We start from the raw sequence: 816,050 nt of genomic DNA, 5'->3' as shown, positions 1-816,050 counted from the left end.
ATAAAAGAAATTAAAGTGGACATCCCTGCCTTGCTCTTGATCTTAAGGGAAGACTTGTAGTTTTTGCCTGTTGAGTATGATGCTGGCAGTGTGTTTGTCACACATGGCCTTTATTATGTTTACACATGCTCCCTCTGTTCCCACTTTGCTGAGAGTTTTGGTCACAAATGAGTGCGGGATTTTATCAAAAGCTTTTTCTGCATCTATTGATATTACCAAGTGGCTTTTATCCTTTATTTTATTTATGTGGTGAATCCCATTTATTTACTTATGAATGTTGTACCAACCTTGCATTCCCAGAATAAATCCCACTTAATCATGATATGTGATCTTTTAGATGCATCACTGAATTCGGTTTGCTAATATTTTGTTGAGGATTTTTGCACCTGCGTTCCTCAGGGATATTGGCCTGTAATTTTCTTTCTTTGCAGTGACTTCACCTGGTTTGGGAATTAAAATAATGCTGGGAGCTTTCTATTCTCTTAAAATTTAAGAGGCTCCCAGCATTCCATTCTCTTAAATTTTATACAATAGTTTTAGAAAAAGAGGTTTTAGTTCTTCTCAAAATGTTTGGTAAAATTCACCTGTGAAGCCATCTGGTCCATAACTTTTATTGGTTGGGAGTTTTTTTATTACTGCTTCATTTTCATTAGGTATAATCTGTCTATTCAGATTCTCTGGTTCTCCCTGGTTTTGTTTGGAAGATTGTATGTTTCTAGGAATTTATTTATTTCATCCAGGTTGTCCAATTTGTTGGCATACAACTATTAATAATATTTTCTCACAATCCTTTGTATTTCTTTGGTGTCAGTTTTATTTCTCCCCATCCATTTCTGATTTTATTTATTTGGGTCCTTTCCCTTTTTCCTTGATCAGTGTGGTTAAAGCTTTGTCAATCTTGTTTATCTTTTCAAAGAACAAGTTCTTGGATTCATTTATCTTTTGTATAATTTTTTGAAGTCTATCTTGTTTATTTCAGCTCTGGCCTTTATTATTTCTTTCCTTCTAAGTAGTTTGGGCTTTGTTTGTTGTTTTGTTTCAAGTTCATTTAACTGTTGAAGTTAGATCACTTATTAGAGCTTTTTCTTGTTTTTTTGAGATAGGCCTGCAATGCTATGAATTTCCCTTAATATTGCTTTTCCAGTGTCCCACACATTTGGGATTGTGGCCTCACTTTTGTTTCTTTCAAGGTATCTTTTGATGTCTTCCTGGACCTCATTGGTAACCCATTTATTGTTTAATAACATGCTATTTAGCTTCCATGTCTTTATGTGGTTTTCAGTGGTCTTCTTGTGATTGATTTCTAGTTTCATAGCACTGTGGTCAGAGAGAATGCTTGATATGATTTTAATCTTCCTAAATTTATTGAGACTTGTTTTGTGTCCTAACATGTGGTCTATCCTAGAAAATGCTTCATGTGCACTTGAAAAGTATGTATATTCTGCTGCTTTGGAGTGAAATGCCCTGAAGATATTGATTAAATCATTTGATCTAGTGTTTCATTTAAGGCTTCTGTGTCCTTGTTGATTTTCTGCCCAAAAGATCTATCCATTGAAGTCAATGAGGTGTTAAAATCCCCACCTATGACTGTATTGCTGTCAACTTCTCCCTTCATATAGATCAAGATTTGGTTTACATATTTAGGTGCTCCTGTGTTGGGTGCATAAATGTTTACTAGGGTTATATCCTCTTGTTGTATTGTTCCCTTTATCATTATGTAGTGTCCTTCTTTGTCTCTTACTATAGCCTTGGTTTTAGAGTCTATTTTGTTGGGTATAAGTACTACTATTCCAGCTTTTCTTTTCCATTTGTATGAAATATCTTTTTTCAACCCTTTACTTTTAGTCTGTGTGTATCTTTTCATCTGAGGTACATCTCTTGGAGGCAGCATATGTATAGGTCTTATTTTCTTATCCATTAAACTACCCTCTGGTTTTTGTTGGAGCATTTAAGCCATTTACATTTAAGGCGATTATTGATAGATACCTGAGTAGTGCCATTCCTTTCTCTTCCTCCTCCTCCTTCTTCTCCTTCTTCAAGCCAGTCATTTAATATTTGTTGCGGCACTGTTTCGGTGTTAACAAACACCTTTAGCTTTTTTTTTGTCTGGGAAACTTCTTATTTCTCCTTCAATTTTAAATGATAGCCTTGCTGGGTAAAGTAGTTTGGGTTGTAGGTTCTTGCTTTTCATCACCTTGAATATTTCACATCACTGCCTTCTGATCTGAAATGTTTCTGTTGAGTAATCAGATGCCAGTCTAATTATTGCTCCCTTGTGGCTTGTAGGATTCTCTCCTTGTCTTTAGGCATCGTTATTCTAATAATGATGTGTGTCAGTGTAGACCTTTTTGGGTCCAACTTGTTTGTTACTCTCTGAGCTTCCTGGACTCGTGTGACTTTTTCTTTCACCAAATTAGGGAACTTTTTGGTCATTGCTTCTTCAAACAGTTTCACAATTCCTTGCTCGATCCCTTCTCTGTGTGGTAATCCCATGATGCACATGTTGCTATACTTCTTGTTGTCTGAAATGTTCCTAAAGCTCCCTCATTGTTTAAAACATTTTTTCATTTTTCTGCTCCACCTGGATGCTTTATTTCTACCTCATCTTCCAAAACACTGATTGTATATACAGCTTCATCTGAGCTACTCTTTATTCCTTCCAGTGTATTACTTAATTCAAGTATTGCATTCTTTATTTCTGACTGGCCTTTTTTTATGGTTTCTATGTCTTTTTTCATGCTGTTGATTATCCTTATAATCATTACTTTAAACTCTCTATCAGATAAATTCCTTGCCTCCATTTCATCTGTTCTTTAAAAAAATTCACTTGTTCTTTCACTTGGGGTGTGTTTCTTTGTTTTCCCATCTTGTCTGCTTGGTATTTTCTGCCTTAGTTGTTAAAGTAATCAGATGTTAAGCTGATCAGTTGTTATTCTAATCAATCTGTGATCAGCAGCCTGGCTTAAGTCCAAAGGGTAAGACAGAGTAATTCTTGCAGGTGTGGGGCATTGCTTCCCCTCAGGCTGATGCCATTCAGAGAAGAGCGCTCTGCCTGAGGGTAACAGTTCCTGCAATATGGGGAATGCCTCAGCATAGGGAACCTGGTGGCTCTTCCTGCAGTTTTCTCCCAAAAGCCACCAGCCCCTCACTTTCCTCAAGCATCCCTAGTGCACTCTTCCCTCCCTTTGCCAGCACCCAGGGTAAGTGGCTGCAAACAAAATTTTGTGCTTTGGCCCTTTAAGAGTCTCTCTGCATCTCCAGCTGTCTCTCCCCTGCAGACAGAAACTCTGCTGCTTTTCACAGCTGGATATAATCTGGGTTCCTTTCCAGCTCTGGAGCTGTAGGGGAAAGCCCAGTTTGGGTTTTAGACCCCACACTTTTCAGGGGAAACCCCAAGGCCACTGAAATATCCCTTTGGCACATCAGCTGCCACCCATGGGAGCCCAGCCAGCCCTCTCATGTCTCCTCTGTACTCCACACCAGTCATGTTGTGGTGAAGTGGTTTCTTCTGTTCATCCACGGTTATAAGGCTTATCTCCAGCCAGTGTTCAGTTAGTTATTCAGGATGATTCCTCTACAATTTAGTTGTAACTTCAGATTGGTCCTTGGAGAATGTTAGTGTAACATACACTTACTCCGCTACCATCTTGGATTCCTCCCTGCTATTCATTTTAAGAGATAACCAACCCATGCTTTAATAAAATTCTATCATTCATTTAAAAACTGGAAAATGGCTTCAGTTCCAGATGGACACAGGAAAACACACATTATTACTTTAATGCTATCTTTGCAGAACAACTTCTCAGCACACAAAGTTACCATTCAGTATCCCAGGGTTAGATTCTGGCAGTAACCAGATAGGAATATTTAATTGTGCTTTAAGTTCACATATGAGAATTTCATGGGGAAGAGAACAATCTGATAGATACTTCTGTTCTCAAACTGATTCTGTGCTATCTCGCTATGTTGAACATATATGCTCAATAAATATTCAGTGAATGGTAACTATTTTCATTTACCTGAATGCCTCCAATGATGGCCCTCTTGGAAAAAGAGTAGGATATCCAATGTTGGGTTGTAGTTATGATTGGAGAACTGGGGAAGTGGAGAGATTAATCAGAAAACAGTTTTTTAAGAAAAAGCATGAAATGTATGAAAAAGAATACCTTTAAAAGGTGTCTGATATCATGAGTCAGATATCTCAGAGTATGTATCAAGTTGAAAGAGGAGAATGTTGGTTCTGGGTAAAGGTGGTGACAGTATCTTCAACCAATCCTTAAAATAATTCATATGAACGGAAGCCTGACTTGTTAAATTCTTGGGGTTCATGAAATTCTAGCATGGGGCCCCTTTGAAAAGAGCAAAACACAAAAGAGAAGATCTGCTTTCCAATAGCCAAAGAAAGATGGGCTCTGTTGGTTCAGAAGGCAGAGCTTCACGCTGAAGAGTGGAGATGAGTGGCAGCAGTAAGGAAGGTCCCTGTCAGGGCTGCAGGTTGAACAGAAGCCTGAAAACAGGAACAGATTGAGTGACAAGAGACTCAGGTGTGACCTAAAGACAGGTGCTCAGCTCAAGCAGTGGAATGTGAAGCAGCCTTCTGGGCCTGGGGTGTGATGCTGTGGAGGCAGCTGCCTCAAAGGGCACCAACAAATTGCCAAGGGGCATGTGAGGTGCTTCCTGAGGATTCCCAGAAACTAGAGGTGAGTGTGAACCTCAGAAGGGGTCTCATGGTCTTCCAGGTACCATGGTAAGAAATATAGATGACAAAATACAGGTCTGAATTTTTTAGATTTATTTATACCCACTGGGTATTGACACTTAGAAAGGTTTGGGACTCAAAGGATAAATGTTTGATATGGATATAGACAAAGTAAAAACAATTTAAAGCAACATTTTCTAAATTAACCTTTGTGGCTCTGTAGAGGTCATTGCTCACTTCTAAGAATAATTTCACAAAAATATATCTAACTCAGTCATTTTCCTAGCTAGTCCTCCCAGAGGGACAGCCCACAAAACAAATCACAGGCTTTTCTGAGAAATAGAGAGGGTAGTAGGGAAATTGAGGACAAGAAGTGGAGGAATAATGTAGGTCATGAGGACCTAGAGGCAAAATTAAGGTTACTGATGGAAATATCAAGACCACAGTTATTTATGACAAATACCAAACACAAGTGACAGATTTCAGATATTATTTTTATAAGAAACTTGAGCTAACAAGTTTAAACCAATTCAGATTTGTGGTTAGCCTTTCTAGGAAAGAATTACTGTGAGTAACAAACAGAAATTTGCCTGAATAAAAAGTGCAAGTCAAAACAGAAAGATCTACTAAAGAGATGCACAGATTCTCCCTAGTTCACATGAGTGAGTTATACAACCCCCTCAGGGAATGCAATGGAAGGCTAAGGACTGAGAGAAATCCAGAAGACAGAGCATCTCACATACTGGAGGGAGTGGAATGGTACAGAAAGTACCTCCATCCTACCTGCCTGAGTTGGTTTAAGCACAGCCCACAGAGGGGGAGTGTGCCATCCACATGACCAGGAAATTAAATTACTCTAGAAATGAAACTAGTAAAAATCAGCACAACTGGAGATGACTAACCCCTTGTAGAAGTACACTTCCCAACCAAGAGACTGTCTTGGAATAATGGTTCAGGAAGATTTGGATATCCAAGAATAGAAGTAATGCACCTAGAATGGGACAGGAATGTGACTTCTGTAAGAAAACCACAAGACAAGATGACAGCATAGGTAAACACAGCTCACCTCCTCACACAACCACATCAAAACTACAACTAAAATATAGAACAACTACCACTCAGAACCATCAGAAATTGAGTTGAATGGATGTTTGATAACTATAGAATTAAAGGAACCACATCCATCTAGACTGGTAGGAGGGGCAGAGATGCAGAACAGCCTAGTCCCACATCCACATGTGATGGGAAAAAATTCCAGAGTGATATCTCAGGAGCAAGGAGTCCCAGCCCCATACGAGGCCCCCAAGCCCAGGGTTCCAGTGCCAGGAAGAAAAGCTTCCATAACTTCTGTTTGCAAAAAACAGCAGGGATTTGGTTGGTAGAAGAAACTTCTGGAGTCCCAATCAGTTCATTTTAGAGAACCCACACACAGACTTAATCAGACTCACTTCCTCTGAGCTCCAGCACTAGGGTAGCAGCTTGAAAAGCACCAGTGGCCTACAGGGAGAAACTGAAATGTCTGGCATCAAGGTGAGAGCCAGCTGAGAGCTTTCTCCCAGACAGAAAGGTGGGCAGAAGCCATTGTCCATTGTCTGAACTCTTCCCACATAAAGCCACAGAGTCGGCAGGTTTCTGCCACATCCGAAAGTGCATCAACCTGGCTAACACCGTTGGCCCTGCTATGGAAATCCTCAGAGACTCCATTCCACCCAAATTATGGGACCACTCGAGTTGCTTTTCCATGTGAATGGTGGTGTTGGCTTATGGTTTATAACTTCCTACACCCTCTCAAACAAGCTAGAGCTAGCCTCAGTGAGCCTTCAGCCCCTCATAACTCTTGCTAAGGGGCCCCAGGCCCAGTACTAGCAGCAACTATCCTAGAATCACAGCTTGGCCTCACCTGGAACTCTCCATGCCCAGCATAAGTAGCAGCTATCTCAGATTTCTTTATAGCTCAGGCGAGTAGCCCCGGGAGAAACATAGGCGGGGGCTAACATTGGCCTGAAAAACCTAGGGAACCCCAGAGCCTGTGTATTGGGGACCACTTTGTGTGGTTTCAGAGATTGTAGCCCCAAGAGAGCAAGCTCTGAAAGGGGCTAGTAAGTCTCCCTGGAGAACCAGGTCATAATGCAGGTGGCAGGCATGACTCAATTCTAACACGGAAGGTCCGGTGAGAATCAAGCCTGGAATGTACGTTTTTATCCTCTGAAGCCAGCTCTGCTCAGTGATAAACCCTGTTTGTATAACCCAGATGTCTGAGTTCAAGGCATAAGAAGTGAAACTCCCTACTTCATGATATATGCCTTTATAGCCATCTGGCACCTGCATGTCTCGCAGACCCCAACTAGAAAATATTTCTCTGTTTCTTTAATTGTTATCTGTAGATAGTGTTAGTTTTTTATGACTATAGCCTGTTGGACATTGATTGACAAGCTATGCACATGTGCTATATACCCCTGCACTTCCCAACCCTAATTAAAGCCATGTCAGACAAGAGCTGGGGCATTCTCCACTAGAGGGAGTTGCCACCCCTTTTCCCTCAAGAGCAACAAGATTGCATCTGGGGTGACTTCACATCCATCTGCGACAGCCCTGGGGGACCTTACTGACTGAAGTTCCCCTCACCTGCATATCCAGTGGACAGCTTCAGACCATACTGGAGCACCACTATGCTGCCCCTGCACAACTCATGCTCCATGGAAGGCGGAGGTTGGTGGTCAGTGGTCAGAGCCAGTTGTTGCAGCTGACTGGCCTAGGTAAATCCCTCCTATTGACCTGCCAACAGCAACCAAATTTCAACTGTAACAAGAAGGTATACTCAACACAAAGGGCACACTTCAAGTACCACAGCTTGGATGATAGGGGAGGCTATGCCACTAGACCCTGTAGGACACCTACTACATTAGGACACACTATCAAGACATGGAGGCATAGCAGCTCTACCCAATACATAGAAACAAACACAGGGAGGCTGCCAAAATGAGGAGACAAAGAAACGTGGACCAAATGAAAGAATGGATCAAAATTCCAGAACAAGAACTAACAAAATTGGGATAAGCAATCTACCAGATGCAGAGCTCAAAACACTGGTTATAAGGATGCTCAAGGAACTTAGTGATCACCTCAGCAGCATAAAAAATGTCTAGTCAGAAATGAAGGATACACTAATTGAAATTAAGGAAAGTTTACAGGGAAATAATAGTAGAGTGAATAGTAGAATGAAGGTGAGAATCAAATTAATGATTTGGAACATAAGGAAGCAAAAAACAACCAATCAGAACAATAAGAAGAAAAAAGAATACAAAAAAATGAGGATAGTATAAGCAGCTTCTGGGATAAATTCAAGCGATTCACCATTCACTTCATAGGGGTGCCAGAAGGAGAAGAGAAAGAAAAAAGAACTGGAAATCTACTTGAAAAAATAATGAAAGAAACATTCCCTAATTTGATGAAATAAATACACATACAAGTTCAGGAAGCACAAAGAGTCCCCAAGCAACATGGATGCAAAGAGGCCCATTCTAACACACATCATAATTAAAATGCTAAAGGTATCATAATTAAATGATAAAGAGAGACTCTTGAAAACAGCAAAAGAAAATCAGTTACCTACAGGAAAGCTCCCATAAGACTGCCAACTGATTTCTTTAAAAAACTTTGCAGGCTAGAAGGGGCTGGCAAAAAGTATTCAAAGTCATGAAGAACAGGACCTACAACCAAGACTGCTCTACCCAGCAAAGGTATCATTTAGAACTGAAGGGCAGATTAAGAGCTTCCCAGACAAGAATAAACTAAAGGAGTTTATCATCACCAGATCATTATTATATGAAATGTTAAAGGGACTTATTTAATAATAAGAAGATCAAAACTATGAATAATAAAATTGTAATAAATACATATCTATCAGCAATTAAATCTAAAAAGCAGACTAACCCAACAAGAAGACTAGAGCCAGAACACTGGTTATGGAAAACTTCTTCTGGTTGTCAGATGGGAGGAGGGTGGGGGAATGGGTGAAGAGGTGAGGGAATTAAGAAGTACAAATTGGTAGTTACTAGCATAGCCAATGGGTTCTAAAATACAGTATAGGGAATAGAGTAGCCAAAAAACGTATACACACGACCCACGAACAAGAAAAATGGTGGGGGGATTGCCTGAGGAAGTGGGGGGCAGTGGATGAAGGGGGGCAAAGAGTGATAAAATGGGACAACTGCAATAGCATAATCAATAAAATATAATTTAAAAAGAAGAAAATCCACAAGATGATTGTACTGTATTTTTGTACTATATGGCCTGAGGAAAGGCAGTGCTAATGGAAGGCAGTGGTTTTCATGGAGCCTAGAAAAAGAAAGGGAAAGGGAAGGGAAGACCTGGTCTGTTTTTCCCACACTGTCAGTCTTTTGCCTCCACTGCCTAAGGTGCCAGGAAGCTTAGGACACCGGCCTGGCCTGGCCCGGAAAGGGGTAGCTGCTGGAGTACAGGGACCATTCAGCGGTCTTCTCAGTGTGAACACCTAGAGCAGCTCCTTGTCCTTCAGATATCATTGTGGTGACATTGGATAAATCCTGATATTTCATTTTTTGAATCATTCATAATACAAGTGTTACAAGAGGGTCTATACAAGAGGGTCTAAAGTATTTTCCTTAATAAATCAGAGACATTTTAGTCCAGAGATTTCAGTAACATGATTCTAAGATTTTTTATGTAGTTTAGCTGCTCAGATTTTGTTTGTTTTTTAAAATTTACTTACTGGTTCTAAAATATGTTACAGATGAGTGTGAAATGTATTCAGATATTAACACCACACACACATACACCCTACTCCTTGGAAAAAACCAAAAAGTCATGAGGCATTTTTTAAAAATGTACAGATAGAGTTCCTTATGCTAGTCTTAATTTTATGCCTCCTGCTCTTCTTTATCTAAAACCAGTTTGCAGGTCAAATGCATATAGATAGATAGATAGATAGATAGATAGATAGATAGATAGATAGATAGATAGATAGATAGATATATCTTAAAAAAGAATGAGATTTCTGCTTCCAAAAAAATGGAGTATCAAGGACCAGATTTACCTTCCCACTTGTAACACCAACAGAAGCAAACAAACAAAATACATGAAACAGTGGTTGTCAAGGCACCGAGCATCACGCAGCAAAGCCCAGTGATCCCTGAGCGACAGGAAAAAATGTGAGTCCTACAGTAGTCCCCGCTTACCTAACTGACATTTTTAGAACACTACCCACCAACAGCAGAAGACATGCTCTTTTTAAGTACACATGAAATGTTTAGCAAAATAGAAAATACTCTAAGCCACACCAACAAAGAAAAGCTCAATAAATTTAAAATTACTCAAATCATACGAGTTATGTTCTTTGACCACAATGGAATTTTATTAGAAATCAGTAGAATGTGTAAAGGTGGGAGTTGGGGTGGGGGGGTGGAGGAGAGTGGTGGTGGGAAAATGGAGACAAGTGTATTTGAACAACAATAAAAAATGATTTAAAAAATAGAATTTATAAAGACCTCTCAAAACTCAGTAAATAAGAAAATAATCAAAATTTTAGAAATGGACAAAAGATTTAAACAGATATTCCATCAAAAACAGATATGTAGATATCAAACAAGCACATGAAAGGATTTTCAACATCATTAATCATTACAGAAATGCAAGTTGTTTTTCTTCATTTAAGTGAAATTGATGAATGAAATTGTATCTATTTAAGATGTAAAACATGATGGTTTATACACATGCACATCGTAAAGTGATTACCACAATAAAGTTAGTTAACATATCACCTCACACGGTTACTTTCTTTGTTTGGTGAGAACATTTAAGATCTACTCTCTTAGAAAATTTCAAGTGTACAATATGTACTTATTAACTATAGTCACCATGCTATATGAGAAGTGCAAATTTAAAACACAATGAAATACTACCGTGATCTATTAGAACAGCTAAAATTTAAAAACCTGATCATACCAAGTATTGGCAGGTATATTAGCTTCCTATGTTTCCCACAACAAAGTACTGCAAATTAGGTGATTTAAACAACAACATAGATTTATTGGTTCACAGTTTTGGAGGTTAGATGTGTCAAAATCAGTGTCATAGGGTTGGTTCCTTCTAAGGGCTACGAGAGAAAGCACTGTTCTGTGCCTCTCCCTTAGCCTTTGGGCGTTTGCTGGGCATCTCTGGCACTCCTTGGCTTGCAGATACCTCTCCCCCAATTGCTGCCTTCATCTTCACGTGGTGTTCTCTCCTGTGTGCAAGTCTGACCCTGTGTCCAAGTGTCCACTTTTCATAAAGACACCAGTCACGACGACCTTATCTTAATTTGTCGTTTGGAAAAATCTCATTTTCCAAGATCACACTCACAAGTACTGGGGGTAAAGACTTCAAGAACTTAACAGGATATGGTGGAACTAGAACTTTCACTTGCTACCAGTGGGAATGTAAAATGGTACAGACACTTTGGAAAACACTTTGGTAGTTTCTTAAAAAGTTAAACACAGAACTATAATATCACCCAGTTACTCACTCATAGGTGTTTACCCAAGAAAAATGAAAAGATACAGTCACACAAGGATTGGTACATAAATATTCACAGCAACTTTATTGGTAATAGCATAAAACTGGTAACAACTCAAATATCCCTCAACAGGTAAATACGTAAACAGATTATGATATAGCCTTACAATGAGATATTACCCAGCAACAGAAAAAAGTGAACTATTAATACATGCAACAGCATGGCTGTACTTCAAAGTAATTATTCTGAGTGAACAAAGCCAGATGAAAAAAAAGAGCATATACTTTATGGTTTCATTTATACAAAATTCTGGGAATTGCAAACTAATCTATAGTGACAGAAAGCAGATCAATAGTCGACTGGAGTCTGGACTGGGAGGGATAGGAGAGAGGGCTACTAAGGAGCACTGTGAAATTTGTAGCAATGATAGATATGTTCACTATCTTGATTATAATAATGGTTCTGTGGACATATAGATATGTCAAAATTTATCAAATTGTTCATTTTAAAATTGTACAATTGCTTGTTTGTCATTTTATCTCAATAAAGCTACAACAGAGGCCTCTTATAATTTTATGATTTACTGTATTCACTAAGAATATATTAAATATGTTATTTAACCAATTGATCTAGTTTTAAAAGGCTGAGGTTTCTGGCCTTATGTTAATAAACTGCTTTTTTTAGTAACAAAATATAAATAAAGCCATTACCAAGGAATAAAACTATATAACGATTTATAAACATAATGCAGAAAAAATTAAGTTATACTCATGGACTCCTGGTCATCTAGCCATCCATAGCCTCTCCTTTTACTAATTCTAGACATCTGATAACACCATGATTTCTGATTTAATCTAGGAAAAAAGGCAAGCTATGGAAAAACTCACAGCGTGCCTCGGATGATTACTAGAAGAACTAACAATATAAAACAGGTTTGCCAGTGTTTTTAGTGCTCTACTCAGTGAGCTTTGCAGACCTCAGAAAACTACAATGAACTCTAATATTTAACCATTTTAACCTAAAAAGTGTAGGTGAAAACCTTTATCTATAAGTTTCTTTTTACAGCCACGTGACTATCTCTTGCCTAATCCCTATTATTACCTCTTCTACTTTAGAATTTTGAATTGGCTTAAAAATAAAACACCCGGGATAAGACAAGTATGAACACACCAGAGGCTCATCGTGCTTGATCCTTAGGATCACTTCCCTCCCTGAGAGTTGCTGTGGCTTTACTTCTGGAGTCCAGCCTGTGGCCGGCATGTGACTCGCATTATTTTTCATCTTACAGTGAGACTGCAGGTAGGTTTTTATTGTCTCACATGGGGAGAGAAAACAAGACTGTGTAATGTGACCAAAGTAACACAGCTAAGAAACAATGGAAGAAAGATTTTTAACCCATCAGCTCTACCCTACCCTCTCTCTTCCTCCCCTTCTCCACGTCATGGGCATCCACTCCTTTGAGAGGGGAGCACACCTCCAGACTCTGCCTTGATTTATGTCTTTGATGAAAATCAGAAAGTGTAGCCACCCCTCAGTTTGTTTTGTTTTCTATTTAAAAGGAGCGTTGGTGACTACAAAAACTATCTTGTATACTTTGCTGAATATTAAATGGAATAAAATATTTAAATTGCTAGAAAATGGCTAATAGGTGTTAAATAAATACTGATCACTCTTCAGTCTTTCCAAGTAAGTTTCCAGAGAATCAAGGCTTGAGGAGGCAATTTGCTGCTCCCAGTGGTGGCTCCTAGAGGGTCAGGCAGTAACTATCCTCCACGACAGCCACCCCATGTCCGTTATGACTTCTCACCGCTTGCTTCTCCTTCCTTTTGTAATTTTACGAACAGCCAATTGGAGCTTTTACTCTTAAAATTGGCCTCCTCTCTCCCAACTTGGAGATTTATTGTAGATTTCACTTTCTTTTTGTATCCCAAACATCATGTCCTACCCTCAACTCTACAGAAGATCCAGAACTTCTGTACCTTAACTGCACATTACAATAAACCTGGGAACTTTAAAAAGAAAATAGTGATGGTGGAGTCCCACCCCAGACCACCTGAATCAGAAACTCTGGGGATGGGAGCCCAGGTATTGCTTTTTGAAGAGTTCTCAGGGGGACTCTGACCACAGTGAGGCTTAAGCATTACTGGGCCAGCTACATTTCAAAATAAAACATGTGCTGCTGGTAGACATTCTCTGCAGAGGGTTCTCCTCTTTCTTTGGTGGATGCACAACCCTTCGCCTGCCTCCTCTGCACAGCCTCAGCAAGGTTACCCACGGTAAGCAACTGGAGAGCACGAGCGTGCTGAGATCAGGCTATGCACTGACAGGCAGGCAGGCCCAATCAAGACAGACTCAATGGAAACTTCCAAGGGAGTGGAACTTGCTTTCTGGCTAAACACCACACTTGGAAAGCCATTAATTAAATTAAATTTATATAAATTGCTGCCTGGACTAAGGTGAAAAACTAGTTCATTAACTCACTACTGAAATTGGCCCTTGACCCAATGAGTTTTCACCCCTTAGTACTCCAGTTACTGTGGGTTTTATTACTGAAAATACCATTGTAAATCATGACATAAAGCACTATTTTGAACACAACCAGAACTGTTTAATTAATGGCTAGGGAAAACTGCTAAAAATACATATTAAATAGGTTCGAAAACTCATGTCTTATACAAACCTATATTCTCCTTTATCAGTGGTGCAGTTTCCTCTTAATGAGACAGCCTGTTACAAGAAGTTCATTCGTAGTCTGGGTAGGGCTTTAACAATAAATCATTAAAACTCAGTGTCCTCATTGGAATATAATGACTGTAAATTCCTACCTCACAGAATAACTGTTGTGAATATTGTCTAATATAATCATAGTTATACTTCATGAGCATTCGTTACTTGCCTGATTATGGGTGCTCTCCAAGTGTAATGTGAACAGTCTTTTTTTATTTTATTTTTTCAATTACTGTTTATATTTAATATTATTTTGTATTAGTTTTAGATATGCAACAGTATCACTAGATAGCCATATACTTTACAAAATTTTTGCCCCAATATTTCCAGTACCCACCGGGCACCACACGAAGTTATTACAATATTATTGACAGTATTCCTTATACTGTACTTTATGTCCCCATGATCATTTTTTATCAGTTTGTACTTCTTAATCCCTTCACCTTTTGAACCCAGTCCCCCAATCTTCCTCATCCTAGCAACCATCGGTCTGTTCTCTGTCTATGAGTCTGTTTCAATTATGTTTATTTGTTTATTTTGTTCTTTAGATTCTGCATATAAGAGAAATCATATGGTATTTTGTCTTTCTCTGACTAACTTATTTCACTTAGCTTAATACCCTCTAGGTCCATCCATGTTGCCCCAAATGGTAAGATTTTATTCTTTTTTTAAAGATTTTATTTATTTATTTTTAGAGAGAGAGAACAGGAGGGAAAAAGAGAAGGAGAGAAACATCAATATGTGGTTGCCTCTTGAGCACCCCCACACTGAGGGCCTGGCCAACAACCCAGGCATGTGCTCTGACTAGGTATTGACCTGGCAACCCTTTCGTTTGCAGGCCCTCACTCAATCCACTGAGCTACACCAGCTAGGGCATATTTCATTCTTTTTAACAGCCAAGTAATATTCCATTGTGTAAATGTACTACAACTTTTTTATCCACTCATCTATTGATGGGCACTTGGGTTGCTTCCATATCTTAGCTATCATTAATAAAATGCTGCAGGGTGAGGTGGACACTCATCACTCCATTTTACAGAAAGAAGACTAAGGCCGGGTGAGGTGCAGGGCATAGTCCAGAGCAGATTCCCACTCAGGCAGTCTAGCCCCCGTAATGTGAAAATATCTTTATTTGTTTTAATCAGTAACAATTAATAATAAAAACTACCTTTGCTGAGTATTTACTGTGTCAGTCACTATTCTAAATACTTTTCAGCTGTTAACTCATTTTATCTCCATAATGACCAATGAAATTTCACTGTTAGCATAACATTTATGCAGATGAGGCACTTAAGGTACATGGAGGTCATACAGCTCACCCAAGTCACACCACCGGTGAGTGACAAAGCCAGGATCTGAAACTGCCAACCTGGCCCTGGATTCCTCTCTGTACACCTACCCCTACTTGTCCACTTAATTCTTTTCAGAGCTCTTCACTCCTCTCTCAACCACAACAATCACATCTATTCCCATGGCTTTAATTACCAACCACACGTAAACTCCAAATCTGTACTGCCATCCTGTTCCTACCGCTCATAGCATAGGTGCAACAGCCCCTTGGACATTCCCGCCCGATGCCCTATAGGCTTCTACACATATGGCAAACTGAAATCCTACTCCTCCCCCAAACTCCTTCCTCGTCAGATGGAGCCCATGGATTGGCTGTGTCAGAAATGGAACATCATTCTTCACAACTCCTCTCTTCTCCCCAACGCACTCAGTCAAACACTATGTCCTGATGATCCTTTCTTTTAATGTGTATTCATGTCTCCCAGTCTCCCACCGTGTAGTTTCTAGTCTAGTTAAGGTCCATTCCTTTATCAAGACACCGGCAGCTGCCTCCTAACCCTTATGCGTTGTCCCCCTCCAATCCGTTCTCCATCCTATAGCAGGAATATTCTATCGAAAATGTAACCTGTAAATCTGGCCGCAATGACAGCCCTTACTGGCTCCCTGTTGGCTTCAGCACAAAGGTTTTTAACATGATTCGGGACTTACCCCCAGGTTTCCATTTACCTTCAGAATTTCCTACCTCAATATACAATATCTCTGCTTCAAGAGTCTCTCAAGTACCTATGTTCGATCTTGCCTTGTTTCCTGTATCTAAAACCTATGTCCATTACCTCTTAGCTAAGGCACACCTCCCTCCTCCTACTATCTCCATCTTCATTCTTGTTAAAGGCAAGCACTAATCTTCTTTTTGTCACCACAGATTAGTTTATGTTTTCCCAAATTTTATAGAAGTTAATCATAAAATATATACTCTTTTTGTATGACTTCTTTCACTCATCATTATTTCAAGATGCAACCCTGTTGTTGCAAGCATGCAAATGATGGGATGGTGCACTACTTTTTCCTACTGAGTGGTACTCCATTGTATGGATATACCTAAATCTAGTCGTTCATCTCTTGGCAGGTATCTGAGTTGTTTTCAGTTTGGGCTATTACAAATAAAGCTGGTATGAATATTCATGTACAAATCTTACATAGACTATGCTTGCATTTTTCTTGAGTAAATACCTACAAGTGGAATGCTAGATCATGTGGTCATTGTCCTGGATTGAATGGTGTCCCTACAAATTCATATTTACCCAGAACCGCAGAATGTAATTTATTTGGAAATAAGGTCTTTTCAGATGTAATTGGTTACAAGAGGTCATACTGGGTCGGGGGAGGCCCTGAATCCAATGACTGATGTCCTTATAACAAGGCCATGCGGAAACACAGAGAGATATACAGGGAAGAAGGCCATATTGTAAGAAGGTGCAGCCAGGGGGCCCTCAAAGGAAGGATTTTTAATGAGGTCCAGAACTCAGGGTGTCCAGGAAATATTAAAAATATGGGATTCCTGCCCTGGCTGTTGTAGCTCAGTGGATTGAGTGCAGGCCTGAGAACCAAAAGATCACTGTTCGATTCCCCGTCAGGGCACATGCCTGGGTTGCCGGCCAGTTTCCGGCAGGGGATGCACAAAAGGCAACCATGCATTGATATTTCTCTCCCTCTCTCCTTCCCTTCCCCACTAAAGATAAATAAAGAAAATCTTTTTCAAAAAGAAAATAGAGTTTTAAAAAATATATGGGATTCCTCACCCCCAGAAGTCTGAGCTGGGGGATGGGACACATGGAGCAGGGCCATTGAGAGCTGTTTTGCACAGCAGGTTTTGCAGATAACTCTAGAACAGTCATTTAACAGATCTATAACCTTAACTGGTTTCATAGATATGTTAAATAGCTGTGGCCATGCATTGAACCAGAGAGATGGGAGTGACTTCCATGCAGGATGTAACTGGGAGGCAACTCCCCCTAGTTGCAGAGTCTGCTTGGAGATGAGTGGCTCCACACCTGCCACGCCTGCCTGGACTTATTATGGCAGCCCAGAAAAGCTGGAAAAATGTGGGAATGCTGGCAAGTATTGTGGGAGGAGTCAGAAATGGGGCTTCAGAGGAAGACTGGTGTTGGGATTTAAACCCAGGCGTGGCGGCCATGACTGGAGGAACCACACCGCTTTAGCAGAGGAGAACCATGAGGCTTTGGGTCTCCCTTTGCCATGCAGCTTAGGAAGCCAGAAAGCAAGAGGTAGCAGTGATACAGAGCTCTTTCTTAGCAGTTTGGAAAACTGCAAGAGAGATGCTGCAGGAAGGAAAGGGGTGAAAGGATTCTTGCTGGTGGGCCATGAGAAGGCGCATGAAGTTTTGGAATAAGAACTGGAGATCGAGGTGGCTACACAGCTGATGGTGCTGGGAATCAAGGGAAGCCTGCCAGCCCAGCATGGATTACTGAGAAGAACTGGGGGCTACCTGAGCCACAGACTTCTATTTCTTTTCCTGAGATATGGTACCATGGACTGGGCAAAGGGGGGGGGGGGAAGGAAGGACTGTGTGTGTTTGTGGGTGTTTTAAGGGAGTTTAGGATTTTAATGAAGACATTAAGTCATTACTCTTAAGTCTGTATAACTTGAATAAATCCTTTCCTTTTCACCAACCTCTAACATGGACAGCTATAATTCCCTGGTGGTGGGCAAGGCAAACCTAGTACGGGGAACCCCAGGAGAAGGGGCTTTCCATTTGGTAACATTATGTGACCCTTTCTCCAGTGGCCAATCCAGGAAAACCATGGGAGACCACATGTGCAGTAGCTTTAAAGTAATACAACTACTTATACATGCACAGTAAAAGCCCACCAAAACTAGCCAGGAAGGATCCGCCCTATAAAAATAGAGTCCTTCCAGCCCATGAGGTCAATCTCTGCTTGGAGTTGGCCTGCTCCCATGTTCTCTCCTGTAAACTCTGGGTGTTTGGTTCAATTCTTTCTCCCAATCACCAAGAACCTGGTTATCTGTGGCCACCTGTGACAATATGACAATGGGGACAGAGATTGCAGTGATGTAACTGTGAGATGAGTCATGATAAGGATTGCCAGCAACCACCATAAACTAGGAAAGAGGCATGGAACAGACTCTCCTTCAGAGCCTCAAGAAGGAACCAATCCTGCTGACCCCTTGATTTTGGACTTCTAGCCTACAGAATCGTGAGAGTATAAATTTCTGTTATTTTAAGCTACACAGTTGCGGTGATTTGTTATGGTAGCTGTAGGAAATGAAGTAGTTATATTTGTTTTTTTAACCTTTCAAAGACTGCCAAACTGTTTTCCAAAGTATGGCTCCATTTCATATTCCTATCACCAGTATTCCAGCTCCTCATCCTTCATCCTTGCTGACATTTAGTATGCCTTTTTCATTTCAACCACTATAATAGGTGCATAGTACTATATCATTGTGGTTTAAACCTACATTTCCCTAATACCTAGTGGTCTTCAAATCATTCCATGTGTTTAATTGCCATATGTATATCTCTTTAAATAAAGTGTCTATTCAAATCTTTCTCCCATATGTTATTTGGGTTGTTGGTTTTATTATTGAGTCTGAGAGATCTTTGTATGTTCTAGATACAACTTCTTTATCAGATATATGATATGAAAATATTTTGTTGCAATGGGTAGTTTTTATTTTCATTCTCTTAACCATGTCTTTTGAAGTCAGCTAAGTGTTCAAGATGTCAGTTAGGATGCCACTTTTTCTTGGTAACCTTCTTGGAGTCTCAGGCCTTGATAAGTTGCCCTTCCAAGTACTTGTCTTGTTTCAGATGCAACCTCATCTCATGACATGCATTGTAGTCTAGTACAATTATCTGATTTCCTTTTCATTTCTTCCCCTAGACTAGGGGTATCCAACCTTTGGACATCTCTCAGCCACACTGGAAGAAGAGCTGTCTTGCACCACACATTAAATACATTGCACCACATTGTCACACACACACACACAAATCTAATAATGTTTCAGGTAAATTTACAATTTTGTGTTGGGCCTCATTCACAGCCATCCTGAGCTGCATGTGGCCCACAGGCCTCAGGATGGACACCCCTGCCCAGACTCTAGATTCTGTGTCCATGAGCAAGGACTCATTGTGTCCAGTTCTTTGTTGTATCCTCCACACAAGTATGAAGACTGACAGAAGGCTGGATATGCTCTGCTTGTCTCTCCAGACTCACGTTCTGTACTTCTCTCCCTGCTCTGTGCTCTGGGAGCTGACTTCTCCAGATTCCTTGCCCACTGACCGCTGGCTGGGGTCAGCTATGGGAAGAGATGAGAGGACAGGAGAAGTCAGGGCATATTTATTTGCTTAGTTTCTTCCCTGACAGGCTTCAGTTTGGTAGGAGTTACTGTTCTCTTGTCCTGGTCAATAGATGTCCCCTGTGCCATAGGCATGGCTGTCATGAGGCTGCTCTGACTGTCCCTGCCCTTGCTCCCCCAGACCCACATGTAGTAATGACAGTTTCCTGAACTTGCTAGAAACTGGATCTTCACGTTCCTGACCTGGTTCTCTTCACTTTGCCCGTACCTTTGTAAACAGTTTTTTTTTTATTGAACCTTCACAATAAATCAGGGTTTCACCCTTGGTTGCTGAGACCCCAATTCCTACATGCACACACAAAAAATACAGTGGTACCCCAGTACTCATCATTAATTCATTGCAGAACTGCTGACAAATGCTGAAACCAATGAGTCCCAAGCAAGTGCTGAGTGCTGAAACATTTTTTTTCTTATTAAAATGTGACCAGTACAGGATTTGATGAGTCCTGAAGCTGACAAGTACCGAGGTATTGTTACAGAAAACAACTCAGCCGCTTTCAGGTGTACGGAGTGGAAGTTTATTTTACACACGGGCCCAGAGGAGTCAGTTTCCAAATTCTGGGCCTTGAACAAAGGGAAAGCAGTTATTTTATGGAGTAGGGGCGGGATAGAGCAGGGGGGAGAGGCCTGTCCTTCAGACCAAAGCAGGAGACAATTTACAGAGGCAGAAAGCAGAGCGTTCACTATCTCTGGTATGTAGGCAATAAGCTAGAAGAAACAAGGCAAATCACTGGGCTGTTAAACATCCGGGCTGTAAAAAAACAGTCCCCTAATTGCTGTGCTATATTTTAAAATAGCTATCAATTTCCCCTAACAGTAAGACTGTATTTGTCTATTTGACACTCACCATAACCCATATGTTAAGTGAGTTTTAAATCCCTGAAATTTCTTCAACATTTTCACTCAACATAATTCAGGTTTCTAATATTTTTCATGAGTTTCAAATGATTACAAATACTGTGTTCCTTTCAACCTCATTCTCTCCTTTCTTCATTCATGTATTTATTCAGCAGGGACATTTTAAGAACTTACTAAGTGCCAGGAACTGTGCTTCCCTGAGGATTCAAAGAGAAGGAAAATATATTTGGTTTCTCCAGATACTCGCATTCACGTGAGAGGTGTAGTTAAATAACATTCCAGTTCAAAATGACACACCGAGTGATAGAAAGGTGCACCAAGGCGTGCAGGCGCAGAACTCTAGCATCCCGTTGCTGGCTGGGGTCAGGACACTTTACAACAAGACAGCTCTCTGTAGCACGTGATTCTGGGCTCTCTTTTGCTCTTCTCTTTGCTGCCCCACTCTCTCCCACACTCGCAGCTCCCGCGGATGAACACTAATGATATGCCGGACTCCATGCCAAACACTGCACATACTTATCTCATTTAATAGAGCAACAGTATGAAGCAAAGACCACCATCTGCATTTTTTTAAGAAGGAAGCCAAGGCTAAGGGAGGCTAAGCCTCCTTCTGGGAGGCTGGAGCCTCTTTTAACCATGATGTTCTCCTGCTTCAGAACTCAGAAACATGCACAAGGCTGGGTTATGAGGAAGGATCACTTTCCTGGAGGCTGAAAGGCTCTTTCCCACAACTTCCCCCTCAGAGCTGCAATACTTCAGGAAGACAGGGAGATTAGCTCTTTCCTGAGTCTTCTCATCCTTGAACAGGAAATGTAATAGCAGTAGGCCAGGAAGCCATCATCACTTTTGTTCATTACACTAATTGGTCAGGAGATAAAATATGGCTTTGTTTCCCTTTTTATCTTGTTCATATTCTTAGCACTGCTATTTTGGAATATTATCTTCTGTGGATCAAAGAAGGCTTTTTCTTTTTTTCATTGCTTAGAGGGTAAAACTGAAGCCCGTAACAGGTGACTCTCTCAGCAGAATCCCACAGCCAGTGGGAGGTAGCCCAGGGCCCCATGGCTGCCGTCATTCATCAGGGTGCTCCAATAGCTTCCCTTCACTCCAGCCAGGCCCGCCTACTCCCTGTCTCCCGTGCAAGCATTTCTCACCCCAACCTTTGTATTTTTTCCTGCAACTTTTTCCTGTACCCTCCTCCACCCTATCTGAGCACAACTAACCCCTGAGCTCCTCTTGACTCTTTCCTTTTGAGTCTCACTGCACTGAACCTCAGCAAAGATGAACATCTGTCTTGTGCTTTATTACCTGAATATGCTGCGTGGATTGCACCTGGGTGCTGCAGTCGATGCCAGCCCACTCAGACAGAGCTAAATTGTGTACTTTGGGGATAGTCCCACAGCACACAATGTGGATCTGAAGCTGTAGGAGAGATCGATAAGTGTTTCCCGATTGAAGTACCTATGGTCTTGTACACCGAATGCATCACTTTTCTACATGTTTTCTGACAGGGATGCTGACTTCAACATATGATGAAATGCTGTTGGCTATGGACATGCACCGGAATCTTACACATCCTCTCAGCCCACCTCCCTGCACCCACCTTAGTGCAGCCACCTCTGTGGCAGCCAGCCCTGCACAGGCTTCCCCCAGGTTCCCTCTGGAGCAACCCAACAGCTTCACCTCTGGCCATCCCATGCACCTGTCACTGCCCCTGGGCTCCTTAAATGCCAAGGCATGGGACCATGCTTGAAGCTTTTCATTGCCGTGGAAATGTGCAGAGCAATTAATAAACCTAGGATTCCCTTAACCAGCAGGGACGATGAGCCTACAGATGACTGTTTTTCATCTCCAGGGCAGATAGTGTTGAGGCCTTCTGAGGTTATTGCCGGTCTGCACACAAGCTGCTATTGTAGTGGCAACAGCAGAGACTTTCCCATCTTCTCTATTTCACACTGACCTTCAGTCCCACACCTTCCTAGGGAATCTCACCCCAGACTCTGCTTTCCCGGGAACCAGGCTAAGGCAGTTTATTAGTCTGCTAGGGCTGCCATAACAAAATATCATAGAGTGGGTGGTTTAAACAACAGATATTTATTTCTCACAGTTCTGGAGGCTGGGAAGTTCAAGATCAAGGTTTTTGACAAGGGTCCTCTTTCTGGCTTGCAGATGCCCACCTTCTCTCTATGTCCTCATATGGCTTTTTCTTGGTGCCTGCAGATGGGAACTTTGCTCTTGCTCTTCTTATAAGGCCACCCGTCCTATGTAGGATCTCACACTTGCAAACTTATTTAACTTTAATTAAGTCCTAAAAGCCTGATCTGCAAATACAATCACACTGCAGGGTTAGAGTTTCAACATATGAACCAGGGGAAAGGTGCATAATTCAGTCCATAGCAGATGGTGTTACTCAGAAATATTGGTTTGGTCTTGGCCGATAGGCAGCTGATAAAGGCAAGGTTCTCCAAGATCCCGCCATCTTCCCTTATATTTTAAAGCTTGCTTTTGCTTTCTTTCTTCTTCTTATGTTTTAATCACTAATGTCAAGGTCCTGTTAGGAAAGGTCTCGTGAATAACAAATGTTTTTTTGTGTTCTGGTTATTTGAAAGACTACAATTAGAAGGACTGCATTCTAGTCAGGGTCTTCCTATTGACTAGTTTAAGGAGCAACTTTTGCTAGATTAAGGAATAACATAGAGCAAATCACTTTGCCTTTCTGGATGAGTTTTCTCAGCTACAAGATGGAATAATATGATAACGGCTATAAAGTAGGATAACCCGGCTATTTTGCTAGGTTGAGGGAGCCAAGGAGATGGAAGGGGGAGTTTATTTTTAAAACGCAAAGGAACTCAAGAATGGAAGAACCTTGGGGTACTCCGAGGTGAGAGGGACGGAGACCAGGGTGCACTGCTCCCCAGGGATCTCCATTTGTCCACATTCCAGAGGATGGCATGTTAAAAAGGGGCAGGTCCATAGAGCAGCTTGGTTTACTCCAAGCTGGCTGCTGCCAAACTCACCGTTTGCCAGAATCCGGTGGTTTGCAAACCCAGATGTCAGACTTCCTGTCCCAGAGATTCTCAACTCTTTCACCTCCCCAGAACGGTAGCAGGAGGAGCGTACACACGGCAGTCTCACCCCTCCCCTCTCTCCACCCCAGAGGCAGGAATTTCTGGGATGGGCAGATGGTGCACTCCCGCCTCCTCCTTTTCCAAGCCTGAGGGGGTAGGGCGGTGAAAACCTCTGTGGCTTTCCAGTCTCCCAGCAGGGAGCCTAGAGTGTATCCAACAGTGACGACTGGGGTGACGGATTGAGCCTTTGGTTTGCAAGGGTAGTTAGACCCTCAGGAGGGGTGGAGCGCTGAGGGCGCTGAGTTTCCGCGGCGCGTGCTGGGCACCGGTGAGCCCAATGGTTAGCAATGCTGCTGCTGTCGTCGCTGCTGCTGTTGCTGGGGGCGCCGCAGGGCTGTGCGGAGGGCGAGGCGGCGGTTCTTCCTTCTGAGCCGGTCACCGAGTGGCAGGGTGAGTGTCCCCCGACCGGAGGGACCAGGTCCGCACATCGGGGCTGGGGTGGTCAAGGGAATGGAGAAAGGGCCAGCCTGGAGGACGAACGATAGCAGCTAGAGACGCCGAATTTGGATGGTGGCCCCATCTCTGCCGTCCTGTGAAAACCCTGCATCGCGTCCCTCGGCCCTGCATCCTCCAGGCTTCTTCGGAGATGAGCGAGGAGGGGAGGGGCCTGGGTCTGCGACTCCACTCAACTCCGGCTGCGCACAAACCAGGCTTAGGAGGTTAGGAGACCTTTCGAAACGTCAGCTCCCCAAAATTGCTTATTTGGGGGCAGCCTTTCTTGGCTAAATGGTGGCAAAAAGGATGTCCTATTTCGTCCTCTTTCAAAGCAGGTGCTCTGGGTGTGCGACGCCACTTGTGGAGTGTCCCCAAGCGGGCCTCTGCTCTCCGCCCCTTTCGGGAAAGAAAACTTAATCTTCTGTATTAACGCTGCAGAGGCGAAGGGGAGAGGCACTGCTGCGGCCCCGCTGAGCTGTGTGAACTGGAACAAGTTACCCTGTTTGCTTCTCAGTTTCTCTTAGTTAGATAAATGGAGTCCGTGATACCCATCGGACCACTGAGGATGAAGCGAGGCCCTTTGTAAGGTTTGTGGCACCCCAGTGAGAGAGAGATTTTTCAAAGTGATCCCCTGCTCTTGCAGCGTGTATGTGCACACACGGGCAACACATTCAGACATTTGTTGAACACCTACTACAGGTAGATTTGTAAAGAGACGTAAGAGGTTGTCCTGCAGGGGCCAGAGTAATGAATAACTGTGCGCTGCTTCTGAAGCAGAGAAGACAAGAGGCCAAAGTGGAAGCTCACGTGTGAAGGGAGGCGGGGTGGGGGGGGGGGAGTTCGACCGAAGGGGAGGAGCCTCCTGCGGCCTCCGTCCTCTCTGCCTTCGGGGATAAGTTTGGAGAGGGGGTGAAACAAGGCGTCATCAATGCCTATGTTAATTTTCCCCCTCTCAGCGTCTTACGTACACGATTTTGAGGTATTTTTCTAGACTGTGTTCCCTAGCACTCCCTAGGCACTCCTAGCATTCAGGGACAGATTGAGCAATTCTAATAAGTGGCCAAAGATCAGGGCCTCTTCCCTCCTTGGTTGGTTCAGTCAAAAATGTTCCTGTGAATGCACATCTGACCCTGTGGCGTGATCCGTCTCCACTAAGAGTTTACTGTGCAGTGCTGACTCCTCCCCATTTTACAACACAGTCTTTGCTTGAGTGCTACCTGTGTACGTATCTAGAACTGGACAGCAGCCGCCCGTGGAACAGGAGCTGGGACCGAGCCACGCAAGGAGGATGTGCCGGTGATCCTCTGAGCAGGGTCAACTCTGACGGGCTAATCCCTTCTATAAGTAGCAGACCCAAATCCTGACCTGAAGTAGTTCTAATCAGTGTTTTGTCTTTGCTACTCAAGGGCACTCCAAATCCAGAACATCTGCTACCTCCTGTTTGCTCCAGGTGACAGTTTGCATATTTGAAACGTTTGACATAGTTGGCACAGAGATTGTTCAGGTGTGAAAATGCTGCTGCTGAGGCTCCAAAGAGCACAGAGATTAGGGGGCATTGAATGTACCAGCCCTCAGAAAGTCTCCCCTCCTTGACTCCAATCACCCACATCAGTGAATTTCAAGTGTAATCTAGACAGGATTGAAATCAAGTTTTTTCTGTCTACATAAAGGTGGAAAAACAAAATCTTAGCAGCTGAAGGGACCTGACACATGCCTACTCTAGCCACCCATACTTCAGATGTGGAAGCTGAGGTCTAGCTGTGTTTGGGGTGCCTCAGTTTATCACTGTGTTCAGTGAACCACACTGACTTGCTTTTAGCCGTGACTGGCAACCACAGAGTAACCAAGAAAAACTATGCACCTATTTTAGTTTTGCATCTACTAGTTCGTGATATGTAACAATGCAAGGCTGATTGTATGCATAGTATTTTTATCTGAATTGTTTGATAGGTACTATTGATTGCTATAGGTACTATTGATGTATTGTAAACATCCCAGCCTTGGGAGACAGATAACTGATGGTGTTGCACTGACTTTTCAATCATTTATCAATTCTTTTGTATTCAAAAATCAGTAGAGGCGCTGTCATGTAGTAGTAAACTTCATGGGCTCTGGGAGCCAGACTGCCTGGATTCAAATCCTGGCTCTACTGTCTACCAGCTGTGTGACCTCGGGCAAGTTACTTCACCTCTCAGTTTCCTCATATATATTAATGAACCTGGTAATAATACTTACGTGTTGCTCTTTTGTTGCAGAATCAACCTAGTGCCCTTTTTCTCTGGCCAGTCCAGACCGTTTCGACAGGTTGACAGCCCGTCACAATTATTTGCCACCCTGAGCACAGCAGCAGACACAGGCCTGCTGTCGACCTTCCCATCTCTGATTGGCCAAACAAAGGATCCTCACTGTGGTTCTGGGGCCAGGTCCTTTCTTCTAACCAGTCTAAAACTGCATAACTTCACTTACTCAAGTGCCCCAGATCCTGGGAGGGCAGTGAGAAAATGAAGAAGGAAGTGGCGCATCCTGGGGAAAGGAGGGCATCGTCTCCGGGGGGTTGTAAAGGAAATGAATTGGGGGTGGGGGCAAGGATTTTGATGCTGTATGGAGGGCTGAAGATTATATATGTGAACCAGCCCCATCCTACAGAGGAGAGTTTCCTCTGTAGCAGTCAGCTTCCTGGAGGCGAGAGTGGAGGGACCGCACGGCTGTATCCGTTGTTGGGGATGGTCAGGGTGGGCTCTTCTGGATGACCAGTGACCAAGGGAAGTGAAGGGCTGATGAGCATGAGGTCCAAGTGTTTGACCTTGGGGTCCTATCTGGAGAGAAGAGAGTGACCTGGGTGGAGAGGGTAGGGGTGTCTCTTGATATTCTGCGCCCCTGGGAAGAGCGACAAGGAGCTGGAGGCCTTAGCTGTTCATTCACTGTCTGCCTGGCTTTATGTGCTTCTTAACCATCTTGGTTTGAGGTTCACCCAAAAGCAGTTTCTGAGATGTGTATTTTTGGGGATACAAGTAATTTATTTGGGAGGTGATTCTAGAAGGCATTATAAAGGAACAAGGAAAAGAGACAGGGAAGGGCTAGAAGAAGGCCATTACGGGCAATTGGGGTTCTGTTTCACAGAGGTCCTTCTGAGGGACCCGCCGAGGGGCAGGAAGCACAGACATCCATCTCCCCCATTCGCCCCCCCATCCCCGTCATTGATGAAGGGCCCCTCCTGGGGCGCTAATCTCCTGGCGCTCTAGACTGCACCGAGCTCTGTCAGGCCAGGAGACACAGAAAGTCAGCGGGAGTAAACGAGAACTGTACCAGGTGAGGACCTCCAGGGTTGGCAGTGAGGGTAGGGAACCAGAAGAATCATCTACTCGCCTGCAGACTGGGAAGACAAACATATGGGCAGAATGGGGTACTGTTCCCAAGAAGACGAGCATCTAGACACAGATTCTGAAACACAAGCAATTTCAAAACAATACAGTAGGTGTTATAATAAGGGATGAAGAGACACAGAGGAGAAACTGGCCTGAGGGGCTGGGGAAAGGGATGCGGAGGAGGGACAGGCCCGAGAAGCTGAGGACTCACACTAGGGCATTTGTTTTTCCTGAGGGATAAGTAGGTAGTTGCCACATGGGAAAAAGGAGCTGGAACTTTCCCAAGAAAGCAGAGGGTATGTGCAAAGGTAAGGAATCACATGTTAGGCAACAGTAGCTCAATGGGCTGAAAGCTCTAGTGTCTGGACTGTTTTGGATGGAGGAAAGTAGGCCCTGAAGGTCACTCAGGCAACTGTGGGGCTAGATGTAAGGGTACCAGGATCTCAAGGGGACCCAAGGACAGATTCTCCTGTGCAATGAGGCCTTCCAGGAAGCAAGAACATGCCCCTGGAATGAAGCAATTACTTTCTCTCTCTCAGGGGCTGCTTGGTGGTCCCTGTTTGGTTGTCTTTTTGTGGACTGGTTTCTTTTGCTTAATTTTCTAGGAGAATCTAGGAGAAATTTCTAGGAGAAACTGCTTAATTTTTCAAGAGTTGTTTAATTTACTAGGAGAAGAATTTGGCCACGCAAGTCACAGCAGTCTGGCGAGTCCCCGTTCTCTGCCCTTGAATCAGGGACTGTAGTGGTGTAAGAGGCACACAGAGATGCTGCCCCATCAGGTCCTGTGGATGAACAGACCCCCAGAATAGGGTCATGGCAGGACAAGAAGCTGTGACATGTCTGTATTTGGAAGCATGTGGAAGATGAGGAATGAAGAGTTTGGTTAGAGGCACTATAGTTAAAGGAAACAAAATCTGTTTGGGTGGATTGGGTACTATTGAGAAGAGTCTTGTGAGTTTGGATAAAAGAGAACCAGATCACACTTATACTTACGTTTAAGAATGCCATGGTCAGTTTGGGACTTGGAAAGGGTAATTCTGAAAGGCAGCAAAGAGACCATCTGAAAGGTTAAAATACTTGTGCGTGAAGAAAGACGCTGATGGCAAAAAGTCAGTCCTGGTAGGAATACTGAGGAGCAGAAACTTTGGGTTCAGAGATAAGAGGTAAAGAAGAAGAAAATAAAAATAATAGATTTAGTTAAAGGAGATGGGAGGAGTGTCCAAATTGGAGGGGTAGATTACATTGAATGCAATAGAAATGAGCTTTGGGGGGATCCGTGCTCAGCAGCGACCAGGGCCGAGGTGTGGCTGTCGGAGTGGGAGAACAGGTGAAGGAGGGTCCTTGGAGCAGGGCACTGCAGACATGCATGTCCAACAAAGCTCCACCAAAAAATATCCTCACTTAAATACGATGTACTGCTACTTTTCTATTCTGTTCCATTCTATTTTGTTTTGTAAAGCTCGTCATTAAATTGACCTCATGACCCATTAAATGGGCCACAACCCACAGAGGAGAAAACACCGGGGTAGAGTGTTGGGTCATCTGTGTTGCAAGTTAAAGGCTTTGTTTGGAATGGGGAGGACAAGGAGAATCTGCTGGTGTTACACAGTGAATGTGAGGAAGAGGTTCAGGGGTGGATTCCGGTGTCGAGGAAGGAAACACAAGGTGCCACCTGAGCGAGGTTTCTGAAGGAGGGTGATAAGAGCCACCACCGGGAGCAGCGGGGAGAAGCTGTGACCCTGACATTTTCCTCATAGCTTCTATTCCTAATACAAAAGTAAAAAGCTACAGTTGAGAGGGGTCTGGACATCCCAGTAGTATCTTAATGTTTGGGGAGTGGTTACTCTGTGTCTCTTTACACACATTAACCCACTGAGTCCTCCCTCACCAAATCAGGTAGGTACTATATTAATACCTAAATCAAGGAGGGTTAAGTAACTTGAGCTTACAGGAACTTGACAGTGGGGATTTGAATCCCTGAATAGCCTTGTGACTCCATTCAATAGTTCATTCTGTATTCTGCTGTTTGATGGGGGCCGGTAATTTGATTTTGTGGCAAGAGGAACAGGAGGCAAGCGTCTTACGTTCTGCATCTCCTCCTTTTCCAAACCAGTACTTCCCACATGCAGGAGTGAATAGTTAACAAACAGGAGTGTACAGAGCTATTAGTGGCTTTTAGATTTTTTCTATGTAATTACTAAACTCTGGAGATTTGGGATTTAAGTAAAAGCATATCAGATATTCGTTTAACTGCTCTTCTTGGCTGTAAATCACTCCAACCATCTGACGCTATTTCTCCCATCTCTGCTGGTCATCTCTCAGAATCTCTTCCACTTCATACGGTTCTCATCTCAGCTTCTTTGACTAGCTCCTTTCCTCTGAGCTTCTGAGAGTCAGGACGGACTTCCAGTTTTTCTCGTTCCTTTCACTCTTTCTCGTTAAGCTCATAACCTCTTTTCCTATTGTTGGTCGTTGCAGTAACTGATACCACACAATGGGGATTGCAGGCCAGTGACCAGAGGGTTGTTCCACACAGAGAGCTCAGTGATCCCCTCAGCTCCCCTTCCCTGAGCTCACAATTTGCTTATTTAGATCAGGTTTTCTGAAAAAATGATGCCTTTGTTTTGCTTCTTTTGAACTCATTCCTACGTGATGAATCCTAATATGAGCTATCAAAATAATATAGTTGACATATCTGTAGACTTTGCTGCTGTTTTGTTTTAGAAATTATCCTTAAAGGGCTCTGAGATTTTCCTATAGAAACCTAGGAACATTAATCACATTTTTCATTGATCAAAGTGAAAAAGATTACATTTCATAAGACAAACAAACAAAACAACACCTTATGAACATTGTATTAAGTCACTTGGAGAAGAATATTTTATAAAGCCACTCAAAAAAAGGAATAGCAATAGAATTTCGGTAAATTGGGTTCTAATGAAACAGAGCTAAACAAAACAGCAAGAGGTTTCTGCGTTCATGTGCGTCCATATGACTTTTCAAATTATGATACTTTCCAGACTACCACATTCCAAAGAAATAGGTCGATAAAATGTTTTACTGTTTCAGGTTTTTGGCGTTCTGCTTTTGAGAACTTCCTTTGCTTTTTTAAATTGTATTTTGTATTAGTTTCGGGCGTGTGGCATAGTGGTTAGACGAGCATACACTTTACAAAGTGTCCTCCCCATATTTCGAGTGCCCACTTAGCACTATACGTAGTTATTACAATATTACTGATTATATTCTCTTTGCTGTACTTTACATCCCCATGACTACTCGGTAACTACCGATTTGTACTTCTTAATCCCTTCACCATTTTCACTTATCCCTCATGTCCCTGCCTTTTTGGCAACAACCATCAGTTCTGTCTTTGTAACTATGAGTCCTGAGAACTTTCCTTTTCAATTATGAAAGTATAGACAGGAAATTCTAAGTGATTATCTTACTACAACCATTGTCTTATTTTGTGGCTATTTTGCAGCTATCCACGTTCAAAGTTACTATTTGTTTTTCTCTTATTAACATTTAAAAGTGGTCCTATGGACTGAGGTAATCATTATCAGGATCTGATAATTTTAAACCAATTGTGAAGATGAGGAAACCAAGGCACTTACTCTTTACCTTCAAGCAGCTCTACCCTAAAAGCAATTTTCTACAGTCCTTTTCCTACTGTGTTAACCTTGTACAAATAAAGACAGGGCAGGCTTTATAGGCAGGTGACTCTGGCAGTCCCATAAGGACCCATGCTAAATAGGGTCTTGAACTTGGGGTCTAATGCTCTGTTGTTTTGGGCCTTGGAATTCTTAAATGTTTTTATCTTTGAATTTGTGCACCGGGCATGAAGTCTCATGGGATAATGGAGTAAGAGCCAGGGGCTTAAAGCCACACCTCAAGCTCCGTCCCACCTCTTACCACCTACCCAGTTCTCCGTGGTTGCATTTTCAGCCTCCCTCTTCATACTCTTATCCTCCACCCACATGGCAGCCTGGTTGCATTGGGGTTGGGGACTGGAGGCCCAGGGTCTGGGAGTAGATGACCAGTGGCATCTCGTTGGGGGGCTCCGCCCACAGCCCCCCACCCCACCCCCAGACGCCATGAATGAGAATAAGTCTACCAAGACGTGATTTGCTTGGGGATGAAAGGTGGCTGATCTCTCAAAGGAGAAGGGCCAAGAGCCTTTTCTTCGATGGGCTTTTATTGGGTTCGTTTTGCACTGGAATACACGTAAAGCTTATTAATCATTATCAGGAAGTAAGGATCAAACAATAGATAATATACAAAGAACTCTGAGGGCCTATTTTAAGCCAGGGTAAGATAGCCAAAGGGCCATAAAACTTTAAGGAACAAACTCACTTCTTGCCTGTACCCTTGTTTAATTGAGAATATTCTAAACAAAGCAGGTTTCACAAGACTTTACGTATTTTTTTTTAGGCCTGATTGCTCTAGAGAACCTGGCCTTTCCAGCACGGGTGGTACCTACCACCAGCATTGTTTTAGGCTCAACACATTGTCTCAAGCTTAAGACAGGCAGGGGAAGTAAGGCAGCCAAAAGATTAGGAGACTTCTTGCAGACAGAATGAGAACTCAGGCTATGTCAAAGTTGAGGGACAAGGGTCCGTCACCCCCTTTTGCTGTAGCCCCCAGGTTCTTCCTTGGGGCCTCCATGTGATTGGTCTGTCTTAGGTGATTCCCGTCTCGAGGAATCTTACCCGTCATTGGCTAACGGATCAAGCACTGGGGGCCAGGCAGGGTGAAAAAAAAAAGAGCAGAAGCAGTGCTCCTGCCAAGGAGATAAGCTTTGTCTCCTTAGTAGTTTATGGTCCGAAGGTCACTCACTCAGCCTTAGCCATAGCAGGGTTACAGCTTCTGAAACCAGGCAGGGTGGTTCCCAACAGCAGCTAAGGGAAGAGCAAGGCAGTGACTGTCTCTGCTGGGCTGGCAGCACCTCTGTAGGTGCAGTGAGGACTGAGTGGGAACCTATCACCTACCCCCAACCCAGGTACTGAATGTGTTCCCAGCTCCTTCTGGCATGGGAGTTACGATCACTAGTGGGCCAATGGGAAATGGAGACTGACTCAACTTCCCTGCCCCAGCTAGAGCCCCAAAGTTTCATTTTACTCTGGGCCCTGCAAATTAGGTAGCCAGCCTGAATAAAAGGCACGGGAAGAGTTATGGGTCTAATTGTGTCTCCCTCAAAAATTATATGTTGAAATCCTTACTCCTCAATACCTTTTAATGAGGCCTTATTTGGAGATAAGGTCTTTACAGAGGCAATCAAGTTACAATAAGGTGATTAGGGCAGCCCCAAATTTAATAAGACTGATGTTCTCATAAGAAGGGGATATTTGGATACAGAAATATGCAGAGAGAGTAGATAATATAAGGAAATATGGGGCGAAGACAGCCATCTATGAGCCAGGGAGGGAGGTCTGGAACAACAGACTCTTTCCTCATGGGCCGTGGAAGGAGCCAGCTCCACCAGCACCTTGGGTCTTGACTTGTAACCTCCAGAGCCATGAGCCAATCATTCCTGTTGTTTAAGCCACTCGGTTTGTGGAACTTTGTTATGGCAGTCCAGCAAATGAATACAGGCACTAACGATGTATTTACCGTTAAAAAAAGATGGTTTTATCTATCTCCCATTTAAGTAAAGGTTTTTCTTTGTTTAAAATGGGTATATTCTCAAAGCAGTGAAAATGGAGAGCTCCTGTAAACACTTTGCTTTCAATAATGTCACATCTTTCCCAGCTTGGTTTTGTTGGTGGCAGAGTGCTTTTCTGAGTTTGTTTTGATGACCGAGTCCTTGACTTGGGGCTTCATACCCTCTGGGGGCTTCCACACGCAGGCATTTGTGAGGGAGGTGTATCAGTGTTCTATCTGACCACGTCTTGCCATAACTTGCTCTTTGAAATGGGGCTCCCTGGCGACGGAAATGGTATATTTTCAACACAGTCTATGAGATGATCATAGAGCCGCTGTCAATAATGATTTTTACACTGGCAATGTTTGTTAGATACTTTAGAGTTAAAGACCAAAATGATGGAGAAGTAAATTAAAAGCTAAAAGGAAAAAATGAGTTTTCAACTCTGCTTTAAAATTCATTGGTAAGACACAGAGACACAACAGAGAACTTGTAAAGAGATAATAAGATTTTTCTGCCAGGGTCACTGCTGCTATTGAGATGGGTGGAGGGACAGGGGAGGGAGGGAGAAAGGCAGAGAGTGGTGAGGAAAGTTTGCAAGGGTTAAATGCACTTCACACAGGGGCTGGTGATGGGCAATTTGAAGCCTCACAAAACCAAGCCTGATGGTGCAGATTAAGTTGGGTTTCATTTTTCCCCCACCTGTGAGCCAGAATACCATAGGCTTCATGGAACTGGAAGCAACAATTTGGGGGGATTAGAGAGCAAGGAGAAAAGAACACATAAAAAGATTTAGCCAGAGGGGTCCACCGGCCTGTGGAGGTGGTGATTATCCAGGTTTGGAAGCTACAGGAGAATAAAGAAGGCTCAAAGTTGAAGGACGATGGTAGGGCAGGGGGAGAGATGGACGTTCTGAGGCAGGTCAAAATGTTTTAAAATGTACTGAACTTTTTAGTTGATTAATTGAAGGCAATTGATAGAAACCCACAGGCTTTGTTAGGAGCTGTCAGCTTGTTAAAAGACAATCACCAAATCTCAGAGGATCTGGGATAAATGCAAATCTCCAGAGAGGACCAGAAAGGGTCCTCTTTTCACTTTGGTCTTTCAAGTACAATGTGCATGCTGCAAGCACTAGAAATGCCTTGCTTATTGGTCTCGAAAGTCATGTTAAGAATCCAGATTTTCTGCATCATTCGGCCATGAGCAGGAATTGATTCAGCCAATTACAACATCCCTTCCTGCTTAGAGTAATCTAAGGAACACGATCAGATCTGAAGCCTTTGTTTTCTGGAGGGCACAAACCCAAATTTGTGTGGCTGAGAAAGGTCAGTACATCTCAAAAGAGAAGCTGCTCACCTTTAGAATGGTTACAGATTGGACCCCTTCTGTTCCGAAACTGAAATACTGTCAGAACAACAAGGAACTGGGCAGATTCCAGACATGATACAGGGCAGGAAGTGCATGAGCCCAGCACCAGCTGTGTGAGTGGATGGAGTGGAAGAGGTTTAAACCCAGGGGAATGGGCTAGGAGATTGAAATTGGATTGCAGTCGGCAAGCTGTGGCTTCCTAATAGCTTGTCTTAAACGTTGTGCTTGATGTGAACCGTGCATTTGAACTTTTCCTTTCAGTCCCCTCAATATGGAGCAGCACAGATTCTGACTGTGTATTAGGTTACAAGGCCACTGTCATAGTGTAATTTATTGAACACTAGAAAGCCCTTTGCTTACCTAAAACCCACCATAAAAAAAAGAGTACTTCTTTAGGAATTATTGTTTTGTTTGTTTCAAGTGTTTTTTTTGTTAAACGTTACAGAAACCTAAGACGTCATACTTCAAACCATAGCTTATTTACTTAACACTTGAAATGTTCAGGCAGTGCTAAGGGAAAAACTATTTAAAGGAGAAGAAGACTCCATGAGGCGGGTGCAGATGTCAGAGAGATGGTGAAAGTGAAGTGGCAGCGTCTTAAGAGAAACCACCCCTGAGTCCCCATGGGCACTGTTCAAACAGATGGATCAAGCTGCAATAGAAGCCCCAGGCTTTAGACTCCAACCTCAGGGTATCCTAGGGACTGGGAGCCATCTGGCAGCCAATCAAATACCTGAAGCCTGAAAACAAGTCATTGTAGCTACTTTTTCCAGAGTCTCCACATTCCATCCTTTACCAAATCCTGTCATTTCTGCCCCCTTTGAATTCTCTCTCTGGTGGCCGGAGTCCAATCACTCCCTCTCTTCCCTTCACCACGGGTTGAGTCGGTACCCTCCATCTTTTATGCTGGGTCCTAACAATAGTCCCCAGGCTGCTCTCCATTTCCTCTCATGGGCTATCCCTTCTCTCCTAAATGAGAACTCCCCTGGGGCAAGAACTTGGACATTTGCCCTTATGTCTGTATTCTCAGCTCTCTCAAACCATGTCAGGAACACAGTAGGTGCTCAATAAATGTTTTGTTGAATGATTCACAACCTCGATTGTGGGGTGAATTTCACACCACAGCCCCAGTCATGTCTCTTCATTTTCCAAAAGCTCCCTTTCACATGAAGAGTAACATACAAATTTCTGCATAAAATTCAACTTCTTTATAAAATTACCTCTTTCTGATTTCGTAGTCTATGGCCACCAAAGTCTTATATGTAGCTAGGCTCTCAACCCCTGCAGCTGATTATTCTTATCCCCTCTGAGCTGTGGTGGCATTTGCTCTGTCCACAATGCCCCCTTGCCTGACTCATCACCTCTCCACCCACAGACCTCTTCCACTCGTCTGGACTCTGTAATGAGGACAAGTATCCATGTAGCCTAGTTCACCAATGTACTTCCATGTGTGACAAATATTAGCTCCCTAATAAATACTGTCTGTTGAATGAGAATGTGTATGTGTGTGTGTGAGAGAGAGAGAAAGATTTCTTTGACTTCTGAGTCAAACTGACCCCTTCTATTCATGACTTCTACCTCATTGTGCTTCTACCTGTTGTGTCAGAATATACTTTGGCTTTAAGTTACAGCTATTTCTGTACATTTCATGAAATACTCCCAGGGAGAAGATAAGTTCTTCGAGGGCAAACACTATGACATATATACCCTTTTATCTGCAGGGTTCCTAACACCTGCCAGATAGGCACTCAGTAAATATTTGCCTGAAATTTCAAATATCTTACTTTACATTGCAACGAGCTTTAGCTGTTCATTGTCTTCTTCTGAGTTATTCATGAATGGATGTAATTAAAACTAGGCCTGGGCCTATATGATTCTCACTGAGTATGTTAAACTTCTAAGACAAAATGGATTTGGGAAAAAATATAAAAGAATGATTCAATTAAATGAGCTTTACAGACTCATGTACGTCTGAAGTTCACGGTTCTGCATTTATGGGTAAAGTGAGTCTTCTCTCCACACTCCTTCCAGCATTGTTCTGCCCTGTCTTCCCTGGAGAAGTATGTGCGCAAACACACCCTCCACTCAGATGTGCCTGATGACACTGGGGGGGGTCACGTCTACCTCACATGTGACAGCTCCTAAAAACCCAGTCAGGTGTCTTAAGTTTTCATCTATTTTCTTTTCCTTTTGTTAAGTCACTTGTTTCAAAGAGTTTTTTTAACGCAATTATAATTTTTTTTAAAAAGATGGAGCCCTCTATTTCATTAACTAGGAGCATCCCCGTGATTCCAGAACAAATAGATACAGTGTCTTTGTTTATTTGTTGTCTGTTTTCACTTTTTGTAGTATTTTACTTTTGGAGAGAGGGGAGGAAGGAGAACAGGGAGAGGAACATCAATATGTGTGAGAGACATAGTGAGCCCCGGACCAAGAATCAAACCAGTGACCGTTCTGTTCTCAGGATCATGCTCAGTCAACTGAGCCACACCAGCCAGGACTGTTCTCATTTATTTTAAGAGCATTTGCCTGGGCCGTAGTCAATGTTTGGTGAAAGGAGAAGAGATTGGACTTTTGAGGCCTTATTTATTTTTATTTTTCAATTACAATTTACTTTCAATACAGTGGTTAGACAGTCATACAAATAGATACAGTTTTAAGGGACGTATATTATGGCAAATAATTTCTCTCTATATCTCTAGCACTCTACACAATGCCTACCACACATCCAGCACCCAATAAATGCTTGTTGAAAGAATGAATGAATGAACAAAGTAATGGTCTACATGTGGTCATGAATGGACTACCCTAAACTTAAGTTCTACACTTGATCAAGGAAGCATTCTCTTGCCAGTCCTTAAAAAAGCACACCTTATCCTGTGGCGCCAAAAGGTGAGTCCAAAATGATGTCTTCCTACAAAGATCTCAGAAGTGGAAAGCAGAACCACTGTCTTCCATGGGTTTTATTTTGTTTTTTAAAAAGATGAAATTTAGTTTATAAGTCACTTCCAGTAAGTTCATCCTTTTTCTTCCCCTAAACTTATGATCGTGAAGGGAAGTATAATAACATTTTACTGAGAAGAGATTTAGTAATTCAGACAGGACTTCATTAATCACTTAATCACTGTTCAAGCAGAACTGATGTCTTTGACATATGTAATCAATCTTGATTCCTCCCATATTTGATTTTCATCCTTTTTGAAGTCTGGCTACAGACACTAAGGATGGCGGTTTATTTTCACATTATCTCTTGTTACAGACAACCCATACATGCATATAATAATAGAGTATTGATACCTATATTGGTCTCTTCATAGTCCATTTGAAAACTGTTGTTTTCTCTTCAGTGAATTTATGTAGAGTAATGCTGCTAGGACTAGATTCTATTATAGCTTAATGGAAAGTGGGCTTGGGTCATTTTTAGCTTGGCATGACATAGTATTCTTTTGAAAATGACAGGTTTATTGTTATTGTTAAGCCAGAGTTACGTGTTTTGACACACTCTGAAGAACTTTTCCAAAGTTACATTCTAAAGGCCGCTGGGCATGGAAAGGTAAGAGCAGCCCAGAACTGCGCAGCATGGGATTAAGTTTGTCTAATATCTTCAGCTTTGGAAAGATAGTTTTCCAATCACTGGAGTGATGATGGAAGTTCCCTCCTTTTCTCTTAACACTTCATAAGTTGGACTTTTAAAAACATGATTCGCTCTCAGTTTTAGTGCTATTTAATTTCCGTGGCTAATTACTTATAGACTACACCTTTCCATACACTACTTGTTGACATCATGTTCTCTCTTTCCTACAGAAAGGCAGCAATATAGAATTTATAAACAGGTAGTATAAAAGATGAACAAAGAAAGAATCTTAATTCAGAGTTGCACATATATTTGAACAGACGAGGCAAGAATTTTGTTACCTGGTTGTTTGAAGAGTATTGTCTTCTCCCTGAAAGGTGATGTTATGGTATTTGATGACTGCTTAACACTAGTTAGTCTGCATGCACTGTATGCAGCAGAAGCTAAAGTAAAAATGAGCTTTCGTTGTAATGATGGGAAAGAATGTTCTTTGTGGGATGCTCAGATTAGCACTCTACAGTGATCAACCAAATCCGTGGCTGGATCTACAGACCAGGAATCAGGAACCCAGAGGGATAATAATAACAACTGCCATTTACTGAGGTCTTCCCTTGCCGAGGTAGTGTGTGGTGTGTGTTGCATGGATTATTTAATGGAATATTCTTTTTCTTTTCTTTAAATAAAACATACTGAGTATGACATTGTTAATAAAATTTTATGCAGGTTTCAAGTGCAGGGCTCTATGATACGTTACCTGTATATTGCATTGTGTGCCCACCATCCAAAGTCAAATCTCCTTCCATCACCATGTATTTGACACATTTTCCCTTTATTATCTCTCAACCCCCTTCCCTCTGGTGACCACTATGCTGTTGTCTGTGTCTATGAGTTTTTGTTCATTTTCCTTGTTTGCTCACTTGTTGCTTTCAGTTTCATATCCCACACATGAGTGATATCATATGGTTCTTGACATTTCACATCTGACTTATTTCGCTTAGCATAATATTCTCAAGATTCATCCAATGTTGCAAGTGGCAGTATTTCATCTTTTTATGGTTGAGTAGTATGCCATTGTATATATGTACCACATCTTCTTTATCCAATCATCTATCAGAAGACACATTGGTACTTCCATGGCTCAGGTTCCACGAGTTATACTACAATAAACATAGTGGTGCATATATCTTTGTGAATAAATGTTTTCAAATTTTTTGGATAGATGCCCAGAAGAGGGACTTCTGGGTCATACAGTAGATTTATTCTTTTTCTCTTTTTTTTTTTGAGAAAACTTCATAATGTTTTTCATGGTGGCTGTAGCAGTTTACATTTCAACCAGCAGGGAATGAGGCGTCCTTTTTCTCTACAACCTGTCCTGCACTTGTTATTACCCATCTTGTTGATAATATCCTGTAACAGGTATGAGGTGGTATCCCACTGTAGTTTTGATTTGCATTTCCTTAATAGTAGTGAAGTTGAGCATCTTTTCATAAATCTGTTGGCCATTTGTATGTCTTCTTGGGGAAAGTGTCTGTTTAGGCCCTCTTTCCATTTTTTTTTTTAATCAGATTGTTTGTTTGGTGTTGAGTTGTATGATGAGTTCTTTATACATTTTGGATATTAACTCCTTGTCAGAGCTGTTGTTTGCAAATATCTTCTTGCATTTGGTTGATTGCTTTTTTGCTTTATTGGCAGTTTCCTTTGCTGTGCACAAGCTTTTCATTTTGGTATAGTCCCATTCATTTATTTTTGCCTTTACTTCCCCTGCCTTTGGAGTTAAATTCATAAAATCCACTCAAAGACCAAGGTCCATAAGTTTAGCACTTATGTTTTCTTTGATGTAATTTATTGTTTCAGGTCTTATATTTAGGTCTTTGATCTAGTGTGAGTTAATTTTTTGTATGAGGACAAATAGTAGTCTATTTTTATTCTTTTGCATGTAGTTTTTAATGAAATACTCTCAACACCTTATGAGACCAATATCACACATATTTCCAGTTCACAGAGGAAAGGTGAGGCTTACAGAGATCAAGAAATTTGCCCAGCTGGTATAGTGCAGTGGATTGAGTGCAGGCTGCAGACCAAAGCGTTGCCAGTTCGATTTCCAGTTGGGGAACATGCCTGGGTTGCGGGCCTGGTCCCCAGTGGGGGCCATGTGAGAGGCAACCACACATTGATGTTTCTCTCCCTGTATTTCTCCCTCCTGTCCCCTCTCTCTAAATATAAGTAAATAAATAATCTTTTAAAAAAAGAAAAGAAAAGGATATTTGCTCAAAGTCACAAGAGTAGTTTGTAGCAGGTCTGCCTGTTTCCAGAGTAGGCAGTTGCATGGGAAAAAACGCATTATCACCATGCACTGATCTGTAAGGAGGCGCATTCCACACTGTTTCAAATCTCTAGCTGGCCTTTGCCTGTCCCTGCCATCCCCATGCTATATGACACAACTTTTCCTAAACTGCAGCTATTTCAAGGGAACCTGATAATGTTCCTTCAGAGATTTGAACATTGGACAGGAAGTAAAATATAGGAGGAGAACCTAGCTAACAGGAGAACAAATGAGCTCTTGGACCTGACCAGACGTTCTGGGCTGAGTACCAGGGCCTAGGCAGCAGCTGCCAGCGTATTTAATCAATGAGCTCAGGATAGCCCATGCTTCGAGAGAACACATTCAGGATTGTTGTGTAATAGGTGTCTTCCAAGCCCGTGACTTGAGGTGGAATCGTGTAGCAGGCGCGTAATTAACACATATTCCCTGGCTGTGCTTTACCAGCTTTTCCAGAGGAAATTCACCCAAATCTCTTTTTCTGCTCCAGGAAGTTGGAAGCTCAAGGCTATATCATAAAACGCTTGCTTTTTCCACTTATCTGCGTGACCTATGTGCTTATGCTGCCATCTCGGCCCTCTTACTCCTCTCATGTATCTAAGCGTGGGGCCTCAGCTAGTGTCCTGGGCGTCTCTCCGCTCCTGCTGGTCCACACAACAAGGCTGCTCCTGCAAAGAGGGCACTCCCATATCAAAGGTGCCCACTTTTCAACTCCCCATGGGTCTAACACAAAAGTAAATGTGAGCTAGTATTTTTTTCCTCATCTGTATGACATCTTGTATCAAGACGCAAAGGGTACTTTATGTCTATCTTTTGGATTTTCTATAGGAACTAAATGGTAGAAACTTCTGTTTTGGTGGCTTTTGATCCAGCTGCCATGTTCCTAATATTCAGGCACTTACCTGGAAAAAACCAAATGTCACCATGCCTCTGGGTACCCAGTGTCTTTCTTCTCTAGCCCCGAGTATTATTCCCAATGCCTGCTTCCCATCCAGTTGTGGAGACCTCCTTCTCCACCAGTAAAATTTCTGAGTGGATTGACAGGTAGCCTTCATTACTGTAGGGCCATGGAAGTCTTAAATCAGAGGTTTCCCATTAGCTTCAATGAGCCCATTTTTGCTTCCAAAGATACTTCTCTGTTTTGAGCAAACAAATGTTCCTGGTGGACCCTGCCCATCAACTCCAGATCTGTTCAAAATGGCTGCCAACTGTGACATATCACAACTTAACACGTGCACACTGGGATGCTCATGACACTGGATAATCTACATATGAAAATCCCATACCATATCTTTTATTTTGCTGTTTCAGATAAAGGAATATTCGTGATCCAAAGTGAGAGCGTCAAGAAATGCATTCAAGCAGGCAAATCTGTACTGACTCTGGAGAACTGCAAACTACCCAACAAGTACATGATGTGGAAATGGGTTTCAAACCATCGCCTCTTTAACACTGGAGGCAGCGGTTGCCTGGGTCTGAATTTATCTGATCCAGAGCAGCCGCTAAGCATATATGAGTGCGATTCCACCCACGTTTCCTTGAGGTGGCGCTGCAACAGGAAGATGATCGCCGGCCCACTGCAGTACCTGGTGCAGGCGAAGAGCAACGTGCTGGTGGCCTCCCGGAAGTATCTCCATAAGTGGGTTTCCTACCTGTCAGGAGGTGGAGGCATTTGTGAATATTTGCACAAAGGTAAAAAGAAAATTAACCAAGTACTAATGAAATGATATGTTTAGAAAGTTTACGTAATATGTAAACTTACGTAATATGTTTAAATATGTTTACGTAATAAAGATTTGTAAAATATATCATATAAAAGGTATACACAGCACCCAGACCCTCAAGGGACTTCCACTAAATATATTTTAGATGCTTAATCACTTATTGCAAAAGAATGACTAGAGTCTTGGACTTGACTTGCCGAATTCTCTTAAAAAAGTACAAGCTCTCAGGTACCAGAGGAGAAAACACAACTTTGGGAATCAATGAAAAGAGGAGAAAGTATAGGAGGAGGAGAGGAAAGGAGAAAATGGTGGTGGAAGGAAAAGATCTTGGAAGTAACGACTTGGCAAGACGAATTTGAGGATCCCTCCAGCCACCGTTTCTCTGGTTGCAGACACTCCATCCCGGGAGGGAGTGTGTCTACAGGCACCTCAGTGCCTGCAAAGCCCTGCCAGTGTCCACCCGATGGTCACGTTACAAGTTAGACTATTGTCAGGGGTTATTTGGTGTGTGCCAAGGAATAGAAAAGCATGTTTGGTTTTTTGTTTGTTTGTTTTGGTAGGAGGAAGCTTTAATTTTCACAGTTCTGTAATATTTGGCATTTATAAACAGTAAAAAAGAAAAGAAAAGAAGAGAGCAGCACAGTTAAATTATGATCCCCCAGACCTGTTTCTCAGGTTTTGTTTGGTGGTGCTCTTCATTCTTTCATCCATCTCTTCATGATCTAGTACACAGTTATTGAGCACTGATTGCTCCTCAGGCAGAGAGCCAGGCATTTGCTTTACAAAGGCCAGCAAGACAGATGTGGTCCCTGCCTCCATGGGGCTCGGTAGCGTTAGAGCATATCTTTCTAAGAACTCTATACCAGTCCTAGGAAGCAAAGCAAGGAACTCCTCAGAGCCAAGGCAAGACTTTATCCTGTACCTACAAGAAATGAATAAAGAGACAGAGCTAAAGCAGGCTATTTTTAGCACTCACTAAAATGAAGCACGTGCTGCAAACCAGCTCTCCAAATAATCTACGGTTCCAAGGAGAACATGACAGTTTGCTTTATATTAACATTTTAGCTACGTACTCACACTCGTAATGCATGCAGGGAAAGGGTGAGTTGAAGGCAGGGACCGAAACGAGAGGATGAGTCCTGAAATACCAATGGTTCTTAAACAGCCTTAACCTCTAGGGCTGGTGATGCCAGTGAGTTCAGTCCAGCCCCTGCTGATTGGGTGGAAGGGGTGGGTATCTCCACAGCCAGCCCTTTCCCTCTAAGACTTATTGATTGACAGTGGCCCTGATCAATCAATTGAGGGTAGCCCTGATTGAGGGTGGCCCTGATCTCTGTCACCACAGAAAGCCCCAGTTGAGTAATGAAAAGTTGCTTCCTGCTTAAGGCCAATGATAATGGAGAAAACAGCCAGCAAGCCCCCTGGGCACTGACTGTCATGTCTCTCTAAAACTGCAGAGGCCTCCCAGCTCATCTTCCCTCTTTACCCCCTTCATGGGTGGGTTCTGTTTGCCACACTGCACCCCCGTGAGGCTTTAAAAATGGAAATCTGATCATGTGAATTTCTCATCCAAAACCCACTCATGACTTCTCACAATGACTTTTCTTCTTCAGAAGAAGAAAAACCAAAGTCCATAATGTGGCCAGCAGGCCTCTGTGCGCTGACGCTGAACCTCCCTGACTCCGCTTCCCTTTGCTCCCCCCATGCTCTTCCCTCTTCCAGACAACCCTTTTCCAAATACTTGCTCTCCCACTTCATTCACCTCATTCTTATTCAGAACGGCCTTCTTTAACCACCTGATCCAAAATAGTACCCCTTCATACACACACACACACACACAGTCATTCTGTCTTCCTACTGTTTTGTTTTTCATCATGGTACTCATCATTCCCTGAAATTATATTTACTAGTGCATTTGTTTTATTTTTGTCTCTCCTCACTAGAAGAGAAGCTCCTTTTTGAAGGGGAACTTTTGATTTATCCATTGTTATATCCTCGGTGCTGTGCACATTAAATGCTCAATAAGTATTTACGGGATGAATAAGTTAATAAAGGCCTATGAAGCTCTTGATGTTCAGATGCTGATCACTGGTACAAGTGACATTTTAAAGTAAAACCTCCATTCAATTTTTCTTCTCATCCTTTCACATCTGTGTATGCTACTGTACCAATGCACCGTAGTTAATAAACAAACAGATAAATATATAAACACGCCATCTGTGAGCACACCCCTGAACCCAGCACACAGTTTTGCATACTAACATTCTCTAGACAGTGAGGTCCTGAGGGTTCTCTGTGGTACAGCAAGAGCTTTGCCCATTATAGGTTTTCAGTCATTAAAATCAAGCTGGCATAATATTTATTTGACTTTGTCCTTTTCTTCTCCTAGATCTGTATACTCTGAAAGGGAACAGCCACGGGACACCATGCATGTTCCCCTTCCAGTATAACCACGAGTGGCATCATGAATGTACCCGGGAAGGGCGGGAAGACAACTTACTGTGGTGCGCCACAACAAGCCGATATGAAAGGGACGAGAAGTGGGGATTTTGCCCTGATCCCAGTAAGAGTGAAATCTTCTCTTCCTCTGTGTCACGAATGAATCAAGGATGATTGGAAGGTTATCTGTATCTAAAGAAGAGCACTGGGATTGGTATAGTGAAGTCTGAATAAGCACTCTGATTCCATTTATCCAAACTTGATTTTGCATTTGTTTTTGCCTTGAAAGGACAATCCTGATGTATATTCCATTTTTCCTTCTATTCAAAAGATGTTAATTAGACATTCTTCATTAAGCTTAGTATATAAGGATGCTTTGCCCAGAATCAAATTTTAATACTCTGTGATCTCATTAACCCCAGCTTCCAACAAAATACTTAAAAACAAAAATGCATGCAGATGAAGCTCAGTTATCTTTTCAATCCACTTGCTTTTATGAGCTGCCTTAATTTCTTTAAGTCCAGAAGGCTTCTCCTGCCACTGTCAAGTCCTGGCATCAGCCGGCTGCTTGGCGATTTTTCTAAAATGGCAGTTGCCCTCATTATTCCTTAACGAGTTCTCATCTCAATTCCCTTTTCTTATGACTCAATTTCTAGGTATAACCTCAAAATCTTTTCTTCTTTCTAACTTGACTTTCAAGTTAATGACAGCTGCATATTCTAACTTTTTTCTTTTTCTTCTTTAAGTATATTTTATTGATTATGCTATTACAATTGTCCCAATGTTTTCTCCCCTTTGTCCCCTTCCACCCTGTACCCTCTCACCCTCCAGTATCCTCCCCACTTTTATTTCATGTCTATGGGTTGTACATATATGTTCTTTAGCTTCTTCTCCATTCCCTATATTATTCTTAACCTCCCCTATTTTCTACCTACCTTTTATGCTTCTTATTCCCTGTATCTTTTTTCCCCATTCTCCCCCTCCCCACTGCTAACCCTCCATGTGATTCCATTTCTGTGATTCTGTTCCTGTTCTACTGTTTGCTTAGTTTTTGTTTTGCTTTTTTGTAGGTTCAGTTGTTAATAGTTGTGAGTTTGTTATCATTTTACTGTTCAAAGTTTTTTACCTTCTTTTTCTTAGATAAGTCCCTTTAACATTTCATATAATAAGGGCTTGATAATAATGAACTCCTTTAACTTGACCTTATCTGAGAAGCACTTCATCTGCCCTTCCATTTAAATTATACCTTAGCTGAAGAAAGTAATCTTGGGTGTAGGGCATTGCCTTTCATGACTTCAAATTTGTCTTTCTTGCCCCTTCTTGCCTGTAAGGTTTCTTTTAAGAAATCAGCTGGTAGTTTTATGGGAACTCCTTTGTAGGTAAGTCTATCCTTTCCTTTTGCTACTTTTAAGATTCTCTTCTTATCTTTAACCTTGGATAACTTAATTATGATATATTTTGGTGTGTTTCTTCTTGGATCTAACATTTTTTGGACTCTTGAAACATTCTGAACTTGTATATCTAATTCTTTACCAGATTGGGGAAGTTTTCCTTCATTATTTGCTCAAATAAATTTTCAATCTCTTGCTCTTTCTCTTCTCTTTCTGGCACTCCTATGATTAGGATGTTGAAGCATTTGAAGTTGTCCTGGAGGTTCCTCAGATTCTCCTCATTTTTATGAATCCTTGCTCATTCCGTTCTGGTTGGATATATATTTCTTCCTTTTGTTCCGTATCATTGATTTGAGTTCTGGTTTCTATCCCTTCACTCTTGGTTTCCTGTATATTTTTCTTTATTTTACTTTGTATAGCCTTCATTTCTTTCTTCATTTTGTGACTGAACTCAGTCATTTCTGTGAGCATCCTGATTACCAGTGTTTTGAACTCTGCATCCTATAGGTTGTCTATCTCCTCGTCACTTAGTTCTTTTTCTGCAGCTTTGATCTGTTCTTTCACTTGAGCCATATTCCTTTGTCTCAGTGCACCTGTTACATTGTAAGGGGCAGAGCCTTAGCTCCTCGTCAGAGTGTAGTAACCCACTTTGCTGTGTTGTGTCTCTGTATGTGAGGAAGGGGTCCGAGAGGGAACAATGCTGCTTGCTTGCTTGCCTGGCTCTTGCCCCACTTTCTGTCACCTTCCTGATTTCCTACAAGCAGATTGTGCTCTTTTGGGTGCTGATTCCCAGGTGGGTAGGTTTGTATATGTTTTAGGATCCCCTGGGCCTCTCCAATGGACTTTCCTGTGAGACTGGGAGTTTCTCCCGCTGTCACAACCCCCACAGGTTTCTACAACCAGAGTTTTTAAGGCTTTATTTCCTTAAAGTGTGCTGGACCCCTGGGTTGCACACTTTGTCTCGCTCCCACAGTTGTTTCTCCCAGCTTATCTGCTCACGAATGTGAGAAAGCCTGTCTGCCAGCTACCGCCTTGCAGAGAATCCTCTTTGCCCTGGCTTCCAGTCTCCGTCCCTCCTACCAGTCAGGACGAAGGCTTCTTCTTTAACTCTTTGGTTGTCAGACTTCCATGCAGTTTGACTTTCTGACAGTTCTGTTGGGTTTTTGTTTTCAAATCAGTTATCCTTCTTTTGGTTGTGCGAGGAAGGAAAGTGTTTCTACCTATGTCTCCATCTTGGTCAGACAATTCTAACTTTTTTTCAGTTGGTACTTTACTACTTTATTTTATTTATACAAAATGTTTATAGTGGTTTCTAGGTATTGGGGCATATTTATATATACTTTTATTGTCTATATTCAATTTTCTTTACCTTGGTTCCTGCAAGTCAGAGAATATAGCTTTTACAATCTCCTCATCTTCTATTCCTACCTTCCCTTGTGTATATAATAAAATACACAAATAAATATGAAACAAAAGCAAATTGAAGATATTAACTCCAAAGAGCTTGACTGATAAATTATCTGTAGAGTTGTTTTCTAATCTAAGAGCCCAAGAAAGGGTATAAGCTTTGAAGTCAGAGAGACTAATATTGGAGTTCTCCCTTCCAATGAAGAGATCTTTAGTCTCGGTTTCCTGCCGTAAAATGGAGATTATAACAGTGCAATTAGTGTTATTGAGAGGAATCAATTAGATGATGCCTCTAAGATACTTATCATAATACCTGACAAATGATAACCATACATCATCATCATCATCTTCAAACCTAACTTATTTTTTTCATCATACACTTCTAAGTCAATGATCCTTCCTCTTTATTGTCTGTTAATGGCACCAAGCTAGGTAGGCGTAGTGGTGAATATCAAGAATGTTAGGACTTAAGACCCTTCCTTCAAAGAACTTGGCATCTAGTTGGAATACAGGGCAGACAGATTTGCTCTGTGCCAAAAAATGCAGAGTGTATTTGATAGGATGCTCTAGAATCACCTGTTCCCCGCCCCTACCACAGGATGCAGTGGGTCCAGTGTGTGGGACCCATATATCTGCATTTTTAACATTTGCCCAAGGTAATCCTGCTGCAGATAATTCTTCATTGGATAACTCATAATATAGAAGTAATTCTATGCAAAATATGTCAATATACAGGGGTGGTATTAAGACATTAAACAACAATATGGCATGGGCTATTGACCAGTCCAAGTGGAGATCTTAATCACAGTTAGGTATCTAAGACTTCTACTACTGCTGTTTAACTCTTAGCACCTGGAATGGGAAGAGGTATAGGGGAAAGAGAGAAAAGAGCCTAAGGCAGCAAAGGGCACTCAAGGAGCTCAGGACAGCAGCTCACCAACCAGCATGAAGTATTTCTTTATTGACAATACTATCAGATCATCAGCCTCCTCTGTCTAAATCTGAATGCATGCATGTTCATATATGTGCGTGTAATCCCTACACTCCTTGGATTCCTGAATTAGATGTCATATTATTTGCATCATCTTCTCTTTCCATTTCTCTCTAATAAATGTCCTTATTAAAAATAAATAAATAAATACCAAAAATATTAGCATGTATTTCACATGATCCTAATACTAGGGACATTTTTTTTAAACTACGATATTCTCCTCGAGGTTTTGCCAAGAGCACTGTCAGCATCTATTGTCACTTTTAGCCAGTTGTGGTCTCCCAGGTGGAAGCCTGGGTTCAGTGGTGCTCTGGCCTCTCACTCTCAAGAATATCTATTTGTTCAGCTTCCTACAGCTCAAAGGCTTCCTCTGCTTCACAACCTGCCAGACTCCAGCTCTCCTGACCTTTGCCACCCCAGCAGAGAGCATGTTGATTTGTACAGTGCTAAATTATAGTACCAGTTTCCTCCCTTTCTTGTTTTTCTTTTCTTTTTTTGGCTCCGGTGTAGAGTTCGGTTTTTTACATAGTATTTCTGGCCAATGTAACTCAAAATGATGTGCCAGAGACTGAAATTTGAATGAGCTGAAAGCTCTTTCCATCGAGTCAATAGTAGATAAGACAGACAGGAGTGAGTGGAATCAAATAAAGGTTTCTATTTCTGTATCTCATCTTACACAGGTTTTTTTTTTTTAGTATCTTGATGTAACATGATGCTGCCCTTTTTAAAAAGTTGATTGTAAGTGAATGAAATTTAAATCTAGCATTAACAAACACGTACACAAACACACTAGCAGTGAAGGATGAGATAAAACATATGTCACTATAGATCCTCAGGAACAAGGATGGTTTCTGAGGATCTCTCTGAGTTTTTTTCAAGGCAATTCTGGGCCATGCTAGGTCCCTCCTGGCCCATGTCATACACAGCTAGAGAGTCATGTGTATTTAGTATGAGATATTTTTAGGATATCAACCTGGGTAAGTATTTGATTGATGTTCATACACTTCACTCTGTACTGAGGAGTCAGGTGTAGCAAGGGCAGCTTTCCACCTGAGGCCAGCAAGGTAAAGCCTTTGTAATTGCTTATGGTCAGGCTTAAAAAATTACATAGAAGTTTTTAACCAGGAGTTGAACTCCCCACTGGTAAAGACAGACTTGGAGGACAAGGGAGAAAGTGAGGTGTTACGTAGGACCCCAGCTTTCCAATATGCATAACTGTTAATTACAGGTACAGATTTGGAAGAGAAAACCAAGAATTCAGGTTGAGACATGCTATCTGTGTAAATCAAGCATGTGAAAATGTGGTCTAAGCAGTTAGATATAAAGGTCTCTGTATATTTGAAGGTGATATGGAAGGCATTTATGGGAATGGGTTAAATAGTGTAGAGCATGTAACAAATAAAAAGGAAGGGGACTCAGGGCCGAATCTTAAGACCTCAACATTTAGCTTGAGTAGAACCAGCAAAGGAGGCTGAGAAGGGGTGGCTGTAGAGGTAGGTGGGTGGCCAGGCATGTGAAGTCAAGAAAATTAGAATCTATGGTAAGGAGAGGGAGGGTGCTCAAGGGCCCGATTTGACAAGGTCTGAAAGTGCTGGACGCAATTGGCAATATGGAAGTCACTGACGGCCTTGACGAGATGTCCTCTAGTTGCTGACTGAGTGGCTTAAAAAGTAAATGGAAAAGGAGGGGACACTTCCCAAATCAATCTGTGAAGCCACTGCTTCCCCGATACCAAAACCAGACAAAGACATCACAAGAAAACAAAGTACAGATCAATATTTTCATGACTACAGATGCAAAAATCTTCAACAAAATTCTAGCAAACACAGCCCAGCAACTATAATATAAAAAGAATTGCACACTATGACCAAGTGGAATTTATCCACAGAATGCAAGATTGGTTTCAAATCTGAAATCGATTAATGTAATACCCATATCGATAGGATAAAGGACAAAAACCACATGATCATCTAACCAATACAGAAAACTTTGACAAAATTTCACATTCCTTCCTTCAAAAACCCAAAACATGACGTCCTCAACTGGTAAAGAGCCTGTCTAAAAAAAAACCCCACAACCAACATACTTGAATGATAAAAGACTGAATGCTTTCCTCCTAAGATCAGGAATAGGGCAATACACCTGGGCCAATGGCAAAGCTGTACCCTTAGGGAAGAAAAATAAGACAATATGACTCGCTGGGAGGGAGGTTAGGGTTAATAAGAAGGGGGAGGAGCTCTCTTATATATAGAGAAGGAGGAGTGGCTGCATCTCAGCCATAGTCCATGATAAAATCGGTGCTGACCAAAATATACTTCAGTTCACTTAAAAAGTGGTGTAATTTGAGAGGGGGAAAATTATGTATTTATAACATCATATGAAAGATTTGGGCAATTTTTCTCTGAGTAATAGAAGATTCAAAGATATATACAACACACTTGCTTCCCTCAAGGAGTTCACAATTTAGCAACAGAAGGGATCATACAAAGACAATGAAAGCTGCAAAGAAATGTAACAATGTAATTCTAGCCCTTACATTTAAAGTTTTTAATTCAAATATACATGAGACACAAGCCTTCAATCTTGCATTTTCAGTGGCTTGGAAAGAGAGATTATATATGAAGAAGCAAAAGACCTAAGAGTAAATGCATGCAAAGTCCCCAGGCCAAGACGGAAGCCTGCACCAAGGGGACTCCTAGGGAACAATCTCTGAGGCAGAGAATGACGAACTGCAGGGGGTTTCTTGGGGTTCAATCCCTGTGGAAGGAAGGGTAGAAGTCCCGGGCAGGGTTGGAATGCAGGCCTGACTGACCCTCTGAGGTGTTCTCAAGCTGGATTTGCCCCGTGTTTGGAAGAGAGGGGCCTTATAGTCCTGCCCTGATCACTCAGGGCTTGTTGCCTGCCTTTGAGAAGGGAGACTGACGTCGGGCAGAGAGAATTCAGCCAAGGTGGTGCTCGAAGACGGTTTAACGTTGAGAGGTATCTCCTGGCATCTGGGGAAGTGAGGTCTTCAGTCTTGAAGGGAGATCGGTATAGCACATCACCGCACCCTGGTCCAGGGTGGCATTTCTACTCCTGTTACCATACAACCGGCCAGTAAGATCCATGGAGCGACTGATACACGGCCCACCTAGACAAGCAGAGAGAGGATTTGTGTTGGCCTGCGCAGAAGTACAAATTCTTATATTTTAGTTAAAACCAAATTTCAATGACAAAATGAAGTTAGAAGAATATGGGCACCTGTTGAAAACATTTGATTAGAAGTTTTCTTTCTTTTTTTTAATAATTTTTTTAGATTTTATTTATTTATCTTTAGAGGGGAAGGAGAGAGGGAGAGAAATGAAGAGGGGGAATTAACCTGAAGAATCAGCACAGATAATCCAAAACCAAGGGAAACTGAAGAAAACTGAGCTATGTAAATAATTTGCAGTACAGATAGAATCACCAGCAAGTCTCTCGCTTCACTGTTTAAGATATAGAATTGAACCAACCTACTGCGAAACCTTGTGTCCACATAGCTCCATCCATGTCCTCTGAAAGGATAGGCCCAACTCTTGGCAAAAATGGGAACAAGATCGTTCGCAGTGACTTTCAGCCACACCTTTCTTATTTACAAGGCTGTGTCCTAGAGGCTTGTAATTAGGACTCATGGTCAAATCCCTCCTCAGGGCAGGAGGTGACAGGCGGGTATTCCTGCCTCATTCCTCATCTCAGATCACCCCTTCTGACGTCCTCCCCCTAAACTCTGCTTCTCACACCTTACTGGCCTTCTAAAGGCTACTCAGACCTCCCCTTCTAGGAAGGGCTTTGTCGTTGTTGTTTTTAAGCTCGTGTTTCCCAGGGTTCGTTTCATGGACCATTGCCCGAAAATCAGGAGTGTGTTTAATGCAGGTTCCTGAATCCCACCCCAGTCTTCCTGAGTCAGAATCTCTGAGACTGAAAATATGGAATCTGCAATTTCTTTTTACTGGCCAGCTAACTGATTCTTATGCACACTTTAATTGTAAACATCCCCCACTCCTCCTTCATGACCTCAGCAGTCACACGTGATGAACTCATGTCTGATAACACTGAGTGTGTTGTCCATCTTCAGCAGGGCCTAGCATTTTAATTGAAGATAGTCTCTAAGGATTCAAGCTCAGTCAGGAAGTTTCAGCCACCAGGGCAAAGTACGAAATGTGGGTTGATGTATAAAATGATGTATGAAAATTTCCTCCTTTGCTCTTCCTTTTCATCAGTTTTACTTGGTGAGAGCCTTGTTTTCTAATCTTTTACTATTTTATATTCTTCTATAAATACACGTATCAGTCAGGAAACTCCACAGACAACCTTAGATTTATATGTGGCTTAATACTGTCTGGTTAACTAACTCAGTTTATATGCTGCAAACAGACATGAAAACATTCTACCTTCTCAAGGCCATCGAACTATTATGGGAAAAGAAAACAAAGAATTTATCGTCAAATAAGTTTGAAGTACGCTAAACTAAAATTAAGCTGTTCTTTACTACAGAACTTCTCAGAGCTTTTAAGATGCTAATGTATGTTATGAATTTCTCAGAGGAGGCTACACAGCCATTGTATCCTGTATTTTCCTGGGGAAAATCAGGGGTTTTCCAGAAGTTATTATTCTGTGGATCACTGGGGAAAGGCTGTTCTAGATTTTAACAGATGACTGTCCATCACTTACATTCATGCTGTAGCGTGGGTCACAGTGAAATTCCCTGACTAAGTTTGATTTCAGGTAATTATTGTAACTGCTTAATTCACCTTGGGTTTTGGTTTAAACTTTTAGCAAAAGCATTTAAATTAGGTCTTCATTTTTAATGAACTTCAGATTTTGGATCCATATTTCATTCTTTATTAAATTTACTTTTAAATATATTATGCAATCATTGGTCCATGTTTTACAATAGCTTTTGCTTCTCTTCCTTTTGACTGAGAAACAACTTTTTAAAACTGTCAGTTTTCCTGTTCTCAATTTTTATTGAAAACTGTGTTTACCATAGACTCATATTTTAACTCTCTTTTATTTCCCCCTAACATTTTGGTGTTTTGGTGGGGGGCCTTTGAAGCAACCATTGCATCTACCTCAGGTAAACCTTTAAATTCATGCAGCTTTTGGTGTAAAGTTCTAATGACTGCTTTCGAAAGAACACAGATGTTATTTTCATAAATACTTCACTGCTATTCCCTTCTCTTAAAAATGGTTTCTACTATTTTCCCAGAAAGGAGCTGGGCTCCTTTATCAATAATTTCTAGACTTTCCTTTAAATCTTGAAGGCGTTTACCAATGAGATAACAAGGCAGATTTCACCACAGAGACCTAGTCAAGAATCAGTAAGGCACTGAAGTTTTAGAGGTTCCAATTTGAAATCATTCCATTCAAATTTCTCCTAGAAGTATATTGCTGTTCGATAAAATAAGCTTATAGTCAATGTTTTGATGGATTTTGTTTCCAGCATCTGCAGAGGTGGGCTGTGATGCTGTCTGGGAGAAGGACCTCAATTCACACATTTGCTACCAGTTCAACCTGCTTTCTTCTCTCTCCTGGAGCGAGGCCCATTCATCGTGCCAGATGCAAGGAGGTGCTTTACTGAGTATTGCAGACGAGACTGAAGAAAACTTCATAAGGAGTAAGTAGGGGGACATTGATATTGATATAATTAAAATGGTTTAACCATTACACCCATGCATGCAAAGGTATGTTCTGAAAAAAAAGTTCCTTGGAAAATATTTTTCTTTTATTAGTACCATCCAAACTTACACCCAGAATTTTGACTTGAACTCCAGGCCGTTCGGTTTGGCACCCAACGTTCCTTATCTCCTCCTCCTTGGAGCAGAGCATCTGAGGCCCCAGCAAGGGAGCCAGAGTTTGCAGCTCGAGCAAGTGCCTGGAACACACAACCACCTAAGTTTCAAAGTCTGCTAGAGATCTTAGCCATTCAGTCCCCATTAAGAAATAATAAAGTCATTTATCAAGTAAGGTCTTTCCTATTACTCACTGTGTACAGGTACATATAGGCCTTCTGGTGGATTCCAAAGAATTAAAAATTTAGCTAGAAAAGCAAAAGCAGACACATGGTAACTAACGCTATAAGAGAATAATATAAGATGTCAGAAGAACTGTGATAATGAGCTGGGTCTTGTGACTCAACTATCACCTAACCTCTCCTCTTACTTCTCCTTTAAAGAGTAAATGTGTTTGTATATGTATATATATAGCTTTTTAAAACTTTTGGAAACATTTAGAAGTGTCACAAAATTTGTCACTTTCATTGAAAGTTTCTGACACTTTTTTCAAATTGTATTGCATACGTAGTACATGTTTATTCTAGAATAATTTAAAATTTTCATGTATACAAGAAGAAAAATAAGCATCTCATAATTCCACAATCTGGAGAGAAACATGTTTTTTAACTAAAACCCAGGTGCATGCAGGTATGCATAGTATCTCTGACAAATGGTACTGAATAAAATTAGGAGGCAGCTATTTCACAGTGGTTAGGAGTGGGGACCCGAGAGTCACCTGCCTGGGTTTGAATCCCATCTCTACCACTTACTAGCAAGGCTATGCAAGCAAGAGATTTAACCACTCTGCTTCCCAACTACCTTCCTCTATCAAATGGAAATAAAAATAATGCCTACAGCTTGGCAGTGTGGATTACATGTTCTGACGCATGTGAAGTCTTAGAAAAATGCCTGGTACACACAACAAACATTCAATATGTGTTATCTATTTAACAACCACACACACAGTTTGGTAACACACTTATTTATCTTTATATAATGAATATCTGTCCATGTCTACAATATAAATAGATAGATATAATTATTTATGTTTTTATTTGTTGCCATCACAAGCCATCCCTGCACACAACTTTGTGCATAGATTCCAATTACTTTTCTGTAAGTTTGTAGAAGTAGATTCACTGGGTAAAAGCAGAAGCACACCTAACACTTCTGAAAATCATTAATGTCTGCAAGAAAGATTTAACAAATACATAAACAGTGCATTTCTGCTCCTTCCCCCACAGACATGCAAAAGTGGAAAATTATCATTGAAACTGATTTGAATCATATTTCAGAAAAACGCTCATTTCCAAAGTCATTGTTAGCCAGTAATAGTTTTCATAGAAAATTCTGCACACCACATATGAATGACAATTGGATCTGTCTTGACCCCAGGATTTCTAATAAGAGCGTTTGGACTTACTCATAAAACTTAAATAACAGTTAAAAAATACCAAAGTTTTTAATCTAAATACCACAATTCTATAATTAGACTTTGGGGATTGTTTAAGAAAACAGAAATCTGTTCATAATAGGGAAGCCCATTCTGATCAAGGTATTTTTCGATGACAATAGGCTACTGTTTCTTGCTCATCACTGATGAACACTAATTATGGTATAAGGAATTACCAAAGCTCTCACAGATGCCAAGAAATATCCCAAAGAATTTAGGTTTGAGTTTGTTATTATAGAATTACGAGCCAATTTAATTTTAAAAGTAAAATAGACTGTTTAGGTACCTTTAAACACTGATTATAAATTGCTCAATGATTTTAATGTATATTGTTAAAACAATTACACAGAGGGTATTCAAAATAATTCTAAGTTAAGAATAACAAATATTTAAATATTTTAAGTAGATTATTTGAAAATATCACTTCATACCTATGTCCGTATGAAATGTGAAAATGTCTTCCTCTTGTGAGTCCATCTTCCAGCCCACCTCCTCTTATTAGGATGTCATCTAATCAAAGCCATTGAAAGGACTAACCTAATCGACATTAGGAAGAGACTCTATCTTAATGCCTCCAGAATTTGGAAGGGCAGGGCCCATGAATTTATGCTGTTTCTGTTCAGTTTCCCGGGCTCTTGGAATTATAAAGCACCTTTTTCTCTGTCCTTATTTAGATTCTTCTGCTTGGTCACTATTGTATTGAAATATGCAATTACAGAGAAAGCGGCAACCTTGTTGGTGAATACGTTGACCTCTACAACCTGGGTGACCATACAGTGGACATCCAAACTGAGACTCTTGAGCGTAAAAACAGTTGTGGTTCATGATTACTCTGGAACTACCAACATAAACCATGAGTTTTCCAGGCAAACTGGGATATACAGTCACCCTATTTATAACTCTTATCTGTCTGGGTCTCCATGTCAGGCAGGGCCCCTTCAGCTGGTGCAAAATAAATCGGGTTCCAAAGCAGAGGAACCAGGAGAGAACAAGGCTCTCCTCTTTTTTCCTGTACTTTTTTTAAATTGTACTTTTTGAAAACTGCTCTCCTTTATAGATAAAAAGTTTAAATGGGTAAAGAAGGTCAAATAGATGATGATGAATGGAAACTTAACTAATTGCAATAACATAGGGAGATATCAAATTTTTAGGTTGTACACCTAAAATGTATATACTGTATTAACCAATGTTATCTAAATAAACAAACAAACAAATAAGATTAAGTGGCAATATTTGAAAGTGTTACAAAATTAGTCAATTTCACTAAAAGTTTCTGACAGTCTTTTTCCCCCAAAATTTTATCGTAACTGTAGTACGTTTATTCTAGGACAATTTCTTAAATTCAGGTGCACAGAAAGTAAAAAACCACGAAAGATTTTTCTTCATTTTGTAGTTTTAATAACCATATTTTTCTGCACAAGCGTGTCAGCGCACATGTTTATACACAGCATTTATAACCCAAATGGCATTGAATGAAACCAGGAGGAGCTGTGGCGCAGGGCTTAGGTGTAGGAGCCACAGAGCCAGCCTGACAGAAAACAGTTGAAGACTCATTTGCATTGTGAATCCCTCTGGGTCCTCTGGTCACTTGGACCCAGACTCCTCAGCTGGAGTCCTGAGTCTCCAAGCTGAAGTCACCAGTCACGTGCAGCGAGAAAAGAAAGACTTCCCAGAGCGGCCCTGGACACTTCCTCCTCACCTTCTAGAACCCTAAGGGCACACAAACTAGGTGGTCTCAGAATTGTAGCCGTGCATCCTTGGATGGATTGACAACCATTGAGAGGCCACATTTATAGATGCTTAGATAACACTTCCGAGCTGCCATCAGTGAGCCTGCGGGAGGCTGTTGTGCTTCTCAAGACCAGGGGAGGCTGGCTTTTTACCCTGAAGCACCAGGGTGGGGTTAGTAGCACTTAAACCCTTTTCTGTCTTTGACGGGAGTTAATTTATGACTCTGTGCTCCAGAAATAGAAAAACAAGGAGGAAATATAACACTGATTTTTTTGAAACCCCATATTTCTGCTCATTTCAGAGCATTTAAGCAGGGGAGCAGTCGAAGTGTGGATGGGTCTGAATCAGCTGGACGAGCATGCCGGCTGGCAGTGGTCTGACAGAGCTCCGCTCAACTATCTGAACTGGAACCCAGGTACCCGCAGGGTTTGATTTATCTTCAACAGGCAGCATCTTCCCTCAGCTGGAACAGCAGCTTTGCCCACACACTTACAAAGCATGTTATTTTGAAAGTGGCTTACAAAAATTTTTAATCCTGACTTAATTCCTGTAATGCTTTTCCAGACAAGAAAATGGAGGCCAAGAAGGTAAGCTGTGCATTTAACCAAGGTTTCAGGAGGATGTGGCTCAGAGCCTAGATTCTAGTCAGCTGTTTTAAAAATAGCCACAAAGAGCAAAATATTTCTATACTTTCAAACAATAAAATCAGCTGCCGTCTATTCTGGGAAGTCATTTTCTTGTCATACCTGGGCTCAACTGCAAAACCTTAAGTATAACAAAACATCGTAAAGGATTCACAGTATATGCCAAAGAGAAGGTTGTTTCCTTGATGCTAAAACGACATTTCAATATTAAACTAACCGATTTTGCTTCTAACATCAAACCCTCCCACTGTATTTCAGAAATAAATTTTGACCCATTTGTTGAATATCACTGTGGAACATTTAATTCATTTATGCCAAATGCCTGGAGAAGTCGGGACTGTGAGGCCACCCTACCTTACGTGTGTAAAAAATACCTGAACCACACTGATCATGAAGCAGTCGGTAAGTGTTTTCATTTTAAGTCCTTCTTATGAGTTGCTTACTTGTCCTTTCAATATATTCAAAGTCCTCCATTTTGCTAATAACTCATAATTTACATTTAGCTAAGGCTAGCTTTATAATTATAGGAGTAAAAATGTGTAACAAGATAATACCTTATATCTAAAAGTCGCCATGAATTTAACAAATGCATTTAGGTTTTTACTAAAAACTAAGTCAAAGTAACATAAGCATATGAAAATATTTTTGTCCTCTCTTTATAAAAAATTTGCATTTGTGGTCACTCTGCACTGGAAAAACAAATATGCTTCCTTTTCTATTTTAGTTTTGAGTTTTATTGATAGTTGCCCTAGAAATTAAATGGAAAAAGGACTCATGGACAACAGTGTGGTGATTGCAGGAGGTAAGGGGAGTCTAAGGAGACTGAATGGTAATGGAAAAAGAATACAAAAAAAAGTAAATTAGAAAACAGTTGTATAAAATTCTTTACTTCATTGATTTCCTATCACATGCCATATCTCCTAATAGTAACACATCTTCATCCTGAAATAACTACAAAACTTTTAGGGGTAAGTTAAATACTAACTAATTACAATCTAGCACCTGGAAGCCCGATTACTTCTGTTCTTAAGATCTATCACTTTTTTTTAGTTTCCGTGAGAATTAATGTCTTAACAATAAGAGATAAAACATAACGTTAAAAGAATCATTATCAGCATAATCAGAAATAACTTCAGACTTAAAATAATAAAGCTGAATTATTATTTAAAAATATTATTCCTTATAACTAAGCTTTAACTTTTTATAACTAAGCTTTAACTTCAAAAAGCTTTAACTTTTTGAAGTAGCTAAAGGGTACTGTATTGCAGAATATGGGAACAGGGTTACTGGAAGCATCTTGCTATTTTTCTATAGAGAGATTTTTTCATTATTTCAATAACATCCTGAAATTGCTGCTGCTGTACTTGCTCTTACTCTCCCTCTCTTCCTGTCTTTTTCCTTTCTCCCTTTCTTCCTTCTTCATTTTTTCATATAAATGTTCGAATATAGTTGTCTTCATTTTCCCACCACCACTTTTTCCTGCCCTACCTACCCACCCCCACCTCCTATCCACAATCCTACCCCCCTTTGGCTTTGTCCATGGGTCCTTTATACATGTTTGTTTATGACCCTTTCTCTTTTTTCCCACATTATTTCCCTCCCCCCTCCCCTCTGGTTACTGTCAGTTTGTTCTTTATTTCAATATCTTTGGTTATATTTTGCTTACATGTTTGTTTTGTTAATTAGGTTCTACTTATAGGTGAGATTATATGGTATTTGTCTTTCACTGCCTGGCTTACTTCACTTAGCATAATGTTCTCCAGTTCCATCCATGATGTCATGAAGGGTAGGAGCTCCTCCTTTCTTCCTGTGGTATAGTATTCCATTGTGTAAATGTACCACAGTTTATTGATCCACTCATTTACTGATGGGCAGTAAGGCTACTTCCTGCACTTGGCTATTATAAATTGTGCTGCTGTGAACATTGGGGTGCATAGGTTCTTTTGAACTGGTGTTTCAGGATTCTTAGGGTATATTCCCAGCAGTGGACTTGCTGGGTCAAAAGGCAGTTCCACTTTTAGTTTTCTGAGGATATTCCATACTGTTTTCCACAGTGGCTGCACCAGTCTGCATTCCCACCAACAGTGCACTAGGGTTCCCTTTTCTCCACACATCTCCAACACTTGTTTGTTGCTTTGTTTATGATGGCCATTCTGACCAGTGTGAAGTGGTATCTCATGGTGGTTTTAATTTGCATCTCTCTGATGGCTAGTGATGCTGAGCATCCTTTCATATGTCTCTCGGCCCTCTGTATGTCCTCCTTGGAGAAGTGGCTGTTTTTTATCTTATACCCTTCTTGCATTCCCTCTTTCCGCACTTCTTTTCTTCTGTTTTATTTACTTCCCGGACCCACTAACTGAAATCAGAGTCCAGAAATGAGGGTAGTTAAGCTAAATTTGTTTCGATCAATTATGTTGCTTCAAGTTCAACAAAATTTTTAGATGACCCAGTCCAGCATTTTCAAACTGTGTTTCCAGGATCTTCAGGTTCTTTGCTCTACTCCGCCTCTGCTTCAGTCACAGAGGCTCCTGCTTTGTCTCTTCATCTTTCCTTTAGTGAAGTTGAAGGTTGTATTTTTAAAAGGGTTCTGTGACTCATTTTTTAAGATTGAAAACCACTTGGGTGAATGATATCTAAATGTCCTACATTCTTCAGCTGTGATGCTAATTGCTGTCAGAGTTCAGAGAAGCAATTTTAAAAGAAATGTCTTATTTCCCAAATAGCAGTGGAATTATAACTAAATTAGTCCTTAAGGGAGGCACTCAGTTGTGGTTCATCAAATAAAGTAAAAACGCTCTTACAAGGTTGGGAGAAGGTCCTGGAAGAAGAAAGCCAAAAGTGTATGAATACCATTGCCTTCCCTCCAATGACAAAGCATCATGATACTATTATCCTTTAAATCTCACCCAGAGTTCACATGAATCCAGAGAGACATGACAGGCACTCTGCCCGACCCTCAAGATGACAGCTTTGTCATCTCTAGAGGGACTGGCCAGAGTGTCAGACTCTTTTCACATGAGGATAAATATCTACCCCCATGTACCGTACATAAAATACCATTTAATTTGTGGTCATAATACTCCTTTTTTGTGTGAAAAGATTTTAAAAATGGAGAACTCTAATTTGTAAATTTTATAACTACCAAGTCTTCTTACCTCTTTGTGCTTTAGATGTTTCATTTGGGAAATGAAGCACTGAGATCTATCATGTCTTAGACCTAGATCTGGGTCATAGATTGCATCCACTCTGAAGAGCTAAAATCCTATAATTTATAAGTTACTCTTTCATATGTTTTCTATTTTTCAAAAATTCAAAGTAGTCATATTCTGTGATTATATTTATTTTTATATTAAGAGTAATGAGGCCCAGGCGAGTGTAGCTCAATGGATTGAGCGCAGGCCTACGAACCAAACAACTGCGGTTTGATTCCCAGTCAGGGCACATGCCTGGGTTGCAGGCCAGTTCCCAGCAGGGGACGCACAAGAGGCAAGAACACATTGATATTTCTCTCCCTCTCTTCCCTTCCCCTCTAAAGATAAATAAATAAAATCTTTTAAAAAAACAACTTAAAAAAAAGAGTAATGAGTAATGAGCCTGACCAGTGTGACTCAGTGGGTTGGGTGTCATCCCACAAAGCAAAAGCTTGCCGGTTCAATTCCCAGTCAGGACACATGCCTGGGTTGCAGGTTCAGTCCCCAGTCAGGGCACGTACATGAGGCAACTGATTAGTGTTTCTGTCTCACATCGATGTTTCTCTGCCTTTCCTTCTTCCTCCCTTCACCTTTCTCTAAAGATAAGTAAATAAAATCTTTTTTTAAATAGTAATGTGTTATGTTTGTTAAATGTGGGAAGTGATATTTTTTTTGTTATTGTTATTATTTTTTGGTTTAAAAAGAAAAAGATGCTTGGAAATATTATGCCACCCACTGTGAGCCTGGCTGGAATCCCCACAGTCATAATTGCTATAAACTTCAGAAAGAAGGAAAGACCTGGAACGAGGCTCTGCATTCTTGCCAGTCCGATAACAGTGCCCTGGTAGACATAGCTTCACTAGCAGACGTGGAGTTCCTTGTGACCCTCCTTGGAGACAGTGAGTGCCAAATGTCTTTGATTTAAGAGACGTGAAATATAATGTAGGAACTGTCTTTGTTAGTGGATTAAAAAATAAATCAAGCTATTACAAGTGATTATTTGTGGCATATGTATCTGAAGCTTCTAAATAAGACTCAGGACTGCAGATTCATTGGGTTTTTACAAGATACACACACAGAAGCTTTGTAAAAGCTCACATATGCCAAATATATGACATGTTTTTACATATTTTCAAAGGGGAATATATCATTTTCTGAAACTTCTAATTTAAAGGGAAAAAAATTTAAAAACCTAAACCTGTAATTTAGTTATATGGCCAGTAGATAGCAATGGTGCACTGTGGTCATGTAATCTGAGCAATAAAGGGAATTGGTGAGACAAATAATTGGATTCAAATAGCTTTAACCAGCGAAAATAGGTCATTTATCTGGTGCGATGGTTTCCAAGCTTTGCAACATGTCTGGGAGTCCAGGTTCCTAGGCCTCCACGCAGCTTCTGTTCATCAGAGCAGGTGTGTCTCTGCCTGTGTCACGTATTTAACACAGAACTGTGCCAGAGAATATTGAAATCACTGACTTAGAGTAAATTTTAAAAAAAAAACCTCTCTAGACTCTATTCTGATGACCTTCTCAAGTTAAGTTTTAGTTTAGGATGAAATCAAAACCTGCCTCTGTCATTTCTCCTCACCCTTCCCATTCAGGCTTCAAAGAACCCCGTGGCTGCCTCCATTGCAACAGGGCACTGGGACATCTGTCTCGGCTGTGCAGGGTCTTTTCACCCTGCCTGGGCAGTCTAACTTCATCTATGTTTCAGGCAAGCCCATTGTTCCCATTTGCACGCTTTTAACAGTTTCTGCTCCTTTTTCCCAAGGGGAAGAAAGAAAAAGAAGAAGAAATGTATCATAAAGCTAGACTACCATTAAAAGTTATTTTGTATGTGTGCCCTTTTCTAACCCAATAGACCTTCCTATTTTTCTCTCTCTAGGCAGAAATAAAAATAGACCTTTCAGATCTACTTTCTCTCTAGTAGCAGGAACTGGAGTCCCAGCAACCTGACTTGCTTTTAAGCATTGTCCTGGCATGGTCAGGGCTTTTGGTCCCACTCCATCTCACTTAACAAGGCCTGTATCAAGCAGATCGGATAGTACTGTATAGGGGGAAAGGTATAAGCAGGTATTTTTACCAAGACTTAAACAGGTTTCATTACATGAAGAAATCACTTGCAAAGTGATTTGCAAGTATATTTTGGTATATAAACAGGTACATTTTAGTAATAGCCCCAGTGTAATATCTCCTTTGCATATAATAGAATTCCTGTAAGTAATTTATATTTATCTCTTACAGAAAATGCATCAGAAACATGGATTGGTTTGAGCAGCAATAAAATTCCAGTTTCCTTTGAATGGTCTAATGGCTCCTCCGTCACCTTTACTAATTGGCACACACTTGAACCACAAATTTTTCCAAATAGAAGCCAGTTATGTGTCTCAGCAGAGCAGTCTGTAAGTTTATTTGTTTGTTCAGTGTTCACTTTGCTGGACTTGTACAGAGGGCCGCCGACACCAGGACTTGGGCCGTGGCAGAGACCAAGCCAGGCACAGGCCCTGCTCCTCACCTAACTTCCATGCTAGACAGTAAACATGTGGCCATAGAAAAATCAGGGTAGTTGAGAAGACTGAAAAATCAGTTGTCATGAGAGTTCTGAGCAAATGGTTGACATGAGGGTGAGAAGCTTGGGTTGGGGCAGCTGCCTCAGATAAGACAGTCAAGGAAGGCTCTCTGAAGAGGTAACATTTAAGCTGGGACTTAAGGAACAACAGCTAAAAAAAAACTCTTGAAGAGTAAGAAGAACATTCCACACAGAGGCAGCTAGTGCAAAAGCTTAAAGGCAGTCCAAGGCTCACCATGTGTAATGACAAAAAGAGGACGAGTGTGTTGAGAAGGGGTGCATGGTGAGGGGGTGGCAGGAGGTGGGGCAGGAGGAATGCGAAATGTGAGGCTTGTGGGCCCCATACAGGAATCACTATGGAGCTTCAAGGAAATGAAGTCACTGTGGCTGCTACATAGAGAACAGATTGGAGAGGGATAAAATGGCAGCAGAGAAACCAATTTGGAGGGTACTCCAGTGGTTGAATTGGTGTAGTGAATGTGGAGACAAGCAGACAGATTCCAGGACCCTCTGGAAGACAGGAATTGTTGCTAAATGAGAAGTGGGGGTGAGAGAGGTAGGTTTTCAGCTCGAGCAACCACCATTTTGGAGGACAGTGGTGCCGTTATCTACAATGGTGAAGATGAGGGGAGGAACTGCAGTGTTGAGAGATTACTCTGGGGAGTGATGGTTTGTAAGTCCATTATTTTCTTAACATAAAAGACTTTCAACAGTGTGTGCAACCTCTGAAAACTGTGAATCAGTGGAAAATCTTGCTCTTTTCCTGACATGAGTGTAATGGTCCCAGTGGCCTTAATATCACACTTAGCCCTATTCTTTAGCTACTCAATCATCTAAAACATCTGATTATGCAGAATTAGTTTAATCCCAAGCCATTCGAAGGGTTTATTATATGTTAAGAATAGACTTACTCTTTTCGATCAGATATCTGTGGAATTTACTGGGATATGGAGGGCATCCTCAGTCTTTCAAACCACCAGAATACCATATCAAATTCCTCCAAAAAGCAGTTTATCCATGTTCCTTAAACAGCTTGACAAAGTAATTGTGCCAGCCAAACACAGAACATTTCTAATCACTTACTTTTATGATGTCTTTTATTGTTCTGTCATTTCAGGCTGTCACAGACATGTGTAGTTACAATTACACTGGTAAAGCAGTGTCTCAGAGTCACACTTGAGGAAAAACAAATAATGACCTCTCTAAATGTTTGTCCTGGGTCTAACTCTGCTGAAAGATACCACGATTTGTTCTACAATATTTGATGCTTTGTTGGTTCATTAGTTTTGATATAACAGAGATGACCTTCACTCCCTACTGACGTTCTCACATTTTATTTGACAAACATGGACATTTCACTTCACATGCTCACAGAGAAGGAGCCAACATTTGGACAGAGAAATTACCTTTAAGAGAGTAAGGATAGGTATTAACATCACCAGGTGTGTGGGGACAACGTTGCTGTAAGTGTGATACGTGGTGGCCCCTTATTGTTGGACCAGTAGCTCCTTAAACAGTTGATCTATGAAAAGTAACATTTATTCCCTTGAAGTAGAATGTAATGTGAATATAATTATTATAATTAAAAAGTTACCTAAGCATGGTTGAAGCCTAAATTTAAAGACGAGAACCTGGGAAGTTATCTATCCAGTCATCCTTCCACCCAATAGTTATTAAGGAACGACAGTGAGCCTTATACTCTCCTGTAACTGAGGACCCCATTGGGAAGGTCTGCAGGGCTTCTCTTTATTACTTAATGCAAAGTACCGAACCTAGTCCTTGGAGTAGGAGTAATAATGCGTGCCTCAGAGGAACGATGAGGTAATAATATATGAGAGTCACTCATGGTTAAGCCTGGCACACACCAGAAAACTGGTTGCTCCTCCCCGGGTGCCTACCAGTCCAGAATGGCACGTCCCACAATTGTTTATGTGCTAGAGAGAAAGCAGGACCTCCCACTCACAAGTAGAGAGAGCAGCAACACTTTCCAACGACAACACAAGGTCCTAATACATTACTCCATCCTGTAACACTTATTATTAGTCATGTTTTGACACAAAATAATTGGTGTTGCCTATCAGCATCCGTAATGGGATGTATTCATTCAGCTTGTAATACTTTTCCCTTCAGGAAGGACACTGGAAAGTTAAGAATTGTGAAGAAACACTTTCTTACATTTGTAAGAGAGCAGGACATGTCCTTTCTGATGCTGGATCAGGCTGCCAAGAAGTAAGTACCATTAACTTTGTGATTTAGGTGCAGGGACTTCATAACAATAATTTATTTATCATCAACTTAAAGAGAACCTCTCTCTCCTGCCCTTGCTCCCCTTCCCGCTATTCCTTTCTTCCTTCCCTCCTCCATTTTTTTTCTGAATGTGGGCTACATTTAACAAAACAATGATCGCATAATTGGATTTACAGCTAGAGTCACATGAAGGATTTACAGCTCTGTGAAGATTTTCTTGCCATCCTCTTCAACTGTTTCTTTTGATTAAAAAGAATGCGAATGATTCTATCATGCCATCTGTACATCGATGAGTGTCATGTAGTGCCCTCCCTTACTGGGGTTCTCATGGTCATCCAGTGGGATGTCAGGGTATGGCCAATGCATTCCTTTGAGTCAGAAAGTGAACTTCTGTATCCAAACTCTCGCTCCCCTGTTCACTTTCCTTAAACTTAAATATTTGACTAGATACAATAAGGGAAAGAAGTGTGTGCTCAAAAAATATGAGGGGGGATCCCAAAATATCGGAATTTATTTGTAAACAATTGTGTATTTATTTTAACATGTTTAAACTCCAGTCGCCTTCAAAGTACTCTCCATTTGATGCAATGGAGACATTGGAGACATGTCTCCAAAAAATGAAGACATTTTTTCCACTGCTCAGAATAGTTTTTGAACTTGTTAGTTTTAGTGCCTTTAGTGCTTCTGCCAGTTTTTGTTTCACCTCTTCCACATGGACAAAATGTTTCCCTTTGAGGACTTTTTCCCTGAGGGAAACAAAAAACAGTTGCTCAGAATGCGATCAGATGAATAGGGGCCTGGGGGTCATGCCCTTTTTGGTCAAAAAATGCCCAACACTCAGTGCAGTGTGGGCAGGTGCGCTCGTAAATCACCCATCATGAAATGGACAAACACACTGAAAGAGTCTTCAAAAAAGGCTCTTTAGTCTTCAGAAAAATTCACTAAAGCTAAACACAGCTTCTTCCAACAGTGCCAGCTAGTACGCTGATACAGATGGGTCTCTAGACCACTCACCTAGGAAGGGAAGCCTGTACTATGTGGGGCCAATCCTCTAGAAGTTAATTCCATTTCTGTTTTGGGGTTTTTTTGGATTTATTATTTGGGAAAGGGCTAATAAAAATAGCATTTTAAATAATAAAGAGTTTTCAGTACTTTAAATAATAAAAAATACTTTAGGTTTAAACTTACAAGGTAGAAAATTATGTTTTAAATTTCTTAAAATACATTTAATATTCTGCAGTAAAGTTACCAAAAAATACCTATCAGAGTCTTCAATACATGCCTTCTCTCTCTCTCTCTCTCTCTCTCTCTCACACACACACACACACACACACACGAATTTGGATTTTAAATATTGGAGATTTTTAGCTTGTATGAGTATCAACATTTTCCCAAACTGGGTTTCTATGCAGGCCTGCTTGAATTCTTATCTTTTCTAATCCTATTATTTATGTTCTGATTAAACAAACTCCGTCTCTCCAAAAACTGTATTTTATTTATTAATCAATATTTAAACAAACAAATCTTCATACTCTCACTGAACAGTACACATGCTGTAGCTCACATCTTACTCGACATCTTACCTAATAATTATAATTCCTGAATTAGTTATAACTGATCAGTAATATAATCTCTATCTAACCAGAAATACTGAAAAAATTATCTCAATATGTCTTTCAAGGCAATTGAAAGGACAATTAACTTTTTACGCAGCAGAAGCAGAACTGATGTTCTGCTCAGACCTTGTCCAGTTTCCCTTTTCTGGCCAGCAGTACCAGCATGTACAGATTCTGGGTTCAGACCCAGTTCTCTAACTTTATTGCAAAATTCCCATCTCTTTTTGCATCATTAGTCTGTGAGTATGGTTTCAAAAGATTCCTTTCTTTTAACCAATTGCTTCAACGTAAATCAGTAAACAGTCTGCACATACAGACTGTTTATAAATTAATTTATAAAATAAGTCTTGATCATTTCAAAGCAAAGAAAAAGATTTATTTTTCCATCTGAGTCGCTTCTGGGGGGATTACACAATATGAGCAATTATCTCAGTATTGTCATCCTCACTTCATGTAAAATGAAATGGTACTTCATGTACAAAGGATACATGGATACAATCAATTATTCTTTCCACTTTCATTATATGTACAAAGGCTTATAGTAAAGAGTCTTTGTGTTTCTGGTTATTACTATGCCACAATTTTTTGAGCTGGTTCAGTTCTTAGATTTTTTTTTTTTTTTTTTTTTTTGCTAAGAAGCCTGTGATCTAAAAATTACTCCTGAAGAAAGAATACTTTGTCAGAAAGGTCAAATCATCAGGCTCCTCCACCTGTTCTTCCAAACACAAAAGCAGTCCCTCCTCTGGCCGACCGTGTCTGGAGAGATCCCTGGAGGGGCTCTGGCTGGAGCTCTCAGCTACCCACGCAGACCTGGCTGGGGTCAGTGTTAATGGTCAGTGACTTCAGAGCACAGCCTGGCTGGCTGGCTGGGGGCTCCTATAATCCACACCTTGTTCAACAATATGTTTTGAACTAAAATAGCTGATTTCTAAAATAAGGTTTTATTTAATTTATGGCAAGACCAAGATTATAGCAGAAATCATTTTATAGATGATCAAATTCCAGCAAGCATTGGCATGACCCGAAATAAAGTGTATTTTTAAATTGGTGACTATGCAAAAGCAGGTATAACTGGTGTGATTTTATTATGTTGAAAGGAAAAGAAAGAAAATAACTCAGTCAAAACATAGAAAACATAGAATGTATGTCTCCTATACTACATAATTTTTAAGAACAGCACCCTCCATTGCTGCCAGGGAGGAGCCACAGACCACACATTTGTCATTTTTGTCTGAGTACCACAGCTTGCTTTCTTCCTTTCTAAAAGGCTAGCCAATCGATTTAGGAAAAAAATTTGCCAGAAATATATATTCTGCCCAGTCTCTATTCGGATGCATTATGATCCAGCCGAGACTACCCTAGGTTGCCACAGAATTGGGTTCCAGGTCCCCTCATCTATGAGTCTGTGACTATCCAAGTCCTGAACCTCAGCACATCTCAGGGGGATAACAAGAAGTAACCAGAATGGAAGAAAGTTGGGGGAAATATACATTGCGATCTAGGTGCATGTGTCCTCTTTGCTCAGACTGAGACCCTGTTTCTGTTCGGTGGTCTCTGCCTGCACTGTCTCCTTTGAGTCTCAGGGAGGCCCCATGGACACTGTCACTACCTGGTTTACAGAGACATGGAGAGAGTAAATAAAGTCACATAAGGGCAGAGCCAGGGTGCAAACCCATGGAGTCTGTCTTCAGAGGAAACACTCTTAATTTCTACCAGCCCGTAGGAACCATTGGTATGAAATTCTGTAGGTTTGACCTCCCTCCCTCCCTCTGTGTGTGTGTCTGTGTAGGAGACCGAGCAAGATCTTGAGAAAGTGCCCCTTCCTTTTCATTTGCTTTTAGGGTTTTAGGTTTTAAGAATTAAATAAATCTAGAAGTGGCTATAGCTAATAGCATTACCAGTTAGAGTCAATACAAAGATATCAAGACAAAATTAAGTTTTGCATGGGTCGGAGAAGAAAGATAAGTAAGTGATAAGTGAGAATATACAAGAAAATCTTACTAAATTAGATTATGTCTTTAACTTTCTTCTTTTTAAGGGATGGGAGAGACACGGTGGGTTCTGTTACAAAATGGACATGGTCCTTCGGAACTTTGACCATGCGTCCAGTGGCTATTACTGCCCTCCTGCACTCGTAACCATTACGAACAGGTAAAGTAGAAGTTTCCTCTCAGAAACATGACTGTGCTTTGACATGTGGGTTCTTGGAATAATAAAAATCTAACCATAGTCAGTAACTCATCAAAATGTAAGTGTGCTACACACTGGAGTATTAGATTATGTCGATTACACATTGAGGTGAATTTAAATTACACACTGTGATTCCTAAATTGATTTTTGAGTAACAAATAGTAAAATTTAAGGTGACTTTTACTTCCCATAAACATTTATTATCTGCCTTCACTAATATATTGTTATATTTAGATTTTATCTTCTTTGTATAATAGAAAAATGTTATTTAATATTACATTTTTAAAATTTAATATGTGTGAGTCACGTTGTGTTTTTTAGTTCTATTCCCCCTTCAACAAAAGTAAGTATAACCGAACTGGAGGTTTCCAATGGTCGGTCAGGTGCTTCCCCACTGCTTCTTAGGTCTATGAGTAGAGCTAGTCCTCTCAGTGCACAGGCGTCTTCTTGATGCAATGCTGACGGAGGAGCTGGTTGACACTCCATGCAAGTCACAGCAGGCTGCCGATGTGCAACAGAGGGTAAATGCACCAACAGCCAAAGTGACCTCAGCATCACTGTCATATCAGGAGGACAGTGAGGGCTGTGCAATTGACTCCTCCCTGCTGAAGACAAAAGCAAGATAGAACTCTTCAGCAGTTCCACAGGAAAACTATATCTGCAAGGCAAATCACTTACTTTTTTACTGGCCATTGCCTTTAAAAATATATACAGATACCAGGAAATGGGACAATAGTGCTATGGTTTCATCTAGAGACCCTTTAACATAGGTCTAACCTGCAGGAGGGACTCCTGTGTGCTTTCTCTGCTCGCCCCACGTAGGGAGTCAATATTCAAAGCCACCAGTATTTCCTTCCCCCTTACCTTCTTGATTTCTCACTCTCTTTCCCAGTTGTCCTCAGAACAATGCACAGAAAGTCATATGTGTAAGTGAGCACACACACATCCAGGAATAAATGGACAGTATTTGGCAAAATAAATTGCCTGGTGAACATTTTATGCTTAGGAGACCCTTGCTTGGGAGTATAGCTCTACCTTTGATGTAGCTAGTACTGTCTTTAGTTCTGTCATTGTCTTCCCAGAATAGCTACCAGGTGGGGAAAAAACCTTTATCCTCAATTTGTTAATCCACCCAAAAGGTTTCAAGAACCTTAGGTTGGAAGTCTTCAGTCAGTGAGTCAACATAGGACTTTATTTAGGAGCCGGAACAATGAAACTATGATCTTTTGTTAATTATTTTTTAATTAATTATGTTTTCCCTGGTGAAAATAAGCCTGTTTTGTGTTTTTTTAAATGTTGATTTGCTTTCCTTTCTTTTTTGTTTGTGTATATATGCATGTTTATGTTAATTGAGTGCCTGTCACATACCTGTTACTGTGTTAATGACTTTTCATATGTTATCTGACTTTGTAAAAGTTCAATAGTCAAGAGTTTATTAGAAAATTTTTTACTGAACATCTATTTTGTGAAAGGCACCATATTGGCATGTTGTACAAAAGAAATAAAAGGCGTGGTGTAATTGTCCAGATGCTACTTGCAGGTCAGCAGCTAAGATAGATATATCTCATATTAATAGATATATAAAACAAGTAAAGAAAGTAGAATAACACAGTAAGTGGATAAACTCAAGGTGACATCACAGATAACCCACAGTGCCAAGATGACTCCAGGTAAGGCAGAAATTTGTTAGAGCTCAAACACTTCATTTTCTAAACACCTCTGGGGACTTTGTGCAAAGGATAGAAAGTGTTTAGAAAAATAAAATACTGTTTCATTTCCCCCCAATACTGGATACAAAAGTATGCTATGAATATTTAAAACTTTTCTTTGAATAATTGTATTCAGTAGTCAGTACTCATGTCTGGTCCAACTCTATAGCAGAATTATGGCAGAGGTAAGTTTGTTTTTGTCCCAGCCTCAACCTCCAAGGCCCACCCAGGTGACCTTGTGCTGTCATGCTGTCAGTCACCAGCCAAGCCCCCAAGTTACCCCCAGGGATGCATCTGTCCCAGGCAGGTAACATGCATGTGCACTGTGCTGCAAACATTCCTACATCCAAAGCAGTGACTCCAACATGGGACATGCAAGTTGAGGGAAGGAAGGGCCCCATACTCCTGATTTTATTCATTCGGACCCCAACAGCTAAGAAATAAAGACTTACACTGTACTGCTCTTGGGTGACAAAACATGTTCAAATATTTTCCAACAGCATCTTTTGTCTGGGAAAGTTAGGCAGTAGGTGGAAATTCTCCTCAGATCTAGCAGTGTCCACTAGCAGCCTTGGTAATCATTTTCTTCCATTACTGATTTCCCTTTGAGTTAAGACACTCCTGTCACTCACCAGCACCCAACCTTGTAGTTGCTAATTGATTTTCCACTCTTCTGCACAATTGAGCGACAGGTTTGATGGGCACAATTAGAACCACCTGCTACAAATTACTTGTTTCTTTTGTTATCCTGTAACTGCTCCTGGTCTAGAACTTTTAACGCTTTGTGGAATAGAAAGGAAAGAAACACAAACCCTTACTGCTGAATAACAGAATTTTATTTGCTTACATACTGTTACCAAGTTTTTTAATGCCTGGCCACTTTGCTTCCAGACAGAGGATGAATGCCAAGCTTGAGTTCCAAAGTTACCATGGATAATTGCCTAACCACATGTATGTCTAAATCTTGAATCAATCAGTCATGGAATAGGGGGTACAAAATAATCCAAATGCCATTCAATTTTGTGAATTTTGCCAAAAGTGAGAAATACTGCCATGTCGCACTTTCTCCTAGGTTTAAATATGCATTATTTTCCAATGTATTACAGTTCTGCTATTTTCCTGCAACCACCAAATCTCCCAAACATATTTGCACTTAACTTCCTTATTGTGGTAGAATATACATAACATAAAATTTATAATTTTAACAGTTTTTAAGTGTTCAGTTCTGTGACATCAGTACTCACTGTATAGTGCAACCATGACCACTGCCCAACTCCAGAACTGTTTTTATTTTCCCACACTGAAATTCTGTATCCATTAAACATGAACTCTCCGTTTCCACTTGCCCTCAGGCTCTTGGCTACAATTTTAATTTTTGTTTCTCTCTATGAGGTTGACTACTCAAGTTCCCTCACAAGTGGAATCACACAATAGTGGTCCTTTTGTCCCTGGCTTATTACACTTAGCCTAATATTCTACAGGTTACTCCATCTTGTAATGTGTCAGAATTTCCTTCCCTTTTAAGGCTGAGTAATAGTCTTTCGTACGTATGCACCACATTCTGTTTATCCATTCATCCATCGATAGACATAAGATGCTTGCACCTTTTGGCTATTGTGAATAATGCTTCTCTGAATATGAATGTACGAATACCTACTGAATCCCCATTTTGCACACGTTTGGGTAATATACACAGACATTGAATTTTGGATCCTTTGAGGTATCTATTTTTACACACCTCTTACAATGGCTACACCATTTCACATTCCGACCAGCTGTGCCCAAGGCCCCTGTTCCTTCACATCCTGGCTCGCACTTGTTCTTTTGTGCGTTTTAATAACAGACATCTTAATGGGAGTGAAGTGGTATCACACTGTGATTTCAATTTACATTTTTGTAGTAATTAGTAATATTGAGCATCTTTCACGTGGTTATTGGCATCTGTATACCTTCTTTAGAGAAATGTCTATTTAAATCCTTGGCCCATTTTTTTAATCCTCACCTGGGGACATCTTTTTCATTGCTTTTAAAGAGAAAAGAAAGAGAGAGAAGCATCCTTGTGAGAAAGAAACATCGATTGGTTGCATCCCATACATCCCTACCAGGGACTGAACCTGTAATCCATGTATATGCCCTGACCAGGAATCAAACCCTCAACCTTTCAGTTGTGGGATAACACATCAACCAACTGAACTACACCAGCCAGGGCATCAAGGCCTTGGCCCATTTTTTAATTAGATTGTTTGTTCTCTGCTACTGAGATGTAGGATGTCCTTAAATAGTCTGGATAGTAATTCCTCACCAGATACATAATTTTCAAATATTTTTTCCTATTCCATATTCCATGAGTTGTCTTTTCACTGTGTTGATAAGCAAAGTTTTTAATTTTGATTAAGTCCAATTTATCCATTTCCTATTTGCTGCCTCTGCATTTGGTGTCATATTCAAAAAGTCATTGCCAAATGCATTGTCATGAAATTTTTTTCTATATTTTCTTCTAAGTCTTTTATATTTTTAATTCTTACATTTAGGTCTTTGATCCAAGTTGAATTAATTTTTGTAAATGGTGTAAATTAAGAACCCAACTTCATTCTTCTGCAGGTAGAAATCCAGTTTCCCCAGCATCCTCCCTGAAAATATTGTCCTTTCCCCCACTGTCTTGGCGCCCTTGTCAAAAATCACTTGACCATATACGTGAGGGTTTGTCTCTGGGTTCTGTACTCTGTTTCACTGATCTATACATCTTCTCTATGCCAATACCACCCTACTTTGATTACCAGACTTTTTATTAAGTTTTGCAGTCAGGAAGTGTGAGACATCTACTTTGTTTTGATTTTTAAAAATTTTTTGGTCTTTTTTAATTTAATCCTTATTGTATTTTTCTATTACCATTTAGTCCCCTCATACTTTGTTTCCCCAAGGAATCAACACACTGTTGTCCATGTCCATGAGTCCTTTTTCCTTTTTGCTCCCTCTACCACCTGATGTCTTCCCCAAACTAGTTGTCTTCCTGCTCTCCACCTGAGTCTGCCTCTGTTTTGCTTGTTAGTTCAGTTTGTTCATTAGGTTCCACATATGAGTGAAATCACATGGTATTTGTCTTTCTCTGACTGGCTTATTTCACATAACATAATGTTCTCCAGAACCATCCATCCTGTCACAAGGGGTAAAATTTTCTTTTTTTTTTTTACAGCCAAGTAGTATTCCATTGTGTAAATGTCCCATCATTGTTTTATCCACTCATCTACTGATGAACGGCATTTGGGCTTCTTCCATATCTTGGTTATTGTAAATAACACTGCAATGAACACAAGGGTGCTTAAGTTCTTTTGAATTAGTGTTTTGCGTTCCTTAGAATATATTCCCAGAAGTGGGATCGCTGGATCAAAAGGCAGATCCATTTTTAATTTTTTGAGCTATCTCCAGACTGCTTTCCAGAGTGGGGGCACCAGTCTGCATTCCCACCAACAGAGCAAAAGGGTTCCCCTTTCTTCACATCCCTGCCAGCACTTGTTCTTTGTTGATTTATTGATGATGGCCATTCTGACAGGTGTGAGATGACATCTCATTGTGGTTTTAATTTTCATTTCTTGCATGATTAGTGATGTTGAGCATCTTTCCATATGTCTCTTGGCCATCTGTATGTCCTCTTTGGAGAAATGTCTATTCAGGTGGTTTCTACATTTGGTGTTGAGTTTTGTAAGTTCTTTATAAATTTTGGATGTTAATCCCTTATCAGATATATCAGCAATTATGTTCTCCCATTCTGTGGGATGTCTTTTTATTTTGTTGATGATTTCCTTTGCTATGCAAAACCTTTTTAGTTTGATGTAGTTAGTAATAAACCTAGTCAAGGATGTAAAAAACCTGTACTCAGAAAATTATAAGACACCGAACAAAGAAATTGAAGAAGATACAAATAAGTGGAAGTACATACCATGTTCATGGGTAGGAAGAATTAACATCATTAATATGCCCATACTACCCAAAGCAACCTATAGATTCAATGCAATTCCTATCAAAATTCCAATGACATATTTTACAGAACCAGAACAAATATTTCAAAAATTTATATGTAACTATAGAAGGCCCCACATAGCAACATCAATCCTGAGAAAGAACACAGTTGGAGGAATCATGCTACCTAACATGAAACTATACTATAAAGCCATAGTAATCAAAACGGCATAGTACTGGCATAAAAACAGACACATAGGTCAATGGAACCAAATAGAGAGCCCAGAAATAAACCCACACATTTATAGTCAATTATTATTTGACAGAGGAAACAAGCACATATAATCAGCTGAAGATAGTTAATTCTATAAAATGGTATTGGGAAAATTGGACAGATACTTGCAAAAAAATGAAACCAGGCCACCTTCTTACATCACACACAAGAATAAATTCAAAATGGATCCAAAACTTAAATGTTGGACCCAAAACCATAAAAACTGTAGAAGAATACATAGGCAGCAAAATCACAGACATTGCTCATAGCAATATTTTATCAGATATTATCTCCCCAGGCAAGGGAAACAAAACAAAAGTAAACACATGTGAGGACCATTTTGTTCTTGTTTTTCATGTTCGTTTTGCTAGTCAGGGTCCCTTAAAATTCCATATGAAGTTTAAAATGAATTTTTCTATTTCTGCAAAAAAAAAATGTTGGGATCTTGATAGAGATTACATTCAATCTATAGATTGCTTTGGGTGATATGGACATTTTAAGAACAAGTCTTCCAATAAATCAACCGGATTGATTTTCTATTTATCTATGTCTTCTTTAATTTCCTTCAGCGATATTTTGTAGTTTTCAATATGCGAGTCTTCTACCTCCTTGGGTAAGTGTATTCCCAAGTGTTTTATTCTTTTTGATGCTATTACAAATGGAATTGTTTTTGTAGTTTTCTTTTTATTGTTCATTGTTACCATACAGAAATGCAACTGATTTCTCTGTGTTGACTTTTTATCCTTCAACTTTAGAGAATTTGTTTATTAGTTCTAACAGTTTTTATGTACAATGCAGTTAACTTTCTTTTCTAAAAACACATTTTAATTATACCCCCTTTTAAATTATACAATAAAAACATTCTTACTGATACAGATTCATGCAAGCTAGAGAATGTGGACTAAAAAGTGAAAGTGTACCCTCACCTCCACTATCCCTCTTCCCAAACAACCCCACTTCACTTCTGAAAGGTAACTTCCATTAATAGTTTGGTATTTACTCTTACATGTTTAGTCCTTATGTGTATTTTCTAGTTCTACATTTCTCTTCCAGAATTTTGCAAGAAGCAATGCTCAAAAAGCTCAACATTTCTAGTTCTTGAGGAGTGCCACCAAAAACTTCTTGCAATAATGATCATGATGTGTGTCTCCCATTTAAAAACTACTGATATCCAATTTTTATTCTTTATTTTAAGAAAAAAGAAAGAAATTTATCATCTTATATTAGTTCAGCAATAGAGTAATTTATTTGAAACCGGCATTAAAAATACTAAGTTGTGTTATTGGGAGAAACCCAATCACAATGACTCAATTCCAAACTGAGCCAGGTCATTATATATAAGGACTACCACTGGGGTTTTTTAATTGAAATAGCTCTCTAGCAAAGCTACTTCCAAATGTATTACTTTTTCAATCTCTTTTTTCAGGTAATACAAACACAATCACTGTAGTTTTGCTGCTGCTAAGTACTGTGTTTTTTTCACAGACAAGAAACATCTTTTTTTCAGCTACATATGATGCCAGCTAAACTGATGAAAAAAATATATAGTGTTCAATTAGAGATTTAAGTATAAAATAGCTTTTTGAAGTATACATTTTTAAAATGCAAAATGTTCATTCTAATATAAAAATGTTTGTCTATGTATGCCAAAAATACACATTGTGATCCTCAGACTGCATTTTTAAATTAAAAATTAATGTTTAGTGCCATGAGCAACAATTTCCTGTCAAGCCGATAGAAGTTCAAGATATATTTTTCTTGCTTACACTAAAAATGCACATTTGATGTTTTAACTTGTTAAAGAAGCAGATTGGCAAAATTAATTTCTGATTCTAAGAATTTTCCCCTACAAAATTTGAGTTCATAAGTAGGTATACACAATTGAAATATTTTACCATTTTTTAAGAAAAAACAAAAAAATGCTCACTGAATTTTTTAGAGATAACATTTTATCCTGATTCAAATAATAATAATAATATAAAGCCATGTACATATGGTTTTCGTTGTTCCTTAAATCATGACATTTGAATTAAATAACCTCAGATAAAACAAACAAAAAAGCCAGATATTATAAAACTCCAGAATATTCTCAAATGAAGAATTTTAAAACACAAACCCAGAAAAGACTTTGAAAGGTCATCTGCTCCATCAACACTTCTAGTGTTTGAAACCAAATAAAATATTAAAGAATATGAACTGTTCTCCTGTTTCTTTATCAGTTGAAAATAGGCACTGGAGAGATTGCATGCTTTTATCCAGAGTCAATTTCCTAGAATATATGGTTTAGAAGAAAGATATATTTGCTGAATTTCTTTATTAACAATGCCATCTTCTTGGCCTGACTGGTGTGGTTCACTGGGTTGAGTGTTGTTCTGTAAAGCTAAAGATCGCCAGTTCAATTCCTGGTCAGAGCACATGCTTGGGTGGCAGGTTTGGTCCGTGGTTGGAGCATGTACGGGAGACAACCAATTGATGTTTCTCTCTCACATCAATGTTCCTCTCCCTCTCTTTCTCCCTTTCTTACCCTCTCTAGAAATAAATATTGGGTCGGCCAGAAAGTTCGTTTGCTTTTTTCCTCATAAGATGGCTCTAGTAGTGCTTAGTTCTCATTCGCTTCATTTGACACAATTTTGTTAGAATATATTGTGACAGCTGTCATATCAGAGTGCATTAAAAAAACTTACCAACATTGGTAAATTTTTGTATAGCCATTTTAATATTGAAAATAGAAGAAAATATGCAACATTTTCGGGATATTGTGCTTTCTTATTTCAAGAAAGGTGAAAACACAACTAAAATGCAGTGACGTATTTATGCAGTGTGTAGAGAAGGTGATGTGACTGACTGAACATGGCGAAGGTGGTTTGCGAAGTTTCTCGTTGGATATTCTCGCTGGACAATGCTCCATGGTGGGGTAGACCAGTTGAAGTTGATAGCGATCAAATTGAGACATTAATTAAGAATATTCAACATTATAACGTGGGAGACAGCCAACATGCTCAAAATACCCAAATCAGTAAAGTTTTTGGTGAAAATGAAAATGGCCAACCCAGTAAATAAAATCTCTAAGAAACAAAACAAAACAAAACAAAAGCCATCTTCTAAAATGGACCGAGGAAACTAGAGTCCTGTTTTGATTTAACAATTTTAGGATTTAATATATGAGTGTTATATGCAACTACTTAAAAGATAGACTTGCCAATTAAAAAGCAGAAAGCATCTATCATTTTAAGCAATGATAAATGGAGATAAGATAGTAAATCAGAGTGGACTAAATAAATCTAAAACCAACAAGGGACAGAAGCAAAATATTTCATGAATAATGCTACTAGAGTCCAAGTCCACGGACGATATTATTCCTCTTCATTTTCTGATAAATGTTTTAGTACATGTAAAGCTAAAGAACCAGCAATACCCCTTGAGTTTTTAGAACCAGCACAGTGAATGGTGGTCCTACCCATAGCCTTCATCGTGCAGTGCCTTGCTGATTTCCTAGCACAGCAATTTCAGGCACTGGGCATGTTAATGATGCAACTAGGCCTCAGAGGGGAGAATGTCATGAGAATGTGAACCAATGGAAGTATGAGGAAAATTACAATAGTATCTAGACAATATGTAGCTTTATCTACCTTCCTTTTGAGGTACATTTACAGAAGTCTCTGCCACTGCGATCTGGTTAAATAAAGAACTTTTTTAATTTCACATATGTGCTAGTCATACTATTAATTAATAGAGATACCTACAGAAGATATTTACTAAAGCATGATGAAAATGCATGTGCTCTGCCGAGATGAGTATCACAGACACCTAAGGCCATTGCCTGTTGCTAGTGATGTTCGTAAGGCTATTTAAAACTTTACTCCTTTGTGTTTCTCTTTCCCTCCCCTAGTTCCATTGAGACTTCTCTATTCTTGAATGACCCCATTGCTTTTTGCTTCCCTTTGCATGTTAGGGATGCGTGACAATGAAAAAATCCAAAATTGGTTGAGAAAGTCTAATTTGCTTTCTTGTTAGGTTTCTTGGGCAAGTTCAGCAGGCCTTTCCTTTCCCACTGACTCTGCAAGGTCTGGCCCAAATCACCACTGTTTGAAGTGTTTTCTTCCAAACTTTATATGTGCTGAAAATAAATTTTTCAAGATAGTTTACAATTTAGCTTAAAATTTCAGTGTTAGTTACATTTTAATAAAATTTTTTTTTGCTTAGGTGGCCATCTGAAAGCACATATATACATTTTCTAGATTTTGCTTCTGATGCATTTGTGTTGGGAAGGGAGCATTTCCACCAATCAATGAACAGTAGTAACTCATTCAGTTGTTTGGAGAAAATATTACTGGATATGCTTTCTTGGGCTTATTCTTGGGGTTTTAAATTTATCTTCAGTGAATTTGCACATCTGAATATGTTTGAATAAGTCAACAACTCCATGTTAAGTCAATGGCTGTGTGTGCCTGTGAACAAACTCCTTTGGGAGACATAAAAGTGCTATTTCAACCTCTGTTTCATTCTCACCAGGCAAGTGTGGAGGGTGGGTGCCTTGTGAACTCTCCTGGCAGATGCTCATTCAGAAAAGCATGACATCCTTTCTTCTCCCCTCTATCTAAGCCCCATCTCATGCACATTACGGGACGGTGTGTGTTTGTGGCCTGATTGCAAAATAGGCAATCAGGTGCGTGTTGTGCCCAAAATGTATAATTGCTGGCTTTGTGGATTCTACCACCTACACTTCAAAATGAGAGTGGAACTCTATTCTTTGAAAGAATTAAGTCTGTCTATAAGAGTCAAACTCAACCTCACTCATGCATTTCTGGGAATCACACTGACATTTCACTTTTATTAGTGATGTCCAAAGTCGGTGGGTATTTTTCTGCTCTGTGTTCTAAAGAACGCATGAGAAAATGTTTATTCTGGTACCATTCTGTGCACCTTATTATGTTTTAATGACATTTTTATTGCCCAGAGGTTTACTATAATAAACATTTCCTTTTTCCCCTTTTAAGGTTTGAACAGGCTTTTATTACCAGTTTGATCAGTAGTGTGGCAAAAACAAAGGACAGTTATTTTTGGATAGCTCTCCAAGACCAAAATGACACAGGAGAATACACTTGGAAGACAACAGGGCAGAACTCAGAGCCCGTGCGCTACACACACTGGAATGCACATCAGCCCCGTGAGTAGAGGGGACTGGGACATCACCATTCTCTTCCGCTTTCTTTGCTCCAAGTTCCTTCTACCTCTTAGTCCAACTCCTTTGATTGTTCCTGAATATTTTCTTAATGTGTATATTAACTAAATGATTACCACAGGTTCTCAAGGGGTAACATATATGGCTGGTCATTTTATAACCCATGTGAGTCATTTGACATGTTGACAAGGTATATATACATTTGACAAAGGTATTTATACATTTGACAAGGTATAAATTTATCGCTAAAGACCACACATGCCTTTATATAAGCAGAAGTACAATTTCTCCCCCTGAAATTCTTTCCCAGAATTCCAGGGGTTTACTGATTCAAGAATAGTTCCTGATACTTCACAGTGCATGGGCACAGTAAGTGGGCACATGTGGGCACCTTGAATCAGTTTGTGGTCACCGCTATGTGACTTTCTGAGGAATGGTGACCCATCACTTAGGTAACATTCTTATTAGTCCATGTGCTCCGTGGACTCCTGTGGTATCTTAGCAGGATTCCAGAGTTACAGCTCTATTAACTCACTCTTGTGTGCTCAGCTCTGGATCCCAAAGCATGAAATTGTGCCAGTTTAAGCAGTTTTGGAGAAGCTAGGGGCTTTACCCACAGCCTACACTAGGCCCTGTGGAACCAACCTTAAGCCCTTGTATTAAGCTTAAATTACCAGCCTAGACTCAACACCCTGTTACTTCAGCATGAATTCCTGTTTGAGTGACTTAGTCACTTTCTTTCCTATGGCTCTCAGTTAGTGCTATTCCAACAGATGATAGGCAGTGGGTTCCCTGTAAATTTGTAACTAGAGGAAATGGGTTAGGGGCCCCATCATGCTCTTCCCTGAGAAAGATAAATATCATGATAACAATAACAACTATTTATATCAAATACTAGTCAAAGGGCTAAATATACTAATGAAAAGATGGATACTTTAGACTGAGTCAAAAAACAAGACCCAATTATATGTTGTCTAGAAGAAACCCACTTTAAATATAAAGACATGTATAGATTGAAAGTAAAGGGATGAAGAAATACTAATATTAATCAGAAGAAAGCAAGAATTGCTGTATTGATTTCAGACAGAACAGACTTCAAAACAAGGAAAGTTTTCAGCAATAAAAAAGAATATTACATAGTGATAAAAGAGTCAGTATTCTAAGACAGAACAATCCTTAATGTATATGCATCTCACAACAGAGTGATAAAATACATGAGGGAAAACTGTTAGAACTGCAAAAAGAAATAGATACATCTACTATTATAGTTGAATACTTTAACCCTCCTTTACCAGAAATGGACAGATCCAGCAGCTAAGGAAATCAGTAAGGACAAAACTGAACTCAACAGCACCATCAGTCAACTAAATATTATTGACATCTGGAGATTATTTCATCCAGCGACAGCAGACTACACCTTCCTCTCAAGCTCACATGGAACACTCAGCATGGTAGACCACATTCTGGGGCATAAAACACACCTTACCAAACTGAAAAGAGTAGAAATCGTATACTTTCTTCTCTCAGACCATATTGGAATTAAACTAGAAAGCAAGAGCAGAAAGACAGCTGGAAATTCCCCAAATACTTGGAGATTAAACAATAGACTTCTAAATAACATGTGGGTCAAAAATAAAATCTCAAGAGAAATCTTAAATATATTAAACTAAATGAAAATAAAAAATAACAATTTATCAAAAATTTTGTGAGATGTGTAGAAAGCAGTGTTTAAAGGGAAATTTTTAGCATTGAATGCATATATTAGAAAAGAAATATCTAAAAGCAATAATCTAAACTTTCACCTTAGGAAACCAGAAGAAGCAGAGCAAATCAGCCCTGATTTCATGGCTCAGTTGGAGCATCCTGCCATGTTCCAAGGGGTTGCAGGCCTGATCCCCAGTCAGGGCACATACTGAGGTTGTGACTTTGATGCCCAGTCAGGAGGCAGTCTCTCTCTCTCTCTCTCTTTTTCTCTCTCTCTCTCTCCCTCCCCCTCCATCCCCTCTCCTCTCTTTTCCTCTTTCTGAAAATCAATAAAACCACATCCTTTGAGTGAGGATTTTAAAAACAGCAAAATTAAATGTAAAGTAAGCAGAAAAAAGAAATAATAAGAGTCCAAGCTTAAAAATCAATGAAATTGAAACCAGAAAATTATTAAAACCAAATGCTGATTCTTTGAAAATATTGGCCCTGGCTGGTGTAGCTCAGTGGATTGAGCGTGGGCCTGTGAACCAGAGTATCACAGTTCAATTCCCAGTCAGGGCACATGCCTGGGTTGCAGGCCAGTTCCCAGCAAGGGACACACGAGAGGCAACCATACATTGACATTTCTCTCTCTATCTTCTTCCCATTCCCCTCTAAGGATAACTAAATAAAATCTTAAAAAAGAAAATATTAATGATATTGATAAGCCTCTAGTCAGATTCACTAAGTAAAAAGAAAGAAGATACAAATCCTGTGGACATTAAAAAGATAAAGGAATATTACATACAGTCAGACCTTATACCCCTTACAAAAATTAACTCAAGCTGGACCATAGACCTAAATATAAAATGCAGAGCCATAACAGTTCCAGAGGAAAACACAATAAAAAACGCAGATGACCTTGGGTATGGCAAGGACTTTTTAGACACAACACTAAAGTCACAATCCATGAAATAAATGATGAGCATTAAAACTAAAAATTTTCACTCTGAGAAAAACAGTATCAAGAGAATGAGAAAACAACTAGACTGGGAGAAAATATTTGCTAAAACCACATCTGATAAGAGGCTGTTATCCAAAATATACAAAGAACTCTTAAAACTCAGCAAGAATATTAAGAACCCACTTTAAAAATGGACGAAAGACCTGAAACAAAAAAGATATGTAGATAGCAAGTAAGCATATGAAAATATGTTTAACATCGCACGTCTTTAGGAACTTGCAAATCCGAACAATGAGCCATCGGTTCACACCTATGAGGATGACCAAATCCCAAACACTGACAACGCCAAGTGCGGATGTGGAGCAGCTGGAGCACCTCATAAATTGCTGGTAGGAGGGCAAAATGGTGCAGCCACTTTGTCAGCTTCTTACAGAATAAACAGGCACATTCCTTGTTGTTTATCCAATGCATTGGAAACACATTCACACGAAAACCCATAAATGGACTTTTATGAAAGTTTTACTCATAATTGCCCAAACTGGTAAGCAATCAAGATCTCCTTTAATAGGTGAGTGGATAAATAAGCTGTAGTATATCCAGACAATGGAATATAATTCAGTGCTGAAAACCAAATGAGCTATCAAGCCATGAAAGGACATGAAGGAAACTCAATGCATATTACTAAGTGAAAAAGCTAATCTGAAAAGGCTACATACTGTTATGATTTCAATCAGATGACATTCTGCAAAAAAAGCACAACTATGGGGACAGTAAAAAGATGAGTGGTTGACAGAGGTTAGTGGGCAAAGCCAGATGAAAAGACAGAACACAGGGTTTTTCTGGCAGTGAAATTATTCTATCAATATATGATACTATAGTGGTAGATAAATGTCTTTATACATTTATCTAAACCTGTACAACGTTCAACACCAAGACTGAATTCTAATTTAAACCATGGACTTTGGGTGATGTCTATGTATCAGTACAGGTTCATGGATTTTAACAAATTCTCCAAGACGGTGTGGGATGTCACTAGTGGGAGAGGTTTTGTGTAAGTGGGGGTAGGGGACATAAATCTGTATGGGGATTAGGGAAATATCTGTGTTTTCCCCTCAATTTTCCTGTGAACCCAAAATTCTCTAAAATATGTAGTTTATTAGCGTTTTTTTTAACTGTACATTTTGCCCTGGCTGGTGTGTCTGAATTGGTTGGAGCATTTTCTCATAACAGAAAGGTTGCGAGTCTGATTCCTGTCAGGGCACATACCTAGGTTGCCGGTTCCATCTCCGCTCCTGGCCCATAAGATCCTGGGTCTGGCTGTATATGGAGGCAGCTGATCAATGCTTCTCTTTTACACTGATGTTTCTTTCTCTCCCTTCCTCTCTCCTTTCCTCTCTCTCTTAAAGCAATGAAAAAAAAGTCCTCAGGTGAGGATTTGTTTCAACTGTACTTTTAAAAAGATGTATGCCAGATGAAGTTAAGACAAGTTTTTTTGTGTGTATAAGCATCAGCTTAGAAAACTTGTACAGTAACTGGTGACTTTCCATAGCTCTAACCAAGAAACATTCCAGTTCACTCAATAAAGATCCATGAATATTAGATCTAGGAATATTGCTGAAATGCAGAGAGAAGTAAAGTTCCATGTCACCCTCTTACTGAAAAAATTAAAAAGCTCAGGTATCATTTCTAATATACTTTGGAATTTAGCTAAGATTGTCTATACCTGTCAAAATAAATTAATACATTTTGAGTAGACAAAATTCTTGGTTTTTAATGCTACCTTCCTTGGGGCATATTTGGATGTCTAAAATCCAGAGTTGAAGCAGAGCTCCCTGTCATTCATAAGTTTCTGCTGTAATTTGAGTGACATTACTCTTTTTCTTTTTTCCCTGAAGCAAAAATAATCCCGTGATGCTCAGTTTGGCTGCTCATGCTGATTGACATTGAGTAAATTGTCTCTGAATAAGACGAAAATGTAAATCTTTGGGGGAAGAAAAGAGCAATATAAAAGCCCCTGTGTTTCCTTTTTTCTTTTAAATTGCAGCTTGCAGATACACCATTCAAAATCACCTTTTCTCCTGCTTGTCACACCTACACAAAAAGTATCCATTAGCTTAGTCCCCATGTCAGAACCTTAATCCAGCCCAGACTAACCATGTAAATTGACCCCTGAACAGGAAACCTGCAGGGTTTTTTTTTTATCTAAACTCAGCCAAGACTCTCTCCTATGTCAGATTATCAGAATAGTCAATCTGTAGTGGAATCATGGTTCTGCCATTTTTTCAACTTTATATTATATTCTCCAAGGGTACAATGAACCACCACATACCCATCACCTGGTATTATCAATTATCAGCTTATGGTTCATTTTGTTTCGTCTATACCCCCAACCCCCCCCACTTCCCATATTTTTTCATAGCAAATCCCAGACATTATATTGTTTCATCCATATATTTTAATACTATCTCTAAAAGAGAAAGACTCCTCTTTTAAAAACATAAATATATGCAATGATCATACCTAAAAATAAGTAACTATAATTCAAATCAAATCTTGTTAGTGCTCAAATTTCTAAATGACTCATAAATATATAATGTATTTTATAGTTTGTTTTATTAGGATTCCGAAAAGGTTCACGCATTGCAATAAGTTGATAAGTCTCTTAAAATCTGTTTTAATCTCTATGTTTCTCTGTTGCTTGGCCCTGCCTCTCTTTTTTTTTTTTATTTGTTGATGCAAAAGGGTTGTTTGTCCTCTGGAGTTTCCTGCTGCCATCTGGACTTTTTGATTGTATTTCCATATGTTGTTTAGTGTGTTACTCTACCTCTTTATTTTCCATAAAATTGGCATTTTTAGGTATGCCTTTTTTATAAAAAGTTAAAATGAGAGGCCCAATTCAATTCAGATTTTCTTATCTTTTTTGGCAAGACCATTTAATAGGTGGCTGTGTGTTCTATGTTGGAGCTCATGATGTCCAGTCGTCTCACTTTTTGCAATGCTGGCAGCCACTAATGATCAATGCCTAGATCTATTGATCCATGAAGGATTTTTTTAGGTGGGGAAGGGTATATATTTTTAAGGGTGTTACTTTGTGATACAGTTTTCATTGGAAAGACAGAATAAATACTCAGTTCTTTCCGTTTACTAGTTTTTAAAATGATTATTTGTTTGTAAATATCTTGCAACAGTGAACAGGTTTTTTTAGCACTATTATAAAGATTTAAAACATATTTGTATGTTTTAATCCACTGCAATTATCATCTTTTTAATGAAAATGAAAATCTCAAGCACTACCTCCTGAGTCCTTTTACTATAACACTAGTAGCCTTTGGTAGCTTCTCTGCTATTTGGTATGATTAAGATGTACATTTCTGCTCTGAACTGAGAAACATCCAATTCACCAAGGAACCCTGATTCATCTTAATGGGAAATGGCATTACTTCAGTACCACAATCCATGCACAGGAGTGTTCATTGCTTGTTGGTTTCTATTACTTCTCAGCCAGTTTGGTGAACAGAGCTAGAAAATGTGTGTGCATGTGTGCGTGTGTAAGATGAAATACTTCCGGGGTTCAAACTGATCATTTCAATTTGAATTCAGGACTATAAGGTTTTTGCTTAACCTGTTTTATGTCTGTATTTCTTTTCTTTCATGACCAAATTTCCTGTTCTCAAAACACTAGGAAATTCTGGTTTTTATTAAAACAAATAACAACAATGAAGGACTCTATGGTACTTGGTATCGGGAGAGAATTAACTAGTTAGGTAACACAGGAAAAACAGTTTTTGTCCTTACTAACAAGTGTCACTGATTAAAGGGAAACTGAGAAACAGGGCCTTTCTCATTTGGGGGGAAGCTAATGCCTAGAAACTAAAACACACTTTGTACTTAGTTCAAAGATTTAATAAAAATGGAGGCTGCTTAGTTGTGAAAGAAAACAGGTGAGTCCATACTAGTTAGGACATTTGAAAAAGATTTTTCAAGTTATATTAGAGTTTCGTAGATGTCTGTACAGTGAAAAAGAAACACTTTGACATCGCTGGTTTGCATCCATCCATAGCTCGGGCTTTGTGACAAAAGTTTTGTGTTTCTAGACCTAGATAACACTGCAGAAAAGGCATATTTCATTCCTATGAAATAAATCCAGTGCACATTTACCCCAGTTGCCCCAAGTCAGGGGAAATCTGCCAGTGACGAGGAAAATGGGATCCAGTAAAGCAAGTCAGGTCTGTTTTCTTGAAAGTGCCCTGCTCTAAGCGAGGAGTATTAAGAAGCCAGTCCAGCCAGGGGATAGACAGGTGAATCCACTGTCGGGCTCATCAGAGCTCTGACGTGACCACTATGTAAATGAGGGCAAACTCAATCAGAGCATCCTTTGGTGCTTTATATAATCATATGGGTAGTTATCATACAAGGTAAGGATGTGATTATAGATCTTCAAGGAAATGCTATAGCCACACAAAGGAGAGAACATGACCAGAGACATGAGAGGAAGCTCCGTGGAAATGGATGAAAATCATCTGAGGGGAAGATTCAGTCATTCATTCAACAACTATTGATTGAATGCCTGCCTACTCTGTATCTTAACATTGTCTCGTAGGACAGTCAAATAAATCTGCTTCCAAATTCTAGATCAAATCCTCACTATGTGGACTTAGGCAAGTTATAGAGCCTCTATGACTCTGTTTTGCCATTTGCAAACTGTAAATGCTAATATCTGCCTCAAGTTGTTTTTGAAGTTCAACAGGGAATAGACCATATTAAATGCCTAGCTCAGAACCTGGCAGATAGAACTCCAGGAAAGCTTACCTTCCCTACCCTGACAGCTTCACTTTTCTCCATGGAGAAGGCCCAGCTACAGTTCCCTGCTAGCCCTGAGGCCACAAGTAGGTCTTGCTTGTTTTCAGGTACTTGTGCAGAGAGGTGGAAGGTGGAGGCTTTCCCAGCTCAGTTCATCTTGTTTGGTTAGATAGCTTTGCCAAATGGAAGAGACTAGAAGACTGAATTGGAATTTCTTAATTGACTGAAAGTTTTCTGATTCATATTTGACAGAGAGAGATGGCAAGGGTGGGGGACAGTAGAAGAGGGTACGACAGATCAGGAGAGTTGGTAGAGATGTGAGAGTCATCACCGTGGAGCAGGATGATCGTTTTTCTTCTCCAGTGGGAAATGTGTTATTGAATTTGAGAACAGTTTCTCTGGGAGAAAAACCACCTCTGCTCTTTCCCACACCCTACCTGTATTATTTGGCTTTGCAAGTATCCCCATAATATATTATTATAAATTTTGTTTATATCTCCCTTAGCCCAATCTCCCTTTATTATACCACTTTACTGCTTCTTTGGGGCTGAGCTTCTAAAATTTGGGTCAAATGTTCCATTAAGTTAACCAATTTAGAATAGCAGTAACACTCCTACATCACCTCTCATCCTCATAGCAGTTCACAAACATCTCCTTCTGCACTAATGAAGATGAGTTGAATGTCTGTAGCATCCAAAACCAAAGCTATTTAATCATTGTCTGATGTGGGAATGTAAGACAAAATGCAAGACCAACAAAAAAGTATATTACATTTTAAACTTGCTGATTCAAGCTGTATAAAAATTCTTTGAACCTGCAGGCAGAATTTGTGCCACAAACCCCCAGCTTTTATCATGAAAACAGGCAAAATATGAATTGAAGCAACATTTTAAGGGTGGTTATAGCCCTTTATATCTTTCAGGGTGCCTTTTAATACATTATTTTATTTTATTTTCATTGAAATCCATGAGAAGAGATTGTTATCTTCATATTTTAGATAACTTTTTTGTGATTAATCTAACCTGTTCAGGTTTCCAGTTACTAAGTATTTGTGCTGGAACTAGAACCCCAGACTTCCAGCTCTAAGCCAAATGCTGCTGGGGAAAAAAAGGACGGAGAAATCAGGTGGGAGTGCATGGTTTCCTATAGCCCACAAGAGCAACCCTATTAATATGTTACTTTGGGCTTCCATGTGGATTTCTACAGTTCATTGCATTAGCATTTCATCACACAGAGCATGCAGCACCTCCTCTACTGGTCGAGATCCTACCAGATTGTGAGCTACATTTCAAAATTACATTCAACGGGACTACAAAACTCCATTCTTGGGAGGCTGTGCTTGCATGCTATAATCTCTCTCCTTTGGCTGTCCCCTATCCTCCATTTTTAACACTAACTAGCTGTTCTGTTCAGTGGAACTGACTTTGTATGGAGCAACTCTCTCTTGACTTGCTTTTCTTCAATGAGAGTCATACTAAGTATGTTTCCTTGTTCATGATGAGTCATTTTCACCTTTGTGGGTCTCTTTGCATATGTAAACAGGACTGGGAGCTTCTTGAAGATGGGGACTGTCTTGGCGCTGTGATACCCACAGTGTGGACCCAGGATTGTTGAAAGCGCAGATCCCTTATTCTTTCTCTATTTTACACTCTTCCTTTCCTTTAGGAGAGGTTCTTTGTACATCTTTTTTTTTAAAGATTTTTTTAAAGATTTTTATTTATTTATCTTTAGAGGGGAAGGGAAGGAGAGAGGGAGAGAAACATCAATGTATGGTTGCCTTTCGTGCGTCCCCTGCTGGGAACTGGCCTGCAGGGAACCTGCCTGCAACCCTGGCATGTGCCCTGACTGGGAATCGAACCACGATTGTCTGGTTCGCAGGCCCGCGCTCAATCCACTGAGCTACACCAGCCAGGGCGTGTACATCTTATCTGTCTTTTTTTCATATCTCACTCTTCATTTTCCCTCTCTTTAGTCTTTCTGTCAGCATAAGACAAACCAAACCACAGCTGACAAGGATGATGCCAGTTGCTCTGTATCTAAAAAATTGAAACCATAACTTCTAAAGGGAAATTGAGCAAGACAACTATCTAGTACAAAGTGACTACATTTTTAAAAGTGACTTTAGGTCCAAAATCATCACAAGTCTTCAGATGCTTCATCTATAATCACCTGTTGTTGTTTTTATTAAACATCCCTTGAAAACTTCTCTCTTTCTCGTTCTTCAAAGCTCAGCTTAGACATTACTTCCTGCAGATCCTTTACTGACATCCTAAGGCAGACTTCAGGGTCCTTCTGAAGTCTCCTGCAAAAATCAGAACATACACGGTTCCTATAGCACTACACACATTATGCTGACTGCAATTAAGCATCTATGTGTCTGTGCCTCACACTAAATTGAGAGTTGGGTTTTGTTTGTTTGGTTTGCTTTGGCCTTGTCCTCTGCGTCTGGCAGCTACCATACAGCCTGGCCTGGTAAGTAGATATTGTTGTTATTTTTGTTGTTGTTATTGTTAATGTTTTAATTAATTAGATGATCATTCTAGATTCAAGAAAAAAGTTCATTCTTTCTCAGTTTTTATTCTATTTCTGGAATGGGATTATTTTCTACTATGCACTGAAATTTAAAGTCTATTTATAGCTGTCTTGTAAGTTGTGTCAATTTGATGACAAACTCAAGGATCTTAACTTAGAAATTATTTCCAGGGGAAGAGAATGTTTCATGTGTTCAAACATACAGAAAATAATAAAATGGCATTTTGTCCATAACTAGAAGGTCTTCCCCTTTTCCCTGGAGTCTGTCCCTACTCTTGCCCCAGACTTTGACCCCGTTTTAAAATTCATCTCATTCTCTCCACTCTGCCATGGTTTACAGTCTAGTTTTCTGTTGTATACCTTGCAAATAATTTAAATCCATCACTTACATATTTTTCCTGCTGAATCTACTTCCCAGAGGATATGCAGTATGCATTTTTCATTGTTGATTTTTCATACCAGAGTCTCAAAACACAGTATACATTCATACACAAGAAATGGTGAGTTAAGCTTTTTTCTGCCCAGTTAAAAAACTCAGTAATTCAAAGTAGAGGGATGTTGGTGTTTGATGAGATATGGGACAAATTCAGTTTCAAGTTGCAACAGCTCCTTGTTTTCCATTATTTGCCATCCGAGCTCAAAAATGCCCAAATTTCAAGCTTCACAGTCTCTCTTCTCTCAGTTTTCCATCTTCTAGTCTTTTCTCTAGAGAGGATGAGAAATGAAATAATCATGCCAGTAAAAGCATCCCTTTTCACCTTCAGTGTTCTTGCTGGCTTCATTGTGAGATGTCAATTATTCAACACTCTAAAGAAGTCTTCTGAGCACAAAATGTTCTAGTCGACTGGTATTGAAAGTGTTGTTTTCTGCTTTTAGGCTACAGTGGTGGCTGCGTTGTCATGCGAGGAAGGAGTCCAGCTGGCCGCTGGGAAGTGAAAGACTGTACACACTTTAAAGCAATGTCCCTGTGCAAGCAACCAGTGGAAAATAGGGAGAGAACTGGGCATGAAGAGAGATGGCCCTTTCAGCCCTGCTATTTGGACTGGGAGTCAGAGCCAGGCCTCACCAATTGCTTCAAGGTGATGTTAAAGTTATATGGGCATTCTCAGTTAGACCAACATTATTTCAATTTTGTTCATGTATCCCAAATGTTTTATTACTGAACGGTGCCTGACACACAGAGTTGCTTGATGAACATCTGTTAATTGTCTTTATCATTTCAGTTGTACTCCAAAATATTTTTCAAGTCCAAAGAATGATATCCCCAGGGACATAGAAGTCCTCCTCACGAGGATTAATATCAGGGTCCCAGTCAGTATTGTTCTGGGGATGAAAACGGTGCAGTATCATGTGTAAGCAAATGAATACAGTCCTCATTGTGGAATACTACACTGTACTATGGTTCTGCTGCTAAGGATAGTATTTGCAGCTTGCCAGACACCTAAAGATCAAACACATAAATACATACGACTGATATGTGCGTATGTGTAAATAAATGTGCAAAGAATTGTTTTTGCAAAACATCTTTAGATCTTAGATTTAAATCAGTACCTATAATGTTCTTGTCGGAAATAGAAGGTATTCCTGTGTATAATGTGCATCCATGTTTTACCACTACCCATGTATAATGCACATCCTTAGTTTTCCCTCAAAAATTTGGGCAAAAAACTATGCATTATACACAGAAAATTACAGTTATACTTTTGAAATATGATGTTTTTGTTGGATGATTTTTTTCCTTTGGTTCATTTTATAAATAGAGATTTCCAAAATCATGGGAGCAAGGTCTCCTCTGGTATATGAGCCCACTCACAGCAGTGTGTTTGTGAATACGCTGAGTTTAAATGTACATGTGTATAATCTTACATTCAATTCGTAGAATAATAGGCTCAGAGCGACCTCACAGAACAATAACCCTTAGAAATGAGTACGCTGAGGCTATCGAGATGAAGTGATTTACCTAAGATCACAACTCTTTATTGACAGAGTTGGAATAAATCCCTGATCTTGGAACTCCTATTCCAGAGCTTTTTCTATTATATGTCATCCTAATATGTCAACAAACATACGGTGTGTTTGATGGGCATGGCAGTAGGATTTCTTAATTTAAAGTGATGTGAGGAAAGGTGCCCAAAGGAGGCAAGTTTTGACATATAATTTAAAAGATGGAGAGGCTATGCTGTTGTCCACAGGACTGGGAAACCTATTCATTCTGGTCGCAGCAAATCGGAGCGTGGTGAAGGCTGGCACCAGAGGCCTTGGCTTAGTGCTGGAAAGTAACAAATGAGGAGGTTGCAGAGGCACAGGAGCTGGAGCTCTGGGTCTTCAGTTCCTCATCCTTGATCTTGAAGAAAACCAAAAGCAGACCCTCCATTTTTCTGACTCCTTCCTGTTACTGTGAGGACAGCTGAGAAACAGCAAAGAATTTAGACACAGCTAAGACCCAAAGACCCTAGCAATAGACCTCCCACAGGTGTCGGATCTCATCTTTCATTTCTTGGCAGGGACCAGGCAGACTTATGATTATTTGGCCAGTTTTAATTTGTTGGAAGGCAGTCTGGTGGGATGGACTCTGAAAGCAAGGCGTATTGGGTCTATTTCTAGCTTTGCCCATTTGTCGCTGTGTGGCCTAGAGTCTGTAACTTGTCTTAGTCTAACTCTCCTCATCTCTTGAAAATGATTTCTTATGGGACGAGTCATAGGAAATTTAGGAGAAAAAAAAGAATCCTTCAGGAGCTCATTGATAAAACAGTTTATCCTATCCTCAAAGTTGTTGTGAGGATAAAATGAGATAATAGTTTTATGAGAGACATATCCCAGTTCAGTAAGTGTTCTTTTTCCCTAATGGATCCAGCTTAACAAAGAAAAATGATAACAATTACTTACTATTATTTTCTTGTCTCAAATCAAATAGCCTCACCTTATCTGTGACAGTGTCAACTTTGTTTTCTTTTACTGTACAGGTATTTCATAGTGAAAAAGTGTTGATGAAAAGAACATGGAGAGAAGCTGAAGCATTTTGTGAAGAATTTGGAGCTCATCTGGCAAGCTTTGCCCATATCGAGGAAGAAAATTTTGTGAATAAGCTTTTACATTCAAAATTTAATTGGTAAATACTTGTTAACTTTGAAAAATTACAATCAAATATTCTGTCTCCCAGTAATGCCTACTTAGGAATGAGTATCCCTAATATTTGTTTACAATCTCAATTATTGTTTTAAGCCTAAAGCCCACTAGCCACTAGCTGTGAAAGAAAAAAATATATAGAAGTTTACATTTATATTTGCACCAAGTTCTCATTCCATAAAACGAAGAACAAAGTGGCATTTTTTATGTTTGAAGTCTTTGTTTCCATGTTTGAAATCTTTTCTGTGTGCCTAAAATCAAAATTTTAGAGCTTTTCTGCCAAACACAGAAATTATGGAGCCCAGCAGCTTGCAAAGTGCTGACTGAGGACCCGGGGGCCCGGGAACCCCAAGAGCAGATAGGGCCCCGTCCACAGAGCTCCCTGTTCCTTGCTCACTGAGCAGCTCCAACCAGCTGCACTTCTAGTATTTTGTGTATAATCAAAGTCCATGTAAGATTTCCTCTGAAAAAATGAAAGCCCCACTAATTTAAAAAATCCAACCCAACCCCCTTACTTTACATTTGAGGAAACATGTTCACTTACCTGCGTCCATCTTGCAAATTTACAGAATCTTGAATTCCATAAAGTTAGAAAATCAATTAAATTTAAATTGAAAAAAAAAACACAAATGACCTTGAGCTACCCTCCACCCACATTCAGAGAGTTCCTTCCACTACATTCCTGTGGCCACCCACTGTCTGCACGATTCCTTTCAGGTTCAAAGCGCTCCCTACTTGGGAGAAAGTCCATTCCATTGTTAAATGCTGGTTTCAAAGATCAATTTCTAGTAAGCCAGAGTAATACAGATAAAGTCTAATTTATTCTCTAATATTTGAAGACAGCCACCATGTCCTCTTATAGTAAGTCTCCCGGTCCTTGGCCCCTTTCCCTAGAATAGTCTTGTCAGGCAGGATACATTTTGGGCATATCTTCTATAAGAGAGGCACTGTTATATGTGCAGCAGACTAGAGAATTCAGCAGGTATGACAGACAAAAATAGCGCCCCTTAAGATGTTCTGGTCCAAGGGAAGTCATACCTCCAGGGCTCCATACATGTATTTAACAAAAACAAATATAACGCCAGCTACTTTCCCCCGAGGTCTGGAAATCTGGAGTTTCAATGAAACACATCCTTGAATCTCAGAGAAAATCCAGAACTATTTTTGGAGGAAAATCCTAACCTTCCCATAAGAAGGTTAATATGTAGCATGTATCAAATTACTCATCTCAAAAACCTACAAAAATGACCTTAAAGGTGGCAGTCTGACACCGTCTCCCAATGGGTGCCTTATGTCATACTCTGTGAGGGAAAAAGGTGGGTCTCATGGTCAAATATGTTTGCAAAGCAATGTGTCCCAATACAATCTTGGAGATTTGCCACATATATTACTGTTATAAGGGCTTTTTAGACAGAAGCATTTTCTCTGACCGCAAAACTCTTTTTTAGGAACACTTAGCAACGTTTCATATAATTTTAGTTTCTGCAGGAAGTGCTGGCCAGAGACCAGGATTCCCAAACCTGCTGATTATCACACTCTTTTGGGACACCTTTTAACACAGAACCCTCTGGTCTCACCCAACAGCTGCTGAATCAGATTCTCTGAGGCTGAAGAAAAGTTGAGAAGCTTCCTGGTTAATTAAATTGTTAACCAGGGGTGGAGCTGCAGATGCAAGGGGTATCTGATAGTCTCTGTAGTCCTGAGTTGTAACTTCTCTTCAGGACTTTAGCCACTTGCAAAATATGCTTGCATACATGTATATAATGAGCTTTGCTGTATGAAATGACCACATGCAAACCACTTCCACGTTTGCTGTAAGATCAAATATCATTTCTACTTACAGAAGTTCTCACACTTAGAATTTCTAGTTGAATTTATTGCCGAGCATCTATCAAGTTATTGATTTTCAGTACCTAATCGCAAGGCTATATAATGCATGTTTTACCTTTGCCCTGACTGCCAGAGAGTTCAGCCAAACCCGATGCTTAATTATAGCAAATAAACCCGTTCTCATAGTTAGCATATAAACTTCTCTTTCCGAGGGCACTGCTTTTGTATTTTATTAGTTATAGAATTAACTGCATTCTTAGAAATTATACAATTTTAGGGAATTGATGGAGGCAAAATAAATACCAGTTCTTCTATGAGCCAGTACACAGCAGGAAAACTGTAGAAGTGAATTCAGTGAGGAAAGGAATAAAAGGCTCTCAATGTAGGGCGAGTAGTGTGGATTTCCAGGCTAGGACATTGAGATTAGTAGGATCGGCCTCACTGAGAGGCCGCAGTCCCACCTTTCCACAGCCTTGAAGGTAAGGTGTAATCACGGCAGTGGCCCTTCGAGCCCCAGGGATCTCTCGGATTTTCTAAGCCACATTTTACTCTCATTTGTATCTCAGGCAGAGAAGCTCAGGTATCTGCCTAAGAATAGGCTTGCTTCTCTGCATAAGGTGATTAAAGCATCTGCCATGACTCCTGAATCTTATAGATCTTTAAAAAAAATTTTATTGATTGATTTTAGAGAGAGCGAGAGGAAGGGAGAGAGAGACAGGGAGAGAAACATCAGTTTCATTGTTGCACTTACTTATGCATTCATTGGTTGATTCTTGTATGTGCCCTGGCTAGGGATTGAACCCATAACTGTGGCGTACTGGGGACCATGCTCTAACCAACAGAGCTACCCGACCAGGGCTTATAAATATTTAATTCTTCAAAATTACTCTAAAAATGATCTTAATAAGGGGCAAAGGATGAAAACTTGGGACTACTGTAATAGCATAAAAATATTTTTTATAAAACTTTTTAAAAGAACAGCAACAGATTCAGTAGATGGTCTTAGTGAGATGGCTCTGTACAATGAGGCTTTACTGCTTGATTTATTGAACAGTCTGTGGTGTGACATATTAGTCCTCTCTCTTGTAATGGGGAAGATGCTTCTCTGGGGCTTCTTGCCAAGTCTGACCCAGTGGTGACTGCTGAAGTTAACCGACTCTGCCTCAGACTGACTTGCTGTGGAAACATTCATGTTGGGATCTGACAAAAAAAACCCTGCCATGTACCTCTTATTAAAACAGGGGTAGTGGTGATTAACCTTCAGAGAATACATGCACATGTGACCAAAAAATCAAAGCTTTTTACAGTAGTATAAATAGTAAAGTAGTAAAAGTCCTCTAGGGAAGAGAAGTCCCAAATCTCTTACCAACTTGCCTTCACTTGTCCTTGTCCTGACTGAAAAGTGTTACCATTCCTGAAGAACAGGAGAAAGCCACGTTGTCAACAGGGACAATGATTTGTATGGTTTGGACACCATACAAACCTAGAGAAAGAGGAAGCGAGGCTAATCTCCTTTCAGTTCATTTCAGACCTCAGGCTTTGCACAAACGAACGTTCAGTATGTGTTTGCTGGACTTGACCAGTCCTGCCAGGAGCATCAGCTGCTTCCTGCACACACAAATATTTATTTGAACCTTTTTCATAATGTTGTGAAGTCCATGGGAAAGGCCAAGTTTTTGTTTCTTCTCTTCACAGGACAGAAGAAAGGCAGTTCTGGATTGGATTTAATAAGAGAAGCCCACTGGCCGCCGGCTCTTGGGAGTGGTCTGATGGAACTCCTGTAAGTCTTTCCACACCAGAGAAAAGGAAATGAATTTAAAACAGGTGGCCCTGGACTATTTGGTAAACCAGGCAAATGAACCTGGAAGTAATGACCCTATTTCCCATGACTCAGATCCAAGTCAGAGACAATGCCAGACCCTGGTACCAGAGAGTTATTTCAGCAACATCCTAGGAAATCTTTGCTAGCCAGATAGTTCAGATAGTTCTATAGGCTCTTATCCTGAAAAGGCATCAAAATCTCCAGAAAGGTCCGCAAGCCACTTAACTGTCTAAGGAGTCTCCATGAAAGAAGCCGCTGTTCCTTAAAATTATACTAGGCTTCCTCTAATCCACCCTCCCTGTCAGTCTAGCACCTTATTAGGTGATTGTAGAACCCTCATCCTTTGTGACAGAACAAAAAGAACTATTTTCTAGTTATCTCACTCTAAAAGGACAGAAATCCCAGTCTTAAAAATATCTCCTCCTCCTCAGCCAAAGCAAGTTGTTTGGAAGGGAAAAAAGAAAGACTTGCGCTTTCATTAAGCCTCATACTTGTAAAAAACCTCTGTGAAGGAAAGAGGGAATTCTCGACCACTTATTTTTTCAGCTGCATTCTCACATTTTCCTAACGAGGATGGGGGAAAAATAACAGAAGCGGTATCCCAGGTTGAAATGGGGTCCATCTGAGGGCACAGGCAGAATCGAGTTACTCAGCTACACCTGTGAACAAGGCCGCCGGAAACAGTCTACAGTGAGCATTTAATGCAGCCCGTTCACAGGGCTCCCATGCTGCCCTCAGTTCTCAGCTGAGGGCCCTTCTGCATCATCTCTTTCCTTCTTACCATAATTCAGTGCAGTGAGGATTAAAGTGATTCGTTAATTTGCCTAGAATAATATCTAGGGGAGCCATGATTTGGTATACAGGTGGTCTGCCACCAAAGCCGCAGCATTATAATGTCTCCTAGTTGTCAGATATCAGTAGCTAGACTGATATTTGTGGCGTAGTAACGATCAACAGAGAAATGGGATCTCAAGGCCTGCAACATAGCGTTCAGATCTGTGTCAAGGGAGAGATTTGTGGAAAAGCTACATGCTTACAGTGAGAAAAAACAAGGACATGCTATTTTTTAAAAAGCCAGAGTCTTCCACCCATGTACTGCTTCTTTGAAAAGGGTATCAGAACCAGAGAGTGGGAAGAGATCTTAAAGATCAGCCGGCCCCACCCGTCTATTTTGCTGATGAAGAAACAGAGGCCCAGAAAGCAGAAGGGGTATGACAGGGTCGACCCCCGCACATGGCGTAGTTGGGTGGTCAAAATCAATATGGCACTTAAAAGTGGCATGTGGACACAGAGGTGGAGGACGCTCTATTTCATTTTAGTAAAGCAAACTTCGTAGTAATAGGAGAGGAATAGGCATTTTGGTTCACAATAAAGGAGATAAACCCGTGAAGCATCGTGCTGAGTTCCTTACCCACTGGATAAATGGAATATTCAAACCCATGCTGTTCTCTGAGCCCTAGTTTACATTTATTTAAGTTAGAGGGATTGTTGCATGACAGTGTACATGTCTGAAGAAAAGTGGAGATGATTTTAAAACATCCTCTTTTTTCCAAATTCTTAACCTAATTTCTCCTGTGGTCCATCTACACTTCTATCAGGTCATCAACAAATCATTGAAAAAGTTGAATCTTTTTTAATACCCCTGTTGTGTGATAATTCTTGGAAAATGTTGGATAGTTTCCTGATTAAAGCTAGTGGTGTGTTAGAATTTAGCAATTAGAATCTAAAAGCTTAATGTCTGTACAAAAGAACCTACTGCACTTTGTCATGTAAATTGCTCACCCTTGTTTTTGGCCGAAACGTTCAGGAAAAAAAATCTTTCATTTTACTTATTTAATTCAATTTGTATTTATTTTTATTTAGGAACAAAACTGATTATTGTACTCCAGGGTATTATTTTGCATATGAATATCGTTATTACTTTCTCAAGTTACATTTTTAACACAAAAGCATAAATAAAAGTATTAAAAACATTTACATAGACATGAAATAAGTACTACCCATGTGTAGTGTGTATCCTTATTTTCCCTCAAAAATTTGAGCAAAAAAGTACACATTATACATGGAAAAAAACGATACCTCAAATATGAGACCCAAGTCTGACAGGCCCATGAGCCTCTAAGAAGTTTTCCCAGGACCCCCGGACCAGCCCACCCACCAGTGACGAAACAGTGCAAGTTCAGAAGGAAGCATGCATCTGCTTTGTTTTTCTGGAGAAAGGAGTAGCATGCTTCTTTTTAAGGAAAAAAGCATTTTTCAGAAAAATGATAAAATCTGATAAGCTTGTTCTTCACAAATGGGGAACAACCTTTAACTGGAATCATACCCAGACATTTCTGAAGCTTCCTCCGAAGTCAGTCATGGTTTATTTACAAGAATGCCTTTTTTTGATCTTTTGATTTTTTTGTGAGGGAATCATCATTAAGGAATAATGAACTTCATCTGCTGCAGGTTGTCTCTTCATTTTTAGACAATACATATTTTGGAGATGATACAAGAAATTGTGCCATTTATAAAGCAAATAAAACATTGCTGCCCTTGCACTGTGGTGCCGAACGTGAATGGATATGCAAAATTCCAAGAGGTAAAACTATTAAGAAGAACTTTACTATATATTTGCCTTTTACTAATTTATACAGCATTTTCCCGAGTGAAGAGGTGGGGATCTAAAATGCAAGCACCTTGGATGACAGTACCAGCAACCTTCATGATGAACCAACTGCACCATTTTAGCAAGGAATGTATATCGTGGGAGGGTGAACTAAGGGGACATGAGTACAGTATGCTAAGTTAGTTACAGGAAATGAGGGTAACTGACTATGTTGTGTTGTACTTCATTCAGCGAGTCCAGTCTGGAAGAGATGTCATGGTGACCTCACAAGAAAACAAAATCACTTGTCAAATGAGTCTGTGAAAGCACCTCACAGAGTGTGTGACAAATAGCAGGACCCCAACAAGCAGGGCCTCACATCCTTCCTTCTTTAGTCAGAGTCCTCTCTTAAGCCTCCTCCTCACGTATGAGAACTAACCATATTCCAAATCTCACACACAACCTGGTTTTTAAATGGGGAAGTACAAAGTATTGTGTTTAGATCTGAAGCAATTCAGAGACAGTGAATCTTTGAAGAAAGGTTACTCAGGATGGTTTGTTCTCACTTTGCAGATGTGAAACCCAAGATTCCACCCTGGTACCAGTATGGTAAGAACTGTCCTTCCAGTTCTTGAATTTCTAATTAGGTGCTATTATATACCATTACTCTATTATTACAGCCCTCCAATCAAGTCTCTTTTCTTATGTTAATCTAGAACCAATTTGTTCAAGTTAATGTATTAATAATTAATCATTTAATAATTTTCATTAAATGTGATTAAAGACCAATGTCATAGCTTAACTCTGTTTTCACAACACATAATTTTAAAATATGCATCTATCCCAGAACTTTGAATACAAATGAAGTTTTCTTTTTAAAAAAAATATTTTTAAATTTATTTTCCAAGAGAGGGGAAGGGAAGGGGAAGAGAGGGAGAGAAATATCAATGTGTGGTTCCCTCTCACACACACACCCCTACTGGGGACCTGGCCCACAACCCAGGCAGGTGCCTTGCCTGGGAATTGAACCAGCGATCCTTTAGTTTGCAGGCCTGCACTCAGTCCACTGAGCTCCACCAACCGGGGCACAAATGAAGGTTTCTTACATGAGACAGACTAAGGAAAATAAGCAAGTGTTTAAATATACTTATTTACATTAATGCTGAGTGACCAAATTACAAATTTGGGGTGCATCATAGCATATCCTATGTAAGTCTGCATTGTATTTGTCAATAGTTTTTATATCACTTGCGTTGTTTATTTTTCTTTCAGATGCACCCTGGCTCTTTTATCAGGATGCAGAGTACCTTTTTCATATACATGCCTCGGAATGGTCCGCCTTTGAGTTTGTCTGTGGCTGGCTGCACAGTGATCTTCTCACAATCCATTCTGCCCATGAGCAAGAATTCATCCAAAGCAAAATAAGAACGGTACTTCAGTACAAGTAACCATGAGTAATGTAGAGCTTAGCTCCTCCTGCTGTCCTTGGGGGATTTGTTTTTATTTGACTTCAGACATTTATTTAAGTTTCATTAAAAGCCACACATATTTAATAACCGTTTCTTCTTCTGATATAGAGTTTAAGAGAAAATAATGGAAAGGTTTACTCCATTGGTCAGTCATTTCACTTTCACGCTTTACTAGTGACCGTGGTGAGCAGGAAGAGTTTTACTGCTTTCACGAGGTCCATTTGAACAGCCCACATATTTATTCAGAGTCTATCCTTGTAGAATCTGGGGCTCCATCAGTGAGACATTACAGAGACCAAAACTCCTGCCCTCTTGGAAATTATAGTCTAGTGTGGGAAGAAATACCATAATGAAGACAACTAAACAGAATCTCACAATGTTTTCAAAAAAGGCGAGAAGATGAAGGGCCCGGTGGAAAGGAGAGCGCACGTGAGGGACAAGGAGTATCTGGGGGCGCGCAGCTGTTTTAAAGTTTTCATTTTTACTTACGAGAGCACAAATTTTTGTTTATAAAGACCCCATACACAGAAGATGGTAAGGAGATTTTCCATTTCAACTTAAGGTAGAAAAAGACTAGGCTTACTCTTTTGAGGAGCTACGGTAATTAGAAATAAGCAGGTGGAACCTGTTAAATAATGAAAGACCTCCAGGGATTAGAGTACATTTTCAGTTTACTTCTTTATGAAGTATTTACTGAGCATTAGGTATGTGTCACGCACTGGGGTATTTGCCAAGGATATAAAAATGTCGACGACACAAAAATGAGATATAATCTCTTTTTTAAAAAGCTAGAAATAATGTGATGTACTAAGGGGAAAGGGAGCAGTACAAATTACCGGGGGCACTCAGGGTGGAAAGCCTCACTTTCAATTTCCCCTACAAATTCCTTGAAAGTAAGCCAAAGCCTTCTTTTTCTTTTTCTATAATTCAACATTATTTCTTGATCTCCAGGAATCTTTTCTCATTCTATCATCTTTTCATGTTTGTACATTAATGTGAAATGAAGCTCGATATTAACGCATTCTTCACTTGTAAGAGAAATGCTTTCTTCACAGCTCCTGGGGCTTTCCCACTTCTGTAATTCTGCCTGATGCCCACTTAGCCCATGAGATACAGGCAGGTCAGGTCTGCCGCTGAGTGTTGAGGGGAAAGCCAAGGAACAGGGCTAGATGTCAGCCCCGCAGTGCCACAGGGACACAGAGGCAAACAGCCACAAAGCCAGGTGCCCCCCACTCTTGGTTGGTTCGTGTGCCGCTTTACCACCTTCTGCTCCTGCAGACGTAACACTTAGGGCAAACTGTAATGTTAAGTATCAACAAATTACATATAATGATGTCAGAAAATATGTGTATTTCTTTAGCTAGACAGTGGACTCCTCATCCAGGTGGCAATAACAAGGCTCAAAACTACCCCATCAACTTGCATATCCCATAGAAGGAGCTGATATTTGGCCAATACTTATCATTATGATGTCGAGTGCTGTGCTAAGTGCTAACGTTTCATGGCATTTAATCCTTCCAGGAACTCTCTGTAGGGACTGTTATTGATACATTTTACAGATGAGGAAGCTAAGACTTCAAAGAGGTGAAGCAACTGGGTTGATTACATAGCTGCCAAGTGGTGGAATTTGGAGGTGAACCCAGGCCATCTGACTTAAGTCATCATTTAAAAAACAATAGCAACAACAACAAAATCGCCGCTAGCAGCAAAACAGCAGCACAGGGAGTATATGAGAGCACGATGTCTCCATTACACTAAAATGCTAGTACTAAACCCTCTCTAACTCTGAGGCTCAGTTGGTTGGGCATCGGCCTGCAAAGCAAAAGGTCAACAGTTCAATTACTCCCCGCCCCCAGCACATGCCTGAGTTTCGGGTTTCATCCCCAGTGCAGGTGCACACAAAAGGCAAGATGGATGTTTCTCTCCATCTCTTTCTCCTTCCCTTCCCCTCTAACAAATAGATAAATAAAACTTTTTAAAAAACCCTCCCCGGAAGATGGCACAAGCTGCGTCTCAGACATGAACAATAAAGGGCTTCTCTGATCATTCCAACAGAGTTTAGGTCTCCTGCGAACATCTGCAGGTGTTCTCTCTCCAGCTTTCCCTCATGGCACGCTTCCAGCATTTGGTGGATGGGAAGCCAGCAGGGATGGCAAAGTTACTGCCTCCCATACATGGAATAGTAAGACTCAGGGGTTTGGCAGTTTGAGAAGTCAGAGTCAGTGCCATGATCTAGCTGAAGACTAGATATAGTTGTGATCTCAAACCAGACAAACCTTGTGAGAGGCCACAGGTCGTGCCAGTATCTTTACATGTGACAGAATGCCCTGTCAGCATTGCCGGCGAGCAGCTGACTGATCTACATGGCGCTGTGCTACAGAATAAAATTAGTGTGATGGTATGGGATGTGGAGACTTAGAAAGGGGCAACGGGAAAAGGTAGCAATTCAAAAGAAAAGAAAGCTGTAGATTCTAAAGTAATTTCTGTATAATTTGTGGCTGCGTTAGGCAGTTTTGTTGGTGGTGACGGTGATATGTGTGGTGACCATTTACATTTCATAAGTAAGAAATTCCACATGTAAAGATGTACTACTGGAATGAATCAGTCCGGACGTTATTTTACTCCAGAACGAGGAGCTAAACATGTAGAGGTCATACGACTCACTTTGTCACAAGCCCATCCTACAAGTATAGGAAGAATCAGAATAGAGAATTAAATGTTTTTTAATTACATCTGTGTTCTATAGCTCCTCTATGAAGAGTAGTAACTTAGAAATACAAGAAACAAAAATAACACTTAGTTGGAAAAATGATGAGTCAATATTTTCTCTTCAAATAACAAAAAATGACAAGGCGGGAAGAGAGTGAACTTTTGAGTGCCTGCTTTTTGAGACATCTTATTCCTCAGATCAATGCCTAAAAAAGTAAAAAGACATGAGCTCTAGGAGTTGTTTGACATGAAATACTAGCCGATTTGTCTAACATTTTTATGCTGCGCTATGTAATATTTGCATTATGAAATTTCAATTTACTCTTCTAAAATTTAATTTTTAATATTTCCGACAAAAATATATCAAAGTTATTAGTCATTTTCTAAAAGCTGGTATTCTAAACCCTTAAATGATTCGGTTTTGCTATTTTGATGGAAAAAATTTAAGAGACGATAGGTTATTGTTCCTTATATCATCTAGAGATTTAATACATTGTCCATTGCCGTGTTTTATTTCTTTTTGGTCATTGTTCTCCCCATATCATGCTATCTAGAGTGGCTATTTGAAAAAGCATAATTGATATTATGAAATCCATGTCCATATCACATTTTTAATATTCTTTTATACAAAGAATATTAATGTCTTCTATTGTTGTGGTTTTATGCCTGTGCTAAAATTTAAAACACCCACTTTTTGCATTGGATTTTCACTCTGGGTATCTTTTAGCTTGCCCCATGAAATTCTGTCCCATGTCACTCCAGGTTATGATGTGCCTTGTGGGCGATCACCATGCTGTAATGCGGTGGTTATAAATATGCCACTTAAGATGCAGTAGTTATAATTTCTCTTTAAAGGCCCTTAATTGGGGCAGTGAACAATCAGGCCATGATTTCCACTGTTGTTGCACATGAGACCTCTTCAGATTGAATGAGACTGTTGTGGTTCTCCCACCGAGTTTACAACCAGTCTCAGTGGACCCATTCTGAAGCCTGACAGCGGGAATCAAAACTCAGCACGTAAAAACACGTCCGTGAAACAACACCTCTGGGATATAAAATTATAGTTGCTCCATCTTGCATTGTTCTCAAACTGCTGATATGGCAGACAGCCATACTGTTTAAGGAGCGAAAATACCTGTTTATAAATTAGAATGTTAGAGAGCTATGAGGTTTTATTTTATAATGGCCTGAAAAATCATATGTAAAAAATTGTATCTCTATATCTTAAAATGCATTCTCAAGTCTTTACAGAAGAAATGGAAGTGCCAATTTAAATATATAATGCCTTGAGAATGTTTTAGCATAAAAAATATTGAGTTACATTTTATACGCACAGCACACAAACAACAAAGTATATTAATTTGAAGGTCTTAGGGAATCCTTACTGCCTCTTCCTCTTTTATAGGTGAAGAAGGAATTTCAATTTCCAGGGTCCTAAGTCCACTATTACTCATGTTCTAGTGTGTTTGTGTGCACATACGCACATGCATGCACATGCTTGGGTTTTATACTTCATTACACTGAGATCGGTGTGATAAATAACAGTGTAAAAGTAATAAAAATACAAAGGATGATTTTTAGTTGTCGAACACTGGAAGGTGTGGCATGTTCTTTGGTCCTGTTTTGCGTTTCATTGTTTGATTAGAGTGGGTCGGGTGCTAACACCCTCACACGCAGTTTAAAAGCTTACCAGACTAATCTGTAAAATTCAAAAGCTTTCTACTATCGATGACTTTGTGCCTTGAATTGTTTTCCAAATAGAGTGACATACACAATGAGCTTCTATAAATCACCGAGAAGATAAGTCACTAAGTTCTCAGTCCAAAAAAATTCCACACCGTATTTTATTTTACAATGCTCCTTTTTAAATTTCTGTTATAAGAGAAATGTACTTTTAAATACATAGGAAAAATTGTAAGGAAGATATTTCATGTTGTATGAAATTAAAATTATTTTCAGTATTTGATTCTAATTTTCCTTCATAATGAGGAGGGAATATTTTAGAATAATGAAGTTTCTAGTTTTCTCAAGATGCTAGGCCTTAGTGTACTCTTCTTTAGATAATTGGGTAAAATACTGAAGAATAGAAAGCTATTAACAGTAAGCCCATTAATCTTAATAATGAAAACGGAAAACAGGTAGAATAAACGCTGACACTTTTCTTTCTTTTTAAATAGCTATCAAAGTACGGTGTCAATTGGTGGATGGGACTTCAAGAAGAAAAAGCCAATGGTGAATTTCGGTATGAACCTAGATTAATTAGCATTTAATTTTGTTTGACAGGTTTTATTTGCAGAATGATTGTACTAGATCTTAGCAATCAATTTGTTGAGTAGCCTTCAAACATTATCTTTAGCTTATAAATTTTCATTTTCCTAACCCAAGGCATGAATATTATTTTATTTAATAAAATATTATGCCTTCAATCCATACCGCAGTATTCCAAGAACAGTGTTGAAGATCATGCAGAATGAGAGGAGACCTTATAATTTTTTATTTTCTTATAGTTGGAGAGATGGAGCTCCGGTAATATACCAGAACTGGGACAAAGGAAAAGAAGGATCTATGAAAAATCAGAGCCACAAATGTGGCTTCATTTCATCCATAACAGGTGATTTTATTCTTCCATTTTGGGGTTTATAGTACAAATTAATAACACTCAGGAGCCTTGAAATCTCCTTTTCATTGTATTGACAAGTGAGAAAGTTTTGTTTGGTTATTTTCCTTTTGAAATGAATGTGTTCGACCTCATCCATCTTAAGGCTTATGAACTGTCATTTGTACAGTATATTCCATGAATTCATGTTTTTGAAATTAATTTACATTCAGATAAGTGCCCCCTCATAAACTAAAACAACATCAAAAATGGGTCCATTGAAACTGGTGAGAAATATGTCTGCCAAATATTATTCTCTATGAAATTTATAAGCCCATTTTTGTCTCTTCCTAGTATCCAGTTTATAATCTGCCAGATCTTTAACCTCTGAGAAATTTACTTCCAATTTCCCATTTAAGAAAAAATTACATTGAATTCAGTAATCTTTTTTTAAAAAATACCTGTCATTAATTGCTGCTTACCTTAGAACACCAACTGTTTGCAGGGGGATTGAGAGGTACATGTACATTGAAGACTGTTTTTTAAAATCCTACTCATCTGTACATTGTTATTTGGGTTGATTGCCTACTCATATCCACCCCAGTCTTTCTAACCAATAAAAGGTAATGATATTCTCCACTCTAACAGATTCATGACAAACCTGTGTCCTAAATTGGGAACAGAATAAACATGGAAAGCAATCCTTGATGCACATGTTTCTTACAAAGTCAAGAAAAGAAAGACCATGTAGTTACTCAGCTCACTTTTGCCAGCAGGTGTCACAACAGCCTACAAAAAACCGTGTTCCGATTCTGGAAAAAGAACAGCTAATCTGCATTAAGAATAGCCGTCCAGCCCCTCCTTCAAATGCCAACCAACATCCTTTTGGTGCATATCTCTCACACTAGAAAACCGAATCTGCCCTTGTAATCCACGTGCATCCAGGCCCTGTTCTGGCATTATAACTTGAATGCTAATGAAATAGTCTATCATCTCTGAAAATATAGTTTCTCTAAATTCGGAGACATTTTCCAGGATACTGAGGGCTTTGGGATATATTTTCCTGAGGGCATGTCTATATGTACCTGTTTTGTTTAACAATCAGTGTTAAGAAAAGCTCCTTTCTTAAAAGTTCATGGGTTTATTTTTCTAAATTATTATATTTTTAGGGAATTATAAAATATAAATAATCATCTTGGTTTAGAATCTTTTCTCTCTTTAAGAGAGGAAGATAGATTTAAGTAATCTATTTATTTATTTTTTATTAAATACTTTTGATGTTTATTGTTGTTCAAGCACAATTTTCTGCCTTTCCCCCTCCCTTCCCAACCCCCCAGCCCTCCCCACCTCCCTCCCCTGTTTCCACCCCCCCCCCCGCCCTTGTTTTTGTCCATGTGTCCTTTATAGTTGTTCCTGTAAACCCTTCATCCTTTCCCCCTATTACACCCTCCCTCTCCCTTCTGGTAACTGTCAGCTTGTTCCCAATTTCCATGTCTCTGGTTATATTTTGCTTGCTTGTTTGTTTTGTTGATTAGGTCCCAGTTAAAGGTGAGATCATATGGTATTTGTCTTCCACCGCCTGGCTTAAGAAATCTCTCTTTAAGAAAGAAAGATTCTCTCTCTTTTCTCTCCCTCAATTAAAGTTGAATACTTTAAAACAATTACTCTACAAAATATTCTTTTCTTAACCAAGTTAAATACTCTTAGAACTTTAATCACTTCTATGATTTCAACTGCAGTGATTGTTTAGATTTTTTCCCGTTTACATTATTGAATTAGAATAACTGACTTGGCACCTTGCCCAGTTAGCTTTTGTCACTGGAGAACTCTATGATTCATAGTTAAGTTTAGTTCAATTCCTATATGTAACAAACAAGTTATGACAAACCATGGAGTCATAAAAATAGTGATCAATAGACAATGTCTACAAAGAATCACCATTGTTTCTATTCATTTCTAACCCATTTCCCACCCCCTCCCACCCCCCCCAGGACTCTGGTCTAGTGAAGAGTGTTCGGTTACTATGCCTGGCATCTGTAAGCGAAAAAAGTTTTGGGTCATAGAGAAAGAGAAAGATACACCAAAACATCATGGAGCATGTCCTAAAGGATGGCTATATTTTAAGTATAAGGTAAACTTCTCCACAAAAACATTGCCTTTGTTTCTCCTTTGTAGATGTTAATTAGAAAGTAATCAAAAAGTAGGTGTGGCCTTGAAAAACCGTGATTTGTCCTTTTGACCTGGAACTTTTTTGTCACAACTTTCAACAGATTTGAGAAGTTTTTGATTTAGGGCCAACTGTCTTGAAATAAGAAGTGTTTCTGAGAAACAGCCATGACACCACCTTTCATCTGTGTATTCAATTTGTGTATATTCAGCTACTCATTGTGCTGCGTGATGCCTCCGCGTGTGCACATGTGTGCAGATGTGCCCACATTATCTCAGCCCTGCTCCCAAATGAGTTGTCCACTCCAGAGCCCCCAGACTCCATCAGGTCCTTCTTGTGTCTTCTCTGCCTGGACACTTCCCTGCATAGAGTTCTGCCTGCCTTGTGAATTGACCAACTAGTAACGTAGCTCAATGTCATTTTAAGCCTCATAAAATGGGTGCTTCTGTGCAGAACTGATTTTTTTTAATTGATAGTGTGGATATTGTAAACCAGATTTATTATTTCTGGCACGGCCTCCAATTAAGGCTGAGCCTTCCCCTCCACTCCTTATGTTGTATAATAAAATAAGGCCTTAAGGGAAAGTAATTAAAATGCATCCCAAATTATAAATATTTGCTGTTTGGTCGTCAAGAGCCAATTTTTAATTTGTATGTTCAGTTGTATTGGCAGGGGATTCTGTCCTTTGTGATCTGCCTCTCATTGTTAATTTGTAAAATGGAACCATTTGGACATTTGATATATTTATTGAGCACCACAACATATTTGGCACTGAGTTTTTTAATTGGGGTAAAATTTAAGTGCATAGTACAGTTGGGTAAAGTATATTCACAATGTTGTGCAATGAATCTGCCATTTTCATCTTATAAAACCAAAACCCTAAGCACATTAAACATCAGCCCTTTGTTTGCCCACCCCCAAGTGCCTGGCAACTACCATTCTACTTTCTGTGTCTACTAGTTTGACTACTTCAGATTCTGCACATAAGTGGGATCAACACAGTGTTTTTCCTTTGTTGACCAGCACATTTCACTCAGCACTATTTCCTCCAGATTCCTCATGTTGCAGCATGAGTTGAGTTTCCTTTCTTTTGAAGACAGAACATGTATATAGATGGCTAAAATCCTACCATAAGAGTCTTGCTCATTGACCTTAACACTTCCCTTTATGTTGTTTAAGAGAAATATTTCTGAGATTGACTCATCTGTCACCTATAAGTGAGTTTATCAGATTATTAGAAAAGTTGACTGATGGCTGAGTGGAGTGGAGAACCCATTGGGGGTGGTTCCCCTGTTTAATATTAATTTTTTAAAGCTACCAAAGGAAAATTGGGAGATAGCAATGACAGACATTACTCACTTCACAGTTCTCAATGAGTTCCAGTATTATGTCTTATTAAACTTTGTCTCTTGTTTGTCAGCTTCCTAGTACTAATTTTATTGTTATTTCTAAGAAAAAAGATTCAGACCCTGGCTGGTGTAGCTCAGTGGATTGAGTACAGGCCTGTGAAGCAAAGGGTCACTGGTTCAATTCCCAGTCAGGGCACATGCCTGGATTACAGGCCAGGTCCACAGTAGGGGACACATGAAAGGCAACCACACATTGATGTTTCTCTCCCACTCTTTCTCCTTCCCTTCCCCTCTCTAAAAATAAATAAAATATTTTTAAAAAAAGAAAAAAGATTCAGGTGATAACTGATTGTCAACCTTGTAGAGTTTTAAAATGGAGATACCAGAAGTTAAGCATCTTTTCTAACATTTATAGACCATTTCCTCCATGTTTGAAGGTGTAAAGGAGGCTTCACTAGGGATTACCCTGGGTACATACTTGTCACAGCAGGGCTGTGGGGGAAGAAATTCTAAGTGTGTGTGTGTGTGTGTGTGTGTGTGTGTGTATGTATTAGATGAACTTTTGTGCTTCTACTTACACACTTTTATACAAGGACCTGACTTAAGTGCTAATGGCTGTTTTGCACTAGCTAGTTTAGCATTAGCAAGTATCTTTTTTCACACACACATCTTAAAAAACACTCTTTTTTTTTAAAAAAAAGTATTCAGATTAGCAGCATTTTATTCATTCATTCAGCTATGTTGGATATTGGTAAGTCAATGGTGAGGAAAAATATACACAATCCCTTCTCTTTTGCAGCTTACAAATTCGAGGGGGAACAAACATTAGTGAATCAATCAGGAAAATATTGTATGATTTAAAATTGTGACCCAAATGATGAAGAAGCGTTACAAAGTTCTATAAAACGTATAACAGGAGGGCCTGACTGAGGTGGTGTGAGGGACAAGGAGCAGTTAAAGCAGGGGAACAGCATGTGCAATGGTGAGAGGGAATAGAACACAGTTAAGAAACTAAAGGAAGCATACAGACCTAGAGTATGAGGGTTGAGATGAAAGTAGGAGGCAGGGGTTAAAGCATCTTAGATTTTCTGGCTTTCATGCCCAGGGCCATAAGAAACCCTTGAAGGGTTTAAACTAAAGAGGGGCATGATCAGGACTGACTTTCGAGAAGAATCACTCAAGCTGCAGTGCCAATAAAAAGTGGAAGAGGGCAAGGTGAGAAAGGGAAGAGCAGTTAGGAAGCTACTGTGGTAGTCCAGGCAAGAAATTATTACTAGCTTGAGCTAAGATGATGGTGGCAGAGAATGGGGGCAGTAGGAATAGTGGGGGGCCCTGAGAAATGGGATTTCCAAACGGCAGGACCGCAGGGGTGACGGAGTGGGAGAGTGAGGATGACGCCCGGGAGTCAGGCCTGTGTGATTGCCGTGTGGACTGTGCCACTCTGTGTGGGTAAGAACCCCCGGGAAGGACCAAGTCTGGGGGTAGATCACAAATTCTAATTTCATATTTTAAGCTGGAAATGACTTTGAAAAGAAAGAAAAGAATTTTATATTCCAAACTTGTTTGGAATCCAGGAGAATATCCTCAATTCACAATCGTAATCAGAGATGCATTAAACTTGATCACATTTTGCAAATTAGTAAGTAAATAAACAGTTTAAAATTAAGGATGTTGTGCTTCATTTTGCTGCTTACTTTAATTATTAATGACACCATTTTGAACTGTGTTAGTAAATATGTTATATTTTTAGAAACAGTGAAGTCCTGTAACAGGAGGTTTCACTGTCACAGTCAAGCTGGTAAATTTTGGCCGAGGCAAATGTTGGGGACAGGGTTGGAAGAAGAGGGGAACCGTGTGTGTGTGTGTGTGTATTTTCTGGAGAGATTTATTGAGCTAACTGAACCAGTGAGGTTCATTGCTATTTATGAATGGTTCATTAGTGTGACTATCTGAACACGAGGTGAATTCACATTAAATGATAAGACTTCCTAATAATTAGTATGTGCCACTCTTTGGAATTTGTAATGAGAATGAAGAGGAAAAATAAAAGAAATAGATAAAAGAACAGTTGTTGTAAAATTGAAATCTTTCACAGCCAATTCTGTGTCTCTGTGAAGCAAACAAGGTAAAGGGAACCAGAATTGAAAATGTGCTTCCTCTCTCAGTTGGTAACTCAACTAGATCAGTGTTTCTGGCTTTTGTACTAAGAACAGTGGAAAATCACTGAAGGGTTTAAACTAAAGAGTGACATCATCAGAGCTGAGTTCTGAAAATGATTATCTATGCACTATTGACATTTGGGGATGGAAAATTCTTTGTTCTGGGGGACTGACCTGGGCATTACAGAATGTTTAGCAGCCTTCCTGGTCTCTACTCACTAGATGCCAATAGCAATCCCCCCACCACAAGATAATGATACCAATAATGTCTCTAGATATTATCAAAGTATCCCCTGAGGGGCAAAATAACCCCATTTGAGAACCACTGGACTACATCTAGAATATCTGATGTTATTTGACAGCCATTACAGAGTTTGTTGGGTTTATTTCATTCTATAAATATTTACTGGTGACCTTCTTTGCTGTGGTCAAAGAAGAACACTTAGTCTCTATGCTTTTTAAGGAAATTATGAAGGGGGGAAGAGACAGGGTACGAATTTCAAAATTAAGGAAGGATGTCATTTTAGAGGAGGATGGGCATGATCTCGAGATCTGACCTATTAATGACCAGCGTTACTTATGCTTATTGACGGGAGCATATTCTTACAAAGTATCCCTTCCATTAAGTCCCTCCTAACATCTCTGGAACTTTGCCTGAGCTGCTATAGCCTCCCCCTCTCCTCTCTTCCACTGACTCCATCTGGCCTTAGTAACATGTTTAAATCTAACTGGTAAATTTTGGGCTTTGGGTGCCTGTCCTGCCTAGTAGTTACTGTTCCATTTCTTTGTTCATAATGAGTAACTCCTGCTGTGCCACAGACAGGACTGTCTGATGAGTAACAATCGCTCTCACTGCCAAATCCCACAGCCATTTTTTGTGTTCCATTTGGCAATGCTGGCCACCCTCCCTTTGTGTCTTCTTCCTAGGTCTCCTTGATTCTGCCCTAGCTTCTCTTCCCGCTGGGCTCATGTTTTCTTTTCTGGCTCCTCCTCATGGGTTTGCTGACCACAAGGCTGATTCCAAGTTCTTAGAGAATTTAAACACCTGGTTTTGAGTTCCTAGTATTTCTCTCTCACGGCAACTGAAGAAGTGTATTTGCAATTGAAACTGAACTCAGCTGGTAGTAGCCCAATTTAGACTGAATCTGCCACTATAAACTGCAATCAGGCTGCCTCCTTTTTAGAAGGAATATTATTTTTCTTTGAACAGAAGACCTTGTTCTGACACCTCTCGTGACAAAGTGCATCTGTCCCTGCCTTGGTTCTTCTGTTCCTGCCTGACGCAGTGCAGGCTAGACACGTACTCACCCTGAAAGCTGTTCACTTCATTTTACTTTCCCCTTTGTAGCAGCTCAGAGAAAACCATGAGTCATTTCTGAGCAAGAGAAGTACAGAGTTTTCAAGGCTTATCCTCGGTGCTTTGGGAAATTTTTACTTCACTATAAAAATATGGAAGTAAACTTTTTTACTTGTTTATAGTGCTTTTTGGTGAAAATCCACAAAGACCCAAGTGGCTGGAAGAACTGGACGTCTGCTCGAGATTTTTGTGTTGAAGAAGGGGGAACACTGGCCTCCATTGAAAATGAGGTGGAACAAGGTATTCCATGTTCAGTCAGGCAAAATAACCATTTTTATTCAAGTATTAAGTATCCTTCCCAGAGTCTAACATTTCCAAATCAATATTCTCCTGAGTTTTCCGTAAGGCTCATATCATGACATCCATAAAAGTTAGTGCGCTGCGTTGCTTATAAACTGTTGACTTCTGGGGACTTTTGTCTGTTTCACCAGTAGTGGTGGAAAGAATAAGAACCTATTTGTGATCTATATTTCAAAATGGCTAAAATAATCTGAGGCAAAGTCTACTATAACTGCATGGCATATTTGTTTAGACCCTTTAGATTCACCTACACACTTTTATTAGGTATTTAGGCAATTATATACTTTAGTTTAAACATAGCAAATAAATCCTCTTTTGTTAGGAAAGGCATCGAATGAACACTGGAAATTGCTTTGTTAATGACATGATGAAATCCCAGGCTTAGTCAGCCAATTTCTGTCAATTCAAACTGAAACAAAAGTGAGAGAGACCGCATTACCTTAATAAGAGCAAAGTAATTCCGACAATTGATTTATAATTAAGTCTTGCTGTCATTTAAATAAAATAGTAGCTGTAAACAGAATTGGCTGATTAACCAAATGGTTTATGTAGTATTGGATTTTATGATGTGTTCTTATTTTTCAGCTTTCATTACAATGAATCTTTTTGGCCAGACCACTAATGTGTGGATAGGGTTACAAAATGATGATTATGAAAGATGGCTAAATGGAAAGCCTGTGGTTTATTCCAACTGGTCTCCATTTGAAACAATAAATGTAAGTTTGAAGATTTATTTTTTTTTAGAAATTGGCAAGAGATTCTATTCAAGATTTGTTTACTAATGTTTTTTATACCTTTTACACTTTATAGGCATACATTTTATTAGTTGGTTATTAATATTAATTTTAATAATACAGTTTTATATAATTTTCATGTGTTCCATAAATGTAATTACTTTATTCACAAGAATTATTTATGTTTTAGGTTATGAAGTGATTTGTGAACAGGTTTATTAAATGAAAACAGAAGAATAATAGTGTTTGGAGTTTAAAAAATTATGTCCATAATAAAAATATCAATGTTATAATAATATTATATGTAATATACTTTTTAAAAATGTATTCTTTTAAAGATCCGCAGTCATAACACCGCCAAAGTTCAAAAACACATTCCTCTCTGTGCTTTGCTGTCAAATAATCCTAATTTTCATTTTACTGGAAAATGGTATTTTGAAGACTGTGGAAAAGAAGGTTATGGATATGTTTGTGAGAAAATACAAGGTAAGAAATACTTTCGTTTCTTATTCCTTCCATTTCCGTGTCCCGCCCTTCTCTTTATGTTTGTTTTACATGCTGCGTAACTGGCAGTCCCATTGCTGACCGTGCCAGGCACCGATTCTTTGAGCTTTATACATGTAGTTGTTTAATTTCCACTGCCCCAGGGTTATGCTCTGTCATAATTGCTCTGGAATTATGTGTCTGTTCAGGCAATAAAAAGGCATTGCGAAATGCTGGAAAAGTTCTAAGGAAATAAACCAAGTCAATACTTATTCCTTTCTTGGAACCTTAAAAATCATCTCTGAGGCTAAATATGGCATGCAGCGTGTTTTCAGATCTGATGATGAGAACCCCTGATGACTTCTGGTGTGAAGTCCCAAAGCCATACTATTACAAGTAGCCAATGGGGTCGAGGAAGAGTGCGAATGCACCATAAGTGATCTTGAGTAATAAAACAACAATCACTCCTATCTCATGCTTTTACTGAGTGCTAGGCTTCCTTGTACCATGCCACCCTAGAAGGCTATAGTTTGTGTCTGGAGCTATGTAGAACTCTGGGCAACCTAGTGTATGTGCTTACTTGTAATATGAGTTATAGCTCTTCCTCTTGCATGCTGTGATACCTTTAATGATACTAGGTATCAACCTACCTTCAGAAAAACAGTTCAGAGGAGCCCTGTTTTTTAGTTCACAGGTATCACTTAATCACAATAGTGGTTGGGAACTGAAAGAAAATACCAGGTCAGTTACATCAGGAGTATTATGAGAAAAGCAGAGTTTTGTAGGGAAAGAAATATATCAATATACTATGTCCTTGCAAACGTATGTACCTGGCGCTGTGCCTTGGATTTATAAGCATTATGCCATAAAATCCTCATGACAAATCTAAACAGAAGGTAAAAGTCTTTCCATTGTATAAATGAGGAACTTGAAGATTAGAAAAAATAAGTAACACACTCATGGTCTCTCAGTTCAAGGTCTATCCCACAACTTTGATGTTGATCTCTTCTTGGAATGTACTCCCGACCACTTTCTTTCTTTGATGTTTTTGGGACTAACGAAGTATATGTTGTTTTGGAAGCAGCACAGAATAGTGGGCACTGGAATTGATACCACTCCTGGCTTCCTACCGCACCTCTGTACATAAACTGTCAGTCGGTTTCTCCTCTGAACATTGATTTCTGCATCTATAAAATGAAATATCTCATAGGCTTTCTGTATGTACAGCGCTTAGCAAGTTTCCAGTGCATGTTTAACAAAGGATAATTCTTTTTATTGTTAGTTTCAAGCCATATTATTTAACTATGCAAATTCCTATAGTAAGCTACAATGATTACACAAATTTTGCTCCTCCTCTTTATGTGCCATATAAACTCATTTATATTTGACTTATAGCCTAAAGTCTCTAATCTGTGTTAGAAAATAAAATGTCTGAACAAAAAGAGACAAGGGTGAAATCGATACCCCCAATTTGGAACTTGGTTTCCAGTGGATCTTTCTTTTTCACAGAAATAAGTGACAAAATCATGTTGCTCAAAGTCTCTTATTTTTTGAAAGTTAATTAGATCAACTACATAAGGAGAAATCCAGAAATGTGAAAATACAGATATATAATTTAATGGGGAAAACCAGTTAAATTGGTATTTGGGTCACATATACAAAGAATTTTAGTTACTTTAATTTTACTAATTGTTAACACTTTTAAATAGCTACTTGGTATTATATCAGCTTTATGTAAATAACCTAACACTTTTTAGGTAGGTTGGCAAAAGTGATCAAAGTGTGGTCCATCACAATTTACTTGGTAAATGAAGAATTTCACTTTGGTTTTGCAATATGTGCAACATGTATTGAGGTAACATTTTCAGATAAAAGTCAAATTCCCAGCTTATCATTATTTGGGAGAGTGTGACAAAAAGAAAAAGATGGGAGCAAGAAGCAACATTTATTGAGGACCTACTATATCCCAGGTACTATAGTAAGTGCCCTCTGTAAATATCTCATTGAATTCTACCTACATCCCTATATGGAAAGCTTTACTAATCTTTCTTTTTTAATTTTATATACTTATTTGTTTGAGTGAGAGAGAAATATCATTTTGTTGTTTCACTTATCTGTGCCATCATTGGTTGATTCTTATACATGCCCTGACCCAGAAGGGAACCGCAACCTTGGTATCAAGACAACACTCCAACCGACTGAGCGATGTGGCCAGGGCAGGCCTTACTAATCTTAGAGACCATAAATGTGAGGTTTGGAAGGATTAACTAATTCCCAAGGTTTCTTAGCCATTCAACATCAGGACTAGAATTGAGCCACAGGTCTTCTGAGTATCCACATTTCACTGTGCTCCTTTTCAAGCCGAAGTGTAATAAACTAAGTATATAGAAATAAATCCCAGCCACTTTGATCAAACACTTAAGAAACACTTACTTTATGATCTCACCTTTAACAGGAACCTAATCAACAAAACAAATAAGCAAAATATAACCAAAGATACTGAAATTGGGAACAGGCTGACAGTGACCAGAAGGGAGAAGGGAGGGAATTTCAGGGGGAAAGGAGAAGGGTTTGCAGGAACTAGTGTAAAGGACACGTGGACAATAACAAGGGGGTTGTGTGGAAATGGGAAGGAGGCGGGAAGGGCTGGGGCGGGGCTGGGATGGGGGTAAAAGGCAGAAAACTGTACTTGAACAAAAATTAAAATAAAAATAAATACACACACAAAAAAGAAACACCTTGTTTTCGTATTTTAAGTTTTCAAAATCTAGCCTATCCAAGTACATAATATAATACAGAACAAACAGACAAGGGCACATGTTAGAGAGGAAACATCTGTATGTAAAATACAGATTTGCTTTTTATATGATCACAACTGCTCGGGAATAAGAAAGTACCAATGATCACATGTGGGAAAACTTTGTGTTTTAATTTATAAATCTCAGTTCTGACCTATGACTTTAACAGTAACTATTTTTAAGAACAGTGTATTTCTATTCATTACTTTTTAGGCTTTTTTATAGAATGTATATATGTAAATATTAAATATGATAGTAACTATCATACAGTCTCAAAAGTTTAATGAAGTGTTACATTTGGGAATACACAGTTGTAAATTATGTTCTCAGTGCAGTAAGTGTGTGACATGTGTCGACATGCTCTCAGTGAGTGCTGAGTTCTGCCGGAGCCGCATGCGTTGGGCAGAGTGGAGGCAGCAGGAGAAACCCACCTAAGGAGACCCCATGAATTCCACCAAAGAGGCGTGGTTTGACAAAGGATGGCCAAAATGGAAAACCTTGTAGAAATGGTTAATATACACTTATGTTTGTACTTTAAAAAGAAACTCATTCACAAAATTTCCTACATGTTTTTATTCTTTAGCATCACCTATGCTTTCAGGAAGTGTCATCATTTCGAAGTAGTCAATTGTGGGAAGAAAAACGCTAATGTTAGCGACAGCATGGATCACTGTGACCGGTTTCCATGCTAAGCTTTGTCTCACCCTCTCACATCCAGATGGTATAAATGATTTTTGTTGTGTTCTTGTTCTAGATACTTCTGGACGTGGTGTAAATACATCTGACATGTATGCAATCGCCAATACCCTACAGTATGGAAACAGAACTTACAAAATAATTAGTGCAAACATGACTTGGTATACAGCACTGAAAACCTGTCTGATGCACGGAGCAGAACTGGTCAGCATTGCAGATCTGTATCACCAGTCCTTCCTCACCGTCATCCTCAACCAGCTGGGACGTGCCCACTGGATCGGACTGTTCACTGCAGATGTAGGTGCCCTAAAATCCCTTGGACAATCCTTGCCTGCTTGAGTTTCATTTACTTCCTCAGTAATATAGCCACTGAAATTACCACAGAAAAAATCTCCTAGTAAATGTAGCATTAAGTCATTGGTTTATACAATAGATACTGACCAACTTTATGAGAAGCCTATGACCACAAAATAAAGGTGTATACCTTTTAAGAGCAAATATCCACTTCTTTAATTTCTGGAAAATAATGCCCTTCAAAGGTTCTATGAAAATTTCTGAGAAATTTTGGAATACTTCCTCATACACTGGAACACATGCTAAACCCCAGCACCTGCATGTGGGCAATTTGTTGCATTGAAGAAATCCCCCCAAAAGGGAAGCCAATTCTTCTTGCCTAGAAATTTGGTCATTAACTCCATCTCCCCTGATATTTAACAGATAGGTTATTTTTCTCCTCCAAGGATATGGTTTGGAGAGCCAGATATTTTGATTTAGTTTTCTTTTCTCTTTAATAAACATATTACACACTCAAAGTGGTGAGAGCTAGCTATTCTATCCTGACCTCTGGTGCTGGTCCCCAGTGTCAGCCACTGTAAACATCTCCAGTGTGTCATGTAGAAATTCTCTCTATGGACATGTATGTAGATGGAATGGATAAGTATTGTTTTCTAAATACAGATGAGAACTTAGTATATATGTTCTCTTTAAACTTGCTTTTTAAAAATTTAATGTACTTTGTACAGCTTTCAATGTCAGCACCTAAAAATTGAACACATAAGGATACACCACAATTTATTGAACAATTCTAGGAATAGTCATTTGGGTCCTTCCCAATTTTCACAATTACAAACAATGCACAACAAATATCCTTGTGCAAATAGGATGAGTTCCCCTTAAATTTTCATAAGGAGTGCCATTGCCCTCAAAAAGTTAGCACTGATTTACACGCCAGCAATAGTATTTGATAACACCTGGTTTTTTCACATCCTTGCCAACAATGAGTAAGTCAAAATTTTAATCCTTGCCAGTGGGAACGGTGAAAAGATGGTATTTCATGGTGATTTATTGTGTTTTGGTATTATGGAACATTTTAACTTACATAGTCTATTTTTGTTGTATAGCCACTGGATTTTCTATCAGACTTGGAAAGATTTTCCCCATGCTAAGAGTATAAAAATTTTAGCAGAGTTTTCTTTAGCACTTTTCTACATTCAATTTTATGTTTGAATCTTTGATCTAAAAGTATTTTGGTATAAAGAACAAGGTATTGATCCAACTTCACTCTGATTGCTTGCTGGCAAATTATGGTGGCAGGGAGCCGAGGATTCCCCAAAACTAAAAAAGATATCTCTTGCGGCAGATACTCCTTTTTGTCAGGCTGTGTTCACAAGCTGTCCCAGACCCCCTGAAACAGGAGTCTAAGGAGTGGAAATACAAATCTATGTGTAAGTGAGAGATGCTCAGATAGCATTGAGTGATGCCACCAGTGGTCTTGGCAAGGAAGTGATGGCTCAATTTCCCTCCACAGAATGGTCTCAATTTCGACTGGTCAGATGGCACCAAATCTTCCTTCACCTTTTGGAAAGATGATGAGTCATCCGTGCAGGGTGACTGTGTTTTTGCTGACACCAATGGGCGCTGGAGTAGCACAGCCTGTGAGTCATTTCTGCAAGGAGCCATTTGTCATGTACCTACTGGTAGGTTCAATCATATTCAACTCCAAAATATGCACCATGGGCCTGCCGTATGTGAGGCACTGTGCTAAGCAGGAGCAATGAGGAAGACTAGTAAGAAGTATCTGCCCTCAAGAAGCATCTGGTCTGGTAGGCAATATACAGACAAATAACTATTACACTAGGCAGGGCTACCAAACAATATGAGAGGTAGCAAGTGTTGTGGGGGTCAGTGAGAAAAAAAAACACATCATATCAACTTGAAGCAATATGTAGAAAGACTTCTTGAAGGACTTGACTGTGGAGATTGTTCTTGAAATATATAAATAGGGTAATAAAGGGACATGGAGAAGCATTCTGAGCAGAAAAGGTTGGGCAAAGACATGAAAGGAAGGAAGGACAGGACATGGGTAGGCAAAGTTGGTGTTGAGATTTTCCTGCATCCCATGTTATTGTTAAAACAGAGGTAGAAAATCAGGCTAGAAACGTGGGTGTATGGACGACCTTGAATGCTAGACTGGGGCCTATGTTTAAGTCAAGGATGAATAGGATTCTAGAATCATCATAATAATAATGGTAATAATACTTATATCTATATCACATATGTATTTAAATGTTAAAATGATAGTAACATCTCATTACACTTAAAGTTCACCTGTTAGGCCAGGTAAACTTTATTTTAAAGATGAGATAAATTCAGAGCATTAAATAGCTCCTTGAAGATCTCACAGTTGTCCATCAACAGCCCCAGGAGTAGAAGCCTGTTTTCCTCACTCTCTGATGTGGCAGTTATTCTGCCCCACCAGGTCCTGTTCCCATGATGCTGTGGGGTACGTAGAGCTTCTTCACACTGGTTGGTTCCTTTTTGCATCTCTCATTTAGTAAAAGCTCATTTATTTCTTACATTCTGGATATTCCAAGTCAAATGCCATGCACATTAGGTAACTTCAGATCAAAATGATTCAGGATGAAAATGTAAATGATGGCTATATATATTAGAAAAGCCAATTCTCCTTCTAAAACACAATAAAAGTTAGCCTTCCCTTTCAACAACACTGCATATATGTTGCATGCTTAAAAAGCATGAGGCATTAGCTTATTTAAACTTCTCAAGTTGTAAGAAAAATGTCGTTAGCTCTCTTTTGTAAATAAAGCACCAAACTGTGGGGAGAGAGGTATCACGCCCACAGCCACACACCCCGGACCTCAGTGTGGATGTGTCTGACTCTCACGCATGCCCCCTGAAGCAAAGTCCACCCCAGGTCCCCTGTGTTGTGTTATGTGATGCTATGTTTGTTATGTTACATTATCCTATGCTATGCTATGTTATGGGATGTGTTATTGAAGGCATTATTTTCTCTAATAGGTTGATTTGAAGGTAAGAGTTTGCTAAAACTGTAATGTTCAGCACTGCATGTAACACGTTTTGTACATTTGTAACTGCCTTTGGCCAGCTTCATTCAGCTGCCAGTATTTGTATGAATCACATACCTCAATATGATACTAAATGTAAACATGAAAGTCAGCCACCGTCACCAGGGCAGCACCCAAACTGAGCCTATGAAGATATGCATTAGTATGCCCTGTTATGTGGGCATAAAGATTATTTCTTCCAGAAACGCTATAAACCAGTCCTAGTTTTATAATCATTTATATCCAATGTAATACCCATTGTTCAAAGTATTATCATGAAAAATCTCATTACATATGTTTGTCTTGGTCTTTCATATAATGTAATGCAATATTTATCTCACATGAGATAAACACCACATGAAACCATAACCGATTTTTGTTTGTAGAAACAAGACCATTTGGACACCCGGAGTTGTGCTCAGAAACATCTATTCCCTGGATAAAATTCAAAAGTAATTGTTACAGTTTTTCTACAGTCCTAGACAGTATGAGTTTTGAAGCTGCTCATGAATTTTGCAAAAAGGAAGGTAATTCTATTGTGAAGATAAAATGCTTTCAGTGTGCTCCTTGATAATTTAGTAAACAATGTAATTTTTGTCTGATTATGTAGTGATTTTAGCAGCAACAAAAATTTGAAAAAAAATACAATTGAATTTGCTTATTTGTGGGATGGCTAACATATGAAACTCAGTGTCCAGTATAAAACTTTAAAATCTAAAGGGATGTCTCAGAATTCTGCACTTCCCCCCACAAAATGTTCCTTTTGAATGCATATGAATTATAAATTTTTAATGTTTCCTAAAATTAATATTCTATGCTTTCCCTTCTGAAGTACTTATATCTCTTCTATCTCTTCATTATATCAATAAATGTGGTTTTGCTTTAACACTTTTAACCAAAAATTACTTATATACAATGGAAATTTTCATTTTTCAAAGCCTGAGCTTTATACATTATGGATGGTATGAGACATCTTTAAAGTTTTATTGACATGTGAACACAAATACTTCTTCATTTTCTGTTTGTCTCTTTTATAGGATCTAATCTTTTAACAATCAAGGACGAGGCTGAGAATTCATTTCTCCTAGAAGAGCTTGTCGTGTTTGCTTCTTCTGCGCAGACGGTTTGGTTGAATGCTCGGTTTGACGGTGACGGTAAGTGCTCTGCGTGGAGAAGCGGAGAAGGCAGAAATAAGCACACAGTGGTCAAGGCTGATGGAAGCAGCCTCTACAAACCAGAAAACTCTCAGCTGCTGTGAACAAATGGCATGAGTCTTAAAGCCATTTCTTCCAAACACAACATTGCTAATCCTCTATGCCCACTTTTCCTGTGAATAATCCCAGAATACCCCAAATAAAAACAAACAAGTTTATCTACATTAAGATGCCGGACTGGAACTTCATGTTCACAGACTGGGTCATAGACACCAAAACCATAGTCACTCAAAAATACCCCAGGTTCCTGAATGTTTAAAAAGTACAATGGTGTTAAGGAAACGGCTCAGTGAGAAATTATGCAATTAGAGTTATTTGTTTCTCATAAAAACCAGAGATAGTATTCAAATGAGAACACGGTATTCTTTCTTTATTTAAATGATGGTTATTGAAAGTACTGATAAGGAAAAATATTTGAACTGGTATGGACAGCTCGTTACAGTGTGGTGCCAAAGCAGAGGGTGTGTCTGCCCTGCCAAGGAGGCTATTTTAATCACTGACGCTGTTTAGAATTTCTAGCACATGGTGATAACAAAAAGCTGACTGAATTTTAGTTGGTGTTAGTGTTGGTTTTAAATCCTTTTCAGACACTAGACCTCGATATGGCCTACACGTGGATGGACTCTCCCGTGGCCCCACCCATTGGTACACCCCTGGCTTGCTGTTTACAGAAACTCACTGAAATTCTTTCAGAAAGTGAGCCATCTTGTAATGAAATGAATGTTAGGACTTCAAAGGTTTCTTCTCTATGTTGATTAGTTTAGTTCATTAAATAATTTCTTTACATTACTTATACTGATAAGAACTACTGCAAAATCCAAAGCTACATTAGGAAACAGTAGGATGTTTCCTAAGAACTAAATTTAGAAGTAAATTAGAACTAAATGAAAATAGAGAGTTCCTCACAAGGCAGCGTCACTCATACCTACCTTTGGGTGTTCAGTTCATAACCGCAGTTACTGAGTTAAAAGCATCAGATAAGGAGTGAGTCTCATTAAATGTAGGGGCTGCTTTTTATGGTGTATTCCAGTCTTAGTAGGTTTGACAATCATGCACGTAATTTATAAGTTGGCCATCTCCCCACAGATAAAACCACGAAGTGGTTTGATGGGACGCCCACAGACCAATCAAACTGGGGCATTCGGAAGCCTGAGATGGACCCCACCAAATCCCATCTGTGCGTTGCCCTGAGGACCCCCACAGGAGTGTGGCAGTTATCTCCATGTCAAGAAAAAAAAGGATTTATATGCAAAATGGAGGCAGGTGGGTGAAGTCTGAGGGTGATTCTTCATTTCGATTCCGCCCTGACTAATGCTGACCCACCTCTTTAGTACTTAAAGCATTTAAAATCCAAGAATTCAGGCAGTGTTCAGATAGATTCTAATATTATCCTCTTGTTCTATATCAGTTAAGTCATAGAACATTTCAAGTCAAAGGCTATGACTTTCTTGTGCCACCCCAGCTATTAATCTCAGAAGCAGAAAAGCAGTTTCCTTCAAGTGAGTAGAGCTAGAAATCTAAACCAACAGCCCTCATTCTGACCACTGCTACTCAGAACTGTAAGGCTTGTCTTAAAGAAATACAACCTGGGCTTTAGTTGTCCTTGTGGAAACACACATGTGACCCTCTGCTGCAAGCTCTAATATATTGTAAAAGACATATTTTAAATTTATCTTAAGCATACTTAGTTTTTGGTGGTAAAAGAATAATTTTAGAAATCTAGTCAGATTTCTAGTCAGAAAATTCTAGTCTGCTGCAAACAATAGCAGGGACTTCTTAGCTAGGGCATTAATAAGGAACATCAACAGTGGGAAAGTAGTTATAATAATCACAACAGTTTCTAGGTGCCGGTGTTATACAGATGGCTGGAGAAGACTTCACAGATTTGAGGCCCAGGAATCCTGAAAGAAAAGAAGAGAGGGAGGGAGGCATATTGGACAAATGATTGAAGGTAGAGATTGAGAATGAGCTGAGATTGGAGGGAAGACTCATGTTAGGTGGTGATGGGAATTATATTGAACAGTAATGTAGGATCCAGGAAGAGCTGGACTTTGTGTGAAGGAGACAGGGACCCACTAGTTGCTCTGTGGACACCTGCAGGGGCGTCACATTCACCCAAATGTAAAGAGAGGCACTTATAATTTGAGCAGTGGAACTGGGAACAAAAAGGGAGAGCAGAAAGGGGAAAAGAGAACCACCAGGCTTTGGAGACGATTGCAGAAGACTGGTAATGAAGAAGAAAAAAACTGGTAGGTGTGGGCACTAATGTTTGAAAACCAAACAGTGACATTATCAACTCTGTGTGATAAATAACACATCCAAGTGACCCGCAGCATTTAAGTACTAAGAACAAATCAGAAACACCTCATGTTTGTACAGGAATTCGAAGCTTCCTGGGATACACAGCATATCTCTTTCATCCTTCACAACAACTTAAGGGGCAGAGGAGCAGACAGAATATTTGCATTTTACAGATGAGAAAAGTGCTGTCCAAACTGAGGCTGCATCGGGGATTACAGTCCCGGTTTTCTGACTCACGGGATCCTTCTATATCTTGTCACTGCCTCCATTCTGAAATACTGTTTCTTCTAACACTTTCCTGAAGTATCTTCACACTCACACACATACACACACAAAACGTTTCCATTGTATTATGCAAAATTATACAATATTATTTTTAAATTGCACAGACAAGGCCTTTTTAAGCACAGCATTTTGCTGTTGGTAACGATGATGTTTCCTGCAAGTCTGTAAGCATGAACGGGCATCAGCTGTGCACCAAGGCACTTCCTCCACTCACAAATCCTTCACTAGTCTTTTTCTGGGTCACTCTCTACATCTTTATCTAGATCTCCAAAATAGCAGAGTTCGAATTTTGAGAGTCTACTCGCAATACATTTTTACAGTAGAAAATCCTTTAACTTTTTGGACGGAGGAGCTATTGTTCATTTCTCAAGGTTCTTGAAAGCCCAAGTATGACAAGATGTTGATGTTTAAGTCCCTGCACGAAGGCGGGAAGTGTATCACTGCCAGATAAACCCCATGGTAGATCCCACCAAAACTGAGTTTCCTGCAGGTGGGGTGTATGCTTTATTCACATTGCTACTGCAGCATAGTGCTTAGACTAGATGGGAATTCTTTGGCTTAAAAAAAGAAAAAAGGCAATGTGTGTGTTTGTAAGCAGTAGTAATGATTACAGTAAACCAGGGGTCAGTGAACTTTTGCTGCAAGGGGCCAGATATAAATATCTGAGACTCTGGGGCCCTGTGGTCTCTGCCATGCGGCCATTGTAGCATGAAGGCGGCTGTACACAAGGCATAAATGGAAGAATGTGGCCGAGTTCCAGTAAAACATTATTTATAAAGACAGAAGCACACATTTAACCCATGGGCCATGGTTTGCCAAGCCTTGCTATAAGTAATGACATAATTTTGCTGAATGAAAAGAAAAACTTCATCTCACTTTTTTTTTGTACTTGATTTTAGGTATTCACATAGTAAAGGAACATCTAGAAAAAGGTATGTTTGGAACAGTAGAGAACATTTTGATTTTTCTTAGAAATAATAAAATAGAAAGTAACTACGTGATAGTGTCTGTAGTGCTTCGTTGTCATTGAAGTTTTCCTTTTTTCATCTTCTGCTAGGACCAAGCCACAGCATGGTCCCACTGGCAGGGACACTGACGCTGGTGGCAATTCTGGCCGTGGCCGCGCTTTCCTTCTGCATGTACAGGCGCCGCACTGGTGTCTTCAGGAGGCTCGCAGAGTTTCGGAGCCCTTACTACCCGACGGCCAACTTCAGTGCCGTGCATTTGGAAGAAAACATTCTCATTTCTGATCTTGAGAAGAACGAGCAATAGTAACGGAGGCGGAGGATGCCGGAGCCACGGGGACGAGGAAGGACTTCAAGGGAAGCCACCTGTGGCTGTTCCCTTACAGATGAGGTGCCACTTTAGCGTAAATCGTGTCGTTATTTGAATTATTCTTACAATGACCACTGGTTTTGAATTGTAACCAAATCAGATGTGTGTTGATTTATTCATCTCCCCACCTGTGATCTATTCTTAAAAAGGGGAAATTATACAATTTAATCAGAAAACAAGAACTGTTAAGAGAAATTCCCTATTGAAAACTCTCAAACCAATGTGAATAATAGTTTTTGCAAAATGTTTTGGGAATTTTAAAACTATTTAGACATTTACTCACACTCATTCCATCAAAAGAGAGGAAGGAAAACAAAATTTAAAACCCTACGCTTATACAAGATAGGAAAAGGAAGAAGCTTCTGGGAGACTTATTGTTTTTAAAGCAATCTTTCTTAATTCAATCCGTTTTTGAAAAGTTCTGATTTGTTCGGTTAAAAGTCACAGGTTCTGGTCTCTAAACTAATATTCAGGGTGACATTCATTTTTATTAGTTCTGACTTCTCAAACTGAAGGCAAAGAAAATTTACTTTTCTTCAAATAGTAAATTTTTGGTTAGCAGCATGCTTTTATAAGCAACCACATAAGGTGGCCCAAAACCTTCAATTACTAATTAACGACTAAGTTTGACAGTTAAAAATATCTTATAGATATACTTAAAAATTAATTGAGATCTTTTACTAAAACTCATAGGTTTTATTAAAAACTAAAGATATAAAGTAATATATAACACTCCTAATAACCAAAAATCATGAAATGTAATTTGAATTTAAAGGGGAAAAATTGAAGATCTGAATTACAGCCCCATTAGAAACAGACTCAAAAACATGTTGAAAATACTCAGTAAATTACTCTCCAGTAGTAATCTAGATATTTTGGCAATCTGAGTTTATTTGGAGAGTTCTAGTTAGTAAACCATGGTTCTGGGGAACCATCTCCATTTGTATTGGACTAATAAGTGCAGTCAGTAAACCATGAGTAAAAGCATGATACTGTCCATAAATTTAAAATCACAGATTTTATCTTCCTTCATTAATTTCTTATAAAGAAAAATGACTTCATCATCAATATTTAAAGGCAAGATGTGTTTCCTCATTACATAAATGTTTTTTGAGTTCCTGTTAGAAGCCACGTGCCATGCTAGAGACTGGAGGTTCGGGGTTAAGCAAGTCCGTGAGCCCCCTGTTTTCATGGCACTTCTTTTCTAGTGAAGCAAAGCTGACAGCAAACTAGTAAAGAAATGCATGAGTAGAAAACATCAGGTGGCTGTGAAAACTGAGCAAGTTTCTTTGATGGAGGAAAACCCAGAGGAATGCCAGGGCCTCCCCAGAGTGTGCATTTTAATTACCATTTAACCAGCTGCCTCAAAACGGTGGCCAATAGTCACAAGGTGGAGCTCCGAGAGAAGGTATGAATGAATTTCCAGGTGGAAAAGCATCATCACTGGAAATACCATTTGAAGGCACCCACTCAGAATGAAGTACCCATGGCCTGAAACAGTTAATACAGCTTCCGAAAGCAGCTCTTTGCTACCCCTGTGTGTGTGGTTTACACACTGGAATGATCAACTTCCACCATTTTTGTTGAGTTTTGGGACTTAATTTTTTAAAAGATATTATATCATGTGACAACTGTATATTTATGACTCAAACAAATGATTAGCTTGAACTAACCAGATGGTATAAAAGCCCAACTTAATAATCTGTCATGTGAAATTGAAATTAAAGTTTTGTTCTTTTCAGTGGACTTGGTAAAAAAAAAAATACTGCTAATCAGTTAGCCTTCCAGTCAAAGTATATTGAAGTGGAATCGTCACACATAGCAGTTTGACAAAGCATGTCCTGTGCGAAGTGGTTTTGCAGGAAGAAACCGTGCCCCTTGTCAGTGCTCCATCCTTGGCTGTCACGTGCTGAGCGGCGTCTTCAGAGGCTCTGTCCCCAGGGACAGAACGTGCAGTGCTTCACATTGCCGGGATTTCAGAAATAGAGTACTGAGCCAGTCTCTTGTATTCATACATGTACACTTTTAAAAACTTTTTTTCATATCTATTTTTAAGCTGAACTTCACTTCACAGCTACAGCATGAAAAGAAAAAAGCAACAGGGTCACAAACTCATTCACACATAATTAATGTGCCCCCCTCCGAAACAATCAACTAGTTTCTATGACTCTGGGTAATGGAAAGTCTTGGATTTTCTCATCAAATCCAATGGCTCTTCCAATTCCAACAGTCTTGCAGTTTAAATGTTTCTTCTATTGAAGGTCCACTCCCTATCAAGCATGGATTAGATGGTCTCTTTAGATAAACATTCAGTCTTTTGGAGTTTTCTTTCCTTTCTAAAAGGGATGGTTGGGTATGCGAGAGTTCTCTGTACCTTCTGTCCTGGTGGCACTGGGAAAAGGTGATGACTGACTGGGTGTGTATTACCTGGTGTCCACTAAAGGTAGTTGTCTGGCCCCACTCCTGAGAATTCTGCTGGCACCTGCTACGAAGCCTGTAATTGGTACAACCTGTAGTCTGTTCTTTTTGATCTGGCCCCATCCCTACTTTCCTTGGCACCACCTGCTCCCCAGAGAATTGGCGGTGACTCCCATTCCATTCCCTACATGGACACTGCAGTGCTTGGCCACAAGCCCCTTCACCCCTGCAGTAATCAGACCCTTCCAGCACTATCCCCTACTCTGTTAGTCAGGGGAGGCTAAATGCTGTAGCAAACAATCCCCAAATCTTGATGATTTAACACAGCAAAGGTTTGTTTCTCATCCACACTGACATGGGCTTGCAGGAGGACTTGGCTCGACTCAGTCATTCATAGGTCCAAGTTTTCCCCTATAGTCAGGCCTCCACTAGGTCTCCTACTTCTGCCTACAGAAGAAGTTAACTTGACATCCATGTTTGACTAATTATGTAGCTTCCGTGGGCTATTGAAATGCATTCTCCAAGTAAAGTCTTCAAACTGAGGACACGTACCCTGAAGGTGCATAAAGATTTCCAAGGGACACTGGGGCATGAGTATATTTAAGGAGCTCAGTTTCTAGAATCTCTAACCTTCATAGTTTTAAGTTTTAATTTGCATGAGCATACCCCTGAGGTCATGGTGTCATATTGGTTCTCATTTCCTATCTCTTTTTATACAAATGCTTGTCTCTACCTTAAAAAAAAAAAAGACATGGCTTTCACTCCAAATCTTACTGTGACCTCGTACTGTGGGAAAAGCCTCCATGGCACCAAACAAAGAAAAAAAATCAAAGTAATGATGTCAGTGAAGCTTTTTAATAAAGGAATTATCAGCCCGATTTACAGCTTCATGTCTTCTCCTGTGTTCAAAATGCGCTCCTACCTTTTTCTGCTCAGGGTGAAGTGATGAGTTAGAAATTCCATTCGGGATATTCTAAGTTAATGTGCATTGTGTAGTGGAACAGCAGGGGTGAGAGCCACTTTAAGACTCTGTTTCATCCAGCCCCTGGAGGGAAAATCTGGTGAAAGCGAGGACAATATAGACATTGACAAGAACCTGATGTCTTAACTGTATCCTGGTAAAAAGCTCATGGCAAAGCTCTCAGATTTCTCTCTCTTAGATTTCTTTTTTTTTTTAAATTTTTAAAATTGATTATGCTGTTACAGTTGTTCTATTCCCCCTTTATTCCCCTCCACCCTACCCCCCATCCCCACCATTACCCCCCCTTTAGTTTATGACCATGTGTCTCAAGTCCTTTAGATTCTATATTTCCCATGCTATTCTTGCCCCCCCATCTATTTTCTATCTACTGTCTATGCTACTTATTTTCTGTACCTTCTCCCCTCTTCTCCTAGATTTCTAAGTGAGGCTGAGTATTAGCATACTTATTGAATTGAAAAATAAAATCAGACTTTTTCTGAACACTGTCTTATTTGGCTCCTGGGTTTGACAATGAGGATTGGCCTTACCAATTAAGTTCTATAAGGAATATTTTTCATTAATTGAATAAAGTAAATTTGCAACTCTAGTGTTCTGATTAAAGTGCTTATTAAGATAAAAACATTTTAATAGAAAAATAGTATTGACATAACTAATGAAATTAACAATATTGCATTTTTCCCAACCTTGTATATCATGTCCATAAGTGAAAAGCCATAGTTAATGGTCATTTGAAATATCTTAGTGCCCTGGCTGGGTAGCTCAGTCAGTTGGAGCATTGTCCCATACACCAAAATGTTGCAGGTTCAATTCCTGGTCAGGGCACACACACACCTAGGTTGTGGGTTCGATCCCTGGTCAGGGCATGTGAGGGAGGAAACCAATCGATGTTTCTCCCTCTCACATCAGTGTTTTTCTCTCCCTGTCTTCCTTTCTCTCTAAAAATATTGGTAAATATGTCATCAGGTAAGGATTTTTTAAAAACCTTTTAGTAAAGCCTCCTAATTTTACTTCTGGGCAATTGACAATTCTTTTAGTGACGGGGTAGCAGATTCTTTGGCAAGTTGAGTGTTTCCAGTTTTTTAAGCAAAATTCAAGGAGGACATAGTCAAATTGGGAGTTGATAGATGATGAAAATAATGTATGATCGTGGTGATTTTTGGCACATATGAGAAAATTCAAATAAGGGAGTTATCTTGCTATAACAAACCTCCTTTTATTCCCACCTCCTTATTTATATGAACAAAGCTCTCTATCAGGATAGACTAGGGTATGTTGTAGAAGTGTACAGATACTCTAATGTTGACGGTTCAAAACAAAATGCAGAAATTAATTTCTTGGCTGTACAAAGCCTGCTATGGCTTCACTGGCTCTCCGGGCACAACTGACTTACAAACAGTAACTCATAGATCTAGGCTGTACGTTCCTCCCCCTGGAACGTGGGGTATCCAGTGATGCTAGTGCTAGCACAGAACTCTAAAGTCCCTGGGTCCTGAAGCAATACATGGATGGCACTTCCGCTCACATACCATTGGCCGGAACTAGTCACGTGGTCCAACCTCACTAAGGAAGTCTGAAGGGTCTCCCGTTGTACTCAGGAAGGAGAAGAGAACTGACGTACAGTGAGCACCAGCAATTCTACCCTGAGTTTGTCAGCACACATGACGACCAAAAGGGGTTGGGAAGGGGAGGAATAGGGTCCACACTGAATGCTGACTCATTCGAACAATTTTAAATTAATGTGAATTTACCTATGATACATTGTTTCATTAAGACATGCATTACCTACAACATTTCAGTTTGCTATATACTATTTAACTGTTATAGTATATTTATGTTGTTCTGATCAATAGTATACTAATAATAATTGAAACAATAATAATTTATATGACAACTCAATATAAAAAATGAATAACAGCTTATGTTCACAGGAAATCTTTTAAAATCATTTTAACTTACATACATTTTTTACTGTAGAAAAATATGACAAGAGGATGAATAAAATAGTTTCAAGAGAAAAAACATTAAATTAGGATAAAATCCTGTGGGGAGATTGGAATAGAAATAAAAGACTAGGGAGAAAAGAAATAAAATATCTGAATGTTAAAGAGTTTGTGTGTTTTTCTCTTTTTAAATAAATTAAGATGAGATTCAAATCGTTTTTGGCGTCTTCAGTAAAAGGAACTGGAGCTCCTTGGAGCAGTGGCCGATTGCAGGTCTGGAGCAGGAAAACCACGTGATGAAAATGGACTACCTGTGGTGCCAGGAAAGGAGGGCGTGCCCCGGGGGAGGAGGCCTGTCCAAAAGACACAGGAACAAGCGGAGGGAGCTCCCAGCGGCCAGCACCGGAGCAATCTGAGCAAACAAAATAATGATCGTATTGGATTATAACCCATAGAATAAGCTTCTACTAAATCCATATTGATAAACATAAATAAAAAATGGGGAAAAAGCAAGTTTTTCTTCGCAGATGAATTTCAAGTAATAAATGTAGAAGACACGAGAAAAACAAAAACCATTAGGTGAACACAATAGTAATAACTACTGTAGGCAAGATCCACCAGTAGCTGCTAAAATTAGTATGTGAATGTTTGAGGAGAAACAGGACATTTGAGTAGGCTTAAAGTGTCCCCCTCAAGATGGTCACTAATTACAATGGGAAAGTACAACCTTTACAGTTGAAAAGCTTCTTGAATCAAGTGATCAAGGGTAACGTATGCAGTGCTCAGTCATATCCGTATCGTGTACCCCGGTAGGATGCCCTAAGATGAGCACAACTTCTTTAGTATCTTCCCCAACAACATAAATCTCATTTTAAAATGCCAGACAAATCCAACCTGGGACATATTCTACAAAATAATCGACAATTTCAATTAGGGCATGAAAGACTGAGGAAATGTCACAGATTGGAGGAGAATAAGCAGATACAACAACTAAATGCAAGGTGGACTCCTGGGTTGAATGCCAAGACAGAAAAGGGAAGTATGGGAAATTTGGGATTAAAATAAAGTGTATAGTTCAGTTAGTAGTATTATACCAGTATTAATGTCTTAGTTTTGATGATTGTTCTTTGGTTATGTGAAGTGTACCATTAGAGGAAGCTGGGTGAATGGTGTGTAAGAATTCTCTGCATCATATTGGTAACTTTTCTGTGAACCTAAAATCATTTCAAAGTAGTAAAGTTTAAAATCGACTATATGAATTTAGATTCTATTGGATATATTAAAAGAGAGATATAACACTTTTATTTTCCAAAGTCATTATTTCCTCACTCCTGCCAGAATGGCTACCATCAATAAATCAACAAACAATAAGGGCTGGCGAAGATGTGGAGGAAAGAGAACCCCAGTGCACTGCTGGCGGGAAGGCAGACTGGTGCAGCCACTGTGGAAAACAGTATGCAATTTCCTCAGAAAACTAAAAATAGAACTGCCATTTGACTCAGCAATCCCACTTCTGGGAATACATCCTAAGAATCCCAAAACACCAGTCAGAAAGAACATGAGCACCCCTATGCTCATAGCAGCATTATTTACAATAGCCAAGGTCTGGAAACAGCCCAAGTGCCCATAATAGATGAGAAAATTAAAAAGATGTGGTACATTTCCCCAGTAGAATTCTACATGGCTATAGAAAAGAAGAACTCTAACTCTTTGTGACAGCATGAATGGGCCTGGAGAACATCATGATAAGTGCAATAAGCTAGTCCAAGAAAGACAAATACCATGTGATTTCATTTTCATGTGGGATCTAATGAACAAAATAAACTGATGAACAAAATAAACTGATGAACAAAACAGAACCAGCGGCATGGATACGTAGAGCAGACTGACAGGTCAGAGGAGCAGGGGTGGGGGGATGAAAAGAGACTATCCAAAGAACATGTGCACATATATGCATGGCCCATGGACACAGGGGCAGGGGCAGGGTAGAGGAGGGCAAAGGGAAGGCGGGGAGCAGGAAGTGTGGACATCTAGAATAGTGTCAACATTAGAAATAAAAATGAAAAGTCATTATTCACAATATGAAAATTGCATCTTAGTTATAACAAATTTCAGATGTCAATTTAGAAATGTGTGGAGCCATATATATCTTTTCAAAATTCTTTTAGGAAGTATGCAAGCACACGTGTGAGGGCCACTGCTCTATGATGTTCTTTCTCTCTTATCCTGAACGAGCAATAAGAACAATCCTGCTTTTCTTCAGTCTGCCTGACGGCGCAACCACTGAAGGAGTTGGCAAACACATTTATGTCTTGCTGTCGGCCACATTTACTCCTCTCCACTCTCCTTCCTCCGCACTGTTTCACTTCACCCCTCTGTCGAGTCAGCATTTCTAATCCTTTTACTCCTGCTTTGCCACTGTAGTCCTCTGGCTTAGTCTTCATGGTAAGCAGGATAGAAAGAAGGGGAAAAAAACCTCACTTTCTTCTTTGTTTTTAGGGAAGAAAAGTTGGGGGATATCTCAAAAATGTTGCAGCCACCACAATTCCCATTCTCAGTATTTGTAAGGAACTTTGTAGTGATTATTATGACTCGTGGCTGGAATTTCTATCCTCTCCTCCTCTGCACCTCGAAACAATGATTTGGGCAGGAATTGGTCAAATCCAGCCTGCTGCTTGTTTTTTGTACATGAAGTTACTGGAGCACAGCCACCTGCATTCCTCTCCTCTCCTTGATGGCGGAACTGAGTGGCAGGGACACACACTGAAGGGCCCATAAAGCCTCTGATGTCTCCATCTGGCCCTTTATAGGAGACATTTGCAAAGCCCTGGTTTTGAGAATAAAGACCTGAATGGGAAGTCTAACAAACTTTAGCATGTCATAATAAGCACTATTTATATTATATGGGCAGTACTTACAGTGCTACCCATATAATATTACATATAATAAGCAATTCTGATCAGACAACATTTATTGAGAGCCTACTATGGCCCCAAGAGGGACAGAAAATATAAAGAAACCCCATCTTTATATGTGCTGTCTGGGTCTTGGTGGGGCAGAAATACATAAATAATAATAATAATAGAAATACGTAAATAATAAGTGCAATACAGTGTGGTGCAAATAATAACAGAAGAAACAGAATCAGAAAAAAAGGGTACTGATTAATTCTGTCAGGAAGAAAAAGAGGCTTAATAGGGAAAGTGATGACTATTAAATAGTAGGAAATTTTAGATAAACAGCTTTCGTTGATTTTTTTTGAGTTAGAAAGAAAGTTTTTAGTTTGGGGACAACAATAAAGAAGAATGGAACAAACTTAGGTAGAGCTAAGTTCTGTGTCCTCAGAAAAAAAGATGATCACAAGAATAGCATACATTATTACATTAATACTGTGGCTAAATCCACTGAAAGTCAGCTTGTTTACAGTGATTCCTAGTTATGACTGTGAGTGGATTGGAAGATGTGAGGAAATATGTATTGCTGATCATACCATGGCATTTGAGTGTTAACTTCTATAAACTATTTCAGTTTAAAATCTGCATTATAGCATATGTTATATGAGCAAAATAATTAACATATACTTTGGCTCTCTTATAATTCTTAGACTTATCCTCAAAGAAACTAAAGATTTTATAACTGAACATTAGAAATAAAAACTTTTAAGTTATATTCATTTTAGAAATATTGACTTAGCTGTGTATGTTTCTCTAGAGCCTAATAAAACTTTTGGTATCTTGAACTATTTACAAGAATTTATAGCATTTAGAATTTTACCTCTGATGTTTACAATTTGATATAAAATGATTGAAAACTTAGATTTGTTAATTCTTTATAAAACTGAAGTACAAGTCTTTTTTCCCTTTTTTTAGATTAATTTAATTATTGTTCAAGTGCAGTTTTCTGTCTTATACACTCAACCCTGCCCACCACCCCCAGTGCTCCCCACCTCCCTCCCATTTCCCTCCCCCCACGCCTTAGTTTTTGTCCATGTGTCCTTTATACTTGTTCCTGTGAATCCTTCCCCTTTTCCCCTGTGATTCTCTCCCCCTATTGAAGTACAATAGTTTATGCAAAAAGGAAAGAAGACTCACAGACATGGAGTGCAGTGTGGTGATTTTTGTCAGGGAGGAGGTAGAAGGGGGATAAATGGTAATGAAAAAATACAATAAAAATAAACTTAAAAAAGAAAAATATTCAGCTATAATATTCAGGCTGAGATAAAAGTTCAATATTTTTTAAAGATTTTACTTATTTATTTTTAGAGAGAGGGGAAGGGAAGGAGAAAGAGAGGGAGAGAAACATCATTTGGTGGTTGCCTCTCACATGGCCCCACCGGAGACCTGGCCTACAACCCAGACATGTGCCCTGACTGGGAATCGAACCAGCAACCTTTTGATTCACAGGCTCAATACATTGAGTCACACCAGCCAGGACAAAAAAAATCAATATTTTAAGTATACTTATAAAATTTGAAACATATGTTTCATTTCTTAAATTAATTCTATTATTATTGTTACATTTTAAATGTTTTAGAGGAAAAATTAACACATGTACCTAAATCTGCAATGCTGGATAAAGAAGTGAAAATCTGCATGCACTTATAATGCCTAAAAAAGAACTCTAATTGAAGGGAAAAAATCTATAACTAAAATCACAAAATGAGTCTTATGTATACCAGTGACCTTCTTTACTCAGAGTTAATTAACACAAGCACTTGTTTCTTGCAGAGCACTTTGCTGTAATTTAGAACAAATTAAAGGCAAAATCATTCAAGTGCTGTTTTCTTCACACCATGAAGTAAGCATGATGGGCCAAAGTTAACTCATTTAAAATATTGTCATCCATTTCTTGTAATTATGAGTAGCAATACCATTTTTTTGCAATAAAAAAGACAGCCTAATCTATGCAGGCTATTTTCAATTTGTTTCCTGTGCTTCTATTTAATAATGGAAATTGATTTTTAAAACTAATATAAAATGCCCTTTTTCATTTCTCCCATTAAGTCCCTCATTTATATTAAATTCAACACATTAAATTATATGTTCCTGGATATTTTTCAAATAAATGTATTTTGACATTAATATGGCAAATCATTAAAGGACTATATTAATATTTCCTCTTGGTTCTCCGTCAACTCTGAAATTGTGACTTTATTATTGTTTCTACATGGTGTTTTGTGAATTAACTTGAGCTTCTTCACCTTCGACTTAGAAGGTCCTGTCCCCACGAGGTTTTTAAAACTTTTTACCTTCTTAGACAGAACTTGGTAGCAGCTGGAACCCTGACTCAAAGATGTAGGAATCAGCAGGTTTCTTTTTCCTACAGACTTTGGGGAGAAGGGGGACCCCAAGTCACAAGGCAGAACCAGGGAAAATACCGAAAGGAAAAAAAAGAGGTGGGCACTTAACAGGAAGTGTTTACCCCAGTGGATCACCAACGGCTCTGGAGTTGCTGATTCAAAATGCGTTTGCATGAAGAATAACGAGAAACTTGTTCAAGACTGACCATGCCTGAATAAATACCGAGTTCGCCCAGGCCATCGGCACGTATAGCCTTCAAGCAAGGGCTCCTCAGCTCAGACAAGAAACTGTTTTACTCCCATTTACTCCAGATGGCACCTACAGGTGCAAAGGAAAACCAGTCTCGGCTCTCTGCACTCTGCCCAGCAGGGGGCGCATCCGAAAGAAGCAGCGTCTCCTGGTGACAAGGAAGGATCAGAGAGCTTGGTGATGGTGATACTCACTATAGAAACTGCCTGTGGTTAACACTGCAACCTACACATCCCAAGGGCAGTTTAGTGAGGAAAGAGATAGTAGGCACGAAGGCTTCCTTGTTTGTGTATTCCATTCATCCAGTACCATGTTCCCTGGTTCTGGGAGGGGTTTCTGGTTTCAGGTGTAAAACCTGAAGTGTATCTGGAGTCAGTCTGTTCCATATTCGCTTTGACAGTAATAGTTAGATTAAACCAATCCACACCTGAAAGAATGTAGTTCCACGGATGGTAGCCATTGTCGTGATCACATTGTATATCCGTATTATCCGTACTCAGACCACATTTAAAGCACACTTATCCTACTTACTCCATTGAAACCTCTAGTCAGGGAATCAAAATTACCTGTTAAAGTGAGGAATCATAAAAATCGATGGATGCATACTTAGCTTAACTATTTTATTTTCTATTAGACCACATAAATATACACATACCCATAAATTTCTTGTGTGAGAACACTGTCATTCATTTAACATTAATTTCTGGTGCCCTCATGCATAAAGCATAACCATAAGACTTTGTTCACAATTTCCAGTTTCAGTGTCTTTGGGGGGCTGTGAAAACATAAAGGTAGCTGTGGATGGATCTGACTGCAAAGTCCTGAATTTTTATAATTTCCTCCAATACTTATAATTGTCTTTGTTCGACAATAGAATTTTTAGCTATTCGCCTTTATCAATTCTTTGCAAAGCTTTTAGCTTAGTTTTCATGCAGAATTTTCTTTTCATACTCATATTTTTAATATAACAATAAAATCACAATACCTAGTGCAGATAATGTAAACGGATTTGGGTACCAACACAATCAACTTGCACTAAGCGTGCAAGGGAGGCGTGGGAGCAGCAGCCTTGCCCTCCTCTAGCAGCGTATTTCACAGAGGGCACGACAGCGGATCTGAAGCTTCTTCAGCTGTTGCTGTTTCAAGCTCGCTCCAAATTTAAAGTGAGCATCTCCTTCAGAACTTAACCCTAAAATCCACACAGGTCAGATCTGAACATAAAGAAACAAGTCATCTACAAGAGAGAAAGTAGCTCCCCAGGAGATTGTAAGTTGAGTAAATATGTCTGAGAAGAGAAAGCCAGAGGCGCTGAGGAAGGGGGTGGGGAGGGGAATCCGTCCCCAGCAGAAGCATCCTCAGCAATTCTCAGGAACAAGGGGATTTTCGTATTGGGCAAATGATATTCTCACTTCCTTTAGGCAAAGTTTCTAGAAGTATAACTAAAGGACTTTAGGGTTCCAAGGACACCCCTGGGAGAGACGGATGCATTATTAGACCATCTTTCTTTATGCTCTCAAGCAGAACTTCCTTTGTTCCATTTCTACGCTCACCAAAATCTCTAGTTAGGATCTGGGTCCTCAGTGTAGGGCTGCCTACTGTGGAGGGAATGTCCGATCTCCCAGCCTTTGAGTACATTAAGGCCCCCAGGAGATGGATGGCATGATAAAGGAAATGGCTTGTGTTTGTGGTTAAATTTCCCATGCAGCTTGCAAGAAGGTGCTGATTGTGTAAGTGCTCTTAAATTTCTAATTGCAAATTAATACATCGGCTTTGTGACTGCCACCTCGGTCTCCTGTGTGACTTCAGCGGGACAGCAGGATGCACCCAGGTGTGGGTAATCTCATTGGAAAGGGAGTCTAGACCCAGGGAACCTGTCCGCATGCAGTGACAAGTGCCCGGTGCTTACTTAGATAGCCAAACAGCCACAAACTGGTGATACGGTGTCCACCTCAGCCTGTGCGGGTGTTTAATTAAGGTGAGTCAAGGGATGACACCCCCTGGTTCCAAATGAGTGAGTTTCTGTAGCTTAAAACCAAGAACCAGGTCCTGGAACAGAATTGTGATCTTCAAGATCCAACCCATACCCACTTAGCCTCCATTTATATGGAGACAGGTGGACTCCTGCTGCTGCTCTCATTCTACTTATTTCTTGGCAGTATCTGAGGAACCTCAGATTGATTTCAGGCACCCTGTTTTCCAGATGAAAAAAGCTAGTCTAGTTGATAGTTTTTGATTTAACCAATGGTACATGGCTGCTCTGTGGCAAAGTTGGAATCGGAGTCTAATTTTGTGATGCCCAGGTCCGAGATCTTGTCAGTAGTCTATGCTTCCTGGGGTACAACTGCCCCCGAAAAGTGCAGTAAAGGTGGAGGCTCAGAGGAGTGAGGGCAAGATGGACCAAGGACAATAAAAGAGGCCATCAAATCAGAGAAGAGCAAGTAGGTTTCTCAGCTAACTCAGAAACCTGGGAAGGTGAGATACAGTTGCACTTCTGTTTTGGAGTCCAAGTCAGTCTGCAGTGCAGGGAAGTAACCCCAAGAAGGGAGCTCTGAAAGTGGGGAGCCTGGAACCCCATGCAAGCTATACAGAACATTTGACAAACAAAAGCAAAGTAACCAGTCTGCTTTGTGTGATGGAGCCTGTGAATGGCAAGATTTCTGCCTGCAGTCCTGGGCGGTAGCAGGAGCTGCTGGGTCGTTTCTGTTTTGTCTGTGCTCCTAGAGACCAATGCATTCTTGTTAAAAACTAGTGAGTTGCATTCTAATCTGATGGAATATATAAAACAGCTCTGAAAAATCACATAATCCTAGGGAGGGAGGGGAGGAGGGAGAGAGAGAGAAACCTTACAAGAGTTTTTTTTATTAGTAATGCCTGGAGAGCTGAAAAATGGGAACTAGAAAATTTAGATTCTAATTGGTCACATTACATGTCAGGAATAAGTGCAAACTTTTTTAATCTATTTTGTTTATTCTTCCTCACTTCCAGTCCCGTACGTGTGCTGGATACTCCTCCGACATGCTCCCCCGTCTCCACCCTGTTCCGTGCCTCAGACTGCATCGCCTGGACCTCCTTGCTCTCCAGCCCAGTGGGATACCACCCCAAAAAAAGATTCAATGGTGAGAAGAAAAGAAAAAGAAGTACTGGGGATTTAATCTTCCTGGCTCCCTCCTTGCCCTGTTGCAAGGTAGCAAGCAGTGGGCCACCTTCTTCCACGGAGGCCGCGGCACCTGTCACCTGCCCCACTCCCACAGCTGCAGCGTTGCAGAGCCAGGAATGTCGGCGAGACTGCTGGGCTCCTCGGGCCTGAGGTGGCGGAGGCTGCCCGCTGCTTGATCCTGGTGCTTCACTGTTCCTTGCTGCTCCCCTTAAATCCCCACGTCTCTACAAATAGTTTCTCCGTTTAACTCTCTTCAATTACCACTTCTCATGAGTGACCCATTTCCTGGAGGCCCCCAAGGACACAGCAGGCTCGCAAACACAGGCCCTGCTTTTTAGATGGAACAGCTCATTCTTTAGCAGTCTTTACTCTCCAGCTTTCAATTTCACTTTCGTGTGAAGCTTTTCCAAAACAACAGCATGAAATTCCCATTAAACACATGTTCAACCCTGCTACACTCTAAAAGCAAGCATAGTAAACCATTCCCCAGTAAGCTCTTCTCGGGCTAAAGTAAAAGTGGACACTGTCAAGGGAAAAAGGCTACTATAAGCCCAAACTGTTAAATTATATTTTCACGACTGAACACAACCATAATCCATATTATTTTTTTAATTACACTATAAAACGTAGGCATTTATTGCTGTTCCAAAACATAGTGATAATATATTACCAAATTATCGAGGCTCATTTATTAAAGCTCTTCAATTTGATTTATAATGTATGATGTGGCTTATCCTTGAGAAAGATCTACTAAAAGGTGTACTTAGTCTTAAAGCCAGTGAAATAAAATCTCCCTCTAATCAGCTGCCAGAAAGCTTCCGCTTCAATGCCTTGTTGATACTGGTGTCAGCAGGACATTAAAGCTTGAAGCTTTTTATGTTTGATCAAACACCAACATTATGCTGAAGCAGAAGTATTAATTCATAGAGTGAAGCTTCCAAAAACCTCTCTAATTCTCCTTCACCCTTCCTCCTCCCCCAGAAAGGTCACGTCAAGTCCGGGGGAACAGAGATCAACAGAGAGATGGACATGCCATGAACATTTGACATACATGAAACTACTCTGTAACCAAGGGACAGGCAAGCACTCACATATGCTTTTCCTAAAATGCCAGTCGTATCTAAGAAGGAAGACAGTAACTGGGGCTGGGAAGTAACAAGGTGACAGGGTTATTATTCTCGTAGTATACTGGGAATCGGAGTGTCAGGGAAAGTTCAGGAATTTTCCCCAAAGTTTTCAGCAGTGTATGGGGACGCTGCAATCAATGCCAATGAGATCATAATACTATGGTCTCTCCCTGAAAAAAAAATCTTTCAATGGAGAAAGAGGAAATTTCCAAGGTTAAAGAGAAAATATTTTTTACCTACAACTGTATTTTTTTATCACTTTGATTCTGGGCCTTCTAAAAGAAAAGTTTCATCATGATGCCAGACTCTTATGCACACAAAAAAACCACTCAAGAGAGAAAACTGAATTTTAAGTGTGCCTTATAAACTTGCTGCAACGTGTCAACAATAAAAACAATGTTCTCAGAAGATTGTTTACACAAAAGAGCCCAAGATGTATTTACACTGGCATCTACGTAGTTGCTGTAAATGCTAGTCTCAATAACTTTGCACGGTTCTCCCTAAAATGTAGAATTATTGTTCCTGCCACAGCAGTTTGGGCACTGTGCACCTGTAAGATTGTAACCGAATGCAGGTCCTGGCTGCCTGCCGCTTTGAAAGCCAATACATGGGAGACAGGTGCTGATATAAAGGAAAGCGGTTTGTTTTCAGGTGCCAGCAACCTGGAAGATGGGGGACTCGTGTCTCAAAGCCCATCTCCACATTTCAGGAAGCAGAGGTGTTTATAAGGAGAGGGGAACAGAACAGAGATTAAGGGAGGAGATAGAAAAGTTCTCTACGTGCAGACGAGCACAGTCCATTCTGATAAGGACAGTGATGGTCTCTCGTGTATCATCCTGGTTTAATCTTCCTGGCCTCACATCATGCTGGCTCCATGGTGGAAGGTCAGCAAATTTCCTGGAGCTGGGAGGCCTGGAGGTGGAGTCTGCATCTTTTGAAGTTAGTTCCTAGGATTCTTATATCCAACATGCTGTTCATCTACAAGCTACATATTAGTTAGAGTCAGCACTTACAGAAACACTGCCAAAAGAATAGTGCGATGGGTTACAATTCCCCCACTATTACAATTCGCTACAGGATGCCTGCAATCACTATAGTGCTCTTAAGATGTGTCAGATCCCAACAGATAATTTGATTTTTTTTTTTACAAACTAGGAAAATAAGAGTTGGTGCCATTATTTCTAGCAGGCATTACACATGGGGGAAACTGGAAAAATTAACTACCAACATGGAGACACCCATATGCATTGAGGAGAAGAGGGGAGGTACGAGGAGGACTTTTGGTTCATTTGAAAATCACCTATCAGGGAGCTGAAAAAAGAGAAGCTGTCCATGTCTTATTGCCCAAGTCCTATTGCCATTAATGTATTGCATAATGCTAGCCTCCACAGGAGTGCTACATATCAGACCAGATAGTAAATGGAACTTACCATGATCTTATAACCAAAAGTCATTTCAAAGGAAATACAGGACCTAATTAAATTTTCCACATTTCGGTCTGCAGTAAACTTTTTCTGTGATAAAAAGAGGGACAGCCCCAAAGCCATGCCTAATGTTTTCGTTTTGTTTTGTTTTGCCACTCAACCCCAATTCCCACAAGTTAAAAAAAAACAACAGTTTTCTAGATTGATGGTTTTCCTTGTTATAGTTGCATGGTTTGAAATTTGGTTTCCAGAACATTCAGTCTTAAGTAGCTTCTCTCAGTTTAAAGATTCCAGCACTAAGTTGATTTTTACAAAGCCATTTTAGTTGATACTTGACATGTATTCTGGCCACTTTTCACCTTTCCTGACAAGTTCACTTCCCAACTTCCTTTGCAGCACAGGAGAAGGCATGTGACCTAGGCTCTACCAATAAGAAGGACAGAAGTGAGACTTTAATTCTGAAGCAAACACCATTGTAGTAGACTATATAATGGCTCCCCAAAGATATGAGGCCCTAATACCTGCAACTTCTGATTATTGCCTTACATGATAAAGATTTTGCAGGTGTGAGTAAATTAATGATATTGGGCCAGGGAGATTAATCTGCATATGCAGGTGGGCCCTATGGGAAATCACATCTGTCCTTATAACAGGTGGACAGAGAGAGATTTGAATCACACAAACAGAAGAAGACACTGTGGTTATAGGGCAAAGAGGGATTTGAAGATGCTGGCTTTAATGATTGGAGTTCTGTAGCCACAAGCCAAGTAATGCCAGAGTCATAGGAAGCTATAAGAAGCAAAGAACAGATTCTCCTCTAGAGCCTTCATAAGGAACATAGCAATGCTAATGCTTCTTGAATACCACCCAACAATACTGATTTTGAACTTCTGGCCTCCAGAATTGTGAGAGAATAAATTTATTTTAACTGATTTGGTTTGCAGTAATTTGTTACATCTAGAAACTAATACAAACATGAAAAATGAGGGCCTTCTGGTCAAGATCGTGGCATAGGCAGACATGGATCATCACTTCTTCACACAACCACATAAAATTACAACTTAAATGTAGAACAACCATCACTCAGAACTGTCAGAAATCAAGTTGAATGGAAGTCTGACAACAATGGAATGGGCTGGAATGACTATTTCCAAGCTGAATGGTCATGGCTCGTGCTGCACCACTTCCTAAATCTTCTCAAACTACAAACAATGGGCCTCAGTGAGCTCCAGGCCCAGCCTTGATTCAAAACTTGGCTTCACCTGGGAATCTCCAAGCCCAACACAACTAACTAGCAGCCATCTCAGATTGCTTTATAGCTCAGGCAGAGTAGCCCCGGGCAAAACATAGGTGGGGGCTGACCTTGGCCTGTACCACCTGGGAAACCTCAAGGCCAGCACACCCAGTGGACAGCTACAGACCAGGTCAGAGCAACACCGCCCTGCCCCTGCATAGCTGATTCACCACTAAGAGTGGAGGTTGTTCTTCAGTGATCACAGCCAATCCCTGCAGCTTACTGGCCTAAGTAAATCCTTCATATTGATCTGCCAACAGCAACTAAGGCTCAACTGCAAGAGAAGGGTATATTAGCCCACATGAAAGGTGCACCTCAAGTCCCCAGCTTGGGTGATAGGGGAGGCTGTGCCACTGGACCTTATAGGATACCTACTACATTAGGCCACACTACCAAGACATGATGTGAAATCAGCTCTATCTAATACATAGAAACCAACACAGGGAGGCTGCCAAAACAAGGAGACAAAGAAACGTGGCCTAAATGAAAGAACAGATCAAAACTCCAGAAAAAGAGCTAAATGAAATGGAGATAAGTGATTTATCATATGCAGAGTTTAAAACACAGGTAATAAGGATGCTCAAGGAACTTAGTAAGGACCTCAACATCCTAAAACAGATCCACTCAGAAACAAAGAATACACTAATTGAAATAAAGAATAATTTACAGGGAAAGAACAGTAGAGTGGATGAAGCTGAGAATCAATGATATGGAACATAAGGAAGCAAAAACAACCAATCAGAACAAAAAGAAGAAAAAAAATTTTAAAAAGAGGATTGTATAAACAGCCTCTGGGGCAACTTCAAGTGTTCCAACATTCGCATCATAGGAGTGTCAGAAGAAGAACAGAAAGAACAAGAAACTAGAAATCTACTTGAAAAAATAATGAAAGAAAACTTTCATAATTTGGTGATGAAAATAGACATGCAAGTCGAGGAAGCACAGAGAGTCCCAAAAAACATGAATGCAAAGAGGCCCACCCCAAAACACATCATAATTAAAATGCCAAAGGTGAAAGATAGAGAGAGAATCTTAAAAGTAGCAAGAGAAAAGAAGGTAGTTACCTACAGGGGAGTTCTCCCAAGACAATCAGCTGATTTCTCAAAAGAAACTTTGCAGTCTAGAAGAAATTGGCTAGAAATATTCAAAACCTTGAAAAACAAGGACCTACAGCCAAGGCTACTGTACCCAGCAAACCTATCATTTAGAATTGAAGGGCAGATAAAGAGCTTCTCAGACAAGAAAAAACTAAAGGAGTTCATCATCACCAAAACATTGTTATATGAGTTGTTAAAGGAACTTATTTAAGAAAAAGGAGAAAAGCAAAACTATGAACAATAAAATGGCAAAAAATACAAATCTATCAACAATTGGAATTTAAAAAACAAACTAAGCAAACAAGAAGAACAGAGACATAATCATGGATATAGAGATTGTTTTGATGGTTGCCAAGTGGGAGGGGGATTGAGGGGAGTAAGTGAAGAGGTAAGGAGTTTAAGAAGTATAAATAGGTAGTTACAGAACAGCCATAGAGATATAAAGTACAGTATAGGAAATGGAGTAGCCAAAGAACTTATACACATGACCCATAGACATGAACAGTGGTGGGGGGATTGCATGAGGGAGTGGGATATGCTGGGTGGAGGTTGGGCAAAGGGGGAAAATAAGGACAACTGTCATGGCATAATCAATAAAGTATAATTTTTTTAAAAGGAAAATGAAGCCAGAATTCACATGGGACATGTGGTGGCTGACACATATAGCTTTCAGAAGCAGTGTGGCCACAGTTCCAGGACTTGAAGTACATGGTGAGCTGCAGAGCCAGTGCCCAAAAGGGGGTGGCTGTGGAACCCTCTGGTATAATACATGCATTGCTTTCGCTGGGTAGTCTCGGACCCACTTAACAATTCTGTGTGCTGCTGCCTAACACACTTAATGATTACACTTCAAAATCATCACAAATTATTTTTCTTTTTTGAAGTTAATCTTTATTGTATTTTTTCTATTACCATTTAGTCCCCTAATAATCCCCTCCCCTAGCAGTCACCAGTAAGTGACTTTTCTGCTTGAGGTAGAGTGGGTTCTGTTTTTTTACATTTAAAAACCCTAGGTATAACAATAATAGCCATTATCTTAACAAAATTAGCATTATCTTTTTTAGAGATTATTTATTTATTTTTCTTTTTAGAGAAGGGGAAGGGAGGGAGAAAGATATGAAGAGAAACACAATGTGTGGTTGCTTTTTGCACGTCCCCTACTGGGGACCTGGACTGAAACCAAGGCATGTGCCCTGACTGGGAATTGAACCTGCAAACCTTTGATTCACAGGCCAGTGCTCAGTCCACTGAGCAACACCAGCCAGGGCAAAATTAGCATTATCTTAAACATGTTGGGCCAACCTAACATACAGCAAATCCCTTCCTTCTCACATATTTATCCACATGAATTCCAATTACCCTGGCCAGTGTGGTACAGTTGGTTGGAGCATTGTCCCATAACCCAAAAAGTTGTGGATTCCATCCCCAGTCAGGGCACATCTCTGGATTGCAGGTTTGATCCCCAGTCAGGGCACATGTGAGTGGAAACCAATCGATGTTTTCCCCCTCGCATCAATGTTTCTCTCCCTCTCTCTTCCTCTTAAGCATATCCTCAAGTGAGAAGTAAAAAAGAATATTTTATATATGAGGGGGGCCCCCAAAATGGAATTATTTTCTGAAGGGTGGGTCCCTTGTAGTATAGGCTTCGCTATTCCGCAAGTGTTCTAAGATCCCACCTGTATCAGTGTACCAGCTGGCACTGTTGCGAGAGGCTGCTGTCAGGGTCAGTGATTTTTTTTCTTGAAGACCCTTTCATAGTGTTTCCGTATTTGATGATGGGTGATTTACGAGTGCACTTTCCCACACTGTGCTGAGTGCTTAGCAGTTTTTGACCAAAAACTGCTAGACTTCTGTGCCCCACCCTCCCTATTCACTCAATCTCACCCCAAGTGACTTTTTTTTTATTTCCCCAGATGAAAAAAAAACCCTCAAAGGGAAACATTTTGCCGATACAGAAGAGATAAAATAAAAAACAGCAGAAGCACTGAAAGACATCAAGCAACAAGTTCAAAAACTGTTTTGAGCAGTGGAAAAAACATCTTGATACATGTATTCCATCAAATGTGGAGTACTTTGAAGGTGACTGGTTTAAACATGTAAGAATAAATATACAATTTTTTTATAATTAAATTCCACTTTGTGTGGGGATATATACAAGGTCTGCTCAGAAGGTATCCAGCCATGTGATATGAAAAATAGAGATATTTACTGTACAAGATACAAGGTACAAGAAACATTGTACATAGGGCAATGAGGCCTCAGTTCCCTTCAAAGTAGGCACCTTGGGACCTCACGCAGTTCTACCAATCGCCATCAGCTGCCCCATTGTATTTTTCTGAATCTCATAGACGATCTGAAATCTCTCAAAGGCAACTCAAGTTTTGGGAAAAGTCAGAAGTCCCAAGGCTCCAAGTCTGGGCTGTAGTGGGGCTGAGTTACCTGGGTGACTGGTCGTTTCACCAAAATAACTATCTGAGACGTGATACATGAGCGGGCATGTTGCTGTGATGAAGCTGCCAGTCACCAGTTGCCAATAGCTGCAGCCTTCTGAATCACCTTGATAGTTTCCACAGAGGAATGTTCAAGCCTCATGCAAAATCTGATGTGAATTCTTTGCTCTACTCACTCAGTCATTTTGAATGGGATGGCCACCCAATATACATGCTCAATCAATGGTGTCTGCCACCCCCACTGACTAGTACAGTGAAGTCCTCATTATTCATGCATGCACATTCTAGTCCACTCTCCTTGGCTGCCAGGTTACATTGATGTCACACAAACCATTCTCATTATATTAACAGCAGCTTGACTTTTCCAGCACAGACTTCATCTATATATGCATATATACACACATATACTTGTGTATATCTATATATAATATCCAATTAAAAGAAAAGAGAGGGTAACCAGGGTGTAGAAAAGAAGGTAATTCCAGAAGCATATTCAATTCATTTAAAATAAATTAAGAATAAATTGATCAAGTAATTGTATTTAACCAAATTAGCAATAAGACAAATTCAATCCTATTTATGAGTGGACAGAATGGGTACTTTAAAGACCATAGAACATTGTAAATGAATAATAAACAGTTCCTGCTCTGGAATCTTGCCCTGTGGTTTAGTGGGAAAAAAAAAACACATGCTTCTCTCTAGGACCTTGCTACTCCAAGTATGGCCCAGGGACCTTCAACATCAACAAAAAACTTGTTAGAAGTGTAGAATCCCAGACCTTAACTAAGACCTACTGATCCTGGATTTTCATTCTACCAAGATGCCCAGGGGATTCATAAGCACATTAAAAGTTGAGAAGCTCTTTTAGAGGGGAGCAGGAGGAGGACCCACGGAGGAAATGGCACTTGATCTGGCACTGAAGGAGGCTCACCGCTGGGCTTCAGAGAAAGACGCACCATGAAAACACCCTAAGCAAAAGCATGAGGGTGGGACAGTATGGAATATGATCATGTTATAAAGTGTTAAAGAAAAAAGATATCCCATATATAGAATAACTAGGGGAAAATGGGTTAGGATCACATTGTGGATGGCTTGAGAGTCAGGCTCTAGAGTGTTCACTGTAGCCTGGAAGCACTGAAGGTGGTTAAAGGCGCAGGGGAGAGGGTGATATGACCAGAGCTGTGTTTTAGGAAATTTAATCTGACCGTGTATGCCGAGTTGATTCAGGGGGACAACCAGAGGTAACAGCTCAGTAGGGAGCATACGACAATTGTTCAGGTAACAACAAGGTGATGACAGTATGACTGAAAGGAAGGACATGAGAAGTAGTAGTCTGGAAAAAATACAACGATCCTACTACGGTTTAAGTGGGTAACAGACATCACAGACAGAAAAATCCAAAGCCTGGCTGTTCAGCAAGGAAGAGGAAAATTTGAAGAAGTGGTTATTACCAAGATGAAATTTACTGCGTTTGAGGTTTAGTCGTGTTGATTCTGCTGCATCAGAAGGATGTGCAGGAGGTGTCCATTTGGAAATGTGAGATTAAATTAGAGCCCAAGTGAGAGGTGAAACCTGGCAAAAGCAGTGGGAAGGTGAGGAAAGAGCCGGGAATAATGACTGCATTTTGGGAATGGAAGGAGGAAGAAAATGTATTAGCCAGGAATCTTGGGAGCAAACCACAGAACCCAGCTCTGGCTCATCTAAGCAGAAAAGGAATTTACTGATGGGATATCAGCCCATAGGATATGGGCTCCCTCACAGTGAGTGAGAAGGGGAAAACCAGGCTCAGAAAACAAGAAGCAACCAAATGAGGCTGGTAGCTGTGAGCCAGGACAAGCTCACACCGGCCAGGGAAGTCTGGTGAGACCACTTCCACCACCACTTCCACCGCAGTGCTATCTGCAAGGCAGGCCGGTGCAGCACTGCTGCCCAGGATGTGAGACTTTCAGAGCAACTTCCTCCTGCAGAGATCATTCCTGACAGTCCTGGACAGGAGGACCCTGATTGGCAGGGCACGGGCCACATGTTAGTAGGCTGGCATCCTGAGGGGAGGAATGGGGGCAGGAGGGGAGGCCCAGCCTTCACCTCACTGGTGGGTTCTGCTTGCCTCTCCACCCCTGCCCCCACAATTCCCTCTAACAGACAGGGATCCGGATGTGAAGTAGCCAAAAACTGACAAACATTCACTAAAGCAACAAGGAAGGAAAAATAGTGTCATCAGAGAGGAGTGGGGGAGGGGAAGGGGACCAGTAGAAAGTGGGGGTGTAGGGGGCGGGGGAGAGGGATCTTTGGTCACACAGCCACCTGTGGCAAACGGCGACAGGGAGGCCAAAGAGGATGCGGGCAAACAGTTTCCGGGCCAGGCCATTGCAGTCACGGGTACCTTCAAGAGGAAATAAAACAGACAAGAAAAAGAGAGAACGACAGACTGAGGTAACAACGTGGAGGCTGCAAACTATTCTTTGTGAAAAGTGTGGAGACAGAGTATAGCCCAAAAAAGGGTGTTTTAGAACAAGTGGCACTTGAACATATTTCAGGCCACTGGGCAGAAATATGGAAGGAAGATGGTTGAAAATTCAGAAAAAGGAAAGGAGTGAAATAAGATCCTAGAGGGTGGGGGGCGCTGGGATCAAAGACAAGTGGGTGGTGGCAGAGGCTGGTGGCTGAGAGAGAGAATGGAAATGGGGACAAGCAAAGCTTGTTGGGGTGCTTTAATTCAATAGAACTGATATTCGAGACGTCTACCATAAGCAAGTCGTCTGCTGGGAACTGTGGGCTTATGCAAGTACCTGTAAGGCGAGCCATGTCCTCCAGGAAGTGCTGACCTGGCCACATTGAGAGACCTCGAATGTTCCTTCAGCCTTAAATAAGCTATGACTTTAATATTTTTAACCACAAATATCCATACAAACAAGTTAAAATAAGGTGAAACAAGACAAATTGCTATGGGAGTTCAGGACAGGAAACAGACACTTCTGAGCTGGGAAGGTTTCAAGGACAAAGCTGGATCTTAAAGGATAGGTATACATAGTGGGGACAATGAGCATCTGGAGGGTTTGCCAGAAAAAACAAAAAGTATAAACCGTAGTACACACACACAAATAGTGTTAGAGCAGACATTTATCAACTGAGGCTTCCCAACACCTGAATTTCTTGTTTAGAATTTCAGTCTAAAAGCTGAAGGGTCAGGCCCTCATCTTCCCTGCCACCTTCCCATCTGGGGCAGAGGGGCGTGGCTTATCTCATCGGGTGGGCGTGCCTGCCGCTCTGAGGTCAGCAGTGGCTGTCCCTGCCACATGATTTTATCTGTGTCCCATCTACTGTCTCGGATTCATTTTCAGAGCTTGAGTTGCCAGCCCTCCCAGCAACTCCATAAGCTATCTAAAATCCTTTCAATAAATTTCTTTTTAACTTTGCTATATTTTCTTTATGCTGCTTGCAACTAAAAATCCTGATAAACAGATATGATGATCCTGACCAATACTGATGCAATCGTGGAAAAGCTCATAATCCAGCATGAAGGAATAACTGGGTTGGGGCAGGGAGTGTATTTGCCAAGGTTATGCCAGAAAAACAGAAAGCTCTCTAAGCAAGTCAAGTAAATGGATTTAACACAGAAAATTAGAGGGTTACACAGTCTCTCAAAGTCCTGGGTAACAAAGGTCAGAGAAGCCACAGTTGGAATTCACTAAATGGTACAAACCACTTCTGAGGATGGCAGCCCTCTGCAGCTGCATAGCAAGCGATTCTCAGGACCTACGGTAAGTCACTTAGATTCCGAGAGTCTCTGATGATCTTAAACCAGGGGTAATGCTAACTTCGTCTCAGGGCTGTATAAAAAGTGCTTCATTAGCAGTGTCTGGCGTGTAGTGAGTGTGCATGGAAGGTGACCCATTACCACTCAGGCTGTGAACCTCCACAACCTGGCTGCCCCCCTTCCACTGTTGGTACTGCCCCCATCCAGCCCTCCAATGACTGAGTAGTTAAAGGTAATTAATGTTTTTCCATTTTTAAAGATGATACTTTATTTAATCTCTTCAAAGTGTTCCACGCTGCTCACCCCTCCCTCTTGATTTAAGCCCAGTCTCCAAAGTGGGCCGTACAAGATGATTCACTTGGGTGGGAAAAGAACACATTGCAACCTCTAAGGACTGTAAACTGCACCGTTATTGTGTGTGTCACTGAGAGGGGAAAACACTGCCAATTCAGTGTGGCACAGCTTTCTTGTCATTTACCTAATATTTATTACAAGAGCTGTTTTAGACTTAAACTTGTAAGTCTAATAATGACAGTCATACTGTCATTACAAATAATGACAGTATGACTTGTTGTGGCTAAGTTAGTGTATGTGTAGATATTGATATTATTTCAACTCCCTGATGTAAAAAACATTAAAGTGGGGAAATATGCATTTTACGCTAAGTAAAATAATTACATTGTATCTAAAACTTACTGATAGTTACTATATATATTAAAATATTATATGTAAATAGTTCACAAGTAAGTATACATATATGGAGAGTGTTCAAAAAGTGACTGCTTGGATACACTAGTAAACAGGCTTGGAGTCCCCTGATTTTAAACCACTTCCCTATAAAGTAATAGTCTCTCATGGTTTTCCTCCTCCACCTTTTCTTCTTGACTTTATGTTTCCTCATTTTTCTTCCTCTCTCCTTCCCGCCCTCCCCCATGTTAGTATGCCCTAGAATTTTTCATTGCTTAGATACTCCCCTAACTTTCTGTTGTGCACTGACAACTCACACATCTCTGTCTCCAACATAGATCCCTCCCAAGTTCCTGACTTAACGGGTTGTGAATTTCTGCACACTCACACCACAGGTACCTCAAATTCATCAAATCAGTAACAGACTTTCTCTCCTCCTCCTGTCTCCCTGTCATAACAAATGGTCCCATCATTTGTCTGTTGTCCACATCAGAAGCCTGGAATTTATTCTTTCAACTCCCACTTGTTACTTCCGGTTATCATACCTTCCAAATAGTCCTAGATTATGTCACCTGCTCTCCTTCTCCACTGTCACTGTTCTGATTTAGGCCCTGGCTACAACAAATAATATGTTACATTAAAGCCCGAGAGCTCTATCTACAATGTGAAATTAAAATGAAAAAAAAATCATTTGCATCATTAGTTTATCACACTAGAGTTACTGAGAACATCAGAGTGGTCTAAGACAAAGACCTCTGCTGTTGGAGGGAACTGCCAGGATGAAACACAATATTGTTTTAAGCTGATAATTACCTGGGATGCTGAATTAATTTTTTTAGCCCATAATTTGGTGTCTAGTGACTTAAGTATCTGGCTGTTAGAGAAAATCCCATTACTCTTTGGCAAACAATTTCAGACTGGATTGATTAGCCATGAAATGAATGCATGTGATTTGCCCCACTTAAATATGCACTTAATGGCTTAAATATGAGGTGACGTTGACAGCTTTCTGAATAGCACTGATACTCTAAACCGAGAAACTCACTGACATCTAGCATTACGATCCTTATATAGTACCATTAGAACTTCATTTTCTCTTTATACCTCCAGAATTTCCTATTTCTAACATGACTGTATTTCTAAACTCTTCATCCTGCCACCTTTCAGGGATGAAGGGCTGTGGCAAATACAAGTTAATGACCATTGCAGCTTTATCGCTGACTTTATTCTCTTCTAATACTTACAATTTAAATGGAGACAATGAGTTTGATTGAAAAGTACAAAACCCAAGACCCAAGACCGTATAGAATTTGAAGAGAAATGCAAAGATTCTCGATTATACATGGACTGAGAGTGACTAAAATGAAAAGTTGTGAAAGTGAAAAGATTGAGAGTTATTGGCGGAGGCTATTTATACTAAAATAGTAATTATACCTCTAACCTTTTCAATTGTAGCTTCTTATAGTCTATATCCCTTTATAATCTCCCTTATCTCTTAGCTCCTCTCTATTCCCATTGTTACTCTCCTGGTTAACAGTCTCTTATCTCTTCTATGGACTCTCCTAACCGCTATTCCAGTGTCAAAACTTCCGATTTATCCATAGCTGCCAGAGTCACCTTGTCACCTTCTCAAAATGAACATCTGATTATCTCCTTTTGTCATTGCTGTTGTCTCTGGTCAGACCCCTTCAATGGTCTGCAGTGCACGGAGGATAAAGCCCACGTTCCTCACTGTTGCACACCTGTGTGCACCTTTTTGGTCATCCCTCCATCTTACCATCCAACACCACCTTTGGTCGCTTCTGCACAGACAGACCTTGCTCCACTCCTGGCATCCACCCAAGCTCCCAAATGCCCTGCACTTATGCCGTGTCTTCATGACACTGCTTACCCAAGTCCTACTACTGAAGGCCCTTCACCCTGTTCCCACATAGCAACCTCCTCAGGCCCCAGAGTCAAAAATTACCAGTGGCCTCCTACTCTGGAAAATCTGTTTCCTACCTGAGTGATATGAGCCACTCCCTCTTTTAAGCCAAGACCCTGGAGTGAACATACCTCTGTTGTTGCCCTGAATCCTACCAAAACATAAATGCTTCTTCACATGTGTCACTTGCCATTATACTTAGAGCTGCTAGACGAGAAGGGCCATATCTTGTCCACTCTTTTTTACCGCCAATTCTGATTTCAGTACCTAATGACAATAATAATAAATACCAGTTATTATACACCAGGACTCATCTAAATGCTTTTAGGTGCTAATCCAACTGCTTTCCTCATTTAATTCCCACAATGCCTTTATGAAGTGGATAATATTCTTAGCCCCATTAAGAAAAATGAGGCACAGAGTAGGAGCTCAATACATGTTAATTAATGGACACTGATGCTTTTTGAAAAATTTAACATAGTCAGATCTTCATGACTCCCGAGGGCTCCCAGATACCACGTTAACTGGAAGGTGAGGTGCATGCGGAGGCACCAGCACAGCTGCAGTGCGTTTGGTCTGGGGAGACCTGGGTTACCTGCCATTCTGAATTCATCTTCACTTACACTGGATTTCAAGATTAATTGCTTTATTTCCTACTTATGTTTGTTATTACATGTGATACTGGCTTTGTAAATCATTTCCTCCTTTCCTGATCTCTTTTATATCTAAGCATTAAGTACTAGTATTACTTGTAGGTTTCCTTAAAACATCAGATACAGAGATAAGGTTGCCAGGCGTGAGAAGAAAAAAATGTCCCGTGGGCAGTTCTTATGCTAATTTAATGTTTATCTGGTTTATTTCCTGTTTCCAGCAAGTCTCAGTACTAAGAGAGATTCCAGAGGCATCCTAAATTTGTAAGACACAGTTGTTCCCTGGAACTATAGTTTTGCAATTCTTTAGCTACGTCACCGTTCACGAGCACATAAACTTAGATTGTTAAGCGATATGAGTTACCTCCAGAAAAGGTGTTCATTTTAACAACTCCAGTATGCTGAGCTCAAATGGGGGTTTTGGGGCTGGATGGATGATGGCAGGCTGAGATATGTGTGGTCCAAGGATTGGTGTCAAATCACACAGTCTGGAGCAAGTATCTACTGCCCACAGTGAGGTCGGCCCTGCCAGTGAGGTAGAGGAGTGTTACAAACAACACCTTCACTTTCTAGACTCATTCATCAGAGACACACACAACTCATTGAAAATCACAGCCTCCCAGGCAAAATCCACACCTCACCTGACACAGATGAATGAAGAGAAAAGAAAACAGAAAGAAGCACAATAATAAAGTAGTGGGACCCAAGGGTTTGGGGGGCGGAGGGTCATGCTTATTATCCTTCCTTAATATGTAAAGAATTCTGTCATTACAAAAGCAGTAATGAAAAAATGAAAGACCACTTTCCCAGGAGAATGAAAGACTACAGCTGAGTGAAACCAGGGCACATGTTCACATACAGAGAATATGAATTCTGTATACCTTTGTTTCCATTCTTTTCAGTTCTCTGTGTCTCCTGGTCCTGGATCCTGCTGCCTCGCCAATTGTTCCTGACTCCCTGTGTATGTCAGACCAAGATCCCTGACAGAGAAGGTCCATGAATCACCGTAGTCCCTGTAGAACCCAACGACAGTGCCGATCCCCTCCCATGGCTGTGCTCTGTTAGTGCACTTCAGCCCTGTGGTGCTTGCACTCCCAACAGCCAGCACCTGCATCTCTTTGTCAGAGGGCTGCCCTCAGGTTGCATAAGGCAGCTTTTCCTGCACGTATGGAGAGCAGACATTGCCTTAGAATTTATCCCCTCAAGTCAGCCCCCAGCCACTGATGGACAAATATGGGAGTATAAATACCCCAGCTCCCTTGACCCTGGTGGGATTGTCGTGATGTGACCTGCTTGTCTCCAAAACCTCTCTACGGAATTGTGACAAGTTACCTCTGTAGGGCTTTGTTTGATATGCCAAACTTGTTTGTCTTACTTTCCTTCCCTGTCCCATATCCCCACTACTCTAGTTTTTTCCTGGGAATCTTTCTATCTCAAAAGTCCCGTGACAGCAAGACAAACTCTAGATTTTATATGCACATTGTTTCCATTGGGGAACTTTCACACAAATCATCTAAGTTCTGATTCTGAGGAGCCTATGTCAGAAGAGGCCATTTCATATTCTGCTAAGCCACAGGGAGACTGGCAATCTTTCAAACAGGAGTCCATCCTTAGTCTAATCAGATGTGAGCTGGATTACAGGGCCATGTGGCACAGAGCATCACAGTCTGTGTGTGCCCTTTGTCAGGGGCTTTGAGCCTGAGCCATGGTACCCTTTCCTGGCTGTGAGGAGTATGAGGAACGGAAGTCCAGAGCCAGAGATCTCTCCGGGTCTATAGTCATATTATTTCAGTAATACCTGGTGGGCATAGATATGAAAAGATGATAACAAATGAAGGCAACCATTGCTAAATGTGTGTGTTATATTGCAGGAACTAAAGTGCTCTTCATACTCTGTGTGAAAATTATGTCATTTGTAATCATTAAGTCAGTACCTTAAAATATGAAAGACAAAGACATAAGAAAAAAATGGGAGAGTATAGTATCAATAGGGCAATATAGCTACAGATATGCATGTCTACACACAAATACTCCAGAAATCAACCTTTCCCACTAAGAGAAGGTAAGGTTGAACCACATTTAAGAATCTTAACAGTAACTCCTTAGGATTCCATTAACTCAATCATAGGGAGAGCCTGACCACCCATGGGGCAGAAAGATTACAGTTATTTACAAGGTATCAAGGGTACATTTTTATTTATGGCTGCATTCTGTTTTTAATTTTTGAATTGGTAGGCATCTATCTTTGACCCTGTAAATTGCATACAGTGACCTGGTAGGTGAGTATAGATTAAATTATTTTACTGTATAAATAATAAGACACTAAAAAAATCCTTTAGACTCCTTAACTACTTACATTAACTTACACCTAGATGTCACAATATAATAGTAAAACTATATATAAAAAGCCATACAATGAATAAAATCACAAAACATACAAGGCACCTTTGAAGGGATTGAAAAGAGAGAGCACTATAAATACACTACCCAGATTTGGTTTACTTCACAAAGTGCAGTGGCTCAAATTCTACCAACAAAATAAGGGGGAAAAACAGTGTCCTTCATGTGTCAAGTGCAGGCTTACATTCTTATTATTGAATTATCATACGCTTATTTTCTTTCAGTAAAAGGAATTGTACTAGAGTATAGTTAGATATTAGGCAGCATGATTCCTCCGACTTTGCTCTTCTTTCTCAGAATTGTTGCTGCTATGCAGAGCCTTTTGTGGTTCCATACAAATTTTTGAAATATTTGTTCTAACTCTGTGAAATATATCACTGGAATCTTGATAGGAATCACACTGAATCTATGGGTTGCTTGGGGAGCACAGACATTTTAATGTTAATTCTCCCTATCCATGTATGTGTTTTCACTTATTTTTATCTTCAGTTTCTGTCTTCAGTATCTTATAATTTGCCAAGTATGGGATTTTTACATTTTGATTAAATTTATTCCTAGCTATTTTATTCTTTTTGAAGCAATTGTGGATGGAATTGTTTTCTTAATTTTTCTTTTTGATAGTTTATTATCAGTCTATAAAAATGCAACTGATTTCTAGATATTAATTTTATATCTTGCTACTTTACTGAAACAGTTCATTTATCCATTCTAGTAGTTTCTTGGTGAAATATTTAGGGTTCTCTGAGTATAGTATCATGTCTTCTGCAAATATGACAGTTTTACTTCTTCCTTTCCAGTTTGGATGCCTTCTCCATCTTTTTGTGTGACAGCTATGGCTAGGATTTCTTATACTGTGTTGAATAAAAGAGGTGAAAGCAGACATCCCTGTCTTGTTCCTGATTTTAAGGGGAACACTTATAGACTTTGCCCATTGAGTATGATGTTGGTAGTGGGTTTACTTTTATTACGTTTAGGTGTGTTCCCTCTATTCCTACTTTGTTGAGAGTTTGTATCATAAGTGGATGGTGGATTTTATCAAATGCTTTTTCTGCATCTATTGATAAAAAGAATAGAGAGCCCAGAAATAAACCCACACCTTTATAGTCAATTAATATTTGACAGAGGAAGCAAATGCATACAATGGACTGAAGATAGTTTATTCAACAAATGGTATTAGGAAAATTGGACAGATACATGCAGAAAAATGAAATAAGACCCCCTTCTTACACTACACACAAGAATAAATTCAAAATGGATTAAAAACTTAAATATTAGAACCCACATCATAAGAATTATAAAAGAAAACATAGACAGTAAAATCTTAGACATTTCTTGTAGCAATATATTTTGGATATAACCCCCCAGGCAAGGGAAACAAAAAAAATTAACTAATGGTACTACAGTAAACTAAAAAAAATTTTGCACAGGAAAGGAAATCATCAACAAAATAAAAATACAACCCACTGAAAGGGAAAACATTCACCAATATATCTAATAAGAGATTAACACCCAAAATTTATAAAGAACTTATAAAACGCAACTCCCCAAAACCCAAAGAATTGAATTAAAAATGGGCAAAGGATCTGAACAGACACTTCTCCAAAGAGGACACACAGATGGCCAATAGACATATGAAATATGCTTAATGTCACTAATCATCAGAGAAGTGAAAATTAAAACCACAGTGAGGTAGCACCTCACACCTGTCATAATGGCTATCATCAATAAAGCAACAAACAGCAAGTGCTGGTAAGTACTGGTGGGAATCAGATTGGTGCAGCCACTGTGGAAAGCAATATGGAGTTACTTCAAAAAATTTAAAAATGGAACTACCTTTTGACTTAGCAATTCCACTTCTGGGACTATAATCGAGGAAACCTGAAAAACTAACTCAAAAAAATATATAAGTACCCCTATGTTCACTTCAGCATTATTTACAATAGCCAAGATTTGAAAGTAGCCCAAGTGTCCTTCAGTAGATGAGTGGATAAAGCAACTTTCATAGATAGAAAGTAGGTTGATAGCTGAGTGAGGGTCAGTTTAGGGGGGTGGAAGAATGGAGCAAAAGAGAAAAAAGACTCATGGACATAGACAACATTGTGGTGATTGTGGGGGGTGAGGGGTGGGTGGAGGTGGAAGTTGGTATAAGAGGGATTAATAGTAATGAAAAATAAATAAATAAATAAGGAGTTGTACTACAAAGTAGGAAATAAAGACCCTTAAGACTTAGTGCCTGCTTCTGAGGGAACGTTGAACATGCACATAATTATAATGTAAAGATAAACCTGACAACCATTCTCATTGTAGCTTATGGAATCAGGGTTGGCTCCAAGGAACATGTCTACTTGAACTAGACTTCAGAAAACAATACAATTTTCTAAACAAGAGGCAGAGAACAGGAAGCTGCAAGGACTTATTTCTGTGATTAGTTTTTCACTACCACAAGTTAAAGCTGTTAGGTTTAGCTGCTTTCTTTTTCAGAGCTTCTCATTCATCTGTCTTTAAGAAAAAAAAAAAAAAACAGGAAGCCCAAATGGGCTTTGTCTTACAGAAGGGAATAATCACTTGTCTGAGAAGTCTCACATTTACCTTATCTCCACTGTCACTTCCACCACTAAATTCAGACCTCCATTATTGTTCCTGACCTTTGCAAGAGTCCTGGTCCACTTCTCTGTCAGTTTCTCTGGTCTCCAATCAAATTGCGACAAGTTTCTCTGGTCTCCAATCAAATTGCGACAAGTTTCAAACCAATATCATCGAAACAAGGCTCTGATCATGTCAGCGTTGCCATTAAAAAACTTTCAGGGAAACCTAAATAACTGCCAAATCAGGTACATATTTCTTGATTTGGCATTCAGATGACACAACTGAAAATCTAACTAACAAAAAAGCAATACCATGTTCATAAAGTAGAAAGTTCAGCATCATAAGGACATTATCACTCTCCAAATTAGTCCTTAAGTTAAATGCAGTTTAACAAAAAGCCAAACATAGTTTTTCATGAAACTTGACAAGCTAATTCTAAGTTCATATTGAAGAGCATATGGACAAGAATAGCCAAGATAATTTTAAGGAGGAAAAACAAGTGTAATGTCTCCCCTGCCAGAAAATGAGACTTATTTAAGAGTATAACATAAAGCTGAAAAAAATGTGCTACTATTGGTGCAGGGTGGAAAAGTGTTTCTGCATCTATATTCAGAGCCCAGATATTATCCTATGAATTTAGAGAAGTGTGTATGTATACAGAGGTGGCACTATGGATCAATGAGAAAATGATAATATCGGGATAGCTAAATACAGAAAAAAGTGATTCCTATTTCTCATCATATACTCAAATTCACCCAAAGTAAATTAAAGATCTAAATGTAACAATGAAAAATATTTATGTATACAAAAAATGTACACATTAAACAAGAGTGAAACATATTCATCAAGAAAAAAAGATTTATACATTTGTCTAAATACAATTGTATAAGATACCTTAAAAAAAAGATGTACCTTGTCCTGACCAATGTGGCTTAGTTGGTTTGATGTCGTTCTGCAAAGCAAAGGATCACCAGTTCAATTCCCAGCCAGGGCACATGCCTGGGTTGTGTGTGGGTTCAGTTCTCTGTTAAGGTGTATATAAGAGACAACCAATTGATGTTTGTCTCTCACATACATACTTCTCTCTCTCTTTCTCTCTTCTTCCCTTCTCTCACTCTCTAGAAAAAAAATTTTAATTAAAAAAAAGAAAAAATACATCTCAAATTTGGAAAAGGTATTCATAATACACGTAACTGAAAAAAGGTTTTGTTGTCCAGAATACATGAACAACTCAAAAGAAACAGTAAGAAAAAGGCAAACACATCAGTAGAAAGATGGGAATGTTTACACACATACACACACACATACACACATACACATATAGTGATACAACACATATAAATTGTTTAATTTTTAAAGCTTAAAATGTATAAGCCACACAATGGCAGGTAGTTTCAATATTTATAATTGATAAAGGATTCATTTCCAAATACAAAGAGCTTGTACAAATTGATAAGAAAAAGATAGAGAACTAATTCTTTAAGAGGTAAAATATTTAAATAGATACTTAACAAAAGTAGATATTCAATCAGCCAATAAACATATGGAGGAGTGCACAGTCTAGTTAGTCATCACAGAAAAGCACATTAAAATCACAATAAGATACCACCAAACATACATCAAATTGGAAAAAACTTAAAAAGTCAGAAAATGTAAGTGTTGGTGAGAATGCAGAGCTACTAAACTCTTCTACACTGCTGGTGGGAAAGAAAGCTAACAAAACAACTTTGGAAAATAGCATGGCATTATCTGCTAAATATGATATATGCATAACCTGTAACCAACCAGTCCCACTTCTTGTAACGTACTAAAAAAATAAATGCACTTGTACATCACAATATTTTCACAATAAAAATTTAAGGTATTTCTAAAAATACCTTATTCGTATTTGTCAAAAACTAGGAGCATCATCAAAGGATAAACAAATTGTGGTATATTCATACAATGGAATATATACAGCAAAGAAAATGGAAAAAAAAGCAAAGCTATACACAATGTAAATAAATCTTACAAATATAATGTTGAACAAAATAAATCACACACTAAAGAATATGTATGTCATGAATCCATGCATATATAGTTCAAAAACAGGCAACACTAAGAGGTCTATTTGTAAGACATCTAACAATAAAGAAAAGCAAGAACATTATTATCATAAAAATCCAAATAGTGGCTACCTCTACAAAGGAGGGAGGGTTGCGTAATATTTTAAAAAAGGGTTTCTGGAGTACTGATGATGCTATATATATTTTTTTTACCTAGGTGGTGGTTACATGGATATTCACCTTGTATTTTAATCACGCTATATCTTTATGTTTTACAGGCTTTTAAAATATATGTTATACTTCAAAATAAAAACCAACAAAACATCTCTGCTATCAGGATTTGACAGCATTCCTGGGGAGAAAACATACATATGTGGAAATTATTAAAACAATATAAAATTTAATGAAATACCAAAGATTAAAGGAACTGTTATAGAAGTTACAGGAGAGTTCTTTCCAAGGTGGAGGCAAAGGCAGAAATGCTTTGCTTCCTTGCACATCCAAGAGAAGGAAAACAACAAATTTAAAAACAAGAACAACCAGAACTGCCAGAAAATTATTTGCATGGAAATCCAACAACCAAGAAGTTAAGAAATATTCATCCATACTGGTAGGAGGGACAGAGACAGGCAGTCAGAGTGGAAAGGATGCAAGGCAAGGCAAGGCAGTGGACCATGCTGGTAATCCCACATTCAAGCACAGATGAGCTGGAAGGTACAACAAGGGAGCAAGACAGACCACAAAACCCAGGGATTCAGTGCCAGGAAATAAAGACTCAAAACCCCTGGCTGTAAAAACTCTGTGGTAGTTTGCAGCAGTGGATGAAATTCCAGTCTCACACAAGAGTCTGTTGGAGAGACCCACCAGGTCCTAAAAGGTACACAAATCCACTCACCTGTTAATCAGCACCTGCAAGGTCACAATCTACTTGTGGGAAGTGAGGGAAGTGATGGAAAGTGGGACAAGAGCCAAGCAAGCGACACTGTTCCCTCTATGACCCCTTCCCCACAGATAGCACTCCAAGGCAGCAAAGTGGGTTGGCTAGCCCTGGTGAAAACCTAAGGCTGTGTAAACAGGTGCTCTGAGCCAAAGAAATATGGCCCAAATGAAGGAACAAATCAAAGCTCCAGAAAAAAATACAACTAAGTAATGAAGAGATAGACAACCTATCTGATGCAGAGTTCAAAACAATGTTAATCAGGATGCTCACAGAATCGGTTGAGCATGGTCAAAAAATGAAGGAAGAAACGAAGGCTACACAAGATGAAATAAAGCAAAATACACAAGGAACCAACAGTGAAGGGAAGGAAACCAGGACTCAAATGAATAGTTTGGAGCAGAAGGAAGAAAAACATCCAACCAAACAGAATGTAGAAACAAGAATTTTCAAATAATGAGTAGAGTCTTAGGAACCTCTTGGATAACTTTAAGTGTTCTAACACCCAAATCATAGAGGTGCCAGAAGAAGAAGAGGAACAGTAAGATATTGAAAACTTGTTTGAACAAATAATGAAGGAGAACTTCCCCAATCTGGTAAAGGAAATAGATATTTGGGAAGTCCAAGGAGCCCACGGAGTCCCAAAGAAATTGGCCCCAAGGAGGAACACACCAAGGTACATCATAATTAAGTTACCCAAGATTAAAGATAAAGAGAGAATCTTAAAAGCAGCAAGAAGAAAGGAGACAGTTACCTACAAAGGAGTGCCCATAAGACTGTCAGCTGATTTCTCAAAAGAAACCTTACGGGCAAGAATGGGCTGGAAAGAGATATTCAAAGTCATGAAAAGCAATGACCTATATTCAAGATTACTCTATCCAGCAAAGCTATCATTTAGAATGAAAGAACAGATAACGTGCTTCCCAGATAAGGTAAAGTTAAAGGGATTCATCATACAAAACCTGTATTATATGAAATGTTAAAGGGACTTATCTAAGAAATGGAAGATCAGAAACTATGAACAGTAAAATGACAATAAACTCAACAACTATCAAAAACTGAACCTAAAAAGCAAAAAAAAACTAAGCAAACAACTAGAATAGGAACAGAACCACAGAAATGGAGATCACATGGAGGATTATCAGCAAGGAGGTGGATGGGAGAGAATGGGGGGAAATGTACAGGGAATAGAAGCAAAAATGGTAAGTACAAAATAGACAAGGGGAGCTTAAGAATAGTATGAGAAATGAAAAAGCCAAAGTACTTGTATGTACAACCCATGGACATGAACTAGACAGGGAATGCTGGAGGGTGGGTGGTGGAAGCAGAGAGGAGGAGGATACAGTGAAGAAAAAATGGGACAACTATAATAGTATAATCAATAATATATATGTGTATATATATATATATATATATATATATATATATATATGAAGTTAAAAGAGGATAGGCTTTGAAAAGATAAAATTTGTACAAAAGAGAAAGGACAGTCCAGTTTGGAGGAATATTGTGAACAAAATTTGCATATTCAAGTTTCCAGGTTCAGTATGAAAAAGTAATGAACGATAAGGTTGAATAGCTAACGAACATTGAATCAGATTGAGACCACTCTACTTGATAACATGTACACCAACGTTAATGAAAGGCATTAAGTATTAATAGCTATTTTTATTGGTTGCTTATTCTGTCCTAGGTAACTTAAGGCTTACAAAAGTCTTATGACTAAGTGTTGTTATCTGTTTTTTTTCCAAATGAGGAAACTGAGGACCAAATTGTGTCTTTCCTAATAAGACAGCTAGCAAGTTATGAAGATTAAAACTCACATGACCAATTTCAAAATCCATGATGGAAATAAAGATCAATCTATCAGAAATAAGTCCTCCTGGTACCCAACTGCGGTCTCTAAATACCATTTCCTACTAAAAGGAAGCAAAGATCTTTAGAGTAATGGCTGACTCCAGGTCTGGGACAGGAAATATACAGGTTGAAACTAAAACATCTTGTCATTCCAGATCACAAGGAAACAGTGGAAGATTCCTATGGCCACGGCTCCCTGGTGAAAGTGGAACAGGAATATACAAAAACTGTAAGGGACTGAAACACATCAAATATGTCTAAATAATAATAAAAAACAAAAATCTCATTGGTCATCTTTAGAATATGCTAAGGAACCACCTCCTTATTTTCAAAACTGATAAAAAAAAGAATCAAGTTTTTTTTTCAGTCTTTTCTGTATGATCTGTAGCTGTGGGTAACTGAATAGTCAATAAGAGAAAAATTTCTCTCTATGGAAGCGTCCAGCTAGTAAATGAAGGGAAAAAATGATACAATTAGGGTATTTTTATTTTCTAATCTTAAGGAACTAAAGGATCCACATGATGATCATCAATGGCTGATAATATAACCAAACAATAAGAAAAAAATGACATATGTACCTCCTGATGGAAAAATATAACATATATGAATTAGTACTATCAAAAACAAACTGAATCTGAATCTCATAAAGCCTCTACTAATTTATAGGAAATATAAGGGATAATGGAACTTTTACATAGCTGTGATACAAAATCCAGAATGTGAGAAATTATACAGATGAGCTGATGTTTTCCCAAACAATCACAAGGAAAAAAGGTGAAAAAGACAAGCTTCCTAGAGATGAAAAAAGATTTAAGGGAAACGTCAACTGGTGTCAATGTAAAAACCTATCTGCATTCTGATTTAAACATACTGTAAAAGCAAAACAAAAACATTTATAAGATAATTGGGCAATGTGCTTACTGATTAGATGTTTAACAGTATTAAGAAATTACTCTAGAGAACTTCTGGCCAAGATGGAGGCATAGGCAGACACACTGTGCCTCCTCACAAACCAAAATTAAGGACAACAAAAATTTAGAAACAAAAACACAACCAGAACTGTCAGAAAATTGATCTATACAGAAGTTCAACAACCATTTATCCAGACTGGTAAGAGGGGCAGAGTCAGCAGCCAGTGGAGAGGGGTTGCAGCAGAAAAAAGTGGTGGTGTACCCATGCATGCAGGCAGCGGTTGGCAGACCCTGGGCACAAGGTGGCAATGAGCAGACCCACTGAGGTGCGCAAGGTGGCTGGCTGACTGCAGTCACACATTTGCACACAGGGCCCCAGTGCCAGGAAATAAAGCCTAAAAGCACCAATTGAAAACACCTTTGGAGGTTGAGGTGTGGGGAGAAACTCCCAGCCTCACAGGAGAGTTTGTTGGAGAGACCCACAGGGTCCTAGAATGTACACAAGACCACCCACCTGGGAACCAGCACCAGAAGAGCCCAGTTTCCTTTGGGAAAGTGGTGGAAGAGACTGAAATCCAAGAGACAGCAGAGCAAGCACCATTGTTCCCTCTCGGACCCCGCCCTCACATACAGTATCACAACCCAGAGACTGGGTTGCCCTGACCTGGGGAACACCTAAGGCTCCGCCCCTCATATGTAACAGGCACAACCAGACCCACTCCCCAAAAATGGCCAAAATAGGAGAACAGATCAAAGCCCCAGAGCCAATACGTCTAAGCAACCAAGAGATAGCTAACTCGTCAGATGCACAGTTCAAAGCACTGGGATCAGGATGCTCACAGAACTGGTTGATTTTGGTCTCAAATTAGATGAAAAAATAAAGGCTACGCTAAGTTAAATGAAAGAAAATGCACAGGGAACCAATAGTGATGGGAAGAAAACTGGGACTCAAATCAATGGAGTGGACCAGAAGGAAGAAACATTCAATCACAAAAGAATGAAGAAATAAGAATTCAAAAAAATGAGGAGAGGCTTTGGAACTTCCAGGACATCTTTAAATGTTCCAAGATCTGAATTATAGGGGTACCAGAAGGAGAAGAGAAAGAGCAACAAGTAGAAAACTTATTTGAACAAATGATGAAGAACTTCCCCAATCTGGCAAAGGCAATAGACTTCCAGGAAATCCAGGAAGCTCAGAGAGTCCCAAAGAAGTTGGACCCAAGGAAGAATACATCAAGACACATCATAATTACATTACCCAAGATTAAAATGAAGGAGAGAATCCTAGAAGCAGCAAGAGATTTATAGGGGACAGTCACCTACAAAGGAGTTCCCATCAGACTGTCAGCTGATTTCTTAAAAGAGACCATACAGACAAGAAGGAGCAGGAAAGAAGTATTCCAAGTCATGAAAGGCAAGGACCTGCATTCAAAATTGCCCTATCCAGCAAAGCTCTCATTTAGAATGGAAGGGCAGATAAAGAGCTTCTCAAATAAGGTCAAATTCAAGGAGTTCATCATCACCACGCCCTTATTATATGAAATGTTAAAGGAATTTATCTAAGAAAAGGAAGATAAAAAATATGAACAGTAAAAAGACAGCAAACTCACAGTTATTAACAACCATACTGAAAACAAAAGCACTAAGCAAAAACGAGAACAGGAACAGAACCATAGAAATGGAGATCACATGGAGGGTTAGCAACAGGGAGTGGGAGGAAGAGAGAGGGGGGGAGAAGGTACAGAGAATAAGTAGCATAGATGGTAGGTAGAAAATAAACAGGAGGGGGCAAGAATAGTATGGGAAATGTAGAATCTAAAGAACTTATGACACATGAACATGAACTAAAGGGGGAGAATGTGGATGGGAAGGGGTGTGCAGGATGGAGGGGAATGAAGGGGGGAAATGGTACAACTGTAATAGCATAATCAATAAAATATATATTTAAAAAAGAAATTACTCTAAATATTTTTAGGTGATATAATATACAGGGGTGGGCAAAAGTGGGTTTACAGTTAGTTGTTAATATGGAATATAATACAATAATTATTAATTAATACTGATGGTGGGGGCTCCAAAGTTGGACAATTTTAGTTTAAGTAATAGTTAATAAGCTTAGTAATCAATGCATATAAAAGCTATTGTTCCAGGAACTGAAGGTATGACCCACCTTGACTCCATGAGACAATAAGCAGTTCCACCCTTGTGTCTCAGGAGGACTGCAAGCAATGAAGATGATGTCTGAGCCACTGTACTCCAGGGTGAGATGACCACTACCCAGGACACAGTTAAAGACCACTGCCCAGGGTGAGGATGCTGCAGGTTTTTTAATCCAATTAACTTTTCCCTGAATTCCAAACCCCTTTCCTACACTTTGTTTTATTTATAAAAAGGGTCATTTTAAAATACAATTTAAGACAGTCTATTAGGGTACAAACCTACTGTCTTCTCAGATCACTGACCATCTCAATAAGGTGCCCATAAAGATTCAATCCCTGTCTCTGCTTATGGGGTCTGGTAGGTGACAAGCAGCAGGAACACCATCTTTTTCGGTTACAATCCTATAAGAATAAACTTTCACGTACAACTTAAACCTATTTTTGCCCACCCATGTACTGTGGTTAATCTTTCAAGTGATCTTATCTTTTAACGATGCACAGTGACATACTTACAGGCGAAATACTTGATGTCTGAGGTCTGCATTAAAATAATCTGTGAGGACTAAAGTGTGGACTAGAGCAAAAGTGAAACAAAACTGATCATGTATTGATACCTGTTGAAAGAGAATGATGGGAACAGCAAGTTCATTACACTATTGGCTCTGCTTTGGGTGTAGTTTTTATATTCAATGGTAAAGTTAAAAATAAAAACAAAATGTTTAAAACATGCTCGGAATCTCTCTTCCTGTGATTCATGGACAGAGAGAGATAAAAAAAAACTACTAGAGAGGAAGTAACATAAATGACAGCAGCTATGTTAACAAAAGGGGGCCTGTTTTTCCCTCCAATGCTGAGAAAAAGATAACTGTACAGCTAGAAAAATGGAGACATGGTTGATTTATATCGAGTGGCCTCCAGCCTATCAGCAAAGTGAAAGGCACATTCGCCTCCCTGCAGGAAGCCCCAGGGGAGACGGAACTGGGACTAGAAGAGGAAAAGGTCTGAATCTTGGAGATATTACTAGGGAGTTAACAAAAGGCAAATAAATAGTGAAATTGGTAAATACAGTAGTGCCATAGTATTCTCACTATTACATTTTATAAATGTTTCTAAAAGTCAGTAAGCCAGAATTCTTAATTGTACCCTTAACTAACAGGTTAGGTGGTCCAGAATTTTGTCGCTGGACTATAAGTCAGCTTTGATGTGGGGTCACATCTAATTTCCAAAGTGGAAAAATCTTCTCTATCTTCTGGTAAGGTCAGGAAAATAATTGTTCTAAAAGTATAAACCTGATCAGTTTCCCTGAGGAGCAAAGACTCCTGGCCTTTGGTTACTTATCATTCAAACTGTCGATTCCTTGGAATAGATTTTGGCAATGGTTTAATTAATCTGAAAAAAGAGCCTCCAACTACATGAGGCAAAAGCAAACACATCAACCCAGTTCTTGCCTGTTTGCTAAAACATGGTGACATGTGTCTCTGCCCAAGTCAAAACTTATCCCTTTATCACATTCACACACCCAGAAAATCATCTGTATCACTAATATTATTTCCTTATTCTCCAAATATGCACCTTTGACAAAAATGTTTCCTAAAGAATTCCCACTATGCTTGAGAAATTGCAGTCCTACCAAAAATACATTACTGACCTTTGCAACACATTCCTACCAACTGCACAACTCTTCCCAGCACCAGCATCCTCTTGCCCTGTGATCCACTCTTACATCATCATCTCACACTCAAATCTCACCTCTGCCCTCTCTCAGGAGCAGGTAACTAACCCTAAGGTGCTCTCATTGATGTTTTTGGATTCTTCCTATGAATCTCAAGGGCCTACATCTAACCTTTCTAATGCTTCTCATATCTGTAATGGTCACTGAACCCTCTGAGCCTCAGTTTCTCTGTTTATAAAGTGAGAAAAGCAGATAATGGACTCCAGTTACAGAGTCCATTTCTCTGAGCTCAGTAATCCCACAGCTCCTTGGCATCTGGACCTGAGATTAAGCTAAGTAAGTGAATAACTCCATCATACTGGCTTCTTGTCCAGTCTCTTGTGTCAATGTTCCATAGACATCCTAGCAAAGCATTTCCTCATCTGAGAATTCTACAGTTTCAAGTCTGTGGAAGAAGTTCAGTTTAACAACATGAGCTGTTTCATTTTGTTTGTTTGTTGTTGTTGTTACTTAAGTGGATGAATTGCAACTTTATATTTGCCTTTCAGGGTCTTTGTCCATGACTATAGTCTTAATGAGTTTAGTTATAACCAGGAATAAATGCAGATGTTTGTCATCACAGTGTTGTGGAAACTGTTTAGAAAGAAAAATAGAGAAATTATTCAAGAGATGCAAACAAGGCAAAAGGGCGGCTGGATGTCCTTTCGGTGCCGTGTTGCCGTACGGCCCAACGGTCGGCCCGGGGATCACTTCATTCTCTGCACTATGCAACTTTGTTGAGCGTACTACTCTCTATTGATTGGGTTCATACTCTGTAAATTTACATGTTGACTTGGAGATTTTTGTTAACAGAGATGCCTAATAGAAACAATAACTCCAAGGGTTATGGTTTTATTGGCCTGTAGGATAGTAAGAGCTTCATTGCTAAATTAACAAACTACTATCAGCATGTTTTTTCCCGTTTGAATAGATATGTTTTCTTCATTATAAACTAGGTAAAATTTCTACACACATTCATTCTATATTGCAAATGGGAAGGGTTAGGATGCAGATCTGGGGTCTAGCTGTACCTCTGAAAGAACCTTCGCCCATCCTGCTCTGGGCTCCACCCTGCATCCTACCTTCAGAGACCCTTCTCCCTTAGTTCCTCAGCTTTTCTGGGGGTCCTGTGACATGGATGGTCTTACTTTTCCTCGGATGTCCATCTCACAGGCACTTGCTGTTTCTGCTTCATTATATAATATACCATTTGGCTATCCACCTTCCAGCTTTCAAAATGTTGTTGTTATGTCTTATCTGTTGTCATCTTCTCTACGGCCTTCTGTTTCCTTGCAAGGATGTGCCTTTAAAATTGTCCTTTCCCTCTTGTCAATGTTGTTTAAAAAGGGACTATACATGTATGAGGTCAATCTGCTTTGTTTAAGTAAAATCCCATGTGATTCTGAAATGAAAAAACAAGTCTATTCATAGACCAAGCCCTCGCCTGGCCTCCTGGGTACTTGTGACTATACCTGGGGCCATCTGTGGGCATCACCACCGAAACTGCAGTTTAAAAATGCCTCCCACACTGGCTCCTCTTCTACCACAACTCCCCATGCAGTTGAATATAACTGCATTCATAATTTTTCTTGTTCAATTCTTACTCAATTGTTGATGCTGTCTCAGGTACAGTTTTTTTCATAGGTTCAATCAATATCACCAAGATCCAAAAAAGAGAACAAAACCTATGCTAGCTAGTTCAAATTTAATATAGGAAAATAGTCAGTTACATGAGTGGTATAAGTGCTAAAAACAAGTGCTAATGAGGCTACCCAGAATGTAACAACTATACTGCCCATGGGGCTTGAGGAACAGAAAAAAAGGTGATATTATCTGAATAGCAGCCAGGGATACCCTGTGGGAGCTAGAATGTTGGAAAGGGAACCAATCAAAAGGATCCGGAAACATGGCAGCAGGTGCCTGGTGAAATCTGAACCACTAAGGTCGAAGCATCCATGCAGGAGCTGGAACCACCGAAGAGACACAGCCACTGTCTGACCTACTCCCACAGCAGAGATAAGAGAAACACCTTGGGCTCTCCCCTTCCCAAATTTCCACCTCCTGCCAGGAATTTCCATTGGTTGAACCTAACCAGAAGGCAGTAGGTGAGGGAACCTGAGAAACGCAGAGTAGTCCCTTGGGATTCAAAGCAAAGAAGGGCAGGGAATGGGTGTAAGAGAAACTAGGAAAATAACCTGTACAATTATTGGAAAAAATAAATAAATATTTAAAAGTATGTTCAACCTCAGTGGTGATCAAGGAAGTGCAATTTTAAACCAAAATGAGTTATTATTTCACCCCATACCAAAACTTTAAAGTGTTGAATGTTGATGAAAATGTTCAGCAGTACAAACACTTGTCTATATCACTGGGAGTGCAAATTGCAGTGCATGATGGTGTTGTCTGATAATGTTAATGCTCACATACCTTATGCTCCAAGAATTCCACTTATAAGAACATACCCTCAGGAACATCAAGCAATGTGCACTAGGAGACATGAACAAAAATGGTCACAGAGGCACTGTGGATGACAGCAAATGACCCAGCTGGAGCCTACCTAAATGTCCACAAACGAGAGAATGGATAAAGTATGCATTATTCTCATACTGGAATATCACACAAAATATGAATGAACTATAGCTACACACACCAACACAAATGAATGCCATAGGCATAATTTGGAGCAAAAATGGTGAGTGGCAAAAAAACAACAACTTGAAATGATTCTATTTTCATAAAATTCAAAAATATACAGTTACATATACTGTTTAAGGAATGAAACATATATGGGAAAACTGTAAAGAAAAGAATAATAGCCCTGGCTGGTGTAGCTCAGTGGATTGAGCATGGGCCTGTGAAGCAAAGGGTCATCAGTTCAATTCCCAGGCAGGGCACATGCCTGGGTTGCAGGCCAGGTCCCCAGTAGGGGACACATGAGAGGCAACCACACATTGATGTTTCTCTCCTACTCATTCTCCTTCCCATCCCCTCTCTCTAAAAATAAGTAAATAAAATATTAAAAAATAATAATAATTCAGAGGAGTAGTTCCTTCTGTGTGGGACTAAGATACATATGATGAGGAGGAGGCTTACAAGCATAGCTACTCTGTTTTGGCTGTATTTTATAACTAAAAACATGACTTTAATTAAGAAAGTTACATGACTTGTAACTAAGAAAAAATAGTAGTAATACTTCCACACATTCAGGTAATTTCCATAAGTTAGATTTCCATCTTGATATCTTCAATTATGGCTATTGACCTTGGCCAAGCTATCTTTCCTGTCCGCCCTGTACGTGTTTGTAAAATGAGGATAACAGGATGAGTGTCAGACAGGAGAGCACATAGGAAATGCTGAGCACAAAGGCCTGGCACCCGGGGGCATAGATGTCTGTTATTTGCTCACATCATTTGCCTCAGTTTGGAGTGTCCCCCCATCACCTCTATCTACTGAGTGTTACACATCCAAGGATAGTCAGCCCAGGTCCTAATGACCCTCCCTCCCACCTGAGCTGATTTTTCCTTCTTTTAAATGCCTAGACTTCCTGTTCCCTATACAATTCATGAAGCCTTTACCATGTAATTATTTATTCATTCATCCAGCAAATCACGGGCCTGATACTTGGAACACAGAAATTACTGAAACAGACAGAGTCACCACATTCATAGGTCCTGCAACCCAGGGAGGGAGGTAGACATTCAACAAATGAGCACGCACATCCTTATCTAATTCAGCTCTGCTAAATGCCTTCAACACAAATTAGGGGATGCATTGGAAACCTTCACAGAGGAAGCTCACCTAGACTGCCGAGTCAAAAAGATTTCTCTGAGGAAGTGACACTCAAGGCGAAACTTATAGGATACATTGCTTTTGATTGTCATCATAGATAATCAATATTTACTGAGGGTCTATCATCTAGATGGAATAATCTAGATATACATATACCTACAGAAAAAATAGCAGCAGGAAGAGACACATGTTAAATACCAAGTGAATACAATATATATTATACAGCTGTTTGGAATCCCCAAGTATCATTTTGGAAATATTTTATATAAAATGTGAAACCTGAGCAAAGCCTTGCCTGGAAAGGTGGAACTGAGACAACAGAGGGGAGACAGCCATTCTGGGGGCGGCACAGGGAAAATACAAATAATTGGGCAGAAATAAGAAAAAGCCAGACAGATTTAGACAGTTTACTTGAATCAAGGCATGACATAGGAAGGTAACTAAAGGTAAAAGATCAAATTATAAGAGAGTTTGATTTCACTTAGATGGGGTTTCTTTTTATAACATGTGCATCTTCTCATTGAAGAAGAAAAAAGTGCAAACTTCTGGTCAACATGCTGGCATAGGTAAATGTGGTATTTACGTTGTCTCATAACCACATAAAAAAATGCAGCTAAACTACAGAACAATTGTCATTCAGAATCACCTAAATCTTGCTGAACAGAAGTCCTGCAACTAAGAATGTAAAGAAGAAGCCACAAGGAGACTGGTAGGAGGGATGAAGACATTGAATGGGCTGGTTCGACACTCACCTGTGGTGGTTTAAAATCAGAAGGGATATTTCATCTGTGAAGGTATCCTGAGAAGTGAGGGACCAGCCCCACACCAACCCTGCCCCCCGCCAGTCCTGGGTTCCAGTGCCAGGAAGAGAAGCCCCATAGATTCTAGCTGTAGAAACCACCAAGGATTGTGGCTGAGTGAGATGGAGGCCTTTCAGAGTCCCAGGCACTTCCTCTTAAAGGGCCTGTGCATGGACTTACTTGCACTCACCCACTATGAGCTCCAGCACTGGGGCAGCAGTTCAAAAGGCTCCAAGGACATGCAGGGAAGAACTGAAGTGTCTGGCTTCAGGCCAAGAGTTGGTGTGGCAGCTTTAGCCCATATGAAGTGTTAACAGAGGCTATTGTTCCTTTTCTGAGCCCTTTCAACACAAACCTGGAAGGCAGATGACATATCTAAATCTCAATCAACCTGGCTCACACTGTTTGCCTCACCCTGGTGATTCCTTGGGATCCTACCCCACCAACTTGCAGGTCCACTCAAGCTGTCCCAGTGTCTTTTCTATACCAATGGCTTGTTTTGGCTAATGCTTCAGACTTTCCTAAAATCTCTCAGACAAGCTGCATCTGGCCTCAGCACGCCCTGTACCTCTCACTAAGTGGCCCCAGGCCTGGCACTAGCAGCAGCCATCCTTGTTTTGCAGCTTGGCTTCTCCTGGGCACCTCCAATCCCAGTACAAGTAGCAGCCATCTGTAAATTACTTTGTAGTTCATGCTATTTAGCCCTTGGTGGAACACAGGTGGCAGCTGACCTGACCTTGGTGTGCACATCCTAGAAGGCCCCAGGACCAGTGCATCCAGTGGACAGCTTCAGACCATGTCCACAAACACCCAACCACCTCCATAATGAACCCATTCAAGGGGGAGACTCAGAAGGCACCAGAGACCCGCTGAAGTAAGACCTGCACTATGGGGTGGGCTCCTGCACAGCTGATCCTCCATGGTGGTCAGTGGTCACAGCTAGTCCTTGTACCCAATCAGCCTGGGGGTAGATCCCTCTCATTTACATGCAAACAACAATCAAGGCTCAACTGCAACAGGATGTAGAGAGGGGGGTGCGCCTGGAGTACCCTGCTTGGTTGAACCAGTAGGTTGTGCCACTAGACCCTACAGGACACCTACTACATTAGGCCACTCTACCAAGCCAAGAAGATGTAGCAACTCTACTGAAAACAAACACGGGGAGGCTGCCAAAATGAGGAGACAAAGAAACATGCCCCAAATGAAAGAAAAGAACAAAACTCTAGGAAATTAACAAAGTGGAGACAAGCAATCTACTAGATGCAAAGTTCAAAACATTGTTTACAAGGATGCTCAATGAACATAAGGGAAGAGTTAGATGAATGTAGAGAGAACTTCAACAACATAAAAAAGAACATGAAAACCATAAAAAAGAACTAGTCAGAAATGAAATGAAGGATATACCAGCTGAAATGAAGAATAATATACAGGGAATCAACAGTAGAGTAGATGAAGCCAATAATCAAAACAACAAGTTGGAATATAGGAAAGCAAAAAAAAAATACCCAATTAGAACAGCAAAAAGACAAAAAATTGAAAAATGAAGATAGTGTAAGGAGCCTCTGGGACAACTTCAAGTGCACCAACATTCACATCACAGCTGAGAGAGTGCAAGGAATTGAAAACCTATTTGAAAAAATAGTGACAGAAAACTTCCCTAAATTGATAAAGGAAACAGACATACAAGTCCAGAAAGTGCACAGTCCCAGAGATGAACCCAAAGAGGCCCACACCAAAACACATCATAATTAAAATGCAAAAGGTTAAAGATAAAGAGAGAATCTTAAAAGCAGCAAGAGAAGAGAAGTTAGTTTCCTACAAGGGAGCTTCCATACAACTGGCAGCTGATTTCTCAACAGAAACTTTGCTAGAAGGGAGAGGCAAGAAATATTCAAAGCAATGAAAACAGTGACCTACAGGATTACTCTATGCAGCAAAGCTAGCATTTAGAATCGAAGGACATATAAAGAGCTTCCCAGACAAGAAAAAGCTAAAGAAGTTCGTCATCACCAAACCAGTATTACATGAATTGTTCAAGGACCTCCTTAAAGAAGCAGAACCAGAAGGAGAAGAAGGAGAAATAATATAAAATATGAAAAATAGAATGGCAATAAATACATACCTATCAACAACTGAATCTAAAAACAAATAACTAAACAAGCAGACTCATAGATACAGAGAAGAACATTTTGACAGTTGCCAGATGTGAGGGGTGTTCAAGGGTTGGTAAGAGAAGGTGAACGGGTTAAGAAGAACAAATTGGCAGTTAGAGAAGTCATGGGGATGTAAAGCACAGCAAGGGGAATACAGTCAATCGCGTTCTAATGACTATATGTGTTGCCAGATGGGTGTGAGATTTATCAGGATGATCACTTAGTAAGTTTAATCACTGGAATGTACACCTGAAACTAATATAATATTGTATGTCAACCGTAATCAAAAAATTAAAAAATTATTTATAATTAAAAAAAAAAGAATAAGAAGTCAAGGCACACCTAGGCTCCTCTGCTGAGACCCAAGCACGTGGGGCCAGCAGTGGGAAGCTGCAGGTTCCTCTGACCTCAGAGAGTGGGGGGAGTTCCTAAGTTCCCGGTGTGCTGGGTCAGTGGCCTACCACATGCAGGACCCTGTGCACAGATGGTCCCCATAGGCCAATGCCCCACACGCTGTCCTAACACCAGGATACTAAGGATCAACTCAGTCCTACCCGATTCCAGTCTCTAAACATCAGAAATGTCTGGTAGCCCAATTGTTCCTGGACTACCCTCCTGCCCTGCTACACCCACGATCATGGGCAAGCTACATGGCCTGGTACTGAAGCAGAGCCAAAGCCACACTACCGACACTATGTCCCTCCACAGGATGTGCTAGTCCCACAGCCCAGGCCCGCCCACTGCCAGCAGGGGAGGGAACAGTGCTCCGCCTCCTATGCCCACCTGAAGTGCTGGGTCCAGACCCAGCCCATGCCCACCACACCATCTGGCTGGGACCATGCCAGACTCTGAAAGGCAATGGTGCCTGAAGTTTGGAGATACTTTCCCAGACAACCACCCTGTGAGACCCTCATGGGGCTGGATTTATCCAGCAATCAGAAGATTATTGTGAAGCAGTGGCTTTGGAATGCCCGCCACCTCAATGCCTCTGGAGCCCGGTGACCATGAAAATTGCTCCTCCTGACCACAGAGGGAGCTTTTATAGGTGTCCACCAACCCGAGAGTACCCTGACCCCTGCACCTAGGACTCACAGCCAATGAAAGAAAGGAAAAAGGAAGTTTGATGGACCCCTCTGGTTTGAGACCCTGGACACCAAGCAAAGGAGGCAGAGCCCAGAGCACAACTATCTACCTTAAAGCCCTCAGGAAGAAACACAGTGGTCCTTTCCTTTGTGCCCAGGCCTGGGCCTCTGCTCTTGGTGCAACAGTGTCCACGAGAGGACACTGACCCAGAGCCTGACCACCACCCTCACTGAGTCTTCCCTGTTTGCTGCCCACTCTGATGCAAGGACACCACTGGCCCAGGCCACACAGTCACAGCCCCAGCTGGAGAATTGAGAGGCTGGTGTCCCCATGGCCTTAGGTTCCCTTTAGAGATACGGACATGCCACCGTCACCTCCTGAGACTCTAATCCACAGCTCTTTTCCCCTGGTGAGCCCTGCTCTACTCCTGCATGAGTCAAGAATTCCACCAAGTCACCTCCCACCGCCCCACCTGGCAGGTCTGCCGAGCTCCAGACTCCCCACCCTAGCTTGCAGCACCACGGGCAGAATTACTGCTGTGATCAGTCATTCGCCTTCCCCCAACTCACCCACTCCTCCTGTCTTTTCCCAGGAACGCACTTATAAGAAAGATGTCTTTCTCCCCGCTTTGCCTAGTTTGTGTAGTTAAAAGTTTGTTCTTATTTTAAATAATAATTATAGGCAGCATTATTATTCTTTTAAAAGTGCATTCACAAAGCTGCCTACAATTTCAGGGGTGCAGATTCACCTGAACTCTTAATTATGAGTCCCTTCTCTAAGTGAGTAGCATTGAAAGGATTTGAGTAAAATAAAAGTGCCATGTTCCAAACATTGTTTAAAAGGGCTCATCTGCCTGAGAGAATAACAGCTATGGGCAGTGAGGTCAGGTGAGAAATTATTGCAATATAATGCAAGCAGGAGCTCATATGCCCCTCCACTAAGGCAGGAGCTCTAAGAATTCATTAGTTATGTAATATTTACTGAGAGTTCACTCTGGGGCAGGCCTGGTGCTCAGTGTTCAGGTATGACAATAAAGAAGATGAGACAGCTGCCCTCAAGGAGCTCCAGGCTTGGCAGGGTCAGAAAGGCAAGCAGCCATGGCTGCAGAGAAATCAGAGCAGTAGCAAGGTTTCATACTCAGAACTTTCCACTGTCCATTTCCTAGAGAATCATATCAAAGTCTTTACATTATATTCAAGGCACTTCAAAAAACAGCTACAACTCACCTTTCTGCTGTCATTTCTGCTTAGAGCCCCCGCCATGACTACTGTCAACCCACATACACCCACACACGTATCCCCTGCAGAGCAGCCTCAATGGACTTTACTCTCTTCTGACACTGCATTACAGTTTCCCACCAGCTGTGCCTGGTCAAACTCCTACCAATTACCCATTCTTCAAGTCCTAGCTGAGACACTGCCTTCCTTAAAGCTTCCTCAAATCTTCAAGGAGGGCAGCTTTGTCCAGTCTCCCCATTCAGTCTGCCCTGAGTTAATGTGGGTGCCTCTCAGTCTTCCGTAGTACTCAGTAAGGTTGAGAGGGCAGGGATGTTGTCTTTTCATCTCTATCACCTGCGAGGGGCCCAGTTCCTGTGATGGCAAATGCTCAAAGTATCTACCCAACTGAAAGGCAGGAACCTGAAGGAAGGACAGGGCCTTGGTAAGTTTGGAGCTATCAGCAAAGCCTCGGCATTTGGAATCAGGAAAGACAATGTAGCTGTTCACCTTTGTGAAACAATTCACTCTTGCCAGGCAGGGATGGAGGTCATCCTCAGTCCACACCAGATGGTCAGTAGGCATGGGGTTTGAAAATAATAGGCCTTTCATATCCAGGCAGCTTAGGTCGCCCCATTTGTAATGATGGCAGTTTCCACAGGGAGAGAATAAATCCTGCTCTCACAATTGCTCGTTTTGGGTGCAGAGTACCACATTTCTAATGGATTATTATTATTATTATTATTATTATTTATTAAGTTAGTTTTTAAAAGAGCTCACTTGCAATTATCCAATGGTTATAAAGCCTAAGTCATCGTTGTAAGCATTGAAGGGTCGCTCGAATAGCTCTTGCTTTTAACTCTTCCTTTTAATTTATTTTATTTTTATATTTTAGAGAGAATGGAAAAGAGGGAGAAAGAGGAAGAGAAATATCTATGCGAGAGTTACATCTCCTGGTTGCCTTTCACATGTGCCCCCATGGGGACCAAGCCCTCAAGCCTGGCACGTGCCTCTATCCAGAATCCAACCAGAGACCTTTTGGTTTGCGAGACCATGCCCAATCAACTGAGCTCAACGGCTGGGGATCTTGCTTTCTTTCAATGCTGTAATAACTGCGGGTCACCTGCAGTGTGCATTACCTCACCTTTCTTTGTTTTATCAAAATATGCAAGACGTTGCCAAGCTCGAATGAATTATTTGGCTTGTCAACATTTGCACCAGGAAGGATACACATTTCCCCCTTGGCGGTAGGAGAGGATGTGGGTGCTTTTCCAACCCAGCGGTGCAATGAAAAAGCCATCCCTGACAGAGGTGCGTTGGGCAGAGAACAAGGCCCTAAACTGACGGAACCTACCCACACGGGCCGTACCAAGCCCCACAAGTGTTGCGTCTCCTGGGCTTGTCTGATGAAGAGGCGGGACCCAGGACCCCCAAGCCCGGTTGTCTGCGCCGGGCTCAGCTCTCTGGCTGTGCGATAACTTCCCGCCTCCTCAAGGGTCTTGCTAGTGGCAGGTGCTCAGAGCTCCAGGTGCGTCATCTTCCCGCTTCTAACCCCGCTCCGCCCGGCCCTGCCTCGGACCCCAGACGCGGTGATCTAATTGGTCGAGGGCGTTGGGGGAGGAGCTGGAGCGCCCTCGGAGCCTAAAAGCCGAGGCGCCGGTGGGGCAGATTGGGCGCACCCAGAGGGCTGCGTTCCGCCTGCGCCCGAGAAGCAAGTTGCACCGCTGGGACTGGCTCAGAATGGGGACCCGCTGGGCGACCCCTCGCCGCGTGGCGGTGCTCCTCGTGCTGCTCCTTCAGTCCTTGGAGCTGGCGGAGTCCAGTGGCCGCACAGGTAACTGCGGTGCGTCCGCCCACCAGTCGGCTGGGGGCCCCCCGAAGCTGCTAGATCTGCTGACTTCCCTCGGTTCGGATTAGTGCTGAGCTCCAGGGTCAGAACACGTCTGCTTTCCTAAGGAGTGAGCCGAAGGAGTGGTCTAGGGAGAAGGTGTTCGGTTGCCCTCGCCATACGGAGAGGCGTAGGGAGCTCCATTGCCCTCAGTGTGGGGGGAGGAAAGGGGTTGGGAAGAGGGGGGATGGGGTGGGGAAGGCAAAGCCGGTTGGGGCGTGGGAATGTGGGGACTTTCTGGGGCTGAGAACTAGGAGCCCAGGAGAGGGGAGCCGAGGTGCACCGAGTCTTGTCTGCGCCCCTTCTCCCCCGTCCTTTCCTCATCCTTTCCCCTCTAACTTGCTTCCCTGGAGAATAGGGCTTTCCAGTACCCCTTTCTCGTCTCATCCCGCCTGTCTCGCTCCTCCTTTGCCCCTTGGTCACCACTGCCACTCAGTGTCCAGAGGCGCTTTTCACTCGCTGTGCCAACAATGATGATAATAATCCCCCGACTTAATTGTGCCCACGAATGCACGTGAAAAAGGAAGTCAGGTTAAGCCATGTCTCCTAAAGTAATCATGACCATTACTCTGTTATATCATCTCCTAATGCCTGAAGCAGCGACCTTTTCTTCTAATCGGCTTATCATCTCCAAAGGACCACCACTTTGGAAGGCAGGTGGAGTGCCCGGGAGTTTCCAGCCCCTCCCTGCGGAAGCAGGGCCAGGAACGAAGCCCTTAGTGGATGCTCTAGCTAGTGCCAGCCTCACCCGCACCCTTTGGCAGCGACCTGAGTTTACTTTTACTTTCTCTTTTTGCCTTGTCTGAAAATCAATGTGCAATGAGTGAGCAGTCCTCACCCACCACTTTTGTTATCTCTTATGTATGAGTAAGTAAAAGATGACCAAGGAAGCTTTTGAAAACTTCACATTGCTTGTGGCTCTTGTTTTATTGGCAGCTAAAATAAGCTACTGTCTGAGTTCGGCTTTTTTTCAGAGGGTGCTTGGAAGAGGTTTCTCTGAGTGTCAGTGTCATCGCCCCATTACAGCAAGGACCCTGCTCTGCCTTTGACCCTCCATGTTGGAAGCTACCAAAAGTCATTTATTGCCCTAAGAATTCTATTCTGCCTGCCCCACAATCCATGGGGAAAATTTTTACCGCAGCAAGTAACCTACAGTCAAACACACTAACCTTTCAGTCACTAATGTCCTGGTTTCCATCTACATCTGTTGAAGCCTTATCTGTATTTTGTCTCCCCCACAAAATTCAAGATTTCCTTAACTTTTGCAATCTGCAATCCTTGGCTTCTCTCGTCAACCCAAAACAAAGAGCAAGGGATTAACTCCATTCTTCCTACTCCAGGTCCTCATATTTGTCTTCCTGCATCCTCCCTCCCTCTCAGCAGCTGCTCTGGTTGGCTTTCTCATACCCTAAGAACAGACTTGTGGCCTTATCACAGAAAGCACTGGAATTTTGAAACCCCAGCCATTTAGGTAGCTTGTTTGGCAGTCTGTCAGCTTCATGATGCTGGTAATGGCGTGTTTCTCATCGCATGTACGCGGCTAGGCTTGTGCAGGTGGTCTTGGTTGCTCAGATGTTTGAGGAGTACCTGTAGCATCTGAGGTACTCCTCGTTGTTCTTGGAGAAATGCCAGTTGTTTCGTTTACTTATTTGCCTCCTCGGAGATCTAACACCTTGAAGTAATCCAATCTCTCAGGAAGGACTGAGACTCTCGCCAGCCCACACTAGTCAGTCTGCACTCCATGACTTTCTGACTCCTAGTGGACTGCCATGGACCCAGCCGTCACTTCAGGGCCTGGTTTTGAACTGGTAAACCCAGACTTCCAATTGTCGCTGGCTGCACCTTCACACTCTGCACACCTGGTAGTGACTCCACAAAATGCTCCACGATGTGGGCTGTGGAAGTTCCCCTGACATTAAAAATGCCACAGTCTTTTCTTCTGGCCTTCCGGAGAATCTTCCTCTCCGTTTGCCTGTGGTTATAAAATGTTGATGTCCAACTTCTCTTTGGAATGTGCAAAACTCTTTGGGTTAGGTCTCCTAAGATAGGAATTACTTAATGATGAGACAATAGGAGCTAGTTTTCCTTGGATGGATGTGGAGATACTAAAAATTCATTTTCATTTATGATAACACTGACTTAGCCATTTCCTCTCAAGCACCACTAGAATATTTACACAAAATTATGCATATAAAAAGTGCTACTGGGGGAGTGAGGCTTGTTTTTATCAACCTTGCCTTTTAGACTTGTCCCAATATTATATTTGGAGGTAAACATTAAACTTCCATTTAGGCCCTGGCTGGTGTGGCTCAGTGGATTGAGTGATGGCCTGTGAACCAAAAGGTCACTGGTTTGATTCCCAGTCAGGGCACATGCCTGGGTAGCAGGCCAGGTCCCCAGTAGGAGCGTGTGAGAAACAATCACACATTGATGTTTCTCTCCATCTTTCTCCCTCCCCCTCTCTAAAAATAAATAAATAAATAAATAAAATCTTTAAAAATAAATAAAATTCCAGTTAGTACCATTATAAAGTTGTCTAGTGAACAAGATACTATATAAACCTATTAATAAAGAATCTGTTTTACAAATTGCTCTATAATTACATTTTTAAAGTATAATGCATTTGTGAAATATTTTGTATACCCTTATTTAACAAATTTTCTAAATAAGAAATTATTTTTACACTTTCTCAGTTTGTCTCCCCGTGCTACAACCTACCATCCCAGCAGGGTCACAGGACAAGGCAGACTGAATAGCTGTTGCTAAGGGGAGGGAAAGATAATAAGTCATCACAAGAGGACAAGATTCTCCCCAGCTTAGATGTTATGTACGAACGCTTACACATGCATTGTGTGTGAAGGCTAACAACCTTTCCTTAAATTATATCAATAATTAATGCCTATGCTAAGTGACCAGTGTAGGTGTCAAACAGTGATGTTCATACTAAGGTAAAAGACAGGTTTAGAATGAGGCAAGTAGCTGGAAACATAGGTGTTGCAATTAGGTAAGAAGCTGGCAACTCCTCTTTAACGTGACTACTCCATGTGACTGCACCGTTCCCGTATGAGGTTGCAGCCACAGAACTGAGAGCCCAGGAAAGGGAGAAATAAGACTACATGAGAGGGGAAGTTTTCAGCAAGGGTTCAGCAAGAGTTCCTACAGCTTGTCAAGTCTTCAGGGGTCTCAGAATAAAGCAGAATAAATAGAAAAGGGTACATATTTTTTTTCTCTTCCAAGGAATGTTTATAAAGCAGCATTGTTACCTGAGTGAGTATGCTCAATACAGATGGGATCAGAATGACCCAAAATGGTGCTGGCATTAGAGTGATGCAATCTGCAGTGTGCACTTCCACGTCCGCTGCAGTGTGATTTACAAGAGCCAAGATTTGGAAGCAGCCCAAGGGCCCATCAGTAGACAAGTGGATAAAAAAAGCTGTGGTACATTTACACAATGGAATACTACTTGGCTTTAGAAAAAGAAGGAAATCTTACCTTTTGCAACACCATGGATAGATCTGGAAAGTATTATGCTAAGTGAAGTAAGGCAGCCAGAGGAAGACAATACCACATGATCTCACTTATATGTGGAATCTAATGAACAAAATTAACAAACAAAATAGAAACAGATTCATAGATACAGAAAACAGGCTGAGAGCTGTCAGAGGGGAGGGGATTTGGGGGCTGTGTGGTAAAGGTGAAGAGGTTAAGAAAAACATGCTCTCAGAGACAGACAACAGTATGGTGTTTGCACAGGAGAAAGCAGGTGGAGGAGGCGGAAGAGGGGAAAAGGACACACGGCGATGGAAGGAGACCTGACTTGGGGTGGTGAGCACACAGCACAATATACAGATGATGTATCGCAGAATTGTGCAATTGAAATTTATATAACTCCATTAACCCATGCTGCCCCAATAATTTAAATAAAGAAGTTCTTAAAGAACAAATGCAGTGAACTTAACAGAGACCAATTAAAACCTGCAAGACTAAGATAACTAGTATCTTGTGGAATCGTAGGATATTAGAATTGGAAGTGGCTTGGATATCTTACACTTCACTGCTTTCATTTTACATTCGGAAATACAAAGACCCAGAGAAAGGTCTTTAATCTAGGACCCCTAACTCATTGCACTGCCACTGTAGTAAGAGCCATAGCTAATCCTTTGGATTTTGCAAAGGCAACTTGAAAAATACAGAATTCCAAACTGCAAAGGTAGGCAAAGCTGCTGCTAGCCCAGTTCACCTGTTTGAGGTTACAGCCACAGAACTGAGAGCCCAGGAAAGAGAAAAAAGATTACATAAGAGGGGAAGTTTTCAGCAAGGGTGGCAGCCACCCAGTTTTCTGTAGGAGCAGACTTTTGTTTTTCTTCAGCCATTCCTGATACCTGGGAATGCAAGGTTTATTTTGGTGATACGAGAGAGAATAGTTTGGGAAAGAGACACATCCTGGGACTGAGCGGCTACTTGATGTGTGGGAGAAGGACATTGGAGAAAGCGCGAGTGATAATCGTCTAAGATAGAACTGTTTCTTTTTTTGTTTACTGTCTTCCCAAACTGTGTCCACAAAGCAGAGAATGGCAGGGTGATGTCAAGGAAGAAAGAGTGAGGGGCGGAAGCTGCTATGGCGGACTTCCTTGGCTGCAACCCTGTGCAATATTTTAAAATACAGAAATAACTTAACGTTTTAAAGGAATTTGTTGTTTCTATTGTTTTCTCTTGTCACAGCTGCTGCTGCTGCTGCTATTTAAAACATGAAGTTCTGTCCAAAGTTCAAACTGGAATTGGCCTTAATTTTACAGTTATTATTTATATAGTTCAACTTTCCCTCAAGTCTTTGGTATGAAAATGTTTTAACTCTGAAAGCCATGAATTATTATTAGAAAAGGTGTTTAGTGTAAGTAAAACCAGTGATTGTGAAACTAGTATCAGAATGAAAGTGCCTTTTGGGAACTAAAATTTCATGGGTCCTCTGCTGAACACTTTAGTTCACTGATAACAGTTATTTAAGTTTGTCTGAAATATGTCAGCTTTACTCTCATCAATGTGAAGTTCTGTGCTCTAACTTCAGAAATTTTTTCTTTGTAAAAGCACTGATCAAATTGTTCGGTGGTTGTTTGTTGTAGCAGATGTGACTCTTACTCCACAAACTTAGGTGTGCAAGAAACAATTTATTTTCATAACGTCAAATTAAAACTTATTCAGAGGTCCCACTTTACCAGGCCACCAGAACTTCAGTGTCTGTCATTACTGAAGTCTCCCAGCTCGTTCAAGGGGAGGTTCAGGAAGGTTCCTCTCTTTAGCCTTTAACTCACACTGATTACTTCGGAGTTTTCCATTGTCCACACCTACTGGGTCTTGAATTCTGTGGCTCAGGTGGTTGCTGGAGTTCAGGTTTGGGTCCCCAGGTGACCCACACAGTAAGCCTCCGACCCCCAGCCCCTCCCCAGGGGTTTCCTGTCACCTTCTTGGAGATGCCATGATGGAGTCTGCCACAGATTCCCCCCCCTACCTTCAGAACCCAGACCTCTGTTTCCTCTCAACCCTCAGGAGTCTCCCCCTGTCCTCTGAGACACGTTAATGTCATGCAACAATTTATCCTGTCATGGTAAAGTGTAAGCAAGACAGAATTGTGGTCCTGGATAGACTGAGGACAGTTCTCATTGACTGTAGACCACCTATCTAAAGGAGATGAAAACTAAGGAGTTTCTTTATCTCGTTAAATAAAGGGGGAAACCTTTCATGGAATAACAATAACACATATACCTACCATTCTATGTGTCGTGCATGTATGAGCTCATTTTATCCTCACATCTACTGTATGAAGTGCTATTTTTACAAAGGAAGAAACTGAGGCACAGCAGCTATGTAACTTGCCCTGACCACGTGGCTAACGGGTAGCAGAGGCAGACTGTGAACCCAGGCAGATGGGCACCAGAGCCCAGGCTCTTCCTTCCCCCACACCGTACTGCCTCTCTGGCCACTGCTGCCCTCTGACCCTGTGCAGTACACCTCAGCTTATAGAGCTTGGAGGGTAGGGACTGTTCCACGGTGCTCAGACTCTCCTCAGCGAGCAGGGTCCAAGGCACATCAGCCACACCATCCAGAATCCTGAAATGTCTTCTTTGTCTGTCTCGACTCAGGTAATGATCCATTCACCATCGTCAATGAAAACACGGGCAAGTGCATCAAGCCACTGAATGACTGGATAGTAGCAATGGATTGTGACACAACCCAGGGCATGTTGTGGAAGTGGGTGTCCCAGCATCGGCTCTTCCACTTGCAATCCCAGAAGTGTCTAGGCCTGGATATTACCAAACCCACGGATTCCTTGAGAATGTTCAGCTGTGACTCCAGTGCCATGCTGTGGTGGAAATGTGAGCGCCACTCTCTGTATGGAGCTGCCCAGTCCAGGCTGGCTCTGAAGGATGGACATGCCATAGCAAGTACAAATTCATCTGATGCCTGGAAGAAAGGAGGCTCCGAGGAAAGCCTCTGTGACCAGCCTTACCATGGTGAGTGTTGGAGAAGGACTTTGGTGCATTTGCTGCTGTATTTGGTAAATGTGACATTAAACATGCACAACTGACCAGGAAGTTGTATACTGGTAAGGGCAGTGAGCCAAGCTTCAGTTACAGGCACAGGGCAATAACCCGGAACTGTCCCTGTGAGGTTCGTGCTATTTGTCCCCTGTTGCAGGCAAGGCCGGGAGAGGGTACATGCCTATCACAGGTCACACAGCCATTCTGCGGCACCCTGGGATTGAAAGTCTCCCTATGCCTGGGTATATGTTTACATACTTGCTTTGATTACATGCTGAACTCCAGGGAAAATTAGAGTGGTAGGAAAGCCTCGATACAGTATAAAAGTCCAACGATACAGTAAAATCAAACCTATTGTAAGTTACAAAAGAAGGGGAAAAAAGAAAAAAAGCACATACACTTTTTCTTATCTGCAGATTTTGATGTAATGAAAAAGTTTTAGAGCCTTCTGTGGTTTTACATACTTATCATTATTTTTGGTGTAGTTATTACAGTTTGGTGCTTGTATTGATTCTGCATTTTAAAACTGGACCTTGTCTCAGTTGCTTCCAAAAATGAGTACATGATTATTACCTTTTCGTGAGTTGATTGTGAACTTTGTTCTGAATCTAGAAACTGGATCATCAGGAATTTCCAAGATTAAAAAGAATGAGTAGATTTATTTTTTAAACCTCTAAATGTCAACAGCTCTTACACAAGCAAATTTTTTATTATGTTGTTCTAAATTATGTCAGATATTGAGATATAAATATTTTTTGTTGTTTTTGAGATATATATCTTTAATTATCTTATGAGTCTTAACTGTTATTTCACCTTTGCTCTTCTTTGTGAATTTACATAGCTTTACAGAGACTTTCCCCTCTTCTCTTAAAGCTCATTTAAGCACAACCTGGCCTCCCATCCCTCCCCTCCTCCGCACAGGTTTTTGTCTGGGTTAACCTCTTTCCACTTCCTAGTGAAGATGCAGCTGCCTCTGAGAAGTCAGGTTCTACTGTTACAGGGAAATACTAGCGAATTTGGGGTAGTTGCACAGGCCTGTTTCTGCTAGTCAGCTTCCTCCTAACCTTAAAAAGCTTTCCTGATACCACTCAGTGGCAGGTTTGAATTTTGTGCTGGAGAGCCTTTCTCCAACTTGGCAACTAAGAGAAAATGTGGAACCAAACAAAATACCTTTTGAACTGGACTTGACTTGTTTCATTGTATTTGTTCAAGGATCAGAAAGGATCATTTTCTTGGCAGGGCTCTTTCTGTCTCTTACCACTAATTCTTTTGAGGGGTATAGTCCCCTCAAAATCATAATCATAAGTCCGTTCAGTCCCCCAAATGTCTCCATTTCAATATAACTGGTTTTCTTCGTAATCCAGTGTGTTTCATTTTGTGCATTTATAATATTCTTCTGAGAAGGGGGCCTGAGCACTTCTCACAGCTGCCAAAGTAATCAGTGGCCCCCCAAAGGTTAAGAACCCACCTAGAGCACCACCCCCCGAGAGGGTCAAACAGGCATAAAGTTTTCTTGACCTTACCAAATACAATATTTGGAACACTATATTTCAAAATAAGAGACTTAGAGATTTCTTAGAGAAGGCACGTGTAGTTCTGACTTGTCAATACATTCCTCGGGACTTAACTTGCACAGAGGTCAGGGCCAAACCTGCCCTTCCTTTCCATTCCTCTCTGGGTGACTGGCACCATCCAAGTCACACGTGTCAGAAATGTATAAGTCACCCTAGAGTTGTCCTGATTCCCTCTCCCACCATTCAAGTTCAGTCAAATGTTAAGTCCTGGAAACTGTACTCTTTTAAATGTATGTAGTCCCTGCCTGTCGTTAGGTTAGGGACTTTCTTGGGAACTGCTCTCGCAGACTTCCCACACCGGACTCTGCCCCCTCTTCATCTCTAACTACATAGAGACAAGAAAGATAAGATACCCGAGTCAAAGCAAAGTGAAGTCCAAGGTTACTAAGCTTGTTACCACAAAGCAAAGCCACAGCTCAAAACCAGAATTGTGTTCCCCAAGTATAGCTACTTTATTTCTGACATGGCTTTTGCTATATAATTTCATTTTACTTCTAATATAAGAACATTTATTTGCCATTGTGTTCTGGGTTGCTCTTCTCCCCAAACCCCATCCCGTGTGAGTTATGTTCATCAGAGAAAAGTTTAGCTGTAGACATTTTAAGCATAAACTGCTTTGACTAGCATCCAGACATGCATTATTTCATTAAGGTATCTTGGCCTTGCTAGCCCTCTTCACATTTTGAACATTTGGTGAATTATGCAGAGGAAATGGACTTTTAGTGGAGTCACGGCTAGAGAGCTCTCTGGATTTCAAACAGTTCAGAAGCCTGCCATTTTTTTTAAGCACTGAATATATTTTGTCTAATACTACCTAAAAATGTTATATTAGTTTTCCATGTCAGTGTCTCATCTTTTTTAAAGGCGGTATCCTCATAAGTCCACACACTCAGAGAAGATTCTTCTCGGAAAAGCCTGAGAAGGCAGCCATCGAGTTCACAAGAATCTTAAATATGTTAAGGACTCTAATCAAAGAGCCCGTTCCTGTCACTGTCAGCTGAGTGACTGGAAGATCCACTTAACTCCTGGTAAACTGGGGATTTCACAAACCAGTGCAGCAGAGGCTGAACTCAGAGGCTTACAGTATAGAGCAAGTGCAAGAGATGTATGTGGAAGCACTTTGTATGAGAAACACAAGAATTTGGGGTGGGGGAGGAAACCCTGATGTTTCTCAAAGTAATAGTCCCAATGCTCAGAGACTCTCTTCTATTAAGTGTTGTGATATAAGAAGAGAAATTGGTCATGAACTTTTGGGAATCTGGGTATGGCTGAAAACGAAAATTAGGTAATAAGCAGGATCCTTATAAAAATATAAGGACAATTTACTCTTTAACAGAAATACCATATTCAGAACCATTAATATGCTAAGGGAAAACAATACCAATGTTCCTTAAAAATTTTTTTTGCAAATAAAAACATCTAAATTATTTTTACTTTTGGGTACATTGCTGCTTAATACATTCTAAACTGTTAAGTCTTATGCTTCAGATAAACATTTGAGAATAATAAAGGATGTTGAATCGAATACTATCTAAGTACACTTTTATGCAAATATATGAGACATTCTGAGGGACCCTAATAGCCTGGTAAAGGGTTATTAGATCTAAATAGTCATTATTTAATCTCGTAATGACCATAGTTTTAAACAATAGTTTAATAGATGTGGGTAAAAAGTGGCCCAATTAGTTATAGAGTTAGCTGTTCTATAAAAACACCTATCCAAGAGATTTGTTATCAGCATAAATATTGAGCACTTCCTCTAGTATTTCCAGGAATATTTGGAGTAATTTTTAAAATAATTTTTGAATAGGTTAGAATAATTTTTCAGTTCCTCTCTGTGCGTGTTCCAGGGGAAATTATTAAAATGAAAAAGAAAAGCCAGTTCCACGGTCTTGCAGGTCACCAGCTGGTCCTGTGACTGCCCAGTCAGAGCTGGTTCTTCTTTCATAATCTGAACTGTCGTGTCCTTCCACTCTCCAAAAACCCACCCTGAGATCCAGCAGCTCTTCCTCCCACTCCCTCAGCCTTGCTTCGACCACCAGTCTGTGAAGAACGGGAACCGGCTCAGCAGTTAGTTCCAAAGTCCACAGCCACCTTCAGTGATTCCAAGGAATTTTTCTGACCCCACTCTTACTAATGAAAAGAAGTTAGAGTGTACATTTAAGCTCAGACAGGGCACCCCTTTGGTTGGCAGAGTACTTCCCCAACAGTAGTTAACTGATCCTTATTTGATCAAGCCATGGTTTTTCGCTGTTCATCATATCACAATAAGTGACATCTTACGTGTGTTATCTCATTGAGTGCTCATGTCCACAGCCACACAGTTGGTCCGTGAGGGAGCCAGCATTCAAGCACAGACCTGAGCAGTCAGCATTTGTGCTCTGAATTTCCGCACCATGGAGCGTATCCAAATACCGTATTCTCATAAGTGAAAACAGCTATCTCTCTTTCAAAGAAGGTTTTAGAAATTAGTTAACTGAAATTAGAAGCTGATCACTCAGTTGTTAACTCTCCTTTCCTCTATTTCCACCCAACCCACAGAGATATATACCAGAGATGGGAACTCGTATGGGAGACCTTGTGAATTTCCATTCTTAGTCGCTGGGACCTGGCACCATGAGTGTATCACAGACAAAGATCACCATGAGCCATGGTGTGCAACCACCTTAAATTATGAATATGACCTCAAGTGGGGCATCTGCTTAAACCCAGGTACGTATGGGCGAGTAAACTGTATGTATGGAAAGAAGAGGATATTGTTTCCAAGAGGCAAGAGGGAAAAGGAAGAGTCCAAAATGATTCAAAAATGGCCGCAACAAGTATTATCCTAGACAGGATAGGAGTATATATTTGAGGAAAGAGGGAGAACTAATGTGTGGCCATGAACCTGCTTTCAGAAGTAGCCTGGGAAGAGAACAAAGATGGGATGGTGTCCTAGAAGACAAATGATGAGTGAGAGACTGTTCTTTAGCACAGATACCTCAGGGAGCAGAAGTGGAAAAGGCCTGGGCACTTAGGAAATTGCTGCTGACCTTTAATGGAGCAGTTTCAAAAGACTAGTGGTCATAGAAGCTGAGTTATAATGGGCTGAAATGTGAACAGAAGGTGAGTAAGCCTCTTAAGTTTTATGGGAAAAAAAGAGAAGGAAGAAGGTAGTCTCTGAGGGGGAGGTAGGCTGAGGAAACACTTTTAGGATGGCAGACACAAGAATGGGGCTAAAAGAGACATATCCCTGACTCTGTTAATATTTGTGAATTGTTCCCTTTGTTATTCCTATATACTGATCAAAGCATTTTTTCTAATCGCTTCTTGATGCAAATGATTCAGGATGTGCGAAAAAATGGACTTCCTACAGGAGGGAGGTGGGGTGGGCAGGGTGGGGGAGACACCAAAGTAGCAGTTTGCATCATTATCTGGTATATAGCAGACAGATTTTCTTTCCAATCAGGTGAGGGTTACAGGGGCTCACAGTAACTGACGTGTGGTAGGTACTTAAGAATTATTTTTAAAGAGCAGTAGGTTGGAAGAATATGTAGTAAAGAAAAAGAGAACAGCTCCAGACCTAAGTAATAATACTTAATACTTACAGGGCCCTTTCAAGTGTTAGGTACTACTCTAAGCACTCAGTGTATTCATGCCTGTAGGCCTCACACATCCCCATTTTGCAGATGAGCAAAGTGAGGCACAGAGGAGTTAAGTTATTTGCCCAAGGTCACACAGCTAATAAATTTCAGCGCTAAGATTTAAAGCCAGGAAATCTGGCCCTGAGGTCCTATCCTAAACAAATATACTGTTCCACCTTATTCAGCAGTCAACCTGGTGTTCTAGTAATGCTGATCCCTCTTTGAGGGAAGCTGAGCTTCAAAATGCAGAGTTCTGAACACCTTGAGTTTATATTGAGCCAGTGGTCCTCAAACTTCAGGATGCAACATAATCTCTTGGAGAGTTTGTTAGAACACAGATTTCTGTGGCTCACCTCCAGAACTGTGAACTGTAATTCTATAGATTTAGAGCGAGGCCCAAGAATTTGCAGTTTAATGAGTTCACAGATTATGCTAATGATGCTGGTTTAGGACCACATTTTGAAAATCACTTTTCTAGGCAGAGGCACAGGCTTTTAAACCCCTGGAATACCTGAAAGATAAAAAACCAATACTGTATATTCTTTCACTGTCATTGATAAGCAGAGTTTGGTCAATCGGGCAACAGTTTCGTTTAAATACTCCAATAGTCTGGATCAGAAAGCTTAGATGTGAAGGGGAGTGTAGAGGTTATCCAGCGCAAGCCCTAACTGCTCAGGTGAGGGGCAGCAAACCCAGTCAGCGTCGGACCCCATTTGTATAGAGTCTGCTGGAGATCCCAGGATTCCTGGCTCTTATTCCCCAACACCTTTATTCCACTCTGCCTTGCTGCCTTGACTGGCACATGTCTTGATGCCTGCAGCCTTTTTTGGGTCACAATGGGTAGATTTATAATGCATTCCTATTCCTTGCAGAGTTATTTTTAAGGAAGAAGCAAGGCTGTGAGTTTTTAAAATCTAAGCACTGCTAAACCACTGAGATTTTCTTTTATGTAAACACACTGCTATTCTACTGGAAGCTTCTGGATTTATAAGCATAGGGCCTCAGTGGTAATAAGGAACCCTTAGGCAGTATACTTATAAATCCACCTATTTTGTTTTCACCACATGTCATAGCAATCTTCGTTGCTATTTAGATCGTTCAAAAGTGGCCAAAGGAGCAGTGTCAGCCATTAAGAAGATCAATGGGCCAGATTTGGAGACTGGAGCTCTCAGTATAGCTCTGCCACAGACACCTCTACACATTAGCCAAGATGGTATCTAAGGACCCTTCCAGCTTGAAAGGCCATGTGATATGTGTGACTGGTTACGGAAAGGCCCCTCGGAAAGCCCCAGGGTGAAGTCTGGGACACACTCAATGGCGTCTGCATTGGTTTTTTTTCCTCTTGTAAAGAGCACGTGGGAATCTCTGAGTATACTTTTGAGCCAATTGCATCCAAATAACTTGAAAGTTTTCCCCTGAAATAATATATATTTTTAAATATTTGTTACAGAAAATAATATATACATTATATAATGAACATATATGTTTGTATACACATGCACACATATATGTACATATGCACATATAAATGTGGCAATTATATAATATTAATATGTCACATATTGAATTATCACATATTGAATTATCTATCACATATTGAATTATCTATTAAAATATTGAGGAGAAACTTGGACTGAGTTTCCCAAATAATGTAGTCACTTGGACTCTAAATCTCGAGCATTTAAGCAGCATGTGTGCATTGCAGACGTCCACACACAGTGGTTTCACTGCTGGCCATAGGCGCACCCCTCTGCAGTCGGCCACCATCTTCAAGTGAGGTTGTTTTCCATGAACTCGGGGGGTTAAGAAGGTGAGCACAGTTGAAGTCTCCTAGTTTTAGGCAAGGGCAGGTGTGGGATAAGATACGACCTTGTAATTGATAGAGGATAAAGGAAGGGTGGACAAGGAGAGAGTAGAAACTTTAATCCACCCAAGTTATTTGGTGTCCTGTGATTTCAATTTCTTTTTGTAACCAAAGAACAAAATGTGGTCTAGTCAAGCAACAAGCCCTGATTTAAGCATATCCTGAGTCTGTGAATTGAACTGCAGTATTTATAAGCATTCTAAGTAATAGAAAACATCATGCCCTTACTTTATGATCACTAGCATATCTTTTTATCAACAGAAAATGGCTGTGAAAATAACTGGGAAAAGAATGAGCAGACTGGAATTTGCTACCAATTTAATACTCAAGCAGCTCTATCTTGGAAAGAAGCTTATGTTTCATGTCAGAATCAAGGAGCTGACTTATTGAGCCTCGGCAGTGCTGCTGAATTAACATATCTTACAGGTAGGTTTAACTTGCATGTGCTACAGCAAATTGCCAAAATTATAAAGATGCTGTATGCCTTCCTCTATTTTCACATCCACGCATGTTATTTTGTGAATACATTTTTCTCTCTTCTCTTGAAATTTAAACTTCAGCACTGAAACCCACAAGCAAAAATGTACTGAAATAATCCTATTCCATCCATTGGAAAATGCATCTTGTGATGGAGACTAAAAGAGGTTAATGTTCAGCAAGTGGGGTGAGGTTGCAAGATTAAGCTGCTACCCTCAGCCAAAGTGACAGGATTTTTAGAAAGGTGAACATTAACCTGTTCCAACCCTGAAAAGTGAAGAATGTGAGGAAGGTAAAGAAGGCGGCTGAGGCACAGTAGATGGCCTCGGTGAAAGGCCCTGCATTGGGTAAACGAGTGCAGTCTTCAGGGGCAAGGAGAGTTTTAAGAAACCTTAAAGTGGTTTAATGGCATGGACACCTGGAGTGGATAGGATTTTGTTTTGTTTTGTTTGTAGGGTGGCGATGATAATTTTTAAGTTTTAAATTAGGAAAAAATAATTTAAAAACATCTCATAGACAAAAATAGAAAATAACTTAATGGAGACCTGTGCAACCACCACCCTGCCTAAATATACCCTCGTATACTACTGTTTTGTCATATTGCTTTGTGTGGGTTGATTCCCTTTCTTTCTCTCTTTACCCCTTTCTCCTTCCCTGGTTCCCTCCCTTTAAAGAATAAAATGTTAGCAGAATTCAAGCCCCAGGCCCATCTTTCAACATAACCATCCCTTGAGTGCTTATAACATGTATAAGCACTCAATATGTATAAATTCTATATATGTTTTTATTATACTACTGTTCTGGTTTAAAATAATGCCCATATGTAAGTTTAGTCATTGGAAACTGCTGCTGTATAGTAAGTACTACATTGTGTGAATAAACCACAATTTATCTATTCCCCTACTTGGAAACAGGTTTTCAGCTTTTGCTGTTACAAACACCTCTGCAAGGAACATCCTTGTATGAGCCCCACTGAGCGAACATGTATGAGTTTCTTTAGAGTGGAAATTGATGACACATGGGGTGCACATTTTTCCACCTCTAGTCAAATTTCCAAACTGCTTTCTGAAGTGTTTGTATCAGTTTATATCTCCACTGGCACTTGGTGTTAGCAGATATTCATTGGCCAATATGATGAATGTGTAATGGTATTTAATTTCTGATTTATATTTCCCTGATAGTTTATATGATTTTGCACCTGCATGTACTAAGTGTTCAGGTTTTTCCCTTATAATTTGCCATTTTACGTCCTTTGCTTATTTTCTATTGAATTGTTGGCCTTTCTTTTATTGATTTGCTATAGCTCTTTATGTATTCCAGATACTAATCTTTTGTTGTAAGATCACAAATGTCTTTTATTTTATTTTATTTTATTGTTTATGCTATTACAGTTGTCCCAAATTTCCCCCTTTTCCCCCCTCCACCTAGCCCCCCACCCCCTCAGGCCATCCACATACCACTGACCATGTCCATGGGTCCTATGTGTATGTTCTCTGACTACTCTATTCCCTATGCTGTGCTTTACATCCCCATGACTTTTCTGTGACTACCAATTTATACTTCTTAATCCCTTCACCTTTTTCACCCATCCCCCTGACCCCCCTCTCAAATGGCAATCATCACAATGTTCTCTGTATCTGAGAGTCTAGTTCTGTTTTATTTATTTTGTTTTTTTAGATTTTATTATTGATATATATATATTTATTGCCATTTTATTGTTCATGTTTTTGATATTCTTCTTCTTAAAGTAGACCCTGTCACATTTCATCCAAATATCTTCTTTTACTCTTTGCTCTTCTCACTTCATTTTTGTTGTGTCATCATAAAAATGTATGTTAGTTTTAATTTGTTTGAACTTACCAATCTTTTCCTTAATGTTTTATGCTTATTTATATTATTTAGCAAATCCTTCCTTGGCCCTAAAATGATAACAATGTCCTCTCATGTTTTCTTCTAAAAGTTTGTAATTTTGCTTTTCACATCTATATCCCTAATTCATCTGTAATACAGGTTTCAGAACTGAGAGTCTAATTAGTCTTTCTCCATGTGGATAGTCAAGTTTACCAAACACTATTTATTTCACATTATCCCCTCTGATTTGTGAAGCCACTTCTAATAAATACAAAACCTTTTATGTGAGGTTTGTTCAGAAGTTCTCCATTGCATTCCTTTGTTCAATTTACCTGTATCTATTCTAAACTAATTTTTCCAATTTATTTCTACTTTTAATTTTTTATTATATTTCCCCCTTACCCTTTTTAAAAATGTTATTGCTTATGCCATTACAGTTGTTTTGTTCCCCCCCTTCATTCGCCTCCACCCTGCACCTCCCCACCCCCACCATTCTCCCCTTTAGTTTATGACCATGTGTCTCAAGTTCTTTTTTTTTTAATATTAAATTTTATTTAGTTACTTTTCAAGTACATTTTTTATCTTTCTCCTTCTTTCCTCAAAATCAAGTTCTTTAGATTCTATATTTCCCGTACTATTCTTGCCCCCCTATCTATTTTCTACCTACCGCTTATGCTATTTATTTTCTGTACCTTCTCCCCCCTTCTCCTTCTCCCACTCCCCTGTTGCTAACCCTCCATGAGATCTTCATTTCTATGTTTCTGCTCCTGATCTAGTTGTCCTTTTAGTTTGCTTTCGTTTTAGGTGTGGTTGTTAATAACTGTGAGTTTGCTGTCCTTTCACTGTTCATGTTTCTTTAACTTCTTTTTCTTAGATAAGTCCCTTTAGCATTTCCTATAATAAGGGCTTGGTGATGATGAACTCCTTGAATTTGATCTTATCTGAGAAGCACTTTATCTTCCCTTCCATTCTAAATGAAAGCTTTGCTGGATAGATCAATCTTGGATGTAGGTCTTTAGATTTCATGACTTGAAATACTTCTTTCCAGCCCCTTGTTGCCTGTAAGGTCTCTTTTGAGAAATCAGCTGACGGTCTGATGGGAACTCCTTTGTAGGTGACTGTCCCCTTATCTCTTGCTGCTTCCAGGATTCTCTCTTTCATTTTAATCTTGGCTAATGTAATGATGATGTGCCTTGGTGTGTTCCTTCTTCGGTCCAACTTCTTTGGGACTCTCTGAGCTTCCTGGATTTTCTGGAAGTCTATTGCCTTTGCCAGATTGGGGAAATTCTCCTTTATTATTTGTTCAAATAAGTTTTCCACTGTTGGCTGTTCCTTTCCCCCTTCTGGTACCCCTATAATTCGGATGTTGGAGCATTTAAAGATGTCCTGGAGGTTCCTAAGCCTCTCCTCATTTTTCTGAATTCTTGCTTCTTCATTCTTTTCTGTTTGGTCATTTTTTCTTCCTTCTGGTCCACTCCCTTGATTTGAGTCCCAGTTTCCTTTTCATCACTATTGGTTTCCTGTGCAATTCCTTTCATTTTAATTAGTTTAGCTTTCATATGTTCCTTTAATTTGTGACTAAAATCAACGAGTTCTGTGAGCATCCTGATCACCAGTGTTTTGAACTGTGCATCTGATAGGTTGGCTATTTCTTCGTCACTTAGAGTTATGGGCTCTGGGGCTTTGAGATCTTCTTGAGCCATTTTTGGTCTGTTTGCGCCTGTTAAGTATGAGGAGCAGAGCCTTAGGTGTTCACCAGGGTGGGGCGGCCCAGGTCTCTGGGTTGTGATGCTCTTTGTGGGGGCAGGGTCAGAGCGGGGAAATAGCGGCCCCTCTGCTGTCTCTCGCCGCTGGGGCCTGCTCGGTCCCACCGCCCACTCCCTCGCTGGTCTATCTGCACATGAATGAATGACCACAGTCAACCCCCGGCCCTGCGTCCTCACTGGGTCCCCCGGTAGCTCACTGGGTCGCTCACTGGGTCCGCCCATTGCAACCCCATGCCTGGGATCTGCACACCTGGGTCCGTCTGACTGAGTTTTTTTGTGCAACCCCGCTCTGCCAGCTGCTGGCTTTGCCCCTCTTACTGGTCAGGCTGAAGAATTCGTTGTTATCAGATTTCCGAAAAGTTTGATTTTCTGTGTTCTGGCTGTGTTTTCTGTTGCTAATATTTTGTTGTCTCTAAACTTGGTTGTGTGAGAAAGCACGGCTGTCCACCTATGCCTCCATCTTGGTGGAAGTCCCTCCCTCTTACCCTTTAGTACCCCTACAGTACTCCCCCACACACAATTGCCACACTGTTGTCCATGTCCATGAATTCTTTTTCCTCCCTGCTCAGTCCCTCCACCCTGCTAATTTAATCTCAGCCTTAGCTATCATACAGCTCTCTATCTATGAGCTTATCTCTATTTTCTTGTTAGTTTAATTCTTTAGATTCCACATATGAGTACAATCGTGTGGTATGTGTCTTTCTTTGACTGGCTTATTTCACTTAGTGTCATGTTCTCCAGGTCCATCCGTACTGTCACAAAGAGTAAAATTTTCTTCTTTTTCATAGCTGAGTAGTATTCCATTGTGTAAATGTCCCATAGCTGTTTTATCCATTCATCTATTGATGGATCTTTGGGTTGCTTTCGTATCTTGGCGATTGTAAATAATGCTTCCATGTACATAGGGGTGCTTATGTTCTTTTGAATTTGTGTCTTGGGCTCTTATGGATATATTCCCAGAAGTGAGATGGATCACTGGGTCAAAAGACAAATTCATTTTTTTAATTTCTGAGTAATCTGCATACTGCTTTCCACAGTGGCTGCATCAGTCTGCATTCCCACAAACAATTCTAAAGGGTTCCCCTTTCTCCACATCCTCACCAATGAAGGTTGGTGTTTGTTGATTTATTAATGATAGCCATTCTGACAGTTGTGAGGTGATATCTCATAATGGTTTAAATTTGTATTTCTCTGGTGATTAGTGACACTGAGCATCTTTTCATATGTCTACTGGCCATCTGTATGTCCTCTTTGGAGGAGAAATATCTATTCAGGTCCTTTTCTTATTGTTTAATTGGAATGTTTGTGGGGTTTTTGGTGTTGAGCTTACAAAGTTCTTTATAAATTTTGGCTATTAACCCTTTATCAGATGTAAAATTGGCAAATGTGTTCTCCCACTCAATGTGTTGTCTTTTTATTTTGTTGATGGTTTCACTTGCTGTGCAAAAACTTTTTAGTTTGATGCAGTTCCATTATATTAGTTTATTTTTCCTTAGTTCTATTAGTTTATTTCCCTTGCCTGGGGAGATATATCCAATAAAATGTTGCTGCAAGCAATGTCTGATATTTTGCCAAGTTTTCTTCTATGATTTTTATGGTTTCTTATCTAATATTTAAGTCTTTAATCCATTTTGAATTTATTCTTGTGTGTGGTGTAAGAACGTGGTTTAGTTTCATTTTTTCTGTACATTTGTCCAATTTTCCCAACACCATTTATTGAATATCTCTAGCCCATTGTTTGTACTCACTTTCTCTGTCAACTATTAATTTACTACAAAGGTATGGGTTTATTTCTGGGCTCACTACTCTGTTTCATTGATGTATGTGTCTGTTTTTATGCCCGTGCCATGCTGTTTTGATTACTACAACCTTATAGTATAATATTAGGTAGTGTGAGAGTCCTTCAACTTTGTTTTTCTTTCTCAGGTTCACTGTTGCTATGTGGGCCTTTTGTGGTTCCATATACGTTTGTGAAATATTGGTTCTAGTTCTGTGAACTATGTCATTGAAATCTTTGTAGGAATGGCTTTGAATCTATAGGTTGCTCTGGGTAGCATAGACATTTTAATGATGTTATTCTTTCTATCCATGAACACAGTATGTGCCTCCACTTATTTGTATCTTCTTCAGTTTCTTCCTTCAGTATCTTAAAATTCTCCAAGTATAGCTCTTTCACATGCTTAGTTAGGTTTATTCCTAGGTATTTTATTCTTTTTGAAGCAATTGTGAATGATATGTTAAAAAATCCCTTTCTGTTAGTTCATTATTGGAATATTAAAAATGAAACTGATTTTTGGATATTAATTTTGTATCCTGCTACTTTACTGAATTCATTTATTAGTTCTAGTAGTTTCTTGGTGGAATCTTTAGGGTTCTTTATGTACATTATCATGTCATCTGCAGATAAAGACTGTTTGACTTCTTCTTTCCCAGTTTGGATGACTTTTATTTCTTCTTGTTTGATTGCTATGACTAGGAATTCCTATACTGAGTTGAATAAGACAGGTGAAAGCAGACATCCCTGTCTTTTTCCCCAATATTAAAGGCAATGCTTGTAGGTTTTGCCCAATGATTATGATACTGGCAGTGAGTCTGTCATATATGGCCTGTATTATATTTAGGTATGCTCCCTGTATTCCCACTTTCCTGAGAATTTTTATACCAAATGGGTGCCGAATTTTATCAATTTTTTCTGCATCTATTGATATAATCATGTGGTTTTTATACTTCATTCTGTTTATCTGATAAAGCACATTTGTTGATTTTTGAGTGTTGTACCAACCTTGCACTCCCAGAATAAATCCCACTTGACCATGTTGCATGATCCTTTTGATGCATTGCTGTCTTCGGTTTGCTGATACTTTAAGATTTTATGTCTTATGTTCATCAGGGATATTGGCCTATACTTTTCTTTTTTGTGTGTTGTTTTATCTGGTTCTGTAATTAGGATAATGCTGGCCTCATAAAATGAGCTTGGGAGCCTTTCTTCCTGTTGAATTTTTTGAAATAGTTTGATGAGGGATATTTGTCCTTCTTGGAATGTTTGGTAAAAATCACCTGTGAAGCCATCTGATCCAGGGCTTTTGTTTGTAGGGAATTCTTTGATTACTGCTTTAATTTTACCACCTGTGGTCTGTCTATTCAGATTTGCTGATTCTTCCTGATTTAGTTTTAGAAGATTGTGCATTTCTGGGAATGTATCCATTTCACCCAGGTTGTCCAATTTGTTGGCATATAGTTCATAATATTTTCTTACAACTCTTTGTAATTCTTTAGTGTCAGTTATTTCTCCTCTTCCATATCTGATTTTATTTGGTGGAGTCCTTTCTTTTTTTTCTTGATGAGTTTGGTTAAAGGTTTGTCAATCTTGTTTATCCTTCCAAGGAATGACCTGTTGGATTCATTGATCCTTTGTATCCTTTTTTTAGACTCTTGTTTTTTTTCCACTCTGATCATTTTTATTTCCTTCCTTCTACTCATTTTGGGCTTTGTTTTGCTGTACTTTTTCAAGTTCCTTTAAGTGTGAAGTTAAATTTTTCTTGTTCTATTGAGTTAGGCCTGTAATGCTATGAATTTCCTTCTTTGAATTGCTTCTCTGTGTCCCACAGATTTTGAATTATTGTGCTCTTATTTTCATTCATTTCAAAGTATTTTTTTATTTCTTCCTTGATCTCATTGTTGACTCATTCATTGCTTAATAACATGTTATTTTCCTTCTATGTTTTTCATGGTTCTTCTTGTGATTGATTTGTAGTTTTACAGCATTGTGGTCAGAGAAGATACTTGATATGACTTAAATCTTCATAAATTTATTGAGACATGTTTTGTATTCTAACACATGGCCTATCCTGGACAGTGGTCCTTGTACACTTGAACAGTATGTATATGCTGCTGCTTTGGGGTAAAATGTTCTGAAGGTTTCAATTAAATCAATTTGATCTAGTGTGTTGTTTAAGGCTGCTACATCCTTGTTGCTTTTTCTGGAATATCTATTTGTTAAAGTCAGTGGGGTGTTAAAATCCCCAATTATGACTGCACTTCTGTCAGTCTCTCCCTTCATGCCCATCAAGATTTGCTTTACACATTTAGTTGTTCCTGTGTTGGGTGTGTAAAAATTTACTGGAGTTATAGCCTCTTGATGGGTTGTTCCTTTTCTCATTACGTAGTGTCCTTCTTTGTCTCTCACTATAGCCTTGGTTTTAAAGTCTATTTTTTTAGATATAAGTACTCCTACCCCAGCTTTTATTTTTCCTTTCCATTTGCATGAAATATCTTTTTCCATCCCTTTACTTTCAGTCTGTATGTATTTTTCAATCCAAAGTGGGCCATTTGGAGGCAACATATATAAAGGGTGTTTTTCTTATCCATTCATCTACCCAATGTCTTTTGGTTGGAGCATTTAAGCCATTTACATTTAAGGTGATTATTGATAGGTATGTATTTGGTGCTATATTATTGTTAGAGTATTTTCCTCTGTGTTTTTTTTTCCTTTCTCTTTTTCTTCTTCTTAAGCAAGGCCTTTACCGTTTGTTGCAGTACTGGTTTGGTTTTAATAAACTCCTTTAGCTTTTTTCTTGGGAAGCTCCTTATCTTTCTCTCTATTTTAAATGATAGCCTCACTTCATTGTAGTCTTGCTTTGAGTAAAGTAGTCTTGAGTATAGGTCCTTGCATTTCATCACCTTGAATATTTCACACCACTCCCTTCTGGCCTGAAATGTTTCTGCTGAGAATCAGATGTCTAATTGGTGCTCCCTTCTATGTAACTGACTGCTTTTCTCTTGCAGCTTTAAGGAATCTTTCCTTGTCTTTAAGCCTTGCTATTTTAATTATGATGTGTCCTGGCATAGGCCTCTTTGGGTCCAACTTGTATGGGACTCTCTGAGCTTCCTAGATTGTGTGTCTTTTTCCTTCACCAGATTGGAGAAGTTTTGTGGTCATTTCGTCAAATGGGTTCTCTATTCCTTGCTCACTCTCTTCTCCTTCTGGCATTTTCATTATGTGGATGTTGTTGTGCTTCATGTTTTCCAGAATGTTCCAAAGGACTACACCAGAGTCTTTGCAGATCTACCTGACTCTGGTGTAGTCCTTTGTCAGATACTGCTTGTCACTGGCCTTGGTCAACCTATTTGGATTTATCAGTGATCCACAGTGTGTGGCTCCCTCTGCTGGGCCTGTTTGTGTGCAGAAAGAACAAGGCTGTGCACCAAGGCTGGGGTTTACCAGCTCCAGGCCTGGGAGGTGGTTAGCTAAAGTCTCAGAGCTCCCAGACACCCACCTTCATTGTTAAATTTAATCAATGATATAGCCTCGAGCTGTACTCAGCAGCCCAGCTTAAGCTTCACAGGATGTTACAGAGTAATTCCTGTGGGCGGTGCTAATGCTTCTCCTCAGGCTGATGCCATTTGGAGGAGTTGTGATCTGCCTGAGAAAGATGGCCTCTTTGAAGTACGAGAAATGACTCAGCACAGGGATCACAGCAGCCGTGTGTTCAGATCTCTCCCCAGAGCCACAGGCCCCAGAGTCTCCTCAAGCATCTCTAGTCTACTCTTTCCTCCCTGTGCCAGAGCTCATGGTAAGTGGCTGCAAATGAAATTTTGTGCATTGGCTTTCTGCATCTTCAGCCATCTCTTCCTGGTCACAGAAACCTCCACTGCTTTTTACAGCTGGATGTTATCTGGGTTCCTTTCCCAGCTCTGGTGCTCTAAGCCAGGGAGCCCAGCTTGGGGTTTAGACCCCACACACCTCAGGGGGAAACCCCTCAGCTGCAGTACCCCTCTGGAATTTCAGCTGCCATGTGTGGGAGCCCAACCAGCCCTCTTGTGCCCCCATACTTCCTACCAGTCATTTTGTGGTGAAGTGGTTTCTTTGTTTGTCCATGGTTCTAAGGCTTCTCTCCAGCTAGTGTTCAATTGTTTATTCAGGATGATTTCTCTTCAATTTAGTTGTAATTCCAGATTGGTCCTGAGAAGAGGTCAGTAAGTAGCTTCCACTTACTCCTCCTCCATCTTGGGTCTCTACACTGTTCTAATTAGTCCTGTCTCACATAATAAATCTTGTTTTCTGGGTATGCAGATTTTCCCTTATTCCTTTTTTCTCCCTCGAATTGCCTTGGCTCCTTTTTGACCATTTATTCTTTCATACGACTTTAAGGATCACCTTGTTAATCTCAGTGAAATACCCTTTTGGGACTTTGAAATTGCATTGAATTATAAATTAATTAGGAAGTGATTGTTGTTACTACATTATTAAGTCTTCTCATCCAGGAAAATGGTATGCCTTCCTACTTAATTAGGACCTCTTTCCTAAACTCAGCAAAATTCTACAAGAGTGTTGCCCACCTTTTACTAGACAGTTTATAAATGGAAAGTTTTTATATTATTCTTAAAAATCAAGAAACCCAACTTACTGAGTCCCTGATGATTTCTTCAATGAATTAAAAAATCATAATATGTGATGATGGTGTTCTACACAGAGTTATAAATGCTTTTCATACATTACCTTCTTTAATCTCCTGAAACATCCATGTGAAGTAGTTGTTATTTTTATTTATTATTTTAAAAACTTAAAAAAATTTTAATTATTGTTCAACTACAGTTTTGTCTTTTACTCCCATTCCAGCTCACCTCCCCCAGTGCTCCCCACCTCCCTCCCATTTCCACCCCCCTTAGTTGTTGTCCATGTATCCTTTATACTAGTTCCTGTAAATCCTTCCTTTTTTCCCCCCTGAAATTCCCTCCCTTCTCCCCTCTGGTCGCTGTCCCCCTGTTCTCTATTTCAGTGTCTTTGGTTATATTTTGCTTGCTTGTTTGTTTTGTTGTTTAGCTTCCTGTTAAAGGTGAGATCATATGGTATTTGTCTTTCAACACCTGGCTTATTTCACTCAGCATAATGCTTTCAAGTTCCACCCATGCTATTGCAAAGGGTAGGAGCTCCTTCTTTCTTTCTGCTGCATAGAATTCCATTGTGTATATGTACCATAATTATTTGATCCATTCATTTACTGACAGGCACCTAAGTTGCTTCCAGCTCTTAGCTATTGTAAACTGTGCTGCTATGAACATTGGGGTGCATAGGTTCTTTTGGATTGGTATTTTAGAGTTCTTAGGATATAATCTCAGCCATGGAATTGCTGGGTCAAAAGGCAAGTCCATTTTTAGTTTTCTGAGAAAATTCCATACTGTTTTCCACAGTGGTTGTACCAGCCTGCAATCCAACCAACAATGCATTAGGGTCCCCTCTTCTCCACAACCTCTCCAACACTTGTTGTTTGTTGCTTTGTTTATGATGGCATTCTGACCGGTGTAAAGTGGTATCTCATTGTGGTTTTAATTTGCATCTTTCTGATAGCTAGTGATATTGAACATTTTTTCATGTTTCTATGGATCCTCTGTATGTCCTCCTTGGAGAAGTGTCTGTTCAAGTCCTTTGCCCACTTTTTAATTGGGTTGATTGTCTTCTTGGAGTGCATTCGTGTAAGTTCTTTGTATATTTTGGAGATTAAACCTTTGTCTGAGGTATCATTGGCAAATATGTTTTCCCATACAGTTGCTTCTCTTTTTATTTTAATACTGTTTTCTTTAGCTTTGCAGAAGCTTTTTATTTTTATGAGGTCCCATTTGTTTATTCTTTCCTTTATGTCCCTTGCTCTAGGGGACATACCGGTAAAAAAGTTGCTGTGTAAAATATCTGAGATTTTCTTCCCAATGTTCTCCTCTAGACTTTAATAATAATGTCACGGCTTATATTTAAGTCTTTTATCCACCTTGAGTTTATTTTGGTGTGTGGTGTAAGTTGGTGCTCGAGTTTCATTTTCTTGTGCGTAGCTGTCCAGTTCTCCCAACACCATTTGTTGAAGAGGCTATTATTAGTCCATTTTATGTTGCTGCCCCCTTTGTCGAATATTAATTGACTGTAGAGATTTGGGTTTATTTCTGGGCTCTCTGTTCTGTTCCATTGGTCTGTGTGCCTGTTTTTTTGCCAGTACCAGGTTGTTTTGATTACAGTGGCCTTGTAATACAGTTTGGTATCAGGTATTCTGATCCCTCCGACTTTGTTCTTCTTTCTCAACATTGCAGTTGCTATTCAGGGTCATTTATGGTTCCATATAAATTTTTGAAGTGTTTGTTCTATGTCTGTGAAGTATATCATTGGTACTTTAATAGGTATTGCATTGAATCTGTAAATTGCTTTGGGTAGTATGGAAATTTTGATGATGTTAATTCTTCCAATCCATGAACATGGTATATGTTTCCATTTGTTTGTGTCTTCCTTGATTTCTTTCTTCAGTGTTGTGTAGTTTTCTGCATACAGGTCTTTTACGTCCTTGGTTAGGTTTATTCCTAGGTATTTTATTTTTCTTTTTGCTATATCAAATGGGATTTTTTTCTTGATTTCTGCTTCTGTTGTTTCATTGTTGGTATACAAAAATGCCTTTGATTTCTGGATATTGACTTTGTATCCTGCTGTTTTGCCAAATTTATTTTATTAGTTTGAGCAGTTTTTTTGTAGAGTCTATAGGATTTTCCATGTGCACTATCATGTCATCTGCAAACAGTGACAGTTTTGTTTCCTCCTTTCCTATTTGGATGCCTTTTATTTCCTTTTCTTGTCTGATCGCTGTGTCTAACACTTCCAATACTATATTGAATAGAAGTGGTGAAAGTGGGAAACCTTGTCTTGTTCCTGATCTTAGTGGAAAAGATTTTAGTTTTTGCCCATTGAGTAAAATGTTGGCTCTAGGTCTCTCATATATAGCCTTTATTACATTGAGGAATGCTCCCTCTATTCCCATTTTACTGAGTGTTTTTATCATGAATGGGTGTTGTACCTTATCAAAAGCTTTTCCCGCATCTATTGATGTGACCATGTGATTTTTGTCTTTCCTTTTGTTTATATGATGTATTATATTTACTGCTTTGTGAATATTGAACCATCCTTGCATCCCTGGGATGAATCCCACTTGGTCGTGGTGAATGATCTTTTTAGTGTATTGTTGGATGCGGTTTGCCAATATTTTGTTGAGGATTTTAGTATCTATGTTCATCAGTGATATTGGCCTAAAGTTTTCTTTCTTTGTTGTATCTTTATCTGGTTTGGGGATCAGGATGATGCTGGCTTCATAAAAAGAGTTTGGGATTCTTCCATCATTTTGAATTTTTTGGGATAGCCTGTGAAAAATAGGAGTTAGCTCTTCCTTAAATGCTTTGTAGAATTTTCCTGTGAAACCATGTAGTCCAGGGCTTTTGTGCTTCGGGATATTTTTTATTACTGCTTCAATTTCATTTGCTGTTATTGGTCTATTCAGGTTTTCTGTTTCTTCTTCATTGAGTTTTGGAAGATTATATTTTTCTAGAAATGTGTCCATTACACCTAAGTTTTCAAATTTCTTGGCATACAGTTCTTCATAGTAATTTCTTACAATCCTTTGTATTTCTGTGGGGTCAGTTGTAATCTCTCCTCTTTCATTTCTGATTGTGTTTATTTGGGTCTTCTCTTTTTTCTTCATGAGCCTACTTGAAGGCTTGTCTATTTTGTTTATCTTTTCAAAAAACCAGCTTCTGGATTCACTGATTTTTAGAATTGTGCTTTTAGTCTCTATGTCATTTAATTGTGCTCAGATCTTGGTTATTTCCTTCCTTCTACTTGCTCTGGGCTGTCTTTGTTGTTGTTCCTTGAGTTCTTGTGGGTGTAGGGATAGGTTGTTTGTGTGAAATGTTTCTTTTTCTTTTTTTAGGTAGGCCTGTATTGCTATGAACTTCCCTTTTAGGACTGCCTTTGCTGTGTCCCATAAGTTTTGGGTTGTCGTGAGTTCATTTTCATTTGTTTCCCGAAACTTTTTGATTTCTTCCCTAATTTCATTCTTGACCCATTCATTGTTTAGTAGCATGCTATTCAGTCTCCATGATTTTTATTGTTTTGGGTTTTTCCCTTTGGGGTTGGTTTCCAGTTTTGGTCCCTTGTGATCGGAGAAAATGCTCGGGATGATCTCAATTTTCTTAAATTTGTTGAGGCTTGTTTTGTGACCTATCATGTGGTCTGTCTTTGAAAATGTTCCATGCACATTTGAAAAGAATGTGTATTTAGCTTCTTTGGGATGAAGGGTTCTATATATATCAGTTAAGTCCATTTCATCTAGGATGTTGTTCAATTCCACAGTATCTTTGTTGATATTTTGTTTGGAAGATCTGTCCATTTTTTTACAGTGGGGTGTTAAAATCCCCAACTATAATTGTGTTGCTGTCAATATCTTTCTTGAAGTCCTCTAAGATTTTCTTTATATATTTGGGTGCTCCTATGTTGGGTGCATATATATTTACAATGTTTATGTCTTCTTGGTGGATTGTTCCCTTGAATATTATGAAGTGACCTTCTGGGTCTCTTTTTATGGCCCTTTTTCTGAAGACTATTTTGGCTGATATGAGTATTGCTACCCCCCGCTTTTTTTTTCCTGGCCATTTACTTGGAAAATTTGTTTCCAGCCCCTGACTTTTAGTCTGTGTAGGTCTTTTGTCCTGAAGTGGGTCTCTTGTAGGCAGCATATGTGTGGGTCATGCTTTCTTATCCATTAAGCTATTCTATGTCTTTTGATTGGAGCATTTAATCCATTTATGTTTAAGGTTATTATTGATAGGTACTTATTCATTGTCATTTTTGTACCTGTGCTTCTCATTGTCTCTCTCTTTTCCTTCCTTTCCTTAAAGCAGACCTTTTAGTATTTCTCGCAGAGCTGGTTTGATGGAGGTGTATTCTTTTAGACTTCTTTTGTTTTGGAAGCTCTTTATTTGGCCTTCTATCTTGATTGAGAGCCTTGCTGGATAAAGTAACCTTGGTTGAAGACCTCTGGTTCTCATTACTTGGAATATTTCTTGCCATTCTCTTCTTGCTTGGAGGGTTTCCATTGAGAAGTCAGCAGCTAACCTTACTGGGGCTTCCTTGTATGTTACTTCCTTTTTCTCCCTTGCTGCCTTTAAGATTCTCTCTTTGTCTTGAAATTTTACCATTTTAATGATGATGTGTCTTGAAGTGGGCCTCTTTGGGTTCCTCTTGATTGGGACTCTCTGTGATTCCTGGATTTGTGTGACTTTTTCTCTCATCAATTAGGGAAGTTCTCCATCATTACTTTTTCTAATAGATTTTCTACCCCTTGCTCTTCTTCTTCTCCTTCTGGTATCCCTATTATTCGGATATGATTACGTTTCATATTATCTTACATTTCTCTTAATCCCTCTTCATTCTTTCTGAGCTTCTTTTCTTTTTCTTGCTCTTTCTGGGAGTTTTTTCCTACTTTGCCCTCTAACTCACTGATCCGATCTTCTGCTTCATCAATCCTGCTTTTGATTCCTCCCACTGTGTTCTTTAGCTCCGAAATTGTATTCTTCATTTCCTCTTGGCCCTTGCTGAGAGTTTCTATTTCCTTTTTCATGTTGATATAGTTTGCAGTGAGTTCATTGGAGCTCCCCTGTAGTTTCTGGTAGCTCATTGTGAGCTCTTTGAACTTCCTGATAAACCAGTGCTTTGAATTCAATATCGGATAGCTGACTTGCCTTTATTTCATCTAGCATTCTTTCCGAGGCTTCCTCCTTTCCTTTCATTGGGGGGTTGTTTTGTTTTTTTTTGTCTTCCCATTGTTTGTGAGACTCTTCTTGTTAGGTTCGGCTTCTTAAATTGATTTGTTCTGGCTCCCTGGGTTTATGGTGTGCACTTCTGTGGTAGAATACCTGTGAGATTCAGTGGTGTAGTCTCCTTGATCTCCCCAGATCACTGGTCTTGGGCTGTCCTTTGAGTTGGCTCTTAGTTTGTCTTTGGGTTTTTGTTGTTTCTTGGTCTTTTTTTTGTGGGTCCTTCCCACCAGCTGGTGAACTGATGGTCCCTCTATCCACTACCCATTTTAATTTGCTGTGCTGGTGAGGGCGGGTTACATTGAAGCTAGTTTTTCTGCATGTACAGGGTTTTGAGGATTTTTTTTTTTTTTTTTTGCTTTTGTTCAGTTGTTTGCCCTGGATAGTTTCTCCACTATTTAGTTGTATTTCCAGATAGGTCTTGGATTGAGGTTCGTGTGGTTTCTACTTCCTCCTTCACCTTCCTCTGTTGTTCTCAGTTGGTGGTTTCTTCGTTGTTGGGTTTCTTCTTCCTTTGGGTATCCTGGTATTCACCACTTCCACCCACTCTTTTGCGTGTGTGTGTGATCAGTTGGAGGGGAAGGCAAACTGGTTTATGACAGCAGGAGAGTATTCTATGATATTTACAGTAGCAGCCAGTAGAGAAGAGATAGGTGATCCCCTGACTATGTACAGCTATAACCGTAATCTTCAACCCAACTAGCCACTTTTTAGAAAGGATGGAAAGAAGATAAGGCTCTTGTTGGGGAGGGAAGGTTTGTGGTTTGGATCTAGAAAGCAGTGAGGTTGAGGGAGGTCAGATTCTGAGGTAAGATGAGAATAACGGATGGTAAATAAGTGTAGTGTGAGAGAGAATAGAGTTAACCAAAGTGGGATAAGATCCGAGGGAAGGGGGTGTTGTGTAGTATTTACAATAGTATGTAACAGCTATTATTTACAGTAATATTAGAGCAACAGTCATATGACAGAATCTATGATACACCAAGATTAGGGAGTATTGGACCTTCAATAGTGTGTTAACTGGGCAAGGGGAAGTAAAGGACAGTAAATTAGCAATACACTATAATTGAGGGGACAAGGGAAACCTGTCAAGTGATACAGTATATCCAGCCAAGGTAAAGAAGATTATACAGAAAGAGGAGGAATACAGAGATGCTATTAAAATAAAAGATGTAAGAATAATGACAAAATAATGGAAAAAATACAAATATGCAGTAACTTGACGTTTTTCTGTTATAGCAAAGCGAATTTTGTCTCTCTGTCTCTACTGTTGGGGTGCCCCCTCTTTGAGTCCAACTGTGGCCTTTTCGCCGTTCCAAGTCTTTTATCTCACTTGGGGGGAAGGGAGGTGAAAAGAAAGGAAAAAAAAGGCAGCAGAAGGGTGGGAAAAGCAGCAGGTTTGGAAAGAAAGGAAAAAGGAATAAAACAAGAAAGAAGAAGAGGGAGTGTAAAAGTACTGAAAGATTAAACAATTATGAAGTTTAAAAAATAAATGAGTATTTTTTTAAAAAGCAAAGAAGAACAAAATACCTCTTGTTGGTTTCCAGGTGGTCAAACCTTTTTTTCTGGTCACACTAGCTGCAGCAGTCTGAGGGGCGACTGGTGCTGCCTTTCTCCCTTCCTGGTGAACTCAGCTGGTCTCAACAGTGGTCTCCCAAGATCCAGGCCGGAGCCTCTCCCCAGCGTCCCAGTGAGAGTAGATTTTCCCCAGGATTCACAGTCCCGGTCTAGGGTGTGGGCGCACGCTCCTGGCCAGGCTTCCCTGGTCCTGCAGGCTTGGACGAGAACCTTTCCCAGGGCTATGGGGGAACGCATGGGCGACTCTCAGTTCTCCCAAGTCGGCGACCATAGACTGACTCCATGGGTGATCAGAGCTCTCTGGTTTGCTTCCTAATGCCCACTCCTCTCTCTGACACTCCAAGCATACAGATCTCTCCTGGCGTTTTTCAAACCGCGCCTGGCTGGGTAGGGAGGGAGCTGATGACTGGCTCTCTCCTGAGGAAGGTCCTTGCTGCCAGTCCTCAGCTCCCAGAGATCGTGGCGGACCTGCCCAGACCATGGCGCAGCCTGGCAGAGGGCCTGTAGCCTCTGCGCTATTTCCTGGGACCTTGTTGACCTGCAGTCGTCTCCTCTCCTCACCGTCTGGTCATTCAGAGTCCGCTCCAGTTTCTGGAGTCCTACCTTCCTATATGCTGGGTCCCTGTTGGCTATCTGCTGCGCTCCCCTGCAGATCATCCCGGTTTTCTCATGGGGGGAAGCAAAATCCTTTGTCCTACTCCGCTGCCATCTTCCAAAACACCCTGGCTTTTATTGTTGTTATTTCTATTATACTCATTTTGCAGATGAGAAATGTGAGACTCAAAGAGGAAATGTAAGTTGTTCAAGGTTACCCAAAATAATTAGCAGAGCCAAAATTCGAATACAGTCAGACTTGAAAACAAGTGTATCAGGCACGTACCTGCATTCCCCTTATATGACTATTAAGTTCTTTACAGGCAGAGGTGGGCCTCATGCATTGTTTTTTCCTTTTGCACAAAACTCTGAGCATTATCGCTTTGTATTAAATACACATTGATTAATTCAGATAAGTCCTGTCACACTGTTTTATAATAATTGTCAATGTTTGATAGGTGCTAACTATGAGCAAAGCCCTAATATTTCCAGATATATTAAATTATTTAATATCATTACAACATCATAGACAAGTATTTTATCTCCACTTACAGATAAGGAAATTGATGCCTAGAATTAATATGCGCAGGCAGCCAAGAAGTACCAGGACTGGGATTTGAGCATCAACGTATATGACTCTGGAGCCCATATTTTTGTCATACTCCTGTCCCCTCTTACACATCCTTATTTCTTTTTATCATTAAAGGCTCGCCTTTGTCATGCTTTTTGCCTAAAGCTTTATGCCTACCTGTTTTCTTACTTACAGCTTTAATCTTTTCCTGTGTTGTTTGATACTTGAATAATCAGACCTCTAGAATGGAATTCTATCAAATAAGCCCAGTGGGCCAGTGTGTGGCTATGGGATTCTACTGCAGACCTCACCGGAACCTTACAAAAAATAGTGTTGAGAGTGAAAATGCGGATAAATTTAAGTTCCCTGCAGTATTATTTGGAAAGTGATGATTATAATGAAGAAGAAGTGTCAGAGTGTGACTACCAACACCCTAAAAATCTAATGATGTATTTGGAAGAATGAATGTTGCAGGATTTTGTTTCTTTAATAACTCATAAAAGTGAGATAATATGTTAAAGGGCCTAGTTGCCCCTACCCCTGGTCAGTAACACCCTACATTTTATGTATAGCATTAGTTCTAGAAGTACATCCCTTTTTTGATGTTTCAAACACCTCTTTTACTATGAAATGTTGTTTAGGCGTATCAGTATGGCTAATTATAATATCTGGTTTCCCAAGACTCAAAAAAGCTATCCTTTAACATCTGAAATTCGGAGTATCCGAATCTTGAAAATTTCTTAAAGTTTCTATTAAGTGACCCTTCACTGAAATCCACCATGTGTAAACATTGGGCTAGGAGCCGTGAAGCCAAAAAAGTGAATCACACAGATTTACAATCAAAGTGCTTAATATAGTTGGGGAAATAAGAGTCATACATATGCAGACCATATTGTAGACGGTTATTCCCCAAATAACCTCTTGTTAGCTAGTGAGTGGGTGGGACCAGGAAATCTGCTGCCAGAAAAAAAAATCAGAAGCAGACCCTTGAAGCTAAGTCTGATACAGTATGAAAGAGCTTTCTTTTTCCATTCTGCCTGCCCTGCAGTTTTGTTTCGATTTTGTTTTACAGACAGGGGTGTGGGAGAGGAGGACTTGGTTTCCTTACATTCACTAGGTTTTGATTGAGAAACAGATTTTCTGTGACTCTGGGCTTCCCAGGGGACCTCTGAGCACAGACTCACCCCAGAGTGACAAAAGAGGGCCCGACAGTCCCCAGAACAGGGACAGCACATTTTCATTTTTCCTAATTTGCCTCCACTCTGAGGCAGCTTTTGACCCTGAGCCATCTTGTCGGGTGCCTCAGGGCTAGGACACTTCTCAGGACCCCTGCTGACTGTGGCCTTTCTGATACATTAAAGAGGCTCTCATCTGGCTGGTCCCAGATGCATGACCATTATCAGGCCCTGTAGTCTTTCATTGCAGGGAGAAGAATAGAAATACAGGTGAGCTCTGAAAGGGGTCTCAGGGACAATCAAGAAATATCTACCTCAGTTGTTCTTGCTTATTTGATTAGACTTCTGCTGATAATGATCTATTTCTCGGTGGCAAAGTAGACTCAAATTGGTCAACTTCCTGCTTGGACTGTATGTAGAAAAAAGCCTAGCTTCACGTTGTCCGGGCTATAAAGAAAATTCCTGCCCTTTAGAATTTCTTCACTTCCCATTCACATCCAGCTAACATAAGATAAATAAACAGTATTCCTGTTGGCCAACCCAGTCACAATTTTAAATTCCTATGATTCTACTGAAGAATAAGTAATTGATGCAAATCACAAATAGGACAGTGTAATAAAGCAAAGTAGGAGCCTGACAAATTCCAAAGGTCATTTTGTTCTATAATAAATGTGTACTTGTCACGTGCAGATAAACAATAGGATAATTTAGAAGAAGCAGTAGGATTATTTAGACTTCCTGCTGGGGGATATCTGAAAAGACTTCATGGAAGGCAGGGCATTGAACTTGAGGTAGATGGGAAGGATTGACCCTCCATAGTATACGCAGTTAAAAATGAACAAAAGGAATTCTGAATGTTGGGGTGTGGTTGAGTCTGGAGTACCATAAATATGTTGTAGTTTCCAGGACTTCTTTAGGAAAGATGGAAAATTAATTGCTTTTACTAATAGGGAGAACTTTACATTAGGTTTACATTAGATTTAGATTAGAAATTTACATTACATTAGATTAGTATACAAGGTCTTTGTGTACTAGTGTTGGCAGCCTGTGAAAGGAAAGGATGAATCCAAAATTCCCTCAGATACCTACCTTCTCTTCCTTAGCAGGTTGTCCTTACTGTCTGTTTCTTTGAGAACAGTGAGGCAAACCCTTAGTTTCTCACCCTAGTACTTACAAATTTACCTGTATCTGCAGTCAACGCTCCAGCTTGTTCAAAGTTAACTCCTTCCCCAAAGCTCTTCGTATACTCACTAGCAGTTTCTTCTATTTCACATTTTTATCAACTTTCTCTGATTCTTCCCCCAAAGGCTAAAACTTGTTTAAGTTTTTTACCATTAATATAGACACATATATATATTTCCTAGTTCCTGAAGCCCTGTCTCTTTCTTTCACAGCCAGGCTCCTGGAAAGCACAGTGTGTCTTTGCACTTCACTCTGAACCTCACATTTGCTCCTTGGTGAAGCAGTACTTGGGCCTTGGTTTTACCACCCTCCTTTCAGGCTCCTGTCCATCCCTTGCACATTGGTGTTTGTGACCGCCCTTGGCCCCTTTTGCCTTTGCTGTTGCTATTTCTGCTCCACCCAGGGGTACGCTTCCATTCCCTCATGTCAGTTCCAGTGGACTCACCTGTTTTAGGCATTGAATTCTAAAGTCTGCAGTAAGGCAAAAATTGTACATAGTCAAAACTACCCTTTATAAAAAAGACCTTAAAGTATGGATGTGGTTTGATATATGCAAATAACACAGATGTATATGTAATAAATATGTGCATATATAGAGCTAGGTATAGATAGATATAAATGTGTGTGTATGTATATATATAATGTGGGTATAGTTTTCTCTGTACAAATCACAGATATATGTCTATATAAAAAGTAAAGTTTGCATACAGTTTTCTGTAAATTACACAGATTTATCTGATACATGTAATGGAACAAAATGATATATGTATCAGCTATGTCCCTGTGATTTTCATGTAGAAATATATTTAAACTTTAAGAACCACTTATCTATATATAATATACATGTAAATGATATAAAATTTAACTATTTTTATGTACATATACAGATATACAGATCACATATAATATAATAATATACCATATATCCTGGGCAGAATTAAGAAATTGTTATTTAGTGTTTTACTGCTGAGAATATTTCAGCAAACTTACAGTGATTCCGACCTGTGAGGTCTTCCCGCTTGTCAGCACCATCCTTGTCTTCTGTGGACCACTTCAGCAGCTGTTCCGTCTCCTCTGCCTGGCCCCAAGTACCTCCAGATTATTCCTTCGTGGTGTTGATGAAGTCTCACCAGGTTCTTGAATAATTCTGTTGACTTACTTGACAGTGGCATGAAAATCTTTACAATAATTCACAATTCTTCACGTTTTTCTCATACACGCGGACCCATACAAGCATAATTAGATCCATTGCGTGTGGGCATGTGCATATTGTGTGGCTTTTCTGCAGTTAGCCTCACTATTTATTTTTATGTTCTTTAAAAAGATCTTATTTATTTTTAGAGGGAGAGGAAGGGAGGGAGAAAGAGAGGAAGAGAGGCATCGTTCGGTTGCCTCTCCTACATGCCCTGACCAGGGACCAAGCCCACAACCCAGGCCTGTGCCCCGATTGGGAATCCAACCTGTGACCTTTCGCTTTGCGGGCTGATGCCTAACCAACTGAGCCACACACCAACTGAGCCACACGTGTCAGGGCTAGTCTCACAATTTAAATTATGTCTGCCTCTCTGTCTTTCTGTCTTTTTTGCTGATGGCATCTGATTGTTGAATAAGAAATAAGAATGCTACCCCTCTGCAGTGGCATGTGTGTTTGTGTGCAACTCCCATCCTGCATCTCCAGTGTAAATGTCTCCTTCGGACTCTAGAGATGTGTATTCTATTGCCTCCCAAATAGCTCCTGTACTTATTTCTGAAACAGTCCTCGTAACGCCTCACCATTTAGGGGATCCACATCTGTCTCTACTAGGCTCAAATCCTCATGAAGGCAGGACAGTCATTTTGGTTTGTGTATCTTCAGTGCCTGGCAAATAATATGTGCTTAATGAATTTAGTCTGTCAGTCTGGAATACAATCAGATCTTCAAAATCTAGGTCTGCGATGGAAACTATTTTTTATATATAACTTTTCTTTTTCAATTACAGTTGACGTACAATATTATGTTAGTTTCAGGTATACAACACAGAGACTAGACATCTATATACCTTACAAAGTGATCACCCTGATGAGTCTAGTAGCCAACTGACACCATACACGGTTGTTACAAATGATTGACTGTGTTTTCTATGCTGTACTTTACATTTCCTGGTATATAACTGCTTTCTGACGAGAGGGTTTGAAGTAGTGAAATGGCTATTCCTAGAAGAGTCTGAGCTTAACTTAGAAGGAAGGGAATCTCACATGGTAATGGGAAAGCAGAACTGAATTAACTGACCAGCCTTTGGGTTTCCTAGTCGCCCGAAGTTCTGTTGTCTCTCAGCATCACTTGCCTTTATGGGATAAGTAGCCTCCAACAGGGATTCTTGCCTTATGATCAGGCCTTTAGATGTATTTGTTGTTAGCAAAACAAATATATCTAGATATATTTGTCCGAGATATATTTGTTCTTTGACCTAGATAATGCCTTAGGTAAATTTTTTCACCTGTTAAAATTATGTCATTGTTACAGAAAAAGAAGGCATTGCAAGAATTTTCTGGATTGGCTTAAATCAGTTGTACTCTTCTAAAGGCTGGGAATGGTCAGACCACGCGCCATTAAACTTTCTCAACTGGAGTCCAGGTAACTGTTCTCTCTTCTGTCTACTATGCAGAGAGCAAAATCCTCAAAAAATGTATAGAAAGAACTTCCCACTCACTGAGAGCTTATAAAACTTTCAAATCTTGACAATTCTCCTAATGGTTAGCTCTCAGAAGAATTTTTTTCTAAGCCCTTCTTAGGCTTAGTCATTTTGGCCCTTATGCCATTGTAGTCAAGCTGAGACTATTCTAGCAAAGCTGAACCACACCATGAGCAGCTGAGCATTTGTCTCTAACCTTCAGAGCAACCCTATATTTTTAAGAGCAGAATGAGCCCCATCACGTGGCCCCAGGAGCCATTCTGTGTCCCTTAGGGGACTCAACATGCCTATGATGGACCCATGTTGTGCTTCAACTGCAGCCGAACTCTAACACAGAAATATCCCCTCATTTGCAAACCCTTGGGGTCTTTTTCTGTAGCACTCGATTACTGACAACATAATAGTTATATTTTATTACACAAATAATTACACTAAAGAAGAATTTATAGTGAATAACACAAATACAACTCTAGTTAGCCAAAAGACCCCCCTCCCCCCAAAAATGAAGGTTTAGGTACCTATTTAAGAAATAAAATCTTAGGCTTCTGACGTGTAAAACCTAGAAGATAACATTTAACTTCAGTATGAAAGTATTCTGCACACATATGAGAAAAAATAAGTACAATAAACACCAATACGTCATGTTACTTTAATGAAGTTTAATTATTAGTAACTTAAGGCCTCAAAGCCATTACAGAATCCTAAATTGGAATATTTATTGTATAGAGTAGCAGATGAAGAGCTACTGACCACAGGATTATGACATGGAAGTTGATTGGGGGCAGAGGTTTGGTTCTTGGTTTGGTTTTTAAATTAGCTACAGTATATCCAAGTATTTCCCCCATATTCTCTATTTTAGAATAAAGACATATTTAAGCACATGATTGTCCATTGAGGCTTATCCATTTCCACTTAGTAGAAGGTTTTAAATATTTTATGAGTTCCCATAAAAGCAGAAAATTAGAAATTACAAAATATTATTTTCTAACCGTCACTCTGGCTCTAATCTTCTCCTTTAAACGGTGTGACAATTTGGTCATTGAAGATATGCCCAGTGCACCTGTGATAGGTGGGTCCAGCTGTGCAGTCATGGACGCCACATCCGGTCTGTGGCAGAGGTTTTCCTGCGAAGCTCAGCTGCCCTACGTCTGCAAGAAGTCATTAAATAACACAGTGGAGTTTACAGGTATCTTTCTCATTTACTTGTGCAAATAGGTCTTGAAATTACAGTTTGGTGAAGTTAAGTAAATCTATTTCACATAGCTATTTCTACTGTTCTTTGATCTGGTGCTGCCTGTGCTGAAAAGTATTGACTTTGACCCTGTGGTTAGATATTATCAACTGAACATGAATAAAGCTTTGGTTTGGTATTTCCCCATAAGGAAACAGAGATAGTCTAGATAAATATATTTCTGTTAACAGGTGGCTTTCCTTCCTCTGGAGCAAGGGTTCTCATAGAGCGGTTCCCAGACCAAGAGCATCAGTAGCACCTGTGCTTGTTAGAAATGCAGATTCTCAGGACCCAGCTCTGATTTCCTGACTATATCAGATATTATATATCTTAGGGTGGGACCTAACATTCTTTGTCTTATGAAGCTTCCCAGTGGTGCTGGTACACACTCAGGTCTTACATACTGTCACCTGCCTTTGTGAGAAGCCAAAAGCCACAGACACAAGAACACTCCCAGGCTTTCCCCCCTCCCTCCCCCACAGCGCCCAACCCTCCTCATCCTTTGCCAGGCCGTGTTCATAAGTTGGGTAGAAAAGGAGAGATACAGAAGGACAATATGTGTACAAGGACGGGTTTTTTTTTTAGGGAATGGGGGGGCAAGAGGGATACAGGGCAGCTGATCTTTTTGAGGAGCAGAGAAGTTTGCAGAGTCTTGGACAGCATGGGGAAGAGCAGTGCCCTTACTGTCTTACAGAATGCCCACCGGATCCCTAGTATTTAAATCCTGAATAAGAAAAACTAACACTCAAACATGGGAGGAAAAAAGATTTTAAATACGCTTTAAGGGTTGTTGGGGGAAGGGAATAAAGTGCAAATTTTCTTATCCACGTAGGTGCATAAAGCTGACTTTCTATTTATTTATTTTTAAATTTTATGCATTTATTTTTAGAGAGAGGAAAAGGGAAGGCAAAAGGGAGGGAGAGAAACATCAATGTGTGGTTGCCTCTCACACATCCAGGCATGTACTCTGACTGGGAATTGAGCCGGTGACCCTTTGGTTTTCAGGCCTGCATTTAATACACTGAGCCACAACAGCCAGAACAAAAGCTGTCTTTTTAAAATTAAAAAATAAGTGTATAGAATCAAGAATATAGGGGGATGATTTAAAAGATTAGGGGAAAATGAACGTTTATCTTCCAAGTTGATTCATACCAAATTTAGCTTATATGACAAAGGGCATAATGGAAAAGAGCACAAATGAACCTACACCAGAGGGGCCAAGGAAAGATCCCACGAGTAGCCTGTAGTAGCAGTCATTAGCTGTATCACGATGTTTCCACATGATCGAGTGATGTGCATTTATTAAAATGACTCTGCCAGCAGGAAAATTAAAAAAGCAGAACAAAATGATATGCCTGCTTATCATTTTAATCTTGAAAAAATATGAATTTAAAGAGGCAAAGACTAACAGAGGAAAATGATTATTTTAACTTCAATTCTGGGTGACTTTTTTCCTGTTTCTTTATCATAATTGTAAAATATGATAATAAGAGCAGTTTCAGAACTTCACAGTTAATTGAGTTATCTTGCAAGTATGAGGAGCCAGCTGAACCTGAATTTTATTCTTTAGTAAAATCAAACTATCCGTATTTCAAACAGCTCTGAATCCAGGAAGTCAGAGTAAGCAAACTACTTCCTAGTTCTGTTGAGACGGGGAGATGTATTGTATTTTGTATGGTTTCGCGCCTCCCTTTTTTTCTCAAATCTTTTTAACCATCATCTGGGTAAGTTTTGTCATGGTCCAAACAAAGAATCAGTAGTTCCATTAGGACCAGAGGTCTAGCAGAGGGGTGGAAAGAGGAGGTCTGGAGATACCCTCTGCTCTTTCCCTCCACTGCTGCCCCTTCATGGTGTGGAGTGTTTCAATTTCTGCCCAACCTTTTGAACAAAAGGAGCATAAATTTGAACAGTGAGCATAATGCACGTCTCCTGCTAAACTGACTGTACATAAAAAGGAGGCTCAACCTGATAATCTCTCTGAGGCCTGGACTGAAGGGAAAATCTAACAAATCCCATGCCAAGGAAGAGATCTGTGAGCAACTGGCTTACCCGACACCTTTCTTCTGCTACGTAGCACATTCACATCACATTCAAGTCACATCATCATCTGAACCTCTGCGGTCCCTCTTATGATGCTCTGTTTACATCAGGTGCCCTTTACATTCATGTCACTGTCCTATCTGACAGCACATTCCCCAGTTTTCCAGAAACCTTATGATTCAAGAAAGAAGAATTTGTAATGTTATTGATTCAAAATAGATGTATCTTTACTGGAATATAAATAGCTGCTTTGCTTCTAGATATTTGGACATATTCAGATACCCGCTGTGATGCAGACTGGCTGCCAAGTAATGGGTTTTGCTATTTGCTGGTAAATGAAAGTGATTCCTGGGATATAGCACACATAACATGTAAAGCCCTCAGCAGCGACCTCATCAGCATCCATTCTTTAGCAGATGTGGAAGTGGTTGTGACAAAATTCCATAACGGGGGTAAGTTTTTAAAATACCTTCTTTGAGAGGTTTAAAATATTTTAAAGTATTCTTATTTTCATACTCTGGGTGGGGATGAAAAGCTCACGACTGATCTTTGTGTCCAGCACATCCAATAGAATTTCCTCTGACGGTGGAACTGTCCTATAGCCCCTGCAGTCCAGCATGGTGGCCACCAGCCACCTGTGGCTTTGGAGACTTGAAATGCAGCTAGGGCAACTGAGGAACTGAAGTTTTACTTTTATTTAATTTCAATTAATGTACAAATTTAAATAGCCATATTGGTAGCTAGTTGATGAGATAATTTTTCTCTTTTTATAAGCCAAATTCTATTTACGTTCTCCAAACAAGTGATGATTATTTCACTTTTGTAATTATTTGAAAGGTAGAGACTGAGGAGCAAAAATCCAATACACTGCCAATATTATAACCTCCTCCCAGGATTCCCTAACAATAGTGTCTTTAATAAGCGGGTACCTATTCTGTGGTCAGTGTAGTGTCCATTGTTTTACCTAGGAAAGTAGCTTGCTTTTGTATTCATTCCAGGGTAGCAATGGACAATATTCTTATTCTAATTGGCACATCTGTGAGTGTTTCTGTATGTTTTATGATTCCCCTTAAAGCAAGAATTACCTAACCCAGACATCAGGAACACGCAGCTGTCTTAGCTGTGTGTTCTACCTGCATGAGTGATATGAAAACCCCTCATTCCTTGGACTGCCTAGCTCATCAGCATTTTAACAGGTTAATTAAGAATTCCATGTGTCCTTTATAGTTGTTCCTGAAAACTCTTCCCCATTTACCCCCATTATCCCTTCCCCTCTCCCCTCTGGTTACTGTCAGAGAAGTCCTATGAGTTCTTTATATATTTTGGAGATCAAACCTTTGTCTGGGGTATCATTGGCAAATATGTTTTCCCATGTGGTTGGTTCTCTTTTCATTTAAATGCTGTTTTCTTTAGCCATGCAGAAGCTTTTTAATTTGATGAGGTCCCATTTGTTTATTCTTTCCTTTATGTCCCTTGCTTTAGGGGACATATCAGTGAAAATATTGCTGCATGGAATATCTGAGATATTCCTGCCTATGTTCTCCTCTAGGACTTTTTTTTATTATTACTTTATTATTGTTCAATTACAGTTGTCTATATTTCCTCCCCACCACTCCCCCCACCCCAGTCAAACCCACCTCCCTCCCTTGCTTCCACCCTCCTCCTTGGTTTTGTCCATGTGTCCTTTATAGTAGTTCCTGAAAACCCTTCTCCCCACTGTCCCTTCCCCCTCCCCTTTGGCTATTGTTAGGTTGTTCTTAATTTCAATGTCTGGTTATGTTTTGTTTGCTTTTTTGTTTTGTTTACTAGGTTCCAGTTAAAGATGAGATCATGTGGTATTTGTCTCTCACCGCCTGGCTTATTTCACTTAGCATAATGCTCTCCAACTCATCCTTGCTTTTGCAAAGGGTAGGAGCTCCTTCTTTCTCTCTGCTGCATAGTATTCCACTGTGTAAATGTACCATAATTTTTTGATCCATTCATTTACTAATGGACATTTAGCTTGCTTCCAGCTCTTGGCTATTGTCAGTTGTGCTGCTGTGAATATTGGGGTGCATAGGTTCTTTTGGATTGGTGTTTCAGGGCCCTTAAGGTATAATCCTAGCAATGGAATTGCCAGGTCAGAAGGCAGTTCCATTTTTAGGTTTCTGAGGCATATCCATACTTTTTTCCACAGTGGCTGCACCAGTCTGAATTCCTACGAACAGTGCACTAGGGTTCCCTTTTCTCCACAGCCTCTCCAACACTTGTTTGTTGCTTTGTTTATGTTGGCCATTCTCAAGGGTGTGAAGTGGTATCTCATTGTGGTTTTAGTTTGTATCTCTCTGATGGCTAGTGATGCTGACCATCTTTTCATATGTCTCTGGGCTCTCTGTATGTCCTCCTTGGAGAAGTGTCTGTTCAAGTCCTTTGCCCAGTTTTTAATTGGAGTGGGGTTATGTGAGTTCTTTATATATTTTGGAGATCAAACCCTTGTCTGAGGTATCATTGGCAAATATATTTTCCCGTATGGTTGGTTCTCTTTTCATTTTCATGCTGTTTTCTTTAGCCATGCAGAAGCTTTTTAATTTGATGAGGTCCCATTTGTTTATTCTTTCCTTTATGTCCCTTGGTTTACAAGGCATATCAGTGGAGATGTTGCTGTGTGGAATGACTGAGATTTTCCTAGTGTTGTTTTCCTCTAGGATTTTTATGGTGTCACGAATTATACTTAAGTCTTTTATCCACCTTGAATTTATTTTTGTGTATGGTGTAAGTTGGTGATCAAGTTTCATTTTTTAGCATGTAGCTGTCCAGTTCTCCTACACTGTTTGTTGAAGAGGATATTTTTGCTCCATTTTATGCTGCTGCCTGCTTTGTCAAATATTAATTGACCATAGAGACTTGGATTTATTTCTGGGCTCTCTATTCTGTTCCATTGGTCCGTGTGTCTGTTCTTATGCCAGTACCAGGCTGTTTTGATTACAGTGGCCTTATAGTACAGTTTGATATCAGGTATTGTGATCCCTCCTACTTTGTTCTTCTTCCTCAAAATTACTGTAGGTATTTGGTGTCATTTATGGTTCCATATAAATTTTTAAAATGCTTGTTCTATGTCTGTGAAATATGCCATTGGTACTTTAATAGGTATTGCATTGAGTCTGTAGATTGCTTTGGGTAGTATGGACATCATTGTTTTGATGATGTTAATTCTTCTGCTCCATGAACACTATATATGCTTCCATTTGTTTGTGTCTTCCTTAATTTCTTTCTTCAGTGTTGTGTAGTTTTCTGAGTACAGGTCTTTTAGCTCCTTGGTTAGGTTTATTCCTAGGTACTTTATTTTTCTTGTTGCTATATCAAATGGGATTTTTTCCTGATTTCTGTTTCTGCTATCTTATTGTTGGTGTACAAAAATGCTTTTGATTTCTGAATATTGACTTTGTATCCCACTGGTTTGCCAAATTCACTTATTAGGTTGAGTAGTTTTTTGGTGGAATCTATAGGATTTTCTATATACACTATCATGTCATCTGCAAACAGTGACAGTTTTGCTTCCTCCTTTTCAATTTGGATGCAATATAAGGTTATATATCAACTATACTTAAATAAAAAATAAATAAATAAAAAAGAATAGCATGTTCTGAATTAAAACTTAAAAAAAAAAGAATACCATCAAGGTTTTTAAAACCTCAAATCAGAATGTAAAAATGAGTAACAATTTGAAGTATGTATTGTATTAATTGAATAAAACCAAACAAGTAAACCATTTTTCTTCCAGATGCCAAAGAAGAAACATGGACAGGTCTTAAGAACATAAATACACCAGCTCTCTTTCAGTGGTCAGATGGTACTGAAGTTACTCTGACATACTGGGATGAGAATGAGCCAAATGTTCCCTACAATGAGACTCCCAACTGTGTTTCCTATGCGGGACAGGTAAGAAACCTCCGGGGGCTTATTTGTATTCTAATATTAATGCAATATTTGGTGGGAATGTTTGTGTTTAAACTGACAAGAAAATCAAAGTTAAAAGCCTTATAGATTGGCTTTCTGGTAGCTACTGAAGAAAGGTAAATAAAACAATGACTAAATAAGCAATTCACTTCCTGTCTGAGAGTATCTGATCTGATCTGATCTGAAACAGATCAGGAGGTCCCCTTGGAACTCAGATTCTTTTGCCAGATTTGAGCTAATAAGATGCTTTCTCTCCTCAATGTATGTTTAACATGTAGCCAATATGAAATATCTCATCTTCTGAATTCATGTTCAGATTAAATTTCATATTAATCCTCCTTTAAGAAGTAAAAAAATATATCTTTATTAAAATTTAGGTCTAACTTGTTCAGAGATCATCTTACTCCTATAAAGTGCTCAAACACATTTTAACATGCTTTAGTGAAGAGTTCAAAATGTGCTGAATCTTGAGCAGAAAGGACATATGTACCTCTATGTTTTGTATGTATCACTTTCCTGTGGGCTCCTAATTATTTAGGGTGTTGACTATGTCACCCAAACTTCTGGAGAGTTAAGTGGAAGTAATCAGTGATATGTTATTTAGAAGTGTTTCAAGGGTAAAGATGTATTTAGAAGGTTGTCAGAGATTAATTTAGAAGATTGTCACGTTTGGTGTTCTGTTTAAAAGGATATCTAAGATGTGTTTAGCAGAGTGTCAAAAGTAGAAATGGCTTCCGATGGGCTAGAGTGAACTAATGGCACCCCAGTATTCCGGTGTCCAGCTAGAAAACTCAGTTCTCAGAAACCTAATCACGATTGATTTACTAAAATTCAACTTGAAGAAAGCAGGATGTATTATTTAGTTAAGCAAAATAAATGTTAAGTAGTATGTTTGAAAGGGAGAACTTTGAAATCAAAGCTGAAGTACAGTTGGAAGAAATTTTTAATTCTAGAATTCTTGGAGAGTAGCTATTCTAACCATCATCATTTTACATATGAGGAGACAGACAGGGAGGTTAGTTGACATGCCCAAAAGTTTTTAACCTATGGGACCAACTTTGGCCATGGCATGTGGGAGAAGACAAGTAGCTGTTCGTGGGCTGAGTTCTCTCTCCAACTTTTATGCTTTGATGGTTTTATTTTTGCTCTTATAAAAAAAATGAAATTCATCCCCCTTGTGACCTTGAGATGATTCAGAAATGACGCAGCCTGGTTGGGCAGCATTTTCTAGGAGCGTGTTCTCAGATTTCATCATTTATTTATACTCATCCTCTCCTATCTCTCTTTCTACTCCTCTGCCCCTGCGCCCTATAGTTCTGTGAGAAGAAACTATCCTGATTTAAGATAAGTTAGAGTTCAATTCTAAATATATGGTAAATAATATCTCTTGTGGAAATTTTTTTCTATTTTTTAAAAGCTAGGTCAGTGGAAAGTCCAATCATGTGAAGAGAAACTTAAATATGTATGTAAGAAAAAGGGAGAAAACATAAGTGATGAAGGACCTGATAAGATGTGCCCTCCAGATGAGGTATGTGAATTGCTGCATATATGTTTCTGAGCAGTATGACACCTTCTTGGTCAAGGATGGCAATTGAGACTTCAACCGTTCAGACCTGGAAAATAGGAGATTATTAGCTTCTGTTCATTTACATTAGAGCAAACCAGAGTACAGTGAATCATAGCATATCAATGTTCTTACAGAAGAAAAAAGAGTTATAGGAAAAAGAACGACCTAGTCATGAATTTCTATAAAAATGTATGTTTACTATCCTCAATGCTGATATCTTCACTTCTCTTACTTATGTTATTTCTGTTCAAAGATAATTGAACCAAGAACATTATATTGTTATGGTGAGCTAGGCACTGAAGCTTAAGAGAACTAAGACACCTTCTGTCTGACACAGGCTGTCAGTCCTTTAGAGGTTATCTAAGAAATTGTACCTCTCCCTTATCATGTGCATGAATTTGCTGGTCACATCCTTAATTTCTATAATTGTGGGGTGTCAGCAGAACCTCGTTCATCAGAATGGGGCATCAGCATCAGATCCGGAAGACAGTGTGACGGTATTTCTCCTCTGATTTAGGGCTGGCAGAGACACGGAGAGACCTGTTACAAGATTTACAAGGATGAGGTCCCTTTTGGAACCAACTGCAATCTGACTATAACTAGCAGGTGCGACTATCAGGAAACATGTACTAGTGAACTTTTAACTCTGGGTTCCCTTGCTAAATAATCTTCCTAAGGAAAAGGTGGATCTTCCATGTACATAGTAATTCAATCATTATAAAAAACACCTATTAATTTGACCCTTGTTTTGTAGATTTGAGCAAGAATTTCTGAATGATATGATTAGAAAGTATACTAAATCTCCAGGAAAATACTTCTGGACTGGCCTGAGAGATGTAGATTCACAAGGAGAATATAGTTGGGCAAGTGTCGGTGGAGTAAAGCGGTCTGTAACCTTTTCCAACTGGAATTTTCTTGAGCCAGGTGAGTGTCTTAGGCTTTAAAGTAATAGAATTCAGTGACTTATGAATATAGCATCCCCTCCAAATCTGTTCTTTACTTACCTTTGAAATGTAAGAGAAATTAGTCTTTAAGACTAGAATCTTGGGGCTGTAGATAGAAACAGTGACTATGTCTTACCTATTAAAACTTTAGGAATAAGAACCCAATATAAGAAGCTAGAAAACTCTGTTCTCAGAAACCACCTTTTAATGGCATAGAGCCAGAATGCTCAGTGTGAGGTTTTTTTCTTTTCCCTGTAACTCTCCAGCAGAATCTAGAAGCTTCATTGTGAAGCACATTATATTTTCATCTCTTTGCTTCTTAACTTCTTTCTGCAAAATTAGATGTGTTTACTTCTATTATCCACAATGGACAAGAATTAAGGAGGCAATATATTGTAGGTGTTATTTATTCTGAAAGTTAGTTCATCCTCCTTTAACTAGCCTAAAGCAATGACTGTAATTAGCCTTAGAAGCAGAACATTTAATTCATAGGACCTCAGAAGTCCCCTTTGTTTTCAGATTTGAGAAGATGAGGTTTAGAAAGGCCATTTACTTGACAGAAGTTACCTGATTGTTGAATGGCTCTCATCCAGATCTCCTGATTACTAATTCAGTGCTTTTCAGAGGATTTTGGCCTTGCGTAAGGCAGCCATTATAAAGAATACCACTTTTTTCCCTTTGAATTATTTCTATTTTTTATATTTGGACAATGTGATTATGAAGACCAATTTTCATAATACAGAAATTAAACCACGTGAGTGTATAATTAAACACAATATTTGAAATAGAGAATGCCCATGAAATTCACAACACACAGTCATCATCATAAATGTGAGTGGTATCGGTAACAAAGTCATCTTTTTAGTTGTACCAAATGGAGGGTACAGATGTTAATCCTGGTTAAATCTGGTCTTAAATTAAAATTCTCTAATATCTAAAACATATGTGATTTCTTTTATAGACAGACCTGTCACAACTGATGCCACGTTCTTTATAGATAAGCCTCAGTGGTTGGAGAGGTGCCCAGGACATAACCACAGTGTCTGTTCTGTCATTCCTGTAGCCAGAAAGCCTGACTCGAAGCTCCTTTTACCATTATTACTCCCAGCTTCAGTCAGTTTCGTCTGTTATGGGCGAGCCACGAACAGCAGGTAGAACCAGAGAAAAGTAGCACTTGCATCCAGGATAACACAGCATTGCTTTCCCCAGGTCCTGGTTCCTCTTGCTGTTCAGGTATAAGTACAAGGCATGGAACCATGTATCTCCTCTGTTTGGTGGAATTGAAAGTGTCCTCGTTGCTTCCAGTGTGTGTTCTTATCTTCTGCCCACTTCAGGCAGTGTGGCGGAATGGGAAAGGGGCCATGGCGCCGCGTCAGACAAATCTGGGTGGCAGTCCTGACTCCTCCACTCACTAACTCTGACTGCGGGCAGGTCACTTATTCCTACCTGATGTGTCTGATAATACAAACTACCTTTTAATGTTTTCGTAAATAAAGAAAATTCTGGCTGTCATAAAATTAACAGTAGACACATATACGTCTTCTACCTTTGTTGTATCAGCCCTTCCTTTGGCTCTGAATCTGTATGAGTTTTATTTTGAGGTGTACCAAGTTGTTTAAAAACCGTTCAGAGGGCCCTGGCCAATGTGGCTCAGCTGATGGGAGCATCATCCCATTAAACTGAAAGGGTTCTGTTCCCAGTCAGGACACACGCCTAAATTATGGATTTGGTCCCTGGTTGGGAGACTTATGAGTGGCAAGCCATCAATGCTTCTGTCTCATATCGAAGTTTCTCTCCCTCTCGCTCTCCCTTCCGTCCCCTCCCTCTAAAATCAATAAGCATGTCCTCAGTGAGGATTAAAAAAAAACTGTTGAAAAGGGTTCAGAGTTACTACAAACCACTCAGGCTTTCCTGAGCAGCACAGCGCTTTAGGGCACAGCTCTGCACACAGACCATCTGGATTTCTGTCCTGGAGTGACCACTTACCAACATGTGACCTTGGACAAGTCACTGATCCTCACTGTACCTCAGCATGACAACAAAATCCACTCTAGCTTTTTCTGTGTGAGGATTCAATCCATTGACTCCTCTTAGAATAGTACCTGGCAAGCAGCAAATATGCCCCTGTACTCTTGTTGTCACCACCACGTCGTCATTCTTATGAGTAACACATTTCTTTCCTATTCTCTCCTCTTGCCTTGGCTCGAAGAAAGGGGTAAGGGCACTGAAAAATGTGTGTACTTTAAATTTTAAAATGTAATGTTTAATTAAACTTTCCCATTTAATCCCAGCTTCTCGAGGTGGGTGCGTAGCTATGACTACTGAAAAGTCTCTTGGGAAATGGGAAGTAAAAGACTGCAAAAGCTTCAGAGCACTTTCAATATGCAAGAAAATCACTGAGCCTGCTGAGCCTGAAGAAGCTGCCCCCAAGCCTGAAGACCCCTGTCCTGAAGGCTGGTATAATCTCCCCTTGGGTCTTTCGTGCTATAAGGTAATGAAACATTCTCACTCGATCCTTCAAGAATTTATCTATCTGTAATCCAAGTCCATGTCCTTGTACAAATTATACTTCTCCTGAGACAGATACCAAAGTGGCTGGGAGCAGAGTCCTTGTCAGGGAGGGCATCACTGAACCTGTGGCAGCAGACAGCTCTTCCCATATCAACTCACATCTCACCCAAAAGAGCATGGCCAGGGTCAGAACTGGCTCTTTCCTATTTGGGTCAGCTTCATGCCATGCTGAAACTTAGCTTATGATTCTTATATCCCTCTAATTCTTGTTATCACATGAAGAGTTCTGTAACTTCTTACAATGTAAAAAACATTATTTTAGTGTTTGTATCAGTTAATTGTTTCCACAAAGAAATCATTATATACCATCCTAAAATTCAGTGGCTACGACAAAAATATTTCATCTCATGTTCACAGATCTCCAGATCAGATATGGTTTGATTGATTTTGGTCTTGAATGGTTAGCTCTGCTTTCAACTGTGGGTTCACTCTGCTGGGCTCCAGGCTGTCCTTCAGTTTGGGTCTCAGGCTGAGTGGGCAGCAGCTGTCAGGGGGTTCTTCTTTTCACAGTCAACCACCGGAGCTTAAGAGGCAAGCCCAGCTGTCCAAGAACGTTTCAGGCATCCACTCACTTTACCTCCATTAATATCCCATTGATCACAGCAAGTCACATGGCAGAGCCCCAAGTGAACGTATTATACAGAAAAGTGTACTTTACCCACTGGAAAGGCCATGGCAAGAATATATATCACAGGGAACTGAAAAATCAGGACCAGTAATTCAATCCACCAGTGTGTCACCTGCTCCTCCTCTTCTTTTGCAATGACTGTCATTCTTTTGGCGTAAAATTAGTCATCACAAACCAAAGAAACAGTCCTAAGTGGTGAATTTTGTTTTGCTATCTTCTCTCAATATTTGCACATTAGTGTATTCTGCCCTTTGATTCTCATACTTCAGAAAAGAGCTCTGTACTTGTGCAGATCTCAGTGTATTATGTTCGGAATTATATTGTTCGCACATTTCTTTGCAGAAGTCCCCTCCAAAACCATTCATAAGTATGTGTAGCCTCATCTGCTGATTCAATTGATCTCTCCAGGTCCTAGGAATGCAGGAGAGTGTCACATCTTATTGGAGCAGTTCTCTAGCCTGAGGAGGGTCATCCCTTTACAGCAGCGGCTGGCAGCTGTGCTGGCCTTCAGTGACACTTTCAGTCTGTGACAGTGAATGTGCATTTACCCACATATTCATTATGCCTATAAGAAGTCATTTCAGGGGCTCATTATATTTGAATGTAATTGATTTTAAAATTATGAACATTTTATGATTATACCAGAAAACAAATTAACATTATGTTTTCTTAAGCTATTTCATATAGAAAGAATTGTAAGGAAGAGGAACTGGGAAGAAGCCGAGAGATTCTGCCAAGCACTTGGAGGACACCTTCCTAGCTTCCATCATGTGAATGAAATAAAAGAATTTCTTCACTTTTTAATGGACCGATTCAGGTAATATTTTTAGAACGAGATTTTCTATGCTAAATTGGATATCTGCTATACATTCAGAATTAACATGTTTTATTATCTAACATGGTGTCATGCGGTACTTAGCATCATTGAACATCAAGTATTTCTGTGTGTAAGACACTATGAGGGATTCAAAGATTAGGAAGACAGAGGCCCCACCCTTTGCACAGCACAGTGAAGTCCAACCGCGGAGATAAGGGAATTATAGTGCATCATCTAGTACACAGGAAGGAGTGACGATGGAATTCAGAGGAGGGAGAAAGTGTTTCTGGGAGGATCTCTTAATTGGGAAACATGTTATGAAGACGGATGTTCTTGGAAGGGAAGGTAATATTTTGGAAGGTAAGGTAGGAAAAGGAGCCCAGGAAAACAGGCTCCTTTCATAAGCAAAGGTATTGAGACCAGAATGTACAGGGAAAAAAATCTACTGATGATTAAACATGAAAATAAAAAAACAGGTAAAATGAATCCTGAGTGGGGGATTATAAAACCCATTTCATGAAGAAAATTTTTCATTGATGAGCATGCTATGCATAATCCTATTCTATTTTACATGCAATTATGAAATGAACACAATCTAGGGAGATATAAATTCTTTTTTCGAGTATTTTTTAAAAATTTGAAATTCTTTTTAGATTTTTTAATTGATATTCTCTTACAGTTATCCCAATTTTTCCCCTTTGCCCTCCTCTGCCCATCCTACCTCCACAAACTCCCACAGTCACTTCCCATGATTTGATAAGTAAAGACCCAATAATCTAGTAGCCATGGAAGGAATTGAAAAAGTTCACCAAGAATATCTTCCAGGGAACCAATGGGAACTATATAGTTGTTTACATCAATTCCTTCACATTTTACAAAAGAGATCACTACCATGTACAATATTTCAATAGTATAAGCAAGAGCTTGTACTCCATCACATAGAAACTAATGCAAGCATTCAGGTTTTTCACAAACTAGTCTAATTCTGATATCAAAGTCTGTTAACAATAGCGCAAAGAATTACAGACCAGTCTCATGACTACACTTAAAAAAGTAAATGCTAACTCCTTGTATAATGCTCATTATTTGCCAGATAATGAATGTCCTAAGTGTTTTCTGCTAGCTCTTTTAATCCTTAGAACAACCGATGAAGCAGGTACTGTTACTATGCCGACTACATCTAAATGAGAAGACAGAAACACAGGGAAGTAAAACCTATTCAGGGTTATATAGCTATAAGGAAAGGATCTAATAGTTGAACCCATATAGCCCACATTTTTAACCCACTACATTATAATATCTTAGAATAAAACACCTTGACAATTTAGGATTTCTTTCAAGAATACAAGATCAGGTCTACTTATTAAGACAAATATATGATCATCTTAATAAGTTCTAAAAATCCATCTGTAAAATTCATCATTGATTCCTGGCTTAATATGTCAGAACATCATATACTTAACATATTTAATTGATATAACTATTATATAAATTATTATTAAATTAATAGAAGAATAGTTAAACCAATAACCATATTATACTTAATGATTAAACATTAAATGCATTTCCATGAAAGCGAGAAAAAGGTAAAGATCTCTATTATCATCACTATTATTGATCTTCTTTTGGAATTATCCCCTGTGCACTAAGATTTAAAAAAAAAATACTATAACATGTAAATATATTTAGTGGTGGAAAAAGAAAATTATGAAAGTGTGAAACATATATTATTTATATTCAGAGTAGACCACAAAATGCATCAGTAAAGATCCTTGTTGCCTTTAGGAGATAAGATTTTGAGGGATTTTTCTGAATGTTTAAACATTTTCCACATTTTCTAGATATGTATTAATATATCCACTATTGCGTTTTCCTCATGAAAGAAAGTTTCACTACAGTGTGCTGGAAACCTGATGTAAAATAAAATACCTTTTCATTCATTTATTAAATATCTATTATAGAATTTCAGGTATTCTAGAGTATATTTTCTAGCATTGGAAATTAATATACAAAAGTTCATTGCAGACCAACTTAAGCCTATTTGGATACACTAACTTTTGGGTTCTTTTTCTTTTTTAAAAAAGATTTTATTTACGTTTAGACAGAGGGGAAGGAAGGGAAGAAGAGAGGGAGAGAAACACCAATATGGTGGTTGCTTCTCATGCACCCCCTACTAAGAACCTGGCCTGCAACCCAGGCATGTGTCCTGACTGGGAACTGAACCAACGACCCTTTGGTTCACAGGCTGGCACTCATCCACTGAGTCACACATCCAGGGCAGGTTTTTGTTTTTTTTTTGAGATGAGTATTTCTTAGCTACTCCCCACAACCTTTGTAGTATGTTATAATGAATGCAAAAACTTAGACCAAATCTTTCCACACATAACAGATGTTTATTAAACAAACATTCATGGAAACAGGCACAAAATGTCTCATAAAACCTGTTTGGTAAACTTGACAGCATCCCAGCAGTCTGTCCTTTTAGATGTTCCTACTACCATGTTGAGTGGAAGGTTTATTTGAGGACAATGTGACAATATTCCAGAGGTAGGATTCTGTTCCCATTATTGTCAGAATCATGCAGTCCCCGTCACCTGACCCAATGACCGGACGTGGGACTATTTGGAGCTTCAGCACTAGGTCCGTTTCTAACAGCATAGACTACTGGCCTCACCAGATTCTGATACCGTTCATGAAGAGTGAGAGTCTCTAAATATTTTAGCCATTCCTCATGTCTTGAATAACTTCAGTTTCATCAGTGAGAGTCCATTTCTGATTATGCTGATTAACAAGCTTCTAATTTCACTGATATAAACCCATTTCTGACATTCACTCTGCTGGTCACCAAAGCTTTGAATGACCAATGTCCTTGTGGTGGCTGCTTCTAACATGTCATTCCTCATACCCTGCTGATCCTCCCTGAAGTAAGAATTTCAGGCAGGGTAACTTACAGGCCCCCAGTTCTTTGACACACACAATATCATGCTGTCTAGGCTAAAGTATTTTTTTTAAGTAAAATGCTGACATAAATTGGATTTTGAATAACACCAAGCAAAAAGTTAAGATTCTTTAACTGGAAAAGAGAGCCATGGATACATACTAAGCAATGAGGTTGTAGATATTTGTGGGAATCAATTAATGGAAAATAGAACATCATATGTGATATAATTGGTCCATAAGAGCTTCTATACACAACATAGATTACATTAGAAAAGAAACCTAAAGTCTGAGAGGTAATTAGGGAATCTTTCTTGATTCGTTTCTTAGTTTCCGATCACACTTGCTAAGGTCCCACCCACCCCAATTAAAAAAGTAATGCAAGTTCTTTACCTAAAATTTGTGAAATACAAAAAAATGATAATGAATAAAAATCACTTCAAGTCCTAGCTCCCATTTATACAGAGTTAACATTTAGTGTAACACAGAATGTACAGTGTTTCATTTTTTCTGATCACAAAAAGTAATGCATATTGAATTTAGGAAGCAGAAAAGCACAAGAAAAAAATCACCATAATCCTTTCACTCATAGGGACTATAATTTATGATACCTTTATCCCAGTGGCTAACACAGTGCCATATTAAGCAGACTGTGCTGTCTGCTTGTGCACTTCGTTAACAAGGAGATTGTTTGCCTATGCTATACTTACAAAGACAGCACATTCTAAAAGCAATAATGTGACCATGGCTTGAAGGGAGGGAAGGAAGCAAACCTATTTATATCAGAAAAATGATTCTAAAGTATACTCCCTGAACACTGTAGCTTTTCATTGCAGGAATTGACCTTTCTCAGCAAGATGTCCATTGCCCAAATTGCATATTGCATGCCAAGGAGTTAAGTCAGATTACTGCTATATGTCTCACAATCTACATTCCACATCTCTATTTGTATTTCAGTGAAAAGGATTCATGGTATACCAAGTCATTAAGGCTCTAACATCTTTGCAACTCTTAATAGCAACCCACCAGGGAAAGCCATTGAGCAAAAACAGTCATAGGATTAGAGAAGAAAGCCTTGTTTGCAATGCCATTGCTGCTGGTGCACCACCCCCTGTGATGTGGCATGAGTGGATTCAGATATAAATCTAGGGCTTTGCAAACTAAACACCCTCATCAAATAGTATTTATTAGAGGTTATGGCTGAGGTACTGTTTTTCTTAGAAACCAGATGCAGATGCAGCAGGAAATTTGATTGAGAATGAGAATGTTAACAGAAATACTCATAGTAACCTTTTATGCAATGCCTTCCTAACCTAACAGCCTTAAACCATGCACTTAGTGCTCAGAGTAGAAGAAATTTATAAAGAGAGATCAAATTTCAATTGATTTGATTCCCTAGTTGTGATCAATTTTTTTCTCAAATTTTCTAAAATCCGCATTAGAGATGTGCAATGATCAATGTGATTTCCAATTTCTTTTTTTGTCTGCCTACAGATAAATCAGGTCAAACCAGAAATAAGCTATAATTGAGGAAATGTTTTCCACCCCTTATCACAGGGGTGGCATCTCCTGAAATGGAAGCTGAAAGCTAATAAATGTCTGGGTTGAAATGAAGTCCGATCTCAGAAAGTAGTGAAAATTAGAAATTTTGGACAATAGGACGAACTCAGGTCCCTAAACAACTGTTCTCGAGATGCTGCAGCAGAGGCAGGCAGATGCAGGCCTGACAGCACAGGTTCCTGAGTGGGAAAAGGTGGAGCCAAGAGAAAAATGGGGTGGACAGGTTGGGGACAGATCTCTAGCATCTTTGACAAATGATCTTTGATCATCTTTCTGTTTGTACTGTTGATTGTGTAAAGGCGATAACTACCTAGTGATTACTTTAGGGCAACATAAAATTCTGCACAAAGTCTCCAAAACGGAACCTTCTTGTACTTCAGCTATCTAGTTCTAATTACACTGTATATGGCAATTATCTCGACCCTGTGGTTTAGATATCTAACAGCCAGAAAACATGATAAATTTGGAAGGCTCTAAGAAAGTTCTGATTAGTTGTAGGCACAACCTGCAGCTCTTACAGCTACTAAATTCATACTGGGCTTAATTGTGTCCACTGGGATTTTCTTAAGTCTAAAAATTGGTGCTCTTTCTCTGTGGAACGTACAACATAACAATAACAACTAGAACGGGGCAGTCACAGAGGCAGTTACCTACAAAGGAATGCCCATAAGACTACCAGCTGATTTCTCAAACATACCTTACAGGCAAGAAGGGGCTGGAGAGAAGTATTCCAAGTCATGAAAGGCAATGAGCTACATCCAAGACTACTCTACCCAGCAAAGCTATCATTTAGAATGGAAGGGCAGATCAAGTGCTTCCCAGATAAGATCAAATTAAAGGAGTTCATCATCACCATGTCCTTATTATATGAAATGTTAAAGGGACTTACTTAAGAAGAGGAAGATCAAAAATATAAACAGTAAAATGAAAACAAACTCACAACTATCAACAACTGAACCTAAAAAAATAAACACAAACTAAGCAAACAACTGGAACAGGAACAGAATCACAGAAATGGAGATCACATGGAGGGTTATCAGGGGAGAGGGGGAGAGGAGACAATGGGGGAAAATGTACAGGGAGTAAGAAGCATAAATGGTAGGTACAAAATAGATGGGGTGGTTAAGAATAGTATGGGGAATGGAGAAGTCAAAGAACTTGTATGTAAGACCCATAGACATAAACTGAGTGGGGGAATGCTAATGGGAAGGAGGGTGCAAGGTGGAACAGAATAAAGGGGAGAAAAAAATGGGACAATTATAATAGCATAATAGAATATACTTAAAAATTTACATGGAAATGGGATACTTATTAAGACCTACAAAGTGTAGTACATTTTACAGAATTTTTCACGTTAGGTTGGAGGTAGAGAAAATGTTCTTACAGTCATATGTCTTCTTTTTACATGGGCAATATCTCCCTGACTAGAGCATAACTTTCATTGAGGAGAAGGGATCATTTACAATGTATGTCCCTGACTCTATATATTGCTGTAAATATTTTCCTTGAAATGCTTATCCTTTCTCTTCTCTGCCAGTCTGAGCACCAGGCATGTGGTAAACATTCAGATTATGGCTCAAAAGCAACGTTAGCCATCGTTTGAGGACTGTCCTTTTCCCCACCAACCTCACAAATCGTTTTCTGACTTCCTGCAGTTGAACTTCTGTAGCACCTAAAATGTGCGAAAATTTTACATCATTGGTGTCTTTCAAAAATGGTCTTATGTTTTCTTTGTTCATATATATTTTGTCTTCTTGACTGGTTTATATCCCTTTTAAGAAGAGATAGTCGGTCTTGTACTTTTTTGTAACACTATTGCTCCTTTTATATACCTTGTACATAAAAGTATAATAGTTATGAATGTTAAATATAATCACGTGATTGTTTAATTATATTGCTCTGCTATAGCCCATGGATTTTGGCATTTAGAAAATACTTAATTTACTTTGAATTTAATGGGCAATAGGAATTAAATAGTTTTTTAAAATCTTGTTTAATAAAAGTGTAGCCAAGTGGTCTGTTCTGCATTTTGAGAAGAAGATATTTTGACAGTATTACAGACAGACACTCTGAAGAAATGCCATTGGCATCTTTAACTGTATCTGGCAACATTGTCTAATATTGAAGCTCTACAGTAAAACTGTTAGAATAATCGTATACATTTTTTCTATTAAGTTCAAAGCAGAATAGTTTTTGCCTTTCATGTGACAGAAATGACTTAAAATTTAGTTTTAAAACTATGGTACTTTTCCATAGCTACACTATCTGTAGGGTTTGGTTTCATTTCAGAAGACTTTATATAGCTTGAAATGGTGCTTTTCAGCTAGTAACAGGTCTTCTGAATAAACTTATTTGTCCTAAGTATTTTTGCTAAAGGCTATGCTCATTTTTTAACCCTTCTTTTACACGCAGTAGCGAACGCTGGCTGTGGATAGGTTTGAATAAAAGGAGCCCTGATTTACAAGGATCCTGGCAATGGAGTGATTATACACCAGTGAGTTTGAACTTTCTTGTTTGGGGTAATATTGAAAGAGTGTTTCAATAACGAGTAAGTTGATTATTAAATAATACATCCACATACCATACAACTATTAAATTAATTTTGTAGAAGTATCTTTATTGAAATGGAAATAGATTCAGAAATATGAAGTATAGGTAAAACAAGTTACTAACTGGAATCTTATTTATAAAAATAAATATACGTTTAGGCTTTCTCCGTATAATCCAATTGACACAGATGTAGATGTAATACAGATAAATAGACATACATAGATATACATAGGTATATGGAGATATATTGCATATAGGTGTAGTGGTCATCTTTGGGTAGTACAACTGACTTTTTCTTTTTCTCTCATTTTTTTTTCATAATGGGAAGTTTTTACTTTTGTTATTTAACAATATGAGTTATATTAAAAAAAGCACCTTTATTAGAGGAAATAATTTGTGGGAACCCTAAAAAGTCCTTCAATATTGTATCAAATGTTTATATTATCCTAAAGAGAGGTTTTAGGTAATGCCTATAAGAGCAGATTATTCTCAAATGTTAAAAATGCACTCCACATTACCAATTGTGTCAATTCATTGCGTATTCTTTCTAAATGTAAAATTCTTTGACTTTCATTTTCAAATTGGAGTGTACCTGAGAATAGTTCATCAAATAACTAGCATTTCAACACATGCAAAAAAAAAAAAAGTATTTTGCAAGCTCCTGATTCTGTGACTCCAACTGTGAATTTAATACACCACTCACCTCCACTTCCAAAACTATCTTCCTTTGTTTGGAAACTGATGACACTTTCTAAGTCCTCTCATGATTTAGCATCCTCATATAAAAAAGAAGACAACAGAGTTTTCCTCCCATGGCATAGGAACATACTTGAGTTATTAAAGCTGCCTAAATTGCATCTACATTGCAGGTGTTTATATATCAGTCTTAAATTCTCAAGCCTCTCTTGTCTTTTCAGGTGTCTACTATTATCATGGAAAATGAGTTTCTGCAGGATTATGATATCAGAGACTGTGCTGCCATCAAGGTCAGTACAATGCTGGAAAATCTTCATATTTTAAAAACAAATCTGGTATCGTGCACAGTTAGGCAACAGATCCTTGGAGTGCCTTTTGTGTGTGAAGCATATTAGGTGTGATGGGAAGTAAAAAGTATACCTGTGACCCACCCCTCAAGAAACCAAATTATACTTCGTTTGAGAAGATAAAGTTCATATCCAAGAAAGCTCTTATTGCTATGCAGTAATGACCTCCAAATGAGTGGGCTAAAGAGGGCCAATGAAACTCTGAGGAAGAAATGATTCTGGTGGTCTATTTCCAGAAACAGGTGGGACTTGAATTGGGCCGATAGGATTTGGGCTGGCAGGGTAAGTTAAAGCTTTTTAATTGGGACATGGTATGAGGAAGGGGACTAAAATAAAGTAGGAGTGGAAGGGAGAGGCTGAGGTGTGAGGAGAACAGAGTTCAGATCAGGAAGTTTTCATTGGTGGTGTTTGTTGAAAATAAAGCTGGGAAACAGGATTGTTGCCTGGTTAAGGAGTTTGTACATTTTTGGGTAGGCAACACAGTATTCTCCAAAGTTTTTACATGAACTAAAGAGGGTATGGGAAGATTCATCTTACGACAGATTCCAAGATGCAACAGATAGGGCCAAAAGACATTTAAAAAATAGGCATCTTCCTTTGCAGAATTGATTCATTTATTCATTCCATTAAGTACTATATCCAACCAGCCTGTGATGCTCTGGAAGTACAGTTATGACAAGATATAAAGCAGTCATTGTCTTCACCGAACTTATAGTCTATTTAGAGATAAACACAAGTAAACAAGGAATGACAAGGGTTATAGCAGGCAAAGTGTGTTTTATACAAGAGCAGAGTATAAGTTTTATGGGAGAATAAAGATGGTGAAGGTGCTGGCGATGTCGCTGTTAACGCTTGCTGACTCCAGAGCTAAACTGAGCGTTAGGCATGTCACCTGGACAGAGTCCTTCACTGAATGCTTAAGCAAGCTTGGCAGTAGGTACTCTTAATGTATTCATCTTACATGGAAGAAATTTGAACTCAGTAACTTATGTGGTCCCTGAACTAAGATTTAAACCCACGTGCCTTGGTTCACCGAGCTGTATGACTAGACATTTATGGAAACAGTCAGAAGGGGTACTGGTTTATGGAGGAAATAGTGCATTTTGGTTCAGATATTTTGAATCCAAGCTAGCAGTAAGAAATATCCTGTGGTAAGTAGAAATCAAGAGACTGAAATTGGAGGGAAAATGTATGATAGATGAAAGATCAAAGAACCAAGGAATAGATTTGGGGGAATTACCAATACATCAGTGTACGAAGATGAGGAAAAAAAGATTCAAGAAGGCAACTGACCAGAAATGTTACAGGAAGTTTGAAACAAAGAACTGAGAAGGCCACGGGAAAGCACTATTTTCAAGGTAACTGTTCTAGTAATAAACTGTTTAGCATCATGTCATCTTTATAGAATTCCCAGTTTAGCACATGAGAAGGTGAAAACTTCAGAGAAGCCTGTGAAGTTTCCACAACACTGATGCAATAGACTATGTTCTGTGTAAGTAGAGGCCCCGTGGGTTAAAAGATTGAAAAATCTACCAAAACAACTAAATAAAAGAGACACTGATGCCTCCTGCAACAGGAGTAAGGCCAGCCAGAGCGGTGTTGTAGGAGAAAATCTTACCGCACCTGCCTCTGTACCCATGAGAATCTTGGCCTTAAGAAAAAAACAGTCCAAAGAGTGATGGATGCCCCTCCCAGGTCGTGCCTCCCCTCTGCTTTGCCTTGCGTGCTGGCTGGAATTTGCAGGACACCATCTTGGACCAGGTGGAGAAGGGCAATGTGCTAGGAATGCAGAGCAATGCTGAAGAAGGAGCCTGGGCCGGTGATGCCAAACTTTTATGTCACTGTTCACAGATCTGCTTTAGCACAGCCTGGTGTTTGGAAACCACTGACCCAAATATTCTTTTCTAGCTTTCTGTACCCCAAATTTAAAGGTACAAGATTCTACAACTTCATATCAACAAAACAGAAAAATACAATAATTTGCATTTTGAACATCAACATGATCTTATATGTTCCTGTATCAGCCTATTGCTTAGACTGCTACTGTTTAAGTACTGTATTCACTCATGTGTCCCATTCATTAAATAGGTATCTTAGGTGGTAGAGCTATAGTAGAGTTTCAAAAACCCATTTAGTGTTTTAGAAGGGTTTCATCAACCTCAAAATAATGTGCAATCCTCTTCCCTCTTCAGGTTACACAGACGCTATGGCGAAGAAGCTGGTATTTCTATAATGACAGAGAAATTATTTATTTAAGACCTTTTGCTTGTGATACAAAACTTGAATGGGTGTGTCAGATTCCAAAAGGTAAGTGGTAGTCATTCCTTTTCATAGTCCTTTCATGTGAACATTGTGAATACCAAACCAACCACAAGTATCTAAGAGAGCATTTTAGTCTATAATTATAACTTTAAAAAGCCTTTGAAGTTGCCATTAATATATTAAGCTCCATCCAGCCTGAGTACTACCCCTCAGAATGCTGGATTATTGAAATTCAATGGTATCTTCCACTTTCATTATGAAAGATTTAGTATAGAAGATACAATTGAAGGCTAAGTGAGGATAATTAGATCCGGAATGAGAGATTATTTTAAGTAAAAGAAGCAACATGGCAGAGTGAATCATTTTTATTTTGATGCAAAATGAAGGAAAAAATGAAATAAGAATCAGGAAATAAAATGTAAGCATTTTCCTGAACACTTTAGAAAAAATTTTCAGTGAACTCAAAAGCTGGTAATAGTTTATGTATTTCAAATTTAGGGAATAGCTTAATTATGTAGAGTGGTGACAAACCGGAGAGAAAAAGAGAGTAAGTAGATGTCTTTTACTTAGCTTTCTACTAGGAAAATGTCAAGGACAGTTAAGGAAACTCTTAAGAAGATTTTTAACTCCCAAACTATTTTAAGCAGATACTGCATATATGACAGTGTTAGTGGTAAGTGTACAGAAAATTTCAAAATGAATTTCTGAATTCAATGTAAACAGATTTACTGAAACCAAAGGTATTCAAAGAACCCAAAGACTTCATCGTGGAACTGCCTGTAAAAAAGTTGTTCTTTTTCCTTAACAAAAGGCTACCCTATTATCTCTAAAAGAGCTTTAGGTGTGACTTTTGGTACAGTAACTGTCAAATCTCTTTCACAGTGACAAACGGGCAGTCCATTAATAGAAGGGGAAGTGTGTGTGTGTGTGTGTGTGTGTGTGTTGATGGGGTCTTTCCAGAGAAGACATTATACCTGAGTTATGCCTGATTATTGATTCAACCTGAAGGAAGCACAAAGGAAAACCCTTTGTTCTTAAGCAAGTGGAAAAGTAAATAATATAGATCATTAATGTGGACAGTGTCTCCTGTTTGAAGCATTGGTGGTGAGGCTCCCATTACTCTGGCAGCTCACTAGCGTGCCACCAAGTGTCCTTGCTGCTTCCAAAGTGTGTCCTCACTGGTAGCTGCCACCCTGCCTACTCTTTGAGTGATGGCACAAACACAAGAGTTCACACCATGGCAACCTTAGGAATGACAAACCAGTAGCCACAGGATGTATTTGTATTACAAAGAGCATTTGGGTATTTTTTCTTTATTATATATATTTTCATTTTAAACAAAAGAGAAGGGAATTAACTAATGTAACAAACATAAATCAACCAAATAAATCTTCTAAATGATTGCACCCCTCCTCTCCCCATACAGAAGCAAAATTAAAAGTTGAAGTACTTCCTATCTCAGCTCATTCCCAATCATTTGAAGCAATTACTGATTGCATGATCCAGGGTTTAAATGTTAACTCTCTTTTGACAGTTTTTAAATTTAAATTTCTAAGGTACAGTGTGTCACATTCACCTGGTTAGAGATATATATATTTAGAATAACCAAAGTTTGCTCAACTAATCTGTATCCACCTGTATTTTCTATATTAATCTATATTTTCCGGTTTTCTTAAAGCAGCTCACCTCTTAAGTAACCTAAGTCATTGTACCTTTTCTCTATCTCTCATCTGTTTATTACCTGTTCAGCCAGTTCTAATTAGTCCTCTTTCTCTAAAAGAAATATTTTGGCAATCCTAAAAAATTGTTATTGAATTTATCAGGGTGACATTGGTTCATAAAAGTACATGGGTTTCAGGTATGCAATTCTATAACACGTCATCTGTATCATACTGTGTGTTCACCACCCCAAGTCAAGTCTCCTTCCATCACCGTTTATTCCCCCTTTACCCTTCTATCTCCCCCACCCTCCTTTTCCTCTGGCAATCACCATACCGTTGTCTGTGGACAGCCTAAAATTTTTAAATAACCATAACCAGTGTGGAGACATACTCTTTTTTTAAATTGAGAAAACAATATCAAAAGAATCATAGAAATGTTTTTAGGAAAATTACCTATAATGCCACAACCCAAACATAATATTTTATATTTTTGATACCTTGTACACACATACATATTTGTAATCTTGTATAAAAAATACTTTGCTGCCCTGGCTGGTGTAGCTCAGTGGACTGAGCGAGGGCCTGGGAACCACACAATCTCGGTTTGATTCCCAGCCAGGGCACGTGCCTGGGTTGGAGGCCAGTTCTCAGCAGGGGATGCACAAGAGGCAACCATACTTTGATATTTCTCTCCTTCTCTCCTTCCCTTCCTCTCTAAAGATAAATAAAATATTTAAAAAAATACTTTGCTGTCTGCTTTTCTCACTAACTCAAATTTATAGGTTAGACATAGCACCCCCAACACATGATTACAAACAAAAAACTATGTGTATTTTAAACTAGTAGGCAGCGTTATTGGTAAAAATTACCCAAGGCACAGAGAACTGGCTCCAAGAGAAAAACCAGAGACACTGGGGATATAGGCCATGTTTCGTATTAGGATACAACCACAAAACTAGGAATAGCTGTTTTACCCTGTAATTTCTAAGATTCATAGAATTGTGTCTTTGACTTGAAACCAATGTGACCTATGAGCAGAAGGAAAAGAGAAGAGAGCAGCCTGGCATGCTGGGAGGGCTGCCCTGTGCCAGGAACCATGGTGGGCGCCTCCAGAGGGCTGACTGGACCGATCTGCACACCGTCTTTGTGCATTAGAGTCTCACTTTCCATAGAGTAGAAAGTTGAGGGTCAGGGAGTTAAAACAACCAACTCAAGTACCACTTTGCCAAAGGGCCCAAGGGCATTTGGGCGTTACTGGCCCAACCAACTTCAAAACCCGTAATTCTTTATAACATACAAATTCCTCTGTTTCCATCCAGGAAGTCTGGGTGATTTTTATTATTTTTCTCCCCATTTTGTCTTTCACCTTCTCAAAGTTTCTGGATCATTGTACATTGTTTCCCAGGGTTTCCTGGGAGACAGTAAACTCTACCCACCCAGGTTTACAAAACAATGACTCAAATTGCATCTAATGGAGAAGTAGTTCCTGTATAACCTCCCCGTACAATGATGAGGATTTTGGATCATACGCCTTAGTGCTTCTGTGTAATGTGTACACTGTATTCATTTACTTATTTGTGCTTTCTTTTTTTTTCCCTTGTTTTCTGGAGTTTTTTTAAATATATTTTATTGATTATGCCATTACACTTCTATTTTCCCCCTTCATTCCTCTCCACCCTGCACACCCCCCCACCATTCCCCCCTTTAGTTTATGACCATGTGTCTCAAGTTCTTTAGATTCTATATTTCCCATACTCTTCTTGCCCTCCCCCCTATCCATTTTCTACATACTGTCTATGCTACTTATTTTCTGTACCTTCTCCCCCCTTCTCCTCCTCCCAGTCCCCTGTTGCTAACCCTCCATGTGATCTTCATTTCTATGGTTCTGCTCCTGATCTAGCTGTCCTCTTAGTTTGCTTTTGGTTTAGGTGTGGCTGTTAATAACTGTGAGTTTGCTGTCCTTTCACTGTTCATCTTTTTTATCTTCTTTTTCTTAGGTAAGTCCCTTTAACATTTCATATAATAAGGGCTTGGTGATGATGAACTCTTTGAATTTGATCTTATCTGAGAAGCACTTTATCTTCCCTTCCATTCTAAATGAAAGCTTTGCTGTATAGATCAGTCTTGGATGTAGGTCTTTGGATTTCATGACTTGGAATACTTCTTTCCAGCCCCTTCTTGCCTATAAGGTCTCTTTTGAGAAATCAGCTGACAGTCTGATGGGAGCTCCTTTGTAGGTGCCTGTCCCCTTATCTCTTGCTGCTTCTAGGATTCTCTCTTTCATTTTAATCTTGGCTAATGTAGTGATGATGTGCCTTGGTGTGTTCCTTCTTGGGTCCAACTTCTTTGGGTCTCTCTGAGCTTCCTGGATTTCCTGGAAGTCTATTTCCTTTGCCAGATTGGGGAAATTCTCCTTTATTATTTGTTCAAATAAGTTTTCCACTCATGGCTGTTCCTCTTCCCCTTCTGGTACCACTATAATTTGGATGTTGGAGCATTTAAAGATGTCCCGGAGGTTCCTAAGCCTCTCCTCATTTTTTTTGAATTCTTGTTTCTTCATTGTTTTCTGTTTGGTCATTTTTTTTCCTCTTTCTGGACCACTTTTTTTATTTGAGTCCCAGTTTCCTTTCCATTACTATTGGTTTCCTGTGCAATTCCCTTCATTTCAATTAGTTTACCCTTCATATGTTCCTCTAATTTATGACTATAATCAATAAGTTCTGCGAGCATCCTGATTACCAGTGTTTTGAACTGTGCGTCTTAAAGTTTGGCTATTTCTTCATCACTTAGATTTATCGGCTCTGGGACTCTGAGTTGTTCTTGAGCCATGTTTTGATCTGTTTGTGCCCACGTTACATACGAGGAGATGTTCACCAGGGCGGGGCCACCCAGCTCGCTGGTTTGTGACGCTGTATGTGGGGGCGGGATCAGAGAGGGACAATGGCGGTCCCCTCTGCCACTTTCCGCCACTGGGGCCTGCACAGTCTGTCTCACTGCTTCGCTCCTTCACCGGTTTATCTGCACCTGACTGTGTGACTTTGGTCAGCCCTCAGTGAGTCTACCGCCTTGCACCCTCAGTGGGTCCACCCTGGGATCTGCCTACGGCTGCCAGCGTGCCTGGGTTGTGTGCCTGGGTTGCACACCTGGGTAGGTCCAGTGGATCTTTCCTGCCCGACCCCACTCTGCTGCTGGCTCTGCCCCTCTTACCGGTTTGGCTGAAGGGTTGGTTGTTGTCAGACTTCCATGTAGTTCAATTTTCTGTGGTTTGGCTGTGTTTTTGTTGCTAAAACTTTGTTGTTTTTAGACTTGGTCGTGTGGGAAGGTACAGTGCTTCCACCTATGCCTCCATCTTGGCAGAAGTCTCCTGTGCTTTCTAATTATTAGCTATACTTATCCATTTGGTCTTCCTTTGTGACTTCCATGACATAAGATAGAGAAGTGCTAGCAATACTGTATTAATTAATATTTAACAGAGCTGCTTTTTTCTTGCTGCTAAGACAGCTTTAGGACAGACCCCACAAACTTCACATCGCAATGATCATAACATGAAAAGAAATGGTCTGGCCAGAAATGGGCAGACCTCAGCAATACTGCAAGTCCTCCTGAATTAGATTAAAGGCCCTTCCTTTAGTACATGGTGATCTGTAATTGGACACTAATCTTAAGCCACTTATTTTCTTCCTTATACAGGTCGCACTCCCAAAATACCGGACTGGTACAATCCAGGTGAGTTAAGAAATCAGAAATTTAGCCAAAGCTGCCTTTACTTTTTCAATAATATGTTTAGTGTAGTAAAACCCAAGCCTAAGTGCCAGTTTCTGCTTGGTCACATCTTCAACTGAGATGAAGTATCACCAGACAGGGAAGGTGATTGGCTGGGGTGGAATGAGGTCATGAGGGTGGGTTTGTCTTTTCTCTGTGACTCTGGGTAGCAGGGCCACTTTCTGGCTCAGGAGTCCTTGGCTCCTTTCGGGCAGCGTTTTTCTGGCCTGAGAGAACCAGTAATCTAAATGGATTATAATTTTTTTAAAGTTTTGAAGATTAATCCAGGCTTTGAGGGTTAATTTTGGTTTACACAGTCATAATTCTGATATTCTTCTTCTTCAGAGCGTGCTGGAATCCACGGACCTTCAGTCATAATTGAAGGGAGCGAATATTGGTTTGTTGCCGACCCTCACTTAAACTATGAAGAAGCTGTCCTGTATTGTGCCAGCAATCACAGCTCCCTGGCTACGTTAACGTCTTTTGCAGGGCTAAAAGCCATCAAAAACAAAATAGCAAATGTAATTCAAAAGAGTGTCTTTTTAAATATTTTTCTTATATTTATTTCATTAAAAATATTTCAAAAATCTTGCCAAAAATCCACAAAAGTTAAATGTCCCTCTCAAGTGAAATTTCCCCAACAACATTCAGATTCATCATTTCTCATTAGAAATGTTAAGTGTAACTGCTGAATGTTTTAAAATATTCAAGGTTAATTATAACTCTCAATTTATAAAATGAGCATCAATAAGTAGTATGAATTATTCTAATACCTTATCATTTTTTACTAAAAGTTAACTTTATAGTTAACCTGTGTATCTATTTCTACTAATAACTAATTTTGCAAAATAGATTTTTAGAGGAAAAATAATTTGTCCATCTTTAAATTTATAATCAGTTGCAATAGGACACTGTATGTCCAATTAATGTACGCCCATAGTTATAGTAACCATATTTCTGTATGCAGAATAGGGCCTGCAAATATCTAAAGAGTTTTCAAACCGCTTTTTTGGTCAAAGGACCTGGTTTGTGTACTTTAGATACCAAAGTAATGAAATGTCCGGAAATGTTAGTGGTTTGTGGTTGTGGTGGCATGGGTTGTGGTGGAATGGGTTGTGGTTCTATCAAAACTCTTCTAGAAAACTCAGCACATGTCAGGACGGGTGTTTGGTTTGTTTTACAGATATCTGGTGAGGAACAGAAGTGGTGGCTGAAAACTACTGAGCAGCCAATGATAGATCGTCGCTCTATATTGTACGTGTAATCATTTATAAAATTATTTAAAAGAAACAGTCCCAAATTCCCCTTTACTAAATGGATTACTACTTATAATTACTTTTGAACATTAATCCATAAACTGCCTAGCTGCCTAGACTTGAGAAACCAAGTCCTTTTGCAGATTCACAGAATGAAGTGGTATAAAGCAATGTCATAACGTTAATTATAGAATTAATATCACTCACAGTAAACACCAGAATGGACTGTGTAACTGCATTCTGAGTTCTCAGATCTCTCATTTTCTCTAGCTCACGACGTCCGTGGCACCATCACTTCCCTGTAATGTTTGGAGAAGAATGTTTATATCTGTCTGCCAAGACCTGGCTTAACGGTAACAGTGATTCCAAATCCTTTCATGTTGATTATGTCATATGTGAAATTCAGGTTCAATTACTAGTTTAATCTTGTTTTCCCTTTGAGTATGTGTCTGGTAGCTTCATCTTATTCTGATTTATTGCTAATGACTATAGCTCAAATTCCAAATACAAATAAAGATGCTTTTCACTGTGACTATTCTGACTTCCTTTATCCTAAAGTAATTACTTAGAAATAAACTTGGCACTTTCATAACTAGTAAGCATATAGACAAATTTGCAGAGATAAACAGGCAGCAGTTCTAGAATATAGTTTAGGTTCCTTTACCCCTCATTAGCCTTCTTCAATTCCATTTTCTGCCATTAGGAATTGTGGTAACTGGTTGTTACATCATATGTGTGAATTTAATAGGCAGCATTGGTGTGCTATAACCTACTGATGTGAATAATACTAGAAAATATAAATGGCTAGAGAAGTAAAGGAATGTATTGTAACCTTTTGGGAAAGATTGATTTAAAGAGACTTCATTACTGGATCATTTTTAAAGTGTACTGAATGGAAATTCTCACCAGAGCAATCCTTCTTTTCATTTCTCAGACTTAAATAAACCAATAGACTGTAATACCAAGTTGCCCTTCATCTGTGAGAAATATAATGTATCTTCATTGGAGAAATATAGTCCAGATTCTGCAGCTAAAACACAGTGCTCTGGGGATTGGCGTACTTTTCAGAATAAGGTAAAAAGAGAATTGCTGCCTTATGCAAATGATGATTGCTTTCATGGTGGTGGTATGGCTTGTGATAGAATGGTAGCCCATCCAGTAACTTCACTAAGACAGACTCTGCATCTTTCAGTATCTCACCTGGTCCTCTACATTGTCAGAAACCAAGTTAACTCTCCAGTTGGTCATGCCCACAGGTCTTTCCAAATACTGTGCTCCTATTCCATTGCTACTAAACACTTAAACTGCTGAAGTTGATGTGTCAATGGATAGTGATACATGGAGGTCAAGACTATCTCTATGGCATATTAAGAAATTGACTTAATTTCTGACTCATAAATTTTCCCCCTTAAGGAAAACATACAACCTCCATCTACCAGTCAAATGAGACCAGCATTTCCAAAACTACTTTTTGGGGAACTATACATAGGCAAACCAAATGTTAGTGACTGATCCTGCCTCCAAAGTGGAACTTATGTTTAAATAGGTTTGGGAAATGCTGCATTCTACAGGGTCCAAGAGCAGTAAGGCCTGCTTGAGTGTGGTTGGTAGGGCAATAATATGGGTGTAATAATTTATAGTTTAAATTTCACCAAAATGTCATATGTTGTGCTTGAGTGTGATATTGTCATGTTATAGAATTACATGCTTATGATTTTGTAATAAGATATTTCATAATAAAAAAGCAGTGTTATTTGTGCTAGACCCTCCATATCTGCTTCTCTGAGATGTATAATCCGTATTGGTATGTGTACCTCTTATGGAATGTATTTGGAAATAGAGAGATTCTCTATTTCTCGCTGAAAAGAAAGATTTCTACAGTATGTTAAAACATTCTAGTGCGTAAAAAAATCTGAAGGTAAGCAGGTTGGGATTGGTATGTAAAGTCTGTGAATTCTTCAAAACCAGTCTCCTTTTGTCTTTCTGCTCTGCCATCCTTAACACAAGGCTTCGAAGCTCAAATTCAGGGTGTTTTCTTTAGAGTGTTCTAGAAGCCACTGAATGACATGTCTCATTGGCCACTTCATTCTGTATGGAAGCTGAAATAAAAACATTTTGTAGGCTGTTTCAAGGATCACAATTTGGAAACATACTACTCCACACTAACATGATCATAATATCATAAAGGAAAAGAGAGAGATTTATCTGACAGCTGAAAGCATCTGTAGTAAAGTTAAAATGTTAGGGGTACATTTTAATTTTTTTGAATTAGGAAGATCTTTTATCCCCCTAGGTACTGGGACTGAATTTCCACAGTTAATGTAAACTGGGTTATGATATTCTGCCAAGGGACAGGGAGATGCTTTTTTTTTAATGTAGGTTTTTTTAAAATATAAGAAGGTGGTGATTAAGAGTACAGACTTTGAAATCAGGTGTAACAGAGTTTAAAGGCTGACCATACTATTCTATGACTATTTCATTTATGGATAAAGTTGCTTAACTTACCTGTACCTTAGTTTTCCAAGTTGTGAAAATTAAGTGAGATAATACTAAGCAAACTGTTTAGCACAGAGAAAGCACTCACTAAATGGAATATATTTTTAAAAATAGTTCAGAGATCACTCTTCAGTTGCTAGAGAGTGTTAATTGGCATTTTTATGGCACTACTTTATAAATTTTCATATCTCACAGGCCAAAAATTAGCAACCCTCTAAAAGGTGAGATATTTATTTCCTATGTGAGATTTTCTGTGTCTGGAATCTTATGCTTCATGTATGTTCTTTGTTTGCAGTGTTTTCTAATGATCAAACCCAAGTCTCTCACATTTCTTGAAGCAAGTGATACTTGTCACACCTACGGTGGCACCCTTCCTACAGTGTTGAGCCAGAGAGAACAAGGTAGGAGAATTGTTTTGGAGACATGTTTTCTTCTGATCTGGGGGCCCAAGTTAGTTTTGGGATGCTGAGGGGAATTAACATGTTTTTAAATCTTAGGAAACTATTTTTTTACACAGTAGATGAAAGACTATTTTGGTAGTGAGATAAGCAAGAGGTATTCATTGACATATTTAGTATATCTTTAATTTGAATAAGTCAAATGTTTTTTTAAATCTCTTCCTGACAGATTTTATTATATCCTTGCTTCCGGACATGGAAGATGATTTGTGGATTGGTTTGCGCTGGACAGCCTTTGAAAGGATAAATAAGTGGATAGATAACAACGAGCTGACATACAGTAACTTTCACCCATTATTGGTTGGTCGGATAGTGAGAATACAAAAAAATGTAAGTTTTTTTTAATCAATAATCTATGTAGCTCTATGAAATCCTTGAGTCTTCCATAAATTATTGGATTAAGAACAAGGACCTATTATATGAGTCCATTTATATAAAATGCCCAGAAGAGGCAGATCTATCTATAAAAACAGAACATAGATTAGTGGTTACCAGAGGCTGAAGAAGATAGAAGGACTGGGTGTGATTGTGAAAGGGTGTTGGGTTTCTTTTGGGGCTGGTAGAAGTGTTCTAAAATTGATTGGGCGGGGTAATGGTCACGCAAGTCTGTGAGTATACCGAAACTTATGGAATGTATGCTTGAAGTGGGTGAGTTATATGGCATATGAATTGTGGCTCAATAAAGCTGTCACAAGAAGAAGAACAATAACAATATGTGTGCGCCCTGGTTTTCCACTAGAGCATTAGAGCCACAGCCCTCACTTCACAACTACGTAAAACCTTCAAGTAGTGAGTTGCAAACAGAAGCAATTATAAATGCTTTATTTAACATTTTGGGATATGAACCCGTTAGCCTCAGTCTCTTGAGGCAAAAAGTACCAAATTGGTGACTAGCAATCATTCTTCCATAAGGGATAAATATAAAGGAGCTTTAGAAGGAAATGAGGCATTATGTTAACAAGTGTTACTCTGAACCATGAAGACTGCTGCCCATTGTTCTGTTTGCTGGGTACAAACCCCCTTTTGCACAAAAAGCAAAGACGAAGAAATTAACTTTAAAATCAAATTCCAAAAGTACATCCTAGAAAATAATCACCTGATGTTCCTGATGCAATGCAACTTTGTTCGAAATTGATGTTAGCAAAGAGAACTCTGAATCATATGTAATTATGTACAAAGTAAATATCAAATAATCCTTAGTTATTATAGAAAATTATGCAGTTATAGAAAAGTAGACACAATAAAGAAGAACATAAATCTTTATCCCACTTATACTTAGTCCAGTAGCTTTTAAACTTTTAACCATGACCCATAGTAAGAAATCACTTAAATCACCATCCAGCACATAGATACAAATATAATACTGAGTTGACACAATAGTTTTGTCAGGTAGGGCAGATAGGAAACCAAGGCAGGGAGGAGGAGGAGATATGTCTCACCCACTAGCTCAGCAGTCCTGAGCCTGGTTCGATAATCTTGCCAGGTGTTACAACATCACAAAAAACACCATGCTAGTACAGGAGAACAGCAGTCCTTGAAATTCTATGCATCGTCTCCACTCTCTGGGAAAGAAAGCCTTTGAAACCGTGCCTTCATCCTAAGGCCTGAAAGGCAGAAAAGGGCCCACGGTGGCCAAAGGAAGAAGCCCATAAACACCTTTGGGTATTCATGTCCCCCCACTGCCCCAGGAAAGTTGGCAGCACCTTTACCTGTCAATCAATATATAACCTCTTCACTCCCATCCCACCAACTATATCAGTCCTCAGAACAAAGAACTCTCACTCTTGTCCTCTGGCCAGCCAGGTTTCTTTGTTCAACAGATTTTCTTATGTTTCTGAATGAGACAGTTATAATTTGCAAATAGCAATTCATATTTGGCTGCATATGGTAGAAATGCCAAAAGCATGGCAAATACCAGGAGTAATAAACTCCATCCTAAACTTGGTCTACAGTTCAGTGGGCCTGTCTGCAGGCTTTCATTGTTTGAGTATTACATATGCTGTTGCCTCATTGTTTAAGGTATATCATTGTACAACTACTCATTTAGAATTTTTATTTAGAAATAAGTACTGGATTTTTCTAAAACTTGTTTCCAGGATCTATTGAAATTGTCATAAAGCTTTTCCCATTCGGCCTGTTTTCATGTGGTATAATACATTAATAAATGTTATATTAAACCGTCCTTATATTCTCACAAAGTCTAGTTGCTCATTGTGGATTGTTATTTTACTATTCAACTGAATTTGATTTGTTAGAAATTTATTTGGAATGTTTTTATCTCTGTTCATACAATTCATTTTTTATGCTGTATTATCAGATTTCTTTTTTTTATCATGTGGACTTTATAAAGTGAACTCAGTAGCTTTCTGCCTTTGTGTTTTGAAATTAGGTCTCAGTAGGACTCAGTCTGGGGAATTATCTTTCCCAGAAGGTTTGAAGAAACTATCAACGAAACCATGTGATGTTGGAAACCTTTTCAGAGACTGTTCTTTAATAATAAAGGGATTTGGTGCAGTAGTTGATGGCCTAAACTCTAGAGGCACACTGTCTGGGTTTGAATTCCATTCAGCTATTTATATGTCTTTTGAAGTTCACTTAACTTCTCTTAAGCATTTAGTGTGCTTTGGGGAGTTCACCTAACATTTTTTATCTGTAATGTTTCATCTGATACTGTTGAACTTGCCATACAGTGTGAGGATTACATAAGGCAACTCATTAAAAGCCTTTAGTATGATATGATATCTGGCACAGGATTTTTAAAATCAGCTACTTATGGTTAATTTTTTATTTTCTCTAAAGTTATTGGTACATTTTGGTGTTTCTACATCTTATAACAATGATGCTAATTTTTATTTTTCAGGAAAGTTGTCTGTTTCATTTATATTTTCAAATATATAGATAAAGTTGTATATGTACTATCTTTTTAAATCTCCATGTCTCATTTCGATTGTTTATCCTATTTAAATTTTTATAAACACTGATGTATGTTATTGGTGTTCAACTCCTTTTTTATCCTTTACTCCTATTGCTTGAGGTATATTTATTAATACTACTATATTTTTCTATTCTGTTTTTTTTGTAGTTATATTTTTGCTGATTTTCTAATCTTAGTCCATCTTTTAAAAAAGAATACATTTATAATCACATTTGCCTCGACATAAACTTTGACTCATATCCCTGGTAATATTGCTCATATTATTTTTTCCTATATTTTTAATTTTTTGTTTAATGTTTATTGTTTAGCATATTTGTTGTTGTTTTTTAATCTGCATATCCTGGTTTAAGTCTTTCTTGTTTTTGTAATTGTGTTATGTTTCAAACATACAAAAAAGTATAGAGACAATACACTTTGAATAAACTTTTGTGTGTACTATCACTGATTTGTGGCCAGAGAATGAAATCTGGGTAGGCATTTTTATTTATGTTGACTATTATAGGATTAATAGTGACTATTATAGGATTAAATTTTTAAGGTGAGTTTTCCACGTGTAGTAAAAAAATTGTCAAAAGTTTATAAACATCTAATAAGTTCAGTTAATAACCATTACTTTTTTTTTACTAACTTGAAACAGCAAGAATGGTAGGGCTTCAAGAGCAGAGCCCTGACTGGTGTGGCTCAGTTGGTTGGTGCCAGCCCGTAAAGTGAAAGGTGACCAGTGTGATTCCCAGTCAGGGCACCTGCCTGGGTTGCAGGGTTCGGTCCCCAGTCGGGGCGCATATATTTCTCTCTCACATTGATATACCTCTCCCTCTCTTTCTCCCTCCCTTTCCCTCTCTCTGAAAAAAAAAAGTGAATAAAAAATTTTAATATTAGTATAATTGTATTTTTGTCTCATCTCTAACAGTTTATCTTTTTAAAGATATATTTATTAATGTTGCCATTATTTTATTTTATACTCTCTAAAGTTTCTTGCCCTTGTGCTTTGGAAGTTCATCAGGGTTTTCCTAGTGACTTCATGGTCAGCTCCTTAGTGGAATTTTTTATAGGAGGAGAAGTCCAGTTTGGAACGTAAAGTTCTCTTGCTCAGGTCTTCAGACTGGGTTTCATGATTGCGTGTATCTGTTTGCCTTTTGTTTAGTTGTTTGACGAAGAGTCCCACTACCACTGCGCGCTGATGCTCAACCACCGCAAGTCGCCTTTTGCTGGGACATGGAATTTCACTTCCTGCGGTGAACGCCACACTCTGTCTCTCTGTCAGAAATACTCAGGTATAGATATTACCTAGGTAACTGTGGTACTTCATGATGTTAGATATGTACAGTATTTTTAATAAAAATATTATAAGTGAATTAATATTAATTTTTAATTGTATAGCTTTCTCAAAATTTTGACATGACTAAATTCATATTGGCTCAGTGATCAGATTATCTCAAGTGGAATGTGATTTTTTTCAAGTATCATTGGCATACTTAATTAAAAATCAAAATTAGGTATCAAATGGAATTTCTTAATTGGAGATATCTAATGATAATAAATTATAGTTGAATTTTACTCTCTTTCCTACTCTGGCACTTTTTACATTTTACCTTCTATCATGGGAAAAGGAGGAGGAAAACTTAATGTTTTCAATTTAGTTCAGTATAAACATGCACAGTTAAATTTAGCACTAAAAAAGGATGTGAAACATTTATAAATGGATCACTGTGACTTTCTATAAGCCAAATGAAACTAAAAGGTTTGCTTAAAAGTAGGAATCATTCATATTTTCAAAAATATATTTTACAAAGGTATTGAATTGTTTTCACTGATCACAATAAATTTTTAACGAATAAGTTTTTTAAAGATTATTTATTTATTCATTCCTAGTGAGAGGGAAAAGGAGGGAGAAAGAGAGGGAAGGAAACATCAGTGTGGTTGCCCCTCATTTGTCCCCCTACTGGGGACCTGACCCACAATGCAGACATGTACCCTGACTGGGAATCGAACTAGCAACCCTTTGGTTCACAGGTTGGCACTCAATTCACTGAGCCACACCAGCCAGGGCCAAATAAATTTTTTTTTTTAATTTTGTATGTAGTAAGAATCTCAGGTAGATAATCTGTGTACTTCTGAAGAGCTTTTTGCTAAATTAATCTTTGCTCATTTGTTTCATACTTTTTAGTAACTGCTCTACTTAGAAAAGAACTATAAAGCAATAATATATATATATATATATATATATACACATACCACTCTTGTGGGTGGTTTTGTACTTTTGTCATGGGAACTCCCTCAGATGAAAACTTTGTAATGGAACACCTCTTATTGAAGCAGTTCAGACAAAGGAGGTGTTTACCACCAACCTGAAATGGTGATTTTCTCTTAGCCTACTTTTAGTTACCGCTTTTCTCCTTCCTAAATCACATCAACTAAAACAGAATTATTTTCTGATTTTAGAAAACACACGTTGGGGCTCATATATTTTACATAAGTTATACAGGAAGACATAGCTTCTTCTCCCACCCAAAATCTAACATAAATGAGTAGATAAAGTATATAATATCTAAACTATATCATACTGGGGAAAAATTCTTAAATATCATATGACTTGTGTGGTTTGTGGGGTTTTTTTTTCTTTTACACACAGAAATTGAAAGCAGCCAGACCTTACACAATACTTCAGAAACTGTAAAGTATCTAAATAATCTGTACAAAATAATTCTGAAGACTCTGTCTTGGCCTGATGCTCTGAGGGAATGTCAGAAAGATCACATGTACCTGGTGAGCATCACAGACCCCTACCAGCAGGCCTTCCTGACTGTGCAGGCGGTCCTTCGGAACTCTTCCTTGTGGATCGGACTCTCCAGTCAAGACGTAAGTTTTCAGTCCCCACTGCCAGGGCTGGGCAGCGGGATGTGACAAGTTTTTATTGTGCACAGCGTCTCTCATATCAGACGAAAAGAAATCAGAGGTCATAAAACCTTACTCCCATGAAGGGATTTCATGAAGTATGTAACTTTTAGTGACAGTTGTCTTTCCGCTGTTGAAAGATCTGGTGCTTTATTGTTTAGATTAAGAAAAAGTTCTTGTGGACATGTAGAGCCGATCACTTCTTCTTCTGTATCCAATCAAGGACTGGGCTGGAGTCGGGAGCTGCCCTGTCTCCTCAGCCAACCAGGAGAAGAGAGGAAGGGAAGAATTAAAAAATCAGATGGGGCCCGGTGTGTAGAAGCACCGTGGGTGGTGTTGAAGAGTCCTCTGTATCACTTGTAGAATCAGCAGAGTGAAATTAAGCCACTCTAAGAAGAGATTAGAATAGTGTTTCTCTACATCTCAAGCCTTATCCTGGACAGATGTCTTGGGTACTTCCATTCATTTCATAGCCCAGCAAGGAATGCTAGTCTCCTATAACTACATACAGGTAGTACGAATGGGAATGTTTATGCTGCTAAAGCTTTTGGTTATAATTAACAGGGCCTTTTTAAAAATAAAGCAGTAATATTCTTCTCAGTGTTACAAGCCACTTTGCCTCTTTTCTAGGCCTTCTGTATAATACTTTGATACTCTACCCACTGAGATGTATTACAGAGTAAGATATGGGGTGGAGTTTAAGGCCGCATTTGTTATGCAGTGCACAGAGGGTGCTCTTTACCAAGACTGCAGCTTGAAGTTTGCTTCCTGCGTCTATACCATGCATGACTGGAGAAGCCCTAGTTAAATAAACATCACCTAGAACAGTATTTCTGATTCACTCTGAGAAAGAGAATGATTGGCGATGTGGGAAACAGGAGTGAGCCCATTGCCTTGTGAAGCAATCCAGAGTCACGCAGGCCTTGGTTAAGAAAACTGTCGGTACACCGAGATGGTTTGGGGCTGCGTGGAAAAGGTGTGATCCGAAGACAGTTTAGTCCTGGCGCAAACCCAGAGCCAAACCGGAAAACAAACTTGCAAGTAACCATTATCTTAGACGAACTTCGGATTTTCTACCACCAGCACTTACCAGAACCTCAGTTAAAAGGAGTATTTAGAAATTGCTGGCAAATAGTTTCTCTAAGATTCAGGATATTTTAAAATGTACCCCAAGTCAAGCCAGATCATAAGCTTGACCTGCTTCCCCAGACTTCACAGTATCAGTTTCTTCACAATGGTTTTACTTATTTTCTCTTTGGTTTTTGTTATCATGTGAGACCCATCATTCTCTCTCTTATGAGGGTAGTAATGTTATTATATTTCCTAGTTTCAATGACATTAAATCTCCTGAAACGAAAGCAATATTGCACATGTAGAAAATTTGTAAAGTTTTAGTAAATGAAGATAAAATACTTAAATTAGCTATAGTCCCACTACCTAGTGATAAATATAGTTGGGTGTGTATCTTTCAAGTTATTTTTTTCTTTGTACACATATTTATTTTTAAGATATTCGAGATCATACTGTTTTGTAGGTTTTTTTCCCCCATTTAATGATTTGGGTCTTGTTTCTTATCCTATTTTTCAGTCTTTACCTATGTTTCTCTTTTTTCCTGTTACTTTTTATTTTAAAAAATTCTATGAATCTTCATAGGCTGCCTTAAATCTTTAGAACATGACATTGTATAAATAAATAAAACTTTACATTGAAAGGTGTTTCAGTGAAAGATATTTCCTTTCATGATACATTAAAGGAAAAACTCTAAACATGGTAACAGCAAGATCAGTTTTTTGGTTAAGAAAAATTATACTGGGCAGCAGGTTGGGGAGGAAGTGAGTGATCTAGAGACAGACTAGTTAGAATCCTGCAGGAACTGCTGCAGGAAATGTCCCGCAGTGTGCCGTTCTGGGACACATGAAATCCAGACTGTGACTGTGCACTAGGTCACTCAAGTATATAGAAGCAGGGGAAGTCAAGAAAGCTTGGAAACTGGGTGAATCATCCATGCGACACTGACATCCCTAAATCTGCAGTAGGACCAGGGGCAGAGCAAGACATGGAGATTCTCCGTAGTGAATGTCGGGAGGATCAAGTGGGCCAGATCCTCAGTGACCGTCAGAGAGGCCAGGAATCTGGAGTTTTCAGTGATGAAAAGGGCATAGTCCTCACGAGAAATGACTGAAGGAGATAAAAATACCCCATTCTCATAGTCCTACGATATTTGACGGTGGAAAAATAAAGAGGCTTCCCTGTGGGTGCTGAATGGAAATTATTTTCTTAGAAAAAGACAGGTTTTAATTAAGGTCAAGAATTTAGTTAAGAGGTATGTATAGTCTTAATAAAGAGACTTAGTATTCAGTAAAGAGATGGCAGGTGTGGGATGATTTATCTACGAGGAATACAAGTTGCAGAGGCCCAGGGACCTGGGTTGGCTGGGAGTGCAGCAGAGGGGGCGGAATCCAGGGTGATCCGGAGAACAGGCAACATCACGTGGCCAAAGGGCCACATTGGAAGCCACATGGCCTGGACGCTCACCAGGCACAAGTTACAAGTGGAATTCTGGTGGAGAACAGCTCGGAATGAAATATTGGTGGTGTCAAGGCCTGACTATGTTTGCTATTTATGGTTCACTGAGGGGGCAGTGTGGCCTTTGCCCAATATTCCAAATAAATCAGTGATACAAAATGACTGTGGCCCTCAGGAAAGCTTAGCTTCGTGAGTCAATGTGTGAGGCCTGGGGCTCTGGCAGCACCATGGAGAAGCTTGACAGGACTGGACCCCACAGTCCACCTTCTAGACTTCTGCACCTACTCTGCCAAGCCTCCTCCAGACAGGTGGGAGGTCAGGCCCTTGTCTGGATGTAACGACAGACTCTGAGTGCACAATAGAACATAGCCATAAGGAAGCATGTCCCCACAGTCAAGTGCAAAAGCAGTGCTGTGATATCCACATGGTCTGAGGATTAGGAGAAGGGAGCTAGCATATGCAGCTCTCTGTGTGTACCAGCTAGCCACTGAGTTGTGTGTTTTACACGTGTTATGCTATTAGTTCCAGCCATAAGGTTAGGTGTCACATCCATTTAATGGCTTAGGGGTTGGAAAACTGGTGAGGTAAACTCACAATCAAGAACTAGTAAGTGACCAAACTAGAATTCAAAACTAGGTGTACTTAGCTCCGAAGCCCATGTTCTGCCCATGACTACATGCTGTCTCTAACTTTATCAAGATTTCCAGTGGTCCTCATTCCATTTTAGCTTTCTGATTTCTAACAACCAACAATGCTGATAATGTGTGAAGCATCATAGTATATGTAGTAATTCAGACCATGGATGCTAGGGTGTGACAGCCTTAGAATTCCTGCACCACACTTTATATTCTATGTGACTTCCTGCACACTACCTGCCTTCATTCTCCTCATCTGTAAAATGTATATAATAGTACCTCTCTCATTTGATTGTTATGTAGGCTAAATAACTAAATAAGTTAATATTTCTAATTATTATTTAGAACAGACCCTGGCATGTAGTAAGTGCTATATAAGGGTATGTTAAATATAAAATTAAAAGTCCGATTAGCCACGAGGTTGACTGCTAGGGCCAAAGCAATACAAAAGGGATAACATAAAGTATTGCCATTTGAAGTGTATTTTTGCTCCTTGCAGGATGAACTCAACTTTGGTTGGTCAGATGGAAAACATCTTAAGTTTAGTCGCTGGGCTGAAAATAATGAGCAACTTGAGAACTGTGTGTTTTTAGACACTGATGGATTCTGGAAAACATCTGATTGTGATGCTAATCGGCCAGGTGCAATTTGCTACTATCCAGGAAGTATGTTAAATTCAAATATGTTATTTCCTAAATTACTATCAAGTCTCATGAGTAGTGGAATTTGAGGGAAGTAGTTCTGTAAAATCCATAAAGGTCCTTTTAACAACAAAACTTGTGAAAATGTATATCCAACTAGAATTATTATATATTAAGTATTTTGTCATTAATTTGTTATTCTACACATGTTTTATCTTTGTCAGATGACAATGGTATTGACCTTTTAGTTTTAAGCTTCCATTACCCTCATTTTGCATATATTTTCTGTTTATATGCTTATAGAATATCTTATATTTGTGGAAATTCTTTTATAATTCTTACCAGCAACTAAAGTTTCTTCTGTGAGTCGCTGTTAAGATTCATTTGATTGTAAGAAACAGCATCCAGCTGAAGCTAGCCTAAACTAAAACAGTATTTTAGATTCTCAAAAATGGGGGTAGAGCTAAGCCTCTTAAGGACTAAGAACCAGAACCTGGTACCTGTCCTTTCTGTGATCTGCGCCCCTCCCTTTATCCACATCCTGCTTCTCTCTGCGCGGTGACACATGGTGGCTCTGAATCTTCCACTTGCAACTGTCACTGGAGGTGAACTGACTGTCTCTGAATTCCACTTTTCAGTTTCTTAGAGAGAATCTGAAGGACTCAGCCTGAGTCAGGTATGCAATTTCTAGCTCAGTCAGAGGAAAGTGGTTTCACAACAGCCAGAGGTCCACATTTGTGGGTCTGGGGTGAGAAGAAGACATGACTTCACAAAGGAGCTAGTCGTGAGTGGAGAGTGAGCAACATGAAATGGTCTCTCCTGTGTACTAAAGCTGTTTGAATGGAGTGTGTCTGTACTTGATCTTGAATGCATGGCCTTTTCACAAAATGGAAAAAAAAAGATCAGGTTTTCTGGAGGTCAGATTTTAAATTCTTTCTGTTTGCTTTGGGGAAAGCAGTAACTTATTCAGCCCATCAAATATTTTGTCAAAATGTTCCCTTAAAACTGGAGAAGATATCAGTAACCAGACACTTGAAGATGAATTCTGTAAGTTCTAGTTAGGTGCCTGTTACTGTGTTTGGATAGTTCCTCTGAGGTGGCCTCTTGTACTCGAAGTTTGGAGATGCAGGAAGACGAAAACTACAATTAACTGAATAGCACCTCATCTTTTACATTCTTCCACTCACTCCACAGCAGGGGAAAGAAAACTACTGTGTTAAGTAATTTCTTTCTTCCCTGACTGGTGTGGCTTAGTGGCTTAGTGGTTTGGGCGTCATCCTGCAGATCCAAGGTCCTGGGTCGCAGGCAGCATTTCCCAGTTGGGGGCATGTGAGAGGCAGCCTATCGCTATTTCTCTGTCACATCCGTGTTTCTCTTAACTCTTTTTCCTTCTCTTCCCCTCCTCTAAAAATAAATAAATAAAATCTTTAAAAAAATGTTTTAAAATAATTTCTTTCCTACAGAAAGCCAGTGAAGAGATCACATTATATTGAGTATAAGCAGAACAAGCATCACCAGGCTATTATTTCTTGGTGTCCTGAATAAATATTTTCTACTAATCAAGTCTAATTACTATAAACAGAATTGAGCATTTATATCTAAAATTAGTATTTATACCATTAATTCTTTTTTCTAGATGAGACTGAAAGAGAGGTGAAACCAGTTAACAGTGTTCACTGTCCATCTCCTGTGTTAAATACCCCGTGGATACCATTCCAGAACTATTGCTACAACTTCATGATAGCAAAGAACAGATTTATGCCAGTAACACAAGATGATGTTCATTCTAGATGCCAAAAACTGAGTGAGTAAATTATATGGCCATTCTATATTGCATTGTGCTCATTTTAAAATATCTTGCTGAGTATGTTATAAATATTTCTAATTAGCACTAGTAACAAGATCTCAAAAATATTCACCTCTTAATTTACACATTATCAACTACAAAGTATTAAAATTTGTGTTTAGTTAAAATAGAAGGTACAAGAGTTGCCTCTTTCTTTACCCATACACCAGAGAACTAGGCTGTCTTTACATGTGTAAATAAAATGGGTTCTATAGTACTTAAAGAAAATAAATGACACTAGGTAGCAGAGAACTGGATGTTAAATCAAGCTGGGCTATTGGAAAAAATGAAAATAAGTTAATTTGGCCCTGGCCGGGTACCTCAGTTGGTTAGAGTGTCATCCTCATATGCCAAAGTTGCAGGTTCGATCCCCAGTTAGGGCCCCTTCTGAGAACATGTTTTGAAGAAATGGGTTTACCCTCCTCCTTCATTTACAGGACTGTCTTGGTGGCTTTGTTTGCTGGGACAAGGCCCACAACCTGTGCCTCTCCAATTGATCCTTACTTTTTAATTTAAATAATTCATTTTAAAATGAAATATGTGAGGCTTTCTTTAATTCCTCCTCAGTTCTCAATTTTACAAAGGAAGAGATATACCATTCAAATAAAGTAGGTGAACAGGGACTCAAAAAAAGTTCATTTGAATAATCAAAAGCTTAGATAAGCCACAAAGAAGCAGTCTGCTTTTTAAAAATACATATATATATTTTACACTTTGAAGACTCTTTGGATATTTCCTGTGAGGCCCACTGAGGATTTGCAGTTTCTGAACTGTGGGCCTATGAAATTTGTGGAAAGTTCCTGTGGAAAATATCAAGCCATTATCCCCCAAACTGTGCTCCACAGAACACATCTTAAGTGATGCTCTACAAAAAAAAAGGATCCTCTGAAAAAGAACACTATTAAGCAACTCTACACATGATCACTTCCTGTTAGAGATGATCAATGTGTATTTGCATATTTTTTGAGGAATATACTGGCAGAACTGAATTGAACGAACTCGATTTGTTTATCCAGTGTATGCAACGCTTTTATCTATGTAGCTCTTTTCTGGATAACCCTACTAATTCCCGAAGGAGCACACTGTGGGAAATACCAAACTACTTTAACCCTAATTTAAGAGTGATTACTAAGAAAAAGGAAGATCTGTCTTATAGCCCATTCAAGCAGTTTTATTTATAATAGTCTCTGATAATGCATCATTAATGCAGGTGGATTTGTACCAATTCAAAATAAGCTTTAAATAGAGCAAAATGAAGTGAATCAGTTTTAAATTCACTAGTCAACTACTGGCTTGTCACTATTCTATAAGACCTGATTTAAGGTTTCCGGCAAAGATGGAGGCGTAGATAGACATATTGTGCCTCCTCGCACAACCAAAAGAAGGACAACAACAATTTAAAAACAAAAATGACTAGAACTGACAGAAAACTGAACTGTATCAAAGTCTGACAACCAAGGAGTTAAAGACGACACATTCATCCAGACCAGTAGAAGGGGCGGAGACAGGCAGCTGGGAGGAGAGGACTTGTAGCAAGGCAGTGGATTGCAGACTGGGTGGTCCCACATTCATGTACAGATAAACCAGGCAAAACTGGGGAGCGAGACAGACCGCATAACCCTGGGTCCCAACACAAAAAAATAAAGCCTCAAAACACCAATTAAAAACACCTGTGGGGGTTGAGGTGCAGGGAAAGACTCCCAGTCTCACACGAGAGTTTATTGGAGAGACCCACAGGGTCCTAGAATGGACACAAACCCACCCACACAGGAATCAGCACCAGAAAAGCCAAGTTTGCTTGGGGGAAGTGGGGGAAGTGACCGAGATCCAGCAGAAAGAGGAGCAAGCACCATTGTTCCCTCTCAGACCCCTGCCCACATGCAGTGTCACAACCCAGGGAGATGGGCTACTCCGCCCAGGTGTATACCTAAGGCTCCTCCCCTCACTTAACAAGCACATCAAAAAAAATGGCCCAAACAAAAGAACATATCAAAGCTCCATAAAAAAATACAACTAAGTGATGAAGAGATAGCCAACCTATCAGATGCACAGTTGAAAACACTGGTGATCAGGATGCTCACAAAATTGGTTGAGTATGGTCACAAAATAGAGGAAAAAGTGAAGGCTATGAAAAGTGAAATAAAGGAAAGTGTACAGGGAATAAATAGTGATGGGAAGGAAACTGGGACTCAAATCAGCGATGTGGAGCAGAAGGAAGAAAGAAATATCCAATCAGAAAAGAATGAAGAAACAAGAATTCAAAAAAATGAGGAAAAGCTTAGGAGCCTCCAGGACATCTTTGAACATTCCAACATCCGAATTATAGGGGTACTAGAAGGAGAAGAGGAACAGCCAGGAGTGGAAAACTTATTTGAACAAATACTAAAGAATTTCCTCAATCCATCAAAGGAAATAAACTTCCAGAAAGTCCAGGAAGCTCAGAGAGTCCTAAAGAAGTGGGACCCCAGGAGGAACACACCAAGGCACATCATCATTACATTAGCCAAGATTAAAATGAGGGAGAGAATCCTAGAAACAGCAAGAGATAAGGAGGCAGTTACCTACAAAGGAGTTCCCATCAGACTGTCAGCTGATTTCTGATAAGAGACCGTACAGGCAAGACAGGGCTGGAAAGAAGTATTCCAAGTCATGAAAGGCAAGGATCTACATCCAAGATTACTCTGTCCAGCAAAGCTTTCATTTAGAATGGAAGGGCAGATAAAGTGCTTCTCAGATAAGGTTAAGTTCAAGAAGTTCATCATCACCAAGCCCTTATTATATGAAATGTTAAAGGGACTTATCTAAGAAAAAGAAGATGAAAAATATGAACAGTAAAATGACAGCAAATTCACAATTATTAACAACCACACCTAAAAGAAAAACAAAAACTAAGCAAACAACCAGAACAGGAACAGAACCACAGAAATGGAGATCACATGAAGGGTTATCAACAGGGGAGTGGGAAGAGGAGAAGGGGGAAAAGGTACAGAGAATAAGTAGCATAAATGGTAGGTAGGAGATAGACGGGGGGAGGGTAAGAATAGTATGGGAAATGTAGAAACCCAAGAACTTAAGTGTATGATACATGGACATGAACTAAAGGGGAGGGAGTATGGGTGTGAGAGGGTGTGCAGGGTGGAGAGGAGTGAAGGGGGAAAAGTGGGACAACTGTGATGGCATAATCAATAAAAGATGTATTTTTTAAAAAGACCCGATTTGATATCAAAATGTTTAAAGACCTCTTAACCTATTCATTTTATACAATGAAACAGTTTTAACTGACATGTCTTTCTTCCTTTCTGCTAGTATTTCAGTTTGGGAGTATACTAAACTGGGAAACTAACTTTATAAATAAAAAAAAATAAAGTGCTCTAGATAAATAAATAATTGTTAAAATTATTGACTATTTTTTATTTAACAGATCCCAAATCACATATTCTGAGTATTCGAAATGAAAAAGAGAATAACTTCGTTCTTGAGCAACTTCTGCACCTTAACTATATGGCATCATGGGTAATGTTAGGTGTAATTTACGAAAGTAAGTTGTAAATATGATAATTTTCTCTACATTTATACTTCACTGTAAACTACTTATCAAGCTATAAAAGTGTAGTTCTTCAAAGTATGTGTTTGTTAATATGCAAAATTATAACTAACACTTAGCATAGCATATAAATACCAAGATAGTTTTTGTGTCTCTTTTCTGCCATTAAAATGTCTTTACCACCAAGCTTAGAGTTAAATGGTAGAAAATAATTTTCTTTCTCTGCTCTCCCTCCTAGCAGTTCAAGACTAACCTAAAATGATCACACTCCCATATAAATCTCCAATACTTAATTTGTGTCTGTACTAGGTATGTGGGATGAGTGAGAACAGAATTATACTTCTACTAATGTTACACCTGTGGATTTATAGCCCACAGGTATATACATTATATATATTAGCAAAATGGGGCACCCAGTCTGACAATGGAGTAGAATATTTAAAATTGGGACTAAATACCACAAATCCAATATATAGTCACTATAAAATATTTTAAAACACAGACTCTAATAATAGGGTAAATAAGACCAACTCAGATACTGAATTAGAGATGTCCTGACCATCATAAAATTTTGGAATTAGAAAAAAGTCACTCTATGGTGACTTTTTATGAAAAGTCATAAATCATCGAAAGTATGCATTTACCCAAAAATGTTAATGTTAATATAGTATAATTTGTAACACTTAGTTGATAGTATAGTTGGTACAACAAAATTTTAAATTCTAATGAAGTCCAATGTATCAGTTTTTTTCTTTTATCACTTGTGCGTATCTTAGAAGGCTTTGCCTACCCCATCATGAAGATGTACTCCTCTGTTTCCTTCTGTTTTATAGTTTCAGCTCTACATTTAGATCTATTCACTATTTTGAGTTAATTTTGTATATGGTGAAAGGAAAGGATCCAGCTTCATTTTTTTTCTGTAGAGATTCCTGTTCTCCCAGAAACTGTTTTTTCACCATTGAATTGTCTTGGCATCCTTGTCAAAAAGTCAGTTGACATAAATGTGCATGACTGCGTAGGGTTCAGGTCCAGAGAAGAGACTTCTGTCACTAGTTTGATAATACATTATTTTTTATAAAATAGTCACATTCATTTTCATTGCAATTAAACATATACATAGCAGAAATGACTGATGGAAGATAACAAAATATAAAGTTATTGCAGAATGGTGGAATTCTATAATTCTGCAATAAGTTTGACTTTTGTGTTTATAATTTGTACTTTCCAAATTAAAAATAAGCATGAAAAAAGAATTGTTTTAGATGGATATACATAATCATATAATCTTTTAGAAAATGGAGAAAGAAGAAAGAAAAGTTGAGACTGAAATATTAACCTCATAACTGTCATTCAAGTATTGATTTAATCTCTAAGCATAGACTAACTGTTTCTTCATTAGATAATTCTCTCATGTGGTCTGACAAGACCACGCTGTCATATACGCACTGGAGAGCAGGAAGACCAGCTGTAAAAAATGGCCAATTTTTTGCTGGCTTGAGTACTGATGGCTTCTGGGATATTCAAGCCTTTAACACTGTTGACGAAATACTTTACTTTCATCAGCACAGCATTCTTGCTTGTAAAATTGAAATGGGTAAGTATGCTAATATAGAGCATGCCCTCCAGGGAAGGAGAATGTAAAGCCATTACCTCCACTAGTAGTGGAAATCTTACAGCTATATTTTCTGAGTGCCTCCCTGGGATTCAGCCCTATGGGGGGTGCCGCAGAGGTTACAGAGCAGCGAAGAGACACCATCCCTGGTGTATAGTCTTGATCTCAATGAGTAAAATGTAGCCAGGGAGACAGCACTAAATCCTTTATCATTGTTTTATGTAGATTACTCTTAGTTTACTCAGAAAGTCAAAATAGACCAATGAAGACAAGGAATTCATGGAGCAAATAAAACTTGCCAGCGACCTGAAGGATGGATACAATTTATATAAATAAGAAAGTGGCCCTGGTTTGTGTGGCTCAGTGGATTGAGCACCAGCCTGCAAACGGGTCACTGGTTCAATTTCCAGTCAAGGCACATGCCTGGGTTGCAGGCCAGGTCCCCAGTGCAGGGCACTCAAGAGGCAATCACACACTGTTATTGCTCTCCTTCTCTTTCTTCCTCCCTTTCCCTCTCTCTAAAAATAAATAAATAAAATCTTTTTAAAAAGAAGGAAAAAAAGTATTTAGGTAGAGTTTTGACATTGCGGGCTAAAAATGAGTATCTCTCAACCTTGCCTAATTCCTTTAAAAATCTATTTTTAAATGCATGTCGGGTTTGAGTTCTTCACAGCTTAAAACTGTTAAATAGTACGGCCACCCTGCTGTAAGCCTTCTGGGAACATGGAGCCTCTCACAGTCGTATCCGGGCTGATCTTCCCCCTTCAGGCGCTGCAGATAACTTCCCAGAGCATCGTTTCCATCGACAGCCTCCAGAGATTTTCTATTATCAATTACTTTGAGTGCATGTAAGCTTTTGAGGCTCTTTAGAAACCACTTTCTATTCTAAAATTCTAGGCTTTCTCCCAGCCCCATTTTTCTTCCTTTCTTGGCTCAGTGAAGACATTTGCTGCCATGCTGATCTCTTAATTGTCCCACAGGCAGTGCATGCCCATCCTCCTCTGTACCTTTATTTATGGTTATTTCCTGCCAAGAAGTCTCAACTTCTTTCTGTTTTTTTTATAACTTTAGTAAACTTCTCATTTTTAAATGGTTTTAGATTTTCAAAAAAGTTGCAAAGATGGTACATAGACTTCCCATATATTACTGTAACCAGTTTTTCCTATTGTTGACTTCTTACGTTAGTATAGTACATTTGTCGCAATTAATAAACCAATATGGATATGTTATTATCGACCAAGTTCATACGTTATTCCAATTTTCTTAGTTTTAACTGAGTGTCATTTTTCTGTGTGGGGTTCCATTCAAGATACCATGTTACATTAGTCTCTACGTCTCCTTAGGTTCCTTTTGGTTATGACAGTTTCTCAGATGTTTCTACTTTCAGTGACCTTGATAGTTTTGAGGAGCCCCGGTCATGTATTTTGTAGAATGTCCCTCAGTTTGGGACATTCGGTAATGCTTGTCAGGGTTTTGCACTGCAGGGTTACTCTTTTTTTCCCCTTTCCATGCTTTGTGAGGAAGTCACTGTACTCAGTGACCGTGGAGAGTTATCGCCCACCTTCCTGAAGGGGGAAGTACCTATGTAAATCATTTGGAATTCTACCGCACCGAAGGTTTATCTACTTCCCCCCATTTAAAAATGCATAGTCATTTAATGAATTAGTCAGAAGGAAAAATACCCTATGTCTTCATTTATACACAGAATCAAAAGAACAATATAAACAAACAAACAAAAGAGAAACTGACTCATAGATACAGAGAACAGACTGATGGTTGCCAGAGGGGAGAGGATTGGGGACCTGGGTGAAAAAAAGTGAAGGATGAGAAGTACGGATTGGTAGTTACAAAACAGGCATGGGGAATAGAGTCAGTAATATTGTAATTACTATGTTTGGTGCCAGGTGGGTACTGGAAATGTCTGAAGGAACACTGTAAAGTATATGATTGTCTAACCACTGTGCTATACACCTAACACTACTTGAAAAATAATACTGAGTGTAAACTGTAATTTAAAAAAACCTTTTCAGTCATTTATTTAGATCAGTATGGGCTCATGGTTATTTCATACTTGGAATATAATTGGGTGTACTACATTGTTTATATTTTGCTCAAATTGGGAGCTCTTTCACTTGGCTTCTGTGTCCTTTTGAAATATTCTATTGCGGTTTTGTTATAGTTGTTATTTGTTTGTTTTTAACTCACTTTCTAGTTACTGTATTTCTTTTTAGTCCTAATTTTACCTAACCCTACCTCTGGATACCTAATTGTTCAAGCAGGCTCTCTGACTCCCCTAAGTCGGAGGAATCTCTCCTCCTCTAGTCAGGTACGTGTATTCTGCTAGGTAATTATTTTGCCCACATTTCAGGTGGTGGTGTTTTCTGTCCACAAGTAATATGTGAGCTCCTTAAATAAAAGACACTATGTATGCCTCTTTTTTAATTAACCAGACCACTGTAATATTTAAGAGCCTATTAAACGTGCCATGGCAGTAAAAGAAATAAAGTATGCAGTGGACCTCACTTCTTAATCAGAAACCCAGTTTTATGTAACTTTTGAAGTGATTGTACAACCAGTCTTACCCAAAGTATGTATTTTAAATAATTTAAATTTAATCACTGACACTTTTCCTTTAAATGTTGTAGTTGACTACCAGGAGGAATATAATACTACTCTGCCACAGTTTATTCCATATGAAGATGGTATTTACAGTGTTATTCCAAAAACAGTAACATGGTATGAAGCGATAAACCTGTGTTCTCAAAGCGGAGGATACTTGGCGAGTGTCCATGACCAAAATGGTCAGCTCTTCCTGGAAGATATCGCAAAACGGGATGGATTTCCGCTATGGGTTGGGCTCTCAAGTCATGATGTGAGTATTGTTCCGTTTTCCAGAAATTTTCCAAATGTGTTAGAGGTTTAGAAATTTGAGCCAAAAATGTTAATTTGAAATATAACATCAGATTGAGTCCTAGGGCTCAATTTGCATGGCATGGTGCTTTCTTATCTTTTCACAAATAGGACAAATAGAAAATTATATTTGTAGAGTGCACTATAGCAAATGCCCAGGACCACAGCCCCCCTAAACACTGCCAGGACCCTGTAGATTACCAACTCAGCCACACTCTGTAATCTGCTTGGGGGACCAATCAAAGCATTGGTGAAGAAAGAATGGTAGCACCGAATCAGAACAGCCCTGAGTTCCAGAACTAGTGCTGGAGCTTCCATTTACCTGCCAGGTGACTGTGGGCAAGTTATTTGACATTCACAAGCTGATTTCCTCATTGATAAAATTTTGGAGTGATAATATTTTCCTTAATCTAGGATTATAGTGAAAATTAACATAAAAATTGATATAAGGTGCCACATAAAATTCTTAGCATTAGGACTAGTAAATGTATATTTTCTTTTAACTTTCCCCCTAGAAATTAGCACTATTTGAGAATAATCTTCTGCTGATAAACACATCTTTTTTGCCACTAAGTCCTATTAATTAATAGTTTTGTGTACCTATAAAAATTTTAGAATACAAAAATTAGACTCTATTGAGATTAGAATTGAAATAATCTTTAGAACAAAGTGGGGAAAGTAAAATAAAGGATGGCAAAATAGGATTATAGAATCAAGGAAAAATCAGAAGTATAATCTTCATGTGTGAGGTTCTTAGGAAGTAGTTTCCCCTTCCATCCCTCTGCTGGTTGCTGGGTTCTGTAATTAGAAAAAAAAAATGTAGCCAGAGACACAAACCACAAAACTCTAAAATATAAAAAATAATACTTACAATAATATCTGTTGGAATTGCAAATCTGTAATTGTGACAAGTGGAAGCCATTTGCACGTTGGTTAATTTCAAGTGTTACATTAACTCACCCTTAAATAAGAATAAATTTGGAGACAGAGTGAAGTAACTGTCTCTAGATTTAAATTCCTACTTCAGTTGTGTCAGAGCAAATGTTTCAAATCAATGCATTGAAAGTGAATCCCTGATTTTACAAATAGGTCCTGAACTACATTTGTGAGCAAATAATTAACGCTCCATTCCACTAGTTCTTAAAGCATATATGTTCTTGTTTGTGGGTTTTTTTTTAAGTCATACGTCTAGATTCAAGTTCTCTCCATTATTCTTAACACAGGGAACAGAATCAGATTTTGAGTGGTCCGATGGCAGTGCATTTGACTACATCCCGTGGAAGGATGAGCAGTCTGCTGGAAATTGTGTTCTCCTGGATCCGAAAGGAATTTGGAAACATGAAAAATGCAACTCTTTTAAGGACGGCGCTATTTGTTACAAACCTACAAAAGGTAAGACTTGATTTCAAATAACTGTATATTTACTAAAATATGATGTTTGTTTTATGCATTGGATTAAGTGCTCAAAGAAATTTTTATAGATTTTACATAAGGTATATTCACAAATCCTATAAATACAACTGATACTTTGTAAAGAGAAATAAATGCAATATACTCATTCAGGGAATTTATTCTCAAAGACATTCAGTTCTATCACTAGGTAAGTTTTATCTCTAGAATTTGTGAATTTTAATTTCACTTAGCAGTATTTTCAAAAGCTAAGATGCTTCTTTTTTTTTTTTTATTGTCGACACTATTTTAGATGCCACCATTCCCCACCTTCTGTCCACCTCCACCCAGTCTTCATACTCCCCACTTCCTTCTGGCCATCACCACACTGTTTTTTTTTTAGAGAGAGAGGGAAATATAGGGAGAAAGAGAGGGGGAGAAACACTGATGTGTGAGAGATACATCAACGGTTGGCTCTTGCACATACCCCAACCAGGGACCAGCCTGCAACCCAGACATGTGCCCTGACCAGGAAATTGAACCTGAGACCTTGTGCTTTGCTGGATGACACTCAACCAAGTGAGCCACAGCAGTCTGGGCACCGCACTTCTTTTTAGAAAGTGTTGCACAGCATGGAATTTGGGAAATGCCTCAGGTACTCTACCCTATTGGTAGCTGTGAGAGTTTCTATAGTAAAGGAATCTGCTGCACTTTGTGTAACCAAGCATTTTCCAAACCTACCATATTTTAGCACATATAATGTGCTCCTGTGCATAATGCGCACCCATGTTTTTGGCCCAAACTTTCAGAAAAAATTTTTATAAATTCATTTTCATTTTTTAATTCAATTTTTATTTATTTGTACTTAGAAACAAAACTGATTACATGTTATAGGGTATTATTTTGCACACAGATATTGTTACTGCTTTTTAGAGTTATACTTTTAACACGCATGCATAAATAAGTTAATTACAAACATTTATATAGATACAGAATTAGTACTATACTGTATGAAGTGCATCTGTATTTTTCCTTCCAAAATTTGGGTAAAAAGAATGTGCATTATACATATTAAAATACGATATAAGATCCTTAAAATCTAAGGAAAGGCCCCGTTCCATCAGGGGCTGGAGTTGGGCGCATTTCTGGTGGGTAGAGCGTGAATTTGAGGAAGAGCAGAAGAACCTAGACCATGTGGGAGCTGCGGAGGCATGCTGGGCCGGCCCAGGCATGGTGGGGGCGATGGTCTTTGAAGCTTCTGGTTCTCAGTGTCTGCCATGTTTTCTGCTCCAGAGAATCTTCAAGAGACTGTATAACATTCAGAACTGAACAGATTCAGGCAGAGGGAAATATGAAAACCTTATCTAGAGAAACAAATGAACTCAAGAAAGGGAGAATGATGTAAAGCTTGAGTGATAAAGGCACAATCAAGAGCTGACATCTCAGTTGTGAGGTACAGAAAATAAATACAGTCTTTAAAAACAATAACAACAACAACTAGAGCCCTGGCTGGTGTAGTTCTGTCAGTTGGAGCATCATCCCATCAACTGAAAAGTCACGGTTTGATTCCCAGTCAGGACACATGCCCGGGCTGTGGGTTCTCTCCCCAGTCAGGGTGCATGAGAGGCCACTGATCAGTGTTTCTCTCTTCCATCAATATTTCTCTCCCTCTCTCTCTCCCTTCCCCTCTCTCTAAAAGCAATAAGCATACCCTGGGGGGAGGGTTTTAAAAAATTAGAATACATGAGAAATAGGATAATGCATGCAGAAATGGAGAGTACATCTGTGTGAGAGAAACAGACTTTACAGGTTGAAGAGGAATGCCAACATAGTCAAACAAAAATTCAGTATTGTACTGGGTTGAATAGTGTCCCTTCAAAATTTATGTCCACTCAGAGCATGACCTTACTTAGAAACAGTCCTTGCAGATGCAGTTAATTAGGATAAGGCCATACTCAACTAGGATGGGCCCTACATCCAATGGCACTGTCCTTGTAAGAGGAGAGAAGGCACACAGGGGAGAAGGCCCTGACGGCGGAGGCAGAAGTTCCAACAATGCAGCTACAAGCCAAGGATCGACAGCAGCCACCAGAAACAGAACATGCACAGAACGGATTCTCCCTCAGACCCTCCAGAAGCAAACACCCTATTTGCAATCTTCTAGCTTCTAAAACTGTAAGAAAATAAATGTTTGTTATTTTAAGCCATCAAGTATATGGCCATTTATTATGGCAGCCCTGGGAAACTGATACAAGAGAGACAACTTATAAAACTGGGTCTTCAAAACAGAGAGAGAGAGAGAGAAAAAAAAAGAAAAGAAATGGAAGGGGAAGGAAGGAAGGAAAAAACAAGTGTCTGTGAAATTGTGGAGAAACTGCAACTACTGGGCATTTTTTGTGAGAATATAAAATGGTGTGTAGCCACTGTGGAAAATGGCATGGTATTTTCTCAAAAAACGTAACATAAAATTACCATATGACCCTACAATTCCACTTCTGCATGCAAATCCAAAAGAAATGAAAGCAGCGATTTGAACAGAATTTGTGCAGCCATGTTTAAAGAAGCATCATCGCAATAGTGAAAAAGGTAGGAGCAAGCCACGTGTCCACTGATGAAGGAATAGATAAGCAAAATGTGGTATATACATATTATAGAATATTCTTCAGCCTCAAAAAGGAAAAAATCTGACACATAATACAACATGAATGAACCTTGAAGAACCATAACTCACTCACAAAAGGACAAATATTATATGATTCCACTCATATGAGGCACCTATAACTTTCAAATTCCTAAAAACAGAAAGTAGATTGGTGTTTACAAGAGGAGTGGAAGGAATAGTTATTATTTAATAAGTACGGAGTTTCAGTTTTGCAAGATGAAGAGGTTCTGTAATGCAGATGTACTTAATGCCACTGAACTGCGCACTTAAAATAGTTACAATGGTAAATTTTAAGTTATGTGTATTTTACCACAATAAAAAAAAATTAAATGTTCTTAAAAAGGAATATTACCTCAATGCTGACCCTTGCAGGAAAAAATGCACAAGTTGAAAATAAAACTCCATGAGTAGCAGTAAAGAAAGAAAACGTATGCAGCCTAATTGAGCTCAGATGCAGAGGGGACTGGAAACAAATAGACTTTGAATATGTGCCTCCCTGTGTTCCCAGTATAAGAAGAAACTTTATTAAAAGCGAAGCCATTCAGAAAGGTCCACCAGCCTTAACCATGCATTGGTAGCTGATGCTTAATGTGTTTTACATCTAATGAAGGGACACACATCATTGCCTTGTGCAACGAAGGAGTCATCAGCAGTATATTTTCACAAGAAACATCTCCCTCCATCAGCAGTGTTAATGAAGAGCCATCGCAAGTCTTACAGACTTTACAGATGAATTTGTCAATGAGCTTTGATCATCACTCACTAGGAAACTTACTCAGGAGTTATCAACTGTCAGACTGAATGAAGACTTAGAGCTCATGCCTTGGCTGGTGTGGCTCAGTGGATTGACAGCCGGCCTGTGAACCAGAAGGTTGCTGGTTCAATGCCCAGTCAGGGCACACGCCTGGGTCTTGGGCAAGGTGCCCAGTAGGAGGTGCATGAGAGGCAACCACACATTGGTCTTTCTCTCCCTCTTGTTCTCCCTTCCCCTCTGTCTAAAAATAAATAAATAAATGAAATCTTTTTAATAAAAAGACTCAGGGCTCAAACCAAGGGCATTAATGGGAAGAATGGCGGCAAAAGCCAATCGAATAACTAAAGCTCGAAGAAGACCAAGCCCAGCTGGAGAAACAGAAGGTAGAGAAGCAGAAGAAGGAATTAAGAGCAGTCAGAAAGTCTGTCTCTAAAAAACATTTTTTTAGCATCACCCGAGAATATGTTTTTTCATTGCCTTTAGAGAGAGAGGAAGGGAGATAGAGGAGCATCGACTGGTTGCCTCCCATAAGCATCTGGTCCTAGGATTGTACGTGCCGGGACAGGGGCCGACCTGATGGGGAATCTCACTCGCAACCCTACGGTCATGGGATGAGGCTCCAACCAGCGGAGCCACACCAGCCAGGGCAGAAAGCCTCTTGATAAGGAAGAAAACGGTAGCAGCCATTCTTCTGGAATCACAGGGACCAAAAATAAGAGCTCTAGGTAACTGGGATTGGAGGAAAAAAGCAGGAAAAGGCTTCAGTAACTGAAAGACATGTAGAGCATAAGTAATGCGTACACGGGAATAGGCTGGGTTGGGATCACTGACCTTCCCAGGTCCCATCTCGACTCCGGTAGCCTGTACCTCACAGGAGGATGCTGACAATGTACTTTCTAGTTCTCATACTCTTTTCTGTGTAGGTTAGAATCCTGATATGAGGCACAGGCTTTGTTACACAGGCTTCTTGTCTTTTTAAAAATATTTTATTTATTTATTTTTAGAGAGAGGAGAAGGGAAAGATAAAGAGAGGAAGAGAAACATCAATGTGTGGTTGCCTCTGGTGTGCCCCCTACTGAGGACCTGGCCTGCAACCCAGGCATGTGCCCTGACTGGGAATCGAACCAGCAATGCTTTGGTTGGCAGGCCCATGCTCAATCCACTGAGCTACACCAGCCAGGGCACAGGCTTCTTGTCTTATGTAGCACAATTAAAATTGAACATTTTAAATAAAAACCAGGGAAGTTTTTAAAAGCTGAGAAGCTACACCTAACTCTCTTTGTGCTTGAGACAGATTTTCTTTGATGACGGATTGCATTTTGTAAACACATTACCAAATTTTCACTTGTGGCTGTGATTTTTTAAAGTAGTTCTGATTATGACAAGGTAAAATGAGTTTATATTATCAAAATAAAAAGGAATCCAAAGAAAGAAAGAATTTTAATTATTATTTCAAAGTAGTTCTAGGCCTGCCTAGCCTGTCTGTACTTCTTTTCCTGTTGTCATTCCATTTGTTTATTTAGTCTAAATCCACCTTAGATGGGCAAGTACTTTCATATATCCTCCAAGTTTTAAAAATGGTATTCCAGCCCTACTGCTGTGGCTCAATGGATTGGGTGTCACCCTGCAAATGGAGGGGTCACCAGTTCTATTCCCAGTCAGGGCACATGACTGGGTCGCAGGCCAGGCGCCCAGCTGGGGGTGCGCAAAGGGTGAATGATCGATGTTTCTCTTCCTCTCTTTCTGCCTCCCTTCCCCTCTCTCTAAATATATATAAACAAAGTCTTTTTTAAAAATGATATTCCAAAAAAGCTAATCAAAATATATACTGCCAGAGTATGGGCTATAGCTTTCTCTGGTGCGTGTATTGAGTTGAATACTTCTTAACCCCAGGAGCCAGTTTCAAATGGGAACATTAAATGAGGTTTTTAAAGTCGGTCATTTTATTCTGTGCATTTTTACACTTTTCTCACATTGTATAGCTAAAGAGGCATCCTCTCACACATACTCCTCAAGATGCCCAGCGGCCAATGGGTCACAGTGGGTCCAGTACAGGGACCACTGCTACGCGTCTGACCAAGCGTTGCACAGTTTCTCAGAAGCCAAGCAGTTTTGTTCAGCACTCGGTGAGTTCAAGTTCATTGATTTTATTTGACTCAATGTTTTAATCATTGGAGTTTTTGTAAGAAATAATTCAAAATGATGATTATGTATATTTATATATTTTAGAGTATTATGGATTTAATAGCAGTTGATGGAAATATATAAATTAGGGTTAGAATGTTCCCGTTTGGTAAAGTTACTACATTCTTATGCTGATACTCCTCTGCTTACAATGGGATTATGTTCCAGTAAACCAATCATAAATGAAAATATTGCACCTTATGTCAAAAATGTTTTTGATACTACATTGCAGAGAGAGTATCAGTCATTTACCCTGGAGATACCATGGCTGACCTAGCACTCACTGTTTATAATAGCTCTGCAACCTAATTACCGAGTGGTGGCAAAGTGGTTCCATCTTTTATGATATATGACCTCAGTGGAATATTGGAATAGCCATTAAAAATAATGAATCTAAGAATAAGTACAAGGAAAATAAAAGTCGGTGGGTGGAAGTAGAATGAAAATCGCTAAGTGAATTGTTATGTTAAAATACTAGCAAAATGAAAACAGTTTTAAATACACCTAGGTATGCTGAGATAAAGGGATCAAGAAGTAAATTTTTTGTAAACTTGGTTAAGTAGTAAACACAAAATTGTTGGTTTTTCCATTACTTAGTTGCTAATAAATAAGCTTAGTCTGCTTAGGGTCACAAATCAAAGCAACGTGGGCTGTTAACTATTCTGCAATAGCAATGGCTCACATCATCTGAACAGGATAAGGAGCAGGACTGTTCTCTTCAGATATAACTGAATATATTAGAGAGAGCAGCAATGATGGACTCTCTCCCATGATAAAGGAGACCTGTACCCAAAAGTAGGTAGCAATTTAGCTGGGCAGATGGGATTTATCTCATTTATTTTGCTGTTGTAGAGACATTTGGTCGATTTTAAAATCTTGTTACTGCCTAACTACATGATAGGAACTTTTCTGTGGAAACTGTTCTGTGTTATACATGTATAACACAGATATATCAGGTCTGTCCAGAAAAAGTCCAACCATTGTTAACATAACGAGAACAGTTTGTGCAACATCAGTGTAGCCTGGTAGCCGAGGAGAGTGGAATAGAAAGCACATGCATGACCAATGACAGCACCACTGTACTATCAGTGTGGGCAGTAGATGCTGTTGTGTGAGTGAGTGTGTGTATTGTGCGGCCGTCACATTCAAAATGACTGAGCAAGTAGAGCAATGAATCTGCACCAGATTTTGTGTGAAGCTTGAACATTCCTCTGAGGAAACTATTCAGATGATTCAGAAGGCCACAGCCATGGGCCACTGGTGATTGGCAGCGTCATAACGACTCCGCACCCACACATGCATCACGTCTAGTGCAAAGTTTTTAGTGTAACAGCAAATCACCCAGGTGACTCAGCCCCCTACAGCCCAGAGTTGGCACTTCTGGCTTTTCCCAAAACTAAAATCATTTTTAAAAGGCAAGAGATTTCTGACCATTGATGAGATTCAGGAAAATACAGTGGGGCAGCTGATGGCAATTGGGAGAACTGTGTGATGTCCCAAGGTGCCTACTTTGAAGGGGACTGAGAAATCATTGTCCTTTGTGCAGTGTTTCTTGTATCTTATATCTTCTTCAATAAATGTTACTGTTTTTCATATTACATGGCTGTGTACCTTCTGGACAGACCTTGTATATAAACACATGCATATACATGTATAATAGATAGATAGATAGATAGATAGATAGATAGATAGATAGATAGATAGATAGATACACACACATATGATGGGAACTACTGTGAGCTATATATGGGTTCTGAAAGTTAGAAGCCTCTTGCTCCTAAAGGAGAAAAATAGAAAGGTTTACTGTCATTGTACTGTGGGTATTAAACACTAAAAGTTTAGAGTCAGACAGGTCTTGGTTCAGATCCAGCTACCACACATACTAGCTGAGTGATATTATAGAAGTTACTATATATAATTGTTTCTCTTTTCTCACCTGAAAATGGTCAGAATGAAAATACAGATGACCCTTAAACAATGAGTGGGTTAAGGGCACTGGGCTCCATGCAGTGGAAAATCCGTGTGTAACTTTTGACTCCCCCCAAATTTACATTCGTTCCTTAGTATCTGTGGAGATTAGTTTCAGGACCACTCCCACCCACCACTCAGCCAGCCCCGCCCCCCCAGCAGATTCAAAATCTGCAGATGCTCAAGTTCCTTATATAAAATGACATAGCTCGGTGAACACAACTGGCCCTCCACATCAGAAGATTCTCGATGCCAGGTAGAAAATACTGGTTTTTATCCAAGGTTGGTTGAATCTGAGGATGCGAAACACAGAGTTACAGAGTTCTGACTATATTTATTGAAAAAATAAATCCGTGAATAGATGGACCCTCACAGTTCAAAGCCATTTTTGAACAGTGATCCATAGTTCTTAGTTCAGAGTTTGGGTGAAGATTGGGTTGTTGTCATGATAAATGAGTTCACATTTGCAAATGTAGAACAGTGCCCTGTAAATAGTGAGCATTTTAACCTATTCTTACTATTAGAAACATCAGATTGGCCTTCTAGTTCTGTAATTGGCTTGCTGTGTAAACCTAACCAATTTACAGACTCTCCTTGAGCCTCAGTTTTGTCATCTGTAAAATAATGATAATATCTTCTCTATAGCATTATGTAATGTTAAACAAGGCAACAACAGATAAAGTACCGGCACACCTTGGTGATCTCTACTGGAGTAAAGGCTTCCCTTCACTCTCCTTGATACGCCCTTCCACAAAAGTTCAAGTATGGATAGGCTTGTTGCTTCTGAAGACTGATTCCATTTAGGATTGATGTCCAAGTCTAGTTATTATTTTATTTCCCTCCCTTGCCTGATGCTAGTGACAGCACAATGTTTTCTGTAGGTTAAGGGCAACCTATCCAACTTCAAGAATATTCACTCTCTCAATTCCATACTACATTTAGGAACTTACAATGGGCATGACCAAATGCACATATGTATAAAATAATATACATATTTTAGGCTAATGAAAGAAAGGCTAATGGTCCCCAATATTCCATACCTATTTGACTTAATTTTTAACAGAAATAAATTTATGCAAAAATTATTGTTGAAGAGAGAGTGCTAAAAATCTATAGAGAAATACATGTTTCTACCATCACATACCCCACTTCTTATGATGAGCTGTTCATACATGAAAGTCTCATTGGTTAGACAGCTCTGAGATTTTTTTAAAGACAAAAATTTCTTTATACAAACTTTCAATCTAGAAATATGTCTAAACTTTAAAGATCTGAAAATATCAGATTTTATATATATATTTTATTGATTATGCCATTACAGTTGTTCTATTTCCCCCCTTCATTCCCCTCCACTCTGCATACCCCGCCCCCACCATTCCCCCCCTTTAGTTTATGACTATGTGTCTCAAGTTCTTTAGATTCTATATTTCCCCTACTATTCTTGCCTTCCCTCTATCTATTTTCTGCCTACCCTCTATGCTACTTATTTTCTGTACCTTCTCCCCCCTTCTCCTCCTCCCACTCCCCTGATGCTAACCCTCCATGGGATCTTCATTTCTATGGTTCTGCTCCTGATCTAGCTGTCCTCTTAGTTTGCTTTTGGTTTAGGTGTGGTTGTTAATAACTGTGAGTTTGCTGTCCTTTCACTGTTCATCTTTTTTATCTTCTTTTTCTTAGATAAGTCCCTTCAACATTTCATATAATAAGGGCTTGGCGATGATGAACTCCTTGAATTTGATTTTATCTGAGAAGCACTTTATCTGCCCTTCCATTCTAAAAGAAAGCTTTGCTAGGCAGAGCAATCTTGGTTGTAGGTATTTAGATTTCATGACTTGGAATACTTCTTTCCAGCCCCTTCTTGCCTGTAAGGTCTCTTTTGAGAAACCTGCTGACAGTCTGATGGGAACTCCTTTCTAGGAGGGGACAGTCTAGGATTCTCTCCTTCATGTTAATCTTGGCTAATGTAATGATGATGTGCCTTGGTGTGTTCCTCCTTGGGTCCAACTTCTTTGGGACTCTCTGTGCTTCCTGAATTTCCTGGAAGTCTATTGCTTTTGCCAGATTGGGGAAGTTCTCTTTTATTATTTGTTCAAATAAGATTTCCACTCGCACTTTCTCTTCCCCTTCTGGTACCCCTATAATTCGGATGTTGGAGCATTTAAAGATGTCCTGGAGGTTCCTAAGCCTCTCCCCATTTTTTTGAATTCTTGTTTCTTCATATTTTTCTGTTTAGTCATTTTATTCTTCCTTCTGGTCCACTCCCTTGATTTGAGTTCCAATTTCCTTCCCATCACTATTTATTCCCTGTACACTTTACTTTATTTCAATTTTCATGGCCCTCACTTTTTCCTCTATTTTGTGACCATACTCAACCAATTTTGTGAGCATCCTGATCACCAGTGTTTTCAACTGTGCATTTTATAGGTTGGCAATTTCTTGTTCGCTTAGATTTATCGGCTCTGGTGCTCTGAGTTCTTCTTGAGCCATGTTTTGGTCTGTTCGCACCTGTTACTTATGAGGAGAGGCACCTCAGGTGTTCACCAGGGCAGGGTGACCCAGGTCTCTGGGTTGTGATGCTGTATGTGGGGGCAGGGTCAGAGAGGGAGCAATGGCAGTCCCCTCTGCTGCTTCCCACCACTGGGACCTGCTCGATCTGTCTCACTGCTTGCTCCTTCGCTGGTTTATCTGCATGCAAATGTGTGACCAAGATCAGCCAGCTGCCTTGCACCCTCAGTGGGTCTACCCGTTGCTACTCCACACCTGGGATTCGTCCTCGGCTGCCTGCGTGTCTGGGTCAGGGACCTGGGTCACGCACCTGTGTGGGTCTGGTGGCTCTTTCCTGCCCGGCCCCGCTCCCCTGCTGGCTGTGCCCCTCTTACCAGTCTGGCTGAGTGGTTCATTGTTGCCAGACTTCCATATAGTTCAATTTTCTGTGGTTTGACTACATTTTTGTTGTTCAAACTTTGTTGTTTTTAAACTTGGTTGTACGAGAAGGTACAGTGTTTCCACCTACGCCTCCATCTTGGCAGAAGTCCCAAAATATCAGATTTTTAACATATTCTCTGTGTAAATGTTGAATTTTCAGTGATCTTGATTATGAAAAAAATTTAAATGTCTAATTAAGAATAAACCACTAACTTAGATTGTATGAAGTTAATTCGTTTAGGACTGTTTTCCTTCAACAGATCATTCTGCAGCTGTTGTTACCATAAAGGATGAAGATGAGAATAAGTTTGTGAGCAGACTGATGAGGGAAAATAATAATATTACCATGAGAGTTTGGCTTGGATTATCTCAGCATTCCTCCGGTAAGTGACATCTCTGTGTAGGCAGTGCACAAGGGGAGTTCTGACTTGTCCTAAACACCAAAGCAGCCTTGCTAAGAATGGCAAATGGGTTCTAATCCAAATGCTTCTGATGGATGAATAAGCTGGGTCTGCTGGCTGCTTTGCAGGCTTATAAATTCCTAATGAATAAGTAAGAGCATAGCTTATTAATAATGGTGGAAAACACCAATGAAACAGAAAATCAGTTGAAGCCAACTGAATTTGTTAGAGATTTAAGATCATTGGATCAACAGGATTTTTTTCCTTTTCCAGCAATGTCTATGTCCTCCATTCTGCTTCAAAGGTTCTGTTACTTACTTCCCTTAGAATTCTCATGGCTGTCTCTCCAAGTGTTTCTGGCTTATAACTCTGTGATTCAGAAAGTTCTCTTCTTCTTGTTTCCTTCCTTGTTGGAACATTTTACCATAAAGCAAAATTAAATCTTCATAGTAAATTTTTTTCAAACTAGCTTAGTAAGATGGCAAAGAATTGGTTCAACAAGATCTGTGGAAGAATTTTTCTATAAAAAACAACAGGTACAGGGTTTGAGTGAACTTGAAGTTGATAAAGCATGAATTCAGGTTACACATGCAATAGAATACTAGGAAGTGTGTCTCACATTTTATGTAAAGTTTAATTCTGAATATTTGAAATAAATGTAAATTTTGAAATGTTAAGTACTTGTCAAAAAGAGAATGGATTCCACGTTGCCCAGCTATGAATTGTAAATTATGTTTACACTACCACCACAAGGTGGTGCAACCTTGGCTGGAAAATAAAGATGGAGTCATGGTAGAGAGACCCTCCTGGACCCTTCCCCACCAGCATATACCTTTAATGATAGGAGCTTTTTCATTGCTGGAGGGAAGGGGAGGGAGATCCAGGTCTTTTAGAAATCTGTCTCTCACATAATGTATGTGTGAGAATTCTGCACTGTAATGAAAACACTGCATTCCGTATCAGTGTTGTCTAATAGAATTTTCTGCAAAGGTGAAATTGTTCTGTATCTGTCCAATACAGCAGTCACTAGCCACAGTGACTCAAAATGTGACAAGTACAACTGATGGACTGATTTTAAATTTTTTCACTTTTAATGAATTTTGTTTTAAATAGTGGCACAACATTGTATGAGCCATAGTCTTTTTACCTTAGTACTTTAGTGGCAAGAAACATAATTGCATTTATTTCTTTAGGTCAATCTTGGAATTGGTTAGATGGATCAAAAGTGACATTTGCTAAATGGGCAAATAAGCATAAGAGCAATGGTGGAAAATGTAGCATTTTGTTGGCTTCAAATGAAACTTGGATACAAGTCGAATGTTCACGTGGCTATGGAAGAGTTGTCTGCAAAGTTCCTCTGCGTAAGTGTGCAACTTGTCCTTCAGAAACATTTTTGCAGAACAAGTTAGGAAATAAATGTACAATTTAATAATATGCAGTTTTTTACTTGTTCCTAAAGTATTTAGTACTTAAAATGTCCCCTAAAAATCTGAAGTCATAGAGAGTCATTCCCTAAGAAATATAGATCACAAGTGCCTAGGGCTTCTGGAAGAAAAGACTAAAAGTCTAAATTTTGTTCCAGTCCTTCTTAAGAAAAGCAGAAGCTGCCACCGTATTAGAGGGGTCGTTTCTTTAAAATGTTCTTAAGATGTATTTTTCTCCTCATTTCCTTAAAACTCATGATTGAGTTAAAAATATTATAAAACTTGATTTAATTAATTTAAACGACCTGGGGTTTGATAGGAAATCATAATTTGAGCTTATGTTTCATCATGAGTTGATATGTAAAATAATCATAAAAATCTTAATAACTTCATTTCTAGCAAAAAGGCTCTACATTTTTTCACGGCAACATTTTTAAAGGTCTGGCCTTAAAGTGTCCATTTTGGTGTACAAATATTAAAGATAAGGCCCAGTTCTAGGTCATCAGTATTTCTGTAATTATTTAATGATTCAGCAGATATTTCGGCTCTCTGCATCATGCCCTTTTATAGGTGCTGGGTGCCCCTGTGAACAAGACAATGCAGTAACCTTTTCTTCCTCTGCGGTCTAATGGGGGAAGATGGATAGTAATCAAGTAGGTCCAAATTAAAAGAGAGGGAAATATCAAAGAGCTGTCCACTCTGTGTGATCGAGACCTGGTGGATGGCCACGCTAGACTGGGTTATTAGGGAAGATGCCTAAGAGCAGGAGACACCGAAGCTGAGATCTGCCCAAGGAAATATCAGTGGGAGAGGCTCACCGGGCAGAAGTACCAGTTGTAGCACTCAGGGAAGAGCTGGAAGGTAGGCCAGGGCCAGGGACTTGGGGCTCTGGAAACAAGTGTCAGGAGTTCGAGTCTGTCCTGAGTAGAATGGAAAACAACTGGGAGCAGGGTTAGGGTGATGTAAACCTGGAGTTCTGTTTTGGCCATTTTGAACTATCCATTTGGAGAAGAGATATCCATATGGGTGCATAGTATGTTGTTGGACATCCGCGAGAGAAGGGAGGTCAGCACAGAGGTGACGGTGAAGCCATAGGACGGAGTGTGTCTGTGTTGGCAGCATGCAGACAGGGGCTAGGGACAGCATTCAAAGGGCTGGGAACTGAGGTCATTCCAAAGGTTTAAATCATTTTAAGGCAAATGGTATTTTTATTTGGCTCTAGGTAAGTCAAACACACAAATTTACAGCTTTTAGCAATTTGCCATCAAAGTAGGGAAATATACTGGGAGTGATATTCTCAACAGAGTGATGAGAAGCAAAGTGAGAAAAACGATAGTGCTTTGGCTTCTTTGGAAGAAAATTGCTATACCAATGAAGAGGGTTTGAGTGAAAAGGAACAGAGTTAAATTTGTGGGGGGAAGGAGGCACTTAAGTGTTTGACAGTGATTTCTAGTTCTGTGTTCATGCTGCGAAGCAGTCAGGTACTCATTGCATTCGATTTGCACAGGCTTCACTTATGTGACACACGGCCACACGTACAGAACCAGTAATGGTCCTCCAGCGTCAAACCCTTCTCTCTTCTAGGCCCTGATTACAGAGGAGTGGCTGTCGCGTTTGCTGTGCTGGTCCTTTTGGCTCTCGTTGGAGGGCTGATTTGGTTCCTCTCCAAAAGGAACTCTTTGCCCTGGGCAAGCTTCTCTTCAGTTCGATATGAAAAAGGAATGAATGAAGATGAGATTATGCTTCCTTCTTTCCGTGACTAATTTCTTCTAAAAGTTTGCTAATTTGCACTAACATTTTAGGAAAAATGAGCCATTTAAAACTTTCCCAGTGTCAGTATTTACTCTGTTCCAAAGTACAAGTCTTAAGTACTTTTTCAATTGTCTAGTTGTTATTCCAGTATCCACATTTAATTATTCAAAAATGCCATGTTTATAACTCTACTTAACAGAATGGAAAGGAACCAAAGCTGAAACTGAAGTCCAAATTGTGTTCATAGGCTGGTAATTTCAATGTGCATTTCTCTGTAAGAGTGTGGTTGGTAACTAGAATATGTATGTTTTTTGGGTTTTTTTAAATATTTTTTATTTATCTTTGGAGGGGGAAGAAAGGAGAGAGGGAGAGAAATATCAATGTATGGTTGCCTCCCGTGTGGGGAACTAGCCTGCAACCCAGACATGTGCCCTGACTGGGAATTGAACCGTGGTTGCTTGATTCCCAGGCCTACACTCAATCCACTGAGCTACACCAGCCAGGGCTTAGAATATGTATGTTTTAATGACACTTTAACACAATTCCTCAGAAAGTTTTAAATTGGCATATTACTAGGTCACACATCTCCCTTTTAGTTTTTATGAACTTCTGGCCAAATGCAAAATTACTACCTCAAGGTAAAAACAGAACTGGAAGTAGTATCAACATCATTTCAAAATGTCATTTGTAGCCCTGACTGGTGTGGCGCAGTGGGTTGGGTGTCTTCCCACAAACCGAAAAGCAGTTCGACACCTGGGTTGCGACCCAGGTTCCCAGTTAGGGGTGCGTGAGAGGCAACCAGTTGATGTTTTTCTCCCTTGCTTACCCTCTCTCTCCAAAAATAGATAAATAAAATCTTTTAAAATGACATATGTAGCATTTGGGGAAAATTATTAAATGAGAGGCATGCTTATTTTTTACACAGCAGAATGATACCTTTTGGCAAGATGCTTCTTCTAGCACTTCATATATATATTATACCAAAATTATTTAAATGTGAAACCTTTATTCTGCCCATAATTATTCACAAAAATGTGACTTTTAAAAAGGATTTAGTACTTAGTATTTTTTTAAAGTATGAGAATATTATTAGATTCATTAGATACCATGTAGCAGTGTGGTTTTTATACTTTCTTATGTACAATGTATACCTGTTTTTTTAAAAGAGAATAGGCTAAAAGGTTTTTTTTTTAATTTTATGATTTATATAACTTACATGGCATGTCAACTTTTTGACTAAGAAATTTTTATTACTTTATTGACTTTTTACATGAGCTAAAGAGAAGTGGTCTGTAAAAGAAATTATATATCTTATATTTATAAACATGAAAATTATACAATGAAACTCTAAACTTTGTGATTACTACCAAAATATTTAAAATCATGAATGATTAAGGAAACACTGTTTTGTGGTTATCGCTTTAAATTTTACCAACTAGAATATATTCTTAATAATAGCTTCCACTGGACCTGGTGAATGTTTTATTCAGTTTTTAACTTATATTTGTACTTTAGAATATTTTTGTATAAAATCCATAGATTTGTTTTAAAGTTTAGAGTGTTTATACTATGATGAAGTTGTAAATAATTATCTAAGACGGTTCCAGTATAGTCAAACTATAGTATAATTGTTCTAAAATATTTTTTACTGAACTTGTTACACTAGTACTCTAGCCAAGTTTAGGCATTAAGACTTTCTTCAGGATGGCTGTTGAGGGGGGAGTCCTAGGGGGGTGGGAGACTTTCTTCAAAGAACTAAACCAACTTGATGGGAAAAATACAGCTATATGCAGTAATTATGCTGCAATAAATTTGCCTTTTTAAGTAAAAGTGTTGTGGATCCGCCCCAGACAGTGTGGCTCAGTTGGTTGGGAGTCATCCTGCAAAGCAAAAGGTCACCGGCTCGATTCTTGGCCAGGGCACATGCCCCGGTTGCAAGTTCCGTCTCTGGTCAGGGAACATATGGAAAGCAGCCAATCAATGTTTCTCTCTCACACTGATGATTGTCCCCCTCTGTTTTTTTCTCCCTTCCTCTATCTCTAAAAAATCAAAAATCAAAAATAAATGTAAAAAAAGCATTGTTGATTCTTGTTTAAAAATTTTTTTCAAGATTGGGCTTTATCATGTTAGGTATATAGTATAATAAAGTGACCAGCTATTGTAAAGCAAGGCATCCTTTAGATTCTGTGTACTTTTTAAAGAATAAATATAATCCGCCCTGGGTGGTGTGGCTCAGTGTTTGAGTGCTGGCCTGGGAACCAAAGGGTCACCAGTTTGATTCCTAGTCAGGGCACATGCCTGGGTTGCAGGCCAGGTCCACAGTAGGGGGTGTGTGAGAAGCAACCACACATGATGTTTCTCTCCCTTTCTTTCTCTCTCCCTTCCTCTCCACAAAAATAAAATTAAAAATATATATAATCCTACATTTCTGAATGTTTGACTTTAGTCTCTTTTTCAGATTCCTCTGAATCAGCACGTGTTTTAACTATCGGATCAGTAGAAATTCCATTTATGATCTACTTCTCATTCTTTGTCCTCCCCTCAGGAGATCTTGTCCACTACCTCTCACCCCAAGGAATTCATCAACCTCTTCTCCATCAATAGCTCAGATATCTAGTTCCACATTCATATTTCCAACTCCCCATGGACAGTCTACATGAACGTCCTTCTCAACGTGGCTTATAGGGTGTTCCCTTCCCATTTCCTCCTATTCAGATGTGTCAGGAGAACTGAACACAGCCTTTTAGTCTTCTATAACTAACCCAACTCCCACGTGTGGTCTGACAAAATCAATCTCTCAAAACCAAGCAGTTGAAAATATAAGCAAATAGACCTCATGACCAAGGTGTAGCAGACAAATTCAGAAGTGCTAACAGTGGTCACCCTCTTCTTTCCCCCCCACACACATGTTCCCTTCCCTGATCCTGGAGCAAGATCTTTTCCCTGCCTGAGAATCTCTGCAGATGACTGACTACTGCAGTGTTGGTGACCCCTAGTCCTGACCCCACTGCTGAGTGTATGCTAGGGAAAATGAGAGGTTCAGATTCCTTTATCTTAGGGTTGTTTAATCCTAAAACCTCCTTAAAGAAACGAAGGTCTAATTGTTATTAATAACTTTTATTTTGCCAAAGAAGACAAATTTTAACCATATCTTAAAGACATTTTTTCTATGAAACCTTATGATCTGTACGAAGTCATCTCTAACTCCCTGTATATTCTAAATTAAAACATTCTCTCAGTGTCTACAGCTCAACAAATTTGCTTTACATGTCTTTCTTTTTTTCCAAGCTCAATTAATCACAAGCAGAATTTTAGAAACTTTTTTTCTATTCCCCCAATCAGTTTTTCTTCTATTCTCTATTTTGTGAAGACACCATCCCCTTTGTCTCCCAAACTAGAAACTCAAATGTCATCTATAAATCTTCTTATCTTCCTAATCCAACAATGCTATCAATTTCAACTCAGACTTCTCACAGAGTGGCTCTCTCCGTTATTAACTGTCTTAGTTCAGGCCTTTATCTGCCCTCAACCCCCTGGATAATTTGCAGCAGCCTTGTTACTCGTCTTCCTCTTAGCCTTTCCTCTTCATCCCCTTTTCCCCACCTGAGTTCTAGGGGAGCTAAAATACATAGAAGAGGACTCACCCTTTGTTTTTGCTCTAAAGGTACCTAGGCCTGACTATATCAGGCCAAAAGGAAGCTCAGCCATGCCCAGCCCAGCCGTCTTCCCCAGCCACCTTATATGGGCTGCTGATTCATCCTGAGAAGTCCTAGGGTTTTGGTTCCTTAGCCAAATGCCCTTTTAATACAATGTATAATCAAGTCAATATTGTTCCAATTGCTAAACAATAGAGAGGAAAAGTCAGATAAAACTAAGAATTAGGAAAACTCTCAGGCCACAGAGTAAGGCCTGCATTGAGGAGAAGGGGAGAACAGATAAGTATTTGAAAATGTTTGTCTACACCCGATAAGAAAGATGAGCAGCAAATGGGGTCTCAACCTGAAGAGAGTAATAAAAAATCGAAATACCTCCTGCTAAGGGGAATGGAAGAGAATAATGACCAAGACAAAATAGAAAAACTGTAGAAGAGGCATCCAAGGCCCAGATGAAATTAAAAGGCATATATTTGTACTGACAACTACCAGAACTAATAAGATTCCCTCTGCCTATCCTGTTACTTCAGTCAAGTTGAGGAAAAGAAGATAGACGTGAGGAAGAAGGAAGAGACCTTGCCCTGGCTGGTGTAGCTCAGTGGATTGAGTGCCAGCCTGCAAACCAAAGGGTTGCTGGTTCAATCCCTAGTTAGGGCACATACCTGGGTTGTGGGCCAGGTCCCCGGTGGGAGGGGTGGGGCACATGGGAAGCAACCACGAATTGATGTTTCTCTCCCTCTCTCCCTCCCTTCCCTTCTCTAAAGCTAAATAAATAAAGTCTTTTTTAAAAAAGAGAAAAAAGAGACCTCATCCTCGAAAAATTGAAAATAGAACACCCATATGATCCAGCAATCCCACTTCTGGGTATATGGCTAAAGGAAAGGAAAACAGGATCTTGAAGAAATACCTTCACCCCTAAATTCATTGCAGTATTATTTACAATAGCCAAGATAGGGAAACAACTTAAGTGTCCCTCAGTGAATGAATAAAGAAGATGTGGCACATACATACAATTGAATATTATTCAGCCATGAGAAAGAAGGAAACTGCCATTTGCAGCAACATAGATGAAGCTCGAGGGCATTGTGCTAAGTGAAGTAACTCAGAGAGAGACAAATACTGTATGACCTCAGTTATATGTGGAATCTGAGAGAGACGAACTCAGGAAGAGAGAGTAGGGTTGTGGTTGCCAGTCACTGGGGCTTGGGGAAAATGGGGAGGTGTTGGACGAAGGATACAAATTTCCAGTTTTAAGATGAATACATTCTGGGGATTCAATATTCAGCCTGGTGACTATAGTTGAAAAACTGTATTGTGTACTTGAAAGTTGCTAAGAGAGTTCATCTTAAAATATTCTCAGCACACACACACAAAGAAATGGTCATTATGGGACGGGATAAAAGTGGTAATCATTTATGCTACTTACGTGTCTCAAGTCAACATGTACACCTTGAACTTACAATGGTATGTCAATTATATCTCAATAAAGCTGGAAAAACAACTTTATTTTTAAAAAGAGAAAGAAAGCAAGAGGCTGCAGGTTCAGAGTTAGCCAGGTCAGTATAACAGCAATAAGAGAGGGCATGGTATCCAGGCTGGATGAAGAAGGAAGAATAAAAGCCCTGGAAAAAGGAAGTTAAGGAAAGGAGTCTGGAATGAGGTCCAAGAGGAGGTAAACTGGAGTGAAAGAGAGACAGAAAGTAAGAGTTATGCAGTGTGAATGGGAAGTAGGACATCATCGTGAGAGATTTTAATAAAATACCACGTTATTCCACACAGCGGCAGTAAGTAATCTATTTTGTCGTATTAGCATAAAAAATGAGGAAGTGCCCACGAGAGTCAACAGTGGGGGGGGGGGGGTAAATACCTTCCTTGGTTCAAGTGACTTAGAAACAAAACACTGCTGAAATGGGTCATTTGCTTAAAGTAAACTGAGCCATTAGGATGCCAGTTCTTTGTGAACCTAACCATCATTTGAATATTATTTTAATGCAAAGTAACGCACATGGATAAAAAGATGTTGTTGGTGCCTGAGGTGGAGGTGGGGGTGAAGAGAAGTTTTCCAGTTGCACAGTCTCATAGAATTGTTCATTTCCCTTGTGTAGTTGGCAAGACGGCTGAATCCAGAATTAGGACGTTTGAATATATAAACATGGTGTACCTTTGGAAGGATTCACTTTGGATACGGGTTTAGCATACAACCTGTTGTTGATAGCCTGAGAAGAAGAATGGAAATAAATACATTGAGACAGATCTTAATCCTGTGGCAAAGGGGTTGAACCTGGAATGGATGGGACAGCCCGGCAGAAGACTGTACATTTTTAGCTTTTACTGGGTACCCATGGGTCAGTCATGTCCCTTCTTCAGGCCTCGTTTTCCTTATCAGTAAGTGAAAATGGCTTCTACCACTTCTAACACTCTATGATTCTCCTTATAGACCCCCATTGGTCAGATTGCTTTGGTGTAATCACTCCATTTCTGACTGGACTATCACGGCATAGAAAGGGCTAGAAAGGATAGGAAAGAGTTAGGCTTGATTTTCTTCTAAAACACTTACACTTTTGTTATTTTAGAAATTTCAGGTTTATTAAAATTTGAGCAGAAAGTACAGAATTCCTATATACTTCCTTACCTCTCCCCCCTTCCCCTATTATTAGCATCTTGCATTAATGTACTACCTTTTGTTAAAATTGATGATGCAATACTGATACAATATTAACTAAAGTCTATCATTAACATTACGGCTCATCTTTGTGTTGCCCATTCTATGGGCTTTTACAATGTATAATGATATGTATCTACCATTACAGTATCATACAGAATAGTTTCACTGCTCTAAAAATCCTGTGCTCCACCCATTCATGTCTCCTTTCATCTCCTCTTCCTCTGCCCCCCACTGACTCTTGTAAGCTGATCTTTTCATCGTTGCCATAATTTTGCCTTTTTCCAAAGCATCATATAGTTGGAATCATATAGTATGCAGCCCTTTAGGATTGGCTTCTTTCACTTGGCAACACATACATAAGGTTCTTCCATGTCTTTCATGGCTGAATAGCTCATTTATTTTAAGCACTGAATTTTAAAAAAAACAAACATTGTATGGATGTTCCACCATTTGTTTATTTATTCACTTATTGAAAGGTATCTTGGTTGCTTCCTGGTTTGGGCAATTATCAGTAAAGCTGCTATAAACATCCACGTGTAGTTTTTTGTGTGTATGTAAGTTTTCAACTTGTTTGTGGAAATATTAAGGAGCACAATTGCTGAATCCGTGGTAAGAGTATATTTAGTTTTTCTAAGAATCTGCAAAACTGTCTCCCAAAGCGGCTGTACCATTTTGCATTCCCACCAGCAGTGAATGAGAGTCCCTCTTGCTTCACATCTTCACTACCATTTTGTGTTGTCAGTGTTCCCGATTTTGGTCATTCTAATAGGTGTACAGTGGTATCTCATTTTTCCATTAATTTGCAGGTCTCTGATGATATATGATGTTGAGTGTCTTTTCAGATGCTTATTTGCACCTGTTCATATCATTTGTACATTTTTAACTGAGCAATTTGTGTTTTTATTTTGAGTTTAGACTGGATTTTAGATCCAGTCATCTTGCTAATGACATGAGGCTCCGTCAGAGCTTAAACAAGCAGCCCGTCCTAGCCCAGGAGTGTGCCCTGTGTTGTCCAGGCTCAGGGCCCTCGCCATTCTAGTTACAGGTGCATAGTTTATAAATATATCAGAGCCTAGTTTTGTGGTTTATTTTGGCTTAAACAGCAGAAATTTATTGTCTCAACGTTCTGGAAGCTAGAAGTACAGGATCAAAGTATCCACAGGGTTGGTTACTTCCAAGAGCTGTGCAAACATAGTTTAAAGAACTCTAATCCAAACTCTGGTGACAGAGAAAGTTATCTGAGGGACATAGTCCACTGGGAGCAGCCTCTGAAAAGGTTTCTGGCTGTTACATCCAAAAGAGAAACCTGGCAGACACCACCTTAAGCAAGTGATCAGAGTTAATATCACCATCTATGTGACACATTGACACCGCGTCCCTCCTGGACAGGGCACATCACTTCTGTGGTATTCTTGCAGAAAAGAAAACACCCTGAATCTTGTTCTTCCCATCTCCCTCAAACATCAGACAAACCGACCTGAAAGACATTCCACAAAACAAGTGGCCAGTGCTCTTCAAACTTGTCGACATCAGGAAAGACAAAGAATAACAGAGAAAGTGTTCCACATTAAGGGAGACCCAAGGGGACATGACATTTCAACGCAGTGTATGATTCTGGATTAGATTTGAGAACAGAAAAGGAACATTAGAGGGACAATTGGCGAAATGTCACATGTGATGAAGATTAGTACTCTACCAGGGATCGTTTCCTGGCTTTGATTATGTTTCTGGAATTATATACGATGTTTATAATTAGAGAAGCTGGCTGAATGGGTGATGGGAATTCTTTGTGCGATTTTTGCAACATTTTTGAAATTATTTCGGTTCAAATGAAAAGTTTTAAAAATTACTGAGCAGACGCAGAGCCGTTCCAGCGGACAGCAGGCCAAAGGGATCCCGCAGAGGGTGGGGCGACCTAGGCCCCCGCCCCTCCCGCCGGCCGCTCGGTGGGAGGGGTCTGGCCGGCCCGCACTTCGGAGCCGGGGGCTGGGCGCCCGCACCCGCACCCGCAGTCATGCCGGGGGCCGCGCCGTCTGCTCTGCTGCTGCCGCTGCTGTGCCTGGCCGCCGTGGTCGCGGGTAAGCCGACCCTTGCGCGACCCCTGCTGGGCCCGGGAGTCCACTTTCGGCCCCTGCCCAGCGGAGACCCTCCACCCTCTGTACCCCCTACACACCGGAGGGCGACCCCGGGGGTACTGCATCCCGACCGGGTCTCTCGCCCTCACCTGCTCACCCGCCCCGTGCTCCCCCGTGGGCCCGGCGTGGGGTCATCCCCCACTCCCCTCCCGGTTCAGTGGGTTCCAGCACAGCGTCCAGAGGAAGGGGGTCGCCGAGCACCCGGAGTACCCTCTCCGTTCCACGGTGTCCAAGCTCCAGCGCAGGACACCGAAGGGGGCTCACGGACTAGACGAGCAGAGGAAGTGAGAGTCGGGAAGCTGGCGGCGGGGATTGCCCCAGCTGTGCGCAGCAGGGATGGCGGGCTGGGGTGGGAGCACGCAGGCCCTCCTCTGCTCACCGCGCTGTTAGTCCAGTTGGTTGGTGTTCAAGTTGCTGAAACAGGAAGCCAGTTCAGCCAAATAACCCCTGGATCGAAGTGGGACGTGACCTGGCTAAGCTTGGATTTCACTTAAGTCGTCTGATTTAAAAAGCTTTAAAAGTCTAGTATGCTGTTGTGCAAGTGACATCTGAAAAATTACATAATTAGTCATTTTCCAATTAGTAACAGGTTTTCTGTCAAGCATGTCAAAAATGTTGATGTGGTAAACTCTGGGGAAAGCCTTCCATCCCAAAACACTATCGAATGAACAATTCCAGAGATTAAAGAGCAAAATAAACTAGAACAAAGTGAATACTTGTGTGCGTTTGAATAAAATGATTATGCAAGAGTTTGGTGTCTTCTTTCCCTGAATTTCATTACCATTTTTAAGTTCTTGCTGGAAGCTTGCTGACAGGCAGGCTTGTTTTAAAGGCTCTCAGTGATGGAGGAAGCAGCTCATAACTTGCTTACAAACCCAAGCTCCTTTCCTGAAACTTTCTGCCCACCAATATTTACAGCACGGTCATCTGGTGCCTGCGGAGGAGCGGAAACAGATGTGCCGATTTTCACATTGTTCAGTCTGAGCACATTAGTTTTGTCCAAGTCAAAGGTGGACAAGAGATTCTGTGAAGACTGGACTGTTTGAATGCCCTGGTCACGTTCACCAGTAAATCTAACTGCCCAGTTAATCCACCCTCCGGGTGGCCATGACTTCATACTTCAGGCTAGTCAAAAAATACTTATCAGACTTTTTTTTTAAAGTCAATTTCTAGATTTGGATATCTCCCTTCAGAGAAGCTGTTTTGATCAGCAATAGAGGACAAGCTATTATGGGAAAGTTTTGTTTTCTTTCCTCTTATAATTCCAATATGGCTAAATAGGCTTTTCTTTAAAAAAATTATTGAACTTATTGGGGTGACATTGCTAAATAAAATTATATAGATTTCAAGTATACAGTTCTATAACACATCACCTGTATATTGTATTGTACGTTCACCATCCAAAGCCAATTAACAGGCTTTTCAAGCGCTTAAGGAAATATGTGTGTTGAATGAATTAATGCTATTAATTAGTCAGCTCCTCTCAGTAAGGAGTCTTTAAGGATGGATTTAGAAAGATTATTGGAGTTGGGTACAGTCTGTGTGGCCTTGATCAAGTTACCCAACACTTTTCACTTCGGTAAAATGGTGATAACACCCCACAGGGTAGCTGCGAGCATTAAGTGAAAACTCTATGCCTGGTAGCTGTTCAGGCGTGGAAAATGGGGCTTTCCTTCCCTTTGTTGTCTCATACAAAATGAAGGGTATTTGTTGCAACTAGAAAATATCATGAGTGCCACTTTATGTGGGTGTATGTTGGATATTTATGGTTACCGAACACATTCACATACATGTGGATGATACAGGGCTAAAAACCTATGTAAATGGTTTTCATCAAAATACTTCACAAATCTCCAATCCAGACAAGATCAGGAATTGTATTCAGCATAAACTAAGTCAACAAAGAGCTTTTCAAGGTTTTCACAGACTTGGCTGAATGGTAAGATCTTAATAGAAAAGCTTCTAAGGTATTGCTGCATAAAGTATAAATTTAATGTTGAAATGGAAACCATTGTTATTGTTGTGGTATTTGGGAGTTTATTATGTAAGTGGTCTTATGTTGTTTTTAGTTATTATCTTGAAAATCACAATAAACAAATCTTTCTTTAAATTCCTCAGTAAGGTTCCATGGCATCCCTTTGAAACCCTTCTGTAATGCTGTTTTTGCACATCGTAGGTGATCAGTGTTTGTTTACTGGGTCAGTGATTTCCCAAGGGTGGCATAAGATAATTGACTATAAGCATGTTCAGAGTAAACCCTCATTCTTTAGTTATCATGTGAATCAGAGTCTAGGTTACTTAATTTTTTTCTAGTTACTTGTGAAAGCAGTCCTCTCTGTATTTACTTTACATTTTTAAAAATTAAATTTATTGAGGTAACATTGGTTAATAATGGTATATAAATTTCAGGTGTACAATGTTATAATTTGACATCTGTGTACTCTATTGCACGCTAACCACCCTAAGTCTAGTTTCCTTCCATTACCATATATGGTATTTCCCCCCATTTAGCCCACTCGCCTTTCCCCATGCCCTGCTGCTCTGGTAGCCACCATTCCGTCATCTGTGTCTGTGAGGTTTGTTTGTTTATTTTTTGTTTTTATTTTGTTGTTACTTTTTTGTTTTGTATCCCACATATAAGTGAAGTCATATGATTTTTGTCCTTTTCCGTCATATTTCACTTTAGCATAATATCCTAAAGATTCATTCATGTTGTCACAAATGGCAATATTTCATCTGTTTTTGTGGCTGAGTAGTACTCCATTGTACATATGGTACATACCATACCTTCTTTTGTCATTCTCCCATCAGTGGACACTTAGGCTGTTTCCATGTCTTGGTTATCGTAATAATGTTACAAAGAACTCGTATGGCTCAATGATGACAAAAACAATTAGATTAAAAATGGGTAGAAGATCTGAATAGACATTTTTACAGATGTATAGATAGCTAATAGGCCTAGAAAAGATGTTCAACATCACTAGTTATTAGGGAGATGCAAATCAAAGCTACAAATCAAAAACTATGCTCACCTTTTTGAATGCCTATTATCAAAAAAACAAAACAAACAAACAAACAAAAAACAAGTGTTGGCATGGATGTGGAGAAAAGGGAATCCTTACTCACTATTGGTGGGATTGTAAACTGGTGCAGCCACTGTGGAAAAAACAGTGTGGAAGTTCCTTTAAAAATTAAGACTAAAACTACCACATGGTCCAGCAGCTCCTCTTCTGGGTATTTACCTGAAAAATATGAAAATACTAATTTGTAAAGGTATAGGCTACTAATTTTGAACTGCCATAACCTGCAGGCCCTAGGTGAGGTGCCCTTGTCGTCTCTTACCACGCTTCCTGACATCCTGTTTATCCACCCTGACCTCCGGGGACTCACCCGCCTGCTGGTTCTTCCACCCTGGCCACCCCCCCCTTCCCCAGTGCTTGTCAGGGCAGCCCTAACTCCCATCCCTCGGATCTTTGTTCATATGTCACCTCCCCAGGTTTTCCCTGAACATCTCCCATTTTCTGTCACAGCCCCATGTTTCTTCTCCTTCAGAACACTTAATTCTGTCTGAACACATCTTGTTTGCTCGCTGTTTTCCTGCTTGTCATTCCCCCTGACAAGAGGAAACTCCATAGTAGCAGAGACTTTACTAGCTTGTGGTTTTTTGTTTTGTTTTGATTTGTGTCTCTGTACTTTATTCTAATTTATAGTAAAAGAACAAAAACATTTAGATAAATAATTTAAAAAGCAGAGGAGATAATGGGATTGTAATTTCTTTCAAATTATTTTACTTCTGCTATAAACTCAACTCACAACTGAATTCAAAGCATTGAATCATCTTAATCTGTTGATAAGACTTTTTCTGACCCTTGTGGATGGCACGGTTATGTTTCAGGGGAAATTTCCTCACAGACAGTTTTTGTAAATTTCAAATGTTAATAAATGCTGACTTTTCTTCCAATGAAAAAGTAAAATTGTAGTTAGGTCTTATTTCAAGACCGCTTTCATTGTTGAGAAGCTTGTAAAAATGTGCTCATGTGTTAAAAACTAGTTTTACAGCAGTGTCATTGACAATTTTATAATACACAGTGAGTATTTCATTCCTTTTGTGGGTCATTTTATGTTTTGAGGGTAAATCTTGAGACTGATTCTCTAAGAAAATGGACCAGGGCTGCCCAGTGAAGAGGTGCAGAGTGACACTGACTGGTATCCCTATTCTATGAATAAATGTCATGAGAGCTCTTCTGAGGAGTGTGAGGGGACAAGGACAAGGGGGACGCCGTGGAAGCTGGGTGGGAAGGACGAGGTGGAGAGGAGATGGGGTGGCAAGTGGCGGGTGGCTGGATTTCCTTGAGATTCAGGGAGATCTCGAAGCAGGGGACTCCAGACTCTGGATTAGTCAGGGACTCGGAACAGCCCCTGCCTCCTCCTACACGCCTGATAAATGTGATAAACAGCTCCTCCTCTTGCTTTGTCTCTGCCACCATTACCCGGTGGAAGGTAAGTGACTGAAGCTCAGACCTTAATGAAAGAAGGGGCAAAGGTCTTATTATTGATGAAGAAAAAATATATAGTTTTTTGCCTTCCCTTTGTTAGCATTCAGAACAAGTATGTCCCAAGGATCACTTCCTCTTATGCTGTGCCTGGTTGTTTAAAAAAAGAAATTACAAGGGCACAGAGAGTTCTCTGAGAACTGACCAGTAATACAAAGTATTCCTGTAGATACGCCATTTTATTTTAGTACAAGGTAACTTTAGGTAAAGCAACTATATGGAAACTTTTGGAGTTAAGTACAAACTTTAAAATTTTCATCAAGCTCCAAAATTTCTGTACTAATTAAATCAATAGAATTATAAAACTATAAAATCCATAAGGAGTCATATAGGTATATTATTAATAACAATCTATCCTTTAGGAATGCTGCAAAGAAGTAACAGTAATAGAAAAGCACTTTGAGGAGAGCTTTGTGGGCAGGGTTTTTTTCTTTTAGAAGAGTATATTTATTGAAAAATATTTTATAGAAATATTACAGAACCTGTAGTTGAAAACTTACGGCAATATTTTGGGGAGGCAGGATTATAGCAACGGTAGTTAGCATTGAAGGAGGCTTAGTTCAGCATTCCACTCATGAAGTACATGAACTTCAACAGTTTTACTCACAGAAAGTACTCAACCTCTACTTCAGGGGTGTCAAAATCATTTCCACCAGGGGCCGCATCAGCCTCACAGTTGCTTTCTAAGGGCCGAATGTAATTTTAGGACTGTATAAATGTAACCACTCCTTAACAGTTGAGAGCTCGGCACTGCCACCAGGTAGAAACAAGGTGCTTTGCCGGATCAAACAAGGTGGAGGACCCGTGGGCTTTGTGTTGGCCACCTGTGCTACTTGAACATTGTTCTCAAAATAAAACTATATCTCTTAATGCTTAAAGCTTGTTCCTGGGGCAGGCACTCTGACCTGTAGCATGAGAAGAAGGGTTCAGTGCTGAATAAACTAACTGGAATTACTGCTAATGCTGACATGAGCCTCAGGAGAAGGCAATTGAAAGGTTTGAGGAAGTGAGTCACCAGTTTTTATATTTTTCTGCCTATAACTTTTCCTCTTTCTTTAAAATTGATTTAGAGAGAGAGAGACATTGATTTGTTGTTGCACTTACTTATGTAGTCATTGGTTGCCTGTTTTATGTGCCCTGACCAGGAATCAAACTGGTGACCCTCTGCTTCACAGTCCGGCACTCAGTCCACTGAGTCACACCAACCAGGGCTGTATGTCTTCTTTAGAACGATACCTTCCTTAGACACCTTTCTAAAATTGCAACTCTAATACCTACTGCACACCAAGGATCTTACTTCTCTGCTTTAACTTTTCTACTTAATACTTGTGACTGTCTGATTGCTAGCCTCCAGGGTGGGCCAAATGATTCTCTCCTCCTGGCATTCATGCTTTGAGTGGCTCACCCACACACTGACTAGGGCTGACATACATAATCAACAGGATATTGGGGAAATAACAGCAGGTGAGTCCCAAAGCTGGATTATAGAAGACATTGTACTTTTGCCTGGTTCCCATTTGCGTCACTTGACCCTTGAGCCACCCAGTGGAGAAGTCACACGGTGAGGAACCGAGGCTTCCTCCCCACAGACAGCACCAACCCACCGTCAGCCTGAGCCTCCAGCCCCAGTTCGGTTTTTGAGTGGGTGTGGCCCTGGCCAACATCTTGACTGCCGCTCTGTGAGACACCCCCAGCCAGAATCACCCAGTTAAGTGGCTGCTTCCAAATCCCTGACCCAGACAAACTGTGTGAAATACTATGTTTTCTTTTTTGTTTTGTTTTGTTAATTTAAGCTGCTAATTTGCTACCTAGCAATAGATTGCTATTATACCATCTAAATATAAAACATCGTCTAACATACTATTTCACTTACTTGTCTTTGTGTGTCTGCCTCAACGAGTGTAAGCTCTAAGACAGCAGGAAGTTTTTTCCTTTTTGTCCACTGTGGATTCTGTAGCCCCTGAGCAATTTTCTCACAACAGCTCCCTGAGATTAGGTACTGTTACCATCCCCATTTCACGAATGAGGAACTTCGGGCATAGTAAGGTTAAGTTACCGAGCCAAGATCCTGTAGTCAGAGCTGGACTTCGTCTCCAGAGCCGAATGTGCCTGATCAGAGCCCTGCACTGTCCCGCTTCTCTGCTTGCTCTCGTGTTATGGACCAGATGTTGTGGTGGTTATTACCAGGGGCGGGAGCTACATTTAAGACACGGTCTCTGTTTCCATGCAGTTAACTGTCCAGTTGGGAAAGCAGGATAAGCATCAGAGAGGGGGCCTGCGGGGCAGGATTTGGTGAGTGCCATGTGAGTGTGTGGAAGTCATCAAAGGCAGCATAACCCCATTTTCAAGAGGAATGGCTGCATAGATCCTCACGAATAGATCTCATGCATAGATCCTCACAGTTTGTGTCATATTAAGCTCACTACCATAACCACGCTAATCAAAATAGGGAGGATTTCCAAAATCAAAGGCTGACTACTCCAGGCTGGATGGCGGCCTGAGGTAGGCACCTGGTGTAAGACCCTAAGAGGCCCATGTGACTGCTGAGATAGGAGCTTTAGCTGGCTTACTACCCCATGTATCTTCACGATAGATCTCTGTCATTGGGGTAATTGAGCGAGTCTGTAATCCCTGGCTGGTGTGGCTCAGTGGATTGAGTACCAGCCCACGAACCAAAGGATCACTGGTTCGATCCCCAGTCAGGGCACATGCCTTGGTTGCAGGCCAGGTCCCCAGTAGAGGGTGCTCAACAGACAACCACACACTGATGTTTCTCTCCCTTTCTTTCTCCCTCCCTTTCCCTTTCTCTAAAAATGAATTTAAAAATCTTTAAAAACAAAAAGAAAATACTCTGTGTAGCTTTGACTAGAAATCATAGAAGAGAACATTTCTAAATCTGTGGTTCAAGACCCTCCAATGATTTATAAAGGTGTCTCAAGTGTCATTAAATGTAATGGAGTCTGTTTTCTTTTCAGTCTTTTTTTTTTTTTTTAACCATAAGGCTAAAAGAAAATACAACAAATGGAACCAGGAAAAATAGAAGAAAAAAGTCAAATTTTACAGTTCAGAATATTTGCCCTGTGACAATTCGAGTTTCATTCTGGAAATGACTGTTTGGTCTATTATGTCTAATACAGAAAACATTATCTGGTGGGAGAAGGAAGAGAGAGGAGGGAGAGACCTGTGTAGTTTACTCACTCAACAAATACTTGATTCCTTACTAAGTGCCTCTTATTGTGCTAGATATTTTTTGCCTTTTTTCCCCTTTTTGCAGGGCAAACTCATTTATCCTTTGAGTTGGAGCTCAAATATTACCTCCTTTTTGAGTTGTCCCTTACTCTGTAGGTTATTTGTTCTTTCTTCAATGATTTTATAGCATTTTGCCTATGAGACATTTGTTATATGTGTCATGTTTATATGTCTTAACTCTCCCATCAGACTGAACACTTTCAGGTGGGACTCATTCCTCTTTATATCCTTTTCTCCTTCCTCCATAGCACTACCCATTCTACCGGACACACAGGAGCTACTCAGCAAATGTTTGTTGAATGGATGATGGCTAGATGTTGACAACTTGTCCAAAAGTGTGAAAGTGGGAATTCTGCTCCTGACTGTAATAGAGTGGGAGACTAATGCTGCCACTAAGAACAACTAGAAAACCCAGATCAAATCCCACAAGACTTGTATTTCCAGCTCAGATTGCTGCTGCGGCTATTTGTTGACGTGAGCCTAATACTGTGTTACTTTCCCCCTTAGGAGAATTACCAACATTTAAAGCAGCTCTAAAGTAGAGCAGAGTTTTTGGCAGTCTCATGGTATTTAAGGAGACAAAACTTCGAGTTTTACCTTGCCAAAGAGGAGGGGCTCTTGTTAAGACCCAGGTTTTCAAATGAGATCATGGATACCGGGCCTCACAAAGTCCATAGCCTTCCTTGGGTCAGCTCGGTCCCCACCACGTGAAGGTGATCCTCCATACCCTACCTTAGCTGCCCACCAGATTCCTTTCTAGAGGAGAATACCATCATCAGGAGTCTCTTAAGATTTTTTGTTTTCTTTTTACACAATTTCTGGTATTCGATAAAAAATGAAATAAAATAAAACAAATTACCAAGACATTGGCCAAAAGGGGAAAAACAAAAAGAGACTATAAAGGGACTCAGAACTTAGAGTTATCAGGAATGTACTTTAAAATAAGTACAGTAAGTCCAAGGATGTAGATAATAAGATGGAGAATTTCATCAGAGACCCAGAATCTATAAAAATATAAATAATGAAATTCTGTATCTGAAATGTCACTGATATTATGCACTTAGTAGATGGGTTTCACAACATTTTTGTTAAAACTAGAGAGTAGATTAATATACCAGAAAAAATAAGATTATAGCATGGAGAGTCGAAAGTATTGAAAATATACAAAAGAGCAAAAAGAACATATGGAACATGGCAAAAAGTCTCACACACACATATGTAAAGTGAGTCTCAGAAAGGGAGGAGGGAGAAAATGGAGTTGTTATTGGAAGTGATCATAGCCTAGAACTTTCCAAAAGTGACCAATGAAAATAAGTTACAGAATCCAGTAGTACACTGGTAATGAAGATTAAAAAACAAAACAAAACAAGGCGTATCACTGTCGAACTGCTAAAAACCAAAGACAAAAAATTTTGAAAGCAGCCTGAAAGAGCCACAATTAAACTGATGAGATTTCTCTGTAGGAATGATCAAAGCCAAAACAATAAAATTGCATCTTAAATGACAGATAAGCTGCCATTCTAGAATTCTGTACTTGCAAAAATATCCTTCAAACATGAAAGGAAGTATAAAGACATTTACAAAAAAATCGAGAAGTGAGAGAGTTTGTAGTAAACCTACACTTAAAAAACACTGCAGGAATTTCTTCAAATGGAAAATGATCCCAGTTAGTAACAGAGAAATGTAAGAGGGAATGAAGAACAACAGATTAGGTAAATATGTATTTAAATATAAAGGAATATCGACCATGTGAAATAGTAATAAAACAATAATGCCAAAGAGGGGAGGTCCATGAAACTAAGTGTTATAAGACGCTAGCATTGTCTAGGAAACGGTAAAAGCACAAATTTATTTTAAGTGCTAATAAATTCTTTTTTTTAATTTTTTTTATTTATTTTTTTAAATTGATTATGCTGTTACAGTTGTTCTATTTCCCCCCTTCATTCCCCTCCACCCTGCCCCCCCATCCCCACCATTACCCCCCTTTAGTTTATGTCCATGTGTCTCAAGTCCTTTAGGTTCTATATTTCCCATGCTATTCTTGCCCCCCCCATCTATTTTCTATCTACTGTCTATACTACTTATTTTCTGTACCTTCTCCCCCCATCTCCTCCTCCCACTCCCCTGTTGCTAACCCTCCTTGAGATCTTCATTTCTATGTTTCCACTCCTGATCTAGCTGTTCTTTTAGTTTGCTTTCGTTTTAGGTGTGGTTGTTAATAACTGTGAGCTTGTTGTTCTTTCACTGTTCATGTTTCTTTAACTTCTTTTTCTTAGATAAGTCCCTTTAACATTTCATATAATAAGGGCTTGGTGATGATGAACTCCTTGAATTTGATCTTATCTGAGAAGCACCTTATCTGTCCTTCCATTCTAAATGAAAGTTTTGCTGGATAGAGCAATCTTGGTTGTAGGTCTTTAGATTTCATGACTTGGACTATTTCTTTCCAGCCCCTTCTTGCCTGTAAGGTCTCTTTTGAGAAATCTGCTGACAGTCTGATGGGGACTCCTTTGTAGGTGATTGTCCCCTTAGCTCTTGCTGCTTCTAGGATTCTCTCCTTCATTTTAATTTTGGCTAATGTAATTATGATATGCCTTGGTGTGTTTCTTCTTGAGTCCAACTTTTTTGGTACTCTCTGAGCTTCTTGGATTTCTTGAAGTCTATTTCCTTTGCCAGATTGGGGAAATTTTCTTTTATTATTTGTTCAAATAAGTTTTCCACTGGTGGCTGTGTCTTTCCCCCTTCTGGTACCCCTATAATTCGGATATTGGAGCATTTAAAGATGTCCTGGAGGTTCCTAAGACTCTCGTCATTTCTTTGAATTCTTGCTCCTTGACTCTTTTCTGTTTGGCCATTATTTGCTTTCTTCTGGTCCACTCCATTGATTTGAGTCCCAGTTTCCTTTTCATCGCTATGGGTTTCCTGTGGAATTCCATTCATTTCAATTAGTTTCGCCTTCATATATTTGTCTAATTTGTCAGTATAATCAACCAGTTCTGTGAGGATCCTGATGACCAGTGTTTTAAACTGTGCGTCTGAGAGTTTTGCTATTTCTTCATCACTTAGATCTATGGGCTCTGGGGCTTTGAGATCTTGCGACATTTTTGGTCTGTTCTGGCCCTTTAAGTGTGAGAAGCGGTGCCTTGGACTCCCAGGTCCCTGGGTTGTGACGCTGTATGTGGGGGCGTGGTCAGAGCGGGGAAATGGCGGCGCCCTCTACCCGCCCCGGCTGGTCCAACAGCCCACTCCCTCGCCTGTCCGCTTGCCCGCAAATAGGCGACCGCAGTCAACACGCAGCACCGCCTCCCCACTGTCTCCTCTGCAGTCGCTCACCCGGTGGGTTGCTCGGTCGCTCACTAGGTCCAATCCTGCGTTTGGAACCCGTGCGTCTGGATTCGCGGGTCTGGATTCCGCGCCCGGGTCCGACCCAGTCCTCCTGTGCAACCCCTCACGAGACGCCGGTTTCGCCCCTTACCGGTCGGGCTGAAGAATTTGTTGTTAACGGACTTCCGAAAAGTTCAATTTTCCGTGTTCTGGTTGTGTTTTCTGATGCTAATATTTAGTTGTCCCTAAACTTGGTTGTGTGAGAAGGCATGGCACATCCACCTATACCTCCATCTTGGCGGAAGTCCTAAGTGCTAATAAATTCTAGTCAGGTGGCATGTTGTAGTTGTCAGGGTACTCACTCCAGAAATAAAATTAAAGAATGTATAATTAATAAGATAAAAGAAAAATGTAATTTAAAAATGTTTAGTAATCCAAAAAGAAAACCAGAGGGGGAAAAGGAACATAAAACAAGTAGGACAAATAGAAAACAAATCATCAGATGGTCAATATAAACTCAAATACATCAGTAACTATATTAAATATTAATTATATTATTGTAATTAAAGGCAAAGATTATCAAACAATTTTTAAAAACTTACAGGAATTATAACTACTTTGGAAAAGTGTTTGGTCTTATCTGCCAAACCTAGACACACATATACACTCTACAAACCAGCAATTCACTTTTAGAAATATACTCACAGGAAAGTATTCATATCTGCACCAAAAGAAGTGCACAGGACATTTACAGCAGGGTTACGGGTAATGGCCACCAGCCAGAACCTACCCAGAGGTATCAACGGAAGAATGAACAAATTCATACAACACAATATAGCAATGAGAAAAAACACTCCATGACTACACACTACAACATGAATGAATCTCATAAAAGTACTGTTTTTCCAAAGAAACTAGACACAAAAGAGTACATATGGCCTGATTTCATTATTATAATGTTAGAAATGTAATGTTAGAAATTAGGATAGTGATTACCTTTGGAGGGGAGTGGTGACCAAAAGGGGTCCATGTTCTGTTTCTTTATCTTGGTAAGTATATAGATATCTCCATTTTACAAACATTCACCAAGCTGTGTCTTTATGACTTACACATAGTATGGTATATTTCAATTAAAAGTTTACTTTGTAAAAATCATATCATTAAAAGTATTAGAATTGGCAGCAAGTTCCGTCCAGTTATAAGAGATAAGACAATTTATTGTACTTCTAGAAGGAAAAGATGAATGAATACTCTGGAAAGGGCATTTGAAGATGCCAAAGAGATAATAAATTAAGCTATTTAAGGATGAAGAGACAGAATTCATTCATTCAGCAAAATATTTTAAATTCTTACAGTCCAAGAGCTTTTTGAGGTATTGGAGATCCAAAGATTAATTAAGTCCTCTTGTCAGAAAGGTGACTGCGTAGTGGGAAAGGGGCCATTCTTGGACATAACAATGAAAACTGTGTTTTGAGCACCTTCCTTGAATTAGGCACCATGCTCCGCAGTTTTGTCGCTTCTTACCTAAAGCTGACAACAATCCATTGAGGACTTTTTCTTCCCTTTGAGGAAACAGGAAATAAGTTGTCCTTAGTCTGTTTGACCTCAAAGCCGTGTTCCTTCTGGTACTTTACTCAGCCATTGGATGGCATTTCAGAAGAGAAAGAACTATGTGATTAGATTTCAAGTGGGAGTCACCATAAATTCCAGTGATGATGTCTTGGAGAAGGCGTATACATGGGAGGCCTAGACCCTGAAAAATGAGCACACGGGGAATAGCATTTGATGATCTGGAAATGGATTTAGAGAAACAAAAGTCTTTGGTTCTGAGTACGGGCCAGACTTTCGAAGAAGGCAGCAGAGATGTGTGTGAGACTGAGATGGGGAAGTGCTGTTTCTTTGGAAGGGGGTCGAAGGGTCTAGGTGCTTTTTATAGACTTTCCACCCAGTGCCTTGTTTTCAAGCTGCCCCTGAACCCTCCTGCTATAAAGGTGTCTGGTCTCTCCAATTCCTGAACCTTTCTGGAGTTTGTTGGTTTTTAAATGTTGAGATCATAGTGTATGCACAATTTTATAGCCAGCATTATTTTTATTTAATATTTTATCAAGGGCATTTTCCCAAAGGAAAGTGCTTGTTATTAAAAACATCCCTATTCGAATACCTTTCAGCCACCATAATAGAAAAGATCTGGATTCCCAGGATTTCAAGCCAAGGTAGTCACATGTGTAATGCATGTTTAAAAAACAGCAGGAAAGAAAAAACCTGAACACAGAATAAAGTGTAAGTTGGAACACTTACCCTCATACTAATGCATCTTGTATGGTTTAACTACTACAAGAAGCAAGCAGTATGAGGCCAGGGAAAAACTGAGGTCTCATACATTGGATCATTTTAAGTAGCCCATTGTATTAATTAGGTTATTGATCCAGCTGCTAAAACAGCGACCTGAATTAATGATGGCTTTTGCTAGGTACAAGTTTACTTTCGTTCTTGTTACAATCTGAGTATGATATGATGGCTCCACCTAGGATCCTTCCATCTCGTCATCCTGATAGTCCTAGGCTGTTTCCACCGTTTCCAGGATGAAAGTTGGCTTAACTACATTCCAGGATGCAAACTTCTTCCTCTTAAAGGCATGTTTTACACATTTTACTTCTCCACACGTCATTATCCAGAAGTTACTAGAAGCTTGGAAAATATTCTAGCTTGCTAACAATGTACTCTGGGCTGTATAAGAATCAGGTCTAGTATGGGGGACAGCTCATGGTCCCCATCATATTCTGAGCTTAACAAAATCAAGGTTGCTGAATTTAGACTAACATAGTGCATTGTTAAATTCTGATCTTTGTAGTGCAGCATTTTTCTACTTGTTTGTGTTAAAGTGATGATACCTACAGAACTTAAAACTAGGTAAAAGCTATATAGATCTGAGAGAATATGAAAAATTAATGCCTTGTACTCCTTTACTTACTGAAATTCAGTGAATTCATCACATCCTTTGTCCATTCTGGACAGTGAAACCAAGCTCTTACAGGCCTACTTTTGCTTCTAATGCTAATAATGAATTTTCAGAACTAAGGCTCAAAAAGGCATACCTTTATAATGACCAACAGCAATAGAAAAGACCAAGATACAAAAAAGGAGATGCACCTCTAGCACAGCAGTAGAGGAAGAGATATGGTTCTGTTTCATAGAACCAATTCAAAGAGTCTGCTTTGATGAGGTGCTAAATTAAGAACATTCATAAGAATATCAGTCTTGCTTTCCTGTGCAATATGAAAACTTCTCTGAATAGTCATAACCCAGAAATGTATTTTCTTCTCCGTTGTTGGAAGTATAATTTTAACAAAAGATATTGTAAAATTAAGACTTTTGGAACTGTTACTGCACAGTGCAAAGATAACCTTGAAGAGGGCTTGTAATTCTGATTGTCTTAATAGTTTGTTGCCTTGGCAATAATGCTGTAGTTTACATCTGAATTCCTAAGCAACCCAAAGACTTTGAACTTTGCTCTATAAAATCAGAAGAGGATCATTTGGTCAGTTCTCTTTTCCCACAATACAGTGGAGAAAAATAAATTCCTATTATACGCTCGTCAACTTCTTATTTTAACAAAGACTGAAAGCCCTTGTTCCTTCTGATTCTTTACCCAGCCACTGGATGGTATTCAGGAGGGGCTAGATTAACAAGGGCAATTGCCTTTCTTTTTTTCTATGAAAAGCTAATATCTAATATCCTTATCTTTGGGAATTTATGCGATTCTTGTTTTCAAGTTATCTAACAGCGTTGCTTTCTTTTTTTTCCCATATAGACTGTCCTTCATCCTCCTGGGTTCAGTTCCAAGACAGTTGTTACACTTTTCTTCAAGGAAACATCAAAGTAGAAAGCCTGGAGGATGTCAGAAATCAGTGCACTGGCCATGGTAAGGAGCTTATTCTTTTTTGTTTCTCTCAGGAATCAGCAAATAGTTTTCACTAATTTCTTTTAAAACAATGGCTTTGTTGTAGCTCTCTTTGACCTGGATCCTTACAATAATTTTATTCTACAATATGCAAGCCACAGGCAGTGGAATTGGGTGTACACTTAACTCTTGGGGTGGAAGACAGTCATGAGACAATAGAGTCCTAGCAGAGTAACAGAACTTTAGCAACAGCAGTGTCTCTTTAGTGTGCCTGCTTGGTGCCAGGCACTGCGCTTAATATATTTTAAATGACTTCAGTTACTACGACAAACCTGCTAAGTGGTTTATGATTAAGCTCCTTCTGTCAAGAGAATAAAATTAGTTCCATTACTTGTTTTGTTGCATCCGCCGTCACGAGAAACAGAGGTTCGGAGACTTTCAGAATTTTCAAGATGTTACTTTATTGGCCAAGTTTTACCTGCTCAGGGGTGAGCTCTCTGAGTGTCCAAGGACACTATGCTCAGAAGAGCTGCAGATGAGAGCCGCGCCCCGGCGCTTACAGCTATGTCCTTATATAGGGGTATGCAAGCAAGCTTTGAACAGAAGCAGATGTGGCTGTTAGCTATTGGCTAGCTCTAAACAGCTGATTGCTATTGGCTTTATTAGGGAAATTGGCGGTTAGCCCTTTTAGGAAGTAAAAATTTCCCTGCTCCTGGTCAGCCTAACTTTAGTTCCTGGTCAGCCTAACTTTATCTGGGACTCGTTTGGGATTGTCCCTTTTCAACATCTGTTTTGGACCTCAACAGTTTAAGGTCACACAGGTAGGAATTGGCAGAGCCAGGATTCAAACAAGGGTCTCTGACTACAGGACAAGAGTTTTTAATGACTGTTATTCAGCCCTGAAAGTGCTGTTTCAGGCATGTATGTGGACAGAAGTCAGGTTTCATAGGACCATGGTGGTAAAGACTGTGGTAAAGAAGTATATATTAAAGAAAAATGAGAAAAGTCTATTTGCTGGAGGATATGCTCAGTGTTCTCTGGGAAATATAGTTGTAACTTCAGATTGTGAAATATTATAAATAAAAATGCTATTTTAAAAAAAGATGTGCTTGGGTGCTCTTTATATATTTGATTTAGCCCAAAGTGCATCCTGTTGTTAAGCTTCTAATTGTTGTGATCATCATCGGCTCAAAATTAAAGTATGTGGACATCTGGTCAAGATGGCAATATAGGTAAATGTACTTGCCTCCTTGCACAACCACATCAAGATTTAGATAACTACACCAAAGAACAATTATCATGCAGAACTGCCTGAAATCTAGCTGAACGGAAGTCCTAAAACTAGGGATTTAAGGAAGAAGCCACATGGTAGGAGAGGCAGAGATATGGAAGGGTCCCACACACAAGTGGGGCAGATAAAAATCTTGGCTAATGAGGTTCCCTGGAGGAGCAAGGTGTCCCAACCCCATACCAGGCCCCCAGCCCAAGTTCTAGTGCCAGGAAGAGAAGTCCCTGTAACTTCTGGCTGTAAAAACTGGCTTGGATTGAGGCTAAGGGAGACAGAGGCTTCTAGAGTCCCAGGCAGATCCTCCTAAAGGGTCCACACGTGTACTTACTTGAATTTACTCCCTTTACCTAGTGCCTCCCTCAGGCACTAGGGTAGCAACTTGAAAGGAACCAGGAACATATAGGGAGGAAATAAGTTGTCTGGCATCAGGACAAGAGCTGTGGGGGCAACTTTCTCTCAGACAACAGTGCTGGCAGAGGTCATTATTTCTTTTCTGAGATGCCACCACCTCTAGCACAGAGCCAGTGGGCAGATGCCATATCTGAGTCTCCATCAACCTCGCTTGCACTGTTCTCCCGGCCCTGATGATTCCCTGAGACCCTACCCCAAGCAACTTACTGGCCCACCCAAGCTGTTTCCAGTGGCTTTTCCATACTAATAAGCATGTCTTGACTCATGATTTGACATTCCTAAAATCTCTCGAAGAAGTAGCACCTGGCCTTGACATGTGGCATACCTCTCACTAAGTGACCCCAGACCCATAACTAGCAGCGGCCAGCCTTGGTTCACAGCTTGGCCTCACTTGGGCACCTCCAAGCCCAGGCCAAGTAACACCATCTGCAGATTGCTTTGTTGCTCATGCTGGGTGGTCCTGGGCAGAATATAGGCAGCAGCTGACCTTGGCCTGCCCCTCCCAGGAGGCCCCAGAGCCAGCACATCCAGTGGACAGCTTTAGAGCACCTTGAAGCACCACCCAGCAAGTTCCACAAGCAACATGCTTAAGGTGAGGACCCAGCAGGCACTAGAGCCCCACTGAAGTGTATTCTGCTCTGTAGGGTGGCCCCTGCACAACTGATTTTCCACGGTGGTTGGTGGTTGCAACCAGTCCTTGCAGCTGTTTGGCCTGGGGGTAAATCCCTCTCATTGACAAGCCAACAGTAATCAAGGTTCATCAACTACAACAAACACATGAGGTGGTTCCAGCCAAGATGGAGGTATAGGTAGAAACACTTTGCTTCCTCACACGACCAAAAGAAGGATAACAACCAATTTAACAACAATAAACAACCAGAACTGCCAGAAAATCAAAATGCATGGAACTGTGACAACCAAGGAGTTAAAGAAACTTTCATCTAGACTAGTAGGAGGGGCAAAAACAGACAGCCAGGCAGGGAGGGCCCGTGGCAAAGCTGTGGACCGTATGGGCCACATGTAGGCAGCACTGCCTGACCGGGAAACTAGACTCAAAACCTCTGGTTGTAAAACACTGTGGGGATTGCGAAGGTGGGTGAACTCCCAGTTTCACAGGAGAGTTCATTGAAAAGTGGGGCTAGAGCAAGCTGTATCATTCCTTCTCAGACCCCTCCCCACAGACAGCACCACGATGCAGCAAAGAGGTTGCCCTACCCTGTCCAATACCTAAGGCTCCATTCCTTTTCAACATAACAGGTGTGCTGGGACAAAGCTATATGGCCCAAATGAAAGAACAGATCAAAATTCCAGAAAGAGAGCTAAATGAAGAGGAGATAGACAATCTGTCTGATGCAGAGCTGAAAACACTAGTAATTAGGATGTGCACAGAAATTCCTGAGCTTGGTTGCAAAATGAAAAAAGAAGTGAATGCTACACAAAGGGAAATAAAGCAAAATATACAGGGAACCAACAGTGATGGGAAGGAAACGAGGACTCAAATTAAGTATTTGGAACAAAAGGAGAAAATAAATATCCAACCAGAACAGAATGAATAAACCAGAATTCAAAAAATGAAGAGAGGCTTAGGAATCTCCAGGATATATTTAAATGTTCCAACATCCAAATCATAGGGATGCCAGAAAGAGAAGATAAAGGACTTCTTTATCCCAGTGGTGGCTCAGTTGGCTGAGCTACTTGTTCTAGCTACTCAATTGGGTGGCTACTTGTTCGAACATTGTCCCATAGACCAAAAGGTTGCAAGTTCAATTCCAGGTCAGGGAACATACCTAGGTTGTGTGTTTCATTCCTGGTCAGGGCACATACAGAAGGCAACCCAGTGATGTTTCTCTCTCACATTGATGTTGCACTTTCTCTCCTTCTCTCTCTCCCTTTCTTCCTCCCTCCCTTCCTCTCTCTCTAAAAAGCAATGAAAAAATGTCCTTGGTTAAGGATAAAAAATCATATTTATTAGAGAAGAAATAAAGGAAGCTTAGAAGGTTTTAGTCCTAGTAAGTGCCACATAGTACGTAATACATAATTATTGTTTCCTTTTGAAAAACTCTTACCTGCTAAGTGGTGTTGAACATTGGCTCTTTGAAAACAAGATAAAATTTCCCATATGTCAATTTGGTTTCATTTAAAGGGAATTCAATAATAGGAATTTTGCTGGTCTTAAAAGTTTCAGAAAATGAGTTTTCTCCCACAACTATTTTATGTCTTTTTTAAAAACCCTTTATATTAGGTATACTTAGACATAAACACAGATTTCAATTACAGACATTATAATGGAGGCTGACAGGCAGGGGAAGACAGGTCACTATACTCTTAATGGCTTCTATAAACCACAGGAAGTTCATTGTGCAGCTCAACTCATCTCACACAGTTAAGCAACTGCTTACTGTACAGAGGCACAGTTCGCACTTGGGACTGACTTCCTCTAGAACTCAGTTGTAGTTCCCTGTATTAACTGTTTTTCTTTAGCAAAGCAAAACAAAACTGAAAACACCCAGCAATGTCGTGGCCTGATTTTTGATTGCTTGTTTCAATGTCCATTAACTCTACTTGTTCAAGCAGGGTAACCATTTAGGAATTTTAAATTATTGTGTGTAAATTTGCTTATATAATTTGTCTTGTGTCTAAAGAAAAATAGGTTCCCCCCCGTAGCTCGTACATTTTATACAAGCTAAAATGTATAAATATAGCTTGTTGAACTGATTTTTTAAAATTTCTCATACATTTCTGATAATCTTACCTTTTTTTTTTTTTTTTTTGATAATCCTCTTCACTTGCTTACACTCTGGACATACCATTGCATTGATAAGTAAGAAAATCAGCTAAAATTAGTTTATAATACTGTTGTTACTTATTAGTGGGTAGGAGAGTGTTTTGTTTTAGAACAGTGGTGACCATTAATTCACTATTTGCTATGTATATAGAAGGAAAGCACAAGAAATACCAGAATATTTACATTCGCATTTATTAAAGCATCACAGCTATACAAAATTATATATATATGTATTTTTTAAGTATTTATTTATTTATTTCTAGAGAGAGAGAAAGGGAGAGAGAGAGGAAGGGAGAAATACATCAGTGTGCAGTTGCCTCTCACATGCCCCCCACTGGAGACCTGGTCCAAAACCTAGGCATGTGCCCCGACTGGGACTTGAACCTGTGACTCTTTGTTTCACAGGCTGGTACTCAATCCACTGAGCCACACCAGCCAGATCCACAAAATCATATCTTAAACCTATTGTTAAAGTACGAGGGCCCCCAAGACCCCAAAATTTATTTATAAAAAATTGTGTATTTATTCTTACATGTTTAAAGTTCTGTCACCTTCAAAGTACTCCACATTTGATGCAATAGACTTATCAAGACATTTTTTCCACTGCTCAAAAACCGTTTTTGAACTCATTCATTTTGATGTCTTTTAGTGTTCTGCTGTTTTTCCACCCGCCTCCCCCCCACCCCCGCCCCGCCACCTCTTCCACATCAGTAAATTATGTCACGTGGAGGGCTTCTTTTATCTGGGGAAACAAGAAAAAGTTGCTTAGGGGTAGGATCAGGTGAACAGGAAGGGTGAGGAATGGGGATTGTGCTGTTTTAGTAAAAAACTGCTAAACACTCAGCATGATTTGTAAATCACCCATCATGAAATAGGCAAAAGCGTTGAGTCTTCAAAAAATGCAGTTGAATTTTTCTTGAAGTTGAATGCAACCTCTCATAATTCTGGCTGGTACAGTGGTACAGATGGGTTCCTAGGAACTCACCTAGCAGGGGAAGCCTGTACTACAAGGGGACCACCCTCCAGAGTTAATAGTCAATTCAGGTTTTTCTCTCCACCACCATATATATATATATATATATATATATATATATATACACACACACACATATACATATATATAACCATATATATATACACACACATATATATACACACACACATATATATGTATGTATATATATGAAATAAGTGACCTGTTACTTTTTGAGCTACAGAGAGCTATATTTAGAAATATTGTCTGTGCTTTGTGCTAATTTACTTGATGTCACCTCTGTTTATTCTTGATAATATTATTCATTTAGGAAAATATTTGTGAGAGGCTGAAGTTTTTCTTAGTTTGCAACATTTACCCTTAGTTTATATATTATCATTATAAGAGAAAAAATATTTTCAATCTTTCTTTTGTGTGATCTATGAGTTATGTCACTAGCCATAAAAAGAATTAAATGCCCAAATTACATCTAAGCAGGGAGTGTCACTGGTAACACATTGCTAAAAAGAATTGCTTGTGTGTGTGTGTGTGTATTCTTCAGGGTCTTAAACTTTCATTTGTTAAAGAAAATGAAAATGTGTCTTACTTGCCTGACAGTAATATAAGTTAATACAGTATTTAATTAGATTACAATGTTCAAAATCATTGAAGTTTCACTGGCTGCTACAGGGTCAGAGAAAAGGATGAAAAATTCATCTCTGAACACTTAAGCCTAAAGTATAATGTAATAAAATATTTCCCTTGAGGATTTTTGTAGTGTGGCATTTTGGTCACATGTCACAGGCATAAGTAAGTATTGGGGTAAAACACACTCAGAATCTAAATGACATTTAACAGAGAGGATGGCATCTGGAACTGGTAGGAAAACCATCAGAGATTTTAGAAATGGAGATGTGACTCAAAGAAAGAATCTTGATGAACCTTGACTTTGGATTAATTAAAATATTATTAATATTTTAAAGTCTAGTCTTATTTTTCTTTTCTTTTCAAAGTTCTTTCTTAGTTACACAATTAATGCACAATCGCTGTAGAAAACTCAGAAAAACACATATGCAAATATTTTAAATATAAAACAAAATCACTTAAAATCAGAACACTCTGAAGAAATGTGATGACTGTCAGTGTTTTATATCCTTCTAGACAACCCCCTGGCCCAGCAAATATATTTTAATAAATATTTGCCTTTTACATAAATGTATATGGATACTAGGCAAACTGTTCTGTAATCTTCATTTTCCCTTAGCAATGTCTTTTCATGGCAGTAAATATAAACTATATATTTCCTAATAACTGTACATTTTTCTTCTCTATATGACATAATTGATTTAATCACTCTCCTTCTATCAATTATTTAATTATTATTAAATTATAGTATCTATTACTAATTATTAATAACATTGCTTATTTAAATATTAATCACTCATTATTATTAGTTGTTATTAATAATGATTATTATTAAATGGAAATAATATTATTACTCAAGCCTTTCAGTGTCGTGAGCCACCTGTGATGAGCAGCAGTGATTGTGTCCATTTGATTTGAGCACAGAGCCAATGATTGCCTTATCGTGATTGTTAAGGATTGCTAGGTCACAGAATACTGTGTGTACTTTTTAATTTAATTTAATTTTTTGAGGTGTAACTTTTTTCATTTAATTTTTTTCATGATCATTTATTCCCCTTATGCCCACTCCCACCTCCACCACCCACCTTTCCCTCTACACTCACTACACTGTCGTCCCTGTCTGTGAGCCCTTTTTCTTTTTCCCTCCAGTCCTTCACCACCCAAACCCCCACCTTGAGCTGTCCCCCTGCTCTCCATCTATGAGTCTGTCTCTGTTTCTCTTGTTAGTTCATCTTGCTCATTAGATTCCACATATCAGTGAAAGCATGTGGTATTTGTCTTTCTCTGACTGGCTGATTTCACTTAGCATCATGTTCTCCAGGTTCATTCATGTTATCGCAAAGGGTAAAATTTTCTTCTTTTTTACAGCTGAGTAGTATTACGTTGTGTAATATGTACTGTAATTGTTTTCCTTTGTATACATTACAAGAAGGGGGATAACTGGATAAAAAGGCAGGTCCATTTTTAATTTTTTGAGCTATCTCCATACTGTTTTCCACAGTGGCTACAACAATCTGCATTCCCACCAACAGTGCAAAAGGGTTCTCCTTTCTCTGCATCGTCACCAGCACTTCTTCTTTGTTGACTTATTGAAGCTAGCCATTCTGACAGGCGTGAGGTGATATCTTACTGTGGTTTTAATTTGAATCTAATGATTCCTGATGTTGAGTATCTTTTCATATATCTACTATCCATTTGTATTTCCTCTTTGGAGAAGTGTCTATTAAGTTCCTTGGCCCATTTTTAAATTGGATTGTTTGATTTGTTTTTGGTGTTGAATTTATAAGTGATATGTAAGTTCTGGATATTAACCCCTTCTCAGAGGTACCGGTGAATATGTTCTCCTGTTCAGTGATTTTTTTAAATGTATTTTTTATTTTATTGATTATGCCATTACGTTTGTTCTATTTCCCCCTTTCATTCCCCTCCACCCTGCACACCCCCTCCCCTACCATTCCCCCCTTTAGTTCATGAACACGTATCTCAAGTTCTTTAGATTCTATATTTCCCCTACTATTCTTACCCTCCGCCCTATCTATTTTCTATCTACTGTCTATGCTACTTATTTTCTGTACCTTCTCCCCCCTTCTCCTCCTCCCACTCCCCTGTTGCTAACCCTCCTTGAGATCTTCATTTCTATGGTTCCACTCCTGATCTAGCTGTCCTTTTAGTTTGCTTTTGTTTTAGGTGTGGTTGTTAATAACTGTGAGTTTGCTGTCCTTTCACTGTTCATGTTTCTTTAACTTCTTTTTCTTAGATAAGTCCCTTTAACATTTCCTATAATAAGGGCTTGGTGATGATGAACTCCTTGAATTTGATCTTATCTGAGAAGCACCTTATCTGTCCTTCCATTCTAAATGAAAGTTTTGCTGGATAGAGCAATCTTGGTTGTAGGTCTTTGGATTTCATGACTTGGAATACCTCTTTCCAGCCCCTTCTTGCCTGTAAGGTCTCTTTTGAGAAATCCGCTGACAGTCTGATGGGGACTCCTTTGTAGGTGACTGTCCCCTTAGCTCTTGCTGCTTCTAGGATTCTCTCCTTCATTTTAATTTTGGCTAATGTAATGATGATGTGCCTTGGTGTGTTCCTTCTTGGGTCCAACTTCTTTGGGACTCTCTGAGCTTCCTGGATTTCTTGGAAGTCTATTTTCTTTGCCAGATTGGGGAAATTCTCCTTTATTATTTGTTCAAATAAGTTTTCCACTGGTGGCTGTACCTTTCCCCCTTCTGGTACCCCTGTAATTCGGATGTTGGAGCGTTTAAAGATGTCCTGGAGGTTCCTAAGACTCTCCTCATTTCTTTGAATTCTTGCTTCTTGACTCTTTTCTGTTTGGCCATTATTTGCTTTATTCTGGTCCACTCCATTGATTTGAGTCCCAGTTTCCTTTTCATTGCTATTGGTGTCCTGTGCAATTCCATTCATTTCAATTAGTTTCGCCTTCATATATTTGTCTAATTTGTCAGTATAATCAACCAGTTCTGTGAGGATCCTGATGACCAGTGTTTTAAACTGTGCGTCTGAGAGTTTTGCTATTTCTTCATCACTTAGATCTATGGGCTCTGGGGCTTTGAGATCTTGCGACATTTTTGGTCTGTTCTGGCCCTCTAAGTGTGAGAAGCGGTGCCTTGGACTCCCAGGTCCCTGGGTTGTGACGCTGTATGTGGGGGCGTGGTCAGAGCGGGGAAATGGCGGCGCCCTCTGCTGTTTCTCACAGCTGGGTGAGGATTAGCGTCTTAGGTGGTTCACCTGGGCCAGGCCACTCAGAGTCGCTGGGTTATGATGCTCTATGTGGAGGTAGGGTCAGAGCGGGAAATGGCGGCGCCCTCCACTGCTGCTTGCTGCGGGGACCCGCCAGGCCCCGGTCCAACTGCCCACTCCCTCGCCTGTCCACACGCGCACAAATGCGCGACCACAGTCAACACGCAGCACGCTCCCCTGCTGTCTCCCCCGCGGTCGCTCGCCTGGTCATTCGCTCGGTCACTCACTAGGTCCAACCCTGCGCCTGGATTCTGCGCGTCTGGATTCCGCGCCTGAGTCCGGCTGACTGAGACCTCCTGTGCAACCCCGCTTCACCAGCCACTGGTTTCGCCCCTTACCGGTCAGGCTGAAGAATTTGTTGTTAACGGACTTCCGAAAAGTTCAATTTTCCGTGTTCTGGCTGAGTTTTCTGTTGCTAATATTTAGTTGTCTCTAAACTTGGTTGTGTGAGAAGGCACGGCACATCCACCTGTGCCTCCATCTTGGCGGAAGTCTATGCTCTCTCACTTTTTTTTGAAGTCTTGTTTCTTCATATTTTCCCGTTTGGCCATTTTTTTTCTTCCTTCTGGTTCACTCCCTTGATTTGAGTCCCAGTTTCCTTTTCATCACTATTGGTTTCCTGTGCATTTCCATTCATTTCAATTAGTTTAGCCTTCATATGTTCCTCTAACTTATGACTAAAATCAATCAGTTCTGTGAGCATCCTGATCACCAGTGTTTTGAACTGTGCATCTGAAAGTTTGGCTATTTCTTCATTGCTTAGATTTATTGGCTCTGGGGCTCTGAGTTTTTCTTGAGCCATGTTTTGATCTGTTTGTGTCTGTTACATATGAGGAGAGGCGCCTTAGATGTTCACCAGGGCGGGGCCACCCAGGTCGCTGGTTTGTGACACTGTATGTGGGGGCGGGGTCAGAGAGGGAGCAATGGCAGTCCTCTCCACTCACCCATGCCGCCTCACTGCCTGCCCCCACCTGTTTATCTGAGCGCAAATGTGCGAGCCCGCTGCCCTGTGCCGGGGCCTGCCCAGTCCGTCTCAATGCATGTCTCTTCACTGGTTTATCTGCTCGCAAATACGTGACCGCAGACAGCCAGCCACGCCAAGCCTTCCCTGGGTCTGCCCGTAGCTACCCTGCACCTGGGATCCGCGCCCTCGACTGCCTGTGTGCTGCCCTGGTCGGGGGATCTTTTTTGCCCGACCCACTCTGCTGCTGGCTTCACCCCTCTCACTGGTTTAGCTGAGTGGTTCGTTGTTTTCGGACTCCATATCGTTCCATTTTCTGTGGTTTGGTTGCGTTTATTATTGTTAAAACTTTATTGTTTTTAGATTTGGTTGTGCGAGGAAGCAAAGTGTTTCCACCTATGCCTCCATCTTAGCGGAAGTCCGAGTTGTTGATTTTTATTTTCTTGATGTTTTCCTTTGCTGTGCAAAAACTTTTTAGTTTGATATAGCCCCACTTGTTTATTTTTTCTTTTGTTTCTCTTGCCTGAGGAGATATATCAGACACAATATTGCTACAAGCAATGTCTGAGATTTTGCTGCCTATGTTTTCCTCTAGGATTTTTATGGTTTTGGGTCTAACATTTAAATCTTTGATCCACTTTGAGTTTATTTCTGCGTTTGGCGTAAGAAGGTGGTCTAGTTTCATTTTTCTGCGTGTATCTGTCCAATTTTCCCAATATCGTTTATTGAATAAACTATCTTTAGCTCATTCTATGTGCTTGCTTCCTCTGTCATATATGAATTGGATACAAAGGTATGGGTTTATTTCTGGGCTCTTTATTCTGTTCCATTGATCTACATGTCTGTTTTATGCTAGTACCATAGTGTTTTGATTACTATGGACTTATAGTGTAGTTTGATAGATGTAGAGTGATTCCTCTGATTTTGTTCTTCTTTTTCAAGATTGCTGTTGCTATTTGGGGTCTTCTGTGGTGCCATATAAATTTTTGAAATGTTTGTTCTAGTTCTGTGAAATATATCATTGGTATCTTGATTGGAATTATGTTGTATCTGTAATCTGTAGATTGCCTTGGGTAATGTGGACATTTTAATGATCATGGGGTATGATCATATCCATGAACATGGGGTATGTACTTCCACTAATTTGTCTTCTTCATTTTCTTTCGTGTGTCTTATAGTTTTCTGAGTACAGCTTTTTTTTACATCCTTGGTTAAATTTACTCCTAGCTATTTTATTCTTTTGAAAGCAATTTTGAAAGGGATTGTTTTCTTAATTTCCCTTTCTTATAGTTCATTATCAACACATATAAATAAAACTATTTTCTGGATATTTATTTTATATACTGCTACTTATATGAATTCATTTATCAGTTCTGAGAGTTTCTTGGTGGAATATGTAGGGTTCTCTATGTACGGTATCATGTAATCTGCATAATGACAGTTTGCTTCTTCCTTACCAATATGGATGACTTTTATTTCTTCTTCTTGTCTGATTTCTGCAATAGGACTTTCCATACTATTAGGTGGGCCAAAAAGGTTTTTTGGGTTTTTTTCCATAAGATGGCTCTAGTAGTATTTAGTGGTCTTCAACTTCATTTGAAACAGTTTTGTTAGATTGCATTGTGACAGCTATCATATCAATGTGCATTTTTAAAAAAACTTATCAAATTGGTGATTTCTTTGTATAGTCATTTTAATATTGAAGATAAAAGAAAATATGCACTATTTTCAGCATATAATGCTTTCTTATTTCAAGAAAGGTAAAAATGCAACTAAAATGGCAAAAAAGGATTTTTGCAGTGTATAGAAAAGGTGATATGACTGGTCAACGTGTCAAAAGTGGTTTGTGAAGTTACATGCTGGGGATTTCTCATTGGATGATGATGCTCCATGGTTGCATAGACCAGCTGAAGTTGATCGCAAGCAAATCAACACATTAATTGAGAACAATCAATGTTATACTGTGCAGGAGATACCCGTCATACTCAAAATATCCAAATCAAAGTAGTTATTGATGAAAATATAAACTATGCCTTTTACTTTATGGTAACTAGTAAACTAACTTTTTGGCCAACCCAATATGGTGAATATGAGAGATGAAAACAGACATCCCTGTCTTGTTCCAATCTTAAGGGGATGCCTGGAGTTTTTGCTTATTGAGTATGATGCTGGCAGTGGGTTTGTCATATATGGTCTTTATTATGTTAGGTATAACCTTCTATTCCCACTTTGCTGAGAGTTTTTATCATAAATGGGTGCTGGGTTTTATGAAATACTTTTTCTGCATCTGTTATATAATCATGAGATTTTAATTTTGTTTATATGGTGTATGACATTTATTGATATTTGAATGTTGTACTAAGCTTTCATCCCTGGAATAAATTCCACTTTATAATGTTACATGACTTTTCAATGCATTGCTCTACTCGGTTTGCTAATATTTTGCTGAGGATTTTTGCATCTATGTGCATTAGGGATATTGGCTTATATGTCCTCTTTTTTTGTAGTGTCTTTATCTGACTTTGGAATTAGGGTAATGATGGTTTCATAAAATACGCTTGGGAGTCTTCCCTCCTCTTGAATTTTTTGGAATAGTTTGAGGAGAGGTGTTAGTTCTTTTCAGAATCTTTGGTGAAATTCACCTGTGAGCCATCTGGTCCCGGACTTTTGCTTGTTGGGAGTTTTTTGATAACTGATCCAATTTCACTAGGTGTAATCTGTCTATTCAGATTCTCTGATTCTTCCTGCTTTAGTATATTATATATTTCCAGAAATTTATCCATTTCATCTAGGTTGTCCAGTTTGGTGACATAAAGTTGTATGTAATATTTTCTTACAGTCTTTTGCATTTCTTTGATTTTGTTTTTTATTTCTCTTTTATTTCTGATATTTATTTGGGTCCTCTCTTTTTTTTTTTCTTGATGAGTCAGGTTAAAGGTTTGTCAATCTTGTTTATCTTTTCAAAGAACCAGCTCACGGATTCATTTAAATTTTATATATTTTTAAGACTATTTTGTTTATTTCTGCTCTGATCTTCATTGTTTACTTCCTTCTACTTACTGCGGACTTTGTTGTTCTTTTTCATGTTCCTGTAGGTGTAGAATTAGATTATTTTTTCCTGCTTTTTCTTGTTTCTTAAGATGGGCCTGTAATGCTATGAATTTCCCTCTTAAGACTGCTCTTCCAATGTCCCGCAGATTTTAGGTTGTGTCCTCATTTTTATTTTTTAAGGTATCTTTTGATTACTTTCTTGATTTTGTTGTCGACCCTTTCATTGTTTAATAACATGTTATTAGCCTCCATGTCTTTGTGTATTTTTCAGTTTTCTTCTTGTGATTCATTTCTAGTTTCATAATCAGAGAAGATGCTTGATGTGATTTTAGTCTTTTTAAATTTATCAAGACTTATTTTGTGTCCGAACATGTGGTCTATCCTAGTAAACATTCCATGTACACTTGAAAAGTATGTATACTCTGCTACTGTGGGGTGAAATGCTTTCTGGATATCAGTTAGATCTACTTGGTCTAGTGTGTCATTTAAGGCCACTATTTTCTTGTTGATTTTCTGTCTGGAAGACCTATCCTTTCAAGTGGGTGTCTTGTTAAAATTCCCTCCTATGACCACATTTCTTTCAGTCTCTCCCTTTATGTCCTTCAGGATTTGCTTTACATATTTAAGTGATCCTACATTGGGTGCATAAAGATTTACTAGGGTTATATCTCCTTGTTGGATTTTTCCCTTTATCATTATGTATTGTCCTTCTTTGTCTCTTACTTTAGCTTTGGTTTAAGGTCTATTTTGTTGGATATAAGTACTGCTACCCCAGCTTTCTTTCCCTTTCTATTTGCCTGAAATATTTTTTTCCATACCTCTACTGTTAGTCTCTGTGTATCTTTTGTTCTGAGGTGGGTCTTTTGGAGGCAACATGTGTATGTTTTTTTTTCTTATTCATTCAGCTGCTCTATGTCTTTTGATTGGAGCATTTAAGCCATTTGCATTTAAAGTGCTTATTGATATATATGTATGTATTGCCATTTTCTTCTGGGTTATTTTTTCTTCTTAAACAAGCCCTTTAACATTTATTGCAGTACTGCTTTGGTGGTAACAAACACCTTTAGCTTTTTCCTATCTGGGAAGCTTTTCTTTTTCCTTCAATTTTGAATGATAGCCTTGCTGAATAAAATAGCCTTGGTTGTAGGTCCTTGCTTTTGTCACCATGAATATTTCATGACAATCCCTTCTGGCCCAAAATGTTTCTGTTGAGAAATCAACTGACAGTTTATGTGAGATTGCTTGCAAGTAACTGCTTTTCTTGTGTACCATTTCAGATTTTCTTCTTGACTTTAAGCTTTGGCATTTTAATTATGATGTGTCTTGTGTGCTTCTTTGAATCCATCTTGTTTGGAACTCTTCTGGCTTCCTGTGCTTATGTGTCTTTTTCCTGTACCTGGTTAGGGAAGCTTTGAGTCATTATTTCTTCCATTGGGTTCTTAATCCCTTGCTCACTCTCTTCTCCTAGTATCCCCATGAGGTTGATGTTGTTACAATTTATGTTGTCCCAAAGGTCCTTCAAACTCTACTTATTTTTTAATTCCTTTTTTTTTTTTTTTTGCTGCTCTGCTTGGCTGTTTTATTCTACTTGTCTTCCAAATCACTTATTTGATACTCTGCTTCATGCAACCTATTGTTTATTCTTTCCAGTGTATTAATTATTTCAAATATTGCATTCTTTATTTCTGCTTTTTAATTTTTTATGTCATTTTTATGCTTTGAGCATCCTTATAATCATTACTCTAAACTTTATATCTGATAAATTGCTTGCCTCCATTTCATGTACCCCTTCTTCAGGAGAATTCTCTTGTTCCTTTATTTGGAGCCTGTTTCTTTGTCTTCCCATTTTGGCCGCCTCTTTGCATTTGTTTCTGTGTATTAGGCAGATCTGCAAAGACACTGGTGCAGACTTGTGTCAGATGTCATCTGTGACTGGCCCTGGGAAACCAGTTTGGATTTATCAGTGATCCACAGATTGTGGCTCCCTTTGCAGGGTCTGTTTGTGTGCAGAAAGAACAAGGCTGTGCAGCAAGGCTAGCTTTTACCAGCACTGGGCCATGGGTAAGAGTCAGCCTAGGTCTCAAAGCTCCCAGTGATCTGCATCTGCCTGCCTGCTTCCCATTTGCCTTTATCTCTAAAAGGCCCTCTAGCTGTTTGCCTCAGCAGCCAGGTTTAAGCTCCGCAGGGAGGGGGGAGAGGGATTTCTGTGGGTGGTGCTATTGCTTTCTCCCAGACTGATGCCCTGAGACAGATGGCTTCTGCAGTGTGGGGAATGATGGAGTACAGGGACCCTGGCAGCTGACCCTTCTTTACCTCTCTGAGTCACCAATCCATGACTCCTAACATGGCTCTAGTCTGCTCTGCCTTCCCTCTGCTGGAGCCCAGATTAACTGGTTGCAAAGAAAAATTTGTTCACTGGCCTCTTGAGCAGTTATTTGTGTCTATTGCCTTGTCTCCGTGGTAGAAAAAAACCCTGCTGCTTTTCATAGTTGGATGTTATTTGGGTTCCTCTTCCAGTTCTAATGCTCTAGGCTGGGGAGCCCAGCTTGGGGTTTAGACCTCACAGTTCTCAGGGTAACCTCCCACCCGGCTGCTGAAATACCCCTCTGGAACTTGCACTGCTGCCTCTGGGAGCCCAGCCAGTCTTCTCATGCTTCCACACTTCCTACCAGTCTCACGGTGATGTGGCTCCTTCTGTAGGTCTTCGGTTAGAAGGCTTCTCTCCAGGGAGTCTTCGGTTGGTTATTCAGGATGATTTACCTACACTTTAGTTGTAACGTTCTGGTAGGTGGTTAGTGAAACTTCCACCAAAATTGTATTTATTTACCTTTAGAGAGAGGTAGTGGGAGGGAGCAAGAGATGTAAAGAAACAATTGATGTTTCTAGAGAAAAACATCAGTTGGTTGCATCTTGCATGCACTGCATTTGGGGACCAAATCAACCACCCAGGCATGTGTCCTGACCGGGAACCGAAATGGCAACCTTTTGTTTTGTGGTGTGATAACCAACCGAGCCACACTGGTCAGGGCTGTATATTCTTTTTAAAGGGCTTTTGATATATCTTTCCATATTGTCTCTGAAAAGGTTCTACTATGTACTAATTTCTACTCTACCCATTTATGAGTTCCTAAATATTTTTTCTACACCCAAGGTGGACGCTGTTTAATCTGAACATGTGCTTATTTTTTTAATTTTCATTTCTTTACCAATAAGATTGAATTTTTCACATATTTTTGTTATATTTTCTTTTGTGAATTACCTTTTTCAGTTTGAGAACAATTTTTTAAGATGTTTGCCTTTTTGTTTTTAATAGAGCTTCTGTGAGGTGTTTTTTTTTTTTAACAATATGGTATGCTTTGGGGGGGCATTTTTGGCTCTATAGTGGTTTTTTTTCTCTAATTAAATTTCTTCGTTGAGCCTCTTTTGAAAGATGTGAAAGCAATAACCTAATACAGATTTTCTTACCACATTAGAACATAACAGGAACCCTTTCTCTTCTTCAGTTAACTGTTAGCTTATTACAAAAATTATTATTGATCTTAGAGTGATGTCATAAGTATACTAGCCTACTGTTTAAGCCTCCTTTAACTCTCAGTGTGGTCTTTTGTATCAGCAGTATTAGCATCATCTGGGAACTTGTTAGGAATGTAAATTCTCAGGCCCCATCTTACTCCCACAGAATCAGGAACTCTGGTGTGAGGCCCAGCACTCTGTATTAACACGCTCTCCAGGTGATTCTGATGCAGACTACAGTTCAGAGAACCTCCTTGGTATAACTGTACCGAGGTTTTCAGGAACCCTTGTTGTCAGGATGATTTTGGAATAATGTAATTCAATAGTAGAGAAGGCTTTTTCCTCATTCCTTTATGTACTTGAATTCATTGTAGTACACAGAGCCTCCAAACTAACTTTGAAATATGTGTAAGATAAACAACTTATCCTTGGAAAATAGGAAAGTTGTTACTTCTGTAATTACTGAGGCTGGAGAATCATTTTCTTAGGAACATTGTTATATTCTTCATGTAGCCACATACAGCTGAAAGGATGTTATTTCTATCCTCACCAAGGGTTAGATGTATTCTCCCAACCAGATTTCTGGTTTCTACAAGCTTCGATGTCATTCATTGTTTTAGTTTGCAAAAACATACACAGCACTAGAGAAACTAACTCCACTAGTGTTTTCTCATATGTATTAACTAATGAAGACAGTGGACTTATTTTTTAATTTGCAAGAGAACCTTTGGGTTAAGGGACAAGGTTAAATATCTCTTGGAAAAGTGGAGTTACTGTTGCTATTTATAGGGTGCTATGTAACTTATAGATTGTAAGGATAAAAAAAGTTAATATATCCGAGACAAGAATATACATGGCTGCTGCTCTTTACCCTTGAACCCAGTGAGAGTCCCAGGAAAATCCAATTAATTACCCAGTAAGAATGGGGACCTCCTTTGTCATTAACCAGGACTTAAGTTCTGGTTAACCAGAGGAGAATACGGGACTAGGCTTTGGGCAGCAGGGATATGAATGCCAGTTAAGTGAGGTAGGTCAGAGACACTGCTTGTTACTTGAACTTGACTAGGTCTTGGGACTGTTCTAGCAAGTTGCCCTAATACTTTCTAGCTCTCTTGGGTGTGGGTTGGTAAGAGCTACTCCTCTCTATCCTTGTGAAATGGGGCCATGATTGCTAGGAAAAGTGAGTAGTGGAAAAAAGCAGAGATGCATAAAGTGTGTTTTACTGCTTAGCATCTCCTCAAGATGTTTTCCTGAAAATAAGATTATGAACTCTAGGTGAATGAAACAATATAAAATGATTCTGTTCAATTTATATCACATTACTTTTCTCACAATTACATTCTTTTCAGATGTGCATATTTTCAAGCTACATTTAAAAATGTAATAGTGTAACATTATGTATTTTAATAATATATACTTTTATATACTTCATGTGATTTTTATTGGCTCTGGGGAGACTTTTCTTCCTAAAATAATTTCAGGAGCAGATATGATCAGCATACACAATGAAGAAGAAAATGCTTTCATACTGGATACTTTGAAAAAGCAATGGAAAGGCCCGGATGATATCCTACTAGGCATGTTTTATGATACAGATGGTAAGTGATATTTATCTTGAGATACCACTCTTCTTTCCTTAGCATTAGTAAAACTGATTACTTTCTTTTAGATTCTTGGATTCTCTAGCTCAAGGTGGGCTTCCTCTGGTCTCCAGATACTGCAGTGTCAGTATGCACCCCTGTCTTGTACCACAACTTTTCCCTGAGCAGCTCAATGTGTTTCACTTGTGACAGTTGAAGTTGATTCTTTCATCTGGATAAAAATATGGTTCTGGGTTCAGTATTGTTATAATATGGCAGGGTTATAAAAATCAGTGTTAGTGTCAATGATTAATAGGACACAGATGGACAACTATAAAGGTTATATATATCATGTAAATGTACTTATTGTTACTATAGAAAATATGTAATTGCTTTCAAAATGAAGTGAAGGTTATTGTTAATAATTTAACTATTTTCTTGGCTATTTCCATAAAATGGTATTTTTTTCCTTACAAACATGAGATCTCCAGAACCTTCTTGAACCAATACCTTTAATTTACCTGTACACAGGATATAGTCCTCTTCTAATTTAAATCCTACAACCAAATGCTTGAACCAGACATACCTTAGTCACTTCCCACCTTTAATCCTAGACCCTTTGGCTTTTATACTGATAAGGATATTCTTAACTGACAGATTCAAGTTTCAAGTGGTTTGATAATTCAAATATGACGTTTCATAAGTGGGCAGACCAAGATGATGAGGAGGATCTAGTTGACACCTGTGCCTTTTTGCACACCATGACTGGTGAATGGAAAAAAGGAAATTGTGAAGTTACTTCTGTGCAAGGAACCCTTTGCAAAGCAGCCAGTAAGTATAATTAAAGGCATTTTTCCAATCTAAGAGCAGGGGGAAAGTAGGGCTGGTTTTGAAATAATTTTAAGTATGCCTCAGGAGAGGGAGTAAGACCAGAATATATATTGGATTGGCCACAAAGTCCTTATTTTTTTCTATAAAATAAAAGACACACTCTTCATTTTCACCAAAAACTTTATTGATTTGGATATTTTGAGTATGTTGGCTATCTTCAGCATGGTATAAGGCTTGATTAGTCTCGATTAGGTCACTATCAAGTTCAACTGGTCTACCTGACCGTGGACCATCATCCAGAGAGAAAAGTCCAACATAAAACTTCGCAAAACCCACTTTTGACACATTTGGTCAGTCACATCACCTTCTGCATACACTGCAAAATTTTTTTTTTTGCGTTTCAGTTGTTTTTACCTTTCTTGAAGCAGTAAAGTGCGCTGAAAATTGCATATTTTCTTCCATCTTCAATATTAAAATGGCTGCACAAAAATTCACAAATTTTGATGTTTTTAAGAAACTCACACTGACATGACAGCTGTCACAATACAATCTAAAAACATTGTTTCAAATGGAATTAAAGACTACTAAACACTATTAGAGCCATCTTACCAAAAAAAAGAAATGAACTTTTTGACCAACGCAGTATTAGGAGGGTTCATTATCACATCTCTTAGAATTCAAATATTAATTCTCTTACATTTAAAAGGTATGGCCAGATTAGGTGAACCCCACATATTTTATTGTATCCACTTATTCTTAGAGCTTTCAAGGCCAAATTTTTTTTTTGGTTGTTCAAAGAAAAGTATTCAGTATCAGAGCCTCTTTACGTGTGATTTGATTGAATAGTAGAAGTGGTGAATAATCATGTCTGATTCCAGAATTCTAATGATTCCGGGATTCTAATGTTAGTTTACAAATAATTTGATTCTGTACAAGGACTGATTTCTTTTGGCAAAGAAAAATTGCTTTGTAGTTTTATAATTTATTCCTGATTAAAATTTTTTCTTTTGACCCATCATAATACTTCCTAGTGTACAACAACTTTGAACCACAGCATTTTGATGTTATTACTAAAACATTACATGAAGTCTGTTGTAAATTCTAGAAATTGTTCTCTCATTTAAGGCATTTAAATTTCAAAATACAATTTTGGAGTGCCTGAAACATAACGTAGCCATTTCCTCAGTCTGCTTTTAATATTCCCTTCCACTTTAACTGCAAAACAAAAACTATACACCTTCTCTGGTTTATTTTCTCTCTTTAAACCTGAAAGTACTGTATTTTGCCATGTATAATGCACATCTTTAGCCCAAATTTTTGAGGGGAAAATAAGGATGTGCATCATACATGGGTATAATAATTACATCCCATGGGTGTAATACTCCTGTGTATCACGCACACCAAAACATGGGTGTGCATTATACACAGGAGCACATTACACAAAGCAAAATATGGTAGATATTTTTTACTTGCTTCAGGGGAGTTTTTGACTACAGTTTTATAATGATTATATAAAATGTCGTAGTTTTATGATAGTAGCCTTTAACTTCCATTATTTATTGGACTTTTAAAATATAGGGTCCTTTACTGTGCCTCAGAGCACCATTACATAAACCAAATTTTTAATTAAACTTTGAAACATCAGAAACCATGAGTAAATGCGCACTAATACAGTAAGGTCACAGTTGTGATACTAATGAGGCGCACAAATGTGTGCTTTAATTTTACTGTGTTTTCTACAGACTCTCCAGCCACAATCCTCTTATTTCCCTCACTGATTGTCTGAGTTTCCTTATTCCTTTTTTCACCAACCAAGCTAATGCATCTTATCAGACCTCTACATCTTTTTTTAATAAATTAAGTTTGAAACAGGTAACACATGCAATACTAAGCAGAAGAAATATGGATCCTAGTGAGCTATTAAAGGGTTCATTTTTAGCTGCTTTGAAAGTGTTTAAAAGCAAACTTAGAATAAAGCATACTTAAATTTTAATTTTGGTTTTCTTTTGTATTTTAGTTCCATATGAAAAGAAATATTTATCAGGTAAGTATTACTCTTCTGTTAAAATTTTTCCATAAGTACAAATGTACTAACAATCTAGCATGTTAAAATACTACTAATTTAAAAATTGTTTGACATAATGTAAAGTAAAACAACTTTTATACAAATGTATGGAGGTCTTTTAGCTTAGTAATAAGACTTGACATTTTAAATGTAACTCCAAGTTAGGTATGAAATGAACCTTTTTTGAAAACACCAAATTTTATTTTCTCATTTAACTCCATTATTTGTTTTCGTGGGAAATAACTACATCTTTTGTTCAAAAGTTTTTCAACTCAGTTATAATTACAACTCTTAGAGCATTTGTCTTAAGGGCTTACTAAATACATTTTTTTGAAAGCTACAAGTAATATTGGGTTGGCCACACAGTTCGTTTAGTTTTTTTTTGTAAAATAAAGGACACAGTTTTCATTTTCACCAATAACTTTATTGATTTGGATATTTTGAGTATGTCGGCTATCTTCTGCTATTGGCTTCTAGTGGGTAGAGGCCAGAAGTGCTGCTAAACATCTTCCAGTGCATAAGACAGCCACACAGCAAAGAATTCTTTGTTCAATATGTAAATATACCAAGAAACTTTGCAAACCACTTATGACATGTCCGATCAATCACAGCACCTCTCCATATACTGCACAAATCTTTTTTTTTTTTTTTTGCATTTTAGTTGTGTTTCTACCTTTCTTGAAATAAAGCATTACAGGCCGGGAATGTTGCATATTTCCTTCTATCTTCAATGTTAACATGGCTGCACTAAAGTTCAATGTTGGTAAGGTTTTTAAAAAACGCATTGATATGACAGTTGTGACAGTACAATCTAAAAAACTTGTTTCAAATGAAGTTAAAGACAACTAAGCACTACTAGAGCCATTGTATGGAACAAACTATTTTGCCAACCAAATGTATGTATTTGCATAGTTCAAAAGAAAAACTATACGAGGCAAACACTGAAAAAATTATCTCTCATTTTGTCCCCATATTTACTAGGCACCATTTCCATTTCTTCTTTAACTGCCTAGTGCTTCTTTTGCCAGTAAGCAAATTGATCTGAGACTTATTTTGTACCTTTTATTCACTAATATATTTTAGATTTCTCTCCATACCATTACCTATATACTGGTCTCTTTTCTTCTTCCTTTTTATAACTACACACTCTTCCATTGTATGGATATACAGTTATTTAACCAGCTTGACTACTGAGTTGTTTCTAAACTTCTGTTATTATAAAGGACTTGAATCCAAGTCCTTGTTTATAATAGCAATGGGTCAGTCACCTTGCATAAATGCGTATTTTCTGAATTACCTGAAATATTATTGCTAAATTGAAAGTGAGAGCCAGCCAAGATGGAGGCACAGTTGGAAACACTGTACCTCCTCCCACAACCAAATTTAAGGACAACAAAGATTCAGAAACAAAAACACAACCAGAATAGACAGGAAACTGAACTATATGGAAGCCTGACAATGAAACATTCATCCAGAGTTGGCGACCAGCAAAGAGGCATTGCAGCAGGAAAAAGTACTGGTTGGCAGACCTGGGTGTGAGGAGGAAACAGGCAGACCAAATGAGGTGCGCAAGGATGCTGGCTGACCACAGTCACACATTCGCATGCAGATAAACCAGGCAAAAAACGGGCAGTGAGACAGACTGTGCAACCCAGGGCCCCAGTGATGGGAAATAAAACTTAAAAGCGCCAATTGAAAACACTTGTGGGGTTTGAGGTGCCGGGAGGCTCCCAGCCTCACAAGAGAGTTTGTTGGGGAGACCCACAGGGTCCTAGAACATACACAAGCCCACCCACCCAGGAACCAACACCAGAAGAGCCCAGTTTGCTTTGGAGAAGTGGTGGAAGGGATTAAAATCCAAGAGAGAGCAGAGCAAGTGCCATTGTTCCCTCTAGGACCCCACCCTCACATACAGCATCACAACCCAGAGACTGGGTTTCCCCGCCCTGGGGAACACCTAAGGCTCCACCCCTCATATGTAACAGGTGTGAACAGACCAAAAAATTATGCCTCAAGCAGATGAACAGCTCAAACCTCCAGAGCCTATATTTCTAAGCAACAAAGAGATAGCCAACCTATTGGATACATAGCTCAAAACACTGGTGATCAGGATACTCACAGAACTGGTTGATTTTGGTGACAAATTAGATGAAAAAAATGAAGGCACTAAGTGAAATGAAGAAAAATACACAGGGAACCAATAGGGAAGAAAACCTGGATTCAAGTCAATGGAGTGCACCAGAAGAAAGACAGAAACAACCAAACAGAAAAGAATGAAGAAACAAGAATTCAAAAAAGTGAGGAGAGGCTTAGGAACCTCCAGGACATCTTTAAACGTTCCAATATTTGAATTATAGGGGTACCAGAAAGGGAAGAGGAACAGCAACAAGTGGAAAACTTATTTGAACAAGTAATTACCCAATCTGGCAAAGGAAATAGACTTCCAGGAAATCCAGGAAGCTCAGAGAGTCCCAGAGAAGTAGGACCCAAGAAGGAATACACCAAGGCACATCATAATTATATTAGCCAAGATTAAAATGAAGGAGAGAATCCTAGAAACAGCAAGAGATAAGGGGACAGTCACTTACAAAGGACTTCCCATCAGACTGTCAGCTGATTTCTCAAAAGAGACCTTACAGGCAAGAAGGGGCTGGAAAGAAGTATTCCAAGTCATGAAATCCAAGGACCTATATCCAAGATTGCTCTATTCAGCAAAGCTTTCATTTAGAATGGAAGGACAGATAAAGTGCTTCTCAGATAAGGTCAAGTTCAAGTTCATCATCACCAAGCCCTTATTATATGAAATGTTAAAGGGACTTATCTAAGAAAAAGATAGAAAACATGTATAGTAGAATGACAGCAAACTCACAGTTATTAACAACCACACCTAAAACAAAAACAGAAACAAAGTAAGCAAACTACTAGAATAAAAACAGAACCACAGAAATGGAGATCACATGGAGGGTTAGCAACAGGGGAGTGGGAAGAGGAAAAAGGGGGAAAAGGTACAGAGAATAAGTAGCATAGATGTTAAGTAGAAAATAGACAGCGGGGAGGACAAGAATAGTGTGGGAAATGTAGAAGCTAAAGAGCTTATGACACGTGGACATGAACTAAAGGGGGGAATGTGGGGGGAGGGGGTGTGCACAGTGGAGGGGAATGAATATGGAAATGGGACAACTGTAATGGCATAATCAATAAAATATATTTAAAATTTTTTTAAAAGTGAGGTGTAACTTCTATCAATATAGCATTTTGCATTTCTAGAAGCAATATATGAATTTCTTATGAAATTGGGTGATGTTTTTTAATCTCTGTATTTTGATGTATAAACAGGGTATAATACAAACCTGAAATGTACAGCCTGATGACTGCTTGTGTGTACACCTAACTGCTACTCACATGAAGACACAATCCCCATCACACAATTTTCCAATTCCCTTTCCTATAAATGCCCACCCTACCCCCATCCACCCCACAGGTAACCAGCACACTATCGCTGTATATTAATTGCTTTTCTTGAATTTTACATAAACATAATTCTAGTGGTTTCTTTCAGTCAGGAATTTTTATTCATCTATGTTATGCATATCTATTGTACTTTTGCTATTATTGTGTAATATCTAAGTATGCAAGATTTTACCCACTTTTTTAAAGATCTTATTATTAGATAGAGGGAAAGTGAGAGAGGGAGATATCAATGTGTGAGAGACACATCCATCAGTAGCCTCTCACAAACCCCTAGCTGGGGACCTGGCCCATAACCCAGGCATGTATGTACCCTGACTAGGAACTGAACCAGTAACCTTTTGGTTCGCAGGCTGGCAGTTAGTCCACTGAGCTACACCAGCCAGGGCCATTCTAGTACATGAAGGTTATCTGGGTCATTTGTAGTTTAGCACTAATATGACAGACCTGTGTATGAAATTTGTCATGCTTCTTTAGACCTATATTCTCATTTTCCTTGAGTGGGAGAAACAAGATGGGAGATAGACTTCAGTATTTGTCTTGTATAGCTTTACTTTTGAAGCACGTAAGTACATTACCTGTAGCTTTCAAAAAAAATGCATTTAGTAAGTGCTTAAGACAGATGCTTCGTGAATTGTAACTGTAACAGGATAAATTTTTTAGAGAAAAGATTTCTGTCCACAAAAACAAATAATGGAGTTCAGTGAGAAAATACAATTTGGTGTTTAAAAAAGTTCCAGAGTGGAGCTGCAGAGTCATAGCGTAGAAATCATTGAATAATTTTTCAAAGTAGTTGAATCACGTTACATTTCTACTGCTAGAAATGTATTTAAATGTACTCAAATTCCATTTGCTCATCCAACCGTGAATAGTACTGTCAACTGACCTATTTAATTTTTGCCATTTAGAAGGGTAATTATTGTAATATTTTTCCTATCCCTGATTAATAATGATGTTGAGCACCTTTACAGCCATGTTGAGCATGTTTATCAGCCATTTGGATATCTTTTTGTGAAATGCCTGTTCAAGTCTTTTGCCCTTACTTTTTGTTAGGTTTGCTTCCTTTTTTTTTAAATTTAAATATTTATTTTTTTAGAGAGGGAGGGAAGGAGAAATAAAGGGAGAGAAACATCAGTGTGAGAAACACCTATCAACTGCCTCTCATATGTGTCCTACTGGGGAGCAAATCTGCAACCCAGGCATGTGCTCTAACCAGGAATGAAACAGGTGACCTTTTGCTTTGCAAAAGAATGATAGCCAACTGAGCCACACTGGTGCACACCAGGCTGGTTCGATTTATTAATTGGTAGTTTATCCTTAAAAGTTTAGATACAAGTCTTTTTTCAGGTATATGTATCTTGACTATTTTCTGTTTATAGCTTGCCCTGATATAACAACTATGATGAAAGAGTTTTTAAAAGTTCATTTGTATTTAACTCCCTCTTCTGTAGGAGCAATATATAACATCTAAAAATATCAGGCAGAGCACAACCACACACCCATTAGGTTGGCTATCTAAAAAACAGAAAATAACAAGTTCTGACAATATGAAGAAAGTAGGGGGGGTGGGCTGGGATAGGAGTAAAAGGCAAAAAACTGTACTTGAACAATAATTAAAATAAAATAATAATAAAAAGCTTTAAAAAAAGTAAGTAGAAACCTTGTGTACTATTGGTAGAAATGTAAAATGGTACAGCCACTGTGGAAAACATGGTAGCTCCTCAAAAAATTAAAAATAGATGACCATATGATCCAGCAATTCCACTTCTAGGTATATGCCCAAAGTGACAGGAGGGATCCAAGAGATATTTGTACACCCATGTTTATAGCAGCATTATTTACAATAGCCAAAAGGTGGAACCAACCCAAGTGTTCATCAACAGACAAATAGGAAAATGAGGTATATATTACCACTACGGAACATTATTTAGCCTTAAAAAGGCAAATCTGACATGTTATACAGGCATAAACATGGAGGACACTAAGCTAAATAAGCCAGTCACAAAAGAATACTGTATGATTCCAAGTATACGGTACCTGAACTTGTCCACCTCATAGAAGGTAGAATGGTGGTCATTCGGGCCAGGGCCTTGAGGGAGAGGGAAATGGGGAGATACTGTTTAATACAAGTTTCAGGTTTGCGAGAGTTCTATGGATGAATGGTGGTAACATAGCACAACCATGTGAATGTACTTAGTGCTACTGAATTGTACACTTAACTGGTTATTTAAGACAGTAAAGTGTTGTTACCATAATTAAAAAATTAAAATCAACAAAGGCAGTATAAGCATGTCATTTCAAAGCTCAGAAGCAAGCATTGTAACACCAGTGACAGAAGTTATTACCTTTGAGGAACAGAAACTAAAGGTGAGGAACAGTGGGGCAGGAGCAGTTTTCATTGCATGTTATAGAACCATGAATTTTAAGCTATGTAAATGTATACTTAAGGGAAAAAAGTATATGAAAATTGAAATGAACAGAAAATTATCAGGTAGGTCTGTGATGGGCCCCCAAACCACCTCAGGAATAAAACATCCCGCAACATTTGGTCTTCAGGCTCGTGAGCTTTGAATTAAAAAACATATCCCCCAAATAGATGTTAAGTACTATGTGTGAGGCTTTCTTCTATTAGACATTGAAGACAGAGCAGTGAACAGAAACAGCCTCTGTTCTCAATCTTATATCTTAGAGGGAAGATTAAATACATGTAAATATATATGGTATGTCAAATAGTGGTATGTACTGTAGAGAAAAAAGACTAGTGAAGAAAGAAAGGGAGGTGTCTTTTTTGTTTTTAAAATAGGGTTGCCAGGGAAGGCCATATTTGAGCAGAATGTTTGAAAGCCTGTCATAAAGGGATTATGTTTATGACTTTGTGAAGAAAGTATGGTATCACTGAGCTGAAGCAACTAGAATAGTTAAGTGGAGTAATGCTCCAGGCAAACAGGAAGTTCCCTTTCACTCAAGTGTAAGACCTTGGAAAGAATGCTGTCATTGTGAAAGTGGCTGCACTTGGTGTAGTAAGCATGCAGAAAAGGGGAAGTTAGCCTAAGCTGGATTCAGCAATGACCTACAGGAGATGGTGCATGAGTCAGATTCCCAGTCAGGGCACATGCCTGGGTTGCAGGCCAGTTCCCAGCAGGGGACGCATGAGAGGTAACCATACATTGGTATTTCTCTCCCTCTCTTTCCCCTTTAAAGATAAAAATCTTTTAAAAAAAGGGGGGGGCAGTTGTACATACATAGTAGGCACTCAAATCAGACTATAATTATCAAATCAGACTATAATCATCATAGTCCAACACTATTTTAAAAGATTTTACTTTGAAGAAAGGAAGGAGAGAGGGAGGGAAACAGTGTGACTGCCTCTCTTTTGTCCCCCTATTGGGGGACCTGGCCAACAATGCAGGCATGTGCCCTGTCTAGGAACTGAACCATGACCCTTTGGTTTACCGGTTGGCACTCAATCCACTGACCCACACCAGCCAGGCCGACAACACTGTATTTTTGTAAAGTGGATTATGTACCTTTGGGCCTCAATCAATGTTACAACTAGTGTATGATGACAAGAGAAACGGTCAAACTAGAAAGAAGACATAACGTGTAGTCTTGATTATTAGTAAACGTGCAATCTAGAGTAATTCCTATATTGGATGAGTTAACAGTGGTTATTGGTATCATTTAAGAGAATTTGTGGTAAAATGGATTTGGGAGTAAGTGGGGAGCAGCACCAACTATACACATACTTATTAAGTAGTTATGTAAAAGACACAAGTGACTTAGATCAACCAAGCAGAATTCTGATTCCACAAAGATGATTAGAAAGGAACAGTTTTAAAAATAAAAGGGAAAGGAGATAGCATGTCAAAGCTGAGTGGCTAATAGTTCAGCTGCAGTAGACACAGGAATCAATGTACATGTGTTTCTGCATTTACTAATGCAAAGATTAGTGACCTTTGGTTGAATAGAGTTTGTGTTTGAGTGGATTGTAAGCCTGTTTTAATACAAGCATGTTTGTTACAGGTTTCCTAAACTTCCTTTTATTAGGCTCAGCAAGACTTACCTTACTAGCTAAAAGCTGTTTTTAATTAGTATTAAGTAACAGCAATTATTCAGTCAGTAAAATAAGCAATGAATTTTCCCTGTAATTAGGTTTTCTAATGTAGAACTATCCTTTACTCCTAGTAGTTGCTCCTTATGTAGTTTTCACACACTACTCGTTAGTTGCCTTAAGATTGGCATTCCTGCACATTTCAGTATGAAGCTACCCAACCAAAGATCCTGGAGGCAGCCTGGCCAAGGGTCACTTGCTGAACGTTAAAAAACAAAAGAGCATTTGTACTGATTGTGCCCCACCAATGCATCAGGAAGCTGTTCAGTTCTTAGGATAGTAGGTATTTTAATTTACTACTTAAGGTGCGTAATTATGTCTGTTATGCCATTGTCTCAATTGCCATGCTCAGACTAAAATGTATTTTTTCTTTAATGAGCTACTGCCATGTAATAATCACTATTTAAAGTAGATAGTACTGATTATGAGTATATTATAGATTAATAGACCAAAATAAAATATGTTCACACTGGTAAAGTCAAAGTGCTATAAATGGGCTGTGTTAAGTTTAATAAAAACTAAGGAAAAATCCCATTTGAAGTTTATAGAATTCTTAACGTTTTTTCCCTTAAGTGTCTCTAATAATAACACATCCACACACCTTAAAAATTGTGATCACTACAAAACAATCTATTTTAGGACTGAAAAGAAGAGAATTCAGCTATGGCCATTTCCTCACTTCTCCCAACTTTTTAAAAGCCTGTCAGTATTTAAAAAATAATGTATTGACAGCTTTTCCTCACCTTAACAGATAACTTTTGGCCATATTTTTCTTGCTAAGCTGTACATTTTTCCAAGTCTCACTTTAACAAGCACCGACTGAAAGGAGCATTGTAATATTCAAGTAATCTCAATGCAAAAATACAACTGTAAACACATTTCTGAGTTTTCCCGTAACACTTCTACTACTAAATTCAAATATCTTCCTCAAACCACTGTCCTCCTCTGAATGCCTTAACAAGAGTAATTTTGCTTGTTATTAAACTAAATTCTTACAGGAAGATTGCAAGGGTTTTGAATAGCCCAAAACTGAAAGGTTGTACATCATTACTTCAGGAATACAAAAATAAAATTACCAAAATTCAAATGACAAAAAGACTTCTAGGAACTAAGAATGGCGAATTGCAAAATGTACTTAAAATTTTTTATGGCAATTGTTCAAGCTAAATCTTGATAGTAGTAAGTGTGTAACTGTCTTCACATCAATGTGGGAAATTCCAAAATAGGCAAATATTTACTTGAGGAAACTATCAGTGTCTCCTACTAGTGATTTAAGTAACCTGATTCCCGTATTTTGTCTTTCCCTTTTCAGATAACCACATTTTAATATCAGCATTGGTGATTGCTGGCACAGTAATTCTGACGGTTTTAGGAGCAATCGTTTGGTTCCTGTACAAAAGAAACTTGCATTCTGGTTTCACCACAGTTTTTTCAACTGCACCCCAATCACCTTATGATGACGACTGTGTTTTGGTAGTGGCAGAAGAAAATGAGTGTGTTTAATTTGAATGAAATTTTGGAAATCCCAGATGAAGACATCAAATACACTGACAGTGATTCATGTTGAAGATTTTAATATAAAACTTGACAATGAGTTTTATTGTAGATATCCTTATTTCAGTAACATTCTTCATCTCATTTGGAAATGATCTCAGATGTTAATGGTTTTAACCACCTTCCCAAATGTTACTTTTCACTTGATGAAAGCTTAAGGCCCACGCAGGGGAAAAACAAAAACCAAAAAACCCCAAACCCCGCTCTATTTGTCTTACTTGCTCTATCTTCCCTACCCTCCCATTTAGTTGAACCTTACAGTTGGGGGGAAATAAATTCTACCTAGCATTACAGTTTTACTAATCACTAGGCTTGCCCTTTTATTGATAAATACAATATGGGGAATAAACCTTTTAAGTAAGTACTATGTATTTAGATATATGAGTGCAAGCCTGTTACTCTGGCATGTAATTCCTCTAATGTTTTTCATCCTTATGATTTAGGTTTAGAAAGTTTTAGAAATTTCTAACACCCTAAATTCCACAAAAATCACATTTTACAATTTTGTTACTTTTAGAACACCATTTTGGACAATAGTATTTAGCAATGATCACAAATGATTAGAATTTTAATAAAATTTTATGCACTTTGAAAGAAAAACAATTACAGCCACACCAGGAAGATGGTGGGAGGCTGGTAGTAAAAGTAACACTTGTATCCTAAAACCTTTATAAAGATTTTTCTATCACCACACCTGTTCCTCTATAAAGCTGTCTTATATTCCCCCAGCACTGATGAACCATATCAATAAAAACTAAGCAAAAAAATGCACAAAAACAATATGTACCACTAGAGTGACCAGGTTTCAGCACACTTAATGTACAATTTAAGAGAAAGCGGAAAATAATCTTTTGGGGGTAAAAAATAAAAATGGTGAAAAGCTGAAACAAAAGTTACTTTTTTAAGTGTTCTTTAAAGCTAAAAACACTACTGTAAATTATTCACTATTTAGGAACTCGAAACTCAAGTATTCGGTCCCCCTAATCAAGAGTAACTATGGAGAATACTTTTCTTGCATATGTTATCTGTTTGACCAAAGGCAACAAAGTCACAATTTGTGCCATCTGTTTCCATTGGCCTCACCATGAATCAAAACACCACTAATCACAGTAACACTAGTGTTAATGAGACATGAGTAACTATAGTGATGACAGAGGGACTATAAAAGTGTACCTTTATGGTATTAAAAAATGTTATAGAAGCTCCATTATACAACAATTATGCTCTACAAGACCTTTAAATCTCTTAAGATATTTCATAGTGATTTAAAAGTCTACTTTATTAGTAAGCTACTAAGTGGTACTAATAGTAGTGAACATTAGAATTTTTCTTAGTCTCCTTTTCAAATTCTTACCTTTCTTAAAATTTCATTACTGTCACAAATCTCTAACATGGTAGCCAGTAGCCATATGTGGCTATTAAAAGTTCACTTCCTCAACTGTGCTAGCCAAATTTCAAGTGCTCAAATCACATGCAGTTAATAGCTACCATATTGAGCAATGCCAATGATGTATTTCCATTTCTGCTGGCCAGTGTTGCTCTAGACTCCCCCTTCTACTTCACTGCCATATATCTAATTTTCTTCTGTTTGATAACTTCTAATGGCAGCTCTTGCAAAATGGCTGTCTTAAAGAGATTTATCCCCATGTTCATTTTTTAACTGAGTTTTCAGAGGACCCTCATAATGAAATGCTAAATCTTAATTTTCTTAGTATGTAGGGTTGGTCAAAACGTTTGTCTTTTTCCTGTAAGATGGCTTTACTAGTGCAAGTTGCCTTTAACTTCATTTTTAACAATTTTGTTAGACTGTATTGTGACAACTGTCATATCAGCATTAAAAAACACAACAAAGAATTTTTGTACAGCCATTTTAACACTGAAGATGGAAGAAAAGAGGCAACATTCTCCACATATTATGCTTTATTTCAAGAAAGGTAAAAACACAAGTGAATTGCAAAAAAAAAAAAAGGCAGTGTATGGTGAAGGTGCTCTGACTGAACATATCAAAAGTGGTTTGCAAAGTTTGTGCTGGAGATTTCTCGCTGAACAATGCTCCACCATCAGGTAGACCAGCTGAAGTTGATAAGAGATCAAATTGACACATTCAGAATATTTAACATACCACGCAGGAGGATAGCTGACATACTCAGAATATCCAAATCAACAGTTACCGGTGAAATTGAAAAATGTGTCTTTATTTTACAGAAAAAACTAAACAGACTTTTTGGCCAACCCAGTATCAGGATACTTGTAAACAGAGCCTTGCATGTACGTGGTGGTCAACAGGTAACAAATTACGCATGCTTGCTTGCTTATATTCAGAATGTGTAAATTGCTCTCTTCAACATTGTGCTTCTAGCTAATAATGACAGTATAAATTATGTTTGGCATATATCTAAAAAAATATTACTTTTCCTAGGATTCTGCCATCTTCATAGTGAGTAATGTATGGTTCTTTATTTTTGTTCAGTTTAAAAGTGATAACCAAAGGAAAGATTTTTCTTATTCCAATTCCTTTAATTCACATTCACAGGATTCAGAAGCTAATACATTATTAAATATGTAGTACTAAGAAACTACAAGAATACTACTATTAAGCTCAAGTCACTGTCTCTGTCACTTAACATTAATATTAAAAAATATGAACATTTTATGTGGACCAATGGAATGATTTTTACCATTAATTTAAAAAAAGATTTTATTCATTTATTTTTAGAGGGGGGAAAGGAAGGAGAAATAGAGAGAGAGAAACATCATTGTGTGGTTGCTTCACATGTGCCTCGTACTGGGGACTTGGCCAGCAACCCAGCTATAAGCCCTGACTGGGAATCGAACCAGTGACCCTTTGGTTCATAGGCTGGCACACAATCCACTGAGCCACACCAGTTAGGGCTAATTGATTCTTTTAAATAGAAGATTTTGTTGGTTAAATCAGTAGACACTTAATTTTCATACTGAGTTCTATTAAAAGTATGTTTCAAATTCAAAGCATCCCCAAGGACCCACAGAATAAATACTGAAACTGACATCCTTAAATTCTGCATTTTTGCTTTAAATAAGGCAATGAATGCAAAGCTAACAAGTTGACCAAATGTTTTAGAAATATTTATATTTTTATATGAATATATATGAAGTGAAATTTGAAATTTTAGTAAAATTCTTGCATGTTAAGGTCTGAAGTCTACTTTGAGCACTAGTTTAAAAGGAAACATCTCAAACTATAAAGTAAATCAATCAGTATGCACTTTATTTCAAGCCAAGATTTTACATTAAGACCAACAAACTAATTGTAGGCAAACTGTTGATTTACATTTGAGAAATAACATGGTTTCTATTTAGGTTCTGGAAAAGAAGTTTGTTGCCATGACATAAGACTTTACTTAACCTAAAATCACCTGAAGGTGTTTTTAAGTATATCCTAAGGGTGTTGTTGACAAAGAAAATATACTGTTCTGGAACTATACACAACTCATGACCACAGTATAGATCTACTGATGTTGAGTGGGTAAGTTCATCTGTTCTCCAAAGGTAGTGAAAAATAGTAATTCACCAAATAAATGCTCAGATTAGCAAGGAACAGTTAAAAATGACCAGGATTCAAACAGGTTATTTATATCGTATTTATCTACAAAAAGGTGACAACACTAAAAAACACATTGAAAACCAGTGTTTTATACTCTGTATGCGGGATTTAAAAATATTCCAATAACTTGAGACTGCAATATTGTTTTCCTTTTTTTAAATTTACCAAATAGCATCTGACTGGCAATTCTGGTGTAATTTATAGCTGTAATATTCCGAAAAGAAATGTCCACATACTATGGCCTATCAAATATAATCTGCCCTTTCCAAATCATTGTAAAACTTTATCCATAATTTATACATTTTATATTTGTATACTTTAAAAAAATTAAATTTTATTTTATAGCTAAGTGAATTTAGAATGTAAATTAAATTTGGACACCTAATATAACGGTCTTCACAACTTACTCCCCATTCTTTATTTTTTTTAAACACTGGAAGCAAATGATTATGAAAATGATGCTGCAACTTAAGGCATTTTAAAAGGAAAAATAATTAGGTGCCATCTGGCATTTTATTTTGAAAGTATATTTCTGTCTTACTTTTTTCACTAGCAAAAGACTAAAACACGAACCATTTTTATAAATATGACTATAATAATCAGAACACAAAAAAACTGTAGGCATTGCTAAGATATTTAAAATAATGTAATACTTTCCTACTCACCTAAAAGAAAAATACTTTTGATTACCAGTTTATAAACATCAGAGTCACTGGCCACGTGAAAAGGTCCAGCAAATAGAATTTTAATTCAGCAACACTTGAGAATGAATATATATACACATACATGATTACATGTGTATATATATTCATTTTATATATGTATTCAATAGGCATTCCCCCACAAAATTGATTCATCCTTAATTGCCAGTTTTAATAAACACTTGTTAACAGATCATCCATTTGTCTTATATGAAGTTAGGCAATATCAAATGTTCTGTTATGGTCTCCATCTTCTTCAGAATCATCCTCTGAAGCTGTTGAAAGAAAACGGGATGATCAAGAATGATTTTAAGGGGGATGAGAGTGGAAGTATAAATATGAAGCCAGAATACCAATGACTTGTAAAATAAAATCCCAATTTAGTATGGTCCCAAACAAAATCCCAATTTTGTTTGGTCAAAATGGCAAATTATGACAGGGTTAGGGTGGTTTGACTGTGGTTAATGCCCATCCACAATACGTCCACCCCCAAACCTTTTTATGTTAGTTTTTATAAAAATGAAAATGTTTACAAATGTGATTCAAGAACATTTTCTAAAAAGTTCCTGAGATCAGTTTTTGTTTACAGTAGCCAATTATGCTACAGAAAAAGTGAACTTAAGGCAAGTACTCTCACACACCTGAGTAGAATCTGGCTTATTACCACTGCATGTTTTGATACATCCAGTGAGAATGAAAGAATATGTATACAAATAATATGTTATGGGCATTCTTGCAAATTACATCAAAGCTATGTCTGTATAATGCCAAGAAAAAGCTCTATTTAGTCCAAATAGCTTTATATAGAACACAGCCTAAGTTAAAATAACTGGATTCAGTAAAAATCTTGTTGAAATGATTCCTATGACATTATATTGTCAGAAACCTCACTTTTGCAACATTTCTGATCTCTATTTTAGAGTCATTAGTGGCTCAAGAGTTTAATATGAAACATCTTGAAGCGTCTTCTGAAATAACATTAAGAATTCTGTAAACTGCTCTGCATGCTGGAGAAAATAGAAGTTGACTAAAATAAACATTCAACTAGCATATTTCCCCCTATTATCAAGGGCAGAAAGGTTAAATGTATACTTGTCTTGTGTTAATACTGGAAAATTTAAGAGTACTCAGCAAGTGGAATCAACAAGAAAATTACAACAAGAAAGTGAAGTACAGATGAAACTTCACTTTCCATATTTCAGTCTATTTATCTTGTAAAAAACTTAAATTCATTTTTAATAAATGATATCAAGCATATACTTAACTCATGAATGAGTAAATCCTAGGGTTAAGTTTTATGCTTTATCATGGAGCAGTATCAAACTAAAAAATACTCTGGTACTTCGGAGTTAACTTGTAGCACCCACAATACCTTTCATTCTCAGCTGAGCTGGAGTATATTTCACCTCCATTCTTTTCCTTCTCATGTGAATGACTTCCTATCTTATATACCATATGCCTTTACATACTTTTACACATACTAATTAAAATCCTAAACATGCATTATCTGGTTATACTTCTACTGCTTTCAAAACTTAAAAATACAGAATGACAAAATCCATGTCTTAGAGTAATCAAGGAATGAAAGGTTCTTATGATGACTAAGTTCTTCTCACACCTTACTTCAAAAAATGCTGAACATTCTCTAAACATGAAAATGTTAGGCACACTACAGCCATTTTCAACTACTTTGAAGATGATATAGAAGGTAATTAATTGGAGAATATATTATTTTAAAGCACTTCAAAGAGTACATTGGAATTTAATCATGGGGAGCCACTTGCTTTGGGTGAAAAAGTACTACCAAACAGGGTAATCTTGGAGTGTTGGAACTGTTCCAGAGCCACCAATATTCCTGGTATGAAGCACCATGGAAGTTGTAGGACTCTGAAAAGAGGTATGTTGTACAGATACCTGTAAAGACTTGAACATTAAATGCTTTCATATAGGAGCCCAGGCAGAAATCCTAATGCTGGAATGTGATCTTAAAAGACTGGAGCTGCTTGCTGGTGGAGCTGGCTACCTATTAAAGGTCCATGAGAACCAAAACAAGGAGCAAACAAAAACAATCCCAACAACCACCAGCCTATCACTATGGCTTCTGTTATGGGCTCAAAATTGGGGCTCTTTTACCCTTATTTTCCTAGAACTATATATAAGCCCAGGAAAACCTTATACGAACTAACAAAACTGAGTAACTAATAAAAAATTCTCTGTGTGCACACAAATCTAACAGATTAGTAAGTGTTGTTTGCTTACTTCTCAAATATGTCTTAAGTGTGAAAATTAAGGTGATCAAAAGTTTACTCAAAATAGAATATACCAATGATTAAAGTTAGATTATTCCGTACCTTAAAATTAATACTACTTAAAAATGTTTTGTAATAAACGAACGTCAGTTGCCCAGCTGATCTTTCTCAAGTCAATTTCTATTACTAAGCTTATAAATAAAGCTCTAATTTGAGAGAGTATATACTTAGGTTTTCCTCTGTGGGTTTAATTTGCAAAAGTATATTCAACAAGTCTGGAGAGGGGAAATTCCACCTACTTTCGAGATCTTCCATATGTGCCTGAAGAGTTCTTGCAAGGTTAATAAACTAGAAACAATGCAGAAAAAAATACAGTAGTTGAAATGTTGCAAATGGATCTAAAGAGAGAATTAGTATAGGAGTTTCATTTCTATTAAAATGTCAAACACCATTTTAAGCCTTTAAATAGGGGTCTTTCTCCTCCCGACCCACATCAAAAATTACAATGCTTAAGTATATTGTTTTTAATTTTTAATAAATCATTAGCCATGTAGAAATCATGTATTAATGATGTAGAAATTGGGTGCAAATGAATTATTTTTATCAAAAAACATTCCTCTTGCATAAATATAATGCATAACAATTATAAAGAAAAATAATTAAGAGCTTTACAATTTGGACTCAAATTCTATTTTAGTGGTTAATTTTAAAAAACTGAAATAAGAATCAATCTTTTTCTGTCTAAGCTGATAGCTTGAGAAGTATTATTACATTTAATTCTATGTTTTTTAAAAGACTTTATTTAATTCTGTATGTAATTCTGTTTTTAAATCATAAAAATGACTTGTACTTTAACTTGACTACAGCTTTTACAAAGGCATGAATTCAACAGAGCTGACATGCTTCATGGCTTATTCATTCTTAAGACAGAAGTCAGTTTATGGCATTAACTAAATTTAAATAAGTACTATGATTTCTAAAGTACTCAGGAGACAAGAGATCTCTGCTCAAATTCTGAAGTCTTATGACAATTCATTCTCTTATCCCTCAATGACAATAATTTGTTAACTGGCTCACAGGTATAATAATGTCCACATGATGGTTTCAGAAAAATGTTTTTACCAATTTTTAAGTATAGTATGTACTGAATATGTTAATTTTAAAATACCATAAACTGCTAAATTTTTATCACTAAAACGAACATTTATATAAAAAGTTTAAATGATATGTTTATGACCACATTTAAAAACATGAAGTGTTCAGACTATTGTAGTCAAGGTGCAGGTGGCCCTAGCCCCGCTACACAAACTGGGTAAGGCAGCAGCACACAACTTCCCTCTGGTTCACTGAGGCAACCCATGTTACTTACTAATACCTCACCAAAAACATGTGGCTTAAGTGGTAAGGTAACAGTGCACAGATTAAATAGCAAATAGTCCGTATCTTAAATCTATATTATGGACACACTTAAAATCAGTACACTGATAAGCTTTTACATGACAATAACAAATAAACTGAAGTGTACTTCCCATATTATCTTGGTTTTTGGAGTTCGATTTCAGGTTAAAATACTGACTTGTCACTTGCTGCCTCCCACCCAATTAAAAAAAGGGTTTTTCCCTTTGTGTTTCCAATTCTCTGATTCTCACCAATATATATTACCAATATATTCTCACCAATATATTCTCACCAATATAAAATAACCTTTAAGAGCTAAAAAATTACTTCTCTAAAATAGTTTTATGAGAAAATTAGGCTGTTTGGTATAAAAAACAGCAATTTCTATTATATCTATAATATCTTCAAGATACGTTTTAATATTAAGAGCTTCCCAAAGTAACTAGAATGTCAACATACAAAACAAACTGTTTTCTAAAGCAAATACTTGGTATATCATATCCTCCCTTCTCCCCCACTCCCAAGTTACTTACTCGGACTCGTGTGCTTGGTTCATTTGTATTTCCCATCATATCTGAAAAGCTTTGTTCCCAAAAGTGCAGTAACACAACAAGGTAGAGACCGGAGCTGATAAACTCGTACTCAGCCTTCAATTGGGAAGCAGACAAGAAAAAAAAGAATATGGAGAATGAAAAATTAGTATACTTGAGATTGACAGCACACTGATAAACTAGAGGAAATGTATTCATGTCTAGATCCTGGTTAAGAAATATGGTGCCACCTGTTAAAACAAGAAATGAAGGGCCACCCTTCATAATTTCAAAAATCGTTACTAATGCCAATGACAAGTCAAAATAGGTGTGTGACTATCCTCTTTATTCTCTTATAGTCTTCCTTTATGTCATGATTTATGTAAAACCATTGGTGGTAGAATGAATGCCCTGCTTCTATATAAAGCTCATAAAAAATTTCATTGCACAAATGGCTACAAATGTTTACTTAAAAATGACCATTTCACCTACAGCTAAATCAATATACTGTATAATGAAAAGCTATTCCAACAGACCAAGTGTTTCTTATGTAATACAGTTAATTTAAAAGCAACACTAATTACAAAAATAAACTAAAAAAAGAAACACAGTAACGATTCCTCAGTTCTTTGATTCCAAACTGCTCTATTGTTTTGAAGCTAAGACTATAAATCATATAGTGTTTTTAAAATCTAAACTGTCCTGGAGGTTTTATATAGCAAACTACCATTAAGTTGTACCATTTTTTGGTAATTAACTTATCTGACGTTAAAAACTGTACATTCTTAGTACCAACTTCAGCAAGTTATCAGCTAGAATATTTCAAAAATTTTAAGCTGATGTATTATGTTTCTTTAAGCCCTGGCTGGTGTAGCTCAGTGGATTGAGTGCGGACCTGGGAACCAAAAGATTGCGGCTCAATTCCCAGTCAGGGCACATGCCTGGGTTTGCAGGCCAGTTCCCAGCAGGGGATGCTCGAGAAGCAACCACACATTGGTATTTCTCTCTCTCTCTCCTTCCCTTCCCCTCTACAGATAGGTAAATAAAATCTTTTTAAAAAAGGAGGAACAAATTGCTAAAACAAAGTTTCTTCGAATGCATCACTCACTTTGTTTATTATTAACTTATAAAAAATTATACATTGAAAAGATTTTTAAAAGGTAATGGTTATCATCTTGACAAAGATGAAGTTACTGGATAATGAAATACTAAGCTATATTAAACTAATCACTTAGAATGGAGGTAGTTGTCTGGCCACTAGAATCTGTGACACACACATGCGCGCGCGGGAAGTCAAAGTCAGGAACCTTAAACTGTCAATAACATCATTCTTGTTGGATTGAAAAATGCCCAGAGAAGGAAAAATGGCAGGAGAAAATTTGAGACCTACTCTCATTTTGAGAAAAACAAAAACAAAAAAAACTTCTTTGCATTATTTTATCTTCCATATTCTTTGTCCCATTCCTTAAAGTACTAAAAAAAAAATGCTCAGTTGTTGAGATACTCCTTGGGGATTAAAAAAAAAGTCCTTGCTTAACATGGCTTCCTTTTTGGACAACTGACTCATTAGAGAATAACACAATAATTAGTATTAGAGTCGCATCTGTAGTACATCAACTGCCTAGATCAGAGATTTTTAACCTAGATCTTAGCAACTAGCTTTAAGAGATCTGGGAATCCCTCAAATCATTTACAGATTTTGTGTCTATGTATATTTTCTAAAAAGTGTTCATGGTTTTAATCAGATTTTCAAGGGGTATTCATTTATTCCCATATTTGAAAGTAAAAAGTGTCCACAAAAGACCATATATATTGCATTATTCAATTTGTATGAAATATTTGTAACAGATAAACCCACAGAAACAGAAGGCAGACTGGTGGTTTCCAGAGGATATGGAAAGGGGTGTAATGGGAAGAAACTGTCTAATGGGTATGGGTTTTTCTTTCAGACAGATGAAGATGTTGGAACTAGACAGAGGTGTCTGATGCATAACATCACAAATGTACTGATACCACTGAATTTCACTTTAAATCATTTTTATGTTATGTGAACTTCATGTGAATAAAAAGGGGGTCCATTACCCCTTCATTTAAAAAGTGTTTTTAAAGAATTTATGCATTCCCTCACCATTACATATTTCTTTTTGTAACAAATATGCTAAGCTCACTTGGATAGTATGGTTCTAAGATCATCCTAGTAACCTCCTTCAACATCTTTTCTTCACCCCTCCTCCAATCTTCCTTTAAGGTTTTGAAAAAGATTGAGCTCTTCATTCTAACTACATAATTTAAGCATTTCAAAAATTAAAAAAAGAATTTAAAGCTCTCCTGGAAACAAAATTTAGTGATCAAAATTACTGAGGGGCGGGAATTAAACATACCAACCCCTCCTGAGAAATAAGAAAATATCTGAAAATCTTATTATGATCAGAGAAACTCTGCCATTATTCATTACATAATTAACAGCTAGATTTTAATGGCATAGATACTAAACGAAAGAACAATATGAAGTTGGAGTAGAAGATCTAATAAAATAATGTGTTCAACACAGCTGAGAAGCAGATATGGGGAGGGTAGAGGGAAAAAGGATAGTAAGAACATGTGGTCAACATGTACATAAAAAATTATTCCTAAAATAAAATACACAGATACAGGAGGCAAATCCAGGGCTTGGTGTTTTAATCATGTCCCAGAGCTCAGAGGCATTTGTAACTGACACATCTCTGGGGAGATATGGTCAGCATGCCTACTTCAGGACCACTTTCCTAAGCTTTTATTATTTTCAGGTTTATTTAGGAAGCATATGATGTCTTTTATCTTAATAAATGTAAAACCAGTGAGTTGGTTATTTGACTTTCAGTTACAAAAAGTGATGAGAAAAATAAAGAAAAACTATAAAATTGTAATATCTAATGCAGTAACAGAACATTATGTTAAGAATATTATTATTTTAATGCCAGTTTTCTGACCATGTTTTAATCTTTTCTTCAACAGTTGTCCTTTAGGCATAGAACAGACACTTACCCAATTAAGCAAAATATACTAACTTGTTCATTTGCATGAGCTCTGTGTAGTTCATGAATATCAAAATCCTCCAGGTTAAGCTGCAACTTCTCTTTACAGAGTTCACAGGTGGTTACAGCCTCTAATGAAGAACCTGGTAAAAATTAAATTACAAGTAAAACTTAGTTTTTTTTTATGTCTCCACAAAACATTTTTCTTTGTAAGATTTAAGCGTAGAATATAGAAAATTAAAAGAAAGGGAGGAAAGGAGGTAGACTGGACTACTCCCATAAACCAGTAATGTTGCTTAAAATAGCAATCAGCAACAACTAATGTGTCAGCTCCTACTCTATGGTATTTAAGCCTCCGCCCATTATTTAGATACCTGTTTTTTCCCCCTCCCATTTACTCATACATTACAGTCCTGGGGAGCTAACATTGGAATGGCATCTGTACTTCCTACTTCCTCCTTAAGTGCCTTGGCAAGATAGCATTAAAGCAATGTTTAATGACACAGTGTCTCAAACAACTAATTACATATACCCAGGCCAGTATCTTTGATGTGAAAATATACACCTAAGACCTTTTGTGGTTTAAGGAATGTGCCATCCTAGGCTAGGAGGGGAGGAAAAAAAAAAAGAAAGAAAGAAAGAAAGAAAGACAGAAATCTACCGTTGTCTTGGATCAAAATAGCTCCTTTCTGCCACGAAAGTAATGAAGTCTTGATATATGACACAACACAGATGAATCCTGAAAACATTATGCTGGGCAAAATAAGGTAGATAGAAAAAAGGATAAATATGTCCTTTCTATTTATGAAATATGTGGAACAGACAAATTACGAAAGAAAGGAAACCACAAATTAACAGGGATTGAGAGGAGAAAGAAGGCATTATTGCTTGATGGACAGAGTTTCTGTCCTGTGTGATAAAAATTTTAGAAACAGGTAATGGTGATGGTTGGACAATATTCTGGATGTATACACGTCACTGAACTATATACTTAATAATGGTTAAAAGGGCAAATTTTACATTATATATATTTTAACCACAATTTTTACTTTTTTTAAAAAAGCTCCTTCTGTCCCACACACATTCAATATTTGGTTACTCCTAAGCTTCTGGTTCCAGTTACGTGGGTGGTAGTGTTGTCTAATTAAACATAAAGCCATTTTTCTTCACTGTATTTTCTTTTGGATACGACTTTAAATGGAAAAAGTATTCTAAAAATTCAAGGAAGTGAGTAATAGGATAAAGGTTTAGATTTGATTCAACATCTGCTGAGTGCTTACTATGTGGCAAGCAATACTACAAGTTTTGGAGATTCAGGAAGAAAAGAGTAAGTAGTAACCCCCCGTCTTCAAAGAGCTCATAACAGTCTTAGAATTTAATAATAACAATTCTTCAAATAATAATACAATTTTGCATAAAGTGCAAAACAGCAGTAGTAACTTACATGCAATCTCTGAAAAATATCTAAAAGGAAAGTAAATGCTATACTGAGGTAATACATTATCTATATTGTCTCAAATGTGTATTAGTCAAATTACTTAAGACACTCATTATAATTGTACCACTGAACTAAAAGTCATGTTAAGTCCATAAGGTCACCTGATGGAGAAAGAATATGGAAGACATTTAGAAGGTTTTCTCTTATCACACATTTCTTAAAACTATTCTCTGATTCAGCAGCAGAAAAACTTTGATGATCACCAAATATGGACCTTGGATACAAATTACTCTACATCTCAGGGCTTCGTTTTTCTCTTCTATGGAATGAGTAATTTACAGAAGTTGTTCCAAAGGCCACGCCCAGCTAGGAGGAACCCATTTATCCCTACATTCTTTAATCATTTCTTTTAGTATTATACCCCACCTCATTCCAGTAGGCCCTGACTACATTTGCCTCAACTTGCACTAGACTTCCTTTATTCATCTTTGTATATCCTGTAGAGTAACAGTCTATATATGGCAACTGCTTCATACATGTTTTATGTATGAGAATGAATTTTCTACCAGATGAAGTCTTTATGGTAAGTATGAGAAAGGCTTGTGAAAATTTATTAGAATGGTTCAGTCCTTGAGGTCATTACAGTTATTTGATGATTTCTTAAAAGTACTTATCTCAAAAAAGTACATACTGTACTTTTTAATAAAAGTACAGGTTTCTATAAAACTCGTATGAGTACTTACCATGTACCCAGTACTGACTGTGAGGAGCCATTTATAAACATCATCTCATCTGAACCTTCACAATAACTCTATGAAGTAAGTATTACCCAATTTCAGTCACCATCGAACTGGAGTCCCACCTCAGACCTACTCACAAATATTCAGGAGTGGATTTGAGGCATCCATATTTTAAAAAACTTCAATGGGTAATTCTGATCAGGAGCCATGGTTGAGAATCAGTATTAAGAAAATTACTCAAGATCCTATAGTTAAGTGTTGGAGTCATTACTACAATCTAGGCTTGTCTAACTATAAAAAGTCAATGTTCTTAAACAATACACTGTATTTATTATGTTTTCTTATATATACAACACTAACAATCCAGTCGAAAATGTATTAGAATGTAAGTCAAGTTGTTTACATTTTGGTAATAGCTAACATATCTGGGCCCTTACTAAATGTCAAGAATCATTATCAGACCTTCAATCTCACAGTTATGTACGTTTATTAATCTGATCTAATTTTCCACCTTTCTCACCCTAGAAGTCACTTCACTATGTCCTCTGGTACTCGCTGTCTAATATAAATAAATTCCTCTTGTTACCCATCTCTTTTTTGAATAATCTATTCAATTCCATGCCTGAACCACAGTGCCCCTCACAGATTGATAATATACTCTTCTGCAGCCCTTGTTCCCCCTCAGAACACCTTGTACCTCAGGACCTATTGCTGTTCTGAAGCTTCAAGTCCCTCCTCATTCACTATGGACTTAAATACCTGGCTCTCTGACTTCTTCGCCAACTTATTCCTGGCTACTTCAGCATCCAGAGATCATTCACTTTTGGTTCTGACTTTCTGGACATCCTTGCTTCCAATATTACCCTTCCTCACCAGTGCCACCTCTTATATCATCATACCCTTGACCCTCTCTTCACAGTTTACCGTACTATCCATAATTTTTAGGTATCTATATTTTAGGTATCTTCTCCGCTTGTGTACATTCTCTTCCTAAAACTTCTCGCTCACCTATTCTGGAAATTTTCTTCAATGTCACTCATATTCAAAGATTCTGACTCTACCTACAACTTTCTCACTATCAGCTTCCTGTTGTACTTATTCCCTCCTGGTTTTAATTACCATGAACACGATTATGTCCTTACAACTACCCTTAATTCCCTTTATCCTGTTTGTCTGGTTAAGATCCCAACCCCATTTGAACTCAAATCTGTGGGTGCATCCAAGGATCTAAAAACTGCCTCTAAAAAAAGGTACAGGTATCTCACTTGTGAATCATATTCATGGTCACTGCATTTTATTAAACTGGTAATTCCTGAAAATATTTTAGAATGTTTTCTAAACATCAAATCCTCTTAACACATTTGATGTGTTACCCAAACATCAAATCCTCTTAAACTGTCTCCTAATCAGATAAAGATCTTACCTCCCTATTAACTGAGAACAGAAGCAATTACATAGGAATTCAACATCTCACCAAAGCATCTGTCCATATTTACACACATCTTCTTACAGTTAAGTATCTTTTTTCCAAATTAAAGGCTAACTACTTGAGTTGTGCTCTGCATCTCATCTTTCTCTTTATCTCTCTTCAGTCCAACCTAATGTTTATCACGCCACCACTCTAGAGACAAGCTTCAAGACATTCATGCTACCAAATCCAACTATCATTTCTTTGTTATCTTTTTGTAGTGTATTTGATAGGGTTGATTACACACTCCTTAAAACATTTTATTTTTCTGGCTCCCACAATACACCATCCTAATTTTCCTCTTGAGGTTGCTCCTCAAATCTTCTCTGCTCCCACTTAATGTTTGAGTGTCCCGGGGCTCTGTCTTGTGCTCATGTTTGGTATCTGCTCTTGTTCTAAGTGACCTTATTTAGTCCCAACACTTAAAAATATTATATATGTGTTTATAATTCTCAAAACTGTACTTTCCAATGCTAATACCCTGAGACATCAGGCTTGTTCAACTGCCCAGTTGACATTTCCAGAGAGTTTTAATAAGCAGTTCATATATATTTTCAAAACAGAACTCTAGATTTCCTGCACTCAATTTATTCCAATCCCAGTCTCCTTTATTTCTATAAAGGACCTTACCATTTACTTAGTTTCTTGTGGCAAAAAATACAGGCTTCCCTGACGACTTCCAGCCAAGACGGAGGCATAGGTAGACACACTGTGCCTGCCTCCTTGCACAACCAAAAGGAGGACAGCAAATTTAAAAACGAAAAACAACCAGAACTGACAGAAAACTGAACTGTATGGAAGTCTGACAACCAAGGAGTTGAAGAAGGAACATTCATCCAGACTGGTAGGAGGGGTGGAGATGGGCAGCCGGGAGGAGAAAACTGGTGGCAAGGCAGTGCCTGGAGGACTAGGTAGGTGGGAGCTTGCAAACCAGGTGGTCCCATATGTGCATACAGATAAACTGGGAGGAATAACTACAGAGCAAGACAGACCTCGCAACCCAGGGCTCCAGCACAGGGAAATAAAACATCCAAGCTTCTGATTAAAAACACCTGTGGGGGTTGCAGTGGCAACCAGAGAAACTCCCAGCCTTACAGGAGAGTTAGATGGGAGACCCACAGGGTCCTAGAATGTACATAAACCACCCACCTAGGAATCAGCACCAGAAGGGCACGACTGGATTGTGGACAGCAGGGTAAGTGACTGCAAACTGGCAAAGGGCAGAGCAAGCGCCACTGTTCCCTCTCAGACCCCTTCCTCACATACAGCATCAAAATGCAGCAACCTGGGGTGCCCCGCCCTGGCAAACACCTAAGGCTTCACCCCTCACTATGTAACAGGTGCACCATAACAAAAAAAGTGTCCGAAATGAAAGAACAGATCAAAGCTCCAGAAAAAAAATACAATTAAGCAACAAAGACATAGCCAAACTATCAGAGGCACAGTTTAAAACACTGGTTATCAGGATGCTCCAGGAACTCACTGGGTTCTTCAACAGCATAAAAAAGACCCAAGCAGTAATGAAGGTTGCATTATGTGGAATAAAGAAAAATCTACAGGGAAACAACAGCGATGGGAAGGAAACCAGGGCTCAAATCAATGCTTTTGGAAAAGAAGGAAGAAAGAAACATTGAACCAGAACAGAATGAAGAAACAAGAATTCCAAAAAATGAGGAGCGGCTTAGGAACCTCCAGGACTTCTTTAAACGTTCCAAAATCCAAATCATAGGGGTACCAGAGGAGAAGAGGAAGAAATAAAAAACTTATTTGAACAAATAATGAATGAGAACATCCCCAATCTGGCCAAGATAATAAGACTTCAAGGAAGTCTAGGAAACTCACAGAGAGTCCCAAAGAGGTTGGACCCAAGGAGGAACACACCAAGGCACATCATAATTACATTACCCAAGATGAAAGGAGAAAATCTTAAAACCAGCAAGAGAAAAGAAGAGTTACCTACAAAGGAGTTCCCATAAGACTATGGGCTGATTTCTCAAAAGAAACCATGCAGGTAAGAGGGGCTGTAAAGTATTCTAGATCATGAAAGGCAAGGGCCTACATCCAAGATTACTCTATACAGCGAGGCTTTCATTTACAATGGAAGGACAGATAAAGTGCTTCTCAGATAAGGTCAAGTTAAAGGAGTTCATCATCACCAAGCCCTTATTATATGAAATGTTAAAGGGACTTTTCTAAGAAAATTAAGAAAATATGAACAGTGAAATTATAACAAACTCACACCTATTAACACTGAACCTAAAAAACAAAACAACAACAAAAAATAAGCAAACAACTAGAACAGGAACAAAATCAGAAATGGAGATCACATGGAGGGTTATCAGTGGGGGTGTGTGAGGGGGAGAGAGGGGAAAAGGTGCAGAGAATAAATAGCATAAATGGTAGGTAGAAAATTGACAGGGGTAGGTTAAGAATAGTATAAGAAATATAAAATCCAAAGAACTTACATGAATGACCCATGGACATGAACTAAAGGGGGTAAATGGGGGTGGGAGGGGTGTGCAGGGCAGAAGGGAATAAAGGAAGGAAATGGGACAACTGTAATAGCATAATCAATAAAATATATTAAAGCAAAACAAAAAACTTATATGCTTCCCTAATTGTTCTTTCTCCTTCACTCTACCACACTAACCTACCGTCAAGTCTTATAGACTCTATTTCTAAAACATACCAGAATCTATCAATGTCTCCACCACAATCACCACCTTTTACAAGACAGATTACTGATTGGCTTCCCTACTTCTAGTCCATCCCCCCTAAAATCTACTCTCCACAAAATGGCCAAAACAGAAACTTCATTTCACTCCCCTGCTCTTCAGTGGCTTCCCTTCATACTTAGATAAAAATCTAACTTCACATCAGCTTTAAAAGTCTTGAATGAGCTAGCCTCTGCTAATCTCTCTTATTTCAACTATATCATCCCTTTCTTCGTCCACTACTTATAATCCAAACACATCAAGCTTCATTCAGTTCTAAGTCATGGCCACCTTAAAGTCTGTGCACTAGTTTTTTCCTCTGCTAGAATGGTCTTGCCCTTTTCTGGATTAGCTAGCTCTTCTTTGTTCAGTTTCAATGTCCCCATCTCAATAAAGCATTCTTTTAACACTCAATATTACCACAAGAACAAATACCTACTGTCTGTATCACTGTGTACTCACACCTAGAACTGTGCCTGGTTCCATAAGAGGAACTCAATGAACAAATGAATCTCTACAGTAACCTTCCTATTACTGTGTAACTTTTTAGACAACAGCATTAGAAACAATAAACCTTTTTCAAGAACACATAGCTGGTAAATAGTATTTCTTTAATCCAAAGATACATTACAAGGGTTACCCAACAATAACAAATTATAGTTACATTATACCTATGAAGTAAATGGTCTATTGGGTAAATGAAATATAAGTACTACTATCAATTAAATTTATGATGCAAGACACTTCTGTAATAAATTCTATTGACTTGTTAATTAAAATGCACACATACATGCCTCTCTTAGAAAAAAATGAAAACAAAATACACAAAAGGGTACATCTTACCAGAGTTAATTTTCGCCTGCAACCACTTTTTCATACATTCTTGATGGACATACTGCAGACTTCCTGTGCACTTGCATGGCTCTATTAGCAAGTTAGATGACGACGCAGCTGCCATCTGACAAATTCTACATAAGTCACCCTCTTCTTCTTCAGAGTCCTCTAAAAGAAGGCTGAAAAAGAAAGCACACTTCCTAAAGCAGAGGTAACTGATTGATCATTTCCAGTCATACATAATCCCAAACAATACCTTTTTTTGTTATTTCTCCTCCCACTCTCTCTATTTAGGAAAAAACAACAATAAAGAGAAAAAACTATTACAACAAAAATTAAAAATTATAGTAAACATTTTAAAGGTAAATGAAATAAGCTATCCTACTGCTTTCTTTAAATCATTTAAATAATTTTGTCTTTGGTACTACAGTTTAAGTTCCGTATTTTTCACAATCACTTTACATGTATCCCTAAGATATTTTAATTTCAGCAGCACTATAATCTACTTCAATACCCCTCACCCCTCCAAAAAACTTTTAGAACAACTGGAGTGACTTAAACAAATACAGACTAGTAACTTCTCATTTACATGTTGTCAGAACAACATATGTTCAAACTGGTAAGCTTTCTGTATTAAATCACAGTAAAAAACCAAAATAATAGATTTAAAAATTCTCCATTTTCCTCAACCCAGCAATGTTATTAAATCATCCTGATTCAAACAGAGGTAAGACTTTTAAGTGTGGAACAGTTTCCATTAACTTATGTACTCTACTTAATAGGCCAACATGAAAAATAATTTAAATGTACAAGTTATATAGAAAGAAATAATTTTTTTCTTAAAATCTCTATTAGGTTAACCCACTGCTAACATAAAAAAGAGATACTATGTAAATTGATGATACCAAATACTAAACTGTTACTGAAATAAAATCTGAATTGTGTGGGTTACTAAGAAATTTAGCACCAGATACGTGGAATGAGGAGTAGGTAATACAGCTCTTGGATAACTTTCGTGCCCTGGCAGAACCAGAGGTATGACCTCAAGTATAAATCTTCATATTTTATCTTTAGATTGAACTTTCCACAGTTTAGAGTTTCAATTATTTTTTTACTTGGGAGATTCCATTTTCTTTTATACTCATTACAGTAGCCACCCCCCTTCTGCAGAGGGTGCATTCAAATACCCCCAATGGATGCCTGAAACCACAAACAGTATTGAGCCCTATATACTATGTTTTTCTTGTATATGCCTAGCTATGATAAAAGTTTAATTTAAAAATTATTTACTGATTTTTAGAGAGAGAGAGAAAGGTAAAAAAGGGAGAAAGGGGTAGAGGGAAGGATGAAAGACAAGAGGGTGGGGGGGGGAGAGACACAGGGAAAGAAACATCAATTTGTTATTCCACTTACTAGTTAGTTGATTCTTTTATGTGCCCTGACAGGAGATTGAACATGCAACCCTGGTGTATCAGTATCAATGCCCTAAGCAACTGAGCTACCTGGCAAGGCTGATAAAAGTTTCATTTATGAATTAGGCATAGTAAGAGAGGAACATCAACTAATAAAATAGAACTTTAGCAATATATTGTAATAAAAGTAATATAAATCTGGTCTCTCTTTCAAAATATCTTATTGTACTGTTTGTACAGGGTAGACACGTTGGAAAAAATAAATGAGTCACATTGTGAGCAGAATATAGCCAGGTGGGGTGAGATTTCATCATGATACTCAGAACAGCACATAATATAAAATTTATGAGTTAGTTACTTCTGGAATTTTCCACTTATAATAACTAAAACCATGAGAAATGAAATCACAGATAAGGGGGAACTACTAAATGTAGAAAGCCTTAAAATCCTCATGAGCTAAAAATATAATGAATATACACACAAACTCAATGGCAAAAAAACCCAACAACAAATGCTTCTTTTAAATTATCTAACCAGATATAATGGATGGTGCTGGCTTAATTTGTTTCTCTCTGGAAATCACTAAATATAATGCTTTGCCTGATGCTTACACCAATGCACTCAAATTAACCTAACTTGAAGGCAAGAAATAATTATAACTATTATAGTTACGACAGTTAGTTACAACTGCTATAATAGTTGTAAGTACATCCCTCAGCAGATACCTTGCAATCAGAGGGAGTTGCTATAATAATGTTAAAGCTACTACTACCAGGGCAGAGTGTATCTTTACAAAAAACAAACAAACAAACCCAAGAATTATAAAAGCAGGAACAAAACAGTCACATGGTAAACTGTCCCATATAAAGAAATATGGGAATATAGTAGTCCAAAATGGGAATATGAAGTTCCCTTTATCCCCCAAATTAAATTTGAATGTATTTTTTCTTAAAAGTACAAAAAACTCTGAAATGACAGCAATAGCTATAATGTTCCCACCAAATTCCATTACATCACCTTTATGAACGAGAAAAAATATACTGCAACCTTAGCTTCACAGTCTTTTTTCCCTGTATTTTACATGTATTACTCTATCCCATTTTACCATTAAAATTAATTTACTAGATAGAAAAACCAAATAACTATACTAAGAAAAAAATTAGTAATTAAGTTGGGAATAAAATCTCAGATCCTTCATCTTTTTACTTTTACCATTCTTCCAGAGATTTTTAAGCAAACTTCAATTGTACAAGATATTTTATTTATATAAAGATTCTTTTTTAAAAAATCCTCACCAGAGAATCAATAGATTTGGGGGTAGGGGGGAGACAGAGAGACAGAGACACACAAAGAGAGAGAAACACTGATCAGTTACCTTTCTTCAGCTTTCCAATGGGGGCTCAAACACACAACCTAGGTATATGCCCCGACCAGGGATTAAACCTGCAGTAACCTTTTGGTGTTTGGGATGACGTGCCAACCAATTGAGCCACCCAGCCAAGGTTGTATAAAGATTCTTTAAATCTGAAATTTAAACTGGTCTTTCTAGCAAATAGTCACAATATATATATAAATTATTCAGTATATATTTGGGACTTCAGAAACACAATAAAAAATATGTACAAATTATTTTACTTCCAGAAAGTTTTAGGTGAGAATTACAAATAAATAATGTTAATAACCATCTTAATAAAATCCACAACCATTTGGATCTCCTTATAAATCCAATTAAGCACTTGTCTACCAAAAAAACAGGGTAAGAGACTAACATTTTTATCTTGTGTGCTGTTTAAAAATAATCTTTAGATTATTTCGATTCATTCTTAATTCATTCTTAATTCTCACCCATTTTACCTCTGACTTAAGAGGTAATATCTTACTGTAAATTTCAAGGGAAAAAGTTCTAGACATTAAGAAGCCATTTTAGATAGTTTTTTCTCTAATTTGCTCTTCCTTTATGGGTTTAAGACAGGTATTCAAATTTACCTCTCTTTTATTTTCTGCAGTCTTTCTGGGTCTCTTGAAGGTGCACTTTTAGTTTTATCACTTTTTCCATCAGATGAACTCCAACCTGAAGGAATAATATCTACAGTGATCATAACATTGTCAGTCAAATTATTTCCAAGTGCTGGGGGGACTGCAAATCGAAATAAGGAACCGGGAAGGATTCCTGTTATTCCTGGGGTTCTTCCACTGGGAGCCGAATCTGATGTAGAGCCACCTGTAGCAGCACTGCCTGATGCTGCAGGTGCTTGTGATCTGTTGGCAGCAGCCCCAAGGGGATCGCTCTGTGCTTCAAGGTGAACCACTTCATTTGGTTCTCTTCTAAATAAGTGATGAGATCTAGATGGTATATCAGAGGTAGGTATCCTTGAAGATTCATCTCGTCCTTCTCTTCTCCTTCTAGAGAACAAAGGTGTGCATCTATTTCTAAGTGAGGAGGATAACCATGGTCCTGTATTTCTACCTTCAGATTCTTGGTTAAAATTTTCTGAATCGGGCTCAGAGCTATGATTTTGGCTAAGAGATGACAAACCCCATCTTCGCCTAAGAAATCGAAATCCCTGAGAAGCTTCAGATGCCCTATTATCAGGAACGTCAGAAGTTGATGCTGCATTGCTACGAGACTGTGAAGCTGTAGAGATTCTTGGAGAAATGTAAGAATTTTCAGAACTCAATGATCTTGTATTTAAGGATTCCTGACTAGACCTTCGTGAAAAAAAAGTAGACGACATACTAGAAGCTATGCGTGACAGCAATCTCCTGGTCGTACGTCTCCCTTCATTGTCAGAAGATTCTTGAAATGATCTTTGAGATGAACCAACCCTACCTGCATTGCTTATAGTTGAGGTTTCATCTCTATTTGAAATATAAGAAAATCCAGGCTGTGTATTGCTTTGGGGAGATTCCAATTCTCTTGGTGAAAAATTTGATCTTAAAGAATTTCTACTAGAACATGGTATGGTCTGATGTTGAGAAGACATATGGTGGTTTGTGGATGATGTATTCAATTGTAAAGTGCTCACTGAGTTCTCTTTTGGTCTTGCTCCCTGTGAATATGAAGAAGGAACTCTGTCTTGAACATCTATTTTTGAAAGAAAGGAAAAGTAACCAATTATATGAAATAATTTGACTAGTATCAAAATTTACATGGATTAATAACTAATTACTGCCAAAAAGAAACACTGGTTTCAAACTGAATACTGCTACATTATAACTACAAAGCTGAACTATTACTTCAGAAAAAAACATAAATGTACTTCTCTTTCTATAACCTTGGTAAAATCTCCCACTTCCATATAAAGTCAACATTACAAAATGAAATGAGACCTTATGAGAAGCAAAAATCAATCTATCAACTCAATAAATATAAAACTGTTGAATTTGTTGATCAGCAACATTGATATGGTAAAATATCTAATAACTAAATGAATAAGGAATTTTAAAGAGGCCAAATAATTCAATGTAAATGGCTCTTACAATAAATAAAAGCAAAATAATCCTAGAGAGACACTGTTTGAGAGATTTTTCTTACTTTGCAATAGTATAAAAGTTACTTAATATATATTACCGTATTTGTAATATGTGGCAAACCTTGCTAAGAGCTAAAAAATTTCTCTATTTTTCCCTTCAAGGAAATGGCAGTGATTCTTATCCCTGGTTACTCATCAAACATACCTTTGCTTTTTTAATACTGGAAGCACTATTTTCTACTCTGACTGGAAGCACTGCATCAGAATAGAGTCCTGACATCTAGTAGGAGTCCTGAAACCTAAGTACACCACTGGTGGTTCTAAACTTCAACAGGAATGAGAAAAACTACATGATTCCTTTGTGAAGAATATGGTACTTCTCCATACACCTAGTTTAAGAGCTAGGTTACTATTGTGCTAATACATGGAGCCTCATGAAATAAACTGCTAGGGGCTAAATCTATTTTATTCTGTACTTTATATTCCCAAACCTAGAAGCTCTTGATACTGTCTGCTAAAAGTCATCCACTCAAAGCCAAGCAAATAAAAAGATGTTTTCATTTGTGTTAAATAAAGCAAAAGCTTGCCCTGGCTGGGTGGCTCAGTTGGTCGGAGCGTGATCCTGCACACCAAAAGGTTGCCAGTTTGATTCCCAGTCAGGGCACATACCTAGGTTGTGGTTTCCAACCCCAGGGGCGGTGCAGCGGGGGCACGGTTTGGACATGTAAAGGAGGCAACTGATGTTTCTCTCTCTCTTTCTCAATAAAGACATATCCTTGGGTGAGGTTTAAAAAAGAACAACAACAAAAAACATTAGAGCAAAGGTCTGCCCCAATATGATTTTTTTTTTTTTTAAACTAATGCTTTAAGCAGCCTTGACCAGTGTGGCTCAGTTGGTTGGGTGTCTTCCCACAAATCAAAAGGTTGCCAGCTGGCCCCATAGTTGACAAATAATAGATGTTTCTCTCCTCTTTTTCCCTTTCTCTAAAAATAAACTTCTAAGCCCTGGCTGGTGTAGCTCAGTGGATTGAGCGCAAGCTTGTGAACCAGACAATCACGGTTCGATTCCCAGTCAGGGCACATTCCTGGGTTGCAGGCCGGTTCCCTGCAGGCCAGTTCCCTGCGGGGGACGCACAAAAGGCAACCATACACTGATGTTTCTCTCCCTCTCTCCTTCCTTTCCCCTCTAAAGATAAATAAATAAAATCTTTATTAAAAAAAATAAATAAAAATAAACTTCTAAAAAACAAATGTATGCTCTATGTAAATCAAACTCTACTTTTGTCTGCTATTATTTCAATTAGCACCTTTTGTCCTCAGTTACTTACTGTTTCATGTACTTATGTTTGAAAAGCTTACAGGGTATTTCAACTAAATGAAAACCAGAGCATTCATGTTAAATGAAGGTAATTCTAAAATTGTCTTAAAATGGTGATGTCAAACTTTATAATTTGTAGTTACTTATTACACTATGTAAAGCAAATTATACTGGAATATAGATATGCAAGATTTAGTATATTTTATGACATACATTTTCAAGAGAGCAAGTAAAAAATTTATCAGCAGAAAATATGGACATTTAAATTGTTTATGTTTTTAAAAGCAAAACAACAAGGTACTGGGAAACATGAAGCTATTTGAAATATTCATAAGATGTACTTCATTTATTTTTCTGCACTGTAATTTTAGTGATATAAATAGGAGAAAATATGACACTACTAGGTAAGTTTATACATACATGATGAAGTTGTGAAATCACCACTTCGGTGACTATAATCCATAAGATTACTAACGGAGGAATCTGTTCTCCTCTCTAAATCTCTCCTCTCTCTCATTAAGTCACTTCCAAACGATCCAAGTACCACTGATGAAGATCTGGGAACTTGACTATGCCTCCAAGAAGAATCTTAAAATAATCAAAGAAATTTTAATTCAGAGAAAGCTTTCAAAGTTTCTGATGACAACAAATCTTCAGTACTACACAGGGAGATGGTGATTTATTATAGAAACTTTCATAGTTACAAAGTTGTAATCAGAAGCAAAATTTGGCAACACATAAAATTATTCACTAAATGAACTCATCACTTATAAAATTATTTCCTACTAAAACACATTCTTCTCTAACACCAAACTCTATCTCCATACATGATTGTCAATGTTGTCTCAGCTGTTCTCTGACTATATATACAATGTAAACATGATACACTGGGTTGGCCAAAAAGTCCGTATGTTTTTCCCTGTAAAATAAGACACAGTTTTAATTTTTGCCAATAACTTTACTGATTTGGACATTTCGAATACATTGGTATCTCCCACTTTGGGCTTCTAGTAGGAAGATGCCAGGGTTGCTGCTAAAAAACATCTTTCAATGCTTAAGAGCCCCACAGCAAAGAATTATTTGGCCAAAATGTCAACAGTACCAAGAAACTTGGCAAACCACTTTTGAAGCATTCGATCAGTCATAGCACCTTCTCAATACATTGCACAAATCATCTCTTGTATTTCAGTTGCATTACCCTTCTTGAAATAATAAAGCATAATATACCGAAAATATTGTGTATTTTCTTTCATCTTCAATATTAAAATGGCTGCACAAAAATTCCCCGAGTGTGATTTTTTAAAATGAACACTGTATGATAACTGTGACAATACAATCTAACAAAATTGTTTTGAGTGAAGTTAAAGACAACTAAGCACTACTACAGCCATCATACAGAAAAAATTAAATGAACTTTTTAGCCAACCCTATAAAATGAGTACACAACAAAAACTGCAAAACCTGCCAAAGATACAGATACTTTCACTAAAAGTCAATTCAAGTTATATTGGAAAACAGCCAAAATCAAAATAAAAAAACCAAAGCCATCTTGTAATAGAAGCTCTTGTAGGTTATTTAATACTATTACTCAGAAATAGCATTGCCACCAAAACTGGTTCATTCCTATTCTAAGAATTAATGCATCATTCCAATTGTAATTGAAATGTTGTTAGATATAATTTCATTAAAAATAAATAAAAAATTAAGTCTCAAAACTTTCATCCCCTTCCTATTCACCTTGAAATTTTGGTTTTTCCTCTCAAGTCCCAAGAGCCTTAATAATGTCTGCTCATTAATGAAAATGACCTAGGGTTTTTAATGGTATACCTTCACAGAGCAGGGTAGAACAAAACTCTGCACAGTGGTGTTTGTTTGACACTCAATTCAACTGATAGCACATATGCATTTCAAGAATTTTATTTCCAATAGTGTCATCTGAAGTTCTGTCTCACTTTAAAACTAAACTATTTTAAGCCCTGGCTGGTGTAGCTCAGTAGATTGAGCGTGGTCTGCGAACTAAGGGGTCACCAATTCGATTCCCAATCAGGGCACATGCCTGGGTTGCGGGGCCAGGTCCCCAGTGGGGCCACGTGAGAGGCAACCACACAGTGATGTTTCTCTCCCTCTCTTTCTCTCTCCATTCCTTCTCTCTAAAAATAAATAAATAAAATCTTTTAAAAAACAAAAACAAAACTATTTTAAGCATTGGTTTGTTTCATTTGAAGAGGATTATAAGGAGGGAGCCTCCTGCCTTCTCAACAACAACAAAAAATCTGTTCAATTTGTGCAACAAATGTGTCTGTGAGTACAAAATACCAATCATAAAGCTTTATGAATAAGCCATCTAAATCCCAGAATGGTTAAGTGATTTATTCATCTGATAAGAGGGCTAGAATCATGGCTTTCTAATTTCTAGTAGAGAACTCCTAGCAGAATACCAACAACTATTTTTAAATAAAGAATTTGTGATTTTCTCAAAATAAATATATACTACAGTGTTTCTCATTTATAAAAGATATGCTATGAAAATGCTTTACTGCCTACTTCAGAAAAATTGGCTTTCCTAGTAACAATTAAAAAAAAATTTACCTCCTATAACAACTAGCAGATACGTGTCACTTTTACCAATTTGATCACCACATATTTGTAGCTATTCTAATTAAAGCTGTTAATATCTATTCATGTAAAACATTTCTACCAAATTTAGAAAATTTCAAGAGTTGATTTCAGTTCTAGCACTAACTTTTGGTAAGATGTTGGAAGCCACCACATTTCTGACCCTTCTGTCTTATGTTTGCTCTGTTTAATATACCTTGTCTTGGGAAAAGGGCTTTTGTCCAAAACCCATGTGAAGTAACTCTTACATAAATTTAATTCTCACCTGATACTGCATTTAAACCATGTCCACCATTCCTCCCAGCTGAGGTAGATACACAGTTTGTACATGAAAGTTTAGGCCTTTTTGAATCATGATCCCGTTGCTGGTTTTGTGATCTTGAGCGTGCTCCCTGAGTTATCTCAGATTCACTATACCACGTGGATTGAAATGGAGATGCAGATGATGATGCAGATGTAGACTGTAAGTTTAAAAAAAAATTTAAAGGAACAATGAAATGCTTGCATTCATTATCAAATTTAATTTACAATATTCAAATACATTCCCAGGGACCAAATTTTTCTACCATGCACATTTTTCATAATCTTCATTCCCTTGTGCTCACGTGTTCCCTTATTTTATAGTATAATTGTACTGTTGCATAATAAATCTGATTTAGATTAATTATTCTATAGAACTGTATATAATCATCTGGTTAGAAAATACTTAAGAGCAAAAATTTAATTCATCCCCTGACCCCTGGTTTAATATTTCAGCCTTCTGAGTAACTTGTTTCCTGTTGAGAGATGGACAGAATGCCAAGAAAGGCACTAATATATAAACTGTGAACCCTCTTGTCAGGTAAGAAAAAAAATTATCCTGGTTCTAATGCTCATTCTTAAGACTATGGTCATACAATACTATAAACATTATGTTTTTCAAAAACATTTTAATATCTGGAATTCCTTCATTAGTGAAACAAAAAACAGCTAAAATAAGTACAGACTTTAAAACACTTAGCTCATTCTCTATTAACATATAAACATAGATACACAAAATAAAACCCAAAATACAAAAGTCACTCACAATATATAAACTATTTTACTTTTTAATTTTTTAATTGAGTAGGCAATATTCCCAATATAATGTGTAAAAGGGAGATTAGTTTGTCTCTTTAAAAATATAGGTTTAAGTAAGAACATAATATTTCAACCACAATGACAGAAACTGTCCTTTTATTTTACAAAAAATTTTTCTTCATTAAACATTTTATAATAATTTTAACATGCATGGGCAAGCAGTTCATTTTATTAAAGAACATTAAAGGAAAAACCATGTTCTTTTCTTTTTTCAATGTTCTTTCAAGTGTTGTATTTCTTGAAAACAGAAAGTTAAAAATGGAATATAACATGAGTTGTAAATTCAATCTATGTTACTCTATTATTCACATGATAAACAATAAATTATTATAATATAAGTAAGGCTACCATAGGAGGTACTGTGACAGAAAAACAAGGTCTAACTATGCCTGAAGAAAGCAGGAGAGAATTCACAAAATGTGAACATTCACCCTCAAGCAATTGAGGAAAGAGACTGTAGACAACACAAAAAGATGTATAAATCCCTCTATCCTGTGAATTTTCTACAGCATTCCAGCTTACCTGATCTTCTATTATACTTCAATTATTAGAAGCACACTGTATATATTCAGGGAATTCTACAGTATAAACTGCACATATATGGAAAACAGAAGATAAAAAGCTGAAAAAGCAGGAACAGGCTAGATCAGAATTTTATCTATCTGTTGCTGAAAGACTATTTTGCTAACTGAATGTGGCATTCTTAGCTTAGCACACGCATGGTCTCACAGCCCTCTGCACCGAGTACTCCAGAGTCCCCAGTCAATAAACTGAGTTAGCATAAGAAATTCATTAGATATTTTAAAATAGAAACACCTTACACACCATTATTAAGGTATTCGTAAAATTATCCTGCATGCCAGTGACTTAACCCCTTTAGATATCGAGAACAAAATAAAAAGTGTTTTAAAATTTAAAAAGTGACCATTTTTGACAAGAAAATCTAAAATAGCAAATACCATCTAAATCTTATCCCCAATTTTTTTAAAAGGGCATTTTATATACCTCCCAAACATGAAGGATGTAACAGAATACAACAGACTTTTAATGTATGTTTTATTTGTACAAAATCTGTAACTTGTCTTTATTCTCTCACTTTACATGGACTAAACAAACTTACTGACTAGCTCTTTGCAAAGGTGATTTTGGAAACCACTCAAGGGGGAAATACCATCATATCAACTTCTTAGAAAGACCCTTAGAACATTGTGGGAGATAAAAAAGATAGAATGGACAGAAAGTAGAAAAATCAACTAATGAAGTCATTGAAAGAAATAAGTTCTTATCACAAAAGTAATGGGAATAGAGAACAATTATAAAAGATAAAAATTCAAATTTAGAGACAATGTGAGAAATTTACAAAAAGTCTAAAATCATGCCAGTTTCCAACCTTAGCTACTGGTGAGATATAGGCACACTCACTACTCAAGAAACAATTTTCATGACTCACAGCTCTAAAAGGTAGCCGATGGAGCCTACACATGTTGTTACAACAGAGACAAAAATCCATATTAATGTCAGTACATGGAAAGGTAAAATAACTTTTTCTGCTGGCTTAAATTCAAAATCAAACCTTTCCTAAGTTCCTACCAATCAAATTTATCTGTTGTGCAAATATCCTCAGTCTGAAGCAAACCAATGAATTTTTCTCACTTCTGAATTCTTTTATCAATTAAACTATAGGATTCATTTAACAATATGCTATCTATTCACATTGTCTAGAACTACTGGTGGCCAAATAAAATCAGGGTGTGAGTCTGTCTCCAAAATATATGTTGCAGACAATGAATGCTTAGTTTTTAAATGGACAAAGGGCATAAAGAGACATTTCTCCAAAGAATAGGAACAGACAGCTAAAGACATGAAAAAAATGCTCAAGATCACTAATCACCAGGGAAATCCAAGTGAAAACCACAATGACATACCACCTTATACCTATCAGAATGGCTATTACTAAAAATGTCAACAAATAACCAGTGTTGGTGAGGATGAGAAAAGGAAACTCCTGTGTACAATTATTGGTGGGGTTGTAAATCAATACAGCCACTATGGAAAACAGTATGGAAATCCCCCCCCCCCAATTAAAAATAGAACTACCATACAATCCAGCAATTCCACTTCTAAATATTTATCCTAAGAAAACAACACAAATTCAAAAAGATACATGCACCCTTATGTTCACTGCAGCATTACTTATAATAGCCAAGATATAGAAGCAACCTAGGTGTCCACTGATAGATGAATGGAAAAAAAAAGTAGTATACCTTGGAGTATTACTCAGCCATAAAAAAGAATGAAATTTGTCATTTGTGACAACGTGGATGCACCTACAGGGTATCACGCTAAGTGTAGTAAGTCAAAGACAAATAGCAAATGACTGGTGTGTGGAATCTAAAACAAAGCAAATGAAACACATGTACAAACCAGACTCATAGAAACAGATCAAACTGATGGTTGCTAGAGGTAAGGTGGTATAGCAGTGGGTGGAAAAGGTGAAGTAGAATACAGTCAACACTGTAATTTACATGGTGACAGGTGATTACTAGATTTACTGTCTTGATCACATCAACAGGTATATAAAGGTCAAATCACTACACTGTATTATATACCTGAAGCTAATGCTGTGTACCAGCTCTACTTGACTGAAAGAAATTTAAGTAGTTTTTGGATTGTTTTTGTCTTATCATAAATAACATTGCTAAACACATTCATATTCAAGATTTGTGCAGATACATGTTTCTAATTTTCTTGGGTCTATCTGATAGGCCATATAGTAACTCAGAGTGTAATTTCTGAAAGAGTTACTAAACTCTTTCTAAAGTGGCTGTACCAGTTTATAGTCCCATGAGCAATGTAGAGGAGTTCCAATTTCTTCACAACCTGGCCAACTCATTTTCTTGTTTTCCTTTTCATCTTTTCTTCACATAAGACAGTAGAAGAGATGGTTTATTGTGCATGTTACATTTAGCCACAGCTGAGAACAGAACTAGTCTAGAAAGTCACATGTCCAGAACAAAGGGCCAAAAGGGACTGTTTTTGGTGCAAGGTGGGTCTCTCAGAAGGTGGTCGCTTCAATCAGATAGCAATCTATATTCTAGATCCCTTGAGAAGTTCTAGAGAGCAGGCATGCAGTCCAATGATTGGTACCAATGTCACTGGCCTCTGGTTTCCCTATTCTGCTCCTGTGCCTTCCACAGGTACACAAGCTAGTAATTTATTTGGACCTCTGCCTCATGTTCTTTTGCACTTCGGCCTGCACACTTGGTTCTTCCTCCATTTGGTTCTCACGGCACACGGGTTTCAAGGTGGTGCTTAGGCCAAGGTTACTGTCTTTTCTATTTACCATTCCAGTGGGTATAACATGGTACTATTGTACATCTGCATTTCCCTAATGGAAAGATGTTAAATATCTTTCCACGTGGTTCTTGACCATGTATAGCTCTTTGGACAAAGGTCTATTCAGGTCCTCTGCCACTTTAAAAGTAGGCTGTCTTATTATTATGATGTAAGAATTTACTGTCACTCTTTATGGTGTCCCCTAACACAAAAAGTACTTACTTTCAGTAAGTCCAATAAACCTTTTTTTTGGTCACCTTTAGTTATGAATATTTAGAATAAACTAAGAAGCTGGTAATTATTAAATTTCCATTCATGTTTCATGAAGTTCTTTCTTATTTTCATTAAATTCCAGTTTCACCCTGGCTGATGTAGCTCAGTGGATTGAGTGCAGGCCTGTAAACCAAAGAGTGGCTGGTTCGATTCCCAGTCAGGGCACATGCCTAGGTTGTTGGCCAGATCCCTCATAGGGGTTGCATAAGAGGCAATCACACATTGATGTTTCTCTTCCTCTTTCTTCCCCCCTTCTCCTCTCTCTAAAAATAAATAAATAAAATCTTTAAAAAAATAAATAAGCTCCAGGCTTTACACAGAATAGGTACAGACCTAAGCTCCCAGGATAAACCTTTTTCATAAGTTACTTCAATTTACAAGGCTGTCTAGGATAAGAAATGTAAATTGTATGTTATGTACATTATAACTCAATGAGAGGAGGCCTATCTAGCACAAAATAGCTGAACTACTACACTCTGTATCTGAGAAATCCTGTATGAAAAGTCTGAAAACTTAATTACTATAAATGTATGCACAATGGATGGAAGGGAATTTTCCAAACTTTCTACAACTAGCAGGCATCCACTTCTCATTTCCTTTATTTATTTGTATCTTCACAGTACTTCCTTAAGTTACCCTTACAACAAGAGGTTTCCTGGAAGGATAGTCAATTATATTATTAATCATTTACTGTTAGGATTATATAAATAAATATTTGCATTCAGAAAACTATTTCTAAATTGACTTTAAAAAATATTCCCAAGACAAATGCTCTTCAAACAGTTCAGTGAAAAAGACCCTTGCCCTGGTCAGGTAGCTCAGTTGGTTAGACCATCATCCTGATATGCCAAGGTTGCAGGTTTGATCCCTGCTCAGAGCACATATATGAATCAACCAACGAATGTGTAAATAAGTTGTACAACAAACTGATGTTTCTTTCTCTCTCTCTCTCTGGGCTCAATAAAATTTTTTTAAAAAGATACTTAATGAGAAAATAATTGACCTTATAAAGATCCTCTATTTGGAATACATAAAATGAAAAAACTCTTACAATTCATAAACTGAATCAATAATTAGTAAGCTTCCACAACAGAAAACACCAGGTCCACCTGGGTTCACTGGTGAATTCTACAAAACATTTTTCTTTTTTAATCCTCACCTGAGGATATGTTCAGTGATTTGATAGAGAAAGAGGGAGAGAGAAAGAGAACGAGGAACATCGATTAGTTGCCTCTCATACATGCCCCAACCAGGGATCAAACCCTCCACCTAGGTATGTGCCCTGACCAGGAATTGCATCTGCAACCTTTTGGTGTATGGGATGACGCTCCAACCATTTGAGCCACCCAGCGTGGGCACTACCCAACATTTAAGGAAGAAATTATATCGATTAACTACAAACTCTTTCAGAAGATAGAAGCAGGGGAAGTATTTCCTTACTCATTCTATGAGGCCAGCATTACCCTAATAACAAAACCAGAAAAATATATAAGAAAAAACAAACTATAAGCCAGTACCTCTCATGAACATACATGCAAAAAACCTCAACAAAGTATTTGCAAATGAGATCCTAAAAAGTATAAAAAGAATACTATACCATGACCAAGTTGAATTTAACCAAGTTAAGTAACTCTGGTTCCACATTCAAAAATCAGTTTAATATTATCACATTAGTAAACTAAAGAAATAAAACCTGGCCCTGGTTGGTGTGGCTCAGTGGATAGAGTGATGCAAACCAAAGGATCATAGTCAGGGCACAAACCTGGGTTGTGGGACACATGAGAGGCAACCACACATTGATGTTTCTCCCCCTTTCTTTCTCCCTCCCTTCCCCCCCAAATAAATAAAACCTAAAAAAAGAAAGGTAGAAAGAGAAACAAAGAAAACCTCATGATTATATCATATCATTAGTTGGAGCAAAGGCATGTGATAAAAGTCAACACCCCCTTTATGATAAAAATTCCCAGAAAACTAGAAAAAAGATAACTTCATTAACTTGAAAATACCTACAAACAACATACACCATTCTTAACAGTTAGAAACTGGAAACTTTCCTGCTAAGATCAGATACAAGGCAAGGATACCCCCTCTCACCACTTTTTCAGGTAAACAACGATTTGATGTATATGTACATATTATAAAATGATCACTGAAATAAATCTAGTTAATATCCACAACCACATAGCTATAAATTTTTTTCATGTGTAGAAAACTTTTGAGACCTACTCTATTAAAAACCTTCAAATATACAATACAGTATCATCTATAGTCTCCATGTCATACACTGCATCCCCAAAACTTATTAACTGAATGTTTAACTTTTGACCTCTTCTTTTACCCATTTTGCCCTGCTTATACTCCCACTCCCTAACCCCCACGTCTGGCAACCATCAATCTGTTCTCTATATCTTCAAAACTGAGTTTCTTTTTAAAATTTCCACATATAAGTAAGATTGTATACTACAATATAGTACCATACGGTATAATGGTATTTATACCATTTTGCTGTATATAATGTGTACTTTTTTGGCCCAAATTTCTGGGAAAAAAAATAAGGATGCACATTATACATGGGCAGTACTAATTCCATATCTATGTTTATATACATAAGGGTTTATTTCTGAGTTCTATTTGATTCCAGTGAGCTATGTGTCTGCTTTTCTGCCACTACCACAGTTTAAATTACTATAGCTTTGTAATATAACTTGAAATCAGGGAGCATGATGTCTCCAGCTTTGTTTTTCTTTCTCAAGATAGGTTTGGCTATGGAGGACGTCTTTTGTGGTTCTACACAAATTTTATGATTGTTTCTTCTATTTATATAAAAAAAGTCATTGGTGCTTTCATAAGGACTACATTAAATATATGAATTACTTTGGATAGTATGGCCACTATAACAAAATTAATTCTTCCAGTCCGCAAGCATCAAATAGCTTTGCATTATTTATGTCTTCAATTTTTTTCATCAATACTTCATAGTATTCAACTCCTTGGTTAAATTAATTTCTAAGTCTTTTATTCTTTTTCATGCAGTTGTAAATAGACTTTTCTTTCTGAGAGTGATTCATTAGCATATAGAAATGCAACTAATTTTTGTATATTAAGTTTGTATTCTGCAACATTTATTAGTTTTAATGGCTTTTGGTGGAGTCTATATTATATCATGTGGCAGGCACTATTCTCATTCAGCTTATTAATTCATTTAATTCTAACAATCCAATAAAGTAACTTGCCTAGGTTTACACAGCTATTAGTGGAACAATATTCCAATCCAGGATCTATAGACTGGTGTTAAGAGTATTGTGTTCCTCAAAATAAGCTACACAAAAAATTTATAGAATTAAAAATTCTATACATATAGGTAAACAACAATCCCATGCTCTTAAAAGGTCACATCATTTAACCTACATTTCTACAGAACACAAAAGATAGGATTCTGTACTCCTGGCAAGCATACTCTTATCTGGCAAAAGAAAAAAAAAAGAAAAGCACAATACCAATTAACATGAAAATGAGAACAAGCAAACAATTCATATACAGCATGTGAGTACATAAGTAGATACTGACTTTTTTTAAATAAAGGGAAAAGGATAGTGTTAGAGGATGCTATTTTTTTAAAAAGATTTTATTTATTTATTTTTAGAGAGGAGGGAGAGAAATATCAATGTATGGTTGCCTCTCGTGTGTCCTCCGCTGGGAACTGGCCTACAACCCAGGCATGTGCCCTGAGTGGGAATTGAACCGCAATCGTCTGGTTTGCAGGCCCGCACTCAATCCACTGTGCTACACCAGCCAGAATCAGATACTGACATTTCTGAGAAATAATTTTTAGTTCAGTCTTCCTCTGAATATTTTATAAAATGCCTCATGTGCAGAAATGTTTTTAAATGACTGTCATATACTATGTTACATGACATATAGATATATATAGATACAGGTATGTTACATGATCTATAGATATATATGAATATATTTCTTTTTTTTTAAAGATTTTATTTATTTATCTTTAGAGGGGAAGGGAAGGAGAGAGGGAGAGAAACATCAATGTATGGTTGCCTTTTGTGCGTCCCCTGCTGGGAACTGGCCTGCTGGGAACTGGCCTGCAGGGAACCGGCCTGCAACGCAGGAATGTGCCCTGACTGGGAATTGATGAATACATTTCTTAAGACAGGAATTTTCACTGAAGGATTTTTTGTTGTTTCATAAGATTTTTATATTGATGAGAGAGGGAGACAGACAGACAGACAGACAGACACAGACATCAATTTGTTGTTCCACTTATTTATGCATTCATTGGTTGATTCTTCTATGTGCCCTGAACAGGGATCAAACCTGCAACCTTAGCATATCAGGACAATGGTCTATCTAAACTGAGTTACCAGGCCAGGGCCAGAATGATTCTCTTAAGAGTCAGTTACCTAAACTTCGAGCTTTAGTAAGCTACATGTGATTTAATTCTCTGTTCAGCCAATAAGGCAATGAATTTAAACTTGAGAGACAATAAATTGCACTAAACCTATGAATTATGCCTTCTCAGATTTACAGTTTTATGTTACAACTATTGTGTTAAACACTAATAAACCTTTTCAAAAATCAAAGTACTGTCAGTCTTAAGGAAAATTAGCTAGGTAAGAGTAGCCTGTGTAACATTATGTAGATCATCAATCAGTGCAGTCATTATTAACCATTAAAAAAATCTCCAAATTCACACTTAAAAGCAAAATATTTAGCTATCATACTGTCAAAACAAAACACACAAACCACTTAACAATCATTATTCCACCATTGCTTTGTATACTCAAAGAAAAAAATCAGATACACGTAATGTTACAGAAAAAGGATAAAATTTTTTGTCCTTTGACAAAGTCATTCACATTGATTAATCTAGTTTAAACCTGATACTTAAATTGACACTTATGTTTTTAAGAAAAAAGCTTTCTAAATCTTTAAAAGTACTGGGTTAGCCAAAAAGTCTGTATGGTCTTTTCTGTAAAACACAAGACATATTTTTCATTTTCACCAATAACTTTACTGATTTGGATATTCTGAGTGTGTCAGCCATCTCCCGCTATTGGCTTCAAGTGGATACAAGCCAGGATGTTATTAATTCTTCCAATGCATAAGACAGCCAAAGAATTATTTCGCCAAAACACCAAAAGTATCAAGAAACTTTGCAAACCACTTTTGACACGTTTAATCAGTCACAGCACCTTCTCCATATATATACCGCACAAATCTTGAATTTCAGTTGCATTTTTACCTTTATTGAAACAATAAAGCATAACAGACTGAAAATGTGTATTTTATTTCCTCTTGAATATTAAAATAACTGTACAAAAATTCATCAATTTTCATAAGTTTTATGTTTTTTAAGTGCATGCTGATTGACAGCTGTGATAATATAATCTAATGATATTGTTTTGAAGACAACTAAGCACTACTAGTGCCATCATACAGGAAAAATTAAGCAAAGTTTTTGGCCAGCCCAGTATGATTATTTTCTGTAATTCCTCATTCATAATTCTGAAGTCCAAGAAGTTTGAAAACATTAAGTTTTTGCTACTTGGCATGAACAATAATTCATTTTGCCGCAGACATGTTTTGATGCCTCAAATTCTGCTGAACATATAAGCATACTATATTACTTACCTAAAATCCAAAAGACACACGTGGCCCCAACAATTCTGAGAAAGAGACTATCTGTATATTCCAAATTAAAGTGTTACCTGATATTCAGGATCCAGTCTAAATGAAGAGTCTCTTGAAGAATAGGTATCATTTAAACTACTTTCTCTGCTTCCAGACATCATCCTAGCACTTAAAGAGCTGGGAGGCTGAACAGAAATTCTTCTTGGAATCCTTGAAGGTTTAGACTCCATTCTTAAGATTTCCTGTGAAACCAAATTTTGATTAATGGCCTTTGGGAAAGCATTTAAACTTTTTGTTCTTTATCCTCCTTAATCATCAGCTTAATCAAGAATCACAGACGCAAATTAGCTGTATCTGGCATAGTGAATTATAAGACTATCATCACCCCTCTTCTACAAGGCAGAGATATAAACTCTATCAAAGGTTCCCTACTGTCCATAAAATGAAGCACAACCTAATAAAAGTGAGATGAGGAACTGAGGTTTGTTATTTCCAAAGCCTGGGCTCTTTTCCTTGACCAATTTTATCTCCATATAAAATCCTATATGAATTTGCCCTTAATTATCTATTATCTTGTTATTCTTATTTATTTTTGGTGTTCAACACTCATTCCATAAACATTAGTTATACTGTACTATTTGCACACCCCTTAACACAAAATGCTCTCACAGCCCTTTCACATTCCCCATTCAATTCTTGGTTATGGTCTTAAAACAGAGCTTTTCTTTGTGTGCCTTGACTTTATATATACTTTCATTAAGACAACATACTACCTTATGCTATCACTCATTTTCCTCTCTGTCCTTCTCAAAGTGAAAATAACTTCTAAGTTTTCTTCATTAAAATATTCCTCTAAATCTATTCCAAAAGATACCATAGCTATACCTAATTTTTAACTATATATACATAAAATCATACAGTATGTACTCTTTTTTGTCTGATTTCATTTGCTCAACACTGTATTTGTGCGATTTATTCATGTTGTTTCACCCAGTTTAAGTTCACTTGGTTTCTATAGTATTCCATTGTATCAATACATACAATGTATTTGCCCATTCTACTAGGGATGGACACTAGAGTGTCTCCAGTTTTAGGCTATTACAACAGTACTGCTATCAATATCACTTTTATAAATTAAAAGAATAATAGTTATTTTAATAGTTCTTAAACAGAACAATAGTTCTGTTTAAGTATCCTGGCAAAAGGATTTACAAAGAGGCCTCAATAACTGAGACAGGAAATGACAAAAGCAAGTATCAAATGAAAAAAAAATCACAATCATCTCTTCAACTTTTCCCAGTTATCAACTTTCAAGGTCAAGAATTATTCCTTTATTGTTCTGGAAGTAAGGGGAGCATCAGTGCACTTCACTTACCTACTTTATTAAAACATTTGAACACGGTATCAGGAAAACAGGAAAGAGGATGAAGAGGGCAAAAAATTAACAAAACATACGGTATATAGTGCAGGAGACATTCAACAAACACTAAAGATACAACACAAACTGAATATCATTAAAATAACTCAGCTAAGACCATGTAGCTAATGAGAAACCAGCTAATGAGTAACTTTTATACTATAGGATATAATTAAATTTAAAAAAGACTCAAAAAAGGTCAGTTTTGCATTTCTAGTTACACATGATGAGTTATCCTTATGCATCTATTTTGGTCCCCTTTCCCAAAATCTGTATAAAAGGACAGTAAATTAATCTAAAGCTTTAACCATGAAAAAAACAGGAAGGGGACCACAGAAGGCATAAGATTTGAATGTACATTTGAAAAACCCAAAGTAGAAGAATTCAGCAGAAAAAATTAAACTATACCCTAGACATTTAGAAAAAGGTAGAGTGAAAGAGTCAAGACCTGGAAGCATAAAGTACCATAAAAATGGCTGAAAATCTAGTTGCTGACTTTAAATCTGTAGCTGGAATAGTAAAACACCAGATATTTCCCAAAGTTCCATTATTCCAAAATTAGGGTATTTATTCTCTGGAAATAAGGATTTCACAAGCAATAATTTTCCTTAAATATGTGGAAATTAAGTATAAGGAATAAAAGAAAAAATATATATACTGTATTCAATGTTGAGACCCAAAGCTGCTTTCCTGGTTTTGTTTCTACAATACCGTTCAAACACTAAGGGCTTTTCCCTCTTGGATCACCAAACAGAACATCAGAGAAGATTTCTGGATATCAACATTTGGAATGTTCCTAATTACAAATCTAGGTTGCCACTAGATCATCCTACCCCACAACCAAGTCCACTAGTAACCAAGAGTTTCTTCTAATCAGCTCTTTTAGGGCTTCCTTCTAGTAGGCAAATGTCAAGGATCATTAAACATCCAAGGAAGGCCTCCAATATGAAAGACACCAAGGTAATCAACAACAAAAAAAGGTTGGAGAAAATGTGAGGAAAGGAGCTAATTACTATCCTCAAATGATTAAGACATTCATTCACATAACAGGAAGCTTGAGAAAACAATCGAGTATGACAAGCTTGTGGATATTCAAAATGTAACACACTTCTTAAAAAATGTGATACATTATAATAATCAACATAAGGCTTAGAAGCAAATTAAGTAAACCTCCCCGAAATGAAAAAGGTACCTTAAAAATAGAACTATTAGACTTCCGCCAAGATAGAGGCATAGATGGAAACACTGTGCCTTCTTGCACAACCAAGTTTAAAGACAACAAAGTTTTAGTAATAAAAAATGCAGCCAAAACACAGAAAATCGAACTATACGGAAGTCCAACAACAACAGCAGCAGCAAACCTTTCAGCCAGACCGGTGAGAGGGGTGGAGCCAGCAGTGGAGCGCGGTCAGGGCAGGAAAGATCCCCCAACCCAGGCGCAGAGGCAGCTGTGGGCGGATCCTAGGTGTGGGGTAGCAACGAGTGGACCCACTGAGGGCACAAGGCAGCAGGCTGACCGAGGTCACACAGTTGTGTGCAGATAAACCAGCGAAGGAGCAAGCAGTGAGACAGAGTGAGCAGTGAGAAAGAGCGAGCAGTGAGAAAGACCGCGCAGGCCCCAGCAGCAGGAAGCAGCAGAGGGGACCCCCATTGCCCTTCTTTGACCCCGCCCCTACATACAGTGTCACAACCCAGAGACCTAGGTGGCCCCACCCTGGTGAACACTTAAAACTCTGCTCCTCATACATAACAGGTGCAAACAGACCAAAACATGGCTCAAGAACTCAAAGCCCCAGAGCCAGTACTTCTAAGCGACCAAGAGCCAAACTTTCAGATGCACAGTTTAAAACACTGGTGATCAGGATGCTCACAGAACTGGTTGATTTTAGTTACAAATTAGAGGAACAAATGAAGGCTTCACTAAGTGAAATGAAGGGATTGCACAGGAAACCAATAGTGATGGAAAGGAAACTGGGACTCAAATCAAGGGAGTGGAGCATAAGGAAGAAAAAAATGACCAAACAGAAAAGGATGAAGAAATAAGAATTTGAAAAAATGAGGAGAGGCTTAGGAACCTCCAGGACACCTTTAAACTCTCCAACATCCAAATTACAAGGGTACCAGAAGAAGAAGAGGAACAGCTGCAAGTGGAAAACTTATTTGAACAAATAATAAAGGAGAATTTCCCCAATCTGGCAAAGGCAATAGACTTCCAGGAAAGCCAGGAAGCTCAGAGAGTCCCAAAGAAGTTGGACCGAAGGAGGAACACACCAAGGCACATCATAATTACATTAGCCAAAATTAAAATGAAGGAGAGAATCCTAGAAGCAGCAAGAGACAAGGGGACAGTCACCTACAAAGGGCTTCCCATCAGACTGTCAGCTGATTTCTCAAGAGACCTTACAGGCAAAAAGGGGCTGGAAAGAAGTATTCCAAGTCATGAAATCCAAAGACCTACATCCAAGATTGCTCTATCCAGCAAAGCTTTCATTTAGAATGGAAGGGCAGATAAAGTGCTTCTCAGATAAGATCAAATTCAAGGAGTTCATCATCACCAAGCCCTTATTATAGGAAATGTCAAAGGGACTTACCTAAGAAAAAGAAGATAAAAAAGATGAACAGTGAAAGGACAGCAAACTCACAGTTATTAAGAACCACACCTAAAACAAAAGCAAACTAAAAGGACAGCTAGATCAGGAGCAGAACCACAGAAATGAAGATCCCATGGAGGGTTAGCATCAGGGGAGTGGGAGGAGGAGAAAGAGGGAGAAGGTACAGAAAATGAGTAGCATAAACGGTAGGTAGAAAACAGATAGGGGGAGGGCAAGAAATAGTATGGGAAATATAGAATCTACAGAACTTGAGACATGTGATCATAAACTAAAGGGGGGAGAATGGTGGGGGAGGGGGTGTGCAGGGTGAAGGGGAACGAAGGGGGAATAGAACTATAATGGCATAATCAATAAAATATACTTTAAAAAATCATGCTTCACAATATAAAATGTATTGGCACAGTAAAAGCATAATCCACAATAAAAAAATAGAACTGTTAATGGGAGTTATCAATTGGACTATAATATGGTTACAGAAGGAGCAAATAAAGAAAAATATTACAAAATAAATAAAATAACCTTTCTATGATGAAAGGATACAAATCTTCACATTAAAAGGATTCAAAGGTACTCAGCAGATCAATGAAACGAGTTCAACACCAAGCACAGGTTATCATCTTGAAATTTAAGAACACCAGAAATAAAAGCGAAAAAGGTCACATATAAAAGTAATCAGAATGGCATCTTAATTACACCTCTAAAAACTTTTAAGACAATGACACAATAACTAATGCTGAGAAAAATGTTTAGCCTTGTGTTTCAATCTGAGAACTAAATGTAAGATAGATAATAGGACACATTTTCAGGCATGTAAGATTTTTTTTAAAAATCACAAAACAAAACAAAAACTACAAGAAGCTGAATGAAGAGCATGTACTAGGAAAATGGGAGTGTAAGGAACTAAAGAACCAGTCACAATATCTAGGCAACTATTACAAAGGTATACAGGAAAGCATAGGGAGCAACTTATTGAAATTGGAGTAGGACCACAGATAAAGGAAGCAAAGTTCTAAGGAAAAAGATAGTATCAAAAACTATTTTTGGAATGTGGCAAAGATGACACAATTGGATACAAGTGGAAAAATTAATTTAATAAATTAATTTTCTAACTTGGGAAAAGAGTTATTGTTCAAGAAAGGAGGTATTATATATGGGTGAACTCAAGATATTTAGTTTTATTAATATAAACTGTCTGATTCTGCTACACACATGCTGTGGGATGGAGGTGGGTAGGGGAAATAAAAACAATGGTGAATAAGGAAAACATACAATACTGAAAAATCAGCAGTATAAAATACATCATTTATAAATATAAAGATAAATCCCAGAACAGCTAAAAGTTGGGGGCTGCTACCTTTGAAAAGTGGGACTGGGAATAGGGAATAAGGTAAAGGGTGGGGCAAAGAGCTGCTGTTTTCCTTTTAAGTAGGATAACCGTATTTCCTGGTATGCCTGGAAGTCCCAGTTTATGGCCAGAAAAGTCCTAATTTGTGCTCATTATTTCAGGACGATTATTAATAGTGCTTGAGTTTTTCTTAAAAGTGGCCTACTTTGGATGATACAACATATATATGGTCACTTCAGCTTTTTATAAGCTATATACATATGTCCACACATTTTTTTTTTTTTTTTTTTTTTTTTTTTTTACTAAAAAGAGGTGTATCATGAGGTGGACTTTTTAAAAGAAAGCATACACGAATAAAAAGATGATTAATGGTTAAACACTGGCATGCAAAAGCTCATAAAAAAACAAAAGACTTAAGTAGCATTTTGTTATTTTACAAAGAAGGCTATGAAAATACTAAACAAGGGACTGTATTTATGACATGAGGATTTTAACAGGGAGACAAAATCCTTTTTAAGATACAGGCCTATAGATAGTTCTTCAATAACAATAATGCTTCTTAATCATATTTCTCATAGTTTACTTTGACTACATTTACATCCAATTCTTACTTGCGTACTTGCAGAATTTAACTAACCTAGTAGGAAATCTGCTCAAAACAAACCTCTTGAGAGAAGACAAAGAGGCAGAGTCCTTTGAGAGATATAATTTATCCTGTATTAAACTATTTTTGGGAACTCCTCTACATAAACTGATTGAATTTTGACAATGTAGGTGTTACCAGAGAACTTATATAATATGGTTGCATAAGTTGTAGGTCAAAAGCACAAAAAATAGTAAAAAAAATTTTAATTGCAGCCCTTAAAAAATTTCTACCAGACCACTTGTAAGAGGCATAATTTTAAGTTCATTTATTTAAAAGATAGAACAAACAAGCCACACAAATAACCACGCAACTTAGTTATATGTGCTATAATGAAAAAGGTATAAACAAATATAACACACCAGCAGGAAAAAAAGTATTTGAAGCTTAATGCTTTTAACTAAGACACAAAAAGTTCGTATTACAACATTTCCTCAATGGTCAACACAATGCAATCTTAGTTTCCTTCTGTTGCTTTATATAATTTGTTTTCTAAATAAATTTAGATTTGATTCCGAAGTTGGACAGTCAAGCTCTCTGGTGGTAAGATAAAAACTTACCACACCAGGACTGTGACCCATGTAGACTTTACAAGTATGTGCCTGTCTGCCATGCCTTGCCACTCAATTTACATACAGCACTCGTCATTGCTATGAAAAGTTCCGTAACACAATTTGCACTCTTTTGAGTCTCTGAGATTCCCTGAAGTCCTGAGCATCATGAGTCCAACTGGAATTTGGCTCAAGTTCCTTATCAGTAAATCTATGACTAAGCTGAGGCACTGACAGCAGCAAGAGATCTCATTTTCCATTTGCCAGAACTTGCTTCAAATGTAGAAAGACCAGCTAAAAAGCCACAAAAATCTTATGGTCAATATTGGAGATTGTTACTTTACTGAACTTTCCAACTTTGGAAATAAAGTCTTTTGGATAAAGCTGATATTTAACTACTAGTTTACCTAATTCATCAAAGTTTTATTTAAATATGTGCCCTCAACACTGAGGAATTTTAGCAGAGACTGCCATAAGCAACAGCAGTGGAAAACAGGTATTTATACCAATTCCTTATTTTTTTAAAAAGAAATCCTCACCATAGGGTATGTTTACTGATTGATTGAGAGAGAGAGAAAAACACTGCTCTCTTACCTTCATTATGCACCCCACCCAGGGATCCAAACTGCAACCTTTTTGGTGCACAGGACAACATTCCAACCAACTGAGCAATCTGGCCAGGGCCCAACTCCACAATCTGTGCTTTCTGTCCATCTCATAAATGTATGACATATGAGCTACTAAAAAATTTGACTACTTGTTTCATAAATAATTTTATTTTGCTGGGCTTCCCAAGGAAACTCTTTGAAGAGCTTTTTTAAGCAACTTCATGTTTTTGGTGGCCTGCTGAACACTATAGAGGATCTTTATACCAAAAAAGAAGTTTCCCCTTCCTATAAACAGCACAATTCAAATATATTCTGTGGAAATAATTTTTCCTTAAATTTTCTCTTAATCAACATAAAAAGCCTTAAGGAATTCTATATCATTGCCTGACACACAAGATTTTCTAAGTGATTCTCTATCTGATATTATCTGCAAGGTATCAAGATCTCATACTCACATGCTAAATGCAACTGAAAAACTATCTCACCACCTACACTAGAATACAGACAATATTAAATTTATTTTTACAGTGTTTTTCAACAAGGCTTTACTTGGCTATCAGGCCTACGCTGGGTAAACCAACAAAGTTTGTCTATAATAGAACCATGTTAGGCTTTGTCCAAAGGGAAGTCATCATTAATCTACACATTTTCTTCTTTCATATTTTACTCTACCAGTAATGGCACCATTTCCCAATCAAACTTTCAACTGTTTTCTACTACCTTAGAAATCTCAATCTCTGGCCCAACATCCAGAATTCTCACCTACCTTCCCCATCTAATTTCCAACTACCACCTGAAAAAAACCCTAGACTTAGCTCAATTTTTAAGAGTCAAGTTACCAAGTACCTTGAGTACACCACACGGGATGGTAAACTCTAGGAATGCAGTAAGTAGTAAAGCCTATTTTCCAAACTCATATTTCAGGGATAACAGGAGTGAATGGAATTAAATAAATAACTACAACAGCATATAATAGTAAATATATATAAACAAAATGCTATGGAAAAGAATCTTCAGTTCTTAATAATGGCAGATTACTCAAATCAAGCCTTCCCCCAAAATAATAAAAAATGTTAGATTAAATATAAAGAACATTCTTTTAAAAGCAATGAAGGGTTGACAAGATAATAAGGAATTACTGGGTCGATATGAAAGGGAAAATGGGAATCCAAAAGTTCATGAAAGTACAAAAGCCTCTTATGTCCTGAGGGTATTTGTAAATTCCAAAAAATTTAAATTTTTTGCCAATTTCATGAAATCAAAGCTCAGGACATACGGGCCTAAAATGAGGTGGCCCATTAGAAATCTAAGGGCCACCTCATCTTAGCTGAATTCCAAAAAGTCCCCCAAAACAGGTTAAAAGTTAAATCAGATGCAAACTGGTTCTTGTGCAGATTTGAAACTAACATTGTTATTTCCTGAATAGTAAACAGAAGTTCAAACCTTGTATTGGGTTTAAGGTGGTATCATCCTAGTAAGCTACCAAGAACCAGAGAAGCAAACACAAATCTTTGTGGAGGAATGTGACTTCATGCTAGTCTTCAGGTTATTTCTATAATCTTTCAAGTATACTGAGCATGGGGCACCAAAACAAAGTCCTTGAGATGCAATATACAAGACAAAAAAAGTCAAATCAAGTATTTCAAGTAGATTATATAAAACAATTATATATTTACAATGTTTAAATAAAGAGAAAGCTTAAAAATATGTGTAAGGAAGAGAACAATGCAAAAAGCTCATGTGAAAAACGGACTTAATTTTTAGAACTGAAACATACACTAACATAAACAAACGTAAATGATACCACAATGAAGGCATGCAAAACAGAATATTCTGTAGGATAACTGGTCTGGACTTACCAAAAAGTAAATGTCACAAAGGAAAAACTGGAAGTACCATACTATTCCAGTTTGAGACTAAAGAAACAAACTCCAATGCAATGTATAAACCTCGGCTGGATCCTGATTCATACAACACGAAGTATGAATGTAGACTGAATTTTAGTAAACTGTCATGATGCCTGCAACTTAGTATTAAATAACTTAATATATTTTAGAAAGTACAATATGTAAGAGTATATATATATATAGAGTATATATATAGCCTATATAAAGCAAGTAAGGCAAATGATTACACTGAATGTAGGTGAAGTTATACAGATATTAATTTTACTATTCTCCCAACTTTTCTCTGCTTGAGTATTTTCAAGCAAAACAAAAATCAAATTTGGGAGTGTTTCATCTCTGCTTGGTATATAGACAGCCACAAGAGAACATCAGTCCTACTCTAACATAACAAGAGTAAATCAGACAATCTATTAAATCACTTTTCTTGAGTACACTAGAACTGAGGCTGCAAGGCAACCGGGTGAAATGAACTACAAAGAATGGCAAGCCCCTCCAACGAGGAGAGATAGGACAAAGGTGGCCACCAAAACAGATAAGAAATAGCCAAATTTTCTTGAACTCTTAAATCCCTAAAGGCCAAATGTTTGCTAGTGTGACAGTTTAGAAACTCTGGGAGCCCTAATGTAAGACATCTTTTCCACAGGTCTCCAATGGGTGCTCATTAGAAGAATGAGGACAAACAGCAGATCTGAAGTCTCACTTTCTATAGTATGACCACATGGGTCCCTGCCTATGTTTGAGAGGAGAACCTGAAGACACTCATACACACTCCAAACCTTGAATGAGTACAAGGTAGTATCAGCTGTTACTAGGAAAGGAGTAGGAAAGCCACTTTCTGCAAGGACTCTGCACTAATACAAGGCAGTTGTCTTTAGGCCCTTAAAGGGCTATGAAACCTGCCTACCCAAGATTTTCCACCAATACAAGGCAGAGATCAGTTAGAAGGGACATGGGCAGTGGCATGTGCCTGCACTCTAGACTCTAAGAAGCAGGGAGAAGGTCAAAAATCTTAGGACAACCCCATCTTTGAGAATAAGGCACAGAACCTGCTGAAGAATGGAAGAGGATGCATAGAACTAAGAACACCATGAGCTGTGCTCCAAATAAGCAGCAACAGGTCTACTGCTCAGGAACTTAAAACAGCCTGACTCCTCTGTGGTACAGATGTGCAGGGACTACAGGAAGTTGAGGTTAGTGAAAGAATACTGGAAAAAAAATACTCTAGCATTCTGGGCCTCACATTAAGCACCACACGGTTTGGCAGTCCATTAATAGAGCACTATGAAGGTTTAAATTTAAAAAAGGGAATAAAAAAGCAATTAATAAAGCTCAAATCCAGCTCAAGGACAGACAAAACCAATTCAACCCACCACACTAACAGTCTGACAGAAGTAGAGTGTATCCATACTCAGGCAAAACTAATAAACAGCCTCTACTGTTTTTTTAATTTACACAGTCTCTACTGGTGTTATTGATAATGTCTGGTATTCAACAAAAAATTACAACACACACAAGAATGTCAAGAGAGAAGAATCAATGAAACCAGAAGAAGAGATAACCCCAATGTTAGCAAAGTGGGAAACTGATGACTTTAACAGGAAACAAGGCAAAGTTAGAAAAACTAGGGAACTGGGAAATAAGCTAGAAACCAACTATCTAGAATGAAGCATGGAAAAACACATGATAGTAAATACAGGACAGGATTTAAGACACAATGAGGAAGAGTCATGAAGTCTTTTGTACATTTAATTGGAGTTATAGAAGGAAAGAACTAGAGCAGAGAAAAAATTAAGATATTGGCTAAAAATTTCCAAAAATGATGAAGGATCAGTGTCAAAAGCCCAATAAACACCAACTAGAATAATTAGCAATTATACTAATCATTAGATTAGATACTCACACCTGACTACTGAAAATCATACTTAAGAAAAATCTGAAAATGTTATAGGAGTACTGAATGAGCAACCAAAAGTCCCAGATGAAAAAGACTTCAGAGGAGGTAACATATGAGTTGATCTCTGAAGAATGAAAACAGAAAAAAGAAGAAGGCATAAAAATACTAAAGCATGTTGAAGAATGTTAAGTATGAGGAGTGAAATTGAAGACATTAAAGAGGGAAGAGGAACAGAAAGGGCTCTGAGAGAATAAATAAAAGTAGATTATATCCAGACTGTACAGGCAATCCTATATTCCTTGCTCAGGAGTTTGTGCTTTAATAAGGCAATGGTTTTGAAGCTTTTCACTATTGTACTTTGCAGGTTGTTTTTCTCCTTAAGTATCCCAGAAATTATGTTCCTGATGATTATTTTGCAAAAATGAAACTACCAGTAGTCTTAGCAAACCTTTACCTAGTTTTGCCAACCCTCAATAGTATAGATTCATATACAGCTTCCTGCATTTGTTGCAACACTGAAATTCAGTAATTAATTACACTGTCCTTATAGAACCACGGGGAAAAACTACCAATTTACCTATAGGCTTAGGAGCTACTAAAGATTTTGAAACAACATCAGTTAAAATTAATCAAATAAACAAACTCAAAGTAAATCAGTATTAAGGACAAGTTATTAGGAACAGAGACAGTGGATCCAAGACAAATTAGTAAGGGCCCAAAACAAATGGATAGAAGGCAGATTCAATACAGCTCAAGTAGAAAAGAATGGTGAGGAGGGAGGAATTATTCAGAGCACTGACGAACAAATATATATATGTCTATGTAGTGGAGGCCAAAGAAACACACCAAGATGACTTGGTTTTTAAAGAATGAGGAGTCTGAAGGGCTCGAATAAGGTCTAGAAATATGTTGGAAATAGTTTTGAAAACATAGAACAGTCTGGGATGACAATATATTTTCAATCATCTACACTGATCTATTTACTTTTTCACATACACATACACCTTAGTGCCTTCTGCTTGTACTGTACCTTCTAGTCAGTCTTAGTGCCACTCCCCTCCACTGATTACATAATTAGTAGAATTTGGGGCATTATGAAAAAGTAAACTGAAAAACTTCAGGCAATATATAGGAGCAAAAGAGGTCTACTACCCCATTTAAGAGTAAAGCTTTCTGCCCTGGTTGGTATGGCTCAGTGGATTGAGTGCTAGCCTGTGAACCAAAGAGTAAAGTTTTGAGCACCACAAGCTGTCTATCAAGTAGGGTTTGGACTTTAAGTTTACTAAATTTGAAAAGCTATTAATTCTGAAGATCTGAAGATCAGTGAGCACAATGTTCAAATGCTTTTTGTTTACTCTGCTTTAAAAGGCACCACCCCTGGATGGTGGTGTTCAGTAGATTGAGTACTGGCCTGCGAACCACGGGGTCACCAGTTCTATTCCCAATCTGGGCACATACCTGGGTTGCAGGCCAGGTCCCCAGTAGGCTGCACACACACACAAAAAAACCCACACAATGACGTTTCTCTCTCTTTCTTATTCCCTCTCTTCCTCTCTCTAAAAAAATAAATGAAATCTTAATAAAAATAAAAATCCATCTTTAAAAAAAAGGTACCTCTCAAATAGTATGTATCCTCTCCCATCACTCTAGATTGCTGTGTTCTGTTACTATAGTAACAGTCTTGTTCAGGATCTGTCAAGAGTCACACAGTAGTCATAAATAAAATAACCAGACTATCAAAAGAACCCTGGCCCCATATATATATATATGGGCCCCATATATATATATATATATATATATATATATATATATGGATATATATCTATCCATAATTTCCAAATATTACAGCCCACACCTAACACTTTTCCTTTATTGAAAATATATCCATTAATAAAGGTAGTTTTTCCAAAACAGGAAACTGAGGCTAGGCAAGACAAATTAAACACTGCTCAATTTTTAGCACATAAGCTAACTTCTAACTATTTGCAGAAATATGATAGTTATAAGTGCAAGCTTTGATGTCTGTCCTTTACTTGCTATGACTCTATAGTGCCTAATTTCTTTACCCATAAAAGGGGCATAATAATAGTACCAACTTCACGGGTAATATGAACTTTGCTGGCACACAGTATGTATTTAGCAAACACTAGTTGTTATTGAGCAATACCACCAGCGTTAAAAGATTTCCATGTAAACAGCTTAGCAGACATTCTAATGGCTCTTTCATTATTTAATTTTTACTTTAACATATAGTTTAAAAAAAGACTTTATAAAGTCATTCAGATTCTGTATAGGAAGAGTCACTACATGGTAAAGAAACTTATAGACCTTACTTATATAAGTACATGCATAGAAATTTGAAAATAGCCATTATTAACATGTTAATGTGTCTCTGAATGGGTTTGGTTTCTTCTTTAATATACTTAGTTTTCCCAAATTTCTTTAATGCACTTCATCTTTGATAAATAAGAGAAATGGTTATTTGCAAATGAGACTTTTTTACAACTTACATTACAATAAAACCTATAAAGAACTAAGAATAATTCCCTCTCTGAATTTCTGTACTGCTTGTTTACATGCCTTACTATTTACATTCCACAAAGAAAATAATAAATACTAAACAATAAAGTACTGTTCTAGTAAATACTAAGTGGAAGATAAAAATTTCAAACATACAGAAAAGTAGAGATAATAATGAACCCCCATGTACCAATCTACAATTCACCCATCTTGTTTATTTTACCATTCTCTCTTTTAAAGCAAATCCCAATCACAACATTGTTAAGGATACCTCTTCTTAAAATGTTGTAAGTACACCCCCTTTATATTGTGATGTTCCTGGTCTTCCCAGAAGAGATAAAATCGTAATTCCTCACCCCTTCAGTGGAGGATCCTTTTTCAAGACTTACTCTGACTGAAAGAATGTGTAGCACTGCCCTGGCCAGGTGGCTCAATTGTTTGGAGCATTATCTCAAACATCAAAAGGTTGTTGGGTTTGATTCCAGGTAAGGGCACATAGGAGTACCTAGGTTCAACCCCCTGGTTGGGACGCCTGTGGGAGGCAGCCAATCAATGTTTCTCTCTCTCCCCACCCCGCCTTCCTCCTCTCCCTCCAAAAATCAATAAAAACATATCCCTGAAATGAGCATTAAGGGTAAAAAAACACAAAACAACAACAAAAAAGTGCAGTGTTAAGTGACATTATATTATTTTCCAAGCTGTATGAAGTCTGATAGCTTCTACTTTGCCCTCTTGGTGGCTGTCTACAGACAGCCAAATCATAAAAGACCACATGGTGCAAAATCTAAATATTAAGCAACACCAACTGCCAGTCATGTCAGTGATGCCATCTTGAACCTTCCAGCCTTCGAAATCCTCCAGCTGAATGATGGTACATGAGTGAACCCAGGCAAAACCAGTATAATCGCCCAACAGGCACACAAAACTGTAAAATAAAAAAAAAAAAAGTGAACAGCAGTTTTAATCCACCAGATTTTGAGGTTTGCTATGAAGTGATAAAGCTTCAAAACTTATCCTAACTTTTCACTTTCCTTTTATGACATCAGTTTCTAAGAAAAATCTGATTCTATTTCAGGGTGTACTTTAGAATGTCTTAAGTATCAGATGAGTTGCAGTTGCTGAATTACCTGAAGTACAACATTACTATACAATAAATTCATGTCATGAATGCCAGAGCTATTGCAAAAATACTACTGTATCGTGCTTGCCAATCACCTTCCAGAAGAACAAAGATAGCTACAATTCCATTATTTACTTCTACTTGGTACATTCTTTTATTAAAAAAAATCTGCTTCTGGGGGGGATATTTTTCTCAATAAGAAATCCTAGTTATTTTATTGATCCTAGTGAACATGGAGATATGGAAGCTATGGGTGGTCACATGAAGAAAGCAGTCTTTTGGGTTTTTAAAAGGTTTTTTTTTTAAGCTGACGAATACTTAAGACACAAAGATATACCCATCTTAAAAAAACAGATAAAAGTTTAATATCTCCATGAGAAAATATGAATATGATGTTAAGTCTATTCTCCAGTACTTTATGATATAATCTGTTCTCCTTTTTTAAGTGTATTTAAAAACCCTAAGTCTCAAGGTTCAATCTTCATTCTGTAAGTAGAAACAATTTTAGGGATTTTTCTGGAAAAGTGAGAAATATATTACATTCAAGTATAATAATCATAATGGAAAGATTAGAATTAGCTTTTAAGGTTAAAAATTTGCCCTCTTTTAAACCTGATGACAATAGTGGGTATATGTAATGTAGGCCAGTAGTGATTTTAAAATCAGGTGTTCAACTTACCTAGTCTAACCGGTAGAGCCACAGAGAAAGAGGGCAAGAAAAACCAGCTTTGACCATGAGTTCAGACTACGGAAGTTAAAAATTAAGGTCAATGAAAATTAAACCCAAGCCAACTCTCAAATTATAATTTTATCCTCCCACTTTGGGGTTTATCTTATGATTAGCAACTGTATTAAACATAGATTTTTGGGGATAAAACAATGACTTGTGAGAAGATAAACTATTTCATTGTAATACAATCCTGCTGTAGTAAATTGCATTCAAGTAGATCTTGAGTAGATCAAGTAGATCTAGAGGAAACTCAAAATGATAAAGTGATAAACCCAAAATCTTACTCACTTTAAATTGTAATCATGTTAATGTGATCAGTTCTTGATTCTGTTACTTAGATTCCTTAGTTCTTAAGTTTAACTTGTTGGTAAAAAAATGAGGTTTGGCCCTGGCCTGGTGGCTCAGTTGGTAGGAGAGTCCTCCCCTCCACCAGAAGATTGTGGGTTCAATTCCTGCTTGGGCAGGTGCCTAGGTTGCGGGTTTGGTCCTTGGTCGGGGTGCATTCAGGAGTTGGCCAAACAATGATGTTTTGATGTGTCAATGTTTCTCTCTCTTTCTCCCTCTCAGAAATTGGTAGACAAATCCTCTGGTGAGAATTAAAATTAAAAACTTTTAAAAATAAAAATGAGGTTTGATGGAGGCCTGTGCACTTCCCACTGTTTATTATTAGCACTGGCAATTATCCATAGTAACAGAAGTATGTATCAGCCAAGATAATCTGAAAACCATTTTTATTTGGTTTAGAGATGCTATAGCTCTCCATGTCCTCTATGTTAGCTATAGCTAACTTTTACAAAGTTAGCACAGAGCACTAACTTTGTAAAACACTAAAGAAGGTCTTTCATGTCCTGCTCTAACTTTGCAATTTGTTTCAGCTATTGGGAACAAACTGTCCACTACTAAAACAAATCAAGATACTATGACTTTATAATTTCCTTATCAACCTCTTAAGTCATCCTTGTCATCTTAGTTAAAGCAATAACTGTTAAATTTTCCCCAAGGTTAAACACACCTCCTCTGTGCTCCCAAGGTACTACTGTGTCCTTATACTAAGACAGTAGCATTTGTTTATACCTTAGTCTGATGACTAATCTGTGAGTTGCGTAAGGCATGTGGTGTGTCAAGCTCATTTTTGAAATGTGAAGCCTTAATCTAGAAGCCAGGATACAACAAATAACAAATTATAAAATAATGTAAAACATTATTTGCACTATTACAACTATTTCCCCTAAAATATAACAGTAAAATGTGAGTAACTCTTGAACATATACCAGTTGAAGAACTTTTGTGAAGTGGATACAGGATTAATTAAAAATCAGCTTCATGAGTGCCATGGATGACTTTTTACATTCAATTTGATTACATGATGACTTCAAGTAAAACATACATGCACTCTATATGGAGGCGTTTTTGTGCTTTATCTTGAAAAATAAGCTCTTTTGCTAATGTGGAAAGAAATCACTTGTACTTAAGTACGAATTTCACACATTTGTAGTAGAGAATTTACATAAATATATATTGTGTGAAGCTGTCAGCAATCTGTGGGGGACATTACAGGCAGAATACAATTTCAAGGTTGTTCAGACAAGAATTCATGAATATAATCAATTGGACTTTAGATACCAATTCAAATTGTTTGTATTCATTTAAAATTGATTCTACATGTATTATGTTGACTGTTATACACTGCCCCATCTAACTTAATCCTTACCTCTGGTCTAGGACTTAACTGCTGTATTTCTAAGGAAAATAAAGAAATTAAATAATTTATGGCAAAATTCAAGACTCGAATCCAGTTCTTCTGACTCTAAAGCTTCATACACCATGCTGTTTCACAAAATGCTGTAGAGCTGTAAATAAAATACTGACTCCAGGTCATAAAAAAACCTCCACTATATGTCTGCCTTAACAGTATACTGTTTTTGACTTTTAAGTCAGTAATTCATCTTTAACAATACCTTTTAGTTCTGTACAGAAATGGATGGATGAAAATAGGAGATGGGAGATTTAAAATAATAAACAAAGGAAAGTCAGTAAAAAGTCCTACAAAAGTCAAAATTTTTTTTTACCAAATTTAATATCACTTGGCACATTTACTTTTAATAGTGCCAAAGGACTCTAGTGATGGATTTATTGCCAAAACAGAGATTTTCCATATATATTACCTACTTCAGTATACAGAAAAAAAGTTATCAATTATAGTATTTTGTGTATGTGTGTGTACACGTTCTCAAGTCTTCACTACGCAGTTTCATCAAAATGAGGGAGTGTTCCACTACTGGTGGCTTCCGTATTTTTTACTTCTTACATCAACAGGTCCATTTTTATGCATATTATCACCTATTTCAATTTGAAACACACATAATTTACCACAAAACAAAAAATACTCCCCAAGAATCACGATATTCAAGAATAGGATCGATCATTGAGGAACCTAAAGACTCACCGCACCTGGGGGCTGAGAAAGCCCCTTCAATACGAGGCTGGGTGGGCAGAGCCCCAAGCCTCCCCGCCTTCAACTCCGCGTAAATGTAGTACCACCCTCGTGACCGGTCCGCCGCGCTTGGCGGGACCCTGCGTCCTGCGTACCCCAAATCGAAAGGCCGCTGCCTATGGCGAAAGCCCCTAGCCCTCACCCACAAGGCGTCTAAAGACTACAAATCTGCTTCCCTCAACTCGGCATAACCTCCCAACAGAAGGCCACCGGTGGAGGGGGCCTGCGACCAGAACCCCTCCATACCCGCGGTCACGAATCAAGCTCCTCCACCCCATCGTGCTTAGCAGGAAGCGACCTCCAGATCCCCAGGCCTGCACTTCGTTCTCTCCCCTCCCCCACCCGCGGCCTCAGCTAGAACCACCTCCCCTAGAAGAAGCCCGAGCTCCGCAGCTTATTACCTCTGCTCCGGAGCTGGCACTGAATAAGGTGTGTTTCGCTAATGACCACACCACCGCCTTCCTCCTTAGAACTCTCGGACTTGGAGAGAGAGGAGTCAGCTGCGAAGGACAATGGCGCCCGCCCCTCTCCCTGATCCGGCACTGAACTAGCTGCCACCGTTAAATGCCCCTCCCTTCTCCTCCTCCTCCGAGGTCCCGGACTTCGCCGGCATCTCGCGAGAGTGGCGGCGCTGTGGGGATCTGAGAGCTACCGGCAGACTCGACTACCCCACCGCGGGGTGGTGCTCTGACTGCGGCAACCGTTGACGGGTTGGCCCGGAGGAGGCAGCGAGAGACGCCACTGGTAAGCGGCTGCGTCTGGTTATCTGAAGGGCTGGCGCGGCTGGGCCAGCAAATGTGGGGGCGTCTGGAGCCACGCACTGTAGGCCCGGCCCTAGCTGGCACCCCCTTGCCTAGGCGGCCAGGGGCTCTGATCCAGCCCTGCGGCTCTCCGGTACCCAAGTCTTGGCTATAGGCTTTTACCGCCTTCTGTAAACCTGGAGGGCCCTACTTGAAATACCGTCAAGCCTTTCTTTCTTGCTCTCGGATAGTGGCGCAGGGAATGTTTAGCAAGGACTTGAGTCAAGCACAACCTTCTCCAACCTCCCAGTCTCCCACTCCCTGCCCTCCCTTTTTAATGTCTGTGACCCCTCCCCTTTTTGGGGTGGGAGCAGATCTGGACTATATGGGTTTTTCGTTAATTCAGTTTTGGTGATGGTGTACTTTTTCAGTCCATGTTTCTCTACATAGTGATACTAATATTTGATAGTGTAGTGACAGACTTTGCAGTAAAAATTTCATCCATTTAGAAAGAGGAAGGAAAATTGTCAGGCGAATGGTCTCATGAGTTTTTTTTAATCGTAGGATGAGATTAGACGAAACTTTAAAAAAACTAAGTAGTAAACTAAGATGTAAATGAATAGTAATACAAAGGAAGTAAGTTAAAGGAAAAGCCACAATTTATGTGGACTTGATAATATTGTGGATTTACGTGATACATGGGTTTTGAATAATTTTTAAAAATATTTATTTATTTTTAGAGAGATGGAAAGGGAGGGAGAGAAACATGGATGTGTATGAGAAATACATGGGCTTCTTGCCTCTCACACATCCCCACGTCCCTATCCAGGGACCTGGCCTGCAACCCAGGCATGTGCCATGACTGGAAATGGAACCAGCGACCCTTTGGTTCAGAAACAGGCGCTCAATCCACTGAGCCACACCAGCTGGCCAGGGCAGGTTTTGAGTAATTTATCAAACAAAAGTTCTTTGCCAGTAAACATATTGAAACTTAAAGATATGCTGACAACACTTGATTTTTAAAGTGACCAATGTCATTAGGTTGTTTTAAGTAAGTCATTGAATTCAAATAATTCTGATAAATGAAGTGTGAGGTTTATATGTATTTCTTTGTCCTTTCATTGGAAGAGAATGCACTATTACTGTCATCCCCATTTTTCTCTGCCTTGGAGGCTAAGAGACTATCCATGCTTCACTATTGTATATTGTAAAATATTACAAAGGTTAAAAATTTAAAGTTGAATTATTATTATTTAAAGTTGGCACATAAATGGCAGTCTAACTTTTTAGGATGTGAGTTGAAGATTAAGCATGTGGTATAGGATAAAGGAAACACAGTTTACTTTTGAGGAAATCATTTTGCCCTTTTTAGAAAATTGATTTTTTCCCCAAACTGAGTATACCTGTAGTTATGTGGTTATGGATATACACACCCAGAAACACTGGACTACGTGAGTTCACATCCAAGCCTTGCCTCTTACTACCTTTGTTATCTTAAATAAGTTCATAACCTTGCTAAGCCTGGGTTTCCTGTAAAATTAGGTCTAATAACAATACCGATACCCCATAAGGTTCTCAAAGAGATTAGAGATAATACATCAGTTCCTGAAATAGTAAGCATTTGATGATTGTTAGCTCTTACATTCAATATCAAAACCACGGCAAATACTGCCTTTCTGGGATTAGATATTACATAGTTTTTTTCAACTTCTCAGGTATATTATATGCTAAGAGGAATGACTGCACCATTTTCCTGAGCTATGGCAGTCAAATCTGGTATCAGTCACTTCTCTGAAGAACCCCAAAACCTGGCAAGGATGATTCAGATTTTGGCAGATTATGGCTTTATCCCCATCCAACATTGAAGTTACCGTCAGAGGTGAGTGTGGCACCAATTTTCTAAGCTAAACACCCTTTTCAGACTCATTTCTTATTGATACTAGTAAATAGATAAAGACCACTGATAAGCAGGTTTTATTCTTTAAGAATGGTTGTTATTTTTTTATGTACTTTCTCTGATTTGAATTTCCAGGAAATTATCATTATCAATAAATAACTGAGGTTTTCCTATGTTAAACACAATTTTATGGGAATTCTGTGTATAAATAGGTATGCTAGAGACTATATTTTCTGAACTAAAAATCAGAACAAAATGATTTGACAGGCAAAATATTTGAAATTAGAACTGTTCTGACCAACTCAGATTCCATGGTTGCCTTTTTTTATGTAGCATTTCCTTACCGGGCCTTCCTTTGCTGACTTTCTCTTTAAGACACCTTTTGGTAAGTAAATGTTTGTTTACCATTTGCCCACATGATCACATTAATTTACCTTTTAACTTGGCTTCTTCTCTGAATTAGGGCCTTACTACTATTTATTTATTCCATTTCTACTTTATAAATTTACCATTTGTTCATGGTCATTACAGCCCTTTACTTTTTTATAAAACTATTTATTTCTTCAGCTATCTGTTAAAGTTCTCTTTTTTATATTAAATTTCAAATTTCCTGTTTTCCCCACTTTTTATCATACCTCATCCTAACCTAAGAATCCTCTCTATAGCAAGGGCAGTCTTATAGACATCCTTTACTTTGTATAATGGTGTGATCTTGAAAAGGTGTGGTTATATTTGCTTTTTGTAAATCAAATCTTTTTTTAATGTAGACTATTAAACATTTGAGGAACAGGAGGTAATACTAGGGATATGAGAGTGCTTACAGGCAGTCCTTCAGTTGAAAACAAAGGATGCCAATTTCTTCTCAAATGGGAATCTCATTCATACCTGGAGAAAGGAAACTTTATGGCATCATCCAACTTAAGGATCAATATTTAGTTATAGGTAACTTTAAATGTGTAGTATTTATTATTACTTAATAATAGTCTATAGAGGACTCTTTCTTCTAAGAAATATTATTAAAGGTCCTTTGCTTTAAATCTTCGTTGTAAAGAATCCCTTTGATGTAAACAATCACTAAACCCCTGATTTAGTGAATTTAAATTTCCCATTATCAAATTTAATTGAAAGGTACCACATTCAATAGGTGAATATTTAAGGCATTCTGTTGCTTGACTTCTGCTTAATTAGCAGCAAAACGTTCAATTCCCAAAGCCAACAGATAAAATAATACAAGTAAAGAGCATACCACCATGAAATCCTCTCTGAGAAGCTCCTTACACTTAAGCTTATGGTCTGTATATCACTGATTCTAGGAAGGTCATTCCTGCTTACATAAGTGCTCCAGAATATCTGCCCCCATCAGGAATAATTCCCAATTAATGGATCAGCCTGAATCCATATGTACGTGAAGCATCTTTCACACTGCCTGAAACACAGAGAGTGTTTCATAAAAGCAACTTTATTTTGTTATTGTTGATACTAAGGGTTTGAAAATTATGGCACATAGGCCAAATCTGACCCACCGCCTGTTATTGTAAATAGCTTTATTAGAATGTAGCTAGTCACATTAGTTTATGTATCACCTATGCACAGATTCTACAGAGAAACTAAGCCAATAGTATACAATATCTCTCCATCTATCTATCTATCTATCTATCTATCTATCTACCTACCTACCTACCTACCAACCTAACTATCTAATCTAGTGTCTCTAGTTGGCTCACAGGGTTGTGGGGACTGTCATGTTTGAAATAATGTAGGTCAGAACTGAAGGTGGGAAACTCAAGAGTTGATGTTGCAGTCATGAGGGAGAATTTCTTAACTAGGAAAGGTGTTTTTGTTATTTTCAAGGCTGATTGGATGAGATTCATCATATTTTCAAGTCAACACATTATAAATATGAACCACATTTACAAACTATCTTCATTGCAGTGCCTAAATCAGTGTTTGATTAAATAACTTGATACTCTAGACTCACCATGTTAACACAAAATAAACCATCAAAGTCTGTGAGTGGTTTCACCTTATAACTGCAGAGTTGAGTAGTCATGATATCACACAATATGGGCCCAAAAAGCCTAACATATTTATGATTTGGTTCATTACAGAAAGTTTACTGGCCACCAGAGTAACCTGTAAAACCAGATTGAACTGACCTCTGTTCCTTTAATATAGTCATGCAAATTCACACACAACTTTAGAGTGATAATGATCGAGGACTATGTTTGGCCTCCAGTCACTTCAGACTACATTTTATGTGAGTGGAAGCAGAAGAGCATCCAAATACTGATAAATTTTTTGGTTATTTCTTTTGGCAAGTTTGATTGCATCCCCATTTTTATCTTAAATATTTTTCATGTTCATTCCTGACTGGGAGGCTTAGAGGATTGGGCATCACCCTGCAAACTGAAAGGTCACCAGTTTGATTCTTGTCAGGGCACACGCTTGGGTTGCAAGACGGTCCCCATCTGGGGGTGTACAATGGGCAGCCCATTGATGTTTCTCTCATACACAGATGTTTCTCTCCCTTTCTTTCTCCTTCCCTTCCTCCCTCTCTAAAAATAAATAAAAATAAAATCTTTAAAAAAAGTTTATGTCCACATGTGCACAATTTTATAAGAATGTATATCCATTATACCCTATAATGGATTATAGGGTATAACCCTATATAACCCTCCATAGGGTATAACCCCTATTATAACCCTCCATTATATCCTACATAGTAGCTACTTTAGTATATAGTCCTATCACTTTTTTTGGCTTTATCCCCTCCTATTTTTTTCTTCATTAATTTGGCTCTCCCATCTTTATTTACTACTCTACAACATTCTTGCAAAGTTAGTGAGCATCCTGCTGCTTTCTTTTCTTCATGGTCATACATTCTTTTAATTTTTTTAAATATGTTTTATTGATTATGCCATTACAGTTGTCCCATTTCCCCCCTTCATTCCCCTCCACCCTGCACACCCACTGTCCCCATTCCCCCTTGTCGATGTGTCACAGATTCTTTAGATTCTATATTTCCCGTACTATTCTTGCCCTCCCTCCTGTCTATTTTCTATCTATTGTCTATGCTACTTATTCTCTTTACCTTCTCCCCCCTTTTCCTCCTCCAAATCCCCTGTTGCTAACCCTCCATGTGGTCTCCATTTCTATGGTTCTGCTCCTGATCTAGCTGTCCTCGTACTTTGCTTTTGTTTTAGGTGTGGTTGTTAATAACTGTAAGTTTGCTGTCCTTTCACTGTTCATCTTTTTAATCTTCTTTTTCTTAGATAAGTCCTTTTAACATTTCAAATAATAAGGGCTTGGTGATGATGAACTTGAACTTGACATTATATGAGAAGCGCTGTATCTCCCTTTCCAGTCTAAATGAAAGCTTTGCTGGATGTAGGTCTTTGGATTTCATGACTTGGAATACTTCTTTCCAGCCCCTTCTTGCCTGTAAGGCCTCTTTTGAGAAATCAGCTAACAGTCTGATGGGAATTCCTTTGTAGGTGACTGTCCCCTTGTCTCTTGCTGCTTCTAGGATTCTCTCCTTCATTTTAATCTTGGCTAATGTAATGATGATGTGCCTTGGTGTGTTCCTTCTTGGGTCCAACTTCTTTGGGACTCTCTGAGCTTTCTGGATTTCCTGGAAATCTATTGCCTTTGCCAGATTGGGGAAGTTCTCCTTTATTATTTGTTCAAATAAGTTTTCCACTTGTTGCTATTCCTCTTCTTCTTCTGGTACCCCTATAAGTCGGATGTTGGAACGTTTAAAGATGTCTAGGAGGTTCCTAAGCCTTTCCTCATGTTTTTGAATTCTTGTTTCTTCATTCTTTGCTGTTTGGTCATTTTTTTCTTCCTTCTGGTCCACTTCCTTGATATGAGTCCCAGTTCCCTTCCCATCACTATTGTGTGTTTTGCTTCATTTCATTTAGTGAAGCCTTCATTTTTCATCTAATTTGTAACTAAAATCAACCAGTTCTGTGAACATCCTGATCACCAGTTTTTGAAATGTTCATCAGATAGGTTGGCTATCTCTTGGTTGCTTAGAAGTACTGGCTCTGGAGCTTTGAGCTGTTCTTCTTGAGCCATAATGTTTTGGTCTGTTTGCGCTTATTACATATGAGATGCTGAGCCTTAGGTGTTCACCAGGGCAGGGCAACCCAGGTTGCTGGGCTGTGACACTATATGTGGGAGCGGGGTCAGAGAGGGGCGATGGGTTTTTTTCTGCTCGCTGTTGGATTTTGGTCCCCTCTGCTGCTTCCCACAAGCAAATTGGGCCCTTCTGGTGCTGGTTCCCAGATGTGTGGGCTTGTGCACCCTCCATAACCCTGTGGGTGTCTCCAACAAATGCTCTGTGAGTTTGGGAGTGAGTTTGGGAGCCTCTCCTGGCACCTTGACCCCCGAAAGTTTTTCCAATTGGTGCTTTTTGGCTTTATTTCCCCTTGCTGGAGTCCTGGGTTGTATGGTCTGTCTCACTGCTTGTTTTTTTGCCTGGTTTATCTGCACATGAATGTGTGACTGTGGTCAGCCACCCGCCTTGCACTCTCACTGGGTCTGCCTGTTGCCACCCCATGCCTGGGATCTGCCAACCACCGCCTGTGCACCTGAGTCAGTTTGTCCACTTTTTCCTGGGCAACCCCCTTCCGCCAGCTGCTGACTCTGCCCCTCTTACTGGTCTGGATAAATGGTTTGTTGTTGTTGGACTTTGGTGCAGTTTAATTTTCTCTCTGTTTTGGTTGTGTTCTGGTTTTTAAATATTTGTTGTTTATAAACATTGTTTCCACCTATGCCTCCATCTTGGCTGGAACTCACATTCTTAAAAGAATAGTTATATCACATACGCACATATAGAAATTCTTATATATGTAGGGTTTTTTTTTACCATTTAATAAAACAGCATCAAATTTCAATGTGAATGTTCATATTTTTTCAATTGAAAGTACCTCTTTAAAGGCCTGTTTACCCATATATTGGTTGATTATCCTTTCCTTTTTCTTTTTTAAAATTGATTTTAGAGAGAGAGAGGAAGTGGGGTGGGGAAAGGTATAGGGAACCAGTCTGCGTGGCAGTGGCAATTACAGCCTAGCTCCTAACTTGGAAAACTGGCGGGAGTGAGGTGGCACACAGGAACCTGGCCCACAGATCAGTTTTTCCTGTGGGGAATCAGGCCTGCATTGTACCTAGGCTGCTTTGAGGTTTGCCTTTTGCTAAAACTCCCATACCCTGAATTGAGGTAGCAAATGTTTACTGCATATTTTTAAAGTAACTACCTTAAATCTATGCTAAACCTCCCAAGTATAAGTGTAACCAGTTCAACCATTTTTCCCCTTACATTTGTAAACATCCTTTTCTTTATAGTGATTAGCAACATCCTCTCCTTTGTTATTTGTAAAAGGTAATCACTAAAGTGAACCTGTGCATAGTAAATGAGGACCATCCTCGATGTAATGTACCCAGAAAAGCAATAAAAGCCTGTCCAGGCAGGGGTGGGAGTGCCCTCTCTCTCACTTAGAGAGCAGCTGTGCTATTCTGTTTCTCTACAGGACTTCTGTAGTCCGTGTGACTTTGTTCATCACAGCCATAACACACTGACCCCGCTGGCCAAAGCCTGCATCAGGGAGACACTGATTTGTTCTACTTACTTATGCATTCACTGGTTGCTTCTTGTATGTGCTCTGACTGGAGACTGAACCCACAACCTTGGTGTATCCAGGCGATGCTCTAACCAACTGAGCTACCTGGCCAGGACCAAGTACCCTTTCTTTTCAATTTGTAATAGATATTACTATTCCTGTCTTCACAGTTTTTCAACTCTATCATCTTTCTGCTGACTTGCCATTTAATATCGCTTGATATAAATACATTCATATAGTAAAATGTGTCTATGATTTCTTTTATAAGTTTTGGGTTTCTTGCTTAGCTCAAAAAGTCTTACCTATCCATTGACTGTATCATGTAGTGGCCTAGATATTTTAGATTACTTTTAATTCAACTCAAATTAATTCTTTTATTTGGAATGTAATAGGATCCAATTTGTTTTCTTCTTAATCCATACTCAGTTGTGACAGTAAAATTTCTTAAATAATTTGCTATTTGTGATTAGAAAAGCTACCTTTGTCATGTATTGCACTTTCACATTTATACTGGATTTATTTATGGATTTTTTATCTTGAAAACTAAACTATTCAAAACTATAAACTATGCAGAAAACTGAATATTATTTAGCTGTCTTTTGAATCTTATTCATGTACTATTAACACTATTTTGCATTTCTGTCACCTACTTATTCAATTATAGTAATGGTAATTATCCTCCAGGATCAACAAAACACTTTACTGGCTTTGCATTATACACTGCATGTTACACTATCAGCCTGCTAAGACAGAGCTTAATTTCCTTTTTCTATTATCGTTGTTTTCTTTTCTCAGAAGTTTGCTACAGCTATTGAATATACTTCAGTTATTTAAAAACACAGCATCAAAACTTTGTATAATAATTAAACAAAATTATACACATACACATACTACTTAGTTTCTTAAATAACCCTGTTCATTATTGGAAGGTCCAGTGTAAGTTTTTTTACCATGGAAACTTAGTCACTCTTGATAGCAAGTTGGCCATTTCTACAATGGACAATACAGAAGGAATCCTCCATTTTCCCAATTATGTCATCATATATGGTGTGAGAATGGTGATATACTTTAAATATTTCACTTATGTTTAATGTTTGTAAATATTAGCACTAGCTAATAGTTGATTTTGATGGGGTTTGAATATTGGTCCCTGCCAAGCTAAGAACTTTGCACTTCAAAATTTCTTGTTTTAATTTAGATGTAGTGGGTATTAATTCAATACATTTTTTTGTTGTTATTTGTATACAGTTAATTGTGCTTCAATTTGTGGAAGGTTTTTCTCAGAAAGTTGATTACTTCATTGTTTTCAAGTCCATTTATAAAGGTATTTTTTAATCTTATGAACTTTACCTCAAATAATAACTTGAATTGATAGTTTTTAACATAGTTAGATATTAGGGTCCTAAGATATGAGTGAAAATACAATATATAGTTTTAATGAATATTTGTTTTTCTCTTATGCCTTTTAACAGTTTTATGAGTATATATTTTTAAATTCTTTTTTTTTCATTTATAGATTTTATTTATTTACTTTTAGAGAGGGGGTAAGGGAGGAAGAAAGAGAGGGAGAGAAACATCAATGAATTGCCTGTGATATGCTCCCCATCCTGGGTCTGAACTCGTAACTTGGGCATGTGCCTCGACCGAGAATCAAACTGGAGACCCTTGGCTTTTCAGGAAGGTGCCCAACTAGTTGAGCTACACCAATCAGGACAGTTTTATAAACATAGTGATATGACTGTTTTGTGTTAGACTTTACTTCCTTGGGCTGATAAACAAATGTTTTCCTAGTACTTCAGTTGTCTACTAGTCATAGTAATACACATTGCTAGAATACTTCTAAAATAGAATTATTTTTGTAAAATTGTGTATCAGGATTGTAATAAGCCTTATACTATTTTTAAAACTGAATAAATACAACATTAATCAAATTACAGCAATAAAAAGTTAATTGCAGCATTGGCCAGGTAGCTATGTTGGTTAGACCATTGTCCTGATATGTCAGGGTTCCAGGTTTGATCTCCAGTCACTGCACGTACATGAAGCAAGCAATGGATGCATAAATATATGGAACAACAAATCAGTGTTTCTCTTTCTTTATCTCTCATTCCCTTCTTTCTCTCACAAAAAAAAATTAAGGAAGTAAGTTGGGTAGATGAAAGCTGTGTACCACAACACTTTGCTTCTGAGTCAGCCAAAATGAGAGAAAAGCAACTCTTAGATGTTGAATAGACATTTTTATTCACGCTATTTAGAAGCCTTTTGTTTTCTTGCTGGCAAAACCACATGTGAAATTTTATTTTTGTTTTATTCACAGCAAACTTGTTCACAGCCTAACTTTGCACTATTCCTCATTTATTTTATTCAGTAAAATAATGTATAGTGGAAAAGAAATGAACAAAATTAATATAAGGTAGATGAAAAAGAAAAATACATTTGAGAAGAATAGAATGTAAAGTGCATTTTTAAAATATAGACCCAAGTAGTAGTAAAAGAACCTTTTCCTTTTTCCATCGTTTAAAAACATATTTTGAATGTAGCTTCTCATCACTTCAAACAAATGAATTAGTAAATTACCTTTATTTTTGAAAAAACAAAATGATACAGATCCTCAGTTCTTAAGAATGGGACCATAAATTTTTGTTAAAAATCCAGTTTCTAGTTCTACATGTAAGGAGCTCAGAAGTCCCCACTCCATCCTAACAATAAGTAAAAAGCTGAACAGACTGAAAAATCAACAACTCTTCTTGGAGCTATAAGAGAGGGGAGGGTACAGGCAAATCAATAACCCTAAGATTGGCAACAGGCAGATTCATGGATTTTCTGCTTATAGGAGCAGACTCAGGAACTGAAACAACCACAGGAAATGGTGCCTGGGTATAAGAAAACCTGAACTGTAATTGATGAATTGCTGGAGACTCAGTGTAGAAAACTCAGAGTTTCAAATTTCAGGGAGACCCAGTCATGCAGGACCACACATTATTGTGAGATTCACCTTTAGGAGCTCCACCATTTTCCTACAGTAAATATCACAGAAAAATCTTATTGGGGACTTCTGGCCAAGATGGGGTTATAGATAGACACACTGTGCCTCCCTGCACAACCAAAAGAAGGACGACAACAACAAATTTAAAAACAAAAGACAACCAGAACTGACAGAAAATCAAGCTGTATGGAAGTCCGACAACCAAGGAGTTAAAGAAGAAACATTCATACAGACCAGTCAGAGGGACAGAGATGGGCAGCTGGGTGGAGAGGACTTGTGGCAGAGGCAGAGGCTGTAGGACCGGGGTGGGCAAAGTGGTGACTTCAGGACTGGGCGGTCCCACATTCACATGCAGATAAACTGGGAGGAACAACTGGGGAGCGAGACAGATCACACAACCCAGGGTTTCAGCATGGGGAAATAAAGCTTCAAAGCCTCTGACTGGAAACACCTGTGGCGGGTGTGGCGGCAGTGGGAGGATCTCCCAGCCTCATAGGAGATTTTGATGTAGAAACCCACAGGGTCCTAGAATGTACACAAGCCCACGCACATGGGAATCAGAATCAGAAGGGCCCAGTTTCCTTGTGGTTAGTAGGGGAAGTGACTTAAAGCCTACTGATAGCAACAGACAGTAGGCTGTTCCCTCTCAACCTGTCTTTCACAGATAGCATCGCAAGGAAGTGATGTGTTGCCCAACCCTGGTGAACACCTAAGGCTCCACCCCTTAGTATGTAACAGGGGCACCAGAACAACAACAAAAAAAGAAAGGAAGGAAGGAAGGAAGGAAGGAAGGAAGGAAGGAAGGAAGGAAGGAAGGAAGAGAAAAAGGCTGAAATGAAAGAAAAGATCAGAGCCCCAGAAAAAATACAACTAAGCAATGAAGAGTTAGCCAGTCTATCAGATGTACAGTTCAAAACACTGGTATCCAGGATACTTATAGAATTGGTTGAATATGGTTGCAAATTAGAGGAAAAAATGAAGGCTATGAAAAGTGGAATAAAGGAAAATGCACAGGGAACCAACAGTGACGGAAAGGAAATCAGGACTCAGATCAACAGTATGGAGCAGAAGGAAGAAAGAAACATTCAACCAGAACAGAATGAAGAAACAAGAATTTGAAAAAGTGAGGAGAGACTTAGGAACCTCCAGGACATCTTTAAATGTTCCAACATCCAAATTATAGGGGTGCCAGAAAGAGAATAGAAAGAGCTAGATATTGAAAACTTATTTGAACAAATAATGAAGGAGAACTTCCTCAGTCTGGTAAAGGAATTAGACTTTCAGGAAGCCCAGAGAGTCCCAAAGAAGTTGGACCTGAGGAGAAACTCACCAAGACACATCATCATTAAGTTATCCAAAATTAAAAATAAAGAGAAATCTTAAAAGCAGCAAGGGAAAAGGAGATAGTTACCTACAAAGGAGTTTCCACAAGACTGTCAGCTGATTTGTCAAAAGAAATCTTACAGGCAAAAAGGGGCTGGAAAAAAAGTATTCCAAGTCATGAAAGTCAAGGACCTCCATCCAGCAAAGCTATCATTTAGAATGGAAAGGCAGATAAAGTGCTTCCCAGATAAGGTCAAGTTAAAGGAGTTCATCATCACCTAGCCCTTATTATATGAAATGTTAAAGGGATTTATCTAAGAAAAAGAAGATAAAAAATATCAACAGTAAAATGACAACAAAAACTCATACCTATTAACAACTGAATCAAACAAAAACAAAAAACAAAGCAAACAACTACAACAGGAACAGAATCACAGAAATGGAGATCACATGGAGGGTTATCAGGAGAGGAATGGGACGGGAAGAGAGGGGGAAAAGGTACAGAGAGTAAGTAGCACAAAGGGTAGGTACAAAATAGACAGGGGGAGGTTAAGAATAGTATAGGAAATGGAGAAGTCAGAGAACTTATATGTATGACCCATAGACATGAACTGAAGGGGGGAAATGGGGATGGGAGGGGGGCATGCAGGGCAGAGGGGAATAAAGGGGGGAAATGAGACAACTGTAATAGCATAATCAATAAAATATATTTTTAAAAATCCCGTTTGATTTCTGGCAGGTGGAGATGGAATGGAACAATTCTGAGTTATATCAGACTGTTCTGTTCTTAACAAATCTTGCCTTCAGGTAAAACTAATTAACCAGAGCCTAACCTGCTGAGGTTTTATCAGAGACTGGGAAGAAGAAATACCCAACTCTAGCCAGCTCTAGCCTTCCATGTAGAAGAAGGGAAATACCCAACTCCAGCCAACTCTAGCCATTTTGTTCCACCTAAGCTGGTAGAAAAAAACCCTGAGAAACTCTTGTGAAGATCATAGTCCAGAGGCATTGACTCACTGAATGACTGAGGCCTGATCATAGGACTGGAACCACAACCCCACCCACCCTCACCTCACCGTATTACTAAAGGCCTATTTATAGCAGTTCGTTTACCTCAGTATATTGTGTCCACATTTTGGGATGTAGACACACCTTAACAAATTTAAAGGAACAAAAATCATACAATGTCTGCTCTCAGACCATAATAGAATTAAAATTGGGTTCCAAATACATCTCCAAATACATGGAGATTAAACAACACACTTCTGAATAACTTAAGGCTTGAAGTGGAAATCTCAGAAGAAATTTAGAAATTTTTTAAACTTAAAATAACACAATTTATCAAAATTTGTGGGGTATATAGCAAAAGCAGTGCTTAGAGAAAAATTTATAGTGTTGCGTACATATGTTAAAGGATAAGAGTTATAAAATCAATGTTTCCAACTTAGGAAACTAGAAAAATGAGAAAAAATCAGACCCCAAGTAAGTAGAAGAAAAGAAACCATACAAATTAAGACAAATCAATGAAATTTGAAACAGAAAAATCATTAAGAGAATATCAATAAAACTAAAAGCTGGCTCTTTGAAAAAATCAATAAAATTGTTAAGTTTCTAGCCAAGGTTAAATAAGAAAAAATAGGACACAATATCAGAAGTGAGAGGATATTACTACAGATTTCATGGAAATTGAAAGGATAATAAAGGAATAACATGGACAACCCTATGCCCACAAAACTTTTTTAAAGAATTTTACAAATAATTTTTTCTCTCTTTTTGAAGATTTTATTTAGAGAGAGGAGAAGGGAGGGCAAAAAAGAGGAAGAAAAACATCAATGTGTGGTTGCCTCTTGCACACTCCCAACTGGGGACCTGGCCCACAACCCAGGCATGTGCCCTGACTAGGAATTGAACCACTGTCGCTTGGGTTCGCAGGCGACTCAATGAGTGCTTGGTTTGAGGCCAGCACTCAATCCACTGAACAACACCATCCAGGCCCTATGCCAACAAATTTGATAACCTAGTTGAAAGGGACCAGTTCTTTTATAAACCCAATATGTCAAAACTCACACACAAAGAAATAGGTTATGTTTATGGGCCTGTGTCTGTGAGAGAGATTGAGTCAATGATTTATAAAGTTCCAAAACAGATAACATGAGGCCCACATGGATTCACTGGTGAATTCTACCAAACATTTAAGGAATAAATTACACCAACTCTTTATAATTTCTTTCATAGGATAGAAGCAGAGGGGGTATTAACTCATTTTGTGAGGCAAACATTACTCTAATACCAAAACCAGATGAAGGCATTACAAGGAAATAAAACTAGGGACCAATATCTTTTATGAACATAGTTGCAAAAATTCTTAACAAAATATTAGCAAGTCAAATACACAGAGATACACAACTCATTATTATGTATGGTGATCAAGTGGGATTTACCTTGAACAATAAAGCTGATGCAATCCATTAAATCAACATGGTAAAAAAGAAAAATCACATCCTATCCATAGATGTAGAAAAAACACTTGACAAAATCCAACACACATTCATGAAAACTCAGCAGACTAAGAATATTCTTAATTTGATAAAGACTGCAAAAAACCTACAGTTAATATCACACTTAGTGATGAGAAACTTGAAGATTTGAAATCAGGTACAAGACAAGGATGTCTTCTCTCACCAGTCTTTTTCAGTGTGGCCGTGAAACTTCTTGGTAATGCTATAAGGCAATGGACACACAGCGTCATTCACAATGTATATGTAAATCAAATCACCATGGTGTACACTTTAAATATCTTATAATTTTGTATTTCAATTGTACATAAGTAAAGCTAAAATTTGAAACAAATGATTTGTAGATTGATGAAGGAGAGTTAAAATGGTATTTATATGCAGATGATATGATTGTGTAGAAAATTTAAAGAAGCAACAATGAAAAAAATCTCCTGGAACTAATAAGTAATCATAGTACGGTTGTAGGATTAATATACAAAAGTCATTATACAAAGGTCAGTTGCTTTTCTATACACCAAAAATGAACAAGTGGAGTATGAAATTAAAAACTCAATATGATTTACATTAGCACTCTTTAAAGTGAAATAATTGAGTATAACTTTAACAAAATATGTACAAGATCTACATGAGTGAAACTGCAAAACTAATCAAATCAATCTAAGAAGAACTAAATAATGGAGAGAGCCCATTGTCATGATAGGAATAATCAATATTGCCAAGATGTCAGTTCTTCCCAACTTGATCTATATATCCAATGCTCTGCCAGTCAAAATCTCAGAAGTTTATTTCGTGAATATCAACAAACTGACTCTAAAGTTTATGTAGAGAGGTAAAGTACTCAGAATGGCCAACCCAATATTGAAGGAGAACAAAGTTGGAGGACTGATGCTGCCCAACTTCAGGATTTACTACAAAGCTACAGTAATCAGGACTGCGGTACTGGCCAAATAATAGACAAATGGTTGAATGGAACAGAATAGAGAGCCCAGAAATATGCCCCATAAATAAAGTTAACTGTTTCTGACAAAGGAGCAAAGACAGTACAATGGAGTAAAAATAGTCCCTTCAGTATATGATGCTACACCAACTGGATATCAACAAGCAGAAAAATGAATATAGGCAAAGACCTTACACAATCAAAATTAACTGAAAATGGATTATAGAATTAAATGTGAAATGAAGACTGTAAAATGATAGAAGATGGCACATCTCATCTGAGAAAACCCAGATGACTTTGGGTATGATAGTGCCTTTTTAGATAAAATACCAAAAATGACATGATCGATGAAAGAAATAGTTGATAAACTGTCCATTAGAATTTAAAATTTCTGCTATGGGAAAGACAATGTAGAGAATGAGAAGTCAAGCTGTAGTCTGGGATTAAATGTTTGCAAAAGACACATCTAATAAAGAACTGTTATCTAAGATATACAAAGAACACTTAAACCTAACAATAACAAAATAACCTAATTTTAAAATGGACCAAAGACCTTAAGAGACACTTCACCAAAACAGATACACAGGCAGCAAATAAGCATATGAAAAGAGGTTTCACATCAAATATCATAAGGGAAATATAAATTACAGCAACAATGAGATGCCACTCTACTCCTATGAGAATGACCAAAATTTGGAATACTGACATCAAATGTTGGTGTGGATAAAAAGCCACAGGTGCGGTGGGAATTCCAAATGGTACAGCCACACTAAGACAGTTTCTTTAAAAAGGGAAATAGTTTCTTACACAGTGAACCTACTCTTACCATATGATCCAACAACTGTACTACTTGGTATTTATCCAGAGAAGCTGAAAACTTACAGAAAAAACAGCACATGATTGTTTATAGCAGCTTTATTTATAATTTCCAAATCTTGGAAGCAACTAGGATGTCCTTTTGTAGGTGAATGGTTAAATAAATTTTGGTATATTCAGCCAATGGAATGTTATGTAAAACGAAAAAGAAATGAGCTCTCAAGCCATGAAATGACATGGATGAAACTGAAATGCATATTGTTAAGTCAAAGAAGCCAATCTGAAGAGGCTACATACTCTATGATCCTAAATATGTGACATTCTGGGAACAGCAACACCATGAAAACGAAAGATTAGTAATTGCTAAGGAGTATGAGGGATGAATGGGCATACCAGTGAGGATATTTAGGACAGGGAAATACTCTGTATAGTATTCCAATGACGAATTTATGTCAATATTTTTGTCCAAACCAATAGAATATACAATATCCAGAGCACACCCTAAATTAAACACTGGACTTCAGGTGTCAGTGTAGGCTCATCCTCGGTTTAAAAACAAAGTGTCATTCTGGTGAGTCATGTTAACAGTAGGGAAGGCAATGGCTGGATGGTGCTGGGGTATGGACAGTGTTTGAACCTTTCTCTCAATTTCAATCCTAAAATTGCTCTTTTTTTTAAAATAATTTTTTTAATTTTATTGATTGTGCCATTACAGTTGTTCTATTCTCCCCTTCATTCCCCTCCACCCTGCATCCCCCTGCCCCCACCATTCCCCCCCTTTAGTTTATGACCATGTGTCTCAAGTTCTTTAGATTCTATATTTCCCATACTATTCTTGTCCTCCCCCCGTCTATTTTCTACCTACCATCTATGCTACTTATTTTCTGTACCTTCTCCCCCCATCTCCTCCTCCCACTCCCCTGTTGCTAACCCTCCATGTGATCTTCATTTCTATGTTTCTGCTCCTGTCCTTTTAGTTTGCTTTTGTTTTAGGCGTGGTTCTTAATAACTGTGAGTTTGCTGTCCTTTCACTGTTCATCTTATTAATCTTCTTTTTCTTAGATAAGTCCCTCTAACATTTCATATAATAAGGGCTTGGTGATGATGAATTCCTTGAATTTGATCTTATCTGAGAAGCACTTTATCTGTCCTTCCATTCTAAATGAAAGCTTTGCTGGATAGAGCAATCTTGGATGTAGGTCTTTGGATTTCATGACTTGGAATACTTCTTTCCAGCCCCTTCTTGCCTGTAAGGCCTCTTTTGAGAAATCAGCTGACAGTCTGATGGGAACTCCTTTGTAGGTGACTGTCCTCTTATCTCTTGCTGCTTCTAGGATTCCCTCCTTCATTTTAATCTTAGCTGATATAATTATGATGTGCCTTGGTGTGTTCCTCCTTGGTTCCAACTTCTTTGGACTCTCTGAGCTTCCTGGCTTTCCTGGAAGTCTATTGCCTTTGCCAGATTGGGGAAATTCTCCTTTATTATTTGTTCCAATAAGTTTTCCACTGTTGGCTGTTCCTTTCCCCCTTCTGGTACCCCTGTAATTTGGATGTTGGAATGTTTAAAGATGTCCTGGAGGTTCCTAAGCCTCTCCTCATTTTTTTGAATTCTTATTTCTTCATATTTTCCTGTTTGGCCATTTTTTTCTTCCTGCTGGTTCACTCTCTTGATTTGAGTCCCAGTTTCCTTTCCATTACTATTGGTTTCCTATGCAATTTTCTTCATTTCAATTAGTTTAGTCTTCATATATTCCTCTAATTTGTGACTAAAATCAAGCAGTTCTGTGAGCATCCTGATCACCAGTGTTTTGAAATGTGCATCTGAAAGTTTTGCTATTTCTTCGTCGCTTAGATTTATGGGCTCTGGGGCTTTGAGATCTTCTTGAGCCATTTTTGGTCTGTTTGCGCCCATTAAGTATGAAGAGTGGAGCCTTAAGAGTTCACCAGGGTGGGGCCACCCAGGGCACTGGTTTTTGATGCTGTATGTGGGGGCGGGTTCAAAGTGGGGAAATGGCAGCCCCCTCTGCTGTTTCCCACCACTGGGGCCTGCCTGGTCCCGTCTCACCGCCTACTCCCTTGCTGGTCTATCTGTGCACGAATGCGCACCACAGTCAACCCACTGCCCTGCACCCTGGCTGGGTCAGCTGGTCACTCACTGGGTCGCTCACTGGGTCCGCCCGTTGCAACCCCACGCCTGGGATCCGCGCACCTGAGTCCGTCTGACCGAGTTTTCCTGTGCAACCCTGCTCCGCCAGCTGCTGGCTTTGCCCCTCTTACCGGTCAGGCTGAAGAATTTGTTGTTGATTTCCGAAAAGTTCGATTTTCTGTGTTCTGGCTGTGTTTTCTGTTGCTAATATTTTGTTGTCTCTAAACTTGGTTGTGTGAGAAAGCATAGCATCTCCTTCTATGTCTCCATCTTGGCGGAAGTCAAAATTGCTCTTAAATATATAGTCTTATTTAAAAACCAAGGAAAATATTAGAATACCCATCATTAGTTATGAAAGAAATTATTACTTAGAGAAAAAAAAAGTACCAGGTTCTGTGTATCTATAACTGAATGCTCTCTATTCTATTTATTTATTAGTTATCCTTACCCAAGGATGTATTTATTGATTTTAGAGAGAAAGGAAAGGTGAGCAAGAGGGAGAGAAATATCATTGTGAGAGAGAAGCATCGATTGATTGCCTCCTGTATGCACTCTGACCTGGGATTGAACCCACAACCTAGATATGTGCCATAACTGGGAATGGAACCTACAACATTTTGGTGTACAATGCTCCAATAAACCGAGCCAGCTGGCCAGGGCACATGCTCTCTACTTTAATATTGTACTGTAAAATATATATTAAATTTTGTTTTATGATATATCTTTTTCTGGGTGGCTGGTGACTGACATTACTAATTTTTTAAAAGTTTTATTTATTTTTAGAGGGGAAGGATGGGAGAAAGTGAGGCAGAGAAACAGCAATGTGTGGTTGCCTCTGGCATGCCCCCTACTGGGGACCTGGCCCACAACCCAAGCATGCGCCCTGACTGGGAATTGAAGTATAATATTTATGTTATAAATATGTGGATAGCAAATTATTGAGTTATGATTCAAGGGTTGAATCATATGTCTTCCTATAATTTAAAAGGAAGAAAATAGCATTTAAAATTTTTATAGACAGCTGTTTTGAAAAAGCCTTTTAAATGTTTATACTGAAGATACAGTTTATGTCCTATATATCTTAAAAATAGATATAGATTAATTCTAAGATACACTATTGCTTTTTCTTAAGAGAGCTGTGCAGCATTTTTATATTTTATATTCAAATGTAAAAGACAGACTTTTCACAATATATGCATAAACTCTCTGTACTTCATTCACATTTTCATAGATGTTAAAGATATGAGATAGAAATGTAGTATTAATGCCAAATTCTGGAAGCTTTTTAAAAGAATATTTATCCAAAAGGTGAACAGCTGGCTGTCTAGGATTACTTATGTTTTTGATTTATTTAAAATAAATTTACAAATAAGTATACATTTAAAATACTTTTATTATTTCAAGGCAGTTGGAAAGGAACTGAATTTGAAAACTTATGCTCATATTTTTTCCTGTTATGGAATTTCATAATTTTACACACATTCAGTATGCTTTTTATTGATATTTTATAGGTATCTTACAATAGTGGTTCCTGCCCTGGCCTGCATGGCTCAGTTGGTTAGGCATCATATTGCAAAGCGAAAGGTCACTGGTTCAATTTCAGGTCAGGTCACATGCTTAGATTGCAGGCCTGGTCCCTGGTTGGGGGTGTGCTGGGGTTGTGCGAAAAGCAACTTACTGATGTTTCTCTCTCTCTCTCTCTCTCTCTCTCCCTTTCCCTCTCTCTAAACGAATAAGTAAAATCTTTTATTTTTAGATTTTATTTATTTATCTTTAGAGGGGAAGGGAAGGAGAGAGGGAGAGAAATATCAATGTATGGTTGGCTGTCATGCATCCCCTGCTGGGAACTGGCCTGCAACCCAGGCATGTGCCCTGACTGGGAATCAAACCGAGGTTGTTTGGTTCGCAGGCCCGTGCTCAATCCACTGAGCTACACCAGCCAGGGCACAAATAAATAAAATCTTTAAAAAAAAGATTCATGTGGTTCATGTTTTAAACACTTTGAAATTTTTTTCAGTTTTTTTTTAAGTTTGTCAGGGTGACATTGGTCAATAAAATTACGTTTTAACTGTGTGTTCAATTCTCTAATACATCATCTATATATTGCATTATGTGTTCACCACCCAAGTCGAATCTTCTTCTATCAGCATATATTTAACCCCATTTACCTTTTACTAATTCCCTCCTACCCCATTTCCTCCTGTTAGTCACCGGTGATACTGTTGTGGTGGCTATGATTTTTTGTTTGTCTTATTGGTTCATTTGTTTTCAGTTTTATATCACATATGAATGAAATCATATGGTTCTTGAATTTTTTGATCTGACTTATTTCACTTGGCATGGTATTCTTAAGATCCATCCATATTATTGTATTTCATCTTTTCTATAGCTGAGTAGTATTCTATTGTGTACACACACCTCATCTTTTTAATCCAATTATCTATTGAAGGACACTTTGGTTTCCATGTCTCCACTACCATGTAGAATGCTGAAATGAACATAGGAGTACATGTATCTTTATGAATAAATGTTTTCAAATTTTTCTAGCAGATACTCACAAGGGACATTGCTGGATCATATGGTAACTCTGTTCATAATGTTTTTGAGGAACTCCTGTACTCTTTTTCATAGTGGCTGTACCAGTTTACATTCCCGCCAGGTGTGAATGAGGGTTCCTTTTTTTCTACAGCCTCTCCAACACTTGTTATTACTTACTTGTTGATAATAGCCATTCTAACAGGTGTGAGGTGGTATCTCATTGAAATTTTGATTTGTATTTTCCTAATAGGTAGTGAAGTTAAACATCTTTTCATACATCTGTTGGCCACTTGTATGTCTTCTGAGAGACGTGTCTGTTCAAGTCCTCTACTAATTTTTTAATTGGGTTGTTTGTTTTTTTGTTGTTGAGTTGTGTGAGTTCTTTATGTATTTTGAATATCAACCCCTTATTGTAAGTGTTCTTTGCAAATAGTTTCTCCCATTCGATTGGTTACTGCACTTTGAAAATTTTATTAGCGTAACTTGATTAAGTAATTTATATTAGTAATGAGAAATAGTATTGACAGACCATATATTTCAGTGAGGGAAAATTTGAAGGTAGTCACATTTTCATTAATTGACACCTTTAATTTTTGAATAGTTTTAAGGATTCTTACATGTTTAACTTGAATTTTTACTAGTAAGAAGTTTGCATTGTAATACCATATGAGTAAAGATCACATGGTGAGTTGACTCTGTAGCTGAGATGAATAGCTAAGATCAGTACATAAGGTTCCAGGAATTCTCAGTGGATAGAATACATTATAATACAGGATGTGTAAAATACATTGTAAGCTTTGTGGATGTGGTATTACAACTGGGCCCAGAAGTAAGTATAGGATCAAATAGAAAGTAGTCAGAAGCACCATTCATGTGATTAATTAATCAAAGTACAGAGGCAGAATAATAAAGGACATGTATCCTCTGAAATTTATGGCAAACTTCATGAGGAATAGAACTTGAAAATTCAGGGTTGTTTTTAACCATAGCTTTGAAATAATAGTGTTGATGTGTTTGGGCCTATTTAAATATTGATTTAGTCTATATAATTAAAAAATCTCCAATGAAAGGACATATACAGTTTCATGAGGGATACCTGACACTGTTCCTCAGTTGTATGCCATCATCTGTGAGGATACTGGGAGTGTCTAAATCCATTCTTTATTCCTGTTCTGTCACCACATATTCTCTCTAGTGTCTAGGGTAACCAGAGGACAGTCCGTGCAAGTTGTAGGCAAGCAGTAAATGTTAAAAAAGTGAACATGGTGGAGTTTTTTTGCTGCGGATCTAAAACATGAAATAAGACACTGTAGGATCAAACTTGTTAGTGCTATGGAAAGTTTAAAAAATTCGGATGTGGGGGCTTTTGCAATCATCACTGGAATGCCAGTGAATCCAGACCTGCCAAAGGGTTTTGTTTTTATAAGTTGCTTTAGTAGTTAAGTTGTAATTATCCACAGATAGAGTAGAATTGTCTTGTTGCTGAGAAATCTTTACTTTTATATACTGTTTAATTATGTAAGAAATGTTTTTAGCCATTAGAAATTGGAAAATTATTAGTGCTTTTACATATAATTGTAAAATGAATAGACAGATTGTAACTCCCAGGAAATATTAAAAAAGGAAGCAGTGATTCAGGATAATATTAAAAGTCAATTCATCATTATATAGAAATGTGATAGGACTAAACATTTTTATCACATGAAGTAGCAGTAGCTCATACTAAAATATTTTTATTTTAAGAAAAAAGTAGACTGCAGTATAATACAAAGTATTTGATAGAAAGGGCTGAACATTCTCATATTATGTGATACAGCAGTACCTTTTGGTAAAGTATTTTGTATTGAGGATAACAGTAGATTGTTGTAGATATGCTTAGCTTCATAAGATACCACAATGAGTGCTCTGGCATTCATTGGTTGTTAGCGTAGTAATATGTAGTGGGCAAAATTATAATCAGTGATTATTTGCATTGAGGCTTTTCATTCTTAATTTCAAAGTATTTAAGGCCCTAGCTAGGTAGCTCAGTTAGTTAGAGCATTGTCCCAATATGCCAAAGTTGTGGGTTTGAGCTTTGACTGGGGCACATATAAGAATAAACCCATAATGCAAAAATAAATGGATCAACAAGTTGATATTTATCTCTCTCCCTTCCTCTCTCTCTCTCTCTCTCTTTAAAAGTCAATCAGTAAAAAAATTTTTTCAAAGTAGTTTACAAACTAATTAAACTAATTAGCCCAACCCTAATTAAACTAATTAAACCTTTCAACACCTTTCACAATACGTATTACTGAATTAATTTATTTAAGATCACATATTTAACTGATGGAAACTGAATAGTTCCAAATTTCCACTAATCAACTCACACTCCAATTCGAAATAAAATTGGTGCAGTAATACCTAAGGAATGCTAATGGAGCTCTAAGAATAAAAATATTAGGTCACAAACAGACATATATACACAAAAAACAAACGGATATTTGCTACAGGGGAGGGGATTGAGGGACTGGGTGAAAAAGGTGAAGGAATTAATAAGTACAAATTGGTAGGTTCAAAATAGTCACAGTTATATAAAGTACAGCCTAGGGAGTATAGTCAATAATAATGTAACAACTGTGTATGGTGTCAGGTGGGTACTGGTAACGTCAAGGGGAATACTTTGTGAAGTGTTATGATTGTCTGACCTATGTGCTATACAACTGAAAGTAATGCAAAAATAATACTGAATGTAAAATGCAATTAAAATAAATTAAAAAATATTAACTCACAGCAATGTAAAGAATTATCTTTACTAAAACAAGTATTCCATCCAAGTCAATTTCTGTTAAGTATAGAAAAACATATTTTTAAATATATTTGTATTTAAAGGGGTAGTAATTTAATTTGAATTTTATTTTTAATATCATGGTCATTAAGTTTTTCACATGAGCTCTGTTCTGGTAAGCAAAGCTCAAGAAAAGACAAAAGTAGTGTAGACTGTGAATCAAATACTCTCTCATATAGGCAGTATGATAAACTACTAGTTTATTAAACTTGATGGTTTAAAGAAAAATAATTTTCTTAGTGGAGAGAGAACCTTAAACAAAATAAGTAGCTACTTTTGCATATAAGACTTTTCCATTATTTTGTATTTTAATTAACATTTTTTTCTTCCAGTATTATCATCACTGATTAGATACCACATGATTTATAAATTGTTTGAATGTCAGGGTGGAAGTACCTTAATAAGAATTCACCTTACATTGTAGTGGCCATTGAGTCAGTTACGATTGGCCAATTGCAATATTATCATCAAGCAGTATTCATCATTCCACTACTAGAGTAGACATACCCCAGACCATTAAGTCTGACAGAACTTCATGGGGGGGGGGGGGACAAAATGTTTACAAAAGGATTAAAAGATTGGATAATGGAAGTAATGGCAAATGCATGATTCTGAATCTCTCCACACATCCTCCAAAAAATAAAGAACAACAGATAAAATTACATAACCCATGTCTTAACACACTCATATTTGTATGTACTTATTGTATATTTGTTTTATTCTTTGGTTTATAATCTGACAAATTTTTTATTTTGTCACTCAAATAATTCCAGTTTATTTGAGATCTGGGAGATCTGCTAGACTTCTATGGGCTTTTTAAAAAAAAGATTTTATTCATTTATTTTTAGAGAGGGGGAAGTGAAGGAGAGACACATCAATGTGTGAGAGAAACATCGATTGGCTGCTTCTCACACGCCCCCAACCTAGGACCTGGCCTTCAACTCAGACATGTGTCCTGACCCAGAACTGAACTAGCGATTCTTCGGTTTGCTAGTTCAGACAATGCCCAATCCACCAAGCCACATCAGTCAGGACTCCTGTGGCCTTTTGAACATGTTGCCGTCTTTTTGGTTTCTGAGCACTTTTTTGCTTTTTGCTCTGTCATATTTTCCCTGCCATACCCCTACAATTAATTATTTTTACTTTTACTGGAGAATGGTATTTAGAAACCAGGATCTTGACACTGGGACTGAGTGGTTTGTACCATTTTGTAGCTTTTCTGTAAGCCTGAAATCGTTTCAAAATAAAAAGTTTTTTAAAATGAGTTAAAAGTTGTAAGCTACATATTCTATTTAAGTGTCCTACCTTAGTTAAACTATTGTTAGTTACCAAGTGTTACATTTTAAAATTCTTAGATGTTTATTTTTAATAAAATTATATTTATATTTTACTTAGAATCTGGAAATTATTATAAAATTATACCATAACCTCAGTAGAACTTTTTTGTATGTTTTATTTGCATGTTTTAAAGAATGGAAACACTTTGTCATATTTTCCTCTTACGAAAAACAGGGAGGTCTGTGATTAAATTCATAAAACTTCACATAACAAAACTAATAAGTGAACAGTCTAGTTCGACAAGCATACATAAAAGTGCATAGCCTGGGCATGAAGGAAGGAGGTCTTGACATTACTCGTAACTCAAGCAATGACACCTCCACCTTCAAATTCCACTTTAGTGATTTAGTATGATGTGGACAGCTTGGCCTGTTTGACAGGAAGTTCTATATATGAAATTGTAGCATTTCTTAGGGAAGGTTTTAAAAATACCTCATTGGTCTGCAACATACAAGAATGCTACTACCTACATCAGATGATTCCATTCTGTAGCATAGAAGACCATTTTAGAGAATAAGTTATTTTTTCTAAAATAGACTAATTAGCCCTGGCTGGTGTGGCTCAGTGGACTGAGTGCTGGCCTTCGAACAGAAGGGTCACTGGTTTGATTCCCAGTCAGGGCATATGCCTGGGTTGCGGGCCAGGTCCCCAGTAGTGGGCACTGGAGAGGGAACCACATATTGATGTTTCTCTCCCTCCCTTTCCCTCTCTAAAAAATAAATAAATAAAATCTTTAAAATAGACTAATCAATTAGGAAAGTATACAAATGAGAATATAGCTAGCTATGTTTTAACTCTTAGTGACACTAAGGATATTAACAACTAATGTAAAAACTAATATAAATAAAGACAGTTAATGTAACATATATAATTTGTGTGGCCTAATTTCATTTTTATATAAGAGATTGATATACATGTTTGTACACACATAGAAAATTTCTGAATCATTGTCAGTCTGCAGGTTGATACCATTTGGTGTGTTAAGAAAGCAGTTGACTAAGTTGTAATGAGCAGAAAAATGTAGTGTTTGCATGTAATAATGTAATTATTATTGAAACATTGATTTCAGATGTTTATGTGCCTGAGCAAGTGATTTCTGGGTTGTAAAATATATTTCTTATTTTGAATGTGGGTCAAATTTGAAAAATGTAATTCTACAGTTGCAGACCAAAAACACTTAAGAGTGGACTTCAGGGAGTAAGAGAGAGGTTTTGGGAGAAAAGTTCTGGAAAATAATTTCTTTAACTAGAAACCAACTTCTTTATACATGTTTATAACCAGTATAGACTGACAAGCAAAAATCATGTAAAGTGATGATCTAATTTACAGCTTCCAAAGTACAGTGCTGTTGGGCCTTTTCAGCCAAGGTGTCCCTAGCTTATCATTTTTCTATGCAGGCTTCTGGAGCCTGACTTCAGTGCCCTTCTAGCCTTTCTACATAATTCCTCATTCCTTAGAGCCGACTAAATGTGCTATTGGTGGTACTAGATATAATGCATCGTATTCATTTTCTAACATTCTTTATGCCCCCATAAAATCTAAATAATTAAATAATTTTTATCCCAATATTTCACATTTTAAAGTTGTAATATTAGGATAAAATGAAAAAATTAAAGTTGTAATTTTTTTCTTTATTATTGTCTGGCCTCTGCTATTGTTGTTGAAATGCCTGCTCTCAATCTTAATTTTTTTTCTTTTTAATATATTTTATTGATTATGCCATTACAGTTGTCCCATTCCTTCCCTTCAGTCCCCTCCACCCTGCACACCCCTTCCCGTACCATTCCCCCCCTTTAGTTTATGTCCATGTGTCACAAGTTGTTTAGATTCTATATTTCCCTTACTATTCTTGCCCTCCCCCCTATGGCATCTGTGCCATATCTGAGACTCCCTCACCTTGAATATCCAACTTGGGTGACTGGGGAGACTAAGCCATTGGACCCTAAATCGTTAAACCTTTGTAGCATCCACCAACGCGAGCAACAAATGGTCGGAAGCTTTCAGGAGTTTAAGATGGAACTTTATTGGCCAAAGCTTTACCTGCGCAGGGGCGAACTCTTGGGGTGTCTGGAGACACGGTGCCAAAATGGCTGCAAATGAGAGTCGCCTGGCGCTTACAGCCTAGGGTTTTTTATTGGGGTGAGCAAGCAAGCAAATGCAGAAGCAGATGTAGCTGTTAGCAATTGGCTATCTCGAGAGAACACACATGGCTATGTTCTCTGCTTGCAACAATGCCAAGACAAGGTCATGCACAAGGCGGTTTATCTTGTTCAGCACTCTTTGTACTTTCTATCTTCCTTGCTGAGACAGTCTGGAGCCTGCCTCCGGTTCCTCTAGGCTACTTTTATCTAATTCCGGGCCTAACACCTTTAACTTGAAAGAAATACAAAAGGAAAAACAAACTAAGCACAAAGTGGGCAAAAGGAAGAAAATAACAAGTATTAGAGTAGAAAAAATGAAATAAAGACAAGAAAAATGATATAAATGGTCATTGAAACAAAGAGATTTTTTAAAAGATAAAACTGACAAAACCTGAGCTAGATTACTTTATAGCAGGACACCTACTATATTAGACATAGGACACACTACCAAGACACCAAGTCAAAAGCAGCTCTACCTAGTATATATAAACAACCACAGGGACACTGATAAAACGAGGAGACAAAGAAACATGAACCAAATGAAAGAAAAGATCAAACTCTAGAAAAAGAAGTAAACAAAATGGAGATAAGCAATCTATCAGATGCAGAGTTCAAAACAGATTATAAGGATGCTCAAAGAACTTAGTGAGGACCTCTGCAGTATAAAAAAGACCCCAGTCAGAAACAGAGGATACACTGACTGAAGTAAAAAACACCTTATAAGGAGACAACAGTAGAGTAGATGAATCTGAAAATCAAACCAATGATTTGGAACATAAGGAAGCAAAAAACAACCACACAGAAGAAGAAAAAAGCAAAAAAATGAGGGTAGTATAAACAGCCTCTGGAACAACTTCAAGAGGTCCAACATTCCCACCATAGGGGTACCAACCAGTAGGAGAAAAGAAAGAGTAACAAATTGGAAATCTGTCTGAAAAAAATAGTGTCTTTCTGTCTGAAAGAAATCTTTTTTAATTTGGGGAAGGAAATAGACATGCAAGACTAGGAAGCACAGAGAGTCCCAATTATGATGGATGCATAGAAGACCACTCCAAGACTCACCGTAATTAAGAAGGCCAAAGATTAAAGATAAAGAGAGACTCTTAAAAGCAGCAAGAGAAAAGAAGTTAGTTACCAGATGGTTGCCGAATGGGAAGGGGTAGAGGGAGAATGGGTGAAGAGGTGAGATAATTATGATATATAAATAGGTAGTTACAGAAGAGCCACAGGGATATAAAGTACAGTATAGGAAATGGAGTAGCCAAAGAACTCATACACATGACCCATGGATGTGAACAGTGGTGGGGGGATTGCCTGAGGGAGTAGGAGGTGCTGAGTGGAGGAGGTCAAAGGGGGAAAAATTAGGACAATTGTAATAGCATAATTAATAAAATATAATTTAAGAAGGAAAAATATGTGAGTACACAAACACACTTTTGGTATAATGTTAGATTTGATTATAAAATTGTCATATCTGTTTTATTTATCTGCATGTAGCAATGATTGGCTTTCTGGGATTAAAATTTTTGCACCTTCATGCATTAAAATATGGAAGATGCTTTGTTTCTTGGCTCTAAAGCTCTTTTTATTTTTGCACATTTCTCTAATACTGCAATCCCCAGAACTAGACTTTGAGGAAGGGTAGGAAAGCAATGATTTTGTATTTGAATTACTGTCAGAACACACATTACTACAAAATTTTAAACAAACATTGCATTGTACAGCAAAAATCTGAATATTTTATATGGCTTGGATTTTAAAATATATTTTACATTTTAATATATAAATATTAATGTTGAACCACTGGAAATTTGTGAGACATTGGTTGGATAGGAGTTTAAACACATTGCCATTGTAGCCATTGTCTTCACTTTGTCCAGAGCCTGTCATCAAGGAAACAATAAAATTGGGTAAAGGAAGGAGAAAAGAAGGGAGACAAACAACAATGTGTGAGAGAAACATCCATTGGTTGCCTCTCACATGCCTTCAGCTGGGAAACTGGCCCGCATCCTAGGCATGTGCCCTGACTGGGAGTTCAACCTGTGACCTTTTGGTTCACAGCACAGCACTCAATCTACTGAGCCATACCAGCCAGGACAAGAATCCAGATAGTTTTAAAGGTCCCCAAATATATCTAGTAATTCCAGAAATTACTTAGCAAATAATAGAGGAATAATATTAATCGATAATAGCTGAAAAATTTTCCGGAATTAAGGAGATACTTAAATCCACAGATTGATAATGCATAAGTAGCATAAAGAGAGTCACACCCAGATACATCATGATGAAAATGTGTAATATTAAAGATAAAGAGTAATCTTAAATCTATCAGGAAGAATACACAGATTACTTAAAAGAAAAAAAATAAGATTGAGGGATTTCTGGCCAAGATGGAGGTGTAGGTGGAAACACTGTGACTCCTCGCACAACCAAGTTTAAAGATGACAAAGTTTTAGTAACAAAAACCCAATCAAAACACAGAAAACTGAACCACGAAAGTCTGACAACAATGAACCATTCAGCCAGACCAGTAAGAGGGGTGGAGCCAGTGGCTGTGGGAGTGGGTTTGCGCAGGAAAAAGTGACCAGACCGCTGTAGGTTTGTAGGCATGCAGGAGGTGGCTGGCAGATCCCAGGTGTGGGGTGGCAACAGGCAGACCCAGTGAGGGTGCAAGGTGGCTGGCTGACCGTGGTCACTCGTTCGCACACAGATAAACCAGGGGAAGGAGTGAGCAGTGAGACAGACCACACAAACCGGGGCCCCAGCAACAGGAATTAAAGCCTAAAAGCAACAAATGGAAAAACGTTTGGGGTCGAGGTGCCGGGAGATTCTCCCAGGCTCACAGAGAATTTGTTGGAGTGACCCACAGGATCCTGGAGGGTGCAAAGGCCCACACACCCAGGAGCCGGCACCAGAGGGGCCCCCTTTGCTTTTGGGAAGCAGCAGAGGGGACCGAAATCTGAGAGAGAGCAGAATACACACCATTGCCCCTCTCTGACCCTGCCTCCACATACAGCATCACAACCCAGAGACTGGGTTGCCCTGCCCTGGTGAACACCTAAGGTTCCACCCCCCATACGTAACAGGTGTGAACAAACCAAAACATTATGGCTCAAGAAGAACAGCTCAAAGCTCCAGAGCCAATACTTCTAAGTGACCAAGAGATAGCCAACCTGTCAGATGCACAGTTCAAAACACTGGTGATCAGGATGTTCACAGAACTGGTTGATTTTAGTTACAAATTAGAGGAACAAATGAAGCCTAAATTACTTGAAATGAAGGGAAATGCACAGGGAGCCAATAGTGATGGGAAGAAAACTGGGACTCAAATCAAGGGAGTGGACCAGAAGGAAGGAAAAAATGACCACACAGAAAAGAATGAAGAAACGAGAATTCAAAAAGTGAGGAGAGGCTTAGGAACCTCCAGGACATCTTTAAACATTCTGACATCCAAATTATAGGGGTACCAGAGGGAGAAGAGGAACAGCACGAGTGAGTGGAAAACATTTGAACAAATAATAAAGGAGAACTTCCCCAATCTGGCAAAGGCAATAGACTTCCAGGAAAGCCAGGAAGCTCAGAGAATCCCAAAGAAGTTGGACCCAAGAAGGAACACACCAAGGCACATCATCATTACATTAGCCAAGATTAAAATGAAGGAGAGAATCCTAGAAGCAGCAAGAGATAAGGGGACAGTCACCTACAAAGGAGTTCCCATCAGACTGTCAGCTGATTTCTCAAAAGAGACCTTACAAGGCAAGAAGGGGCTGGAAAGAAGTATTCCAAGTCATGAAATCCAAAGACCTACATCCAGCAAAGCTTTCATTTAGACTGGAAAGGCAGATACAGCGCTTCTCATATAATGTCAAGTTCAAGGAGTTCATCGTCACCAAGCCCTTATTATATGAAATGTTAAACGGACTTATCTAAGAAAAGAAGATAAAAATATGAACAGTGAAAGGACAGCAAACTTACAGTTATTAACAACCACACCTAAAACAAAAGCAAAGTACGAGGACAGCTAGATCAGGAGCAGAACCATAGAAATGAAGATCTCATGGAGGGTTAGCAACAGGGTAGTGGAAGGAGGAGAAGGAGGGAGAAGATACAGAGAATAAGTAGCATAGAGGGTAGAAAATAGAAGTCTCAGATATGGCACAGATATTACACAGATGCAACCTGACATGCCTATGTACTATTATTGGAGTTCTGTTAAAATGGGAAATAGCTTCTAGTTGCAAGAAAAAACACTTAAAAAAAAAATATTGTGCCCTGGCTGGTGTGGCTCAGTGGATTGAGCGGGGCCTGCAATCCAAAGGATCATAGTTCCATTCCCAGTCAGGGCCTGGGTTGTAGGCCAGTTCCCAGCGAGGGACACAAGAGAGGCCACCATACATTGATATTTCTCTCCCTTTCTCCTTCCCTTCCCCTCTAAAGATAAATGAATAAAATCTTTAAAAATATTGTTTCTCTATTCCAAATTAAGCACTTAAGTCATTAAGAGGCTGATGAAGCACTCCATTTAGTGTCAATATCAATAGCCCTATAAGAATGACCTCTGTTTTGGAATAGCTAGAAAACGTTCCACTAAAGTTGTAGTGCATCTGTTACCTGCCCAGAATCAATTTCACTTAACAGCTCTTTGCCCCAGAACACCAGTGGTGTTCAATTATGCTCCTGAAGGTTCATCTCAGATATGAAAAAACATCTCATACAGGCAGTATAAGGACATACAAAATAATAAAATTTCAAGTTGCCCTATCTTGGCTATTGTGAATAGTGCTACAATGCACTATTAGGGGTGCAAGTATTTGTTCTAGATCCTGTTTTTCTTTCCTTCAGTTAAATACCCAGAAATGGGATTGCAGGATCATATAGTAGTTCTATTTTTAATTTTTGAGGAACCCCCATGCTGATTGCTATAGCAGCTAGACCAATTTACACTCCCACCAACGGAGAACAGTAGTTCCCGTTTTTCCACACACTAAGTTAATCTAGCTAAGGTTTTGTCAGTTTTATCTTTAAGAAAATCCCTTTGTTTCATTGACCATTTATATTATTTTTCTTGTCCTTATTTCATTTATTTCTGCTCTAATACTTGTTATTTTCTTCCTTTTGCCCCCTTTGTGCTTAGTTTGTTTTTTGTTTTGTATTTCTTTCAGGTTAAAGGTTTAAGGATTTTTTGGTGGTTGTTATTTTTAGATCCACCTTGTTTCTTAATGTGTTCATCTCCATGAACGTCCTACTTTGAACTGTTTTTGCAGCATCCCATACGATTTTAAAAATATATATTTTAAATTTTTATCTATTGATTTTAGAGAGAGAGGAGGAGAAAGAGAGAAAGAGAGATAACACTGATTTGTTGTTTTAACTATTTATGCCATTGGTTCCTTCTCGTATGTGCTCCAACTGGGGATTAAACAGGCAACCTTGGTATTTGGGTTGACACTTTAACCAACTGAAGTACATAGCTAGGGCCCCCAGGTTTTGATATGGTCCCATATTGTTTCAAGATATTTCTTGATTTGCCTTTTGATTTATTCTTTGACCCATGGAACATATTATTTCGTCTTCACATACTTGTGAATATTTCAGCTTTCCTACTGTGACTGATTTCTAGTTTCATACCATTGTGGTCAGAAAAGATATTTGGTATGATTTCAATCTAAAATTTGTTGAGACTTGTTTTGTGACCTATCATATGAAAGTATCCTGTATAAAGCACAAAATGTTTCCTTTGTGTTTTAGAATAATTTGTATTCTGTTGCTATTGGAAGGAATTTTTTGTAAATATCTGTTAATTCCACTTGGTCTAAAGTTTGCTTCAAGTCCAGTGTTTTATTTCAGATTTTCTGTTTGGATGATCTGTTGTTGAAAATGGGCTGTTGAAGTTCCCTGCTATTATATACCTTTTATTTCTTCATAGAGACCTGTAGTATTTGCTTAATATATATAAGTGCTCTGATATTGAGGGCATATATGAGTATATTTATGATTTTATATCTTCTTGATCAATTAACTTCCTCCTCATTATGTAATGACCATCTTTGTCTCTTATTAAAGTTTTTGGGTTAAAACCTATTTTGTCTGATATAACTAACCTGCTGTCTTTTGGTTTCCACTTGCATGGTATATCTTTTGCCATCCCTTATCTTTGAGTCTCTTTGTGTCCTTCAAGCTAAACTGAGTCTCTTATTGGTAGCACATAGTTGGATCTTGTATTTTGTTCATCCAGACCCTCTATGGCTTTTGATTGGAGAATTCAGTTTTTACATTCAAAATAATTATTGATAGCTAAGGTCTTATTAGTGTCATCATATTGTTTTCTGGCTGTTATTTAGTTCAATTATTCTTTTTTTCCCTTGCTGCCTGTTTTTTGTGGATTTATGGTTTTCTGTAGTGTTATGCTTTGAGTACCTTCTCTTTATTTTTTTGTGTTTCAATTGTAGGTTTTTACTATATGGTTACCATGAAGCTCACATAAAAATATCTTATGTATATAACAGTTTATTTAACTCAGAAATTTGACAACAAATTGTCAAAGCTGTAACTGTTTTTAGTACTTTAATCTTTATACTAGAGTTAAGTAGTTGACACATCCCCATATTGCAGTATTAGGATATTCTGAATCTGGCTATATGCTTACTTTTTCCAGTGTGCTGTATATGTTCCAGTGTTTTCATGTAACTAGGTAGCATGTATCCTTCTTTCTTTTTAATTTTTTTTCAGGTTGAAGAACTCCCTTCAGCATTTCTTCTTAGGCATGATTAGTGGTGATGAATTCCCTCAGTTTTTGTTTACTAGGGAAAGTCTTTATTTCGACTTCAATTCTGAAGGGCAAATTTACTGAGTGAAGTTTCATGGTTGGCAGTTTCTTTCTTTTAGTACTTTGAGTATATCATCTCATTCTCTTCTGGCTTACAAGGTCTATGCTGAGAAATCCATTGATAGTTTTACATGGGTTCCCTTGTATGAAAGCATTTTTTGCTCTTACTGCTTTTAAAATTCTCTTTGTCTTTGGCTTTGGCCATTTTTTTATTATTGTCTTGAAGAAAATTATATTGTATTGAAATTTAGCATTGTGAACTTGGATGTCCAAATATCTCCCCAGATTTGAGAAGTTTGTATTCATTATTTCTTTAAGTAAGCTTTCACCCCATTTTCCCTATCTTCCCCTTTTAGGACTCCAGTGATGCACTCCAGTGATTATTTTATTTGGTGATGTCCCATGATTACCATAGGGTTTCTTCATTCCTTTTCATTCTGTTATTTTTGCTTCTGTGATTAGAACATTTCTGTTGATCTGTCTTCTTAGATGTATGTTCTGCTTGTTCAAGACTACTGGTGAAGGTCTGTACTAAATTCTTCAATGCAGTCAATGTATTATTTGGCTCCCAAATTTTTGTTTGGTACTTTTTGTGTTTTGTATTTATATATTGAACTTTTCATTTTGTTCTTTTGTTTTCATGTAGAGGTAAAATTGTTTATTTATGTTCTTTTGTAGCTCTCTGAGCATCTGTGTAACGATTATTTTGAATTCTTTGTTGGGTAATTTCTGGATCTCCATTTCTTTGGGACCAGTTACTGGAAGTTTATTGTATTCCTCTGGTGGAGACATTTCCCCCTTATTTTTCATGATCCCTGTAGCCTTGTGAAGGTATCCACTTATTTGGAGAAGCAGTCACCTCTTCCAGATATTACAGACTGACTTTGGTTAAGGGAAGCCTTTTACCTGTTGGTAGGAGCATTTTGGATCATGTTGTAACCTTGGTACTGGTTGTGCAGGGTGACAAGTATAGGATATATAGCAGTACAAAGTCCAGCAAGGGCATGATATCTCTTTAGTTCAGGCCACTGGGGTCCATAGCATTGACAACTGTGTTGTCCTGCTGAGCACTATAGAGGGTCTACAGTGGCAGCAAGGGCTGTTGGAATTCTCATTGGCTTTCCAGGTCTGGCATCTAGGGACCAGGGCAGGCAGTGATGGACACTGGAGCCAGTGGTATGCACACACTTGGCTGCAGGGTCAGCTGTATGTGTTTCTGTAGTGGTGGGACCAGTTGTAAACATACACACAGTGATGGAGTCAGGGCAGGTAGCAAGGGTTAGGGCCAATTATAGGCCTACTGGCAACTGCAGAAGGTCTGTCAGTGCACTCTCCTATGGCTTCCCACTCTTATGCTGGTTGTGTACATTCTAGTGGAGGCTGATCATAGGATTTGGGCTGGGGATATATAGGCGCACAGCTGGAGTGGCTTACTACAGGTGCCATGGTGCCAGCTAGTGACAGGCAGGGTCTGAACTTTTCCCACAAGCTGCTGTAGGGCCCTTGCTACCTGTGTGCTCATCTATAAATGCATGTATTCTCCCAGGTTGAGGACTACACTGGAGGCTGTTGATAGGTGTCAGACCAGTGGCGTGCAGGTGCATAACTGGAGGGGCTAGTCCTAAACACAGCAGTGTGGGTAAGCCATTTGGGTCTAGGTCATGAAGGTGGGTCACATAGCTGCAGAAGTCCAAGTTGCCTGTGGTTGTGCTACTAGGCTGTCAAAGGACAGGGAGAGGGACTCAGAAATGTAGTGTCATATACTTGTGCATGTACAGTGGGCTATTGTTAGCTAATTTGTGGGGAACAGAATATGGTAATATGGGGAGATCCTTGGAGACTGCTGGCTTTCAGCTTTATTGGTGGTAAAATCTGCTGAGTTTGACTGCAGAGCAGTTCTCTGTGAACCTGCGTCACTCCTGCTGCTTATGTATTAGTAATAGCCTCTGCTCTTCTTCCTTACACTTAGCTGTCTCTATAGATATCAGGTTTGCTGGTCTGGGCAGGTTGAAACTGAAGCAGTACCTTCATGCAGTGTCCCAAGATGATGGAAAAGCTACTGGCTCACCCTGCTCTTTCTTTCCTGGTGAGAGTAACTCTTTCTATCTGGGAAGTTCCTTCTTGGTGCTTGGGGGATGGAATGATGTAGGCAAAATGAAATTTGTTTTCATTCTCTTCTTGCGTGATTATTGTTTGTTTTATTCCACTGTGTTGCTAAAACTTCCTTAGTGCACTTCAGAGATTTTGCCGAGTTCATTTCGTGCATGGATAGCTGTCCAAATCCTTGACCTTTTTGTAAGGATGGGAAAACTGGGTACTCCTATGCCACCATTTTACCCACAACCTCACCTAAAATTGTGTCTACTTTTTTAATGTGTTTCAAACATAGGGAGTCCAAATATGTACTTACAATATCAGAATCTAACACTGATGTTTAACAAATAGGTAGTATGAAGACATGAAACACAGACTTATCATTAAATCAGTGCTAGATATTAACTGGAAGAATTAGCTTAATATAATGGGTGACCAATATGATTTTAACAGTTACTTAAGTGACTATAACCATCTTCCTCTTCTTCTTCCTCCTTATTCTAAGATCAAGCTCCTTTTGCTTGTATGCTTTGGAAGACACATACAAGCAAAAGTATGTTTTTGTATTGGTAAATGGCTAGTACTAATGGTTAGTACCAGAACTGTGCCCATCAGTCTTTCTCATATTCTGTCTTGTGAAAAATCACAAATTTGTAAGGTAACAGGCCTAGGATTAAGAATGCTACAGATCACGAACAACAAGAATTGGTGAAGATGTGGAGAAAAGGGAACTATTGCACATTGTCGGTGGAGTTGCAAATTGATGTAGCCACCATGGAAAATAGTATGATGGTTCCTCAAAACTTAAAAATAGATCTACCATACAACCCAGCAATTTCACTTCTGGGTATTTATCTAAAGAAAACAAAAACATGAATTTGAAAAGATAGGTGCTTTCTTATATTTATTGCAGCATTATTTACAAAAACCAAGATACAGAAGCAACCTAGATGTCCAATAGATGAAAAAAGATGTGAGATACATGCACATATACACAAAATGGAATATTACTGAGTCATAAAAAGTGAAATATTGCCATTTGCAACAACATGGGTGGTCCTAGACGGTGTTATGCTGTGGGAAATAAGTCAGAGACAGACAAATACCATATAATTTTACACATATATGTAGAATCTTAAAAAAATAAACAACCAGAATAAAACAGAAACAGACTCATAGATATAGAAAACAAACTGATGGTTGCCAGAGGGGACGGGCGAGGGGGTAGTGAAAAAGGTGGAGGGGATTACAAATTCTCAGTTATAAGATGTAATTTGCAACACAGGGAATGCAGTCAGTCATATATTAATTTTGCCTGGCAACGGATAGTTACTCTGATGGTGATCACATCATAAGGTATACAAATGTTGACTCACTATATTGTATACCTGTAACTAATATAATATTGTATGTCGACTATACTTAGCTTTAAAAAAAGAATGCTACACATCATTATTTTTTCCTAAAGCTAAAATAATTTTAAAGATATTGTAGTTTGTTGAGATAATTAACCCTAAACCAGAGATGCAAAATTTGTTGTTACTGGAGCCCCAGCTCTGATTATGTGGTAGTGGCAGCCTAGAGCTATGCCTTGAGCGTTCTGAGGCCACATCAAGGCTGTATACCAAAGTGTGTCTGATTGATTTATGGATATAAGCCATGTGCAGAGGAAAAGGGAATAGTGGCCCAATTATTTGCCATTTTCTTCCATAGTTTTTAAGTATTTATGATAAATGCCCATGTTTAATGAAGTTTATTCCATCTTTCTATTTGACTTTCCCCATATTTCCGTAGAAATAATTGTCTTATTTTTTTAAAGTGCATTTTATTGATTGTGCTATTTAGTTGTCCCATTTTTTTCTCCCTTTTATACCCATCCATATACTGCTACTCTCATTCCCTCCAGTATTCCCCACCCCTTAGTTCATGTCCATGTATTGTACATATAAATTTCTCCATTTCCTATACTATTATTAACCTCCCCCTGTCTATTTCATACCTACCAATTATGCTTCTTATTCCCTGTACCTTTTTCCCCACTGTTCCCCCTCCCGATCCCCACTGATAACCTTCCATGTGCTCATCATTTCTATGATTCTGTTCCTGTTCTAGTTATTTCCGTAGTTTGTTTTTATTCTTTCAGGTTCAGTTGTTGATAGTTGTGAGTTTATTGTAATTTTACTGTTCATAGTTTTTTATCTTCTTCTATTTCTTAGATAAGTCTCTTTAACATTTCATATGATAAAGGCTTGGTGGTGAGGAACTCCTTTATCTTGACATTATCTGGGAAACATTCTATCTGCCCTTCCATTTTAAATGATAGACTTGCTGGACAGAGTAATCTTGGATGTAGGTCCTTGCCTTTCATGCTTTGAATACTTTTTTCCAGCTCCTTCTTGCCTGTAAGGTTTCTTTTGAGAAATCAGCTGGTAGTCTTATGGGAACTCCTTTGTAGGTAACTGTCTTCTTTTCTCTTGCTGCTTTTAAGATTTTCTCTTTACTTTTAATCTTGGATAATTTAATTATGGTGTATCTTGGTGTGTTCCTCCTCAAGTCCAACTTTGGGATTGTCTGAGGTTCCTGGACTTGTATGTCTATTTCCTTTGCCAGATTGTGGAAGTTCTCCTTCATTGTTTTTTCAAATTAGTTTTCAATTTCTTGCTCTCCCTCTTCTCTTTCTGGTACCCCTATGATTCACATGTTGGAATATTTAAAGTTGTCCCAGAGGTTCCTAAGCCTCATCCTTTTTTTTCATTCTTGTTTCTTCATTCTGTTCTGGTTGGATGTTTATTTCTTCATTTTGTTCCAAATCATTGGTATGAGTCCTGGTTTCCTTACTTTCACTGTTGGTTCCTGTATATTTTTCTTTGTTTCACTTTGTATAGCCTTCACTACTTTCTTTATTTTGCAACCATACTCAGTCATTTCTATGAGCATCCAGATTACCAGTGTTTTGAACTCTGCATCTGATAGATTGGCTATCTTTTGGTCTTTTAAGCTCCTTTTCTGGAGTTTTGGTTTGTTCTTTCATTTTGGCCATATTTCTTTGTCTTGGAGCACTGTTTATGTTGTATGGAACCTTAGGTATTTGCCAGGGTAGGGCAACCTACTTCACTGCCTTGTGGTGCTGTATGTGGGGGAATGGTCAGAGAGGAAACAATGCCACTTTATCAGCTCGCTCCCCACTTCCAGTCAATTCTCCTAATGCCCTAAAGTGAATTGCACCCTTTGGGGTGCTTCCCTGGTGTTGCTTTTTGGGTGGGTGGGCTTATGTATGTTCTAGGACTGCATGGGCCCCACCAATGGATTCTCCTGTGAGACTGGCAGTTTCTTCCTCCTCTGCAACCCCTGCCGGTTTTTATAGCCAGAGGTTTGATGCTTTATTTTTCTGTAACTGTAACACTGGGTTGTGTGGTCTGTCTCACTCTCCAGTTATTTCTCTAGGATTATCCACACACAAATGTGGAGCCACTTAGTCTAACAGCTGCCGCCTTGCTGTGCAGATCCTCTGTACCCTAGCTTCCTGTCTCTGCCCTTCCTACCGGTCTGGATAAAGTTTCTTCTTTAACTCCTTGTCTGCTGAACATCTATACAGTTCAATTTTCTGGCAGTTCTGTTTGTTTTTTTGTTTTCAAATTCGTTGTTATTCTTTTTTGGTTGTATGAGGAAGTGAAGCATATCTACGTATGTCTCCATCTTGGCCAGAAGCCAAAATAATTGTCTTTTAAAAATTTTTTTGGAATACATAATTTTACATCTATTTATTTATTTATTTATTTATTTATTTATTTATTATTGTTGTTAAAGTACAGTTGTCTCTATTTTCACCCCACCATAGCCCCCAACCCCAACCATCCCCACCTCAAAATAATTGTCTTCTCAATGGTAATTCCAAAATACTTATGATGTTATTTTGGCATTGAAACTATTTAGTCCTGGCTGGTGTAGCTCAGTGGATTGAGTGCTGGCCTGCAAACCCAAGGGTCACGAGTTTGATTCCCAGCCAGAGCACATGCCTGGGTTGTTGTCCAGGTCCTCAGTAGAGAGCACAAGAGGACCACTCACTGATGTTTCTCTCCTTCTTTTTCTCCCTCCCTTTCTCTCTTTCTAAACATAAATAAATAAAATTTTTGGAAAAAAGTATTTACATTTTTACTTTACGAAAGTTGCATTTTTTGGTCACTTTCTGTATAAATATCTGACTAATGAAAGACTTTTAATAGTAAGCCATCAACATGTAAAAATTAAAAAGAGCCATGCCTGCGTAGCCTCGTTGGTTGGAGTGTCATCCCAATACACCAAGGTTGTAGGTTTTATCACTGGTCAGACCACATGCAAGAATCACCCAATGAATGCATAAGTAAGTGGAACAACAAATCAGTGTTTCTCTCTTTCTCTAAAATCCATCAATGAGAAAAATTTTAAAAGTGAAAGTGATACATAAAAATTAGAAAGAACCTAATAAAAATGCTAATGGATTTACTGTTCATAATCACCCCAAACTGGAAACAAATGAAAAGTTCCTCAATGGATGAGTATATAAACAAACTCCAGTATTCTCTTTACATTATACACAATGCCATATAATATATACAATGGAATGCTATTCTAGAATAAAAAGGAATGAAGTATTGATGCATGAAACAGCTTGAATGAATCTAAAAGGCAACATGCTGAAATGAAGCTATTCTCAAGAAGTTACATTTTTATCCTGAGAACCCTGAAACACCAATCCGAAAGAACCTATGCACCCCAGTGTTCATAGCAGCACAATTTACAATAGCCAAGAGTTGGAAGCAACCTAGGTACCCATCAGTAAATGAATGGATCCAAAAACTATGGTACATTTACACAATGGAATTCTATGCAGCAGAAAGAAAGAAGGAGCTCCTACCCTTTGCAACAACATGGATGGAACTGGAAAGCATTATGCTGAGTGAAATAAGCCGGGAGGTGAAAGACAAATACCATATGATCTCACCTTTAACAGGAAGCTAAACAAAAAAAACAAACAAGCAAGCAAAATATAACCAAAGACACTGAAATACAGAACAGGCTGACAGGGATCAGAGGGGAGAGGGGAGAGAATTTCAGGGGAAAAGGGGAAGGAGGGTTTACAGGAACAAGTATAAAGGACACGTGGACAAGAACTAAGGGGGCTGGAAATGGGAGGGAGGTGGGGAGCATGGGGGGGTGGGCTGGTATGGGAGTAAAAGACAGAAAACTGTACTTGAACAGTAATTAAATAAAGAAAAGAAGTTACATTTTGTATGATTCTCTTTGTAAACTACATTTCAAAAGACAAAACTATATTAGTAGAAAACAGTTCAGTGGTTGTCAAGGTCTAGGAATTGTGGGTATGTATGACTACAGTGGTACAGTACAAGGGACTTTGGGGGTGGAGGGTAGTGATAGGAGAATTCTGTGTCCTGACTGTGGTGGTAGTTACATGAATCTGTACATGTGTTAAAATTTATGTAACTACTTCTGAGAAAGTCAATTTAATCTTATAATTTTAAACAAATATTATAAAAGAATGTAGAATAGGATTTTGAGTTAGCTTTAGGTGGTAAATGTGCTATATGAAGTGAAAGGAAAATTCTGAGTATTAAAATAAAAAATCTAAAAATTCTATATGCAAAAAAACCCCCTAGTGCATAGCAGTTTGGCATTTGGGGTAGTGCTTTGTGTTTTATTAGATTGGTTTGTATTGTGTAATGGAAAGGGCATAAAACTTCTGCATTATTGATATCTTTCTATCACTATTTGCTTGAGTAAACTCATGCAAGTCATTTAATTGCTCGGGTCATCAGGTTCTTTTTCTATAGAATGAGAGGTTTAAATCCTGTGCTTTTCAAACTGAAATACCCCTAATAAGCATTTTATTTCAGAAATGTGTTTGCCTTAATACATAGCATTAAGTAAAATAGATGCTCTAAGAAAATACTCTCGTAGGATTTTTTTTCCCTATTGGCTTCATATAGTTCCTGATATAACATTTCATTTTCTAGCTGCAATAGCATGAGACTAGATAACCTATTAGTAATCCTAGAAAATCTAATAATATCTCTCTTAACTATAAAGTTTTAGTTTTAATTTTTGCTAGATAACCATTTTGAGTTTTTATATTTTAAGTATTTATTTTTTAATACTGTACAGAACAGCAATTTATACCACTAGGTGGAGATGTAAACAATACAGCATTTGTTGTTTCTCTTGTACTTGGAAGTAACTTGATATAGCCTTCATAATTCCCCAAAAGGGAGGGACAGAAAAGCATCCACAAAAGTACTTGTTTTTATGGTTCTAAATGTTATGCTAACCTAGAAGTGGTAAAAATTAAACCTCTGAATTAAGAATGAGGTCATCTGTGCTCAAATAACATTTGTTATGAAACTACAATTTTCTTGAATGACTCTATTGTCCCAATGTGTGATATTCATTGTTTTATAGGTTTATTTTGTCCTGCTACATGTTTGAAGATAGATGTGAAATCAGAAATAAAATTTAGCAACAAAGGGGAAATAAAATTAACAAGAGACACAGTTTCTTTTGGATTTTTCTGTCTTGTCTTTGATACTATGAAAAAGAGTGAATGATCATTTGCCTTTTTTTAAAGATCTATTTTATGTTATTAGACTTCTACATATAATTAGCAAAAACATAGCTACAAAGAATGCTAAGAATATTTTTAAGGAATTGCTTTATTACAAAATACCATCATGCTGTGTTGCAGTCTTTTAAAGAGTACTTAAAATTAGAGAAGAAGTTGGTTTAGTTTCCTCTCTTATCTCTAAAATGAGGGGAGCTATGTATATATTCAGAAGTTAAAATTGCCTTCTTTCTTGAGAATTTTTTTTACCTCAGATTTTATATTTTACTGGTTTTCAGGCCATGGTTACATATAATTATCTATACGTCATATCACTATTGAAGCTTACCAGTCAGCGCAGTACAGGACTTCTGTCCCCTAAGCACCGACACCCATTTTCTTTCAGTATTCTGAGTCTCTCTTGGGTTTTAGTTGTTCGGTGTTTCATTCTCAGTAATGAGACTCGGCTAAAATTGAAGAGCTTTACTATATTTATTTTAGTTTAAAGATTTATCTAGCATACTTGGAATGAATTATCTGAAATTCTCAGGTAAAATTTAGCTCAGAAATGGAGATCTGAGGCTACGATATATTAAATATTTACTTTTTAGTTAACTAAATGTAACAATTTTCAACTGAGGTACCCTTCTTGTAAATGAATGACCACTTTTGAAAGACTGTGTTTAAATATATATAGCATAAAATTTACCACTCTGAACATTTTATAAAATTGTAGTAAACATATCCATAAGTTTTATAATTTTCACCAGTTTTAAGTTTCACATTGTTGTGCAACCATCTGCTGTTTCTAAATGTTTTTTATCACCACAAACAGAAACTCTAACCATTTAGCAGTAACTCCCCACTCCCCCAGACACTGGTAACCTCTAATCTAATTTCTGTCTCTATGGATTTGCCTTGAAGGACTCAGTTCTAATGACTGTATATTTTTAATTTTTCCACTTGGATGAAAAATATTTAAGGTCTACTGTTATCATTTAGAAGAAATAAAATAAAACAATTGAACAGGACTATGCACATATATGGAACCAAATAGCTGTGAAGCATCACAGAGAATAAGTCACAAGTATTGTCAGTAAGTTTACTAAACATTATTCATTCTTAGTGTTTCCTAAGTATTTGCAGGAAGAAGAAAGCTTAGAATTGTTTTGTATAATGATGTGTTTATTTCTTAGACGAAAATCAAAGAACATACATACACAATTAATTCACATTTTATTCACACCCTGATGACAAATGTAATGAAGTAATATAACCTAAAACAGAGGTATATGAATTAGAAGGAAAAAGGATCTTAAAACTTGTTTTGTTTTTTGTTTTTTTTGTTTTTTTTCTTTCTTTCTTTTTTTTTTAAATTTTATTTAGTTATTTTTCAAGTACAGTTTTTTGTCTATTTTTCCCATCCCAGCCTCCCCCGCCCCTTGCTCCCCACCTCCCTCCCATTTCCACCCCCCCTTAGTTCTCGTCCCTGTGTCCTTCCTATTTGTTCCTCCAAATCCCTCCCCCTTTTTCCCCTTAACTTCCCTTCCTTCTCCCCTCTGGTCACTGTCCCCTTGTTCTCTATTTCAGTGTCTTTGTTTTTTGTCTTTTTTTTTTTCCTGCTTGCTTGTTTGTTTTGTTGTTTAGCTTCCTGTTAAAGGTGAGATCATATGGTATTTGTCTTTCAGCACCTGGCCTATTTCACTCAGCATAATGCTTTCCAGTTCCATCCATGTTGTTGCAAATGGTAGTAGCTCCTTCTTTCTTTCTGCAGCATAGAATTCCATTGTGTATATGTAAAGGTTTGATTTGTTTATCAGTTTCAGGCCACACTCAAGTCACATTAGTTTAAAAATATCGACAGAAGCAGCAAATAGATGGTATAAAATATTTTTACTGGTTGTAAAAATCTGCCTCTCAGGTAATACAATTTTTTAAAGAAAGGGCTTGCACTGTAAGCCATACATAGCCACTGGATTTTTCTGAACAAGAGTAAATAAAGAATTTGAAAGATTGCTGTCAACTATTAACTGCCCACATGTAGAATTTTCTGAAGAGGAAATTTAGGCATGATTCATAATTTAATAAAAGGTTTTAGATTCTGGTGTTGCTAAATAGAAATAGACCAACAAGTGAACAGGGATTATAGAACTTTCTGTACTAAAGGTAATAGTTTAACACTGCTGTGACTTACTTGAAACTCCAATTGACCACATTTTGGCACCATGCCAAGGTTTAACTTGTTCTTCCAATGCCTGCTGAAATACCTGTAGCTATTCAGAGCTTGAAAAGAATTAGTTAATAATGCTCAAACTGGTAGCTTCAAACAGCTCTGTTGAATGTTTTGGTGGCCACTGAGATGTGGATGTGGCTTTATGTCAGCGAGATCATAGGTGAGTGTGGCATCACTGGCTATAGTGTTTGAAGAGCAATATCTAACATCTGTTTATTTCTGTTTCATTATTTGAATGTCTTGAACCATGTGTGATTGGGCTGGTATTTGAATAAACTGAGATAATATGTCAAAAATAAAATTAGTAGCTTGATTTGTATTCTAACTAGATGTATGGAACGACACTGGTAGACAGAGATAATTGGAGCCTTCATTTGGAAAAACTAATAATATTTTCTTATATTCTCTATTGAGTGATATGTTCATAAATATAAAAAGAATGGGAAATAATTAAATTGTTTCAGGAAATCTAGAGAATCATTTTTCTCTACATCATTTTAGATAAAACTTTACCTTCATTATCCCAGAAAAATATTTACTTGATCATATTTTACTGTCTCTTGAGATGGACTTTCTTAGGTTTCATAATTCCATAACTGGAAAGGTTTTTCCTTTATAATGTTTTATTTATGTTGCTATCACATTATTTACCTTGAACTCACTTCCTCATATCTTGTATAGAAATGGAGAATAGTTTGCTAATGCATACAAATTTTTTCTGTTTCCGATTGAGGAATCAAATCAACTCTAAAGTCAAAGAATTAAGAGTTGTTTGCCTCATTCAGCATTTATTAAATTACATTCTATTGTGCCTTCTTGTACTGAAGAGACTGAGAAGCTAAGAATTGCATTTTCTGAAGCTCTTGCTGCTAAGGTTCTGGATACGCATTAGGTCTCTCTAATAAGATGCCTTCCTGCAAAATTTGGAAGGCAGAGGTGAATGAGGACTATCTTTCTGCTCCTCTTGGCTATTGCTACTAGCCACCAGGTTCAAGACGTTCAGTGATTTTGTTCTGAGAGTCATTTTTAATGTCTTTTATAGAATCTGTTCCTCCGGCCCTTCCTGCAATTTTGTATTCATCTAATTTCCTCTGTTAAATGCCTTTGTCAATAGGAAAACAATAGCATCACCAGTAATTGGAGGAAAAGAAAACGATCCCTAATATTGCCATGCAAATTTTAGACAACACAAAGAATTTATGGGCATAAATATTGGAGAGAAAAAGAGGTAAACTATTTCTATTTGCAGATGGTGTCATTTCATATCCCAAAACTCCCAAGAGGTAAACTAAATGGATAAATGGATATTTAATAAAAAGAGAGAATTCAAATACAAGGTTATAAACTAAACATAAAATTAACATCACATATGAGGAATCAAGCAAAAGTGAGAAAGGACTCATGGACATGGACAACAGTGTGGTGATTGCAGGGGTCAGAGGTATATAAGGGGACTGAATGGTGATGGGAAAAAATAAAGATAAAAACAATACCAAATAAACACCAATAAGCAGAGACAAAACTTTAAAAAGACTAAATTTTCAATAGCAAGAAAAAATGCAGCAAAAAAGATCTAGGCATAAACAATACAAAGTACTTAAAACCACATGAGGTAAAATATAATACCCTCAGAAAGATACGAAAGAAGACATGAACCAATAGAAAGGCATATGATTATGATTTTTGGATATACACCATCTAATTTTTTTTGCTTTTTCTTAATTTATAAATTTAAATTTATACCCTCAATACAAATACCCTCTGGGTTTTTTGTTTGTTTGTAACAAGAAAAAGTGCTTTATAAAGTTTATTAGGAAGAACCAGAAAAATTAGAGTAACCATGAAATTCTGAAAAAGAAGAGAAATGAGGGAGACTATCATTTCCAGATGTTAAGATATATCAATATAATACACTTGCTATGATAGAAATAGTAGTTCCAGCCCACTGAAATACAATAAAAATTTCATAATTAGTCCCAAGCATATGACTAAAAACAGCATTTACAGTCACTGAGGAAAAAACAGGCTTTTAAACAAGTATTATTGGGATAAACTAGACAGATATATAGGGAAAGCTGTAAATGAAATGTTTCTCACACCATACACCAGAATAAATTTCAAATTGAAGTGTTAAAATAGGAATGTACAAAATGAAACCATGTATACACTAGAAACAAACATGAATGAATTCCTGCATTATCTAAGAAAGGGAAATATTTTTTAACCATGATAGTAAAAATGAACTTGATAAAATTGACTATAGAAAAACAAAAAAATAAGTTCTTATTGTTCAAATAATAAGTATTTGATTTTAAAAAAGTGTAAAGTTTAATTTAGGAAAGAATTTTCTCTTCTGTGCCTTTTACCTCAGTTCATAACTGTTAGCATTTTCACATTTGCTTTATCTCTCTATGCACATGTACGTTGTTACTGTATTATTATTATTATTATTATTATTATTATTAAGTTGCTGGACTATTTAAGAATAACTGCAGGCACCATGACCCTTTACTTTTATTTCAATGTTTATCTTGTGAAAACAAGGATATGCTCTTACATTACTACAATATAATTATGAAACTCAGGAAATTCATTATTGACACAGTAATGCTATGTAATAATATATAGTTCTCTTTCAAAATTTGTCACTTCTGTCCCAATGTTCTTTATAACAGTTATTTTTCTCATATATGGTTGCACACTCCATTAATTTTCATGTCTTTTTTTAAAAGATTTTATTTATCTTTAGAGGGCAAGGAGAGAGGGAGAGAAACATCAATGTATGGTTGCCTCTAGTGCATCCACTGCTGGGAACTGGCCTGCAGGGAACCTGCCTGCAGCCCAGGCATGTGCCCTGACTGGGAATGGAACCTCGATCCTCTGGTTCACAGACCTGTGCTCAATCCACTGAGCTACACCAGCCAGGGCTTAATTTTCATGTCTTGTGTCTCTTTAAAATCTGGACTACTTCCGTAGCTTTTCTTTATCTTTTATGAAAAACAACATTTTTGAAGTGTATAATCTAGTTGTTTTATAGAGTTTCTTTAAAATTAAGTTTTCATGTTTTATAATTGTCTTGTTTTCTCATTAAACTCAGATTATATATTTTTCATAGCTTTATTGAAATATATTTCAAATTTCATAAAATAAACCCACTTAATATGTAGAGTTTAAAGGGTTTTAATATGTTTAGAATTGTACAACCATCACTACTATCTAACTTTAGAACATTTTTCAAACCCTAAAATGAAATTACCGCTCATTCCAATTCCTGCTCCTTTCCTTATCTCCACCATCCCAGTGCTAGGCTAACTGATTTCTGTCTCCATGGATTTGTTTCTTCTAGACACTCCATATAAATGGGATCATAGGAATATGGGTATTTTTTTACTTAATGTTTTTCAGGTTCACCTTGTAGAAACATGTATTACTATATGTTTTTTATGACCAAATAAAATCCCAATGTATGGATTATACTGTATTTTGTTCATTAAGTGATCAATTGATGGACAGGTTGTTTCCATGTCTTGGCTATTGTGACATGTTTTTATGACCATTCATGTACAAGATTTTGTGCGATCATATGTTTTCAGTTTGTGGGTATTTAATTTCTTTCTTTAATTTCTTTAATCTTTCGACAATGATTTGTCATTTCAAGTATGCAAGAGTTACACTTCTTTTGATAAATTTGTTTATTGGAATCTCTTTTTTTGAGCATTTCATTTTTTTTTTCTTTACGAGACATTTTATGCTTGCCCTGCCAGTGTGGTTCAGGTGGTTTGGCATCATTCTGCAAAGCAAAATGTCAGGACACGTACCTAGGTTGCAGGTTTGGTCCCTGGTCAGGGTGCCTATGAGAGGCAACCAGTCAATGTTTCTTGCTCTTTCTCTCTCCCTTCCCTGTCTCCAACAATAAATAAATAAAGTCTCTTTCTTACAGATATTTTATGCTTGTCTTGTATATTTTTTCCCAAACTTAAAATGAACAGTTTTTTCCAAGGAGCCCTGGGTGCTCAGTGTGTCCTAAAATACATTTTAGAGAGAAAACTAAAGCCATCTGAGTTCAAATGTTTTGTCTGTTGGCTTTCTGCAAATACTATTGTCTACTGCAATGAGCCAGAATTTTTTGGAGAATACTGCTTTCATGTTTGCAGTCAGGAAAAATAATAGTGCTCTGGAATGTATTATTGTGAGAAAGCAGGAATACTTTCCAAGATGTCTGGAAATATTGGCAAAGATTTTAGCTTCAAAGACCCTTCATTGGCTAAATTTTGATACTTAAAACATGAAAAAGAAGACCATGATTATAATAACTGCAACCAGTTGAATCTGTAAAAAGCCCTAAGTCCTTGATGATGCTCAAAAGGAACAAACTCTATGCAGTAAATTTATTCCTATATATGTATCAGGATCCATGATCTCCAATTACAAAATATACAGAATACACTTCATTATTGCTGGCTAATTGATAACTCACCAAGGATCAAAAAATGGACTGTGGAGAAATTGATTGGTGATTATGATCCTTAAGCTGTATTTAATGTAAGGACTTCGCAAATACAAATGTGGTTGCAGGTATATTGAGAGAACCTTCAACGAAGTCTGGGGCCTGGGTTTAGACAAAGCTTGGCATTTGACATGCCAACTCACCTGCCTTCCATTAAACTCACAGAAATTTGCTAGGTATGTGTTGTATACTTATATGAGGTCAAAATCTCCCCAGAATCTTAAGCAATGGGAGGCATCAGAAAGCTATAACACTTCCCTTCCTCCACAAGAATAGAGTAGGTACTGCTTATCCATGCATAACCTTTACTCTGTTTGGATAATCTCACTGGCAAATGTGTATTTCCACGAGAATTCTAGGAATCCAGGATGCTGTACAGGATGCAGTGTTATCAAGTTTCTATCTTTTATATTTTAATGAAAGCATACAATTCTATTTTTATGTGTTTATGTTTCTCAATTGAGAGAATTATAGGAAATGAAAAGTAGATACTATTGACAGTTGTTGAATATTGTTTATGTAGAATGTGATCCCTTGGAACTAGTGTTTAGGTTACAGTGTGTGTATTTAACTAGCAGGATAGTTAATTATCTCAATTATAATCTTTAAGTATATTCACAGTTGCTATACCAGTTCATCTTTATTTTTGGAAATGTGTACCATAAATCCTGATTTTTGAATTAATTATGAGCAGTCTTATATTTTTAAGCAAAATTACTACTTTCTTGCCACTGGAGAACTATTTTTATATCATCCAAAAATATAAAATGTTTATATGGAAAATGAAATAGTAATGGTGACTATACTATGAAAACAATAATTTTAATAAAACTTGAAAAGCATTTCTGGGATGAACATGAGTTGAAGAATTTTCAGTTCACTTTGGATTCTGATAGCATGGCTGTATCATTGGGCAGCTACCAAGAGAACCATTGTAAGAGTAGTTTAACAATATTATGTAAATTACCATTAATTGTTCTATAAAAGAATTTGCTCTTATGATTACAAATCACATATCCATGAGATGTGGCCATTAGCAGGGAAAATACATGCTGGAAGGTAATTAGCATAAGCACTTCTGGCCTTTGATCTCAAAGACATAAATCAGATTATTTATTAAGACTAAGTGAACACTGTGTTTCTACTAGTTTAGCCAATATCTTAAGTATCCTTGAGGAATAGAGTTCATGTTCACTGATTCATGATAACTCATGAATCTGATAAGGCTCTCATAACTTCAGAAAGACTGCACAGTTGTCTTCTATCTAATTGGTGAAATTACCCCTGAAATTATAACTATCTAATTTGATCTGTTCTCTACTTTTAAAAATTGAAACTTTTACCTTTGAACTTATTTAAAAGGTAAATACTATGTACTTTAAAAGAATCTGACATAGTGCTTTGTAGAAGGAGGCTAGTTTTTGATATCTTGTATAGTTGCTTTTTTTCTGCCTTAATGTATATCTCTCCTTCATGCATATTTTTACTTGGAATGGTCCTCTGGGAGAATTAAAGTATTGCCAAGGAGCTCTGATCTCTTGGTTGAATTATAAAACATCAACTTGTAAGTCAGTAGTTCTAACCATTCCAACACTGATAGCTTATGAATGAAGAAAGTAGATAGTAAGGGAGAGCCAGAATTAGAAGACTGATAGATTGGATTTAACAGAAAATCAAGGGATGAGGCATCTTAAAGTACAGTTTAGAACCCTGAGGGCTATTTGAGGAAAACTATGCCTTATCACTTTATAATATGAAACCCTAAGATAATGAGAAAATCATGAAGGCAGATAGGACAAAACAATGATTCAAATGCCAAAATGCTGTGCCCAGTGAAAATATTCTTCAGAAATGATGGCAAAATCAAGACAATTTTATAAATGTTATTACTAAGAGAAATTTGTCTCCAGCAGACCTGCCCCACAAGATACAGTGATGGAAGTTCTTCAAAGGGGAAAAGAATATTAACAGAAAACTTGGATCTTCGGGAGCAACTGAAGAGCATCAGAAATGGTAAGTATCTGGATAAAAAATTTAAAAACGTTTTTTATCCTCTCAAGTATTTTACAAGGACATATGGATGTTTCAAGTAAAATTATAACATTGTCCTTTGGAATTTTCAGTGTATGCAGATGTAATAAATATGTGGGTGATAAAATAAATATATAAAACTGCTAGGATACATGATTAATGGAACATATGTGCTTGAGAGGTGTCTATATTTTACATGAAAAATGTAAATGTATTATGTATTCAAATGTATTATGGTTGAATTCAAAATGTATTATGGTTGAATTCTAAAAGATTGGAGATGTATATTATGTTCCTTACAGAAACTACTGAAAAAATATGAAGAGATATAACTCAAAAGCCAATAGAAGCATTAAACTAAAAATTATTTAAATTATATTTTTAATGGTATGAAGGAAAGAGTAATAGCAATACAACAGTAGAGTGAACAAAAAGAAAATAAGTGATTGAATGAAATCTAGTGATAATAATTATATTAAATGTTAAAGGTCTAAACATTGCAATTAAAAGTCAGAGATTATCCAAGTAGATAAAAAAGGAAGACCAAACTATGAACTGCTTACAAGAGATACCCTTTAGATATCAAGACACACATATATGTTGAAAGTAAATGAATGGACAAAACTATACCAGACAATTAATTAGTAAGTATGAAAACCAATAAATAACTATATTAATCTCAGGGAAAAAACTTTCAAGATAGAGATTATTAGCAGAGATAAAAAAAGAATATGTTATAATGATAAAAGGACATTTTAGGGCAAACAAGGACATTTTAGGAAAACAAAATTAGAAATATCTGAGTATTTAACAGAAATTTAATATACAGGAAGCAGAAATCAAGAAAATTCAAGTGAGAAATTTATGCTTCCACAATAACAGGAGATTTAAAAAACTTCTCAGTAACTAATAGAACACCTAGAAAAAAATCAGTAAAGATATAGATTTGAACAATGCTACTATGAGTGGCCTTGATGTAACAAATATTGTAGACCCCCAAACTGCCAAACACATATTTTGTATGTATATGGTATGGTACCAAATATAGGTCATATGATGGAATATAAAACAAATCCACAAATTCAAAAGGAGTGAAATTATTTAGAATATGTTTTCTTAGCCCCCGGAATTAAAACAAAACTAGTAACAATAAGATAGGAAAATATCAAATATTTTGAAATTTAACAACATACTCCCAAAAAATCATAGGGTAAAAAAGAAATCACTAGGGAAATTAGAAAATACTTCAAAGTGAATAATGGCAAAAATACAATATATCAAAATTTGGGGCAAGCAGATGAATCAGTGCTTACGGAGGCAACACAGATTTAATCCCTTAAATTAGAAAATAAGAAAGTTCTAGAGTCAGTCATTTGAATTCCACACTGAGAAGGTAGAAAAAGAAAAGTAAATCTAAAGTAAGTAGAGCTAGGAAAGAATAAGATTACAGAAGTTAACCACAGAAACCTAGACCAAAAAAGAAAAAAATAAAACAAAACCAAAAGCTAATTTTTAAAAAACAAACAACCCTGGCTGGTGTAGCTCAGTGGATTGAGCATGGGTCTGTAAACCAAAGGGTTGTGGTTCAATTCCCAGTCAGCGCACATGCATGGGTTTCGGTCCGGATCCCCAGTAGGGGGCATGAGAGGCAACCCTACATAGATGTTTGTCTCCTTCTCTTTCTCTCCTTCCCTTCCCGTTTCTCTAGAAATAAATAAATAAAATCTTAAAAAGAAAAAAAATATATATATATAAAAATAAATAAAAAAGAAACAAAATTGATATGCACTTACCTAGATGATCAGAGAAAAAGAATTAAAAACCACCAACGTAAAGAATAAAAAGGGTTTTTCACTAAAATGGACATAAAAAGGTAGTAAAAGAATATTTTTCAACTTAGTGTATCAAATTCAGTAACATGTAAGATGGATGAATTTTAAGAAAGTAGCTTGCCGAACTTCATACAAGAAAAAAAAATCTTGGAAATCCTAATGCTAAATGTTCATAATCTTTTCAGGACACAGAGAACACTGCCCAATATAATTAGGTAAGCATAGCCCTAATACCAGATGTTACAGAGACATTACAGAAAAGACATTTACGTACCAGTATCCCTCATAAATTTAAATACAAAAATATTTCATGAAGTAAGAGCATTTTAAATTAAACTATGTATATAAAGGGTAATATATCATGAACAAAGAAGATTTAGTCCAGGGATTCAAGGCTAGATTAATACCTTCTCATTTAATACCTTATCAATGCCGATTTACTGTGTTAATAAAATAAAACAGAAAAAAAATCATTTTCAATGTGAGAAAAAACAATTGATGAAATTCAGTACATGTTTATGATCAAACTCAGCAAACTATGAACAACAGAGAACTTCTTGAGCTGATAAGATATTTCTACTGAAAACTCTAAATTAGCATTATATTTAGTGGTGAAAGTATGAATATTTTGCCCCACAATTCTGAAAACTTGGAAAAAATGACCACTTTAACTCCTTGCATTCTATATTGTACCAATGTACTAGGCATTGCATTAAGTTATGAAATAATAGTAATAATAATGCAATAATGTGCATAAATTTCATAGAGGAACAAATGAAGATGTCCATGCTCTTGGGTTGTAAGATTCTTTACTAGAAAAATCTAAGAAGTCTGCAAAACAACCAGAACAAAGGAAAAGATTTTAACAATATTATAGAATACAGAGTTAAGATACAAAAGTCAGTTCTATTTTAGGAGCAAACAATTGGAAGATTTTTAAAAAATTTCATTTATAATTGAGCCAAAAAAGACAATACTTAAGAGTAAGTAAAACAGAAAATATCTACAACATCTAGCCTTAAAACTACAAAACATGGCCTTCGCTGGTGGGGCTCAGTAGATAGAGTGCTGGCCTGTGAACCAAAAGTTCACCAATTCAGTTCCCTCTCAGAGCAGATACCTCGGTTGCTGGCCAAGCCCCCAGTTGGGAGTGTGTGAGAGGCAACCGATTGATGTATCTTTCACACATCAGTGTTTTTCTGCCTCTCTTTCTTCCTCCCATACTCCGTCTATAAATAAATAAATAAATAAATAAATAAATAAATAAATAAATAAATAAATTCTTTTAAAAAATGTACAAAATATGGATGAGAGAATTTAAAGATCAACTGAATCAATAGGGAGTTATATCATGTTCTTGGATTGGATCATTCAAGATTATTCAGGTGTCACTTATAACCAAATTGATTAATATATGCAACACAATCTTAACCAAAACTTTACTGTTTTGGTAGAACATGGCAAGGTAAGTCTAAAATTTATATGGAAATGCAGAAAAAAGCAAGAGTAGGCAAAAAAATTTTTTAAGTGATAAACAGAGTAGGAAGACTTATTCATAGTGATTTCAAGACTTTGGAAATAGTCACTACAATCAAGATAACTTGTTACTTGTGAAATAATAAGCCTACGGATAAAAGGAACTGAATTCAGCCTTAAATGAACCTAAATATACATAACTGGCTAATTTTCAGTGAAGGAATGGAGAATTTTTTCAATAAATGATGTGGACACAACTGGCTATTTATATGGGAGAAAATTATTAGATCATACTTTACATCATAAGGAAAAATTAACTCAAAATGAATCATAGACTTAAATGTAAACCTAAATATAAATTTAGGGGAAAAATATAAGAGAAAAGTGTTAATTTGAAAAGGGAAAATGATTCTTAAGTTTGTAATACTCAAAAAGCATGAACCATAAGAGAAAATATAAATTGGTTTTTGGAAATCAAAATGTAAAAATTTTGTTCTTTGAACACACCATTAAAAAATGAAAAGGCAATCCAGGATATAAAAAGTACTTTTATAACTCATTAATGAGAAGACAAATGATCTGTTTTTGCATAGGCATATCACAAAAAAAGGTGTATGACTGGGTAAATAAGCACATGATAATATACTCAACATCACTGGACAACAGGAAAATGCAAATGAATCGAAATGAGACCCTTTCACACTCAATAATCTTGTTAAGGTTAAAAAATGTAAATTCTAAATGTTGCTTAGGATTTGCAAAAGTAAAACTCTCAAATACTGCTGGTGGACATGTAAAATGGAACAGTTACTTTTGGAAATGGTTTTATACTTTTCTTAGACATTAGCAATTAAAAAAAAAGTAGGTGAATTGGATTTCATCAACATTAAAAATTTCTGTACTTCCAAAGACGTTATCAAGAAGGTGAAAAGATGGCCTACTAAATGGGAGAAAATACTTTATTTTTTCAGTATATATTATTAATTATGCTATTATAGTTGTTCCATTTTTTCTCCCCTTTAGTCCCCTCTGCCTCATACCCCTTCCCTGACCTGCATTCCCCCACCATAGTTCATGTCCATGGGTTATACACATAAGTTCTTTGGCTTCTCCATTTCCCATACCATTCTTAACCATGCCCTGTCTATTTTGTACTTAGCATTTATGCTTCTTTTTTTTAAAATATTTTATTTATTTATCTTTAGAGGGGAAAGGAAGTAGAGAAGGAGGGAAATATCAATGTATGGTTGCCTCTTATGTGTCCCCTGCTGGGAACTGGCCTGCAACCCAGGCATGTGCCCTGACCGGGAATTGAACCGCGATCTTTTGGTGTGCAGGCTCATTCCACTGAGCTACACCAGCCAGGGCCCCCTTTACATTTTCTTTTATTTCATTTTTCATAGCCTTCACTTTTTCCTCTATTTTTTAATCATACTCAACCATTTTTGTGAGCATCCAGATTACCACTGTTTTGAACTCTGCATCTGATAGGTTGGCTGTCTCTTCGTCACTTTGTTGTATATTTTCTGGAGCTTTGATTCGTTCTTTCATTTGGGCTGTATTTTTTTGTTTCGGCTCACTCATTACATAGTAAGGGTCAGAGCCTTAGGTATATGCCAGGGTGGGGCAACCCACATTGCTGTGTTGTGGGGCTATATGTGGGGAAGGGGTCCAAGAGGGAACAATGCCACTTGCTCAGCTCTTTGTGGGGTTTCAGTCACTTGCTCCACTACCCACAAGCAAACTGGGCCCTTCTTATGCTGATTCCCAGGAGGGTGTTTTTATGTTTGTTCTAGGACCCTGTGGGTCTCTCCAATAAACTCTCCTATGAGACTGGGAGTTTCCCCTGCCGCCTCAACCCTCACAGATATTTTCAATCAGAGGTTTTTAGGCTTGATTTCCCTGCACTGGAGCCCTGGGTTTCTCCATCTGTCTTGCTTCCCAGTTGTTCTTTCCAGTTTATCCACATGCAAATGTGGGACTGCCTGGTCCTCACTACCTTGCTGAGAGTCCTTTCCACCCTGGCTGCCTGTCTCCACCTCTCCTGCCAGTCGGATGAACGTCTCTTGTTTAACTCCTTGGTTGTTGGACTTCCATACAGCTCGGTTTTCTGGCAGTTCTGCTAATTTTTTTGTTTTTAAATTTGTTGTCATTCTTTTGGTTGTGTGAGGAGGCAAAGTGTATCCAAGTATGCCTCCATTTTGGCTAAAAGTTGGGAGAAAATATTTTCAAATTAAATACATGATAAGGAACTTGTCTCGAATAAAGACCTGTTACAACTCAGTGTAAAACAAAAAAAGCCAATTGAAAAATGGACAAAGGATCTGGATAGACATACGTCTAAAGATATATCAATAGCTAATAAGCATGCAAAAATGCTCAATATCATTTAGTTTTCAAGGCAATGCAAATCAAAACCACAGCAAGATACCACTGCATACCCACTCGGATGACCATAAAAAAATGTAAGAAGTGATCATTGCTGAGTATGTGAAGAAATAGGAACCTCCCATATGTACAGTATTTTTTGAACCATAAGACACACCTAGGTTGTAGAGGAGGAAATTAGGGAAAAATTTTTTGAAGTAAAAAATGTGCTAAAATATTTAATAACATAAATAACATAATATTTCACCAATGTAATGTAAATGTAAACAGAACTCAACAGCAGCATTAACAACCATTATCCTTCACAAATTTGGGGGGTGGGAGGAGTGCGTCTCATAATCCAAGAAATACAGTAAGTTTCTGTTGACATTAGAAAATGTTCCAGCAGCTGAGGAAACATTTTGGCAGTTCCTGAAAAAGTGAAACAGAATTATCATATAACTCAGCACTTCCACTTTTCAGATATATTCTAAAGTAGTGAAAACAGTACTCAAACAAATACTTTTTTACGTGACTGTTTATGGCAGCACTATTCATAGTAGCCACAATGTGGGAAAAAACAGTCCATTAATAGGTGAATGGATAAACAAAAACAGAACTATTCATAATAGTCAAAATATGGAACAACCAAAATGTTCATCAACAGAGAAATGGATTTAAAATATCCACACTATGGGACATTCAGCCATTAAAGAGGAATGAAGTAGTGAATCATGCTGTAGTACAGATTAGCCTCAATAAAATTGCATTAAGTGAAAGAATCGAAACACAGGAAAATTATATGAGGTCTGTCCAGAAGGTGTCCGGCCATGTACTATGAAAAATAGAGCCATTACTGAAGAAGATAACAAGAAACGTTGTACATAGGACAATGACACCTCAGTCCCCTTTAAAGTAATACCTTGGGACCTCATACAGTTCTCCCAAATTCCATTAGCTGCCCAATTGTATTTTCCTGAATCTGATCAGTGGTCTGAAATGTCTTCCTTTTCAAAGATGATTTTAGTTTTGGGAAAGCTGGAAGTTGCAGGGCACCAAATCTGGGATTTAGGGGGCTGAGTCACCTCGGTGATTTGATGTTTTGTCAGAAAATTTTGCATAAGACGTGATGCATAAGTGGGCACATTGTCATGATGAAGCTGCCAATCACCAGTTGCCCATAGCTGCAGCTTTCTGAATTATCTGAATAGTTGCCATAGAGAAATATTCAAGTTTAATGCAAAATCTGATGCAGATCCATTGCTCTACTTGCTTGATCATTTTGAATGCAATTGAAAATGACATACCTTTTTCTGGTATGTCCAGAAAAAGTCCAGCCATTGTTAATATGAGATCTTTCCAGAAGGTATCCAGCCATGTAATATGTAATGTAAAAAATAGAGACATTTATTGAAGAAGATACAAGAAACTTTGTACATAGACAAATGATGCCTCAGTCCCTTTCAAGGTAGGCATATTGAGTCCTCACACAGTTCTTCCAGTTGCCATCAGCTGCCCCATTGCATACTCAACATTGATGTAACCTGGCAGCCAAGGAAAGTGGACTGGAATGTGCATGTGTGAAGAATGCCAACTTCACTGTACTAGTCAGTGGGTGCAGGAGATGCTGTTGCGTGAGCATGTGTATTGTGTGGCTGTCACATTCAAAATGGCTGAGCAAGTAGAGCAAAGAACCTGCATCAGATTTTGCATTAAACTTGAATATTCATTCATGGCAACTATTCAGATAATTCAGAAGGCTGCAGCTATGGGCAACTGGTGGTTGGCAGCTTCATCACAATAATGGGCCTGCTCATGTATCATGTCTTGTGCAGAGTTTTTTTGTAAAATATGAAATCACCCAGGTGACTCAGCTCCCCTATAGCCCAGATTTGGTGCTCTGTGACTTCTGGCTTTTTCTAAACGTAATATCACCTTTGAAACAGAAGAAATTTCAGATGGTTGATGAGATTCAGGAAAATATGATGGGGAAGCTGATAAAGATTTCAACAAAGGATTTTAGAGTGTTTTCAACAGTGGAAGAGATGCTGGGAGAACTGTGTCATATTACATATTACATGGCTGGGTACCTTCTGGACAGACCTCATCATATGTTTAAGATCTACATGAGGAAAAGTATAAAACACTAAATTGAAAATGATCTAAGTAATTTGAGACATACATGTACATGGATATTAAGACTTAATATTTTCAATATATCAGTGCTTCTTAACTTTCTTTATATACACACTTCCAATCACAATGTTACCCAGTTATTTCATGCATCTTGATGAACTGATTTTAAAGTTCGTATGGTAAGGCAAAAGATTCATAATAGCCAACACACTGTTGTAGGAGAAGAGAAAGTCAGAGAATTGACATTCCTCAGTGTCAGGATTTACTCTAAAGCAACAATAAGCAAGACCGTGTGTTATTGATGAAAGAATATACAAATTGATAAATGGAACAGAACAGAGGACTCAGAAGGAGTCCCACACATGTGTAGTTAACTGATCTTGGAATAAGGAGCAAAAGCAAGTCAGCGGAGATACGACAGTCTTTTCAAGAAATGGTGCTGGAACAACTGTATATCTACAGGCACAAAACTGAATGTAGCACACACCTTACAATATTCACAAAAATTACCTAAAAATCGATCATAACCTAATGTTGAATTTGAAACTAAGATTCCAATGAGATAATATGAGAAAATGTACATGACCTTGCGTTTGGAGTGAATTTTTAGATATAATGTGAAAAATAGATATGTTAGACATCATTAAAATTAAAATCTGCTCTGAAAAAGAAAGTTTTGTTGATTTTTTTTTAAAAATATGCCATTAAAAGATGAAAAGACAAAGCACAGATTGGGAGAAGGTATTTATAAAACACATCTGATAAACTAATGCTATTCAAACTATAAAAAGAACTCTTTAAAACTCAACTATAAGCCCTGGCTTGTGTGGCTTAATGGACTGAGCACCTGCCTGTGAACTGAAAGGTCATCGGTTTGATTCCTCATCAGGGTCCATGTCTGGGTTGCAGGCCAGGTCCCCAAGAGGCAACCAATTGATGTATCTCTCAACATTGATGTTTCTCTTCCTCCCTATTTCTCTAAATAAATAAATAAATAAATAAAAATCATTAAAAAACCCCTTAACAATAAGAAAATAAACAACCCAATTTAAAAATGGGCTAAACATGTGAAAAGATACCTCATCAAAGAAGCTATATAAATGGCAAATCAACATGTGAAAAGATGGTCAACATCATTTGCCACTAGGGAATTGAAAGTTAAGACAGTTAGATACCACTTACTACATACCTATTAGAATGGTCAAAACCCAAAACACTGACAATACCAAATGTTGACGTGTGTGTAGAGCAAGTGGAACTCTTATTTATTGCTATTGGGAATGCAAAATGGTATGGCCACTTTGAAAGACAATTCGGCAGTTTATTACAAAACTAAACATACCCTTATCATATGATTCAGCAGTTATACTCCATAATATTTACCCAAATTACTTAAAAACTTGTCCACACAAAAAACCTGCACTCAAATATTTATAGTAGCTTTATTTATAATTACAAAAACATGGAAGCAAGTTATATATATCCATACAATGAAACTGAATGAAGCATCGATACGTGGAGACTATGAACCTCATAGTTCATTAGTGAAAGAAGCCAGTTGCAATATGCCATGTGCTATGTGAAAGAAGCTAGTTGCAATATACCATGTAATATATGGTTCCATTTAAATATAATGTCCAGGATAAGCAAACCTATAGAGAAAACGTTGATTTATGGTTTCTAGGAACTGGGGCAAGTGTGACTGCTAAAGGGTATCATTTTAATGTGACGAAAATTTGCAATTAGACAGTAGTGATGATTGCACAAATATGGGAATCTACTAAAAATCACTAAATTGCACACTATCAAGGGTGAATTTTATGGCAAGGGAATTATAGTACAATTAAAAACATCTAAAAATGACATGTTTCTAACAACCCTGTTGTAGCTGATCCTACAAGTGTAATTGTGAAACAGCAGTACATGAAAACCTACACTAGTGCCATAAGTTAACATTGCCAGTAGAGTGATTACAACACTGTAGAATGTGTATTCACTAACTCTAAAGAGGGAGTTGGAATGAGAAAACAACTCACATATGCCCCCCTCCATAAATTAAAAACAGTTCTAGCCCTGGGTGGGTGGCCAGTTGGTTGGAGCATCATCCAGTACACCAAAGGGTTGTGGGTTTAGTTCCTGATCCAGGCGCAAGCCAGAGGCAGCTGATTGATGTTTATCACATTGATGTTTCTCTCTCCCTTTCTCTCTCTCTAAAATCAATAAACATATCCTTGGGTGATGATCTAAAAAAGAACAGTTCTAGTCATTGGAAGAAATGTAGAAATGATTGAAATGAGGTTTGTTTGATTAATCAGAAGGCTGTACAACCATTCCATTACTGTTTTTTGAGATGGCCATATATGACACCAGCCTTTTTCCATTTTTTTCTATATTCACAATGTAGGTAACTGGCAGAATAAGGGCATTGCATTCTTAGATACATGTTTCTTCACAGACATGAGGAAAGGAAGTACCTTGATAGCATTAGGTAGTCAGGATTATACCTGCTGAGATTTTTTTCTTTTTAAAAAAATTTATTTATTTTAATTCTTGTTCAAGTACAGTTTTCTGTCTTTTACTCCTATCCCTGCTCACCCCCTCAGTGCTCCACACCTCCCTCCCATTTCCACCCCCCTTAGTTTTTGTCCATGTGTCCTTTATACTTGTTCCCGTAAAGCCTTCTTCTCCTTTTCCCCTGCCTGCTGTGATTTTTAACAGAAATGTTTTAAAAATGTTTTGTTTCTGAAGAAGATGGAGTAACTCTACAAGATTTACTCTCCTATTTGAAAATGGAAAAAAAGAATATACAAAACAAATGTTTTTCAAGACACTGGACATTACTTAACAAAGGACATTGTTTCCTGAAAAGACAAGAATCAAACAAGATGAGCTCTTCTCTTGCCTCATCTTGTTTCACTGAGACTTTCAAGGCATTTTCATAGGACAGGACAATGGATATAGAGCTTAGAGTCTCCTTGAGTTGAGAAAACATTTACCAGAGTCTGTGATGATAAAGGTGACCAGAATTCACAGGGTGAATTACTGAAGTGGAGAGAGTGACTACAGGAGATCTGCAGAGGATCCCCTTAAAGTTTTCAGCACAGTATTGATCAGTATATTCATATGAAGAAACTTCATGAGGCTGGGGAAAGAACTATCAAAAAGAGTTAGAAGAAGAGTATATAGAGTCCTCACAGGGATATGAATAGTGCCTGTTCCCACCTGGCAGTGAAAAGAAAGGAAAGGGGAGGGGAGAGGAGGAGGAGCAGAAGGCAGGGGAGGGGAGCCCTCACAATTCATAGATCATTAGGCACAATACTTAATCATGTCTTAGTACTGTGGAATACTAGCCTTAAACTTAAATGCTGATGTGTTCCTGCCTGACAAATCTTGAAAGCAAGACCTGAAAGGATCAGACCGTTTCCAAGTAACTTAATTGCATTCAATTGGGGGGGGGCTCCCTCGAGAATATATATGAGAATATAAAAATGTCCATCACCTAACAAAGTAAAATTTACAATTTATGATACACAGTAGAAAATTACTAGGCGTGCAACAAAACAAGAGTGTAATGAAGAAATAAATCAGTTAATTACAACTGATTGATGATAGTAGATAGTAGAAGTAGATAAGAATATAAAAAGTTATTATATGTATATCCCACATATAAAACAAAGCTAGAGGAATGATTGAACATGAAAATGATCTTTCTTAGAAAAATGGAATTATAGAAAATACCCAAAATGAACTTCTAGTGCTGGTAATTGTATTATCTCATAGGAAAAACACACTAGATGGGATTAACAGTAGATTTTATGCTGCAGAAGAAGATCCGTGTACATGAGGAAACATTTAGAAAGTTGCAAATGAATCACAAGGAGGAAAATGAATTTAAAAAATTGAATAACATTGAGCTGTGGGACAACTTCAGGGAGGTAGACTAATATATTTGTAGTTGGATTTTCTAAACAAAGAAATGGCAGGAAAAACATTTGAAGATACATGGGCTAAAATTTTCCTGAATTTGATGGAAGTTATAAACCCCAAAATTCGAGAAGCTCAATGAAACCCAAAACCATGTGACATGAAAAAACCTACATCAAGATAGGTCATCATGAAATTATCCAAAACCAATTGATAAAGAGGAAAAGAGATACATGACCTACAGAGCAAAAAAATATAAGAATTTCAGCAGATTTATCATAAGAAACAATGTAAGCAAGAATATAGATCAACATCTTTAAAATCTTTAGAAGAAAAAACTGTTAACCTAGAATTCTGTACCCAGCAAAAATTTTTAAAATATTAAACTGAAGTCATTTGTAGTTTTATAAAAGCCAAAAAAATGTTGTTGCTTTATTTTAAGAATAAAGGTACAAAGTTAATTTAGTGGAAAAAGGATAGTCTTTTCAATAGAGCTGGAAAAATAAAAAATCCACATGCTGGAATGATTTTTAATCCACACTTAGCATTATATGTAAAAACTAATTCAAAATATAGACCTAATGTAAAACCTGGACTATAAAATTTATAGATGAAAACAAGAAAAGTAGAAAATTTTCATGATTTTCCACAAAGATTTCCAAAAGATGGATCTATAAAACTAAAAATTGACAAATCAGTTTTCATCAATATGAGAAATGAAGTCTGCTCTTTAAAATACACTCTTAAGCCCTGACTGGTATGGTTCAGTGAATTAAGTATCGACCTGAAACCAAATAGTTCCTGGTTTGATTACCAGTCTGGGCACCTCCCTGGGTTGCAGGCTGGGTCCCCAGTAGGGATGTGCTAGGGGCAACCACACATTGATGTTTCTCTCCCTCTCTTTCTTCCTTTCTTCCTTCCCTCTCTCTAAAAATAAATAAATAAAATAAAATCTTAAAAAATTTTTAAATAAGAAAATATAATAAAATAAAATATACTCTTGAGGCAAGGAAAAGACCATCCACAGTCTTCGATAAATTATTTGCAAGTCATATCTGATAAATAGATTTGTTTCCAGCACATGTAAAGAACTCAAAACTTAGTAATAAGAAGACTTACAACCCAATAAAAATGGGCATTTTAAATAAATACTTCACCAAAGAATATATACAGACAGTAAATAGCATATGAAAATATACTCAATTAAAAAATTTTAAGCCCTGGTTGGTGTAGCTCAGTAGATTGAGTGCCAGCCTGTGAACCAAAGGGTCTCTTGTTTCATTCACAGTCAGGGCACATGCTTAGCTTTTGGGCCAGGTCTCCAGTAGGGGATGTGCAAAAGGCAACTACACATTGATGTTTCTCTCCCTCTCTTTCTCCTTCCCTTCCCCTCTCTCTAAAAATAAATAAATAAAATCTTTTTAAAAATTAAAAAAACATCATTAGTCATAGGGAAACATCAATTCAGGAACGCCACTATATACCTTTTAAAATGACTAATATTGAAAAGACAGGCACCAAGTTATGGCTAAATCATAGAATATCTAGACCACTCATTCACTGCTGGTGGGAATATCAAGTGCTATAGTCACTTTGGAAAACAGTGTAGCATTTTCTTTAAAAATTAAATATATTCCTTCTGTGTTTTCTAGCCATTTCCTTCCTTATTATATACTCAAAAGAAGTTAACAAAGTTGTAACATACCTCCACATAAAATTTTGTACATGACCACTTTATAAAATTATTATTTTATTAAATATACTTTATTGGTTTTGCTATTACAATTGTCCCATTGCCCCCCCTTTCTTCCCCTCCATCCTGCACACCCCCTTTCACAGCATTCCCCCCCTTTATTTCATGTCCTTGGGACATACATTTAAGTTCTTTGGCTTCTACATTTTTTATACTATTCTTATCACCCCCTCCCCATCTATTTTCTACCTACCATTTATGCTACTTATTCTCTGTACCTTTTTTCCCCTCTCTCCCCACCCACTTCCTTGCTGATAACCCTCCATGTGATCTCCATTTCTGTGATTCTGTTCTGGTTCTAGTTGTTTGCTTAGTTTGTCTTTGTTTTTGTTTTAGGTTCAGTTGTTAATAACTGTGAGTTTCTTGTCATTTTTGTTACATTCCACTCTCACATGCAAGAAGGGTCGGAGACGGTCGGGCAGTCAAAGATGTTTTATTGGCCAAAGTTTCAAAGTTTTACCTGCGCAGGGGCGAACTCTCGGGGTGTCCGGAGACATGGTGCCAAAATGGCTGCAAATGAGAGTCGCGCCTAACGCTTACAGGCTAGGGTTCTTATAGAAGCGGGCAAGCAAGCAGGTTTCCAGAAGCAAAGGTGGCAGTTAGCGATAGGCTAAACGAGCTCAGGTGTGAAGCACTTAACAACAACTTCTGACACATGGAAGCCCTCTATACGTTTTGACCAATTCCTAACTCTCTGGAACACCTGCCTGGGGGTGGGTGCGGTTTCTACTCAGGCTTGAGTGAGCAAACAGCTTAGCACAAACAACTTATTTCCTCCTCGACTCTAACAATTTTAATGTTCATATTTTTTATCTTTTTTCTTAGATAAATCCCTTTAACATTTCATATAATAAGGGCTGGTAGGTCCTTGCCTTTCATGACTTCGAATATTTCTTTCCAGCCCCATTCTTACCTGCAAGACTTCTTTTGAGAATTTGGCTAACAGTCTTATGGGCACTCCTTTGTAGGTAACTCTCTTCTTTTTTTCTTGCTGCTTTTAAGATTCTCTCCTACCTTTAATCTTGGCTAATGTAATTATGATGTGCCTTTGTGTGTTCCTCCTTGGGTCTAACTTCTTTGGGACTCTCTGAGCTTCCTGGACTTCCTGGAAGTCTATTTCCTCCAGATATGGGAGGTTCTCCTTCATTATTTGTTCAAAAAAGTTTTCAATTTCTAGCTCTTGCTGTTCTCCTTCTGGCACCCCTGTGATTCAGATATTGGAATGTTTAAAGAAGTCCTGGAGGTTCCTAAGCCTCTCCTTATTTCTTTGAATTCTTGTTTCTTCATTTGTTCTGGTCGAAAGTTTATTTCTTCCTTCTGCTCCACACCCTTGATATGAATCCAGCTTTCCTTCCTGTCACTGTCAGTTCCCTGTACATTTTTCTTTACTTCACTTAGCATAGCCTTCATTTTTCTCTAATATGCAACCATATTCAACCAATTCTGTGAGCATCCTGATTACCAATGTTTTGAACTGTGTGTCTGATAGGTTGGCTATCTCTTAATCACTTAGTTGTATTTTTCCTTGAGCTTCAACCTTTTCTTTCATTTGGGCCATTTTTTTTGTCTCGTTGCTCCTGTTATGTAGTGAGGGGCTGAGCCTTAGGTGTTCACCAGGGTGGGGCAACCCATGTCCCTTTGTTGTGGGGGAGGGGTCCAAGAGGGAACAGTGTTGCTTGCTCTGCTCTCTGCCAGTTTTCAGTCACTTACCCCCATTACCCACAATCCAATCGGGCTCTTCTGGTGCCGATTTCCCGTGTGGCTGGCCTTGTGTACATTCAAGGACCCTGTGGGTCTCTCCAAGGAATTATCCATGAGGCCAGGAGTTTCTCTTGCTGCTGCCTCAACCCCCGCAGGTGTTTTCAGTCAGAGGCTATGAGGCTTTATTTCCCTGCGCTGGAACCCTGGGTTGCAAGGTCTGTCTCCCTCCCCAGTTGTTCCTCCTGATTTATCTGCACGTGAATGTGGGTCTGCCCAGTTCATCAGCCGCCTCCTCACCAGGTCCACCAGCCGCTGCCTTGCCTGCCCAGTCTTCTTGTTGCCACCTTACCATTAGTCCTCTCAACCTGGCTGCCTATCTCCGCCCCTCCTTCTGGTCTGTGTGAATGTTTCTTCTTCAACTCCTTGGTTGTCAGACTTCCATACAGTTTGATTTTCTATCAGTTCTGGTTGTTTTTTGTTTTGTTTTTAAATTTGTTGTTGTTCCTCTTTTTATTGTGAAAGGAGGCATAGTGTGTCTACCTATGTTTGCATCTTGCCCGGAAGTTAAAAAGCATTATTTTTAATAGACAAAAAATGGCTATTACAATCCAAATATCAATCAACTGATAAATAGATAAAATCTGGCATAGGTACAACAGAATACAACTATAAAAGGGAATGAACAATTGATATCTATAACAAAGTTGATGAATAATTACACCAAATGGAAGAAGTCAGATTAAAAAAATACATTCTGCACAATTCCATTGCCAGTGGAAGTGGGGCTCTTTCACGGATCTACACACCAGAGACTGTGGTGTTGCCAGATTTATTTGTATAGAAGATTGCCCTTGTGCCCATCTCTGTCCCACCATGGAAGAGTCTAGCCTAGTCTTCATGAAGGCTAAAACAAAGACCAATGTCACAGTTTCTGTACCATATTAAAGCTTAGTCCAGTCCAGGCTACTCTTTCTCACCATCTGGGTAGCTTAGCCTGTGTTCCCAGCCACAATCCATTCCTGTGGTGTGGTATCTAAGCTCCCATCTGAACCCTGTGTTTGGAGTCTGTGCAGCAGTTAGCCATGTGGCTGCTAGGGTCACATGGTTATGGAGAGAGAATGTGCGCAAGTGCTTGATGGAGCACCTGGTCACTGAGAGAGAGCTTTTCTTTGTTCCCTGGTATTTTATTATTTTTGGCTTGAGATGGACCAAGACCTTTTTCAAAATAAATAATTAACTTCCCAGGCTTTTTAGGTTTCTGATAAGTCCATCCCCTAGCCAACTGATCCCTTTCTCAGGTTAGACTGATAGGCTTGTATGGTCAAGCACCTCCCCCAGCACCATTTTTACTTTTATTGCCTACATCCTTATCTGCTGAAGCTCCCAACCCAACAACCCTATACCATAGTGGGAGAGGGGGTGTTAATCCCCTTGGAGGGACAATGCTGTGATACCCTGTTGTGTGTGAAGCTGTAGCTTCCTGGTGAAGGAAACAGGCTCATGCTCCCTAGCCCATTAGGCTAAACAATATCCAATTCCCTTTGCTTTCTTCCTTTTTTTTCATCATTGTTCAAGTACAGTTTTCTCCATTTTCCCTCCTCTTCTTTTCCCTGCCCCACCCACCCCCACCTCCCACCCTCAATCCTACTCCACCTTTGGCTTGGTCCTTGGGTACTTTATACGTGTTCCTTGATAACCTTTACCCTTCCCTATTCCCTACCCCTTCTCCTTTGCCCTCCCCCTCACCCCTCCCCTCTCTCCTTTTTCTTCTGGTCACTGTCAGTTTGTTCTTTATTTCAATGTTTCTGGTTATATTTTGCTTGCATGTTTGTTTTGTTGATTAAGTTCCACTTATAGGTGAGATCATATGGTATTTGTCCTTCACAGCCTGGCTTATTTCACTTAGCATTATGCTCTCCAGTTCCATCCATGCCGTGGCAAAGGGTAGGAGCTCCTTCTTTCTTTCTGCTGCATAGAATTCCATTGTGTAAATGTACCATAGTTTTTTGATCCACTCTTTTACTGATGGGTACTTAGGTTGCTTCCAGCACTTGGCTATTGTAAATTCTGCTGCTATGAACATTGGGATGCATAGGTTCTTTGGAATTGTGTTTCAGGATTAGGGTATAATCCCATCAGTGGAATTGTTGGGTCAAAGGCAGTTCCATTTTTAGTTTTCTGAGGAAATTCCATACTGTTTTCCACGGTGGTTGTACCAGTCTGCATTCCCAACAATAGCATACAAGGGTTCCCTTTTCTCTACAACCTGGCCAGCACTTGTTTATTGATTTGTTTCTGATGGCCAGTCTGACTGGTGTAAAGTGGTATCTCATTGTGGTTTTAATTTGCATCTCTCTGATGTCTAGTGATACTGAGCATCCTTTCATATGCTTCCTTCCTTATTAATAATTAAGCTACCTATGTCCCACAACAATTCCATAAAATTCTAGAAAATGCAAACTAATCCACCATGATTGAAAGCAAATCAGTGGTTGCCTGGGGTCACAGATTTGGGTAACAGAAGAGAGGGAAGGAGGAATCTTTTGAGGGTAATACATATGTTTACTACATAGATGCACATTATGTTCGGTACACAGTTATACTACTGTTCTCAAAGTCTGTTGATGATTTTTCACCATGCGTCTGATATTCAGTTCATGTACAGAGAGCAAAACATGTACTTATATCGCCTCTTTGACTCCCACATGACGTTTTACCAAAATGAATCATCAAAAGACAAGGTAATTGGCTGAGTGCTATGGTTAATTTTATGTGTCAACTTGACAGGACCATAATAGCCCAGATATTTGGTGAAATGTTATTCTCAGTATATCTGTAAGGGTGTTTCAGGATGGGATTAACATTTGAATCAGTAGACTAAATAAAGCAGATTGCCTCCCTAATGTGTGTGGCCCTGATCCAAGTGAAGTTCTTAACAGAACAAAAAGACTGACCCTTCCTGCCTGACTGATGAGCTAGGACATGTCTTTTCCTGCCTTCAGCATTTCTGGTGTTTTAATCCAGCAGCTTTTGGACTGAAACTTACACTATGGACTGTCCCGGTTCTTAGGCCTTTGAACTTGGTCTGGAACTACACCATCAGCTCTCTTGGGGCTCCAGCTTGCCAATTGCAGATCATGGGACTTCTTAGCCTCCATAATTGCATGAGTCAATTTCTTATAATAAATCACTTTCTATATATATCATGCTAGTTCTTTTTCTCTGGAGATCTCTGGAGCGGTGGAGTGCCTGCTGTATCAAATACCTACAAATGTGAAAGTGGCTTTAGAACTCAGTAATTTGTAAAGACTAGAGTTTTGAAGTGCATGCTAGAAATACAGACATTAAAGGCCATTCTGGTGAGGCCTCAGAAAGAAAAGAGGAGAGTTGAAGTTAAAGTTTCTATCTTTTTTTTTTAAAATATTATTTTATTTAGTTACTTTTCAAGTACATTTTTTTTTAATCTATTTCTCCCATCCCACCGTACCCCCCCGCCCGGTCTCCCCCCTCCCTCCCATTCCCCCCCCCCCCAGTCCTCATCTCTGTGTCTTTCATACTTGTTCCTCAAAATCCCTCCCCCCTTTTTCCCCTTGAGTTCCCTTTCCTCTCCCCTCTGGTCGCTGCCCACTTGTTCTCTATTTCAGTGTCTTTGTTTTTATTCTGTTTGCTTGTTTGTTTTATTCTTTAGCTTCCTGTCAAAGGTGAGATCATATGGTATTTGTCCTTCAATGCCTGGCCTATTTCACTCAGCATAATGCTTTCCAGTTCCATCCATGTTGTTGCAAAAGGTAGTAGCTCCTTCTTTCTCTCTGCTGCATAGAATTCCATGGTGTATATGTACCACAATTTTTTGATCCATTCATTTACTGATGGGCACCTAGGTTGCTTCTATCTTTTTAAAGAATGCATAAATAATCATGAACGGGATGCTGGTAGAAAAATTGGCAGTAAAGGACATTCTACCGAGCTGTCTGATGGAAATAAGCAACAGGTTTTTGGAAATTGGAGGAAAGGCAATGTTTGTGATACAGTTTCATGAATTTGGTTGAATTGTATTCCTGGTTTTGCAGAAGATAGAAATTGTGAGTGACAAAACTGGTGTATAGCAGAGAAGATTCCTAAACAAATTATTAAAAATGTGACTTGAGTCCTTACTCTTTGTGAAATGTGAAAGGACGATAATTAATTGAAGATAGATTTCTTAACCAAAAAGTAATCAAAATTTGGAGATTTGAATTTTTTTTCAGCCTATCTGTATTGTAAAGCTGAAAACCATGTTGTGAGAGGCAGAACAACCTTTTGATGAAGAGATCATGGGTACAACACGCGGATTTATTCAGTCATTTCAGCAGAAGCCAGGAATTAGGGATGTGAATCTATCAGCAGAAACCCTGTCAGTTTGAATTAAAAGGGACGGAGAAGGCAGGATGGAATGAAGGATGACTGTAGGATTTCTGGGATTCTGCAGATCAGGACCATAGATATGCTTCAAGTATACACTCTTCTTAAAGAAAAGTGAAGAATGACCCTGAAGGAGATTCAGAGATCATCAAGGATGCTACTCTTATTATTGGCCTAGGAAGCAAGTCTGTCTCCTACCCAATTTTATTTTTAATTATTTTAATTTATTATAATTTTTTTATTGTTCAAGTACAGTTGTCTTCATTTCCCTCCCACCTCTCTTCCCCACCCCATCCACCCCCACCCTCAATCCTACCTCACCTTTGACTTTGTCCATGTGTCCTTTATACATGTTCCTTGATGGCCCTTCTCCTTTTTTCCCTGTTATCCCCTCCTCCCTCCCCTCTGGTTACTGTCATTTTATTCTTTATTTCAATATCTCTGGTTATATTTTGCTTGCTTGGTTGTTTTGTTGATTAGGTTCCATTAGTCAATTTTAAATGGAGTTGTAGATGAAATACCTGACCATGGAAATGTTGATTCTGCTGTCGTTCAAAAGACTGTAGGTATTAAGTCAGAGTAATTTAGTGAAGGTGAAGTTATCAATTTAAATGAAGGAAGGTTATAATGAAAGGTTATAATGAAAAGGATTAAGAGCCTTGGCTGGTGTGGCTCAGTGGATTGAGTGCCAGACTGCCAACCGAAGGGTCACTAGTTGATTCTCAGTCTGCGCAACTGACTGGGTTACAGGCTAGGCCCCCAGTTGGGGGCAAGCAAGAAGCAACTAATCTACACACATCAGTTTCTCTCCCACTGTTTCTCCCTTCCTTCTCCATTCTATTAATACATAAATAAAATCTTTCAAAAAGAAAAAAGAAAGAAAAGGATTAAGATATTCCAGAGGAAGTCATCCAGTAAAAACTAAGTAACAAGTTGGAAGATAATCCAGATTTAAAATTATGTAAAATTTGCTGTGGCCCATGTGCTCTGCTGGTTGGAGCATCATTCCATACACCAAAGGGCTGCAGGTTGGATTCCTGGTCAGGGCACGTGCCTAAATTGTGGATTTGACCCCTCTTAGGGTGTGTGCAGGAGGCAACCAATTGATGTTTCTCTCTCTTTCCCCTCCTCTTTTTCTAAAAAGCAATGAGAAAATGTCTTCAGGTGAGGATAAAATAAAAAAAGTGAAATTCATCAAGGTGTAGAAAAGCTACTCATTCCTTACCTTATTTATAGGAGGAGAAGGCAGGTACTTTTTTAATCACTCAATAGTTTTTTTTTTACTTTATTGTTGTTTAGTTACAGTTGTCTGCATTTTCTCCCTACTCGTGCCCCCAACCCCAGCCAAACCCCCTTCCCTCCCTTGCTTCCACCCTCCACCTTGGTTTTGTCTGTGTGTCCTTTATAGTAGTTCCTGAAAGCTGCCCCCCTCCCTGCCTCCCCTTCTCACTCCCCTCTGGCTATTGTTAGGTTGTTCTTAATTTCAATGTCTCTGGTTATATTTTGTTTGGCTTTTTCTTTTGTTGATTATGTTCCAGTTAAAGGTGAGATCATGTGGTATTTGTCCCTCATTGTCTGTATAATGCTCTCCAGATCCATTCAGCATAATGCTCTCCAGATCCATTCATGCTGCTGCAAAGGGTAGGAGCTCCTTCTTTCTCTCTGCTCTGTAGAATTCCATTATGTAAATGTACCATAGTTTTTGTATCCACTCATTTGCTGATGGACACTTAAATTGCTTCCAGCACTTGGCTATTATAAATTGTGCTGCTATGAACATTGGGGTGCATAGATTCTTTTGGAGTAGTGTTTCAGGGCTCTTAGGGTGTGTAATCCTATCAGTGGAATTGCTGGGTCAAAAGGCAGTTCCATTTTTAGTTTTCTGAGCAAATTCCATACTGTTTTCCATAGTGGCTGTACCAGTCTGCATTTCCACCAACAGTGAACTAGGGTTTCCTTTTCTCCAAATCCTCTCCAACACTTGTGTGTTGATTTGCTTATGTTAGCCATTCTGACTGGTGTGAGGTGGTACTCAATAGTTTTTTTTGTTAACAAGGAAGTAAGAAAACTCTTTAATCTAAGTTTCTGATTTTTAAAAATTACTCTGATAAATATTGGTTTTAATATTTTTTATTTTCATATAAATGTATAGTGAACAGTAGGTAAGAATTTTCAATGTTTTGAAAAATATGTTTCGTTCATAGAGTTTATAGAACAATTATACTTTTTCCATTAATTATTAGGAAAGTATTGTATATTTCAAGTTGCATAGTCATTTAAAAAATTTTTTAATTTATTGATTTGAGAGAGAGAGAGAACATCAACTTGTTGTTCCAGCTATACATGCACTCATTGGTTGATTTCTGCATGTGCCCTCACCTAGGATGGAACCCACAATCTTGGTGTATTAGAAAGTTGCTTCAAGCAAGTAGCTACCCAGTGAGGGCCGCACAGTCATTTTTACAATCCCACATTACTGTGCAAAGTGAAATTGCTTCTATATCTCAGTTAAAACTGCTAAAATTGAACTAGTGGTTTAAAATTCTGATTTTGAATTTAATTATATTTAAAGGCAAGAGAAAGAACTTGGAATATTAATTATAAATTACTAAGAAGTTTCATTCAATTAAATTCAAAGCTTTGAAAAAAAATCAGAATTAGACCAATCTCAAATAAAAAATGTTTAAAAAAAATCTTAAAACTTTTCTATATGAAACACTTAGATTTTATTTTCTGAATTTTTATCATATTCTTCCATATGTTAAAGCTTTTGACTATTGCCACTTATTAATAACTTTGATATATTTAGCAAATCAATTATCTAGTAAGTAGAGTATTAACACCTAATAAATGATTTTTGATGAATGCACCTGATAGCTGAAAGATTTCAGTGATTAATGAAGACCTGTTTGATATTGGGAATTGAATAACAAGTACACACACTCACAAACTCATATATAAACATGTAGGTATAATATATTTATCAATCTGTTCTTAAATGATAATCTGGGAAGCTGAAAATCACTTAAGTGTGCACAAAGGAAATTCATACAGTACAGCTCTCACCTCATTAAGGTGAAAAAATATATAAAAGAGTCATTAAGCAATCTGTGGAAAAGATGTTATAGAACAAGAGAAAATGAACATTATTTCCAAAGTTGACAGTGTCCAACACTCAAAATTATCATTGTACTAGATCTCTCAACATTGATCAGTTGCCTCTAGTACATACCTGAACTGGGGACTGAACCCGAAACCTAGGCATGTACTATGATCTAGAATCAAACCCATGACTTTTTGATTTATGGCATAACACTCCAACCAACTGAGCTACTCTGACCAGGGCAGAAGAAACAGAATTTTAAGGAGTAAGGATTGATTTAGGAATTTTGTGCTCAACTGATTTTTTTGTCTTTCATGTATGAAAGGAAGAAAAATATATTCTCATATATTTAAGGCCTCAGAAAATATATATTTCCCAAACCCCTATAGAAAAAAAGCTTTAAGAAGACACATTCATTAACTGATGTGGATCCTGGCTGGAAGGATCTGTGTGTTGTGGGCACAGTGAACTAATTCACATGGATTACAGAAATCCTGTGAAGAAAAAGAGATAGCAGGCCACTCTCTAAGTGAGAGACAGGGGCCCCACCCCCTGCCTGGAGAGGCTTTTATTGCTTTTCTGGGTACATTACATTGAAGATGGGCCTCATTTACTATGCACAGGTTTACTCCAGGTGATTACCTTTTACAGATAACAAAGGAAAGAATGTTGCTAATGACTTCAAAGAGAAGGATGTTACAGATCAAGGGGAATAGTGGTTGAACTGGTTATACTACATACTTGGGAGGTTTAGCTCAGCTTTTAGGTAGTTACAGTAAGCACTTGTTGCCTCAATCCAGGGTGACTGAGTTTTAGCAAAAGCAAGTCTCATAGCAGCCTAGATACAATGCAGACCTAATTTCCCATGGGAGAAGCTATCCGTGGGTGTGGCTCCTGTGTGCTGGTTCCTTGCTCCCCACTGGCCTTTCCTCGTGGGGGCTGGGCTGTATCTCCCACATCAAACAAAATGGTTGCCTATAATTAATTGAGAATGATTTTTTAAAACTCCAACCACATCAATAAACCAGCTATAATGTCTATGTTGCATATCTAGTTGTCAATTTGTAATGTTTAGTTTTTATTATTTTTTAAATATTCTAATGTGCTTTTAATTTTTTATTGTATTTTCTCCCTTTACCATTTAGTCCTCTTTTACCCTTCTCCCCCAGCAATCACCACACTGTTGTCCATGTCCATCAGTCCTTTTTCATTTTTACTCAATCCCTCAACTTCCTAATCTCCTTTCCCACCTAGCTGTCATCTGCTCTCCATCCATAAGTCTGTACCCATTTTTCATGTTAACTCAGTTTGTTCATTAGATTCCACACATGAGTTAAATCATATGGTATTTTTCTTTTCTGACTAGTTTATTTCACTTAAAATAATGTTCTCTAGGCCCATCCATAGTGTCACAAAGGGTAAAATTTTCTTTTTTACAGCCCAGTAGAATTCCATTGTGTAAATGTCCCATGGTTGTTTTATCTACTCATCTACTTATGGATACTTCCTTATCTTGGCAACTGTAAATAATGCTGCAATGAACATAGGGGTGCTTATGTTCTTTTGAATTAGTGTTTTGGGTTCCTTAACATATATTCCCAGAAATGGGATAGCTGGGTTGAAAGACAGATTCAGTATTAATTTTTTGAGGTATCTCCATATGCTTTCCAAAGTGGCTGCACTAATCTGCTTTCCCACCAATAGTCCAAAAGCATTTCCCTTTCTCTACATCCTTGCCAGCATTTTTATATGTTTATTTTTTGATGATAGCCATTATGACAGATGTGAGATGGCATTTCATTGTGGTTTTAATTTGCATTTCTCTGATGATTAGTGATGTTTAGCATCTTTTCACGTATCTATTGCCCATTTGTATGTCTTTTTTGGAGAAGTGTCTATTCAGATCCTTTGCCCATTTCTTTTTGCCTTTGTCTGATTTATTTTATTTTTTTTAAATATATTCTTTTATGTTATTGATTATGCCATTACATTTGTTCTATTCCCCTCTTCATTCCCCTCCACCCTGCACACCTCTCCCACACCATTCCCCCCCTTTAGTTCATGAACACGTGTCTCACGTTCTTTAGATTCTATATTTCCCCTATTATTCTTACCCTCCCCCTGTCTATTTTCTATCTACTGTCTATGCTACTTATTTTCTGTACCTTCTCCCCCCTTCTCTTTCTCCCACTCCCCTGTTGCTAACCCTCCATGAAATCTTCATTTCTATGGTTCACTCCTGATCTAGCTGTCCTCTTAATTTGCTTTTGTTTTAGGTGTGGTTGTTGATAACTGTGAGTTGGCTGTCCTTTCACTGTTCATCTTTTTTATCTTCTTTTTCTTAGGTAAGTCCCTTTAACATTTCCTATAATAAGGGCTTGGTGATGATGAACTCCTTGAACTTGACCTTATCTGAGAAGCTCTTTATCTGCCTTTCCATTCTAAATGAAAGCTTTGCTATATAGATCAGTCTTGGATGTAGGTCTTTGGATTTCATGACTTGGAATACTTCTTTCCAGCCCCTTCTTGCCTGTAAGGCCTCTTTTGAGAAATCAGCTGACAGTCTGATGGGAACTCCTTTGTAGGTGACTGTCCCCTTAGCTCTTGCTGCTTCTAGGATTCTCTCTTTCATTTTAATCTTGGCTAATGTAATGATGATGTGCCTTGGTGTGTTCCTTTTTGGGTCCAACTTCTTTGGGACTCTCTGAGCTTTCTGGATTTCCTGGAAGTCTATTGCCATTGCCAGAATGGGGAAATTCTCTTTTATTATTTGTTCAAATAAGGTTTCTACTCGTGGCTGTTCCTCTTCCCCACTGGTACTCCTATAATTTGGATGTTGGAGCATTTAAAGATGTCCTGGAGGTTCCTAACCCTCTCCTCATGTTTTTGAATTCTTGTTTCTTCATTCTTTTCTGTTTGGTCATTTTTTTCCTTCCTTCTGGTCTGCTCCCTTGATTTGAGTCCCAGTTTCCTTTCCATTACATTTGGTTTCTTGTGCATTTCCCTTCATTTCAATTAGTTTAGCCTTTTTTGTTCCTCTAATTTGTGACTAAAATCAAGCAGCTCTGTGAGCATCCTGATCACCAGTGTTTTGAACTGTGCATCTGAAAGTTTTGCTATTTCTTCATCGCTTAGATTTATTGGCTCTGGGGCTCTGAGTTGTTCTTGAGCCAGGCTTTGATCTGTTTGTGCCTGTTACGTATGAGGAGAGGCACCTTAGGTGTTCACCAGGGCGGGGTGAGCCAGGTCATTGGTTTGTGACACTGTATGTGGGAGTAGGGTCAGAGAGGGAGCAATGGGGGTCCTCTCCGTTCGCCCAGTCCACCTCACCGCTCGCCCCTGCCTGTTTATCTGAGTGCAAATGTGCGATTCTGCTGCCCTGCTCCGGGGCCTACGTGGTCTGTCTCAATGCTCGTATCTTCACTGGTTTATCTGCACACAAATGCATGACCACAGACAGCCAGCCACGCTGCGCCTTCCCTGGGTCCACTGTAGCTACCCCACACGTGGGATTCGTGCCCTCAGCTGCCTCTCGTCGAGTGGGTCAGGGGATCTTTTTTGCCCCTCTCACTGGTTTAGCTGAGTGGGCTGTTGTTTTCGGACTCCATATTGTTCGATTTTCTGTGGTTTGGTTGCCTTTATTGTTGTTAAAACTTTGTTGTTTTTAGACTTGGTTGTGCAAGGAAGCGAAGTGTTTCCACCTATACCTCCATCTTGGCAGAAGTGTCCCTTTGCACATTTTTAATTGGGTGGTTTGTTGGTGTTGAGTTTTGTAAGTTCTTCATAAATTTTGAATATTAATCCCTTATCGGATGTACTGAAAAATATGTTCTCCCATTCTATGGGTTGTCTTTTTATTTTGTTGATTATTTTCTTTGCTGTACAAAAACATTTTACTTTGATGTTGTTCTATTTATTTATTTTTTGTTTCCCTTGCCTACATATTAGAGATATATCCAATAAAATACTGCTCTGAGGAATATCTGAGAATTTGCTGCCTATGTTTTCTTCTAGAATTTTTAGGGTTTTGGGTCTAACATTTAAGTTTTTGATCCATTTTGAATGTATTCTTATGTGTGATGTAGTAAGGTATTCTAGTTTCATTTTTCTTCATGTATCTGTCCAATTTTTTGAACACCACTTATTGACTAACCTATCTTTAGATCATTATATATACTTGCTTCCTCTGTCAAGTATTTATTGACTATACAGATGTGGGTTTATTTCTCAGCTCTGTATTTATTCCATTGATCTAGTATGTCTGGTTTTATGCCATGTAATTTTTTTTACCAGTGATACTTGAAATAATTCATTCATCATTATGTCCTTCTTGTACATGTTTTTTTTTTACCTGATTTTTTAGAACATTACTCTTTTTTTCCCATTGTTTTCACTGGTCACTTCTTAATTTTCTTTCCTGAATTTTCCACATATCTCACCTAACTTGATCACTCTTTGGTGATCAAAACCAGTAATATTTATTTAATTTAATTTATTTTTATTTTTTAAAGTGTAGTTGGTATATAATATATTAACATTAGGTGTACAACATAGTGATTTGACATTAACATGTCTTACAACACTAGAAAGATTTTTTAAAACAATAAACACTAGCAAGTCTTTAAATAGTATAAGGAAGTAACTACAGATTTGTTTCTTCAGCCTGTACCTTTTCCATGAACCCCAATTTTATGTAGCCACCTTTATAATTAACCACCTGAATGTTTAGTTAGCATCTTCAACTTAACAAGTACTAAACTAATTTACTGATTCACACCAAACCCCCAAGTCCATTACCCAAAGCAGCTCTTTCATGTTATAAATAAATGCTAACTTTAGTCTTCTAGTACTTGAGAACAAAAAGAATGGAGCCACCATTCACTCTCCTTTTTCTTATAAGTACATATTCCACCCATCAACAGATCTTTTAGCCCTACCTTTCAGAACACATTCAGATTCCAACTACTTCCCACTACTTCCATCACTACCATTAGTTCTTAAGCTTAATATCATCATTCCTTGTTTGAATTTTTGCAAGCTCCAATATATGGCCCTCTAACTTTTATTGTTGCTTCACTACAGTCTGTTCTAACACAATAACCAGAAAGATTTTTTCACAGGTAAGTTGGACCATGTCATTTCTTTGCTCAAAACCACTCAATGGTTTTCTACTCAGGGTAAAAGCTCAAAGTCTTTACGTAAGGCATTAAAAAACCCTACAAACTATAACACCATCTATGGTGCTCTCTAGCCCTGTCTCTTGATGCTCTTGTTTTTTACCACAACAGCCCATTTACTGTTCCTTTAAAAAACTAAGTATATTCCTGCCACTGGGCCTTTGTAGATTGTGTTTCCTCTTGTTTGGGAAGACCTTTCATATGTCATAGCTTATTCCATCACTTTATTTAAATTGTCTTTGCTCAGATATCTTATCAGTGAGGCCCCTTTTCACTGTTCCTAAAACTTCTTATACATCTTTTCCACTACTATTTTCTTAATACTCATTGCAATCATATATAACTGGGGAGGGGTGCTAAATCGTACCTACTACCTGTTACCTAAATGTTACCTACTACATAAAGTTTTCCTAGAAAACAGTAATGCCCACTATTTTACATATTGCCTATGGATGCTTTTTCTTTCTCTTTTAAAGATTTTATTTATTCATTTTTAGAGAGAGGGGAAGAGAAGGAGAGAAACATCAGTGTGTGGTTGCCTCTCACATGGCCCCCACTGGGGACCTGGCCTGCAACCTAGGCATGTGCCTGACTGGGAACTGAACGTGCAGCCCTTTGGTTTGCAGCCCACACTCAATCCACAGAGCTACACCTGCCAGGGATTTTTTTCTTTTCTTTTCTTTTCTTTTCTTTTCTTTTCTTTTCTTTTCTTTTCTTTTCTTTTCTTTTCTTTTCTTTTCTTTTCTTTTCTTTTCTTCTCTTCTCTTTTCTTTTCTTTTACATTTTTTTTATTGATCATGCCATTACAGTTGTCCCATTTCCCTCCCTTCATTCCCCTCCACCCTGCACCCCCTTCCCCACCATTCCTCCCCTTTAGTTTATGAACACGTGTCTCAAGTTCTTTAGATTCTATATTTCCTATAGTATTCTTGCCCTCCCCCTATCTATTTTCTATCTACTGTCTATGCTACTTATTTTCTGTACCTTCTCCCCCCTTCTCTTTCTCCCACTCCCCTGTTGCTAACCCTCCATGAAATCTTCATTTCTATGGTTCACTCCTGATCTAGCTGTCTTCTTAATTTGCTTTTGTTTTAGGTGTGGTTGTTGATAACTGTGAGTTTGCTGTCCTTTCACTGTTCATCTTTTTTATCTTCTTTTTCTTAGGTAAGTCCCTTTAACATTTCCTATAATAAGGGCTTGGTGATGATGAACTCCTTGAACTTGACCTTATCTGAGAAGCACTTTATCTGCCTTTCCATTCTAAATGAAAGCTTTGCTGGATAGAGCAATCTTGGATGTAGGTCTTTGGATTTCATGACTTGGATTACTTCTTTCCAGCCCCTTCTTGCCTGTAAGGCATCTTTTGAGAAATCAGCTGACAGTCTGATGGGAACTCCTTTGTAGGTGACTGTCCCCTTAGCTCTTGCTGCTTCTAGGATTCTCTCCTTCATTTTAATCTTGGCTAATGTAATGATGATGTGCCTTGGTGTGTTCCTTCTTGGGTCCAACTTCTTTGGGACTCTCTGAGCTTCCTGGATTTCCTGGAAGTCTATTGCCTTGCCAGATTGGGGGAAGTTCTCCTTTATTATTTGTTCAGATAAGTTCTCCACTTGTTGCTGTTCCTCTTCCCCTTCTGGGACCCCTGTAATTTGGATGTTGGAGCGTTTAAAGATGTCCCGGAGGTTCCTAACCCTCTCCTCATTTTTTGAATTCTTGTTTCTTCATTCTTTTATGTTTGGTCATTTTTATTTCTTCTGGTTTACTCCCTTGATTTGAGTCCTAGTTTCTTTTCCATTACTATTGGTTTCCTGTGCATTTCCCTTCATTTCAATTAGTTTAGCCTTCATTTGTTCCTCTAATTTGTGACTAAAATCAACCAGTTCTGTGAGCATCTTGATCACCAGTGTTTTGAACTGTGCATCTGAAAGTTTGGCTATTTCTTTATCGCTTAGAGTTATGGGCTCTGGGGCTTTGTGTTGTTCTTGAGCCATAAGGTTTTTGTCTGTTTGTGCCTGTTACATATGAGGAGAGGCACCTTAGGTATTCACCAGGGTGGGGCTCCCCAGGTGGCTGGGTTGTGATGCTGTATGTGGGGACGGGGTGAAAGAGGGGCAATAGTGGTTCCCTCTGCTGCTTCCTGCTGCTGGGGCCTGTGAGGTCTGTCTCAATGCTCGCTCCTTCGCTGGTTTATCTGCATTGAATGTGTGACCACAGTCAGCCTTCCATCTTGTGCCCTTACTGGGTCTGTCCTTTACAACCCCATGCTTGGGATCCGCCAACTGCCACCCATGCCTGGGTTGGTCTGGCCGAGTTTTCCTGTGCAACCCCGTTCCACCAGTTGATGGCTCTGCCCCCTTACCTGTCTTGCTGAATGGCTCGTTGTTGTTGGACTTTCGTATAGTTCAATTTTCTGTGTTTTGGTTGTGTTTTTTGTTACTAAAACTTTGTTGTCTTTAAACTTGGTTGTGTGAGAAGGCACAATGTTTCCACCTATGCTTCCATCTTTGTGGAAATGCCTCATTCTTTTATTTTAATTTAAAAAATGTTTTATTGTTGTTCAGTCATAATTGTTCCTTTTTTAAATTTTTATTTTTATATTTTATGCTGTGCAGTTGTTCCCACTTTTTGTACTTTTCCCCACCTCCTCAGAGCCCCATCTTCTCTTCTCCCCAGGCCGGTCCCCATATTGTTGTCCTTGTCTACGGGTGTACCTATGATCTTTGGTTAATCCCTTCACCACCTATTACCACATTGGCAGACTTGAGTAAATACTTGTGGCCCACAAAGCCTAAAACTTTTACTGTTTGACTTTTTATAGAAAAAGTTTGCTGACCCTGATATACACTGTGTATTTGCTTATGTGTTTATTATCTTTTTTCCCCACAATAAAGTAAGCCCTATGAAGGCAAGTGGGTTTTTTTTTTCACTGCTATTTTTCTAGCACCTAGACAAGTACCTAACACATAATATGTGTTCAATAAGTATTTAAGGAACCATTAAATGACTGAATGAAAGAAAAGACATGGTATGGTATAGTAATGAAAGGATTTTAGGTGTAGAAATAAAAATTTCTCTGTATTATAAGCTTTGTTATTATGTGTCATTCTTATCTAAAAATAATTAATATGCTTTCAATTAAGCATACTTTCAACTAAGAGACTCCTATGTGAAGATTGTAGAAGCTACAGAATTTTCCTCCACTGCTACCTAATAATAGGAGATCTACAGCAATTTTTTTAATAGTAAAAACAACACAACTAGAGGAAAGAAGCAAAACAATACATTTATCAAGAGTAAACAGAAATGAGAACTAAGATAGAATCTCATATCATTGATTTCAAAACATGGTAGCCAAAGGGATAACCAGAAGGTTTGCTGAGGCATAGTATTGCATCCAACCCCACACCTACTCCCAAAAAGTTGATCTTAGTCTCAAGATTAATAGTGAATTGGAGATTCATTATTAATACTCCTAAAATACTAGAGGAATAGATGTCTTGGGTCTCCATACAATGTTTTTTTTCTTGATATGTGACAATATCAATATCTGCTGAGAAGAGATGAAGAAAAAGGTGAAAAGTGGAGGATTAGGACTGATTTCCTGGGAGAAAGAGAATTCAGAACACCTGAACTGATGGAATAATCTAACTCCCAAGAGCTATTTCCTTCTGGAAATAAGATATATTCCCTTTCATGAGTATTTAGGATGAATCTGACAGAAAAGCTCAAAGAACTGAATCTAATTCCTCCATTACAAAAGCTGCAAATAAAAGCTGCCACAAAAGTTCTAGCTGAATTGTCTCCACTTCTTTGTATAGTTCAGCCATATTAAGTAGCTCACAGTTTATAAATTTTTCTTTTGTAATTTTTAAAGATCCATCTTATATTAACTTGTTTACAGGTGATTTTTGCCTTTTGTTTTGCTTCTCAGAGGATAATATCTCTCTCTTTTGGATTACGCTCTTCAGTGAGAATGGGGGAAAGAGAGGGGTTATGAAAAATAATTTGAATTTATTTGGGCTAAGGATATTTTAAAGTCATTGACTCTCTTTTATACAAAACTTAATGACTATTTTTGCTAAACTTTTCTGGTAATATTAAAAGCTTCCCACAATAAGCACAAAATAATGCTTTCCAGTATTTTTGTTTTAGGTGGAGACAACACTAAAGCTCAGGAACTATTTCATTGTGTTGTACTCCTCAGAGCAAAAGCAGATGGAAAACCACACAGTTGCCAAGTTTATTAACCAACAGCAAAATAATAAATGATCGTGTCTGGCAAGAAGTCAGAATTATTAATTGCTGGCAAAATTCCTTTTACATGATACTTTGGACACTATAATATCAATAATATAAAATAGGAAACCACAGTTACTCTAACATGTACATACTAATAGGTACTTGGCTTTTCAGTCAGATAAAACTTATGTGAGAATACTAATAAATTTTTTACTTATGTATGCTTTATGAGAAGGAGCACTTGGCATCTCGTTTGTTTGTTTGTTTGTAATCACTAAATGTCCATGCTAAAGGGAAAGAAATTTTTTAATTTTTGTTTATGAGTATAATGTGAAACAAAAATTTTTCTGGAAAAGATGTTTTGGAATCAGTCTTGGGAGAGTATAAGGAATGACAACATCACTATACTAGTTAAAGTTTGACACTTAAGTATTATTTCTCCAACTGCATTATTCCCAGAGCACCCTAAAAAAGCCCATTTTTGTGATTTTTTTCAGCCTCAAAATGTTATTTATTTTCTTAAAAAAATGTCACATTAAGTCTTTATGTGAGCCATTAATACCTTGAAATTTATCTTTGAACCAAATAACACATTTCTAATTTTTTTATTATTTTAATAATTTTATTCATTTATTTTTTAAATAATTTTATTTACTTACTTTTCAAGTACAGTTTTTTGTCTACTTCTCCCATCCCAGCCCCCCCCTGTGCTCCCACCTCCCTCCCATTTCCATTCCCCTTAGTTCTCGTCCCTGTGTCCTGCATATTTGTTCCTCCAAATTCCTTCCCCTTTTTCCCCCTTAAATTCCCTTCCCTCTTCCCTCTGGTCACTGTCCCCTTGTCCTCTATTTCAGTGTCTTTGTTTTTATTCTGCTTGCTTGTTTGTTTTGTTGTTTAGCTTCCTGTTAAAGGTGAGATCATATGGTATTTGTCTTTCAACTCCTGGCCTATTTCACTCAGCATAATGCTTTCCAGTTCCATCCATGTTGTTGTAAAAGGTAGTAGCTCTTTCTTTCTCTCTGCTGCATAGAATTTCATTGTGTATATGTACCACAATTTTTTGATCCATTCATTTACTGATGGGCACCTAGGTTGCTTCCAACTCTTCGCTATTGTAAATTGTGCTGCTATGAACATTGTGGTGCATGGGTTTTTTGAAATTGATGTTTTACGATTCTTAGGATATAATCCTAGCAGTGGAATTGCTGGGTCAAAAGGCAGGTCGATTTTTATTTTTCTGAGAAAATTCCATACTGTTTTCCATAATGGTTGTACCAGTCTGTAATCCCACCAACAGTGAACTAAGGACCCCTTTTCTCCACAACCTCCCCAACATTTGTTGTTAGTTGCTTTGTTTATGATAGCCATCCTGACCAGTGTAAAGTGGTATCTCACTGTGGCTTTAATTTGCATCTCTCTGATAGCTAAGGATATTGAGCATCTCTTCATGTGTCTCTGGATATTCTGTATGTCCTCCTTGGAGAGGTGTCTGTTCAAGTCCTTTTCCCATTTTTTAATTGGGTTGGGTGTCTTCTTAGAGTGGAGTCATGTAAGTTCTTTGTATATTTTGGAGATTAAACCTTTGTCTGAGGTATCATTGGCAAATATGTTTTCCCATACAGTTGGTTGTCTTTTTAATTTAATACTGTTTTCTTTAGCCATGCAGAATCTTTTTATTTTGATGAGATCCCATTTGTTTATTCTTTCCTTTATATTCCTTGCTCTAGGGGACATATCGGTAAAAATGTTGCTGCGTGGAATATCTGAGATTTTCTTGCCAATGTTCTCCTCTAGGACTTTAATGGTGTCACAGCTTATATTTAAGTCTTTTATCCACCTTGAATTTATTTTGGTGTATGCTGTAAGTTGGTGCTCAAGTTTCATTTTTTTGCATGTAGCTGTCCAGTTCTCCCAACACCATTTGTTGAAGAGGCTATCTTTACTCCATTTTATGTTACTGACCCCTTTGTCGAATATTAATTGACTGTAGAGAGTTGGGTTGATTTCTGGGCTCTCTGTTCTGTTCCATTGGTCTATGTGCCTGTTTTTATGCCAGTACCAAGCTGTTTTGATTACAGTGGCCTTGTCACAGAGTTTGATATGAAGTATTGTGATTCCTTCTACTTTGTTCTTGTTTCTTAATGTTGCTGCAGCTATTTGGAGTCATTTATAATTCCATATAACTTTTTAAAATGTTTGTTCTATATCTGTGAAATATGCCATTGGTACTTTAATAGTTTTTGCATTAAATCTGTAAATTGCTTTGGGTAGTATGGACATTTTGATGATGTTAATTCTTCTCATGCATGAACATGGTATATGCTTTCATTTGTTTGTGTCTTCTTCAATTTTTTTCTTCAGTGTTGTATGGTCTTTTATCTCCTTGGTTAAATTTATTCTTAGGTACTTTATTTTTCTTGTTGCTATATCAAATGGGATTTTCTTCTGATCAGTTTCTGTTATTTCATTGTTGGTGTACAAAAATGCCTTTGACTTCTGAATATTGACTTTGTGTCCTGCTGTTTTGCCAAAGTCACTTATGAGGTCAAGTAGTTTTTGATGGAGTCTATAGGATTTTCTATGTACATTATCATGCCAGCTGCAGACAATGGCAGTTTTGCTTCCTCCTTTCCAATTTGTATGCCTTTTATTTCTTTTTCTTTTCTGATTGCTGGGGCTGGGACTTCCAATATTATGTTGAATAGTAGTGGTGAAAGCAGGCCTCCTTGTTTTCTTTCTGATCTCAGTTTGAAAGTTCTAAGTTTTTGCTCATTGTGTATGATGTTGGCTGTAGGTCTGTCATATATGGCCTTTATTTTGTTGATGAATACTTCTATTCCAGTTTTGCTAAGTACTTCTGTCAAGATTGGGTGTTGTACATTATCAAATGCTTTTTCTACATGTATTGAAATGTTCACGTGATTTTTGTCTTTTATGTGATGTATTACATTAATTTTTAAAATACATTTTATTGATAATGCTATTACAGTTGTCCCATTTCTCCCCCTTACTTCCCCTCTACCTTGCACACCCTCTCCAACCCATTCTTTTCTTTTAGTTCATGTCCATGTGTCACAGGTTTTTTAGGTTCTACATTTCTCATATTATTCTTGCCTTCCCCCCTGTCTATTTTCTACCTACCATCTATGCTACTTATTCTCTGTACCTTCTTCCCCCTTCTCCTCCTCCCACTCCCCTGTTGCTAACCCTCCATGTGATCTTCATTTCTTTGGTTCTGCTCCTGATCTAGCTGTCCTCTTAGTTTGCTTTTGTTTTAGGTATGGTTGTTAATAACTGTGAGTTGGCTGTCCTTTCACTGTTCATCTTTTTTATCTTCTTTTTCTTAGATAAGTCCCTTTAACATTTCATATAATAAGGCCTTGGTGAACTTCTTGAACTTGATCTTATCTGAGAAGCGCTTTATCTGTCCTTCCATTCTAAATGAAACCTTTGCTGGATGTAGGTCTTTGGATTTCATGACTTGGAATACTTCTTTCCAGCCCCTTCTTGCCTGTAAAGTCTCTTTTGAGAAATCAGCTGACAGTCTTATGGGAACTGCTTTGTAGGTGACTGTCCCCTTATCTCTTGCTGCTTCTAGGATTCCCTCCTTCATTTTAATCTTGGCTAATATAATTATGATGTGCCTTGGTGTGTTTGTCTTAGGGTCCACCTTCTTTGGGACTCTCTGAGTTTCCTGGACTTCCTGGAAGTCTATTTCCTTTGCCAGATATGGGAGGTTCTCCTTTATTATTTGTTCAAATAAGTTTTCCACTTGTTGCTCTTCCTCTTCCTCTTCCCCTTCTGGTACCCCTATAATTTGTATGTTGGACATTTAAAGATGTCCTGAAGGTTCCTAACCCTCTCCTCATTTTTTTGAATTCTTGTTTCTTCATTATTTTCTGTTTGGTCATTTCGCCAATCATCACCTACTCCTGCTCTGCACCTCTCCACCAGCCACCGACTCCGCCCCTCTTACCGGTCTTGATGAATGGTATGTTGTTGCTGGACTTTGGTACAGTTTAATTTTCTGTCTGTTTTCATTGTATTTTTGTTTTTAAATCTTTTTTGTCCTTAAATTTGGTTGTGTGAGGAGGTACAGTGATTCCACCTACACCTCCATCTTGGCTGGAAGTCCTCATTTTACATTTTGATATGTGAATATTGTACTATCCTTGCATCCCTGGGATGAATCCCACTTGATCATGGTGTATGGTATTTTTAATGTATTGTTGGATATGGCTTGCAAATATTTCATTGAAGATTTTAGTGTCTGTGTTCATCAGTGATATTGGCCTGCAGTTTTCTTTCTTTGTTGTGTCTTTATTCGGTTTGGGGATTAGGATAATGTTGGGTTCATAAAAAGAGTTTGTGTGTCTTCCATCTTTTTGAACTTTTTGGAATAATCTGTGAAGGATAGGGGTTAGCTCTTGTTTAAATGCTTTATAACATTCTCCTGTGAAACTGTCTGGTTCAGGGCTTTTGTGTGTCAGAAGATTTTTGATTACTGCTTCAGTTTCATCAGCTGTTATTTGTTCAGGCTTTCTGCTTTGTCATTCAGTTTTGGAAGATTATATTTTCCTCAAAATTTGCCCATTTCACCTAGGTTTTTCAATTTCTTTGAATATAGTTCTTCATAGTAATTTCTTACAATCCTTTGTATTTCTGTCATATCAGTTGTAATCTTTCTTTTTTTATTTCTGATTGTGTTTATTTGGGTCCTCTTTTTTTCTTGATGAATCTGCTTAAAGGCTTGTCAATTTTATTTATCTTTTTAAAGAACCAGCTCCTGGATTTATTAATCCTTAGACTTGTACTTTTCATCTGTATGTCATTTAATACTGCTCTGTTCTTGGTTATTTCCTTCTGCTTCATCTAGCCTGCTTTTGATTCCTTCTACTCTGTTCTTCAGTTCAGAAATTGTATTCTTCATTTCTTTTTGGCCCTTATTGATATTTTCTATTTTCTTTTTCATGTTGATATAGTTTGCATTGAGTTCATTGCAGTTTCCCTGTAGATTGAGCTTCCTGATAACCATTTCTTTGAATTCAGTAACTGATAGTTGACTTGCCTCTATTTCATATAGCATTCTTTTTTAAGCTTCTTCCTTTCCTTTCATTTGGGGATTGTTGCTTTGTCTTCTTATTGTTTGTGAGCCTCCTCGTGTTAGCTTATGCTGCTTAAATTGATCTGTTCTGGCTCTCTGGATTTATGGTGTGAACTTATATGGTAGAAGACCTTTCAGATTAAGTGGTGCCGTGTCCTTCATCTCCTGAGCTTGCTGGCCATGGGCTGTCTTTTATGTTGGCTCTCTGTATGTCTTTGGGTTTTAATTGCTGTTGGAGTTTTCTTTGGTGGTTTCTTCCCTCCAACTGGTTAACCGAGGGTCACTCCATCCACCACGTCTTGTATTCTGTTGTGCAGGTGCGGACAGGTTGTGTTGAAGCTGGTTCTTCTGTCTGTAAGAGGTTTTGAGGCTTCTCACTCTTGCTCAGTTGTTCTGGGCAATTTCTCCACCATTTAGTTGTATTTCCAGATTGTTCCTGGATTGAGGTTAGTGTGGCTTCCACTCTTTCTTTCAGCTTCTTCTGTTGTTGGTTCCTTTGTTGGTGGGTTTCCTCTTCTAGTAGGTATCCTGGTGTTCACAGCTCCTACCTACTCTTTTTGTGATCAGTTGCAGGGGAAAGGCAAAATGGTTTAAGACAGCAAGAGAGTATTCTACGATATTTACAGTAGCATTCGGTAGAGAAGAGATAGGAGATCCTTTCAGTATGTATAGTGTTAACCGTGATATTCCACCCAACTAGCCACTTTTTAGAAAGGATGGAAAGAAGATAAGATTTTTTTGGGGGGTGGAGAGAGGATTTTGAGTTGGATCTAGAAAGCATTGAGGTTGCGGAAGGTCGGATTATGACATATAGTGACAGTAAAGGATAGAAAGTACGTGTAGTGTGTGAGAGAATAAAGTTATCCATAACAGTAATAAAGTTCCAGAAACAGTGATGTGAGCTAAGATTTGGGAGGGGTGTTGTGAAGTATTTACAATTGTGTGGAACAGCAATTATTTACAGTAGTAATGGAGCAACAGTCATGTGACAGAATCTATGCGATCTTAACAACAACAATAGGAAGTATAGTACCTAGAGTAGTGTGCTATTGGATCACAAGTAAATTGAAAGATGGAAAATTAAAAAATACAATATGAAAGAGAGAACAAGGGAACCCAGTCAAACAATGCAATTTAACAAACCAAGTGAAGAAGACTAAACAGGAAGAAGAGGAATAAAAAAACACTAATAAAATAAAAGATGTGAGGGGAGGTGGTAGGGGATAATGGGGGGGAAAGGGGAAGGATTTTCAGGAACAACTATAAAGGTCACCAAAAGGGGACAGAATCAGCAGAGGGAGGTGGGGGTGGCTGGGGTTGGTGGGAGAGTTATGGGACAGGATGGAGATAACCATACTTGAACTACAATAATTTTTTGTAATTAAAAAAAATTTAAATTAAAGATTAGTTTAAAAAGATGTAAGAATAATAAAGTAATAATAATAATACAAATATATAGTAACTTGCAAGTTCTCTGGAGTAGCAAAGTGAAATTTGTCTTACTTTCTTAGTTGTTGGAATGACCCCACTTTGGGTCTGGTCCTTTCACAGTTCCAGGTTTTATTGTCTCACTTGTCAGATTTAAAAAAAAAAAAAGGAAGCAGGACTAAAAACAAAAGTGAGGAAGAAGGAACTGAAAAAAAAGGAAAACCCTCCTGCTGGCTTTAAACTGGCCAAGCCAGTTTTGCTGGTCTTCCTGGTTGCAGCAGGCTGAAGGGGACGTGTTTCACTTTTCTCCCTTCCTGGGCCACAAGTCACAGTTGCCCAGCCTCCAGCCCAGTTCCGCAGATCATTGCTGGGCCCCCAGTACCCTTCTGCTTCTGGCCTTTGCCTTAACTCCACCAGTTGTGCTGTCCTTGAGGTTTATCAATTAGGGAAAACTCACACAGCACCTTCTCACTCTTTGCTGTCCTAGATGGTAGAGACTCTCAATGCCCCCTATGTAGTAGGGACTCTCAGCACTAGTTCAGCCCCCTCCTGGAGTTAAGTCTTTCTGAGGATTGCTTACTCCCTGAGCCCTGCAGGTATTCTCTGAGGGGGAGTCTCTGCCATCCTCTTAGAGAACCAGTGAGCCTTGGTGCCACTGTATCTGCCACTGGGGATGCAGGCACGTGCCTCCTCTGCTGCTGTGCATAGGGTGGTAGGGTTTGGTGCCAGGTGTCTCTGGGCAGTGGGGTCAGGTGTGCTTCTTTCCCGGGGCTGCAGGCGTGAGCATTTGTCCTCTGGTGCTGCAGCAGGAGCATAGACCCTGAGGCTGTTTTTTTCTTCTTTCATCCTCTGTTCCCTCCTCTGTAAAAGTAAATAAAGAAAATCTTTTAAGAAAATTAAAAATAAAAAAATGTATTTTTGGCAAGGATTAAAAATGCAAAAACAAACATAAAATGTATGATATGTTTTAAGTATTTATTTTTAGTATAATTTATTTAAATCCGAAAATACTTATTTATGGTAATGACTCTCTTTAACAGCAGACAACAGAGGTGTTACCTGAAAATTTAATTTTTGTCTCTCAGGAACTAGTATGAGCTTGATTCACCACATTGCTGCCCATGGAGTGGGGCTGGGTATAATCTACATAGCCTTGTAAGATTGATTTGGGTGAGCAACAGTCTGTTGGGTTAATTCAATCAACTTAATTATATTCATCATTCCCCCTGGTGTTCTTGGAGGATTGTTTTGTGAAGGACCATATAAATGACACCTATACATTTGCTATAAAATTACTTCAAAAACTTTGATATGCTATTCTAATGTTTTCAGTTTAATAAATTTAACGTAATAAATTGGTTAAGTTTTTTGTTTACCAGATAAGGAGAATGGTATTGTATTCTTTCTTTGTTTTGTCAGCCTTGAAACTCACAGGTAAATTGTATGCTTCCTCACAGTAACTGTTAGTACACACCAGTAACATTTTAAAATTTCTAAACAAATGAAAAAATTTTAAATTTTAATTGTTGTTCAAGTACAGTTTTCTGTCTTTTACTCTCATCCCATCCCACCCACCCATACCTACTCACTCCCTCCCATTTCCCCCCCCCACTAGTTTTTGTCCATGTTTCCTCCTGAAACCCTACCCATTTTTTCCTGAAATTCGCTCCCCTCTCCCCTCTGGTCACTGTCAGCCTGTTCTCTATTTCAGTGTCTTTGGTTATATTTTACTTGTTTCTTTGTTTTGTTGTTTAGATTCCTGATAAAGGTGAGATCATATGGTATTTGTTTTTTACCTCCTGGCTTATTTTGCTTAGCATAATGCTTTCCAGTTCCATCCATGCTGTCACAAAGGGTAGGAGTTCCTTCTTTCTTTCAGCTGCATAGAATTCCATTGTGTATATGTACCAGCGTTTTTGTATCCATTCATTTACTGATGGGCACCTAGGTGCTTCCAGCATCTGACTATTGTAAACTGTGCTGCTATGAACATTGGGGTGCATAGGATCTTTTGGATTGGTGTTTCAGGGTTCTTAGGATACAATTCTAGCATTGGAATTGCTGGGTCAGAAGGCAAATCCATTTTTAGTTTTCTTAGAAAATTCCATACTGTCTTCCACAGCAGTTGTACCAGTCTGCAATCCCACCAACAATGGATTAGTGTCCCCTCTTCTCCACAACCTTTCCAACACTTGTTGTTTGTTGCTTTGTTTATGATGGCCATTCTGACTGGTATGAACTGGTATCTCATTGTGGTTTTAATTTGCATATCTCTAATAGCCAGTGATATTGAGCATATTTTCATGTGTCTCTGGATCTTCTGTATGTCCTCCTTGGAGAAGTGTCTGTTCAAGTCCTTTGCCCACTTTTTAATTGGGCTGCTTGTCTTCTTAGAGTGGAGTCGTGTAAGTTCTTTATATATTTTGGAGATTAAACCCTTGTAGGAGGTATCATTGGCAAATGTTTTCCCATATGGTTGGTTCTCTTTTTATTTTAATACTATATTCTTTAGCTTTGCAGAAGCTTTTCATTTGATGAGATCCCATTTGTTTATTCTTTCCTTTATGTGCCTTGCTGTAGGAGACATATCACTGAAAATGTTGCTGCATGAAATATCTGAGATTTTCCTGCATATGTTGACTTCCAGGACTTTAATGGTATCATGGTTTATGTCTAGATCTTTTAGTCACCTTGAATTTATTTTTTGTGTATGATGTAAGTTGGTGCTCGTTTCATTTTTTTGCATGTAGCTATCCAGTTTTTCCAACATCATCTGTTGAAGAGGCTATTTTTAGTCCATTTTATGTTGCTGCCCCCTTTGTTGAATATTAATTGATTGTAGAGACTTGGGTTTATTTCTGGGCTCTCTGTTCTGTTCCATTGGTCCATGTGCCTGTTTTTATGCCAGTACCAACCTGTTTTGATTACAGTGGCCTTGTAATATAGTTTGGTATCAGGTATTGTGATCCCTCCTACTTTGTTCTTCTTTCTCAAAATTGCAGCAGGTATTCAGGGTCGTTTATGGTTCCATATAAATTTTTGAAGTGTTTGTTCTATGTCTGTGAAATATGCTTTAATACATTTAGTGCATTGGTACTTTACTAGGTATTGCATTGAATATGTAAATAGCTTTGGGTAGTATGGACATTTTGTGATGTTAATTCTTCTGATGCATGAACACGGTATATGTTTCCATTTCTTTGTCTGTTCCTTGATTTCTTTCTTCTGTGTTGTGTAGTTTTCTGCATACAGGTCTTTTATCTCCTTGGTTAGGTTTTTTTCTAGGTATTTCATTTTTGTTTTTGCTGTATCGAATGGGATTTTTTCTTGATTTCTGCTTCTGCTGTTTCATTGTTGGTATACAAAAATGCTTTTGATTTCTGGATATTGACTTTGTATCCTGCTGTTTTGCCAAATTTATTTATTAGGTCAAGCAGTTTTTTGGCCGAGTTTATAGGATTTTCCATGTATACTATCATGTCACCTGCAAATAATGACTGTTTAGTTTCCTCCTTTCCTATTTGGATGCCTTTTATTTTATTTTCTTGTCTGATTGCTGTGGCTAACACTTCCAATACTATGTTGAATAGAAGTGGTGAAAGTGGACAACCTTGTCTTATTCCTGATCTTAGTGGAAAAGCTTTTAGTTTTTGCCCATTGAGTATGATGTTGGCTGTAGGTCTCTCATATATGGCTTTCATTTTGTTAACGAATGCTCTTTTTATTTCCACTTTGCTGAGTGTTTCTATCATAAATGTGTGCTGTACCTTTAAATGCTTTTTCCACATCTATTTATATGATCATGTGATTTTTGTCTTTGCTTTTGTTTATGTGATGTATGACATTTACTGATTTGCAAATGTTGAACGCTCCTTGCATCCCTGGGACAAATTCTACTTGGTCATGGTATATGATATTTTTAATGTTGAATGCGGTTTGCCAATATTTTGTTGTGGATTTTAGCATCTATGTTCATCAGCGATGTTGACCTGAAGTTTTCTTTCTTTGTTGTGCCTTTATCTTGTTTTTGGATTAGTATGATGGTGGCTTCATAAAAAGAGTTTGGAAGTCTTCCATCATTTTGGGTTTTTCGGAATAGTCTGTAAAGGTTAGGGGTTAGCTCTTTGTTAAATGCTTTATTGAATTGTCAAACTATATGAAACTAACTGTGAAACTATACAGTTAACTGCTTTTTTGTGTTGGGAGTTTTTTGATTACTGCTTCAATTTCTTCTGCTGTTATTGGTCTATTCAGGCTTTCTCCTTCTTCATTGAGTTTTGAAAGATTATATTTTTCTAGAAATTTATCCATTTCATCTAGGTTTTCAAATTTCTTGGCATACAATTCTTCATAGTAATTTCTTCCAATCCTTTTTATTACTGTGGTATCAGTTGTAATCTGTTCTCATTGTCTTTCCAGTTCCCCAGCTTTTTTCCCCTGTTTGTTTGCTTGGAAAATTTGTTTGCAACCCTTCACTTTTAGTCTGTGTATGTCTTCCGTCCTGAGGTGGGTCTCTTGTAGGCAGCATATGTGTGGGTCATGCTTTCTTACCCATTCAGCTATTCTATGTCTTTTGATTGGAACATTTAATCCATTTACTTTTAATGTTATCATTGGTAGGTACTTATTCATTGCCATTTTTGTACCTGTGTTCCTCTCTGTTTCTCTCTTTTCCTTACTTTCCTTCAAGTAGTCTTTTTAGCATCTCCTGCAGAGCTGGTTTGGTGGAGGCATATTCTTTTAGACTTCTTTTGTCTTGGAAGCTCTTTATTTGGCCTTCTATCTTGATTGAGAGCCTTGCTGGGTAAAGTAGCCTTGGTTACAGGCCTCTGATTCTCATTACTTGGAATATTTCTTGCCATTCTCCTCTGGCTTGGAGAGTTTCCATTGAGAAGTCAGCAGCTAACCTTACTGGGGCTCCCTTGTATGTTACTTCCTATTTCTCCCTTGCTGCCTTTAAGATTCTCTCTGTCTTGGAATTTTGCCATTTTAATTATGGTGTGTCTTGAGGTGGGCCTCTTTGGGTTCCTCTTGATTGGGACTCTGTGATTCCTAGATTTGTGAATTTTTCTCTTATTAAATTGGGGACGTTTTCCATCATTACTTTTTCAAACAGATTTTCTATCCCTTGCTCTTCTTCTTCTCTTTCTAGTATCTCTATTATCCAGATATTATTACGTTTCATATTATCTTGCATTTCTCTTAATCCCTCTTCATTCTTTCTGAGCGTCTTTTCCTCTTCTTGCTCTCTCTGGGTGTTTTTTCCTACTTTGTCGTCCAGCTCACTGATCCGATCTTCTGCTTCATTGATCCTGCTTTTGATTCCTTCTACTGTGTTCTTCAGTTCAGATATTATGTTCTTCATTTCCTCTTGCTCCATGTTGATAGTTTCTATTTGCTTTTTCATGTTGATATAGTTTGCAGTGAGTTCATTGTAGTTTCCTTGTAGTTTCTGGTAATTCATTATGAGCTCATGAGCTTCCTGATAACCGTTGCTTTGAACTCAATATCTGTTAGTTACCTCTATTTCATTAGCATTCTTTCTGAGGCTTCTTTCTTTCCCTTCATTTGGGGATTTTTTTTTGTCTTCCTATTGTTTATGAGACTCTTCTTGTTAGCTTCAGCTTCTTAAATTGATCTGTTCTGGCTCCCTGGGTTTATGGTGTGAACTTCTGTGGTAGAATACCTGTGAGATTCAGTGGTATAGTCTTCTTGGGGTATCCTGGTGTTCTCAGCTTGTACCTATTCTCTTTTGTGAGAAGTTGGAGGGGTAAGGCAAAATGATGTGAGACAGCAAGAGAGTATTCTATGATATTTACAGTAGCAGCTAGTAGAGAAGAGATAAGAGATCCTTTCAGTATATGTAGTGTTAACCGTGATATTCCACCCAACTAGCCACTTTTTAGAAAGGATGGAAAGAAGATAAGACTCTGGTTGTGGAAGGATGGATTGTAAGTTGGATCTATAAAGCAGTGAGGTTGGGGGGGGGTCAGATTTTGAGGTAAGGTGAGAGTAAAGGATAGTGAATAGGTGTAGTGTGTGAGAGAATAGAGTTAACCACTACAGTATTATAGTTTAGGAAATTGTGAAGTGGGTTAAGATCTGGCAGGGGTGTTGTACAGTATTTACAATAGTATGGAACAGCTATTATTTACAATAATATTAGAGGAACAATCATATGACAGAATCTATGAGACCTAGATAACAAGAATAAGGAGTATGGGCCCTTGAGTACTGTGCTAATGGAACACAAGTGAAGGACAGTAAGTTAGCAATATACTGTGAATGATATAACAGGGGAAACCCATCAAACAATACAGTATAAAAAGCTAAGCAAAGAAAATTATACAGAAAGGAGAGGAATACAAAAATAATATTAAAATAAAAGATGTAAGAATAATGAAAAAATAATATTACAAATATACAATAATTTGAAGGTTCTCTAATATCAAAGTTAAATTTGTCTCACTGTATTAGGTGTTGGGATGCCTCCTTTTTGGGTCCAACTCTGGTCTTTTCACAGTTCTGGGATGTGTTTATCTCACTTGTGAGTGTTTAAAAAGAGAAAAGAAAAAGGAAAAAAAGAAGAGAGGAAGAAGAGATAAAATTGGAAAGAAAGGAAGAGGGAGTAAAATTAGAAGGAAAGAGAAGCAAAGGGAATTGAGGGATATAAAAAGAATAAGAATTAAAAAACAAAAAATTACTTTAAAAAATCAAACAAACAAAACTCTTACTGGTTTCAAACTGGCTAAACTTGTTTTTCTGGTTATACTGACTGCAGCTGGCTCAGGGGCAATTGGGGCATGCACTGCCCAGGTTTATGGTTGTGGGCTCCTGGGCTCCAGGCCCCTTGCACAGTGCACACTCTTCCTGGTTTATGGGTATGAGCTCCAGGTCTCCTGTGGAGCGGGCTTTCCCCAGGTTTATGGCTCCGGGCCTCTTGCAGTGTGCGCACTCACCCTGGGTTTACCAGTGTCAGCTCAGGGTGTTCCACAAAGCACACTCTGGTTGGGTTCCAGGTGTGGGCGTGTGGCCAGGCTGCCTCTGGTTCACCCAGCTTTGGCGCACATTCTTCCCAGCGCTATGCCTGCTCACAGCTCCTGTGTGTTTGCCACTTAGTCTTTATTCCTCTCTCTGCAACTTCAAGCAATCAGGTTTCTCCAGGTGCTGCTCAAACCTTGTTTGGCCAGGGAGGGAGGGATTGACCCAGCTCTCTCCCAAGATCCCTATGGCCAGCCCAGCAAATGCTGGGGCCTGGGGCCATAGCCACCTTGATCCCCTCACTGATCCTTGGGCCCTTATTGTACTGAAGCACTCTCCTTACCGTCTGGGTTTTCAATGTCTGTTACAATTTTTTATCTGTTTTCATATATACTGTGGTGCTGTTGGCTGTTTGCTCTGTTCCTCTGTAGATCGGCTAGGTTTTTCTCTTGTGTATAGGGGAAAGTGGAATCTGCTCCCTTCTGCCACGCTGCCATCTTCCCAAGTAACAAATGAAATCTTAAGTTGGATGCTTAAGATATATATGTGTGTACATATATGTACATATACATGTATACCACACATAATGCACACATACATACATATATATGTATGTACCAACACGATTTCAAATTAGGTTCCTAAGGTACATTTAATAGGAAAGATTGAATAAATTCTTAATTTGTTCCCTTTATCTACCAATTTAAAAAATAATAAGTTTGTTTCCTAATGTCCTTCAAAGGTAAATGGTGAATTTTTTTAAACTATCATTATGAGCTCATATATTAAGATATATTTATTATGTTTCAATTCATTGTAGTTATTCATCTTTGACCAGTGGGAAACACTTCAAGTGGCCTCTCCAGATTGGCTCTCAAGACTTGAAATATGACCCCAATAATTGATAGTTTTCATTCATAATTGTACCATAGGATATTTGAGGCTTACTGAATATTTTCTATCCCAAACCTGAACTCAGCCTTTGCTTCAAGGAATTTTACTCAGGGGTAAATGGTGTTTAGAGACCATAATCTGGGTACTCAGGTATTTCTTGTTGTTATTGCAGTGGTTCCCCCTCACTTTAAAAGCATGTACAGTGGACTAAATTAACAAATTTCTATTTTTAAATATAGGATATGTAATAAATTCATTCTGTTATACCCAGTTCAAATTCAGGATTACAGAGTATTTTATGTAACTCATTGATTTTATATCTGTTTCTTTTTATCACATATCAAAAATTAATTTCCAAAAACATACTTTATTTGCTTTTTATCTGTCTATGCAAGCAACAATACTACAACACTAATTCCAAAAAATGGTTATTGATAACCATTTAATTTCCTGTTTTGTTGTTGCTGCTTTAAATTTCTTTTTCTTAGTATATATCCTATGAGGGACATGATGTTAAATTACTCTGCTTGTGTGTTCTTTTAAAAATTATTGTGTTAAATGTCACTTGGAATATTCTCTATATGGTTATGCTAGCAACTCAAAATATAATTAAGTTCATTTATTTTATATAGCTTTCATTTTGATGGCATTACTATTTAAATTTGTTTTATAATTATATAAATGATTATGGTTCTAAAATCATATCTACAAGAAAAGTTTTGTGAGAAATCCTCCTACTATTCTATCTTTACTACTCTGTTACCTTCCTCCTTATAAGCAATGGTTTGTTATTAAGGTTTTGATTTTTCTTTTCATTTAAAAAATTAGACAAGCATGTAGATGAATGATAGCATACCATTGATGTTTTTCTCCACTGTGCTTTTTAAATTTAACAACATATGTTGAGCTTGACTATGAAATACTTTATACTACTTATATTCTTCATTCTTTGTTAAAAATTGCACAGTACTCCACTGTGTATGTACACAATGATTAATTCAACCATTTCATTATAAAGGATAAATTGGGTTATTTTCAGACTTGTTATAACAAATAATGCTCCAGTGAATAACTTCTTATATACCAATTTTCATAGTTTTTAGTGTTGGTCAGATTCCTGGAAGTGGGATTTACTAGTTGAAAAATAAATGCATATGTATTAACTTTGCTAGATACTGTCAAATTCTCTCTTGTTGGGTTTTCCACTTTTCACTCTGAACAAGCAATGCTTGAGAGTGTCACTGTTTCCCAGAAGCTCCTCATTGACAGGCTGTGTTGTGAAATGTTTGGATTTTTGCCAATTTGTTGGGTGAGAAATAGTATCTCAGTGTTTCTTAATTTGCATTTCTTTTTTGAGCAAGATTGAGAATGTTTCTATTTAAAAGACATTTGCATTTCTTTTTCTGTAAATTATCTGTTCATCTCTTGTGCCTTTTTTCTATCAGGGTGTTGGTCTTTTATTCATTTTTAGATACTCTTTATATATAGGGTTATTAAATTGTATCATGTAAGTTACAAATATTTTTTCACAGCTTCTCATTTGACTTTATACTTTGCTTGTAGTATGTCTCATATTTTTTTTTCATACAAAAGCTTTTCATCCTTATGTATTGGAATTTACCGATATTTCACTTTATTGCGTCTAGTTTTGACCATTGTGAGAAAAATGTTCCTAACTCTCCAATTATAAAGAGATTAACCCATAATTTTTCCTAGTACTTGTGAGATTCAAATTTTTATATTTAAATATCTGGTCTTTTTAAATTTTATTTTTCGAATGGATTCAAATTCATCTTTTTCTTTATGATTATACAGTCGTCCCACTACTTATTAAAAAGCCCATCTTTTCCTCACTTCTTTGAAATATAGCATTTACCTATGTTAAATTTCCCTATTCACTTGAGTCAATTTCTCAGTTTTCTCTGGTGTTCTGTTGGTCTCTTTTCACATGTCAATACCAACTGTTAAATTATAAAGGCTTTATAGCATATCTTAATACTTGATATGATCCACCACTCCCAATGCTGTTCTTTTTCAGCATTTTCTGGCCTTTTCTTATTTCTAAATTTCAGTTAAATTTTACAACTAGCTTGTGCAATAGTGTTCCTAATCAGGAGTTTTTATCAAAAGAACTGTTGGAGATAAGGAAAAAAAAAAGATGAACTTTCCTGACCGAGTAGTTCTTTATGGTTAGAGTGTCATCACAATATGCCAAGGTTGCAGGTTCAATTTCTGGTTGGGGCACATATAAGAATCAACCAATGAATGCATACATAAGTAGAACAACAAATAAATGTTTCTCTGTCTCTCTACCCCTCTGTTTCTCATTCTAAAATTAATAAATTAAGAAAAAAAATTAAAACAGCCCTGACCAGTGTGGCTTAGTTGGTTGAGTATTGTCCTACAAACCAAAAGGTGGCCAGTTTGATTCCCGATCAAAGCACATGCCTGCATTGCAGGTTTGATCCCCAGTCAGGGTGCACGTAGGAGCCAACCAATCAATATTTTTCTCACACTGGTGTTTCTCTCCTTCTCTTTCTCCTTCCCTTCCCCTTCTCTTCAAAATAAATAATAAAATTTTTTTTTAGTTTTTTTAAAGTACACTTTATTGATTATGGTATTACAGTTGTCCCATTTTTTTCTTCCCCTTCATACTCCTCTGGCCTCTACCCTCCCTCCCTCTACCATTCCCTCCCCCACCCTTAGTTCATGTCCATGGGTCACACATATAAACTCTTTGGCTTCTTTATTTCCTATACTATTCTTAACCTACCTCTGTGTATTTTGTGCCTACCAATTATCCTTCTTATTCCCTGTCCTTGTCTCTACTGTTCCCTGCTGATAAATCTCCATGTGATCTCCATTTCTGATTCTGTTCCTGTTTTAGTTGTTTGCTTAGTTTGTTTGTTTGTTTTAGGTTCGGTTGTTAATAGTTGTGAGTTTGTGGTCATTTTAGTGCTCATATTTTTTATCTTCTTTTTCTTAGATAAGTCCCTTTAAAATTTCATATAATCAGGGCTTGGTGATGATAAACTCCTTTAACTATACCTTACCTGGGTAACATTTTATCTGTTTTTCCATTACAAATGGTAGCTTTGCTAGATAGAGTAATCTTGGATGTAGGTCCTTGCCTTTCCTGACTTCAAATACTTCTTTCCAGCCCCTTCTTGCCTGCAAGGTTCCTTTGAGAAATCAGCCGATAGTCTTATGGGAACTCCTTTGTAGATAACTCTATCTTTTTCTCTTGTTGCTTTTAAGATTCTTTTTATCTTTAATCTTGTGAAATTTAATTATGACATGTCTTCATGTGTTTCTCCTTGGATCCAACCTCTTTGGGACTTTGAGATTCCTGGAATTGCATGTCTATTTCCTTTGCTAGATTGGGGAAGTTTTCCCTCATTATTTTTTTCAAATACCTGTTCAATTTCTTGCTCTTCCTTATCTCTTTCTGGTACCCCTATGATTCTGATGTTGGAACATTTGAAGTTGTTTAGGAGGTTCCTAAACCTCTACTAATTTTTTTGAATTCCTGTTTCTTCATTCTGTTCTGGCTGAATGTTTATTTCTTTTTTCTATTCCAAATGGTTGATTTAAATCCCAGTTTCCTTCTCTTCACTGTTGGTTCCCTGTATATTTTTCTTTATTTCACTTGGCATAGCCTTCACTTCTTCCTCTATTTTGTGACCATACTCAATCATTTCTGTGAGCATTCAGATTACCAGTGTTTTGAACTCTGCATCTGATAGGGTGGCTATCTCATTGTTTAGTTGTTTTTTTTGAGTTTTGATCTGTTCTGCTATTTGGGCCATATTTGTTTGTATTGGCACTACTAGTTATGTTTTAAGGGCTGGAGCCTTAGGTATTCACCACAATATGGTGAATATGGTGACCCGGGGCAACCCAGGTCACTGCATTGTGGCACTGTATGTGTTGGAGGGGGTCAGAGAGGGAACAGTGCCACTTGCTTGGCTCTTGCCCCACTTTTAGTCACTTCCCTTCCTTCTCACAGCATATTTTGCCCTTTCAGGTGCTGATTCCTTGGTGGGTTCACTTGTGTACATTCTAGAGTCCTGTGGGCCCTTCCAACAGATTCTCCTGTGAAGCAAGGAGTTCCTCCTGCCACTGCAACCCCCACAGGTTTTTACAGCCAGGGGTTTTGAGGCTTTATTTGCTTGCGCTGGAACCTTGAGTGTGCCATCTGTCTCACTCCCTCATTGTTCCTCCCGGCTTATCCTCATGTGAATGTGGGATACCACAGTTTGACAGCTGTGGTCTTGCCCATCCTGGTCCCCCATCCACTACTTTGTCTTGTGTTCTTGAAGCCTCAGCTATCTATCTTCGTCCCTCCTACCAGTCTGGGTGAATGTTTCTTTAACTCTTTAGTTGTTGGACTTCCATACAGTTCATTTTTCTGGCTGTTCTGGTTGGTTTTTGTTTTTAAATTGGTTGTTATCTTTTTTTTTTTTGGTTGTGTGAGGGAGCGAATCGTATCTACCTATGCCTCCATTTTGGCTGGAACTATACTAAAATCTTTAAAAAAAAAGATGAACTAAGTCACACCCCAGACCCAGTGAATCTCTGGATATTGGGCATATAGATTTTGAAGAAGCTCTTCAGTTGATTCTGATAATCCTATAACAATGACCTATACAGTGTAAATTCAAGTTTTAATTACTATGTTGTGATTTGTTTCCCCTTATGTATTCTGGACAGTATTTAATAACTACTTGTTACCTAATTCCATAAGCCAGAAATCTCTCTAGTCTTCCTTCAGTTTGCCCTCTGCCTTTACTCTCTCTATTTTCAGTTGGTCACCAAGTCCACATTTTACCTGGGTTTATGTCTCCACTGTCACTATCTTTTACCACCTTTTTCATGGACTATTAAGCAGTCTCTCACTTTCTCTCTCTCTCCCTCAAGATTTTATTTTTCAGACAGAGGGGAGGGAAGGGAGAGAGCGAGAGAAACATCAACTGCCTCTTGCATGCCCCTAACTGGGGAGTTGGCCTGTTGACTGGGAAGTAACCCAGTCATGTGCGCTGAACGAGAATCCAAACTGTTGACTGGGGCTCAACCCCCTGAGCCTCACCAACCAGTGCTTTAGCAGTCTCTCGACAGTATTTTACAGTTGTTGTTCTCTAAAAACAAGGTAAATCCTGTCACTTCTTTGCTGACCATAGTTCGCTTTCAGGTTAAATTCAACCACATTACCATCAATGGTACAGCAAACCTTTCATTCTCATGTCCCAGCCTCCAACCTCATTTTCCTCCTTCATTCATACTGTTCTACACCTCACACTGAATATTACTGTTACACTAAGTTGCTCACAATTGGATGGATCCCAGACCTAGTAGCACTTTATATTTAAACTTATATGTTTTCTTTCACTTAGAATCCATCCCCTCCTCCTTTTGCTTGGTAAGCTCTCAGTATTTGAGAGATGCAGTTGAAGTGGCATCTCTTTGATAAAGCTTTTTTTTTGTTTTAAACTCCCAGTCAGAATTAGTTGCCCCATCTTCTTTATTCTAGCAAAACTTTATTATTTGTATCTTTATAATATGATTTATGTGAGTGTCTAATCTCCCAGGAATTTCACACTTTCAACATCAACCAGAATGTGAGCTTTTCATGTGTTTCCAGCCTCTAGCAGAGTGCATAGCATATAGCAAGCACTCAAATATTTGTTCAGTGAATGAAAACATAGCTTCATTAGTCTGTACCTATGAAACAGAAATAAGACACGACAGTGGCCAGCTTGCTCTGCTAGTTAGATCTCTCATTCTTTGGGCTTTTTTGTAGTCAGTGTTCCTACATGTTCTCTGTACATGGCAAGTTCTTGCTCTTGGAAGATCCATGGGCAATACCTATACTTGTAAATGAGATATCCATTTTTCCTCTATGTCTACTTATTTATGAAGTTCTTAGTCCTAAAAATAGATGCTGCTTTAAAGAAGAAAGTACAGCTATTGAATCTATAGTGGTAAGGTGAGAAAATTAGTCTAAAGGATAAGTATATCTCATATATAAAAATAATTACTAGTAATATTGAAAAAGATGTTTGATCATTTAATTCTTTTATGGTTCTGTACATGATGAAGTAATTAGTTGATTATCTTAGGCAGAAGATTAAGTGATATAGGAGCCAAGTTTTCTTTATAATTCTAATGATTTTTTCCCCCTCAACTCGATGACTTTGTTTTGATCTCTCAATCAAATGTGATAACATAAGAAAAGGGAAGGAAACGTATTAAAAAATAACTAAGCACAACTTTTTAGTAAGAGGGTATTAAATATTGAAGTAATCCAGTTTTAAATTTCTAGTATATCATTATTTTTATTCAGTGATATATATTTTAGAGAGAGAAAGTTAGAGGGAGAGGGAGAAGGAGAGGGAGGGTAGGAAGAGAGAGAGAGACAGAGAGATAAACATTGGTTCCTTCTTCCACTTGTTTCATTCATTGGTTGCTTCTTGTATATGCCCTGACCAGAGATTGTACCCAAAACAGTGGAGTATCAGGATGATGCTCTAACCAATTGAGCTACCAGCTCAGGGCCTTAGTGTACCACTATTTTTAAAAGTCAGTTTTAAAAGTGTAGGTTAATGATTTTACACATATGTGGAATCTAATGTACAAACTGAACTAACAAGCAAAACAGAGACAGACTCATAGATGGAGAGCAGATGACAGCTAGTGGGGGATGGAGGGATTGAGCAAACAGGAAAGTGGATTCATGGACCTGGACAACAGTGTGGTGATTGTTGGGGGAAAAGGGTGTAAAGGGACTAAATGCTAATGGAAAAAAATACAAATAAGGATATTTTTTAAAGTATAGATTTAAATTAGAAAATTAATATATTCAAATTACCAAATAATGCCTAATAATTTTAGTATAAAAATTGAAACTTTTATTTTATTGAAATATAGGAATTCATCTTATGGATTTTATTTATTATTGATTGACTGATTTAGAGAGAGCAAGAACGACATCCCTCTCCCTCTCGAGACATCACCTCTCTCTCGAGTGGTGGTTCCACTTATTCATGCATTCACTGATTGACTCTCATGTGCCCTGACCCAGGATTCAACCCAGAACCTTGGTGGTATCAGGATGATGCTCTAACCAACTGAGCTACTTTGCCAGGGCAATCTTATGAATTTTAGATGTCAATTTATGTGACTTTTTAATTTACCAATTGTTTTGTTAATTTATTCCCATTTAATTGCATTGTTAGGAATGTTGCAAAAATATTTTCCAAGCTATATAAATAGCCCTTGATGATCATAGAAATATAGTTCTAAAATATTTTAAGGACACCAAAATCAAGTTCTTTATCATCACTTTTATTTTTTATACCAACATGTTGAGGATGCTCTTATTTTAAGTTACTTCATCATTTATTTTAAGGAAAAGACAACTTTGTTTTGTATGTGGCTTCAATATGAAATTATATATATATATATATAAGACTATATATATATACAGTCCTTTAAAAATTTTTTGAAATGTGGTCTAAAAATTACCCAGGATCATGGTACAATTTTTTTTTCAGTCTCACTACTATAATAATATTTTTTTCCTATTTTTATTGTTGTACAATTATAATTTTCCTTGAATTTTTTAATATAAGTTTTTTATAACTTAATTACTTTCATTATATGTGTACCTTTTTTCTGTTGGCTAGACATATATTCAAATGTTAAATTAATAAGTGAATTTTATTATGTCAAATATTTTCCCCACAGATTTCGTCTTTAAAAACCAGGCATTGTAAATTAAATATAGTCATGAAACCTATTGTTTGGAAAACCAGTGTGCCATCTTTAAATCCAATATTATTTAAGAATATTACTCAAATCCAAAGTTGAATCATGCTTTGCAGTATATATTTTAAAGGCGTTAAGTACAAGATACATCCTTGGTGTAAGAGGTCAAGTGGAGAGTAAATGGTGGCAGAAAGACCCTAGACTTTGAGTGGTGGGTCCACCATGTAGTGTGAAGATAATGTGTTATATGTAGAGCTGTGTACTTGAAACCTGTATGGTTTTACTAACCAGTGTCACCCCAATAAATTCAATTAAATAAGATATATCCTTAGTTATTTAAGTATGCCATTTAACTTTATTTCAAGAAAAATGTAAAGGAATTCTTTGTGATGATTGAGACAACTTGAATCTAGCCCATGTTTTATCTGTTCAAAATTGAATATTTTCATTAGTTACACTAGTTATTAGGGAAACTGTCAGAAATGGATTGTTGAAGTATTATAATACTTTATATTTAGAAATATCAGTGAATGGCCTTGTTTTTTTCCAGTTGTTTTAAAATGCTGTTTATTTGAGTAATGACCACTATTATATAAAAACCCATGGACTTTTTTGCATGTTACTTTGAGCAACATATCTAAATGCTAGCATTGACACTTATATTTTAATCTGCATTTTTCTTCTGGAACATTATTAGTAAATTTTGAAATTATAGAACTGTTGACCCAGACATACATGTACAGAGCTTGGCCTCTGAGTTAATTAAATATGAGTTAATAATATATTAAAGGAAATTATTGTCCTTATTACAGTTATTAGGTAGTTACTCAAATTATAGCTTCAAAGGAATGCAGAGCATGGAAAACTCAGGATTAAATTATGCATTTGAACCTTAGGCCAGCTTTTACTGTACAGACAGTTTTCTGCTAAGAGAGAAATTGTATGTCATTGAAATTAAATGCTTTTCTGGGATGGAAGGTTCCAGTTTTTAATGAAATTACTGAGTGTGGTGTAGTGAAATGATTAAAATCTGTATTCCGGGAATGTGGCAGGGAAAAAAAATCAATAAGTGCTAGCACAGCTTTGCTGCTCAATGTGAATCCTGAGAATCAAATAAACTACTACAAAAATAATAATTAAAAACATATCAGCACATTAATTTATTTAGCATCAGTCTCCTGAGACATCATCTTCACTAATTTTTAGCATATATTTTACTATGTAATGAGCAGCCTTCTTTTCAGATATCCCTATTAGACAGGCAGTATTTCTGCCCTTCCCCCAGTGCTCCTGCATTGCAATCATTGTACTTGCACTTATTATGTTACAAATGACCGAGGTAAGGCTGACATTCTCAGTGCATGCAAAAAGACCTAGTCTGCCAAGCTTTCTTTTTTTCCCCCTAATGAAGCAGCTTTGTGAAATCTCCCCATGTGTTAATACTAATGAAGATCCTCCAGCACAATTAAACTCACAGCCAGTGGCTGAAGAGGAAACAGAAAACAATAGTGTCTTTTAAGTTATATTTATCCACATATATATGCACAAATATATATGGTCAAATTATTCTTCTAAAGCTTGCCTTTCCCTTGCTCTTCATTCCCAAAATTAAATTATGCAATTTTTAATTATATGAGCTTTGAGACTTTAATGTATTGAGCAGGGGAAACTACCTCAATGAAAAAAATTTTAAATTATGTATATTCTTGGAATAGCGTTACCAAGGTAAAAACTGCTTTAAAAAATCATTTTTAAGAAGCTATGCGGTGTGTGCGGGAACAGGGAATGTAGTGTACTTTTACCTTTAGTTTAACTTTACTGTTTTCAGGCTGTTGGAATTGGGAAAAATAGTAGGGTTAAAAACAAAGTTGGAAAAAGAGATTCTGGGGGTAGACAAATAGCATACCTCGTGTGTAGTTTAAAGATGGAGCAATGAGCTACCAGTCTTAACTTGGTATTTTTACAAGTGTTCAATTCCTACAATTAGCTATCCCCTCTCCTTCCTTTAACTTCTCAGAAATTGGGGCGGGGAGGGGGAACGACTATTGAGATTACCTTTTAAAGTTTTAATTTGTGATTTTAAAACGGCTATTTTAACGTGTTTTAAATTTTAACTCCTTGCATAAACATTACAGCCAGTTTAACTCGCCCGTATTAGGGCATTAGCATTTAATCCCTGGACCTTCTTGCGTCCTGCTTTTATTTTATTTTGATTTTCAAACATCCATGAATTCTTAGCTTATTAACTGAGTTGGTCTGTGGACTTCAACCGAATTCTGTGTTTGCGGACAAAAAAGTTTAGGTGAAAGCAGTTAGTCTAATGTTCCCTTTTTCCAGTTTACGTGTTTGAAAAATTCCGTTTTCAATCTTATTTTCTGTCCTCTCTACTTTTAAAAGCAAAACAAAACATTTAAGTTTCTTAACTTTTTCCTGGGACCAGGAACGGTGCAAACTCAAAGCTACAGTATTCTTGGGAGGAAGAAGCAACCCCCTCCCCTGCTTTGGCTCCTTTAGGAGCTGATAGGTCATTTATTATTGGAACTGAAATGGTATAAACAATTCTTTCTCTTTTTTCCCTTGTTAACAGCAACTTTCATTGTTAGAGAGAGGAGAGAGAGAGAAGCCTTGTTGGTTGACGTCACTTGGTTCATGAAGCCTTCGCCTAGAAGTGAAGCTGCTGAACAAACCTTGAGAAGAATCATCTCCTGCTTCAATCGGCTGCTGGATAGGAACTAATCAGAGAGAGGCGGAAGACGGAGACGGAGGAGGGAGTCCAGGGCTTTCCCGATCACAAATCTCATCTCCCCTCCAACTCTGTACTTTTCTTGCAAAAATAATAATAGGAATAAGGAGGTGTTGGGCTTTCCAAAAACAAAAATCGTAACCTTCATCTGGGGAAGGCAAAAATCCCATCCACTGCAACTCTCAGTTCGAAAGTAAAGGTGAGTTAAAAATCCTCGGGTGTGAGGGGTGCGGGCGAAAATGAAAATTCCAAATGTTAGAAAGCTGGTTGAAACAAAAAAGGAGAAACTACTCTCCTGCGAGCTGGTAAGACTCCGGAGTTGCTATCTCCAGGCGCTCGCCCTGCCCGACCTGCTCGCCCTGCCGCGGCTGTTTACTCTCGCCTGTCGGTGTGTCTCTTTGTTGTGCTGGCTGCAAGGCTGGGGTGGTGCTTGGGGTCCCGAGTGGAGTTTGGGGGAGGGGGGAGCAGGACTCGGAGATGCGTGGTCCTGGGTGGGAGGTGGGGGGGGTGCGGTCTCAAGAGAATGTAAACTTTATTCCTAGCTGCTGGTGCGGGACTTCGGTCCAGCAGGGCCGCCGGGGCCCGCAGACGCTGCCGCTGGGAGTCCGCCTCCTTTGTGCCAGCCTCCCTGCCCCGCCGCCCGGCTTCGCGTCTCTTTCTTCCTTCGGCTTCCAGCGCTCAGGTCGCCGCCAACAGTTTTGCTTCGTAAAAAAACAATCTCTGGCACAGCTGAGATCGCTGTTGCTACCCGGGAATATCCACTGCTCCCCCTTCTCGCCTGGGTAGTTTCAAGATTACCCCCCCCACCCCCTCCGCCTATTGCTGCCCTTTTTTGCCTCCGCCCCCTCTTTCCTCCAGGACTGATTAGCTGCGCCTGCCTCCCCGCAATTCAGGCCTCTTTTGCTCTTGCCCTGTGCAGCTTGGACCTCTAGAGTTTACATTAAATGGAGTGGGAGGGGAGACTGGGAAAAATACCCAGGACGATCTATATGTCTCTACACACAGGGTTAGAGAAGCAAAGCTGTACCTACAGTAATGTCTGTCTCAGGGCAGTTCTTCCCTGGGAGCAACCGCCAGCTCTCAACTCTTCCTTGCTCTTTTAATTCTGTCTCTCCCCCTCCCCCCTTTCCCTTTCGTGGCTCCCTTCCCCTTAAAGTAGTTCCATGAACCCGAGAATTGGGGCTGGGGAAAGGAAGGAAATGTTTGGAGAGCCAAAGCTGTCCCTGCTATTTGGGAGATTTTCTCTTTTCTCGTTCTGTGTATTTATCTTTTGTGTGTTGCTTCCTTATAAAGGGAGAAGCAGCTGCAGTCGTTGGCCGAGTTGTTGAAATTTATCCCTTTGTGTATATTACAATATCCTCCATTTTTTTCCCCTCTGCCCTCTAAACAACAAGCGTTTCGCCATCTTGGGCAATTTTTATTCCCAAGTCTCTCTTCTTTTTATTTTTGAGAAAGGGAAAGAAGCCTTACAAAGGCAGAAAGTGTGTCTGCATTAGACTCGAAGTTTAGGGAATGTTCAGGGGGCTCAGTGACGTCATGTAAACTTTATCGAGAAATTGTCCCAAGAGTAAATTTTTCTCTTTTTTTTCCTGTGTTTTAAAGGACCATATAACATACTGGTTAACGATAACTTGAGCTATTTTTGTGTCCTGCTCTCAAAATGAACCCGCAACATGTACACATTTTATGCTTTGGTAACAGGTGGAAAATTATGTGCAAAAAAAATGGTATAAACTTTTATAGTGCCATTTGATATTCGTTTACCTTTTGTGTGCTTTTTATTCTTTGAGGGTTTCAAATGTTTAATCAGCGTATTCCCTTTTTTATTTACTTCACTCTGTGGATTTTTCTTTAGCCAGCTTTATTAATATTTAGCTATGCTTATTTTAGATTACCGAGATTCCCTTTTGTAATTAAATGTTCCATTTTATACAGTTGTTTACATTTTGAAAATATATAAAAACTATTGAAAATAATTGGAAAAACTGGATACTTTTAAAATTTAGTAGCAGATAGAAAGTGAAATGATTGGCGAAAGTGTGGTTAGTATTTAAAAGGCAGAATTGATTTTAAACTCTATTTTGTAACTTCAAGCTGTAAGCTCTGTCAGCCATTATGAAAAGATAAACAGTAAAAACTAGTGTTTAAATTTTCTTGTCTAAAATAGTTTTCACCTCACTAAAGTTTAGTTGGTCACATGACCAAACTTAATGATACACTGACTGGTATATAAATAAGAGGCACTGTAAATTGAATGGGAAAGTGGGAATCTGTCTCCTGTATCATTTGCAGTCAGCATATTTACTTCTCTTCTAACAAGGACATGAAACTGTCTATTTAATTTGCATTCTCTTTGTCTTCTGGGTTGGGGAAAAAACATTGACTACTAACTCAAAAAAATAAAGCATTAATAGAAACAATTCTGAATACATTGAAAAAGGTTTGTGTAAGGCATAAAAACTTGTGTGTGGTATGTTTTTATCTCTAGCAGTCTTCTTTGGTGTTATCTGCTATGGTTTTTATCTAGGAATTTGCTTTATGTAAAATGCTATATAGAAAGCTCGACTGAATTGAATGTCTGCCATTTATGTGAATTGTAGATAGGTAAAAAATGTTTAAATAGTTAAAGGCACATAGAACAGATGGTTCTAAATTATACATGCAACAAAGGACTAGAAGATTTGGCAGATTATAAATGGCAAGCAAGAGAGGATAAGCAGTTTAAGAGAATGGTAGTTAAGTACATTTGATGTCTCACACCTATTGTAAACACTACACACATTGTTACTGTGCTGCATAATCAATAATTTGGACAACGTTGATGTACTTACAAGCTTTAATAGAAAAAAAGTAAAATTTTACCAATGTTTGAAATGAATGGTTGAATCTATAAAATTCTTTTAAGCCCATGAAGACAAATAAGTTAGTTTGTTTTTAGGAAATTACATTATATGCATTAAAATAAGAAGTTATTTATGAGAACTTAATACTGTTGGAGAGAAGTAAGTACATATTTTAAAATCCAGAGAATAGTATCTTTACTATTTTCATATATTAAACTAATGTTGAAGTATATTAACACATTTACTGTTTCAAACACTACTTAAAAATATTTTTAGACTACTCAGTCTTGGAAATGCATTTATTGGAATTTGCTGTTGACATAATTTACTAAATATGTATTAAATTAAGGATATATTTTAGTAATTTTGAGTTTTGTGCATAATGATAGTGATTTTACTTGGTGAGTGTAGTTTACTCTCAATTTTAAAAAATGTAAAGATTTTTATGTAGTTTTTGCCTTTCTAGAAGAATGTGAATAATTATATTTAGCATTTTCAAGACATATAGAGTAATTTAAAGTATTCAATTTGGCAGAAATTTGTTTTTATTTTTATAAGCCATTTATTTAAAATGCATATAAGATTGTAATGGGAACTCAAGAATTTTAATTCTGTTGCCCTTTCTCCTATTTCTTTGTTTGCATGTTTATTATAGAACTACAGTGTAAAGGAGCAGATGTTTTGCCAAACATCCTGATGTGTTGCTTTTTCTTATGGGAGTGCATAACTGTTCCTTCTGATGCATCAACTTGACAGCTGGTTGATTTCATGGAGCTGCTAAGAAGCCATTAGTGGTGTCATTGAATTGAAACAGAACAGTCACTCCCAGCTTGAACTGCAATTGTTAATGTCTTTGTTGCTACTTTTGTGTTACTATACAAGATGTAGGATATCACAGTTGCATGAAAGTTCATGTTTTCTGTGTGTGTATCTCCTTGAATTAGTGAAAGTATGTGTTAGAACTTGATTACCTTTAGGTTTAAAGATTTCTCAAAAAGATTTTAAGTTACACTTTCTGAGGTTTTTTTTAACCTAGTCCTAGTTAGAACTAGCAAAATAAAATATGATTTATCACAGACTGAAATAGTGTGGTGATTTTGACTCAGATGAAATACCATCAAGAAAGTTTAGCTTGGTATCCTGAGGTATTAATTAAAACACCTAGTTAGGTCTATTTTAAGAGTTTTTTAAAATTATAAAGTTAAATACTTCATACCATGAGGTCTTTAAAATATTCTGTTTCATTTAATGTTTACTCATTTGATTAAATATTTCTTTAAAGTTCTGCTGAAGGTAATCAGAAAAGAATTATTGAGGAAGTGGGCAGCTTTGTGTTTAATTTTCTTTATAAGGTGGTGAAGATATTAAAGAATCGTTTAATTTTAAAATAGAAATCATTTTTATTGCATTAATAACTTCTATTGATAGTTTGAACTATCAGACTGTGGTAATAATATGGCATTAGATCATCCATTGGTGCCTAAGTGTGTTCTACTTTTTCTAATTATTTGCTGCCTTTTTTTTTCTTGGTGGGAGAAGAGATAGGAAGGAGGAAAGAGGAAGAACCATGATACTCCCAACAGGGGCAAAAAAACACATTTAAAAAAATTGTGAATAAAAGCCTTAAGATCATAAGTTTAAGTATATGATGTAGCTTATCACTCTGTTAAGAGGTTTTTCTAGTCCCAGTGTTTATTGATTTTAAATTTTTAAATCATAAATATATTATGCCTTTAAATAGCTTTCTAAAGACCATAAAATTTTTATAATTTCAAAAAAGATTTGCATTTAAAATACTTAAAATGTGAAATTTAAGATTAGAGTGTATAATTTGCTGAGTTAAATCCCATTAAAAGGACTTAGTATACAATATAAACAAATTTTAAACACTTATAATACATTTTTGAGTGATTCCAGGGCTAATTTCCTGAAATCATAAGTTTATGCATCATATATGACTGAAACGAAATATTATCTCAATATAAAACTGAGATTTACATTGAGGTAATATGCTTTCTCCACCCTTTTATATAATAGCCATAAAGTTCCTTAAAAGAAAACCATTACCTTAGCCTATGATAAAATTGTTAAGAAATATATTACTCATATTTGTGTCAAGGAAGATAGTCATATAAACTAAACTGTGGTAAATTGAGCTGTACATTAAATGTAAGCTTTTTTTTTCTTAAAGAAATCTCAATACTTAGCTTACTTGTAGAGATAATATAGTTTTAATTGTAGTACAAATAAGTAGCCCATAATTTAAGTAGAAATTTTTCATCATTGGATTTCTTAAAGGAGGGGATGTACTGATCATAAGAGTCATAAAAAGTTTAAACGTTAATTCATAAATATTTAATTCATATACCTTTGATGTATTGGGCAATAAATACGTTTAATTTACAGTTACATATGGAATTGTAAAATACAACATTTTTGCTGAAGGAAAAATAAAATGAATTTACACGACTTTTAAATCAGTTTTTAATGTTTATCTGATTTGTGACAAGTCAGTATAATTTGAGATATAAAATATCTAATAGTCCTGATATTTGTGAGTTAAACATTGAGTTTTTAAAATGAATAGGTTTTTATAAGAATGTGAAGTGAAAGTACAGTTTTTCTCACATATTTCAATATTTACTGTGTGCAGACAGGGTGTTTTCAATTTGTTTCTTAAATTAATGCTTTTAAAATAATATTTAAAAAAATGAAATTTGGCTTGTTTTTAGGTTTTTGAATGCCTTTTTCAAAATAAAAACTGTTAGCAATGCTACTAATAATGAAAGTTATAGATAAGAAACTTTACTAATTTGTGTCTTCACATGTATGTGTGTGTATATTGGGAAAAATGAGCGTTTGGTTTGAAGATACAATTGCATTGGTACTTAAGCTATGTGTAGATATAATTGTGTGTTTTTCCTCTGTTTTCTCCTCTTAACACTTTTCCACAAGCATGCACTCATTAATCAAAGACGGTGCACTCCTGCTGAGGGCAGAGAGGTTCATCAAATTGGCAGTCAGTTTGGTGTAAAGAACGGTGTACTGAAGCTCTTAACTCACTGGGACATAAATAAATCTAAGGTCTTTGTATGCAAACCCTGGAGGTTAATACTGTATAATTCAGTGTCCTGTCTTTGTTTTTATGATTGATGTTTTTAAATGTTTCAAGCTTGATGCAAGTCTTCTAGTAGGTCAGGTCTGACAATCTGATTGGCTGAAATAAAAAAGCATTAGGGTGTCAAGACTTTGAGTATGCTGCAGAGATTTTGATTTTTTTTCCTACGAGATCATTGTCATATTGCCTGAGCTGTTATAGGAATGTACCAATGATTGACATCCCCTGCTGTGATAATGGACCCAGTGCATGAAATGCCAATAGTTTGGTCCTATTTGTTCTGAAGCTTACTGCTATTTGTATCTTTAACAGAGCTAACATGTAGAACAAGCAAAACTACTGGGATTTCTCTGTAGAAATAGTGCTGGGATTTGGCTTTAACATGAATTGGTTGCATATTCATAATTTAAGAACAGCTGGTTACAGCAAGCACATAGTCATTTGCAAGCTATTATAAACCATTCCACTCACACATGGAGCCTGTGCTTGGTGGAATTTTTTTTTTATTGATCTACCTGCATTTAAAATCTGGTCACTGCTGCTACAGAAGCTCTTTATTTTAGCTGTGTTTGCAACATAGAACAGCTTCAATTTTAAATATTTAATTTAAACCAAATGCTGAATAAAATGAAGAAGCTTTTAAGGAACCAAGTGTAAAGGTTCAATAATATATTACCCATCATGTATCTCACCTTTGCCAAAACAAATTCTAGATTATATAGCCATTGTAATTTTTGGACAAATATAGACAAAGTCATATGTTTTGTCCATAGATAAATAACTGAATTAGCTTTGATTTGAAAGTATTATTATATTTTATTAGTTGTGTATAGTTTTAGGACACAACACAGGCAATAGATTGTGACTGATTAGCCTGTAAAAAATTCTAATTTGCAGAAAAGTGACTGCTTCTAGCTTATAGGTGCTATAGGCAAAATAGAAACCATAATTGGATTAGAATAATGCCAAAACTAAAACTAGAAAGATACTCTTAATTTTATAGAAGAAATCTTAATGAGAAGGCTTTTCTGCTTTTTGGGTCATTTCTGGAATATGAAGTAAAGCTGTGCTCTTATAGTGTTTAAATGATAACATCTAAACTAATCCAGCTGTGAGAGCATCCTGCCTGTTGTGCTGCATGGGATGAAAAGGAGAGGGAAAACCTCTCCATCCCAGGCTTTCCGTGAGAGCAGGGAGAGGAGAAAAGTTCAATGTGATTCCAGATATCCTTGTGGCAATCACAGGGAGCCGAAGCTCTGCCTTGATTTGTGTATGGTACAATAAGTGGATACCTGAGTGATTTACAGTGATGATGGTTATGCTGTGCTTTCCACACAACATAGTGTTAGGTTCACATGTGCATACGTTTGTCCCCACACTAGATGATGAAGTAGCTTTCAGCACTTCAAGGTTGAGTACCAGTCCTAAGAGTACATTTTACTCTTTCTTGTCTTCACAAATGGCTGGATATGTTGGTAATATAACAGAATATATGGCCAAATTTAATCTAGCTGATAGTAGGCTGTACTTTTTTTTTCTAAATAATAAATTCAAAGGTTATTAAAGGACGATGTGTTACCCTTTAGTTTTGAGTTGCATAGGATTATAACTTTATATATATAGTTAACTTGCCATTATCGAGGTTAAATTAGTCCTTTTGTGAATTATTCTATGCACTTTTTTTCTCTGCCTTCAACTATTGGCATCTCGTCACAGAATAAGATGAGGAAATAAAAGAAAGTAGAATTCAAATAAATCTAGTTTCCCTTCCTTCCTAACTTCTTGATAGATCACATGGAGAGAAGACTTTAGATTTTCACCAAAATGAAGATTTGAGATTTTGTTTCAGATTATTATATATAGATTAAAAAGGAATATGAGGTAATGAACTCAGTTTTAAAAGTAACCCAACCAAATGGTAGACAGTTTAGCCATTCCATGAAAAGTGAAGTCACTCACTAATGACAACCACAGGAGAATCCCAGGTATTTGATACTCATTTAGTACTAATTAAAGGAGCAAGGGGGGCAGCTTCCTTCATTCATCAAGTTAGTACTGAATTCTGTCTTCAAGCATACTCTTGGAGAGCTGTGGATAAAAGTTCAGACAGGCAGAGATGACTTCTGATTGGAATCATTAGAAAAGGCTGTTTGGTTTAAGCAGCATTGAAATAGACCAAGAAGAATGAGTAAATTGAATATTCAGAGTCAGGAAGAAAAGATCCAACAATGGACACTGTGAGTCCCCTATGTGACAAATAAGGTAAAGCCGGGTCTAATGGGCATCGGGTGCGGTTGTGGTCCTGCAGCCTTTTTGAGGTCACTCCATTTCACACTTCTCCTAAAAGGAAAAGAAAATGTTATAGGATCCCTTTTTTTCTTTATAGCTTTCAAAATTGACTTGCTTGGCTTTTTTTTGGAGAATGTGGGTTAATCAGTTTCAGATAATCCATTTCAGTGATAGGCTTTTTGTTTGTGAAGGCCCTTTCTGGTCAGAGTTACTCAAAAGGTGGTTTCATGTGGGATTATGCAGGACCACTCCCATTTTCTTCCTTTTCCTGTGCTTTTGTAAATGGTTTTTCTTAAACTATAAGGCATGGTCATACCTGTTAACAACATTGAGCAGGGAGATTGTCATCTCTGTTTCCCTTTTTTTTTTATTTCAGTGGTAAGGAACTGACTTTCCAAGGAAATTTGATGACTTTCTTAAGGACAAAAAGCAAGAAAATACATAGTCTCTACTTTTAATTACATTAATCCTGAATTCCACTAAAAATAGAGAGTATGAAAAGAGAGGATTTGCTGGGGGTGGGATGGGGAAGAGGGTATAAGGGGACTAAATGGTAATGGAAAAACTACAATAAAAATTTTTTTAAAAAGGAAAGGAAGGATTAAAATATTCAAATGCAAGGTTTTAATTTTTAGTGGTTAGACTTTTTCTAACTATTATTGGTGCACTAAAATAATGAAATTTGTCTAATTTTCCTTATTTGCTATATTGTGATGAACATTTACTTGCAAGAGATGTTTAGAAGAAAACCTTAAACCTTTTACCTTAATTGTTTCGCATGATGATTTTTGGTATTTCGTGTGTATGATGATTTTTGAGGTAAATGGAAGGTGGGTATAAGTGGAAACAGAAGGCTGTCTAGTCTCTGAGTCCAGAGAGAAGCCATAGTTATTTATATCTTTTCTGGTTTCTATGATGACATGATTGTTGAAACATACTTTTGCACTTCCTTGTAAAAAAGATTATTGACAGCATAAACCATTATGGTGACATAAGAAGCAGAAAAGCCCATTGTGAGGATCTGAAAAAATCAGAAAGCAGCCTGTAAGGATGATGTGTTTCTCCTTTTATGGGTTGTTAGTGTAAAGGAACAGGGTCTGTGAGGCAACACTAACAGAGGTTGTGCGTCAAATCTCTCTTTTAAAAGAGGCGCTATGGCAGAGCTGATGGAAGTGTTGTTAGGAGGTGGGAAGAAACAACAAAAAAGATAATTTTAAGGAAGGTTTTTAAATGAGGTTAAAAGGAATGGGACATTGTTATATAATTAATTGAGTATCAGGATTTTCTCTGTTGTTGTCTAAGTATCTTAGCATTGAATTCCTTTGCTTTGTCATTAATATTTTCTGCAAGCTTGTTGAGGAAATAACTCTATAATCATACCGTGGGGACTTGAAGTCAGAAGTTAAAGTGTTAGGGAAGGGCTGTGTAAACAGTAAACAGTTGGTTCCGGAAGAGAACATGTAGTAGCTTTGGCAGGTTGGGTAAAAGCTCTCTTTCCCCTTCCCTTTCCAGAAAGTCTGTTCATAGGTGTGTATGTGCCAAAACTTATAAAAGAAAAGAATTTGTTTAAAGAATGTGTAAATACTTTTGTACTATATGTGAAACAGGAGGATAGAAGCATTGCATGCTCAGAAAAAAAATTAATAAAATATGACCAGAATTTCCAAGTTTTTGTTTTATAATGAAGTACTTTATGATATATAGTACCTTGAATCTGACTTTTTCATCTTTTTTTATAAGATTTTATCTATCTTTAGAGGGGAAGGGAAGGAGAGAGGGAGAGAAATATCAGTGTGTGGTTGCCTCTCGTGTGTCCCCTGCTGGGAACTGGCCTGCAACCCAGGCATGTGCCCAACTGGGAATCTAACTGCGATCCTTTGGTTCGCAGGCCCACGTTCAATCCACTGAGCTACACCAACCAGGGCTGACCTTTTCATCTTAATGTGAGATACCTTTTGAAATAGGTAATTTTTTGTGACTCATTGCAAATATTTTATTCTTAGTTGGTGGCATTTGATGTGTTGCAGCTGAAGTCCAGAGGTACCAACTAAACTAATTACATGTGTCTGGCATGTTTGTTTCTGTATTTGCAATCAGTGTTTTACAAGTAAGCTAAAAATAATTTTTTAGTTACCCATGGAAACAAATACAAAGCACTTCTTAGTTTCTTATGTTTAATACTTTTTGATGTGCTGATAGTCTTATATCAGACAGTAATGTTAATTAAATAAATTGATCATTCAATTGAGAACAAGAATCAGGTCAGCATCTATCTTAGTAACTAGAAACAATTCAGTGTGCCCAGAATAAAATACATGGCACTGTAATATGCTCAAGTTCTTAATTTACTTAGAAAGGATGTACATAGAGTGAAGCTTCATCTTTTCTGAACTTAACTCCAGGAACTTCAGTTATTTATGTTAGAAAAATAACAGGGGTTGGGGAAAGAAAACAATTTTAATAGTAATCAGTGAACTTCTGGTCTAGGTGGGATACATGAGTCATCTGTGTTCTGTTCCTCAGTAGTTCTCACAGTGTGAGCGTCTTACACTGAATATGGCTGTTAGGTATTAATATAAGTATTTGTTTGTGTATTGTAGCTCCTAAATGCAGGCCAGCTATGGGTATTTGGAGCTAAATAAATGATAGCTGTTCTAATGCTGGTGGTCAAACTGACTGTGTTGGATCTATTGAGAAACAGTATTATTTGTCTCCAGGGTGATCCATGTCAAAGATAATATTTACTATATTTTATTTACTATCAATATATTTTAATACAATCTACTGAATAGATATTACCCATACTCCCCCATCTCCCAGTAATATGAGTTTCTATTGTATATGAAGGAAGGATGGTTCAGGATAGTTCATATGCTTAAGTGTATTGCTATTGATATCCTCTAATGTAAAGAAAAAAAAAGGTTTGGAATTAAAGGTTTTCGAGGATTTGGTGAAACTTCACTTGGGATTTAAGAGAGGCTGTAGATAACCACATCCTGAGCAAAGAAGAGGATGGAGGGGAAACCTACTTAAATTTGTTTGAAAATAATGGAAGACAAAGTTAGAATGGGGGATTTTGGTTAGCTAATAGATTTTTAAGCAGAGATGTGACATGATTAAAAAGTTGTTTTAGAAAGACAGAGTTGGAAGAAATCTGTTAAATGGAAAGAAAGACTAGTGCTTGCTGCAGAAATTGTCCCATGTTAATGACTAGACTAACAGCAATGCGAATGGGCAGAAGGATGAATATGAGATACATGGTAATTTAAAGGAATGAGGTTGAACTAGTTTGGGGAGGTAGGAAATCGTATTACCTTATGTTCAAATCTATTTCATATGGTTATTATAATAATTTGATGAGTTGAACAATTATATCCTCCTTTTCAGATGATGCAAGTGAGAACTAGAGATATTGGCTGTGGCTTACCACTTGTAGTTAAATATTCTTTCTAACACATCATGTGATCTCAGGATGAGTTTAGCTTAAAACACACTCATCTGTTTTTTTAAAACCCTTCCACTTGCTTCCTGGTATATCGAATTATATATGGATGAATAATCATATTCAGTTAGCCTCATATTTTTTATTTGTTTGTGTGTATTGTTCTGTACATGCTTATACCACGGCCAAACAGCAGTTTCTGAAAACCACTAGGAGATAGGAGGCGGCATGTTCTAAACATATTACAGACAGAGCATTGCTTGAGTATAGAATTTCACGACTCTATGATTGTGCACCTGATTTACTCTGTATGCAGTTCTTATTTCCTCTCTTCTTGCTTGGTAAAATCTGCTTATTTCTAATACCATTGTGAAGAGTTACTTTTTTGAAATCTTCCTAACTCTCTCCCTCCACACAGGGTTATCTGATTCTTCTCTCTGTTCCAGTAGAATGATAATAGTGGAGTGTGTGGTTGTGCATATAGGTAGATTGATTCATTCCTTTATACTTTTATAAATAATGCTTCAATGAACATTTCAATGCATACTGCTTTTATATGTTGTTGTTTGACATTATTCCATGGGATAAATTCCCAGAAATGCATTTACTGAGTGAAGGGCTTAGGGTACTTTAAGGCTGTTAATATATGTATTGTGAACTTGTGTGTATTATTTATATACGTATTATGTATTTTGAAAGAATTATATGGATTTATAGCTCACTAAAATACATATATTTTATTATACTTTTGTTGAATTGAGTATACTCATCATTTTTAGTTCTTGCCAATTCCATTGCAAAAAATTTACCTTATTTAACTTGTACTTCTGTGACTGGTTCTAGTGAGCATTCTTTCAGTATTTTAACCTGTTATATGTCTTTTTTTGTTATGTCTTTGACATTTGTCTCTTATTGCACTGAAATCTTAATTTATATATGCTATTTATAAATTTTTCTAAGTATTAATATTATGCTTTTATTACATTTACTATAATTATTTTGCATTTCAATACTGTTTTTTATTTACAGAGATGTGGAAATTAACTTGTAACTTCCTAAGATTTTTAAGAAGATTTCCTTTCTATTTTCAAGGTTAAAAAAATTCCTTCCTCACCAGAGTTTTTATAGTCACTTCTCACATACCCATATTTTTCAGACTCCCCCTGTATTTGAGAGGAAAAGGGGGTGAGTCTTATAGGCTGAATGTAGCTTACCTGGCTAGTAAAGGTAGTTTACATTGACATTGGTGAAATGTTATGTTATTTATGTTATTAAATATTTCACCATGATTTTTGCTTCAAAATTTTTTTCCGCAACTTGGGCCAAGATGGAGGTGCAGGTAGATACACTGTGCATCCTTCCACAACCAAAATAAGGATGACAGCAGTTTAGAAACAAAATAACAACCAGAACTGACAGAAAGTTGAACTGTATGGAAGTCGGACAACCAAGGAGTTAAAATAGACACATTCATCCAAACTGGTAGGTGTGGTGGAGTTGGGCAGCCGAACAGAGAGGGGTCACAAGAGAGGTCGCGGCACAAAAAGCAGTGGCACCAGGTGCGCAAGGTACCCTGGGTACACAAGACGGCAGCAAGCAGACCCCCAGCGCTCAGACAGTGGCTGGCAGACCCCAGGCATGGGGTGGCAATGGGCAGACCCAGCAAGGTGGTGAATGTGAAGCAAGGCGCACTGTGTGCAGGGCAGCTGGCTGACCAGGTGGTCCCACATTTGTTCACACATAAACCAGGAGAAACTGGGAAGCAAGACAGACCCCACAACCCAAGGTCCCAGTGCCTGGAAATAAAGCCTCAAAACACTGATTGAAAGCACCTGTGGGGGTTGAAGCACAGAGAGACTCCCAGCCTCACAGGGAGTCCCAGCCTCTAGGACTCACAGGGTCCTAGAACGTATACAAGCCCACCCACCCTGGAGTCAGCATTAGAAGGGCCCAATTTGCTAGCGGGAAGCAGTGGAGGGGGACTGAAATCTGACAGAAAGTGGAGCAAGCACCACTGTTTGCTCTTGGACCCCACCCTCACATACAGTGACACAACCCAGTGACTGGGTTGCCCCACCCTGGGGAACACCTAAGGCTCCACCCCTCACTACATAACAGGCGGACAAGACCAAAAAAAAAAAAAAAATAGTGACCCAAATGGAAGAACAGATCAAAGCTCCACAGCAAATACAACTAAGCAACGAAGAGATAGCAAACTTAATCAGATGTGCAGTTCAAAGCACTGTTGATCAGGATGCTCACAGAATTGGTTGAATTTGGTTGCAAATTAGATTAAAAAAATGAAGGCTATGCTAAGTGAAATGAAAGAAAACGCACAGGGAAACAATAGTGATGGAAAGAAAGCTGGGACTTAAATCAATGGAGTGGAGCAGAAGGAAGAAAGAAACATCCAAACAGAAAAGAATAAAGAGACAAGAATTCAAAAAAATGAGGAGAGGCTTAGGAACCTCCAGAATATCTTTAAATGTTCCAACATCCGAATTATAAGGGTACTGGAAGAGGAAGAGCAACAAGTGGAAACCTTATTTGAACAAATAATAAAGGAGAACTTCCCCATTCTGGCAAAGGCAATAGACTTCTAGGAACTCCAGGAAGCTCAGAGAGTCCCAAAGAAGTTGGACCCAAGAAGGAACACACCAAGGCACATCATAATTACATTAGTCAGGATTAAAAATGAAGGAGAGAATCCTAGAAGCAGCAAGAGATAAGGAGACAGTTACCTACAAAGGAGTTCCCATCAGACTATTTCTCAAAAGAGAACTTACAGGCAAGAAGGGGAAGGAAAGAAATATTCCAAGTCATGAAATGCAAGGACCTACATCCAAGATTGTTCTATCCAGCAAAGCTTTCATTTAGAATGGAAGGGCAGATAAAGTGCTTCTCAGTTAAGATCAAGTTCAAGGAGTTTATCATCACTAAGCCTTTATTTTAAGGGACTCATCTAAGAAAAAGATAAAAAACATGTATAGTAAAATGACAGCAAACTCACAATTATTAACAACCACACCTAAAACAAAAACAAAAACAAACTAAGCAAACAACTAGAACAGGAAAAGAACCACAGAAATGGAGATCACATGGAGGGTTAGCAACAAGGGATGGGAGGAGGAGAGAGGGGAAAGGGTACAGAGAACAAGTAGCATAGACGGTAGGTAGAAGATAGACGGGGAGGGCAAGAATAGTATGGGGAATGTAGAAACTAAAGTACTCAAGACACATGGACATGAACTAAAGGGGGGGGGAATGTGGGTGGGAGGGGGTGTGCAGGGTGGAGGGAAACGAAGGGGGGAAATGGGACAACTGTAATAACAGAATCAAAATATATTGAAAAAAAATATTTTCCTATATTTCTCCTTTAAAACCTAGTTGCGTCTTATGGTCCGGTGCATCTTATAGTCCTAAAAATATGGTATGTATTTTTTGACATGTGATTTTTTTCCTATTTCTTTTTACTAGTAAAACTCTTCTTTAATGCCCACGTTAAGGCCCAGCTTCTCATCTACACTTGCTATCTTTATCACATTTTCATTCGTATACTCTAGAATCTATTATAAGGAATGTTATCTAACTAATGAACAACTTTTTAAAGCGCTGTCAATGTTTTGTTGTTTTGTTACTACTTCTTTAAAATACTTAGATGTTGATGGTTTTTAATATTTGAGGTAAGCATCATGGTGAGCTGGGCAACAGAAAATGGAGTTCAAATATATTTTCTCCTACAACTCTTCCTCTGAATCTCTTGAGGTCTGTGTGATGGGTATACCTGTGATCTTATATTTAAGGGTCAGCCATTGATTTTAGGAGTTTCCTTGCTTCATGGGATCTTGGCACACGGGCAGCTGGTGGGGAGAGGGGAAATGGCCACTCTGTAGTAGTGTGGATTGTGAGTTTTATATGGTGAGTCAGTGCTTGCTTATGCCTGTATACTCAACTCTGGTAATCACCTGCAACGTTGGGTGGCTCTTTTTCAACACTAAAGATAGGCTGAGGGAAGTTCAAACAATGAGGCTAAAGGTAGCCCATGATTTTTTTTTTTGCTATGCAAACATGGGTTCCAAGATCTGTGATTCCCACTTCTCTTATATGCCTTCCATTCCCTAAACTTCAGTTCTGCAAGTTATGGATTGGGATATTACAGAATATTTGTTTTCCAAACAAATATTTGTTTTCTAAAATCTGTACCTTTTTAGTGCTCTTGGGATATATGTTCAAAGAATCAGTTTTGTTATAATATTTTTATTTTCCCTGGCTGATTTGATGGTGGCATTTCACTCACTAGTTCTGGTCCTTTTTGGTGGATTTTTGAGAGTGATAACGCGGATCAATGCTATCTTTTCAGATTTTAAAGCTTTTATTATTTTTTTTTCAAAAGGCTCTTCGGAAGTGGTTGTACTATTTTATACTTCTGCCACTGCACTCTGAGAAATTTTTTAAAATATTATATTCTTAACGGGAATAATTTCACATTAATTTGCATATATTTAATTATTATAGATAATCACATCATCCTAAGTTTACTGAGGAATTAGATTTGTGTTTGTATTGTTTAGAAGAAATGGTTTTGGTAAGATTTTTATAGGTTTGTGGTCATGATAATGTTAATGATTTTTCTCTTTTTTAAAGATTTTATTTTTATTTATTCTTAGAGAAAGGAGAAGGGAGGGAGAAAGAGAGGGAGAGAAACAACGTGGGATAGACATGGATCTGTTGCCTCTGGCGCACACCCGGCTGGGGGACTTGGCCTGCAACCCAGGCTTGCGCCCCGACTGGAAACCTCAATCCACTGATCCACACCAGTCAGGGCAAAGATTTTTCTTCAGCCCTATAATAGGCTGGTCTCATGATGAGGTATGTCTGATTATTTTCTTAGGTGCAGCAAGGGCTCCTTGAATTTTTTTTGCATATTGGTAACCTATATACTATTGTATATCTACTGAGGCTACAAAATTAACTGTGACTGTAACTCCTCATAAAGAATCTCAGCTAGCACATTTAAAAGCCACTGTTACTTGTTTTTCTCAGACTAGGAAAGCAAGCCCAGAACACTACCAGATTTTACCCACAGTAGTATCCTTAAATGTCCCTCAACTTTCTTAATGATCCTGGTCTGCCAGGGTGTGATCTTCCTTAACACCTGTAAGGCTGAGCCCCTATAAGGCAGGGAGCAGACTAGTGTTCCTGGTATGGATTTGTAGGTGTTGGATCTACAAGTCAGCCTTAGTTCCTTACAAGTACCTTGTCATACCTGTTTAAATGAGTATTGCTCTCAAATGTGAACACTCTAGGTAAAACTTTTGTTGTTCAATAAGTTTGTTCAATTATATCCTGTCGGAAAGGATGATTTATTGAATCTATGCAAATATTTCTATTGCTATGAAAAGGAGAGTCTCTAAAGAATTTTGGAATTTTGAGAGTTAGTGAAAGGTAGTATTTTCAAATGTTCAGTTTTAGTTTACAGAAGGAGAGTTTACTAAATTGTTGTAGTTAAAGGTAGATTAAGAAGAAAGAAAATAAAACATTAAAACAGTATCAGCAATATTCCAATCAAATAAACTTTTCATTGTTAGTTTATTCAGTACTCTGTACTTTTTGGTTTTGTTTCTCTGGAGATTGGGTTAGCTGACAACTGTTATGAAGGTATTTGCTTCTAGACTTAAAAGGGTTCTGGGCCCTGGCCGGTTGGCTCAGTAGGTTAGAATCTCATCCAGATATGCCAGGGTTGCCGGATCAATCTCAGGGCACAGAAAGAAGCAACCAATGAATGCAACAAGTCAATCTCTCTCTCTCTCTCCCCTTCTCCTTTCTCTCTCTCTCTCTAAAATCAATAAATTAAAAAAAAAATTTCAAGCGTCCTGGAAGTCTTTACCCAAAGATGGTCCTAAAGTTGTTTGAGATATATCACCTTAGGAGCTTGTACTGCTATTCTAATCTTTGGAGTGTTAATAGTTTGAAGTACTTGGAGTACTTTGGAGTGTCAACAGTTTGAAAGTACAATCCTTTCCCCAGACTCTGAAACTCCCTTTTGTTGAAGACACAAACTGTGGTCTGTACATTGTGGCAGAGCTTTCAAGAAAACACCAGAATAAAATAAAAGCTATCTGTGAAAAGTAGAGACTTAATGGCTGTGGTTAATTTGTCATTGGAATTTATAATACCAGGATGGAGGAGCATAAAGTTCTCTGTTGGAGTACAGTATCTAACTCATGAAAATTTTGATCAGTGTTTCCCCCGAGGGTAAAAATATAATGGATGGTGAGGACACTGACACGTGTCTGGGGAATGCTCAGTAAACAAAATTTTTGAAATGTTTAATAATAACACTTTTCCTATACAAACTTAACCTAGGAAGGACACATGTCTCGATTTGACAACTTTTCTGATGTGCTTTTACAATAGTAACATGTCAGACAAACCTAATTCTTTCTAGCAGTAGTAATCTAGTAGAAGTGACAAATCTTTCTGATTTTCTTGAGTCACAGTGGCAAATTGCAAAGATACTTTTGCTATAATATTGTGAGAAGTTTTTTATTTTCTACTTTTATGATATGAATTGGAGAATGGAAAATTAAGAGTTATTAGAAGATTTGCAGCTTGATTAGAATCGTGAGGAGGAGGATAAATGATGTTGGAAGGAGACTTGCCTTGGGGTGGTAAACGCAATCCAATATGCAGATGATATACTGTAGAACTGAATTGTATACCTGAAAACGATGTGATTTTATTAACCAATGTCACCTCAATAAATTCAATTAAAAATTTAAAAAATCAGATAAAAAAGATAAAGTAGAATCATGGGTGCATGAAAAGCAGTTTTTGGTTACCTATTTAGTCAAAGTAACAATGTAAATAAACATAAAAGATAATAGATTTGCTGTGTTAAAGAACAAAAATTCAGTCAGTGTGAAGATCTGATTGGCTTTATGGTACAATTCACTAATTGGGGAGCAGTGAGAGTTACTCCGAGAAGCTATACAAATGGAAGACATTTAAAGGCAGAAACTGGGCAGGTGAGAGAGGTATCAGCAGAAGGAAAAGGATTATTTTCCCTCAGGACAAAGTGGCGGTCTTATCCAGCAGACAACCTCAGCTTCTTTTGGGGAGGATAGAAAGGGACCATGTAACAGATTACCTCATTGGTACTGACCAGAAAATTCTAGACTGATTTTTTTAATTACTATTAAAGTTGATTTATTGGTTGATTCACTGATTTTAGAGAAAGAGGAAGAGAGGAGTAGAGAGAGAGAGACACATTCATTGATTTGGGCATTCACTGGTTGAGTCTTGTATGTGCAATGACTGGAGATCAAGCCCAGAATCTTGAAGTACCAGGACAGTGTTCTGATCAACTGAGCAACCCAGCCAAGGCCAGACTGATGAAGGAGAATTCCAGGGCATTTAGGTCAGTTATGAAGTCTGTGTTCAATATTATGAGTGTTAATATCATGGGCATTAGCACAAAGCTAATCCATTTGGGGCTTGTGGTTTTCTCATGAACAACTGGTTTGTAGGTGAGAGAACCTTTATTCCTTTTTTCTTTAGATAGTTAAGGATGTAATAAAGTCATTGTAAAGCACAGAAAATTATTCTGGTAGGATACAGCATTTCTGCTATTTTTTGAAAATATTTTATTTATTTATCTTTAGAGGGGAAGGGAAGGAGAGAGGGAGAGAAACATCAGTGTATGGTTGCCTCTCATGCATCCCCTGCTGGGAACTGGCCTGCAACCCAGGCATGTGCCCTGACTGGGAATGGAACTGTGATACTTTGATTCGCAGGCCCGAGCTCAATCCACTGAGCTACACCAGCTAGGGCCGCATTTCTGCTTTTAGGCACATTACATAGAAGGCATAGGATAGCCTTTGATATTGAAGATGAAGGTATTAATCATTACCCCCAAGGAAGCAGACCCATCAACACTGAATGAAATTGCTAAAATTTAAAATGTTTCATAACTTCTTTTTAGAATCGGCTATTATAAATCAAGGCATATAAAATTCACTTTCCAAGTTAAGTCCTTCCTTCATAATAGGTCTTTCATATTCTGGAACAAATGGATACTTTACTTGAGGTCAGCGGTTCTTTCTAAGGGGATCTATGAGATCAAAAGTATTTTCATAATAATAGTAAGGTGTTATTTGTGTTCATATGCAATGTACTCATTGCTGTCTTCAAATGCATTAATAAATGTTTAAAATAATATCTAAGTTTTAATTTCCAATGTAGTATATGTCAGTTTCTATGATCCACATTAAAAAAAAAGGCTTGTTGGAGTTCTCAGTAAGTTCTAAGAGTGGAAAGGCGTCAAGGGACCAAAAAGCCCTAGAATCCCACCTTTGGGACAAAGCCCTTTTTTAAAAATGTATATACGCAATTGTACTTCTCTTGTCACTGTTGCTGCTAGTGTAGTCTCAGCTACTCACATTGATTGTAACTTTTAGCCAAACTGATTTCTGTTTCAGAGAGAATGGTTGGGATGAATAATTGAGAACTGTCTCATACCCCAGCATTTCATCAGAGTAGCAGAGCTCATGAGCACATGTAACACAACTTTTTACAGCTGCACAGACCCTTTTTGTACCATAAAGTGGCAAAAATGAACACTTGCATTAACCTGACCCAGAATTACAGCTTGTTAATATTAAAATAAGAAGCAAGGATATATAAACTTAAAAGTATGCTTACTAATCAATGTTTCAATATTTTATCTTACTTAAAAATGATCTTGGTAGCTAATAGTCATGATTTAACTCACTTTAATGTCAGTCCAAGGTTTAAGTTACCTAAAGATCTTAAAAATTATCTTCAAGCTGTCTGCTACAAAAATGTAGTTACTGTTGAAACAAAAAATTGCCAGAATAATGATTCAATTTAGTTGAAAATAGGAATTTATATTTTTCAAAATTGTTAACATTGTATAGGATTGTTAGCTTGTTTGGTTAAAGTTAAAGCCATAACTTTTTAAAACCAAATTTATTACATTCATCTAATTTACTAAAGACTTGCCTTAATGACACAAATTTGAGTTCTTCAGAGGACCTAACTTTGTTTTAATAAGTTTTTTTTTGCTTCTTTTCTAGTGAATACTTAAAACATTACATATTACAATTTTAATTTACTTTCTGGGGATTTTAGTATAAAGACAGTGAAATGCCAGGAAATGGATGGTGATGATAATTATGTAACATCGTGAACATATTTAATACCACTGAAATGTACATTAAACACAATTTTTAAAAAGTGAAAGGCAACATATAACCAGGTAACTTGGTAATATGTTGTACATAAGACATCAGTAATTTTTTTATGCCACTGCTATATTCTTCTACAATTTTCCTTATAGGAACTTTCTTATAAACAGGGGTAAGAATTAGACACACAGAATTAATTGGAGGCACATTCGAGATTTATAGATAGATAAGATGCAAAAATTTGGCCAAAGTTATGCTAGGGATTAAAACGAAATCTTATTTAAATATGTTTGTAAAATAAGATGTGGCTCTAAAAGACACTTTTCTTTCGTCAGCTTTTTGTTTTTGCTCATGCTGTACTGAATACAATTCATTTCAGCATTTAGCAACTACTATTGGTAGTTCATTGGCTAGGTGCTAATACAATGGAGATGAATAAAAACAGTTACTTATCCCCTAGTTCACAGGCTAGTAGAGGACAACAGTCATGTAAATAGAATAGTGTGTGATATGTACGTCAGAAGAATTAGATTTAACAAAAAGAGGTAGCTCTATGAGGGGTAAGGTTTTAGGGAGAGAGTCACCATATTGTTAAAGTCTTTGAGAGCAAGGACTGCATCTTTTTATCTAAAAGTTACATATTTAGGCCTTGGCTGGCATGACTCAGTGGATTAAGTGCCAGCCTGGGTGACTGAAAGGTCACAGGTTTGATTCCCAGTCAGGGCACATGCCTGGGTGAGGTCTCCCGTTGGGGCATGTGAGACTGATGTTTTTCTCCCTCTCTTCCTCTCTCTAAAACTAAATAAATAAAATATTTTTTTAAAGTTACATATTTTTAACACATAGCACTAGACTTTAAACTTAGTAATATAGTCATAGTCAGTAATTATTAGTGGTTAAACAAGTTAATCTCTTAGCAAATTTTTGAAGAGTGAATTGAAGTATGTCCGGGTGGGTGAAGTAGGAAAGGACAGGCAGGCTTAACATACTCAGGTGTTGCAGGAAATGCTACGAAATGTCAGAAGATGAAGCTTAGACAAGTAATGAAGAGACTTGCAGGTGATGAGACATCATTAAAGTTGTGGGTTCTTTTCATTAAGTTTTTAGAAAGGGTGAGAGACTTAATTATTGTTAGTCATTTAGGTTTTAAAACAGGTATCTCTTCTCATTTTGGAAGATATAGTTGAGGGAGAAGAGATGTTATTATTTCTTAGTGAATTTCACACATGTAAGACCTTGTAGGATAAAAATGTTAACCAAAAAGCTAGATTCAAGTTTTTATACATTAATTGATATTATTTAGTTTTAGAGTTTATATTATGACCGTTTAATTTTTTTAAAATTTACTTTAGAGTAAGAGGAAGGGAGAGAGAAATATCAATTTGCTCTTCCACTTATTTGTGCATTCATTGCCCTTGTGTGTGCCCTGACTGGAGGTTGAACCCGCAACCTTGGGGTATTATTAGGACAGTGCTCTAACCAACTGAGAGCTACCTGGCCAGGGCCTGGTTAACACTTTTAATGTAGCTAGATAAAAAGCTTAGTAGTAATTTGCAAGAAAAATTCTGACTTTTATGTAGAATTAGGTGATTTGATTACTCAGCACATTAGTGTATACTCTTGTACTTTCCACATAAAAAACAAACCAAACAGAACTATTGGGGTGTCAGAATGAAAGCAGATTACTTTCTAGAGCTAAATAGTAACTTTTAGTTTTGAGATCCTCTCAAATCTTTTTTGGCTGTGCCACATGTAAACTTCTGATCATGATACAATTGCCACAAACTCCAGGCCTTCGATAAAGTAACAGTTACATTGCAGTGAGTGTTCAGGTATATTGTGATATTTTAATGTTAAGGCTGGAATTGTGAAATAAATAATTATATTGGTGTCAGAACAATAATCTTCATTTTTACCACAAAAATGACTTATTAATATACTTAAATTCCAAGTATTAAATTTGCCTTACTCATACTTAAAGTCTCTGAGTAAGCAGTGACAAGTGACTTTTGGTAAAAATGTAGAATAAATAGGCATGTAAAGAAAAAAGTCATTTATGCCAGTAATGTTGAAAATGCTTACTTATTTTTAAGGAAGCATTCAGACAGCAACACAGGTCACAGCTGAAAAACCTTGTGATAAGATAGAGAGCTGGAACACTTGGAAGCAGTCAGGCTGGCACCATTTAGCATAGGACAAAGTCCTAATCATTCAGTGAGGGCATCACTGTATTATAGCTGTAAAACTAACACATTGGAAATATCTAGTTGATTACCTAGTTAGATGATTCTGAGTATCAGAAAAAAGTCAGACTCTTTAAATAAAAGAGAAGGGAAAATACATTAATTATTTTGTTTAAAAAACTTCTTACATTTTTTAAATGGTTTGTAACTGTTATTTACAGAACTTACAGGAACAAAAACTCCTTAACCACTGCAGTTGTAGCTTATAGCTATTAATTTAATCAAAGGGTCGAAATGGAAGATCATACAAATATACATACCTATAAATGTAAACATTTAATAACTTACACTTTTACATTTGTTTGCAATTTTTAAAAGTGTTTTATTGATTTTTAGAGAAGAAAAGATAGAGAGAGGGAAAGAGAAACATTGATTTGTTTTTCCACTTGTTTATGCATTCATTGGTGGCCTCTTGTATCTACCTTGACTGGGAATCGAACTCACAATCCTGATGTATCAGGATGATGCTTAACCAACTGAGCTATCTGGCCTGGGCTTCTGCAATTATTTTTTAAAATTTGTTTATAGGGGTGCCAGCCAGTGCTTTTTCTTTGAGGATGGATTCCCCAATTAGAAATCACCATGTCTATCTCAAACATAAACCTCCAAAATAGTTTTATGTCCAGCTCTTTAAAGAATAGCAAGAACTTGGACATTTACAAAGTCTTCTGGGTGCAGAGTGCCTGTGCATTTTTTATGGTGTTTTCTGCCAATATTTTATACTTGCCTTACCTACATCTAATTTAACAGTAACTAAAAAAAAACTACTTCTATCAGGTTTTTTAGTAACATATAATTTTCAGGGAAATAACCTTTCTTTTTACACCCATCTCATTGTTTTATGTTATAATTAATTTCATAAATATAGTATCAAATATTACTAGCCTTAGTAGGTTTAAGAACAAATAAGACTTCTTAGGACATGCAAGTCATATAATGGGAACAAAACTCTGGGGGCCTACTGGAAAGAGAAAGAAGTAATTGCCATTAAGATTTGCCTTTGCAAAACATTTTTGTTCCACGTGTCTAGTGTTACCCACACCAAGTCAAACAGTCTTTGAATGGTGTCTCAAAGATCTGCGCTGCGGTAGCTCTGGGAGGTCAGCCCTCGTGGCTTGCCTTCCCGCTCCCCCAACCCTCAGCCTGGGTTTTACTGGTGGGTAATAACCCCTTCTGTTTTTCTATAGTCCCTTCATGTTACTCCAGTGTCTCCCTGCTGCATCATCATTTCTCCATTTCTCATGTTATTACCATTAACATTCTAAGGGAAAAATCCTCTCTTGATCTTTTCATTCCTCTTATGATTATCCTCATTCTCTGCCTTTCGTTTTGTAGAAATGTATTTGCTACCTTTAGTGCTCTCCTACTGTTCTTTCTTGATCTTGCTTCATACCAACTCCACAGAACCTGTTCTTACCAGTGGCCGGTGATCTGTGTGTCTTCAGTCATTTCCTGTTCTCATCTTTCTTGATGCGTACATGTGCTGTCATATACATGCATGTCTGTCTGATTATTTCCTTAGTATTAAGTGGAATTGTTGGATAAAAGAATATGTACATTAAATTTTTTCTGTTTTGGCCCTGGCTGGTGTGGCTCAGTGCATTGAGTGCCTGCCTGTGAACCAAAGGGTTGCTGGTTCAATTCCCAGTCAGGGCACATGCCTGAGTTGCAGGCCAGGTCCCCAGTAGTGGGTGTGTGGGGCAACCACACATTGATGTCTCTCTCCCTCTCTTTCTCCCCCCCTTCCCCTCTGTCTAAATATACATAAATAAAATATTTAAAATTTTTTTTTCTGTTTTGGCAAATTTTCCTGTAGAAGAGTTGTACCAATTTATATGTATTTTCTTTAATTGTGTGTGAGTTCCCACTTTTCCATATTTTTAATCTTTATAAATATAATTAAGAAAAATATCTTATTTTGATTTATGTTTATTAGAATATTAGAGCTACAATCATGTCAATTTTCTTTGGTTTTTATGTTTTCTCTGGAAATGTCTACTCACTTGTTTTGTCCTCTTTGGGATACGTGTTCTTTTTAACTTATTTAGTTTTTTACCACATAGTTACCACATATCATATAGAAATATATTTTTCACTGTTTATTGTTTATATTTCAACTTTGCAAAATTAACTTTGTACAATATAAATGTAACTATACATATTCCATGTGAAATATTTTTACTTTATGAGTGCTAAGATCTATCTTTTCCTCTGTGGTTTACAGGTTTGATGTTAGAATCTAGGCTAAACTGCTGTGACAGAGACCAACTGCAGTGGTTTAGAAAAGATAAAGCTTTCTTCTCTTCCACAGAATAGTCCAGAGGGGTATGGTCCGGGGATAGCTTTGTTGTGCTACCATGTGAATTCCATCTGTGAGCCCGAGGTGCCTGTACTGGTTGTTGCTTTCTCCCAGCTTCAGGAAGGGAGAAAGAAGCAGAAGGTAGACCTTTTTTAAGAATATAATCTGGAAGTTGTGCTTATCACTTTGTATCAAGTTATCTAGAATTTTTTCACAAGGCTACAGTAGAGCATTGGGGGATGAAAGTAACAGCTAATTGTGAAGTGCCCAGCTAAAATTTGGGTGTTTGTGTGATGTTGGGGTGGATGGTATTCTGTCACTAAGATAAAAAAGGAATGTATATCGATGCCATAAAGCGTAGCCCCTGACACAGGCGTGGGTGCTCATGGCCTAGAAGAAGGTCATTCTCTGTGTTAGGGTGACAAAAAATATTTCTGCTGATATTTAAAATGGTTTCTTTTTAGTCTGATTTGGAAAGGTGGAATTTTGAGTTATGGATACAATTTAATTTTTTCCTCATATTCCTAGTCAGTTGTCCCAATACTACTTATGGAATACTTATTTTTTTAGTAACTTGAAAGATATTTTAAAAATACATACTAAATAAATTCACAGATTGTTTTTGTACTCTTTGAGTCGTTTCATCTATTTCTTCCTCAGTACCTCCTTTTTTATTTCTTAAATTTTTAAATTTTTATTTATTATTATTGTTTTTTAATCCTCACTTGTGGACAGGATAGAGAAACATCAATCAGTGGCCCTCCCAGAAGCACCGTAACTGGGGACAGACCCCACATCCAGGGCATGTGCCCTGACCAGGAATCAAACTCACAATCCCTTTGGCCCACAGAACAACGCTCCAACCCACTGAACCACACCAGCCAGCATAGTACCTCAGTTTTAATTGCTAGGTATATAACTTTTGATGTTTCTTAGGGCAGACTTTGCATCTTTGCTCATTTATTTCTGAATTTTTCTTAGTTATTTTTCAGGTATAATTGGACCTTTTTGTCAAGTTTGAGAAAATAACCCTTTGGGTTTTGATTAGGATTAGATTAAATCTCCAAATTTTGATTCATTCTGTCAGCATAGGAAACATCTAGACCTGTAGAGGATTTTCTTATGAGTTTATATGAGCCAAAATGATGACATTAGGGGAAGCAAGATCTCAAATACCTTGAAGAATTATAGTTTTGCATTTCCTTTATAGGTTTGGAACTAGAGAGGGAAGATCACTTGAAGGTGGGAGAAAGCAAGGTACACAGTAGTTAACGAGATTATGTGCGCCCTGGAGGGCGGCCTCTGAGAGATCTGAGTAAGAGGATTACTCTGTTATTTTAAAGGTGTGTTAACCTAGACTATAAGAGCAATGGATAGGGCTTGCTTAAGGCAAATATAAAATTTATCCCAAAGAAGTTAAATGCCTGGGGCTTGATTACTCATCCCCCTGCAGTTAAGAATTTAAGATCAGGGTCCTGGACTGGTAGCTGTGTTTTTAGAGTACCTGCCTGATAAATCAAGATTGCAGGTTCCATCTCCAGTCAGGGCACATATATACGAAGCAACCAATGAATGCATAAGTAAATGGGACAACAAATTGATTTCTCTCTCTCTCTCTCTCAAATCAATAAACGAAAACAAACAAAAAAAAAGAATTTATGGCCATATCACCCTGTGAAGTTCACTGGACTTGTCAAATTTATTACAGATCCCCTGTTACATTCACAATTCTCCATTTTGGTCATAAATTGATCCAAAGGATGGATTCATTGGTAACCAACCAGTTAGTCAGATAGTGTTGTCTCACAGCTCAGGTAAGACTCATTCCTAGGAAGTCTCAGTATTGACAGCAGGTAAAAGGAAAGCAGTCAGGTCTCATGGACCTCTCTGGGAAAAAACACTCTGGATCTATTGTGTTTTGTGTAGCATCACCTGAGTTTTGCCATCTGTCTCATTTTTTTCTATATTGTGAATCTAGTATAACATTTATATAAGTATAAAAAGGGTATTAAAAGTTGCCTTATGCAATTGATAGTAATTATTAACAGTTGGACTAAATAGAAAAACCTAAAGACCAAGTGTAATTACTATTATGACTAATATCATTAGCTAGCAGACAGATAAAGACAATCAAACAATTGTTTTTTGAGTTCAACATCAATCCATAGGTATACAGGAATTGCTAATGTCTTGGGATAGGTGTCTACTTCTCATGTTCACAGCTTCTCATTTTTGAGGAGTCTTTGGTGTCCGTTGTAGGTGGAGGTGTCAGAGAGATTGGGGAGTGTCTTTATTCAGTGCCCTTTCCAAGAAACAGAATCTCTTTGTCAGTAGCAGAAGATGTCTTCATACAATAATGTCATCTCCAGCCTTGGCTGGTGTGGCTCAGTGGATTGAGCACTGGACTGCTAACCAAAGAGTTGCTGGTTCGATTCCCAGTCAGGGCACAAGCCTGGGTTGTGGGCCAGGTCCCAATTAGGGGGCACTTGAGCGGCAACTACACATTGGTGTTTCTCTCCCTCTCTTCCTTTTTTGCCCTTTGTCTAAAAATAAATAGATAAAATCTTTAAATAGTAAATAATATCAGCTCCTAAGTTCCCTCATTAAGTCCATCTTAAATGCACCGTGATGCCTGAGGAATGTCAAAACTGAAAACTGGAGTTTGCCAGGGAACTGTCGTGGGTTTCCCACAGACCCAATTATTTTACAACCATTGTTTACCCATATAATATAGCTTAGTTTTTCATCACCTGTTTTATAATGCTTCCCATGCAATGTTAACTGTTAAGAAAAAAACAAGCCTGATTAGTTTACACTTTTAAAAAAGATTTTATTTATTTTTAGAGAGAGGGGAAGAAAGGGAAAAAGAGGAGGAGAGAAATATCAATATGTGGTTGCTTCTTGCATGCCCCTACTTGGGGACCTGGCTTGCAACCCAGGAATGTGCCCTTAGAATTGAACTGGTGACCTTTTGAACTGGTTCGTAGGCCTGCACTCAATCCACAGATCTACACCAGCCAGGTCTATTACTTTTTTGTGAGGAGAGAAAAACAGACCTTTTTAGGGTGTGCTTAAAGTTATTCTTAGTAATTTTAATTATATATATTCAAATTTTATTCCTAAAAACCTCAATTTTTAATAAAACTAGCCAGTCAAATTTGTGAATATATTATACTTCTAGCAACGTATTTCATATACAGCAAATTCACGTACAAACTTGGATTTATTTTGTAAATCCTGGGTAAAAAATAAATGTCACATATCATATCAATAAATCAAAAGAAATGTCTGGGTAAAATATAAATATCACATGTAATATCAGTAACTAGAAAGCCATGACTTATTTTGCTATAATTGAACCAAACCAATTTAGCTTTTATTTACTAATGATTAATCTTAGATCATGTGAACTTGAAAAGCATTTGAGTTAGTTTCTGTATATCAGAGAATTTTAGAATACCCAATCCTCACAAGCGCTTGCCTTCGAATTAATTAATTTAATCTTAACGTATATTTTATTGATTATGTTATTACAGTTGTCTCATTTTCTCTCCCCATTATCCCTCTCTGCCCAGCACCCCCATCCCTCCAGTATTTCCCCTCCTTAGTTCACGACCATGGGTTGTACATACAAGTTCTTTGGCTTCTCTATTTCTTATACTCTTCTTAACCTCCCTCTGTCTATTTTGTATCTACCATTTATGTTCTTATTCCCTGCACCTTTCCCCCATTCTCCCCTTCCCCTCCCCGCTGATAACCCTCCATGTGATCTCCATTTCTCTGATTTTGTTCCTGTTCTAGTTGTTTGCTTAGTTTGTTTTTGTTTTTTGGGTTTAGTTGTTGATGGTTGTGAGTTTGTTGTCATTTTAGTGTTCATAGTTTTGATTTTCTTCTTTTTGTTAGATAAGTCCCTTCAACATTTCATGTAATAAGGGCTTAATGATGATGAACCCCTTTAACTGAACCTTATCTGGGAAGCACTTTATCTGTCCATCCATTGTAAATGATAGCTTTGCTGTCTAGAGTAATCTAGGATGTATGTCCTTCCTTTTCATCACTTTGAGTACTTCTTGCCTGCAAAGTTTCTTTTGAGAAATCAGCTGATAGTCATTTGGATACTCCTTTGTAGGTAGCTCTCTGCTTTTGCTGCTTTTAGGATTCTCTGTTTATACCCTGGCTGGTATGGCTAAGTGGACTGATTGCCAGCCTATGAACTGAAAGGTCACTGCTTCTACTTCCCAGTCAGGACATATGCCTGGGTTGCAGACCAGGGCTCCAAGTGGGGGCATATTTATCGATGTGTATATTGCACATCGATATTTCTCTCCCTCGCTTTCTCCCTCCCTTCCCCTCTCTCCAAAAATAAATAAATAAAATATGAAAAAAAAAGAATGTACCACTTATAAAAAAGATTCTCTGTCTTTTACCTTTGGCATTTTAATTGTGATATTTCTTGGTGTGGTCCTCTTTGGGTCCAACTTATATGAGACTCCCTGTGCTTCTTGCACTTGTATGTCTATTTCCTTTGTGAAATTAACGAAGGTTTTTTTTCATTCTTTTTTCAAATAAGTTTCCAATTTCTTGCTCTTCCTCTTCTCCTCTGGCATCCCTGTGATTCAGATGTTGGCATGTTTGGAGATGTCCCAAAGTCTTCTTATACTTCCCCGTGTTTTTCAGTTCTTGTTTCTTCTTTGTGTTCTGTTTATTTCTTTGTTATGTTCCAAGTTGTTGATCTGAATCCTGGCTTCCTTTCCTTCACTGTTGGTTCCCTGTGGATTTCTCTTTATTTCACTTAGTCTAACCTTCATTTCTTTCTTTATGTTGTTGCCATACTCAACGAGTTCTCCGAGCATCCTGATTCTCTCAGCCAGCCTATCAGATGCAGTGTTTTGAACTCTGCATCTGATGGGTTGGCTATTTTTGTTTGATATACTTATTGGGGGGTGGGTATTCTGTTCTTTCATTTGGGCTGTATTTCTTGTCTCCTCAATTTAGCAGGCCCCTGTATTTGTTTTTTTTTTATTCAAGAGAGGTACTTTGACTCCCTGTAAAAGGCATCTGTAAAGTGTGTGGGGCAGAGCCTTAGGTAGTCACCAGGTTAGGGCAACCCTCTTCATTCCTTTGTGGCTCTGTGTGGGGGAAGGTCTTGGAGAGGGCATTGTGCCACTGCCTGGCTTCCGGAGGTTTGCCTGGCACTTGCCCCTTTTCCAGCGACTTCACCCACATCCCATATGTGACTGGTGCTCTTCCAGTTGTTGCCCTGGTATTGAGTCCCAGAGTGGATGGGTTTGCATATATTTTAAGACCTTGGAGCCCTTTAAGCAAAGTTTTCTCAAAATTTGGCAGTTCCTTCCTCCATCCCCACCCCTACTGGTTTTTACAGCCAGAATTTATGGGGATTTATCTTCCTGGAACTGGAATCCTGTGCTGTGTGGTCTGGCCTGGGCCTGGGATCCCTTGTTCCCAAGGTATCCCTCCAGATTTTTATCCACCACAGGGGAACGTGGGACTCCCCAGCCCATTCTCCGCACCCCACTGCATCTCTTCACCTCTCCACCCCGTCTCTGTGTCTAGCCCTCCTCCCCATCTGGATGAATGTGGCTTCTTTAAATCTTTGGTTGTTGGATATCCATACAATTTGATTTTCTGACAGTCCTGGGTATTATTTGTTTTGATATTTAGGTATCAAAATATCTTCTTGTGGTTGTGTTAGGAGGCAAAGTATGTCTCCCTATGCCTCCATCTTGATCAGAAATTAGTATATTTCGGCCCTGGCTGGAGCCTTAATATTAGAACACTTGATGAAGTGAATAATTATATATATAGAAGTACAGCATTAAGTCTGTATCTATATTTTTATTTAAATAAAATAAAATATTTTATTTAGCCTATTTTGTTTAGGTATATAGTAGAAAAAGGAAGAATACAGTCTATACATTTTTCAGTATTTCTCAATATTTCTAGATACTGATGGCAGCTGTTTTCTTTGAAATATACTAATTTTTTTTTAAATATTTTATTTATTTATCTTTAGAGGGGAAGGGAAGGAGAGAGGGAGAGAACCATCAATGTATGGTTGCCTTTCATGCGTCCCCTGCGGGGAACTGGCCTGCAGGGACCTGATCTGCAACCCAGGCATGTGCCCTGACTGGGAATGGAACCGCGATTGTCTGGTTTGCAGGCCCGTGCTCAATCCACTGAGCTACACCAGCCAGGGCCGAAATATACTAATTTTAATGCTTGTTTAATTCACTAGTGGTTTAAGAACAAGAATCTATTTTTCATTTAAATCATTTTTGTTTTGAGAGTAAGTCTTATGGCATTAATATGTAATACTTATGGATCATTGATAATGTCACAAATATATGTTGAAATTTTAAGCCAAGACATAATTTGTTAAGGAGCAGATGGCATATATTCTTTTTGGTCATTGCTACTTGTATATCACTAGGTAGAACAGAGATCATGCCCAGTAATGTTAGAGGGTAGGCCATGGAAACCCTCACATAAGGAAAAAATACTAAATGGTATAATGAAATTCATTTACTATGACAATAATAAATTAAAATTATATGTAATAAAACTTGGATATTCCAGTGATTAAGCTTAGCAACCTTTCATGAGCTTATTCTCTTTTCCCAGCAAATTCAGTATTATCTTTGTTTCAAATTTCAGCTCTTAAGAATCACAATCAGGAAACTTAGAAGTATTCTTTTCATATCATTTTTACCATGAATTTCAGCTGCTGACTTAATCTGATTAGCTAGTTTGATCATCAATATCTTCTGTTCCTTGAACTTTAAAGAAAAATGTTGCCTATTCAGACCTGCATACTAAGTCACTGGCCTATCATTGGCTGAGGAAAGAATCAAACTAGCATTGCCTTTAAAGCTTTGAATAGGAAGAGCTTGTAATTTTTTTAGCTGTTCAGTCTGTATGAAGAACTCAGTGAGCATGCAGATATTATATATTTTTCCTTTATTAAGCTGTAAACCATTTATTTTGTTAGTTTCTTTTGCAATGCTCCAAGCTGTTTTTAATATCTACTTCCTTTTCTGATTATTTGACTGTTGCTAGTTTTTGCTCAATTTTAAAACAATATGCCCCATTATAGGTATCAACTGTTCTTTTAGTAGGCAATACATGTGGTGAGGAGGAAGAGAATTCATAGGTGGTAGAAGGATTAGTATTTGCTGTTAGTACTATACAACAGACCCTTATAAGGTAGAGATTTCTTTCCTGCCTCCAAGTAGTTTTGGTCTGTCATCTTCATGTGCACAAATCATAATCTGTTCTTTTTTTGTCACTCTTAAGCTGAAAACTGGTAACAGATGACAGTTTTTAGAGATTTACTGTGAACAGAACTTTAGAACAAAATGATAAATAACCCAATTAAAATGGGCAAATATTTGAATATTTCTCCAAAGAAGATATAAAATGTCAATGAGTGCTATAACTTACTCAACATCATATAGCTATTAGGAAATGCAAATCAAAATCACAAATGAGATAATATTTCATATCTACTAGGATGATTATATAAAAACAGAACAATGGAAGACTAACTAAAGTGTGGGCAAGAATGTGAAAAAGTGGAAATTTTGTAGGAATGTTATTTATATGAAGTCACTTTGGGAAAATCTGACAGTTAAACATAGAGCTACCGTATGACCCAAAACTTCCATTCCTATGTATGTATCAAAGGGAACTGAAAATTTATGTCCACATATAAACTTGACATGAATGTTCATATTGTTATTCATCAGAGCCAAAAGGTGTAAACAAGTAAAATGTCTATTAACTGATGAATGGATAAGTAAAATGTACCTACCATGGAATATTATTCAGCCATAAAAAGGAGTGAAGTACTGATACATGCTACAATATGGATGAATTTTTAAAACTTCATGTTAAGTTAAAGAAGGCACACACAAAAGTTCATATATTATATGATTCCATTTGCATGAAATGTTCAGAATAGGCAAATTCATAAAGACAAAGTAGATTAGTGGTTGCCAGGGGCTGGAAGGGAAAGTCAGGGGGAGAATGGTAATGACTGCTTAGTTGGTTCGGTGTTTCTTGTTGGACTGATGAAAATGTTCTGGAAGTGATAGTGAAAATGTTTGCACCACTGAATTGTATACCCTAAAATGGTAAATTTTGTTTCATTTCAATTAAAATTTTTTTGTGATTTCTAAAATTACAGTATTTTGGGGAGGAATACGTGAAACACATAGAATACTCCTCTGCATATTTTCATATCTTATCCTCGAATTAGAGTTATGTGTGAGATACTTGAACTATATTTTTTAGCGCCTGGAAAGCTCTTACATACTATGCCATTGACCAGTTACTGAGGGTTGTGAAGTAAGTATGAGGGGGGACCCCAAATAACTGTAATTTACTTGTAAAATTGTGTATTTATTCTTACATGTTAAAACTTCAGTCTGCTTCAGAGTACTCTCCTTTTGATGCAATACACCTATCAGGACGTTTTTGCCACTGCTCCAAACAGTTTTGAACTCATTGATTTTTATGCCTTTTAGTGCTTTTGCTGGGTTTCATTTTTCACCTCTTTCACAGAAGCAAAATGTTTCCCTTTGAAGATTTTTTTTTTTGTCCCCTGGGAAATAAAAGAAAAGTCACTCAGGAGGCAGGCTGGTGACCAGGGAGGGCAGGACATGGGGGTCGTGCTGAATGATTTTAGTCAAAATCTGCTTAACCACCCTGAGTGCGTGGAATGGGCACTTGTGTAATCACCCATTGCGAAATGGGCAAACATGTTGAAAGAATCTTAAAAACAAAATTCAATGAAGCCTAACAAAACCTCTCACAATGCCAGCTGGTACACTGGTACAGATGAGCTCTTAGAACACTCATTTAATGGAGGAAGCCTGAACTGCAAGGGGCCCACCCTCCAGAAGATAATTCCCTTTTTGGGGTGTCCCATCTTGTAGTCTTTCAAAACTAATTGTTTATTGCTGGCATATTTTTGACAATTCAGTAGGACAACTTTCCTTAGTCTCAATAACAAATAGGGAAGTGCTTCTTTTAAAAAAATGATTGATTTATTTTCACTTCATGAATATTGTCCATAATATAAACAAACAAAAGCTACATATGAAAGTCATTTCCTCTTTGCTGTGGTTATTAGGAAACTCGAAGATATATATATATATATATATATATATCGTCCCCCAATAACAGAAGGTACCAGGGCCTTGTGGCATTGCAGTTTTGAAACTAATCTCATTCTTGGCCTGATATTATTTTCCTCCCTCTCAATTTATTTTTTTGTATATTATGTACCTTAGTATATTACCTCATACTTTATTTTAGAATAGGACAGTAGATAAAGATATACAGAGGATAAAGTATCTTAAAAGTAAAAGGGAAAAAAGCTTAAAATGCAAAATGCCTAACATATAAATTAATTTGCATTCATATATAATTAGTCAATTGTCTTTATGTCTTTCAAATTCTTTTTAGCTCTCTAATTTTACCTTTTTAAGCAGGTAAGGGGACATGGTAGAGAGTAATAAGGAGAGAGAGGGAACTTTGGAAATGAACATCTGTGTAAATGATTGAAACGTGAATTTCTTTCTCTTTTGATTGAAGTGACAAGTTATAAAAGAGTAGGGTTCTAGAAATTCAGAAGTGAAAATGGGTCAGTACAGAGGAAGGAAATGGGAAAGTTCGGTGGAGGTGTTCTTTTTTAATTGCTAGCTTTACCTTTTGTCTAATTCCGATCCTGTTTGAGCCCCACAGTGTGTGATGAAATGAAAGCTGTTATGGCATTGTTTCTGCACTGTGCAGCTGCAGGTGTGCAGCTTGGAGGGACACTGCCGTCACGTCATGAAGTACATCATCATTGCTTTGCATAATATTTAACATGACTGCCTCTATTAGAAAATAATATTTTCAGTAAAGGATCTTTAATTTAATTATCTGTTTATGGCATTTTCCCTTACGATTTTCAATATACTTTCCATATATCCTTAAATTAGTTACATGTCTTATATTTTCTTTGCACTTCTAGCAGCAAGGGAAGACACGCATTTATTAGATGTTTAATAATCATTGATTTTCCTTCTGTAATTTCCCCATAATTTTTCCCTTCTCTATATGATCTCATCAGCATATAAACATGTTGTACAATTCCCCCATTTTAATACAAAAACCTTGTAAGTCCCAACATTCCCCTCCAGGTACAGTGTCATTTTGCTACAAACCTTTATAACAAAACTGCTTCAAAGCATTGTTCTTACATACAGTTACATATCCTCATCAGACCTTGTTTGACTTACTTACTCTATTCATGCTTTTGTCTTCACCACTGCACTAACAACATTCTTTTCTTGGGCAGCAGTGAAATTTATCTTGATCAATCCAGTGGTCATGTCTCAGTCCTAAGGTTAAGTGTTTTTCCAGAAGCAGTTTTCACAATTGATCGTGTCATTTTCCCCGAAACTCTTCACTTGGGTATTTATCCTTGCCTAAACCAAGTTCTTGATTTTTAATTGTCTAAATTCTGTATTTTTAAAATATTTTATTTATTTTTAGAGGGAGGGGAAGGGAAGGAGAAAGAGAGAGAAACACGTGTAAGATTGATTAGTTGCCTCTCACACACCCCAACTGGGGTCCTGCCCCACCACCCAGGCATGTGTCCTAACCAGGAATCAAACCTGTGACCTTCTAGTTCGCAGACCAGCACTCAATCCGCTGAGCCACACCAGCCAGGGCTTGTTTTTTTAATATAATTACTAGCACCAACACCAAGCCTATTCATACTACAGTGTTTCCATCTCAGTCTTTAATAGCATTACTGACCCAATTGATCTGTTCAAAGTCTTGGAATCATCCTTGACTATGATGCTTTTTTTTCCTGTTTAGTTCTTCAGCAAGCAAATACCCAACCACTTTTTATCACCAGCACTTGATTGCCATCTGTCATTTCCACCTGAACGACTGTAAGTGTTTCTAAAATGGCTTCTGTATTTTGATTCTTTTCCTCCTTCCCTATTCCCAAGATCATTTGGGATACAATGACTAGAGTGTCCTTTCTAATCAGATCACATCACTTCCTTAGTGAAAGTATCTATCACATATGGCTTTCAACATTGTTGGAATAACATCCAGAATATTACTGGTACTTTCCAGGACCTGCAATCCTCCGTGCCTATCTAACTCTTCTATCACTGTCTTCTAACTTACTGTGCAGCAGTCCTGTGCCTTTATGTCATTATTTTTTTCTAAAAACACTAAGACTTTCCACCTCAGGGCATTGGCACTTACTATTATTTTCTGTGCCTCAAGAGTTTCTTCTTACTTCATTCTTGGTCCCAGGCCAGTTATCTTCACTGACAAGGCCTTCGTTGCCATCATTCCATCTCCTTACCCTCCTTTTAATAGTACTTAACACCATAAGAAAGATATAATTTTTGTACTTTCTTATTGTTTTGTAGGCCACTACTATTTCTGCATAATTTCTGTGAAGACAGAGACTGTCCTTTTTTCTGCCTTATTTTCAGATCTAGCATGGTACCTGCCACATAGAAGCCACTTTAGAGTTACTGAATGAATGAACAAATTAATTCCTTGATTTGATTAACATTTTATGAGTGAATTAGTGATTGAAAAAAATTAATGTTGGTTTGTTATTTATATTCTGATTTTCACACTTGTTAAATTTTTATTGTGTTAAAATATGCATAATAAATTTAATATTTTAACCATTTTAAATTATACAGTTTAGTGGCATTAAGTTCTCTGTACCCATTAAACAATAATTCCCCATTCTTTCCTCCCCTGGCATCTGGTAATTACTATTGTTTAAAAAAAGAATCCCATATATATTTATATATATCTAGAATATATATATTCTACAGAGAGAAAGGAGGAGAGAGAGAGAGAGAGAGAGAAATATTGATGTGAAAAAAAAACATTGGTTGCATCCCATTAGGGCCTCAGCTGGGGACTGAACCTGCAACCTAGGCACTTGCCCTAACTGGGAATCGAACCCCATCCCCCTACCTTTTGATATACAGGACTATGCTCCAGTCAACTGAGCCACAATAGTTGGGTCTTGATCTCTATTCTACTTTCAGTCTTATGAATTTGATATGAGGTACTTCAGGTACCTCATATAAGTACCTCATGTCATAAGAATCACATTTTTTAAAATTATATTTTATTGATTATGCTATTATAGTCCTGATTTTCCACCCTTTGCCCCTTTCCAATAATCACCCCCGCCCCCCCACTCCCTCAGCCAATCTTCCCATCATGTTCATGTCATGGGTATAAGCTCTTTGGCTACTCTGTTTCCAGTACTGTACTTTATATCCCCATGGCTATTTTGTAACTACCTATTTGTACCTCTTAAACCCCTCACCTCTTCACCCATTCTCCCCCTACCCTCTCTTATATGTCAACCTTCTGATAACTAACTTCTTTTTCTTTTAACAGTCTCTCTTTATCTTTAACCTTTGGCATTTTAATAATGATGTGTTTTGGAGTGGACCTCTTTGCATCCATAATATTTAAGACTCTGTGCTTCCTGGACTTGCATGTCTGTTTCCTTCACCAAATTGGGAAGTTTTCTTTCAGTTTTTTCAGATAGATTTTTGTTCTTGTTCTTTCTTTTCTCCTTCTTGTTCACCAATTTCTTGTTCTTTCTCTTCTCCTCCTGGCACCCCTATGAGGTCAGTGTTGAAACACTTGAAGTTGTCCCAGAGGCTGCTTATAATATCCTCTTCTTTTTGGATTTTTTCTTCTTGTTGTTCTGATTGGTTGTTTTTTCTTCCTTATGTTCCATATCATTGATTTGTTGGTCAGCGTCATCCACTCTACTGTGGTTTCCCTGTAAATTGTTCTTCAATTAGTGTGTCCTTCATTTCTGGCTGGGTCTGTTTTATGATGTTGAGGTCCTTACTAATTTCTTTGAGCATCCTTATAACCAGTGTTTTAAACTATGCATCTGATAGGTCACTTATTTCCATCTCATTTAGCTCTTTTTCTGGAGTTTTGATCTGTTCTTTCATTTAGGCCATGTTGCTTTGTCTCCTTCTTTGGGCAGCCTCCCTCTGTTTGTTTCTATGTATTAGATAGAACTGATTTGACTTCATCTCTTGCTAGTGTGGCCTCATGTAGTAGGCGTCCTGTAAGGTCCAGTGGCACAGCCTCCCCTATCACCCAAGCTGAGTATTTGAGGTGTACGCTTTGTGTGGGCTGAGTACACCCTCCTGTTGTAGTTGAGCCTTAGTTGCTATTGGCAGTTCAATGGGAAGAATTTACCCAGACCAAGTCAGCTGTGACCACTGACCACCACACTCTGCCCTCCATGGATAATCAGCTGTACAGGGGCACAGTAATGGTGCTCTGACATTATCTGTAGCTGTGCACTGGTTGTGCTGGCCTTGGGGTTTCCCCAGTGGTGTAGGCTGAGGTCAGCCCCCCACTGTGTTTTACCCTGGGCCACCTTGCCTGAGCTGTAAAGCAGTCTGAAATGGCTGCTACTTGTGCTGGGCTTGGAGATTCCCAGGTGAAGCTAAGCTGTGAATCCAGGCTGGCTATTGCTAGTACCTGGCCTGTGGGCCAGGCCAGCTGAGGCCAGCTGTTGCTTGTTGGAAAGGATTTAAGAAGTTGTGCAGTATGAGCTAAGACCAGCCATTCAAATGGATAAGCCACTTGGGTGGGTTCATAAGTTGGCTGAGGCAGAATCTTTGGGGATCTGCCCTCCAGGCAGGTGGAACAGTGTTAGCCAGTTTGGTGAGGTCTCAGATTTGGCACCAGCCGAGCTTTGTAGGGAGAGGGCTCAGCAAAGGGACAAGGGCCTCTGCTGGCCTTGGTGCTAGACACCTGTTTCTCCTTGTATACCACTGATGACTTTCAAGCTGCCACTCCAGTGCTAGAACTCAGAGTGAGTCTGAGTAGATGAGTCCATGTGTGGGTTCCCCTAGAGGAACTGCTTAGGGCTTCAGCAACCTCCTTCACCAACTCAATCCCCACTGGTTTTTGCAGCCAGAAGTTGTTGGGACTTATCTTCCTGGCACTGGAATCCTATGCTGCTGAAGAGCCTGGTTGCAGGGCTGGGAATCCTCGCTCCCTTGAAATCCTGCCTGAATTCTTATCCATGTGGGTGTGGGGCTAGCCTGTTCCACACCCACACCCTTTCTGCGTCTGGATGGATGCGGTTTCTTCAATTCCTCAGTTGTCAGACTTTTAAACTTGATTTCTGACATTCCTCAGTGACGTTTGTCCTATATTTTAGTTGTAATTTTGATGTGTTTGTGCAAAGGGGCAAGTGATGTCTGCATACATCAATATCTTGACCAGACGTCCAAGAATCATATTGTATTTGTCCACTCGTGACTAGCTGTTTTAGTTTGTTCAGGCTGGTATAAGCAAATATCACAGATTGTAGTTCATAAACAATAGAACTTTTTTGTTTACACTTCTGGAGGCTTGGAAGTTCAAGATAAAGGTGTTGACAGAATTGGTTTGTGGCTAGAGACTGCTTTCTGGCTCATAGATGGCCTTCTTTTTTCGATACTGTCACATCGTGGAAGGGGCAAGATGTTCTCTGGAATGTGTTTTATAAAGGCATTAATCCCATTCAAGAGGGCTCTGCCTTTATGACCTAATCATCCCCAAAGACCCTGAGTTCAGATATCATCACATTAGGGATTAGATTTCAACATAAGAATTATAGGCACAGGACAAAAACATTGTTGATAACACATACTTATTTCACTTAGCATAGTGTCTTTGAGATTTACCCGTGCTGATTGAAATATCCTTAAGTGGCATATTTTTCATCAGGTACATAGCAATTAATGGTATCTATGCCTTCCACCTGTCATCTGTGTACCTCAAAAGTTTTTTTTTTATATTTTATTTATTGATTTTTAGAGAGAGGGGAAGGGAAGGAGAAAGAGAGGGAGAGAAACATCAATGTGTGGTTGCCTCTCACGTGGCCCCTACTGGGGACGTATTATCTAAGGTATATAATGAATATGTGTCAAAATTCTGAATAAGGACCAGGGCTATATAGTCATTTGTAGAAAATATTAGACTAGATTTCGTCTTTATGATGAAGTCGTTCTAAGAATCCTACAAAAAACAAAATAGCCATAATAATATTTAATATCCCTAAATATTCACATTCCATTCTTTTAATAGAATAGTGTAAAATATATATTATTCGGAACTTACTATTTGTTATTAGTGATGGCAACTTTAGTTATTGTAACTGTTTTTTTCACTGTGTATTATTAAATTGCTTAATTGCCTCACCCAGTCTTCATTCCATAGTCTGAATTGGATCTTCAAAGGTTTGAATTGGAATAATTTCATTTGTCTTGTAGCTGTGGAACAGGAAACCTTTATAAAATTATGAGTTTATATTTTTGATTGCTGGCTTGTTCAAGTGAGGTCGTCTTCTTTAAAGGCTGTGTCATATACATACCAAATTATTGATTGATGTGGCATTTGTTTGCAAGACTAAGGTGGACTCTAATTGTGATACAAATTAAAATTTTCTCATACTTTATGTTCAGATAGTTTTAAGTTAATAGTAATCCTAAAAGCTTTACTTCTCTGTGTTCCCACAATTTGAGTTGAATTTCTTAAAGAACTTATAGTCGGAAAAATGAAAGTACAGCTAAAACAACATACGATTTTTCTAACATGGAGTTCTTTATCACTTCATCCAAAAGATTAGTTCATTTTTAGATATTGTGTATATATTAACCCCCAAGAATATTTCAACATATGTTGATTGTGCTACCACTTTCTTCCTCTTCTGGTTGCCCATTTATGGTTCCAAAGCAGAAACCTACGAACTTAGTGAGCAAAGATATTGAGAAGTGCCAATTCATTTTGAAAGAATAGGGTAATGAAGTTTGGAAAAAGACACAGCTATGGAGACTTAAATTACTTTAAAAACCTACCAAGTCAGCCCTGACCAGTGTGGTTCAGTTGGTTGGGTATTGTCCGACAGAGCGAAAGGTCAGTGGTTCAATTCCTGGTCAGGGCGCATGCCTGCATTGCAGGTTCAGTCTCTGGTCAGGGTGCGTGCTAGAGGTGTAGGATCCACGTTTCTTTCTCACATTGATATTTCTCTCCTTCTCTTTCTCCCTTTATTCCTCTTTCTCTGAAAGTAAATGAATAAAATCTTTTAAATAATTTACCAGGTCTAATAGGCAGTTGTGCTTTGTTTGCATGGTTTTTATTATCAACAGAGTAGGAAATTACCATCTGAGCTCTTGCTAAACTTCATGTTATATTGCTTATGTTACTTGTCTAAATTTTTGTAAGTTTTCCTATGGGAATTCTCTTCTATAGAAGTTGCACTCACACAGAACAATAAGGACAAGTGTGCAAATAAAGACTGCTGCATTTTGATGGGATGACAGCTTTTAGCAGTAAGATTAGTGAAATTATTGATACATTTTAGTAGTTTATGGAAATGTAAATTTATTTTATAAGAACTGTGAAATCATTACCATGTGTGGTTGCCTCTCATGTGTCCCCTACTGGGGACCTGGCCTGCAACCCAGGCATGTGCCGTGACTGGGAATCGAACCAGCGACCTTTTGCTTCACAGGCCTGTGCTCAATCCACTGAGCTACACCAGCCAGGGCTCAAAAGTTTTTATAAGCATAGTTAGCTAAACACAGTATCCCTGTGAAATATAAAATTATGGTATGGAAAACTTAAGTACTAAGAGATATTATCTAAGGTACATAATGAATATGTTTCAAAATTCTGAATAAGACCCAGGGCTATATAGTCATTTGTAGAAAATATTAGACTAGATTTTGTCTTTATGATGAAGTCGTTCTAAGAATCCTACAAAAAACAAAATAGCCGTAATAATATTTAATATCCCTAAATATTCACACTCTATTCTTTTAATAGAATAGAGTAAAATATATATTATTTGGAACCTCAAATCATTGCCAGTACAAGAAGTGCCTTTTAAATGCCATGTGTTTATATGTAGTTTTACCTAAAGTAGTAATACTGCTGAAAATGAGTTTGTTTTGTTGGAGAGAGTATTACTGTGAAGAGGTTGATAAAAACGAGGATTGTGGTAAACCATCTCTTTAAGGTTTTAAAAGATGTACGTGCTTTTTGTTTTTCTTTTTGCTTTTGGTTTTACTTAGTAATTAAGGAAAGCACTCTTTTGGGCCTCACTCTGTGTAAGGTTGTGACAAATTAAGTGATTAAAAATGAGAAACTGCCATTTACTTTATTTCTAGACTTCTGTTTGGAGGCTGTAGATAGAGTCATCATCTTCTAACTTAATGAGTATCACTGGTGTAGATAACGGTGTTTGGATTATTAATCTAACCACAGGTGTTGAATTAGTCAACAGCAGGTAGTATTGAGTTAGTGTCCATGTAACCTACTAGAAAGCCTGGTGAGGTCTCCAAAGCCAAATAGTGCCAGTATAGAACTTTGGCATTGATGATCTTGCTTTTCTTAGTCAAAAAGTTACAGTCAGAAGAGAAATTGATGGCTTTGAATTGGGGAATGTATAAAACTCTTTGTGAGGAACTTCCAGCCAAGACGGAGGCATTTGTAGATATAATTTGCCTCCTTGCAAAACCAAAAGAAAGATAGCAACAAATTTAAAAACAAAAACTATCAGAATTGCCACAGAGTCTAATTGTATAGAAGTCTAATAACCAAGGAGTTTAAGAAGAAATATTCATTCAGACTCCTAGGAGGGGTGGAGATGGGCATCAGGGATGGAGAGGATGCATGGCAAGGTGGTGGCTCCCGGAGCAGGCTGTGCCACATTTGTGTACAGATAAACCAGGAGGAACAACTGGGGAGCAAGACAGACCATGTAACCCAGAATTCTAGTGCAGGGGAATAACACCTAAAAACCTCTGGCTAGAAAAATCTGTGGAGTTTGCGGCAGTGGCAGAAACTCCCAGTCTCACAAGAGAGTTTGTTGGAGCGACCTACAGCTTCCTAGATGTACACAAACCCACCCACCTGGGAATCAGCACCAGAAGGGCCCAATTTGCTATGGGTAGTGGGAGAAGGGCCCAATTTGCTATGGGTAGCTCTATTTTGCTATGGAAAGCCAGTGGAGAGCTGAGCAAGCAGTATTTTACCCTCTCTGACCCCTCCTTCACAACACCATAATGCAGCAATGTGGTTTGCCCTGTCCTGTGAATACCTAAGGCTCCAACCCTTACAACTTAACTGGAGTGCCAGGACAAAGAATTATGGCCCAAATGAAAGAGCAGGTCAAAACTCCAGAAAAAAATACAAAGAAACAGCCATCGTATCAGATGCACTATTCAAAACAGTGGTAAATCAGGATGCTCACAGAGATGGTTGAGTATGGCCGCAAAATAGAGGAAAAAGTGAAGGCTATGAAAAGTGAAATAAAGGAAAATGTACAGGGAACCACCAGTGAAGGGAAGGAAATCAGGACTCAAATCAACAATCTGAAACAAAAGGAAAAATAAACATTCATCCAAAACAAAATGAAGAAACAAGAATTTGAAAAAACGAGGAGAGGTTTAGGAACCTTCAGGACAACTTTAAACATTCCAACTTACAACTATCAACAACCAAATGTAAAAAAAACCAAACTAAGGAAACAACTAGAATAGGAACAGAATCACAGAAGTAGAAATCACATGGAGGGTTATCAGTGAGGAGAGAGACTGAGGGAAAAGTTACAGGAAATAAGAAGTATAAATGGTAGGTAGAAAATAGATGGGGAGGTTAAGAATAGTGTAGGAAATGGAGAAGCCAAAGAACTTATATGTATGACCCAAGGAAATGAACTAAGTGGGGTGGGAATTTGGGTGGGAGGAAGTGTGCAAGGCAGAGGAGAATATTGGGGGGGGGGGATTGGACAACTGTAATAGCATAATCAATGAAATATATTTAAAAATTAATTAATATTTAGGAGTCAGTTCTGTATTCACACTGTATTACAAGTGCTCAATAGCCACATTTGGCTATGGGCTAGGTATGGGACAGCCAGATACTGAACATTTATTCCTGTTTTGCAGAAAGTTTCATTGAACAGCACTGGATAGAGTATTTCATTAGTTGTAGATCACATGTTCACCAATTTCCCCAGGATATGGTTTCCTAGTATTTATGAGTATGGTGAGGACCCTGGCCATAAGGATCTGTGTGTTTTGGCCACGAGAGACAAATTCACACGGACTACAGAAGTTCTGTGGAGAGAAAGGGACGGCATGGCCTTTCTCTAAGTGTGAGAGAGAGCTCCAGCCTCTGCCTGGACAGGCTTTTATTGCTTTTCTGAGTATATTACATTGAGGATGATCCTCATTTACTATGCACAGGTTTGCTATAGGTGATTACCGTTTACAGATAACAGAGGAAAGAATGTTACTAATGACTTCAGAGAGAAGGATGTTACAGATCAAGGGGAATAGTGGTTGAACTGGTTACACTCCGTACTTGGGAGCTTTAGCTCAGATTTTACGAAGTTACTATAAGCACTTTTTGCCTCAATTCAGGGTGAGGGAATTTTAGCAAAAGCAAGTCTCATAGTAGCCTAGGTACAATGGCAGGCCTGATTCCCCACAGGAGAATCTCTGTGGGTATGGCTCCTGTGTGCTGGATCTCACTTCCCACTGGCTTTTCTGAGTGGGAACTGGGCTACATTCCCACACTACTTGGAACAGTACCCTGTACAAGTGTGCTTGTTCTTTCCAAAAGAAGTATTGCTTATCAGAGCCTGTGCTCTTTTCCTTCTCAATTTTCCCAAGTAATAATAACTAAAACCATGGTCAGAATTCGCAGTAACTAGATGATGGTTGAAGCATGTGTAGATTTTTATAAAGCTTTAAAAGTATATACCAAATTATGTGTAGTTTTTGTACTTTAAAAAGAGAATGATAGACACTTATTTTCCATTGTACAATCCAAGATTGCAGCACTGAAACACCTATAAGTAGCATATGATTTAAGAGATTATTTTTCATATGCAAAATTCAAAAATAACTTTTATTGTAAGACCACACCTTGAAAAGTGCATAGAACACAGAAAACATTAAATTGATATGCAAAGGAATGATTAAGTATTTTAGTGAGTATTATTTAAAAAGAATTTGTGTTAATCAGCATATGTTTCTTGTTTTTAATTTTTTTATTGATTGTTATTACAGTTTTCCCAATTTCCCCCCTCTATCTTTTCTCCACCCTGCCCCCCAACCCTCCAGCAATCCCCCCTAAACTTAGTTCACGTCCGTGGGTTGTCCATGTAAGTTCTTTGAGTCCTCTGTTTCCCATACCAGTTTTTATCTCTTCTAGTCTACCTTATGCCTACTAACCATGCTGCTTCTTCCCTGCACCGTTTCCCCTCCCCCTCCCTTCCCCCTCCTCTCTGACATCCCTCCAGGTGATATCCATTTCTCTGATTCTGTTTCCATTCTGGCTGTTTGCCTAGTTTTTGTTTTTGTTGATTTTCTTTTCTTTTAGGTTCCTTTGTTAATAGTTGTGAGTTTGTTGTCATTTTACTGTTCATATTTTTTATCTTTTTCTTAGATAAATTCCTTTAACATTTCATATAATAAGGGCTTGGTGATGATGAACTCCTTTAACTTGACATTATCTGGGAAGCACTTTATCTGCCATTCCATTCTAAATGAAAGCTTTGCTGAGTAGAGTAATCTTGGATGTAGGTCCTTGCCTTTCATAACTTTGAATATTTCTTTCCAGCCCCTTCTTGCCTGCAAGGTTTCTTTTGAGAAATCAGCTAATAGTCTTCTGGGAACTCCTTTGTAGATAACTCTCTCCTTTCCTCTTGCTGCTTTTAGGATTCTCTCTTTATATTTATTCCTGGGTAATTTAATGATGATGTGCCTTGGTGTGTTCCTCTTTGGGTCCAACTTCTTTGGGATTCTCTGGGCTTCATGGACTTCCTGGAAGTCTGATTCCTTTGCCAGATTGGGGAATTTTTCTTTCATTATTTGTTCAAGTAAGTTTTCAATTTCTTGGTCTTCCTCTTCTCCTTTAGCTACCCATATGATTGGGATGTTGGAATGTTTAAAGTTGTCCTGGAGATTCCTAAACCTCTCCTTGTTTTTTCAAATTCTTGTTTCTTCATTTTGTTTTGGATGGATGTTTATTTTTCCTTTTGTTTCAGATTATTGATTTGAGTCCTGATTTCCTTCTTGTCACTGTTGGTTCCCTGAATATTCTATTTTATATCTCTGTGGGTATCATTAATTTGTTTTTTCACTTTTTGACCAAGGTCAATTGGATATTTGAGCATTTTGATTACCAGGGCTTTAAATGCTCCATCAGATAGCTTGGCAATCTCATCCTTGCTTAGCTCTCTTTTTGAGGCTTTACTCTGTTCTTTCATTTGAGCTATATTTATTTTTCTTTTGTCAGCTGATAGGTTGTGGGTGGGCTTTGGGGCCTTTGGTATTCTCTCTTGGGGCAACTCTCTGGGATGTGCTGCCTGTGAGGGCGGGGCCAGAGAGGGAGCAGTGGAGCTAGCCTGGTTGTTTCTAGCGTACTTTTCAACAGACTCTCTTGTGAGACTGGGAGCTTCTCCAAGCCTCGTGGCCCACAGCCATCTTTGAGTCCCCTTAAGTCAGCCCTTCCTGCTCAGCCTGCAGGTCTTAGTAGCCAACTCCGCCCCCAATGTCCACAGTGTCAGAGAGATTTTTCTCAGGTGACTGTGTGGTCCAGCTGCCTTACAGGTCTGGTTTTTCTGGTTGATTTTTCTTTAATTCCTTTGTTGTCAGAGTTCCATGCAGTTTGATTTCCTGGGGCTTTTGGTTGCTTATTGATTTCAGATTGGTTGTTATACTTCTTGTTGTTGTGCAAGGAAGAGTCTCTACCTACGCCTCCATTGTGGTTGGAACTCCATCCAGCATATCTTTCAATGTTCAGATTGAGTGAGATGAGAAAAGACAGGTAGATTTATTTTTTCTGTTCATTTATGTATTTTTGCATCTTCAATAAGGTAGATAGGGATAAATATCCTTACTTTCTCTATTTTGAAACTTGTGCTGTCTAGTGAAGGTTAAGATTTGTATGCTAAAATTGATTATATAAGGAGAGACTTTTTCTGTTTTATGGCAGAGGAGGAAGAAACCTAAAGAAAGTTACATGCTAATTCCTGGTAGAATAGTTACCTAATTGTATGTCATGACTTAAGATTGCTCCCCCCCTCACTACAATTTACCAATGGTAGGTGCTTTCTGTGATTAGATAGAGTTGAGATTTTCTCTGTGTATGTTTACTAGAACAGTGGTTTGTAGAGAAATAGTATATAACCAATATATTAGTTAAATTATATTTTCATAAAATGTAGTATTACTTTTTATTTGTGTAACTAGAATATATTTCCTAATTTCTAGATGACTTTTAAGAATTACCTTTCATGTAAAAGTTACTTAAGATTTTTATGAGAAGGCTTAACTTTTGTCTGCTTTTAACCGATGGTGTCATTTTAATTTCATTTACTTTTTTTCTCCTGAATGTGCAAATACCCAGTAAATTGTTGCAAAAATTGCTACCATGATGAAAGAATAAAGAATGACTTTACCAGTGTTTTTATACTATAAACTTAAGGGCTTTAAATGTATGTATTTTTAAACTATTGATTATTTTACTTATCCTGTGTTTTTTCCAAAAAATAAAATATGAAATGAAACATTTACTTTTGTCTGTTTAGTTGCAGAAATAGTTTTATTTTTTCAAATGTTTGAATGTAACAGTTTAACAAATTAATACCTATTTAAATTACAGAATTTTAGAGAAAGTATAATTGCTTCTTTCAGAAAACTTTTTTGTATTAACACTTTACCACCACACGCTTTTTTCTGTTAAGAGCATAATGCTAGGAAGCAGTTTCTTGAAGGCACGTCTTTGGATATAGAGAGTAACGTGTTTTATCTGTGTAGCCTTCCCAACTGATTAGATACAGTGGGGGCATGGGTAGTGAGAGTAACTTTTCAGTCTTATCTTCTCTGACCCCTCTGTGTGTCATGTAAGGCTAACACATTGTCCTCCATAGAAATCTTTCTTTTTGCCTAAAAACAGTATCTTTTCAATTTCTCTATTTCTTGGACTAAAAAAAAAAAACACCATGAATACTTCTCTTGTTTCCCATGAGCCTTATTTATAGATATCCTCCAGTTTCTCCTGGGTATTTTTTCCCTCCATATTCATTCCCTTGGTGAACTCATCCATACTCTTAGTCTGAATTGTATTTTTTAAAAGATTTTATTCATTTATCTTTAGAGGGGAAGGGAAGGAGAGAAATATCACCGTGTGGTTGCCTCTCTTGTATCCCCCACTGGGAACTGGCCTGCAGCCCAGGCATGTGCCCTGACTGGGAATCGAACTGCAATCCTTTGGTTTACTGGCCCATGCTCAATCCACTGAGCTATACCAGCCAGGCCTGAGTTGTATTTTTTTATATGACTGTTTTACAAATCTTGAACTAGTCTATATGTCATCTACCTGTTGTTGGGAAACATCTCCTTGTGAGTAACCTATAGTTACACTGAACTCCCTTACTATCCCAAATAAAAGTCACTCCATTGTGACTCTAAACTCTAAAGGTTTCTCCTATTGCGTCCCTGGTGAGTGAGAACCCAGGAAATACTTTAACCTAACTTTCCTTGAGTTTATAGTGTATAGTTTCTTCCCAATTATATTTTCTTTCTTTTTTAAAAATATCTTTTGTTTGTTTTTTGTTTATTTTTCAGAAAGATGGGAAGGGAGGGAGAAAGAAAGGGAGAGAAACATCAATGTGTGGTTGCCTCTCAAGTACTACAGGGAGGCACGTGAGAGGTAACCCTGTTGCCTCCATACAGGGAGGACCTGGCCCACAATCCAGGCATGTATCCTGACTGGGAATCGAACCAGCAGTCCTTCAGTTCATAGGCTGTCACTCAGTCTACTGAACCACACAGCCAGGGCTGTATTTTCAAGTTTTAATAGTTTTGTTGCTATTCATAAGGCTTACCAGGAAGCAGTTTTTCCTATTAATTGATAATAAGATCATATTCCGACCATCAACTGAGCAGCTAATCTAATAATAGAAGAAGAGGTACAAACAATACCTGTCTTTTGTTTGTAGTATATTTAAGATACTGTAATTCTCTTCTTGTAAATATTTGAAAACAAATAAAACTCAAATGCCCTATCATTTATTTACTGATATATGTATGATGTTAACCCTGGGTGTTGCTGATTATAAACAATGCATAATCTAACATACTGTAATAAATAATGACCTATAAATAAACTTCAAGCATTTAATGTTTATTTGTATTGTGCTAATGGCACTTTTCCTGACAACCTTATATTAGTTTAAGTGTGACTTATGGCATAGAGAAAGACAAATTCTAAACAAATATTTTATTTTATTTAAATTACGTACTCAAGTATGATTCAGCTGAATTCTGTTTCTGTTTTCCTATTGCAGCTTTCTCAACAGTGATGTCGCAAGACTGACCACATTGATCACAGTAAGACCAAAATGATAATTAAGTTTTTAAACACGTTCTGTTTTCTCTGAAAATGATAATCAAGTTCGAAAATATTTTTAATTTTAAATTATGATTATTTTTGCAATAGCTAATTGAACATTGTATTTTCAATGAGTCACATCTCACACTTGTTACTAAGTACTTTAAAAATATTGCTTTAAATACATTTAAAATGAAAATTACTTTTAATTTATAACAAATTATATTAATATATTTTAGTGTGAATTATAATCTGAACATCACCTATTTTTAGTTTTTGTTTTTACTAAACATTTACAATGCTTCCACCTTAGAGAAAATTATAAAAGGAAAATTATTTGATACTGTAATCACTTTTTAAGGCTAGACTGAAGACAGTCTTGCAGAGATTCTTTGCTTTCTTACTTAAAATTTTTATTGCCCAGGATGGGCAGCTTAGTTGGTTGGAGCATTGTCCTGATAACACAAGATTGTAGGTTTGATCTCTGGTCAGGGCACATGCAAGAAACAACTGATTAATGCATGGATAAGTGGAAGAACAAATTGATGTTTCTCTGTCTCTCTCTCTCCCTTAAAATCAATAATAAAAAAATTAAAGCTTTTATCGATATTTAATTGATTTATAAAGCCTTCCAAGTATGGAGAGTTGTTGAAAAAGAAACTGAATACTTTTACTTTTTAATTTTAAAGTGTTAGTTTTTATTGTGTATAAGGAAATGTGTTAATGAAAATCTTTAAGGCCTTGATCCTCCATAGTATAAAATTCTAACTAGTAAATTCTCAGTTATAATAATGAGATTTTATAGCATTTTTGGAAAATACTTTTAAATAATAGATAAAAATTTTGAGTAAATTATTTACTCAAATCTGCTTTGATCCTGTTTTGTTTATTAAGTATAGAAGCAGTAATTATCAGAAATGTAAATTTGTGTATAGACAATCTTTGTGTTTATGTTTTAATATTTTTTGGAAAACCTGTTAGTTTTTTAATTTTAACATCTTTTAGAGGCCAGAGAGAAATTTTATTGTATTTTTAAAGGCTTTTTTTGGATAATCAAAGGGTATGTAGAGTGACAATGGGGAAATGATAGATTTCATGGCAGGCTGGAGCTGAATGTGGAAATGTAACCAGAATGCTTCAGGAAACAAGACAGGGTACAATGGCAAAAAATGCAGTTTTACACATTATGTCAGCATCAGAGTACTAGTTTCCTAAGTAGAAGAGACACTAGAGAAGAAGGGTAGGGAAATAGATACAAAAAGGTGTTAAAGACTTTTTGGGTGTCTTTACCTTTGGGTCAGTGTCTGAAGCCACGGTGCCTATGCAGTGTTCTGTTTAGATTAGATGGAAGTAAAACAGGCATAAATTTAAACACATTTTCTAATTTTCCAATTCTGTTATGGTTTATTTTTGCATGATGTTGCCATAGCATGTTGTCACTTCTCTTGCTAACTTCTTAAGTGTGTTCTTATTTTCCACTTAAATCAAATTACCTATTTAGGGTCATTCAAAGGTAGCCATGTCCTGTCTGCATAACTTCATTTCCCTCTACTTTCCAACATATAGACTGTATTTTAGAGAAACCACTTCCATAGCCAACATATACTGAGGCTTTTGTCTCCGTATCTTTTTAAATATATATTTTATTGGTTATGTGATTACCCCCTTCATTCCCCTCCATCCTGCACACCCCCTCCCCCCCACATTCCCCCCTTTTAGTTCATGTCCATGTGTTATAAGTTCTTTAGCTTCTACATTTCCCACACCACTCTTGCCCTCCCACTATTTTCTCCCCACCATCAATGCCACTTATTCTCTGTACCTTCTTCCTCTCTCTTCTCCTCCCACTCCCCTGTTGCTAAACTATCATGTGATCTCCATTTCTGTGGCTCCAATCCTCTTTTAGCTGTCTGCTTAGTTTGCTTTTGTTTTAGGTGTGGTTGCTAATAACTGAGTTTGCTGTCCATTCATTGTTCATATTTTTTATCTTCTTTTTCTTAGCTAAGTCCCTTTAACATTTCATATAATAAGGGCTTGGTGTTGATGAACTCCTCAAGGAGTTCTTGTCTGAGTTCTTATCTTGATCTTATCTGAGAAGCACTTTATCAGCCTTTCAATTCTAAATGAAAGCTTTGCTGGGCAGAGCAATCTTGGATGTAGGTCCTTGATTTCATGCCTTGGAATACTTCTTTCCAGCCCCTTCTTGCCTGTAAAGTCTCTTGAGAAATCAGCCGACAGTCTGATGGGAACTCCTTTGTAGGTGACTGTCCCCTTAGCTCTTGCTGCTTCTAGGATTCTCTCCTTCATTTTAATCTTGGGTAATGTAATGATGATGTGCCTTGGTGTGTTCCTTCTTGGGTCCACCTTCTTTGGGACTCTCTGAGCTTCCTGGATTTCCTGGAAGTCTATTGCCTTTGCCAGATTGGGGAAGTTCTCCTTTATTATTTATTCAAATAAGTTTTCCACCTGTGGCTGTTCTTCCCCTTCTAGTACCCCTATAATTTGGATGTTGGAACGTTTAAAGATGTCCTGAAGGTTCCTAAGCCTCTCCTCATTTTTTTCAATTCTTGTTTCTTCATCCTTTTCTGTTTGGTCATTTTTTTTCCTCCTTCTGGTCCAGTCCTTTGATTTCAGTTCCATTTTCCTTTTTATTAGTATTGGTTCCCTGTCCATTTCCCTTCATTTCAATCAGTTTAGCCTTCATATGTTCCTCTAATTTGTGACTGAAATCAACCAGTTCTGTGAGCACCCTGATCACCAGTGTTTTGAACTGTGCATCTGAAAGTTTAGCTACTTCTTCATTGTTTAGATTTATTGGCTCTGGGGCTCTGAGTAGTTCTTGAGCCTTATTTTGATCTGTTTGTGCCTGTTATGTATGAGGAGCGGAGCCTTAGCTGTTCACCAGGGCGGGGCCACCCAGGTCGCTGGTTTGTGGCGCTGTATGTGGGGGCGGGGTCAGAGAGGGGCAACGGTGGTCCCCTCTGCCTGTTCCCACTGCTGGGGCCTTCTAGGTCTGTCTCACTGCTCGCTCCTTCAACAGTTTATCTGTGCGCGAATGTGTGACTATGGTCAGCCCTCAGTGGGTCCGCCCACTATTCCACACCTGGGTGCTGCCCACGGCTGCTGGCGCACCTGGGTTGCACGCCCAGGTTGGTCAGGTGGATCATTGCTGCCTGACCTCGCTCTGCTGCTGGCTCTGCCCCTCTTACTGGTTTGGCTGAAGGGTTCATTGTTGTCAGACTTACATATAGTTCAATTTTCTGTGGTTTGGCTGCGTTTTTGTTGCTAAAACTTTGTTTTTTTTAAACTTGGTTGTGCGAGAAGGTGCAGTGCTTCCACCTACGCCTCCATCTTGGCGGAAGTCCACTCCATGTCTTTTTACATACAGTACATCATTTCATTTTCTTGAAGTAGTTAACTCTCTTTATTCAATACCAATTCATTCTTTAAGGGATCTTGTAGTCTTTTATGATAACTGAAACCTTCACTGAGTTCTCTTTCCTTTTATCATTCCATCTTTATATTCTGCCACAGAGCTCTTTTTAAAAATGTAGAACTTCTCTTTCTAGCTCCATATATGACATTGGTACCTGACTGTGCTATGCCACAGGTACTAAATCCAACATGTCTAAACTTGAATTTCTTTTCTTCCACTTTCCTCAAACCTTACTCTCTCTTCATGTTCTCTGTATTGGTTAGTGATACCAACATCTACTCGCTACTGAAGCCAAAAATGTTAGTTGTCTTCAACTACTTCTTCAAAAGCTCTCATCTATTGTGACATCAAATCCTACTGAATTTCTACATGCAGTGTAATAGTAAGAGCTAATGTTTGTGGAGTGCTTACTCCATGCCAGGTACTATGTTAAGCATTTACCAGTGGTAACTTATTTAAACTTCCTAACAACTTTATTTATCTTTCCTGTTTTTTGTAAGGAATACGTGTATTTTGCTAAAGAAAAAAAAGTACACAGCAGTATCATGAATGTCTCCATTCATATTTTTAGAAAGGGAGGGAGGGAGGGAGGGAGGGAAGGAAGGAAGGAAGGAAGGAAGGAAGGAAGGAAGGAAGGAAGGAAGGGGCCTAATTTATAAGAACTGTAGTGGGGACAGAGGGATGTATTAAATGATAACAAGAGAATGAAATAAGGGAAGTCCAGACTGGGCTTTGCCTGGGCTGTAAGGCAAAAGACCTGTCTTCTTCAGTAGACTGGCATAGGAGTAGTTAGAGATTAAAAAGACTTGAGAGACATGTAAGGCAGTTGTAATATATAGTTTATAGTTAAAAGAAACAATGTAAAAATATTATATGATACAGGAGTATGTAAAATAACCAGATATTTAATCCTAAATAATTTTGTTTGAAATTGTCTCTGGTATTGTAGTAGTGCTGGGCTGATTGTTGATGTAGAAAACAAATCTTTGCCTTAGAAACAAGCATCTTTGTCAGAGGCTGAGCATTGAGAAAAAAAGTACATTCTCCAATTATTGTTTTTTGCTTGGCACCTCTAATAAAAGAAGATTTGCTAAAGGTGGTTACAGAAATTTAGCTCAATATCATTATTAGTAATAAAATACGATTTGTGATGTTCCTAATCCATAATTCTCCTACCAAAAATTACTATTGTGTCATCTTTTCTTAAAATTTAATGTTTGTTTCATAGAAATATGGGAAGTTCAAGGGAATAAGAACTAATATTTCTAGAAACTATAAATATGATGATGGTGATGGTAGTCAACATTCAAGTACTGGGGACTAGACATGAGTTTATTGTTTTAACTTATTTCATCATCCTAACTTCATGAGGGAGGTATTACTATCCTTATTTTACAGTTGGTAAAACTGAGGTATAGAGAGGTAAAGCAGTTTGGTTGGTTCACGTGGTTATTAATCAGTGAAGTTCAGGGTTCAAACCCAGGCCTTTTGACACAGAGCTTGATTGTCTGCTATATAGCTTCTCTTTATGCCATGGTGCTAGATGCTATTAATGTTTATCTCAGTTTTTCATTTATCGGGAAATGTCTTAATTACTTCTTTATTTTAAAACTATAGTTTTGCCAGATATAAAATCCTTAGTTGACAGTTGTTTTTATTTTACCAATTTAAATATGTAAACCCACTTGCCTTCTGGCCTCCATGCTTTCTAAGGAGAAATTAGCTATTAATTTAATTGAGGATTTTTCATACATGACAACTTGTTTCTCTCTTGCTGCTTCCAAGTTTCTATCTTTGTCTTTCAGCAGTTTGACTATAATGTGTCTTAGTATGATTCTCTTTTGAGTTTATCTTACTTGGAGTACATTGATTTTGTTGGATGTGCACATTCATGTTTCTCCCCAAATTTAGGAAGTGTGTAGTCATTATTTCTTCAAAGATTATTTCTGTCCCCTTCTTTCTTCTTTGGAGATAGCCATAAGGCATATGTATAGTACTCCCGAGTGTATCCCATGGATTCCATAGGCTCTGTTCACTTTATTCTTTTTTCTTTATGCTCTTCAGACTGCATAATCTCAAATGACATGTCTTCAAGTTTGCTGGCTCTTTTTTGAGACCCGCTCACATGTGTTGTTGAACCTTTGTAGTGACTTTTTTTTTTACTTTACTTTCTGTACTTTGTAGGTCAGATTTCTCTTTAGTTCCTTTTTTAATATTTCTTCATTGATATTTTAATTTGTTTATATATTGCTGATTTCTTTTTGTTCTTTGTCCATGGTTTCTTTTACTTCTTGAGCATATTAAGACAGGAATTTGTTGCTATTAGATCTAGCTTAACAAGAAATGCTAAAGAGAGTTCTGTAGGTTGAAATGAAAGGATGGTAATTGGTAACTAGAAGTCATAAGAAGAAATAAGAACTCCAATAAAGTTAACTGTAGGTTATTAGGTAAGGAGATAGTACTTTGAAGGAAAGAATAGAAGGCCAGTCAGTGTAGCTAGAAGACAGAGAGCAAGAGTATGGTTTTAGATCAACAATCAGTAGCTATAGGACACAGTAGAGTATGATAAGAATCTTTTTACTTTAAGAACAATGAGAAATGTTTGAAATTCAAATTAAAGTTTAAGTTGTGAATGACCCAATTTTAATTGAGGCTTACAGAGGTTAAGTAACTTGATTAAGGTGGTGCAATGATTAAAAGATAGAATGATGACTATAATCCAGGAGCATCTGGATTTAACATCATCACTACCTCATTTCTTATGAATTAAGAAATGTTTGCCTGGTTTGTGTGGCCCAGTGTATTGAGTGCTAGCCTGTGAACCAAATGGTTGCCAGTTCGATTTCTAGTCAGGGCATATGCCTGAATTGCAGGTCAGTTCCCCACCTGATTTTGTGCAAGGGGCAACCATCTCTTGCACATTGATGTTTCTCTCCTTTTCTTTGTTCCTCCCTTCCCCTCTAAAAATAAATTAATAAAATCTTAAAAATAGGAAACGTCTAAGAAATTATAATCCTGAAATTTTTGTGACTTGAAATTGTTCATTACTTTATTATTTCAACATATTATAACTAAATGTCTGCTGTGTTTGAGGGATGTGATTTAATCCATTAAAAAAATAATTTATTGATTTTGAGAGAGAGGAGAAGAGAGGGAAAAGCGAGGAATAGAAGTATCCATGTATAAAAGAGACATCGATCAGTTGTCTCTCACATGCCTTCAATCAGGGACCTGGTCCACAATCCAGGCATGTGCTCTCACCAGTAATCAGATTGGTGACCTTTCATTCACTTCATGGGCTGATGCCTGAACAACTGAGCCATACCAGCCAGGGATGTGATTTAACTCTTTTAAAACCCAGTCATGGTTATATTCATTTTGTTAGTTCTACTTGTGACCTATTGGTTTTCAGTGAACATGTGAACTCAATGTTTAACGGTGACCATTGGAACAAACACATTTGATGTGTTGTGTATGATTTGTTCCACCTCTTCATTCCTGTCGTCTATAGGAAAATTAACAGTGAAACCTAATTATGTGCCAGACTGTTTCCAAATATGACTTTAATCTTAGCATTGTTGATATTAAGTAACTACTCCAAGTTGACATAATTAGTAAGTTGGGTTCAAATTCATGTTTTTCTAACTAAAGAGAAAGATGTTTCTACTATAATGTATTCAGAGACTATGAAACTAATTTATGTCCAAATGAACTAGTATGTATATTTAGAAGTAAAGTGCTTAATGCTCAATATATATTTGCTAGCTCACTGAATGGCAGAAGCAAGATTATGGGAGAAGAGAATTCTAGTATCAGCCAGTGTGCACCCTGAAGTGACTTCCTGAACTCATTATTCTTCAAACAATTTATATAGTGCCAACCTCTCTTTTACTTATCTTCATTTTTGTGTACCTCTTTATAATATTGATTCTCAGTAAGAGAAGAAACATGATATATGTTGTTAAATGGGAAGTTTCTTGTTCTGAACGATTCTGCCTGGCAAAATATTCCCTAGCTAGGAATTGTGAGCATTTATTTAATCAGTGAATATATTATGTGCTTCACATTCTGTCAGTCACTTATTTATTCTCTGTTAAGCAAACACTTATGGAGCACTGACTTACATGCTTCCACTGTCTAGCTATTAGGGACACTATGGTCAATAAGGCAGAGTTTCTTTATTATGTTTATTTTCTAGTAGGAGAGTAGAAGTAAAGAAATCAATAATTTTTAAAATATTGGTAAGAGTTACAAAGGAATGGGGAGATGTGGTAGTGTATATGGGAGGGACAGGGTAGAAGTGGCAGCAATCTGCAGATGCAACTTGGAGAAGGCCTCAGTGAGGAGGTGAGAGTGTCGAGGAACGAAGGAGCCAGCCACGTGAGGCTGTGAGGAAATAGTGCCAGTGACTCCAGAACATTTCAAGCTGGTGGTGTAGAGGTAGTCAGATGCCATCGAAAGTGGTTAGAACTTCTTTCTAATGTGAAGAGAAGTCGCTGTAAGCGACTTGATTGTAGATTGATTTCATTTCTTTCCATTCCATGTTTAATTTGAAAATGTTCCACATTCAACTTTTCTTCTGTTGGAAGATATTAAGTAACTGCTTCCTTAACAAGGAAGATGTTAAGGAGGAAGCCATGTTAAGAGAAAGCCATGTTAAGAGAAATTAGTGGTATTAAGACATTTTAAATAAATTCTTTGTCCTTTGTAGTAATTTATATTTTAGAGGCATTCTACTATCTTGTTATGAAATTTTATGCTCTTGCTACCATAATTATGAAGGGTCCATCATCTTAAAGGGAAATAGATATGCATTATTTCTTGGTTTAAGAGACATTACATAATTCCTTTTGAATTATTTAGGAAACGTATAAAGATGGATAATATAGTGTTCCTATTCTTTAGGAGCTTCCAGTCTAGTGGTGAAACAGACACCCAGAACAGCACAGACATCGTAGATGCCACAGTAGGGGCTTTTGTGCAGTGTTTCTTGGATGTGTTGAATATAGGATGTGTTCCCTAGGGATGGGGAAGACCCCATCAAAAATAGCATATTCTAGGAAGATTCTCTATCCTGCTTTTGAAACATAGTAGAGAATAGATATCACTATTTGAACAAAGATGCTTATGTTGCAAAAAAATCTTCATAAAGAATTTATGATTTGCACCTATATAGCAAAATACATACATGGTATCTGACTCAGTATATGTGAAAAAGTCCACTCAGAATTTTTCTTCTGAGTGGAGGGTAAAAACACATAGTGGTGCTCATTGTTACTGCTGCCCTTTCCTCTGTTTTCTCTCACCCACTGCCGTCCATTTTTGTACATGTACATGAGGCAGAGAGAAGATAACATTTTAAATGTTTTAAAGGAAGGCTTTATACAAATTTTGGAAGTTTTTTGAAGGGGAGGTGTCATTATAAAAAGGAAAGTGATACATTAGCTGGTGCTAGCGTTTTCTGGTAGTTCTCAACTGGGAGCTTCGATCTTTCCACTACTCAAAATTTCAGGCAGATATTTGATATTTCTACCATAGTATTAAGCAGGTGACTCTCACTAATAATACATACCAGAGTGGTAATGAAATTAATGTCAGTACAACTTGGCCTTGCTTTGCAAGTCTGTTGGTCAAGAATTAGAGGAAAGGTTCCTAGAATATTAAATTGTATGAAATGTAGGCAGGTGCCTAAAGAGAAAGTACAGACTTATTTTAAAAATGCAGAGTGTCCTCATGCTAGAATATGACATGAAGAGAAATGAAGCCAGCACAATGTAATGTAAGTGTTCTGAGAGTATTGAAGGAACCAAAGGAGAAGGGGGTATTTCCTTCTTAGCAGTTAATTTGATTATTGAATCAAAACACAGTGCAGTATTGTATAGAGTGAGTATAAATAGCAAACTAGCAGAGGTAGCAGCAGAATTTCAAGTAAAGATAGCAAGGATTAAAAAAATAGCCTTTTTATAATAAAATTGATCTTAAAGTTAATTATACTTGAATATTTACTGAAGACCAGCATCTTATAGAAGATGATTTTTAATGTAGAAAAAAACTGCAAGGCTGAGTAAACAGGTTTCTGGGTAAGGTGCTAGCTTGAATATATATACTTACTTCATCTGACTGCTAAAGCACCACCAATTTGATAGAGAATATATTTTTTTTAAAAGGCATAACCAAAGAAATAAGCTGAAACCTGGAGAGCAGACAGATGAATGGTAACCAATTTAGCTTATTAACAGAACTGAGTAATCAGCTGACAAGGAAAGCCACAAAGAAACAACCGTCTGATGAAACTTTGAAACCGTCAAGGGTTCAGAATGATCAGTTCCAGTGTCTCTGGAAGGGGCAGCAGCAGTGGAGGGGGCAAGTTACAGGTGCAGGTAAAGCTCGAAATACATAGACTGTATGAAAGTAGAAAATGTCTATTGAGCATTTGTTAAACATAAAAAGTCTATTAACTCATATTTTTTAAGTCTTCTTTACTTAATACAGTTGGATGCCTCTATTGCCCAGTACAAAACTAGAGGTTTATTTGTCTTCAGGAGTGTAATAAAGTTGAGCATCTCTGGACGTGGGTAAATGACACACCTTTGTTGACTGGGGCATCATAGGAAAAAGTGGACTGAGTCAAAGCTTACTGTGTACTGAATATTGGGATCCTCCAGTAAGCTTTGCCCACGTGGCTGATGCAAAAATGAACTAAAGATAAAAATGTCATCAAGGTTGCTCACTGAATGGCTTAGCTAGGTCACCCTACAGTGAAATTTATGCTTGATGAGTCCCACACAGGTCCACAAAATTTTTAATTAGGTTTTACAAGTTCCACTCTTTAATACGAATGGATGGACAAGGGTCATCAGACATTGGAGGAAATCCTGTGTTAGAAATGACAGAGACATCAACATTGGATTATAAGATAACACTGAGGACATCTCATGGAAAATAGGTAAAAGGAAATAGAAAGTAGAAGAGAGATGATTACAGGACCTTGCCAGAGGTGTAACACCTAAGTAATGGGAGAAATATATTATATAGAAATGGGGGAAGGATGGGGGGCCTGTAGAATAAAGGGAAGAGAAGGAGAGGGGAGGTGGGGAGTCAAGGAGGTAAGAAAAAATGAGATTAAAAAAACTTTTTAAAAGATTTTATTTTTAGAGAGAGGGGAAGGGAGTGAGAAAGAGAGGGAGAGAAACATCAACATATCATTGCGTCTTGTGCACCTCTCACTGGGGTCCTGGCCCACAACCCAGGCATGTGCCCTGACTGGGAACCGAACCAGCAACCCCTTGCCTCGCAGTCCAGTGCTCCATCCACTGAGCCACATCAGCCAGGGCAAAATTGAGATCTTTAGTAAGTAACTAAAAAAAAAAATTCCTCATACCAAAAAAAAAAACCTTTTGCATTTTTTAATGTTCCTACCCCAGAGTAATTTTTCCCTTTTCCCACGAGAAAAGAACTTGAGATTTAAGTCATATTAAAAAAAACTTTTTATTGAGGTGAAATTCATGACATAAAATTAACTATTTAGGAGTGAACAGTGTAGCACATTTACAGTGTTGTGGAACCATTATCTCTATCTAATTCCAAAACATTTTCACCACCCCAAAAGGGAACTTCAGATGCATTAATAAGTCGCTCTCCATTCTCCTTCCCAACCTCCCATTAGAATCAGCAATCTGCATTCTGTCTCTTAAGATTTGCCTATCTTAACGATTTAATAAAGATGGAATAAATAATACATATATGACCTTTTGCAGCTGGCTTTGTTCACTTGTTTTGGAGGTTCCTATACCTTGTGGCTTCTGTCAGTATTTCATACTAATTTATATCTGAATACTATTCCATTTTACATATGTAGCACAATTTGTTTATCCATTCATCCTTTGATGAACATTTGGTTTGTTTCCACTTTTTGACCATTGTGAATTGTGCTGCTAGGAACATGCATGTAAATATACTTGTTTGAGTACCTGTTCTTAGAGGTTTGGGGTATATATCTAGGAGTAGAATTGCTAGATTAGGTGTTATTTTTATGTTTAACCATTAGAGACAACACCAGATCATTTTCTACAACAGGTGAACCATTTTGCCTGCTCTTCAGTAATGTACAAGTTTTCCAGTTTCTCCGTATCTTTGCCAGTATTCCTTTCTTTTTTAAAATTACATCTGTACTAGTGTTGGCCATTTGTATATCTTCTTTGTAGCATTGTTTGTTCACATTCTTTACCAGTTTTTAAAATATGGGTTGTCTTCATATTGTTGTATTGCAAGAGATTTTTATATATTTTGGATCCTAGACCTTATCAGATGTATGGTTTGTAAATACTTTCTCCCATTCTGTAGATAACTTTTTTTAAAGAAAGAGGTGAAGGGAGGGAGAAAGAGAGGGAGAGAAACATTGATGTGAGAGAGAAACATTGATCAGTTGCCTCTGTTTCCTATGTGCCCGACAGGGACCAAACCTGCAACCTAGGCTTGTGCCCTGACCAGGAATCAAACCAGTAACCTTTCGCTTTGTGGGATGACACCCGACCAGCTGAACCACACTGGTCAGGGCTGTAGATTCCTTTCTTGATAATGTGCTTTAATGCTCCCAAATTTTTAATTGTTTGAAATCCAACTTATCTTTTCCTTTGTTGCTTGTGCTTTTGGTTTCATATCTAAGAGTCAATTGCCAAATCCAAATTCATGAAGATTTACCTCTATCTTCCTTCTAAGAGTTGTATGGTTTTATTTATATTTAGGTCATTGATCTTTTTTGAGTAAGTTTTTATTTGGTAGGAGGTAGAGTCTAATTTCATTCACTCTTTGGTGTATAGATACTGTCTTCCCAGCATAATTTTTGAAAAGACTCTTTTTTTTCGTCCATTGAATAGTCTTAGCTCCCTTGTCAAAAATTAGTTGGCCACAGATGTATGGGTTTAACTCCTGTACACTCAACTCAGTGACATCGGTCTGTTTGCCCTGATGTCAGTGCCACATTTTTTTGATTGTTGTGTTTTGAAATTGGGAAGTGTAAGTCCTCCAACTGTGTTTTTCTTTTTCAGTATTATTGTAAATGGAACTGCTAATTTACTTTCTGGGTTGTTCACTGTTAGAGTAGGAAAACAACTGATTTTGCGTGTGTGTGTGTTGTTCTTATACTATCATTAAATACACTGGTTTAGTTTTATAATTTTTGTTTTAATTCAGAAAAGAGAGAATTGAATCCAGTTTGGTTTTTCATATAAAAAGAATGGTCATTACAATTCCTCTTCTTTACTTTGGATTTCAAAATAATACAGAGTTCTTGATGTGCTATATAAAAACTGATCAGATGAACACAACTGAAGGATCTGGTGAAGATCTTGGGCTGAACTTGGTGAATTATCATTTTATGTCTACATTTGCTTTCACTTCCCCGTCAGCTCACCTCGTGGTTTTATGTCATTTGCTTTCATTTCCCTATCAATTCACCTCGTGCTTTTATTCTGTAACAGATTAAAAAATGTAAAAAAAGCAACAACACCATCATGGCACTTGTGTCTGTGCTCCATTGTGTGGTACAGGTGTTATGTATCATGGGCACTCTCATCCAGTTGTCACTCACTACCACACACAATGTGTGTTTAAGGTTCTCGGCCTATTCTTTGTGCTTACTGAGAAATGTCATTTTATTTATGATTTAAAATAGGTATTTAAACATGTTATTGTCTCATTTAATAATACAGATACTTCAAAGCATTTTGTGAAACTCCTTGAGAAATTCCAATTTATAGTACTCACTTGTAAGGAAGGTCTTTTGTGGAGAGAGCTGTCTTATTCAGGTGTCTGTTCAGAATGTTGGGACTTACACCCTCAGTCTTGTTTCCAATTAAGTATCTGTTGGTTTCCAATAAGTATTTTAATGTGTATGTGTAGTTGCTTGCTCATGTGTTCAGCAAGTCTGTCTATGTACAATTTTACCCATTCTGTCAATCAGTTCTTTCTAAAGCATCATTTAAAGATGGGTTAGTATATGAGAACTTGGGGACCAAAACAATGACCAAATAACTATAGCAGCAATAACTCATTTACACTTCTGCCCCACAGATATGGACAGCATTGGCTAAAACTTCCACTGGACAGTTTCAGTAATTTTAGATCATTTCTTAATGTGGATTTCACTTGGAGAGGTGATTTTAGTTTAGTTAAATGGTAACGATGAAAAGAGAATAGCCTACATAACTTTATAGCTTCCTAGTCCTATGGACAATGACTGAGGAGACAAATCATGCAGGAAACATCTACAAACAGAGAGAATATTCACATTTTAAAGCAAGGTGGGCTCATTCTTATCTGAGTTTGTACTTGAATTTCATAGGTAACACGAATTATTTCTAATCCATTTTCTTTGTCTTATTTGAAGTAATATAAAGTGATCATTTTTACATACTGAATATTGGACTTATTAGGCAAAATAAAGCTTATGATTAGTCATCTTACTCTTCAAATAAAATAAAGGTGTATTTTAATAAGTCATCTTAGAAATCAAAGTCCGTGAGTGCATAAAAATATTTTTTCAAAGAATAAAAATTTTCCATACTGTAGTATGTATAGCGCCTGACAATTTAATTATATCTTTCAGTATAGTTAATACTGAGTACTAAGAAATTAAGACTAATAAGCCCTAATATGCCATTTTAATTGTATAAGCATACTTAGTGGAAGAAATAAGGCAAGTTACTAGAAATTAACTTTCCTTTTTATATGTTTACTGAATGTAACTAATTTCCTTAAAAAAATTAAAGTTATTACTTAATTTCAAAATATTTTTTGAAAATAAGTTATTACAGAATATGATTTAAATTCTAATTTAATGTTTAGAAAAATATTTTTTGTTTGACACATTCTTCCAGAAACACACTTTATAAATTCTCCATATACTTTGCATCATGACATCAGAACAAAAACGAGGTTTTTTTCTTTTGAAATTGTGAGTATGTTAAAAAAGACTATGAAATATAAACAAAAATTTAATTTGATTATAGCTTCACTGGTTAAAACAAACACTCTACAAATATTTTCTTTAACCAAGTTCATATTCATTATGTTTTTTACATTATATGTTTGATTCATCTCTCCTTTTAAATGATGTGAAGTAATGATGCCCTTGGTATGTGCTTTAGTCTACATCAAAAGGTAATTATTATTTCACATACATTCATTTTTTTAAAAATTGATTTTAGGTGAGGAAGGGGGGAGAGCGCGTGCCAGAGAGAGCGTGCACGAGTGATTGATTGATTGATTGATTGATTGATTTTTATGTATGCCCTAACAGGAGGTTGAACCCACACCCTTGACATATAAAAATGGTGCTCTAACCAACTGAGCTATCTGGTTAGGGCTACATTCATCTTATCTTACAAATATAAAATGATAAATTTGGCAACTGTATCTTCTTTTAGCTTTCCCCTAGTTCCTAGTAAAAGGTATTTACTGAATTAGCTAGTGACAGCTACAGTATCAGAAATCCAGAATTCATTCTGAAATTGCTGCTTTTGCCTTTAGTGTTTTATTAGTTGTGTTTTGGTGTGTACCTGTTAAGTGAAAATAATCATTCCTATTATTTGGGATGATGTTATTTTTTTCCTCAACTTTTCACATATGCGAAAATATTTTAACTCTTCAATCAGTCAGGATTAAATCTATTTCAAAATATTACCTGAATCTACAACTTGGCTCAGAAATTAAGATGCAGTGTTAGATATAAAAGAGAAGAAATGTAAAGTCATATTAGGTCTGATACTCATTTTAGTAAACCAGGCCTCAGAGTGACCAGCACTGTGTTACACAGCCCGTTTATGGCAGAGGCTGCAGCATCAGCATCAGATTCCTAGCCCAGTGCTCTGTTTCTGAAAATTAGGTGACTTTATTTCTTTTTAATGCATTCTATTTTTACTGTTGTTTTAGGAAGAGTATCACATTTCAGGCCTATTTCTGTTGTTAGTGTCATTATTTTCTACATAAAACTGTGAACCTATGAACATGATATCATTTGGGATTACTCTTTTTCCTCTGGCTCTAAGTAATCAAAATTTAAAAGGGCCTGTGATCTAGCTTCAGTGTCTTGTGCAGACTTTGTTTCCTTTCATTCCTACCACCACCCTATTTAGGTCATTGTAGATCTCTACACTAGCTTACGTACTAGTTTGTCTTCAGTTTCTTGTCTCTTTTTCTCCTTCATTATGGATAACATTGCCATACTGACTTATCCGAAGTCATGATTTCTTTTTCCACACCTTTGTTTGTTTACACTATTCCCTTTTTTTGAAGATTCTTTTACTACTTTTGAATATATATTCAAATGCTGTACATCCTTCAAAAGCCAACTCACATCTCATTTTCTTCTCAGCACTGGCCACATCTACCTAAAGGAAGTACCACTAGAAAATCTAGGGGCAGTTTGTTGTCTGTAGTAACCATTTCACATCTAGGCTCATAATATCCTATTATCATACAGTTGCTAGAGCAGGGAGAGACTTTAGGTTTCGCTCTACAGTTTTACTAGAGTTAAATGACTAACATGAGAACTTGGAAGGTTCAGAGCAGAGACAGAGATGTAATTAGACTTACGTCTCCTAACCTGTAATCCAGAATTCCTTCTTGTGTAACATACTTCTTCTCACTAAATAGTGCCTTGTCTTTTTAGTCTTTTTTCATGAGTGCACTTATTTCCTCTAAATGAGGCCAAGAATCTTGTTTTAAACTTTTTTGTATTCCCCTTAATGTTTAGCATCTAATAGGCCTTAATTCTTTATTTTGTAGAGGATTACTTTGAGATAAAAGTAGTAATATTTTAAATAAGGCATTATTTCTATTTTTATAAATATTAATGGCCAAAGATTATACTGATTTTATTTAAAAATGGTTGAAGAGGAGGTTTTAATAGTTCTTGGTAGTTTGCATCTACTTCTAAAACTTTACTAAACAAATAGTAGGAAATAAAAATGAAAAATACTTTGGGTTTTATTGCTATGTAAATGAGTCTCACTTGCTTAATATGTTAAGAACACTGATTCACGTGCAAAACTAGAACTTTTATCAACATTTCTTCATTGCTTTACTGTGTTCAATTTTTTAGGAAATAAAATGTTTTATATGCAGTAAGTTTGTAGCCGATTGTATTAAAGGAAAGTATGATATAGTTTTGTTGTCTTAGTTACTAAGCCAGTATTGAAAATTACCTAGTACATTCTTTCAGGTTTTAGAGTTTTACAGATATATCTGATTTAAAGCATATAAGTAAAGCAGCAAGAATTATAGCAAATATATACACTTTAAAATTCTTTTGCAACTCAGCATGAATAAAAATGGCACCTTAGAGGGCAGCTTAAATACCTCTCAGGTGAAATAAAGCACGGGTTTCATGCGTATAGTTGGGGATGTATGTATCATCTGCTTCAGATGTATTACAGAGGTGATGTCAAGGTGAAAGCAGGCTTACAGAATGGTTGGAAATCATTGATATTCTGACTTGGAGGCTGTAAATGGCTCAGTGGCAGATGGAGTCTTTGTCAAGGAAGAAAAATGGCAGCTTTGGAGCATCATAGATGTTTTGCTAGCAGCTCAGCACACAGGCTGTGACCTTCTAGTGTTCAGGACTGTCTTATGCTCTAATAAACTGAGCTTTTATTCACCTAAGGTAGATAAACAGTACTGATATTTCAGGACAGATTGAGGTGTTTCATTATAGAGAAACAAATATGTTTTATTATCTGTTTTTTAAAAGAAGTACCGGTAAGCTTTTAAGGGAACATGAATTTTTTGGTATCAGAAATATTTCTCAGTTTCCAAGAGAGAAAACAATGGAGTTTAACTTAAAAATATTTTCTTGGAATCACATACTATTAAAACTAAGAAATATGTTAAAATTTCTAGACAAACCCATTCATTTTACAGTTGAAGAGACCGAGTCTCAGAGACTGATTTAACCAAAGTCACTAAAATAGTTCATGGAGAACATTAGGTGACTCTTAGATTATTACTTGTTATACATATGAAATATGTTTATTTATGAAGGTAAAAAAAACTACTCTCTTTGAATAAAACTTAGAATATCACAGAGTATACCTACTTATTCATGACAGCTATGTAATGATAGTACATAATTTGAGACTTTTATTTACTGTTCAACTGTGCATATTTTTATTGAAAAGAATTCAGGTTTTTCATTTTAGTCTGTCATCACTACAGTGCTATATAAAAAAAATTTTGTTAAATGGAATGTTTATACCTGAGTTGCAAAGATATATATTCATGAGCTATGTCTTGATTTCTTAATAAGAATATATTTAAACAACATTTTGTTTAAATAAGGATCATTCAAATACATATTTTGTGTTGACATATTTAAGTATTTTAAAAAGCTCTTTCTGTTAGAAATACTGCATTTTACATTGAAATATTTAAAGGTTTTGTAGGTTTTATATTGAGCTGTTTTGAAAAATTGTTGTACATGTCAGTGAGAACTTTTTCCAATTTTTGGAGGAATCTATTATATTCCTCTGTATTATCATGTGGAGTATGTTCACTTGGACAGCTGACTTACAAGGAAGAGTAATAAGTCATGGCTAAAGTTAAAAGGGGAAGGATTATACACCTAAAACCTACTAAAGCATTTGACAATTGCTAAAGTCATAGAAAGGAAGCACTATATATCATGGAAGAAAACAACCCTTTGCTCTAGAGAGTCAAGGTTATTGCATTTAGTGCCTCAGGTTATATAGCCTTTCAAAAGTCAGTGTCTAAAGAAGAACAGTTAAAGAGGTATTTAACAACAATTATACAAAATGATGTTTGTGCATTTTCTTAAGGTAAAATTATAAAACAGTTTTACAATTGTTTTGGATTAGGAGAAAAAAATGGAAAGGTTAGAAGCTGAAAGCTTCTGAAATCCTGAGGTAAGGGTTTTGTTTTGTTTTTTTTTTAAGGATAAAACTGGTCGGACTTGTAGAACAGAATGTGGGCATGGAAAATATTAACCACAATATCATAAAGGAGAATACTATAGCTGTCTATGGATATGTTGCTGTGTAGCTATTTCACCTATTATCTACTTTTATATGAAGTAAATGCACTCAGATGAAAGGTTAAATGATGGTTACTAAATTATTCAACAACTAATTACTGAGTGCCTTGTCCATGCAAGCACCAAGAATAGGCAGTTAAGAAAACAGACTCTGGACTCATGGGATGTACACTCTGTGAATGAAGGAATAGTTAATAAATTAATATTCACTATGCTGGATGGTAATCAACACTGTGAAGAAAGATAAAAACAAATTAAGGATCATGAGTGCCAGGGTTGTGGAGTTAGTATTTGTTATATAATGGTCAGTGGAAGGCCTCTTTTATAACACGACAGTTTAACAGAGATCTTAAGAAAGTGAGAGAGGGAGTCATGCGTATGTCTGGATGAGGAGTATTGCAAAGAAAACAGCAAATGCCAAGGCACTGAGGGAGATTGTGCTTGGTATGTTCCAAGAACACTAAGGAATCCTGGAGTGGCGTGAGTAATAAATGAGAGTGAGTAACAAAGAAAGCCACAAAAATTTCACATACACCTACATTTCAAGGAGATTTGTCTTTTTATTTTTACGAGTAGGTTGAAAAAAACTTATGCTCTAAGCTTAACCAAAGCTCATGCTGTTGCTACACCAGAAGGCCCCAAAGTAGTTTCTGTGGAGCATTGATTGTATAGCATGAGTATTGTATGGAAAAAAGGGTCCACGGTCAAATAAGTATGAAAAAAATAGGGTTAGTGTTAAATATATTCAGTTTGGTTTAACAGTGGTTCCTGTGCATCTTTTAATGTGCTGATGTATTTTATGAATCTCCCACATATTTTGATCCTTCTTCAATAAGCATTTTATGGTAAATGCATCTTATATTTATGGTTGTATAGTCCTACAGGTTAACTAAAAGTTAATACTGTAAAAGGATTTTCCAAAATTGCTGTTTCATAATTTCTCTATTCTCCATAAGACAGTACCTCTCTCTGCCTGCTTTTTCACTGCAGACTACAATTTTCTTCCTAAGTATTTCTCAAATCCACTTTTTGTTCTTGATTCATAATGCCTAGATCTTTATATGTTTGAGTCATGACTCACCTGTCATTATGTGTCCTCTTAACTGGAACTCTACCTCTAGTCTTGCTGTGTCTAAATTCATCATCCTCTTAGTGATGATTTAATTGATACCATAAACCTAACTTGGTGATTGTTCGGCTTAAAATCCTTTACTAGCTTCCCATCACTAGAAAATAAAATTTAATCTCATTTATAGGGCAAATGAAATCTTCTACACTGTGTCTCCTGCCTGCATCTAAAATTTTGCCTAAATCATCCACCCTTAGTGCTTTCTAATGTTGAAATCATTTAAACTTCCTTAAAACAGACAGTGGGTATACAGCCCTTTTGCCATGGTTTAATACTATTATCATATCCTGACACAGCCATCCCCCTGTGAGTAGCTTAATTTCTCCATTCCTAAAGGTTTAGAACAGTCATAATTTTCTCCAGGAACACTGAAGCTCTTTGTGGCTAGTCAGGTACACTGATGTAGAATTCCGTCAAAGCACTTAAAACAATGAAATAAAAATATGTGATTGTGTTTCCTGTACTGTCTATATCCTATAGCTACTACCCATCTTAAGTACTTCATATTCTCAGTGTATACTAAATAAATGATGAAATGAACTCTACTAAGTAGTTGAAGCCTTATGATAAACAGATCTAGCTTTCTCCCCTTTCCAGTCCAAAATCTGTTCAGAGCATATATTTAAATGTAAAACTTCAAATTGTAAAACTTTTAGAAGAAAACATAAGGGAAAAATCTGTGGGACCTACCTTAGTGAAGAGTTCTTACACATAACACAAATATCACAATCCATAAAAGAAAAAATCAATCAGTTGAATTTTATAAAAATTAAAACTTTTTGCTTTGCAAAAGACTCTGTTAAGACATTGAAAAGAAGCTAGGTACTAGGAGAAAATACTTGAAAACCACATGTCTGTCAAAGGACTCATATCTAGTATATATAACACCTCTCAAAACTCAAGTAAAAATGCCAACGGTCAAATTAAAAAATGGGCAAAAAACACAAAGAAACATTTCACCAAAAAGGATATGTAGATGTCAAATGAGCATAAAAAAAAAAAGATGTTCATCATCACTGCCCATCAGGGAAATGCCAAAATGAACTATCAGAACAGCTAAATTAAACATCAGTGACAATATCAAATACTGGCAAGGATGTGGGGAAATTGAACTCTTACATATTGCTGGTGGGAATGCAAAATGGTACAGCCACTTTGGAAAAGTGTTTGGCAGTTTCTTAAACAAACATACGCTTATTACATAACCCAACAAGCACACCCCTGGGCATTTATCCCAGCAATATGACTGTATGTGTTTCTGTACAGCAGCTTTATTTGAATTGGAAACATTCAACGTGTCTCACAGCAGGGGAATGGCCAAACACAGTGTGATGTGCCCATACCATGCAGTAGTACTTAGCAACAAAAGGTATCAACTATTGAACCATAGAACAGTCAGAGAGATCTCAAGGGTATTAAGCTGAGTGAAAAAAAAGCTAATCTCAAAATGCCATGATTTCATTTCTATAAAGATACAATTACAGAGATCAAGAACAAATTGGTGATTATCGGGGTGAGGGGTGGTGGAGGAGAGGCGCTGGTGTGACTGAAGGAGTGGCAATGGAGTTGTTCCACATCTTTGTTGCCCTGTTGGTTATATGAGTTTGTACAGGTGATGAAATAACTTAGAATTATACATACATTTTGTAGTTTGTTTTCTGGTTTTTATATTGCACTATAGTTATGTAAGGTGTAATCATTGGTTGAAACTGGGTGATGAATACATGGGACCTCACTGTACTATTTTTCAACTTTCTGTAAATATATAGTTATTTCAAATTAAAAAGTTTAAAATTTTGTTTTTTTCCTTCTGTCTCCAAGACATGGAACAACTTGTGTGCATTGATGGATGAATGAGTAAAGAAATTGTGGTGTGTGTGCATGTGTGTATTTGCACACAGTTGAATATTATACAGCCATAAAAAAGAAATCCTACCATTTGCAACAACATGGATGGACTATGAGGACATTGCTAAGTGAAATAAGTCTGACAGAGAAACACACATACCATAATATATCACTCATATGTGGAATCTTAAAACAAAACAAAACTGAACTCATAGATCAAAGAGCAGATTGGTGCGTTTCAGAAGTGGGTGGTGGGGCTTGGGCAAAATGAGTGGTGGTGGTGGTCCAAGGGTACAAATTTCCAGTTACAAAATAAGTCCTGGTAAAAGCAAACAAAAAACAGTTATACCTCATTAAAATTTACATGCCTTTTTATTTTTATTCTCTTCTGTATACTGCAGAGACTTATTCATTGATCATAAAACATATACATCTTCTTTCTCGGTTTATTTAGGATTGTCCTATCTTAAACAAAATAACTAGAAGTAAACAAACAAACAAAATCTTACCTCCCTAAAGTAATTGTGTTTACATATTAAAAATATTCATGTTAATTGTAGCTCTAGTTTATTCATCTTAACTGCTGTATACTGTTATCTATGTTTTATGAAATAAACATAACACAATCTTTTAATTTATTCATTTTCCCATATTTTACTATACAAATAGTGCTGTAATTTATATGTTTGTATATGACACCTTATGCATATGTGTGGAAACTTCACGGGGTTACATACCTAAAAGTGGAATTGCTTTGATACAGACTACATACAGTGCTGATTTTACTGTAGCGCTTACTTTCTTTTTACAGTGGTTATGCTGCTTTCCACCACCAGTGCGCAGGAGATTTCTCGCTGTACGTTTTTGCCAACCTTTGGGATTTTCTTAATTTTTGCCTGACCACTCCCTCTGTATAGAACCTGGTTTGAATCCCAACAGATTTTACATCACAATAATTTTTTTTTTATCTCTGGCAGTATTTTGACTAGCCGAGAAGTAAAAACATTTTTAAATTACCTATTAAATTTGTATTTATCTGCCTATCTCTGAGTCTCCCACCTTATTTCAGAACCCTTACCTCCTGCTTAAACTATTGCAATGGACCAAATATTGTAATATCCTTATTGGAAGTTTCTTTTTGCTCCAGTCCATTTTGCTTAAATCTAGTAGATCAGCATTTCTAATGCAAGTAGTTTACCATGTTAAGTCAGACCTTTTAATATGCTCTTCAAGCTTGTCTCCAGTAAGGTCCTGAACTTTATCTTAGCCATGTCTTCTCTTGTTTTCTACGTGTGCTCTATATGTTGGCCAGACTAAATTATATTAATTTATTTACTTATTAATTCATTCAAGCAGTAGATATTTAATGATCTGATTATGCAATACAGGTATATTAACATTTGAGTTTTATAGTTTTGTAGTTTAGTAGCTAGTGCCATAAAAAGAACAACTGATTCCTGGGGAGCTTGCAAGCGGCCTCAAGCTATTATCTGAATATACCCAGTGCTTCCTTCTCTGGTCCTCAGCACGTTTTCCCTCCGATTGGGATGCCTTTTTTCTTGGTTCCTCCACATAGCCATCTTTGCATTTCAAAATCCTACACACTTTTCAAGGCCCACCTAAGATGTCACTTTTCAGTGAAGCCTTTTCTGACATCCTCAGTTAATTTTGACCCCCCAAAACTTAACTACTAATTGCTTACTGTTAACTGGAAGCCATACTGATCATCTAAACAGTTGATAAACACGTGTTTTGTATGTTCTATGTATTATATAGTGTATCTTTACAATAAAGTAAGTTGGAGAAAAAATGTTATTAAGAGAATTACAAGGAAGAGAAAATACATTTACAGTACTGTTTATTGAAAAAAAATGGTGTAGAAGTAGACACATGCAGTTCAAAACCTTGTTGTTCGGGGTCAACTGTATATTGCTTTCAAGGCACTTACGTTCCATGCATTTGTCTTATTCATCCAAGGTGATAAGTAGAGTGCTTTGTCAATTCATCTATTGCCCTTGTTGCACTCATATAATGTCTCGTGTATGGTCGGCATACTATTGATTACAGTGATTTAATTAAATGTAACATTAATAACATCCACTTCACCAATTTGATTTGAGGAATGATCAACTTGAATTAGAAAAAGGTGCTTAATATATGTAATTTTTATCTCGTATTTCTTAAAACACTGTAGGATAAATTTTAATTGAACACTGGGTTTCTCTAGTGATCTTTAAGACTTGCTCTGATGAATAGTAAGGTTTATTTATGATAATATAAGAGTTGTTCAGTTTATTTTTATACTTTTAAGTAACTCTTAAGTCAGTTTTTCAGACTGTACTCACAGGAATCATATAAATTGTTTTAATGAGATGGTTCCATCGAGATGACTTGGCTACTGTTGGGTGCTTGCCCTCCCCCAAAGAATAGCCCTTCACTTATTTTTTTTCTATACTGGGCTTTTTCACATGAGTTTTTTAAAGAAAGGACTCTTCTGCTAATATAATTTGAAATAATTGTTAAGAGAGTATAAATACTCTTCAGTTTTATCCATTTATTTACATATTTGCCAGTCTTACAAAAAGATATTATTCCTGCTCTTTTATTTCTTGTATTACCACAAATTTAAAATCAGTAGTCCTAAAAAATATAAGGCTTCAAATAGTTAAGCAAATGGTAGGTAATTGGCTTTAAGTGTAAAAAATAAATTGTTTATACTCTGAATATTCTACATTTTAATATGGATCTTTGAGGAGTTAGACTGTCAGAAGTTACTGGAATTTGTATAAAAATTGTTAGGCTGAAGAATTTTTTAGATCATGACTTCTTAAAGTTTGATTTGCATAAGATCCTGATTCAGTTGATCTGGGTTGGAATTTGAGATTCTTCATAGCCAGCAAGCAATTTAAACGCTGCTGGTTGTAGACTACACTTTGAGTGGCAGGGAGCTAGATGACTTTCCAAATTTTAGTGTTACATTTTTTACCCAAGAGAACATAGGTTTCGGTATTGCCATAGACAATTTTTAGACTGTCAGTCTGGTTCATATTTTGCCATTTTAATAGAAATTTCTGCGCTTTTGTTTTTAAGGAAATAGTTTGTGTGTAGATTAATGATTGGTCTGTGATTATATGGTTCTTTGCTTAAAATCGTCTTTCAAGATTTTAAAATTAGTTAGCCTTAAGAACTATTAGACTGTCTGGCAACTTTCAGAGCGTTTAAGCTTAATAAGAAATATCTGTTGGGTTTACTGTTCCAACAGAACTACTGATTATACTACTGATTGACGTTTGTTATCTTGCAGGATATTGTTTTAGGCTAAAAATTAAGGTATTATAAAAATAGGAAACAAATTTGTTTAGCTAATGCTCTTTCAGTTGGTGTAAGTACTGCTTTTTTAAAAAAGCTGTTCTTTTTATCATGAATTAGTAGCAAATATATACTACAGCAGGTTAAACTGTTAATTTTATCTGTAGCACATGTGATTCAAAATCTATTTTGTGGAAGCAAACCAATGGGACATAGAGACATTTAGTTAAATGGCTTATACTAAAAAAATTAAATAATTTCCGAGGGACATTAATACTTTTCTTTAAGATGTATAATAGTAAATACTTTCATTGTCTTTTAGGCTTATACAGAAAATTGTAATAACTAAATCATAAATCTTTAAGAAAATCCTCAGAATTCCTTATTTTTGATAAATGGAAACTGGTAATTAACGTTGTAGACCAGGAGAGTAGAGCATGGGGGTGATTTGATTATTGTATAAAAATATTAGAATAATTTTCATGTTGATAGTTACATCCACCCTACAGTATTTCACTTGTCAGTAGTAGAAATTGCTAGAGGAATTATATTATAATTAAAATGTATTATTTTCTTATTACATACTAAGTAAGCCCTAGCATTACTATAAGAGTTTTCATATGAAATTCACATCAAATGTTGATAAGTTTTTTTCAGACCTGATCCAAAAATTTTGTATAGAAATAAACTTCCTTTGTTTCTTCTGGTAGCACCCATTGATTTTTTTCCCTTGAAGGTACATTAATAGTGCTTATAGAAGCAGAACAGTTGGAATTTACATTAAAAATAAATGTTATGAATAAAAAGCAGTCCGCTCTAACATTATAGTCTTGATTTTGTTTTACCAAAGTTCCAAAATCTGAGGGACAAAAATACTGACAAGGTCAAGAAAAAATGAAAGAAAGAACAAACGATGCAAAAAGAAAATGACACTGAGGTCTTGGTTTAATACATATGTATTCCAGGCTGATGGTTGATTTCATTAGCAAATCTCATTGTTATGCAATGTCTGTTCTTCTGCAGCAAAGTGAATATTGTTTCTCACAGGCTCTATGTGTATCTATTATGTTGAAATAAATGAAAAAATATATATTTGTAGCACTTTTTGGTTTACTCTTTTCAATTTGTCTTTTAGGAAGAAAAAGAAAATTGTATTATTTTTTCTCTTTTGTTGTTAAATTAGTCCAAAAGCTTTTCAGTGTATATTACAGATATGTTTCCTACTTTTGTTCTCTGAAGTAATGATAAGGTAGTTAACAATGTTATTTAATTATCCTATAACTTTTAAAATAAACAAAATATAATCTTGATTACTTTAAGGTAATGTTAATATGAACTTCTTGGGCATATGCTTTTTAACGTATTTTTAAGTGTTAGCAGTGGTTTTCTTATTGCAAGAAAAATGTTGAGCAAGTGTATTATGCCAAGTGCAAATACTGTTACCTTTTGCAATAGCAAAAATTGTATGTTAAGGTTATTATAAATAGTTTTGGATTTTCATAAAATAGGAAATTCAGAAATAACAACTTTCAGTGGACACTTTGGAAGAATTTGTTTACTAAGAGAAGAGACTACATGATTCTTTGGGTTATGTATATGAGTTCAAATGTGGATCAAACAATTGTCATTTACCTTTAGTTATTTTGAGGTCTGATAATAATCTACAAAGTATATTTGGTTCTTGGTAGTGTTCTCAAAAGTTATCTTCACAACTAAAGTTTTTTTTGCCAAACTTGAAAATAGAAAAGCCCAAGGTTTTATTTACTATGTGTTGATGATAAACCATTGAGAAATGATCTGTATGGTAAAAATCGCCATTCTTGCTTACTTGATCCAATCCTAGTAAATAAATATCTTGCTCATTTGGGGAAAATATGAGCTGATATAAATATGTATGTTTACTAGTACCTCATATTGAGTTAATTTGTACTTAAAGTCTTTGCATTTTATTCTTCACAGTGGTTAATAGAAAACAAGGGAGTTTAAAATCTGGTAGAGGAAGTCCCTAAAACAATTAAGTTGTATTATGGAGCTAAGTCATGTAGAGACGAAGGTTTCATGGGCCCAGACAGTAAGCTGTGGAAGTGGAGGAACATCCAGAAAGTGGTGAGATCCAAACTGATAAGGAGGTGGGGAAGCAATGAGAAACAACAGAAGCATAATTTGGGAGGTGGGAGAAGATATACGTGGCATCTTTGGAAAACGAAGAGACCAACCCAGTTGTAATAGAAGATACCATTTGCCACCACCTATTTACCTCATATGAAAATAAAATTTTAGCATTATTAAATTTTAGTAGTATTCAGTCCAGATCCATGGTATATTGAGAAACTAGCATTGTGGACTTTGAATTTTCTTGTATAATAAAATGGGAGATGGGAAGTTACCTTTATATTAATATTGTTGTCATCCCTCTCCTTTCAATAATGTAAGAAGTAAATGCTGTAAAAGCATGCAAACATTCATTCTCTAAAATGAATCTAAATTGGTGCAGACTGAATGGGAATATACGACTCTCGAAACTCTAAGTCAGATTTATCTATTAGAAATACCAAACTGAGGAGGAATAAAAATCATCATATATTGGGTTCCCAAGCTGTTGAATTTAGCATGATCATAGAATGTCACCAACGAATAAAAGAGGAGCTGTTTTAAGTTAAAAAGAGAGGTCCCACTCTAGTCTGGACCTACACAGCCGTGTCTTCTCTCCTTCACCTGATCTAGAGCCAGTTATCACTTACATACCCATTTTACTTACTCATCCAGCAGAAGAACCTGCACTTAGAAAATGAAATATAAATTTGGAATATGGAAATAGTCTGTGAATTTAATAAGATCCTAGAGATTGTTGTTTTTGATTTAAAGACCCTAATTAGACAAATTGCATATGTCTCCCTAGCAAAATGGTTTATATTATGGGGTAACCTTACATTATGTTATGGCCCTGGTTTGTGCTGAGGAAATGTTAAAAGAAACTCTCATGTGACATTTGTTACTTCATTTTTATAAAATGCTATTAAGAAAATTATTGTATTGTCTAATGTTGCATTATTGAAAAGTATGCAAGAAATTCCCCTCTGTTTTGAGTACTAGGAAGAACTTTGATACTTGATGTATTTTACAAAATACATCATATCGAAAGTGTTTTCTAATTTGAACTTGTTTCCCACTTTACTTTGATTGCTAGAAAGCTCAGAGCTGCACCACCTACATCTTATAATTGTGCAAAAGCCTTATGATAGATGTTCTGTGTTCCAAATTTATCTTGTGTTTCAGCTTTCTTGCTTTCTATTATTTTCCCTTTATTTATATTAATTTATATTTTGAAAGCATTCTGTTGTACTACTCATATTTCTGTAAGTCATCCTAAAATTATTTTGGAATAAGATGGGATATAAATCATACAGAGCTTATGTATTGCAATGAAGAGCTTCCCCTCCCTCCCTCTTCATTTTGCATGAATTTCTTAATCTTTGTGAGATCTTAGAGTTGCTAGGGTCTCACAAAGGGTCTCACTTTTGGAAAGGAGGATCCTTTTCAATTTTTTTTGCCTTTACAGAGCTACCAATGTATATTTTGTTGTGCCAAGTGCGCCCTACAAAAGAGTGCCTGGCTGAGACAACTAATGGTGTTGAAATACATCCTAGAGGAGGGAAAGGTGCCTTGTTCTTACATGTCAGCTCAGTAGGATTTTTTAAATCATATATATGTCCCTGTTTTCCTCCTGCTCTTTAAATTGTAAAACTCTAAATACTAAAACTTGCTGATGAGCTTGCTATCTTGAGTAAAACAAAATTTTTAATTTATTTTCTTTACCTCTCTATTTTTATTTTATTCTGTACATTTGACACATGGGAAACCAAGATGGTCATAGATATTTGAAATAATATTCTAATTTAAAATATTTTGGTTTTTTTATATTTGCATTACATAGTCAAAACTACCTATTTAGTAGCAATTATATCTTAAGTTTTCTATAAAGGAAATAAAGGGCAATTAGCATTCCAGGTAACTATAGACATTTGAATTATTTAATCTGACCAAGAAATCGAGCTTGAAGTAACTCCTTAGTCATAGTTTTCTGAAAATTGTTTATTCCGTGTGTCATTATATTACAGTTGGTGATTAGTGACTTGCATTAATGTTGTTCAATATTGAAAAGTACTCCTTTCAAATGACACGTACTAAGTTTATAATGAGACCTGTTCTGGGATTGTGTAGTCTTGTCATTTATCTACTTGGGTATTGTTTTAGTTATTGATTTTATCATTTTGTTTTGTTTTTTAAGTATATTAGATTCATTTTGCAAAAGAGTGAATACAAATTTGATTGAAGTAGTATAATAATAATTCCTTGATATGGTTACATTGTCATGAAGAGTTTTTAAGAGCTCTTTGCAATACAGTCAAAGTAGGTATGTTCATAATAGTTAGGACATGGATAAATGTCATGAATACATATAGAATTTTTAAGATAAATGCAATTTCATAGATTAAAAATAATCTAAATATTTTTGAAGTAGTGAATTAGTTTATCCTTTTGATAGTGTGTATATTTGTTTTATACCCTTAGTTAATTTAAATCAGCCCTCATTCAAATATACTACACATTTTAAAGAGTAAAAAAACCAGCAGTATGGGGAACAAAACTAAGGACAAGGAAACTTAGTTTTCAAGCTAAATATATATATTTAATTATATATATAATTTTATAGAGGGGAAGGGAGGGAGAAAGAGAGGGAAAGAAACCCTCAATATGTGGTTGCCTCTCATGTGGCCCCTACTGGGAACCTGGCCCACAACCCAAGCATGTGCCCTGACTGGGCATCAAACCTATAACCCTTTGATTCGCAGCCTGGGAATCAATCCACTGAACTACACCAGCTAGGGCTGTATTTTTTTAAATGCTCACCGGTTAATATTTCCTTTTTGAAATATGAATTTAAAATGGTGACAGGAATAGGTTTAAGTTATGTAACCTTTTTGATTCATATAATCAAATTTTTTTCGAATGCTGCCACTTAAAATATAAAGTGGTCATATTTTGCAGGAGCTTGTCCTAATAAGAATAGGCTTATGCTTTGACTGAAAATTTAATTTTGATTTTTAACCCAGAAACTTACCTACTTTTCTGAAGCAGTTTAAAGACTTTTTCTTATATTTATCAAGTTTTTGGTTTTTAAGCAGTTGTTCTTAGTTTTCTTTTTATCTTATTATCATTGCCTTGTTTTTACAATTTAGTTGCCAGAAGTAATTTTTAAACCTGTTTAAACAGACTTGTTCTTTATGCATTCCTTATAAACTGGGTGCCTATGCCTATTACAAATAACAATCCTTTGGAAAAAAGGAAGAAAGAACTCTTTGTTGTCTGTTTTGACGTTAATAAAATTAAGAACGATTTCTTAAGACGTCTACCTTACCTGGTTTAGTTTTGTCACGTGAGCATTCACGGTTACTGGTGATCTAAGTGCTCCACCTGCCTTTCAGTTTGTTTGCCAGGAAATCAAGATGTGTAAACTGCAGGAAGTACTATTTGACCCTCTCCGACAGTATCTCATTACAATAATTGCTAATCTCTGAATAAGACAGCCATGTTTTGTGAGTAACAGAGAGAGAGGTTGTGTTAGGTAGATTTTAGGTGTTTCAACAAATACAGCATTGTTAATGCTTACTTGGATTATGTTTTCACGACAGCTTTTGATAAAAGACATATGGTGACCTTTGGGGTCAGCAACGCTAGGACACAATACTAGGTATTCTTTCATGCCTTTTAACTGAAAAATTTCACGGCTTGTTGTTTTGGAGTGCTGTCACTGCTCTGAATCGAAAGGATAATGGCTACTTCCTGATTAAACCCACTCTCTACAGTAAGCTCTTAATGTTACACTGTATGTCTTTTTCTCCTGTAAATGCAGTAATAGTATTTGGTGTTTTCTTTACTTTTTATCATTGTCTTTTCTCAGATATATCTCTTATAAATATATCCTGAAGTTGAAGTTTACAATTAGAGTAGAAACTACTATTTTAAGTTTGGAGGATTTTTTTTAATAAAAAAAGAAAGTATTTGTTTGGTATCAAACCCAACTATCTCATTTTCATATACTTATTGTAGATTTTGGTTAAAGCAAGTAGCTTTTTAAAGAGACAGTGAAATGATAAATTATATTAACCTTTTACTTTCTTGGCACTGTAAGCAAAATCTTAAAAATAACTTAAGTAGTAAATCAGATTTGTTTATTTAGAGAATATTTGGATAAAGTAACTGTTTTTATTTAATAAATTTCATAAATGGATTACATATATTGTCATAATTTTTGGTAATTTATTTATTCAATTGTTGTTCTTAAATTAGTTCAGAGATCCTTGTGATGTGAAACCAGCATTAAGTACTCAGGGAATAATGAGCTTTTTAGTGTTAATCCTAAAGCTGGCAGTCACTCCATCTGTGGTCATAGGACAGTCATTTAAACTGCTTATCTAAGTTGCCTGGCCTGCTGTCCATGTGAGTGCTAAGTAAAATATGTATGTTGGTTTATTTCTTTACGATAGTACAAACTATATAGAAAATGACTGTTCACAAGTATTGTATAAAATGGAGAACTGACTTTGAAGATAGACTAGGAAAACATTTAGAAGTCACAGTGGATAGGGAAATAGATGAAAAATTACTTATTATAAAATAATGGAAAATAAGGTTTAAAGTAAGTATGATAGAACTGGCCTTTTACTTTGAATAGAACTGTTAGTCATGCTCAGTTCATAATCTGTCATTACCAAAGGGTTAGACATATTGTTGGCTACATGACTAAAATCATGTAGAAAGCTTGGAGGTGATTTTGTAGAGTCACAAAGACATTTAAATTGTTTAACTTATTCTCAAAAGTATTATTCATGGAAAGGAGATTATTCAGAGTAGAGGGAAGAATGTGTATATCTATTATAAGCCTATAACTACAGTTCGCCTAAATAGTAAGGTATGTAATTTTTAAACTCTGCTGTTAGATATCCTGGTTATATTAAGGGAAACATTATGAAATTATTAAACATTGAAGGCAGTTACTGAAGATGGTTATAGAACCAAACATCCAGAAAGATTTAAAAATATTTTGGGATAATATGAATAGAATGTTACTTTTCTTGAGAGTTAAGGTACCTTTTATTTTTTTGCAAATGCTTATTATCAAAATTATTTTAGGTAACTCAGTAATTTTTAATAAAAATTATTGACACATCCTAAGGAGATTTTCAAGGTTTACTAGTGAATATTCTAGTTTAGTCAAGTTACTAAAGTAGGACTTATAGTAGTTCCTGTGTCTAATTTGTAATAAGAAATTATATCATTTATTTAATACTTAATATGTACAAACCACTTGGCTAATTCTGTTGTAGGAGGGACAAACTTTTACCTTTACCCTCTTAGAGTTCTTTTTGGCTGAGTCTGAGAATTAAATTGATACAAGATATAGATCAACCAGAGAAAAGCATACAAATTTATTTAATACAAGTTTTATGTGATACCAGGAGTCTGCATAAGGAATGAAGACCCCCCAAAATGGCAAAACCTACTTGCTTTATATTATGGGCAGGTAGAAGAAAGAGAGGCAGCTGTGGAAAAGTGACTCCACTATGTGGGGGAGGCTAAAGGAAGACAGGAATTATTTTAACAAGGTCTTTTTGTGTAGAACTCTCTTGGTTTCAACTTTTTGTCCTTGGTGATAAGAATGTTACTTTTCCTTTGGTATAGAGAGTATAGCTTTCATGTAATAATTTCATTTCCTGCTTATAAGAAAAAAGGGGAAGGTCAGAGTGTTTTTCTTGTATTTGCTATTTTTTGAGTACCTTTAAAAATAGTCAGTATGCCAGAGTAGCATGAAGTGGTGTGTTCTGAACTCTTCACTATTTTTAATTAATTAATTAAGTTTTTAGAGAAGGGAGGGAGAAAAAGAGAGAGAGAAACATCAATGGGTTGCCCGCAACCCAGGCATGTGCCCTGACTGGGAATCGAACTGGCAACCTTTTGTTTTGTAGGATGATGCTCAACCAACTGAACCAAGCTGGCCAGGGCTCACTTTCACTATCTTTATATTCCTGAGAATCACCTGAGGTATAGGTAACATCATTACCCCCATTTTTACTGAAAAGTGAATAGTTGTGGAGAATAATTTTATTTATGTCCTTTAGTCAGTGGCAGAGTCAGACCAGTTCTAACAAAATCTAGAATCAGGAACTCAGTCTTCAGTGGCATGCCATAAGCATCGCGTGTGTATATTTTGGAGACAAATAAAGGTGCTTACACCTTTGAATTCCATGGCTTTATTTTTTTCATTAATTTATCAAATATTATGGAGTGATTACTAAGTGTCAGGCACTGTAGGGAAGTACTCGGTGGAAAATAAACTAAATTCCTTGTTTCAAGCAACTTACACTTTAGTGGAAGAAGCAGAAAATTAACAGGATATCATAGTACAGTGTGTTACCTGATATAACGGGTGAGCACAGGATGGAGACACAGAAATGTGTAATGTATTCTTTAATTGTGTATTTAATTTGCATTTTTTGACTGCTGTTCTAGGTAAGTGGGGTATATCAGTAAAGAAACTGATAAAGGTCTCTGGTCTTGTGGATCATAGCAGGGGCGGAGATGAACAATAAGCATAATAAGTGAAGTATTCCCCAAAATAATAGCATGTTAGAAGATGACAAGTGTTATGGAGGAAAGAAAAAGTATAACAGGAACAGGAGGCTGTGTTGGTGATGGATTGGAGAGTCTGGGCAAGGACTTAAAAGGTGACATTTGAGCAAAGAACAAGGAAGTTAGCTATGTGTGTATCTTTGGGAAGAGCCTTCCAAGCAGAGGGCTTGAGGCAGGAAGCATACCTGGTGTGTTCGGAGTAATGAACAGAGGCCGGTGTGTTTGGAGCAGAGTTTGGGAGAAGGCAGGTGGTGTTGACTGAGTTAGTGGGTGGGAGGGACTTAGAGGAGCCATTGCAGGGCTTTCCATAATTTGGCATATATTTTTAAAGTATCATTCCAGTTGCTATGTTGAGAATACAGTTGACCCTTGAACAGAAAGCAGGCGCTAGGGGCACCAAACCCTGTGAAGTCAAAACTTTATGTATAACTTTGACTAATCCAAAACTTAATGTCCAATAAATCATTTACCAGAAGTCTTATCAATCACATAAACAGTTGGTTAACAAATACTTCGTGTATTACATATATACTATATTCTTATAATAAACTAAGCTAGAGAAAAGGAAATACTAAAATGATAAGAAGAAAATACATGAACAATACTGTTGTATTTATTGAAAAAAATCTGAATGTAAGTGGACCTTGCAGTTCAAACCCATGTTTTTCAAGGATCAACTATAGATCCTAATGAGGCTTTGACCACTGGTAAGGAGGCTCTTAGAGTAAGCTAGGTGATTGAGGGTAGTGGCTTGGGTAAGAGTGGGAGCAGTGAAATTCTGGACGTTTTTAAGGTACAACCAAAAACTTCCTGAAGGATTGGATGTGGGATATTAGAGAGAGAGAAGATAAGATGACTCCCCCATTTTTCACTGAGTAACTGGAAGGATGATGTTGCAATCACCTGTGAGATAGGGAAGGTTTTTCAGATGAAGTAGAGTTTGCAATAAAAATTGGGAGCTGAGGTGGTTTTCAGGTGTCTCTTAGATATGCAGATAGAGATTTTGAGAAGGCTTTCCAGTGGAGATACCATCTAAATTGAGGCTGAAGGATGAGTTGGATTTATCCAGTCAAAGAGGTACTTTATGATTAGGTTTGAGAGCATTCTTTATGTACTTAAAGGAATCTCAGCATTTTTTACTGTATGTATTATGAACTACAGAGTAACATCTAAGCATCTAAAAAGTAATAACATTTTAAAAATAATAAAATTATCTTAAAGAACAAATTTTGGGATGTACTTAAATTTTCAGAGTATTTCGGTGGATATTATACTCATGAGTCGTACTGGGAGCTTTTACATACTTTGATCTTTCAACATAGTGCCATAAGGTAAATATTGCCCCATTTTATATTTGGAGAAAATGAGAACATTGTCTAAGGTCATTGATATATTAGGTGATGGGTTTGGATTAAAGTGTAGGTCTTTAGACTCTGTTGTCTGTGCTCCTTATTTAGAAAAGGTATGCTAAATTGTAATAGAAAAAATACAATTAAGATTAAATAAAAATAATAAAAATGTATGATATTTTTAACTTTGTAAAATTTTGAACTTTTGTTTAAGGTTTCAAGAAGATGTCTTTTTTTAATATTAGCCTGTATCGTAACAGAGCGATACCCCCGGGACATAAGGTTTATAGATCTTGATCATGAAGTCAAGCTGTTCATTGGTTTCTTGAATTACTGCATCATTTTTAGTACAGTTACCTGTTACAGACACACCCTTCCCTCCTAGTTCCCATTCCCATTATAGTTTTTAGTATGTGCTTAAAAATTATAGCTGCTGTCATCATCTTTATCCCTCCTCCTAAGATGCTGAGACCTTGGGGATCATAATGCAAGCTTTTCAAAACTGTGTAAATTATAAAACCTCAGAGGTTGAGGGCAGGAGGACTTTATAATTAATGAAGAATGCATTTTAATTCATGTACTTATTTTGTCTGATGGAAACTATTTTTTGTTTGCTTCCTGTATTGTCTGTTTTCTAGGGAAATGAATTTGATAAATAGTTGTGTTTTGGGCTGGAAAAGCAATATTCTCTGAGGTGCCAGTGGGTATATTCACTGGAAAAGTGACATAGATCGTTCTACATAGGTTGTTCTACTTCAGGAGGGAATAGAAATATAGGTGTTCATTGAAACAATTTACTTTTGAGGTAATGATGCCATATTTTAAAACCTTAACACTTTTGCCTTTAGGTCAAAATATGAGTTATGTCTTAAATTTCATGTGAGTTAATACTGTTTACATTTATGTTACATTTTAAAGTCACTATTAAGAGCAAGTCATTCAAACATTCTGCAGGAAAGAAATATTTTAGCAAAAACATGTTACACAATTTTAAAAGTACTGATGTAAAAACAACCAACCTGTGGATTGAAATAGTCTATTAGCTTAAAAGGTCATTGTTAAGTATCTACTAATGACGTAGGTAGGAAATTTACCTAGCCTTTACATTTTTGTTCTTTAATATGACTTTACTTCATATGTGCTGTTTTATTCATTTCTCTTATTTCAAGATCACTATAATCATTAAATAAGCTTTAAATATTTTTCAATTACAGTTCACTTTCAGTATTATTTTGTATTGGTTTCAGGTGAATAGCATGTAGTAATTCGACAATCACATACATACTTTATGAAGTGTTCCCCTGGTATTTCCAGCACCCACCTGGTACCATACATAGTTAATGCAGTATTATTGACTGTATTCCCTGTGCTGTACTATATACATCCCTGTGACTCTTCTGTTAACTTCCAGTTTGTACTTCTTAATCCCTTTCTCTCTTCTACCCAGTTCCCCAAACCCAAAACACCCCTTTTTGTTGTAACTAAATTACCTGTGTAATTTTATATTTTAGGTAATTCTGTTAAGCCTTTAGAAGTATATATCCTGAACAATTTTTTTCTCTTCTTTTTTAGATTTATTTATTTATTTGTAGGGCAAGGGGCAGGGAAAGAAACATTGATGTGTGAGAGACACGTCAATCAGTTTGTTGTCTCTCCCAGGCCCCCAGTCTGGGACCTGGCCCTCAGACCACGCGTGTGCCCTGACTGGAAATTGAACCAGCAACCCTTAGGTTCACGGGCTAGTGCTCAATCCACTGAGCCACACCAGCCAGGGCTGAACAATTTTCTTAAGTATAAATAATGTACATACAAGTAGTTCCCTGTTATCCTTAGTTTCACTTTTCATGGTTTCAGTTACCTATGGGTGTGGTCTAAAAATATGAAACGGAAAAGTCTACAAACATTTAAAAATTGTGCGCCATTCTGAATTGTGTGTTCTAATCTCTTGCCATCCTCTTTACAACATCACTCATCCTTTTTTCCAGCATGTCCATGCTGTACATTGCTACCCCCGTTAATCACTTTGTTACCATCTCATCCGATTGACTGTTAGGTCTCCTAGTGTTTGTGTTCATCTCATAATGCTCAAAGGACCCTTGCTGTACTTAATAATGGCCCTAGAGCACAAGAGGAGTCATGCTTGCAATTCAGATATGCCAAAGAGAAGCCGTATAGTGCTTTCTTTAAGTAAAAAGGTGAAATTCTCAACTCAGTAAGGAAACAAATCATATGCTGAGGTTGGCAAAGTCTATAGTCAGAATGAATTTTCCATCCTTGAAATAGTGAAGGAAAAAATGTGTGCTATTTTGCTGTGAGAAAAACCACATTCACATTATTTATATTATAGTTTGTTGTTATAATCATCCTACTTTATTATTAGTTATTGTTCATCTATTACAGTGCCTAGCTTTAAAACTTTATCATAGGTGTGTACGTATAGGAAAAATGGTGCTGTCTGTCGCTTCAGGCGCCCCAGGGATCCTGGGAGTGTACCCCAGCGGGTGGCGGGACTGCTGTGCGTTAAGTGTTAGCGTATATTTCTCTCCTATTTTGTTTTATTTTTTTATTTTGACAGTGTTTTCTCTTTGATTCAATTGAAAAAAAAGAAAAATGACTGGCCAGTCAAAATTTTTGGTCAGCAGTATTTTATTATTGCCTTTTAAAATAATTATATTGAACTAAATCTATTACATCCTGGTTAATTGGCATGCCTGGGGCTTTAATGTTTTCATTATTTTTTTCTAGAATGCTTTCTCTTAATATTTATATAGAAACTTTTACTTAATGTATTTGCGCAAGTTTGAAATTTAATCATTTTTAATGATTGGACAATGGTAGAGGAGACACGGTCCTGATTTGACATTTTGAGCTGCTGCTTATGTTGTTTGGTAAACAAAATACAAATATTAAATATGGGTCTTGATTTGATCATTTGAGCAACTAATTTACTTTTCTAAACAAAGCATAATCAAGTATTAATTCTGTAACAGTAATTTAAAAATACCAGAGATGTCAAACGGAGGATAAAATTAATTGCTAAAAGGGTGATATAAACACGTCATATACCATGAGTTGACAATAAAAGAAGTGATATGGGAAGGCTCCTTTAAGGAAAAGGGACCCAAGCTTCAAGCACTGAAGAACTTCAAATATTAATTAATTTTCTTAACATCTTTATTAAAATGTAATTAACAGCACACAGTTCACCCACTTAAAGTGTACAATCCAGTGGGTTTTGGTATATTGCACTGTTAAGTTTTTTAAGTTGTGGTAAAAGATATAAAATTGCCATTTTAATCATTTTTAAATGTGTAATTCACTGGCATTAATTATATTTACAATGTCATACAACTGTCATCACTATTTTCAAAGTTTTTCATTACCCCAAGCAAAACTCTCTAACTATTAAGCACTAACTCTCCATTTCACCTGCCTCCCAGCCTCTGGGAAACTTGACTCTACATCCTTTTTGTCCCCATGAATTTGCCTAATGGAGGTATTTCCTGTGAGTGAAATCATGTAGTAGTTGTCCATTTGTGTCACAATTATTTCACTCAGTGTAGCGTTTGTTTTCAAGGTTCATCCATGGTATAGCATGCACTAGAACTTCATTATTCTTTGCGGCTCCAAAACCTGAATAAATCATATAACATTTATTTAATCATTTATTTGTTGATGCATATTTAGATGTGCAAATATTTATTTAAGTCTCTGCTTGCATTTCTTTCCGATATGTGTGTACCTTGGAGTGGAACTGCTAGATCATGTAATTTTCCTGTTTAGCTTTTTGAGAAACTATCAAACTTTCCCATAGTGACTGCATCGAGTGTTAATTTTTATTCTGATATACTATTGAGTATGTAAAAAGTTTGATTAAATGGATGTATGCTTCAGCATATACCATATACTTTTCTTGAAAGGAAAAAAGAAATAGCCGTGTGTTAGGTGGGAGAACATAATCTAAAGAGCCACATTTTAAAGTGATTTTTAAAATTTTTTAAAAATATTTTATTTATTTATCTTTAGAGGCGAAGGGAAGGAGAGAGGGAGAGAAATATCAGTGTATGGTTGCCTCCTGTGCATCCCCCACTGGGAACTGGCCTGCAAACCAGGCATGTGCCCTAATTGGGAATTGAACTGCGATCCTCTGGTTCGCAGGCCCGAGCTCAATCCACTGAGCTACACCAGCCAGGGCTAAAGTGAATCTTAATTAAATAATTAAGCCCTCTGGTTGTATGCATTCACAATTTTGCTGGGATATTTTATAGAACATGGTAATAAAATTTCCATTTCTCAGCCTATAGAAATATATTGTAAAACTGTAAGTATGGATGTTTCCACAAGTAATTCATACAACTTACATTATTTCTGCCCAGTTTAAAGATATTTATTTTTTAGTTTCCCTTTTGTACTATAAAATAAAGTCACTTTATTATATCTAAATAGAAAATATTCTCAATATATTCTTTTCACCATTTTGTATGTACTTAATATATAGTACTATCCTAATGTATAGTACTTAATGTACATTAACACTTATATTTTATAAGTCTGAAAGAAGGCTAGAGGCATTTTAATTGACATTTTTAAGATGACTCTTATTAGTGTAAATTCTGGAATTAAGTGTGAGTTAGAGGAATAATGTTTACTATAGATCAGTGTTCATAGATCAGTGAAGAACCACTGAGCCAAAAGGCAGCCTTATTTCATTGGCTTGATAAGATCATATGTCCCAAGAAGTAGGTAGTAACTCTAGAATATGGCAATGTTTTGACCTAATTACGGATTTTTTTTAGGAAAGATATATAATACCACAAGCACATAAACAATAATGAATTATATTTGTAGATTCAGTATGGAAATAATAATAATGGATATACTAGGTCATCAGGAGAAGAATATTGTTTAAGATATCACAAAAGTAATTTCTGGAAATAAAAAGGAAGATAATCAGAAGCTTCCTTGAATTTCTTATCAAAGGGTATACACAGGAATATTCTATGCATAAGGAGTTTGAAATAGCCAACAATTCTGAGAAAACTGACACAGGATAGTTAATGAAATAATTTTGTTTTCTTTGCGCAAACCTGAGGTAAGTTACCTTAATATTGATTTAATTTCAGTGAGTCTTTTTATACCTAAGTAGGAACTGAGAATGAGATGGTGTTTCTAAGTGATCAACAAAGGTTAGACTTGGGAAAAGTTTGGGGAAACAAGTTTCCACATGGTTAAAAGCAAAAATAAAAAAAAATTCAAAACCCAAACAATAATCAGTTGGTCCCCAAATTATGGTAGACTTAAATTTTTGGACGATTCTACTGAAAAATTAAATAAAATATCTTTACATGTTTTTATGTGACTTTGCTGAGCTGCAAAGAAAAGAAATGTAGTTAAACGAATGCAGTGGAATACCAGTCAGCCTTAGAAAAGAAAATTCGACAATATGCAGCAACATAGATGAATCTTGAAGACACTATCCTAAGTGAAATAGGCCAGTCACAAAGAGACAAATATTGAATACTTCGATTTATACAAGGTATGCGAATAGTCACACTTACATAATCAAAGAGTGGAATGGGGATTGCCAGGGATGAGGGGAAGGAGAAATGGAGCATAAAGTTTTAGTTAAGCAAGATGAATACGCTCTGGAAAGCTGCTCTGCAACACTGTACCTGTAAGCAACAATAGTGCCTGGTATGCTTCAGAATTTAAGAGGGTAGACTTCACACTGTGTTTCTATGACAATAAAGTGAATTTTTTTAGAAAAAGAAAACTTAAAGAGGGGAAAAATAAATATTGAAGTCAGTGTTCATTTCAAGGTACCTGCTGAACCCTAACAATTGGAGTATTTATTTATTTATTTGGCTGTTTAATAGTTTATAGTAGATATTTCTATTTCAAAATCTTTCTACTTACAGTTAGAAGCAATATGATCCCATTCAAACCTCACTTTTTCTAACTTTTAAGTTTCTTCTTTTTAAAAAGTATTTGTGCCTTTAGTACAACTAACTCTTATCTACTCTGTCTCTTCTCAGTCTTCTTTTAATTATTCCTTTATCACTCAATTGTAGATTAGTTGTCATCTGGTAAGAAGCTTCAGATGAATCCTAGATCTAATTTGATTCCTAGTATCTTAGTGCACTGATTAAAGAAACACACCTAATTTTCCAAAATCAAATTATTCCCTGACACAAAACCAGACACATGTTCAAATAGACTTAATGCCTTAGAACTTTCTGGAGCCAGTAGATGTGAAATGAAATTACTTTAGAGATACCACTGCTTTTTTTAGGAATATCTTTCCAAGTCTTAGTTTTCACTTAATACTTGGAATTAATCAATATTTTTATAGATGTAATTTTGTCATTTGGTTAATTTCTTTATAGCCATTTTTTAAAATTAAATTTACTGGGGTGACATTGGTTAATAGGGTCATAGAGGTTTCAAGTGTACAGTTTTATGATTCGTGATCTGTGTATTGCATTGTGTACCCACCACCCAAAGTCAGATCATCTTCTCTCACCACCCCGTTCCCTCCGGTAACCACCATGCTGTTGTGTGTCAGTGTCTCTGGGTTTCAGTTTTATATCCCGCATATCAGTGGGATTGTACGGTTCTTAGCTTTTTCTGACTGACTGACTTCTGTACACTTATTTCTGTGATTCTATTTCTGTTCTAGTTGTTTGTTTAGTTTGTTTTGTCTTTTTTTTAGATGGATAGAGTAATCTTTGACGTAGGCCCCTGCCTTCCATGACTTAGAATACTTCTTTCCAGCCCCTTCTTGCCTGCAAGGTTTCTTTTGACAAATCAGCTGATAGGTTTATGGGAACTACTTTGTAGGTAACTGTCTCCTTTTCTCTTGCAGCTTTTAAGATTCTCTCTTATCTTTAATCTTCGGTAATGTAATTATGTGCCTTGCTATGTGCTTTCTTGGGTCCAACTTACTTTGGGACTCTCTGAGCTTCCTGTACTTCCTAGAACTCTATTTCTTTTGTTAAATTGGGGAAGTTCTCCTTTATTATTTTTTCAAATAAATTTTCAATTTCTTGCTTTTTCTCTTCTCCTTTGGTCACTCCTATGATTCAAATGTTGGAATGTTTTAAGTTGTCCTGGAGGTTTCTAAGCCTCTGTTCATTTTTTTGAATTCTTGTTTCTTTCTTCATTCTGTTCTGGTTGAATGTTACTTCTTCCTTCTGCTCCAAATCATTAATTTGACTCCCGGTTTCCTTCCCTTCACTGTTGGTTCCCTGTATATTTTTCTTTATTTCTCTTTTCATAGCCTTCAGTCTTTCCTCTATTTTGCGACCATACTTAACTATTTCTGTGAGCATCCTGATGATCAGTGTTTTGAACAGTGCATCTGATAGGTGGCTATCTCTTCATCACTTAGTTTCCTTTTGGGAGTTTTGATCTGTACTTTCATTTGGGCCATATTTCTTTGTTTTGGTGTACCTGTTATGTTGTAAGGGGAGGGCCTTAGGTATCCACCAGGGTGGGGCAACCCACGTCACTGTGATGTGGAGCTGTATATGGGGGAGGGATCAGAGAGGGAGCAATGCTGCTTGCTCAGCTCTCAGCCAGTGTTCATTCACTTAACTTCCTCTGCTACCCATAAGCAAATTGGGCTTTTCTGGTGCTGATTCCTGGGTGGATGGATTTGTGTACTTTCTAGAACCCAGTGGGTCTCTCCATGGATCTCTTGTGTGAGGCTGGGAGTTTCCGCCACTGCTGCAGCCCTCACAGGTTTTTCTAGCCAGAGGTTTTCTTTTCCAGTGCTAGAATCCTGGGTTGTGTAATTCATCTTGCTCCTCAGTTGTTCCTCCTGGTTTATCTGTGTGTGAATGTGGGACCACCCAGTCCTCTAGCCACTGCCTTACCTGCTCCTGTCCTCCAGCCCAGCCTTGCCCTGTGTCTTCTCCCCCTGGCTTCCCATCTCCACCCCTCCTACCAGTCTGAATGAATGTTTTTTCTTTAACTCCTTGGTTGTCAGACTTCTGTACAGTTCAATTTTCTGGCATTTCTGGTTATTTTCATTTTTAAATTTGTTGTTTCCTTCTCAGGTTATGCAAGGAGGTAAAGTATATCTACCTATGCCTCCATTTTGTCCAGAAGTTTATGGCATTTTCTTACCCAGGCTGACTATTTTACTCTTCCTCTATTAATGTTAATCTCTCCCAACATCTCATTTTAGCAGGTGTTTTTCTTCCTTCCTTTTTTTCCTCTTTTTGTATTTTAATGAGTCTTACAACATTCTTAATATTATATACTAGTGCAACAATGCAGGGAGCATTAGTTGATTATTATTATTTTTTGCCCCTCAAAATTGATATAATATAGCAATATTGCACCGAAGCTTTTTAAAGCACTATGGCAAAGGTTTTCAATCCTGGCTGCTCTTTAAAATATCCCAGAGAGCCTTCCAGAACTATTCATGTGTAGTCTCCACTCCCCAAAATTCTGATATAATTGGTTTGTCATGGACCCTTGGCCTAAGTATAAATACAGGGATAGGCAAATGTAGCTTAATATTAATAATAATACATAACATAATAATTAGTAAATGATAATACAATAAACTCTTGGGTTTTGCATACTCACACCTGTAAACCTACTTTGGCCAATCCTGTGTCGGTAAGATCCCCCAGGTGTTTCTAATAGATAGTCAGGACTGAGGTTTACCCTGCATTAAAGGAAATGTAGGGTAAAACTCTTTTTTCTTTTTGTTTTTTAAATTAAATTTCTTGGGGGTAACATTGGTTAATAACACTATATAAATTTCAGATGTACAGTTATATAATACATTATCTGTATTGCCTTGTATGCTCAACCACCCACAGTCTGGTCTCCTTCCATCACCATATATTTGACCCCCTTTACTCTCGTCATCCTGCCCTCATCCTCTTCCCCTCTGGTAACCTCCTTGTGTATCTTTAACTTATATGCTGATCCTCATAGTTAGTTAAAATATCTGCTGTGTTCTCCATTTTAACATTTTTTGACCTAAAAGATTCAGAATACAGAGTAAAAATATCTTTTTCTGTATTTATTAGCATGAAGTAGGGTAAAGAATTGGTTTAATAGTAAAGAATTCATTTGACAGCAAATATTGAAAACCTGGTAGGCGGAGGCACTATGCTGGATTTCTCTTCTACTCTGAAATATGTATACACCCATTCCTTGTTTCACTAAATTCTAAGTTAAGACTTGGCCAGATTTTGCTCTAAGTGGATGAACACCATTTGTACTGTGCTGATTACTTTTATCTGAGGATATTTTTAAGTTATATTTGTAATGTTATCTCTGTCAAGATGTAAAATAAATTTATTGTATTTATAAATCAGGTTGTATTCACTAAGGCAGATTTGGAAACAATTGCTCTCTGCACCTTTGTTTAAAATATAATTTATAGCCCTGGCTGGTGTGGCTCAGTGGATTGATCGCAGGCCTGCAAACCAGACAATCGTGGTTTGATTCCCAGTCAGGGCACATACAGGGGTTGCAGGCTGGTTCCCTGCAGGCCAGTTCCCAGCAGGGGACGCACGAAAGGCAACCATACATTGATGTTTCTCTCCCTCTCTCCTTCCCTTCCCCTCTGAAGATAAATAAATAAATTAAAAAAATATATATATATATATAATTTATATTTACGGATTGAATTGCAGAATCCAATAAAGTCATGTGAAACATTGTTAGAGGAATGTTCTGGTCCTGTGCTTTTAAATATTTGTAAATGGTAGTTCATATTTATATAAAAGTTATCTTGCTGTATAACTTAAATGGCATCTCATTTAGATATATGTCTTAACAGAGATGTTCAATATGAGACTCATAAAGCAAGTGTTACTCACTGGACCCCAGAATGTTGCAATGTTTTAATTAAATGTTTTAATAATAAAATTAGCTAACATAAATGAACTAGTAGACTGTTCATTTGAGAAGTTTGATACAAATATGGAAAAGAGTTTATGGCACAAACAGATGACTTGAATGTTAAGTTAAATTTTTAGGTTTTAACAGTTTATTAAAATTAGAAGAGTTCTTAGTGCCAAGTGAAGAATCTGTACTATGTGCTTATAAGTCACGCTTATTGCATAATAGGTTGAATGTATTAGTCAAGAGTGATGCTTTTGCTTATTTTTTTTTAGTTTACCTTACCAGTTTGTGGAAACTCTTTGAAAAGATTTTCTGATTTACTTCCTTAGGTTGGTGACTTTGGGGGATTAAAGAGTTTCTCAACTTGTTAATCCTTTTGTGTGGCCATTTTACTCACTCATTAAACAAATATTTATTGAGTGTATTCTCTGTGGCAGAACTGTTTTAGGTTTCTGAAGGTACTGTAGTGAACAAAATGAATATATTAATCATTCGTCTTGTGAGAGTGTCAAACAATAAACAAGAAAAATAAAATATTTAGTAACTTAGATGATCTAAAGGAGAAATGGTGTTGGTGATGTGGTGATGATTTTTAAATAATACGGGCAAGAAATGCCTCATGGAGAAGGCAATGTGATAAGACATTTGCACATTCTGAATTAAACTTACAGCAGAAGGTTTAAACAACGTATTACAGATACATTTTTTAAAGTAGAGCCCAAGCATGTGGGAAAACTATAATTTAAAGATGTTAAATTGCCTAGTATCAGATGCTATTCGTTAGTACCATAGCTGGAAATGGAATCCAGGCCTCCTTATTCCCTCTGCTTTTCCTCTCCTTGTTGTTTGGTTCTTTTATTTGCGGAAAGGAAGATGTGGTGTGGTTGGTTATTGTTACACCTTTCTGCTATTTATTTAGAATATTTATAATCACATAATAGAAATTCAGGTTGTGATATGGATAACAAAACATAAGGCATGATAAAATTTGTTGCTTCAAAGTTCAAAATTACAGAGGACCAAAAAGGATCATTAAAGTTGATATTCATACTCACAACACAGTGAGACTGCTTCAGGATAAGGATGAAGTGACTTTTTCTACTCTTATGGTAGTGGGGTTGGGTTAACTGGGAAAGACATGGGATGCAGGATAAAGACTACTTTGCATTAACTTTAACAAGGACGGGGGGGGGTTTTCCATAAAAGCATCCAGAAACACTGGGGTTAGTAAACATATTAAAATAGTTATTATTGGAGCCCTGGCTGGATAACTCAATTCGTTGGCACATTGTCCCACATACCAAAAGTTTGCGGGTTTGATCCCTGGTTGGGGTGTGTATGGAAAGCAACCCACCCATGCTTCTCTCTCACATTAGTGTTTCTCTGTCTCTCTCTCTCTTTTTCCCCCTTTCTCTCTCTAAAAGCAATAAAAATGTATCCTTGGATGAGGATTAGAAACAGTAGTTATTGTAGGAAGCTAAAGTATTATGCAAAAAATAAATGGAACCATCAATCAGAAAAATGAGAAAGAACAAGAAGGTGATACTCATGACAAAACCAGAGTGGAATCAGATGGGAATAGAGTGGGTTCAAAATTATGATTGTGATGGACAAACGTGTGTTCCATTTACATATCCTTCATACATTTGTTTTTGAATTTGGAGAGATAGATTGAAGAAAATGTGTAGGATTCATTGGCCAACATTTTTTCACTTCAGAAATTGAAAATTGGTAAGGAGTTTGTTTATTTATTGACAAGTATATTTAGAAAACTTAATAAGCTATTCTTATTTTATTATAATGTGTAAGAAATGAGTATTTTAAAAAGATTTTATTCATTTATCTTTAGAGGGAAGGGAAGGAGAGAGGGAGAGAAATATCAATGTATGGTTGCCTCTTGTGTGTCCCCTGCTGGGGACTGGCCTGCAACCCAGGCATACGCCCTGACTGGGAATTGAACTGCAGTCCCTTAGTTTGCAGGCCCATGCTCAATCCACTGAGCTACACCAGCCAGGGTGAAAATGAAGATTTTTTAAATCTTGTTTTTTTTCTCATTTTTAAAAAGTGACTGACAATTGAGGATAATAGATATTAACTGATAATTCCTCATCTGTGAAATTGAGATAATAACACCAGAACTTCCTACTTTAAGATTTGGTCTTAGGGTAAAATGAGAATATATGTGCAAACTCTTTTTTTTGCAAATTATCAAATTATATATAAATTTTAATGATTGTTATGAGTTTTCATTCACAGCCTTTTATTAAGTCTTGTATTCTAGGTTATAAGGTGATAAGGTTTGAAGGTGATTAGCAATTGTCCCTGCTTCTTAAGGATGTCACAGTGTAGTAGAAAGCCAGATACGAAAACAGAAATTTGCAGTATAGTACAGCGTTATATGTGTTCTAATGAAGGAATATACAGGAATAGTAAGAAAGGAGTAGCTAAAACTTCCTCAATGGGTCCGAATGGTTCCCGAGAGTAGGTAATTCATGAGATGAGACCTAGAATATATACAGGAATTTGGCAGTGAATAAGAGAAGGACGTGGGATGCAGGCTTTGAGGAAGCGCGAACACCATGTACTGAAAACAGGGCATGAATGCAAGGGAGATCATGGCACATTTGACCAACGGCGAGAAGTTCGGCCACTTGGTGTATGAGAAGTGAGTGGGACTGAGGGGGAAGTCAGAGGCCATGTTAATTACGACAAATAGAAGACCTGGGACTTTGCCATAATGTTATGTAAAGATTCTGAAAGATTTTAAGTAGGGGAGTGGCAGGATCAGACTTTTATATGAAAAGGATTACTGTTTTTAATAATAGGATTACTATGGCTGTGTATAGGAGGACTGGAGAAAAAGAGAAGCAGACAGACTCCGCAGAAGGTGATTGCAGTATTTCCAGTAAGAGCCAATGTAGTTTTTTTTTTAATTTTACAAAGATTATTATTTTAAAGCATTTTTATTGATTATGCTATCATCATTTTCCCAATTTTTTGCTCTCTATCCCCCCTCTGCCCTGCCCCACCCCGCCAGTCCTCCAGCATTCCCCCCCTTAGTTCATGTCCATGGGTTGTACATATAGTTCTTTGAGTCCTCTGTTTCCTATACCATTTTTATCTCTGCCCATCTATTTTATGCCTACCAATTATGCCTTCTTTCCTGTACCTTTCCCCCCCACTATTCCTCCCTTCCCTGTCCCCACTGAAATCCCTCCGTGGGATGTCCATTTCTCTGATTCTGTTCCTGTTCTAGTTGTTTGCTTAGTTTTTGTTTTTGTTGATTTTCTTTTAGGTTTATTTGTTGCCATTTTAGTGTTCATATTTTATCTTTATTAGATAAGTCCTTTTAACATTTCATATAATAAGGGCTTGGTGATGATGAACTCCTTTAACTTGACCTTATCTGGAAAGTACTTTATCTGCCCTTCCATTCTAAATGATAGCTTTCCTGCATAGAGTAATCTTGGATGTAGATCCTTGCCTTTCGTGACTTGAAATACTTCTTTCCAGCCTCTTCTTGCCTGTAAGGTTTCTTTTGAGAAATCAGCTAATGGTCTAATGGTCACTGCTTTGTAAGTAACTTTCTCCTTTCCTCTTGCCGCTTTTAGGATTCTCTCTTTATCTTTAATCTTGGATAACTTAATGGTGATGTGCCTTGGTGTGTTCCACTTTGGGTCCAACTTCTTCGGGACTCTCGGGGCTTCCTGAACGTCCTGGAAGTCTATTTCCTTTGTTGAATTGGGGAAGTTTTCCTTCATCATTTGTTCAAATAACTTTTCAGTTTCTTGCTGCTGTTCTTTGATGCGGACTCTGACCAGTGGTGTTGTGAATGCAAGGAACAAATTCACATGGATTACAGAAATCCTGTGGAGAAAAGGGACGGCACAGGTGCTCTCTAAGTGAGAGAGCACCCTGACCCTTGTCTGCACAGGCTTTTATTGCTTTTCTGGGAGCATTACATTAGGATGGTCCTCATTCATTATGCGCAGGTTTGCTTTAGGTGACTACTTTTTCACACATAACAAAGAAAAAGATGTTGCTGATTACTTCTTAGGGATAATAAGGAAAAGGAACTTGCAAATGAAAAGGAAAAAGTGGTTGAACTGGTCACACTCCTTCCTTGGGAGGTTTAGCATAGACTTTAGGAAGTTACTTCAAAGCTATGCAGTAAAGATTTGCTGCCTCAACTCAGGGTGAAGGAGTTTTAGGAAAAGCAAGACTCAAAGCAGCGTAGATACAATGCAGGCCTGGTTCCCCATGGGAAAACCGATCTGTGGGCCTGTCGGTTTTCTGAACCAGGGCTGAGCCACATTCACCATTGCCATGGGGACCAGTTCCCTATAGTTCTTCTCCTTTTGGTACCCCTGTAATTCGGATATTGGAACGTTTCAGGTTGTCCCAGACATTTATGAGCCTTTCTTTGCTTTTTTGAATTCTTATTTCTTCATTTTGTTCTGGTTGGATGTTTGTTTCCTCTTTTTGTTCCAAATCATTGCTTTGAGTCCTGGTTTCCTTCCTGTCACTGTTCGTTCCCTGAATATTTTGCTTTATTTCACATTGGGTATCTTTCATTTTTTTCTTTTTCCGACCAGTCGGATCTGTGAGCATTTTGATTACCAGGGCTTTAAATTCTCCACCAGACAGGTTGGCTATCTCTACATCGCTTAGCTCTCCTTCTGAAGTTTTGCTCTGTTCTTTCATTTGGGCCATATTTTTTTTCTTGGCTCACCAGATAAGTTGTAAGGGGGCAGAGCCTTAGGTATTCACCAGGGCGGGGCAACCCTCTTTGCTGCACTGAGGCACTGCCTGTGGGGGAGGGGCCAGAGAGGGAACAATGCAGCTTGACAGCTTGTTTCTAGAGCACTTTCAACCAGACTCTCCTGTGAGACTGGGAGTTTCTCCCACCTCGGCAGCCCCCGCCTTAGCCCACAGTCAGCTCTGAGGCTGTTTCACCTTCAGGCAGCCTACCGGCATGGTCTACCACCTCGCTGCAGCCAGCCTCACCGGCCATTCGGATCTGGTCTACCACCTTGCCTTGGCGTTCCTGAGCCGGCCTGGCCCACGCATTCTGCCGCCTTACTGGTCTGGTTGTTTTGGTTGATTTTTTCTTTAATTCCTTGCTTGTCAAAGTTCCATGCAGTTTGATTTTCTGGTGCTTCTGGTTGTTTATTGATTTTAGATTGGTTGTTATCTTCCTTTTGGTTGTACGAGGAAGCGAAGGGTGTTTTTCTACCTACACCTTCATCTTGGCCGGAACCTCCCCAGTGTAAGTTTTTACTAACATGAAGTAGGAATAGAGAAAAGATATTTAGAAAGCAGAACCAGCAGGTGAGAGTGAATAGTTGGTGTGGTTTAGAATCTCAGGCTTATTTGTCTCTATTACATCCCTCTATTATAATTGGAATGAAGTTGTGGAAGAAGTCTGGTAAGTGCTTAGAAATTTATAATGTTTGAAAACCTGTTCATTTTCAAGCTGAGTATAGTTTTAATGTGTTTGTGTTTCTGTGTATGTCTGTGTATGGGTGGGGGGAGAGAGAGAGAGATTCAAAATTAACCAAATGGATAAGTACTTTAGAGAGTTTGAAAGATCGTAGAAGGGACATTCCATATTTAGTTTTGGTAATAGAGGCTAGAATTAAGAATACTAACTTTAAAATTGTAGTAGAGTATGGATTAAATTAAGTAGCATTTTATTAACGTGAGATCCAAATATTTTTTATATATAACAGATTTACAAACACATAATTCACATGCCATTCAATTTACCCTTCTAAAATATATAGTTCAGTCTTTAATGCATTCGCAGAGTTGTATAATCATTATCACAGTCAACTAAGTATTTTCCTAATCCTCCTCACAACTCCAGTACCCATTAGCAGTTGCTCTCCATTTTTTTACTACCTTCCCACAGCCAAAGGCAACCTCTAATCTACTTTCTGTCTCTATAGATTTGCCTTTTCTGGACATGTAATATAAATTGAATCATACCATACGTGGTCATTTGTGAAAGGCTTCTTTCACTTAGTGTAATGTTTTCAAAGTTCTTCGGTGTTGAAACATTAATCAATATTTCATTCCTTTTTATTGCCTAATAATATTTCATTGTATGGATATACCAAATTTAATTTATCAGCTAAGAGTCTTTTGGGTTATTTTCATATTCATGTACAAGTTTTAGTGAAAACAGGTTTTCATTTTCCATATTTAGGAAAAGATTGGCTGGGGGGCATATGGTAATGCTGTGTTTACCCTTTTGAGGAACTCAGATATTCTTACTTTTTTAATGGCATACTTACTCTTTTTAAATTATATTTTATTGATATACTATTACAGTCATCCCAATTTTTCCCCTTTACCCCCCCTTCACAGAGCATCCTCCATACCCTCAGGCAATAATCCCCAACCATTGTTCATGTCCGTGGGTCATGTGAGTAAGTTCTTTGGCTGCTCCATTTCCTGTACTGTACTGTACATCCCAGGGCTACTCTGTAACTACCCATCTGTACTTCTTACTCCCCTCACCTCCTCACTTATCACCCACCCCCTCCCACCTGGCAACCATCAACACCATCTCTGTATTCATGAGTCTGTCTGGGGTCTTCTTGTTTGCTTAGTTTGTTTTTTAGATTTAATTGTTGGTACATATGTATTTGTCACCATTTTATTGTTCATAGTTTTGCTCTTTCTTTTTGTAAATAAGTCCCTTTAACATTTCATATTATAATGGCTTGGTGATGATGAACTCCTTTAGTTTTTTCTTGTTTGGGAATCTCTTTATCTGCCCTTCAATTCTAAGTGATACCTTTGGTGGGTAGAGCAATCTTGGCTGTAAGTCCCTGCTTTTCATGATTTTGAATATTTCTTGCCAAACTCTTCTAAGCCTGCAAAGTTTTTTTTGAGAAATCAGCTGACAGTCCCCACTGGTTTTTGCAGCCAAAAGTTATAGGTACTAATCTTCCTGTCACTGGAACCGTGGCCTGGGGGCCCTGGTGTGGAACTGGAACTCCTCACTCCTGATACATCACTCCCAAATTTTTATCAATCACATGTGGCTGTGGGACCAGCCTATTTCGCATCTCCACCCCTCCTACCAGTCTGGATTGATGTGGTTTCTTTAATTGCATAGTTGTCCGACTTCTATTCGACTCTATTTCTGATGTTTCTGAGTGATGGTTGTTCTAAAATAGTTGTAGTTTTGATGTGGTTGTGTGAGGAGGCAAGCCATGTTTACCTATGCCCTGAGGAACCCAGATATTCTTAACTTTGGAATATTTCAGGTGGAATATTTAGATGAGCATTTAAAGTGCAGACAGTTTTATAGTTCCAATAGGTGTACAAGGTCTGTCCAGAAAAAGTCCAGCCATTGTTACTGTAATCAAAATGGATTGCACGATATTGATGTAACCCGGCAACCTAGGAGAGTGGGCTGGAATATGCATGCATGAGTAATGACAACTTCACTGTACTAGGCAGTGGGGGTGGTAGGTGCTATTGAGTGAGCATGTGTGCTGTGTAACCATTGCATTCAAGATGACTGAGCAAGTACAGCAAAGAATTTACATCAAATGTTGCATTAAGCTGGAACATTGATCTGTGGAAACTATTAGGATGATTCAGAAGGCTTTCAGGAACAATGCAATGAATGCAGCACATGAATGCAGAACAAATAAAAGTGTGGCACAAATGCGACACTATTGAAAGTCATCCACATTCCAGAAGGCCTGCAACAAACAGAACACCTGAGGATCTTGAACATGTACAGACTGCAATCAGCAAAGATCAGCCACTGACAAAGATCAGCCACTGACAGCGAGAACTAGAATGATTTGGGAATTTCAAATACTACTGTGGCCTAGATTTTGATACAGGATCTTGCATGAAACATGTGGTGCTAAATTTGTTCCATGGCTTTTGCTACCAGAGCAGAAGGAACATCGTGCTGCAGCTGCTAATGGCTTGATTCAAACTGCTTGTGCAGAGTTCTTGGGCGAAACTTCAAATCACCCAGGTGACTTGACCCCTACAGCCCAGATTTTGTGCCCTTCAACTTAAGGCTGTTCCCAAAAACTAAAATTACCTTTGAAGAGGGAGAGAATTTAGACCGTTGATGAGATTCATGAAAATACAACACAGCACCTGATGGTGATTCCAACAAAGGATTTTGCAGAGTATTTTGAACAGTGGGAGACACTGGGAGAACTATGTGAGGTCCCAAGTTGCCTACTTTGAAGGGGACTAAGACGCCATTGTCCTGTGTACAATGTTTCTTGTGCCTTGTATCTTCTTCAATAAATGCTTCTATTTTTCATAGTATATGCTGAATACTTTTTGGACATACCTTCTCATATATGGTTCTATCATTATACAGTATGTATTATTTTAGTAATCAGTAAGCTATTTGTAAAGAATGTTAATTTTATTTTTTATCTCAGTGCTCATTTTTAGAATGATTTCATTATTGAGTGGGTACTTTGTTTTACTTCACAGAAATACTAAAATAATTGGTTATAGTTATATTCATTATTTCACTATATTGAACTGTTAATTATTCTCATGTATTTAGCACAGGTCATGTTAAAGACTTGTGTGGGAGTGTACTTCGGGACTTGTAGTATGAAGGCAGGCTATTAAATTCTCTCTGAGCAGTGTTTTGGAGGGTCTTGAATCTTCCAAATAAAAACTAAGAGTATTATATTAATATTTGGGTCCATGATATAGTAAGACATGGACAAATTAGATGTATTCAGAAAATAATAAATTAGGAGAAAAGTGGAAGGTGCATATTTCGAAGGATAAGTTAGATAATTTGACTAAATTTTATAGTGAAGAGAATGGTATAGGGCATTATTGTAACTGAAGTTTTGGAGATCGTCAGTGTCATAAAGGAGAAAACTTGGTTTCTAGATTAGTAAAAAGAGAAGTTATAGTCTGAACAAAAATTTTTGAATAATGGAAGTTATAAAATCATGTGAACAAAACTGAATTGAAATTGTTATTGGAAACAAAACTTTATACTATTGTCTATAGGTAAACTAATGATAGCACTCTTTTGAGAGGCAGGTTAACAGGGATAGTCTAATGAATTTATCAAACATCTTTTGAGGTTTACCTGTGAAAAATTTGCTTGGAAATATAAATGCTTTTGACATTTTTAACTTACTTTTGCTCACACTTAATTTATGAAAGAAACTGTGTTGACTTTCAATGAGCTGCTTTCTCACTCTTGTATATTTGGTTTAGAGAAATTAAATATATTTACTTCTGAATTCTGGCCAATCATGTAAAGTCAAAATACCTACCAGAAATATGCTAGATGCTGTTTTTACAGTGGCTCTTTGAAATAGGTGTAGTTAATCCAATAATACTGATTCTGAAACTATGACTCAGGAGACATAGTAGCTATGCACTGAATTATACAGTGGATTCATAAAGCAAAGAAGGAGCAGTAAAAAGTCAATGTAATTAGCAGCTTTCTGGGTACAAGTTGAAGGGCTGTACAGTTCAGAGATAAGAAGTTGTGGTCTCACGTTAGTCTGATACAGTTTTATGGATAAAGTGACTCTTGGGCTTGTATTTGGATTGTTAAAAGGGAAAAACAGATTATAGGTCAGTGGTGTAAATAGCATGAACAAAGATGAGAAGATAAGATTAAACATGACATTTGTTAGGAAGTTTACTGCCTGTTCTCTTTCAGTGTGAACATTAACCCACTAAAATTAAATTAAAAAGGACATATAGGAGTTTCAGGGAGTGTGAGAAGATCAAAAAGGCATGTCTAAGGAAAGGAACCTGAGATGGGCCATATTCTTACCTTCTCTCTCTCACGATCACGCAGTTTCTCCATACATTCGCTCTTCCAACATTTTTTCCTCCAGCCCACTTTTTTGTAGCTTGCATATTCTTAGAACTGTAGCCTTTATGATCTCCACTCAGCAACAAGTTCTCCTGTTTCTATTATTTAAAATGTCTATGTCAGAGAGAATTTTATTAGATCGTAGCATCTTTTATTACTTAATATTTTTATCCTCACCCAACAACATTTATCTTTTTCATTGTTGAGAGAGAGAGAGAAACAGAGAAACATTGATTGGGTTGCTTCTTCTTACACACCCAGCGAAGGATCAAACCTGCATCCTGGGTGTATAGACCTTTCGGTCTACAGGATGACATCCCAACCAACTGAGCCACACCAGCCAAGGCAGATCATGGCATCTTTCAGATGCAGAAAATACATGTCCCAGATTTCTGTCCAGCCAATGTTTCCTTGGGTAATGTCTGGTCAGACAGCTTTGACCACAGGAGTAGGATCATGTGGCCCACTGATGAGGGTCAAGGATGACCTCAATAGCAGGAAATCCTATCTGGCAAATTAGACGGTTTATGTAGAGGAAGCCTGAGCACAGTGAAGTGGGGCATAGAGGTTCCTATCTCCTGGATGGGAGTGAAGGATGGAATTTTACCTTCATAAAAGCTGTACCATTTAAACATTACTTCAAAACAAGGATCTTTTTTTCTTTCTGGTAGTCTAGTCTATCAGTGATGCTTTGTATCCCCCAAATCTTAGTCTCCCTCCCTTCCTACCTTCCTTGCTTACCTCAGACCCTCACCACTGCTCTTACCCCCTCGCTCTTTCTCATGACTTTGTCTCTTTTCTGTTCCTAAAGATGAGGAGAACTGGGGGAGGGGGAGAGTCTTTAGGTTTCTTAGAAGTAAGAGAAAGCAACAATAATAAGACACTCCCTAGTGCCCAACATAAGTTCGAAACTAAGACACTACATATAGTATGTGAGGAGATGGATTTAAAATGGTTTTTCTCCTGTATTTGAAAAGCATTTTCTGAGTTTAGTCAAATGAACAGGTACATTTCTACTTGCTAGAATAATAAAAGTTTATAGTAATTTAAATTTGGGTTATAATAAGAATAGTATAAAATGAAAAAAGTTGAGAAAATTTTCAGGTGAAAATTATTAGGTGAATTTTATAAGGCAAAAACTGTGACTTCTCTTTATATTCTAACAACTAACCATCGTATAATTTTGTAGTAGATGATCAATAGTGGTTGTTACTGAATTAGTAATAGACCAGCTATTTCCCTTCAGGAGACAGAGAGATAATAAATACTTCATTTATAGTAATTTTTTCTTGAAATTATCAAGAGTCTCAAATTTTCTATTGTCTAGTTTCAGTATTAAGTTTTTTAAAATATTTCTTCTTCACTTAAAATTTATATGTAGTTTTGAACACTCACCTCTGATTTTCTTACTTTACTGCAATATGAGATACTACCATGTGATGTCTATAGATATTAAAACATACATGTATAGATCAGTCATAAATGTAATCATTAGAAGAAATTATATAATGTCTTAAGTGTTATAAAACAATTATAAATTTGTACTTAGAACCGTATTCTAAGGTGGCAGTTTATTCTCAGAAGGATTTTACTTATTGATACTAAATATTTTTATATTTTTCCAAGTATGAGAATATATGTAACTTTTAATATAGGTATTCCTAATCATTAGCAAAATAAAGAATAATTGTAATGTCCTCCCACTGCATATCCAACTTATTTTCCTACTTCTCTGTTTGCTTATATATATATAGATAGATAGATAGATAGATAGATAGATAGATAGATCCGCCCCCAAAGGCCGCCCTGTTTACCGAGTCTATGCCATCCCCCAATACCTTATACCGCCATGCCACTTAGCTCAGCTTCTTGCAAATAGCATCTGTTTAACTCAGCTTTGATCAGGTTTCCATCATTGCTCCAACCTAGTAGACTATAAACCCTAAGGTAGACTACTTAACCTAATTGTGCCCTTATATCCCAAAACCTAGCGTGCATCATGAGTTAATAAATGCTATCTGAAAGGTTGAACATGTGATGTTCCCATAAATGGGTAGTTTGTTTAATTGGTGCCACTTATAGCATGGTCGGGGTTTGTGGTGCAGTTGTGTCCCAGTCTCTCCTACTGTGTCGGTGTGGTTTTCTTTTTGTTGCCTGATGGGTTCTCATCATTCAGCCAGCCCTCAGGTTTTATTGACAGGAAATCGTTCCATGCATAGCCATGGACTCAGTGTCGGGGGAGGTTCAGGATCTTCCCACCTCATCACCTTGAACCAGTACTCTCTGCAGAACATTTTGAAAGGTAATTTCTGACAATACCAAACCATTAGAAGTTTTTCTGTTTTTAAAAATTTAACTGTTAATAATACTAGCATATGGTAAATGATTCAAGCGGCAGAAAGTATGTAGTGAAAAAGAATTTTCCCATCCTAGATTTCAATTCCCCAGTCACTTTATATAGAAGTAAACAGTTACCAGTTTCTTATATATTTTTCCAGAAATGTTCTGAGCATTTTGTTCTTTAAGAGGTGTCCTTTTTTCCCATTGAAAAGGAATTTTTATTCCCATTCATCAGTTATGTAGTTCTTGGTATCATTTCTTGGCTTCCAAATAAATGTGGATATCTTACATAGAGTAACATAATTTCTCTTTGTCACCCTGCTTTATTGTCTCAGTCTGTAAAGCATCAGCCTTAGTTGCTATCCAGAAATGTCTTAGAAATTTCATTTTCATAGTTTGAGCAAAGCTTTGGGCCTTTTTGCTTGTTCTTTTGGATTCCTTGTGTTCATAGATGAAAGGATTGATTAACCAGACACTGTCTCTCTTTTTATCTTTCTGACCTTTGTATCCTTATTAGAAATTTTTACCCCTGGCAGGATAACTCAGTTTCTTAGAGCATTGTCCTGATACGCCAAGGTTGCAGGTTTGATCCCTTTCAGGCCACATACAAAAATCAACCAATGAATCCATAAATTAAGTGGAAGAACAGATCTCTCTCTCTCTCTCTATCACACACACACACTATCTCGTTGTCTCTCTCTCCCCCTCTCCTTTTCTCTCTCTCTCCTTTTATTCTCCCTCAAGTCAATTTTTTAAAAAAAATTTCTGATTTTAATCATTATTTAAATTTGTAGATTCTACCTATGCTTTATTTGATTCATACATGTTAAATCTTGCTCAGATCTTCCTTTAATATTCTTTTATACCTTTCTTATGTCCTCAGGATAATCTTTTTCTCACAGATATGTCATTGCAAGAGAATACTTAATCCTTTGGATGGAAAAAAATTCTCCCTGAATAGATATTTACTGAGCAGTAGGAAAATCAGTGTTTTTTTTCTATTGGATAATTTTCTCATTATAAAGTCTCTTGAGGTATAAATAAGACAAGAGTAAATTTGTTAAGATTTAACAAATCTTTAGAGGTAGAACTGAGGCCAATGGAAAGGAGGACAAGGAAAAATAGAATTAAGTTGTTAAATATTTTTAATGTAATGTAATGAAGGATTTTTTAAACCATCAGCTTCATAAAATTCAGTTATTGAAGGCTGGTATAATCCAATCCTTTCAATTTTCAGGCAGGAAACTGGTGTTGAGCGGCATCGGAGGCTGGCGCCAGATCACAGGCTGCAGCTCAGAGCCCCTGGTTGCCAGCCCACGTTCTTGAGGGGGGACATGTAATTTTATGACTACGTGCAGTGCTAGTTAAAATGTACCAGGCAACAAGTGAAATTTTATATGCTCATATTTTAAATCACAATGTACCGTATTAATGACTTGAAATAACTGTTTCTGAAAAGGTAAGTAAAAAATTTATAAATAGTATCATTTCCTTTCAAATATGTTAATTAGAAGAATTTTGTTTTCTGTCTAATAAAGTATTTCTACCTCATCATTTCCTATTTCTCAAAATCTGTTAATAGAATAATTTTTGGTTGTTGCCTGGTTTTTACTTTTGTTTTGCTTTTTAATATCAAAGTATTATTTGTCTAAGTACTCAGTTGCCTGAAAAGTATCTGAAGAGATACTTGTAGAAAAGCCTTTGTCAGAATTTTTAGAAAGTAATGGACTTCTACATCACTGTTGTTAGTGGTCCTGCTAAACCAAAAGAGGCAGCATAGTGACTATCTCCTGATTTCTTCCTAATTACCATTTTTACTTGAGGTTCCATTGTAAGGAAAAGTAAGGGTTCACCAACTCTACTTGTGGGCTTTGAACTCCCATGGAGAACTTTTGGTGTTGTTAGCAAAAATAAAGACACTTGATTAGAAAACTTTTTCCAGGAGAAATATCTAAGTCTATCTTTGTGTTTCCTTTCTGACTCTTCAATCTAGTCTATAGCTATATTTTCAATAGTAAAGGAATCCTGTGGTTGAAGCACAGGGCAGCTGACTGTGTTTGTATTTCTTAGCCAACATGCCTTGTCCTTCTTTATTTATATCTGTTTAGGTTTATATCTAACAGATGTCAGTGTTCGTAAATTATGTGATTTCACAAAAAAGAACATTTGATATGCATGAATTTGAACAGTGTTATCATTAACAACTGATCATTGAATCTTTTCGGAGTATAGAAAAGCCTCAGGCAGGGAAGTACCATAGTTTGTAGCAATTCTGATTCTTGTCTATTCTCAGAATTGTTATATAAATAACATTTTAGTCAAATGCACTAAATTAATGTTATACAGCATGAGGGAGCATTATTATATGCATTAATTGTATGTTATACATGATCAGATTTAAACAATTAGGATAAAGTATACAAAACAATAGACTCTAGAGGAATGCTGAGGAATAAAAGATAGTTTGAATAGAATGTTCTAATTTATCACAGTGGTACTAAATTAGCAAAATCATTTTATTATAATAATTATATAGAATTACTACTTAACAGTGTTTCGGTTAACTGAAGTACAAGTAATGCAGTTTTTGATACTTTAGATCAGAATTTCTCAACCTTAGCACTACTGACATTTTGGGCCGGGTAGTTAATTCTCTTGGTGGGGGTGGGGAGTGCAGCAGTTTTGTACATTTTAATCTCCATACACCTGACAGAACAGTACTGCATTCACATAGGCAAACAGCCCTGATCTTGCCACACTCCGGGGCCAACTGTGGCAAGAGCTACTGTCCTCCAGCCTGTGGAGAAATGCAAGACCTATCAGCACCAACATCAGGCAGCTCTGCAGCAGTAGCTGGCAGAGTCAGAGGCTGCTGTTGGTGGTGATGGAGACTGCAGTGGGGGCACTTTCCCTGGTGGAAGCCACAGAGACCTACCCCCTGCCTGAGGGCCCAGATCAATGGCTGACCCTGCTTCTTTGCCTTTTCAACAGGACCATGCCCTGTTGCTGAAGAACCTTCTCCAATATCCCCTTAAATTTCTGTACATACAGTGCCCCATACTCCACCCCTATCAACTGCTATGGAAGTTTTATAACTGGATTTATTCTCTTTTGAGAGGTGTTCTGGGGTTCTTGATATGCATAAAGGTGCCCCTCATCCTTTCACCTGTTAGCACTTGGTGGCCCCAAGGTGATACAGATAATAAAGACTGAGTTGGACATTAAAAAAAAAGTTTGGCCCTGGCCAGTGTGGCTCACTTGGTTGCAGTGTCATCCCATAAATGTGAATGTCATGGGTCCGATTCCCAGTCAGGGCACATGCCTAGGTTGTAGTTTGGTCTTCAGTGGGGGCATGTGGGAGAAGGCAACCAATAATGTTTCTCTCCCTCACCCTCTCCTTCTCTTCCCTTGTCTGTAAAATCACTAAGCATGTCCTTGGTGAGGATAGGGAAAGAAAGGTATTTAGCCAGTAGCACCCTGTCAGTTGTAGTAGTCAAAAATGTCCCCAGACATTGCAAAATGTTTTCTAGTGGAAAGCCACCCCTGGTTAGGAACTACTGCTTAAGGACATGGGAAAGGTCTGTAATGAGTCAAATCACTTACACCCCCTTCATCATCTTCTGCATGTTCACATCAACAAATTTGGGGTTTTTTTAGTATAGTGGTATGCGTTAATTTTAAATTGTAGTAATCTTTATCCTACCTGGTTGACTTTGTAAGTAAATTATTCTGAAGTTATACATTGGAAAATATACTCTCATAAACATCTTAAACTAAAAGATGTACCTACTAATTGATATTCTTCCATAGCTGGGTGTGTTGTGGGTGGGGCAGTCATGTTACTATATTTTATTCATTTTTTCTCATGGCATATGTACTGTTGTGGGCCAAAAAGACTCAGTTGGTTAGTGGTGGCTTGGGACTTAGAAGAAAGTGATAGTCTTAATATACAGCCTTAGAATGAGAGGCTGTTCCAGGAGTGCAGGTATCAGAGCTGGATGTTCTCACCAGAACAGAAATATGGGAATGAATGGTTCTTGGATATCTGAATTGTTTTTATTTTAGTGAACACATTTTTCTTAAATAATCTGAATAAATGGGTCTCACTGATTTTTATGTATTATGCATCAATATTGAATAATAACTCATATGATCATAGAGTGTTTTTCAACTAAAAATTATTGTATTAATTTCTTCCCAGAAGCATCTATCTAGCTCTTTTTAATTTTTAAATATATCTTATTGGTTATACTATTACAGTTGTCCGAATTTCCCCTCTTTGTCCCCTCTACCCAATACCCCCATTCTCTCTAGCAGTACCCCCTTAGTTCATGCCCATGGGTCATGACAAAATAAGAGTCTCTTGAGAATCCCAGCAGAACAGTTTCTTCTGCTGCCCAATTCCCACTACTGGTTTTACAGCCAGAAGTTACTGGGATTTATCTTCCTGGCACTAGAACCCTGGTTTGGGTGGTCTGGTCTGGGGCTGGAATCCGTAGCTCCTTAGGTATTCCTCATTTTTGTCCACCGTACATGGGCATGGGGCTGTGCATTCCGCATTTCCTCAGCTCTCCATGCCCCTCAGCATCTCCATGCCTCGCCACACCTCTCCACTCCATCTCCGCGTCTGTGCCTCTCGTACTTGCCTGGGTAAATGTGGCTTCTTTAAATCCTTGGTTGTCAGGCTTCCATACAGCTCAATTTTCTGGTGATTCTCAAGGATACTTGTTTTGTGGTTGTAATTTTTGCTGTAGTTGTACAAGGATGTGAGGCATGTTTATCTACACCTCCAAATGTCTGGCTCTATGATGTTTTATTTAAATTTGTGTTCCAGCTTATTTTGAAAGTTTCACAAACAAGATATTATTGGTACTTAATCACAAGGCACTTATTTTTCATTCTTAATTCAAAATTTATCTGAGTAAAAAATAAAATAACACACCAAGCATATACATATCCTGTAAATAGTTATGACCCTGAAATCGTTACTTGAAATGAATAATCTAAAAATACATTAAATTTCTCTTACTGCCACACATTCACATGGCTCACCATATAAACGTTCACTTATTAAAAATAATAGCTAGCAATTTTTGAATGCTAGGTACTTAGCACTTTACCTGCATTATCTCATTTAATCCTTCCAACTACATCTTTATATTACTTATGAAAACATCAAAAGTTCACTGAAATTACATAGTTTAAACAAGATCATAGCTAATAAGTTGTAGACACAGATTTTGAATCCAGCTGTTGTCAAATGAAATCTGTCTTCATTTCTTTCACATTTAAGTTTACACTCTTCAGTCCCAAGGCATGTGTATTTTTGTATGTGATTGCCATGTGCCAGACTTTGTGTTTTTGTTTCATTTTTCTTTTGTTTTGAAATGATTTTAGATTTATAAAAGATAGTTAGAAAACAAATACAGAACATTACACGTGTTTTTTATACGAATTTTCCTAATTTTAATAATTTATATAACTTGAGTACAATTACTGAAATCATAAAATCAGAAATTAACATTGGTACAGTACTGTTAACTAAGCTGTAGACTTTATATGAATTCCCTTAGTTTTCCCATTAATGTCTTTTTTCTGTCCCTAAATCCAGCCTAGGATTCCACATCACATTAGTTGTTGTATCTCCTTAGTCTTCCACCCATAGCAGTTCCTCAGTCTTTCCTTTTCTTTCATGATCTTGACACTTGATGAATACTAGTCAGTAATTGTGTGTGTACTTTCTCAACTTGGATTTCTCTGGGTTTCTCATGATTTGACTGATGTTATCTGTGATTGAGAAGAATACCACAGAGATGATATGCCCTTCAAAAGTAATGTATTACAGGTTATGTAGTTTCTCCACTGTGAAGTTCTCTTTTGCCATTTAATTGTAAATATTTAGGAGGTTATACTTTGAATCTATTCAAATATCTTGTTTCTCCTCATACTTTTAGCTACTACTTTTAGCATCCTTTGGTGCTCATGTATTTTAAATCTTCTTCTTTGACTAGTTCTTACAATATAGTAAACTAATGATTGTTTTGTGGCTTTTTTAACAATTACAAATGCATTGCTTTCTTACCTTTTAACTTTCTATTGACTAGAGTTCCTTCCAGTGCTATGCTTGTGCTTTATTTAGCAGGGCACAATAGTAAGTAAAATGGGTATTCAATAATATGTGGCCTAAAAAAGCTATCCCTTGTTAAATCAAGCATAAATAATCTTCATTCTAGAGTATCAAAGGCTAAAATTGACTTGTTAATATCTTTTTTAAATGTAAAGAAGGATATGTTATAAGATAAACATAGAGTAATTGACCATTTTGGTTACTAGAATTTTTAAATGCCCATGAAAACATGAAAAAAAATTAAACTTAGTTTCCATATAAAAGAAAGAACTTTATGTACAAGGAGAATACTCAGCCACCTAAGAGGTCACACCAACTGACTAAAAATATGTCTGGCTTCTAGTCAAGATGGTGGCATAGGCAGACACAGCTCACCACTTCTCACAACCACATCAAAATTACATCTAAAAAATAGAACAACCATCATTCAGAATGTCAGAAATCAAGTTGAATGGAAGTCTGACAACTGTGGAATTAAAGAAACCACATCCATCCAGACACAGAATGGGCTGGTTCCTCACCCACATGTGTTGACTAAAAATATAGGAGGGATATCTTGCAAGGGAGGAGTCCCAGCCCAAAAACCATGTCCCCATTCCAGCGTCCAGTGCCAGGAAGATAAGTCCCTATAACTTCTGGCTGCAAAAACCAGCAGGGATTGAGTTCATGGAAGAAACTTCTGGAGTCCCACGCAGTTCCCCTTAAAAACCTACACACAATTCACCTACTCAGACTCACTCCCTCTGAGCTCCAGCACCAGAGTAGAAGCTTGAAAGACACCAGTGACATGAAGGGAGGAACTGCAGTGTCTGTCGTCAAGGCGAGCAGAGGCCATTGTTTTTTCCTAAATCCTGCACCCACAGAGCCAGCAAACTGGTACCATATCTGATACTCTATCAGTCGGGCTGACACTGTTTGACCTGCCTTAGAGATTCTAGAGACTCTGCCCCATCTAACTTATAGACTCACCCAAGCGGCTTTTCTATATGAATGACTGGGCTTGGCTCATGCTGCACAACTTCCTAAATCCTTTCAAAGAAGCAACAGCTAACCTTAGTGAGCCCACAGCTGGGTACTAGCAGCAGCCAACCTAGATCCATAACTTAGCTTCCCCTGGGAGTCTCCATGCCCAGCACAAACACAGCCATCTCAGATTGTTTTATAGCTCAGGCAGGGTGGCCCCAGGCAAAACACAGGTGGGGGCTGACCTTGGCCTATACTACCCGGGAAACCCCAGGGCCAATGCACCCAGTGGAACCTACAGACCACATCAGAGTACCACCACCCTATCCTTACATAGCTGATCCACAGACAGTGGAGATTGGTCATCAGTGGTCACAGCTAATCCCTGAAGTTGACTGGCCTGTGTAAATTCTTCCCATTGATCTACTAACAGCAACCAAGGCTCAACTACAAGAGGAGGGTGTGTTCAGCCCACACAAAGGGTGCACCTAGAGTACCCAGCTTGCGTAATAAAGGAAGTTGTGCAAATGCACCCTACAGGATACCTACTACATTAGGTCACACTACCACAACACAGAGTCAGAGCAGCTCTAATACATAGAAACAAACACAGGGAGGCTGCCAAAATGAGGAGATAAAGAAACATGGCCTAAATGAAAGAACAGATTGAAACTCCAGAAAAAGAGCTAAACAAAATGGAGATGAGCAATCTATCAGATGCGGAGTTCCAAACACTGGTTATAAGAATGCTCAAAGAACTTAATGAGGACATCAACAGCATAAAAAATATTCAGCCAGAAATGAAAGACACACTAATTGAAATAAAGAACAATTTACAGGGAAACAACAGTAGAGTGGATGAAGCTGAGAAACAAATCAATGATTTGGAACATAAGGAACCAAAACACAACCAATCAGAACAAGAAGAAAAAAGAATCCAAATAAATGATGATATTATAAGCAGCCTCTGGGACAACTTCAAGTGTTCCAACATTCATTTCAGAGGGGTGCCAGAAGGAGAAAAGAAGGAGCAAGAAATTGGAAATCTATTTGAAAAAATAATAGAAGAAAACTTTCCTAATTTGATGAAGAAATAGGCATGCAAGTCCAGGAAGCACCGAGAGTCCCAAACAAGATGAGTGCAGAGAGGTCCAATCCAAGATACATCATAATTAAAATGATGAAGATTAAAAATAAAGAGAGAATCTTAAAAGCAATTAGAGAAGAGAATCTTATTTACAGGGGTGTTCCAATAAGACTCTTAGCTGATTTCCCAAAAGAAACTTTGCAAGCTAGAAGGTATTGGTAAGAAATGTTCCAAGTCATGAAGAGCAGGGACTTACAGCTAAGATTGCTCTACCCAGCAAAGCTATCATTTAGAATGTGAGGGCAGATAAAGAGATTCCCAGACAAGAAAACTAAAGGTGTTCGCTATCAGCAAACCATTATGATATGAAATGTTAAACAGACTTATTTAAGAAAAAGATAAAAACTATGAACAATAAAATGGCAAAAAATAATATCTATCAACAACTGAATCTGAAAAACAAAGTAAGCAAACAAGAAGAATGGAGACAGAATCATGGATATGCAGAGTATTTTGATAGGTGCCAGATGGGATGGGGGTGAGGAGGACTGAGTGAAGAGGTGGGGAGAGTAAGACATACACATAGGTAGTTACATAATAGCCATGGAGATGTCAAGTACAGTATAGGAAATAGAGTAGCCTAAGAACTTACACACATGACTTATGGACATGAACAATGGTGCAGGGATTGCCAGAGGGAGTAGGGGGCACTGGGCGGTGGAGGGGAAACATCAGGACAACTATAATAGCATGATCAACAAAATATAATTTTAAAAATAGAAACAAAAAATAAAGTACGGTTGGTTGAGAACTGGTTTAGAATTTAAAAAATGAAAATATATATCTAGGATCAAAATAGTTAAAATGAAATGATGTGAGTAATGTATATAATAGAACTAAGGATTATGGCTGCATACACATTTAAAAAACAAGTTAAGCCCGTTCACACTTATATGAACAAAAAGAACGAAGAATAAAAGAAAATTGCATTTTTACTGAAACTAAAAGAGGCCCCCAGATCTTATGCTACTACTGGCTCTAGTTCCATTTTTTTTTGTCAGGTTTAAAGTCTATTTTACTTTTAAACAATGTTATAATAATGTTTCTACTGTACTTTCTCTATAAAATAGATTCTTAAAGATTGCAAGATCCAAATGTATGCTTATTTTTTACCTTAATATTTCTAGGAGAAGTAATCTCCAGTGAGGAATATTTAGAGATTGCCCATTTTGCCTTGTGGGTTTTCTTTAACCTTAGTCCTGAATTAAGTTATATCAACAGAAAGAAATATACCTAAGGTGTATAACTTCTATCTTATTAAAAAGTAATGACTATTATTTAGTTCTTACATCCAAGTACTCAGCTAAAGTGCTTATCTATATCACAAAGGTATTTTTGCTGTGCAATACAAAGGAAATTTTAAAAATCCACTTTTTATTATTTTTAAAGAATAATATATTTCAGTACCTGTGATCTATGTGGCTTAGTTGGCTGGGCAGCATTCCTCAAAGAGAGAGGTTTGGGGTTCAATTTCCGGTCAGGGCACGTGCCTGTGTTGAGATTTGGTTCCCAGTTCTGAGTGCCTAGAACTGATCAGTGTTTCTCTCTCACATCTGTCTGTCTCCCTCTCTTTCGCCCTCCCTTCCTCTCTCTCTAAAAAGAAAATAAAAATATTTAAAGGAGTAATAAATAGCACATTTTAGAATTTTTATAGACAATATAGTTATTAGCTATAAATTTTTTAAAGTATATGTAAAATCTATTTAGGTAAAGAATCTACATGTTTTTGTATTTAGTGAAATGAGATGTTGCTGAAAATAATTTGTAAAGAAAGATGTATTCTGTAGGCCTTGCCATCAAACGGCCACATGCCTTAAAGCTCATTAGTTACTACTTGATGACCTAAAACTTGCCCTTTAAGCATTAGTTCAAGTACACATCAGTACTATCTATGCCTTTCCCTGATGAATGCTGATAAATAGTAAGAAAAGTTCTGTAAGAATATGTCTACGCTCATTACAGCAGTACCATCCCTGCGGAGATGATTGCCAATGCCAGAACATGAAGTTTCTCAATTGTATATGGTTGGGAAACTCATTGAAATTGTCTTACAGATGATCCTGTGTGTCAGCATGAGATTATCTTTACCACACATGTTTATCTTAGAAAAATAATCTGAATACCATATGGGTTCAATTGATATTTAAACATCAACCCTGCATTATTTTAATTTATCAGTATTTAAAATTAAGTCAAACTATTTTTTCTTAGAAAGTATATAGTAATTATGTGAATTGGCTGTAGAATTCCCTACAGATATCTTTTTATGTTTAGATTATTTAAATGGTGAAAGTTTACTCTCGGTTAATTTTAAGTTTACAGGTAAGCAGTATCTTTTTTTTGTTTCTTCCTATAAATTGTGAACTTCACCATTGCCTTGCTTAATTTTGGGGTCAGAGTATGCAGAGAGTATTAAAATGACCATAAACTAATACAGATAAAATGTTTATTGAGATATAATTGACATGTAACAGTATATTAGTTATAAGTATATAGTATGATGATTCTATATTTGTACATATTGTGAAATGACCACCACAGTCAGCCCAGTTAACATCTATCGCCACACATATAGTTATTTTTCCTTGTAATGACAGCTTTTAAGATCTTTTCCCTTAGCAACTTTGAAATATACAATACAGTTCTATTAATAGTAGTCACCTTGCTGTACATTATGTCCCTATGACTTAACTTATTTTATAACTGGAAATTTGAACCTTTGACCTCCTTCACTTATTTGTTATGGATTTTTTTGTATCAACATAAACTGTCGCAAAAAGACCAATGTAATATTGTACCCAAAATAGTCAAGGAAATTAATGAAGATGCTTAGAGGAGGTTATTATAAATTGGTCATATTAAGGTCATTTTGATGCCATACAAATGTGATTGTAGTAAAAACTATGAAATGTAATTTGTCTTTTGAGGGAGGGTCTCATTGTATTGAGGATTACAAGGTCAGATTGTTGGATTCTTGAGACTAACAAGCATATTTCTATCTGGATTAATAAGACAGGGTTACAGTCCATTGAAATATAATGGTATTTGTTGTTTTATTAAAATAATATGGGCATTGTGTTATAAGCGAATGGATGATGAATTGATGTAAGAAGAATAAGAAGTTGATATATTAATTTTCCTAAGTTGTGGCGCATGTGTGAAATTACTTTATTTACATCATTATTAATTTTTTGACATAAGGAAACTACAATCCTAATAAAGGGGGATTTGGTATACTTAATATTAAACTTATTTCATAAATTGGTATTTTTAACTTTTGTGTTTCTGAAAAACACATATTCTAAATTTATTTCATAACTTTAAAAACTATGCCTAAATATTTGACTTAATTTAAATATGTATAATTTTTTTGAACACTTCCGCTGTCTCCTACTGAGAATTAATACCTTTTTCCTCCCTCTCGTAGATATGGAGTCTGGAGAACGGTTACCATCCTCAACAGCCTCCTCTACTCTACCAACTTCCTCTTCTCTGCCTTCTGTGGCTTCATCGGTGTCAAAAGGCGGCCTTCCCACCGGAGCTGCTTCGCTTAGCTCTACAATCAACCCATGTGGTGAATATCCTTATTAACTCAATTAATGCCATTCTTTTACTAATTTGTGTTCATAGTGTTTTATACAACTGAATAAATTGTTCTCAGTACCTCCACTGACCTGTGGAACAGTGGCTACGTTAAACATCTACTCTGCTGTTTTGAATTCTGTCAGGGCACTTGGGTAGCACTGGTTATTTCGTGCATTTCATACTTACTAGAAGTTCTCTATGTGAGTTTCATATTAATGTCACCATTTCAATTAGTAAATCAGTGTATGCAAAGTCTTTTTAAAACTATTACGCCAATGAAGAAATACAAAGGAATTCTTGGTGATAAGAGAAGGTACCAATGCTGTGAACCCTTTGCCCTAAATCTGCTTTCAGTATTGAAATGACCTTTACCAAACTCCAACTGTCTCATTTCACAGGAGTACACTAAGGCATCTAGATCATTTACTTTTTGGAAAATATTTTGAAAGCTCAGGGCATGATAAGTTTCTCTTAAACACGACCAAAGTGCTTAAAAGAGACCTTTATTTCATAAGTGAAAATACCTTTAATTTTCACTAATTACATAGGAGGTGTTTTTAATAACTATCCCAAACGACTTCTTGCCTAAACACAGGTTTGGTAGAATAAATCTTTTTTTAATTTTCTTTTCACAGCTGAATTTTATTAACTCATTTCTTTATCAGTAGGAAACTTTTTAATCTTAAATATTTTCAAATAATCTTATAGATTATTCTGTATGTTTATAAGCAGTACAACTAAATGGTATTTTATTTTTTCAAGATTAGGTTTGTAATTTGGGGTAAGTGAAATGCATAAATATGGAATATTTGCTAACAAATACTCTAGCAAATTGCCAAGTATGTATTTCATTATTTTGATTTTTTAATCAATGGAACAATAACAAGAAGGATGCCATTTTGTCACTGTTTTATCAGAATACCTTTCTAAAATTTTCTTAGTGATTTCAAAGTAACTAAAATAAAATAGCCTAACATTAAAAAGTACATAAATGAAATCTCTGTTCTCCTGCACCCTGTACAATCTAGGTTAAAGTTAACATTGAACAACCTGATCCACACTTCCCTTATGCATAAAATGATAATGATGTATAACTGAAGAATGCCTTTGATGATTTCCTATGTTCAGAAAAGATGATGCCACGATTGGCATTTTACTTCCAGTGACTTTGTCTAAATGATTAAAGAGTTGTGCTTTTATGATTTTTCTTTCCTGCTTTTTATAACTGTTCTTCAATATTGTATTTGAATACAGAGCCCTGAGTTTTCTGGACATTGTTCCATCACCTATTTCTCACTTAGTTTCCTGAATTAGTGACACTTGACTTGCTTGTGATTCTGATTAGGGCACTATTTTTTATTAGTGATAGTTGGGAATTGCAGAAGCGGGTGGGGTATGCTAGGTTGTTTAATATCATTAGAAATTTCCTTGTGTAGAAAGGAATAAGTTTTTGTCATTTATTTGCCAGTTTAAAAGGTCGTAGAGCTTTTATGTTGAATGAAAGCTTCAACATAAAAAGGTTGTAGAGCTTTTACATTGAATGAAAGTATACTTTATTTCTATGCTTATTCAGAAATATATCACTTGTTAACACATTTGAATATCTACATCAGTAGTTTTTTCACTGACTAGGAAAATGCTTTTTTGTTTTTAATTTTCACACTGTTGTAGGTTATGTTTAAAGGAAAGCATAGTATTAACTTCCAATACACAATTTATTTAATAAGAGAATGCTCAGTTGTCCTGCATAACTCAGTTTACCACATTTTTCTGTCTTGTCTGATGTGATATTTTTAGCCTATTCACTGCCTAATAATTCTGTCCACTTTAAAATAAAATCATAGAGTCATAAGAGACCTTGGCCTCTTAAGGAATGTGATTCTCCTCAATTATTTATGGTGTATTGAGTCAACAAACAAAATTTTCATCTTTAAAATGTCAAGACTTTAAGTTTTCTAAATTCTCCTTGGAGGACATTCATTCATTTATGTATGTATGTATGTATGTATGTATGTATGTATTGGCAGAGGGGAATTGTAGGAGAAAAAGAGTAAGAGAAACATCAGTGTGTGGTTTCCTCTCACATGCCCCCTACTGGGGACCTGGCCTGCCACCCAGGCATGTACCCTTAGTGAGAATCAAACCCATAACCCTTTGGTTCACAGGCTGGTATGCAATCCACTGAGCCACAACAGCAGGACCAGGACATTCTGTTTTAAGCAGTTATTTTAAATTTTTTATTTACTTATCTTTTAGAGAGGAAGGGAAGGAGAGATGGAGAGAAATATCAATGTATAGTTGCCTCTCGTGAGTCCCCTGCTGGGAACTGGCCTGCAACCCAGGCATGTGCCCTGACTGAGAATTGAACTGTGTTTGTGCAGTTCTCGGGCCCACACTCAATCCACTGAGCTACACCAGCCAGGGCTGTTTTAAGCAGTTATTTTAATAGACCATTCTATCTTCTTTATTAATGGTATGTCTACAGGAATTCCACTGAGTTACAAGGGATGTAATTCAAACCTGCTTTTCAACATTGAATGATTAACTAATTTATTTGTAATCAATACTTTGTGAGGATTTGAGATTATGCCTACCCACAAGTTAGCCTGCTGTCTCCTGGGTCAGAGATTTCATTATTTACAGCACAGCAAACAGCATGAGCATCATGTTGGCACTGGCTTCCCATGCCTCTCAAGTTCCAGCCAACTTGAATCTTGCGCATGCAGTGGGTCTGTGTCACAGTTTAGGAATACTGAGCTTGGAGGATCCACTGCTTTTACTGTAATTGAAAACAAACCCGTTGTCAGGAAGCAAATGGTACCTCATCCTTCAAGGCTGACCACTGTAAATGTAATGCTAAGAAAGGGCTTGGTTGAAGAGTGGTCAAGGCCTTGAATTCTTGGTGTACTCAGCAGTAACATGTAGGGAGGGACCTTGCTGGATTGCCTTTCATGAAACACCTGCAATTTTTATTACAGTAACTTGAATAGAAAATAACACTGCAGTAAAGATTAATTAATCCAAGGCTGTCTACATATATATGTTATGTTGGTCTTATCAGAATATAAGGAATACAATATTTCTTTTGTCTTTAAGTTATGATTTAAAAATAACTTACCTACTTCTAATAAATATTTTGGGACAGCTTTCAGGAAATCTATTGACATAGTAAACAAAACAATTAACTAGAATATCAAAAGATAGGTTCTAAAAAGATATTAGCTAAAGAAAGCCACCAATATTAAATTAAAAACTTAATGAATTAACTGTTAAAAATAAGAGGGAAATATAATGGTATATATATCATATACTGGTGCTAATCAGCATAGCAGTTCCTCAGGAAAATGTAAACTTTTATCGTGGCCTTGGGTGGTGTAATGATTATGCTACCAGAACCTTTGTGTGAAAAAGCAACTGATGCACAACATCCTACCTGCGAGCTCCACAGATTCTCAGACTGCACATACTGGCTGTAAGTGAAAGCTGAGAGAATAGTATTTAAGCATAGTTGCATAATTAAACTTGACAGAGTGGATTAGTTTGAGAGTTGTGGTCATTTGAAATCATACAAAGATAGAATTTGGGAAATTTTAGTTCAGATGTGTCTTAGACCAGTGGGTTTTGGTTTTTTTTTTTTTTTTTAGGTAATTGCCTCAAACCAAAGCTTATAAAAATAAAAATTCTGAGTAAATAAATGCTGAGTAAATGCAGGTAAACTGTTTAAAACTTCTAGGAAAAGCTGGAGTATTCCTGCCTTTCTTTTTAAAATTAAAGAGACCGATTTACATATGTATTTTACAGTTGCTGGCCACCTATTTGTACACAAGTGTGACAAATCATGGCAGGAAGGCCACAACTAAGGGCAGGTGTCGGTGATGCTAATGGTTAACTGAATAGGAAGACATAGCAAATCAACACACCAGCCCACAGGTAGGCAGTGCTGGGTGGGTTGTGCCATCACATAATCTGAACTACTCGTTTAAAATCATTTCTTGAAGTAAGGAACTCTGATGCTCACGTGGGTCTCTCCTGTCTGCAAGAGGCTGATCCACTTATAGCACTGTTTTCCAGGAAGGAAGAAGGGGTGGGGATGAGGCAGCAAAACGGGTGTGCCTGCTTACTTTACCCCTTCTAAAGAGCTTTCCCAGAAACACCACCCGGAGTTTCTGACTTGTGTATCTTTTGCCGGAATTGTGTACATGGTAGTCTCAGCTTCCAGGGAGGCCAGGAAAAATAGTTTTTAGATAAATGTTTGCTGCCTTGAGTAAAATAGAAATTATTAGTAAGGGAAAAGGAGAGACTGGGTAGGTAATATCTGCTGTGGGCTAAGTGAAACAGAGGGACAGAGGACAGGATTTCAACCTGAGAAGTAGGCTAAGATTATGTCATTTATAACTTCATATACCATGCTTAGGAATTTAGGTAGAATAACGTGTTGAGTAAGAGCAAGGATTCTTCAGTTGTAAAGCCCTGAAATTGAGTCTTGGCTTGTCGACTTATCAGGTGTGTGAATTTGGGTAAATTACCCCTTTCTGGAGTTCCATTGCCTTATCTAGTGGATAAAATAGATACAACAACACCCATTTTGCAGCCTAGCACATAGTAGGTGCCTAGTAAACTGTAAGCATTATTTTTATTCATATGTCATCAAATGGAGGGATTTTATATGATCATACTACTTTCAAATTGACAGCTCTAGCACCGTGTAGCTCACCACTTTGCTAGGGGGTGAGACTAGAATAAAGAAGACCTTTAGGGGGGTACTCATATTTACTGGGTAAGAAACGATGAGGACCCACATTAAGAAATCATTGGAGGTGGAGAAAAAGCACGTTTCCAGACAATATTTGGGGAGTGGATTCTAATGGGATACGAAGTGATGTGGAGAGGGAGATTGAAGCTCTGACATGACTTGGACGACCAGGTGAGGAGAGATGTACTGAGAAATGTGGACAAAAACGTTTTAAGGGCAAAAGGCTCATTACCTTTTTGCATGTTGCATTTGAATGGAGTGTGCATCCATTTTTATATCTATATTATTGTTGATGAATATTTGAGTTGTTTCCAACTTTTGCCAATTAAAAACAATGTTATGCCCATCATTTTACATGGATCCTAATGCAAATAAGCATCCTTTTCTGAAGATGTCTTCAACTTTATCAGTAGTACCAGTTTCATTTCTCCACCAGCTATATGTTAGAAGTTTTGATGCTTATCAGCCATGCTAACACTTGTCATTACCAGACTTTTTGATTTTTGTTGATGATGAATATGAAGTAGTATTTTTTAAATTTAATTTATTTATCTTTAGAAGGGAAGGGAAGGAGAGAGGGAGAGAAATATCAATGTATGGTTGCTTCTCGTGTGTCCCCTGCTGGGAACTGGCCCCTGCTAGGAAGTGGCCTGCAACCCAGGCATGTGCCCTGACTGGGAATCGAACTGGCCCATGCTCAATCCACTGAGCTACATCAGCCAGGGCATTGAAGTAATATTTTATTACAGTGCCTTTTTATAAGTTTTTAGCCTTTTGGCTTTCTTCTTTATTGAAGTGTTTATTTAAGACTTTGGTACATATATCTATTGGGTTGTATATCTTTTTTAATAAATTAGTTTTTAAAAATTTGTGGATGCTGATCTTTTCTTCACCATGTTTGTGGGAGGTATCTTTTTCTCAGTCTATGGTATATTTTTATTTTACATTGTCTTTTGATGAATAAAACTTCTAATTTTAATATAGTCAGATCTATCAATTTTTAAATTTATGACTATGGTTTTTGCTTATTTAAGAAATCCTCCTTTACGTCCAAGGTTGTACATGTTATTTTTAAGCTTTCACTTACCTCTCAATTAGTATTACTTTGAAAAGTGTATGGTTCTGAGGTATCAAGCCAGTTGTAGTAGAATGAAGAATCCTTTGGTTTGGGAGCTGTCATCAGTTGGAGTTGTTGGTTGATATATCAGTCAGTTCAGCTAGAATTAACATAAATCAATAAAGCTGTTTTAAGCAGAAAGTGCCGAGGAGCTGATGCCTTACCCCCATGAATGATTTCAGAGCATTACTATTGAATTGTGCTGGTTAAGGAAGCTACCTCTGGTTCAGTGAGGATGCCACTGTTCCAGCTGTTGGCTCCCTGAATCCTACCATTTCAGCTGTACCAGTGACCAGGAGCCACTGACACAACTGGCTACAGGGCTGTTCTGTTCTGCCTGCTAGATCTGGGTTGTCTGTGTAGTGAATCTTCTCACTAGCAAATAAAGACTGTTATAATTCTTCCTTTCCAGTTTGGATGCCTTTTATTTCTTCTTCTTGTCTGATGGTTATGACTAGGACTTCTAGTAGTATGTTGAATAAGAGAGGTGCAAGTGGACATCCCTCTCTTGTTCCCGATCTTAAGGGGAAGGACTGTAGTTTTTGCCGGTTGAGTATGATGCTGACAGTGAGTTTGTCATATATGGCCTTTATTATGTTTTGGTATGTTCCCTCTACTCTCACTTTGCCAACACTTTTTATCATAAAGGGTGCTGGATTTTATTAAATGCTCTTTCTGCATCTATTGGTAGGATCATGTGTTTATTCCCCTCATTTTGTTTATATGTTGATAGGTGAATGTTGTACCAACTTTGCATTGCTAGAATAAATCCCACTTGATCATGGTGCATGATCTTTGTGATGCATTGCTGTGTTCGGTTTGCTAATATTTTATTGAGGGTTTTAGCATCTATGTTCATCAGGAATATTGGCCTATAATTTTCTTTCTTTGTAGTGTCTTTATCTTGTTTTGGAATTAGGATAATGCTGGCCTTGTAAAATGAGTTTGGGAGTGTTCCATCCTCTTGAATTTTTTGAAATACTTTGAGGAGAGGTGTTGAAATACTTTGAGAAGGAGAGGTGTGAGTTCTTCATGGAATGTTTGGTAAATTTACCTGTGAAGCCACCAGTCCAGGGCTTTTCTTTGTTGGGAGTGTTTTGATTATTGCTTCAATTTCACTATGTGTAATCTGTCCATGTAGATTCTCTGATTTTTCCTGATTTATTGTTAGAAGATTATATGTTCCTAGGAATTTATCCATTCCATGCAGATTGTCCAATTTCCTGGCACATAGTTGTTGATAATATTTTCTTACAGTCCTTTGTATTTCTTTAGTGTTAGTTGTTACTTCTCTTCTTTCATTTCTCATTGTATTTTTTTGGGTCCTCTGTTTTTTTCTTGATTAGGTTTGTCAATCTTGTTTATCTTTTCAAAGAACCACTCATGTCATTTTTTTCCTAGATTCTATTCTGGTACTGCTCTGATCTTTTATTATTTCCTTCCTTCTAGTCACTTTGGGTTTGTTTGTTGTACTTTTTCAAGTTCCTTTAAGTGTGAAGTTATATTGTTTATTTGAGCTTTTTCTTTTCTTTTTTGGGATCGGCCTGTAATGCCATGAATTTCCCTGTTAGGGTTGCTTTCCCAGTGTTCCACAGATTTTGGATTGTTGTATCCTCATTTTCTTTTACTTTTTTTAAAAGATTTTATTTATTTATCTTTAGAGGGGAGGGGAAGGGAAGGAGAGAGGGAGAGAAACATGAATGTATGGTTGCCTCTCATGTGTCCCTGCTGGGAACTGGCCTGCATCCCAGGCATGTGCCCTGACTGGGAATCGAACCGTGATTCTTTGGTTCACAGGCCCGCGCTCAATCCACTGAGCACACCAACCAGGGCTGTATCCTCATTTTCATTTGTTTCAAGGTATCTTTTGATTTCTTCCTTTATCTCATTGTTGACCCATTCATTGTTTAATAATATGTTATTTAGCTTCCATTTCTTTATCTGTTTTTCAGTTTTCTTCCTGTGATTGTTTTCTAGTTTAACAGCATTGTGGTCAGAGAAGATGTTTGATATGATTTCAGTCTTCTTAAATTTATTAAGACTTGTTTTGTGTTATTACATTTGTCCTAGGAAGCGTTCCATGTGCGCTTGAACAGTGTGTATATTCTGCTGCTTTTGGGGGAAATGCTCTGAAGATAGCTGTTAAATCCATTTGATCTAGTGTTTGTTTTATGCAACTCTGTCCTTGTTGATTTTCAGTTTGAAAGCTCTATCCACTGAAGTCAGTGAGGTGTTAATGTCCCTGACTCTGACTCTATCACTGTCAGCCTCTCCCTTTACATCCATTGAGATTTGCATCACGTGTTTAGGTGCTTCTCTATTGGGTGCGTAAATGTTTACTAGCGTTATATCCTCTTGTTGGATTGTTACCTCTATCATTATGTAGTGTCCTTTGTTTCTTACTAAAGCCTTGGTTTTAAAATCGATTTTGTTGGATACAAGTACTACTACCCAGCTTTTTTCCCCTTTCCATTTGCATGAAGTATCTTTTTCAGTTCCTTCATATTTAGTTGGTGTGTGCCTTTCTCATTTTCTCATATATCTATTTACTGCTATAAATTTCCCTTTTATAAATACAGCTCCGACTGTATCCCACAAATTTTGATATGTTTTCATTTCATTTCATTTCATGATAATAAAATGTGTTTTATTTTCCTTTATGAATTCTTTGGTTGGATGCTTAGAAGTCAGTAATTTAGCATTTAAATGTTTTGATCTATTTTATTCTGTTTTTTCCATTACTATTTAGTCCCCTTATACACCAGCCCCCCACCCCAATCCACATACTGAAATTGTTTTATTGATGTCCATTTTAGTTACAGTGTGGTTAAAAACAGACTGATGATAGTCTGTGTGCTGTGTTTTGGCTCCTCACTGTTGCTTTTTTTAGACTGGCCTCCTGTGTGTCCTCCTTGTGCCTGTGAAATGTGTTGCATTAGCCAAGAATTTAGGCAGAATGAGTTTCTTTCTGAGTAGTTTCCTTGCTTCTAAGACTACCCTCTAATTTCCAACTGCTCTGCCAGCTTTGGACTCTGAGCTCTAATACTTAAGGCTTTCTTTTATCTAAGCCATTTCATAGTGAAGAAAGTTGTTCAATTAAGAAATACATGAGCCCTGGGTAGTGTGGCTCAGTTTGTTGGAGCATTGCTCTATAAACAAAAAGGTTGGGGGTTCAACTCCTTGTCAGGGCACATACCTGGGTAGTAGGTTCAGTCCCCAGTTGGGGTGCATGCGAGAGGCAACAGATTGATGTTTCTCTCCCTCTCTTTGACCCTCCCTTCCCCTCTCTCTGAAATCAATAAGTATGTCCTCTGTTGAAGATAAATAAAAATAATAAAATTTTCTAAAGAGGGGAATACGTCAAATTCAACAACTCTGCCGTGTGTAGCCCTGTCTTTCAAGAGTAGATTTCTCTATATTCTCTGCTGGCTCTTTTGCCATGTCCCTGTAGTCTTTCCCTGTTCATTCACAGTGTACTTACAGCTAGCCATTTGGATGGCTTAAGCTCTGAATGTCGGTCTCATGCTTTTTGTGATTTCCTCATTGTCAGGATTTCCCCTTTAAATTTTCTGATGTTTTCTCCATCCTGGATTCTGGTCTGTGGTACCTTTAGTTAATAAGCCTGCTCATTTTCTTCCATCGCATTTTGTAATGGTTGCTGTGAGGTTTAGACAGCATTAGCAGATGAGAACACCACCAAGTCACACTTTTTACACATTCTCATTACCATTTTTTCAGGTTAATTTCTCCTCCAGCTTTTCTCTGCTTTTTTTTCAAAAAAAATTTTTGTTTATGCTATTATAGTTGTTCCAATTTTATTCCCCTTTGCCCCCCTCCACCCAGACCCTGCCTCACTCCCAAAAGCAATCCCCACACAGTTGCCCGTGTCCACGGGTCATTCATATATGTTCTTTGACTAATCCCTACCCCCTTTCAACTGGTCCCTACCTTCCCCCTCCCCTCTTTGGCTTTTCTCTACTTCTGGATGCCTTCCTGTATCTTTAGTTTTGTTGTTCTTTTAAATTCAGTTTTTATCATTATCCTCTGTGGGTGATTCATGCAACTACTATCTTACCACTCCACCATTATCTGAAGTTGTCCTTCCAAAACAGGTAACTTTATTTTGTTTTTAATTTTAAAATTTTTTAATAATTATTTTATTGTTGTTTAATTATGGTTGTTTGCATTTCCCCTACAACCCCCCCCCCCCCAACCAAACACCCCAGGCAGACCCACCAGGTAACTTTCTTTAAAAAAAAATTTTCATGTAGAACTTAAGGGATGGCATGTGACCCCTTGTGGCCAATCCAAACATCATATTTCCCAGACAGTTGTCATTGGTTAAGTAATGGGCACATGGCGCAAATCAGATGAATCAAAGAGATTCCATTCTGGGATTTTTACTGGGGCTAATGAGGAAGGATACTCTTTAGTCCCACAAATCTTGGAGGACTGGCCTATCTGAAGATGTAGAAGCAAAAGAAGAAAGAAGTTTGGTCCTGGTAAACATTCAGTCATTCTTTTCTAAAAGTCTTTGCCTTATGTGAGGCAACACATTTACCTTTTACTAATTTCGAATTGGGTATTTTGTACTTTTCAACCTAACCAATAGACCCTCCATGATCTAATCACTACCTGTTTTAAATTTGTGGTACTGTTCTCACTCTGTTCTATTATATTCTAGCTTCCCTGCCCTTTCACCTCTTTTTTTAAAATATATTTTATTGATTATGCTATTACAGTTGTCCCATTTCCCCCCTTAATTCCCCTCCACCCTGTATACCTCCTACCCCCAATATTCCCCCCTTTAGTTCATTCATGTCTATGTGTCACAAGTTCTTTAGCTTCTACACTTCCCATACTATTCTTGCCCCCCCCCATCTATTTTCTACTTACCGTCTATGCTACTTATTCTCTGAACCTTCTCCCCCCTTCTCCTCCTCCCACTCCCCTGTTGCTAACCCTCCATGTGATCTCCATTTCTGTGGTTCTGTTCCTGTTCTAGCTGTTTGCTTGCTTTGCTTTTGTTTTAGGTGTGGTTCTTAATGACTGCGAGTTTGCTGTCTTTTTACTGTTCATATTTTTTATCTTCTTTTTCTTAGATAAATCCCTTTAACATTTTATATAATAAGGGCTTGGTGATGATGAACTCTTTTAACTTGACCTTATCTGAGAAACACTTTATCTGCCCTTCCATTCTAAATGAAAGGTTTGCTGGATAGAGTAATCTTGGACATTGGTCCTTGCCCTTCATGACTTGGAATACTTCTTTCTAGCCCCTTCTTGCCTATATGGTCTCTTTTGAGAAATCAGCTGACAGTCTGATGGGAACTCCTTTGTAGGTGCCTGTCCCCTTATCTCTTGCTGCTTCTAGAATTCTCTCCTTCATCTTAATCTTGGCTAATGTAGTGATGATGTGCCTTGGTGTGTTCCTTCTTGAGTCCAACTTCTTTGGGACTCTCTGAGATTCCTGGACTTCCTGGAAGTCTATTTCCTTTGCCATATATGGGAGGTTCTCCTTTATTATTTGTCCAAATGAGTTTTCCACTTGTTGCTCTTGCTTTTCCCCTTCTGGTACCCCTATAATTTGTATGTTGGAACATTTAAAGATGTCCCGGAAGTTCTGAAGCCTCTCCTCATGTTTTCGAATTCTTGTTTCTTCATTGTTTTTTGTTTGGTTGTTTTTTTCTTCCTTCTGGTCCACTTGATTGAGTCCCAGTTTCCTTCCCATCACTATTGGTTCCCTGTGCATTTTCCTTCATTTTACTTAGTGTAGCCTTCACTTTTTTCATCTAATTTGTGATCAAAATCAACCAGTTCTGTAAGCATCTTGATTGCCAGTGTTTTGAACTGTGCATCTGATAGGTTTTGGCTGTCTCTTGGTCACTTAGATGTATTGTCTATGGGGCTTTGATCTGTTCTTTTGCTTGAGCCTTTTTTTTTTTTTGGTCTGGTTGCGCCTGTTACGTATGAGTGGTGGAGCCTTAGGTGTTCACCAGTGTGGGGCAACCCAGTGGCTGGGTTGGGACGCTGTATGTAGGGTGGGGTCCAAGAGGGAACAATGGCGCTTGCTTCACTCTCTTATTTCATTCCCTTCCACTGCTTCCCACAAACAAACTGGGCCCTTCTTGTGCTGGTTCCCGGGTGGGTGGGCTTGTGTATATTCTAGGACCTGTGGGTTTCTCCAACAAGCTCTCCTGTGAGGCTGGGGGTCTCTTCCAGCACCTCAGCCCCCACAAGTGTTTTCATTTGGTGCTTTTAGGCTTTTTATTCCCTGGCTCTGGGGCCCTGGGTTGCTTGGTCTGTCTCAGTCCCTGTTTTTGTTTGGTTTATCTGCGTGTGAATGTGTGACCTCGGTGAGCCAGCGGCCTTGCGCCCTCACTGGGTCTGCCTGTTGCCATTCCGTGCCCAGGGTCTGCCAGCTGCTGCTTGCATGCCCAGGACCTCCAACCACCACTTTTTCCTGCTGCAACCCCTCTCCGCCGGCCACTTACTCTGCCCTTCTTACCAGTCTGGATGGATGGTTGTCAGACTTCTGTACAGTTCAATTTTCTGTCAGATCTGGTTGGTTTTTTGTTTCTAAATTTTTGTTGTCCTTAATTTTGGTTGTGCGAGGAGGCACAGTGTGTCTACCTACACCTCCATCTTGGCCAGAAGTCCCTTTCACTTCTTTAGATACAAACATTCTTTCCCAACTAAGGATTTCAAATATGTTCTCCCTCTGGGAGATCTTTCTAAGGTTGATTCTTTCTTACGCTTTGTCTCGGATTAAATGTCCTGAGACATTAATTAGAGAAGTCTTCTTCAGTCATAGTGTCTGTGTAATTGTTACACAATTATCTTTTTGAACCTAATCATTTCACTATAGTACTCTTCATAATTTATAATTGTGCATGCCATAATTATATAATCTGGTGGCATTTTGCTTATTTGTGTATTCATCTACATTTAAAGGGCAGGGAGCGTATCTCTTTCTTTTTATTATTAGTCTCTAGTAAGTAAGTGCCTGGCACAGAAATATATGCTCAAGAAACAATTATCGAAGAAAAGAAAGGAGAGATGAACTTGCAAGACTAGGACTGAAAATTAGATGATAAATTAACTCTAATAAGTTTTCTAAGCTATTACATGCTTTACTCAGGTAATACCAAATCACTATGCAAATTTCAGTTGGAGAAGGACATTATAAGCCATAGGATAAGGAATCTTAAAAGATCAGTTGACCTTACTGAAGAGGCAGTGAATGAGGAAAACCCTGAAAGTCCAAAGTTATTTTTAATCAGAACTTCTTTAAAAGATAGCCAGGGCTTCAGCTTATAGTCTATAGAAAATCATTAAGAGAATGAAATAGGACTCTTACTAAGAGTTTTTGGGATAATGCTAAAGTTGTATTTTTGTTTCTTTGTGAATTTATGTTATGATATGAACTATGATAGCAACATTTTCTTTTTTAGTTGAGTTGTTTATATTTTAGATATCTATAAATCATAAGTAAGGGCCCTCAAATATTAAACTGTCTAGCTTTTATTCCCCCTCAGTGAGTTTATTTAACAAGGGTTTGATCACAAGGCACCAAATATTTTTGAAATATTATTTTACCTAGCTGTTGAGAAGTTTGTAGCTTTAATTTAGAATTTTAGCAGTAAATTATAAAAAATGGTAATGACTTAAAATCAATTAAGTACTCTTAAAATTAAAGCCAGTTTTATACATTAAATTGTGTTTTTCTCCCCACAAATACGTTGGAGTCCTTAATGCCTAGTATCTCACACTGTATTTGAAGATAGGGTCTTTATGGAGGTAATCAAGGTAAAAATGAGGTAGTCAAGTTACAATGAAGTTGTAAGTGTAGGCTCCTAACAAATATGACTGGTATCCTTATAAAAGGAGCACATTGGGACACAGAGACGTGCCTTCATGAAGATGCAGGAAGAAAGCCTGAGGTACCACACGCTGGGAGAGCAACCTGGGCAGACAGATTCTTCCACCTTTTTAGCACCTTCAGAGGGAGCATGGCGCTGCCAAAGTCTTGATTTCAGACTTTGGAATTAATAGGCAATAAATTTCTGTTTCTCTAAGCTCCCCAGTTTGTAGTAGTCTGTTACAGCATCCCCAGCAAATTAATATGCCCAGTATGTGTACAAAGCTGATTTTAATAATTTTTGTTCATTGTGGGAAAATGAAGACAATATATTAACATATAAGCAAAATAAGATTTTAGAATTAAGTTAATGTTTTTCTATTCCATTATCAAAAATATAGTACATCTGTATTTGAATATAGAAGTATATGAAAAATATTGTTTATTTTGAGCATTTTAATCTGGAATTCTAGATCCTTTCATTACATCTAACAAAAATGCTTATTATAAAAGAGAAGCTGCTTCTGTCTTTTAAGAACGGTCATTTGCCTGAGGATTGAAACCTCTTTTGCTGAACTGAATCAAAAACTTGTTCACCATGTTCAGTGTTATAGAGTAACAATTTTAGTTCCCAAGGTTACCTATTCTTTTAATGGCATGTGTTCTAATAAAGACCAACTGAAAGGAAAACTGTAAGTTTACATAGAATCCTGGCAGATACCAACTTAACCAGCTGATCAAAGTTAATAGCACCAGTTCTGCAGAACGATGTCATGGACCCTGGGTTTGTTGCACTGAGAAGGGCACCCTGCATGTCCTTCCCAATGAGGCTTAACTCTTCTAATCATGAGGAAGCATTGGGAACGCACGTTAGGAAACATTCTATAAGATACCTGACCAGTCCTCTTCAGTGTGTCAAGCTCCTGAAAATAAGACTGAGACATGGCAACTAAGTGTAATGTGGGATTCTGGATTCGAGTTGGGATACAAAAATTAGTGGGAAGACTAATAACATCTGAATAAATTCTTTATTTTAGTTAATTAAAGTTTATTTCTTGGCTTTGAAAATTGTTTTTGTCAGATAAGATGTTAACATAAGGGGACATTAGTACTCTGGATTATTTTTGTATCTCTTTTTACTCTAAATCTCAAAATAAATACATATAAATAAAATGCTTTATTTCCATAGCATGCATGTTTTTATCTGTTAAAATATAAAGGTTAACTGGCTGAAAAAGTTACAAGAATACAGGAGTAAATGAAAATTATTTGGGAGAATCTGTTTTGTCACCATTATCTATAAATTTCTGTATGTTCTTTAATCAAAGTTCAAGTTTATAGAATTTGTACATTTTGAGTTTCAGGATATTTGTATGTGAGCCAATAATTTGAGCATTTCTTTTATAGTAAATTTGATGCTCCTTCTTTTCAATATTATACTCATCTGTTACTAGTGCTCATATGGCTTTTATTTTAATGCACTACCATTTTAGAGGATTTACAGGTTGCAAGCTAAAGGCTAACTTTACAATGCTGTAAAATTATGCTTACAATTCTAAGGGCTAGAGATGAGTTTGAAGACATGTTGTAACATTTGTGTAGCAGTAAAATATTTAAAGACATTTTGGCACACAAAAACAGCATATATGGAGTTCTGTCATAATAAGCACTCTCCTTGATTTTTTAAAAGGTTAGGTAATTTAGCATTCTTATTCTGTGTAATTATTTTGTTTTAATTTGCTATCTGGACTTTTCCTGATTGATGGGAGATTTTGTTCACTGGTAGTTTAGGTTTTCTTGTGGGAGAAAAGTACCCTTATTGTGTTGTGGCGTGAAGTTCATTAACATTAATGAAGACAGTTGTAGTTACCATGACTTATTACTGAGATACTCCTATTATGTGTGACTACATTGACTAGTAGAATTTGAATCTGATAAAAAGTATTCAGCATATTATAAGTTGAGAACTCAAACATTAAAGATGTATATGAGTTGCCCTGGCTGGTGTAGCTCAGTGGATTGAATATAGGCCTGTGAAGCAAAGGGTCGCGGGTTTGATTCCCAGTCAGGGCACATGTCTGGGTTGCAGGCCAGGTTCCCAGTAGGGGAACCACACATTGATGTTTCTCTCCCACTCTTTCTCCTTTTCTTCCCCTCTCTATAAAAATAAATGAAATATTTTCAAAAGATGTATATGAGTCTTTATTATGTAAAATGAGTACCTTATTAACTATCACTTAAAACAGAAACTAAAATAAAAGTTGCATTCAACATATTAAAGTATGTTTGTATGTTTATATCTGTTAAAAAAATAATTGTGGTTTTCTAAAGGTATTTTCATTTTACAATATAATTTATCAATTTGAAAATGTTTTCTGTAAGCAAACTTTTTAAATATAATAAATGTTTATTTGGGAGCATCTTCTAATAAGAGGTATATCCATGTAGAAAAAAGTTACCTCTCCAAACGTGTAATGCTCCGATATCCAAATAAAATTATTTTTTAGTTGTAAGGTTAATATAGCTAGCTTGACTTGTGTCATGTTTTGTTTCATGTAAGAAGACATCATTTTGCCCCATTCTTAATACAGAATATGCTCAAAATTTCAAGACAGTCGAAGAAGACTAAGGGCATTTTCCTGGCAGTGGGGCCAAGGGTATTATCTAAACAGCACCCCCTGTTGTATATTAAACCACACATGGATGTCATTAAATCAGCTCAGGTTACCCAGAGAGCTTTTAGTAACATCTGGAATGCCATTTATAATTGGAGGTGAGAAAAAAGTGAGATGTATTTTTAATCATTTTAAAGCATGACTCCTGGTTTTTCTACTCCTTTAAAAGAAGAGGGAAACAAAGAATTGAAAACTATCATTTTAGAGTTGTCCACAGTAGTGTTAGGAAATGTCTCTGTAACTGAAAATGGTTTGCTTTACATAGTATATTATTAGGAAATAAAAATGATCAAGAAATGGCTCTTTTCATCATAACCTTGTATTCAGTTACTGATATGATAACAGACAGATTGTGAATAATTAGGAGTTTTCAAAATGTATTGGTGCAAGAGATTCAGGAATACTTCGTGGGCAGTATATGTTTATAGATGATCAGGAAAGGACACACTGGACTATAAAAGGCAAAAGAAGTGAAAGAGCATGTTATATAGGCATGAAGTAGAAGAAATTATGTGACCAAAATCCAACAGTGGGAAACATTTGTTAAGTACTTACTGTGCTTCATATTATGCCAGGTATTGAAGATGAATGAGATTAAGTGTTTGTTCTCAAGGAGTGAAATCATAATTTAGAATTCACTCACTCTATCACAGAAGTGTTAGTTAAAACAGTGGAAGAACTTAAAATAACTGAAGAAGAAAGCATGAAGACAAAGAGGTTGCTGGATGAAATTTTTTAGAAGTGCTTCCATGTAGAAAACAAATCCCAAAAAGCAGACAGTGGTATTATTGAAAGATAAATAGAGTTAAGAAGAGGGGCAATATAGTTCCATGACCTGAAGCTTAAGGGTAAACTGGTAAGAAGAGGCAATCAGCAATGCCTGGTTTACAAAGAGGAGTTAAGAATGAGAAGAGTAAAGATTAGTGGGATCTAATGATTAGGAAAGCTTTAGTCCCTTTATAGACAAAATGGAAGGGAGGCTTGGAACTTGGCAGAAATATTAAAAATTCTGAGAAGTAGGGAAGAAGTTGATCTATATGTGTAAGGCTTTCCCTTAAAAGATCACAGTGGAGGGGAGAGGTGACAGGATTGAGAGGAAAGGAGAGAAAGGGTCAGGAGAGTGGTAGAAAATTAGGAGAGACCAGAGGTCATGCTGAGAAAGAAGGAAATGGAAATGTGGAAATCTGTGGTTAGAGAGAAATTAAGAATTCAAAATATTGGAGGTGGTAGAATTTTGTATGATCAAATTCAACATGTGGCCTAAATGGAATCAAGGAGAAACAAAAGGCCGAGTGGTAATTTTTTTTAAATCAGTATAGAAGGATTGGAAAAGTAAAGTGAAAGGAAACTAGGAAACGTTTTTGCAAAATTTACATGAAGATTCAAGACAATGTCGTGTTTGAATTGAAGGCCGTTGGAATCAGTCCCAGGGATATGACTCTTCTGCTCATAATGAGTAGTGAATTGATTCACTCGTCGGGTATTTATTATGTATATCTATTATGTATGAGACACTCCTTTAGATATTTGGAATCTATTACTTAGTTTGTATATGATAGTACCAGTTTATGGTAATGAAATATTAACTGAATTGTTTTGTACATTATAGTGTAAAAAATATGCATACTAATTATGGTCAAACCATGAGATCCTTGAGGTCAAAGACTCTCTCTTATTCATTCCTCTGTGTCGATTATTAAACGTAGCACCTGATACTTAATACATGTGTTCGTGAAATGTCTGAATTACTGGATCTGTTGAATAAATATCAGTAATTCTGGAAGATTTTTGAATGAAATCAGTATCTGTGTTACTTAAAAGGTAGAAGAACAATATTAAAATTATGTATAGTGTTTCAGAGCCTTTTAATAAGATACAGTTTTGTTTCACTGATTGTAGATTCTTGCTATAAAGGCAAAAATAGTAAAATTATGAGATGTATTATGAAATTATTCCCTTCTGTGATACAACTTTACCCACATATACCAGAGAAAGTCTCTAATGTGTAGTTTTGACACTGCCTGGTATCACTCTAATTCTCACGTGGCCTTTGTCTTCTTCACTAAATATGAAAGTGAATCTTTTCTCACCAACAAGGAATAGGCTCTATAGATTTTATTGTTACTTGGATGCTTTATGTGCTTTAATTATTTTCTCCATTAAATTTATAAGAAAGAATAACAAAATAGAGTAAGATAGGCTCTTTGTAATGTTGGCAGCCATAGATGTAATTGTGTACAGGATTATACTTATTTTTCCCCATTTGAATCCATGGTGAATACACTTACATTTTATATGAATTTTCTCCTCAGTTCCTTCTAGATGTCACTCTTTTTAGAGTTAAAAAAAACAATTTTTGTTACCAAATTTTGTATGATTAGTTCTTAATTGTTGTTGCAAAAGCGGCTTTATTTAAGTATTGCTCATGTTTTCTGTCCATGAGTCTCCAAGGTTTAGCTCATTGACTTCTTCACAATAAAATAATGTGTTGACTGTGCATCTAAGAATGCTGCATGCTACTAATTTATGAGCTGTTGTAGTTATTTCTGAGTTCCTGACCCTTCATAATTTTAATCTCTAATGAATTTTTATATTTTATGTAGCATTGCATTTACCCCTCAATTTTTTCTGCTAAATCACTTAGCAAATATAATTTAGGAACTATTATTTTGTAAAATATAAATGACAAATGATTCTAAAATCCCCAAACTAGAGTGAGTATTCAGTTCAACTTGGTTATCAAGAAAACTGATGTAGAAGGAAATGTGACTGATCATAATATGGTTTTAAATAAAACATTTGATTAAGGATCAGATAAAACATCTGATTCAGGAAGCTGAATTATTTGGTGAGAATCAGTGACTTTTATATGCAGTAACATGTGAGATTAAATACTGGTTCTTAACATTACAGGCTCTTTTTTTTTAAGAGAAACTAGCAGGATTTTAAAGAATTTGCTAAAAAAATAACACACACACACACTCACACAGAGTCTTTCTTGAGGCCTATCACTGGTCGTCAAGATAGTGATATTCCAAATGCTTTTTCCCAGTAGCATGCCCTGCTTTGTGTTTAACTCTGCTTCAGTGCTAAGGCAGTGTAGAACTCTGGTAACACCAAAGCATGAAATTCACCAACTTTCTGTGTCGGCTTTGGTGAATAGAAACTGGATGTTTTAGAAACTAAGTCAAAGAGTGGCTGACTTAGAAAAGATACCTCGGTTTGTGTCCTTGCCTTGCTCTCCCCTCTGGCAGTTCCTTTCTGGGTCTTCATGTAAAGACCTGGAGAATCTTCCCTGTGAGACCTGGTTACTGCTTTGTTGTAGTGGAGCCTTGACTCTCAAATCATAACTTTGTACTTTATAACTAAGTAATACAAAGCATGCTTATTTTTAACTTATATTTTAAAATTTACTTCAAACATCTTGTGTTAAAACTGATCATTGAAATTCAGAGCCAAGTCTGATATAAACAGGTGATAGTAAGAAAGCCTTATTCTTATTTTAACACAGAGCACAATACTTTTCCCGTGGCGAATTCCTAAAATAGCTTGAGTGTGGAGCTTGATATTGTTTTCATAGTATCAAGCCAAGGAAACTTAATTATTTCCTGGAAGCAAAAGGAAGGTTTCAAAGTATTAATAGATTTTTCTGCCAAAATTGCTGCAAAGTGTCCAAAACAGGTCATGTGTTTGATGGTATAACACTCCCATTTGGGATTGTGACACTTAGTGCTAGATTCTGCTTAAGGTCAAACTGGAGATTGTAAATTCATACATTTGAATTGAATATAATATGGAGATTGTTAGAATTGAGTATGATATTTCCACCACAAAGTGAAAAAAAGATTTTTATATTGATAAACACCTGTGGATGCATTTAGAAATAATCTTAGTATATTCATTAAATCTTTATGTTGTGTTATATATTGTGTTATTAGGCTAGAGTATAATTCCTTTTTGGTATCAACTCTCATCACCTAAAAGGTATTAGAGAACATAGCTTCAGTTCTGGCACATGGCAACTGGAAGCTCTTTGCCTAGTTGCATAATTTGAAAAATGACGTGGTGACAGGTTCCAGATATATTTCATTGGTTTTAAACCTTATGTTAATATGATGTTTTCATTTTTCTTATAAGTGAAAAATTGATAATATATTTAATGTACATGTATTAACATAACAAGGTTTGTCTCACTTCTGCAGGTCAAACTGTTATAATTAGTGAAAATTATTAAAGCATCATTTCTCAAATTCAAAGTAAATACAGTTGTACCATTCATTATAATTATGTTTATTAGAGACTTTAATGTTTCTAGAAACATCGTACTCTATAGGGTTTAAAGAATAGAAATGCAAAAGAAAAAAATGTAAAATAAAATTTTAATACATAAGTTATAAATTTTCTCTAACTTATGAATGCTGAAATCAGATAAATCTGACCTGTTTTTATAGCACAACTTTAAGTGTGTTCTTTTCCCTCCCAGGACATTTATTCAGAGCAGCTGGGGATCAACCGTTTAACCTGTCCACAGTGTCGAGTGCCTTCCCAATGGTCAGCCACCCAGTCTTTGGTCTACATTCAGCCAGCTCAGGGCATTCAGAATTTGGTGGTTTGGGGACACTTGGTACACCCACAGCCTTAGCCGCACATCCCCAACTAGCATCTTTTCCAGGTAAACATCTGTTACAAACAGTGTTCAAGGAAAGGAGGAAAGCTTTAAAATGTTCAAGCAGTAATTTGTTTATTAAATTGAACAAAAAGAATAGTCTAATGCCTGGTATATTAAAACTCTTGTGCAAGAATTTGCTCAATCCTATTTATTATGTTGCAAAGAAACCCATAGCATGCGTGCTTGTCAACAGTGCTGTTAATTAGGTATTCAAACGTTTGGCTAGAGAAATAGGCATATGCACCAAAAGTGAATAACTAGCCAAGTTTTCCTGTTGCTTTTTATTGAAGTATAATATGCAGAAAGGTGTGTATATTGTAAGTGTAGCATTTGATGAATTCTTTTTCAGCTTTGATTTTGAAAATATACTTTACGTTGGAAAACTAAAGTCCAGTTCTTAAAATGGACTTTAGTCCATTTTATCTCTAATGAATATCTCTGTGGTTTCATTTTCAATTTTCACTTCTCTGTACTTTGTCAGGAGGATAAGCTTGGATCTTAAATTTCTATATATTTTTTATATTCAATCAACACAACTATAGATATGCACCACATACATGGCAGGAAGACCAGAATTATCCCAAGTTCTACAGACTATGAGAATTCAGGAGTTCACTAAGATACCAATTAAAGCTTAACTTACACAAACATTCTATGATTTGCCTTGTTATATTATTTGGAAAGACTAAACTTTAAGTGTTTCCAGTGATTAATTTTACTTTAATAAATTTTAGTAAGGGATATTCAAAATTAGAACATAACTATAGACACAGATAAACCCAAATTTAAATCTGCCTTTGTAACATGTTAGCTATGTGACCTTGAACAAGTAATCTGACCTCTCAGCCAGTTTCCTTATCTGAGAAATGAGGATGATAATAATAGCACCTGCTCTTGGGATTCTTGTGAAGATTAAAGGAGATAAGCCATGTTTAGCGCTGCATGAAGTGATTGGCATATAATTAGTACATAATTGATAACTATCATTATTATTCTTCTCTTACCCACTTTAATAGGTAATAAATTGTCAAGTGCTTATATATTCACATAAACATATATATAAGCACTTGACTATATATATGTGTGTGTGTATATACATATATGTATATACATACACATATACATACACATATACATATATGTATATACACACACACACATATATATATGGTGGAAAGATGGTTAACTGTGTATTTCAAGTACTGTTTTTTGAGTCATAGTATTCCTTCAGTTCAGTTGTCTAGAGGAGAAGGGATTGGTGGGGAGGGGTACAGTAAGTAGAAAGTTAAAGTCTTAAATTATCTTAACAGTTGCTTTAAAAAAACTAATACAAATTTAATTCTGTCAGTTTCTTGAATGGTTGTTTAGCAAGATAAGCATTCAGTAGATATTTCCTGAAATACAGTATTGCTGAATAAAAATCAAAATAGGTAATGTTAATATAGATAGTTACTGATACCTTCATTATGGTTTATTATAGTACTGCTTTGGAGCGTTTCTAAACCGTAGTATAATTATTGTATTATTAAAATCCAGTGTGTTCAGCACTGGAATGATGGTTAGTAAGTATAAATAATTACTCATCTGAACTTCAATACTGTTGATACTTCCACTTTATAGAAAAAAAATTTCCTTAACCTGTTGTACATACACTTTTCACTCACTCATTTATTGTACATAATTCTTTGAGCATTTACTATGTTCATACACTGGGCCAGCCTCTGAGAAATATACTCACATAGTATATGTTATGTTGTTAATAGTTTTCAGGAGATAGATAAACAGTCACAAGACATGGTGTTGAATGATTAAAGTATACCTATAGAAACATACTGTTTTGCCAAATGAATGGAGTCTGTGCCTGATTATAGAGGACTTATTTCAGTTGTAGGTTTGGTATAACAACAAATTTTAAATCTCTGTACTTGGCTTTATTCATAAGAGTAATCAAAATGACAAATTTTTGAAATCATCTAATAAGTAAATGAAAACACACAAGGAAGAAAATAATAGGATTTTTAAATGAGTACGACTTTATTTTTTAATTTTATGGACATGTAAATTATTCTGTATTTCAGATGATTAAATACAGAATGCACTGTATTCAGCAGATGCACTATTTAATGGACCTTAGTACAATAAAATTATGTTTATTTGATGTTGAGATTATATTTCATTCTAATTTCTTTAAAAATATATACTTTTGGTTATTATATTTTCATATTATATTACCATGAATTTTTTGAAGTATCTGACTCTATCAAGTGTGAAAAAATTTTTAAATTCTACTATACCTTCTAGATTAAAATTGAGATTTAGTATAGCCTCTGAAATATTAGAATCTTTCAGTTTAATATGATAAATATGGCTTCTACACCTGTATATCCTTTCAATACATTTAGAAATTCATCATGCGCTGATTTATGTAATCCTTGTTTAAATGTATAACTTTATAAACATGCTAGTTTGGAAGTGACTAAATTTTCTTATTTTTGTCAATTTGGAAGATAAATAAGCTCTTGTTTAACAAAAACTATATTATTTCCTATGAAATATCAGACATTTTTAAAGTTTGTAGTCAGAAGCCCTACCATTTTTATCTTTTTATTTGGTTGTTCTTTTATTTACTAATTTTTATTGCCTGTGTCATCAGCTTATTTATTACATGCTTTTTCCAACTGTTTTTTTCTAGTTTCTGTTGTGTACTTATTTGCTATTGATATTTTAAAGTACATTTTTCTGTTGTTTGAGTTTATGTCTAAAATATTTGAATCTTACTGCATTTTGATTACCCTGTCAATTTGTTGATTGTTTACAAAGTCTATACATTCAACAGCAGTGTTTTAATTATAGACTCTACATTAAATAACACAAATATGTTTGGAAAACCTCAGTCCCCTTATGTCAGCTATGTGGAACCTAGTTTTTTAAACCTGTAAATAACAATAGATTTCAACTGTGCTGATACAAGCCCAAAATCCACAGTTTTTCTTCCTATCTAAATACATGTCTTTCATCTAAACAGTGAATAAATGATTAATGCTTTTGTGTAGTTATTCCTGGTTGAGTCCCGTCATTCAGGCACTGCTGAATATACATTGGTGTCATTTCACTCACAGCAGCTTCCTGTAATGCAGAAGGGCGTTTGCAGTTTTCTGCTTACACTGTTTTTTAGACCTATTGGAATGACAGCCACTGTGAACATTTAACTTTTTTAAAAAACAGTGTTTGCCGTTAGATAATGAAGGTGCATATTGCTTTATATCATATTTTTAATGTAGAGTGATAGATAGTCCCAGAAAAGCTATATATCATACTATATAATATAGTATTCTGACAATATTGAAATTTGCCCATGCTATATATTATTGAGGGTTTTTTTCCTCTAATTCCCTGTGGTTGTTAGAATCAATGAAAAATATTGCATATATCTTGGAAGATTAGCCTCAAAGGTTATAACTAATTTGGTAATGTAGCAGTTTAATTAGTTGGAAAAGATTGTTTCTGATATTTTAGAAGGGGCAGTACAAAACTTGCCTTTGGATTATTTTCAGATCTTAATATTCACCCTTCCTTGAAAAGTGTATTCTATAAAATTTGGCTCCTCTTCTTTATTAAAATTTTTAACTGAGAGCCACAGTTTGAACATATAAATTACATTTCATGATTTTCTACATTTAGTCATTTTACAGTCATAAAACAGTGATTGTTATTTATAATTTATGAAAGGAAGTATGGCCAAAGTTAAGCTTTTTCATTAATTTAAGGGGAGACACTACAAATCTTTTGTTTTAATGTGACTTGTTTCGAAATCTTTGAGTACTTTTTCATTCATAGTACAAAAAAGAAAGAAAGAAGGAAAAAGCCTTAATGATTTTGCTGTCTTTTATGTTTTTGGGTATAGAACATTTTCTTCCATAAATTCAGTTGAGATATACTGGATTACACTAATCCTTGTTTAAACAACCTCATTCAGCAGAGCCAGATCTATAATGTATGTATTTTGAGGAACTTTTATCATTGGTTGTAGATAGTAATGTTAAATTCTAAGGTATTAAAATAGATCAGTATAATCTTAAGTATTTTTCTCTACTATTTTAGAAAATTATGGTACAAGTCATCAAAGAGTCAAATAATTGTTTAATATTCCAGTTTTCCAGTTTAATTTTAAAACCATAGACTACCTTTGTTCTTATAAACTAGAATCCAAAGAGGCTGCCTAGTGAAGAAGATTCTTGGATATTATCTTGAGAGGAATGATGAGTGTACAACTTCTAATTTGCAATCCTAAAATTAGTAAGATGATCAGTAAAGAAAGGTGATCAGAACTATGTATAATTCAGCAATTCTGTTCCACATTGAAACTATAAAATTTATTTTTCAAGAATAAAATATTAAAAGCATTGTTACATTACCCAGAAAGTTCATTCCGATATTTTCGCTTGTTTGTTTGGTGCTTGGTTTTGAGGTGCAGATTGGTGGCGAGCGACGGATGTTCATACTCGCACAGGGGCAGCCTTCTTTCCACCCTTGCTGGGCCTTCCACCACTGTTTGCTCCTCCAGCCCAGAATCATGATTCTTCTTCATTCCATTCAAGAACTTCAGGAAAAAGTAACCGAAATGGTCCTGAAAAAGGTACCCATGTTAACTTAAATGCAGTATTAAAAATCTTGTGTTTCACTACCTACCTTCAGTAGAGTTCAAGTTTAACACCACTTAAATAGTATTGCATTAGACACTTTCTCATTGTCTTGCTTAATTCTTATAGTAACTCTTCAAGACTGAAAGTATTTTCATTTTGCAACCAGTGTTAAATGCCACTTAGTACTTTTTTGCAACCAAAATTAAGTAAGTTATTCAAGGAAGTGTTACTTACAGATTGACATAGCATAGTCAGGATTTGAACCCAGGTCTTCTAACTCCAAACTCTGCTGCTTTTTCTCTGTATCACATTAGCCTTTTTATGTAATTCAGTGTAATGTACTGTAATTAGGCATTATGTTTATTAAGACTAATATTCTAGTATTCCTTTTTTCTTTTAAATGGTCATTAATATTGCTATAGTTAACAGTTGTTAGGCTATCATTTGCAAATTATAATGCATTTTAGATGGCTTATTATCATCTTTCTTTTCACTTGAGTTGGTATTTAGCGGAGTTCTGAAAGGATGAATTTTTACATATAATTGTCCTTCAAACATTTTAAAAATTAAAGTGAAAATCACATAAATGTAAAATTAATCATTTTAAAGCAAATAATTCAGTGGCACTTGATGCATTCACATTGTTGTACAACCATCACCTACATGTAGTTCCAAAACATTTCTTCACCCCAAAAGGATTTATATATAATGATGATCTGATAGGTTGAATCATACAGTTTGCAGCCTGTATACATGAACCTTTCTTTCACTTTAGCATTATGTTTTCCAGAATCAGCTGCATTGTAGTGTATGTCATTACATTATCCTTTTATATGGTTGAATAAATTATTTTGTATGAACATCTTTATTTTTATTTTCAAGGTGTTAATGGGTCAATAAATGGTAACAGTACATCATCTGTGTCTGGTATCAACACATCTGTACTGTCCACTGCTGCTTCCAGTTCCGTGGGACAGACTAAAAGTATAAGCTCAGGTGGAGGAAACCGAAAATGTAATCAGGATCAAAACAAAACCCAGCCTTTGGATGCTAGAGCTGACAAAATCAAGGACAAGGTAAGTTATTTCTGGAAGGACAAATTTATAACAGATTTATATGTAACATTCTGTAAGTCAGCCCACCTGAATCTGTGGAATAATTTTTTATGAATTTCCAACTTCTATATTTACAGTTGTTTATTTTTATGGTATAGTACTCATGTTATGTATCTTAAAAATTAAAACTGTCAGCATGAGTAATAATACAAATAATAATAATAGCTAAGATTATTGAGAACATACCAGCTCTGCACTAATTGCTTTGCATATAATATGTATTTCAACCCTCCCTTTCCCCATAATGAGGTAAGTATTATTATTACAAATGGGGAAACACCTCTAAAACAGTTGGCCAGTTAATGGTCAAGTTTTGACATCAGGCAGGTTAACTTCAGATCCCATGCTTTAGGAAAACAAAACAAAACAAAAAAACCCTTTTATTATGGAAATTTTCAGGTATACAGAATAGACAGAATAACATAATATATGTACCCATTATTCAGATTCAGTAGTTATCACCTTGTGGCCAATTTCATTTCAACCGTACAGATTGTCAGTTTAATGCCTCTCCATTCTAAATTTATTTTTTGCCAGATGACACAATATTAGATGGTGCGGACCCCAGCTTGTGGGGTCCGAGACATTGTGGATGGGGGAGAGACATTCACACGGACTACCGAGTCTGGTGGAGGAAAAGGGATAGCATGGCTTTTCTCTCAAAGGGAGCAAAAGCTGGGGTGCTTGCCATGACTAGCCTTTATTGGGTTTCTCAGCACATTACATGATGGTCCTCATTTACTATGCACAGGTTCACTTTAGGTGGTTACCTTTTACAGCAAACAAAGGAGCCAATGCTGCTAATCACATCACAGAAGAAGGATATTTGCATATGAAAAGGCAAAAGTGGTTGGACCAGTTACACTCATTTTTGGAAGGTTTAGCATGGATTTTAGGAAGTTACTTTGCAGTAAATGTTTGCCACTAAGCTGGGTGAGGGAGTTTTTAGCAAAAAGCAAGGCTCAAAGCGGCTTATGCACATTGCAGGCCTGATTTCCCACGGGTGAACCTGTCGGTAGGAGCGGGTCCTGTGCATCTCTGAGTGGGAGCTGGGTCCACGCCATGCAGAACAGTCTCCTGCAATTAGATATTCTCAGTAGGGGGTCCTGGAGAATTACTGGGAGAGGAAGGGGTTTCTGTTGCTGGCTTCAGTGTTTTTTTCCTGCTCTTAAGCTGTGGCTGCCACTCGTGTGTAGGAGACTCAGTAGTGCACATCATCTAGCGAGTTTCACTGGCGTCCCAGCAGACAGCTCATTATGGTAGGCCCTCCCTTGTCCCCCCGTGGTTTTGCTTTCTGTGGTTTCAGTTCCCTGTGGTCGGTTACCCACCATCTGAAAATACCAAATGGAAAATCCCAGAAATAAACAATTTATAAGTCTTGATTGTGCTCTGTTCTGAGGAGAGTGGTGAAATCTGGCACTGTCCTGCTTCATCCCAGCCGGGATGTGAATTATCCCTTTACGTAGCATATCTAGGCTGTACTACTGGCCTGTGAGCCACTGGATAGTCATTTCAGTTATCAAATTGACTGTCATGGTATCCCAGTGTTGGTGCTCCATAACTCCTGTTTTACTTAATAATGGTTCTAAAGTGCAAGAGCAGTGACGCTGGCAATTTGGATACGCCAAAGAGAAGCTGTAAAGTGCTTCGTTTTAGTGAAAAGGTGAAAGTTCTTGACATAAGAAACTAAAAAAAAAAATCATTCTAAGGTTGCTAACATCTACAGTAAAATGGATCTTTTATTCATGAAATTGTGAAAAAGGAAAAAGAAATTTGTGCTAGTTCTGCTGTTGTACCTTAAACTGCAAAAATTATGGCCACAGTGTGTGATTAAGTGCTTAAAGAGAGAAAAGACATTAAATTTGTGAGTAGAAGACATGAACAAAAAAAACACGTTCCAGTTGACAGTGGTGTGTTATACTACATATCAAGCTTATACGAAGCCTTCAGCGAGGGATTGCCTGAAACAAGTGACAACAAGCCATTTCTTGCAAGTAAGGGATGGTTACACAGATTCAGGACTAGGGTTGGACTAGAAAATATAAAAAGTAGTGGGAAGAGACAGGACACATTCACATGTATAATTGTTCTACTTTATTATTTGTTATTGTTGTTCATCTCCTACTATGCCTAATTTACAAGGAGGGACCCAGAAAAACCGAGAATTATGTTCTGGAGGGTGGACTTCTTGTAGTGTAGGCTTCCCCTGCTAGGTGAGTGTTCTAAGAACCCATCTGTATGAGTGTACTAACTGGCGTTGTTGTAAGAGGCTGTGTTCAGCTTCAGTGAATTTTTCTGAAGACTCTTACAGTGTGTTTGCCTATTTCATGATGGGTCATTCATAAGCACACCTGCCCACACCCTGGTGAGTGTTTATCACTTTTTGACCAAAAATGGCACGACTCCCATTCTCTGGAGACCCTACCTTATTCATTTGATCTCTCCCTAAGTGGTTTTTTTTTGTTTGTTTGTTTCCCTGGATGAAAACAGTCATCAAAGGGAAATGTTTTGCCAATGTGGAAAAGATAAAACCAAAAAAATGGCAGAAGCACGAGAAGGCATCAAAATCGACAAGTTCAAAAACTGTTTTGTGCAGTGGAAAAAACTTCTCAATAGGTGTATTGTATCAGATGGAGAGTACTTTGAAGGTGACGGAAGTTTAAACATGTCAGAGTAAATAACAAAATTTTTTATAAATAAATTCTGAGTTTTTTGGGTCCCCCTTGTGGGGGCAACTTTGCCTGCAAGTCCCCCCGTCCACCACAGATTAAAATAATACTACCAAGACATGATCTGCTTGGGGAGGAGAGGTGGTCAATCTGTCAAAGGAGAAAGACCAAGGACCCCTTCCTCAAGGGCTTTTACTAGGTTCGGAACATGCAAGAATACAGGTAAAGCTTATCAATCAATGTCAGGCGGCAAGGATTAAACAGTAAAAAACATTTCAAGGAAATCTGAGGGCTTAATCTGAGTCAGTGTCTGTCAGGTAAGGGAGCTGCAAAAACTTTGGGAGACATACTCATTTCCTGCTCGGATCCTTATCACGTGAATGGAAGCACTCTTAGCAAAGCAGGATTCACAGGACTTTAGGAGCCCTTTCTTATGCCCGATCACCCCAGAACCCACACTAGCCAGCAAAGGGCTGCACCACCTCGCCGTCATAGGGTTTTAGGCTTAAGTAGATTAGAGCCAGGAAGTGCTTCTCCCAGAGGACATGGGGGCTCGTGCTATGTTAGAAGAGCCGGGGGAGGGCCCATTGCTCCCTCTTTGCTGTACACCCTTCCCCAGTCCTTCCTTGAGGGTCTCCCAAGTGAACGTGTCTGGCTTAGGTTGCCCCTCCTCCGAGGGGTCATACCCATCATTGACTAACCAACCAAGCGTTGGGGGCAGAGATGGATGAAGCAAAAACAGCACTGCTGCCAGGGAGATAAGCTTTGTCTCCTTTGTGGCTCACAGTCTGGAGGTCTCTCACTCAGCCTTATCCATGGGGGGTGGTTACAACTCCTGAAACCAGGCAGAGCAATTCCCAACACCCCCTTATATATGAATTCACACATTATATGCAGAATTTTCAGTAAGTGTACCCTTATCAGTTAATTTGGTCCCATTTTTAGTTTCCACTTGATTGAGAAATCTTGGTTTATTCCGAGTTAAAGACTTAGCATCAACTGCAAACATTCTGGGAACAAAGATAATAAATAGAGCCGTATCTTCTTCTCATCTACATTTTATGGAAACCACCTTTGGACCTGGCTTTCTGAGTAAAAGCATCAGAAGTTTGTGATCCTGCATCACTTTCTCTACCATCTCAATAATGTCAGGGGGCTGGGGAGTTACCGACACACTGTAGCAAGAAGAGCAAGATACAGGTAACCACTGACGACAAGTGGTATTTATTTGAATTTTAAATGTGAACGACATGCCTCCCAGGCTCTAATTTTTAATCCTAAGGAACTGTTTTGTCAACTTGCCCTTGTCCTTCTCTAAGACAGCACAACTCCATATATTGTACAAGATCAACAGAATAAAGATTTTTTCTTTTGTCCAGCATATTTCATAGGAGTACTTTCTCTAGATACAGTATTTCAGTTCATTTCTCAACAAAGTAAATGTTTTCCAGAATATTGGCAAGACATATAAGGGCCTTGGGGAAGGTCATTGGTAAAGCTGAGAAACCTCATGGTACCCAGTCATTGAAAACTCACCAGGACTGTACTTAGGCTCCAATGCAAACACTCCCTTTGCCCTTCAACAGATGCGATAGACTCTTGGTTATTTCCTTCCAGAGACAGAGGTTTCAGGGTCACATTCTAACTGTTCCTCTCCCCCCTCTTGTTCCCTGCTCTCCCTTTTTAATTTTTTATTTTAAAACATTTTTTAAATAAAAATAAAAATGATTTTCAGGCACAGTTGACATTAAGTATTTTATTGGTTTCAGGTGTACATCCCAGTGATTAGACATTATATAACTAAGTGATCATCCCAATAAATCTCACACCCTGTGACTTACATAGTTATTAGAATATTATTGAGCCTACAGCCATGCCATCCTGAACACATCTGATCTCAGCTGACCTCTGAAGCTAAGCAGGGTTGGGCCCCGTTAGTGCTTGGATGGGAGAATATTGTTGACTGTATTCCCTATGCTGTATTTTACATCCCCATGGCTATTCTGTAACAACCAATTTATGCTTAATTCCTTCACCTTTTTCACCTCTCTCCTCTAACTCCCTTCCCATCTGGCCAACATCAAATAGTTCTCTGTATCTGTGGGTCTGGTTTTTTCCTGTTTGTTAGTTTATATTGATTTTTAGTTTGAATTATTGATAGGTATGTATTTATCGACATTTTGTTGTTCATTTTTTATCCTTTTAAAAAACTTTTCTTCTTTTTGAAGAAAACCTTTTAACATTTCACGTAACAAATCATGTAATACCGATTTGCTTCACTAGTCCTCTTGGGCAGTTTGAAAAAATGTTCTTCAGCTAATTTTGATAATCCTTCCTGGGGGGTACAGTTACATAGCTTTATACTACTCATTGAAAATCATTGATTAAGCCCAGTTTCCCAAAATATTCATTTTGCATGTATATTTAGAATAAAGGTAGATGCTTTGTTTTTTAAGATTTCATTTATTTTTAGGGAGAGGGGAAGGTAGGGAGAAAAGGAGAGGAACATCCATGTGAGAGAGAAACATCAGTTGGTTGCCTCTTGCATCCCCCCAGTGCGGGGCTGGCCCACAACCTGGGTATGCGCTCTGACTGGGAATCAAACCAAGGACCTTTTGGTTTACCAAGGACACCCAACCCCCTGAGCCACACCAGTCAGGGCAGAATAAAGTTAGATATTTTAAATTAAACAAAATAAGTCACAAATTAAAATACACAAATGTACAGCTTGTTGAGAAAAAAAATAAAACAATTCAAGGTTGGGTGAGTTCCACTACTGCCGCCGTGTAAAGGATTGTTACCACAGCAGCCAAAACAATCTTTTAAAGACATAAGTGGTTTCTGGATTTTAAAACCTCTTATGTTATTACTTCCTCTAACAGTTTCCTATCCCACTTGGAATAGTTTCCTTGCCATGGCCAACAAGACCCGGTATGATAAGACCCCCCCAGTCCATCTGTCCGTATGAGCTATGTCCCTGGTTCCCGGGGCCACGTAGCTGGCATAGTTGGCCTCTCCTTTGCACATATCAGACTCATTTCCTTTGCTGTTTCCCGTCTTGGAGGGTTTTTCTCTTGTTCGCCATTCAGGTCTCAGCGGAGAAAGATCTTGCCTGACAACTGCATCTGAATCTTTATCTCACCCAGCCCCCTAACACACTGTCTCTCCAGTTACCCTGTTTTGGTTTTGGTGTTCCTCTCTAAAAACACTTATTTGTATTGTTTGTTGACACTCTGCACCCACATATCCCACTAGACCAGGTTGCTGTCTCTTTGCCACGCCCCTTTATTCCCAGAGACTCGAACTACTATACTGGGTATAGAAAGCCTTACATGTGTTTATTTTGTTATTGGAAGAAATAAGTAGTCAGTGAAATGAAAGTTCAAAGCAAGGGTTCAGAAATGCTTTCCCAGATTGGGTGGGGGAGGGTGGTTGAATAAGCCCTTCTTTGATCATTTTTTGATGAACCTAAGACTTGTTTTTAAAATGTTTGAATGACATAAAAGAGACACACTACCTAATTATCTACAAATAGAAAAGAACTACCTATACACACACACACACACACACACACACACACACACACACAGCAACTAAGGAGATGAAATTGATGATATTGATACCCATTTTCCTTCTTGTTTTTTTCCCTAATGCCTGAACTTGTCTGCTTACATCTCACTCTTTTTAATGGGTTCTAAATTTGTTATTTTGCCCCAGTTGGGTTGCTCAGTTAGTTGGAATGTTGTCGTGTACAGCAAAAGGGTTGTGGGTTTGTGCCCTGATTAGGGAACATACTAGGTTGTGGGTTTGATTCCGAGTCCGGGCATATGTGGGAGGCACCAGTAGATGTCTGTCTGTCTGTCTGTCTGTCTCTCTTTCTCTGCCCCTCTTCGCTCTCCCTTCCTCCCTCCTTCTCTCCTTCTCTCCCTCTCTGTCTCTCCATCTGTCTCTAAAATCGGTACAGCATATCCCCAGGTGAGGATTTAAAAAAAAGAATTAAATTTGTTACTTTATAAAAGCACAGACTTTTGCACACTGTCACAGCATGCTATGTAAACCCACCTGCATCCGAATCACATTAAGGGCTTGTTAATGCAGTTCCCTGTGTGCCGTTTGTAATTGGGACCCAGGAATATGCTGGTTGCAGCGAGTTTTGCAAGTGAATACCATGCACCATAAGCTTTGGGATCTGCACTTTTAAACCCCTTTCTTGTGGAGTGCAGGCCCCTCTTTACATAAAATCTACACAGATTACTTGGGCATTAGCATAGGAGTTTATTTCTCCCTGTTAAATCACTATGGCTCCCTCATTTCTTTCCTTTCATAGCTAGCCCCTACTGAAACCAAAAATGATACATTCAGTTTAGATTCCCAATGATTTTCATAGTCTTGCTATTAGGGCTTAAAAACCGACAACAGATTTTGATTGCAGGGATGGAGATGTTTCTCTAACAAATGGTAGGTTTAATATTACTGTATTACTCTTCTTTCCCTTTAATGACTACCTTGGTTCCTCACCACTCTTGTTTTGCTGTGAGTGGAGATAGCTCAGGGAATGATGGTCACTGTTAGCTTATTGAAGGTGTGTCTTTGGAGGAAACATTACAGTCACTAGTTTGGAGCAGTTAACACAGTACCATAAAAGCAGAATAAACAGCAGGAGTGACTCTCCTCAATGCATTTTATTGAATTTGAATCAAATTTCAGAAGGTACAAAACAAAAAGTGTAGATTTGCAATCTATGACTATGGCTTAAACCTGGCCCCCTGTTGAAGAGATGTATTAGTGTCTCATTCCCCGTGCTCAGTAGTCATGAACTGCCCTATCCCCCAGGACCAGAGCTTTCATGATTCATTGGTTCCGTAATTTATCACCTCTTCTGTATTTGGTCTTTATCTGTCAACAACCACTATTGAAATGTTCTTAAGTAACTTTGGATTGTATGGAATCTTATTATTCTGCCATTTCAATATTTCTCCCATCAGTCTTCCTATTGTCGGAATTTTATTGTTTATAGGTATTTTTCACTGTTGTATAGGTAGTTATAATTCATCTCATGGTTTTTCCTGTTTTTATCCACTACTATTGTCTATTCTTTAAACCCCAAACTTTCCTTCTGTGTGACCTACTGTCCCTTTCTACCAGCTTTGGATTTCCTTTTTCCTATAGAATCTTAAATGTTCCACAAATTAACATATCTCTCTTTATCATATTTTTCTTTTTGATGTAAATTTTTTTGCTCTGGCTGGCATAGCTCAGTGGATTGAGTGCAGGCTGTAAGCCAAAGGGTTGCTGGTTCGATTCCTAGTCAGGGCACATGCCTGGGTTGCGGGCCAGGTCCCCAGTGGGGGCCACACGAGAGGCGACCACACATTGATGTTTCTCTCTCTCTCTTTCTCCTTCCCTTCCCCTCCCTAAAACTAATTAAATAAATATCTTTTTTTTAATCAAAATTTTGACTAATTAAAATACCCAGTAACCCTTTGCTACCTCTCTTCTCTATAGCACTTACTACTGTATGGAATTATTTGCTCTTGTATTAATCATGTCTACTCTGCCATCACCACCACTAACACCACTAGAGTATAACCTTTTTTAATATATATATATTTAATTTATTTTAAGTGTTGTTGAAGTTCAGTTTTCTATCTTTTACTCCCATCCCAGTCCACCCACCCACCCCAGTTTTTGTCCATGTGTCCTTTATAGTTGTTCCTGTAAACCCTTCCCCTCTTCCCCTGAAATTTCCTCCCCTCTGCCCTCTGGTCACTGTCAGCCTGTTCTCTATTTCAGTGTCTTTGGTGATATTTTGCTTGCTCGTTTGTTTTGTTGATTAGGTTCCTGTTAAAGGTGAGATCATATGGTATTTGTCTTTCAACGCCTGGCTTATTTCACTCAGCATAATGTTTTCCGATTCCATCTATGATGTTGCAAAGGGTAGGAGCTTCTTTCTTTCAGCTGCATAGAATTCTGTTGTGTAAATGTACCATAGTTTTTCGATCCATTCATTTACGGATAGGCATCTAAGTTGCTACCAACAGGTAGCTATTGTAAATTAATTGTGCTGCTGTGAACACGGGGGTGCACGGGTTCTTTTGGATTGATGTTTCAGGGTTCTTAGGATCTAATTCTAGCAGTGTAATTTCTGGGTCAAAAGGCAGATCCATTTTTAGCTTTCTTAGAAAATTCCATACTATTTTCCATAGTGGTTGTACCAGTCTGCAATCCCACCAACAGTGAACTAGGGTCCCCTTTTCTCCACAACCTCTCCAACACTTGTTGTTTGTCGCTTTGTTTATGATGGCCATTCTGACTGGTGTAAGGTGGTATCTCATTGTGGTTTTAATTTGCGTATCTCTAATAGCTAGTGATATTGAGCATCTTTTCATGTGTCTCTGGATCCTCTGTATGTCGTCCTTGGAGAAGTCTCTGTTCAAGTCCTTTGACCACCTTTTAATTGGGTTGCTTGTTTTCTTAGGGTGGAGTTGTGTAAGTTCTTTATATATTTTGGAGATTAAATCCTTGTCTGAGGTATCGTTGGCAAATATGTTTTCCCATACATTTGGTTCTGTTTTTATTTTAATACTATTTTCTTTAGCCATGCAGAAGCCTTTTATTTTGATGAGATCCCATTTGTTTATTCTTTCCTTTATATTCCTTGCTCTAGGGGACATACAGTAAAATGTTGCTGCATGAAATATCTGAGATTTTCCTGCCAATGTTCTCCTCTAGGACTTTAATGGGGTCACGTCTTCTATTTAAATCTTTTATCCACCTTGAATTTATTTTTGTGTATGGTGTAAGTTCGTGCTCAAGTTTCATTTTTTTGCATGTAGCTGTCCAGTTCTCCCAACACCATGTGTTGTAGAGGCTATTTTTACTCCATTTTATGTTGCTGCCCCCTTTGCAGAATGTTAATTGACCATAGAGATTTGGGTTTATTTCTGGGCTCTCTGTTCTGTTCCACGGGTTTATGTGCCTGTTTTTATGCCAGTACTAGGCCGTTTTGATAACAGTGGCCTTGTAATACAGTTTGGTATCAGGCATTGTGATCCCTCCTACTTTGTTCTTCTTTCTCAAAATTGCAGCAGCTATTGGGGGTTGTTTATGGTTCCATATAAATTTTTGAAGTGTTTGTTATATGTCTGTGAAATATGCCATTGCTACTTTAATAGGTATCGCATTGAATCTGTATATTGCTTTGGGTAGTATGGACATTTTGATGATGTTAATTCTTTCAGTCCATGAACACGGTATATGTTTCCATTTGTTTGTTTCTTCCTTGATTTCTTTCTTCAGTGTTGTGTAGTTTTCTGCATACAGGTCTTTTACCTCCTTGGTTAGGTTTATTTCTAGGTATTTTATTTTTGTTTTTGCTATATCGAATGAGATTTTTTTCTTGATTTGTGCTTCCGCTGTTTCATTGTTGCTATACAAAAATGCCTTTGATTTCTGGATATTGACTTTGTATCCCGCTGTTTTGCCAAATTCATTTATTAGGTCACGCAGTTTTTTGGTGGAGTCTATAGGATTTTTTATATGCAATGAATGTCATGTCACCTGCAAACAGTGACAGTTTTTTTTTTCCTTCTTTCCAGTTTGTATGCCTTTTATTTCTTTTTCTTGTTCGATCTATGTGGCTAATCCTTCCAATACTATATTGAATAGAAGTGGTGAAAATGGACAACCTTGTCTTGTTCCTGATCTTAGTGGAAAAGGTTTTCATTTTTGCCCGTTGAGTATGATGTCGGCTCTAGGTCTCTCACATATGGCCTTTATTACGTTGAGGATTGCTTCCATTCCCACTTTTCTGAGTGTTTTTGTCATAAATGGGTGCTATACCTTATCAGATGCTTTTTCCTCTTCTGTTGATATGATCATGTGATTTTTGTCTTTGCTTTTGTTTATGTGATGTATTACATTTACTGATTTTCTAATATTAAACCATCCTTGCATCCCTGGGATGAATCCCACTTGGTCATGGTGTATGATCTTTTTAATGTATTGTTGGATGTGGTTTGCCAATATTTTGTTGAGGATTTTAGTGTCTATGTTCATCAGCAATAGTGGCCTGAAGTTTTCTTTCTTTGTTGTATCTTTATCTGGTTTTGGGATTAGGATGATGCTGGCTTTAGAAAAAGAGTTTGGGAGTCTTCCATCATTTTGGACTTTTTGGAGTAGTCTGTGAAGGATAGGGGTAAGCCCTTCCTTAAATTTTTTGTAGAATTTTCCTGTGAAACCACCTGGTCCAGGGCTTTTGTGTGTTGGGAGTTTTTTGATTACTGCTTCGATTTCATCTGCTGTTATTGGTCTGTTCAGGCTTTCTGCTTCTTCACTGAGTTTTGAAAGATTACATTTTTCCAGAAATTTGTCCATTTCACGTAGGTTTTCAATTTTTTTTTCATACAGTTCTTCATAGTACTTTCTTACAGTCCTTTGTATTTCTGTGGCGTCAGTTGTAATCTCTCCTCTTTCATTTCTGATTGTGTTTATTTGGGTCCTGTCTCTTTTTTCTTGATGAGTCTGCTTAAAGGCTTGTCTATTTTGTTTATCTTCTCAAAGAACCAACTCCTGGATTCATTGATCCTTAGAATTGTGCTTTTCTTCTCTATCTTATTTAATTCTGCTCTGATCTTGGTTATTTCCTTCCTTCTACTTGCTCTGGGCTGTCTTTGTTGTTGTTCCTCAAGTTCTTGTAGGGGTAGGGTTAGGTTGTTTGTTTGAAATGTTTCTTTTTTTAGATAGGCCTGTATCACTATGAACTTCCCTCTCAGGACTGCCTTTGCTGTGTCCCATAAGTTTTGGGTTGTTGTGAGTTCATTTTTGTTTGTTTCCAGAAACTTTTTGATTTCTTCCTTAATTTCATTCTTGACCCATTCATTGTTTAATAGCATGCCATTCAATCTCCATGATTTTGAGTGTTTCGGTTTTTTCCCCTTGGGGTTGGTTTCTAGTTTCAGTCCCTTGTGATCAGAGAAAATGCTTGGTATGATTTCAATTTTCTTGAATTTGTTGAGGCTTGTTTGGTGTCCTATCATGTGGTCTATCTTTGAAAATGTTCTATGTGCATTTGAAAAGAATGTATATTTAGCTTCTTTGGGATAAAGGACTCTCTATATATATCAGTTAAGTCCATTTCATCTAGGACATTGTTCAATGCCACAATATCTTTGTTGATATTTTTTTTGGAAGATCTGTCCATTGTTGACAGTGGAGTGTTAAAATCCCTAACTATAATTGTGTTGCTGTCAATGAGTATAAGCTTTTTGAAGGCAAAATGTCTTAGGCATCATTGTAGTCCAGCACCAACAAAGATGTATTTGGCCTGTTAAATGTATTATAGATAGTTGATTATTGACTCACTATCTGATGAAGAAATCTAAAGCTAAATATAGAACTTTGATGTATGTAACCCTTATAATTGGAATTATTATTCTGAAAATTACTTTTTGTATTTTGCAGTACACTATATTGAGGCTTTCAGTACTCTGTACATGTCATAGCTTGTATATTTCATTGGAAACTTCCTGTTACCTAAGTTAATTTGATTAGTTTGTTGAATAATTACCCTTAGAACATGTGGCTTTCCCCTGTTTCCTAAAATGACATGTTGAAATTGAAAATATCATTTGAAAATTAAAAGAGCTTACCTCTTAGTGAAACCTGAATTTTTTTCCCAAATTAAAGTGTTGCTAAAAATCTTGTCTTTATCCAGAAACCAAGGAAGGAAGCTATAGAAAGTTCTAGCAACAGTGATAGTGATTCAGGCACGTCATCAGACACTTCAAGTGAAGGCATTAGTAGTAGTGATTCAGATGACCTAGAAGATGAAGAAGAAGAGGAAGATCAAAGTATTGAAGAAAGTGAAGATGATGATTCTGGTTCAGAGAGTGAAGCACAACATAAAAGTAACAACCAGGTATAAATAGTTCCGTTGGCAGTATCCACACATTAATCATTTTTTTTGGACTAACTTGTTTATCCTGACACTCAAAGTCTATAAAGTTTAAATTTAATTGTTGCATTTAGTTCTTACTTTTGCAAAAGAAGGAGTATCAAGTGGAGAAACATTTTATTTTTTTAAATTTTTTATTGATTATGCTGTTACAGTTGTTCTAGTCCCCCTTTCATTCCCCTCCACCCTACCCCCCCATCCCCACCATTACCCCCCCTTTAGTTTATGACCATGTGTCTCAAGTCCTTTAGATTCTATGTTTCCCATGCTTCTTGACCCCCCTTCTATTTTCTATCTCTATGCTACTTATTTTCTGTACCTTCTCCCCCCGTCTCCTCCTCCCACTCCCCTGTTGCTAACCCTCCTTGAGATCTTCATTTCTATGTTTAAGTGGAGAAACATTTTAAAAAAGACTTTTAGTGTGTATCTCTTGAGCTTTATATATCATAAATCTCAAGGAAAACTTGAAAGTTCCTTTTATCTTGCTTGGTGGGTTTTTTTTTAATAGATGTTAAATTGTTGCCTTTTAACTTTTATTTACAGGTGCTATTACATGGTATTTCAGACCCAAAAGCAGATGGACAGAAAGCAACTGAAAAAGCCCAGGAAAAAAGAATACACCAGCCATTACCTCTTGTGTCTGAATCCCAGACTCACTCATCATTCCAATCCCAGCAGAAGCAGCCTCAGGTTTTGTCACAGCAGCTTCCATTTATTTTCCAAAGCTCTCAGGCAAAGGAGGAATCTGTGAACAAACACACAAGTGTAATACAGTCTACGGGATTGGTGTCCAATGTGAAACCTTTATCTTTGGTAAATCAAGCCAAAAAGGAAACTTACACGAAACTCATAGTTCCTTCTCCTGATGTACTTAAAGCAGGGAATAAAAATACCTCTGAAGAATCTAGTTCTTTGGCCAGTGAATTGCGATCTAAACGGGTGAGTTAAAAATTATTTATTGAAGAATTTTGTTATTAGAAAAAAAAGCTTTCATATAGTACTATAATATGCAGGTTTAAATTACTTTTATTTTTTTAAGCCACCAAGAATTAAAATGCATATTCAGCAGACTAAACTTCTCTGATTTTATATTTACATGTAGATCTGGTTAATATATATTTTGGCAACACAATCATGTTATTCTTCCTCTGATTTAATGATTTATCAGTAAGGGGAGAAGTATGTTTGAGGATGTACTTCACAATTACTTTTGTTTAAAATTCATTGTCCTTTTTTCTAATATCAATACAGGTTTAAAGAAATGGATTCTTGAGTAATTTACCTGTGTAGTTCTATAATTTAGCAATTTCAAATGTAAAAATATTTTATAAAGACTTATTTTCCTTTGCCATACTTAGTGAATTATGAAATACAAGATATTTTAAGTAACTTTCATTTACATGAACACCAGGACCACTCATCAGAGACAGTTTTTCAACTTGATTTTCTTACTATTGATTTTATATTACTATATAGCCTATATCCATATGTTCAGCAGAATCCTAGTGATTAAATGATCAGTACTTTTTATCCTAGAATGAGCGGAGAGGAAAAATATGTGTTTGAACACAGTATCCTGTCTTTTGGTTACAAAAATTATTATTACACATGCTAAATATTAACCAACACTGATAGAGCACTGACTGTTTGCTAGGCATTGTTTTAAGTGTTGAACCTGCATTTACTCATTGGATACTAATATCTGTTAGTGCGTGAGTGTTATTATGATCATTAAAAGGTGATAAAATTGAGATACATAAACTTTAACTCTGCTAAGGTCACACTGCTAGTTAGTCAGAGAACTACAATTCAAACCCAGGAGTATGGAACTAGAGTGCCTTTTCATAACCACTATGATATTCTGCCTTTCTTTAAAAGGTCACAGTGTTCTAGTCCATTAACTCTTACTTTACTGTGACTACTTTAAGAACAGGGTCAAAGAAAAATGGCTTGAACAAATCAGACTTTTTTAAGAATCTAAATGACTAGTTCTCAAATGTAAGTATACATTAGAATCGCCTGAGAAACTTAAATATGAAATTTCACCCCAGAACAATTAAGTCAGTATCTCATGTGTCGAGACTAAGGTGTTGCGTGTCTAAAATGCTTCCCAGGTGATTCAAAAGTACAGCCAGATTTGGGAACCACTGGTCTAAATGGAATGACCGATGGTATCATAATATCATGCAAGTATGTAGTGCACTGTTCAGTCTTAAGATGGTATTATTACTGACGTCATATTACTGACTCTTCATGAGTAAATTAAGCAGATGAAAAATTACACTTTGGGGGCTATTTAAATTTTTTTTCATTTTCAAGTCATTTTTATTTTTCAAAATACAATTAACATGCATTATTTTATTATTTTAGGTGTACACTCCAGTGAATAGACATTATATACCTTACTAAATGGTCATCCCAATAAATCTCGCACCCTGTGACTTACAGAGTTATTGGAATATTATTGACTCTATTCCCTATTCTGTACTTTACATCACTATGGCTATTCTGTAACAACCAGTGTTTACTTCTTAATCCCTTCACCTTTTTCACATTTCCCCACAACCACCTCCCATATGGCAGTTGTCAAAATGTCCTCTGTATCTGTGAGTCTGTTTCTGTTCTGCTTGTTCATCTGTTTTGTTTTTTAGATTCAGTTGTTGATAGATACATATTTATTGTAATTTATTTTTTATATTTGTTATCTTTAAACTTTTTTTCCTCCTTGAATAAGACCCTTTAACATTTCATGTCATACTGGTTTGGTGGTGATAAGTTCTTTAGCTTTTCTTGTCTGGGAAGATCTTTATATGGCCTTTGATTCTAAATGGTACCTTTGTTGGGTATAGTAATCTTGGTTGTAGGTCCTTGTTTTGCATGACTCTGAATATTTCATGTCATTCCTTTCTGGCCTGCAAAGTTTTTGTTGAGACATCAGCTGACAGTCTTTGTGTGTGTGTGTGTGTGTGTGTGTGTGTGTGTGCGCGCACGCACGCATACGCTCACTCGGTCCTGGAAGTACAGCAATCAATACCAGGTTGATGTGTGGAATGGACCATAATTCCAAAAATCCATTGATCTTAGCCAAAGGCCAAGAAGCAATCAGCTGATGGCCTTACAGGAGCTTCCTTGTAGGTAATGCTTTTCCTCTTGCTGTTTTTAAGATTCTCTCTTTTTCTTTATCCCTTTTCATTTTTAATATGATATGTTTTAGTATGGGCCTCTTTGGATTCATTTTTATTGGGACTCTCTATGCTTCCTGGACTCAAACATCTCTTTCCTTCACCAAGTTAAGGAAGTTTTCTGTCATTTTGTCAAGTACAGTTTCTATTTTTTTTTGCATTCTCTCTTTTCCTTCCTGCACCCCCATGATACAAATGTTGATATGCTTGAAGTTGTCCCAGAAGCTCCTTATACTATCCTCATTGTTTTAGGTTGTTTTTTCTTTTTGCTGTTCTGATTGGGTGTTTTTTGCTTCCTTATATCTCAAAATGAGTAATTCTTGGCTTCATCTACTGTGCTGTCGATTCCCTGTAAATAATTCTTCATTTCAGTTAGTGTATCCTTCATTTTTGACTGGCCGTTTTTTATGTTTTTGAGGTTCTCACTAAGTTCATTGAACATCCTTATAAGCAGTTTTTTTTCAAAATTTAATTATTGTTCAAATACAGTTTTCTGTCTTTTACTCCCATCCCAGCCCCCCCCCTGAGTGCTCCCCACCTCCCTCCCATTTCCACCCCCCTTAGTTGTTGTCCATGTGTCCTTTATACTAGTTCCTGTAAATCCTTCCCCTTTTTCCCCTGAAATTCCTTCCCCTCTCCCCTCTGGTCATTGTCCCCCTGTTCTCTATTTCAGTATCTTTGTTTTTATTTTGTCTTATAAGCAGTGTTTTAAACTCTGCTTGTAACAGATTGCTTGTCTTCATTTTGTGTAGTTCTTTTTCTGGAGTTTTATTGTTATTACATTTGGGACATGTTTCTTTACTTCTAATTCTTGCATCCTCCCTGAGTTTGTTCCTGTGTATTAGGTAGAGCTGCTAAATCTCCCAGGCTTGGTAGCATGACTTAATGTGGTAGGTATTCCAGTGGCACAGCCTCCCCATCATCGAAGCTGGGCACTCATGGTGCACCCCTTGTGTGGGCTATGTACACCTTCCTGTTGTAGATTCACCTTGATTGCTGTTGTCACATCAGTGGGAGGGATTTATCCCCAGGTAAATTAGCTGTAAGGAATGGCTATGACCATTGACCTCTGACCATGGTAGAGGATGAGCTATGCAAGGGCCTACCCCCTCTAAGCAGGATTTACTTCAGTGAGCCTCTGGTTTCCCTTGAGTGTGTCACCTGTGGTGGTGGTGGGTGGGTGGTGACCTTCAATGTGGTCGTAAGCTGTCTTCTGGGCACGCTGGCTCTTGAGCCTCCCAGGAGGCGCCAACCAAGGTCAGTAGCCACGCGTTCTCTGCCCACGGCCACCTAGCATGAGCTACACATTATCTGCAGATGGCTGCTACTTTTGCAGGGCTTGGAGGTGCCCACACAAGACCAAGCTATTAACTAAGGCCAACTACTGCTAGTGCCAGTCCTGGGGCCACTTAGTGAGAGGTCTGAGGCACGCTGCTTATTTGAGAGATTTTAGAAAAATCTGAAGCATGAGCCAAGACAGGCCATTTGTATGGAAACACTACTGGAAGCAGTTTGGGTGGGCCCAAAATTTGGGTGGAGCATGGCCTCAGTTTGGGTGGAGCAGTTTGGGTGGAGCACACTGTGTGAGCCAGGTTGAAGGAGACTCAGTTATGGTGCTTGTCAGCCCGCTCTGTGCAGGGGAGGGCTTGGAAAAGGAACAATGGCCTCCGCCAACACCTCTGTCTGGGAGAAAGCTCCATTTCTCGACCTGGAGCTGTACAGTGCAGTTTTTCCCCATATGTCCCTGGTGCCTTATAAGCTACTGCTGTGGCACTAGAGGTCAAAGGGAGTAAGTCCAAGTAAATCCTTGCATGGGTCCTTTAAGAGGAAGTGCCTGAGACTCCAGAAGCCTGTCTCGCTCAACCTCAATCCCCACTGCTTTTTACAGCCAGAAGTTATGGGGACTTCTCATCCTGACACTGGAATCCTGGGATGAGGGGCTTGGTATACTGGGACCCCTTGATCCTCGGGGTGCCTCCGCAGTGGAGATATGTCTCCCAGTTTTTATCACATGTGGGTGTGGGATCAGCCTGTTCCATGTCTCTGCTCCCTCCTACCAATCTTGATGTAGCTTCTTTAATTCCCCACTTGTAGGACTGTCATTCAGCCAGATTTCAGGTGGTTGTGAATGATGTTTGTTCGGTAGTTTAGTTGTAATTTTGACATGGTTGTGGGAGGAGGCGAGTACCGTGTTTACTTATGCCGCTATCTTGTCTGGAAATTTTGGGGCTATTTTAATTCTCATTAATGTATATTCTACTATAACAGAAATTAATTTACTGAGTAACATCAAGAAATATGTGCATTCTGAAAGGCTTTTTAATTTTCTTCAAAGAATTTCTTAATTAAAGAATTTTATATGACTGCTATGAGAAAGTCACTTGTTAAATACTTGCTTAAAAATGTAGTCATGCAGTGCTTTCTACATATATGGTCTTATGTAATCCTTATAAAACTATGTGAGAAGTAAGTCTCAGAGACGCTAAGCCACTTGCCAACATCACCTAACAACTTAAGAGCAGAAGTGTTGTATGCCAAGGGCTAACTGAGTTCAAAGCCCATGGTTAAAATGAAATAATTTAGTGTTTCTGAAACAGTAGGAGTTAATGGAAGATATTTATGTGAGTGGGCATTCACATTAGACTCAACTCTAAATGACTTTATCTAGTTGCTTTCGGTACCTAGTATTGACTTAAAGGTATTTTATAAATATTTCTTCTATATGTTTTTTTCTATATATGAATGTGTAATAAAAATAATTTTGCTTTATTTCTTATGAGAGATTCAATTTTTTCATGATATTCACTATATGTCTGCCTCCCTCACTAGTGTGTGCTTTTCTGAAGTGTTATGTAATCATTGGGTCCCTCCATACTCTTACACTGTGGACATTTCATTCAAATCAATACATTGGGTTGGTCAAAAAGTCCATGTGTTTTTTTCTATAAAAGACATATTTTTTCTGTGGTACATTTACACAATAGAATACTACACAGCAGAGACAAACAAGGAACTCCTACCCTTTGCAACAGCATGAATGGAACTGGAGAACATTATGCTAAGTGAAATAAATCAGGCAGTGAAAAACAAATACAATACGATCTCACCTATAAGTGGAATAATCAGTCAAACAAACAAACAAGCGAAATATAACCAGAGACATGGAAATAAAGAACAAACTGACAGTAACCAGAGAGGAGGGGGGAGAAGGGTAATAGGGGATAATAGGGGAAGGTCCCTCAACAAACATGTGTAAAGGACACGTGGACAAAGCCAGCAGGTAGGTTTGAAGGTGGGAAGCAGAAATGGGTGGGGTGGGGGGCCGTGGTGGGGTAAAAATATAGACAACTGTGTTTGAACAACAATTTAAAAAAATGAAAAAAGATATTTTTCATTTTAACTTTTGTCACCAATAACTTTTTTGCTGTTGTGTAGTTTTTATTTCATAATCATAAACTTAACTCCGTAATCCAGCTTGACCTGGAAGGGTAAGGAAAATATGGAACCCAATGAACTGCAGCAAGAGCACGAAGAGTATAGATCATTCCCAGCAGATGGGGGTGAGGGGTTGCTCTCCTGAGCTACAAAAGAAATGGTCTGGTGGCTAAGATAAAACATAATTATAATTAGTGTTTTCCACGGTCAGTGATGGTAATGTTTTTGCTGCTCCTGCCATTCTTGGGCCCGTAGCACTCCATGGATGTCAAAAGGTCCATGCTGTCTGTCTTTCACCTGGACGAAGACCACTTGTTTGCCATCCAGCCACTCGGTCTTGGCAGTGCAGATGAAAAACTGGGAACTGTTTGTGTTGGGTGCAGCATTTGCCATGGACAAGATGCCAGGACCTGTGTGCTTCAGGATGAAATCCTCATCAACAAATTTCTCTTGTAGATGGACTTGCCACCTGTGCCATTGTGGTGTGTGAAGTCCCCACGCTGGCATGTAAATCCTAGGATAATTCTGTGAAAGAGGGAACCTTATAACCAAAACCTTTCTCCCCAGTGCTCAGAGCACAGAAGTTTTCTGCTATCTTTCTAACTTTGTCTGCAAAAAGCTCAAAGAGACATGGTCAAAGGGCTGGCTATCAACAGTGATGTCAAAGAACATGGTAGGATTGACCATAGCCAGGTACTGGAAGATATGGGGCGGCAGTGGCCTCTGAAATGCTAATTTTCACCAATAACTTTATGGATTTGGATGTTTTGAGTATGGCGACTGTTTTCCACTGTTGTCTTCTAGTGGGTAGAGGCCAGGGCTGCTGCTGAACATCTTCCAATATATAAGACAGCCCCATAGCAAAGAATTATATGGACAGAATGTCAGTAGTACCAAAAAACTTTGCAAACCACTTTTGACATATTCGATCAGTCACAGCACCTTCACATACACTGCACAAGTCCGTTTTGTGTTTCAGTTTCATTTTTACCTTTCGTAAAATAATATAAGATGCTGAAAGTGTTTTGTATTTTCTTCCATGTTCAATATTAAAATGACTACACAAAAATTCACCAATGTTGATAAGCTTTTTTAAAATGCATGCTGATATGACAGCTGTCATAATGCAATCTAACAAAATTCTTTCAAGTGAAGTTAAAGACAACCAAGCATTATGAGAGCCATTGTATGGAAAGAACTAAATGAATTTTTTGGCCAACCCAATACATTAATTGGATATGTAGACCAGGAGTGAATTTTCTTTACCAGTTTTGCCTGGAGGATTTTTTGTCATCTTCAGAATCTTAGGTAGGGGCTGGGGAGCAAGGGCTTGGAGATAGAATAGAGAGCTTCAAACATATGTCTTCCTATAGTCCCATTTATGTTCCACCCCCCATATCAAAAGTGACAGCATCCTTCCTGCAAAAGAGTAACTGATGTTAGTCTGGGATATAAAATGCAGATATCTTTGGTTATTTTTGAAAACCTTCAGATATCAAAATATGGGAAGAGATTCTTCAGAACTATAAAGTAAGGATCGATTTCAGAAAATTAAAATATAAACTTAAGGGAATGTGTGAAGTTTTCATGACTGTTTTTGATCCTGTATATTTAGAGGAAAAATTATTACCTATTAAAAAACTACAAAATGATTATGTGACATAATTGTGTTCTATGAAATGACAGTACACCAAGTTTTTCTGCTGAACGTTTAAATTATAATAGCATATGTATATGTGGAGTTTAAGCACTATATATACATACTTGTATACAGTGTAGTATAGCATGCAATATTTATGTCATATAAAGTGTCATATAAATATTAACAAAAGGAAGTATTTTAAAGCATTAAGAATTCTGCTATGAAATTACTTTTAAAAGGTAAATGTAATTATTTGGTATAATTTTCGTATTTTATTCAGTGATTAAATATTAATTAAGCACTTTCTCTTTTTGAGGTGTTCCCTTAGGTATAAATATTATGTGACAATCTCTGTTTACAATGAATTATTTTAATAATTTTCTAAATTAATACAGTGATGATGTTAATATACTAAAGAAGCTCATATAGGAATTGCATGCTGCTGCTCGGTACCTGTGTTTAAATATGTAATAAGTCACTTTGTGTGGCATTTCATCTACATGTATCCTGTGAAATGCCCACCAAATGCTGCCTTGACCAAAACCTGGGTCCAGTGCTAATAGCACTGCTGATTTTAATTACAAAGCAACAATTTTCTTTTTTTTTTCTTTCTTTCCTTTTTTAAAATCCTCACCCAAAAATATATTAAGAGAGAGGAAGGGTGGAGAGAGAGAAAGACAAAGACCTCTGTGTGAGAGAGAAACATCAATCTGTTTGTTACCCCCTTCCCCTGAATACGCCCTGACCGGGATCAAACCCACAACCTAGGCATGTGCCCTGACCAGGAATCAAACCCACAACCTTTTGGTGTCTGGAACAACTCTCCAGCCAGCTGAGGCATCTGACAAGGGCTCAGGGCAATGATTTTCATTACAGAGTTTTATCTTCTGTTTCTGTAACTTAAAATGTTTTAATCATTCTACCTCAGTTTATTTTTGATAATTTTAATTTAATAAACAAAATCTATGAGTTTATTATTTTCAAGAAGATTCTGTAATTTTTTTGTTCCTTTATGATGGAAATTTTAAGGCTTAATGCTTTACAAATTATTAATTTTTCATGAGGATAATTTTTCTAAACTTTTACTATACTCTTTCCAATGCTAATATGCTGAAGGCAGTCTGAAGTAGATGCCACAGAATGCTGAGCCAGCATTTCGATCAGCTTTGCATCATGGGTACTATCGATTGTACAGGATAGAATGTAAGGCGATCGAGATGCTCCAAGGGTAGAGGCCATGAGCGCCTCTGGCTGGGACAAACACGGAAGGCTTCTTGAGTTAGATTTTGGAGAATGAACAGCAGTTCATCAGCTTAATATTTACAAATGGAGGGTGTTTTATGCAGAGAAAATAGTCGTAACTAAACATGGCGTCATGGAAGTATGACATGCAGAGGGTGTGTCAGGTAGTCTGGTTAGACTAGAAAGGTAGGGCAGTGCCTACCTGAGAAGTAATCTGAATGTCAGAAATATTTAGGCTTTATAAAGTTGGCAATGATGGAAGAGGCACTAAAACTTTTGACTGGGAAGCTAATATATAATATTAAACTTACATTAAGATTTAATTGGCATTAGTGTATAGCATCTATTGAGAGTTGATTGAGCAATATTTTAATGAAAGACTTCAAAAGCTATAGTCATATGGCTGATTCGAAGCAAAGTAAAGGGTGATTTTAGAGGTTCAGTCTTGCATTATTTAGAAAATGGGAGCAATAAGAAAGAAAGGGGGATAGTCAGGAAACAAGGGGAAAACACTAACTGAACTTAAATATATTATGTTGAGCCAAGGTTTAGCAACCAGCTACTCATCACAGCCAGTACTTTTATAGCAGTTTTAATCATGATTTAACTTTGTGTATAAGCATTGTTGTCAGATACTGAAGGAAAGTAAAAGTAATCTTTGTTCTTACAGTACATTATTGATTTGTTCTTTTAACTTATGTTTCAACAGGAACAATATAAACAGACATTTCCAGCACAGTTAAAGAAACAGGAGTCATCCAAGAGCCTGAAGAAAGTTATTGCAGCTTTGTCAAATCCAAAAGGAACCTCTAGTTCACCAGCACATCCAAAACCAACATTAGAAAACAACCACCCTAATCCATTCTTGACAAATGCACTTTTAAGTAATCACCAACCAAATGGAGTTATTCAAAGTGTCATTCAAGAAGCTCCTCTAGCACTTACTACCAAAACTAAAATGCAGAGTAAAATAAGTGAAAACATTGCTACTGCAAGTAGTACCCCTTTTTCCTCACCTGTCAATTTGAGTATAGGTGGGAGAAGGACCCCTGGCAGTCAGACAGCTGTAATGCCCTCCACCTCTCCCATACTCCATAGTCAAGGGAAGGAAAAAGCAGTTAGCAATAATGTCAACCCAGTGAAAACACAACATCACTCTCATCCTGCAAAATCTTTAGTGGAACAGTTTAGAGGAACAGATTCAGACATTCCCAGTAGTAAAGATTCTGAAGATTCAAATGAGGATGAAGAGGAAGATGATGAGGAAGAAGATGAAGATGATGAAGATGATGAATCTGATGACAGCCAATCAGGTTATTTTCAATTTTAAAATTTAAAATATTTCAGTAAATGCTACATGAAAGGAAACATTTTAAAGAGGTTCTTAAGTCACAGCCTTAAAATTGACATCATTCACTGTTTCACACGGCTGTGTATGCTTCTGTAGTGAGCTGGTAAAATAGAGGAGTAACTGAAATTGGAAATCCTAAGTAAAATTCTCAGCTTTCTTATTCACATAACATTAAACAAATAACACTTCAAAGTGAGTATAAATGATGCAGGAATTTCATAAAGTTGCTTAATTTTCATTTAATTCAGGGCTACTCATTGGTTCTTTTTTCATCTCTTCTACTTGATAAAATGTGTCACCGTCATTCAGAAAAACCAAAAACCTAAATCCCCATGGATGTTTATTAGCAACACAGAACTTATTTAACAACATCTAAGCTACTTCTTGATTTTATTTTGATTCGCTTTCTGGTTTTGTGGGGGTTTTTTTGTTGTTTTTATCTTCTTTCTATTTTTCTGCCCCTTCTTGTTCCACAGAGGACTGAAAATTATAAGAAAGCTTAAATTTTAGATACAAATATGAAATACATATTATCAGAATTTTTTGATTTGTTACTGGTCAGCCACAAATCCATTTGTAAATTTTCTAACTGCCAATATATAGTTAGTTATACAAATTAAAGTGTCTGTAAGGTAGAAACAACCTTCTTGCTCAGGATAGAACAACTTTTTCTGTAATATTTTTCCTGTTGTTTCCATAAAGATAACTTCACCTAAAAGATGATGAAAGTCAGTATTAACAACTTTCAAAGACAGCTTTTATAATGAACTTTAATGTATACAGATAATACTACACAAAACACAATTCCACAAAAGCTGTTGTTCTGGAAACCATTAGGATACAGTACAAATATCAGTTCTATGTTTATTAAGTTTAATCCAGGAATAGACTTTACATATCTGTAGGAATGGATGCATTTATGCATTTACATTGCTAGACCAAACTTTCATTACTAAGTCATTACATTACCCCACACAATTATTTCAGTAATTCTAGTCTTAGTGAAACCTGAGAAGCCTGATGGAGTCTTAACGTACAGTAACTGCAGCCAAAAGAGCCCAGACTCTCCTCCAGAGGATTGTTCTCTTTTATTTCAAAGTCCAGATGAAAGAGTAATGGTAGGCCCCATCTCTTCCTCATACTGAACCTAATATAGTTTGTAACCTATTGGGATCTATTAATTTAAATAATCAATTCTATTCCCGCTGTATTTTAGTTTTTCCATTAAATTAAAAGTAATTTAAAGCCACTAAACAGAACTCACCATGTGAATAGTGTCATATGAGAAGAACTGTTTTATGAGTAAAGTTTTGAGTGAAATGGATACTTTCAATGAAGAATTTTGAGGATCTATAGGCTGCATACCCTGTACCCTAATAGCTTGCAAGATAGTAATAAAAATTTACTCTTCAGGAAGATTGCTCATTTGAGTTCTCATTCACAGATGCTGGTTCCTGAACTATTCCATTTAGGTACAAACTGCAAATTGTTGTTGATTATCTAGTTATAATATACAAATGCTTCTTTTACTTCCCAGAATCAGATAGTAATTCAGAATCAGATACAGAAGGATCAGAAGAAGATGATGATGATGATAAAGACCAAGATGAATCAGATAGTGATACTGAAGGAGAGAAAACTTCAATGAAACTGAATAAAACAACCTCCTCTGTCAAAAGCCCTTCCATCAGTCTCACAGCTCACTCAACACCTCGTAACCTCCACATAGCAAAAGCCCCAGGCTCTGCTCCTGCTGCCTTATGTTCTGAATCCCAGTCACCTGCTTTTCTTGGCACACCTTCTTCCACACTTACTTCAAGTCCACACTCTGGTACCTACACTTTGTTTTTATTATTGTGAAGTAGAAGGCAAACCATAGCAAGAATTCTTATTTATACAGTGTTCTGAGGATGATCTCATTGGAATCAAGTTACAGCTAGGTTTAGGTTGGCTAAGAAACGTCAGCATGTATTTTCAAAGGCTATGACCCATTACAATTTTTATTCTCAGTGCTTGCAATTTTAGAACCTGCTTAATGACAGCTCTTGATTTTGAATACTTTCCTGCTTCTGTGTTTAGTTTATGCTTCTAGAATTTAGTATTTGATTGACAGTGGACTTCTTTTGTACTTTATAAAAGTGAGCTCACTTGGTTACTTAAGATACAATTGCATATCTGCCCAACACATGGTCAGTGTCATTTTTATTAGTGAGTAGCATTATTAGTCATTAACATACCACATCTTTATTTTTCTATTTGACCTTTTATAAACTTCTAGAGATCTTTGTTGAAAGTTTTTACATTAATATTCTAAAACTGTCCTCTATTCTCATTTCAATAGCTAGGAATATATTGAGGTGTGTAGTGAAATATTGTATTGATAATATATATTTGTGTTTGTGAAACTTGGTTGTCATCTGAAAAGTTTTACATGTAATTATAATCTAATTCCTGTGTACTTTAATTAAAAGAATTAGTAGTATTTTAGACTATGAATTTATATAAACTTAGACATTAAACTATTTTTAAATATATGAGCCAGCTGTTGAAATTTTTCAGCATCTTAAAACTCATTTTCAAAGAAAACAACTGTATATGGTTGTCTAAACTTACTTCCCTCCTATTTTAGACAATTTTAAATAGCAAAATGAACGGAAAACTATGTATTTTTACCTTGCTTTGTATTCTTGTTGGAGGGAAAGACTAGTTTTTGTCATGCAGACCAAAGGAAATAAAAAGAGCCTCTCTACTTCATACGTTGTGTTTTGTTGAACCTTCTAAAAATAACGTACACATGGCAGGACAACACTAATAATCCGAGTAATTAAGATATTTTATTTAAAGAGAAGTTTCAAAACTATCTTAAAAATTGCCATGTGTATAAACTCATCTTTTATGTTAACTGACTGAATTTTCTTGAAGGCACTTCTAAACGAAGAAGAGTAACAGATGAACGTGAACTGCGCATTCCTTTGGAATATGGGTATGGAAAATTAGATTTCTCTTTCTGCTTTTCCCACACATACTTTTATGCATGCTTGATTTCTCATTCTCTACTATTAATAAAGTGAGTATACTACATAGTATCTATTAGAGCAGAAGAGATAGGACAAAGGCCAAATAAGATGCTTTTTCAGAAAACTAAGATTAAGGCTAACTGCTCTGTTGAGATGTGGCAGAGCTGGGTTCGGAGCGTGCCTCCAAGTGGAAATGTGACTGAAAAAGAAACGAGCAAGTCATCTCGCAAAGGGCAGGGACACAGTTAAGAGTGATACAGGTTTTGTAAATATCAAATTAAAGGACAGGGAAAGCCGTTGTGGGCAAGACTGAGGAAACTTGACCAGAGTTTGGCTAAAATGCTTTACTTGGAACTGAGAAGTTTCACACTAGAAAAGCATGATTCTCCAAGAACAGGTTTCCTTTCCTCTTCTCCCTTACAGCTTTTCAGATAAAAAAAAATCAGAAAACATTGACACATGTTATGGAATATATCTCAATTTAATACCAGTTATGATTTCTAAAAAATGTAATAGAGTTTAGTATTTGTAACTTCAGTCTTTGATTAATTTTTAATTGAATTGCTTACCTAAAAATTGAAATAATTTTAATAGTAAATGCATCTGAATTGTATAACTGGGGTTTAATATTTGTTTTTTTGTGTGTGCTTATCATGTTTTTCTGAAGAGCATGTATTCTTAAAAGTTGTTTTTAGTTTTTAGGAGTTTTCTTATTTAAGTATGTTATAATTCTCATTTCTGTTATGTATAGCTGGCAGAGAGAGACAAGAATAAGAAACTTTGGAGGGCGCCTTCAAGGAGAAGTAGCGTATTATGCTCCATGTGGAAAGAAACTTAGGCAGTACCCTGAAGTAATAAAGGTACATACTTTTCACCAAATAACATACATTTGGTGCCTATTACGCATGCTTATGGAAAAAAAAGGTTCACTCCTTTCTCAGATAAGTTCCTTGATGCAAAATCTTCTCTGTATGGGACTAATGTACTTAATCTAAATTGAACTCCTATAAATCCATAGCCCCTTCATAGAATATGCAAAACAGTAGTGTCCTGAAGATAGCTATACATCAAAGCTGGGTTGTCATTATTAAAACCTGAAGTGGAAAAATATGTGATTTTTTCAGTATCTCAGCAGAAATGGAATAATGGATATCTCAAGGGACAATTTCAGCTTCAGTGCAAAAATAAGAGTGGGTGACTTCTATGAAGCCAGAGATGGACCGCAGGTATCCACTTTTTAAAAAGTATAGTCTTTAAACCAAAAAGTAGTACCATACCTACTTGAATTAAATTTCACTACACTCTGTTAGTTAATTGGTATAGCTATTCATATAACTTCATGGTAAACCCTCACTGAGTTCTCAGTTTACTGTTTCAGTAGCAAGGAGCTTTGACATATAGATGTCTTTTTCAAATTTTTACGTACACTTTTTCCTGTTTGTTAATTCTGTTAATAATTTTACAGTTTATACAGGTATAAAAGTATCTGCATGTTCATGTGAAATACAGAAAAGCATTAGTTCCCTGAAAGGTTAACAGTTTTTTTAGAATTAATTTAAATAGGAAAAACATGTTGTTTTAAGTCAGACTAAAAGAGGACAAATATGCCTTAGTTTTGGGGAATGATCTTATTATTTGATTATGCCATGCTACATGATCCATTTTCACAGTGTAATTTTGAGGGGAGGTGTATTTGCTTAATATTAGATAAGTAAAATTTCTGCTTTTCAAAGAAATTGAATTTTTATTTTCTTTCTTTTTATTTTTTTTACAATTTTTATTTATTTATTTTTAGAGAGAGGGGAAGGAAGGGAGACAGAGAGGGATAAAAACATCATTGTGTTGTTGCCTGTCCAGTGCCTCCAACTGGGAACCTGGCCTGCAGCCCAGGCGTGTGCCCTGACTGGGAATCGGACTGGTGACCCTTTGGTTTGCAGGCCAGCAGCACTCAATCTACTGAGCCATACCAGCCAGGGCAGAAATTGAATTTTTAAACTAATATTACACGGTTCTGAAAATATTACCACAGCTCCTTTTCAGCTTGATAGTTTAATATACAGCACCATTAATCAGAACAAAAAACCTACCAGGGGGATCTCATTTCCTTTGTTTTGCCTTTGTATCTTACTTGGATACAGCTGCATATCCTCATTATTCCCTTTAACTTTATCAGCTCCATTGAAGAAGTCCTCATTAAGGAGTGATAAGACCTAGATTCTTGTTAATCCATGAAATGGTTTTGTGATTTCAAATAGCAAATAATGTCCCCCTTTCCCTCAACTTCTTTATCTGCAAAATAGAGCCAATAATAATTTTTACTTCTGTTTCATAGGATTATAGTAAGGTTAAAATGAGATAATATGCATGAATGTATTTCAAAGGGTTAAAATGCTCTGCTAACTGAAGTTGATACCTTCTTTCTTGATTGACTATTTCTTTCATTGGCTGAAGATAGCTCACAGAAAGAATCTTTTCCGGAAATTAATATTTCCTACTGTGATTAGGCAGACTTTACTATTCTATCTTACCTTCTAGTTTTACAGTTAGAGAAATAGAAAAGACATTCCTCATTCTGCAAGAGGTTTATTTTGAGAGCTCAAAGATTAAGGGAATTTTCCAAGCTCACACAGGCTTAAACAAGCTGGACATAACTACAACTCAAGGTTTCTGTTTGTTTGCATTCATGGTATGTCTTATTTTCCATTGTTCAGTACGTTTTAAGGAACAAGTTATATCCAAATCTACTTGTCTTTTTGCTGGTAATTCTAAAATGCCAAAATGTATTTATCTGAGGTTTAACATCTTTATCAAAATATACTTTATATATGTTTACATTTTTACTTCTTAATTTAAAAAGTTTTACTCAGACTAGCTGTGTCCCCAAACAGATTCTCCAAATTTTGGAACCACAGTGGTATTTTACACACTGTATATATAGTGGATCAGTTTTTTCATCACAAAGCATATTAGAAGGCAATAATTATTTTACTTAAAAATTCTTTACATTTTAAACCTTTTGGTTCTTGTTATCAAACCCTTACTTATTTATGGCAAAGATAGCATCATGTTTCCCAGATCAATAGATTTTTGTTCTGAGAGCAAAGCTAATTGCTGTTCAAAACATAAAGGATTTTTAGTTTTGTATCAGTGATAATTAGACTTAATCTCTAAAGCCTCATTAGGCAGAGCAGACTATTCTTTGACATCCATTCACTTTTTATTAAACATAATCAGTGTTTTCGAAATGCATATTGTCTCGCTGAGATATCGGTTCCAATCAAGGAAATATGATGAATTACTAAATCCAGAATATGTTAAGCTGCCAACATTGCAACAGACTCCTGAGGAAAAATATTAGCAATTTTAAGAGCACTTCTCTAGTTAAAAAAAAAATTAGCTGGATTCATTTTAAGATACTTTTAGAGAATATCAGTAAAGGTAAGTAATCCAAAAAATAAATTAATTAGAGGTGATATAGTTGTAGAGACATTCCTATTTCTATATATGGTATGATTAATATGTATCAGCATATAGTTAATTAGAAATATATAATTATATAATCTATGAAAATGAACAAATATATATTTTGTTCAAGTAAATATGATATGTAATAATTTTGATTGGCCTACATTTTGTAGAAGATGTAAAATAAAAGTTGGAAACAGACATGTTATCATGCAGTGATGATCTGTGTGTATTCACAATGTCTGCACCTTTGTACAAATTGTTTAAGGTTCACAGCTGTGAGTACATTATTCTTATATTATTATTTATTAATTATTGTATTATGTTTGATATGAACAAATGTAAACATACTTTTGCACCACCTTGTATGTATTGAAAAACAAAACTATGCATATTGAAAGATGGGAAGGAAATGCCTTAGAAGTTTAATGATGGATATAATGGTTGGTGGTACAGTGGGTCTTTTTCTTCTTCTCTATTCTTACGGGTCTTATATTTTCTAAAATTTGCTTGTGTCACATATGTGAAAAATAATTTTTAATTAAAAAATACCTCTATCCCTTATAATCCAATAAAGGCTAATATTTCCATTTTCCCAATTCATACAGATTATATACAGTGATTTTATGTTAATTACTTATTTTTAATCCTCACCTGAGGATACGTTCATTGATTTTAGAGAGAGGTCAAGGGAGTGGGAGAGAGAGACAAAGACAGACAGACACTGATGTGAGAGAGAAACATTGATTGTTATGCACCCCAACTGGGGATCAAATCTACAACTTAGGTAGATGCTCTCTGACTGGGGATTGAACCAGCAAGCTTTTGGTGCATGGGACAACACTTCAGCCAACTGGGCCACCTGTCCAGGGCTGTGCACAGTGATTTTAAATGCTACTGCTAGAGTTTTCCAAGCTTCATATATCTTTTTTTTGGGGGGGGGGTGGTTAATGACAAATGAAATGCAGTATTTAGAGATTTGTTAGTATTCTTTTTTTTTTAATCTTCACCCAAGGATATGTTTACTGATTTTTGAAAGAGAAAGAAAGGGAGGGAGGGAGAGAGAGGGAGAGATACATCCATGTGTGTCCCAACTGGGGATTGAATCTGTAACTTAGGTATGCGCCCTGACCAGGAATCAAACCTGCAACACTTTGGTGTACTGGCTGATGATCCAGCAAATGAGCCATCCAGCCAGGGCTTCATTAGTATTCCTAATCACTCCCCTAACGAAACATTTGCAATGGAAAATACATCTTCTCCATCATACTTTTCATTTCTAACGTACCAAAAAACCCCACCAATACTAGTCCTATAAGTTCTAATTTTGTTAAAGGCATTTCAAAAATTGCACCAGTGCTATCTCAAACCTTTGTATTTTACAAATGAAATTTAGGAGATGATAATCTCTGCTAGAAAATAATATCTACAGTAGGTAACCATGGTTATTTATATAAGTTAATCAATTTTTACTCAATATATTCATAAGGTTAAGAAAGTAATTACATATATACTTAAAACAGCAAAAATTTGTTGAAAATGCTGGCTAACTTAGTCTAAGTTTAGTACAATAATACTAGACAGTATGAGAAGCTCAAGTAGAAGTAGGAGACCTCATATTTATGGAAATTTAAGTAAATTTATCATTAATTACAGGACAATAATCTGATGATTACCTTTGAAGATAATAAAAAAAGAGAAGCTCTTATATCAAGTAAATTGATAAGGTTGACCCAAGAAGTGGGGGTGGGCTTTAATCTAGTCATTACCAGCTTTATTTATTTCAGTCTATAAATGTAACATGTTAAATCAGGTACATGTCAGTATCTACTCAGACAGAAAACACTTCCTATCAGCTTCTAAAGAAACCATGATTTTAGGGATGATAGACTCCATGGAACAAAAAGAACTCTGTAGTATTTATAAATCCACGCTTTACTGGTTGGCTACCTGCTACTGAAACGCTGTTAACTATTTAGCCAGTGAAAAGGATGTAAGATAAATAGATTTCTTACAGACTTTTTCATCACATTATAATGAACTTATTTAGCCTAATTTTTATCCTTGTCTTTATTTTATTTTGTTTTTGAGTGTCAAGGTAATAGAAAGTAAGGTCAAGCTAGATTTTTTTTAATTTTTGGTAAATATAAAATAGGGTTATTTTTAATTATATAAGTATGATAGGTAAAAAAGTAAAAAGTATTCACATTTTATTAGGTATATATGAAAGCTTCAAAATAAATTCTTAATGACAAAGATTATCTTGAAATATTTGATAATCTACAATGAAAATTGTTTTCTGTGAATTATAGAGAAGAAAAACATTTAAGCATAAATATAACAATTATGTTTATTTTTTCAACCAGGAAGTTTACAAAGCATAGAGTAATGAATATCTACTGTGTTGAGGCTAAAAAAGCAAAGAAAAGGAAAGATACAAAGTGGGTGGAATTTAAAAGTGATTAAGAAAATATTGCTTCCTCTATTCAAGAACTTTTTTTAAAAGGTATTTCTATTTAACGGCACAAGGCCATGAGAATAGGAAATTGTCTATAAGTCTTCCTGAAAGAGCCCCTTTTCTTTGTCACTTAGTCAATAAATATTTGTGGCAAATATTTAATGTACCAGGCATTTTTTTCTCCAAATAAATTTTCCCTAAAGACATTTTCCATAAAGAAAATTGTGAACGTATTTCACTACAGAAATGAACTGCAAAGACTGACTTTGAGGAAAAATTAGTTTTCGTACAGAAACTGAAGAGTACAAAAGAAATAGAAATTATGATCGCTGGCCTAGAGGAGCTCATTGTTTGGGAAAGACAAAACACTAAACACAGTGCTGTCCTGCTAAAAGTCAGGATTTTGTTAATGAATAAAGTCTTCACAGTAAAGCAGGCAACATGTGATCTTTGGCAAGATTGTAATGCTGGTAAATAAGTAAAGAACAAAAGATTCAGAGTCAACAACCAGGGTTCTAATTCAACTCTGCTGTTAACTGTCACACCTAATTCAACATAGCTGTGGGCACAGAGGGGCTCTGAGAACATGAGAGATCACTGCCAGAAATCTAAAAGTCTGGAAATTCATGTCACTAATCTACCAGGTAGGGTTTTTGATGGGTAGACACAGGCCTACACTTAGAAGGCCAAATGTATGAATCCAAGTGTGGAGCTGAGGAGTTATTTTTGAAAGTCATGACTCTCAGAGTATAACCTACTGGGTATAACTGGAAAGCATAGTTGGCATGTGGAAATGATTGTATTAGACCACATCTTTCTTTTTTAGTAGTTGACAACCATCTCTCAGCATAGATGGCTGCTTCTACTGTTTCTCATCTTTAAAGTGCTATTCAGGGTATGATAGTAATAAGCTATAGGATTAGAGTAAATTAAGAATCTCTAATGATATAAAGTTGATTGTATATAAAACTCACTACTTGCCTCTGGCACTGTAAAGTAGCTAAAACTAAACATAATGCTTAACTTTGAAATAGATGTAAGGAAATCCAACAAAATTTTTATTTTTCTCATGATATTAACTTGAATGTTTTCCTTACAATGTGAAATGTCAAGTTTTGTTAAAAATATTTATTCGTCTCTTCTTTTGCTTGTGCCCTGAGAGTTTTCTTAGATTTTTAGCAAGGTAGTTCAGTGTTCTTTATAACTTTGGAAAACTGAAGCCTACTTTTCTAGGTCTTAATTCCCTCCTCTGTGGTACGAAATGTGTATACACACACACACACACACACACACACACACACACACACACACACATAAATACAATGTGCATATATATATATATATATATATATATATATATATGAAGGGCTTTAATAACAATTCCTTTTTAGGTATAAAGTTCTAAAAGTATTTTTTAAGTAAACTATTTATTAAGAAGTAAAGGATTCTGAAAATGTTCTTTCTAAAAGAAAAGTAAAAAAATAACTTGTTTCCTTGAGCCATGGTTAAATTTACTGAAAGTAACTAACTTTGAACTATTCAGTAAAGGATCAATTTGCTGAATGACTAACAGACCTAAAGTTGTCAGGCCAAATACCTTAGCCCAGATTTAAAACATTCACCACAGGTGTTTTACTGGGGTATACACAGGTCCCGATCTAGATGAGTAACGTTCACCCCACTTCCATGACACTGAGCAGGTGAGCAGCACTAGGCATCTCAGACGTGAACAGGAGAAACTGACAGTGGCCCGGAGCTACAAATCCAAGGAAAACTGCTGCAGCAAAGTCTTAGTGATACTAAAACTTAAAAAGTAAAAATCTTCAGTCACTTGGCAAATAATAGATCATTCAGTGAATTAGCTTTTGGCAGACTGGTTCACTTCATTTACTTATTACATACTGCTTTCTCCCCCAAATAAATTTACTTACAAGTATATAAAATCAGAGAAAATGAGAGCCACAAAAGAAAAATTAAGACATCTAGGATATAAAATTGAAGCAGGAATGAGACTTGAGAACACATCCCAATAAGACCTGAACAAGTTGCTGGTAAACCACAAATTTACTTTAGTTTTTTGTGAAGTGTAGGAAAACCAATTAATTAGGCCATTCTCGGTCCATAAGATAAGGTTAAAATAAACCAATTGGTCATGAGTTGTTCAGCCATACTTTAGAGTATCAATTATGAAGATAATAATAGAAATGTCAATTATGAAAAATAATAGAAAAGTAAAATAGAAAGGTTTACTTACATTAAATTTCATAATCTTTTTTGAATTTCTGAATACAGAAAACATTTAAAAAGTAATTCATTTAAAGTAGATGTTTTCTTTAAGCTTTATTTAGTTTTTAAATCATGAAAGACTGAGAACAATGAACTTATTTGCCAATTTTTAATTATTTCTCCATCTTGTATCTTAACTTAGTTCAGGAAGAAATCCATACTACCATTTCCCTTTCCCATGTTGCTTAGAGACCACTTCAGATGGTTTTGGTCTTCATTTAGGCTTTTTTCCTTCATACCCTGGAAGTCCTCTCCATAAAAGAGAAAGTATTCACCTTCTCTTCCAGCTCTAATTCTCAAGCCCTGATCCAGACCACCGTCATTGTGTACGTGGACAGTGAAGACAACTTTCTGTCCCAGTCTCTAAACTCCTTTTCAAATTCATTGCTACTCAGGACATGTTCCTTGAACCACCTGTGTTAGAATAGCTAAGCTAATGTCCTAGTTAAAAATGTTGGTCCTTTTGGGGAGAGGACTCTGTAGTTTACTTTTAGAAAAATGTTATGCCTTGTATAGAATAGGTGCCTCAACAAATGTATAAGTAAAGGAAACTATTTTTATAATATATTTTAGTCTTGTAGCTTACTTTTATAATGTATTAATGTGGACAGTATATAGTGTACCCATATAATTATTTCTTTAATGACTTTTAATCTTCTGAAATAAAACATAAACCTTTTTTTTTTCTTTTCTCCTTTTAGAGTATTTATAGAAGTGAATATGTTATTGCTAAAGATTTAAATTAGTAACTCTTGAAATTTACAGTGGTATAATAGAATTAATTTGTTACCATGTCTGTAGTGTCAATCATTGATTTTCTTTTTATCTGTATCTTTTAAATCTTAGTCAAGAAAAATTATTTTCAGGAACCATTTGCTGTCTTATTCTTAGAAATTAAGAAAAAAATAACCAGCCCTGGCTGGTGTAGCTCAGTGGATTGACCATGGGCCTACGAACCAGACAATTGAGGTTCGATTCCCAGTCAGGGCACATACTGGGGTTGCAGGCCAGTTCCCTGCAGGCCAGTTCCCAGCAGGGGATGCATGAAAGGCAACCATACATTGATGTTTCTCTCCCTCTTTCCTTCCCTTCCCCTCTAAAGATAAATAAATAAAATCTTTAAAAAAAAATAACCATTTTAATGCACAATTTTTAATTGACAGAAATGTTAATAGCAAATGAATCAAGTAATGTAAATTGTATTTGCTTTTTTCAGAGCAAGATTATTGAGAAAAATACCTTTTTTATTCTGGAGTATGAGGTTTTATTAGAAAAATACCTTTTTTTATGCTCACAATTATTTTGGCTACTCAGTAAATTAACACTAAATTGATTAATATTGATAAAAGCTTTTGATTTTTATTAAAATCCATTTCTCATTTTCTAAAATCCAGGAGTCAGGAGACATTACACGTAGCCCAGTACATGCAATTCCTTTAGGAAATATTTGCTTTATAAATGTCAAGGGCAAAATGTAAGTGATAATGTCACTGTATTTGTCTGGTAAGTTTGGGGCCCCAAATATTCTATTTCTTTTTTAACAAAGATATGTTTTTCTTGATGAATAAATACATAACTAAAAATCGTAACTGGATAAAAAAAGAATAAATTGATTGAACCTTTTAAATCTTGGCTAAAAGTTGATTTTATTATTAAGCTACTTTAAAAACTGAATGCAGATTCCTTGACAGACACTTTGTATTAGCCTCTGTCCCTTATCCCAAGTGACACAAATGTCACTTTTATAGTTTCCAATTTATGTAATGCATGCTGCCTTGGTGCCTAAGAGTATAATAGAAAAATGAAAACCTAAACTAATCAAAAGCTTCCTATACTGGTGAACATAAAATTGTTTTGATGGTTTCCTTCTTAGTAGTTTATGGCCTAAAATATAGTTAGTTCAACTATTGTTCCTATTGACTTCATTTCAAATCTCAGAAAAAAATTTTATTTTCCTCAATTAATTTAAAAATTATTTTTAACATGGAAATTGTGAAAAAGAATTAGTATAGTTACCATTTTTAACATGTAGATATGTACTGTATGTTTCAATGTTTTTTTTCTGACACAGTTCTGTCTTGACCTAAGCTTGGCCGTGCTTTTGTGGCTGAATATTGTTACCAGTCACTTACCAACATAAGAACATGTTTGTAACACCAGAGAAGTACATGTAGCAGTTGAAGAGCACAGGTTTAGAGTGAGGCGGTCCTGGGTTTGAATCATAGCTCTGTTCCTTGTTGCCTCTATTCCTTAGGACATTATTTAACCTCACCAGGTCTGAATTCCCTCAGTCGTACTATAGGTACAACAACCATTATACTAGTAAAGCTATTGTGAAGATTAAAGTATATTGTTAATTCAGAATGCCTGAAATAAAGCATATTGCTTGAAATGTGGGATGTAGGTGGCCTGGGTTATGGTAGCAGGAATATTATTTGTATTTTAGTACCCATTAAATGACATATTCATAGATTCCTTGCCCAGGTTAGGAATTATGGCAAAAAATAGAATTCAAGAACTTTTGATTGCTTTTGGTTGCAGAATTACCCAGAGTGGTTCAAGCTAAATTCCTAGTTTTCAATTCTTTTAAGAAAAAAGGTACACTTACAGAGTTTTCTTAATCTTTATACATATCTCAAAAAAATAAGTAAGAAATAGAAGAATTATTTTAAAGGATACTTTTTCTATATATGAACACCATTTTGGACGTATTACTATAAGTAAGGTAATATAGCATTGTATTTGTTTTGATTGACATACAGAGAATTATGAAAACCAGATTCAGAGTGTATCTATGTGCTGAGCAAGATTATTTCTATAATACATTAGCATTATTCTATTGTATGTCTTTGTGTCAGGAGATGTATAATTTAGAATCTCAAATAGACACAGAAGTGGACAAAATAATATATACTATGTGCCCATCATCAGCTTTAGAAATTACCATATGGCCGATACTGTTTTATATATATACACCCATCTGCTTCTCCTCCATAATTTGTTGAAAAAATTATCTTATTTCATCTGAAATATTTCAATTTGTTTCTTAAAAAGATAAGAATTGCTATTTTCTACAAGAGTGCCATAGTACCGTTGTCACACTTTAAAATAATAATCTTTAATATCCTCAAATATCGGTCCTTGTGCAAATTTTCAGTTGTCTCATACTTTTTATAACTTTCTGACCACTTCTGTTTGAATCAATATATAGATAAAGTCCACACTTATCTTCGGGATTGTTTAATACATATTGTAAACCTCCTAAAAGTCTGTTTACTTCTTAAAATTTATTTGTTGAAAAAACTGGGTGATTTGTAGAATTTCCTGTAGACTGGGTTTTGCTGTGTAATTTAACATGCACTTCTCACCCTATTTTCCTGTGAAGTTACAGTAATTAAGTCTTGGTAAGGCCAGACTAATTCAGAGGGTGGTGGAGTGCACTTCCATCAGGAAGCTAATGTCTGTCTGGTTGTCTCTCTTTCTGGTGATTGGCGGCCACTCGAGTTTAATGCTTAAATTCATTCGTCAGATATTGCAAAACACTGATATTTTAACTCTTATCTTTCTTCTTGATTTATTAGCTATAATATTTCTCTAAAGAGAAACTTGCATCTATTGTTTAAATAACCTAATGTTTAACTATACTTATAATCCATGAGAAAAATCCAGAAGGTCTCATCACACAACTAGTGTTTTCAGTTACCTGCCAATGTTGTGGCCATCATAGTTCAGAAATGGTGATTAAGGTATATATATCTTTTTATATGTTTATATATATATATAGATATAATTCTCTGTAGGTATTTAAAGTTGAAGTTATTAAAGCAAGAATAACAAAGATAGGCAAAGCCATTAACAAATATAAATGTAAATTTAATTAAAAAAATACAATTCCTGAAGTTTGTACCTTCTTTATAAATGTCAAAATGTCTGTAAATTTACTTAGAATTCTCTGACAGATCGATCACTGTGTTTATTTTGTAACAATGTTTCTCTATAATGTTGATTAAAGGGAATGCAGTGGTGTCTTTTGAAAGAGGAGGATGTCATCCCTCGCATCCGAGCAATGGAAGGCCGTAGGGGACGACCACCAAATCCAGATAGACAGCGAGTGCGAGAGGAATCCAGGGCAAGACGACGGAAGGGTCGACCTCCGAATGTTGGCAGTGCTGAATTTCTAGAAAACACAGATGCCAAATTGCTGAGAAAACTGCAAGCTCAAGGTAAAAAACATAATGTATTTGGCATGGCAATAATCATACTAAAAAGTATGTTTCTTATCTTTTTGATGCATGAATGATTGACACTGCACTAAATTTCTAAAATGTAGATATTTGTGTTCAATAAAATGAGGAAATAATGAGTCTCACTGGTAACTGGAGTTCTTTGATTAGATAAGCTCCATTCAAGAGCCACACTCATAAACCCATCCCACTCTGTGTGTTTAGAATCACAAAGGTGGGTGAAACACTCTGAAGGCTCGTACAGAAAGGGAATCAACCAGCACTTGGCACATACCTTAAAGTTGTGCCAACCTTCTGGAAATTCTCATTTTTAACAGCTCCCGATTCCTTGAGGTGATACAAGGGAAATAACTCCAAAATATGTGGATCTGTGGAGTAAATTTTCAGTCAGGGAACTCCAATTACTGGTAAGTAACCCCAGTCTTTTAGTTTGGGTTCCTCTGTAGTTTGGATGTATTATATATGTTTTCAAAATGCCCAGCTAATACATTTAAATGAAAATGCCATCATTTTAGGATCAACAAAAATTATCACTTATCAAGCACAAAGTGCTCATATTAACCTCAAATGTATTTATAATTTAGAATTATACATGAATTTTCAACATGAAATTTTCCTGTCATTTCTCACACAGAGAATGCTGACCATAGTAAAATAATGCTGCTGTGAGTTTGAGTTACAAAAGTTATAAATGTGAAGCCTCTTAAGGTTGTCACACAACCTTAAACAGGGTCTCACTCAAGTAATGCCCCTTTTTATTATAAAATTATAAGCGTGTAATTCTGTTACATAACAATATCACACTCTAGCATACCATATGACATTTTAGATGCAATGTTCAAATTAAAACTATAAATTATTACACCCATATTATTCTTTTACTGACCACACTCAAGCAGGCATTTTTACTGCCAGACCCTTTTCCCACATAATTTTTCCTGAACGTCTTTCCCTATCAACATTTCTAAGTCAACTTTATGCTTTTAATGACTAAATAGTAAGTGGGAAGAGATGCCACATGTTGCTTTATTGTACTCCATTTGATCAGTCTCTCTTTGATGACTCTGTAGGCTGTTTTCTGACCTTTTCCATCACAACCAATGCTGCAATACATATATTACATGTATCTTCATATCCTTCTATAGGTATCTCTGTCTTTACTATAAAATCCTAGAGACAGAATCTTGGAATCAAAGGATATGTGAATTTTCAGTTTGGGTAAATTACAGGCTGATACTATCTCTGAAAAGGTTGCACCATTTTACACGTCTACCAGTGATATGCAAGTTAACTGCCTGGCATAGAACTTAATGTCCTTTAAGTTTTTCTCTGCCTTAGTATGTTAAATACTTACGTTATTTTATGTGGTTTCTATTAAGACTGTTATCTACTTTGAACAGATACTAGTGAAGGTTTTTTTTTAAGTTTTATAATAATTAATAGATATAGACATACATGATGAGTTTTTAATGTTAAGCTCTGGCTGGTGTAGCTCAGTGGATTGAGTGTGGGCTGCAAACCAAAGGGTTGCCAGTTCAATTCCCAGTCAGGGCACATGCCTGGTTGCGGGCCAAGTACCCAGTACGGGGCATGTGAGAGGCAACCACTCATGGATATTTCTCTCCTTCTCTAAAAATGAATAAATAAATCTTTAAAAAATAAAGTTAATATTGTCAAAAAACCACTGATTCTTCTGAAGAATGTATAATAGTTGGGAATGTGTATTGTTTGCATAAAATGAGAAAGCTTGTTATTAACTGATACCCCAAACATGGGTTCTTCATGCATGTTTTTCATTTCTGATACAAATATTAATAGTGTCCAAAATGCTAACTTTATATTTGCAAAATTAACTAAATGTTATTTAGTTATTTTAGTAGAAGTTAATTATTCATAATCTTCTAGCCAATGATTTTTCTCCCCTAGATTTCAAATTGGTTTGTATTCTATTACATAGTTCTCCTTTATTGTATTATGTTGCATTTTTCTAGTTTGATTACCTTTGACTTTATTATGAATGTATGTATGTATGTATTCTTTCTCAATATTTATATAAAACAGTAAATGAATAATTATTACTAATATTTACAAACATGGGATATAATATTTATGCTTCTTTTCCCCTTGGTCAAAAAAGAGCATAGGAATGGATCACCTTATCACATTTTCTTTATACATTAACAGTTTTGGGGAGTCAAGCTTGAGGAGATTCTACATGTTTCTTCTGTTTTGTAGTATTAATCTTGCTAGGATTCAACTAGACTGAAAATCGGACTTAATTTGAGGTTCAGAACAGTAAAATAAGTGTAAACTTCAAACCCATATTCAGGCATTGAGATAGGAGAACACTCAGAGATTACAGATAAGAGTCTGATGCAGTTTGGTTATGAAAATCAGACACATGCAGATTTTAGATATGTCTAAAAATGCATCTTAGAATCGGAAATGTGTTATACTCAAAGTATCTACTTCTATGTGAAAATAAACTTTTATCTTTGAAATCTAAGCACGCAAGTAATTTCTTCCACCATAAGAGATAATTTTGAATTAATATTTCAAAAGATAGGTATAGCCCTGGCTGGTGTAGCTCAGTGGATTGAGCGCGGGCCTGCGAACCAGGGGATCATGGTTCAATTCCGAGTCAGGGCACATGCCTGGGTTGCAGGCCAGTTCCCAGCAGGGGATGCATGAGAAGCAACCATACATTGATGTTTCTCTCCCTCTCTCCTTCCCTTCCCCTCCCCTCTAAAGATAAATAAAACCTTTTAAAAAAGATAGGTATAATATTTTCAGCAATAATAAACTTAATAACTGAGAAAATATGGGAGCAGTTGATTTTTAGAGCTGAGTGAATTTTTCTAGGTTTCTTATAAGATATTGGAACAGTTTATTCTTTAAAGCTTGAATAAATTTGTGTATGTTTCTTATTCTCCTTCCTCCATTGTATCCCTAGTTTTTTTTTAAACATTTTTTCACTTCAAATCTTCTATTCATAATATAAAATTTAAGGTACATACTTTTCAATTAATCAAAATTATATATCTTCCTTGCTACAGTGAAAGATTGAGTTCTATTTTTTTAATGTATTTCTGTCTTGAGGGTTTAAAAATAAAAATTACTGTGTACTTAATGTGGGGCTTAAAATTGACTGATACATTCATACACAAATATATACCTGTATGTATTATAGTTTTTTTAAAAATATTTAAGCCAAACTTCTGTTAACATCAATTTAGCTTGGAACAAAAGATCATACCAATACTTATGTCACATTTTTTTAATCACTTAATACATCTTACATTTTAAGACATATTTAGGTCTTCCCTGAATTAGAATCCAATTCAATGACAGCTTTCTGTTCTTGAATGTCAAATATTTATGTGGTACTATCAGAGATGAGAACAGGTCTTTTACATGTGTTGTTTTTAGAGTTCACTGACTCTGTGGGTTGCTTTATCTATTTTTATTTCCCAGAGTATTTAGTGAACAGGAAATCCTTTTTATGTAGCTCAGAAATTTTTGATGCTGTGTATAGTCCCCTAAGGATGATCATTATTAGATTGGAGCTCTTCTTTAACATCAGTTTCCTTTTCATCTTTCATTAACACCTGTAGTGTAGTAGATAAAATTAGATCTCTGTACATTCCCCTCCTCTTGATGATAGAAAATCAGCCACAGTAACCAGCTTCATCTCCATCATCACAGGCACGAAGAGTTAAATTCTTATCTAAAATCTTAAGGTGTTCCAGTTTTCTTAAAGCTTTTTAGAAGTAGTAGCATATAGACTATGGAGTCAGAAAAACCTGGGTTTATATCTTGCTTCTGCTATTTAACTTCCTTGAGCCTTAGTTATTTCTTTTGTAAGCGGTACCTAATGTTGCCTGTCTTATAAAGTTGTTATGAAGATTAAACAAGATTATGTAAATTTTGTACAACATTCAATAAGTGGTAGAAATTATTAATAGATCTCAAGTAATTCAGGTGTTATCCCAATCACATTCATTATTAATGAATATTATGTGTACGTTTCTTAAAACTTTATTTGCTACATAGTGTAAAACAGTGCCTAATGTAAAGTGGTATCTTCTGAAATGATGTTGAGTGGTATCGTGATACACCACTTTTATAGTTAGAGGTATTCTGATCAACTTTGCTAGCAGAGAAAGCATGACAATATGTGTTTTTTGTCTGTTACCCGTTGCCACAATAATGCTAGGAAACAACCAGCCACAGAGCCTCATCAGTGTGCAATACTAATTAGTTGCTTGTGCAGATGGAATCACCTGGAGGTGAGTTAGGCAGCACTGCTGATCGTGGCTGTTCTTGTTCACATGTGGGAAGTCCACTGGCTCCTCGAGTCAGCCCCCAGCAGCCCAGGCCAAACATGTCCTCATAGTAAAGGGCAAGTCACGGGAATAGAACTAGAAACAATACAAGTTCACTTTGCAAACTTCAGTTGCATTGCAATTGCTAACATCCTATTGGCCAAAGAAGATCACGTGGCTGAACTCAAGCTCAAGGGACAAGAAAATATATTCCATATCTTGATAAGAGAAGCTACAAAGTCATATAGCAAATGGCATAGATATAGGGAGCAATCAGGAACTGGGATCACTAATTATATCCGTCTATTCCGGTCATACAGTTGTCCTTAAAAATTATGGAAAAAAATTGTCCTTTACTTTGTGCCCATTTTATTTGGCAAGTTTAGTCATTCTCCTTCATAAATGAAAATTTCCCTGGATTTAGAAACTTGACCATTTCTGTAGCTGATTGAAGTATTAACTTTGGGATGGCTTTATACTGGTATTATTTTGGGTTCTTTTTCTTTTTTATATATTTGTTCTTAGAGAGAGGGGATGAGAAAGAAAGGAAGAAAGAGAAACATCAATGTGAGAGAGAAACATTGATCGGGTGCCTCTTGAATGCTCCCCAGCTGGGGATCGAACCTGCCACCTAGGCATGTGCCCTGACCAGGAATGAAACCTGTGTACCAGGCAATGATCCAACCAACCGCGCCACACCAGCCAGGGCCATTTGTTTTTACGATGGAACAGCTAACTCACTTTTTTTGCACATTAGCAGCCACTTTCCTATTAAGTGGCCATTATATGGAATGTGGAAAAATGTGCTTAGATTATTGTCTGTGATGAGAATTAAGAGAGGAATCATTTTGGGGTAGTTCAGTGTATGGGATCATATTTGACAAAATAGATCGGTAATTTCTGGGTGAAATGAACATGACGTTTTCCACACCATTCTCCTACTTGGTATCTAACATTAAGCAATTTTGTTGAAAATTGTGTCCTTCATGATGATATCAGTTTCACAGAGTTTTTAGGTGGTTTTTAGATTGGCAGTTTGGTAAAGTTGTTAATTATGTTCTTTGAAATTTTGTGTTTTTCAGAAATAGCGAGGCAAGCAGCACAAATAAAGCTTCTGAGAAAACTGCAAAAGCAGGAACAGGCTCGGGTTGCCAAAGAAGCTAAAAAACAACAAGGTGGGTGATTTCAATGATGACATAGAGGTGAAGAGTAAGTAATAGGCAAACTATAGAAGGCTTCTCTTCCTCATTCTTCTTCTGACGATATCTGTGCTTTGGTTTTTCATCATAGCAATAATGGCTGCTGAGGAGAAGCGAAAGCAAAAAGAACAGATAAAGATTATGAAACAACAGGTAAGTTTACACATTGGAACTGATTTTTAAAACACAGGTGTTATTTTTAGGGATCTATTTGTATATGTAATACATTAGTTTCATTTTGATTTCTGAAGTAACTTTCATATTAATGTTATGTATCTTATTTAGAAAGTTTTTATTTTTCCATTAGTTAAAATTCACCTTATTTTTAAACCATATCTCTTACTTCCAAGTTGTCTAAGAAAGGATTACCAAATATAAATTTGTGTAAGTACTTTTAATATCCCAATAGAATTTGATTGTGAGTTGACATCTTGAACAACTATCAAACTTTTAAAATTAATGTATCAGCCCAGGGTGGTGTAGCTCAGTGGATTGAGCACCAGCCTGTGAACCAAAGCGTCACTGATTTGATTCCCAGTCAGGGCACATGCCTGGATTGCAGGCCAGGTCTCCAGTAGTGGGTGCTCAAGAGGCAACCACACATTGCTGTTTCTCTCCCTCCCTTTTTCTCTCCCTTCCCTTCTCTAAAAATAAATAAATAAAATTATTTTTAAAATTAATGTATCAGTAGTGAAGTATAACACTTAAATGTTTCAGTGCATGCAAATTTCAGTAACAAAAGCTGTTCTAAAATATGTAAAATACTAGTATAAAATTACGTTTAAGTTATATAGAATAAAATTTGCTCCCATTGCTTCTGAATGCTCTGAGTTAAAAATTGAATTATAAATTATTACTTAAACAAAAATGAAGAAAGCATTATGTAGCATTCTGCAGTTTATGTATAATATCCTTCTTTTATGTAGTTTTCAAAATTAAGCACCGGTAGATGAAGTAATTTTTAAATCTGAATTGAAAAAGCATTATAGGATAAGATACTCAACTTCATTCAAGACAGGAATATGTGCACTGCTCTCCTATCTCCCACGTAGGCACATAACCATTAAAACAGAAAGGAAATTGGGGGGAACTACTGTTCTTTAAAAAGTTTTAAACAGCAAGTAGTTTTTTCTGAATATGAAATGAAGCTGTTATTATATAAATAGCTGATAGATAAATGGCTTGGGTTGGATTTGACATGGTTATCTCTAAGGTTCCTTCCAGTATTGACTGAAGAGGTAAGATTAGAGAAAGTTGCTAAAGAATTAGGATTCAGAATTTAGAGTTTATACGCAGGCAGCCTAGAGTCCGAATATGGGCTGTGCTACTCAAGAATTGCGTGACCTTAGGTAAATTACTTCACTTCTCTCTATTTCTTCCATGTGAAAAAAAAAACATAACTGCGTTATCTGAAGATCAATGAAATAATGAGTGTAAAGTGCCTACTAGTGTGTAGTGCCTGGCACAAAGCAAATGCTCACTTTTTTAAAGACAAATATAAAACACCAAACTGTATGGTTCATTCTTTACTGCAATGTAAAGTAGTCAGTTGTAAACCTGAATTCCTTCTTAGTTTATTGATTGTTCCTGCTAAAGATATTGTAAGTTTTGTCTTCAAAATATATAGTCTATTGAATGCCTTTATTAAAATATAAATATTTACTACATATTAAATATATATGCTCTAATAAGTTTATATCTCATTTTAAAGTTAAATATTAGTGTTTCTGTTGCATTTTAATATCTTATCCTATTTCCTAATGGCTAGAGACCTATCAAATCTCATCAGCACTTTAAATTCAGCTTTGTACATAATCCTAAAGTCTTGAAATGGCTACAACCCAAGTAAACATAGGTTTTGCTGCTCATCAAAAAAAGCATGGACGTCCCAAGTTTCCATTAACGTTAATACAAATGAGCTGATCTTTGATATTCATCAAGATATTGATATGAGGCCAGTTTCAGAATATAGTCTGACTTACTCCTTATTGCTAACAAAGTAAATAAAGTATAGCATAGGTTCACTTACATAGTAAATTACATATTGCCTATTTTAAAGTCAGCATTCAATCTGGAATAAGATGATGGCTTGTGCTTCTCATCCTCCAGAAATTTTTTTCCACGTAGTAGGCGAAAAGAATCACCAGACAGTCCTCAAGGTAGTTTTCTGGAAGCTTGCAGAATAGGTACAATATTATGAAGCAGAAGGACAGAGGCACCGGAATCTGACCATGACTCTGTAGTTATATTTCACTTTAAGCAAAATATTTACTCTCTAGGAACTTCAATGTTTTTCTTAGGTAAAAAGAAGATAATTACAACTCCTGTGTTGTTTTTCATGATCAATAAGATATTTTATGTGAAGTGCCCAGTTCAGTGATTCAGTACTCAGTTATGATAATTATTAAAATAATTTTTCTCTGCTAATACTAATAATGGCAATACCAAATAGGTGCACATACATACATATATATATAAACAACTTGAACAGTTAAGATGAATCTCTGGACTGATTGTGCTCAGCCCAAGACTCTAACCCTATCTCGTACGTAAGGGAACAATGAATGACTTCTGCTGCCATGGGAACCTACCACTTTTATGACCCAGTGATTGACAAAAGCAGAAAAATTAAATAAAGCAAATGCTTTACTCAGGTCTCAGTTTCTAATCTAAATAAATAACTCAAGTATGGATAAAGTACAGCCTTGTCTACAACTTGGAAATGAAACAAAAGATATACTTGAGTTTTTATTATTAGCAAGCTATAATTAATATTTAAAACCAAGGTAAGGTCACCAATAGCAAAGTCATGGAATGTAATCAGTTTTCGACTATTGAACAGTAATTCCAGAAGTCTTATGATCCTGTAGCAGACCCCTGTAGTGAATCAGTAACATCAGTGTGCAAAAAAAAAAGAAATGTTTAAAAGCAAATTTAAGTATAGCTTCAAGAGGTAAACTAGCATCTGAAAATTGGAACAGTTATTGTAATGTACAGCAATATAAAATGTATTGGCTTCGGAAATCCAAGAACAAATTCAGTTCACAAACAGGAAGATTTGGATGATTTCTTAAAACCTATATTCTTATCAGTGCCAGTTTGGGATCTTCAAAGGGGTTTATGAATATGAAATTGTTAATGATGTGCTTATAGCATATGAGATAATTTTTTCTATTCAAAATGTAAAGTTCTGAAAATTTCAGTGATCACTAAATTCTAAACCAATAACTAATACATTAAATTTAGACAATCTAAATACCAATGATTTCATATGAATCTTTCCTTAGAATATACAGTTGTAATTAATCCATTTTAAATAATATTACAGATTATTTCTGAATTTGGCTTATTGTAATAATGAAAAGCAATGCCATCATGGTATTCACCATGTTAAGTAAAAAAGTATACTATGGAAATTGTTAGTAATAATGTATTACAATTGTGTGGCACCATATCCTTTGTTAAAGCGTTTTAAATTATGACACACTAAGAAAAAGCAAGCAACCCTCCTTATCTCATACAAGAGTAGTCGTTTGCTGGAGATCATGTGGTAAATGAAGAGTAATACACAGAACTAACGTAGGTTTTCTGATACATTTTTCCATCATTCTGTCCTATATTTATTTCAAATTAAGTATTATTTGTACTTGCAACTGTTTATAAAGATCTACAGGATAAATGAGTTAAATCAGCTTTGTTTACCTGGTTTATACCTGGTGTATATACCTGGTGTATACTTATTTAGCACTTGTATTTTATAAGTTGTTTCGAGATATTTTATAGAATCACATTAATTTGACATGAACATATATATAATGTTGAGCTAAATAGTTAAATATTATACTCACTATAGGAGCCTTTGGTAATTCTTATATCGTAAACTATTTGATTCTACTTAAATACTTTTCATCTAGATATTTAGTTTACTTTATTATATTTAATTATCATAATTTTTCCTACAGGAAAAAATTAAGAGAATACAACAAATCAGAATGGAAAAAGAACTTCGAGCCCAGCAAATTCTGGAGGTAGAATTCTTAAATTTTGATATAAAGTAATATAGTTATATAGTTTAAAGTCTGCAAAAATAAACAGCTTACATACATGTTCTCTTATATAAATTAATATGTCCATCAGAAATTCTCTTTAAACATAGCATATGTTGTAATACCTAATCTGAACCTTATTTTTATTTAGCAAGCTCATTTTACCCTAGCAACAAAAATCAAGGAAATAAGACAAAAGAGAAAATAGAAAAAGGAAACCTGTGGAGAGCCAATATGATTGTCATAAAGATCATGTGCTAAAACTCATGTTCTTTACTTTTAGAAAAGTCATGAGGACTTATAGTCAGATGTTTTCTTTTAATTCAGAAATGAAACATTACAAAAGTCAATTTTAAATGTTTAACCAGCTTGGTTTTCTGGCTTTTAATATATCCCTCTTCCCTACAAGGTGATAGGGCTTTAGTGGACATATTTGGCATCAGCAAAAGTCATAGCTAAAAGATAGCAGCAAGGGGAATTACAGAAAATCTCCACCCAGCAATACCTAGGAATTTAAAAGCCTAGTAGCAGTCTGTAACCTTTTGGTTGAAGAGCAAGCAATTGTCAACAATTTAATGGTTGAAAAGCATTATTCTATCAAACTGTGTATATAATAACTGATTTAGAATAACTGTCCAAAGTCAGCAAGAAAAACCCAAATTTTTAGTGTATTCTGTCTCATTAAGCAAGCACATGTCTCAAAATTATTTCTATCCAAAATAATGAAATTAAACTTTTAACATATAAAGTTACTAATTAACCTCTCACCTTGTCAGGAAACTGTTGCTGTATAGAACAGTTTATTCTCTGACGTCTCTGGATAGTTTTCCATGTTACAGGCTTTTTCCTTCTAGAAATAGGTACATGTTTCTCTTTCCTATTTCACATTGATTTAAACCCTTCCCATAGAAATTATTCCTATCTCAAAGTATATTGAGAAGAACTACTAGGTAGTTCACGATTTAAGATTTTGAAGCTCAAATTTGATAGCATGATCTTGGTATTCAAAATGTGCTTCAGGAAAGGTTATGTTTCCATTCTATCTAAAAACAAACAAGCAACCCCTGGAATTTAACCACAATGTACAGCTAGGGAAAATCAGATTCACTGCGTTTCATTTAAATGATACTGAGTAATGGCTTTCTTTAACTCAGATGTCAAGTATTAAAAAAAGAATTTTCAAATAAAGTGGATATGTGCAAATTTTTTAATGACTGATTTATTTTCTAAATAACCTTTATCAGTTAAAATCTGTTCTATTTTCTTAATTTTTATTGTGATCATGTTTTACTTTTAAAAATAAAAGATAAGTGACAGAATCATTTCTTCTGTGATTAAATTTTAAAGCAACATAACAGACATTAATTTCAGACCTCTAAAAGAATAAGAAAAAAGATAAGAAAAGCTGACAGACTCTTGTGAATTTAAGAACTTTCTGTATATCTTAATGTGTATATATTAGAAATAACATTAGTATTGTAAATACGTTAACTGTGGGAAATTCGTTATTGTCTACATACATGTTACATACTGTTTTGTGCCTTGTGAGGCGTGTAGCTCCATTTTCAAGTCTGAGATTATTTTGACGTTGTGGTGCTGTTGCATGACTTTGAGACCTGTTTTGCATGCATAGGCGAAAAAGAAAAAGAAGGAAGAAGCAGCAAATGCCAAATTATTGGAGGCTGAAAAACGAATAAAGGTTAGTTTAGATGAGAATCAGAGTTTTTGTTTTTCAAAAATAAAAACTATGTTGTTATACCAGTATCAGTTATACAACAACAAAAAAAATTAGCTCTCCTCAAGATGACTAAAAAGTGTTTAGCACAGATACATGTGTATAATGTGTGCTTTATGGTATGTATAGTGTATGTTCATGTATTTTTATTTCATTATACACGTTTTATGTGATGCTTCGAACTCCTTAAATAGCAGAATCAAATCAGATATGCAAGTTATTGCATAATACCTGCGTATACTTTGCTAGGTAAGAATGATCTCCCTAAAGCTATTCTGTGTCATTTATGTTTGTTTCAGATTGTGTCCAAAATCTGATTCCTTCCTTAGATTATAACTTCCTCTTTGTTAATGTCCCTTTTTAACTATCAAAAAATGAAAAGGCTGCAGAAACAGAAACCTAACTATATCAACTATTGTTTACAATAATAAAATTAGCCATTATTAACTGTTGTAACTTCACATGTTGTTTGGGTGTGTTTTGATTTTCTGGCATGAAGTGTTAGAGACTTTGACACCTGTACCATACATATTCTACTCCTTACCTTCCACTTTTTTTTAAATAATTGATTACTGAAACAGAATAGTGGAGTGATCCTACGGTTCTGGTAATAGCCACTACACTATCTCTTATAAAGCCAAGGAACTGTTACTTTTCCACATAGCCTCTTTAACTTTTTTTTTTGGATTTCTACCCCTTTCATGGCTGTCTTTAACATTATGCTTATCCATACCTTATCTTTATAAGAATATTTAAATTGATGACATTCATAGAATTGCTTATTTAAGTCACATCCCCTTGGGATGGTGCCCTCAATCATAGGTGGGCATGAAAATCTCAGACGGACCCCATTCTCTCTTGTCATTCTCACTAATATACAGTCTGTAGAAATGATAGCTGCTGCAAGGTATGGAATTTATATTCAGAGTTTAGAGAGTTCTCATCAGCTAGTCAGTTCAGTGAATGTGCCGTCAAAGTGTGCTGTTAGGTTACTGAATTTGAAGTTTACATGGCTACTGAATGAAGATCCTTGCTATTGTCATACGGCTTTTATGTCACCACATAAAATTGCCATTTTATAATTAAAAAGTGATTGGATATTTGCAATTCGATATGTTTCAATCAAATGGAAGACTACAGAATCTGAGAAAAAGTTTTTAATACTTGTAACATGATCTTAATCTTCCATCAATCATATATTAAAAGTTTCTTATCTTTAAGGAAAAAGAAATGAGAAGACAACAGGCTGTTCTTCTGAAGCATCAGGTCTGTATATATACAGTTACACAAACATTGCAATGTACATTGTATAATTTTTATTAAATCAATTTTGGACAAAATTTCTTAAATAGTTCCAATATAATTCCTGCTTAAGTTTTTCCTTCATCTTACAGTTTATTGCCTTGCTTTGGTATTGGTGTCTTTTGGGGGGTTAAAAATTGGTTTCGTGACTCTGTGATTTCTGTTTCATAATGTTGTGCCAACTCTTTCTACCAGGAGTTGGAGAGGCATAGACTAGATATGGTATGGGTATGTTTATTTTTGTACATCTAACACCGCATTGTGATTTGGTTGTGATATATGGTTGTCATAGCAATGCATAAAGTGTAGCACTGGCTGCTGTCATATTACATACTGCTGCATGGCTTTACAGCACAGTGCATTGCATACATCTGCTTGTCTGTCTACAAAGAAGTACGGTACATTTCCAAGACTTTTCATCAAATTGTACAAGCCTTTTATAAGGCTGCTGTCTAAAAATTTACATTACTGATGTCACAGCAAAAGTTAGATCTCTATACAATTTCAGACAATTATGACCCATATTCTCTTATCATTCTAGATACAAAACTGCCATTGAATACGATGGGAATTTTGAGTTAGGTTGATGAGAGAATATGAAATATATTTTGGTTTAATAGAGAAATTTTAGAATTAATTTTAGAAATATCCCTTTAGGGGGATCACATGTTGAGACTAAAAATTGATTAAATCTTATCACTGATTTTTTTAGCTATAAGAAAATGAGATTATCAAAATAAGTTGGTGCTTACCTTATTTTTTATATCGTGCCTTTTAGATTCCACTTAACTAGCCCATGGTGCAGTTTTTGTGGCTTTAAATAATGCATCAAGTGGCAGACATCAGTAAATAGGAATTTCCCATTTCATTGGTGTTGGTGTATTAACCACAGCTAGTTTAAATTGACATAAAGCTTTTTAAAAAACTTTAATTTATTGGTGACATATTGGATTTACAAAATGATAGTGTAGTTGAAATAAAAATGATTCTAAAATCATGAAGTTAAAGTGATTATAAAATCAATTTCTGTCTGATCTAAAAACTTACAAACAACAGTATCTTTAGTTTAATTGGCTACAGTACATATTTGTGGTTTTTCTAATAGCAGATGTAAGGTAACTGACCTGTTCCAGCCGACCATTATGCTTTTTGTTCTGCCAGCTTTTGAAGGAGCATCACAACTGACCATGAGTAAATCTTGTATGCTTCTGTTTACACTGTCTCCATGTTCATTGCTTTATCTTTTTGCTTTTGATTGTTCTTGTATTTGCTTTCTAAACCTGAACTAAAACATGCACAGACTGGCCATTCTTGTCATATATTTAGTATTTACTGTGACTTGTCTATAAATGCTAAACATGCTATATGGAGTTTTTTGTTCTGTTTTGTTTTTTTATTTAAAAATCAAACTACGAAAATTAATAGCTGAGTTATTTTCCTATTTTTATCTGGCCTAATAGGAGCGAGAGAGAAGGCGACAACATATGATGCTTATGAAAGCTATGGAAGCTCGTAAGAAAGCAGAAGTAAGTATATATTTCTATATTACCATGTCATAAATTAATATTTTTTCTAAAAGCATTGGCTTTTCTGAATATGAAATTATCAGAGTATGGGTTTGTCAGAATTTACTGGCTTTTATAAACAAACCAAAGTTTAGAGAAATAGTAACCAAGTGTAAGAATATGAAAGAATACAGGAGGACTCCAGTGTTAATTTTTTGTACTGAGATTTTAATTATCGTGTTTTAATGGAGAGAAGGGCATTCAGTCAGATAAAAATAGCTATTTATTACGGTAATCAGAGTTTCACAAGACCAATATGACAGCGTGCCTAGACAAGTCTAGTGTGTTGCCACTGAAGCACTAGTCAGACCAGCTATGGACTTCTGCCCTCCAGGTGATCGTGGGTGTCCTACACATAAAAGTGGACCCAAGTGCTTTCCTTAAAATAGAGTTTTAACAGAAAATTATTGAAATAAGTCAGAATGAGCTCCTTTGGAATGTAATAGAAATTAGTTAAAGGTTAAAAGATATCTTACAAAGGAATATGTTCTGCATTAAAACAATTGCCTATTATAACTAGAGTTTATAGTTTAAAAGACTCAGATTCCTATCTCAGATCTGAACCAACTTGCTTTACCTCTGTAGGCTATTTCATTTCATTTCATTTCATTTCATTTCATTTCGTTTCATTTCATTTCATTTCATTTCATTTCATTATTTTTAATCCATACCCAAGGATATTTTTAGTGATTTAAAGGAGAAAGGGGGGAGGGAGGGAGGTTGGAAAGAAGAGAGAATGAGACATTGATCGGTTGCCTCCCATATATGTACCCTGACTGGGGATCAAACCCCCAACCTTTTGGTGCATGGGACTGGGACTGTGCTCCAACCGACTGAGCCACCTGGCCAGAGCAGGCCGTTTCTTTTTTAACATTGAGATAATGATAGCTGCTTCCTAGGATTGTAAGATTATCAAGTGATATAAGCATTTAGTAAATTAGAATTGATAAGGGGCTTCTGTAGGTAAATGTGGTACTCACATCCTCCCACAACCACATCAATATTACAACTAAACTACAGAACAACCATCTGTCTGAAATCTAGCTGAACACAAGTTCTACAACTAAGGGTATTAAGAAGAAGCCACTGAGACTGGTAGAAGGGGTAGGGACATTGAACGGTCCAATACCACACCAATGTGTGACAGATAAAAATTGGAAGGGATATCTGAGCTTTGCAGATCCTCCATGAAAAGCAAGGAGTCCCAGCCCCACATCAGGCCCCCTGGCCCCCTACACTATGCCCCCAGCCCAGGGCTGCAGTGCTGGGAAAAGAAGTGCCCATAACTTCTCAATGTAAAAACCAGTAGAGATTGTGGCTGAGTGAAATGGAGGGCTCCTGGGGTCCTAGGAGGTCCTCTTAAAGGACCTGTGGACATGCTCCTTCTGAGCTCCAGTGCTGGGGCAGCAGCTCAAAAAGCTCCAGGGACTTATGGGAGGAACTGAACTGTCTGGCATCAGGACAAGAACTGGAGGGGCAGCTTTCTCCTAGACAGAAGTGCTGGCAGAGCTCATTGTTCCTTTTCTGAGACCCTCCTCCCCCACCCATAGACCTGACAGGCAGGCAACATATCTGAATCTCCATTAACCTGGCTATCACTGTTTGCCAACCCTGGTGATTCCTTGAGACCCTGCCCCACCAACCTGAGGACTCATCCAAGCTGTTTCAGTGGCATTTCTATACAACTGGACTGTCTAGGATCAGGCTTCAGACTTTCCTAAAATCTCTCAAACAAGTAGCATCTGGCCTTGGCATGCCCATGCTCTATAATTCTTGCTCTGTAGCCCAAGGGCTGGTGCTAGCTGCAGTTAGCCTTGGTTCACAGCTTGGCATCTCCTGGACACTGAAAAAAGAAGAAAGTTTTTACCCTTTGCAACCGTATGGACCTGGAGAAAATTATGCTAAGTGAAATAAGCCAGTTGGAGAAAGACAAATACCATATGATTTCATTCATGTGAAATCTGTTGAACAAACTGAGCTAGCAAGGGAAATCAGGACAGACTCAGAGAGTGGGATGATAACTAGTGGGGGTCACAGAGGTTAGGGAGTGTGGAGGGATTCAGCAGAAAGGTAAAGGGACTCGTGGACATGGACAACAGTGTGGTGATTGCTCGGCAGGAGGGGGTGGAAGGGGACTAAATGGTAATAGGAAAAATACAATAAAGATTAAATTAAAAAGTAATAAAATAATTTTACTCTAGGTGTTTTTTTAGTTTAACATTCACAGAACTATTATTTTTTAAAAAACAATATAACAGTATATGTCTTAAATAATCTTTTATCAGAATGTTTGAAAGAATCTCATAAGTAAAACTGAGTTCTTAAAAAGTTGCTATATTCTGCTAACTATAGACCTATGAACAGGATTAGATAATTTACCAGTTTTTCTCAATTTAAATTGTGCTCCTTTTGTTAAATGAATGATATTTATACATCTGTCATCAACTAAGTATTTAAATAATTTTTAAACTACTAGTATGCAGAGCATTAAATTAAATAGTATGTATAAAATAAAATAATTAAAGATGCTTTTCATTATATCAGAGATAAAACTTTACAGTATAGATAGTTAAGCAGTAATTAGATATACTTTTTGAAAATACTTTTATGTGTTTTTAGAGAGAGAGTAAGGTAGGGAGAAAGAGGGAGAGAAACATTTGATGTGTGAGAGAAACATTGATCATCCTCTTGCCCCACCTGCACTGGGGACCTGACCTGCAACCTAGGCATGTGCTTTGACTAGGGACCTGCAGCCTTTCAGTTTGTCGGACAGTGCTCAACCCACTGAACCACACCAGTTAGGGCTAGACATATGTTTTTACTGACAATCCAAACTTTCACCACATCATTTATGTAAACTTGCACCTCAGTGAATATTAGCAAAGCATTCCTGTATACACTTGTTCCTTTTCTTATTATTTCTTAACATGCACAAGATGTAACTAGTTAATGTCCATCATGGGTATACGTTGGTTTCCTATTCTGCCTCCTGTTAGTTCCTAATAGCCCTATCTATATTTTTTTCTGTTACTAACTATCAAAAGAACATATACTCTGGCTTTTCTCCCGATCATATAAATCTTTCACCCTGTACTAAAAGAACAGACTTTACTGTAAAGTTAAGTCCATATGATACTTAAGGAAGGCCAACTCAGAATTCTAAATTGGCCTATGTGTAACCCTTGATTCTAAACCTGGTACATTTAGACATTTAATTATTAGACTCTGAAAAAAGAAAAACAGGATAATGAAAATGCACATGTTATGAGTACATGTTTAAAGAATTACGATGTTAAAAATGAATTGTTTTCACCTTGTTAATTAAAGATCTGTAACATCTGAAATTATTCTGAGAAAACCCTATATCCATCAAAGAAGGCAACACAAACACCACTTTTATGTTACTTTGTGTACATTACACTGATCTTTTTTTTACTATTAATTCAATATAATTTTTACTAAATATAATTTCAAATTTTATTGGCTCCCTAATTTAAAAATTTAATTTTTATAGTTTTTCTTTATATAAATCTATAATTAGTAATATCATTTAGACATGTACATTACTTGTTACATTAACTTTAAATCAGTATATCATAATAGTTTATAAATATTTTCATAACATAATGTAAGACTGAATAGTCCTTATTAGTCTTGAATAAAACAGGGTTATTTCCAAGTATAATCAAGTAATATAAAATATGCCTGCTGTTATTATTAACATCACTAATCACTGGAAACTTAGTTTGGTTTAAGCAGCGTGACAAAGTAACTCAAAATCTCCTGTTTCTTTTATAAAAACATAAAACTGTACCAGTCACACATTTATAATCACTTCACTCATATTAACAGAATAAACAGCCGTAGGAATTGTAACAGAACCTTTCGTATGTCTCTCCAAGGATCAGTAAACTACAAAAAGTTGTTACACATGCATCTATCACAGAATGAGTATGTCAGCACTTTAGAAAACAGAACCATAAAATGAAAGAGGGTAGTTCAGGTTTTAGAAGTCATCTCATCAACAATTTGCAATTCATCTAATAAATAATGTGAAAGCAGAAATAATGGATAACATCACCCTCCCCAGTGATTCAAGCCATGAGAATATTTTATAATCTTATATTACACTGATCATTACTTACTGAAAAATGAAAAGATAAAGGCAAATTGCATATATGGACAGTTTTATTTAAGCAAATTCATTATTCAATTGAAAACATAGGAAGTGTACTTATATGACATACTTGTATATTGTACTTGAATAACTGTGTTTGAAAACAAATGTAAAAATAAAATATATGAACTATTAAATGTCATATAGAGGAGTAAAGTCTTTAAAGAATTGTCAATTTAAATGCATTAAAATTTTTAATTATTTTACTCAGGAGTTATTAATAATTTTGATTATAATATAGGAGTCACTTATATAACAGTAATGATTCTATATAAAGTACTTAAAGATATTTAATCTAAACTAAGTACAGACTTTAGTGTAATATTTTGGTGTATTTTAAGAAAATATGATAACTGGTAGGTTTGGTTCTTTTTAAATATTACTTGATACCTGTAAATTACAATATAAATAAAATAAATTTTTTAATATATCTTTTATTTTATTGATTATGCCATTACATTTGTTCTATTGTCCCCCCTCCGTTCCCCTCCACCCTGCACACCCCTCCCCCACCATTCCCCCCCTTTAGTTCATGAACACGTGTCTCAAGTTCTTTAGATTCTACATTTCTCCTACTATTCTTACCCTCCCCCCTATCTATTTTCTATCTACTGTCTATGCTACTTATTTTCTGTACCGTCTCTCCCTTTCTCCTTCTCCCACTCCTCTGCTGCTAACCCTCCATGTGATCTTCATTTCTATGGTTCACTCCTGATCTAGCTGTCCTCTTAGTTTGCTTTTGTTTTAGGTGTGGTTCTTAATAACTGTGAGTTTGCTGTCCTTTTACTGTTCATATTTTCTATCTTCTTTTTCTTAGGTAAGTCCCTTTAACATTTCATATAATAAGGGCTTGGTGATGATGAACTCCTTGAATTTGATCTTATCTGAGAAGCACTTTATTTGTCCTTCCATCCTAAATGAAAGCTTTGCTGGATCGAGCAATCTTGGTTGTAGGTCTTTGGATTTCATGACTTGGAATACTTCTTTCCAGCCCCTTCTTGCCTGTAAGGTCTCTTTTGAGAAATCAGCTGACAGTCTGATGGGAACTCCTTTGTAGGTGACTGTCCCCTTATCTCTTACTGCTTCTAGGATTCTCTCCTTCATTTTAATCTTGGCTAATGTAATGATGATGTGCCTTGGTGTGTTCCTTCCTGGGTCCAACTTCATTGGGACCCTCTGAGCTTCCTGGATTTCCTGGAAGTCTATTGCCTTTGCCAGATTGGGGAAATTCTCCTTTATTATTTGTTCAAATAAGGTTTCCACTCGTGACTGTTCCTCTTCCCCTCTGGTACCCCTATAATTCAGATGTTGGAGTGTTTAAAGATGTCCTGGAAGTTCCTAAGCCTCTCCTCCTTTTTTTTAATTCTTGTTTCTTCATATTTTTCTGTGTTGGTCATTTTTTCCTTCCTTCTGGTCTGCTCCCTTGATTTGAGTCCCAGTTTCCTTTTCATCACTATTGGTTTCCTGTGCATTACCATTCATTTCCATTAGTTTAGCCTTTATATGTTCCTCTAATTTGTAACTAAAATCAACCAGTTCTGTGAGCATCCTGATCACCAGTGTTTTGAACTGTGCCTCTGATAGGTTGGCAATTTCTTGTTTGCTTAGATTTATTGGCTCTGGGGCTCTGAGTTCTTCTTGAGCCATGTTTTGATCTGTTCGTGCCTGTTACTTATGAGGAGAGGCTCCCCAGCTGTTCACCAGGGTAGGGTTACCCAGGTCGCTGGTTTGTGACACTGTATATGGGGATGGGGTCAGAGAGGGAGCAATGGCGGTCCTCTCTGCTGGCCCAGTCCACCTCACCGCTTGCCCCTGCCTGTTTATCTGAGCACAAATGTGCGAGCTGTGCCGCTCGGTCTCAATGCTCACCTCTTCACTGGTTTATCTGCCTGCAATGCACGACCAACTGCAGACAGCCAGCCGCACCTCTTCCCTGGGTTCCACCTGTAGCTAGCCCACGCCTGGAATCCGCGCCCTCAGCTGCCTGTCCACTGCCCAGGTCGGGGGATCTTTTTTGCTCGACCCACTTTGCTGCTGGCTTCTCCCCTCTCACCGGTTTAGCTGAGCAGTTGTTTTTGGACTCTGTATTTGAGTTTTTGTGTGGTTTGGTTACGTTTATTGTTGTTAAAACTTTGTGTTTTTAGATTTGTTTGTGTGAGGACACAAAGTGTTCCCACCTACGCCTCCATCTTGGCAGAAGTCCGTAAATAAAATAAATTTAATTAAAATATGAACAATAAGTGTTTTGCCCTGGCCAGGTACTCAGTTGGTTAGAGAGTCATCCAACACACCCAAAGTTACAGGTTTGATTACTGGTCAGGTCACATACCTCAGTTGCAGGTTCCTTCCTTGGTTGGGGCGCACTTGGGAGGCAACCCATTGATTTTTCTCTCTCACATCGATGTTTATCTCTCTGTCTCTGTCTCTCTCTTTCTCTTTCAATAAACATATGCCCTGGCCAGTGTGGCTCAGTTGTTTGGAGCATCATCCTATAGACCGCAAGGTCTCGGGTTTGATTCCTGGTCAGGGCACCTACCTAGGTTGCTGTTTCCATCCCAATTCAGGGCAAGTATGAAAAGGCAAGCAGTTGGTATTTCTTTTTCTCACATAAGTGTTCCTCTGTCTCTCTGTCCCCCTTTCCTCCTTCCCTCTCTTCCTCTCTCCCCTTAAGAAGCAATGAAAAAACGTGTCCTCAATCAGGATAAAAAAAATAAACTAAAATCAATAAATATATCCTTATGTGAATATTAAATATGTATATATACACACATAAATATATTTCTTCAGTCATATGATTCATAATTTATTTGTGTAAACTTAATTTTCATAATATTTATAAAATTTTTAATATAAAAATAGTCCCATTTAAAAAATTGCCCTGATTTACTTATACTCAATATGTGACCATAAAACAGTATAACTTTTATTCTTTAGATTTATTTTCTATAAATGGCTTTTGTTACTAATCTTATTTATACCTTTATTCTCCTGCACCCTGAGGTAAACCTGTGTCTCTTAAATTATATTTATGATTTTGAAATTTTAAGTACAAGTTGCTGTCAAGAGAGATGTATTCTTCTAATTATGCTCAGAACAAGCACCTAAAAAACCCAGTAGAATCATAAAATGCAAAAAACATAGGCATCTTTGCAACATGGTCTATAGAAAATGGCCTATTTAGCAATCTGATGAGTCATAAAACTATAATAACAGGTCATCATACCACATTCATTGTTTTGGTTCCAAACTTTTATAATTCCAAAATAGAATAAATTTATTTCATATATTTGTTATTACTCTGTAGATTTCTAGAAATATTTCATCTATTCTTTTAAAGTCCAAAATAATATTTTTATGTACATAAAAAAGTGATTTAAAATTTTTACCTACATATTTAGAGCTGTCTAGGATATTTGAAATTAATATATTTGCTATCAAAAGGTTTTCAACTTTGAAATGAAATTTAAATGACTTCTTAACTAAGTCATTAGTAATATTTCATTACAGAATATATTACTATAATTAAGATGATTAAAATATTTCTTATTAAAAAGGACTTATGTTCCAATAATTAACATTTATTTCAAGAATTCCTGCATCTGAAAAACTCTGTGTGGGGGGCAGGGGGGTGTATAAGGGAATGAAGGCCAAAACTCATTTAGTAGTAGGCATACTAATTTGCTTGTAATCATTTATAATCAGTCTAAAATATAATCAAGAGCTATATTTTACAGTCATTTGTAGGCAGTCTTAAGTTAGTGCCCCAATATTTAACCAGTATTAGAAATGTAAAATATATTTTAATATTCATTTTATATTATGCTAGGTTTAATAAGTCTTATCTCTGATAGGTCACACATTTTTTTGTGAACTGATCTTGCAAAATCAATGAGTTCCCTTGTAAAATTCTAATATTTGGCATATGAACAAATATATATATATGTATATAATACGATAGAAATTAGATGTAAGATTAAGCATGGTAACTTAATTTGTCAAGAAAAGCCTTATGAACACTTATAGTCAGGATGGCAGCATAGGTAAATGTGGTGCTTGCTTGCCTCCTACCACAACAACATCAAAATTATAATCAATCTACAGAACAACCATTGCACAGAACCACCGGAAATCTGGGTGAATGGAAGTTCTACAACCAGGAATTAAAGAAGAAGCCACATTGAGATTTGTAGGAGGGCAGAGACAAGAAATCCCCCACCAGTGTGTGGTAGATAAATATTGGGAGGGATAGCTTGCCTGCAGAGGTTTCTTCCCCCTTTCCTACCTGAGGAGCAAGCAGTCTCAACCCCATATCTAGACCTAAGCCCAGGGTCCAGTGCCAGGAATAGAAGGTTCTATAACATCTGGCTGTAAAAATCAGTGGGGATTGAGGCTGAGTGAGACAGAACTTCTGGAGTTGCAAGCAATTTTTCTTAACTTAAAGGACCCCTGCATGGACTAACTCAGACTCTCTTCCTCTGAGCTATAGCCCTGTGGAAGCACCTTGACAGGCACCGGAAGTATACGGGTTGAAATGGAATTATCAGCATCAGGGTGAGAGCTGGGAGGGCGCAGCTTTCTCCCAGAAAACAGTGCTGGTAAAGGCCATTGTTCCTTTGCTTAGCCCTTGCCTGACATAGCCAGTAGGCATGCTCCATGTTAGAGATTCCATCAACCTGGCTCATACTGTTTGCTCCATCCTGGTAAGTTCTTGAGGATCTACCCCACCAACTTTCAGCCCACCCAAGTAATTTCCAGTGGCTTTTCCATGTGAGTGAACAGTCTTGACTCATGCTTCAGATTTTCCTAAAATCTCTTAGACAAGTAGCATCTGACCTCAGCATGCTTCATACCTCTCACTAAGTGGTCCCAGGTCTGGCACTAACACCAGCCAACCTTGGTTTACAGCTTAGCCTTGCTGGGGGAGCCTCTAAGCCTGGCACAAGTAGCACCCATCTGCAGATTGCTTTGTAGCTTATGCCAGGAGGCTACAGGCAGAACCCAGGCAGTTGCTGACCTTGGCCTGTACCTTCAGAGGGGTCACAAAGCCAGCTCACTCAGTGGCCAGCTTCAGACTTCATTGAAGCACCACCAAGCCTCCTCCATGATGGACACACTGAAGGGGAGGACTCAGTAGATACCAGAGCCCCACCAAGTAAATCCTACTCTAAGAGTGGTACCCTGCACAGATAATCCTCCACAGTGGTCAGTGGAAACAGCCAGTCCTTGCAGCCATTCAACCTGGGAGTAAATCCCTGCCACTGATATGACAATAGCAATCATAGATCAACTCAACAGGAGGGTGTGCACAGCCCATATGAAGGGTGTACCTTGAGTGCCCAGCTTGAGTGATAGAGGATGCTGTGTCACTGGACCCTATGGAACACTTGCTACATTGGGCCACTCCACCAACCCTGGGAGATGTAGCGGTTCTACCTAATATATAGAAACAAACATAGGGAAACTGCCAAAATGAGAAGACAAAAAAACACTGCCCAAATGAAAGAACAGAACAAAACTCCAGAAAAAGAACTGAACAAAATGGAGACAAGCAATCTACTAGATGCAGAGTTCAAAATACTGGTTATTAAGATGCTCATTGAACTTACTGAGAACCTCAACAGCACGGAAATGGACCAATCAGAAGTAAGGGTACAGAGACTAAAATGAAAAATCATTTACATGGGATCAACAATAGAGTAGATGAAGCTGAGACTCAAAACAGTGATTTGAAATATAAGGAAGCAAAAAGCACCCAATCAAAATAGCAAAAAGAATAAAGAATTTTTAAAAAGTGAAGGTAGTGTAAGGAGTCTCTGGGACAACTTTAACTGTACTGACATTTGTATCATGGGGATTTAGGAAGGAGAAGAGAAAATAAGAGATTAAAAACCTATTTAGAAAACTAATACCAGAAAACTTTACAGAAGGAAATAGACAAGTTCAGGAAGAACAGAGAGTCCTAAACAAGATGAATCCAAAGAGGCCCACACCAGGACACATCATAGTTAAAATGCACAATGTTAAAGACAAAGACAGACAGTCTTGAAGGCAGCAAGGGAGCTCCATGAAGACTGTCAGCTGATTTCTCAACAGAAACTTTGCAGGCCTGAAGGGATCATCAAGAGGTATTTACAGTGATGAAAAGCAAGGGTCTATAACCAAAAGTACTCTACCCAGTGAAGTTGTTATTTAGAATTGGACAGATAAATTTATAAAAATAATGCTCTCTCTGCTAATGGGATAACAGCAATACCAAATAGATGCACATACATACATCATACATACATATATAAACAAATTGAACGGTTAAGATGAAGCTCTAGACTGATTGTGCTCAGCCCAAGATTCTAGCCCTATCTCTGTATGTAAGAGAACAATAATGACTTCTGCTGCTATGGGAACCTACCACTTTTATGACTCAGTAATTGACAAAAGCAGAAAAATTAAATCAAGTGAATGCTTTACTCAAGTTCTCAAGGTCTCAAGTTCTAATCTAAATAAATAACTCAAATATGGATAAAATACAACCTTGTCTACAACTTGGAAATGAAACAAAAGGTATACTTGGGTTTTTATTATTAGCAAGCTATAATTAATATTCAAAACCAAGGTAGGGTCACCAACAGCAAAATCATAGAATTGGACAGATAAAGAGCTTTCCAAACAAGAAAAAGCTAAAGGAATTCATCACCACCAAAGCAGTATTATATAAAAAGTTAAAGGGTCTCTAAGAAAAAGAAGAAAAAAGGATTTAAACAATAAAATACAAAGCATATCTATCAACAGTTTAATCTAAAAAAGTAAATGAACAAGCAGAATAGACTCATAGATACAGAAAACATTTTGACAGTTTTCAGATGGTTAAGGGGTTGGGGGAATGGGTGAGAAAAATGAAGAGGTTAAGAAATACAAATTTGTTGTTATAGAAGAATTATGGGGATGAAAAGTATAGCATGGAGAATATGGTCAGTGATATTCCCAATAACTATGTCAGATGGATGCAAGATTCACTGGTATGATCACTTGGTAGGTTATGCAATGTCTAATTGCTGGAGTGTATACCTGAAACTAATATAATGTATGTAACTATAATTGAAAAACAAAAGTGACTTAAAATCTAGAAAAAAATGCATAGGTTAATGGTGGGTAAATAATGTGGCACTTTCAAACAGTACACTAAGTCTAGATGAGAGTAGTCCACAAATTTCAGCATCTTCAAATTTGGCTTCAAGTAGCACTACCACTTTAAACTTTAGTTTCTGGAAATATTGTGAGGTAATAAGTCTATTTTACTTTCATATGGTGGGGTCTATTTATAACCATATCAAATCACAGTTTTTACAATTAAATAATTAACATATATAATGCAAGTACATGCATAATATAACTTAGGTATTTTTGAATTCCTAAATATCACTTGCATATTATTAAATGTATAGAATTCTACTTTTGGATACAAAGTTTGTTTATAATTGAAAAATAGAAGGCATCTATTATATTTGTATTCAGAATGAAATATAAAAAGTAGGAAAAAATTGGCTAGTAAATATGTTTAATGACTAGTACAAATGTTGGCCAATCTTTATTGATGTAGCATTTGTAGAATTAATAATTCATCAAATTAATAAGTGTTTACATAATTTTTGTGGTGAAGCACACAGAATATGTGCATTAGAGACAAATGATAACTATTATAGCAGGAAATACAAACAATAACTAGACCAATTTGAGAGGAACTTCGAACTGATACAAGCTTCAGAGTCAGGTTAAAAATCGAATCATTGAAAACTTTCTTGTGGTTTCTGGCAAATTGTAGTGCTGGGAATTGACTAGGTCCCTGAAAAATGGCTGAATAAATTTGTTCCTTTGACAACTAGAAGCTCACACTAAACTGGAGTAATCAACTTTAAACAAATAATTGTTATACACTACAATAAATGCTATAATGTTATGTGCTCAAAAAAGAGAAATATCAAAATTCCTGAAGTAGCTGTGGGAAGAACAAAAGAAAAACAGACTTTATTTCTATGGAAAGGAACAGGAACTGTGTGTTTCAGGCAGAGGGGAACACATTGTGTGTGTGTGTATAAAATGTATATATGTATATATACTATATGTATATGTTTATATCAAAAGTATATATACTTTAGATATATAGAAAAGTATAGTGTTGTAACTAATAGGGTTTGCGGGGGAGGGGAGGAGGAAAGTGGAAAGGAGGGGTGGTCAGTTTTAACCTTGTGTTCCCAGCCATCTTGGCTGTTTCTCAGGCTCAGCTTTGTTGTGCTTCTCAGCATCTCCGCTTCTCTGATTCCTCCTCCCTTCCTTCCTTTTTCCTCCTCCTCTCCCCCTCCCCCTTCTTTTTCTTAATTATTGTCTTCATCACCATCACCACCACCATCATCCAAGCGATGCCTCAAACTGATTACAGTCTTCTCAACACATCTGTATCACACAGTGTGTGTGCCTAGTGTGTAGGAAATGCATCGAGAATCATGACCTATGGGACGGGAACTGTGTGGGGCCACATTGTAACTGTCTTTGTGTGCTCTTTGAAGTATTAGTTGATTGTTGAGTGAACTCTAGAAGATCTTATTCTTTTTGAAAGTTATCTTGTACCAGAACCATAAGATTTCTATTAGTTCTATAAAAATTTATTAAAATTCACTAAATTTTGAGACTCCATGTTTCCTTTGAAGTATCTCTAATAGGTGACAGGAGTGGATGATTGTCTTTATGTAATAACTATCCTCCAAATTTCTATAATTTCTTAGAAATACCCATTTTATCCTAAAAGTTGATATCACTTTATATTCTGCTTCATATTATACCCATTCTTTTTTTTAAGATTTTTGTCTGTTTATTTTTAGAGGGGAAGGGAGGTAGAAAGAGAGGGAGAGAAACATCAGTGTGTGGTTGCTTCTCACATGCCCCCAACTGGGGACCTGGTTGCAACTCTGGCATGTGCCCTGACTGGGAATCAAACTAGTGATGCTTTGGTTCGCAGCCCAGCACTCAATCCACTGAGCCACAGCAGCCAGAGTGCCATTTTTTTTTAATTCTCACCAGAGAATATGTTTATGGATTTTAGAAAGAAAAGGAGAGAGATTGAAAGAGAGAAAGAAAGAGAAACATCAAAGAGAGAAATGTTGATAGGTTTGCCTCCCATAGGTGCCCCAACTGGAATCAAACCCACAACCTAGGCATGTTCCCCAGTCAGAAACGGAACCTGCAACCTTTTGATGTATGGAAGGATGCTGCAACCAACTGCGCCACCCAGCCAGGGCTAGCCTTGCTTTTTTAATTGGGAAAAATACTGTATATCACTAAGTAAAATGAACCAAGAGTATAAGCCACATTTATCCCATGGCATTAAGTGCATTCTAACTCCTTCCCTGTCTACATCTCCTTGAAGTTTTTATGCACCTAGCTAGGTGCCCCAGATTGTCAACAGTATGAAATTCACACAGTGAAAAGAGCTTTAATGTCACATGAGTCCTTTCTCTCATTTTGAAAAAAAATGGTAGCCATTTTCAGCAGTTTTTAGTGAATAGTATTCTTAATTATATTTATAATTACTATAATAAACATGATGAAGAATTCTGGATTAGTCCTACATAGTAGGAAAATTTATACCAGCTACTTTGAAATCTGAAGAGACATTTAATACTTTCTATTGATGATTTTAATTCATTATTCTGCTGAGTGGCCAAAAAGTTGTTTTTCTTCTTTGAAAAAGTTCTTAGAGCAACATTTCATGTGCTTGAAAAATGAAAATCTAATTCTAGAAAAAACTGTTCTGTTCTGTCAATGATAATTTGATATGAAAATTTATATGTGCTCTGTTGTGGGATGTCACATTCACTGTAATTGTGCGTATTTTATGTCTTCAGAGCCTTGGAAACTGCTTTTAGTTTATAATTGCTAAGATTAGTGGAAGAACTTTTTTGGTGTCAATAATCTTACAATATAGCCTTCTTATCATTTCTGTCCCAAACATCTGTGTGAATGAGTAAACTAAAAATTTAGAGGCAGAATAAAAATGAATAATTTACCTTGAGCATATTGTATAGAAAGGCTTCCTTCCCTGGCCTCTGGCTCTGTATCGTAATATTCAGCAACTACTCCCGTCTGCAACCTGTGCTACAGTCTTGAAACTACTAGCAGTTCCTTAAACACACTGTGCTTTCTCAACTCTCTGCCTGGAACACCCTGCTCCACTCCTCTCCGCGTTCCCCTCGGCGTGGCTCCCCCGCAGTCACTGTGTGGCGTTACTGGTGTTCACTGAAATGGAGATGATTAAGATGTGGGCAGAAATGCTACTATAGTACAGGAAGCAACAAAAATGTTAAGAAATCTTAAATATTACAAACAATGAAAATGTTAAAATCATAGGGAAGAACTATGAAAATTTGAAAACTTGGCACTGGGGCGAGTTTTCAAATTAAAACTCATTCAACACTACCATGATAGTGTTTAATGAAGACTCAGAGGTGCAGGATGGAGTGATGACCCTGTGACTGGAGTGCGCTGATATAAGGAGATAAGGGAGACGTTCATCAGGAAATGGAAATGTAAATCTACAAAATACAAAAATGAGCCGTAATTTGGAAAAATAGAGTACTGAATTCCAGAATAAAGTATAACTCTATTTTGATAAAAATAAAGAAAATTGAAAGACTTTTAATTAAGAAAAGACATTATCAGCCTTATGAAAGTAAGCCTATCATTAATGTGTCAGATGTGTGAGGTCGGTTTGAATTGACTGATGATTCTACTGTAACTTCTCCTCTAAATAAATAAAAAGTGTATTTGAGACATGACAATAACACTGATATTATTGCATTAATTATCTTGACTTTTTCCTGTTGAATGTCGTCCCTGCAACAGGGTGAAAAGATGATTATTTTCATATTGCCATTATCCAATATATCTTGAAAAACTTTGGAATTGCCTTCAGAATTCATTTTGCATTCTTAATGTGTCTTTTATAGTAGTAAATAACATTTTTATTTCATGACAACTGCTGTTTTAAGACTACTTAATCACTTTGAAAGAAATTTTGCATAGTCAAACATCATTTCTACTCTCTTGCTATAATTCCTCCCTTGCTTCTGGGAGCCACACAAAAATTTGTCTATTTATTAATAGGTATTTTATTCTTGTATTATAAGAAAGGACTGAGTAAATTTTGCATAATAGAATAATCTGTGTCCAATACAATATTTATACTCTATATAGCTGTTAGATTATTCAGAGGGTGAATACAGTGAAAACCAGTGTCATTGTTCCTGTATAATTCCAAGTGTATTCCTAAATCTCCTAAGAGGATTCTATTGATGGAAATAGTAACAATTTAATCACTTTTTAAGTTTTAACTGGAGTTGTTCAAACACATACCATAATTAAAGAAAATATTCTGGACATGGTTTTCTTTTTAAGGAGAAAGAACGGTTGAAGCAAGAGAAACGTGATGAGAAAAGATTAAATAAAGAACGTAAACTAGAGCAACGAAGATTAGAATTAGAAATGGCAAAGGAACTAAAGAAACCTAATGAAGACATGTGCCTAGCAGATCAAAAGGTAATTTATTATGTAAACCATTTTTATTGTATTTTTTCATCGCCACTTAAATTGCCCCTATATTCTCTTCTACCTCCACCCACCCCCTCCCCCTGCAGCCACCAGACTGTAGTCATGTCTGTGAGTTTTTTTCTTTTGTTCTGTGCCCCCACTCCCTGAATTCCCCCCAGAGCTATCTTAAACCTTTTTATTAATACATTTAACTTTTCCTGTGTTCTCACTTGATTCTCATGGCCAGAGCTACAACCATTATGAAAGCCTTCATTTTTAACTAGAACAGTGGATTTCTGAGTTTAAGTCAGTCTGCCTCTCCCGGATGAGCAACGATAAACCTCTCTAGAGCTTTTGTGTGGGTAGTGGCAGTTCTTAATACATAAGTGGAGTGCTGCAGACCATTTTAGTTTTCAGTAGAAGTACTGCAGAAATCTACAAATGTGGATTATAAAAGTCGATAGGATTTCTATTGTTTCTATTTCCATTGGTCATTCTCAGGCATTTCCATACAGAAAGATCTAACTCCTCCCCACACCCTATAGATATTTAAGTTATAATTTATAATTTATAATCTCCTTCAATGCTTTAGTAATGGTTGAGTATGTTTACTCCATGCTGGGCACTGTGCTAGGTGCTTTATAGAGATTCTCACCACAGTCCTGTGGAGCTGGTGTTTATGCCAATTTACAGATGAGAAAAGTGAGACACAAAGAGGTAAAAGAACTTGCCCAAGATGGCACACTGTTACATCAGCCTGGTTCCGAGCCTAGGTTTGTTAGCTCCAGAGTTTAGGACATCTCAAAAGCCGAGAAATGCTGCATCCTGCTGAAGTACCTCATGGGTGTTTCTCCTCCACCCTGTTTCACAGAAATACAGTGTTGCTAAATACATAAAAGACACTTAGAAAGAGCAAAATAATCTTCATTACTGGCATGATTTTACACACTTAAGAGTAGAAATCAATTATGCTTGACTATAAATAAGAAATGTTATTTTTAGGTAATTATATCAGTAATGCATGTCATCTCGATAACTGTCTCAGTAGCATTATTTGATCAAGTATTTACATTTACTTATATGCTATATTCATCTGATACACAAATATGATTGTTTCTTGGTTCGCGTAAGCTCTTTTCTAAAATGCTTAAAGCAAACGTTTAATACCCTATCGGGGATTTAAGTAAATTAATATTCTATTTAAAACTTTTAAAATGTAATGAAAGTATACATACTAGTTTTAGTGAATTGGATGTATAAAATTTCCTAAGTGCAGAATGAGTATATACATTAGTTAATACATTTAAAAAGCTCAGGGTGAGTGATTTTTTTTACCCTAAGTTAGCTTTATTTTCTTGCATCCTTCATGTTTATTTAAATGTAAATGTACTATATCAAACATATAAATTCATTGTAAACTTAGGTTTGTTAGCTTTGTTATATAAGTTTTTAGAAGCATATGGATATGCGTATGTTTAGAATGAAAGAAAACTCAAAACTAAGTGGTTTTCAAATGGGTGTGTGAAGTGTCGCCCTGCTCTGTGCCCCCACACATTGTCAGCACGAAAGCCTAACATCGAATAACTTTGGTCAGTTATTCACGTAGGTGCCAGGCAGGGGGACATTTCTGAACAAGGACCAATTTAGATAGATAGAAACACAAGTCATAGTTTTTTTTCCAATCAAAATTTAAAGTACTGTTATTGAATACCATTCATGGACAAAAATGTTTTTAATTTAGATTACCTATTTATTGTTCAAACATCCATGACAACTGTTACTACTACTTAGTTATTAAACTGTAAGTATGTGGGCATATTTCAGAAATAGCAGAAGAGGCAGCTTTCTAGCTTTAGTATGGAAACGCAATACAGTATTAACATTGCACTACGTACAGGAAATCTAAAGATTGAGTTGCAGTATAAGGCAGTTCCTGATGTGATTATGGGTTCTGGCCATGTGGACCTACTAATTTATCAGCATTCATTAGCTAAAGATGGTACCAGTCTTCCCAGCCTTGCAGCCCACAGGTACACACTGTTCATTTGAGCTACCCAAAAGTGTGACTTATAAATTAGTCTCTACACTGAGTACATGTTCTCTACTAAGTATGTCCATGATACTTTAGAAATGTTTATTTCCTTTTTTAATTGAATTTATTGGGGTGATGTTGGGTAGTAAAAGCATATAGGTATCAGGTGTACGATTCTATAACACGTCATCTGTATATGGCACTGTGTGTTCACCACCCCAAGTCAAGTCTCCTACCATCACCATTTATCCCCCTACCCTCTTCTCTCGCTCGTCACCCCTTTCCCACTGGCAGTCACCACACTGCTGTCTGTGTCTGTGGAAATGTTTGTTAATGTTATCTAAATTTTGCTCCAGTTATATAGCCCATGTTTTATCAATATGTTGTAAGTTAATTAAAATTAGTGTTCTCTTTTAGAGAGATCTGTTTATATTGTGTTCAACCAAAACTTGTTGATGGTTACTTGAAGTCAACATCGTATGCTTAATACCCTGGGGCTGCAGAAGTGCACTCAGGGGACTTACAGTCCCGAGGGAACTCCGCCGTGCAACACCAGAGAAAGAAAGATAGCAACTTACTTTGCTTCAGAAGATACTAAATCACAGCTTTAATCTTTTTTTTTTGTTCAGCCTTTGCCAGAGTTGCCTCGAATTCCAGGACTTGTTCTCTCTGGAAGTACATTTTCAGACTGTCTCATGGTGGTGCAGTTCTTACGAAACTTTGGTAAAGTTTTGGGGTTTGATGTGAATATTGATGTTCCAAACCTGAGTGTTCTTCAAGAAGGACTGCTAAACATAGGGGACAGCATGGGTGAAGTGCAAGACCTGCTTGTGAGGCTCCTCTCAGCTGCTGTATGTGATCCAGGTCTAATTACAGGATACAAGGTAAAAAAAATACACACACACACACACGTTTGTTTTAAATTTGTATTATCAGTGCATTGATAGCTGGTTGTAGCATATTAGCAGAAGTTTGTACAGAATGATCCAGTTTTTTCTATATAATGTTAAATGTGTATTTGCTTTAAGTTACAATTGGTACACAGCTAGAAAAATCTGCTTTATAAAGCCTAAGGAATGAAGATTATTCCCAGATTACTCTTTTTATTCCTCTAACTTTCAGCAAAAACCAACTTGATTTATTTAAGAAGATACTAAGTAATATGAAGAAAAACAGAGTATTCATAAATCATAAAGCAATTAGAATTTATATGTGCCTTCTGAAATTATACCGTGTTCTCTTTGAATCACTGTGAGTAACTGAGGCTAATCAAGGCACCTGCAGACCAGCGTGTTAAGACTCTGTACTGCTCATTGTGTACTCAGTAAATTCAGTTATCTTGATTCCAATTAAGAAGCATGTTTCAGTCAGCTTTGCTATAGGTAGTGTTACAGAGAGAGATGTACCTGTTACATTTTCCTTCATCTCCTTATCACTCCATATACCAGGCAGTAAAATCCATGATACCATAGAGCCAGACAATACAGTAACAGTGCCTTGAATCTCCTATTCCCCTCTCCCAAATGTCCACATAAAGCCTGGAAAAACTTGGGATAGTTTCTGCAGTGAAAAGGGGTGTGGTAGACGATTCCTACTCATGAGTTTGTATAGTCTTCTCCCCATCTGACTTTGAACCAAGAGTTTGGAGGAGGAATAGAAAGATTACAAATACTTGAATTGTCTATCATCTCTTGCCTATTTTTATCTCTACTTGATCAAAAAATGTGAATAAAGCTGTTCTCAGTAATATATAAATTATATGTCAGCATTTTAAAGTTATATTGTCTTACACTGTGAATGGATATGCCAGTACTGATGAAAATGCCAAATTTTGTAGGCCAAAACAGCTCTTGGAGAACATTTGCTGAATGTTGGTGTAAATCGGGACAATGTTTCCGAGATTTTGCAGATTTTTATGGAAGCCCACTGTGGACAAACGGAGCTTACTGAAAGCCTGAAGACCAAAGCTTTTCAAGCTCACACTCCAGCACAGAAAGCCTCCGTCCTGGCTTTCCTCATCAATGAACTGGCCTGCAGCAAGAGTGTGGTGAGGTACGCATGTGGCCAGACTCTTCCGGCAGTTCTTCTCTGTTTCGAATTTGTCTTACCACAAAGTAATGCAGATTGCTTATAGAAAATTTCAAAGTTTTATAGACTAGCACAAAGAAAAAAATAAAAATTATACTTGATTTTCCCATTGAGAGATGACTTTTAATAAATTTTAATGTATTTCTTTGCAGTCTACTGAAAAGAAAATTTGCATCATACTGTATTATATAATAGTTGTAACCTATTTTGTTATGTATACACTGAAATGTAAAACTATTGTTTCTTGCTGTAGTCCCAGGATCTAGCACTGTTGGAAGAATCCAGAAGTTTTCTTTTCTTGACATGTTGTAATGATAGATGACTACTAATTTTCCTTAGTATCCATTCACAGAATTATCTAGATACTTGTTACTTTATTATGCTCTAATGCAATCTTAATATTATTAGTTTATTGATGTATTAATTTGTACTTTAAAAAATACTTAATCTCATTTAAAAGTCAGTCAGTCTAGTATTTTAAGATTTGGTAAACAAATTCAAGTTCATTTTGGTTTTGCTATGTTACAGTTTTTAATTATGTTACTTGTAATTCCTTACCTCTTTAGGAAAAGGATCAATCCAAGTATTTCAGAGTCATGTATTTCTGTTATTGGTGGATATTTTAGCTATGATACTGTATTAATGTACTTTTTCACTTGTTTTTGTTATTCATGATAATCATCATTTTCACTTACTAAAAACTACGTTAATTTGCTAACCAAATTAGTGTGTTGTATGATGGATTAATTTATATTTTCTAATAATTTTTGCATTGGCAGTGAAATTGACAAGAACATTGATTATATGTCAAACTTGAGGAGAGATAAATGGGTGGTAGAAGGTAAACTTCGCAAGTAAGTCCTGTTTTATTCAAATTAATATACTTTTCCTTTGTATATGTTCTCCAGGAAAACATATAAATTGGAAAGATAGAATTTAAACTTTATTTTGTCTAAGAATTAGAAATGGTAAAGCTTAAATATAAGATATGAAATTTATAAAACTCAGGACCAGAATTTGCAATGGAAAGAAATATAATGAGATTTATTGAGCTCATACAATTCAAATTTAGAAGAAAGCCTATTTGTCTTTTTTCTTTCAAAGAAGTCAAGTAATTACATTTTCTAAGATTGTTGTTGCTATCAGGTTACTTTTGTCATAAAGAGAATCTGTTTAGAACTACCACCCTTTTTCCTAATTGCTTTGTAGTTAAAATTTACTTTTATAAAGCATGTAACATACTCAAATATATTCAGCATTAAAACTTAATTAGCTTCCTGCCAGGAAATATGCTGAAATTATTCAGCTTCTATGTAAAGAAGGTGGTTTTTTGTGGTAATTTGCATTGAAATTTATTCAGTCTGATAGTAGGGGATCAGAAATTGTCACTTGGCCGTTGCTAGAATTAGTCTTTCCAGCTTTCTAACATTTCCTTTTTTTAAAGTGGTGTAATTCCAAAGAGATACCTAGATTTATTCTTGAAATTTAATACATTCTGTAATTTCTAAAAACATATTTCTTAAATTCTTATAATTCTAATTTTTATTATCATTGATTTATTGAGAGAAATAAAATGTCATTAGGTACTTTTGCTTAAAAGTCTTTAAAAAGCATGGAAAGAAGCTTTTTAAAACTCTTTTTAAAAAGTTTAAAAACAGTTTCTTTTTACATCATCATTTTATATATATTTAAAGGCTCAGAATCATTCACGCTAAGAAAACAGGCAAAAAAGACACTGCAGGTGGCATTGATCTTGGAGAAGAACAGCATCCTTTAGGGACACCCACTCCAGGGCGAAAGCGAAGACGGAAGGGAGGAGACAGTGATTATGATGATGATGAGGACGATGATAGTGATGATCAAGCTGATGAAGATGATGAAGATGAAGACGATAAAGAAGACAAAAAAGGAAAGAAGACTGATATCTGTGAAGATGAGGTAAGAAAATTTAGGGTGATTTGAATATTTAACTAAGACTGCATAACACTGAAAAGTAACACAGAAATGCTGATTTGAAAGACCATGTGCCCCACTGTGTTCTTTGAGCACTGTTTACAATAGTCATGATTTAGAAGCGGCCCAAGTGTCCATAAGCAGGTGATTGGACAAAAAAGCCATGGTACATTTATACAATGGAATATTACTTGCCCATAAAAAGAAGGAAATCTTACCCTCTGCAACAGCATGGATGGACCTGGAGAGCTTTATTCTACGTGAAATAAGGCAGTCAGAGAAAGACAAATAGTCAGTGAAATTCCACATGATTTCACTCATATGTGGAATTTAATGAACAAAATAAACCAACAAGAAAAATAGTGACAGACTCATTGATAGAGAGCAGGCTGATAGCTGTCAGGGGGTTGGGCGGTGCTGGGTTGAAGGGGATGAAGGGATTGAGAGAAAAGAAAAGAAAAAGACTCATGGACATGGACAGCAGTGTTGTGATTGCTGGGGGGAAGCGGGCAGAGGAGGGGTCTGGGGGGGTAAATGGTGATGGAAGGAGAGTCGACTTGGGTTGGGAAATACCGAATACAGGGTACAGATGATGTGTAATAGAATTGTACACCGGAAACCTGTATAATTTTGTTAACCAGTGTCACTCAAATAAATTTAATAAAATGGAAAAATATAACACAGAATTAGGGGGTCAAATGGATTTGGGGTTTAATTTTATTTTGACACTTGTTTTAGTTTCTTCATCTGAAAACTGAATATTATAATATTCACATATAAAGTATTTTGTGATGGGTAAGTAAATATTTAGACTGCCTAGAGACAGCAGGCACTTACTTGAATAAAAAAGTTAAGTTTTTCTTTTTATAAAATGACTTGAGAGTTCTCCAAAGAATTATGCTGATTCTTGATTTTAGGTATTTTCTTTCATTCCAGTGACATGCAGTTTTGTATTTTTGCAATACTTAATGCCTTAAAAGTGTTATCAGGTTTTGTGAAACTGGTGTATTTCTCAAACACCAGTTTATTATGTGCCTGGCTTTAGGTATTTTTGATCAAAGATATGTAAGAAAGCACCAACAGTCTCCTCTCCATTTACAGGCTCACTGAGGAAGATTTGCAATAAGAAAGTGTAATATGTTAAGTGTTAACTGCTTCAGTAGAGGTATTCACAACGTGCTAGGCAGATAGAAAGGAAAGGCATTGAACCATTCTGAGGGATGAATTCTTGCAAAGGCTTTCTGGACCCATTATTAGCTAGGACTACAAGCTGAGCTGAATGTTGACCTGGGGAGGATACAGGGAAGAGTGTTCCAGGCAGAGAGACACAGAAGCCTGAAACCACAGTGTGCGTTTAAGGCAGGGGTCCCCAGCCTCCGGGCCATGGACTGGGACTGGTCCAGGCCTGTTAGGAAGCAGGCCTTGCTGCAGGAAGTGAGTTTGAATCGTCCTGACACCATCCCCCCAACCCTGGACCATGAAAAAATTGTTTTCCACAAAACTGTCCCCTGGTGCCAAAAAGGTTGGGGACCACTGCTTTAAGGGACTTACAGGTAATTTATTGTTACCAGAGAGTATACATACACCAACTATGAGCTAGGATTTTATACTTTTTGTTGGTAGAAAGCTATTGAAGGGCTTTAAGTACCCTTACTTAAAGGGAATAACATGGTCAGACTTGATTTTTAAGTGGCTCACTGTGTAGCTCTGTGGAAGATAGAAAGAGATTTGGGTAGTGCAAGATCAGAGATGGGAAGATTAATCAGGAGATAGATATTCAGTACTTTAGGTGAGTTGTAAGAGGTCTGAAACCAGACCAGTGGTAGCTCGGATGAAGGAGGAGGGTAGGATTCAGTAAGTATTTCAGAGGAAGAATGAGTAGTATTTGAGATGGACTGTGTTGGTTGAAGGAGAGGTAGGATTAATTCTCACCTCTCTGGTTTGGGAGATTGGTGCTCTTGTTGCCCTTGCCTGAGATAGAGAAATGAGGAGGAACAGGGTAGATAGGTGATAGGGGACGAGGGGAGGAACAGGTTATTGAAGACAGGAAGTGATGGTGGGTTTATTTTAGACATGTTGAGTTTGAGGTACTTCTGTAGAAGTTCAGCATTCAATTGGATTTGAGAATCTGAAGACTGAAGAATAATTCAGTCTTGAAAATATAGATGGGGGGGGGTTATTAGCACACAGACAATAGCTTAAAATCTTGGGGCTGATAAGTTTGCACGAGAGAATTGCTTTAGTGAATGGAGTGGTGGACTGAGGTTGGGACCCTAGGAACATCAATATTTAAGGGAGCCCAAAAGGCTTATAGCTGAAAATGGGACAGAGAGGTGGGAGATTCCTGTGGGGAACCAGAGTTAGTGACTCACTAGGACACACAGAACTCAGCACCTGATCATCATACTGTGTCTGTGAATTATTACAGCAACAGGAAACGAAGCAAACTGGCAGAGTGAAAAGGCATATGAGTCAAAGTTCAGAGGAAACCAGACTTCAGAGAGTTTTTTTCCCAGTGACATCGTACAGCACTTCTCCCAGCAGTGAGTTGTGACACTCGTGCAGTGTTGTGTACTAGCGAAGCTCAGTAGAGACTCACTGCCAGATTTCTTGCTGGGTACTGGTCACAAAGACACCCTCTGTGCAGCATGTGCCAAAATTCCAGGCTCCTGGAAGAAAAGCAGGTGTATAAACCACATTGATAGCACAGTTAGGTCTAGTGAGCCCACTTTATCAGTTAGGGTCTAGGGTCAGGAAACCCTCAAATCCAAGTTCCAGACACCAGCTGGGTGCGATCCTTTCAAAGGGTCTGCAAATTTAACTCTTTTCTACACATGGGGTAATAACAAAAAATTTTTAAAAATTGAATATTGCAAAAAATGATGGCATAATAAACAAACATTAAGGCAACTGAGTCTAGTGTGATGAGGACTGAAAGTTTCAGTGGATTTGGAAACACAGGTCAGCACCATTTCATCAGAGGGGTGAGCCAGGCTGTGAGCTCGAACAACAGAAAGGCAGAGAGTGCAGACAGGCACTGTGCCTTGGAGGGAAGGCGGTTCCTGGAGGGGGACAAAGACCAAGGACTCTCCAGACGTGGAAAGATGACGATGATTTTTAGTTGAAGGGAAAGAGTCGATAAAATGAAAGGAGGGGGTTGAAAATTCAAAAGAAGAGGAGAATAATTAATGATGTTTGTCCCTAAAGTTATTGGAGGGCATTCAGTCATGGTAAACAGGGGGCTAGCTTTGGAGAGCAGGCTAAAGGGAAGGAGGCAAAGTTATAGGGGTAGCTGTGTGTGTGTCTATGTGTTTGAGGGAAGCTAACATAAGCCATGGGGATGGGCATGTGTAAAAGAGAGATTAAAGCTGAAGTTTACCTTTCACCAAAAAAGAATTCTATAAATATTGCCCTGGGCAGTGAGCTCAGCTGGGTGGTCACCATCGCTCAAAATAAAAGGTTTGATTCCTGGTCAGGGCACATGCCTGGGTTGCACCTTTGGTGCCCAGCCAGGCCGCATGCAAGACATAACCAATTGATATTTCTCCCTCAAGCTTATGTTTCTCTCCCTCTCTTTCTCCCTTCCCTTCTGTCTGAAGTCAACAAAAGAAAAAAATTTAAGGATCCTAGAAATATTTATAAGGCTATAAAAAGTATTCAAAAAACAATATACAGTCTATCACTCCTGCCCTTAATGCCAGGGGTATTCAGCTAAGGAAAGCTTTAAACAACTCTTGTCCTTTCTCGCATCAACTCAGTATTGCTAGAGAAAGAAAGAAGGTCTGGAGGGATAGACAGCTTTTAAAGATTTTATTTGTTTGTTTGTTTGTTTGTTGGGAGGGAAATGGAGGGAGATAGAGAGGGAGAGAAATATTAGTGTGTTTGTCTCTTGAGTGTCCCCTACTGGGAACCTGGCCCGCACCCCAGGCATGTGCCCTGACTGGTAATCGAACCAGCAACCCTTTGGTTCGCAGGCCAGCACTCAATCCACTGAGCAACACCACCCATGGCTAGATAACTTTGTTGATGGAATATGTGAAAATATCTAATCAAGACCAATGATAAATTATGGAATCAAATTTTTGACTGAATCTGGATAATAATGTAGAGGTACTACTTGTAAGATCACATACTACTCAATTCTCTTAAGTAAAAATATCATTAAATGTAAAAAATTTTATAAATCCCTCCCCAATGTTATATTTTAAACCAGAATGATAAAAATCACTTGAGACTACATGCAATTCCTTGTAGAAATTATTTCATAACGTGCTACTTTTTAAAAAATCCTCATCGAAGGACATTTTTCCATTGTTTTCTCAGACAGGGTGTGGAGGGGGTCACAGGGGAGAGAGAGAGAGATCAACTGGTTGCCTTCTTGTACACACCTCAACTAGGGGTGGAAACTGCAACCCAGTTATGTTCCCTGGCCACGAATCGAACCTGAGACCTTTCAGGCTATGGGAGAACGCTCTGATTAACTGGGTCACACTGGCCAGAGCATAATGTTGTACTTTTGAAACCACTTGATCATATACTTTTATTCCGTTGCAAAGAATGTGAAGGGTATGTAATTTGGTTATTAAAATTGTGATTACCCAAACAAAAGACACCATTTATAACCAATCTGCTTTATTTGGCAAGTGGAGCTGTTACCATAGCAGGAATTAAACTTTTCTGATCAGTGTTAATAAGCTTTTCACAGAATTGGCATCCCTCTTCAGCACTTGGTATTACAAATTGTTTTAAACTGTTGACTCATAAATTGACATCATGTCATTAAATTTCAGTGTATTTCACTGGGTAGTTGTCCCACTAAATTAGAATTTGTTTACAGAAATTTTTCATCTGGCTTCCTCTTTTCACATGAATTAACAAACCATACATTTTTTAAGGAAAATAAAGACTAAATTCTCATTAATTATTTAAAAATTATTAAAGTTTTTTAGACCAGATGTGTCATTTAATATAGTGTTTTGTTTTTTTAATGAGTGTTGAATTATAGAGTTAATTATATTGTAGGACTTAATTGATGAATATCCTAGCAAATGTGTGTCTTGTTATATACATTTATATATTATATGTTCTTTATATATTATAATATATATTTATAATATATGTTATATATAACATATATAAAATATGCATTATATTTATCCCTTATAAATATATAAGGAAATGCTAAATATATATACATTTAAAAGAGAAAACTTTTTAAAATAATAAATATTTTGGTATCTGAAAGGCCAAATTAGCATTTCCTTTAAATGAATTGAGAGTTTTGTGTTTTCAGACCATAAGACTCACCTAGGTTTTAGAGGAAAATAGGAAAAAAATTTTGAAGTAAAAATGTGGTAAAATATTTAATAATATAAGTATCATAATATTTCACCAATGTAAATGTAAAGCTGCATTTAGACTATAAGATGCACCCCCATTTTCCTCTGAAATTTGGAGGAAAGAGGTGCGTCTTTTAGTCCAAAAATACGGTAGTCTTTGTGATGAAGAATTGGTAGCCACTTACCAATTTTCTAATAAAATTTCAATTATTTAATGAACTTGATTGATAAGATAGGCACATTATTCCTTCAAAACTAGGTTTGGCTTCTTGATTAAAGTATAGGTAGAGTGTTAAACTCCTTAAAAAACTAATAGCAGGTAACCTTTCAGCGAGAGTCATGTGTCCCTTTTGACCAAGTCATAGCCTTTGTCTCGTGATGATTCCCTCTTCTTTTACTCCTATTCCTTCAACATATGAACTGTTTCCCTTACAGTTAGATTTGTGTTGAAACTTATGTGAATGTTAACCTCGAAAGTAGCCATGTAAATTCCAACATATAGGAGCATATAATGGCCTTCTCTTTTGTTTGGGAAACTGTGGAGAGAACCATGGCTAGAATCAATTCTGTGGTAAACTTAAGTAGACATTTCGCTTCTTTTGCATCATAGGAAGAATCTTAGAAATGGCAATTAGTTAAATTGGCTGATTCCTAGCAACTTTGATGTCTTCTTTCAGATATTAGTAGAGTGAATTGTATTTCACAAGAGAAAATTATTAAACATTTATCACTTGAGAATCATATAGATATAAAAATATCTATTTGAGATTCAAGACTCAAAGGTCCCTGAGGCTGTTGTCTTTTAAGGTTTCTTTTAATCCCCGGTAGAAATCATGTTCCTGTTAGCACAAATAACATGCCGAAGTGCCTTGGTAACCTTGTCCCCTAAATTAGAATGAGGAGTGGTTAAGGGATACATAATAGTAATACTTTTGAGGTTTTCCTTTCACTTTTATGAGGGAGATAATCATACTGATCTGGAAATATCTGCTCATGATTAGGTGTTAGCTTTTGAAAAAGGCTTATAATAGAAGGAGAACATCAAAAATAAGTTCTTATTTTTTTAAACCTAAACCTAAGATGTACCTTCAGCTTCTCATTGAAGTACAGTTTGAGAAAGGATATTTACACAATATGTGTCAGGAGCTCTGCTGCTTGATTTCAGGTCTGTTCTTGTTTAGTTCTCACAAAAACCCATGTTACAGGCAGTGTTATCACCAATTTACAGTTAAGGGAAGTCTTAGAAGAGTAAAGTAGTTGGCTTATGTACCATGGTGTGGCTGAAATCCAAAGAAGCACATCTACCTTTTATTCCTTTATGCTTTTCCTCCGAAACATAATTTAGGGTTAGTTTTCCTATATTCATTGCCTCAAGGAAAAATTTCATTTAATCAGATGTAAACTTTCCATTTATTAAATTAGTTCTAGGTATAGTATTCAAAATACAACTTAACCTTCTTTGCTCTAAAAATGACTTTTTCAGCTTATGGTACCAATATTTTGCAGTCTTCCAAATTTAAACCCTTAACATCATAATTTACTCCTTTTTTTTTTATCTCCCTCACCCCTCTCTGCTTCATATCCATGAGTTGCAAGGACTTAACAGTTTTAACTTTGTAATATCTCATACTTATTTGGTTTTCTTTATTTCGTTTTCCCTAATAAGGCCCACAGCCTGTCTTCCTATTTAATCACTGCAGCAGTCTACTAACTAGATTTGACAATTCTAGGCCTTTCCCTGCTGCAGGCCATGTTAGAACTATTACCATATTTATCTTTGTGAACCTAGTTTTGATGTTCAATCTCCCTCAAAGGACCAGTACAAAGCATTCACAGCACTAAATGGTTTACTGCTAAACTCATCTTCATCTTATCTCCCAGATTACCTCTTCTTACCTTTTGTGTCAAGACACAGACACTTTTTCTGGTATGCCCTGCCCTCTTTTCTCTGATTAATCCATTCCTAAGCATTATTCAGTAGCTAATTAAAACATAGCCTTTCCCACATAGCCTCTCTTGGTATACATGTTGCTGTAGAAGTCATCTTACCCTCCCCTGAACTCTGATTCTTAATCACCTCTCTGAGGGAAGACCTTACAGCTTCCTAATGTTGAGCGGTTTTCACCTTTTAGTATAATGTTTTGTGAGTTCCCCTAGAGGTTATTAGTTCATAGAAAGCAATAACTGACTCCTGTTCATTTCCATAGGGCCTGTTTTAGTGCTTTGCATGTAGGAGGCTTTAATTACATATTTGCTGATTGATTGAACAAATAAATCTTAAAAATGGGTACATGATACTGTATTTTGTTTTGAATAGGATGAAGGCGACCAAGCAGCAAGTGTTGAAGAGCTAGAAAAGCAGATTGAAAAACTGAGTAAAGTAAGCACTTTCAGATTATAGTTTCTATCTTTTTTTTTGCAGTATTTAAAAAATTGGCCTGTATGAGATTGATTGGCTGCTAACAAGCTTTTTATAAGTAATTAAAATGAGGAGTTCTAGAAACATTCTCAGTTAAACCTTGCAACTTTAATGCCAGAGTTAAAAGCCTGCTTCTTAAGACAGAGCACTAAACTTAATCAGGACCTATAGTCTTCAGCTCCTCATTTAAATTTTTAAAAAAATCTACAAATGTATGGTTTTATTTCTTAGAAATATTTACTTTTAAAATTCACTCAAATTTTATGGTAGTAGTTTCAGCATCTTATGTTTTATTTCACATGGTTATTTGAATTTTATTTGAATTGAATTTATAAACTGTATTTATGTATTTCTCAATAAAACTTGAATTCCGGTGGCATTAGTGAAGTTTCAATGAACTTCTTGTTAAAAAATGAGTTTTTAAAAGCATTATGAGGTTAATATGAGATACCTATATATTATATCAATGTTAACTTTATCACAAATTTATCTCAATACTTGATCACATTGTTTCTTATCAAGTATAGGACATGACACTATAAGATACCTGATAAAATAAAACTTGTCTTTTTAATTTCATGGCATCAAAAATATTCCAATTACCCTTAAAATAATTTCAATCTATGTAAATGTTACCGAAATTGAAATCAGACATTTAATATTTAGTTCATTTGCTCTCTTTTTCCAGTAGTGAAATTTATCCACGCTAAAGGCATAATAAGGGTAAAGTTACTTATTTGTTAAATTTCAAAGCACTTAACACCCGTAGGTTAACTATATGCATCATTTTTTAACAGCAACAGTGTCAGTACAGAAGGAAGCTCTTTGATGCTTCTCACTCTTTACGTTCGATGATGTTTGGCCAGGATCGTTACAGACGCCGGTACTGGATTCTTCCCCAGTGTGGGGGGATTTTTGTAGAAGGCATGGAGAGTGGTGAAGGTAGGAAATGTTAAATCTATTACAAAAAATATAAGAAGTCATATTTTTGAAAACTCGTTACTCCTTCAGTATATTTTGTGCTTCCAGAATCCAATTTGCTTTATGGATAAATGTGATAACACTTTGACTCATATTTCTTTTGAACTCATAATGCCCCTTTTATTCACAAATATTCCTTCTCTGCCCATGGTGTTTCTTTTGCTGCTTTTTCCAACATCAAACATACACTATTCTTTTTCTTACTTAGTGGACAAAGATCTTCACCAGTATTATCCTTTATAGTTTCTGTTCCATTTGTCAAATTATCTAACATGTGCTTTATTCTTTAACCTTGGCAATAAGCATCCACCCCGACAGTCTCTCTGGAGGTAACCTGCTCAAATCTGAGGCTCCTTTAATCATCCTCATTCATCTCAAGCTCTTATTCATGTTTGAAGTTTGCGATCACTTCCTTTTCCATTAAACTTCCTTTTCTGAGTTTTCAGTTACCAAACATTTCTTGATATTCTGTCCTTTTAACTATTCTTTTGCTGGCTTCTTTTCTGTTGCATTAACTAGTACAGTATATAGAGCAGTTATGTGCTCAATAAAAAATCTTAAGTTGAATTTTTCAGAACTCTGTGATGGGGCATTTCCAAATATTTAAATTCTGAGATGGCCAAAAGTGTTCTATGAGTACTTATGAGTGTCAACATGTAACTATTGCCCATGCTGGTACCAGGAGGCAAACATTTCTGTAACACATTTTTTGAATACCCACGATGCGCCAGGCAGGCACTTCTGGGTAGCGCAGAGGTTCACAGACACAGAAAACACAATCCATGCCATGCGGAAGTTTACGGATCCATTGGAGGGGAGAGGGGGTTGATTAATCAGACAGAATTTATGCAAAGCAGTTATTTTTAAGCTCTTTATTTTTAGCAAAGGAACCACCCTTTTTAAAAATTAAAATTTTACATGGGCAATGGCAGTAGTTAATGAAATAATGCATGTAAAGTACTTAAAACACTGGGTGGCACGTAAGCATCGGCATATAGTAGACAGTGTTGTTATTGTTTTGCACAATAATATATTTCCTGTGAATTCAATTTATATGAAAAGTATGAAATCATGTACTAGAGTGTGTGAGAGTCAGGCTCTGCCTTCCTAGGCAGGAGTTGCTGATGTAATCAGGGATAGCACATGGAAGCTTCGGTTACATTTAATTTTTTTTTTTAATTGATGTAAGTGGGTCAGCATGTTGATTTACCAAAATGGTGCCATACTTTCTTCTTTTAATTGTTTATCTAAAATATTTTAAAGTATTTTCAAGTATAGAAAGATAAAATGATAAATAAGTAATAAAAATAATCAATTAAAATAGTAAATAAATGTACAGCAAAGGAGATCATCAAAAAAATGAAAAGGCACCCAACTAAATGGGAGAAAATATTTGCAAATCATATATCTGATAAGGGACTAATATCCAGAATATATAAAGAACTCATAACTCAACAGCAAAAATTAATTCATTTACAAAACATGCAGATCTGAGTAGACATTTTTCCAGACAAGTCATACAGATGGTCAACAGATACATGAAAAGATGCTTTGCATCATTAATCATCAGAGAAATGCAAATCAGAACCACAGTGAAGTATCTCACACTTGTCACAATGGCTACTACCAAAAAGACAAGGAATACCAAGTGTTGGTAGAGATGCAGCGAAAAAGGAACCCTAGTGCACGGTTGATAATATAAATTGGTGCAGCCACTGTGGAAAACAGGATGGAGGTTCTTCCCCCCAAAATTAAAAATGGAACTACTTTAAGACCCAGCAATTTCACTTTTGCAAATTTATCTCAAGAAATTCAAAACACTAATTTGAAAAGATATTTGCATCTTCATGTTCATTGTAACATTATTTGTAATAGCCAAGATATGGAAACAACTTAATCCATTCATCAATGGATGAACAGACAGATGAATGAATGGATAAAGTAATATGTGTGTGTGTGTGTGTGTGTGTGTACACGCACACACACAATGGAATACTACTCAGCCATAAGAAAGAATGAAATCTTGCCATTTGCAACACTGTGTAATGGCCCTTAAGGGCATTATATTAAATGGAATTTTAGACAAATACCAAATGATCTGTCTTTTTTGTGGAATCTTTTTTTTTGTTAAAAAACAGACATAACATTCTCCCCACCTCCAAACAAAACAAGCAAAGTTGTAGGTACAGAGAACAGATTGGTGGTATCGATGGAGGAAGTCAGGGGAAATGGGTAAAATGTACCTTTTTGGGGGGGGGATTAGTTTAAATAAATTGTTTAAGTGAAAAATCTTACAGAGAACCCCACTATCTAACAAAAATAGCAGTGTTTTGGGTGATGTATTTGGGGGAACTCCTAGCCTTTCTAGATATACCTTCATCCTATAGAGTTGCTTTCCAATCCAGGGGTGGCTCTAGAGGCAACCCTACACAATGCCAGGACTTAGCAAATTGGAGAGTAAGGTCAGAGTCGTCAAAGGGTCTAAAGGGCTCAGAACAGGGAAATGTCATAGTTTTTTGGTATACAAGGTCATCTCCACCAGTAGACTGAACTCTTAAAGGCAGAGACTAATTTAGGCAGGAAAATGACATGAAAATACCCGGAAGCAAAGTAGAGATTGGATTGGGGGAAAAGGGGGTGGAGAACTCAGTGGTGTGACCATTTCAGTAACCTAGATAAGAAGTATGGAGGCGCTGAACTCAGGCACAAACAGAGAGACCTTCTACCTTCTATCTTGAAGGTAGAATTACTGTAAGAAATTATTGAATATGATGTAAGAAAAATGGAATCAGAGCAAATTTGATGAATTAATTCTCAGTGGAAAAATTGTGATACTTTTTTCCTTTTTAATATTCTTTACTTTTTAATTACAGCTGGCACACAATATTATATTAGTTTCAGGTGTACAACATAGTGATTAGACATTTATATAACTTAGGAAATGATGACCCCAATAAATCTGGTATCTATCTACCTGACACTGTGCATCATTATTGTAATATTATTTCCCTCTGCTGTACTTTAATCAGAGGAATCAAGAGAGGAAGTTTGTTTGAAATGAAATTAAAGTTTCAGTGTAGAAATCTAATTTAAAGTGACAAAGTTGTGAGTCGTTGAAGGTGAAGAGCCTTGGTAACACTTAAGAACAAGTAAAGCAATGTCCAGGCATGTGGCTTTACCTTAGCTATAATAAGAATCACCTGAAAAGCTACAAAACAGAACAAACCTGAGCCGTACCCCGAACTAATGAAATATTCTTCAGTTTGGTTAAGGGCCCCATCATTGTCAGCCACCTGGGCATGCAAACTTGAAGTTATCTAGGACATATGTAGAACATCAGCTTTTCCCTCAAAATGTCGGTAGTCAGTCTGTTTGCAGCACTACTGAAATCAGTTCTTTATCATTACATACCTGCATTATTTCAGCTGTCCTTGACCTCTTTATATACAGTCCCCTCTTTCTGTTATGTCTCTACTCTAAAACCTTGAATAACTCCCTATCACCTGTAAGTTGATATAATAAATCTGTATGTAACCTGGCATTCAAGGCCTGCTTATAGAGTGAGGCTGCAACAAAAATTTAGAGGTGTCCGAAGTAAAGAGAGAATTAAAATCACTCCTCCTGTAGGTGTAGCTTGCAAGTATCATCTGGAAAGCTGGAGAATGTGGACATTTGTATCTATGCATTCATCAGTAATATGAACAACAGGAACCTCCCAGCCACCTGTTGAAATCATGATGGGTACCAAAGAAGGAGAGGAATACTGAGGGGGCCTGGCATACCATATATTTTTCATTTCTCCTCTTTAATTCCAGGATGCCGAAGAACTTCACTGAAGTGAAATGGTGTCATTCAGTACCCTTTCCTGAATTTGTTCTTGTTTAAGAAGTGCAATCTCTTTCTCCTCCAGCTATGCAACACTGTTGCATGACCTTGGCAGGCTTAAAAGTACGGCTGGGTTTTGGCAACATACATGGTCAACAGTTATAGAAGCTGCCAGTAGAGGTCACAATAAATATGTCTAGATGATAGGTGGACATGCTTGTGTAGAATTTAATTACCCCAGTATTTTCCCATGCCAGCTATACAATTTGATGAAGAAACAACTAACTAGAGTTCACGCAAAAGGTCCAAAAGCCTCTGCAGTGACTGTGATACTGGTGTTTCCGCCATAGATAGCACCAAATCTCAACCACAGTAAAGGAACTTGTTTGCATTCTGAAACAGTAGATTCTTGGTCCCTCATTTCTGGCAAGCTCATAAATGTTTGAGGCCCTTCTTTCTTGCATAATGAACTGAGGAGCATGGTTAGCACCATCTCCTGGAGTGGGGCCAGGACCGAGCTCAGCCCTCATCCTTCTGATCAGGGGCCAGAGAAACCTGTCTTCAGGAGGCAAATTAAACTCACATGATGGAGCTGATGACTGTGAGTATTCCTACCCTTGAACTACCCAAAATAGTCAAGATGATGTAGGATACTTCCCTCGGTTCTATTCTTCTAGTCATTTCCTAAGATCTGGAGGCAGTGAGATCTTACAGAAGGCTGTGGAGCTGAGATTCTGTAGCTCTAATCTCTGAAGGAGATTCCTCCCCAGAGACCTCCTCCACCTGATCCGGTGACTCCCTTTCTCCTAACAACTTTTCAAGCCTATGAACCAAGCACTAATCTTACAGGCTTCTTTCCCACATTCCCACATTCTAAGATTACATAACCCATCGACTTTTCTCTTACCATTCCTTCAGTTTTTTGGTGTGAGGTAGCCTCTGCAAAACAAAACAAAACAAAACAAAAAAACCTATCGTATCTTCTCCTTTCTTTGTTCCTTTCTCACATATTTTGTGCAAAAACCTGTGGCACTTATTAGGCTCTCCCTTTCACTCTCCTCCCCCGATACGGGGCTTATCTGACCTAAAAGAGCGATTTCATTTCTAACAGTGCAAATCAAAGCCCTTGTCCACTTAGGTGGACCTGATCTGGTTTAGTCATCCAGTATTCAGTGCACCAGGGGCATGCTGTCAGGTCTCAAGGCCTCAGTTTTCTTATAACCGCGCTAGCATAGCCAGTCTCAGAGCAGCTGCATCCTGTGTGGTCTAGTCCAGTTCACATTCAAATAACCCGAGAAGTTACTGCTCAGGAAAATCACTTCAATGGGGATATGTTTTACCAGGGTTTCCGAGCATCGGTTTGGAAATAGGGTAGCATTGCTGGTCCTAGCATTATTAGTCAGCCCAGACTGCACATTCTGTAATCAGGGAATGTGGCTCCCTTGACTCCGCTATATTTACTCCCACTGTTGTCCCTTCCTTGTACAAACAAGCGAACCCAGCCTCTAAGGGTCTTTCCGAGTGCTTTTGGTCATGGACCCGTTGGAAGCCTAACTTAGTCTTGATTCTGCTGGATTTCCGCCTGATGTGCCCACCAGGCTCCTACAGAGCATGCTCACAATAGCTGCCGGCTTCACATCCACAGGGGCCAGTTTCCCCACATGTGCCTCATATAACAGAGGGATGTTTTCTCCACTTTCCCTTCCAAAAGGGCTGCCACCACCTGTTCTAGTTCACCCTCCCCCTTAGGACTCATGAAAATCTCCAGCCACCCTCTTTAGTGTACCATTTTAAGGCATCTGCCACCCTTGGGCATGCTACTGAGATCATCCTAACTCCCAGTGAATTACCACTGATCCCAAGGAGAAATCCATCCACCTTTCGGTGCTCCCCTTCTGGAAACCTGTGACATCAGGACTCTGTTGGACACCAACTGTTGTATAAGATGCATGGCCACAAAGACCACTGATAATACACAGTGCTAATAGCAGCAAAGTCTGCCAGTGAAGGCAGTTTATAAGCAGAGAAGTAACAGTTCACGGATCCCCCAGCTCCCACAGTGGTTCCACAGGACTTGGATATATGACCAGAGCATATCCCTCCTTGCACTGTGTTTATGGGTTAGTGTGAGAGAGGGTAGAAAGCCCTTAAAAGATCTTCAGGTCTTGAAACAGTGCCTGCGGGTGTGCATCCCAGAAGTCAAAGCCTACTGAGGACCCTGAGAGCAGCGTTGGCAGTAGCTGCTGAAGGCCCCGCTGTTCTCCCACTGGCCCTCGGGAAGGTTGAAAGAAGAAAGCCCCCGTGGTCACTCAGCTAAACAAAAGAATTTCCCCCTTAAATTCACTGTCTTTTTTTAACCTTTTGGGGTATGTTAGTTTGTAGTTGATTAACTAAGTACTAGAAGGAAAATGAAACAAGTTAATTGTATGTATATACTGTGCTGTGAAAGATGCTGTTCTATTTGGCGTTAGGGCATGGCTACAGCCTTAGTAACCATTTTATTCTTACAGCCTTAGGTCTATAAGAATAAAACATGATTCCTGTTATGGATATGGGGGAATCTTACCTAAAGGGTGAAGGTGTTATGGTATCAGTCATCTTTCTAAAAATGCATTGGTCACACTGGGAAGAAACAATTCTAGATAGACAACTGGTATTAATCTGCTTGACTTCAGTCTTCTCCACAGTAACAGCAAGATGTCTCTTAGGAACCAGGTTGTTGGAGCACCACTGACAAATACACTTAAGGAGCTGTGGAAGTACACCCAAGGTTACACCTTTGTGTCCGAGGAGGAAGCCCTTAAAGAGACACCTGTATTCTAAATGCCAGTGTTTTTACATTCCTTGCATTCTTTATTTGTTTCACTTAGAGTTTAGTAAAATTTATTAGAAAGTTTTAGCCTGCTTCAACCCAACTAAGAAGAGCCATAGGAAAACTTTTCTCTTGACATGAGAATGATGGACCCCTAGGGTCCAGTGATAACTGTTAGGTGAACCGAAAGGGTTCAAATTGATTCTGATAAGATTCATGAAGACATAGTCTCTTTCTAATAGCAAACTTGCTACTTTTAGGATTTGTTTTAATTGGGGGATGATGGTATTTTCTTTGTTATTATGTAGCTATAGTTACTACCAGAGAAATTAATCACCGAACAGCACTCCCTGTTGCGTCTCTTGCTCGTCTTCCTTAGTCTGCTTCAAAGATGTTTATTACTACTCATCAAGGCCCTGGCTGGGTAGGGGAATTGGTCAGAGCTTCGAACCGATACTCCAGGGTTGATGGCTTGATCCCTGGTCAGGGTACATACAAGAATCAACCAGCGGATGCATAAATAAGTGGAACAACAAATTAGTGTTTGTCTATCTGTCTGTCTCTCCCTCCCCTCCCCCTCCTTCCCTGTCCTCTCTTCCACTCCCCCCCTTAAAAATCAATAAATAAAAATGTTCAGAAAATACTTATTAACACATGTCAAAAAAGCAAGAGCTGGAAAGAACAGGAGATTGTGTGAAATAAATAGAAAACTAATATTAAAGAGTTTATTTTTTAAATGGCAGTTTACAGTCAGTGTTATTTTGTATTAGACTCAGGTGTACAGCATAGTGGCTAGACACCCATGTGCTTCACAGGCTGGTCCTTCTCACATTCAGTCCCCATCTGGCACTATACATAGTTATTACAGTGTTATTGACAGTGTTATTTTCTATGATGCATTTTATATTCCGGTGACTATTTTGTAACTACAAATCTGTACCTCTCCATCCCTTCACCTTTTTCACCCGGACTCCTAGCCCCCCTCCATTCTGGCAACCGTCGGTCTGTTCCTCTATCTGTCAGTCTTTTTCTGTTTTGTTTCTTCATTTATAGTGTTCTTTAGATTTCACATACAAGTAAAATCATACAGTATTTGTCTTTTTCTGACTTATTTCTCTTAGCATAATACCCTCTAGAATTGTGCATGCTGTTCCAAATGGTAATATTTCATTCTTTTTGTGGCCAAGTAATATTGATAAATTTTGGACATTAACCCCTTATCAGATGTATCATTGGTGAATATGTTCTCCCATTCAGTGAGTTGTCTCTTAATTTTGTTGATGGTTTCCTTTGCTATGCAAAAACTTTTTAGTTTGATGTGGTCCTATTTGTTTATTTTTTTGTTTGTTTCTCTTGCCTAAGATTATATATCAGAAAAAAATATTATGAAGAGATTTTACTGCCTAGGTTCTCTTCTAGGAGTTTTATGGTTTTAAGTCTTACATTATAAGTACTTAATCCATTTTTTTATTCTTGTATGTGATGTAAGAAAGTGGTCTAATTTCATTTTTTTCATGTATCTGTTAAATAACACTTCATACTAAACATCCTATATATTTCTTTGAATTTTTAAAAATAATTTCATTTTAATTGGAGGTTTAGCTATTTATAATGAAGCAATTTGAATCTAAAAGGTAAAGACAACCACAAATAAGCTATTAAAATATATCACCATCTCAGTCTACTTTGTTGGATGCAAATGGAAAGTCATGTACTGGCCTCAAACCTGTGAAAATTGGTTGACTAATTGATTGGTTTACTTTTGAATATATGACAGTGGTGTTCGAGTACTGCTTCTCAGAATTAACCCAGCCTAATAATAGTAGTTCCATACTAGCTAGTAACTTGTAGAAAGTTAAGTAAACTTATGAGCACAGGCATAAGAGGAGGATATTTGTGATTCTTTTCACATTTGTCTAATAGGAGGTACTGAAGTAGGGTGGTCTTTTCGGGGCAAATGTGCAGAAGTGCATAAAGATCATATCAGGTATGGCATGTTTTTTCTAGCTGCTTGTAAGATTTTTTTTCTATCATTGATTTTGAGCAATTTAATTACATGTGTTGGTGTAGTTATATTTCTTTTGCTTGGAGTTTCTTGAGCTTTTTTAGATCTGTAGTTTATAGTTTTCATCAAATTTGGAAAAATTTCAGCCATTATTTTTTCAAATTTAGCGTCTTTGCTAATTCTACTCTTTTGTCAGTTTGGGAGCAGTTGTTTTTTTTTTTTTTTTATGTGGCAGTTTTTCCTGAATCTTTGCATGCCTTTGAAATTTGGTTGGATCCCTAACAAGGTGGATTTTACCTTGTTAGGTACCGTGTATTTCTGAATTCCTATAAACATTTTTGAGCTTTATTTAACTGAAACACAGTTAAGTTACTTGGGGAAAAGTTTGATCCTTTCAGGTCTTGCTTTTTAAATTTGTTAGGCAGGACCAGAACACTGTTTGGTGTAGGCTAATTACCCCCTAACTACTGAAACAGACTCTTCCGAGTTCTCTCCCTAATGCCTGTGAATCTTGAGGTTGAAGGAACAAGTGCTATTCCCAGCCTGTGTGAACACCTGACACTGTCACCTCTGATCCTTTCAGGTGTTTTTCCCCCCTGATCTCAGGCAGGTACCTCACACATATGCACCAGTCACTGTTCTGCTGGACACCTGAGGGGCCCCTCTGATTTCTCTGGATCTCTTCTCTCCAGGACTCTTCCCTGTCCTGGAGCATTCGGCCACCTCTGTCTCCCAGGGACTCTCGGGTTCATCTCCTTGCTCAGGGACTCTGCGAGGCTTCTCCTGGACTCCTCCTCCCTAAACTTGGAAACTATTCCAAGGCATTAAGCTAGGACAGTTACAGGACTTACTGCATTAGTTTTCTGTCTTTCTTACCTGATGTCTAATTTCTTGCAAAATGTTGTTTTATATCTTTTGTTTATTTTTTGGTTGTTTCATGCAAGAGGGTAAGTCTAGTCTTTGTTACTCCATTTTGGCCAGAAGCATAAGTCTGAAGTATAAGATTTTAATGTGTGGTAAAAACTATTTTCAAGAGAAGCACGTGAGAGCTGTTTCAAACATTAATAGAGGACTGGGTAAAAAATTATTATATATTCATATAGTAGAATATTATGTAGCCAATTGAGGAAAAGAAAGTGCAGTTACATGTTTTGTCATGGAAAGTCATCTAAGGTACATAAGAAAAATATTAAATTCATCCTTTTATAATTCAAGAAATATTTATTGAGCCTCTATTTTACAGCACCATCGTCTTAAGCATTTGGGATCCAATAAGCGGTATAGACAAACGTTGCTCTGCCTTTAAGTGGTGTCTTTTGATTTAAATTTCAGTACATGGGTGTGGAATAGAATCAAAAATAAACTGGTTATGAGTATAATGATAACTTCTGGGAAGGAAATATACAGAATGAACTTCTAAGATGCATGGGAGGAGTACCCAATTTTTTATTAGATTTTGAGAGAACACCTCTGTGAGGAAATGACCATTTGAAACATGAAGGATAAGGAGCCAGTCAGCAAAGCAGTATCCTAGGCAGGAAAGAACGGCAGGTGGACTGGCTCCAGGAGGGAGAAGAACAACATGCGGCGAAGCTGAAAAATGGGAGAAAGGAAGAGCTAGGTTAGAAATGGTCAGAGGTTGTAGAGGTTTTCAGGAACTACATCATACAGGGTTGCAGGTCTTGCTCAGGAGTTTGGATTTTATTCTAAGATGCAAAAAGTAAAAAGCAGTACCATTTTGCTACGAGTGTAAAGTGATAGTGACATATATGCATATACGCTTTCTGGAAGGATATATGGACATGATTGATGAACTATGGCTACCTCTAAAGATTACAAATAGGGACTGAGGGAGTAGGGCAGACGGGTTTAATTTATGCCTCTCACTACGAATATTTTACCTTGAATGTATATTACTTTTCAAATTGAATAAAGTAGTGGATCTGTATTTTTAAGAGTGTTCATATAAATTATTTTTAAAGCATTGGTCAAAAATATGAAGCAGAAGTTTATAAAGGAGAAATACCAATAAAACTGTAAAAGGATATTCAGCCTTACTAGTGATCAGAAAAAAATACAATTTAGATTTTCACCTCCCAGATATTGGCAAAAACAGAAAATGTCCGTAGTGTTCTGATTCACTGAGGGTTTAGGTGAACAGATGCCCGTGTGTGCATGGTTCTGGTATGAACGTGTGTTGATCTAGACTTTCTAGAGGGCAGCTTAGGAGTGTATTTCAAGAACTCTGAAAAGTACATATCTTAGGTAAGTTTTTTCCTACAAATTTATTCTAAGGAAGCAAATCAGGAAAAATTAAAAGTCCAAAGATACAGATATGATTTAAAGCATTGCTTATATTAATAAATAACTGGGACCTATTAGCAGACATCCATAGAAAATTGATTATTTCAATTATATTCTATCGGATACTCACATATAGCCATTAGCATTTATGGTGTAATTATATATTAATTGACACATCAGGATCTTTACAGAATATTGTTCAGTAAGACATATGGATTAGAGCGGTGTGTGTATAATAGGATTGCCTTTATTAAATGTGTAGGTTTAAGTATGTAGCTATGTGCACAGAGAAATGCTGGAAGGATTTATACAAAAATGTTGATAGTAGTTTGCTATGTATTAAGGCTTTTCATATTTTTTATATTTTAAGATCTTTAATGGTTAATTATAAAATTACAATAATTTTCCAGTGATCAACAAATTTAGTCTATAAAAAAGGAAAAAATGGAAAGTATTAAATATCTAGAAAAGTTTGTTAAAATCTTTATGCATGTAACTTGATAAATAGTACTAAAATATAATTATAGTATTGTTTGATCCGTAATCATTGATCTTCATACCTTCCAATTTTCCTAGGATTAGAAGAAATTGCAAAGGAAAGAGAAAAACTAAAAAAGGCAGAAAGCATGCAGATCAAAGAAGAAAGACTTGAGATTTCTGAGGACACCTTAAATTGTCCCAATCCAGATCACTGTGAACAAAAAGAAGAGCCTAAAGAAAAAGACAACACAAATCTATTTCTTCAGAAACCTGGCTCTTTTTCAAAATTGAGCAAGCTTTTAGAAGTAGCTAAGATGCCTCCTGAGTCAGATGTAATGACCTCAAAACCAAATAGTAGTGGAAATGGTTGCACACTGTCTTACCAAAATAGTGGGAAACCCTCAGTGGGCAGCATCCCGTCAACAGCAACACAAAGCAGCATGGAAAAGACAGACTCCAATAATTTGTTCAGTACCGGTTCAGGTGGTCCAGGGAAGTTCTACAGCCCTCTTCCCAGCGATCAGTTGTTAAAAGCACTGACTGAAAAGAACAGACAGTGGTTTAGCCTTTTGCCGAGAACCCCTTGTGACGACACTTCACTTACCCATGCTGATATATCAACTGCTTCTTTAGTGACTCCTCCGTCTCAGCCACCATCTAAGTCACCTTCACCTGCGCCAGCTCCTATTCTTGGATCATCCTCTGCCCAGAATCCTGTTGGCCTAAATCCATTTGCTTTATCACCTCTTCAGGTTAGTACTGCTAAATGTAGCTCATTTTCATGTTGCTTTATTTGATCTTTGACCTCATGAAGGTTTTTACTCAAGGGCAATCAGTTGAATATTTGTAATATTATCCTTGCTACAGTTTGAAAACTGAGGAGAGTCAGATTTGGTATCACCAAGCTTCGTCAGAACTGCAGATTTTTAGTCTAAGACAGGCTTTTAAAATTACTTCTTAACTTATCACTATAGTTTATCTGAAAGGAAATTATTTTGTGGAGCACATAAAAACATGGAATTCAACATCGTTGTATTTAGTTCTGTAATTGCAATAAGTGAAAGAATATTTTTTCAGAATTAAAAAAATTCAGATTTTAAACATTTTTCAAAAGTCGTACATTATCCTACTTTTAAATTCTTTTTTTTTTTTTGTAGATGAAAAGTGGAGTATCTATGATGGGACTTCAATTGTGTGGGTGGCCCACTGGCATGCTTACTTCCAATATGCCATTTACCTCACCTTTACCTAGTCTGGGAGCAGGGTTGGGATTATCTGAAGGAAACGGTAATTCATTCTTGATTCCCAATGTTGCTTCAAGTAAAAGTGAATCTCCAGTACCACAAAATGAAAAAGTCTCTTCAGCTCAACCTACAGCTGTTGAAGTGGCAAAACCAGTAGATTTTCCTAGTCCAAAACCTATTCCAGAAGGTAGGTACATGGAGATGGTAGGTACATTGGCTTTATTTCATTGTTACAGATTTCTATATTATAACCAAATCTTTCTTTAATGGACTTATATATAGTTATAAATCTTTTTATTTGCATTGTGCCATTGACTCATCTTTAAAATATTTGTGAAAGATCTACATATTTATCTTAAATTAGAAATGCAGTTTGGTTGGTGGAGAATTATTGACCCAGAGGACCTAAAGGCTTTGCTGAAAGTGCTGCATCTCAGAGGAATAAGGGAAAAGGCGTTACAAAAACAAATTCAGAAACACTTGGATTATATTACTCAAGCCTGCATTAAGAATAAGGATGGTATGTACCTAAAAGAGATTTCTGCTGTTTTGCTTAGTTAGGAGAATTAATTCTTTTAAGACATATTTTTGTATGTCTTGACTCTTAATGTATTCTATTTTGTTCATTTCTTCTATTTTGCTCAGCAGTCACTATTTACATTTATTAAATTGGTATTACTTTCCTACATTTTTTTACAACTTGCAGACATATTGTTTTGTTTCTGAAAAAAAATATTTCTATTTTTAAGAGTAAGCTGTAGCCCTAGCTTGTGTGGCTCAGTGGATTGAATGCCGGCCTATGAATCAAAGTGCCGCTGGTTAGACTCCCAGTCAGGGCACATGCCTGGGTTGCGGGCCAGGTCCCCAGTAGGAGGAGTGTGAGAAGCAACCACACACTGATGTTTTTCGCCATCTCTTTCTCCCTTTGTTCCCCTCTCTAAAAATTAATAAATAAAATCTTTTTTAAAAAGTAAGCTGCATGCATATGCACACGTAACATTTGTGTATTAAGTTACATCTACATGTTATCTCTGGAATTTTATTCATGTTCTGGAAGAAACCATTAAGGGATAAAGAGGATTTAAAATTTTTTTTTTCAAATGTAGTTGCTATTATTGAGTTAAATGAAAATGAAGAAAACCAGGTAACTCGAGATATTGTGGAGAGCTGGTCAGTAGAAGAACAAGCAATGGAAACGGATTTGAGTCTCCTTCAGCAGGTGGAAGATTTAGAAAGGAGAGTTGCATCAGCAAGTTTGCAAGTGAAGGTAAAATTGACTTGGAATGAAATCTGTCTTTGGGAAAGTGGAAGGTAACTAATATTTATTATATGCCTGATATGTGCCAGTTACTATGCTTAATGTTTTCACTTTATCTCATTCAATTCTCAAAACAATCCTCAATTAATTTTCCCCATCTTACAGTTTCAGGTGAGGAACAAGGCTCAGTGTAAGTAACCTGCCACTGGTTGTGTAGTAAGTGGCTAAATATAGACTCAAACTGAATATGTCTGTCTCCAAAGCCCATGCTCTTTTTACTAAGTCTTGCTGCCTCCTTCGTGGTACTCACAAGTTTCATTTCTGGTATGTGAGTCTTTACCGCAGCAGAATATCACAGTTTTTCCCATGATAAATGTCATACTTTATCACACTCCAAAGACAGTGTTTTACGTAGGACCAGGGGCCCCTCCTATGCAAACCATGTTATGTGTCACACTTTCACTCTATGTAATTTAAACTTGGAGCATATAGAGATATTCAGATGTACATTGTGTTATGATACACACAATATATATCTGTGTGCGTGTGTGTTCAAAGTTTTAGTTAATTCATTTATCTAATGAACATTACCAGGTCACACAAAGCAGTGATCGAACATGCTTCCAATGGGCAGGCAAAAGGATACGTTTGTACAAGAATTTTTAGTTTTGTCAAGAGAAGTGCAGAGGTCTTTCTCCTCAGTTGGTAGTGTGGTGATGTCTCAGACTAAATGGATGGATGATGAATAAGGGCGGGACAGACACCTGAAAAGGTTTAGAAAATGTAGTCACCATGTAATTAGATTTGATATATTGTCAAATAAATATATTAAATGAACATTTGATATATTCAGAATGAAAACATATGCCATAATACTATTCTTTTCTATGATTAAATTTTTGCTTCATAATTACTTCATTGCTGGTATTTGGAACTTTTTGAGCATCTCCAAAAAAGTGTCATTTTCCAGAGCATTAAATATTCCTTTCTTGCCACAAACATAATTACGAGCTTTGGGAAGCAAAAATTTATCATTTGCTGAAACTATTTTGCCAGCAAACGATATGTATCCTCCTTCTGGTACTATAATACAATATAAAAATGCCTCATTTGCCTGGCATCTTCAGCAAATGAACTCTTCCACACAAGTTAATTTCCTGGAGAAATAAAAATTATTCCATTTAGTGCCATAATTTTTAAACATGTTTGTTGGATGGCTTATGTTATGCATTACACTGCCTTCTGAAATTGAGAATAATGAGTTTGATTTAAATTATCATGGTGGCACAGGATCATCCGTATGATGACCAATTAATAGAAAATGATTCCCTCAGGAAATGCAAAGAGGTTTTGCCCCTACATTAAATGCATTTTAAACTACTTCATCTGCTTGCTGTAGTCTGTCTCTGTCCTCTCTCCTAGTTAGTTGTTCCTATGTGCTAGTTTAATTTTATTGGTTCTACCAAACCTATTTTCCTGCAACATCCCCCAATCCAATTTTCCAATTCTAATTGGCTATTTGTTGGGGAGCACATCATCAAGCATCTTGGGCCTGGAGCACTTTTCTGGAGACATGCTCAGTTTTTGGTGCATTGACCTGATCACATTACTGGCTGCTTAGATGTTTTTGAGCTGTGTTCTCTGTTGCTAATATTAGTGGAATTTGTGTAAGTGGGGTATTTTTAACATCCTGTTAATAAGGCATTACTGAATTATTCTATATCATTCTGAGAAATGAATTATATTAGTCTTGAAGAGTCTGAAACCACAAGTGATGAAAATAACCAGAAAACATTATTTTAACACTTATAAAGATTTAATGAAGATCCTGGCTGGGTAGTTCAATTGGTTAGAACGTAATCCCAACATGCCAAGGCTGTAGGTTCAATCCCTGGTTAGGGCACATACAATGAATGCATAAATAAGCAGAACAGCAAATCAGTGTTTCTTTCTCTTTCTCTTCCTCTCTCTCTAAAACCAATAAATAAAAAATTTAGTGATTTTTTTCTGATCCACACTCACCAGTGTAGAAGTGTAAGTTTCCCATTTTGCCTTTTGTCCAATCCTAGCAATTTCCCACTATGCTTTTCCCTCCCCCTAGTCTACTACCAGTGGATTTCCTGTAACTCTCCTTGCATCTCCTTCTTTGACTCTAATGCATAAAATAAGCTACAAAACTGCCATTCTCTGGAGCATTTCCTCAATCCACTGAGATTTTGCTTCTCAGCATATGTCGTCAGTTTGGTCAAATAAATAAACTTATAAAAATTCTCTAAAAAAATAAAAGAAAGAAAATAGAGTTACATGTTTAGCCTGGGAACTAACTATTGTGAAGACACATTAAGCAGGTGGAATATTCATTTTTACTTTTAGTTAAAAAAATAGAAATTATTTTGCTAATAATTTGGAATTTTTTTATATTTGTAGAAAATTTACAAGTCTCTAGTCCTAGTTCTGTTGCTGAAGAGTGTACAAAAAACCTAATTATTCTTCCAGCTCCTCAAAAGACAAATTCTGTGTTTCTTTCTAAGTTTTTTATCTTACTGGCTAATTAATTCTTTCAACCCTTAGTCCTGTGAAATGGTTTACAGGTCCATGTTTCTTTTCTGAATAAACAATAATGTCAATACCATTCTAAAAATGTTATACCCATAAGTGTACATGGAGAAGTCTGAAGGTGTTCACGGGACTTTTACTTTCCTTAATTCAGCACTACACTTCTGTTGATGCTATCTACATTTTTACCTTTTTAGCATCCATATCATTCTATTGCTTCATGAGTATGCATTTTTAAAAAAATCCATGGGCCTCTTTTAGAGCGCTTTTAAGTGAGTTCTGTCATGTAGTATTTTTGTGATAGTTGCTTAAACTTCAAAGCTAAGATTTATATTTAGCATTGTTCTATTTCTACTAACCGCATTTGGGTACCTTTTTCAGTACACTTTAAACCATTTAAAAACTATTTTAATCTTGGTCCTGTCACAGAATATTAAACTTCCTTTCTAACTTTAAGTCTCCTGAAGTTTTAATAGCAATCAACCAAGTTATTCATATGTGTATTGGCCAAATATAGAGCCTTTGGATATTATCAGTGACCTTTTCTGAGGTGACAAGCTTTATCAATTACCATTCTTCAGATACAGTTTTTAACCACTTAGACTTATCCAACTGTAATCCAGTCTTTTTTTTGGGGGGGTGTAGGAGGCGGGAGGGGGGTCTTATCAGTTGCCTTGTAGAAATCAAAATATATTGTGCTTACGGGATTCCTTGCCTTGATTTAGCTATTTAGTATTCAAAATATAGGAACGAAGTTCATTTGATATGATATCTGCCAAATGTACTTTTGTGTACTATTCATAATTCCATCCTTACTTTCTAAGTGTTTTGATGATTTAAAGATGTGGAATTGATCCTAATATAAAGATAAAATAATTATATCCTAAAAATTTTAATAGAAAAGATGATGTTCATTACTTTAATATGCATTTAATAGGCACCTATTCCACATCAGACAGTGGGCACCACAAAATTTTTAAAAATATGGTTTCTACCCCCAGAAAGCTGGGCATATAATTGGGAGACATGTATACATCTCTAAGGAGAAGTAGGATCATACATGAATTTAGGAAAAGAATATGCAATTTCTGGTGGAAGTATGGAAGATGTCAGGGAGCTTTCATGAAGAAGCTGAGATGAAATTTGATAAGATGAGTAAGCTTTTGAAAGTCAAAGAATAGGGAATGCCATACTAGAGAGAGTTAACAGCATGAGCAGAGCTCTAGGATCAAGAAGCTCAGCTCATGAGACTTCTGGTCAAGATGGAGGCATAAATAAACATGGCTCACCTCCTTGCACAACCACTGCAAAAATTACAGCTAAACTACAAAAGACTATCACCCAGAATCATCAGAATACCAAGCTATATAGAAGTCTGACAACTAAGAAATTAAAGAAGTCACATTTATCCAGACAGGTAGGAGGGGTGGAGGTGTGGAACAGGTGGTAGATAAAAATCAGGAGGGATACCTCAGGAACGAGGGATTCCACCTCCCCACCAGACTACCCAGCCTGTGCTTCCATTGCCAGGAAAATAAGTCCCTATAACTTCTTGGGCTGGGGCAGCAGAAGAAAGTGTAGGATTCTCAGATGTCTCCTCTTAAAGGGCCCACAGTGAACTTAAGACTTAAGGAGACTCACTGTCTCTGGGCTCTAGCACCAGGGCAGCAGCTGGAAGGGCACCAGTGGCATATAGGGAGAGACTGAAGTGTCTAGCATCAGGATGAGTGCCAAGGGACAGCTTCCTTCTGTACAAAACTCCAGGGCCAGGCAGTGGCCATTGTCCTTTTTCTGGGCCCTCCCACACACAGCGTCACAGAGTGGTGACTCCATCAACTGGTTCACATGGGTTGCCCCACCCTGGCAATTACCTGCCTAAGTCTCCACCCCATCCAACTTACAGGTATGCTTTTCTACAACAGGCCACACTACTAAGACACAGAGTCAAAGCAGCTCTACCTAATACATAGGATCAAACACAAGGAGGCTGTCAAAATGAGGAGACAAACATGGCCAAAATGAAAAAAACAGAACAAAACTCCAGAAAAAGAACTAAACAAAATGGAGATAAGCAATCCATCAGATGCAGAATTCCAAACACTGGTTATTAGGATGCCCAAGGAACACCCAGGTAGAAATGAAGGTTACACTAAGTAAAGTAAAGAAAAATTTATGAGGAACCCAACAGTGGAGGGGATGAAGCTGAGAATTAAATTGAGGATTTGGTACGTAAGGAAGAAAAAAACATCCCATCAGAGCAGTAAGAAGAAAAAATCCAAAAAAATAGGAGCCTCTGAAACAACTTCAAATGTGCCAATAATCGAATCATAGGAGTGACAGATGGAGAAGAGAAAGCAAGAAATTGAAAATTATTTGCAAAATATAATGAAAGAAAACTTCCCCAATTAGGAGAAGGAAATACACATACAAGTCCAGGTAGCCCAGAGTCCCAAACACGATGGACCTTAAAAGGACCACACCAAGACACATCATAATTAAAATGCCACCAGTTACAGAGAGAATCTTAAAAGAAGAGAGTTACCTACAAAGGAGTTCCCATAAGAATGTCAGCTGAGTTCTCAAAAGAAACTGCAGGTTAGAAGGGACAGGCAAGAAGTATTCAAAGTGATGAAAAGCAAGGACCCACAACCTAGATTACCATGTCCAGCAAAGCTATCATTTAGAATTGAAGGGAAGATAAAGTGCTTCCCAGACAAGATAAAGCAAAGGAATTCTACATCACCAAGCCCTTGTTATATGAAAGGTTAAAGGGACTTATTTACTATGAACATTAAAATGACAACAAACTCACAACTATCAACTACTGAACCTAAAAAATAAAAACAAAAACAAACTAGGCAAACAACTAGAACAAGAACAAAAATCTCAGGTACAGAGATCACATGGAGGGTTATCAGTTGGGAGGAGAAAAGGGGAAAATGGAAAAGTGCAGGGATTATTACAGTATAGCCATGGGGATCTGAAGAACAGTATAGGAAATGGAGAAGCCAAAGAACTTATATGCATGACCCATGGACACGAACTAAGAGGGGGGAATGCTGGAGGGAAAGGGGTACTGGGAAGAGGGGTGCAAAGGGGGAAAAATTGGGACAACTATATTAGCATAGTCAATGAAATATATTTAAAAAATAAAGCATTCTTTCTCAAAAAATAAAAAACAACTCAGGACATGTCTGTGGAGTGACAAGACTTGGAATTTGACTGCAGTGTAGGATGCATGAATGGGAATTTGGGAGAAAAGGTAGATCACAGTACCTGCATGTCATAGTAAAAATTTGGACTTTGTTAAACAGTAGAGAGTCTTTGAAGGATTTTGAGCTGGAGGATCAATATAAGCAAGCTGGGTTATACAATAATATCATTTACATATGAGGGGGGGGACCCAAAAATCACCCAGAATTTATTTATATAAAATTGTGTATTTATTGTTACATGTTTAGACTTCAGTCACCTTCAAAGTACTCTCCATTTGATGCAATACACCTATTGAGAGGTTTTTTTTTTTCACTGCTCAAAACAGTTTTTGAATCTGCCGATTCTGATGCCTTTTGGTTCTTCTGCCGTTTTTTGTTTCATTTGTTCTGCATTGGTAAAATGTTTCCCTTTCAGGGCTTTTTTAAATCTGGGGAAACAAAAAAGGTCACTGAGATCGAAATTGGGTGAATAGGGAGGGTAGCGCATGGGGCTGGGGGTCATGCTGTTTTTGGTCAAAAACTGCTGAACACTCAGCATGGTGTGGGCAGGTGCACTTATAAATCACCCATTATGAAATGGGCAAACATGTTGAATCTCCAAAGAAAATTCACTGAAGCTGAACACAGCCTCTCACAATAATACCAGTTGGTACACTGACATAGATGGGTTCCTAGAACACTCACCCAGCAGAGGAAGCCTGTACTATAACGGGCCCACCCTCCAAAAAATAATTATGATTTTTGGGGTTCCCCCTCATGCGTGTGTGTGTGTGTGTGTGTGTGTGTGTACTATTTGCTTTCACTGAGTTGCAAATAAAATGAGTAAAAGTAGACATGGCCCCTGCACTCATGGAATTTAGAGGTAGAAGTTAAATAATCACAGTAATATAAAATTGCAATTATCACAAGGCTACTGAGTATTATATGGTCCTATGAGAAGCCTGTGCTGGGAGATTAACCCCATAACAGAGGTCAGGAAAGGGTTCCCTGAGGATATAAATATTACCTTGAGAGCTGTAGGGTGAGTGAAGTCAAGTAGGTGAAGAAGAACAGGGGAAAGTTATATAAACATAAAGACATAACAGCTTGCTCAAAGCTGCAGCTAAAGGAAAAACGGTGAGTACAAGGAGCCGTGCAAGAGTCCAGGTCTCTGGTGAAAGGAATGCCAAGTGGAAAGGAAGAGCAGAGTTCAGAGACTACTGAGAGGTTTCTATTTACGTGGTCCTGTGAAATTAATAAGCATTTGCTGATTTCGTTATACCTTTTATATGTCTAAAGGTTTTTAAATTTTTTTACAACTGCTTATTTTAATTTTTTTGTTCTTGTTTCTACCTACCACCAATAGGAAACACAAGGTAAAACCTTTAGCAAAGGTCCTTGAGATCTGCTGCTGTCTGCTGCTGTACTTTTAAGTAAAGGTAATTCACCCACCAGGCACTTTAAGAGAAAACCGTAATAACATTATTCTCTTGATATATAGGGTTGGATGTGTCCAGAGCCTGCATCAGAAAGGGAGGACTTGGTATATTTTGAACATAAGTCATTCTCTAAGTTGTGCAAGGAGCATGATGGAGAATTTACTGGCGAAGAAGAAAGCAGTGCGCATGCACTGGAACGGAAGAGTGACAACCCCCTAGATATAGCTGTAACCAGGCTGGCTGATTTGGAGCGGAACATTGAAAGAAGGTATCTGAAGAGCCCCTTAAGTACCACCATTCAGATCAAAGTGGATAATGTGGGCACAGTTACTGTCCCTGCTCCTGCACCATCCATTAGTGGTGATGGTGACGGGTAGGTTATTGAGATTAACTTGAAAAATTATTGTGCTTCTTTGCTAATTGGAGCCTATTTTCTATTGCCTGTTATCTATGTATCTTCTTGTATGTCTGTGATCCATATGGATCATGCTGTTTGATCCATATGGATCATGCTCTTTGCATGGTGCTTTGTAAAAACATTATTTTTGTTATGTGCGTTGATAATCCTGCAAAGTGATCTTACATTTACCTGGTTGTGACTAAGCGTTGAGGCACGTAGCCACAGTCTGTGCACTACATCGAATTTAGTTGCTTAAACCTTATACTTACTGGCTGTTCCATGTTTTTGTCATTGCTTGGCTTTCAGTGTGATGATTGTTCTCATTCAGTGACCATAAATGTGGACATGACCCACTTAATTTTTCTATATTTCAATGCAGAATTGAAGAGGATATTGCTCCAGGGCTCAGGGTATGGAGAAGGGCATTGTCAGAAGCTCGCAGTGCTGCACAGGTAGCTCTGTGCATTCAGCAGTTACAGAAATCAATAGCATGGGAAAAATCAATTATGAAAGTTGTAAGTGTTTTCATTTAAGAAATACTATAACTAATTTACTTTGTCCTGTTCTTCCAACCTTCAGATCTTTCTTAATTATGCATTAGTTATTGTCAAAATAACGTATGCTGAGAGTTTGCTTGTTCTTATCCTGTATAGTTTGATACTTTCTTCCTTATTTTGAGCTTTCAGAAGGAACCTACCAAATGTGTTACCTTTTTTTTCTTAAATGTTGGTTCTCTCTCCATTGAATATTGTTTATCACTCTGGCTGAAGTTGTTTTCCACATTCTGTCAACATATAGTTGTTAATCTAAGTATTTGAGGGCCCTTTCATTCTTGTAAACATTCCAGTTGGTAACATTACCTGCTACATATATTCACTGCATTCCCAAAATATCATTATATTTCCATCAGTTTTCATTTCTGTCAATTTTTTAATCCTAAGAAATACTTAGGTAAGTAAGTACAAGTGAGGCGGAGAGTTCTTCCTTCAAACATTGATATGATGTATTTGGTCTTTGATGTAGGTGATGTGAAGAGTAGATCTTTTTTATTCTTTATTCTAACTAAAACTGGCTTTTCATGGTATTTGTTAAACCACAATCAGTTATTATCCAGTAGCAGCTTCTACTTTGTACCAAACACCAAATGCTGTGTGTTCAAAATAAAAGCTATATTTCATATATTTTCCAAAGAGATACCTATTTTAAATCGTGTACATGTCCCTCTTGCCTCTTGAATATCACTTATAGAAATATTTGTTATATGTAGACTTTACTAATTACTTTAACATTTGCTTTTGAATTACAGGTTTGCTTTAAAATCCAAATATGTAAGAACTGTTTTCATGAATAACTAAGGATTTACTTAAAATAATCATTCACCAAAGAAAAGAAATGATCCTTAAATAATTTGATCCTTAAATAATTCTTTTTTTTTAACTTTTACTTTTATGCTTACACTCCTCGGGGTCTTATTCATTCTCTACAAATAAATTTAGCTTCTTCCGTGGTTTTCCACTTCTTCCTAAAATGTCCATGAAATAATAAATCTGGAGTTTTCACAACATTTTCAAATTTAGATCTTTCCCAACCCAGATTATAATTTACCATATATTTTAAGGCATTATTTAAAACCAGTAACATTAGTAGCATTTTTACTAAGTAAAAATTGTTCTTATAAAAATTAGTATTAAAGTTTTCAAGTCACCCACTCAAATATATTTGGTGAAATCTAGGCTATAATGAATCAAAAGTATTGAAGACCTACATCAAAATGCAATTCATAGTTATTTTTCTCACCTATACCAAAACAGTCATCGTGTTGTGGTTAGTTATAACTTATATGCAGGATATAACTTATATATAACTTATAAGTTATACACAAGATATAACTGGTCTCATTCAGTGACCATAAATGTGGAAATCTGCCTTTATATTAGTGTACTTACCAAAATCTGCCTTTATATTAGTATACTTACTGTCTGCTATCTAAAGCTTTACTTCAGTTTTTACATATTCATAAACCTTTGCCATATTATTAACATACATTTATCATTATTTAACTACATCTCTAATAATCTTCATTTCTTTTTCTTAATGCTTAACAATACATGGTTTGCTGTGAAACTACCTTAAAATGAAGGCAGAGTCTCATATTCAAAGATTAATGAGCAGTTTGTAACCTTTCATTAGAAATGTAACAGTACTTGTAATAATCCTTATAAGAAGTCATAACAAAATGTCGAAGTGCTCACCATCTTTAGAAATACCTTCTTTGCCAGAGACAAAGCTTACCAGGACAGAAGAGGCTATTGTAATTTGTCTCCAGATATGCTTTATATTATTGTTAATATTAAATAATAGATAGCATCTACTGTATTTTGCTCTAGGAGCAAAGGATTTAAAAGAAAATATTAATACACTTGTTCTAACATATTGAGCCATTACTGTGATTTTTCAAAAGTGTTAGAAGATCAGTATCTATCACCCTTTCTTAATGTGTCAGAAAAAAATTGTTTTTAAATCATAAATGTGAAATGTTAAGTAGACTTTACAAAGTATTTTATCTAGTATAAAAATAGTGAGAATTTACCTTATGTTCATTAATCTGATTTTTAAATTGTATTGTTATAGGGATTTAAATATAACCTTCCAAATATTTCTCAGTGAATATTTTTACAGTAAAAAATTTTTAAATGTAACTTAAATTTGGAAAAACAACACCCTCTTTAGGTATTTAATAACGATGTAGTATTAGACAGGGTCATAAAACAAATACTGTCGGAAGATCACACTCTGCTGCTGCTGCTCTTAGTACACATACCGATTGTTCTACGGTCAGTAGGACAATCGGTATGTGTACTGAGTGTTCTCAAGTGTTCTACTTGATCGTAGCCAGAAGGCTCAGAGCAATCCGATTTTAGTGTTATATTTATTCCATGTATGCGATAGAAATTTGTTATTATTTAAGAGGGCATGGCTGCCATCTTGATAAGATTCTTAAGCTATCATTGGTGTATATAGTGAGTTATATTGTGTAAGACTATTTTAGTCTTTCCCAAACTGATTGAGAATAAAAAAAAAATGGAGTCAGAACAGTTAAGCTACTTTGTTATTAAGAGTACATAAGTATATAACTATAAATTAGTATAAATGATTTACAGTTTAAATGTTTTCATTTTAAATATGTTGATTACAGGACATTTTCTACTGTGACTGGGAATATAAATTTAGTGTCAAAATATGGTGTTAGTTAGTACGTACCATTTTTTAAAGCCATTTGAAAGTTTTTACTTGTCTAACATTCCTTCTTTTCCTTTGTGAAACTTACTATTTGGAATATGTATGCATGAGAAAAAAATTTTCTTTTTATAGATTTTAAAGTTCTTAATGATATTAACTTTTTATCAGTGAAAAAATAATTTTATTTTTAGTTCTAGAAAATAAATCGTGACCCCTTAAATTGTTTAATTTAATCTATTATATCATTTTTTACCTGAGAAATCATTTTGTAGGATCCATCTTCTACACTTGTGACACATATTTGATTTGGTTTGATTTCCAAAGTTTCCTAGTTTTTTAATCAACTTCAAACAACAGATGGATAATGTAGTAAACATATGGGGGCATATTTTTATTATTATATGTAATTCTGATACTAATGCTAATACTAATTTTGATTGTAAAAATTAACTCTTACTCATTTCTTTCTCAGGATGTCATGAGGATGCTAAGATAAGCAAAAGATGAAATATATTAAAAAATTAAGGCACCATGTATTAAAGCTATTCATTGCTTTATGTGCTCCAATGTCATGTTAATTATTTCATACGTTAATGTATACATGCTTCTGAAGTGTGTGCAGGCACTCGACCTCTAGCTTTGTTCTTTGCAGTGTACCTGAAATGTGCATTTACCCCAACTGAACTGCTCACCCCGTCATGTGGTCCATATCTGTGTAACGAGAGATACATAGATGTGTATGGCTACTGTATATTTGTTAGCAAGCGGAATGTTCATTACTAATATAAACTAGGAATTATGGTTTGTTTAATATCCTGATAAGTATTATTTATAGCAGAATATTAATTTTAAGTGATTTTTCATGTATTATAGTACTGCCAGATCTGTCGAAAGGGAGATAATGAAGAACTGCTCCTCCTCTGTGACGGCTGTGACAAAGGCTGTCATACCTATTGCCACAGACCCAAGATTACAACCATTCCAGACGGGGACTGGTTTTGTCCAGCTTGCATCGCTAAGGTAAGATTGATCTAAAACTCAGCTTCTTTTTAAATTGAGGTAACACTGGTGACTAACATTTTACAAGTGCCAGGTGTACAACATTATAATGCGATACCTGGGCGCCCTACAGCATGCTCACCACCAAAGACCTGGTTTCCGTCTGTCACCGTGTACTGGACTCCTTTCTCCCATTTCTCCCCTCCCCACTCCCCCTCCTCTCTGGTAAGCACTGATAGGAATTTATCTGTTAATTACAGGCATTTTATGAGAATATTTTGAGATATAATTCATGTACCATAAAATCTGCTTTTCTAGAGTGTACAACTGAGTGTATTTTTTAGCTGTATTCACAGAGTTGTACATCACCACCTCTGTTTAATCACCGAACATTTTCCGGACCCTCCAGAAGCATCCTGGTGCCCGTTAGCAGTCACTCCCCCTCCCCCTTCTCCCGTCAGCTTTTGGCAACCACTTACCTACTGTCTGTTGTTATGAATTTGCCTCTTCTGATCATTATGTTTTAAATTGAATGAAATAATATGTGCCTTTGTGTCTTACTTCTTTCAGTTAGTACAAGGTTCATCTAGGTTTCACTATGTATCAGTGTTTCCTTTTTTAAAATTTTTTAAATTTATTTATCTTTAGAGGGGAAGGGAAGGAGAGAAGGAGAGGAATATCAATGTATGTTTGCCTCTCATGGGTCCCCTGCTGGGAACTGGCCTGCAGCCCAGGCATGTGCCCTGACTGGGAATCAAACCATGATCCTTTGGTTCACAGGTCCGTGCTCAATCCACTGAGCTACACCAGCCAGGGCCAGTGTTTATTTTTTTTAAATAGTCAAAATGATAGTCCATTGTGTGCATACACAACATTTTGTTTATCCATTCTTCAGTTGATAGACATTGGGTTGATAGACATAGACATGTTTCCATGTTTTGGCTGGTATAGATAATATTGTCAGGACCATTCATACACAATTCTGTATGAATATATGTTTAACTTCTCTTGGGCATATACCTAGGAGTAGAATTGCTAGGTCATATGCCTTTTAAATCACTCTCCAGCCTTTGGACTCTCACACCATTGATTACAGAGAAGCAATATGACAAAACAAAAACAAGTGGGTTTTAGAGTTATAAAGATAACCAATAGGGAAGGGTCAGCATGTATGGAGGGCCAGACTCTGCTAGGTGTTCCCTACCTCAGTTACTGTCTTTTTTGTTTAATCTCTTGGCCTGATTATTACCAGGAATTACTGCCTCTTCATAAACTCAAACATCTGTCTGTGCACCGCCTTCTTTCCTGTCTGCTCTGACACTTCCAACAGTTCTCTGATTTCAACAGGACCTTCAAGGCATTTATCTTAAGACCTTTTCACTGTCCCTTTACCACTTCCTGTCCTGCGATTCCTCCTAACCTAGTCATTGCATCCATCTGTGGATGCCATAAGCTGCTAGTGCCACTCTGAAGCCACTTCCCCAAGGGCGTGCCTCAGATCCCGTCCCCTCGCACTGGCTGAGGGGTGCGGCTCCAGCACTTCTGTCTTCTCCTGCGTCAATTTTTTTCCTCTGGGTTCTTGTCATCAGCTTCCTACAATGCTACTACTTCTCCTACCTTAAGAAAGCTAAACAAAACGCTTTTCTGACCTCATTTCTTACTTGTTCCACTTCCCCCATTTCTCTCCTTCCCTTTACAGTAAAACTGCTAGAAAGTTCTGTCCTGGTTCTCGCCCATTTCTCTCCTTCAATTCAATCTTGAACTCCAGTCAGATTTTCATCAGCACAGCTTCTCCAGAATTCTTGTTACCATGGCCACCAATAACATCCCCATTGCTGAGTCCAGTGAGCGGTGCTTAGGCCCCATCAAACCCATCAGGTACAGTTGATGAAGGGGAACCCTCCTTCCTTCTTGAAACCCAGTTTTCATGTGGCTTCTGGGGAACCACACTCACCAGGTTTTCTTCTTGTCTTTGCTCCTTTTCCGCCTCTTTTGCTGATTTTCTGACTGCCCTGATCTACTGACCTTAGGGCACTTTCTTAGTTTCAGGGTTATCGTCTATAAGATGGGACAGTACCTGCTTTACGGGAATTTGTGAAGATCAAATACGGTCATGGATGTGAACTGGTTAAAAACCTGTGACATGTATATAGACTATATTTCACAAAATAACAGAAGGTCCCACATGACATCATTTTCACTAATGGCTTTTTACTTCTGATTATGTGATCAGTTTTGTTATGTATAGATAAATGTAATTCAATAATTAGCTTCGCTGTTGTACAAAAACTATCTTTTAGTTTCATAACTGTTAAGTTATAGACAGTTTCTCTAATACTTTATGAATTATTAACAAGTCAGTGTATTAAGTATTAGAGATATCTGGTGGGCATTTTAAGTGTTTGAGATATCTGACAGGTTATAGGAGGTTTTGTTTACAATAAATTTGCTTAATTTAGAACTTTCACTGTTTATCATTGAAGGAGTAGAGTAGGAGACATCAGTTCTATGATCTTATCCAAGCTCTTCTATGTAAATGCAGCTTTCTAAGCCACTGCTTTTTTGTTTGTTTTTTTTAAATGTAGTGAATTAGATGTTATGTTTTTTATAGCAATATAACAATTTATAGACTTCGGATTTTGATATAAGGATTTTAAAAATTAAGGTTTTAAAATCTTCCCAGTAATTTATTGTTGATTACAAATATTTATACTATACTCTCAAGTGGCTATTTCTGTGTACATCACTGTGATCGTTTTTACTTGGTGTGTGTGTGTGTGCCAACACATATAGGTACTCTGTTGTACCTACATATGATTACAGAACCACAGACTCAAATAGATGTTGTACATAAACTGAATATATACACATTATATAACTCATAGACACACACACACACACACACACGTACAGGTTTCAGACTGCATTGCCTACTAAAGCCAAACAAACAACACAGAAGAGTTGGCACTGTGACAACAGGAAAGTCACTCCTCCCACTTAAATGGTAGTCATCACTCACCTCTAGCCAATTGTTGTCATAGAGACATGTGGGCCAGTGTTCCAGGACCTGCCAGTACTTCAGGATCAGAGATTTTTAGGCACCTCCAATCACTGTGAATGTTGGCAACAAATCTAGAATTTCTACAAGCACTATATGAGCAAAGCGGCAAGCATGGACAGTGGGCTGTTTATAGCCTGTGAGCCACCAGTTCTGATATATATATTTATATGTTCATACAGACATAATAGAGATGTGCTTCTGTGTGTGGAATCCGATGGGTTCTGCTTAAGGCATATTGCAGTTCCTTTTTGCATTTAGGCTTTTAATAAAATAGAGAGAAAAGGTGGCAAGGGGCACAGCTCAGTCCAGGAACAAAGTAATCAGGTAACAGAGTAACACTGTAAAAACTTCCTTTTAAAAGTATGTATACGTGCATGGTCTATTGAGGTAAGGCGATAAATGTCGTTTATTAAGAAATACACAGGGACTTCATTGTCTTTTTAAAACATCAGAAAAAAATTTTGATTCCGTGGTTTAAACTTCATGTTTTCTTACTGTAAGCGTTATTTTGTTAGAAAATGCCCCCAGGTAACATTTAGTTCAAATAGGAACTAGAAGTGTTGGCCCATAATTCACAAAATTTTGTGTTTTTTAAGTAACACAATCATTATTCAATCTAACCTAGTTTAACCTTAGTTAAATGTACTTTTCTCATATTAAGCATTCTCTTTTATAATTTCAGAGTGCTAAAAGCTCAGTGTGGTACAAAAATTCAAAGTAAGAGAATTTTACTGCATAAAAATGAATAAATTAATTGGAGAAGAGAAACATTTTCATCATTTCAGTTAGTGACAAAGGGTGGTGATTTTTTGATATGGTAATGGGGAAGCTGCTAGATTTATGGTTTGCCTTATTATTTTAGTCACTTAAATTTTTCAAGTATGCTTTTATCCCCCCAATACAGAATCAAATTTTTTTATTACTATTTTTCAATTATAGTTTGCATTCACACTACTTTGTAATAGTTTTAGGTATACAACACATTGGTGAGACAACCATGTACTTTACAAAATGTTCCCTAGAACCAAATATTTTTAATTTCCTGATGAAGAGCAATTTTGAAAAATATATTGAGATCTCTGCTAGAAGAGATCATGAGATTCTCAAAGAAATTGGTATGAAATATTTCAAAGACATGTTTCCGGCCAAGTTTATCTCAGTACAGCTAACTTTAAATTATGGCTAGATTAAATATTGACTCTGTAGTCTAAGATTTCTTAACAGTTTGGGTAAGAGAGGAAATAGATTTTTAAAAGAGGGTAAACAAACACTATTGTGGAAAATCAAAACAAAAACCGTATATTACTGGTGAATTTGCATATCACTCTTCTAAATCCATTATATTTGCTATAATATTAACTCGAAATTCAGTCTTATTTTCCTACTTCTAAATTGGGGGAACGGAGGTTCATTGTTACATCAATTATGGGTACACTGCATAAGGCCACATTGACTTTTTTTTTCCATTTAATTTGAGAACTTGAATGACCTTACCAATTGTGTTGCCTATTTTGTAACTGAGAAAAATAGTGCCTCGTACATATTTTTGTACAAAGTTCCATAGCTACAGAGTATAGCTAGAATGTGTATCCTTTGATTCCAAATATAATCTTTTATACTATTTTCTTATTGTTTTCCTCAAAACAGACACCTTCTCTGTCTTCTTTTTTCCTCAGCCTTCACCACTTTTTTTTTCACACCTGGGAACCACAAGTTTGTGGAATTATCTACTTACAGCAAATGTTTCTTTCTTTATCCAGAAAAAAACATCAATTTCCAATACATTTGATTTTACAAGGGACTTTTTCTCTATGTGATACTTCGTGAGCTACTTTTTATGTCTTGGCCTGGCTTTTTAATTACCTCTTCAACTTTCAGATTAACAAGCTCTATATTTTTATTTCTGTTCCTCTTTGTTCTTAATTATATTGTTCTCTAAAAGATAGTCCTTTTATTTATTTAATCTCATTCAGCCCATGACCTGGACTAAAGGAATACTGCTGATAAGCTCTACACTAAAGATGGATTACCATAAGATCAGCATCCTCAAGTTTTTTAAGATTTCCTAAGATAAACTTTTTCTGGTTTATCAGGTTTTAGCCTTATATTGTGAAAGAACAAAATCATAGATCTCTTTTGAAAATGATACAATTATTAACCTCCAACATCTTTTGTTATACTTCATTTATTTTTTTAAATTAAAGGCAAGTGGTCAAACTCTAAAATTCAAAAAACTTCATGTCAAAGGAAAAAAGAATAATGATTCAAAAAAAGGAAAGAAAGGACCTTTAACAGGGGACACTGAAGACGAAGACTCTGCATCCACAAGCAGTTCACTAAAAAGAGGAAGCAAAGACATGAAAAAAAGAAAAATGGAGGAAAACACATCCATTAACTTGTCAAAGCAAGAGAGTTTTGCTTCTGTTAAGAAACCTAAAAGAGATGACTCCAAGGACTTAGCTCTTTGCAGGTATTACTTCAATTTTTATGTACTATAAACTCATGATATCCCATTTTATTTGTTTATAAACTTTCCACCATATTAAAGGTGACTTTCTGAAAATTTGTACAAATAAGAAAATGTAAAGTTTATAGTATAATGTATTCTTTTAAATAATTTGCTTTGTCTTTCTTATAAGACTATAAAAGCTAAATTTTTACCAAAATAGGTAATTGTAAAGCACAGATACTGATTTCAAACATTATTTCTACAGCACGATCCTTACTGAAATGGAAACTCATGAGGATGCGTGGCCTTTTCTACTTCCTGTAAACTTGAAACTTGTTCCTGGTTATAAGAAAGTTATTAAGAAGCCTATGGATTTTTCTACAATTAGAGAAAAATTAAGTAGTGGACAGTAAGTAAACCCTTTCATTTCAATATTTATTGCTTGATATGTGCTACATAATCACCTACTGAGCTAAAAATACAGTAATTTACACCCAGGACAGAAGGCCTGATTTTGGAGAGGGGTGTCTGTGTGCACAGGTGTGTGTGTGTATGTTTGGTTAGGGTGGTGGTGTGGTATGGATGACAAGTCAATCAATATTTAAACAACTAAAAAGTAGTGTGATAAAGCGTCCTTTGACATTGGAAGGGCACCACACTAAGCCTGGGACGTAAAGAGAAGTGTCGAGGAAGTCTCCCAAAGTAGGTAGGTAGCATATAAGCTGGAGCTTATATTGTGCATCAGTGGAGTATTGCATCATCTCATGTGGATTTGTTAACAATGGATTCTGTAATATTTTCAGATTATTTCAATGCAGAGATAGACCATCATTGGGAATTTTAAACACTAAAAGTTTTATAATGCCCTGGCTGGTACCTTGGTTGGTGCGTCATCCTGAAATGCCAAGGATGCAGGTGCAATATCCAGTCAGGGCACATACTGTGCCATCTCCTTGAAGTTGCACTGTTCAGTTCAACCCAAACTGATGTGCTGGCACCAAAGTCCACAAACAGCATTTCAGAATTTTAAACTAGAAATGGATAGAACGGAGGGTTTGGGGAAGTGCCTGCTTGAATGGATCACTCTGGATTCCATCAGCTGCCCATCCTTCTATAAAAGAAGGGCACAGAGTGGGTATTGCCCTTATTTCACCTAGAATCTCATCTGGAACGCTCTCTTGGGCTCTAGACTCCCTAGTATTCATCATTAACCTTTTCTTGTAGTAAGGAACAGCTTAAAGAGATAAGTATTTCTCAAAGTAACTTGGTATTGTTTTATAAAAATCATTCCCACACATGTTATATTATTCCATTTATGTGAAATATCCAGAACAGGTGGGAATAGGGAGGAACAGAGAGGAACTGCTTAGTGGATGAAGGGTTTCCTTTTGAGGTAATGACAATGTTTTGGAACTAGAAAGAAGTGGCGATAGGACAGTGTTGTAAATGTACTAAATGCCACTAAGTTGTCTGACTTAAAGTGGTTAATTTTGTGTTATTTTTCATTTCACCTCAATAAAAAAACCCCAGAAGAACAGGTAAGATAAGGCCTGAATTAACTCTGTGAGCTCATTACAGATAAAGAAATTTTATTTCTTTTTTTGCACATATTAAGAAAAGAAAGGGAATAGAAACTACAAGCTATTTCGTCAGAGAAATAATTCCACTTTTATTGGGTCTCAGAACTTTAGTGTATGCTTCACAGATATTTCTAACAGGAAAATTATTTTAGTATTCATCTTATCATAAGTTAGAATTAATTTAAATTTGAATTTCTAAAAGCCCTCTTTCAAAACGTATTGATTTGGCTTGAGTTGGCTTGAAACAAACCACTGTTTTCTTACCACTGAGTTTAGGGAGATTCAACTCTGTGTCCTGTTCTTCATGTTCTCACAGGGAAAGGAGAAGTGGGCGATCCCACTAAAAAAGCACTGAAGCCACAGTGCTTCTTGTTGAAAGTCAGTCCCTCGTAATGTTATCTCAGGTAAATAGGTAGCGCATGCTTTTTGCTCATTTTGGATCATACTCAAAGCAAAAGAGTATATTTGAAGAGAGAAGAGAAATGGGAACTGAGGGAGATTTAACACAGAGCAGCCTATCCTGGGATGTATGTAGAAGCCACAGGGCAAGTACAATATCTGCAGTTCGTAAGAAGCATTCCTGTTATTTCCAGTGCACCCAAACAGTTTGGGATGTGGACAGAAGGGGTAGGACAAGTGATGCAGCTGGTCAAAGGAGTTAATTTAAACTCATCAGGTGGGATGCGTCCTGTAACAGAGAACTGTGGGGCAGATCAAACAGAAATTGGATGTGGGGAACATGTTTGTTGTAATGTGTCCTGATCTCTAGAGAAATGTGTTTTTCCATTTCATCTCTCTAATCCTAGATGGTTCAGACCACAGGCAACTATGTAATTTAAAAGTTCCATGTATGAGAGGTTATAATGTTTTAAATCACTTTAAAGGCAGTTATCCTAATCTTTCTCTTTTTCCTTTCAGTTTTACTTTTTATTTTACCTTGGATTACCTCTTCATTTGGTTACAAAACAAAGGTCGACAAAAGCAACCTCTAAATCATGTGTTTTCTTTCAGGTATCTGAACCCTGAATCCTTCGCTCTAGATGTCAGGCTTGTTTTTGACAACTGTGAAACATTTAATGAAGATGATTCTGATATAGGCAGAGCTGGCCACAGTATGAGGAAGTATTTTGAAAAAAAGTGGACAGATACTTTCAAAGTGAGCTGAAGTTATAATAATCTCTCTCTTTTTTTCCTTTCAAACAAGGACAAATGAGACCAGCAATGTGAACTGTATTTACATAAATGTGCGAGGCACATACATAATGACTTTTTTTCCTTAAAATAAGTATCACAAAAAAAGTATCAGAAGAATGATACCATTTTTAAAGGCTTCACTCCTACAACAACCAAGGCCCTTGGTTATTGATTTCTGTGATTTATCAGCTAATTTAGGTAGAACAGGGAAGCACACCCAAAGAGTTTTCAAAGGAAAGGGTGTTATAGTGCAATAGCAATGAAAATATATCAGATCGCACTGAATAGTCAACACCAGAGCTCTAACGTGGGAAATGGTTCTCCTTTCCCTCTCAATAAATATCTATTTTTCATTTTTTTACTTTGTAGTTTATTTTTTAGTGAATGTATTTAATTTTATGAATTATTTATGATTAAACCACATCCAGAATCTTCGTTTTCTGTGAAAAGGAAGAACTAGAAAATTGCTTTAAACCTTGAAAATACAACAAGGAATGTTTTAAAATATAAAACAAAGCCAAGTTAAACTGTTTACACTAATGTGCTATAAAAGCACCAAAAATAAACTTTACTGTAGAGTTACAAGTACATTTATATATATATATGTTGCTGCATCACTTGTGTAGTTAAATTGTATTTCAAGACAGTGAAGAAAAAATGACATGTATATACTGTTCATTATTGTTTATATTAAGTCTTGTTTTAAATATGTATTATGTGTATATATTGTTTGCAGACATTATTGTTTATGCCTTAGAAGGATTGTAGCATTTTATTTTAGTCTGAAGGTAATTATCGCTGTACAGCTTGTACAGTAATTATCCTCTACCGACACTGTGGCGTCTCCTTGATCTTGGTAGTGCCTGCCTTTGAAACAGGGTGTAGGGGATATTAGTTTTTCCATTTTTCTATTTTGTTATATGACTTTAAGCCACCAGGGCCTAAATTAAAGTATAATCATTTGTATCCATGTGGAATAAAATTGTGACAATTTCCTACACACACAGTATTTTTTCATAGAAACATTTCCCTCCCATTTGCCTTGCCTCAGAAATAAATTTAAAAGACATTTGTAACCACTGTGTTTTATCTACTGTGTGTTGTGGTGGCCTGTTGGAGGCAAATAGATCAGAATTTTTTTGTACCTATGTAAGAGTACTTGAAGTTTTATTTAAAATAAAATGTTGTGCAAAAGGTAGCATTCTTTTTTTTAGGAGTGTTATTTTTCACTACTATGTGTGGCACGGATACAATAAAAGACTTTTACAAACTAGTTTTTAGTTTTTCTTAATGAACCTGAAAACATAGTCTTTTAAAAAAAGAAAATGGTTAATTTAAATTTGATTTTTACAAGATTATAAGGGAGGAGCAACAGTGTGTGGTCCACTGAGTCGAGTGGAAGATGGGTAGTTTTAAGTCAAGTTATGGGACTTTCATGAGTCTCTGAACCTCTCTTGACCATATTTTATTGTTGGGTTGGGTTTTTTTTTACATTTTCAATATTAAAATACATTTTTAAGGTTATCCGATAAAAGAAATGTCTCCGTTGGTAGACCTATAACCTTGTGGTCAATAAAAACTTTCGACCATATAAATTAGTCTAACAAGTCGTGAGCTACATGGTGCCGCCTTCGGGAAGTGTGCTGTGCAACCGTGCAGGGCTCGGAGGAGTCGCTGGCGGACACCGAAGGCTCAGGCCCTGCCCTCGGGAGCTTACTGCCTAGAGAAGTGGCCCTTAGATGATGTTCTAGAAAATGACTTTTAATGGTGAAGGAGAAAAGTCTTGAAGAAAATATTCCTAACTTTAATATGCTTCAAAGTCACAGAGTATTTTCCAAAATCTCTAGACTGTTTGTGAAGACTTATGTGAAAATCAGCCGTTGTGATGTAAATATGTCAGTCTCTGTTAACCAAATGTCACAGTGATGCCTTAAGGGGCTGGTGCTTAATCAAAAATACCATGTGGAGCAGGGCACAAGGTGGTGCTGTGAATAAAGTCTGGTTTTGTGTTTGTAGAACTGCCAGTCGCTCCATGGGGGCTTTAGGGATGATACACGCTTATGTTAATTTATATTAGATGGTATATAAGTGGCTTATTTGATAATAATATTTGGTGTCTGAGGGGCTCATAATAAGAAATAAAATACTTACACACAAAGAAACAATTTTTCAAGAGTGATAATTTTCTTTTAAAAGTAAGCTATCCCTGAGTAAGCCATACTTGTATTGTGAGAACATCGTAGAAGCCCCAAGGGACAGCCAGCACCTCGCACCGACTCACAGCAGTGTGACTGTGGATCTTAGAAGTGGACCCTTCAGGCCGCGTTAACTGGGACGACTGGAACTATCTCAGCTGTAACTTCACAAGAGACCCTAAGCCGGAGCCACTCAGCTAAGCCACTCCTGAATTTTTGACCCACAGAAACTATGAGGTAATCAGCATTTGTTACTGTTTTAAGCCACTCAGGTTGGAGGCGATGGTTGCATGGCAACAGATCACTCATGGGCTGTGGCGGGGTTTCCCTGGGGTCCGGGTGGGAGGGGAGCCTGCACTCTCCAGAAGGCCACGCCACGCTCCTCCCGGCTCACGTTCAGTGTGTATGTGGATAATTTTTCCACTAGTAATTTATTATTACAGATTTTGAAAAATAACAAGCAGTTTCTCTAGTTATATTGCCAGCTTCAACTTTGATTTGACATTTTATAGTTTTTTTTTAAATGTATGTGTTGTATCTAACCCTATCTGCTTTCCAGTGACTAACATTTCCAGAGACACTGAATCACCTGAAAGATGCCAGGTGAGCATAGAGTCAACATGGTGTGAAAGATGCACCGAGGAGTGTGTCATCCAGGAGTTGTGGGGGCGGGACCCAGCCCTTCTCCACAACACCACAGTGGGGTCTCTGCACCTGACAACTTCAGGGGGTCGCACCTGCTGGACAGTGCACATAAACAGAACATTTTGTCCCTCAGCCTCTCCTGTTCTGTTTCATGTTGCCTGTCCCCATTTTTTGTTCCTGGGAAATTGAAATAGCTCAGATTTCTGGATTATCGTATTTTTCTTGTTCTGCCTATTTAAAGTTTTATCTAGTCATCTGATTGGAATTCTGGATATTTTCAAAGTTAAACATCATGAGTCATCTGTTTATTGACATGTTCTTGTATTACTCATAGAGATTCTTGCCCATTGTATATGAATGTAATTAGCTTTCTTCTCCTTTCAAAATTTCTGTTAACAGCTAGAATTCATCTTCCCCCATAACTAAGGGTATTGCTGTTATGGACTGTGTATCTCCCATTCTCACCCAACATAGTTCCTCAGGAGATTCTGTCTTACACATTTTTACCCAACACCCAGCATCTAGCATAATGCCTGACATATTAAAGGTACTCAATAAAACTTTGCCAATAAAGCCTTCCAATCAAGGAGGTTATTGAAAAGAATGAGCCACACTCTGAAAGCAATTCAAAATTGGGGTTCTAAATATATTTTAGGTAACCGCTATTGTGGAATTGTCCAAAATGATTGCTTTCAAAAGGATAGTTCTTATTGAATATATATTTGAACTATAATTCATCAATGTGCAATCATATTACTTTATAACGATGTTGTCAAGCTTGGTGATGTTCTGACAGAATATAGCCCTTTTCTGAAGCATGTCCAAAAGGATCACGTTGGTAATAAAGGGCATAACCAACAGGTTCCAGGTAAATTCAATATGTGAAAAAGAGTGAGTCATCTAATGCAAAATGGAACTTCTTTTTAACTCTCTAGATCGCTTCCCTCTGGTCTTTAACTTTGACCTCACCCCCTTTCAAGAGGGACTCTAACCTAGATCTCATTTACTTTGAAAGAGAACAACATCTACCATCTGGTAAAGTCATTAATGCCATAAAATCAGAGACATCTAGGTTTCCATCTTCCTGGGTGCATGTTGCGATTATACTTTCTATACCCTTGTGGTTGAGTGTGGCCATTTGACATCTAGTTATGGCCAAACAGATCTGAAGGCAAGTATGTGTCTCTTGCTGGCCAAGCATTTGATTTCTCTTTTCCCTCTGGCACAGTAACTGGTAACATTTCAAATGACTCATGGTCTGTCATCCTAGTTCTTGATTAACTATGATGAACAGAATTCCCTACCAATTCACAAGGGACGTAGAGCAGAAGCAAGAAATAACCCTTTCTTGAAGGCACCTATGCTCACCACCATACCACCAATGCTGCACGAAATAACCCTTTCTTGTTTTAAGTCACTGAGATTTTGGGTTCATTGTAACTACACCATATCTCAGCCTATCCTGATGCTCACAAGACTGGCTATCAAACAGCTGGATGAGAACAGGAAAAAAAGTAGGCCCAGTGAGACTTACTACCTTACTTCTTCAATATCCCATCACTTAAGAAGGAGTCCTAGAAAAGAAATAGAATGTACAATACAGTAAAGTATGATAAAAGATTAAAAGGATCTTTAGAAGCAGATAGATTGAACTGGAATAATCTGTCCTGATCAGAAAAGACTGCTAATACTACCCTAAGTTCAAAGGGGAAATACTGCTTTTGAGAAATGTAATGTTGAAAAACACAGAGACACCAAGAAAAATGGAAGGACCGGGGATACCCAGTGAAACTTTGGGACGCTGTGAATTTGTGTGGAAGATGCCTTAGGTTATTTGGATACTCAAATTTTAATGCACCTAAAGAAGCATAATAGGAGTGGTAGGTTTTATTAATGCAAAGAATTACTGGGCTTCAGCCAAAGCAGTGATTAGAGGGATATTTATAGTCATAAATACCTATGTAGAAAAAAACCAGAAAGATTGCAAATCCATAACCTAACTTCCAATAGAAAAAGAAACTAAACCTAAAGCAAGCAGAAAGAAATAATGATTACAGCAAACATTAATGGAACAATACAGAAATAAGAGAGAAAACCAGTTAAACCAAAAATGGGTTCTTATAAAGATCAACCAAATTGACAAAACTTCCCCTAAACTGGCTAAGAAAAAAGGACTCAAATTACTAAAGAATGAGGGGACACTGCTACTCACATGCAGAATAAAAAGGACTGTAAGTGAATGCTGTGAATAAGTGAATGCCAACAAGTTAGATCACTTGGGTAATGATGGACAAATTCCTAGAAAACACAAACTATAGCTAACTCAAGAAAAAATCCAAATAGACATACAAAACAAGCAAAGAGATTGAATTAATTTTTAAAATTCCTACAACATAAGCTGAGACCCAGATGGCTTCACCACTGAATTTTACAAAACATTTAAGAACCAATACCAATTCTTCACAGACACTCTCTAAGTCATGTTGTGAGGCCAGTACTCCGCTAATACCTAAATCAAGTATATCACAAGAAAAGAAAACCAGAGGCCAATGTGTATGGATGCAAAAATCCTCATAAAGACACTAGCAAACCAAATCCAGAAATACAGAATAAGAATTACATACCATGGCCAAGTGGAATTTATCCCAGGAATGCAAACTTAGTTTAACATCCAAAAATCAATATAATATGCTATATCAATAGGATGACAAATACAACATGATTATATAAATAGATTCAGGAAAAGCATGTGACCAAACCCAACACCTTTTAATGATAAAATAAGTAGCATAGAAAGAATTTAAACCAGATAAAGGACATCGACAAAACACATACTACTACTATCAAATTTAAGGGTGAAAGATTCAGTGCTTTCCCCTCTCACATTAGGAATAAACAGCGATGTCTACTCATACTTCTAGTCAACATTATACTGGACAGTTTCTCCAGGGCAACTAGGCAAGGAAAAGAAAAGGCATCCAGGTGGAAAGGAAGATGTGAAACTATTTCCATTTGCAGATGACATGACCTTATATATAGAAAACTTTAAGAAATCCATAAAATAAAATAATTGATTGCTACAAGATCAATACACGAAAATCAATTGTCCATATACTAGCAATGAAAAATCTGAAAATAAAATACTCCATTACAATAGCATCAAAAGAATAAAATACTTGGGAATAATTTAATGAAAGTGCAAATGTGTGCCCTATAGACTAAAATACTGTGGAAATTAAAGAAGACCTAAACAAATGGAAAGATGTACCATGTTCATGGATTGGAAGACAATATTGTTAAGATGACGATAATCCTCAACTCGGTCTTCAAATTCACAATGCCTATCAATACCCCACATGGCTCTTTGGCAGAAATCGACAAGCTATTCTTAAAATTTATGTAGAAATTCAAAAGACCAAAAATAGCCAAAACAATCTTAAAGAACAAAATCAAAGCCCTTATACTGGCCAATTTCAAAATGCACTAAAAGTGGCATTAATCGAGACAGTGTGGTACTCGTGTGAGGAGAGTCCAGAAACAAACCCTCATTTTTATGTCCAGTTGATTTTGACAAGGATGCCAAGGCAATTCCAAGGGAGGAAACAGTCTTGACAACAAATGGTGCTGGAATAACTAGATACCCACGTGCAAAAGAATAAAGCTGGACCCTCCTTTACACCACATACAAAAATAGGGTCTGTCAGTGGATCACAGACCTAAATGTAGAAGCAAAAACTATAAAACTTTTAGAAGGATGCCTAGGGACACTTTGTAAAGTACAAGATTGTCTAGCCATTGTGCTGGACACCTGAAAGTCATACAAAATAATATTGTAAAATGTAATTGAAAAAATTTCTTGAATCGAAACCAAAAAGAATGTACTTGCAAAGCAAAGTGCATAGAGGTAAGTATTTGTGACCTTGAGTTAGGCAAAACCTTCTCATATACTATACCAAAAGCACAAATGACCAAAAAAAACCCGAAATAAACAAATGGAACTCCATCTAAATTAAAAGTTTGTGTTGCAAGTGGGACCCTCAAGAAAGTTCAACAGACACAAACATGTTCTAAAATTAGAGTGTGGTGTGATAATCTCTAAATAGAGTAAAAACTATTGAATTGCATAATGTAAAGGAGTGAATTATATGGCATATGTTATATATCACACTGTCTAAAAACAAAAGACTCATTGGCTCACTGGAGAGTTTCAAGGTGAGACAATTATTGTAGGTGTGGGCACAGATGTTGCCTGATTCCTAAGGGAACATGCCTGAGAAATTAGGGAGTCGCAGGGAAAATGAGTCATATTAAAGATGTTCCATGAAGAACAAAAGGAGTTCTGGCCTGGTACGTACTGGTCTGATAGAACTGTCTCTTGGGCATAATTATCCTAAATAGAAACAGGTGAGAGACTGTTTAAACAGTGAATGCTTTTGTCCTAGAAATATTGACTTCATATTTGTCACCATGGAAATCTCTACGAGACAAGTCAGAAAAATAAATGTCTGGGTAGTTTTCTTTGGGTGAGGGAATTGGATGTACTTAAATTCCTTTCCATTTTTGTAACTTCGGATTTGAATTTTCAAATAACCTTTGGTCTTTAATTTCACCCTGCGAATTTCATAATGAGAAACAGTCTGTGTTCATTATATTTTGGTCATTTCGTTATTGCAGTATCTTAATTTAGTCATTCCATCTCGGAGAACTGTTATGGATGGGGAGAGACCTGACTTGAGAGGCTCTCTCCCCTGCCTCAGTTTAGTCTCACTCGCTAGAGAATAACTCCATCAAAGAGACAGACACACACAGTGGAGATGAGATAGCAAGTTTACATATGAAACATATACGAGCACAAGTCTACAAGCAGACACCCAGCTAGTCTAAAGGCCCCACCTGTAGAGGAAATAAAGTTGTTAGTAAGTTTATTCAGTACATTTGAGCCGAGGCTACCAGTGGGTACTTAGCTAATGTAAGTATGCTGACTGTTGGGGTTCAGGGGTATATACCTCAGCTAGCTTCTAGGTTCTCCCTTTTTCTCCCCCTACTAAATCTTCGGAATAATGTGCAGCTACAGAGGCTTTCTTTCTCGGTAAAGTTTCGGTCTTAGTGAAATTGTTACAAAGGCTCCCTTTCCCAGCATGGAATCTCAAGGATTCCCCTCCCTCCCTCCTGTGCTATTCCTGCTTGTGATGTTTGGGACGCCTGGCAGCCTTAGTAAGATTGTTACTGAAGCCCCTTTTCTCAGCGCAGTCTCAAGGTCTCTCCCCTCCTCCTGTGCTATTTTGCTTGCAATGCTCCAGACACCCAATCATCTTATCAGACCGAGCTCAGGACTGCTGAGTTAATTGGTGGGACACGTGTTCCTCTTGCTTCTAGCCTTCTGTATTAAGTTCTTTGTTAGATTGTAATATTGAGGGCTGTGCCTTTACTTCCCCACTGGCCACTCATTCCTAGCTGCTACCTAAGAGAACCTCTTATAAGCAGATTTGGACAATATGTCTGCACGTAATATAGAATCAGAACTAGATCGTGGAGTAAGTGTTAGGGTTTGAGTTTAGAATGGCTTAGAATCCATTTAAACACACTTCTGGTCCATTCAGAGCTTTCTGGAGCAAAATCAACATTGACCTCTATTGATTAAAAATAGTTCACAAAAGAACAATAGTTGGCATTAGAGGAGTGACTTTATGGAAGTTAGTGGCAAGACACTCCAGAAAGAGACTTTTCTCTCTCCACCCTGCCCCACAACCGTACCTTCTACAACAGCCACACTCCCGGCTGGCTCAATGGGTTAAGCAAAGCAAAGAAAAAGCTGCCAAGTGTTTAGGGTTGGAGTAGCTTTTTACTCCTGAGTTTGTGTTTCTGTATGAAAGGAAATCAGTCCGCTCCTTCCTCCTGCCTCCACTCTAACAGGCGGGTGAGGACAGCAGATGGAGTGCATAGGGCCCCTCCCCTCTGTCTCAGCTACGGGAGCATGTACTCGGGTCACCTTGGGTGAGCCTGGCAGGAAAACTGCCCAGTAAATTTTCCTGCATTCCCTGTGACTGGGTGTGTTCATTCTGGGGTTCAGAATTAGGAAGCCCACTGTTTGGAATCTCACCCATGTCTCCAGCCTAGACATTTGCAATATTAAAAGGAGTGTGTTGATTTCCAGTTCTTTTCTCCTTTGCCTCTTTATGTTGGCATGGAACTCAGGTGTGAAAAACAGGTGCTATTTATTAGCTTCCTCAAACTGGAGCACATCATTTAATAACATTCCTCCTATCAGAGACAACTCGGGGCTTCTGTATAGTTCTAGGCATTTATAATGTCAGCTTTTGAATTTGAACAGTGTCAAGACTATCATAATAGTTCTCCTACTCATATTTGGGTACCTGGTGCAAATTGCTAATTAGTATTTCCTTAAAAGTACCTCTTTAGTATATGAAAAAATATGGGTAACTGTAAAAGTCACATATACATAAATGCACTGATTACATATTGAATATGTTAAATATTTCCTATTAAGCTTCCTTTAAAAATATGTTTGAGTGTACTAGTTGCTACATTGCCTAAGTTAAATTGTCTTCCAATTGATCAAAGTCTTCAATGGCATCATGACCTCTGTTTCATCATGTAAGTCTTCCACAGTATCACTTCAGATACCCTGCCTTCAAACAATAGAGATGGTGTCATTTAGATTACACTTATTAGCAATAGGGCTTCTATTTTTCAGTGTAGTCTAATAACTTAAACTACTTGGGGAAAAGTATTAGGGTAAATCCATGGCATGTAAAGGAAGCAGTATGGACTTTGCTGACTCCTCGCAGCATGGTGGCTGAGTGCACAGGGAGAGTGAGCCGAGGACTATATTGCCTGCGTGCCCTAATTTCGGAAATTGCATCTGTACTCCGTGAGTTAAGGCGGTCTTAACAGCCATGCGAATCAAGGGGAAGGGACATAACCTCACTTCTTCATGACTGAGTGGCAGGGCCCTGGAAGAGCATGAAGTATGGTAAATATTGTTGTAGTCATTTTTGAAAAATAGAGTTTTCCATACTTGGTATGACATTTTATCGTTATTTTAAATATAAGTGCCCTTCCCTCTTTGAATTACAGAAGTAAGAAAAACTAAAGGAATGTCTTGCTTTATGGAAAATTTAGTTTGAAAGTCATTAGTGAAAAACGGGAAAAATATTGATACCAAACAATCAGGTTAGAATACAGACCTAACTTTATCTGGCCATTAACCGACAGGACGCTCTGGTGCGTCAGTGCTGTGCTCCAGACTACAGTGAATGGGAGACATGATTTGTAAGCCCTGTAAGTTGGACTACTGTTAAACGAACTTGATTCGACAGTGTCATGTCTTCTTATGCAATCCTAAACCATCCATATGAAACCAAAAACATGGAGTATGTTTCCAAAAACGCATTTTTAACATCTTGAATTCTGTGGAAGAGCATTAATAAGAAGATACTGGAAAACAAACAATTTGAGACAGCACGAATAAGAAAAAATACATTATGGGAAGTTGGAACTTGAAGATCTGCAAACAAGAGAAGTATCTTGTGTCAAAGAGGAAGACAGGGCACAACAGAAATGTACCACCATGTCCCAAGTGTCACCACACGCCTTTTTAGTGTTTGCATCTGCAGCCATGTGTGCGGTTTCTCCCATCACGCAGTTCTCACTGCGCCCAGCTTGAGCCTTCCTCGTCCTCTGTTTGGCAGCCTCTGGGTCTTTCCTTTCTATGCAGGGTGGGCCAAAAGTAGGTTTACAGTTCTTTGTGTGGAAAATAATGTCATAATTAATAATACGAGAACAAATTCTGTGCTTCACGTGGTCACAATTGTAAACCTGCTTTTCCCCACCCTGTACATGGACCGCCAACGAGAACTGTGCTCAACTCTCGTTACATGGTAATGGAAGGGAAAGAGGGCCAGTTAGAGGGTGTAAAGTTTATTTCATGTCAAAGGATAAAGGAGTTCAGAGAATATTCCATAATGCAGAAGGACAACAGCATGCCCCCAGACTGAGTGCCTCTGATCCTCCGAGTTCTCCACAGTGGTCCTGTGGATGGTACCAGGTATGGCGAGTGAATGATGACATCATACTGAGAGAACCCCTGCACCATTCTCTTAGATTATTTTTTTCACTTTAAAAAAAAATCAGTTTCACATCAAGTCATAAAGATACTGCAGAGGGGTCCTGTGTACTATTCACCTTTAACCCCAACTGTTACATCTTAATTACAGCGCACTACCAAAACAAGCACATTGACCCTGATGCAATCAATGCCTTTGTGCAATTCTGTTTCATTTTATGGCATGTATAGGTTTATGTAACTGTCACCACAATCAAGATACAGAGCTATTCGCCACCACAAAGATCTCCCTCGTGGCACCCTTTTAGAATCATATGCCCATTCTCCCCACAGCCATCTCTGCCTCCTGGCAACCACTGGTCTGTTTTTCATCTCTATAATTTTGTTATGTTGAGACTGTTATATAAATGCAATCATAAAACATGTGAGTGTTTGAGCATATGATCTTTTGAGATTGCTATGTATGTTTAGTTTTTGTTTTAATTTTTCTAATTACAATTTACATTTAATATTATTTTGTATTTCATACATACAGCATAGTGTATGTTTATTTTTATTGTATTTTTCCATTACTATTTAACCCCCTTACACCCTCTTCCACCTCCACCCACCTCCCTCCCCCTACCCCACAATCAGCACACAATTCTGTGTCCACAAGTTCTTTTCCTTTTTTGCTTGATTTTTAAAAGCTTTTTGAAGTGTAATATACAAACACATATATTGCATGTGTTGAACTTGATACAATTTTGGAAACAACATGCAAGGGAGTTACTACACCTTGGACTCTGCACTACCCAACTATTCTGGAAACCCTGGCTGTGGGTTTGCCTGCAAGAAAACAAAACAAAAACCCCACACCCCTGAGTATTTACTGTGAAAACTGTGTGTTTCCCAAGCTTATCATTCCTCAGCTGGCCCACTCTTCAAGCCTATTGAAGACCCACTTTACACCCACCTTTTCAGTTACTCCAGCACCTTTCTCCTTTGACTCTGGGTTGCTCTTGACCATACATTTTAGGAGTAGGTGGCTCACTCATTGCGTCACACTTATCTGTTCCCACTGTAATTGTATTCTGAGAGCATGTATTGCTTACTATTTAATTGAGCAGTTTTTCTTTAAATATATCATTTAAAATTGTTTTCTATATTCCTCAAGTGGCATTATTATAAGGAGTGGAACCAGAAATTAATGATAAAACAGGGTTAACTACCACAGTTACATAATTCGAGAATGCATAAAATATCAAATCTGTAATATTCCATTGCAAAATTCAACTATTTTGACACTCTGTCCCATCAGATAAGGTAACCAGTTAACTCATGTGATCAAAGATCTTTATAAATTCTTACAATGTTTCTCTAGTGTATTGGCAAGTTATTTAACATCTCCTGGATTGCAAACTGGTCGACTAGAAAGCACCTATAATAAAGCTTCCCCTTCTGAAGCTGCTTTTTCTTGCAGGACAGGGAAAGCTGACCATATTTGGCCATGAGGTCTCCATGCTAAACTACTGGCAGGGGGTTCTGTACAGGCAAGGGTTTCTTTTTACACATTTTTTAGTATTATAACCAGTTTCAGTCATCGAATTAGTGAAGATAAACATTCCTCAAGTCTGTCAAGAATTTGGAGAGACAGGCACACAACCATATGTTGCTGAAAGTGTAAACCAACCTCTCTGAAAAACAATATGGCAATATTTATTAAGAATCTTTAAGCTCATGCCTGGTAATTCCATTTCTATCTAACAGTTTTCTTAGTAAATGTTTGAGAGTGCATAAAGATTTATGTACAAAGCTGTTTAATCCATTATCACTTATAATAAGTACAAAGAGTGAAACAATCATCCAACAACAGGAAAATGTTCGATTATGACATGTTTCTGGGAAGGTGGACCATTAGGCAGAAAAAATTAATCAAAATACTAAAGAAATTTTAGACGTGGAAAAGGCTCAAGATACAAATTGTTTTAAAAGACAGTTTGCAGGACTTTGTAAGGAAATGTTATCTCTGAGTGGATTATCTGTGAGTGGTGCTATTATTGGCTATTTTTCTTAATTATGTTTTCTGTATTTCCTACAAAGAGCTCTATTATTTTTACAATCAAAACTTTTTAACGAAAAATATTGTTTGAGGTGTATTTGGTATGTAAGTATTCAAAGTCTCAGTTATGATGCACTTGTTAATTTAAAAACCACATCATTACAAATCATTTTCATCTATCTCAATTTCATTTTTTAATTTGATCCTTTTAGAGTATCACTTTTAAATAAATGATTTATGGGTTTCTTCAGATTGATAATTTTATGTTCCCTAGTTAAAAAACAAACAACAAAAACTCCAAAGTTGCAGGGACTGAAAGTAAAATCTACCTGCCCTGGCTGGTGTGGCTCAGAGGATTGAGCACCAGCCTGCAAACCAAAAGGTCATAGGTTCAATTCCCAGGGCACGTGCCTGGGTTGTAGACCAGGTCCTCAGTAGGGGGCACGTGAAGGCAACCACACATTGATGTTTCCCTCTTCCTCCCTTCCCCTCTCTCTAAAAATAAAATCTTTTTTAAAAAGTAAAATCTATATGTATCTTTGATTTTCATCTGAACATAGTCCTCTACTGTATCATGCATGTAATTAACAGCATTAGCATGCCTCGAAACTTTTTTCTGGACTTTTTAATCTCAAAAGGGGTTGGCAAGACTCCCGTTTAGTCAATTACACATCGAAACCTCGGTCCACCTGTGAGCCTAGGAAACCATCTGAAGGGCTGGAAGAAACGCACATCGGGTTCAGGTGGTCCAGGATATCCACCCGGACAGTGCAGTGGACAGCGCGAACTGCAGGGCTGTGGCCCAAGGGTAGGGGTGGGGATGGGGAGCACCTGCCCTGGAAACAGATTTGGGAAACCTGAGTATAAAGGTGATGGATAGCAGAAAACTCCCATTATGGACGGCTAAGGGCAGAGCTGGCCTAAACGGAAAAGCCCAATCAGCAAGGTGAGTGAGAGAACAGCAGGGTGAAGGAAGAGGGAGGAGGTTCATTATCTCGGGGCTGGAATAACTGGATATTTTTTATTTTTTAAGATTTACTTTTAGAGAGAGGGGAAGGGAGGGAGAAAGAGGGAGGCCAACATCGAAAAGGGACATCGATCCGTGGCCTCACCCATGTCCTCAACCGGGGACCTTGCTCACAATCCCGGCCTGAGTCCTGACCTAATCGAACCTGAAGGTTTGCCGGGGACGGACGCTCCACTGAGCTACACCTGTCCAGGCTAATCGGATATTTAATAGTGTCTCCTTTAAAACCATATTTCAGGCACCCCCTAGACCTTAGGACCTCTGCTTCCTCAATCGGGAAAAAACTGCAACGAAAAGACTCTTGCCCGATCTGGACTCGTAGTTCCGGAGCCAGAGTTTAGAGACCGCCCCTTTAGAGACCGGAAGAGCACGCAGGCGCGGAGACGCGGTCCGCCCTCGGAGGCGGGGCTTGTTCTCGTGCCACGTGTTTGCGCGGGCGCCAGCCCCGCCCGCCGCACCTGCGCTGGTCACGCCCTCGTCTCACCTGCGAGTCCTTAGAGCAGCTTCTAGAGCAGCACTTGTGAGCGGATCAGTCGCAGCTTTGGTCTTCCAGGTGAGAGGGGCTGTGCCCTGGACCAGTTTAACTGTGGCGGCGGCGGGCGGAGGATGGCTGCTGGGGTCAATTTGCCGAGCTCCACACTCGGGGTGTCAGAACCCCCGGGTTCTCGGCGTCTGGATCTCGGCGCGGCAGGAACGGGCCCGGATCTTGGCGGGAGGGAGGTCCTGTTACGCGGCTTCTCCCCGGTAGCGGACTGGGGCGTGCGGCGTTGCGTGGGAGCCCCAGCTGGGCCCGCGCCCGGAAAGGCCGTGAGCGCTGGGCACCAAGGCTGCCTCCCTCCCGGGTCGCTCAGTCCGCTGAGTTCTGGCTGGTTTCAGAGTTGGGCAAAAGCTTGGGACCTGCGTGCGGGAAGAGGAAGTCCTGAGCTATATTTGGGGAGATTTTTGGCATTTTACGTGTTTGCTTTGAATTAGATGGTGATTCATGTGTTGACACCGGAGAGTTAACTCGGTTTGTTCGGGTATTGAGCCCCCGGCGTGACAGCTGAGGCATTATTGGACACCCACACACCGAGGGTTGAGAGTGCTTTCCAGAATAAACTGGCTGATTAGATCTCTTCCACTGTACGGCCTCTAACTGCAAAGGGAGCTGAGTGCCACAAAGGTGAGGAAGCCAAAGTTTGTTTGGATAATTATGTATGCACGTTTGCATAATTGGGATTTTGGAGTTCGCCAGAAAGTACCATCGGATCTTGATCTTGCTTGTTTTCAGTGCAAAAATACAGGCGATAACGCACCAGGATTTTATGTGTTGGGTGGGGGGGGAGAGAGAGACGCTTTATTGGAGTTTATGTTTGAAAAGAGGCTGAACTTTTGGGGTAAGATGAAAATGGGAAAAGTCGCCCTCCATCTTTTTGTAGGGTTTTGTGTAAATAGGATTAGAACAAGAAATTATGTATTTTACAACCCAAGGTTATACCTTTCCCTACAGGGCTGATTATTAATTACTTCATTCTACACCATTTTTCCACTGTCAGATTTTTTTTTAGAATTGATAGTTTTATTTTAAATTTTATCATTTTGTGTTATGTTCACATAATATGTCAATGCTAGAACTCCCTTGGGTTTGAAAAGAGTAAATTTCCAACAAATATTTATTTGAGCACAGAATGTGCCTGACACTGTTTTACATGCTGTGAATACAGCAGGGAGCCAGATGGACAAGACCTCTGCTCCTTTAGAGTTTACATTCTAATGGGGAGAGACAAATAATAAGTACCCATACTTTGCCATGTATAATGAGCAATTTTTGCCCAAATTTTTGAGGGAAAAATAAAGATGCACATTATACATGGGTGTAATGATTGCATATGGGCGTAATAACAGATGTAATAATCCTGTGTATAATGCACACAAGAGCACATCATGCACGACAGAATACAGTACATCAGGTGGTGGTAATTGGTACACTGGGGACTGATGTGCTGGGCTAGAGAGTGGCTGCTTTAGATTGGGAAATCCTCTCTGAAAAGGGACACTGACATGGAGATGTAAATGAGAAATAGGATCCCAAAAGACAAGGGAAGAGGGTTTCAAATTAAGAACACCACTTTATGAAGATCGAAGACCCGGAGTCTTTTTGACCAGGGAGGCTAGAAAGAAGTGAGGAAGAGGGAACGTGGCTTTGTGAGCCCTGGTGAGGAGTTTGGATTTTATTATGAGTTTGTCACCTTCCTTCCCTTGGTTTCCTGGATTTATTAATTTGGTTCTTCACCTCAAATCTCTTACATCATTTTATCCTTAATTACACAAGATGACAAACCATGACATCAGTAGTTTACCCATTGCTACTTACACTGAGTAAAACCGTTTGTTAGCTTTTATGAGTGAACCCCACAGTTCTGCATCTTAAAGGCAGAGCATTTGCCTTGGTTCCATCCTGTGGAAGGAGCAGCTGAGACAGTTGGTTAAAATAGTGAAAATCTTTTTGAGTTGGAGATGAGCAAATCTAGAACAAGGCAATGTGGACAAGTAGTGAGTTAGGGGCAAGTCTTCAAAGGTGAAATGAATACCTGAAGTTTTAGATGTTTAATGTCAAGGCAGTTTGAAGTTGTTTGACAGGGTTCATTTTTAGGAGCGAATGGAACTTAATTGGCATGGCATTGTCACCGTGATCATTATCAGAGGTTATGGTCTTATAAATGTGGGGTTTTTTTCCTCTCCAAATTACCCTTATCCCTGGTATAATAGACTGCCCTTTAAAAATATGAATACAGTGAATTTTTTAAGCTGAATGTTTTAGCTTTCAGTGAAAAAATTCTTAAGTTGATTCTGGCCCATGTCTATCTATGTATGGATTTGAGTTGGATTTATTTGCTTTCAGGGATGAAGTAACCTTTATCAATTTTAAAGTTGCAGGATATTTTGCTTCAAGGGAAGAACATGGTGAAACTGATTCACACATTAGCTGATCATGGTGAAGATGTCAACTGCTGTGCCTTCTCCTCTTCCCTTTTGGCTACTTGCTCCTTGGACAAAACAATTCGCCTGTACTCCCTAAGTGACTTCACTGAATTGCCACACTCTCCATTGAAGTTTCACACCTATGCTGTTCACTGCTGCTGTTTCTCCCCTTCAGGACATATTTTGGCTTCATGTTCAACAGATGGTACCACTGTCCTGTGGGATACTCAAAATGGACAGACATTGGCAGTGCTGGAACAACCTCGTGGGAGCCCTGTGCGGGTTTGCAGGTTTTCCCCAGACTCCACTTGTTTGGTGTCAGGGGCGGCTGATGGAACTGTTGTTTTGTGGAATGCGCAGTCATTCAAGTTGCATAGGTATGACTGTTTAAACCTTTTCTGTCTTCAATCCTTTTAATATGCCTAACAAAAAAAAAAAACTATTTTGATGACTAAGAATCAGATACTTTTCAGACGTCGCAAAGAAAAATATTTTGACCTGTCTTCTGAAGGTCATAAAAACAGATATTTAGTGTGATTCTTGTAACAGATTGGCTGGACTCTTAGAGTTTTCCTCTGTTTTGTAAAATAAGGATTATTCTTGTTAGACTCTTCTGTATCTTTACAGTGAGAGTTAGGCAAAGAAAACAGTCTTTTGAATAAGATTAGTAACTTTAGGTTTTATTTTTGTTAGTAGCTCATTGGCTCAAGTGTTCTCAGGGATAAAGAGACAACTATTTCCTGACTAGGATTCTTGCTGGGTGGGGGACCACACCCAGAAGAAAGCGCCTTGTGATTAGAGTGGCACCACATGACCATTTCTTAAAAAAAAAAAAAAAAAAATCACCTGAAAACTCCTTTTGGATAAAAATACATCAGTTAATTTACATGAGTGATTTTCTGTTGAAACTTAACATTAAAAATATGTGCTTTTATGTTTTATGTGGTGGTGAGATGTTTATAACAAAATTTACCTCTTTCAAGTGACATTAAGCAAATTAAATCATAAACATTTAAATGTTAACAATTAGAATAGCCTAATGTACCTTCTGTTTTCTGTACCCCTCAACATCATTCAGAGCACAAGTGCCAGCTGGTAAACAACTGTTGCTCACTTAGGTTTAGGTCTTTGGGTTGAAGAGGTAATAGGTTTCAGGTGGTGTTAATGAACTGTTTAAAGAGAAAGCACTGAATAAAATGTAAGTTATATTCTATGAATGAACTACAGCTGCCAGCTAAGAAATCTTTTTTTACTTATCAGGTGATGAATTCTGCCTTTATAGGATTAGTTCCCTGGTGTATTGGGTTAGCCAAAAAGTTAATTTTGTTTTTTTTTTCTGTAAGATGGCTCTAGTAGTGCTTAGTTGTCTTTAACTTCATTTGAAACAGTTTTGTTTGACTGTATTGTGACAGCTGTCATATCAGCTTGCATTTTTAAAAAACTTATCAAAATTGGTGAATTTTTGTGTAGCCATTTTAATATTGAAGATGAAAGAAAATATGCAACATTTTTTCATATTATGCTTTATTATTGGATTGGCCAAAAAGTTTATTGAGTTTTTCCATAAATTAAAAGACACATTTTTCATTTTTACCAATAACTGTTGATTTGGATATTTTGAGTATGTTGGGTATCTCCCATGTGGTCTAATGTTGATTGTTATCAATTAATCTCTTGATCGCTATTATTTTCACCTGGTCTCCCCGACTGTGGAGCATCATCCAGTGACAAATCTCCAGCATGAAACTTTGCAAACCACTTTTGACACATTTGATCCATACACTGCACAGATCTTTTTTTTTTTTGCATTTGAGTTGCAGTCATGTAAACCAGTTGAAGTTGATAGCAATCAAATCAAGACATTAATTGAGAGCAGTCAACGTTATACCAGGCGGGAGATCGCCAACATACTCAAAATATCCAAATCAGTAAAGTTATTAGTAAAAATGAAAAGTGTGTCTTTCATTTTACCGAGCACACCATATGGTCTTTTTGGCCAGCCCAGTACACTATGTGACTGATGATGTAACATGATCCACGAAAATAGATTCAAGCACTGGCTGGGACTCTGCACTAATTGGTTTTTACTCGTTTATTTTCCCTGATTGAGAAAATGGTATGGCTAGCACAGTAGTACAGTGCTTCTTTATCTTCGCAAGATAATTTTAACTTGTTTACAGCATATTCCTTTCATAAAGCATCCATATTTGAAGATGAGGTGAAAGGACTATTGCTTCTGGGTAATTTTAAAACAAAAATTACCCATCTTCGACCCCAATCACGTGTTATTCAATAAAAATAGTTTTATCTTTTTATTAAAATATGTGACTATAGTTGATATTGCTGATTGTCATTGCTGTTGTTAACTTTTGGAGATTTTTAAAAAGATTTTATTTATTTCCAGAGAAAGGGAGGGAGAGAAATATTAGTGTGTGGTTGCCTCTCAAAATACGACCCTAACTGGGAACCTGGCCCACAAGCCAGGCATGTGCCCCGAGTGGGAATCGAACCAGCAACCCTTGGATTCACAGGGTGGAGCTCAGTCATCTGAGCCACACCAGCCAGGGCTGGAGATTTTTTTTTTTGTTCTTATATTACAGTTGTCCCCATTCCCCCTCCCCCATTACTCTCCCTTACCCTACCTACCCCCCCACTTCCCACATTCAATCTTCTCACCACCTCCCACTCCTCCCCCCATTGTCTTTGTCCGTCAGTCCTTTATACATGTTGTTTGACTGGTCCTGCCCCCTTCTCTACTTCCTCCCTCCTCTCTGATTACTGTCAGTTTGTTCTTTATTTCCATGTCTCTGGTTCTATTTTGCTTGCTTGCTTGTTTTGTTGATTATGTTCCAGTTAAGGTGAGATCATATGGTATTTGTCCCTCACCTCCTGGCTTATTTCACTTAGCATAAAACTCACTAGCTCCATCCATGCCATCCTGAAGGGTAGGAGTTCCTTATTTCTTTCCGCTGCGTAGTAGGAATCTGCTGTGTAAATGTACCATAGTTTTTTGATCCACTCATTTACTCATGAGCACTTAGGCTGTTTTCAGCACTTGACTATTGTAAATTGTGCTGCTATGAACTTTGGGGTACATAGGTTCTTTTGAATTGGTGTTTTAGGATTCTTAAAGTATACATCCAGTGGAATTGCTGGATCAAAAGGCAGTTCCATTTTTAGTTTTTTGAGGAAATTCCATATCATTTTCCACAGTGGCTGCACCAGTTTGTATTTTCACCAACAGTGTACTAGGGTTTTCCACATCCTCTCCAACACTTGTTTATTTGTTTACGATGGCCATTCTGACCAGTGTGAAGCGGTGTCTCATTGTGGTTTTTTTTTTTTTTTTAATATAATTTTTTTATTGATTATGCCATTACATTTGCTCTATTCCCCCCTCCCTTCCCCCTCCACCCTGCATACCCCTCCCCCCCCACTCCCCCTTTAGTTCATGAACATGTGTCTCAATTTCTTTAGATTCTGTATTTCCCCTACTATTCTTACCCTCCCCCTATGTATTTTCTATCTACTATCTATGCTACTTATTTTCTGTACCTTCTCCCCCTTCCCCCCCTCCCACTCCCCTATTGCTAACCCTCCCTGAGATCTTCATTTCTCTGGTTCTGCTCCTGATCTAGCTATCCTCTTAGTTTGCTTTTGTTTTAGGTGTGGTTCTTAATAACTGAGTTTGCTGTCCTTTCACTGTTCGTCTTTTTTATCTTCTTTTTCTTAGGTAAGTCCCTTTAACATTTCATATAATAAGGGTTTGGTGATGATGAACTGAGAAGCACTTTATCTGTCCTTCCATTCTAAATGAAAGTTTTGCTGGATAGAGCAATCTTGGATGTAGGTCTTTGGATTTCATAACTTGGAATACCTCTTTCCAGCCCCTTCTTGCCTGTAAGGTCTCTTTTGAGAAATCAGCTGACAGTCTGATGGGAACTCCTTTGTAGGTGACTGTCCCCTTAGCTCTTGCTGCTTCTAAGATTCTCTCCTTCATTTTAATCTTGGCTAATGTAATTATGATGTGCCTTGGTGTGTTCCTTCTTGAGTCCAACTTCTTTGGGACTCTCTGAGCTTCCTGGATTTCTCGGAAGTCTATTTCCTTTGCCATCTTGGGGAAATTCTCCTTTATTATTTGTTCAAATAATTTTTCAACTGGTGGTTGTGCCTTTCCCCCTTCTGGTACCCCTATAATTCGGATGTTGGAACGTTTAAAGATGTCCTGGAGGTTCCTAATCTTCTCCTCATTTTTCTGAATTCTTATTTCTTCATTCCTTTCTGTTTGACCATTTTTTTCTTCCTTCTGGTTCTCTCCCTTTGATTTGAGTCCCAATTTTCTTTCCATTACTATTGGAATCTTTTGTATCCCCATTCATTTCAATTAATTTAGCTTCCATATGTTTCTCTAATTTGTGGCTAAAGTCAACCAGTTCTGTAAGGATCTTTATAACCAGTGTTTTGAACTGTGCATCTGAAAGACTGGCTATTTCTTCATCGCTTAGATCTATCGGTTCTGGGGCTCTAAGTTGTCCTAGAGCCATTTTTGGTCTGTTCGCGCTGTTAAGTGAGCGGAGGCGAAGCCTTAGTTGTTTACCAGGACGGGGCGACCCAGGTCGCTGGTTTGTGACGCTGTGTGTGGGGGGGGGGTCAGAGAGGGAGCAATGGCGTTCCTCTCCGCTAGCCCAGCGTTTCCAGTCACTCCGCACGCATGGGGTTTATCCGATCGGTATTGCGCCGGGCTTCCCTTCTCACTGGCTTCTCCGCACGTAAATGCGCGCGACTGAGCGACCCACCGCGCCCCTTCTTTGTGCGCTCCGGCAGCCAGCTCGCTTCGCAATCGCGCGAACCGCGCACCGCCCCGGGAATTTTTCTTGCTAACCTGCTCCGCTGCTGGCCTGGCTCCTCGTACCGGTCCAGCCGAGTATCTAGTTGTCCTTTGGACTCCGTATTGTCGATTTTCCGTGTGGCTTGGTTGTGACTGCTGTTAAAAATAGTTGTTCTTAGATTTGGTTGTGCACAGAGGCGAGGTGGACCCTCCACCTACTTCTCCATCTTGGCGGAAGTCCCTCATTGTGGTTTTAATTTGCATCTCTCTGATGTCTAGTGATGCTGAGCATCTTTTCATATGTCTCTGGGCCCTCTGTATGTCCTCCTTGTAGAAGTGTCTGTTCAGGTCCTTTGCCCATTTTTTAATTAGATTGCTTGTCTTCCTGGAGTAGAGTCATGCGAGTTCTTTATATATTTTGGAGCTCAAACCCTTGTCCGAGGTATCACTGGCAAATATATTTTCCCATATGGTTGGTTTCCTTTTCGTTTTGCTGATGTTTTCTTTAGCCATGGAGAAGCTTTTTAATTTGATGAAGTCCCATTTGTTTATTCTTTACTTTATGTCCATTGCTCTAGGGGACATATTGGTGAAAATATTGCTGTGTGGAATATCTGAGATTTTCCTTCCTATGTTCTCCTCTAGGACTATGGGGTCATGACTTATATTTAAGTATTCTATCTATCTTCAGTTTATTCTGGTGCACCGTGTAAGTTGGTGGTTGAGTTTCATATTTTTGCATGTAGTTGTCCAGATCTCTCAACACCATTTGTTGAAGAGGCTGTTTTTACTTCATTTTATGCTGCTGCCCCCTTTGTCAAATATTTATTGACCATAGAGACTTGGGTTTATTTCTGGGCCCTCTATTCTGTGGCATTGATCTATGTGCCTGTTCTTATGCCAGTACCAGATGGTTTTGATTACAGTGGCCTTGTAATATAGTTTGATATCAGGTATTGTGATCCTTCTACTTTGTTCTTCTTTTTTTTTCTTTTAAATATATTTTATTGATTATGCTATTACAATTGTCCCAATTTTTTTCTGCTCTTTATCCCCACTCCACCCTGTACTCCCCCACTTTCCGGCATTCCTCTCCCCCTTTAGTTCATGCCCATGGATCTTGCATACAAGTTATTTGACTTCTACATTTCCTACACTGTTCTTAACCTCCCTCTATTTTCTACCTACCATTTATGCTACTTATTCTCTGTACCTTTTCCTCCTCTCTCCCCCTCCCACTCCACTGCTGATAACCCTCCATGTGATCTCCATTTCTATGATTCAGTTCCTGTTCTGTTGTTCGCTTAGTTTGTTTTTGTTTTAGGTTCAGTTGTTAATAACTGACTTCATTATTATTTTACTGTTCATATTTTTATGTTTTTCTTAGGTAAGTCCCTTTAACATTTCATATAATAAGGGCTTGGTCATGATGAACTCCTTTAACTTGACCTTATCTGGGAAGCACTTTATCTGCCCTTCCATTATAAATGATAGTTTTGCTGGATAGAGTAATCTTGGATGTAGGTCCTTGTCTTTCATGACTTGGAATACCTCTTTCTAGCCCCTTCTTGCCTGAAAAATTTCTTTTGAGAAATCAGCTGATAGTCTTATGGGAACTCCTTTGTAGTTAACTATGTCCTTTTCTCTTGCTGCTTTTAAGATTCTCTCCTTATCTTTAATCTTGGATAATGTAATTATGATGTGCCTTGATGTGTTCCTCCTTGGATCCAGTTTTTTTTGGGATTCTCTGAGCTACCTGGACTTCTTGAAAATCTATTTTCTTTGCCACATTGGGGAAGTTCTTCATTTGTTCAAATAAGTTTTCAACTTCTTGTTCTTTCTCTTCTTCTGGAACCCCTATGATTCAGATATTGGAACGTTTAAAGATGCCCTGGAAGTTCCTAAGCCTCTCCTCATTTTTTTTGAATTCTTATTTTTTTCATTCTGTTCTGGTTGACTGTTTCTTTCTTCCTTCTGGTCCACACCATTGATTTGAGTTCTGGTTTCCTTCCCATCACTATAATTCCCTGTACATTTTCCTTTATTTCACTTAGTGTAGCTTTCATATTTTCCTCTATTTTGTAACCATACTCAACCATTTCTGTGGGTATCCTGATTACCAGTGTTTTGAACTGTGCATCTGACAGATTGTCTATCTCTCTGTCACTTAGTTGTATTTTTTCTGGAGCTTTGATCTTTTCTTTCATTTGGGCCATTTTTTGTCTCTGTGTGGCTGTTACATAGTGAGGGGCAGAGCCTTAGGTGTTCACCAGGGCAAGGCAACCCACATGGCTACGTTGTGGCGTTGGTAAGGGAAGGGTACAAGCAGGAACAATGGCACTTGCTCAGCACTCTACCAGCTTTCAGTCACTTCCCTCGCTACCCACAAGTAAATTGAGCCCTTCGGGTGCTGATTGCCAGGTGGGTGTGGGTTTATGTACATTCTAGGACCCTGTGGGTTCTCTCCAGTGAACTCTCCTATGAGGTGGGGAGTTTCTCCCACTACCTCAACCCCCACAGGTATTTTCAGTCAGAGGCTTTGAGGATTTATTTCCCAGCACTGGAACCCTGAGTAGCACAGTCTGTCTCACTCTCCAGTTGTTCCTCCCAGTTTATCTGCACAGAAATGTGGGACCACCCCATCTGCCAGCTGCCACCTTGCCTGCCCTGGTCCTCCAGCTGCTGCCTTGCCACAAGTCCTCTCCTCGTGCCTGTCTCCACCCCTCCTACCGGTCTGGATGAATGTTTTTTCTTTAACTCCTTGGTGGTTTGACTTCTATACAGTTCAATTTCCTGGCAGTTCTGGTTGTTTTTTGTTTTTAAATTCATTGCCCTTTTTGTTGTGTGAGGTGGCACAGTGTGTCCACCTATGCCTCTATCTTCTGGCCTGAGAAGAACAGGCCAAAAGTCTGTTCTTCTTTTTCAAAATTGCTGAGGCTGTTTGGGGTTGTTTGTGGTTCCATATAAATTTTTGAAATGTTTGTTCTATATCTGTGAAATATGTCATTGGTACTTTAGTAGGAATTGTGTTGAATCTATAAATTGCTTTGGGTAATATGAACATTATGATGATGTTAATTCTTCCAATCCAGGAACATGGTATATGCTTGCATTTATTTGTGTCTTGCTTAATTTCTTTCTTCACTGTTCTGTAGTTTTCTGAGTACAGGTGTTTTACCTCCTTGGTTAGGTTTATTCCTAGGTACCTTATTTTTTTTTGCTGCTATAGTAAATGGAATGTTTGTACTAATTTCTATTTCTGCTCTTTCATTGCTAGTAAACAAAAATACCTTCAATTTCTGAATATTGACTCTGTATCCTGCTGTTTTTCCAAATTCCCTTATTAGGTCAAGTACTTTTTTGATGGAGTCTATAGGGTGTTCTATGTGCACAGTCATACCTGCAAACAATGACAGTTTTACCTCCTTTTTAATTTGGCTGCCTTTTATTTCTTTTTCTTGTCTGATCACTGTGGCTAGAACTTCCACTACTCTGTTGAATAGAAGGGTGACTTGTCTTATTCTTGATCTTAGTGGGAAAGTGTTTAGTTTTTGCCCATTTAGTATGATGTTGGCTGTAGGTTTCTCATATATGGCCTTTATTATGCTGAAGTGTGCTCTTTCTACACCCAGTTTGCTGAGTGTTTTTATCTGACTTTATAGGAAAATAATATGAAGATATGTGAACTTTGGTTTGAATTTCTACAGTTTAAGCCTGAACATGGTAGTTAAGATAATATGTAAATCATCTTAATTTTAGTAAGCAGGTTTCAGTTTATAGCATAAAATAATGTTTTATTTCTGTACACATCTTTAGCTCTTTCATTCAAGTTCTGTGTTAGCCATTTATCGAACTGTTGTTAGAAATTATAAAGTAAAAGATGCTCTGAAATGAAAATCCTCTTTTTTGCTTTCATTCCAGGTGTGGTAGTGTAAAGGATGGCTCCTTGGTTGCCTGTGCATTTTCTCCCAGCAGAAACCTCTTTGTCACTGGCTCCTCATGTGGAGATTTAACAGTGTGGGATGATAAAATGAAGTGTCTGCATAGTGAAAAAGCACATGATCTTGGAGTTACCTGTTGTGATTTTTCTTCGCAGCCAGTTTCTGGTTAGTTATTTTATTCTTTTAAGCATGAGTGAGTCCCATTTGTAATTTGTGTTCGACTTTTGGTTCTTTTATTCATTTTCATTTCATCAAACAAGGAACCTTTTAAATTTATTCCTTTTAGGGATCATCCTTCTCCTTTATGTTTTCACACTGAAGTTAGAAAGAAATAATTATGTGTGAAAGTCAGGCTCTTTAGTATCTGTACCGTTTTTGGCACGAGGTCTTTAAAATCTGGCCTGCGTATCATGTCACATCCCTGGTTGTCCAGCTCCGTGTCCAGTGTTCTGCAGCCGCAGCCTTCCTGGACAGCTCAAGTCCAGACAGTAGCAGGACGGCTGTGGCACTCCCCCGCTGGACTAAAGCGTTTTGATAGCCTTGTATTTATATTCTTTATTTTTCTTTACAGTTCTCAGAGAAGTATGATAATTTTTAATTATGTTTATTTATATAGATTATGTTTAATGGTGTTTTTCCTAGACAGAAAGCTCCCCGAGGACAGATATTGTTGTTACATAGTAGGCCCTGAAATAGAGAATGATGAATAAAATTTCTTTTAGTGGTTGAAATTTTTTTAATGTTTTAACATCATGTAATAAATCAGTAGATGTTCTTTTCATGAACCCATTCTTGTATGAAACAACCTACCTAGTTTAATTATGAGAACTTATTCTATTTTAAAGGTTTTATTTCTTTATTTTTAATGAGGGGGAAGAGAGAGACAGAGAGGGAGAGAGACATTGATGTAAGAGAGAAACACCAATCTGTTGCCTCTCCTATGTACCCCGACCAAACCCGCACCTGAGGCACATGCTCTAACTGGGAATCCAACCATCCTTTGCAGGATGAGGCCCAACCAACTGAGCAACACCGGTCAGGGCAATGATTTGTTCTTTTTATATATATAATTCTAAGACTTATCATTCTAAGTCCATCTTGCAATAGAAAAGAACCATTTCTTTTACTTCTATGGCACCTCCTGCAAATCTTATAGATACTCAACAAATCTTTGATAAACTATATAAAAGGAGGGAGATTTAAGTGTCCTTGTTGATTCTAAATTATCTGAAATGATTTCCAATTGAAATACCATTATTATGTTAATATTAGGGTAAAACTAAGGGCAAACTTGTCTCTAGAGGGATTGGCAGCAGTTGGGGCCTGGAAAGGTTCTTGAACCAGGTAGAGAATTCCAGGTGACATTCTAGAATAAGTGTGATACCCACATGTTTCACCTGCCTTTAGAGTATATTTTAAAGTATATTTCTCAGTATAATTTTAATCTGTTTCTTTTTAGTTTCTTTAGTTCAGCTTCTGTTAAAATAGATTATTAACCTTGTATAAATGCCCTGAAACAGATCAATATATACTTTAAAAGGAATTATAAGAATCTGTGGAAACTACTATATTTTCTTAAAAGACAAAGTATAATTTTAATTTGTTGTTTAATTGGTACTGTTAATATCAATAAGTACTTATGAGTTACTGACTCTTTTGTCTTTGATATTTTGCTCAAATAAGGAAAAAGAATCATTTGAGGATAAATGATCAATTTTCTCTAGTGTTTTTTTAAGCAACTCTTACATATCAATCAAATTTCTATTGCTTACAAAAAAGAGGCTGGCGTTGGTGGTACAGTGGTGAGCATAGCTGCCTTCCAAAAAAAAGAGCCTAATTTTTTTTATTTAGAAAATTTGTTTTTAAACTTTAATCCAAGTATGTCTTTCCTATTAGAGAGGCTTTGAGTAGGTATTCCTACTTACAAACAAAGCAGGCAACCTAGAAAGGAAGTTATAGTGAAAACATCACTAGACCAGGAGGAGGGACCTTGGAAGAAAATCTAGTTTGCATACAGGCACACCTTGGAGACCCTGCAGGTTCAGGGCCAGACCACCACAACGAAGCAAGTGAAATAGCGTGAGTCACAGTGTTACTGCTGATGGGGAGGGTCTTGCTCTCGGTAAAAAATTGTAAGCAACATATGTGAAATGCAGTACAGTAAGGTATGCCAGTAAATGGAGGTTGGATGTTAGCTTTTCTTTTTCAATTAGCGTTATTGGGGTAACATTGGTTAATATGATCATAAGTTTCAACTGTGTACTTCTGTGACATATGATCTGTGTATTACATTGTATGAAAACCACCCAAAGTCAAATAATCTCTCTCTACCCCTCTCTCTCTCATTCTAGTTTTTAAATTATAAAGAAAATTTGAGTTTTCTCAAATATTAAAATACGATTTAAATATCTTCCTGAAGAGAAGTATATATTTAAGCATTATATTTAGATATTGAGCATAGGCACCTTTTAAGCTCCGTATTTTTCCATTGTCCTAGCTGAATTCTCACTACTTAAACTTAATTAACCTCAAAGGACCTATTTGGTCAAACAATGAAAAAAAACATTTTTTAATGGAGTCTAGTACCTAAATATTTGACTCTTAGCCATTTATTGAGTAAAATGTTTTGCCTTAAAAAGACTCAGGAAGGATGCCTTTTGGCTGAACCTGTGCTGTTAAAAACCAAAATGATACTGAAATGTGGAAATCCCATGGAGTTAGAAAAACTTGCAGTGACAAGGAAGTTAATTTGTTGTATGTTAATGAAGTATATGTATATGCTTTCAACAAGACAGAGTTCTTGTTGATGAAGTATATGCTTCTATATACTTCTGAAGTATATACTTCAGAGTTCTAATGAAGTATATGCTTTCAACAAGACAGAGTTCATAGAAGAAAATTTAGGTACTCATATATAAAATATTTTATTTAAATACCATATACCTAATATTTGCAAAACTGGAGTACAAGCTTAAGATGAATATTAGGTTTCGGACTTGGGTCTTACTGCACACAAGTGCCAGAACTTTCTTGGATGAAACTGCATTTGTGGTATGAGGTGAACTCAGTAAAATTAGGTAATGATACCAATATTTACATTATCCACAGTATTTGGGAACTTATATGGTAGGTATATAGTAATACCCAAAATTATCCAAGTAATCATAAAAACTAGTGAGGTTTTCTTTTGTGAACTACCAATCTAATTGATTACATTCCCTAATTTATATACTGTTTTCCACCAAATCAAGTGCACTGAATTGATATTATTTTGGACTTATATAATTCCAGCCTTTGTCACGAGTAAATCAAAAGTGAAAAAAACTCATTATTATTTCCATATGAATTATAGACTAAGCTTTTAAGAAATGGATATAGCCTTAAAGAGTTAGGTTGGGAATAATGAAACATTTAATATTCCTATCATAACTGCCATTTGTTCTAGTTTTTCCTATCAGTACTAACCTCATGGACTCTAAGATTGGGTTGGAGGACGCCCTAGGCTTAGTGAGTGTGGGCCCTTGCAGCCTTGTTATATTCTTAGTGGAAGCTAAATAAAAGATATCTTGTTGTAACAACTTTAGGGGCTAAAGTTATAATCCTTCGAAATTACTTGTTTGAAAGAAATTCTTCAACTAACATTTCATGATATGGTATAAGGTCATTAATATTGCTTGTAAACATGTTTTAAATGAAAAGAATTAGCATCTCAGCATAAAAATGGAAATGTTTTTGGTTTAAATGATTTATCAACTCCTGTGTATTTTCAATAAATTTACATTTTTAGATGGAGAACAGAGTCTTCAGTTCTTTCGATTGGCAACATGTGGTCAGGACTGCCAGATCAAAATTTGGGTGGTTCCTTTTAGCCACGTCTTAGGTATGTATTTAACCAGCAGTTCTCTAAAATCATTTGTGATCTAGATAAAATCTCTATTTTAACTAATCTTTTTTACCTAAGGTACTCTGAATACCTAAAAGTGATTATTAAACTGCTTTAAAACCTTTTTTTATTCTAAAAATTTTTGAATTTAGTTATTTTTCAAGTACAGTTTTTTGTCTATTTCTCCCATCCCAGCCTCCCCCCCCCCCCCGTCCCATGCTCCCCACTTCCTTCCCATCTCCACCCCCCTCGCTCTCGTCCCTGTGTCCTTCCTATTTGTTCCTCCAAATCCCTCCCTCCTTCCCCCTTAAATTCCCTTCCCTCTCCCCTCTGGTCGCTGTCCCCTTATTCTCTATTTCAGTGTCTTTGTTTTTATTCTGCTTGCTTGTTCGTTTTGTTGTTTAGCTTACTGTTAAAGGTGAGATCATATGGTATTTGTCTTTCAACCCCTGGCCTATTTCACTCAGCATAATGCTTTCCAGTTCCATCCATGTTGTTGCAAAGGGCAGTAGCTCCTTCTTTCTTTCTGCTGCATAGAATTCCATTGTGTATATGTACCACAATTTTTGGATCCATTCATTTACTGATGGGCACTTAGGTTGCTTCCAACTCTTGGCTATTGTAAATTGTGCTGCTATGAACATTGTGGTGCATAGGTTCTTTGAAATTGATGTTTTAGGATATAATCCTAGCAGTGGAATTGCTGGGTCAAAAGGCAGGTCCATTTTTAGTTTTCTGAGAAAATTCCATACTGTTTTCCATAATGGTTGTACCAGTCTGCAATCCCACCAACAGTGAACTAAGGACCCCTTTTCTCCACAACCTCCCCAACATAAAAACTTTTAATAAGAGCAATAAATACCCATGATTTTAAAATGTTGTGCCTGCTGCCGACTGGGGCCTCGCCACCACCAAGGCACAGAGCTGACCGTACACTCTACCTGTTTTTCGATTCTCGGGGTGGTTTTCAGAGTCTATGAATATTTATATCATCATGTTTTGAATTTATTCACTGTCGTTAACCATTCTTTGACAGTGTGGGTCTCTTCCTCATGCATTGTACTGTTTCTTCAGGTGACGCTTTAGTTAAGAAATTGAAGTCATTCAGTTTTGGAATACAATATTCCTTTATGTTATTTCTTTAGTAGTTTTTCCTTTACTTCCTCTCTTTGTATAACTCCCATTAATTTTGTTGGACCTTCTGATATAACTCTTATTCTGTTTTTTCCTACGCATTTATCACTTCATCTTTTTTCCTACTTTATAGAAAAATTCCTCAGCTTTATCTTGTAACCTTCTTTAGAATTGTTTCATCTCATCAGTCGCATTTTCAATTTCTAAAAGCTCATCTTCTGTTTCTTTTTCATAGTGTCGTCCTTTTACGTGGTGAATGCAAGATCCTCTCAAAACTCTCTGAATGCCAATTAGAGTCTTTTTGTTTGGTTTTTAAGTTCCCTTGTTTCCTGATCATCTTTGTTTGCTCTCGGGCTCATCTTTTTGGGTTTGTTTGTTTGTTTGGTTGTTTACCCTAATCTTTCTCTTTTATATACTTATGTAAATCAAATGTCTGGTGATCCTTAGTATTCCATTTACATTTAAGAATTAGACAGTGGACCCTGGTCGGGTTGCTCAGATGGTTAGAGCCTGGGCCCAATACACCAAGGTTGCAGGTTGAACCCATGTCAGGGCACATAAAAGAATCAGCCAATGAATAACTGACTAAGTAAGTAGAAAACCAAATTGATGTTTGTCTGTGTGTCTCTCTCCCTCTCTCTTCCTCCTCCTTTCTTGCTCTCTCTAAAAAAGAAGACAGTGACAAGGTGTTTAGAAGCTCTGCACACAGGGCAGTTGGTCGTTGCTGGCTCCCCTTTAGAATAAGGTCAGGGGTTGGGGCTTAGAGAGTGTGTGTGTTCTGTCCTCTGGGACCGCCATGGGCTAGGGGAGGGGTCAGAGGACAACACTGACTATCTATAAAAAAAACTTGGTTAGTTTTTCTATTTCCAGGTCTGTATTTCTGTCATTCAGACTTTGCTTTTCCCTGAATGTTGATAGTCCCAAATCTTTTTGGGGTTTCCTAGGGCAGATTAGCTTTCTCTTGGCATTCTGGGCTGTTACTCCTCTAAACTACCTCATCAATTAATTTGCTTTCTGCCTTCCCCAAACTGGTTTCAATTTCTGGTTTGCTGATGCCCCCTTTCTGTTCTCTTCACTGATGTGAATTTATATGTTTATGAATTCCTATATTATCATTTTAATGGGAACTCTGAAATATATGGTCAGTTGGCCATCTTGCTTTAGATGCCTAAAAATAGTCTTATTTTATTATCTAATAAGCTTCAGTTACATCTCAGACCACATTTTGTTGTTCATAATTGTCAAAGATAAACAGAGAAACAAAGGGGGATGCTGATTAAAGTGGTAAGGGCAGATTTTAACCAGTAATATACCACTGCCACAGGGAAAAGAACCCAGCATGGGCTCAGCTCACCTGCAGGTTATGCAGAGGTGACAGGCATTTTAAAGGGAGAATGAGGGGATAAGGATGGGTGAGCAGGACTCTGGAGTCAAGGAAGTGAAAATTACAGAAAGCAGGAAGAAGGTGGGGTTGGTGCGCTGAAACCCATCTGGGTTTGCTAATTGAAACTTGCGGAATTTAAGCTCCTACCTTCCCACAGAGCCTGGGAGTCAGGAGCCCTGTCTGGGGTGTTTGCTGAAACAAATAGTTACATGTATTTGACAGCCTTGAGTTTTCTCAGGCTCTTTAATAAGGCTAGGAATGCAACCCTGAGCTCTTAGAAACTATGGTAAAGTCTTTATAGGCCAAGATCAAGGATTAATCAAGAGGAGGGCTTAGAAGAAGAGCCTGGCAGAGTGTGGTATAGGAGTGAATCTTTGTCGTTATGCTAGTGTACAGAGAAGGGCCTCTTGGCAGGAAATAGATGCATTTCCTTCTATGGAAATTTTGTTAGTTTACTGTGTATTATGTTACACTTAGTAATTCTCCTAATGTATTCATTTATTTGGGGATGAGGATAAGACTTCTTTCACTTCTCTGATCTATCCTAACTCTTCCTCCACTCCTGTCAAGGTACAGTTCTTATAATGTGCTGATGTTCCGAACACAATGTATTTTTAATCAAATCTTCAAAAGTACAGCTTTTCATACACTGTGTGGAAAATGTGTCTTTACACCAACTCTTTAAAAAACGTAACAGTTTGTAAACGTTCAGTTAAAGCATTTTGATAAAGCGTTTATCATCACTTGTACCTAGTTTTTACTGGGGGGGAGTAGACAGACATAGGGATCTTTTATTTGATAATAACATCCTTTCTTATGGTCATTACAAGTTTTTGGCCTTCATTTGGTTGGCAACTTAACATTTTTGCTCTGTGTGACTGATTATGTCTACTTATGATCTGTATGTTCCACACAGTGCTTTTAATGCCCACATCTGTTCTCCCAGATAAAAATATTTTTTTATGTTTTGGATAGAATTGAAACATTTAATATTAAATGAAAACACATATGTATTTCTGTTGACACTTGCTCTAATGATTTGTAAGTTAAATGCTTGCAATCTTAAGAGCCATTAACACTTCAAAATAGTTTTTATTAGGTCTGATAATAGATTTCACTTAGTTTCTTGTCCTCCCAGGCCAATTTCTTCATAATTATTTTTATTGATTGCCAGTAAAGTTGTTTTTATTGATTATTTTAAAAATAAAAATTAAAATTATTTTATGGATTGCCACTAAAATTTATTGAATTCTCTGTTTACCTTTAAAATAGTTGTGATTTCAAATGCTTATAGAAAGCATAAGAAGGATTTTCGTGTTTTACTTTTTTAAAATACTATTTTGTTGTTGTTCAATGTCCGTTGTCCCCATTTGCCCCCCCAGTGCTCTCCCCCTGGCGCACCAACCCCCACCCGCCGCATTCATTCCTCCCCACCCGCCCTCATTGTTTTCCTCAGTGGGCCCTTTATACAAGGACACTTCCCCTTCTTCCCCTGCTCCCCTTATCCACTTCCTCCCTTTCCTCTGGTCACTGTCAGTTTGTTCTTTGTTTCCATGTCTCTGGTTCTGTTTTGGTTGGTTGCTTGTTTTGTTGAATAGGCTGTACTTACAGGTGAGATCATATGGTATTTGTCCCTCACGCCTGGCTTATTTCACTCAGCATAATAGTCCCCAGTTCTATCCATGCTGTGGTGAAGGGCGGGATTTTGTGTTATCTTACCTGATAGTAGTTTTATAAGGTATACAGGAATTATAAACTGTATAAATTACCATTTGTTAATTTTTATTGATAAAATGAGAATATTTTCTTAAAATCAAATTTTTTAAACTATGGTACTTGATTCTTTTTTAGGGTGTTTGGGCAATTGGTATATGCACAACATTGTCAAATAAAATACACAACATATATTTAAAAAATTAAATAACAAGGTTGTAATATAGTTTAAATTTTATATTAAAAAATATTTGATAATTGCAGCACCCTCCTGTCTAGTGCTTGCTGAGCACACCCTTTTCCTTGCCCGTTACTGAACTTCTGAAACCACTTAGTCACACACAGCATTCCGGTGCCTGAGTTGTGTGAGGATTTTTTCATTTGTGTCCTTTAGGCACTAATTAATTGAATAAGTAAGTGGGATAGCTTTGACTTAAGGAGGAATTCTAAGCCAGGTCAGCTCGCTAATCTTTCTCACCTTGTTATCCGCAGGTTTTGACTTAAAATGTAAAAGCGCACTGAGTGGGCACTGCGCCCCTGTCCTGGCCTGTGCTTTTTCTCATGATGGGCAGCTGCTAGTCTCAGGGTAAGCTATTTTGTTTAATTTCCTTAAACCATTTTGATATGAAATAAACAGGCATACAGAAAAGTACATAACATATCAGAGAATAGCTTGATAAATTACTGTGTTTCGAACCTATCACCACTACTCCGGTGAAGAAATAGCACATTACTGGTTCTGCTCAAGAAGTCGTTCCCTTCTACCCTCCCGGTGACAGCACCTTGGGACATATGCAACATTGCTTTTTCCTTTTAAACTGATTTAAAACAAATCATACAATGTGAATTATTTTATGCCTGGCATCTTTAACCCAGTATTATGTTTGCAGCATTGATTCGTATTTATGCATATAGCTGTGGTTTACTGGTTTTCGTTGCTATGTAATATTGCATTGCATGTTTGTACTAGAATTTATTCATAGTAATGTTGATGAGCTATGAATTATTTCCAGTTTGGGAGAATTACAACAATAATCCCAAGAACATGTCTGTATCTCCTGGTGCTCATGATTTTGTGTTTCTGTAGGATAAATACACAGGAATAAAATTGACAGTCATAGAATAGTTGGATTTTCAACTTTGGCAGGTAACACCAAATTGTTTTCCAAGTGGTTGAATATATCTGTTGCAGGGTTATTTCACATCCTAGCCTATACTTGGTATTGTGGGTCTTTCTAATTTTAGCTATTCTGATGGGTGTGAAGTGTTGTCTTACTGTGGCTTTAATTTGCATTTTCCAAAAACACTGAGGTTTTGGGAAAATGGTTAGAACCATTTCAAAATTTTATTGGCCATATGTATTTACTTTTTTGTGAAGTGCCTGTTCAAGTTTCTTCCAGATTATCTTTCCCTTATTGCTTTATTATTAAAAAATATATATATTCTTCCAGTATTTCTATAGATGAGCCATTTATTGGTTATATGTGTTGCAAATATCTTTTCCTATCCTGTGGATTTGCCTTTTCACAGTTTATGATTTTAGTAGTTAGTTTCTTTATGTTCTAAAGTCATGAAGATATTCTCCTGTATTGTCTGCTAAAACTGTTCCTCAAATTTGATTGGTGTGTATGATGTGCGATAGGAATCCAGTTTCATTCCTTTCCATGTGGATGTCCAGTTGTCCAGAACTATTAATTGAAATACCCACTTTGTTATGCTAACTTGTCAGAAATCATTGACCACATGTGTGTGGATGTGATTCTCAGCCAGCTATTCTATTCTCTTTTATTGTTTGTCTATCCTTGTCCAAATGCCATTCTATCTTTCTAAGGCTTTATATTTTGGTTACTCTTGGCTTTTGACACTTCCAACTAAATTTTAGCATTAACTTGTCAAATTGCTTCCAGTTTTCCCCTCTGAATATAACTGTTTGGATTTTGGTTGGAATTATATTGAATCTGATAAATCTGGGGAGATTTGATTTTTGTATGATATTGAATGTTCTGATAGATGAAGATGGACTATTTTTCCATTTGTCTTGATTTCTTTTAATAATTGTTTTCTGTATAGACATTTTCCTCATCTCTTATTAGATTTATTTCTGGGTACTTAATATTTTATTGCTATTATAAAAATGTGTCTAATATAGAGAAATATATATGGAAAGACAATGGGTTTCTCTACAAAGATTCTAATTTTGCATTTTTTATGTACAAAATTGTACATTAATAATGATGGTTTTTGTCTCTTCCTTTCTGATACTTATACCACAGATTTCTTCTATGCCTTGCTGAACTGGCTAACACTATCAAGATAGTAGAAATAGAGATAAAAGCCATCAGTGTCTGAGTGGCATTGTTTTACATTTTTGAAAATCTCTCCAATATCTTGGATTAGCAGAAGATACATAGATTCTCATGTTTGCATCACACTTTTCATTAGCTTTGAGCACTAGAATGGTGTCACACCTCATAGAACAACATATGGAGGAACTTCCCCTCCATCTTTCTCCACAACTGTCCTCTAATCCCGCGTAGAATTTGTCTTTTGTTCCACCCCACCTCTCTTGATCCACCCAGACAAAATGAGCACTATTTGCATCAGCTTCTGTTCAGGCAGGAAGAGTCAGTCTTTATCATTCAAATGGAGGCTGCCTTTTCCCATTAATTCTCAGTTCTTAGCATTCCTTGGAAAACCAGTTTTAAAATATCCATCACTGTAGTAGTTTTCAGAGTTCAATAAATAGCACCCTCTTCTTGAGTTGAAAACCAGAGAGAGAGAAATGCAGGACAGAGAGTCCAGATAACTGTTAATGAGCCTAGATCTGTCCCCGACTTGCTTGCCTGCTCTGGGGCAGCGTGGACCACTGCAGACTGTCCATGCAGGGGCACGTCAGCAAAAAGAGAAAATCTGGAAGGGGCCGAGCCACGTGGCCGATGGTCTTCTCCCAAACTTTTCCGTCATCTGTTTTTTCTTCTTTTCTGCTAAACAGGAGAAAAAGAAGGGAGAAGAGAGACCAAAAATAAATTTTATTTCAGAAGAGATAGGAAGTAAGTGTCCTCTTTTCCTCCCCAAAAGATACTTGTTTACCTTTAAAATTTTTTATTACATATGTTTTCCATTACCATTTAGATCCCTTATATTGTTTAATCCATTTTATAAATGTAGATGATAGATTGTCATGAATTAGGACGGTCATGAATAAATTGTCATTATTTAGGAGTGGCTTCAACAAACAGCCCTCTCTGGCTCAGTAATGACTAGCATAAGAAGGCTTAAGACCACCTTTTCAAAACTCAAATCATCTTTTCTTTCCTATCTCTTTCTAACACTGTTAACAATCCTATTGGACAATTTAGTTCATTAGTAGCTAAGAGTACATGTTAAAATTCATAGCGTTGGTATTTTAAAAGGGATTGCACTGAATCTGTAGATTGCTGGGGGTAGCATGGATAAGGTTAACTCTTCCTGTCCACGAGCATGGTTCTTGTCCGGCCTGGTGCTTACTCTTTCCGTGTGAACTCTTGCTTGTTGCCAGCACAGTGCTTCCTAACACAGTGCTCCTAAGATTACTACTGACAATCCAGCTTCTCAGGTGACGTATCCTTAGGATGAATTGTACTAGTGGTAGTCTCGGAAATTGGAATTTTCTTTTAGTTCTCTTTTTTTAGGACACTCAAAAGTAATGGCGTTTTTGCTAAGAATTTTAGATATTCCAGTAATAATACTTTGTGGCTTGAGAGATTTAAGACTGAACGAGTGTCTATAAATTAGGTCTGGCATGTACATATTCAAATAATGTTAGCTGCAAGTATGTTTTCTTAACGTGTTTTGGCTGAAATTTAGCATTGCCCCTTATTTATACGTCACAAATGTTTATTCTCTTTATGGCTACATAGTATAAACTTTATAATTTTCTGGTAAATTTCATATATGGCATGTAGTTTTTTTTAATAAAAGTTCATTAATACGAAAAGGTATGTTCTAAATGTGTGTATATCAGTATTTCAGTTTTTTCTTAAAAAGTTATTTAACTTCTTTTTCTTAGATAAGTCCCTTTAACATTTCATATAATAAGGAAACATAGAAATGAAGATCTCAAGGAGGGTTAGCAACAGGGGAGTGGGAGGAGGAGAAGGGGGGAGAAGGTACAGAAAATAAGTAGCATAGACAGTAGATAGATAATAGATGAGGGGGCAAGAATAGTATGGGAAATATAGAATCTAAAGAACTTGAGACACATGGTCATAAACTAAAGGGGGGGTTATGGTGGGGACGGGGGGTAGGGTGGAGGGGAATGAAGGGGGGATAGAACAACTGTAATGGCATAATCAATAAAAAAATAAATTAAAAAATATTTTAAAAAGTTATTTAAATGAATTTAATATACTAATTAAATGCTATACTTTGTTTTTATAGAAGTTTTCACTCACATTTTCTTTCTTTTAAAGATCAGTGGATAAGTCAGTCATAGTGTATGATATTGTAAGTATTTGAAAATCTCGTGTGTGTGATCTGTGTAAAGTTTATTAGGCTACTGAACTTCAAGCTTAGTTAGACAAAATGAAAAAATGTATACCCTTTTTTGTTTTTTAGGGTACTCAAGAATATGATATAAACATTTTCAGAAATGCTGAAATAGTCAAATGAGGGACTGGCTCTGGGAGAAGTCCTTAAATAGTTCAATAATGATTTTAAGATGGACATATGTTTAATTTTATGAAAGAAAACATAGACTTAAAGAGAACCAATATCCAAAATATCACTTTATATCAATCTTTTCTTAAAGTTTTACACCACATTTTCATAACAAAGGGCAAATGGTTACCCCAGGGTATGTGAAAGTGGCCTACCACTGTAGTCCTGGCTGGATTTAGAGACCAGTATAAGGAAGAGAAGGATGCAATGGTTTTGGAAAAATGGGTGTTTGGGGTAGAACCATGTAAATAAAGACCAAATTGCATGAGTATGAAGAAAAGTGAACATCTTACATATAGTGAAGATGTAGTTAATGAAAATATTGTTCAAGAGAAGTCAGTATTGAGGAAAGACTTATATTGATTGAGTTCAGGCTGCAGCTAAGCCAGCAAATGAAATGCAGACAGAAATACTAATGAAAGTGTAGTGGGTAGACTTCTGGCTGAGATAGAAGCATAGGTGGAAAAACTCTGCCTCCTCGCACAACCAAAATAAGGATGACAACAAATAACAAATTTAAATTCAAAAAATAACCAGAACTGCCAGAAAATTGAACTGTATGGAAGCCAGACAATCAAGGAGTTAAAGAAGAAACAATCATCCAGACCAGTAGGAGGGGTGCAGGTGGGCAGCTGGGGCAGAGAGGACTCACAGCAAAGTGTCCACTGGAGGACCGCGTGGTCCCACATTCATGTGTAGATAAACCGAAAGGAACAACTCAGAAATTAGATCACTCAACCCAGGGTTCCAGTGTGGGAAAAGAAAGCCTCAAAACCTCTGGCTATAAAAACCTGTGGGTGTTGGGGCAGTGGGAGAAACTCCCAGCCTCAGAGGAGAGTTTGTTGGAGAGACCCACAGGGTCCTAGAACATATACAAACCCACCCACCTGTGAATCAGCACCAGAAGAACTCAATTTGCTTGTGGGTAGCAGAAAGCCAGCCGAAAGCTGAACAAGCAATATTGTTTCCTCTCTGACCCCTCTCCAACATACAGCACCACAGCACAACAACCTGAGTTGCCCTGAGATGGCAAATACTAAGGCTCTGCCCCTTAGAACACAATAGGCCCCCAGGACAAAGAAATATGGACAAAATGAAAGAACAGATCAAAACTGCTGAGAATTAAGTAATGAAGAGACAGAGAACCTTACAGATGCGGAGGTCAAAACACAATATACTCACAAAAGTGGTTGACTATGGTCATAAAATAGAGGAAAAAGTGAAGGCTGTGCAAAAAGACATACAAAGAAAAATGTACAGGGAACTGACAATGAAGGGAAGGAAACCAGGAACCAAATCAACGATTTGGACCAGAAGGAAGAAATAAACATTCAACTAGAACAGAATGAAGAAACAAGAATTTTTTAAAAATTAGGAGAGGCATAGGAACCTCTGGGACAACTTTAGACGTTCCAACAACCAAATTATAGTGCCAGAAGGAGAAGAGGAAGAGCAAGAAATTGAAAACTTATTTGAACAAATAATGGAGAACTACCCCCATCTGGCAAAGGAAACAGACGTGAAAGTCCAGGAAGCTCAGAGAGTCACAAAGAATCTGGATCCAAGGAGAAAAACACCAAGACACATCATAATTAAATTTCCCAAGATTAAAGATAAGGAGAGAATCTTAAAAGCAGCAAGAGAAAAGGGCATAGTTACCTACAAAGAGTTCCCATAAGACTATCAGCTGATTTCTCAAAAGAAACCTTACAGGCCAGAAAGGGCTGGAAAGAAGTATTCCAAGTCATGATAGGCAAGGACATATATCCAAGATTACTCTATCCAGCAAAGCTATCATTTAAATGAAAGGTCAGATGAAGTGCTTCCCAGATAAGGTCAAGTTAAAGGAGTTCATCATCACCAAGCCCTTATTATATGAAATGTTAAAGGGACTTACCTAAGAAAAAGATCAAAACTGTGAACAGTAAAATGACAACAAACTCACAACTATGAACAACTGAACCTAAAAAACAAAACAAAAACTAAGCAAACAATTAGAACAGGAACAGAGTCACAGTAATGGAGATCATATGGAAGGTAATCAGTGGGGACTTTGAGGGGGGCAAAAGGGGGAAAAGGTACAGGAAATAAGCATAAATGGTAAGTACAAAACAGGGGGAGGTTAAGTATAGTATAGGAAATGTAAAAGTCATACGACCCATGGTCATGAACTAAGAGGGGGGAATGCTTGTAGGAGGTGGGGTCCAGGTCGGAGGGGAATAAAGGGGAGAGAAAAATGGGACAACTGTAATAACATAATCAATAAAATATACTGAAAACAAAAGTGTTTGGGTTAAGTAAGGAAGTAATCCTCCATGTAGAAGTTCGCATTACTGAGGGTTCTGGCAGGAATTGGGGAAGAATACTCACATGACATAAAGTAGATCCTTAAAGATCCTGATGAAATTGTCATGGGATTTTACATTTACAAAAACAATTATAACATTAATTTTTTCCATAAAATACATATATGAATCTGTTATATACAGCTAGATGTTGGATGGCCAGCTAAGTGTGCTCGGAATCTAAGTGACTTATTTTTACTCACCGGTCCCTCAGTGGGTGCGAGTCAAATGCCATAGCAGAAATACAAATTATTTCATGTTATAGATGTTTAGGTTACTATTAGTAAGTTCAAACAAATCACCAAAAGCCTGGAGTACACAAAAAAATTGCCCTAGAAATTTCTGGGGCAGTTCTTATAGACGACAGTGCTGGTTATTAAAACAGAGTGAAACCGGTATCTGATATTATTAGGGATAGTTTCTATTCTTTATTCATTGGGTGAAGTTTCAATCTATATTAGTACTAATAACAATGTTAAAATACATAGAGCATATAAACCATTTATGTCAAACAAATTTTTATTAGTAAGTTGTGCCTGAGTAAATTTAAAGCTGTTTTCTTTTTTTCCCTCCAGAATACTGAGAATATACTTCACACGTTGACTCAGCATACCAGGTCTGAACTTAACCCCACTTTGTACTAATACAATTAAAACAGTAGTCTAAGGGTATATAATAGTTGTTTTTATTAACTAGGTATGTCACAACTTGTGCCTTTGCACCCAATATCCTTCTACTCGCTACTGGTTCAATGGACAAAACTGTAAACATCTGGCAATTTGACCCGGAAACACTCTGCCAAGGTTAGTGAGGACAATGTATTTAACGCAGTTCAAATCCTTTCACCTTTAAAATTAGAAATTCAGTATCTTTGACAAATCATTAACATTGCTTTTTCTAATATAAAGTATACATCCATACTGAATATAATTTAAAGATAATTTTAGAGAAAACAGTGATAAAGAGTTGACTCGTTAGAACTCTTGGTAAATAGTTTGGACACACATGCGTGTATATAACACTTAGTTTTGTAAGCTTATTATTTATATTTCACACTTATTTTTTCAGATAAATATAGCCTGCAAACAGAATAGAAATAGTTTTATTTTTGTCCCCAGCAAGCAACATTGACATAATTTAAGAGTTTTTTAAAATTGCGGCCAGAATTAACCACATAGTGGTGCTGATATGCAGGCGATAGAACCAAAAGAATGCCTTTGCTGATAAGAATTTTATATAGTAAAGAAAAATTGTTTTTATTCAGTAAAAAGATTCCAAAATAGTATTTAATGTATTAAATACTCCTTTAATTATACACGCTATTTGATTTTCTGAAAATTTTTAAGGGATATTAAAACGGTAAAACACAGATTTGAGGACAAAGTGAGACTGTTTATAAAGGAAACAGTTTTTCTTTCATTTGTTGTTATTTTACTTGCCTTTTTCGTGGGGTTTTTGGTTTGTTTTGAAGCAAGGAGCACAGAAGATCAACTGAAGCCGTTTACGGAAGATTGGTCAGAAGATGACGTCTCAACGTGGCTTTGTGCACAGGAGTTAAAAGACCTTGTTGGCGTTTTCAAAATGAATAACATTGATGGGAAAGAACTGTTGAATCTTACAAAAGAAAGTCTGGCTGATGATTTGAAAATTGGTAAGATGAGTGGAAGATTATGTCTTTGTATAGGACAATATATGTTTATTAGGGTTGGGCAGTGATTTTCAATCTTTTTCATCTCGTGGCACACACAAACTAATTACTAAAATTCCGTGGCACACCAAAAGCTGTATTATATTTTTTGCCCATCTAACAGAAAATGAGTATAATTTTGATTCGGTCATACCAGGCAGCTGTTGTTGTATTGGCTGTTGTCACTTTTTTATTTGACAGTCTAAGGGAAAAGAGGTCCGTGCCCCTGACTAAACAGTCAGGTACTGCAGGTTTTAAAAGTTCTTGTGGCAGACTAGTGTGCCACAGCACACTGGCTGAAAATTGCTGGGTTATGTAAAATAAATATTTAGGTAACTAAAGCCACCATGTAACTGTCATTTCGGGGGTGGGGGCTGGGTTGAAAAGGTGAAGGGATTAAGCAAAAAAAAAAAAAACCTGCTTCATAGACAGACAATGGTATGGTAATTACTATATGGAAAGGGGGATGGAAGAGGCAGGAGAGAGTAAAGGGGGAGAAGTGGTCATGGAAGGAGACTTGACTTGGGTGGTGAGCACACAATACACTGTACAGATGTAGAACTGTAGCCCTGAAACCTAGATAGTCAATTAGCCAGTGTCACTCCAATATAATCAACTTAAAATATATGGTTGCCATGTGCCATATGGGAGGGTGTCAGGGGTAGGAGTATGGATAAAAAGGTGAAGGGATTAAGAATTACAAATTGGTAGTAACAGAACAGTCATGGGGATGTAAAGTAGGGAATAGGGAATAGAGTAGCCAAAGAACGTATACGCAGGACCCGTGGACATGGTCAGTGGTGTGGGGATTGCCTGAGGGAGTAGGGGCACTGTGGAGGGAAAATTTGGGACAACTGTAATACCATAAACAAACTATAATTAAAAATTAAAAATAAAACATGTTTTAAAAAAATTTTTGGCATATAATTAACATGATAAAAATGTACCCTTTTATAAGTAGTTTTTAATATATTTATGGAGTTATATAACTACCACCACTATCTAATTTCAAACATTTTCATCCCTTCAAAAAGAAACTCCACACCTATTAGTAGTCACTTATTCCCTTTCTCTCTAGGCCCTGGCAACCTCTAGACTACTTTCTGTCTAAGGATTTACCTCTTCTTGACACTTCATGCAAATGGAGTCATGTAATATACGGCCTTGTGTCTGGCTTCCTCTACTTAGCAAGTTTTCAAGGTGTATCCTTGTTGTAGTATATGTTAGCACTTTGTTTCTTTTTATGACTGAATAATATTCCATTATATAAGTTTATCACTTTTTGCTCATCCATTCATCACTTCATTGAATTTAGATTGTTTCAGTTTTTAGCTATTGTGAAGAATGCTGTCAGGAACATTCATGCCTAATTGTGTGGGCATCTGTTCACAGTTTTCTGGGACATAACTAGGAATGGAATTGGCAGGTCCAATGATGGCTCTGTGCTTACATTTGAGGAACTGCCAGACTGTTTGCCAAAGCAGCTATGCTGTGTTATTTACTTTCTCACTAGCAATGCATGTGGATTCCAGTTCTTCCGTATCATCAACACTTGTTTGCTTTTTAAATTATAGCCATCCTATTGGTTCGTCATTGTGCTTTTGATATGCATTTTTCTGATGATTAGTGGGCTTCTTGGCCATTTGTATATCTTCTTTGGAGAAATGTCTATTCAGATCCTTTGCCCATATAAAAAAACTAGGTTGTCTTTTTATTGTTGAGTTGTTTATGTATAAATTTGGATACTAGATTCTTATCAGATACATGGTTTATAATTATTTTCTTCCTTTACTACACAAAAGTTTTAAATTTTGATAAAGTCCAGTTTGTCTGTTTTTGTTGCATGTGCTATAGGTATATTATCTAACCATTGTTCAATCTCAAGTACCAAAGATTTACACCTATGTTTTATTCTATGACTTTTACAGTTTTAGCACTTAGATTTAGGTGTGCGATCAATTTCTGACTTAATTTTTGTAAATGGTATGAAGTAGAGGTCCAGCTTCATTCTTTTAGATGTGGGTACCTAGTTGTCCAACCCCATTTGTTGAAAAGACTGTTCTTTCCCTTTTGAATTATCTTGGTACCTTGTTGAAAATCAATTGACTATAAATGTTAGGGTTTATTTCTGCACTCCCAGTTCTATTTCATTGATTTATGTGTCTGTTATACTAGTACCACACTGTTTAATTACTGTGGCTTTGTAGTAATTTTGAAATTAAAAAGTGTGTGTTCTGCATCTTTGTTTTTGTTTTCCAAGATTGATTTTGCTACTCTGGGTCTCTTGTATTTCCATATGAATTTGATGCAAAATTTCAATTTCTGCAAAAAAAAAAGCCACCTGATATTCACAGGAATTAATATTGAATTTGTGGATCAACCTGAGGATTACTGTCATCCTAACAGTTACCAAATTTTGCAATCCATAGGCATGGGATATTTTTCTGTTCAGGCCTTTTAAAATTTTTTTCAACAGTATTCTGTAATTTTCAGTGGTCAAGTCATTTCTATGTGTAAAATTCAGTAACTTTTACTATATACACCACTACCTAATTTCAGAGCAGTGTGACCCCCAAAAGAAGCTCAGTAGGAAGTTTCAGGCCCAAACTAAAATCGAAATACAATTGAAGTTATATGGTGATCTAATAGCTGAATTAGGAAAATTGTTACTAGAAACAGACACCAAAATGTTGCATATTCTCTAGTAAACAAGATATCTGCTTTGTGTTTCTGGGTTTTTTTAACTTCTAATTTTTATTTTTTATTTTTATTTTTTTAAATTTTATTTATTTATCTTTTAGAGAGGAAGGGAAGGAGAGAAACATCAATGTATGGTTGCCTTTCGTGCATACCCTGCTGGAAACTGGCCTGCAGGGAATTGGTCTGCAACCCAGGCATGTGCCCTGACTGGGAACCGAACCGCGATACTTTGGTTTGCAGGCCCGCGCTCAGTCCACTGAGCTACACCAGCCAGGGCTTTATTTTTATTTTTTATTGTTGTTCGAGTACACCTGCTCCATTTTCCCCCTGCCATACCAACCTCTACTTCCCACCCTCAATCTTACCCCCTTTGGCTTTGTCCATGGGTCCTTTATACATGTTCCTTGATGGGCCTTCCCCTTTTGTCACCTGTTATATCCCTTTCCCTTCTTCCCCCTGGTTGTTGTCAGTTTGTTCATTATTTCAATCTCTGGTTCTATTTTGCTTGCTTGTTTGTTTTCTTAATTAGGTTCAACTCATAGGTGAGATCATATGGTATTTGTCTTTTACCACCTGGCTTACTTCACTTAGCTTAATGCTTTCCAGTTCCATCCATGCTGTCTTGAAGGGTAGGAGTTCCTTCTTTCTGCTGTGTAGTATTCCACTGTGTAAATGTACCATAGTTTTTTGATCCACTCATTCATGGGCACTTAGGCTGTTTCCAGCTATTGTCTGTTATAAATTGTGGTTCTGTGAACATTGGGGTGCATAGGTTCTTTTGAATTGGTGTTTCAGGGTTCTTAGGGTATATTCCCAGCAGTGGAATTGCTGGGTCAAAAGGCTGTTCCATTTTTAGTTTTCTGAGGAAATTCCATACTGTTTTCCACAGTGGCTGCACCAGTCTGCATTCCCACCAACAGTGCAACAGGGTTCCCTTTGCTCCACAACTTCACCTGCACTCACCTGTTGATTTGTTAATGATGGCCATTCTGACCTGTGTGAGGTGCTATCTCATTGTGGTTTTAATTTGCATCTCTTTAAGATTTGGAAAGTTAGTAAATTCAACAAATTAAACTCATAGACACAAGAAAAAATTAATAAAAATAAAAACCAAAGCTCCCATATGATTTTTAAGAAAAAGCCAAAGTTGAGACCTCTGATCTGTTTAGAGGACCCCACATGGCTTGTGAGATTCATTAGAGCTGCCATTGTAATTTTAGGGCTCGCAAATTAATGAACTTCTTTCCTTATCTCCTAGGTATGTTTTATATATCATAAATGTTTTCATATATCAAACAAAACATAATACATAACATTAATGTTCAGTTATTTTAACACATTTTCTTTTTCTCATCTGATTTGTTGGAAAAAAATCTTCAGTAAATTTGGAGCTGCAAAATAGAAATAAAAAATTATTTAACAAATCCTCAGTTTGGTTTCAGTGAATTACATAGGAAATAAGTCA

General features: G+C 37.5%; 5 protein-coding genes across 37 annotated transcripts in view; 4 read left to right on the top strand and 1 right to left on the bottom strand.

Annotated features, from left to right (window-relative positions):
- The first annotated feature begins 23,656 nt into the window (after window positions 1-23,656).
- Window positions 23,657-141,444, top strand: PLA2R1 (phospholipase A2 receptor 1). Of its 4 annotated transcripts, none has more exons than XR_005081831.2 (31): window positions 23,657-24,022; window positions 41,647-42,027; window positions 44,449-44,622; window positions 53,749-53,922; window positions 57,565-57,678; window positions 58,166-58,309; window positions 61,803-61,997; window positions 63,343-63,500; window positions 65,798-65,896; window positions 69,569-69,681; window positions 80,658-80,827; window positions 91,698-91,900; window positions 93,785-93,930; window positions 97,473-97,557; window positions 100,051-100,183; window positions 100,763-100,798; window positions 101,462-101,619; window positions 106,545-106,609; window positions 106,875-106,978; window positions 108,955-109,094; window positions 114,118-114,235; window positions 114,881-115,011; window positions 115,368-115,515; window positions 119,065-119,303; window positions 120,814-120,982; window positions 122,758-122,898; window positions 123,409-123,525; window positions 124,672-124,848; window positions 127,071-127,103; window positions 127,229-127,527; window positions 141,381-141,444. XR_005081831.2 is itself a non-coding variant. In XM_037140427.2 (30 exons), the coding sequence occupies exons 1-30, from the start codon at window positions 23,920-23,922 to the stop codon at window positions 127,441-127,443; spliced, it is 4,308 nt and encodes a 1,435-aa protein (XP_036996322.2). In that variant the 5' UTR covers window positions 23,657-23,919; the 3' UTR covers window positions 127,444-131,066. The 4 variants fall into 4 exon arrangements, 2 of the variants coding, with proteins under 2 accessions (XP_036996322.2, XP_036996321.2); XR_005081830.2 differs by lacking the exon at window positions 141,381-141,444 and adding an exon at window positions 133,048-133,523; XM_037140427.2 differs by lacking the exon at window positions 141,381-141,444 and having other exon boundaries at window positions 122,758-122,823; window positions 127,229-131,066.
- Window positions 141,445-181,266: 39,822 nt separating this feature from the next.
- LY75 (lymphocyte antigen 75) lies at window positions 181,267-347,963 on the top strand. Of its 2 annotated transcripts, XM_037140431.2 has the most exons (39): window positions 181,267-181,441; window positions 187,633-188,004; window positions 192,147-192,317; window positions 195,354-195,518; window positions 218,409-218,519; window positions 219,623-219,763; window positions 222,109-222,300; window positions 225,609-225,766; window positions 227,202-227,312; window positions 227,869-227,957; window positions 228,106-228,275; window positions 230,587-230,786; window positions 232,169-232,311; window positions 239,221-239,302; window positions 240,276-240,344; window positions 242,594-242,708; window positions 248,015-248,050; window positions 248,432-248,607; window positions 249,270-249,340; window positions 249,613-249,695; window positions 250,277-250,416; window positions 252,134-252,239; window positions 252,466-252,626; window positions 256,376-256,505; window positions 257,864-258,090; window positions 261,787-261,952; window positions 263,565-263,732; window positions 267,196-267,312; window positions 268,718-268,912; window positions 271,576-271,802; window positions 273,064-273,232; window positions 278,628-278,771; window positions 283,983-284,105; window positions 285,317-285,484; window positions 310,690-310,800; window positions 329,146-329,262; window positions 329,902-330,075; window positions 332,093-332,119; window positions 341,032-347,963. In XM_037140431.2, the coding sequence occupies exons 1-39, from the start codon at window positions 181,348-181,350 to the stop codon at window positions 341,220-341,222; spliced, it is 5,610 nt and encodes a 1,869-aa protein (XP_036996326.2). In that variant the 5' UTR covers window positions 181,267-181,347; the 3' UTR covers window positions 341,223-347,963. The 2 variants fall into 2 exon arrangements, with proteins under 2 accessions (XP_036996326.2, XP_036996327.2); XM_037140432.2 differs by lacking the exons at window positions 310,690-310,800; window positions 329,146-329,262; window positions 329,902-330,075; window positions 332,093-332,119; window positions 341,032-347,963 and adding an exon at window positions 287,132-289,521.
- MARCHF7 (membrane associated ring-CH-type finger 7) lies at window positions 344,495-397,538 on the bottom strand. 7 transcript variants are annotated; one of them, XM_053655153.1, is made up of 12 exons: window positions 397,381-397,486; window positions 393,442-393,560; window positions 391,730-391,807; window positions 379,216-379,380; window positions 369,027-369,222; window positions 366,566-366,733; window positions 363,341-364,439; window positions 359,952-360,121; window positions 352,782-352,891; window positions 349,738-349,851; window positions 348,106-348,154; window positions 344,495-345,832 (listed from the first exon to the last, which is right to left on the bottom strand). In XM_053655153.1, the coding sequence occupies exons 4-12, from the start codon at window positions 379,366-379,368 to the stop codon at window positions 345,774-345,776; spliced, it is 2,118 nt and encodes a 705-aa protein (XP_053511128.1). In that variant the 5' UTR covers window positions 379,369-379,380; window positions 391,730-391,807; window positions 393,442-393,560; window positions 397,381-397,486; the 3' UTR covers window positions 344,495-345,773. The 7 variants fall into 7 exon arrangements, with proteins under 7 accessions (XP_053511128.1, XP_053511129.1, XP_053511130.1 ...); XM_053655154.1 differs by lacking the exon at window positions 391,730-391,807; XM_053655155.1 differs by lacking the exon at window positions 393,442-393,560 and having other exon boundaries at window positions 397,381-397,479.
- A 66-nt stretch (window positions 397,539-397,604) lies between these two features.
- On the top strand, window positions 397,605-770,590 carry BAZ2B (bromodomain adjacent to zinc finger domain 2B). 22 transcript variants are annotated; one of them, XM_053655134.1, is made up of 43 exons: window positions 397,606-397,723; window positions 399,435-399,598; window positions 399,950-400,001; window positions 448,965-449,067; window positions 505,956-506,310; window positions 522,471-522,672; window positions 556,018-556,060; window positions 624,606-624,752; window positions 645,653-645,841; window positions 650,307-650,474; window positions 651,364-651,557; window positions 663,981-664,184; window positions 664,764-665,159; window positions 674,431-675,034; window positions 676,610-676,903; window positions 677,995-678,055; window positions 678,841-678,949; window positions 679,214-679,315; window positions 690,311-690,521; window positions 695,950-696,042; window positions 696,158-696,219; window positions 700,029-700,094; window positions 701,746-701,811; window positions 703,069-703,113; window positions 703,345-703,377; window positions 704,610-704,675; window positions 720,334-720,474; window positions 723,127-723,381; window positions 724,335-724,549; window positions 725,365-725,439; window positions 726,280-726,523; window positions 734,195-734,257; window positions 735,094-735,238; window positions 746,800-747,455; window positions 747,861-748,134; window positions 748,312-748,467; window positions 749,054-749,214; window positions 756,457-756,767; window positions 757,174-757,309; window positions 760,908-761,054; window positions 766,299-766,564; window positions 766,809-766,952; window positions 769,135-770,590. In XM_053655134.1, the coding sequence occupies exons 8-43, from the start codon at window positions 624,608-624,610 to the stop codon at window positions 769,286-769,288; spliced, it is 6,651 nt and encodes a 2,216-aa protein (XP_053511109.1). In that variant the 5' UTR covers window positions 397,606-397,723; window positions 399,435-399,598; window positions 399,950-400,001; window positions 448,965-449,067; window positions 505,956-506,310; window positions 522,471-522,672; window positions 556,018-556,060; window positions 624,606-624,607; the 3' UTR covers window positions 769,289-770,590. The 22 variants fall into 22 exon arrangements, with proteins under 22 accessions (XP_053511127.1, XP_053511109.1, XP_053511107.1 ...); XM_053655132.1 differs by lacking the exon at window positions 522,471-522,672 and having other exon boundaries at window positions 448,968-449,067; XM_053655139.1 differs by lacking the exon at window positions 522,471-522,672 and having other exon boundaries at window positions 650,313-650,474.
- A 13,141-nt stretch (window positions 770,591-783,731) lies between these two features.
- Window positions 783,732-816,050, top strand: part of WDSUB1 (WD repeat, sterile alpha motif and U-box domain containing 1) — a 73,194-nt gene continuing 40,875 nt past the window's right edge. The window contains exons 1-10 of one of the 2 annotated variants that reach the window (XM_037140443.2): window positions 783,779-783,864; window positions 784,284-784,473; window positions 786,222-786,649; window positions 795,022-795,206; window positions 798,829-798,921; window positions 803,648-803,741; window positions 807,607-807,640; window positions 810,774-810,814; window positions 810,895-811,001; window positions 811,670-811,849. In XM_037140443.2, coding sequence (XP_036996338.2) covers window positions 786,252-786,649; window positions 795,022-795,206; window positions 798,829-798,921; window positions 803,648-803,741; window positions 807,607-807,640; window positions 810,774-810,814; window positions 810,895-811,001; window positions 811,670-811,849 — 1,132 coding nt within the window. In that variant the 5' untranslated portion in view covers window positions 783,779-783,864; window positions 784,284-784,473; window positions 786,222-786,251. Of the gene's footprint in view, window positions 783,865-784,283; window positions 784,474-786,221; window positions 786,650-795,021; window positions 795,207-798,828; window positions 798,922-803,647; window positions 803,742-807,606; window positions 807,641-810,773; window positions 810,815-810,894; window positions 811,002-811,669; window positions 811,850-816,050 lie in introns of both variants that reach the window. The other variant, XM_053655164.1, reaches the window with a different exon arrangement.

The sequence above is a fragment of the Artibeus jamaicensis genome, unplaced genomic scaffold (genome assembly GCF_021234435.1).
Source record: "Artibeus jamaicensis isolate MK-2021 breed Jamaican fruit bat unplaced genomic scaffold, CSHL_Jam_final contig_936, whole genome shotgun sequence".
Taxonomy (NCBI): domain Eukaryota; kingdom Metazoa; phylum Chordata; class Mammalia; order Chiroptera; family Phyllostomidae; genus Artibeus; species Artibeus jamaicensis.
Note: the sequence above shows the minus strand (reverse complement) of the source record. Positions and strands in the feature narration are given on the sequence as shown.

Coding starts and splice junctions, on each gene's coding strand:
- PLA2R1 (XM_037140426.2), top strand. CDS start 23,920: ATGCTGCTGCTGTCGTCGCTGCTGCTGTTGCTGGGGGCGCCGCAGGGC. Junction 101,620..106,544: donor TCCAAAGCAAAATAAGAACG/GTACTTCAGTAC, acceptor CTTTTTAAATAG/CTATCAAAGTACGGTGTCAA. Junction 106,979..108,954: donor CTTCATTTCATCCATAACAG/GTGATTTTATTC, acceptor CACCCCCCCCAG/GACTCTGGTCTAGTGAAGAG.
- LY75 (XM_037140431.2), top strand. CDS start 181,348: ATGGGGACCCGCTGGGCGACCCCTCGCCGCGTGGCGGTGCTCCTCGTG. Junction 228,276..230,586: donor CTGGAATTTTCTTGAGCCAG/GTGAGTGTCTTA, acceptor ATTTAATCCCAG/CTTCTCGAGGTGGGTGCGTA. Junction 258,091..261,786: donor TCGGACTCTCCAGTCAAGAC/GTAAGTTTTCAG, acceptor TGCTCCTTGCAG/GATGAACTCAACTTTGGTTG.
- MARCHF7 (XM_037140437.2), bottom strand. CDS start 379,368: ATGGAGTCTAAACCTTCAAGGATTCCAAGAAGAATTTCTGTTCAGCCT. Junction 366,734..369,026: donor TGGTTTAAATGCAGTATCAG/GTGAGAATTAAA, acceptor GATTATTTTAAG/ATTCTTCTTGGAGGCATAGT. Junction 345,833..348,105: donor ACATATGGAAGATCTCGAAA/GTAGGTGGAATT, acceptor TTCTTTCAACAG/CTTCAGAGGATGATTCTGAA.
- BAZ2B (XM_053655131.1), top strand. CDS start 624,608: ATGGAGTCTGGAGAACGGTTACCATCCTCAACAGCCTCCTCTACTCTA. Junction 678,950..679,213: donor AGTACCCTGAAGTAATAAAG/GTACATACTTTT, acceptor TGATTTTTTCAG/TATCTCAGCAGAAATGGAAT. Junction 748,135..748,311: donor TCCAAAACCTATTCCAGAAG/GTAGGTACATGG, acceptor ATCTTAAATTAG/AAATGCAGTTTGGTTGGTGG.